Below are 1,123,269 nucleotides of genomic sequence, written 5' to 3' on the forward strand. Positions count from 1 at the left end.
GGGGGATGAGGGAATGGGGGGGATGTGTGTACACTGAACCCTGGGGGCTGAGCTGAGGGGATGAAGGAATGACTGGGGGTTGCAGGGATTGGGGGGGGGGGGGGGGGGGATGTGCATTGAGCTGGGGGTGCCCTGAGTCTGAGGGATGGAGGAATTGGGTGTGTGTCTACACTGAACCCCAGAGGCTGTGTGCGCACTGAGCTAGCAGGGTATGAAGAACTGGGGGTGCACGCGTCCATTGAACCCTGGGGCCTGTGGGGTGGGGACGCTTGTGTCCATTGAACTGGGGAGAATGAGGGAATTGGGGGGTGTCTGTGCACTGAACCCTGCGAGCTGCAGGGATGGGGGTGCATGTGTGCACTGAGCGGGGTTGGGGGGAATGAGGGTGCGTATGGACTGAACCCCCCGGGCACGATGGAGCGTGTGGGACCCAGAGAAACCAGGAGCCCTCGGCCCGGGGACTGCGGGGCCCGGGGCTGCGGCGGGAGCGGCCGCCGTCGCGCGCCGCCGGGTCACGTGTCCCCCTCTCCCCCTCCGCCCCCGCCCCTTCACCCGCCGCAGCACCGCCGCCGCGCCCTCCGACTTCCCGTAAAGAGTCCGCTCCCTCCTTCCACCTCCCCCGCCGCCGCCTCGCCTCCCCCAACCCCGCCGCCCCGCCGCCGCCTCCTCGGGGATCCTAAGGAAGACGCGCGGGCCACCGCTGCGATCTTTCGGCCCGTCGTTCCCGCTTCACCCGCCGGCGCGGCCCGGCCCCCCCCACCCCCCCACCGGCGTATCCCTCCGCGCCGCGCTCCGCTCCCTCCGCGCCGCTCGCGCTGTTTGGGAGCAACCGGCCGAGCCGCGGCCCCGCCACGCAGCGAGGCCCCGCGCCACGGCCCCCGCCCAGCCCCGGCTGCGCCCTTCGGCCCCTTCTCGCCATGTCCCTCAAGCAAACGGCGGCGCAGCCCGCCGGCAACAACCGCAAACCCCCCGGTAGCGGCGGCGGCCCCGGCCTCCCGGCGGCCGCGGGCGGCGGGAGGCAGAACATGGGCAGGTGGGTGCGCGGCGCTGGGGCCGCTCCCTTTTCTCCGCTTCCCCCCACCCCAGCACCGGCGGGGCCTGCGGCGCGGCGGGGGCCCTGCCCGGCGCGGGGGGCTCCGCCCGGCGGGGCGGGAGCCGGCAATGGCGGCGGGCGGGGCGCTCGCAGGCCCCGCCGGGGCGAGGCCCGCAAGGCCAGGCCGCGGCCGGTGCCCTTCAGGCGGCGCCGGCCGGTTGAGGGGGGGGGGAGGAGGAGGGGGATTGGAGCGACGAGGGGCGATGCTTTCCCCTTTCTCCCCCTCCTTCCCACCTTCTCTCCCACCGCCGCCCCGGGCAGACGTGACCCGCCTGCTGAGGAGGCGGCGGGGGGCGAGGCGGCCGCACGTGCGCGGGGGGACGGCGGCGGGAAGGTGGCGGCCGCGATGGCGGCGGCCACGGGGATTTTGGGGGGGGGGGGCAGCGACGCCTCCCCGCGGGACCCCCCATCGGGGGATGTCCCCCCCACCCAACTCCCCCCGGAATCCCCCCCCGCCTCCTCCCCCCCCTTCTCGGGGTCCCCGTCTCTCACCCCCCTGCCTCCTCCCCCAACCCCTCGGGGGCCTCCCCGCCATCTCCCCCCGGGGTGTCCCCTATCCGCCACCCCCCCTCGCTGCCTCCCCTCTCCCAGGTTCCCTCCCCGTCCGCCCCTCCGCCATCTCCCGCCCGGGAGCCCCGCTCCGCCATCTCCCCGGGATCGTCTCCCCCGGGTGGCCGTGCTTCCCCCCTCCTCAGCATCTCCCCTCGGGTGCCCCCCTCGCCTCCCCCATCCCCCCCCCCCGATCTTCATCATCTCTCTCCGCCTTCCCCCCCCCCTCCCTGGGGGCGCCCCCCCGACCCCCCGCCACCTCCTCCCGCGCCCCCCCCATCCACGGTGCAGCCCCTTCCACGGGGTTTAATTTATAGATTTACAGATATATAGGTTTTGTTTTTTTTTTTAAATGTAAGTCGCAATAAAAATCGTCGCGGGAAGCCAGGCCGCTGCTGGGCCTCGGCGGTGGATGGTGGTTCCAAGCACGGCTTCGGTTTTTCACGGGTTTAAAGGTGGGGGAGCGGGGTTTTGCAGCAGGCTCGGATCCCCCTCCGCGGATCCCCCCCTCCCCACGCCCGCTGGGGAGGCCCTGCTGTCTCACACTGCCTCTGGAAGATTGATCCTGCTCCTGCTCGTAGTGCTTTAGTTACACAAATTCCCACGTATTTGAGGGAGAGAAAGGGAAACAAAAAACCAATAAACTTTCTGGTGTTGTGAATTTTTTCAGTGCTGTGGGGTTCATAACAAACAATCAAAGCAGGGCGGTAACAGTTTTGAAGGTCATAGTCACTCGGAGCAGTTTCATTTCCAAGTTTTATTCATCTTGCTCTTGAACTTGACTTTTATTCTTACTCAGTTTTGTGCATCAGCAATGAGATGGGGTTTACAGTGGTCCCATTGTTGGACACCACTGGAAATAGGGTTTTACTTTGTTACCAGTCTGTGAAACTGCAAGTGGACAAGCTTTGGTAGGGTTGAAAAGAACAAAATAAACTTAAATAATAACAATAATACCTCAGCACTTCATTGTGATGACCTAATAGCTTTTATATATGGCTGTTTAGGTCAAACGTGATGTTTACTGTGCTTTGCTAAACAGCTATCCCTGCCAGCACACAGTGGCACTGTAGAGGTTAACGTGAAGGGCAACAAAACCTACAGCTCTTATTAAAATCCAGTACGTGTGTGAGCGTTTGTCTGTGTTAGATTAGGGGATGTGAGCTTTAGTCTCCCAAGTTTTGAGATTATAGTCATTCGATTTCTCCTACCAATATTGCCTTTCTAGTTTTGTTGGATAAATTCCACTTCAGAACTCCTTGGGGAGTTCTCATAGGACTGCTGAAGAATGTATGTGTTCCTTCAGAGTTGTTCACACTCCTAGTTTTTGTTATTTGATTTTTCAAGTAATTTTTGAGTGAAGACTGTGTAAAACCATAGTCCCTGAGCTGATGGAGCCCCTTGGAACACCTTCAGAGGACTGCTCCTGTTGTCCTACAAGACAAGTCTTGTCTTTTGAGGGTTACAAATTAAACATGTTTCATGCTGCAAATCTGTTGATGTAAATGAAATGTGAAGTGATTTCTTGGTTCGAAAAATCTTAATTGTTTTTTAGCTGGCCTGCATCTTGGTTTCAATATGAAACATAACATTTAATAGAAACTTAAACATCTCCAGTTTATGCCAAGCTTTCCTCCTGGCAGTGTTGCAGCTCATTTCCTTGTACCACTAGCATTCGCTTATCTTCTGGAGGTGCAAAAGAATGTTACTTTTCATGGCTAAGTTGCTCTTAAAGGCTTAGATTTAGGTAGAAAGCTCATTTGATGGTAAACTATCTTGGACCTAATTTTCTACTGTGTGTTTATTACTATAAGGACTGATTGGGCTGAGCAGCTTGTCCTTCTAGGTCTGGTAATGAGTGGAGGGTCTGCTTTGCTCACTATGTTTGCTTCTGTGGTTTCATAATGATGAATATATATATATATGTATTTCATAGTAGAAAAGATAAAATCCTCTGTGAACGAATAAGACATTCCAGTATTTGTTTCCATGATATTTTGAAGGTACCCTTAAAGGTATTCAAGAAAAATAAAGGAGGGTTTATACCTTTTTTTTTTTATCAAGAGGCTCTAAGTGAAATGCTGTGTTTATTTAATAGCAACTGTGTGCACAATATGGCAGATGGGGAATCGGGCTGTAGGGGGATGCCAATAGCACGTTGAACTACGACTGGAGAGAACATAGACCTTGTACACAAACCTGCTCTACTGTGCTAGTAAAAACGTTACCTAGTGTCTACTTTTTGTGTTTTGGTTCAGTTTTGCCCTTATGCAAACACAGGAAGGTTACTTGTCCTTTGGTTGAAAGTTGCCTCTGTCAGTGTGTTTCTTCAAGCACTGCATCATTTTTTGTGATCTGTTTTCCCCCACTGTTATTTTGTCTGGAAGCAAAACACCTGGAACTCAGGTTTTTGATTGTTACGTGTCTCATTACAATTGTGGAAGAAGACTTCTTTTCCCTTTTTATTTGGTAACTTTCTTGCCTAACTGGACTGGAGAGTCCTTTAAGAATAGTTTAAGTTACTGTTTCTTATAGTTGGCTTTGCCCATTAAAAAGTTTAAACTGAAATGGTTGTGTTGTGTAGCTTGCTTTAGAGCCTTAACGCTTCTTTCTCACTCTTATTTTCCTTTTTCCTTGACATCCTTTTTTATTAGCCTGACTAAAGGCTTGAGTGAAGGGCAGAAGAGAGGTGTCCGTTCCATTCAGATAGAGGTAATCAGGAATACTGAGTGCTGGGGCGCTCTGATATAATGGAAGTGACTGTTCTGGATGCTGGATCACACGTGCCATTCAGAGTTTTTCCAGTTTGTTCTAACATCTTTGTGTGTGTCGCTTTTAATACGACCATGCTAAACTGCTGAGCAAAATGAATGGATAACGTGCAAATGAATGAGATAATATAAGGTCTCACCACTGTTGATATGCTTCAGTATGATATTATATACCCACTTATGAGTAAGTTTTAGTTTAGCAACCAACTCATGGCAACGTGTATGAAGAAGTCCAACAGGTTACAGATGTATACTGGTTCAGACCTGAGTCAGGTTACTTACATATTCAAATGCTGCAGAAGTTGTCATTTGTAAGAAGACAAGTTGGCATTGTTACTCTGAGTATTGGGGGAAAAACTGCAGTAACCAATGCAGGACTTCTTGTATGATCTTAATTTGATGGTGTTGATTTGTTTGACTTATATAGACAAATACTGCCCTTAAGTAAAAGTTTATACTTTTCATTTCTCCCTTAGAAGAAACTTTACCAGCTCTCATCTCTGGTAATGAAAGTGCTGCAGAGTATCCATTGAATTTGTTTTCAAAGCTGTAGTAATGTCAGCCAGTGCTCTAGAAACATCTATTCACTCTGTTAAATTCAACAGTCTTTGTAATGGCACTTCTGCCCTAGATATTAATTGCAGTATGGTTGCATTTGTTTCTTAGTCCCAAAGTGAAGACGCCTGTGGAGAGAAAACCCAAGACTTTCTTTCACATCCTGGAAAGACTTGTGTCCCATGCAATAGTTTTCACTTAAGTGGAAAAATATAAATGTGTGACCTTGTTTTGCTTATACAAATGCTCTACTTGGCATGTAAACATTAGGGTGGGAGGTGAGGGATGCTGAGGAACAGGATAGTAAATATTAAAAAATAGAAAAAAATGTGCAAAATGCTGCTTGGGAATTGTTTATTGTGTAGCGTTTGGGATCAGACCCTGGTGGAGCCTTTCACTCTGAGGGTGTAACTGCTGGCCTGCCATGAGTGGGCTACCAAGTTCAATTGCTTATTGCTTTGTCTGGTCCAGCATTTTTCTGACTTTGTGACTTTGGTACCCCAAAGCTAAGGATCTACAAGTTGGGTTTGCCAAGGTGCTGTGTCCTCTCCCAGGCTTACCTTTAACAACATTTCTGCAATACAAATGTCTTTTTCCTGTTAACTGTATTTACTGTAATCAAGATGCGGTTCTAGGTAGCAGATCCAAATTGCTGCTGACCCTTTCAGTTTCCCCTACTCCCATATCCTAGCATTACGGGACTGTTTTAAATGGCGATAAAGTTCTGGCAGAGACATCTACTTTCTGCTGTTGTAAAGGTCCTAGGGTTTTTTTTTTTCGTGTGATGCACCAAAGATGTGTTGAAGGGTGGTTCGAACTGAAGTCTTTGCTTGTTGGAATATAAACCCCAAGTTGATGGTCTCCGTTTTAGCAGAAGATACGGTATTGATTGAATTTTGCATTGGCAGAATTGGTGAATATCTTCTCTTGCTTAACAGTTGTAGCTGGAAAAACAAGAGGTCAGGCCTGTAAAAAGACCTGTTGGATCAGAGTAATGTATAGGACTTCTGCAGTTAGCTTAACTCTTGGTCTGATGTAGAAGTTAGGACCTCTTGCCAATGTGGATGTGCACAGTCAGATTGTATCTTAAAGAAATGTGGGTAGGAACAGTAATTTTAGAAATGTGGTAAGAGGTGAAAAATGTAGAATACTTGGGTTGATGCTTGAAGGGAATATTCTAAACTTTGTGACCAGTCTAGCAGGACGGTCATTTAAGTGCTAAGAATACTTGTCACTAAAAATGGGACTGCTTTCTATTTCAAAGACACTAAACTCTTGTCACTTTTGACCATTTCTGTAGGTGAGGAGTATCATCTGAAACCTTTGAGACCAAGGGGGAGAACTGGTCGAATTGTTTGACTTGGTCATGTTCTTTGGGAGACACTTCTGGTTATAACAAAAGGAAAATTAAGAACTGGACTGTACCTCTTTTAGAAAAAAGAGGGCCATTCAGCTGAATATTATGCAAAAATGATGTTGCAGATCCGCAGAGGGCTCTCTTCAGCACCGAGGTGCAGGCAGCCGTTTGACAAGGGGCAGTCTTGGTAAATGGTGAGACTTGCTTGTCTCCAGAACAAGCCTGAAGCTGCCTTAGGGAGAGGTAAGGCTGATAGGTAATTAAATAAAGGCTATTTGCGTTAGGGCTTTTTTGTGAGATTAGTACTCTGCAACTATTCTGAAAATGTCAGCTAGGCTTCCAAAACCTGTGGTTATTGCCAGTCAGGAAATGTCATCTGTGTGCGTGATGCTGTATGAAACGACATCTCTGTTTCAGAAGCTTCTGTTCTTGAACAAGTCAGGTGATGGTTTAGTGATTTTTCATCTTTTCCTCATTTAGGCCTTTCATGGTTCTTCGATGGACTTGCTTATTTCTGCAGAATTTATTGGAGGGCTATTTCTGTTCATTGGGATAAATTCCTTTGAATTCATGAGCCCTCTTTGTAAGGGTGTGTTGTTTTGAGAGCAAGGGTGTATCCAAGCACAGCGTGGTGTTTTCAAAAGCAATCGAAGGCAGTTGACATTCAGTTGGAGTTAGATTTCGGTGTTGTTTGGATATTTTGGAATGTAGACATGATTCTTTGGGTCTCTTTAATTAAATGATTGCACCTGTGAGGCGGGTCTATTTGAAAAAGTGAAACAGAAGACTTCATTTTGCTTACATTATAAGGTGCGCTTCTGAAGTTGTCATAATACAAATCTAAATCGTTAAGAGAAATACTTGAAACTAGGACTTCTTGGTACGAGGAAATAACTTTCAAGTAAGGCTTACCAGTGATGTGGAAGAACTGTAGCTGCTGCGTACTTGCAAGCTTCAGGGGTTCTGCTGGGGCCTGGGTATCTGAGGGGTTTCATCTCTGTTTGCAAGCTATTAAGAGCATATAGGTTAATGTAGAAACTTTTAGAACTGTCCCTACACATGGGGTAGGGACTTCCCTACAGAAGTGCATTAAATGGAGTAGTTAAATTAGTGTGTTTGAGGGGATGGGCAGAATTGCTTCCCTTTCTGGGCTGTGATAGGTAAGCAAGCTCTGTAGGAAAAGTCTTGCAGTCAGGAGCATATTCATATTCATATCATATTCATTTTGTCCTCTCATTTATTGTAAATAACCCTCTTCTTGCCTACTAAGAAGTGTAACTTGCTTGTAGGCCAGTAGTTTGGAGGATAAATGCTATGGGTCCTGTAGCTGTCAAGTTCTGCTTAAAGGAATGCTGTTTTTCTCTGTTTTCCTTCTCAACACTAAATTAAGATGGGTTTTTTAATTCTTGCATGTTAAGAAATTAATTAGTTTTGGCCGTTTTTAATCGTGTCCCATGTTTGTATTTAATTGCAGAGGTCGCAGCAGTGGCAAAGGACCGCCTCAGCCTACGGTAAGGAGATGTTTTTTCCTCATTGTACCACTAGGTAAGAGGAAACAGCTTATGTACAATGAACCCAAGAACCAACAAGAATAGCAGATACTGGAATATTCTTTCTTTTTCCTTCCTTTGGATACCCTGATGAATGTTTTAGACTGAGATATGCTTTTCTAAAGATGTAGGATCTTGCATTCATTCAAGTCTCCTTGGAAGGGTGAAAGTGGGAAGGGTCACTTAAACTTCTGACTCCAGTAATATAAATCTTCTGCATTTTCTTGCAATTGTAGTTGTAGAGACAGGTAACATTGAACTTAAGGCAATGCCTTTGAATCAGTTCCTATATGAAGATTGACATTGGCTTCTCCCTTAAACAGGTGACAGTAAGACAGCATTTAGTTCAACGAAATTGTTATATTTTACTATGAAATAGTAAAATGCCCACAGGAAAGCTGGGGAGAATATCTTGGTCAGGAAGTGCAGGGTTAGAACGAGGTGGAATGGTTTTAAGCTGGAAGGGAGAAGATTTAGATTAGATATTAGGAAGAAATTTTTTTAGTGTGAAGGTGAGGAGGCCCTGACACAGGTTGCCCAGAGAAGTAGTGGCTGCTCCGCCCCTGGAGGTGTTCAAGGCCAGATTGGATGAGGCTTGGAGCAACCAGATCCAGTGGGAGGTGTCCCTGCCCATCGCAGGGGGTTGGAACTGGATGGGCTTTGAGGTCCCTTCCAACCCAAACCTTTTCATGAATCTATGAAGTAGCTAGCCCAGTATTATCAGTAACCTGAATGTGTAGCTTTACTTATTGCTGAGGGTATATATTGCTGAGGTACGGGTGTGGCTTGACTTGTAGAACATAATTTTATCAAAGCTAAAATGTGGATCTCTATTTAAAGAGTGGATCTTTGAACTGTGCTGATCAAATATTTGCTAATTTGTTATTGGCCTGGTTTTCAAGGATGACTAATTCTGGGGACTGGGGCAGACGTAGGACTACGGTTTGCTTGCATTAATGTTTATTGAAGATGCCAAGACTCTTCGGTAAAAATAAAGCAGCTTTGTGGAAGCGTGATGAAAAAGATCATACGTGAACAGTAACCATCGTAAAGGTGTTAGTCTTTACATCCTCCACACTAAGTGTTGAGCACGGAAGTGTCCTCCAACATGTCTTTTCAGACCGGGAAGGTGGCTAACCCGCAAGAGATAGCGTATTAAGTAGCTGACAGTATGAAAGATATGTTGTCAGTTTAGAAGCTCAGAATATAGTGAGGTCCTTGCATGTTTCAGCATCTCTTGTTTCACAAGCATGAACTTGACAGGGAGAGATACCAGATGTTGCAGCAAAGCACAGACATTCTCACCACTTCATGAACGCTTGTGCAAGCCTGTCAGTGAGCAACCTGGGTGATGTTGGTCAGCTCTCCTACTGTAGGAGCTCAGGTTCTGATGCTGCAGCAATTACGTTTAACTAATTTCATGATGGGTTCTGTAGCTCTTCAGCACTGCACAATTTGGTGTCTTCAGCTTCTGTTAATGCATGTAATCAGGTCTGTTAGATGACAAGATGTAGTTCAGCAGGCCCTGAAAACACCTCTTTACTTCTATGACAGTTAAAGTACCGTATTCTGTTGATGGGTCTTAAACCAGAGAAGGATGCTAGCAGGGCTTTTTCATTTAGGAGTTTGTGCATGTCAGCTTCACTCGCCAGCAAGAGAATTCCCTTATTGAGTGATGTTGGGGGTCACTCTGTAATGTGTATCGTCTTTGGAAGGGTGTTCGGGTATTTCATGATCAGAGAAAGGGGTAAAGGTCCTCTGGAAGTCTCACGTGACCTAAGTTATAGGTATGTCAACTGAGTAAGGTTTTTTGACCAATGTTTCTAGGAACTAATATATACTGAAAGCCTGCATTAGTTTTGCTGTGCTGGCTTTTTCAATTGTACAAGTGTTTCTCATATATTCATGATATCTTTTTTTATGTTTCAGATTTCTTTCGATGGCATCTATGCAAACATGAGAATGGTTCACATTCTTACTTCAGTTGTTGTAAGTTTTCATATTTGGAAGGAGGGTAAATGGTTTGTATAGTGACATAGAATTGTTAACTAGTCCACTAAGTGTAACAGAATGAAGTGAATATTAAACTTTAAAAGTAGGCATCTTTTGCCAAGATTGAATGTCAAAGAATCACAGTAATAGCTACTCTGTTTTTTTTGGCTTGGAAAGGTTCAAATGCAATTTGCGGAGGTATAGCAAATTTTGTACGTGCACTGGTCATACTTAGTTTTTTGTCTTTAGAGAGATTATGGATAACTAAAATGAGTCTGTGTGCAGGGAATGGAACACTTTCTCCCCAGATTTTAGGGGAAATCTTGCCATGCCAGATGAATTAAGGCAGCCTGTCCCACATCTGCTGGAGCCTAGGCTAAACCTTCATACTTGTTTGTCCCCACACATACACACTGATTTTGGTTTTGCACAAAAACTTGTTGTATGCATAACTGGTCAAGAGTCTTGTGAGCACCTAACATGTTTCTGTGAGTACCTATAAACCCCTTCAGAATATACTTCAGCTGTATTTTCATTTTCCTTGCATTCTAGGGATCCAAATGTGAAGTACAGGTGAAAAATGGTGGTATATATGAAGGAGTTTTTAAAACCTACAGTCCTAAGGTAATGTATTTCATTTTGACCCTTCCGTGTCTTAAAAGATCCTAATACTGAATAGTCAATGTTTGATCAAAACTTGAATACTTATTATGAATTATTTTGACTGTTCTTGTCTAAGTTTACTTAAGCAGATTACCTTTTGCACACTGTTGTAAACTGTTTTTTGCAAGTATGTGAAGTTATCTAGTAGCTTATTGTGCATTAAGTTAGTGTATTCCTTTTATATCTCTAATAGTGTGATTTAGTGCTTGATGCTGCTCATCGGAAAACTGCAGAATCCAGTTTGGGGCCAAAACGTGAAGACATTCTAGAGAGTATCTTGTTCAAGTCTTCAGATTTTGTTATGGTGCATTTTAAGGATATGGATACCAATTATGCGAGAAGAGGTATACTTGTTTTTGAAGTTGTCTCTATCTTAGATCATAAGTCAAGATTTTCAAAGTATATGCTTTAGGATCCTAAGCCTGAAGTTCGCATTTAGACTCTTAATGACTACAGAACATGCAAATATCCCATTAAAGTCAAGGAAAAGAGCGGATGCTCAGCACCTCCCAAAATGGGAAGTTTATTCGAATTTGAAAAATAGATTTCAGAAGGTTTGTGAGGGTGCACTGCTTTGAGCAGCTGTTTTAGGTGTCTGGAAAGCAAATCCTTAGTGGTGCTACAAAATGTTTTACAGATTTTGTGGGAGGTTGCTTTTTTGGTAAATGTCTTTCTAAATTAGTCTATGAAATGTTATATGGGAATCCATGAATATTCAAATTCTTCATAAAAGATTATTGTTCAGAGTTGGTGTGTATATAAAGTCTATATTTAGTTAAGTAACTTTTGTCTCTAAACATGAATTCATATAAATGTTCTAAAAATACTGCTGCAAACGGAGCTAAACATACTTAGAAAATCCGTGATTTGTGTTTTTAATTTCTGCTTACTAGTTGTAGGTCTGTAGGTAAGGCTCTTCAAAATACAGAAGAAGCTAGTGAGCTAGCAGACAAATGGTCTTAAAATCTTGAAGACATGGCTTGCAATTGTCAGAATTAAACGACTTTACAGGCAGTCAGGCAGTATTCATACCTTTTAATGTCTGGCTCCAAGGCCCTTATTATTTCTCTGGAGCCTAAGAGGCTCATAAGTCAAACAGCTTTGGTTCCTTTGTGCATTTGTGGGGGGCAGCAAGTCTCAAGGGGTTTTGTGCTTACATTCCTGACTTGCTGGGCTGAGGAATAAAAGCCAATGCGTAGCTTTCTGTGCTGTGGAGTTAAACTGCATATCTCCAGGCTGGTCGACAACTGGCACTGGGAGCTAAGTGGTTACAGTAACGCCCAGGCTTCATTCCCAAGCAGCAGTGACTTAGAGATGCATAGAGACTGGTGGACATTTAATGAGGTCTTTCCACCTTGTGATTATATGTGCCTGATTTAAAATTGAAGAATGAGAGGCTTGTTGTTTCAAGGAATTTGCTTTTCGCAGAAGAAGATACATAACGTCAGAGCAAATGTAGCATTGAAATGCAGATAAGTTCCAGGTTCTGGATGGGACTGTGAATTTAAATTACACAAGAGGTGTTTTATAATGGATCTGTTATGAACATCACTTCAGTGTAAATGCAAACCGGGGCTCTCCGCTGCCCAGTCTCTGTAGATTTTCAGTATATGGAATGAAGAATGTATTACTACTACTACTAGGAACAATTACTCACTGGACGTTTTCTAGAAGAAAATAACTGCTTTAGGTTGAACAGTTGCTCAGTTTGCTTTATTAGGTGGAATGTCTTTGAATGTAAATCTCTTAAGTAGTTGGAGAGGAGAGCTGAAATGAAGCTGCAGAGACTTGCAGCAAGATAAACTGGAAGGCTGCAGAACTTGATAACTCGTAGTGGCTAAATTAATCTGCTTTCCATTTTGTCTCAAAAATGCGTTATGTTGAAATGACACTAGAGAGTGTAAGTCAGCCTCTGATCACACCTGCGAATTAGAGCAGTGAAGGGCTTTCTGCTTTAATGAGTAAAGATTCAAATGAATGGCAGTGTATGAACACGTGTGCAGGAACTGCTGGCCTTTTGTACTTAGAAATCAACCCAAGTCTTCCTGGTACTGAGTCAGATAAGCCCATGTTGTTCACACTAACAATTGAGTCTGAACTCTTAGGTGAGGAGATGGTGGTCCTTGCCCTGTTTGTGTTGGGTCTGGTTCCTGTCTGGTGCCCTGGGAGGTATGACAGTGTTGCACTTCTCCAGGAACAAATATTTTTAAACTGCCTAGCCCTCAGTGGTTTTTTTTTTTTGCTTTCACAGACAAAGGAGAAGACAATTTGGACATACATGTTTGGAAAGGCAGCTTGTTCTCCCTTCTTTAAACATGTAGGCAGACAAAGGGGCACTTGACAAGTGCTCTGTTGTCGTAGGAATGGAGCAACCTAGAGTAGGGTTTGCTGGGGTCTGAATATGTAGAATGTCTCCTACTCTTTAGGAGACTACTGGACTTGAGGAGGCCTTGAAGTAAACTTAATTTCTGAAAAATGTATTGTTTGGGAAATTTCAGTGCATACTGGCTTCCTCTTTCAGTGTAAGTACCTGGATTTCTGTATATTTTTGTTCTGGCATTTGCTTCTCTAATGAACTGGAGGAGTGTGGACAAATGGTGCTTCTGACTGTTCTTGATCTTGACTTTTCCCTCAATCTTGAATAGTAGAGGTATTTGCTGCCTTGTCTGCCTGTCTGACCAAGTCAGGCAGAAGCGACTGGAAGAGTTCTGAAAAAGAGCAGCAGGTGGGATGGATTCTTCTTTCAGAAGAGTGGAAGATACATACATGTCTAAAAAGAAACCATGTGAAATAGTCTGCCAGGCACCTTTCATTGCTATCGCTCTTGTGCAGCTTTGGAGCAGTGAGCTGATAATTCATCCTGCAGCCACACCACAAGTGCAGGGGAGGTAACGGTAGTACAGTCTTGGGGTGGGTGGAACCACCGTGTTTGGAAGCAGCGGTCTTGGATATGTTTGTGCCAGACGTAGTGTTGCGCTGTTAAACGCACCAGTAGGGAAAGTCTGGTGCCTGCCCAGATTGTAGAAATTGGAAGGGGAAAAAACGTTAGGCCTGTGTGGACAGGGACATTATAACAGTTTATGTTTAAAAAATAAATCTGTTGCTACTTCTGGGCCCTTATTTGTAACTCTGGGTCTGCACAGACCTTTGTGCTCTTGTAGATACCTGTTAAGCTTCAGGAGGAGTGGAAAGGAGTCATTTGAGGGTCTCACTGTGGAATTAGATCTTTACGCAGTACAGGCAGGCTGATGAATGAAACATGCAGTGGAAAACTCAAATGAAATTGTATTACATCCATTATCCCCTTTCAGAATATCCTGTCTGCATTTAAAGAGGCACAGGCACTGTCTTCTGCACGTGGCAGTGGAAATGGGCTGCTAGAAATCCACTCTAAAACTGTGCAAGTTGATGTTCTTGGCTGTATGTTAGTATGTAACGTCTTTCTGCTTCCCCTTCTAAGGCAAAGGTGGAGTGCCTAGATCTCAGAGTTGCTAAATGTCTTACGCTGTGTGCTTGAAATAGGAGGGTATATTTCCTCTGGATTCTACAGAACAAGCTTCTAGCAGTGACGTCTAGTCTTAAAAGTCAACAGTGCTCGTTTGCGTATGCTTCAAATTTGAGTAAGACTTCAGAGTTGCTGCCTTGCCTTCTCTTTAAAGACAATTCCACATCATAATTACTGTTAAAGTAAAAGGCTTCTATGATGTTTTTATTGGGTTTTTTGGCACCATTACTGCGCTCTGAGAAAAATATTACAAATCCAATGAAAAAAGGCAGAAGAAAATTAGCTATTTAAGTTTTTCCTTGAATTAGCACTGAAAGTGGCATCCTTCCAGAGAAAGTGTTGCAAGGGGAATAGCAGTAGGCATATTATGAACAAAGGAATGAAATGGTGGCTCTGGGAAGCTGGTGGTAACTGGTTTTAATGTTTCAAATCAGTCTTAAGTAGTTACAAAATAAATGAGAGTTTACTGTTGAAACCTTTGAGATAAAACCTCAGTTTGCTTTGGGCCCTGCTGAACTTGATCAAAGCTCGCAGTGTGCAGCGGGAGGACCTTTGGCACATAGTGCCAATTGTTTTGATAACATTTGAACTGCAGAGCCGCACTTAATAGCGTGTTTGTGCTCTTCACTGTTTGTAGCTCAAAACATGCTTGTGAAAACAAGAATGCTAAACACTGACATTAATTAAACCCGGACTCTTAATTGCTCTATTCTGGCAGGTTTTTCTTTCAACTCGTTTAGTAGCGTGTACTTGAAGAGTTTGCCCAAGCTAAGTTTTTCTCAGAATGTATATAATTAATTAGCTTCTATTTAGTGTGAATTTCTGTTGCATAGAGTTGTCCTTGGGATATTTTTTTTTTTTAATTTTTCCCCCAGTTAGCAGGCTTTAAAAAAAATAAGCGAGGTCTTCAATATCAGACTTCTTATTTAGGAGGTGTTTTAGATATTAGGCGGGTACAGAGGTGGAGGGGCCTAACTTGAGCGCTAGAGCTCAAGCTCTTTGTTTAACCAGTTTCCATTTGATCTTTAACTTGGATTTTACTGTGTAGAAAAGGAATTGATGAAAAATTTGGCCATATCAAGGTGCCATGTGAATTGCTCTTTCAACAGCTCAGTGATAAGAGGCAGCAGGTAAGGGGGAGGCTGCGCCTATGCAATCAGTATCTTGTATGTTCTTACTCTGCCAGTCGGCACTTGTAGCAGCAGCTTATGTTTTAGTTTTTATTTTATTAATAATCTTTTAAGACAAATATTTTTGTTTTGGAAACAATTATTTCCAGAATTTATTTTTTACATGTGTTCTCAATTTTATTGCTCATTAATTCTGATAAAATCTTGTTTGACATGCTTCATTTTTAATCTTGGTCTCCCATGTGCCTGCCTAGCTGTTTGTTCCAGGAAAATAGTGATCTTGGCCTTGAGGTACCTTTCTGCTACATTTAAACTTTGCCTGGATGCTCATGAGACCCTGTTGTCTGGGTAGAAGCCTGCCTTTGTAGCTTGAATTTCTCCTAACTTTGGATTTTCTTTGACTTGTAGAGGTTAAACTGATGATTAAAAGTGAGACAGAAATTAAGAGCAGTGAAGCTTCCTGTACCCCATGATATGCTGGATTCTACCGGAAACTTAGTATTACATCTGCTCACATCTGCAGCATTCATTAGATATTGGAGTTTTGGGTCTGACCACCCCCCCAGTTCATCTGTATCATTATAATTTTTAACAGCACTCTGCAGAATATTTGTGACTTTTGAAATAAGAAAATTGGTGGCTTGAGTAGATGAGACTTATTAGGCTAGTATTTTGATCCCAGTAGGTAAAATGGCACAGTTGTGTATGGAGTTTGAAGTAATTTAATAAAAACTAAGGAAAAGCCCATATTAAATGAGGAAGATTTACAAGATTTACCTGTGCTGTCATCAGTCCTCCTAACTTATATAATCTTATTGGAGGAGAGTTCCCTTTGCTCCCAGTGAAGCAAATGTCACAGTTTCTTAAGAGAAATAAGCAGCCTCCAACTTGCATTTGATGTGAAATGTCCAGTCTGAGATGGTCAGACACGAAACATTGGGGTTAATGATGTTTGGCACAGAAGCAGCATTAGTTGACCTGGGCGGTGGCAATTTTATCTGTGGGGTATTGAGAAGGTAAAATGCAAGTACCTTAGTTTTCCTTCCCTTTTAAAGGTGCTTTTTAGTTACTACTTAGCTACAGATTGAGGTAGTGCCGTGTTACTATGTAGTTTCAGATTACATTTAAACCTACCTTCTGTTACAGTATATTTTAGAAGCTGTGTGAAGGGAAATGGAGAGATTTTTTTTTTCTTGCAGGTTGGCATAACTTAGAAATCTGTAAGCTTTTGGGAGGGGGTTTTTATGAAGCAAAATGGGGAACTGTACGGGGTTGTAACCTTGCTGAGATTTTACTATGGAAATGATCTTTGCAGGGTGGGAGATGTATTATCAGTTTGAATATGTCTGTGAGAGGGACTGAGAGAGTTTGGCTTTGCCTAAATTCAGCCATATAATGTGACGAAATCCACCTGTATTTGTATCTGATGTCTTCCAATTTTTTCTCTCTCCATATCTGTTGTAGTTCCTTCAGAAACAGGTAACTTTTTTGGCAGTCACTCTGTCTCTGCATCTTGCCTCTCATAATGCTTTTGTTACCATACTCTATAGCAGAAAATTAATATCTTTGCTCGCATATTTATGGCACTATAAAACATGCATGCGTAACTCCACAGGCTCATTTAGAGTATCTTGCAGTTAGTTGGTGACTTATGTTGTCACCCTTGATGTTTACTTATTCTAAATAGTTGAAAATGCAGTGATTGGGAGTTAGCATCATCATGTAGGTAGTACAGCGGTACAGGGGCTATTTCAGAACAGTTTACAGGTCATCCCAGAACATGCCTGCTAAAGGCATCATATTTAGCGATGAGCTAAAATATAATCTCACTTGAAAATGTTAACCTTTGACCACATAGGTACTGCCATGACTGTGGTGGGCAGGCTGGCACCTCGCAAAGGCACTGATGCAGGATTTGGCAGTCTCACACAAGCCCCAACAGTGCTGCGCCTTCTTAGGTGTCTTCCTTTCATTTGGCTTTCTTGTCTTATTTTACTCATTCTTTTGTATTTTAAATGAATGTTTACCTAATGAACTTCTCTTATTCTTTTCATACGTCTTCTGTAATGTTTTGTTTCATACAAGCTTATTAATAATGCTTAATTGCTTACCCGTAGTTCCTCTGGTCTCTGCATATGAGTTGAGTGAGCATATCATGACATAGTGCTGAATATTATTAGACAGAATAAGCACAGTTAACTTTTATGACAGATCTTACCGATATAACATGCAGATGTTCACTGTGAAACTGGATAATACAGGAAGAATAAGCTATATTGGCAATCTCTCTTTAAAGAATCTCCAGTGATTGTTTAAAAACTGGAGCATCAGTGGCCAACTTCATACATTGTGGATTTTTTTTTCGTGGTGGCTTTAAAGTTCGTTTTTCTTAGTAAGATTTCAGACCTTGCCAGTAGATAATCTAAGCCACATTATTCCATATCTGGCACTGCTTGGTGGTTTGATCTCATCTTTTCTAAAGGTCTGAGATGTTTGCTCCTTATTTTATAAATAGAGCGATAATAGGAAATTCTAAATTGAAGGCTTACTTATTTTAGGCTTTATTTATTTATAAGCTTATAACAAGCTTATATTTTAAAGTCTATTCTGCTTAAGTATGGCAGCTCTGAGATGTAGTTGCTTACGAATGTAAAAGCTTGGCTTCCTTGATGAATGGCTTTGTATTTTTTTTTCACAGCACTTTAATATTCTAGTGTTATTCCTTAAGCTTGGCTGGAATGAAACATAAATAAGTGAAAATAAAAGCTCGTGATCTTTATTTTTTTTAATATACGTTTTTAGAATTTTTATAAACAATAGCAGACCCTTAGAGCTTATTTGTTTTCATACATTGTTGAGAACAAGAGGGAGAGAGTTTTGGAATCTGGCTGTGGGATTTGGGTAAGCTGCTGCTTGGAAAAGCTCTTGTAGGAAAGAAGACGTCTCCATTCATGTCACAGTGAACGGATGCACCAGGCTAACGGCTAATTGAGTTACTCTGCAAATGGAGTAGAAGTGTGTATGTGCACATGCTGGTGTGTTGAGGAGTTGTGGAAATAGAAGAAACTCACATATTTAATGGGGAACTTGCGTATTGCCCATTTAGGGAATGGCATTAGGTTGCATTTATGCTTTTTTGATATTTGCATAATTTGTTATTGTGCAGTTGTGTGGGATGCTTGGAAAAGCATATTATACAAGTCTCCAGTGTTCTAGAGAAATGGGATCCTCAGGTAGTCCTTTTTTAGCAAAACCATGTATGGTGGTTGTAAATAATTTTGAAATAAGTGAAAGCAATACGGCCGTTGATTGCTATGTTAGAAGTTAGTCTGTGCTGTCATAGTTAAGTGTGAAGTAGGCACCTTGCTAATGTCTTAGTGACTACAGCTGCTACAGGAGAAGGTCAGTGATGTTTAATGTGCCTGCGATTCAGCTGCATTTGGATGTTCCTCAGCTAAACTAGTGTGTACGTCTTCCTGTACTTAACCAAACTGATTTCACCCCCCATCCCTCCCCGCTCCATTGTAGATGCTTTTACTGATTCAGCCATCAGTGCTAAAGTAAATGGTGAACACAAGGAAAAGGATCTTGAACCATGGGATGGAGGAGAAACCACCGCTACCGAGGAGCTTGAGGCATTAGAGACAGATGTTGTAAGTAATGCTTTTTTTATCATCCCTGACAGTCTGTAGCAAATAAGCTATTTCTGTGGACATGCCTTGCAACAATTCCTTAATTTTAATCTAGTAATGATTAATCTGCTGGCCTACATTATATGGGCGTATGTTCAGTCCTTGCTAGCAGCTGCCACAGTACTTTTTAACAATTTGAATAAGAATAGCTGGATTTCAAATGCCAGTTTTGGCAAATATTGACAAATGGCAGCTGCTGTGGTAAGGGACACGTTCGACTCATGGACGGGCTGAAAGGGAGCTTTTACTAAGGACTCCCAAATTCAGCATTGCTCTGAAGTGATTTACGTTTAATCAGAGCATGCCTGTCTGACTATCACTGCATTTGGAAATGACGGTGCTTAGCTGATCGTCTTATGATGATCGTGCTTAGCTGAATGTCTCTGCGCTACGATAAAGGAAACTGATGAAAGTCTGACCCGTGACTTAATAAGCACAGATACAGTCTCAGTAGATTATGAATTGTTAGATGAAGAGTATGTACTCAAGTGAAGTTTATGTATCATGGCAGTCAACTTTTACTCAACCGTGCATTCTTTTTAGTACGGAATTCAGCCTGCGGTGTGTTAAAGAAAGAAGGTAATGTTACTGATCAAAGGAGAATCCAGTCATGTTACTGGGGGGTGTGTTAACTTTAGGTAGAACAGTTATCTTGTCAATTTGAGTGCATATACTGTACAACAGAGATGTATTAGAATAGTTAATACTGCCAGTGCTTTTATGAAACACTCAAAACATTTATCGTTATGCTTGAGTGCTGTAATAGCAATTGTACTCAAGTGAGGAACTTGTACAGATCAACAGAGGTCCCCTGCCTGTGGTGTGTCTCAGATAATTGTGTTAGTAGTGCACTTGAAAAGTTTCAGTGCTCACCACAGCCAGGGACGTTTCTCACATCCAGAAGTGTCAATCTGCACTTCTTGGAACAGACATTCGTGTGGGAATTGCTTGCTAGCCAGTCACCTTCTAGAGCAGAGTGGGCACGGTATTTAAAAACATAAAACCAGCAGAAGTACGTACGACAAACGAAAAGTGGCATTGAAGGTAAAATTTGTGCGGCTGATAAGCAAAGCTCCATGAAATAAATTGTGGATTTAGCAACTTTATCTGGACAGTGAATTCATAGCCCAGGGAAAAGGGCAAAAGGTCTAACTTTTGCCATCAGCCCTTAATTTTAAGGGAATGTTTTTCCAGTGCCATTTTGAAAAACAAGCATCATTTTCTTCTAGTCTAATGGATGGGATCCCAATGACATGTTTCGTTACAATGAAGAAAATTATGGTGTAGTATCAACTTATGACAGCAGTTTATCTTCTTATACGTAAGTTCCAAAATATTTTGTTATTAGATTTGTATTTGAATGTTCTTCCTTTGTATTTTTAGATAATTTTATGTATTTTCTAAAGTTGTGGCATCAAATAACTAAAAAAGCAATGAATGAATAGCACTTAAGAAACCTTGCCAGTGTTCTGTGAATAGTCAGATTTAGAAATCATTATATATTCCCTTAAATGGGCACAGTTCATTCCCATTGCAACATTTTCTGAATTTAGGCATGCAATAATGCTTACTCCTTACAAAGGCTTGTATGAATAGGGTGGAAAACACCAAACTGTGAAACTGTCTTTACAAAGCTGCTATACCTATAGTTTGTGTTCAACATAGCAGAACGGTTTGACTAAAACCTAATTTCATTGCGACAGTTGAGCTGGTAGGTGTTGGAGTGTTAAACTGCTGCTGATAACAAAGGGAAGGTGTTTACTGTGAGTGACTTCTTAAGCAGACTTGTCCAGATCTAAACTGAATTTTTGGTTACAATAGAATAACGACTTGAATGCAGTAGTAGTATAAAGCCCGCTCTCTGGCTACTTTGGCAGCGTGGACCTGTTCCCAATAGTCTGCAGCTATAATGTTCGCTGCGAAACGAATCACTTGCAGATGTTCACAGCCATTGGGAAATGTGTTTTATGTTTTCTCACTCTTTTAACCCCCAAAGAGTAAACTTATTTTTGAATGTCGAGGAATTGCAGTGAATGTTTAGATTTTTCTGTGCAGTTGGAGCATTTGTCTACAGCTTTGTGGCTCAACAACAATCTTATTTTTACTATTTTGTTAAAATAGACCTGTAACATGGTGATAATCGAAGTGTCTTAATCGGCTTAGAGTTGAATCCTGGCGAAGCTGTTCTTTCATATACTTCACTGCTCTAAGTACTTTTTGTACTTTTGAACTTTAGTTTTCCATCTTTCTGCTTTATGGATATTAATGGAAACAGATTAAAACCATGAAGGTGGCTTAAAATTTAAATTCCATTGCTTCCTAGTCAAGCAATTTGCTTTGCATATCAGTCTGCTAAACCAGGAGACACTTTGCCTGATTTTCCAAGTCTGTGGTGAGCAGCACTGTCACTAAATGCTTCTGTCTGCAACTGAAGGCTTGTAAAGGGTTTATTGTTTGGTTGTTTTCTCCTCCTAGAGCTAAACCTTAGCAGGTATAGTGTTCTCAAACTTGATAAAAGTACGAGTTTGTGTTCTAGTGAGTGTGCTGCATTAGTATGTCCATCAGCTGCTGTACATGCTTCCATCACCAGGGTTCTGAACAGTGTCGTCTTGCCCATCCCCTTTATTTCATCTTTAATGGCCTTTTCCCTGTTAGAAAATGTAAAATCGCTCCTTTGCTTGTTTAGGCTGCCCTCAGTGCTACTGTATACATCACTTCATTTTTTTTTTTTTCAGTCATTTTAAGTAAATGAGGATGTACTGGGTGCTCTCCTTTCTTGTGTGTATACTTAACGCAGGGTGAGGCCAGTGGATTCAGGTTTGCTTGCATTGTGTTCATGTGTATCTTATTTGAACCAAAGCTTTACGCTGCAGGGTAGGATTCTTATTTAATATTCTTACAGTTACCATCGATAAGGCCAGTAGATGCCTCGACTGGCCAAAAACGTGCTTGTGAGTTAAAACTTGAGATGCAGTAGCTGAGAACTGGCCTGGAATTTGGCAAAGCCACTTCTTTTCCTAGTTCTGCCACCAACACTTAAGTAGTCTTGCATATATTATTTCATACTTGGCTTGTATCTCCACCTACTTTCTTTGTTATTCTTTTTTATACTATTCAAAATACGTGCAGTAGCGATTCTGTCATGCCCAGCTTAGCATGGTCCAAACCTCAACTGTGTGCTGGGTTTTTTACATAGTTTATTCTAAAGTAAGGTTGGATGTAACAGCTTTTGGAACCCAAAGTTAGAATCAAGGACAAAGTGCAAAGTTGTTTTATAAAACCTGATACTTCAGCAGAAATTAAAATAGGTAAAATCAAACCCTGTGGGTGGACAGAAGGAAGTGCCAGGTATGATGTCCGTCTCTAGTTACTCTTCCAGTATTTCATTGCTCATGCATTGAATTCTTACTTGGTGGCTATCCTAAGGGAGCTATAAATGATTTTTTGCAATATTTTGCAATTTTCTTGCAATTACCTAATATAGATCCACAAATGAATGGTTTTGCGGTCCTGGGAGCTCATGAATGATTTCTGGTCCTGAACTCTAATGTGTTGTGTTCATATTTTCTGCAGTTCTTAACAAGAAGAGCTGAAATTCTGTGGCTGGTGTTATCAAAGGATTAAGCATGTAACTCTTTAATTTCAGTAGGATTGGGGACTTCTGTGTCTTTTTGGAATGTGTAAATAGCTAAGGAAATTCCAATTTGTTCTCTGACAGTAGCTTCCTATCTAAACAACAGACTAAAGCTTTTTATTACTAACATACTCAGCCGAGTTGGAGCCTCCCATAGCTTTAGGGAGTAGGGATTTTGCAAGGCATATGGAAAAGCTCTGCACTGTGACCTCAGCTCTCTAGGCAGGTAAATGACACTGAATTTGCACATAATATCTAACCAGTCCAGGAATAGTGACACACTTATACTAAAAAGCAGAGCAAGTTTACTGGCTTAAAAGCAAGGGTTTTTTTACTTTGACTTGTTTAGAATTTAGCCATGTAATTTTTATAGCTCCTTTGTGCTTTTGAATGCATTTCAGAAATTCTTTTCTTTTCCATTGTCTTTTAGGGTGCCATTAGAAAGAGATAATTCAGAAGAGTTTTTAAAACGAGAAGCCAGAGCAACTCAATTAGCAGAGGAAATTGAATCAAGTGCCCAATACAAAGCTCGGGTTGCCTTGGAAAATGATGAAAGAACAGAAGAAGAAAAGTATACTGCTGTTCAGAGAAATGCTAATGAACGAGAAGGACATGGTGTAAACACTAGGTACTTGCAAACACTATGAATAGTATTTTTATTTAAATGATGTACATGTTTTTTATACATAGCAATTTACTCATTGAAACTCCTCTTTCAGCAGGGCTGATTAGGTTAGGAACCTTATGTAAACAATCGGGTGCTGATTTTGGCACTCATGCTAACTTGAACACCTCTGCCTGGCCCTGTAGTATCTCTGTAGCAAAGCAGACTTCCCCACTGTGGTATGTCATTGTGGTGAATTCATACCAGATTACAGGAAAGGGCAGCGGTTTTGATATGTCATGGAGAATTTCAGGCCTTAGTACTAAATCATTCACTGTTTATGGACTCAGAGAAAGTGGACCCTGTGGTCAGCATCAAAAGCCAGTTCAGGAGGTGAATGTTAGGTGAACATCTGATAGTATTTAGAATTGTCCTTTAGCTTGATTTGAGAAAGATAGACGTTATCAGCGAAGCGCTTGATCAGATACTTTTCATTGCCTTTCAGTTCTGCCTTAACACTGATAGAAATTTGCTGTGTTTCAGAGAAAATAAATACATTCCACCTGGACAGAGGAATAGAGATGTCCTGTCCTGGGGAAGTGGAAGACAAAACTCACCAAGGATGGGCCAGTCTGGATCAGGCCCACCAATTTCAAGGTCTGGATCCCATACTTCAGAATTCAGTCCTAACTCTGGAGCAGATCAAAGAGTAGTTAACGGAGGCAAGTATCTGAAGTCTAAATGAATACACCTTATAAAATTGCAATCAATTATCTAATTACATTGAACGTGCATATGGTGTGGTCTTAGGATAAGCTAGGTTAGCATTCATCACTTAACACAGAGGTTGCTATTTGGATTTGGATTTAACTTAACTTAAAATGGAACGTGTATTTAACTGCACTATGTGTAGCTTTGTGGAGCGGAAGTATCACTCGTTTTCCTTCAAACACCTTTGTCTTAGGTGATGGTGCAGTATGCGGTTTTAAAGATTAAAAAATGCTTTACGTGTTACTACTGCTGAGATCTGTGTGAGGAGTAGCAATGCTGACACCTAGTGAAAGGGAGGTGGCAGCTGGAGAAACAATCCCTCTTCCTTTCTGGTGCATCGATCAATTCTGTTTCCTATTAAAAAGAGCAAAGCACCCCACTGATTTCACAATGATGTGGGAAGAAAAATTGTTGGGAAAGTAAGAGAAGTGTTAGGGGAAAAGGAATCAAAAGCCTTCTCTCCAAATAGCTATTTGAGTATTTTCTGCTATACGCATTGGTTATATTTATAAACAGACATCACTAGGCACTGTATAGCAGGAACTGGTGTTTCATAAACTGAACACCACTTTTTGAGATGGATTTCAGCAGCAGCCTGACCTCAAGGCACTATTTTTACGCGTTAAAGATGCTGTTGTATGAGATCGCTGTGAATAAATGAAAAGTATATAATACTCAAGTACTGCTATCTGGAGAGGAGGTCTGAGAAACATCTAAAGGTAAGTGAGGCTTCCTTTGCAAATAGGGTCAGCTGTATAAAGGATGTACAACCGAGTCTTGCCCAAACAACTCTAACCTTGAGATTTGTTCCTAGTATTTGTGGTTTCTATCATCATATTGCTCTGCTGAATGAACATCATATACCTAAAACATTCAAAATGGCTTCTGAATTAAATTTTTTGTTTTGGAAACAAATGAACCCCATATCCTAGATTAAAATACTACATTAATACTTTAGATAACTGATAAAGGCATAAACATCAGGATTCAGACACTGAACACCGCTGTTTTTTGTAAAGATACAGTTCCTAGAATTGCTATTGCTCATCATTTGGTTTGGAAGTAGCAGTTTGTATAGTCGATACTCTGTGAATCGCTGTTTGAGAACCTCTGGTAGCTGTTTAAGGACCTCGTCAAGTGATGCGTACTGTAGAACGTGTATATGATAGGCTAACAGATCAAACTTTACTGTCTATTCCTTAGTAGTATTTGTAGATCCTAATTAACCCTTTGGGGAGTTTGTGACATTCGGATGCTCAATTTGACCCGAAGTGGAGGAAATACCCTTGTAGAGACTATTTTATTGGTTGCAGAAATAAACTAATCTATCCCCAAAGGGTTAAACATGAAAAATCATTTTGTCATATTTTTACTTTTTTTTTTTCTGTTGACCTTTTTCCCCATAATTTTTCTTTAGTTTTTATACTTTCCTTCATATCATTTGTTCTGTCAGGTGTTCCCTGGCCATCGCCTTGCCCATCTCCTTCCTCTCGCCCACCTTCTCGCTACCAGTCAGGTCCCAACTCTCTTCCACCTCGGGCAGCCACCCCTACACGGCCGCCCTCCAGGCCCCCCTCGCGGCCCTCCAGGCCCCCGTCTCACCCCTCTGCTCATGGTTCTCCAGCTCCTGTCTCTACTATGCCTAAACGCATGTCTTCAGAAGGTACAATACCACGATTTGTTCATGTTTTTGTTTGTCTTTGTTTAACTCCTTTGTGAGTTTAATTACAAAATTGTTTTTCCTCTTCATTACTTAACCTATAATTTGTGTTTAACTTTAGTTTACCAGACTATTTCTATTAACCTTTTTTATTTGAAGAACTTTACAAAAACAAAATAAAGCTGTGAAATTTCCCAAATTGGTATGAAATAAACTCAGCTTTGTAAACGCTGCTCAGTGTCTTAACCAACAGCAACATGCAGGGCCCGATAACTTCGGAGGGCATTTTTAGGAATATAAATTTATATAAAATATCAAACATTTTAATACAATAGTTCCACAAAAAGCAGTTTCAAATTTTACAAGAGGTAATTCAATGATATAGTTAAAAAACCCAATAACAATAATCAAAATTCTGTATTTAGTGAAGTGCACTGTGGGATAGGGTAAGATAAGCTGCTTTGAGGGTGAATCTATAGAAAACTAGATCTGTTTGCACTGAGGCGGAACAGTAAGTCAGGTCCCTGGCAGTCAGTAATAAGGAGAGAAGGGCCAACCCAGGAGTCCTCGGTAACAGTAGGCAGAGGTTTCTGAACTTGAATATTTCTCCTCTGTGGGGACAGTAAGGAACACATTTTTAAATTACTGAAGTGCATTTAAAACCCAGCCCGCGCACCGCAGTCTAGAAAGTCTGGAGAAATGGAAACCGGTTATAATAAACTCATTATGAACTTGCAGTCTGTGCTGTAGCTCACTCCCTGAGAGAGGGGACAGTAACCCTGTTCTGCAGCTTGCCTGATAAATGTGTGAGATGGTCCAAAACCAGAAAGTGGATGGTGGTAGGCGTGTCTATACAGCATCCTGCTGTCAATTCATCAATGTCAGCTTTTTTTTTATGTAGTGAGATACTGAGAATCCACATGCAGATTCGGTTTAGCACTTGTGATTGATTTGTCAGGCATGCAGTGAACTGTGGCTTACTGCAACCTTTAATTGCTTCTACCAGAAGGGTTTGCTGGAAAGTCTGTATTCTTAAAAATACTTGCCGGTCTATAATTTGGATGAAGTGTGCTTTAGATTCATGGTTAAAATAGAGGCTGACATTTAAAGATTTATGTAATCAGGAGAGGTACTTGATATTTTAGAACCTTAGCTGAAACCAGAAAGCCATTATCTGAACTTGTCTCTGTTATTGACCTACATTAAAAATGTACTATAATCAGCCAGATTCTCCTGTCCATACAGAGTTTTTCCTTTTGAGGTATCAACATATGGATCTGATCTTGTATAGAAAATGTTTGTTAGGATGTAGGAACTACATTGCTGCTTAGACTTGAACATAATTATTCTGTGGCATCCGTTTAAAGCTGTTCAGAATTACTGTATTCACATATGCCTTTAGCATCTGGTGTTAAACATGCATGACTTGAACCTTGGGATAACAATCACTTGTTTAGTTGCAATTTTGCTGACTTGTAAATGAATTGTGACCTGCTGCAGGCCATTCAGCCTGGGTGCAGGACTCTGCTGAAGTTCCCCAAGAGCATTGGTCAGCCAGTGGCCACTACTCTGTAAATAAGTTTGGTCTCAATGTCCACTTGACAAAAGCGATGGAAGTTTTTTTTTCTTTCCTGGAAAATGTTTGATAGCCTGAAACTGTGCTTATCCAGAGGGAGCTGGGCCACTGACCTTCTTGGTTTGTCTTGCAGTAAGCAATATTGAGTACTTGGATTCAAATATTTTAAATCCAGGACTTGCATACCTGTTTCAAGTCTGGTAAAGCTTCTGAATATCAATGATGGTGAGCTATCATAGCAAGGTGACGAGTGTGTTGGTAGTCTGGCTGGACCAATGGCTTGGCCTTTTTAGTGTCGTGGATCCCCGGTTCTAGTCAATGTCAGTGTAAATTGCTTGACTCTATTACTGCCTTATTGAGAATGATTAGATTAAATCTAGTTGTATGTTTGGGTACTCCTAGTGATGGATGTTAAGCACTTATTATGTGGGGTCTTCTTTTTCTCAGGGCCTCCACGGATGTCTCCTAAGGCACAACGGCACCCTCGAGGTCACAGAGTCTCTACTGGTAGGGGTACAATTTCAAGTGGCTTAGAATTTGTATCTCATAATGCACCAGGGGAAGCATCTACTACTGCAGTGGCACGAGGCAGCCCTTCAGGTGGGACGTGGTCATCAGTTGTCAGTGGGGGTAGGTAAAGCTTGGCTTATTGCAGATGGCTTGCCAGGGGTACTTTAGAGTGTGACTGCTAAGCAGAATACTGCATTGCTAGACAATCCAGGCTCTGAATAAACATTGGTCTGCTAACTTAGCTTGTTTAGGTGAAGTGGGAGAAAGGTGTTTCCAGATAGCTTAGTAAAATAACTGGTGAGTCTTAACTGCAGAGAGATGAAGTCAGATGGTGTATGAGGAGAAAGGAAGGAAAAATATGGGGATTAGTTATTGAAAGAAGTAATTTTCAGGAAAGTTGTTGGAGAGAAGGAAGGTTATATACATTCTCTTGTGTTGCTGAATTTGGTTAATGGCAGCATAACTGGGTTGTCGTTAACAAACAAAGGAGGCGTTTGGGTAGAGGAAGGTTGGTGCTAGAAGATTAAATGATACTCAGGTTGAGTTGGATGTATTTTTCCTTGAAAAACGATACAGGATTTAAGTGGTTGTTTTGTGTTTAAGTACTGTAGTAGCAGATATAGTCAGTGTCTCTCCTTTTTTGAATCAGTTAACATATTTTTTAATACTTGACTTCAAATTTAAAACTCAGTCTTGTGACACAGGCCCTGGTCTGGAGCTTTTGTAGTTGGGATCGTGTTCTAGTGAGTTGTCAGCAGCTGGCCCTTCGATTCAAGATTGCAATTAGAGTCTGAAGGCAATTTAGAGTCTGATACTTTTTAGCAGCGCCAGGATTCTAGAGGAGTGGGAATGCATTTTCCAGAAAGAAGGTATGGATTAGACACCCATAGACCTGTTGCCTTGTGGAAAAGATTTAAGGTCTTCTGTCCTGGCATTATCTCCAGTTCATCTTCCCTCCCCACCCCCCACTTCATATATTTTTAACATGTCAGTAGGACTGTTAAATGACTGACCACTCTTTCTCCTCTCTCACTTGAAGTTAATGTATAACATAAAGCAACCTATCTAGCCACAGTGGGATGAGCAGGAAGTACAACTTAGTATTTAAAGAACAACTTTACCTGCCCCTTTAACATAGTGACACAAATATCCATCAAATGATCTTCATTCAATAGGATATGTTGTTTTTTTTTCAGCTGGCAAACCTCCAAAAGAGGACGCTGTAAAATGGATGTGTTTTTCAGCCCTTTAAAAAATGTTTTACATCTGTTTATATGGAGACCTGACCACCCTTTCTGTTCTACCTGAAACTGTGTTAATGTGAGCTGTTGTAGTCGTATTGCTTGGGGGCTGGGAAGCATATTGCAGTTCTGTGGTGGGACTACAGGGCAGTGATACAGATTAGGGGACAAACTGCAGAAAAATCGCACCACTTATTTGAAATGCTGCATTATAAAGAACTAGGAGATGTACCTGAAAGGTAAACAGGTTTTCAATTACTATATATGCTCAGTATTGTAAAGCATGCTTTTAGTTATTTTAACACTAAGTAAACTTCTGAGCAGGTGAGGAAGCTTGTCCTATAACTATTTTTTCCTGTTTGTTTCTAGTTCCTAGATTATCCCCTAAAACACACAGGCCTAGGTCTCCAAGGCAGAGCAGCACTCCCACGGGACCAGCTCTGCCTTCTCCTCAGCCTGGTGCTATTCCCACTGAATCTGTTGCCATGCCTGTTCCAGCTGCCTCCCCTACACCTGCCAGCCCTGCATCCAACCGAGCAGTTACCCCTTCCAGTGAAGGTGAGTTACCCTTGCTAGCTTGCAAATACTTCCTTTCACTAACGCTTGACAATGAATATGTCTGCAGAGGAGTAGAGCTGCTTTCTAAATGATGGGAAAACTTCTGATGCGTTTAATTCTACTGTGCAGTGAATTTCCCCTTTTCTCATGATGCAACCTTTAAACTGAGGTTGAGGAGAGACTTTTTGATAAGTCTGTATGCTTAATTTCTTCTTAACCTAGTTAAGGTATAATGAGAAGTGCGTGTTTGACTTGGAACTTTTTCATTTGGCTTAAAGACAGTAGGGTGGGGAAGCAGAAAAGATAACCCTCCAGGCCCTAACTAGGTGGCAGAAAAATTGTAACTGAGGGGTTTTCTTTTGTAAGCTAAACATGGTTAAATCTCTCTTCTGTTTCTATTTTGCCATCTCTCTTTGGTCAATTTGAGTTGTGTATAAGAAAATAACTACTGCAATTTCTTTTGTAGCTAAAGATACTAGGCTTCAGGACCAGAGGCAAAATTCTGCAGCTGGAAACAAGGAGAATATAAAGCCAAGCGAGACTTCTCCTAGTTTTCCTAAACCTGAAAGCAAAGGTTTGTATCAAAAGCTTTCATGTATTCCTGAATAATGTGGGTATTCCAAGCATTAAACCTGCTGTATTGACAGCTTCAGTTAGCATTTTAAGAAACAAGTTGGAGACAGCCTCGTTTGGGTGTTGTACAGCAAAAATTTGGTCATGCAATTGTGAATTGGCCGACCTGCAGTTTTAAATGTTGTTCTTGACTTACTTAATCAACACTAAGTTACCCATGTGAATGGTACGATTCCTTTTCATTTGTGGGTTTTTTTTCTTTTTATTCTCTCTTTTTTTCTCCTTTTTTTTTTTACTCTTGTCTCGTTTTCCTGCTCACCAAGCTGTCTGGACTGAATGAGTGTTTCTTCTTAGACCTGTGCTCACAGTGCTGAGCATCGTGGTCAGCATAGCAACTGTACTTAGTCCTGTTATGCCTTATATTAGGCTTTCTCAGTTTGGCAGCATTGTTTGTTCATTCAGTCTTCAAAAAACCTTTTTGTGTTGTTGAACTTAGAACTGTAGAATCATTTAGATAAGAAAAGACCTTTAAAACCTTAAACCTAACCTTCATCAGTGTTTAACCTTTACTTGCTATGTCTTAAAACACTGGTGTGTTGTGTGAGGGTTTTGTTGCCTGCTGCTTTGTATTCAGCTGAGTTCTGCAGTCCCTGCACCTCAGGGCTTCTCTCTTGGTGTGATGCATTAGAACTAGAGTTATGTAATGCCATGGCTTTACAGAGTATTGTTATTGTGCCCGTGCACGTAGTTCATGGAATCGTATCGAATTATGAAGTGATATCACTGTATTTCATTTTCAGATAGGCAAACATTGCTTTTTTTGCAGAGTTATAAATGTGGAGGCATTGTGTATAAAACTTGTATTAGAGATGCTTGGACAATGTTGGTCTTGTATTTGGCAGGTGTATCTCCAGTTGTTTCAGAACATAGAAAACAGATTGATGATTTAAAGAAATTTAAGAATGACTTTAGGGTAAGTTTCTCTGTGTGGTTATTTCATGGTGTCGTGGTTCTTACGTGTATCCAGATTTTTTTACTGAATTAAATACACTGCATGTGTTAGCCCAAGTAGTAATGACCTGTTTAATTTATGAAAATATCTATAAGAATTCATGCTAAATACTATGAAATCAATGACTCTTGCTGGTACAATTGCCTAATACATGCAAATGTGCATATTGACTGTAAACTGAGAGTAGTACTAGAAATCTGTTTGATCGTTAGGTACAAATAATTACCGCATTTGCATGCCATATGGAAGAGCTGTTTTAAAATTAAAGGGCTTTGCTGAGGAAAATTGAAGGTGGATTCATATTATGTGTTTCGTGGTTGTAATGGTTTATTAAATCAGGTTAGCTTTTCAAGTGTTACTGTTAAATCACACAGGCGGATGAGTCCAGAGGGCTGTCTTAAGCTTTCCTGTCACTCCCTAATCAACATATAGGTCAGTTGAGTTGCTGAATAGCTTCTTTCACAGTGTAGGCTTAAAATGTTGTCAATGTTCATAGATTCCTTTAGTAGTAGAAATGGAAATGTATGTTTTAAAAGGTCATTTCCAGATGATTGAGGCCTATGGGACTGTATTTTACTCTATGGATGTGATAGCATTAGATTGTCTCTCCCAGGTTTTGTATATCAATTTACTGAATGTATTCTTGGGTTTTTTTCAGTTACAGTCCAGTTCCTCTTCAGATGCAGTGGATCAGCTGCTGAACAAAACCCGAGAAGGTGAAAAATCAAGAGATGTAGTTAAAGAAAAGACAGAATCAGCCCCTAAAGAATCTATCGTAGAAACTGGCAGTAATACTAACTCTAACAGTGGCAGTAGCAAACCTAATAGTCCAAGTATTTCTCCTTCAATAAGTAATAGTTCTGAGCAAAAGCGAGGGCCTGAGGTAACTTCACAAGGTGTACAGACATCTGGGCCTGGAAGTAAACAAGATAAAGAGGATAAAGAGGAGAAGAAAGATACTTCTGAGTGAGTAATTATGCCTTTTAGAATAACCACATCTGTTCTTAGCATTTACCCATTTGTAGAAAAAGCTGTTGTGAATGTGTAATATCTTACTGTTTATTTGGCAATAGAAGTTCTCTCTGTTACATGGGGAAAACTAACAAGTGAGGTGACTGTGCTGAAAGCCATCTTGTGAGTCAGTGGTAGAGCTGCATTGAGAGCTCTGGTCCTGCTGATGTCTAATCTATATCTAAATGCTCATTTAAATGTTTTCCTGGCTTGTGGGAGCTGTAGTAACAGCAGGAAAACTTTTTTATGGACAAGTACAGCAAGAGTACTGTCAGTAAGAGTGGCTTTTTGCATGCTGTGTGTTGTTTGAGTTCTCAAAAATCTGACTCAGATGGAAATGAGGTATTTGATCTCTGAAATTTTTAATTGTTAGGTCTGATACAATTGTAAAAGAACAAAACTGAACACAATTTTTTGTTCTTTATGTTTAGGCAAGTTAGAAAATCAACACTTAATCCTAATGCAAAAGAATTCAACCCTCGATCTTTTGCTCAGGTGAGTTATTTGATACTGTTTAACATTGTTTTTGAATACATGTTTATCAGCAAACTTTTAATGTGGCAGATAGTCAAGCTAACCTTGCCATATGCATTGCTGAACTCTATTTGTAGCCGAAACCTTCTACTACACCAACGTCCCCTCGTCCACAAGCTCAACCTAGCCCCTCCATGGTGGGTCATCAGCAGCCAACCCCAGTGTACACTCAACCTGTTTGTTTTGCACCCAATATGATGTACCCGGTTCCAGTGAGTCCAGGCGTGCAGGTAAAGTGCAGCACGTGCTGCAGACTTGTTAATACTTCTCAGGTGATTTATCAGCAAGTTGAGGAGGCTTAGGAGGTCTAAGTTACAGCAGTGAAATTATACAGCTTGTGTTACTGTTGTAAATGTGGGCACAGTTATGTTGTTGTTAAGTTTTAGCTATGTAAATACTCACCTTTCCTAGCGGTCCCTCAAACTAGATGTTCTAATAATCTCAAATGCTTGTAAGTTCCAGCAGCTTTTGCATTTATGGTTAAACCATGTAGTCTACCTCCCCAGTTCCCCAAGCATAGTATTATGCTCTTAAGTTTGAAGCAACTGTTTCGTGGTCCTTGGCTTCCAGCTGTGTCCCACTAGTTTCTGGTCATTGTTGGGATTACTAGGGTCTCAAATCTAACTGTTATAAAGCTGTCTGATTTAATACATGGCTTGAAGTAGCAGTGGTATCGTTACTTAACTGTTCTTTGCAGATCACGTGGTCTTAGTTGTTTGTATATGCAGACTTAATCGCAGTGATCCCAGAAAATACCAAAGTTCACTAAACCATGTAACTTGGAGTAAAACACATCCAAACTGAGTGGGGCTCCCACCCAGACACACGCTCGTGTTTTAAAGGAATGTCATAGCTTCAACTCCTCCTTCTGTTTCAGCCTTTGTATCCTATTCCCATGACGCCCATGCCGGTGAACCAAGCCAAGACATATAGAGCAGGTAAAGGTGAGAATAATACTGCCTGTTTGGTTCTTCGTCTGCATGCAGCATGAATAAATTACAAATGCTTATGTATTTTCTAATCCAAGTTAATTTGTTTTCAGTTGATACTTCCTTGTATTCAAAATAGCATTGAAAATAAGTGGAAGTACTAATGCGTTCTAGATAAACTAATTCAGCCAGAACATAAGTTTGAGTAATGGGGAGTTGCTTGGTTTGGAATCTGTTGTCTTTGTTACTTGGAATATTAGGCTAAGCTGATCATCTTCTGTATTTCATCAACATTATGGGTTTGTTTAGAGGGAACAGAGTTTAAAAGATGCGAATACCTCAGATTGCAGCTGCATGGAGACCTTTGCTCTCCTCAGCCGTGAGCACAAGTAATTGTAACAGACTCAGCTTTCCAGTTGATGGAGCAGTTGCTGAGTAGTTCCCTTAGAGCGTGAATTAAGCTTTTTTGTAAGGGTCAGGATCAAATTTGATTCATGTAGATATCTTAATATAACTTTTTTCTTCCATTACCAATTCTTGTCAGTCCTTCCCCCCGCTCCACCTTTCTTCCTTCACAAAAAAGCAGGGCTGGGTTCATGGCTGTATATATAGCTCAAAGACCATGACGAAAATTAAATATTTCTTGGACGAACCTTTTTTTGTGCTGTTCCTTTTTGATAGTGCTCTGATATGTGGTTAAAGGTGAGGAGCGAGGATATTCTACTTGGTGACAGTGACATTGTAATGTAAAACCTTTCAGGAGGATCGTCGTTCTTGGTCCTTTGTTTCTAATGTGAGGCACTCTTTTCTTTGCAGTACCAAATATGCCACAGCAACGGCAAGACCAACATCATCAGAGCACCATGATGCATCCTGCCTCAGCAGCAGGCCCTCCAATTGTAGCTACGCCACCTGCTTATTCAGCACAATATGTTGCATATAGTCCCCAGCAGTTTCCTAATCAGCCTCTTGTGCAGCATGTGCCACACTACCAGTCTCAGGTAAGAGTCCTTTTAGTGTACATGGCAAGTCAAAACCAAAGTAATTAAGTGGCTTGGTCCTAAATACCCTCTTGTCTTTAGTCCTGAAAAGTCACTTTGAACAGTGTCTGTGTGCTGGAACATACTTGGCAGTGTTGTAGTGTGCTTCAAAGCCTAAAACAAATCTTAAGGTCAGTTTAGACGTTGGCATTTAATACTGCTATTACCTTTTTAGCTCTTCAGAGAACTCCTTTTAGTTCATGGCCAGGACATCTAGTAATGTGTTCTAAAAATAAACCATTCAATGTACTCCTTTTGCTTCAAAGGCTATTAAATATACATATATAATTGGTTAAGTAAATAATTACATACATAAGCTTACTGCATTACTGGAGTGGCAGAAATTAGATATGCCAATGTTTTTTGTTAGTTTATAACCCACTGCAGAAAACATCCTGAAATTTTCATCAACAATTGGGATAACTGTGATAGTATGAAGTCTGCTCTGCATCTTAGTAAGGCCAAGCTGTTACTGAGTTGCGTAATGATTGCTTAGCTGACACTTATATTCTTTGTAATAGTCCTCAATTAACTGTGTCTTTTCTTATTTCTGTTGAATGCAGCATCCTCATGTTTATAGCCCTGTAATACAGGGCAACGCTAGAATGATGGCACCACCAACACATGCACAGCCTGGTTTAGTATCTTCTTCTGCAACACAGTATGGTGCGCATGAACAGACGCATGCTATGTATGGTAGGAAACGTTTTGTGTTATATGTAACTTTTTAAGTCCTTATGTTGTGCAGGGATGTATTTAATCTGAAGCTTCAAACATGGGTAGCATTCAGAATACACCAGTAAGTGTGGTTTATGTTTGATAAGATGATGAGCAGAGCATTGAAAACTGAGCCACCTGGTAAAAATGAAAACTCAAGTATGCTGATTTCAGTAGGATGCCAGTGACCAAGATGAAATTTCAAGCTGGGAGCTGCTAAAGAATATCTACTGAAAGAAGTTCGTTCAAGTTCTCTTGATGCTTTTGACACAACATCCCTTGATTGTTTCATGGTTATAATTAGGACTTGTTTTATTGCAAGGCTATGACCTCAGTTTCAAACTTGACTTTAGTTCTGACAACTAGTGAAATGCTGTCTTTATGATACTACTAGCATTATTAACAGTATCAACACTGCTGTTTAAGCAAAATAGAACACGTTTTGCTTATCCTACTTTTTAAAGTAAGTCAAGAATAAGCATATGAAACAGCTCATGTATTGCTCTGACTTTGGCAATTGGTCTCCAGCTCTCTGAGGGGCATATTTCACTTACAGTCTGAAAATGTGTGAAAACTTTGTTACAAAGTAAAATGTGAAAGAATTTCTAAAGCATTATAAATGTATGATAAAGCAATGCCCAATTTGGAGTCAAAACCTCGCTGCAAAACGTGCTGTTGAAAGAGGTAGAATCAAGGGTTGCTGGAAGGCTGGGAAATTGTCGTAAAATGTCAAACCAGCAGATGGTCTCCTGAAAACATTGCATTTCAATACCTGTTATAGCATCTGAGGAAGACTTTTATTGGGTCACGTATATTATTGACTTAGATTCTAATAAAAAATTTTCTGTACCTTTAGACATCTTTGTATGTTTTCCAGTGCTTAGTTTTACACTGCTGCTTAATGGAAGTCAATGATGTGTCATGAAAACTTACAAGGCTAAGAATCTGAAATTTAGTGTGAAATTAATTATGATTTTAAAAGTCTGTGTCCTACCCATCTGAACACATCCTGTCAGGTCTCTGAGGTGGTATGGTAACATAGCTAAGAAACAAAATAATAGAGTGAAACCTTTTTTGACACTTGGAGAAAGAACATTTCGGCTCATTTGTGCTGAACCTGAAATGGAAGTTACTTATAGAGATTAAGTCTCTCTCTCACAGATCCTTGCTAATTGTATTACTTTGATCTTTTCAACTCTTGTGCTTGAGGTGTCCATGTAAACAGATCTTCTGTTTGCTTTTTCATTAGATTAAATAGAATTCCGATAAAGTGAATGATCAAAGGCTTTCAGACCTTTACTGGTGAAAACTCTCCTCTCAAAACCTAATTAAAATAAAACCAAACACGAGATAACCTGAGATTTGATTCAAAATGGTTGCATGTGACTTCCTAGCAATTTTCCATTGTGCACCATCCTTATCTTCTGTAACTAGTGGGTTCTACAGCATTGAAGTGCAAGCCTGTTCCCTTGGTTGGCTTTGATCAGATGTTTGTGTATTTTTTTACTGATATTCTAACTGACAATTGTTAGATCTCATTTTGTGTTGGGTTTGCAGCTTGTCTGTTTTAGGTACGTGCCTACCTACCAGTGCAAACAACTAAGTTGGGTCAAACGAGACTTTTTTTTGTATTTCCTGCCATGCAATTAAATACTACTTTTCCCAGAGCATCTAATTTAACAGAAACCACATGTTCTCCTGAGTTCTTTTAAGTAGCTCCTTGGTGACTTCTAAATAATCTTCCACCTTCCCAGTAAATGATCAAATACTTGAAATTCTTGTTACTGAAACCATTCAACCCAGAATGAGTTGGTTCAAATGTTCCCTTAACCTATAAAGTTTACAGTAAGCTACACCCGAAGTGACTTCTGATGTCATGCAAAAACCTGAACTGAGATAGTACTGTAAGCCTTCCATGTGCCGAGTACTTGAAGACCTTGCCTAGATGGCCATCTATTAACGTATTCGCTTCAGATTCTATTTATTGACACATGAAAGCTTGGGGAAAGTGTAGCAGTGCCTAGGATGATAAATCTAAGCTGCTTCTGGAGTGCGTTGCTAAAGAACAATGTGCTGGAGTCATTCACATCAGATTGATTGACTAAAAAAGTATCTATGACTTACGTTCTGTATTTTGGGTATCGTAAGTTTACCTGCAGTATCTTTGGGCTAAATATACCGATGCGCTTTGACTCTGGTCCTTTCCAAACTAATGTAAAACTCCAGATTAACAGCTTCCTGAGAAAAACAACCACTGCTGCTTTTGATTTCTGGAGCCCCTGCTCAAACAAGTTCTCAGATTTCTTTTGACGCTTTAAAATTGCTGTCTGATTTTCAAGGTAATACATATTAATATTTATTTTTAATTAACCCCCTCCCTGCTTATGTCAGGGTACAGTGGGCTATACTGCTCTTTAATCCTTCAAACCAGTGCTTTCTTTGAGATAATTCTTGCCAAATTCACTCAGCTGTTTTCCTGCCTGTGTGGTAGAGGTGTCTGCCAGGACAGCCGCACCGAGGGGCAGGGGTTGGGGGATGCTGCTTATGAAGTATCCTTAAGGTGAGAAATGTTCTCTGGTGAGATCGGAAACTCCATCTTCACTACTGGTTTGGAACAAATTGAAAGTCTATGGCAAGTAGTAACTGCCTGCCAGCAGAAATGCATGTTGATCCATTAAATGACTGTCCGCACTGCCAAGAGCTTGGGGTTTGTTTTCCTTCCTGTCTCATGAAGAGACAGCTGAATCCAAAATACAAGCGGTGACCTATGCTTGTTGATAAGCACTCCCTCATTTTAAAGAGAAGCATTTTTGGCCTAATGCTGTTTAATGGGATATTTCTGCACTTCTGGGATTCCCTCACCAGTCATTACAGTGTCCTGCTTCTGTCTCCCAACCCGCTTTTGACAAGAGTTCAAGAGAAGCAGCTGAGTTGCGTGGTCACCACTCAACCCGTCTAAACATAGGACGGAGGAGTGTTTAGATACATTGAGTTTTTCCCTTCAAAACACAATTGGGAAGGACAGTGTTCAAGCAACTATCTTTCTTTCCATCTACCAGCCAGATGATAAAAATGTCTTATTACACACTTCAGTTTGTAACTTCTGGAGGCGTGAGCCACTTAGATGTCCTTGCCAAGGGGAGTTTGAAATGCAGGCACTGCTGCACCTTTAACTGCCACACACATGTACCTGAATGCAGAGTTGTTGCTCTTCCCCTCCTGAACTGCACATTGGTTTCAGATCACCCCATCCGTCTCGGAAGCGTTGGCTCTGTGCGATCTCTCCGATACCAGTGTCATGGGGCTGGTAGAGCTTGCTGGCCATGGTTTGCGGTTTGATCACTTCATCTGTGTTGCAGAAAGATGTAAACTTGTCTTGTGCTCTTAGGAGAAAACTTGATATCAAAGTAGGGGTGGATCCATTCATTCCTGTGACAATGAACTTGTGTTGGTTTTTACCAAGCAGCTGAATCGCCTGTGTGTTCAGATAACAAGAGTCCTCCGAAAAACCTTACCTTTGTGTTTAAAACCAGACATCGCTTTTATACAGATGCATTTCCTGGGTTTTTTGTGCTCTCATTCCTGTCCCCGTTCTCCCTTCCCTTTTCCCCTTCTGCATATGTGTTACTGGTCTGGTGTGTTCTCTAACTTTATCTGGTTTCTGTCTCAGCAGTAGAGTAAATTCTATTCCCCTGATAGTACAATGGTGGATATAATATAAACTTCAGAGGATTCTGCAGGGACTAAGAATGAACCAATCACCAAAGGTGTCTTGAAACTGTTAAGAATGACAGTGATATAGCTGAAAAAGCAAGGGGGCAATTTCTGTTCTAATGCAATTACATTACGTTTTAACCTTCTTATTACAGTGGACTGTGATAGACCATTAACTGCCATCACGTTTATTTTTGTGTTAGGAACTGAAGACCTCAGTGTCACAGTTCAGAAGGAAGGCTTACTTGAGACTTGTGTTGTTTCATCTCCACTCCTTTGTAAAACTAAATATCCAGCTCTCATAGCACCTAGAGTAAATAAAAATATCTGCATGGTTCTACAATCTTAAAAAAAAATTTTTATATATATATATACAAACATGATGCTGACCATTCCAGAAGACGGGAAGTATGCACATGGCAAGAGGCTAATTTACCTTTCTATTTCCCAAATTCAGCATGTCCCAAAATACCATACAGCAAGGAGACAGGCCCTTCTTTCTACTTTGCCAGTGAGTTGGGTTTTTTGTACTAATTTTAATTGTACAGAAAAGCACTTTCTAAAGAACAGATGTTAAAGGAATGGGACGTGTTGAGGGAACAAGTTTCCTTGCACCAAACCAGCATGTGGAAAACACAGGAAGGTTTTTTTTTCCCCGTGGACGGGAGAATGAAGCTGTTAAACAGATTTATGTGACCACAGGAAGTTGATTTGTCGGACTTTTGAAATGTATTTTGCATGCCAAATAACCTCTGACTTTACTGCCCAGCCTTTTCATCTGCAACCTAGCAGTGAGTAGTGCATGTGGATAGCCTCTGCGTAAAACCTAGAGCTGCCTCACTCCCTGTCTTTCATGGCCCAAATGGGATTTTAATGCCTGGCAAGTTAATCTGCTTCCCGAAAAGAGTATCTTGTGCCTTGTCTCTTTAAAAAGCTGTGTCTTGGGTTCTGAGCCCCTCAGAGGAAATAACATGAGTTACAGCCAAGGTGAGGGAAGCTTCCTGCAGAGTTGCTGCGGTGTCACTGAAGATGTGCAGTCGTCATTGTTATAGACAGTGACTAGATGAGGATTTCTTGCTGGTGTGCAGCATCGGCTGCTTTCTCCTCAGCAGATGAACGTTACCAGTTACGCTGCCTGGCTCTGCTGCTCCTGTGTGGTGTTGCCCGAGCTGGTGACCTGCAGCAGCGTAGGCGATGGAGAGGGACTGATGTTTTCCATACTCGCAGTACACGACAGATTATACAGAGTGCAGTTGTGTGCACGTATTATGGGGAAAGGCAGAGAGCTAAGAAATACTGCCTTGTGTGTTGGTGTTCACAGCACTTGGAGGAAACTGGTTTTGGGGAAGTGGGGTGGTTGCAGGATGAACTGCAGTTGCCACCCCAAGTCACGGGAAAGAAGGAACGCAGTTTCAGGATATTTCTGAACTTGCTCCCGTCCCACAGTGGGATTTACTGCTGTGTCTGTCTGCAAGTCTGTGCCAGGCACTTTTCTGTGGTTTTTTTGAGATAGCTCATGTAAGAGGGACGTGGGAAATACCACTTGTTCTCAAAAAATGTCTTCTGGAACACACTTCCTGTGTTTCTTGTACACAAATGGTTCTGTGTGAGCCAGCATTGTAGGATGCTGACCTGTCCTGTTTTCATGCATCTTGGTTTGGTGCACTGAAATAACTTTAATAAGCTCGTTCCTTTTGTGGATAATCTTCTAAGTGAAGTCCACTCTACCTGTGTAAAATGACTTCTTTAAATGTTTATATTACAAAAGAAACATTTGCTATTTCTTTGCTTCCTACCATTCAGGTCTTTTAAATGTAGTTATCCTCACCATCTTACTGGGTCTGGCAATAGTTTTGAAGTTTGTTCACTGGTCAGTTCTTGAAAATAAGGCTCTTCAGTGTGTCTTTGGACGATGACCAACGATGACCACCACCATTGGCAGCATTGAAATTCCTACCAGGGGAAATAAGAAATGGCTTTACATGGTTTTTGCATGTACCCTTGTAGCTGGGAGATCTGCTTGATTTCTGCTGCTCTGACCTCTTTTGATTTCAGCTCCTTCTGTGGGTTTGGTGGCTGGCTCCTACTTGTTTTACTTCTCAGAAAAATGGGTTCAGCAATTCAATTCATCTGGTGGTTTTGCTCACTTTATACTGAATCATATCTTCATTGTGTATCCCTGCAAGGTTAGCACAGTTAAATATTACCTGTTATGAACCAACCTGGTGTACAAGATGCTGGAGTGAAGCGGGGTTGGCCAGTGAGTATTTCTTGGGGAGAGGAACATAAGGCATTAAGGATGAGGAAAGCAGTAGATTTCTGCTGGCATGAACTGAGGTTACTTGCAGCAAGGAGATAACGCAGAGCTGTTCTGTCCTTTCCTAGAGCTTTCTCAGCACTTTCTTGGATAATAGATGGCCATTTGGAAAATCTCCAGAGTACTGACAATGGGGGAATATGTTGGATGATTGGCAGTTTTTCCACCACCACCTCCTGTCTTATCTTGTTAGCTTTTTGTTCTGTGTAGTGAGCTGTTTGGATAAACAGGCCCAAATTCTTGGAAAAAAGTCACAGTGAGAGCACTCTGGTTATGGTGAAGCAGGTGAATTCCTCATGACTGTCTTGCAAGACTTCTTTTACAGGCTTGCTAGTCTCTCTGATACCATTGGTTTGTCAGGAGCTATTAACCTCACTAGCTAAACGTGGAGAACCTTTTACATTTCCTGAGGTGAAGTTTGAACTAACAAAGATCTGTGCACGTATTCCAGACTTGCTGCTGCTTGTCCTGAACTGTTCTTGATTTGTATGCAGTATCCATGCAGAATTTAGAGAACTGTCCACATCGCATTTTTGGAAGACACTTTAATATTACTATTAAAACATAATTTGCAGCAGCATCTGAACTAGTTTTATTGGAGTAATTTTTTTAAAGACAAAATGGGGGAGAGAAGAAACTAAGCAAATAAAAGTCCTTCAGTATAAAAAAAGCAGTACTTTAAATGTAAAGCTATAGATAAAAGGTATTAGAAGGTTATGGAAGAGCTGCTACTATGACAAAAATCCTTGATCAGCTCCCTGCTTCTGTACCTGTTCTTTAGGGTGCTATTCCTTGGTTTAACTAGTTTCTTCAGAGAGAAATTCTTCATTGTGAGGTTTTATTGTATAATGTATCTGCTTCGGAATAACGTCATTTATTATTCTCTCGGCTATAAAGAAACGGAAGATGAATTGCACAAATGGTTTGAGGGAGTACCACATTATTTCGGGGGCTCTTAAAAAGTAATGAGGCAGGATGTGGGAAGCCTTGGATATCCTACAAGTCGAATTAATTTTCATATACATTTTAAAACCTCTTGAATGGAGTTGAAGTTAATTTGTAGTCGGGTGTGCCAGCTCTGTGGCTGAGGCAGTGGGATGAGAGTTGAAGGAGATTTCTGGGAGCATGCCCTTTGAGAACAAGTCAGTCCCTCTAAGCATTTATTTCTGTTACTTTGACAGAGATAATAACTTCTGGCCTTCTTCAGGGCACTGTATAATGAGGCTGAGAAATTTTCCTACTGTAGGAAATCATAAACTTCATACTGTAAAAATAATCGGTGTTCCCATTGATAGTTTTCATGTAGTCCTTGTAAGAAGGAGTGGCAGCTGAAAGTCAAATAGGAGCCTGGTTGAGATGCTGCTGCAAGGTACGTTTTAGTAGTGATATCAAAGAAAAGACTTCTCTGGCATTTGAAAGCGTAACAAAGAGCTATGGCAGCAAATACAATACTGGTGGGTTTGCCAGTGCGTATATCGAGGTCAAAGCTCTTCTCAATCAGAAATGCTTGTAGTGCCTGAGTATTCTTGTATGCTCATGTACAATTACCCCTACGTGCACATGCATAAGTATGTTAGGATCAACTCCAAGTGCCAGAATTTAAGGTTACAAATATCAATGAGGTTCATCTGCATTAATAGCCCAGAACTTTGGTGCACATCCCTCTTGGATCATTTGCCCAGTGAAGATTCAATAGAGCTTTCAAGACAGCAGGGCAGAATTAAATTGAATGTGGTTATTTTATAAAGGAGTGACCCTCATAGTGCCCTGTCCAGGGGAGAAAAAAAATCTCAAGCAAAAAAAATTCTGCCTGTATGTATTCTAGTGAGTTTGGGCATTTTAGAACTTGTATTTGTAAGCTTTGCAGCAAACCAAACCGAGTAGAATGGTAGTGTGTGTCAGTGCTGGTGAGCAGAGCTCAGTAGGGTTCTGTCCTTTGGAGACTTGCTTTTGCTGGATAGTACAGTGCTTTCAGATGCAGCTAAGCTTTTGTTCGTTTGCTCCACCCATCTCGTCTTTCATCCTTTATATATGCTCCAGGGATTCTGTTTTTTCATGAATGTGGAGCCCAGCACAGTGAAACTCTTCAGAAGCTGCAGCAAACGGTTACTTGCAGAAGTGAGAACTCGCCTCACCAGTTGTGACTGCATAGGGTAGGCGATTGTGGCATAACAGTTGCACTTCAGGTTTCTCCCTTTGCCCTCCTTTTTGGGTTTGTGTACTGGGGCAGGAAAACACCACCAGGAAGCCCATTGCTTCTGAAGGTAGCTGCAGGCAGGCGCTTCGTTACCTTCTTCCTCATGTAGAACAAACCCCACTAAAAAAACCTGTAACCCAGTAGCTAGTAAGGAGTAATTAACTTGTTAGAACAACAAAAAGGTATCAGAACAAGTAAGGAACAGTTGCAGGGTATAGGTTCAGGAGCAGGTTGATAGTTTGCTTTGATTGTTTGTCTTTTATTGTCAGAAAAACTGGCCTCAGTCTTGACAAGCCCTAGTGTTGGTGTGAGTGGTGTGCATTGTCACGTGCAGAACTGTAGTTGCGAGCTTTGGATGAGTTCTAAAAGCAATAGAAGGGGTTAGGCAAAGCATCTTAATTTTCATAGTATCTTGCTGTTGTTATGGCTTCCCATACTCTGTTAGATTCCCTCAGAAGTGGGGAAACAAAAAAAAGACTAGTTTATCATGGCCTGTTTTGAAGGGGAACAGGGCAAGACTCGTAAAGGAGGGACTTGTTGATATTAGCTTGTTGTTGGAGACTGGAATGGCTGTAGCAACAGATGTGGTTTCACTGATGTGAAAGTTTTATGTTAAGTTTTTTTTCCTTTTTTGAAATTTTGTACGTTATTTGCTACTGCTTCAAGGAATTAAGAATTTCGTGGCAATGCTGAGAAGCTCACAGAACGGTGATGATTCAGAAAAGACTCCCTTGAGGGGAGAGAAAAGATGCAAGATTGGAGTAAGAGATATTGGCTTCAGCAAAGATGTGATGCTCAAGTGGCCTCAGTTTTCTCAGCTGTGATGTAGAGGCTGTGTGTCCCTGTATCTCTTAAGCATAAATGCAGTGTTTGTACTTCACACTGGTGTACTGTGAGCAATATCCAGAAGAGTAGCATGGTGAGGCTAGCCAGGTATAAGGCCAAAGCATTTTTTTGGATGGTGGAAATAAAAATGGCGTGTAACACCTTTGAAAAGCATATTTCAGGAAAAACTAAATTGTATGAAAATGATCAATTTGATATTTCAAACTGGTCTGTTTGACAAAACTAAAGATTAAATACTGCTTTTTTCTGTGTAGTATCTGTTACGTTGCAAACTAGGGAAGATGAACTGTCTAATTATGGTTATTTATAGACTTGCCTGCAAAACCAAACTGCACAAAAGCAAGGTAAGATACTCAGCTATTTGCAAGATATTTTTTTAGAAGGGGGAGGGAATATATTTACAGTATGTTTGAGATATAGCGAAATCTTCAGGTGCACATGGTAACTTGATGAGATGGCTGTTCTGTATCTGTTGTTAAATACTCTTCTTTTTCATCCTAGTTTCCACTGGCTCACTTGCTCAGCAGTATGCCCACCCTAATGCTACCCTGCATCCGCATCCTCCGCATCCTCAGCCTTCTGCCACACCAACTGGCCAGCAACAAAGCCAACATGCTGGAAGCCACCCTGCTCCTAGCCCCGTGCAGGTAATAGAACTCAAGGGAGAGAATGTCTTTAAACTGTATTTAACACACTATAGTGGAAGTTATTGTATCAGTCTGATGCTTGACATTGATATATTGATTTCTTTGAGAGGAAAAATGCTAAGATGGAGCAGTTGCTCAGACAAACTGAGTGTAGCAGATCTCATACAGGACTTGTCCAGATTCCCCTCTGTTTTCTGGAAGGAATTAAGGAAGTATATCTATATAACTTAATTTTTCTCTGCTTGCAGCAGCCAGGACTCAAATGTGGTAGGCTCATGACATAGTTTGTTAAATAGGCTGTCAAGGAAACTTACATCAGTCCGTTTTCGTTAGTAAGCACCAGTATCAGAGTCCAGTCATTCATTTCTCTGTCTGCACAAGGGATGAGGAATAGCTTGTTTCTGTGTTGTGATTAAGGAAGGGTCATAATTTTGTCAGAGCTTTAATTTGAATGGAATTGAAACTGGAAATAGTAGATAAATGCTGAGAAATGTTTGATTATATTTCACCAAAGACAAGCAGCTGGAAACAAAATAGGCCTCATGATAGTGCTGTGTGCCTTAGTTACTTACTGGTAATAACTTTAGACTACAAAGTGCAAATGTGAAGTGTATCCAGCTTCACGGTTGCAGCATCTCCTTGGTTTTGCCTGTCGATCCAGGTTCCATTTTCCAGGCTGCTGCTCATTTGACTTTCTAGTGGAAGGAAAAGATGAGCCTGTGGAATTGAAATTAGTTTCCTTAGATTTGCCACTTAAAAGATTCACTATTGAAAGCAATTTTGGAAACCTTGCTAGTTTACCGAGTAAACGTGTCTCACTTCTTGACTGTAACCTAAACAATCTCCTGTCTTCTGTTGCAGCATCATCAGCACCAGGCTGCTCAGGCACTCCACCTGGCAAACCCGCAGCAGCAGTCGGCGATTTACCACGCAGGTCTAGCTCCAACCCCGCCTTCCATGACGCCAGGCTCCAATACGCAGTCTCCACAAAATAGTTTTCCTACAGCACAACAAACAGTCTTCACCATTCATCCCTCCCATGTTCAACCTGCATATACCAATCCGCCACACATGGCCCATGTCCCCCAGGTAAACACAGTTTAACAACCTTCAAGACTAAATGTCTTAATGCCACAAAGTTAGGACAGTCGGGCCTGCTGAAGTGATTTCCATTCTGTCACCTCTCAGCACAGACTACCTGTTGTGTTATTTAGGTTTCTGTCTGTATATTGCTTTATTTAGAATTTTCCAAGATGTTTGGACCTCAGCTTCCAACACCCAGTGCATCTGCAACTGTAGTTTAATGAAGACATCTTAAGGTGGCACTGCTACTGAAAGAAATTGAGCTCTCTTCCCAGTTCCCAGCTCCCATCTTTGTCCTCCCCCATCATTCTGCTCACACAACTGTTTGACCATGCAGCAAACCAGGCTGGGGACATGATTCAGCTGAAGTGTGCCGCCCCTACTCCCATTTTAGGATATTTCTCAGTCAAATTGGTTCACTGCATGATCACAGGAAGAGCTGGCATACAGAAAGGTTGGAAGTGAGAGCTGAGTGGAGGAAGCCTGAATTGCTGCTTTTGGTGGCAGTTGTAGGCTCAATTTTATACGAGTACATCCCAGAAAGGATATTACACAGGATTACTAGGGAGTAGCAAGGCATTACAATGGGAGATAAATGAGATCCAGTTCAGATGACTGCAAGACAATCCTTGCCGAAAGAAAACCGTGTCTGCGTGCGTGTGCGTGTGTGTGTCTGTTTCTAAATGAACTGCTTATGCAGGAGATTCCCAGTGATTGTTGGGTAACTTAACAACAGTCCTTGTTTCAGGATCAGAAACCCACTTCTGACTGCTCTCTTGTGGTCACTTCACTTAAAAAAAAAAAAAAAGGATTTTGGGAAGGGAAGCACATGACTGATTAATCAAGAGCTCTGCGTAAAGCAGGGTTACAAAGATTTTCTGATATTTACTAAATCTCATGGATTTAGTGTGCTTTGTCAAGGAACAGACAATTAATCAGTAATTTCCCTGCACAATTTCTTCTGCAGACCAAGTACTTGGTGTCTGGCTTATGTCTTCTCATACAAGTTAACAATAGTTTGGGATAACAGGACTAACTGTAATTAGGGAGGTTAGTCAAATAGATGTCCAGTCCCTTGCAGAATTCTGATACAATCTTTGCTTTGGACCCTGGGACAGTCCATTAAGCCAACGAATTACTAGTTATTTAGGAATTGTTTTACTGGTGTTGAGTTTTTAGCTTTTTAATTCCATTAGGCTTTTAATTTCTCTGCTTTTGTACCGTGGGGAAGGATAAGGGGAGGATGTCCAGACTTGGCTGCTGCTGTGGCATCTTGCCATGTCCTCCCAGCTCTGGCTTCTGCCAGAAACAAGGCGCTTGCTCCACTCTCATGTGCTGGCACTGGTGTGAAAGCTGAAGTTGTAGAGCTGCTCAGGGTGCTTTGCATGCAGCCCTTCAGAAGGGTCTTGCTGCAAGCTCCTGGCTCAGTGCTGTGCCTCGAAACGTGAAATAGGACTGTTCAGGTTCTGCATAAAGGTAAAAATCTATATGAATTGTCCTGTACACGTCGTGGCCAGGCCCACGCCTGTGCTGTACGATGCAACCCTTGCCTTCCTTTCTGTGTGCCAAGCACTTAATAAGCAAACCTTGCTAAAACAAATCAGATGCAACTTTCAGGCAGTGCTGGCTGCTTAGTTAGGACTTCTTGCAATCACAGGCAAAGCCTGCTTTACTCTTGATTTTTGACACTCACAGTCTCTTTTGCTGTAATTTTTTTTAGGACGCAAACTGCAATCTTTAATCCATGCAATTTATACCAAACTAACAGACTTCTCCAAATGAAGTAGTTCCCTCAAAAATCTCTAATGAAGGAATAACTACAGTTCTGTGAGACGTTTTAGATGCATATAATTATTCCATTGTGGGGAACCTAATGTCTGGATTTAATAGTTTCTTAGCAGCCTCATTTCTAACTTCTGAATACAATTCTAAAATACCATGTAGTAGGAATTCCAGTTAGGCTAACACGGGGGATCAGTTGAATTTCCCTTCAGGTTATCAGATGAATCTTGAGCTGTTTGATATCTCACTTGAGAAACAGTACTTCAAAATTCATTACAGAGTACTGGCAGCTGCCAATTTGCAAAGTATTTGGGCCCCAGCAGAAATTATCCAGTGCGTGTATTGAATACAGCTGCTATATGAATAGCTGTGTTATAATGACTGTTATAATAGCCTGTTTGTCAAAGTAAAAATGGTGCTGATCCTGAAAGGTATTTCTGTTTCACAGCCTTTTCTTCTAAGCCTTTTTTAGAGCAAGAGTGAGATTTGAATTGCAGTTCCTGCCTTTAAAGGCTTACTTGAGTGCTATTAATACAGTGCAAGTCTGATAAAGAGTTCAAGGAATGTCTATGATGAGTCAAGTAACCTTTTTGTCTTTAAGAAATAAAGATGTAGCCACTACCTGCTATCTGTCTTTACTGGCATGTGAAACTTGTGAGGCTGTGACTATTGCACCGTAGTGCTCTGTGAATGGGACATGATAGAAGGACAAAATAAACCTGTTACACAAATGTTTTTTCTTTTTTCCAAGAGAAACCCAACAAGAGCTCTGAGAGTTCCTTAATGTTACGTGCTTTTAATAAACTAGTGTTTACTAGCTTTTTAAACCAGAAAATTGATGACCTCTAGAATCATGAACTACCCTGAGATAACGAAGCCAACTGACAAGTTACTGAACTTGTTTGCCAGAAGGTGATCAGCCATCATAAAGATTAATCTCCTTTTTCCGCTGAGACTTAAGTGTGATTGCTTTGATTACACAAGGACCTTAAGTGTGATGAGCTTAACTGGCAACAGAACAAAGCTGACTTAACAGCATAAAGGGATGAAATCACTCATCTTAGAGTGACTGCCTAAATGAGTGATAACGTGGGCACAGGCCACTGGAGAGGGTGGTTTTGAGGGCAGGGAGTCAAGAAAGAATGTGGAGTTGTGTAACGCGCAGCTGAGGAAGGGATGCCAGACTCCCAGCGCGTGTGAAGTTCCTATCTGTATCCAGTGCGTTCTCTGCATAGGAAGTGCTTTGATCTAGGTTACTAGCCGTAATGTTTTGAAGATTTGTTGCTGAGGATTGTTTTTGGTTTGGTTTTTTTTTGTTTTTTTTTTTAAAAGTATCCCACCATGTAATGCTGGCAGTTTCTCCCAACACTCACTGTCCAAATGGCTAAAATAAAGTTGGGAATGTGACTCAGAGCCAGCAGTAAGGATTTGAGCCCTTTTTTTTGTGTGGTTTTTTTTGGTTTTGGGTTTTTTTTTTAGTTATTATTTTTCTGTTAAGATCTCTTGACTTAATCCCTACAGCTAATCTAGTTAAAATGGAGTAAATCTCTGGATTTACTGGTACAGCTGGACAAAACTTGACAGTCATGTGGCCAGGAGTGATGCCTCCTTGTGACCATTATACTAAAGAGCTCTTTGTTTCAGGCTCATGTACAGTCAGGAATGGTTCCTTCTCACCCAACTGCCCATGCTCCAATGATGCTAATGACGACACAGCCACCTGGTGGTCCCCAAGCCGCCATCGCTCAAAGTGCACTACAGCCCATTCCAGTCTCGACAACAACACATTTCCCCTATATGACGCACCCTTCAGGTGAGGAGTGTGTGCCCGGGAGACCTGCACCGTAACTGAGCCAGGTCGTAGTAGTGAGGAGAACTGTTATGAACCAGATTTGGGGAAAAGAATAAAACAAAAACCCTTAAGATGTCCGTGTGGAGTGGCAGGCTCTTTCTGCATTTCACATTTATACTTTGCCAGCCCAAATGCGAGCCTAGATAAGCATACGAGATTTATCTAATGGAGCAAAGACACTGCTTCTTGCTAGCTGAATTAGAGAAACAGAAAACTATGCAGACACTGGCACTGTGGGACTGTGTTCTTCCAGGTTTTGCCGTGGGGGATGGACTGTTTGTGTAGCCTGTTTATAATGATTGGGGGGTTTATTACATTAAAAGCGATCGGTCTGGAGGATAGGAGTGAAATGTTGCTTGGGGGTAGGGCTGTTTGATTTCTAATGACAAGTAAAGTGACAACTGAAGTCTAATCTTTAATTCAGAGTAACGTTGTGTAGCTTTACTTTTTGGGGAAAGTAGGTGCTGTATGACTTCTTTCCGCTTTAAATTTAACTTACCTAGGTTTCTTTATTGTTCATTTCCAAACAGTCTCTAAACTTTTGTGGTGAACTAGTTACCTGATTGTGTTTCTTGGGGAATGTGTGAGCAGAACAAGGCTGCTTTTCTGAGGGTTTAGGTAGGGGAAAAAAACATCCAAAGGACATCTTGTGTGCAGGGTTTTGTTTTGTTCATTTAAAAAAAAAAAAAAAAGGAAAAAAAAAAAAGAAAAATAAAAAAAAAGAAAAAGTTCAGCTCAGTAGTTGTCCTGTGACCACTTTACTAGCAAACTGTTGTGTGGCTTGCCAATTTATTATTTACATTTGAACTTTTTTTTTACAGTACAAGCCCACCACCAACAGCAGTTGTAAGGCTCATCTGGAATAACTGAAAGGCTGGATACCTTTTGTAGGCCAAATACCCTCCTTCTACTGCTTCTGCCAACTGGAAGCACAGAAAACTAGAATTTCATTTTATTTTGTTTAAAAAAAAAAAAAATTTGATTTCTTGTAACATCCACTAGGAATGCTAACAGTTCATCTTGCAGTGGGAGAGATTCGGACTGAGTAGAGGCATTTAGGAACTTGTGGGCTATTCCATAATTCCATGCACTGTATCTGAGTCCTGCAAGTGCCCCAACTCTGCTTGCTGAAAACTGGAAGTTATTTATTTTTTAATGACCCTTCAAAGTTATGAACTCATCAGCTAGCAAAAGAAGTAACAAGAGTGATTCTTGCTGCTATTATCACTAAAAATCAAGACTTGGAGATCCCTTTTACTTCTAACTAAACTTGAAACAGGTTCAGTAAAAAAAAAAAAAGTTCTAATCGTCAAACTGATGAATTATTATTTATAAATCACGTTTGATGAGATAATCACTATCGTGAGACAGTGATGTAACTTTTAAGTTAAGAAAACTTTTACTTTGTAGATAATATAAAATAAAAACTTAAAAAAAAAATAAAAAATAAAAAAAGTTTTAAAAACTGACCTGCCCGGCATTCGTGTCTTGTTTTGCCACTTTAATGTGTTACCGCTTTAATTTCACTTTCATGCCTTCTCCAGCTTTCGATCTCATTTGGAGTGAGTGTTTTCCTTAGCATGAGGTAAGCTCTGCGATGCGTTTGTCCTGTGCTGCCGTGTTGTGTGTGTGCACCCCTCAGCGTGCGACCGAACCCATCGTGTTTGACTTGCAGGGACAAAATAAGAGAAAGGATTCAAGATCAGAAGTTCAGTAGAAGCTTAAAATTATTTCTTATGTTCATATCTGTCCCAGATGCCTCAGCCTGATGCTGCTCTGGCTGGTGTCAGGGTGTCACAACTGGGCCTTGAGGCTCAAGCTCATGCGCTACGCAAGATGTGCTGCTGGAGAAAGGAAGGAAGAAGTTGGGGTAAGCATTGCTCACCAAAATCACTGGTGGTATAAAAGGATGGAGGGAAGGACAGGAAAAAGCAATTGGCTGTTGCCTCCTGCGCTATTGGAAATTGCTTCAGGTTGCAGCAGGGCAAGTTAAGATTAGACATAAGGAAAAATTTTTTACCGAAAGGGTTCTCGGGCCCTGGCAGAAGCTGCCCAGGGACGTGGTGGAGTCACTATCCCTGAGGTGTTTAAAACAACAGGTGGATGAGGTGCTCAGGACTATGGTTTAGTAGTGGGCAGGTACAATTGGACTTGGTGATCTCAAAAGTCTTTTCCCTGATTCTCACGGAGGCTCTGGGCGTGCTTTTCCTTCCTTGGGGAGGCTTTTAGCAGCCATTAATTCAGTATCTGTTAAAATGGTATCCAGGCACCTAGAGAGTCAGACTAAAGACTAGAAAAGTGAGAAACAAGTTCTAAAAACAGTTTATTGAGAGCAGAGGTGTTTTTTTTTATATTATGGTAAAATTGCATTATTCAAGAATAAGTTACGTGTACAGTACATACAGAAACAACACCTAGAAATCCTATACATGAAGAACTCTTCTGTGCAGGTGAGAAGTACTTTCAAATCAATGTTTTTCATCCCAACAAACTGTTGGCTTTAATCATCCTGCTAAAGGCTGAGTTAAAGAATGCGCAGTCGCCTCCCCGCCTCCGGTAGTTGCTGGCCAAGGTTGGGTCTGTTTGCATCGAACACGCTTCAATTAAAACTTGGAATACTCTAACCTGTTAGGCAAGATGACAAGGCTTTATCTGCTTGTTAGAGTAAAACTGCATTGGTTGGGTGAGAGCGGTGTTCTGGGGGCTGGAGACTGGAAGAAAGACGTTTCAGCCTCCCCTGGACCTCTTCCTAGAAGCTTTTCCCCCAAAATAGTTCTGAGGGAAAACCCATGGGTGAGGGAATGGTGGTGTCAGTGTTTGGTAACCTGCTCTGGAGGGCTGGTGCTGTTCCTCAGGGCTGGGATGCAGGAGGGAGGGAGAGATTTAAATAACGCTTCATGTCCTGAACCTCTTCAGAACCCACAGGGATACACGAAACCTGCTGCTAGGGAAGGTGTGTCAGCAAACAGCGGCTGGTTCCTGAAGCTTGAGGGGTAGATCCAAGCCTTAGGTTCTGTGCTAAGCCAGGTCCCTGCTGTCAGAGAAAGTGAAGGCACTGCTGGGTTTACATCTTTATTGCTAAAAGCTGTCCTGAGCAGCTGGCTGAGATGGGGCTTCCCTATTGCATGTGGGACCTCGGTGGTCACATCCAACTTTTATTTCGGCTCTAGGAAATGCTGTTTTCCTCTGTGGGAGCCATGCAGCAGCTCTATTGGCTTCTTCCCTCCACTCAAAACTCTTCTCCGAGTTCAAATACATAAATCCCTTCAGTTGCTTGTATTCCATCTAATGGGATGACTTAACGCTCTTCGCCTGCTACTGGAATAAAGAGCAGTACCTTACGGGCAGGATTAATGTGTGCTGGCAGGAGGGCTGCCTGTCAGGCTCTGACCTCTGTCGCAAGCCAGATACTTTCTAGGAGAAACAGGATTTCAAACTCAGCCCTCCAAGAGCCGGGGAAACGGCCCCGAAACTGCTCAGGTCCCAGTGGGTTCACGCTGCAGCAGAGCGGAGGATTAACGGGGGGCAAGAGTGGGGCTGCCCAGCCCTTGGCTCCCTTGTTGGGGAAGAAATAACTCTATTAAATAATCCGAGCAACTTTCCCTCTGCTCCAGCAGGGAGAACAGGCGTTCACGTCCACCAGAGTTTGTTTGCACAGGCGAAGTGGCTGACGGGGCGATAACGAATTCAACGTATATTTTGCTAATCAAGCAGAGCAATTTCCATTTAAACTAGAGGGAAACCTCTTGCTGTTAAACTGCAGGTTAAAAATACCACGTGTGTGTGCATGTTCAGTTGTTGGCACTCGAACAATAAACCCCAAAGAGCCCATCCCAGCGGCAATCTGATCCGTCTGGCACGGGCTGTGCCCGCCGATCCCTTTCCCAGCCCGTGTTTTCTTGCGGATGCTCTGAGCGGTGGGTGATTAGAGTGAGGCCACCCTGTCTTGGGGCTGCCTGGAGTGCAGCTGGACTAAAATCAGCTCTTTAACCTTGCAAGATGTAGCATCTGCGAGTGTTTTCCAAGGCGTGCGTGCTCCAAGAACCACGCACCCAGCAGGCAAAGGAGCTCAGGGCTTGGATTATGCTTCCTCCCCTCTCCCTCCTCATCATCCCTGTTAATGCAAGACCTCGGGGAGTCGTTTATTAGCCATGAAAGGGAACTGACTTGCCTGGCACGAACCAGCCCTGGCTACACACGCCTCTGCCACTCGGTGCAGCCTTTGTGCTGGTCTGGGGAGGAAAAAGGGATGCGGATACGGCCGAGGAGCTCCAGCCGAGGACAGGGCTGGCTTTGTTTCTCCAGCAGCCTCGCTGGGTTTGGCAGCACTGACCAGTGCAATTTGCTCTTAATGCTCCAGTTTCAAGAATAAGCGTGTGACAGCACGTGCTGAGCACCAGATAACGCTGGTCCCCACTGAAATGCAGGATTCCTCCCTGTGCATCCCTTTTCAAGTTGTTTTAAACTGAGAAAGGAGAGGGGCAGGGGAGACGTTGCCTGCTCTAAATGCACAGACGCACCGGGGAGGGGGCTGGGGCGAGAGATGAGGCACAAAATGCAAATCCTGAATGGTTTCTCAAGTTGATGTTATCCCGTTTCTCCCAGCCCTCATACTCTATTACTTATAAAACCAGCCTTGCTCTCACGGCTGCTCCCTGCGCTGCGTCTGGCCCTGGTTACGCTGGTCCTGCCCCATCCTGGCTCCTGTCTGTGCTCTGTCTTAGCCCTTTCTGACCCAGCCAGTGCTGGGACCTTGCTCTTCAATTCCTGACCCTGAGCAGACCTTGGCTCCTCAGGCTTTGGCTACCAACCACGCTCACTCTAAAAACCCCTGCCTAGAGGGTGGATTCTTGCGAAACTCCTTAAACTGGACCCTCACGAGGCTTTTTTTTATTTGCTTGCTTTCAAATTAATTCCTAAATATTAACGGTCTCGAAGTTCTCCCACCTCTAGTGCAATTCCAAGAAAAATACAGACTCTCCTCTAAGGGAATTTCAAGGCAAGTTTTGCATCCGAAATCCCGGGGAGCGCCGTGCGGGCTGTGCTGAGAAATCTGGAAGTTGAGTGCTACGAACATCCCCTCCGGCGTGTCGCAACGGCTCCTGCCCCTTCCTTATTCTTAAAATAACGGCAGCTTCTGAGAAGCGGTTCCTCTCTCTCTCAGCTGCCCCAGCGCCAGCAGGTAGAGCAGCCCCAGGGCTCGGAGGCAGCGAGGGCAGCAGAGCCTGGAAAGAGCAGAGGGGTTTGGGGTGCAGCCACGCTCCCCGGCACTGGGGACCAGGGCGCTGAGCCCCAGGGATTCGCTGCGTGCACCGTGCTTCCCATGGGAGGCACATCTTGCTCCGTGCACACCAGAGCTTCTACAGCAAGATGTTTGCAGGTGAACGAGAGAAAACGCGGCTAATTAAAGCCCTTGAGGTGCTGTCCCAGCAGCCTCCTCCACCTAAGGCACATTGGGGGTGCAGCCCCTCTGCGGGGAGAGGCTTCTCCAGGCAGGGACGGCATCTCCTCGCCTGCGAGAGGCCGGTGCAGAGCTTTAAATATCACCAAACTCTCGCACGCACAGTGTTTTAGGGGGAAAAATAAAAGGCAAGTGAGAGCGGGGTGGGCAGCCGCCGATGCAAAACTATTTGGGGGAAAAAAGTACTTTAGATTTGTAAGTAAAATGTTTCTATCAGTGGGATAAAACGCCTCCATCACTGGAGGAGGTGTTGCTGTCAGTCTCGGCGTTAGTTCTCAGCTAGTGACATTATTAATGATGGAGCAGTTAGTGTTCACGTCTTAATTAGCAAGGCTAATGGGGTAAGTAGGTTTCTGGCTCTCGCGGGGAGCGACTGCAACTGTGCTGGGTTAAAAGAAAAAGAGCAAGAAGAGCCAGTTTTTGCCTTATCTAAAACGAAAGCCCCAAATCTGCTCGCGATCGTCATCTCTGCCCAACGCAGGAGCTCAGCTCCAACAGGTCGGGCTTGGCTGGAGGGTTTGGCAGCGGCAGCGTGTGCCGGGGCGGGAGGACGGGGCTCGGCTTTGCCTGGAGCAGCAACCGGTCGATGAATTTATAAGCCACTTGGGTTGTTTTTCCCTTTCTCCTGCGCTACGGGTGCGACACGAGGCCCCGGTTCCTTCGCTGGGCGCTGTCGTGCGAGGGACTGAGCCCAGCGGCACGATGCTCGGCACGGAGGGACACAGGCAGGAGCAGCATGTGTAAACAGTAACAAGAAAGCTTTTATAATAACAACAAAAAAAATAAAAAATAAAGGGCCCTTTAACAGGCCGAAGAGAGGGAGCAACACCCGTACCGGAGTGAAAAATTACCCCCTTCCTCGCAAAAATATAATAATTATCCCTAACCAGAGGAAGAAACTAGGTACATTCTTTCTTTCGATGGGACACCTGGAAGGTCTCTGGGATGTCTCCACCTGAAAGTGCATCCTGGAGCGGGCTGGGCACCCGTCAGAGCGGCGTGTACTGGTTGTCGATGGCTCGGACGTGGCCGCGTCCCGCTGCCTCTGCCTCGTAGTCCGAATCGTGGTGCCGGGAGCCGGGAGCGGCGGTGGCCCCGCTGGCACGCAGGCTCTGCGCCAGCTCAGCCGCCGGTGGCACCAGGTGGAAGATCTGCTCCGTCGGGGAACCCGGGGGGGTCTCGTCGGGGCAGGAGGAGGGGGCCAGGCTGAATTCGGGGCTCCAGCTGGGAACAGGCAGGGGAAGAGGGACTGTGCTGCCGGAGCCGGGAGCTGTGGGCAGAGGGGAGATGGTTGGGGGGATGCTCCTGCCCCGCTGTCCCTGCTGAGGGCACCGGGGTGGGGGTGCGGGGCACATCCTACACCCACTCTGGCATATCTGGCGGTTTGGGACAGCTTCTCCTTTCTCAAAAAAGGAAGCCGGGAGCTCGGGAGTCACCTTTTGAGCCACCGCTCAGCTGCTTCTGCTTCCCCTCCACTGCCTTCAGCCAAGGGACCCGGCGCTGGGGCATCTGCACCCACCCGGGGACCCCCCCACCCCTCCATCCCCGCAGCCCCTGGGGACGCCCCCGTCCCTCTGGGCCCACGCACCTTGCGCCTGCGGGAGGACGACGACGTAGCTGGACAGACGGACGTCGCAGGCCGCCCCGCACTCCAGCGGGATAGGGTAGCGATGGAAGTGGTGCAGCATCTCCACGATGGAGGAGAAGCGGAGGTGCTGGACGCGGCACTGGCCCCGCTCCGTCAGCGCCAGCCGCAGGTGCTGCGGGAAGGAGAGACCCATTACCCTTCCAGCAGCCTCCGTGCTGGAGATGAGCAGCGGGAACACAGAGATATTTGGGGTGAGGGGGGGAAAAAACGACCGTAGGACAATGTGCTGCATCCCAAAGTTTGGCCCCTGGGAGTGGGGATGGGGCCACCAGCCCATTGCAAGTGCTGGAGCAGGGACCAGGCAAGGAGAGCATCTCGGTGGGGTGGGATGCAGCGGGACTGGGGCTGTGCCATGGGGATGGCACTGCCCGAAGGCCTCCTGCAAGATTTCCACCCCTCCCAGCATCCCTACCCCAGCCCCTCTCCCACCTGTACCTTGGCTCTGCCCTGGAAGTTGAAGGTGAGCACGTACTCGCCGCGCCGCGTCTCGCTCTGCCGCACCAGAAAGACGCCGTGGCCCTCCAGCCCCCCGAGCTGCACCAGCTGAGCCGCCTTCACGCGCGAGATGGGCCCGTGGAACCAGGGGCAGGAGGAGAGGAACTGCTCCGTCTTCGGCCCCGCTGCCTCCCCCGGGACCCTCGGCATCGCCCCTGCCAGGGCACAGGGATGAGCAGCTGGGGGGCACGGGGATCCCTGCCCAGCCCCTCATCCCTCCCCTGGGCTCTGACCCCTGCCACGCTGTTTGGGGTTGTCCGATCAGCCTGGGATGCGGAGACCCCTCATCCAGGGATGCCCTGTCCCCAGGGTCACCTGGGCATCGCTGCTGCTCACCTGGGCTCAGGGGGTCGGGGCTGGTGGTGGGGCCGCCGGCCGCAGGGTTGGGGTGCCGGCACGCCAGGAGCTCGGGGTCACCCACGTCGGACCTGCCGGGGACGCGAGAATCCAGGCTGAGAGCTGGTGGTGGGGAGCCAGCACGGTGTTGGGGGACGCAGGGAGGCTGTCCCCGGTCCCAGGCTCAGCGACACCCGCTGGGTGCTTACCCCCTGCGTGCACACTCCCGCATCTCGGCCATCCAGGAGCTGAGCTGCTGCTCGTCCCCAGCCTCGAACAGGACATCGGTGGCATTGGTGACCTGGTGGACATCGGAGAGGGACACGGGGGCTTCAGAGATGGGCATCCCCCTCCCACCTGGGCACCAACCCTGACCCAGCCAGGACACAGCATCTCCCACCACCAATGCCGGGTGCTGGGCTCTTCTCCCAAGGGACAGGGGACAGGACGAGAGGGAATGGCCTCAAGCTCCACCAGGGAAGGGTCAGGCTGGACATTAAGAAACAATTTTTCATGGAAAGGGTGATTGGTCCCTGGCAGAGGCTGCCCAGGGAGGGGGTTGAGTCGCCTTCCCTGGAGGGGTTTAACGGACGCGTGGACGAGGCACTGAGGGACATGGGTTAGTGATTGATGGGAATGGTTGGACTCGATGATCTGATGGGTCTTTTCCAACCTGGTGATTTTATGATTCTATCCCCTCCCGGGTTGGGAAGAGGAACTGAAATTTGGCACGGGGGCTTTCGGCAGCCACGTGAATCCCGGAGGCTGGGAAAGGCGCCCTGGGGCTGGCTGCAGATCTCCCCACCCAGGCCCTACCTTGAGGACGAAGGTGTGGATGTTATCAGGCATCTCGAGGCGTGTGCACCTCCGCACCTCCTGGATGGTGGAGCAGGCGGCGTGCAGCTTTGGCTTGGAGCTCTGCAGAGGGAAGCGCAGCAGCTGAGCTCACCCGCGCCCCTAAATGCCACCTCACATCCCACAGCTCCACTGGGCTGGGGGGTGTCTAGCCTGCTGGGAGCCATCCAGAATATGGCAACCGGCAAGGAAATACCCAGCTCTGCAGGGAAACACCCTGCTGGCGAGGAAATACCCCCTGAGCGAGGAAATACCCGACACGGCACCGCCTGGCCCCTGCTGGGGCATTTCAGGGGGCTGGATGGCACCCAATGCAGGGATCCATCTCGGATCCAGCAGCAGAGGGATGGGAGGAGGGATAAGGGAGCTCCCAGCGTGTCTGTGTGCGCCAGGGGAACTGGGGAAATGGGGGTGCAGGCAGGGAGCGCCCCGGCTGAGGGTGCGGGGCTCGGCGCTCAGCGGTGTCGTGCCGAGAGCTCTCCCAGCCAGTTTGCTGCTGACACAGGCAGATGACAAAACGCTGAGCAAACACTTCCAGAAAGGCTCCCGCCACCCCTCCCGGCAGCTTTCGGTTCCTCTGCCGCCCAGCGTGCCCCGCGCGCTGGCAAGCGAGACGCCCAGCGCACGGCACGCGCCCGGGCTGCACCCCAGGTGCCGTGGACCCTCCTGGGTGCAAAATGCCCCTGGAGCATCCCCTGCTCCAGCGCTGGGTGATGGAGATAAACTCCTACACCCATCCCGCAGCCCGAGTCAAGCGTGTGGCTCTGTGTTCGAGCCGCCCCATGCAGCCTGGCGCAGCCCAGCCGGTGCCGAGCACGCTCGTCCCCCTGCACTGGGCTTGCTGGCAGCTAAATTTTGATTTTCTAGGATTCACAGGGCAGTTTCAGCATCCCACGAGCCGCCACAGCGCCCTGTGCCCTCTCCGATCCACGGCCACTGCCCCTGCAAGGCTGCAGGCGCTTCACACGATGGAATTGGCCAACCCAACTGTCTTAATCTTTCTCTGAGCTTATTCCATCACCTGAAATTCCTCTGAGCTTATCACACCCGCAGCAAAGCCACCTGCACAACCCTGAGGAGGTCCCCCCCGGGCAAACTCCGTGCTCCCCCAACCAAACTAAGCATGGATGCTATTTTTTTTTTTTTTCCCCCATCCCCCTTCCTTCCTTCCTCCCTCGACACTCTCGACCAAGGACTTGGTGTACTCTGGGGCCGGAAACACAACGCGAGAGGGATCAGCCCTTATCAGCAGAGAGCTCTGCCAAAAAAGAAAGTTCTTAGAAGTCGTTCGCCGAATGGCATCGTGCAACAGAGTCGGTGTCATCGCAGCGGCTCGCGGCACCGCCGAGCCCGTGATTGCAGCGTAGCTGCAATCACGGGCTCGGAGGTGCCACGAGCCGCTGCGATGACACCAATTCTTCATCCCAAAGTTCTATTTTTTGCCATCCTTGGAAGGTAACTGAGTCCCACGCCAAGTCCTGCACGGACAAAGTGAAGGACCTGCCCATCCCGGCTGTTTTCCTGAGCTCGCGCCCGGTGCCGGCGTTATCGGCACGCGTCCCAACAGCAGCGGCGTTGAGGTTGGCCTCCTCTTTTCCTAGGAAGCGGGGGAAATTCCAGGAAAAGGGAGTTCGGCGAAGCCCTTTGCGTCCGTATCCCCCCCTCCACGGAGGGCGCAGAAAAGGGGGGTGGGCGTGAATGGAGAAGGAAATGATGTGGCAGAGAGATACGGCGCCCGAAAAAAAACCCAGCCTGGCTTCGGAGAAGTGCCTGCCGCAGGGACGCTGCCCCCGCCCCCCGAGCCGCCGCACCTGACCGCAAAGATGCCCTGCTCGATGGCAGCCGGTACCGAGAAATCCGATTTCTCGGTAACCAAAACTGCACACTCAACGTGTTCGTCCGGCGCCCACGGGCTGCTTCTCTACGAGAAAGGGGTGACGGCGGCATCGTGGGGCTGAGCAAACCCCCTGCTGCCAGCTTGGTACCCACCCCAGCTCCCGGCTGGGCTTGGGATCATAGAATCATAGAATCACCAGGTTGGAAGAGAACCACTGGATCATCGAGTCCAACCATTCCCATCAATCACTAACCCATGTCCCTCAGCACCTCGTCCACCCGTCCCTTAAACCCCTCCAGGGAAGGGGACTCAACCCCCTCCCTGGGCAGCCTCTGCCAGTGCCCAATGATCCTTTCCATGAAAATTTTTTTCCTAATGTTCAGCCTGAACCTCCCCTGGTGGAGCTCTTGGCACTTACTTCTACTTAGAGTCATAGAATCACCAGGTTGGAAAAGACCCTACTGGATCATTGAGTCCAACCATTCCCATCAATCACTAAACCACGTCCCTCACTCAGGAGCAGCATCCTTCCCCCTGCAGTCCGTGGAACCCAGCTCTTTGTGGGTTTATTCTTTGCAGGGGAATTTTCTAAAGTTTAAATACACGAAGCTTCAGCCAGGCCAGCTCTGTCCCCAGTGTCAAGGGACAAACTGGAAGACAGAGAAAAACTCCTCCAAGGCAAAACTCCCTCCTGCTCCCTGTTCAAAACATCTCACCAGAGCCCAAGGCTCAACCTGGGGAGAAAAAAACCACTGCAGCCCCCATCCTCGCATCCTTGACTGGCAGGGGCTGTGTGAGGACACGGGGAGCGCTGGCACCACAGGGGGAGTGTCACCACATCTCCTGTGGCCACCGCACGCCTGGGGACATTTGCCAGCATCCACCGCTATAGGAAGGAAAGCGATGCCGGTGGCGCTCATTGGCGTGGGCAACCCCCTGGCACTGGCACAGCCTCAGCATCGCTGGCATCGCTGGCACCATCCTCCCTCTGGAGCCTTCCCAGCGCACCTTTCCAACGGTTGGACTCGATGATCCGGTGGGTCTTTTCCAACCACCAGGCGCGGAGGGCTGGCTCCGCACGGCAGGTCCCCCTGCACCTCTCCAAAAAGGATATTTTGGATTTATGTATTTTTTCTTTTTTTGGAAGCAAAACTCCTCCCAGCCAGGAGGTGCCCTCACCATCATGCTCTGAGCCACGGTGTTAAGGAGCACAACCTGCACAGGGGCACAGGGAACACTGCAAAAGCTCAAATGCTAGCTGAGTGCTTTTTTTTTTTTAATTGGGGGGGGGGAAAAGGAAGGCAGACGGCTTTCCAAGAACAAGAGTGAAATCACAGCACCACGCTGCCCACACCCTGAGAGCCACGGGCACCTCGAGGTCTGAGCGGCACCACCCACGCCCCAGCAGGGCGCTGGCACTCACCGTGCACCCCGACCTCACCGAGCTCAGCTCGTCACCGCCGGGTCCCCAAAACGCTGCTTTGCACAGGAGGGAGCTGGAGTCACCCACCCTTCCCAGGCGCTTCGGCCAGCGCTGTGACCCCGGCTGACAAAAGTGGCACCTTAGTGACAGTGGTGGCATGGCGAGGATGGTGATGGCACCTCAGTGACAGTGGTGGCACAGTGAGGATAGTGGTGGCACCTCACTGACAGTGGTGGCACGGTGAGGATGGTGGTGGCACCTCAGTGACAGCAGTGGCACGGCGAGGATGGTGATGGCACGGTGAGGATGATGGTGGCACCTCAGCGACAGTGGTGGCACGGTGAGGATGGTGGTGGCACGGTGAGGATGGTGGTACCTCAGTGACAGCGGTGGCACAGCGAGGATGGTGGTGGCACAGCAGTGATGGTGGTGGCATGGTGAGGATGGTGGTGGCACAGCAGTGATGGTGGTGGCATGGTGAGGATGGTGGTGGCACCTCAGTGACAGTTGTGGCACAGTGAGGATGGTGGTGGCACCTCAGTGGCAGCGGTGGCATGGTGAGGATGATGGTGGCACGGTGAGGATGATGGTGGCACCTCAGCAACAGTGGTGGCACGGTGAGGATGATGGTGGCATGGTGAGGATGATGGTGGGACCTCAGCGGCAGTGGTGGCACGGTGAGGATGGAGGTGACACAGCCACGGCAGCAGGAGAAGCAAACGGAGGCTGCAGAGAGCAAATCCTTCGAGAGCAGCGGGCGCTGCTGCCGGCCCCTCCGTTCCCCAGGGATTTCCCTGCGCTGGGTCTTTCACTTCCACTCTGAGTCTCGCTGCAGCAGGTGGGGAAGTGCCCTGAGCTCTTGGGCAAGGTCCCCGATGGATTCGGGTGAGGTTTGTTGCTTCGAGTCACTCACAGAGCCTGCCGTGTACCCCTCACGCAAGGGACAAACCCCAGCCGCGGCCGCAGGGTGCCCAGGCTCAGTCCCATCAGGATGCTGGCGGATGGACAGACGGACGGACAGGGAGGCCACCAAGGTCTGCGGTGGTGTGAGCGCTGGGTTCCTCCGGCATAAAACCACATCCCGTACCCACGGCGCTGGGGAGTTTTGTGAAGTTTCCCAGGAGCACAGAGACACGCAGCCCCGTCCCGGGGGATGCCAGGCGAAGCAGAAGGGAAACACGTCCCGTTGTCCCAGCGCAGAGCAGCGAGGTGCCAGCGGGGTCTCATGGGGGACATCAAATACGCTGGAGGGTGCAAGGCTGCGGTGATTGTCCTCGGGGGGTTGTACCATGGGCAATCCCAGTGCTCATCCTCAGGGACTTTCCATCACGGATAATCCCAGTGCTTGCCCTCCGGCATTTTCACCACGGTTAAACTCAAGGCTCATCCTCGAGGACTTTGCCCCGCAGATAATCCCAGCACATGTCCTTGGGTGTTCGCACCACAGCTAATCCCTGCGTTCATCCTCCAGGATTTGCACCGTGGCTGATCCCAAGGCTCTGCTCCGGGCAGCCCTGTGCCGACGCAGGCTGAGATCCCACCGATTGGAGCCAGTTCTCTGCACGCTCCTGGCCTCTTACGTGCCTCCTGTACCCTGTGTCCACACCAGGGCACCCCCAGCCCAGCTCACACCCTCAAAGCTCACTGTGGAGTTCCCTAGCGCGGCACTCCGGCCCCGAGCCTGTTCACTCTGAAACCTACTGACAGCAGCAGTAAGTGCCAACATGGGGTTCCCTGTTCTGGGTTTGGGGTACTGGCTATAGGAAGTTTTCTGCCTCTGGTAAGCAGAGAAACACGAGAGGTGATCCCCATCGTAGGTGTGACCTCAACCCCTACCCTCAAACCTCCCCCACACCCCTCTGTGCCCTCTCCAAACCCCAGCAACGCCAGAGGGACAGAAGAGTTTCCAAGACACCCTCTTTCCAAGCATCCTCAACGCCTTCAGCAGGGGACAGAGCTGTCCCCGCGGGGACCGGGATCAGCGGTGACAAGAGGCACCGTTGTGCTGGCCTGAAGCGCTGGCTCAGGGGCAGCCGGGGCACAAAGCACCTTCTGTTCCCACCCCGAGCGGCCGCCGAGCGCCGGCAAACGGCGACGTGAGAAAACACAGCCTGGACCCCTGCCGACCCACCGAGCCCCTATTTCTCCTTAAATTAAACCTGAAACACCGTGAAACGCAACCCCGAGAACCGCCGGGCAAATCCGTTCCTGGGGGGAGGAACAGTCCCTCCCCAAAACCCTACAAATCACCCCAAAATCAGCAAGCCCAGCAGCTCGCATTCCCAGCGGCGTTTGGGAAGACGAGGGCTATAAACAGGATCTGTGGATCAGCAGCCTTTGCCAACCCTTTTATTTTATTTTTTTTTTTTTATTTTAAGCCAAACTCGCTTCCAGCGTGGGCTGCTTCAAGAATTTCCTGGAATAAATAACAAGGGTGGAAAGTAAACAAGGTGTCTGCATGCAAGCGGGAGCCGGCTGCAGCCAGAGCCTGAGTCACCCCGGGGGGATGTGGGGTGTCCAACACGGATCCCGTAAGGTCCCCGTGCTCCCTAGGGCATCCCAGGATCTGGCATCACCCTGGGGTTTGGCATCACCCAGGATAATGCAAGAGCTTCAAGAGCCCAAGCAGGAGCATTTGATCCCCCTAGGTGGGTATTTTGGACCCAAATCAGGACCTGATGCTGTGTCCTGCCCAGCTGAAGGAAGCAGGTCTTGCCCAAAATGCTTTGTTTTCAGTATAATATCAAGATTATCGAAGGGTTTGAGTTGGAAGGGACCTTAAAGATCATCTAATTCCAGCCAGGGACGCCTCCCACTGGATCTGGTTGCTCCAAGCCCCATCCAACCTGGCCTTGAACACCTCCAGGGATGGGGTAACCACAACTTCTCTGGGCAACCAGTGCCTCCTCACCAGCCTCACTGTGAAGAATTTCCTCCTTACATCTAATCTAAATCTTCCCCTCTCCAATTTATAGCCCATCACGGGCACCGGTCGGAGCTGGGATAAGCTGCCTGGTGGGAAGGAGCAGGGTCCATCCCGGTCAAAGCCCAACACCAGGATGAGTCCTTCCAGACCCGGAGCTGCCTGCGCAGGCTCTCATAAATATTTACCTTTGAAAGAAGCAGCGCTCAGCCTTGAAACAACCACATCCTGGGCCATAAAACAGAAAAGAAAAAAAAAAAAAAGAAAAAGGAAAGAAAGACAACAACCACCCAAAAAAACACCACCGGGCATCTCCCACCAGCTGCTGAGTGGACCCAGCACCCTCTGGCACCCTGCAGAGGCTAACAGGGAAGCAGCACAGTGCTTTCCCAGTCCCTTTTTGCTGTGATTCTCTCAATATCTGCATTTTTTGCTCACTTCTTGGCTTGCACGTGGCGTTTTCCCAGCCTGCAGCAACCGCTGTGACGGGGACAGCACCGGCAGCCCCGTGCTGGCAGGCAGCGAAGCGTCACTGCCACGGGCAGGGAGGTCACAGCAAGCCCCCCAACCCCAGCAGCAGCAAGGTGGATTTTAAAGGATGGAGTTAAAAAGAAAGGAAATCCTCCAAGCATCAATTCTGCACACCCCAAGCACCCCAGCGCCCCGGGAAGCGCAGGCTGGAGCTCAGTCCCACACCCTTCCCCTCTCAACCCAATCAAGCTCAGGCAAGCTCCATCCCAGCAACACGGTTTCCAAAATAAGAAACTCTGCTCTTCAGCAATTAAGGCTGGGGCTGTGGTTACTCTGCTAAAAGTGTTTTTTCCGTGCATGACCAAGGATGGAAAAAGTTGCGGTTAATAAATGACAAATAACCTTTTGTCTCATCAACCTCCCCCTGCGCATCCTCACCCTGAGATACAAAAAAAATAAAAAAAAAAAAAAGAAGGGGGGGAAATAAAAAGTCACCACCAAAAATCTCAAAAAGCCAAAAAGGATGCCCAGCCCCACACGCCTTCGAAGAACAGCGAGTGGTGCAGCAGCACTGAAAGTGAAGCGGAGAGGGGATGCGCCACCCGCCCTGCTCAGCGGTGAAAGTCTGCAGGCGGGTTTCGGTGCAGCTCCGGGTGCCTTTCGATGTGTTTTCACCTCTCCCGAGGGAATCGCAGCACATCCAAACCCCTCTGACTCTTACCCAGTGGCAGTTTTCCAAGCTCGTGCCCCGGAGCTGCCAGGAGAGGGATGAGGTGCCTGGGGTTGCTGGGAGAGGGATGAGGTCCCTGGGAGAGGGATGCTGGGAGAGGGATGAGGTCCTTGGGGTTGCTGGGAGAGGGATGCCAGGAGAGGGATGAGGTCCCTGGGGTTGCTGGGAGAGGGATGCTTGGAGAGGGATGAGGTCCCTGGAAGTGCCAGGTGAAGGATGTGGTCCCTGGACGTCCTGTGACAAGAAAGCAGCCCCTGGAGTTGTCGTCATGAGAGGGATGTGGTCCCTAGGGTTGCTGGGAGAGAGATGCCAGGAGAAGGATGCCAGAGGAAGGATGCTGTCCCTGGAGGTGCAGGCTGAGGGATGCCACCCCAGGAGAAGGATGCAGCTCTCTGGCCACGTGCTGTCCAGCCACCCAAGGACAACGCTACTGGGTTGCTCTTGGCTGCAGGAGCAAGGCAACAACCCCTGCCAGCCTGGGATGGTTTAACATTTTTCATTGCTACACAGAGAGGAAAAAAAAAGCGTGTGAGGAGCCAGCTCGCCCCTGGGCAAACCATGGGGATGAGGGCAGGAGCACACATGGTCCAGCCTGCTCTGGCTCCCAGGATGGAGGACACCAAATGGCATCCAGACTGACCCAAACGTGCCCTTCCCCTGGCCAGGATGATAACAGGACTCTGAGATGCTTCCCATCACCAATAAACCTCTTCCTGCAAGAAGGAAAGAAAAGAGGAGGAAAAGACCATTTTGCATCGTTTTGTGCAGGAATAGAGGAACGGAGGAGCTTACAAGGCTGCAACAGCTTGAGGATATTTGTGCACCCGATTTGCTGCATCCAGTTTTTCAGCATAATTACAGGTCACTAATAAGAGGAAACATGCTTTGGTTTTTGAAGCGAAGCATTGTGCTGCAGAAGAGGGGGGTTTGCTCAAGTCCCTGCCTGGGACAGGGATGCAAACACAGCTGCTGCTGGGGTCAAGGCTTCTCAAACCGTGGCCTCTCCGTACATCCCTGCGGGCAGGAACCAGCAGCAGCTCCCCTTCCACCACTGCCTCCTCTTATATTCTCAGCCGAGTCACTTAAGGCTGTGTTTGAGCTCCTGGAGGGACAACGCAGCCCCAGGAGGAGCCGGGATGGGGACCACAACATCAGGATACCCACCCCCAGCACGCCTGGCCGGCTGCCACGTGGAGCACCAGGCACTGAACCGGAGCTCAGCGGCACCTGCTTGCTCAGGAGGTGGCAGTTCTCAGAAACCAACTTCAGGTGAAAGGAAGGGGAAAAAGAAAGAAGAAAAAAATAAAGAGAGAGAGAGAAAAAAAAAAAAAGGAAACCAAAGCAGTCTCACGCTGAGCAGAGATAAAAATACTGCTCCTCCTGCGGCCACGGCTACAGGCGTACGAGCCCTGACACAGACACCACGGGGTTTTCGCCGGATGGAGTCTTCCCGGCTAGTTTCAGCATGCCATCAATTTACGGGACGCGCTGGATTTCATTAAAACGCTATAAAGAAACCAGCACAAATGCAAATCCCATTTCCCTTCTCCTTCCTGTGAAAACATCTGGTCAACAGAAACAGCTTGGGACACTGCTGCTGCAAATCCCAGTTCTCCTGGAGTTTGGGATCTGGCCGTTCCACAGGCTCCCGGGGCTGGGGCTCAGCTGCTGAGCGGGGCTGCCCCAAAACACACAAACCTGCGTGCCAGCTTTGGCTTAAGGCAGAGAGGCCTCAGAACTGCTCAGTCCCACAAGATAAATGAGAATAAATGGCAGAGGAGAAAGCCCTTAGTGCTTCCATGTAAAGCAGGGAGGCCTGGTGAGCATCACCCTCATACTAGACATTAGAGAATCCCCCTGTGCTGCATGCCTAGGACCACACCCAGGGTTTCTCTAGCTTTCCTGTGCACGTGCGCGCTTACAGATGATACAAGCACTACAGACACCTCGATATTTGGAGCCCCAAGTGCTCTGCACACCAGGGTGGCCCCACCGGTGGCCCCAGAGCCTCGTGCTGCAGAGCATCATCACCTCACCCTGGCACTGGTTAGCAGCACAGCATCTTCACCCCCTTCTCCAGCACATCAGCACCCTCCAGCATGCCCCCAGGAAAGGGATCGGGGTGACCTGAGCCCACCAGTAACCTCCAGCCAGGCTGTGACCTGCGCCCAGCAAAGCCGCGGGTCCAACCGTCTCCAAATTCCTCCTTGGCAACATCAGTTTTCCAGCACTCAAGGGAGGAAGGAGCGACGCCAGAAGTGACCCAGCAAGCATGGAAAGCCCCGTCTCATCCCACCAAAGCTCCCATCAGACCAGCACATCCATGCAGGATGGGATGCCCACGGCAGAGAGCACCACGGGGATCGTGGCAGCTCCAGCACGGCACCCCGTCACCACCACCCAAGGAGTAAATGGGATTAGGGCTCCTCAAAGCCCCCTGCTCCCTTTGATGCCAGGCACGCTACGGGATTAGGAAGAGAGGCCCCGCTGGAGCACACTGTGGGGAAAAAGCAGCGGGGAAAATAAGATAAAAACTGGCAGGAGCAGAGTGATGGAGCAGCAGCCAAGCCCTGGTGGGGCACACGCGGGGCCACCCCCTCTCCCCACGCCTCCTGCCTTTCCAAAGTCATTGCAAGGTGCTGAATATTTGGGGGCTTAGCTTGATGCTGTAAAATTGGGCTGAATTGCCATTTAAATATGATTACATCAAATTTAAAGGGTAGAAAAGGAGGAGCGCACTATCAGGGAGACCTCGAGGGTGACCAACGGTCTGGAAGCCAGTCGGGGATGAGAGACCCCAAAGACTGTTTTTACAGTTGCTTATTTAAACCCATTCATTTTTCACGTCAATCAACAGCATTTTCAAATCAGAAACAGAGCCACAGCACCAGGCGAAGGCAGCAGCAAAGCCCCGAGAGCATCCCAAGGCTCAGGGGTGGAGGGGAGGGGGCTCCCTGCAACCTTCCCGGGGGAGTTACTGGTTATTACTTACTTATTTTGAAGGAGAAAAAAAAAACACAACAGCAAGAAGCTGTCTTGTTCCCACTGTTAAAGCATTTGCCCCCTTGCTGGCTTGGGGGAGTGGGACCCCCCAGCCCACAGGGGACTTTGCACTGCCCCCAGAATCCAACCACGGTTACTGGGAAAAGGGCTGGATTGACTCTCCTGTAAAGGAGACAGCATCTGGCCCTGGCCCAATTAATTAGAAAGGAAGGACCCACCCTGAGAGTATTTGCACAGGAAGCAATTTACTCATGAATCCAGCTAGGAACATCCCCCCTTCCAGGGACCTGGCTGAGAACCACCCCCTGCTCGACGCCCCGGGGACTGCGGGGTCCTCAGCCTCACAGGGACTGGGACTCACTGGGAAATCTCTGTGGGACAGAGATTTGCTGCAAACTGCAAGGAATAACGCTGCGTTGCTGGGTGAACTTGCCAAATATCTTGTTTTAAACGCCTACGGGTCAAAGCTGGGCGGCGAGGAGAGGAAGAATGCGCTGGGTTTGCTTCCCAAGAGGAGAGAAGGGTTAAAAACAGACACTGGGGATTCTATCTGGTGTGAAGGTGGCCAAATCCATCATAATGTGCTTGGATGCTGCCTGGCTGATGGGAGCCTCCTCCAAGAGCCCCAGGGGGATGCTGTTTGGAGCCAGAACCCCTTGTGCCCCAGGATGGGGACACATACTCCCAGAAGAACAAGCAGCTGCGACCCCTGACACAATGGAGCTTTAAAAGCAGCTTTTGCTTTCAGATTTTACAGTTTTGGAATCAGTTTGTTGTTTTTTTGGATTTTTTTTTTTGTTTTAAATTTAATATCGGTGTTGTTGACAGAAATAGCAGGAATTTATGGGGCTGCTCCCTGGCCCCGTGCCGCAGCGAAGAGCAAACACAGCCCAGAGGCAGGGACCTGGCTCTACCTGAGGTTTCCTCCCTCTGAAGCTCAACTCGGTCATCAAAGTTAAACAAGCACAAGAAAAAAAAAAAAAAAAAAAGGAAAAAGAAAGAAACCCCAGCCTATCACGCCTGCGTAAGACCTGCCATGTGGAGGAACTGCCTTTTTAAAGATTAAACACCACGGCTCCCCCCGCGTCGCTCCCTGTTCACTCACATCCTGCATCATCTCCGCTCCAGCCGGAGTCGAAGCACCGCAGGAGCTCCCTGGGGTAGCAGAGATCTGAATGTCTAGCCACAAAAGTACTTACAAAAATAAAATTAAAGTCCCTTACAGGTCCCATGGGAAGCAGAGAGAGGCGCAAAGCCTAATTCTTATTTTCCCCTTCCTTTCCCAGCTTGCCCAGACCATCAGATGCTCTGGCTGCTGGAGCCACGGCGCAGCAGGGACAGGGTGAATTTGAGGTTCGCCAGACCCACCGTGCTGGGATGAGCCCATGGGGATGCTGGGGATGAGGGGGATGGAGGCTGGTGGCCTCCATCCTCAGCTCTGCTTCTAGCTGGAAAAGCCAGGTTTGGGGTCCCAGCAGGGAGAAAAGCAATCGCATTTCAACAGACTACAACAATCAGCGTGCACTTCATCACCCTCAGCACAAGGTCACAGCATCTTTCACCCTCTAAAACGCAAGGCTGCAACAGTGCCTCAGCTCTTCTTCTTCTCAGAGGTCTTAAATAAACCGAGCGCAGCCTTGTGTGGCTGCAGGGGAGGGAGAACAGCAGCACAGTAAACACGTTTGGGTGAGAAACCCTAGATGATGATTGATACGCTGTGCTCCGTCCCGCAGGACATGCTGGCACCCTGGGATCATCCCCAACCCATCACCAAGGGACCCGCAGCATCGTTTGGCTGAAACGGGCAAAGAGGTGGACATCAGGAAAAAATATTTCATGGAAAGGGTCATTGGTCCCTGGCAGAGGCTGCCCAGGGAGGGGGTTGAGTCACCTTCCCTGAAGGGGTTTAAAAGATGGGTGGATGAGGTGCTGAGGTGGTTTAGTGATTGATGGGAATGGTTGGACTCGATGATCTGGTGGGTCCTTTCCAACCTAGGGATTCTGTGATTCTAAGAGCCGGCATGCCCTTACCTTGGGTGGGTCGAAGAGCTCCAGCACGTACTCCTCATTGTCCGGGGCCCCCGCTTGCCTCAGCACCAGGCGGCAGCGCTGCCAGCGTGTCCCGCTGTCCAGGGAGGTCTCGTCCAACAGCCCGTACTTGAGGAGCCCCTCCTTGCGCACCTCGGGGGGCTGCTCCCGCGACAGCCCCCACGGCAGGATGCGCTTGCCCAGTCCCGGCTTGAGCGCTGCCTCTGCCACCACCTCCCCGTCCCCATCGCCGGGGATGGCATCCGAGGAGCGGCGTCGGAAGAAGCTGCGCCAGCTCCTGCGCAGCTGGCTGAGCGAAAAGGGTCGCCGGGCTGGTCCCGCCAGCTCCTCTGAGCTCCAGGACTTGCGCAGCCCTCCTGGAGCAGCCTCCGGGGCTCGGCTGGGCTGCTCGGGGTGGGCGCCTGGCTCTGCGTCAGCTTTGGTGGTAACCGTGCCCAAGGAGGCATCCATGTGCCGCCGGTGCGTCTCCCGGTAATCCCGCGCGGGGCCGGCAGGGAGGACGCGGAGCTGGTTCATGGCGAAGCCCTCCTTCACCTCATGGCAGAAATACTGCTGGAAGAGGTCGGTGAATTGCACCGAGAAGTTCTCGGCGGCCAGGAGGTCATGGTGCGGGTGCTCGGTGGCGAAGCGCAGGTAGTGCCGCGCCAGCTCCTTGGCGGTGCTGATGGCGTGCCGCTCACAGAACTCATGCCAGCCCCGGGGATGCGCTGGCGTGCCGGCCGGCAGAGCGTGCCCATTCATTGCCGTGGCTCCAGCGAGGTGCCCGCGCTGCAAGACAGAGCACAGTGGGGGCATCAGGGTAGCCCCAAAACACCCCCCGCTACCCCGGGAGCCGCTGCCCGGCACAAGCGCGGATGCGCAGCCGCAGGGCGAGCGGCCCAGGGCACATCGTGGTTAGCCTGGGTCCAGTCAAAGCCGCTTCGTTCACCGGGAAGGAGCATGGGGACAAGAATTGCAGCCAGCCTGGGGGTGCCCGGCTCCCCGATAAGCGTCCGTGGACGCAACCGCTAAGGCTCACCCCGCGCCGCTTGGCGCCGGCAGTAGCCGTGCGAGATTCCGAGCTCCTGGCCGTGGGGCAGCACCTTGCGCTCCCATCCCCACCTGGCAGGGCCGTGCCTCAGTTTCCCCACCTGCGAGGTGGGGTGCAGGCGGGTCTCGGAGCGGGGTGTCTGCGCAGCTTCCTGCCCGCACAGCTGCCTGCAGCTGCCCGCGGCCCCGCGGGGACACCCGGCCGGGCTGCATCCGCTCTCCTCCTGCCAAGACTTTGCAGCGCCGATGGGTTTCCCTCCAGGGACCTATTTCAGCGGAGCTGATAAAACTGGAGTGGGGGCGGGAGGAGAGGAAACAACAAGAAAAGCTGCAGAAATCCAGGGATGGAGGGGGCTCTCCTGCCAGATCCACCCGCACCCACCGGCCCGGGGAGATGCGGCTGCACCGCTGGCACGGCCAGGGATGAACACGACTCCCTGCGATGACCGAGGGGCCATCAGGCTCCAGCAAACCACTCTGTATCTCTGCCCGGAGCAGATTTTGCTGCGAGGCCAATCTGAGAGCACCCGTGGCCGGTACGCAGCCACCCCGCCGTGCCCGCCTGAGCCCAGCAGCGTTGTCCCCCACGGCCACCCCGCCTGCGCCGTGCTGCTTACCGCCAAGCCTCGTGCTCGCCCGCGGCGCTTATCGGAGCCATGCACTGCGCTCGGGCAGGAAACATCGGCCAACACGCCCCAATCCTGCTGCGCCAGCACCACCGGGCACCGCCGCCTCCCCAAAACTCCAGCTGCCCCGCGGCAGCGACCCCGGTTACCGGCAGAGGAGGAAAAGTGATTGCGTTAGTTGGAGGGAGGAAAAATTAAAACGCAAACGGGGGGCTGGGAGGAAGCGAGCGTGGCGATGCGGAGCACGGCACATCTTGTTCGCAGCCGGGGAGGCGATAACGCCGGGAAGCGGACCTCTATCTCTGCCCACCCGTTGCCTTTCCTAGCACGTCCCGCGAAGTTTGGAGGCGAGGGGAGATGTTATCTGCCCCCCACCAGCCTCGCCAGGGCCCAACTTCTCAGAAGAGCTGCCCGAGGCTTGGGGGCGGCCGGCCTCGCGGCCGTGGCGGGCAGGCAGCCGCCTGCAGCCCGGCTGAGCCCCCAGCGAGGCCCCTGCACGCAGCCGTCTATCAGCAGCACCAGCCTGCCCGTGACTCAGCACCCGCTGGCTGCGCTCCCGCTTCCTCCCGGCACCCGGGATCCGCTGCCGCCGGCACCGCCGGCACCGCCAGCACGCGCAGTGCGATGCTTCCCCAAAACGCCGAAGCGAGCGGGACTCTCACACAGACAACTCCTCAGGCACGGAGAAGATTCCCAGGATGGGGAACTGGCCTCCTGGCTTTGGCAGAGGTTTGTGGCACGGGGAAACGCTGGGCTTCGCCTGCTCTCTGCGGTGGGAAGCAGCCCAAGGTCATCTCCGGCAGCAATGTGCTTTTTCCAACTGGCGCGATGATGGGAAATACACCCCCAGCACTTCCTCCTGCCAGCCCCAGCACAAACCGCTGCGCTCTCCTTCCTGCTCCTGCCCGGCGCGTTTCCCGCGGGGAAATTGCTACCCTGGCTATCTTGGCTGAATCCACAGTTGAGCTACTGGAGCACCAAGAGTCCCCGATGAGGACCCTGCTCCTCCACTCACGGATGCAAGTGCCAGCCGCCAGCTGGGATTCTCCCTGCTCCAGCTCATCGTGCTCCACGACGCCAGAATTGCCACAATTCAGCAGCCAGTGGCTTTAAGGCAGAATCAACAACTGCATCCCTTGCACTCCCTTCTTACAAAAGGCTCCTGGCTGTCCTGTGCGTCTCCACCGAGCCCAAGGACCTGTCGCAAGAGCTAATTGCTTTGGTTTGCACTGAAAGGAGAATCCAGTCCACCCTCGGACACGCCACAGCCACTGGAAAACACTGCGAGCCACCCAGCTCACCCGGCCTCAGGGCTGTTTTCAGGTGCTGGGGTTGTTTTGGGGTGCTGGGCCAGGAGCTCGAGGAAGAACAGGATGGGACGGAGCGGCTGTGGGGTGCTGGCTTTGATGCGGGCTGGGACAGCGAGCCCCGACTTGTGCAGGATCCAGCCCTGCAGCCAAGCCACCCCCGGGAGATTTCATTAAACTCTTGCCCAACCTGGCGAGTGTCGCTGCGGCAGCAGGATGGGGACCTGCACTCGGAGCCAGCAACAGGTTATTTGTGCTCTGGTGGTGGCCAAAATCCCAATAAATGCATTTGTTGCTAATTGCACCCGGAGGAGCCGGCAGCAAGGAGCAGCACTGGAGGTGATGCTGGGAGCCGGCACCGTGGTTCTGCCACCCAGTCCTGCAGGATACGTGGTTCGGAGCCATCCACTGGCTTTGGAGGCCACCTGCCTACCACAAAAGAGCCAAGTAGGGGGCTGTGGTTGTGCAAAAAGGGCACCCTCCAGCACCCAGAGCTGCAAGTCACTGGAACAGGCTGCCCAGGGAGGTGGTGGAGTCACCTTCCCTGGAGATGTTTAAGGGACGGGTGAATGAGGCGCTGAGGGACATGGGTTAGTGACTGATGGGAATGGTTGGACTCAATGATCCAGTGGATCATTTCCAACCTGGTAATTCTATGAAATCCAGCCTGGAAGGGGTATGTGAGAGCGCAGAGACAGTGATGACACCATGCCTGGCACCGAGCGAGGCGTGGCTCACACACGCGTGTGCACAGGCAGCCCCAGAGCATGTGCAGCTCAGCCAACACACCACGATCTGAAAATGAAACCAGCCGCAGCTCCTCGCCGCTACCCTCCACGCCAGGAACACGCATGGCACCAGCATAAATAGGAAATTTGATTTATGGGCCGGCTCCCCCAGAAACAACTGCTCACCAGCTGGAGGAAAAGTGGCTGGTGGCATTTTCTTCTCCCTCCTGCGAGCACATCCCTGTTCAAAGTTCACCCCAAGGACTATTTTCAGGAGGGAGCGAAGAGAGGGGCTGGGAGACGCCCTCGCCAGCCCCACAGCTCCCAGCTTCCCGAAATACAGAAGTTCCCACAATCCCAAGAGCAGGAACATTGTTCCTTCTCAGGATGTCCTCCATGAAAAGAGCTATTCTGAGCCAGCAGCAGCCTTTCTTGGCACAGCCCCGCAGCCAGCAAGCAAGGCAGCTATAAAAGGCTGAGTTACAATGAACAGCACTTTTCAATGGGAGAGCATCCGGCGCAGGGGGCTGAGGGAGGTGCAGGTCCCTTGGGGGACCCGGAGGGATGTGGGTCCCCAGAGAAGCAGCCCACCAGGGTGGGCTTGCAAGGGCTGGGTGATGCAGAGCATCCCCCCTGGGATGGTGCCAATGCACCCCCACAGCCCTTCTCTGCATCCCGATCCCCCAGGGACCGGGGCGATGGATGCTGGAGGACCAGCTGGATGCAACCCTGGGCTGAGAGTGCGGAGCAGCGTGGCCGTTTGGGGTTGGACATGGAGACACAGCTGCGCAGGGAGGCAGGAGGGGCTGGCTGCAGCGGGAGAGGTGGGAGAGGATCCAGCTGCAGCCTCCCGGTGTGGGATAAGGAGAGGTGACAGAAGGGAGCACCCTGATTGTGGGTCACAACACGACAAGTTCATAGCACGTACCCTGCCCGGGGCACACTCACTGCAGAGCGAGCGCAGCCATGGAAAGCCCCACAAAGTTCTACTGCTGCCCTTCAGCCAAGCCTCTTTGCTTCCCAGCAGCTTTCTTTCACTAGAGGGGTAAATATTACTGATTTATCCCCAAGGAGAACAGAAAGCCTCAGCCTAGGCACCCAGGGCAGCACGGAGACACCATGGAAGGCAAGGAGGATGACAGACCCCTATCACCCCCCTCAAACCAGCACTCCCGTATTTACAGCATCACTATAAGAAAGCCGAGGCCATTTGAGCACCAGGCCAACACAACACCCCAGGGCAGGAACTGCCTGGCACCGTCCTGCTCCTCTCTCTGGGAGCAGCTCCCTGGTGTGGATTCTCTGGGGTCCCACAGAAGGTGACAGCACAGCACCGTCACTCCCTGTGACCTGCCGGCTGTTCCCACACAGGCTGGAGGACCCCAGGGGTCTGAGGACCTTCCCTCCTTCTCCTTCAGCTGAACTGAACCGACAAACTCCATGAGGGGCAGGCAGGTCAGAGAGAGCCCACTGCATGCTGACACAGGCTGTTTTCTTAGGAAATAGGGTTAGAAGCCAGGAGGCTTGGATGGGCTGATTTTAGTCTCTTCTCCTTGCTTTCTCATGGGACACATTCTCCCCTTATTTGACCACCTGGCAGTATGCAACTTGCTGTATGAAAGGCCAGAGCTGGCCTTCACCTATGGCTCTGTGCGGGCTGAGCAGCGCTGCAGACCTCTGAGGTTACAGCACTTCAAATCCAGAGGAATCCCACGCGTTTGGCTTCCCCCGATTGCTCCACTGGGACATCCAGGATGAAGACAGCCCATGCTGAACCCACCTCAGGCCAAATATAAGCTCCAGGCTTGCTTAGCCTGCAGGAGCTCACCAGGACAAGCCCCTTCAGCCAGCCCAGCTCCCCAAAGACCCTCCGCCTGCTCCCATCCACCCAAGCGCCCATCACCGCGGCGTCTGACACCCTGCAGCCCAGTTGACATCATCGCGCTCTCCTACACCCACTGCCTGCGGGGGAAAAAAAAAAAACAACCAACCAACAACCCAGCAGCGGGGTGGCCTCTTTCGACAGGGTTTGTTTTGTTGCACGAAATGAATCGCTGCAGTGTAGGCGTGGGAGCAGCCAGGCTCCCAGGGGAGCAGCCGGCCGGTGGTCTCCAGCTTTGTGGACAGTGGGGAGCAACTAGCAGCTCAGCCTCTGGGGACCCAGCTCTCCCTCCCCATGGCAGAGGTGCCACGTGGGGCTAGATTTGGCCCTTCCTCCTCGCCAGCAAGCGCTGCCAGCACCACAAACCCCACCAGCGCTGAGCTCTTTGCACTTTCATTTCATCTTACCCGCTGGGATTCGCGCAGACGTCTTGGCCGTGCTGGGGTCAGTCCCTGGCAGCCCCGTGGGTGGGGAGGGTTTGCTCCGGAGTAGGAGGATGTGAGACCTCTCAAAAGCCACCAGCACTTACACCCACATCTCTCTGGCACGATCCACGGCGCTGACAGACCCGCGCTGCCCCGCGGGCTCCAGTGAAACCAAAATGGATTTTTTTTTGCAGCGACGATAAATACGTAAAAGTAAAGATGAAAACAAAAGCGGTACTGGGGGTGGGGGGAATGCACAGGGACGAGGCTTTCCTGCACCAAAAGCAAGTTAAAAAGAAATCCCAGGCGCTGGTCTGGTCGCCAAACAACTCAAAGTGAAACCTGCCAGTAATTTCATAGCTCTTTAAACTCCAATCCCATAACCTGTCAGCAAAGCCCGACAGCAGACAGGGACATGCGAGAGCAGCCAGACCACCTCTTCCTCCACCTGCTCTTCCTACCTAAGCAGAGCAACCCAAAAAAGTCCCTGGGCCACCAGCCCACGATTCCAACACATCTTGAATCAATTTGCAACAACAATATCGAAATCGCAGCTTGACAACTCCTCCTGGTTTCCTTGACAGTAAATCCCAGCCTGGGCAGCGTCGCTGCCGCCGGAGCCAGCGGATCCAGGCGTTCCGCGAGTGACCCCGCCGAGGCTTGGCACGAGCAGAAGCGGGCACGACGGCGGAGTCCCCGGGGACTGCGGGATGCTGCCCACCAGAGCATCGGCCCCGCGCTCCGAGTTCGTGCTCCTGCCAAGCCAACCGAGTCTGCTGGGAGCAGAAAGCCAGAGAGCTTGGCAGGCTGTGGCTGGCACCTCCGCTCGGCTCTGGCAGCGGCCAGCGGGGCAGAGGAGAAGGGGACAGAGGGCAGGGCACAGCCTCCACGGGCAGACAAGCACCCCACGGTGGGTGGGCATCGCCCCACGGGGCCCTGCACCCTCCAAACGGGGGCAAACAGGGATGCGGGGGTCTGGGGGCAAGGCTGGCTCTGTGCCCGCTGCCCCCCTGGAAATGGGGTCCTGGGAAATGGGGGATCTTGAGGGGAACAGGGATCCCAGAAGAGGGGTGCTCCGGGCTAAAGGGGTGCTGAAAAGATAGAGGTGCCCAGGACTAGGGGCACCCATGGGAGACCAGAGCCCCTGGGATAGGAAGGGTCCGTGAGGGAAATGAGTGCATGGAGGGAGGACAAGGGCTCCGTGGCCCCGGACAGAGGGAACCAGGGGAAGAGGTGCAGGATAGAGGAGGGGGGAAAGGGGATGCAGGAGGGTGCAGAGGGGTCCGAGGGCTCGGGGCTGGCAGAGGAGGGAGGTCGTGCCCCTAGAGCCGGGATGCTGGGGCTCGGGGAGAGGGTCTGAGCCTGGGGGGCTGTGCAGGAGGAGATGCTGGGGGTGCTGGGGCTCGGGGTCCGAGCTTGGGGGCTGTGCAGGAGGAGATGCTGGAGCTCGGGGACGGGGGTCCGAGCCTGGGGGCTGTGCAGGAGGAGATGCTGGGGCTCGGGGAGGGGGGGTCCGAGCCTGGGGGCTGCGCAGGAGGAGATGCTGGGGCTTGAGGAGGGGGGTCCGAGCCTGGGGGCTGCGCAGGAGGAGATGCTGGAGCTCGGGGAGGGAGTCAGCCCCCTTGGGCTGAGCAGGAGGAGCAGCCGGAGCTGCTGGGGCTCGGGCTCCTCTCCCGGTGGCGGCGCTGCCTAACTCCCCTCCCCGTCCCATCCCGCCGCCGCCGCTTCCCGGGAACCTCCCGTCCCCGTTCCAGCCCGGTCCCGGTCCCGGTCCCGGGGTTACCTGCAGGAGAAGGCGTCCGGGGGCTGGTCGCCCATGGCGGAGCGCGGCGGAGCCCCGGGGACGGGACGGGACGGCTCGGTTCGGCTCCGCACGGCTCGGTTGAAGCAAGAAACCAGCAAGACCCCCCACCCCGTCCCCGATCCCGCCCGGCCCGGGCGGGTTATGTAAAGCGGAGCGGAGCGGCCGGAGGGGCGGAGGCTGCGCGGGGGCGGAACGGGGCGGGGAGCCCTGTCTGTCTGTCTGTCTGTCCGTCCGTCCCGGGCTCCGCACGGCTCCGCGCAGCCCCTCCCCTCCGCCTTTTATCTTATCGCGCCCGCGGAGGCGCAAACAGCACCCCCCCACCCCACCCCGGGGAAAGCCCCCGGGGTTTATTTTAATTCGGATCGATCGGTTTGGTTAGCTTGCTGTGAGTTTTTTTACAGCTCGCTGGGTGGCTCGGGGCGGTGTCCCAGCCCGGGGAGGTTTGGGGGCTCGGGACACCCGCAAAACAGCCGCTTTCCTCTCCCTGCCCGGCCGCCTCCTCCCAGGATGGGACCCCCGGGGGCTGCAGAGGGCGAGACGCCTTCTCAAACCCAATTTCTCATCGTTTTCCTCTGCCTTTTGGCCAAGGAAATCATCAGGCTGCGAAAGGAATAGGAATGCGGGTTTTTGATAGGAATGGTTGGACCTGATGATCCGGTGGGTCTCTTCCAACCTGGTTATTCTATGATTCTATGAAAGCATCGCGGGGTGATGCGTGTCGGAGCAGATCAGGACACGGGGATTGTGTTTATCCCACGCTACAGCCAAGGGATTCACGGTTGCGATGTCCCTCCGGTGCCAACCAGGGCTGGGAGCACACGGCTTGGCTGTCCCGGTGTTGTCCTGGCGTCGTCCCATCCCAGGGGAACAGAAGTGGCAGAGCTGCGGTCACCCACCCTTTGAGGCGTGGGAAATAGGAGGACAATAAACTTCCCCTGCCCCTTTTTCCAGGAAAGGGGTGGTTTGTGGCCTGGACGGTCACATCTAGCCAATTAACGTCTCCTATCCACGTCACCAGCTATCCCAACAGCTCCTCCAGGACCTCACCCACCCCACGAGGCAGCAGCGCTGGGCACAGAGGGGCTCTCCTTGCCCCCCAGGCTGCTCACGCAAGAGCCGTGGCTGGTCCTTGCCCAGCACACCAAGCTGGGGAAACCCAGGGAAGCGGCAGCTGGGATTTTACAGGCACCACGCGACCGGTTTGTGGGTGCTGGGAAGGTGGAAGCTGCAAGCTTTTGCCCTTGGAGAGTGGGCTGAGGCTCATCGAGCTGTTTGCGAATGGGCACGTGTGCCACCACCAGCGGGCTCCATCCTCCGTGATGCTTTAAAACACACCCCAGTCGTCCCTTCTGATGGGGAAAAGGCTGGAGTGGGAATCCCCCCACTAGTGTTGTGCCCCAGGGCTGGCCTTCCCCAGACCACAGCCCTGCTGCCCCCCTGCATCCCCACCGACCCCCCCAAACCAGAGCAGCGCTTTCCTACAGGGCTATAACCCCACATTCCCCTTGGGCATCGCCTGTTCTGGGGGTCCAGGCAACTCGGCAAGCAGCCAGCCTTCCCCAAGCCCCAGAGGGAAGTGGCTGGGAGCAGCTGATGTCATAAAATCTTACCTTAAAAGCTGATTTTGAATTCCTCCAGCCGTTGCTTCATGCATAATTGCACCTTCTGCCTTTTTTCTCGGAGCACGGACCAGCGATGGGCAGAGCTCAGTGCCTGCTCTCCTTCCCACGGGCGGCTGTCCCGGCTCGCAGCTATCTCACACTTTTCTTGACGTGCTTCATCTATTTCAAAAAGCGCCCTCTCAGCGTCCTCAGCCCCCGTGGCCTGAGATTTCTGTTTTGTTTTGCTTCCTGTATGGATTTTCTACAGTCCCTAACTGCTAGTTCACTACCACCGACTTCTGCTTTTTCTGTTTGTTTGTGCTGAGCTGCGCGGATGCCCTTGTACAAGTGCACACACACACATGTGCCGCTGCTTCCCTTCCGCTCTGCACCACGCTCAGCTTTTAACCATTGCCGCTTTCTTCTCCTTTAAAAAGCTTCCAATCCTCCTTCCCACTTCTCTCTTTAACTCCCACCCTCTGGCCCTCTTTGCTTTCAGGATGCGTGGGATAGTTTGGAAATGGCACATTGGCATTTCCTAGGGTGGGATGTGATCCGCTTGCAGGTGACCTCTGCCTTCTCGCAGCCAGATGAGGATCCCCCCCCTCCTCCTTCTCTGACTGGAGGGGCGCAGGGGTGACCTGTGGGAATGTTTGGGGTCTGGGCTGAGCTGACAATGCCCCCAAAATCTCATCCTGGCTTTTGCGCGTCCCTTCAGGGGGCCGGAGGGGGTGGTGGGCTGGGGGCTGATGCTCAGGGTGGGGATGGGTAGGGTTGGGATGGTCAGGGCGGTGATGGGCAAGGGTGGTGAGCAGGATGGGAGATGGGCAGGGGGTTAGTGCTCAGGATGGGTATGGGACAAGGTAGTGAGCAGGATGGGAGATAGGCAGGGGGCTGATGCTCAGGGTGGGGATGGGCTGGGGGTGATGAGCAGGATGGGAGATGGGCTGGGGGCTGATGCTCAGGGTGGGGGATACTCAGGGTGGGGATGGGCTGTGGGTGATGAGCAGGATGGCTAATGGGCTGGATGGTTGATGGGCAGGAGGTTAATGCTCAGGGTGGGGATGGGCAAGGGTGGTGAGCAGGATGGTAGATGGATTGGGGGCTGATGCTTCGGATAGGAATGGGTAGGGTGGGGGATGCTCAGGGTGGGGTTGGGCTGGGAGTGATGTGCAGGATGGTAGACGTGTTGGGGGTAGTGAGCAGGATGGTAGATGGGTTGGGGGTGGTGAGCAGGATGGTAGATGGGTTGGGTGGTCCTGAGCTGGGTGGGTGATGCTCAGGGTGGGGATGGGCAGGGTTGGGATGGTCAGGGTGGGGATGGGCTGGGGGCTGATGCTAGAGGCAGGGATGGGCAGGGTGGGGGATACTCAGGGTGGTGATGGGCTGGATGGTTGATGGGCAGGGGGTCAATGCTCAGGGTGGGGATGGGCAAGAGTGGTGAGCAGGATGGGTGATGGGCTGGGGGCTGATGCTCAGGGTGGGGGATGGTTAGAGCGGGAATAGGCTGGGGGTAATGAGCAGGATGGTAGATGGGTTGGGGGCTGATGCTCAGGGTGGGGATGGGCAAGGGTGGTGAGCAGGATGGTAGATGGGTTGGGGGCTGCTGCTCAGGGCGGGGATGGAGGGGCTGCCCCAGGCTCTGGCTGCCCCCGCAGCGGTCGCTGGGCTCGGGCCGCCCTCTCCCGGGCTCCCCCCGCACTGCACGCCGCCTCCCCGCCCGACGAGGGGGGCGGATCGGGGGGTGCAGGGGGTGGGGGAGCCCATCCCGACCCCGGTGCTGCCAGGCTGGGCACCGGAGCAGGGTACCCGCACCCCAAAACATCCCCCCCCCCGGAGGGTCGCACCGTCCCCCAGCTTGGGGAGGTGCCACTCGGATCCCCTTGAGCCCCAGGGTGCAGCTTCGGGGTCCTTGGGGACCACCCGCACCCCTTCTCCTGGGGGGGACACGCAGCAGCCCCTCAGAGCCCCCCGGATTTCCAGAAGCGGCTCCCACCGAGTCAGTGCTTGTAGTGATTCAGAGCTCACCTCGAGGAGCCGTCGAGCAGCCGCTGCTGCGTAACCGCCCGCAGAGTCACCAGTCATGGGAGCAGCAGGAAGCTGAGGCCGAGGGCAGCCACATCCTAAACAGCACCCGGCACCCTCTTTGCCTCCTTTCACGCCCTTTTCCTCTCCCTTTTCCCCAGCTGTCGCTCCAGCTCAGCCCGGGAATTCATTTTCTCATCTTTCCCAGCAAGACCTGGCAAGGGAAACTGAGGCACGGGCTCCTCGGTGACACCGTGGGGTGTGGGGGGACAACAGGGAAGATATCATCGAGCTGCTCAAAAGGGGAAGTGCTGGAGCCTCTACAGCAACACGCGACTATCCCAAGGGAGAACCAACAGGAAGCAAAAAACCCACAAGGGAATTTTGCTGATGGTTTTTTTTTAGGAATTGGGGAGATTCTCCAAAGCAACTTCCAAAGGGCTCCTCGAGGGAAGCAGCTACGGTGGAGGAACAGCCCCTACTGCAAGAAGCGGCTGGGGTTTTGGATTTCAGCACGGGTAGGCAGAGCCAGGAGCCTTTTTTTCAATGACCCCAGCTGGTCTAATAAAGATTTTGCTTCTCCCCATGGTCCTTCCCCCTCCTAATCTTGCTGAGTGAAAGGGCACGTCTCGGCACAGCAGGAGATAAGCCGTGCGGAGGCACCCGAGACTTCCCACCAGCGGCCTTGAACAGAACCACCATGTTCAGGAGGGAAGATAACGCCCGGATAGTTTTAGTCCTGGTTCAAATCCCTTGTTAGAGTCTGGAAGAGAAAGCCTGCAGGTGATAGAAACCCTTGGTGAGCTGAAAACCACCAGCAGAAGATTGCAAAGCCCTGAGAAGCTGTGTGGGGCACCTAGGGGTGGGGGGTTAGTGGTGAGGACTGCAACCTGCAGGCAGTGGATACCAGCAGCTGGAAATCCAGCTGTGGCCCCAGCGCTGGGCACGGGGGGACCTGCTCACCCCGGGCCCGGATGGGGCAAGTGCTGCCCACCCAGCTCAGAAAGCAGCAGCAGCTCGAGTGCTACGTGGCTTCCACCGTCAGGAAGGAGCAAGGGGGCTGTGACCGCTGCCCACAGGGTTTCATAATGCCCAGTGCCCAGCTAACAGCTCACCATTCCCTAATTTCAAGCTGCTTGTACCAGTCATCAGCTTCGCTTAGACACCCATCCAGGCCACTCAGCTCCTTTTCTCCCCCTCTCTGACCTAAGGAAGATGCCTTCCCTGGCCACCTTGGCTCAGCCTCTCCCAGGGACGCGGCCGAAAGCTCAGAACTGCCACGATTTGCAGCCTGGTCCCACCTATGAAGGACCAACCTCTACCCTGCTGCCTCAATCTCCAGCCCTTCCCGCTGGGCTTGTATCATCCACCCCATCCACCGACCTCTGCTCGTTCCCTGCCAGACGCTCTCAGGCCCCCATGCTCTGCCCCAAAAAAACCCAACTCAACAATTCAACATCATGCAACTAATTTCAGCCCTAAGCTCCCAGCTTCCCAACCCACGCAGAGGGTCTTAGAGCAGCTTCCAGTACTTAAAGGGGGCCCACAGGACATCTAGGGAGGGGCTCTTGATCAGGGAGTGCAGGGAGAAGACGAGGGGAAATGGTTTTCAGCTGAAAGAGAGGAGATTGGGATTAGAAATTAGGAAGAAATGTTCTCCTGTGAGGGTGGGGCGGCCCTGGCCCAGGCTGCCCCATCCCTGGAGGTGTCCAAGGCCGGGTTGGATGGGGCTTGGAGCCCCTGATGCGGTGGGAGGTGCGGGTGGGTGCCCTTGGATGGGGCTTTGAGGTCCCTTCTGACCCAAACCATTCCGTGATCCGCGCGGACACACACCCATCCGTGGATTCGCACCTCCTCCTGCATCCCCGCTCCCCCCTCTCCCCGCCGCTGCCCACCCCCGGGGCTCGGGGCGCAGGGTTCTCCCCCACCCTCCCAGGGTTCGTTCCCAGCCAGCGCCTCCCGGCACGGGCGCCGAGCGCTCCCCAGCCCCGAGGCCACGGTGATGGGCGGCGATGGGCGGAGCAGGAGCCGGGGATGGGGTGGGGGGGGTGGGGGGGAGCCGCGCTCCTCCCAGCGGGGCTGGGCTGAGCCGAGCCGGGGCCGCGGGAGCCGAGGACAAAGGTGGCCGGGGGAGAGGGGATGGGGGGGGACCGGGAGAGGGGCTGGGGGCGGCGAGCGGGGGTCGGGGGAGCCGGGGCGGAGCGGGGGAGAGGCGATTCGGAGCCGGCACCGCGCGGGGACCGCGCTCCCCAGGGCTTTGGGGTCCCCAGAGAGGTCCCCGAGCTGCTGAGGGGGGAAAGGTCCCCTCCGTCCCCCTCCCGAGACCCCCCATCCCATCTCCTTGAAGCCTGCGATGTGGTTTTAGAGGGTGATGACAGCCCCCTGTGCTCCGCTGGCTGGGGTGGCGCATCCCACAGTCGCTGGGTTTGGGGACAGTGGGGTGACAGCGTGGGGACAGTGGGGTGACAGGGTGGGGACAGCGGGGTGACACCCCTCACATCGCCCTTACACCCCCTGATCCCGGATCCGACCCTCCCGTGGGCACCGTGGCCACCTGCGCATCACCGATGCTGGCGGCCACCCAAGAGCAGAGCTAGAAGCGGAGCCCAGGTAGGCAGAAAGCTCACCTGGTGATGCCACCGGTGGTTAGAGGACCACAGGAGGAGTGACCTTGCCCAGGTGACAGAGTCCACGGCCACGGCTCTGAGGAGCCGGAGCTGCAGCGTGGGCCATAAACACTCCCTGTGCGCCGCAGGGAGGAGTTGCTGCCACGCAGGTAAACACGGTGCTGGCGAGAAGGTCACCTGTGCCAGGTGACGCGGGGATGAGCTCCTCCAAGTTCGGTTGGGGGAAACCTCCCCAGGCAGCCCAGTGAGTCGTGCCCCACCTGGCACTCCCTGCACGTGGCGCCTTGGCTGGGAACGGGTTATCTCGGCCGCAGTCACGGGGCTGTTTATTCAGCTTCGTTGGGCACTTATTTTCTGGGCGCCACGGCCGGTGCCACCAGGAACACAAAGCCGATGGCTCGTTAGCGCAGGATTGAGACACACCTCTCCGGTGCGTGCTGGCTGAGCACCCTCTGTCCCCGCAGGGCGCCGAGCCATGAAGCTGAACGAGCGGAGCCTGGCGTTCTATGCCACCTGCGACTCGCCGGCCGACAACGCCGGCTTCCTCTACAAGCGAGGTGAGCGGCACACGGCCTATCATCGCCGCTGGTTCGTGCTCAAGGGCAACATGCTCTTCTACTTCGAGGAGCGGGAGAGCCGGGAGCCGGTGGGCGTCATCGTGCTGGAGGGTTGCACCGTGGAGCTCTGCGATTCAGCCGAGGCGTTCGCCTTCGCCATCCGTTTCGGAGGGGCCAAGTCTCGCACCTACGTGCTGGTGGCCGAGAGCCAGGCGGCCATGGAGGCGTGGGTGAAGTCGCTCTCGCGGGCCAGCTTCGACTACATGCGCCTGGTGGTGCGGGAGCTGGAGAAGCAGCTGGAGGAGATGCGCTCGGGGACAGCCGGGGGCTGCCAGGGGTCACCCACCTCCTGGAAGCAAAAGCCGTCGGGGCCGGAGCAGTCGCCGGAGCGACTCCCAGCTCTGCCCGCTGTCCTGCCGAAGGAGAACGGCTGCGCCGTGTGGAACAATGCACCAGGAGGGGACCCATCGCTCGACACCTGCTGTGGTGGGAACAGCAGTGAGGAGAGACCACGGCCGCTGGCACCGCACAGGCGGGCGTCGAGCAGCGAGGCTGGAAGCGCCGGGGCGGCTGCGGCGGAGAGTCCGTCCACCTTCTGCTGGCTCCACGAGCGGTACGGCCGGGCCGTGGCCCAGCTGCGGCATGAGTGGCTGGAAAGACAGCCTGGTCCTCGGCTCTGAGGACAACACCAACCTGAATCACCAGGACCTGTGGTGGAGAGGAAGATGTTGTCCTTGGTGCCACCTCGGTCTCCTCCTCATCCTGGGATGTGCAACCCTGTTTGCAGCGCTGATGGACACCTGGTGATGGTGCCACCCGGAGCCAAGGGACACCAATGCTGCTCCATGATGGCAAAACACCATCCCAGCACCGATGGCAGCTGGAATCAGCTTCTCACCTGCCAGGCATGAAATTCCTGGGCTCTCAGGACTGCTATGGTCATGGGCATCTTGTGCCAGGCAGTGGGTGCCCAGGTGTGGGTGCAGGGTGCAAGCTACGAATCCCTTCCTGGCCGGTGCCTCTTGGGAATCGCCCACTGCCTGCATCTGGTGGGGCCTCTTGATGCTCTTGCAGCAGGAAGACACATCAACAATGCTTTTGGAGGAGGATTTTGATGGGATCCCACCCTGCTGAGCTCCTGCGTGGGTGTTTCACAGCAGGGAGCCTGCTACCACCTTCCCCTCCCTGCCCAGCCCAAACAACGGGCTGAGGTCAGCCGAGCGCTGCCAGATCCCTCTGCTCCAGCAGGATGTGGTTTGAAAATGAAAATATCAGCGAGCGCAGCCCTTCCTTAATGGCAGCAGCACCAGCCGCACGAGGAGCTGGTGGCAGCCGGCCGTGGGCACCGTGCGCAGGGCGATCGCTGCCTGCAGCCTGGCTGGTGAACCCGCAGGGGGGTGCCCAGAGGGGACCCCGGCACCACCTTGCTGGGTGGGTATTTTGGGCCAGGGCTTCATCCCTGGGCAGCTCGCAAAGGGGAAGCGTCGCTCCCTGCAGAGAATGGGAACATAACGTGCTAGTGGCAGCGGGTGCCGAATGATTCATGTGCCAAACCAGAGCGAAGCTGGTGTCTCATGCCAGTGATTTTATTTCCCCGATGGTTTACATTGACACTAAAGCTGCTGGTTTTGAGGTGGGGTGACCCACCCCGGGGCTGGGGGGAGCAGCTGGGGTGCTCTGGGTTTGGGCCAGGCGGCTCCTGCTCCCTTTGCCTTCTTTGAACAAGCACAATAAAAGTTGCTTCCAATATTCCCTCCTGGCCGCAGTTCTTGTTTGCACCTTCAGTTGCCTGGGGAGGAGGACCTAGGTGGGAATGAATCCATTTTAATCCCCCTCCTATCTGCAGTGTGGATGTAGGGCTGGGCAGGGACTGTCCCCCCTGAGTGGGACACGGCCAACGCCAGAGCCTTGCAGTGCCCTGCAGCCCCACATCTGCCTGCAGGGGTGGGATGGTGCCAGTCTGGGGACACTGGGACACAGAGCCAGGGTGGTTCCAAAGCAGGAACAGCACGGTCCTGCCCTCAGCTCAACCACCCAGGCACAGCTGAGCAACCCAGGGGTTTGGGCTTTGGAACTGTCACCTTGAGAAAGAGCTGGGAGACTGATTCAGAACACAGACCTCCCACTAGTTCACCAGTGGAAACGGCACTGGGTGCTCTGGTGTGAGTTACGGGTGTATTACAGAGTTGGTGGGGTGTTAGAACCATCCCTCCAAACCCTAAGCAGGCTTGGGTGCCCCTGCACCCCCAGCAGAACATCCCCAGTCCTCTGCCCCTTTACCAGGACCAGTATCAGTGCAGGGACCGGGGAGCCTGTTCTCACCCAAGCGGCCAACACAACCTCCGTGTCCCTCCTTGCGAAACCCCAGCTCCACGAACATCTCCAGCTTCTTGCTAACGTGCAGTCTCGCAGCAGGTCACAGGGAAACTGAGGCACAAAGCCAGCTAGGGTCGCTCGCTCACTGAGAGCTGCTGGCTGGACACAGCACCCTGCTCCGCGTTTTCGGGGCTTGGGGTGGTGCTGCCGAGGGCAGCCAGGGTGCCGTTGCACCCGCAGGATCCAGATGGTTAATCCAGCCCTGTCAGTCGGCTGCAGAGGAAGACTCCGGTTTCCATGGCAGCTGGCCCAGCTTCTCCAGACGTTCAGCTAGTCATTAAAAATAAATCTTTCCCAACATGTTAGCCGACAAACAAGCTTAAACAGATACGCAACATATGGATTTATTAATTCATTAAATGCAAACACCCCGGCCTCGTGTCGGAAGCTGCAAGCTCACCCGGCGATGGTGGCTCTGAAGAGCCGTGCAGGCTGCGATGCCGCGGGGCAATGCTGATCCGAACCTCACGCCAGAGGATGCTAAGTTATCCCAGGAGCAGGAGCAAAGCTGCACCAGGGATGAGCACAGGAATATCTCAGGGCAGAATGGCACCTTAAGATCATTTATCACCCCTTTTTCCACCCCCCCCAAAGCACCGGGAGATGTTTTTGGCAGCGAGAGCTCTTGCTGTAAACCCAAAGCAAGACTGGGACTTTGAGAGGAGCCAAGATCAACCCAGGCACCCCTTCCAGCTGCTTCCAGACAAAACACACCCCGAGGCCAGAGTCGTATCCAACTTCTGTATTTAGTGGCTCTTTTACAGAACTTGTTCCTTCCAAAACTGTTAAACAAAGTTCATTGATCTCATATAAACTTTTGAAGTACAGTGCACGAGCCTATCAAAAACGTGACCTCTATGTCCCGCTGGCTTTAATACAACAGGATTGCCGTGTTCAAGACTAGCCTAAGCGCTCCCTCGCATCCCGTTCCACTAAAGCTCCTGCTAGCACGCTCCGAAGAGCAGTCAATGGTCACGCCTTGACCTTCAAGAGCACGGTGGCCGTGGACACGCTGGGGCTCGCTGGGACCGGGATGGTGGGCGAGGAGAGCCGAGCCTTCGCAGAGCTGCTTTTAGCATCGCTCATCGGCTACCACTCAAATATAAAAATACCTTCTATTCTGATAAAAATGTATACAGTGGAAAATCAGTCAATGCATAGCCTCGCAGCATGGCAGGGGGACCCTCCTGGCGACGTCTTGGTGGGTAGGGGCAGGGGACGGAGCGGAGCAGCCCGGAGCAACCAACCCCATGGCGTTTAAAGGCATTTTGTTAGCAGAGGGCGGCTGGTGGCAGTGGGGTCAAGGAGGTGGCACGGAGCGCACCAGGATGGTGCCACCACCAAGCTCCTGCACCTTCAGCCCTGGAAAACTGAAAGCTGATGGTGCTTTGCTCAATTCAGACAGGAACCTAGTGCGACTCCCCGGGCTTCGTCCCAGCTTCACCCGGAGCCACTGCCTGGGGACACAGCCATGGCGAGGGGACACTCCTGCCCGGGGGCTCTCCTCAAGTAAGTGCTTCAGCCACAGGAGCTGGTGTGAGGTTGGGAGCAGCCCTGAGCAGGGCTCATGATTTTGGGTGCTCGTCCCCAGGCACTGGTGCCCCGGGGCAAAGCTCACAGGCTCCATCTCTTTTTGTTTCTCAACTGGACGGGCAGAGCAGGGGGAACCGAGATCCCGAGGACGTCCATCCCCAGTGAGCAGAGCCACCCCTGAGCATCACACCTGGGTCCCTCTTCCCACCTGGCTCCCGAATGACCAGCGCAGGCTGCTTTCTTTGCTTCTGCATTACATTTTCTCTTCCTTCGGGAGCCGGCAGGAGCTGCCCCATGCGGTATCGGGGCTGCCACCGGTCGCCGGCTGGAGGCAGCGCGAGGGACGGCGTTCGGACCATGCTACATCTTGTTCCAGGAGGCTATTGCAGACATTTCTACAACATATACAACCGCACGGGACATTCTGCGTTACAAAGGTTTCAAAAAACATAAACCATCAGAACTAAATACATACTCGATGGCATCAAGGTTTTCGCTTTAGAGTCTTCAGGGACTATGACGCAGTCTCTGGCTGGGGCAGAAGCGACGCGGTGTCTTACAGACAGAGGTGGAAACCGCTCAGCAAGGGTTTACTACGATTGGTCAGTCTCATAGTGCTTCTCGATGGCTTTGCTCAGTAAGTCTTTTCTGTGGGGCTTTTTTTAAGTTTGTTTTTAATCTCATCCAGTGGCAAACTACAAGACTTCAGTGTACATTTAATGACACGACTGCTACATCATCTTGATTTTATAGCTATCTTTAATATCAAAGCAGCTTAAGCTGTTAATAAATTCCAAAGTATCCTTTTATTAAAATATCTAAAAGAGGTCTATAAATATTTTTTGTTTTTGTTTTTTTTTTCTTTTCTAAAATTGTTCTCAGTTTTTCACATTTAAAAGAAAGCCGGGGAGAGGCTTCAGGGTGGGGGCCCCCCCTTTCCACGGGTGCTCCCCTCCGTCGCGCTGGCCGCCTGTGGCCTCTGGGCGTGCGCTGCGTTTAACAAAATATATATATATATATGTGTGTGGGGCTGTATATATATATTTAGGGCAGCGGGGGCACTCAGAACTCCCACTCGAGGGCCTCCTCGCGGTTGGCAGCCCGCTCCAGGCGGTGGATGATGTTGTTGAGGTTGGCCATCTTCTCATGGCGCCGCTGGACGCTGGTGCTGAGCCGGGGACCAGGAGCCGGCGGCAGCGCCGGTGACACCGGCCCAGCGGAGGATGGACCCGGGGAGGCCGAGCCGGCGAGGCCGGGCGAGGAGGCTGCCGAAGGGGACGCTGGGGACACTTCCAAGCTGCAACGGGACGAGCCGGCGGAGGACTGGGAGCCGTCGGGGTGTGGCGGTGGCGGGGGTCCCGCGGCAGCGGCACGGCCACCCCGCCGCGGGAGGCTGCCGGCGCTGGGAGCGGCGGCGTGAGGGGCTGCCCCCCGCTCCTCCTGGGGGGGTCCGGTCCCTTCGGCTGCCCCGGCCGGGCTGCGTGAGTCCCGCCGGTGGCCCCAGCCTCCTGCGTCCCCCTGCTCCTCTTTCACCTTCATGGGCGCGGTGGCACAGGGATGCTCGCCCTTCCCCACCGCGGGTTTACGGTCCTCGGCGTCCGAATCGGGGCTGTGGGCGGCGCGGCGCGAGGGGACGGCTGCGCCCCCGCTCTGCTCGGGGTCCGTGTCGTTGTCCTGCGTGCCCTCCACCAGCATCTCCCGGCGCATCCGTGACCTGCCAGGACACAACCACAAAGGTCAGCAAGCGCCACCCATTGCCCCATGTCTTAAAAATGCACCTCCAACCCCCAAAATGCAACAACATTGACAGGTACAATCCCACTTTGCTGCCCTTTAAGACCTTTTTCGGGGTGGGGGGGACAGAATTACTTGTGCTTGAACAGGGCGAATGGATTTTGCAACACTTGGGGCTGTTTCCAGCCAAACTCACCCATTTTTCTAAGTGTTTTCCACTACAGGATTTTTTTCTTTGTTGTTTAATACATGATTTTTTTTTTTTCAAAGATTTATTTTAGGGCAGTTGTGTTTACCAAGAGAAGGAAGGGCTTTGCTGGAACTGCACAAGGGGAAATATCACAGGTTTAGTCAACATTTCACCAAAAAGCCCCGTTTTCAAGGTCTCCTGTGCACTCCCTACATGCTGGCTTTGTGCGAGAAACCTTGGTTGACTCCCTTAAACATTCACCACCTACTTTGCGCTGCTCAAGGGCAGCCGGAGGCTCCGCTGGCTCAACACAAGCACTTGTATGTCTTCTTACATTGGTTTATATAGGGGAGGGGGCACAATCCACCAACCCAGGACACCGACACAGAGACCAGGCAGCCCTTGGTGTGAATCTGGAGAGGACTCAGGAGCCACGTATCCAGCTGCAATACTGTCCAAGGATGAAGCCTGTGCTGCTCCCTGGGGCTGGGCTGCTGTGGGGATGGATCTTTTGCTCCAGGAAGCTTCGTAAGGCTTTCCCCCACTCAGGATGGAGCTCTTGCTCAGTGGCAGGTAGTGTCCTGCACCAGCAAGCAGGTGAACATGAGGGTGGTAACCTCTTCTGATGCTCAATATGACTTGGCCAGGGTGGTTGACACCTCTTGACAACCCACCAGCTGGGGCTCACGCAGCATTTCAGCCACAATCCTGCGCCTGGGGACCTCCAGTGACCACGCATGGGTCTGCAACTCCCCATCTAGGGAAGAGGGACTGGGAGGGCTGGAAGAGGAACAGCAACCGTGGTGGCACAGCACCATCAGACGTCCATAGCCCAGGAGCGCCCGTACCTGTAGTTGTGGAACCAGTTGATGACAGTGTTGGTCTTGAGGTTGAGCTGGAAGGAGAGCAGCTCGATGGTCTGCTGGGAGGGGTAGGGTTCCAGCTGGTAAGCTTTCTTCAGGGCTTCCTTCTCCTCCGGGGCCAGCACCACCCGCGGCTTCTTGATCTGGAGGAGGCTGAGGTCCTGCGGTTGCAGACTGGGGCTGGGGCACTCGGAGCGGGCACTGGGGGACTCGCTGTCCGAGCCGGCGCTCATCAGCCCGTACCGACGCTTCAGGTAGGCTGCGGGAGAGGAGACCCAGCTGCGCACTGCTCGCCCCCCAGCCCAAGGAGCCCCCGACTCGGCCAGCACCAACGGAGCCAGGCAGGGGGGCTGCACCACCTCAACCCTCACCTTTCTTCTCTAACTTCTTCATGTCGCGCAGCTTCTCCACGTTGTGGGGGTCATTGAGCCAGAGCTGCATGCGAACAAAGGGCTCCCGTCCCTTCAGGCTCAGTTTGTGCCACGGCTTGGGCCTGGAGAGGAGATCGGACACCGAGCCCTGCGTCAGGCCCAGGATGCTCTCCCCAAACAGCCGCTGGCCTGGCAGAGGAGAAGCAGAGGTGGTTAGAGCAGGGAAGAGCAGCGGGATGGGCGCTACAGTCCCCCCGTGGGGTGGATGCACCCCATTTCCCAGCCAGCATCCTCCGCGACGTGCAGGGATCCCCCCCACCCCGAGCATCCACAATGAACCAGGGTGGGGCTGCAGCTACGGGAATCGGGGCGATGCATCCATGCAGCCTCACCAGCAGCTCCCGAAAACCCCGGCAGGCAGAGGGTCCGCACCTAAATTGTTGTCCGTCAAGACCTCCTTGACCTTCTTGGTGATGGAGTAGGTGTCCAGCTCGGGGGACATGGCCACGATCTCCTGGATGCCCACAGGTCCCTGGCTGCTGGGACACGTCTTCCCGCTCAGCGCAGGCGTCGAGCGGCTCTCGGGCTGCTGGTTTTCTTTGCTGCTCTCCAAGGCCAGGGTGAGGGGCTCCTGGCAGCCCTTGTCGTGCTCGGCGGGGCTGGGGGGCGGCGAGGGGGACGGCTGGGGCTCTGCCGGGCTGGCTGCGCGACACCGGGGTAGAGGGGTCAGCGGGAACAGCAGGAGGGGAAAGGGGAAGGGACCCAGCGGGAGCAGGAAAGTTACTTTGGGGATGCCCATGGCTCTGCCTTCTGGAAGGGGGGATGCTGGCCGAGCCTGGCTGGTGGCTACAGTGACGCGGGAAGTTCCAGTGGAAGAGTTAGAGAGAATGCACCACTCATTAAAACAAAAACTTTTTTTTCCTCTATGCCAGGCACAAACCCAAAGATTTTTCTTGTGGCTCTTTTTTTTTTTTTTTTTGATGACTTTCAAACCCTGTTTCTGACAAAGTAACTTCTGTGGATCTGTATTACAGCCCTAAATTGTCCAAGCAACTAATTAAGAGGGTTGCAAATGAGTTGTGCACATCAGAGGAGAGAGGTATGAGAAGAGCTTCCCAGTACTGGGGTGCGGGAAGGGGTGCTGGGATGGGGGTGGGACGTGTGGAGCAGATGCAGAAGCGCCAGGGACACTGTTGGAAGTTGGGGACCACGCAGACGATGGGGATAACGGCACTTACCCTGGGAGGGGGTCGGCTGCTGGCTGATGCCTTGGCCCAGCTGGTCAGTCAACCAGAGCTGCATGCGGATGAAGGGCTCTCGACCTTTCTGCGTCAGCTTGCTCCAGGGCTTGGGCCGTGACAGCATGTCACTCACGCTGCCCTGGGACAGTCCCAGCACCTAGGCACCACGCAGGCATCACCCGCTGGGGCCAGGGCGCGCTTCCCGCCCCACTGCCTGCCCTCCGTCCCCACGTTCACGGCCCCACGGCACATCCAGACCCCTCGACCCCAGCCGTGGATACTGGGACCATGGTGAGTCCCCCTGGGATACCCAGTAGGTTGGAAGGATGGTTGGTCCCTGCAGGGTTTTGCGCAGGGGACAGGGAATGTGTGATGGGAAGTGCCACCAACCAGTTGGTGGTGGCTATTGGAGTCCATGTGGGGTTGAGTCACACCCCGAGGACTCAGCATCCTCAAAAGGGAAGACAGCCAGGGAGAGCGGGGACCCTGGAAGGAACTGGTGGAGATCACCAATGAACCTCAGGCCCTGGGTTGAGGAGCAGAGGGGACGCTAGAACCCCTTTCTCCAGGCTGGTACCTTCTCTCCGAAGATCCTCTGGCAGATGCCGTTCTTGGCCAACTTCTCCTTGACCTGCCGGGTTAGCTCCAGCGTGTCCACCTCCCTGTACATGTACATCTCGTACTGCTCCGGCGTCAGCGGCGGCACCGTGGGCTTCAGCGTCCGTGGCACATAGGCGGGGTAGTAGGAGAGACGGCCACCCGCCGCAGGCTCTGTGCCGGCTCCTTCTGCCTTCACGTCCGTCAGTCGGTGCGGCTCATCGTCTGCTGGAGGCAGCTCATCCTCCCCAGTGCCGCCCTCAGCAGGCTCGCCCCGCGGCCAGCCCCGGCCGTTGGCCATGCTGGAGTAGCTCGAGGAGGAGGAGGACAGCGAAGGGGAGACGGAGGTGTAGGGTCGGCTGAGCAGGCTCCGCTCCGATGCCCAGTGCTGGTCAAAGTAGGAGCCGGCGTCACCGATCTCCGACTTCACCTTCCGGATGATGCTCTGGACGAAGGCGGCGGGTGACAGGACAGCCAGGGGTGTCTGGGGGGGCCCGGGGCTGGCCCCGCTCCCCTCCTCCTGCTTGACGTAGGGAGGGATGATGTTCTGGTTGACGGTGGCCAGCGTGGAGCGCTCAGCCGGTGGCGTGTCCCCAGGGCGCCCGCTGCCCCCCGACTCCATCTCCAGCAGCGCCTGCTGCTGCGCCTGCATCTCCCGCCGCGCCTGCTCCAGGATGTTCTTGATAGCATCTTCTGAGCTGCCACCTGTCCCGTTGGCCACTGCCTGCGACGCCGACGGCGTTTTGGGTTCCCCTGCAGAGAAAAGGAGTGAAGGGAGCCCCAGGGTACCACACGCATCACTCTGCCACGTGGCCATAATTCAAAATGCAGGAAAAAAGGAGTTTTATCCCAATCTGCTTTGGAGAGCTCACCAGCAAGCGGGTGTGCATCGGAAGAACGACCAGCAACACCCACAAAGCAAAAGCTACAACATCCCCAGCAATAAACAAGCTTCTTTTTTGACACTTGTAAAATAAATCCCATTACCAATGATGACAATAGACAAACATGTTTGTTTTCTCTATTTTTCCACTGTTCCTGTCTAATTTAATTCTCTGGGATTCTGCCTTCTCAGCAGATACCTGTTTTAATGTATTTCATTCCTTGTAATTGACTGTGAGCGCAGCTGCTTTAACGATTCCTTGTGCCAGATGGATTGTGCATCCCCATTTAATCATCTGTTTTGGGATACGTGTCGAGGAAAGGGAAGAGCCAAAGTTTCCAAAAGCCCAGATACAAACGCTGCTGCACCGAGTCTTTTGTCCCTAACAGCATTTACCGGCATTTCTTCCCACCTTGCCCCACGGACGCCAAATGAAGCTAACCCCAGTCGCGGGGTTAGCTCGGTGCCAGGTGCCCAGTGCCACCCTGTGTGGGACTGAGCTGTGATTGCTGCACTTGCTAACATTTCCTAGAGGGGGTAGAAACCCCTGTTGGTTTTGTGGGTGTTTTGGCATCCCGTGGGACCCGCAGCACCCAGCCACTGGGACCCTTCTGGGTGCTGCTCCTGCAGGGGCAGAGCAGGGGCTCAGTTCCCCACACACACCAGCACCTACCTCCTTTCTGCGACTCGATCTCCTTCTTTGCCTGCTCCAGGATGCTTTTGATGGCATCGTCGGAGCCGGTCTCCGGCGTCCTGATCCGCGGTGTGATGCTACCTGATCAAAGAGGCAGGATAACAGCTTTGTCACCAGCGCTGGTTTTACAAGCTTTGCTTGTATGTCAGGAAGTATTTACTGCTCCTCATGTTCAGTTATTTTTAGGGATGCTGCTTTTAAGACAAATGTCACTCCTGATTAGTCACCAGCTTGAGCATGGGGAGCCCCAGTAGCCCCAGCTGCCAGCTCTCACCTCCGGTACGGCATCTCCCAGCCACCTCGCTCACCCCATCCGAGGGCTCCCACTCCCCACCAGCTCACAGGGTGCTGAGCAGGGACATGGGGATGGGGACCGTGTCCCATGGACCACAGACCTGCAGCACCCACACCACACGCGTCTGCAGGGACCCAAGTGACCAGCTGCCACCGTCCCCAGAGCTGGGCGTTATCATCTCACAGCGGTGCCAACACGGCCCCGAGGTCCCGCAGCATTAAGACTTCATTATTTTATCGAAATATTCCCAAGCACATTGATTCCTACGCCATGAAACAGCCTAATGAGTAATTAAATGGCATTTGTCAGAAAAATGAGTAAAGCACATCCAGGGATGCAGCTTCCACGACTGGTTGTTGTTAATTGCTACCATTTTCTGGGGCTGCATCCCACCCTGTGGCGAGTGGGGGAACCACGAGGCACAATCCCCGAGTGCCACCAGTGACTCTGTGGCACCACTGCCCATCTTGCTGGCACATTTTGAGTGACATGGTTTAGTATTTGATAAGAATGGTTGGACTTAATGATCCAATGGGTCTTTTCCAACCTGGTGATTCTACGATTCTACGATCACAGGCTGGCGTGCGTCCCCGCTGCGGCACGGGGCACCCCGGGGTGCTGCCAGGGTGCATCGGGAGGGGATCCCACGGCACCGCTCGCAGCACCCCAAGGCAGGGCCACCCCAACCACTCACCTCTCTGGCGCACCTGGATTGTCCTCAGGGCCAGCACATTCTGCTCATCGGAGAGGAACTGCTTCATCTTGATGAACGGCTCCTTGCCCTTCACCGTCAGCTTGCGCCAGGGCTTGGGTCGGGCCAGGATCTCACTGACGGAGCCCTGCGACAGCCCCAGCACGTAGTGCCCGAAGACCCTCTGCCCGATGTTGTGCTTCAGCAGCTGCTCCTTCACCTGGAAGGCGATTTCGGCCGTGTCCAGCTGCTCCTCATCGGCAGAGTTGCCGGCGCTGCTCTCGCTCGGCTCGCTGGGCGGGCTGGCAGCCGGCACCGCGCCGGGGGGCACCGCGCTGCTTTTGGCCCCAAAGAAAGTGGAGGGCAAAGGTGCCCCCCCAGCGCTCTCGCTCTTGTAGGCAGGCGGTGGGAGGTGCGGGGTCTTGGGCTCTCCCGAAAGCTGCTCGCCTCCTGGGAACGGGGACAGCGAGAAAGTCCGGGGACCCTCAGGGGCCAGACCGGGGCCAGGCAGAGGTGGGAGGGGAGTGGGCGAGGCGGGTTCGTCTGCCGGGGCGTGCTGGGGGGACGGGTACGGCTGCTCCATGCCCAGGGAATCCTTCCCCGACTCGTCTTCGGAGTGATCCTCCTCTAGAGATGAACGAGAAAGAGGGAGACACACTAGAGTCGCTGGCATGGCCCCGCAGCGAGGCAGCTCCTGCCTCAGTTTCCCTAGGTGCCATCCCGCCCCACGTCCACTCCCCAGCCCTGGTGCCCAAATTCCCAAGGATGCTCCCAGCAGGACCAGGGATGCCGAGTGACCCAGGGACCCTACCAGTGCTGGCCAGCAGGCTGGGCTTCTCCAGCAGGTACTTCTGGGAGGGGTAGAAAGCCTCCTTCCCTAGCAGCAGGGCGTCCTCTGCCTTCGATATGCTCTGCAAGGAGCCAAGCCGAGATGGGAAAGGCTGGTGGAGCCACCGGCAGCAGGGCTGGCACGCACAGCCCAGCCTGGCGAGCAGGTCGGTGTGCGCCGCGGCACTTGCCTGGGGAAGGCTGCAGTTGGCGGAGGCCACCTTCATCGCCTTCAGGATGCTGAGAGGGAGACAAGGAGGGTCACTCGGTGGGCACGGCTTTTCGCTGCTGTCAAGCCACCGAGCGTTACAGCTGCTGCTCAAGCCATACCTCAGCTCCGTTTTGATCTCTTCGTAGTCCGCCTGTGCCTGCAGCTTCTCCTCCAGCTTCTGCAGAGCAGAGGAGGGGAGTCCTTGCAGCCAGCTCCCAGCACACCCCCAGCGCAGCCAGACCCATCCCTCCCTGCCCCTGCAGGACGTACCTCGATGGCTTCGTTCTTGGCAGCCAGCTGCCCCTCCAGCTCAGCGATCTGGTTGGCAGAAGACTCCTCCAACTCCTGTAGTGAGCTCTGAAGGTGCTGGACGTCCTTCAGGAGCCGCAGGATCTCCCGGTCCTTGGCAGCCAGAGCCACCTCCAGCCTCGACCCTGAGCACATGGAATAGTTCACTTTGTCCTGCCGGGAGAGGGGACACCGTCAGCTCCCAGCCGCCTGACGCGGGGACAGGGGCCACCCTCCCAGTCAGACGTATCCCCGTGGAGAGCAGGCAATCCCAGGACTCAGCCCGGCGGGACAGGGACCCACAGAAACGCAGGGACAGACATCTCTGGCCTTACACACCTCCCAGGTACGTCTGCTCAGTTCTATAGGGGTGCACAACCCCCCCTCATCGGAGGCCGGGGCTACCGGTTGGCATGGCCAACGCTACCACCCTCATAGTGGAAAAACACCTCAGTCACAGCCATTTCAGGCTTGTTCCCAAACACAGTGGGTGCTCCTAAATGCAAAAGGATGTTCCCGAATGCAACAGGGTGTTCCTAAGTGCAACGGGATGCTCCGGAACATTCTAAGGTGCTCCTGGCTGCTAAGGGGTGCTCCTAGCTCTGATGGGGTGCTCTGACGTGCAATGGGATGCTCCTGGTTGTGACAGATGCTCCCAGCTGCGATGAGGTTCTGCTCCCTGCTGCAAGGGGGTGCTCCCAGCTGCAAGGGGGTGCTGCTGGCCCCGGAGGGTTCTCTCACCCCGGCAGCGCCTGGCGGAGAGCAGCAGGCCAGGCGCAGGGAGCTATTCACAGCCGCCAGCTGCTCCCGCAAGCTCTCCACCTCCCTCTGCGCCGCCTCCGCTCGCTGCAAGAGAGCAGAAAGCGGGTCAGGCCGGGCACCCATGGCTCATCCCACCCCAAACAGGGCAGAGCGAGGCTCCAGGATCTGCATTGATGTGGAACCTGTCCCGAGCATCCTGCCCTCATCACTGTAACTCTATGTCCCACCACATATTTCAGCTCCCCACATCCTGATGCGGTTCCTAGTCCTGATCCCTGTGGCTGCAGAACACATCCAGGACACTGTCTTTTCCACCCAAAGGGCCGTATTTACGTGTAAATTGCTCTTTAAGCCTCTTATTATCCACAGGCGTTTATTTGTACCTACATTTTCCATATTAAATAAAACTAAGGAACAGCAATGGATGGGACCAGAAGTAATGACACCAGAAACCTGCACTAGGGTGGTGTGGGTCATGCCTTAAAAAGCCCAGGAGAGGCTGAAGGTGACAAATCCCAGCTCCAGCAGCCAGAAAGGAACCTGGCAGAAGCCCTAACGCAGCAGTGACTCCCAATATGGGACTGGAGGTCCCAGCGGGCAGGTTTGGAGGAGCCACTGGGTGAAGAAAACCAGAGATCCACTTTGCAGGGCTTCCCAGTCCTGGAGCCTGTCCACCCTTTGCCATTTTCAGGGATAGACATTCAGGTCATGGGGATGCTCAGAGTGCTGCAGTGGGTGCAGCACCCAGGCTCTGCAGGGTGAAACCCAAGGGGCTGTGGCCAAGCACAATTTAAGGGGAGAAGGGTATGCATCCTGTGCCGGCTGGAAAATAACCTCCTGGCTCACCTGGTTGGCTTTTTCAAGGTTCGTCATGATCATGGCTACTTCGTCTGCCCTGTAACCAGAAAACAAGAGACATCAGCCAGTGCGGAGGCACTGACACAGCCCTGCGTGGCTGATAAGGGCTCCTGCCTGTGCCACAGCCGAGGGCACTGGAACGTGTCAAATATACAAAGCCCCTGTGACTTGGGTCACTGCTGCGGTCACTCAAAGCATCTCAGCTCCTCAAACCATTGAGCAGCACCACGGGGACACCCCAGCAGTGCTGCGCTGCCGCAGGCTGCTCGGCTCAGCCTCGGGCACGCCAACAGCTGCCAGGCACGACCGGGCATCGCCGGCAACTTACTTGGACGCGGCTTCCTCGTCGTATTTACACCGCAGCTCCAGCAGCTCCGCCTGGGTGGCCTTCAGCGCTGGGAAGAGGAAGGTGAGCCACGGGGTGGGGGCTCGGCCCCCCGTGGCCGGTGGCCCCTGCCCCGGCCCCCCTACCTGCATGGAGCACCTTGATCTTCTCCTCTGCCTCCCCGAGGCGAGCGGCCAAAGTGACCTGTGCTTCCTGCAGCCCCCTGCGAGACAAGAGCATCACCAGGGTTGGCATCACCAACGCTGGCATCACCGGGGTTGGCATCACCGAGGTGCCAACCCCGCAGCGGCGTCCCCTCCTCTACCCCATCACCTAATCACGCTGGGGAAAAGATCCACCGGTGGACGCTGGGACGTGTTTAAGCTGCACTATCCCCTGACGTTAAGGGATTTATTGCTTTGAATGTGAAAAAATTCACTTTGCGCTAAAAATGGTCCTGATCCCTATGGCTGGAACCTCTCCGGCAGGGGGGATCGCAGCCCACCCCCGCCTGTAATTAATTGGAGGCGGGGGGAAGCAATCAGGGAAAAGTTGTTCTGCATTATTTATAGCCTGCACTTGCCAGGAACTTACTAGCAGAGATCCGCAATTTAGGGTTTAAAGATTCCTCATTTGTTTCCCAGTGCAGTGTGTTAAGGAATAACAATGAAGGCACCGGGAAAGGCGGGAGCTTCCAAATTAAAAGGTCATTTAATGAGGTTCAACCACTGACCTGGATGCAAACCATTTGTCCCAGTAAAGCCCATGTGCCAGGGAGATGGTGCGAGGGGCTGGCAGGAGGGACCTGCCCTGGCTCTGCCTGTACCCATCGCTGCCCCAAAATCATCTGGGATTGGGCATGGATGGACAGAGGGATGCTCGGAGCATCGTGTTTCGGGGTAGGATGCATCTTCTCTCAACAGGGACAGTAAAGGAGGTGCAAAGGGAAGGAGGAAAGGGAGACAGTCAGCCTGGTACAGGAGCAGAGACAGAGCTGTGTGTGTCCCCCACGCCCCCAAATGACCCCGGCTGTGAAGGTTGAAGCCCCTTCCTCAGTACTCACGTACTTTTGCTTTTCTGCCTCATTTCTCTGTTGCAAGGCTTCTGCGCACAGCGCGTTGCCGTCGATGCCGGAGAGCGGGGGCTCGGCCGCTGCCACGAGCCTGGCTGCCGGTGACGTCCCCTCTCTGCGCTCTGCGGGGGGACACGTTTCACAGATCCACGTTGGGGACAGCAGCCGGGGACCACGGGCCAGGGGATGGCTCCTGGCCCCGAGAGCCCTGGCATCCTGGGGATGCTCAGAGGTACCCAGGAGGGGACCACAGGTGCCACCCATGCCCATAGGCTGCTGCCAGGGGTACCTTTGATGCTGATGAGCTCTGGGTACTTCTTCCAGGGACGGCTGAGGTCCTTCAGTGGGGGCGGCTCAGCGTCCAGGCGCTGGAGCTGCTGCAGCCGGTCCTCCAGGCTCCGGGCAGCCTCCAGCACCGGAGCAGGATCTGCAGGACACAGAACGTGGTGATGAGCGGCAGGGATACCCACCACCACCCCTTTCCCACCTCCCCACGGCCTCACTGCCCACCCTCCTCGCCACGCACAGGGACAACCGCCCTCCACGCTGCAATTAAAAGCAGAGTGGGTGCCTTCCCACCCCAGCGACACCCCGCGGGCCCACGCTTTCCATCCCCGAGGAGGCAGCGGGGATGCACGGGGGCATCACCTCCCCGCGCGAGCCGGTGGCACCGGCGCTGGCAGCGGTTTGGGTGCAGACAATGGAGGTTTGTGCGAGGTAAGCAGGTGCATTCAGAGCCGTCCGTCTTCCCTCTGTCAGCATTACACCATCATTAGCTAGTGTCTGCTCAGCAGGGTGTGCCATTATGTCTCCCAGGGCTGATGTAATTATACATTGACATAATTAACCCAGCAAGCCCATTAAGCAGGCCAGCTAAAAATTCATCTATAATTATTTGTTGTGTGCATGCTAATGAGTCCATCTGCACTGCCATTGTACAACACGAACAAATTAATTTACAAGTCTGGATTTTTTAATAAGTTCAAGAAAATGCCTCCTATAGAGCCAGGTTAATATAGGTTTGGTGGTTCGGTTTTTCTTTTTTTAGAAAAGGAGAGGAAAGAAAATAGATTTGAATTCTCCAGGGTCAAAAAGTTAGACAAACAGGGAAGTGGGACAGAGCTGGGCGCGCTACTGTACGGCACGGATCCAGGGGTGAAAAATAATAACGGTGATGGGAAAAAAAATCAAACTACTGGCTGTCTCCACTCTGAAGAGGATGCAAAGCAGCTTTTCTGCTCAGTGAGTCCCTGTGGGGCGAAGGGGGTCCGGTGCCACCGTGGCTGTGCCGTAGGATTTGGGTTGGAGCAGGGCCACCAGCAGAGCCCGACTGCAGCACTGGGCGTCTTTGGGATGAACTTGCTCAAAAGACACGGGGTTTGGCCTGTGGTCCTCACTGCCAAGTGCCCAGCATGGATACTCCGTGCAAATGAGCAAAGCCAAGACATTAGGAAAAAATTCTTCACAGAAAGGGTCATTGGGCACTGGCAGAGGCTGCCCAGGGAGGGGGTTGAGTCCCCTTCCCTGGAGGGGTTTAAGGGACGGGTGGACGAGGTGCTGAGGGACATGGGTTAGTGTTTGATGGGAATGGTTGGACTCGATGATCCGGTGGGTCTCTTCCAACCTGGTGATTCTATGATTCTACGGTTCTATATGCCCCCCAAGGCGGGGTTTGAGCTTCCCCCGGACTCATTGCAGCCCTCCCATCCCACAGCATCGCAGCCGCAGGACCAGCAACTTCCAAACTCCACATGCTAACACCAAAAACCGTGGGAATATCCTTCTCCGTGGGGAACAGGCCCTCTTCTTTCTGTTGGATGTCACAGAGACCCCACGGACAAGCCAGAATAAAGGGTACATACCCAGAGCTCGGACCGAGGACCCAGCCAGAGGTGAGCACTGAGCCCTGCCGGCACGCTGCCGGCTTTGGCACAGAAACGGGGGCTCAGCTCTGGCTGGGACCCATCCAGGCTGCTCGTGGTGCTTGGCTGGGGCTGGAGCTGCAGCTCGGCATCTTTCCAGCTGGTTTCCCATCCAAGAATGCAGGAGCGCCACCGTCAAAGGGGGTTGTGGCAACGTGATACGGCCCTGAACTACACTGGTTGCTCTTCACAGCCATTAATAACACCCGTAAGTAAGCGAGCTGAGATAACGATACGGCTAATTAAACCCTGTGCTCCAGGGCCCCAGCGCACAGGCTCACACTCCCTCAGCCCTGGGAGCTCTGTGCCAGCCCATGAGACGCCTCCACAGGGATAAATGCCAGGGCAGACCCTGTCCAATCTGTGCCAGCAACTCCTCTCATCTCTGTGATGAGAAATAATACAGGAGGAACTGTCCCGACAGAGAAAGCTCTGGGAATTTTCCTCCCATCAGCATTTCTCCTCCCGCTGCTGAAATACAGTTAGGGCAGCCCCCCAGCGCATCGTTCCCGTTTGGAGCTGATATCCTGGGATGAAGAGGCCTGGAGTGGAGCTTTGTGAAGGAAAAAGAGCAAGCGGTTCTCCAGCTCCACTTCCTACGTCAGCTGGGGCAGCGCTGATGCAAAACTCCCAGCTGGATTAATTACAATCGTGCTAATACCCCGCTGGCCAGCCCCCGGGAAAGCGCTGTCCTCGGCCGCGGGGTCAGCTCTACCACCGCATCGAGGGGCTTGGATGCACCAAAGGGGCGCTGGGACCGGGCACCAAGCTCCCGCTGTGCTCCCGCTGCCAGTGAGCAAACCCTCCAGCTGCAGGGCTGGAGGAAGGACGTGCTTGAAACCGAGCGCATCATCTGCCTGTACCAAAGCACCGTGGCTGCCACGTGCTGTCACGCTCCGAGCATGCGGCACAGGGGAGGGTCCCCCCATAGCTCCATCGGGACAGGTTAGAGGAGATGGCGCTGATGCTGCAGCCATGTGTCCTGCTGCATCTTTCTCTTATCTTCCCGCTATACACACACATCTATATCTTTTATATATATATAAATCTATACATCTATATCTTTTATAGATATATATCACATGTGTATATATCTATATCTATATCTTTTATATATATATTTTTTCATGCATATATATAGACATATATCTATATCTTTTATATATATATTTCATATATATATATATTCTATATATATATGGAACAGGCTGCCCAGGGAGGGGGTTGAGTCACCTTCCCTGGAGGGGTTTAAGGCACGGGTGGACGAGGCGCTGAGGGACATGGGTTAGTGATTGATGGGAATGGTTGGACTCAATGATCCGGTGGGTCTCTTCCAACCTGGTGATTCTATGACTCTTTTCTCTCTATATATATATTTAAAATAAATGCTGCCACTAGCTGGCGTTATTGGCTGTCCTTTAGTGGTACCAGCAGTGCTGCAGCAGGCACAGGGCAGTGGGCAGGGGTCCCTCCTCGCGTCCCCAGCCCCAGCACAGACGACTGGGACCAGGGGTCTTCCTCCATGCAGGAGGAGGTCAGGGCCACCAGCAAACCCACTCCCAGACACCTGAGCTGCAGGAGCACGCAGCCACCCGAGCAGCTCAAGGTGTGACGGTGGGATGCGGCATGAGGTGTCCTGGGTGCTCACGGCATTCTCCTGAGCTCCAGAGAGCACCCACGTCCCCAGCGACTGGTAACCCATCCCTGCTCTGTGCTGCTGCCCAGCTCCAGGAGGAGCACAGGGCACCGGTGGTGCATCCACGTACACGCACGGAGCACCCACAGTACCTCCACGGTGCCACCACCTCTCCTACCAGGGCAATACCTCATCTGCCACCCCATCCCAACCTGCTCAAACCCATCCATCGGCGCCCTACGAATCCCTCCATGAGCCAAAGTCAGCTTTAAATCAAATCATCCCCAACCACAATGACATTAATTATGCTTTTAACACATTTTACTGCTTCCCCCCCTTCCCTTCACGCCACATCTGTGTGAACAATATCCAAAAGATTTACGGTTTTCTCCCGTAATTACAGACACACAGCCAGCTCACTTATCAAAATACTTGCTGAGCAATCAGGCTCTGTTACAGTCTCTGCCAGAGATTTGTGTTGACAGCAGCCATTCAAAGCAAAAAATGTCGAATCAGGACTTATGTGGCGCTTGTAAAGTATTCCACAAAGAGTTTGCCTGTCGAGAGACACACGGACACGTAACAGACGGGGACAAAAGGACAGGCGGGAGGATTTGGGGAGCAGGAGGGGAGAGGGGAGCAAGGGACGGATGCTGCAGGAGAGCAGAGAGAGGGAAAGTGGAGGAGAGGGGGTGCAGAGACCATAGAGGAGCAGTTTTGGGGTGTGAATGTGTGTGCATCTGCATCCACGCGCACGCATCTGCACACGCGTGCAAGCGGGAGCATGGAGGGTGAGTGTGAAGAGGTGGGGAGTGAAGATAACTGGGTTCTGGAAACCAAGCTGACATTCAGTTCTTGTAGCAGAGGAGAAAATTTAATGAGGATAAAAATATGTCTCCCTAATTCCCGTAAGAAATCATTAAAACATTTTGTTATTCCTAAATGTCTGGAAAATGAATTAGTGGCCCTGCAGGAGCCCTTCTGCGCATCTTCAGCCGTTCACAGCTCTCCACCCTCGCTGTGCCAGGGGATGCTCCGTGCCGCTGTGCCTGGCACTGCCGATCCCCTTGCTCAGAGCACGGCAAAAACCACAGTGGGGAGTGGGACTCTGGCCCCTCACCCAGCCCTAGCACCGACTCTGCCAACACACGCCTCGGGGCTGCCCTGTGCCTCAGTTTCCCCCTTCCAAGACTTCAAGCGGCATCCCAGGACACGGAGCACGCCCCAGCACAGCAGCGAAACAGAGAAAGCTGCCCCCGTGCCACAGCCAGCGCCAGGAGCCACGATGCGAGCTGGCGCTCGGTCATTTCGGTTAACTTACCGTCAAAAAGACAAGTGGGGATAGCCGCAGTGTTATTACAAGGGCTGAGCAAATGTATTCCTTTCCTAACGTCAAGATGCATTTGGCTCAGGGGCTGAAATACAGCGATGGCAAAAGCTGTTTCCGCTCCTCTCTTCAGCTGGTAATTCCAGAGCACCACGCGCGAGCGGAGGTCAGCGATGCCACCCGTGCCAGGGAAGGCGCCACCGTCATGGTCCTCGCTGGCTCCTCTCAACACTGGCAAGTGACTTGTTAGGCAGCCAGGTCACCAGCACGTTGCTTACCTGGAGCTTCGATTAATTGCTTGTAAACGCTCAGGAAAGCCGTCTCAGCCTCCTTGCTTCTCTTACTAAGTGCAATCACCTGCAGAGAGATGGAAAAAGGAGGTGAGAGATGGGCTCAGAGGAGGAAACAGGCTCCGCAAGGCCACCAGGACTGGTGCCACCCATGACTAGCACACAGGTCGCCCCTGGCACAGCTCTGTGCCCACTCCATGCCCCACGCAGCTGCTCACTGCCTGTGGCTAAACTGCTCGTGCCGCTGCCATGTCACATCGCCCTAAATCATTGATGCGCTCTGAGTAAATGAAAATTATTATTTAATGTCAGCGCTTAAATAAGAAATAAAGAAGCCTGCCTCTTGTTGGGTGTGCCGGGCCAGATCTGGCACACAGCTCTCCCCAGCCACCCTCCCCAGCTGGGCACGGCTGGGGCGATGCCGGGGGCAGGAGCGATGCTTGCGCTGGCTCCGGGATCAGGGCATCACCCCCTCCTGTCGGGTGCTGGGGTGCCAGTGACACCCCAGCCGAGCGGCGAGGAGACAGCACGCTGCATCGCTAATAACCGAACAACAATATTCATCTGCCGTGCGCTCCCATCTAACATTTATGAGCATGAATCATTTACTCCCTGTAATTTTTCAAGGCATGCCAACACCTCGGGGCGGAGGGGGATGCTACCCACCGAGCTCCGGAGCATTTTGTTTGCTAAGGGTCCCCTTGCTACACGACCTGCAGCGGATGGGATGGGATGGGATGGGATGGGATGGGATGGGATGGGATGGGATGGGATGGGATGGGATGGGACACGCGGCTCTCTGTGGCCACGCTGCCCCAGGCGCAGGAACTAGGGGTGGAGGTGATCCATTCCCAGCCCGAAAATACCCAGTTTGATCCAAACTGGATGCCTATGTGATAGAGGAAGAGGTGCTTGCTCAGCATCCAGTGCTGGCAGACCCACCGTTACCAACAGCATCGCCAATTAAACCACTCTTAACCCACCCACGGGCTAATTATGAAACGATGCCCCAACTTTGCACCTCAGCCCAGTGGCAGCTCCTGCACCGGAGCATCTTCTCCCTCCTCCTGCCTTCTCTATGCCGGTGGAGCTCCTGGCTCACCCCGCCAGCCCAGATTGTGATTGCTTGTCATTCAAACCCCAAGCAAACCGCTCATTTGTAATCCAGCAGCCACCTGAGCAAACCGCTTTCTCCTTCCATGCTCGCAGGCACTGGAGCACAAAGATCATTTTTCTATTGTTAAAATTGTATAAGCCGGGCTTTTTTATAGCATCTTGTATACAAACCTACTTTCTCGGCGCCGCATTTCCAGATGAGGAGGAATTTGGGGGCTTTTTTTTTCAGCGTTCTGCAAAAACGCTTGGCTTCAGGGTGCTTTAAAATAATAATAATAAAGCAGAGAGGAGAAGGGGGGAGGCAGCAAGCAGACGGCGAGCGGCACTGCCTGCGTATCGCAGCAGGACAGCACTGCGCCTGCTGAATTTGCGTGCGGTGTCGGGGTGGTGCAGGGAGCCCTGCTTGGGGGGGTCCGTAAGGATGCAGAGAGCCAGTGGCGCTGGGATGCTCTATGGCATCAGTCCTGCGTGACCCCACGGTATCCCACACCTTTCCAACAAGGGAATGGAGTGAGAGGGGACACATCCTGCAGGCACAGTGCTGCTGCGGGCCAAAAGGGATGCCTGGACCTGTTCAAGCTGCTTTGAAGATGGTGTCGACTAAAGGGTGTGGAGCAAAGAGCCAGCCCTAATGTGCTCTCCATCACCTGTACCTGCCCTCCCCTCCCTTGATGCATCCTCAACCTGTGTCAGAGGGGAGGAGCCAGCCCAGACCTCCGGATCAGGTTGTTTCTGCAGAATTTTATTCCTTAAGGTACATTACAGACACAAAGCGTTTTCTCAAGCGGAAACTTGGAAGCCTTTCCCTCTCCTTGGAAATCCTGATGGAGATCCAAGCATCCCTCACTGGGAACGCTGTGGGTCGGAGCAGGCAGGAGCCTGCAGCATCCCCATGCCATGGTCCTGGGGACCTTGCCTCTCCACAGCCACCTGCCACGAGCTCACCAGAGACAGATCCAGGTTTCCACCTGGTTCATACAATCATAGAATCACGGAACCATAGAATAACCAGGTTGGAAGAGACCCACCGGATCATCGAGTCCAACCATACAAGGCAGCGACCTGCCACTCAGCCCAACTCCAGCCCCATCCTACGAGATGCATGTGTAACATCTTCCCACTCATTAACTATCATCAGCTTCTTAACGAGCTGCAGGAGCCACCATTTGGTGGCCAGGAGGCATCTGGGGGACCATCCCACCAGCCCTGGCTCCTGCCCCGTCTCGCTGTGCCAGGCTCTGACACGTTGCAGCCCTTGTTGGTGTCAGGACATCCCCAGCACAGCCAGGATGGCAAACCAGGCATCCTCTCTGCTCTTTCAGAGTCCCACTAAACTTCAAGGAAATGTCAGTGAAAAAAAGATACTTAAAAATTTCAGTGACATTTTCCAGATGGGGATAATTCAATAAAATACCAAGAGAGGTTCCTGCTGGAGCAGCTCTGAGTCCTGCATGGAGACAGCTCACCTCAACCCTGAAATCACCATTAGTTATCACAGAGACCTGAATAAACACCTGGGAAAAGCCCACTTCAGCCCTAAACCCAAGGTTTTGTAGAAAAAAACCCCTCAGTGTTTGCTCTCTTGGGGCAGAAGCTGGGCCAAACCCTGCGTGCGCATCTGAGAGGGGGATGTCACCCGCGTTCTGCTAAAAAGAGGAGAAAATTACTAAAAATGGGGGAGCTGAGCACCCCCACATGCAGCCCCGGTGTGACGGGGTCGGGACAGCATCATCCCCGCTCCCCTCATCACCACGATGCCCAGTGACGATGACAAACCCACTGCCAACCCTTCACCCACTGCCCGCAAAGCCTCAGTTGCCGTCGGCGAGCTCTGAAACCGCATTATACATCGACATCCTATTAATTTCTATTTTCCCCCTGCCCTACATCCCCCTCCGCAGCATCCACGGGCTCAAGGTGAGGCACAGCAGCGCGAGGGATCGCTGCCGCGTGATGAATTACATTTATGCGCCGGGTCCTTTTCATGGCTGGTGACTTTCCAGCAAAGCAATTATCACTGTAGAATGCGTAATAGCCTAATTAATTACTATTGTCAGGCTGGCCTCTGTGCCATGATTATACCTTCCAAAGCCAACTTTTTAAACATTTGGAAGCAGAAATATTATTATAATTGACTGACAAAATGGTAAAACTCCCCCGGCACAGCCGGTCCTCCTCCTGGCACGGTGGCGAGGACCGACTGTCTGAGCATGTCGTCTCCAAAGGCGCAGGATTTGCATCGCACCGGCGCTGAGTTTATTCTTACATCCATGAGATCAAGTGCAGGATAAGTAGTGGGTTATTTCCATCTAAATACTGGTGGCAGTAAACCACAAATGAGCTCTTTTTCAGCAAAGAGGAACAGCTGTTGGGGGGGAGAAAGCAGCAGCAGAGACCCCAAATGTTGAAGAAGACTGATGAAAAAAATACATTCAAGCCTTCGCTATTTTCCTTGCTTTTTTTTGCTGACGTGTAAAGAAGTCAGGGAGAGCGGGAGGGCTGCGGAGGGGGGAGAGCCTGGGAGGGAGCCGCAGGGGAGAGCTCTGGGTGATAGGGGTTGGACATCCTCCACGGCACCAGCCGAGCGCTGGGGTCCTTTGGTGCCTTCCTGGTGCCCCGCATCCAACCGCCTCCTTAAACCAATCACGTGTGCACAGATCCATCGTGCCCCACGGATCCATTGCACGTGGACAAGCCCATTGCACACCCCCAAAGCTACCAGACAAACCCATCGTGCAGGCGCTCAGACCCATTGCACACCCCCAAACCCACGACGCACGGTCACAGAGCCCACAAACCCATCCAACAATCCCATCACACGCTCGTACACTCAAACCCACCACCCCTCCACAGACCCATTGCACACCCCCAGACCCACTGCACACCCCCAGACCCATTGCACACCCCCAGACCCATTGCACACGCGCACAGACGCACCGCACACCCACAAATCTACTGGGCACCCACTATGCACTCAAGCACAAGCCCATTGCACACAGGCACACACCCACTGCACACGTGCACGCCTTGCACACCCACAGACCCGTCACAAACACACAGACCCGTCACACACCCATCGTACACCCACACAACCATTGCATGCACCCCAAAAATGCACCACAAATCGATCATGCACCCACAAAGCCGCTGTGCGCCCACAGACCCATCGCACGCGCACGGACCCATCACACACACGCATAGACCAGTTGCACACTTGCACACCTATCATGCACCCACACAACCACCGTATGCACCTCAAAACCCATGGCACACCTACAAATCTATCACGCGCCCACAAACCCATCGCACACCCCAAAACCCATCGCACATCCCAAAACCCATCGCATATCCACAAACCCATCACACACCCACAAAACCCATCGCACATCCCAAAACCCATCACATATCCACAAACGCATCCCACATCTCCAAACCCATCACACACCCACAAACCCATTGCACACCCCAAAATCCGTCGCACACCCATAAACCCATCACGTACCCCGAAACCCATCACATATCCACAAACCCATCACACATCTCCAAACCCATCACACACCCATAAACCCATCATGCACCCCAAAACTCATCACACACGCAAACTCAAAACCCATCGCATATCCACAAACCCATCACACATCTCCAAACCCATCACACACCCCCAAGCCCATTGCACACCCACAAACCCATTGCACACCCCAAAATCTGTTGCACACCCATAAACCCATCACACACCCCAAAACCCATCGCATATCCACAAACTCATCACACACCCTAAAACCCATCGCATATCCCAAAACCCATCACACACCCATAAACCCATTGCACACCCACAAACCCATCACATACCCCAAAACCCATCACACATCCCCAAACACATCGCACACCCCGAAACCCATCACATACCCCAAAACCCATCACACACCCCAAAACCCATCACACACCCCAAAACCCATCGCACACACACAGAGGCCAGTTGCACATCCTCACCTCTTCCCGTTCCTTCCACCACTACACCCCCAGCCTATTCCTCTAAAGGCAGAAGCAGCTCACAATGTTTTCACAAGTCCAAAATGCAATTCATGTCAAAAAGATCAATAATATAAAAATAAAGCCTGCGAATTCTAGTTAAAGGGAACGTCACAGAAATATGTTGTTCACGTTCATGATTCAGAGATTAAAAAAAAAAAAGAAGAAGAAGAATCAATAGAAGTTCTTCAGATGATGTTATTTCTAATGAGAAATATACCGAGACTGCTGCAAATAACTGCTTAACGGAGAAAAAAAAGCGCATTAATAATTTACTTTATAAAGCATAGGATCCTGAACGCAAGAAAATTGCTGCTGGTTCTTAATTTTGTTGTAATACTTCCTGACAAGCTCAATGATGCTTTGGCAAAGTTCCTGAGCAGTCAGAGGACGTTCAGCTCACTAGGTTATTTTTTTCTCCTCTTTTGGCGGCATCCCGGCCCCGTTGGCTCTGGGAGAAGGTGCCGGAGCTCTTCCCTTTCTCCACGCTGCAGGATTGCTTGGGTTGAGCTGCTGAAGCGGCACTGGCCCTGCCACCTCCTGCTTGTGCGTGGAAGGAGCATCCTCCTGCTTCCTCCTCACCCCCATCTCCAGGTGCCTCCAGTCGTGACGCAGCATACGGGGAAGATATCAAAACCTTATTTTACCATCCTCACCACCTTAATTTAATGCCACCGGTTGGTTTAGTTGGTTTTTTTCCTTATTTTTCCTTATTTTTTCTTCCATTTTTTCCCATTTATTTATTTTTTTGAGTGCATTTGCTGACAGTTGGCAACTCCAAACCATCTGCTAGCAGCACACGCACCGAAACGGCAAACTTCAGCATCAAACCCAACACAGCTCCAAGGAGCAGGTTGATTTCCAACCAAGAAGGTGCTTCGCGGGTGGGTTCATTCCAAGATTTCTTGCAAACCCACAAGATTTTCACCCAAAAATATTTTTTGTGTAAAATTATTTTCTGGTAAAAATACACCAAATTCCCCAGCAGCAATCCAGGTCGGGGATGCCCAGGGCTCTGCATCCCTGGCAGAGATGAAGGGGGACAGCGAGGGGGTCCTGCTGGTCCCCGGGTTCTGGATGAAGCCGGGCTGACCCCAGCACACAGGGCGCACCCCGAGCATCGCAAAGTTTCACCTCCCATTTAGCAGAACAAAACTTTTAATTTAGATGTTTTCATCTATCTATCAGAGTAAAAAAAATAAGTTTAAAATAATGACTGTAATAAATGAAGGTAATTAATTGTAGTTTGTTCCTTTACTGTCTAGTCAGCTTAATTTTACCTTTTCATCTAATAATGAGAAAATAATTTTTGTGCTCTGAGGGTTAATGATATGTAACTGCAAGAGCTGCTAATTGCATGTTGCAAACTATTCATCAAAATCCCCATCTGCGCTACTTGATTATGTTTGCTAAATTATTGCTTTGAATTATCTTTCATAAAGCAACTTTTGTAATTAGCAGGGCTTTCGCTTTGCTCTTTTCTCTGTCGCAAGGATATTCAAACTTTGTCCGTCTCAAGCTGTTGCCATTAAGCTGCTGTCACGGGCAGGTTTGGGGGAGAGAAAGAAACTGCCCTTTAGCTAATTGAGGGAAGAAATAAAAATTGGGTTTATTCTCCAGGGGTACAATTTATTCTCCGGGTCCTGCTTCTCCTTCCTTGAGGAAAAAGTGCTATGAGAAGGATACAGGAGCCTAAATGTATATGAGATGTATTTGGGAATGGCAGAGAGAAATGGTCTGAAAAGCCCACTCGCCTCCAGCCGGGTTAATATTTCAAAATGTTTTTTTCCCCCCTCTTCCCATTTACAAGAAGGAGCGGAGGGGGAGCGCTCGCCATTCATCACCGCGCTTTTATGGGCTCCTTCCCGTGACGCAGATGATGTAGAGCTCTGCTCTCCCTGGTTAATATTCATGGGGAGTGCGGAAAAGTGTGCTTTTCCCCCAGCTTCGTGGGGGAAAAAAATGTATTAAGGAAGTATTTTTAAAATTTTGAGAAAGAGGAAGAAAAGGTGGGAAAAAAAAAGATGTGGAAAAAAGAGGGTGGGGGAAGAGGAAAAAGGAAAAAAAGGGAAAAACTATTTAAAAGAGAAAAAACAAGGAAGAAAGAGAAAGAAGAAAGAAGGAAAAAAGAGAGAGAAAAGACACAAGTGGAGGGAAAGAGGGGAAGATAAACAAGGAGGGAAAAGGGAGGAAAGAAGGAAAGACATGGGAAAAAGAGGTGGGAAGAAGGAGGAAAAAAGAAGGGAGAAGAAGAGGGAGTGAAAATAGGCAGGGGAAGAAGAAGGGGAAAAAAGGAAGATGAAAAAGAGGGGGGAAAAGAGTGGGAGAAGGGTCCGTAGGGCACCTGAGCTTGTCCCCAGGAGCAACAGCAGCGCCCTGGCGTCCATCCCATGTTGCCTCGCACTGAAGCAGCCCCGATCCCTGACCCTAGGGGAGCCAAATCCACCTTCTGGGGATAAAATCCCCCCAGATCTCCCGTGGCAAGAAAGCCCTGGGGGGAAGGAAGGCAGCTGAGCTGGGAATCGCATCCTGATCTCCCGTACAGCTCCATAAATCCAGAGCCACTTGGGCGGAGGGACTGGCTGGGCCTCCCTGAAGGACATAGCTCATATTCTCGTAGCGGATCTAATGAAGACTATTGGAAAAAATGCAGTATTTAAAAGACTGAAAATGTATTCCTATTGTTATCACTCTCTTTTATGTGTTTATGCATAGTGCATCGGAATGAATCAATACTGGATTGCCCTATAAATAAATGAGCATATCAGTAAACCCAGTAATAAAATGAAGTGATGAAAAATATGGAAATCAGTTGCATTTGTGTAAATCCACTTATTGTTTACTTTAATATTTTCTCATGCAGTTCCGTAGCTCCAAAGAGACAGATTTAAAATCAGGTAATGCTCAGCAGATGACAGATCCTAATGTGTCGCTGCTGGCAAGCTCCGAGTACCGGCAGCTCTCCAGGGGTTTCCATCGAAGCACATTAGAGGAGCAGAAAAAGCAGCCCCTGAAGACAGAGCATTAAAAAGCTGAGAAGATGAGGGATCCTGAAGTGCAATGCATCTCTCGCCAGCATCGGGGACCAAACCCAAGGCATCCGTGCAGCCTCCAGGGATGTGGTAGGGGAGCTGGGGAGCGCTGGATCAGGCTGGAAGTTCATAGAATCATAGAATGGTTTGGGTTGGAAGGGACCTTAACAATCACTCAGCTCCATCCCCCTGCCATGGGCAGGGACACCTCCCACTGGCTGCTCTTAGCCCCATCCAGCCTGGCCCTGAATGCCTCCAGAGATGAGGCATCTCATGGATGCTCCATCAGATCAGACGGAGAAGTGAGATGCCTTCTGCAGCAATGTGGTGGGCTGAGACCACATTGTCCCATCCCAGCGCTCAGCTCCTCCTCAGATCACCCGTTGCAACCTCATCTGGCGCATCCCGGCCATGTTGTGGCATCTCCTGGCCACACCACAGCACCTCTTGGTCACCTTGTGGCATCTCCTGGCCACACCACAGCACCTCTTGGTCACCTTGTGGCATCTCCTGGCCATGCCACGGCACCTCCTGGCAGTGACAGCTCCTTCTCCTGCCTGGAACTCTCCAGGTAGGGGCACCATTCCTGCTATCCTGCAGAGAACAGCAGGGATTTGGCCAGCAGCAGGGTCCTGCCTGTCCCCCTGTCCATATGTGGCACAAAGACCACCCAATACCAGCCAGGGAAGCAAAGCAGATGGGATTTTATCAGCTGCAGAAACCCCTCAGGGGTCAGGGACAGTAACCCTGCGCCTTGGTCACACCAAGCCAGGTCCCAGTGCTCTCCTCTTCCCATTTCAACCCTCCAAGAGCCAATGGGGTGGAAAGAGGCTGGGATCATTCCTGGGATCACTGGGAGAAGGTTAGGTGCTGCTCACTCCCCTGCCCACCTCTCCTTTGAGCATCTCCCTATAACGCAGCCAGTTTCGCCTCCCACCCAAGCAGGCAGAAAACACCCCTCCCCAGACGGCCTCCGAGAAAAGCTATTTTAGAATTGCTCTTTTTTTCCTCCCCCCTCTCTCTCTCTTTTTTTTTTTTTTTTATTTAAAACACCATATCTCCCCCCATCTGGGCTGCGAGCTGGGTGCCAGCATCTCGGTGCCGAATGCTCAACACTTGCTTTTTATAACCGCCTCGACACCCAAAGTTTCCTCCCGCGCTGCTGGGATGCATCCAAGCGGGTGCTGCATCCCCACAGATGCTTCACCCCCTTGCAAAGCCCCCTGTCCCCCCCTAACCTAGCTCTGCCCACCCAAAGGGGCTCCTGAGAGAGCAAAAAAACCTCCTACCCCAAGGACAGAGGCTACAATTTGTCTTTGTGGTTAATTAGCTTCCTTTCATGTTAGTCACTTACATCTACAGTCCTCAAAAATCTAGTTGTCGGGGAGGGAAATCTGCTGTCCTGCCGAGTAAATTCTCTAACAGCAAATCTCCTGGACCTCAGGTACATTTTTCTTAAATTCCCGGCTGAGTTCAATTAAATGTTTATGAGAACGTGCGCCTTCCCCCGCCGCGCTGCCAGCACCGAAGCAACAGAATTAAGCTCCTTCTGGAACAAAACAAAAACAAAAGGAGGGGGAAAAAAACCCCAAAAAACAGAGGAAAACAAATAAAATAAAAGGTGGTTTAGGAGCGTTGGGTTTTGAGATTGCAGGAATATAATTTCCCTGGACTGGTTTTGCTCTGAGTTGCGCAGCCACAGTGCAATGGCAATATCGACAAGGGGGTTTATATGAATAATTGAAGAAATTCTGTATTCCCCGCAAAAGAAAAGGCAAGCCGAGAGGGTTGTTGAGATAATCAGGAGCTTGCTAATCAATATTCTCAGCCCCAGCCTCCTCCTCGCTTCTCCAAAAGGAGCAGTGCCATAAGCTCATCAGTAACTGTAAAAAAACATCGCACTCCGAGTGTCAAAATAGTCAAGCACAGCATATTGTATTGCCAGATTTCCCTCCCGGTCCACCCCGGTGCCAGATTACATCCATCAGCGGGGAGGGAAGCCATCCAACAATGACTTACTTAGGCTTAAGTGTTCATAAATAAGGTTTTTAAGATATAGATGGCTTTTTAATTTTGGTGGAATGTGAACAAGAAAAAATGAAAAAGAAAAAAAATGAAAAAGATGGGGTTGGTGTGATGCGAAGCGACCTCTTGGGTGCTTCCCGGTAAATCCCGCAGCCCGGCCGTGCCGGGGGATGTCCCGGTCCCTATCTGGCTTGTATCACAGGGAAAACAGCCGGAAAAAATGTACGCTGGCACCATACCCCACGCCAAAGCCTTTGTCTGATGTGGAGATATGAAGAGAGACTGTATCCCTGCCATGAAAACCTCATTAGACAGACTCTAATTGCTGCCCTGCAGTCGGCGGGAGGAGACAGAAACCATAAAACCTGAGGGAGGGGAGAAAGCTATTAATTGCTCTTTGATAAATTAGGGGCCAAGGTGGGGGTGGTGGAGGTCGGGAGGTGCCTGCGTGAGGCTCTGCTGCACCCCAAACTCTGTCCATTGGCGATGAACGTCCTGTCACCCACTCGCCCACCCCGAGTGTCCTCGCTCAGCTCCCAAAACAGGCACTTTTGGAGCAAACTGGGTTTGCAATGGAATGAGTCGTCACCGCCAGGATGACAGTCCCTGGCTACGGGACCTCCAGTTTGCTCCACCACCTCCAGTTTGCTCCACCACCTCCAGTTTGCTCCACCCTCACGTCCCACCAAAACCTCAGGATCGCGACCACCATGCTCGGTGTGGAGCCAGCCTTGAACCATGGAGATTTAAGCCACAACTGCCCAAACTGGAATGGTTGGACTCGATGATCCTGGGCGTCTTTTCCAACGTAGTGATTCTGTGATGGATCGAGCCCTTTCTCCCCTTCCCAGCAGCATCACCATTCCACGGTGGGACAGGAGGAGACCTGGTGCACAGCAAACACCACCATCTCCTGCTCAGCGGCCACGGGTGACCCTGGCCATCAATCACCCCCTAGGCCTTATGTAAATCCACGATGCTAAAGATGTATGGAGCCAATTACCAGGGGTCACTGCTGGGTGTAAAATTCAGACAACGAAGCTCCTAGTCTCAAATGAATTGGCGCGAGATTGCAAGTTTACTGCCTTTTATTGGACAATATAAATATTTCACTGTTATATAAAAAAATATTGGCGAGAAAGCAGATAAACCTGAGTCCTGTGTGTATACAGAGAAGCAGGGAGTGAAAAACAGCTGTCAGCATCTTTTTAACGGCCTTCGGGGCGGTACGGGCACACGGGTTATGAAGGGGGGTTGATGACCGCGGCTGGGCTGCGGGACTGAGGGACCCCAGGGACCCCCATCGTGGACCTGCTGGGGCTCTGCTGGGAACACGAGAGCTGCTGGCAGCGCAGCCCAGACCCATGCAGGGTGGTGTGTCCGTGGGGTTGTGTCTTGATCCGGCCTCAATAGAGAGCAACATGCATGATGCAGATGGGGATGTGGAAACCTCAGAGGCTCAGCACCATTCCCAAGATGCGGATGCTGTCCCCAAGCACAGGGCTGAGCCTGTGCCCCCACCCAGAGGATGCCCAGGAGGGGAGGGAAAGACCTCACCATATGAATCAATCCGAAATGTATTTTCATAGAATCATAGAATCACCAGGTTGGAAGAAACCCACTGGATCGAGTCCAATCATTCCCATCAATCACTAACCCATGTCCCTCAGCACCTCGTCCACCCGTCCCTTAAACCCCTCCAGGGAAGGGGACTCAACCCCCTCCCTGGGCAGCCTCTGCCAGGGACCAATGACCCTTTCTGTGAAATATTTTTCCTAATGTCCAGCCTGACCCTCCCCTGGCGGAGCTTGAGGCCATTCCCTCTCGTCCTGTCCCCTGTCCCTTGGGAGAAGAGCCCAGCTCCCTCCTCTCCACAACCTCCTTTCAGGTAGTTGTAGAGAGCAATGAGGTCTCCCCTCAGCCTCCTCTTCTCCAGGCTGAACACCCCCAGCTCTCTCAGCCGTTTCCTAACAGTTTTCCCCAACTTGTCCTTCTGGCATCGTATCTGTCCTCATTTGCAGACCCCTGTGCCACCACAGGACACCCTCATCTCACGCTCATTCATATATCAACCCTTCCTTGCAACAATAAAAGCCAGAGAAAAGAAAAAGTAAAAAGCCTATGGGAATCAATACCTCTTTCTCTCTCTCTACCTATGTTTTATTAAAAACTTTAGCATCAATATTAATGTTTAAATCCTCACCGAGCTGAGTTTAATTACCTGTAAACTGCATCCACAGCTACATGGACTTTGGTCTATGCTGCAGTAAACATCACTGAGGAGGAGCAGTGCCAACATCTCTGAGCATCACCCCCCTACCCCTGTGGCTGCATCCAGCTCCCGGTCCCTCAGCATCGCCAGCTACGCAGGGATGGAGCCACAGAGTGACCCGACTAGGGACAGACCCGAAAGGAGAAGGGAGAGACAAGAAAAGGGGGAAACTGGGATCCTGGGAAGAAAATGATGCATAGATGTGAAATATCTGAGGCTCTCGCTGCCAAAAGGTATCTGCTTCCAGCCACTACGTGAATCATAACATTTGGGAGGGGGGACTGAGGGAGAACTATTTGAATGGAGTCCATTAGTGGCTGAGGACAACAAATAACTCGCAGGCAGCAGGAACCGCTCCCGAGCCACCAGTGAGTTCACGGGCGGCTGGCACAATGGGCCAGGAGCTGTCAAGAAACCAGTTGGGGCTGGGACCAGACTGCACTTAACCCATCCAGCACCTGCCGCAAGGTCTCAGCATCTAAAATGGAACTGGGGTTTATGGTGTGTTATCAAAAAAGCCATAATGGGATCTCACGGAGGGAAAAGATTTGATATGTGCACCAGATTTGCATTCCCAGGGAAAGAGGAGAAGGCTGTGGTTTTTTTTTAAAAAAATATATATATCGAGGGATGCTGTCTCATGGGTTATATTGGTGGCTGGTCATGGCCAGCTCCATCACCTCATTGTTTTGCTGTCCTGCTCCTTACCAGAGGCCAAAGGGGAGCTGATGGAGGGGCCAGCCTGGTCCTCCCTACCTGTAAGCCTGGAAAATCCCCCACCACATTTCTCCTGCATCCCACAGCCTCGCCTGCTCCAGGCCCACTTCGTTAAGGCCCCATCCTTATTACATCTATTACAGTGGCTTCCAAGGCCAGGGCTGGGACGGCAACGGTAGTGTTCGAGGGCTCCACTTCCAGAATAATATTCATTACCATATTCATTCAGTGTTCATCTCGCAGATGTACGGATCCGTTACAATGGAGAAAAAAGAGAACTCAGAATTTGTTCTCAAAAGATATTCAAATTAGTTAATCAAGAGTCCTTTTATTACGTGTCTCATGTACCAGCAGCAACTATCCATCGAGATAAATGATCAGCTGCTAATAACTGATTACATTGCAGCAAGTGTTTTCTTATCCCTATTACCACCATGTTTAAAGACATTTTATAAATTTCTAATTATTGTAAATTGTTTCTCCTTTTGAAAACATCTTCCTATAGTCATCAGCTGTCAATTTTCCCTGAAAATCTCTTTCTGAAATGAGCTCATAGAAAGATGCTCAACAAGCAGAGAAAACCCATCCAGGCAGGATGCAGCCAGGCCACCTCCATCCCGGGGCAGTCGGGGACCAGGACGCACCTCCAGCTCTTTTAGAAGTAGACCGGGCTTGAAATAAAAATAAAAGCATATGTAGGTTGGATCAAACCTGGATGGTGCAGCCTTCACCCACCGCATGATGCCGAGGTGCCGTATGGTGGAATGAGCCATCCCCCCAGATGGATTCGCTCTCCAGTCAACCACAACGAAATAAATAAGCCAGCACCAAAAAATACAAGCACAAGGCACTCGCTCCTACAGACACCAGCATCCAAGGGCAGATCTGAGCTTGGGAGAGCCCTAAACACGATCCTGTTTGCTTTCTGCATAATTTACAGATGAAAACTGAAATAGTGGAGAGGGTTTGAAGCCAACCAGGACTTTAAATACAGCGGCTGGCCTCAAGCCACCGCCCCGGCCAATTTCTGGGCTCCATTCATTATTGCAGTCAACCACTTTAAAAAACAAAACAGCCACAAAAACCAACAATAAACCACTCTCTAAACTCTGTTAGACACTTTAATGGAAATGGTCCCTCCTTCCATCTTCCCCAGCAGTGACCACAGGGCTGGAGCAGCAATCATAGAATCATAGAATAACCAGGTTGGAAGAAACCCACCAGATCATCGAGTCCAACCATTCCTATCAAACACTAAACCATGTCCCTCAGCCACGCGCCGTGAGCCGGGCTGCAGCCAGGAAGGTCCGCACCACACCGGGGACCGTGATGGCACAGGCAGAGCATCCACGTGCTCCTGGAAGGGACCTAGAGCCAAGCGAGGGGGAATGAGCCCCTTCTAGCACGGTGACAATCCACCACCTTGGGTGACAGCGGCTCTGCTGGTGACATTGGCCACCCAGGGAGGGGGATGACCAGGACAGGAGCACGTGCCCCATGGCGTATCTGGATATTGGAGATGTTTGCTAGGGTTTGGCCAAGTGCCTCCACGCTGGAGACGATTGAGACAAAGCTGCTGCGGCGGCTCAGGATGGGAGAAGGAGGAGGAGGAAGGCTGCCCAGGATAACACCCCCTGCAGAAGATCAGGGTGTCTGGCCAAGAACATTTGCCAGGCAGAGCAGGGCCAGTGGCTGCCAGGAAAGGGAGGAGTAGCCAGTGGGATGCGTGGAGCAGCCAAGGTCCTTCCCGGCTCCAGGGGCCACAGACCAGGGGAGGAGACGCCGCAGGCACCAGCCATGCCATTATACACTTTATTGATGCTGTTCTGAAGAAAGCTAATCAATATATTAGATTTCCCAAAGAAAGAAAACACCAGCTGCCAGCAGCACATAACTCCTCCGCTGCGGTGCATTTTTCCATCAAGCCCTGGAGCCGCGCGTGTCTGCGCAAGATGAGGTCACGTTCAAGAGGAGACCTCCCGCTCCCCCAGCGGCCAGGTCAGGGCCACGGCCACTGCCTCGCCACACGGCAAAGCCCAAGTTCCCAGCTTGGGTAGAAATAAAGATGTGAAGCTCTCCGAATATCTTGTGTCAGCATCGTTGCCAAGGTGCACCTGGACAATCCCACCTGGGTCCAGCAACCAACGAGTGCTGCAGCCCCCAGCACTCATTTGGGCTTCAAAGAGGGTTCCCAAAGAGCTCTCTCCATCAGGAAAAGCCACCACAGAAACTGCCCCTTGCCAGTCACATTCCCCCAGCAGAGCCAATTCCACAGCACTCACCAGTCCCAAATGGGTCGGCACTGGAGAGAAACAGGAGAGCATCAAACCGAGAGATGCGCTTGGCAATAGTGGGATCCCGGCACACGGCATCCCAGCTGCCCACGCCCCATCGCTGCTCCAGGGTATTCATTCCTTAAACCATTAAAGCTGATGCCGCGGCAGCTCCAAAAGCTGTTTAAAAAGGACAGGATAAATCCACGTTGGACCTAATGCTGAGCACCAGCAGGAAAGCAGACTGACGTCACGGGGAATTGATTAGTGTTTTAATAGAATTGGATCATTGGGAGGGTTGCAGACCTGCTTCAGAAACTCAAACGTTACACAGATTTGCATTCAAAACCCTAAACCAGGGCGCATTTAGCCAAGGCAGAGTAAATGTCCCACATTTCCCCAGGATTATCTGAACCATATCAGATATAATCCAATGATCTGTAAAGTGATTATACCCAACTGAATATAAGAGATCTCTTCTGGTAATGCAATATTTCATCCAGCTGCAGACATTAGGAGGAGGCAAACAAAGGAGGAGATTTAATAAGTGCAAATAAAACTATAGGCAGAGATAGTTTAAATTTTTTTTTTTTTTGTATCGCATCTAATTGCAATCAACAACAGACATCTGACACAGTGACAGCATCAGCAAAATTGCTGCTGAGAGCACAGAATCTTTGTCTAAAAATAATCAGACATTCAGCGCGCCACTGTTTGTTATAATGGTAATCGATGCTGGAGGCTTTGAATTCCATCAATTTATAGATCTGCTCTGTTCTGCCTGGTGATTGTGTTCTGCACACATCCACTCCCGCTCGGCACAGGCAGCACCGGGGCACTGTGTGATTAAGATAAGCTCAGATTCCTTTCATACATTCCTTATCAGCTCTAATTCTCCACCAGGCAGAGATGTTCACAGCAGTTAAAGATTAGTTCAGCTTCTCAGACGCCAAATTTGAGGGTATTGATCAATAAATCAAATCACGGCAATCAATCGCCCGATCCGAAGAGTCTAGCCGATGCATTATTACTGGCGCCTTCGAAGCTGAGGCTTTTTTTCATGGGTTTCATCAAAACGCGGCTTCCCTGGCTCCCCGCCAGCTCCTGGGCTGCCTAATAGACTCCACAGCAGAGGAGCTCCAGCCCAGCAGAAGAGCAATAAATTTCTCATCAAACAGCCGATAGAGAAACAAGATGAACATCTGTTTTGCTGCAATGAAACTCCTGTGTTCTTCAGAAGCTGCAAACCAGGTCTGACAGACCACCCCAAAGGCAGCTTTGCCTTCCACAAAGCAGCAAAGCAGAATATTTGCCGGTTATTTCAATCGGGTAATTTAAGAAGACTTTGCATTCTCCTCTCTGCAGCTGCTGGAGCTTTACAGACAGGATTCCTGCTCAGTCGATAATAAAAGCCATCCTGGGACCCTGTACTATGAAGGCAATTTTATGATACCCATTATGTGGCAATGTAACTTCATTAAAAGCTGTTTATTCCCTCTAAGCATTTTAAGCACTTTCCCTCACCCATAAAGAAGAGCCTCTCGGTGCAATGGAAAGGATTTTTGTGCCGAGAGCCCCTTTTGGGTATTTCTTGGGACGAGAGTCGTGCCGGCAGCGGGATCCCCAGCAGAGGGGCTTCTCCTCCCAGCCGGCAGCGAGACGGGAGCTGCTGAGAGGCAGCCATATATTATTTTTATGATACACTTAAGATGAACTACGCTTGCTGGAGCTCTGTTTAGATGACATTTATTATGCCAGCTTCTTTTATAAATTAATACAGACAAGTGCCCCAAAAATTTGCCTCTGCTACAAAGATGGGTTGGCTCCTCTGCACACCCATTTGCTCGACAATTTGGGGTGCATCAGCTCCAAGAGGTTGGTTTTCCAACCTGGCATTATAATTCATCATCCAGAGATGGAACGGGAATCATGGCAAGTGGGAGCCAGACCCCATCCTGCAGCCAAACGCATCCTTAGGAATGGTTGGACTCAATGATCCGGTGGGTCTCTTCCAACCTGGTTATTCTATGATTCTATGATTCTTTACAGCGTGCAAGAGTTGCCTCGTTCCAAAATGAAATCCTTAAGAACAACCAAGCAACCCCTAAATCTCAAATTTAAATGCTCCTTAATCCTGCCGGTAACATTAGCAAAAGAAAAAAAAAAAAAAAGCTTGTTCCCATCCCAGTGCTCAGCAATTAATTGAACAAGTTCATCCTTCATAAGCACGGCCGATGAACCAGGATGGGTTGGGGATATTTCTCTCAAATGCCACCAAACCAAATCCCAGATGGGGTTAAAGAGTTAAACCATGTCAGGGAGGATCTTTGTCTCCATAGAGGATTCAGGAGCTCATATGCCTGTCCAGGCTGATGGAGCAGGTAGGTGTCGATTTGAGACCTCAAGCTGGCCATCATTAAATGGCTTTTTGTGCTCTGCTGATATTCAACGGTCGGTGAAAGCACCCGGCAGCCTCCCGCCCACATCTAACGACACGCTCTTAATTAGCCAGTGGCCTGGGAGAAATTATCCATAAAGAAGGGCAAGCTGGCTCACGTTTGTAAATTCTACTTAAAATAACGTGAATTCAAGAAGAGAAAAGGGGGGGAGTGAGAGAGAGAGACATGACGGCTCACAGAAAGGGATGAATCCCCAATTTTTTGCTCCAGGCAATTTTTTCCCCTCCAGCCACGGAGGTTTTTCCCACTGCACAGAGGTTGCGATGTCTTTAGGGAATGGGCCTGAAGGTCCTCTTGCCGCAGGACCACCACACATCGCTCTACCATTCTCCTGAGTTAATATTCCCAATAAACACCTCTGGGAACGTGCTCAAAGGATGCAGCTGCATCTTTAGCAATTAATAATCAGGACAAGCATTGCATGCACATCCATGTTTCAAGAAAAAGAAAATACCTTCCTTACTACCTTCTAAAAACCTGCACCCTTCTCCAAATCAAAGGGCAGAAACTCACGTGGCCTCACGTGGCTCGCTGGAAAAAATCAGGATATGGCAGGCTCCTACACTCATCACCGGGCGCCAAACTCAACTGCAACAGCTCAATATTCTCCCACAAATGCATGCACAAATATACACAAAATACTGTTAATGGCTCCGTATTTCTTTAAAGTGAGTTGCCAAGGAAAAACAGAATTACCAGAATACATTTTAATTGATTTACAACAGCACTTAGTAACAGTGATAAAAGAAAAACTTGTTTTATTGGACCTCCTGCTAATTAGCTCGCCTGACTCCGGATTAGAAAAACATATCCCTCGCAACCCGGCACAACCCCGACCGGCACGCGACACAAAACAGCTTTTATGCACAGAAAATCCTTTATAATAATCAGAGAGAAACCGCTGCCAAATGGTTATTGCCAAGAGACAGCGGAGGAAAGGGCTGGTCCGAGGATGGAGCCACCCAATGGGATCGACCAACCTCTCCAGTGGATTCGAGCATCCCCTTCCCATCCATAAAGACGCCTTTGTTGCAACTTTGATATATCCTTCCCTTAACGACTTTTAAGGGCAGCTGATAAAGTCGAAAGAAGCACGCAAGCAACCAGCAAATGTTTAATATTCAATAAATGTGTCAATTTTACATACGGAGGCAAATGGGGCTTTATTGAAGAATTGGTAAACTTCCTTGGAGGAAAGTAAGTGCGTTTTAGCCTTCAAGGGGTCCCCGATGAATAGAAATGGAATGTGATTTGTGATAAAACTCAGCTGCTCTATAAAAGACGTTAAATAAATGTTGCTGTTTCACTAGGGATATACAGAATTGATTGCATTATAGACTGATTTGAAGATGCACGCTCCCCGCAAGCTATCCGCTCACTCCTGCACACCGCACAGCTCATTGCCATTGCCTCTATTTTGGTCTCTTAATATCTGCACAGAATCTTCTGGAAATGCTTTAAAAGCACCCTTCCCCGTGGTTTTGCCCACTGCAGCATCCCGAGCATCAGTTGCAGTGGCACAGGGGGGATGTACCTCCCACCTCGGGGAAACACCAAGCCCTCCGGCGCAGGGCGAGTGCTACTGAGATCTGACCCACCCAGCTCAATTCCTCCTAAAATGTAATCACAGATTCATTAAGGTTGGAAAAGACCGCTAAGATCATCAAGTCCAACCATGGACACAACACCAACTTCCCTACTAAACTATATCCTGAAGTGCCTCATCTACAGGCTTTTTGAACCCACCTAGGGATGGAGACTCCCCCACTGCCCTGGGCAGCCTCTGCCAGGGCTTCATCACTCTTTCAGTATAAAATTTTTCCTAATATCCAACTTGAACGTCCCCTGCTGCAACTTGAGGCTGTTTCCTCTCATATTATTACTTGTTACTTAGGAGAAGGGACTAGCACTCGTCTCACTACAGCCTCCTTTTAGGTAGCTGTAGGGAGCAATAAGGTAATAAATAATAAATAAGTAACGACCCTCTCTCAAGTATCCGTCTCCAGGGATCACACACTCCCTAAACCCAAGCTCCGCAGCCAGGACCGCCTGGGAGCAGCCAACATCAGGACATGGGCTACAAGCAGGAGCATCCTATTACTTGTTCTATATTCTCCTATTGTTCAAATCGATGTGGTTGATAGGGCAGAATCTGGAATTAATATTAAATAACAAAATAACAGGGGACAAGGAGAAATTAAAAATATTTTCACTGCCAAGACTAAACCAAGTCCTCGTCCACCCTGAGCATCCTCCGGCACCAGGAGACCTGACCCACCAGAGCGGCGAGCGACACTCGGGAAGGGCAAGGCAAACAAACCAACCTCCAGCAGACAAATGAGAGGCCAACGGTACCACCGCAGCGAGCGCAAACTGTGATATAATTGTGCTGCTGCTACATCATCTTTAATCAATAACATCCAGGGCTGCCACCGCGCACACAGCCCAAATCCCAGCCTTCGCCAAGAAACAGCATGTTGTTAAAAAGCCCAATAGCTTTTTCCCTGCTAATAGGTGGCTCGTTCCCTCAACCCTGCTGATTTTTTAAATAAACCTAAATTCCAATAATTGTTTAATGTTTATTTTTATTTAGCTCTGGTTCACCTACTCTGGCTCTCCATGTCAGAAATTGATATTTTGCTCCGGTGGCTGGGGAAAAAAAATGAAATTAGGAAACTGTTGGTTATGTCTCATCATAGTTAGACTGTGTCATAACTGCAGCTCAGGAATGGCTCTACTCCCCCTAAATTCATATTTGCTCCAGTTTTTTGGGGACCAGCTTGCTCCAGGACCTTTGGGAAGGGCTCCTGGCACACAAGGGCTTTCCCATAAACACCGGATTTTTTCCCTCCTGCCTAAGAAAAGCCTGGATTTAAGCCCAAAAGAGATGCTCTCGCTTTCCAGGTGGATTTTTCCCTTTAAAACCCACCAGTGCCACATGTCGGTGCCCTGCCCTTCCATCTCCCTGAGTGGGGTTGAAGGTGATTCTGGAAAAGTACAGTAAGGCTACAACCAATTCCTTTAGGAGATCCATCACGTCAGATTAGCAACTTAGTTTCTTATTAGCTATTTTCCATCCTATCATATTAATATTTGTTTTCACTAATACAACGCAGGAGTCTTATCATATTAGCAACTTTCACATCACATTAGTGAAAACAAATACTAATACAATACAATACTAATATGACATGATCTGATGGGAAATTGCTAATACAATAAGACTCTCCTACCATATTAGTACAGAAACATCGTGTGTCCCAGTTTGGCTCTCTCTGAACTGGGTAAATACACGTTATTTCCAAAACCAGCCACGTTCATCGTGTCAGAATGTGCACGTATGGGATGGGGTTGATGGCACCAAGGACCCCGCTCTGCTCCTGCGGTGCAGATTCACTCATAGCAAATACATCCAGTTCCAATAGAAATTCCTTATTCAGCAGTAAATTAGTGAAATTTGGGTCCCTCCCTCCATGCAACTGATGTGCTGTAGCGGTGGACGGAGAGCCAAGCCAGACGCCACGACCCAGGGGCAGCACGCAGCTCTGGGAAACACTGCAGCCTGAAAACTTGCACAAGCAATGATAATTTGAAAAAGGAATCTAATTGAACCACATAACCTGTCGTGTAGTTTCAGCGTTGGCAGCTGCCTCTCAGCCAGCCCCTGACGCTCCCTGAGCCCCCGGCGCAAACCCGCAGCGGTGCCAGTGGGAGCAGCCGTGGTGCCAGGGACTGTCCCAGGGAGCAGGAGACTCCACAGCCAACGTGCCACGGCAGGTGGCATGGGGAACACATCCGAGATGTCAAGGAGGGGGAACAAGGCAGAAATGCCATAAGGAGAGGGAGGAAATCCAGGGCTTATGCTGAGGAGGAACAGGCTGCCCAGGGAGGGGGTTGATTCACCCTCCCTGGAGGGGTTTAAGGCACGGGTGGACGAGGTGCTGAGGGACATGGGTTAGTGATTGATGGGAATGGTTGGACTCGATGATCCGGTGGGTCTCTTCCAACCTGGTGATTCTATGATACTATGATTCTATGATAGGAAGCCTCAGTCAGTGTTGTGGCTGAGACAGGGATGCTCCCCTGGACCAAGCTCAGCACCAGACCAAGAATGAGATCTGATGCATGCATTAAAGAAAGCAAACATCTTAAAATACCTGCTGCAGCAGGCAGCTTCCTCCAGCTGGGGCAGCCAGCCCTAGCAGGGAGGCTCTCCCTCCCACACCAGCTTTATTTCCCTCTCGCCTCCTCCACCTGGAGCCATTTTCCTGCTCTTCCGCTTTAATTCTCCCCCAAGTCCCACAGCATATCCCAGCCCCTGGCTGCAAGCTTCAGGCTGAAAAGCCAAGAGGGGGTTTCTCGCCCCAGCTCCTTGGCAAAGCCACCTCTGGAGCTGCTCCTCAGCTTGGCACCAGCACGCACCCAGGGATGCTCCACACCGCCCCGGCCAACTGTGCCACCAACCACTGCAGAAAACAGCTCCAGCACGGAGAGGCAGGCACTGTATCTCCTTCGAGCAATGCCCAGCTTCGGCACGCTCAGCAATTTTCTATTCTCTCAGCAATTTTCTGTTGTACTGAATTAGTAGTTTGTATTGAATTAGTATTCATTTTCCCTAATATGATATATAAGCATAATCACGTTAGTGACTTTGATATCACATTAGGCTCTACCGCCGGCAAGCATCCCGGTCCCAGCAGCCCCGGGTGGGGAGCATCGCGCCTGACAAGGAGCCTCCAGCGGGAATATTCCAGATGTGCCGCTGGATCCTGCTCTCACCAACCATCCCCAGAACTCCCGTATCCCTGCGGTGCCGAGGTCCCCTTCGAGGACACGGCCAGGGCAGGATTTCTCTGCTCAAGACGGCGTGATGCGAACCAAAACAAAGGGCGCCGCATCCTGAATGAATAACCTGTTCATCGAAAAGAAAAGACTCCCAAAGGCGAAAGCTGCAGCTGCACAGCAGCAGCACAACAGCACCCACCCCCCAGGCACACATCCCCAGCACCACCGGGTGCTCCTCTCCTCGCAAAGCCCCAGCAATCATAGAATCATAGAATCACCAGGTTGGAAAAGACCCACCAGATGAGTCCAACATTCCCCTCAGCACCTCGTCCACCCGTCCCTTAAACCCCTTAAGGGAAGGTGACTCAACCCCCTCCCTGGGCAGCCTCTGCCAGGGACCAATGACCCTTTCTGTGAATTTTTTTTTCCTAATGTTCAGCCTAAATCTCGCCTGGTGGAGCTTGAGGGATGTGGGGATTACAAGCCGAGCAGACAGTGGGATGCAGCCACATAGTTGGGGTTCCAGCAGGATGGGCAATGCTCGCTCTGCTGCAGCCAAGAGGCAGCATCGTCCCATGAGAAAACCCCAGTCAGCACTACGCCTGCCTCAGTTTCCCCATCAGGATGATAAAGTGCTCTGCAGAGCCCGGTCCTTAATTAGCTGATGAAGTTGCAATGAGCACAAGCAGTGAGAGGGAGATGGGGGGAAACAGGCTAGACCCCTGCAGAGGGATCGGGGAGCGAGGGAAAGGCACTGGGGTCAGCACAGGGCCACCAGAGAGCACAGGACAGTGGCTCGGGAGCCAATCCTGCATAGCTCAGTGCACTTGGCAGCACGACAGGAACGGGCTTTATGTCAGGATGAGTAGCTCTGGAGCTGCATCACCAGCACGCATCTCCCCGCTGCTGGTGCAGAGTGGCTGGGTAACAGCTAGTGATCTGCCGCATCCCTAATTAGCTCTTTTATGGGCTCAAATAAATTGTCTTCGCGTTAACATGAAAGCGCGTTTCTTTTCATAGGCTGCCCACGAGGCTCTGATAGCACCAGGCTTGCGCCTCCGACCGAGATGCCATCACCCACCGTGGGTGTGAGCAGCACCGGGAAGGGCTGGAGCAGAGCTACCCCTCACACAGCAGTCAAGATCAGAGCAGTCACGTGGTAAGATCAGCACATTGTATATATATTATATCGCAGTATTGTATATGTCTTCTATTTAGAGGGCTAGAGCACCTCCCGTACGAGGACAGGCTGAGAGAGTTGGGGTTCTTCAGCCTGGAGAAGAAAAGGCTGTAGGAAGACCTTAGAGCAGCTTCCAGTGCTGAAAGGGATCAGAGAGCGCAGGGATAGGACGAGGGGGAATGGTTTTAAGCTGAAAGAGGGGAGATCTAGGCTAGATCTCAGGAAGAAATGTTCTCCTGTGAGGGTGAGGAGGCTCTGGCCCAGGTTGCCCAGAGAAGCTGTGGCTGCCCCATCCCTGGAGGGGTTCAAGGCCAGGTTGGATGGGGCTTGGAGCCCCTGATGCAGTGGGAGGTGACTGTGCCCATGGCAGGGGTGGAACTGGATGCTCTTTAAGGTCCCCACCAAGCCAAACTATTCCATGATCATATAGAGATTTATATGTGTGTGTACACATACATATATATAAAATTCCCTACCTGCTGATGCCCATGCAGACACTGCAGAGCTCCCTGCACCGAGCACCCAACCCGCAGCCCAGAGGTTGCTCCAAGAAACCCGCTCTGAGCCACGCACAGATGTGCACACGCACGTGCAAACACACACACAGACACATATTTTAAAATCCTAAGAAAACCCCGAGACTTCACTGTCAGTGCTGTATATCACTTTGAGATATATACCATATTAGCAAAAAGAACTGAATTATATTGCATTCATGATGCAATTAAACACTTCACTAGGAATCAATGTAAAACTGATGAGGCCTGAAAGTAGTGCATATGGCTTAGAACATTATAAAACATTACCTTCACTCAAATCCTTTTCAGTAGCAATTTAAATCTTCTTACAGTTACTGCTGCCAATGGTAAACCATCTCCTGATTCATAACAGTGCATGGGAACGAATGAATTTTTTTAAAAATTTATTCAACTACTAAATTACCCATGAAACCGGAATAGCTGACAGGAGTAATCTGAATTATTATTAGCTCTGCAAGTATTCTGCATTAGCCAATTTAAAACCACGGCTCACAGGCAGAAACCAGTTAGTACAGGCAGGGTGTTAAATGACTGCCATAGTTCTTCATTTTACTGCTGCTTACGTTTAAAGGTCAAGAGATAAAAATTACATATGACTGCAAACACAGAAAGGGTGTTTATCTTTTTTTTTTTTTTTTCCCCCTACGAATCAGGTCAACCAGAAACTTTAAAACCATTTGGAGATACGATGCCTCTGAACTACCCCAAGATTCTGGAGGGCTGCGTGGTCTTTCTTCTCCTCTTCCTCCTCCTCCTCCCTGTTGCATTTTGTGCCAGCAAGATGGGAGAAATCAAGGATGAGATGGTCCCATTGGGGTCCTGCTTTGGACACCTCCTTCAAAACATGAGCACAGCATCGTGACCCCAAAGCCCAGCCAGGCTGCAGGGATGATACAGAGGATCACCTTGAGTTGGCAATAGGTCCCACCAGCGAGGACCACTGGCAGCTGGAGGAGCTCTCTGATGCCTCTCCATGACCTCCAGCACTTGGACCTGCTCCCAGGAGGATGAGCAATCCCCACTGAGCTCCTAAGCCATGGGCTGATTAGGAAAAAAGCAAAACTACCTGGGGATTTGAGCACCTGCTGCTCCCGGCAGCGTCAGTGAGACGAGCAGGGGAGACTGCGGTGCCTCAGAAAACAAGGGTGGGGGGATGTCACCTGGGAGCAGGTGCCCACTACACCATAAATCCCTGTTTATAAAGCACCAGCAAGGTGAAAGCAGCCCCCTGAGATACCAAACGTGCTGCAGCCCTTGTTTCCCTCTTGCAAGGCGATTACAGTCTGTGCAAGGCAGGAGGAGGGATGCGCTCAGCGCCCGGCACAGACACCCTTGGGGTTCACAGCTCCCCACCTGCCCACGTGGAGGGCGAGGAAGGTGTCCAGAACCCCCCAGACAAAGACAAGAGCACCGCAGCCACAGGTAAAACAATACCAAGAGCCACCCCGATGCACACGCATCCCACGAGGGTCTTGCCGCTCGCTTTGCCCGTTTCACATGGCTGGAGAGGGCAGGATGGGGGAGGCTTCCAGTCAGAAGCCCCCGGTGCTGGCGCGGAGCGGAGCCAGTGTCTCTTTAACTGACCATAACACTGCATCATCCTTTCTCTTCCTATTTTCAGTTTTATTAGCAAAGCAGCACAATGTTTATACTAGTGGGTATTACACTTGCCAGAACAATTACGGTATGACAAATGGCACATCAATGTAATCCATCAACTCAGCCAAGACAGGAATCCTTTATCCTGGGCTGCCATTAATTCCCAGCCGGGTCTCTGGGGTCCCATGCGTCAGTAACCATGACAACCTGGGGGACGCCGGCGATGATGGCATCTTGCTGGGAAAGACAGGCACCCCAGCGGGGCACTGGGATTGCACCTTCGGCACCAGCAAAGCAGCCTTGGGATTGAACACAGGAGCAGTCGCATGGTGAGACCCCCCAAGGCAGCATCTGGATCGCACAGGAATCCAAAGTCTGTATGGGCACACCAGGAGAAGCTGTAGAGGATGGTGGTACTGGATGATGGTGGCATGGGAGGATGGTGGTACTGGATGATAGTGGCACGGGAGGATGGTGGCACAGTCCAGGTGATGGCAGACAGCTCCCATGTGGATTCTCCAGGGTCTAATATGATGTTTGCGCTCGCACCCTCTCTCTCTCTCTCTCTCCATGGAAGACAATTGTTTAAGGTGTTCTTCTCTGGCAGCCTAATAGCCGCTTTTCATGCAAGTTTTCATAATATCTCTTAAAATACTTGCAACTCAAGTAACGGGGTTGAAATAAACCAAAGGAATCCAGTATTACTGAGGGGTATGAACCCCAAGGACAAGCCTCAGCCCTGCGGGAAGCCACGCGGAGGGGAACAGGGCTCCCTGCCCACTGGGATACTGTGGGTTGTTGGGGTTGAAGGTCACAGAGCTCAGCGGCTGGATGCACACCAAGCCAGTGGGGTTCTGACAGGTGGGAAGCCAGCAGCACATCCCATTGCACACAAGCACCAGTCAGGAGGAAAGGTTGGAGTTCCATGTCCTGGTCAGCTCTGAAGTCCTCAGAGATGAGGTCTCCCTGGTCCAAGGCTGCGCCTCTCCACGTGGATGAGCTTTCTCCTTCCATCTGCATCCTCCAGGATGGAGCCCTTGCCCAGCACAGCAACCTGGGAGCACCTATCTTTAGGGCAAGGATTCATGTGTGTCCAGAGAAATGCATATTTGACACAAGCTGATGGATTTGAAGCCTTAACAGCCAGTACAGCCCCTTCCTTTACTTCCCACTGCCCTTCTTGGGGGGAGACTGCAACCTCCATGAGTTTCCACAGCCTGTGATAGATGTGAAGCTGAGAGCAGCATCTGCAGCAGGGGCCAGGACCATGTCCGCTCCCTGAGCACTGAGCTTGGAAGCATCCACACATCTCAGGTCCCACCACGCAAAGCCCCACAACTGCACCGAGGTTTATTATGAGACAAGATGCGGCTGCAATGACCCCCAGACAAAACCACCTGCAACGCCCAGGCAGGCACAGTCCCCGCCAGGTTCCGCAAGCCCCAAGCTGGGAGCTGCCCCTAGATGCTCCCTTCCCACCCATGAAGGCACAGCTTGGCCGCTTCTTCCCAAAAAATCCCACCAAGCCAGAATTCCCAGGGGCCAGCACATCCCCAAGATAACAAAAGGAGCCAACCGCTGCTATTCAGAAGCCAAAACCAAGAGGAAAATCAAACCCTCCCCGCGGCTACGCTCTCCAAAGCGCCGAGGGGTTTCTCCCCCTCAGCCAAATCAATCTGGCCCTGGCCCAAAGATGTATGCAGACAGCTTCAACTACCTCCCATGTTTTATTAAGCCATTACCAGAATCATCTTATCCCCATTTATAATGTTCGATACATGGTCTGAAGACTTCTCTAATCCAGTAATTAGATGCAACACTTAGATGGATGAAATTAGGACAGTATTTTATGCAATTATGCTGCATTTTCCGAAGCTCTGCCCCAATTTCAGCCCCTTGAGTGGTCAGCTATCACCTGCATCCCATGCCCAGAAAAGGCTTGGTTCACTTTTTAGGAAGCAGATGGGTTTGTGGGGCAATGCTGCTGCTCCAAATCCCCCTTTGCCTCCACGGAGGTCCCCCCTTGCCCCAGCACAGGGACACGCAGAGCACAAGCATCCAGGAATATAATATTTCGACAGCCTGAGGGAGTTGGGGCTGTTCAGCCTGGAGAAGAGAAGGCTCCGAGGAGCCCTTAGAGCGACCTTCCAGTAACAAAGGGGCTACCAGAAAGCTGGGGAGGGACTGTTTACAAAGGCTTGGAACTAGATGACCTTTAAGGTCCCTTCCAACCCAAACTAATCTACGATTCTGTGATTCTATTATCCCTGGAGCATCCCCACTCGAGCACAGACCCCATCCCTCTCCAATCCCTCCCCACCCAGCACCGAGCCAGGAGGGAAGCAAAGGCTTTTCCCATCTTCCCGTAGGTAACAGCACCGGCCTCTGTGGCTACCACAATAAAACCATTTTCACTCCAGCCTCTCTCACTTGCAGGGCTAGGAGACAGCTTTATCCCCCTGAATCCTGTAAATCATCTCAAAGCCGTCCTCACAATTTATAGGTAGGACATTAAACATTATAGCCACTGACGGCATCAAATTACACTTGAAAAATTGACTTCTGCTGGAAAATGAATTTTAAAACTAAATTAAATTAAAACCTAACTAAATTAAAATTAGGTTTCTAAACTAAAATTACTTTTTAATATTTTCAGGAGGGAGAAAAAAAAAAGAACGCTTCTGTCAACTAATAAAATTTGCCAGTGTCTTTTATAGCTGACAAGTCCTGTCTAAAAGCAATTCTGGTTATGCTGTATAACAAATAATTGGAATAGAAAAGGCAGCAGAGGATGGGACAATCAGCTGTGCTGCCTCGGCTCCTTCGAAGGAGGCTGGGGAAGGACAGAAAGACTCCCAAGCAATTAAAACACAATCATAATTAGCACTATTTTGAGCAAGCAGTTGGATGGGGCAATCCCAGCTGTGACTGCTGTACTGATGGAGCCCTGGCGCGCTGGTGGGATATTTGGGGACCGTCAAAGGCCATCGGTCGTGTGTCTTCCCACAGGGATGCTTGGCCAGGGTGTTGGAGGGAGGTTTGCTGATGTAGAACCCAAGGGATTGGCGAAAAGATATATCTAAGTGCTAGGAACGAGGGCATTTAGATATATCTTTTCCCCAGGACCATTCCCTGCCAGATCTGCAAGGACTCATCACATCCTGCAAATTTCAGTCTATCTTACAACCGCCTGATGAAAGGATGTAGATGGGGACCATGAGACTTTACGCAGAGGACCACAGACCATCCTGGACATGAACTGAAACACCACTGACGAAGCACCCTAAGATACCACCTACTTGGTTTGCCTCACGCTTGAGGCTCCAAACTATCACCTGAAGCCTCCTGAAGTCTCTCCCTAGTCCTTAATGGCAATAATTAATTCGTCCTGCTTTTTAAATAGTGTTCGATGTATAAGGCTGCCTGCTCACATCTCGATCTCGTGTTGTCAGGGCTTTGATAGAAGAGATACATAAACAGCCTGGGTGACCATACATCTATTGATTATTAGTGCAGACACATTTAACAAGAACACCGTAACAGGACATATCCAAACGAGCTTCAGGAGATGAGAGATATCAACCATGCAGCAAGCAGGTCTACACAGCCTCGCCTGACAATTCCCAGCATCCAGGAGGAGTTTGCAGGTATTTGGCCCTGCAAAGCCATCCAGAGGAGTAGCACCAGGGCAGATGCTAGAATAAAACAGCATAGAGTACTTCCAGTTGGAAGGGATCTACAACGGTCACCTGGTCCAGCTGCCTGACCACTTCAGGGCTGACCAAAAGTTAAAGCAAATTATAAAAGGCATTGTCCAAATGTCCACCGTCAAGCTTGAGGCATTGACCACCTCTCTAGGCAGCCTGCTTCAAGATCCCAAACCAGTGCAGTCCTTGTAAACACCCATACACGATGCTGAGCCGGGGAACAGAGGTTCCACCGGCAACAGCAGCACCGCATCCCTTTATAAATGCTCTTTTTATCTCTCAATATTATTTATTGCTCTGCTAAATTGGCAGTTCCCTCGGAGGGGAATTTCCCCCCCTCCTCACTGCTGCTTCACAAGAACCCAGACTCAGGGGCTAGCCTGCTAGACGCCAACCCAACCGTCCTCTTTCAACAACATTAATTATCTTGAGCTTTCCATAACAACAAAAAAATCTTGACCCCACTGCCTGCCAATAGCAGAGAAGCTTGCAGAGGAAAAGGCTTTTATCTTCACATCTCAGAGAAGAGCCTACTGTTTGATCAGTCGGGTTTTTTTTTTCCTTCCCTCTTTGTACATTTTGAACTTTATAGACTGATTAATTCCTCCTATCACGGGAAGCTGCTGCACATACTCTCGAGTGTTGACTTGATTTTTTTTTTCTTTCTATTAAAAAATAAATATCTTCATAAGAAATTAAAAGAGCTTAGCACATCTTTGCTCCGTAAGCAAGTTGGAAAGAACTCCAGCCTGGAATAGTGGGATGGAGGAGGGGAAATAGGCTAGTTGAAAAGATTTCTTTATTTTAAATTAAAGTTCAGGATTAAAAGCATCAGGCTTTCAAGAGTTATTGTGAAAGCCTTTTTAAAAGTCCCAAGTGGATCGTCCATAATCTCCTTTTAAATGGCTAAATTTAGAACAAGAAACCCTCCAGCCCTCCAAACTCCAGCCCTCCACGTCTGGCACACGGCACCAGGAAGGACTTGGGAGTTGGTTTTTTGTATGATCATTGTTTCAAAAATACCGAACAAGATTTAAACTATTTTTGTAAGCCCTGAGCCCGCAAAGCCTGGCTTCCCTCAGCATCAACAGGATAACAAATAAGCACCCGTCCCTGGTGCCCATCAGCACCAAGGATGAAAGTTAGGATAAAAAAAAATGGGAGCTATTGAGTTCAAAAGTTAATTTCTCCAGCAGGGAAGGGAAGACAGAGCCAGACACTACCCCCAGTATCAACAGGCCAGATCAAAGATCCCATTTATTGTAATTTATTCTATATTTTTTCATTTCACTAAATTATCTTAACTCTTACCTCTTACTACAGATCAATGTGCCGGCCAGTAGGAACTCCAAGCCAGTCACAAAAAATACAGTTTAAATTTTACTCTCTACCTTGCAGTTCAAGCTCCTTAAGCGTGCCTAACAAATAAAGGATTTGACTGAGTTCACAGCTATTTCGGATGATAAATGCTTCCAGATTTATGGAAGTTATTCATGCAAGGAGTACATTACATGTAAATCAATACCATAAAGAACAATTTGCTAAAAATATAAATACCATGTTTATGCTTTAACAATATTAGCAGAGTGGGATTCTTCATCGCTGTATGTAAAATAACTGCACCTGTTCCAGCATCCAGGCTGAGATCAGAATAGTGCCTGATACTGGTCCACCCTAAAAATAAGAAATATCTGCCAAGCTTGCTCTTCCAAAACAGCTCCCGAAGCCTCGAGGGTCTGGGGGACTTTGGTCTCCATCTACATGGATGCTTAGTTACAGAAACGAGCAATAATTTGCAAATAAATGGAAAAGCTGCTGCAAATACACTTGCAAGGAGATGCCACCCTTGTGTGGAGACCTCCCCTGCTCCTGCAAACCAAAGCAAACCAGAGCTGGGTGCCGTTGTCACCTTGAGATGTACACCTAGCCTAAGCATCATCACTGCCCTCTTCCTTTGGCTGATTATAGGGGCAGGTAGCAGAGACTTAGGGTTTATTTTTATTGTGGTTTTTGGTTTTCCTGCTCCAGCCAGCATCGGGCACCCCCATCCCACGGCCGGCAGTGATGCAGAACGTGCCACCCACACCCAGGCAGTAAGAAGGACCCTTTCCCATGGGATCAAGGGCTCTGCCGAAGAGAGACATCTCTCCCTGTAACTACATAACTCAGAATAAAAAGCCGAAGCTCGAACACAGCGCAATTAATGCAGGAAGCATCGATTTCTGTACGGCACCAAGCTGGCTCATTAATTCCAGGTGCTTCTACAAGCCAATTCCAGCACTGGCCTCCCTGCTACAGGAGACAAACGGGAAAATATCGAAAGCTGAAATTCCTTCATGCACTGACCTTTTATCACCATGGAGCTTCAAAAACCACGCACCCTCCACCGCTTCCCTCCCCAAAACCTACATTGCGGCTACCGGTGTTGCAAAGCCACGTGAGCCCAGGGAATGCAGGACCACGGTTCCAAGAGCAGCGCTGCCCACAGCCTCCCACCTGCCTCTGCTGGAAGCTCAGATGCAAGGGACAAGCCACCTCCACGTACCTCAGCTCAGTCCCTGCCACCACATCCTCACAAAATGCCCTCGCCCCTCAGTCCACCCAGGCATCCTCTTCCCCTCTGGCAAGGATGCAGGCAGCGGGGCGGGATGATCCCCTGAGCTTTTGGGGAAGCCACTGGAAGTCATTTCACCTCCGAGACTGATGCTGCTGCCCCAGTGCCACCCAGCCAGGGCAGCATCTTCCCACATCAGGATCCTGCTGCCTCCAACAGCCCCACAGGATGCAGGAATGTGGCTCAGGTAACCAAAAAATAACCCTGAAAGCAGTAAAGCTGCCTCTTTACCCCAACACCAGGGGCTGCGGAGGAGCAGATGAGGTAGTAACCCATGTGACAGCTGCAGATATGGGGATGGGAGACAGGGGACCAGCCAGCCTGACACCCCTGGCACCCGAACCCCATGCCCTGCACTGTACCGGACCACATCCCTGCGCAGGGGTCGGATGCTGCAGACGGCAGGGAATGCAGCAGCATCCTCCCTCCTGTAACGAATGCCAAATCTGGTTTGCACTTGACAGAGTCTGACAAGAGCAACAATCACAGATTAGGAAGAAAACTTCTTGCTTTTCAACAAAGGTTAATAAATAGTGACAGCATTAAGTCTCTTCTGATTAACTATGCTGAAAGATATTATTGCCGTTTGTAACATGGAATCATTATTGGATTAAGCACAGTGTATAAAAATGAAATGTGAGTTTTAATCTCAAACGCAGGCTCTCCATGCTCCGATGCAGCCCAGGCAACCCGCAAAAGCATCCTTGTATTAAATTCTATAACTCCATCTGTGTGGAGATACCATCTAAACTGCACGGCTTCTCTGGTTTTGGTGGGTATTTTTTTTTCTTTCCTCAGTTATAACAAAGCCACCACAACTTGACTTGAGAAGCATCTAAAAATGAGCCACATGTTCTGGCTAAAATTAAGCTCCAAATCCCCTGGCGTTTCCAAAGACGGCATCTCCCAGCGAGGATCTCTCCATGCTCCAGCCCCCAGGATGAGGGCAAGGAGCAGAAATTGCAGCGCTAATTAAGGAGATACTAAATTAAGCGCTTCTGCTCATGCATGACCACCTCCACACTTCTTCACCCCGTGGCTCTGAGCAGAGATACCTCAGGGGGGTAATTCCCAAGGGCAGAGCAGGGGGGCCAGCGCCGGGGCCACCAGCACCGAGCATCACACTGGGATACGGCACCAGGATATGGAACGGTCCAGTTGGAAGGGACCTACAGCAGTCGTCCAGTCCAAGATGTTCAAAGGGAAAAGACTCCTAAGAAAAAGGTTAAAAGTAAAATTCCCAAAGCGAGAAGACTGAACGCAACGTCCAGGCTCCGCACAGCGGAGAAGGGAGAGAAAACCTTCACATGAACCTCAGGATTCGCTGTAACCTAATCATTCCAATACATCATGTAATTCTCTTCAGCTGCTCATAGGGCATTTGTGCATAAATCCAACACTCTGGGAAGGAATTTTACCCATTTCTACACAAAATTGTCGATTGAAAAAGAAAAGCTTGTGACAGAGCAGAATTCTGTCAGCCTGGGGGTACGTCTGGGATTCCTCCCTCCAAGCCTCCCACCAGGTCTTAAAACATCTCCAGACTTGGCCAGGAGAAAATCAGCGGGGCAGAGAGATTAAAAAGCAAGCGAATAGTAGTAGAAATGGTTCTTTTTCACAGAAGACGCCACTCTTCTGAAAAACGAGATGCATTTTCTCCAGAAAAGGCATTTCTGAAGGTGTTCCGGCTTGAAATACTGGGGAAAAAGAGATCCGAACACCTCCAAAAAGACAAGATTTCTGTTGTTTTATTTTAGGAGTATTCTCTCATGTTTATCATTCGTTCTGTCAGTATTACGCCTACCTTATTTCACTCCACAGCTCTGGGGCTAATTTATAACATGACATAACAGCTTAACTATTCTATTATTGTATTTTTTTTTTTCTTATTTTGCTTTTTAAAATCATTAAGAGCAGCTGTTAGTTAGCACTGACTGAAACCCCTTATCTTCTTTTCCGGATGAAAGGGGGGGTCTGTTTGTTGTAATGAAACCAGTTTGCACATAGATCAAAGTCTCTGCGTTTGCTTCGTCGGAAAAGTGTTTGACACTCGTGTCAAAGTGTCAAACTATTTCATTACCACGCAAAGCGGAGACACTTTGACTAGAGGAGATAAGATGCTTCCATCAATCAGCGCCCAGAAACAGCCTCCCTACAATTATTAAAAAAAATAAAATAATAAGGTGGTTTCAGCCAGAGCAGCTGTTTCTGGCGCAGAGTATTAGAAATGCAGATGTGTAATGAAGCGACGTAGTAATAAATGTGGCGCAAAACCAAATGCATGAGTATCCCACGATGCTGCTTCTGGGGGTCACTGGCCAAGGGGAAATCTCACCTGATTAAGTGGGAAAACCAGGAAATAAAGAGCTGCTTCCAGCTCACTGCACTGTCAGCCCTGGTGCCCTGGCTTTGAGGCTGGAGTTTGGGGGATATCCCTGGCCTTGCAGGTGGGAAAAGATGAGTCAGCTCTGAGAAACTCCAGAAAGCCTAAATCTCTCTATAAAAGGCATAGGTGAGGGCAGCCACGGCTTTGTCATCTCACAGCCCAGGCACGGCAGAGACGAGGATACACGAAGGATGGGATGAACCAGAGGAACGTTACAACGTCCTTAAACAAATCCCCTGCCCTACAAACTGGTGGGTCTCTTCCAACCTGGCTATTCTATGATTCTATGAAACTACAGTCCAAGCTGACTTCTTCTGTGGGGCACCACCAAAGCCAGGCAGCCCCAAGGAGCAGGCAGGGCTAGTGGACTTCCACGATGACCAAGAGCCACCTATGAAACCAGGACCAGGTCAACAAAGCGCCAGGAGGGAGCTGGGACCCCTTGGATACAGCAAGGGGGATAGCAGCAAGTTGGATCGTGTCTCAACGGGCTCCTCACACGCACCGAGTGGTTTTGCATTTGGAACAGACAGAAACGAGTTGCAAAATATAATTAGAAAGGGAGATCTTAGGTGCCATCAGCTTTGTCTCCTCTGAAAAGATCATATAGTAGCTGTTGGTCGTCAGAACTGCTTTGGTGAAACACCCCTGAGATGTCCTGCTCCCCATTTCTGCTCCATTCCTCCCAAATCTATCTCTTGCAACAACACGTGGCCAGGGTTTACGTAGCATCACAAGCCCAGGGGACACTGGTTCTTGATGCCAGGACGGTCTCCCCGCACGGCACTGCTGAAAGGAGGGATCACACTGCGATCTTCTCAACAGTGGGCACAACAGATTTGTTTGTTCAAGGGAAAATAGAGTTGGAAGCAGCAGCCAGCCGTGGTGGAGATTAGGGAAAAGCCTGCTTAGACATGACTGCGCTGGAGGAACCATACGGGAACACTTCATCCCTATGTAAATACTGCCACCGTAATGCCAACAGAGCCGCCAGCTCCAAGGCTGGTTGGAAGTTATCAGTTGAGCAAATTCTGCTTGTTTAATTTTATATTGCCTTCAGGCACATTCACACCTCTGATTTTCCCCAAATTCCCTCTCTGGGGCACGGAGACTCGCTCCTCAGGCTCACCCTTCTACAGGTTCTTCATGGATTTACAGAAGCAGGAGAAGAGCTGCCGTGACCTGGCACCAAGGATGCTTCCCGGGTTAATTCAGGTCAGAGACAAGCTCCCCGGTCGGAGCGAGCCATTTGGGACATGGATGCAGATCTCTGCTAACCTCTTTGCAAACTCCTCTTGCAAAATTGGTTTTTAGCAAAGCCACTTATCACCTTAACCATCTATCGATTCCCTGACTCCTGGCCAGAGCTCCCAGGATCCAATACAGTGCAGGCAGGAAAAGCAGAAAAACACAACTGCAAATGAGGGCATTAAGGCAGGCGGCTGAGATCGCTCTCCACTGCAAGCAAAGACGATGGTCAGAGGCTCACTGGGGATTTCAGCACCCTTGTTTTGGGGCAAAACCAGAAAACTTCTGCATTTTTTTTTTCTGCGTCCAACAGAGGAGAGATGCAGGCGAGCCAGCTCCACCCCACCAGGGCCAAATCCTGCTCCCCGATGAGGCTGCAGCGCTGAGCTGGGAGCTGGGCACAGCTCCAGCAAATGCTGGGATCTCCAGCTCCCATGTGGCGATTGCAAAGGAGAATAAATCATAGAATTATAGAATCGTTAAGGTTGGAGAACTCTAAAATCATCAAGTCCAACCATTGACACAACATCAACATCCCTACTAAACCACGTCCTCAAGCGCCACATCTACACACTTTCTGAACCCATCTAGGGATGGAGACTCCCCCACTGCCCTGGGCAGCTTCTTCCAGTGCTTCACTACTCTTTCAGTAAAGAAATTTTTCCTAATATCCAATCTAAATCTCCCCTGGCACAACTTGAAGCCATCTTCCCTCATCCTATCACTTGGAAAAAGAGACCAGCACCCTCCTTGCTACAGCCTCCTTATAGGTAGCTGTAGAGAGCAATAAGGTAATAAATAAATAACCCCCCCCAAGAATCCTTCTCCAGGGATCACACGCTGCCTAACCCCAAGCTCCGCAGCCAGGACCGCGTGGGAGCAGCCAACGCCAGGACACGGGCTGCCAGCAGGAGCTCGCTGGCTGCAAGAGGAGCTCGCAGCCCCGTGCGCTTCCCGGCAGTATCGATCTCCCAGCAGTAACAACCAGTATAATTTTGCTTAGCTTCAAATACCTGGCGATCATGAATTCTTTGGCCACAAGGTTATAAAGCATTCTCTAAAACATGAGAAAAAGATAAAGCCTGCTTATAGTTAATAATATACTGTATACTGTCTATCAAGCTGGCTGTTTGCTATTGAGAGCCTACTATTAGACACTTATTTAAAAGGCCTTTCAAGGCTTCCCAAGAAAGTGCAGTTATGCATTTTTTTTTTTTCTGGCAAGAACTACTATAGATAAACATCAATTCGCTCCTACAGATCACAGTCGCAGTAAATAAATTTTTCAGGAAGCTAAGTTCCATACAAAGCCTCCTCAAAGCTCCCATTTCACACAACATCAATGTTTGGCCTCTGAGAAATAAAAAGCTCTAAGGTTGCTTTATCCAGAGCTAAATTATCAATTGTAGCTGCTTCGGAAAGAAATAAAAATAGGGCATTTCAATGAGAAATCAGTGTGGGAGGTAAACATCACTGCTGCTGGATGGCAACGCTGGTCAGAGGTGAAATGGGGAACGATAGGGGCTGTGCCAGTGATTGATCAGGACCCTCTGAATGAGCATCTGCAGCCCCAAGAGCATCGCTGCGGCTCTGCATCGGTGATGGGAAGAAGGGAGCAGCCAGCGTCGGGCAAGCTCAGCAGCCAGTGCTTGTGCTGTTTTCCTTTATAGCTCTTGAAAGTAGCAGACTGGGATTAGCCAACATAAAGTATTTGTCACCCAAAAAAAAACCCCACACTGGTTATAACCGTAAAAGCCAAAGCTCCTTGGATCGCTCACGAGTTCTTGCAGAGGTGGGATGGAGCGAGAGCCGCCCAGCACGCTGGATTCTGCCGACTCAGACAGTGGGAAGGAGTTAGGATCCATCAGAGCCAAAAGTGCTTTTCAAAGCAGTTTGTGGGGATTCAGCCGCGGGATGGGAAGGGAGGACAGGAAAAGCATCTCAGTTCACCTCTGCCTAACGACGTCCCACAGGGTGCTGCCCGCTGCCTGCTCAATAACGTGGCCCTGGGGGGCACATCAAACCCTGAGCTCCAGGACTTGCTGCCGCTGCTGGAGCCAGGATCGTGCTAAAACTCAGGATGCTCCATCTGCTCCTTAAATAAAGAGATGCTGAGTTCTCTTATTTAACTATTAGCCTAATAAAAAAAAAAAAAAGAGACCAAAACACAGAAGCCCTTCCATGCTCAGGTCATGCATCCTGGTAAGAAGGGTGGTTCTTCAATAAAAGAGCCAGGGATGGAGGAGGAGAAGAGGACAACTACCAAAAGGCAACCTGCATGCCCCTGTAGCAAGCCCTAACGAACCCAGATACTCAAAAATCAAGGAGGAAAAAGGACAGGGTTAGTCTCTGGGCTCAGTAACTCCAGATCAAATCAGGGCAGCCTTTGAATGACACGAGGGGTCGTACCGGCCAGCCCCGGCACTGGCACGAGTACAAATTCGTAGACTCAAAAATGAACCCTGAGCTGCAAAGGAGCAACCTCCTCATATGCCCTTAAATCACAGATGAAGCAGCAAAGCGTTGTTTCCAGCCCTGCCAGTAAAATTTGCTTCCAGGATCCAGCACCCGCTCTGGTGCAGTTTCAGGTCAATCCTGTCCAGAGCAAGGACACTAAAACCCAGGGACCCACCAGCGATTCAGTGGCTGAACGCAAGGGCAGCTTTTAGAGTTAATAAGTTACCAGAGGAGCTGCACAAGAACTGGGCAGCTGCCCGCTGCCCAACAACAAACGCTGAAGACCGACCATCTCCATCGATGCTTTCTAAGCACCCGTTATTAAATAAAAACCAGGTCAGCTGTCCCTCTACTCTCTGCAAAACTGTTTTGCTTTCAACTCATCTCAGAAAATAACCAGCAGATGCTCAACAGAGGAGCACGTTTTCCTTCACTAAAATACAGTTAATTTTGAAGGCATGAACTTGAGGCACCCATTGCTCTCCAGAAAATAAAACCGCCAGGGATGATATAATATGCATATTTAACCTTCTGATGTTGCTAATGTTTTCAGCAGAAACTCATCTATCGTCCGTGCCCACTGAGAGGCGCGAGAGCCCATAAGCTACCAGCAAACCCCCATTCCCAGCAGTTATTCCCAGGTTACAGAAATGAGCCCTTTGACTTATGGCACTGTAGCAACACCAGGCCCTGGAAACTCCGAAAGAGACTTTGGAATGTGGCTGGTTGTGGACAAAGGTCAGCAGATACGGGGAATGCACCCAAGCAGGGCTGGAATAGGCTACAGCACCCACTGGGACCAAGGAGCTCATCCCATTGCCAGCATCCCCATCACCAGCAGGATGCTTGAGCGCCCTTTTCCTTCTGCTTATATCACTATCTCATCAAATCAGCAAAAAAATCTATATGTTTATACCAATAAATTAAAAATCAACATGTATTTTTAAGCAAGAGGCAACTCTTTCAGGAAAAAAATGGAGAAAAAAAACCTGCCAGGGGCAAGCCCCCCCACAGTCATGATCTTAATTGATCTGTGGCAAGAGGGAAAATATTTATTTAGGCTAAGGAGACTGCCAGAAGGCACAAGTTTTAAAAGTAAAATCCCAAAGCACCCAGGGCAAAACCATGCAAATTATCATCGTGACCGAGTTCTTATCTCTATCAATATCTGCCAGCACGAGAGCATCCCCAACCAGCACGAGCACTCATCCAGCAACCAGTCATCTTTACACTAGTGACACTCTTTGCAAAGTTTTTAACCTGTTCTATTATTAGAAAAAAAGCTTAATTTTCAGGGATCCCTGCTATCACGGTTGATAACACTTGCTTCAAGCCAAAATTCTGGCCCAGTAGATTCCACTAAGGAAAAAACCCACCTATTTTATGCACATATTTACAAAAAGAAACACACGGTTATCAAGATGCAATGAAATACGTGAGGTTTGAGAAGCCTTTTGTGCCCCTAGTAACCAAAAAAAATAGAACAACAAAAAAACAATAGCATCTGTCCAGGTCCCCACTCAGTATTTAGCTTGTAATGGATTCCTATTTAACTTTTAATGGATTCCCAGCTCTTTTAGCATTAACGATGAAAACCAAGTTACTCCCTCTGAAGCTTTGCTTGCACCCAGGAATTTGGCCAGGACCTCTCTACATCCCTCTGGGGTTTGTCTCCTGCTCTCCCAGAACCCACAACCTCCTCTCGAAGATGCTTCTTGGTGGCCCTTGGGGAGGGGACTCCTTGCAAAGAAGCTCAGCAAGGGGCGAGCCAAGCACCCCCAAGGTCCTTTTATATAGAAGATTTGGTGATGGGTAAGTAAATGTTTTCCCATCGATAACAACAGAGAGCTACATCAAAGCTTCAGCGCGCCCTCGGATCTCTTAAACAGCATCATGGATTTCCTACCGAATCAGTAGATGAATCAAATACCTGGTACGAGGCTGCAGATAATCCCGATGATTTATTTTGGGGGAGCCGGGGCGAGGGAAGGCGGGGGGCAGGCTCTAGCCCCGGCGAGGATTTGCGTATTAGTAAAAACAAACAATCCTGTAAATAACGAGACCCTCGTCCTGTCTCCACCACGCTACTCTTATTGAGTGAGTCAGATGTTCTGCTGATTAAAAATTGATCCATTTCAAAATCTAATCAACAGAATAGGATTCTTTCATATGTTATCAAGGCAGCTGCTGACAACAAAAACCAAACCTGTTATTAACCCATGAACCCCGATGACCTGAACCTGGCTGGGCTCTGCAACTGTAAATTATTCAGTAGTCCAAGAGCAATACCCGTAAGCCTGATGAATTTACGCCCCGACCGGAGCTGGTGGGGGTTAAAGCCAATATCACAGACCCGGGGGTCCCTGGGGACGCGGTTCATGACACGCTGCCACTCTGTGTCATGCCTGGGAATACATTACTGGTGTCTGTTCGGCTTCGCCTTGCAAATACCTAGTCTTTTTCTTTTTTTTCAGTTTTTTTTTGTTGTTTTTTAAATGACTTTCTGAATTCAGCATCACCCCACAGGGAGCAGCCCCACGCCAGCAGTGCAGCAGAGCCCAGGCAGGCACGGCCGGTCTCTGCTCAAGTCATTCAAGAAGCATTTGGACAACACAAACATTTGGGGATGTCCTACGAAGGGACAGGAGTTGGACTCGATGATCCTTATGGGTCCCTTCCAACTCAGGACGTTCTATGATTCAAGACCCTAATTGCCACCGTTGAGCAAAATTCATAGCGCAAATTGTTTGTATCCCTGTTTCAGCTGTAGCCCGTGGATCAGCCGTGCAGGAAGAGGGAAACCAGCAGAGCAATTGGGATTATTTTTTTTTATTTTAATCATTATTTTTATTTTAATCATTATTTTTGCTCGCATTCCTCACCCTCACTGCTTAACATGACCATGGAGACATCATGGAGACATGACCATGGAGACATCATGGAGACATGACCATGGAGACATCAACATGGGTTGATGTCGCTGCTGGGTGTTACCCTGCAGGTTGCTTTATGGGCTGGAGATGTTTCTCCACGGCCACACCGCGCCCAGGGGACACGCAGCTGGTGTGAACTGGGCTTGGTTTTGCAAGGGCCCCTGCTGAGCCTGCTGATTCATTCCTCCCCCAAAAATACTCAAGCAAAAGGACTCAGGACACAGACAAGCCCCAGCCTCAACAGAAGCTGCACCCCTGTGCGGCTGGAATTGCATCACTTGGCTCGCCAAACTTCAAGTCAACATCCTTCTGAAAGGTCTTTTTGGGGAGAGGAGAAGGAATGGCAGTTTTAAGTGCTCTTGGGGGCAAAGAACCCCTGCCCAACACCGATAAACATTTTATTTTCTACCCAGTACAGCCTGGGTGCTGCCACATAAACCAAGCTCAAAGATAATGACGGCTCTTCTCTTATATCATAATACATTTATAAGTTTAATGACTCTCTGACCTCTCCTTAAAGCCCAAACAACCCCTGGGGAGCCCTCTCAGGCTGGCCACAATCAATTCCGGCTGGGTTGCCACCTCCCAGTGAGCAGCAGCCCTTGGAGATGTTCCAAGGGGAGCCAAACCCCATCCTGCAGCCCCCAAAACACATCGAGCATCAGCTCCACGCCACGGCTTTTCGATTCCTTAATGGTGAGCCAATCACCGTTCTTCCCCTCACAATCTCAGGGGGACACAGAGAACCCCAAGTGGTACCGTACAGACAAAAAAAAACAGATATTGACTGGGATTTTCCTATACTAATTCCAGCAGTGCTTTAAAAACAACTCATAGAGCTGTGGCAGTGGCAGCACTTGCAAGGATGCTCCCCAGCTGCCCTGGAAGCCAAGCCCAGGCTCCTCCCCAATGGGGATTTTGGAGAGCTGGAGTCACAGCCCATCCCCACGGCCCCGACGTCATCGCACAGACGTCACCTCCATCGATTCTGGATCCAAATCCCAGTTGAAGGTGTCGGGGCTGGTGGCGTGAGAGCAAGACACAGCCTCCTCTTACACAGGGGTGGGAGAAATAAAAAAGCCTCAGCAATTGGGCAGCAGGTACCACCCTCGCCAGTGAAAAACACAAGCAGAGCATTTTTGTGTTGTTTCCTCCTTTTTTAAAGCCTCCCTCGTCAAAGGCTGTTGGACATCCCCACAGCCGGAGCACGTCGGTTGCCCACGTAACTCGTGAACTGGGGGTCTACAAGCCCCTCCGCTATGTGCAACCTGGATTAAAGCCCAAGGGGATCCATCCTCGCATCCCTCTTGATGCCCATCCTGCCCACCCGGCTCCAGGGCTGCGCGGATGCCCCTGGCGAGACCTCCCCACGCTCTCCTGCATCCTTACGGGGACGCCGCTCAGCGGGATACCAGAATGATTCAGGTGCTGCAAACGCAGCAGGGTTTTGCCTCTTGATAAATCAGATATTCCATGTAATTTCGTTCTATTGCAAGGTAGATATTGGGGGAATAAATCTTGCAAGAGACACTGAGCACAGGATCCAGCCCAGGAGCAGCCCCATTCTGGCACAGCCCACGATCTCTTCTCACCATCTGCAGGGATGCATGTAAACAATTTCTCTCACCATCATCATCCTCATCATCCTCGCTGCTCCTGGGGCTCCGCCAGCTCCCTCGGCACTGGTGGGGCAAGCAGGTTCACCCAGCACCGGCCACCGACCCCTCCGCTCCCTCCTCGCTATCTAATAATCACACTTGTGCGAAGCTGTTGCCGTACAGAAGGAAAAGAGAAAACATCCTTGGAGAGCCTAACAATCAGACAATTTTTAAGATCGTGGAGCATTAAACCATTCCCAATAGGGTTTACTAATCAAACAGCCAAATCCTTCATAACCAACCAATCCCTACAGAGCAATTAAATCCTTCCCCTTTAAAACACTTGGCACGCCGTCTGGGGAGAAAAAGAAAAATTTGCAAAATTCATTTGATAAATTAACCAGGGAAAAGAAAGAAGTGAATCAAGCTTTGTTCTTTTCATTTTTTTTTAATTATGGAATTCACAATGCCTGAATAATGTTTAATAAGAACTATGAAAATTCCTAACAGTATTACAACACAACACAAAAGAATTAACCTGGTTACCGTGAAAAATTGCATATTTAATTAAGAACAGAGAGTTCAAAACTATCCAGAGATTTCAAAAGTACCGTTGCCTAAGGGGCTAAATTACACGCTCGCAGTGCTGCTAACAGGGCTGGAGCGCGCAATCATTACCCAAGTGTCCCCATTAAGTGACAATGGGCAGATGACATCAAATTCATTTCAAAAGCAACAGGAATTGAAGCATTCGCTTGGGTAGTGGAAGGGAAAGCGGCTATCCTGCTGGTCTAAACCAGACCCCTTGTTGATAAAGGCAATAATTAAAGAATAATGTTAATTAGCTGCTTTTATTTGAAAGGAAAGTGCAGTGGCAGGAGACGCTGCTACCTCTGCGGCGTGTGCTGAGCGGAGAATGGAGCAGACGAAGCTGCTGCCGGCCCTGGATGTGGGATACGGCTGGAATCATGCCCTAGGTTGGGTCCCACCAGCCCTCGGCTCCACCACGGATGGGGAGGGGGGGAGCCAGGAGGTGGATGGGATCAGCAGCCCACAGCCCATGGCTGGGGCTGGAGGGAGGGAACCAGAAGAGCATGGACAGAGCATCCTGCTCTGGCTTCGGTACGAGGAATGTGGCATCAGCAAACGCTCGCAGCGTAGAGGCTCCACGGAGGAGCCTTCACCAGCAACTCAGACACCGAATTCAGAGGACCTCACGGGACCCAGCACCGTGCTCTGCTCCACCAGGGAGGGAGGCGAGCTGCCATCTGGGGGGTACAGGGAGTCCCCAAAAGCCTTCCTCCTGCAGGGCACCATCCTCTCCATCACCCTGTCCCAGCAGCCACACGCCGTGGCATCACACACAGGCATCTCCGGGGGCTTTTAGCAACATCGCTCCCCCCAAACCGTGCCCCTGCTGTCCACTCAGCCAAGAAACAGGGGGGGATGAGAGGGGTAATAATTACCCAGCTCCCAGGGATGAAGCAATGTTTGCCAAGCGCTGCAAGAGCCGCAGATGCAGGCAGCTCTCCCCATCGGTGTGATTAATAAAGAATAAATGTCCTCCGCAGCCAGGCTAAGCAATAATACACCAGCTCTGGCGCCGATGAGCGGCTGTGCTTACACCGCACATTACAAGACCTGGTGCCAGCGCCAGGTAGTACTTTATTACGTTATCCCGACGGAAGAAAACAAAGGATGCCCGAGGTCCTGACTTTGGTGTAAAACCGCAGGAGCGTTACCAAAGGCAACGGCAGCGTGCGCCGAGCGGCTGACGCACAGCATCGCTCTCACCAGAGGAATATTTACACGGGGTTCAAATTGGTTATTTACTTTTTCAGAAATCCGCGTTGCAGAAGAACTCGCTAGCACGCACACGTCAAGCAATTAATATTAAAACAGCCACGCGTTAGCGGCAAGTCACTTAAACTGCAGCTAAATCAATACTCTGGGGTCCTGTAGCAGCTTTGGGGAAATCAGTGTTACACTAAAGTAGTCAAAAAAATAATTACACAGCAAGGCCATATTAAAAAAAAAAAAAAAAAAGGCACTGAAACCATTTTGGAAGGAGGTGTCGGCGCGTTCAGCTGCAGAAAATCAGAAAGCTCAACTTAAAAGAAAAGCCACCAATTGTGGCAATCGTAGAATCATAGAATCACCAGGTTGGAAAAGACCCACCGGATCATCAAGTCCAACCATTCCTATCAAACACTAAACCATACTGCAATACTGCAAAGCAGCTCTTTACACGTATAGCAAAATAAATCCTATCAAATCGGCAGATGAAGTTGAAGGAGCCCATCATGCCCTTCTGGTGGGGTTCCTGCCTGCCAGCCTGGGAGCAGTTATTCTCATCTGGGTCTCCCCCAGCACCCCAAACCCAAGCCTGGATCTGCCAGGACTGGTGTGGGAAGGGACGGATGCTGCTGTGCCCCTGCTCATCAACAAGCACTGCGGTAAATAACGAGCACTTCAGCTTTCCAGGCTAGCTAAGCCTTTTGGTTAGATTTTGCTGATGACCCCCTGTGGCTGATGGCTTGCTGGCTTCGAGAGCTAGTTATTCCTTGAGCTGATACAGCCCGGATCTTTTTGCTGAGACGCTCCCCGAGATTCTGCACAGGCAACCGAAGTAGCACACGCAATCCTTCCAAGAGCCTTTTGTGGCTGGAGACGATGGACGAGCACACAGCCATGGACACAGCACACGGGCGCAGCCACCACAGTGCTGTCAGCCCCCTTTTTAGTCACAGAATCATTGAGGTTGGAAAAAAACTCTAAGATCAAGACCAATTGTCAGACCAACAACACCGTGGCTACCAAACCATGTCCTGAAGTGCCACATTTGCATGCTTTCCAAACACCTCCAGGGATGGCAACTCCACCGCTTCCCTGGGCAGCCCGTGCCAGTGCTTCACCGCTCTTTTCAGTAAAGAAATTTTTCCTAGTATCCAGTCTAAACTTCCCCCAGCCCAATGTGAGGCCATTCTCTCTCATCCTGTCACTTGTTACTTGGGAGAAGAGACCAGCATCCACCTCACCACAACCTCCTTTCGGGTAGTTGTAGAGGGCGATGAGGTCTCCCCTCAGCTTCCTCTTCTCCATACTGAAAAGCCCTAGTTCCCTCAGCTGCTCCTCATAAGACTTGTGCTCCAGACCCTCACCAGCTCCACTGCCCTCCTCGGGATGTGCCCTAGCAACACGACGTCTCTGACAGAGCCCATCCTAGTGCAGAACATCATAGTTGTTTCACTCCACGCCAAACCGCAGAGATTTCTCTGCCTGCAATGGCGAGGGGGACACGATCCTGTTATTTTACAACGGGCTGAGAACAGGAATCCTGAGTTTTAATACCAGAACACCCAACACTCCATGCCCAGTCACATCCTCCCCACCCACCACGCCCTGCGATGATGGAGTGATGCACCTGTAGATCACGCTCCCCCCAAGCCTCCCACCCCAGGAGAGGGGGGATCTTAGCAAAGCAGCGATCTTGAGCGAGCTGGACACATCCTGGGGCCAAAGCCTGCTTCCCAGGTTTTGTTGTCTTGGCAAGACACACCAAAAGCTGCAGGAAAGCATGCACCACAAAAAAAAAAAAAAAAAAAGGTAATTAAAGAAAACTCAGTCATAGATCCTAATGCAACACGCACGAGAAAGTGTTATGAAAGGGGAAAACTTTTTAATAAAGTCTGCAAGTATATATTCCTCCTTTATCAACCTCAAGATTTATTGACCCGAGAAGCTATATTGACTGAATAAATCTTGGTAATGACCCCAGCAGAAGTCAATACCTGCTTATTATCTCCCAAGTTGGAGAATTACATCTTTCGGTAATAGGAGCAGGATGGTACAAAATGTTCTGAGAAACTTCACACAGCATTTTTGGGGGGAATGGATGCCTCTAATGTGCCTTTTCCAATCCAAGAGGGAATCTGCTACACCATTAACACACCGAGCGAGCTGCGGTGTGTGGCGTCTGTCTCGAGGTTTGGCAAGGGGAGGAGACATCATTGCTTCTGAACCCTAAATTAATCTCGTTTCAAAGGAAGCTGTTGGAGGAGGAGGAGGATGCAGCTCTCCCTCACCCACCCCCCCTACAAACAACGGCCCCACATTTTCAGTTTGCTGCGTTATGTCAGCAGCTCCCAGGATAATTCCCTGAAATGCAAGACATGGGAATTCCCACAACTGGGGATATACAGCACCGTGATTACACCAGCACCCAAGGGAAGAGGGGAGCAGCATCACCATCATCCCACAGGACACGCAGCCACCCCTGGGAACCCAACTACACCGCTTTTCTCCAGGCAGCAAAGACAGGAGGGGAAAATGGGATGAGAAAACAAGCCACCCCAGCTCCCAAACCTATAGGCAAGCAAAGCCTTCTGCATTTAAAGACGGTGCTTCTTTTGCCAACAGTTAACTTTCCGTTCAGAAAACGGTGGCTCTGGGACTGGTGCGCACAACAATTATGCCTGCATTTTTATTTGAAGTCTCTGCAGACAGCAAGAAAAATTAACTGAAGGGAGCAGCTCCTGTGCCAACATATGGAGGGAGATGAATAGCGAGTTCTGCATGCTCCACTGAGGTTATCTAGTTAAGCAAGTACCTCCTTTAGGACTCGCAGGCTGGGAGTGTACTGTTTGCTTAATCTGGTCATAAATAATAATTTGGATCACCAAACGTTTTAACATTCAGCTCCACCTGCAGCACAAAAGCCCTGCTGAGCCCTGCCAAACTCATGGCTGCGAGGCAGCGGGAGATGATGACGCAAGGCAGGGACCCCAGTGGGACGGCTCCCCTCTCGTCATCGAGCCACACAGGGAATTGATGAGAGAGGCTCCTCCACACCTGGGATGGCCCGAGCTGGGGGTCAGCAAGCAGCTGCCTCCAGCCCACAAACCCCCCATCGATGCTCTCCCCCATTTCAGTGGGCACAGCAACTCCAAGCACTCTGCTCGCTGTCCCCATGGGATAATCCACGAGGAGGTGGCAGGGCTGGTGGCAGCCCCTTCCCTCTGGTCCCACAGAATCAAATTACATTTCCATCTCTGTCCCCTATTTGCCTCTTGGTCACAATCCCTTTTTCCCCCCCCCCACCTCTCCAAGACCACAGAGACAATCCACTAAACTGGATCAGGAGGCCAGCATGTACATCTCTAATGGGCTTCAGCACGCACACAATTAATTAATGGATTTATTAATTAGGGAAGAAGTCACTCTTCAGGCTGGAATTGGGGTCACCAGTTTCTAAAGGGAGAGCTGCAGAGCTAAAGATAAACTCTCATTTTCTGCAGCTCTCTTCTTGTCTGGCAGCATCTCAATTATTCAGCCACAGGAAGAAAAGCACATTTCACTTCAGGAACTTCACAGCCTGACTTTCTGCTGATGCACACCACAGACCGACAGCAGGTGGGACCAGGAACATGGCCCATCTCGCTCTCCCCTTCACACATAAACTGGAAATATTAGAAACATCAAGCATTTGATTCTAACAAAAGATTTGGTGGGAACAGTGGGATGCAGGATGGATGCTGCACCTCAGCCCGTCCCAAGCAGGGAGCTGTGGAGGAAGGAGACACCACAAAGTGGTCAACAACGGTGACATCCAGAGATGCAGGATTCCTCGGTCACCAAGGTATTAACTGGCCGTGCTGGAGCATCAGCTACACTTTGGTGGTCAGTTCAGCTGGACCTCTTTGGGGGCACATGGAAGCGACAAGCATTTCTAGCTGCCACAGCCCTAGATCTCCAAGGGAACAGGGCTCCTGGGTGAAGGAAAGAAATGTCACCAGCGTTCCTACCAACAGATATGTTACAGAGCACAGCCGCAACAGCAGACAGTAGAGAATCCACACAAAGAGCACCATCATGAACGTCCTGGTCACTGGGAACCTCACGAAGAACACACAGAATCACAGAATAACCAGGTTGGAAGAGACCCACCGGATCATCGAGTCCAACCGTTCCCATCAAACACTAAACCATATCCCTCAACAACACACAACTACCACAAAACAGATAACCCAATCATGAGACAGACACCTACAGAGCACCAGGCTTTGTTACAGTTTTAAATTCATCTTAATTGTTTAAACGGGATGTTCCCACAGCCCACGCTCCACCATGTCTCGACACATGGGAGGCAGCTAATGGATAACACAAACCACACTCACAACCCCACAACGCTCCTCAGCCAGTCCTGAGCATGAGAAGCACCTGTATAAACCCTGGGGTTTCAACTTGGAACGATAAAATCCTTCCAAGGTGGGGGCACAAAGAGCCTTCTCTTTCCCCTCGGATACAGCAACCACAGGCACCATCTCATCTTCTACCTCTACAAATCAGGGGTGGGGATGGATAGCACTGGCTGCTGGAGATGCTGTAGGAAACTGGAAGGTCCCACTGGTCTGTCTCCAAGAGCCCTAAAAAACACACGGAACCTGGGGAATTTGCAGAGGTGAAGCCCCCAAAGCCCCCTGGCTGAGGTTATCCTGCCCACGGGCTGCTCCACAGGAGCGGGGTTGAGTTTACCAGTCCAGGCTTCAGGAATTAAGCTTCAGCCAAGAGGACTGATAGCTTATTTACTGCTGTCGTCTATATAAAGAAGAATTTTGACACATTGTTAAATGATAGCACATTTAGATAAGTCAAGCTGTCATATCATTTAATGGATGTCTAAACTCCCTCTGTAGCTGATATGTAAAATTTATGCACTTCAGAATATCATAAGGTTATAATATTTTAATCACATCCACGGTTGTTTTTTTCTTTTTTTTCTTTTCTCCCTTAAACTTTGAACGGCAAAAACATTCCATCAACTCCACCTGCTCCGAGGCTCCCGGCATCCTGCCACCCGGCACAGCCGCCACCACCAAAGTTTCTACCCAACTCTGCTCCAAGCACGCAGGGAGAATTTGCATTACGGGAAATAAAACCAAGTGCATTTTATTTGATGAACCAAACACTGGAGCCGTAGAGCCCCGGCTCATCTGCATAATGAGATGTGAAGACACTTATAAAAGATGGCTATAATCTCTCCCCCCTCACTCGTGGTTGTATTTATTCTCCCAAATCAGCAGCTCACAACTCTTCCTATTTTTTTTTTTGCCATTTTAACACAGAACGGGTTAGATTAAAACAGCATCCGGCACGCGGAGCGTGTAATCCATACAGTGCTAACTGAAACATAATAAACCGAGAGCAAATTAAAACACAAAAAAACCCCATAAAGGTATGAATCCTGCTAGGACTATTATACACAAGAAAGCTGTAAAAAAATACTGCATTAGTAATGTACACAATAAAACAATCTCATAACCCGGTGAAATATGCCTGGTATTATCTTTGATAGAATTTTATCTCTTCTCATTTCCGAGGCTATTTGCTGTAAAAAGGCTCAACGCCATTTCGATCAAAGTGCTGCCGAGTAGCACATTATCTACATGTTTTACATACACCCACCATTCATCAGGGTCCCTCAAACTCCGCCGTTCCCGGCCAGCATTAAAAATGAAGGAAGAAGAAAAAAAAAAATGGGAAAAAAGCTCTTGGAAGAATAATGAATGGTTTGTTCCCCTTCTTTTTTTTTTTTTTTTGGTTTGTTTTCTTTTCGTTGTTTGTTTGTAGGGGTTTTTCGCTTGTTTGGTTTGGGTTTCTGTTTATTTTAAATAGAGGGCAATAGGCCAAGCTGGCACAAGGTCACCTTCCCCACCGTGAACTGGTGTCTGGACAGAAGTCAATCCCACTGCTCCCTCGGCAGCTCCGCACCCAGCCAGAGCCACCCTGGCAAGCAGAACGCGGGGACGGAGCTGCCCATCTCCCAACCCACCTCCCAGTCCATCTCCCAACCCACCTCCCAGTCCATCTCCCAACCCACCTCCCAACCTCTCTCTCCGGCCAAGTCCCCGCTTCTCCCCATCAAACCCATGGGGAAAAAAAAAAGTAGCTGCCAATATTTGCCGTTAAATCAAGGTCTGCGCGCACCCAGGAAAAGTCATTAGCGTGATGTGGCGAGGAAATGCTTTTGTATCCGAAGCGCTTAGACCCGTAATCCCTTTCCGACCACGATGCCATAACGGAGCAGTCACGGCAAGCCGAGCGGCCGCGCTACCTGCGTTACTCTGAGGGTCGCGGAGCGCAGACGTAGCACATAATCTGCTTAAAAGCCAAAATGTACGAAGCGCTGGGACTGTCGATACAGTAGCGGAGCCCCACAAATCGCATCGCAATTTGTTTACCCCCCTACCCCGCGCTGTCCTACGGGGATAAACCCATTTAATATCCATGGAAATGAGCATTTCGGCTTTCGCAGCAGATCCAGGTTGGGTTTCATCCCATTACGATGGGAGAGCTATTGTGTTAATTACCCGCCTCCCCTCTCCGGAGGTGCCTCTTTCAGGTCACCGGCTACCCGCATCCCCCAAAGAACCTTCCCCTCGCCCACGTTAACCACGGAATCGCGGAATAACCGGGTTGGAAGCGACCCACCGGCTCATCAAACACTCAACAAAGGGTTCACCGTCAATCCCCCGGTGGGATCCGGCATCCCGGAGCCACAAAGGATGGAGCTCGCTCTCCCGCCGCATCCATCACCGACCCCGGAATGTGGTACCCAGCCCCAAGCCGCCACGGGGCGAGCAGCCGGCGATGCCGATGGCCAAACCGGGTGGTTTGGGGGGCTGAGCGAGCCCCGGGAGCGGCAATAACACACACATACACACCCACACACCCCCCAAGCCCCGAGCCCCGGTGCTCGCTAACAATAGGAGCGCGGCGGGGCCATCCCGGGGGCTACCGAGCATCCATCACCTCCAGCAGCGCCTCTCAGCCCTCCCAGCGCCCACGGGCGAGCGATTCCCGAGCTGGAAAACGCCGGGGACACTCAGACAGACAGACAGACACACAGACAGCGGGGAGACTTCCACACCTGCGGCTCGGCGAGCGCGGAGAAGCAAGAAACTTAAGCGGAGCGGCGCGGGGTGGGGGGGGTTCAACTTCATCCCGAGGAACTTGGCTCCCTCCCCTCTCTTTCTTTCTCCCCCTCCCTCCCAGCCGCCGGGGCGGAGCGGCAGGCGCCCCCCCCCCCCCCCCCAACCCGGGGTCCCCATCTCTCCCCATCGTGTGTCCCCGTCCCCCCCCCTCCGCGGGCACCTCGGGGGCGGCGGGGCGGCCCGGCTCCATCGCCGCTAGCGCTGCTCCATGCTCCCGAAACAAAGAGCGCCGGGGATCGATTCCTGATACCTATCGATGGGGAAGGGCGGAGGGAGGGAGGGAGGGAAGGAGGGAGGGATGAAGGGGGGGGGGGGGGGGGGGGGGCAGAGGGAGGGATGGGGGCGGCCGCCCCCATCCCTCCCTCTGCCCCCCCCCCCCCCCCCCAGCATCTCCTCCTCCTCCCTCCGCCGCCACCAACCTGGAGCCGGCGGACATCAAACCGTGTCCGGTAGCGAAATCTCCATCCCACGTCGGCCGCCATCTTGGGGGAGACCGGCGGGGAGGGGAGGGGGGGGGCGGGGGGGAGGTTGCGGGGGTTGGGGGGGGAGCGGCGGCCGCGGCACCGACCGCCTCCGCGAGCACCGGACACCGCCCCGCCCCGCCCCCCAGCGCAGGCACCGGGGACCCGGCATCCCACACAGGATGGGGACCCCCAGCCATCCCACATCCACCCAAGAGCATCACCCCGCATGGGATGGGGACCCCCATCCATCCCGCATCCACCCAAGAGCATCACTCTACACAGGACGTGGACCCCCATCCATCCTGCATCCACCCAGGAGCATCACCCCACACAGGACAGGGACCCCCATCCATCCTGCATCCACCCAGGAGCATCATCCCACACAGGATGTGGACCCCCATCCATCCCACATCCACCCACAAGCATCACACCACACGGGACTGGGACCCCCATCCATCCCACATCCACCTGGGAGCATCACCCCACGCAGGATGTGGACCCCCAGCCATCCCACATCCACTCATCATCCCGCATCCACCCGTGAGCATCGCACAGGATGGGGATCCCGCCATCCCGCATCCACCCGTAAGCATTGCACGGGACAGGGAACCCCTCCATCCTGCATCCACTCGTGAGCATCAATCCCACACACGACGGGGACCACTCTCCAACCCACATCCACCCCTCATCCTGCATCCACCCATTAGCATCACCCCATACGGGACGAGGACCACCACCATCCTACATCCACCCGCAAGCATCACCTCACATGGGATGGGGCCCCCATCATCCCGCATCCACCCGTGAGCATCACCCCACACAGGACGGGGACCCCCATCCATCCCACATCCACCCCTCATCCCACATCCACCCATTAACATCACCCCACACAGGATGAGGACTCCCCTCCATCCTGCATCCACCCATGGGCAGGGACCACCACCATCCTACATCTACCCACAACCATCACCCCGCATGGGATGGGGACCCCCATCATCCTGCATCCACCCGCAAGCATCACCCCACACAGGACTAGGACGCCCCTCCATCCTGCACCCACTCATGGGCATCACCCCACATGGGACGGGGACCACCACCATCCCACATCCACCTGTGAGCATCACCCCGCATGGGATGGGGACCCCCATCATCCCACATCCACCTGTGAGCATCACCCCACACAGGATGAGGAAAGCCACTTCCATTCCTCTGTATCCACTCCCACACGGAGCGTGAGAACCCCCCTCCAGCCCACGTATCCACCCATGAGCATCACCCCACACGAGTCGTGGGAAACTCCCCTCCATCCCACACACCCACCCACGGGCATCACACCTACACAGGTCATAGGACCCCCACTCCTTCCCAAACATCCAGCCATGCAGGACATTAGGATCCCCTTCCTGCGTATCCACCCGCAAGCACCACCCCACATGGGTCGTGGGAATCTTCTCCACCCTCACGTGGGATGTGAAACACCCCCCTTTGCAGAGCAGCCCCTCCACCAGGGAAGGAGTGCAGATCCTGGGTGCAACTGGGGTTTAAGGAAATCGGTGTTTTCCTTGCCAGCCACTCTGGGAAGGTAAAAAATCACCACCAATTAAACCTTTCCTGATTTTTTTCCCCTAGACTGACACATCCAGCACCTTTGCCCCTGGTGGGAATTGCCACAGTAAATGTGCTCATAGCACAGCACAGCTGGAAAAATCCCCAAATTCAGACTGTTTGGGGACTGGTATAATTAAATGAGTTTACGCGGTCGATCTCTGAAGAATTCAGCTTCACTACAAAGATGGGGCACTGCCAGTAGCACTTGGGCGGTAGCAAAACCTGCCCAGAAATACCCTCTTTGCTTTCCTACCAGGAAAATAAAGAGCTTGATGGTTTCTACCCCAAGTTGCCACAAATCCTGCCACAAACCAACATCCAAAGGGCTTTGAGCATTAATTTCCTTTTCCCCAGGGGCAGCGATAGCCTCCCAGCAGAGCCACACATGTTCACACTGGAGGGACCCCAGCGCCGCTGGCCGTGATGCAATTTGGAGCGCAGAAAGCCTGAGCTGCTCCTTCGGGTGCTTTTTGCTGGTGGGTATTTGCAGACCAAGCAAGTGCAGCATTTTAATGTTCCTGCTCAGGAGCAGGTACCACCCCGAGCTGTCATGCAGGCACGATCACATCTCTGCGTGTGGAAAAGCTCTTGCCTGGCTACGACACAAACCCTCATCCCAGCAGCCTTGTTCACCAGCAGGTTGGTCCCCAACGTCTTACCTGTCGCTATTTGCCACCGCAGAGACCTCTGTGCTTGGAGGGGCTGGAGGAGCTTGGTCAGCCCCACTGGCTGCCTCCGCTACCTGTGTGTGGACACCAGCAAACACAGGACAAGCGCTTCTGCAGCTCTCAATCATAGTCCTTCACCATGGCAGCCTCAAAGCTCTCATCTCCTCTCGCTGCAGTGGATCTTGCAGCACTGGAGGCTCCTTCAGCACACAGCTCGGGAGGAAGAGGCCCCTCAGCCATCCTGGGGCTTGTGCTCACCTGGCAGGCCAGGTACTGTCCTGCTGCCAACGCCCGCATCTTGAGATGCCACTAAAAAGCAACAATTTGAGCTCAGAAGGCACCAAAGAAAAGGGATAGCCTTCAAAAAGCACGCTGCTCCACGAGCGCTTCCACTTGTCACAGGGATGGGTCTGCTCCTTCCCTTCTCGCTGTCTGAAGTTCACCTGGGCCAGGAAAACTGTCCGAAAGGAGAAGGCAGACACCCAAAGTGACCTTGGCACCACGCTGTAGCACAGCTAGGACATGATCTCATCCTTCTCATCTCTTCCACTCAGAGAAACTCAGAGCTGCTCGCAATCCCACAATTGCAAAACGCCTCAGGCAGAAGAGCAAGCGAAGAGAAAATCAAAGTTCAAAAAAAGGATTTGCAAAAGCTAAGGCAGTTGGTGTTAGAGAGAGCCTGGATGCTCCTGCAAGCCCTATTTCAGCCTCTCCCCCACCTCCAGAGCTGGTTGGAGATGGGGCTCCTACTGCAGTTCCTCCTCGTGGTTCTGCAACAAAAGCATCTCCCTGGAGCCAGTGAACACCAGGTGCAACTGCAAATGCTGAGATGACACCTTGACCACGTTGGAATCAACAGCAAATGCCATGGAGGGTCTGAGACCCCAACCATCGGGTGCCCCTCTGCTGCCCCTGCTCGAGTGCAAAGCAAATCAAGCACCTAAGTTTGTTCTGGGAACTCAGGTGCGGCAAATAAATCCTCTCTTAACCTCACAACCACAAAAATCAGAGAGCACAAACCACTGGGAGGCCCTGAGATTTGTAATGAGATTGGGTCTGCTGGCAGTGCCAGGCAGGTGCTTCACTTTTGGCTTAACGAGGCTGTAATTAGCCAGGGGTAAGAGAACAGGCTGTGTAAGGAGGGATCCATCCATGGGAATTCATTTCCATCCGTCTCTCAGGGCCATGCGCAGGGGAAGGTTTATAGGATGGGTCAATAAACTCAGCTGGGTTGGATGGTCTTTGCTGGGATGAGAGCTGGTTCCTGCTATTTGATGCCGAGGTGTCCTCTCCGTGCCGTCAGTGGGCACGGCTCCGTCTGTTCATGACCAAGATGCTCCAGGCATCTCCTGTTGGACCGTTGGATACCATCAGAGATGGGTCGCAGCCAGGAGACCTTCTCCCTGCACCCACAAAGCTGATCTCACCCCCACACATCACTGCCCCGCTCTGCCGCAGAGGGAACAGATGACCCTGCTCATAAATCAGAAATAAAACTAACTTGGCATCTTTGGTGAGCAAATTAAATTGCGGGCTTTGGAGGAATGTTTCTGTTTGGCCAAATCATTAATAAATCAAGGGGAGCCATAAGAAGAGGAGAGGGGTGGAGGGATGAAGAGCCGCGGGGCGGCACACTTGGTGTCCCCGTGTCCCCGTGTCCCCACAGGCACCGTCCTGCTGGCCCCAGAGCACCCCAGAAAGAGCAGGGGGAGCCCAGTCCTGCGGCCACCCAGGGCTCACCCACCCCGGGGAGCGCTGCGAGGCGCAGGTTAATAAATCAGTTTGTCTCCAGAATGGTTTGCTTTGTGAGCCTGACAATAGCCCGTTGTAAATGGCAGCCCCTTGCCTCCTCTTCTGAAAGGCTTGTAATTAAAATATGGAAGGGGCTTTTCTGTGTACTTGAATAAAAGAAAAATATAATATTGTTAGATTTCAGCACACTCTCATTTCAGGCGTTAATTTATTCTTGTCTTCCTGCCGTTCGTGATCCACACGCTAAGTCCTTTGTGCGGCGATCCGGCCCCACGAGGCGGCCGAGGGACGATGCTGGTGGCGAGAGCCACACGCCAGCGGGGATGGCGGCTTCGCCTCGTCCCAAGGACAGGCTGGGGGTCGCGAGGAGCAAGGGACAGTAACGCCGTGGGATGAGTTTGGGATGAGTCAAGCCTTGGGGCTGGCCGTGAGCCCTGAGCCAGCTTCAGCCCTGGGCGCAGAGCAGAAAGACCCTTCTGGAGAGCCACACGGCCACCCCGTGAGCTCGGTGCCCCAGCAGGGGAAGGCTGCGTGGCTCCTGTCAGCTGTCACCGAGCAGAGCTGCGTCCTGGGGTCCAGGAACTCAGGCAGGGTCCTGCCACCTCTCTGTGCCCCGCTCTGCAGGGTCTCTGCCTCCTCCAGTGGGAGAAGCCAGGGCCACCCCAGCAGTGCCTGGTCCTTCCAGGCCTCCGCCAGCCCAGGGATGCAGGAGCCACCTCACAGTGGGGTGTGGAGCTGTTCCAGCTGCTTTCCCATATTCTCATACCTGGGGGCATGGAAGCCCATTACTGCAGGTGATACAGCTCCCTCCTCCCCGTAGCCTGCCCACACCCCTCCAGCCTCTTTCCCTCCTGGCCCCCACGTTCCCCTGCCCCCCATCCCAGCTCGCTGCCCCTCTCCCTGCCCTCTCAGCTGTCCCCCTTCCTGCCTTCTCCTCCCACCTCTCTCTCCATCCATCTCTTTACCCTCTTGGCTGCTCCTCTCCCTACCCCTCTTCTTGCCCTTTCCCTCCTGTCTCCTTCCCCTCTCCCTCCCCTCTCTCTTCCCTCTTCTTCCCCTCTCCCCCTGCCCCTTCTCTTTCCCTCCCCTCTTCCTCCTCTTTCTCTTCCCTCTTCCTCCCCTCTCCTTCCCCTCTCCCCTCGCTCCCTTCCCTTCCCTACCCTCTCCCTTCCCTCTTCTTCCACTCTTCTTCTTTCTCTTCCCTCTCCATCCTCTCTTCTCTCTCTCCCTCTCCCCTTTTCCCTCTCTCCCTCTCCATCCCCTCTTCTTCTTTCTCTTCCCTTTTTCCCCTCTCCCTTCCCTCTCCCCCTGCCCCTTTCCCTTCCCTCCCCCCTCTCCTCTCTTTTTCCATTCTCCTCCCCTCTCCCTCCCTCTCCCCTTTTTCCCCTCTCCCTCCCATCTCTTTCTGTTCTCCTTCCTCCTCTCCCTCCCCTCTTCCTCTTCTCCCTCACCTCTTCTTCCTCTCCCTCCCCCCTCCCTCCCTTCTCTCTCCCCTTTCCCTTTCCTCTCCCTTCCCTCTCTCCTCTTTTTCCGTTCTCCTTCCCCCTCTTCCTCTTCCTCTTCCTCTTCCTCTTCCTCTCCCCCCTCTCCCCTCTCCCCTCTCCCTCCCAGCCCCGCGGGGGCCCGGGCAGCTCCCGCTGCACTGTCGCCACCTGGCGGCGGCCTCGGGAACCGCAGCTCTGGGGGGCGTTGTTGGGGGTTGCTGGGGGGCAGAGGCCTTCCAGCCCGGGGTGGGGGGGGGGTACCCCGAGGGGACCCCCTAAAGGACGTGGGGGCGAACACGGGGGGCACAGGAGCACAGGGTGAGATCCCCCCCCCGCCACCCCTCCCGCGGCGCGTGCGCTGAGCTGTGCGCGGCCTCAGCTGCACCCACCTTTCTGAGAGGGCTACTTATTTCCAGGCACATTGCCCCTACAATTAGCACGTGCTCTTTAATTAATTTCCCTCTTCTATTGCTTCGCCGAAATTATCTCAACCATGGCGCCACTCGGCACGTGCGTGGCTGATAACGCTGCTATTTATGCCTTTCGGCATCGATGTCGCGGCTCGGGAGGCCGGGGCGGCCGCCTTCTCCTTCTCCCATGGCCCTGGATGCATCCCTGGCTGGGCCAGCAGCTGGGATAGAGGGGATCACACCATCGCTAGGTTGGAAAGGACCCACTGGATCATCGAGTCCAACCATTTCCATCAATCACTAACCCATGTCCCTCAGCACCTCATCCACCCGTCCCTTAAACCCCTCCAGGGAAGGTGACTCAACCACCTCCCTGGGCAGTATCATCCATCTTCAGCCCTGTCACCTGCCCCAACCTCAGCCTGGCCAGCTACCAGCTCTGTTTTGCAGGATGCAACTCTTCCCCAGACCCTCCTGGCCATTCGTAGAATCATAGAATCACCAGGTTGGAAGAGACCGACCGGATCACTGAGTCCAACCACTCCCATCAATCACTAACCCATGTCCCTCAGCACCTCATCCACCCATCCCTTAAACCCCTCCAGGGAAGGTGACCCAACCCCCTCCCTGGGCAGCCTCCCCAAGGCTCCCCTCAGCATGAGCACTGGGAACGGGGCGGCCACCGCCTTCGGCTTCAAACTGCAGCTCTGAGTTGCGCAAGAATCCATCTTTCTACCTTTAATAAGCTTTTCCCCTTTAAAAATAATCATTACCGATAAACAAATATAGCAGGCAGTGTATATAAGCATCAAATTAAGTAGCTACATGCATTTGTTATATTTGATATAGCCTTGTTAACTGGAAATTCCTAGGTTTGGCGTATGTATTGATTTCAGCAAACATATATTATTTTACTGTAAGTACCACCAGCCATTGTAGTTAATATACAACAGTTTAATTTAAAATGCATTAGTTTAATAAAAATGCATAAAATAGAAGGGAATTGCATTAACTTCAATAAAAAATTCAATTTCATAAATATTATCCAGCGTTAAAATGCATTGATTTCCCAGGAAAATGTATTGGTCAAAGGTAATTTACATTGGTTTGAATGGGAATGTCCCGGCGCGTATACATATGTATTAGTTTAGTCAAATGTATCTGATCGCAGGAAAAAAATATCGGTTGGAGCAAAAGATATTCATAAGGAAACCGCAACGGCGTGGAGCGAGCAGCTGCAGCATCCCAGCGCGCTGATGTGTCCGTGCTCGGCCAGCCCCGGGGCCCGGACACCCCCAAATCGGCTCCGTTGGTGTCCAGGTTGGGGGTGACCCACGGGCACAGTACCACCGGGGTCCCTGCGATGAAGGAAGCGCCGTTATCAGCCACGGGCAGGACTTGGCCTGGGCGCGAGCACGTGTCTCGCTCAGAGCACGCGCCTTGAAAAGAGCGGGGGTTAATCAAATCCTTTTGACTCTATTTTTTATCAAGCTCGAGAGGGGCTGTCCTATTAATTAGAAAGGCTTTTTCATGTAAAACACAGGCTCTTTTGCAGATAAGAAGGGACGATGCTTGATTTTGCAGAGCACAGAAACGTGTGTTCTTCCCTGACATCCATTCAGAGGCTGCAGCCACTTCCCAACAGCTCTTTTGTTTACTACGGAGCTCTACGGATATACATGTGCGTACACACGTATTTAAAGCACTCAGTTTTTCCTGGATGCCAATAAACCCCCAACATCCACAGGAAAAGCAGGAAAAGATGTGCCTGGAGCCGCCTCCATCCCCAGGCTAGACCAGGATCTTTAAGAGCGAGCATGATTCGGAGGATTTTGTCTGACAGCAAGAAGTGAGCAGTGCAGCAGATGCACCGTCTTCGAAATCGTGGCAGAAACACAAGCAGCCAACTGCACCCCCACCCCCAGCCAGGATTTCTCTGCCACGCTCAGCCCCACCAGCCCCTTGGAGCCCCCAGTCCCCATCTCACCCCCAACCACAGTGCGAGCAACAACACAGAGAGATCAAGGTCTGAGCTCTTCCAGGATAGGCAGGCAGGAATGGTGCTTTGATCCCCCAAAAAAAGGGTTCTGGGAAATCTCCTTGGCTCCAGGGCTGTCTCCTGCACCGCCAGCCGTGCCCGGACTTGGACACGGAGCCAGGGATGTGCAGCGCCCAGGCGGCGCCAGCAGCTCCACGGCCGACTGGTCCCGTTAAACCGCTACACATCACTTCCCTGATGCTTATGGATTTTTCCTTAATGCCACAAATTAAGGTAATTGGGCTTGGCTGGCCGATGAATCCAGCTGGACTTGGCAGGAGGAGAGAGCGTCCGTGCCAAGATTGATCCCCCTCATTCCCAGCTCTGACCTCGTACCCAGGGCTGGTCCTCACCCCAGCTCTGCCCCTCGGCTCTCTCACCTGCCCTTCTGTTCAGAAGCTAAAATCCATCCCAAAATCCCTTCCCCTCAGCTCCTGCTCCAGCCTGAATCAAGAGCTTTCTGCTCTCCAGGCACTTTTCCCTACATATTCCCCTCCTGTCTGCTTAAATCCTCCACTCAATGCCAGCCTGGCTGGCTGGGCTGCAGCATCTGGGCATCAAGGTGTGACCGAGTGACAAGTGCCCGGGATTAAACACGATATTCGTGTCCTCTAGGGCAACGAGAGCAGCGTCTGGGCAGAGCTTGGGATCCTGTTTGACGCTGGCGGTGTTCCCAGCCCTGTCCCAGCCCTCTCCTCTTGCCCAGCAGCCTCCTCGACACGCAGAGGGGACAGTGCCAAGCAGATGTGAGGGCAGCAAGGCCAGCAGCACCCCCGCGCCCCATCCCGTGTGTCACAGCCACGCGGGGCACGGCAGAGCTTGGGGGGTGGCGGTGCTGGATGCCAGGAACCACCGAGCCCCCATTCCCATCCCAGCACGCCCACGCTGCCAGAGCAAGAGGAGAGCAGGGAGAGATAAGATTATCAGGCTAAAAATACTGAAGACAGAACAGAACCACCCCGATTTTGATAGGAAGGGTTGGACTCGATGATCCGGTGGGTCTCTTCCAACCTGGTTATTCTATGATGCTATGATTCTATGATTCTATGATTCTATGATCGGCAGCGGTTCTGCTCTGCGAGGCTGCCACCACTCCTGGGTGTCGCAGGACGTGACCCTGCACAGGCTGCCAGTGCCCAGGATGGGGAGAGTTAATTGTCTCATCAGGACAGGGGGGAGCAAGTATCTGGTTGAACCGGGTGACAGGTTTGGGGGTGACACACAGGAGAGGAGCCCAGCGTGCCTGCCTGGCTTTGAGGGAGCTCAGCGTCTGCCTCCAGCCTTGTGCTGATGCTCTCTTGGTGCAGAGCTGGGCTCCCTTTCTCCAGGGGTGGGTTGGCCCGTAGCCTCTTCTGCTCTTTGAGCATTACAAGTGATGGGACTCCCTCTGCCTCCAGCCACTGAGCAGCCCCCGGCTTTGCCGTGCCAACCCTGCGATGGGACACGGAGGCTCCCCAAGATGCCTGGCAGCACCATGGCAAATCACTCATGCCCTGAGGCTTGGGAGGTTGTAGCTGGGGGCTTCCCCTGGCCAAGGCCTCCCTGCACGTCTGAGCAGACTGAAAAAACACCCCCACAGTTCAAATGACAAACGCAGGTGGGATTGCTCCTGTGGGTCAGCATCCCCAGCGTGGGAGCTGCGGGGCCGCCTGGTGCTTCATTAACCTTGAAAGCCTCTCTGGCTCACATGTCACATCAGCGGGTGACAAGAAGCTATTCCAGATAGAGAGGCACAGAGAAAGCCAGAGACAAGAGGGTTGGGGGTGGCTAACGTACCTATTACAGCCAAAAGTGGGCATGGGCTATTTTTAACCCGGAGTGGGATGTATTTATTGTTTCTGCCTAGGGGAAGTGAGGGGCTGCCTCCAAGACACCTCTCCCAGGGACATCGGCGGTTGTGTGAAGCCATGGTGAGTACCAAGAGCCCAAAACTTCAGCAGGAAGAGGCAAAATCCGTTAGCTTTTTCACCAGGATAGCTTTAATGGGAAGGGAGCAACAGGGGCAAGAAGGATCTGATGGCCAAGGGTCCCTCCTGAACTGGAAAGTGGGTGGGCAAGTTGGGGAGCATCTGGCTGCATCTGCAGAATCCCATGGGGAACAGAGAGATGTCTCCCGCACTAGCAGAGTTTTCTGGCTGGGGCAGACAGGGTCCAAATGCTGTCTTTCTGCTTTCCCTTCCTCTGTGCTGTGCCCCTCAAAGCCCTCCTGCTGTGCCTCCTCCCGGCGGACACCCACGCCGGTTAGACGGAAAGGCTGGCAGGATGAGCTGGTGAGCAGCTCTGCCCTCTGGTCCTGTTTAAAAGACCTTTCTGGTTGTTTCAAGCCTCAGTATAGGAGGAGGCAGATTTTTTTTAATAAGAAAACATTTTAATAAATGTTATGTTCTTAGCGAGAGACACAGAAAGTTAAGAAAGCACCTAATGACTGCAGCCTTTGTGTGCAATCTCAGCAGCACTCCCAACCCGGGGTTTCCACCGGGAAAGATCTCACCCCAGTGCCAATCCTTTCACCTCCTGTAGCCTTCGGGAAGTGATTTCCCAACTCATCTTTCCTTATTTGCCTAAATTCATTGGGAAAGCAAAGATAGAGCTGTAATTTAAGCAGGAATCTTAATATCCCTCAGTATCTTAGAGGGTTGCACGTACCCAGAACTTCTGAGCAACACACAAGGCCACCAAGCACTGAAGTACAGCAGCAGCACCAGCCTAGGTCTTACCATGAAGGATTTACAACTGAGAATGGGGTGGTTCTATGCGTTTATTCTACCCCATAAAAAGCCAGTGAGTTAGTGATACATACTTGAACCCCTGCAGGCACCCAAGAAAGCCAAGAAGAAGATCGAAGGTGCTAATTCTAACGTCTTCTCCATGTTCGAGCAGGCCCAGATCCAGGAATTCAAAGAGGTAGGTGGCTTTGGTAGAAATGACTAAGAGTCCTTGGTGGGATGTGACCTTCAGCTCTTTGCTCAGTGCTTTCAGATCGGCGACAGCTGGTTCGCAACAAGGGGCAGCATGCCCAGTTTTGAGTCGTTTTATTTTAAAAGTGCGAATAATGACTCAGTGACATTGCTAAAAACGGCATCACCTCAAAGCTCCCTAGGAGCCCCCATCCTGCAGAAGAGCTGGCAGGATCCAGGAGAGCAGGAGCACATCTCCCAGCTAGCTCGGAGCTCTTCACGACTTAGCCCCTGCCTGACTGGCGCACGGTCCTGTGTAGATCCAGGCTACAGGGATAACTGGTCCCAGTTTGGGGAGCTGATGGCTCAGGCTGTCCTCTTCAGCTAGTGTCATCCCTGGACAAGAAGGCTTTGGCCAAGGCATGGGGTTTGCTGCTGGATTAGGGTGATGGTTGTCGCTCCCTTGATGGGTGAGGACCCCCAGGCCCCATCCTGTGTAGGGCTCGAAGTGTCTGGTTCCCACCCAGCTCTATGGGAGGGGGAAGGTGCTAAATCCCTTGCAAAGGCTGACAACTCTCCCTCCCCCTGTGCTCCCTGCCCTCCTCCTGTGCTTCCAGGCATTCACCATCATGGACCAGAACCGTGACGGCTTCATCGACAAGTCGGATCTGAGAGACACATTTGCTGCGATTGGTGAGCCCCCTTTTAGGGCTTCCCCCTCTCCAACAACTTCAACGACATTAGACTTAGTAAGAGAGAAACCACTTGTGAGCCCCAATTCAGCCAAGCCCCAGCAGTTAACTGGATCTCCTGTTTTGCTGGAAACCACTTCTATTAGCTGGTGAGATCCCATGATGTGTGACTCAGAGCGGCTCCCGCAGCAGCGGGTGTTCAATCCCAGAGGTACCAGAGAAGAGCCGGCTCTGGGATCACTCAAAGCCAAATGCTCCCTGCCTTCCCACGTGCTAAGAAGCATCTGGCCATGCCCGTCCCACAGCATCCCTGGGTGTGTGGGCATTAGAGGGATTTATGGAATTTGTGGGAAGTTGTGAGCTTGGCACGAACCAGTGGTGGGTCCAGGGAGTCCCCAAGACAACCCAACCTCTGATAAAAGGATGGAGGTATTCAGTACCGTTCTGTTCTGACACCAGGGTCCAGGGGGAACCATAGCACTGGTGGGTTTTGACCCAAAACATCTTCCAAGGAGGGCTGAAGCAGGCTGATCCATGGGGCTGTGTAGCAAGAGAGGCAAGCAGGACAGCTCAATCCTTTGCAGCTCTCCCTTTGGTGATCTTGGACCCTGAGAAACCAGAGCTGGAGATGTCCAGCCCATACATCCTCTGCTAGAACATGATTCTTCCTTCCTCTCTTCTGCTAGTGCCATTGCTTGTTAAAGGTGGCACCCCACGGTGGTGCCACTTCCCTCAGATAGAGGAAAAACCTCCAGGGGAAAGGTCCTGTGGTGTGTCATTTAGCCCCCAGAGCACAGAGCAGAGCCCAAGGGGCTGCACGTGTTTGCAGCTGGACACAGACACACGATTCACCCTGTGTTGCTCTTCCCTAGGGCGCCTGAATGTGAACAACGAGGAGATCGATGAGATGATAAAGGAGGCACCCGGCCCAATCAACTTCACTGTGTTCCTCACCATGTTTGGGGAGAAACTCAAAGGTGAGAGGGCACCTGGGAAGCTGAGGGGAGAGGGGGGATCAGTGGGCACTCAATCGACCCCCAATATCCTGTCTTATTCGGAGAAGCTAACCAAATCCTGGGGCCTCCGTCACCCTTCCAGGTGAGACCCATTGGAGGCTCCTTGGAGGCGTCAGATGGGAGCTGCTAAAAGAAAAGCAAGTGGCATCAACTGCCATATTGCAGCACAAAGAGCCTGGGAAATGGGTCAGAGCACTCCCACACCACGGCCAGGATGGGACACCTGGAGACAACCATGGGATACTTGTGAAATTACCTCCCTCAGCCATCCCTCCTGCATCTCTTAGTGTAGCCTTCTCCCAGCGGCATCAGCATCAGCAGCAACTCCTCTCCCCAGGAGGTCCAATCTTTGTCCTCCAAATCCTGAACTTAGGTGCCCTCCCTGCCTTGCTGTCCCAAGACACCGCAGATGGGACGAACTCAGCATCATGTGCCCTCATCAAGTGTCTCCAGGGAGGTCCAAGTGCCTTCAAACTAATGTTGACTTGCAATACCAACTGTCTCAGAGGAAGGGCTGGTGCCGCCTCTCCAGAGACCCATATTTTGTCCCATTTCTCCCCAACGTGTTGGGGGGATGAGCAGATCTCTGTGCCTCAGTTTCACCAGCCATTTAATAAACCCCTGCAGGCTGTGATGCTGCTGTCCCCACACAAAGAGTGGACAGGAGATCTGTGTCACCTCTGAGCCTACTGTGCTGGCTCTGATGGCACCAAAAGCCACCCTGGTGAGGGCACTAGCTACAGTGTGACTTGGCCCAAGGGCCCTATCTGGCTGCACCCTGTATCTCTTACACAACCCAGGGCTTGCAGGCTCCCTGCAGATCTCCAGGAGGCTACGTGACCCCAAGGGCCAGTGCCTGGAGCTCTATAAATACGCATGAAAGATTAGATAGGGGCCGGATGTCAGGGCTGTCAACACGGTCTGTTTTTTGTGCACACCACGAGCCTACGTCTGCTCCTCTACATGCCACCACCCGCGCTCGAGGCCCCAGCTGCAGGGCTGGCATTCCTGTAGGGCCCCCACTTCCCAGCCTGCCCCCTCATCATCCTCTCAAAGGCTGGAGAAAGCAAGAGCCTGCACTTGCTTCATCCTCTATCCCCTCCCTGGGGAGGTTTAGATTGGATATTAAGGAAAAATTTCTTCACTGAAAGAGTGGGGAAGCATTGGAAGAGGCTGCCCAGGGCAGCGGTGGAGTCACAGACCCTGGAGATGTTCAAAAAACATGTAGGTGTGGCACTTCATGATATGGTTTAGCAGGCACGGTGGTGTTGGGTTGATGGTTGGACTGGATGATCTTCGAGGTCTTTTCCAGCCTTAATGATTCTATGATTCTGTGTCACTGGCAGGTGCTGATCCAGAGGAAACGATCCTGAATGCATTCAAGGTGTTCGATCCAGAAGGGAAAGGCCTGAAATCCGCCTAGTGAGTGCAGGGGTGCCAAGGGCAGAGGGGTGGGTGTCCCCACTGAGGCTTCCCTGGTGCTCACCATGCATTCTTGCTTGCAGCATCAAAGAAATGCTGATGACACAGGGTGAGAGGTTTTCCCAGGAAGAGGTATGAGCTCCTTCCCACCCTCCATGCCAACATTCTGTGCCCTCCATCCCTGCAGACCCCATCTCTCCTCTCAGCCCCAGCCACAAATCCCTTCTGTACCCCCTTTTCACCCTGGATCTTTCCCTGCAGGTTGATCAGATGTTCGCAGCCTTCCCTCCAGATATGTCTGGCAACTTGGATTACAAGAACCTTGTTCATGTCATTACGCACGGCGAGGAGAAGGACTAGCCCACGCTCAGCGCTGGGGCTGGCACCCCGAGATCACCTCTCTCTAGGTCACACGGGGAGGCCCCTTTTCCTCTCCCCCTGGGGAACACGTGAATGGCATCCACATTAAACTGCCTTTTGGCCAGAGGAAATCCAGCTGCTGGTGTGAGCAGTCCTTGAGGTTGCACGGTGTGTCTGCGCGGTGTGTCTGTGCCCAGCGGGACCCATCCCAGACCCTGCTACCCCCACCCCCCAGCCCATCGCTCTTCCACGCTCTCAGGTCCCTCTGCTCCACCTCTTACCAGCCTGGCCCAGCTCCCAGCCTCAACCAGCCCATTTTACGCTGGGCTGTGGCTACCAGCCATCTGCTCCCACTAGCCCCCGAGCTTGAATGAATCATCATCATAGAATCACCAGGGTGGAGGAGACCACCAGGTCATCGAATCCAACCATTCCCATCAATCACTAACCCATGTCCCTCAGCACCTCGTCCACCCGTCCCTTAAACCCCTCCAGGGAAGGGGACTCAACCCCCTCCCTGGGCAGCCTCTGCCAGGGACCAATGACCCTTTCTGTGAAATATTTTTTCCTAATGTCCAGCCTGACCCTCCCCTGGTGGAGCTTTAGGCCATTCCCTCTCGTCCTGTCCCCTGTCCCTTGGGAGAAGAGCCCAGCTCCCTCCTCTCCACAACCTCCTTTCAGCAGAGGGCTGCCTGATTCTCCCAGCTTAGCAGGGAACACTCAGCAAGCGTATCCATCCCCCTTGCACCCTCAGGCCCTCTGGAGAAGGCTTGGTGCAGGGTTAGGACCGCGGTCCCCCCCTCCTCCCTATCAGTGGCTCAATGTCTGGCTGTGGGAAGCACGGTAGGTCATGCAACAGGGATGGCATCTCGCCAGAGAGCAGCTGTTCCCACCCTCGGCCACGGCTGCTGTCAGCAGTGGGCAAAGCCATGCTAAACTATCACCCAACGAGCTTCTGAAGCCTGCAGAAGGCGTTGGGCTCCTTCCAGAGGGGAAGGAAGCTGGAATGACAGCCAGGGTGAAAAAGCAGAGGAGGAGCTCAAGAATAAAAGTGTTTATTTAACTTCCCACCAGGCTCTCACACCTTGACACTGTTCCTTCCCTTCCTTCCGAGAGTGGTGTTGCTCTGCTCCGTCTTCCAGCTCTGGAGAATCAGCTAGGAAAGCTGGCCATGGTCCAGAGGCACCTCCAGTGCCCAAGGAAACAGTCACCCCATCATGCACAGCCCCGTTGCCCACAGCCCTTCGCTCCCACCTCCCACACTCACAGAATCACCAGGTTGGAAAGGTCCCACTGGATCATCAAGTCCAACCGTTCCCATCAATCACTAACCCATGTCCCTCAGCGCCTCGTCCATCCGTCCTTTAAACCCCTCCAGGGAAGGGGACTCAACCCCCTCCCTGGGCAGCCTCTGCCAGGGACCAATGACCCTTTCTGTGAAGAATTTTTTCCTAATATCCAGCCTAAACCTCCCCTGGAGGAGCTTGAGGCCATTCCCTCTCGTCCTGTCCCCTGTCCCTTGGGAGAAGAGCCCAGCTCCCTCCTCTCCACAACCTCCTTTCAGGTAGTTGTAGAGAGCAATGAGGTCTCCCCTCAGCCTCCTCTTCTCCAGGCTGAACACCCCCAGCTCTCTCAGCCGTTCCTCCTAAGACACGCTCACGGGTCCAGGGCTGGGGGCAGCAGGCAGAGCTGGGTCCGATCCATGGTGTGGAGCAGTTCAGTGATTCCATCAGCAGGAGCTCCTTGGTCTTATTCTCCACGGCACCTGGGCAGGAGGGAGTGCCGTCCCACAGGGTCCCTTCTCCAGGTCCCTGCCTGAACCCACCCTCTGCTCTTTGCTGGGCAGGGAATCCATTGGTTTCCCCGAGCTGGTGCCATTGGGCAGCCCTTCTCCCCATGGACAAGAGTCCAAGGCTGGGTCCCACATCCAGAGCCAAGGTGGGGACTTGGGGGTCCACTAGATTGCTTATACAGCCAGGTGAACTCCCGAATTTCCTGGGAATTTGGCACCTCAGATTCACATTAGGGACACTTATACTTGATGAGGGAGGGAAAATAACCGGCTCGATTAAAATACGGTGCAGGTGGGCGGTGGACATCCAAGGTGTGGGCCATGTGGCGAGGGAAGACAGTCAAATCTGACCCACCAAAAGACTGCACCAGCTTCTCATCCATGACGTGCTCGTCTTCTTCAAGGTGCATCGCTATCATCGTGTGATCATAGTTGATTACTTTGAACAGGTCGTTCATGCCAGATTCGAGGTGGCCCAGGTATGTGCTGGTCTTTTTGCATTCATCTTCATACTGTTTGGCTTCCTCAATGGTTTCCATTAACGTTTTCTATCAGCAAAGTTTTTGGTAGGTGTCATGCTGGCCCTCTGCTCTTCCCCTCAACCCAGTGCTGGCCACTTCCAGTAAGGACACCGGAGACATCCCAGAAGAGGCTGTGGGATCATCCCACCCCTGCAGGGGGTAGGTCTGTGAAGGGGATTCCAAGCTCCCCATGGCACTGATGAGGCCCCACGTGTTGGAGGGTTAGAGCTGGTTAGGAGCCCTGCTAAGACCCTCTCAGGGCCTTTTTAAACCCACACCTCTCCAGCTGCTGCCAGAGCATCAGGACCAGACGCCCTAGGACACGAGCTGGGACAGACCGGGGTTTGCTGCCCTTACAGAGGGAAATCCCACCTGCCGTACCTCCAGCTCTTGCAGGACATGAAGGCTGCTGCTCTTCATGTCCTCGTGCTCCACTGTGAGGGCCACAATTCTCTCCTGTGTAAACACAAGCACATGGAGAGGGTACGGGCTGAATGCCCATCAGAAGCACCTAACGGAGGGTAGGGACCATCCCTGCACCCTGGGAGCAAGAGAGCCCGCTTGACCTCTCTGCACCTCTGTCCCCAGGCCAGGAGGGCAGCTGGTGACCCCACAACAAGCATCACTTCTCACTCCATCACTCACACTCCACAGCAGCGTGTGGAGTACTGGATATTGCAGTATTTTTGCTGGGTACACGGTGGCAGCATTGAGACGCTTATAGCTCCAAGAACCCAGCTTTTGCTTTGTTAGGAGTTCTATCTTTGGCTACCCCTCTGCATTCCCCTGACCCCACCCTGGGGCAGGCTGTGAGCCAGGCTCTGGTGTAAGCAGTGATGCTGGGGATCTGAGAAAGGAAAAACCCACCCCAGCCCAAAAGTCTCCACTGAGAAAGCAGAGACACAAAGAGTCCAAGAACAGACCTGGAGGTCCTGGGTTCTCCGCTGTATCTTCTCCATCTCGATGTTCAGCTCGGTGGTGTAGCTGAAGCCGGAGAAGTTCTTCTTCTCCTTTTCAACAAAGCTATTCAGCAGTTGGTTGATGTCCCCGTCTTCTGCCAGCTCCTGCAGGCGCCTGTAAGCCACCTCCTGGCTCTCGATGCTCTCCCCTTGGTTCCATTTGGCCCGTTGAGCTGCCTTCAAGGCTGGGGGAGAGACGGGGAGCCTGGGCTGTGCATGTCCCCACAGGCAGAGCCTTCTCCTGCAGGTGCTGTGGGGTTTGGTGGGGCGCTCAGGGCAGGGGAGAGAGAAGGTGCTTTTATTTTACTCAGAAACGAAGCAAGGAGCTCACAGTCTGCATGGCAAACACAGTGGGATCCCTCTCTAGGTGGATAAAAGGAGCCATGGCTGCACATGAACCTTCCTGCTTCCCATCCCTCTCTGTTTTCCCCAGGTGCACCCTGACACATCTTTTTGGGTGGCCTCACTTGCTAATCACCATTTATTGTTTTCTTCTGTGGGGCAAAGGCTGGGTGAAGGCGCCTGCAGGCAGGGGAAAGGTCCTATCTTTGGGGTGCAGGGCTATAAGCAGCCCTCTCACCAACCCTGCAGACTCCTGTTTGTGGCCCCAGTCATACATGATTTCTCTCATTCGATACTTTTTTTCTATTTGGCCCGTTCCTCCAGTTCAGAGCGATCTGCAGATTTGATGACCATGAAGGTTCTCAGTTTGGTCTCCTGCTCCAAGGCACGATTTGTCTCCTGCTCAAAGGCACGATTCTGCTCCTGCATCTTCATATTGTACTGGAGAATTTCTTTGTTGCATCTTTCTCTCCTGGCTGAGATCCTTGCCAGAGTGTCAGTCCTGCACAAAGACAGCAGCAGGTTGCATCATGCACAGGTATAAAGATTTGGATTCCATGATGCTGTGCATGTTGCCCGGGTCTCATCCAGATGCTGCTGCGGCAGCAACAAGCTAATGTGGCTCTTGGTGGGGTTTTGTACCTGGAAGCAGCACCCAGCTGTGGTAACCAAGCTCATTTTAACTGGAGCTGGCCTCTGCTCCAGGTCTGCTACATCCCCCCATGCAGTTTCAGGTGGGACTCAGAGGAAAGACTGCTCCATGGGGCAGTTCACCCCATCCCGAGGAACATCTGGGAAAGGTGGAATAAATCACCCTGGAGGTACCAGTCTCCCTGCACTGAGCAGGCTCCTAACCCTTCATACCCAGCCCTAGGCAAGAGAGGTGAATCCTCTCCCTGAAGTCGCAATCAGTCTCTCTTTACACCAATACTCATCACCAGCATTGCCCATCGGTGCCAAGTTGGACACGTAGGGTTTGCAAGGCCACGTACCAGTGCTTGTAGGCTCGTGCAGACTGCTCAACATCAGCGTTCATCCTTCTGTACTGCTGATCCAGCTTCTCTTGGAGCTTCAGGTACAAGTGGTCCAGAACAGCTTTCTGGATGTGTGGGCATCTAATTTGTTCTCGAAGCTCATTATTTCTGGTCAGGATGGTATCTAAATGGACAGTGACCTGGGAGAGAGATTTTAAGCTGGCCCTGCACAATCCTCCTTCGCAAGACAAGGGAGGCAACAGCAGGCCAGGCAGATCGCAGCAGAGACCTGGAGCTGGCGTTGTCCAAGGCAAGGTGGCTTCAGGCAGTTTATCACTACACAGGTGCAGACCTTCTGGCTTCTTGGCATGGCACGAGTGCTGCATTTGGGTCACCAAGCTTGAAGGAGCCTTTGAGATATCCTGGGAGCAATGAGGCCAGGGGAACAAGCCAGGTCCTTTATGCAGCTTGTGTCAACCAAATGCATTTGCAGCATTTCCCTCTGTCCTAACCGTTGCACACGGACCTCAGTGTGGCCCAGCACAAGGTCTGCAAAAGTTTGCTTATGTTGTTCAGACGCAACTCCAGTGTCTCAATCCGCTTTTGGAGCTGTTTGCTGCTGTTCCCTTGCTTCACCTTCGCTGCTATCTGGTTTTGCTTCACAACCTTCCTTTCCATCTCTAGTAACTGCACACACAGACAAAATAAGAGAAAGTACATCCCCCACCCCTACGTTCTGGACTCTTGTCAGGATGCTTAGCCAAAGAAAATACCCTCTGCTGACCTGCACTGCAGCAATCATGTCATTAATGAGCTCAGAGTTCTTGAAGCAGCTTTAATCCTAAAGGATCCCATCCTGCACACGCAGAAACATAAACTGTAACTAGGAACGGGTTTATTTTCGTGTCACAGAGGAAATGCAGCTGCCTCTGGAGGGAAAATCAGCAGGTGTTGAACAAGGCACAGCAGCACATTTCGTAGAGTGAGTGATTTTTGGTAGGGGTACTGTACTGTCCAGACAAGAATCCATGCAATCCTCCCTGGGAATGAGCAGAGGAAAACTTTTATTCACGAGAAGAATGAAGTAGTTGGAGATTGATGGCATCACCACCTCCAGCTGTTTGTCACCAGCTTCATGAGCACTTCTGAGCCACTTCAGAGCTTTGCTCTTGGGTAACCCTGCTCGCATCCTCAGCTGTGGGAAGGCGTCTTCTAGCTGAGAAACTACCTAACAGGTAAGCATTGAAGCTCCGGCACTTAGATCCACCTCTACCTCTGTCCTCAGCTAACCCATATTCCCCAGTCCTGCAAGCCCTAACACCCAAATCTCAGGACACAGCGTCATCTGTGGCACAGGAGGGCAGGAAGAATCAGCTCCGTCACCCAACACCTTGTTGGTAAAAGAAAGCCTCGCTCCCCACCGCCTGTCCAGCTCATTGCACTGTGGCATTTATTTCTGCAGGTGAGGTCCCCACTGCACATCTGCCATAGCACCTGTGGAGAAGTTTAACTTTAGATTTTGCTTCAGTTTTTATCTTTGCTCTCCTCATTTCTTCCAGCTAACTCCGCTGGTTGCTCTGCAGACACCTTGGGCAGGGGACAAAGAAGCCTCCGTGGGACCAGGCCTGCTTTCTGAGGGGAGAAATAAAACCCTGTAGGGGGGTGGTTGTGTCCTCCTGCCCATCTCTCAGCACCCGCTCGCGTGTTTGGCACATGAGGAAACCATCACAGATGGCTGCGTGATGAATAAAAGGAGAGCATTTGTAGTGATGTCATTGCGAAACACGCTCCTCTCATTGAGTTTAAAAGTAGGGGGAGAACAGATGGTTTGAGCTATCCCACTCTGTTTAGTACTTGGGTTTCCATAGAAATCCCGGCGAGGCCAGGCCCCCCCCATGCCAGAGACCCTGGGGCACACGAGAGGGAGACATCGCCTGGACCCAACCTCGTCCCACAGCAGCCAGAGAGGACCCTGGGCTCACCCCGCAGCCCCCAACCCCAAAGCTTGACCCCCTCGACACTGCTCACCCCACCACAGGGTGCTGGGGTTTCTCTCCAGCCAGGGAATGGGACAGCGGTGGCAGTCAGATATCCCCACGGAGCAGCCTCTGTTTCCAGCACAGGAGATGTGAAAGCTCAGCAGGGACGAGCTCCATCCATCCCGCGCCCCGCGTTGCCCCACGCTCTGTGGAACAAGCACCAGCCTTGTTGCCATGACATCGCGACACCAAAGAATGGGCAGGTTCTCCATGGGGACCATTACCAAGGAGGATGGAGTGAGGGGGCTGCTGGGGCACCCCCACCTGTCCCATGCTACGTGGACCAAAGCGGTTTCCATGTCCCAAACCCAGCCCTGAAGTGTGTGCTCTGATGTCTCCCTGGCTGTTTGTCTACAGCAGGCAGACACCCTCATTTCAGTTTAGGCTGAACATTAGGAAAGGATTTTTCACAGAAAGGGTCATTGGTCCCTGGCAGAGGCTGCCCAGGGAGGGGGTTGAGTCCCCTTCCCTGGAGGGGTTTAAGGGACGGGTGGACGAGGTGCTGAGGGACATGGGTTAGTGATTGATGGGAATGGTTGGACTCGATGATCTGGTGCGTCTCTTCCAACCTGGTGATTCTACGATTCTATGATTCATTTTTTCTGGTTCTTTCTTCCATTCACAGTGTTTAAATCACCCCTTTGGCTTCGGAGGACTTTGGAACCTTTCACTCTGACCTGAAAGCAGCACCTGGGGCTTTGCTGTCCCCAGCAGTGCTTCAGGGCCACCGAGCTGCCATTGCCTCCCCCACCTTGCCAGCCTCGCAGTCAGCTTCCTGGGCTTCCTACCCAGTTTCTCTGTTTTTCGCTCATGGAGAGGCAATTACCACATCACTGCCACTGCCCTCTGCACCCAGACACCCTCGAGACACCCACCGCTGGGAGAGCATCAATAGTTGGCACTGCCAGCTTGGGGAAGGTCCCTGAGGCCAGAGACTGTTCAGGCAGCCGGTATAAGGACCAAATTGAGGATTCATGCCTGCTTCTCTCCTTTCCATGCAGGGAAGCACATGGGAGCCGTCGGCTGAGTCACAAGAGCCAAGGATAATCCCTTCCCCATAAGCTGGAGCGCGTGGCCGGCTCCTTCCCAGGGACTCAGCAAACCCTGCGGTCCCTGGAGGGCAGAAGCACAAGACAGCGCTGGAGGCTGTAGCAGGGCTGTGTTTTGTTGCTTACTCAGCTCAGGGATGAAGGGAAATAGAGAAGTGCTGAAGGTGAGCAAAGGGCATCCAAGTCCCAGCTTGCAGGGCTGCGGCAAGTTCAAGGCAATGAGCAAACTCCCCAGCCCGCGCATCTCTCTTGAGGCTGTGCTTCCCCGTTATCCTGGAGGCTTTGATGAGTTAACAAGCCAGCCATCTAGTTCCAGGCTAATTCACAGCCAGATAGGCTCTGAGGATGCATTTAATTGGAAATGATTTTCATGGCAGAAAGCAGAATGTAGCGTCAGATAAGAAAAATCACAACCAAGGGCAGAGCGATGCTGGGGAGGCACCAGAGCCTGAGGGTCCCACCGGGGCTGGGGGAAGTTCCCGGAGCTTTTCATGCAGTTCCTGCATGATCGACAGCTCCGTGGGATAATAACGACAACCTCTCCAGGGATGAGGTTGTCACTCTGTCTCGGTGGTGCTGGCTGTGTCATCCTGCAGATCCTTTCTCTCCCGTTTGCTTCTCTTCACCCTCAGCAGAAATAGGGCCAAACCTCCAGTTCAGGATAAAGGTAGAGCTGCAGGGGAGGACATTATTTTTGAGAAACAATGACACTGCATGGCTCAAAAGCCTGCTTTCCCTTAGCCTGGACTAGTCCAGCCTTAAAATGCAGCCCACATTGTTTGTACTTTTTGTGTTCCTTCTCCACGGACCATTCTCAATTGTTTTGCATGGAACAAGTTAGTAAATTAAACTGTTGAGAAGGGATCTGATTTGATAGAGTCTGTGTTTGTCACACTCATTGCAGAAGCACTTATTTCACTAAAGAATACTGTTTTCACCCGAACAATGCTCAGCTGTCAGATTTGCTCTAAGTGAGGGTGACTTCATTGTCTGGATGGACTTTTAATCTGTGGCTGAGCAGAACCGTAATCAGAGCAGGATGAGATCGTCTGTAACATCAGAATCCAACAAATCTCCACCTTCTGGGAGAAAGAGAAGAAAAGTGACTTTCTTTGCAATTTTCATCTTAACCCATCTTCAGATATAATAGGTACATTTAGCACTGATTGACATGAAGAAATTATTCCTTCAGCTGCAGATCCAGGGTCTAATTAAAAGTACTTGAACTATTATAAGGGCCAAATTCTGATCTGTGCAAGCAGCACAAATTCTTCTTGATTTCAGCACTGATTTCATGGTTTCACGAGGTCCAGTTAAGTGGTGGTTGCAGGGGATGGTCGGAGCTGGCCTGGCTCTGATCTGAGCTTGCCTACCTGGGAGCATCCCATTGACATCAAAGAAAATCTCTGGGGTAAGATGAAGAATCAGGCCCATATTTTCATGCAAATGTAAAACGTTCATGTTATTTAATGCCTATTTATAACAAATCCAGAACTTAATCCTACTTAACCGGTCTTCGGTGTTTGACACATGAAATCTGTGAGTCAGAGGACTATATATGGAACTGTCAAAACTTTCTTTCTTCCCCCCCCCTCTAAAAGCCTGGATTAAATCATAATCAAACTCCCAGCAGCTCCAGCAGCAGCACTGGGAGGAGCAGGAAGATGTTGACAACTGCTAAGGCAGAAGGTGATGGGGAAAGGTCTTCTCAGCCAGCAGTCCGATGGCAACACCTCACAGGGAGGTCCTGAATTCAAACACACACTAGGTCCATCTTTGCTGAAGTGTTGTCCCACGTACCTGGAGCGGTACCTTGGCCTCATAGTGTTTTGCTCAGTGTGTCTCCTACAAAAAAAGACACCATCTAGCCTTCCAATGCCATTATCCCCTTGCACAACACCACTTCCCTGGGTATAAACTGGAGAGGGGCAGATTTAGACTAGACATAAGGAGGAATTTCTTCACCATGAGAGTGGAGAGGCACTGGAACAGGTTGCCCAGAGCAGTGGTGGCTGCCCCATCCCTGGAGGGGTTCAAGGCCAGGTTGGATGGGGCTTTGAGCAGCTTGATCCAGTGGGAGGTGTCCCTGCCCATGGCAAGAGGGTTGGAACTTGATGATCTTTAAGGTCCCTCCCTACCCAAACTATTCTATGGTTCTATGATTCTTCTTGCCTGCCCTTCCAAGCAGCTCTCATCCCCAGCATCTGAAACAACACTGCAAACTTCTGATGCTATTTTCCTTACTTAAAACTTAAAATCTCAACAAAATGAAAGCCAAATGTGCCAGACACCCTACAAGCACGCAGCGGGTCACCCTTCTCACACTGAAAATCTAGAGTGTGAAAATAATAAGTGCACACCCACCATTAGAGACAACAAAATAGCATCTAAGTAGCTGGTTTTCACTTCTGGGTATCTTTTTCCTGCCAGCCTGCAAGGGCAGCAGCAGTGGCCTCTAGGCAGCAGGATGGAACTGAGATATCTCCGTACAGGCACACGGCTCCAAGTTTTAAGAGTATTAAGTAAGAGGAGAAGAGGCCGCTCGCTAACTCCTCGATTACAGCGAAGGAATTACAGCTGTAATTCCTCTTCACTCAAAGAGGAAATTGTCATCATAATTTCCTGCAGATGGGTTTCTTCCGAATTGCTGACACCAAGCAAAATGTGATCTCCAGCAGCGAGTTGACTCCTTCGTGGTGTTACTTGGTATTTTTTTAAGGGTCCTTTTACAAGCAAGTTCCCCAAGCCTTGACTTTGGGAAAGTAAAACTGTTTTCCGCTGCAGGCTCAGCCCCTCCAGTGGAGCCTAAGAACATGGATTTGCTTCGTCCCTCTGTGCTGTCTTAGAGACCCCTTCGAGTGCAGCAGGTACCCAGTGCTGAACGGCCGCCGCAGGTGGGAACACACAGAGGCAAAGCAGCTGAGGATACGCTGCTGTCTGAAAGCAAGAAAAGACCTTCAAAAATGTCACTGCCCCAAGGTAGCTAATGCTCATACGCTGCAGGAGGATTTTAGCTAGAGCAAGAGAAGAGAACAGAGGAGTCGAGGACAGAACCATCACAGAAGCTGCTGTCACACGGGGTCTTGCCTGACTGGGAACAGGGCTCTCTGTGCAGAATTTTTTTTTTTTTTTTTTGCATGTGATTTAAGCAAAGCTGCACAAAGTAAAGCTCTTAGTAGGGCTGCTGATCCCTCAGCAGTTCTGGAAGGACACGATGATCCGGTGGGTCTTTTCCAACCTGGTGATTCTGCGATTCTATGATTCTATGATTCTATGACACAGCCATTCAATAGCATAAAACCCAGGCTGGAGGCAGTCTTGTTCAGGGATGGGGCATGCCGTGCAATATCTCTGGAGGTTCACTGAGGTGCTGGGCTAAGCCAAGCTAATAAATTCCTACTGTGACCTTCCAGATCCCATTTTTCCCCCAGGGAAGTCTGTTGGCAGATGCAGATGCTGCGCTGGAAAGCCTCCGTGCCAGATCTAGCTGGAGAGCACCGGGAAGAAGGGTGGGAGTGGGGTTTGTTGCTGAGCTGTGCTCATCGCAGAGAAAGTCCCTTCTCTGTGCCCTCCAGCGGCTCCTTCTCACCTCTGGGCAGAGCTGGGTAGCACAGGAGAGTGCAGCAGGCACAGCCCGTGTTAGAAGAGCTATTTCCAATTAATCATTCCTGATTACCATCCCATTCAGTGCTCTTGATCAGGACTAAGAATACCTTATTAGTCAAACACACTCTGGAAGTGGCTTAAGGCTACTGAGGATTTGCCTATATAAGATCACTCAGGGAAACTCTTTTGAATTACCTTTTAAAGGCAATTAATTAAACTGCTGTACGGGTCTTCTGCACCACTACACACATTGTCTTCTTTCACTTTTCTTTCCCAAATCAAATGAAGGCTGCTTGATCTCTGGGTTGGGCACAGAAGGAAAAGATCATGGAGGTGATCATAACCCCAAGGAAAGCAAAAAAAATCGAAATAAATCTTCCTGGAGGAATTGCACCCCAGGTTCAGCTTGCGGTGGCGTTGATATGGACAGTCCCAAACCTTTCTGTCTCCCCGGTTTTGGCTTTATGGGAGAAGTTTGGGTGCAATCACAGCGCTGGGCAAGAAACTGAGTCAACCAACCGCCCTCCTCCTGGTTTGGTGATGTCGATGCCTAATTAAGTAGAGGATGGTATGAGACAGTAAAGTGCACAGGTAAATCATAGAATCATAGAATCACCAGGTTGGAAAAGACCCACCGGATCATCGAGTCCAACCATTCCCATCAATCACTAACCCATGTCCCTCAGCACCTCATCCACCCATCCCTTAAACCCCTCCAGGGAAGGGGACTCAACCACCTCCCTGGGCAGCCTCTGCCAGTGCCCAATGACCCTTTCAGGTAGTTGTAGAGAGCAATGAGGTCTCCCCTCAGCCTCCTCTTCTCCAGGCTAAACATCCCCAGCTCTCTCAGCTGCTCCTCTTGTTCTCCAGCCCCTTCACCAGCTTCGTTGCTCTTCTCTGGACTCGCTCCAGAGCCTCAACATCCTTCTTGTGTTGAGGGGCCCAGAACTGAACACAGGATTCGAGGAGCGGTCTCACCAGTGCCGAGTACAGAGGGAGAAGAACCTCCCTGGCCCTGCTGGCCACGCCGTGTCTGATCCAAGCCAAGATGCCATTGGCCTTCTTGGCCACCTGGGCCCCTGCTAGCTCATGTTCAGTCGCTGTCAACCAACACCCCCAGGTCCTTCTCCTCCAGGCAGCTTTCTAGACAGACTTCTCCTAGTCTGTAATGCAGGCAAACAAGATGGATCAGCAGGGTTTTCCTGCCTGGCCATCAATTCCAACTACAAGGCGAAGCAGAAAGTCATGGACGTGGCAGCGAGCGGGTCCATGGGGTAAGGCAGAGCAGGGCTCCTTCAGTACAAACCACCCTGGAGAAGAATTAGCCCTGGAAAGGCCCTCGCAGCCTTTTTAAGTGATTTAGGATGTGTTCCTATTAATTACCCTGTCTCGGCCCTGCCATTTTTCTGAGGCAGAATTTCAGATCAGCTTCTTGCCGAGAATAGCCGCTTTCCGAGGCTGCCGCCAGCACCGCAGCCCCTCTCTGGAGAAGGAACAGCTTGTTCTGAACAGACTGGTCCATTTGCCATTTCTACAAGCTGGCTGGATTTGCTGTTTATTGCCACTCACTCAGCAACTGATCTCTTGCAAGATCACAGCTATCTGTTGCCTCCCCTTCCAGCAGCCGTTGCTTCGTGCCCCCCGCTGCAGGTCCAAGGCTTTACAAAGGACATCAGATGATTTTTGTAATAGGCAGTTGTTACTCAAGAGTTGATTCAAATTGAAGCTTTAAAAAAGAAAATCCCAAGGGTCCGGGCTGCATATTTCTGTTAGTGTAAATCTGAAGCAGCTCCCAAGGAAATGCAGAGGTGACACTAATCAAAGTCAGGTTATAATGAGTCCTCCTGGGTGTTTTGCTCAGTGTGTTAGCACACGTTTCAGGGACTAGTTCAAAAGGAAGCTGCACAGCTCAGAGATGGGTTGGAAGAGAGAGACCATTTCTAACCCTGCTGCTGCTGGTCAGGCAAGCAGGAGTGTCCTTCTCCACTGGCCAGGAGCATCCTGCCCCACCAGCTGCAAGAAGTCTTTTCCTTTCCTTTTCCAGGCAGGTGGAGGCAGGCTGGCACAGCCAAGGAGCGCTGGGCTGGCCAGGGAAAAGGGATGCAGGGATGCAAGGATGCAGGGATGTAAGGATGCAGAGATGCAGCCATCCCCTGCCTGCTCACTGCTCAAAGGGAGGAGAGGAGCAGGAGGCGGCAGAGCTGCTCCAGTTGCTTGGCAACTCCCCTGCAAATCTCCGTCCTGTCAGAAAACATTTTTTCCATCTATTTGGATGGGTTTCACAGGCACAGGATCAGGCCTGGATGATCAGGTGGTTTTAAGGAATCACACAATGTTCCTGGTGGGGCTGTGCATCCACTTTGGCCAGGACCAGCCGCGCAGCCGAGCACGGGCTGTGAAACACGGCTCTGATGGGCATTGCATAGCGAGGAGGGCTGTAACGAGGCTTCCCGGGGCTCCTACATCCCCATTTTGGCTTCTTCTCGGGGACCACAATGCTCTAGATCATCCATGTCCTAGCAAAAGACAGGGAATGCAGGAGTCTCTCCCTCTCCTATCTGCAAGCAATCCCTGAGTGGGGCAGGAGCCGACCCAGTGGGGAAATGAGCAGCCAGTGTGATTGCAGACAAGCATTTCCCAGTCCCACTGACCAGGGCAGGCCCTCTGTTAACTGCCCCTTCCTCCCTCTGGGTTGAGAGAGAAGCTGAACTAAGCTGATCCTAGTTCAATCTTTGCATCCCTCCAACAGTGTGGAAGCAAGGCTGCAGCAGCACCATCCACCGCTCATCCCAGCCAGGTTTTCCTCTGACATCCCATGCTTCAGCTGTCCCTCAGTCTGTACCTGGCTACCTAGAGCCTCCAAACTGAGTGGTCAAACCTGATCTGAAAATCCATCTGGCTCCTCCGTGACTGCTCAGCATCTGAGGTCTCCACTCTGCATGCAGAGAGGAAGGAGAATGAAGATGGGCCAGGGCTGCTCCCAGCATTTCATGGAGAACGGGGACAGGAGGGAGAACCCTCTGAGTAAAGCACGACTCTGAGGGCCACACTGGCCTCGGTGGTGGAAATACAGTTGAAGAGAAAAAGGGCAGGAGCTGAGGGAGTGCAAACCAGCCCCAACTCATTGCCAAGCAGGCTGGATTCCAGCACGTAGATCATCTCCCTGTATTTCTACTTTGCTCCTCTGCCATTTACATTTCCCATGGGAGATGTTCCTGGCGTTGCCACCTGTGAGCGGCAGGAGCCGGTGACGGCAGCAGCAGGTCCTGCAGGAATCCAGCGCCAGGGATGAGCCATCCAAAACTCCCATTAACCCGCTCCACGCTTCAGCAGGAACCGATTTGTGTGGGAGCTGATCCTTCTGCTCGGAGCTAATGACGGGGGCTAGTTTCCTCGAGGAAAACACAAAGGTCTCAGCCTGAATAGGCTTTTCTCTTTCTTGATCAGGATTTTTTGGTTAGGAACAGTGGCTGGAATTTTCCTCTTGGCTACGCTGACACAACCCCTTCTCCTCCAGGGTGGGAGGGGAATTTGGCCCGCTGATCTTATATGCCAAGTTTAGATGGGGGTAATGATATACTGTTTGAGTTTCTATAGATTCTCAGGTCACTTTGCAAACATGAATTAATTTTGACAACGCAGCTGCGAGGAAATGGAGGTTTTATTGTTCCTGATTTAAAGAGAGGGAAACTGAGACCCAGGGAGTAAATGCTTTTCACAAGGTTGCAGAGAAAACAAGCGATGGAGGCTGGGAGCAAACCCAGGGTCCCGAAAGCCTTTCCGCTTCTCGCAGAGCTGCAGAGGGCTCCTTCCCACACAAACTCGTTCTGGAGCATCGTTTTACACCAGCCCAAAATGTAACTCTCTTTTATATTTAGCTCCTAGTTTCTGTAAAGGGACATTATATAACAGACCTCAAGTGTGGCATTTTATAATTTACCAGCTCAACTTGTGCTGCTTCTAGAAACCCGCCTGTGCTGTGTGTTCCCTGGCTCAGCACAGAGCCCTCTCCTATCTCCTTCCAAGCCCTCTCCTATCCCCTCTGAGCTGGTAAAATATCCCACCAGGCACTCATCTGTGGTTTTAAAACCCTGTGGTGCACCCTCTCCCCTGCCCCATGCCACCGCGCCATCTCTTATGCGATTAGCACCGTTGTCAGCTCCATTTTAATTGCTGAATATTTTGCTCCTGCGAGAAGAGGAAAGGAGGTAGCTGGATGTGCCGCTCTCAGTGGTGGGAAATCTTTTGGTTTGCAAACTGGTCCAAGGGGCTCTGCAATCCCAGGAGAGAGGTGGGGAAGGAGGGCACCTCGGCACATCTGCCCAGCTGGGCTCTGCAGGGAGTCCCATCCATCCCCCCCAGCAAAAACTGGTGTCCCCAAAGCTGAGGGTGAGTGAGGTGATGCAGACAGCAATCAGCATCTGTGGGGATGGCTCTGCTGCCATACAGTCCCTGTATCCTGGCTGCTCCTCCCAACCAAGCACGCCAAGGGGGCTGAAGATCCCCATGTAACGGAAACAGAGGCTTTACACCATGGGATGCACCTACAGGGAGAAGAAACCCATCCCCGAATTTCCAGAGGCCACACGGTAACTTTGATGCTCAGCGCTCCCGACAGCTTGTCTGGTCCTGTCCAGATCTTGCTGCTGCAGCCCAGCACAGGAGCCCAGCGCTCCGGGAAGGGCCTGCATTGCCACACACACTCGTCCCCACACGTGTCCTCCTCCTCTGAGTGACGGCAAGATAAGCACGGACCCACTGGAGCGGGAAGAGCACGTTGCCTAATGGTGAGAGCTCAGCCTGCTCCCTCTGCTTGCAGCAAACTGGTGCTGCTGGGCTTGGGAGAGAGATTTTTCCAGCAGCTCCTCTGCTCCTCTGGCCGTGAGCAGCCTACCCAGACACAGCTGGTCCTGCCGAGGGACCTCAACCTGCCCTGGCACCGAGCAGAGCAGGCTAATACCAGACCACAATCACCCTGCTCCCTTCTGGCACTGCAGCACAAACCCAGCACTCCAGCAGCCCACAGAACCCTGCCCCATCCTTGTGTTGAACCTTCTGGGTGCTCTGAGTGTCTATTGACTGAAGAAGAGTTTGGAAGTCCGAGGTGTAAGGAAACAGCAAGGTAGCAGCTTTTAGCATCCAGCCCTGACTGGTGCTGGCATCCAGCTGGGAGGCTGCGGAGATGCATTGCGGGTTAAGCACCATTGCAGGGCTGACACCTCCAAGGTGAGCTGATGCTGGCAGGACAAACACGACTGACAGCGTTTCTGGCTTAAAATCTTGCCTGCAGGCAGAGGCGAGAAGCCACATTAAGGAATATTTGCTCAAGAGGCGATGGAGGAAGGCACCCTGGCTCATGACCCAGAGCTGCAGCCCCCAGCCCCTCTGCTGGCATGAGCCTCCTGCTTCTGGAGCCTGGAAGCAGCCAGCAGGAGCCCTGGGAGAACAGACAGACGGACAGACTGTCTCTCTCTCTCTCTCTGCTTACCAAGCCAGGACAGCGGGGCTGATCCCTCACCTCTTTTGGCTGAGCCAAGCAATAATGTGGGGTGGCCTTAAATCTTGCTGCGTGCCTTTTCCAGTGTATTATTCCTACAACAATACGTAAACAAGAGCTGCCTGAAAGTTCCCCAATAAGCTCAGGCAGCTGGTGCTGATGAGCAGCAAGAGCTCATCCTGCTGCTCCCTTCCTTCTCCCTCCTAAATCTAAGCACTTAACTCCCAGATTATTGTAACCTTCAGCATCTGCAATAAACAACAGAAAGGACTTGGCGTGTGACTCAGAGAGGGACGAGGAAATGACCAGAAGCTTCAATTCCTGAGCTGAAAATACCGTTTTACTAAAAATGCATATCCAGCCCATTTCCGTGGATGAGGCTGTCTCCGCCCTGGGAGGTGAGTTTCAGTCACATCACTGAACATCATGGTCAAACAACTGAAACAGAAGAGCATTAATTAATCAAGCAGTTGACGGCACAGCATGTAAAGGCTGTGATTGGAAGAGCATGGAAGCCGTGAACAGAGGATTTAAAGCATCGCTTCGTGCTCGTGCCACAGCCCAGGGGAGCTGGGCACACCCTGCAGCCCAAAGGGCATTTCCAGAGCAGGATCAGTATGGACATATAGCATAATTTCTATAGTCATTAGAGCACAACAAAAAAACTAAACAGAAACGAGCTCATCAGCAGCTCCCAGCACGTGAGAATCGAGTGTGTGCTCACCATCCTGGCCAATTGCACCTCTGAGATTTCCAATCCCTCCTTGCATCCTGGTTTCAACCCCCAGGGAATTGAGCAGTGGTACCGCAGTTTCACCAAGTGACTCACACCTCTTCTCCTTCAGACTTTATTTCCTCACCGCTCCCTGCTTTCTCATGCAAATGTCATGTCTAGGCTGAGATGCTTCCACTCCTGGACAGTTTCTGGCATCACCTACTGCTGCTGGAAGGAGCCAGCCTGGATGAGATGGGGCTGGGTCGCTTCCCTAGTTGGGGCTGGGAAGAGACACTTGAAAATAAATAAAGGCATAGTAAAAATTAGTTCGATCTTGATTCGGAATAATTAAGTTAATTAAAATGTGTCTGCAGTCAAGCAATGTAACACCTGGTCACAGTGCGAGGGCTCACAAGGGAGGAGGGCGCTGAAGTCTGGAAAAGGTCACTTGAACACCAGGAAGAAAGAATCATAGAATCACCAGGTGGGAGAAGACCTCTGAGGTCATCGAGTCCAACCATACCTATCGACAGAGGCAACAGTGGCCGCTTGCCTTGTTTTAACCTGTTGCCCACACTTACACTGTTGTTAAAATAGAGAGAGAGAGCTGGTGTTAACCTGAAGTGGAAGAGAAGTGAAGACAAAGCAAAGAAAGGCTGGGAGAAGCAGCATGTGCTCTTCCATGATCATCCCCATGGGTCCTCTCTAGAGGCTACAGCTGCGAAGGCACCTCCTCAGCAGGGCAGGCTCTGCAGCAGCCAGAACATCGTCTCCCAGGGTCTCTGAGCTGCTCCAGGGCTCATTTTGCAGCTGGTTTTAGAGATCAGACCACAGTCTGCGTCCCCTCCCTGGACTTGTCCTGGGCAGCTGCCCCATATCGCCGGCCCTGGCACATGCCACGACTTTCCTTCCTCGCCTGGGCAAGGGCAGTGACCTTGCCGCTGCTAACGTCTCGTGTGTGCCAAATCGTAGCTATAAAAGGAAAAGTTCAGCTGAAAAATACAGCTCACCTTTTTATAGAAGAATATGGGATCTGTTACATTCCAGCTGAAACCCTTCCAAAAAGCCAGGTGGGACTTTTTCTATATATATCTAAATAAAACCATTTCTTTTATATATAAAAAAGAAAAAAAAAAAAAGAAAAAAAAAGAGCTCTGGCAAATATCCCACGCTGAGAAAGACATTTAATTGAAGCCACACAAAAGGCAGTCAGTCTCACCAGCAACTGCACTTCTATCGCCTCCAGAAAGCTTGACGCACGGATTCAAAATCAAGGATGAATGTCAGCTGTCAGGTCCCTAAGGCTCTCCGGTGACCTACATGCTACCAAGAAAAAAAAAAAATACCCAACACTTGTTTGAGGTTTTGTTGGGAGAAGTGGTAAAGTTAGGATGGCTCGGCAAAGTGGGGCCACCGAGCCAGGAGCTGGGGTGAAGCATCCCCCATGCAGAGCAAAACCCCTCTCTTGGGTTCTCGTGGCGTAAATCCATCGGTGTATGGGGTTACCCAGCAGCAGTTCTCAATGGTCCCTTCCTCACTCCATGTTAGACAAGTTCAACTCACAGCAAGCTTAGCACACACGGAACTCTTGGCAGAGAAGTCAAAAAGTATGGTAAGAGGAGTCAAAGTTAAACTCAAGGGCTGGAGGCCACCAAGAGGCAGTTGTATTGGAAAGAGAATCCCAACAGGAGGTACCCTGGAGAAGCTGCGATGATTCCAGTTATCATCAGGCAAAATCTTAGGGCATCCACAAAATTTCACAAACTACTTTCCTCCTAATACGCTGCCTCTTGGCCTCAAAATCTGCATTTCCTCCTCACGCGCAACAAGAGGGCACCTTTCCCTGTGGTAGGTTGACCACGCTGAATCTATGAGAGTGTTAGGAAAGATAGTGAGAAGGTTCGGTCTGATCCTTGCTGGGAATGTAGAGCCTCACATGGGTGTTTTTTCCCTGCTCCAGCTTTGATGTGGCGGCTACAGTCACCAGGTGCATCCTGGCTTGTGTCAGCTTGGCAACAATGGGCTGAGCTGGGATGGATCCCAGCAGCTGGCCGTGAGTCCTGCCTGATGTGTGTCCAGATGGAATTGTGGGTCCATCCATCTGCTGCAGCCGGATCTGACACAACAGCACTGAGCTCTTGAGCTGAAGGGGCTGGTACAGTCCTCTGCTTCCCAACACTTGTTCCCTTTTCGTATGTGCTGTGATCGTCCAAGGCGACACCCAATCAGGTTTTACTCTCTGCCCATCGTTTGCTGTTGTACTCCCCTCCCTTGCCTACAAAGCACATTATTTTCTGCAACCCCCTCTTTCTAATAAACCCAAACCCACCAAGCTGGGCGCCGAGCATCCCTGAAAGGGAACGGGAGGGTAGGATGGGAAATTGGGAACAAGACGTGATGATACATGTGAACCTCAAATGCATCCTTGAATAATCAAAGCTGTTCTGGCTGCAGGGTGAACACTTCCTCTAATCTTTTTCTCCCTTTTTAAATGGAAGAAACAGGCTGCCCATGCCCACAGCCAGTTGCTCTGAGGCAGAAGTTTAACACCACCCCCGTGTCCAGCTGGCTGACCTGGAGCTGATGCGATGCTGAAGTCTCACCCGATCCCAGTCTTACACTGGGCTGAAACTCACCCTGTGTGCAAACCCGCGCAGGCTGTTCTTACTGCAAACAAGGCATCTATTTTTTAAAAGGCAAAAAATCACGTGAAGTAAAACATGGAGGGAAAGAAGGGGAAAAATGAGCTCCCGGAGAGCAGAGACTGGAACAAAAGTGGCGAGTTTCCAGGGCTCTTTTTTTAATACAGACTGATGTTCATGCCTCTTCTGTCTCACCTGCCACCTGATAGTGTGCGTGTGTATGGAAGCATTTACGTAAAAGCCCAATTTATTGCCTAAACCCCACTATTATGTATGCTATCATTCGCAGCCCTTAGAGTTATCATAATATCAAAACAAAACACTCGTGATTTATCACCAAAGGCACCCGGCTGGAGACCAGCATGGGAGACAACCTGGTTCCTCTGCTTTGGGTCTGCCTGTGCTGCGACCCAGAGACAGGATTGCAGTTACCTGGGTCAGGTTTGCTTTAAACCAGCTCACACCAGCACCCAAAGCGCTGCGGGTGCCATGGGGAGCCCCGCACACCTTTCCATTGGGTGCTTTGAAAGCTCCAGAGATCTACAAGGTTTCTCTCTCCACTCCCGCGTTCTGTCCAAGGGACATAGAGAGACAATTCCAGGAGAGAGGGTTTCCTCAAGTTGCTTAGGGAGTCCTTGGGATGCAGGTGCAGATCTGTTGAGCTGAGAACACAGCTCAGTCTGACTCAGGCTGAGGATTTCAGAGGACTTAAATTAGTTTCATACCCACTCCCTCAAACGGATAATTACCATTAATTATACAAGCTTGAACTCTGGCCATGCTCTCTCGGGGACCTGGAAGATGCTGCTTTTGTAAGTGGCTGCGTGCCCAGGAGAACCAGCACAGGATCCCACCTGCTGTCACACGGCAGCGAAGGCAGGACTCACCAAGTGGCAAGGCTGGAGACCTCGTTCTCCACCTTGCACATGGTCCCAAGGGATGCTGACAGGACACGATGCCCCAGGGCAAAGCAACAGCTCATGCCTGAACTGTGCAAGCAAAACAGAAGGGAACCCAGGGATCAAAGGTGACTCCAGCCACGGATCCCCTCCAAATCCCTTTGTACTGCTTTTTGTGCAACATTATGTAAGAGAAGCCTGGCTCCTGAAAATCTGCCAGGCTTGCGAGCAGCAAGGAGGAGGTGAGAACAGAAACAAATAAATAAGCACACGTGGCAGCTACCTCCACAGTGGACCACGTTTCCAAATGCTGCGTGTAAGCAGAAACTCCAGGTGTCAGTGGGATTATTCTCGATTTTCAGGAGCATAAGGGAAAATAAAATATGGACCAGTAAAGCCACCACCCTCTGAGCACTTCTTACATGTCACAGGCCTGCGAGGGCTTTGGTGCACCAGCCTTTGGCAAGCCTGCAGGCACTGCAGGTGGGATTTTCCAAGTATTTCATCCGCATTTCAAAACCCCCAGTGGAATTAGGGATCCTCTGAGTGCGTAGAAGGTCTCTTTCTTGCTCCTGCATCTTGTGTTCAGCGATGTGTTTCCCACGGGGGTCCGCAGAGGCACAGCAGCTGTTTGACCAACAGTGTATCAACAGACTTTCATCTTATTTCCACTTTCCCACTCCTCTGGCAGCCCTCCTGGTCCTCCTTTTTCATTAGTTTTAATTAGAGCAGCAGCTCATCCATGAAGCAGAGTTATGCTGGGGTAAAATCAGAGAAAGCAAAGAAGCCAGACGCGTCCCAGGCTGCTAACGTCATTTCTGGCCAATGCAACGTGGAACATCCACAAAGTGCTTTCTTCAAGCCTTGTGAAGCTGAAGCTACACAAAAACGTCCCACTTAATCTTTCTCAGAAGCAGTTTTCTCTCCTCATCTTGCAAAGTCTATTCCACACCATGGGACAATTCACATCCCTCTATAACCACAACCAGGCAGGCCAAGGTGAGCTGTGCAGAGAGCCACTCTGCTCCTCGGTGCACAGCAAAGAGAAAAAGCAAATTATGCCTGCCCCACCATAAACCAGCTGAAGAAGGGTTGAAAAGCTCTTTGCTGGATATGTAGCACTGGCTGCTGCATACGTTTTTCCCATTCTCCCTCTACCAACAGCTCAGCTGAGCCCCGTGGAAACCCGCAAGATCTTTCTAGCTGGTTATGAAACTCAGGCTTTGGCAGAATGTAGAGATTCCTGACCAAAGAGGGAAGACGAGGGCTCTGCTCCTTGCCAAAACAGTGTCAACTGATCTGCTGCGGCTGTTCTCCACTTAAAGTAGGACAAAGCTTCCTTTAGCCCTGTTTCTCCTCTTTTTCTAAGTGATGGAGCAGACCTCTGCCATGCTTGCCCAGAGATGCTCAGCGGGGACAGGATACATCAATCAACCAGTTCTCCAAACGCCTCTCATGCCTGATCTAGCCTTAAAACTCAGATTCATATAAGAAACTCACCAAGAAGGTGGAATGTACTGTGTTTTCTTGATCCAAGTAGCTATAGCAGGAAAAATCCTATTGTGGTCACTGCTACATTAGAAAAAAAAGTGACTTAGGACATTTTTATATGAGAAGGATTTTATTGATGGTATTTTTGCCAATATGAACCTTCTAAAACTCACCAATAGAACATTTTTCCATTTGAAAAATACCTTTAATCAGAAACTCGTGAAGTACATCAGCTTTAACCAAAAAAATTGAAAAAAGAAATAGGAGGGGAGGAATGGCAAATCACATTTCTCCCATGTCAAAATAACCCATCTCAAGGGGTTTTGAGCAGAATCTTTTAACATTTTTTAATGAAAAATGTGATTTTAACAAATTTGAGATGGACTTGTCATCGTTGTTGACAGCTTCCGTTGGTGGGGGAACTAAGACAGAAACCAGCTGTCGAGGCGGTGAAATGTTTGGCTCAGTGGAAATTGAGGCCTGGGTCTGGTATGCAGGACACACCAGCGAGAAGAGGGAGTTGTGACGAAGTCTCCGGCAGGTATCCTGCTGGCTGGAGCTTCATTCGGCTTCTGCACATGGTTTGAGTCTTTAGTGAGCCCCAAGGCAAAACCAGAGGCTCCAGAGCTGAAGCCAGACTCGAGCTTCTCAACAGGTCCTGTATGGCATAGGTTTTTGCTGGAGAGAGACCATTGCACTGTATGTTTTGTAAATAAAATATGACCCTAAGAAAACACCTGCCTGTGCGTCATCAACTCCCTTCCAAACAGGACCCGGATCCCAACGTCTTTGGATGCACCTCTACCACGTTCCAGCTGTTCCTCTTTTGTCTGACAAATTGGCACCGTCTAACCCCAAAACCCTGCAGCATCTGACGTTTAAGGGTCAGCAAAATATTTCAGACTTCAGAAGCAAGAAGCATGTATAAAAGCTTTATCTTGACTGTACCACAAGGAAATCTGGATGTGAACAGTAGGAGCTATGAAAATATTTAAATCCTGGCTGTGTATTGAGCTCAGGAAAATAACATTTGACCCTCAAGTCACCAGTTCTTGTTTTGCAGTGTTTGAACAGTGCCTGTAGATCTTTGTTTGAAAAGTACACAAACACATTGAATTTCACGGACTTAGCAAATATGTAATCTAAGGCGAGAGGAAGTGTGGGTGACTCGCATTTCTTAGGATCCACCTACATACAGGGATAAAATAAGGAGTATTTCATTATTATCTGCAGAGCTATACATGCACATGCATGTGTATATATAGTGAATATACATATTACATTATACATACGGTATATGTGTGTGCAGATATTATGTGTGTATATATACAGTACAATAACAAAATGTCCCTTATTTTGCTCCTGTATGTAGGTGGGTATAATATATACAATATATATGTATTTTTCAGCACAGCCAGATTATGAGCAACCGTACGATAAGCAGAAGTGGCATTCACATGAGATAGCGAGGACAAATTAGCAGGGAAAGATATTTTACACGGAGGCTTCCAAGGAATGTTACAAAAGCAGTGATTTATTTGTGGTATTTCGGGGGGGGAAGGAGGAAAAGACACAAAGGTCTCAGAGCTGCAGGCACGATAAACCATAGATCATTGTGTATTTAGCAAACCAGGATGCAAACTGTAGACAAATAGAAAGAAGGCTGGGAATATATGAACCATAAGCTTCAAAATTATAGAATGCTTCAAGTCTGTGGGCAGAGTATAAGGACAAAGGGATTTCCCTGATTGTTCCCCCTCTAGAAATAAATCATTGTTGTGAGCAACATCGGAGAACAAAATAGTTTTGGGATATTTATAACACCTTGGCTGGGTTCCTTTTCTAATCAGAGAAGCTGGTGTGAGGCAAGGCTTGTTATTTCCAGCAGAGATAAGTTTGCTCATGAAAAAGATAAACTCGCGGTAGCATTTTAATATCTTGTGGCTCGTCACAGCACTCACTGTTGTTAAGTAAGGGTCCTTATTTTTTATGCAAATGCCAAAGAGCCTGTGCACAAATACAGCCCCAGCTGAACAGACACCGAGCACTGGCAGCTGCTGTTGAGACACAGAGCTGTAGCGAGGCATGCTGGTTATCAAGGTGATGATGAGACCTCGACAGATTCGCCTTTATCTGTCACTGCTTTCCTCTTGGCAACGCCTCTTTTAACAAGAACTGATGGTGCTTTGGACCTTGCCTGATGTGGTTCAGCAAGTGAGATGTACTCTTTGCCCCGACCTGTCTCTTTTGAAGCTCCCGATCTTTCCTTCCAGAAGTACAGTGAATTCCCAAGTCCATCTCCTGGGTTGCATTCTGGAAGGAGCTCAGCTCTCCCCCTCTGTCCTGTTTTCCAGAGCATTGGTAAGACTCAGAAGCCCACTAGAAGTATTCAGATTCTTGCAGGACTCATCCCTGGAGAGGAGGTAACAGCTGAAGTATGAGAGAAAATGAAGAGATTTCCAGCAAGGAAAACAAAGCCAGGAAGGTTCCTCTGAAAACACAGGACAAATTTCCCTTTTAAAATAATTCAGCTAAGTCCAAGAAAGCAACTTGCCCTGCAGAATTAAGAAGGATTTGAAAGAGAAAGAAAGCATTCGGTGCCAAAGAGCCGGGGGGGCCGCTCCCTGGGAAGGTGCAGCACAAAAATAGATGTAAATCTGTAAATGCTGTCACGTTGAAGTAAATCTGAAGTAACTCTATTGTCTCCAACGGGGTTACTTTGGGCTTACACCAGTGTGACTGAGATTAGCCTGTCGGCTTGGGCGTGCTCGTTTTGATAAGCGTTAGCTCAGGGAAGTCGAGTGTTTTGCAGTGGGCAAGCACCTGCGTTTCAGGGTATCCTCTGTCTGCATCCTCTTATCTCCTTCCTCCTGCCACATCTAAGGTGTGCTGAGGCTGCAAGTCCTTCGTTTTATCACCCTCACGAACCTGAACTCTGCTCTGGCCCTGCCATGGCAATAAGCTCTTATGAACATTGTATAATTGATGGTAGGATGAATCCAGCATGCATGGCCGGAGCAATTCACGTGAGGAAGCGAGGGGAGGAGGAAAGAGGTCGATGCAGCCATCCCTGCAAATGAATGCAGGAGTTAAATCAGAGATGCAAACTGAACAGTGGGGAAAGCCCATCCAGCCCATCTCCTTTGAGGGAGGGGATCTTCCCCCTCTGCTTTGCTCTCCTGAGACCCCACCTGGAGTCCTGTGTCCAGTTCTGGAATCCCCAACGTAAGAAGGAGATGGAGCTGTTGGAATGGGTCCAGAGGAGGCTACAAGGATGATGTGCTGGAGCACCTTTGCTATAAGGACAGGCTGAGAGAGTTGGGGTTGTTCAGCCTGGAGAAGAGAAGGCTCCAGGGAGACCTTAGAGCAGCTTCCAGTGCCTGGAGGGGGCTACAAGAAAGCTGGGGAGGGACTTTTACAAGGGCATGGAGTGATAGGACAAGGGGGAATGGCTTTAAATTGGAAGGCAGAAGATTTAGTTTAGATATCAAGAAGAAATTCTTCATGATGAGGGTGGTGAAGCAGTGGAACAGGTTGCCCAGAGCAGGGGTGGCTGCCCCATCCCTGGAGGGGTTCAAGGCCAGGCTGGATGGGGCTTTGGGCAGCCTGATCCAGTGGGAGGTGCCCAGGGTAGGGGCTGGGGGAAAATAGCAGCTGCAGGCGTGATTTTGGTGCCATTTGCCCTGTTTTAGGTCAGGGGCTGGGAAGCGGCCGTCACCCCTTACGCCTGCTGCCATCACAGGTCGGGGCAACACGGCCTCCAAGCAGGTGCCTTGAGGGAAGCACGACCCCAGGCACCACTAGCAGAAGCCAAACGGCCCGCTGGCCCACCTCACGGCCACCTTTCGACAGAAACAGGCCAGGCGCTGTCACAGCCCCGACACCGGGAGGCGGCAGCAACGCACTACTTCCCCTCCCGTCAGCGGAAGGATCTCGCAAGCGCGGTGCGACTAGAAGGCGTCTTCGCTCCCCGCCCTATAAAGGGTTTCCGGCGAGCCGCGTCGCGTTCGTAGTATCCGTGCGCCGGGCTCGCGCGCTGAGGGGGTGGCGGCCATTTTGTTCAGTGCGGGGTCTGAGCCGAGCTCGGCGGCCGCTGGGGGGGGCGGGGGGGACCGGAGAGCGGGGTGGAGGCGAGGAAAAGGGGGGAAAAAACACCGAGGCAGAAGGAAGAGAGAAGTCCAAGCAGCGAGCGGAGGGAGGGGAGCGCCGGGGAGGGGTCCGCCCGGCCGCTGAGAGGCGATGGCGGATATAGACAAGCTCAACATCGACAGCATCATCCAGCGGCTCCTGGAGGGTGAGGGGCGGCCGGGGCGGGGGGCGGGGAGCGGCGGCGGCCGGGCCGGTGCTGCCGTGGTTCCCCCTTCCCCGGAGCCGGGGGCACCAAAATGGAGCGGGGCCGAGGCTCTTTGTCTGCCCGGGGCTGCCCCCCAGCTCCAGCTTTCCCCTCATCCCTGTGTTCCTGAGCTCTCCCTGTCCCCCATCCCCGACTTTCCCCTCAGCCCCGTTGTTTCCGAGCTGTTCTTGCTCTCCCATCCCCTCCTTTCCCCTCATCCTTGTGTTCCCGAGCTGTTGTTCTCTCCGATCCCCGACTTTTCCCCTCAGCCCCGTTGTTCCCGAGCTGTTCCTGCTCCCCATCCCCTTTGTGCTCCCGGGGCAGTGCTGGGACTAGCCGGCGGCCCCCACCTCTCCTCCCCCCCACAGCTCCAAGGAGATGCTTAATTTCATCGTATTTTCATAGGAAAGTGCTTTAAGAAAACTCGAGTTTTTCTCTTGACTTCCACACGTGGGGTCTGTGCTCGGCTGGGCAGTCGTGGGGCTCTGGAAATCCCACTCAGCGTGTTTAAAGAGGCTGTTGAGGCAGCTTTTCAGAAAGTCGGGAGGAGGTCTGCATGAGTTTTCAGGATCTCGTGGTTTTAGCTTTGCTTAGCTGCTTGCGTTAATGCTGCCGTAGGACTACGGCTCTTAATTCGTAACATATGGTGGCTTTTTAGGTGCGAATAGAGGGTTGGGTTTTTGGTGCCTCAGACAGTCTGTGGAAGGGTTTATTGTCTGGGATTGTTAGAGCTTTGGATTGGAAAGAGTTGCACGAGAGTTTTGAAATCAAAGGAAGACCTAGAAGTTGCAGGGGCTGTCTCAGCATCATCCCTCGGTTGCGGGGATCAGCACTGGGCTGGATCTGTCGACTGATCTTTTATAAGGAAAAAGGCTGAGAAGGAGCTAGTGACAAATTTTCTTCCAGGCATCAAGAAAACTCATAGTTATTCAGAGAAGGAAGATAGCCTGATTCAGCCTCATTTCACTTGTCAGGGCATGCATCTCATGTGGACTTAGGCTTGAAGAGCTTGATCAGGGGTTTAACTTTTTTCCATTTGGCACAAAGTCATCAGAGATGCTGCTGAGACAAATGGTGAAGAAATGTCTCTCGGCCGTATTGCACCCTTTCCTTCTTGCAAGATTTTGCTTGTGTAATGACTTGGATGCTAAAAGGTCAGGCAGAGTAGTACTGCTCTAGAAATTATTTGGAACTAAAAATCCTATAGATGTATTATGGGATTATTGAACTAGAATAAGTAAAAGTAAATAGGGCTTTTCCTCTGATCCGTTTTGGGTTTTGCCTGTTACCAATTTAAACTGTCCTGGTTTCAATTATTTAAAGGCTTCCCTTCATAAATTTAGAGCAGGATTTTCCTGAAACTCTAGTACTGTGATTTATAGATGTCAGGTCCTGTATGTCGTATGTTTAGTGACCTATTAATGTGTGCTCAGTTTTACTGCAGGTATTTGTTAAAACTTGTACTTGATTTCCCTTACTGCAACTTGAGCAATTTTCTCTAAGTGTAAGTTCTTAATAACAAAAACATGGGACAAGATGATCCTAGAAGGAGATCTGGATTATTTTTAATGATTTCTTGTTTAGAGATGAAAATAGTAGCAAGATGTTCTGTGTCAATGTTATATTCTTACCCAGCTTATATCAGTATTACACTGATATAAGTGTATGAGATCAGAGTTTGTAAATCAGGCTTCAGAAGGTTTGCTGAACTGATCTTTTAAGAGCTGGTTCATAGACGTAAAGGTGTTACCTGGGGTTGCATCAGCTGTCAGAACTGAAATGAAATCTTTTGCTTTATTGACATTTCAGCCAGGATTTTTAATTCCTTGAAGTAATGATTGTCTTTCAGTATTTAAAACAACTAGCAGTGTTAGCTGCCTACTCTAGTGTTTATTTTGTTGCCTGTTAAATGTCTATTATGAATATCTTTGCCAGGCAGGGTAATGATTGACCTTTGTGGCAGTCTGTCATTTTTATACTTTTTTCCAGAAAGGCCAAAATTATTCTGTATTTTGGCAAACACTGCATTTTTGATAGTGTGAAATTGTGTGGATTACTGTGCAAGCACCATTCTCTTCAGTTGTTTAAAATTTACTTGACTCATCCTTCCCCTGAAATTAAAATCTGGCTAAATAGGTGACAGGACTGAATTTCCAAGGTGGATATCTGCATGGTATTAAATGGAGGTGTGGCGGGGGGAAATCTGAAGCATGTGTAAGGATCCTCATCAGGTTCAAATTTGAGCAAACAAGGAATTTTTTCAGTGCTGTTCTGGTAGAACAACAGCATAATGTTATTCGAAGTCTGTTGGGCCATTACCAGGACTCTGTATCAAGTGATTTCCTTTTCAGACAAGTTTACACACAGATTAAAATTGTACTTGAGCATAAAACCTCTGCAAAATCTGTTTTAATAATCAGCTCACAGACTTGCCCAGATCCTTGTGCAACTTTTAACTTCTAGAGCAATTTGGTATTTCACTACAGCTCTATATAAACTGTATAGCTGTATGTTTTTTATAAGGGTTAACCTTAGGCAATTCTGCTGGTAAAATGTAAAGGATCTGAATAAGGGGCATTATCCCTTCCTTGTTAAAGGCAGCAAACGCAAGTGTTCAGGAGATAATGATGGAGTATTTCAAATCAGTGAGAAAATAAAGTGTATATTTGTGTTTTATAATGTGCCTTAACATTGCAGTGTTGGAAGAGAGCTATGCCAGTAGTGAATCTAGTCTGACAGTTGAGGTAAAGTGGTTAAAAGGTGAATAATAGATTACTCTCTTTTGTTCTTAATATGGAGTATTAATTATGTATTTGGGGGTAGGGGGATACGTGCTTTCTATCCTGATTTCTCTGATCAACTGACATTATTTTCCCCAAAATAGTTGATATTGTTCCACTTACGTTAGGATTGTTGGCTGAAATTGTTAGTTTGTTCTTTGGAAGGCGTGGAGTTATGTATTTAGCTTGTTGTAAGGTAAATATTTGAAGAGTCTTTCTTGCTCCAAATTTTTATAGTCCAGAGCCATTTGGCATTAGAAATGTCACAAAAAAGCCCCATTTTTCAATAACATTGTTCTTAACCTTGAAAAACCATTCAGTGTAAACATTGAACAGGCTGATCTTTGTTGGCTGTAATTGAATTTGTTTCTTACCTTAACTGCTGAGGGTTGTGCTCTGCTAGGAACAATTTCATGAGTACAGGTTGTCTTATTTTGTCATTTTGAGTAACTGTACTGCCATCAATTTTCACAAGAATAAGGCTTCAGAAGTAGATGACAGTGTCCTACACTGAGTATTGAAATGTTTCCCAGGTGTCCTTGATAGTGGATAAAGGCTCAAATGCTTGTGGAACGAACAACCTTTACTGACTAGTAAGGGACAAATGAGAGCCAATTACCCTCATCCTAGAAGGAGGGTTGTAGGCAGTAAGTTTATGATTCTGAGCTTGCAGCTGTGCTTGTCTGCAAAGTCAAAACTGCCAGTAGACAAGAAGATGCTAGGAAAGCTCTCTGTAAGATGGAAAAGTCAGTGGCATCTGTATGGTCACAGAAAAAGTTCCAGGAAGTGGCAGAATTCCTGCTCAGCTCTGGACAAAGAATGAGCGACAAATTCTGAGATGTCCTGAGTGAGAGTCTGACTTCCGGCTTCCTTTCCACGTCCTATAACCTGCGCCCATTACCTGTTTCCTTCATCTGCTGTGTTGGCAGCATCTCACATATAAGTATGGTCTAGTGTGAATTTAAATAAGTTAGTTGAATTCTGTTTGCCCAGTTAGTGAAGTGGAGGAATTTGCCATCTCTGAGTATTTGTGCTCAGCATAAGTACCTGTTGCTAAGTAGGTCTCTTTCCAGTGTGGAAGTGTGTTACGAGATGAGAATTTTGCAGTCATGCAGAATCTTCTGTTTGATAATGCTGCTTGAACTTTTGTCATAGTAAAAAGTAAACTGTAACTTTACTTCTTAGAGGCTTGGGTGCTGAGGAGTTGCTTTTCAGTTTCAATTTTGAATTTGAAATGATCTGATCAAAGTTGGTAGTGCCTGCAGTGAAGTAAAACCTTTTTTATATCAACCACTTTCAAGTTATTTATGCCCTTTGTGCCTGTGGTGCGAAACTGTCATTGGGATCTGCTAAAAACAAGATTAAAAACAACCTGCATTATTTTTGGAAATGTCTCTAGGATTACAGACTTTTTAATGTGAAATATGGTGAAACTGAGAGATTTGTTTGATAAGCCAAGAAATGAACAGACCTGTTGATAGACTACATGTATGGAAAATGCTTTCAAGAATATACAAGATCTCAATTCTAGCACTTCAGTTGACAGCATTTCAGCTGCTTCTTTTAAGGTAATAGAGAAGGAAATCATCACTGAAATTTCTAATATTTTTTTTTTTAGTATTCTGCTATTTTTTAATACTGTCCTAAGTATCCATCCCTTTCATATTAACCTTGAATGAGGTAATATACTCAGTTTTATAATACCGTTTTCCTTCATTAAAGGGTTGTGTGGCACCACAGTGAACACTGGAGGAAGCTAGTGATGGGATGTGTACAAGTCTGTTGTACTATGTGCATGTGGTCTTCAGAGTGTTGTACGTCCCACAGTTCTTCCCCCATTTATCCTTCACAAAGAAATGTATACAAGTTATCCTGGATTTCAGGTGGCTCTTTTACTCCAGCAGCTGCAGGTGTGCTTTGTACTAGCTCAGCTTGCTTGCACCGAAATGACAGGGGTGCTGTTAAGTTCTTGTTCTACTTCCCTTTCCTTCCTTTTCCCCCTCTGCTGGGCGGCTGTCATACTGCACTCACCTCTTCTTTGTAATGTGCCTTCATTTTAGAACTGGTTCTCGTGGTTGCTTTCCAGCAGTTTTCCTCATCTTGGGAAGCAACACCGATTTTCATAGTTTGCACCTACGTTCCAGACAGTACCTCTGCAGAGATCAGCCAGGCTCCGGGTGGGGATCTTTTCTGTAGTCTTTTCCATCCAGTGGAGAGGATTTTTTTTCCCCAAATTTCCCATACTTTTACAGTGGAGGTGATTTTACTTGTTTGAAGACTGCCCAGACTGAGCATTGAAATTAGAGCTCTCAAAAAAGTATTTTTAAGAATAAGAGAATCTGTGCCTGAAAGGTTGGGGTTGTGTTACTGTCTGGAAATAGTGCAGCAGTATGTTGAGACAACTCATACATAAGATATTTTAAATGGGCTGACCTTTTTCCTCAGCTGATTAATCTCTGGCTTGTTCCCCTGTCAGTTCCAGACTGTCGTTTCTGAGTGAGGTTATTTTTTATGCATTGAAAGAACAAATGTGCATGTACAGTACTATTGAGCTGCTCTTTTGACTTTATGACCAAGCTGCCAATTACTATCATGCTGTCTGATCTCTGCAGGCTGCCTTCTTTTGGGCCAAAGCAGGGAAAAAAACCCTGCAATTGCAATGTTTTTCATAGTATATTATTTTTGCCTTTCTTAGCGGGACTAAGTAACTTGGAGACTTAATCAGAGGAACCTTTTAAGAAGTTGTTCAGACTGAACATTTCCTTGCCAGCTCTTTCATTGTGGATGAGAAAATCCTTGCACTAAAAATATATATTTCTCAAGCCAACATGCATTCCTGCATATTTGATTCTTCTGTGGCCAGAAATAATTTTTGCTGTTCTTCAGGATATATAGGTCAATGTTAGAAGAAACTGAATACTCTTTTTTCTTCCATGCCAATTCCTTTTTAGACAAAAGTGGTCAAAATGTCACTGGCAGGCAGCACGCTACAGAACTGAATCAAATTGTCCTCTTTGTCTTTAATCCTCCTGGTATCTGTGCTTGTGAATTTGTAAACTGCCACAAAGCTGCATTTTGTCTTGTTAACGCTTTCTGCAAGCAGATGACTAAGACTGTATGAAGATTATACTGATTCAATGAAAATGTACTGGGGAGACATAGGCAACTATCTGAAACATTCAGTTTTCATATTTTCATTTCATCTTCAGCAAAAATGAATGCATATTTTTTATTCATGAACTTCAATGACTCAGTGCATTACGTAGTCTGTATACTTTTGATACTTTTTGAGTTATGGATGTGAGATATACAGGGTTTGGTTTTCAGCAATTTATGAAAAGACCAAATGATGGAAAGTTAGATTTTTGGCTTCTCAAAAAAGAAATACAAGTATATTTTATTATCTCAAGAACAATAGTGAATTGTAAAATTTGAGTAAGGGAAAAATTAACATTTATAATTCAGCCAGCTGATCACTTTATTCTGTGAATTTCTGTTCTTTATTGCTTCTGGATATTTGGCATTTTGACTAACTTGCTCATTGCTAAGGAGCGTTTGGAAAATTACTGTATGGATGAAAAGATTATCGTGCAGATGAAAAGCCTCATGCATGATAAACTGCTGTGACAAAGACTTAACTTTCGTTTATATGCTTCATTACTTCAAAAATTTTAATGGAAGACATGAAATTTAATGGCAATTCCAGTGTTGATGTATAATATCAGTGCTGAGTGATAATACATAGGCAGTGAATAATAAAGGAGTATGTATTGCTTGGAAGATAATGTTATCAAAGCCATGACTTTTGACCTACAATTAATTTAAGATCACTGTCTGTATACATTGTAGTTTGAACTAGAGTTTAATTTTGAAGCTTGGTTGAGGAAAGGTTGTGTATTCAAGGTTATTGTCAATGATTCTCCAGGGCAGCCTGTGCCAGTGTGGCCAAGGCCTCTGTGATGCAGGTCAGTATGTAGGGTAGGATTGTTCTGGTAGTAAAGCTGTAATTGCTGGTAGAAATTAAGTCCAGCAGCGCATGATATTATGGATGGTTATTACATAATTATTGTTATTTTAGTCTAGAGTGTGTGCTGGCTGAACCGTGTTTTCTACTCCGGATTAGAGACTTGCACAAAAGTGAGAGTTTTTTGTGATAAAGAGAAATTGTAATTCCTTTGGAACAGAACTGGTTTTGTTCTTGCACTTCCTCAAATATACCCTCCGGCCCTGGTGTTTCCCATTGCAGTTCTCACTTCTTGACTTCATACAGCGCAAGGCCCACAGTGACAGTACAGAGATCCAAGTCATCTGTAGCTTCCAGATATCTCGCTGTTGAAGTTAAACGGGATCAAGGGAATCAGACTGAAATGGTATCTAAAAAGTTATTTAGGAAGTTAATATTGCATCGGGTCCTGTATTTGAAAGGGATTGGGGCTTGTTGCTTGGTTTTTTTGCAACTAAAGACCTAGCTTTTTTTGGGTAAGAGCATTGATTCTTTAGTCTCAATGCTGTAGGAGTTGTACACAGTAAGGTGCTTAACTAGGTAACTTTACTGGTGTAGTTATTTAGTCTTATCCTAACACTCATAAGTGCTGTTGCATGCAGTTTAGCCGTAGTTGCGGCGTTGCTACCATGGAATTGTCCTTTATATTTCAGACAGAAAATGGGGAATGGAAGTGATAGGTAAATGGAGGGAAAGCCGTGCTTGTGGCTGTAAAACTTGTTCAGGGCAGACTGTGCCCCATGCTTGCTAATGACAGTGTTGAGTCGGGCAGTATGGTATTTATTGGTACTGTAATCCTATTTGTTTTGACAGTGTCTGGCGCAAGGTTATAGGGTAGTTCAGGGCAGCTCGCATACTTTGAGCTATGCTGTTGATGATTAAATGAGAGACTTCCTTGTCTCAAGTTCAGACAGCTTTCCAGAGAACAAGTGTATAACTGCTTCGTTTTTAAAATGTGTGTCACATTGGCCATGACAGGTTTTATAACTAAATAGAACTATACTGATGCTATTTAAAATGTGACATTTAACGGGGGAAGTGTTGAGCCATGAATTGTGTTAGAGGAAAGTAACATACAACTGAAACAGAACACATTGCCCTTTCTCTGGTAGCACAGCAGTGCAGTTTCAGCTCAGCGGACTGATTAGTACCCTGTTATCTCATTACAATGACATTTAGACAGGCTTTTAAAATAACACCAAGGATATTGTTATTTTGGTAACTGACTTCTGTCTCCTTCTGACAGTGCGTGGATCAAAACCAGGTAAAAACGTCCAGCTTCAAGAGAACGAAATCAGAGGACTGTGCTTGAAATCCAGAGAAATCTTCCTCAGTCAGCCTATTCTACTAGAACTTGAAGCTCCACTGAAAATATGTGGTGAGTCCTGTGCAGAGTATGAGGGAAAATAAAACCCTGCTGGATGCTTTGGGCAGAGGAGTGGGAAGGAGGTACAAGCACAGGAATTGGAGTGGGGACCAGAACTAAAAACCATTTCAGTTTCATCAGGTCTTTTATGTGTGCTTTACTGTCTTGTGGAAGGGATTCATGTGAAGTTTTAGAAAGGAGATCTTTGTACCAATGAAATAGCGTTTGGCCCAGTCATGACCAAGCAAGAGGAAGCAAAGGAGAACTGCAGTAGCTTATTGTAGCTGCTCTTCAGACTTGATCAGTAGTTTGACAATATTTTACAATCCTGCTGGAAACTTAGATTTCTGTACAGTTTTGTAATTACTTCCTAGTTTGGTTTCACCATATTTGTACACAGTGGTGCTCGTATTGCATAAACATACATGTCTACTTATGCTAAAAGAATGAAGAATGTTACAATAAAAGCCTAAATAAATGCACTTTAAAGAGCTTCCAGCAGATAGTATTTTATCCTACTCTTGACACTGAAGATTTCCTTCAAATTAAAGTAACTTGTTCAATATTTATAATATTGGTAGTGTAAAGCCATTGTTTAGTGTTCTGCTTGTCAGAAACAAAACCATGATTTAAACTAAAGGCAGAAATAGCTATTTCATTTTTGATATGATGTTGCTGCTAGAATTTGAATTACAGAGTGTTTTTGGAAAATGCTAGAGATGGTATAAAGGGAAGCAAATTCCTCAAGTGGTTAGCTTTCCATCAGTGTTTTCAATGTTGCATAGAAATACCAGGAATGAGGTGAAGGTTTCTAATCTCACAGCCATTTAACTGGATGTCAGATCTTCCTTTTTAACACACAGTTGGTTTCTGGGAATCTTGATTTTTGTTTTACATGTGTGAATATATTTAAGTAGCTACATGCTTCACCGTAGTTGAATTAATCATTGCATTACACTCATATCGAACTAAAGAACATGATTTTATATGCATCAGGGTAAGCTGTAATTTTTCAGGATGTTGTAGACGATATCTAACCGCAAGCTTTCTCCTTCTGAAGCATCATTCATCTATTCTTTCTCTAGAACCATTCAAAAATGTAGCAGAGGGTCACTTATGTGTTGTTTCTTATACTCTTCACAGGTGACATCCATGGACAGTACTATGACTTGCTTCGACTCTTTGAATATGGAGGTTTTCCACCAGAAAGCAACTACCTGTTCCTCGGTGATTACGTTGACAGAGGAAAACAATCTTTAGAAACAATTTGTCTTCTATTGGCCTACAAAATTAAATACCCAGAGAATTTTTTCCTCCTCAGAGGGAACCATGAATGTGCCAGCATCAACAGAATTTATGGGTTTTATGATGAATGTAAGTAATGCAGATGTGCATTTTGGCTTAGGAAAGCAGTGTGGGAGGTGCCAGTGTTGCAGGGTTAGATGATTCTTCACCAATTTCCAGCTCCCTTTTAGCATGGCAGGGGCAAGTGGGGGCGGGAAGGGGGGAAAGCCTTGGTCCCTTTTAGGAAGGGAAATGTCCTTTCCCTGTTGGAGTCTGATCCTCAAAGTACAGAGCATCATTAAAGTGGTTTATCTTATTTATTGGCCACTAAGTTAACTGCCAGATCTTACTGGTACATAGTGAAAGTTCTTGAGATAAGGTTGTCTAATGAGAGAATTTTTTGATGTGCTTTACAAAAGTTTGCTTCTTCCATCTGAGGAATGATGTTGCGTACTTGTGCTACAACTTAACTTGGGGAATGGGCTGGTCTTCACTACGGTTATGTTACAGTGCTTGCAATCTACTTCATATTAAGATCTATAACTTTATAAATCAAAAAAAGGCTCTGCTCTTTTCTGGATGCAGTCTTGCTGTACTGTGTGCTGTTACTGTGGCCAAATGAGCTCTCCTTTTGATCAAATGCAGTGTTGCTGCACAGTTCATGTATCAGCTCTGTTGCTGCAGAGTGCATTCAAGTCTGTTGTAGTGGAAACTATACATAGGCCTTGCCTTAACGTAACAAGTAATTCTGCTGTGAAGTAGAAGTGTATGTTCATCTTTCAAAGCATGTGACTTCCATCAGTGCAGATAATGCAGAGGAAATTAATCTGTTAAATGTGCATTGAAGGATTCTCACAGCTCATGCTGTGGGACATACTTGGCCTGCAGCTTACAAACTGTACCGTGTCTTGTTCTTCTTTAGTGAGGAAACAAAGATGTGTGGTATTTCAGAGTTGCCTCCTCGCAGATTAATCACAGGCTTAGTCATATATCCCAAATGTTCAGGGTTCATATCTGCTGGGAGAGTCCATTTCACAGTACAATTTTAGCAGTTTCATGTTTCGGTCATGGCTCTTCACCTTTAGAGACTTGATGTGGTAAAGCAGTAGCAGAGGTTTAAGGAAAACCTGCTTTCCAAGAATTGCTGTCTTCCTCTGAAGAAAATGTCAAGATTTTCTGTAATTAATCATTTTCTCCAAGGGATAGTTTTCCAAAGCGAGGATCTGGCTGCCAACAGTGGAATATCATTCTGTTGAACAGTCCTGTGCTATCCTCAGAGCTGCTTCAGAATGCTCCTCTACACAGAGACCTTTGCAGCTTCCTTACAAGCAAGGAATTTTGTCAGTGAGTGCCAGGGAAGATAAACTGTATTATAGGCTTTAATGCTGACTTTTGTATTTGCAAGTCTTCGAATACCTAAGGCAGCCCTGTTAGGTTGGTTGTAGTTGGGTTAGAAAAGCATGTTGACTGTTTTTCTCTGATATGTCTTCTAGGTAAGAGAAGATACAATATTAAGCTGTGGAAAACTTTCACAGACTGCTTTAACTGTTTGCCAATTGCAGCTATTGTGGATGAGAAAATATTCTGCTGTCATGGGGGTAAGTAACAGTTCCTTAACTGGTATTTGAAAAACTAATACTCTAATCAGTCATGGGAATTTCACGTTTACATTGCTGAAGCTTCAAAACCTTTTTCTCTGCCATAGTTCATGTGGGGGGTAGGGTTGAGCTTGATTTGTATTAGTTTGAATCATTGGTCTGGTAGTTTTGTAAAAAAAAAAGTGAAAAAATTGAGGTCTATTTGATGTTGTATTTCATCTTGCTAGGCCTGATTGTTACTAGACATCACAGGGTATGTTTATTTTATTAATGCCTCTCTTACTGAACAGCTCTTATAACAGACACTTGCAAAATATTACAGTGAGATTATTGTCATCATGTAAAATGTGAAAATGGCTTTGCTTATCTTGCTTCTCGTAGATCTTCTAGAAAGTGACTTGTCTTTGGCTTCAAAAGCTGTGAAACAAACACTGATTAAAAAGAAGTCAGTTAACATTGCCATTGAACTACACAAACTGCAATGGTGAATCAGTTTGAATACAAGTTACTTTTGTCAGTCTTGCAGAGTAAGGTTGGACTAAAATGTGAACTGCATGTGTGTTAACTCTGAACAGGCTTGTCACCAGACCTGCAGTCCATGGAGCAGATAAGACGAATTATGCGCCCCACGGATGTACCAGATCAGGGTCTGCTTTGTGATCTTCTGTGGTCTGACCCTGACAAGGATGTCTTAGGATGGGGTGAAAATGACAGAGGAGTGTCCTTCACGTTTGGCGCTGAAGTGGTTGCTAAGTTTCTCCATAAACATGATTTGGATCTCATATGTCGAGCTCATCAGGTATTTTAGTTTTGTACATTAAACCATAGGGTAATTTAGGTTCTGGGGGACCTAATTGTGGTCATCTGGTCCAACCCTACACACGTGTACTCAGCATGAGACAAAACAGTGGGAGCTTGAGTTGCTGAGGATCCTTTCCAGGTATGTTTTAAGCATCTGCAAGGATTGGCATTCCACTATCTTTAAACAACTTGTCCCAGTATTTAATAACCCCTGTAATGAACATTTTCTGAGTACATCTAAACTGCAGCTCTGATTCCTGAAAAGATTTTCTGGAACCTAACAGAGTTTTCTCATTGCTAATGGACTTTCTTGCTGAAGTGGGTGCTGTGTTGGTCTTCTGGTTTGGTATATAAGCTTGGAATTCGTTCTCCTTAGATGTAGCCAGTTTTTCAGCTGCTGGCTCTATTAAAGCTGCTTTGCGCTGTGGCAGGAAGAGTTTGTCTAGTCTAATATTTCTGCTTTTCTTTTTAAAGGTTGTTGAAGATGGATATGAGTTTTTTGCAAAAAGACAATTGGTAACTCTCTTTTCTGCCCCAAATTACTGTGGAGAATTTGATAATGCGGGTGCCATGATGAGTGTGGATGAAACTCTAATGTGCTCTTTTCAGGTACGGTATTTGAAGATTTTACCTCCTAGTTACTCTAGTCACACTTCAACTTTGCTGTATTTTGAATTTATATTTTACTGCTATGAAACCATAATATTTTTGTCAAATAGATATTTGCAAATATCTCGTGTAAACAGGGCTGTGTTTGCACTTGTGTCTTCAAAAATGTGATAAGCCCTTGCCCTGGAATTAAATCATCCAAGCAAAGCTATCAGCTGTTTGTCTGCTTCCCAAGGCGTGGGCTCCGATCAGCTGCTCTAAGCTCTGTCATAGCTCTGAGTGGGAAACATTTCTTTCTTGGCATGTTTGACTTGTCCAGCTGACCTGTATAATGCCTTCACTAGTGAATTAATTGTTTGATTGTAAGAAGCTAAAACTTGCTAAATGGCTGAACTATCCTTTCAGATTTTGAAACCTGCAGAGAAAAAGAAGCCCAATTCCAGCAGACCCGTAACGCCTCCCCGGGGTATGATCACAAAACAGGCAAAGAAATAGTCACTTTGGCACTGCCTTGTTGGGACTTGTACTATAGAATATAAACTCCATTTTTAAAACTGTAATGTGTACTGTTCAGCTTGCTCAAATTAGATAATGTGTTTGTGGTTTTCCTTTTGATTTGAATGGCATTTGCTGGTTGTAACAGCAAATGAAAGACTTTTCTGCCCCCCAGGAAAAGAGTTTTAAACTTTCCTTTTGTTGGTGTTACAGCTGTACACTCCGCAGCATCTTATCCCGTCACTATGGGTACATAATGTACAACTGACTTCCTGAATCTGTACAATGAGTAGTGTAAATGCTTGTTTTCTTTAGGATCTAAAGAGGGCACTTGTGTGCTGTGAGAGTAGAAATTCATTGCTGTCAGAAATTACATACTGTTTATACAAACCACTGTGAACTTTTTTACGTTAAAATTTGTTTTAAAGGGATTGCATTTTGTGTCATGTACACATTAGTTTTATTGCTGTCAACATTAGAAATGACCTTCAACCTTGCCAGTGTCACTGGTATGATGTATATTTCATTCCAACACACATCCCTGTGGATACTTCCAATGACAATTAAAGCCATTGTTTTAAGTGTTTGTGTCTCTTTCCTGAAGCCAAAGTTCGCTTAGAAAACTGTTTGTACATGACCCCCCACACTCAGTTGGCAGGGCTTTCCATTCATGCCTTCCTCTCGAAGACAAAAGGAAATCCTCCTTGAAATAGCAAGTAGAAATGCTGTGCTGTTTATTCTGTTCATGGTAAAAGTAATCACATTTTTGTACAGTTTCCGTATATTTGATCCAATGGACCTTTTTACAGTGGCCCCAGGCCTGCAACAGCCAGTGTCAGAGAGCTGGAAGTTACAGAAATGGTTCTAGGTCTGCCTGAATGGGCTTTTGTGTTTTAGCCGAAGGACTTTGTTTTACAAAGAAACCTAGAAAATAGCTTGATAAACTGCTGATCAACACCTCTGGTTGGTTTATATAAACCTCACAGAATCTTGTTTTTTAAAAACTGTTAATCTTTTTTGAACAGATAACAGTGTACAATACCATGTAGTGAAAATCACTTATTAAATGAAGAAATTGTTAAATCTTCTCAGTGTCAGTTTATCACAACGTATACACTACTGCTATCAGGACCTGACTTAGATAAATAAATTGTTCTGGAAACCCACACATTCTTGCTTTGGATTTGTCTAACCTGAACACTGAAGGTTTGTTTTTGAACAGGAGTGTCGGATTTAGATCTGGTTCTGGAGCTTTAATGTGTATATTGTCCTTAAATATGCCCCAGAAGGGGGAGGGTGCAGGCATGCAGCTCCATATTGCTGTGGATCTGCAGAACTGTCTTGCAGGGAAATGGGAACACTGCAGCTTGGCTGCTGCAGGTGCTGGTATCTGAACTTCTGTTTTTCCCAGCCCTGTGCGCAGGGTGGCTGTGACTGACGTTTCCCAGGCTGGGTCACAGCAGCGGTTGCCAGAGGGACACGTGTGTGGGAGGATGTGCACATCTGGGCTCGTGTTTATCAGTCTGCGCTGTGAGTGGGGTTTGCCTGGAATGCAAGTACTGCCTTGTGAGCTTGAGAAGGCCACGGCTGAGGACGGGACCATTTTTCTCTGTTTCTTGATGAAAGAACTGTTAATTCCTGCTAAGAAAAGGAAGTTCAGTGAACTCCAACGCTGCAGTCTGTTCTGTTAGCAGGGCTTGGTGTAGCTCAGGTGGAATCAAAGGGGCTGGGTTGGTGTGATGGCAGCTCTGGACAGGCTGCTCTCTTGCTGTTGACAGGGATGCACCATTGGTCTGCATTCCTTCATCTGCCACCTCCTCTCTTGTGCTGCAGAAGTCAAAGGAGGTGGTTTCTTCAACCTGTTCTAAATTGTCTGTAGGGTTAAACTTCTGGTGCTTAGTGGAGGTTATAGGGGAGTTTGTCACTGAAATGCTTAGCCCGGATAAGCCACCAGCTCTGTTCTGGGCTCCTGCTTAGCAGATGAGTTTCCCTGTGCATCTGGGGTCAGCTGAGCATTTTGGGTTTTTTTATGAGGATGCATCTTCTAGGCAGCCCCTGGCCATTGATTTTGCTTTTAATGTATTTCTCTGCCAAATCAGAGTACCTTTTTCCTACTCTTGACTTTTATCTCCCCTATAAAGCTGATTAATCACACCATGTCTTGATAACTTCTGATGAGCTCATGAGATCAGGTGTCGGAGATTGCTTGCTAAAGGCTTTTGCACAAACTTACCCTTTAAATCACATTTGTGGTTTTCTTTATAGCTCTGTAATTTTTCTGCCTCCTTGTAGAAGTGCCACCTGTGTGTCACCAGCGAATCGTGGAGCACATGGAACCTGGGTTTATTTGACTTGTACCTGCACAGGAATGCATTAACCAGTCTCTGCAGCCACTAGGCTTGCCAGCTGCTCTGCATGTCACCACATCACACCTTTTTCCTCTGTAACTTGTGTTTTTCTGTCCTCAGTTGCAGTCTTGGTGACACATATGCCTATTCTGGGCTGTGTTTTCTGCTTGGCTGCATTCCCCTGGTGTGGTTCATGTACCTCAGACTCCCCAGCTGCTTGGGGTGAAGGGAGGCCCACGGTGCTGCTGTGGAGTGGAAAGGTTCCTGCTCCACCATAGAGGCAGGAAGGGAAGGAGACCTGCTGGTCTTGCCTTGGGTGGTGATCGGGAGTTTGGAGGTGCATTTTATGCCCCTTTGGGGTTAGGGTTTTTGGCCAGCGGAGGGAGAGAAGGAGCAGCAGCTGCTGATTTCCTATTCTTTTTCCATTGTACTTGTAGGAACACCTAGTTTATGAACGGAATGGACAGAACAGTGTGTCAGCCCCTGAGGCCCCTGACCCTGCCAGGGCAAGCTGTAGTGAGGAGCGTGCCAGACCCTGCTGAAGATCTCCACAGAAGGTAGCATGGTAGTTGTGACAGACCTGAGCTCTTTTCAGTCCTCTTGTGCCTTTTGCAGTGCACCCAAGTCTGATGTACACGTATGACTGGAGAGGATTGCTCAGATGTGAGGCCCTACCTATTGATTCTAGATAGTGGAAAGTTTCTCTTTAGTTTCTCTGGAACGAAACGAGTTCTTTGCCACCCAGCTGTCGGAAGGCTGTTGTTCAGCACAGGTCATCTGCTTGTTCTGGTGCCGCAGTGGCTTTCACTCCTGAGCCACTGGGTGAAGCTGCAAGTCTTAAAAACCAAGCCACCCCCCTGACTTTGCAGAGTACAAGCTGGTTCCTAGGGGTGCTCAAGTCTCCATGGGAGGACACGGGAGTTCTGGGCGCACAGGTCCCTGATGCATATGATGCACTTAAGGTCCAAGCTTAACCTCTAAGCGATATTAATTGTTGAGCGAGAGCTGGATCTACACAAGAACACTTGGGGGGTGCAGCAGCATCAGGCTCCTGTGCAGCGCATTGGGAACCCCACAGCCAGAGTGTTGGAGGGGGTGAGGGGCCAATGCGGGGCGCTCAGGGTGGGCCGAGCATCATAGGCCTCTAAGGAGCCACGTAAAGCAATTCTTATTCAAAGTCGTGGCTTGCAAAGTAGGACACAGTGTGCCCTCTCTTCATGAATTTGGGGCGGCTGTTGAGTTCCTGAGGTCAAGCACTTAGGAAACAGTTGGGTTTTCTACCCTTCTGTTGAAAAGAGGCTTAAGCCTCAGGGGCTTCAGTGTTAGAAAACATCTTTTTGGTCTCTTGTTTTCACAGGCATTTGGTTTTAAGTTAAAAAAGCTCATTTTCGTTGTAAGATGCAATCCAATCCATTCTTCTACTGGCCATCTTCTGCCCCTGCTCCCCTTGACGTCAGGCGTCTGGCACTGACACCCAGCAGCACCGGTCCCTCGTACACACGGGATTTAAGCCGTGGGGATGGCCAGTGGCCTCGGGCCGTCCCTGGGGTGGTGGCACCGGGCTGGGGGCTGCATCCTGGTGCTGCGGGGAGTCTGTGAGCTTCACCTGACCCCAGCATCCCAGAGCAGAGAGCTCAGACCGCGATGAACACTCGGCTTGTGGAAAAGGATGCCGGTCCTGTAAAAAGACGTGTAGAGACCAGTTTAACCCAGTGGGAGGCTGGGAAGAGGTTTCAGGTGAGGCTGGGGGGCCAGGCAGCCCTCCTGGAGCTGCGTTTGGTTACAGAAACAGTTCAAAAGACGGAGAGGAGCTTGAAATACCAAGAGGCCTCCTGATGAAGCTTGAGCTTGGAAGGAAGGGAGGTCAATCCAGGCCTAATTTCCAGGGTTTCCGCTTTTGGAATCCTGTCGATCCCTGGGCCCCGCGCACTCCTATCCCAGGAGAGGCTCCCGGGTCCGTTTCACGCCGATCCTGGACGCCAGCTCGGTTTGTTGGGGCGGGGACACGGAGTAAAAACAGGGCTTTTAAAATAAAAAAAAAAAATAAAAGTTTCAAACCCCCAAGTTCCAACTCCGCCCGGCGTGTCCGGGGGCAGCAGCTCTGCTCGGGGAGGAACCGCAGGGAGGGCGGCGGGTGGGGAGAAAAGCCCGAAAGGGCCGGGCTGGAGCGGGGTCGGGACTCGCGGGGGCGGGACCGGGGCTGGGCTGGGCCGGGGGCGGCCCCGGGGAGGCGCGGGCGGCGGCGGAGCGGCCGGGACGCCGACGGTACCGGGGGTGGGAGCCTCGGGCTGGGGGGGGCGGGCGGGGAGCCGGGGGCCGGGGGCTGCTGCTGGGCACGGGGGCATCGCCGGTCCCCGTTAGGGAACGGCATTTGGGTTCGGGTCGGACAGCAGGAAAAATTTCTTCCCCAAAAGGGCTCTCGGGGAGGTGGTGGAGTCCCATCCCTACAGGGGTTTAAAAGATGGGCAGATGGGGGGCTCAAGTCTTACGAGGAGCGGCTGAGCGAGCTGGGGGTGTTCAGCCTGGAGAAGAGGAGGCTGAGGGGAGACCTCATTGCTCTCTCCAACTACCTGAAAGGAGGTTGTGGAGAGGAGGGAGCTGGGCTCTTCTCCCAAGTGACAGGGGACAGGACGAGAGGGAATGGCCTCAAGCTCCGCCAGGGGAGGGTCAGGCTGGACATCAGGGAAAAATATTTCACGGAAAGGGTCATTGGTCCCTGTCCGAGGCTGCCCAGGGAGGGGGTTGAGTCGTCTTCCCTAGAAATGTTTAAGGGACGGGCGGACGAGGCGCTGAGGGACATGGGTTAGTGATTGATGGGAATGGTTGGACTCGATTCAGTGGGTCCTTTCCAACCTGGTGATTCTATGATTCAAGGATATGATTTAGTAGTGAACAGGTACGGTTGGAGACAATGATCTCACCGGTCTTTTCCAACCAAGCGATTCTATGATCCCTGCAGCAGGTGACAAGAGGTGCCCTCCTACAGGCAGCACTGCTGGGAGCGAATCCCACCAGGGCCCCTGGGCCATCTGCCTGCTGGGAGAGCATCCTGGGGCACAGGCAGAGCCACCGGCCAAGAGCGGTTGGTGCTGAGCTCCCAGTCAGCTTTGGCAAAGGAGAGAGCACAGAGAGTCCCTCTGGGGATGGGGACGTGGTTGTCTCCTGGCAACAGAGCAGTTTGGGACAGGGTTTGTGGCCCTGCAGTCTCGCTGGGTTGTCCGAAGAGGAAGGGTGAGCTGGTGGGGCTATGACAGCGGAACAGGAGAGTGGGAATGGATGGAGCCTCTCCAGCAGCTGCTCTCAGCACCGAGCTGCGAGAGGGATTGTCTGTGGATTTGGGGTTGGTCCTGCCCCTCGCTGGGTGCCCACAGGAACCCGCCTGAGCTGGGATGCCCGAAGGCAAGGTCGGCTCTGGAGGAGATGGGGGAGGACAGCATCGCCCATAGGCCAGGCTGCAATGTGAGGGTCACCTGCATATTTTGCCTGCAAAGGCTGAAATAACAGAAATCCCTGCTATTAATTGTGGCTGTGGTGGTGTGGCTCGAGGGTGAGGATGCCCCAGTCAGCGTGGGGGCAGCTGGGATGCAACCATGGCTACCTGAAGGGATGAGGGCAGCTCTGGGAGCAGAGCAGAGGGTTTGTCTTGGATCTGCTGCTCACAGCAGCCTCCCCCGGAACGGAGGGGATGGGAGAGCAAACGGAGGAGAGGAAATCCCCTGCTTCAGCTTCTGGCTGATAACCTCCATCGATCAGTCTAATAGAAGCAACGGCTCTTTCCAACGAGGAACTGGCAGCTGCCTCCTTTTGCACCATGAGATGCTAGATAAGGGCTGGTGGTTTTTCCTTCTGTAACTGATGCTTTGTTTGGAGATGTTTGGAAATGGCTCATAAGGAAGTTCCTTGGTGTAGAGCAGAACGATGGGGTGCAAACGGCACTGGCGAAGGCGGCGGGGGCTCAGTCTTGTGCCGTGGGAGGTAATGCAAAACAAGCAGCACCACCGTTAAGCAATTTCCTGTCAGCAGGTTCTGTGCACGCCACCCGGGCGGCAGCGTCTGTACAAAATGTCACACTCTTGTCACACTCACTGTGGTGAAACGAGGGAGATTCAGCATCCTCAGTTGGTCCTGAGTGGGGAGGTGACGCTCTGCTCTTGTCCTACAGATACTGACAGGGTGATGCCAGCGTGATCCAGAGCCATGTCCAGGTACCTGAAGCACTTCACGGTGGTGGGGGACGACCCGGTACAGTGGAGCAACGACTATCAGAAATGGGAGGAGGAGGAGGAGGCTGGGGAGAATGGGGAGAAGCAGCCGGATTCAGAAATCAAGCTGGAGCCCACCAGGAGCCGCATCTCCTTCCAGGACATGATGAAAAGGCTCTTCAGCTCCCACAGGTTTCAGGTGAGGCAGAGCAAACCCAGGCCAAAAGGGAGATGAGGGCAAGACTCGGCCAAAGGTCCCTAAGACGGCAGAACTGATGTGAGGTAGAGCTCAAGGTGGGCTGGAAGCAGCACTGAGCTTGTGAGCACTTGTGGCACTGGTGAGACCGGCTGCTGCCTCCGAGCTGAGCCATCCTGTCGGAAACAAACTGCTCTGCAGCAGGTGCAGGTGTTTCCTGAGTGGCAACAAACCTCGGTGCATGCTCGTCATGGCGTGGGTGAGGGCACGTGCTCTCTCCCCTGGCTCGAGCTCCCTGAGAACCCATGCGAAGCGGTGAGAAACACCGGGTTTGGTGGGGAACCAGGTGGTTTTGGATGGGTGAGACTTCGCAGGAATAGCCCACTGACCGGGGCTGCTGGGTGGGAGCCGCTCTGTGAAACACAACCAGCCAAACTAGGGATGCAGGGTGTTGGGGCATGTTTAGCTGAAGGCTGCATCAGCTCCTCTTGCCAATCTGTCCATGCTGGGAGAGGATTCACATCGTTTTTTCTCCTCCGACAGATCCTGGTTGTCTGCTTGGTCATCCTGGATGCTTTGCTGGTCCTTGGGGAATTGCTTATGGACTTGAAGGTCATCCATCCAGACAAATATAATATAACCCCAAAGGTAAAAATGCTTGGAAATGTCAATGTGAACCACCGTTTCCCTCTTTGGTGTTCAAAGCTCACTAGATAGGATGACTGGGCTGGCAGCGCCTGGACCTTCAGCCTTGCTGAGCCAGTAGCTGCAGGGGTAAGGATGAAGGTCTTGCAGGATTTGTGTGACAGCCCTGCAGGGTGAGGGGCCGATCCGGCTCGGCTCACGCCAGTCTGTGCAGCAGCTTTGCGCTTTCTTGGGCTGCGGCAGAGCTGAATCACTCTCGCCCCCTCCTCCCAGTCATCTTCACACCTCGTGGTCTGGCTTACCCAAAGCTGCTGGCTGCCCAGTGCTCGCTCTGGTTGTCCTTTAGACCACAAGAAAAGTCCCCAGCCCTCCTCCTTATAGCATTAGATGTGCCCTTGAGTGGTGGAGCTTTTCCAGCCCGCCCCACTCGTGTGCACACAGGAGGGATTCCTGGCCGTAAACTTGTGCTGTCTTTTCCCAGGTTTTCCACTACCTCTCCCTTTCCATTTTAACCATCTTCCTGGTTGAAGTGGGGTTTAAAGTCTTCGTCTACCGCCGTGAGTTCTTCCACCACAAGTTTGAAGTGCTGGACGGGATCGTCGTCGTGGTGTCGTTCATCCTTGATGTCGTCCTCATCTTCCGGGAGCGCGAGTTTGAAGCTGTCGGGCTGCTGATCCTCCTGCGGCTGTGGCGTGTGGCCAGGATTATCAACGGTAGGTGTGCACGGCCGGTCGGGAGCGTTGCCTTCTCTGTGGGCTGCATTTGGTGACCTTCCTCAAATGATCTGGGCTTGTGTCTTTGTTCCCTTTTCTAAGCCACTTGTGAGACCCCAAGGTCTTGCTCTCCCAGTGAACTCAAGAGTTTCATTGCTGGAGCGTGGTCTTAATTAGGTTGTAATCTCTTTGGAGCAGCAATAACCTGTTGCTTGTGTTGTTGTGATGACTTGGTGATGGGGGCATGGCAGCTGGCCCGGGCTAGTGGAGGTGCTCAGCTCTAGCATGGCAGCATCAGGCACGTTCCTCTAAAGACAACCCAATCTCTTCTTGCATCCCTCCCTCCTGGGAGGTGGCTCATGTTTTTAAGCGTGCACGGTAGAATCCTTCTGGCAACACTTTAAGAGAGGAGCAGGGTAAAACCCTGCCCTCCTGAATCTGTAGTGGAGTGGGTTTTAGTGTTCTCACATTCTGCTGCGACTCTGTAATCCCCTCCAGGGATGCTGCAGGGAATGTCCTGATCTCACTCTGGATCTTTCTTGCTTGGATTCAAAGGGCTCATTGTAAAAGGAATATAAAATGTCCCCCACATCAGACTTTCCTAACTCTGCTATTTTAATTGTAAATTGTCACAAATAGATGCAAATTCAGGCACCTTTGGCTGTAGCTGGAAACATATCCTTCCATCTCTGGGAAAGGATTTGGGGATTAAATAATGTGGCAATGCGATTATCCCTAATTCCTGCATGAAACCTCAGCCCAAGTGCTGCCCTGTGCCTACAAGTGCCCTTTTGGTGAGCACTCGGCACTTGATGGAGTTGGGAGTCTGTTAGTTGGAAGAAAAGGAAAGGGTGGCTGGGGCCAACTCCACCACCTGCAGCTCCCGCTGCCATTTTGATGGGGAAAACGTGCCTGATGGCACCACTGGCCAAGAAAAAGGAAGATGTGAGAGCAGCTTGTGGCTCTTTTCAGTTCAGAGCGCAAGTCAGAGAGAAACTGGATTTGTGTGAGGCTGCGTGGGCCACAGGAACCACGGTGTCTCTTGATATGCTGTTTTACAGCAGAAAAAGTATTGCATTTACAAATAAATCTCCGCATCTTTGGGTGCTTCTGCTTTTCCCCCCAAGCTTCTCACCTTGCCTGCTCACTTGGAGCAGTAAAGGGGACAAAGCACCCAAGCTTCAGGGGCTGCCAGCCTGGGCACGGTTGGCTGCCTGCAGTCACTCTTGATTGATGAGGGGCAGGTACGGGGCAGGTATTTGATGTTATCAGTGCAAATAAGCAGCATCGCTGCTTTGTCTTCAGAGCAGTGACCCCCGAGCCTGCTGCCTGCAGCGCTAGAAACTCAGCACGCATGAGTGCCTGCCTCCCTGTTCTGTCAACAGCCAGAGGAGAGCTCTGTCGGGTAGGAAGAACGCGATGTTCTTGATGCTCTTACCAAGCTACTTTTTTTTTCACCCTCAGAAAAGGGTAGGAAGAAAATGCCTTTGCTGTGGGGGCTGAGTTCACATGGAATAACCTAACAATGTTTCAGTAGATCAGTGACACCTCTGCTGTCATGAGAAAGCGTGTGCCCTTACTGCAGCCACGAAAGGTGAAGCCAAAGCCTTAAGAAGCTGATGATGCCCCATTACACCAGGCAGGAGCAATCGGCCCCAGGGTGGACACGAGCCTCGTGCCCCAGGCCGTGCTGTGCGCTGCTCTTAGAGCAAGGCTCCCAACTCATGATACCAGCTAAAACACAGCCCCTTGTGACAACAAAGCTGCCAGTTACATCCCCCCCAGGCTCTGCCAAGGGAGCAAATTCAAATTCAGGATTTGAATGACAGTTTGACTGATTAATTCAGCTCGGAGGCCAGACTGCCTCTTCCCAGCAGAGTATTGGTATCAGAATCCCTGGGGTGGCTAATTTAAAACCCTTCTCATTAAGAAAAGCACTTGGGGAGGGTGGTTTGAAGATGACAGAACCAGAGCTGGAGAGGAACACGTTTAACTCCTTGAGTACAGACCCTGGGTACTGTGAACCTCCTGCTAGCGGCTGTTTTACATTGTAAAATGAATCCGCTGTGAATTGTTTCACAGGAATCATTTTGTCAGTAAAGACCCGCTCTGAACAACAAGTGTCCAAGCTAAAGCAAGCAAACCTGAAACTTGCAACAAAGGTTGAACAACTGGAACACAGCTGTGTAGAGAAGGTAAGAAAACAATTTAAATGAGGTTTACCCACTGGCTGCTCCCTAGAACGAGCTAGCCTGGGATGCTTTTGCAAGGTTGCCACCGTCAGCTTGGTTTCCCCATCAAAAAGCTGTGGGGTAAGCTGGGCCAAAGAGCTACTGCTGTTGCAAAGAAGCAATGGCTTCCTCTGTCCTACTTACTTCAGCCAGGTTGCCCTGTTTTACTTCAGTGAGATCTTTGAATAGTTTCCTGGCTTCCCACAGATCTTCCCACTACTGAAATATGGGATCATTAGGTTGGAAAAGACCTTTGAGATCACCGACTCCAGCTGTATCTGTCCAGTACTAAATCATATCCCCAGGCACCTCATCTACCCACCTTTTAAAATATCTCCAGGAATGGTGACTCAAGCCCCTTCCCAGGCAGCTTCTGCCAGTGCTTGAGAACCCTTCCTGTGAAGAAATTTTTCCTGTTGTCCAATCCAAACTTCCCCTGACCCTTCTTAAGGCCACTCCCTCTTGTCCTGTCACCTATCACTTGGAGAAGAGACCAACACCCACCTCCCTACAACCTCTTTTAGGTAGCTGTAGAGAGCAATAAAGTCTCCCCTCAGCCGCCTCTTCTCCAGGCTAAAAGAGCTGCATTAATGATTTGACTTTTGTCTCCAACAGGAGCAAGAAATTGAGAGGCTTAACAAGATATTAAAACAGCATGGCCTCATCAGCGAGCAAAAATAGGAGGCTGGTTTTCCGAGGTGGGGAAGTCTGCCCTGGAGAATTCAGTGTTGAAACCTACCAGTGTGACCTGAAAGGTTTTCCCGTCTCTTTGCTTTCTCTTGTATAATGTTGGCTATAAACACATTCTGTTCGACCACACTTTGATTTGATCTTGGGATTGCGAAAATGGTTTTGTTGGAAAATTAATCAGGTGTACTCCCTGTAAACAGTGATTTCATAAGGCCTTTCTTGTACAGTTGTACAGTCAAAACTATAATTTAATAAAAGACTCATCTTTCCAAGCTCTACATCCAAGAAAGCACCACTGATTTTAAATAATTACATTTTTCTGTGAGAACATACTCTTTTTTGCAGCATCTTGTAGATACTTGCAGTACAAATAAGAATCCAAACTGAAAAGGTCATTTCCTCTCTAAAGGCCGACCGTTCGTCATTAATACATCTCCTCTTTGCCAGCCATTCTTTTCGTATTGTTGGTAGTTTCCTCATTTCTGTTGCTGCTTGTGCCACTTTGTTATTTACATAACATTCATTTTAAAAATACCAACGTACCCTCCTTTAGTTGACGATCAAATCAGCAAACGTGTCATCTTAGGTCAAACAATGCCTTGCTCTCAGCAGCAGATCTCAGTTCACAGACTGCGTTCTCTCATCTCTTCTTCCATTTTAAGTGTTCGTTTGTAGCTCGCTGGGCTACAAAGTTCTGTCTGCTTCCACAGCTCATAAATCAACACATTAAAAGAATTAGAATATGTAAGAACAGATGTAGGTGAGAGGACTGCTGGGAACAGTTAGGCTCCAGAAAAGCCATTAGAAAGCATAGTCTAAAGGACCAGGCTGGTGTTTGAACACAACGTGAACTTTTTCAGGTACTGGAAGGTCCCTGTGGTGAGACTATTTTATAGTTGAAGAGTAAGATTCAATAAGTGGGAATTTTGAAAGGTGTTGACTGGAGCAGGCGTCTCCAGTTGATTTCAGCCACAGTCAGCTGGAAGGGTCATTGAGCTTTGCTGAAAGCACAACTTAACTTTTTGAGTTTTTAAAGAAAAGTAATTAATAAGTGGTTTGGGAAAAAAGAGCTGGAAATATGTGGTTTATTCATCTGTGAAAATAGACAAAGCAGAGGCCTTTTCTAGTAGCACATGATTACTTTAATTAACAATTCAGCTCTGCTGTTCACAGAATAATGAAGCCTGCTTTCCTTTGGAGCCGCACTGTGTCCCTGTGCCCTTCTCTTCCCCTCCAGCCTCGACACTGCTCGGCCAGCAGCTTGGAGCAGCACCGGAAGGCTGGAAGGCTCTACACGTGCTGACTGGCGAGCTGGAGCCACCATCGAGTTCATAATGCAATCTTTTCTCCTCTCAGCAGAGGTATAATTAGGAACTTTACAATTAATGTGGGGATTTTTTCTGCCCTAAAGCTTCTAAGAACTCTCACAAGGGCTCACCCTCTCTCTCTTGGCCCATTTTAACCCAGTGTGTCTGCAGTTTAGAAGAAAGTGATGGTCCATCACAGTAACTGGATAAACGTTGCTTCTTTAGGAAATGGGTTAACAAGCAGAAAAAAAAACCACCCAGAAATATGGCTTTTTTTTTGATGCATACTTACCTTAGACGAATGGAAAGAAAAAATCAAAGGGTAACTTGGCATTAATGGTGGGCCAAGCTTTATAGCCTGGCTCTGCAGGTGAAGAAACATCAGTGAAAACAACCGAACTTGTTACAGGAATAGTCCTTTCCCTTCCTGAGGGAAGCTGCAATGAAAATACAAATGATCATTAGCTTCAGTCTTCTCTTTGTACAATTGCTTTGAATCGACTGGGTTATATTTTCAGCTGTTATTTGCAGAAAGGTTTTTTCATCTACAGTTCCATGTTTATTTTCATGAATGATGTATAGATTTTTATTGAAGTGTGTTTTGGCAAGCAGCCCACAGTTGTGTTTGAGTTGGAACAGAAACAGTTGAGTGTAATACATTCTAATATGAAGTGCTACCTTTAGATAAAGGGATTAACTGGGTCACTGTCACACAGCTGATACCCAAACAAAACAAGCCATTCTTTTTATCTTAAATCTTGTAATTTAATTACATACCTGCTTCAATGTGGTGGTAGCAATTGTTGCTGTCACGTTCACTATTCTGGCTTGTGGATTGACTAGGGATCCATATTTAGTCCACTTCACTTCTATTTCAAGTGATATTGGTATTTGGCACGAGCTCTGCAAAGTGTTACAAATTCTGTCACTGTCTGACTTGCACAGAAGCAACCACGTTAATTATTCCTCTCATAAACTGGCAGGATGCCTCTAGATAGCTCGCTCCGGGAGGTTAGCAGAGCAGCCGCGCCCCGGTGCCCTGGACTGATGCCTGCACAGGCAGCACAGGTGCTCCCAGCTTTGGCTCAGGGCTGTCTCTGCAGGTTCTCCACAGGTGACAAACCCACGCTGCAGCTGCGCTTCAGGCAGGCCTCTTCTGCCTGGGGAGGGCTCTTGGTGCTGAGCTGGCTCTTTTTAGTAGGAAGATTTATTTCAGTAATAATGCTGAGACAGTAGAAAATGCTTAACTCTGCCAGGGCAGAATCTTGAAGCCTACAATCTTCAGTATTTTTAGGTGTTTCTTCTTGGACTGTCAAGTTTCTGGTTACAGAAATCATTCCCTGTTTGGTTGCAAAACCTACATACGAGCTTCCGTTGAGGAGGTGCTGTGACTGAGCACATGCCAGGCAGCACTGCCTACCACCAACAGCAGGGACTGTGCTGCGTCAGGAGGAAAAGGACTAGTCCAGCAGATGTTAAGGAAAAAAAAAGTGTTGTCTAGCTCACTGAAGCATACAGTTTCTGTGCTTTAAAACATTCTTGCAATCTTACTCTAACCTGGTATAAGAGCACCACATAGAAACACTGATTCTGTTACTTTTGACCTCTCAAGTTGTGTGTTTTATCCCATCTAAACAGCGCGAGACTAAATTATGGATAGAACTTGGTTGTTTTGTACCTAACGTGTTGCTCTGATCCGTAACTGAGATGCCGGGATACCAGCATAATTGAAAGTAAACTCTGTCCTTACAGCAAGAGTGAAACCCTTTGTTTTTCAATATTCCAGGAGGACTTTCCTCCAGATTGTTTCTGCAGTTTTTTTCCTCGTAGGTCTAAGAAGCCTCGGCTGATGCTGCAACACAGGTAGAGATATTGGGAGAGGGGACAGTGAGAGTGAAGGATGTGGTGGTAGTGGTGTAACTTTCACCTGTTCTGAGGTGTAGAGGTGAATTATCGGCACCCAGTCGAGCACATCCTGGGCTTGAGAATTTCCAAACGAGGCCACATATTCAGGAAAATTTTGTCCCTTCAGTAAATCTAGGAGGGTCTGAGTCAAAGGCTGGCATTGCACAGCTGCTGTAATTCTTCCAGAAAAAAACCAAATCAAAACAAAAAAAGCCATGAGTTAAAGCAAAATCCATGGTTGTGACACAGTAATAATTTCTCCTTGCTCTCATGCGCTGTTCCAAGCCTTCTGGCTACAGTTGCTAATGTACACAATCTTTTCTAGAGAAAGACCGTCCTTAATTAAATGACATTTTTTATAATTAAATACTCCCACAGCAGTATAATTGTCCCAGGACCTGAACAGATCCTAATGGACAGGGTTGCGGAGGGTTAAAAGCACTAAATAAAAAAAAAAATAAATGTCTTCTTACCGTAATGTACAGCCTGATATCATGTTATAACCAAACAACACTGGCGTTCTGGCTCCCTGTGCTGCCATACAGTCCTGACTGGATGTACTTTGCAGAATGGTGAGCTGATTGTATTTGTTAGTGTTCTGAATGATGCCAGATGTAATACAGAGTTAAAGGGAAATTAAATACTTGATGTATATCTTGGAAAAGAATCCTTAATCATATCCTTAAAATATATCTGAAAATGCTGTAATCGCTGAAGACTCCTCTTACACTGTGAAGATGCACCAGAGTGTACAATGAAGGTCTAAATCTGTCTCACCGAAAAGTCCCAGGAGATTGCAGTCAGGACTGAGTCACTCGCTACTTCTAAAACATAGCCAAGAAAGCACCCTTTTACTTTTGTTAAAGAACAGATATATTTTACAGATGTTCATGCTAGAAACATCTAGCATATTCCCATTTGGGAAGATGGACCAGAACAAGTGCTGCAAACAAAATATCAGCAGGGAAAGGATATCCTTGTGGCCGGAAGCCTGCTCTTACAGGCAGCCCAACAACATAACCAGGATTACCACTGAGAGGAACTGGCTGTGTGTTTACCTGCAATACAAATGTACAGTATTAGATCTTATCCCGTACTGGAATGGGTGGAAAACACAGCAATATTTCACTTATTTTAGAATTATTAACTGCCTTGAACAATAACAGCAGTAAGACTGCTCTGTAAGATTACAACAGCTCTCTAACACTGGGGGCAGGCTTTGCTTTCACTGGATACAAGATGCCTCTTCTGATTGTAAAATACAGACTTTGGGGACCTTTTACTGCCCAGTTCTGAAATGCTGCTTCATTTGTGTATCCAGGGCAAGTTACATTTTACCTTGCTGCTAACAACTGTGCTAGTTCAAGTTTAATAAGTTTTGTAATTAAATGTCTTTCAAGAAGTCATCTGTAACATCTCTTAGCAGTTACCTGAGTAAAGCTGATTTCAAAGCTCTGCTGTATCAAAAGTGCTTCTCTGTTAATTGCCCCCAGGACAAAAGAAGCAGCTGCTTCTATTATTTCTCCTGCATCTGTGTATGTAATGTGATAACTCACCTGAAAATTAAACATTTTAGATATTAATTAGAACAAATATGTTAGAGTATGAAATGGGGGGGGGGAAGGAATTTAAAACTAGGTATTTTTTTCTTTCTTCCTTGTTTAATAAACTCCCAACTCTATGGCATATATACTATATCCTCAGTTGTAGCAAGGACAGGCCTAGAAAACAGGAGGCACTGTGCTGCTTAGTAGGGGGCCAGTTATTTTACAAGGACCGTGCATTAAAAACACAAAGACTTGTCTCTACACCCCAGGCAGCATATGCTTTTATAAGCACTGATACTTACAGACTGATTAGACACTTTCCCTCCAGATGCTGATCTAGTTTTCTGCTACAAATTAAGACACATGGGCTGGAAATACTGCCTATTTATCCTAGTTAGTCACTCGTTTCCTGTCTGCACAGGGAGAGAGTTTCAAGAAGAGCAAGAAAAAAGCTGTGGTCTGTTCTGACAAAACCATGACATTCAGAAAGCAGCCATGTCAGCAGATTTATGTATAAAGAAGACGATTGTTACCAAACCAAGGCACTGATTAGCAATCGTTAGAAACGGATCCAAGGTTGGAGCCTTTAAAAAACTGACTTCTTGATAAACCTCTTCTAAGCATAAGCCCAATGTTCATCTGTTTAAGAGGAAAAGATGAGATGATCTGCACTGTGTATTCCTCTGTCTCTGCCACCACCGTGCCTGAAGTCATCTTCGCCCAAGCATAATACAGATTCTAAGCTCATTATTGTCTGTTATGTCATATACCCACAGTGGTTATAGAAAAGGATTTCATCCCATTTCTATTATGTTGTATATAGTTATTATTTTGTTGCAAAACATTCTTTTTATCCCGAAGTCAGTCCTTCTCCTGTCACACTTGCTTTGGACATGTCACAATATATGGAAACCGTGCAAGGCCTTTTTCTCATGCCTTTGTAATCTGTGAATCAGAAGTTATTTGATGTGTACATGCTTTCCATCAAACATGAAGAGGAAAAGAACTGTCATACCTACCCCAAGAACTATATTTATGCATAGTTCATCCAAAATCACAGGGAGCCTGAGGACTTCACTACCATTAAGTAAAGTCCGCGTTCCATTCTGAGACTGGGCAACTACAGACTGGACAGTAATATTAACCTGAAAAACAAATTCACGTCATTTCTGACCATTGTGTATAATTATTTTTGGCTTTTTCTATATTATTATATCTGTGACCCTTCTGGGTTCTGTTCCACAGACGCAGCAGTCAATAAGCCTCTGAACTGCTACGTTACATTTATTGCAGGAGTTCAATATAAAGATTCTATTTTTTAATTAACTAGAGAGAGTTTTATATGAGGAGAATGCATCAGTCTTACATATCTGCAGGTAGCAGTTGCTAAGTATCACCACTGATAGCAAACAATAGAATTGTTTTAATTTAAAGATTAAGGATAAAGTCTCTGTGCTGATGAAGTCAGTGTAAAACTCTCATTGACTACAATTAAATAAGAATTTTGCCCCCAGCTGTTCCAGCTCCAAAGGATACTTACCATCTGACTTGATCTGGGCACCTAGAGGAGAATAAAAAACCAGATTCAAAAAACAGAAAAGGTGTGACCGGTTGTAAGTTGCAGTTAAGTAAAGCAGTTAAAGCCTAACTGCTGTGTCTATTTAACCCTATCATTACAATAACTTTTGCATCGTGGAGTGATTGGATATCCACTGCAGTATCCAGGCAGTGTGAAAATAATGTCTGTTCTTTGTGGCTAGCAGGCAAAATCTTACCATCCAATCCTCTTCTTCCCCTGACAGCAACCAGAAAATGTCTTAAGTTACTTCCATCAATTTTCCATCAGGCCTAGCTTTGACTACATTCCCAATACACACACGATACATTCAATAAATAGTACGAGCTCAGCACGACGGGGTTTTCTGAAGGAACTGCTGTACAGATCCTCTCACCTAGGGCTCTCAGCAAGCCTCCCTGGGTTGATGTGCTTTGCCATTTCTTCTAGCGGCAGCTCCACCTGCTGGCACTGGCAGAGCTCCCTGCCCTGCCCTGTAACCATCCTCTCCCCAAAACAGTCACTTTTCTGTGGTCACATCCCACCTTCAGCTCCCTTTGGGAAGGGGAACTTCCTACAGACCGTCTCTACCAGCCTAAAACTGCTACCACTGCAGTAAGTGTTAGCTCAGTAACACAAGCTTGCCTCTTCAAGACCATTATTTTTGTTGGCTAAGCAGAGAACAGTAAATGTTTCTGTTACAGATGCCTGAAACAAAAGCATTTCCAAAAGCTTTCTGTATAGAAGTCTGTTACATAGTGAGAGGTTTTTTTTCCCAGCCCACAACTTAAAAACCCAAATTAAACACCACATCCTTTAGTAAATAGAAGGAACTTATTTCTGGAAACACCAAAAGACGTGTAATATCAACAGTCACCTATACAACTGTTTGAAATCATACTTACTGCTAAAATGCTGGAGTTGACATAAAAAAGCATGCTGACTGCTTCAATGTTGCCACATTTTTCCATGCTTACCAACCGGGTGCATTTTGTAGCCTGGTTCACTAAAAACCCTGGAAAAAAAATTACGAAGTATTACTGAACAAAATTAAAGAGTAATTATGAAAAGCAGAAGTAAAACCCAATATAAGAACCTCAAGTACAAGCAAAAGTGAAAATAAACAATTTCTATTTCAGATAAGGTTTTATGTCAGCTATAAAGAATGACACTGACTTAGATTCTCCAGAAATGCTGAGACCAAATATTACTTCTTAACAATAGAAGCTTAATAAAAGCTAGAAGATTTATGACTTCGTTTGTAGGATCTCATAAGATTTCTTTTTTCTTTCACAAGAGACTTCGGTTTTCCAAAGGTCATCATGATTGTTATGATACCGTATTTAATAACAACAGGAGGGTTTGGAAAGTGCAGGTGTGTGGGTTTGGCTGCGGTTCTTGCTTCTTTTTTTTTTTTTTCTCTCCCCTCCCCCTCTGCACATTTTCAGGGAACTGTGTGAAAGGTTAAAATACAGAGCTCAAGCCTGCAAGTCTGACTTGAGTTGCATTCAGGCTATGAAAGGAACCTCATTATACCAGAGGGACATCTTACAAAGGATGCCCAGTTAAGTCTTGCTTTGTTTAACACCCTTGTCCCTCATGGTGTCACCCTTGTGCTATTTTATTGAAGTAATTATACCAAATAGGATGTTTTACTGTTGGATAAACAACCCGTTACCAAGACTCAATGTCTAAAAAAAAAACAGAGAAACAGAAGCTATTTGAAAAATATTTGTTAAGGGATCTTTATCTGAATTTACATTTGTGTGCGTGCCAATGCACTGACTGATAAAGCTCAAGCCAGTGCAGAACACTCTAAAGCAAATAAACAGGAATTCAAATGCATTTTCCAACCTGCAGGATTCGCATCAGAGCACCAAGAGGAGACGACAGGGCTAGGTAGTCTTAGAAATGCATCCGCTGTCTGTACAGGCACACCATACTGCCAAATAAAACAACACGTTCAAGTATACAGATGTGTTTCAGCCCATGGAAAGTTTTAGAGCATTTATATTGACAATAAACCTGAATAAAAGAAGTATTTATTTCCACTGTATCTGTCAATACCATATACTACTTTGTGCATCAGTTCTTAAGCCGCTGCTAACAGCTTTATGTTTACAATAGCGAAATTGCCATTTGTTTTTCACAGATCTTAAAAGATCTAGTTCACTTTTCCAGTAAGCTAACACAAAATTCTACACTTGTCATTTTTACATTTCTATGTTTAAAGACCAAAATAAAGTTTGTCTTTTCCAGGAGAACTGTAATTTTTTTTAAAAAAAAGAGATGCAAACGAAGCTTAAAAGGTCTTTTATGGCACAATCTAATACCAGTTGAATTGGATGATTATTTACCTCATATCCATAAGTTTCATTTGCATCAGAAGGATTTGTGTCCGTATTCCAGTTGTCAGGCTCAGCACTGAAAGCAGCACTCCCAAACTGTTTGAGCAATTGATCAAAATTGTCAGACGTAGGCATTTCAGGGGAACTGAAGGAGAGTGCTTGTTTATCTGTCAAAACATTTTAAAGAAGGAGATCACTTTTAGGATATAAGATACAGAAACAGTATTTAGTAACAAATTTTCCTTCTGGCGTTGTTAAAAACAGTGACAGAAAAGTACCAATGCAGCTTTTCAATAAGAAAAGCTTTCTCTTTTCTTTAAGAGAAAACCCAGGTGATATTTTAATTCATCATTTCACCCAAATCCATCAAACTTTAGGAAAGAGGTGTCCCTTTCTTTCAAAATCGTAATTTCTAACACATCAGATGTTTCAAACAAAGACATGCCAATTGGCATCTACAGTTTCCATGCTAAGTATTCAGATGACTACTGAACAGTCATAATTAAATTAAGAGAACACAGCACTGGTTGCTTCTTGGTTCCCTGCGAGTCACTTCAAGCTGGCCATAAAGGTTTTGTAACACTGGTGCCTGTTACACAGGGACAATAACTGATTGGGGAGGAGTCAGTTTCCTATGAGACAACTTCAAACAGGACTTACTGGCGTTGATAAACTATTTTACAAAACAAACAAACAAATTTGCAACAGAGAAGACTAAGAATTAGAGTATGTTTTAAGTCCTTAGTTCCACAAGCGAAAGGATTACAACACAAGGACTGTGAGCATACAAAATAACCGGTTTTCTGACAGGTTTAGTTTGTTTTTGGTACCTAAAGAGCTTATAGAAACAACAGCACAATGCTCAATATCGGCAAGAAATCTACTTACAATTTGTAGAATGAATGCAGAAAATACTGGGATTGACTTGGTCAATTAATTCAAATATCCTTTCTGGTGGATTTGCATCAACATCAAGTGAATACACAGCAGCTTTCTGACTACAGAGTTGGCTGTCACCTCTGCAAACAGTAACAATAAAATAAATAATCCACTAGAAGGTAGTATTGATGATATTTGTACGTTATTTTCGTGTACTGAAGCATTCAAAAAGCACAAAAGAGATTATTCTTTTTAACACCATTTGTACAGCAATTACACTTCCTATGTTTATATTGTTTTATATTGTGTGCTTGCTAATAAATAACAGAGAAGTCTTCAATATGTTTTACGTAGCGGGGAAACCATGTGAGCAGCAACATGAAGAAAGGCAAGAGACAAATCAGGGGGGAGGCAAGAGCCTGATAGGAATAATATTGGAGCTAAAAAGATGGGTTAGTTGGGATCCAGATGGTGTGAGACATCACAAACACAGGGCTGTACACAGCTCAGTAGCACTTTGATTTACACAGCACAAGTGGGAAGTGTGACCTTTAGGGTAAGGCGATGGCATGTAGACCAGAAAAAAAGGTCAGTTTTCTGAATATTAGAATAATATTCATTTGGGCAAGGAGCAGAAAAAAGTCTTACATCAGATGCATGTAAAGAAATGGAACCAGATTCATAATACCTGAAGCCTTTGAAAACCCCATGGATTTTCATACAATGTTCATACAAAATGAACATTTTACACAAAATAATTTGGGGAAAGAAACACAACCTCGTTTTATGCAATTCTAGTTGAAGAAGACAGAAAAGTCTCCTGAGACCATTAAACTGTCACTCAGGAAGGCGTTGATGAGACCTTTCTGATACATCTATAAATGGGCAGCAGTAGTCATTGTGTGCGAGAACAATAAGAAACCGCAGTCTGGGATGACTGCTAAGTCAAATTTCAAAGCACTGAGAATAAACCCCAGTGTTCAGATTGGCATAATTAATGCAAAAGGTGGGCTGAAGAGCTGTACTCGGTGTTCTGAGAAGCCACCAAGAGATTTTTTTACATTATGATTTTGAAGTAAGCTTTCTTAACTCCTTTTTAAGAAGATTAAATAGGGTGAAGGTGTTTTCAGATAAACTGTAAATAGCAACGACACAACTATCAGCGTTATTTATTGATATAAAGTTATGTTTTACTGTTTGTGAAGTGACAGACTGGAGGTGAGGCAGCAGAAGGGGATGCTGACTTGTAAGACTAGGATCAGAACAATGATCGCACTACTTCAGTAAGCCCTGAATTGATCAAGTTTCTAGTTGATATCACAAAACATAATGAAAGAGGTTACTGATAAGTACCTGAGGAACCACAGAGGTGGCCAGATGGTCCCATGGTATCAGCTTTCTGTACTCCCAGACACTGCATTATATTGACATAAGGCTAAGGATGCATTATTCTTCCCCAAACAGAAGGCACCACTTCCCATAGACACGAGCACAATGGAACAGGAGAAAAGCAAGGAGCCCAAGTTTAGAAAAGAGGAAATAAGCAAATGAGAAACTGGAACGGGAGGAGAATGTTCTGTTCTACTTGGTTGGGGCCAAAAGTTTCCAGGCCTAGTGCAGGAAGGACTGGTGAAAGGGGAGGCGGGAGCAACAGTGGCAGGGGGAGAGGTGAAAGAAATTGGTAAGAGGCAAGGATAGAGCCCGTACGAATGCAGGCAGCAAATAAAACAAGATGTTGTATATCATACAGCTGTTTATCCACTTACGTGACAATAGGAACTGAGCACGTAGTAAAGAGACTGAAATCTGCTGCAGTGCAATCAGGGTCACAGCAGCAGTTGGTATCACACTCCGCCACCAGCAGATCACAAACACACAGCCTGGCAACTGGAGGAGAATTAAATTAGAATTAGGACTGTAACTTTACACATTACAACATGTTCCCCAGCACTTGCATTTTTCACCCTGCCTTGTTTTTGACAATGGTCAAAAGTCTATATCCAAACTGATGTGCTTATTTTAAGGAATTTTTAAAAGCTGCTTAGCAAATCTATTTGGAACACAGCAACAAAATCAAGGGAGTACTAAAATCTGATGGCACGTTCACTGCAAAATCAAAAAAGCAACTTAAAAGGAATTTTGAAGGTATGAAATGTACTCAGCCCTGCAGAGGAAACAAAGAGATATAAATAAGGTGTAGGGATCTGCTTGTTTCAGCTTACTGGGAAACATTTTGATAGAGCAGTGAGATGTTTACAAGTATTGAATGTGTCCCAGGGTCCAGCAATAGATTTTCCTGATGTGCCAACATAACCATAGTTGACTACTTTGAAGTTGTTTCTGCCTTTAGATACTGTAAAATATTGCAATAATATAGAATGTAACTGCTAGCAATGCTGTAAACTGCTTTGATAAAATACATTTGGGAACTTCTTAAAACATTCTTAGGTTTTCTTGAGTACAAATTCAAAGAAGAAATATTACTTTACTGTACTGTTTTGGAGAGTTGCTGTTCTACAATTAAATCAGACTTAGGAATAGCACAGAATGAAGAAAATTAAGACCAGCACTCTGTAGGCAAGACATTCAAAGAGCCATCATTTTCATAACCATTTATTTCAACTTGACTACTGCTCATTTCTCTACACCCTCCAGGATGTTCTCTGACAACCTGAACAGTATCCAGGCTTTTCCTGGAATTCCTGTAGTTCTGACTGTTCTGGTAGCTGAGTTTAGCACCAGAATCCTTAGCTCACCTCGTAAACAAGACAAGTTTAAACATGGACGATGAGATTGTGCAGTTACACCTCTGGGATCAGGGATTTGAGTCTCTTTTTTCACTAAGGAGGCACGCATTGAGACAACATAGTCATAGAATCACTAGGTTGGAAAAGATCTCTTAGATTAAGTCCAACCATTCCTATCTGCCACTAAACCACGTCCCGGAGCAAACATGTTTAATTTGGCAGGCAGCATAGGGAAGCTGAGCTGATGGCAACAACACTGGGAAATCAGATGTCAAATAGAAGACAGCGGAAAACACCTTCCACTAGCTCAATAACAACAGTTTGTGAGCTACAGGGCGACGGCACCAGCGTTCACAGAGCTGAACTGGGAGTCTTAGGGCAAACTGTGTGTGCAGCCCGCGTGGTACAGAGTAAGAGGAGATGCCCAGGGGTGAGCCTGGGTCTCCCCTGCGAGGCCAGGCCCTGGCTGGGCTCGGGGCTGGGTGGCAGGGAGCCTGCCCGCCGCCTGCACCAGCTCCCAGGGCCGAGCCTGCCCTTCTGCTCCGGCTCCGAGCCTCGGGGGGCAGCTCGGCGCGCTGAATCCCCGCGGGGCAGCCGCAGCGCAGGCCCGGGCGCTGCAATGAGAGCCGGAGGGAGGAGCTAAGGGGCCATCGGCCCGGGCGAGGCCGCGAGCAGGGCCCTCCCGCGGCCCGGGATGAGCCGCAGGGCACCCACCGTCCGTGACCGGGGCCGGCCCGCTACGGGGCCGCGCCCGGGTCTCCGGTAGCGCTGCGGGCTCCTCGCTGGGCTCCTCGCTCGGCTCCTCTGCCTGGAGCGGCGGCAGGAGGAGCAGGAGAAGAACCCCGAGCCTCAGCGCCGCCGTCATGGCGGCCGCCCCTAGCAACGGCTCCGTTACCAGGGAGCGCGGAGCATCATGGGAAGAGCGAGTCCTCCCGCCCCGAGGCATCACGGGAAGCAGGAGGAGCGCGGCCGCGGGGCATCACGGGAAGGGGCTGCGCGCCCCGGGCGCCATGGCGGGCGGCGAGGCAGCTGAGGCCTGGGGTCGGGGTCTGGGCCCGGGATCCCCGTTGCTGTCTTCCACTGCCTCCCCCGAGCGCAGAGAGGCTCGCGAGGAGGCGACCCGCTAGCCTTGGAGTGGACGCGGCCTCTGCTGGCCTCACTGCTGCCGTCGTGGTGGTCCAAGCGCCCGCTGTGGCCTCCCGGCCCTGTGAGCATCAGCCCGGTGACCTGATGGCAGAGGCCCCGCCAAGGGAACAGGAAAAGGTTTAGGTGTCAAGACCTACCTATAAGCCATTTATGTGTTTTGTGCTGTTGGAAGGCCACATGCAACAAGACAAATGTAAGGAGTGGCCCCTTTGAGGTATCAGATCCTGTGTTTAGCATATTTTTTGACGTTTGTTTTTAGTAATTTGCTTTTCTTAATCTACAAAAGCAGTGTGACCAGAAGGGCCAGAGAGGGAATTCTACCCCTCTGCTCTGCTCTGCTGAGACTCCACCCGGAGCCCTGTAGCCAGTTCTGTCCCTCCACAAGAGGGATATGGAGCTGTTGGAACAGGACACCGGAGATTATCCGAGGGCTGGAGCACCTCCTATATGAGGACAGGCTGAGAGAGTAGGGATTTTTTTAGCCTGGAGGGAAGAAGGCTCTGGGGAGACCTTAGAGCAGCTTCCAGGACTGAAAGGGGCTCCAGGAAAGCTGGGGAGGGGCTTTTGATCAGGGAGTGCAGGGACAGAATGAGGGGGAATGGTTTTAAAAGAGGAGAGATTGAGATGAGATCTTAGGGAGAAATGTTTTGTTGTGAGGGTGGGGAGGCCCTGGTCCCGGTTGTCCAGAGAAGTAGTGGCTGCCCCATCCCTGGAGGTATTCAAGGCGGGTGTGCCTATTCATTAGTTAATCTTGTTAATAATCTTGCAATATATACAAGTATTTTGATACTAATCTTGAAAAACTGAGCTAGAGAGTGACTGAGCAATCAAGATTCCTTAAGTTTATCTCGCAAATGTGAACATCCAGGCTTCAGTTCCAACCAAGAGATTACTTTTAAAGTTAAACTTGCTGAAGTTTGTCTTCCACATTATCTGATTGAAAGCCACTTTATATCACTTGTTTCTGCGTCAGACTGACAAGCACATTGTTACACGGTGTTTCTTCTTTTTACGAGCATGCTTATTCCTGTGTTCTTGAAGGGAAGCCAACAAAAGCTTTAAGACCAGAAGAGGGCACATTCTCTTATATTTCAAATCCTTGATGGCTCCCTCTGCCACTTCCAACATCTGAACTGCACAACTTCACGCCAGCATGCAAATTCAGTAAATGGGAGACGTTCTAGCTGCTTCTATTAACTGAAATAATTCCACAGTGTTCACAGGATCTTTGTCACTTCTTCGTGCTCTTCTCTATTGCACAAGAGCCAATTATTCACAAAGGTGTTGATGAGTTATGCAAGACAGACTATTGTCTGCCTCCCACAGCACAAGGCTACCAAGGTCATTTGATAATCTCAAAGAGCTGGCAACTTCAGATGGATTTGAAATAGCTCCGTATCATGTCGCAAAGTTCTTGAGTCATCCTTCCCTTTGGAAAGACTTCATTTTTCTAAGGACATGGTGACATGATGATGAGAATCCAGAGGACTCCACCATACCTGATCAGACACCTCTCTGAGTGAAGCTGCCTTAATCCCTTGAACTTGTTTAACTAGTCTGCTCCCTTCTAACATGTATGGTCAATTATCAAGGATGAAGCTATTTCCCCCACTGAGAAGCCCTGCAAGTTTTGAAACTTGGAATTTAGTTTACAGGCTTGGGAGGGAGAGTGGTGTTTGGTTAATCGTTCATTATCACCGTCCTATTCTGTATCACTTGTTCAACTGCAGTATCATGAGATGAGATAATTAATATCAAAGCATCCCTACTTGTTAGTTTGCACATTTCTGATGGATTTGAAATCAGTGGAAAGGGCTGTTGACAATGCACAAGGGAAAATATTGTTTAATATGTTCTTTTCTTTGCATCCAGAAGTACTTTGCAAAGCTGATGGTGCACAGGGGACCTAGATGAAAAGCAAGCCTTGCTGAAATCTGCAAGCTATTCCCAAGCACAGATTGCACCCGGAATGCATGTGGGCTGGAGCTGGATGACTAAAGAGGTATTATTTCTTACTGTATCTACCATTGAAATAGAGTAGAATTGAGGAACTGTTCAGTAGCAAAGTATAATGTAATTATCCTGGTTTTCTTATGACCCTTTATTTTCCCCAGCAGTAGGTTCGGGCTCTACTCAGACCAACAGTTCACCTAAAACTATCCCCAATACTGGCTGCAAAAGAAGAATAGGATGACCACAGCTGTTGTGTCCCTTCAGTCTCCCCTTTATTAATGCTTAAGGGACTCAGTCAGAAGGATGAAGGAGTGACAAGTCAACAGCTTTGATGTCTCTCCAGCAATTTGTGCACATTGAGCACAGTAAGTAAAGTCCCTGCAAAAATGTAGATAAATCCTCACCTTTGTCATATTGAGGAGAAAGTCAAGACAAAAGACAAGTATAAGAAAAAACATTTTGAAAAATGCCACCACCACAAGCAACACCCTTGTGTTAGATTTCTGAAGCAGGTTTCCAAGAGCAAACTCCACAGTGTGTAGGAAAAGATCAGGACATAAAAAAATAATGCATCTTCTCCACCACGAAGATCTGAATTTATCCTATCAACACAAGATTAATTAATAATTAAAAAGGGCACTGTGATCCTCGTATGGGAGGCCCTACAAAATGGAAATTCAAGCAGTTTAAGATGCAGTAGATTGCTGTCGATTAAAAAAACATGTTAAGGGATTTACTGTATTACTATTTTAATTATCTTTTAAGCAGCAAGACTTTGATGTGCGTTTAAGCTTTGTAGTGTGGCATTTGCAATCCAAACATTGCAGGATTAAGTCCCATCAAATAGAGTAAAACCAGGGAAAGTAACTGATTATAAATACAAATAAAACTAAGACAGATGTCTTTTATAAAACACTAAGACTAAGCAAAAAGCACTACTCGTGTTTCAGTTTCTCTCATCCATTTAACTGAATTTTAATAATTCAGATAAATTTAAATTTTTAACTATATCACTTTCACTACAGCCCTTCCCTTTTAAAATGACTTGAGTTTAAATAATTCAATTACTTTTACACATGCAAAATTACTGCTGTTCCTCAGAAAGAGACATGAGTTTTCAGACTTCTGCACCAATATCTGTCCTGAACAGAGCTATGAATATACAAATCTAATTGAATAAACTGGTAGAGTCAACATGCTTCTCCGCAGCAGGTCAATGACAGGAATCCTGCCCATGGACACATATCCTTTTGATTAAACAGTTTAATTTTATTTTTGGACATTTAAACTACCTGATAGTATATTTAGCTCAATAACCACGGTCTTCATACATTATGATGGACAAGGTGTCGAAGCTCTTTGCTCAACGTGTGCTGCTCTTTCTGAACACACCATATACAAGCCTTTTAACTGACTCGGTGGGTAGTGTTAGGAAGGTTTTAGTAGTGAAAAAAGCTCAACAGAGTTACTACCATGAAAGAGCTTCTCTAGGAAGTGGTGTAAGTCCTGGAATTCCTAAGAGGAAAGAGTTTTGTATGATTTAAATATCTATTTTCAGCTTGAAACCATTCTAAAGAATTTAACCACTGACCAAAAGCCAGAGTCGCCATTAAACTACAATATTTTATAGAGAAACCAAATGACTTGGCTGAGGTTCTAGAGGAATCGAGGGGGAAACCGATGCACAAAATAAATCAGTTCTCTAGGATTTCAGACAGGTAGGGTTTGGGAGGTCCTAGTTTCCTGTCTTGAGGTGGTGGTCTTCCAACTCTTTATCTTCTCTTGACTCTCCCGCATGGAGAAGTACGGTAGCATTGTCCTTTTCACAATAGTTTTCCATCTGATGCTAACTGCTGTCAGAACTGCTTTTCTTTTCAAGGCCAACATTGGTTTTGCTCTATGACAGATCACTTTAAAAACTCAGGTGGACAGGCATTTTTTGTAAGAGTCAAACCAAAGTCAAATAAAGCTGAAATGAAGTGTTCTGCTCTAGCACAACATCAGCCCTTAAATAGTGAGAAGCCTGTGCTGTCTCTGTACAGCAGGTGGCATTACAGGTAGTATTTATCATGCTCCAATCCAAGGCTAAGATAGGAGGGAGGGAGGATTGACGTCAGCTACAAGTGAATCAGTCTTATTACAGGCCAAAAACCTGCTTGTGCCTTCAACAGTTTGATTACATCGCACAGCACTTCTGCTTAGCGCTCCCCGTTGCATTTATTAGTCGGTCTGAGCACGCCTAGCAGGAAGAGTTCATTTTGTTTTGCAGCTTAAATGAACTGGTGTAAATGGATCTTGGACTTTGAGGTGGGAATATTCCACCCAGCTGCGGTAACCAGGGGGATGCCCTTTGTCCCAGTTTTTTTTGCCAAATTTGTGCATTGGAGAATTTTAAACAAATAACAGTCAGGGTACAACAATAATACTGAGCAAGACAGCAGGGCACGTACCCGACAAGATTTGTGGGGAGACGTACCAATACTGAACAGTGGGGAAAAACAGTTCTGTCCTAGTTCATTAAAACTGGTTGTTCTGTGGTCTCCCAAGAGCCGAATGATCCTCTGAATGAATAGCAGTTTTTCATCTGGGTACAGCGTCATCCTGCAGGAGTGAAGGAGTTCAGCAAAAGTTACTAATTATCATGTAAATGATGTAGTCCTCCCCGGCTGCCTGGGCACACCTGGGCAGGTGACCAGGGGCAGAGGGATGAACTGCTCCCAGCATGACTTGGCTTGGGAGCCCTTTCCAAAACACGGACTCACGCTCCGCCAAGTGCATTTGACAGCGTTGCGCTCGTACGGAGTTGCTCAATCCATGAGCTGTGGCCGATTGGCAAAGCGGCGTGGAGAGCTCTGGGAAACATGTTGTGATGGGGCTTGGAGGACTCGGGTTCAGTGGGAAATGTGATGGTGGTTGAGAAGATCACTGTAAGGCAGATCAGTTTGCACTAACTAGAGCTGCCGCAGGGCACCCTGGCACTCTAGGCAGTGTGGATATCTCCTATGTTAAAGGAATAGGGACTAGGCCAAGCAGCACTTAACCTAGAAGGGACTTGGATGAGAAGGAGGAAGAATGAGAAGGAGAGGAGGGAAGGCATGAGTCTGTGGGGGAAATTCTGAAAATATGTGCTTCCCTTTCCTGCTAGAGATACGGGACGGGGTGAGGCAGCAGCGCTTGCTGCTGAGAAGAGCTACCTTGCAAGAACTGTTTGTCATCTCGTTCACACGCCCCGACGGGCCTGGGCAGCAGCACACCACCATCTCCAGCATGCTGGCAGTTTCCTAATCCGGTGAGGCAGTGCCTGGGCTGCTCTTTGTGTGCCCTGTGCTTTCCTTCTCCCCATTGTAACAGGCAAATTTATTTTTTTAATAAGTTTGGAAACCATTTTAGCTTTAGGCAGAAAACTTTCATGCATCGCTTAAGCCTTTAGCAGTTTAACAGGGAGGAGTATCATCTCCGTCAAGGTACCCAGTGAGTGAAATGCCTGCATTCTCTTAATGCTATTATAATGACGTGTTTCAGTAATGTTCCCTGTGGGCTGGGTCCGTGGAGCATGCTGCACAGCTTCTCCTTTCGCTGGAGTCAGCTTAGGGTTCAGGTTTATTTATTTGCTTCTTCTCACATTCGCAGCAGCAGCGTTTTTACACGTGTGTAGGTGGAGGCATTAAACAAATCCATCCACGCTGTGCAGAGCTACTTGCTGGGAGCCTCCAAAGCACAAGGTGTTCCAGGCCAGGTTGGATGGGGCTTTGAGCAACCTGATCCCGTGGGAGGGGTCCCTGCCTATGCCAGGGGGGCTAGAACGAGATGGGCTTTAAGATCCCTTCCAACCTGAACCATTCTATGATCCTATGGTTTTGCACACCCGCAAGCAGCACGGAAAACTGAGCTGCGAAAGACAAGGAGTTGGTTCTTTAAAGCATCCATGCCTTCAAGTCGTTCATGCCTTTGAAGTTGTCCTGGGGGACACGTTAAAGCCGGCTCGCTGCCTTTGTTTGTATCCCTCGCTCCCCTGCAATTACAGTAATTTGAGTGTTTTTTCCGTGGTGACCGCACGCCGTGCCCTGCTTTTGTTTGGCATTTCACATCCCTTCCCCAAAACGGATTAACGCTTCACGGATTTCCACAGAAACCACACAAACATCACGCGCCGCGGTGAGCTGGCTGCACCCAGCTGGGGAAAACAGGAGGAGTTGTTCTTTAAAAACACATTTTTGCCTGCTGTGACTCACGGGACCGTCCCCAGCGGCCGCAGAGCCAAACGGCCACCGGGGCCCTTCGAGTTATGCGGAACACGCGAGACACGCGGCTCCGTATGGGCGTGGAGGGCTGTGAAAGCCTAATTGCAGTAATTACAGGCGGGAACGCTCTCCCGGCTCTCCCGTTCGGGATCCGCGCCGCGCCCCCCGCTATTGTCCCGCCATATGCAAATGAGCCGCGCGGGAGGAGCCAATGGGAGCCGCCCCTCGGCTATTGTCCCGCCATATGCTAATGAGCCGCGCGGGAGGAGCCAATGGGAGCCGCCCCTCGGCTATTGTCCCGCCGTATGCAAATGAAGGCGCGCAGACAGCCAATGGGAGCCACCCCGCTGTTATTATCTCATGATATGCAAATGAGGCGCGCGGGGAGCCAATGGGAGCCGCCCCTCGGCTATTGTCCCGCTGTATGCAAATGAGGCGCGCAGACAGCCAATGGGAGCCGCCCCGCGGTTTGCAAGGCGCGTTGCGGAGCCAATGGGAGCCGTCCTTACCCCGCGATATGCAAATGAGGCGCGGAGGTGGGGGGGGAAGCGGCCGGCGGGGTTCCGCGCATGCGCGGCGCGCGCCTGACCCGGCGGCGCCGCGTCGCGGGGGCCCTGAGCACGCGCGGGGAAGATGGCGGCGGCGGCGGCGGGCGGCGCGGCGCGGGGGCGGCGGCTCCGGCGGCTCTGACCGCAGCGCAGCGGGCTAAGGGGGCGCGCCCGGTTCCCCCCCTCGGGGCTCGGGCAGGGCCCTTCTCCCTCGACCCTCCTCTCTCAGCCCCGCGGCCGGGGGGCGCGGCGCGAGGGAGCCAGGCTGGCGCGGTGCGGCGGGCGCTGGCAGGCGGCGAGGCGGCTGCGGCGGTGGCTGCCCGCGGTGCTGGCGCTGGGCTGCTCCCACGCCATGTTCTCGGTGCTCTCGTACGGCCGGCTGGTGGCCAGGGCGGTGCTGGGCGGCCTCTCCCAGACGGATTCCCGCGACTACAGCCTGGTGACGGCCAGCTGCGGCTTCGGCAAGGATTTCCGCAAGGGCATCCTCAAGAAAGGCATGTGCTACGGGGATGACGCCTGCTTCGTGGCCCGGCACCGGACGGCAGACGTGCTGGGTGAGTGCTGGCCTCCTTCTTGCCCTTCCCTTTTCCCCCTCCCTCTCTCTCCGTTCCCCTTTTCGTCCCCCCTTTTCTCTCTCTCCCCTCCGTCCCCCCCTTTCTCTCTCTCTTGCCTCCATCCCCTCCTTTCTCTCTCTGTTGCCTCCATCCCCCTCTTTTTTCTCCTTCCCCTCGTCCTCCCCCTTCTCTCTCTCTATCCCCTCTCCATCCCCCCCTTTTTCTCTCCATCTCCCCCTTTCTCTCTCTCTTGCCTCCATCCCCCCCTTTTCTCTCCCTCCCCTCTCCGTGCCCCCCCTTTCTCTCTCTCTATCCCCTCTCCGTGCCCCCCCTTTCTCTCTCTCTATCCCCTCTCCATCCCCCCCTTTCTCTCTCTCTATCCCCTCTCCATCCCCCCCTTTCTCTCTCTCTATCCCCTCTCCATCCCCCCCTTTTTATCTCCATCCCCCCTTTTCTCTCTCTCCCCTCCGACCTCCCCTTTTCTCTCTGTCCCTCCTTTTCTTTCTCTCCCCTCTGTCCCCCCTGCCTCCCCCTTCTTTACTGACAAAGGAGCTGGTTTCAGTACAAAAAGTTGTTACTATTACAAAAGGAATATTTTTTATTTAAGCTAAAGTAGAGTTAAGTTTCATCCAAGTGCTGTGTTCTTTGAAAGTCAGACAGAATGTCCCTCTGAGAACATGTTTTCTTTTAGCCATTTTTTCCCCCTGGACACTGTTCATTCCTCTAAGACGATAACACCTTGTGTTCAGTATGATCTGTTCCGAGCAGAAGTGTCTTCTGGAATCACCTCTATTTGGAGTTTTCTTCCTATCTCAGGCAGAGCTGGAGCAAGCTCCAAATTAGCAGGAGTTATGATTGCTGCAAAGTTTCATAACTTGAAATTTAGACCTTGGAAACTAATAGAATGTGTGTGAGATTCTGGGTAAATTTATACACGTGCATGTGAGTGGGAAATAGATTCTGTCCCCAGCTCACGACAGATGGAATGGCTCCCTCGTGGTGCCCAGGCCTGGTAAAGGGTGCTTGCTTTCTAAAACTCCAAAATGAGCCTTAGAGAGTTTTATTTACTGGCATTTTGGTATCAGTTTCACCTGCAAACGTCACCCTCCGTTCTCATTTTTCGCTTTCCCAGAGAAGCTTTGCAGCCCTCCGCGCTCGCCCTGCCTGTGGGATGGGGCGCTGGGTGTTGAGGTTCCCCCATGGATGCCCCCGAGGCCCGACAGCTCCCAAAGTGTGTTTTTCCTTCGGGTTTCCCTTTCTGTGAGCCCTTAAATCCCCACCTGCACGCCTTGCGTTTCCACAGAGAGGATCATGGAAGCAGATACTTCCTCGTTTTAGCGCCTGCCGTGTCCTTGGCCGGGGAGAGGCAAAGTGACATTGAGACGGGCTTCAAATGTCAAACTTCAGCTTCGCTGTTTGTCCTGTCCTGATTGCGCTCCCGGGCTTGGATTCACATCTCAAATGAATCTTAAGGGTTCAGATCTTAAAAGTAGTGAATAATTATAGATAATCAGTGGAACCTTCAATTTGTGAGCAGCTTTGCTTTTGGCAGCGCTTGACCTTTCTCCTCTCTTGTCAAGGTTGAATTTGGCTGACACTCTGCAAAAGTTTGTTTCCGAGCAAGTAAATTTTCCTAGAACTTTAAAAAAAACCCACAAACCACCTTCCTTCCCCCACCTCTGTTTGGAGGGGGATTTTTTTCTTTAACACTGGTGGGATTGCACTGCAGGGTCTCATGATGTGACGGTGCTTGGTGAATCTTCACAATTTGGTGCTGTCATTGTCCTTGGTTGACGTTTAATTATAGCTGAGACCTTTTTTCCTCTAACTTGGTGCTACGTTACAGCATTGCTGATCCTTCTCAAGGGAGCTCTTACTCCAAGGGTGATGCTGCAGCTTTCAATCGGTGAAAACAGGTCAAAGCATTTTAGGTAATCTGCAACTTTTCTGTTGAGCCTGTTCCAGAGAAACTTTGTTGTTAGAATTAGCTGTTGGACAACTTTGCTTTAACATGTGACCCAGACTGGCTGCCTTTAAAGTTCACACCAGGCCAGCACTGATAAATAGCTGAGCGATCGGTATTTGCCCCTAAGAGAAACGCGGTCTACTTATAGGTGGATTCTTTGCACGAGGAAGCCGTTAGATTTAGACCCATTTAATGATGTTTAGGGTTTTTTTGCCATATTTGGTAATTACCATATGTGGGCCTATAGCTTGTCTTGTTTTCCTGCTGGAATCAACAGAGAATTGCATGTCTAAGTTGGTCTTCGCATTAATTTTCATGGCAACTTGAAAACAAACAGAGTTGTAGCTCCACTTAAGGATCAAACAGCAAAGAAAGCTTCGGACTGGGATGTCTTAAAGTACCCAGAAGAAAATAATTTAAATAGAAAAGCTATTGTGGGTTTTTCCCTCCCAGTAAAGCTATTTCATGTTAGGTTTTTATTGCTTTTCTAATATATGAAGCAAAAAAAAAAAAAAGAGATCGCTGTACATTCTGCAAACAGTAACACTCTGAGTGTTGATGTAGTTTAACTTGATGTTTAGTTCTGAAGTTTACAGGCATAGTAGTTTTTTCCTTGTTCCTGCTGTTACGATTGTCTCTTTGCTCTCCTTTTCTCAGCCGGTTCTTCTACGCTGCTGCAAAAAATTTCAGCACCAGTGTTTTCCTGCCCTCAGTTCCTCTCAGTCATCAGAAATCTGACACTCTGTACCTATTTTTTAAATACCCTCATAAATTGTGTGCGAAATCAACATCTGCTGAGCTCTGCACCCCAACAAAACTGCCCGAGCTGAACTGTTGCTTTTTAAGCTTCATTTTTCAGTTTTAGTTTAATAGGAGTTGAAGTTGTTTTAGCCGTGGACACACACTAAGAGGGCTCTTAGGGAATAGTGAATTTCAAGCACATCACTTGGAGTTAGTCTGCCCTAGTAGTCATCAGCGACAAAGCCAGATAATCAATTTAAAGTCCCTTCATGCCAGTCTTATCTAGAACCAATATATGGGAAGCGAGCGTGTATGGGGCTGGGTGTGGTGTAAGAGTGAAAGAGCTACTCCCAGCGGTTTGGCACGAGCGCTTGGGGATTCATTTTCTTAAGTCAAACAAAAGTTGAGGAGGCAGTGTGTTTATAGCTGGTAGAACAATGCTAAAAACTTCTTTTGTTGTATGTATGCTGTGTAGTCTGAGGGCTGAAAACCTGACCGTGTCTTCTAGTTCGTGTTTCATCCTTTCATAGTGAGATCAACAGAAAGGCTGCAACGATTGATGTGATTTCAAGGCCTCCCACAGCTATTAAAGGCTTGGTGAGGCCTGTTACTGGTGTGCTTGAGTCCTTGGGGGTTTTATCTCTTATTTTTACCTTTTTTTTTTGCATGTACCTGTTCAATTTGCACATCTTCTTCCCATTCTGAGCACAGGGAGAAATAAGAAACTCAAAAGTGTTTCCTTTGGGATCGCTCTGAGGAAAGGAAATGGCCTTACTAGGAACAATCTCTAGAGCTTCATGATTCAGGCTCTTGTTTCCTTTTTGCTGCTGCTCCTACTGTATTGTATCTTTTTGTATGCCCACTGTCAGTATCCTGGTTGTCCAGATCCCCAGAATATTCAGACATCTTGAGACCTGCCAGGCATCGTGTGCTTCTCCACATCTGCAGTCGTGCCTTTGTGACTTTTGAGAGCACAAACACAGTTTTTCAAAGCTGCAAAACCAAAAATCTTCAGAAACAGACACCTCTGCTTTTTCCTAATTAGCAGGCGAGTAGAATTTGTAGCGCACAGGGAGCAAACCACAGAGTTTTAAAATGAAAAGCGCTTGATACCAACATTTCACTTTGTTAACAAAACTAAAGAGTGAAACTCATTTATCAGTTTTGTGATGTCTCGTGCTGGTGATTTTTTTTCTGTTGTTGCAGTCTGCCTTTTCTTGCTCACTCCTGCCTTATCAGGCTCCTGATGTCTTTGCTAGCTTTTTTATGGATTTTCCAAGCCGTTACGTGAGTCATTATTGAAACATTGCAGCAGGCCATGCGCATCCCGTGACAGCATCTCTTGTACAACGTCTGTGCTGGGTAGAAATTTGGGTGTAGCCAGTGTGAGTTGACGAGTCTTCCGAACTATTTCTGTCCCCCAGCAGTCGTAGGAAAAAAAGCTGTCTGGCAGCAGGGTGCTGTTTGTCCACTGCAAAGTTAAAATCTGGCAACTGCTGTAGCTGCTGCAAAACTTGATTTCAGTTTTATTTTAGGGGAGTGAATGGGGTGTATTGTAGGGCAGCTACTCTACACTGAAAGGAGTTGCACGTTATTTGAGAATTAAGTGTTTTCAGCAGCCCGTGTAGGAGGTAGGAAAACCTCTAGAGTGGTGAAGGCTCTGGAATGCTGTTAGTCTCAATGTCATCAAGAAAAGTAAACTACAGGAGGTAAAAGGATTTGTAGGTGAAATGTCAAGGTTGTCCTGGCAAATAAGAGGAAGAGATTCTTCCTCTAACGCCTGAAGGTCATAAAAGACTATGTGAGGTGGTTTATTTGGTATCAGACCCATTAGAGATTGTTGTCTTATCACAACTTATCACGCTGAAGGAGGCGAGTCATTTGCTTGCTTCGCAGTGGCCTTTTACCTACTGTACTGGGAGAGCTGGGGACACCTTAGAGAGAGCAGGCAGTGATTTGAAAAAGATGGTATATGTGGCTTAGTCTGTAAGAGACCAGATGAAATTTTCCTCTTTTATTGAGAAACATCCTCATTAACAATTTTATTTGCTGACATTCTGGTCATAGAATCATAGAATCACCAGGTTGGAAGAGACCCACCGGATCATCGAGTCCAACCATTCCTATCAAAGAATATGAATTTGAAACAATTAAAACTTTACTTGGTCGATGCAGCTGATCCCAATGTCAGCAGAGCTATTCTTACGTAGTATCGAATATAACCTCTTAGAAATGTGGCAGCTCTTTTTCTGAGAATGAAACTAAAACAAATGTGGTAGCTTTTTTTTTTCTGAGAATGAAACCAAAACCTGGTTCCTGGAAGAGCATTGCACACAACATGTTCTGGTCAGAATTTGCAATTAAACTCTTGGTTTTTACTGTTGATAGCAGACAATTTCCCATTCATGTGCAGATCTGAGCTTGATCGGAAAGCAGGTTCTGTCAGAAATCGTAGAAGGAAATGGTCAAAGCTGAACACAGTGCAATAGGTGAGGCATTACTCATTCCTCTGTCACAGAAATCTCAGTGCTTGCTTTGTTTCATCTGCGCTATCAGTACCACGAGCCTGAGATTGTTCGGGCCATAAGCGATACCCGCACCGCTTGGCCAGTGTCTGCCTGCTGTCCCGTGGCAGCCGTCGAGTGCCAGTAGCAGCTCAGCTCTGGAAGTAAGTTCCATGGTTGCACAACACCTTGAGAGATTAAACAGTTGTAGCTCTGCAGGGAAACTTTTACAGAGGGTACAGAAATAAATAATAGCTTAGTGTTCTCCTGTAGCTCCCAAATCCACCGAGTGATTTATCAGGTTTAAATAAAATAGGTAAGAGATGTGGCTGTCAAAAACCTGTTTCAGGAACCAGAGTGTGTTGTAGCAGGGGGAGAAGATATAAGGAACTGCTGCTTTTTCCTGGAAGCAGGTGCACAATTCGATGTTTTCAGTGCCTTATTTCTCCTTCAGCCTGTTCTTCAACATCATCTCTCACTTTGCTTCTTGCAAGGGTAGTTTAAGGTCTTCTGAAACTTGTAAAATGCCTGTTGTGAGCAAGTAACTTCTCCTTTTGTAAGTAGTTGTCAGTCACACACCATCTGCCATCAGGGTTTTGTATTTAACCAGGTTATTTCTTTGTCAAAACCTTAGGGGGGAGTAGGCACCGTTTGGCTGTAACATCGTGATCCACTCAGGCTGCCAGGGAAGCTGCTGGGAGAGTCAGTGCTGCCTTGGAACATGTGACTTGCTTGGATGGAGACCCTAGCTAGATGTGGGCTTTATCTCATCACTGATAAAACAATAACCCTTATCAGTTTTTGTCAGTTCTGATGTTGACAAATATTAGGTGCTGTATTTCAAACTCGTGTAGTGCAGCAGACAGGCTAAATGGTAATAAGGTGCTTTCTTCTGTATTTGATGCAGTATAAATTCAGTCACGTTCTTGTCTCAGAGATTCATTGCTAATTCAGGTGAGGATCTCAAGAAATTTAAAGCTCAGTAGGATACGAGGAGTGTCTTCCAGAGTTAATTGTGGTTGCATGCAGCAGCAATTCCTGCTGGTGCATTTGTGCCTGCCTGGTTCCTCTGCGTGTGGTTATTATTCTTAGCTGATGCAATGTTTGAGAGGATCCATCTAAGAAGCCATTTTTGGGACCAGGTGATACTTCTGGACTCTGACCACGGGCAGGTTAGTTTGCCAGCTAACCAGAACCTCCACTCACAACACTATTTATATTAAACAGGGGTTGGTCAGTGTCCTGGGTTTGTTCTGAACTTTAAGCCTGTTTGGTTTATATTTGCTCTGAACTGGGTAGAACATCTGGATGCCACTTAGAAGTGTGTGGTGAAAAGCACTTGGAACTGGCTGGCTGTTCCCTGGGCTTCTGCAGTTAAACTTGTGTTTAACACCGTAGGCGTTGGCAGTCAAAATGACTTCGCGTTTGCACTTCAACTAGTGTTTTATCCCAAATAAATATTAATGAGTTTCAGTGCCAGTATCTACACTGGGTTGTGCTTTGTTGTGAAACTTCATTACAGCAACCTCTGAGGGATGTTGATGCACGGAGTCTTTAAGAAGTTAGAAAGAGCCAGGTTTTGGACTGACACACGCAGCGAGTATTTAATCTGGCAGTGGTATTTGTGTATTTTCCAGCAGAAGGCAATGGAGTGGAGTGTTAACTCTCAGCTCTTCTGAAAGGTCTCCATAACATACTTAAATACTTGGGAAGCGTTTCTTCTTTTGAAATAATTTATTGTGAAACGTTTGATTGCTTTATTTACAGTAGTTGTTCATCCAGCCACGGGCATTTCACTGTCACATGGACGTTTGTGTCACTTCTGCACAGGCCTGAATGGGGAATAGCCAAAGAAAAAGCCTTGCTCTAAAATTTTCCAATTTACTGAGTAGCTTAGAAAATAAACGAGGATTGTGTTCAGTTCCATTTCAGCAATCCCTCTCAGCCAGGCTTTTTGTCTTGTGTCTGGCAATTCTGTTTTGTAAGACGGGTATTTGAAGTCAAATGGTGGATACTGGAGGGCAATATTTAATATTTTATGGTGAAACATTAAAGCAGTAGATATTTTGAATATTTTCAATATCTTTTTTTGTCTTAGATGAAAACAAAGATAATGTAAGTGAACCAAACTCGGCATTGCTCATAGCAGTACCTTTGAATTTTCCTTTGGTGTCACAGAAGGAAAACCATGCTATTATATTAAAAAGATGCATTTGTATGAGTTGATGTTTCAATTCTTGCTACTTCTGGAGTTTGAAATGTCTCACAAAGAGTTTTGCTCCTTGTTTGCCGTGTATCAAATATCGCAAGTTTTCTTAAACTTTGTTCTCAGTTCTGTTTCATCCATGTCAATAGAATTTGTTCGATCCATTTTCAAATCCCATAATTTCCCGTAAAACTGTTTCGTTTATGTTGAGAATGTAGAATGTAAAGGTACTGGTTTTATTTTAAAACCATGCTGAAGGTAGGACAGGACGGCTAAAGATCTGAGGGAACGTAGAAATGTTGTTTTAAGGCAAAACCAAAGGAGGTGGGTGTTTTCTCGGTGGCGCCGTGTGGCATGGGGCTGCTTCGCCTGGGTTCTGCCATCGGGCTGGGTGGCAGCAGTAACTCCTGGCTCGGTGCCGGAGCAGGAGGAAGCATTTGACTGCTCTGGCGCTGCTCACGAGCCGTGCTTTGAGAGCCAACAAGGTCATTTAGCTTAAGTTCGAGATACAGTTTAAAAGGAAAGAGAGGAAAAAAACCAACAAACCTTTGCAAAAAAACCCCACGTTATCCATCTTGGGCAAGGAGAAGAAGTGGTTGCCAGCGGTGGTACGCGAGTTAGTGAGCTGAGGGAGGGTCCTGGAGGTGTTGCAGGGGGAGCAAACAGCGGGGCCTGCTTGTGATTGCGCTGATCCCGTTGGCGTCTGTGCCGGTGCTGGAGGAGGAGTGCACAACTTGATTCTAGAGCAGGGATTCTGTTCTCTTAGGTGTGGTACCAAGCTCAGAGGACCTCTTGCAGACCGCCCCGAGGATGATTACTTTGAAGGCTCTGGCAGAATGTACTTAAAGCTGTTTATGGCTTGCAGGAAGGCAGACGGACAAAGCCATTTCATGGCTCAAGATAGAGCATGAAACGTGCTGCCGTGATTAGAGTCAGATTTTGTGCCTGAAGTAAGAAATGAGCAAAGAAAATAAGGTCGTGTGCTCTTATTTTTGCTTTAAAGATTGAGATGAGTCTTGATAATGAACCGTATCAGGTGCTTGCTGCAGTGCCTTTCTTGTGCTCTGTACCAGGGCCGTGGTGTCTCTCTTTAAGTATTCCCCAAGAAGACCAGGGCAAGAATGGTTACTGATAGCATGAAGGAACTGGTAACCTCTGATGAGCTTGTTTTGTAACCACCCTAGGAACCAAAAGCTTTGGAAAGCAATTGTCAAACATCATCTTCTCATTGCATTAACCCAGTGAAGCAATGCTGTGTGGAGCTCACAAAAAGGGAAAAAGGCTACTCATCTGGCAACTTCATGTAATTCAGGCATCGTCACCCCAACCGAGGCTTGGTTTCTATTTCAAGTTGCTGAACTTTTTCTTAATAACCTCTCACTCTAGCCTTGTCTGTGTGGCAGCAGAACACAAAGGGTTAATCCAGTATTAACCTGAAGTTGTGGGACTTGTGAAGAGAGGATTAGTTTGTTCTTGAAGGAACCAGAAAAGGCATTTCCGAGAACGCCAGGGGTTGCTTTTGAACCAGCGTCTTCCCGGGGGCTCGTCCCAAGAGAATACAAGGATCTGCTTTCCCCCGGCGTTCCTCAGAGAAGGCAAACGGACAAAGCAGGTGTCTGAAAGGTTGTGCACTATTTTTGGGAGAAATCTGATTAATGCTGATAGGCTGTTCAGAATCTGGCTATAACCTCCTGTCAGATTAGAGTTCATGCCAAGGTCGGCTCTAAACCTTCCGTCTCGGTTTCAGATGGTGTCCCGCGTGAAGGGCGTTTGTAGATGAGGCAAACTTTGTTTTACCTTTTCAGTCAAATTCTCCTTCCTTGGTTAAGAGCGGCGTTTTCCCTGAGGAGGCTGTTCTTCCACATAATCTGAGCTCTGAAATTGGTCCTCGTGCCTTAACCCTGAAGATATTTTAGCTTTATTGTGTTATGGGAACCTGTGCTTAGAATGGTTGGGCCCTTATGTGCTGAGGATCGAAACAATTTGGGGGAAAATTTTGAAGTAGAAGTGTTATTGTCTCATAAATAATACCTGCCGGCATTGTTTGGCTTTTATCGTTAAAGCCGGTTGAGGAAGTTCAAAATAATGAAGGTTAATGTGATTGAAACCCCTGCGTTCCCCAGATTCCACGGTAGTTGTTCTCTAGTGGAGTCAGCCTCCTTTCAGAGTTCTCAGCATTGCATTTTTACCTTTACTTCAGCAATTTGTGTGTTATTTAGAGATTTGCCTAGGAGCTGATGTCAGAATTTACCTTAAAAATACTCAGAAATTCTTTTTCTTAAAAAAATGTTTTTCAAGCACGTGCCATGTGCATACGTTTTTGTTACTGAAGCATCATAAGTGATATAAAAAATGAAAGACCTTGTTTTGGAAACCATTTCTGCTCATGTAACACTCGTTTTCTGTTTTCTTCTAGGGGTAGCAGATGGCGTAGGTGGCTGGAGAGACTATGGGGTTGACCCTTCTCAGTTCTCAGGGACTCTAATGCGAACGTGTGAACGTTTAGTAAAAGAAGGACGGTTTGTACCAAGTAATCCTGTCGGGATTCTCACGGCAGGTTATTGTGAGCTGCTGCAGAACAAAGTACCTTTGCTTGGTAAGAGAGCAAAATATTTACATTGGATCTGTGATGTGTGTTACCTAGATGTGTGCTTGGGCAAGGTTGCTTGAGCCTGTGGTCAGCTTCTACAACAAATTTGAAGGAATTACCTTCTCTTAATTAACCAAAATTAAATATCTTTTAATTTACCAAAAGGTGTAGAAATGTCTTGGTAGCATCCTTCATTCCTCTTGTCTGTTTAAAACCTGTCTTGATTCATTCAATAACGCAGGGAGTGTGTGTGTGTGTGTATACACATAGCAGTTTACCCTTTATTTTATGTACACACACACATGTGTGTGTATATATATATATATATATAAATAAAATAAAGGGCAAACTGCTGTTATGTGTGAAGGGTGGTGAGTTACCAGTGCTTGCTGAGAGTTTCCCAAGCAAGCTCAGCAGCCGAACGCTGTGGCATGTGCGCTTGCTGTTACGTGTGTATAAATAACTGTTCTCTGCTGAAAACTCTTAATGGTTGTGGCTTTTTGCTTAAGCTATGCAAGCAAAAATATTTTCTGACGATAATTGGATGCAGTTCTGCTCATTCCTTGCTTTACGGCTCCTGCAGCCTTTTATGACCAACGTATTTTAAACCCAGCTGGTTGACTGAAGTAGTTTGTCATACAAACACTGGTACCCTATGTTATTTTTATAATCCTGTGGGGAAAATTCATTACAGATTTTTTTTGAAAGCAAACTAAAGTAAACGCTTGGCATATTCTATGTCAAATGACTTTAGACAGGGCCTTCCAGCTGCCTTGGGAGTGACTGGTGAGCAGATAGAGGTGACATTTGGCCTCAGCTGAGCACCTTGAAAAGGGAACACTGTTCTAAAGGGCATGTGACCTCTTATGCACCAAGAAAGTGTTGCCCTGCATGGCAGGCATGCTTCTCACCTGACCTTAAATGTCTGTGCCAGGGGAGTGCTCTGTAAGCTATATATAACTGTGTCTGCTGAGCTTGGGAACAGATGCTCTCGCATTATATGCCTAAAGAATAGGTTCAAATCTCAGAATTGACCTTAAGAATCACTAAAATAGCAGTGGTCGGTAACTGCGTTAGGATTTTGTGTTTAATAGTGTTTATTTGTGCAAAGCAGACGTAGCTGTGAGTGGTCTACAAAGCAGGCCACTGGTGAGAGCTCTCACAGCGGCTTCGTAGTCGGAGGGAGCCCTGCTTGGCTTGACCTTTCGAATTCTGAAAAGCAGCGTATGCTGAGTCACAAGATCTGCATTCCACACATGGCCTCCTGGTTACACCCTGCTAATGGAGTTAGAATTTGAAACTAATGATCCTTAGCGTTTCTCCTTTAACCGAGAACAGTATTTTTAGAAGGAGAAATAAACTGGAATTACCACGGCAATGAGCATTTAGAGTTTACTTAAAATAAACTGAAGGGAGAGGACTTCAAGAAGGAGGATTCATTAGGCAATAGCTTTTCCTTGCTGTTGTGCTTTCAGTCTTAGCTCATCAGGATTGAATTCAGCAAATATTGAAAAAGAAAACTTGGAATGTGAGGAAGTTGTGCTGTTTGTTTAAATATTGTTCTTGTATTGTAGAACAACCTTGGACGGTGTCACATACACAATGTGAATTTTTCCTAGGGCACTGCTGCCACTCAGTAAGAGGGAGGAAGGCCCTGAATATTCACTAGGGAACAAATCAAGTGCAAGTTTATTGCAGGGAACTCCCTGTGTTAGAAGGGGAAACATCTGGAGTAGGTGCTGCTGGAGCCAGCTGGACTGGAGCGCTAGCAAGCCTGATCGTGAGTTTAGCTCTCTGCAAGCCTGTGGGCAGTCCAACACGAAGCAGTGCCTGGAAACTTCTACTGGAAGAACATCAGGATAGAAGGTGGAGACTGTTCACCAGTCAGGGTTTAGGTTAGAGGCAGAAGTCAAGAAGTGCTTTAGCAGAATTTCACCCTCTTCAAGAGGGACATTTCTTCTGGTGGCTGTGCTGTGCTGTTTGCAGAAATGAAGCACTTGCTGTTTGCTGGGAAGGGCTCCCTGTGTGGATGGGTATCTGTGCAGTACAGTTATTTTGGTGGCTTGCACCCAAGCACGGCTGGTGGCTGCTTCCCAGTGAATGAATCAAGAATGCCTCCGTGCCCTCAAGCGTGGCTGGGATAGTTGAGTGTGGCTGACAAGTAGATAGGTTTCTGTTCTGTCTTGCTTTAATGTGGAGTAGTATTTGTCTCTGAAAGATGCTTTCATTAAAGTTGTGAAGTCCGTGTCCTGAAAAGGAGACGGGATTATTATTTTTCTAAAAACCTGAAGATAGATCTGCAGAGCCGTGCTCTGAAGAAAATCATTTAATGACCTGACAAGACTAACATGTAAAACTTAATTGCAAGCAGTTCTTTACTTGGTGTGGTTTATTTACAGCTGATGAGTGAAACTGTGTGGAGAGCACCTAGCATTGTATGGATGCTGCTAGAATTCCATTATCTCAATGATTTTGGAATTTCAGTATTTTATGTGACTTCTGTAAATCCAGTCCTATAGCAGAATGTGCTGACGTACATCGGGGTGGAAAACTGTAAATAAAGTGGAACAAAAGAGGCGTTTGTCAGCATAATGTGTTTACCAAAATCAAAGCAGGAAAACTAAGTTCTATACAAAAATCATAGTTGGTGTTGCAAAGATTTCTAGCGTTTTGCTACCTTTCATATAAACTTAATTTTGTATTTTCATTTCTCCTGGTTTGTAAGCTTTGATAAATATTTGAATAGTTGGGCTGTGAATCAAATCGGTGGAGAGAGAGTAAGCTAACTCCAGTGACCACGTTCTGTTTGCAGGGAGCAGCACAGCTTGTATAGTAGTTCTGGACAGAACAAGTCATCGTTTACACACAGCCAACTTGGGAGATTCTGGCTTTTTGGTAGTCAGAGGAGGAGAAGTAGTACATCGGTCTGACGAGCAGCAGCATTACTTCAACACTCCGTTCCAGCTGTCCATAGCTCCACCGGAGGCAGAAGGAGTCGTCTTAAGTGACAGGTAAGATGGGAGAGGACCTTAGATTCTTAATCTGTGTGTGTGACCAGCTCCCAGAGGCTGCAGCTCCGCTGCCGCAGTGTTCTGTGTGGCTGGTGTGTGCACTGCTCATCCTGCAAGAGAGGCTTGTCTGACCCGTGGCTTTCATTCCCCGTCCGTGCTCCCCGAGCCTGGTCTGGAGGAGGCTAATTTAGATATCTTGGCAGTGAGGTAGCAAGGACTTGAAGAATAGAGGAGAGGGACATGTGACTGTAACTTGTATTTCCAAATAGCTGTTTCCCGCAGCATATTGTATTTGAGCAAAACGAGCAAAAAAAAAAAAAAAGAAAACGTTTGGCAGAACACCAAGCTGGGAAGTGAGAGTATTAGGAAAGGACAATCTGTTCACAGAAATTAGTTGTTTCAGAGGCAGGCTCGTACTTGTGTCTTCCCCTAAGAATGTCAGGCCGATCCATCCTCTGACTTTGTGAATTCTTACCAGCAATATGAATCAAATAATAAAAAAAAACCAACAGCTTCCAAATAATTATTAAAGTACAGCTCTGAAATAGTGCTTGTGCGGTCATTAAAGTGATTTCCCTCTTCAGAATGCCCGAGGCCGATCAGGGGATCTTCAGTGACCACAGTGTACTGGGAACATATAAGAATCTTAAGATTCTTACTACAAGGTTTGGACTTGAAGGTCTTTTCCAACCTAAATGATGGTGTGATTCCATGGAGTATTCCATGGTGCAGTCGGAGTTAAGACTTCAAGAACAAAACAGCTTTTTTTGACAATGGTGGTTAAGGTGCTGAGTCTCCTGCACGTGGCTTCATTAAAAGGCCGCAGAGAGGAAACCAGGGCAGAACTCAGAAATCAGAACTCTTCAGTAATCTAGCCTCTTTATTAGACTAAAATGAAATGATTGTTTGAAATTCCAGAGTTGTAAAAAACTTAATTTTTCTGAGATTTTGTCATCCATGGGAAGACAAAAAAACCACAAGGCAGAAGGATAATTGATAATGTCCAGTGGAAGTCAGGAAAGCAAAGCAATGTGAGTCATCACATAATAAGGAAAGCACAAGATAAATTAAGCTCCCACATTTCAATTCTGAATCATGATTATAGCTTTCTGGCCTGTTTCTGCACTGTTCCTGACGTTAATTAGTGCTCATGCAGTGCTTCTCCAGTACCTTTTTTTTCCACATTACTTGTTGTCCCAGTGAGATGTTAGATTTGGCTGTAAATGGGAGCAGGCAGGCAGCCTTAACTCTGTTCACCTGAAAGGTTTGTCATGGTTCTGCTTACGAGAATCGAGACTTTGCAGCAGTGTTCATGGCCAAGACAAATGTTGTCTCCTCCCGGTGTTGTGTAATGCTTTAGTCTGAAGTAGATCAACCGGCTGTTGTCTCGTGGTAGTGATTTCAAGCAATGTTTCATATTCCATTGCATTAGAAAGCGATTCTGAACCCATAAGCGCTTTGGCCATTCCTGTTATGAATTTACCTTTCAAGTACAGTGCTCTTATGTATTTAAGATGAGCGAGAAGGAAGCCTTGAGCTGCCATTCTTAATGGTTTCCATGGAGATACACTGGTGAGACGGATTAGTTTGCAGGATTGTTCATCTGGGAATTTTAAATGCAAATCCTTTGTGTAATAGCTGGAGCGTTACCTGTTTGCAATCACGGTTCTTCTGTTGTAGCTCTCTTGACAAGCTGTCCCGGTGCCAAAGCTCCAAGGCTGGTGATTATTCCTTCCCTTTGCAGCCACATCACAGCAGCGAAGTACAAAAGCTGTTGGGGTGTAGTTTGAGGTTGCCTGGTGTCTCCGTGAGAGCTGGAGTCCTTGTCTCTAACATCTCTGTCGTCCCCACAGCCCCGATGCTGCCGATAGCACTTCATTTGATGTCCAACTCGGAGACATTATTTTGACTGCCACAGACGGACTGTTTGACAACATGCCTGACTACATGATTCTGCAGGAGCTAAAAAAGCTGAAGGTAAGCGCGTGTGTTCCAGATCTCTCCATCTTCTGCACCGCGTATCCCTTGCGGTTCGCACCATTCCTTTTTATGCACCTAACTTTTGTATTTTACACCTCCATAAAGTCCCGTCGCTTAGAGACTTTTCGGTTACTTCCTCGTGCGAGCAGGGGGAGGGGACGTTGACCTCAGAGCACCTTCTTTTGGATCTGCAGCCAGGCCAAATCCAGAAGCAGCAGCACAGGCATAAATTTCCTGAGCAGCAGCTGGTACCGTGTCACTGAGGAGTGATGGAAGAGAGAGGAGGAAGGGGAGGGGAGAGAAGTTCAATAGCGGGCACTGCCTTTGGCCAGCTGCTCACACATTGTACTTCGTCTGTACTTGCAGGTTGTACATTATAGACATGAAAATAGTGTTCTCTTATAGGTTATTTGAGGGGGTGAGCTGTATACTTAAAAATAATTGGAAGCTTTTCTGAAGGCTTATAAAACCGTAATTGTATGGGCTGCCCGAATCGTGGGTTGTGTGTGCTTGAAAATCTTTAATGATCTGTAAAAAAAAATATTTCAGAGCAACTTTTCCAGGTTCGTGACCACAAAGGTTCTTGTTAAATAGTAAAAGCATATTAAAATATTTTAATTTGGATGAGAGCATGTAGCTTAAGGCTATTTACTTAGAGAAAGGGAAGCCTACTTAGAAGATATCAACATGTATAACCTCCCTGAGGAAACTGTTTTGATGTTATGAAATGCAAATAAGGTTAACGTGTAGAATTACAGTGCGGTTTAAAAAAAAAAAACAAAACTGCCTGGTCTTAGCCTGCAGCCACGTAACGGGGAGGTTGTGTCAGGCAGAGACTGGGTCATAGAATCAGAGAACAGTTTGGGTTGGAAGGGACCTTGAAGCCCATCCCGTTCCAGCCCCTGCGATGAGCAGGGACACCTCCCACTGGATCAGGGGCTCCAAGCCCCATCCAACCTGGCCTTGAACCCCTCCAGGGATGGGGCAGCCACAGCTTCCTGGGCAACCGGTGCCAGGGCCTCCCCACCCTTATCATGAAGAAATTCCTCCTTATGTCTAGTCTAAATCTGCCCCTCTCCAGTTTATCCCCATTGCCCCTTGTCCTATCACTCCAAGCCTTTGTGAACAGCCCCTCCCTGGCTTTCTTGGAGCCCCTTCAGGTACTGGAAGGTCACTACATGGGTGCTGCCATGTTCGGAAGGGCCTGGGGGCTGCTGAGCTGCGAGGCTGTTCCTTACGCTGCAGCCAGGTCAGAGCTCTGGGTGCTGGGTCCCACTTTCCTCTCAAACTGGAGATGGAATAATTCCCTTGTGGAAGAAAGTTGAGCTCCACCTTTTGGCGTGTTTGGGAAAGGCGTTGAAGTTCCCAGTTTGATTCAGCAAAACATTAATCATGTAAATGCCTGCTGCCTCCCCAAACGGCGGAGAGGAGTCTTGACACGACACGGCCTTTTAAAACAGTTACAGACCGAAGGAGCGGTGGTTGTGTCCTGCTGGCTTGAGCTCCAGCAGAGTTTCTGAAACAAGAAAAAGAGGCACTTAAAATGCAGTCTGTAGCAAGTTTGTGTGCTTAATAAATATTTTTCTTATCTAACTTCTAAAGTGCCCCTTCTCCTCACGTGTGCTCTTGTCGGTTTGGACAAGACAGGAAGGGAACTAAGCCTTCCTGTTCAAGATGAAACAGGATTACTGCAACAGATCCTACAAGGCTTCCAAACCCAAGCCTGGTAGCTGCTGGTAGGGAATGGAGGTCTGGGCTGCAGTTGTGAAAATTTGCAGTTCTAACCCCAATTTATAAAGCCTAAGAGGTGGGGAGGGTTCCATTGGGAGCCAGTGGCCTGATCTGGGGAGGGGAGGCCCAGCGGTCAGGGGTCTCCAGAACTGACACACAGCAGCAAACCAACTACCGGCTGACTTCTTGATAAGAATAACCTTTCTCCCTCCTGAATTCAGAACTCCAACTATGAGAGTATACAGCAGACTGCAAGAAGCATTGCTGAGCAAGCTCACGAGCTGGCGTATGATCCCACTTACATGTCGCCGTTCGCACAGTTTGCGTGTGACAATGGATTGAATGTGAGAGGTAAGGTTTTCTCCTCCTCCCACTCCTGCTATCTTTGAGAAGCTTTAAGCAAAGTGAAGTTCTTGTTGTTCCAAAAATCTGATAGGAAAACGGGGCACTAAGAAATGTGGTTGGCAAGAGAGCAGCAATCTGGCGCGCTGGCTTTGGCACGGGCCCCAGCTCCTGACGCAGGTCATCCCAGGCCTGGCTGATCCGAAGCCTCCTGTGGGGAAGCAGCTGGAGCGCAAGGAAGGCGGCGCTCCGATTTGTGTTTTACCTAGTGTGTACGGTCCTGCCTGGGAGTCCTGATGGATAAGGGCTCTTAGGGAAGTGCACTCAGCTTGTTCCTTGGATTCAGGGGTGTGTTGTTCTTTGGGGTTTTAAAGGTTTTATGTTCTGGATGGTTTTCAGTTGGGATTCTGTGTGCTCTTTGGTGGGGTTGGGTTTTTTGGTTGAAGTGTCTGACCCTCATACCACCAGCACAGCACACGTGTGCTGATCTCTTGGTTCCATTTCCTGTGGTCTTAAACACTTGGCAGGGTTCAGAGCCCCATCAAACACCCTTTTTTTTTTCTTTAAATATACAAATAGAATTCTGCTAGTAATGATGATCTTATGATGCAGGATTTCCTGCAAGACCCTTAAGGTCTTTCCTAAGGGTAGTGGCGATAGCTGTAAAGCTTAGGCTCTGTGTTGCTATAAAGCTCCTTCATTTAGTAATGAAACTGTGGATCCCGAGTCCAAAGAACTGTTTTGACTTCCAGAGGACTGGTTTGATTTCCCACGTAGCAAAACGCCTCTTCCATGAGCTCCTTCTCTAGGATATGAGTGTATTGCTCTCGCAATTGCTTGGCTACTAAAAATGTTAAGTAGCTTTTGAAAAGATATGCAGTAATGCGCTGCCGGAGAAGACACTAACGCACTCTTTGATTTACAATAAATCCCTGAGCAGGCCCATTTATCGCAGCTTCCTTGTACAAAGCATTGTCAGTTGTTTTGTACATCTGTTAAAAAAAACCCAAAACGCCACTAAATTGTCTGCTAGGAAACAGGCTTTCTGCTCTGCTGGCTAACAACAATGCTCAGGGTTCTGTACTCCCGGTAATCGTTTGTGATCTCCCTAGAGCTGAAAAGGAAGGTGCTGTTCTGCTGCAAAACGCGTTGCTCCCCTCGGTTGCATTTTGGGAAGGAGGTGGAGGAAGCAGAGTTCTTGTGTCTTGTGTTTAAACTTTCTTAAAAGAGCTTTCCGTAGGGGAATGTCACAGGTTCTAAGGTGACCCACTGATGAAATGGTTTCATTTTTCTTGTGTCGCAGGGGGAAAACCAGATGACATCACCGTCCTTCTTTCTATCGTAGCCGAGTACACAGACTGATCTGCCCGGAGCGTCAGCTTCTGACGTTTGTGTTGTCCCTGAGCTCCTAGCTTCTCACGTACGGTTTCCTGCTGGCAGGAGTGCTTTCTTCCTTCGCAGCTGATCTCAGCAGCCAGTTCTCGAGCTCGTTGCCTGCCTTGAGACACAGCTGAAGTCCTTGTTAAGAACCACTCTCCTAGTACACTGGTCTTTATCTGCCAGCAAGAAATGAAGAAGCTCAAGGCTTGAAGCATGTCTCTCAGAGCTTAGTCGTTGTCCTGAAAAGGGAGGGTCGATCCCACACCGTTACCGCGTTTGGAATGTGACTTGCTTTCAGAGGAGTAGCGTTGGTTTATCATCTTTCAGACTAGATTCAGTAGATAACACCTCTACCGGGGGGCGTATTACTCTTATTTACTAGAAACATTCACCGTTTGTTGAAGGGTGCGTTCCGGAGCACCGTGTCATAAGCATAGTCTTGTTACAGTGATAGCTGAGGTTTCGTGTTCCTGAGCTCCGGTTTTCAGGAGGTTTGTAACTGCTGTAAACGTTCTGCTCTTGCCATGCGCGGTGTCAGCCTAGGAGCCTTTTCTAGTACAGAATTTCAAACCCCATACTTAGTTCAAGTTCTATGGATGCAAGTGTGTTTTGTGATTTCAGGTGCTTAACTGTGATCTTAAAAGTTCTGCAGATCATTCGTCCCTACTGGGCCTGGTATCTGGATGTTTTGGCTGTGGAGAATTCTTATTCTATTTTTTAAACAAAAATTTTCTCTCTGTCTCAAAGCCGTGCTCGCCAAAGCTGAGCTCCTTTCAGCATCTGAACCCATCTCGCCAGCATGGGATGATGTGGCATAAACGCTTCGGTGAGGCTGCACAGAGAACAGATCAACCTCAGCTCTGAACCTCTTCACTTCTGGTAGATAACTCTGTTGTTAATGAAGCATAATTGGTGTCAGTAACAGCCATTCCCACTTGTGTAGAACAGAATATGCTGCACGCGGTGCAGCCCCGTTGATCCTTATCTCCCTGGCTCAAACAAGCACCTCTCTGTTTATGCTGTGGCCGCAGCAGCAAGTCCAGAAATGGAAACTCTTAATGAATAATCAGAAAAACTTACATTTCAGTAACTAAAGTTTAGGGTTTTCAAACAAACCTTAAATGATGTTTACAGTTAACTAACAGCCACTTTCAATATGACATTTCCTTTTGAATTACAGTAGCTCACACTTGTTCCCCCTGTTCCGACAAGCTTTCCTTTTTCTTTCCTGAGGTTCATACAAAAAGCCGATAGCTGTAAAGATATATATATTTTTGGTCAGTTTTTCATTAACTTTTTTGCTGGTAGGAGAAGTATGTAGAAATAAATTAAAGCCATGTTTTTATATATAAAAAGTCGGGTAATGTTGCTCTTTAGGTGAGTGCAGTTAAACTCGGTCAGTAAATAATCTTACCTGCTCTCAAAAGGAGATTTTTACTACCTGGTTTATTGTATTAAAACTGTTTAAGTTTGAGGTTACCTCAACTTGTTTAAAGAATTTTTGTGGACTTGTACTGTATATTTGCGTAACTATGTCAAGCTTTTATTTAAGATCATTTAACATGTACCATGTACATGTCATTTTACGATATTTCAATGCATCATGCTTGTAACAGGCATTTCATTTCTAAGTGATTAATTTGGAAGCTCTTCAGTAATTTATCTGCTATTCCTAAATTGGCTTAATGTTAGCGATCTATTTTAAATCACCTTGTAATTACTTGTCAAAATGCCTTAACCACCCTAACTTGACCAAAATCCTATTTTGGTGAGGGCACGGGGAGGATTGTGTTCATGAAGAATTAGTCGTTTGCCATCCGTGGAGCAGTGAGCGGTGGAGAACTTTGCACAACGTGTCAGTCCTTGGTGTTTGTTGAATCTGAACAAGCTGTACCTAGAGCTGTCTTGTTAGAAGGAATGTATTCACGCTGCAGTACAGGGCTTTGTTTCTCACCTTTGGGAGGGGGCTCTCTCTCAAATCTGGGTGTCTTTATATTTTATTCTCCAGTATTTAGTATCACGCTTCTCGATTAGAGCAGATTTGATCAATTACTCTTTCCCTTGAACTTGCCTTACGAGGCCGCCCCTGCAGACCTGGACTGGGTCGCACTCTGGCTCTTGGCACACTTGTCCCCAGCCCTCGTTCTTCCCCGGCCTTTGGAGATCCAGATGTGGATCAGAGAGGTGAGGACGGTGATGGTGTCGCGTGCGCTGTGCTCGGCCTCTGACATCCCTCAGCAGAGAGATTCGGTCACAGTCCCCGAGGTGGAGCTGTGCTGCTGGGTGGGTGGGACCCCAGGCCTGGCTCCCGGTGTCCGAGCTGAGCAGTGTCTGCAAAGCCATTTGCCTCATATCACATTGTGGGATTTTTTTTTCTTTTAATAAAGAACAAATTGGGGTTTTGATTTACAAATCATGAGTTTATCCCTCACCAGACACACCAAAGACCAGTAAAGCTGATAGCTTTTCCATCTGTTTATAAAGCAATACTGTATTATAAAGAATTGATATTTTTATCACATGCTTGATTGTTTTTGGTTTTTTGGGTTTTTTTTAGTTTTTTGGGTTTTTTTAAGATGTGCACTCTAAACATATCAAACCTAATTTCTTCCTATGAACTTAAGCTGTCTGCGCACAACAGATTTTTGGGAAAGGAAATGACAGGGCCCTTAACTATCAAAACAATTTTAAACGATGCATGAAGCAGTAACACTTCCTAGGAATTAGATTATTGTGACTATTCACGAGAGGAACGTACAAGAAAGGTGTTCCATGAAAGGGAAGCAGTGAGCGGAGCGCAGGCTGATGTTCAGCTGCTGCAGAGGGGAGCGTGTTTGTTACCAGGAGCCAGTGGCTCAGGAGCATTGAAGGAAAGGAAGAGTTTTTAGACACCTCTAACCAGGATTGCAGGGCTGGCAGGAGCTGAGGGTCCTGCGGCAACTGGGTTACCTGGGTAGAACTGGGCAAAGACGTGGTGAGTTGGAGAATCTGTGGTTCCTTGCTACTTTTGGGAGACCTGCAACATACAGCTTCCCTTGAAATGTACTTTGTGTTTATGAAGCAGGTACGGCTGGAAAAAGTCCAAAACAGAAACCAGGTTTTGGGACCAGAGCGTTAGGAAGGAGTTGAGGGAGAAGGGAGCAGTGAAGGCCTGGCAAAGATGTGAAGGGTTTTGTGATGGAACCTCCCATCTCTTGATAACAAACATCCTTTCTCCAGGGGAAAAAACAGATAGTGTGTGTAGGAACCGACTGTATGAAGTAGTTTCTTACAAAGGTAGCTGAAAACATGAAATGAATCTGAGTCTGTATCTAATGAGGTTGCTTTTTTGTTGTTGTTAAATGAGACTATCACCTATGCTTACCTAAGAGGCAATTATGTGAATTTCTTGTCTGAGGTATAACTTATGCAGGAATAGTTCTGTAAATACATTTAAATGAATTGTAAAGATATTTAATAAATATAGTATTTATACTAAAATGTGTTTTTTTAAAGTAAAGCTGATTGCAAAACCTCTGTCTGTTAATGCAGTGATGTCACAGTTGGTGCAGAGATGCGCAGCCACCACTGCTCTGGGGTGCTGAGCTCTCGCTTTGGCCTCGCACAGCATTCTCAGACTGTGTTTGAACGGAGGGGCAGGGAGAGGGAAGGGACTCCTGCAGATCTGAACCACAAACACTGCTTAAAACCCTGCTTTCAAACAGCACTTTTATTTTTTTTAAATGAATTCCTATAACAATTGGGGTTATTTAGTTAAACGCTGGCTCTACAGAGCCTCAGTAAAACCACCAGCTACTCAAGAATGACAACACCTTTGGCTGTGCCCGGTATAGATGGGTTTATTTCTCCAACACCTTTAACTTTACAACAGCAGCTTCATTTGCCTGAAGTGGCAGCACAACCTGGATTCCCATGGGAGAATGTGCTGGAGAGCTGAATGCCCAAAGCGATGTTCCTACAGAACTCGCACATCTCAACTACTCAATTGTCACTGAAACTTATATTGCATTACGACAGCAGCCAAGGGTTTGAGACTGACCCATTGCTGGTGGTTAATACAAACAGCGATTAAACACTTAACCTGTACTGACACAGCAAGGACTGACAAAGCACTCGGTACCACGTCTACTTTTGTCCTTTTCATATGTCTTGCAAAAAAATCCCCAAAACATCGGAGTACAATTCCCACTTTCCAGACTGAACAGCCACTTATGAAACACGGTTCACACAAGCTCAGAATACAAACTGTTTCTGTCAAGTTCTAACTTGCCAAAGAATTGCAATTAAACTTCTAAAACTAGGAGCAGCTCCACAATTCCCCTGCCAGCCTTACTTTTATCCTTCCAGGCACTCCCTGATAGTCGTTTCTTGGGTCCAAACACTTGGTGTTACTAGAGAACTGGGGAGCTCTGCATGTTGCCAAAATCCTCTTCGGTATCGCTAGCTGTTGCTAGACTATGGAAGGGGTGACCGATGGCATCGTTCTCCTTACAAGAAACTGCTCCAAAAAACAGGGAATGAAACTGGAAAATGCAATATTTATAGAAGTAAGACACTGCATGTGACACAGAGTTTGGGAGTTAATTTTATTTCTGAAGCCTTTGCTGCTCTAAAAGCACGCTTTAAAATAGTTACCAGTTTCCAGTGTTCCCTAGTAAAATACACCTGCAGTCTGTGGTATTTCCAACATTACAGTTAAGCACAGTAGTGGCACTTTTGCCAGCGATGCTGCTGTGAAGGCCACCTCCACTGAAACACCACATGGAGAACTGAATGCAAACATGCAATGACCCCCCTACTACAGGCAATGTGCAGCCTAACACCAGCCAAGGCTTTGCACTGTAAATAAAACTTGAATCCTTACCTTCTGATGATGAGACTCCGTTGCCTCTCCTTCCAGCACTGTGTGGTCATCGGCCGTGGCTGGTCCTTCTCTGCCTGCCATCACTGGCTTTGGGACTCCGGGGATGCTTTTAATCTCTCGTTTTGCCAGAGGACTCACAGGTTGTGCTGACTCCATGTTTGGTGCATTTTCATACCGCTGTGGCTTTTTGGAAGCAACTGCTTCTGCATTGTTGTCTTTATCCATGGAGATTTTTTCTGACTTATCCATACAGCTCTTGGAGCTGGGTTGGAGAGAGTAGGTCAAGTTAGTGACTGGCTTTTACGTGGCTTTGTTAGAATATCTTTATTTTCTGTTAATGAACGAAAAGTGTTAAGACTTTGGGAAAGATTCACAAAACGTTTCTTCTTGTCCCCTCCTGCTGCAAGAGAACCCCATGGAGAAAAAGGAAAGCAAAAGCATCCTGAGATATTCCGAAACTTGTTTAGTTCGCCACTTCCCTATGAACAAAGACTACAGGATCTGTCCAGTGCTTACCAATACCCTGCAAGAACAAGCACATCACTTCCTTTCCATCTCAAATCTGACTTGGCTGGAAAATATTAAACTTATATTTTCATCCACCTAAGGCTGCCTTCCTCCCTGCCCACCCCTCCAGCCCACCATTACCTTTCCTGCTGCTGTGAAAAGCACGGAGGCTGCTGGGAAGCTCTCTCCTTTTCAATCTCAGACAAGGTAGCCAAAATAAAGCTGGCTTCCAGCACCATGTCTTCGATGCTGAAAGCAATTGGTCTAAAGACAAATAGTCAAAGACTTAAAACTATGCACGCTGTAACACATAATGTGGAGGGAAACACAAACTCATGCAGTTCTATTATGTAAAGGTTAAAAAGTGCCTCCTCTAAAAATCCAAATGATTTGCTGCTGAAGAGTATGAGCTGGCTCCCTGTTATGGCTTTAAATGTGCCAAAGAGCAAATGTTATTCAGTATCAGACAAGTCATCACTTTAAATATGTAACTGTTAAATTTATATTTTAAACAGAAAATGGATTGTTTCTTTAGAGTGCTAAATAAAACCATCGCATGCGTTGGACTGGGAACCTGACGTGTCCAGGTAACTTACAGGTACTTATTAGCACGACTGGCTTTATAATGCCAGTGCCCACATTAAGCACTTCATGCATAACAACAAACTACTTAACCCTGTGTTGCAGATTAGAAATACAGCGTTTAGTACAAAGTGAACACCTATTTCATTGTTAGTTAAAATACTCATTGCTGCCGACAAAAATCGCCTGTAGAGCTGTAACTGCAGTAACTCTGGTCAGGTCTGTTCCAAAACGTACTTCCCAGATATGTCAAAATGGATGGAGACGGGAACACTGGTAGCTTCTGAAAATGCTAGTAGTCCCTGAAAAGAAGAGGTGGGTAGTTTAGCACTGTTTTAAAACCAGAAGATTAATATAAGACTATCATTTTATGCCAGCTGTTGTTCACAGGCAAAAAGTGGGTAAAAGTCTACTGCTTCTGGAATAGGTTTCCTGCCTTCCCTGCCTGGAGCCGTGCCAAAGCAGCTTCTGCATGTGGAACTTGTGTGCCCATTCTGCTTTCTCCAGTACAGTCACAGCACATCTGCCCAGCACTGAAGTGATGGTTTTGTTGTTTTAAAAACATTTTGCTTGCCTTTCAAAGGCCACTGTGAGGGACTCTAGTGTCCTGAAGATCCTGGGTTTTAAAGCTAATCCTCAAGCAGCTGGTAAAACACTGCTGCTGGTCAGGAGGCCTGGTGGAACACTTCCAGGGCCGTTCACCAGGGACCATTCCACATTGTCCTGATCAAGCCAGGCAAATTAATGGGAAATCTTCTATTGTCAAGATAAATTCTTACTTTACCCTCAGTTCTTTGAGGCAGAATGTCACTTCAGAATCTACTCCAACTTGAAAGTAGTCAAATTCCTCAGGACTTAGTTGTATTTCAGTAAGCATTGTCTTTGAAAAATCTGTTTAAAATAACAAGAAAGTCAAAGACTCAAAGAAGTGAAGTTTGAACTCAACACAACAGTGATTATAACCCTAAGGTTTTTACATTGGTATTGTTCAAACAAATAATTGTACTTTTATAGCGACTAATAACTATTTAGCTTATCTAAATTTATTTCATAAGTAAAATAACGCCCTCAATTTATTTACAGTATAATATGGAGATTTAAATGTCTTTTAACTGAACCTATCTTATCTTCCACGCTGTGATCTATCCTGGTACCTGCTGTCATTCTTGAAGATTTGCTTTGTTAACAGGCATTCATTACAAATAGTATTACCAGCTGCTTATTGTTACACTGATGGGAAGACCAAAATGCAGCCTGACTTCAACAGATTAATCATAATTGCTGACAATCATCAGAGGACAATGAAGGTGGACTTGGGTTCTTTGTTTTAAATTACAATCTTTTCCTGAGACATAAGTGGCAACAGGAAAAGGGCGCCTCAGTTTCGGGTATTCAGTTGCTGCTTGTTATCATTAGATTAGTCCCTAGTCATTATTAGGTGTGTGAAAAGAAAGTCAGAGGGTACATCCAGGATGCAGGACAGCGTCAGAGGCATTCAGAAAAATCTACAGCAGCTTGAACTGTACACACCTATCCAGTCCTCTCCCAAACCAGGCTGCTAACAAAGTATTGCCAGCTGTTCTCACCTTTCCTTTCTCTGCTCAAGTTTTTTTCTCTCAGCTTTCATCAAGGCCCCACGACAGGTTCAAGTATGCTTGTAAACTTGTATACTTAAAACTGCAGAAACGTGTGCTTGTAACACACCTGCCTGCTCCGCAAGGCAGAGCTACCACAGGCAAATGAAAACAAGTCTAGGCAGAAGGTGCAATTTCTTTCTTTAAAAACTAAACCTGAATGTGGACAAACCCAAACCATCGCCAGATGCTACATTCGAAGGACACGTTTCATTTCAGTGCATACAGAACATTTGCTGCAGGCAGTATATTGCATCACACGCTACACAACAAGAACAATGCTTGTAATTCCTCTGTTTTCTCCCTGACTGTTTGGGTTTTTTGGTATCTCATTGAATTCTTACCTACAATATTTTCCCCTTTCTTTCTTACAAGAACCCTTTAAGTGTGTGGTTCTGAATTAACAAAAACTTGTCATTCAAAATGTACTCTTTCCAGTGTCTTTTTATTTTCAGTCATTTCCTCCCTGCTTCACAGCAGTTTTCACGACTTAATTCTTCTTGCTCTTCGCTGCTTTAGCTGTTCTCAGCACAATCCCCACCTCTACACTCTAGGCAGTCATCTTTTTCTAGGTCATTATCCTCAGCTTTGGTCATAAGCAGGTATGAAAAGCATCCCTTTATTATATCATATACAAGAACCTATATTTCATAAACACAATTATATCTTTAAGATTAGTTTGAGTCATACGCCAAGAATCTGGATTGTTCCCCATCTCAGATGGGGATCTGGAAATGGCAGAGCCTAGCACAACAGGATCAGGCCACTGCATTGCCCTTATACTAAAATATACTCGGTAATGATATCAATTCTGTAATGATGGTATTCAGATTTAAAGAGTTCTTTTTAAAGCACTGAATTATCTCCTTTTTCCTGTCTGTTGCCATGCTTCTGCTCTTACAGCACAGTAATTACCTCTGTTCAAGCCCACAGAAAGTGGCAGAATTTATTTCAATTGGCTGCTCAGTCTGATACCTGCCACCAATTCCAGAAAATGTTATAAAAACCCATACTTGCTTAGATATATGAAAACCAGAGGGTGGCAGCAGGACTTAAAATCTCTCTATGTATGTTCCTTTTCTTAAAAATCTCATTCAGGCATAAAATGCATTCTGTGTTTATGCTGCAACAGTTATTATTCCTTTAGTTCACCTATTTTGCAGTCCGGATATTGTTTCATATTTTGTGTTTCCTTACCAGTGTCTTCCTCAGTGTAACTCTTAAAACAAACTTTCATTGGAGTAACTGATAAGGTTACTTCCTCTTGACTGGTGGGAAAGTGAATCATGATATCAGCCAGCAGCCTATAAAATTTAGTTCAACATTAAAATAATTGTACATGCCACAAATTCCTACCCAGCATTTGTTACTCATGTTAGAAATTAAAATTGTTACTTGGCAGTAGTGTTTGAAAAACTGCCTTTTAAATGGGAACATACGAAATCTAAAAATACAACTAGTAATTATGAAAGCAAATTTGTTTGTATTTAATGCCCACGTTTGCTGCCAAATCAGTCTTGCATAAACACACATTTATAGCTGCTTTCTCTGTATGTGTATGTATCACGATTTTGAGCAAAACCCGGCATCCTGTACTTTTGATTCAAAAACATGCAGTTTCAAAAGCAGCACAATCTTTTTATAAACACAGGATATAGTATTGATACAGAAATATCTGTACACCTTTAATGCTTAATGGTCAATTATTGTGGCAAGAGCTCCTGTGCACAAGAAACTTTTAACAAAAATACTGTCAGGAAAAGCAGAGTCAGACTGTTCCGTGCCTTTGTGTGCAATGACAAGCTAAATCTCGGATTTATTCAGGAGCTGCTCATCAAAGCAGAACTTTGCTTTATTGCATTAAAAATCTGTACTTTGCCACTGGATTCTTCACCTATAAAATTAAAGCACTACTTTGTCACACGTGGAAGTTACCCAAGAGTGTTAATTCCAATTACACATTGCACAAATCTCAAGTTTGGACTGAGTAGGATTAATGGCAAAATGATCCAAATTTCTTAAGCTGTAAACCAACCACTAGGATACAGGATTTAGGAATTTTGACTGTGCCCTAATTAGATTTTCATGAGGTTAATGCCTACTACTGCCTCCTGGATGAATTTTTTCTTCCCCCCGCCCCAGAAAAGATATGTTTGTATTCATTACCTGGAGTGGACTTTAAGTATGTTTGGACACAAGTGCTTTGCAAAAACTGCCTGCAGTGGATCACACTCTTGAAAAGTCAGATTATATGTTTTAACAACACCTAAGCAAAAAGGATATGAACAAAATCAATGCTGGTCTGTAATTTTCAATGTTTTTCCAGTATTAATTGTTCTTATAGGGAATCTCAATAGACAAAGTAACAAAGTGACTCAACTCGGCTACATGGAAATGACTCACCCACAAACAGAAAACTGAATTAACCTGACATCTACGACTTCCTTCTCCCTACTGCGATGCCCCTTTAGCATATGAGTTTTTAAGAATCCACAAGAAATAAGCGAACAGCAGAAAGTGCAACAAACACAGGGCGAAACAAGGCTTTAATATTTAACTGGTATTAGAATATAAATGGTGGTGGAATACAAAGGGCAAACCCTACAGATCTCTATTTCTATATAAGCATACGTGATGTTCTGCTGGACTGAGGATGTCAGATCTGCTACCGTGTTGAGGAACCGCAAGTATTAGAAGTGGAAAGACACAATAAATCCTCTAGTTTGAACATCTGCCAGAACCGGATTTCCGTCCCCTTCCTTAACACGTGTTCTTTCAGAATTTACTCCAGCCTAGTTCTTAATGTTGTAAGCAGTAGACTGACAATGTTTAGCACCCATAACTATTGAACAGGAGGTTTGTCAGATAAAGCCTGTTACAACTTCATTTTAAGAAGGTGCTGCACATGATAAATAGGAATTATGATGTGAATAGACAGCAGGTATTTGGTATAATATTCCATAAATATCATTAAGTTTAAAATTACACAAACTATTATGTTGCCCTGCTGCTTTAAACTGCTTCTGTTTCTGTAAAGTCACTTTATGTGCAACCTACCATGTTTGCAGAGGAGCTGAAAAGTTATATGATGATCATTAGTATTTGTATAAATGGTGCATTTCTCTACGTTCCTCTCCAGCATATTTACAGATCTAAACACAGGGAGAACGGACTGTAAAACAAAAAAAGAAAAAAATTAGTGCAGCAGTTACTCACCGAGCAATTTTGTAATGTTATTTCTGAAGTTCCACATCTATGTACCTCTGTGAGCTTCCCCCTGCAATTTCATTTGGAACTCGGGCTCATTTGCTGCTTACAAAGCTGTGCAAAATGATCCATTAAAACCTACCTTAATTATCAATTTACATGGGTGGGATAACTGTTTTTCCTTCTGACGTGGCTGAGAGACAGCTGTCCAGCAGTAATGTTGGAAAAACATGGAAGAGAAGAAGACATGTGCATATGCTGACCTCGAAGAATTCACTGATCTTAAGGCAAGCTGAAAACATAAGAAAAATCATTTATTAACTCAAAACTACTTCATATTGAACTTTTAACAGAAAAGCCATTTCTGTGCTTCCGTACAATACCCAAGCCACAAAACCTTTACACGTGTACATCTAAAAATAAATACAGATGCATCATGCATACAATCATGTTCAAACTTACCACCTTCACAGATCAGATATCAGTGATAAAATACAGGCACAGAAATCCAAACTATGGACATACAGATGTTTAAGTGGCCCTGAAGTGAGAGTTCTCTGAAGACATAAAACTCAGATTGTGTTTGGGGTATGTGAAGGACTGGAGTTTATTCTAACCTGCACACCCATCCACACAATAAGGACAAATGAGCAAAGACATTATTAGCACCTCAAAATTTCTTCAGCTATGCAAAGAAATTATCTCTGCTAATTATTTTCCAGCTTCCCAGTGAGTTAAGAGGAGTTAATCACTTTTAACTAAGAAACCTCTAGAGAAAACTGTTAATTCTGCTGGAAATGGTGGTTGATTAATCAGGAGCAAATTAGGGGATGCATTCTTCCTGTTGAGTCATACCAGTACAAAAACATGTTGTTTAGAGGCAGCTTCTGATATGGTACAAAATATAAACCCTTTGACCCATGACAATAGAACCCAAAGCCTTAGTATTAATCTAGATGTCCTGGACAAGCTTCAGCTTGGGTAAAAAAAATCAAAGAATACTGGGGGTAGAACATGAATAAATCTTCCATGATGTACTCTGCATAATTACAATTACAGAAAACATGGCATTTGTCCATGTTAAAAGTGGAATAGGCTACAAGAGAATGTACCTCAGATTGAAGGGTACCAGTAGGAAAACAACACAGTATTCAACAAAGTAAATACCACGCTTCCAATAAAGGTTTTTTAAAATTACAATCAATCAAATTCACTTACACCTTTTTCTATGGGGTCAAACCAAAATTCATCACTAATGCGTGCTATTGCATGTATTGCTCTTCCAAACACTAGCAGGAAAAGAAAACAGTACAAGATGGGTTCTAAGTTAAAAAACAGTTGCATTGCATTTTCTCCACAATAATTTAGAGGAAACATTACTAATTTCCTACACGTTTCAAAGAAAACCAATGGCATGGTAGAAAATATTACTCTTTTTTTGATAGCACAAACACCTTAGTGTTTTCAAAAGCTGCGGTGAGGCACACCTCAAATGCCCCTCTGGTGTGCCCTGATATCACCACAAATTAATTCAATTATCAGCTGAAACACCACTGAAGCTGGAAATTACATTTCGTAGATGGCAACGCCTTTCAGCAAGTGAGCAGCAGTTGGATAAGAAACACCAAAAATGCCACCAGTGGGTCTCAGAATTTGCCCTGTGCTCCCTGGCGCTGGCAGAGCAGCGTTTTGCACAGGATGCTGCACACACAGGGGGTGATTTGGACCTCTGGAAGCAGAACAGCGTGAGCAGGGAAGCTCCCAGCTCAGCAGTGTCTTCTCCATTGTTCTTCCATGGCTTCTACCATAGATTCTTCCACCTGGAAGCACCACAAACCCTACTCTCTAACCTCAGAGAATCATAGAATCACCAGGTTGGAAAAGACCCACTGCATCGAGTCCAACCATTCCCATCAATCACTAAAATATGTCCCTCAGCACCTCGTCCACCCATCCTTTAAACCCCTCCAGGGAAGGTGACTCAACCCCCTCCCTGGGCAGCCTCTGCCAGGGACCAATGACCCTTTCTGTGAAAAATTTTTTCCTGCTGTCCAGCCTGCACCTCCCCTGGAGGAGCTTGAGGCCATTCCCTCTCGCCCTGTCCCTTAGGAGAAGAGCCCAGCTCCCTCCTCTCCACAACCTCCTTTCAGGTAGTTAAGAGAGAGCAATGAGACCCCACAGAAGTGGTTTTCTCCTCCTGGGACTGAGGAAGGGGCAGCCCCTCAGCTCTACTGGGGCTCCCAGTGGTTCCAAAGCCCCACTGAGACCGCCTAGTAGCCCCCCGAGGGCAGCGAAGCCCTTGGCGCCCCCCGAGCTGAGGCGGCCCCGCTCTGGGGTGCCCGTTTGTGCCGCGTTCACCGCCGTGGCCCAGGCTGCAGCCCCGCGAGGCCGGCGGCTACCTCTGAGGGGGCCGCCCCCCATCACACACTTCATGGCGGCGCTCCCACCCCTCACGCAGCACCAAAAAGCGCGGGAAACGCCCCCTGGCGCGCGCGGCGGCGAAACGCGTTTCGGGCTAAGCTGTCCCTTCGCAGGCGCCGTAGCGCGGGGGCGGCGCCGCTCAGCGACCCGGACGTGCTGGTCTTTGAGAGGGCGGCTGGGTAGAAACGCGTTTGGCGCTAGGCTGTCCCTTCGCAGGCGCCGTAGCGGGCGGCGGCCTGGCTTCCGGGAGGAGCCGCAGCGGCGGGGGCTTGGAGCGCGGCGCCGGGCAGGATGGTGAGCGGGGGGCCCCGCGGCCCCGGGAGCCGCTGCCCTCACCCTGCGCCCCCGGGGCGCCTCCCAGCCGGGCGGGGGCCGGGCTCGCTCGCCGTGGGGCCGGGGCCGCCGCGCTGAGTGGGCCGGGGGTGCGGGGAGGGGCCCTGCCGGCCGGGGCGCGGCGGGAGCCGGCTTCAGCGTGGTTGTTTTTAACGCTTCTTTCATAACATCAGCAACTCATTAATTTATTATTTGCCCGTTCGTTTGGCTAAGTTTTTTTTGGTTTTTTTTTCTTTTCTGTTGCTTTCTTTTATTTAACATTGATCATGTTTCACCCTGTTTTTCATTCCCCCCTGTCTGCAATCAACTTCTCCATCCCAATCAGGCTGGGCACAGAGTAAGTTCCCTCCTCTTGGCTGTTGCTAACACCGGCGGTGACGGTACCGGGCTCGGTAGCGGCGGCACGGATGCCAGACACGGGTTTGGGGCCAGATATTGTAACCTCTCCGCTACTCTTTTATGTTGCAGGCACCTGTGATTATTAAACACGCTTCTTAATTTGAGTTAACGTAGCTTGCCGAGCTCTTCTTTAGTTCAAGTGAGCTCCAATATGATTTTGGGGGAAAATATGGGGCCTGTCGGTTCGTCAGCAAGGGGAACGGGCTTTGCTGAGTGCACGAGCTCTGCTGACCGCGGTGGGGTTGTGTGTTCCAAGTGGCAGCGTAGTTTTGGTAAATACAGAACTAGTATTGCATGTCTAAGCCCCTTAAGCTTCAGTAAGAGAATCTGTTGCCACTTTAATAACCAAAATCACTCGTTATCTATTTTTTACTTGCATTCAGGTGTATCATCCCTAGGCTGGTGCTAGTAAGGGAATTTTTCACTGCGAACTCTTGAAGCTCGTTAAAAACGTTTCTTTTTTTCCCCCTGTTCTGGGCTACATTGGTTAAAACCCTCTTGTATTGCTTTGCTGATACCTTCAGCCAATATGTTCACTTTAGCGATAGCACTGAGCCATTCTTAAGCTAAAAAAGCCAAGCCTTAAAATCAAACAAAAACTCTGCCTTTTTTGATGACTTTTCAGCATGTAGGTAGCTGCATGGCCCCAAAATTTAAAAAGCACATATTAAAAATGGTAGTTTTATCTGTATCGCTGGGCTGTGTCTCTTACAAACACACTGATAGCTGTTGTTTTAGGAACTGCTGCTCTTTAATGGAGCAGTTGTGGTTAGAAGATGATCGCACTCTTAACGTGGAGCGGTTCATCGGGATGACTGTCTCCAGATCCAGTGTTTTTACAGGGCAGTGCCGTAACACCTTGTGCTTTAAAGAGCTTTTCATGTCCTTTTTTGCATAATTAATTTATTGCTTTATTGCTTGCATTAATTATTTCTTTATTTGCATATTTAAAGCCTGCGATATTAAACTATGGTCCTAATGTAATCCTTAATTTTGACGCCCCCATTAAATTTGTATTCTCCTTGCATCTGTTGCACTAGAACTATGAATATACAGAACTGGGAACAGCACCGCTGTGTGCAGTGGTGCAGCTTACCTCGTGCTGTGCCCTGGGCTTTGGGTTTGGGTTTAACCCTGTTGTTCAGTGGTTCCTACCACAGGGACTCTGAACCAGTTCCCTGTTCTGATCAGCTCTTAGCACACGTTTGTTTTGCTACCTGTTTGTTTTGGATAAGAAAGAAAATGGAAGGTAATTAAAGTAGAAAGAACCTTGGATGAAGTTTTAAAGGGAAGTAGGCTTAGTTTAAGCCAGATCTCTGCTGAGAATATATCCTATAGAGATATCCTATGGTATTTTTTAATTTTGATATTTAAGGAGGCAAAAAAAAGTGGGATAGTTTATGGCAACTCCCAAATTTCTGTAAAATACATAAGAGCAGTGACACACTTCTGTTATACCTTTCAATTGCATTCAGCTACAACAATTAGTCAGTTGTATGGCCTGTTGTAAGCCCCCCTCTGGGTAACACTTTGCATTAGCAAGGGCCCTTGTTTTCCCTCAGCGTAGCAATATTCCATCACCACCTCATCCTTATTTTAGTAGCTTTTATATCAAGGTGCAAAGTTATGAAACAGAATAAGACATTACAATGCTTTCTGTTTGCCAATGGATCTTGTCTTAATAAGCATCCATAACGATCTTTTCTTTCCTGCTGCGACACCTGATAAGCTGGTGTTAGTATTAGGAGATCTTCACATTCCACATCGATGCAACAGCCTCCCAGCCAAGTTCAAAAAACTGCTGGTTCCAGGGAAGATCCAACACATCCTCTGCACAGGAAACCTCTGCACCAAGGATACTTATGACTACCTCAAGACCCTGGCTGGGGATGTTCACGTTGTCAGAGGGGACTTCGATGAGGTAGTGTCCTGTCTTGACAATGACTGGTTTTGTGCACCTTTTACATAAAGACAACGTTTGTGTTATTTGTAATTTGGGTAAAAGTGGGCAAACTGAGGTTTTGTCATGCAAAGAGCATATGGAAAGAAAACTGGGTGAGAGTTGGAGTTAAAATTGATCGCGTGAATGGGCACAAGTTCTCCTTTGCCGTCAGAATGAATAAAAGTAATTTGCATACCGGGCTGTGCATGGGACTCCAGCAACCAGGGCCTGCTGTTGTTGGATCTCTGAAGCTCTTTGCATCCTACTGCATTTCCCACAGTGTTCACAAAAGCAGCTTTGTGGCTCTTGAGGTGTACCGGAAGGGCCAATTACACAGAATATTTCAATTGGCTTCCCCCTCTCTATGCATAGAGATTTTGAAGTATAAATCTGTACATCTAATCTATGTGGTTTTGGTTATTTTTTAGAACCTGAATTACCCTGAACAGAAAGTCGTAACTGTTGGACAGTTCAAAATCGGGCTGATTCATGGTCATCAGGTTATTCCTTGGGGTGATATGGCCAGCCTGGCACTGCTACAGAGGCAGTTTGATGTGGACATCCTAATTTCAGGACATACACACAAATTTGAGGCGTTTGAACACGAAAACAAGTTCTATATCAATCCAGGATCAGCTACAGGAGCCTATCATGCCTTAGAGAAGTAAGTGAAGCATGGGATGTACCTGTGGGGGGTTCATCTTGATAACAAAACTGAACTACAAAACTCATTCTGAAGGCTAATGTTTATATTCTACATGTCGGGGAGAGGAAGGTTTGGTGGTACTTGTTAAGTCTTGACTGAAACAATGAGAATGAAATACTTAAAGCTTCACATCTGAAGTACTGTGCTTACAAAATGCACATTCATTTTTCTTGGATTGATTTCTGTTCTGGTAACTAGTGATGAAACATTGCTAAGGTGACTGTATCTGCCCAATTAAGATATATTTTTTTCCTCTCTTTCCAGCAACATCATTCCTTCATTTGTGCTGATGGATATCCAGGCTTCTACAGTAGTTACATATGTCTATCAGCTAATTGGAGATGATGTCAAAGTAGAAAGAATTGAGTACAAAAAGTCTTAAAAATGTATTTGCTTGTCTGGTATTTCTACCATCTCATTCTGAACTGCAAGTTACTCCGAGACTTGATTGCTAGTTTACAGTACTGCACTTACTCGCTAACAACTTAACAATGTAGCTTATTGGTTTAACTTTAAACAACATTGTGTTTGCTTTTCTCTGTATGAATTGATTTGTAAAATATTCCATTTAAATAACTGTTTAAATACTGTTCCTTAATGTTGTAATAAACTCCACTTCATAGAAAAATGAAACTTTATGAACTGCTGTTGGAAAAAAATGCAACAGTTGTAGTTGTTCTTAAAATGCCTGATGCTCTGGCTTGGTGACTTTCTGCTGAAGGATACATGTAAAGGGCTTGAACAACAAGATCGAGGGCTGTAGAATTGTGTTACGTTTGCTTCAGAATCTTGTTGCTATTTAATTTTCTCAATTTAACATTCCCAGTTCAGTTAAAAGAACAAAGTGGATTGATGGATTCTGAAAATACTACAGCTAACTCCTAATTCACTGGAGAAAGCTTAACTTTAGTCTTGTTATAATCAAAGCAGTTTTGAATAGCACTATGCTTTAACCAGTGACGGTCTCAACTGTGTGAACTTCCCTGGTGGATGTTGGCCTTTGTAATGAGGACTTTTTCAGTGCGGTACCTGTGCAAAAAGCTTAGTCATGAAGGTTTAAAGTAAATTAATGGGTTTGCATCAGCAAGAACCCTCGCTGCTGTGTTAAAAGCTGACGATAAAGTAACTTATGTCTGTTCAAAATAAACCTGCTTTACCCTGGAAAAAGACCACATTTCACCCTTGGTATTTCAGGGGCCTCTGGCTAACTGCTGCTTCATGGAGCGAAATGCATGCCTCTTGCTTTATCCTAGTGCAGCTGTACAGAAAGAACCACATTGGAAAGAAAACCTTGGCAGTTATTATTCAGGGAACATTAGTGACTGAGTGGAACATCAATTTACTGCCAACTTGGTAGCTGAAAAGGTTTATAGAACACTGTGAGGCCAAAACAGATATGTAAGTATTTATTTGTGCTTGCTGTAGTTAAAATTAGTTTGTCTACAAAATGTATTTTACATGCAGTACACCATTTACACGTTTTAAAACGTTTATCACAAGGTTATGTCTGTTTGAATTAAATCTTGGTGTGAGCCTGACAGCAGATTTAAACATGGAGAAATAGGGAAGTAAAGGAAATTTACCCTAATCCTTCCTAAAATCAAAGTGCTGAATATGAACATTGCTGTTGCCTAGAAACTGCTGTAAATGTAAACTGTTTCAGTGAGGACAGAGCGTGGAGAAGAAACAGCCTGAAGCATTTAAAAAGAAATGTGGAAAGCTCAGGGTAGCTTTTGGAACAAGGGCGTTGAGGTTTTAGTTTAACATTCACCTGAGCAGTGTAAGCGTTATCAAGGCACAACATCTTGCCAGTAGAGTGGGGAAAAGAAAAGGATAAATCAAGATCCTATTGATGACGGTTCTATTACACAGGTCTCTGGACCATTCAGGTACATCTGGAAGGTAAAAGATAAATATTAATAGGTTTTATCCTGTTTTCCTAAGTAAGCATAAGGCCTAGTGTGGTGCAGATTTGGTTCAAGTAAAATGAATTATTTGAATAAATGAAGGGATATTTTATTATACACAAGGTATTTTACTAAAATATATCAGCTAACAAGCTGAATGAGAGTCTTATTTTAGAAAAGAAAGAGAAAATTCTGCATGAGGAAGAGAAGTGGTTGGTTTTACCTTCAGAAGATCAGAGGACGGCACATCTGCCAGAGCAGGATTGCCACATTTCACTTGGTATTCTTGAATTAGGGCTGTTGCGTCATCAGTGCTGTAGGAGGCAGAAGTTTATCAACAAGTTCTCTGAACAGCCAAGAATTCAGACTCTATACACTGAAGTATAAAAGTGAGGAATGACCCCATATTTTTCAAGTTGGATGGTCCCACCATTTCCCAGTGGGGGGAAGCAAGCTATGACAAGCCTAACATTTAACCTGTGGCTTTCATAAAATCAATGTATACTAGAATTTAAACAGTTATTTATTGGTTCTTGTCCCATTTTGACTGCAGGGTAACTGGTAACAATCCTGAGCCTTTGAGGTTTAAAATGGAAGTTTGCAGCTATTTACAATGAGCCCAAATGCTGTGTGTCACTGCTTGCTGATTGAGTGCTGCCCTGTGGGTAGTTCAGTAGCAAGACCCTTCATTCTATTTAAGTAGAACAGAAAAAGTATTTCTAACTCCTGAAAAACTTAGCAGCTACCCCACTAATTCATGAGTATGAGGCAGTTCATTTATTTTTTCAGCGTGTTCTTCTTGCTGGAGCTGTGATTCCACGATGCCACTAAACTGAAGGTATGGAGAAATAATTCAAAGCAAAAGCATTTGCTTTTCCAGTCAGGTTATTTCTTCTGTTTTCACTGCATTTGATCTGCCTGCCAGCCCAGGCTCAGTGAGCTGTTACTGTGCTTGAATGATGCTGTAAAACTCTATGCAAAGTAGTGAGGTGAGATTTTTATTTTATTTCTCTATTTAACTTAGCAATTCTTTAAAAATTCTTGGAGACCCAAGTACAAGAAAGTCTTCATGACTTCAAAGAGATTCAGTTTTTATAACTGCTATCAGTCATGCATACCTATTTTATTAACTTACCAGTTCTTTGTGGCAAAATAATCCACCAGCTCTTTGATTCGGTGAGTACTCATCAGTTGTTCCTTCAGCAGTGGAAAATACTTGGTTTTCAAGAATTTTTCATATAACTTCTCATTGATGATACTGTCCAAAACCAAAGTTCTAATCTGGAGATTTAAATTTTAGTAATGGAAAACCATTAATATTTTAAACATTAAAAAAAACTATTTTTGAATGAAAAGAGCCCAGGCTTTTCTGATTGGACTCTCATAGAGAAGGATTTTTTAAAAAAATGGTTTCAGTGCTGTGAAATGGCACATTTTATGATGACAAATCTGATTGAGATAGGGGAATGAGTTAAGAAACTTGCACTTAGGAAGGCAGGACAAGAGAGGGCAGTTGCATAAGCCCTTCAGCCATTTTGCTTAAAACATTTCTTTAGAAAAATGAAGTACTAATGCTGCTGCAAACAGAGGCAGCCTATAACACAGCGCTGTGTGCAGACACCAGAAGATTTTCAGTCGCACGTTAATAAAAATACAAAAATCCCTGCAAATGTTGCTATATTTTAGAAGGGTGCTTTATGTTAACTAATGCTTGGTAAGATCAGGAGAGAAAAACAAGGTTCTGTGCATACTTATTTATCAAAAAAAGCCTCTAAGTCAAGGGCAAGTGAAATAAATTCTGTTGATTTACCTGAGAAGCAAACACCACCACTTCTCCAGTGCTCATGTGTTCCTCTGTTTGCTGCAGCACAGCTTCTGGGTCACACGTGGATAAGAAACCCTGGCAAAACCAAGTTACAAAACATTAACGTTCTGTGAACGTTTAAAGTAGAAACTCTCCCTTCGGAGCAAGTATTTGATTTATTCAGGAACAATTAATGTTCTGAAATTCTAGGTGCAAACATGGAATTACCAAACCAGGATCTGTGCAGTTTATTGCTTTTTAACTCTCAGAGGGTATTTTGCAGTAGCTGTTGGAGAGTTTTTTGACTCACTGCCAGCAGAGTCGCGCTAATCCTGTAACTTGGGAAAACCTTTCTGAGCTTATCTTTAATGACTGGAAGTTAAGAATTTAAGATGCATTTACTAGTGTCAGTTTGCTCATGACAAATATGGGCCAGCCTATAATGTTTTTTCTGGGAGAACGATGCAGAGGACATATGAGAAGAGAAAGGAAGCTGTCCGGATACATGAATAGCGAGGAAATGGCTATAAGGCAAAAGGTTTACATCAGAACTTGTGATGCCTATCGGGGATCATTCTAAGAAATCAAGAGTTGTCACTCAATGCCTTTCTGAAGTAGGATTTAGTACTTTTCTTACAATCTCCAGTGAAACCAGCCTACAGGTAGCTCCTCAGCAATTATATAAGTTATCACCAACTTCACAGGGCTCCAGCAGATACGTAGCTATGGCATGGGGTTTGTGGGTTTTATGGGTGGGATTCCACAAGACATCCTCAAATCCACAAATGCCAAAGTCATGTGACAAAGCAGCTGAGGATGACTTGAAGCCGGCTGGTGTTCTTTTTTGTTTTTAAAGAAATGAAAAGCAAATGTTCATGTGACTCCTTTCAGAAGGACAAATTCAGGGCAAGAATCTTTGTGGGTGGGAAATGCCAAGCAGCTCGCAGCAGTGACGTACTTAAATAAACTGGAATTATGGCTTACCATCTTTCACAGTTTCTGTTGTACATAACATGCTTAGAGATATTTCCCCAGCACAGAGAGAATACAAAAGTTACTGTTTACCTGAATTTGCTGCTCTCGCTTCTCAGACTGAGGAATCAGTAACAGGCACCCCAAAGCAAAAGCTGGAAGGTCCAACTGGGCATATTGTTTTGCTATTGCGATGACATCCAGGTCAGCCAGAACAGGACACCTTCAGAAGAAGATCAGGAGTGAATTTTCAACTATGATATGTATAACTGGATGGCTTAGTACTGTCAAAAAATTGCACTGAGATTTTAAAGCCAGATAGAACAATACATTTTTACCTGATTTTGTTTTCAGGAATGGCCAAGCTCTGTGAGTTGGAAGTCTCACAGAACACAAACACGTGGTGATTTTCTAGCTTGAACCCCCCCGCTAACTCCAGTTTCCCTGTTTTGAGGGGGAGGATTGGCCAACTGCCAGAGTAATGCTTTGGTACACATGCGTATACACACAGTAGTGTAGGCATGTCCTTCAGCCGGATCCCTTTCCAGTATTTCCTAGCTAACTTCTGGTTTAAGTTAGGCTCTCTTAAGACCTGGTTCTTTTCTTGAGCAAATCAGAGCACTGTGGTGAATAAGATAATGATTTGTTGTGCTTTTTTACATTGTAAAAGCAATGCAAAACTGGTTTACATATAGAATGTTTTTGAACATTAATGCCATAGGTTAACTGTGTACAGCTATTAGTTTTGTCACATCAGATTTATTATTTGTAGGAAAATGAACTCTTTCTCTCTTATGCTCTGTGTTAATGTTTTAGGAAATATGTTCTATTTTGGGCTAAGAAAAAGTTTAACTGGACTCTTAGGGTTGACCATGAGTCAGTTTCTGTTTGGTTACATGCCCTGATCTTGTTCTTCCCACAAGAGGCAAAATGTTCTTCATGCTTTAGGTTCCAGAGTTTTCAGAGTTCCTTTGCACGTTCCAGGGCAGGCTCTTGGAAGAGAAATCAAGAACAGGCATTCCCACTCAAACAAATACAAATGTGGGAGGTACTATTCACTTACTTGAGCAGAATCACAAAACACTCGCGACACTCCTCTAACTGTTTAGGACTCAGTGGGCATGAAGCTAAGAAATAAAGAAAACAGGGTAAAGTAAACACATAACCAAGTTACTATACAACCACGATAGCTGATAACGGCCCTACCTGTGAGAAATGGTGACAGAACTACACTTCGCCAAGCTCGACTGAAGTTGGGAATCTGTTGACAACAAAGTTTTAAAGTAATAGCCAAACACAGTTGTAACAAGCGTAAGCACAGATAAACAGACATCCTGGCCCACTGTGGGTGGAAGAAGCCTGTCAATATTCTTTTCCTTTAATCCTGGATGAATTATTCCCTAATATTGCTTTCCTCATCTCAAGGTCTAAGATTAAGAAATAGTTTGATGGTAAAATTACTCTGTCCAGCTTTAGAAACCCTCCAAGTGTTTAGTGAAGGAACCACATGTGCAAAATATGCTGTTAATAACAAGACTCATCTGCATATGGCATTGTCATAAAAGCATTCAAAAAGAATCTTTTAATGCAAAACACTTCATGGCTGCCATTCACATGCACACAAATAGGGCTCTAAATGGTGAAGTGAAGAAAAAGATTAGGAGTCACAGAATATTTGCTTACCTCCCACAATGAATGAATCCTAGTAATTGCTACCAAAACTCTTCTTAGATATTGAATCTGAAAGAAATATTTAATTATAAAATCCTACAGTGTTTTTTTAAGATTTGGCCATCATCTACAGAGCTGTATTACACTTGTTGTCTTGTCTGCACAATACAAACTTACAAGTTCCTCAAGCTACCTCTGTTCCCCTGGGAGGAGTAACTGATGTGTAAGGCAATATGATTTATAGTTTAGTAAATTAAATTATCACAAGCAGTAGTGGTATATGTTGTCTCAGCAAATACCAACGATTTTGGGTAGCCTTATTACCACTGGTGCTGTAAAGTTTATGCCCATATCTTCTTTGCTATTAGTACCTAAATCTCATTAGATTAAAACTAGCTCAAATACCTGCTCCTGATACAACCACATTGCCCAGGTGCATCTGTTACCTCCTTATGCTATAGCAGCATTACATAAAGTTTGACAAGCAGAGGAAATTAAGATTCTGAATGACAAAAGTCAGATTACTATCATAATAAACACATGGTAATATTTATGAGTGTGTGTATGTATACACTTATATATGCAGACATATACAGAGCTTGTACACATCTGTATATATTCACATATAAAAATATGCACAGTATGTTGTAAAATTGTATTAACATGAATCTATTAGAATAGAATTTACTCTTGCCTTCTGAAGGGCTTTGTGCCTTCAAACAAAAAAAACCTAGAGCAATTTAAGACAAAAATTCTCAAGCACACTGCTAGAACATAAATTCCTCAAAGCTTCACAAGTTCAGTCTCTAAGAGCCCAAAGTAACCATGTAAATTAACAATTAATTATTTTCACAGTAAGTTTACAGTTTGTATGTCTATCCCATTTTTTTCAAAATCAGTGGATAAAGAAGCCTTTTTCTCACTTCACTGCAGAACTTCATGTTTAAAAATTCCTCTTACCATATTGAAACTAAGGAGTTTCTGGAGTAGGCCATTCCACAGCTGGGAATCATATACTTGGTATTCCAGACTAAGTTCTGTCACCAGTCTCACAGACTAAAGAAGAGCAAGGACATGCTGAATTTTCATATACATTAATGATCTTCAAGCCTTTACTGCTTGCCAGCTTAATTTTAGATTTTTACAGCATTACTACGACCTTTAACTACTGAAAAGCCACAACCAAACCACTTTCAAAATTATTTTACACATGCAAGGAGAATTAAAACAAAATCAAACCCCCCACCTATATGCAACTACGTTATTTTCTATTTGTAGGAAGGCTAAAGTTCTTTTTATATGTAATTTCAAATTTTAGACTGGCAGATCACTTCCATTTTATGGCTATAAATCAGAAGCGTTACTGTTGAAGCATTTATAGATTAGTATACTTTTTTTGTCATACACTGCTGTCTACCTGGAAATCTTGTCGTCTTCAGCATTAAGTTAGCTGTTTATAAAACAGATTTGCTAACACAAATGAATTATCAAAGTGAAATGTGTAGCAAACAAATAAAAAAGCCATGAGGGATTTAAAAATCATACCGTGGGTTCATGGCTATGATTCTTCCACAGCCCCTTAATCATTCCTTCCTTAGGACTCTTATGAAATGATTCATAAGTGTATGGAATATTCAAGATTTCAAACTCTGCCAGATAAATGCAGCATTTTAGAAAATACCTGTAAAAAAGTATCCCCCAGAACAGAGTTAATGATATTTACAGTGATCATTATAACTTACATAATCAAGCTAAGGATAATATTGGAAAAACATTCTTCTGTTACTTTTAAAGAAAAAGGAAAAAGTACAGTATACTTTATTTGTACTTATGAAGGAGATAGTTATGAAGTAAAAACTTTCTGCAAATTGCTTAGGGAAGCCTCATTCACCTGGGTGATGGATAGCTAGGATCATCTCTACTATGATTCTTACAACTAAAATTTCAATCATGCACAAAGACTGCATCTTTACAGAAACCCATCGTAGCTATTTGGCATGATGTACTCTGAGGACATCACTTCCCATTAAAAAGGCCCTAATTCCAGATTACCAGCACAGAAATTCTAGTCTGCCCTCTAAGGAAGGTAGTTCTAAGTGCAAGACCAAAAAACATCAACATTAAGGAACACCTTAAGGAAAATTCATCTTACTTTACTTTCTCTATGGGTTTCTTGAAGAGTGATTCCACAGTGTTGGTATCTGCCAGGTACAGCAGACACTTCAGTGCTCTGCTTCTGTGAGCAAACGTCAACTGGGTAACACCGATCGGCTGGGAGGGGGAAATACAACACAGAAAATGTCACAACAGTTGGCTGAGCAACTAAGAAGAGGGTATGTATGTCTAGTATGATCCTTTCCAAGATTTTTTTATTAATTTGGTGGAAATATGTGCTAAGTAACAATCTGGTTCACAGTCAACTTTTATACTAACTAGCTGAAATAATTGTCGTAGAATCATAGAATGGTTTGGGTTTCCTAAGTAGCAAGCTAAAACAAGAATTTAGAAACTTACAGATGTGGCAGATGTTGTAATTGCAAAAAGCAATCTTGAACTATAATCCATTGGGCGTGACTGAAGTAGGTATATAACTCTGCAAAAATACATTTATTTTTATTACAAGTACAGCATAGCTACCAAAATACAATGCATCAATATGCAGTCAAATGTAAATATATTTCACTGTCAAAAAGAGATTAAGGAAAAGAAATGCCAAGGATACAGAAAATGAGGAGAAAACCTCCAAACAGCTACTCCTAAGCAATCATTTAGATCAGTATGGTATTACAAATGGCATTTCATCTCGGGAATAAGTATTTGATGACTCAAAACTAGCGTCACCAGAAAGCAGAAGTAAGAACACAACAGTGAGTCCTGAAACCCACACACTGTTATGCTTCTTGAGAAAGTCAGATAAGGTTAAACTTACAATTTAACAATAATTCACCATATTACATTTAAGACACAAACATACCTTCGAAGTTCCTCATCTTCCTGCACGTCTGCAAAGATTTCTTGAGTTTTCTTTAGAAAGACATGAAAATCTAATTGTGAGTGTTTTCTCAATTGTTTGGATCGATAGCTGGGTCATATCCTTGCTTAAACCCTATCTTACTAGCGGGGCACCCCTGCTGATGCAAGCCAAGGAAACAAGTTCTGGTTTTATCAGTCCTTTTTTTAACTGGGGGCTTCACAGTCAACACCATTCCTCAGCCTGCTCACTGGTATTTTAAGGCCTGTTCCCTGCCCTTTCTCACCCAGCTGTGTGCTGCACAGACAGCAATTAAATCTGTCAGCTAAGTTGCAACAGGAGAGAATTCATTCTCTTTCTGATTCTAGAATCAGTATTTGATGAGGATGATATACTTACAACTCCTTTAGGCTTGCTATGCTACCTTACCATGCCAACAAAGAAAAGATTTTACTCTCTAGACAGAGAGAAAGGAAAGCAATTTCAAATCACTCTCACTGGAGACAGTGGTGTGCAACAATATTGAAAGGTATTGAAATTGTTCGCAATCTGAATTCAGATGCATCTTAAATAGCCATGAGTATGAAAGAGAAATTATGCAAAATAACTTCAGTCTTTTGAACAAGTCATAAGAATATACATATTTTATGTAATTGGCTGTTTTTCTCCAAAACTGAACCTTCAGTGATGACTTACTTCTGAGGGCACAATACTTGGACAGAGCCATTTATCCAGCAGTTTATCCCAAATTTTGTTCATATCCAGATTGTTAATCTCCGCGATTTCCTTCGCTGCCATATGGATATCTACAGAAACAGGGAGAGACAATCTATTTACAATCTAGTATTATTTTGCTTAGCAACTTCTGAGAAGCACAGCTTCTTGCTCCTTGGAAACTAGATTATCGATACTTACCTGGATAATCTCTGCCGGCTGGATTTTGAATTCTTTGGTCAATACTGTGGTGTTCATATAGTAAAATGATAAGATTTGCTGGTTTCCCAATAGACTTTAAATGCTCTCCAGTGTTCAAGTTATGTGTTATTAGAACATTTTCTGTTGCTGATCGCTTATACTGCATACATAATTTCTTCTGTAGGACTTGGGCTCTGTCATGTGACTCCACCTTTAACAAAACACCATGGTTTTAAATAAAACAACCTCCTTATATCAAAAGCACTAGACAAATAGTCTTAAATTTTTATAGTCTAAACCAGTGAACTGAGTAGCAAGATCAGTTCTTCAGATGTGCCCCATACCTGTATCTACAGGTATTTTTCCTGTAAACATACGGAAAACCCACATAAAACGCCAAATAAAATATGTACCACATGCACCAGTATGTAAAAAAACCACATTCTGAGGTGAGATGGAGAAGAAAAAAAGATTTAAATATTAAACCTTGGCTGCTAGAATTACAGTTTAATTTTGGCACAATTCTATTCAAAGTTGCAACTACACGTCAAAGAACAACTTAGTGTTCACTGTGTCTCAGCAGCTCCATAGCTAGTTTAATATTTATAGGAAAGGTGAGGTTCTTCCCCACCAACCACGTGAAAATGAGCCTTAGAATCAAGTCAAAGCAGATTTTGTTGCCATTTACTATTACAAATAGCTACAGTCTTGGAATGAGTTAATAATGCTATTGATGTAACAGCTGGAACAGATTACAACTCATTCTCCTGCATCAAGAAAAACACACACAACAGTAAAGAGAACAAATCATACCTCCTTAAACCTGTATATTTTTTTGTCCAGCCTCCAAGAACTGCAAGCCTAATTTTTGCTGGGCTGTGAACAGGAGGAAGTTACAGGACAGAGAGAGTTCTTCTGAGGGGTCACTTACACAGACGCTTCCCCAAAAGAAAGTACTTTCCCATATTAGGGGTGGTTAAGGTACAATTTACACACCACTATCCAAAACACCAAGAGACAAACCCTAATGTAAGTACCCCACTGTAAAACAACAGTTTTGTGAGCAGTTTACCATTACCTTAGCTGAAGTATTCTTTAGCCATTTCTCAGCTAGATAGAGACAGAATTTCAGTGCCTGAATCTGGTCAGGACCTATTTTAAAGGGCAAAGAAAAATGGGGGGAAAGGACGTAAATAAAATAAGTTTTCATTAATCTGTCCTACAGCATACAGAATATCCATTTTACTTCAAAGAATTAAAAAAAATAATTAGAAGCTATTTACAATATTAGGAAAAATCTTGTACCTAAAGACCAAAAAAAAAATTATCTGTTTGGATTCAGATAAGAGAGAAGCTAGCTTAAATTTGGCTGAAATATTTACTTTTGATGGAACACTTGTCTGAAGATGGTATGAATGCAGAAACTTCAAGTAAGACAACATGACTTAGAAAGAGAGGAAAAAGGATTTAAGAGTGATGCTGTGTTATAAAATCGCTGTGGGAGACAAAAGCATTTTTATTCCCAACTGCCTCAGCTTTTATCCAAGGATACTGAACAAATGGTTGGTTACAGGCTAGCTTTATTTTCTCAAACCTGTTCTCCTCCTCCCACTATTTCACCTCTCACACCATAACATATGCACCCTACCTGCTGGAAATTCCTGGGCAATCTTGTGAGCCATAGCTACAGCCCACTCTGGATTGACGATCGACAGCAGATAAGACTGAATCGTCTGCATGGTTTTAGTTGTTTCCTTGTTAGCAACTGATGTATATCCACTGTTTCTCATTTCAAAGATTTTTGGTTTCAATTTTTTTTCAAAGACATAGCGAGCTGCAGACATGTGTAAAGTATCCAGTGAAACCTAGAAAAACATAAAAGTAAATGAAGAGTTGTCAAAGTCCTATAGTAAGGCCAAAATTATGCAAAAGAAAGGTGAAAGCTCTTTTTTTGTGTGTGGGGAAAAAAAAAATTAAATGAATTCCTTTCAAGATGCTGCTTTACCTTCATTAGTTTGGAAATCAACAAAAGCGTTGGGAAGGATTCCTCACTGAGCTCTGCAGCTGAAAGGAAGAAGACAACTTGCCTAAGACAGTGTCACAGTTCACTTACAGCTTTCTCTATGAAATTAAGAACCTTCAGTTTATTGTTAGATGCAGACCTTCACTGGGAAAGAGAATATAATCTTAGTTATCCACACTGGCATGGGAAGTGGGATATATGAATTACTTTAGTCTTTAAGAAGTCCCAAGACAAGAATTTGAGGACAGAATTCTGCATTGTGTATGTCAGCTGAGGTCCACTGAAAAGCAGTTACCTCACCAGCAGCAATTTGGGAGCATAAGTGCTTTCAGAAGTACTTGGCATGAAAATAGCATTAATAAAGAAATACAATTCAGATAAAATACATACTGTAGATCTTTAAAGTTCACAGATAGCAGAGAAAGACAATCATATATATATATATAGTCATAAAAAATCTGAACGTACATATAATGTTCCAGAAACATTGTGTAGTTCTAAAGAATATTAGGTGAAAGGGCAGTCTGGTTTGAGCAGCCGGAGATAAGGGAATCACGTGCTCTAAAACATATTGGTGTTCAAGGTCCACAGGTGGAGAAATTCTTTTATAAGATTCCAGATGTTTGAGGAGGCTCAAAGCCTAGAGGGGGAAAAAAAAGGAAAAAGCAAGGAAAAATCTAAAAAGCTATATGACTGCTGTATTTCTCCCTGTGCCCCCATAAACAGCTCCAAGTCCTGGAGATATGCTTTATTGGCAGAGTTAGTACATATCTGTAGAGTTTTTGTCCCTGCTACAAGCCATTGCTGAAAAATAGCTAGAGATCACTATTTCTTGAATGCTATTTTCTGAAGAGTTGTATAGACAGAATAATTCAATTTATTTCAACAGCCTCCTGAATATCTACACTAATAAATACACAAAACAATCCAGATGCGATTAGCAACATATTTGGGCATACCTGATTCAGCTGGATAGTGGTGTTCCTCTCATCAGCATTTTGTATCACTTTCAGGACAATCTCAATAGTTCCATAATCATAAGGATCAAGCTGTTCAAAATAACAATCTAATTTGTAAGACCTTATATGATTTGTCTTAGAAAAGTTGATGAGTGAGTAAACTTTTTCCAATTGACAGAACACTGAAGAAACATGCATACTTCAGGGATTCTTTTTGCTTGTTTTATTGTGTTGGGGTTTTTGTTTTGTCTTTATTATTTTTTACCTTGTACAACATCCCACTGAGGCTGGCGACCAGGTCTTCTGTGCTTTTCAGTAGAGGAATAATTTCTAGTGCTTTAGTTAGGAGCGTGGAATGAGGTTGCTTCTCACTGTATTCTGCAGAGTCATCTTCAACATGATTTGTATTAGCATTCTTAAGAAGAAGCGTTTCAACGCAAAGCTGCAGTGCGGCATCACTGTCCAGCATGAACGTACTAGAAGAGGACAGATTATATTGTCTGTGACCTTTGGTATCATCAAGGTGCTTTTTCCTTATGAATAAATTCAGACACCATCATATTACATTAGTTACAATCTATTTAAACTAAAATAGATTCCAGTAGGCATGGCTATTATTACAGCAACAACTACAAGCAACTGATGTCCTTCAGTTATTACCTGCAGTAATTCAGTATGAGATCTGTGTCTACTTTCGGATTTTGCACCAGTGTTCTTATGAGTTCCTTCTTCCTTACTGGTGGTTGTCTAAATACAGTCTCAAAGGAAATCTGCAGATAAATAAACATTTTATCTTAGTCCCGAAGAAGTGTTTTAGACAATATCAGGAATAATTCCTTATATGTTAACCTTTTACATTTTCTGTAGTTTCAAACCAGAGATTTTCAGAGCAGGTAAAAGCACATTTGCTGACTATGATCTTTACCAAATAATACTTAATAATACAACTTAGAAGTTCTTTTACAGCACCCTGATTTATTGCATTTCTTAGTTTTTGAGGTTTATTTAAGCAGACAAGCAGAATGAAAAATTAACAACACAAACTCCAACTTTCCCAACATTTGAACAGAAATCTGTCTAAAAATGACAAAACATCTCAGATTATACTGACATGTAATCAGTTAATAAAACTCTAAAATAAATAAATAAACACATACATACATAAATACGGAAAAACTTACACCAAGTTTACCAAGTTGGATACCCCATTCTGCATCAGTAATCAGTACTTGGAACTTTTTTTTTTCTTCTTCTTCACCACACCAGCTAGCAAGCTGTGCTCCAACCAGAGCTACTGCCTAAAAGGAGTGAGAGGGTAAGGGAATACAGGTAGGACGAATAATCTGAAAATATGGAATCCTAAAGTCTAAATTCTTAGAGGGACTGAAAACAATTCACAGATGACCACAAAACAACTGTGCAAGATGAAAATAAACATCACAGAAGTTAATATCAGGATTACCTCACCTCCTGAGTTAGCAGTTCAAAGCTACTTTAAAATTTAGTTTATTTCTCAAAAATATTTTGCAAGGTCCTGCACCTCGCTCAGGGCAATCCCAAGCACAAAATACAGGCTGGGCAGAGAATAGATTGTGGGCAGCCCTGAGGAGAAGGACCTGGGGCTGCTAGTTGATGAGAAGCTCAACACGAGCCAGCAACGTGTGCTTGCAGCTCAGAAAGCCAACCGTGTCCTGGGCTGCATCAAAAGCAGTGGGACCAGCAGGGCGAGGGAGGGGATTCTCCCCCTCAACTCTTGTGAGACTCCACCTGGAGTCCTGTGTCCAGCTCTGAGGCTCCCAACATGAGAAGGACATAGACCTGTTGGCGTGAGTCAAGAGGAGGCCACAAAGATGATCTAAGGGCGGGAGCCCCTCCCCTGCGGACAGGCTGACAGTCAGGATTGTTCAGCCTGGAGAAGACTTTTACAAGGATGTGGAGTGATAGGACAAAGGGTAATGGCTTTAAACTGAAAGAGGAGAGATTTAGATAAGATATAAGGAAGAAATTTTTTCCAGTGAAACTTTTTCCTGCCCCTGGCAGCGGGGTTGGAACTGGACAGGCTTTAAGGTCTCTTTCAACTCAAACCATCCTGTGATTCTGTGAAACAGTTATACCCTTAATAACAGCAGACTATTGCACTTCCAAATGATATTGCTTATATCTTTTTTTAAAGAAACTCTTTAACATTGTCTGTTTGCTGAAGAAAGACATTCCCTTGTGAATTTACCAAAACTTTTCTGTAGTTTTGCCATGTGTTGTTTATGACATCCCACAGCTTATTGAACATATCTTCCTTGGGCAAAATGGTACAATAACCCAACGCCAGGTTCTGATCTATGAGACGACAGTTGAACACCTGTGTTTTAGGAAAAAAAAAAGAAAAAGTGTAGGAATTTATTTTAGAGGGTCTCTTTGTATGAAGTAACACCTATAAATATTCTGTAATTTAGAGGTGTATTGGACCTTTAAATTAGAGGGGGGAAAAAAGGAATAAAAATGCATTTCAGGTTTTAGAACTTAAAATCTAAATATACTGAAGACAGAACAAAAGTAATTTATCTTGGTCTAAACTGCCTTAGAAGATGGTACATTGCAGGTTTTGCAGATAGCTTTTAAATCCCCTCCTCAACTAGAAATAGTCTACAGATCTAAAATGAAACCAGGATTGAAAATGAGATAGAAAATACCTACAGATTTGAAGGCCATTATTCTAGTAAAGGATCCCATAAAGATGAAGCTCCCACTGTACATAACCTTTCAGGCAGACCAATTAGTGTACAATCAAAAAGCCATACACCATAAGAGTGTGTACCTTGTGTAGTAAGGTTCGGATAGTCGTCATAATAACTGAAGCACACTTCTGTTTCATAGCAATGAGAAAGCTTTTGGTTTCAGCTATCATATTGGCATCATGTAGCTAATACAAAAACAAAAGACAGTTAAAAATAAATTCTAAGCCTTTAACTTTTCTTGTCATTTATAGCATCACAGGAGGTACTATAGTAATTGTATTTTCAGGTTTAATTAAGGCCTTATACAGATCTCTGCTGGATAGAAAAGGATTTCTGTTTCCAAGTGCTTTTAAATTGAGTGTGTTTCTGCTTGCAACTTTTCCCATACTAACCAATGATAAAACATTGTGAAAGAACATACTAAATTTCTATTAACATTCTTTTTACTATGGCCTCTCCGCAGAAACTGAAAGTTTATTTCTGCACATTCAGAGGACCATAAAATGTAAGGAAGAAACTACCAGCTTCTTTCACAAAAGGCTCAACATCTGATCATGTGGTAGTAATTTGTAAAAGGTCATGGAGATAGCCTCTCCTCTCAAAGTCATCCATAATTACTCTAAAGTTGTTAACCATTGGCATAGTTCTAAGATTTATTCTCAGCAAAATTCAGCATTGTCCTCACCATACCTTTTCACTCAGAGATGAATCCATGATGTTTGATACACCATGCCGAAGACAGGATCCAAATGAACAGACTGTTAGCCGCAAAGCTAATTCGTACTGACTGCACTCCATGAGGTTTTGTAGCACCGCATAGATGGGAGTTGTAGCCGGCAGTAGGAGGTTCTGTCCTGTGATATACATAAAAAACAACCAAACCCAGAAAAAAATAGTATATTAAGCATATTGTTCTTGGAATTACTAATCTGAGCCGTTTTTCTTCATTCAATTCGTGACACAAGATCAGCCTTAATCCCCTTTGAAACTTTACATTTTCAGGGCTTTTAATTTAATACAGACTCTCATTTTAGTTAAAAAACCAGAAGATGATCATCATCTTGGAAATGCTGTAATGGGTCCTAACTCACACTGGTGGAATTTCTGTACTGAAGTACAGGCCTTGACAACATGCCCAAAATTGCACGCCTGAATGGTAGCAATTACCATCCAAACTGGTGTCTTCTGAGCTGAATGTAATTCTTGCATAGGTTTAATTTAAACCTCACGTTTTCTAGTGGTCTGGTTTAGACTTTTAGCATGGTGAATCTGCCATCATGATACCTTTAATGAATGCGCAGTTTGCCAGGCTTGTACAGTCCAAAGGATACAGCTTGTTCTCTGAAAGACAGAAAAAAAGACACATCAGCCCTGTGCCAAGATTTCAGCAACACAATGAAGCCTGGCAGTAGCTTAAAAATACTATACTACAGGGACAGTACATAAAATAAAGAGACCTGAACTCGGAGAGCTAGGACTGTTATTTTTTTACTGTGCGCAATCAGAAGTTATTTTATAGGAGGCAATATCTTTCCAAACGCATAAAGGAATACAAACCAACAGTTTTCAGTAACTACTTTGTAAATCCCTTTGTCTTGATGAGACAGTCAACATAAACACTTCATCTGTGAAGGTAATAAATCTATTCAAATCAATCTAAGCATATCCTCTATAGGTAGATCTAGCACTGTGCAACAGTATTTGCAATTATATGCTTTCTAATACACCAATGACATATTAGGAGAGAAAGAATTTATATCAAAAAGTATTAAAAATAAATAATCCTAAAGTATTCAGTGCTGCTTCTTGAGAGCTGAAGGTGTCTTTTTTTCAGCACTTACAACATCATAAAGTTCTGTTTATAATATTTGAAATTTCAAAACGCTGCTTCTACACTGGTCTATAATACAAGGACAATAATTTAAGAACAAACTGAAATTCATCTTGATAAAATCCTGTCTCTGTTAGTGGCTACCAGAAGCTGTCTGGAGAAGATCAGAAGAACACGGTAAGTTTATAGTAACACATCTCCAGAGCATTCTCCATGTCTTCAGGTACTCATCATTCAGGTTCTTCCTGAACCAGCACAAAAAACAAAGTCATCTTTACATTCTGTACCCCTTGCAATGGATATTTTCTCCACGAGTTTATCTAATTGAGATCTCTGAGGTCATAACTTCTTCACACGTACGGAATTATTTATATTCCTACATAAAAATCAATATGAAACGCAGATTGTATATTAACTCAATGTTCAGGAAAGCAAGTTTACCACAAACAGGCAGAAGAGTCGAAATAGTTTCATATGCAACTGGAAGAGCTATCTGGGGAGCAAGAACTATTCCATCTTCATTAAAGAAGTCATCGTAAGTCCACTCTTCATAAGGATCTTTATCTCCTCCAAAAGATGTTGTCTAAATAAGAACATTGTCAAGAGTAGGCACAACAAAAAGAACAACTAATAAGTCTACTAACAATTTGGTGTTGCAAGAGGTTCTAGTTTTCAAATACAGGAAATATGATCTTCTATATGAAAATGGACTCTACTATGCTACTTTTGTCAAATGGCCAGAAGTATTAAACATTCCATAAAATCACTAATATTTTCAGTAATATTAGAGGGAATTATACTGAAACATAAGGAGAGTAAGCCACTTGCGCTTGTGCCATAGCCTCATTGCTTTTAGTATTCGAATCAGTTTACTATTTATGCTGAGGTACACATATATTCAGGGAAATTTTTATGTGGAGACCGTGTGGGGTTTTGTTGTTGTTGTTTGTTTTGTAAACTGATTAAATGTTGCTGGAGAAATCAGAGGAAACAAAACATACTTACAATGAGCACTATTCAGTCAATGGAGACATTACATATAACAAAAAAATGTATTTAAGTTAGCAGACAATACCTTTGCTGCAAATCCATAGTTTTCTATTTGGCACTGTCTGTAGATTTCCTTGGCAGTCGAAGTATATTTACACAGTTCCAGAGCATCTAATAGCAAATCTGCCAAAATATTAAGATCATTAGCATACTACGAAAGGAAGGTTCGTATGTCCTGTTAAAAGAAACATTTTTTTGCAGCACCTATTTTTACAGAGACACATGCAGAAATTCACCTTGTTTTCTTGTTGATTAATTATTGTTTGGAAAGTTGGATTCCCAACATGAACACAAATAAATGGAAATAATTATTACCTGGACTACATACTGTAGCTGCTTGGGAAGCCATTTCATAGATCACTGCTGGAAGATTCATATCTTTAGGAGTGATCATTGGAACATCAGCTCCCAACATATGACAAAGCCTTTGACATGCTGAAAACAGCAACTTCCCTGTTTCTTCATTACAGTGATTTTCGTAGAACTCTCTATGAAAAAAGAGGATGTTAGAAAAAGAAATATAGTCCTTATGGCTTTTACTTAAGGCCGCATCCTGTGGCCCATTTAGTCATAATCTTGACAGCCTCTGCAGTTTTACCTGCATATTTTTACAGCATCTTCAACTCTTCCAGCATCCAGTGCTCTCAAGGCCAGTTTTTCTCCCAGTTCTTGCTCTGACACTTGCAGGAGGAAAGCCAGTCTATACAACCCTGATTCAGTCGAACAGTTCTTGGTTTTACCACCTTCTGAATTAGAATCCATTGTTTGAGCTTTTCTAGACTTTGACAGAGATCTGACAGTGTCATAAGCTTCTATGTTCTTCTCGAGAAGCCTCGACATCAGTGTAGGATTCCTAAATTCTTCAGCTGAAAGAAAGATATCAAAATCTTCCTGCAACAACAAAATGAGATATCTGTATTCATGCAACTTCCTTTAATAATGTAGTTTGTTTGTTTGTTTGTTAAAATGTTTTTGTCTTGCTTCATCCTGAGGAATACTTTCGGTACAAAGTTGACTTCATTAGTTTTTATGAATTACTGATTTATGCAATAAATTAGAGAATAGCTAGTAGGTAAACAAAATTTAAAAAATCTGAAGGATAGGGAGTGCTCAAATGCTGTATTAAATAATTTAAGTTTAAAAAACCATAGTAAGACCTTACTAAAACATTACAGTACTCTATCATGAAATCTTTGAAATGTTGACCAATTAAGGCTTTTGGGACAGTACCTTTTTTTTTGGTTTAAATGGACAACTGAGTTCCAGTAATTTGGAACATTCTTAGGCACCATTTCAATTGCTAGATTAGCCCTAGAATCTCTTTGAACTCAATAATAAAAACAACCTTTGCAGAAAAGTTGTAAATAAAATTAATTTTTAATACCATTCATGTTATAAGAACAATTGGAATAACTACAGTAAATCAAAAGCAGTTTGAAACACTAAAGATACCTACCTGCAGGGTAGCAAGTGTTTCAAACATTTTTAGATTTGCTTCACATTCATCTTTCTTCAGAGGGTTGTCTGTTGGAGGAGAAAAACAATGATTTCCTGACTCCATTTACAAACAAAAGGTAAGATTTTTAAGTTGCAGCCTACCTTTTTGAATGCTGAAGAGGAATTTAAGGATTTCCACGAGTGTCTTAGTCATAAACATCTGTGTTTTGCGCTGCAAGAAAAGAAGAGTGACCCTCAGACTTTCACTCTATTAAAATAATATGCAATGCTCTATAAATGCTTCCTGCAACAACTCCCAAGTCTAAGATACAACCAGCTGAAGAGCAAGGGAACTGGAAGTTATCATGAATGTGCATCCTTTATAGAAATAGCTAACATAATAGCTGTAATACATATGTACTACACACTGTGTTAGCTCTCACAGTTTTGAAAATATGCATCTTTTCCCTTTTGTTATTCCTTCCCTTGGCCAGAATAACTCCCTACAAATTAAGTCAATTCAGATAGCTGTGCTACTGTGTGGAGATGCCTTTAAAATTACATGAAGTAATTGTATAGTATACAGAATCACAGAAATGTTTGGTTTGAAAAGACCTTTAAAGATCATCAGGTCCAACCTTCAACCCAGCACCATGCACTCACATCATCTCTAAGCACCACAACTACATGTCTTTTAAATACCTCCAGGGACCTCTTGCTCAATGCAGGACAAGTTCATCATCCCTTTTTGTTTCACATTTGCATCCTCTACTGTTTTTCAAGCATCTGGCTAAAACAGTATTTAGAATAATTTGCGCGCACACTTTATGATACAAAATTACTTGGTACCTCTTCAGAATTATCTGCTTTATTCTGTAATACCAGTGTTCCCCATACAGTCAATCTCTCTGCAACTTTCTCAGCTTCAGCAAGACTCAGAGATTTTAGCAAAGTCAGAGATTCCTCTCCCTGGGAAAAAGTCAAAAAGTTAAACCAGAAATAATCAAAAGAAAAGGGCATTTGCTTTCCTTTTCTCCAGGTCAAAGATATTCCAATAATGTAACCAACGACAACCACAGGGTATAAAGGTAATCACACCTACTATAAAGCAATTGAAGTTAAATGTTTCTAGTTAGAACATCAACACAATTTAAAAATAACTTCAGGGGGTTTTGCTAAATTGGGACTTGAAATTAACTTAGAAGAAAACCTGTACTAATATGAACACTTTGCATCACACGACAAACTTTCAGGTGCTCTCAGTACTAAAGGGGCAGGTCTGTACTTGTAGAGTATCATTGCACTAGAAGAAAGCATTTCTCGGAAGGAAGAAACTTTTAGTTGTTGTTGGCAAGAAAGCGACTCGCCCCAAAACAACTCTAGCAAAAATATTATGTGAAAATATGTAAAGGCTTCCGTTCCAAACTGGTTTTATATATTGTGGGTCATAATTCTCATCATTTTGCCAGGGATGAAGGATAACTCATGACATTTAAAACTCCAACAAAGGTCTCATTTTCAATGTTAATACGTTATATGTACAATTAATAGAAACATGAAAAACATTATATGTAAATAATGTATAAGATTTCAGCAAGCAGTACAGTTTGCCCCTGTTTTGAAAACAGGCCTCACTGTCTTTAAATTCTGAGATAAACTGACATGAAGCATTTTATTACCCTTTCTTTGTCAATCAGGTCTATCATCCTCAGAACGTAGACTTCCACAGTGGGCAACAAATATGCTGCTACAATTTTCAAAGCATCCTCCAAAGAAGTGGGGGTATCTTGTTTAAGAATGTATTTCACTAGCCTCTGTAAGAAGAAAACAGAAATGGACTTTACTTTGTTGATACATAGGATAACGTAATTGTACAGCTTGTACCAAGCAAGCTACCTAGCAGTTTGAAACTTTATTCCACAGAAAATTTGAGTAAAGCATAATTAGATGAAAATTGAGCTTGGGGAAGAGAATTATCCTAGGAACACTCAAAATTCATCTGGCTCCACAGGATGGCAAGGAATCTTTCCAGAAATAACCATGTTTTCTCCCTCATAAAGTAGAAATGCAAAAAGAAAAGTCCCCATCACCTCAGGAGAAATCAGACCTGAAATCATGAGAGGACTTCCATTGAGAAGACTTAGCCTTCCATTTCGTTAGCTTCCTCTTTTCTTTCCTGCTGCCCATAAACCACATCATCATCAATGCTGTGGCAATCAGGCCGGGCAAAGCTAGTCTGCTAGTTCTTAAAAAAAAGGGGATTTTCAGGGAAAAAAACGTGTTCCAGCAGTACAAGAAAAGCAGATATTGATAACAAGTGGGAGCTATAGTTGCTAAGATTTTTTTTGAAAAGTCTGGATTGTAATACCCCACGGAAATACCTGCAGATAAGTGTCAGGATTTTTGTTTGACAGAAGTGAGACTAATGCTGATCACTTACCATTATCATCTGATTGTCCTTTAAAAGATTAGTGTCTCTTATTCCATAGGCTCGCAAAAGCTTCTTCATTTCCATCAGCCTGTAACTTTCTTGCAGTAACTTTACTCTATGGACAATTTAGACGATTATTAATTTGCTACCTATAACTATGTGATTTAATCATCATATGACATCAGCTATGCAGTATTTCCAGCCCCCAACAGAATTCTAATTGAAAGTACACACAAGGCTGAGGTTTAGACTGTGGATGTTGCCTTACTTGACATGATTCATCTCCAAATGCTGTTTCACCAGCTGCTCCACTGCTGCACTCCATGGTACCATAGCACCATGCATTATCTGTAGAACTGCATCAAATTTCAGCTATAAAAGGAATATGAATACCTTACTTTTCAAAATAAGTTACAAGGAAATCTCTTGAAGTATTGTTCACACGGGATTAACTCATGTAGGCAAGCATTTTATTTCCTAGCCCAATCTCTGCTTGCATAAAGGGCATTCATTAGCATAACGGGATGTGTCAAGTTAGGTGAGAAACACTGTAGAGCTAGTTTCATACATATTTAAGTCGGTGAGTTTTCCATGTGATGATATCAAAACCATAATTAAATTCTCAAGCAAAGAACACCACATGGGATAAGATTACTAAAATAGAATAAAAAGACTATTGCATACTATTTGTTCCTCCTTATACCAATCATGTAAAAATGTACTCATAAGCTTACGCAAAGATTACGTGTTTCATTATGAACAGATGTGTCAGAGCCAATGGATACTTACATCTGTATCAGAGATACAGCCGATGACAGCTATCGCCTTTGCCTCCCATGCAGTTTCAAATACTGAAGCAGATCGTGTACGACAGCGTTCTAGCAAATCCTGTATATTTTGATAAAGATTATTAGGATATTTGAATTCAGAAAAGATAGGTGTGTCTTAGAATATAAACAAAATTTGAAAGCTTTTTGGACATTGAGGGACAGATTTGGCTCTCTTCCCTTGTATTTCCTAATGCCTTATTACTGAAATAAGTTCATTGACAGGAGTAACCTAACTGAAAACCGGTCCTAAAATTAAAGTGTAAATAAAAATGGGCACCAGATTTGTTTTCTGCTTACTCATGTCTAAATAGCTTTCTTCAAAAGGAAGAAAATATGGATACCTTTATATACTGCAGAAGAAGTTCATCCTTTTGTAGATTATGTTCACACAGGTAGGGTTTTATAAACTTCTCCAAAATGGATGGGACAAGCCCCGGTGCCAGAATTTTATCAAACATGCGAAACACAATAGTAGTTGCAGTTTCCTGGACAGCAAGCAGAACAATGCCATGTTAGAACATCACTCATGGTAGTGCATGATCCTTTACATCTCTAATAAACATCTCAACATACAGTGTCCACTGAAATTACTGAATGATTTCAAGAACTAGCATCTGCCTTTGTAAAAGAAAGCTTTTATTTGAGCTAAAGTCCCTTGTTGTTAGTTGTACTTCTGATTTCTCTGTTGCTAATGCTCGCTTCACAATGTATGGTCTGTAATGAACTGCAAATCATGAAGATTAAGTCACACCTTCTCATAGGATCCTGTCACATTATATATTTATTCCCACAATGGAAACGAAATTTATAACACACACAACATATCAAATAGTCTTAGCAGTTTATGAACCAAAGTTTAACCAATTGATACATTAGGAATCCTCTTTTGTCTGACTTTTCTCCTTCTCAGAACAATCCACTACTCAAAAGCATTTTTTTAAGTGCTTGCAGAATTACCTTTTCAAAATCACAGAGTGCCAGCCTGCAATTGTATTTTCTGTACAGATTTATCAGTTCTTGTAAATCATTTACCAACTTCTTTAACCTATGTACCTCCTCACAGTCACCGCATCTCTGAAAGAATGTTTAGAAGTGAAATATTAGAAGACTTTTTGCAATCTTCAAGACCATTAAAGGACTGTCACAAGCAGGAAGAAAACAAATCATTCTCCACATCTCTGGTATAAGACAAGAGTGGCTGACTTACAACGCAGCAAGGAAGATTCTGGTAAGATATTAGGAAAAGATTATTTCTAAATATAAAGACAGTGATTCACTTACTAGAGCCTGCACAGGGGAGAGGGGTGAGTATTTAATTAATTAATTTAATTAAGGACAGGTGAGACAAATGGCTAGGAACAATGTACCTACAGTTAACATTGTGTTTGGAGTCAGAACTTTATTTTTCATGTGATTTCCCAAGAAAAACCTCACAAACAATCTCTGATGCCTTGCAATCTTGAAGATATTATGAATACGCATGCTGAACTATTACCTTTCTATGGCATACAAAGAAAATCGAGTACATGGTGGAAGTGGGACTTTAAGTACATTTCTCTATCTTCCCTTATGCACTTCAAATGTGAGATGTGGCAGTTAAAGACAGCAGATTTAACTAACACAGAATGTGCATGTTTCCATTTTTTAAAATGCATAGCTGGTTAGCTTTGAGCTTTACCTTTCTCCATTTTCATACTACCACTTTTATAGATGCTAGTATACCTAGGATATAGAGCATACATAGTTAATGTATGTCTGCACAAATTCAGTATTCGTAACCTTACAGCCAGCTGGTTTTTAATACTTGTTTTTTCCAGGCCATAACACATTGTTATATGCAATCGCTTTCCAAAAATTTTGACAGACATGACACATGTTTCTAATTTCAGCTCACAAGCAGTATCTTTACTGAAATTAAGTGGTTTGTAGTACTTGGGCTTATTAGTGCACTACAGACTATTCAAGAATATTGTTCATATTTAGACTATTAACACATCTGTTAAAGGGTATTAATGCTACACTGACTTTTTTTTAAACCCTGGAAGACTGGAACTCACATTCTTCCTTTCATGGAATTAAATCAACTTTCACCAAAAAACAATAGTGACCTAGTTATCGTCCATTCCAGCTCACGCACAGAGCGTACGTTCTGAAGTCTCTTCAGGCTCAAAATCCCTATATTTGCTACATTTCTTACCAAACGAGTCCACTGGCCAAAAGCTGTCAGTCCCATTTCACTTTGATTTTTACTTGTGAAAAAAACCTCTGCCATCTGGAGTCCGTTTTCTGGCCAGTTTGCCTGTCCAAAATAATTGATATTAGCAAATTATATTATACACCTAAAAAACTACAAGACATGCAAGGTTTTTGCAGCATGACTTACCTTGTCAGTTAACTCAAGGTTTCGAGCACCTTGTTCCAGCCATTTTGCTAATATTTTCTGAAAAAGATGCAGTTATAAGTATTCTTCCTATCAAAGCAAAATTTACCACAGAAATCCATTTTAAAAAAAATCATTTAGAAGAAAAAACACAGGCAAAAGAATTCCTTTAAAAGACAAGGAACAAGGTTATGACATTCAAAAAAAAAAGTCTGTAGGTCTGACTAAAATTATCTAGCCTGAGAAAATTACACATTGCATTTAAGTCAGTCTCACCTGTCCCTTTGGCACAACTCTTCTTACAAAAGGGATCACAACATCTTTAAGCCACAAACATAGTTCCTTAAAAGGAACAGTGAAATGGATGGAATTAAGCAAGTTCTCCAACATTTTCTCATCAAAGCTGCTTTCAAAATCTGCCTGAAATATTAAAACAGAACAATTACAGATATGTGGAGTAAATGTTTATCTGATACTTTGTAAAGCTGTTTGATATTAATAGGAAAAAGCTATAGATTCTGCAAATAAAAAGATAAAAATCTCAGTAATCTTAGACAGGAATTTTAAAAAAAGCAGAGGTCTGTTTAGAAAAAACTACAGCTTGGTCTTCATAAACAATACCTAACTGAAGGAATTTCTTTGTAAATTATAGTGGCAGGATCACATCCTATTACTTTAGGACTTGCTCTATAGTTCTGTTGTATCAAGAAAAAAAAGAGACATGGACCTGCAAGTCCTGCACTAAAGATTGTAATACTGCACAGGCACCATCATGAATGTGTCATTCAGAGTAAGGAGTCTATCACTATTCTTAAAGCATTTTAAGCTAGCCAGCAAATGTCCACTTAACAGTTCTGAGTACTGTGCTTGCAAGAAAATTAATGGAAGATCAAAAGCACCACAGAATAAGTAAAAGAACTGTCACTCTTCAGACCTAGAAATGTGTGTCCTGACATCAGAAATACCAGTTTATCCTTAAATCAGTAAGTTCAGTCTTCTAGAGAGCTAGGTGAACAGGTAATCATTGAGACAATAGACAAGCTTTTGCCATAGACCTTTGCTTCTTTGAGAACATTTCATAAATGCATTGATCTAATTCTGTTAAAGAAGGATGGAAAATTTAAGAGACTTAATGTCCTCCATAAATACCAAAGAGATGTCTATGTCATCTCACCTGATGCCTAAGCCAGAGGTACTGTGCAGAAGATAAATTTCCTTCTTCTAGCTGGAAAAGGATATTCTTGAAAATGTCTTCATTATTCAAGAATTCTGTCCAAGCAATACCACTGGAAGCAAGAGGAGGAAAAGGAACTCTGTTGTTGACATATGTCAGTATTAAAGGAGTTAGGAGGGAGAACCACAAATCTTTTCTAGCTAGTTCTATATGTGGAAGAGACAACAGTAGTGTCAGATTGTGTGTGCATTAAAACACACCTTCTATACTGTATGTGCAACAGATAATAAATGTTTTTAACATATAGGGTGACTCAACTCTCCACATTCTCCCTTCTCCACAGCAGAGGATGGGAAACTTCAGGAAGAGAAGGGTTTAATGAACTCAAATTTAAAACAAGCAAAAAGACAAAAAAAATCCTAATTTCAAGGGGATATACTTAACCATTGCAATCAAATTTACTTTAATCTTAATGAACAAACAGAAACAAACCTGAATTTCTCTAGTCCAAAAGCTCCATAAAACGTTGTAAGCTTTGCTTGAGCTCTCAATACCTGAATGCAGACAAGAGATGAAAGGCAATATCCAGCTTGCCAAACAGGGATATTACATAGTTAGAATAACCGTCACAAAGAGGAAGAATGAAGGGAAATTAAGACTTTTAAGAATTTCAGTTAATTACATATGTAAGTTTGTTTAATAAAGCACTAATCCAAAGTTTCAATTGTGTAAATACTTTACACTGATTCTCCTTGAAGGTGGATGAGGCCTGTCCAGTGTACAATAGGACTAAATAGAAAGAAAATTAAGTACCTAAAAGCACCTAAGAAACCGTCTTCAGTTTCTAGAGCATCTGAAAATGAATCTCTCTATGACTGAAGAATTGCTTATTTCTGAAACCTGTCATTACTGTGATTCTCTTTCATGCTATAAAATATAATCTTGTTTATTAAGAAGTTCAACAGTAGTAGTTTTTAAACATCTACATCATAATTGTATATCATGATACTGCAGGACCAAGAAGTTTGTCCTCACCTCAGTTATGGATACAGGAGCCCCTTCACATGGTGGAGCAAAAGTTCTATCATCTTTCTTCAAAATCTGAAACAAACACATGGAATGGTTTGGCTGAAAACTCAGTACATGCAGAACATGCCAGACAGTATTATGAATTTAACAAAGACATGATCAAAAATTTACAACCTCTGTAAACCCGAGTCTTTATTTTACAGTGTTAAGACTCTGGATTTCTACAGGTATGCAGGATCAGACTGATAACACCTATCTCTCTGATTCTGTTTGATAAGGCATGAAAGACTAAAACAATGAAAAAAAAAGGTGACAACATTAGTCCTGGAATTACTATTTAAAAGATACTTAAAAAGACTACTCAAAACTGAAACCTGCTTTCTGGTGCAGAAATAAAACTCTTAAGCTCTTTTCTGCCCTTAAGTAACAGCAAGAATGAGTTTGGAACAAGACTTGCTCTTCTTCATGTTTAGCAACATACTATTTATAATGCATTTACTTTTTTAATCACTGTAACTGAAGATGTCCCCCCTCTCAAGTTGTACAGAAACATGTAATAGGAATGGATGAGTATAAGCAATCTGAACAAATAAAACCTCTTACTCTGACTTTAGCGTAGCTCAACATTTCTTGAGTGGTTTCATATAGTGGCCATGGAGCATTTATGCAGTAATCCACAACAAACTGGCTATCCTGTTTGCATAAGGAAAGAGCTGACATTAATTCCAAGCTCCTTTATTATTTGACTTACTTTATTAGAGGAAGAGTAGAAATAAAAACATACCTGTATTTTTTGCAAATTTTCTTTGGCTTCATTCACAAGATCCAGCCAGACTTCATGACCGTAAGTGCCAACAGAAGCCGAAGCTAGTTTCTCTAAAATAGTGTTTGCTTTTACTTTGTATACAAGCTGTTTTTTAAAAAAAAAGAAATACGGTTTTCAGTTTGATGAAACTGAGTTTTAAGCAGAGAGTCTTCAACTGAAAATTCTACACTTCTGTTTGCAATGTTTTTGAGATAAAGCGTATGCATATCCATTGAACAAATTCACTACAGAAACTGATTACCCATTCGTCCTTAACAATTGTTATCTTTTTATCTCACCAGCTAAGCCTGTTTTTTTATTTAAAAAAAAATGAAACAGAACAAAAAGGCAAAAGGGAACATTCAAATTGTATTATTTTAATAAATCAGCTAATGAAGCCAGACTATGTGTTAATAAATGCATGGAAGAAAACACCTTTTTTTTTAGCAACACTGTTTCCTGCTATTTACAGGGACAAATGTCCCTTCTGATCCAGCAGTGCTTATTTTGATCAGATATACTTCTGCACCACTTCTCATTGCAAGATTTATTAGTTATTGTAAATAAAAACGTATTTCACCATGTAGTCATCTGATTTTGAATCAAGTATAGCGAGTTGCTTTGTAAGGTAACATTCCACTATACTTGTAATATTTTTAAAACTTTCTGTTGGACTGTAGGGCAAGAACCTGCCTCATAAATTCATTTATATTAATTAATCTACAAATGTATATATCAAGAACAGACAACTTACCTCAACATCTAGTCCAAACTGAATAGCAAAATTCTCTGCTTCAATGAATTTGTGTTTGTGAAGTAAGCGACTTAGTCTAGTGATTAAATAAAGCACAGAACACTACTTCAATAGAGGTGCCAAACTACATGTAAAAAAAGTAAAATAAAACAGTGTTTCATGGAACCCAGTACCTATTTTCCGGCAAGGCTTCAGTTAAGCTTCTCATCACAACAATAGAAACCGGACCGTCAGAGGGTCTGAGGATTAGAGGGAATTATTTGAGTTTATCAACTGTGAAACAACTCTATGTAGAAGTACTCTTGTCATTTTTTACATAATAATGATCTAGTTAGAAGTAAAGCATTATCTTACATCTGATGTTTTTCATTAATTCCTTCCAAGAAGTATATTGTATCCTGTAACATGCAAGAACAGAAATCACTAGGTGGTAAGAGAAATCAGTCGTAAGAGAGCACAACTGTAATGCATCAAGTGTTTCTTCATCTAGAAACAAATGGCTGCTTTTCTCTCAGACATGTTTGAAACCACTCTGCTATCCCAGTTCAATTACCATCAGCACACCCTCCACATGACTGAATCATCTGTTTGAAATTATACTCTTGCGTTTTGTCCAAGCCATTAGCAAGTCACACTATATCCCTCTTCACATCTTTCAGAATCTGATCCCTGTGGTACATTCCATAAATGCCTTGGTATTTCCCACCTTGACATTGTTATCTGAGATCAGAGAAAAGGCATGTATTAGCCATTATTTTCTCCAATATATAATCTTTTCTGCCAAGTGCTTCATACAAGGTAAGAAATTTAATCAGCTTTGCATTTTATTGCATATCATATCCAGAGTTTACTATTCACTTTCACAATTCCAGTGAACATCCATAGCTTATACTTCTGACTTGACATTCTCTCACATTCCCACTCCACCGGTCTTTACAACATTCCTAATTCATAAAGTTCTCATGATCTTTTTTGACCTTCTTTTATTAAAGTCTTTATAAGTAAGCAGTTTAAGCAGTAGAAGAAGCAGTTCTCTCATCTGAAATTAAATAAATCTCAAATAAATCATTTTTCTGTGCTAAGAGATCTTAGAACTTGATATAGCTTTTAGCTGCAAAAGCAAGAACTGGCAGTACAATTAAACACTACAATAGGCATGAGCCTAAACCTAAACCATTCAGTTTGCTGTATATTGTATCTCTTTCTCCATCATTTAAGAACATAATTTAATCTTTCTTTGTATTGTTCCTGCACATTTTCTAGCACAAATTCATTCTAATGTAACAAAAACTACCCAGTACCCTCTTTAATAAGTATACCTATTAAGACAAGTATATTTATTCAAACAACAACAACAACTAAAATCATCTAAACATACTGTGCCAATCCCACTTTGAACAAGTGAAGAAACCGCAGATACTTCCAAAGAATAGAGCAGTTGCATAGTGGGCAATGCAAAAACCATTAGACTTCTCATCTGTTAAAAAAAGGGGAAAAGAAAGAAGTTAGAATTTTTTTCTCATACACTGGTGACAGAGTGATGTTTGCAGAACTGTGTCTGGATCCTTATGGAGTGAGATAGAAGACACTATTTTTATAAGTTCTTATGAAAAAGTCACCTGTATAATTTGAGAAAGCTTAATGAGGTTCTAGATGTTGTCTCTATATATAGGCCTATTAAACATAATTAGATAGGTTTCCAATCGTATAATGTTCATCCTGGTGTTCTTTTTCAGTTAACTCCACAGACTGTACATGGAGGCAGATGCTGAACAGAGCAGAGATACCGCTCTGAAGAAATCTGTGAGGGTGTATAAGACAATAGTAAATTTTTCTGCCTACAGCACTATCTGCCTACAATTTCAAAAAGTGAACAACGCAACCTCTTAGCAATCCATAACAACCCTAAACTGCTGGGCTGCTTGCCCTGGTCACCACCATAGGACATCACAGTGGTCTCTCACTTGCTATATCCTAACATATAGGTGGCTACATTTTGGTTATTACTTTAAGCTCCTGAGAATTCTGTCTGCTCCAAATATTTAGCTAACTCATTTCTTCCTTGCCCCCTGTGACTGTGAGTGACTGCATAACAATTGAAGAACAGAACACAAAGATTTTACCTGTTTGTCATCTGGTACCGTCATGACTATAAGTTTAACATTGGCAAGCCCTTGCCTGCAGCACAAGGGAGAAAAAAGAAAGCAAAACTCACTGTATAAATTTTATGTAAATAGTGTGAAATATTCTGGCTTCTGAGTTTTAGAAAATGGAGTTTTCCATGGAAACCGGAACATTTTAAAACCCAGCAGTGCAGTCAAAAATATCAACCTTTTAGCATGTAGAGGACATACATTTAACTTCTGACATTTTTAACCTTTTAAAATGGATCCTATTCTTAGTTGTTCAAGCTGGCACCATGCAATGGAAGAAGGCAAGGCTCTTGTCTTCTAATTTTAATTGCTATTAATTCCTTTTGTATTTTAACCAACACATGCACCTACAGATTTAGGGTTCTCCATCTGCAGAATGAAGATCTTACTATTTATCCAAAAGAATTAATGCTATAACATTTTACTTACGATATGACTGGAGAAGACTCTAACTCTGTACTTAGAAGAAACTCTTCAATATGTATTAAAGGCCAATTCCAAATCAGAGTAAGAGAATAAACATCCCACATACTTAAGATATTCTACAATAAAAAAAATACAAATGTGGCTTCCATATTTTCATCATAGAAGACATGTTTTATCTTTTTTGAGCAGAACATTAACACATTCCATAACTTAAATAATGATAAGGAGTAGAACAAAGAACCACAGCAAGATCAAGGTCCTCTGTGTATATGAACAACTTTATTTTGGAGATTAAAATATAGCTGGTTCAAGAACATTGTAAAACAAAGACTAAACCAAATTATTACACATACCTCTGTATCTAAAACAAACAGCAGATTGTCAAGAACTTGGAGTTTTGCTGCGTCTAAAAAATATCCAGAGTCACATAAACTTAATATTTTTCTTGAGAAATGTATTTGAAGCAAAAAGGTATTAAAATGCATAACCAAGCACTGGAAACCTACAGATGACTAATCTCATACAACTTCCTAAGTCTGTGAAAATTTAGCTTAAACAGATCTGTGATTTACCTAAGTAAAACTCAACAATTTCAAAGCACACATTTTGGCTCTACCTTTACAAGAACCAATGAAACAACTAAAAATATTAAGATATTTCCTGCAATTACATGGAAATTCTAAACTTAAAGAAAAAAACCCTCTTCTTTACCTTTGATCAGACTTGAATCAGCAAAACTTCGAAGAGACACCAGGTTATTGGTTGGGTCTACCTCCCATTTGGAGAGCGCATAATCACCTTTACCCTGTTAGTAAAGGCACAATACAACGGGATTCTGTGATTAGAAATGTGGTCATTGACAGGTCTGCTGCTTCAATTGATCTATGAGTTACAAAAGTATTTGGAAAGCTGCAAAAGTAACTTAAATTTTCTTCCCAGTGAACACTGATGTTCAGAAAAACATATTTATTTATTTATTTTATTTAGTCTTTTTCTTTTCTCCTTTTAACATGGGCCTTTTCTACAGTAATTGATACAGTCAGTACCCCCAAACATTTTTGGCTTTTCTAAAAACAAGCTGTTATTTCAAAACATCTGCTTTCCTTTCTCATAGAACATAAAACCTGAAGGAAATGTAGATCAAACCTACTGAGAAAAAAGTTTCAGTCAATGAGGTCAGTAAGCTTGTTATTAGTCAAAAATATTTCATTCTATTATTATTTTCTGTACTTATTGCATGCTTAAGGGCTTTGTTCAACAGTGACCCTGGTTGTTACTTTGGCAAGCCTTTGCTGAATGTGAACCTGAAGACTCTTGTTAACTTTGGCTTTGTCTTGGAGCTCAGGAAGGGATAAACAGAGCTGCCTATATGGGGTAGGAACCACAGCCATCTACTAAGGTCATGCAACCAGGACAAAAATAAAAAAACTACGGATGGATTGCACAACTGAAACCCTTAAATTTATACCGAATGACATGAAAGACGGAAAGTTTTCACGTATCTTCTTTTTCAACCAGCTAGAGATAAATTCTATTGCAGATCAAAAAATACCATCACTGATCACTTAACAATTATTAAAAATGCATTCTTATTACTTACCCCAATTATCAAATGGATTTTGTTCACTGAGTTAATTACCACAAAGTTTTGGCAGCCAGGGCTGTGATACTCATCGGTAGAAATGAAAGCTGTCTTTATCTGTCCTTGCAACTTGCGTGGTGGAGGATGAAGGGAAAGCAAACAAAGCGAGAAAAAAAATAAAGTTGTTTATACAATCAGTGGATAAAACTTTGAACTGCTCACTTCTCTATGTGCAGAATAAGCAATAATCACAATTATGAGTTGTAATAATAAACTGGCAAGTAGTCAATGAAATGTACATCAAAGCTCTGCGACAAACTTAACATGTTACCAGTTAGCAGGTATTCCTTACTTTCTTTGCCATTGCCATATCCGTCTTGTCAATTGCTACATTAAAAAAAAAATCAGTGTTAAATACTTTTAAAAAAAATTTAATAAAGCTACTAAACATCATCTAGGATAGTTTAACCCTCACCTTCCTGCGTTTTTGCAAGTGGGAGACACATAATGCAGAAAAATCCATTGTTTGTGAGAATGAACATATGATAGACACCTAAAAAAAATCCAACAGAAATATTTCGATCTTAAGCACTCAATAACCATAGAGACCACTTGCTTATAAATAAGACAGCAAAACAACTGACAAACAATAATCTGAACAATAGATTAGGCTATTTTTGAACATCAACTTTGTCATCTTAAACAAAGAGTAGAATAATTTTGTATATCTTAGAGTTTTGTTTGAAATTATGATTTTTGAATGCACCCAGACTACAAATTCCGTTTTCATGACACAACTGAATTTACAATACATTATCTTGTAAAAGAAAAGGACTGGGACCTTATTGGAGAACAGAAACTGCTAAAATCTGATACAAAGAGAGAGAAGGAATCCATCCTTTTCCAGCTGTTTAGCACAGTCACAAAAGAAAGAGGTATTGAGTTTGGAATGTTTGTTGTTTTCTGTGACATTTGTAAGGTAAAGTCATTGAAAACAGCTAAATATTCTTATAGGAAAGCATTAAGAAAAGTGCATTTAGTGTGCGCAAAGCGAAGTAAAGCCTGATTATTTATTTTGCAGCCTCCTTCCCCGAGAGATATTAAAGGGGAACAAAATCACAAAAACTGAGAGAGGAGAGGGGGAATCAAAGTCTTACCTCCATCTGCATTATCTTTTTCAATAAAGAGATTTAAGTAAGTCTTTTCATTTGAAGATTTTTCTATCAAAATCTAAAACAGAACCAACACAAAGACTATTAGGCTATTATTCTGTATGCTATTTGAAAACAAACAAACAAACAAACATCTCCAAATTGTTTGAAATACTGAGCATCAGTTCAAACTTTAAACTTTTTTCTTTCATAAAGACCTGGATCTTGTTTATACACGCCACTCCCAAATATATTTTGCTTATTCAGTATTTATAGGAATAAAAGTGTCCCTTGTTTGTTCAAACTAGAAGGTATGTTCAAAAAATAAGAACATTTATATTTTAATATTCGGAAGAAAGAAAAAGCAACTCAAGAAATTCTGAGAACAGGAGGTTTTCAGCAAAATTAGAATAGAAAAGTTACTATACCTTGGTTAGCAAGGTTTGTTTCGATGGTATGTGGATAAGATGGAAATTGCCATTTCTCTCACCAACCACAAGAAACCGTTTTTCTTGACACACACCAACTACATCCACATTAGTATCTGAAAAGTTCCATGGTAAAACGTCAAATACTAAGATTTGGGTTTTATTAATAGACACTTATATTTGAAACACAGGAACTGGATTATACAGTGCCCCAGATTTCTTCAAATTTATTTTGATTAAAAAAAGTACAGGAAAGGGTACACAGGTAGTGGTTTAGACATCCATTATTCTGATTTCAATGAAAAGTTAGCAAGCATTCTAATTAAATTGTACAGAAATACTTAGTCAATGGCATACAGAACCAGTAATCACTTTTTATTACTTAGATATTTATTATAATACTTCCTTTCACAGGCAGCTTAGATATGCTAGACACTTGCTATATTTTCCATTACAAATGATATATATGTATTTGAAAAGTCAGTTTTAACTTCCAGGGGAAATCCAAAGGAATGAGCTTACCAAACTGAACGTGCATCTGAAGACACTGCCCGGTGCTGTCAAGCAGTGCCACCGATTTATCAACAACAACAACGCTGCCATCCCGCGAGCTGCAGGCATACAACTGCGGGTTAACGGTGACCTAAGAAGAGAAAGGTGGTTCTATATAATGACCGAAACACTTCAGAGAATCTGACGAAGACATTCTCGTGTTTTAATTACTAAGAAAAAAACCCAACACCTTTTCTGAAGATGTGATTTGAAGAAGCGTATCCACTTGGTACAAAGCTGTTCCACATTCGCGCGCTAGTCCCACAGGGAGCTGCTGATTCCCTGTGTCATCACTTGTAAGAAGTTCAATGTCATTCCACATGTTCACCTGTGTTAAACATTTAAGGAACATTCTCAAAAATTATCAAAGGCGCAGAACACCTCCCCTGTGAAGAGAGGCTGAGAGAGTTAGGGCTATTCAGCTTCTGACTCTGAGACCTTATCGCAGCCTCAGTACTTAAAGAAGGCTTATAAGAGACACATGGAGAAACTTTTTAGCAGGGTCTGTAGCAATAGGGCAAGGGGTAACGGTTTTAACTAGATATTAGGATTAAACGAGATATTAGGATTAAACGAGATATTAGGAAGAGATTTTTTACACTGAGGGTGGTGAAATACTGGAACTGGAGTGGTGGGAGATGCCCCATCCCTGGAAGCATTCAAGGTCGGGTTGGAAAGGGCTCTGAGCACCCCGATCCAGTGAATCATCCAAGGGGGGCTGGACTGGATGACCTCCACGGTCCCTTCTAACCCAAACCACTTTACGATTCTACGCAGCGAGGCAGACAACTTGAAAGAACTTTTGTCCACATGCAAGCTATTGATTTTATTATTTTCTTGTGGCTTTGCGCCTAGGAGGAAGGGCGGTACAAGCCCCCTGAAGGCAAACTGCGTGTTTAGAGCAGCCACAGCTCAGCCAGGGGAGGAAGGTGGCTCCCAGCTAACATCCCCAACGAGCCCGACCGAACGCAGCGCGGCGAGGAGAGGTTCCGCGCCCAAGGCTGAAGGAAATTCAGTACCAGAGAGCCCTCCCCGACACACAGCGGCCACGGCTATCCGTAGGGCCCGGAGCCGCCCCCTGTCCCCTCACCGGAGGCCGGTGACGAACGGCGACCGCGCTCCCTCAGACGCCCCGGCCTTTCAAATTGGCGGGAGCCGCGGCTGCCGCTACGGGTAGCGGCGAGGGCCACGCTTGCTCAGAACGCGAACGGCGCTGTTGCTACGATACCGCTGACAACGTGTGTTCCCTCACCCAGAATGCACCGCGGTTTCCCCCCCCGCCAACCCCGCCATAGGGACATCCGGGCGCCTGAGGGGAGCGGGAGGGCAGCGGGGGGCTGAGCATCACTACTGCTGCTCCCAGAATGCACCGCGGCTCCCCTCGGCCCCGCCCCCTGGGTACATCCGGGCGCCTGAGGGGAGCGGGAGGGTGGGGTTTGGGCGGCGGTTGTTGAGGGAGGTTGAGGCTCTTGTGAGGAGCTGTCGAGGGGGAGAGGCGTCTCGGGTGCTCGGCTATGGCGGTAAGCGGCGTTGGGTGGCGGTTTTCTGTGAGCTGAGAAGCGGGCTCGGCCGTAGGGGTGGGGAGGGAAGAGTGTGCGGGACGGGGAGGGCTGGGTCAGCCAGCCGTGTGCGCGGAGACAAAATGGCGTCCGCCGCTCCCTCGGTCGCCGGCGCCATGATGGGCCTCGGGCAGCGGCGGGCGCGCTTCACCCCCTGCCGCTCGCCCTCTTTCCAGAAGTTTCTGTTTCAATTCTCTGAGCTCCGAGAGAAAGGAAGAGGCTTTGTGACCCAGGCCCCGTCGCTTCCTTGGTGCCAGAAATGCCGGCAAATAAACTCTTTTTAAGACTCGTTTTAGAGTTTTGGAAAACAAGCAGCCTTTATCAGGGTTGGGCCACACGAGGAAATGTTCTCCATCAATCGTGTGCGACGAGACAGGAGCTGCGGACAGAGTATACTTCACACTCATGTTTATATGTATGAATTCCCAGAGTTCTTATGCGTATTCTGTTACTTTTCAAGGGCTAATTTAAATGTTATTATGAACTTCACAACAGTCAGTTCTCTTGCTGGTTTGCAGCTTTGGAGCCAGCTCTGCCTACTTTGAATTTGAGATAGGGAAAGAGCGCAGACTGGGATGATTATAGAAAAAACTGCACCTGCTCAGTACAGATGATGCTTTAAGGAGGAATTTCTTCAAGATGAGAGTGGGGAGGCACTGGCCCAGGTTGCCCAGGGTACATGGGGCCTTGGGCACTTGGGCAGCCTGATCTAGTGGGAGGTCCCCCTGCTATGGCCAGCTGGGGTGGAACTAGGTGATCTTTAAGGTCCCTTCCAACCCGAACTATTCTATGATTCTATACTGAACACAAGATGTCATTATCTCCATAGTATGAGCAGTGTCTGGAAGAGCGCTCTCTGAAAGAAACCATACTAGCAGAGGGACATTCTGCCTAACTTTCAAGAAAAACGCAATTACTTTGATGAAGTTTTACTCTACATTAGCTTAAATTAAAAAATATTCCAGTTTTTGTAATAGTAACTACTTCTTGTATGATCCTGGGCTGGTAGAGAGCAGTGTGGCTGAAGGATGGGTGGGACAGGTAATGGGGTGCAGGTTACCTGCACATTTTCTCATTACTTTTTTTTTAATGGTGCTTTTTCAATTTACACAGCCTCACCTGTTAAGAATGAGGTAGTTTTTTTCTGTAAAAGAACTTGAAGAGTTATGGACTTGTAGTTTTGCACCTGGATTGTAGATGCTGTGTTTGAGGTTCCTCTGAAGTAGTAGGTGAAGGGCTCATTCAGTGAAACTTTAAGCCTGCAGCCAATCCACTTGTGAGCACTCACTGAAGTTTGCCAGCTTTTTTTTTTTGGCTCTGTGTTTTACTTGAGCGTAGAGATATCCCTAAGGTGTAGTGCACAAGGGCATTAATGAGTAGCAGTGTGTATGAGTATAGAGACTGGTAGCCTTGAAAAATGTGGCAGTAGGCTCAATTTCAGTTAGTACTGTGTTTAAACACTTTAAGCTGGTATTATGGTTATCTTTCTCAAGTAGCTTCAAAGTGTACAATTACAGAAGTCTTTAAATTTCTTTGGATCTTCTGGCTGTATATTTTAGAAACCATAGATGGAGAAAGGGGAGGGAAGTGTAGATAAGTAGATGATACGTGAGGAATGCCAAGGATTGCTATAGCTAGAATCACACATAGGGTTGTTCTTGCTCTTTATTTAATGTTCTAAAGCTTTCAGGATGGTGGGTGGTATATCAGTAGTGTTCAGAAGTGTCACTGGGACTATAGATAAAGCTCTGCTGTAGATACCATGATAAGCCATCAGTACTCTTGTCCATGCAAGATCTTGATCAGAACAAGAGAGACCAATAAATCTGTAGAAGTGTTGTGCACCAGTTGTGCACCAGTTGTGCACCAGTTGTGCACCAGTTGTGCACCAGTTGTGCACCAGTTGTGCACCAGTTGTGCACCAGTTGTGCACCAGTTGTGCACCAGTTGTGCACCAGTTGTGCACCAGTTGTGCACCAGTTGTGCACCAGTTGTGCATGTTTACTTCTTCCATCATCAAATCACAAAGCAGCCTTGACTGCTTTACAAAAGATAAGTTTCTAGGTTTAGTCGTTGTAGGTCAAGGTCTAGAGGGGATGGAAGGAACATCTTGTTTTTTGTCACCTAAGAAAAACGTGATGTAGAAATTGTTGAGACGGGTGGATGTGACCTACATGTGCTCTCGTACAAATACATTTTTGCACAGAACTACCGTTTGAGTTTTTTCCTTATTCAAGTTAACAATCTAACACTAACACAATATACCTCATTTCATTTCAAAGTTCATGCTGTATTTCAAAAATACTGTGGGGATTTTGTGCTATGCCTCAGTAATGCTCTAACTTGTGAGGTGACTTAGATCTGTTGGAACAATGTTGACTTTAAGTAATCTTAGATAACGTAGATGTTAAAGGATAATTCACCTACAAACATCTCCATTTAGAGAAAACTATACATCAGAGTTTAGTATTGCCGACTAAAGTGATGTGAGAGCAAAATGTTACTGTATATTAGATCTTTTTATTAAAATCTTGAAAAATCCATCTCTGTGCAGTTAGGCCATAGCTTGGTAGCCTTGCAGGGAACTAGTATTGGAGTGGCTACTTGCAAGATTGTTTTTACAGAAAATAATTCTAAGTATGTTCTTGGCAAAGTACTAAGTAAATAGTTTTTCTTGGTTTCTGATCCTAAATTTTTGATTTTTAAACATTGTGTCTTCATTTGTAGGGTAGTGATACAGAGCGAGATGGAGTAGTCCCAGAAAAGTCCTCTCCAGAAAGAGAGAAGAAAAAGGAACAATCAGATGCCTCTAGTTCTCCCAGAACATCAAAGCATCATTATTCAAGATCACGCTCACGGTCAAGGGAAAGAAGACGGAAGTCAGGTATGGTCTTAATGTAAGCAAAGTTGCTTAGTAATGTCTGGTGTATGCCTGTAGAACTGAAATCTCCTTAAAGCTGTTCTGGAAAATACAATGACTTTGCTCTAGTAATCAGTTAGAACTGGGGAAAAATGAAGCTCATGATTTTGGCTTTGTAAAATGTGTTATTGAAACTTTCCAATTTTAATAATAGATATCTTAAGGAAAAAGTTCTTGTCAGTGTTCATAGGGTGGCAGCGGGGAGGGCAAATGGAAAACCATGCTACTTTTTCTTTGTTTAATCAGTTATGCTTAGACTTTGCATGGTCATAACAAAAATAAAGTTACCTGGCTGTAGAACGTGGCTGCAGTGTGACATGGGCTAGTTTTTCCACTGTTAGAGCTCAATTAAATATGTGCAAACAAAAATCTGGGAATGACAAGTGGAGATTGCGTTCTGCAGCAGATATTGGAATAGCGTTGTTTGTTTTCTGAATGTCTATTCTTGACTTTGGGGAGCGGAATAACTGAAAAGAACTAGAAAGATTGTAGCCAGCTGTTCTCCTCTTCAACTTGGTAAATAACGAGAAGTGTTTTCTTCTTCAGATACTGAAGGAAGAAAACACAGAAGCCGGAGCAGAAGCAAAGAGGTAATTAACACTTTGTAGCGCTTAGGTAATTGTACAATACATCTTAAAGTATCTTATAGTAATACACATGTGTAAACCTATATAAATGACTTTATGGTAAGTACAAGAAATAGGAAACTTTAAGCTTAAAAATGGATATGGAGATCCTTTCATAGTGAAGCATGATTGCAGCCATCATGTTGACAAGGTAATAGTTTTATAGAAAAATGCTTTCAGAAACTAGTAACTTAATTTTTTTTTTTCTTTTTTGGTGGAAGCAGCCAAAAGAAAGAATTCATGTGGAGAAATAGAATGGTGTTCTTGATGACTTCCACAGAGCTTCCATTAACCAAAAGCCTTGGGTGTCTTTATTCCTGGCTAGTGTTCAGGACTTTCAATGATACATACCCATCTACTTATGGATATTAAAAATCATTCCCCACCTGACTGTGCTCTGTTTATTGCATCCTTCAATTGTGAAGAATGTCATAGCTTGACAAACAAGCTGAGTCAGCTGGAAACATGACAGTGGCAGCAAAAATTTCAGAGGGCTGTCTCTTTTATTTAAAATAAACAAATACGTGTGTATGTGTGTATCTATATATATAGGGGAGTGAGAAGAGACAGCATCAGTAATACCTTAAAAATAACTGCCTTGCACACCAGAGAAGATGTGAAACAAGCAAACCAGGAGCATTGAAATAGTCGCAAAGAAGCTTAAGCCATGTGGGGCAATAGCAGGCTGGGTCAGATGGGGGACTTTCTAACTTATAACTCCTGTCAGGAAGTTCTCCTTCCCCCATTCTAATGGAAGCTCTGTTCAAAAAAAGGAGGAAACTAAAAAGGAAAAGAAAGATAATCTAGGAGAGTTTTTGTGAAATTGAATATATTGTTTAGCTCACATGATAACATTTCTATAATAAATCATACTCAGCGTGCTAATGCGCGAAGAGACTGAACTGAAGACGCTGCAGACTCAGATAGCAAAATTATAAGCCTACTTCATGATAAGGTAACTATTAGTCATTCAAACTCATATTTCCCTTAAAAATATCTTAAATCCGTTATGGGATATAATGGTGGTTTATTTCTAAGGGTGTGCCTGGAGGATGTAATTTAAAAAAAAAAAAAAATCCTTTCTTAGAATTACATCCAGTGTTTTGCCATGCTGTTGGATCTAATCTTACACAATTTATTTAGCAGTTTGAGTTTCACAGAGAGAACAAGTGAGGAATAATGTCCCACAGTAGATTTACTGTTTACATTAATTTGCAAGGTTAAGCTCTTTTGCCTGTAGGCTAAATACCGGATATCAGTAATGCTTTTAAGTGTGTATATCAGAACAACTACTTACGTAAATACATTCTTAAAATTAATGTACAGGTAACATCCCAAACTTCAGATGTTTTTATGTAACAACTGACTGTTCAAGGAGTTAAGAATAAGATACTGTAAATGCAGGTAAAAAGACATTGTATCCTTGAAGAACTATAGTAAAATCTGTTTAGAAATGAATATATTAATAAGGAGATAGTAAGGCTTGAATAAATGGGTATTAGCTAATTACAGCATATTCCCCAGACTTTCTTTCAAGAGAGCTGTAGTTATAGGAAAGGTTTTATGAATAGATAACAGATTTAGATAAGCAAAATAAACCTTTGAAGAATTGAGTTTTAGTCTAAAATGAATCTATTATGCTTAAATTGTGATTTGAAACATAATATTATTTAAACATAGGACTTTAGTGGGCTTTGTTTTTGTGCTCTAAAGGTTTCAGAATAACTTGGATATATTAAGAGAAGGTGTTGATGTCATGACTTAGTCTCTAAGGAAAACACTGGCAAAAATCAGGCCTGACCTTGCTAAGTATTTTTAGCATTGCAGCTATAAAAAGGAATCTTTTTTTAAGAGGTACTGCAGGAAGAAATTGCGGTATAGTGGAGCAGCATATCTTTAATTTAAAACTACTGTGGGAGGTCTCAGTGATGCACCTTAGTTTTAAATACTAAAAATGGAGTGTCAAGCGTATAACTTTGTTTTTTAAAAAACATTGGAAGTTACTGACTGATGGAGAGTTGTGTTCTAAAAATTAATTACCAAATGATGAATAGAAAATCGTTTTAGTTCTAAAAGCAAGAAAGTATATGCTTACAGCTTTGTATAGATTTTAGTCATTACTAGGAGTAGGCAAATACTAAGTATTCACTACAGATATGAGTGTGTCTGTATATGCATATTCATAAGTTGTCAGATACTTAAAGGTAGATAGTTATGTCTTTGGAATGGTGACAGTATCTGAGAGTGACAGTTTTGTTATAATGCTGTGAACTCTTACCTGGTAACACTGTAGAGATACTTAGAGGGATGCTTTAGAAACCCTTTAGACAGTGGGGAGGAGGGAAAAGGGGGAAAATTATAGGGTGCATTTGCAACTTTGGGTAGTTGGTGGCATTAGGTAAGAAAGCCATCACTCATGATTGAGTCACACTCCTAAGGTTACTAATGTTGCATCACAACTTATCATTTTTTATCTTCTGATACCCATACTAACTCTCTTTGTTGCACTATTTTCCTGAAAGAACCAACTTCTTCTTAAAACAGGCAAGAAGACATGAATCCAAAGAGAAGTCCTCCAAGAAGCACAAATCTGAAGACCATAATGACAAAGAACATTCTTCTGACAAGGGAAGAGATAGCTTAAATTCATCTGAAAATGGTGAGGATAGACATAAACGCAAAGAGAGAAAATCATCAAGAGGGAGGAGTCATTCAAGATCCAGATCTCGTGAAAGGTAAGTTCATTTACACAATTATTCTTTAAGTGCATTTGCAAAAGTGGTGTTTGGAATTCTGTAGACTACTGAAATACAACTTAATTATATTTCTGTCCAAATTTACTGCTAAAACATCAATTTTTATTGCATGTTTTGATTTTCGTTGGGTAGTGCTTTTTTGCTTTTCCTGCTACTCGTTTTTTTTTCCCCAGATTGGTTCTGAGTAAAAGTATAAAATATCCCTAAGGCTCTTTATAGGTGACCTGTCGTGTTCGTGGTTAGTATACGTAGTGTAGAAGATACATAAACAGATGATATTAAATGTTCTCTGTTGTCAGTGACAGGAAGGACAAACCTTAGCAATGTCATGGCTTGGACCTCCTAAATGAAGAGCTGCTCAGACAATGCTGTCTAAGCTTCCTTGCTCAGCAGGCCAGCTAGCACCCTCTAATGGCAGAATTGCTTGGGACAGACAGGTTGCTGCCAGCAGAATGTTACAGCCAGCTGTGCTCATAGCAGAGGGATTTGTAGCAAACATGCTAGCAAGGACTAGGCTTCAGCTAATAATACACTGAGGGACTGTGTGTGACTTGAGCTGAAATTTGGGTATCTCTTCCCCTAAGGTATTGGATACCATGGGGAGGAGGAGAGTTTTGTTGCCTTGAATTTAAGATTCCTGCATCAGATTAGTTTGGCCATGTATTTATTTTGAGATGTGCACTTTAATGAAAGACTAAAAATAGTTGAATTGATGATTATGGTTGTTTACCTAAGCTGCCTTAACTCTCTTGTTGGTTGTGGTTCGTGGTAGTGTTTGATTCCTTTCCCGTTTCATCTCCTAGCCTTACAACTTAAACTGTTCCAGGCATGAGTTCTTCTGTGTGTAGTTTGCAGTCTCCCCACCCTGCCTGATGTATTTTGCCCTGTGGTGACGAACCTGTATGTAAGTCCTTAAGTAGAAGCTGAATTTAAACATGACAATATATGTAAGAATTTGGGACATGTGTTTCAGACGTCATCGTAGTAGAAGTCGTGATAGGAAAAAATCCCGGTCTCGCAGCAGAGAGAGGAAACGACGTATAAGATCTCGTTCTAGATCAAGATCTAGACACAGACATAGAAGTAGAAGTAAAAGCAGAACTAGGAGCAGAAGCAGGTAAGGTGTTAACTTCTGTATATGCTTAGTGGTGGTGTTCAGATGAACGTTCTGTGGGCTCACATGTAGAAGAATGATGGGTTTGCCAGTTAATGGCTGTTCAGTGTAACTAAATCTGTTTGAATTTTTCTCTGCTGTATTGATACTGTGGCTTAGGTACTGGGAAGTTTACATGCACTTCCAGAAGCATTTTTCCTAGATGGTTTGAGTGTGTCAGCTTGTCATAGTATGATTTCATGTTAGCAATTAGAAATTATTAACTAGTTATTTTGTGGGCATCTTATAAACCACCATTTTAGAACTTTGGACTGATAAATTATGTAAGTAACTTAATATTTTGAGTGGTAATGATTACCACAGTTGAAGCTCTTTTGTTTCTTATACCACAATTGAATTTACTGTTTATGAAAGATATTTAAATAATATTTAAGTGGCAAAAAACTGAAGACTAAGGCTAAGTGGTGATTATTAGAAGACTAAGATGCAACTAACCCTTTCATGTGTTTAATTTAAGACCAGTGTGGTTGGCAAAGCACTTCTTGAAAAATGTTGTGCTTATTTCTTTGTGTATTTATCATAAAAGGGAAGTTAACTGGAAGTCACTGGCTGTCAGAGCAAATACACTGATAAGAAGCTAATCCTGATCAGCTCCCCAGGCTCGTTTTGAAAATTTGTCTGTGAACTGGCACAGTTAGCGTAGTGCTACAGTGAATTCCGAAGTAGATGGTTGCTTCTGACCTAAACATACTGTTCTGTGTTAGTGATTACCAACTACTTTTTGTCAAGTTCAATATGAGAATGTTTATCATGTTAATTTTTCTCCTTATCTTTGGTGCTTTCATTTCTTACTCCATATCTCTTTGACAGGGCTAAGATCCATGCTTCACTTGGAATATGCCTAGAGCTGAGGTTTTCATCAGTGTGTAGAAGTTAATATTTTCTGATACTGATGAATTATTCAGTATTTTGATGTAGGATTCTGAGTCTAGTTTTATCACCTTTGCATTCTTAATGCCCTGTAAGATTTTCAGAATGAGTAAGGTGAAATATGACTTAATGTCTACTACAGTTCTGGTTTTCCCCTCCTATGTGTTTCAAGTATGAAAAGTAGTTTGAATGCAAGTTGATGTCCCTTAAGAGCTCCCAAGAAAGTGTTGACAGTGTTGCAGTTGATTTAACAGTGTTTTCACTAAGGTATTTTAAATGGCTTTTTTAAAGGGTGTAGAAGTTGGTTATTCAGCAGTGGTATTGAGACTTTAAGATTCTAGCACATTCGTGTAATGCTACAGCATCACTTGTGAAACTGTTAAGAAGACTTTTCTTGCTAAAAAAGTAGATGAATTACATGGTTTGTGTCGCATTTTATTTTGGCGTGCACTTTATAACAAACTTTCAGCTGGCGTGAGTAGTGCTAGGTTTTCAGTTGGGGTACATTACTTGGATTTAATAGTGTTTAAGCCACCTTCAGCATGATGTGTAAGGCTTCGGTTCCCCATTATTTCCAGTTATTATAGAAGATGTGCATTTACTGGTTTTAAAAGTAACTTTAAACTTCTTGTGTTTAATGGCTCTATGAAAACCTCACATGCCTGAGTAGTTTTTTGCTTCTACAGTAGAATTCAAATTACCTGAAACAGAACAGCAAATGTAAAGGGTAGTCATAGCTTAGGAATTTCTTTAACTGGAAACACGTCTTGTTGGATAGTGATAGACACACTGCAACAATCCATTTCTTTTAATTACTGCTTTTGTCTTGCAAATCCTGGAGAAGGAAAATAGGTAGGCCATGAATCATAAAATGGCTTGGATTGGAAGAGACCCTAAAGATCATCTAGTTCCAACACCCCTGCCGTGGGGAGGGACATGTCCCACTAGATAACTTTTTTTTAACAGTAGTTAGAACACTTCCAAGTTCTGGCCTCAAGTGAATCCTTTGGAAAGAGAATTATAGGGCAAACCTTGAGGAAAACTTCTCACAAGCCAGAGAAAAAATTATGTGGAAGCCTACCCTGTTAAAGCTCAGCTATGAAATGAATTCCCTTATTCATGAAATGCAATATTTTTATGTTACAGTTAACAGGCTACAACAGAAGCATTTGTAAATAGCAGAGCTTGCCTCTCTTGACAGTTCTTTGCATAATCTCAGGCTCACCTTTTCAGGTGATCTGTCCTCACTAGCATTTAAACTAATTTTTTTGTTCTGTGAGCAGTAGACCTTCCTGGCAGTTCTGTTGCTCTGATTAAATGCTAGGTGGAAAACATGACGCCATCTGCTTGTTTCAAATGGAAGTGCTTAAATACAAAAGCTCAAATATTTATTTCCTTGATATTTACCAGTGCAATAAAGCATCAGACCAAAGACAAGACCAAACTACAATAGTCAGCACGGGAAAAATGAAGGTATCTTTGAAACATGCATTACATCTTATCTCACGAATGCAGATCTGTCACTTCCCAGTGCCTGAATCTGCATCTTGTCATCTTCTATGAAAAGATAAGTCTCGCCTCCTTTGTATTCTACCAGATTTGTCATGTAAACAAGGATTTCTTTTTTGTAACTTCAGTCTACGTTTCATGATGTTAGTAGATGCTGCCCAAGTCATAAACAGAAGAAACAGTATATCTGAATGCCATTCAAAGTGGCTGTTGTTGACTTAGGTATTATCTCAAGTTAGCTATTATCTCAAATAGTTGATAATAGCATTGAAGTATAAAATTGCATAAACATTTTTGTGCATCACAACTTACCGTTTATGGCAAATCTGGGAAAGATGTGAGTGATACCTCCTGTAATTTAAGCTTTGTTAGACACTTCCAGTATCTGTGACTTCTCTAACACTCATGTTTTAAACAAAGGCTTAAACAGGGATGAACCCTTACCCCTTGTAATGTAGATATTATAGATGCTGGCAAAGAGAAATACCACTATTAGTACTTTGTATGTGTATCTTGAGTGGCTTTATTTATATGGGAATAGGTATATATGTCATAAGAACAACTGTACTTGGAAGGAGGTGGGGAGAAGGTTAATTAAGGAGAATTGAACTGAAGGTCTAATATATGTATTCTAAGTGAGTTCTTTTCAGATTGTCAGGTTCCAGGTAATGCATGCTTCATAGTTCTCTGCACAGGACTGTCCTCAGGAGTAAACTCAAGACAAAATCACATGTGTTTAAACCAGGTCTCGCCTCTAACTTGGTAGCCTTCCTCAAATAGTTGTCCAAAGCACATTTAGTGAAGAATATACAGAGGGGAGAGAGATACTAATTTCCCCAAGTACTACTCCAATTTTGAAATTGAGCCTCCTCAAAATGCTCGTTTCTTAACATAATTATAGTGCTGTGAGGTCTTTTGTGGTTTTAGAATATCCTTGTAATTTGACACATTTTATGTTTTTCCTGCAGTTGACTTCACTAAAAATTACATGATGTTTTTTCTTGTCAGGTTTTAGACTGAAAATCTCTAGAGCAGATCTACTTGTTCTAAACACTAAGTATAAGAGGGTAAAAGAATACCTAGAATTACTTTCTCTTACATAATGCAGTTGGAAATCTTCAGTTTTAGCTCTGTCTTGTTAAAAGGCAATTGTGACTGTTGCACTGTTTTGTATAGTCTCTGTGAAAGCTGTTTGTGAGAGCTCTCCAAATTAATCATTAAGCAGTTATTCAGAGTTGTGATCAAACACTTTATGACATGTTAAGGTATATATGTACCTTCATCGTTTTAGCAACTATGTTAACTTTGGTTACAGAGAGCGAAAGAAGAGAATTGAAAAGCCCCGAAGGTTCAGCAGGAGTCATAGCCGGAGTCCGAGTCCACCACCTTTTCGGGGTCGAAATACAGCAATGGATGCACAGGAAGCATTAGCCAGAAGGTCAGAAATTGTTGTGATTTTAATGATATGTGACATAGGCAAAATCAACAACAGCAGCTTGTCTAAATATTTCTACTCTCTTGTACTTAATTCTAGACTGGAAAGAGCAAAGAAGCTGCAAGAACAGAGAGAGAAAGAAATGGTCGAAAAACAGAAGCAACAGGAAATGGCTGCAGGTAGCCCATATGTGTTGTGTTAATTACTAAACGATAGTGTGAGTGGAAGATAGGATAGGCTTATATGCAAATTGTTACACTCCAGTCCAACAGATGTGCAGATTGTCTTTCTTTATGTAATCGTTAACTTGGTCCATATAGAAGAACCACAACTGAACTAGGAAGTGTTTAAAAAATGAAACAACTGCTCTACCCCCCCCACCAAGAAATGGCCAACAAAAACAAATGAGATTTCTGATCACTTACTGAGTGTGCAAAAAAGATGTTATATGTTAGGCTGGTAAATGACTTCATGATCACCACTGGACCCTTCCTTTATGCATTATTAAGCAAAAGTTTGAAAGTTGTTTTGAGCTGTGGGGTCTTTAGAATCACAAGATATGTGAATTTCACTTCTAGTTTACTAAAATTATTGGAGACTTGTTTCTTAGTATACAAATACCATGTATTTTTTCATGCGTTTGTTATTTGGACTTTTTCAACTTAATGCTGATGAAGGGAGATGTATGGAGGTTTTGGTTTGGGTTTTTTTCTGGTGTGTTTTTTTTCCAAAAAAAAGTCTGAGCATATTATCTGATAGCATGTTGCCTTTCTTCTTCAGCAGCTGCAGCCACTGGAGGCTCCGTCATTAATGTCGCTGCTCTTCTGGCATCTGGAACACAAGTAACTCCTCAAATAGCAATGGCAGCTCAAATGGCAGCACTGCAAGCAAAGGCTCTAGCAGAGACTGGAATAGCTGTACCTAGCTATTATAACCCAGCAGCAGTGAATCCCATGAAGTTTGCTGAGCAGGAGAAAAAGCGAAAGATGCTTTGGCAAGGCAAAAAGGAAGGGGTAATATTATCTTTTCTTACTTTGATGAAACTTGTTTGGAAAAGTCTTGCAGTCAGACAGTGTAAGGATGCCAGTTAACATTATCTCCAGCACAGTTACTTTCATACCTGTTACAGAATTTCCCTATTAGCAGCAGCCTAAGGTAAAACTTAAGGAGTGAAAGGCCGAAGTAACTAGACCTGCCGTGACAACACTTCCAGGCTTTATGGGAGTACAGTGGAGTATCCAAGCAGAGACTGTACCTCTGTACTTCACCATAGGCTTCAACTGACTTCCCTCACAAAGAGTTTCTGTGAGGATGCTGCAGGGATGTCACATCCTACTTGGAAACCTGTTAGTCCAGCTCTGCTGTTGCTACACAGTGGGCTCATTTTCAAGACCGCTCTTTTGCTTGCTACTGTGTTATGACATTAATGGAAAAAGGTGACAAAGGTTTTTTTATGTGTTTTTACCTTGTACAGGACAAATCACAGTCTGCAGAAATATGGGAGAAATTAAATTTTGGAAACAAGGACCAAAATGTCAAATTCAGAAAACTGATGGGCATTAAGGTAAAGCATTCTGAATGTGTAATTAAGTTTGTTAGTTGTAGGATAGTGACTTTATCTATCTGTCTGTCTGTCTATCTATCTATCTATCTATCTATGAAGTGTACCTTAACAAGTAAAACTGTTAAGTTAACCCAATTCTACCTGATGTAGTTAAGAACTTGAAGTATTCCTCATTACTAAATTCATAAGGAGCATCTAAATCTGAATTTAATTAATATTCCAGACTTTCATTATGTTTCTGGCTAACAAGGCAGCTGTAACAACAGTGGTAATGGTCACGAATGTTCATAATCACTATTGCTTTGTATAGATAAGGTAATTGGAGATTTACAAAAGAGTTCTGTTTGAATGAGAGAACTTGGATGAAGGCCTCTCTGTGTTTAATTACCCTAAAATGGTCCAGCGGTTAAATTGAACACTTGCATTCTTACTGGTTTTTGAAAACAGCAAAGTGAAGTTCTTACCTTGTAAGACGTGCGGTATGTGGTAATTCCGCTTCCTACCTGCTCTTGTTTTTCCTCTGTTCTAGAGTGAGGATGAAGCTGGCTGTAGTTCGGTTGATGAAGAAAGTTACAAAACGCTGAAACAACAGGAAGAGGTTTTCAGAAACCTAGATGCACAGTACGAAATGGCAAGATCACAGACTCATACGCAACGAGGAATGGGATTGGGTTTTACATCTTCAATGCGAGGGATGGATGCAGTTTGAAGGAAAAAAAGCTGGTTTTAGTGTTTGGGACTATGGAAGGTTCTTGTTGAAATGTTGGGTCCTTGTTCACCAAAAAGCTAGCATTCTAGCTTGCATGGGTGTTGCATTGACTTTAATTTATTGAAAAATACAATTTTTTTGTAAATATCAGATCTGTGATACTGGTGTTAGTGTTGTAATCAGTAATACACACTTCCATTAAACTTGACAGAGCTCTAGAAGGACAGACAGTATTTTTTAGTTCCAGTTCTACTTTTCAAACAAAGCAGCAGATGGGATGCTCATACATGGATATTTCGTGTCCACTGTCTTGTGTACTTTTGTACTTTAACCTTGTACAGTTATTTCCAATTCTTGAAACATGAAAGAAACATTGTGTAGATGTTATTTAGCGGTCTGGGCCAATAGGCACATAATCCAGTGCAAAAATCCTGGTTAATAATAAAGACATTTTTTTCTCTAATATCTTTGTTAATTAAGTTGTATTTTGGGCTAAGCTCTTAAGGAAACTAGTTAAGAGATGTCAGGGAGGCTTGAAGTCAGAGAGAGAGTTTGTTTTACTCTGTTTATGTTGAAGTAGAGTTTTTATCAAATGATGAGATTTGCAGGTTCTTTGGGATTTCTTTGTTGTTTTTTGCTTTTGATCGATGCAATACTTGCAAATTTTAATAAAGAAATTTTAATAAGGAGAGGGAGATAACCAAAAGGTTGATGAGAAAGGTAAGAAGTTGGAGCCCCTTGCTAGCAGTTGGGTGATCTTAGTAGTTGATGGAAGCAGGAATCCCTGTACTGGAGCAGAGCTGGACTAGGTGTGTGACTCCTTTTCAGGGAAGGCGCTTTACTGCGGGTAGCCTCCTTAAAAATACTCTTGTCCCGCACCCTGCTGCTGCCCTCGGTTTTTCTCTCCGCCCCCAACCACTTCTTAGAAGAAGGAAACGGCACCAACCGGGTAACGCTGCCAGCAGGGGCTCCTGGGGCGGGAGCGACTCTAGCACTACGGCTCCAGGCGTGCTGCTGGCAGCGGAGGGCGAACTACATCTCCCAGCGTGCAAAGCGCCTGGGGAGCGTCACCAGAAGGCGTGTGCGTTCCCGGTGCACGCTGGGAGTTGTAGTTCCGCGTTCCCCAATGGGGCCGCGGCGCTTCCCGGCTGCCCTTTGCCCCCCAGCCCCTCCCTTCCTGCTGCAGCCCAAGATGGCGGCGGAGGTGGATTTCGGGGACCGCGAGCTCTTCCAGCAGCTCGAAGAAGCGGCCGGGCCGCCGCCACCGCCTCCCCTCAGCTTCGAGGAGGAGGAGGAGGCGCCCGAGAAGGCCTTGGAGGAGCTGTACGAGCGGCTGCGGGACCGCGAGGAGACGGTGCGGCGGCTGCGGGCGGAGAATATCCTGAACGGGAGCCGGGCCTGGGCCCGTCAGCCCTGAGGCACCCGGGGATCGGGGCAGGGGCGGGCGCTCCCGGCTCCGGCTTCCCTCGCTTCTGAGCAAGTTTTCCCTTGAAAACTTTCATTCTCGGAGCGTCCAGGCGCAGGAGGCAGTTCTTGAGCGCTGTTAAAAAGCCTGAGGCTGGGGCTCATCCTTTCTGCCTTTCTAAGGAAAAGAAACACCTGCTCATTCGCTTCATTAGCCCGTGTTTAACAGAATACACAATTTTAAACTCTTCAGTTGTGACTGGTTTCCCTAAAGCGTTTTCAAGTTTGATGCTGCTGCAGAGTGGAATCTGAAATTGGGTTTGCTAGTGTTTTTTGGGTTTCCTGAAGCGAAATGCTGCAAAGCTGACAATTCAACCGTAGAGCATGTAATAAGTTACACTTTTTGGGTGGTCACAGCTAGTCCTTCTTGTCTGGGTTTTTGTTCGTTTGGGGTTGTTTTGTTGTGGGGTTGGGTGGGGGGGGTTTGTATTTTTTTTTCCCATTTTATTGTGTTTATTCAGCAGCAGCAGGTGGATTTGTAACTACTCTGTGCAGTAAACAGAAAAGTCTGAAACCCCGTTATTATTCCATAGAATTCTTAGGTGTTTTCTTTGATCTTTCAATTAATGATGGTGTAGGTCTGTGTCATCTGAAGAAAGTAATATTCCTTAACAATAAATTAACATCAGGAACTTAAAAGGAAACTGAATATTCTGACTCGTCCTAGGTACGTTAAAGCTGATTTGAAATGCTTTGTGTGACCTGTATGTGTTTTAAATAAAGTTTGTCAGAGGTAGCAGTTGCCTGAAGTAACAGTGTCTGCCATATCTGAAAACTTTGCTTCTGTGTCTCTCTCTCTGTTCAGATGTTTGGCTTCTAAAATGCCATTATCATTCTTGAAAAGTCTTTTAGACTTGATTACCAAGAATTTAGTTTGCATTGCTGTAACTTTATTTATTTGTGTGTATCTCTCTGTTTATTAAACTTTTGTGTCTTTTTGTACTTTTTTGTCAAGTTCAGTAGTGAGAGCAATTGAATTAAAATGACTGAAAAAATAATCTCTTAAGATTTTATAACAGTTTACTGCAGTTAGGAGATTTCTGTAGTGTGGTGTTCTGTTTTTTCTTTCCACTTCACACCAGGCAATTTGTGTTGCTTGAAAGAAGATGATTTCTGTTGAAGTGAACAGGAACTTGTTAAAAGGACAGAACTTATATTGGCCAAACCTTCCTCTCTCTGGACAATAGACTCTTTGCCGTGATAAGGGACAGGGAGCAAAGCTAATACCATAACCGCTGTGTCTGTGTCTCTGTTCTGTCCTTCTAGTGGAATTTCAGTGGACAACTCCAAACTTGATGGACCTCTTTTACAGATCCTATTTATGAACAATGTAATTTCTAAGTAAGTACTTTCCAAGAAAAAGCAATCCTGATAGGAAATTGGAAATTGTTGTTGTTTGGATATGTTAGTGTTTGCCCGAAGGACAGATGTTTTATTCATGAACATGAACTTGTTAAGCTTGAAGGGGAGAAAGGATAATGAGCAACATGACAAGAGATCTGTTGCTTTTATTAGCGATACCTGGTTTTATCGTTAAATGCAGTCTGACTCCTAGGAACTTGGAGCGAGTCTGAACAGCAGTTTTGAATGCTTCAAGTATTGTAGGTAAATACAGGAAATTAAATTTGACCTGCCTTTGAGTTGATTTTTTGCCACAGTAATACAAGGGTGTTCTATTATAATAGATGGCACTCATGTCCGTGGGCATTGGGAGAAGCACAGGAGAGAAGTTTACTGTCCCTTTTCTAAGGTTTTAAGTAATAGTAAGTAGCAACTGCTTAAAAAGCAGACATTTGGCGTATGTTACGATCTTGCTTATGTCTTTGTATCCTTTTTTTACTCCTTTTAGGCAGTATCATCAAGAAATTGAGGATTTTGTTTTTAACTTAGTTCAGAAATACGAAGAGCAGAAGAAAGGTGAACAAGAAAAAACACACTTCAATATTAAGCCACAGGTACTTTAAACTCACGTTGTTCTTAGGTGCTTCTTTTGCAACCTCATAGTGGAAATATTGAAATACTGCACTACTAAATAGCTGAGTTCTAGATGGTTTTTCCTGCTTAATTGCAAATCGAAGTACTATCAAACCAAAGTTTTACAATTATTTGTCCCAAAAATAAAGGCCCAGGACAATGAAAATATCCTTTTTGCCCATGAAAATGCTTCTTTAAAATTGTTCCCAGTGACACTTGTGTAAAAGCAAAGTAGTAGGTTGGTTGAAATAACTGAGAAAAGACTGTAAAGTACAAACTTAACATATCCTCTTCTGAAAATGTTTGGCCCACCTTTGAGAATATATAAGAGCACAGGTGAACAACAGAATCTGGACGTTTCCTCTACCTTTTCTCAGTTTAGAATTTTAAGCTTTACTTAACATTCACTGTTTAGCATTCACTTTGAGTATAAGGCTGAAATGGCACATTCCTCTCCATCTTTCTCTTAGCTTTTGAGTTAAGAATAAAGATGTTCTTATGCAGCATGTTTCTCATCATTAGAAATTAGCTGTGTCCTCCTCTGAACTTTGGAAAGCTTTATGGCTAATGTAGTTGCCTCTGTCCTGTTGTTGGACTAATGTTTCATGATAGGATCAAACTTGTATTCTGTTTTCTATGCCCTTTACGTACTTTAGTAATTTAGGAACTTTTGTTTTTACTGGTATTTTAAATTAATTATTTGCATTTTTACTTTTACATCAGCCCTCCAGTGTTCTTTTGGAAGAGGACTGTAAAACAGCAAGCTCGAAGTCTCTTAAAAAAATGAAAGAAGCTTTTAGTGTAAGTTTTTGACTATATACTCTTCAATGGTAGATCTCACTCTTCATTCTAAATATGCAATATACACTGCCATTAAAATAAGACCTTGTTAAATTTTATTTATGAGTCTAATAGCAGTTAAGTTCAGCATGTTTTGGCTACATTAATGGAAAAAATACTTACTTATACAGGTATGGGTGTGTATTATTTGTAAATTCTTACAGAGTGGGGGAAAAAAAACTGGAAGTATTTCAAGCAGTGTAAATATATAGAAATGCTACCAATCTGACCTAAATACTGACACATTTCTGACAATTTTCTGACTTTTTTTCTACAGGTTGTAGGAAGTGTTCTATATTTTACCAATTTTTGTCTTGATAAACTGGGACAGCCTATATTAAATGAGAATCCACAGCTGACAGAAGGATGGGAAATACCTAAGTATCCTGTTTACTAAAACAAGGGGGATTTTGTATTTGTCAAATTCAAAGAAGGCCAGTCGGTAAATTGAACTCCAGTTCTGTTCTGTAGATTGTACATTCTATCAACACCATATCAGTCATTATAGAAGAAAAGTTTTAGAGAGTAATTAATGAGTTTTTCCTCAAAACGAGTATCTTGACATGATTGGCTTGCAGATTTTTAGAAGACCGTTACGCTTGGGAAGAATGAATGCATCTTGTGACTTCAGGAATTTCCTGGGGCAGTGTGCAGTCAGATTTGGAATGACAGCTCATTCCAGATACAATCAAGCGTTCTCCTCTTATAAAAATTTGCTGTCTGGGGAGAAGAAAAGGGCTTAGCAAACTGAAATATTCTTTAAGGTGATTTTTTTTTTTCCAAATGTGGGAGCCAAACAGAAAGTATTTTAATCACAGAACGCTCTTAACATTTTAAAGTTGGTTCTTTGCTGTTTAAGGACAGTATTGGGATTGAGGAAAATGTTGGAAAAAGAGAGTTTTAATATTGTAGTCCTCCATGACTTAAATAAATTGGGCAAGAAATTTTCTCAAGTAGTCTCATCTCCCCAGTTTTCCACTATTGTTTCTGCCCCAGAAAGAGTCAGGACAAGAAGCAATTTCTCAGTTCCTTTCTGCAGTATCTAGTTATCAAGCTCGTAATAAAAATAATTTCCTAGTGTTAAAAAATAACTTGTACCTGAATGAAAATTGAGGACTTACAAGCCTGCTAATGTGGGTTTTAGTCTGCCTGCCATTGTGTGTGCACTGTGCTGTAATTTTACGCTTGGAAGGCTGTTGCTGTTACAGTGCATTAAGTCAGTCCTGTTCTCCAAGTGATACTCTACCATCCCCAGTCTCCAGATTAAAGTAGATGCCAGGGGAATTTCTTAAAAAATGCAAAGCTAAATGTGGCTAAACTTTCATATCTGCCAGCTTAGGTCTAATATTGTTCTTTAAATGTACTTCCTGCATCTTTTTTTAGAGCTTCCTTAGATGACATTAAACCTAAAATAGCATTTGGAGTTAAATGGTCTGTGAGGTAGCCCGCTTCTAAATGACTGAAATACTGCACTTGATTAACATGTCAGTTTAATTAGGATCTGCTTGTCTTTTGGAAAGCAACTGTTAAGATTCTGGAAACTGTGCTGCTTCTGAACTCAACTGAACCTCGCAATCTTTACCGTACTGGTTCACTTGCAGCCCTCTTGTTTTCTCGTATGTTTTTAGATAAGTGGGCACAGCGGCTAACACATCGCAGTGCAAAAGCGAACACAAGTATGCAGTATGACCTGTCCCCAGCTACTTGAGAAATGAGTTATATTTTTGAAACTCTACAAAAATATGTTATTAGATGATTGCTATTAATATTAGACTATTAGTTTGAAACTTCCTGGCTATAAAGAGGAGGACTGTAGCTGATCAAGTGCTGATAGAGAACAAAATCGGTTATTGGATAGAAATTGCATAGGAAACAATGGAAGCCTATCTTAGTCAATAGCTTATAATAGATATAGATTTATAGTTTAGACTTCATATCAAGGACCAATCTGTAACTTAAACGAGAAGAGTCAGTGTTGTATTCAAAGCAGTGCCAGATTTTCACTGATATTTTAAACAAGAATGAAATTTTGCTTCATCCAGTAGCAGTTCCTTATTGAAATCAAAAGATATCAGCAAGTTTTCAGCCAGATTCTCTCCCTAGATGGACAAGAAATACAAGTTAAACCAAAAAGGTTTGTATTATTCTTAAATATAAAGTTTTGAGCTGAGAAGTTCAGATATACTCTGTGATTATTCCCCACTATACTAAACCCTGAACGTACTTGAATGATGAGTTTAAATGAAGTAAACCAGTGCTGAGCTTTGCAGTCATTGGGTGTCGTTTACTGACTTGCTTTGGGAAGGACCTTAAAATCAATGTGTAAAAACCTTCTGAAGTTTATACTCTGTTCTTCTGGTGCTTGCCTTTTTAGTGATTACTTTGTCGTCCTGGCACTGGTGTACTGTCATCATTTTTACTGTTTTGTACACCAACTACTGTCTGACTGTCTTTATGGGTTTTTAAGCCAGACTCGATGATGTAGCTTTTTATGGGAGGTAAGAAGTAAAGCAAATTGTGTTTCCAGCTGACAGCTTGCGTGGGTCTTTATGGTCACTGATTTCAGATTTTGTAAAGACCAGGTGAGCTTTTAGTGGGAATTTCAAAGATAAAGAGGCATGCTGAGTTAAACTCTGGTTTGATGAGAAATATTACCATCTGAAAGGAAAGCAGATTGAAGGGTTGTGCTTGTGATATCGGATGGTGATAGAATAATTGGATCACTGCAGAAAGCTTCTGTTTGCACGCTCTGTAAAGATGAAGCAGAACATGCACTTCACTTCATCTTATGAAAGGCTTCAAGAGGTTGGAGTGTGTGGGCATTACCCTGGATACTTGTTCTTGTGTCACATTTTTGTCTCCACTTCTGGTTCCCATACTAATTCAGTAAAAATGAATGTTCAGAAAAGAAATGTTTCTCTTAAATGTTGTAAGAGATTGAGATTTTTCCGCCCTGTAACGTTGAAAACATTTGCTGCCATGGTATGAGTTTACAAGGAAAATTAATCTTGAAGCCAGCCGCAGTTCCATTTTCCGTTTTCAGTGTACAATTTCAAAATATGCATAACTTGTTCAAACTGTGGACCAGGACTTTCCAAAGAAGTAGTTATGCTCTCCTACTTGTTTCTGCTGATAACTGATTCTCAGTGTTGTAAAATGGATCAGACCTCCAATGATACAGGCATAAAAATATAAATAGAGGTATTAATGTACTACAGGCATGTTAATTTGAGAACTTGCTCTTCTGTACTCTAGAGTTAAAAGTATTGTTTTCACATCTTCACTTTGCTGCCTCTGGACATAGCATAAGCTTTAGTATATAGGTTTTGTTTTCTTTATTGGCACTATCTAAGCAAATCTTTACATATTTAGTCAGAAGCAGAAATCCTTCAGTGAATACTCTGTCTGCACCATGACACAAGGAAAAGCTTTTCCACTTTTAGGACAGTAAACTATGGGATCAGGTTGCCCAGAGAGGTTATGCAGTCTCTATCCTGAGAGCTATTCAAGACCCAATGGGATAAAGCCCTGAGCGACCTGGTCTGATCCCATAGCTGACCCAGCTTTGATTAGGGGGCTGGATTAGAGATCTCCCAAGATCCAGCCTGAATTATTCTGTCACTATTCTGTTCCCTCTTAAAGGAATAGATCTCTGTTTTATGAGAGATAAAAGCTCAGTTTCTGCCTGGAACTACTACTTTTCCACTGTAATTTTCTTTGTCCTCTTTCTTTCCTCTCCACATGCTGTCTTGTGTTCTTATTCACCACCTTCCCTCGCCCTGCCAGTGCCGTATCTGTGTTTTTCTCATTTCTTGTGTTTTCTTTAGGATTGTGAAATGAACATTGTTCTGTTACTCATTTTAAGATTGGCATTGAGCAGTTAGTTTAAGAGAAGCAGAAGATAGCACACGAAATCAGCAGGCAATGCTTATGTTTTAAGTTTCACACTTAGAATTAGAAAACTCTAACAAGCCTTAAAATAAATAAGTGCATTTAACACTGCAAAATTATTTTCAGGCTTAACTTCTTGTGCGTTTTTTAAGCAGGCCAAAGCCGGTTTGTTTCAATTGTGGTTCTGAAGACCATCAAATGAAGGACTGTCCACAGGTAAAGTCCACATCAGTATTCCAGACTGCTGCTCTCCAAGAAATATTTCAGAGTAACTGCACCATTTAAAAATAATTAGCTGCATTGGGGTCAGGATGTACAAATGGTTATTCGTTGTTGTTGATTAGATTATGCTGTTCATTCTTATAGGTTTTGACATACTAAATTAGAGCATAATTCTGTAGCATAATGGTTTGTATGTCTCCTTTAATTTATGGAGGGACATTTTCAGGCTGAACAATCTTTTCTTGTATTTAGAGCTCCACTAGACCTGGTGCAAATGCTCTTGTTTTTTTGCTACATAGTTTTCATTGCAACTGTAGTTGTATCATATGTGATAAATGATTAAGCATGCAGAGTGCAAGGTGTAATGATTTTATGTTGGATGAAGGAGTGCATGAATTGTAAATTTTCCAAATCTGAACTTGCCAATTATATTATCTTTAAGCCACGAAATGCAGCTCGTATAAGTGAGAAGAGAAAGGAGTTTATGGAAGCTTATGGTGAAGCGAGCAATCAGAATTATCAGCAGCGTTATCATGCAGAAGAAGTAGAAGAGAGGTTTGGAAAATTTAAACCAGGAGTAATTAGGTATCTCTTTTCCTTCCATTAGTTGTTACACTGCTTTCTGGAATACCTTTTCTAGCTGGAGTGCCAAATGTTACTTTCCTGGGTTCTATTAGGTCCATCTGCTGCTCTTAACTATGAGTGGTTTATGTTCAAATTTGTTTGATAAATAAAATTTTGTTTAATAAATTGCACAGGTACTTTTCAAATGAAAACTCATAACTAGCTTAGTAGTCCTACCCTTTCCCTAATGTAGGGAGAGAAATGTTGCTCTTTGGCTACTCAAATTGTGACTATATTATGGTCCTAAAAACTAAAAATGCATGCAAAATTCTGAAAAAAATTAAGCTTTAAGTGCCGCTTCTTCTCTATTTCTCTGTATTCAAAATGTTTAGGAAAAAAATCAGGATGTGGCAGTAGCAGTCTCCCCAGAAATCACCAGAAAATTTAGTGGAGTGTTAAGTTCCACCCTTCCTGTCATGATAGGTACAGTTAAGGCCATGAATCAGAAGTAACAAGTTGAATGAGTTGTTCTCAGTGTATAAATAATTTTCCTAAAATGTTTACACGTATGAGAAATGAAAGTGTTAAAAGTTATCTTTAATATCGGAGCTTGATTTGTCCTAAAATTCTTATACCTGGGACTGAAGACAATATAGTTTGAACTAAAACTAAGTTATTTTAACCTGACAGTTTAAACTTCAACAAAATATTCATAACTTCCTTTTGTCAAAACTCAGTTTTACTGGAGGATGTTTTGTTTTCTTAACTTAGCGGAGAACTTCAAGATGCACTTGGTGTCACAGATAAGAGTCTTCCTCCATTTATATATCGAATGCGTCAGCTGGGTTATCCTCCAGGTTGGCTCAAGGAGGCTGAAATGGAGTACTCGGGACTTGCTCTTTATGATGGAAAAGGTAAGGAATACGCTGTGGGAATGTGGTTCTCAGTACTCTGCCTATTTTTTCTTTTCTAAAGCCGTGTAAAAATACTCTTTTCTAGCCATGATGTGACAATGCAGTAACTCCTGTAATGACTGCGTTGCATAGATGAAGACTTAAATGTGATTTCACTCTACTCAACCCTTGCTATTAGAACATGTAGTTCCTGTGAAACCGTGCAAGATTTACAGATAGACTGTTGTCAGATTTCAGCTTCCTTTTTTTAATAAGCTTCTCTTTGTGAAAGAAACCATACTTCCTAGGTTCACAAACTTACTAATATAATAAGAGTAAGAAGAACAATAGCAAGCAAGGAATATGTTTCTTGAAACCAAACTTAGCAAGTAGTTTACCAGCTTTTTACTTAAGACAACAGTTATGCTGCATCTCAGAGAACAGTTCTGATGCCATTACTGAGGCGTAGTAATGGTGCATAAAGAGTAGTAATATAAATACTCAGGTTTCTGGGGAAGCTTTGTGTGTGTACCTGATAGATTTGGTCACTCTTTTTCCCTCTATGGATTACAAAGCTTTATATCAGTACTTTCCAAAAGCCAAAACCACCCTGTTCTTAAATCCTGTTGATTTTTTCAGTAACGTTTTTAACTATCAATAATAATTATATTTCATTATAGATGATGGTGGAACAGAAGATGGTCAACAACCAAAACGCACCACTTACGATGTTTCTAAGTTGATAAACTATCCAGGCTTTAATATATCCACTCCAAGTGGGATCCCAGATGTAAGTGTCTGTCCTCCACATTCTAAACAATACGGTGACTAATATTAAACTTGGCTAAAAGTGATTAATGTTTTATATTCTGCATTGTTTCTTTGAATAAGTCTTTATTTTTACCTGGTTTGGGGCTGGGGGCTGTTGAGGTAATTTACCATGACATTTGTCTATCTGATATCTGTCGCAGCTCTTGTGGGTAAGGTCTGACAGTGCTTCTGTGGTGATTATTTCCATTACTAGACCAACAGGAGCCTAGAAGGATACTTTTATTCTTTTTAACACAAAACTTTGCGTTTGAATGCCTATTTCTCCCATCCATCTAATTTTTCTGAATGTTCTTGGAATGTGAAAATTACTCTGTGTTGTAAATATAATTTCAATCACAGAAAACTACATCAGACCAGTGCACAACCTATTGGAAGCTTTGTAACAGCTACAACAATAGGAGTCACAGCAGAAGATCCACACAGTGGGTGCCCTCTTAAGCACAGAGCACACAGAGAATCTCCTGTCGCTGCTGCTGAACTTTTGTTTTTAAAAGCGTTTTAACTTACTGTTAGTAGTGCATTTCATCACTGATGTTAAAGCTTGTGCATTAAAAAGAAGCACTTGCATGTTTTTACAGCTTTACATTTGCCCATTTAGTGGCCTCCAAATGTGCTTTTTCATTCAGTATTCTTAACAAAGGTTCTGAACTCAAGTTTTCTTGAGTTTTCAATAAAAATTAACAGTTTTTCAAGTAAGCCTTTTTTGTCTGAACAGTTATTTCAAGCAGAAGCCAACCACATGCAACATTGTCTCTTTTTTTCTGTAGGAATGGCAGATGTTTGGTTCCATCCCCATGCAGCCATCTCAACAGAAGGATGTTTTTGCCAACTACCTTTCTAATTTTCACGTGGTGAATATACTTCATTGTTATTTGCGGAAAAAAGGTGCCTTGTAGTTACGGTGGCCAATGATGATCTCTTGTTTATATATTTTTTTGCACAGGGGGATTGGCTTTCATATTGACACTACCAGGGGTGAAATGCTGGGTTTATCTGTTCTGTTGAAAATTAACTTCATGTATAGAACAAATCCCATTTTTCATTTAACAAAAACAGTTGTGAAAAAAGTTTGCTATAAAATTTTTACAGCCTAAAAAATATCTTAGTTCCAGACTTCCTAAAAAGTGAAAATCTTACTTGCCATAGTATTGATTTACAGTGATATTACTGCAGTGACTGGAGAAAATACATGGTAGCCCTGTCCGTTATCATTCTCAGGTCTTCTCTGACATGACTCTAGCCTAGTGTTACTCAGTGCAGAATACTTCGTGGTAAGAATGAAGATATATGCGCTGTGCTCTGTCCCAAAGTGTAATGCTGTATGGAATTGAACAGTAAATTCTAGGACTGCCAGGAAAGGATATGCAATACTTGAGTTGTGATGGTCTCATAAGATCTAGGTGTCCAGGCAGAACTTGGCTGTAATCCTGTGTTACGAATGCAGATAATCTTTGCTTTTGCCACTTAACCCTGAACAAGATTACATTTCTGTTTAGTTGCATTAAATCTCTCAAACTTTGTCTAATTTACACCCTGGGTAACCAAATGATTGTAGTTATCAAATTACTTAAAATATGTTCTTATAGCTAGAAATGTTACCTTTTACAATTTAATACTATATTCTTTTGTTTTCTTGGATAATTTCACTTCAGCCAAGTCCAAAATCTAGCAATAAGAGGGCTGCATCTCAGTCAAGCTCTAATCAGTCAAAACGACCAAAAGAAGACAGTTCAGAGGTACCAGCAGCTGACATGGACATAGATTCTGGTATAGCTATTCTGAAATTTTTTTTCTTAGTTTCAGTTTTTATTTTCAAAATAACTTGCTCTGAATTGAAATGTCAGTGTTCATAAAGAGAAACCAGTGTCTTAGTATTCATTATGGTAGTAGTTAATGTAACTGCTAACATAAGCTAGCAATGTGCTACTAGAGAAGCAATTGGACCTCTCTGCAAGAAGCATTCTCTGTTGCTGTGATTGTCATCTCTTCCAGTACCACGCGGGAGATTTCAAGTGTACTCGGAGCAACTGGAACGTTAGGTTACAAAATCCAGTCTCTTTACTTCAGATGTATCTTATAGAAACTTCTGTTGTGAAGATCTCCAAATCCTTTAAATATTTGGATGAAATAATGTAGGAAGTTACAAGCTTACAAATTCTTAAAAATTAGTCAAACTCACAAGAGGACTTCGTGTTGTTTAAATGTTAGAATAGCTGGAGAAACTTCTGGCTTTCCTTCTGAATTTCCCATGAGGAGGTCCTTCAGTGTGTCTCAGTGTGGGATAAGTTTGATCTCAGTACATTCAAGAGTATTTTATCTTTTTATTTTATTTTTTTTAATGGCAGAAAGCAGAGTTAAAATTCCCAAGAACATAGTTTCAGTGGATATTAAAACCTTCAAAAGGTTTGTTTTATGTCAGCTGAAAACCAAGAATGAGAAGACATAAGCTAGTTCATCAGAGCATTGACACTTTGAACCTTTTCCTAGTTAGGTTTCAGGTTCTAATAGATGTATTTCAATCTGTCTCTAGATCTGGAAGTGTCACAAAAACCTCAAACTCCTAACAGTTTTCAGTTCCAACCTCCACTGCCACCTGGACATCTGCCAACGTCAACTCCCCCTCCTTTACCACAAGGAACACCACCACCATCTCAGCCTTCAACACCCACTCACACTCCTCTTCCTAGGACTACTCTGCCATCTAATCCTTCTAATGATGTTCCTCAGCCAAAAATAGTGGACTCGGTGATGGATGAGGATACTCTGACCTTGGAAGAGCTAGAGGAACAACAACGATTAATCTGGGCAGCACTAGAGCAAGCAGAAAGTACAAACAGTGACTCTGATATTCCTGTTGATACCCCTTTAACTGGAAATTCTGTTACGTCGTCACCATCTAGGAACGAAGTAGATCTTGTTGCAGAAGTAAGATCATCTGATAAGGTTACTACGGTGGAAACAAAGTTTTCTGACATTGGTCAACAGATACCAGAAAATGAACGTTCTATAACTGGTCCTAATCCAGGAGACGGTTTACCTAATTTAAAAGAGCATCCTGATAATACAGATTTGGAAGGCTTGCTGGATAACACTGTGCTGGCTCCCAGCTGTGAGGTTAATAATGGAGATGAGGCAGGTGGAGATAAAGCGGTCACAAGCCTTGAATCATCTGAAAAAAACTCCAGTCTTGTTCCTGATACGAGCAAGTTTGCTGAAGGGATAACACCATTTGAATTTGAAAATATGGCAGAGCCAACAGGTGTTTATCTAAGAATAAGAAGTCTGTTAAAAAATTCCCCAAGAAACCAGCAAAAGAAAAAGACTTCATCTTAACTAGTTTTCCTTTGTTTCGTTATGTCCAAATCCCTGCTTCCTTATCTTTCCTCCTCCAGTTTTATGAACTCGGATAGCCTTCCTCATCCTTTTGTGAGAAGGAGAAAATCTTGACAAATACAGCTCTGCCCTGTTCTTCCTTGGAAGTCAAGTCAGTGCAGGGCTTCTGTATTGACCAGGACCACCCATGAAGCCAGAAAATATGTAAGAATTTTCCCAAATTGCATCCTTCCACTAAGGAATAACAGGACTGTTGATTTGTTAAGAGTCATTTACTTGCCAATACATGAGAGGATTTCCCTATCACAAGAGGAAATCCTCTAGAGAGGATTTTGTCATTTGCTGTTCGTTACTTTGGCTAAGATTTATATTGTCCTTGAGTTTCAGGTGGATTGGTGATTTTTAAATACCTGTCCTTTGTACAGTAATCTATACTTTATACATTTTGCTAATTACTCTGTAGATAAGTCTAATATATTCAGAATGTTTTTAAAAAGGTCTGATATTGAGATTTCCCACATCACAACCCTGGCAATTGGATGAAAATAATCGGGGATTACCAGCATTATCTTCACCATTTCAAGTATTTTTATAAATTATTTATGTGGGTCAGATTTAATTACCACTGTATCTTTTATAACATCATCCTTCGTGTAAACTTGCTGTACATACGTGTTCATTGTTGTGTACAGAGGTTTAATAAATGAGCTTTTATATAAAGATTTGTTTTTAATAGGAGTCCTAAGCTATCAAACCTGCTGATTTTTGAAAATAAACTGTTGGAGATAACTAAAAAAACAAGCTGATGAAAATGAGGAAAAAAGTTAAATATTTAAGGAAGGCTCGCAACTATTTGGGTCAGATTTTCATAATCAAAGAGCTGTTAAAAGGATTTCAACTACATGAGCAGAACCTTACCATACCATTCAGGTTTCATAATCTGAGGATTTGCCCACTTCTGAAAGCTTAGAAGTGTTACAGTTCTGCTAATTAATTGTTATAAAGTGGTTTTCCCCTCTTCTCTTAATTGTCTTGAGAGGCACCTGTAGGTGAAATGACTGTATGTTATTTGCATTGCCAGCAGAGGGGGCCCTGGACTGACTGAACAGTGTTTGGCTGAGCTGGCAATGCTTTGTCCTTATGTATTTGCAGGGAAAAAGTTTTCCTCGCCAAGTGAAATCTCGAATAAAACAAAATATTTTCAAGTATCCAAGAAAATACTTGTGAAAGGGTGATGTTCAAAGGTGACTTTGATAAGATAACTTCAGAGACTGAATTTATACTTCAAAATTCTTGGCTTTGCAGATCATACACAATTCCCAACGATGATATGATTTTAGTACACTGCATTTGAATGCTTAAGAAAACCCCAAGCTTTTTGTAGTTGAAGCTTTTATATTTATTTATTCTTTTTTTTTTCCTCCAAACTTTACAGGAAGGGGAAAAGCAAAGTATCTGTATAGTACCAGCTTGTCTTCCAAGAGATTGAAACAAATTTTTACAGCATATGCCAAGTTTTGCATTTGGAAAGCAGTGGTCAAGGTAAATGTTCCTTGTATGGGCTAAAAGGAAAGGTTGTTTAGTGTTTTTCAGCTTTTATGGAAGAAATAGTATTACTTTCCATAAGGGATTGATAATGAAATAATACTAGGTCTGACATGAAAAAACTGAGACAAATCCTGTAGCTCAGGAACCAAGAGTGGGAGGGAAAGAGACAGAGAGATGGGTATAGAACATGTTCCAGCCTGTCAGGGTGAGGGAGACAAGGCTCAGCTCGATCACTTCATGCAGTATGGGTGGATGTAGTTCAAATGCAGATGTTTTTTACTCTCGGATGGAAAACGTCGGTGTGCAAGCATGAACAGGGAATTCCAATCAAGACACTGCACCAGCCCATGACACTTTGTCTGTGAAGCAGGTTTTAGCTAATAGCATAACTGTGCTTGAGCACCTGCCGTGTTCAACAGACCTGCTTCCCTCTTCCCAAAGCTCAAGTCGATGCTCAAAGGAGCCCATTTTTTGTCAGCAGAAGTTGTGAAAGCCAAAACGCTTGAGATCCTCAACATCTTTTCAGAAGATGATCTGCAGAATTGCTCTGCATATTGGCAGCATCTGTACACATCTGTGTGTCAGCTCAGAAGGGAAGTGTTTAAAAGGTGATCGTAGCTGATTTTCTGAAGTTTTTGAATAAAAAGTTGCAGGGTCAGTGTCTTGTTTCGGTAATTTTTGTGCCACACCTCCTTCTACAGGCTTTGCAAAGAAATCTCTGTTGGGAAGCATATGGAGATCTTGTACTTTCTCCATGCCCCCTCCTCTCATGGAGTTAAAAGCTCATAATGACACTTTACACAAGCCATTATGTGTTCTGTGCTGCATCATTCACATGTGAATTGCAATGTGATGTGGGGCATGAGGTAATGATTTCAGGTGTACACACCTTTTGGGTGTGTTCAGGTGCTCATATTTTCAACATGCAGTTCTCTCTCCACACCTCAGATCTCTTTTTAATAGCTCTTATGAAATTCCTTAGTAGGGCATGCAGCCTAAACTTTACAGGAGTCCTTGTGTACTCCTACCTTGCTTACAGAAACCACAAGATGTAAAATGTCTTTATATGCTTAGTATCCTTTAGGGCTCTATGTGTTCACAGTAAAATAATAAATTACCCTTCTACCTTTTAATGTAATGGTAAATTCTAGTTGAAATATGTTAAATCCTTAATTTTATAAGGCTTAGAATTTTAAATTGTTCAGCATTTCTTATCACTTTGACCACTCTTGTATTTGCTGCACACAAACTACTTGGAGATACAAAGAATTGGAAGATGATTCCTTCTGGTATCTAAAGCAAATAATATTTGAGGGAGGCCGGGGGTGGAATGGCCTTTGTTTGAGTCCATGTTTTATATCCATTGGAATTGTTGTCCAAAGTAACGGGACTGAATAATTGTTCCCTGCAGCCTGCTACAATTGAAAACTTGTGTCCTATGCTGTCACACTTATGTAAATGCTTGAGTTAAAATTATCACAACCAGGATAGTTCCCATTTAGCAATCTTGTTCTTTAATGTAATGGAAAGTGCCAGGCTTCTGTAAATACTGAGCCACTTGTGTGCTCAGAATTATTTTTTATATTGCTTCTGTGCTGCTTTTGTTCCTTTTAGCCTCGATATTATCCCTGTCTGTCTTGGATATGCTTTTGGGGGTAAGTCAAGTATCATTTGATTCCAGTGCTCATTCTTTTCTAATGGTATCAATATAATTAATAAATAGGTGACATGAATGTTTTCCTGTATAGTCAGAATCTGTATGACGAGTTGGTTACTTATAAAAGTTCCCCTAATACTTCTTTTTACTTAAAGTTTTTTGTAATGTCAGTGTTTTGATCTCAGAAACGCAGACAGCCTGTGGCAGGAACTGCATAATTTTTTGCTTTTAACTTCTAGTAATTGATTTTAAATAAGGATAATCACTGGTGTTTTTTTTTAATTGTTCTTTTAAATATTATATTGTTAGTTGTCCTTTCTATGGAAGACATGGTCAGTAGCGATAATGCTCTGAGAAAATTGAGCAGAAACAATGAGTAGAACTCTCACTTGTCTGTGCCTCTGATGTAAGAGATACAGTTAATTAGGGATGAGGCGTTATCCCTGCTTTTTCTTTCATGGTTAGGAATGAATTAATCTTGATCTCTTAGCTATTTATACTTCACTTTTCCTGTCAGTTGCTATATATCGTTGCTACACTGAAGATTATTGTAAGTATTTAATTTTTTGAATCTGTCAGGTATAACAACTCAAATTGGTTTTGCGTATTGAAACTGCAATCAGATCACACTTACAAGGTCTGAGAAAAAGCTGAACAGCAAAGTATTTCTGGTACTTTTAAGTCACATTCCCATGGTGATGGGTGTGGCATAATAACCTAGATTAGAGCTTACTAAAATGAATGACTAATAATATTTGCAGTGAGGTGGGTATAGCATGAGCAGGCATCACTCAGATTTTCCCACAGATTCCCATTGGCACAGTACTTATGTTTGGGTACAGCGTTCAGAACCGCAAAAGTATTTAAAAACACTTATGCGTACCTAAAACCATCTAATCTGTGCCAAATAGTCAAGGTGTTGGTCAGATGGGTAGCTGTCTCTTAAAGATTTGCATTTCTAACGTACGTTTTTATAACCTAATTCACAGTGTTTACAGTGTCCTGAAAAGAGAAGTAGCTGAGATTCTAGAAGAAGATACCCGAGACATGTTAGCTGCTAAGAAGAATTATTTTTCCTGCAAACCGTAAGACAGGATTGCTGGGGGGGAGGGGGGAACAAAGAGGAGGAGAAAGCTCAAATATAATTTAAGTGTTTCAGATGCATTGGTAGTTGCCATGGAACTCCGTTACACCTTCATTTTGTAATGTGGCTGTATTGCCTCTCGTAGGTAAATGCCATTGAAGGCTGATATTCCTAAGAATATGTTGTAGAGACATGCTTATATTTTGAGGCAGAGGGTATGGAAGGCATGACTCAGAGGTAGGAATTGGTTTTGACCCTTGGAGAAGCTCACAAACAGGATGGATTTAATTACATGGTAATTAATGCGTGACAGTTGGACACTTCCTAAACTTCAGTTAACTAGAAGCAATGAATATCTGACATAAGATTTTTTGCAACATATATTTAGCTGTCAGCCAATAGCTGAATGAAAATTTATTTACCCTTTCTTTAGAACTCAACACTCTCCATAATAACAAAAACCCTTCTGCTTTGCTTCTCTGCAAATGAGAATTCAGCTGTTGTAGTATTTACAGAAATGGCAGAATGATATGCATAGTTCATCTTTTTTTAATAGACTCTAGATTATCAGTTATCTGTGAAATGAAACACTCATAAAGGTGAGCGTTATTGTTAAAATAAGTACCTTATTTAAACAAGCATGCAGAAAGGATTCTTTAAGTGCTGCCTGTTCAAGTACTGCTCTTTGTTATTTTACCCATGTTGGGTAGGACAAACAATGTGAAATTGGATTAAAGTTTGTCTTGCATAGCAGGAAAGAAGAAGAAAGAATGTGGACTTGCAGAGGTTTTTTTGTACTGCTGCTAGGTGCCACAGCTGACCTAGGGAAAGGAAAGAGCAAGTACATTAAGAATGGAAAAATTTTGTGCAGCCTTTCAAACTACTCAGCTGTGAAAGTAACTACCATGTCCACAGTATTATTTTTTTTTTTGTTAACCGTTATTTAGCACTTGAACTTTTTTAGAAGTTCAACAGGGACAGTGCAAAGCTGCACATCTTAGTTTCTAGTTGTTGTGCCCCGAACCAGGTGCAAAAGTCCCATACGGTTTACAGAAACCTAACATCGTGCATTGAACTACATAGACCTGAAATCTACCCACATGGTAATGAACTGAACAAAAATTCAAATTAATGAAGGAAAATTATGGGAAACAATACACTTAGAGAAAAAACACTTATTTATTAGCATCAGATCAATACAGAAAGCTCAAATCTGTGCTACCAAAAGTGAGCATAAAGGTTCACAACTGTAGCTTTGAAGCCAACTTATTTTGGGGAAGTGTTAAAGTTAGTCTGATCTAGTTTTTACTCTAATTGCAGTTTTTGTGTCAGGGATGATTTACATAGCTAGGGGCTGCAGGGTCCGTTTTTTGGGTTAAGCAATCCTTTGCTGGCTCTGCACTTCTAAATACAATCTAATATTTAAATCCTGAAGTCCTTATTCAGCAAAGCTTTCATCAGATTTTGCAGGGAGAAAGAAGAGTGTCTGTATGTGGATTGGAGTATCTGTTTCCACATCTAATGGCCATGGGAAGAGAGTCTCTAACATTTAGGAAGTGAAATTCTAACATTGCTAAATGCTGATCTAGTTAAAATCTATTATCTGACGGGCTGTGTCACACAGTTTTGTGCTTTACCATGCTGGATTAATGCCAAAGAACGAAGCCAAAATGAAACACAAATTGCAATCAGTCTCCAGCAATGGAACTGCTTTCTCATCACCCTTTTGTTCGAATGGCATCATGCAGAAACTAAATGGTCTATGAGGCTGCAAACCGAGGTTTGCTTTGTGATTAATTCAGCAGTTGTGGGCCAGCTCTATTGCCTGTTTATAAGAGGTGAAGAAGTGAAGCAGAGCTGCTTGATTCAGCCTTGGAAATGGCTATTAAATTGTGGGTGATGGTGTTGGAGCTACTGCTACAGCTGTTTAAACTTTGGAAACGGGATAACACCAGGTTGCAATGCATTGCTTCCCAAACACAATAAAAATTCAAATATTCAGTACTTTAGAGAAGGAATTATATATTCCTGGGCATCAGCACAAAAGGAAAATGGAGAGAAGCAGCAGACAGTGAAGTTATTCACCCATGAAGTGCTATGTGCTGCATCCCTCCCCCTCCCTCCTTTTTGCCATCCCTCCTTTCCTCTCCATCCTTCTCCTCTTCCCATTTCCCCATCCCTCCTTTTTCCCATCTTTTACTGCTCCCTTTTCCCCTCCCTCCTTCTTTCCATCCTTTTCCCCTCCCTCCTTCTCCTCCTCCCTTCTCCCACTCCCTCCTCTCCTTCCCTCATTTTCCCCATCCTCCCTCCTCTCCATCCCTCATTTTCCCCATCCCTCCTTCTCTCCATCCCTTCTCCCCCTCATTCCCTCTCCCCTCTTCCCCCTCCTTCCTTCTCTTCATCCTTCCTTCTCCCCTCCTTCTCTCCCTCCTTCTCTCCCTCCCTCCTTCTCTCCCTCCCTTCTCCCCCTCATTCCTTCTCCCCTCCTTCTCTCCCTCCCTCCTTCTCTCCCTCCCTCCTTCTCTCCATCCTTCCTTCTCGCCCTCCCTTCTCCCCCTCATTCCTTCTCCCCTCCTTCTGTCCCTCCCTCCCTCCTCTCCCTCCCTCCTTCTCTCCCTCCCTCCTTCTCTCCATCCTTCCTTCTCTCCCTCCCTTCTCCCCCTCATTCCTTCTCCCCTCCTTCTCTCCATCCCTCCTTCTCTCCATCCCTCCTTCTCTCCATCCCTTCTCCCCCTCATTCCTTCTCTCCATCCTTCCTTCTCTCCCTCCCTGTTTCCCCCTCCCTCTTTCTTCCCCTCCCTTTTCCCATTCCTCCTTCTTCCCCTCCATCTTTCTCCCCCTCCCTCCCCCCCCGTCCCTTCTCCCCCCCCCCATCCCTTCTCCCCCCCCGTCCCTTCTCCCCCTCCCCATCCCTTCTCCCCATCCCTCCCCGCCGCCGCCGCCCGTTCCCGGCGGGTCCCCGCGTAGCCGGTGTGCCCCGGGCGAGCCCCGGGGGCGAACAAAGCCGGGCAGACAAAGGGAAGCGGGCTGCGGGGCGGGCCGGGCCGAGGGGCGGGGCGGCCGGCGCTGCTGCAGTCCCCGCCCCGCCCCGCCCCGGGAGGCGCCGCTGCAGCGGGGGAGGCGGCGGCCGGCGGCGCGGGGCCGGGGCGAGGCGGTGAGGCCGGGGCTGCGGGGCGCGGGGCGCTGCGGGGGCACCGGGAGCCCGGCTTGGGAACGGGGCGCCTTGAGTGGGCAGGGGAGCGTCCCCGGGGGGCTGCGGGCCACCTGAGCGGAATGGGAGGTGTCTCGGGTGAGCTGGGGGCTTCCTAGTTGGGGAGGGAGCATCCCGGTTTGGAAAGGGAGTATCTTGGGTGGGCAGGGGGGCCGTTCCGAGTGGGTTGGGAGCATCTCAGGTGAGCAGGGGGGCGTCCTGGGGAGGAGAGGGGCATCCCAGGTGGGCAGGGGGCATCCTGAGTGGAATGGGAGGCGTCCTGAGTGGGCAGGGGGCATCTCAGGTGGGTCGAGGAGCGTCCCAGGTGGGCTGAGAGCACCCTGAGTGAGGAGAGGGTCATCCCAGGTGGGTAGGGGGACATAGCCGGTGGGCCGAGAGCATCCAAGGTTGGGAGGAGGGTATCCGAGGTGGGCTGGGAGCATCCCCAATGGGCATCCCAAGTGGGGAGGGAACATCCTAGGTGGGTTTGGGGCACCTTATTGCCCTGGGAGCATCTTGAGTGGGGAAGGGGTCATCTCTGGTAGGCTGCAGGCCTCCCCGATCTCCTCTCCCACCACACAGAGCCCTCAGGTGTCTTCATAGTTTGTGAGGAGTGGGTAGAGATATGAAGATTTTGGATAGACCTTGCTTGAGGCTTACCCTGAGAAGATGTAGCACTGTGCTGAGTTATCAGTGGCTTGAGAAGGTGATTGTGGGCAGAAGGGGTCTGAATATTCCATGGTGAATGCTGACCTGCAGTTCTCAGCATCCCACACTTACGTATAGTCATGGAATGTGCTAACTTGGAAGGGACCCACAAGGACTGTCAAGTCTAACCGTTGTCCCTGCATAGGACCACCCCATGCTGATGTTTTACTGAGAAATGATTTGGGTTATAATTTCCCTTGGCTTTTTTTGGTTTTATGTCTGGTCCTCATGCTCGTGTTGTTTTCAAAGCTACTGATGTGCAGGTGAGCTGTGCTTGTACTGCCCCGTGGTTCTGGGTGCTCGGTCAGAGTTCCCTGTTGTATTTATAGACCTGTGGCATCCCCAGGCAAAGCTGTGCTCAAGGCCCCTCCAGCTTCTCTCTGTGTCACCAGTGCTGCTACCTGAGGCACGTTCCTATTCTCTTTTCTGTGCCCCAGCTGTCACGGGTCACAAGGTAATTGTTGCTGTTACTCACATGTTAATTTGCCTCCTGCTGCATTAAAATCAGGAATGAGTTTTGCCTTTCATTGTAAGAGCTTTGTGTGTTTTAAATAATAATAATACAAAGTCAACACCACAGAAAACATCTCTTCCGAAACATGGGGAAGAAAATTTAGTCTGTGATTGTATATGTTCATGACTAAAAACATGACTGTGAAATGAAGGCTCTCTCCTCCCTGCCCCTTCCGTCACCCATGGGAAGGGTTTTATGGAAGTTCACAGGTTGCTTTGAGATCTTTGAGCAGAAAGGTTTTAAAACATGCAATATCTGTATTTGCTACGTAGGAAGAAGAAAGGGAAGAGGTACGAAACAGGAAATGCCGTTATGCCTGCTGCTTTGCAGAGAATTTTATTTAAAGGACAGAAATGTGTATGTAATTCTGAAACTTGCAATGTCAGAGAGGGATTTTTCTCAAGCCTGGGTCTGTGCGCCTGCTACCACGTGTAACAAGATAGCAATTGGGCACTGCCAGGGAAAGTAAATAACTCTCCCTCCCCTTAACAGCACCCTATCTTAGTCTAAGGAATGTGTAACTGTTGAGGAACTGACAGAACTGCTTCCTTTACATACTGAACGTAGAACGGCTGAAAGATGTGTGTGTTCTTGGTTTAAAATTGTGTGATTTCAGCATTCTCTTCCTGTCCAGTCCTTACGTGTGCTGGTAGATTTTGTGTTTGTGCTGAAGTACTGTAATGCTTGGTGTGTATTGAAGGGAGAGGGATGTATTGGCTGAAGCAGAAAAGCTTGGAAATGTGATCTCAAATACCAGTGTCTTTAGGGATCAAGAGGGAGATTTTGCTTGGCAAAATAGTAAGTTTTATAGAATTTGTTTCTTTTAAAGAGGAGATCTCAACTGTCTAGTGAGGGGCAGAAAACCAGCTGTGTTGTAACCTCATTGGGGAGTTGAACTGTAGGGAATAAACAGCCTTTTTCCTCCTCTGATTATCCTGTAGGAAGGAGCAGTGCTCATATGTGCCGAGTGCTGTGGCTTTGTGGAGCTCCTTTAGATTTCCTGCCTGAGCTATAGGCTGGGTCTGTTACCATCGTCTGAATGTGAGTATCCAGGACAGCCTGTATTTACTTAACTTGGGCAGATTGGGTAATTCCTTTAGTGTTCCTCCCTTTATCCTTTTAGCCCTGTTAAAGTTTTTCTTGGGAGTGACTGAGAATATTTCAAACTAGGTCTTCACTCAAAAGAAATAGAACGATCTCTCTTGCCAATATGTTTTTTCAGAACTGCTTTTCTTTCTCTCTCTCAAACATTCAGGTCAAATGTTAACTCTGTATGTTGAATGCAAGTTTTCTACTGTTTGAACGTGATGACCATGAATGAATGCAGCTCTTGTTGAATCTTTTGGCATTCCTTAGGGACTACTGGCTCTGCTGGCACGTATGAAAAGTAGCGCGCTGGAATCCTTATTGGACTGGCATGTTTAGAAATGCCTCGGATGGATGGTGTTTTGTTATTTAATGAAAGGCAATTATATACTGCATTAGCTGTAATCTCAGCTGCCCTCAGCGAGATGCCAGTTTCTGCTGGAGCAACCATTTCATTCTTCTTGACCAGCAGAACTGAAGCCAGCTCTGCCGACAGTGTGGTCCCGGATGATTTCAAACATCTACTGCTGTGGCTGTGCGTGTCCAGGTGTCTGTCCTCGATAGGCATTTATTTTTGCAGAGTATAACTGGTATATGGTATAACTGACACTTAGAAATATCTAACTCCAAAAAAACTGGAAAGGACTTAGAAGATTTATCTCAGAACAGACTGTACGTGTTTCTGCCTTAGTGCCTGACTGTTTTCCACCTGGAATCTCTCATCAGTTGTTTGTACAAACTCAGACAGAAGACTCTTGGGTGAATAGTACTGTGCATTCTTTTAATTTTTAAGACATATCTTTTCTGTTTCAAGGAGAAACACCATTAAAAGTTGTTCAGCTTTCGTGATCTTTATAATCTCACTGCCTATATTTTTAGTTTATTTTGAGGGAAAATAGCAAAGCAAAGAGAGAAACTTGGTATCTGATGGAGCTGCCTTATCTGATGCTCTCATTCTACTTCTTTGCTTGGCAGCAGCATCAGTTCAATCTCAGCAGTATTTATCCAAGTTCTGTATTTGTACTTCTCCTTCATTATCTGCCAGCCATATAGCAGTCATGGTGCTAATTTAAAAGGCTAAGAGCATGGAGGGCTAAAAAGGGGTTGCTGACTTGATGCTTCCACAGAGTGTGAAACAGTTACCGTTTCACCCAAGTCTATCAAAATTAAATTCTTACTATAAAAAGCAGCATCTCTGTTTCAGCTGTTTCAGTTGTAATTGTGTTAAGGAGAAGCTTTGTGTCTTTGTTTTTATGTGTTTGGTTTTGGGGCTTACAGGAGGTGATACTATCCTCAAACTTGTATTTAAAATTTAGATCCCAAATAACTTAAGCTTGATGCTCTGCTATTCCAAAATCATTATTATTGTGGACTGATTGCACTTACTGGGATGGTTGAAGTGTTTTATCGTCATCAGAAATCAGTGTGGGCAGTCAAATAAATTACTCTCCTTGTTCTTAATACGGTGCACTTTTGGGAAAGGCAAGAATTTCCTTGGAAAAATGTAGGAAAAGTAGTAAATACTGGTAGTGGGCGTACCAGAAGAGGTGGCAATTATTTACTTACTTATTTCTTGGGTGAAAACTTTTTCTGCTTCTGAATCCTTGACTCATTCTGTAGAGAATGATGTGTGCTTAGGAGGATCATGTGCTTTCAGGTCTTTTAATAGACTGAGGCGGTGACATTTGTATAATGAGTGTGTACAGTGGCAACTTGAAGTGTTAGAGTTCACATTGTATTTTCTGTGATTTTTCTTTAAGCTTTTTAACAGTTATCAGCCCTTCCTTATTAATTAAAGATGGAAATCTTTTTTAAAAAAAAAACGAACAGACTGTGTTTAGAAATAGCAACCTGGATCAAGAATAAAAGACTCATAATATTGCTAGCCCAAAATAATTTTTACTGTTACAGCCATCCTCTCTTATTCGCGCTTCACATTCAGGAGTCTAATTCTTTGTGTTCCAATGGTATTTTTTTAGCAAGAATCTTAAGGCATTTAGGAATCTGAATGAGCATGGCAAGTTACAGAATGGTAAGATGAGGTGACTTAAAATGTCCTTGATGCAAAATTAAAACCTGTAAGCAGAGCAGAAGCTGTGATGAATTATCTTTCTCGGCATTGCTGTCATCTGACTGATGGTTTGAGGTCCTAAGCCTCTTACTACCTTTCATCTGAATCATCTTGTTCTTGGTACCTTTTCTTAGTTACATGCTGAAAGATAATTTAAGTCTTTGGTCCTCAATATGCTCTGGATCTATGAATTCGCACAGAAAACAGTTCAAGTCACCTCCATGGTATTGAAAAACAGAGTCTAATGTCTGTCTTGGTTAAGAAACAACTCTAAAGTTGCTGGTTGAGCTCTAGATTAGCGAGGTACTTAATGAGTGACAGCATTGTGAGGCTTTGGGATTGATTCCCAAATGACAAACTTTGTTCTTCTCCAGTCCCTTTAAATGTACAAGGAAGCAGGATTGTCTTCTGAGTTCTTAAGGAAACAGAGATTCACTCCTTGACGTTGCAGAAAACCAGTAGCTATTTCTGGAGATGTCCTTATACTGTGGTGTGATGGTTGCTTGATCGTGGGATGAGTGGTGACAAGGTAGAGTGTCTACATTGCCATGTCGGGACTGTTTTGGATATCCTCTGGGTGTCTTTGTTTCACTGAGCAGACCAGTTCCTTCAGACTTAGTAATGCTTATCTAAACAAATGCCCTCCAAAATAGTTGAAAGATTTTTCAGTATCTCAGCTGGTGATCGTGTAGATGTGATTCGGTTCGAGTCATTTGTCAGCCACTCTTTGTTTTATGTTCTTTTCATCAAATTGGTGACACTGTCAGACGAGCTGTGTCATATCAGTGGGCAGACTGCCTGAATTATTATGAGTGTTTGGGTTTGTATTTTTATGATAGCAAATGTAAACTGTATTTCGAATTAGACTAAAAATTGCACGCAACAGTAATTTCCTGGAGTAATCCAGGGCACTTCAGAAGAGCAAAGGATTGCTCTCATTCTGTTAGTTTAATAGTTGTGCCTAGTTAAAATAAGCAGGGATGCACTTCTTCAAGAATCTGTCCTTTATAAAATTCATATTTATGTAAAGAACGCATTATGGGAAAGGCTTTATGGCTCATTGAGGATGAGGGTCTTTGTGAAGGGTACACTTCGCTAGGATTTGTGTGATGGTTGTATTTCATTGGACTGGAATGAGCTGAAGTGGAATGTCATAAAAGCATTAATCCCATCCAAACTGCGGGATTTTCTTGCTTATTTTCTTAGTAAATTTTAATTTCCTATACCAGCATCTGCAAATAACAGATTTGAGAGAAAGGAGAAAGGTCTGGATTCCTTGGGTTTTTTTTTTTTTTTCCTTCCACCTGATGAACTGAATTTTAAATGCAGAAATTTTCTTGGCTTTAAAATTGAGGTATGAAACACTGGTTTGATAGGCGCATAGCAGCCCGTGTATTTTGATGCTTGCAGTAAGCAGAGCATCTAGTAAGCCAAATAAATATGATCTGATGGCACTTAGCCATTAGATTACTTAGCCAACGATAAACATTGAATTAAACAATGAATTATTTTGATGTCTCTTCTTATGGTAGTGATGTACCTGATGAATATATTCAGATCATCATATTGCTTGGTTAATTGACATCAAAATCCATAGTTTCTGGGAGACAAAATAAAAGTGAATTTTGTTTCCAAATGCTCCCTTTCTTCTAATTGCTTTCTGTTGAATGAGTAATCAAATACAGACTCCAAAATGCCAACCCTTATTCCACTGAAATACTCCTGAAATTCTTAATTCTGTGTTGTCTGTTTTACATATAATTTCTTAAATTCTGTTCATTTAACTTAAGTGATACCTGAGGACGCCTCTGTAATCCAAATATCTCTAATCACTGAACAGTGCTGTTAAATTCTTGAGCAACATTCAGCTGATTGGTTTGGTTTAACAGTGACTGATGCAGAGGCTGTTACATCAGTATCATAATAATTTGTTGTTTGTGACTTGCTTTGTTATCAAATGCCTACAGTGCTTCCTGGCTCGTTTCAGTCTGAACTTGCTCCTCATTCAGTTAAATGCTTTGGAGCTGGCCAAACACGCTGAATTTGCACTGAGTCATGAGCACTGGGCTCAGAGAGGTTTTACCACTTCTGTCCTTGGCTTTGGTGGCTGAATGCAGAGAGATGCTGGTGGGAGTTCGTAGCTCCAGAATGGTTGTATTTAAGTAGTAAATGGCTAGGAATATGAAGCGTGCCGTATCGTTAAAAAAGAGCTTGTGAAAAGTTAATTCTTGGAGGCTTCCAAGTCCGTCTTTTCTGTTCAAATACTTGGGAATTGGTACAGAACTAGCTTTGAAGCTCAGCGTGACATTTACAATGGATATTGTGTGCTGTGGAATTGTTTCATTGTGAATGTAACCCAACACTTGCAAAATGGTGATTCAGTCTTTTTGGTTGCCTAGTATGAACTATCTCCAGTAGACCCAGAATGTGGCAGAGGAGGCATCATGTCTAGGAAGACCATTGTCCAAGGATGGTGCTCATCTCTCACGCTGTGGCTCTGCTGACATCAGAGTTTTCCCAAACATGAGAAATCTGTGTGTGTAACAGGTGGGAGGACTATACTTGTGTTCCTCCTTGGAAACAAACCAAGGTGGTAGCAATAGGGAATGCTATTTAGGGAAGGGTGCGTGAGCCCATCAGCTTTCTGCAGTTTATCCTTGTGCTCTGTCAATCTCATCCTGAATTGTTTCAGTAAGGATGTTGGTGGGTGCGTCGCAGTCTGGTCAGTTCGTGGACCTGCTGTGGATGAGTTAATCTCATTCTTATCTCAGCCTTCCAGAAGTTGGTCTCTACCTGGTGGATTCTTGCAGAGGGGAATATTCTGAACGAGGCAGCAAGGAGCAGGGAGCAGTGCAATCCACAGGCATCAATTTTCTTTGAAGTTGAAATGTGGTTGCATTTTTAAATTGTGTATGAATTTCAAAAGCCTATAAATTCAACCAAAAGCATTATTTTGATGCTTCTGGGAATATATATGCTCACTTTTTACAGAAATGTAATACCAGCTCAGGAGACCACAAATATATCTTTTAAAGCTGTAATAAGAATTAGAGCTGAATCACTCAGAAGACGTTTATACAATTTAAAGTTTTAAGATTGCAGTAATTTTAGGAGTTGCAAGCCTTTGTAACCGTGTAGGATCTGTGCTTTTGGGGTACCTCATGGACTGGAAGAGAAAGCTTTCCAAGTTCAAAATCCCAAGTTACTTTCTCTAAAGTCTTGTCAGGGTGTTTGAGAAGTGATTCATGAGCTTCTGAAAGCTTGGCACTAGTTTGGAAACATCAAGGCTAGGAAGCAGATATTTAAGAAATGCTGTTCAGGCTGTTTTTCAAACATAGTGCTTCACGTGGTAAGTTTTTTTTTTCCTCAGGAAAGCAGAGTTACTGGATTGTGGTGGTCTTTGAAATGTATTTTCCATATCACTTTCCTACAGAAAGGATTTTCTGATTTATTTTGTACATGTTAGTTTTTCTTCATGGTATGGGTAGAAGTTGTTTTCTAGATCGACTGCCACAGGGGTTCTGTATGATCTTCCCTGGTCACAGCGTTATCTATTCTACACAATCCTTTTAGAATATTTGCTCTGTATCTGTTAGTTGTAATGTTTATATGTATTTTGCGAGGCACTGGCATGCTTTGCAGAATCAACATATTTAAACAATCTCTTTTTTTGTTAACATTGAAAGGCATTTTCCAACAGTATTCAGTCACTTAATGCTGTTAACTAAGTTTAATATTAATCTTTTTAATTTGAAATGTTTTGAAGAACTCGTGCATGACCAGTAGTGGATGATCATAAATTAAAATAATTGTTTTGCTTTATTATACAAATAAACCATGAGAGCAGTTTTCCAGCTTCAAAGTACTCAGCACAGCGGCAGACTGCATGTGTCTGCCTGCAGAAGACGGAGATTATGCAGTCTGTTTCGAGTCAGTTCAAACATTGTGCTGCTCTATTCTAGAATGTCCTCTTTGTTTCCATACCAAATGGACAGACAACTTGCTTTTCTCCATGGAAACGCCGCATCTGTTCGATAGGAGTTGGGAGCAGTGATGTTAGTAAATGCGTCTTCCTCAAATTCTCAAGTAATTGTTTCATATATTTTATCAGACAGAATATTTTGCTTTTCATATCGGCACTATCTGCCCTGAGGAAGGAGAGGGTGGTGGTGGCAGAACACTGATCAGGTATCAGCAGAGTTTAAAGAACTTCTGGTACTGTTACATTCTTGTTGTGACTATCAGGTTCTTAAGTGGAGTGAGCTGAGGCTTTAACTTTTCCCTGTTTTCTTATTTAGTTGTGCTTTAGTTCCAGTTGTTTAAAATCTTGAAAGAAACAGTATGGGCAGGTGTTCTTTTTTTTATTATAGGAATTCCTTGACAGTTGGAAAACATGCTGCTTTTTTAATTCAGTGCTGTGTGATTAAATTTTGTTTATTGATTTATTTCTTCTCAACTTGCCAACAGAGTTCATATATATTACAGATTAGTAGGATTTATTTTCTTACACCAGTTGTTCTCAGCTTGTTGCCTATGGATTGCTTCGATCCATGTATAACTTAGAGGTCTGTGAAAAGTAAATAAGAACAAGAACATTAACCAACTAGAAGGGCTAATGCAAGGATTCATGCATGCAACTGAAAATTTTTAGTAGTCAACACATGGACAAAAAAAAAATGCAGTTCATTCAGGGATGTAACACATTTTTATATTGTATGAGATCATTTGTTCCTCAGTAATGGCACAAGTGTAAAAGTGGGGGTTAAAATCCTTTCTATGTTATGCAGTTACAGTACTGGTAGAGCTTGTGGCTTTCTGAACAAAGGTAGCTGGCGTTATCAGACTGGGCTGATATCCCTAGGTTCCTGATCTTTTGAGAAACTTAGAGTTCCTGTGATTGCCTGTTGGTTCTCAGGATTCTTTTTCAGGAGAGCTAAGGCAGATGCAAGGAAGGAAAGCGAACAAACCAAGACAAGCAGCTAGCTGCTCTCTCTGAGAGCTAAAATGAAGCAGCTGACATCTGGACCCTGCTAGGAAACGCCAGCGTGTGTAAAGCTTCACATCACTTGACGCAAATTTATGTGCTTTTGGGGCTGTATGAATTCTGTTAGGAAATGAGAGTCCTGTCTCTTTCTAAAACCAAAAGCTTCATTTTCACCATTGCAATAAGGCAGCCATTTACCAAAATGCATTGCCTTTATTTTAGCAGTTTGTTGAATTAAGCCATGATTTCAGTACCTCTGAAACCGGGGCACAAGAGGTTGTGTTACTCCCGGCCTAGCTGAATGCCAGTGTATTGAGAAAAGCAAATGACACAGCAAATACATAACCCATGACTGTGGAGAGCAAGATTAAAATATGAATGAGCATCCTGAGCCAAGAAATGCAACATTAGAACATTCTGACTTTCTGTTGGGCAGAGGTTTGTCAAACATCTGATAATAAATAATTATTTGGAACTGGTAAAATGTAATTTTTGGGGGGTAATTTATTGTTGGCTTTCCTTTAATGTACCTATTATTGTGCAATATAGGTGGCTAGTGTCTGTGTGGTGCTGGAATGCCCTTTGGGGCAAAACAAATGTGGAAAAGAATGGCAGAATACTGCAAGGCAGCTTCTGGTTTTAGGAGGCAGCATTTCTTAAGGGAGGACTTCTCTTTGGCTCAAATGAGGTGGTTGAATTTCCATGTATTTGGTGTTTGACACTGATAATGCTGTGAGCTGAAAGGAACCGACCTTGATAGTTCTTGTACTTTTGTATATGTACTTGTACTTTTGTATATGTGCCAAATCCTTCTTTATTATGTATAGTTTTTCTATTCCATGGGTTTTGATGAGTTGAGGAGAGTAATGGAGGCATGCATGGAGAATCTGGAGGGAACAGCGTGAGTAAAGATAGGTAGGATGTGCGTAAGAGAGAAAAGGAAGGCTTTTCAAGTCCTTGGCATGTAAGAGTGAAGTGCAGTTTTAGAAGATTTCTAATAAAAAATATCAAGAAATATGATGCCCTTGAGCTTAGCAGGATGGACAGGCCTGTACTAGGAGGGGAAAAACACCCCGGTGTTCCTTCTGTATCCAAAGTGACATCTGACATGATCCTCTAGTTGCCACTTTAACTGCGTGCCTCTCAGTGCTTACATGGCTTAGTCATGTTTCATGCCTATCCTTCTGCTTTGATTTGAGGGAGCTAGCTCTGCTTTCATGTGCACGAACATGAAAGCACCCACTTAAAAATTAATAGTAAACTGGCATGCATCTTGCAAAAACAACGGAGAGATTTTTCTCTGCAGTTGTCATAACCCTGCAGAGGGGTGGGTGACACTGCTGGCAATGCTAGGAAAAACCTTCTGCAATCCGCACAGAGTTTGCATGGAGCAGAACTTAAAACTGGAGACAGACACCATACAGCCAAGGTGGTAATTAATGCTTTTTAAAGTAGAACGTTTTTGCAGACGTCTTAGAAAATGGTTTGAATTTGGCATGGCTGATCTCGAAACAGCAGAAGTGTTTGGCTTTGTTATTTAGGTTCACAAAGCAGACTGCTTCATGCTTCCTTTCTCTTTTCCACAGCGAATTGATTTTTAGGAGCACTAATGTGCTGCCTGTTAATAATATATGAGGGGTAAAACTTACACTGGTAGGGGAAAGCCACGGTTGGCTTGTCTCTTTAGGCATCCTTCCTGTAGCATCACAGTCTCTTCTCACTAGTGTTTGTTTTCTTTTACACATCCCGTATGCCCGGTGCGGGCACCTGGGCTCTGCTCGCAGTGGTTTTGGGAAGCCTGCAGTGGGGCAGCTCTCTGCCTCTGTTGTACGTGCTGAGTAAGCGGCGCGACCGAGACCTGCTTTACAGTCCTTGTTTGTCGTGTTCTGAGCAAACAGTTTGAACAGGCTTTTGCTACATGGCAGTGTTTCGTGTTTTCTTCTTCAGGGTTTTGTTTAGGTGTGTGATGGGATTTTTTTAAGGATTTTTAGCTGTACTGTCCATGCCTTAGATATAAAGCTTAGCAAATAGCCAAGCTGCATTCATGCAGAACAGTTGATGTTTTTGAAGACGGGGGCAGACCAGTCACCTTTTGGATTGGCTTTGAGTTTATGTTCAAGAAAAAATAAAAGGTTTAGCCTTTCTAATGCTTTGTCATCAAAAGGAAGATGCCTTCTGTGGCTAACCCCTTGCCACGTAGATCTCTGAAAAGCTTAGAGCTGCTTTCCAAGTCAGAGCAGGGCTCTGTCCTAGCTACGCAGGGAAGAGTCCCTCCTCTGGATAGGGAAGAGTCCCTCCTCCTTGTTCCAGAAGAGTGTGGCTTGGGCACTGTGCCGGGAACTGCGAGCCGGTGGATCTTGTGATCGAAGAGATCACAGACAGCTGAGGTGGATGTTTACTTTTTAGTTGTCATCATCTAACTCTACTCTGTTGATCAATTTTAGTTTTTTCGGTTCCAGTCTCTCTCAAAGACTTTATTCTTTTTATCCTGAAATTCCTGGCTCTCAGTTTCTCTCGCAGGTCTCTAGGCTTGAGCTGTTTTCACTGGGATGTTGCAACACTTGAAAAATGTGACTGAAAACAGAAGGGTGAACAGCACGGTTCTGTCTGTGTGTAATGTTAGTAATGCTGTTAAGGGCTTTGTTTTTCTTTCTTAAAATAGCCTTTTAGTTTAAAGCTCAAGACGACTACAGCAGCTTTCAGTGAAGTGACTTATTTTGATGTTTTAGTTCAGACTTGGTGTGTTTTAATAGGAAATGGTCTTCCAAAGATGAGGTGTTGGAAATGCAATCCTGGGAAATGCTTATAGTTATTGTAAGGCATCTTTTGTTGCACATTTCATACACAGGCTATGTGTGTATATATATAAACTTCTGCAGGAGTTAAAACACTGATTTTTTTTCATGTCTAATATTTTTATATACAGCTTTATTCTAGAGTTGGAAAAACTCGAATGATATATTTTATCCATGCTTGAAAAAAAGATATTTGCTGCAGACGAAGAGCATTAACACTCGTATTGCAAAAAGATGAGTATGTTAAAACCAAGTGGACTTAAGGCTCCATCAAAGACCATCAAGCATGGGGGTACATTGCTGAAAACACCTGCTTCAGTTGCAGCTGGTAAGAAACATTTAAATATCTTAAGTTTTCCCTTATTTGTCTTCTAACAAAAAGTACCTTGAAAGCTATGAGTATACACTGTTTTCACTACTTACACCAAGGTATTTTTCCTTGTATTTTGGATCTAAAAAAAATCATTTGTATAACATGCAAAAATCTCAAAGTACTAATTGGATGTAATCAAGCAGTTTTCCTTGAAGAAACCTTGTCATGATAAAAATGATTGGATAGTTTCTGAGGTGAGACTTGGCAAAAATCTTGTCATATTATAAAACCTACATTAAACGCACTCAGTGTCATTGTCCTTAGGTTTTAAATTACTATGTTCCACAGTTTACAGTGTTTCATAAGTTAAAAAAGTTGGAATTGTGCACTTTCTTTTAGAAATGGTGCTTTTCTAAATGCTCGTTACACTGAAACTTAAGTAATTATACTCTCTGGAATATTAGTATATTTGATTCCCATTGCTTTCTCATTGTGCTTGATTCCAGCTCCAGCAGAAAAAGCAGCTTCCAGTGAAAAGGCCCCAAGCACAACCGCTGCGGATGCACATGAAGAGTTTGTGGATGATTTCAGAGTTGGTGAGCGTGTTTGGGTCAATGGAAATAAGCCTGGATATATTCAATTCCTTGGTGAAACACAGTTTGCTCCAGGACAGTGGGCAGGGATTGTTCTAGATGAACCAATTGGTAAGAATGATGGCTCCGTGGCTGGAGTTCGCTATTTCCAGTGTGAACCCTTGAGGGGAATATTTACAAGGCCATCAAAATTGACAAGAAAAGTACTGACAGAAGATGAAGCCAACGGTACACAGACAGCTCATGCTTCCAGAGCTACGTCACCAACTTCCACATCGGCTGCTAGTATGGTGTCTTCATCCGCTGCTGCGCTTCCTCCTTCAGGAATTCCACATAAAACTACACCACTTGCTGCTAAGGAACATTCAACTCCTCCTCAGATTAGCAATCTTTCAAAAACTGCAAGTGAATCTATATCAAACCTCTCTGAAGCTGGATCGCTAAAGAAAGGAGAAAGGGAGCTCAAAATTGGAGATCGAGTTCTGGTAAGATTCTTCTGTGGTCTCTATGTCTGCTTTTTGATTGATAAATTACTTTTATTAGTATTCAAAACTCTTCTACTATTTCCTTGATCAAGGTAATGTACATTTATGCTTTAGTTTCATTTAGGGTCTTCTGTAGACAAGCTCTTTGCATGCAGTTTCGCATCTGTAGAAAGATCTTTATGATTCCAAGATAAAATGGTTAATTTGGAAGTTTTTAATCCATTATGTTTAATCAATGTTTAAAAACTCAATCTTTAACAACATACTTGTAGGTTATCTTTCCATAACTTCAAAAACTACAGTCATGCTAAATGAAAAATGAGCTTGTGAGATTTCCATGCAGCTCTTTAGCCCTATCAAGGCTGTTTCTTTAGAAAGCAAACAGTTCAATAATTGATTATTCCCCTGAGTAGTGATAGGCAGCAACAGAAGTAGTCACATAATGCCACCCATCATCCAGGAATTACGTGTTCTGTTGGTGATGTGCCATGTTTCTTGGCTGCCCTTCCTAAACTCAAATGTTTCTGCTGATGTATCATTTCACTCTTTTAAAACGGAGTTAAGTTTTGTTTTTTAAATAATTATGCTATGTACATTTTCTGTTCAGATGAATGCAGTAGAGCACGGGTCATTTTTGGTCACTGTGACATACACCTTCTAAGAGAAGTGGGAAACTTTGCCTTCAAACACGAACCTTTGCTTGACGAGGAAGTAGATAGCTGGTGGTACATTTTTTATGTTGTATTCTTATTTAAAGGCTGTAGCCTTCAGATATGACCAGAACTATACTTTCATGTCCACCAGATCTACAATTACTGTAACAGATCTCATTTTAGGTTTTAATTACTTGTGTGTATCATTAAGCTGAAGGATTGTCTTACTGTTATTTTGATACAATCTCTCTTTTTCTTATAATACAATTTTTTACTTTTCCATTAAGTAAAAACAAGAGCAGGAAAGCATAGAAAACATTTCAGGGGTTACCATAAGAATCCTGTGTAAGGAAAATCTCATGGATTTCATTGTTTGTCCTGCACTGCCTCACCAGATAACGATTCTACACTCAAGGTGGAAAGTGTGAAGGAGCCTGAGGTGAAGTGAGGGCAGGGTTTGGCTGACAGCTGGAGTTGGGCTGGGATATATTTTGTTGGAGTGGCAATGGAAACAAAGCTTTACCGTTTATCCCTAGCTATTTCTGTCAGAGACTAGAGCCCTGTTCTTTTCCAATCCTTGTCTTTTTTTTTAACCACTTGCTTGCCTCTTTCTCAAAGATCTTTGTCTGATCTTCTGGGATCCTCTTTGTGTAGGAAAATCCTTTGATGCCTGTGAAGGCATCGCTCCAACTTCCCTGTATCTTAGTAGTGCAAATTACAGAAGGAGCATATCCTTTGTGCCACACGGTCGTAATAACTTCCCAAACTCTGTTTATTAAGTAGAACAGATTAAACTTACTATTTCATCCTCCCTACTTCCTCTGCTTGCCTTAAGTCTTCCTGTTGAATCATCAAATTGTAGTTTGAGGTTTTGGGGCAATTCCTAGCACAGCGAGTTGATGATGCATATCTGCAAATTATATCCTGGTCTAAGACAGGGAATGCACAGGAATATGAATGCTATATGGACGGGATTCTTGTCTGCTGGGTTTTAACCCTTCTGGGTCTAATACTAATTTTTTGTATTGAATCCCAGATTCTGCTGATGCCATGTCCAACAGTAATTGAGATGTAAATATCTTAAATCACCAGTTTAATGCAAATAATGGTAAACTTGGCTGAATAATCCATTCAGCTGTTAATAGTTTGTTTGGGTTTTTTCTCTGCCACTGAACTCCTGTCCAGTGCTATGGACAGTGGAGTTGAGCTGCTACTGAGTAACTGCTGGGCACTGCTCTCAGCCTACAGCTGGCACCAGCTCTTGTGAAAGACCTGCCTGTCACTTACTGTAGCTTGCTTAGCTATTCCTTTTCTGCCAAAGGTACAAATGCAACTGGACTGCTCCGTGGAATTTGTTTTTTATTTATACTGACAGCGGTAACTTTTCAGTAATGTGCTGCGCAAGAGTCTGGGAGGCTTGACGGAACTTCTGCGTCTGTATCAGCACAGAATTTCCTCTCTAAGTGACAATTGAGCATTGTAGGCTTGAGATTCACTCCAGTCTGACCGTACTATTGCAGAACACTGGAAACTGAATGCTGCCCACGTGCAGTTCTTGCAGTTTGGAGTGACTGCATGTAAGCCCTGCTGGTGACTAAGCCTCATGTGGCTGCTTGCTTACTCCCCCTGGTGGGATAGGGGAGAGAATTGGAAGGGTAAAAGTGAGAAAACTCGTGGGTTGAGATAAAAACAGTTTAATAAGTAAAGCAAAAACTGACACATGCAGACAAAGCAAAACACTGGTCACTGGGATCAGCTGTCCTGTCTGTGTCCCATCCCAACTTCTCGTGCCGCCCCAGCCTCCTTGCAGGGAAAGAAAAGGCTTTGACTCTGTGAAAGCGCTGCTCAGCAGCAACTAAAACATCCCTCAGTGCTGTTTACAGCACAAATCCAAGCACAGCCCATACTTGCTACTGGGAAGAAAATTAACACTAGCCCAGCCCAAACCAGGCGCTGGTTTGAACGCTTTGTGAAGGTTCTCAGCAGTAGCAGTGCCTTGGTGGCTATGGATACATGGGGAACACAACTGCTGAGAAGTGCATCATGAAATCAGTGAGCCTCCAGCAGAACAACGAATTTGTGATAGAAAAAAGCTCATTTGGGAGCCTTATTAGAATACTTAACTGAAGAAGTGTGTCCTTAAGGGAGAATTTGTAGATTGGTAAGACAGCTCATCAGCTAAATTGCATTCTAGAATGGACTTCAGATGGGGCTCAGCTTGTTGATCTTTGTGTGTGATCTTAGGGTGTGGAGTGGTACACTGGAGTGTTTCAATCTGTTAACTTTCTTTCCTTACTTTGATTTTAAAACCCATTTAAAAGGGGTTACCTTGAGTTGATCTGTTTGGTTTCTTGTTTGTTTCTTGGTTTTTTGTTTGTTGCTGTTGGCAGCTGGCAGGTTGTGGATGATACCTTCAAAAAAAAAAAAAAAGGCAAAATCATACAGCTGGGTTATCAAGAAACAAGATTTGCATTACACAAATGCAAATCTGCCAGAAGTTTGTTGCACCTGAAATGTGTTGAAAGCGTTTCAGGCTTAACAAAGTGACTTTCCCAACAGCTAAGCTTTATTGGAACGCTTTTCAGTTTCTACTGAGATGTTTGCACGATTCTTCTACATGAAAAGAAGCTGTAAACTCTTCACTGTTACTTCTGCAGTCTGTAATAGCAAACTGGTGCATCAGATGTTCACAGCTGGTGGTGTTGGGATGAGGTAGTTTGATTAGAGGCTGTATGTGCAAAGCAATCTTGAGATTTTTCAAGCTGTAGAGTGTGGTCTGCATTGTTTTCTGTGAATAGAAAAAACATCTTAAGCTTATTTTCTTATTCCTTTGATCTCTAGTTATTTCACAAGTCTTTTGTGCACTTTAAAGTTAGAATTCCACTGCAAAAAATGAGTAGAGTTGCAAGGTCATCACCTATATATTCTAAAATGAGTATCTTTATATATTAGGTTGTGGTGAACTATGCAGTAGGTGTGGACATGAAAAGATGCAAAAGTAAGCTGGCTTGGTTTTTCAGGGTGGAGTAAATTCTTTTCCCAAAATACCTTGTATATTAAAGAAAAAAGTTTCATTAACATCAAACCAGACAGACAGTGCTTCAAGGTGTGTGATGTGTCAACTGAGTTGTGTTCCTGTGGGTGCCTGCCGAAAAATACCTGTAATAGATTTACAGTTTTTTCCTTTTCTTTTTTTCCTCAATTTGAAGAAGACTGACATGTTCCAGGCCATTAAATTGAGATGTAAACATCAGAAAAATAGCTCATGGCAGACATGAATGTCTGTAAGGGAAATATAATAATAGTAGAGAAATTCACATGGTCCTGTTTTCTTCGAAGTTCTCTTCTGTGACATTCTGGAGGAGTCAAAGGAAATCAAAATCAAATCATAGTAAGTGAAGTGAATAGCCAAGCTGAAGTATTATACCCCAAAATGGGTGTTCCAGTGCAAAAGGAAAGGTCCTTCAGATTTCTGTAGTTTACTCTTTCTCAAAGTCGATTAGGTTAGAGCAGCACACAAGCCCTCTGCCGCTTTGGAAGTCTCCGATGATAACTCTGTCTCCCTCAAATGCCAGTCGATCTGAGCCGTGTTCAGCAAGTGCATTGCCTGGTTGACTTGAAGCTGAGCAGTAGTTAGTTAGTTAGTAGTTAGTTAGCAGTTAGTTTCACTAACAAGTATTTGGAAATACATGTTAACATGTAGAAATGTTGAAAATATGGGGAGATAATGCACATATTTAGAAGAATTGTGGTTTCTGATGTGTTACTCCTTATTCAGCTTTTTATTTGTTGCATCGATGTATAACACAGAGGGGGAAAAAAGCTAAACCAAAGACAAAGTTATTAATGCAAAGAGTAATTCAAATAGCTCTGTATTAACCATAATCTCCATTCTCAACATCTGAAATGTGTTCTGGCATCTGGATATGATTTAGTTGTTAGAGAGAGGACATTAACTCCAGGCAGCCTGATCTTGTGTTTGGGGATTGCTGTAAAGTAGGAAATGTTGATGGAGAAATCTGCATTTGCTTCATTGCACTTGTCCAGCCTTTACTGGGTTAATGACTGAGGACAAGGTCTGTAACACAACTGTAATTCATGAGGCCACAGCTTCAGCATTTTGAACCTCATCTGAATAGGAATTCCTATGGAAAACGTGACCCCTTCTTGTGCCAGTGGAAGCGTTGTCTCTGGGTACTAAACCAGATGGAGAAAGAATAGCTGAAAACTAATTCAGAAAACAAATTACTTTCAGGCTAAGCCAGTTTGTTTCCTGTCTGAGTTGCAGAGGAACCTGTTTGCCCTGCTGTTGCAATCACTTAGGATTTCTTAAGAGACCAGTGCAAAGTTGATTTAAAAAACAAACAAACAAGCAACCCCCCTGAATTAACCAATCTAACAACTTGAGCTCGCATAAATCATAGAATCACCAGGTTGGAAGAGACCCACCGGATCATCGAGTCCAACCATTCCTATCAAACACTAACCCATGTCCCTCAGCACCTCGTCCACCCGTCCCTTAAACCCCTCCAGGGAAGGTGACTCAACCCCCTCCCTGGGCAGCCTCTGCCAGGGACCAATGACCCTTTCTGTGAAAAATTTTTTCCTGATGTCCTAATGAACATTTCCTAATGTTCCTAATAAAAGGGGGAACCCTGCTTCGGGTGATAACTGGTGCACCTACCAAAGCTTGAAGTAGCTTTAAGAGCATCTTAAGTTTTTTTTCCTGGAGGAACCAGATGCTGTGTTTTAAATAAATAACTAAATAAAAATCTTATCAACCTAAAGGGCCTTAGCCTTCTCAAGGGATTACAGTGCTTTCATTCATTTAACCAGTTACAGCTCCGTTGTGGTCTGCCAGATCTGATGCTTTTGGAGCTAAGCGCTAAAGCTGTAACTTGGGCCTCTGTCCATATGTTCACAAGAGGCTACAAACTGGATTTCCAGGCGTGTGCTGATGTGGCCTTTTTGCAAAGCTGTTCTCTATATATGAGTAACATTGAATTTCTCCTTCTTGTCTGTTTTACACTGCTCACTGTAAGTTATTTCTTGTTTCATTATTTCTTACTAAGTTCTTTAGTGAGGTAATGGGCAAAGACTGAGAAGAGATTATCAAGAGATCTGTTTCCACCCGTGTAACCTATCTTCAAGTAAACATGACGTAAGTCTGTCAACTGATTAAATTCCAGGACACTGGAAAGCAGTGAAGGGGGAAAGAAACCTCACATGTGGAGAGAGTGTCTCCCATTAGAAGTAATCCTGCACTGACCCTGCGGTGTTTTTAAGTTTTCCACTTTCTGGTGTCTATATTCTGAATAGAAAATGCACTTTGAATTTAGCCTGTTAAAAAATCTCTAACAGTCAATATTTAACTGTTAGAAAAACAAATATTCATTGGCATTGTTACAGTTAGAACAATGCAAAAATATCTTGCCACGATGCATAGGAGGATAGAAAAGGAAGGAGGATTTGGAAGCTGAGAACATGGGATTGTTGTGTGCTCTCCTTGGATGGCCCCTCCTGAGCCTCCTTTATTTTGACAGCAAATGTGTCTCAGTGTTTTTGCTTTAGCCTTAAGCTGAGATGACTGTGAAGTATTTTGATGGCTTTGTCACGTTAAGTCAAGGATGAAAGTAGTTCTTATGTATATTTAGACATAGTATTTTGGACATGGTAAAGTATAATGTAGATTAGTTTGTGAAGTGGGTTACTGCAGCATGAAATGTGTGTAAGACTATTGCTGAAGGATAGCACGTATCCAAAGGCTTTATCTGTAATTCATTATCTTGGTGATTTTTTTTAGTGCAAAGCACAGCTTTCCTTTCACATTACATTTAAGCATTTTTCAGGACGTATTGTTGCTTATCTGCTCACAGATAAATAAGATGTTAAATTTACCTTGTTTTAGCAAGTTGTGAGTTGTGTCTATTTGTGAGTTATTTTGTTTTAGTAACTCCTTGTTTAACTTAAAAGTGCATGTGAATTGCTGGGATAAATGGCAGCAGTAGGTGACTTCACACGGTTTGTTAATCATTTGTTCATACAAGACTGATTTTTGTGTGTGTGTGTGCGTGCACTCTCTGTCCCCCTGACCCTCCCCTGCCTTCCCAAGGGAAGGGATATCCAGGAACATGTTGTCCTTGCTCGTTTCAACACAGGATGGGGAAATAACTTTGTGTTTATTTGTTTGTTTTAGTCTTTGGCCTTGCTTTTGGGATAGTAAATTCACATGGCTTTTGTAGTATAGAATTGCTGTTATCTTTTTGTATTGTTTCCTTTGTGATTGAGTTGAGTGAGTGAATTGAACCACAATAGCGCATAATTTTTAATTATTAAACTGTTTGTTTCTGCAGGTGGAGGGTTGTGTGGCAGCACTGTGTGCGAGTGTCTTATTGCACATTAGCTCTTTTGCCTACTTTGGCCTTGGTTTTGAACTTGCTAGCCAACTGTAACCAAGTTGGGTAGAAATGTAGAGGTTCCAAAGAGTTTCTTACAAGTTTCATGGAAACAGATCATAGAATCATAGAGTATGGGTGGGAAGGGACCTTAAAGCCCATCCAGTCCAACCCCCCTGCCGTGGGCAGGGACACCTCCCATGGATCAGGGGCTCCAAGCCCCATCCAGCCTGGCCTTGAACACCTCCAGGGATGGGGCAGATGCTTCCAGGGAAGCCAAATAAAAGGTAGAGAATCTAGCCACCAGTTCTGGAAAAGCTGCAATTTACCTTCACCGATTTTTGCACACCAGAGAATCCACACGATCAAGGTCTTGCCTAAATGCCATCCCCATCAATAGAAATAGCTGTGGTCACTCCTGCATTTTTAGATAGCGAAGTCACTCGACCATAATATCCAGTGCTACTGGAAAACTGACATCATTAATCGTGCTATTTACACTCTGTATAAATCTGTATTTGTACAGCAACTTTTATGGGTAGAAAAGCCTTCACCATTGCATGTTTTACAGTAGTACCTCACGTTGCCCTGCCAAGGGAATAAATTATTGTTTTCTCAAATGCTTTCAAGGTAGGTGTGCTGTCACATGCAGAGGGCTTGATTGCAGCTGGAGATAAAGATATTGTTGGAGGCAGGTATCTGTGAATGATTGGAAGTCTTCGGTAGCTTCAGGCTTTATAGAGCGATGCTGGCTGTCTTTAAAGCTGAAGACTTAAAACGTTTTTGATTGAAACTGAGAAAAACTGAGTGTAGAGGCGTTCATTGATGCTATGAACAATTTATGGCTACTCTGATTCCTGCTTTTGGTAAGGATTTGCGTTTCAGTGTTTGCAGAAAGCAGAAATGTAGTAGCTGGTTATTCAAAGCAGCTCGACTACATTTGAGAAAAACAAAAATCCGTTGGCATCCTTCCTTGCATCTTGTTTTAAAATAACTCTGGTGCCATGGTTACAAGACTAGTCACATTGCTGTTTCTCCCGGGGATCTCATGTTGTGCATCCCCATATGTTCTCGGGATATGAATTCCTGCGCTGGCGCTCTCCCACCGGGAATGGGTTCCAGGTCCCCTGGGTTTCCCACACCAGGTCCGATGGGCACTGGTCATCGCCAAAGCTTTTCTAATGGATCGTGGCTCCCACTTCGTAATTTCGATGCAGTGTCTTCACAATAAATGCCATGTGCTTTTTTATCTCAATGTGGAAAATGAGCAGGGCCAAAGTATGAAACAAAAAGGAATTAATATTCTGTGTTATCCTGGAGGTAGTGTTACTTAGAGAGGTTTATATACAGTTGGAGAGAACAGATGGCAACAGCTTTTCCTGTCTCTGGGAGTCTTTGCATATAGTTATCCTTTTCCACTACTGTGCTTCAGATAGTTGTTACCTTGCTTACTCCATTTACCTTTCAGTTGAATGGATTTGTGTGTGTGTGTGTTTTAGTAGTTGATTTACATTGTTTATTTTAAAAAAACAACCCAAACTAAACCAAAACACCGCCGTTCTGATAAAACTACAACGAAATTCCTTAGCCTGATGAACCAGTTCTGTTTAAGAGGAGCTGAGGGATCCCTCAGTGCAACCCAGCCCTGGCCCTTTTCTTTGAAGGGATGCTCCTTATCTGGGCTATTGTTCTAGCTTTCCTGTCTAATTTCTTTAATGGGTTTTTTTTGCAGCCTCTTTTGATTTAACTCTGTTTATTCAGGCAGGCCACAGCACAAAATGGAGTAGGGAAAATGTGTTGTCAGAAATAACCAATCCTTTCACCTAAAGATGTCTTCTAAATTTCTCTTTAAAGGAAAAAAACCCCTTATAATAACAAACCAAAACAACAAAAAGAAAACAACCCCAAGCTTGCTAGAAAAGCAATAAGAAGGGCAACTTGGAAGACTTAGTATGGACTGATAGCCTGGAGAAGCACATAACTGTATTTACCCTCTAGAAAAAGTAGGTTCTGTCTGAGGATAGATAATGTGTCACCTTAAGGGATAGTTCTTCCCAGGAAAAACTTAACAAATATTATATGTTCCCTCTTCGCCATGCGGCTGTTTTGGTTGATTGCGATTCTTTTCTTTTAAGGCTCTACTCATGCTTGGGTTTTGTGAGGGGAAGTTTATCTGCGCTCTGCCAAGAACACCAAATTCCAGCCCTTTTGCTGGTTACTATGTTGGGCTGAGTCATGATAGCTGTAAACTTTGTGTATTTTTTTTTTCTGTGAAGAACAATAATTTGATACCGTGCCACCTAAAACAAGACATAAAGGTAAACTGCAGATTAAATGTTATTTCAGGACTACAAGTGGGGAAACGAACAGTGGCCCTGAAAATGTCCATATTGAATCCAGTGACTCTCTTGAAGAGGTTCTCATTAACATTTGCTCGTTTTCCTGATGCTAGGTGCAGGCTGAACAGATTTTCACACAAATAGGGCACAACACACTGTCATTCTGACCCACAAGAACCCTACAGTGCTGGCTTGTGGCCCTGCTTGGCAAGCTCAGTCACACTGAACACCTTGTGCTTCTTTGCTTAATTTAACTCTTTCTGCCTCTGGGGCTTCTGAAAAGATGTGTCTTGCAGACGTTGTAAGTAATTGGGATGACTATGAAGATTTAATAATTTCAGTTTGAGAAAAACTGATTTTCCATCCTCCTTTTAGGAGTGGGCTTTGTTGTTTTAAATAAATAAAAACTAAAATGTGAAGAAAAAGATCAAGAAAACCATTCCCCCTTCTTTGAGAGTTCAAATACTTGTTTGCATCTACAGTTTTGCAGCACTGTGCGTCATGCTTTGTATCAGTTCTGTTAAATGCCAGAGGGTTGTACTGTGTAGTTTATCTGAACTATTCCTTTGAGAATACATGGAAGACTTATTTTTCTCCTTTTTATTTCTTTTGCTTTTCCTCGCAGAATTAGAATAGGAAATTAGCAGTTCTTCGAAATCCTTATTTGCTGGTAGAAATTGGTGTGAGACTATAGTACAAATCTGTTGCCTTGAGTCTCCTGATTATACTGAGCCTTATTAAATGTATTTTTAATCTCATAGCCATATCCAGTCACCTAAGAGAACTGTGGCCATGAAAACTCCCTGAATACCAAGCTGGACAGAACTAAATGCCAGGGAAGAGATTTTTTTTCCTTCTTTTGTTTCCCTTTTTTTTTCTTGTAAACAATTTGGTTGTGCAGATCTGTTCAGCATATTAACACAAAACTCATAGTCAAAAGAATAGGCAGCTTGACATACAGACTAATCACATCATTGATGTGCTTTGTGAACACGATTATACTGAACGCTCTATTTGGTATTTTAATTTGGAAATGTATTAAATGCAATTATGTTTCTTATTGCTTTAGGTTGGTGGAACAAAAGCTGGCGTTGTGCGTTTCTTGGGAGAAACCGACTTTGCTAAAGGTGAATGGTGTGGAGTGGAACTGGATGAACCTCTGGGAAAGAATGATGGAGCGGTTGCTGGAACAAGGTTAGTCTGTCATCACATAGCAGCCACCTGAAATATTTTGGCCTCTCTATATTCCTTTTTGGGTTTTAATGTCTTACGTGAAACTTTACATCAAGGGAGGTAGTTCGGCTGTAAACCTGACTGCCTGCTGATGGTGATGGGGGATTGTTAGACACTGATTTGAGTTTTATGACGCCCACACATCTCTCAAAGTCTGCATGAACCCCACATTCATGGAATTAGTTTCTCTCTCCTACTCCCATGTGAGTTTTATTCATAGACTGGTAATGGAAAATACAATTTCCTGCTTTTTGAACGTCTGCCTGGTTTCTCAGCTTAGAATGAATGCTCAGTTAAGAAAATACCTCTGAGAATCTTAGAACTGAACTTAAGGGACTTGTTCCTGTATCACAGGAACTGAAAGCTCATGTACCAATAGTTATCTCCTTGTAAAGATTGGAAACAGTATAGCTGCTTCCTCCAGTTAGTTACAGTTTACGTGTTTAGGTATGCATGTAATAATATATAAAAATAGTTGGTTTAATTAAAGTCTGATTTTCAGTTTTAACTCTGCTGTCACGTTTGTTGTTGGCAGCTCAGAGGAATGTTCCAAAGAAGAAAGCTATGCATGTTAAACTTTGAATCTGAATGGAATTTTTAAGGAAACGGAGCTCTGGTTCAAGAGTTTAGTCTCTTGAATTTCTGAAGACTGATATAATCCTGCTCTTTCAACCTCTCGAAGTCCCCTTTCCAAATCTGATGTTAAAAAAATAATAATTGCAATCTCATATAAAATAGGTTGTAACCAGCCGTTATCCTGACCTTTCATACTTTCAGACTATTGATCTAGAAGTCTTTGTGAAGCCAGACCATGTATTGGAAAAGACAGAAATTAATTTAGGCTTTTCATCTGTCTTTGCTTTTTTAAAGGTATTTTCAGTGTCAGCCAAAATACGGTCTGTTTGCTCCAGTCCACAAAGTGACGAAGATTGGATTCCCATCAACCACACCAGCAAAAGCCAAGACAACCGTGCGAAAAGTAGTTGTGACCCCCACAGCCCTGAAACGTAGCCCAAGTGCATCTTCCCTGAGCTCTCTCAGTTCTGTGGCATCTTCAGTAAGCAGCAAGCCAAGCCGTACAGGACTAGTAAGCTTCTTTTTCTATTGCATGCTTTACATTCCCAAGCAGGAATCCACATGGCGCTTGCCTGTGGTCTACTTGCATAAATTGAGAACAGAACAGATCTTGGGGAGAGCACGATATCCATTTAACTGTGCTCTTTTTTTCATTCAAAGCATGCATGAAGGAAGGAAATCTTAGCTAGCCCTGAAGAGTAGTTGAATATTTGAATATGTAAGCTTACATCGTTAATTCAGGCTAACTGAGTTGTTGCAGTGAAGAAAGGGGCTTGTGATACTAACAAACTGAAAAGACATCAATGTTCCCTGACTGGAATTTATTTGGTTTTTCATTTTCTTCGCGCTACCTCTGTCATACGGGGTTTGCATTTGAGGATCCGGTATGCACTAAAGCTTCCATAAATCAAATTTGTTTTATTAAGCAGGAAGCTTCAAATTGTCCAAAATGCAAAAGGTTTTGTTTTACTGTTAGAGATGAGTCAGCTGAGAAATACAGAAGTAAGAGTTGTCAAGTCTTTCCTGACAAGAAGCCTCTTTCTTTTCTTTTATATTTGGTTTTAATCCTGTGAATTCATAAAGGCTAAATGTTGCGAAGTACAGTGGCTCAGGTGAATGCTAACGCGGTACTAATTCCTCCTAATACACTTACTGTGGATTCTTTTGAAGTGACTGTGTTACATAAATGTCCTAATCTTGGGTTGCAGCAGCAAAACGGAAATCTCCTGGGAAAGCTGAATTTTAAAAAGTCTCTCTTTTAAGGCAATTAGAAGTATAGAATTAATTGGTTTTTTCCCACAATCACCCTAGATTTTTTTCCTTTCTTTTAAACTGAAGTATATAAATACATCTAATTAGGAAGCAATTGCCCCCAGTGGTCTGGGGCTGGCATACTGTCCCACTGACCTGCGGGTGCGGAACAGGGAGGTGACTTAGCGTCGTCCTTCGAAACAGAAGCAGATTACAAGCGACCAGAGGTCAACAGTTGGTCAGGTCAGCAGGGTTAATACCTTACCACAAAAAGCGTAAAGGATTTTTTTTTTCTTTGGCACAAACAGTGGAACTTTATTACTTAATCCATTCTGGGAGTTGCACGTCTGGCTGCAGGGTGCCCCCTGGTTCGAACTCGGTGCAGGAACCTGTAGTGAAGCATTAATATGGACCTCTAAATTTTACTTCGTGTGCTGATATTCGAAGCAGCAAGGGAATACACCTACACATTGCAAATGTCTATAATAGATTTGCTTATTTTGCCTCTATGTTGTGCCCCAGGGCTTTTCTGCATGATTGGGGCCATGAAATATAAAGCTTCTGTAATCCATTGTCTCAGGAACTAAAATTCCAGCTAGCTCCCAACTCTTTTTTTCTCAGGCAACGTGAGGATTTTGTTACCATTGAGTTAAAAGGACTATCAGAACAATTCTTACACATTTTCTTTAAAAGTTAAGCTGCTGAAGAAACAGGATTTCCTGAAATCAATTTTGACACAGCAGACTTTTCTTCCTCCAGTTTCTAGGAAAATCATAACTTATCTGGAAAATGCTGGGCTTGCAGGACTCCTACATGCTTTTTGCAATTATTCAAGGCTGTTGCTATTTCCTTCTTCCTGTGTAAGAAAAGCAGCTGTCAAAGTAGGTGATGTAGTGATTTAAGAGGGTTACCTACTGCAATTTGTGTTTATTGCCAAGACTGAAGGAAGTTGCTTTTTTCTGAAATTTTTTGGATTAATTTTGGAATCAGGAATTAAGTCAAGTTTGATTCAAAGAGCTAGAACTGTTAAAAAGTGATACGTTCTGGAATGAGATGTCTTCTAGAAACTGAGAGGGTCTGAAACAGCTAATCTTGACTATTAAAGCGGAAGATGGTTTATTCTATTTCCTGCCTTTTCAGTTACTCAGTAAAGCATTTGCAGTGGATTGTAGGTATATCATTCAAAGCTGTGAGCAGGGAAATTAGAGGGATTGTGTAGCAATCATGGTGACAGAAGAGAAGTTTGTTTTTGTGATGGCAGGTGAATACGTTCACGTTACGCTTGCTGTGGAGGGTGTCCAGTGCCACCATTCTGGGTGCGTGCGGCAACTCTTCTTCAGCATTCCTCAGAAAAGATCATGGAATAAGCGTGCTCTTGTTCTTGGGCAGTACTGCTTAGACACAGCTAAAGCTTAACACCACATCAGAGCAAGCTTTTTTGTTTTAATTAAGGCTTTAACTAAGATGTCATCCTCGTTTAATATTTAGACAGATTTCAGTGCTGTTAAGCATACAGCCTGTTTTTATAAGCTGTATCAGATTTTTCTGGTTCAGCTTTTGCTTTCACAACTTTTGTTCACTTTTATTACATAATTTCAGTTTACTTACTTCACCCTCTAGCTCAAAAACTCTTGAGGATGAAGAAGACGGGGCCATGCTGAATTTTCACTGACACTGGTTCCATTCAGTGGAGCAGAGATCATGCAAGGTCAAGGTTCATTTTAGCTGTAGTTCTCCAGATGGATTCGTTTTTATCTCTACTCTTAAGTTAACGGTTCAAATTGTTTTCCTAGAACTAATTTAATTCCAAGTGGTACAAACATATGTTTTAACCTGATACCAATTGTTCTTCAAGGTCTTAGCTGTAGGGCAGGCTTTTAAAATCAGGTTAAATACTTTTGATCCTGGATGTTTTATTCCTGTAGCAGAGGTGCAAAATCATAGTTAGAGTTCCAAAAGCTTTTCATAGAGCATTTGGAAACGTTATATTGTTGCTGGTGACCCAAGGTAATGACTTGATAACTAGAGGCGCAATATTTTTAACTTGTGAAAAGGATGCCTTTCTTTTTTTAATGCAAAAGGCACTTGGAGGATTAATGAGCTGCGCTTTGTGTGTCTGCTAAGCACACCTTGGATTGAGGCTGGTCTTTTGTTTTGACTTCAACCCTTCTGTCTCCTACGCTCTACCTGCTGATTGCTACCAAGCAGTGCAACTGCCCATGTATTGCCATTGTTCAATTCTTGAAAATAAATTAAATTTAAAAGGAGAAGGTACAGTAGGTTACAGAAAGTGTTTGCTTTACTAACACAATGTTTGCAGAGTCTTCAGATACCCCTGGTTTTCACTTGGTACAGGATGATTTTTAACATATTTACTTTGTGAAGTTGACAGAAACATCCTCCCGATATGCAAGAAAGATTTCTGGTACCACAGCCCTGCAAGAGGCACTGAAGGAGAAGCAGCAACACATTGAACAGCTCCTGGCAGAAAGGGACCTGGAGAGGGCAGAAGTTGCAAAAGCAACGAGTCACGTAGGGGAAATAGAGCAGGAATTAGCACTTGTTCGCGATGGACATGATCGGGTAAGAGTGGTGTTGCTGTTCTGAAAATAAGAGGCTTTAAGACAAGTGACTTAATTTCTGAAATTGTGTTTTCTTATTCAAAAGGTCTGGGAGTAAGATGCGGTGTTCTAAAACTAAAGCAATCCATGCCTATGAGATCTTCCTTATGGGAGCTTTGGCTTGTTGAGACAGACAATCTATTTAATTAATTAATTTTGTTTAAATATCTCTACCCATCTCAAAAAGCATTTTTCTTTGATTCCGTAGATATTTGAATATGATAACATTCCTGTGCCTTGGCCCATCACTTTACCTCTGTAATCATAATGCAGTATAGATACATAGCTTGGAAAGAATTTCCAAGGTTCTGTTCTTACTCTTCCCCTTAATTAGCGTGTACTGGAGATGGAAGCAAAAATGGACCGGCTGCGAGCTATGGTGGAGGCTGCTGACAGGGAGAAAGTGGAGCTTCTCAATCAGCTTGAGGAAGAGAAAAGGTAAATGAAAGCTGTTGTTACTAGTATAACTCTGTTTAAAACAATCTTTGCATTAAAAGCAAATACTGTGGTGACTTTGAAATATGAAACAAAATTTGAATGATGTAAATATGGGTAACTTTGTATAAAATCACATTGCAGTTTCTTAAAATTAAAACTATACAAGAAACTGTTAAATTTGGGGATTGAAGCACAAAGAAAGTGGCTTGTTTAGAAGCTGTACCTATTGTTTATAGCTGAATTTCATGCAACTCATTCCTTCTATTTTTGCTTTCTGTTATGAAGGATTTTATTCCTGCTCATATGAAGTGAATGGATCATGCTTCATCTTCTTGAAATGCCCTTCCACTTCATAATGAAAATGTTGATAATCTCATTCCCTGACGGTGCTTGATTAAGAGTTTACAGTTTAGTTCTCTTGTGAATTATTTATGACTACTAGTCATGTGCCCCTAGGTAGAGTCTGTCTCTTAAAGGAAAATCAACAAAGCCATTAATTTTAGAGCCTTTTCTAATGGCTTTTTGTGACCGTTTGAGGAAAGGAACTGAGATTACCAAATAGGTAGAGTGAGATTAGGAAAGGAAATAACCTGATCAGTTGTTGTGGTGGATTTGGGATGCTTTTGCAGAGCAAGAGTCTACTTAGAAACCCATTGTGAGTCTGCCCTTAGGCTTGTGAGCGCCCCTGAAATCAGTTGGACGTCAGTGTCTCTGAAAGGTCTCCCTGAAACTAGAAATCAGAGATGAGAAAATGCAGTGGTAAACCCTGAACTTCACAGTTTTCGTGCTGCCTTTTTATGGACACTCTTAACAGTTTTCAAAGCCGGCAGTGGATTTAGGTCTGGAATTTGTTTACTCTCTATGAAATAATGCAGTGGGATTTTAAATTAAAAAACCCACAAAAACCAGCAAAACAAACAAGCAGCTTTGCAGCAGCTCTGGTCGCCTGGCTGTGGACCTAGTTTCGCTGAATGCCAGGTCAGTGGGGGTCTGTTTTACCGCAATCCTCCATGGCCTTGAGCTCACCTTCAGCGTGTTGCTAGGCAGCGAGGCTCTGCTACTCTGCGCCTGCTACCCAGTCACCAAAGTGACGTCCTGCAGCTGGGAAAACCATTTCTCAGCTCCAGCAATGTAATGTTTTTCCCTCCTCCTAACCACTTTAGGCTTATTTACTTTGAAAGTTCTCTAATATGTATTTAAGTCAGTCTCAGCAGTGACTTGCAGTCAAATAATCTTTAATCCTGTTTCTCAAAGCACATTGGTGAGACCCATTTCCAGTAATAAGTTCTTACTGTCCTTTTATTTTAGAAATCCATCACTTGTAACTCCCTTTGATGCAGTGATTTCTACATCTGTCAGCCAAGCTGCGGGCTCCAGCAGTGTGTGTAATTCAAAGGAAAGAAGACATGCTTGTCTCTTCCTTTGCAACATCTTGTAGTGATGAAAGGATTGAGGGGAAAAGGAGGAGATCCGGCCCCTTGTTCATTGGGGTATATCGGAGGCAGGGCAGGGAAGAAATAACTTTTTACAAATCTTACTGTAAGTCAGACATGAATTTCTTGCCTCTTTCTTCTCATTCTAAAACTCCCATACGGACAAGGCAAATCAATGTTCTTAAGAGCTCGTGCTCCCATTCTGTATCTCATGGTTCATCTTGATGCCTAACATCTGTTTTGATGCAAGTTGACCAGCGTACTTCTAGAAGGCCCAGGGGTGTTTTGGACGTGTCCCAGCATTCTAACCATTCATTAGGTGAACAGTGGCACGTACTGAAGGGGAGACTTGACTGTCACCCTTTCTAAGGGTGTGCAGAAGGGTGAAAGAATGAGAGAATCGGTGACGACCTAAAGGTTTTCTTCTTAACTTGTCAGAAAACACAACAAAACACTTGGTAGATCTGCAGGAAGACTGATACCTTACTTTGTCAGTGGTTTTGTTTTAAAGGCAGTTTTTCTCTCTCCAATGCTTCCTGGGAGTGATTTCTCCTTAACATTTCTCAGCTTGCTGGTACAATCAGAATGATGTCACTAATGATGTAGTTCTAATTTCCACTGAAAAGTGAGATAGAAAGCATTTTTTTCCAGTGTAATCTGAATTTTAATGAATTGTCCCCACAGGAAAGTTGAAGACCTTCAGTTCCTTGTGGAAGAAGAATCCATTACCAAAGGAGACCTAGAGGTAAAATATCTCTTGCTTTGCAAGCACAATATATGGTAGGATGCAGAAATTAAATCAGTGCAGATTAAGTGTACTGTTCTCTAGAAGAGGAAGGCTGGAATGATTAATTAATAATTAATTAATGCACTGCTCCAAGCATATGCAAAGCATATGAAAGTGATTCCCAGTCCCTCAGCCTTTGAGTAAGCTAAGCATCCTGCACCTACAGGATTGCATCCTTAATTCAGTTACACGCCTCAGCAAGGGCTGTGCTGTGGATGGCTGAGCTGTTGAAAGTAATGAAATCGATTCATAGAAAACTCTACCTTTTGCTGTTTCAGTATTTTCTATTATATCTTGCTAAGAGTTCTGAGATGGCTTTAAAGTAACCACCAACAAAAAATAATTTTGAAGTTATGAAACTGTAAGTTAACATTTATGCCTTTGAAAATTCATATTGAAGTCTAGTCTGGTGTCTCTTCAGTCAATTTATTTTTAATAATCCCTGTGCTTTCCATAGGGAAGATTGGTTAACGCAGTGTTTTGTCCTGAGCTGTTGCACACAAAATCTAAACAGCAATTGTTGTGTGCAATTTTTATCTTTCTGCTGTTTGTATAACTATAATGCTGGGCTGAAACACAATATGTTATTACACAAACAGAACAGAAAACATCGAATGGTTACTCTCAGAGATGTGAACACTGCCAATTTTTATCCTAATTTTCAAATTAAAAAGCAGGATATATTTTAATTGTTACTGTGTTGTTCTGGTATTTTTTTTGATTGACAAATTTTTGCACAGCATAAACTTAATTAACTCGTGTTCCTGTAAACCATCTATGATTAAAGTGCTAGCCGTATGGAAATTACTCATTTCATATAACATTTCTTTTATTTTAGTCTTCCATTCATTTTAAAATACCTATCTAGACTCTTCATAGAATGCTCCTTTTATTGTTTAGTCCATGGAAAACTTCAATTTTTTATTTTTTGTTAAATCAGTCGATAATCATGGCAAACCATCTTAAAGCCTTGGGTTTGTCAAGCTGTATAACTTCAAGTTTATACTGAATTCAAGATAATGAAATGTATCCTGTTGTTTGTGTTGGAATGATAGTGCTAAGTCTGCAGGTGAAATATTTTGTTTGTTTGTTTGTTTTTTTAATTTTACTGATAGCGAAAGAGGCAGATTTCGGAAGACCCAGAAAATGTAAGAGGGCACTTAAATGTGCAGAGACATCCCATGTTAACAGATTGTGTGCAGAAAATGCTTATACTTATTCACTAACTGCATAATCTGTTATTGAAACATTGACTCTAGTATTTGTGTGCATGTTGCTTTCAGAGCAATTACCACATTTAGCAAAAAGAATGTGTGTAATGACTAAATGTTGTAATCCCCATTAACTGAAGAGAAGGCCAGTGAGTTGCTAGAATTCGTTAGGGTCAAGAACTTTGCAACTAATTGAAGAGTACGGGAGCTTGTAGAAAATTACTGTCTGGGCTCTTGAAATATCTTTCATTTAGATGCTGGATTTTAATTGCTTTCTTCACAAAATGCTGTGTGATTTCCTATGAACTCCTACCACTCTTCAGCAGGTGCAGCATGTAATTAGCCAATTAATTTTTGTGAGGAAAAAATGGGTATGTTCCCCAGATCCCCTTATTTGTTCTTTTTTTTGGCATGAAATGCTAAGGGGAGGGATGATTAAAACATCTGAAGAATTGGCGTGCAACGCTGTCTGGTTTTACTGCATCTTCCTGTAGCTCCTCTTTGAATTATGTCGGAAAAATGTGTGTTACTGGCTAAAAGAAAGAGCCTCACAAGACGTTTAAGCAGCCCTCTTGCTTCCATAGCTCAGAATAGTGGAATTTAAAAGCCCTTTCTTTGATATAGACTCAGGAGAGTTTATCCCAGGCTGCTTCATCTGCTGCATCCCCAGCCGAGATGGGAAGCTCTCAAGACTAAAACTGGTTTCCTGCTGTGCATTCTTAGGTGTTCCTTTTGCGAAGCTACCTCAGCGATCTGGGTCTCCTCTATTCTTCCAATCAGGCTCACGGTGTGTTAGAAGTAAATCTGCATGTGCCCTTCCTTTCTCTTGTTTTGTGCACTCCTTGTTTAATCCTATCTTTCCTCCCGATTCCCCTGGTCTAATTTTTCCATACGAATGGCCATCTTCGCTCTCCGAAGGAGAGAAGTGGGCGATCGCTTAGTTTCTAGGCTAACGCTTCATAACCTCCGTCGTGTTCTGTGATTGTTACCCTGGCGCGAAGGGACTGGTGGTCGCTTGCCCCCGTCCTGGAACTGATGATCAGCATTTATGGCTTCAGCACAATTTCACAGTTTGACCTATAGATGGAGAACTTCACATGAGGTTTATTGTGAAGTGAAAGGGTAGCTAGAATACACAAATGCTGAAAAAGGCTGATGGCTGCGCTCTGAATTTTGAGTGCAAGTCTTTGGGTTCAAGGCAGAGTAAGGCTTGCTTGTCTCCCTATCACTCTTAATCTAAATGCGAAGCTTTGAAGAAGGGGAAGATGCTTCTTTTTTTTTTTGTTCAGGGTTTTTTCTTTTCTATTTTTCCTTTCCATCCAGATGAAGGTTTACAATGAACGTCTTTTCTTCTTTTCGTTATACTCTTCTCAGTTTGCTGTGCTCTGGGTTTCTTCAAATGGAAACAATCATTTAGACACTTCTCTCTAGATGAGCAGGAGGATTCAAAATTTTGCTGTGATTTTTACCTCAGGGAAACTGGAGCCTGTCCCTTGGAAATCAGACTTGTTTAAAAGAAATCCTTCGTGCCCTAAATGGGGGAAAAGGTGCCCAGCAAAGAGCTCTGGAGTATTTTCTTTTTATTTCTTATTTCCATTTTGATAGGATTTTAACTCATTTCCCTTTGAATATATGAGAGATGGGATTTAAAAAAAAACAGTAATCGGTGATGATGTATCTAATCTTTGCAGTGGTGAAGCAATGTCTATAAAATTAATGATCAAGATGTTTTATGTAGCATAGAAAAACTTAAGATAGCGTATTTTGCAGAGTTGTGTAGGGAGAATTCGCCAACTATCAGATTTGAGATTTCTTGGGTTTTATTAGATCGTTTTGGTGAATTGGAGCAAGGAAGGTATGAATATTCAATTTTTAAGAATAGATTACTTTTCAGACCTACAGATTTGTTGTGGATCAGAACTAATGTTAATCTGTCTCAGACAGAGGACTAAACTATAGCCACTTATAAAATATTATTTCCCTTCTAGTACTTAGTTCCATTTTCAAAGTCTGTGGGAGGCAAAACCAGTATTGTGTGTTCTCATAGGTTTTGGGGTTTTTTTTTTCCCCCGATATACACTGAAATGTTTCATTGACAGAGAAACAAATCTCCTGTGGAATTTTAAAAAGTAGACAAATATAAGAAGCAACTTGTAGCATTTGTGGATTTTACTATTTTGACCCAGTAACTACACAATAAAACAGCCAACTGTTTTCAGTGGAAAAATGTTTAAAAGAAATTAAACCACCAGATGTCTGCATGCCTTTGGGAAAGAAGATAACTGATGCTGTCAGAAGGAGTACTGTGTGCGGAGGAGAGCAGGCCTGAAGCAAAACGAGAAGCTGATCCCCATCCCACTTGCTCTGCAGAGACTACATGAGATCGTTAACTGCTGCGGCTGGTTTGGAGGCAGTGCTAATCAGCTTGTCACTCTATAAATAACACTCCTCTGTAGGGATTTTTAAATATCATATTACAGAGATCAGAGGAGCAGCGATGTCCTGCCAGCTGCACACACACTGCTGCTGTGACTTTGGCAGTTGCGTGGCCTTGGAGTTACTCACACATCTTCCTGCCTGATCGGATTCTTCCAATCCAGCCTTCAGTGAGTTGGCTGTTCAGGTTGCAGGACTCTCTTCTGTTAATAGAGGTTCATACGGTTTGGGGGCTGCTGCAGGAAATTAACTCTAGCAGTTAAACTGTGTGGAGAACTTTCATCAAGATTGATGGATGCAACGTCTTCAGCTAACGAACGCATCTCAAATTTCAGTCCCTCTGGACATCCTCCTTCCTCTCAATGCGGGCAAACCCTGAGAAGCTGCTCTTTTTGGAAAAGACACTAGGAAGCAACAAGAGACTTTCATAATCCTTCTAATCTGGATTGTTTAGTACATTTAAACTAGCGGTGACCTGTCAAGATTGACACAATCCTCTAATCTTGGCACTTGAAATCTTGGCACAGAAATAAGCACAGCACCTGGTTCTTACGTCTTCATATTTCTTTTTTTCTCCCCCATCCCCCACTTCAGAGGTGCAGGTCAGATCTGAAATCACTGCTGGACTTCACCTGCATCTCAGACTTCAAGCTCTTTTGTGGGCCTCTGCGAGCATCACCATGTCAGGCCAGAATATCTCATGTTCTCTGTTCTTGCTAAGAATTCTACCCCTTTGTAAGCAAAAGGCAGGAGGTTCCTTCTTGCTTAGTTTCATCTGCTTTCTTCGTCTCTGTATGAACTTATTAGAATTACAGAGGTCTTACTTTTTTTTCCCCCTTACTTCCACATCTTGTTCAGTGTGTTTAGGCTTCAGGAATTGTAGAGCAGCCACACTGATTCACTTTTTTACCCCGTTTTGGAGAATCTCACATGTTGCTTCCTTCCTTCCTGAAAGAGGAGGAGGGGAGAAAACTAAGAGGGGTTCTGCAGTTATGGACATACATTCTCTTTCTGTTTCTGTTCAAGTCATACAAACCATAGTGACAAACAAACCTTAGTGTTCCCAAGGCTTAGTAAAAAGGATTTTCCTGGCTGAGACTTGAGATACAGCTTCTATTTAAAAAGAAAGTTTTGATTTTTCACATGAGCGTCAGTGGTGAAATTTCATCCCCTGGTTCATAACTAAATCATTTATAAAATAAGCCAAATACATTAACAAAAGAAGTTAATGGGATGACAAGGAAAGGGTTTTATCATCCTGTTAGATCAGGTACAGATATATGTACACACATATGTTTTTTACATAACTATTCTAATTTGTGCTGAAAACGTCACGTACTGATAAATAACTTCTACTCGGCTGCATGAAACTTTTTTTGTTCATATTTCTTCGTTTGTGATTTTTATTTTTTTTTACACTTTTTTTATTTTCCATGTCAGTCCATTTCCACTTTCAGTCCATCTTTCTCATCCATAGCATTTCCCTGTCCATTTTATCCACTGCATCTTCTCTGCTCATCATTGGTAGAAGATTCTGGCAGCACGGCCTGCATGTGGCTCCCTCCTCTTGTGCTGGCATGTGATGGTGGCACCGTTGTGTTCTCTTCCTTTCCCTTTTTACTAACAGACGCAGACCAAACTGGAGCATGCCCGCATTAAGGAGCTTGAACAGAGCCTGCTCTTTGAAAAGACCAAAGCTGACAAACTCCAGAGGGAGTTAGAAGACACTAGGGTAATGGTTTTCACTATTTAAATAACGAGACTGATTTGTGTTGTGGAAGATTTCTAATGACACAGGCTGCTGAGTAACACATGCCAAACCAGATCCTTGCTCCTGCCACAGATACAGCTGAAACACTTTACAAGTTAGCATTAATTTTGAGCTTCAGTGGTGTGTTGGGGGAGTGTGTGCCTGGTTTTGTGTACTCATGTCTTCAGAAGAATTCAGGTAAGATGTCTTAAACACACAAAATTAATACTTCAAGCCAAGCCAAAAGTAGCAAATGGGACTGTGAATGTGCATAAAGGAATGTCTAATGGTTCATTTATAGAAGTAGAAAAGTTCATTAAATCCAAAAAAAGTAAGGTCAACTGTGCCAATGCTTGTAACTCAAATTTAGTATTTGGGGCTTGGTTTCTGAGCCATTAAACAGTCGTCCTACTTGCTTTGCTAAAGCATGGTTTGCAGTGGCTTTTTAGTCCTGTTTTTCCATCCATGACATAGTATTTTTGTGGATAGCATTGGTGATACTGTTGCCTGTCAAAATAGCACTGAACACACTTGGTCCCAAGTCAGCAGTTTAGCAGGTGTCAGTTCTTAAGGAGGCAGAGAGAGATTGATTCATGCTCACACATGCAGCTTTTCTTGAAGTTGAGATAGGGATGAATATTATACAACCAAGAATATACTCTATAATAAGTACTTCTAATAAGCAGTTGGAGGTAAGTAAGATCTTTTTCAGGCTGTTGGTATAATAAGGAGGCTGAAACAATAACTTCCTAATTAGAAATAATAGCAGTAGCTCTGCGTGCTGTTCCATACCACAGGCTGCTTCAACACTCAGTGAAAAGCTCGGATCAGATAATGTGAGAGTGCTTTTTCAGATAGAACAACGGAGATTATATAGAAGGAGATTCAAAGGATTTGCAGGCTAAAAATGTGTTTTTTTCCGACAGTCTCATAGCTGGCATGAGATAAATTTGGAAGCAATTATTTCAACAATAAAGACCTCAGGGTTCTCCTTTCCTTTTCAGTCTGCTTTAAATGGTTCTGAGAAACATTTTGTTAAACAGTGATAACATACGTAAGTGTGGTTTGTAAGTTGTTTAGCAAGTGACTATTTCTAGATAACTTCAGAAAAACAGATTTCAATTAATTCCACCTTTAGGAAGAATATAACATATATGTAGTAAAAAGAAGAATAAGGAAAATTGCTTTTTTAAAGTAATAACATATACATAAATGAAACAACAGTCCATCTTGTTTCAAAGCCTTCCATGTAGAAGCAGCATTTGCTTTTACTTAATGTTTCTTTACCATTCCCATAGAAGTAGGAGTTGACAATAAAACTCAAGGTATTCTAATCCAAAATGTTGGTAAGAGTACATTAATGATATTGGTTTGCAACTCTTGGTGGTTTCTTTTCAGTAAGGCCAAAGTGTCTTTGTATAAACGTATGTTTTGTAATTCTTTCTTCTTTTCTTGAAATGCTGTTAATCGTAGGTGGCCACGGTGTCGGAAAAATCTCGCATCATGGAACTAGAAAGAGATCTAGCATTGCGGGTGAAGGAAGTAGCTGAGCTTCGAGGGAGATTAGAGTCTAGTAAACACGTGGATGATGTGGACACTTCTCTTTCATTGTTACAAGAAATAAGTTCTTTGCAAGAAAGAATCGCAACAGTTAACAAAGAACATCAGAATGAAATTAATTCACTGAAAGAGAAGTTTGGAACTAGTGAAGAAGCATTGCAGAAAGAGATTAAGTCGCTTTCAGCTTCAAATGAGAGAATAGCAAAGGAAAATGAATCCTTGAAAACGAAGCTTGATCATGCCAACAAGGAGAATTCAGATGTAATAGAGCTGTGGAAGTCAAAGCTGGAGTCTGCGATTGCTTCCCATCAGCAAGCAATGGAAGAACTAAAAGTTTCTTTCAGCAAGGGTGTAGGGGCTCAGACAGCAGAATTTGCAGAGTTGAAGACTCAGATTGAGAAGATTAAATTAGACTATGAAAATGAAATGACAAATTTAAAACAGAAGCAGGAAAATGAAAAATCTCAGCACTTAAAAGAGATTGAATCGCTGAAAGCAAAACTGTTGGCAGTCACAGAGGAGAAGGAGCAAAGCCTGGAGAGCCTGAAGACCAAGCTGGAAAGTGTGGAAGATCAGCATCTAGTAGAAATGGAAGACACTTTAAACAAATTGCAGGAAGCTGAAATAAAGGTAAAGGAGCTAGAGGTACTGCAAGCCAAGTACAATGAACAAACCAAAGTTATTGATAGTCTTACACCACAGATCAAAGCTGCTGAAGAAAAGCTTTTGGACCTTGCTGCACTTCAGAAAGCCAATTCTGAAGGTAAATTGGAAATCGAGAAACTTAGCAAGCAGCTTGAGGCAGCTGAGAAACAAATTCAGAATTTAGAGGCTGAAAAGGTTGAAGGAAGTAGCAAGGTTTGTATCAACATCCATCCTTTTATTTTTACTTTGTTTTTATTTTACATGTTTACATTTCTAATCTGCTATAGCAAATACATCACAGAAAATCTAATTTATTGAATGCGTGTTGTAGTACCATCTGAGGAGGTTTAGAGAAAGCATTAATTGGGACATGTCTCTCAACAAGTTTCTAGGGCTCAGTCTGCACAATTAAGCAATAAAAAAAATTATTTCTTTCTGTGCTTTCTTGCCGCAGACTCCAGCGTGCCTCTGCTGAAAGATTTATATTATGAAACAGGTAGTCTGTTGGCTTATTTGGGAGAAGAACCCACACAGCTTAAATTTCTAACCTTTGGTGACAGAGGTATTGAGAGAAAGTGTCTCATTACTCAGCGGGGAAACATTTCCTTTGTACCTTCACTATCTGCCTCTCATCGAACGAGTTGATGAAAGAGGCTGTTGAAAACAAAAGAAAGCAAAAAAATGATCCTGGTGGAACTTCTCCTTAAAACAGGGCTAAGCAGTGATGTTGCTGGGCCCTGTTTCACAATATTTTTGAAGTGCAGACTGCAGTGCGCCTCTTACTAAGGTTTTTTTCTTAGTTTTGGGTGAAACCTCTCTTTCAAGTTGATACTGTGCTGTTCAGTAATTGAAAGTTGTTCTGCTATGCAGCTCAGAATAAAAGATACCATTTCCTTTTAGGGGTTCCCTCACATACCCAGTCTACGTGTGACCTGACAAGGTAGAGCTCTAATTGCCAGAGTAGGGGGAAAGTAACTGGAAATGGCTTTCCTAAACCTTTCACAGATGGTGCCAAAATAATGGATTTTAATGGACCTTTGGCACTTTTTTAAGTCGTGCTGGGTGTCTGTGCCACCCCTGCGTGTGGTACAGAGCCTTGTAAAAAATTACATCCCTGTGTGGCATTGGTCTGAGTAGCCAGTGGAAGCTAAATTGCTGAACTTAGCACATAAAAAAATTAAAAGAATAAAGAATCAAAACTACTCATTCAACTGATGCTGTAACTTTGTTTTGACATTTTGAATGTACTCAAAAATGTCTGCAGTTAATTAATGTTCTCACCATTGATTTCAAGAGAACTATATTTTAATTATTTCAAATATATTCCAGGGTGCAATGAGCACTGTGATGTACGTACCTATCACTGGTCATCAGCTTCGCTCAGTTAATGCATCACATTTTTTTTTTATTCAGTTTCTTTTATTTTTCACCTTACAGTGATTTTAATAGCATTGTTATTTCTTTCAGATTCAGCTTTTCCTTTCATTCATGTTTTTAATTTTCTTTTACTCCATGTCATCACCTTTGTTAGGCCAGTAATCTGGCCAAAGAACTGCAGGGCAAAGAGCAAAAGCTTCTTGACCTTGAGAAAAACTTGAGTGCAGTAAATCAAGTTAGAGATTCTTTGGAAAAGGAACTTCAAGTTTTGGTGAGTAATACTCAAAAATTTTGACATTATCTTTTGGAGTTTGGTTTTTGTGGCGAGAGAGCGTAATTGAAATCTGTGGATCAGCTCTAAGCAAAATATTTCAAACTATTTTACTCATGAAAAGAAGGCAAGGATTCATGACTAATAGGATCTGTCTCAGAATGAAAAGAGCATTTCACCCATATTCTGTGTTAGCAGGTGTTTTGTCTAAATAGAGCTCATCTCTTCGTGGATTTCAGATAAAATATTAAACCAAATCAAAAATAGCATGTAGTTTAAATTTAGACTACTCGTTAAGGAACACATGGCCCTTTATTATAACTTGTATAAATGAATGCTTGCCATACATATCTTACAAATGGTTTTTGAAAATGTTTTTCACCTGATTCCAAATTTTGCAAATTAATTAAGTTTGCAAATATTCTATAGTTGGGTGAGATTTTCCTGAGAAACTACACCAGAGTTAGTAACAAAAAGACATACTTTTAGGTTTTACTGTTCCTATCATAAAGTCTTTCCATGGCCATAGTAAATATTTGAGGTTGGTGGAAGAGCCACGCTCATCTTCCTCAGCATCCTCCCTTTTTTTCACAGTCAAGCATCTCTTCCTGCCATTAAAGCTGGAAAACTGCTGTGAGATGGATCACGAGGTTGCAGATGTCCACCTAGGAGTAGTTTGGAAAGCTTCTTGCACCGAGAAGCCCAGAGACCACATCTACTCTGGACTCTGGCTGCAGTTCTGTTGCCGTGCTAGCTGATGGAGAAGTTATTTTGAAAGTTTAGGGACTTGCTTGCAACAAAGACAAGGGAAAATCTTGCGTTTTGTTGTAGGATATATCTGTGCTAAACTGTAACTGAAAACTTTAGATCTTTTTATGATAGAAGACGGTTCTATTTTGTATTGGGAAAATACCTAATATAAATTCAGTGGTTGAATTACACTGCTATTACCAAACCTCACTTTAGGATTTTATCGTTTTTCAGAAAGAAAAGTTTACTAGTGCAGCTGATGAAGCAGAAAATGTTCAACAAACTATGCAAGGTATGTCTGCTGCTAAAGTAAACAAAGAACTAAAAAGCTGCAGAAAATAAATGCAAAATAAAGGGTTTTTTCCCCATGTTCTTTCAAATTTACACCTGGCAGCACAGGAGTTTCAGCAGTTATGGAAAGGACAGGATTACTTGCACCCTCTCTTCTTAAGAATAATAAACCTTGGAAGTGGGTGGAATTGTCTGCATTTAAATAGTTACTAACTCTGTTTTCAAAATTTTAATTGCATAGAAACAATAAAAAAATTAAACCAAAAGGAAGAGCAGTTTGCGCTCCTGTCTTCAGAGCTGGAACAGCTGAAGTCTAGTTTGACTGGTAAGGAAGTAACACAATGGAATGTTTTGAAAATGCATCAGCTTTGTGCTTTCCTTTGCCTCCTGCTCAGCTTGCCGCATCATAGTATGGAATGCTTCACAAATGCATTTGCCTTCAAAAGAAAGCCTTTTCTCTAGGCTGATAACAGCTTTTGTGGCATGGTGTATGGAGACACAGCAGGGTGAAGATGATGTTAAGGAGACAGTGCAATTACACAGAAGATTTCCTGGCTGAGTGTATTACAGATCAATAGTTTAATTTTTGTTTGACCTTGCTACAAAGTCGTGCTGTGGTAATGGTCAGATACCAGTCAAAGACTCAGGGACCAGACTGAAATATTAAGTGTAAGATAGTTAATTCACAGAAGCCTTGTCCACGAGTAGCGTTTTCTTTCTAAGGGCATTAAAAAGACTATGGATCATTCCTGTTGTCTACTTCTTCCTATCTTATAGGAGGGAGCCTTGCTGTACCTTTCTAGCTGTACATCTCAATTTAAAGCCAACGTAGAAAGAAATTAAGAATGATTGTGCACCCCATAAGCAAGCCTTTCAAAGGGTTGTTGTAGAAATCACTCACTTGCCCATGGTGGCAGTCCCTGCCCTGGACTGAGTAATTTTTTCATTGTAGCTTCACGTTGCTTGCATTGTATTCTGCTGCCCTCCTAACCAGCTGGCGAGTTGTCTCACCTCTAAGACGCGCGTACCTCTCTTAACTGTGTTGCTTGATTACGCTCTGATATCGGCAGACCTCATATCAGCTTCTCATGGCCTGAAGTTAAGTGAATCACTTCTGAAAGAAAGATTTCTTGACCAGTTGCTTTTTTAATACTTCAGAAGAGTTCTTACTCCTCTGCTGCAGTTAACAGTTCAAAGGTCAAACAATAGAAATTTTTAATTTTAAAGGGGTAATTTGCAAGGTGTCAGTATAGCTCTGCTTCTAGTCCTTTAGTATCTTCTAGCTAGTCTGTGAATACCCTTTTTCTTAAACTTACTAGATTGCTAACCTTTGTCTTGCTCAGTGATGGAGAAGAAATTGAAGGAACGAGAAGAGAGAGAACAGCAACTGATTGAAGCTAAAGCCAAACTTGAAAATGATATTGCAGAGATCATGAAGTCTTCAGGAGACAGCTCTGCCCAGCTTACGAAAATGAATGATGAGCTCCGCTTAAAAGAAAGGTATTTCATTGTTGTCAGAGCATTTTCACATCAATTCTTTACTCCTGCACTCCCGACTTCTCATTTTTGTCTTTTTGTAAATATCTGAAGAAGATTCTCTGGAGTGTCACATTGATATGACAGGTGAACTTATTCTATCAAAATGAATTAATCAAAGCAGTCTTCTCAAAGTGATTTGAAGAGCATCTAACATTTATAATTTTAAAATTCTTATGTAACAGGCTTTTCATAGGCTGGAGTAAATGATCTTTTTAATAATCTAGACTGCTTTGTGATTGAGCTTCATAATTATTTGATGACCTGATAAACTTGGTTTATTTTTATATAAAAGACCTGGGTCATGTTTTTATCTGGCAAGAGAAAATGTGGTCTGTTTCTAATAAAAATTGGATGTAGAATAGTTGTTCTTTACCTTTACAAAACTCCAGGTTGGGGGCAAGGTAACTGGCAGCTGTGTTGCTGTGCATGGGAGCAAGAGCTCGGTCTCACTTTGTGTGTTTAATTTAGCAGAACATTCTCTGTATGTTAAATAATTAAATCTCTTTGTGAGTGCTTGGACAGAGTATAGAACTTCAGCAAAATTTAGAGTCTTTCATCTCTGTGCTTGTCTTACTGTCAGCAAAAAGTAATGAGTAATGTTCTTTTATTTTGTCTTTCTAGGCAGTTGGAGCAAATACAACTTGAGCTTACAAAAGCAAATGAAAAGGCTGTTCAGCTTGAGAAAGATGTGGAGCAGACAACACAGAAAGCTGAGCAGAGTCAGCAAGAAACTCTCAAGATTCATGAAGCGGAACTGAAAAATATGCAGGATCAACTAACAGAGATGGTAAAAAGGACTTTAAAAAGCGCTCGCTAACTATGTGCACAGTATTGTTCCACTGCTTCTTTAAATGTGTTCCAATTGTTTTATCTTGTATCAGAAAAAGCAAATCGAGACTAGCCAAAATGAGTACAAGGATCTTCAGGCAAAGTATGAAAAAGAAACTTCTGAGATGATCGCTAAACATGACGCAGATATCAAAGGGTTTAAGCAGAACTTGCTGGATGCAGAAGAGGCTCTGAAAATTGCCCAGAAGAAGAATGATGACTTAGAAACGCAGGCTGAGGAGCTGAAAAAGCAAGCAGAACAGGCCAAAGTACGTATACTCTCTTACTCTGCAACTATTTTAAAACTTAAATTGTTCTTTCAGTGAATCAGAGGTTTTAGTCTGGCTTCATGTTTCCTAGTACGATTTTTGCGGTGTTTCTTTTTTTGAACTTTTCCAGGGTAGATTAATATTGGTTAGGGATAAGGAGCAACTAACTGGTTGTCATCTCTAGATTACGCAACAATCCCCCAAATACAGTTCCTTGATGTTAACATTTTGTTAGCGCGATCAGTTGGAGCCAAATGTTATTCTCTGTTCCTTAAATGTGTGAATTTTTAAAATGTGTTTTGAACTATTACTTTTGTTATACACCTGAAATTTTGTCCTCTATTTTGATCCCACGTCACGTGCAACTATTTAGTACGTAGGTTGACTTTAGTAATTATAATTTTTTCTCCTGTTTCTTTGACATTATTGCTTGCTTTCATCCCTCATAGTTATTTGCTATTATCTCCATTTTATGCTTTAGGAAAGTATTTGGTGTATGAATTGGCACACATGCTAACTTAAAATACACCACTGATGTGATGTTTTGAATGAGTCATTACAATGTATTTTGGACAGAATCATGAGCATTACCTATAGAAGGTGAATTGGAGAATTGGAAGTCAGTATCTAATGTAATGTTAATTCATTTTAATTCACTTAGATTCTCATTAAATCATTCTGTGCTTCTTCTGAGTAACTTACAGTCAGAAGATTTGTTAAGAGTAGTTCTAAAACCAAGATGAAGCCTTGTGCAGAGGAACCTTCAAACCATGAGTTTCCTATTATTATTATTATTTAAGCACTGAAAAATTTTCTTGCGGATGGTGGGTGTTTTGTAGTGAAATACGAGGCGTGGCTGTCAACAATAGAGTTCCCGCAGGGTATGTGTGTCAATATATACACATTTTTAAAACTTAAATTACATTTGCTTTATTTGCCCTTAAAGCACATTTCTCATCTGTCTGCTTGACTTCATTTTTGTTTTCCCTTCTCCCTGACTTTATTTCTTTAGTCCTTAAGCTCTGTGTTAGCATCAGCCAGAAAAGAGATTGAACTATTGTCAGACAAGATGAGGGGTTTGATATCAGAAAAAGAGACTCTGGCACAGGAGGGGAATACTTTAAAATTAGAGAGAGGTTCCTTGTCATCAAAACTTCTAGAACTGGAATCAAAGATTTCATTAATGCAACAAGATCAAGAACAACTTTGGACAAGAAATGAAGAACTTAATTCGGAAAATAAAAAAATCCTAAAAGAGAAGGAAGAAGCTGAGGCAAAAAACCAGCAGGAAAGCGCAGAAAAGCTAGCACTGATTTCTGAGAAGAGCAAATTACTCTCTGAAATAGAGGCAGCACAAGCAGACCTTCTGAAGGTAGCTCAAGAAAATGATGCACTCCGGTCTTCAGAGTCAACCTTGCTCCAACAGGTGAGAGAACTTAAGGCCAACAAAGATGCCATGGATGTGGTTTGTCAGAAACATATCAAAGAACGGGAAGAACTGGAGCATTTTCAGAAGACACTTTTGGAAGAGAAAGATGGAGTTATTAAAGATAAGGATGATGTTATTCAGAAGCTGGGAAGTTCTTGTGAGGCCCTGGCCAGAGAACAGAGAGAGCTACTGCAAGAAGTGTCAGCTCTGACTGCAGAGAGAGACTCAGCCCTAGGTAAACACTCAGATCTTAAAAATACGCATATAGCCTTAAAAAAAGAAATGGACAGTCTATTGCAGACAAGTCAGAGTCTGCAGTCTGAGAAGGAGACGCTCCTTAAAAATATAGAACACTTGCGTGTGAGTTTAGATGATATGGTTAGTGAAAACCAAGCATTAAGTGTGAGAACAGAAGAGGTACAGAAAGAACTTGAGACCAAACATGAAGAACATAAAAAAGTAATGAAAGACAATATGGAGTTAAAGGATTCCCTTGCTAGTCTCTCCTGTCTTCTCGAGGAAATTAAAGCCTCAAGAGAGAGAGCGAATTTGGAATGTGCTCAGTTACTTCAAGAGAGAGAAGCTCTTTCTTCGTCAGAGCGAAGGCTTTTGACTGAAAAGGAGGAACTTGTAAATGAAAATAAGGCAATTGCAGAAAAGCTTGCTAAAGCCACAGCAGATGCCATACTTGCTGAGAAGGTTTTTACTGAGAAAATAAACGAACTGAACTTAGAAAAGGAATCTGTTTTTCATAAGTCATTGCAGTTTGAAAAGCACAATGAAGCTCTTCTTCAAGAGAAGAATGAACTGGAGCGTAAATACTCAAAGCTTCTTGATGAAAACAAGTCTTCTGCAGAGGCAATTTCAGATATGAAGAGAGAACATGAACTGGATGTCTCTGCCAAAAGAGCTTTGGCCCAAGAGAATACCATGCTCCGTGATTCCATTGAAGCCCTCGAGGAAGAGCTAAGTAAGAAGACTCTAGAAAATCAAGAGCTAATAGCCTGTAAATGTGATCTTTCCAGTCTTCTAAAAGAGGCCCAGGATGCCAGAAGAACATTAGAAAATGAACTGGCTGCTGTATCACTTGCCAAGCAGGTCCTATCATCTTCATTCGAGACCTGCGCCTCTGATAGGGAAATGCTGACCAGAGAGAGGAGTGAACTGCAAGATAAGTGTCAGAAATTAAATGGAGAGCTTGAGGTTATGAAAGAAAACTTAACCACAGAGAAGGAAGCTAGAAAAGTGGACAAGGAATCATTTTTGTTGGAACAGGTGGAACTTGAAAGCAACATCAGCTCCTTAGAGAAAGAGATAGAAGAGCTCAGAGAGAAAAATAAAGAAATTATAACTGAGAAAGAATTTTTAGTTCAGGAGAAAGAAAAATCTGAAACTAAACTGGTGGAAATAATGCAGGAAAAGGCAACCCTCTGTGCAGAGACAGAGCAGCTTGCTTCCAGCGTTGAACAACTGAAGAGTGACTTTGCTTCCTTGTCTACATCAAAAGCAGAGCTCCAGGACTTGCACAGCCGTCTCTCCGAGACATTAGATGATCTTCAACAAAGGCATGAGGTGACAGAGAAGGAGAGAATGAAGTTACTTCAGGAAAATAACAACCTGCTTGCTGAGCAGAAGAGTCTGGTCCTCATGAAGGAAGAAATACTGCAGGAGAAGGAGAAACTTTCCAAGGATTATTGTAAACTGCACAAGGAAGTAGCACTTCTAGAACAAACTAATAGTGACCTCTCAGGTAAATTGCTGGCCTTTCAGGACAAAAATCAGATGCTGCAGGAGGAGGTGAACAGTCTGGCTTTGAAACTAAAAGAAATTGAGACTCTCCAGGCCCAAACAGTAGCACAAAAAATTGAGGTATTGAAGCACACAGTTAAACAACGGTTATACTAATACTGAGCACTAACCTGGTGGTTTCCTCTCTGCACTTCATTGCACAATCAGCACTTCGTCTTGGTATAAACAGGCTGGAATTATGGTCTCTCTCAATATATTTGCTGTGAGTCTGAAAGACACTTTAACTCCAGTTTTTAAAAAAAAACAACTTCTAAATCTAAAAGCCTCTGCTGTTGCTGAATGTTGCAAGAAGACAACGTAAACTGTGAATAAAAGGAAAGTTTTGTTTCCTGAATCTGCTAGGAGAAATTGAGCAGCTACTCTGTTGAAGTACTCTGCAGCTTGAAAGCTAAAGTAGTAACAGACATGGGCTTAGATCAGGTCTTTGTGCAATTTTATGTTAAATTACAACAAACTAGAAATTTGAGTTACTCAAAAAAAAACCAAGATGACATACTGCTCATGTAAACATAATTGGATAGCAAGTGGTATAAAAGAACCATTTTAATTTACATTATAGAACTTCCAGTCTGTTAAAGACATTGGCGTCTCTGGTGTTCTTTTTATTCACAGAAGTTTTTCGTATTCACCACCAACAAACTCTGTAAAGTATTTTTAATTTCAGCTTGTGAGGCTTGAAGCCCATAAAATCAATTTGAATACAAATTGGAATCAAGGCATCCTATAGGAATGTATTCTGCCTGCCTAGGTGTTTTGCTATTCTTATGTAGTATTTCCTTTTATGAGGCCATAATGAACAACACTGAAATCATGTGATAATTTGCTTTATATCCTATTTAAATTTTAATTATTTTCCAAATCTTTAGCAGCTTTTTATAATTTCGCATTTTCTGAAAATAGTGGTTTGTTGGAAGTGAATATCTGTTGAACCACTACTGTCTGAAGTGGTTAAATGTCTAAGACCAATCACATTGATGGCAATTAGAAATCCAGGAAATAAAAAAAGAAAAAACTGGGCTTCCTCAGTAGTGACACAAGCACGGGGTTGTGAGCTATTTCTGCATGGAACAGAATCTTCTCATGTCCATTTATTTTTATACTTTATGCAGCTTCAAAATGCAAATAAGTTCCCAGTTGAAGTCTTTGTTTAACTGGAAAGCAGCTGGCAAACAGTGGATGGAGCTGTGCATAAAGTATTGAGGTTAATCTTTTGCTTTCAGGGGTCCTTTTGGTAATACTTCTTTTTTTTTTTCCCCCCACCCTCACTACCCTCTTTTCTATATAGGCTGCCAAAGTGGCAGAAGATGTTTTCCAGACTGTGGAGAAGGTGACCAAAGAGAAGGATGCCATTCACAAAGAAAAGATTGAAACTTTGGCCTCTTTGGAGAACTCTAGACAGACAAACGAGAAGCTACAGAATGAAGTAATCACAATTAAATGCTTTTACATGAAAAGTTTTGCCTAGTTTGTAAAGAACAGCTATTGAATTACAAAGAATTCGATAGGCAAGAGTAGATCTGTCACTTTCCCACCACAGTACTTGGTCCTGACTGGCTTGTAAAAACTTCCTAGAGGACTGTATGTTGATGGAAAATCTGGGCACTTTGTTGTAGCCTTTTGACCTAAGCATTTTGCAGATGATTTCCAATATGTACAATATATAAGGTCATGTCCTTTAGATCTTAATACAGTAGTGAAAAAAAATTATCTTATGTAATAGGAATTCTGGATGCTGCAACAGCTTTTGCAGATCACAGAATCAAGAGATGTGGCTTTGCCTTGAGGCTTAATCAGTCTTGCTGTATAGGTTTGAATGAGTTGCTTAGACGTGACCACTCTGTGCTTCAGCTCCCAGCCTGGAAGTGCAGGGTGCAGCTTCACGCTCCAGTGAAGTTCTGTAGAGTAACAGTGCTCTTAACCCGTAAGAGTTATCGCTCTGTTTGTCATCTGTAATGCACTTCTTGCTCTGTGCATCTTCTTTGTGATCCTGACATGTGTAATGTTATCATTTCTTCTTTGTTCTGCTTTTCTGTTAATCAGAATTGTGGTCTGACAAGGTACAAATTCTACTGAGCTATGCAGTGTATGAGTACATGGGCACAGCTGTCCCCAAGAACAGTCCAACATAGAATCATAGAATGGTTTGGGTTGGAAGGGACCTCAATGTCCATCCAGTCCCACCCCCGGCCATGGGCAGGGACACCTCCCACTGGATCAGGGGCTCCAAGCCCCATCCAACCTGGCCTTGAGCCCCTCCAGGGATGGGGCAGTCACCACTGCTCTGGGCAACCTGGGCCAGGGCCTCACCAACCTCCCAGTAAAAAATTTCTTCCTAACATCTAATCAAAATCTCCCCTCTTTCAGCTTAAAACCGTTCCCCCTCGTCTTATCACAATGTGTACAGTAGTTCCTCTAGAGACTTGGTTTCAGTCTGTGTCCTCCCACTGCTTTATGATACTTCAGTGTTCAAAGAAGCAAAGAATGCCCTCGTGAATCTCTTTGATGCAATTCTGTCCCAGAGTATCTGGTCTGACACTGGGCTGGCACCTTTTCTCCAGGTTTTGAGCACCCTGTGGCTTCTTTTTGATGGCTCTTTGGTCTTTTGCAGCCCCTGTAACACTGGGTAGTGAACAGCTGGACTAACCTAAATGCCACAGCTTGTGTTGAAACTGTAATTATTTCCAACGAGATCTGGTGACTCGAAAATTAAAAGCAGTGACGGTAGTAATGGCAGGGGGTTCACTTTGTGGATTAAGAAAAAATCCACAGGGTCTATAATGCCATCAGAATGGCTGGAGATTATCCGTTATGTAATGGAACATGTTGCTGAATGCGAACAAATCGTGTTCTCAAGCTTGTGGCGTTTACGTGGTTAGATGCAAGCTCAGTACACGGATACGCGACAGTTTGTCCTGTGCAACAAGATCTCTGAAAGGAATGAATTTCTTATGGTTGCAAGCACAACATCCAGCCTACTGTTTCTCAGAATTTAAGGTATGGTAAAGCAGTTACTGTAGAGGAATAAAGATCAAGGGAACAGCTTATTTTAGTAACAACTGTTCAGTTTTTACAGAAGTGCATTGATTTGTAGAGCATTTAAAATGGAGGTGCTTGGGGGCTTTACCTTGTGTATGGGGCTATATACAGCACGTTACTGCAAGCTCCTTTTGAATTCTTTGTGCTGCTCAAATTGAATGCAGAAATTCTGACAACATTTTTTGTTAGACAAATGCTTCTCGGTGCAAACACACTGAATTGGACTAAAGCGGAAAAGGTGGAACAGCTCAGCTCAGGCCCCCATTTTGCCAAATGTCTTTTTGGAGTTCTGCACCAAAGAACTGTGCAGTTTCATTCATGTAATGAGGGTTTTTTCTCCTCTTTAGTTGGACATGCTTAAGCAAAACAACCTGAAAAATGAAGAGGAACTTAATAAATCAAAAGAGCTACTAAATCTGGAGAACAAGAAGGTGGAAGAACTTAAAAAAGAATTGTAAGTATTTCAATGTTAACTCTGTTAAACCATTCCTTTGTGGTTATATTTAGGAACTGTTTTTTGAAAAATTATGTTTCGGTACCTCTCTGGTACCCTCACTTATAAAGCAGATAGAAGATCAAAATTTAAATGTTAGTTTGACATACATAAAGCCTGAAATCAGGGTGTTACTCCTGAATTGCTGAAGGGAAATGAAGCAAATCCTTCACTCTAAGCATTGTTTGAAATCATTTGTTTGTTGGAGGAAGTATGGAGTTCTGCCACCTGAGGGCACCAGATTATTTTGAAATTTTTATAATAAAGATATTCTGTTTGGATTTAATTACAAGTACATTTGGAGTATTAAGTAGTTTTATGTGGCTTTGTTTATAGAAAATCTGGTTCTGCTTTTCATTGATGGCTTGATCCAGTTTATCCCCGTTGCCCCGCTATGTGCTTATTTTCTAACTGGTACAATTCAAATGCCATATAAAGTATGGAAAACGAGAGTTAATGGTTTATTATTTGAGATGCTTCTTTTGAGAAACTGCCTCTTACGTACTACAAACAGCCTGGTGTGAGAAGGCAGGATTTCATTCCGTGAGCAATTCCTACCTGGGAAATGCTGGAGCAAAATCATTATTTCCAGACTAGTTGCACTAGTGCTGGAACAGCAAGGGGCTAACAGACTCTGGCTTGGTGGAAAACCAAAATGTATCAGGCTGTCATTTGACAAGCAGAATTTGTTTGTAGAAGATCCTCATCACTTTGTGGAGTTTTGTCTTTTTTTTTCCTTAAGGTTATTCTTAGTCATATCTTGCTGAATGCGATCTCTGATTATCAGTGGAATGAGACATTGGGAATAAGTGGGAGCTCGTCCAGTTGTTTTTTATTTAATCTTTGTTGCCATCATTATTTTCTGTGTTGCCTTGTTTTAATTAGAATAAGGTCTTAGCTTCATCATAGGCATTTCTTGAGCGGCAGTTGAGAAAACACCGTTGAGTGGTTGGTCGATACAGGTAGTGCCCTCATCTTTGTGAGGAAGAGGAGAGGGGAAACTTTCCCCCAGGAGCTGTGGCCGTGGAGGGAGGTGCTGCTGCCCCTTTCATGGTCTCCTGTAGAAGAGCCTTCTGCATAAAATCGGGATGAAGACAGTCAGAAATCCTGTCTGAATGTCGTGTGTTGTGCTGTCAGGTGCACTTGCAGCTCCCCATTTAAAGTTCCTTGGCACTGGACGCAGGGGAACATTGCACACAAATGGACCCCAGCGCTGCGTGTGGGTTTTTTGCGATGCCCTGAATCTGTGATGCTGAAAGCAGAAACTGGTTAGTACTGCAGCTCAGCAAATGATCCTGGTTAAAAATAGGTATGTTCCTGCATCAGCAAGTAGGTTCATACCAAGATAATAGGAATCGGTGTTCAGTGATGTGAGCAGCCTGTTTAATCCAGCCTAGGTGGATCGGATTGGAAAGCGGTCAGGGTGAGACCAGGCAGAAGAAATGGTGGAAAACCATATTCTTATTGTGTGCTGAACTCGAACAGTAAATCAGCCTTTGGTCCAGAGTCCTTGTATTCTGAAGAGGTTGAATAAGTTTCTGACTTGGGGGATCTTCAAGCTCCCACGGTCATAAAAGTATTTTTAATATTCCAGTCAGGGTTTAACTCTGTGTAATATTGGCGCATTGGAGTATCGAGAGTCCACTTTATGAAAACAAAACACAGTCATAAAAATTGCTGTTTAATGAAGCATGTCTATCTTTTGAAGAATGTTAAATCTTTTAAAGCCTGGTGTTTGTCACTTGGGTTAAAGGCAGGCAAGGTATTTTTTCTTTCAAAAATTAGTTGAAAATACACTTGCTTTGAGGAAACCACACACATTAGTGGCAGCAGAGGCTGAGGAAACCTGCAAATCCATTTTTCCCCTTAAATTTCTCCTTGTTTTGTCTCCTTTTTAGTTTTAGATCTGTTAAAATAATGGAATAGATTAGGTACTTTCCTGGTTTGCCTCCTGTGATCTGGCACGTTCTTGTTTGTTTGGATGTCTGACCTTGTAGGAGTATTTTAATCAGTGGAACTGAAAGCTTTTTTTACCCTTTCTCTTTTTTCTTCCATTTTTTCACCTTCTTTTTTTTTTTTTTTTACACAATTTTCGTGTTTTACGTTTGCCGCAAAGTCACTCAGACTTGTTTGCTTCTGAGAAAGTCCAGGCTATAAACCTCTCCAGCGTTGCTGTCAGACCCTGCCTTGTATTTCTGAGTCCCAGCATTTGCTCACCACTGGAAGTGTGCAAAGCCCACAGTGTGAACTCACCGTTCATTTCTTTGAGTAGCTGATACATTTCAAGGCAAAGGAGTTTTGTGCTGCTGCAGCTTTTCAGGGTTAAACCTATCCCTGCGCATCTGAGGGTATAGATTGTCACCTTCATTATAGATCCCCTCAGCCACGTGACCTGGATGTATTTTTCCGAGCTGTGAAGCTGAATCTCTCCCACAGTTTTTTCTTGCCTCTCTCGTTCCTATGGTAACGATGCACTCTCTGTCCTCGCAGCGAAGCGCTGAAGCTGGCAGCTGCTCAGAAGTCCCAGCAGCTTGCAGCTTTGCAAGAGGAGAACGTGAAACTTGCCGAGGAGCTGGGCAGGAGCAGGGACGAAGTCACAAGTCACCAGAAGGTAGAGTGGCTGGAAGGTTCCTGATCTGGGGGGAAAGTGCTGCGCGCGCTGTTTCCGCTGATGCCTGGGTGAGGTTGCGCTGCATGTTTGTGCTTGAAAGATGAGTTGCTCTGAGAAGGTTTTACAATAAATTTGGAAGCCACCTGCATTGGGAGGTTAGAACTGCAGGCTAACAGGAGGTTGCGTAACCTGTGAAGGATATTTAGGAGGCTTGGAAATAAGCATAAATTAAATAGGCTTTAGCCAAATGTATCGACAGACACTTGCTATTTCTGTTGGGAGTGTAATTTTGTTATACAACTGTGGCAATCTCCATCTACTCAGTACTAAGGAATTCTAGCTCTTTAATTCGCCTTCTTATTCCTGCTCTCTCTTCCTGCTGAAAAAAATTAAAAAAGAGTATTTAGGATGCTTTTCAGAACGCTGTCTACAACTACTTGGTTGGACTCTCTAGGAAGTGCTGTGCATTATGCTTGCTTAAACTTCATACTATGCGTGTCCATGAACAGCATTGCAGCGAGGTAATGGGTACTGGGGGACTAGAATTGATGTCAGATGGTTTTCTGGTGGTAGTTTACACCAGAGTTTTCTGGTGGAGAAAGAAAATACTCTCTTCTTTTTTCACTATTATATTTCAATATGTTGTTGGAATCTTAAAGTATGGTCTTAGGTATACAGCATATAACACTGGTACATACCAAAAGATAAATTAGATTTACAGCTGTGAAATATGTGGGGTTTATTGCTTGTGGAGCAGTTCCAGTGACAGCCACAGCGTGAAGGCATCTTTGGAAAATCTAGTCCAAAGGCAGGAATGTAAAAGACACAGTATTCTGAGATGGCACCTGTGCAGAAGGTGCTCCCAGCAACAGTGGAACAGATCTCTTCCATCCCACAGCAGAGCTTAATATTTTTAAAGCCAAGAGGCTGACTTTTCAAGAGTCCTGTTTTGAAATACCGGGGATGGGTGACTACAGGTCTGGCCAGTTTCTAAGCCCTTTTGGCTGCTGACAGGAATAATGCACGAGATGCTTCATCCTAGCGAGCCTTTGGAGATGATTAACAAGAGTCCCAGACGTGTGGGCTCAAGGACTGACTCATGCTGCATCTGAGTAGTGATGTGATAAGCGAACGCTGTCATCCCGCACAGCCGCTGGGAGCTCTGCGCCCAACTCCCACAGGATTTCTTAAATTATTGCAGAATCTTTGAGGCAGCCTGTTATTTTCAGAAAGAGTTGTAACTTGGAAAGGATTCGGCAGCATTGGTCAAATCTCTCTGCCTGTCGTATGTGGCCAGAGTCGACACACAGAAAGTCCCGAGGGAAGGGACCCCGGCCCACAAGGTGAGGATACAGAGCTCGATCTGTGAAGCACCGGAATTAGTCAGTGATCTCCCAAGCTGGAATATTCTCAGTTCGCTTCTACCATGGTCTTTTCTGCCTGTGAGAAGATGGCTCCAAGATCAAAGAACTGGAAGATCTGCTAGAGATTGGAGAAACAGGCTGTTTGTCTTCTTCAGCTACTTGTGCTGCATTATAGCCTCTTCTGCAAGGAAGTTGTAATCTTGGAAATGTGGGAATGCCATCCGTTGAATTTCTAAATGTAATATTTGGGTGAACCGTACGGCCTCATAAAGACTGGCAGAGGCCTTTGGTATTCCAGGCAGCAGTGTTGTTGAGAAAGGAACGAAGGCAAAATGATGTTATTTAAAATGCAGGTTTCCTTCTGGGTGTCACGCATCTCATGAGTGCAGCTTTTCTCAGTTCACTGCTGTCCAGCTCTCACTGGTGAAATGTGTAGCCTCCCTACCCAGAAATACCATAGCTCCTGGTTGCTTCCAAAAAGCATTCCCTGTCTCACGTGGAGCCTCTGAGAGTACTGCCTCTGATAGGAACCTGCTGTCACTCCAAGCAGTGGGACTTTTTATCTTACCCAACCCAAACTTCCATTCCACTTGTTCTATCTTTGACTCTGACGGGTTCTCTTAATAAAAAGGCAAGAAAAGCAGCTGGCTTGGAGGATCCTGGCACAGACAGCCCTGCCTTGGGCACAGGCACAGGGATGCCCCCACTGCTTCTCCTCTGCCCTCTCCTGGGTGAATCCACACTGTGTTCAGGCACCGCCACAGCTTCATTTGGGCTTCCTCGGTTCAGGCTGTTTGTGGGGAGTGGAAAGAATGTTACTATGAAGAATTGCCCAATTAAATTTTAGAGAACAAGTGTCCGTGGTAGCAGTTGAAGGCGTTTAATATGTAATAGGATTGCTCACGGAGCTGCAGTTTCTCCAGGGGATACTGAAATATTGGACAGGAGGGAGGAGAGCACAGAATGGAGCGGTGCTTTGGTCTGTGTGAGTTCCTGTGCATGTGCCTCTTAAGATGTGGTAAGAAAGGTAGCAAGCATATGTCTTAAGTATTTTGAGCAGTCACTATGGTAACTATATAAATTCTAGCAAGTGTGTTAGTCGATTGGGTTAGTGAATCTGTGGCTGGATGTGACACACTTTGCAAAATTAATGAGTACTCTTTCATGAATGATTTATCCTGACATCTAAAGGTTAAAGTGTCTTGTGCTAAAGATGCTGAGGGGTGCTTTTCTATATTGATCCATAAATAATTAGCTGTTTGTAATTAGTTAAAGATTCCCAGTCAGATAGATACTGAGCTCGGGGAACTTCACTGGCTTCAAATTATTTGTTGTGCTGTTTTGGGAGCTTCAGACCTACCCAGGCACTTTAACTTCATTGGAAAAAGTGTAAAAGTATCTCCTAGCTCAGCTGGTGCATCCTTTATTAAAGGTATGTGAGAAATCTGCTCTGAGGGGAATTGAGAGAGTGAGTGGATTGCCAGAGAAATGTTGATGAGAGCAGCAGTGTCCTTTCTTCCCTTCTACCACTGCCTCTGCGTAGGAAGCAGACAAAAATTCTCGGATACACAGGGTATACCTGCTGCTGCTGGGAGTGTTTGGCCGTACCCTCGTGGCACTAGGGCAGCTCAACAGCCCGATGTGTGTCACTGTCCTCAAGAGACATTTTGATTTTCTTTAAGACTTCTTAATATCAGTCTCTCTGCAGCCTTCTAGGAGCTATTTTTCATATCAATAAAGTTGTCTGACTGACCCCCAGCAAAATGATGCCAATTAACCTTAAATCCGGAAGGCTTAACAGCACTGCAGTACCTGAGAGAAGAAGATAAGGAAAACATGGAGGAGACAATTTATCTAGGTGGCTGCATGTAGCCTAGAACTGGACCTGGCTCACTGGAGGCTCCTTCTCATTGGAACTTGCTTGCTCTGGAAACTGTTTAACGCTTTCTGTGCTTGTCTGTATGAAACCTGCGTGTCTGCAAAGTGCTGGAAGTGTTTAGTCAATAAGAGACTATTTGCTGTGGTTCCTGGGGCTCTGAGGTTTCTGTTGTAAATGTATGTCTTGCTAACCTTGTGGAGGAGCCCTGAAAGCTTCTGAAATCTACATGGAGATTGTGTTCAAGTCAAGGCACAGGGAGCTGCTGCTATAAGCAGTTCTGCAGGGCAGTATTTGCTGACTTTGGCCATTAAGTAAGAAGAAAGAGGAGATGGTGAAAAATAATTGGCCTGAAAAATCTCTGTCTCAGAAGTGCAGTTACCCCAGCATGTCTTCTGTGGTGAGGCATTCCAGCTTTTTTTACAGCTTATGGTTAGTTGCTTTGTTTTGCTTTTCCTAAACCTGTGAGCGCCTGTCAGCGTGGGTCCCCAGAACCTTCAGCAACGATAGTTTCAGTTGAAGGCTTCCTAGTTGTAAGGGCTTAAGGTGGCCCCAATGAGTTACAGGTTCAGGATACAGTAACAGACGCCAGACCGACAGCTTTAAGGATCAATAATTCATCTCTAAATAACCATACAGTAACAAATACGGAGCAGCAGTACAGTTATCCAGGTCAGAACAGCAGCAAATCCAGTAATTCACGAATACTGGGCTAAATTTAATAGCCAGGCGTATAAAGGCTTATGGTTCCTTGGTGTGCATGGGGCCTGGTCATATCAGATAAGGCAGTGCTAACCTCACACCTCTCTTGAGTGCGCAGGACACAAAAATACCACGTAAAACAGTAATAGCCCCTCACTAGCTGATGCTCTTGGTCACTGAACAATTTGTGCTTGTGTGGGTGTGTTGTCCTAGTAGAAAATGGATTACTTTTGAGGATTTGTAGGCTCTGTAGCCTCTCCCATGTTTGTTTTATGATGATTATGATATTATACAAAGGAAATAATCCTTAGGGTATTAACTGTAGTCTTTTTGTACTTGCATTTTAGCTGGAAGAGGAGAGATCAGTACTCAATAACCAGTTGTTAGAGATGAAAAAGAGGTAAGCTGTTTTTTCTGATGTGCATTTAACTATACAGTCCTACAGAAAACTTCAGAAAACAATACAAAAAGAGAGCTAAGAAAAAGCTATTCTTTTCTATTCTATCAAAGTTTAAAAGTCTTGAGGTTGTCACAGAGATTGACTTACAGATTATATCTTCCCCATTTTCATTTATATTAATTGTATTAACATAAGAACATGTTAAGCACAGTGGTATTTACCGTTTCCTCTTTAGTTACACACCTCTCACACTGTAGTGGTTCTCTTCATTTTCAGTAACCAGTTTAGTGTTTGGTTTTAGTCTACTCTGGAATATTGGATTGTCCACCAGTTTGATAAATGTGTGTGCAGACAGATCTGACCAACCAAGTTCTTATGGAATAATGGAAAAATACAGGGATGCTAGGGATTGGGTTTTTTTTAAAAAATAAAACCCAAGAAAGAAGAGTTGCAGCTTTTCAGCCTTGACTGGAGTGTTCTCATAGTCCTGGGATAGCGAGTTCATTGTGGCAGTAGTTACTTTGCAGTTTATTCAGCACTGTTTTTAAATACCAAGAGGTTTGTCGGGGATGACTGGGGCATCCATCTGTAAACTGTGCTATTCAATAAATGTTCCCAAGTTACAGATTTTACTGTCTTTCTGCGGTTGAAGTATGGGAAGCTAATTGGTGAAGTGCCACAGTGTCTTTAGGAAAACGTGGGCTTTTGAAAAGCAGTTATATAAAACCTTAGAAAAAGATGCAGCTCCCCATGACGCCCAGTGTGTTCCAGGAAAAACAAACACCCCCCTGCTAAATTTCCTGAATTTATAATGGTTACAACAAAGAACAGTGAGTGGTGCTTTGGTATTTGTGCACATCCTTAGCCACTCAGTGTTACATGCTGATCCTTTTTTTATTTCCTAATGATCTGTTATTTGGGAGGTGGGTCACTCTCTTCTAAAAGACAGTGGAGCTAAAGCTTCCTGGGAGAATGTAAGGGTTTGATCAGTTGTTGCACAGAGAGGCAAGCAAGCAGCGGAAAGTCCAGCTTGAGCCAACCCTGTGAACAGGAGCACTCAGCCTTTAGCTGCATAGAATAGTATCAGTGTGAGTTATTTATTAAGATGAGGTGAAGGGGAAGATAAAGAGAGAGAAATCTTTAATTGGTGCAAAGACCATTTGACATCTGCAATAATTAGTATGTTCACACCAGCTGAGCAGCATCTGTGTATTTGATGTGGAGGAAGGGAGGGAAAAAGAGGATATTAATGCTGCTGACAGCTTAGAAAACAGTTTATGGCCATATTTTAAATGTTTCAAAATATGTACTTTAAATAATCGAGAGTTATTTAAAATAGTGTAATTCCTGAAAGTTACTTAAGGAGAGGAAGGAGGGAATAGGGCTTCAAGATTCACTCAGTATGTCCCGTCACTTCTGTTCCATAGCATGCAGTTTGAAAGACACATTCTGTAGTAAGTTATAAAACCCAAGGTGTGTGGCTCTGATTTTCCTTCTCCTGTTTTTACTCTGTGACCTGTTTGAAATAACCTAGATAGCTACAAAATCATTAAAATGATTTTTAACATCTCTTCACCTTCATTCGGTTACAAAGAGATGCCCAGGTTTGGTTTAATAACATTTCTCAACAGTGTTGAATAAACTCCAGTAGAATGGTTGAGACGAGTAGCAGAGAAGTCAGCCTCACTGAAGCAGGCTGCACGGCACCAGGGGTTAAAATACACCAGTGTGTGACGTTATTGGCAACAAAAAAAGTTAGGCTGAGTAAAGAGCTGATTAAATAAGAGAGTCTATCTCTAAATTACCAAATTCCACTGAAGTTGGTGATGAGATGAGCAATGACCCTTCCTTTAGTCTTAGGAATTTGAGATACTGAAAAAGAGATGTCTTTGTTTCAGTTAGGTCAAATCTCTAGCAGCAGTTTTCCTGCCCTCCTTCCACCCGCAGGAATTTTCTTCCTCTGTTTTAACAACTTCCTCTATTTAATAGTTGACCTGGGAGTTTGATATTTATGACTCTGAGGGGATTCTATGTTACTTCAGCTTATGAGGTTCACTGTGGGTTGCTAACTGTCTTACTGTCTTTGAGCTTGCGCTACTTATCGATACTCATTTCATTCCTCTCTCTTCCCTTTCCTACCCTTGCTTCCTTTGCTATATCTGTGTGTCTTTAATGGTAAGACTCAAGAAAGTCTATCCACGTTACAATAAATAGTTTTGGTTTCTTTTTTTTTTTGTTTTTAAGTAAAGTTGTTGTACATATTCTGGCTGCCTTTGTCCCTTGGTGTCTTGCTTTTGTTTTGTAAAATACTGAGCAATATATATGTATATATTAAAAGAAAAGTCTATATTTTTTACCAAAACTACAAAAAAAAAGCCCCTTGGTGCAAATTTAGTTCTTCCTTACAGTATTTCACATTTCTACTCCATGTTTCTAACGTGGTTCTTGTTATCTTGCATTTTTAAAGCTTGCCCAGTAACACTTTAAGGTATTTGCTTCATTCTTAGAATTTCTTATTTTTGTAGTAAGGGAAGAATCTGGGTTATTTTTTATGTTAAAAAGTGAAAACCTCTCTCTTCCGTGACTTCCACACGCTACTGAAAATATGGTTTCACCTCCTCAAGAAAGTGAAATCATAAAATGGCGTGTGAAATGACAGTCATTTTTATTGTTGTTCCTCTTTAGTCCCTGCTGGCGAGCAGATACTTTGGACTTGAATTAGCAGGGAAAAAGTTCAAGTTGACCATATCCATTTCCTTTTTCTTTTTCCTGATGAAATAAACACTTCCCACAAGATTTTACTAGCAAGTTATCACCATGTAGTTATTGCACATTCAGCATATGCTCCTTACGTTTAGCGTCTCTCTCACGGATCATACTACAAACGGCACTGAAGCTGAGAGCATCGCTGGGGTAGACTCAGCTGATGCTGGAAGTGAACCGTGATCCACACTTATGTGTAAGTAAGTAGTGGTGGACATATACCTACTGTATTTGTAGGTTTTCAACAGTTCAGAGAGCCTCCAGCTGGAGCTGTAAAGCCTGGCTCCTGGAGAGACTGCCCTGTAAAAGAAAAAAAAAACAGTGCTACAGTACAGGGAACTTCTTCCCCTCTCTTGTTTTCTCTCCCTTTTTTCTTCTCTTTTCTCTCTCCCCTTGTGTTTACAGTATTCTGGCCTCCTATATTGAATTTGTAAATATATATTTATATACTCACAAACTGTTTGCCTTTTTCAACCACCTAAAAATGCTTGCAATGGTTGAAATGACAAGTTAACCGTATTTGTACAAAAAGTCTCTTTGGTCTTGATCTCCAAGGTGAAGATCCGACCAAAAAGTAGAAACACTGGCTAACTAACAAGCTTTTAAGCATGAGATGGGTCACTGGGGTTTGTCTGCCCTTCAGCTCTGTGTCTAGCAAAGGGAAGCCCAGGTGAAGTCTCAGCGACAAAAGAGCTCGTGAGCAGCAATTTCCAGATGTACTCTCCCATGTCCTGTCCTTAAGTAAATGCTGGATTTGCAGCTCAGTGGATTGGAGGGCGGCTGTGCTCTGTCAGCAGCGTCCCATGCATTGGTGGCACATTTCTTTTCCGCACCAGCACCCTGCACTTTTGATCCAATTCAGCAAAGCGTTTGAAAACACAGGTTGGGCCGGAGCGTGTGTGTAATCCTGCTGAAGAACAGAGGCTGCTGCCACGCTTTAGTGCTTTGCTGAATCAGGGTTGGCGATGAGATCTGTTAAACGCCATTGCCATTTTGGTTTTTATTAGCAGGATTATAACTTGTATTTGAAGGCAAGGTTGCGCAGTCTGAAATTTGTTGTGTTTCTGCTTATATTAATTCTCTCATTGTAAAAATATACCAAACTCCAAATCAACCTTTTGGTTCTTGTCTGGTAGCTGCATCAGCTTTTCTAAACCCCAGATTCTCCACTTGCTGCTTCCATTCCTGAGTATAATCTTAACAATGAAAGAATTGCATTAATTGTGCTCTCATTGTTGAGTTTTCTGTTTATCTTGAGTCGGTGAGGTTTATTTGTATATCGTGGTCTGGGTATCATGGCTCTCACTAACTGTACATACCATGGATGATAACTTTTCCATTTGAACTCAACAGCTACTCCCTACTAACCAGGTATCATCACACAAGGGCGTGTTCTGCTCTTGATCCCTTGAACAGTCCTAGAGGAATATAGTTCTGTCGAGGAACCAAAGTTGTTACGGCATTTGTTATCGTTGAAGTATTGGCTCCCCTGTGCGTTCTTGTGCTGTGGGGGTGCGCTCAGGTAGCCTAGTCTGGTTTCAGCCCTTTCAGCGAGTAAAAGGAGAAGCAGCTCACTGCCCCAACAGCGAGAGCGTGATCCTCTACACCGAGATGCAGGGAATTGCAGAGAAAACTGGCTACAATTCCAGGAGCTCAGAGAGCTGGCAGCTAGCTGCTAGGCACCCGAAAAACAAGCTTCTCCTCTAGAAAAGTAAACATAGATTTTTGGGGTAACAATTGGAGTTTTTTGAACAAACAAAAACCTTTCAGCTCATAAGGAACTTCTCTGGCAGTAGTCCTCACATCGGAGGACCATGAATCATCTGCGTGTTGTGTGACCTGTCAGGAAGACGTTAGCATCAGTGTGAGGATCTCCGAGCTGTGATGCCTTAAGGTCACTGTCAGGACAGGAATTGTATGTAGAAGTTGGATCTCTTATTAGATTAGCTGAAAGGGTTGGGTAAAATGGACATACGTACACAGAAGGGGGTTTTGCCTGCATTGGAGGATTTCTTTTTAACCCGTCTTCAATGAATTAAAACAAATCCCACGTTGTTTTGTGGGAAATGGTCATTGTTAAAGGCACAGGAACTCTCTGAGTGCATGTTTCAGGCAATAATGATGTTACTGAAATTAGTGAGGACCAGCTGATATTTCCAGCATCATCAGTGCTTTGCATGACAACTTGTATAATGGGCTTTGCATGTATGTTTTGTTGCTCGTTATTAATTTTTAAGAAGTAACAAAACTCTGAAGTTAGGTTTTATGGAACATTGTGCAACATGTTTGTTTATCCTGTATCTCCCCAGTCTATTAACTTGCTTCTGTAAATTCAAATGGATACGATGATATGCAGATTCTGGCAGGTACTACCTAGGTAAAGTTTTTGCTTTGTTTCCACACTTGTAACTTCTGAAATGTTTATATATCTATAAAATCTTAGTTTGAGTACAGAACTGAGATTTGCTTTTTAAGAATCACTTCTTAGAGTAGTCCAGTACTTGAATTCAGCTTCTTTAGGCGACTACAATAATCTATTCTTTAGGTGATTTCTGATTGTATTTGGTTTTCTTTTAGAGAATCAACATTAAAAAAAGAAATCGATGAAGAGAGAGCATCTTTACAAAAATCCATCAATGTTACTAGTGCCTTGATCACACAAAAAGATGAGGAACTGGAAAAACTCAGAAATGAGGTAAATGAGGAAAAGCGGGGTGCTTTTTAGTTTTGGATTAAGTTATGGTTACAAGCGTATGGCTCTTAGTGCCTGCTACTGAAGGACTGGCTAATTATTTTTTGTCATTAATTCAGCATAGTTAAATCTGAGAATTATATCTTTGTGTATCTGTGCCTTCTTGGGGGACTTCTAGCGTATATTTTGGTGTCTCTTTAGCCCTTACTGCTAAGGATGTTGCCTGGGCCTCTGACTTCATTCCGGAAGCCCCATGCATTCTCATGTAATTCTTACAGATCACAGTGCTCCGTGGAGAAAACGCTTCTGCAAAAACCTTGCAGTCAGTGGTTAAGTCACTGGAGTCTGATAAATTGAAACTTGAGGAAAAGGTGAAGAGCTTGGAGCAAAAACTCAAGGAAAACAACGAACAGCCTTTAACTATAACTAGCTCCTCAGGTAACAGAGCGCCCATCTGTGATTTTTGCATTTATGATTAACCAGGTGGTTGAACCTCCTAATGAACCTCCTGTGAAGTGTGACTTTCCTGCGGGTAGGATTTGCAAGATGTAAGATTTGAATGAAGTAGAAAATCTGAGCAGGTACTGACATTGCCAGTTAACCCCATTTACACCACGGCAGGGGACAGTTTGACTTGAAATTAAACATATTCATAAACCATTCCAAAACTTTATCCTGTTCATGGTGTGGCTTCTCTACAAGAGCCTTTTCTTAGGCTGGTTTGGATTTTCCTTGCGGTTGCTGTGAAGTGCAGCGTAGGCATTGTAAGAAAACCACCTTTCTGAGCACGGGACTGGGAATCCCATGTTCTAGACCCTGATGCTGAGCTGCTTAAGGTTTGTACCACTGCAGTCTCAGCACTGCAACAGGGGAGGTTCCCTTGCAGATCTGTAAACTTTAGCTGTGACCTATGCATAGATTATTTTGCATTTATTAATGAGCAGTGTTGAATATGCTTCTGTAATGCAGCAGTCAAAAAAATACCCCCCAAAAGTCACCCTTACCGAAGCTTATACTGAATGATTAGAAAGCAGTGAGAATAAGATGCCTTGGGGACTAGAGGCTGTGACACTATTTCAGTCTCTAAGCCATTGTATGTTTCATAATTTAGATTATCGATACTTACACTTTGTTTGGTTTTCTTCTTTTTTTTAAAGGTGATACTGCTAATCTTCAGGATGAAATTGCAAAAGAGAAGCAGGTATTTGATCTGAAACGTCGGCATGCTGCAACAGCAGTGGGTCTATAGGCAGAGAGAAATACTTCTCCAAAGACAATTCCTAATCAGATTCTGTAAATCAAGATTATAATGGGCAGATTTATCTTGTAACCTTTGGCTTCTGAAGGGAATTATTAAGAATTAAATGATGAGTGATACTGGACAAATAGTTCAGGTTATTGGAACGTGAGGAAGAAAGCAGGAAAGCAGGGGTGACAAGTTTTGACCTGCAGCCTGTTGGCGAGGTACAGCCCAGGTTTCTTGGATGTGAATGAGGAATAAGGTGTGGCCCTCCTGAATCGGTGCTGCTGCCTCGGAATCGGAGCAGCAGTTACTTTGAAGCTTCTGCAGTTGGAAATGTTGGTCTTTGCTGCTTCTTAACTGCAGAACTTCACTCAGAGCAAAGGTTGGCAGCAATGGGGCAAGGAAGTTCCTCAGCAACTGCTTGGTTACAGAGGTAGGAAAAATGTGTATCAAGGAGTAAGATAATCACAGCGAACAGCAGGCAGCCTCTGACAACAAATGCCTAGGAAACACGGTTAGAACAGAAACATCTTAGGCTTGTTACAGAAATCATTGTTAGAGCACGATGTCAGTCAGGTTGATGAAAACATGTCCTTACTAGTCTGTGCGGAGATCAGCAGGAGTGTAACTAGCACTAACCACCAGTCTTTCTGTTTTTCTACCTGCCTGAATCACCTGCCGATGGCAACGCGTCCTTCCAATCAGCATGAGGTTTGTTCTATTTCTTGGCTTCCTTTATTTTATTCACTGTGTTAATTTGCCAAGTATTACATGATTACATTCAGCAGTGCTGCTGCAGTGCTGGCCTCCTGGTCTCTGGCTCTAAGTGGCTTTGGGAGATGTGGTGTGGATGCACTGCACTGTCCCACTGCCTCTCTAGCATCACCCTGTGAGTGTCCCTTAGAGCTGCAGTTTCAGAGGCACAGAGATGTTGGTCTGATCAGAGTTACACAGCTGGATTTATGTTGAAAATGTAAAATGAATAAAAGAATTTGATCTTTCAGTGGTGGGTTGAGACCCGCTGCCGTCTCAGATGTGTTCGCAGGGCAGAACTGCCTAGCTCCCTGAACAGGAGTCACACTGAGGATCTCAGAGGTCCTTTGTGAAGTTCCTCTCCCTTGTTCTCTCAGTGTCCATGGGTGCTCTTTGCGTAATAATACAACGACCCAATGGCAGGAGTTAACACAGATCTGCCTGTGTCAGTTTGAGGGCCATTCCCTTCTTCCTCACTTTCTCTGAAGTGCAGTTCTCAGCCTGCTGACTGTCCTTGTCCTTGACTATTGCAGATCGACTTTCTGAATTCAGTGATCGTAGATCTGCAGAGGAGGAATGAAGAATTGAACTTGAAAATACAAAGAATGTGTGAAGCAGCCCTCAATGGCAATGAAGAGGAGATAAATAACTATGACAGGTATAAATCCTAAAGGAAACCTTGTTTTGTGGTTTGGAAACTGCTGGTAGCAGTCGGGTCTGTCAGCTGCCCGCGGCACCAGCCTGTGTTCAGCTGTCAGGGAAGACAAATGTAGGTTTCTCTTGAATTTAGGGTGATTGATTCCAGCCTTGGGTTTAGGTCCATTACTGTCCTGTACCTGTTGGTGCACAATGATCCCCTGTAGTTATCGATCACAAACACCGATGTATCACAACATATTTGTTGTTAGTCTTGGTTGAGTTTGGCCCTTTCCAGGTTAGGAATCTTTGCTTTCAGGAGGCTGCACTGAGATGGGGAGATCCAGTCCAGAGAAATAGAACTAAGACCTATTTGATACAATGTGACTTCTGGTCTCTTCTGTCAAGAAAAAGGAGAAACTAGTTTACATGTTTCTTTTTTAAATAATGTCTCTGTTTGTGCAAACGTGCACAAACAGCAGTTTGTTTAGTAAATATTGTAGTATTCGGAGTTATGGAGGTACTGCAAGATGTCAGCGCATCTTCAGAAGGGGTTTTGTAACTCTGTTTCCCGCTGCGGTGTTTCCTTGGTCTCAGTAGCAATGAGAGAGGTTCTCAGGCAGGGCAGCAGGTCTTTCTCCTTCATGAAGGAGAATTACCCTGCTTGACTTGGGCTGGTGCTGATCTTGCAGTGAGGAAGAAAGCCTGTCAAAGAAGAAACCTCGTCTCTTCTGCGATATCTGTGGCTGCTTTGATCTTCACGACACTGAAGACTGCCCGACCCAGGCACAGATGCTGGAGGAGCCGCCGCACTCGGCTTATCATGGTAGCAGGAGAGAAGAACGTCCCTACTGCGACACCTGCGAGATGTTTGGGCACTGGACGGCCGACTGCAACGACGATGAGACCTTCTAACACAGGTCGTGGCTGCAAGGACAGACTCTGGGTGCCCTGATCAAACAATTTATACCACCAGCATTTGTCTGCGCTGAATGTCAGAAAAAGTGACAGCGTTTTTTAACGCCCTCTCTCCCCTTGCCCATCCACACCAGAATGAGTAAATTGATAAATATTTTGCTCTTCTGCTAATAAAGACCCTATCCCCCTTTAATAAACTTAAGTGACATATAAATAAAGGATTTAACAGGTGACTTCATGCTGTTTCTTCCCAGGTTCTGGGCTTGTCCCCACTCTTAACAAGAAATGCCCCCCATGCTGTTGTATCTGTTGATGGGAAAACGTGTATAGGAAGGAAGCACTATAGTTATATTAAAGCTTATTTAAGTACCTTAAAATTATGCTGTTAATTTTCATATTTGCACTAAACCATTTTAAGGCTGAATTTGTACATTTGGATTTTTTAAGCTTTTTTTTTTTGACACTGGACTGGGTTGAGAAATAGTTCATCTTTATTTTCTTTTATGCATTTGATTGTGATTTTGCTCGATGGAGGCAAGCACAGGGTTGTGGTTTGATGCAGTGCGAGATGTGAAGACATGGAGCAGGTAAGGTAGGGAGCTGCTGTGGGGCTTTTGAGGAACCCCTGTGCTCTGCACACCCGAACAGTGGGGGACATCCCTGGTTTTTGCGTTCTTTTGGCTTCTGTATAGTGTGTGTGTGGTGTGTGTGTGTATATATATGCATATATATATATTAAAGTTATATTTTGGAAAAAAAAAAGGTGTGTTTTTTGTTTTGCTCTGTTCATTTAGAAACATGGAATAGTTTGGGTAGGAAGGGACCTTGAAGATCATCCAGTTCCAACCTCTGGGCAGTGGGCAGGGACATGTCCCTCTGGATCAGGCTGCCCAAGCCCCATCCAACCTGCCCTTGGACACCTCCAGGGATGGGGCAGCCACAACTTACCTGGGTCGGGGCCTCAGTGCTCTCATCGTGAAGAAATTCCTCCTTATGTCTAGTCTAAATCTGCTCCTTTCCAGTTTATACCTATTGTCCCTCGTCCTATCACTCCAAGCCCTTATAAACAGTCCCTCCCCAGCTTTCCCGTAGCCCCTTTGGGTACTGGAAGCTGCTCTAAGGTCTCCTTGGCGCCTTCTCCAGGCTGAACAAGCCCAACTCTCCCAGCGTGTCCTCGCACGGGAGGTGCTGCAGTGTAACGGGCTCTCGCTGGGGCCAAATAAAGAAAAAAAAGGGGAAAGAAAAGGGGGAGGGGAGGGGGGGGGATGTTCTTGCCGACACGTCCTGGGTGCCCTCCCGCCGTGGGCTGTCGGTGAGTGGATGGAAGAGTGGAAACTTGGTGGAAAGAGGCTCCTTACCCGGAGCCCCGTGTCCAGGTCTGGGGCCCTCAGCACAGGGAGGACGCGGAGGGGATGGAAGGGCTGGAGCACCTCCTGTGCGAGGACAGGCTAAGGGGAGACCTGAGAGCAGCTTCCAGCGCTGAAAGGGGCTGCAGGAAAGCTGGGGAGGGGCTCTGGGTCAGGGAGGGCAGGGAGAGGGTGAGGTTTTACGCAGGAAAAGGGAGATTGCGATGAGCTCTCGGCCACAACCGTTTCACTGTGAGGGCGGGGAGGCCCTGGGGGTTTCCCAGGAGCCAGCGGGAGGCGGCCCCGCCCCTCGCGGTCACGTGCCCCGCCCCTCGCGGTCACATGACCGTGCGGAGGCGCGATGGCGGCGCACCTGAGCTCGGGGCGGGTGAACCTGACGGCGCTGCGGGAGGCCGGGCGGCGCGAGCTGCGAGAGTTCCTGGACAAGTGCGCGGGGTCCAAGGTGCGGGGAGAGCGGGGAGAGGGAGGGAGGGCGGAGAGCAACGGCCCGAGGTTCCACAAGGCCAAATGGCGGCGCTTGGGGCACAGCAGCGACTGACCATGAGCCAGCAGGGGCCCAGGGGGCCAAGAAGGCCAATGGCATCTTGGCTTGGATCAGACACGGCGTTGCCAGCAGGGCCAGGGAGGTTCTTCTCCCTCTGGACTCGGCACTGGTGAGACCGCTCCTCGAATCCTGGGGTCAGTTCTGGGCCCCTCACCACAAGAAGGATGTTGAGGCTCTGGGGCGAGTCCAGAGAAGAGCAACGAAGCTCGTGAAGGGGCTGGAGAACAGGCCTTATGAGGAACGGCTGAGAGAGCTGGGGGTGTTCAGCCTGGAGAAGAGGAGGCTGAGGGGAGACCTCATTGCTCTCTACAACTACCTGAAAAGAGGTTGTGGACAGGAGGGAGCTGGGCTCTTCTCCCAAGGGACAGGACAAGAGGTTCAGACTGGATATCAGGAAAAAAAAATTCACAGAAAGGGTCACTGGGCACTGGCAGAGGCTGCCCAGGGAGGGGGTGGTGTCTCCATCCCTAGAGGTATTTAAAAGACAGGTAGATGAGGTGCTCAGGGACGTGGTTTAGTGGCAGATAGGAATGGTTGGACTCAATGATCTAAGAGGCCTTTTCCAACTTAGTGAATCTATGAGTTGCCCGGTGGGGCCCAGGGCTGACACCGTGCTCCCCTCCCCTCCCACAGGCAATCGTGTGGGACGAGTACCTGACTGGGCCGTTTGGGCTGATCGCACAGTACTCGCTGCTCAAGGTAAGGGCAGGCAGCTCCGTCCCCCACAGCGCGTGTGCCTCAATGCTCCCTGACCCCTTGCCTCCGTGCAGGAACATGAGGTGGAGAAGATGTTCACGCTCAAGCCGGGCCGCCTGCCCCAGGCTGATGTCAAGAACGTCATCTTCTTTGTCAGGCCCAGGCTGGAGCTGATGGAAATCATCACGGACAACTTGCTCAGGTACCGCCGTGCTGGCAGGACGGGAAGTGAGGGCGCTGCTCCCAGTTCTCCTCTTGGGAGGCAAAGGAGGGGACAGGTTTGGCCTGAAACCTCCTTGTGATATTCACCACTGGGCTCAAAGCAAGGCGCTATGTGCAGACACCGATGCTGCCATGTAGCTGCTCCAGGGCTCCAGCTGGGGTGCAGGACACCCTGGGAAGGGAGGGGGTTTCACTTTGGCTGGTGATCCAGCAGGGTGCGTTCCTCTTTCACATGTGCACTCCTAATTAGCTGGAATGAGCTGTGCTTTGATCGATTCTCCTTTTGAGAGCAGCAGGAAAACCAAGACACCTCACCCTGGTTTCAGACCTGTGGCTGGGTAAACAATATTCCAAAATACAAAGCTAGGAATAGAAGTCGGCAATAATAACTCAGTGCAGCATTCCTATTTCCTTTGAATTCAGTTCCCCCACCCCTGCTCTGTGCTGGTAACCTGCACGGCTGAGTTACTGTTTGCTGTGCTCCTGCCTGTGACTCCTCCAGGGAAGACAGAGGCCGCTCTCCCCAGAGGGATTTCCACATCCTCTTCGTGCCGCGCCGCAGCTTGCTCTGCGAGCAGTGGCTGAAGGAGCAGGGCGTGCTGGGGTCCTTCATCCACCGAGAGCAGTACAGCCTGGACTTGATACCCTTCGATGGAGACCTGCTGTCCATGGAGTCGGAGAGCGCGTTCAAGGTAAGCGCTTGTCTCGTCTTGGAGGAAGAACGCCATGCGTTGTTGTGCTGGTTGTTGGTGTTGGGTACAGAGGCTCTGGGAGGGTTTGTCAGGATCCACACAGCAGGGAAAGGCCTTGCAGAGCACACGTGACTGTGTCTGGGGGAAGAAAGGTTTGAGAGGGTTTCTTGGCCGTCTCTGCCTTATTAAGCGTAGCCCAGAGAACACGTCAGGGCTTGCAGCTGCTTGATGAGATGCTGTGCTTTCAGATTGGCCTAATTAGAGGGAGAGGCTTTTTGCAGTCATTTTCTCTTGTCTTCCTCTCCATCAAACTGGGAGTAGCATGTGGGGTTCAAAAGTATTACAGACAGTGTCCGGTTAGGTCTAATGATTTGCTGTGGTGACAGCAAAGCTAAGGTCCATATTTGCCAACTGCCGTGTTTATTCCCCAGCCGATGTCTCTTCTCAGCTAACCACATGGGCCATGTCTCACCGTGGAAGTGCCAGTGTCAGATCGACACCTTCCACAGGTGATTCTTCTTGTTGTTTAGGAGTGTTACCTGGAGAGTGACCAGACAAGTCTGTACCATGCAGCAAAGGGGCTGATGACACTGCAGGCTCTCTACGGAACCATCCCACAGATTTTTGGGAAGGGCGAGTGTGCCCGGGTAAGACAAATGCTGCTTCTGAAAAACTGCCTCTTGTTCTTGGGAACTGCCTTACGGAGTGTTTGGGTAAATGCATCTGTGGGTTCTTGAATCCAGCCACGGATCTTTCTTGTCATAGTGGAATTTTAGCATCACGGCCATCAGGTCTTTGTCATCTCTGACCAAAAGAACAATCTTTGCTGTTTATAAGTCTTCCTGTCAGGAGGTTTTTCTATTTCATATGTTTTGCTCACATGTACAGTACCTTTATGTTTTCTGGTGTTCTTTCTGTGAAGTTTTAACATTTAGTTGCTCTGTTGGTATCAGAAGGGCTGAATAAAGCAGGAAATGTGTAACCTACTGCTCACGCTTTTGCTTTTTCATCCCTCCCTGTAACTTGCTCTTTTGTTCTTCTCTCCGATCAACCTATGGCTTAATTGGTACCTCTCATAATCAAGGATTAGCTCAAGATGAACCCAGTGCTTTGGCCACAGTCACTGTCTTGCTAAGCTGCAGAAAGCAGCAGAGAACTTTTTCTTTGTCTCGTCCCGCCCCTATCTGTCAGCCCATTTGTACCTCTTGCCATTCTCTTTCTTTACACGGGGCTGCGCCCCATACTTGCATGAGTGTGTGCCTGTAGGGCCTAGGAGTCAAATCCATCTGTTGTGGCCTGCACTGTAACCAGACTGGCGTGATTTATTTTCAGCACGTGGCTAATATGATGATCAGGATGAAGCGTGAATTCCCGGGAAGCCAGAATTCAATATTTCCCGTCTTTGATACCCTCTTGTTGCTGGACCGCAACGTTGATCTGCTGACGCCGTTAGCTACGCAGCTGACGTACGAAGGGCTGATAGATGAAATCTACGGAATTCAGAACAGTGAGTACTGCTGGATAAGGGGGAGGTCTCCGGTGTGCAAGGGCAGGATGCCCTGTGTCAGGTGGGTTTCTGCTTCACTAAGTGACAGTGAGGTTCCAGTACTTATAAGGGTTATTTCTCTGTATTTGGTAGCTTACGTGAAACTCCCTCCTGAGAAGTTTGCCCCAAAGAAGCAGGGTGAGGGTGGGAAAGATCTCCCCACAGAACCCAAGAAGCTCCAGCTGAACTCTGCAGAAGAGCTGTACGCTGAAATCCGAGACAAGAACTTCAATGCTGTGGGGTCAGTGCTGAGCAAGAAAGCCAAGATCATCTCAGCAGCCTTTGAGGTGAGGCCTGTGTCTGACTGTGTGTGAATTATGGCTGTCGGATACAGGCAGTCTGTGCTTAGCAGGGCTGTGATTGGCAGCTCGAGCTGTTGCCGTGGAGTAATCCCCCAGCCAGAGTAAAACCAGATAGTCCTCAAAAGACCCTCCAGCCTATTCCCCTGCCAGCTCCATTTTGACTGTTCTGAGTAGATGTTGGTCAAATCTCTCGTTAAGAATCCTGCAGTAATGCAGATCTTTTCTCCCCATGCCCCTGTTCAGGGGCTTTTCCTGTTCTTGCTGATAAAAGCTTGTCTCGGAGCTCACCTAAATCACATTTCCACTGCTATGGCCCACAGTTCCCATAACAGAAATTGCTTTCTTCATCTGCAGAACAGTCAGATGCTGCTTCCCTCTGCACGTTGTCAAAGGTTAATTTTAGTGTCCTGATCAGTTCCATTTTGTTGTTGTTGTTACCTGTTCACCTAAAGGTCCTTTTCCCTTTGTATTCCCTAATGATGCAGAGAACAGACTTTGAGAAATAAAACTCCAGAATGTACATTAATGGAATATTATAGTTGGCATAAAAAACAACAGAAATGCAAAATATACGGTTATCTTACAGGAGATTTGACCTGTAAATTCATGCTCGCGTGTCACCTTAGACAAAGCTGGAGTGTGCTGTGGGGTGTGTTTGTGGTTTTGTTGGAAAACATCCTGTTGATGATTCATAAAGAAACTGAGATCCCACAGCTCTGTTTTCAGACTTCACAGTGATTCTCAAGAGAACTTGTTACACTTCTGATTGTATTTCCTTGGGTTTTTTCTTGGCCTCTTCACTTCTGCCACATTTAAGATGAGGTGGCAGAACCTTAACTGAAATCCTGTGTGCTTACCCTTATCTCCTAGCAAACATCTGTGACTGCAGTGTTAGTGGAGGTGCTAGAGATGGGTTAGTCACACTGGGTGTTAAAATAAAGAAATTTAAGAAATTGCAGAGGCAGTAGGTGATAATGAAGCAGCGGCATACTGGCAGCAGAGGACCTCTTAAATCGCACGCTTCATCATTATCACCCTCCTGCCTGCACTTGCCCGCTTAAATCCTTCACATATTAAGTCAAATTGTTACGATTTTTACTCTGAGTTGCAGCAAGAGGCAAGTAGCCCAAATGAAATACAGACCTCTGGACTGTCACCTGCATTGTGCTTCATCAGATCCTTGTTCAAAATTTGGGATGTTTTTACAGCCAGGTACAGGGAATGGCAGGCTTCTGCTTGCAAGGGACACAGACCCTGACAACCTAGTTCCTCAGCTCCTTTCACTGCTGCTTCAAGGGGAAATATTCTCCATCTCTTGACTGCATTTCCCTTAAAGTTCTGCGTTTACCAGCAGCTGGCAAAGTAATTAATCTTTGCATGAGAAAGGTAGCTTTGCTGGTAGGGAAACTGAGGAGCAGATACTGATGGCTGAAGGTGGTGAAGAGTCATTGGCAACACTGGTATAATTAAAAAAAGTCTAATGATACTGTTTTATTACGCCTTGCCTCGTCTAACGATGAAAGTGCTGTTACAGGTAATGCTGTGACTAGTTTAAGCATTTAAAGTATTTTGTCTAAAAGGCTGTGTACCTCTAACAGTATCTGCTGTTGCAGTGAGAACAGTAAAAAAACTTTTTATGATAAAATTACCTAGTTGCTGTGTGGCCAGTTAACCTGAACAAGACCTAACTGAAGTGATGGATTTCTTTAGGAAAGACACCACGCGAAAACCGTTGGAGAGATTAAGCAGTTTGTCTCACAGTTGCCTCACATGCAGGCAGCAAGAAGTTCTCTAGCAAACCACACCTCTATTGCAGAACTCATCAAAGACATCACCAGTGAGTATCCATTACAAGACAACTTGGTGGACATTATTCAGCTTGGCCAAAACTGGCTTTGCTCTATCCAGTGCATCTCTGCTGAAATATTAAATGTAGAAAATAAGCTGTCAGTTGCTATCGTATTCATTTTTGTTCTTTTCCCAAAGCATCTGAAGATTTCTTTGATAATTTAACAGTGGAACAGGAGTTCATGTCTGGAATAGACACAGACAAGGTAAGTAGATAATGACAATTAGTGACTCTTACATCTTCAATAAACAACCCAACATATTTCTCGTTTTTTTTTCCGTTTGTCTTTTTTGAGAGAGTATACAGCTGATTTAGATGAAGTCTGTCTCCTTCCAGTGTCAAGGCTGTGAGCTCTCATGTGTGTCTCCGTGCACACTGCAGTATTTTAGTGGCAGACTTTGCTGCAGGTGCCTGGAGACACTGCTGTCCCGTGTGCTTTGCCGGGCTCTGGTGAGCTGTTAGTGCCTGTAACGCAGGTGTACGCAGCTGGGGGGGATTTGACTGGTACAGGGGCACTGCGTGTCATGAGGGATCAGCGAGAGGTTGAAGACCATTATCACCATTTTTGCAGTGCATCAGACAAAGTCTAGCGATTGATTGTAGAGCTGACGTGCTTTAGAAATACGCCAGGGGGAACCAGTGCTGGATCAGTTTTACAGTTTCCAGGTCTTCTAGGCACTTTAACAAGTCTGGAAATAACAGCTTATGTATTTTCTTAATAGGTTAACAATTATATCGAAGACTGCATAGCTCAAAAACATCCATTAATCAAGATCTTACGTCTCGTTTGTTTGCAATCTGTATGCAATAGTGGACTGAAGCAGAAGGTTCTGGACCATTACAAAAGAGAGATTCTCCAGGTCGGGCTGCAACTTTTGGACTGATAAATTCCTGAGAAAATCTTCATCAAATCCTGAGCTCTACAACACTTGTGTTCTAGTCAGACATATCTTATACATGGGTAGTGTTGACATCCAGTGTGTACAGAGAGCAGCGAGGCCTCTGTTTGGGCTGATAGCAGTGACTCAGGAGGTGCTTATGTTTTTTACAGCGTGTAGATACAGAGAGGTTTGTATCATTACGCTTTTTGCTATCATGGTTTAAACACTCTAAATGGATATGCTCTAGAGATATCTTAGACAAAAAAGTCTTTTGAACTAACATCTTTGCACTTTTTTAAGCGCTGTGGTCATGGCATTAAAGGTGAATTCTTCATATTGCAGACGTACGGCTATGAACATATATTGACCTTAAACAACCTGGAAAAGGCTGGACTCCTGAAACCTCAGACAAGTGGTAGGAATAACTACCCTACAATCAGGAAGACCCTGCGCTTATGGATGGATGATGTTAATGAACAGGTAAACAAGTGCCTCAGCAGTGAATGTTACATCTAACAGTCCAGAATTATGTGCAGCAAGAAAGCTCGCACTTTTATTTAATTACATCTGCAGTACTAATTTGCAGCATGAAGTAGTGCTTGCTCACTGCTCACACTCTGCTCTCTCCTGCAGAACCCCAACGATATCTCCTATGTGTACAGTGGCTACGCGCCGCTGAGCGTACGCCTGGCACAGCTACTGGCCCGGCCGGGCTGGCGGAGCATAGAGGAGGTTTTAAAGATGCTGCCAGGTCCCCACTTTGAGGAGAGGCAGCAGTTACCTACTGGCCTTCAGAAAAAGCGTAAGTTTTGCTTTGTTTTCCCATTTTTAAAGGGAGATGCACCCCTGTTAGGCTGGAATGAGGCAAGTGGAAATCGGGTCTGGTGGAGTCCCAGCATCTCTCATGTCCCTGTCCCATTGCAGTATTAGAACTCCGTATCCCAACTTTGCCAGACAGCTTTCTGGCCTCTTCAAAACATCCAGTCACGTATTCCACCTGCTATTAATGCACAGCACCATGTGCACTGAACGTACTAGAGTTGTTCATTCGTTAACCTTCTCATCGGATACTAAAATAACCCCTAACCTTACCCCGTGATTTTAATAAGTAACATTACTTTACAATGAAGGTCGGCATCATTCTCATAGTAGTAAGGAAGGCAGAAGCACAGCCTGTAAAGAGACTGGAGGTGGAAGGAGAGGCTGCAATTTGGGGCCCAGTCTGATAGTCCACCCAATATATTTCTCCCCTAATTCAGCTGCTGTATTTATTTGAGTTTTAGGTCATTTTGAGTTTGACAGTTGATGGATAGGAGACATGAAAATAAAACTAAGACAGCCTGTAAATTCCTCTGAATACACAGGTCAGCACGGTGAGAACCGAGTCACTCTGGTGTTCTTCCTGGGAGGTGTGACATATGCAGAAATAGCTGCACTGAGATTTCTGTCGCAAATGGAAGATGGAGGCACAGAGTACGTCATTGCTACTACAAAACTGATCAATGGAACAAGCTGGATCAAATCCTTGATGGAAAAACTGGAGCCTGCCCCTTTCTAGGGTCTGTGTCAAGAGACAACGAGAGGCTCACAGACACATGAGCTTCTGGTCTTCTTGCATGGCTGCTTGAACGTCAGAGAAACATGACAGTGAAAGAAGTTCTAGTAAGACCAGCTCATGATGCAGTTACCCTCAGTCTTCTCTGCACTTGTGTTCCTACGGTTTGAGGAACTTCCTAGTAGACAAGTGGTGTTGAAAGGCACTAACGATGAAACACAAAACGGGAGAAAGGGCGATCCTTGCTCGTGGTCTGAACTGGCAAACAAATGCTGGGGGAGCAGGGGTCTGCACTGGTCCTTGTATTTGGCAAAATATTTTGGCAAATAGCTTCTTTTTTTTTTTTTCTTTCAGTTTAGGGATGTGATCACTTCATTTTACCCTCATGAGATGCTGAGGAGGCAGGATGTTTTCTATTCCTGATTTCATACCAATATTCCTAGTCTGTCTGTCTATTCTGGTGCCTGATACGTTCCATCAGTGCACTGGATCTGTTTCTCCCTGAGATCTGTACTCAGCTGTACCCAGGGGTCACTTTCCTGCTCATCTTTCTGATGAAAGCTAAGGAACTTGTGCTTTCCCCCCAGCTTCAGCACGTTCGTGTCAATAGGCAGCAGCAAGGGCCAGGCCACCGCAGCTAAACCTGCTCACATCCTTGAAAGCTGATTGTACAATGGAGAGAGATCTGCTGCAAAGGGGAAGCAGTAATTTTTTACTGTGTCTCAGGCTTCCAGAATACGACCTGTTGAACCTGCACTATAACAAGCACATTGTCTGTTACAATTAGTTGCCTGTAGGCCACACTCGAGTCCCCTCTCTTATGTGCTTTGGCCAAGGCATTTGTTGGGTTTCCTGCAGCAACAGCTAAACCTTGAACTGTCCACATGCAAGTCAACAGCACTGACTACAAATAGAACTGACTGTGCCCAAGTGATGAGGGAGATGCTTAAGCCTTTTGCTTCCATCGCCCTCTGAAAGGCTCAGTGTGAGGTGACTTGTTTGTCCTAGGTACACCCACCTGACTCTGGAAAGCTAGTCCAGAGCATGAATTACATCAGTGTGTCAATAGCTTACGTCTGAAGATACACAGACGCTCCCTGCACGGGACTCGGGCCAAAAATAGCTACAGCAGCGACCCAGTAAACAGCAGGTCTAAAACAGACACTGTTTTCACACCCTGCTCAGTTTATAAACTGTGATACTTGCTGCCACAAGCTGTTGTAGAGCTCAAAATTATAAAATGGAATTTTCCATGGCCTTGGTGGCTGGGCCATTAGTGCTGCTGAGCCAATGTGTGCAAGAGGCAGCTTCTGGCTCTGGAAGCCTCAGCTTTGCTAGTTGCTAGAGGCTGGGAAGGCAAAGCAGGGGCCACTGCTTGTGCCTGTGCTGCTCAGCCTCAGCCCTTTCCCTGCTCCCCATCACTGTACTCACAGGCTTCAACAGCTACCACTGGGCACCCTGTTTCACACTGCATTCCATTTACTTGTAAAAATAACTGCTCACTCATTTACCACACATTTTCACTCCTAGTTACCTGCTTAATATGTTCTCCCCCCCCCCAAAAAAATCTTCGTTTTTCCAATTTGTTACAGTTACAACTGTGGGTTTTGGTCTGTTGTTTTGTTTTTTAAGAGTGACTTCTGCCAAATCAGCCCCTTCACAGAGCCCCTCTGTCTGTTTAACTCCAGTTGGCTTATTAGAGTTAAATAAAAAAACGTATTTGATCTTTGTTTTTTTCCTGAAAGTGCTTGCTCATTCTTTTTCTCTCTGGGCTACAGAAATAAATAAATTAAAACCCTGTGCTGTGGTTGCTGCATCCTTCTCCCCTTCCCCAGGAAAACTGAATTACTTGCATCAAAACCATTTTTCTAACATCTGGATGTTTTTCTTTAAGCTTATGCACAAATTACATTCTGTTCTGCCATTTAACATACTGTATCAGAAATATTTATGGCATTTCTTGATGTTTAAAGAAAAATACATTTTTAATCATTTGAGACTTTACTTCAGGTGGGTAAGAAACTTACAGGCATGTCTTACAAAAGCAAAACACGCTGTAACTTTGACAACGATGCAAGCAGCAAAGTTGAATTGCCTTGCCTTGCATTATTAATGCCATTCCACCACGAAGTAGGTAATTTCACATTATCAAGAAAATAAAGAAAATCAGATCAAAAGTTGAACATAATTGTGCAGAACAATAAGAAACAATGTGAGTCAGTGCAGTCCCTACACAGTGTCCTTGGCTTGGCCTTGAGGATCTTTTTTTTTGGTTTAAATCTTAACAACTGAACTAATTGCAAGGAAACGCACAGCAGTGCTCAGGCTGGTCAGTGAACTAAGCTCATGACGTGCAAAAGCTACCCCACAAGGGAATAAAGGAAACTGCAAAGCGCTCATTGAACAGCTTGCTTACCTTTTCACTTGGACCAGCAGATGTGTGTCAGGAAAACCAGAGGCAAAACTGAGTTCAAAAATAGTTTACACTGGACACTTGGTGAGCTCTGAGTTACCAACACCACTCCAATTTTCTTTGCAGCCTGCAGCTTGTACCATGACCAAGCTAGAGCCATGTGGTCTCTCAAACCAGACAAAGTCCCTTCCTGGAACTATTCAACAACAACAAAAAATAAAAGCTATCTTAACATTGATTGATTCTCTGGAGGAGCAATTACTACTTAATAGGCTTCCTGAGCAGCTTGATTATGTTCTGCTTCTGTCCAAAGCCTTGCTGACCACGCGGGTAATAATTTGATAACAAGAGAGCCTAATTAAATTAAGGGGCCATTTTCTACATCATAATATCTTTGTAGGTAAGAGATTTGATTTGCAGTACATACTCTTCCTTCCCTCTGCCGTCTGCATGTGTCTGGTTTACAAGCCAAAAAAAAAAAAAGAAAACATTACCCAACATCTGCCCCCAAAAAAGACTTTTGCTTTTCACATCTCATTATCGGAAAGCACTTCTGCTAAAAATAATCCTATAGCTTACCTCCCTCCTCCCCCATCATGCTGCAAAGGAGCTGTAGCCCTCGCTCGCTAGAAGGTAGGGATGACTTCTTGGATGTAGAGGGGTGAAGCTAGAGCAGTGAACTAGTGACAAGTGTCCCCAGCGCTCACTGCTTTTCAATAAACCAGCCTGACTCAGTCTGTGTCATTCCATCCTGTGCTGCTGATCTGGGATGATCCCCAGCTCTCTGTGGGCATCCTACTCCCCATGTGGCCCACAGGAGCACTGGGCTCTCGGAGAACAGAGCAAGAGGCACAACAGCCTTCAGATAACTGCAGAATAAAAAGTATAAGATGAACAACTCTTCGTCAGAGTTAAAACCCCCACATTTAAACAACTGCAGATTATGACCTGGTAACACTAAAGCCCCGGCTCTTAAACTCATGAGCTACTGTTGATAAAAGCTCTGTGGGGCAGGGGAGCTATTCGCATGCTCCGTTCTGCCGTGCAGCTCAGAGCGCAAAGGCGCTATGTCATGTAATAATCGGTCCTGACCACACCTAGTGCATTAGTCCTCGTATGGGCTGCAAACACAGCCTCATTACTCCTGGCTCCCAGATGAGCAGCTCAGAACAGGATCAAACTACAGCACAAACCGACTGGAAGCCAGAAATTCAAGGGACGGCTGCAGAACAGAGCTAGAGGGAAACAGGAGCTTCATGAAGTAGAGCCCATCACCTATCTGGGTAAGCAGTTTATTTCTTTATCAACATCTTTCTAGATAATCAGAAATCACGTAAAGCCTATAGATAGAAAACTTCATTGCTTTGAGCAACTGGGAAACCATCGCTGGCTTTAAAATTCAACAGCCTCTATGATGTATACATGTGCTTGAGCTTAGAATGAAATGACTAACTCTTTAATACCAAAAAGTGAACTTGTTATCACTAGGTCTCTTTAGAAAATATTCTAAGTGGCAGGACAGGAATTCAGTTTACTTTGGCTGGCTTTCAGAAGCAAAATAACTTCATAGGTTAGCTTTATCTTAAGTATGGTTTTAAGTTCCATTTATATGCTTGACATTTATGTGCGGATATTTTCAATCAGGCACAGTTACGACAAAAACTGAAAAAAACCATATAAAGTGAAGAGATGGTAGAATTTTTTTAGATAAGTTTCATAGCTTTAAGACTAAGAAGCCAAAAACTTTTGTGAGAGTTCAGATTTTAGACTAAACGAACAAACAAGCAAATACTTCTAAAGAGATGTGTAATTATGACTTTAAAATACAGCTAGAAGACGAATTCTAAAGCACTTGATCCCGTGTCTCCCATTTAAAGGGATTTTTTTACCATAAGATATAAATATTTGCATCTGCAAACTTGTATTTACGCCGCAGTTTTCGTCATTCTTAAACAAAAGGCTTAGTTTGTGCCAGTATCTCCATTAGATGCAATTATATCACTAAATATTAATGGTGGCTTCCTTGGAGGAATTGACTGCTTTGGTCAGAACACACTGTTGCTAATGCACCATCAGCGGCCGCTCCAAACATGCAGCTTCCTGGATGCGCAGCCACTGACACAGGGAACAGATACCAGGAGGCAGCGGAACTCTCTAAGGACCCCTGGCCCTTGCCAACACAGCAGTGTCCACTGCCTGGGTGTCTGTGTTTTAATTTACTTTGTCACCACTCCTGATTTGGAGCTTCTGATCAGATCCTTAACTCTTTTTCAACACTGTGCAGCTCAGCAACCCTGGAAAGGACTCTGAACAAGCACACACAAGCCCAATCTGACACTAACAACCTCCTTAGAAGGATGAGTGGCCGTTAACCCTCCTGAACACAGCCATTTCTTCCCACAGCAGAGTCACCTCATCAGCTCTGCCATCTCCTTGCTCAGACTCAGCCTGTGTCCCTTCACTTACAGACTGAGGAGGAGCACGGAGCAGCCAGCCCAAGAGATCCTACCTGCCGCAGTATGGGGACCACCATGCCTGACTCCTTCACCATCCACTTCCTCAAGGTGCTGAAGGAGCTTCTGGCCTTCGTGCTCTTCAGTTACACCGTGCTGGTCGGGGCGCTGCTGCTTGCTGGCTGGACAACGTACTTCTTGGTGCTTAAATGAGAGCTTTTCGTCTGCTTCTGCAGCCACAGGCAACAGGCTCCACCGCGCCGCTCGTCCCCGATTCCCGTGCCAACTCTGCAAGTGTTTTGTTTCATTACAGGCTAATCACAATTTTATTTTCTTATGTAAAAAGAATTAAAAAAAAAAAAAAAAGAGTTAAAAAATCATCTACACACACGCACTTTACTGACCTTTGTGGTTCTTGCAGATTCTTTGTGTCTCCTGTAGATTCTTTGTGTTCCTAGACATTTGCCCCCCTACGCCCTGAAATATTTAAAAGCCCCCCAGTAGTTTTCTCCTGAGATTCCCAGTCCACACTGCATCTTGAGAGCACAGCAGTGTCCCGGGCACAGTGGAGGGATAGGAGGGATGCAACACAATTCAAACATCTCAAGTAAACAAGTCCTGCCTTGTCTAACTCTGCCTTATTAAGGGTGCTAATGCAGAGAGACAGAAGTTCCTCGGAAAAGACATTTCAAATTAGAACAAGGTTTCCCTCTTCCTACAGTTTTATGAGGTGCACTTCACGGCGTGGCAGCACCAACACCACACCAGCTACAGGGCTATTATTTACTGCCCTCAAGCATGCAGCACTTTACAAACGCTTGAAGCACGGAGTCATGAAAGATGTGCCCGCAATACAGCCCTGCCTCGCTAAAACTAAACCTTGCTGAGTAAACTGAGGCTCACAGAGTATAGGTAGGAATTTCCGATGCATGTAAAGAGATAATTCATCAAGGCCTTTCATGTAGAACTGAGGGAACTGTTTAGCCTGGAGGAGTCTGAGGGGAGACCTTACTGCTCTCTGCAGCTCCTTGAAAGGTGGTTGTAGCGAAGTGTCCCTGCCCATGGCAGGGGGATGGAACTGGATGATCCTTAAAGTCCCTTCCAACCCATATTATTCTATGACTCTATGAAAGAGCGGTGAAGCACTGAGAGAAGCTGTGTAGGGCGGTGGTGGAGTCACCATCCCTGGAGGCGTTCAGCAACTGAGTAGACATGGCAGTTCAAGACACAGTTTGATAAGCACGACAGCACTGGGCTGACAGTTGGAGGTGATGATCTTAGATGTCTTTTCCATCCTTAATAATTCTATGGTTCAAATCATAGAATGGTTTGGCTTGGAAGGGACCTTAAAACCCATCCAGTTGCAACCCCTGCAATGGGCAGGGGCACCTTGCACCAGACGAGGCTGCTCAAAGCCCCATCCAACCCGGCCTTGAACCCCTCCAGGGATGGGGCAGCCACCCTTTCTCTGGGCAACCTTCCCAAGATCTGATCTCAATCTCCCCTCTTTCTGCTTCAAACCTCGTCCTATCCCTGCATTACCTGATCCAGAGCCCCTCCCCGGCTTTCCTTGAGCCCCCTTCAGCACTGGGAGCTGCTCTAAGGTTTCGCTAGACCCTCCTCTTCTCCAGGATGAACAACCCCAACCCTCCCAGCCCACATCCCGCGTGATCCCTCAGCCCCTTCCCGCCCTCCCGCCCCGCGCTCTGCGCATGCGCCGTAAAGCAAACCTGGCGCTCCCGCCGGCTCCTGACGCGCTGACGTCACTTCCGGCGCGCGGCCGGTGCCAAGATGTCGGCGGGCAGGCGGTGGCTGTGGAGCTGCTGCTCCCTCCTCAGGTACCGCGGCCGGGCGGGGCGGGGCGGGGATAGCGCCCGGGCGGTGGCTCGCGGCGCCTCAGGCCGCTTCCCGGCTCAGTCCCCGCCGCTGGCCGCGAACCCGCCCCGTTTGCCAAGAAAACGGGCTACAAGAAAGCTGTGGAGGGTTGGTTTACAAAGGCCTGTAGCGATAGGACGAGGGGCAGTGAGTATAAACTGCAGAGGGGGAAGATTTAAACGACATAAGGAGGAATTTCTTCGCTATAAGAGTGGGGAGGCACTGGAACAGGTTGCCAGGGGAAGTTGTGGCTGCCCCATCCCTGGAAAGGTTCAAGGCCAGGCTGGATTGGGCTTGGAGCCCCTGATCCAGTGGGAGATGTCCCTGCCCATGGCGGGGGGTGGAACTAGATGATCTTTAAGGTCCTTTCTAAACCAAACTGTTTTATTATTCTGTTCTATAAAAGATGAAAACTGACCAGTTGCGTTAAGAAATTGATGTACATAAATGTGAGTTCCCAGCACTGAGTGCTGCTGGTTTTCTGCTCATGTATTTCAGTGATAGGCCCTGACCCCACAGACACTTTCACCACACTGGGTGTAAATAAAACTGGCTACAGGAGCCCCTCAGTGTCACTGGACTGCACCAAACTATGACCTGTATTGCTCAGCTACATGCACTATAATGCCCTTATCAATATTATTAAATACAGTACCAGATAAGATACATTTTCTCTCTCTAAGGAGTAATAATGCACTAATTACTGTCCTTTTCTGCTTTTCATGCACTTATAATTAGGTAACAACAATGTAAAACAAACTCACTCATTCACTGTTATGCAGCTATAGAGACTAGGTTGCCTAGAAGAACTTCTAGGTTTCCTTTTCCCCTTTGACATCTATTTCCCATCACAGGCTGGTTATTTCATGCGCTTAACTTTGTTTCTTGCATTTCTAGGCAGCGCCTCCCTGCTCTGGCCCCCGTTAGGAGACGCTGCCCCTCAAGCATAACCGGACGATGGCACCACATGGTGGGCGTGGGGCTGGGAGTGGCCCTGTGTGCCGTCCCAGTCGTGGAGGTAACAGATCGGGAATGAGAAACAGCACCTGCTCATTAGGAAAAGTTTAATATGCAAAAACACGTGCTTTGCATTTTACAAACCAGTACTTACACGTGGGATTGTTTTTCTTCTTGGGGATCACAGGTGTTTAAGCCCTATAGTTGTTAAGGAAGAGAAGCGAGAAAGACAAAGCCTTCAATAACAGCCTTGCAAAAACAGTTGCCTTGTTTTATTAAGGCAAAACAGCAGTGAGAATTAGGCTGTCCAAGCCTGTAATTAACAGTAGTGCTCTTTTCTACCATTGTTACTAGTAATACAGAGGGAAGTCAGTGTAAACATCAGGGAAATCTCTTGTCTTTCAGAAACAGAACTCGATTTCTCTCAGTAACGATGCCTTGATTAAGAGAGCAGTTTCCTTGGTAACAGACAGTACTTCCACGCTCCTCTCTCAAACAACATACGCGTTGATCGAAGCATTGACGGAGTATACAAAGGTAAGAGGAGAGATTACACACTTTGCTTGTAAATCGGTAGTGGAAATACCAAGTTATTTGGTGCTAACTGCACCTGTTAAACTGTGACTTCACATGGAACTTTGTTTTTTAACGAATTTCAATAAAAGAGGGGTGGGGTTTGAAGGTGCCAGGGCCCTAGGAAACAGTGAGGTAGTGTTCACTGTTCTGCTACGCCAAATGTAGAAGCTATTTTTAGCTTTGTTAAGACTGTTGCTTTGAGCTTGAACTGAACCAAAATGTCTCAGAACTGGGGCTGAAAAAACTTGCAACAGTTACTGGATAGCTGAGTACTGAGTAAAAAAAGATACACCACCCTGTATTCTTAGGTATTTACTTACCTGCTGTGCCTGTTTCTGAGACTGTGAGCTTGAGATTCATCAGAAGAGTAGCTATTTAAGTCTGAAATGGCAAGATACAGTTTTAATTTTATAAATAAGTGCCCGTTTGAATTAATTTTTTGCATTCCAGTTTTCTTCCTTATTAGTACGGCAGTATATAAGGTGCTGTTTGCAGCACCGCTGCAGGGAGAGGGCAGACACTGTCAGTGCCCCCAGAATGGCAGCAAACTTGAGAACAAAGCACCTTAGGAACCATTCAGCTGTTTTGCTAATTAACTCCAGCGAACACTGAGACGACATCGGAGATGTGCAGGTTGTCCCGTAATTGTGTGAAATGATTCCTTTGCAGGCAGTTTATACTCTGGTGTCTCTCTACAAGCAGTACGCCAATCTTCTTGGGAAAATGAATTCAGAAGAGGTGGATGCAATCTGGCAGGTGGTAATAGGAGCCAGAGTTGATGTAAGCAATTGTCTCCCTTCCGTCAGCAATCTGCCTCTTAAAACTCTGCTCAGAAAGTTCTCATCTCACTCGCTCACCCTTTCACTATTTGGAAGAGCGTTCAGATACTGGTACATCTAGTTAAGTCATGCTTTGTTTTACTCCCAGATGACAGCAAAACAGCAGGAGTACCTCAGGCTGGAGTCCAGCTGGATGACCGCGTTGCGTCTTTCAGAGATGGCAGCAGAAGCTGCATATCAATCGGGTAAGCACAAATTGATAGACTCAAGAGTTTCTTTCCCCTAGCATTTAGACAGTATTTATTGAATGAGAAAGGAGTTGAGACATAGAATATAAATTCAGTTAAAATACCGATTTAGAACAGGTGCCTGGTTTTTAGAGATGTTGAGCACTTAAACTCTTTCATCGGCTACAGGTCTAGTAGAAGCTTTCTGAGAACTGGGCCTGGAACTTCACATGTGGTTTAGATCAAGACAAAAGGTGTTTGAGGGAAGTGTTTTGTCATTTTTAAATTCAGTGGGGAAATGTGGTTCTAGGAGCCACAGAAATAAGGCTACCTAGGGCGTCCAGCAGGTCTTTTTAAGCTGGATTGACTTTTATTAGAGAGTGAAAACATTTGCTTTTCACTCAGGAAAGATTAATTTTGGTCTTTTCTCCCTGTATGCACACTTTCACAAAAAGTGTAGAGACTTCATAGCTCCGAGATGCACTTACGAGCTGACTTACAGTAAATTGGCAAACTTACTGGAATGGGGAAGGGAAGGAAACTGGTGAACGTATAGGAACATCTGAACTCTCTAAGTGCCTGAAAAAGAATCTGTAGGAGCACGAGAGAAGGGATTTCGAGTTCAGCAGTGCTACAGACTTTCCCACTGCTGGTACCTGCTGGGACAGGACAAGGACTGGAAGTTTCTGGCACGTGGCTGGGCTGGTCTTAGTCCTGAGACTCACTGGCACGAGCCGATGGCTCTAATTGGAGTCTGGCTGTAGCTCAGTGGTTGGGAAGAATCCCAGATGGCCAAAAATAATCTCAAAGTACGCCTGTTGTTGCTTAAGGTAAAGGAACAGTAAATGCATTTAACGTTAATATAGCCCAAGAGCCATTGAAGCACTTTGCAAAGCAGGTAATTATAGGCAGTCACTTCTTTAATTGCAGGTTTGATGAGTGCTCCTCTAACCCGCTGTATGTAAATAATTACTTTTCAGGCGCAGACCAGGCCTCGGTGACTGCCCGCAGCCACATTCAGCTTGTGAAGTCACAGGTGCAAGAAGTGCGACAGCTCTCCCAGAAAGCAGAGACCAAGTTAGCTGAAGCTCAAACAGAAGAGCTCATAAAGGCTCAGGGAGAGGAGTCTTCATTGCCACAGGGTGTTTTAGGAAGTACGGAGGCGGGCGAGGACCCCTACCTTCGAGAGGACTGAAAAAAACTTCAGTGGCACAGCACAATATGTGAGAGTCGATCATGAATTGAAGGATCCCAAACTGTGGGATAGTGGGAAACTGCTGAAATAAGCCTATGATTCCATTTTTTTCCCCTCCAAACAGGATTGCTTTACAAATCAAGTCAATTCCAAGCGTCTGAAAGGCCCTGATCTTGTTTGTAACTTATGTTTGTAATACTTATGGATTCAGTTATTTAAGTGTTTAACTATGCAAATGTGAAAACTGCTATCAAGGATAGCTTGTTAATTGTCTCTCTGCTGGGAGGGTCCTACCGCTTGTTTGATGCATTGGTGAGGGCACTCTAAAAATAGAGGCTACCTAGGTATCAGCCAAAGAAGCGTAGCGATAAGTCGTTATTTTTAACCTGTGAAGTAAATTACGTCTGTTGGGAGGTACTTGTATTAAAGTGTGTACAAGCATCTCTTGTGGGTGTGCCTGTTCAGGTAAGAGATTAAGGGCTGTTCTCTGTTAAACTAAAAAGGTTTAAACAGAGCCGAGGCTGACAGCTGCAAATTGCACACAGGAACCATTTGCTGTAGAGCTGAACACTTGTATGGAGTTACCCAGGCTGCTCTTACTGACGTTTTGCAGTGCAGTGTAGCAGCCTCTTCCACCCAAGAGTCACCTCTTGTAACGCTCCCCAGGAAGCAAAGGGAGATTCGGTTTTCAAGATACTGTGGTTATAAACAAAGTTGCTGTGGCAACTGCTGTGTATTTCTTCAGAAAGCAGTGAGAAAGTGAGGGTTTTTTACCTATTTGAATGCTTTCCAGCACAAGTTTCAGGAAAATAATCTTAACTCTCTCTTTTTGCAAGCCTAATGATTCATGATTCACCGCAGGCCTGAAAACCACAGGTGTCTTTTCACTGTGTTCATTTTCTAACTTACCAGCTTCACACGAAACATGCAGTGTTAAGTTAAGCTGAGATTGCTTTGCAGAACAGCATCCACTAGAACTTCATCACTGCTGATTTGAGTCAGTTAATTTATCAAGTTTTGTAAGAAAACACACATTGACCGTAGGTTTTTCACCACGGTTTAGCATCTGATGTACCGTCACTCTCGAGGTTCCTGATACTGAGTTGCGCTTGACTAGGAATTTTCTCAGCTGTAGCACGGGCCTTCCTGATCTCGCCTGCCTTCTGCGCAAATGCAATCTCAGCTGCACAGCGCTGTGTGTTTATAGATTAAATAGTAAAGAAATGCACAAACTGCCTTTCCTCGCTCCTGTTCCTCACTGGGTGCTGCTGTAGCCAAGGAGGGTGGCACAGTCTGGAATTAAAGCTCCCAGGATGATGACTGTGGTGCCAGTGGTCAGGAGGTCCCAAACGGGGCTTTGGAAAAACCCTGCTGTCAGGAGAGGATTATTTGTAGCAGTGGTGCAACCAGACCCTCAAGAACCAAACGCAACTTCAGGTCAGCCTCTAACCACAACTGTTCCAATTTTTTCAGTGCTGCAGCTTAAGAACTTCTGCCAAGCCACTGACCCAAATACCTGTATGGGTTGTGTTCCTTACAGGATGCCACAGCAACAACTGAGATGTTTGCACGACAGAGCTGCAGCTCAGGACAGATAAGCACTGCCACGGGTCTACAAAGCAGCTCATTCTTCCCCTCTCAGAGCCTGCTCCCAGCAACCATGTTGCCCACTTCCTATTTTGCTGTAGGCGCTGGTTTTACTTCCCGTGACACAGACTGTACCAGGCACAGTGAATCTTCAGATGTGACAGGAACCTACTCATCAGTTTAGCCAAATCACAGTGAGGAGCACTGAGTGGCTCCACATCACCCCCAAAACGTGGTGCAAACCCCACACACCTTTATTAGGAAGTGAGAGAGCCCATACACCTGAATCCACAACAGACATGACATCATGCTCGACTTACTGAGTTTGCATTTGGAACTATCTAGTGGATCAGAAAAACGCTGCCACAGCAGTTCCCAGGGTGCCACGGTCACCGCTCTGTCCTGTCTCTTCTCTAGAACACCCAGCGGTGCCCAGGGAACAGCGCCCAGAAATGAGGATCTGCCGCTGGTACTCAGCCTAGTTTACAAAGCCAACACAAACTATAGAGACAATTCCTCAGGTACAACTAATTCAGCTATTTAATCCCTTGTGAGGGCTGCAGGGAGGAAGCAGGAGCAGCTCATGCCCCATCACGCTGACGACGGCCCCTAGGAAGAACAATATTTTTAGGCAAACCTGCTCACATCTGGAATGTTAACAGCTGGTGTGAGAGTGGCAGCTGCTCCCGCAGGAGCCTGGGTCACACTGTAGTGCAAAGCTACAACTACACCGGGAAGCCCAGGTAGCAAGGGATCAAACGAGGACGAGCAGCACTGCCCCGAGTCCCTGAGGTCGTACAGCACTGCACCACCCTGCTGGAAGGCAGAGCAGCCCACCTGCCCCCAGAGCTCCTCACACCTCTGGTCTCCATCTGCAGTACAAACCAGGGAAACCCCAGAAACACTTTCTGGGCACCTCTGAAAGCCCCGACTCCCATCTGGCGAGCAGCGAACACTGAGCAGCTGGCAGTAGACAGCAATGACACCAGCGCACCACCGATTGCTCCGCTTTCTGTAATCACACACTTCCTCTCCATCCACTAGCTTGTCCTAAAACTTCCAGGCTGCTTCCTGCTCGCGCAGCACAGCAGCTTCCGATCCGGCAGCAAGGCACCCTGAAGCTGACGAGCTTCATAAAACTGGCACCAAAGCTCAGTCTCATATTTGATCTTTCCTCAAATGGGCGGCTCCAGCACACTCAGCTAATTGCTTCTGTATCGATATATCCTGTCCGGGCAGCGCAGCAAACAGCAGCTGCTCACAGCAAAGGAAGTGGCCAATTTCCATTTCCACGTAACCTCATCATCTTTGATATCACTGACTCCTTAATGCCAATACCCACCACCAGATCTCAGCCGTCTCTGGCTTTTAGTACTCCTAGCTTTCAGGAGACTCAAAAATACTCCTGTGAAAACACTTTTCAAAACAGTATTTTATTTATACCCAACATTACAACAACAACCACCAAGTCCAAACACCTCCCACACAACACGAAAAGCTACGGCCACTTAACTACCACCGTGGTTATTCAAGACACGTTGCTCTTCTCAAGCCTAACCAGAAAGTGTTTGTGCAAAAGCCTCCAGTGCAAATAAACCTGTAATAACCTGTAAAATCCAAAGGGCTTGAGTCAGAGCCCAGTCCCTTGGATCATCGTGCTGTGTTAGGGAACTACATTTTTGAGGTTTCCCCACCCCTACTCCACCTCCTTCCTCCTGCTGTGGGAGAGCTGGCCCGGGACAGCGGAGTTGTGCTGCAGTGGACCCAGCAGCACACACTGGCCTTTCCTCCACCCCTTCAAGTAACTTCAAGTGCTCTTGCACCCATTAGTCATCATTAACTCTCCTCCACAAGACTGAATCTGGCTGGCAGTCAAGCCACCAGTCTCGGGGTTGCGGAGCCTCCATAGCAGGTGGCACCTCACTCACGTCCCTGTGGCACTTGTGACTCCCCTTGGCTCCGGCCGGGCTGGGAGGAACCAAGCGAGCCCCTGTGCCGTGTCTCACCAAGCTACCAGCCCCATCCCCACCATGGGACATTTCAGCCGCATCAGTAACTCACTGGCAGAGAAAGACTAACTGCAAAACAAACCCCTACGGCTCATGGACAGTCTGTTAATAGAGGACGTTTCTACCACAACCCGATTTCTTGTTTAAGTACCCCGTATCTGCCGCCAGTCACAATCCCGCTGTGCTCAGCAGCAGCTTCTTTTTCAGCCCGTCCCGTAGCTGTGTGTCACCGACACTGCGCACCTAATGCTCTCATCCTTTACCAGCGTCCACATGATCCACATCTCCGTTGGGTTTAGTTTGTGCACAACCATCAGCTCCTTGTACCAACACGGATCAAAAGGATTGAAAGGTTTTTGGATCCCGAAAGTCTTAAAGCCAGCATGGTTCTTTGGGGTAACTGCCATCCTGGCGAGACACATTCCCACAAAGACGTCATCTATGGGGAAGAGCTCCATGCTCTCCGCGGTGCTCTGGAGGCGGCGCACCGTCTCTCTAGACATCACATACCCCCCTCCGCCCGCATAGAGAGGATAGAAGGGGGCTGCGTACATGGACTCTGGAATAAAGTATTTGACCTTGGTGTTCCTGATGGGCCGAGCGTTGGCAATCACATCCCCGACAAAGAGATCCTGCTCAGGGTCCCGTTCTTGGAGGAACTCGACGATGTTATAAGTGTTGACAAAGACATCATCGTCCCCCTTCAGCACAAACCTGGCGTGCGGGCAGTCCTCCACGAACCAGCGAAGGAAATGCAGCTCCTTGAGGGTCAAGTTGAAGAAACCGTCAACAAAATCCCACTGCACGATGTCACCAAACTCCCGGCTCTCGTAAGCCAGCAGCTGGCGCAGGGGCCGTAGCTGGCTTTGGGCTTCCGAGCGCCCTAGAAGGAACACCAGCCGGACGCTCTTCCCGCTGATGGAGACCTCCTTGCCCCACGTGTTCCGAATCGCCACCCGCCGGTCTACGTTGACCGGGGAAGACTTGACCGCCAGCAAGAGGAACGTCTCCTCGCTACACCTGGAAGGCTCCAGCAGCACCGAGAAGTTGCGGCAGTGCCTGTACGTTAAAAACACCCGGTGGAGCTCTGGGAGGGCGAGAGAAGAGTTGGCAAGGGTCAAGTTAGGCCGGCACCCACCCTGCTCAGCGTTATCCACAAGCGAAGGTTTGCGGTTCGCTGCATCCCCTTTCGCCGCATCTCCTGACGATGCTGCCAGCTTCGCCTCTTTCCTCATGTAAAAAACCCAGGCCAGCAGCGCGATGGAAAAGGCGTAAAGCGCCAGGTTCTTGATCCTGGGGGACATCGCCGGCTCCGGGCGGGCCGAGGAGCAGCGGCCGCCGCCGGGGACACCGACACGGCCACGAGCATCAGCTCCCCGCGAGCCCCGGTCCCCAGCGGCAGAGCCGCCCCCGCCCCCCGGGAACCACCGCCCCCGGCCCCGCCCCGGACCGCCCGCAGCGGGGGGAGCCGGCACCGGGCACCCCGGGCACGGCACCCCAACAAATGCACCCCGGGAACGGCAGCCTGGGCTCTGCACCCCAACAAATGCACCCCGGGAACGGCAGCCTAGGCTCTGCACACTGGGAACTGCACCCCAAGAACTGCACCCTGAGAACTGCACCTTGGGAACAGCAGCCTGGGCTCTGCACCCCGAGAACTGCACCCCAAGAACTGCACCCCGGGAATGGCAGCCTGGGCTCTGCACCCCGACAAATGCACCCTGGGAACAGCAGCCTGGGCTCTGCACCCTGGGAACTGTACCCCGAGAACTGCACCCTGGGAACTGTACCCCGAGAACTGCACCCCGAAAACAGCAGCCTGGGCTCTGCACCCTGAGAACTGCACCTTGGGAACAGCAGCCTGGGCTCTGCACCCTGGGAACTGTACCCCGAGAACTGCACCCCGAGAACAGCAGCCTGGGCTCTGCACCCTGAGAACTGCACCCCGAGAACTGCACCTTGGGAACAGCAGCCTGGGCTCTGCACCCTAGAAACTGCACACCAGGCTCTGCACGCCGGCAACGGTACCCCAGGAACCACACCGAAGGCTCTGCACCCCTGCAAATGCATCCCTGCACTCTGCACCCCGGGAACAGTAGCCTGGGCTCTGCATCCCAGGCTCTGCACCCCTGGGAATGGCAGTCTGGACTCTGCACCCCGGGAACTGCACGTCAGGCTCTGCACTCTGGGAACAGCAGCCTAGGCTCTGCATGCCAGGCACTGCACCCCAGGCTCTGCATGCCAGGCACTGCACCCCTGGGCTCTGCACCCCGGGTATGGCAGCCTGGGAACTGCACCCTGGGCTCTGCACCGTGAGTTCTGTAGCTTGGGAACCGCACATCAGGCTCTGCACCCTGGGAACAGCACCACAGGCACCACACACCGACCACCACTCCCTGGGAACTGCACCCCGGGCACAGCAACCTAGGAACTGCACCCCAAGTTCTGCATCCCAGGCACTGCACCCTGAGCTCTGCACCCCAGGAACTGCACCCCGCACTGCACACCCCACAGCTCACACTCGACCCCACACCACACACACGAGCGCTGCACATGGCACAGCCGCCCTGCGCGCTGCAGGAGCTCAGCAGCAGCCCCAGACAACCAAGAGAGCCACGGCAACTCCCAGCCCCAGCGATTCGGGTGAACAAGGATCCACACAGCATTCCCACGGGTTTTATTTCCCACTCACTATTTTGCGATGGGCACATCACTGAGTCTTCCCCACTGCCACGGCCACGCTCTCCTGGCTCTGGGTACCGGCTGCTGAGGGCCAGCGGAGCAGCTGCATCTGGATCTGAACCGTCAGCGGCACCGGCTGGAGCCCTCGACCCTCCTCCAGTTCAGCAGAGTGTTTGGTTTTCCTTTTTGCTGTGGAAAGGAGGAAATTTGTTACTGTCTTTATAGAGCAAATCAGCCTAGAGCAGCAGCGCACAGGGGCAAATGCCCACCACAGCAGCACCGATTTCCAGGCCTTGAGGGAAAACCTGTTTGAATTCAGCTTTAGGTAAAAAGCCCCAAACCCGTCTTTAAGCAGGCAATCGACATGGGTGCAAGTTTATTTTTTGTTGTTAAATTCCTGTATAATTCCTAGGAAGAAAGAAAGATGCAGAAATAAATCATTTCAGGGATCCTGGAAAATCAAGTGTGGGGTAAACTGAGCGCTACGTGAGACTACTTCGAAGATGTCTGTCAATGTCTGGGTAAATTGTTTCCTCAAGACAAAGCTCGCTGCCTTTCCTCTTTGAGCTGTCTGGAAGGGATCCCAGTTCCTCTGAGAAGACTTATTATTTGTGTGCATTTGCTGACTGAGGGATGCAAATCAGCCTCAGCTCCCGGCTGTGAGAGCCCCAGTCCCCATGCAGCCTGGCTGGATGCACAGCGGCAGCGCAGCAAGGGCTGGGAGCCCATCCCCGGTGCGTCGGGGCACGGCCACTGCTGCAGCTCCAGGGTGGTACACGCTACGCACGCATGTGATGAGCAAGAACCAAACAACCGTGGTGCGATTCAATGACTCATGGAGCAGCCAGAGCTTGTGAACACTGCATAGAGCAGCTCTCCCATCCTCCTGGCCATGTGTGTCACCCCCAGCTGCAATCGGGGTGTCTTGTGAGCCGTGAGTCACAGTGGCACCGTGACACGGGACGCTGCGGGCACTGGGTGGAACGAGCCTTGGGGCAGCTGATTTTTTAGGGACTGTCTTTTTGAAACATACACTCAGTGGCCTCGCTGCACAGCCCACCAGCCCCCGCCTGCACATGCATCAGGGGACACCAAATAAAGCGCGAGCCTCGGAGCGGTCTGGGTTTCCTGCATCAGCAGCGGCTTTCTGTGCACCCAACACCATCCCCACACCCACGGAGTCCTCTGCAGAAAGGGTTCGTTCTTGTTCAAGCTGAAGGGAAGACCTCCTGTCTGCACACTGACCACAGGCACTGAGGTGGAAAGGAAGTAAGAAGCACCAGTGCTAAACTTCAGTTGTCTGACAGCAGCTCCCTGCCTCAGCAGCAGTCTGCACTATTTCTTGTACGGAATGATAATTCAAGGTGGTTTTTTCTTCATTTAAGGCAGCTGGGAAGGCCATCAGGCTTCCTCAAGAGCAGACACGGTCTAGGACTGAGGGCTCTCAGACCCTCCCCAAAGACAGGGACTTGGCTGTGGGTGACAGGACACAGAAAAGCATCCTGGAGCTCCTGGAAAGGGGATTAATTGCATTCATAAATTAGCGAACAACTAAACCTGATACCAGAGCAGGGACACGAGGCTCATTTGGTGGCTCTGAGTGGCCCTTGTGAGGCCTGACCCCCTCCGTGCTCTCCTTGACCCATGAGAAGATTTTCAGCATTGCCCTGCCACCCCTTCCCTCCTCCACTTGCTCTTGCATCACCCTTCCAATATCCTGGCACTGCTAATTTTTTAGTCAGAATAAGATTGCTGGAAAAATAACCTGCAAGAGACAGCGTAAGGTTTGTCTCCAGCAGTTTAAGGAATGCTGCTGGCTGAGCAGACCATGAGCTCTGCACTGGAGAGGGAGCAGATGCCCATCACGGGCTGGGGATGTCTCTTCATGGGCGACAGCAGCCTGGGGTCTGTTCCCAGCCCTGCTGTGGGCTGGCCGGGGCACCTGGGCATCTCTGTGCATCTCAGCTCTAAACCAGAAAAAACAATAATCCCTTCTGCGAAGTGCTTGGAGATGCGAGTTGGAAACAGATGAGGACCTTATTATGCATCCCAGACAACGTCCCCCCCACAGCTGCCTGCACGGGCCCATGCTGCTGGCCACATTTGGCAGCCAACACAGCGGGCAGCACACCTCTCACCCCAAAATCAGCTTTGCCCTCTCCCCTGGCACGCGGCGCTGGTCGGTGTGTGTCACTCCCGGCACAGCCGGCAGCCCACCCACCCTGGGTGCCTGTGGAGACATGGAGTCAACAAGGTGTCCGGGCATGTGCCTCCCCCTTGAGCCCCCACCGTCAATGGATGCATTCACAGCCCCGAGCTCAGGATGTGAGTAAGCGCCTCGCTCGGCAGAGCTGGCAGGGTGGTGGGGACCTGTGGCTGCCTCCCGGCGGGGCACCACAAGTATTTGCTCTCACACACACCACCCTCCACCCAGCGGCTTCAGTCTCCGTCACCTTTGGCAGATGCCGTGGTTTTCCGGCTGGGCTGACTTTCTCTCTCTGCTTTTGGTCTTTTGCTCTTGTCTTTGCCTTTTTTCCTGTCCTGTGGAGAGAGGTGTTTCCATAGTTAGGCTGTGTTGAAATTCACTGTCTGTATTCGGTCCTGTGACAGCCATCGCCAGCTGGCTTCTGTCACCAGGATTTAAAGGGCAGAGGAAAGGGGTGAAGGGAAGCAGAAGCACAGTGGAGGGGCTGCTCGGAGAAGAGAATCCAGGCCACAGAAAGTGTCAGCAAAGCTGGTGTGTGTTGCCATGCTGAAGGAGCATCAGAGGAAGCACGAGTTGTTGCTTTCATATTCTCTAATGGAAAAATAAACTCATCTCTTTTCCTAGGTCCATAAGAAGTAGCAGTTCTTATTGCTAATACCAACATTAAATAATGATACCAGCAGTGATGGATGGTGCTTGGGGAGGGTTATTTCAGCCCCATTTTGTGGAGATGAGAGCTGAGGGAGGGGTAGGAGTGAGGCTGGGGAGGACAGAGCAGGCTGAACCCTGCAGCACCGCCTGGCCCTGGCAGCCCTGCCCTGGGACACGCTCCTTACCTTCTCTTCCAGACTTGGTGGCTGCAGCACTTGTTCAGTGATCAGGATCCCAAAGTCACACACAGCTGTCACCACATCCTCGGTGGCCAGCAGGGTCTCCAGGGCCACCCTCCTGGTGCCCAGCGTCCTCCGAATAGGAGGGTCACTGCGGAGTTCACGTGGTGGCTCCTTCTTCTTCTTTTTTTGCTTGTCCTTGGGCACAGGACCCTGCAGGGCACCAGTGTGGTGACAAGCCTCAGCAGAGGGTTGGGTCCATCTATCGGACAGCAGCCCCAGCCTGGAGCCTTGCCCACCACTGCATCCAGACCAAGATGTGTGTAAAGCAGCTGCTGCCTTTGTGCTGCAAGGGGGGACTTTTGCGAGAGGTCTGGGACGGAGGGGAGATTCTCTGACACACCAAACTGATCAGAAGGGCCCTTGTTCCCTCGCCATTATAATTGCAACTCAGATGTTATCTGGACATTGTTCTTTCCCAGTATCCTACCTTGGCACCATCCTTCTGCACCTTCCCTTCTGCTTTCCTATTTGTCGCTGCGTTTTCTTCTGGATCAGCACTGACAGGCCACGCAAGCACCTGCCCGGAGAGAGAAGCTGGTGCTGCAGGGGCTGGGAGGCCCGAGGACCCTGGCCCAAAGCTCACTGCCATCCCAGGCTGCCACTCAGAAGGAACACAATCCACTGCTGGGCCTCCCAGCAGCTCTTTCCCATTTCATCCAGCTCTGCCACACGCTCACCTTCTCCTCCACAACCGAGACAAACATTCCAGCCTCCAGATAAGACTTCAGCCTCACTAAATCCTTGGCAGTGTGCTCCTTCCTGTAGCTGCAGTCGATGGTCTCGGCCCAGGACTTTCCGGGGGTGACAAACACCTTTGCTGTGCACGGACATAAAAGAGCTCTGAGGAGAGACATCTCCTTCCCAAGGACAGAGGACTCACAGGATACAACTGGTGCCGATTCATTATCCATCAGTCTCAGTCACAGCCCAGCTGCAGCCAACGCTGCGAGGGGTGTCCTGATGCCACCACGTGCCAGGAAGAGCCATAAACCTGCCCTGAGCAGTGTGGCAGGGGATTTATAATTCCTCATTACCGGAGTGGGCCTTGGGCTCCTCCGTGGCTGCAGGGTCCCGCGGGCTCTTTGTTTCTCCTGTATCCTGAGCAGAGCTGTCCACATCCCAGGTGGCCACCACGGGACTCTGATGGGTTTTTGTTACCTGCAACAGCGAGGAATCTCTTAACAGGGCAGGTCTAGTTGATTTTGCATCAGGACTGGAGGCAGAGCTGCCTCCAAAATCCCATTCCCCAGCCCACCCTCCTCATGGGAAGAAGGAGCACTAGGTGCCAGGATCTGTTGTGGTCAGTGGGAGGGAGGCTGTGAATGCGTGTGCAGAGCACTGCTGGGCTCCCCAAGAGGGACAGGGAACATGGGCAGCAGGAGCTTGTCCTGCCAGATGTGGCCACGCGTGAATTCTGTCCCCAGTACAGCTGCCACCCACACCAGGTCCATTATAGTCTCGCTCCACAGCCTGGAGGTGAAGTCCCGCTCGCTGTGATGTGCCACTGCCTGTTGCTTTCAGGAGCTCAACTGAGCACAAACCTCAGTGCTGCTACCGTCCTCCGTCTCCTCTCCCTCCTCAAACTCGTACATCACACAGTAGCTGTAGGTGATCACCGGAGCCTCAGAGTCAGCCTCCAGCTGCTGAAGAGCACTGGGATCAGGGACTCCTTTGATTTCCCCAACACTCACAGCCACTCGTGCTTCACTCCTGACCAACTCTGAAAGGAAGATAAACTTGCTATGAAGCTGCAGCAAGCTCCTTCCAGAGCGACGAAGGTACAAAGCAAGCAGAAACCTGCCAGATGAGGTGTCCCACCATCTGTCATCCCTCCCTGCTATCCTGTGCTAACGCTGTAACAAGCTATTGCCACACGAGGTCACCCCAAAGCCACGCAAACATCTCCTGGCTTGGTTGCTTTGTCTCCCTGGTTAGCATTTTAGATTCTAAAGAGCACATCCAGCACGTAAACTCTCTGAGTAGGGGCCATGGAGAGGGGCTTCCCACCCCGGGTGTCCCCAGCCCCTGCCCTTGTCCCAGTCAGGCATGTGCCACGCTGCAGAGGTGGCATCGCTTCATGCAGACAGTGCAGCACAAGTGTGAGCATCTTCCCCAGAGGAGATGTTCCTCTTCCAGCACCTTGAGAGGGAAACACACGGTCTGATACCAGACAGCATCGAGGAAGCAAAGATGGGGTGGGCCATGACAGCGAGGCAGCATTAGGACTTGGTTGTTCTTGCAATCTTTGGACCTGATTAAGGCTAAAAGCACGACTGTAATTGCACTGCTGCAGGGTCCTCTGCCTGTCTCCCCACTTGTACTAGTGGGGTAAAAAGGCACAGAGGAAGATCTCCGTTTGAGGACAGGCAAGAAGGGAATCAATACTGGATCCAGAATTTGCTCTGACGACTCCTAGCTCAGCCACGGTGAAACCACCTCATGATTTAAGGGGTCAGTGTGAACAGGTTTAAAGGTGAAGGCTCACCTGGCTGCCCCGCCAAACCATGGAACTGGTGCCTCTCGTCAGGCCCAATGTGGATGTCATCGAGGACAGAGAGCTTGGGCAGGCTGTCCACAAGGAAGCCTCTGTAAGGTGGAATGAGAGCCAGCGGGTTTCCTTGGAGCACCAGGATGCGAAGCTTCTGCAGACTGGACAGCTGGGAGACCAGCCCCAGCAGATCTGTGAAGTTGTTAAAGCTCAGGTCAAGGGAGACAAGATTTGGCCTAAGGAGAGAATCCAGAGAGAAAATTAGTCAAGCAACATCCATCAGAGAACAGAGTGTTTCTACCCTGGGTCAAAAAACCAAACAAAATTTGTGTTTCCCCAGAACAACTGCCTGCACAAACTAGAGAATCCAATGGGACAATCTCAAGAGGCCAGTTCCAAATTCCTGAGCCATACAGCCCACTGCCAGTCCATCCCATAATACAAACCTCCATTCCTTTAGCATCCATTAACCACCCACTGCATCATTTGGTGATGCAGCCTAAGCTCGAGGTCCTTCCCAGAGGAACCTCCTAGCAGGGGCTTTGGGAAGGGCATGGAAAAAGGAAGCTGCCCAGGGATATGAGAACTGTGGTGCACAAGGTGTCAAGGCAGTTCCCCTGGTGATCCTCCTGTTCCACATCTTGGCCACAGACCAAGACATCCTCTGAGCATGGGGCAGAAGATGACAGACTGAGACAGAGTGCACTGCACCGGCACTGGACACAAAGCGAAGAAACAATCCCGCTGAAGGGCTGTTGTTTCTTAACACGGGCCACCTTGATGGCTTGAATTAATCTGCTCACATCTGCCTGCCCCCCTTTCAGGAGCCCACATTCAGCCAGTGGCGTTACCAGAAGTCCGAAGTGAGGTACTTGTCCTGTGAAGGGCCGCACAGCCTGTTGTATCCCAGCCCCAAGTGCTGCAGCTCTGGAGGAGGCTGAGCACACAAGTCCTGCAGATTAGCCACAGCATTGCAGCAGAGCTCCAGGACCTGTCCAGGACAGAAGGAATGACAAACGCCCTTTGCCATGAGCTGTTCCTGGCACTCCCTCAAGCTGTTTTGGCTTGGATTGCTTCCCCAGGCAGGACCTCCTTCACTCACCTTCAGTGTCCGGGGCAGGTTGGCCGACGTTATCCTGCTGATGTGGTTGGCACTGAGGACGAGCTCCTCCAGCTGCTGTAATCGCAGCAGACCCTTGTCGACTTCCTTCACCTGCAGAGAGTTGGTTTTGGCCAACACGTCCCTGAGCCACCTCATGGCCAAGGTGTCGGGGACACGTGGTGTTGATCCACGCGATGTACGTGTAACACAAATCAGTGCAACACGCTGGGCCAGCGCCTCCAGCCAAATGTAATAGTGGCATCCAGGGAGATCTTGAGATAGGGAAACTGTCCTTTTCTCAAGATGTTTCCTCTCCCAGCAGAAAGACGCGGATCCCTGGCCTGGAGATGGGGAGCTTTATAGGCACTGGTGGCTGCACTTACTCCTTTGCCAACAATCCGCAGGGACCTGAAGAACTGGAAGATGCTGGGGCCACGGACAAGCTCCGGTGTCAGCACGGCCATTTCCCGCAGGTGCTGGTCGTGGGGGCTGCAGTCCGGCGGCAGGGCCCAGGGGCTGTGCTGGTCCCGCAGCAGCTCCACCAGCACCTCAGGGCTCTCCTCACCCGGTGCTGAGGACTCCTCCTGCCCAGCTGCGCCTTCTTCCAGCCTCGTCCAGCCTCCGCCGGGGCTTGTGCGTGCATTGAAGCGGGACTTGTTCTGCAGAGAAGAGAGGAGAGGCAGTGACAGCCCTGCAGACCCCCCCAAAGTCCCAGGATCGTGGCCTCTGACCCCCTACCCAGCTGCCAAGGCCGCAGGGGAAGTCCTGCAGACCCAGGCGCCGCAGGTGCTCCTCAAAAGCAGCTGAGACGCTGCGGGGGCCCGGTGCTGCCATCCAGTCCCTGCCCAGCAGGGAATTCCTTGGCTTAGCAGCACTGTGTCCTGGTTGCTAGGAGATGGTGGGGACACAGATGCCCTGGGGACCAATGCGGATGCCCTGGGGACTGATGTGAATGGCCTAGGGACTGGGAATTGAGCCTGGGAATAAAAACCTGGTGCTTGGATCTTCCTGGGCTCTGGGGGCTGCTCCCCACCAGGGAAAGAGCGGGGGGCCTCACGCAGCATTTGCAGGGTGCAGCGTCAGCTCTGTCCCCTGGCCAAGGACCTGTGGCATGGCATTTGCCATTTCACTTATCTACATCCTGAGTGTCACTCGGGTTTCGGGGAGGAAGCAGTCAGGTTCTTCGCTAGCTGTAAAAGCACTGCTGTTCACTCATGAGAAGGGCGCTGCTGCCACAAGGCAATCGGAAAACAAAGCTCACAGCTAAAAACACCGGCTCCTACACTTGGAAAAAGTAGGTGAGCCCCAGGAACAAAAGCCACCGCTGTCTTGGGTCAGATTCAGGTCTCCGCACTCTGAGGTTTATTTGCTTTTTCCAGCGATAGGTGTTGAGGCAAGGGCTACAAATTCCATTTTAGGGAGCCTACAGAGCAGCCTGTGTCAGCAAAACTTCACCAAATGAACTGTAGACTCTCTGCAGCATCTGGTGGTTACGTGGTGGAAAGCTGAACTTCCACTTGGTTGGGTTTTACAGGACAGATGCCAATCTGCTCCTTTATCAGCTCAGCAGCTTATCACAGCTGTGTAGATCGGAAAGGATGTGCAGAGCATGTACCCATCGAGAGGTAGTGGCATGCCGTGGCGTGGAATAACCAGGCAAACTGTTATCCTTAGCTCAGTAGAAAATCAAGCAAAATATCTTCTGCAAAATCTTTGAAAGAATGTTACCAGTAGCTGAACCATGTTTCGTGGAAAAGCCAAGCTGTAAGAGTGCTGCTTCGCTGAAAGAGTTGAGGTTGCTCACATGGGTTCCCTCTGCCCTCCTTTCTGTCCCAAACTATCAGTAGTTCTGCAGGTCTTCTGATCGTGGCTTTGTACTTGTAAATCCTAGGAACGACTATTCTGTTTCAACATGTATGCGAATTTCCTGCATTTAGTTACTGGAAATCAGCCCCAGAGCGGTTAGAGAGAAGGGGGACAGAGATGGGGAGGTAGGATTCTGGACATCCTCTGCTGGGTTACGTGAAGGGGTCACACCTCAGGGAGAGGGTCTTACAAATGTCCAGCAAAAGGACAGATACGTTCCACTGGGGGCCTGACCTGCCTTGTACGTAAGCTCCTCACACGGCTTTTTCACTGCCAGCGTTTGCCCACTCTCACACTGACCCTGCAGGAGAAGGCTGCTGATTTTGGGCACCAATGATGCGCTTACATGCTCTGAACACAGGTATTTTCTTTTAGAAAAAAGAGTTCAAGTTCTAAATCCTACATTTTGGAGACCCCAAGAATTTAGATGGGATGTCCAAGCGTCCTGTTCTCCTAGTCACATAGATGATACGGGACCCCATCTGTGTCAGTCCGAAACTGCATCTAGATCACAATCAGCGAAGACACATTTGAATCAACTTCTGATATAATCTTTCAATAAAGAAAAAACCCAAACTATCACCAACAAAAAAAAAAAAACCAAAAAAACCATGGAGGAGCCTGTGACGCAAAACCCCATGGTACTTAAATGCAGCTTGGCTGTCCACCTCTCCAGCACTGCAGGCAACAAGCAGCTTGAACACCAACATCCAGCCAGCTCTCGGCCAAGTCTGCTGCTCTCCAAGCCCCCCATGAGGAACCGAGCAGGTGGGTGCAACTTTTAACCTCGCTACGCACTGCAAGGCTGCACTGGTTGATGTTTGTCACCAGCTCAGCCACTTAATGCTTTAGAAATTGGGCATACTGTACAAAGCCAGGAAGCTTTGCAAAAATGATGTAGAGGCTTGAGATCATTCATTCTATTCTTTCTTTTTTTCTTTCCCCTTTTCATTTCAATGCAGAAATGAACAGGTTTGCACTCTTCCTCTTCTGTTCACTGGTGTCATTGGGCTCCCTGGCACCAACAGCCACCACAGAAGAAAGCAGAAGTACTCCAGAACAGAGGCAGAAGCGTTTTACTACCAGAATAAAGCCCTTAGCATCGGTGATTGCAAGCCACGCATCTACCTTGTTTGAAAACTACGTAAGTGTGCTACTTGGCATTTGCTGTGCCTATGTCCATGGAGAAATTGCTTGAATTAGTATAAGACGCTAGAAAGACCAGCAGAAAAGAAATATTTGGTTTAAAACCTAAATTGTTCGCTTTTCTGTATTCCGTATAAGACGAGAAGCATTTACACTGTGTTATTTTAGGGCAGAGCTGGAGCAAAGGCTAGGACAGCTGGGGAAAGCTAGGGCAACTTCACCTCAGCAAACCACTAGCTGTGACCTTCCAGACTACAGGCGTTGCTCCTTCTTGGTCTCCTGAGTCCCTCTAGGCTTGAAGCAGGCATCGTTTGGGTTGAAACTAGTTAGATCACTGGAAAGATGGAGACAATCACCTGGCTCTTTGGTCTGATCCTAGTCCTAGAGCTGTCAAGAGCACTCCTGCTGGAAATCCTGCTCCCTATCCTTTCCTTGGAGATGGCAAAAAGAAGCCAAGCAGCAATGCTGCAGACACATTTCAGTTCCTGGGAACTCATTCCCAAGAGTAAGTTGATAGAAATCAACATAAACATTTCCCCTGAATTCGTTATTGAAATCAAAACCATCTCTGCTGAAAGAGAGGAAAACAAGCTCAGGCCAAAGCAAATCTCTCGTGTCAGTAAACTTTGCCCATATGGCAACGAAAGAAAAAAAGAGACTTCAAAAAGATGAGAACAAAGCCCAGGGTGGGTATTAAGACAGAAAGTGCTGCAGCATCGTAGCCACAGCGTGTGGTGCCCGCTTCACAAAAGGAGCAAAGGTGTCAAGACAGCTATTTAACAGTAACAGAAACCCCAAGCACACGCAGACAGGACGGTATGTGCCCAACGAGTCAAATACAACGCAACCACGAGAAAAGACATAAACCAAAAGATTAACAATTCCTCTCTCCTTTTCCTCCCCTACAGAACGCCTGTAGCCCTATCACACCCAGAACTGAAAGCTGGCTAACTGCTCACTCCCAGGTCGAAAACTTGGTGAAGGAAATACCCGAATGCCCAGTTTTCGATGCAGATTGCTGCTTTTTCCACATTTTTTACAACCTTCTGCGAAACCTGAAAAGTGATGTCGAATTAATCTGTGGTACGAATTTAGATCAGTTTTTCGATGAAAATATCAGTCAGCTACAAGCCACGCTGAATGAACGAGCGGCGCTTTATACCTGCCAGAACAAGGACCTTGCGCAGATGGATCGTCAGGTCCAGGAGATGAAAACAGCAAAGAAGAAGATGTTCATCTGGCAGGCTCTGCAGAAATACGAACAACTTATGCAAAATACAACAAAAATGAACTTGTAAGCAGAAATGTAATAGGCCAGGATGAAAAAATAACTTTAAGATACTACAAACTTGGCTAAATGTGAGCTCTCAGTAGTTGTGTTGTAAGTTTGATGCCAGGAACAACATTGGTAACGTACTTGCTACATACTATAACTATATAATCTGTTTTAACTTAATATTTAAAGGATGAATGTCTTAAGTTATTGATTGTATTTATTATAAACTATTTATATGGTTTCATTTGCAACAGTATGGAAAAAGGATGAATTGACGTGGTATTTATATCTTGCAAATATTTCTCAGAAGTTGCTTGTCAGTAGAATGATTTTGTATTTCTCCGCTAGTGAATTGTATTTATGAGTTTATATAATACATCTATTTTTATAGATTTATTTAAGGGATTATATAGTTTATATATATTTATTCAGATTTTTAACTTTTATATATTAATACTGAAAGGTTATGCAAATGGTTTTACTAATTTTCTGCCATTATATTTGGATAAAACCTGGAATTTAATTAAAATGAGATTAAATAAAACTAATTTTGCTAGATTCTCTTTTACTATACAACTCTTTTTTTACAGTATTTCTTGCACTGAAAACCTAGTATTTTATTAAGCAGCAAATCAAACAAGTTGTTTCTGGTCCTTACGTTATGTTAGAAACAGCACATATTGTCCTTTCCCATCCATTTTCATTCATAGACATCGAGCAGTTTGGTTTCCTAACCTCCTAACTGGTTTCTCGATTGGATGCCCCAGTGGGTAAACTGTTTTCTAAACAGCCCCTGCTTCCGAAGGCTAAATTATTGCGGCTTCTGCAACTCAGCTTCAGAGTCTGGTTTAGATTTACAAGTTTTCATGGCCCACAGCCAGCACCAGCTCTGCTGGAATCATCTTGGATTAGCGCAGACATAACAACTGCACTGAAATGTGGCTGAGCCAATTATCGCTCCTGGAGCTGGTAACAGAGCAGAAACTGTCCAGAAGGTGCAACTCCAGTCTCAGATCCTTAATTTTTACTGGAGAAAGAAGAGTGGATGGAAATGATCAACCGGGGATGTGCTTACCCCCAAGGCAGAAGGAACATCTGCTGACCTTATCAGGTGGGGTCAGCAAACCAATACAAGCAGGAACACATTTACATCCTGAGGGCTTAGACATCACCATTTTGCATGGTTGTCACAAACCACGTGAACCTTGCTGAACCAGAGGATTATACAGGGATGCTCCCCGAAGTTTCCTCTTCTTGCACATCTTTTCTTTCACCTTCTGAATACATATGTATCTAAATGAAAGTATTTTCCTTGGAAAGGGAAACCGATTTCTTCAGAAGTTCAAACAAGCTCTTAAAGTGAGTCAGATGGTGCGGCCCAATTGATATCACAGGAAGAGCAATCTGAAAAAGGAGAGAGTTGTTCTCTCTCCATCGGGGCACAGAGCTGAACTACCAGCCCTGCAGACTCAGCTCACCTCGAGAGTCTGAGCTCACACACATGGAACGCACACTTGAAGTAGGGAGACACAAGTTTATGCAAAACTGCGGCAAGCTGCCCGGTCTCCTCACAAGCGCTTGAAAGAGAAGGGCGCCTTGCCACAAGCGTTTGGGATGCAGCAGGACAGAGAGGTTGGTTGGCTGATACGAGAACAACAAACTTCAAAGGGCTGAGGTCAGGAAGCGATGGCCAGCACCTCTCTGAGGAGTCAGAACAAGAGCCTAAGTGCACGCCTAGGCAAGGCAGACAAAGAGTAACTGCACATAGTCTTGAGGCACAAAGTGACATGTGTGTCTCACTAAAGCATGTCTGACATCTGCATTATGCTTATTTCTCCAAGCTCATACAGCAAAGAGCAACTGCTGTTGTCAGACAGAGCTCATTTAGGTTCTCCAGGCAGCCTGTGAATGTGTGGCTGCTCACATACCATCCTTTCACTTATCCCAACGCAGTCGGTTCCCTGCAAACCTCAGGCAGATGTAGAGGCTTCTTTCAACAGCTTTTCCCACTTCTTTGAGAGAACGGGGCAGCTTCAGAAAAGGGAGGGACATTAAAGAGGTTGAGTCACATGTTGGATGACTGAGCTTGGACTGCAGTCAAGGGAAGATGTAAGAACCAACACCAGCCCTAATGCAGAGGTGGTGGTATAGCCTCCTTTGCAAGAGATTCTCGGGACCTCTGCTGCCCGTGCTCAAAGGCTCAGATAGAGCTTGAGAATCAAAGAGATTCTCAGAAGATCACTTGAGCATTCCCAGAGAGAAAGGCTCAGACAAGTTGCTCCCAAAAGGAGAAGGCTGCCAGCCCCAGACAAAACAGTGCATGAACATCTGCAGATCTGTAGTTTTCCTGGTGCAGGATCATCAGGGCTCAGATAAATGCTCCTCAGCCCTGGAGGATTTCCTCAGGCTGGAAATTAGGAGATACACTTGCACTACATGCTGATCATATCTGCTGTGACAACGAGATGGTCACTAGGAAAGCTTTCTTGGCCATCGCTTACCCAGTTATCCTGACTGAAAATGAAGCTTTTGGCTTTCAAACAATGAACCGTTGAGATGGAGGAGTCACAAATCGGCTTTGTAAGGAGTACCAAAAGAGCAGGCAGCAGCAGGACTTGGGGACATAAGTTTGATCTTTGGAGGTTTCTTTTCCATTTGCATTGGGGTTTGTGAAACACACACCTTCCGAGGTAGGAACATGTTAAACATCTCTCTGGATGACAATAGAGACTCTTCTGTGTTTGCACAACAGGAATTTCCCTGACTTTGAACTATTCATTGTCTGCCCACCTCCTGGTGATGAGCACTCTCAGGAGGAGAAAGTCCTCAGGGATGGGAATAGGCAGAGCATAAGTCCTAAGAGTAAATACAGGTTAAAACTAAAGAAAAATAATTAAACCTCTGTGTAAGCATTGTTTTCCATACTTTTACATATAAAGAGAGAACCGAGCTGGCTGCCCACCAAGGTGCCAATTCCCTTACAGCAGTGATTTCATTTGGCATAACTTCCATGGAGCAAACATCGGTCCATTTCTGGCAGCGTTCAGGGATCAGCAGAATCAGCCACAAAAATAAGTCATGGCAATAACCGCCTTTTGGCACATCAGCTACAGTTACAGCAGCCTCACTGAAATCACCACACAATCAGTGGCAGAGAAACAGCACTCTTCAGCCTCAGCTTCCTCCCAGAGAGGTGAGATAGCATCATTGCAGTAACACTGGCACTGGTAATGCTTGGCTGAGGGTGAAGTTAGGCTGAAGCGTTGGTTTATTGCTGTTTAAATAGCACTGTTATTCACTGCCTTCCTCTGTCAAAATGCTTTATGTGAGATCAAGCCACAGGTATTTAAAAAATTAAATGCAAATAGAGTTTGAAAACAGCTCTACCTTTTGCTGGAACCGCAGGCCTGACTCATCAAAAGTTCGCGTAAGCATTAATCTTGCAAGATTAATCTTGTGCAATGACTTGAAAATAAAATCCCTCTCTTCACTCATCTATTACCTTTCGCTTTAACTAGAGTCTCAGTCACCCAAAGTGGCTTCCACTGGGCAACAAAATCCAGCATAGCAATGAGGCGACAACTGAAGCAGAGAGTGTCGAAGCGTCCTACCAGAAAAAAACAAAAATTAGTCATTAAAGGCAAAGATGAAGTGTTACTTATTTAATTTTTAAATGGACTTAATTGGCTCAACATCTAACACTGACATCAATTCATGGAAATACCGTGTTACCCAATCTCAGTGCTGTCCAAGCAGTACGTCAGTCAAGAGCCCCAGGCCCAAGCCTGCAAGAAAATAAAACCCCTCAGGGCTTAAAGCATTAGTGCTGGCCCTAAAAGCTTAAGAGTTTTACCTGTCTTGGAGAAAGACCAGGGCTGCCTTTGAATTACTCACCTATTAAAAGTAGGTGCAGAAATACATAGATGGTTGCCTACTTTCGTCAAAAGAGCTTTCTCTCACTGTTATGCTTAATATAATTAACAACAATAAGGGTCTGATCACTTTAGGAACACATCAGAGTGTCATTACAGTTGGAAATTACGTTCCACAAACAGTGAAAGGGCAGGCTCACTGGTTATTAGGGTGAAGAAATATGTGTACTCTGCAGACATCTGGATTTCTGGCAACGACCCATTAGCCAAGTTGTTCATTCCCAGTCTCTAACCTGCTCCAGGAGTTGATAATCCAGCTAACGCTTACTCTGGTGAGACAGAGAACAACCCAGCTCGGAGCAAACACAGTCTGGTGGCCAATGCATGAGAAAAGGAAACCAACTCTAGGCTCCAAGTAAGCCCATCAGAGTGAGTTTATTCTTTCAGCCAAGAGGCACCAAGTTTCTTAAAGTGAGTCCAAACTTCAGGAGCTTGAGAGGATATAAGCCTTGCAAACAGGAAAGCCAAACATATGGATCCCAAAGGAGTTACTTCAACATTGCCAAAAGCAAAATGAGCCCTTGTCACCTTCCAGAGCTGCCAAAAGGGCAGCAGGTGCTGGTCCTGGTCCAGGAACAATTCCACTTACCATTTCCCAAAGGCAGTTAGGAAATAAAAGCATTACAAGCAGTTTCTTCCAAAAAATAACCTTTATTGTTTTGGTTGTAAATATAAAAAAATGCATTGCACAATTTAACAGACCTACTGAAAAGTGCTACATATCAACAGCACAACAGAAGTTGTGTCATGCAACAGAACAGGAAGCCTAGGCAAAGCAAGAGCGTAACCTGAAGTCCTCATACCTCCAAGCTTTTTTTTTTTTGCCTTTTTTTTAACAAGAATGAACTCCATTCACTTAAATACATTTAAATACAAGGTTAGAAGAAAAAGAGCAATTAATTAATTGTATTCTTAATTAGAAGGCTGGCTCCTAACATTGATATCTTCTGATTCAAAACCTTATTCATGTTGGAAAGGTTCAGACCTAAAAGCAGTTCAGCCAATAGCTAGAAAGTCATTCTATTACACACCCAAGATGCGTTTCCATGCAACTGAATCAAGTTTTACAGACCAATCTACAATTCAGTACTACCAATTCTGTTCTAACACAGAAAATGAGCATAAAATTCAACCAAGAATGAAACAAAAGGAAACTTGAGGCCTTAACTGATATGGGAACAACATCGGTGCCCTATAAAAGAAAAAAAAAAACCAAACCAAATTATCACCTCTGAAATGTAAAATGTATAACCTGGGGAGAAGCAATTGGAAAACTCCTGTTGTCTCACCTAACCAAAACCCCTCCTAAAAGCCATCAACAGTTGTCCACAGTTGATATAAATGAATCCATAAAGCACCTAAACCAGGCATCATCAGCCTTTGATTCTGGGTGATTTTGCACACAACAGGGATGGAAAGGAACGAAAAAAGAAAGAAGAAGGTCAAGATAACAACAACCCATTGTTTTCAGCAGCATCTTCTAACTGGCAACATCAAGGCAAGAATTATCCACTCCAGAAATAAAGAAAGTGAAATAGCTTTCAACTAATTTATACTACAAAAGCAGCATCTTACTGAGTGTTTCTGCAGCGAGCTTCCCTCTTCTGCTCTCGAACTGCTCTTCAGGAGTTTTAAGCTTTAAAAGCAAACAAAACAAGATTTACCTGCCCTTCTCACCTCTACCACACAAACATACACACACTCTCAAGGGAATGTAAAAAGATCTGAAGATACAAAATAGAGGGATGTTGTTTTCCAACACAATTTGACAGCCCTTAAGTCTTTTCAAGCCATCCCAGATTCAGAGATTTCAGCATCTGCATATTTACTGGGTTTCTGTCAGACTTCTGCTGTGACAGCTTGGACGTTTGTGCGTTTCCATCTGTGTGCATAGGAAGGGAGGATGGTGAAGTCAGCAGGAAAGACTCATTTTTTTCCACACACACACCACTTTAAACAACCCTTAGTTTCAAAGGGACACAGTAATGCACCACACAGATAAAATCCTCTTACAACCCAGGGAAGCCCCAGTTTGTCACTTCACAATTTCCCACACAGCGCTGTTCTGGGGGAGGAATGTGTGACCTAAGATAAATCAAATGCTCACAGGATGCCATGATCTAAGGCACAGATGGAAACATTCTAGTAAGTCTCCCATCAAAGAGGTTTCCCAAGGGGTCTAGAAAAGCATGGAAGAACATGCCAATCAGGTCAAATGGTATTAATTACGAATCCTTTGGTTTTGTGCAAAGATCAGCCCATTAAGACGAAGCAGGAACTTGCCTCTGTTCCTACTACTCATTAATTCCTTGAATTCTAGTTTGCTCCTGGACTTTCACCACTTATTACTCCTGCTAACATGAAGCACCATACAAGCCCAATAACCATATCGAATAATGCACAAGTTCTCCAGAACCCGTATTTGGGGTGGAGGCCTTCTACAATGTACTGATCAACAGAATTCAAGGTCAGAAGGAGCCACTAGACAGCCTCCTTCTAACTTTGTGTATATCATAGGCCATACATATTTTACCTAACCACCCCCTTACAGGGTGAAATACGTTGGATTTGACCAAATATGACTTGTATCCACCTATACAGGGATTCTTTAAAAGTTCAGCACCAATTCACTGAAGACAGACATGCACCACCTGTAATTCTGTGTAGAGTATAGGCACTAGGTGTTTTGCTCATTTAAGTATACTTTGGTGACACTGAGGAAACCAGAGTGCTTAAATTAGGAGAGAAAGTGTTACCAAACTTTTGAAAGAAATACAGTGTTTAGACTCCTCAGTGGTTAAGAAAGACAGACTAAGGAGTTAAAACATAAACCAAAGTGGAAAACTATACAAGAATGAATACATACGTGGTCAATCTCTTTTCATACCAATTCTCAGTACTTGTACTGTGCAGGTGTGAGAAATAATAGAGCTTTTTCCTCCTGTGTTTCCAAATGAAGTGAAATCAAAACCTCACAAGGTTGACTGATAAAAGAATTCTGATTTGCAATAACAGTGACAAAAAAAACCACTGAATCACTGCTTCAAAGAGCAGCCACATCATTTCTGGTAACTGTACTACGTGGAAAGTATCTTTTCACTTTTCCTTCCTTCTCTTGTACGCTCTTGCCTAAGTAAGCAATCTGATTTAATTTCTTTCTCTTTACTGTGCTAAGATTTGCAGTCTTTTAATAGTTCCATGAGCTTGTTTCTCTTGTTTCACGTTATTAGAATAAGGACTTTCCCTCCAATTATAACTAGCTGACTGTGCAATATGCATGTTTTTTCCATCCACATCAAGATAAAAACTGCTAGTAGACCAAGTTTTTATCATTTCAGTCACACTACCCCCTCCTATTCCTAGAAGATCCCTCCTTTTCAGCTTCCAATCCATTCAGTGAGATCTGAGATGTTAGGATTTAAGCCTACAAGTTATATGACTTCCCTAAGCTTTGAGGTAAGCTTGCAGTGCGCTTTGCTTGTTAAGATATAACTCTAAAGGCATCGATAGTAGTAATGGTAAAAATCAAGCACAATCATTGCCTGACAAGCAGGTGACCACGCTGCAGGAGAGGATATTACGGAATCTGTTCATCTGAAAAGTACAGCAAAAACACAAGTGGGTCTGTTCTTGGATAATTTGCCTACTAATTTCTTTCTAGAAAACTGGATACATATTTTTAACATGCAAATATGCATGTCGATATCTATGCATCTCAAGGAGATAGCCCAGTAAAGAAATAACTTGAGGGACACCCGAGCTTAACAGGGTTAAATGACTGCACTGGAATCAAGTTCATAATTGATGATAAAAACTACAGGATTTAAAGCACTGATTTTAAAAAGAACTTACGCTTATTCAACACTTTTTATCCAGATGCCTCCCAAAGAATATTGCTTCATTGATTACAACAGTATGTACGAAAGACTTAGATACAGATCCACCCAGAAAATCTCCTCACTTACTGTGACAACCTTTATACATTGGTTCAACAAACTATTCCTTAGCTGAGACTTGGATTGTCGTTGATTTTGTCTCAGGGACACAGGTTTTCATATGTGTCACAAGCTTCAAATGAGGTGTCAGATCTACTGTTAAAAAACAAAACAAGAACAAAAAAAAAAACCCCAAGACAAACCAAAAGTATCTCCTCCTTCGTCTGGAGAGCTATGGAAAAGCATGATTTTGCCTTCCCCTTTGGCCCTTCCCCGCCCCGCAGTCCCCCAGCTCACAGTACCTTTGCTCAAGGAGGGGGCCCTAGGATTAACCTTTCACTCTTTCTTCTTGCTACAGTCCTTCACACACATAAGCGAACTCTGCAATGAAAGTCAATAGCTGCAAAACCTTAGGACAGAGAAGAAAGAAATATTCCGTGTGCTTAGTCCTACTCCCCAGGCCTATTATTTCTTCATAAACTTTGGCCCCCAAACGGGAGAGCCCACCGACCCCATTCCACATATGCAGGAAAAGTGTTTTAGCTGCTTCTCATTTTAGCACTGCGACAGCCTGCTAATCACCTCCAGGCAGCCTGCTTCTGAAACTGGAAGAAAACTACTCAGAGGAGGTAGAAGAGAAACATTACCCGCAGATTGCATAGCTCTTAGGAATCAGAATTCAGAAGTGAGTGGAATTACAAGGGTCATAGGATCACTCCGGACTAGCAATCAGCCAGAAGGAATATCCCAGTGCTGCCTCAGGATGGACAATCACTGCTGTAACAAGACTGAGGTTACCTGCAGCAGAGCACAGACTGGCTGAGACTGTCACACAAAAGGTTTATGCAGTCTTTTGGGCTTTGTATGTTTTGTAATTCGTGTTGAACATAACCTTCCCATAGAGGCCGAATTAGCAAAGTCCTTCAGGTTTCTCAGATAGAAGGCAAAAGGAATAAGCAAAAAAGATGAAGAAGCAAAGAACTGACTATAAGTCCATGTGGTTTGATATAGTTTCTGAGTTAACAAAAAAGCCAATTTCTTAACATTACAAACTCAATTCTTGTCTCTGAAGTGCTACTACTGTTATCCATGGATGTGTTTTATATGCACACATTTTATAAGGAAGGCAGCTGAACTCTGCAGTGTGTAAGAAAACACTTCATACACTAAATAGGTTTGAAATCCATGTATCTATCCTAATTGCAGAACCTATGCAATCTAAAACAGTTTTCTTGCACTTACTGCTCAGCCTGCTACTCCCTTGCAATGGCTGTATCAGGAAAAAAAATAAAAAAGTTACTTTATTTGCTAGAAAATAAAGCATGTCTTGAAACTGATCATATGCAATGATATGCTCATCAAAATAAAAATACATAAAACACAGCCTGAGATTTTAATTCGAGTGTTTTTGCCATGAGTTGATAGATTTTCTTCTCCTTTGGTTTTCAGTATGATCCTGTTTAACAATTTTCACTGTTCAAGTAAAACAAATAGGACTGAATACCAGAAAACAAAATAAAAAGTACATTTTGTTTCATGAAAACAAAAGTATATTTCCCCTTTAAGAGAATATTGCTTGGTGTACAAGATTTACACTTCAGAGAACTTAGTACTTGAAGCTGTTTCATAGAAATACGTTTGTTGCATATAGATGCATGCTGCATTGATGGAGATATATTGCTGCCTGCAGGACTCAGACCTGCTAGATTTACCTGAGCTTGGTGTTTTCTCACTTAATGGAGCACAGCACAGCACTGAAGAGGAATAAAAACGTTATGACAACGTTACATCATACTTCCACGTATTCTGAAGGCAGAGCCAGGTGCCCCGAACAACGTCTCGGGTGATGGAGAGAATTCTTTCTAAAGTGCACCAACTGAAAGGAGACTCGCCAGGCTGCTGGGCTGGCAGGTTCTCCATCCCTTGTGTAAGCAACTCATTGTCTTTGGTTTTTACGTTTCGCCAGCTGTTTTGTTCATCTTGCTAACTGCCTCCGTGGCTTGTTCTGGCAGACACGATGGATCTGACAGAATTGAGGTGGTTGTACTTAGATGCCGGAGGGTGTTCAGCACCACTATAAAAGAAAGTCAGAAAAGAATCAAGAAAAGCCATTAGTCTGACTGCAAACAGACCCACGCAGGATAGTATCTGGGTGCTGCAAGGCTGTTACACTTGACAGAACTATGGAAATACTTCTGCAAAACACACACACATCCACACAGAGTGAAAACAATGAACAAAAGATTTGCAGGAAATGGCCCAAGGAACAAGGAATGGAGACCCAGGACTTTAATAAAAACACTTATTTCTTCTACAAAAGAGAGTACCTCTTGGCAATTACAACTGTAAATGTAAATATTTGCTGTGTTGCAAGAAGGAAAGGATCAAGCAAACATGCCCAAACAGAAGGTCATTTTAAAGCTGAATACAAATCTCAGAAGACTTCCTCCATAACTAGATAAATCACACTGCCAAATGTACTCCCATCTAGGGTGGAGCATTTGAAATTTAAATGCAGCTTGAGATTGTTTCAATTCCGGTATCTATATTCAGCAGTTCAGGTATTTTTTCTGTTCAGCATTAAGCACATGACCAAGCATCTTCACAGTCAAAAGACGTTCTTATTTTTCCACTGATATAATAAAAAGGAACTGGAAATCACATTCAGCATCACATGCTTTCTTTGTCATCCCCTGACTTTCAAGAAATGGTATAATGTATGATCTCACTCCCTATAACCTGGAATAACTGCCAGATAGAACTTCACTTACTTGGCCTCAGAACAGGAAGAGAACAGTGCTGATCGAACCAGGCCATTGCGGTTTGATTCAGATCCTTAAAGCTTGCTGTGGAAACCATCCCATTGAAGGACTCAAACAACGGCTTAATAATAATGCTGAACTGCAAAGCATCAAATGTTAAGGGAGACAACAAAAAAGGAGTTCAAAATATTTTATGGGAAAGGCTACAGTCTGCAAAGAAAACAACGGACTTCTCAACGGACCTCGACTACCAGAGGGACTGCAATATTTCAAAAAATAGTTTTTGAAACATTAACACTAAAACAAAGGATAAAAATGGAATCTCAGCTCCTAGTGACACTCAGTACTTTTTGCAAAGTTCCTCTACAATTCACCCAACCTCCTACAAACCAACTGTACACTCTGACACTTCCAAGTGCATGAGTATCTGAAACTTCTACATATGTGCAGTTCATTTAATTTCTTCATTGCCATCTTTTTCATATAACACAGTTGCTTCCACTGCAAACGGATACAGAACCTTTAGTGTAGCCACATCACTTACCATGGCGCAACACAGACACAAGGTGGGGTACCTGGATAAGTCCTGCCTCGCAACAGTGAGTCCAGCACAAGCTAACAGCGCAAGGATTCAACCAATTTCTCAGTAGATTTCTCAGCAAACACTCAAGTTCTCTGCCACTGCAGCTAAACTAAGACCTCAAAGTACATAAGCATATTCTAAGAGATGATCAACGGTGTGGGCAAGGATTCCCACACCAAGCACCAGATTTGCTGATATGCATCTACGTGGACCAGAACAGCGGCAAGCAGAGGACTGTCAGGCTTTTCCTTTGGCTTTCTACCATGACAGCTTGGAAGGATGGGCCTGGAGTCGGCAATAACCCTGGCAAAAAAGGGGTAGACAGGATTCTTAGCCTGTAGTATGTTAAAATGTACAGAGCACCACTACAAGCCTCAGCTCCCAGGCTTTAAGATGAGCCTTCCTGGAACGGTCATCACATCTGAACTCAAACCAGCTGGCTAGAATATTGCCATGATAATTCACTAAGTAGATTCCACCTTACAGGTACATTTATTTCAGAAGCTGGTTGGATGATAAAACTCACCAGAAGGCTCAGGATCGGTGGTTTTACCATGTTACTTCAGATGGGACTTTCTGACTACAGTCAGCAGCAAGTGAGAATGTGGCCCAAACCACCCTCAGCATCGTCATGAACCCCCTGTGGTTTCTCACTGCGGCAAGACAGGGCTGACAATTGGCTGGAATACTTGAAGGGGTTCGCATGCCCGTAAAACTTTTACAGGGTATTATTCTATAAATAGAGTAACATTCAAGAGTATTCTATTCTTGGGTTATCTCTAATAGCCCAAGACCACATTACTCATTTCCCTCCCATATTAACAGAAACTATGGTATTTTCATATTTGTAATGAAACTACCCTTCTCTCCTACAGTCATTTCATGAAAAGGAGATTTTTTATTATTATTATTAGCACTCACCCCTGGACACTGCCAGCTTTTACTGCAAGGCATTCTGAAATATGTCAGCACATGTTAAGAATTTAATCCAGCTGTTAAAACAATACTTACATCCTGACTTGTAAGGAGAAGTCTGGGAACATTACTTTGCCTATCAAACTTCTCTTTCACCAAATATAAAAGCCTTTGCCTTTTCCAAAGCCGTACACACCCCAGCTACTCAAAATTACATTCTGATCCTTGATAACCTCTGCCACTTTCTAGAAGTCTCTCACTTCCAAATTCTGGAGATATTTAACAACTTGGAGCAGCAAAAAATAAACGCATTACCTGATCAGTAAACATATCTGGGGTTGTCTTTAAAAAAAAAGATTTTCATTGTTATACTGAAGACCTATATTTTTGTAGTCCACTTGGAACTATTTCAATCACAATTTGTCTTTCTACCTCCTGCATATTTGTTTGCTTGTAACAATAGCTGGCAGCAAAGTGGAGCAGAGTTGATTCACTGTTTAACAAAAAACAAACAGAAAAGCTCAATAAAGAAAAATAAAGAGGAAAGGAAAAAGAAAAAAAAGAAGAGAAACACGCAGGTTTTTAAAACTGCCATTGCAACAGTTTCAGTAACAATTTGTAATGTTTTTTTTCCCTGAAATCTCTTATTACCTGCTCAGCTTTTCCAAAAGACCATAAGAGCTGCACTTACAGAAGCAGTCCATTAAACACTCCTTGTAATGTAAGAGCCCACCAAGAAAACCTTGCCTTTTACTTCCAAGTTACCTTCTGTATCATAAGGTGAAGATTTCTGCCTCACAACAGGACTCATATCCACATATAGACGTGAATTAAAACTGAGGACACGCATTATTTAAATACCTTGGCTTAATGTCACAGCATCAGAACCCAGAGTTCTTGGCTCTTAATATATTTGCACCAAACCTCAAGCTCAACAGGTTAATATAAAAGGATACGATCCAAAATTTCCAGTTCTGCAAGGTCCTGCTTCTCACATACTCAGCAAACATCTTCCTCATGTGGTCACATCTTTGCCGTGTTACAGGAACCCCAGTTGCAGGGAGCTGCTGTTGACAAGAACTGAAAATAAGATGTTTTGAGGCCAGAATCCCCACCAGAAAGGACACAGTTCTCTTCTAGACTTAATTACAGCAAAAGAAGACGCCTGACTCGATATGCTTGACTTAGGTGGCTTCCCGGTGCACGACCCACCCCAGAATTTAACTGTTAAAGCCAGGAATACATATTGTTTGCCAATCATTTTTGGCTATATTCACACACCAAAGTGATTTCCCAAGCTGCTACACAGTTCTTATTGCAAGCAACAAAACTGAAAACAAAGTGTAACAGAGAACAAAGTAGTTTTGGCAACCAATTAGAAAAAATTACATGAGGAGTCAAGGAAAAAAATTAGAGTTACTCCTGAGCAATGTTACAGAGGAAAATGTTACAAAGATTCTTAAGAAACAGATCAATTTAAAATAAAACCAAACAGACATCATCTTATTTTTAAAAGAAAAGATTTGTTGTTAAGTCTAACATAATGCCTAAGCCTAACACCGTGGATGGAAGAAAAACCACTGGGGTTCTCCACATGGGTTGCAATAGTACATAACTATTGTAAACCCACAGAGGAAACAAAGGCACCAGGCAGGTGAAGTGACTTATCAGAGTTATGCTAGGCCAGTGGCAAGTTCCTTGATTCCAAGTCCTGCATCTTACATACTCAACCATACTTTCCTATTCAAATTGACTGCATTTGGAAAGAAAACTGCAGCAAAGCCATCATGAAGAGTGTTTCACCACCCAGTGAGCCTAGCTTTAAAGAACCATCATCACTGGCTGCTTCTCAGAATTATTCTAACTGACCGGACGCATCTTTTCTGATGCTGCCACTGCTGTGCATTCATGCTCAGAGCTTGCTGAAAATCCACATGGTTTGCTACCAATGCCCATCCCACAGCAGGCCTACTTTTTGTTTGGAAGTTGGTAGCAACTCTACCTCTGTTCAATACCCATGTGTTGTTTGGCACGACACCTGAGGCAAACATCCCCTGTTGTTAGCCAAAGCAACGTTAAAGCTGCTCTGCTTCAGTATAGAAATCTCCCCAAATCTCACATGATGGCAGCGTTTAGCTCCTCGATTTCTTCCCGAAGGCGCCTGGTTTCCTCTTGCATCTGTGTTCTTTCCTGCTGTAGTTTAGCGATATATTCTACTGTTTTCTGGAGCGTGATTACATGGCTGATCTAGACCAAACACAAACATAAAGCTCACTTGCTGGAACAGATGAATAGTTTGCCCCTAACCTGCTGCAACAGCTAGAAAAACACTTCAGCACCTTCTCTAAAGTTTCCTCCACACGTGCAAAAATGCATAGCTAGGCAGATCAAAATGCTTAGGTAATACTAGACTTCATTTCTCCAACTCCTGTCTGCACACTGTACAGAGAAATGTGGTTGCAGTGGTTTCTTTCTTCCACAAATTACATTTTTGCTACTTGGTTGAAAAAAGTATTTTAATAATTAGAATGTTTTATTTCATTACCTATCCTCTTAAAAACATTTACAATTCTTATTTAAGTACTAAAGGTTGTGCTGCGTCTGCTGAAAGATTTATAGTGCAGATTAATAGCGCTATTAGAAGCATTGTTTGAAGTTGACAATATAGATTATTTAGTTTGAGAAACCTGAAGTTATTAAACAGAAGGTTAACACAGTTTAGCCATCACCAAAGGGGACAGAGAATGTCACAGATAGTCTTCAGTTTTGAGGAATGAATGAAATATCTGTACTTTAGAAATAAAATAATCAGACATTTTACTAAAGCTGACTTTTCAAAACTGGTTACCTTCCAAACAGGAACGAGATTTTGGCAATTTATGGCCTAAATGTATAAAATCATCAAAATTATGTGAACAAACCAACATGCTACACACTCAGCTTTCATCTTTCCCACGTTTCAAAAGGTACAGGTAGTTAAAGAACATCCGAATTTTGTTGCTCAGGCAAGTGTGTTTCGATTGTTCTGAATTCAGTTTAGTTAACTAAGTCAACTAGTGTAATTCCGACAAAGACATTGACAAAGAGAAGTCAGCTGGGGATTTTTCTCTGTAAATCTATGCACAACGGACAGGTGACAGGGGAAGAAAAAAAGCCCTGAGAATATTTGCAAGGCTGTGGACACAGGGCCAAATTCTTAAAGGCAGCTGCCCATCACGGGGTGGGGGAGGCTGGAACTAGATGATCTTTAAGGTCCCCTCCAACCCAAATTATTCTATGATCCTATGATTCTATGAATACCAGATATAAAGAGACCTAGAGGGATTTTCAACATCATCTGAACTGGCCAGGCTCCTAACTCCTCCTGGCAGGGAGAGATCTCACTAGTGTAGGAAGTTTTTGGGATTTCACTGGACATTTTTTTTCTTCCTTTGGCTCACTGACATGTTTCAACAGTATCTGCAGGTGCACAGGTTTGCTTTGCCGTGCTGTCAGCTGACTGAACACAGCACAGCTGTGGTTAGCATGGCATGAAGCTTAAGTGAACAAGCTGTGCTCAAAGGTGGGTACAAAACTTCAGGCCAAATGTCAAGATACATTAAGCCAGACCCAACTTCACACCAACAGCATCTACCTGGCTTCTGGGGACTCCCAATTCAATCAGAATAAGCTTACAATACTGGCTGGACCATAGCTTTAAGTCCAGCTATAGGGAACAGAAACCATCTAGAACGGGTATAAAAAGCCCACATGTCAGTTTTTCCTCCTTTCCCTGTTATCTTTAAAGCTGCAGCACCTCATCAGACAAGAATCATTCAACATTTGAAGCTGCGTCAAAAGAACATCTAAAAGATGAAGCACTTTCACATGCTCCTTTGACTTTAAGCCATGAATCTACCATCGTTCCCCTTCTAAGTCCATCAGTTCAAGCATCCTCACTGACTGACCGGCATTCGCAGTCAACAGTGAAGAGATTAAATTTACTAACAAGTGCTTTTAGAATGGCTCTTTATTATATTCCATATTAAACTGTTAGCGTCACCGAGTTACTTACCGACTTGGAGTTGGCTGGAACCAAGCTGTTCAGAGTACTGAAACCAATCTTGATATTAAACCTTCGTTTTTGTTCTGATATATGCCTCATTTGTCGATTCTGCATAAACAAAATTAGCTCAGTCTATGCTGTTCTCCTTTAGCGTTTTATTGCTGTGACTATTTCAGCTATACAAAATCACTGTGTCATTTTTGTTGAACTGTGGCATTCATAGTCTTCTCAGTCAAAGGCAAGGGACTATAAATTTGCAAGCAATGATTTAGGTAATCAAAAAGAAGCACTTGGTGTATTAAATTAAATTCCAAACCTTGCAGGTTTTCTTTCTTAAGTAAAAATTCCTATCTAAGATTGTCAGGTAATTTCCTTTTTCTGAAATTAAATTCCAATTTTTGATGCATAAAATTGGTTAGACTCTTGCTGAAGCCTCCAAGTTTGAAACAGTCTATATCACTTATTTGTAATACATACATAATTCCTACCGATGTAAACTAAACAGGCAGTAACAAAGATAAAGAAAACAGAATCCACAGCTCTGGCCTACCCTGAGGACAAAGGCTTTGCAGGAATTAGCATTTTCATTCATAGCGTTAAAAACTTAGAAGCTGTTTCCACCAAAATTCTTGGAAGAAAGTAAGGAGTTTGCACTTTGTGAATGCATTCTCAGCAGAGCTAGTTTCTCCAGCCGCAGCTCACCATCACCCCATTTGGTAAGGGAGGAAAACAATGTAATAAAGCAGTGAAGTGGCTGCCCAAAACCACAGAAAATGCAGGTTCAAGAGCAGAACTGAGATTTCCAGCGCCCCCTATGCTTTGTCAAACTGAATAAACTGCTACACCACAATTTAATCTAACTAGCAATGCGGAGGAGAAAAAGAATATACATCTAGGGCGCGGCAAACATCACTGCTTCTCTCTCGTCTTACAAGATTTACTGACACTACACACCCAAAACGATTCCCGTCAAAGCAGGAGAGTTTTAATGGCTATAAAGCCCATCTCGTTGCAGCTTCCTTGCTTTCAAGAACACTCCTCCACCTAGTGGCCACTTCCCCACCACCGGCCAGTCCTAATAATTCGTGAATAATTTGTTAACTTGCTCTCCAGCAGCAAGAACAGGCAGCTACTACTGATTGTGAGCAGTTATGCCATGCAAATAACTGTAAAAACTTTTATGAGTAACTTGCAGTATGCTCAGCAAGAGTCAGTTCTGATGCTCTTCTGCAACACAACTAGAATCGCGTGCAATCACAGGCTGCAAGCGTTTAAACTTACCTTTCTGCCCTGGAAGCAATCAAGTACTAACTCATAGGGTATATAAAGACACAGAAGCCAAAATAGGGGTTGGCACTTGCAAAATGGTGAGTAACACTCCCTTTCATGACAGAATGAATGAGAGGGTGCCAGCCAATTATCCTGCATTGGTTGCTTTTTGTGGTAAGTTTTTCATGCCATCACAGAAAGTGTTCTGACAAGGTCCCCTTGTGTATGAAGTACAGTCAGATTTCAGATGCTACCTCTAGACCGCCGAGTTCTTACCCCAATAATTCTTGAAGTGTTTTACAGATGTAACTTGTAGAGTCTGCGGAGCTGCTTCTCTGTGGAGCAGCATTGCATCACTGGACACATGTAAGTAATTCAGCAGGTCAAGAACTCCCCCTCCAGCGATGGCCAGAGCCCTGTGGACCTGAAGAGCCCCAACAGAACAATGGCAAAAAGCCACGGTTTAGAAAAACTAAGCCTAAAACCTTTGACCAAATAAACTGAGACCTGTCATAACACTCCTGTGAGCCGCAGCAGGAACTGCTGTCATGACCATAAGGACCTGCAGAGGTGTGTTTAAGCCTGGCCCTTCTGGTGACGCATCCCTCAAGACCAGAGCAGATTATTAAAATCTGACATCTTAAACTGAAGAGAGCAGCACAGATGCAGCGCAACTGACGTCTAAGCCACAAACAGCCCACTCACTGTTCCTGAAGCACAACTTAATCTCTAGTCCATGCTCGGACATCAGGGCAGAAAAGTAGCTACAAGGCAAAGAAGAAAAGCACTTTAAAGGAAAGGACACACACCTTAATTGCAGCCATATTAAGATCAGTGGCAGGTTTTCCTGAGCAGCTGTTCTGGGGAGACTGCGGACTGGGGCTCTGCTCAGAGGTGCAGGGGGAAGCTTGGCCTGAATTCTGACAGTCTCTGCCTTCATAAAGGGAGAAAGAAAAGTCACATTAACAAACAACTTTCTGTAGCAAATGCAACTGCTGAGAAGTTTCTATTCAGAATTCAACTGAACTGCAGTAAGCAATCAAGTCATACGCATTGATGAAGCAACCACATGCTAGAAAATATCAAGAAGGCTGGGAAAGCTTAGTACATCAAGGCACACAGCTACCACATTCCAAACAGAGATAGGTAATACGCCTTTCACACACACGCACATTTCATCAGAGGCATGTCGAACACGTAGGCTGCAATTCCATCATCCTGCTGGATTCCCCTGTTGGAGGTTCTAATGGCCTGGGACATAAAGGTAACACTCACAAGCCATCTACCAGCAAAACCAGCCCATGCCTGTAAACCAGCCCAGATATCGCTCTACCAACACGCATGCAAAAGCAGCCTTCACACTTACCTACTGGTAACAAAGACTCTGTCTGAGATCCTCCAATCAAAATTATACTTATGATACTGAACAACAAACCTATTCAACACTTCCTACACAGATGCCTTCCAAAAGAATTTAATTTCTCGGTGACTATGACAGTACATCCTTTTAGAAAGGAGCCACTGACAAGAAGCACAAAAATCACAGTTGTGGGAATGCTGCACTGTAGTTTATGACAAAAATTGCAAACAACTGGATGCAACCAAAGCTTCAGGGTACAAGGGCCTAAAAGCTTTTCCTTCAAAAATTATCCAAGGATCCTGAAGGCCCATTTATACCCTGCCTAACCAATGGAAACACACTTAAACTTGTACGGGAGAAAGAATGATTGCAACTTTCTAACTTACTAGGTGTAGGTGAGGGAACTTGTGAACAGCTACTGTGGGAAGGGATTTGCTCTCCTTTCACCAACACATCCTGGACTACACTAGGAGAGAAGAGATGTGAGACTGTGGACTGGGTTTGTTGACTACTTGGTGCTCGCTGTGCTGGACCAACCAGAATGTTACTATGGAACTCCGTCACCCCGGGAGCCTGGGAACAGCATAGAAATAGCACAGAGGAAAACAGAGACATAAAGAGAGAGTTGGGGAGGAGGTGGGATGCAGAGGGAGAGAAGGGATGAGAGAAAAGAGAAAGGGGGAGAGAGAAGAAAGAGAGAGAGAGATTTGTTACCTTGCCTTTCACTAGAAGTAGCAAATCAATACATTATTAACAATCTGATGACATGAAACAAGGGCTAACATATAAGGAACTGGCAGGCACCGAAGTCAGACTTCTGGCAGGAGACCAGTATCCTTTCATAATTTAAAGCAGTATTACAACATGTTAACAGCATAACATGCTATTCCCACCTTCCTGCATACAACAAACTGGGAAACCCACTCAAGGTATGCTTTCCAACTTGTAAATGGAAAGGTGAGCATCCTGGGCTCCTTCTAGCCCCTTCACAATTAAGAAAAAGCACAAACCATCCCCATTCATAGTATTGGATATACATGCCTCTTTGTAATCTTACTGTTGCCTGAGATGGAGTCTGTGAAGACTAGATAGTGCTTCCAGGCCCATAAAATAGCTAAATTAAAAATAAGCAAACATAATACTGAATGCACAAATGCATATGCTGGGTAACAGGTGAGATTTAGTAGACTAGTTACCCTCTGGAGTGCATTACAGCTCAAACTACTTACAAATAACAGGCCTAGAAAATAAATATATACTTTTTTCTTCTCCTTACTCTGACAATTCCAGCTGGTGCAATTGCAACATTAGACTGAGACGTGGCTGGCGTCAAAATCCCCTCTCTTTTTAAAGGTGCTGGAGTTACAATCACAGCTCTGGACTGTCCCTGAAAGGCAGCTGAAGAACACAATCGAGTTAGAATAGTTAATGAGGAAAAAAAACAAAACCAAAAAGCTGGAGACTATTTTGTATGAAGTAACTTGTCATTGAACAGAGGAATGGATTAATGGACATCTAGTTGGTACTATTTAATTGCAACACAAAATGCCACCAGTTTTCTGATCATCTCAATCCAATTAATCCACTACAAAGGACTCCAACACACCAGTTATTTCTGAGGCTTCTAGCATCCCTGACACTCTTTCAGGGTGAATTTAGACAGGTACCTAGCAAACCAAGGAGCTGCGAGGTGTCTTCATTTTACCAGAGCTGGGTGTGACACAGAAGGAGGATCATCTTCACCCGTCCTCTCACATCCATACTTCTGGGATCTCAGGCTTCTGCTGCTGACCCAGCAAGGGCCAATGACAGAAACCATCTGAAGGATGTATATTCAATACTTAACGCTTTCTTGTATATATTTTAAACTCTCTTCCTTATACTTCACTCTACTAGCTTCTTTCACTATTTGGTTTTACAACTGCTTTACATGACACACAAGCACAGGACAACCAAATGTGATTGGGAATCAGCACAGAGAATAGGCTAAAGAACCAAAAGGTCTGTGGTGCTGGACAGCTAGACATAATTGTGAACAGCAGCAATTCTCTCCAGATGGGAAGCAAAACCAAACTTCCTCAGTTTCATCCTAGCCTGTACTGGCTTCAACTCTGCTTTGCACTAATAACGCAACAATAGCTCAGTCACTGCCAACTTATTCCTCTGCAGTTTGGCATCTGGATATTGAAGAACACACACAGCAGAACAGGGAGACAGTGCAGGTTGTCTAATGTCCTCTCCATACTGTGCCATCTGTGACTAACAACCGTATTTTGAATCAACTAAAGCTTCCGTATAGCCTTTATTAGAAAAGGCCTTGTGGATTGCACAGCCCTCGTGTCAGCCCTTGTGTGGGTATAGCTGACAGAGAGCACAAGGAGTCCATTCTTTGTCTGAACATTCCACATATAAAACTGGAATCGCAACCCTTCCACTGTTCACCAATGTTCAGCCAGAGCTGGGGCATCTCTATTGAGCTACATTGCCTACTCTCACCAGTGCATTAATGCTGCTGCACAGGCTTGGTATTTCTGACCTCCATATTTGGGTAACTAACAATCAGCACATATTATGATCCCCTTTTGCACGTTTCCATCCTACACATGCATCTTTTGCAGACTTTCTTCTCAAAACCAGAACATTTGTCCTGAAGTGGTGATAGCAGAGGTCTTTCCCATGTGAAATCTTCCACCTGATGAGACAATCTGTGCAGACTTTTGAGTCCTTTTATCAGTGGGCAGGAAATGTTGAACATCCCTTTCTAACGCAGGTTATAATGCAATTTGCTTTATAGTCTCGAGACGATTTGTTGGTCCTGAACACAAATGACAGGCATAAATGCCTCAGTTACAAGTACTGACATTTATTCTATTGCCAAAAATAAAGCTCCAGTCTTTATGTAAAGACTGGGATTTGACCTCTGAGCTTGGTGTCCCAGCAGTTTAAGAGACTGTGATTCCTGAACACATACCATTACCAGGAATAAAAAACAGCAAGAGTTTTTAAACCGAGATGAGGTACAAAGTCGTTTGTTGCACTGGCCTAGAAGTAACTGATGAAGCGTTGGGAAAGTGACAAATGGAGTGAGGAACAACCTGGGAAGCACTAAGAAAGCTAAGAGCAAGAGCTTTCTAAATGGAGTTGCCTACAACACTTTACTAGGTGAGAAATGCATGTCTTGTTCGCTGAAGGTACATGGACTCTTGCTTTACAATGTACTGTAGACAGAAACATTGCTATTAACATCCTAATGCTATTAATTATGGACCAGCTTGTTACCAGTGACACGTAGAATTAGATCCTCAGGTCTGTTCTCCTCCTGAAAAGTGATTTTGTTTTTTTGGTGGGTAACCACAACGTCAGACACACCTACTCCTTAATAAAGCCTGTTTAACAATACTCCTCCAGGCAGGGTTTTTCTTGCATTATTGTTGCACATTTCAAGTGGCTGAAGTCACCTGGCCCCCAGCCAGCACAAGTTTAATACTGCGTGCAATAATTCCAAGAAAAAGTGTACTGCCTGTCCTGCCCTAGCCTCGAGCTTTCCCACAAGAACCACCACAAGCAAAACTCTCCCTTCTCACACTTGCTATTCTTAGCTCTGTACAGCGCCAGTGGCTCCAAATTACACCCAGTGTGGAGGTCCCAGCACATCAGTTCAGCACTCACACTCTGAACTGAAAACCACACGCTCCTGATCGCATCTCAAGAGTCTGCAGATTGCTTGGGACAAAAGATCTCCAGCTCCCTCTGCCTGTCCACAGCCCTTCCCCACTGGAAGGGCTGATTCTCAGCACTCTGCAATTCTGTGGTTGAATGCTCTAAAAGGCAGAATTAGCAGAACAGCATTAAGCATCAAACCCAGGGTTTCTATGGGGCAGGAGCATGGAGTTCTAGTCAGCCCCTGTGCTGATGCATCCACACAGTCCCGCACAAGTTTTACAAGGAGATAGTCCCTTTTGTAGGTCAGCTTTTCACAATCGCAACCAAACCGATTCCAATCCTCACAGCAGTCCAGAGCATCCCATTGAAGAGTGTATTTTCACTTAGCATGCAAACCTGCTAGCCCCACCGAGAAAAGAAAACCAGCACCCCATCAGTGCGTCTCACCTGGAGTGATGAAGGCATTCTTTAGCAATAAGGACACTGTTTCAGGCTTCGGAGCAGGCACTCTTTTTTGTGACTGTTTGGGCCTTGTCCCAGCACTGGCCAGAGGAACAGCTTTGGGCAGTGCAAATGTCAGCTGGGACTGCAGCTGGGGCCGCGGCTGCCCCTGCAGGACAGTAGTCTGGAAAGCCAGGTTACAAGGCACTCCTGCACCTGGCTGCTGCGTTGCCAGGACAAGGTTCTGGCTTTGGCTGAAGGTGGTAGCAGGGGCATTTTGGGTCAAGGTAGCGGAAGCTGTGTGGGTGATAACTGTAGATTCACAGAGGCCAAACTTCTGGGTTTCCGGTGCTGCAAACGCAGTTGGTGGAGAGCTTAAGCTAGAATTCAGAGGCACTGCAGGCAACGGGGACTGGTGCTGTTGTGTCGCAGGTTGAAGCAGTGACAAGGGCGTCTGAAACACTGGCACAAAAGTCTGTGGCCCGCTGAGAGACGAGTCAGGAGTGAAGTCTGCTGGCTGGATGAAAGATCCCTCGCTTCTGATGTTGGAACACTGGTCAGTGCCAACATCAGGAATGACAGGAGCAGGTACTGGGGAAGCGATCAGTTCGTCGCCGATGTTCCCTGCTGGAAGTGTGTTGGGCAGTGAATCTGACGGCAGGACAGGAGACTGACCAAAAGGAAAAATATTACAGATTGAGACATGACATTGAAATTCTTGTCTGAGCTCCTTCCGAGAAGGATATGGCTCATGAGATTCTTCATAGCACATAAGTGCCTGTGATGAGGCTGCTTTAAACACTGAGAATCTCTTACCTGGGGAGGATTGCTGTTGCCGCTGTCTGTTGTAGCTGAGCTGACAGCAGACACAGAAGGGAAATAACTATTGGAACGACTGGGCGTAAATAAATCTGAAATATGAAAAGCCACTTATCAATTTTCTACTTTTCATATTCAAGGTAAAGTATTGCTAGATACCAAAATTCACAGGAATATCAATATTATTTAGCAAATAATGAAAACACAAGACTTCTGCTTCATATAACTGCTGCTGACTGAGCAATGAATTGCTGTCTTCTAAAGGAAATGATCTCTTCAGGGCAAACCTTCAACTTTCATGCAAGCTTTGACAATGAGACAACACAAAAATTGGTTCACGGTTAAAGGTTCACCTACACAGATAGCCAAGAGCTGATTCTCAGTGCAGTGCCACAAAAGTCAGTTATCTGATGCAGACTGCATGCAGGCCCAGCAAACAGACTTTTGACTCCCATGAAGATCCATAACCATCAAAATCATCAGTAGTAGTCTTAAGTAATTTTTGAGAGTACCAGGAAATGTTCCAAGGCAAACAAAGTGTTAAATCACTTAATCACCAGGAAGTGTTAAAAGGGAAAACCTTAAGTGATTCTGTGAGTTGTCCTGTCTGTACCTGATGTTCTACCTCTAATTACTCAATGACTTAAGGTCTAAATGCTACTCTTTTGAAAACAAATTAACAACCAGTTTCAAATCTTGAATAAACAATCCTAAAGTGACTCTCAAATCCAGGTAATTAAAGGACTGGGTCACAGTAACAAGGGAGTCTACCCACATACACATCTGTCTGAAATAAACACAGAAAATGCACCAAGTGCTCTTCACTTTTCACTCAAATCTCTTGCCTTCTAAAGAGAGCAGATATCTGTGATATTTAATCGTCTGTAAAAATCTAGGTCATAAATCATCGCTATTTTAAATAAATTAATTTTATAAATATATGATTCTTACCCTGAAAAGGCTCAAAAGTATCCATAAAATCAAAATTTGGCTGGAGAGGTATAAGCCCTGGTTGAATCATGTCAGCGTTTCCCAAGTGTGCTGCAAAATCCAGAAGACAGATTAGATTAGCTTCACATCACTCGCACAGTAAGAGCAGTAGGAATATAGCTTCTGGCTCCAATACCAGCACACGTTGCACAGCCAAGCTCAGCTAGAATGTTTACAGAAAAACTGCTGCTGAAATGAACTAGGCATCTGCTTTTCTTCAGAACCACAGCACAGTTCTGAAATCAAAACCATAGGGGAATGAAATTTCCAACTAGAAAAATGGACAAGGTGAAACCTGAAGGCTCCAACTAACAGCTGAGGATTACGTCCTGCTTCTAAAACTCCTGTCCTGACCCTGCTGCACAATAGATAAATATGCTGGGAAGCACAACCTGAATCGCCACAGCTCTGAGCATGGTATTCTAAAATAAAGCATTACCCATTTAATTTTGCCACAAGTACACTTTATGCAAACCACAGCAGCTCTGGAGTTGCTCAAAGAGCTTAGACATCCATGCAGCAAGGATAATGCATAGTGGACATCCGCTGTCCCGTTAGACAGTGACAGCCTTCAGTTAGGGGGAGCACTTGACACAACAGTGTTGCACTTGGACTGTTTTTACACGAGTCGAGACTTGCACTTGTTCTAAGGGTCATATCCAAAGAAAAATATTAGGCATTCCCTTAGAAATACACAGACACGTGCTTTGAGATAAATAACGCTTTCACCGCTGATAAAGATAAATACTGCTCATTACTGATTTATTCAGAGCAATATTAGAGGACAAGGGTAGGAGCAGCACATAAGAAGCTAAGACAGAAATGGATGAGTAACTGGGATTCCATTACCTTTAAGGCATAAAACAGCTACATATCTGTATTAGCAAAGTCAGATAAACTACTTAGGCAAGACTAGAAGAGCAGCAAAGCAACAAACCAGAGTTCTCTAAGAGGTTCCCACTGCAACACAGCTAACAGTCAACACATACCTATGTCCCTGGAATTTGGCCAGGAAACCAGCTGATGTGAAGACAGTGTGGAGAACAGCGTGTCGGTGAACTCGGACATGAGCATATCTGCATCCAGGAGGCTGCCTTCCTCCATAGGGACAGGAGTTTCTCTGCCATACCTTCTTTTTTGCCAGAGAACCATATCATCATCCTGCCAAAGGAAAGCAAGAAAAGTCAGGCTGCTTACAGAACACTAGAGCAGTCTGGTGCAGATATATAAAAGCAGTCTTCATTTGTCACATTTTTAGAGAAAGAAGCTCCTTTAGGAGCCATACAAACGGACTGAAACAGACCAGTGCTACTTCCGATACACCAACAACTTTAGCTCACTGATTTGAGCAACAACAGAAAACTTCAATGGAACACCATGACACTCTGGGAAAGGTTTTTGCCCCAAACCCAAATGTTGACTAGAAGGACGTAAACCAAAATAACTTTCTAGTTTCATTGATTATACGCGTATTTTTTTCACCTACAGTTTAACAATCCCTTGGCTTGAATAACAATTTAAAAATAACACACACAGCAAAAACTCAAAGCAAATAACTCCTATCTTGAAGTGTATCTGAATCTCTCAAATGGTGTTAAGTGCAGGATCCTGACACATTAGTTTCCCATGTTGTGGGCAGCAGGAAGATCCACAACAAGCAGCACACACAACTCCACAGATCCAGTTACACAAGCAAGGCAGTAGTGCCAGTTATGACTCAGTAATAAGACAAAATGCACCAGCCTTCAAAGAGATTGATCTTTCCGGGCACCAATACCGATTCTCATTTCTTCTTCATCACTTAAGATTCAATCTCTCCTTCATCCAATTTAAACCACAAATCTTACACTACTCTCTAAGGCACAGAAACACTACTGTCTAACCTTAATTAAGGCTTAAGCAAGATGCTCATCTTGAGATTCTAATCAATGCAAGCTACTGCACGTTACAGCTTTATCACTGCAGCTTCTACAAGCATAAGTGCTGCTACTTATCAGTGGTATTACCTACCCTGACCAAACTTGAAAGATCTTCATCTTTATGCTTCTGTAACTGCAAAAGGAGAACAAAACAGATATTCAAGTCACAATAGATCCTGTTTATGCCAGTAGAAGACATGATTTTGCAAAAATTTTAAGGCCAAATCATGCACAATTAGTCTCTGCACAATAATTTTTAGTTAAATAGGACTAATCAGATGAGTATGTCTGCACTAGCGTATAATCCATTTTAAGTATTCTTGCATGCTAGCAAAAGCAACATCGAAACTCAAAAAGCAACAACATGCTGATCAAGTTCAAGTAAGCTACTGTGTAAACAAACAGACCCTTTTCTTGAAGTATGTTCTCCACTTGTGGTATTCTCTGATGACTATTTCAATTCTTCGTTTCCAGTATCTCCCCTCTGTTGCAATGGCCTGAGAACACAAACACATACCATGAATTACACGGAATCACGTAATGGCTGAATGTTCAAAAAATTTCCAAGCAAATATTCAGGCATAAAAAATGCAAAAGAAAGCAGGCTAATTCTGTTTGAGCTCATGTATCAGCACTCCACACTGCCCAGAGTTCAGCTATCAGAGCCAATCTGACAGTACTAACTTCATCCTTCCCACAATACACAAACAAGAGATGATGTCTGGCTGCGCTATCAGTAACTCCCAGGCTAGCTCAACCATAACCAAAGGTTAAAAAATGGCAAAAAATCCTTTAAAATGAATTTACTAAAATATAACGTATAAAGCATACAATGTCCTGTTTTGCCAAAATCAGGCAAAGAATTGCTATGCTGCTCTCATATCCAGTGGACTAGAAAATCTTGTTAATAACTCTACAGCTTATTAGTCTGTTCCTCACGTTTTACATACCTCTGGACGACGATGTTCATCGACATCGACAGAGCCGTCCAGAGGAGTCACAAAATGGCACACCGGATTCTTGCGCTTCTCCAGGTCTGAAACAAGAAAGAAAATACGAGTGTTCAGCACGTGCAGACTCTACTCTGTCAGTTCTGTGACAAGATGTGAAAAGAAAAATCTAGCCATGGTTCCTTCCAGACAACCAACACGAAGAAATGGAGATCGCGGACTGTGCCTGCACTGCTCAGTGCAGCCTCTGTGTGGACATCTCTAAGAATGCCCTAATCCAATCCAATCCATCTGTCCCTTTAGCAGACTTCTGAACTTTTCACTAGACAGTAACTTCAATTGTCTTGCTTCTTACACGTGTCTCTTGAAAAATACTTTATAGCAAGCAACACAGCAGAGCACGATACTTACACTGCATGTACCATGCCCTCCAGATGGCGTTATTGAGACGGATTTTATCTCTCCACTGAAGTTTCAAGCCTTTAAAATTTTTCCATTTGGGTGAAACCAGCTTTCCACTGAAACAAAACAGACAATAAATCATCCTGGTTTCAGCTTTTCTCTTCCCACTCCTTTCAAGACAAAGCATCTCCCTAAAAGTGCCAAATTATCAACAGAAAAAAAGTACAACAAGCCATGGTTGGTAACTTTTGCCCCACGCTGTCCATGGCTTCCTGATCGAGGTGCCAAGGATGAGTGCAGTTTTCAAGAGTCCTTTGTGTTCTCATCTGCCTACTAACAACTGTCATAACTGGTCTCACAAGTATATTCATCAGGACTCAAATTCATTTCACCCACACTTTGATCCTTGCCAGCATCCCACCTTTTCAAACGTCAACCTATAAGCTTCCATCAATTGAGAATGAGATTGCTCAAAATGAAGCCCAAAACTTTGTCTAGAGGTTTTTGCGTGTTTGGCCATAAATAGTTTTGGCTTGGATTTTGTCGAGGAGCTGGATGAAGTTAACACAAGTTCATTTCTACAGTTCCATTCTATTTTCCAGGCTGGTAACACTGGAAAGGAAGAACGAAATGCTAGTTCTGGCCAAAGAAGAAAAATCATCTGCCAATTCTACAACGCTGGTAACCACAGCTGGGCACACAGGATCACTGAGACCAGGAACAGCAAGTCTTCTCCAAGGAAAGGGAAGGTTGGAAAGAGAAACTTCTCCCAAGTGACAGGGGACTGGACAAGAGGCAACGGCCTCAAGCTCCGCCAGGGAAGATTTAGGCTGGACATTAGGAAAAAATTCTTCACAGAAAAGGTCATTGGGCCCTGGAATAGGCTGCCCAGGGAGGTGGTTGAGTCACCTTCCCTGGAGGTATTCAAGGCACGGGTGGACGAGGTGCTAAGGGGCATGATTTAGTGTTTGTTAGGAATGGTTGGACTCGATGATCCGGTGGGTCTCTTCCAACCTGGTTATTCTATGATTCTATGAAACAGCTTACGGATAAACAATCATGAGAGGTGGAATTGAGAGGGAAGGAAGAAAGGAGAAGCAACAGGTACTCCAGTAAACACTGTATAAACACAAATTGCTCAGTCCTTAAAGCACACCTTTATGAATCATTAATCCATACTACTGAAAGAGAAGAGGAAGTACGAAATATTCATAATGTATCATAGTTCAAGCCATGGATTAAAGTATAGACATCGTGCCTATCACAGGTTCTCCCTCCCACGTTTTATGGTTTGTCATACATCTTCCTAGTTTACGTCTTCCTATGCTGCTTGTGCATCTTTGCCTCTAGGGATATGGACCAGCAACACAAACTGCAATCAACAGGGCAACACAGGCAAAGGCAACAGGTTCATCTTGAAACATTATGACCATCAGGTCAAGAGGTTAAGGTCTTCTGTAGTGAGGAGCCCGCAACTGAGTAACACCGGCAACATCACCTCTAAACACTCAGGAAAGATCAAATTGTGCTACTATTTCTAAGTAACTATACTGGCTCCCTCTAAGGCAAGGAGATTTGCTGGAGCAAGAGACTTCGCTGAGTGGAAGTAACAGTAAACCATGTGAACTGTTAGCAAGGAACAGGAAAAACAATTGATGTATTTGTGTTATTCTCTGTAGCTAGGCTCTCAGACACTTCATACAACCACACTTTCTGTGCTCAATGAAATCTAGGAAAGCCTTCCTGGATTCTATTTATTTATTCATTTCTTTTTGCTAGAGTGCCCATATGCCCCTCTTGGAAATACATCTTCTCTAAAAACCCACTTCTGAGTTACGAAAGTCTTTCAGTTTACAGAAAGATCTACAAATCAAGTATTTTATCTCTGTTATCCAGCTGCTATAGGTAAGGACAGACTGTGGATCTCCACACGTTTGATATTTTCCCCATCTTCCCTACAAGCTCTCATCACCTTCACAGTGTACACTGCACAGCAAGCTCTGCCACAAAAGCGCAGCATTTTAGTTCCTTCTAAATCCAGATTAAAGCACATAATTTCCTGTTTCTCCTACGTACATCAACAGTGTGGTGACAAGAGAGCAACTTGCTGATGCATCACCAACACTGATGAAATGCCCACACGCCTTTGACCAAGAAATCTGTCAGTTTAAATGTTCATCTCTTCATAACTCACTGCGACCAGTTTGCCAAAGCAACAAAACTCTAATAATCTTCCCTCAGAATAACAAGAACAAATGCTTTTCTACAAAAAACCTGGAAGGAACCATAATTAATCCTTGTACACTCCTTGGGTCTTCAATGAGCCAATTAAAACTGGAATTAAAATACACAGTTTAAAACATTTTCTACTACATTCTTACAAAATCTTAAACAAAAGTAGTGCATCAAAAGAAGGAAGTGATTAAGAACCTATTCTTAAAATAATTATTATTTTTAGTTCCCATGGGAGCAAAGCACAAGCCCAGCTTGAGGTCATAAGTGAAACAACTTCAGCCTCAGTAGAGAGGAGTCAGCGTGAAGCTGACAACAATAGACACTATTCCAAATTCCAAAGTGAGTGGAAAGTCAGTTATATTGAACGCTGACTGAGAGCAGCTGCCTAACTGAAACTCATCTTCAGACTTTAGAGCAGGGGGAAAACAAACAAAAAAACAGAGCCCCACTGCCTGCTGCTCCTGCCAGCTCCCTGCTCCTACGACCACAACTCCTACAAGGAACGCAGAGCAACCTGCCATCCAACGCACATCACAATGTACCTGTGAACATAGAATGTCAGTGCACACATGGTCCTTGCTCTCTCTACAACGGCTGCTGCAACTCTGCTGGTTCCAAAGAGGGGAGGAGGAGAGCGTCCCAAGGACCAAACCCTCCATGGTACAGGCCAGGACAGCTGCACCCACCCCAGCCTCTGGCATGACCAGCGGGATGTTGGTGCTGCATGGAGAGGTGCACACAGGGAACTGGGCTCTCAGTTGCATTCTGCAGAGGTTGTTGTTGCCAGAAGCACAGCCCGTGCTACCCAGGACGTGCCAGCTCATGTAAGCAATGCTGGAGGAATATGTGATTTTCCTATCCTCATCACTACCAAACATAAATCAAATCAAGGTGGCTGAAAAATCATGTGGTGGATAATGCGCAACACATTCCAGGAGCTCAGTTCAGTCTCCCATGTAGAAATCTCCACCTCCTGAGGCCAAATGTCCTCAGGTGATTTGATCACAACAAACCAACCAGGAAAGCTTCGGCTGAACAGCCAACAGTGCTGGAATTCCCTCGGACACAGTAACACCAAGATGCTTTGGAGGAGCATTTTCAGAAGAGAAGCTGTGACTTCCATATGCTGTAGCTTTCACCTATGAACCCTAGATATGCCAAAAAAGGCTGGAGATCCTCCCCAAGTTTTTTTGACATAATTTTTCCCAGCTCAGGAATTACCTCAGGTAACCAAGATCCACGCAGGCAGGCAGATAACGCAGCACTGGTCTGTCAGTGTAACACAACTCTCTCCATTTTTTTGAATTCCACTGAAAGCAGCTGTGTTTTAAAAACAATTACAAACCTTCAAGCATCACAAGATACACAGCAAAGTACAAGATACGGGTGGCCATTGTGATAGCGTGACCCAATTCTCTACAATACATTTCATTTTTAAACCTTCTTCAATAAACTGAAATGTAATTAGGGAGAAGAGGTGAATTTGACACGTTATAAATATTGATGGTAAATGTCCTGGCATTTTAATGCAAAGTTTTTTCCTCTGAGAACCTCATAAGTTTCCTCTATGTTAATGGCACCCAGAATAAAGCATTTCAGGCACACACAAGCAAAAAGTCCCTATGGATGATTCCTCCCTTCTCATCTCCAAAGATGTGTTTTTTAAAGACTCTATGTTAAAGGGTTGCCTTCCACTAGTGATGAGCAATGAACAGCACTATCAAGTGTTTGGTTGACAAATACGGCATAGAGGAGCAGTTAATGAATGGTCTTACAGGATATTTTAGTGACGCTTTTGACCCAGCAGGCACAAAGCAAACAGTCAACCTTCTTCCTTCACAGGTACTGGGCACATGATACACCACTCACAGCTGTTAGCGTCACTTCAAATTTAAACCAGTAGCTCTCTAGAACACTGAAAAAACATTCACTACGCTCAATGGCAAAACTCCTGACGACATCTGTAGAAGCACAATCAAGCTCTGATACAAGATGACTCATAACAGAAGAATCCTCTGTTCTCCTCCCTTAAATCAGGGGATTTTAAGATGAACTTTGGTCAGCATTAAACCACGTGACACAACCACCCTTTGGATTTGGACAGAAATGGACATTCTATGATTTGTCTGCAGGCAAACCCAGTAGCTTGGGGTATTTTTCATTACTAACTAGCATTAAGAAACACCAGCATTTTAAGAAACAAAGAGCACTTAAGGGGTTGAGCAGGAGAGTTTTCAATGTGAAGATAGATTCCACCCAAACAAGACAATCTCAGATGCTGGTCTAGCCAGCTTATTTAACCTCCACTTAATAGGCAATTTGAATACATATTGATTAAATGGAAACTATATAGTGTAGTATGGTAGAACTTACACAGCTCAGGTGCTTTATTAAGCTGTTTCTGATCCAATTTGCAGTTCCCCATATTTTATCTATCTCAGAAACAGTCAAAACTCTACCACAGCATTTTGCTCCAAATCCTTTTCTAGAAGAAGACAATAGAGAAGATTTTGCTGTAAATGCCAGTCTGAAAGATTCCCTTCCCCCATTCAGAATGAAATTAAGTTCGTTCTACACACCACGACACGTAAATGTTGCTGGGCATGGAATTTCAGCTGGAGAGCCGTCTTGTGATTGTAGTTAAATAAATGATGCACAACATAAGAGGTCTTTAAGATACCCTGTGAGGGAAGAAATGCATGATCTCTTGCTTAGAAATAAGGAAGCACTGAGACTGAACTATATACCCATCGCTATGACAGCACTAGAAGTGCTTCACAGATTATTTTTTTGACATCTCACTGTACTCTGCATGTAAAACTCTCATTTCCACCCTCTCATCTTTCACTTGGTTTGGTATGTAGGGAGAAGTTGGCTCTCTAGTTCTCCGTTGCACTCAGATAGCACCTGGCCTAGATCTATCGCACACGGAATTTAAACATAAACCTCTGAGCCCTGCAGCTCAGATGCCACAGGCCTGACCCTGCTGCCCAAATATATCCTCTGAGGAAACACAGCAAAGATACGTTGAAAAGCAGATACTGCAGACCCGCAGCAATCGCTTCTCATACCAACCACAGAGCTCTTGTGCACTGTAATTGTGAGCAAATTGTTTTGTTTTCAAATCTGAATTTTGTAAATGCAGCTTACAGGAAGAAGCTACAGACACATATTGCATTTTCCTGCTTGGTTAACAGATTCCCACTGCCCCTGTGCTAAAACGCCTCTTTTTTGCCTTGTTAACTCCTGCCTCAAGTCCCACACCCCCTGTGCCTTTTTCCCTCCTTGATTCCTTCCTGCATATGATCATGATCATACACTCTTTTGAGGGAGACTAAGATTTTTCCTTTTATTGCAGGTGATAATAATGAAGCTCTTAATTTAAGCAACTAAAAAAAAATCTGATTTGATATTTCAGTAGCTAAATAGACAAGCTTTCCCAGCAACACAGAAAATTATCTCTTTGGCTTCTTTCCAGCATTTTTTTTTGAAGGCGTGGTTTTAGTTTGTTTTTTAATCTGCAGTCTGTTTTGCTGGGGAGTTGGGCCTGTCAGCTCAGCTCTCCAAGAGCCAAAACTAACAGTATTCCCCCAAACAAAAGTTCATTCAGAGAATCAGATTATGTGCATTGTGTGCTGGAGCAAAGAGGCAGGCAAGTGAAACAAAAACATTTCTATACTGAGTGAGTGTGTGTAGGACTTGTGAGGAGGCCACACTTTAGCATCTTACTCATACCTACAAAGTTAATCCCAGCTGCAGTCCTAGGATACAAATCCCAGACAGAGCTTGTTTTAACAGCAAGCATTAGGGCAGCTCAGCTTCTTGGTTACCTAGTTCAACTTCCTTATCTGAAATTCTCCTGCAGTAGCAGACTTCAGGTTAGTCAGGGGATGTTATATTGCCCACATTTCACCAACGACAGCAGGCAGCTTTGTGCTGAAGTTACACCAAACATTTTAAACCAACCAAACCTTCCCCACTGTTTGATTCATCTCCTTACAAAAATAATACTTCAATCTTGAATACAGAGATACTAGAATGGACAAACGTTTCCCCTCTATGATGAGCACTGTATTTAAGAAATGTTAGAAAAACAAAGCACAAAAGTCAAAGTTATTCCCTGGCAAATTGGAACAGCAACACCTGCCAAGGAACATGTTATCTGGACTGATTTCACGTGGGAAGGCTGAGGTATGCACCTCCTGAAAAGGAACAGGAAAGTAAAAGATCAGTCATATCTAGGAGCAAACATTCCTGCCCCAACAAACGCACTATAAACCTTCATTTATTTATTTTACAAACTGAATATTATTTTAAGCAAAGTTTAGAAGTTTAACTCAATTTGCATAAATGAAGGTTCACAGTGTTGGGGCTCTTGCTCTGATGAGGACCACATCTACGCTGGCGACTCAGGAATGGACCCAGTAAATGTTGTGGCACACTGAGCGCTACCCTGGCTTACACCAGCAGACCTGAGCTTGGTGCTGCAGACTCCTCAGAGAAATGCACAAGCTGACAATGTGGCATCACATGCTTGCATTTGCTGGCAAAACTGCATCCAGTTTCCGTTCCCAATGTCCTGCCATGTCAGATGGATCTCCAGTTAATGCTCTCACCACCTCTGCTTTGACTTGCTGCTCCCTCCAGTTTCTCAGAAAATGATAATCTCACCAAGTTTAAAAACAGTTTTGCAGGACAAAGCACTCCACCCAAACACGGGCTGCAACCTCGACAAATTTCAAGGCTCTGCTCTGATCCTTAGGGCAATATAACCTTTGAAAAAATCATTAGTACTTCTTTTCCTTTATTTATTTTAATATGGACAATATATTTTGTTTTAGCTTTATTAGTGGAACAGACTAAAGCACTTTGAACAACTTATCATCCAAAACCCATAGGCTCAGGTACAGGTAAGTTCAGACCCAACAGTTAATCAGAAGCAGGTTACACATTAGGGACTGGTGGGCAACATTAAGAACAGGAGCTGCTACCAGTGTTGCCCACAGTAACTGCTGGGTAAGAGAATGGGAAGTTAATTCTTTTTAATGTTTTCTGCAGTGTGGTTTAATTCCTCCGTTTAAAGGACTCACCCCTGTAACACAACAATTGTGTTATCTTCATATTTAAAGCAGTAAGCATGAAACCCGCTCACAGAATGTTGCCAGAGGAGCTGTTCTCCACCTGCAAGCTGCGGGCTGAGGATTGAAGCTGATGTCCTAGGGATGAAAAATTTCAAATCTCCACCTCCCCTTCTCTCTGGTGCTGGGACCGCGAGGTTCATGTGGCTCAGTCACTGTTGTGCCCTGGGCCATAACAACCAGAAAATAAGTACCCAGCATGATTCATGAGGTTGTCTAAACTATTTTTAGCACAACCAGCTTGAGAACTTTCATTTAGGGAACACATGTTCTACTCTTTGCCTGAAAGAAGCAGAAGACAAACACCAGCTTTAAAATACCTTGCGACTTCTTAGTACGAGATGGTGTACCAGCAACTGTGATAAGCAGCAGCAAGGGCTGTAAGAGTTATCAGATTCTCTTTGCTGCATCATCTTTACCAACAGTTTTCTTTTCACCTCCCTCCCGCTACGTGCTTCCCTTTCAGAAATAAGCCACCGCACTCAATGCGCCCCTTCTACTCTCATCACTTCCTTCATCTTGCCTCCCTGCTGGGCAAACAAAGATTTTGGTGAAGCAAAGGAAACATTGCATATCAAAAAGCATTGTGGGTGGTGTAACAGATATCACCATCAGTTCTACTGTGATCTTTTCATAAAGAAATCTCTGCTAGGAGGCAGAGGAGCATTCCTTGTGCTATCAACTGTTATGATGATGATCAACGCATTGTGCTGACAAACATATCAACAAAGGAATTCACATCAGCTCAATACATTTGGTTCTCCTTGGTTTTCAAGTGTTTCTTGTGCTCTCCCAGCACAGTGAGAAGTGTCATTTTTAGAGCAACCCCAATATAAAGGGATGTGATATTATTCACTTATTTCACAGTCTCCTGATATTTTTCCATTTCTTCCTAAAAAACTGATTTCTGCCACTGGCTTTTGCTCATGTCTAAGCACCTAAATTATGGTTCAAAGACACTTCACACACAGAGCTTCTGAAAAACCCAGAGCGGATCAGTGCAGCAGATAGCACCATGCTCTGAGCAGCACGCAGACCAAGAGGAACCCAGAGCTGTTTACCACACTCACAGCAACCTGAAACCAGCCCTTCTGCCACAGAGGATAGGGTAACATTCTCTGCCCAACACTACAAGCCTATAAATATACTGCAAGATGTCAGGGATCTTACCCTGAAAGCAACTTTGAAAAGAAGAGATGCTCCCCCACCTCTCTCCTTGTGAAACAAAGCTTTCACACCAGCTCCCTGCAGGATGAAAACCACCAGTCTTATTACCAAATGCAGTTAGTAAAGACTCCAGACTGCAACAGCACATACAGTTTATTCAAAGTTTACATAAAAGCTGAAACAGAAACGTCACAAATGACAGAAGTAGGCTAAAGGCAACGTTGTGTTAATACTCAGGCTACTGAAAATTCAAAAAAAAAAAAAATCCCATATTAAGATACTGTAGGGAGAAAACCCCTCCCAGAGTTAACATAAAACAGACTCAAATGAGGAAAAAAGCGAGTTTAGAAAACAATAAAATAGAAGCACCCCTAAAAGGGCATGTACAGCTCACAGGAAGTGTCTTGGCTTACAACTTTGTTGGATCTAAGTGCTCTGCTACGGGAGCAGCCACCTCACAACGCATGGCAGTGAAACCCCCTGGGATTCACCAAAGACTACAGCCTTCTCGGAAGGCTGATCATTCTGAGTGGAAAACAGACCTTCACCTCTGGGTCACCAGCTGGAACAGGAACTGTGGAAACTTGTCTGCAGCTCCGCAGGAAGGGCTGGGCAAGTGACCCTTCGTTAATTAACTGGGACACAGCAGAGCGGAGTGGGGATCGTATTAATGCTCGTGACAGCAAGCCCCACCACACTTCTCCCAGATGGCTCTCGTTGCCCATTTAGGATCAGACAGGCCAAGGGAGATGCCTGGTCCCCACATACAGGTGGGGAGGTTAGTCCTCTTCTTAGGAAAGTGGCTCCAGCCATGCTGAAGAGCAGAGCTTGTTACATTATAATGAGGCTGGTTATGATCATGATGCTCATCATAGCACGGGGCACCAATAAACGTTTCATAGCAATTAACTTTACAAAGCGATGTTTAACCTTGCTATATGCAGTGAGTGTCAGAGAAAAACCTTGGGTTTATTGCAATGTAACCTTATAAAACCATTCTTTTGTCACCAAACTTGAACACCCCTCAGCAAAACCGTTCAGCGTAGGACACAGCTGGACTTATTCCCTTTCCTTACCAAGAACACATTTTCAAATCGACTGAGATGGTTTATGTACCAAAGCAAGTGGGGACTTCGCAAGTAAAACATATGACAATATCAGCACTTTCCTGAATCTTAGCACAAACAAAACAAAGAACATCCTTCACTAAAGGACCCTCGCACTAGTCCCTTCTTTGAACCAGTTTTTCCCATGTGCCCAAACCAATAAACCAGCCTCAGCCTTCACTTTGCAGACTCCCTTATAGTGATCAAGTGAAAGGTAAATAACATTTCTTATGCATTTATTACTATAGAGAGAAGCAATCTCTCTAAATTTCCTGGGATCTGTATCTCCATTTTAAAAAGCCTGCTACATCCACAAAGCCTATAATCACCACATGCAGAGGTCAGACCCCCAAGCCTACTAATGTGCTAATAAAAACTGCTAATAAAAGTTTTAGGCTTCTTAAGCTTCGCTAGGATTTTTACTGGAGACTCGAGCATTCTACTTGTAGGACTGGATACTGGAAACAGATGGGATGCATGCTGGGCTCCTAAACAACAGCTTTCATAGAAACAACGTTTATTAGAAGCAGTAATGAGCTGGCTTTTATTGCAGATTTCTGTGCATGTACTTACAGGGTGCCTAAGTTGAGCTGTGCTCTACACTAATGTTTGCTGATTTGACAAAGTGAGCGAGTGCACTCTAACCACATGGCTCCTGGGAAGGGTTAACTATTACACAAAGCAAGAGAGACGGAGCAGAGCATAGCAATGCCTCTTGTTCCCATGCAGTTTGATTACAGATTACCCATCCGTCATACGAGAATGACTCAGATCACAGAGTCAGTCAAGTCACAAACATATTGGCTGCCTGCTTTCACAATACAGCAGAATACCCAGCACCTTCAGGCGACGGGTTAAGGAAGGCAGCTGCACAGAATTAGGCTGATATCACAGTAAGCAGTCACGCAGCAACACAAACTGAGCTTATCTGAAGCTTTCAGACCTAAATGCCACTGACGTATACTGTCCCGTGCTGCCCTGAAGAAAACCTGAAGAAACTGTGCTGCCTTCTACCAAGCAAAAGCTGTTATTTTCATAGAATCATAGAATAGTTAGGGTTGGAAGGGACCTTAAAGATCATCTAGTTCCAACCTCCTGCCATGGGTAGGGACACCTCCCACTGGATCAGGTCACCCAAGGCCCATCCAACCTGGCCTTGAACACCTCCAGGGATGGGGCAGCCACAACTTCCCCTGGCAACCTGTTCCAGTCTTTCACCACTCTCACGGTGAAGAAATTCTTCCTAATATCTAGTCTAAATCTGCCCTTCTCCAGTTTATACCTATTCCCCCTCATCCTATCACCACAAGCCTTTATGAATAGTCCCTCCCCTGCTTTCTTGTAGCCCCTTTCAGATACTGAAAGGTCGCTACAAGATCTCCTTGGAACTTTCTCTTCTCCAGGCTGAAGAAGCCCAACTCTCTCAGCCTGTCCTCATATGGGAGGTGCTCCAGCCCTTGGATCATCTTTGCAGCCTCCTCTGGACCTGTTCCAACAGCTCCATATCCTTCTTACACTGAGGATTCCAGAACTGGGCACAGTACTTTAGATGAGGTCTCATTTTGATAAGGTAAAAGACAAATCTCTTATTCAGAAGAAAAAAAGTTGGCAAACAGGGAAGGTGCTGCCCGGAATTTTTTCAGAGCTGATACCAAACCACTATCAAGCCGACTTCAGTACTTGGCACCAGCATGTGCCTGCTTTCGCAAGGCTGCAAGAACACGCATACAGGTTGAGCCAAAGGTCCAGCTTTCCCAGCACTCAGTCTCCAGCACTGGACATGAGATTGTGCCTGGGGAAGAGTGAGAACAGGACAAGTATGTTTGTACAACAGCCCCTCCTGCCTCTTCCAGCTCTTCTCACTTGTGAAGAAAAATCATAGAACTGTTACACTGACCCACTCCCTAAAAGTAATTTGGAAGAACTACAGTATCTCTCCTTTTGCTGTGTTCACAGACACCTCTTTCTTTTTTTCCATATCTGGGTGAGCTGAATATGGGTATTGATTTGGCAGGTCTCTGCTTTGAAAAGAGAGCAATAATGACATTTTTAATGGAGAACAGCCACTAGGGTGACTACCACAACTTGGATGTCCCATCTTTTGGATAGACTGCTTCAGGCTCTCAGCAATTTTGCAATCTCTACTTTCTATTTTCAACAGGTTTTAAGTGTCAAACATGGTTGCTAATTACCTGAAATATATGTAATTTCCTCCTTGAGGATATCTGTGTCTTTGATCAAGTCAGTTCTCCCATCACAACATTTGAAATAAGCTGACAACATGCAAAGAAATTCTCTGGCTCCGTAGCAGACTTAAGTATTTCACAACATCCAAATCCTTTGACTCAGTCCTTCCTTTCTACAAGTTCCATATCCTCAAACCCAGAAAAGTAATTTTTGCATGTGTTCCCAGGTCACTAACCTATTACCCTCACTATATCCCCTCCTCTCAAAAGCTGTGTTATAGAGAGAAAAAAGCAAGTCTGTTGTTTCCTCTCTCAGTTTCATGCTTTGCCACATCTGGCATGCCACTACCTTATTTTCCATGCAAGTTCCCTCAACCTCCATCCTGTCAGGGACAGATGTTTACCAAGCAAACAGAAAGTTGGACTATGCTCAAATATCTCTGCGGATACTAACATGCAGGAGTTTGAATGTATGCAGGGACACATTTATACTTTCCTTCTCTGGACACTGTACACAATTTGCTAACACGTGGCACAGGGCATCCAGACCTGTATCCGCTGCCAATAGACAAGCAAATTTCAGGGCCCATTCCTGAATTCCCAATGCAGCTTAGCAGAATCAGAACTTTGTTGCGTTCTCTCACTCAAAACAGGCAAGTTCTCCTGATGTAGCCAGCGTCAGTGTAAATATTATTAGCAGAGCTTGACTTGCATGGAGATGCTTATTCACACTGCTACAGCTTCTATACAAACATTTAGAAATTCATCAGAATGAGCAGGGACCAACCATCTGAGAAAATAACAAATGATATCATTCTTTGCCCAGGGAAATGTGGCAGCAGATAGTATTTGCATCCATTGACTGGCAGATCAGGAATGCAACAAGATCTTCCACCACCCTCTTCCTGTTTGGCACCTCTTCTCTAACAGCTGCCAAGCCCACAAACAGGTATTTCCTCCTATTTTTTCAATTTTCCTTTTTCCCCTTGTTGATCACCTCTGCCTCTGACACACTGCAGCGCAATAGCTTTCAATAACTAAGATGAGCTGTATCCAGTTTCATACCACAGCACCAACAGCAAAACTCTGCATAATAAGAAGATAATGAAGAGCAGTCGTTGACTTCTGAGAAGAATTACAAAGAACTGAGAAGCTCTTCCATGATTCGTGCTCCATTTGGGAACAGTGTCAATAGTGAAGACCAACAGTGAATAATTTTAACAGCAGCCTAAAGTATAGATGCAAGAGGCAACAAGAACAATTTAGCGGAATAGCCTGTAACAGCTCACATGCACATTCACGTGAATGTATGGTTGCTAGGCGCTAACTAAATGCAGTGGGCCTAAGTTATTTAAGTCTGTTGTGAAATGTCACTTCTTTCTAGCTGCTCCAAAGACCATCACCACAGAGGCCTGGGCTCCGTTTCACCACTCCTGGTTTGATGTTCTCAGTCTAACCCTTGCCCTGCATTAGAATTTTGTTGGGTAAGACTCAGTCAAGGTGACAAAGCCCCTGACGCAGTCAGGGAGATGCAGACAAGAAGAATGTTTTGGACAACCAGCTTACATGAATTGGGAAAGCGGTCTGGTTGTTGGACAGAGAAGTCACTGCATTCGCTGCAGCCCTGCTAGAGGTCTCATAGTCATGCTGGCCAAGGTCACTTCAGCTGGCATGTCCTTCAAGTGCTGCAGGCAGAGCACCCATTACTGTGGGACCTTGAGGGACGGAGAGTAAACAGAGTGGCAGAGGGGAGTAGCACAAGATGCAACAGTCTCCGGGACAGAATAGTCCAGTATGCATTTTGCACCCAGCCTGGCAGGACACAGCCCCAGGACCGGGTTCCTGTATTCACCACTCGGCTCTTTATTTCTGCTCTGAACTGTCTAGCCCCCCACAAATTCTGCCCTTTGTTTCCCAAATCACTGAGAGAAGGTATAGGGAAATATTGTTAATCCACATGTAAAGAGAAGCACAAACAACACATATGTACTCTGCCAATAAAGATATCCTCTGCTTGCCTTGGTGTGGTAAAAATGAGCAGTAAAGATACCTCTGGAAATCCAGAAATCTCCCACTACACTAAAAAAAAGTATTTCTCTCTGTACATAGCAAGACATTCCCGCATATAAAAAAATTCAGGCAAGAAAGGCATTAAGCATAGTAAAAAGGACTGAGCCCACTGCTTCTCTGCACTATACGATCAGCTGAACTAGAAGGAGAGAGATGAGAAGGCCCCTAACACTGCATTACTGATGTAGATAATGCTGTGCTGAGAGCACAAACCCAAGGAACACAAAGCTGTCTAACAAGTCATTAAAATTAAACAAGTCATTAAAATCTGTCTGTGCTTTTCAGAAAAAAAGCGTTCAATTCATTCAGCAGCATGAGTAGCTACTTACACAATGAACCCTTTTCCCAGCTTCACACCACATCATAAAACATACGGTGTCAAAAAGGTTATCTGTAGGTCAGCAGTGGTCTGGCCTAAACACACTTACATATCACTAACTAAAGAAAATCAGACTCACTAATACCCTGCCATATGACAATCCCAGGCCCTTCCCATCTGGCCTGTCACCTTTTGTCGTGCAGACTCAGGAGACAAAGCAGCTCTGAGATCTGCTCCTAACACCCTGGGGTTTGCATCCTTAGTTTACCTTCCAAATGGCCACGGTCAGATAACTGATGAAGAGAAGGATCATTTCACTGTGCACCCTGAGTCTGAACACCTTTAAGGTACAAACTGAACCTACTTAACAGAGAGGGAACGGTGGTTACCCTGCAGCCAACTGCTCACACTGCAACGGCCAAGGTGTCATTCAGAGCCTCCTTTAACACCCTCACCTCAGAGGGATTAAAGCCTGTAAGAGATCATCACATGTATGAGAATGACAGCAGGATAAACACCATCCTCACAGGACATTGAGCCGACAAGCATCTGCTCAGTCCACCACTACACGTAACACAGCGAGGCAGAGCCCAGTGACTGCAGCACACCAAGCCAAGGGAGGCAAGCAGACAAAGAGCCCATGTCACTCACACTTAGGGAGTACAAACAGTTCCCTAACAGGCACGGTTCTCCAGCTGGAGTGAGATATTCGCCTTCTGCCCAAATCTCTCTTGCAGAAAGGGGTCATGCCTCACACAGCAATTAGGTGTTTGACAGCACAAGGAGGCTGATGCCACTCAAGACTTGTGAGACCAACCCAACAGCTCTCCACAAGCGAAAAATCCAAACTCCCCTATGAAAATGCAGCTCCTGTTGTTCTAGAAGTATGAAGTCTTCTAGATTCTCCAGAAGGCCACCATCAGCCACAGACTCGAGAATCCAGGGCTGATGCTCCAGACAGTCTAGTCTCCTTGGCGGCTGCAAAGCGCAGCCCTTTCACCAGGAGAGCGATGATGCCTCCCAGAACCCCAACCACCAGGCACCACAGGGAGCAGGTGTTTTTCCCAGGCAGTCCCATGAATGCCAAAGGCAGCCAGCAGAACGCTGCCTTCCAGAAGCATTATGATTACCATTAAAATACCGGCCTGTTTTTATTACCCTGTAATTTGCATCTGTAGGGTTCCTCATCTGTTAGGAGGCCAGAGCTTTTCTAGCAGCGGTGTCAGGAAGCTGCACATTGTCTTCCTCTTCCTCTCCTAAATCCTTCTTCAAATTGTTTTCTTCCCTTTATTATTGAAGTTTGTACCTAAGTGTCGCCTTTGATATGGCTTCCTTTTAGATTCCTATGTTAGCTCACTTCTAAAATTCATGTCTTTGTTTCTCCCTTTCAAGAAGGCCAGTAAACACACCTGGGACTCTGATGTGTTGAGATTGTTCTGGTCATTTTTGGAAGGGAGAAAGGGAGGAAAAAGCAATTAACTGATTTATTGAAGATCAACAAGTCAAGAAATTAAGGGCTAGTGAAAAGCTTCGTGCTTGTGTCACAAAGTAAATAAGCTGTGGCAAACGCACACTAGCACATTTCTGATGGTGGTTACTGCTTTGCTTAGAAAGGGATGTCTGTACTAATTATGCTGTGGATGGCACCAAGACAACGTGTTTTATATTCAAAACAAACAATCAAAAATTATTTTCCAGCTCCCATTTGAGCAAACAAACAAAAAATTATTTTGAAAAGACCATGTTTAGAATTTCTATTCTAGTAGTATATCTATTAGAAGCGATTTCTGGAAAAAAGAGCTTTTCCTAAGCCCATTTTTCATGCCTTCCTGCTTCAGAAACTGTGACAATAGTGTAACTCTGGCTCACACTAAAAACAATCAGATTCAGGTTTTTCCATCACTGTCTGAAACACAAAGAACCAACTCTATTTTCTTTGGAGGCAACTGAAACAAGTACTTTTCCTAATCATCTTCATAATTGTTTTATAGACATGTTAAAGGTTTCCTTCCCAGAGTGAAAGGAAAATTGTATAAAAGCTGTAAAATATTTCAATAGTCATCAAAGAGTTCAGCAAGCTTGCCTTTTTCCTCAGAAGTAGCTTAGAAGTTTTGTCTTTAAAGAGATTGCTTGTGCCGGTGACGTTAAAATATCAAAGGACAGATGAGGAAAACTGTAAATGCAATTAATTTCTGCATACAAAGGAAAGGAAGTAGCAAGCATATGGCCTCAAGCCTGTTCATTAAAAGTGAAATACCAGATTAAACTTGAACTGGTATGAGTTTCTAAGCTTGTTGGATTTATCAGGTTGTTTTGGGGTTTTTTTATGTTTTAAAAAGACAAACCTTTCTCTCTAACAGAAAAGGAATCAAGGCAGCATTTGAAAAGCCAAACCAGGAACCCCACCTCTCCAGCCCCCACTTTACTGCTCATCCATGGCTTCCATACCTGGGTCCATCTAGATCACCCTTTCCCTTTATCAGGCACACCCTCATGAAGGCTTCTTACCTAACTCCCCCATCACAGATCAAAGCACAGGGAAGAAATGCTGGACTTGTGACTTCAGCTACACCCTCAATCACCTACTTCCTACTTCCAGTATCATCTTCCCTTCTGTACCTATTTCTCTTGCGCTGAACAGCACTACACCAGCATCCCGTCTTCTCCCCAACTTATTACCCATTCACCTTCACCCTTTTAATCACATCTCTGAGTATAACTCCAATCTCTTCTCTTCTCCACAATGTCCCTGTCACCCTCGGAGACTTCCCTTTCCTTGCCCTGCTGAATATTTCCTCACTCACACGTGTTCACGAGTTTGTAACCCGGGCTCAAACCCACTCGGCCAGCTGAAAGGTCACATGTTTGATTTGAACGCCATAACTTCTTTCTTTTTTTTTTTTTTTTTCCTCCCTTCCTGTTTCCATCCCTGTGACCTCCTCTGTCAACACCATCCACCCCACTGTGTGCCTTTATTTTGGCTCTTCTAACGCATTCGGTGCATTCCTCAAAGATCCTCTTAATTTTACTCCAAATCTCAGCGGGCTTCTGGCCTCGCTCCTTGCCCTCTGTGCTTTGCAGCACATCTCTGAGTACTGTTACTAGGGGAAAAATTCTACTCACACACACCAGCTTGGAGCTCACTCTCTTCTTGCACAGAAATGGACAGGCTTGATACTTCCAATGCCTGTCTGACATGTCAGAAGTGCCCAGCCACCAGCTCGGTATGGCTACAAAGCACCCTTTATTCCACCCCACTGCTTTCCAGCTTGCTGCACCACTACAGATCCCTCTGTCTGAGCAAGACTAATCGTGGCTTAAGGACACACAGACAGATAAGCAGCTGCTGAGGTGACTGGTTATCAACTCTGCCTTCCAAAAGAGTGGATTTTTTTTTTCCCCTACATGGGAGAGTAACAAACAAGAATGATTCCGTGACCTACTAAATGAGCATGTGGGAAAAACATGAGTACAGCTAAGACCTGAATTTCGGGTTTCTTGGCTTAATTAACTCTTGCCACTCGGCAGAAAGAAGTGAAACCTGGTAGGGGGGAAGAGAACTGGAAATCAATGTGTTGATTTCTGTTGCCATCAAACTCTACTACATTCAAAGCACATCATAATAATGCAGTGCAAAATTTTCACTAAAAGCAATTCCAAATCTCAGAGTCCAGCCAAGCTTTTCTCAGACCACACAGAAGTTATTGAGAACTGGCAATCTGAGGACAAACTAGCTCCCTCTTCCCTATTTCAGCAACCCATCAGAAATCACAATTATGAAATCCCTGTTGTATTTGAGACAGAAAATAACATGTTTACTGCATGAAAACAGAAGGCAACAGAACTATAACAGAACTATAACAGAACACTCCTCTGCAGCAACACCCTACACAGCCAGACCCACAGAAACCACTACAAACTAGTGGCCTGCAGAGACAAAATAGCCAGGAGCAAACAAAAAAAAAATTGTGCCTGTATCTAAATCTCTGTCTACAGAATTTGTCTTTTCTTCCTATAAGTCATGCGTAGCCCTGAAGACACCAAACCCTTAATTTCAACCAAGGTCTTTTCACAATACCATTATTAAATGTTTACCTCAGCAAAAAAGAAATGCATCTCTGAAACGAGAACAGTCCAGTAATCTTTCTGCAAACCTCTCTCAGGTTCAAGGTGGAATTTAAAAGTGCATCTTATGTAGAGCTTAAAAGCTTGTGCCTATATCAAGCATTTGACATAAGCAATCTAAGAGGCTCAGTCACAATCTCCTGATTCATACTGTACTCGCATCCTTGCTTTGAAATGACCCTTAACCAGGGGCACTGAGAACACAGCAAGTCTGCTCAAGTTAGGCTCAATTTGTAGGACCAAACTCAGGTGTTTTTTATCAAAGCAGTTTCTACAAGCAGCATATAAAGTATGTAACTAAGTTCTGGAAGTTTTTCATCTCAAACCTGCTGTCACCGCTGCTAAGAACTTCCCCAAACACACACTGCATTAACAAAGAATATGTGGCAAAGGTGCTTTGGAAACAAGCTGATCCCTCATGTCAGCCCACTGATGAAGGGAATATTTTTGGCTTACATCTGCATGAAGTGAAGGGCTCATATTGCTAAAGAGGAGAGGCAAGACCTAGAAATGACCTGGCAAGCTGTTCAAAAGGTGGCCTTCCTCAGTTCCCAGATCCCACTCTCCCGCTCTGTGCAACTTTAACAAGCAGGATCCAGAAGGGCTTAGACAAGTATCTGATGCCAATGTTAACACTCTTACCTAAAGTACAAAACCTGGCATCTTCCTTAAGCTCTTATTAGAAGGCGAGAGAATTCTGAGGCTACTTAATAATACACAAGGTCCACAAAGTCATCTTCGTTTACTCTATCACACCCTACCGCTAAGTAAGATGGACATCAACTGCTATAATCACTTGTAACAGAAGTTTAAAGAGACCACCTCCCACATTGAGTGTGAGTAGTATCTTTAATAATTCCTAAAATAAAGCCTGCGCTTTATATACATGATGTACATGACCACACACCATGCTCTCAGCTGCAGGATGGTTCCCCGCACTGCAAGAGGGGAACCTTCACAAAGAAAATTAACTTACTTAGTCCCAGAGTTTCATCAACCTCCTATTTACTTGCAGGGCATGGATAAGACATGCTGACTGAGTACTAACTGAGTACTAACTGAAGCCTGTACTCTCACATATCCATTTTGTACCAAGAGAAAATGAAGGATTGACTTAAGTCTGCTTTTTCCAGGAGTAATATACTACATTTCCTACTCCCAGCAATGATTACATGACTCCTTCCAACATGATTTACCTCTCTACCACCTCAGTGTCAAAACCCTCAAGATAAATTAGCACAATGCCACTAATTCCTAACACACATTTTTCTGAGTTGCAGGTGCAGAAATCAAAATATGCAGATCCACATTTCAAAGTGCATATTTCAGGTTTTGGACCTTAAACATACTATACGTCATTGTTCCCAGTGCAGAGCTTTCCACAGGGAAGTCTAACACTTGCATATTCCAGCCTGTCAGGGCAATAAATGGCTTGCAGTGCCCTCCTGTAAAGCATGATTTTCACTTCACATAAGCTTTCAGCATATGCTGTGGTCTGAACATTTCAGAATTGTTCTGTTAGGGGAAGTTACTTTTGGGTAATGCAATTGTTGGATAATTGTGAAGTTATTAAAGGTCTTTACTAAATTAAATATCAAGATTACACATCATTCGACCTAATTCTGCTTACTAACCTTAATGGACCGTATAGCCACCAGTATAATTTCTCAGAACGAACAGCAAAGATAATTTATTTCTTAAATCTATTTGCCTTTAAGGTGTCCTGCCTGCCACAGGTCAGTCATAGCTACCTACACACATCAAGGTCTACAAAGTCACATTGTTCTAAAGGGCTGCGATAAAGAAGCTAACAGAGGAAAAACCAAGGTTCTTTTACCTTTGCCAGCATGGTACAGTTCCCACAATCAATCTCATATGAAAAAAGGGTGACATTTAGATAACGTACAGCCCGCGTGATGCCTGTTGTAAACCCTAGTGTTTATAAGTAACTTATTGATTTAGAAGATTGTTTTGATCTCCTAACTGTACAGGGGAATATGCTATCGTCATATTTTCCCCTGTGAAATGCCTCACCTGAAATGAGGATTTTCAACCTGCTCAACTGGATACGTGACTGAAACGGCTATGACGAAAATTAAAATCAGGTTAGCTTGTACTTCTCAAAGGCATGTGGGGATCGCTTCCCTCATGTTCAGAAATAGCTTCCTTATCATAAAAAGTTTCACAGTGAACAGCACAAAGTCATCTTAAAGGAAGGGTTATTTTTTTTTGCAGCACAATTAAAAGTGCCCAGGCTGCACCGTGCATCCCAATGTGAATGTGATTCAGCATAAATTCAGCCACTTTCAAACAGAAACCACCCTAGGTAATAACCTGGGTGATTTAGAAAAAACTTTGCTTTTGAATTAATTGGAAAAGTTAACCAGTACCGCAGAATTCAGTGCTTCTTTTGTAAGTTTTAAACATTGAAATACTAGCAATGGGTGTCAAGCTCTGTTGCGGCAACTTCCTTGTTTTTATGTTTAACGGAGCTGCATCACCCCGGCTCTAGAAACACGATGAGTTCATGCTCATGCCCCTCATCGCTGGTTCTGCAACAGCCGCAAAGCGAAACCCACACTCCTTCACCTTCTTGTTTTACAGTTTATGGTGTTGGCTCCCCTCACCCCCCTAGATCTTGTTTAGATTTTCTAACCAGCAAAGGCAATAAGAAAAATGTAAACACAGAATCTGCCTGTTTTGCCAGCGCTAGATCAGATGGACAATAACGGGAAAGATAGAGCTGAAGCAACAGCAATGAAAACGTCCCCACAAGCCAAGTTCAAATCAAACCTGAAGCACAGCACAAAAGGCAGTGGCTGTTTACCAGAGAGTTGCATGCTCCCTGAGGAGGATATGGACAAAGGTAGATAGGCTTGACCAACATGCTTCATCAATCACTTGTGAAACGCTGATGACTCCTCGTTTCATACTCACATTCATCACCCAAATTACATTTTCCAAAATTATTTTAATCCTTTTTAGACCCAAGTTTGCAATTGGTTTCTTAGGCAGATTTGAAAAATGTATCACAAAGGCACCGAATAAGCAGGCTGAATCGGGGCAGGGTGCTCCACGGTTGCAACTAATCAAACCTTAAGGTATCCATGTACAGAACTATTAAGAATTTGCTTTTCTGTGGTAGCCTCCTAAAAGATATTTGCTGCATCCTGCTACATACTAAAACCACCAACCAGGATAAAATTACTTCTGCTGAAACAGATTTGGGGATCAATTCATACAATTATCTTTCAATTATCAGAGTATCATCAAATAACTATCACAGTTATTCCACTGCATTAGAAGTGATCCTCAGCTTCAAAATGCTAAGGGTGCACTGGTGGAAGCACCACATGAAATAAAGCTGATAGAGGCTGATTAGAAGATACGTGCAAGAACTCTAGCTCTGTCATTTGTAAAACTTGTGATTCCTTTGCATGTTCCTCTCAGCTCATACAATAAAGGCAGACCAGTTAATTTTCAGTTAAGTTTTACATTTTTACGTCTTTTGTGAAAACAAAGATTTTTTTTTTTGTCCATTGTTGTACGCACCTATCTGAGGTTTACTCTCTTGCCAGTAACTAATAACTTGCTTGGTAAAAATTATCAAAATGAGAAGATTCCTTACAGTATATTTTCTCGCTAACCATACAGCTAGCTCTATTGTTTCCTCTTTGTTGAGCAATACTTAAATAGAGGAATTTGGGGTGGGCAAAGTCAGTTTTCTTTTAGCAAGCTGGTATGACTCCTATCAATTTAAATATTTCCGTTGATATGCTCAGAGGCTTTTTCCATCATTCCTTTTAATCAACTTCCAAAATACGCTCAATAGAGAACATCAGATTGGATCCAATTCCTGCTAGATCTCATGGAACAAAAGACTCGAGCAGGCATACATCTTTCCAAAACACTTCTATTCCATAGCTCTGCCTCCATTTTGGACGACAGACAAAGGGAGTAAATGCTAATATAACGCCTTCTTAAAGAGATGAAAAGCAAAATCGAAGTCTGAGCAGAAGGCGCAGAGAAACCCAGGAAGTGCTACTACCAGCTGCAACCACGGGGACAAAGGAAACGGCGACAGCTCCCTCTTTCTTGAAGCTGTTATAAAAATAAAATTTGGAGGTGGGGGGGGAAGCAAAATTGGCCGGTTTTTACACCGTGGGGGCACAAACGTTCCCTTTGCCCTTTAAGGATTCCTCCCGGGGCTCCTCAGCACTGGGTGTTTCCACGGGCTTCCAGTGGGATGCTGAGCATTCCCTGGTCCCACCGCCCCTCCCAGCTCTGATGTGATGACAGGAGAGACCCCAAACCCAATAATAGCTGGAAAGTGGCCGCAGGGATCCCAGACCTCACTGGCAGCACAAGGGAGAAGAGAAGGGGGGGACAGGGGAGGGACAAGAGGACTTGGGGGGGGACAGAGGAGGGACACAAAATGGGCGGCAGGGAAAGGACATGAAGAGGGGGCATGGAAGAGACATTAAGATTGGGGAGGGGGGCAAGGAAAGGACATGAGGGGGGCAGGGAAAGGACACGAAGACTGGGGGGGGACAGGAGGGGCGCAGACTGGGGGACACGGAAGGGACAGAAGACTTGGGGGGGGACATCAAAGGGACACAAAGACTTGGGGGGGGACACACACATAAGGGACACGAAGGCTTGGGGGGGGACACACACACATAAGGGACACGAAGGCTTGGGGGGGGACACACACATAAGGGACACGAAGGCTTGGGGGACACACACACATAAGGGACACGAAGGCTTGGGGGGGCACATCAGGGACACCAAGGCTTGGGGGGGCACATCAGGGACACCAAGGCTTGGGGGGGCACATCAGGGACACCAAGGCTTGGGGGGGGCACATCAGGGACACCAAGGCTTGGGGGGGGCACATCAGGGACACCAAGGCTTGGGGGGGGCACATCAGGGACACCAAGGCTTGGGGGGGGCACATCAGGGACACGAAGGCTTGGGGGGGCACATAAGGGACACGAAGGATTGGGAGGGGGGAATAAGAACACTGGAGAGGGAGAGGAGGGACACAAAGTGGGGACACGGCAAAGGGATATGAACCGGGAATAGGGGGGCAGGGAAGGGACACGAAAAGGGGAGGACAAGAGGGTCAAGGAGACTTGAGGGGGGAGAGGGCACTGAAGGGACACAAAATGGGGGGAGGACGACACCCAAGGGACTCGAAGATGGGGAGTAGGGAAAGGACAGGAAGGCGGGGGGGCACCAAAGGGACACGAAGATGGGGGGGACAGGAAAAAGTCATGAAGGGGGGGACAGGAGAGACAAGAAGGGGGGGAGAGGAGGGCCAGGAAGATTAGCGGGGGCAGGCGGTGCCCGGTGTGGGCTGCCCCGGTACCTGTAGGCCAGGGACATGCACTCGAAGAGCTTGGTGAGGGAGGCGTCGATGCTGAGGCGGCCCCCGGCGCCGCCGCCGCCCCGAGCGGCCCCGAAGCGGTAGGTCTGGCAGGTCTGCTCGTTCACCGTGTCGAAGTCGTAGCCTTTCTTGGGCGGGTGCTCGCTGTGGGGCGACGACACCATGAAGTGCCCCGAGTGGATGATCTGCGGGTCCGGGGGCTGCCCCCGCCGCGCCCCGCCGCGCCGCCCCCCGCCCGGGGAACCGGCGCCGCCGTCGTCCGTGTCCGACGAGTCCTCGTCGGGCTCCGCGCGGGGCGGCAGCGGCCCCGCCGCACCCAGCAGCGGCGCCGGCCGCATGAACACGTCGGCGGCCATGGGCTCGGCGCTAGCGCGGCGGAGGCTGCCGGCACGGCCCGCCCCGGGGCCGCCCGCCGAGGGAGAGAACCGCCTCGCTGGGACAGAGCCGCCCTGCGAGGGGATAGACCCGCCTGGCTGGGATAGACCCGCCCTGCGAGGGGATAGAGCCGCCTGGCTGGGATAGACCCGCCCTGCGAGGGGATAGAGCCGCCCTGCAAGGGGATAGACCCGCCCTGCAAGGGGATAGACCCGCCCTGCAAGGGGATAGACCCGCCTGGCTGGGATAGACCCGCCCTGCAAGGGGATAGAACCGCCCTACAAGGGGATAGAACCGCCCTACAAGGGGATAGACCCACCCTACAAGGGGATAGACCCGCCTGGCTGGGATAGAGCCGCCCTGCATGGGGATAGAGCCGCCCTGCAAGGGGTTAGAACCGCCCTGCAAAGGGATAGACCCGCCCTGCATGGGGATAGAACCGCCCTGCTAGGATAGAGCCGCCCTGCAAGGGGTTAGAACCGCCCTGCAAGGGGTTAGAACCGCCCTGCATGGGGATAGAACCGCCCTGCAAGGGGATAGACCCGCCCCGGGGCCGCCCGCGAAGGGATAGACCCGTCTCGCTAGGGTAGAACCGCCCTGCAAAGGGATAGGCCCAGAGCGGGATAGATCTGTCCCGTTAGAACAGACTCGCCCGGGATGGACCCGTCCCGCAAAGGGACAGACCCGCACTGGGACAGAGCCGCCCCGCTAGGCTAGAGCCGCGCCGGGAGGCCCCGCCCTGCAGGCTGCGGGTGTGTGTGAAGCCCGCAGCTGTGGTGGTGACCTCGGGGACAGCCTCAGGCCACCGTCTCCCACCCTGGAACCACCCCCCGAGAGCGATTTCCTTCCGTGGAGCTCCCAGCCTTGAGGTTCTGCCCTCACGGAGAGCCCCCGGCCGCCATCTCCCCCCCTGCCGGCGGCTGGAGAGCAGCCCTGAGAGCCGCGTCCCTCAGGGAAGGCAGCGCCAGCCCATCGCCCCGCAGGCTGCTCTCCATCCAGCCCTCAGGAGGCGACGTCCCTCAGGGAGAGCCCCAGGCTGCCATCAGCCACCCAGAAGGGTAGAAAATACCCCTGAGAGCCATTTCCCTCCGAGAAAGAAGCAGCCCGCCCTCACCCTGCAGGCTGCTTGCCCTCAAGGCAGCCCCTGAGGCGGCCTCAGCCAAAAATGCAGAACCACCTCTGGCCTTAGGACTGAAAAGAGACGTGGCGAGGCTGTGGTCACTCAAACAGAAGGATCACAAGGAGCTAACTTTGATAATACATCCCACAGAAAAACACTCCTAAGCTTAAGAGGCTTTTAGGAACATGAGGAGATGCAGAGGACAGCCCAGAACCGCCTGAAGAACGTTGATGTTGGTTGTGCTGGAAGAATTCATATATATGGCCTCAAGCTCCACCAGGGGAGATTTAGGCTGGACATCAGGAAAAAATTCTTCACAGAAAGGGTCATTGGGCCCTGGCAGAGGCTGCCCAGGGAGGGGGTTGAGTCCCCTTCCCTGGAGGGGTTTAAGGGACGGGTGGACGAGGTGCTGAGGGACATGGGTTAGTGATTGATGGGAATGGTTGGACTCGATGATCCGGTGGGTCTCTTCCAACCTGGTGATTCTATGATTCTATGATTTCACGATTTAACCTATCTTTAATACAGTAAATTAATTATTTCCCAGAAGCACAGCCTGCAAGAAACCAGGGCAGCTACAGAGGTAACCAGAGACCTGCAGACAAGGACTGGAGAAACACGACTATGGAAATACTAGAGAAAAGTTTGGGACACAGAACTTCTACTGCCAGCCCGGTAGCGCACACCTACCCACGCACCTGCTCAGTGGTATGTGTAAAGCAAGCACAGTTGTTCCAGAGAACTAAAAATCAGATTTCATCCTTCCCAAAAGCATAAAGGAAGCAATGTTTCTGTAGGTCAAGATGGAAGCACAACACTAGGGCCGTGAGATGGATGTCTGGGGAGAGAACAGCAGCTTACAGCACAAAATCTGTATCTACACACACGTATACAAAGTCAAGAGAAAAGATCTCTAGCTTGCCCTGTAGAGTAAACCTCCTTCACTGGGAGAACAATTGTATTCTAGGTAGCACACTCCAAAGAACGTACACTAAACTGCTTATTTTATCTCAGTTCTAGAACTTTGTACTTAAAAAAGCCCCAAAACAACAGGCTCTTCTACACAGTCATCCTCAGCAGGGGAAAAAAACATTAAATTGCCACAGGCTGCTGCTTCTGCTTTGTAAAACCAGAAATAAGATCAAGGGAGATCTCAAGGGATAGAGATAACAAGTCCTGGGCATGGAAGGAAGAGACATTCCTGCAATATCACAATTATGCCCTGGCAGTGAGCTGATATTCTCCATTAGAGAGCATGAAATCAAGACAGATGACTGCGCTTACGGGAGGAGTGGTGGGTCAAATACTTCCCACACATGAAAGGAGCAGTAAGGCTTCATCACCCCGTTAGGGCTGTTAGAAATCTTTAAAAAATCAAGACTAACATTCCGCTCTTATTCAGCATCATGTGACTAAAACGCTTCAGAAAAGACTAGTCATAATTTAGCTTCAAAGCTGGCTGTTGTTACCTTATTTTAAATTTGGCTTTTTTTTTTTTAAAGAGCAATGCTGTTGGTTGGGAGTACTCCAAGTGGAAAAAACTGAAAACATTTCAAAACAACATTCATAGTTTTACAATGTCTGTTGTAAAGTCGGATGTGTAGCTTGTTAAGAGCACTTGAACCAAACAAAAATTAAAATTCACAGCCACCCATCAATAAAAGCACCGTGTGCGTACTCCGTGGCAACAGCCTACGCGTTTACCTTACAAATGCAGAAGCAAGTAAGGGTTGCTCCTTCCAGTGCGCAAAAAGGAGTAACTCGTTAAACTAAAGCGGGGTAGTGAAGCAATTTTGTAATAAGAGTTAGCAGTACAGCAAACTCTCATTTAAAATTGGAGCAGTGTCTTGAGCTGCGACTGTTTACAAAAACTTGTAGTGATAGGACAGGGGGTAATGGGTATAAACTGGAGAGGGGCAGATTTAGACTTAGACATAAGGAAGAATTTCTTCACGATGAGGGTGGGGAGGCACTGGAACAAGTTGCCCAGGGAAGCGGTGGCTGCCCCATCCCTGGAGGTGTTCAAGGCCAGGTTGGATGGGGCTTGGGCAGCCTGATCAGCAACAGGTGAATCCTCCTGGCTATCCTCTCCCCCTCTTCCACAGTAAAGAATTCCAGGAGGCACAAGGGAATGCTAAGGGGCCACAGCAGCATCTTTTGGGTATCTTTTTTCTTATTGTTGCTTTTTGTCAGTCTGCAGTGCAAGGTGAAATGCAGGCCACCATCTTCTGATGACGCTCTTCCAACAGCGCAGCCTTTTAGCACAGGAGGAGACAGCCTTTTACGAGCCGAGAATTCAACCATAATATGCAGAGAGCAGAGAGACATTCAAGCTGTTTACAAATACACCCTGAGTGTACTCCACAACACTTAGTGGTAAGAGATTATCCTCCTAAATCTACAGACAGGAAGATAAGCATTCCAATTTTTACGAGGCGCAAGAGCTCAAGGAATCTTACTAACAGCCTCAGACTGTGGGGCTGACTGCAGGTGCTGCGAGTCCAGCCACCCATTACCGCTCCGCTGGCTCCTCTGCCCATCCTGCTCCCAGGCAAACCACAGGGACAACATCCAGCTCCGTACGCCGCTGCTCGGCTCAGCTTTGCTCACTCCTTCATTGGCACAATCCTTACCTGCTCAGAGACCTTTAATTCTGGGACTCATCTTGAATTACATCCTCATTTCTACCTGTTCTTCTCTTTCTACATTTTTTTTTCCACCCCATTTATAATTTCCTTATATAAGTCTGTGGATTTAATTCACTAATCCAAAGAAGAAATAAAATTTAATTGAAATGGGCGGTTTCCTTCCCAGGTTAGCAAATTTAAGTGTTTGGTGATGCCACGAGAACCCCAGTAAAGGCAAGCAAGGCAACAAAACCAAGCTGTGAGCAGAGCAGCTGTCTGTGACTCGCCCTTCTGGTAGAAGAACTAGCAGATGGGTTCAGCTGTCTGTGAAACTGCAGGCTACTTTGGGACACAGAACACTAAAAATAAGCCAGACACTTTATATCCGTCTCAAATGTAAAGAATCTTTCCAAAACTCTTAATAAGAGTTTTCTCCTTGCTAGGTTAGACTGGAACATGTTTCCAAACTGAAGCAGGTTCCCACGCTGTGCCCTCCCCTCTCCCAGTCCGGTTACCACACAAAACACTCGCCAAGAACCCACAGCAAGCACTTTAAATTACCGAGTTATGCTGCAGGTTGCTGTAATTACACTGCCCACACCTATTTGTTTGTTGTTGTTACAACAACAAACTGCCACCACCCAGCTCAGCATCCAACATCGAGACGACTTTAGTCCACTCGAAGGCGAATCATTTTGTTACCGAATGAGAAAACACCATAGAATGCACATTTTAAAACACCATTTATAAAAACAGAAATTTATTGTAAATTTAAAAAAAGCAAACTGAGATTAAGTTCCTTGATAAAAATTATTCACACGGCATTCATGTTGTGATTTTTTATTTTTTTTTGAAATGAAACCATTGTACATTGTACAAACCATAACTACCGATGGAATAAATAAGTGAAAAATTATACTGCTGTACAACACACACACACAAATCATAAGATGGAAAACGATTAGGTATTGAAGAAAACAAAATTCTTTACACCTTCTAACAGGCCCTTAGATATAAAGAACATTCCGAAACATGACAATGTTTATGTATGAAGATAGCCACCCAAACCCAATATTTTATACTGCCTTGTTGATTATTTTCTGTTGTTTTGTAAGTGCCAGCACTTTTTGGAATGTTTAACAACTACTTTCCCAAGCATAAAAATTCCAAGGAATAGTTCTGCTATAAAATGTTTGGCTGAGTAAATCGCTTATTCAGAAGGCCTTCCCACATGTTTCACACACTCAGCTATTTTACTTGCTTGCTTCTAGTTTGTTTTTTTTTTTCCCCTTTTCTTTTTTCCTTCTTTTTTTTTTCTTTTTGTATTTATTTGTAACTGAAGCTCCAACATTCAGCCTTGTAGCAAGGAAGCACTTCTTGATATTTGCACTATTTCTAAAACATTAGCTGTATGAGAACTTTCAGTCATCTTGAAGAAAATTACATCTCTCCTTCTGCTCCACGTCTCAATGCTTTCAACAAACCCTTTTACAGTGAGTTCATAAAACAAGTTTCTGGTAGAGATAGGTCCCAAGCCAAAAAAAAGCTGGATTTACATCCAGTTTCAAACCTCAGGTTGGTTTGAATTCAATGTTCTGGTTTGGTCCCATCTGTACTTTCTGGCATTAAAATGTGTTTAATCACATCCGTTGGCCCATAAATGTTATCAGGCACTTCAAAAAAAGACTAATAACAGTCTTATACACTATTTTGGATTTCTTCACACCAGATAATGTCAAAGCCTCTTCCCTTAGAGACTGACAATAACAGGTCTAAGGAACCCAAATCTATCTGCTTGTTCAGTTGTCTGTTGTCACTAGAATCTCTGGTTAAAAAAAAAAAGTTCTGAATGTATTCTAGATTAGCTGTAAATAAAGCAATACTACTTTAGAAATAAAGCCTGTAGGAATATGGTTATGATGCCTTGTCTCGTAAGCCACAGAACAATGAACAGTTCTGAGCAGAAGCCACAGGAGAGAAAAGGAAGTTTATAATTAAACCTGTCGATGTCAATAATGCCAATAAATGCTTCTATCTAATGAAAAAATTGAGGTATTTTTAGTGCTATTTATATATTTTATTTCTTCCTAAAGTACAGGAATTAGTTTCTAAATGAAAAGTCTATTTACTCCCTTGGAAACGTCTACAAAATTAAAATTAAAAACTTGTTGTGATGCACCTGAAGATAGGGATTAGTAAACACGACTACTTGTCCAAGGTGGCATCAGATTTGTTTCGTTTTAGCATTAAAAACAACAAAGAGTTAGTAAATAAAAAATATTTTAAATTTTGAATCTTTCTAGATTTGCCCATTTAATATATCAATAGAACTTCTCACAAAATATCACTTAAATCTGAATGTAATATACATACAAATCAATCGTCATTGACCAGTTATCCACATTTTAGGCATACACACAATTCAAGAGAGAATTCTACTGTTTCATTGCATATATTGTGCAAATATGATTTTTTTGGCTCCTCGTTTCCTTATTTTCAAAATGTTAATGGACTTCATGATCAGACCAGAAATCCCAAAAACTTATTAGGGAGCACACTGTTTGCACAAATGATTTGCAACCAAATTTTATTCAGTTAAAATCCAAAAGGTTTTATTTCAACATAAATGAAAAGTTCCGAAACTGAGTGTCATACGTTACTTGGAGTTCAATCCTACAAGCATCCTACGGAAGGTCAGTACTGGCTCCCCTCGCCTCCCTCCCTCCCCCCGCTCCCCCCTTGTTTTCCATAATAAAGTGGTAATTGCAAACGCAACGCAGTAGTCTAAATGCGAGCCATTTTCACTATTGGAGAATTCAGAAATAAATAAGCTTAATGAAGAGCTAATTATGAAAATGTATCAACTGGAAGCAACCTTCTTTTTTTTTTTTCATTTAAAAAAGTATTTACAGTTCTTAGCTTACAAACTATATGCAATCATTTTCCTATCTGTGAGATCATATTTTAAATTACAAGTTCCATCTCCCACGCACAGCGAAGACGGACTAAGGGCCTGATCCAGCAACGCGTACGTGTGTACTAAGGTGAGAAACAAGCAGTTCCCACCGTCACCAGGTATTGATAACTGGGAGCTCACCCTGGAAGTACAAAGCCCACGGTGGGATCAGGGCCTCGAGACCTGATCCGGATGGTTCTGCACTTCCACGTGCCGCAAATTTGAAGGGAGCTGCACCTACTTTGTGCCTTTCCATCACGTTCAGCATAAGCACACCTCGACATAATTGAACAAGAAGGAACAGTCCTAACAATGATGTAGGGACTATGGAAACAACAAGGCTTATTTACAAGACTTGCTGAAACCAAAAAAGAAACCCCAAATATTAAACCCCAAGTTATTAACCTGGAACACAGAAGTAAACATCTCACGAAGAAACAGTACAATGAAATCCAGTTCAGTGAAAACGTGATATCAAAAAAGACCAATTGAAAATAAATTCACTGTGCATCAATCCCTTTGATCCTATTTATGTACATAATGGAACTGTTCTGTAAAGCAAGTTGTACCCAGTACAGAGATCTGGACCTAATACCGAAGTATTTAACTGCTGTGTTATAGTATATACTCAGATCTGGACTATAAATGGTAAACAGATCATGTTAACTTCTGATGAAGTTAAGTATTTAGAAGACCAAATTTACAGTTGCGAATGCCATGCATTCAATAAAAGATCTTCACTATAGCTGCTAAAATAAAATATCAAGCTCCTTTTTCTCCTTGGACTCCAAGAGTGAAAATGGCTTCCTGATCTGTATTTGTTAAAAATTTAAGCACCAGGGATTTAAAAATTAAAAACAAAACAAAAACCCCAAACAAAGAAAAGAAAAAGAAAAGAAAAAGCCTTACTACACGGCATTATACAAACATAGGCCACTTTGCAAAGGAGACAGTTGCAAAACAACTTTTAAAAGTTAGCACTGTTTTCAGAACACAAGGCACAAAACAAAAGCAGACATCACGCCAGAACAATGAACTTCACATGAAAGCTAATACCTGACCTGTACCATCCTTAAATATCTTACAATGTTAAATAGAGAAATGAAAAAAAAAAAAAATACAGCAGCAACATAATTGTAATTTTGACTTTAGAAACAGTGCGTAGACCCCTCCTGAGTTGTTTACTCCAACCATTTCAGAGACCGTAACTTAAAAGTTCTCAATGTTTGTTTCACAGGAAAAAGTTTTCAGTGTCTGAGAAGTTAAACCTTTGTTAGGCTTTCTTGGATTTTTGCTTGGTAACTTGAAAAGTTAGGAGTTCTGTCCTCATCCAAGAGAAGATGCTTAAGTAAGGTTGTTCTATAATTAAGCCCATTGATGTACCTTACATAAAAACTGCCCAGAAAAATCTATAGTCTAAATCTCGTCAACGTTTTGTTGGGAAGCCTCTACTTTCATCTTTTTAGAAGGTGGCACTCCTTCAGAGTCCTTAAGGAGGGGGAAAAAGAAAAACAACCACGTTACCATTGTACCAAAATTTCAGGCACCATAAACACCAAACAAAAAGCATGAACATTCCCTGGTGTTTCATTTGTAAAATCTGAAGTACCCCAGGATGCAAGATCGACATGACAAGCACATTTGCTTCCTGAAATCACTCCTCTACTTGTATCTCACCTCAACATCTTTGCAGTTGTTGTCTAAAGACAAAGGGTAAAATTCTAGATCCAAGCTAAAAACCACAGTGAATATTCCACACAACAGCCTTGATGCATGGCTGTTCCCCAGACCTCCCTCAGCTCAGGCACAGCCCACACCAAGCGCACGACTGCTCTCCTGCTGTAGCCAAAGCAAATCTCTACAGGACAAAACAGGCAAGGTCTGGAAAACGCAAGGCGTGTGCTGAAACAAACCCACCACCCACACGGAGAACCAGCAGACTGAGCTGTGCTCTGCCTGAGGATCTCGGCACGAGGGAGAAATTATCCTTGCAGCTGGCCGCCTCCCACCCACCCAGAATTTTTCACTGTACCAGTGAGAAAACACCCAGACATCTCACCCACCAAATCTACAAAAAATAAACTCTCCTAACTGCTACATGCATGTACTTTTGTACAAGATGTTTTACTTCTGAGTGGTCCTCAGTGGCCTGTTCAGTGGTTCAGATCCAAGCAATTTATTAGCATGAAATTTTAGTATTCCCTTACAAAGCTAACACAGACTGGCTCAGGAAACTGAAGAAGTAAATCAAACCAATTTACTCTCACTGTTCAAATTAAGTGAAATGTAAGAAGCCCATCAAATTAACCACAAAACCAGATACACACAGGTTTAGCATGCTACAGCTGCTTTACTGTCACCAGCTTTGGAGATTAGTCTACATAAACAAACGGCCTCCTTACATTTAGTTTTTGTTAAAAATACTCTTTTCCAAATGCTGAGTAATCTGGCTTTTATGCTTAAAGTTACCTGAGAGTTTTTAGATGCCTCTGTAATTATATCATTTTCTCCAGAGGACTGAATGTCTGCTTTCTCTGAACTATTCATGGAATTCTCCATTGAAGACTGTGAATTCTGTTCATCGGAGGTATCTGAAATGTCAAGGAATAATTTTGAGCAAACAAACGAAAGCAATCAGCAGGAGCTTTTAGGATGTCTTATCATTAGCAACATCCCAAACAGATAAATCTCACTCACGTGGAACTGTCAATGCTAAGATACATTTCAGGATGAATACATCATATAATATATGATATAATATATGAACCAAGCTCAAACTGCTTCCAGCTGCTGGACTCGGTCCCTAGAGGGAGCCAAGCTCCCGCACACCCTGCACCACCCAGCCGCAGCCACACTCTTACCAAACCGGTTAAAACATCAACTTCGCAAAGGGGCTGAGACAAGGGAACTGGCTTCAAACCAGAAGTAAAAGGCAGCAACAGAACGGGCCGAGTTGTGATAACTACTGGGTCTAAAACTGTGTAGTTAAGGGGAGAGAATACAGTTATAGGAGCTGAAGCCATATGTATATAAAATGCACTTTTTGGCTTGATTGTTTGTTTTTAAACCCTCCTCTCTCTCCTTCAAAGCAAGACTTAGAAAGGACTTGGGGTTGAAGCACCCATTCACTTTAGGAGGGGACAGGGCACTTCAAACACCTTTACAGCACCGTATGTGCAGAGGCAGAGGCTCAAAACCAAAACAAACCAAACCCCCAAACCCACTCCCCTTTAAGGTCACTTATACGTCTTTCATTATCCACATCAAGAACAGTGTAGGGACTGGAACCCGTTCTTTCCTTCACCTCATTTAAAAACCCTTCTTGACTTGAACTGAAGTATGTGCGGAGTCAAGTTTCATGAAGTGACCCCCTCACAAGTCCCTGACCCAAGAAACACAAATTCATTCTCTATGAAGACAAATCCAAGATCATTTGGACAAATTTGGTTAATGAAGATGACCTAACCAGTGTGTAACAAATATTTTTGTGCTGTACTGAACAAAAAGCATCATGAGCATTTCTGAAAGTTTCTCTAACCGAATCCGACATCAAGTGACGCCCACAATGAGCAGTCTCAAAGATCATATTCAGCAAACTCGGACAGAATCATCTTCTTTTCCATGTCTCACCAGAAAGGCATGTTTGTACTGATAAAGAAACAAGTCCCAAGGGTCAGAAGGAATTCCAATTTCAATTTCCGCTGTGGATGTCTCAGCATACACTGTAACTTGAGCTAAGGAGCACTCTGTGATGTGCCCGTCTCCCCAAGATAAAAACACACCTAGAGGAGCTTCCGCAAGAAGCTCAGAGCTGCCGTGCTTTCTTCCAGCTGCTACTGACAGCTACCACTCACCCTGCTGCTGGCCTTGGGAAGGGGATCCAGATTTTAAATAGCCAAGCCCCCACCCATTCCAATCCCTGCAATGACTTGTGGGCACAGCAAGTGTTTCGAATGCGCGGTTTTTCTTTCGAGAAGTCCACATGAGGATTTTCTGGCCACCCAAACTGTCCTCTAGCTTTAAGGAACACCCCTGATTTGAGTGCGGTAACACAAGACAGACGGACAAGGCCAGTAACACCAACCAGCACAATATCATCACAATTTCAGCAGTGTGATCAATCATAACACTTCGGTAGAAAAATAGGTAATAAATTTTTTAAACACTGCGTATAACTGATGGGGAAAAAAACACATTAATAACGGGTATTTTTTGTCATTACTTCTCCCTTTCATTTTACAGGAACTGGCTCTGGAACTGGTCCAGAGAACCTGGCATGATTTTCCATGAACCTAAATTTAGCCAGAGGAGCATGTATGCTATGTAACAGCTTCACCCAAGCAGGTTCAGACAATATTAGAAGGGAATAAATCTTTACCATTTACCGTGACCAAATACGCTGTTGAGATTTTCTCCACAGGATGTGGCGTTCTGATTTTTTTTCAATTTGGTGAGGATTCAGTTGTCAGATTTTAACCCCAATTAACAATGCCAACATTTAACATGCTGAGCCATCTTGGTACTACCAAGATAAAAGCTCTAAATTTAAACTGGTGAGTGGATCGACTGAGCTAAGAACTAAATCAGGAGGGCGTAATTTAATTGCTTTGCTATGGGAAGAATTCTGTAACCAAATCATTAGAATAGTGTTAAGGACATCTTTTATCTGTCATAATAGGATGAAGAAAGCTAACTTCCCAAGAACACAAACAGCATATTTCAATTACCCATGATACCCTTTAAAGAGTGAGATTTGGAACAATCTCTTAACCCACATGTATTTTTAATCTGTGCACAACTGCAGTTCAATATTGTAACACTTCGAGAAAACTGGGACAGAATTCAGGGCTAACTTTTAAATAAATAACTAGCAGGACTAAGGAAAAAAAAGAAAGCTTACATTATAGTTTGCACAATTAAAAAATAAAGTACCTCACTTCTATTTTGCCTTCACACTACATAGCAAACATTCTCCAATCTACAACAGTAACGCTTTCCAGGATTTGTACGATTACACAGTTGCAGCCATTTTAAAGTATATTTAAAATTATTTCTTCTTTCAAGACTGAGATTATGACAATAATAAAACAAGTATTTTGTTTGTTTCCTCTCTGAAAAGACCGTGAATGTCAATCTGACCTTTCCAGTTGCATGGAAGGCAGGAGAGATTATGGCCCGTTTTCACATAAATACTGAGAATTCAGAAACCATTTATTTCTAATTGTTATTATTCAGTTCTTAAAATGGATAAGCAATAAAAGATACATTGAAGGGTAACAATTTTTATTTGGCTTTGAAGATGGCCTTTTCAACTTACCTTCTGAACCAGGCTGCTCCTTTGCTTCTGTCTGAGTTTCGTCAGACTTTACTTCAGTGCCGTCTGCTTGTGTTGCCAAGTTCTGTTCTGGTGCTGGACTTGAATTACTACTGTTTTCTTGTTTTATTGGAGAAGCATCAGCTATTGAACTCTGGTTGCTATTGTCATCTGTTAACAAAAGAGTTAAAAATGAGCAAGTCTAACTCGACAAGATGAAAAGTACACCTTTCTTGTATTATTCCCTGATAATACATGATACAATCTGGCTTGTTGGGCATCAAGTCCAAGCATTTAGACTAACACTACATCTAACTTCTTTCCACACCGCCACAATTTTTGCTCTTGCAGCCTATGCTGTATACAGGAGTTTTCTAGCAAATACTAAAAATCAGAAAACTTTAATAAAGGTACTCTTAGCTAATCCTACACAATAAAACCAACAGTGTTTCATTCAGATCTCTTCTAAAAGAAGCCCGAATGTTGTAATATGAGTAAAACAGTTCAACTGAAGCGACAGTCTCATTTTACAGTTCATGTAACAGAGGGCTAATTAAGTGTTCATGCTGCAGATTTACAAATACTCATCCCCAGAGTGGTCAGATGAGCACAGTTTTTGAAGCACGCCATGAAGGCCAAAACACCCCCCCAAGGAGCCCCCAACAAAACCCCATCAGGGTAAAATGTAACATCCAGTCCCAACATTAGTAGCTTCTAAGTGATAATTGTCCAGAATATTCTCTAACCTCCAAAAATCTGGATCACAGTGACTTTCTGCAGCGCAGGTTGTGTCTCTGCAGTTCACAGGAAACACTCTGCCTGTACCCTCTTCCTGTGCACCCCAGCGACAGCGGTTTGAGCGTCGCAGCTAATGCTTTAGGGATAGCAGTGAGGTGCAGCTTCCTGTAATCTTTAAACCAGTCTAACAACCATGGATAACCAAGAGGGAAGCTCCTGCTCCCTAAAGAAAACTAATCGATTATTAAATTGCTACGAAGCAAGTCGATCCACCTCCCTCTGCATCTGTACAACCATTACATCCAAAAGACTTCAGAAACACAGAGCGGGCGATGGGACCATTTCTTTTCAGAGCAGCTTGAAGTCACATCAGATTAGGTTTACCATAAAATTGCACAGTATGCTTAGAAACACAAGTGATACACTTCACAAAGGGGCGAAACAAGACTTAAGAAAATTACATGACTTGACGAAAGCAAAAGCTAAAAAGTTGGAAACAGATGAAAAATTAATCCAGATTTGTGAAAACCCTACTCAGTCCTTCAGCTGCAAGACCATACTCATTGTCAACACCGCAAAAACCAACCAGGAGACAATACAAATACGAACGCAAATAAAACTGAAATGAAAAATTTGCAACCCACTAAAAAATGATCCTCTCCTCTCAGCTAAAATAGTGCTGCCTTCTCAGCCATAATTGTTATTCAAACACCCAGAAGGTAAAAAACTGAAACAGAGCGGAGCTGTGCAAGCTCCTCTGTGATAAATACCAGCTTAACACTTGACAGTTCACCTAACAGTGACTGATTGGCAAGCTAAAAAATGTTTTCTTAACCAGTTAATTCCATCAAGCTGAAGCAAACAAAAGGAGAGGCACTGCAGAACCACAGCTTGCTTTCTTGGCTCTTACAGAATTCTTTTGACCTGACTCACCTAAGGAGTTCAAAAGTACAAAACCTGCACAAATTTTAGCAGGGGCCACTGAGGTTTTGGAGGTCTTTTGGTTCTTCAAGCAGCAAACTTGACAGAATTACTACTTCACCAGAGTGTAGTATTTTGAACGGTAGGTATTTCTATTATATATTCATATTTAGCTCTACTACCAATTTGTTTCCTCGAACGCAGACCAAATAAAAATGGCATTTAAGCAATTGTGGATACACATACAGCAGAGCAGCCCAAGGTACTAAATGAGTATCTGATGCTGTTTTCACTTTGACTCAATCGTATCGTCCATACATCAGAGCACTGGAGAGTGTGACACTGCGCTTACGCTTCCAAAGCAGCGTAAGAGGGTAACTGAGCTGACCTTCTCCCACTCACCGTGCATGTCCATCATCCCTGGAGAGGAGCTGTTCTCTGGAGTGGTCACTTCAGAGCCACATTTTTCATCTTTGCCTTTTTTCTTATTCTTATTTTTCTGAAAAACAAAAGGTACCACATCCAAATAAGATTATTACCATGAAGAGAAATCCATGTTGCAATACAAAACCCTTCCCATTCGTTACTTTTGTAAGCAGCTGTCTTAATTTCAAGTGAGAAATAAAGCCAACTGACATTCTCAATAACGCATTAGTCCAAATAACTTCAGGGCTGTTTTTCTAAATCTACTCTTCATGACACAGAACACTAGAATATATAGGCTTTTACCCAGAAATTCCAGTAACGGTTAGCATTTCAACATGGTTTTCATCCTCAAACTGCCTCATTTTTGTAGAAAGCACGGAAGTTCTCAATGACAGCCCTCACTCCACAGACAGGGAGTCTGAGGCACAAGGATTAAATGGTTTGCAGAAAATGAGTCAGAGAACTTGGGAGGTGCTGGCTGCTAACTTTGTACTCAGTCCAAAGAGCTACAAAAGCAAGGTCAAAAGAATCTCTTCTACACCAGGAGAAGAGAAGAACATCACTGATCAAAGGCAGGGCAAGAGTCATGAAATCACCCTATTTCTGAGCTCGTAACTGTGCTCACTGAATGGTTTATGCCCATCACCACACAAAAACTCAGTACATTCTCCCTTTCGGGACAGAAAGCTTGCAGAATACACCTGGACAATACGCATGCACGCACAACAGGAATGATAACGGATCTAGAATGTTAACACTGAAGAGACAGCTTTTTACCTCTTTCTCAATGACCAACACTGCAGAGACCTCCTCCTTCTCTACAACTAATGCTGTTTCTTCATTAAAACTAAAAGACGGATTAAGAAAAAAATCAGATTGGCCTAAAACAAAGAACATAAGCAAGACAGTCCTACATGAACAATAGGTCACAACACGCTCAGGCCGAACAACAGTACGGACTGCAAGCACTAAAACAAAGGCAGAAACAGCAGCATCCATCACGTGGAAAATCTGCGCCTGCTAAGAGATGCAGCATTTTCAATTAAGAGGTGACGTAATCGGTCTCAGAGGAGAAAGAGCCAGCTGCACTGCTTTTGGAGGATCCTGCGTGCCTGCTGAGAAGACAATTAAAAGCCTGACTCTAGGAAGAATGCTTGGCAACCCATCCATTCAGATAAGACAATGTCCTCCAGTGAGGGAAGGAACTAAAATCACAATCAAATACTCTCTACGACTGCAGAAGAAATTCAACAAGTGATACGTGGAAGGGCTTTTCCCTCTATTTTAAATAGATCATTTGTCTTACTTTCAAATTGTATTTTTACTTCAGAGAAGCCAGATTTTATTCCCCAATATGTGAAACAGAGGTAAAAGCACATGGACCACTTTACCTTTTCAAAATGAAAATTCGGAGGGGGCATAATCTCTCTCAGGTTTAGTTTTGCATTTGGTTTTTTTTCTTAAAGGCAAAAAGAACACTTTTGCCAAACAAGAAAAACTGAAAAATGACTGCAATTTAAACTGATTTAAAAAAAAAATTAACCATCAAAGCGATGAGGTTCTACAACAGCCTTCCAAAACCAGTAGGAGGAAAAAGCCTAGCTAATTCTAGTTCAAAGAAACGTCGAAGTGAGAGGGGGAAGTAATCTAATCTGTGTCCACTAAAATGAAAGATGACTTCCATTTGAAACATGAAGCAGAAAATAGATCCTATTCTAGTAAAACCCAAGTAAACGGTCTGCCCCTTAACAGACAGAAAAGGATGTCCACAACAAAATTAAATAGCCAAGGTAACTCCTACCTGGTGTTTATATTTTAAATACATGCACTTCTGTGAGAAGCATGCAACTGTGAGAAGTTCCAGAGCAAAAGAAATCTTATGACATCAACTGCAGCCACACAACAGCCTCTGTGAACAGAACGCAGCTGTAGAAGACTGAAGGAACTGGTCTTGAACAAGCATCTCAATTTCAGCAAATCTAGAACCTGAACCTGAGTTGACAGCTCAAAAAATACAATTAAGCTCTGCACACAGAATGCGTCATATAACCCATTATTCTCAACAGAGAATCTGACTTCAGGTACCAGTCACCTTGAAAATTCATCCAGAAATTCACTAGAAATTCTGTTTCCAAGTTGCCTGGTACCCACCATGGAAGGATAGCTTATCTGCAGGAAAATAATTTTCAGAAGCAGTGAGCCTAAATATCCTAAATCTCTCTCTCGCATAGATAGCACAGCTTTTTCCCCTCTAGGTATTCTAAATAAAATCAAGACCAAACATTTTAAAACTAGTAAGAATGAATAAGTTTCTGTAAAGAAACCAGAAAGGTTTCCCATTGCACATGGGGTTGTGTCACAGAGATGCTACTCAAGCACTGGAAGAAGACAAGAGCCTTACCACGGAAATGTGTGGTACAACAGAAGTTAGAGAAAGAAACAAACTCAGCCAAAACAACACTAATCAAAAACAGGTCTTGAATTTGGACTTTGAATAAGACAAGATCATGACACTGTCTTGTCTGACAAAACATCACCTAACACACTAATTAACACAGTCACTTTCTTCCAGATAGGTTTTAACTCGTATTTCAAATAAGTAAAAGCACATGATCAGGCCAGGAAAGGAGCATCAAACTTGGGAGATATATTCTACTGTATCATTGATTTACTGTGGTATCATGGATTAGTTTTCTCTCCGTAACAGCATCTCAAATCATAAAATAAGAGCAACGTTCATTTTGAAAAATAATTTCTAAGTCCCATCAACTTTCTTTTACACTTAAGATTATGCCACACGATTTTATCATGGCAAATGAACAGTGCACATCAAGAACACAAAGATGACGCATACACAAAACATTTATCAAGAGAAAACACACAATAGAAGCATCCCTGATGTGTTGCTTGGGCTGGACATCTCAGTACAAGTCATCTCAGTTCCCTGGGATTTTCTTACCCTTAATTCAGTGTTTTGCTCCTATTTTTGAGCAAAACGCAGTGAGCACAAATAGAATACTTTACCCGCACAGTTCCAAATGAGCTACTTTCCTTAAAGCATCAGGCAGAAAGAAGAGAAATGTAATCATATCTTAGTTCCTCCCCCCCTTCCCAATTATTCCGTTGGAGAAAGTTTTCAAAAATCATTTTCAAGCTGAACACTTAACAGTTATCCAAGAACTGATCCGGGAAGGCTGTCACCCACTGAAGCACCAAGATCGCCTTCTGTAGGGATCAACATTTTCCCTAGAGCTCTTCTAATCCAACGCTTGCAAGACCCACACCAGTCTTGGCTTAAAGGCTCAAAGAACAGAGAGCAAATTTCTTTGACTTTCCCCAAGCTCGAGGGTCTACATCTCAAGAAAAGCAAGACATCTGCAGGATACTTACATCATCGACTTTAGGCTCTGTTACTGGTACCCATTTGTAAATCCTTAGGGATGTGTCGCCAACTGTCACCCACTTCTTCTCCCTATAAAATTACAATGCAGGAGAAGTTAAACTGCGCATGCAAAAAGAAAGTGATCTACTACTGTAAGTTGTCAAGGATTTAAATAGGCTATTAAGTAGGATGATCTCTATTACATTGTCTTTGGTACTGCATTGTGCAAACTGTTCTTTGCCTTTCAAAAACTTGTTAGAACACTGCTACCCTCCAGATCTCTCAGGGCTGTTACTTGGCTAGGTGAGTAATTGCAGTAGCAGTAATAAAGTCTGGATTAAAGATACAGTTAAGAAGAACAGCTACTGAAAAGGCAGATCTAATGCCTGTAATTTTCACTGAAGTTTCTAGAGAGCAGAAGAGGTTGTAGACAGACCAGCCTGTTTTGATTGTCATGAAGCTGTTTAATGGTACTAGAAATCTAAATACATTTTGACCATCTGAGGTTTATTTTGGGGTAGAAATTTGCTGCTAGCAATTTAACATTCTCTCAACACTCCTGTCAGACAGCTCTGAAATTCCAGCCTTAGAACCAACAGCCTTATTGGTAGCAATATGTGCTGCGATGCAGAATTCAGGCTCTGAAGAGCCAGCCCAGCTCTCTTGGAAAGGAAAGGCTGAGGCTATCAGAGAGGGAAAAAGCGTAACCTCCGGCACTGTGTGCAGACCCCTGCCAGCCAGCCAGCCATGGAGTTGTGACACTGACAAATTGTGAAGGAAATCTGGCTGGAGGGCGTCGCTGCATTAGGGGTTCAGACAGTCAGAGAGCGCGGAGATGGAAAGGATGTCGAATGCTTAGTTAAGGGATGAATTCCTTGAGCTCTTTGTATCAGAATATTAAAGGAAGGTCCACAATGCCAGAGAAATTTCATCACATTTCTGTGATCAGTTTTCAGGTCACAGATCACCACTGCTGGTTCCTGGGTTCGTAATACAGCTCTGCAAATGGATCGATTAAAAGTTAACAACAAAGACCCATTACATTAAATATTCAGGAACATCTGAAATTAATTTGGCATGAGATCTCAAGCATTTTTCTTCTTTCGAAGCACATTTCAATAATAGATTTGGGATCCAGTTATAGATTAAAAAAAAATAAAATGTTCTTTGCAGGATGGGAGAAGCTGGATGTGGCTCCAAACGTGTATGTGATAGCTCTGTTTTTAGAAAGGGCTTCAGAATCAAAAGCAGCCACATTGTACAAATACCACAAACATCCTCCTGACTATTTGTTTTAGCTACTAAAGCCAATCTTATTTGTTTTGCCTTTAGAGAAGACACTTTCCTGTTTTAAGAAAAAGAAAAAGCTATGTAGGGCAATTTCGTAAGTTTTGGATCTGTCCACAAGGATATTTTAATTAAGAAGCATAACTCTATTTCAGATTCATTTCTTTCCCACTGCTCTTCCTGGAGCAGAGTTTTTCCTCAGTGTGTTTAGATACATCCATTTGGGTATGCTGGATAGCTAAAGTATGTCAAAACCCAATTTTACGCTAATTTGGAGCTCTACTGCTAGATGTGATAAAAATGAACAGCGGAGATGAGGGCATGTCAATAATGAGAGCATACTTAATTGTGAAGAGATGATCATGATATAATTATTATTTTTTTAAGGATACCAGACAAACTAAACTTATTTCTACTTGGGAAAACCTTTGAACTTACGGAAATAAAAACAGCCAGGGTTTTGTTTTGGGTGTGGGGAGAGGTGAATAAATGCTTTTTTAAAAAAATCAAGATTTTAGTCTTTTCCTACAGCAAAATATTACTTAGAGATGCTGCACTGGAAAACCAAAAGTTCAAGATACCTGTTAGCATCTCAAAGCAGCCTCACACAGCATCTTCACTGGACAGACTGTAGAACACAGGAGGAAACCTATATTAGTAACTTTTTCCTTCTAGTATTAAAGTTAGCCCTGACATTTTAATTCTTTTGAGCTTCTTAAGTACCACTTTAAGATTTGATAACCCTCAGCTACAGGGATTTTTTTTTTTAATGAATTCAATACACAGTAATTCAGACAACAATGGGAATAAGGATATTTTGTGATGGAAGTACACCAACATCCCAGTCCTGCGAACACTTATGGCTAAAAAGAAAACCCAGCATCACACTGTTATTATTCAAATATTTTACATGTGCAAGCATTTACAGTATTGAAGATTTAAGACAACAGATATATTAGTAAGGAAAAAAGAAGACAATGTGCCCTAAAACGTAATAAAGTCATTGGTAGCACAAACACAAATTTGTTAACAAAGAAACGTAATGACTTTCAGGCATTTATGATCAACAGGGTAACATAACTTCACGATTTATGATGCTTATTGCAAATAAAGCTTTGAGTAGTATCTGTAATAGTTACTGTCTTTCTACTTCAAATCAAAACCCAAACCAAACAAACAAATAAAAAAACCCAGCCCCCTAAAACCCACTTCTACTCTGAACACTCACTTTTTATTTTGTGCAAAGACACCATCCTAACCTGCTGATCAGGGACTTTCCTTTTCATTTAATTAGAACTGGGAGTTTACTGCCGCTGCCCATAACAAAAAGTTTGCTAAATGCTGCACAAACTACAAAATAGCCTCACTGACCAAATGCCCAAGTAGGAACCAGGAATTAAGGAACGCCTGTGCCCATTCTGTTGGGCAACCTTAAACAGTTTCTCCACCTGTTTTCCTGTCTCTAAAATGAATCTGCTGTTGAACCCACTCATCCCTGACCAGAACTCCACCCCCGTAACTCTACTCCACCTTTGTTATGCGATCCCTAGGCAGTACTTTTTTATTCCACCATCCCCCATTATACTATACGGGTTGATCTCAATATTGACTGGCGGATGGCAAAAGGTGGTTGATGGAACATCATCAACCTTAGAGCTAATTAGGCTAGAAATGTGGCACTATCAACTATACTTGCCCATGTCTAGCTACTAGACGTCACAGCTTTACAAATAAACACCTTTTCTGGTTTCAACTCACTCCTGTTCCTCCATCAATAGCTTGGGAGTAACAGCAATGGAAAATGGGAAAACTTAAGAATATATACAGTATTTTTTTTAGACACTTTTCAGTGTGAAAGATTAAGTATTTTAGTTACAGTAAATTCAGAAACTACTCAATGCAACAGAAACAAACCCTTACAGTCATCTGAAATTGTGTTAAAGCGTTTTTAATTCTGAACTCACTCTGCACAGCATTTAAAGAACAGCCAAGGATACGTAGGGTAAGCATTAATATGAACACTTCTTTAGTGCTTATGCCTGAGCACACTGATATCCTACAACTTACATCATTATACACTCGCTTCCCCGTTCTAAATAGCCCAAGACTCTTAAATATATTTATATTTTGTATATTAACACTAAAGCTCCAAAGATGAATATCAAATTCCATGTATAACAGTAATATACCGGTGAGCAAACACAACAGTGTATATTACATTTATACATAAAGTGTCAAGGCAGCTTCTGCAGCAGCAATGAGCGCTGGAAACATTTGATGGCACAGACACAGAAAGCCTTTACTGACAATATATTATCATTCCAGGAGAGGCTTTCACACTTGTTTGCCTTTTCACCGTGACTACCATTTATCATAGTCACCTGTATTCACACAAGGATTTGCTCCCACATACCCCATCTTCTGTTGATGATCACGAAGTGACGTCATAATGCTGAATTTATCACATCACACTCACTTGCATTGCAACAGAGTTTGGTGAAAATCACAGAATTATGACCTCCCTGTGGGATCAAGCAAAGGAGAAAGGGAATGGGAAAGAAAATGCCATTATTATACACAAAAAGTGCTGTAAGATGCACAAAAAAAGGGTTTTTTTGAAACGCAGGCTTGCTTCCCAGAGCACGCCTATTGCCGTGTAGCTGTTTGTCTTGGAACTGATGTGAAGCAGCCCCAAATATACAAGGCGTTCATCAACCACACTGCAAATACAACAACACACCACGTAGCACGAATGGACAAAGAGTACTGGTTCAGGGTACCTACTCTCTGAGTTTATCTAAATACGGTGCGTTATGTGAATCCCCAGTCACTGACACAGGCCAGCGTGGTTTTAAGCAAGTTCTGCTACGTTCCATGTTGCAACAAACACATTTTCTTACAGTAAAGAGAAAAACGGCTTCCGCGCGACAAAACTCTGCCTTCAAAATACACTCAATTTCCACTGAAGTCAGAGAGCATATCCTGGCACGAAAAGAAACAACCAAGAGCCAGAAAAAAAACTTAGTGTAATTCAAGCATGGCAACAGCGTGTTTGGGCCGCTCCAGTGCTTCGGCGCAGCTCTTGCACACCCATGGGGGGTTTAGCTTCAGCCGCCGCTACCTGAACCACAGCCTCAGCAGGAACCAAACACGCCCCGTGCTGCTGGACTAAACTAGAGTGGCCATCCAGGAGGTACCAAGCGGACTTTTTCCAAAGACGTCGCGCCGAGTTCTGTGCCGTGACTACATTTCGAAGTGAAAGCCTCCTTTAAGAAGGAAGCGTGAGCAGCAAAACCTGCAGAAGCTCAGTCTCGGAGCATTACATACCCCACAGAAATATTTTAGCAAGTCTGAATGGAGACAGCGAACAGAAGAGCTACAGCAGCATTGTCTAGAAATTCCACCCTAACCAGCCACAGCTAGCGATCCCAACCAATGGCACCAGGTAACGTGATCTCACTGCCGTGGTGACTTTGCTTCAGAACTTTTATACAACATGCGTTGTTTTAAGCGATATCCCAAGCTGTGTCGGGCTCTACAACCAATTCTCCACCATAGTAAATATTTAGCGCTTCCTGTAAATCACCAGCTGTCCGAGTTCACCTCTTCTTCCTAAGGTGCCGCCACTGTCCCTAGATTATGGCTCTGATGGGTCAGGAAAAGGTCAAATCACTTCTGGGAAGACACTACAGTTCAAGGATAAGGCAACACCCCGGGGTGTTCTCTAGACCAGGGGACCTATCTCCATCAGGCACACCACACCTTCATCCTTAAACGTTCACACATTGAGCAAGAGCTCAGCCGTGCCACAAACCCATGCAAGCTTTTTCACTGCCTCCCAAGATGTCCTACCACTTACGCTTGCCTCCTGCCCATTACTTGTCTCCTAGTAAACATCTGCATTTCCTTTCATTTAATAAACCAGGCTTGTACAAAACAAGAGCATTTCCATTGTTTTTCTAATGCTGGTTGAGGGCACAAGAGTTTTTGCCCCACTCTCCTTGAGAACCCATTTAAAATCTGTGCATACCCATCCAGCTATAAAGACAAAGAACAACCCTGTAGCTTTCACAACTCATTGAGATAAATTTATCTCAGGGGATTTTGTAAAACAGAAAGAAAGGACTGTTACTAAAAAAGAAAAAAAACAGAACTACCCTCACAGGCGTGGAAACTCAACATTTCTGCCACACAAATACAACACAACCACGTTATCTGTAAGACACGTGCTATGTGTTTTCTGAAATAGATACTCATTCAGGAGAGTGTTATAAACAAAGGAGATACGGTTACGTTAATCTCAAGATAAAAAAAATGTAACAACTGCACTGTTTACTACTAAGTTCCAGTATTACCAGAAACGCCGGGCGCTCTACAAACACGCATGGAGATAGAGTACCTGCATCAAAGGGCTCACTGTCTGAGAAAGAACGCGTATTTTCTGAGGAACAAAGTCTGCGCTGACGGAAAGTGTTTTCCAATAGGCATGTTCACAGACGTGGCAGAGCAGGCACTCGGTAATTATTGCTCAGCAAGGCTGCTGCACACCTCACAGATCAGAAGGGCTCTGGGTAGCACACATCGGAGCCACTGTCCGCTCCAAAGAGTTTACAGCTCAGCCTGCCTCTCTACCCAATCTCCGGCACGCAGCGTGCCAAGCACAGAAGTCTCAGAAAACTCTGTTCTGTGAAACACTGGATACGAGGTATTTTAATCTTAAGTGACTGCATTTCCACAGAAGAGCTGTGGATGGCAACAAATTGCTCCTATTATGCAAATAAAACTGCACACTTGGAAATTGCCTATGTGGCTCTTTGGAAGATGCTAGTGTGTAAAGTTCAATTTAACAAGCCAACTCTTCTCAAAACATTTAAACCACAAGACACAGAGGCTGTCTTGCTAATTTCCCACTGTACTTGACTGCAGGTAGGGGGGAATCGTGAGATTCACCTTCAAATTACGATTCCTTTAAAAATAAGAAAAATGGCTTATGTCAATACTCATGAGATGCACACACGAAAAGCCATAAGAATACATCTGACAAGAATCAAAAGAAACACTGCATGATTCTGTACAAGAACCCCTTAAAGCAAGCTGTTTCTCAGGAGAGTTAAACCATACAAAATCTATTTATACCGTAAGATTTCTGTTCTATAGAGAAACCATAGCAATTGACATGATGGCAGAGAGCCCTTGCCAAGAAAAAATTAAATATATTATACATTTTGTTGAATGGCCAAGCTTCTGCCTCTACTCATCTCTGAAATCCACCAACTAGGATTCAAAGGAAGTACGCTGCACTCATGAATGAAATACCTACAGACATAATAACCCCAGACATCCAACGACGCTCCTGTTTGAACTAAAGTCCTGTCACAACGCTATATATTGTTCTGACCTTCAAAGCCAGCCCACCAAGTCAGCAAACACCACTTAAAAACACTGCCAGAGCTGAAGAGAGTTCCTGAAACCAACAGAACTGCAGTGCTCGGGCCGCTCGGGCTTCCTACACAATGGCCGGATTCTTTGAAATCCCCATCTCGTGCCCTGCGTTATTGGACACACGTCCCGGTTCTTTGTCCGGCTCAAGCTAACGAGCCCATTCATCTGCTCAAGGCCATTTAAAACCCAACAAACCATTTCACTTGAACGACACACATTTAATTCTGTATTTCGCTTGTAACAAAAGCGAAGCGTTAGCTGCGGACTGCAATAAAAGTGCCCTCTTTATTTTATCAGGTTAAAAAAAAGTTGTGCAGATTAATACAAACCCAGGGGGTTTCCTTGTGGATTTCAACTGTTTAAAGAAAGTATTTTAAGGTACACGCACAAAGACTACTGAACAGTCAACCTGGGGAAGAAAAAGGCTCCCTCTCGAGCCTCACTGCTCTTTATCCCATCCCGCTTGAGTCTCACTGCTCTTTACTCCATCCAAACAAGTCTCAATGCTCTCTATCCCATTCTGCTTGAGTCTCATCACTCTTTATTCCACCCTGCTTGGATCTCACCGCTCTTTATCCCACCCCACTTGGGTCTCACCGCTCTCTATCCCATCCCAACGAGTTTCACTGCTCTCTATCCCATCCCAACGAGTTTCACTGCTCTCTATCCCATCCTACTTGAGTCCCACTGCCCTTTATCCCATCCCGTTGAAGTTTCACTGCTCTCTATCCCATCCTACTTGAGTCCCACTGCCTTCTATCCCATCCCACTGAAGTTTCACTGCTCTTTATCCCATCCCAACGAGTCTCACATGTCTTTATCCCACCCAAACCCCCTGGACTGCCTGTTCCAAACATCCCAGAGACTCTTTCGCTGTATTGTTTCAACACCTCACATTGCTTTTCCTAACAAAAGCAGAAGGAAAAAGGAATAAATAAAAAAGACAAAAGCGGGGAAAATCGCACAGGGCGTTGAAGCCCTCGCAAACGGGAATTATTCTAGGGGGGGCGGGGGGAAACAACCTTTAATTATATAATTTAACCCGAATTCCAGCTGCAGTTACACGCTCCTTCCCAGGGAGCGTTTTGCGGGAGACAAACCGCGCCTGGGGAGGCGCAAGGGTGGCAGAAATACACGTGTAGCCATACAAAATAAACTCTCGAGGTGGTTTTGATGCTGTTTTTTTGGGGGGGGGGGGGTGTGTTTAAGGAAAAAAACCGAAATCTTTGGGCTGCGGCTGCCCAGCCCGGCGGCTCGAGGCCCTGGGGGGCGGAGGGGACAAGGGGGGGGGCACCGGGGGGTATCCGGGGGAGCGGGGGGGGGGGGGGAAGGGTGTCCCGGGGGCCGCGGGGAGGGGGCTCGGCCGCACAATGGAGCCGCCTCTCGCCCTCGCCCGCCGCCTTCATGTGACTCGCGGCGGCGAAATGGCTTCTGGGTGCTCCCCGCCCCGCCGCGGCCGCCCGCGGGCCCCGCCGCCGGGACAGGCCCCGGACCCCCCCCCCCCCCTCCCCTCCCCGGGACACGCGCGGGGCCCCGGCGCGGCGCGTCCCGCTCACCATTTGCGCACTTTCTCGATGGCCGCCATCACCCGCTTGATGTCATCCTTGGCCCGGCTGCGGGTCTCGGCCCTCACCGAGCGGCCCGACATGGCGCTGGGAGGGAGGGGAGGGGAAGGGGGGCGGCGGGGAGCGCGGCGCTGCCTCGCGGTGTCCGTGGGTCCGGCCGCCCGCCCGCACAATGCTCGCTCCGCTCCCGGCGCTCGGCTCCGCCCGCCCGGCCGGGAACCGCTCCGCGCATGCGCGGGGGAGGGGGCGGGGGGAGAGGGGGAAGGGGGGAGAGAGAGTGGGGGGGGCAGAGAGAGAGGGAGGAGGGGGGCAGAGAGGGGGGGCAGTGAGAGAGGAGGGGGGGCAGAAAGAAAGGAGGGGCAGAAAGGGAGGAGATGAGGCAGAAAGGGAAGAGGAGAAGGGAGAAAGGGAAGAGGAGGGGGGCAGAAAGGGAAGAGGAGGGGGCAGAAAGGGATGGGGGGACAGAAAGGGAAGAGGAGGGGGGGAGAAAGGGATGAGGAGGGGGGCAAAGGGGGTGGGAAGAGAGAGGAGGGGGCAGAGAGAGAGGAGGGGGGCAGAAAGGGAGGACGGGGGGGCAGAAAGGGTGGGGGAGGCAGAGAGGGAGGAGGGGGCAGAAAGGGGGGGCAGTGAGAGAGGAGGGGGGGCAGAAAGAATGGAGGGGCAGAAAGGGAGGAGATGAGGCAGAAAGGGAAGAGGAGAAGGGAGAAAGGGAAGAGGAGGGGGGCAGAAAGGGATGAGGAGGGGGCAGAAAGGGATGAGGAGGGGGCAGAAAGGGATGAGGAGGGGGCAGAAAGGGGAGGAGAGAAAGGGAAGAGAAGGGGGGCAGAAAGGGATGAGGAGGGGGGCAGAGAGAGAGGAGAGGGGGCAGAAAGGGAGGAGAGGGGAAAAAGGGGGGGCAAAGACGGGGAAAGGGGGGCAGAGAGGAGGGGGACAGAGAGGAAGGAGGGGGCAGAAAAGGGGGGGCAGGGAGCGGAGAGAGAGGAGAGGGGGCAGAAAGAGGGGGACAGAGAGAGAGGGGTGGCGGAGAGAGGAATGGGATGGGGGCAAGGGAGGAGGAGGAAGGGGAGGGCGGGGGGGCAAGGGAGCAGGGGGATGCAGAGAGGAGAGGGGGGACAGAGAGGAAGGAGGGGGGCAGCAAAAGGGGGGCAGAGAGAGAGGAGAGGGGGCAGAAAGGGAGGAGGGGGGATGGAGGGGCAGAGGGGGGGTGCAGAGGGGAATGGATGGGGGCAAGGGAGGAGGAGGATGGGGAGCGCAGGAGGGGCAAGGGAGCAGGGGGTTCAGAGGGGGAGGATGGGGAAGGGGAGTGGGGGGGCAAGGGAGGAGGATGGGAGCTGCAAGGGGACGGGGAAGGAATGAGGGGCCAGAGGATGGGGAGGGAGCAAGATGAGGGGAACGAAGTAGGGGACAAGAGGGGCAGCGGAGAGGGGACGTTATCAGCTGCCTAAGATAATGCCGGTAACACCCATGGTTTGAAGTCGCGGGGGATCTGCTCGGGCACGGATTCACAGTACACAAAAACCTCCTAAAGAGGCAGAATTACACACGAGCAATTCTCCATGCAAAGTTTCTGCTGCCGCACAGCCGCTGTGCTCGGGTTGTGACGCTGCTGGACTCGAATCCGTGCAAGTACACGATCCTGTGAGTAAACAGGCAGAGGTACATCAAAGCGATGCTCTCTAGAGAGTCTCTGCTGCCACACACCTGCTGCACCGTGGTCCCGGTGCCATCGGACTCCTTCATTAACTCATATCTGGTGCACACCTCGCTCTTTGTACTAATTGTACAACCACAGGTACTTTTGGCATACCTAAGAGCCATCTCCGTTTAACAAACGTTGCTGCTGAAAGGAACGCTTCGTGAGGGCCCACGTTATTACTCAAATTGATGCCGAGGATGATGTAAAGAAGGAAGCGCGTTCAACAGCACTTCACCCATCTCTGTACAGCAACTCCTACCAGCCTCATTATGCTGTTTATACAAACAACGTCCCGTTGGTATCACGCTACTAATTGGAACTGCTGCTTTCAGAAAGGAAAAACAAGTTTTAAAGGCCCAAACGGAAGCCTGGGTTTAATGTATCACACAGAGTTCCTTTCTTTCTCAAGGTCCGTTGGATTTATAATTACAAATCTGTTCTAATCCATCCAAGTGTTTTGTACACAACATTCATCAATGCATTTAATCAATACAATACTTTTGCATTGCTCTTTTGCTGCCAGGTTACACAAATAAATACTACCTTAACATAATGAAAATAGACCGCATCTGGCATAAACCCACCTCAAATAAATTCTAGGAAGGTTCCAGCCAAAGACAGGGTGGTCAGTGCAAGAAGACAACTACTGCCTCACTCTTTACAGCCACTCCAGTGTTTCCCTACATAGGTTTGTGGCCTGTGCTAAACCAGGGGCTTAAGCTGGAGTTTTATTAATATAAAATTATGTAATCTTTACTTTTTAGTAAACATTAAACACAAATATTGAAGATATTTGAGGAAAGAGTGTAAATTGAGAATGAGTAGAAAACCTTGCATGAGCAGAAAGCTCTGTGGCAGCTATGCTTCAGTGTCTTTGTAGACCAAAGATTCATCTCTTTATTTTTTTTCAGTAGTTCTTTTCTGGTTCAGCAATAGGCAAGCCAAGAATGTCAGCAGCGAATATCTCTGCTGTGATTTCCTCTGGAATTTCTTCTTCAGACAAAGCTGCTGCACCTGGAGAGCAATAACAACAACGCAAAAAAAAATACACGTTAGCAGTGTGAAAATGGCTTTCCAGATTAGTAAAATTTATAAGCAATAGTAAGTGGATAGAATTCATTTAAAGATTTATTAAGTAGTCATCATGAAAAAGTATTGGCTTCCTAGCTCAAGACTTGATGCGTTCCTCTCAGGGATCAAGTCTGTGGAACTGGTGAGGCTCGCAGTAGGTTCCCTTGGAAGGCTCAAGGGGCCAACTTCTACACCCCAGCGATTTGACACGATTTTAAAAGCCCAAGGAACACAGGGATTTTGAAGTTGCTTTCAGTACTAGGCAGTTCCCTTCAGGAGCTGCAGCTCCGCCGCGTTCAGCCCATTGCCGATGGCCTTAACCAGATGCCATTCTGGACTGGTATGAACTGGGACACGAATTGTTCAAAAATTTGGTGCTTACCCGCAGTTCCAACTACAATGGGCAATGCCACTTGGCTAAAATCAACACCGTAATTTGCTGTTCTAGACTGGTGTGGACTGGGACATAAATTGTAAGCAAATGCAGTAGTTATCAACAGCTTCATTACAATGGGCATTGCCGCCTGGTTGAAATCAACACTGTAATTTGCATATTGTAGGATTCCTTTTTGCCTGTGGACTTTGGCATATAAACCTTCCGCTGCATGTTTCTAATTTCAGTTCCGAGCCAGCAGATAAACAACAATGTAATTTTGTCAGGTCCCATTTATATTTCGTTGTTCATTTATTTTCAGATACACCCATGCGATTGCTGTGTGGATGAAGGACAGTCTACAGCTCTATGACTATTTTTGCAACCCCATCTGAGTGTTTTTTGACAGATCTCGGCATAACAGGGTAATGGGTTTGCCCTTTAAATTATTCTGCTTGGTAATCAAAGCGATCCTGCTTCTGTGCTGTGTGGAATGCTAATCTGGTACCCGAGGGATCGTAGGTGTCTAGTTCTGATCCTCCTCCCCCAGGATGCTTGCCCATCAGGGTGGTCAGACACCGCGCCAGCTCATCCTCTGTCATACGCTCTCCTGTAGGCAACAAAACAACCTCTTGGGTTACAGGATCATTAGCACAAAAACTAGAAGGCAACTGGAGCAAGAACAGCGTACAAACGAAACAGGACAGTTTGAAAGAGGATTTGGTTTCTCTGAGACAGAGAGACACATTACCAGTTGAAATGCATGATCCTGACATACCTCGATCCTAAGGAAAATTGTTCTTGCATATTGTATTTTGGGTAAAAATACTAATCAAAGAGAGAAATTCTGATGCAGATGGCTCTTTAGGCTACATTGCATTTGCAGGGGCTCAAGCTTCCCACTGAAGAACTCCTGGCACGGGGCAGACCACAGTCCGTGTCACCCCGTGCCCATGGCTGCAGCCGTTTCCACACAGAGGAGAAAGAGGAGGGTGCAGGGAAGGCCTGATCTAGTATCCTGGAATAACCTGGACATAGCACTTGTTCACAGTTATTGGCTGGCTCATGCCCTGAAGCACAAAGTTATAGATCAGTTATGAAACTATTCTGTCTGCTGTATCTATTTATGGATGTTCACACCATGCATATAAATAACTAACCTTTCTCACACTGGATGAATCCTTGATTTCCAAGGATCTTTGTGGCAAGCAGTTTTCCAGGCAATGTACCTCTTTTAATGCTTAGCTGCACTAAATGCTCCCTGCTTTTGCTACAGGAGCAAGGCAAGAAAAGTTTGTTATTTCCCTCTCTACAGCGTCGGACATACACATATTTATACATGCATTTACGAGTTCCCTCTGATTCAGCTGAACTAAACCATCCTATCTTTTCAGTCTTTCACACATAGATTCAGTCTGGGAATGACCAATTTAATCCCTTCTTTCATGTCCCCCTCCTTCTCACTTTTATACTACCTTTCTGAAGAGTGTGTGACTGGGAGAGAGAGCACAGTGATGCAGAGCGAGGTATTCTGGAGGAAGGATACAATTTGTGAAGATTCATGCTTGTAAATTGATAGACAAGATACCTCAGGCCAGCGGAGGTTTCCAGAGCAGTAAAAGAAGTGCAGTGGAGACAATAGATGTGATTATTCAATTTAAAATGTTAAAACACGTGGCTCCACACGCCTGCCCTGCTTACCAAGCTATAGATCCAGATTAATTTTTTGCTGCAGTGAATACATTCTGAAATTGAAGGCAGAACTAGCAAGCATAAAACTAATACTAGAAAAGAAATAACTCACCTCGGCACTGAAGCAGCAACAGTAAGTCTCCTCTGTCAATAACTTTGTCTCCATTCTCATTATCATAACCAAGAACCTGAAACGCTTGTTGTATTTTTTTTATCGACAAGCCGAACGCAGGTCGATGATTTATGTAAAGTTTCAGAAAATCCCCAAAACTGATTTGTGTCACTTGTTCTCCGGTATCCGCATACTTGCTGAATTTTACTTCGTTTATCATGTCTTCAATCTATAGATCAAGGCAAGATAGATTGTTACACGTGTCATTTTTGAAGGGCATCAATCTAGTTTCTGATCTTGTGAACGCCAATGATGGTGCACGTACCAGTGCCTCAGATGCCATGACCACCTCCCAGCAGTGAGCTCACGCTCAGCAGCTGAGGATGGACATGGCCAACAGTTGCGTGTTGTGGCTGCCCCATCCCTGGAGGGGTTCAAGGCCAGGTTGGATGGGGCTTGGAGTTCCTAATCCAGTGGGAGGTGTCCCTGCCCATCACAGGGGGCTGGAACTGGATGAACTTTAAGGTCCCTTCCAGCTCAAACTATTCTATGATTCTATGACAATATTAGGTAAAGGCAGGGTAGCAGACCCGTTGTCTTTTGGGATTTCCTCTGTTTTCTCATGACGGTGCAGCTGTTACTGGCACCTTTGCCGCAGCTGCCTCTCTGCTCTGGGGACAGCAGGCAGGCAAACCACAAACCAGTAAATACATTGCAAAAGTACACGCATGGAAGTCTTGACCGCAGCCCGGATAAACACACCCTGCGCAGCACAAGCAAGCTTTCCCTTCCCCAATCCTGCGTCTGGTGTATCATAGAATCACCAGGTTGGAAGAGACCCATCGGATCATCAAGTCCAACCATCCCTATCAATCACTAAACCATGTCCCTCATCCACCCGTCCCTTAAACCCCTCCAGGGAAGGGGACTCAACCGCCTCCCTGGGCAGCCTCTGCCAGTGCCCAATGACCCTTTCGGTGAAAAATTTTTTCCTAATGTTCAGCCTGAACCTCCCCTGGCGGAGCTTGAGGCCATTCCCTCTCGTCCTGTCCCCTGTCCCTTGGCCAGCAACCTTCTCTCCACAACCTCCTTTCAGGTAGTTGGAGAGACCAATGTAGTTCTGCCACTGCACCAGCTGAATCTGAGATGTGCTCCGTGAGGTCGACCTCCTGCACACCCAGATCGCTCGCCCTCCTCTCGAAAGCACAGAATGTGCTGGAGATGAGTGGTTCTCCTCAAGTGTGGTGCAGCATGTCAGCCCAGTTAGCAGATGTGTATCCGAAAGGCAGGATCCACTCCCTGCCGTCGCTGTACTCGTGCTCCAAGAGGCAGCTCCTCTGGAGATACGCAGGCAAGCAGAGAAACGCCGGGAGAAGTCCCCGTGCCAAAGCGAACCATGCCTGCTGCTCTCCAGAAAGGGAAGCTGATGCAAGATCTCCCCAGGGAGGACTTTGCATTCAGCCTTAGGCCTTTGTCCTTGTGTCACAAGTTTTTCCACTGAATGAAGCCCAGGGAAGAGGGAAACCTCAGCCTTATATTTTTCCCGCAGCAAATGTCAGGCCAGGCAAGAACAGTCATTTTCACTCAGCTCTGGCCGGTCTGGAATTAGGTTTTATATCAGCCCCACCGAACAACACAAGAAAAACACTAATTCCCCGAAGCTTTGCTAGTCTGCCCAAGCTGCTTTTTCTCCCTCCTGCTTTTCCTTTATTAAAGCATTCTAGAGAGACATGAACTTTCTCTTCGGATTTTAATGCTGTCCTGCCTGCTTCGAGAAGCAGATTGTAGGTTGCCTGGTTTTACGGCAGCTTAGCACCTCCGTTTCCATGCCTGAAATGCTATTTTCATTTTGATTTGGGGCAGGAGAGGTTTAACAGTTATTCTTCCAGAGGCATTTCCCAAGGGAACATGTCCCCAAGAGGCAAAATTGTAATAAGCCAAGGAAAAGATCTAGCGAATAGGAGGGGATAACACCACGGCTTGGCTCAAGGGCAAAGCAGCCTCAGCTTAGACAAACATTTGCTGGTTGCAGGGGCTACAAAGCGCGTCTGCTAGGTGGTGGCAAAGGTCCTGCCTCCCATCTGCTGGCTCTTCTGGCAGAGAGTTTCCCCGGGCAGATGGGGTGGCACTGACTCACAGCACCATCTCAGCAGCCTGTGGGGTTCCTGTATAAAAACCAGAGACAAACGCAGCCTCCCCCGCAGAAAGATGAAGGGAGCACAGCGATGTTCTGCTTCCCCTGGGAGAACCCCTCCTGCACTGAAGGGCCGTAGCTGGTGCAAAGAGGCTGTTATTTAAATTTCCTCGCTGTAAATTTTTTTGGTATGTGTGATAATTACCCTTTTGCCAAGTTACAGCCTTACAGACGAGGTTTATTTCCACTGCAAACTGCCTTGTAGAAACTGCCACAAAAGAGGAAGAAGCAGCGCCCTTATTAAATCAGTTGTCTTTGTCTGCTGTAAAATTTGAAGCTAAAAAGCTCTTGAGAAATGTTTGATAGAAGCTCCGCTACTGCAACCTGAAAGGCAAGCTCAGAGAGAGCTTCTTGCAGAGTTTATGAGTTATGAAAGCGCTTTAAGTTCCGTGCGAATAAAAGCTGCTGCCTCCCTCTAAAATCATTCTTCCATCAGTCCTAGGCAGAACAAGAAGACAAAGCTCTGTCAACTTTCCCAGGAGTGACTGCACGGAGCTGGACATTCCCACTGGCACTGGTAACACGTAGGATGCCCTGGCTGAGTCTCCGTCTGACCTGGGGGGACCAACCTCGTGCAGCACGTGAAGCAGCTCAGCCGTTAGCGGCAGTCACAGAGAGACCAGGCACAACGCTGCGTGTGCACAGGGACCTTCAGCCCGTGGACTGCAGAAAGCTGGAAGCTGCTGCCCCTGGGAACCAAAGGAAAAGCTATTCCTCAGCTTTCCCAGTAGCTCTCCTGACAAAACCCACCTCTCTGCAGTGGTGGCCGAGCACTCAACCTCCAGAAGACCCTGAGGTCATCATTTGTCAGCCTGCCCCTGTGATTGTCCAGCTCCCTAATGAGGAATCGTTACTTTGAGGAATTTGCTGACAGATTCTGACCACTCTGCATTGATGCAGATCAGGTTAAATACATTGAGAGCCAGCAAAACCACGCTGGAGTCATCAAGAGTAACAACAATCAGAATCTGGCCCTCAGGACACTTGGTAAATACAATCATTTTCATTCTTCTATTAATAACAACAATAAAAAACAACTGACTGACCTTTTTCTCTGATGGATAAAATCCCATCGCTCTCATTACAGAAGGAATTTCCTCCAAGGGAATGTGCGTTGACACCTGCCTGGTCTCCAGCGTATCAATCCCCTGGCTGTGCAGCTGCGCATAGTAAAAATAGTCTTCCAGTTCCTGCGAGGGATTCAAACAAGATACTATAAAGTTCAGTTACCAACAGGCACGGAAGATAAGGCTCCTTTTGAGATTTACTAATGGGCATATCAAGGAGATTGCTGGCAAAGGCGAGCGGGACAAAAAAAATCAAGAAATGTCAGGCCTGTATAAATTAATCTTAAACCCCAACCAGATGTTGCAAAGGAGTGTTCACGGCGAGCATAATTACCCTGAAGAATTCGCCTTCTCTGCCACCATCCAGTAGGTTGTAGAATGGGACCAAGTCCTCCCCACCCAGGGAAGCAGCAGCATCCAAGGCACTGGCAGAAGCAGAGAAAAGAAGGTACAGGAAGGGTTCATGTGAGGAGAGAGTTCACATTTCCCATTCTAGTCATTGTTCACAGACACTTTCAATAAATAAATAAAATCCCTGGGTCTCAGAATTCAGGAAAGAAAAGCATTGCCTTGAACCATGTACAATTCTATCATCAGCCTGCACTTCTACAGCATATTTCATACCCAGGTTTTACATACAATAGCACAGTGTGGGAATTAATTATTACTGAATGGTCCTCTTGTTTAGTGGAATGAGCACAGGGCTGGGAGCCAGGAGTTTTTCCATGGACTTGAGCTTGGTGTCTGGCATTTAGCTTTTCTGTTTCCTTATAGAGACACTGAAGGAGATGAATTAGCTAGATCAGCATTTTGAACGTGCAGAGAGGGCTGGAGCTTGGTGTTTGCAAGAAACCACACAAACCTAAGCTCCCCGTCCCTTGATCTAACACATTCCTCCCCTATAACTCAGTGCAATCCCTTACTCTACTTCCTCTGCTGTAGCAGGTGCTGGTGTGGCAGGTGCAGTCTACGTTAAACCGAAAGCATCCGAGTGCCACCTCTTTGTTCCGATTTCACAGCCAGTTGGAGCCAAAAGAATCTGTTCGTCTCGTGCAGATGAATAAGGAAACCAAGCCTGGTGGTGCAATCATGATGTAGCATTGCCACATGACACCCCACGCCTGGCAGCAAGGCTGCAGCTTTGGTGCACACCTCTCCAGCGCTGCTGCCACTGGGATTTTTGCAAGCTTCATGCTTTTTTTCATAATTAAGTTATCTGGATATTAAACACAGTGGAGATGCACAAGATGCCAGGAGCAGCAATAAAATGATAATTAGCTCATCAAGAGCTTCGCTCTGAAAACAAATTACATAGAAATTCAATGTTGCCTGGACCCTGGCCAACCATTATAAAGAAGGATCATTTATATTCTATTGCCTTCCTTAAAACGTTGCTTATTCTGACCCCCGACTGCTTAAGCCACACAAAGTGGAAAAGAAAACAAATAAGCCCATTGCTTTCCCACTCAGGTTTCCTTTCTTTTGGCACACGAAGGTGAGCTGGCTCAGCACCCATTGGGGTTTCCCCAGAGCAAGCAGGACCTGCAAGAAATGTTTTACGTGGGACCAGCGCTTGTCTTAACCACAAAGTCTTTGTCCTAGGGAGGTGAGGGGCGATGGCGCTTCACAGGTACATTCCAAAAGCACAAAAATAGGAGCGGGGGCTAAAATCGAGCCCTGGTTGGAGGTTGATTTGCCATGAACCAGGAGGTGTGCTCTGTGCTTAGGCGACGCGCGGGATAAAAAACCTCAGACACAGACTGACAGCCCATGCTGCGCTATCTAACCTTTCTCGCTTCAACACGGGCTAAGCTCCCTTCCCAGCCCTTGAAGTGTGAAGGTGAAGTGGCTTTGCGCTGGTCTGGCAGTTTTCAGCTCATTTGTGGCTCCCTTTTGATGCACGCGCGTATCTACCAGGCATTCGCAGCAGAGCTCCTGAGGGGAGAGCCCTCTGCCCTGCACACGCACCGCAACGCGCGGCTTTAGTCCTTGACATGCGAAGAAACCAAGATAGATCTCCTGCCTTTGCCTCATCGCCTGCCTGCCATGTGGGAGCACGCGGCTGGCACCGCTGCCCGAGGGAGCTGGCAGGGGAATATTGCACGCTCGCAGAAGAAACCTGGCAGGGTTTATCGCTGACGCTCCGGGCCAGAGCCTGGAAATCCTCATTTGCAGAGGCAGCCTCCGCTCCTCCAGCCGCCCCGTTTACTGCAGTCCATTTACTCATGTAAGCAAAGCTTTATAGGATTAAGGTGGCTTGTCCTAAATCCAGTCTTCAAACGCAGGGAGGATTTCCTAGCAAATGCTCGCCTACCCCATTTGGAAAGCAGAGACTGTTGGATGAGCAGCCGCCCGTCTGCTCCTCCCGCAGCCAGTGCCGCTGCTCTGATCCCTTGCCTAACTCCGATAACCCCCATCACACCGGCCAGGCCCTCGCCGGGACCAGAAAATCCTCTGCTCAGCCTTGTACCATTTGGGTTCCATTTCCCACACTGTGAGGTCTGCTGGTTTAACCGCCCTACATTGACAATGTGACCTCATCACACAGAGGGGGAGTAAAGCGCCCTAAAAAGAGCGTCCCTCCCGTTTCAGCTGCCACCTGGGCCCTGGCAGGGAGCTGCAATCTGGGCTGACCCCCCTGCCACGTCACCATCCCCAGCGTGGCACGTGCTAGGGCTTTCGGAGAGCCTGTGTGAGCGCAGGGCATGAGCCTCCCCTATTAATAAACCCTGCTGCAGGCCAGGTTTCCAGGACCTGGCAGCCCCCAGAGCTAAGCAGGGATGCTGCCAGCCTCAACTCATGCTCCTTTCAGCCCACGATGAGTCTCCTTCTTGCACGAGCACTGGGACCTGACCCCCACCTCATGACCCCTCCCTGCCAGATGCAGTTTGCTGGCCTGGTCTCAGACAAGGTGTTGTGAAAGGACAACAAGGCTGCAGGGCTTGATCATCAGACCCACGCTCCAGTAAGCCCTGAAAAAAACCAGCAGCACCACTCCACACACCAGGGTAAGTGCAGAAATAGCTGGGAGACCTGGCTTTGACTCCTCTGAACGTGAACAGAGACCTTTTAGGACAAAAGGTTCCATTCTCAGTGTAAACGCTGGGGAACATTTGCCTCAGCTGTGCTGACCGAGCAGCTGTGGGAAGCCTTAACAAGACTCCTTTCTCTTCCCTGCACTACTCACTTCAGGTTGACCTCCCATTTCATCACGGTGCAGTCACCCCCGCCTGCTGTAAAGACGCAGCGTCTGTCGTAGGAGCTCGCAAGGTCAGAGACACCATCCGGGTGGCAAATGAAAGCTGAGGACTTGTGGGGGTTGCCATCAATAGGCAAAATCTGCAAGCCCACCTGTAAGGAAAAAGGGGGCCTGGGAAGGCTGGAGGTCCTGCGGGAGGGGTGCACGCTGGAGCAGCGCTGCATCCTCCTCCCTGGAGCTCATTCAGCTCTCAGACAGGACCAGCTTGGTTTGTCTGTAGTGAAATTGGCCCAGGCACCACCTCTTCCACAAGCTGGGGCTCCTGTACAGCTGGAGTAGCTGGAGCAGCTGGAGCTCCTGTACAGCTGGAGTGGATGGCGCTCCTTACCTTGTCCTTTGTAACGTATGCCAGATAGCGTATCCAGGGGTCTGCAGCGTTTGTTGCTGGGAGGATTTGTATCTTCTCCAACGGGGAGCCATAGGTTGGTCCCAAAAGGGTCTTTCTAAAGGCAAACAATATTTTCATCCATTCTAGGGCACAGAAAACATCTTCCCCTCTCTGGATGGCTGCTGTGTATGAGGATGGGCAGATACAGCGAGGAGTGGTGGGTGTGAAGGCTTCATACTAGTGGCTGAGAGGACAGGATAGCACAGGGTCCTTCACTAGAAGAGATCTCACTGGGGCTAAGAGATTAATTTAGCACTCAGGGATCATTCAGTCCTTGTGCTTTGCACTTGTGGAGTCCTGTCTCTCTATTTGATGTCCAACTGCTGCATCTCAAGGTCAAAATGCTGGGCAGATCAAGACCCACCGGCAGCCTCAGCCTTACCAGATGACAGTGAACAGCAGAGTGCACACAAGGATGGAGCAATTTGGGGCCCTGGAGTCATCTCGAGATCTGTGCCATGGATGGACAAACACGTGCTCGAGGATGGGAGTACGGCAGGCGTTGGACAGAGAAGAACGGGTAGGATGGGGATACCAGGCATTGACAGGCTTGAACCTACCTACAAATTTTGGTCGTTGTGTTGTAGAGCTTCATTTTGTAGCAGTTATTGGCAGTGAGGATAAAGGACTCGGTGCTGAGCTGTGGGTACCAGGCCAAGCACAGGGGCACAGCGAACTGCTCTACCCGGATCCTGTGCAAGACCACCAAGCGGCCCTTGCTGCTTCTGTCCAGGTCATATTCAACCTGGAGAGGAGACAAGAAAACACAGCAACTCCCTTGTGGCCTGCCAGCACCCAGGACCTTACAGATTAACTGGATCTTTCATCTCTTGTAGCAGCCGGGGTGATCAGCCCGCAGTAGCAGAGCCTCAGCCCTGGCCAGATCTGCTCTGAGACCAGGCTGAGGAACAACCCCCTGTGACAGAGCTGATGGGGGTAGGAGCTGCAGAACTAAAGACTGAGTCTTCCCCAATGCTCTTGTCCAGCCTCCCAATTAACCGCAAAGCTCTTCAGACTTTCGCGTTGACGTACCAGTTGCCGGTCCTCCCCGAGACTCAGCAGCCTGGGCTTGTTGCTGTCTAAGTGGACCCCAAAGAGGATGCTCCGGATGGGTTTGTAATGGGACTGCAGCCCTGCCAGGTGTTGCCAGCATCTGCTCCCCTTTTGCAGGACTCTCTTGTAAACAGTAACCATGTATTTCTCATCCTGGAAGGACAGCACAAAGGTCAGAGGTCCACAATCCCTGGATGGTAGCAGGCAGCTTTTGCCCCTCCAAGCTTAGCTTAGGGAGTCCCAGCAGGAGGGTTGGAGCCACAGCCAAGATCAAACACAGGGTCAGACAGATTTGGGCAGCTGCTCCAGAGGGGCTGGGGCATCCTGGCTGGCTGGAGGGCAGAGGAGCAGTAAATTGAGCTCAGCGACTCCCCAGAAATTACAGGGGAGATGCTTCCCACTGCTGTGCCTTGACACGGTTGGGCTTTATGATCTCAAAGATCTTTTCCAACCTCGCGATTCTATGATTCTACGACACCCATGCATGAAGCAGGGAATGTTTTTCTTTGTACAGACCACCACCAGCTGCTACAACCTCTGTGCCAAACTGCTCCAACGTCACCTCAACACAGCTGCTCCGAGACGTGGCACCAAGGGAGCACCAGCGCTTTATGGTGCACCAGCCAGGAGGAAACCCCTGCTCCAGCTTTTCCTACAGACGGACGCAGAGCTAAGAATTGCCACTAAAAGCGAGCGATGGGATGCTGCCAGCAGCAGGTCTGTGGAGCAGCTGGGACTGGTGACGTTTTTACAGAGTGACTCTTCAAGCCAGGAAAAGCGTTTCAGAGTCACGAAGCCCCTGGGAGGGACAGCCCTCTGCTCAGCCGTGCTTCGCAGGATGTCCAGCAATTCCCAGTCCCACTGAAAGCTGCACCACGAGCAGCTCATGTGAATTAGTGAGAGGAAAAAACAAGCTTACAGCGGTTGCGAGGTACTCTGAATCATGAGAGAAGCTAACATGAGTCACAGGACCTCGGGAGAACTTGAACTCTTTGCAGCTGGACAGAAGGGAAATGGCATCTAGAATGCAAACGCTTCCATCGGTAAAACCAGCAGCCAGCAAATAACCTGAAAAGCACATCAAAAAACACATTTGCTCCTCCTGGGAACCCCAGTGCTTGGCACGTGAGGAGGTCAAGAGGCTGGGATACCTTCAGGGTCGTAGGACAAGCACTGGATGCCTGCCCCCACGAATATCCGGCTGACGAGGTACTGGTTCTGCTGGTAGTCCCACACCTTCAGCAGCCCGCAGTGACTCCCCGCAGCAAGGAGCGTCTGCCAGGGGTGGCATGTGATGGCATTCACAGCTTCCTTCGCCTCTTCCAGGAGTTTTTCAAAGTTTGTCTTGTCTGTTGCAACGTGGAACACGGTTGCGTCAGAGGTTGAAAGGATGAAGTTCCTGTTTAGTGTGAGAAAAACAGAATTGGATGAATCAGACTGGCTGGCTCATGTCCCTCCAAGCTATGTGACACATTAGTCTCTTTGTGGTAACTTAGTTGGACGATCACTTATATTCTGTGATACGCAATATGCAAACACTTCTAGACCCGGGAGGCAGGTGGCACTTTGTATTCATGACCTGGTAAATCTGTGAGGGAAAACACTGAAGCCGGTTCCATTTTCTACTTGGGTAGGCAAGCCAGAAGATGAATGACATCTGGGTAGCTTTTGCCGTTTGCAAGTCACTGGTGTGTGAGACAGACAAACGAGCAATTGAGGATGCTCTGAATAGTTCTTTCACGTGTCTCCATGCCACCATTGTCCGTGGCTCCATGTCAACCACACTGCCGCGGACGAGGTCAGAGGACAGTTTCAGGCTCGCGCCGGAGACAGAGCAGCTGCCTGTCTGTTCTCTCAGCCGCGGCGCAGCAAAGAGGGTCCCGCTGCATAATCGCCGTTGTGTGGAATCTCATCTGAATAATTATGCGCGTTACAGATCAAATATGTGCGGTCGTCAGTCTGCCCGAGGGCTGAGAGTCTGGATGGAGAGCAGAGGGTCAAGAGAGGACCACACAGAGATCTAAGAGCTGCCCAGATGCAGCATGCGGGCAGCACCAGCTGGGAAACTCCAGCCCCTTTTGGGAGCTGGTCTGTGCAGCCTTCGGGTTCATAGAATCATAGAATCATAGAATAACCAGGTTGGAAGAGACCCACCGGATCATCGAGTCCAACCATTCCTATCAAACACTAAACCATATCCCTCAGCACCTCGTCCACCCGTGCCTTGAACACCTCCAGGGAAGGAGACTCAACCCCCTCCCTGGGCAGCCTCTGCCACTGCCCAATGACCCTTTTTGTGAAGAATTTTTTCCTAATGTCCAGCCTAAACCTCCCCTGGCGGAGCTTGAGGCCATTCCCTCTCGTCCTGTCCCCTGTCCCTTGGGAGAAGAGCCCAGCTCCCTCCTCTCCACAACCTCCTTTCAGGTAGTTGTAGAGAGCAATGAGGTCTCCCCTCAGCCTCCTCTTCTCCAGGCTGAACACCCCCAGCTCTCTCAGCCGTTCCTCATAAGGCCTGTTCTCCAGGTCAGACTGTTCGGCACGTCTGGCCCAGGTGCCGAGGGATGCTGCACCTTAGCTGGGCTCTTCAGCCGTACCTGACCCCACCAGCCTACTGGGACAAGCAGGCTCAAGGTTGCCTCCCCGTTTTTTCTTCCTTTTGTGCTGCCCAGAGCAACTGCGAGGGGCAGGAGCTGCAGCAGCAACCCAGGGAGAGGGATGAGACAAGAGAGACCCACAGGGAAAACCAAATGGTTCCCCAGGGCGCTGCTCCAGGCCCAAGAGGAATCTGTCCCACGTGGCTCTTTGGAAAACACATGCGCCTAAGGACAGACGTTGCCAGGAGAGCCTTAACAGGAGCAGCAGACATATGGTTTGCAGGCTGGATCAAGCCACAGAACAGCTTCATCTGGCCTGCAGACTTCCTATAAATCCTCAGGCACAGCTACATCACACGGAGGGGCAGAGAGGACCCAGGCTGGGGTGTCCCAAGCTCCTGAGTCCACACGGTGCAACCCAGCTCCGTCTCCATCGCTGCCCCGAGGAGTTTGCCCAGCCACGAGAAAATCGAACGGGAAATAGCCATCCCAGGGAGGGGGCGAAGCGGGGGGATTAAGGGGCTCAGCGGGAGCTGGAGGCTCAGCATTAGCGCTGCCTGGTGTGCCGGGGACGTGACAGAGGAGCCGCGCACCCCGGGACAAGCTGATCATCTCCGTGCCTCCCTTAATGCTTCTCTCGCCTGTGCCGGGGCACCGCATCAAGTTCAAAATTTAAGATGTGCTGGAGCCCCACTGGGTTTTGGTGGCCATGGGGAGATTCGTGGCTGCTGCTTGGGCAGAGAGGGGCTGCCCAGGAGACGTCCCTTTGCTTCTTTGGGTAGGTGGGACAAAAACCTAGAATGAAAATCTGCAGAGAAGGGGAAGAAAGAGGCACATTCCCTCCTTGTCCTGCCTCCATGTGCCTGTCCTGCCCAGAAGCCCAAGCACAGGGTTGAAACCTGCTCCAGCCAAAGCAGAAACCCACGGGGCAGCTTCCAGTTGACCATCTCCCCAGTTTTCAAGCAGCAGGGTAATTGCAGAAGAAGACCTGGGTTTATATACAGGGGACAGGACGAGAGGGAATGGCCTCAAGCTCCACCAGGGGAGGTTCAGGCTGAACATTAGGAAAAAATTTTTCACAGAAAGGGTCATTGGTCCCTGGCAGAGGCTGCCCAGGGAGGGGGTTGAGTCCCCTTCCCTGGAGGGGTTTAAGGGATGGGTGGACGAGGCACTGAGGGACATGGGTTAGTGATTGATGGGAATGGTTGGACTCAATGATCCCATGGGTCTTTTCCAACCTGATGATTCTATGATTCTATAAAGGGGCACTCACCTTGCAACAAAGGGCTGGCTGCTGTCAGTGAGGGAGGCAGAGCAGGCTGGGGAGGCACCAGGAGTTGCTTGGGAGAAGGAGATGGACCGAATGGGACCCACTTTGCTGTGTCTGTAGCAGGTGAGGAACTTCAGCTCTCCGTTGTAGAACTTAACCTGTCCTTTCACATCGCCTGTCACTATGCAGCTGCAAGGGAGGGAAAGCTTTTAATCAAAACGCTGATTGAGAACTCCCATATATTTATTGGATAGCATCCTCAGGAAGAAGTGGATCTCTCCCTCTTTTCTCTGCAGAAGTGCATGAGAAGGGCCCTGTAGAGATGCTCAGGGGGAAATTCCAGGGCTGTGCACAAACCAGCAGCCTCTGCTGGGAACTCTGCAGGGTCCCCTGCCCTGTCCCCAAGGCTGTCAAGGCATTTGGTGGCTGTCTGCTCCCTCTGCCGGTGAAGGCCAGGAGGCTGAGCAAGACTCATCCCTGATCCTCGGTGACCGTGGCCAGCAGAGCTGGAATCACATTGCCAGGCGTTTTCAACCTTTCCCACCCCCCAGCTAAATTAAAAAAGCTGGAGCAACTTCTCATTCATCCACAACACTTTCCTGCATGAATTTGCCTGGTTCTTACAAGCTGCCAAGAGACTTAAAACAGCAGCACGTGGCCGTAGCTCGTGATGGGCCCAAGGATTCATAGAATGATAGAATCACCAGGTTGGAAGAGATCCACCGGATCATCGAGTCCAACCATTCCCATCAATCACTAACCCATGTCCCTCAGCACCTCGTCCACCCGTCCCTTAAACCCCTCCAGGGAAGGTGACTCAACCCCTCCCTGGGCAGCCTCCGCCAGGGCCCAATGACTTGTACCTACGGCAAGGATTGTACCTCCAGCTACTGAAAACTGCCGTCCCGTTACCTCTCAAACGCCACGAGCACAGTGATGCTCTCCTCCTGCAAAGGCACCACTTTGATGGCCTTCATGCTGTGCAGCTTCACCCACGGTTCCTTGGCTGGGCTCTGGGGCCTGACCGCGGCCCACACCACCAGCTTCCCGGCCGAGGTGCCCGTCAGAGCTTGCGAGTCATTAAAATGAAAAACTGACTGGCTGAAGCGTCCCACCACACTCTTGAAGGTCTGTAGAGAGAGCAGTGAGGCCCTGCATTTGTCCTGCACGCTGGCTCTTACCTCTTAGAATCACAGAATCACCAGGTTGGAAAGGACCCACTGGATCATCGAGTCCAACCATTCCCATCAATCACTAACCCATGTCCCTCAGCACCTCGTCCACCCATCCCTTAAACCCCTCCAGGGAAGGTGACTCAACCCCCTCCCTGGGCAGCCTCTGCCAGTGCCCAATGACCTTTTCCATGAAATATGTTTTCCTGATGTCCAGCCTGAACCTCCCCTGGTGGAGCTTGAGGCCATTCCCTCCCGTCCTGTCCCAAAGCAGAGATGCTCCTGCTTGGTCCCTCCATGCGATGTCCCCTCCCTGTCCCATGGCAGGACCATCGCAGCAAAAGCCCTCAGAGAAGATGCAGTTGGACATCTCTGGGAGAGAGAACCCCTCTTGACCTCAGCTCAGACAGTCCTGGTTTGTCCCCTCAGGAGACCAAGGGGACAGGATGGGGACGTGGCCACTGTTTTTTTTGCTTAAGACGATGAGACAGTGCTGCTGGCAGGAGGAAGGCTGGGAGGGTGACATGCTGCGGTCCCCCCCATGCTCACCTGCCTGCTCAGGAGTGGCGTGCTGTACTGCAAACCGGCATCGCCCTGAGGAAAGACAAGAAAACATCCAAGTGCTTCATAACTGCAGTGCCAGCACGTCCATTCCCCATCCTCTGGGCACCGACCCCGTGCCATGGGGACCAAAAGCAGGGTTCCTGGGGCAGAAAGGCTCCAAGACCTCCCAGAGAGCACAAAACACCCTCCTTCTCCACCCGCTCCTCTCCCCAGAGCTGCTGGCTGGCGCGAGGAACTAAAAGAACCCACGGGAAAGCACAGATGGGAGAGTGGAGAGCATCGCGGCCACGGTTGTGACCAGCTGAGCACGAGAGCAGGAGAGACGCTCTGCTCACATCCCCTGCGTGCCTAGCGAGGGCAGCACGTGGGGAGCAGCGGGTAGCCCTGCAAAGCAAACCGTGACCCCTGTCGTGGGCAGACGCCTGGCCCTGCAGCCCACGCTCCCTCACGAGGTTGCGACCCCCGTGCCACCTTCGGACCCGCCTGGCACCAGAAATACAACTTCCCACGTCCCTACTTAACCATGTGTAAAATATCACCTGGGTTTTGCTGTTGCTGATGAACTCGTAGGGATTTTGAGGGTTAAATATTACATAATCCTGAAAATCAAAGGTGAGAGTGCATAAACACCGAGCCAAGCAATGCTTTCTGCTTATTCTTTAATGCAACGTCTGCTTTTTATCCAAAACCCGCTTGACCACCTGAAAAGAGAAGCCAAATTCCCTGTGAAACCCCAGAGCTACGCTCTCTCCTCTGCAAGTGGGGACACATCGGCAGGTCCGTGGACTTTTCCTGCCGTGAGCCTTGACCACTGCCAGGGCTGTGGTGGAGAACGTCCCACCAGCATCCCCTCTTCATCCCCCGGCTGGCGGGCAGAGGAGCATCAGTAACAGCCCCGAGATGCTCTGCTTGTCCTGCCTCCCACTTCCAACCAGCAGCTCCCTCCTGGAGCAGGTGTCGGGAGGAGCAGGTAGAGATGGGGCTGTCCAGTCCAGCCTGGTCACGCTCCTCTGTGCCCCTCAGACGCGGTCGCTCACCTGGTAGCCGAACTCGGGCTTCAGATCCGTGCTGCACAGGGGTTTCTCTGTGGGCAAAGTCCATCTCCAAACACAAACTCTCTGGCAAAGAAAGGAAAACCAAGGGACATTTGTGGCTTTCTGGGAGCTTGGGGAAGCCAGGTGAACCCCATCCCCTCCAGTGGCAGGGAACAGTGGGGCATAAAACACTGGAGCAGGATAAACCCAGCATGGGCAGATAGCGGAGAGCTTAATTTTAGGAAATAATGCAAGAAACGAAAGTGCTTCAGACTCAAAAGCTTTTCTCCCAACTTAAGATCCATTTTTCTCAACTCCAAAGCACTTCAGTGAGATCCAGGTCTGTCTTCCAATGGCAAAACCAAGACACTGCCCTGCAGAACCCCTCCACCTTTCTTCTGCTCTCCCAATTGGAACGCCCCCCCCTCCCTTTTGCTGCACTGGACACTCTCCCAGGGATCAATCCCACAAAGCTATGGAAGAGGAGAGGTTTTCTTTACCTGCACTGCACCAGCACTGATGGTTGCCAAATACTTCGCATCCCTGGAAATAGCAATAGCACCGACCCCATCCTCTGGATGACTCTCAAAGATCGTGCGCACCGGTATCCTACAGAACAAAGTCCTCGTGGTGCTCACAGCAGCACAGAGGGGTCATGGCTATTCCTTGGCACAATCTGTGGAACAACCCACCCTGGTGTGTGTGGTGAGCAAGGAGTTTGCAGACACCAGAGGTGCTGCAGGAGCAGCCGGCGCCAACCACTGATGATCTGTGTCCTTTCCATCCCTTCCCCCCAGTAAATGGCTCTGGGAAACAACTCACAAGTGAGCTTTTAAGAAAGTGCTACAGCTCAGAAACGTGATGTACTTTGTTTGGGGAAGCTCAGCCCCATCTCAGTGTCCTCTGTGTGTGGGTGATACAAGGACAGTGAAGTCCTCAGCTCAGTTTTGGCTCCTTTGCTGCTTGATCCCATCCTCATGTTTCTCCCGTTTCACTCTCAGCTGAGGCTGGAGTCAGTCCCAAGCGATTTACCAGCCGTAGGGTGTTTCCAAGGAAGAGGTTCCCAGGATCTTACCCAGAGTAGGAGTCCCACACGATGATCAGAGCATCTGGCCCTCGGTCACCTGTTGCAACCCAACGCCTGTCTTCACTCACACACAGGCAAGAAATGACATTCGTGTGGCCCTGGGGAAAGAGAGACAAGAAAATACTGCGGAGGCTCCAGACCCAGCAATTATTTGAAGTGTTCAAACTGCTTTGCTCATGAGCTCTCCTGTCTCCTCTCTCAAGGGTTCTCCACTCTCATTCTTCCAGCCCAACTCTTGTATCCCATTCTTGATGCTTTTCTGAGCTGTGCACCAGCTGCCCAGGCGGAGGAACAGCGGAGACGAGGGGACAGCTACACGTGCTGCTCCCCATCACCTCCACAACCCAAAGCGCCTTCCATCAATAAGTCTTGGGAACGGGGACAGGCGTGCGAGTAAAGCAGCGCCCTCCTTTGCACGGGCTGCTCCTCGATTCGCTTAGAGGTGACCCCTGAACACCCTCACACCACAAAACATCTGGAACAGCCACATGGTGGGATGGCCACAGCGGCTACGGCAAACACCACAGATCCCTCCAGCTGTGAGCACGCCAAGGGCACCGGGAAGAATCATAGACTCATAGAATCACCAGGCTGGAAAAGACCCATCGGATCATCGAGTCCAACCACAAGAGAGACGGAGCAGCAGAGTTCAGGAGAAGGAGAGGAGGAGGGACATGCGAGGGCTGCGTGCCAGACCTGCAGGGGGTACTGCCTGTTCCCCAGGATGTCGTGGATGACCACAGTGTGCGACGAGATGTACAGGAGCACCCGGTCCTCCCCGTCCATCAGGCTGTGCACGGCCAGGCTGCTGTTGTAGCCAAACACGCGGGACAGGCTCTGCGGGGAAGTGGCACAGAGGCAGAGCTTTGGTCCCTGAATCTTGGTGCCAGGACAAAACGGCCTCTGGGGTGGTGGGATAGCGCTGGGCACAAGCGGCAGGTGCTGTGCGGGCTGGTACTCACAAGGGGATGAGGGCTGGTCTGTCTGTCCTTCTGGAAGAGCATCCCTGGCGTGGCTGCCCACACCAAGCTGGCAGAGCCATCACGCTGCTGCTCCTCCCTGCTCCTCTGCTGCGTGTCCTGCTTTCCGTGGCTGGAAACAGCCCCCTTGGGCTCAGGCAGTGCTGGGAATGGCTCCTCTGGTATAACTTCACTTAGCTCATTCATCCTTACCTTCACGCTCCTTCCAGGGAGCCGGGATGCTCTGAAATACTCCCCTGCCATGGTCTGGCTGCACAACCACCTGGAATTTGGCACAGCAGGAGGAAAGGGCACATGTGAAGCTGTGAGATGAGTCCCAGAGCCCCTTTTCAGCTCCCATAACACTTGCACCGGGCACAAGCAAGCCCAGCCCAGCCCTGGTTCCTCCAGCTGGGATCAGACTCCCTCCCCATCTGCCTGCACGCAGCGCTGAGCAAGACCGTCACCCCTCAGGTGGGGATTTGTCACTAGGCCTGTAAACAGCAGCACTGCTCTGGGGTGGCAGCAGGGTCACCTCTGGCTTCACGGTTCTGGATTTGACCCAAGACTAAAGCTTTGCACACAGAAAACTTTTGACACCAGCAGGACAGCAGACTCGGTGAAAAAACCCTTCTTCTGACCCTGGCAGGCAGGACGGCTGCTCGAGGACAGCCCTGGCCCCACGGGTCTCACCAGGGTCACCACAGACCCATTCCCGAGGTCCCTCCAGACCTTGGGGCCTCCCCAACGCGGCCAGCCTCCCACTTGCCCCGAGAGACTCCCCTTGGGACCCCCTGCTCACCGTCACACCGGGTCCCTGCTTCTGTTTGCATCCAACTGCTGTTCCCAGGCAACGGCTGCGCCAACGGCTGCACCCGTGACAGCCCAGAAAGCCCCGTGGGAGAGAAAGAAAACCCTCCTCATCCCCACCAGCTGCCATGGAGAGGCAGCGCTGACCCCTTGCCCAAAGCAGGTGGCTCGGGGGGGACGTTCAGCCCTTCCCTGCTGCTCAAGCCTAAATCCTGCTCGTGGCTGCGACAAAATCCCCCTCAGCATCACCTGATCCCGGTGGGACCGAACCCTTGCCCTGCCCAGGGAATGGAATGGGAGATCATTACCTGATGCCCCTCAGAGGGGCCTGGGGGCAGCTCCTGCTCCCTTGGAGTCAAAGGGAGAAAAATCAGCCTCCAACCACTGCCAATCTCCCCTGCTCTCCGCCAGGATGGCACTTGCTCAGGGCACCCTGTTCCCAGGGATCACCCCGTTCCCAGGGATCACCCCAAGCCTTCACCACCACAGATAACCAGCTCTAAGCGCTCCCAACTGTTGACTTGAGCCTTGCTGTTAAATAACAACACAATTTCTAAATCTAATTTGTTTTTCTTTCTGCCCAGCAAGAGCCTTGTACCCTGCTGGGGAGAGGAAAGGAGTTTTGTTATCAGCTCAAATTATCTCCTCAACCTGAGGAGGCTGCTGAGCAGAGGCAGGTCCTGAAAGACGGCTGCTCCCAACTCCTCATCCATGGCAGAGTCTCCTGTTTCTGGTTCAAATGGGGAGTTGTTTTGTAGCTTCAGGAGCAGCGGTTTGGTCCTCCAGCTCCACCTCAGCGAGGTGCAGGAAGGCCGTCTTGTTCGATGCTTCAGCACCTGCACATCAAGCTTCTTCAGACATGGTGTTTTCCTTCCCACCAGGCAGCATCCAGCCACCTTTCATGACAATTCAGTATTCAGGGAGCGATCTCTGCTCCCCAGCATGAAAATCCTGTTTATTGTGACTGAGAGCACCTCCTCTTCTGCTCTGGTCCTATGGCAGAGGTTTGAGTGTGGTCTAAGGAAGAAGCTCAAACCTTACCTGCCCACAGCAGGTTTTGCAACATAATCTGTTGCTACTGAAAGGCTGGCACCTCACCTGAGCTTCATGATTCCGTGTCTGTGCAGATCTGCCTTTAACCCACTCAACCTGATCCACAATTATTGCCCAAAGCAATAACTTCTACAGGAATGGAGAAAATATAACCAAGTTTTATTGTTTCAATGGAGTATTTTCCAGTTCAACTGGAAACAATCTTACAACAAATCAGTCACCCCTGAAATCCCTTCGGGGAGCTCATATACCCTAAAATCAACTACTGCAAATAAATAGACTTTTTTTTAATAAAAGATAAAATCAGGACTCCTTTTGTCATGACTATAACAAGTATGAAAAGTAAACCAAAGTAGAATAATAAACCTTACTCCTCGTCTCATTAACTTAAAATAATCAGGCATTCCAAAAATTCTTTCACAATATTTAGTGACTTCAAAAGTTGTGGTAACATGGGAAAGATAAGATACCAAACCCGCACATTTTTTTGATTGAGATCTAATGTTAAAAGACACCCAAAAGGTGCTCCGGGACTTCTAAGCACATATTACAAGATGTTCAGTGAAGAATTTTACAGGGGAAGGGGTGAAAGAACAAAAAAAGTGCTCTGCTATCACCAAGTACAAGCACTTCATGCTCTTTAGAGCCTGAATCAAGTAAAGTTTGGGTCTCCCAATGGCCTCATTCCAAACTGACAGAAGGTGTAAGAGATGAAAGGCCACATCCTGCAATGTGCAAGCTGCTCCTGACGAACCAGCACAATTCTGAACTGCAGCAGGCAATTCTGAACTGCCAGAACTCTTTGAGCCTCTGTGACTCTGGCACCTTGAGGCCACAGCCTCCAGAATATTTCTTTCAGAAAAAAGATATGTAGGGAAGTTTTCAAACCAGATCAAAGTCCAGAAAGCAGGCACAAGCTTCAGCTATATTGTTTTCCAAGCAGTGGTCATCTTTGCAAGGGAATGATATTGCAGCTGAAAAAGAACAGGATAAAAAGAAACATTAAAGTCCCAGTTCTCAAACAGGCGTAGGAGATCTGATGTGGCATAAATCAGACCCACTGCAACCCTCCTACATTGGTTTCCTCTACCGGACAAAGCAGCCACTGCAACCTTCCTCCCTGTGCCCACGTTTGACACAACTCGCCTCCCCATTTCACTGCTCAGCTGGAACCCGCCAGCGAAGTCTGGAGAGCGAGCAGCAACACACGTTGAGAGCAGAACACAAGAGCTGGCTTGGCTGCAGCAAATGTGCTCTGAGCTGGGTGAAAGCCTCATTCATTCCAGGAAGGGAAGTAGGAGCTTACCCCAGGAGGCCCTTCCCAGCCCAGCGCTTTGGAGTTAGCCCCACGTGCACTTTTTTGCCGCTGCGGATCACAGTCATGCTCAAGGGTCTCTGAAAGGGAGAAAAAAATAAAATAAGTATAAAAGATAGTAACTTTTCATCGCCATTTCATGCAGGGACGTCTCCAGGAGATCTCTCACTTGCACTAGAAAGCATTTGGTGGCTGTGGCAGTTTCTCTGGCCAGTCCACAAGAGTGGCACAGCAACGCAGCCGGCTGCTGCCCTGAGTCCCCAGGGAGAACAGACAATACGATACTCACAGCAAACAGCACACGCCTCTTAGCTCTCCTCTATTCAGCAGGAATTAGCTCAATGCTGTGAGAGAACATGGCTACAACAGCCCAGACTGAATCTGACACTGTTTAGACATGGAAATGATGATCCCAGCGACCTAAATTCCATAGAAAAACCTATGGATAAGAGAGAGGGGCAAGAGAACGCGGTTGAGGCAGAAATAAACTCACCCCTTCGCTATGCTGCACCACTGTGGCGATGTTCTGCAGGCTCTGGAAGTTGTTTGCATTGACAGAACCGAACTCCACAATCTCATCATCGACCTGAAGTCCCTGGATAGAGACAGAAGAGATGAGCACCTGCCTCCTCTAAAGACAGATAACAGCATCATCCTTCAGCTGGCTACACAGAGAGAACTGTGCTATCGCACTGTTCTCACCATTCAGGTGGCTGAAGTACTTAACAGCCTCTCCACATCCTTAGGAAGAAGGAAATACTAATTCCTCAGTGCTTTATGGGACGGGAAGCTATGAGGCTAGAACGGTCAGTCAGGCCGTGCAGGAGCTGTGGTGCACAGACACCCAGTGACTCATCTGTTCAGAGGACATCCCAGTGTGACATAAACAACAGGGGAGGAGGGGAGGAACCCTAATCAAACCCCAATTTATTCCCACTTAATAATAAGAGGCAGAGAAAGGCACGTGTTTTGTTTCCTCTCTGGGTTCAGAAGAGGCCACCCCCAGGGCTCTCGGACCCCCCCCATACCGAGAGACTGGCAGGAGATCCTGGGGTCACTGCGTTCACTTTGGCAAAAGCCTGCGGCAGGCTCTGCGTCTGGCTCAGCGCCTCGGCCAGCGCCTCCGCCTCATCCCGGGCGTGCTTCTCCTTCTCCCGGGCGTGCAGCTGGTGAAGAGCTTCTTCCACCTGCTTCATGAGGGCCTTGTGATCGTTCTGCAAACCTGAAGGTGAGACCATTAGCAAATACACAACGGGAGAAAGATACATCCGAGGGCTCTTTCTCACTCCCCTCTCCAACTGTATGGAAAATTGTATTCTGGGTGCCTTGCATTTTGGCTTCTGCTGGTGCCGGCCCTGCTCACACAGCCTGGCAGATGTTTATCAGCAGAATTCAGGCACACCCCTCAAGAATTCAGAAAGCACCCCTCAAGTTTCAGGAAACATACAAGGAAGAGGGGTTCAGGAGCCCACAATCACCCAGAGATCCCTGAGCAGCCAACATCTTCCTTCCATCAAGTAACACGCAATCACATATGTAGAGCAAATGCCAGCCCCAAAGACAGGGTAAGTCTGGGAAGAAATAAATGCAAAGCTATCTTTTACCTGATGTTTAGAGCACTACAAAAATGCTTCGCTGTATTTCACAAACCCTAAATGGCCCCACAGCAGAATTTCAGCACTGCTGCAGCAATGTGTGGGTAAAAGCATTTTACTGACTAAGCTGATCCCCATCAGCTATGAGCACAGCACAAAATAATTGACAATCAAACTCAAAGCGACCCAATTTTTCTTTTTTTCTTGAGGAAACGCAACAAACATGCAGAACATCACGGTGTCACAGAACCATGGAACGATTCAGGTTGGAAAGGACATTAAAGACATCTAGTTCCAACCCTGTGCCACGGGCAGGGCCATGCACCTGGCCATCAGGATGCTCCAAGCCCCATCCAAGTTGGCCTTCAACACCTCCAGGAATGGGGCAACCACAATTTCACAGTGAAAAAATTCTTCCTTATGTCTAGTCTAAATCTGTCCCTCTACAGTTGCCCCCTGTCCTATTGCTACAAGCCTTTGTGAACAGTCCCTCTCCAGCTTTCTTGGAGCCCCTTCAGGTACTGGAAGGTCGCTATAAGGTCTCGTTGGTGCTTTCTCTCCTCCAGGCTGAACAAGCCCGACTCTCTCAGCCTGTCCTCGTACGGGAGCTGCTCCAGCCCTCGGATCATCCTTGCAGCCTCCTCTGCACCCGTACAACAGCTCCATCTCCTTCTTATGTTGAGGACTCCAGAACTGGACACAACACCCGAGACGAGGTCTCACAAGAATCACAGAATAGTTTGGGACGGAAAGGACCTTAAAGATCGCGCAGGCCCACCCCGTGCCAGGGGCAGGGACACCTCCCAGTGCACCAGGCCACCCAAGGCCCTTCCAACTCGGCCCTGACCCCCCCCCAGGGCCAACCCGGCGCTCGGGGCTCCCCCTCCCGCAGGTGCCGGTTCCCCGCTCACAGATGATGTTGTGCCGGGCGGTTCGCACTTTGTAGAGGTCGATGTCGTCGCGGGGAAAACCATCGGCGTCCACCAGCGGCTCGTCCATCCCCACGCCCTTTTGCTGCCGGGGAACAGACGCCCGTGAGGCGAAGGGGGGAGGCCGCGGCCCGGCTCCCCCCCTCCTCCTCCGTTCCCCCCCTTCTCCCCGCCGCACCGACCCCCTCCAGCAGCTCATAGTTCGCCTTGATCTGCGCCTCGATCTCGTCCTTCCTCTTCACCAGCTCCTGCACGTCGCTGACGGTGACGGGGCGCGCGGCGGGATGCGCCATGGCAGCCCCGCGGGAAAATGGCGGCGGGGGCGGGGCCGGGGGGGGGGCGTGGTCAGTGAGGGGGCGTGGTCATGGCGGCGAGGGCCGTGTGGAGGGAGGGGGAGGGGCCACCCGAGGGGGCGTGGCCTGCGTCACGGAGGGGGCGGTTGCTATGGGGCGAGGTCGTTGCTGAGAATGGGGGGGGCGGCGGGGGGCGGGGCTAGGATCTAGTGGGCGTGGTCTTCTCTGCGAATGGGGCGTGGCCTTGGCTCCCATTGGATCCCGTGTGAGGGGGCGTGGTCAGGGCTGTGGGGGCGTGGCCAGCGCCAGGCAGGCTCGGGGGTCGGTGCTGGGGGTAGGGGAGGACCCCACAGATCATCCAGTTCCACCCCTCCTGCCATGGGCAGGGGCACCTCCCGCTGGATCAGGTCACCAAGGCCCATCCAACCTGGCCTTGAACCCCTCCAGGGATGGGGCAGCCACCCCTGCTCTGGGCAGCCTGGGCCAGGGCCTCCCCACCCTCACAGTGAATAAATTCATAGAATCATAGAATAACCAGGTTGGAAGAGACCCACTGGATCATCGAGTCCAACCATTCCCTCAGCACCTCGTCCACCCGTCCCTTAAACCCCTCCAGGGAAGGGGACTCAACCCCCTCCCTGGGCAGCTTCTGCCACTGCCCAATGACCCTTTCTGTGAAGAATTTTTTCCTAATGTCCAGGCTGACCCTCCCCTGGTGGAGCTTGAGGCCATTCCCTCTCATCCTGTCCCCTGTCCCTTGGGAGAAGAGCCCAGCTCCCTCCTCTCCACAACTTCCTCTTAGGTAGTTGTAGAGAGCAATGAGGTCTCCCCTCAGCCTCCTCTTCTCCAGGCTAAACACCCCCAGCTCTCTCAGCCGTTCCTCATAAGGCCTGTTCTCCAGCCCCTTCACCAGCTTCGTTGCTCTTCTCTGGACTCGCTCCTTCCTTATGTCTAGTCTAAATCTTCCCCTCTCCAGTTTATCCCCACTGCCCCTCATCCTATCCCCACAAGGCTTTGTGAACAGTCCCTCCCCAGCTTTCTTGGAGCCCCTTCAGGTACTGGAAGGTCGCTCTAAGTTCTTCTTGGAGCCTTCTCCAGGCTGAACAACCCCAACCCTCTCAGCCTGTCCTCGTATGGAAGGTGCTGCCCTCAGATCATCCTTGTAGCCTCCTCTGCACCCGTTCCAACAGCTCCATCTCCTCCTTATTCCAGAACCGAACACAACACACCAGCCATGGTCTCACCAGAGAGGAGCAGAGGGGCAGAACCCCCTCCCTTGCCCTGCTGGCCACGCTCCTTTGGATGCCTCCCGTGTCCCTCCAGAGAGGTGAACGTCCCTGGGGGCAGGCGGGCGGGCTGGGGGATGTGCTGCCCTGCTTGCATCACCCCCCATGGCCCCTCACGCGTGGGGTTTGCCTGTGGGGTCCGCAGGCTCCCGCACCGCAGAGCCTCACACGCTTCCCCGCTCACCGCTCGCCACGTTCAGCCTGGTGGTGCCACCACCGGGGAACATAAAGGCCCTGAAAGCCACCCATGGGGTGTTGCTGGCGGGTCCCAAACCAAACCAAACACGTCCGTGGGTCACGAGCACTTTGATTTGGGGGTGGGAGAAGGTGGAGCTGAGGAGGAGCTTCCCCCTGTCCTGCCGCTCCGTTAAATGCCCTCGCGGACTCTCGCTCTCTCTGCCGCTGTCACACCGCAAGGTCACAAAAATGGTGAGGGGAATTAAATTAAACGTCCGGGGCTCAATGGGGCGAGACATCTCAGGAGGGTGAATGGGTTTAATGTGCTCGAATTTGGACTTTTCAAGGGATTGTGCTGGAAGAGCTGTTCCTCACCCACTGACCTTCGGATCCAAGCTCTCTGAGCGCTGAGGTACCTTCCCGATGGGCTAACACCTCTCTTTTTTTGTTTCTCTCTTTCAGACGTCCTACACAGACAAGGGAGAAAAGGTAAGAGCTGTTCCGTGTCCGCAGTCCTGCCTGCGTGTAACATCAACCACGTTAATGCAAACAGTCTCCATTCCTCACTCCCAGATTGCCTGGTAAAATCAGAAGTAAAACTTCACTCCGCTGGGCCACGCGGGACGTGGATCCTCCTCATTAATCAGCGTTAAAAATGGAATTAGTTTTGTTTCCCTGTGCTTTATGGTTGGGGAGGAGAGTGACAAACGATGGGTGCTTCCCAGCCAACTGCGGGGCCTGAAAGCAGAATCCTCATTTGTTGTGATGTTTATTTCTAAACCCTGCACCTATTTTTCCCCTATAAAGTGCTCCCCAAAGCCCTGGTGCCCTGGTCGGGCAGCAGCAGGGAGCGGAGCAAAGGGATATTTGTCCCAGCAGGGGCAGGTGTGTGCGAGCGTTTCAGGGAATCGTTGATCTTTAATGCCGCAGGGTTCAAGGGTGAGGAGGCCACTTGCGGGGAGCACGATGACTGACCCAGCTGGGGCTTTGTACCCTCCACCTGGGCCAGCAGGATCCTGTGGCACCTGACTGTAAAGTACTTTGGAAAAAAAAAAAATATTCTCTGTTTTGGGGCAGCAGCTGAGGTTTAGCCCAGTTCATCCAGATGTATTCGCAGTAGACGCATTTTTAGGGTCGCAGCTGCCACTTGTCCCTGCTCCAGCGACGAGCAGCGCTGCGGTAAAGGGGGTGGTGGTGGCTCTCAGCCCTGTTTTGCCTTTCTCTTTAGCACCAGCGAGGCCGCTTCATCCATTTCCACTCCATCACCTTCTGGGTCGGCAACGCCAAGCAGGTGAGAGGCTGCGGCCGGTTGGCGTGTGTCCCCATGGAGAGCGGCCGTGCCGGTCATTGGCTGCCGGGGGGGCGGTTCCCCCCGCAGCCCAGCGGATCGGAGACCCAAAGCCTGGCCCTGGCGCAGCGCCCCTGCTCACCAGCACAACCTTGGCCAACGGCCTTGGGAGCCCTTGCGCAAGGCGAGGGGCGGCTGCCTGGGGCCGTGCGCAGGAGGGGCCCGGCAAACGCAAACCGGCAGCGCCACAGGGCTCCAGCCGTGGTCAACGGGCTCCAGTTGTGGTCAACGGGCTCCAGTTGTGGTCATGGGGCTCCAGCCGTGGTCAAGGGGCTCCAGTCGTGGTCATGGGGCTCCAGCCGTGGCCAAGGGGCTCCAGTCGTGGTCAAGGCGCTCCAGCCATAGTCGTGGGGCTCCAGCCATGGTCGTGGGTCTCCAGCCATAGTCGTGGAGCTCCAGCCATGATTGCAGGGCTCCAGCCGTGGTCATGGGGCTCCAGCCATGGCCAAGGGGCTCCAGTTGTGGTCATGGGCCTCCAGCCATGGTCGTGGGGCTCCAGCCGTGGTCATGGGGCTCCAGCCATGGTCATGGGTCTCCAGCCATGGTCAAGGAGCTCCAGCCATGGTCGCAGGGCTCCAGCCATGGTCATGGGGCTCCAGCCGTGGCCAAGGGGCTCCAGTTGTGGTCATGGGGCTCCAGCCATGGTCGTGGGGCTCCAGCCATGGTCAAAGGGCTCCAGCCATGGTTGCGGGGCTCCAGCCATGGTCATGGGGCTCAAGCCATGGTCGTGGGGTTCAAGCCATGGTCCCAGTCCCCAGATGGCAGCAAGAAGGCACCAGGGTGGCTGCTCTCCATCGCTGGCTGCCAAAAGGCTGCTGGCTGGTTAAAAATTCCTCTGACTATGAAGATGATCTGAAGGCTGAAGCACCTCCGCTATGAGGACAGGATGAGAGAGATGGGGATGTTCAAGCGTGGAGAAGCTCCAGAGAGAGCTTACAGCAGCTTCCAGTGCTGAAAGGGGCTCCAGGAAAGCTGGAGAGGGAATTTTTACAAGGGCCTGGAGTGACAGGACCTTAGAGCGACCTTCCAGTACCTGACGGGGCTGCAAGAAAGCTGGGGAGGAACTGCTTACAAGAGCTTGTAGGGATAGAATGAGAAGCAATGGGGATAAACTGGAGAGAGGCAGATTTAGACTAGACTTAAGGAGGAATTTCTTCACTGGGAGGGTGGGGAGGCCCTGGAACAGGTTGCCCAGAGCAGTGGTGGCTGCTCCCCATGGGACGTTGCCCTGTGCAGGGCGAGACCTGGGGGAGCCGGGTCTGCGGGCACCGCTGCTTCACCCAGGTGGGTCTCGTGCCCGTAGGCTGCATCCTACTACTGCAACAAGCTGGGCTTCGAGGAGCTGGCGTACCGGGGGCTGGAGACTGGCAGCAGGGAGGTGGTCTCACACGTCATCAAGCAGGACAAGGTAAGGGGCTGCTGCACCCTGCAGAGGTGGAAGACGAGCTGGTGTCAGGCACGTGGGCGCTGTCGGAACCTGGTTATACCAATAAACCCCACACTCGCGGTGTCTCTGCCCCCCTGGTCCTGCAGCCGCGCCACCAAGTCTCCATCCCTCATTCCTTATGAGGAGCGGCTGAGAGAGCTGGGGGTGTTCAGACTGGAGAAGAGGAGGCTGAGGGGAGACCTCATTGCTTTCTACAACTACCTGAAAGGAGGTTGTAGAGAGGAGGGAGCTGGCCTCTTCTCCCAAGGGACAGGGGACAGGACGAGAGGCAATGGCCTCAAGCTCCACCAGGGGAGGGTCAGGCTGGACATTAGGAAAGGATTTTTCACAGAAAGGGTCATTGGGCACTGGCAGAGGCTGCCCAGGGAGGGGGTTGAGTCCCCTTCCCTGGAGGGGTTTAAGGGATGGGTGGATGAGGTGCTGAGGGACATGGGTTAGTGACTGATGAGAGTGGTTGGACTCGATGATCCAGTGGGTCTTTTCCAACCTGATGATTCTATGATTCTATGATCTCTCCTCTTCTTCCTTACCAGATCGTGTTTGTCCTCTCGTCTGCCCTCAACCCAGGGAATGAAGGTAGGTGCTGGGGGGATGGAGCAGGCGATGGCCATGGTGCAGCAAAGCACCTCTGCTCACGTGCGGCTGCTCTTGCTCGGGGCAGAGATGGGGGAGCACCTGGTGAAGCATGGCGATGGGGTGAAGGACATTGCCTTTGAAGTGGAAGACTGCGACTTCATCGTGCAGGTAGGCAGCCCCTCTGCTCCCTCCTGCCTGACCCCCTGGGACAGCAGGAGGGGAAGGTCCCTGGGGGTTTCTCTTCTTCTGCCCAGAAAGCCAAGGAGCGTGGAGCCGTGGTGGTGAAGGAACCTTGGGTGGAAGAGGACAAATTTGGGAAGGTGAAGTTTGCCGTGATCCAGACGGTAAGCGGCAGGGCGGCTGTGGAGGCTGAGCTCCTGCACCAGAGCAGGGAACATGGAGCAGACTGGACCCAGAAGGTCCTGGAAAAAACAGGGTCACCATGCAGCCACTTTTTCCTCTCTCATAGTATGGTGACACCACCCACACCTTGATAGAAAAGCTCAACTACAAGGGCCTCTTCCTACCCGGCTACCACCCGCCCCTCTTCAAGGACCCCCTGCTGCCAAAGTTGTGAGTATTTTCTGGAGGGTTCTGCATGGCTCGTTGCTGCCGTGTGCTGGTGGGATGTCCCCTCAAGGAGCTGGATGGGTCCCCAGGCTCTAGCCCTGGAGCTCCCCATGCCCCCAACCCCAGCTGAGAACCACCCCCCACCTTCCCTCCACAGACCGAGCGGTAAGCTCAGCTTCATTGACCACGTCGTGGGGAACCAGCCCGACCTCCAGATGGTCCCAGTAGCAGACTGGTGAGAGCGGGGAGGGTGGGATGGAGCAGCAGCATCGCTTTGCTGGTCCCACCGCTACCACTGTTGGTGGCTGAGGCTAATTAAGCCAGAGCAGAGCTTCATTAGCGCAGGGATGGAGCAAGGAACTTGATTGCACCTTTTGTGGCCTTGGCAGGTACCAGAAGAACCTGCTTTTCCACCGCTTCTGGTCAGTGGATGACAAGCAGCTGCACACCGAGTTCAGTGCCCTGCGCTCCATCGTGGTCACCAACTACGAAGAGACCATTAAGATGCCCATCAATGAGCCAGCGGCCGGCAAGAAGAAATCCCAGATTCAGGTAAGCGGACACCAATGTTTGATCCCATTGCCTCAAACTTGGATTTGGGGAATGAAAAGGACCAAGGGTCAGTGATTTGGAGCCGATGCAGACGTGCTGTGCAAGGGCGGCTCTCTGCCAAGCGGCCCTGGCTCAGTTTGTGTCCACCAAGGGCTGTCAAACCCTGGCCGAGCCGCCAGGAGGAAGCTGCTTTATCCCAATCTCACCACTATTGTCTCCTTTCGTTTTTTGGTTCCTCTGAGCAGAGTTTGCTCACATGGTTTCAACCCACAGGCAGCCCTTTGCACGCTGCAGCTCTGCTGTCGCTAACGCAGGGATGTTTTTTCCCCGTAGGAATATATTGACTACTATGGAGGGGCTGGAGTGCAGCACATCGCCCTCAACACCTCCGACATCATCTCCGCGGTGAGCGCAGGTGGCAGCAGCTCCTGCCCTGGCGCCTCCTGCTCCAGCACAGCCCTGCCCCTGCCCAGACCCACCAGAACGGTCCTCGTCCCAGGGCAGGGGGGACTGTGACCCCGCGGGGACATGGGCAGGCTGGAAGGGCTTTGGCACGTGGTCGTCTTACAAGCAGGATGAGCTGCCAAGCAAGGAAAGGGATGTGTCCGACCTGTGGGTGCCGGCAGACGCCCATCCCTCCAGCTTCGAGCAGTTGGGGGCTGCGGGGAGCCTGGTGGCATGTTCCATCCTTGAGGGGGGCTGGTGGGCAGCCTGGCTGAGCCACCATCGCTCATCTCCCACCTTTGCCGGGGGCAGATGCTGGTCTGGACCGAGCCCAGCTGCTATCGAGCACTCGCTTTGGGGCCTGTGTCCAGACTAAACGGCCTCCGGAGGTGTCAGGGGGTTGGGTGAAGCATCCGTGCACGGTGGCCAGCTCTCTACATGGCCTGGAAAGGGCACCTTGGTCCCCCTGTTCCTGGTGCCCAAAGTGAGAAGGTGGGACAGGTTCCTGTGCAGGAGGTTGGCCAGTGTCACCAGCAAGCATCGCTGCCTCCTGACGCCCTCTGTTCTGGGCCATTGTCGTGGCACAAATGTTGGACTCGCTGATCCTGTGGGTCTTTTCCAACCTAGTGATTCTGTGACCCACAAACCCTGCATTTGTGGATCTTCCCTGCATTGCAGATCACCAACCTGAAGCAGCGGGGCGTGCAGTTCATGGACGTGCCATCCAGCTACTACCAGATGCTGCGGGAGAGGCTGAAAACGGCTAAAATCAAAGTGAAGGAGAACATTGACAAGCTGGCGGTGAGTCAGACTGGCCTGAAAGGAAAAAGGTTTGCTCGGGGCTGCACCTGCTCTCCAAAGTCTTTTGCGGGGATGAGGGTTATACAGAGGGTTTCCCCTGCTCCTCTGTGGATCTTCGAGCTGTTCCTTTTCTCCAGGAACTGAAAATCCTGGTGGATTTTGACGAGAAAGGCTACTTGCTTCAGATCTTCACCAAACCTGTTCAAGACAGACCTACGGTCTTTCTGGAGGTCATCCAGCGGCACAACCATCAGGTTGGTTTGAGGATTTCAGTGTGATCTTCCTCGAAACCTCAGGGCCATCGAGTTGTCACCCAGGCGGCCCTCAGTGCTGCTTTTTCGCAGCCGCTTCCGAGCCGGTGAAGCCTCTGCCACCCCCGTGGTCTGTAACGTTGTCATCTCCACAGGGCTTCGGTGCTGGGAACTTCAAGTCTCTGTTTGAAGCAATAGAAATGGATCAAGACGCAAGAGGAAACCTGACTGTCCTGGAGCCCAACGGGGAGACCAAGCGCATCTAGAGGACGGCAGAAAACGCCGCCCTCGCCCCTAACGAGCTGATTCACAAATGAACCAGGAAATGGCTGATGTTTTGGTAAATAGCCTAGACCCAAGTGTCATAAACCTCGGGAAGCTGCTGCCAAGTTGGAGATGTAAAAGGATTCAACACCTCCCCTGACCCAGCCCCAGCGCTGCCCTCTGGTCACTTCTTGGGAGAGGGAGCATGGAAATAGCAAACATGCTCTTAAAAAGCAGTTTAACCTTATCCAAACCACCGATTTCTTAACAAAGGGCAGATTAAAGGCCTGTGCCAAAGACACGGCTACAGAGGAAGGCAGAAGGAACAACTGGGAGTGCTTAAATTTAGACCACTCAAAGTCTTCTGTTAATTTTAGCTACATGGGAAGCTGGGAGAGGAAAGCACGGAGGCGTTTGCCTCTCTGTGTGCCCCATTTTGTAAGATTCTCCTTTAATTGCTTTTAAATGCAATCTTGAATTTGAATTTGCTGAGATTAAACACATGGTTTTAGGGTGGTTACAACTTTCTGGAATGAGACTTAATCGAATTTACGTATTTCAGCCTTCCCAAGGTAGCGCAGTCTTGCTCAAATACCTGTAAATTCATGAATTGATGAAGGGTTAAGCGTTTCAAGAAGCATTGGCAGCAATTCCTTGGCTCAGATCCCAGCTGTGTGTTCAATGTCCCCTCTGGGCTTCGCTCTGGCGTTGTCACTGTCCTTTGCAAGGGGACTCTTCCTACCGACACAATAAAACCCTGTTCTGTCACAGCTTGGGTGCCTGGTAAGTTAACATGTCAGGGCTGGAGCTCCTCTACCACGTTGGCTGGAGGTCCCACAGACCTCAGTACGCGGCTGCTGAAGAACATCTTGGGGTCTCCAGGGCTGCGGCCACTGCACATCTGCCCTCCAAAGCCTCAGTGCACCCACCGCTTCTCCCCAAGATTCCCAGCACCGAAGCCACTCGAACCCTGAGCAGCCCCTTCAAGCTCTTGGCTCAGGACAGGTTCCTCGGATGCGTCCTTCCACCAGCTCGAGCCCCTGCCCCATCCAGCCACCCTCCAGGCTGAGCCCTGGTGCTGTCTGTCCTGCAAGGTCCGGCTGTCCCCGCGTCCCCATCCCTCCAGCTTGGGAAGGGACAATTCTGCACGTCAGACAACTCTGCACAGGGAGGGGTGGGGTTAGTGTTATGGTTAGGGTTTGGCTTTGAGTTGTCCTACACCCCCTTCAACCACGCCGAGCAGCTGCAGAAGCCAAAAACTGAGCTGGGAAGTCACCTACAGCCCTGGCTCTCTCCTAGCTCTTCCATTTCCTCCTCCACCAGCCACTCCATTTGTCTCTGCTCTGGGTATGTCTTTTTCTAAAGCTCAAAGAAGCCAATTTTCCCACCGACACATTCCCAGCGGCAGCAGCCCCAGCGAGGGCAGGCGAGGGCACCGGGCTGGCTCCAGGCTGGCCTTTCACCCCTGTCAAACCCCAACCGCTGCCCCAGCTCCTTCTTCCCATCAACCACAGGTAACAGAACTCATTTCACATTTGAATAAACTGATTTAAAAGAAAGAAACCTAAGGGCCTCGTGCCCCACCAGCCATACAGCATCACCCGAACCAGCAACACTCACACCTCGGTTGGTAGGTTAAGGGTTTTCACCTCTATGAAGTTAAAAAAACAGCTGTAACTCAGAAAACTCCAGGGCAGAGATGGAGGAGCAGGGACGGGGCCGCTAAGGCTGGATGGGATCAGGACACCCACGGCGCCTGCTGCTGCTTCAGCTGCAAGGGTTTTTACTACTAAGAGAATTTCCTTTCAGTTTATAAACTTAAATCACTCCCCATATTTCTTTCACGCAATATAATGTTGCTTAAAGTGATTGTTTTTTGCTACCCGTATCAATATTTTCAGTAAACTTGGCTGAGAATCACTCCTTCAGACTGTTCCTTGTCTGGATCTGGATCCCTGAGCTCCCACTGTTCCCAGCGCGGGTCTGAGAGCAAAAAGCTGCCCTGGCTATACATTAAGCACAACATAATTTTTCTGTAAGAAAAGTCAGTATATTTATGGTTTGCTTTATAAAAGTTACTATAATACAATGGTACATAGTATTCAATTCACAAAAATATGAACAAATATGTACAGCATGACACATCCACAACAAAAACACTTTCTTCAAAACAAGGTACATACTGGTGACAGATTCTATATGCACAAAACATCCCTAAATTTATAAATTTGCTTAAAGAAAGAAAAAGCAGAAATCCTATATCTTCAAAGCAGAGCTGTTTGGTTTTTTTTTTTAATAAGGAACTTAAAAAAAATAAAGGATTTTTTTCATTTATTGCAAACTATTTTACCTGCCCCCTTTTAAAGGAGGCCCTTTATTTTCACACGGCGAATTAAACCAACCTGTTTATAGAGAAAACTGCACGGATTGGGAGCTGGGTGTTGTTCCATTTTGCTTTTAAAACTGCCCGTTGGGTTTAGAGTGTCCGTTACGATGTGTTTCTTTTCACCTGGACAAATACTACAATGGCAATTAAGGAGGAAACTCATAAAAACAAAACAAATATTAAATTGAAAAAAAAAAATCCAGTTGCAAACTCGCTTAAATACATTTTAGGTTGTCTATTAGACTGTACACATTTCCTCGCTTGAAATAAATAGATTTTGCACATTAGGTTTCAGACTGAGGGGGAAAAAAAAAAGAAGCAGCCTTGACTTGGCAATTTTTTGTCTTCAGTTTCTTAATGCTTCTAATTCCATCTATTTATTTGACCAAAAAAAAAACCATATTTATACAGAATTTACATTATACAAAGCTTGACACAAGCTGTAAATGCCACCAGCTCCTTTGCTATACTTAGTCTTTCTTCCTCCCCATCTCCTTGCCATGATTTAGAGCTGGGATCTGTTTAAAAAGAACTCCAAATTACAATAGTCACCTTTAATAAATTATTTACATGCTCTTGAAGTACAAAGAAATCAGCAAAAAAATTTCAACATGTTTCTACAAGAAACAGTGTTTGAAGAGAAGATTCTTGACTTTTGCCTATGTACAGAGGATGCATTTTTTTATACTTCAAAATCCTTTTTTCCTTATTTTTTTTTTATTTTATACAGAAATGCACTGACATGATCCCTGAAAAAGGTCACAAAAACCAGAACCGAAACTACTGGATACTTTGTTGGAGTTTAAAAAAATTTTTTTTTTGTTTTGTTTTCTCTTGTAGAAATAAGCTGCTCTGCACAATATAAACATCTGCATGATGAGCCCCTTCCCCTGCAGCCCCTTCCCCAGGACCAACCTGGGATCACACACAGCGCAGCGAGGCCAGCGGATGAATGAAGTGCTGGGCATCTGCACCCTGAACTCAAGCCAGCTTCGTGCTGGGAAAACTAAAGGTTTAAGTTCTACTTCCACAACTTTTTCTCTTGGGTAGTTTCACCTACCGAGATACAACCTTGCAGGGAGCGCAGCCAACACCCCTCTTATGTCTTAGGTGAAGTGAAAATAAATTGGGGACGTGCTTTTCAGCCAGCAGAACATTAGTAAATCTCTCTGTAAAGGTGAGGTTTCTTTTAATTTCTTTAAATTCCTCACCACTATCTCCATGGGTGCCGGGGCGCCCGTGCCGACCACAGGAGGCGAACGCTGGGTCCGATCCAGGTTGGAGTGTGAATCGCACACCTTCTCCCTTTCTCCTCCTGCCTCGCCCCTTCCTCAGTACGAGCCAAAGCACCTGGGAAGGATTCGAAAGGCACCCCCTGCCCTGCTGAGACCCGGCTGGGTCGCAGGGAGCAGCGCAGCCACAGGCAACCACAGCAGCTCATGGAAGTCATTAAAGCAGACTTAACAATCCTCACCATAAAAAGATCTGGTTTGGGGATAGGGCAGCTTTGTGGCCTGAGACAAAAGCTGCGCAGGTAGAAAACAGCAAGCCACGATTCACGGGGAAGATCAGAGAAGCCTCAGGTTTGGCTTTGGGACCAGACTAAGGTGTTTTTTCAGAAGTGCCGCGGGCCAAACAGCTCCGTTTCCTCCTGGGGTGCTTCTGGAAAGTCAGCTCTTCCAAAAATTCACATTATCTGGGATCCTAAAAAGGGATGGGATATGCGCTTCAGAAGTACCCAAGCGATTTCAGTGCTCATGGTCTTTCAGCACCCAAATCCCTTTAGTGCTCCCAAAAATGCAGGGGAGGACCCCAGCCTGCAGGTTTGGTTTCAGAAGGCCGTGAGCTGCCTCCTCACCTCTCCTCAACAACGATTAAGGCAAACTGCAGGGGCCAATCCTGTCCGGAGCACAGATATGCTGTGAAATACAAAACTGTCAGCACGTATTTAAGGGCTGGGCCGTTTGGGGAGTCTTCACCCCCATAAAACCAGTGTTAATGCACTGATTCGATAAACCAGAGAGGAAGAAGGCCAAGGACATCAGAACAGCCGCACGCAGGGGCTTCAGTTCTGAGACACAGGAAACTTCAGCGCATTTCCAAAGCTTTGCAAGTAAAAGGGCAAGCTGTAGAGATGCCAAGCAGAGCATCAACACAACAAGATGATTCTAATTTAAAAGAAAGACAATCAATCGAGCAGCTGGTTTAACTCCCAAACACTGCGGCCATCGCTGCGGCTACAACGTTCATGACAGAAAGTATTTGTGCTTCGCATCGGTTTAGGTTCTGGGTCACCATTACCCAATTGCTGGAGAGATTTATAAAGAGAAGGGGAAACAATGAAACCAAACCAAACCGAAACCGGACCGTCCAATCTCAGCAAGAGTTTCCTCGCCCTCAGATAGAAACACGGGCAGCGTTAAGGCAGCAGTCTGTGTTCCTGTCCTTTCAGGCCTTTTATCTGGAGGAGAAATTCAGATGCAGAGATCTAACCTACTTTACAAGCTTCACTCTGCAGCCTGGGCCTGGCGATTCCCCCCTCTCCGACGGCTCAAAAAACTTCCAGGAAACTCTTTGGCAAGGCTGTGATCTCTGGTTGTGGAGCTGTGGTCATTCAGCAATTATCACTGATTTTAAAAGGCTACAAGAATACAGCTGTGCAATTTGTTCTGTGGGGAGAAGGTGTCTACTTACGCAGATAATCTTCCCATTTCATAACGACATTGCAACTTCCCATTATAAGCCAATTAACAAGGTTTTAGTACAACTAATCTCTACTTCTAAAGCAGGAGAAATTCAATGCAAGCTGAAAAACTGATCCTGTCTCTACCTGAACAGCCGTGTAACAATTCCAGATCACATCCAAAGAAGTTTTTCTTTGGTGTTTTGCCCCATTTTCAAATGGAACCTCTGAAAGAACTGCAACCTTCACCTCAGCACATCTACAAGGACAAAACGGACTGAAAAATTACTTCAAAAGACGCCTTCCATATTTAAAATTCATTTTCATGCTGTAGATGGGGGAGGACAAGATTGCTCTCGCAGTCTGCTGCTGGGGACACACTTACAACGTTTGTACTGGAGGGGGAGGATCACCAGGCAACTTATTGAGTAAGAGACGGAGGAGACCTGCACGGCACAGCTTGCTCCCATCCCAGGAGGCATCTCCCACATTCAAGGACAGAGCAAATACTCCACATAAAATGCCAGAAGGGCAGGGAAATGCAGACAAGGATGAGAAAAGGTATTATGAGACAAACATCAGGCTGTTTCCCCATCTACAGGAAGAAAATCTGTTTTAAACGAGGGCTTGGTGCACGCTTACAAGGAGAGTGAGATTTCTACAGCAGAAACAGGGGCTGAATTGTCCACTCAGTTTCAGTCTCCATCTTTTTTGCATGCAAGACAAACCTATCTCCAAGAAACGGACATCCCTCAAGGCCACACGCCTTGCCATGATGCTGCAGCTACACAACTGACTCACGTTCTCACTAATGATCGTGGTATCCAAATATTTTTTACATACGGGTGCAGAGGCTTTGATCCCCCAATATACCAGCATGGCATATGAAAATTAGAGATGAGCCCGAGGCGCTGAGTTGTGATCTGCGGCTGACCCAGCTCTTTCCTAGGGTGTCTGGCTTGAGGAACTTGTTCAGGCTCATCCCTAACGAAAAGGCAGGACAGTTCACCTACAGTCTCTTTGCGGACACGTCTCCACACACACGCGCACCCGAGCACACACGCACACGTCCATTCACACACCCTCAAGCCTCTGGCTTGCTCTGTAACATCAACCTTACATTTATTTACAGCTTACTCTGAGAAATCTGTGCAATTTCAGCCAATCAAGCTCCCAGCAAACCCTAAATGGCATTTTCAGTCTCTGCTTCACATTTAAACGTTGAATGTCTTTTCAACCAACAAAACTGATGAGAAAAAGGTAGCAGCATTTATGAAAATATGAAGGTTTATAACAACAATGAAAAAAAAAAGGTACCATTATCCCATTGCGGAGCATTCATGTGGGGACTGAACAGAGAAGCTAGTGTTTGGATAGACCATGCCACAAAACGGTAGTCACCTTTTTGTGCGCGTGTTGGATCTGAAAAGGAAAGAGCACCTGAAACATGAACAGTCCTCGTAAGCATGTGCGCTTTTTGTGTTCATTTGTGATCCTGGCAGAAGTGCGAAACTTGCTTGGTTTTTTTCTTCTCTTTTTTTTTTCCTATCTTTTTTTTTTTTAATTTTTTTTCCTTTTAATTTTTTTTCTTCCTTTTTTTTTCATTAGTTTTTTTTTCCTCTTCTTTTGGCAAAGTGCAACCACACCTGGTTACCACAGTTTTGACATGGCCGAAGGTGCAAGTGTGACGAGAAACCTCGAGTTCAGTTCAGGGTTCCCCTGCAGTTCTCAGAGCCACATAAACAAGGGATTTTTACATCCTCAATTGGAAACTTGTAGTCATAGGTAATCTCCTCATTCACATTGATGTGCTGTTTGGAGTAGATGACAATCTTCTTTTGAGACTCCACCGTGATTACTTTAGCGTAACAATTTGGCTGCAAGGGTGACAGAACAGGTTATGATTTAGGCTCCTGATGGCCACGGCTTCCCAGCCTAAGTTATTCCAAGCTAAATTAAAGCCAGTCAGCCTTTCCCACAAACAGCCTCAACCTGGACCCAGGGGATTCAGGGGGAAGTCAAGAGAAAAAGGCATGAAGCCAGAAAACAGAGCGGTCCTCTTTGTAACCACCCAAAATATTCACATTCTAAGACACAGAAGAGCCTGAATGATGCTCCACCATGTGTCACAGGCTAAGAGCAGCTCAAGCAATGCTCAATAATTTGTTGGCAGCCAAGTCTTTTGAGTGTCCACTGCAGCACAGAACAGAGGGGAACGCAGCCTCCCTACCTGCCGGGGTGGAGAATTCTTTTCCCACGTGAACACTAAAAGGAGACTCTTCCCACAGAGTAACAATACTAAAATTTGGTTTGTTTTAATGAACTATTTGTTAGATGTGTTTGAACAGTGCCTGTTACGGTCCCCCAACACGGTCCAGAGCATTCTACGTTCACTCTGTCTCGCCGCATGTTTCATTTCTCAGGTCTCTCTTTATGCTCATTTGGACTCTGCTTTGATCTGCAGCTCATTAACATTTAATCATAACACTGCAAACCCCTGCTACTTCTGAAATTGGCCTCAATCAAAGCTAGCAAGGACTCGATGGGCTTATCAGTACATCAGCATACAATTCAACGAAAAAAACCATGACACTTACATTGCAGCTGTGATTAATAAACCTGGCGAAGTTTCCACATTTTGTGGCATCGATGATGGTGTCATGATCAACTCTGAACATATAACTGCTTCCGATGCCTTCATCCTCATATCGCTTTTCACGCATGTCAGCAATGACCTATGGAAAACCCCGTGTGTTGTGTCAGGACACGTTGCAGAAGTGATCTGTGAGCAGAGATCTGCGTCACGCTCACCTGAGCTGCCATTGTGCCACTCAACAGATAATCATAGAATCACCAGGTTGGAAAAGACCTCTTGGATCATCAATCATTCCTATCTGCCACTAAACCATGTCCCTCAGCACCTCACCTACACATCTTTTAAATACCTCCAGGGTATTACGCCCCCGCCCCAAGAGAACACAGATTTAACTGAAAAAACATGCTTAGGATGGGCTTCTCAAGAGCTTATCTCCTAAGGATCCGAGTGCCTTGTTTTTACAGGTTACTGAAAATTCCACCCTCATACCTCCAAACCACATGCCAACCTCTGCCCAGCTCACATAGCTAACTCCTTACAGCAGGGACTCCAACCCCTGCTGTCACACTCGAGCACTTCTTCCAGAGCTGGTTTTTGCTCACACATCACCCATGGTCCAGCTCACCTGCCTGATGTTCTGACCCACGTATTCAATCACCATCTCATCAGCTGCGATGGGCTCCATAGCAAAAAGGCCCCAGTCGTGAATGTGGCTCTTGCAGAACTTTAGTTTTTTCTTCCGAAACTGCACGAAGAAAACACCCCAAAACCCCAACCCTGGATTAGCCACAGCAGGGAAAGGGAAAGCCTGTCCCCGGGTCCAGCACTCGCAGCACGCTCCAAGCCACAAACAGTGCTGGGGTGCTTCATCCCAGTTTACTTTCCTTCGGTCTTGTGGTGACAGGAAAGGAGGAGAGAGGTCAGGAGAGGTCCCACAGGGTTGTAGCACCTGGGTTTTTACCACTGACCATATCTGAAGGAGAACAGACCCTTTGAGGGCACCGGTCTCTGTTCTGCAGAGCCCTGCTGGTTCTGATGAGGGCTTGAGCTCCATCATCACATACTTATTTATAGCCATTTACCAGCCAGGTTATGCATCTGCTTCTCATAAGCAAGCACACTGGACTAAGTGTCATGTTTTCCCTGTGACTGCTCTCCTGCTAAATTATTTGAATCAGACGTTGCTTTAAGTTGTATTTGTATCAAGTTGTATTAAATGGAAGTAGAGGAGAGCCAGGTACAACTCAATCCTCTCCTGGGATTGGTGCTCAGTGCCAAGATGGCACTAAGATGAGACCAAGCCAGCAGGAGGCCTTAGAACACTCCCAGCCAGTCCCTGCGCAAACCAGCAATCCATGGGTGACCTACCTTGAGCTGGTTGAACTTCAGCAGGTCACTGTCACAGCTACCAGTGAAGGAGGAGAGAAGCCTGCGTTGCTCTGACCGCCTCTCGGAGCCAGCCCGGGTGGAAGCGTGAGGTTGGGCAGGGATGCTCATACCCTGAGGGGACAAATGGGCGATCAAAGCTGACCCGACACCCTGCAGCCTCCCTGGGAGCAACCCCTTGCGCTACAACTCATCACCCCAGAACATGTGGCCTCCTAAAACATCCCACATCAAACACCAATGCATCCCTAGCAGCTCCCAGAGAGCAGCTCAACACAGCTGCTCAAACTCCCTCCTTGCCAAAAGGCAGGAGGGATCCACCATGTGTGATACTGTATAAAACCAAATCCCACTCACACCCCAGCAGCCAGCAGAGGACGTGTCCCCACCTGTGTGTCAGCTGGAGGCTCCTCTGCAAAAGCTCGGCTATTGTTGAGGTATTTAAGTTTGTCCTTCTTATCGATTTTGTAATAGCCTTCACTTCTTGCACAGCCCGTCACGTGCTCCCGCATCCCATCGTCCCGCTTCTTTTTCTTGGGGGTAGAGAAGCTAGTAGGTGGAAAGAAGTTAAGGAGAAACACAGCCACTGATGGATATCAGACAAAACTTGCTCCATGGAGCTAACACCAGGAGCTTGGACAATCACGAAGATTTTTGGATAGGTTGTAAAAATAACAATACTAGTGAAAAATAAAACCACCACCACACGCCTACAGGAAAACCAAGGACAGTCTTTCCTTCCTAGGTGAATGCTTTGGGAAACTAAAGTAAAGAGAGAATGAAAATTTAAACATAAAAGGTTAAGCTGCCAAGAAACACCTGTTTGAGAAAGGATTTCCCCACAGCACCCGCTACATACAGCAGCAGCAGCTGCCCGGCCATCTGGACATGCTGTTTTCTCTGTCTTGAGCGACACACTTCTGTTCTACCTCCAGGAACACCCTGCAGCCACCCCAAGCCCTGAAGACACCGCACTGATCTCATGGCAGCAGTCATGCCCCCTCTGACTGGGGCGAGAAGCAGCACAGATGGGCGAGAGACGCTGCTCAGCCTAAAGAGCTTGCAGAGAGACACTGCTCTCACCAGCCGTGGTAAATCAGCCCCTTCAGACCCTGATGGGAAGGGTGCCTTTCAAACCCCAGCCTTGATCAGCCAAGAAAAGCTGTGCTGGTGAGTCAAAGACTCATGGCACAAGGCACCTTCAGGTCTTTGGCTTCTGTACCACCGGCAGTTCACCCCGAAAACACAGCCATGAAGCCTACAATGATTCAGACCTAACAAAAATTGCTCCCTGTGAGTCACAATATATCCTTGACACCAAAAATTGAAGCAGAGGGATCATAAAAAGCAAGAAGTGACGGCCTTGAAATGAAAGCACTGAAGTGTGAACTTGCTGCAAAGCCGGTGAGCCTGCAGGTACTCACACACAGCACAGCACGGCGTGAACGGGCACCTGGATGCACATTATTTCTGTGGTTTAAGAAGCAACAGTAAATTTGCTGTTACAATAATCCCTATCAACAAGGACATAGATTTTAACTATTTCCACTGTGCCAATGCAAACAGGCAAGCCCTGTCCTCAGCCACCCAACTCTGCCTCCCGCTGGCTGCGGGCCTGGCCACTGCTCGGCCAAGTCCTCCCTCCTCGGAACTGGTTTGGGTTTGGAACCGTTCCCCTAAATGGGGCAGACACAGACTGAGAACTACTGGGGTGATGTATTTCATCATCCTCGTAGAATATCTCCTTTAAACAATTAAATAAATCTATTTCGAGACAATTACTTTAGCACGGTAAGGCAGAAAATTATCAATTTGATTTTACACGTTGTGCTCAGACGCAGAGAAAGGAAGGACTGAAGCACACAGCTCAGCACTGACCGCAACTTGCATTTTGTTAATGTGCTACACTGGCTATTTTAAGTGGTTTGGGGTTTTTTGCTTTTCCTTCCATACCTTGCAGGGAGCAAGGGATGAGATATTTTAACTCCACACAATCTCTAGCCACACAAGACGTGGTGCGTTTGTTATCTTTAACATACAAATCCATATACCCATGGTTGGACTCGATGATCCAATGGGTCTTTTCCAACCTGGTGATTCTATGATTCTATGATATCCCTCCTAAAAACGTTAGAAGAGTTTTTAGGTTATGAGCACAGTCTTTGGGGCTCTGTTCTGGAGACTGCGTGCCTGCACACGTGTAGCGCCTTGTTCTCAGACAGCTTGAGCGCCCCAAAAAGACTTCCAGAGATTCCAAGCTCCAGCCTACGCTGCCGATCACCAGATCACGGGTAGAGGGGGAGGGGAAGGGGCTCTGCTCCACCAGAACCAACCAGTGCTACACGCATTCCCCGCTGCAGCATCGCTGGTACAGTCCCTCATCCAGCCTGGGGCTGTGTCCATCCCCAATGTGCCACTTAGAAACCGTTGCTTTTATTAGTACTTCAAATTCCAAGCAAGTTAAAGCTGCCAGCACCACTAACTCACCGTTTTGGGCACAGATGGTGAGATTATTTTTACAGCAAGTTTTAGCCCCGAGTTAGAGCCCTGTATGTGCAGGCTAGAAATTCCACAGGCAAGCTGGAAAAAGAGTCTGGTCTAAATGCAGACAGAAGCTTCTCAACCTAGCAAGGAATTCTCCCCAGAAGATGTACATATAGACTTTCCCTACAGTCCTAGACTGAAAATGCAGCGAGAACAGCCACTTCTGCTGTATTTTTGTACTGCTGCTCCAGGGAATAGAACAGTCTTGAAATTCCCTGTTCATACAAGCAATCGCTATTCTAGTAAGCAAACACTTCTTCCACCAACAAACGTGGTCTCCTGCACTCTAAGTCTCACACGACGACCACCTCGTGCATCTCACGCTGTGTACCGCAAGCACCAGTGAGAAAGGATATAAGGATGGAATACCCAGAGGGTGTCATTGAGCCAGTCCATACCGTTGTCCTGCTGCAACAAGCGGTCGTATGTGATACACATGAATTTGATATCTTCTTCATCTATGCCTCCGTTCCAAATATCATACAAAATGGTCATCTCCTCAAACTCGGAGCGTGGCCTGAACTGAGGTCGAGGTGGGGAATACTCAGGGGAAGGAATCATTGGGAGGTCTTCAGATGTCTTTTTCTGCCTTCGCCACTGTCTTTTCGGTTTCGCCTGACCTTCTTCTTCCTTGAAGTCTTCATTCCACTGATTCTCCAGTTCCTTAAATGGCAGTTTCTCTGCAATCATCTCAGCTCCTATTTTCTCATGGAAACCATCATTCCTGAAGTCCAGGGTGACAGCTTCAGGGTCTTTCGGCCCATAAAAAGCATCAGGATGTCCACTCAACAGCTCTTTGCCCACAGCACTTTCCACCAAGGCCACTGACACAGGAGGAGGTTCTATGGTTTTGTCCGAGTACCCATCCAACGAGAGGACAGAAGGCGGTGACCGTCTTGGCCGCCCTGGCCTCCTTTTGGGAAGAACAGAAGATGGTGGCGGGGGAGGAAGAATAGAAGCACCAGGGGGTACTTCTGGTGATAGTAAAACAGATTTCACTTCTGCCTTGCATTCCTCAGTGGGCATTCTCCCATCTCCGTGCACAGAGGACAGAGCCGCTACAGGGATTGGCTCATCAGGAGGCAAACCCATGTCCGTGTGGAAATCTGCTTGGGGAGGGCTGGCAAAGGGGATAGGGGAAGGAACACTGTTCATGCTGATCGTAAGGGAAGCACCAAGAGGCTCTTTAAAGGGTTTGTCATCTTGCTCATCCTCTGAAGGTTTCTTGCCAGACAGAAGGCAAGGAACGGTAGCACCAGCCTCTGGGAAAGTAGGCGTGAAATTGAAATCCCTCCCAGGAGTACGAGGAATGCCGCTGTTAATGCCAGGAGACTGGGATGGGTAGGAAAAGGGGCTTCCTGGGACCTGAGGGGAACTGAGGGTCAAGCTGCTTCCCGTAAGGGGAGCGTCGCTTCCTGGTGTGGCTGGAACAGTGTCCGTGCTCTGTGACTTAGCAAGGGGGTGCGAAGACTTGGCCAATATGTCCCGTCCAGGAGTCCTAGGAATCTCCTCTTCCACAGGCGCTTTGGTCACCGTTAATTGTTCAGGGAACTTTTCTGGAGGGACTGAAGATTCTTCTTTACCTGGAGTTGATGGCAAGGGAAGCATAGAGGATGGCACCTTGTGGGCTGGAAGCAAAAGGGTAGCAGTCTCTGCATGGACCATCACCTCCCGTCCAGGCGTGCGGGGCAGACGATCGTCCTCCTCTGCTGCTGAGGGCAGTTTTGCTTTAGCACGAGCTTCCAAGCTGCTGTCGTCAGACTTGCTGAAGAAGCTGCTTTTATTGGGCAGAGGTTCTCCCACTGGAGTCACGAGCACCTCCTCCTTATCTTGAGACTCGGGCTTTGGACCTTCCTGCACCTCTGGCTCTAGCACAGTCGCAGGTTCAGACTCTTCCACTGTAAGGGGGAAAGAGGAGAGAATCAGGAGCTTTGCTTCCACTCAGTTACTCACCATTTGCCAGTAAAGGCACGTTTAAGATGCCACAATTACAGAACAGCTCAATTCCACTGGGAGGCTTTAAAAACTTCAATGCTTTACATTTTGGAGGCATAGAATACAGCGTAATTAGACGCCACCACAGACATCCCTAATGGACCATTAAAAAACCGCACTAATTATTTGAGGATTAGCTATGACACAGTCAAGAACGAAGGTTTTCTGCTTTGAAACCCCCTGACCACCTTTATATAGACAGATTGTGGGGCGAGGACTTTGAAGGAGGAGCTGTCAGAGCCCCAGGCTATCAGCTTTTCTAATTTGGGAAGGTAAACTAATTGCAAGGCCAAGAAGCACCCTCAGCTCTCCAAGGAGGGAGCAGTGACAGAGGAGTGTAACACTCTGGAATAACACATGAAGGAAACGGGAAGCCCTTGTAATGAATGAGGAGACACTCAGATGGCATCAATGAGGCAATTTATATGCTGCTCTCTGCAGCAGCCTCATTTGTCTGGAGTTTGTTTACCCCCTTTGGGGTCAGGGCCACAAGGAATCAACAGTGAATCTTGTTAGGCAGCTCAAAATAACATTTTCAAGCAGGAGAGTAAACGGAGGTGAAAATGCCTGGAGAGCTAGAAGAGAAGCATTCCCCATTTGTGCTGAATGAACTGGAGAGTCACTGGACAAGGGTCTGATCCCTGTAACTCCAGTACAACCGGGCTGGGCTTCAGAAGGAGAACGCTGCTGGTCACACTAGATACGCTCTCCCTGTTGGCTCCAGTTTTTAACTTTTTAATTTCCCTCTAGCTGCAGAATTTGTCAACTTTTATGCATCCCACTCCTGTTTTACTAAAATGTTTCTAATTTCCATGGGTTAAATAAAATCCGCATTGAATGAGGAAAATTTCTGTCTTCCAGAAAACCAGGGAACATCAGTCATTTGAAAAGACTAAGCAAAAAAATACCATCACAAATACTATCAGGAACCAGATATAATCCTGAGACTCCACTCATGCCTCATAGCTTCCCAGTCAAATATTGCTTCATTATTAAAATAAATAAGAGCCAGAAGAGACTCATTAAGCACAGATTCCTGCTCTGTTTTAGCAGCCATGGCTTCTGTCTTGAGCTTCAGCCACCACACCATCCAACCAGCTGCCCCTGGATGATGACGACTGTTCGGTTCCTGCAGGACACTAAACTGGCCCAGTATAAGATTTTGGATACAATAACCTCAGTATTTTTAGCAGCAGACGGCTTGTGTAGAGATCTTTACTAGAAAGGAAAGTTCAGCACAGATCTCTCTCCCTGTACAGACAACCCCCAGCCTAGAGCCAAGGCTTGAGGAAGGAAGAGAACAAGAAAAATATAAAAACAGACGTATTGGATGCCGTGAGAATACTGCACTTGGAAACATGGTAAAAAATGCCAAACCACATGAAGGGCATACCTGGCCTACAGATGGGAGAGAGTGCAAGTTTTGTCTCCTGGTCTCTTTCCATAACCAAGTGTTTCAGTGTTTCAGCAGCAATAGATGCCTCTGGGACTTCACGACATTCACCTTCCCCTGCCTTGATTTCTTCCATGCCTTCATCTTTCACTGCCAAAGCTGGTTCTGCAAGTCCCAAGCCTGCTGCATCCATGTAGTCATCCACAGGATACAGCTCCAAAATAGTCTCCCTCTCATCTTCAGGAATCTCATGACCAGGAGGTTCATGCTCTGTCTCAGCAACCATGGCTTCTCTGTCGTGATCCTCAGCCACTGCTGCCTCCTCCTCTTCTTCTTCCTCCTCTTCTTCCTCCTCTTCATCATCATCATCATCGTCATCATCTGAGTCTGAACTTGATTCAAATTCAGAGGAGTCCTCGCTTTCATCAGATGATTCAACTTCAGCCTTGGAAGATGAGGGACTTGCAATATCTACAAGAAGAACAAGTTACCATTAGTTCCACTTCCTGATTCATCAAATAATCAGGGTTTACTACAGGAGCAAAGATCTCTTCCACATGTGTAACAACATGAAAAGAGCACCAACAACAGCGTGTGGGTTAAGGAGTCACCTCCCAATGTATTTACTTTTGCAAAGACTTATAATCTGTGTATTTGCATGCTCACAACAATCAACACACGAGAGGCAGCTCCATGAGCAGCAGAGCAAAAGGGAGACCACACCAGCCTCGAAGGCTACGCTTTCTGCTTCTGCTGGGACTGCTCACCTTCCTCGGAGTCCTGCTCCTCCTCCTTGTCGCTTGTGTCTATGCCCGTCTCCTCCTCCTCATCATCCTCATCTTCATCATCCTCTTCATCATCTTCATCCTCCTCATCCTCTTCATCCTCCTCCTCATCCTCCTCTTCCTCCTTTGCAAGCAAGCATTGCCAAAAATGAACAGTGTCAGACTTGTTCCAAGACCTGGCTGTCACCGCAGTAACCACCAGCAACGCTGATCAGAGAATCTGAATAATCTTACAGAGGTTCTCGCAGGACAGATCCTAATAGGAGCACTCATCTTCTAGAGAAGGTAAATCTGGCACCTGGAATTACTAGGCCCCCTTTTAGTGACAGACAGCATTCACAACTACAATCACAAACCAACACACCTTGCCAGGTGCTGCTTTCACCAAGCTTCTCCCTTCTTCCTGATCATCTTCCTTCTCCGAGGAGGACTCTTCCTCCTTCTCTGATGTTTCATCTCCTTCTTCTCCCTCACTGTCAAGCTCCAGTGGCCTTGCTGGTCTCCGCCTCAGCCCCACTGCTTCTGCATCCTTCTTTGACAGGTCAGATGTTGTATCAGAAGCATCCCTGTCCCTCTCCGACTCTGGGGAGCAAAACCAAGAAGGATACTGCTGTCAAATACTTTGCATGGGAGGGAAGGAGTTGACCACACAATGGAAACTTTTCCTTTGGGAAGATCCAAGTGAGGAGCAACGCGCCCATGCAGCGTGCGAGTCCTGGGCTTACAAGGGCTTAAGAATTTCACAGTGCAAGCAAGGGCGAGACTGGGTGCAGGGTGTTGAAATGCCAAGGATGGCAAAACGTGGGTGGCCAAAGCTGACAAGCTACAGCCAGAACAGCTAGGAGATGATGCACAAAGATCAGAACAGGTAAGCTGAATTTCATGCCTTTCTGTATTACTCCTTTATAAAACTCTGCTTCTGCACTTTGGCTTCAAAACTAGTTGTTAGTCTGAATCAACTTTACAGCACAACTAACCTGAATCCACTTTTTAAAGCAACTAAAAGGGGTATTCAAAGCTTTGTCTCATCTCTACTCTTCCACCCATTTCAGAAAAAAAAAAGTGAAAATATTTTCAAACAGATTTCTCTGGCAAAGAGCTTTGTTTTGTTTTTAAAATCACACGCAGGGCAAACTGTCTCTTACATGGTTTCTCCCACAACGTGCTCCATGAGCTGCAAGCACAACCTCAGCGCAGTGCATGAACCCGCTACTGGGTGACCTCTTGTGCATCAGCAGAACTAAAACAGGTGATGAGTTTTTCATAAAATGTGGGTCTTAAACTTCCCACCAGTGAATTTAAGAGAACTGAATCCAGAGGAGATATCAGATCAGAGTTTCCCGAGAAGCAGCGCTTTGGCTCAGACCCTTGGTTCTCTGTCTAACTGTAAGTGAACACACTGCTGTGAGGTTTAAAAGGATTCAGCTTTCTCCTGGTTTGCAAACGCTCTTGCTTTCAAACAAATGTGCTTTGCAAACCTTCATCTTCATCATCGACAGAAGTAGAAGGCCGGATTCTCTTCTGATCTCCTGCTGAGGCAGCTTCAGGTGGCTCCTTTCTTTTCACCTGAACAAAAGACACAATTAACATTTCTAAAAGTTTAGAAAAGTTTAGAAAAGTTTAGAAACAGCAGAAATCAACTTCTTAAGCAAACTGCTACTGCTTTGCTCTGCCACGGTGGCTTATGCCCAGAAACCAAGAGCCACCTCCCCAGCTCTTGATCCCTTTATTTGCTTGTAGGAATTTCATTGTGAATGAAATTCTACCCCTTTGATTTGCATCCAAACACTCTGGGTACCAGCATGGCCCATGTCATCACCAGGTACTTTGAAGCTGACAGAGAAAACCCTTGACAAATGCATGTGTCCGAGATGTTGCAGAACAAATAGAAAGCCTGAGCCTATGATAAAGAACCTCAAAACAAGTTTTATTCTAAACAAAGATGCAGACTCTCTCACACCAAGTCTTTACTTGCACCTTACATGCACTCAAAGCACTAATTTCAGGGAAGCACTTTATCTTACCCTCCCCTTTTATTAAAATACTTTTTATTTTTTATGTAAACGTTCTTTAAAATAGGTGACCCTATGCTTGCCAGTCTGAGTCTGTAAACTCATGAGGCATTAACCACACAGCATGGTCACCAGTCTGTAGGGCTCTGGGGCTCAAACCCAGAGGGGTCTGTCCCCTATTGCTCCTGCAGGGAACGTTAGCATAATGAAGACGGATCTTCCATTTACCTTGAAGGATGGCAACCGAATGGCCCCTCGTAGCCCAATGCCCAAGCCGATTCCCTCATATCCCAGGCCTTCTCCTTTGTTCCAGTTCTCCAAAAGACAAGAAGCAATCCGATCTTTCGGCTTTGGTTTTTCCTCCAGTTCTCCTCCAGATTTCACTGGAGTGAGAGACGCCTGCAACAGAGAAAGCACATCTGAGATGGAATGTTTCCTGGGAGCACACAAACTCTGGGAAACTGCTTAGACAGTTGAAGTTTGTTGAAATATCTCTGCTTTGCCCTGACACCTGTTTCTCCGAGGGCAAAGGCACCTGAAGATGCACTATATGACCACACACACTTGGACAGGAGAAGGTGCAGGAGCTCTTCTCAATAATGAGACCTTTCCATCTCTGTGAAGCCTTCTCCTCTGCATTTTAAGAAGTTATTTTCTCTGCACGATGTACTAAAACTGCTGGAGGCAAACTTCCTGGGACTCTGAGAACAGTGGCTTGGCACAGGACACCAAGTGATGTGGCATTTGGAACCATTACACTGTCAGGTTGCACAGCAGACACTCTTACTTCCTTCACCGAGTGTTTTAAAACATGACCTCAATTTCCTTCACATTCAACTTAACACACGCCAAATTACTTCACAAGAGAGAGCAAGGGAAATGAACAGATTCACCGGCCCTTGTAGCTCATTTCAGATCTCCCCTGTGCCCGATGAGGGGACCACGGTGTGACCACCTTCAGAAGAGTCAGAATCCAACATAGCTTCTAGAAGCAAAGGTCGTAAACGGAGAGATGGAAGGCGAAGACACGGTACAACAGGAACCCAGGGCCTGAAGCCTGAGGGAACACATTCCTCCACTCAGGTAGAAGCTACCTAGTGCCAAGGAGCAGCTGCTGCACAAGGGTCCTGAACTCTGAAGGGAAGCTATGGAGCTGTTACACACCACCATCCTCATACACCACGAGCCCTGAGCTCCCAAATGCTGCAGGAGCCCATATGGTCTGCTCACAGCTAGGTGAGAAATAAAGCTACGCATACACCTCTTAGAAAGAACTCAAATGTGCTTTGAGCAAGTCAGCCTAACGCTGCGTTATCTACCTTTGCTTGCTAACCCACAGAAGTGAAAGCAACTTGAGACCTTCTAGCTGGAAAGACCTTTCTTCATTTTCGCATAAGGCACAGTAGAGCGTGTCAAAAGCAGAGATCCCTGTGTTCACTTAGTGACCGCAGCCCAACTCCAGAAAACCTGTCTGAAGGCTCCAATCTGGGAAACAGGAAAATCAAAAGATTCATGTGAAGCACTTAAGGGTCCACAAAACTTGGATACACAGCCTGACCTCGACTCAGTCACAACAAATCCCTCTTCACCAGAGCCGAGGTGTGAAGGAAGAGTAGGAATTCAAACCTCAGCAGCCACAGAGAGCCAGACGAGCAGGAGAGAGGACGCCACGCTCTTCTGCAAAGGCCACTGGAGGTAACGGGCACTCCCATCAGTCAGCAGTGTAACGCTGGCTAAAAACCAGCTTCTCTTACAGACATTAGCAGAGCTAATTTGCCAAAACTGGCTGTAATCACCGAAGAGGAAGTGTAAGCTCAGCTCTCCTGCTAATAAGGGACAAGACTAATGGGAATATCAAGCAGAGAATCCAGGCGGTGGCATTCAAGGCCAGAGATGGCTGTTTTTTCCTGGCACTCTGCTTAATGCGTCTTACTCAGGTTTTCAAACCTGAACTCATCACTAGATTTGGGAACAGGGGAGAGTTTTCCCCCAGCTCAGGCTTAAACAAAGTCCATGATACTCACTGCCTTCTCCAGCAACACAGTCCTGAGAAGCTTTCACCCCCTACATTTTCCATCATGCCTGAGGTAGGACACCAGCTTTACCTTGAATTTCCCTGCTCTTTACCTACGGCAAAATGCTTTTTGGCAATCAACCAGCTGCCTTTGACAGAACAGAGCAGACAAAAAAAGGAAAAGAGAGAAAATGAGGCCCGTTTTGTTGCCCTCCTGTGCATCCTTGAAGGTTTCAGGAGCTGCCAGCAGCACCGTATAGATAATAGTTGCCATCCTAATAAACTTGAACATTGCTGGCCAGTCAGGGGAAAAAAAAAGAAACCCACAAGGCTTCCTGCTTTTACACTTGGGGAAAGTCAGAGAGAGAGAACAGATCTGCAAAGCCTCTGACCAAACAGGGACACACCTACTGTGGGAGCTGGCATGCAGTGCTGCTCAAGCACTTCAAAGATGAGTTTTGATCTCTCCTGTGAAAGAAGGGCTGCTGCAGGTGGTCAAGGACAGGAGATATTAGAAGTTATTACTCCTCCCTACATATCTGCCTCATTTATCTCTAAAGAAAAAAAAAAAACAAACACGTAAGCCTGCACATACGTTGTCTTGTACTTCCAAAGCCTCTGAAAACAATATAATTTCTTTAACTACTGTCCATTAGTAAGGAAAAACTTGAAGAGTTCCAATTACAGCCATTAGGAGGGAGGAAATGGGGGATGCAGGGCCTGTTTTGGGGGGTCATTTCAGCTCAAATAGTACCTCGAGGCCTTGGTCCATTCTAGAATAACCAGTGTGAGGGCAAATTGTGTGGGGAACTGACCTACAGCTGCCACCGGCTCATCCCCACACGTGCATAAAGACACCAGCAAAAGGAAACACAGTTTAAGCTGAACACTCCTATTTTTTTTTTCCCTTTAGCAAAAGCAGGCAGCTTATGATTGAGAAGGAATCCGGCCCCACACCAGTGTCAGAGGGTGCCCAGTCTTAGCAGAAAGGAGGCTCTGAAATGCATGTGATTTTTCTATATGCAGCAGCAACACGTGTCCTGGCAGAGGCTTCTCCAGGCGGTGCCCTGCAGCAGCGACGGTTCTGGCATTTCTGTGCCTGGGCACAAGTGTTTTTCCGTGCAGCAATTTCATATTTTCAATTAGGCTTCTCACATCCAACGCAACCTGTGGCAAGGATTCGAGCAAGCTGCTGCGGTGCAGTCAGCTTCCCTTCCCAGAGTGGGTTACAAATTCCAGGTGAGGGAGGAACACGTTAAATCCAGCTACAGCTTAGGATATAAAAGAGCCTGAGCAGCTGCTGATGTGCCTCAACTTGCTTCTGCTTCCTAACTGCAAATTTCTTGGATACTTCAGTTGCTGCTTTTGCAACTTTTTGCTGGATTCGTTTCCCTCCCTGCCCTGGAAACTCAAAAGCCTCTTCCAAAATTGTCAGCCCATGCTCGCTGGTAGGAGCTCTGAACATTAGTCAGGAGGAGAGGGACTGAGTTTCTCACCACGCGTCACACCAGCCAGCTGTAAACCAGAGCAAATTACACTGTCATAAACCAGCTGTTAAGCAGCAGCATCACCAGCTTCTCTGGAAAGCCAAGTGGCTCTCCCAGGCGCTGGAGTTAACAGTAACTGGCTCACAAAAGCAGGTGGGGAAGATACTGCTCGGAAAACTGGCATCTGAAACAGATACATCTGCAGGTTGTGGTGTTGGGTTTTTACAATAATTTACCAGAATACTTTCTCATTTTGAGGCTTGCGTGAACCTTCCTATAATGTCAGCTCCTTTGGTAGAGACAAATTCAATGCATATTGGATCACAGAGCTGTTCGCTGGCTGAGGAACGCTTTAAATTGGCTGAGAAAGGATCAGACGATTCATGCAAAGCTGTTTTCTTAACTAATCCCTGGAATTCCTTGTGTATTTGGCCAATGTTCAGCTTTTGAGTTAATTGCTGCTGTGTACATGCACTGGGGAGGTGGGAGGAGTGCAGAGAAATGGAAATACCCATGGATCTCATCGCACAAAGTCGGGAAGAGCAGCTTGGTGGTTTCAAACACTCCTGTTACATTTTACTTCAGTTTTCTGGAACTAAAGTTCAGCTTCCTCTTAGATATGAGGAGCCCTTGCACATTTGTCTCCTGATCTCAGGGACATTTCCCCCTGCAAACCCCATCCTGGAGGCAGCCAGCAGTGCCCCAGACCGTCAAAAGAAAATAAACATCAGCTCAGCTTCACAAATTTCAGACCCTGGAAATACTGCCCTGAGAGAGGAAAGGGAAGAGATGAAGGGTAGGGAATATCCCTGGGCTTTTGGTGCATAAGAGCAGTTCCCCCAGCACTCTTGAAGGCTTTCCCGTAAGGAGCACAGCGGAGAGGACTCCCCCATGTGAAGAAACTCTCCCTACAGGAGTAGTTAGTGTTAGGAGATCCACCCCAAGGCAAGGGATGACAGCGAGAACTGAACACTTCTTCCTCAGGTCCCCATTCAAATTAGCAGGATGGTGTGAGACAGAGCAGCAGTTCACTCCTAGGTGAGCACTGATGGCTCCACACATGTTCAGAGACCACTCAGAGACCATCAGTGACAAGAAAGGAGTAAAATTCCCAGTCCGTTTGTTCTGATGGCAAAGTGGCATGAAATGCCTGCATATATGGAGTGACAACATGGAAATGAGCCGGGTTTAACACCCAGGTCCTAACTTGTCCCAGCGCAAACGATGTAGTGATGCAGCACCTTCCAGTAGTTGCAGGCTGAGGTCTGCTGCTCCCAGCACTCGCTCCTGCTGCCTGCCTCAGCACGAAGACCAGCCCCATGCGGAGGCACGAAGCCAGACATGCGTGCCTCCCATTTAATTTCAGCAGCCTCAAGCAACGGTGTTTCTCGCAGCAAAGCTATTCCATGGCCTTATATTTTGCTTCTAAGTTAAGTTACTGTAGCGTTTTAGGGCTGTGTGGGTTTTTTAAGTCAGTTCTGGATCCCTGCTTACCCACACCCTGGCCACAAGCACTAAGAACGGTTCTGCCCAGCGTGCAGCAGGGAGGATGTGAACACCTACCTTCGCCAGACGTTCCTTCTTGTCCCACCAGTCGTCAAATGCCCGAAATGCTACCACTTCAACCATCTTCCGGTTCAGGTCCCTTTTCATGATAGCCTTCAGTTCCTTCACTATGACCAGGAGGACTCCATCCACAGTGGCTTTGTGAGGATCTTCCTTCTTCGGCTCGTAACCCGGAGGAGGAACCGAGGGGTCAAACTTGGGCAGTGGTGGCCACTGCTGTCCACGACCAAGAGCTGCTCCCATCGAGAAAGGCCGGTAGGGTGGAAGATTCACAAACTGCATCCGGCCCGTCATGAAAGGCGGATACTGATATGTGTTTTGCGCCTGCATCATGCGGCTCAGCATCTGAGTTTGCATCTGGAAGGACATGGGCATGCCACCCCACTGGTTGCCCAAGACACTTATCATATCCACTTGCATGACGGGGAACATGCCAGGATGGAACGGAGGAAGTGGAGGCAAGATGTGAGGTGGAGGGACCCCAGGAGGGGCAGGGAGCGGAGGCGGAGGGACCGTGACAGCGGGGTGGGTGGGTGGCGGCGGCGGAGGCAGCGGCGGAGGCATTGGGAAGCCCGGCTGTGGAGGTGGCGGCGGAGGAGGAGGAAGAGGAGGGAATCCCGGTGGTGGCATCGGAGGGATGGACGGGGCCATCACACCCGAGTTGCTGACGGAGGAGTTCACCACGATGGTTTTGGCACATTCTGCACTGGTGATGGGCGCGGGGTTGGTCTCGTCATCAGAGATTTCCATGTCCTCCCCTGAAGAATGCTGACCCTGCAACAAGAGATAGAAAAGGTAAGAGGCACATTCCTTCTACATTCAACACCACAACGCCAGCTGCTTCAAACAAAAACTAAGTTTAACACACATTTTAATTGGGAATGGAGAAAAGCGAGCAATGCTCTGAAAGGACAGGGCCCACTGAGCAGCTGGTGCCTACTGAAGCTTTTCTTTTCCATGTCAGACCTCAGGAAGCGGAGAGGTAAAAGCTTTCTAGAAGAGCATCAGTACCAACCAAACAAAAACCCAGCTCTTAAGGAACAGGAGAAACTGCTCCTGTGCTCGGCAAAACGCACACAATCCGAACGCCTTTCACTGCAAGATACAGTCTCTGATTTGCATCTAACACTGACAGGTACATTGCACCCCACATTTTTATTCCTCAGTTTTCACCATTCACAAAGAACTGCCCTGTTTTTTAACTATAATCCCTGTTCCACTTGCTGTCAGCTCTTAACCTCTAATTGCAGGAAGACGATACTTCCACATGGCTGCTGTTACTGCACGTTGTCTTGACTAGACCACGGCAATTCACAGGGGAAAAAGAACCCCAGATTTGCTTAAATTCCCTTTAAACATCAGAGTCACAGATGCTGGGATTCAAAGACATAGCCCGTGTGATGTTCTCAGGCAAAGTGAATACTTTATTATCAACAAGAGACAGAGAGTTAAATAAAGTGCTAAAACTATGTCTCATCTCCACTGTCTAAAGGGTAGAAACTGGATTAAAACAGAGAGTGCCTGCTTGCTCTGAAGTCTCAAAGCTGCTGATTAGGTGTCGTACAACAAAAAGGCCTCATCACCAGAGCTCCATCCTCAACAGCAAATTGTCACACCTGCACTCTACGTCCTACAGTCATTTCAGTCCTGAGGGTCTCTCCAGAACAAAGAACTCTGGCGTGTAACTGTCACATCCCTCAGGTTTTGTGGAAACAAATCTTGGTAAGAAATACAGCAACCAAGTATTGCTGGAAGACAAACCCAACACTGACAGGTTATCGAGGAAACACAAATGGGACTGACCTTTTACTAGTGGGATGTCAGCAAAGGCAGGACAGGTCCCCGACTACCTCTCCAAAACTACTTCTCCCCGTTCTTCCTTTTGTTCCAGGTAAATTCATACAAGCCCACCACTCCTGCGACAGCAAACATCCCTCAGCTATTTTCAGGACTGCAAAGCAGATGCGCTCATCGTGACCTTCTCTCCCAGCCTCTCTACAAGCATTGACCAGCCTGCCTCCTTCACACGACTTACCAAGCACTTCCTTCCAACAGCCTCGCACAAAAAGGCCAGACAAGCACTCTGCACGTTGCCACCAGCTGATCCAAGTAAAGAACATCCCCATGTTCGCCAGCGCAGAACAACAAGAGCACAGCAGCGATTCTCCACCTCTGCCGGAGCTCTCCTGGATGCTGCTCTAGCCCAGCGGAGGCAGTAAGAGATCACGATCAAGTGGCATTTTAAGCACCTCTCTGCATCTCACTCTTGGAAAGAGTCTTCAGACCTGCTGGCTGTTTTCAGCCAGATTTCCCTGAAGACCTCAAAGACGTTTACTTCTTCCGTGTTTTGTGCCAGCGAGCGCCTCTTTTTGTCTGCTCTCCTACCCATCTCCCCAGTCTGAAAGAAAAGAGCCATCAGTCTCGGACATTATCAGGCAGCAGAGAACCTGCAGTTGCGAGCTGCGGCGAAGCAGGCTTTGCTGGCAGTTCTTGTACTGAAGCTGCAGCGATTTGATTTTTAACCTGTGAATTCTGCACAGGGATAAGGGAACAAAAGCAAGAAAAGCAAGAGCAGTTGAACGGACAACTCTGCTGTGAACCGTAGCTGGATGAAGCTGAGCAACCACAACTATCTAAATCAAACCAAACGCTTCGCATTTTATCAAAGGTCATCTCTGCTACCGCAGCTACCGCCAGAGAGCAGGCTGAGCACAACGCTACCAACAGCAGCAGCTTTACAAATCCTCTTATCCTAGCACCTCCCCTTGCTCTGGCTTCCCCGCATCCCTGTGCTGCGGCACAAAAACCCATCAGCTCACACACGGCATGGGTCACCCCCAAAAAGCAACTGTCGGTTTTAGTGCTGTGAAGATGCCCAGCCCCTCAGCTCAGGAAGAAAACCATCATTTACCTCCACAGAAAGGCTGAAAGCCCAAGCCTGTCAAACCCTGCAGCAAGTGTTTTCCACCCTGGTAACGCAGAGAGGACTCTTGCACAGTTGCAGAGTTGCTTTAGCTCATCTGTACATGCAGGGAGGTATCTGAGGGCTGTTTCTTAAACCCTAAAATGAACAGCTCAAAAAGGACAAGCAGAAAGAATAACCTCTTGCATGTGAGTCTTTCTACAGCCTGATTGTATCATCTCCTCCTCCAGCTGTCCACATCTGGCTAACATTTCTAAGCGGGTCTCACACCCTGCACTGTCTCTCCAGCTGCTCTGTTGCAGCCACATCCCACGCCAAGGATCTGGGGAATGAAAGGACATTCAGCAGTTTAAACTACAGCAGCTCCAGTCAAAAGGGCAAAGGAAGAGCAAGGATGACAACTGTGGCAGGTGTAAAGAGGTTTCCCACGAAACAGACCTCATTTTTCTATAAGTGAATAGAAAAGGCACCGTTAAACACACTGGCTCAGACTGCAAAAGCTGGGTGATGCTAAAGGTCAGCATTGGATAGGAAACCAGGAGTGCCTGGGTTAGCAAAGACAGACAAAATCAGCTTCATCTTCGTATTCATGATGGGATACGGAGGAAAGCCGCCCCAGTGGAGAACCAGCACCAGGCAGTGACTGAGAGAACTCGTGTCCTCAAGCCACAAATTCTCCACGATCCCCCAGTCTCTCCCACAGTCACCCCCCTGTGCCACCCAACAAGAGTCCAGTCACCGCTCACGATGGGTCTCTGCTGAGCACACCCCACCAGTCCCAACACAGGCCCCATCATCCACGCCCATCTGTACCAGACCCTTACTCAGTCTCAGTACCAAAGAATCCTGCCTGATAAATGAGGTTGGTTTTCCTTCTTGAAGGAACTATCAGACAGGAGAAGCAGATCCTGAAATTGCAGAGAGGTGGCAGGACTAGCTGGACTCCACGTTGTAATGCACAGCAGCTTTCTTCATTCATACATGCATTTATATTTAATTAAACTGAAATGAGAACTGCTAAAGCACTAACTAGAATTTTTGGAAGATCGACAAGATTTATTTATTAATTCTTCTGGTGCTCAGATGGGTCTGAAGGAAGCAACAACAGATTCTCCACTTCCTGCAGCACTGGGCTGACAACTCACCTGCACTTGCACACTGAACAGGGTCTGTGCTCCAGTTTTATCCCCAGCAAGATGAAAAGAGAAAGAGATTAAGCAGCAGGGAGAGACAGATCAAAAAGGCAGAGGAGGGGAGGTAAAAAGAATACACAAGGTCAGGGAAGAGGTCAAACCAAAAGAAGATCAACTACGAGAAGGTCTTTAAAGAAAGTTAAGAGGAATAAATATTTAAAGCGGATGAGCAGGGAAGTCATATGTAAGGGGAAAAAAGATGGGCACCAACAGAGTAAAAGAGATCAAGGTACAGAAGGAAAAACCAAAGGGAGACATAGAAAGATCTCCCATTATTTGAATCTCTTTTCATTCACCTGTCTGAACCTGGATTTATTGTGGTTGCTACCAAACACCTCCAGGGTCAAGCTGAAAAGTAGCTACACTGTCCTCTTAAAGAAACCGTCTTCTAGCTAACCTCCCTCTGCTCTCACAAGGGGAAAAAGTGACCTGGTATGTGGCACAGGTACTGCCATACGTGTACTGTCAAAAAAAACTGCCAATCAGGCCTGGAATTCACTTGCCTGTTTCTGAGGGCACCTGGTACAACCCCTGCAGAAAACCTCCCTTCAGCCCGCCGATGGAAAGGCCACTTCCAACTAAATTAATTGATGCTGCCATCTTTGCTTTGCATACATTAAATTAAGAGTTAGCAAAACAGGTATTTAATTATACACACGACACATTTTTTCCAAAGGTGTTTTAATGATGCAAATTTGTTGGGCGAGATTCACGTCAGCGTAAGTGGTTATAAAGGGCCTCAATTCATTGCTCCCCCAAAATGCTGCTACCTTTAATGCTGGCATGGTGGGTTTTAGCACAGGCAGAGCCTCTTAAGTGAAGGGATCATTCCAAAAGTTCACTCTTGGCCTGACCAGTGACAGGGCAGAGAGCTACTGAATGCAGGATATCGGTCTTATCTCAGAGCAATACCCAGCATTTAGCAAGCAAACGTTCATACCTGCAGAAAAAAAGAAACTACGTGCTAATATTTGCATGCAGAAGTGGCAGTTTCCAGATGTGAAGAGGCTGTTCTCTCCCCGAGCCAGAGGAGCACTGACACTGCAGCAGCAGCTGGGAGCTTCATCGCACTTGCCGTTTGGTGCCTTTCCTAGGGCAGAGGAACTTCACATGCTTCCATTTCCTTTTAAAAAGGCCATCTGATAAAGAATTTACTCAGAATTTCCAAATGCATTTTGAATAGTGCCACCTTACAGCTAATCACACCTAAATATTCTGCTGGGTACCGAGGTAGGGAACTTGTATCGCTGAATGTACTACTCCGACATACTCTGGCTGAGCTCTGGTGCATCAAGATAATGAAATGTAGGATCAATGGCATTCAGCATGATGCAAGGTCATTAGCTGTAACGAAGTGAAGCGCTCCATGCTTGCAAGAAGTAGCAAGCCTCTATGCCTGCTGCAACTCGCACTTACAGAAACCAAGCACAATGAAAAAAAATCACTCTATAAGTTCAAAATCTCTGTATTTAAATACCGAAAATCTTTGCCTTTAAATGTTCAGAAGAAGCTTTTCAATAAAGCTAGAACTAAAGTCAAAGCAACTCTCGGATCAACAGTCATCACTTGTTTTTGCTTTAAGTCCACCCAAGGGTCTAAAAAATTCACAAGTCAGAAAGTCTCACCCTTTATCCTTACAAAAAAGTGAGGAAACAAAAACCTCCAGGGGTGATGACAGACAATGACTGGCTGAGCAAAGTCGTACAGCAAGTCACTGGTGGAGGTGAGAACAGACTTCGTGCCCCTTCAACCTCCTACTCCCCAGCACCGAGCTCACACCGTGCTCCTCTGTGTTCAATAAGGGAAACGGCCCCTGTGCAACTGGAGTGAAAACAGCCTGTGTCTCTAAAACACAACTCTTCCCCGATTCCTTTCTCAGAAAACTAAAGAGAACAAGATGTTTCAAGCCTGCCACATTTCTCACAACACTGTCCGAACAAAAAGTAAGCCTGAGGATACAAACAACCCAAAGACACAACTTCAACGCAAAACTGCTTTAAAAAAAATACAAGCCCATTCAAGTTTGTCCCAGAGAATCCCACCATTCACTTTGCTAACAGAGTGAAATGCCTCTCACTGTCCAAAGTCTACGCCATGGAGCACAGCGAGGGGTTCAGAGAGTACTGCTTTGCTCTTTTTTAATCTGATTTTAGCTAGAGAAGAGCTTGCAGGTCCCACACATTCTTGGCAAGGCATGTAGAGAGGAGCTGTGCCTCCCAAGCGCCCTCTTTGCTTACTGAGAGTCCTAAGTACTTGTATCTCACAGTGTCAGGTGTGAGCAAGGCAGCCTCGTACTGTATTTTACAGTACATACAACTATTTTTACGTTGCTAGCTCTAATTACAGCTCGCCCTCCGCAAGAACACACACAGGGGTGTTGTTGCAGAAACAGAGCACGGGAGGGCAGAGCTACCCAAGGTGGTTTGCCAGCTGTTTAGCTACAGCAGCAAAAAACAGAAAGCAAAATGCTGCCTGCACCTTCCCAGGTGAGCTTTGAAGCCTGTCAGGTAACTGTGCCACCACCAGCACCCGTGGTGGCTGCCGGCAGCCAGCACGCCACCACTGCAGCCGGGATCGGAGGCTTGTTTACTGCCTCCTCCCCGGGATGGTTACTCACACCTTTCATTCTCCTCCAGGCAGCTAAGAGAGCAGCCGTCCTCCCGCTGCTGTCAGCGCGCACGATTGCAATCGCGGCAGCATTTAATTGGGACAAAGATAGCTTTCAGATGTATTCACACTATAATAAAATGCCCAGCTCGGGAACAGGCGAATGGAAAGATTAACACATTACAGATCGGTGATTACAAGCATCTTCAGCAACACGTACTTCTACCTCAAGAACAAGAGACCGCAACATTTTTCTGTAACTATATATTTACACAGCACTTTGCAAATTAACTCACAGGGAAAGGCTGCGAACAAAGCAGAGCAGGACATGGACACATCAGAATGAAGGACTCGCCACTGCGTCCCACAAAAAGGAGCATGAGAAAAGCTGCAGTAGAGCAGGGATTTCTCTCACAAGGAGACACTTTACCTGGGCGTTACGGTTTCTTTATTATCGATTGCTCAAGTATCTCACTACTTGAAAAAGAGAATTTGGGCTCTACGAGATGACAACATCCTACCTGACACATACACTGTCTTGGGTCAGTTTGTGTTTTGGCCTGGTACTTATTTGTAGTGCTTCTTTGGCACAGACTGTCATCTCCACACCCACAGGGCTGCACAACAAGTAAAACAAGTGACAGTAATATTCAAGTGATCATTGTAAACACACAGCACCATAAACACCAGCCTAACTTATGCTATTTCCTTATTCTTTTCCCTACTGATGCCAGAAGGAAACCTGAAGCTGATACCTCAAAGCACAGAAGGACAGAGGAAGGATTCCCCAGAAGCTTGTTTGCGCCTCGCAATGTGCCGTCCCTAATTAGACTGTTCTGCACATGGGGAGATGCCACAAGGTGGGATTTGGAAGCACACAGTGAAGCAGCTCACCTGGGCTTTCAGTGCACAGCACGAAGGGGTCTCAAGTGGGGGAAGAGCTTGGAGCTAAAGCTTTCAGAGGGAAAAGGTCTCCCCATTCACTTGCAGTGTTTTCTGACACTAGGAATGAGAGTAAATTGACTTATGTTTCAAGGACAGTGAAAGAGCTGGAAGGCTGCTCACTGGTCCACAACATCAGTAGAAAGTCCAGTGAATTAAGACTATAAAATGAGCTAAAATGATCGAAATGCCAAAGACAGTATCCCAGACTCATGCAAACCTGCACCGCAGGTTTTCTGCAGGCCATCAGATGATGGCTTGAGCATCAAGTTGGGTCTCAACACTTCAAGGCTCCTTTTCAGACTCCAGCGGGTATTATCCTTTGTCTTCTCCCCACAGGGCACTGAAGTAACATCAGTGTCTCCAAGGAAAGGGAACAGAGCAACAGCTTAAGTCAGTATTTCCCAAAGCAAAGCCCAAGGACCACCAATGCGACATGGGGCACAAAACAGTGGTCCACAAAAAAACCTAAAAATAGGAGAGAATAAATGCAACAATTGAACACGAGGGATCCAAGCTAATTTTTTTGACTGTAAACAGAAGCTCCAGTGGCTGCAGAAGCTGCACGGCTGAGATGGATCCTGGAGTAAGAAACACCCACTTCGGCAGCCTCCAAGCATCGCCACAAAGCTAAAAATTTCTTTTATTTGACAAGAGATGCAGGGAAAGACTGCCCCACCTGATGCGTGGACAGAGATGGGAAGCAAATGCAGTGTGATCTGCTCCAGCAGAAAGGCTAAAGACGTGAATTGGCAGAGGGCGATAACTTGCCACCAGGTTTGCTCTGTTAAAGTTGAGTCTATTACCTGCCAGAAAAAGGGTGGTTGAATTCAAGTCTTTTTCCTTTCAATAAGGGGGAAAGGGAGCTCTGAACTGCAAACTTCACAGCATATGGCATGGTTGTACCATTCCTGTTGGCGAGATCACCGAGGAGGGAGATTTGGAGAAGCCAGACATTGCCCCTGGGCTGACATAAACCCTTTGGGTTCATTCATCGATGCTGAGACTGGAAGCTTCCAGACCCCCTAACTGCACAGATTTGAACCAAGACAAATGTGATCATACAACTGGGCAGATCACAAAACACAGTGAGAACACGAGACAGAGTCACCGGCCCCCACCTGAGACCAGGGACGCCTGGGCAGCCCGTGCGTGCCCCGGCGTGAAGCTTGCCTGGACAGTCACCCCTCCTGCATTATATGAACAAATCTGAACTGGCGGGGCGAATGTGCCAATTCAGGGGCTGCGTCATGTGGCTACAGCGGTTTTCATCGCAGATGAAACACCCTAAAATTGGATTTACCATCTCATGGAACCATGGCCTCTTCCCCTCAAGTCTTAAGTACATCTTGTTAGGTTAAAAAAAGAAAAAAAAAAAAGGGTTCTTTATGGGGGTGAGGAGGAGGTAGGGAAAAGGAAAGAGGAAAAGAGAGAGGGGTGTTAACATTGGGGAGCCATGTAACAAGGCAGGATTTTTCCACAGCAATGGTTGTTCTGGTTTCCCTATTTTAGATGGGGGAAGGGACAGCCAAAGAGCTATTCGCAATCTAACTTCAAAGGCTTTCTTGGCTGGGAAGCTAAGTCATGCATAAAAGGATGGGAGAGTGGCAAGAAAATACCCCCTACAGATAAATTAGTCAGGGAACGTTCTCTGCTTCCCCCAAAGACTTTCATACAGCCAGACAGGCTTTACCCAGGTAAAACCCTTTTCAGACACCAGGTTCAGTGATGCAGAGTTCTGGGAACAAACCAGCCAAATCCAACAGGGGAACTAAACAGTCTCTCTGAAAAAGAGAAAGGCGGCGGTAAGCACGGAATGGGCTTCTCTTGACATTTCCTGCCATCTCAGCTATTATCAGTCAATTCCATTCTAAGGTTTGTCTACAGACAAAAGATGTGGAGCTTGAGGCCACATCTCCCACTCTAAAGATGCAAGGAATGTAGGAGAAAACACATGGCATGTGGAGAACTCGTTTCCCAACTGATTCTGAAACGCTGTTTTGTTCGTCACACTGGTCTGCAGATGCACCCATATTTCTAGAGCGCAGAAGGCACTTTACAATCAAAGACAGAGAAGGGAATCGGCAACATTAGATCAAAGTCCACCTATAAGTTAAAAAAAAATAGAAGTGCAATAACTGAGTGCGCAGACTACACAGGTACCTTACAGTTCAGTGCCAGGCAGGAGCCCACGTGCCATCCCCTGAGCTTACCCTCCTACTTAAACCTTCGGTCAAAGAGAGCCACAAATTCAGATCTTGCTATCAACAGGGCGATAAGAAAGCAGATAATCTTGGAAAACAGTCTAGCTTCTCAGCTGTTATCAGCCTGTTGAAGAATAGGCTGTACGTATACTGTATTTAAACAAGTTCTAATCAGCAAAACTAGGCCAGTGGGATATTCCTCCTCTTTTACATATCACTACTATACCCTCAAGGATCTGAAATCATGTGGCTATTATTGTTACGGCAGCATTTTCAGTGTTCTGTTCAGTGTTCCCTGCATTTCCAGCATTAAGAGCAACAGCAGTTTCATTTGCAAGACCTGGATGTTCACATGCAACCAGTGGGAGGTTGAGTCTCCTCAGAACAGAGACCAAAAACAAAGGAATCAAGGCCTTGAAGGGACAACAGGAGAAAGAATAAAAAAAGAGCTTTTGTTAGATCTTTCATCAGTATCAGCATTTAATGTTCTTCTGCTGACTGCTGCCTGCTCTCAGACCCAGATGCTACGAGTACAACCTGAGGCAGTACACCCTGACACTTGCCTTCCTTCTCAAGAGGCATCCCAAATGATGAGTCCAGCTTCTCCAACACCTCACCAAGAGCTCGAGCTGTTCTCTCCCCAAATTTCTTTGGGGCAGTCTTGATCTGTTCACACAGCTGGGAAGCAAAAAGGCCCAAGTGTTTCTGGCACCTGCAGCAAAACCCAGGGGCCCGTGGCCAACAGCTGATGGAGTTAGCCCAGAACAGCTCTTTCCAAACAAGTGCAGCATTTACTCTCCAGTAGGTGTGGAATAAGCAAGGGGAAACTGTTGGAAGTCCTGATTTTCATGTGACTCTTTCCCTTTCCTGAACGCTTTTGCTGAGATTTCCTGAGCACTCTACTGCTGGCCTGGGAGGTCACAGACTTAGCACTGCTCTTCTCCCAGCAGCTCTTTTTTATCACAGTATCGATGATTTGAGAAGAAGTAAGAGCAGAAAGAGGGAACATACTGTTAATAAGGTGTTTAGGGTGCTGTTATCATTTTGAGCGTAGTCACACTCAAAATGTGTGGCCACACAAGTATGGTCTCAAATAAGAAAACTTGTGGAGAAAGCCCCTGCCACCATCCCAGGACAGGACAAACAGGGCACCTACTGTATTCCTGAAATTCCCAACACGACTGCTGCAGACAGGAACCATTCAGCCGGTCCATCTGATCTTGATAAAAAGCATTTAAAACCACTTTGAATGAAGTCGCCACTGCAGGTAGTGTAAGAGCTCTGGGTCTCCTGGGACGTGGCAGCAGATTATGACCCTGGAGAACAAGAGGCACACAAGACACAAACTTCTCTCTCGCCTGCCGTGTCCAGACCACGAGGCCTTTGCAGCACTGACCACAAATGATGACTGGCACCCTAATGAGCTTAGCAGCCTCCACTCATTTTCTAAGTGTTACAACACAAGCCAAGAAGTCCTTCCCAGCAAAGTGCCGTCAACACATTAAAAACCAGCTAGACTCCATGAAACACTTCACTCCAAGGAGCCTCCTATTTCAAGCAACTAAAGAGGCTGAGCAGAGATGTTCTTCCTCAAAAGTAAGCATCAGGTCAGCAAGAAACAGTTCCCCTTTGGTAGCGTTTCTCTTACAGAGCTTCTCTCTGGAGGCATCTTGGATTTTTCACTGCTCTATTTCCTCCTTAGATTTTCCTCCCCTTGCTGCACCCTGATTTAACTAAGCGCAGCCAGAGAGGAATCAACCACATCAGCTGAGGTATGCAACATATTCATTAAAACATTAAAAATCTTCCTCATTCTAAGACAAAGCCTAAAGCGATATCCAGCCAGAAACACCTTCAAGTTGTCCCTCTCCAAAACCTTCTCATGGCCTTCTAGAAGATACCGAACATTTGCTATTAAACTATCGCCATTATATGCAAAATAAATACCGTAACCACAACTGTTCTAAATTACCAGACTGGAAATACCCCACAGCTGGGCTGCATTCCCACTGCCATTTGTGCAGGTACAAGACATTTATAAAAGAGACAAGAGATGAAGTATCCTGATTTCCTCACCTGTCCCCTAATTAGAAAGCAGGAGGTTTAAAACAAACACATGGAAACGCTTTTCACCTAGAGCAAAATTCAGCTGTGCATCTCACGGCCACAGGACACTGCAAAGACTCAGAAGGGCAGATGGGTTTAAAAATGGATTATATTGTTTGCAGAAGACGTGGCAACTACTGAACAAGATTGCATCCTAATCTGCTGGTCATGAGCAGCAGAGGGACCCCAGGGGAGCAGCACCACATGCAGCCCTGCTGCTGCTGAGGTTTTGCATGGCACAAGCTGCTCTGACCTCGCACTGAAGGCTTTCAGTGACCTCAAGGAAATAACCCTCAACAGCAGAGCCAACCAAAGAAAGGTAAAGACGTGCTTTGTATGGGCGGACCGAGTTGGGCTTGTTCAGCCTGGAGAAGGCTCTGAGGAGACCTTAGAGCGACCTTCCAGTACCTGAAGGGGCTCCAGGAAAGCTGGGGAGGAACTGTTCACAAAAGCTTGTAGTGATAGGACGAGGGGCGATGGGGATAAACTGGAGAGGGGCAGGTTTAGACTAGACATAAGGAGAAATTTCTTCACTGTGAGAGTCGCGAGGCACTGGAACAGGTTGCCCAGGGAAGTTGTGGCTGCCCCATCCCTGGAGGTGTTCAAGGCCAGGTTGGATGGGGCTTGGGCAGCCTGACCCAGTGGGAGGTGTCCCTGCCCATGGCAGGAAGGGTGGAACTGGATGATCTTTAAGGTCCCTTCCAACCCAAACTATTCTATGATTCTATTGCTCACTCATGAGTTGGTCTTTGATTTTTTAAAGGCATGGTACCATCTAAAGCTGGGTATCCCCAAAAGACCTTGTCCCCACAGGAGCCTTCTGCCACAGCCCTTTTGTGGCACCCAAGGTCATGCAACTGGATTTCCTCAAGCTGAAGTCTGGGCATCCAACCCAGCAGGGATCACAGCTCACTTCTGGTGTCCTGCGGCCAGGCTGGGTGCTCCCTGGGTGATAACAGCACCCAGGGACTTAAAAAGCAACCCCAGCATCAGGTCTCCATCCTCCACTAGGGCCCTGTGGAGGCCAGGCTGCTCTGTGCCACCAAACCCACACCAGCTGCCTGTCTGCTTCCCACTGACCTGGGATACACCTCAGGTTTGCAAAACCATCTGCTGCAACCACTTTTCTGACATGATTTGGGAGACGCATCCCACCTGACACTGCATTAACAAGCAAATCAATTAATTGAGATTCCCTTCCCGAAATGCACCCTTCTGCACAAATCTCTGTGGCAAACATTGAACCAAGAGACTGCCTTTTACTATAATTCAAATAATTTTGTGCCATCCTAAGGATTTTCATATTCTCTTAGTATTTTTTTTTCCAGGACAATAGCAAAGCGCTCATAGCATCATGACAACAGTTCTCACAGTTATTTGCATCCTTCAAAGACAATATTTCAATTATCTGTGCTGGAAACTCCCAGCCACATCTGCTGACCAAAATGCCACGTTTGGTAACTGCTTAGCAACAAGGACTGGATTGGAAAACTGTCCCCAGAGCTGTGCACCAGCATTAAACCAGCTCCTTCTTCCACCAAATAACACTGCCTGCTTGAAATATATATATATATTCCTCATTCTGCCTGCGACACGCAAGACACCAGAAATAACAAGCTGCTTTGGGAGAAGGGAGACCTGGAAAGAAGCCGCCCACTTCAGCAATCCTTGCCCAAGCTCCACAGGAAATGTCCTCACAACACGTGCAATGCATCTTAATCCCGTGCAGCAGGAGGAGGACACACCGCTTGGACATCAGCACTGAACTATACTGCGAAACACAGGTCTTTTTGGAAAGATCCAGACCGAAGAAAGCAACTCTTGCTGCACACCATACAACAGCAGCAGACATCCAATTCCTTGATCAGGCCAGCAATGGGCTGTTTCAACACCAGGAAAAACAAAAGCCGGTCCTTCCTTCACGTCACTCAACCTGCATCATCCTCATCCCCTTTCTTCCCAAGGCTCCATTTCATCGCACTCCGATACAGGGAATCTGGGCAGTGGGGAGCCTGAGGACACCCCACTTTGAAGGCGCAGGTCAGGAGGAAAGATGAGAAGGAGCGGACCCTGAGGATCTCCACTTCTCATTTTTCTCCCCTCTCCACCATCACCAGAGCCTTTTTCCTAACGATCTCCCCAACTTACTGCCTGATACGGGGAGAGAGATACTGAGCAAAACACAGCTGAGCTGGTCAAAGGTGTGCGATAAATTGTACTTAGTGCAGTTATCAGTTTCATATAAACACATGCTCCACAACACACAAGCACTCGGAGCTGCCAGCAAATCCAAATGCCACTAAAAAGCGCCTTAGTCGAGACACCCAGGTCCCAGCGAGTGAAAACTAGAAGTTCTGCTCCAGCTGTCTGACCCTTTTGCAACGAAGCCTCCAAACCATAAGAACTGCCGCCAGCTTTGAGTTCAAGCAGCAGTTTCGCTTCCTCCCCGCGTCATGCCTGCGCGGCGCTCACAGTGCCCTCTATGCAAACACCGATTGCCGAAGCCCAAGCCACGAACAACTTCCTTTACTCAAACTGCTCCTGAAGCAACACTTTTGCAACGCCCAGAGGAGTGAGCCTACTGCAACCTGGGGAGAAATTATAAACCCCAACTTGCCATCCTGATATTTTATATGCATCTTGACCTCATCAGGCCTGTCTGCACTTCTACAACCTTCTGGAAGTAGCCGCTGGTTTTATTTTAGCACTAAGCAAATGAAAAACATTTTGAAAGACATTTTTTTAAAACCATTTTGTTTCTTTTTAGACACACTGGTTTTAGTAGCTGAAAAATCTGAGTAAACTTTTTCTCATGATAAATAGTCATTTCCAAAAGCAAGCACTGCACTTTCATAAGAAAGCCTGAGACAGCAGTAACACGTCTGGGTCAAAGGAACCCTCGTGAGCAGGTACGTGATGCACAGTTAACGCGCTCAGGGGTTTCATTTTGAGTTTTGCCCTGTCTTCACGAGGCACAAGCAAGTACCCCAAACTGGAAATTAAAACTAATAGAAGGGGGGCAGCAAAGTCATGGGACACAAAATTGATGCATATGGAAAAAAAACATTCTACTGATGAACTGTTTCTATTTAGAGGACTCCAGGAAAGGCAACAGCCAGAAGAAATTTGAATAAGCGCTCATCTGTTCACTGCTCTGTGTCAGACACAGACACTTATAGAACGCAGCGGCTGCTCCATCTCCTGCAAAATCAGACCCAGAAATTAGTGCTGTTCTGGCGGCTGCCAGCACAATATGTTAACAACAATTATTTTCTCAATATTTCTACTGATTACCTAACACACTGGCACATTTTGTCAGTGTCACTGCATGTTGCAACACATGCTGCCATCCAGTAACTTGCCTGCATTCCCTTGGTCACTACATACAACCACCAGATGCGAAATGCAACCAGAATGATAATGGGTTGGAGAAACTGCAAGGAAAATGTGTCGCTTCAATATGAGGCTTCACAGCCTGCATTTATAACATCTGAACATTCAATACCATCACTGCTAAAACCTGAGTGTTGAAAAGAATAGGAAGAACTCTGCGAGCAGCAAAAGGAAGATGCCAAGGGCTCTCTTAACTGTACACAGCATGCAGAGCTCAGACTTGCAAACATCATTCCGCCTTAAGCTACATGCTATGTTAAACATTGTAATTTGGATCTAAGTTTCCAGAGCAGCAGAGAACCTATAAATTACATGAAGACAATAAGCAGTGCTCTATCTATCAACAAGCAATTCAATTATACATACCCAGTCTACCAGGAACTGAAAATTTACAGAAAGTCACTGGTAGCAAAACAGAGAATGAAGTGAGCTAGAGGCAAGAGTATAATCAGCAACAGTGATTTATTAAAAGGGATGGCAACGTCATTTCGATCAGGTATGCAAAATGCAAAAGCCTCAAAGTCTTGGCCTGGTATGAGAGTGAAAGAACCACTCGGCCTCCCAACCACAGCCTGCTTTCTATTTTTCAGTTACACTCCAAAGCATTTCTCCGTTTCTAGCTCTGTTACCCACAAGAGACACATCTTCGCATTGTACTGAAGTTGTTTGGTAGTCAAAAAACCCAAACCATAAACAGCCAAATATTTCTTCAGTTCATTTCCCCCCCAAGAGCACACACGTACGTGAAGATGCACCATCAGGAATACCAGGTGAATCCTATGCAATTCTACTCTGAAAAAGTGACTGTGAAAACTGACACCGGGCTTGTCACCTCTTGCTACTTCCCATATTGAACGCATTTGGCCGGTCAAGCCTCTGCACTGCTAACCACCAGCTTTGCAAGCACTCCAAGAATCAAGCTGGAGACAAATACAAGAAGTCAAAAGTCAAATACAACTTAGCAAACATGAAGAGACTTCTTTATTTTGTACAAATTTTTGTAGGAGCAGCAGGTTGTCATGTGGTAAATGAATTAGATGTACAAGGAAATTACCCCTGCCTGCAGTCTTCCAGTACCAGCTTTGAAAAGAAAGAAAAAACATAAGGTAACAAAATCCTGCATTTCCACTGCTTCAGGAGCCAGAACACCTTCCCCTTGGCCAGGTTATGTAGGAAGGTAGGAAGTGACCCCCAGCCCCAAGCAACTGGGGAAGATGTAGGGCTGCAGTCCTGCCCCAGCTTGCTCCCTCCTCTGGGCACAGAAGCCAAATAGATCTCCGGAGTCTCAAAAGGGTCCACTGTAGTGTCATATTTAAACAACCCATGAGAGATTTGTGTGCTGCCTTTCTTTTCTGAACAAGGTTAAACCCAGCAAGATCCCTTGAAGTCCCTGTAGCTTCTTATGCCTGGGTGAGGGAGGCAGGACTGAACCCACAGTTTAAGCAGCTCGCTCTCATCTTAATATTTCACAGGTTGAGCGTGGCTGGTGTTTCTCACATGTAAAACCACAGCAGTCATCCAAATCCTTGCTGCCTGGGCATTGGCTGGCTGCGCCTCTGGAAATCTGTGGTCATAACATACACCTATTTTTTGAGTTTCCATTAGGAACCAGTTCTGTCAGGCAAGGTAGTGTTCACAAGAGCTCAGGAGGCAGGAAAATTTGAAAAAGTGTTTATGAGACTGGGCATAAATTGCAGCTCTCAGGGTTTTGTCCCTTCTTCAATGAAAAAAAAATGCATTCAGAGCAACCATTCCCCACATCTACTCCCCCCATCTCCCTCCAGGAACGATGAATCCCACTGCAGCTGTAAATTGGATCCCAGGTGTACTCAGATATATTACACATACATAACAGCTACTTATGGGTATAAGGGCTCTTGCACAGTTACTGTGGAAACAGAGGTATCAAATTTCCTGGCTCTTAAGACTCTACCTTCTCAACTTTAATGTGCATTTACCTTGAATAAATCACTTCTGCACTCTCCAACCCAGAAACATCTCTTAGCAGAGCACATATGGGTTCATCTTTAGGAAGCTCCATCTAACCCACTGTCAGCGTTCCAGGAACACAGGGCTGCCTCAGACCTGCAGGATCCATGGATGGCAGCAGGGTACAGGAGGAGAGCGTGTCCTTCTGCAGGCAGAGATCGACTCGGTCCTGCACAGCAGAGCTCCAAGGGGCATCAACCGCTCCTGGGGCAAGAGCCACAGGCACTGCTGACAGAAATCCCCTGCAGCTCCTCTTGCTGCCTGGATAGCATCAGCTCTCTCTCACAGGCACCTGTGACAACTGAAGGTTGAACTTGGCTCTGTATAGAAGGGGAATCATTTACCAGCTACTGAAATGCAGCCTGATCTGGATGTGGATGCAGCAGTATGGAGCGGCACAAGACACGATGCAGTGTCTTGAGGAGAATGTCATCACATCCTGCTAAGACTCTGGAGGGACAATGTGACACTTCAACATAAATTTCTTCCAGTTCTAGCTGTGACCGCACAAGAACCCAAAGACACTTCAATGCAAAGTGCAAAATCAGCCCAGATGTAACCTCAGGGTCTCCAGTAGAGCTCACTGTAGGGCTGAGCCTGACCTACTTCATCTATGTGGAAGAGCAGTTCGGAAATTCTCCCTGAGTAGTTGCAAAAGGACCTGCTGCACATGCACAGCTTGTCAAAGGGATGTTGATGCTGTCCTGTGAGAGGCACCTCAGCATCCAGCATGGCATTAAAAACATTCGCAGCAGCCAAGCAAGACACTGAGGGGTGCTGGCAACAGCAGCAGCTTTCGGGATCTCTAGCACTGCTGTGCACTGTGCGGCTTCCAGTTTGCTCTCCAAACCATTTGCTAAAATTCACAGGCAAGCAGCAGGAGAACTGCTCTTACCTCAGTTGTGTTTCAGGATCTTTATTATTATGATTACCCTTAGCATTTTTAAGGCACCCCTCCCACCATGGTAACTAGGTGCTCAGCCAGACTACCAGGAAGAGAGCCTGTTAATCCCTCAATTACAAAGTACTTTTGTACTTACAAATCTGGAAAAACACCATTGTCAATGATTTGGTCTTCCTATTACACACTGGCTATGCACATGAACTAATACATTCGTAAGCTAAAACATGAAAGGTGTGAATATATAACAAGAGTGACTTGTTGTAATCCTGACACCTTGCCCAGCACACACAGGCAGGGTCTCTTCATGTAACAACCCAAGTAAAAACAAGGTCTGGCTCAAACGGGATGTCAAAGCATAAAACTTTACTTAACTTCCAAACTTCTGAAACAGCAAGGAGCCTGTGAAAAAAATTATTACAATTCTTTCTTGTAATCTCTTAAGAACATAGGCAGGAAAGTTTGTACACTGCTACCCTCAACATTTTTCCTAAACTAACCGTGCAACTCTGCTGTTTTCTTTCCCCGCTGTCTTATAGCTTCTTGAAAAAGTCCTCTCTGCCTTGTCTTCCTTGCTGGCAGGTTGCGCTGTTGGCAAAGGATCCCTTTTCTTCTCTTACCTCGTACTGCCCACATCCCGCTCTGCTTCACCTCTCAGCACTTGTCCCTTGGCTAAGCTTAGCTGGACTTTCTCTGCAGACCATAATCACTGCTCTGAGATTAACTGGAGTTAGATGTTGCAGACAGATGAACAGCCCTTCCTCTCCCACACCCAAACTCCTTGCCAAGCTCTGGCTTAGGAATATCATACTGGATCTTGAAATCAAACTCCAGGGTCTTGCATGATAAATCAGAGCAATTGCTGGGACTTGGCTGTACCTCCTTTACTTATGGCAAGCCTGAGCCGGTTAACGTGACTGAGCATTTGACAGCATCTCACCTATAGAACAAATGTTACCGTATTAGCAATCATTGACAAAAATTGTGCTTGTTTTGATGGAAAACAGGAGTAGATCCTTGAAAAGCACCTATCCTCCCAGGCAAAACTTCCCTGCAACTTTGCTAGCACCCTTGCGAGTCCTGAAATTTTCGTGGCTAGAGTATCCACCCAAAGAGAATGGGCCTGGGGCTGCTCCAACCTTTGAAAAGCCAAATATGAAGTAAATAAGAAGTTCAAACTCTCTGCCCTTTATTGCTTCCTTATGATACTTAATGAGCCCCCCCTACACCAATACATCATCTCTGCTCTGCTCCCCACACCACACAGGCACTAGAAATATTCGGGCTTGCCTTCCCTCTGTTTTGCTGGAGGATTCTCTGAAGGACTGGAAGTTGAATAGTGGTATCACAATAGGCCGAAGCTGAAGGTTCAGCTTTCCAGCCCTCAGACAGACCCAACGCTCCTCTCTAACTCAGTTAGAAAGCCACGGCTCAAATTTCACCGCACGTTAAGTCACTGTTCAGCTCCGCTCCTTCAGCAAAAGAGAGGGAAGCCAGGAGAGTTTTTTTCAAAAGCAAAAAAAAACTTGGGGGGGTGAGAAGGGCGAGGGAAGGAAGCAAAACCACATGGAGATCGTTTTTTGTGCATCAGAAGGAGCAACAAAAGGCACAGGCAATTTTTCAAACATACCAGAATAGCTTAGTGTGATTTGTAACCAAGAGGAGGGTTGAATAAACAACAAACATCAAACTTTTTCGGGGGGGAGGAGACAATTCAGGCAGCAGTGACGCGCACGGAGACCCTGCTACCACCCTTCTGACTTCTGTAGAGGATTGGTGCAGACATATCATTTTGTACCAGCACCTCATTAAGGCGAGGCAAAGACTAAACATGGGCTTCAGCGTCAGCACACCGCTGCCCCATATCACAACCTACAAATATAACATCCCAGCCAGTCCCCCAGTGCTGATCTCTGCTACAGAGAGCGCCTGACCCCACATACCATGCTGGCATTCATCCATCTTCCTAAACATGCTCAGAATTGGCTGCAACCCACCGCACGAGAGTCAGGACAGCGGATACAAGCCCAGAATGGCAAGGAAATGAAGGATGTCTTCCTTATTTTTTTAGACAAACTAAGAGTATCCTCTCGTAACTCTGCCAGACCGAGCTCAAGGAATCAGAACTCCATTCCTAATTAATACATCATCAGGGCCCACCGGCCAGGCACTTGCCTCCCCAGAGGGGAACCTAGGCCAGCCTAGATGATGAATGAGACCTCAAGCAGCTGAATTGTTTCAAAGGCTGATCTGGCAACTGCAACGACAAGCAGGTTTGGAAAGGCATGCAGAGAAAACAAAATATCCAGTACGGTCACAATTTTTTTTCTGTTTAGCACTAAGACCAGTGGTATGTTACTGCTGCAGAGCTTTTCCTCCAGGTAAGCATTCTGCAAAGCCTGTACCTGCAGGAGCAGCTCCCTTTCTCCTGAAATGCAGCCACTTTTCAGGTGAAAACCTCACCATTACAGACCACTGAAGGAAAATCCATTCTGCCAGCTTAACCCCAGCAAACTGTCATGAGTAAACCACCTTTATTTGTCACACTGGGACATCTACACAAGACCAGCCCTCTGGGATGGCTGAGGTCCCCTTACGGCAGAGTTCTTGCACGCCAGAGACAGCAGTTTCACTTTCTTGCATGACTGTTATAAACACGGAGAAGAAAGCATCTGGCACTTCCAAAGATCTGTATTTTGACCGTTCCTTGACACAGCAAACTGCAGCGATACTCACATTTGTTGCAACAGACCTCTTAGACATGCCATGCAACATAATTTCTCTGTCTGCTGGCACCGTTCCACACCGTTAAGCTCTCGCTGTCCCTTCAGCCACAAATGCCCCAGCAGAGGAAGCAAGCTCCGCTCTATTATTGGAAGACTCGGTGGAGCACATACCCCACAAGCCAACTACCTCCCCCTTTCAACTGAGCAAAGCGAGTATTAAAATCCAACAACTGTCTCCTGCTCAAACCAGATGGCACAAATAGCTGGAGAGCTATCAAACAAAGTATACATCCAATACTTAAGCGTAACATGAAAGCCCCGTAAAGCAAGTGTGTTCATAGATACACACCCACGCTCAGGGACCAAAGCGATGGCAGAAAGTGCTCGATTAACTCCTCTAGTGGCTTAAGTGTCGACACTCAGGACACTCACACCGCAGGAGCACTGGCCAAACTTCCATGGCTTGGGCAGTCCTTGAGCTCTCCCAAAGCTATAAATTGCCGCAGGCTGTATTATAAACACAGAAAGCTGGAGACTGGCAAGTTGATTAAGACCATCACTTTGTGTCACTACTAACTCATTTCCAGCTGCCGTGAGTAAAAGACAAAAAAACCCACCAGATACCCTATGCTCTTAACGACATTAAAAGAGAAGTGCGACCCCCTGCCCTGCCCAGCTCTAGGGATACACATGGAGCTTTAACTTGGTTCCAGTTCACTTACCTCGTCCATTTTTTCTGACGTTGGAGTCTGGTCACCAGGCACCATTTCTTTAGCCTCCAAGGTCTCAATTTTGGAGGTCCTACTCAGCTGATCTATGGGAGTCATGCTGGCCTCCGACGTCCCCCGGGAATTCTGGCTCAGAGAAGCCGTCCCGGGGATGGGCTCGTCGTCGTCAGAGTCAGGTAACGGCGTTGGGCTAATGTCCTCCAAGCCTGTGCTGGAAGGGCGGGAGGAAGGCGTCTGACCTCTGTAACCAGGTTGAGAATTTGAACCGTACATTGGGATGGGAGAAAGCTGGGAAGAAGAAGAGGAGATAGGGCTACCTTCCATTCGAATCTCGTTATCTGAGTCATGCTCATTAAGAAAGGGTAACTTTGTTCTCTGCTCTTTTAAGAGCATCTCAATCCTCGAGTCTAAACTGTTATGCTGCATTTCAGACTCCATGGTAGGGGTGCCAGGGGTCTCACTTCTCTCCGGAGTCTGAGAGAAAGATGCTGTGCTCGGTTCAGGAGCAGAGTTCGAATCAGGCAAGGGCGGAGGCTCCTCCTGTTTCTCCTTCACGGGGACAAAATCGATGTTAGTGGCAGTGCTGCTTTCCACAACCATCTCGGCGGGAGGTGGCGCAGGTCTTCGGTACTCTGTTTCCCTGGAAGTCTGGGGAAACTGCTGCTCCTCAGTTTGGGGAAATAAAGCTGGTGCTTGGTAGGGAGAGAAGGCAGATTTGTAGCTCGAAGAACTAGAGTGGCTCAGAGGAGGAGTGTGAGAGAACTGAACTGGCTCCTGCTGATGGGTTTTAAACGTACTAAACTGATGCTCCGTCCCCCGGAAAACACCTGCCGAGTTGTGAACATAGTGATGTCCCGGTCGACGGTTGTAGGCATCTGTAAATTTTGTTTCGTGTCTCCTGGGTTTGTACCCACTGTCCTGTCCAAAATGGTACACGGGCGTTGTCTGGCGACTAGAATAGGTGGAATCCTGGGAAAACGGCGTCCCTAACCGTGGGGTGTGAGGCGTTCCTTGGGACTGGGGGGTAAATTGGCTGTAGGAGTTTGGGGTGTCTTGCCGACAGCTGGAATAGGCTGTGTCATGGGAAAACGGCGTGCTGCTGTTTGGGGTAACAGATGATCCCGCAGAAGAAAGGTTACCGTCTTTGAGGCGCTTCAGGGAATCTGTCAACTACGAAAACAGAAGAGAGAAAAGCACCTGAACACCCACTTCTGAAAAGATATTTGCCTAATCTGTTTGGTTTTCAGAGGAGTTGAGTACCCAAGAGTCTGCAGATTTCCATAGCAAAATAAAAAAATAGGTTACAGCATCCCTGAAAGCACAAACCGTTATCCATTAACAGTTCCCTTTGATTTAAATGGAAAAAGCAAGCAAAGAGGAACTTGCCTGTAAGAGAAAGCAGATACAACAGTATTCCCTCTAAGCTCTGTCCAAGAGCACCGGGTGAACAGAAGACTTGCACAATACTTTTAGTTGGTAGAAACTGAAACTCTTTCATCTATGTAAGACTTGTCTAAATTGCCAGTAGGAAAGGTAATTAAGAAAAATCCGCGATATTATCAATTTTACTTTTTTTTTGTGAACAAATCAGAACATACAAATCAGCAAACTGGCAGCCTGCTACCAAACCTAAGCAGCAGGGCTTTGTGCTGGTCCCACCGAGGGAGCTGACCCACCACACACTCTACCAAACGTTCACCTGTAACAACAAGGGAGAAGGCTACAGGTACAAAGAGCGCAAAGTTCTCAACTGCTAAAACCACATTTTAAATGCCTAGGTACAGTGCTACTGATTACGGCCCTTCAAACTGAAACCCTACAAGCCTACAGAGCAAGCAAGTAATTGTTCTGTAGCTCACTTCACAGGCACGTTCAGGGGGTTTCTAGGAGCAGCCCTGCTCCAGCTCAGATGCTGAGTCATAACAGTGCCACGCTAATCAGGAGTGCCAGAATCAATTTTTCATAATGCAAAGCAAGAGCTTGGTGAGAATCCTCTTGGTAGCAAAAGAGACAGGACTGAGCTCCAACTCCCCAGAAGCACACTAGGATAGCTAACTAGTAAGACTACCGGCTGGCTGCTACTCTTCCAAGCACAGGTAGGTAGAGACCCTTAAAACAACCTGTTTATAACATGCCAACACCATCAAACCCAAGCTGAGCTCTCACCCGCCTGCTACGCTCACACACACCTCACTCACTCAGTAGTGTGGACTTGCTCTTGGTGTGACCCCTAGAGACCATATTCATCAGGAAAGTTTCTTCCTCAGCCGTTCCAAAACCCACAGAAAGGGTCACGAACCAGCCCCGTACTTCCTGCTAAAATCCACATCTCTACACCTCCAGTGTAGATGTGATGTGGGTTGTTTTTCAGTGGGGTTTGGATATGGCCTGGAGGCAGGGATTGTGCCTCACAAAAGTGCCAGGCCTTTGCTGTTCTGCCTGAGGGGGAAAGCAAATGTCGGTATTTTACTAAACTGAAACAGCAAACAAGCTTGTTGGCTGATTCTAGTGACAAAATCACAATGCAAACAGTTAAAAGTTACAAAGTAATCATTTCGGAGGTAATTGGGGAAAAAAATCAATTCAGGATAATAATATAATACACAAACACATCTAGAGAAACGCTCTTAAAGATAATTACAGCAGGGACTGCTTTGGGGGATACCATCAATTAAGTGCTTTGCTGTTAACCCTGAAAAAGGAGTAAGAACAAATCTGTCCATTTTTTATCTGAAATGTGCTGTAACCAGCAGAAATGAAAATCCAAGCCCTGCTCATCGTGGACTCCCCGCAAAACCATTACTTGCCACCCTCCTGCCTTTAAAAACACCGCTTGGTACAGGTAAGGAAGGATCAGCCTCTTCATGATTTTGTTAAGAGGATACTGGGGTTTTGCTTTGTTGCTGTTGGGGTTGCTGGTGGGAGGAGAATCGAATTTTTTCAGATCAATGGGATTTTTCACATTCCATGTACAGCACTTACCTGTCCTGAAAACATCAGATCACAGAATTAATGCAATTATAACATTTTACAAAGTCATGAGAGTGAAGATAACTAGACAGAAGAAAAATAAAACCTCTGCCAAATGTCTTTCTAATATGATGCTTTAAACTGGACTCCTAAGCCACAACTGGGAGCCAAAGTACACTTAGACAAGCCTGGGAGGCTGACTACTTCACATGAACAGGGTTCACTGAGAATCATGGAATGATTTGGGCTGGAAGGGACCTTTAAAGATCACCCAGTTCCAATGCCCCTCTCATGGGCAGAGACACCTCCCACTGGACCAGGGTGCTCAAAGTCCCATCCAGCCCGGCCTCAAACACCTCCAGGGATGGGGCAGACACGACTTTTGCAAAGCGACTTCTCTAGGCAAAACATTCCACTTCCCCCTCATCCCCTCAGGCCAGGGGGGTTCATAAGGGAGCAGGTAACTGTCCAAAGCCATTTAAAGAATCGTACCCTAAGTATCAAGAGACCCCTGGAAGCCCTCAGGAATTCTGTCCACCGCTTTCATTAAGGACTGATTCCGGTGACTAATTAAGATTCTGGAAAATTAATGCCAATATTGAAGATTTGACACTTTCTCTCTTTTAGCCTTTAAGTAAGCCTGAAGAATGCTAAGGATTACATACTGCAGACACTATGCCAAATGTACCACTGTAAATCATTCCCCCTGACTTCAAGGGAATTATCTCATCTCAGGGACAGATCTGATGCAGTCCTCTTAACTGCAGGAATTTCTAATGTTAATAGGGCGCACACTGTCGGTTCTGAAGGTATTTTTCATTCAGAAGGACAAAAGCACTTACCACGCTATGCAGACAACGGCATACAGATTAGCCACATGCACTGCATTCGCAGAGTTACATTTGCTATGGCAATTATGAGCAAGTTATATTTACATGTAAATTAGTAACATCCACTGAAACTACGGCAAGACATAAAAAAAAGAAGCCAAATTAAAAGTGTTAAAATCTTAACGATAATGCATTTCTTTGCCATTTTTTAGGAAGTTATTTCTTAAACGCCAAGCAAACATACCTGCACAGTTTCATTCACAGTTGGCGATACGTCCTGTTCGGTGCCGACGGGAAGGGTTTGAGGAGTGTAAAGACCATTAACAAGCAGTTCATAGAATCGCATGCGGGTTTCACCTGCACAGCCCACAATAGAAGAGTCGATTAAACAGAAATAACACAGCCTATGTAAACATCTATATTCTTGACACCTGCACAACCCTGCTACCACTCCCAGCCTGCTGCATCCATGCCACAGGAGAAGGTATGAGGCTCGGAGGGATCACTTTTAAACACTCTGCTGGGCACGTGAAGTCAAACACTCCCTCCTCCAGCCAAGACAAGGAGGTTTCTAAATCCTTTTCTCTCCTCTCAGCCTGCCTGGCAGCTCTTGCTCCTTACCATGCTTTCTGGAGAGCAGCAGCTTCCCTCCTCTCCAAAGTACCAAGCAAACAGCTTACAGATTTGAGAAGTGAAACTCTCACCCAAGGGACAAGACTCTGCCAACACCCAGGGCCACTTCAGAAAGCTCCAATACACCTTGCTAGTAGAAACTGGCTGTTATTAATGCAAGCAGGATGCCTGGGAAAGCCGAGGACAAAATAGTTAACACCCCTTCCCAGTTTAAGGTGTGTTTAGTGACATCCTTCAAAGAATAAATGCCACAGAAGGCAAACTGTCCCATATATTGATACTGAGTCTTAGCCTTTTCAGTCCTAAATTCTACAAAGATCCAGTTTCTTAACACTGGATTTTTCATCACTACAAAACCCCAATCCTAATTCTCTCACAGTCTGTAAGAAATCTGTCATCAGTTTCAAAGGCAACAGAATCAGACACTCACTGTCTGAATTTTGCTCTGAAAGATAAAGAATACATAGAAAAACAGACAGACCCAGCACCTGAGCCAAGAAAATTAATTCGGGCAAGATCTCCCCATAACAGAACTCCTTTCATGAGGAGTCCTGCAGGATCAAACCCCAAAATCCCTGTTGAATCACTTTGTGCAACTTAAAAACAAAGCATGATCCTGCTTAGTGGAAAAGACTTGTTTATCTTGAATAAATGCTGCAGATGAGATTATTTGGTTATCAAATCTCATTTCACAAAGTCTTGAGCCGCATCCTCAACTATGTAAACTGTTTTCGTTCAACTAAAGTCAAGACAAAACAGATCTGTTCAAGACAAGACTTTGAAGAGACGCTTGAAATATTACGCTTGAATACTAACACACACTGCCCCCCAATGCTGCGGGTACCAGGCTTACTTGAAAACTTATTTTTAAGGAAATACAAAGCAACTCTTAGAAAGTTTCACAACTCTTCCTAGATCCCCCATATAATTCAGTGAAAGTTACAACTTCATTTTCAAAGAAGTTTATGAATGTGAAACAGCCCTCATCTCTCTTTCCAAGGACAGGTAATTCTGTCCATTCTGTAGCTGGATAAACTGAGGCAGAGAATTTTCTTTAAACTAAACTAGTCTTTGCTTTAAACTCCTAGATGAGGAGACTGGATTTATTAGTCCCTGATTCCCACACCCGTGCTCTGGCCAGACAGATAAAACAACACTTTTGCCCCTAATATTTATTTTGGTAGACTACAAAAATCAAGTCAACCAACATTTCATTCTCTTGAAACGCTGAAAACTAGAAAGAAATGTTGAAAACTATACATGTATACTTTAAAAATATCCTGAACAGCTAATGCTATTTTAGAAATAACATTTTTACTTGATTCTGACAGATTATAGCATGCTGACAGTCTTAGTCTTTTAGAAAGAAAGAGATGCAACTATGGAAAAAAAATACAATGGAAGCAAACAGCTGGCAAACAAAGCAAAAGTGCAATTTGAAACTAAGACTTCAACATTTTCTCCCAAGAAACTGAAGCATAAAACCCCCTCATTTCCCTGATGAACAGCTGACTTTCTTAAACTGCTGTCTGTTCAAGACTTGCAGGGTAGTTCACAAACAGAGAACAAGGAGGAATGCAGCACAATCAGCTTGTTCAAAATGCCTTTCATTAAGACATCCACCACTTACATTACTAACTCTACAAATGGTTTATTTGTTCTTAAAACGTATTTTTTACCTTCGAATTTCAAAGTAAGCAGGGGAAGGAGCCTGTCTGTCAAAATTAATGATACTAGAGTGTCAAAGTATACAGATGTAAGATCAAGCTTAGCTCACAACAGAAAATATTATGCTACTACTGTGATCGGTTATGTCAATAAACATCCTACACCGTCTTACCACACGTGGCACACAAGCCGCTGCATAGGGTGTGCAATACACTGTTAAAACTTCTTAATTCAGAACAAAATTATCAGCATTTTTAAGAAAATGGTGTTAACAATGTCCTCTTCCCACGAAAGGGTGTAGTAAGTCAGTTTTAAACTGGAAATGCCATGTTTAGAATGAAAGAGTACAAGCGGCAACTGATCTACACCTCCTCCACTTTAGACATTTTCTAAAATTCGGACATATTTAGCAAAACCCTTCACTAACACCGCTGGGAAGAAGAAAGAAAGCAGTGAAATGCAACGCTTTCGTACTTCCAGAAACTTTATTGGGCTCCTGGGGCTGGGCTCTGGGGCTGGGAATCGGTTACCTCCAGGACGCGGAGCTCCTGTCGCTTTAAGAGACAGTCTCACACTTACACACTCGCACACACTGACAAGTGCTGCGTGTGCACTCTTTTGCTGCCAGCTTCGAGTTCCGTATCAATGAAATGCCCGGCACGCAGAGGACAGCACCCAGCCCCGCTGACAGAATCCAGGGCTTTGTAGGTCCCAGCAACCCCAAGGTTTGCCCCCGAATTCCCAAGTCTGCAAAAGGCAGGTGTCTCGGGGTCCGGCAGCCCCGGGAGGTGGCCCAGCAGGGCCAGCCTGGGACAGGGAGATGGGGGGCACGGGAGGCCTCCGAGAGAGGGGGACGGGGCAGGGGATGGGGCAGGGGACAGGCAGGATGGCAGCATTTTGCAAATTACAGGGCTGTCTCCTAGCAACAGACAACACATTTGGCTCCACGTGACTCGCAAAGGCCCCAGAAACCAGACCCGCTCGCGGGGGGACTGGAGCACTCCCGGCATATTTTTAATCGCTGGGCCCTTGCGGTTTGCAACAGCCTCTGGTTTTAGGAGCGGGATGGGACAAGGCACTGCAAACCACAAACACGTGAGGCCAAAATGTGCCCCCTCACCTTTTGTATCCAGCTCCACGTGGATAATGTTGCCCATGACCGAGGTGTTGTGAAGGTGCTGGACAGCCTCCCGGGCCCCCTTGACAGTGGCAAAGACCACTTTGGCGATGCCCAGGTGCTTCTTGTTCTTGGGGTTGTAGAGAATCTCCACCTCTTCCACTTCGCCGTATTTCTTACACATGTCGGTCAAAAAGTTTTCGCGGATGTTGTCGTTCAGCTTGGCAAAGGTGACCTGCTTGGGAGGCACTGGCCCCACGTAAAACTCATCAATCTGGAAACAGGCACAAGGTGAGGGGCGATAAAACTAATTGCCATCATTAAAGAGAGTGGGGAAGGGCAGAAGGATGGCACGAGAGGGAGAGGGTTAAAGCATCCTACAAACTTTGGGGAAAGCAAGCAAGCTGCCACCATGGCTCTGGGATGAATCCCGGAGCTGGGCAGAGCCTCTGCCACTCATTCATTCATTGAAACCAGCTCCCTTCTGGGACAGAAATCATATTTTGAGCAGAACTGCCAGCAGAGCCCCCCTCGCTGCCCCCCAACCAAGAAGCCCCCCCCGACACCGCTCCAAAATCTTCAGGTGATCTCGTTAGACAAATGTATTGATTTCTCGTTATCTTTATAGAAGAGAATTATTATTAAACAGTTTGCCAGACACTAACCTTAACAAGAATGTGACTGTCATTTAAACGGTCCATTAAACTATTTGGAACTCAAGCTTCACTCCCGGATAAGCAAGATACAGAGCTAAACCCGAAAGTCGGGCGCAGTACCTTGAATTTGGGGACAGACAGCTCCAGCTCCTTAGTTTTGGTCCATATTCGCCCTATTCTGGGATCCCTGACACAATCCACAGGAGCAATTCCAGAGTTCTGGGAGGAGGAGGAGAAAAAGCACAAAACCAGCAATAACAGGGCTTGAATTTTAAAGCACAAATAAATGGAAAAATAACCCCAAGGAAGCACGGGCCATCTCAAGGGAAGGGGAAAAAGCATACACACGTATGTCGAATTGCAATACTGCTGGGAAATGCACACAGATTGGAAACACAGAAATAAAGCCGCGGGTTTGGGCTCCTGACAGTTGAATACAGTGTCAGGTGGCAGTAAGTTTGGTGGCTGCGTGTCCCCCCCAGACCCTCCTCCCACAGACATGTGCCCCAGCAGGGATTACCACGACCCGGGGGGACCGCCAGCCCCCAAAACGCCGGTAAGAAGGAGGTGGAAGGAGGGGGCAGAACACAATGGGGAGAACCCCGGACCCCCACTACTCACAGGCATGCTGAAATGTTGCCCATCGTAACGGTAGAGTTTGTGCTGTCCTTTTTTCAGAGCCGGGTCAATAATCAACTTGTAACTTCTCCAATGGTGATTTCTTTTCTCGACTGAAGTGCTGGCTTGCGTGCTGTTCTCCATTCCGTTGATCCAACCTGGACGGGGGAGGGAGAGAGGAAGGGGGAAGGGGAGAAGAGGGGAAAGGAAAAAAGAAACACGGAAAACCATAAAGTTAAAATATTCAACAAAGACCTCCTCGCTGTTAGGGGCTTTTTTGTTTGTTGTTTTTTTTCTTTTTTAAACGAGCCGCCCGCTCTACACACCCAGGCAGGGAGGAAATCCACCGCGAAACGAGCCCTAAAATGGGGGAATTGCCAGCCGGGTCCCCCCCATCCACCCCGGCCAGACAAGAGGCAGAGAGGGAGGAGGAGAAGAGGAAAGAAGAAAAAAAAAAAAGACCCAATCTCACTTGAACTCTGCTTTTTGCCATGATCTTCAGGGTGCTTGGCTTTTTCCCCCGCCTTGATCTCTCGGAAAGACATCGCGCTGGGCGGCCGATCGCGTCCGGGCGGCGAAAGGCGAGCTCGGGTCTCACATGGGGGCCCGGTTACCGGCGCGGGCTGCCCGCCAGGCTCCTGCCTCCCGTTTTCGCGAGCCACCACATATTGTGTGTGTGTGTGTGTATGTGTGTGTGTGAGTGTGTGTGCTCGCTGCTGGCGGCGGCGGCGGCCTCCCACAATTCACCGCTGCGAGCGCCGCGAACGCCAAACCGCCCTCCGCACATTCACGGCGGCCGCGCCGCGCAGCCCCCGCCGCGGGGCCGCCCGCAGCCTCCCCGCCCGGCGCCGCCGCATCGGAGCCGCACGGCGAGGGGGGGAAGCACCCGGGATTTTTTTACACCTCGTTTTTAACGCCGCGCGCGGGAGGGACGAGTGGAATCTGCTCGCTGCGTTTACCTTAGCGCTAAGCGTTTCTAAACGAGACGGGGCGCGGGTTGGGGGGGGGGGGGGGTCGGGGCACGGCGAACCGGGGAGGGTGGGGGGGGTGCCGGTGCGCCCCCGCCGAGGGAAAGGGTGCGGGCAAACAGCAGTTTTGCTTATGAAAGGTCCGGTGCCGGCGGCAGCCAATGGGCGGAAAGCTTCCATTTTGTTTTAGGGATTAAAGGCCGGTGTCCCCGGCGGGGCCGGAGCCGGGCGGAGCGCGGCGAGCGGGCGATTGGTCGGGGCGGGCGGCAGCGGGGCGGGCGCGGCCAATGGGCGAGCGGCTTCCATGGGGCTGTGAGTTATTAGACGGCGGTGTAAAAAACCATCCTTCAGCAGACGCTAAGGAGAGGCCGAACCAGAGCCGGCAGCCATTTTTCTGCATTGGGGAAGCGAAATGGCCAACATGGGCTTTTTCCTTTGTTCCAATAAGAGGGGGAGACGCCATGTGAATCCACACCGTCCACTGGCGGGGAGCGCTCGGGGTGGTTGGTAATGAATGCACCAGGCTAGAGGAATCCCTGAAGAAGGAAGATTTAGAAACAAACCTAAAACCAAACCAAACAAACCAACCAAACAAAAAAAAAATAATGCGGATTTTTTTTTTTTTCCCTTCTGATTCGGGATCCATCTTTGTCTTGTGTAACTAGGTCATGGCACACCCTATGTCAGCAGTTAACAATTCCGAATGCCAACAAAAAGTAAATACATTATTTTTTGAATTTTTTTTAAGTTGTTGTGGTTTTGGGGTTTTTTTTTTTTCAGCTTTATAGAACTCTCTGATGAACGAACAATAAATTCTAGAGAGTATTTCCTGTATCAAACACTTGGTTCCTGGCCATTTTTATTCACTCCTTTGGTGCTTATAAGGTAATGTTTTAAATATAGGCATAGGAATAGTGAATTCTTGGAAAAAAAAAAAAAAGGCAGTTTTACTATGATAAGCTTTTTTCTTTCCTCTTATGTTGTAAGTACCCGGTCCATTCTGTCCTTGCTAAGTGTAGTTTTCATGTTAATGTTACTGAAGTGGTCCTTATTGCTAAGCCTTCATTTGCATGTCTTATGTTTTTGTGTTGTTTATCTAAACCAATTTATGCTCTTTGAAATATCTTACTTACGAAGCAAAATATCTGGCTAGGAAATGCTTAAGAGTTCTTTACAGCCAGTAAATGTTAACCAGTGTTTTCACACTAACATGGGGAGCCTACAGCTATTTAGGAGAACATTTTTACTGTCTGTGTGCTCCATGGAAAAACACTGAATGTCCTTTTTGCGTACAGAGTAAATCTGCCACGGGAAGGTAGATCTAAGCCTCGAGTAGGAGTCCTCGCTGCGTACAGTCAGCCAACATAGCTGGACTTCTTCTATAGCCTTTTTTCCCCTTTTTTTTCTTTTTGGGTGCTAGACCACTGCCATACAAAGATCCATAACTTAACAAGATCCACTTTGACTTGCAAACTTACGAGAAGTGGTGATACAGATCATAAATATATATTTATAGCCATTATTTTTAAAAAGCGTTAACAACTTCACCTTCAGAGCTGCATTCAACTATGGTGCGCGGGTAAGTAAAACCCTTTTGCCCTTGCAGAGAAACACGCAGACCAGGCCTGTGCGGCTAAATGTTATTGTCCTGGGTGGAAAAATAGTCTTGAGGAGCCGTGGCGATCTCTCCCTTCTCCTCAGATACATCTAACAGCGTCTCTCAAACGTCTTTATTTTTTCAGGGAGGGATTTCTCTTTCTGCACAAAGCGCTTGGTCGTCCGCAGCCCTGGGGTTGGTTTTGTTTGCGGAGAGAGGCTTTGAGTCCATGGCAAGCGTTACGTAGCTGTTAAAATAAAACCCAAAATCTGGCTGCCAACAGTGAGATGTTACTGAGGTTGATTAAAAAGGCGAAAAGGCGGTGGTGGTAGGGATCCCTTACATGTTTTATCCGTCTAATGACAGCAGCTCGAGCAACAAAACAAAAAAAAAAAAAATGGGGGGGATGGTTTTTCAGGACGTCTTAATGGCGGCTTTCACTAAAAAGCACTGTAAAATCCTTCATACCGAATCAGTGACTTGGAGAGAGGGGGGGAAAAGAAGGAGGTCTGAAAGTAAATCCAAAATGAGGGAGTTTCCTTCCAAGTGAGGGACCCTTTGCAGTTTTACAGTTGGAGAAGCCGTGACGCAGTTGATAAAAAATCATTCACAGCCACCCAGCCCATGAAATGGCCTCCCCCGCCGAAGTCTGGTTGGTTTTATTTATGTGAAAAAAAAAAAAAACCAAAAAACCAAAAACAACCTGCCGAAAACCCCTCGCGAGGGGCGGCGGGCAGGGGCGCTCCGGGTCGCACTCTCCGTGCAGCGAGAGCGCAGCCGCCATCACGGCTTCTCCTCCTCCTCCTCCAGCGCCGCGTCCTCCTCGCCTCTTCCCCCACTGCCTGGCGGCGCTTCGTGTCCCGAGCACTGCAGGGAGATGGCTTTTTTTGTTGGTTTTTTTTTTTTTCCTTTTCCCCCGCACCTCCCTCCCTTTCGCCCTCCTTCTCCCCCCCTCAGTGCTTTGTGATGAAGCGCGCGTCGGAGGCTCCTTCTTCCCCTCCGCGCGCACACAAGATGGCGGCGGGGCGTGAGGCAGCGCGGCGGGCGGGGGAGACCCCCCCGCCAGCACAAGATGGCGGCGGGGGGGGGGGGGCGCGCCCCTGCGGGTGAGGGAGTTCCCCCCCGTGCACACAAGATGGCGGCGGGTGGGGGAAGGGCCCCCCCCTCGCGCACAAGATGGCGGCGGGGGCGGAGGGGGGAAGGCAGCGCTGCGGGCGGCGGGGCTGGCGCCGCTCCAGCCCGGCCGGGCAGCGAGGACAAAAGGCAGCAGCCCTCGCTGACTATAAATAACGCTACCCGCCCCTCGGCTGCTCCCTTCCCCCCGCTTCCCCTCGTCCTTCAGCAGCCTTCAGCTTCCCTCGGCTTGTGTCGAGACCGAAAATGAAGGCAAATCGACTCAGTTTTGGGAGTTTTTAGAAAACAAAAAACGTTTTAACGCAGGCCTGGGCAACGCGATTCCATCGATCCTGTGCGGCGAGGCAAGAGCTGCGGATAGAATCTATTTCCCCCTTCAATTCGTGTTTAAATTTTCCCAGAAACCTTACGCATAGTCTGTTCCTCTCCATCTTACGCTTCTTCTTTCCAAGGACTAATTTTAACGTTGTTATTGTGAAAAAGCACCTATTTACTGAAAAGGACAAAGTCTTCGGAGCAAAGGCAATATTTTCATCTTAGAATTCAGCGCTGGCTTGGATGCCCTTCTAAAAAAAGGGTGAGAAACACTCAGTGGTAAAATATTGAACAATATAAAAGTCTTTGAAGCAAAGGCAATAATGTTGTTATTTCACAATTCAGCGCTGAATCGGATGCCCTAAAAAAGGCAGTAGGTCGATATACTAGTTCCAGACAAAGAACAGTGTAAGTCCCCAAAGAATGTTTATTTTTTTAAGTTATTTATCCATGTTTGGAGACTCCTTTCAGGGTCTCTTTTGACCTAAGACAAATACAAGACAATTAAGCATATAAATAAATTCTAGCAACTCTTAAGAGAGAGTTTATTCTTTCAGGTTCTTTACCCACGCCTGGAGATTGCCTGCGTATTATCTCTTGATCCAAGACAGATTTATATTACAAGATAATTAAGCATACAAACCATCTGCAGCAAAACTTACTAATTCTCACATTATGAGCTTCACAACAGTAGAATCTCTTGTTAATTTGGAGCTTTGGCTCCAGCGCTCTGCCTGACCTTGTATTTGAGATGGGAAGAAGCTGCGAACAGAGATAAAAAAAGAACAGATCTGTTCGGGACAGATCATCGAGAATAGTTTGGGTTGGAAGGGACCTTAGTTATCCAGTTCCAACCCCCCTTCCACGGGCAGGGACACTGAAAAACATGCTCTAAAAAACCCGTGTTATCAGAGGGACGGTCTGTCTTAACTTGCAGAAAAACAGTCACGAGGATGAACTTCAGCTTAAACCCAAATATTCCGCTTTTTGTCATAGTAACTGCTTCTCGTGTCATTGTAAACGCTAAAAGATCAAAGTAGCCGTGGTGGAAGGAGAGGAGGGGGAGGGAAGAGGCCCCAGCAGGCGCTCCCCCCGGCTCCAAGCCCGGCGGCGCTGGGGGATGGAGAGGGAGCAGCAGGCAAATGAGGCGCGGGGGGAGCAGGGCGGTGTCGCCAGCCTCCCCGCCGCTCGTCACATGGCTCGCTCTTGTTTTTTTCCTTCTCCTGCCCCTCCTGGGCTTTCCTCCCCCACCCCCGTCTCCGAGCCTCGCCGGCGCCCAGCCTGCTGCCCTGCCTCCTCCCGCTCGCAGCCGGGATGGGGTGGGATGCGGTGGGGTGGCCGGGCGAGCCTCCACGGCCTCTGAGGTGTTCCACATGCTCGGGTTTTGTTGTTTTTTTTTTTAATTCTTCTTCTTGCCTTTTTTTTTTTTTTTTTTTCCTCCCCTCCCCCGAGCAGGCTGTTTCGGAGCTTCTTCACGAGCCTTGTGCTCTGCGGGGAGCTGCACCTCGTGCTCCACTGCAGACCCAGAGTAGGGGAGCTGGGGAGAGCCTGGCTTTGAGCAACCCCTTCAGAGGGCAGGATAGGGAGGAGAAAAAAAAAAAAAAACAACAAAACCAAACCAAACACTGGTAGAGAGGTGGCCTCCCTGGTCAGGCTAGAGCAGGAGCGTCCTGCGGACACTGTGGGAGGGAGAAGGTAAGTGCTGCTTGGCAGGGATGCTGCGGGAGCGCCATGTGCCGGGCTTGGATGCTCCCTGCCCGCCAGCTCCTGCCACTCCGTGGGTACCCAACCCTCGCTGCGGTGTGTGCCGAGGCTCAGGGGTGTTTTCCTGCGAGGGAGCAGGGTGCTGCAGCGAAGGAGGCACCGCAGCCTGCGCCTTTCGCAACGATGCGAGGGCTTGTGCTCGTCTCTTCATTTCTTGTTCCCTCCTCGCTCCTCGACGGGTCAGGCTCTTTGTCGAGAACAAGCGACAAACCGTCTGCACAAAACAGAACACGTTTCCATGGAGGGGAAGGAAAAAAAAATGTCGTCTCTGCACTGCCAGGCTGGCTTTATAAAGCTACCTCTGCGCCCTGAGCCCCTCTCTCTCGGGGCTGCGGCGCTTGGAGCCTTGGTGAGCGGCAGCCAGACCCTTCGCTTGGTCCCTGCAAGACTCGCTTGGTCCCTACAAGACCCGGTTGGTCCCTGCGAGACACGTCTTGGCCGGCCAGACCATCTTCAAACGCCTGGCCCTTGCTCCTGCCAGGGCTGCAGCAGCCTTCCTGGTTTACAATCGCTTTAACTAATACTCTTCTGGTAGACTTGGAAGAAACGGTGACGTTATTCCTAGCTAAACGCCATTAAAATGCTCCTCTGCTGTTTCTCAATAGAGGTGAAAAGCATTGTAGCTTCCTGGAACAGGACGAAATGGCCGAAACAGGCGACGTGCAGATCAAAGTACGGTATAGATCTGTTCTTGGTCTTGCAGGGGGGGTTTGGACTGTAATGCAAACGTTGCTACAGCTTGCATCATAATGAGTTAAGTCAGCACATAAAGCGATTTTTTAAAAAAAGGCAGTTAAAAGAGCAGATTTAAACAGCGTCGTTTATTAGCTTCCCTGGGATTTAAAATCTACGTTTAAATAGACATTTGGATGTTAGTAATATCTGCATTTAAACCCGAACGTTGGTCTGTTTAACCCTGAAGCAAACTAGCTGTGCCTAATGCAGGCTTTGAAACGATTCAGACAGACCATAATACTGTGGGAGCTTAGGCAGCTTTGTCTGTACTTGCACCTCTCTGCGCGTTTTTTCAGGACCATGATCTTTGTCTGCAATTAATCACTGTTCAGGACGGCTGTTCCCGATGGTAGAATCCACGAAGCGTTCCAGCTGGGAGAGATCCTAAAGCCTGTGCCTGGCACTGCGTACGTGCAAACCAGGGCCAGAAACTGCTGGGGCAGCAGGCGTTGTACAGCGAGCCCGCCATGCGGACCCAGTGAGTTGTGTGGGTCCTCAGCACTTCTGGAAATTGTTTTTGTAAGTCTTGAGCTGAAAATTTCTTTCTGTTTTTAGAGTTTCTAAATGACTGTAACGTTCAGTGTAGTTTAAAAGTCACCGAGGCAGTTGAGACCGGTTGCACTCGCAGAGTGGGTGGTTTCATGGCTGAACCTCGTATCTGAAAAGCTAAATGTTCTCGTACAGCTTGTTTAAAGCCGAGAAAGGTCAAACCAGACTTTCGTACTTGAGTTAGATTGACCCTGGTTTGCTGCATGAGGCTCTTTAGAGAAAGAAAGAAACCTTTCAGGGGAAAAGAAAAAAGATTTTTTTCTCTCTGAACAGCTTGTGGTAACTCTATGCACATTCTTGAAGCAAAGGGGTTTGTTCTTCCCCACAGCGTCCCTCCCCTATATTGTTGAGTGGAAAACTCTTATGCTAATTATTTCACTGTCTGTTATCAATAAGAAGTGATTTAATTCCTTTGGCAAAGTGTTGCAACAAGAGCAAATTAGATTGAGAAGCAAAGTGAAATAAAAAATAGGCAGCTGTTCTGCCAAACAATGGCCGTGACTGTTTACAGCGCTTTGTTTTAGACTGGCTAGTACACAGAATCCTTTATAGTGAAGGTTTTCATGTCACAATCCACTGCTTGTGCAAGGAAACTAGATTAATAGATTATAAAGGACAAAAGAGACCTAGGTTCATCTGGTTCAACTTCCTGCATTATTCAGGTCCTAAGATTTTTGTGAATTTGTTGCTCTTTCTCATTTGAAAGAATTTTAACTACAGCATACTTGCATCTTAGAAAAACATCAGATTTTCATTTTAGAGTGGGCTGTGAGAGAGAGCAAAATAAGAGTTAGTAAATTGTTTCCATCAAAACATACCTGGCAGACTAGAAAGTAAAATAGCTTTTTTAACTTGCCTAGTTTCTGCTTTCAGTTCCTAGACATTGCTGTATCTCGGTCCGTTTGATGGAGGAATGCTCCATTACCAGGTTTCCATCCCCATGTAGCCGTGTACAGGCTGATCAACTGAGCATTTAACACTCGTCACAGCCTTGCAGAGCTCCCCCTTGGGAGGGAGAGCTCTGGATCTTTACCAATCCTGTAACCATTCCTGCCACAGTTCCCTGCGAACACTCCGGTTTTTCACCGTTCTGATCTGGGCAGAAGGGGACAGAGCGATCAGCGCTAATAATACCGGTGCCAACAGCCCTTCTGGCTGAGTTCTCTTTGTTAGGTATCCAGGGATTATGCCAGCACATGTTCAGCTGGTTTCCCAGCACCGCTCTGAAAATGCTCTCAAATGCTTCTTTTTGGGAAAGCATCCGAGCCCTGTTGGTTTGTGCTCTTCATTCTGCATGTATGCCTTTATGCTTGGCCCTCTTGAAAAGGACAAGTCCTTAGACAGCATTGTTGATTGCAATGGCCCCTCTTGCTACTGACTTGATTTACACCCCTCACCTACAAACTTGATTTGTAATGATTTAAATTTTCGTTCAGATAAACAACTGATTCTGTCTCCAGTGTAGGAGTTTCCTGGTTCTGCTTGTGTGTATGTCTCAGCCGTGTCAATATTATGTCAGTAGGAGGTCTGAATGTACATCAGCCTCTCGCCACACCCCAGTTTCATGGGAAGAAAGCCCAGTTTAGGAGCTGGAAGGGATCCAGGAGGAATGCTGCAGCATTTGCCTGCCCTGGTGTCTGTAACGTAGCCACTAAATAATGTAGGGCCTAGAACAGGTTGTTGCAGGACCCACGAAAGAAAGATGACAGCTCTGGGACACGGTGGTTACAACTGCATTTTGAGACCTTCCTGTTAGATGAGTTCTAATCCATTTGATCACGCCTTCTTCCTCTTACATTCTCCTACTCACAGTCACATAAATGCTTCACAAGGGTTGAAGCATGGCACATCAGCGCTCTTGCAGAAATCTCCTGCTAGTCCTATTACCATTTACCACCCAGCCTTGCGATTTCTTAAAACAATTTCTGTCTCAGCAGCTAAACTCATGAAGCTTTGTCTCCTGTGGATTTGTGTCCAAAAATACCCCCTGACAAATCTTCCAGCTCTTTGCCGGTCTGGCTGAGTGAGGAGTATCCTGCTGGCCGGGAGCTCCAGAGGGGCCAGGCAGCAGTGCTGCCCCTTGGTATGGACTCAGCCTGCCTTTCCCCAGGACCAAGGTGCTGCCACATGTGCTGCTCAGCTGTTCATTCAAGACCTAAATAGGTTTGGAACGTCTTCCCCACTGCCTAACTCGACTGAGATTGGAGGAAGGAGAGGAAGGATTACCTAGAACAACACAGTCACAGAATCATAGAATAGTTTGGGTTGGAAGGGACCTTAAAGATCATCCAGTTCCAACGCCCTGTCATGGTCAGAGACACCTCCCACTGGGTCAGGCTGCTCAAAGCCCCATCCAGCCTGGCCTTGAACACCTCCAGGGATGGGGTAGCCACAACCTCCTTGGGCAACCTGTGCTAGGGCCTCCCCACCCTCACAGTGAAGAAATTCTTCCTTATGTCTAGTCTAAATCCTCCCCTCTCCAGTTTATACCCATCGCCCCTCGTCTTATCGCTCCAAGCCTTTGTGAACAGTCCCTCTGCAGCTTTCTTGTAGCCCCTTCAGGTACTGGAATTTCGCTATAAGGTCTCCTCGGAGCCTTCTCTCCTCCAGTCACATTAGACTTTTATTTTTAGGAAACCAAGCTAGGAATATCAAAGGAAGATTGAGTAGGAACATGGACAGGGTATTAGCTTGTTCAGTTCTTTTTGCCATGAAATGTTGCATTTCTTCCTAAGAACAGCAGATGATCTGTCTAGGGAATCTCTCAGCCAAAATAAGAAACCTCTTGACAGATTTCACCTGAGTCCCTGCATGCTCTGAGGAAGCACGGGATGTAAGGATTGAACAATGACAGGGAGTCACTAGTCTGCTCCGTTGTTTGCCTGGGTGCAAAGAGCTGTGTGGTGATACCAATAGTGGAACAAACATTGATTTGTCTAAGATCCATACAAATTTTGATGGACACGTTGGGTGTTTGCCAGGGCTGAGGTTTTTGGTTCCTTTTTAAACTGTATCTGTTCATTTGATTTCTGCTAGTATTATGACAAAGCCACCCTTATACGATAGGTAGTGAGAGCTTTCAGAGATCTAATCATTCTTGAGCTACAAAGGAATAAAGAAGCTGTTTCAACACCTGACTTGGATAATGTTTTGTGTTCCTTCTTGCCTATTGAAATGCAGTTGCTTTTGAAATGATGATCCCATCAGAATGTTCCACCAATTATTTTTTTAGAATACTTTAGAGCTTATAAAAATCATTAAATAAATCAAGAAGGCTGGCAATTCTAATAAACATCCTAAAGCCATCAAATTACCAAGCATTTCAATTCACGGCTTTGGGGGCTAAACAATGCAGTTAAAAAAAAAATAAAGAAGAATGAAAAGAATATACTATTTAAATAATTTGGACACTCACAGCTTGCATCAAAAGGAAATGAAGATTCAGATACATAATCTAAAAGGATATTTATGCTTTAAAATACTTGTGTATCTGGGCACCTGTTATTAAACAGTCTAGACACGATGGTAGATGGAGACCTGTGAGCCTTTTTAACAAATGCCGTGCATATGGAGTAGAAAATGTTGCAGCCAGAAGAGTGGGGACAAAGATCAGAAGGAATGGGTTTAGCTTACAAATCGGAGCAGTTTCTCTTAACTGGTGTCACAACACAAAACCAAGAGAGTTTTGCCCTTGACATTGCTGCCGTCGCTCTCAAATCTGCAGTTAAGGATCCCTATCTTGATTTATTTTTGACAGGAGGGTTGGGAGAGCCCCAGCTGGTCCTCTAAGCCCCAGCTTTCAGCCGAGTGGGCTAGAACGTGCGGAATTAGCAAATGCTGTACCATCCCTTGTCTTTCTACGCTGCTGCATAACAGCAGCTCCCAGTTGCTAAGCAGCTGCAGAGCCGTCTTCGCTTTTGCTACCAATCAGCTGTACTGCGGGAGCAACGTGGGTTCCCCTTGATCGGTGGAGAGGAGCAAGAGCATGGAAATGGGAGCAGTGGCCATAGAAAAATTGTTCTTTTTCTGGCTGGCTGATGGCCCCCTGTGGGCATAAAGATTCCAGTATTGCGTGTATGCTGGGGCAAGCGGCCGCTTGCCCCAGCATACACGCAATACTGGAATCTTTATGCTCGCATCCCCACCGCAGCAAAAAATGCTGGAGTGAAGGGAAAGGATACTTGATGGGCTAGAAGCAGGGGGTGGTGGGGAGGGGAGAGGCAGAGCCAGCATATGTGCACAGCGGAGGTTACAAAGACAGCAGATCTGAGCAGAGCAGGGGGCACGCACCGAGGAGAAAGAAATGGGAGAGAGGCCAAATGCACAGTTCGGAATAAAAAAAAAAAACCCCAGGAGGAGAGTGCGGCATATGGAGCGGGGAAATAAAGCAAAACTTGCACAGCCTGCGAATAATTGAATAGAAAATACAGGAAGAGAGGGAAGGAGCTTGATTCATTACTGCCCTTCACCTTGTGGAGACAGCTACACCCGGGAAGAGGAGGTGTGGAATACAACAGCATCTTTCATGTTTTGCAGTGAACTGTAGGTTTTACATTTCAACCCCTGCCATTTGTGGTTTTCTCCTTGCATAGCTCCCGCCTTTTGTTTAGACTTGATTCCTGCAGGCTCTTTTCTTACCTTTGCCTAATTTCTAATTTATTTTCATTCTTGCTTTAGCTATTTTTTTTTCAAGGTAAGTCTTAAATTAAAATACCTTTTCCAGATACTTGAATTGTTTTAACCTTCAGGAGGTCGTGCCATTGCTAACTCCTAACTGAAATTAGTTTCCACTGAATCTGCAAAGCTATAGCTTCTTTTCTTCCCCTCTCTCTTCTGGGAGTTGCTGATGGAGAGCAGGGTTCCCTTTGCTTCCCAGCACCTTCCCCTGCACGTTGTCTTTTCCCCGCGCTGGCGGTTCAGGAAGACTTGCTGCTAGCAGCGTGCAGGAAGTGGTTCCTGTGGCAGTAAATTATCACAAACGCCTGACGTGTTGCATAAGGGGAGTAAATAGGGTGTCACGAACAACTGCGGGGGTGTTGTGACCAAAAGAGATTCTGCTTCCACCACTGCTCGGCTGCCCACATGAGAAAAAGACTTCGTGGTCCCAGCACCCAACATGCCAGCAGAGCTGGCAGGGAAGCAGGGGAGCTGAATGTTCCTCTTCTGGCTCCTCCAGACAGAGGATTGAAGGGCATGTTTCTGCGGGAGAGTGGGGAGAGGAGTTAAGGCTCAGGCAGCTGTTGCCCTCCTCTGTGGCCAGCTCTGGCTAGCTCAGAGGCCTGTTGACTGAGAACACTTTTCCCCAGGTCCAAAGTTGAGTCCTAAAAGGAAAACAGAGGTGCCTATCCAGACCTACAGTGTAAAAGATTTGTTATGGGCTCTATGCCTATTTCAAGCCAATCAGAAACCTGACAAATAGGCAGCTACATGTGTTTCATACTTGGAAGATTTTTGCCTAAGCTGTCTGATTAAGAGGGATGCTGTATTTGCTTCCTTCTTCCATTTGTCTGGAGTCCTGTATCTTTGAACACGCGCTGTCCGTGCTGTTGTTAGACTCCTAAGACCATTAAAGTTCTAGGGGCGCTGATATTTTACAAGCAGATTCATCTGCCTTTCACACAGGGATATTTTTACCATTATGAGAAATGTAAGTTTAATTACAATGGTTTTAACCAGGAAATCTCCCCGCCTTAAGAAATCAGAGCTACTGTGTTAATCCCAGTGAGCAACTGGGACTTGACAGCGTGCCTGTTGTTATGATGAGAGTCAGGAAGAGTGAAATGTGTGTAGGAAGGGAAAAACGCACAGGAAACATGCCATCAAGGACAGTGGTGTCGAGCTCACGCAGGGCAGCGCACCAGTCTGTGTTTGGCAATGACCTGTGAGCTGGAGCAGCGCTGGCAGGTTGCTGCCCTCTACGTGCCCGCACAGCCCGGATCACACCACCGCCACGATTGCTCAAACACCTACCCAACCTGTTCTGGTGGCTCACAGCGAGGACATCCAGCCAGGCCACTCTGCACCGTCAACCCGTCCAGCTCCTGCAAGCACAGCACGGGCCAAAAACCACAGCTCTTAAGCAAATATGACACAATTGCAACTGGGTTTATTTCCAGCACCTCAAGTTATTAATTAGCCAGCTCTAGGCATCGCTGTTTCTTTGCAGGGTTTGCTCTGGCTGGGTTAATGGCTACTTTCAGGTCTGAGAAAACCAGCCTGGGCCTGTCCTTTGTCTCGCGATGCTCTGACAAGCTGCAAACCTCTCTGGCTCTCGCCCAACCTCCATCCCTATGTATGAGCTTCTTCCCAGCCAGAAAATGTCAGAGCAAGCGCTCCCTGCTTAGCTCTCCCTGTACCTCTAGCACTTTAACAAAATTGGGCAGAAATTATGGTGTTTCCCGTAGGGATGTAAACAGAGGGTTTTATCATCTCTTCAGTCTGCAGTTGCTACCTTCCTGTAGGAAGTTTGCACAAATATCAGAGGGGCGGATGCAAACTTAATGCGTTAACTGCCCTTTAATATCAATGCCACATGACTCAGTGAAAACCTATTTCACCCACAGTCCTTTCTCTTACAGCCTACTTTGCCATCCTTTTTTTTTTCTCCTCCTATGAATATTGCCAGTTTCCCCACATTCTTATCCAAAAGGATTGAGAGCTTCCTGCCTAAGCCAGGTGCAAAAGTGATGGCTACTGCATGGCCGAGGCAGCAATGAAGTGTTGATCAAAGCCTGACTCTTCTAATGGCTCTGAAAAACACGCGCTTGTGCAGGCTGCATTGTAGCTCACATAGCGGAAAGTGTATTTAGCAAGCCAAACCTAGGATCATTTAAACCTGAGGTTCTCAAGAGCCTCACAAAAAAAGTACAACTCCACAAATTTCAGAATTAGTGGAATCTACCAAGCAACTTCTGGAAACCGTAACCCGGATTTGGCCATCTGCAGCGGACTCACCTACTCCGTATTTATCCCTGCTGCCTACAGTAAAGAAGCTGAATGCAACTGCTGCTCTGGTGCTGTGGTCTTCCCAATTAACATGCATTCCCATTGGTCTCAGTCCTCCCTTGTCTCTAAACCAGCAAGTACATTAAAATAAAATCTCTCTCTACCAGGAATAACCTATTTTGGGAATGGGGGAAGGGAAAAGTAATCTGAAGAAAGCAGATACTGCAGAAAGAACTCTGATTTTGAACCAAATAACATCTTGGTGCTTGGTGGGTCAGGTGGGGAGCTGAGTAGTGAAAACTCAGGAAGGCATAAGCCAGAGGGATTTCAGGGGTATATACTAAAGAGAGGGGTTGGATATTGGGTAAAACCCCATTAGGTTGCAAGGAAAGGTTTTTACAGCCCCTTTCCCTGCATTTCTCAAAATTACTTCCTGATGGAATTATTCTTTACCACAGATCTGGACACAAAAAAGCATCTGATGCTGATTAATTTTATGCAGATCTGTAGCAGAGCCTTGTGCTCTCACTCAGCCACAAGCAACTCCTGAATTCCCTGCTTCTGACTGTTCCCATGGTAAAACCAACCACGGCTACCAAGGCAAACACAACCTGCAGACAGTGCCTGAAAGGTGGCATTTTGATTCACTCTCTCTCCAGAGATTCTCCAGATTCAGTTTGGAACACTGAGGTAGCAGGTGAGATCCAGCATCACTGTGATAGCTCTGCCAGCCTGTGCTGATAAATTCGCCCCCATCGCTCCGTGAAGCCGTGCCAGCACATCTGGGAGGCACACATATCGCCCAGATCCATGGGGACCGAGTTATAGTGGTGCTGGCAGATGCTTGCTTGTTCATTTTGTGGTTTTCAGAGATCACTCCTTTTGTCTGATGTTCCAGAAAAGCACGGGATGATCTTAACCTTGCGTCGCCTGTTTTTTACAGCAAAACATGGCTTGAGGATTCACACTCTAGTGAGGAACAGAAACTTGAAACTGCCCCTGAGCACCTACTGCATCAGGTTGAGACGTTACCGTGTTGATTTACACGCTCTTCAAATTTGTAAAGTGGAGGAGTTTTTTTCCCCACACGCAATTGCAAAGCCAAGAACTCAGTTTCAAATGAAAAGTGAGATTAAAAATACAGCCCGTTGGCCACACATATACCAGGCAGGCCATACCTGGCCCTCTTCGTTGGCACCCCTGATTTAAAGCATACCAGAGAAAATAACCCAAGAAGCAGTATGTGTTCCCTATAAATAGCTGCTCTCTAGGTAGCAGTCAGTGTGTGGTTTATGGACAAAACCCGTCCAAACAACATCAAAGTGCCTGGTTTTGCCGAGTTGTGTGTCTAATTTGGCCAACACCTCCTGTTGCAGAGCGTCGTCCTGTTTTCTTTCACAGTCCTCTGAACCCTATGGTAGCCTTTGGACAGGTTTTATGCAGAGTTTATTGAAAGATTGGTGCACTGATTTACTGCATGGGCTGCTTGAGCCAAGGGAAACAGGAACTGTGTTCCTAAAGCATGAAAAGGCAGAAAGGAAATTTTCTTATTGAAATATAATTTTTCCACATTACTTAACAGTCTAGAAAGTTAATACCTTTCTGGCAGCGCTTCCCACTGGGAAAAAAAAAACATGGTTCCTACTCAGCCAAACAACAATGTAATAATGTTTTAGGTTGCATTAAACGTCTCAGAAACTGGCAGGTGTCACAGCCACCTTGCCTTCAGTGAAAAAGGCAATTGAGAGCCCTTATGAAACAGGGGATTTACATCAGTAGGGGCTACTACACAAAAACCAGGCACATGGCAAGGTCTGAATAGATGGTGAATCATGTGGCCCAAGGGATTTTTCAGGGTGGGGGCGTGCGTGTAAAATACCAGACCGTGAGGACCAGATGGTGGAGCTCTGCATGCGCAAGAGAAACAGCGAAGAACGCTACAGAAATGGATACTGAGCAGCTGAAAGTCAAGGAGACAGAGCTTTGATTTTGAGAAATGGCATTTCCAGGGCCGAATGACAGTTGAAAGAGGCCTGGGATTGTGAGCAAAAACGCAACTGCGGAAAGAAAATGGTACGGATGTTCTGTAAATAAATTGATTGACCTTGAATATATACCCAGCTTTGTCATAGGCTTCTCTTACACTGATATTGTCACCCATAACTTCTTTGTGTGTGCAACGTGCACTTCAGCTTTCCTACGTTACGGCTTCCCCTTCCCTATCTGCTGGGTCAATTCACACTAAATTCTGTGGGGCAGAGATTTTTCAGTAAAGATCTGTGCACTTGACAAACAATTGCTTGTGTAACGTCTGGAATTATCAGAAATTCACTCTACTTACATGGTAAGCCATGTTCTTTAGGTCCTGTAAACTCTTCAAGCCATTGTCTCTTGCTGTGAATGTCCATGCTGTAGTGGGAATTCATCACTGAAAACACAAATAATTAATATCACTGGTAATGCTGAAAAATAAATATTTAAGGCTCTGTCTTGTTATTCACATTCTTAACTAAGTTTATTAATATTTCCTTTGATATAAATGGGGCTACTTGTTCTTATTGTTAGTTTAAATCTGTGTAAATCTGGGGTCTATCATCAAGAAGGAAATTCTTAAAGAGTATTTTGAAAACTTAGTTCTAAAGACATTTAGGAAGAACAATTTCACATTCATGTCTAGTTTATATTACCATATAAACTAAAAATATGAGTATGCAGTAGCAGGCGTGTGCTGCTGGTCCCCTCTTGGACTGTGACTACAAGGGAGTACCAGTACTCTGAGACCTTGCTGTTGTTGTATTTTCCTTTAGGAAAACTGTTGTGAGCCATGCGTTTAGCACAAGGGCACATGCTATGATAGAGCTTAAGGGATCAGAAACTTAAAACTTGGACAGTATTCAGCGTTCCTCCAAATGGAAGAACACAGCTAACCAGAACATGTTGTCAAATCTGTTAACATATTTACTATTTAAGACAGTATTTTGTAAGCAGAAAAAAATTACTTCTTTTCCGCCCATTGACTCGCTGTAATCACAAAACTCATGGGCTTTTAATGTAATTAAATCTCAGTTTCCTTGACTTCTTCAAGCACATCACAAAGGACAGAGAGGGAGGCAGCAGAAGCATGTTGGTGGTGTTTCCTTCTGAGGTCAGGCTAAGGATACGCCTTCAGGTTCTTTCAGCCAGGAGGTTGCAAGCACTTTTCCCTGGGCTTGGTATTTTGAGAAATGGGAATATCAGCTTATTTCATCACCTTGTATTGTGAAAAGGCCATAGCTTCCATATTCAACCTAACCTGTGACTCTATTTTTTGGGGTATCCTCACAACTAACCTGGATTAGCCATCACTGCCATCTAAAGTGTTAAAGCATCTTTTGAACACTGTACACTTCCAGCAGCGCTCCTAGGCAGTATGCTCACCTTTCAGTCATTTCTGTCCTTTTCCTTGGCAATCATGAAGCAATAAATTAGTAACAAGATGGGAACACAGATATTTACCATACCCCACGAAAGTCTTGATTTTGGTACGCTCGGCCTAAATCTCCATACGTGTATTGACTCTTGATCTACAGATGTGTAAGCTTTTGATGAAACAGAACTTGTGGCAAAATCAATATACAAGCCAAAACAAAAGTAGGAGGACACTTGGAATGAATAAAGATTAGATTTGAATGTTACGAATAAAGGGTTGAATCATCATCCATTGAAATCAGTGGCAGAATTCCATATTAGACATTACTTTTTCAGAGTCAGCAAAATACACTGAGATTTTTGCATAGGACTTTATATGCTTCACGATGAGGGTGGGGAGGCCCTGGCCCCGGTTGCCCAGGGAAGTTGTGGCTGCCCCATCCCTGGAGGTGTTCAAGGCCAGGTTGGATGGGGCTTGGAGCCCCTGATCCAGTGGGAGGTGTCCCTGCCCATGGCAGGGGGGTCAGAATTGGATGATCTTTAAGGTCCCTTCCAACCCAAACTATTCCATGATTCTATGATTCTATGCCTAAAGCACTGCATGCCTGTTATTTAAAAATAAGTAACTGAGACACTGAAATGCTAGATTCCATCAATATGAAGTTGACTCACTACAAATTGAACATCCATTCATTAAAACCACTGTTTGGAGTGTTTACAGTTGATTTTATAATCTACCCATTTCATATTTTTTCATCCCAAATCTAAAGCTGTACAAATCTAAAAAGTTTCTCTAATTATAAAACGCACAAGGAGAGAAAGCTGTGAGAGATGTAAAGATCGTTTCACGTGACTTGCAAAAAAAAACCCCAAACAAAGCAAGAAAAACAGCTTAACAACGACCTACAAAATACTTTCACCCCTCCAAAAAAACTTTAATGGCGATAATTGACTTAAAAATGATTTGAATTATATGTCCCTTCGTTGGGTATTTACGCATCCCTCCTCCTCCCTGTGGCTGAAATATCCTTTCCTTGCTTTTTGTTTGCTGTGTGCACAAAGCACAGAGCTGTGCAGCAGTGCTGTTTGCATTCGGTCTGCAAGGCCATCTAGTGACACAATCGTGCACGAGAAAAATGCAAAGCCCTGGCTGAGCTGCAATATATTTTCGTAGCTGAATTAAATGATCTTACTCCGCTCCAGCACGCCCTCGGTGGTTTGTTGCTATTCCTACAAGTGGTATTTCACAAATTTTACAGTCAATGTTGATTTTTTAAGAACTGTCAGGGTTTACGTGAGACAGAGCGAAGACAGAAACACAATTCTTTGTGGGAACAGTGTTAGATTGGCACCTGAGGGGTCTGTCGCGAACGCAGCCTCACTCACCTGACCTGCGTATCACAGAATCATAGAATAGTTTGGGATAAACCAGCATGGTGCTTGAAGTCCAAAGGGGCTCCCCTGAGGAGTAAATGAGGACTGGGGCAGAGGATGCTGGCACCACAGCTGCTGATGGGGACGAGCGCCCAAGCGCAAGTGCCATGATGGGATGATGGGGAGAGCGAAGGGGACAGGGTCATACAGCCCCAGATGGTTGGAGGCCTTGGAGGCTCATCTGGAGGAACAGGGGTGCACAGCCCCTGTGAGGTTTGGGGGAGAAGGTCTGACGGAGAGTTGAAGGGGCTCTGCGGCACCCACCAAGGCTGCGTCCACCTCGGCACTGGGACGCGGTGGGTGCTGAGGGGGTCCTGCAGCTCTGTAGGAGCTCAGGGGGCTCCTCTGGGTGCTGAGGGGGCTTCTGCAGGTGCTGAGGGAGGTCCTGTGGGTGCTGGGGTGGGGGGACGTGGGTGCTGAGGAAGGTCCTGTGGGTGCTGAGGAGGGGCTCCTATGGCCCTGTGGGTGCTGAGGTGGCTGCTGAGGAAGGTCCTGTGGGTGCTGAGGAGGGGCTCCTATGGCCCTGTGGGTGCTGAGGTGGCTCCTGCGGAAGCTCAGGTGGCTCCTGTGGGAGCTGGGGGTCTCCTGTGGATGCTGAGGTTCTCCTGTGGGAGTCGAGGGTCTCCTGTAGGAGCTCAGGCCCTCTTGCAGGTGCTGAGGCCTCCTGCAGGAGCTCAGGGTCTTCTGTGGGAGCTGAGGGTCTCCTGCAGGCACTGAGGTTCTCCTGTAGGAGCAGATCTCCAGCAGGTGCTGGGGGTCTCCTCCGGGCTCTCAGGTTCTCCTCCAGGCTCTCAGTCTCCCCTCCAGGCTCTCAGGTTCTCCTCTAGCCACTCAGGTTCTCCTACAAGCTCTCAGGTTCTCCTCCAGGCTCTCAGTCCCCCTTGCAGGCTCTCGGTCTCCCCGGTTCTACTCCAGGCTCTTATCCTCCCTCCAGGCTCTCAGTCTCCCCTCCGGGCTCTCAGGTTCTCCCCCAGGCTCTCATTCTCCCCTCCAGGGTCTCAGTCTCCCCTCCGGGCTCTCAGTCTCCCCTCTGGGCTCTCAGTCTCCCCTCTGGGCTCTCATTCTCCCCTCTGGGCTCTCAGTCTCCCCTCCGGGCTCTCCTTCTCCCCTCCGGTTTCTCATTTTCCCCTCCAGGCTCTCATTTTCCCCTCAGGGCTCTCAGGTTCTCCCCCGGGCTCTCATCCCCCCCAGCAGGAGCCGCGGTTCCCTCCCGCCGGGCTCCCGCTCCCCTGGGTCCCGCCCCGGGCTCCGCTCCGCTCCATGGCGGCCAACGGGGCGCTGCCGGGGGCCGCGAAGGAGGTGAAGGCGGTGATCGTGGGGGACGGCGGCTGCGGGAAAACCTCCCTGCTGATGGTGTTCGCCGAGGGCTCCTTCCCCGAGGTGAGCGGCGGCCGCCGTTGCGGCTGCGGGGCCGGAGGGGCGGGGGGGGAGGCTGCGTTCGCCCCGCTCCAGCCGCTTCTCCTCGTTTCTGCAGGAGTACAAACCGTCTGTCTTCGAGAAGTACAGCGCCCGGCTGGCCCTGGGCAAGAAGGAGGTGACCCTGAACCTCTACGACACGGCAGGTGAGGGGCTTTCTCCCTCCCGCTCGGCTCTCCCCGTGCCCTGCGCCTGGGGCTCAGCCCGAACCCGGCCCCTGCGGCTTGGAATTTCAGACAAAATAAGCAGAAAAGGCTTTTTATCCGTATAAAATGTGTGTCCAGTGAGCGTGGCCCTGTTTCTGTTCAAGCAGAAACTTTCTGTGTCCCCTGATACCCGCGCCCGCTCACAGCGCTGCTTGAAGGCTGGAAAGCTTGAGGGGGGGGCGTCAGACGAGATTTGAGGGAGAAATTCTTCACGATGAGGCTGGGGAGACCCTGGCACGGAGAAATAGTGGCTGCCCCATCCCTGGAGATGCTCAGGGCCAGGTTGGATGGGGCTTGGAGCCCCTGAGCCAGCGGGAGGTGTCCCTGCCCATCACAGGGGTTGGGGCTGGATGGGCTTTGGGGTCCCTTCCAACCCAAACCGTTCTGTGATTCTATGATTAGAGTCCAGAGAAGAGCAACGAAGCTGGTGAGGGGGCTGGAGAACAGGCCTTATGAGGAACGGCTGAGAGAGCTGGGGGTGTTTAGCCTGGAGAAGAGGAGGCTGAGGGGAGACCTCATTGCTCTCTGCAACTCCCTGAAAGGAGGTTGTGGAGAGGAGGGAGCTGGGCTCTTCTCCCAAGGGACAGGGGACAGGACGAGAGGGAATGGCCTCAAGCTCCACCAGGGGAGGTTCAGGCTGAACATTAGGAAAAAATTTTTTACAGAAAGGGTCATTGGGCACTGGAACAGGCTGCCCAGGGAGGGGGTTGAGTCCCCTTCCCTGGAGGGGTTTAAGGGACGGGTGGACGAGGTGCTGAGGGACGTGGGTTAGTGTTTGATAGGAATGGTTGGACTCGACGATTCGGTGGATCTCTTCCAACCTGGTTATTCTATGATTCTATGATTTTGCTGCTAGAACAACACAATATCATAGTTCAGACTGCTAGAGATTAAAGTACAAACCAAACAACAATTACCCGTTGCATGCATAAATGTGCCTGCCAGAAGAAAAAGGGTCACTTGCTTAACAGCAGTTCTAGCCATGGGCTCATTCATTATCTTGACAACCCAGTTTATTAAGAAAATCACATCACATAGCAAACATGTCTGGAAGGTTTAAAACCCAGATCCCAGATGTAACAGTCAGCCAGGAAAATATTTTAACCTCCTGCCATGTGTGATCAAATACGAAGGAAGAAAAGGCTGGTTTGCATTGAAAATAAAAAGGCTGCAGCAGTAAAAGTTAATTTGAAAATGCTGATAGTTTGTTCGGGTTCATTTCAGAAACTTGTGAAATTGTTTGTGTTCAAAGTTGCAGTTTCTGAACTGGCATTTCCATGTGTCGACTTGCTTCTGTCAGCAGCCCCTCATTAAATTCCTCTCTCAGCTGGGTGATGATGTTCTGGGGTGGGTGAACAGCAGCAACTGTGGCTTAAAGAAGAGTTGAGATACACTACTTATTACTGGAAGTACAGTGAGTGGTTTAACAGTGCAGCATATTAGCTGTATTTTGTGAATCAGCTTCTGACTTATTGAACTGCTCGAGATGTTCTTGCACAGCTTTACATTTGTGTTTGCTTCTTGGTCTGAAAGGTTACCAAATAATTAAAATTATTACAAAATCATATGAATGGAATAAAAGGATGTAGCTTCAGCTACGTGCCATGCAGCAGTGTAGGGGAGAAGACAAAGCTGGTCTTCTAAAAAAGCGTCACTGGCTCTTCATTGCACACCCACTGCAGAAAGGACTTGGATACTTTTAGGATCTTGCTCAGAGCAACACTAAAGAGAGCTGGATGTACTTCAGTGTCGCGGGAATGTAAAGGCCAGGTTCATCTCTGAGGGCTGTTTAAAGTCAGAAGGATTCTTTGTATTGTCAAGTCCTGTGCAGCTTGAGACTTTGAGCTTGTCCTACTTACTGAAGGAGGACACAAAGTGCTTAAGAATCAAACATTTAAAGCTACAAAATGTATTTCTTTTCTTGACAAGAATTTTGTTAACAAAAGCAGTCAATTAGTTAGCCTAAAACACACAAGAGTAACATTTTTGGGGAGACTTTTGTACCCTGCTACTCTGCCTTCCTCATCAGAGACACCTCTTGCTGTTGCAGGAAGTTGGTGACATACATACACAATGTGTAAAGTCTTTGTAATGTCACTTGTTTCATCTGCAAACAGGCTTTGCAGCTGCTCGTTCAGTTCAAAGTTTCCATTTCTTGCTGTGCTTGATAGACACAAAGGCATTGAGAAATAAGTTAATTCTAATTTTTTACATACTAAGGGAACAGTGTTGATGCTTTAGCTGCAGCTCAGGCATGAGGTTGAGTTTCTGATGCTGTGCAGTGCAGGGCTTTCTCAGACGAAAGAAGAGAGCTCTGCTGGGCTGGGAAAGGCTGGGGAGGAAGTAATGTCTCATCATTTTGGGTGCTCGCTCTGACTGGCAGGAAGCACACGCAGAGCCTCCACCGGGGTTTTTCAGGTCTGTAATGACAGGCTGACGGCAGCCCGAGGCCTCAAGAGAAAATCTAAAAGCCAATATATGCAAGAGTAATTTCTTGTAACTTTGCAAGGGCGGGCGTGCCTGAGGAAGACAAAACCCTCAGCTTTTTGATTGAAGTGTGACCCACCACCACCCCAAACTGTCCTCTTCTACTGGCTTTATTCTTGTCAAGAAGCAAGTCCATCTCCCAACTTGTTCTAAATTGAGTAGTGAAAACCCACATCTGGCTAGCTAACAATGGCAGCGTTCCCGTGGAGCCTGCAGAATAGCAAGTCAAGGAAAAAGCAACAAAACTGGTGAAGGGGCTGGAGAACAAGTCTTAGGAGGAGCAGCTGAGGGAGCTGGGGTTGTTTAGCCTGGAGAGGAGTCTGAGGGGAGACCTTATCACTGCCTTATCACTTCAGGATACGGTTTAGTGGCAGATAGGAATGGGTGATCTCGGAGGTCTTTTCCAACCTGGTGATTCCCTGATTCTATGAATACTGGGTGAATTTCTCTATGTCTGTGAGAGCCCCCGTTGTGTGGTTCCATGTCAGTCCCAAACCGTGAGTGTGAAGTATTACAGACCACACGTGGACGTATGTAGGAAGTGGTTGGCTGGTCTGAATCGGGTAGCAGGATATTACGTTCTTCCTCACCCGCTGGCGGTTGGTGGCAATGGACAGAGCTGCCATGTGTTAGAGGAACACATAGGGGTAGACTCTCTCCTTACAGAGAAAAAGTCTCCCAGGCCTTTTTTTGCATTTTATTAGCGCTTAAGGCCAGGCAGTGAATGGGATTGTTTTCAGCAAGAGGGATGTTGATGTTTAAGACGCTTACAGCTTGATCTGGATCCTATTACAATCCTCAGCAACTGCAAAACTGCATCTGAGCTCTTAAAGAATAGCCTCCTCTCCTTCTAAGCGAGTGCCGAAATCATCTGACCATAATACAAGTTGAGCAATTACCATCTAACCCTCCTCCTTTGGTCTTGCGTTATACCTTGTTCTGTGCTCTGTAGTTGAAATTCCAAACATGCATGGAGCTGCATTTTACACAGCAGCATTTTCTCATTTATTTATTTTCTCAGTTTGCTTAAAAAACCATAACTGCATGGCTGGTTTTGAAGATGAAAGTGCAGTTCACTGGGGCACAACTATAGCTTTTGACTTACAATACGGCATATTTGTGTCACATCACTGAAGACACCTCTTTCTGTTCTCCCATCCAGAGGAATATGGTTTTAGCTGTATGTTCTGATTTCAAGCAAACTAATGAGTTTCTTCCAAGGGGACGTTTCTGTCTGCCTCAAAAATTGCCAGTAATAACTTGGAGGACCTTTTAATTTTACAAGCTATTTTGGTAGAGGCTCAGAGGCACAAACTTGAAGAGGGACAATCATAACACAGCACATAACACCAGAGGAGGTTAGGAGGAGAAAGAAATGTTTGGCACCTGATGTGTTTAATGCAGTTAGAGGATTATCCCAGCAACAAAATTGTAAATCAGTTGCAAACAAGTAGGTGGATTTGGGAGAATAAGAAGGGCTAAGCAGCACAGTCTTTGTTCTGAATGTTTATACAACATACATGATTTTGTCAATTGTCTGTTATTTCTAGATTAAACACGGAGGGATCAATTTGTTCTTCACCTCGCCCATGGAACAGGCTGCTCTTGCAGGAACTAACATACGGAGAGTGGCCCAAACCTAAGATTCCTGTTTTACAAACATCCTGGGCAAACTGAATAAGGGCTTATCCAGTCGGGATTGCCTTGTATAACCTTTATCTCGATCCATCATTTAAATTAAGGAGGGGAGAAAGTATTATAGAGCTATTGGCCTTATAGTATCTGCATTTCTTCGGATTGCAGCTGGAGACACGTGTGTTTGCTAGAGTGAGCAGTATGTGACTTGGGACTGAGCCAGGTGCCAGGGCAGGAATAACTGGTATAACGCTGGGGGATGCTGAAATTTTCAGCATCCCTTCATTTGAAATATCAATACAAAGATTTGAGATGTGCAACTTCCCTGTAGGGCAGTTTCTGGGCTGGGCACACTGTGATAATCGCAGTAAGGAATGGCATTCCCAGTTCTGGTTTTGGATATTTGGTGTACCACAGACACACATACCTGATTCCAGGAGCAGCACTCAGGCGGCAGATAGATCTTCTACAGACTGCTTAAATCACGGTTTCTTTTCTTTATTAAGTCTCTGAAAAAAATGTCAGATGAAAAAGATTGGGTATTTTTCCTGAGCTGCCAATTATATCTGGCAATTCCTGCTTTCTTGACCTTAATCTCTCAAAGCAAGCCACCTCCAGCCCCCAGCACGGTGATTACTGCCAAGTCCTATGTACAGCAAGAGGAACAGCACAGTTCTAAGCAAATTAGCTTCCCCTCATCAGATCCCGTGCTAGAATATCCCTAATCAGAAGTACAACAAATCTCCTGCTTTTCCAGAATTCAGCAGCATCCCTAAGATCTGCTGCATAGTCAGCTTCAAAGGCCACTCGAGCCTGGCTTATGTTGCAGCACATCTTGTAAAATCACGTGTGTTGCTACAGTGAGCAGCAGGGCTACAGGCACAGCGCACCACTCGCTGCTTTCTCTCGGCTCACTGGGCTGGGAAAAGCAAGTTTGCCACTAAGAATTTTATGCCAGCATCTGTGTCTAGAAAACACGGTGTTTCTGCTCCTCAGAACGGGTGCAAAAGTATTTGGGAGAACAGAGCCACTGCTAAATTGCAAATGTTTTAATCAATAACTGTCAAATTCCCCTTACTGATTTTGCTTGTGAGGAGCAAGCTGGCAATTGGTGATTAGAAACTGCTTCTAAGTACTCAGCAGTTGGACTATTTTCTATTAAAACTTGCCATGGACCTGTTTGTTATTCTAAAGCATCAGTTTTGTCAGTGATAGGAATCTCCTGCAGTTAACAGAAGGAATTTTACAAGTATGGAAGACTTGCAGTCTATGCAATTATAGTACCATCAGTCCTGAGCCCAAGTATGTATCCTTACATATTCCCGTCATATTGCTTGTTAAAGACAGAGGTTTCTTTTATCCAAAACATTCTCTGTTTCAGGGCAGGAGGACTACGATAGGCTACGACCGCTTTCTTACCAGAATACAAATGTCGTGTTAATTTGTTACGATGTCATGAACCCCACTAGTTACGATAATGTCACAGCTAAGGTAAGAGGCTTTTATAATTGCTTCAGCCTTTTAAATTAATTATATGCACCTGATATATGACAAGATAAAAGAGAGGATGCTTTTAGTAACCTGTACCCGGGGCAGGCAGAGGCACAGATCACTCATCAAGCAGTGAGCAGCCGGTCACAGACCTTAGACCTGGAGCTCACCTCTCTGCGGCTCCTACATGCTCAGAACTGGGGGTGGCTGTGGGACACTGAGATCATAAACCCAGCCAGTGAAATCGCTGCTTTATCTGTAGCAATGTCACACCACCAAGGTTGTACATTTAAGATTCAAGACTACTTCCACTGCGTGCATATTTAATTTGGGGGAAGAGACATGTAAGTAACCATGTGTCTGTACTAGGGTTTCTGTAATGCTCCAAAGCAGAAGTTAGCGTTCCGGTACAGAGCATCAGGAAAATAAAGTGAGACTTGGTCCATATTCTTTAGAGGACCTCTTTGGTATTTAAGCAGATGTTAAACACGGGCATAGCAGCAGATGTTTTAAAGCAACTGACTTTGGGTAGGACTTGAATCTTTCTGTAGCATAACTGTTGCATGTTGGGCCCCTACCACCACATTAATGACCTTGAAAATGCAGAAATTGCAGCTTATATTTAATGCTGGTTCTGTTCCTTGGCTGTATGGTTTAGATTTTGGGGCACAGGGAAAAGCCAGATACAGAGGTTTTGTTTTTCTGCCATCAGTGGTATCCTGAGGTGAATCATTTCTGCCGGGGTGTCCCGCTGGTGCTGATCGGCTGCAAGACAGACCTTCGGAAAGACAAAGAACAGGTGCGCAAGCTCAAGGCTGCTAAGCAGGAACCCATTACTTACAGCCAGGTAAATATCAATGCATTTAAAGTGGTGTCCTCTTTGCAGGAGATAAAGCACACTTACTTCAGTAGCATCATTGCTCACAAGCGTAATCACAGATAATCCAAAATTGGGTGATCACAGTGTCCAGATAAAGAAATTACTGACAGCTGGATTACTCCTGTTACAAAATTGTAAGCCTCGACTTTTCTAAAAAGCCTGAAAAGAAACTGCAACTGCATCACCACTAAACCATGCTTGTAGCTTGTCTTTCTTGCACTTGAGATGCCTGCCCTGTCGCTTTGTGCACAGCTGCAGATTGTCCCTTATTTGCATTAATAACTCCCTTCCTCACCCTTACACGAAACAGGCAAGTCTGCTGAAACCTCACGCAGTTACATTCCAGGGCCCACATGGTCTTCAAACTCATCTCCTGTATGAGCCCTCCCACTTGTTTTTTCTCCCCTTAAATACAAGCTACCTCAGTCTTTTACAGCTGATGGCATCTTGAGTCACACAACGCGATGCTTCCAATGCCAGGCAGAGAGGAGCTGAACAGTATCTGCCAGCACTGCAGCTTGCAAGCAACTGGAAGGAGACAAACCATGCTTAAATATGCTGAAGAAAAATCCCCCTATAGAAGCCTGAGTGTTGAAGTGACCCCGCTTCCAGGGCTAATAGTGAATAAACGCAGAGCTTGTGAGCTGGGGGTAGCAGACCTCGAATTCACACTCCGAGGCTCACAAGCATTCAAAAGAGGGGGCTGATTCTGCAATGACAATAAAAGGAACTCAAGCAAAGTAAGAAATCACTGTGTTTTGTCTGTAGTGATTTCACGCAACCAGGACTGCATGCAAATGTTTTAGATTCTGCTCTGTTCCCATTGCATGCGTTTGGGTGAGGCTAAGAAATGCAGGCCCCTGTTTTTGTACAGGAGGACTCTGGCTGAGCCTTTGTGATGCTCCACAGCAAAAATCAGGGTTTCTGCATGTGCACCAGCAAAACAAGGCAAGATATTGGTCCAGATTCTGCTCTTGCATGTGACATTCATTACTAAAGGTGACACCACCTAATTGTTAAGGTCAGGCCTGAAAAAATACTGCCGTGTAGACATCTTATCCTCACTTCAGTATCTACCTCAGCATTTACACAAATTTAATACCAAGGCTATTTTTACACTATCAGCAGTCTGCATCTTCGAGTCTGTAGTGCACTGAGCTGTTAGGTCAAGCTCTAGATCAACCCTGGGGACTAATTTATTTAACAGGCCTCAGTTTATTACCAGTGCCACTTACACTCTAGCACTATATCCAGAAGCAGCTGCTTTCTTCCTGACCTCACGATATGAAGATGTACAAAACAATTCCTTTTCTTTACCATCTCATCTTCCTGCTCTTTACTTTGGGTTTACATCTTCTCTTCCCTTTTTACCTTCCAGGGCGAAGCAGCTTGTCAGCAGATTAATGCTGAAGTTTATCTGGAATGCTCAGCAAAATATAGTGAAAACATAGAAAATGTATTTAAAGAAGCAACCACCATTGCACTGAATGCCATGAAAAAAGCCAAATGCAAAAGGAAACGGAAAGTGTGCTCCGTGTTGTGACCTGGACTGCGAGAGAGCACCGACTGCCCGGGAGCCCAGCAATTCCGATTCTAAAAAGAGTTTAACTTGAAAGACTGTTTTGGTTTGGTTTTTTTTCATTATGTTTGTATGCCTAGAGCAATTTTTATTTTAAAATTTTAATTATTTTTGGTATTTTTTCACTTTTGTTCTATTGCTCTCACTAAAGTTTTCAAAGCTCTCTGTCAAGGTTAACTGATGCTGCACGCCTTTGTCCATCTGGCTTTTGCAAGCGACCATCGCTCAGATTTTGGACTCATTATTTAAACTACAATGAATGCAACTGCTACAATACAACTTAATTACTGCTTGGGTTTGGTTTTTTTTTCCTCTGCAAATTAACTGGGGCATGTTATAGCTACAATTTACTACTAAAGATAAAATTGTCTTTTTCAAGTAGAAAAGCCCCATTTTTTAGAAGTGACGTTACAGCAGCTCACAAGGCACCTTTGAAGAGGCAGAAATGAAGTTGTTTCAACATTTTACTCGGTGGCAGTGGCCTGAGTTAGCACTGAGGAGGTCCAGAGTGCACAGACAGAGCGTCCACTACTCCCCTTGAACCCCCAGGTCAGCTTTGCAGAGCTGCAGCTTCAGAGGTCTCCTTGCAATGACTGCTGCTGGAATGGAAAGTGGTATTTATCAATGGAAATCCATCAGTTGCCCCAGTTCAGACATGGAATAGCACAGGTAATTCACAGCAACACTCCAAGCACCTACTGTTTAACATAAAGCCACTTATACAGTAAACTTACATAGCTAATTTAATAAATGACAAATGCAAATATTGGTGCATGCTAAGGGAAATACTTAACTAACGTTCGTTAACTGATGAAATTGTCTCTATTGCTGTAAACTAACATTTTCCCATTAGCGAGGAAGGCGTCAGCTTAGGGATGAGGGATGTTCCCACTGCACAACTTACTACCCGTGCCTCATCTCAGTTCTTCTGCACAGCCTCATGCAGGAAGATCTCAGATTTCAGGAGCGTTCACTGGTTTGTAACCATCATAAACCAAACTCAGGCCCTGGGCACCCTGATCCAGTGGGAGGTTTCCCTGCCCATGGCAGGAGGGTTGGAACTGGATGGTCTTTAAGGTGCCTTCCAACCCAAACTATTCTATGATTCTATGGTAAATTTACAGCCCTGGGTGTGCAGAAGTTCAAAGTTAACATAGCAAGATACAGCTGAGCTAGTGTGAAAGTTCAAAATACACAAATTGCAGTTTAATATTCATGCCTACAGGACAGTGGATGCTGTAAAAGTAATTTTGCTGGCCTTGCAGCAACAGAAGAACTGATGGAACCATTTCAAGTCTGCATCGCATGCATTTTGTCGTGAGCACGCTTACTGGGAGAAGGGCACAATTTTCAGATCACTCTGCCAGAGCATTTGCCCCAGTCTGGGCTTTGTGCTCGCTCCACGTAGTCACCCTTGCAAAGATGCTGCCTAATGCAGCTCATAACACCGTGGTTGGCCTTAGGAAGCACAGATGTCACCACACCCACAGCACATGCTTACCTGAATGAGCCCATTTCATCTCAAGCAGCAGAGGGAGTTATGCAGGATGGCAGGCAGTATTTGTCCTCTGCCGTCCTCCTGAACAACTCCTTACAGTCTTATCTGCTGGTACAAGCGTAGCATCTAAAGAGCATATTTAAGATTCCTGCTGAGCCTGCCCTCCCCTTTCCAGAGGTACTGAGAGCAAAGAAATACTGAAAACAGAAACCAATGCCCAGCAGCACTTACTGCCACTGCACAAGGCTGTTTTAAGGAAAAATAATGTCTGGAAAAAACAACCCGAAAGGCAGTGCATTTGTTATTAAGAAGGGGCTGAAGCAGATGAATATTGAACAGTTTATTGTAGGCCTTTTCCAGGCCTGTACAGATGACCTGGAGTCCCTGGAAGAGGGCGAGCAGACTTCCCTGCCATTTAAAAATAACTTTTACTTGCTTGTTTTTGTTTTCAAAAGAGGATTTCTCTTCTTTAAATAGATTTTTAAAAGTGTACATAGCAGCAGTATGGTACGAAGATGGGCGTTTCACAGTACATACAGGTTAGTATTGCCACTGAAAATACGCCTTGAACAGATGCCTTTAAAAAACAGCATTCGGTCTGTATTACTGATCAATCCGGAGTGTTCGTAAACCTTTGCAAACCCAATGCCCACAATTTAAATAATAAAACTGGAAAAAAGTGTTAAGTATCATTCCAGAACTGGAATTACAGTAGATCCCACATTCTGCCAATGCTGGCACTTCGCCAGGCACGTGCATGCTGTTCTACATACAGAAAAAAAAACCCAAAAGCAAACATGTTTTGTATTAAATATGCATAAATAGCAGGACGACAGACCGGAGAGCCATGCTTGCGTAATACTGAGTCTGTGCTGGCAGAGCCCACATCCTTCACCAAACACGGGGACCGACAAGTCCTTCCGAGCCCATCCACGGCACGGTTGGGGTTTACAGCAGGATAGTCCCCAAAACCAGCGCCTGCCACGGGCACAGGGAGGGCAACCAGCACGCCAGGGAGTGGGGTTCACAGCTTCTTCATTTTGTCTTTGTTCTTCTGGAGTTTAGTGTGCACCACTTTGAGAGTAGTGAGGAAGTTCCCGAGGAAGAGCAGCAGAAATGTAAATGCCAACACAAAAACCTGAGAGGGGAGAAGGAGTATCTTTAAGGATGTGGTTAAACACTCTCCCCCTGCTCTGTGCTTTTTCCAAGCGGAACCAACACCCACCTGCCATTCTTTGCACTCCTTATGCCTCGACAATCCAAAAAGCGTGATTGCATTATACAGCTGCCAGAACTAAGAAGAGAAAAAAAAAAAAAAAAAAGAGAAAAAAAGAAAAAAGTGATTTCATTACTACCAAAAAACTTAGAACCATTTTCCACAGGTGCAGGTGATCCAAAGCACCGTTTTATGATGCTGCGGCCGCAGCCACTGAATCCCCCCTGGCCACACACCACAAAATGAGGAACGAGGGTGCCCGACTTACATGCCCGAAGAACAGGAAGGGAAGGAGAAATGTCAGCCCCCGCCACATCCAGGACTGAAATCCTTCTGGAAAAGGTTAACGGAAGAGGTGGAGACTGAGCACAAAGGAGCCAGGACTGGAGCTGCAGCCCTCCCCACCCAGACCACCCCAGAAAGGTTATTCCCAACCTGCTCCACAATAACCAACCGATTTAAAATATACACTTGAAGGTATGCTAAGGGGAGGATGAAGATGGGAATGACCAAACCCTCCATCTTAACCCACTCAAGAGCTGACAGAGATCCCAAGGAGGAGAATAAAAGCCTCCTCCTCTTCCTGCCTTAGGACACGGGCAGCAGGGCAGGTTGCGGTGCAAAGCTCGCTCTCTGAAGACTACACAGCCCCCTGCCTATTGTGCAGGTCTGGGAGGCAGCAAACACTTTGCAAACAAAGCATCACAGAAAACCTCACCTACTGTAAGGTCCAAGTGATTTCTCTCCCCCAAAGCACGGAGTCTATAAAGGCAGCCCCTTTGGTAATAATATTGTAGGAACTGAACGCAACCTAGAGAAGAGATAAAACGTCATTGCATGGGCTATTCCCAAGTATGATAAACAAACTATTTTAATAATGTTTAATCTAATAGCATTTAATTATTGTCTGTATTAGTTTGCTATCTTTGTATTTCTACAGTTTAATACTTCCATGTTTACCAAGCAGTAGTGTTTTCTTCTAAGCACATTTGATACAAAACTATTTTAGCCCATGAATTAGCAATGTAAGAGATACTTACTCTGAAATATTGAAAAGGCTAAAAATTGACTGCGAAACATTTGATACATGAGTCCATCTGGCCTGAAAGCAAAATACAAAAGACATCTATTTGTTTGATAAAAAGCAGGTGATGCAATGCCCTTCCCTTCCCCATCAAGCTGGATCCCATTAGCAAATGAAGAAAGCAGCTGGTACCCAGCCCAGCCCAGCCTGCTCCGTCGGGAGCACAGAGAGGGTGCTGCAGGCGCACATCGCAACTCCAGCTTGCAGGAAATGCTCTCACTGGTGAGGTCTCCCCTCTCCAACATGTATAAATGCTGCACCCTCTTATTCATTTGCTTATCACAGTTTTCTCCAGGCAGCAATCAAAGCAGCATCTGCATCAAAAACCTAAGCAGTGGAGCAAGGGGTGGCAGTGCTCCTCATCCTAAGGGAGGGGACCTTCTGCCCCAGCTATGTCACCTCCTTATGGATTCAGGGGCAGAAACAGGTGTTGTCTTAAAACAATTTTTAATTATTAGCTTATCGGCTCATGCCAAAGTTGAGACAGGCTGCACTGGGACCGTACACAGGGTGCATCACTGCATTGTCTGACCAACACCACCTCCCATGGGATGGCAGCTTGCATTTTTTGCTTTATGCTCTCTAATACGGGTTCAGTAAAGGCACCAACCAGATTAATTTTCTGGTGTCCTCCCTCTAAGGCAAAGTGCTGCTTGTTTGCTTAGTTACACAGAGACAGAAACCAGGAAACTTGCAGAGATTTTGCCACCATCAGTGCAACTGCGGCTTATGACTTGAGGTTGTTTCTTTCTCTTTTTCAAATCAAGGTAAATACAAACAGCAGTGTTCCCTTTATCACTGAAAACATCTGTAACAGCAGACAAATATTAAGTCTGAGGCTTTGCCATGTGCCCATGTGGCCAAAGCTTTGTGGTCACACTGGATTTAAATGCTCAGATGATGCAAACACCGTGAAACAGGCTTGAAGCACCCCGAGCAAGTGAACGCAGACTCACCACGTTAACATTACTCCAGACAGGAACGTGGAGACGTAGTGATGAGATACCCACCAGCCTTTGATCCTGGAAAGAAAGAATGCGGTAGTGAGAGAAGACACATGGATTTTCGCATTCTTAGTCTGGCTTTACAGACAAAAAAATGATCCTGACCTGGAGGAGGAGGCAGGACAAGGAACAAAATAGCTGGCCCAACTCAAGCAAAAGGGGTGCTGTGGAACACTGTCCTGGCAACGTGTCTTACAGGGTTAGCTCCACGACCGCTGGAGGGAGGCTCAGCACCAGGGCACATCTCCTGTGCTCCCAGGAGCTCTCCAGCCCAGCAAGAAGCAGCAGTTCCCACAGCACAAGGTACCACAGTGACTAACGATGCACAAGTTTCAGCCCACACACCCTTTTTTTTTTTGTGCCATGCAAATCAGTAACATTTCAAGCCCTTTCTTTAAGGTGGCTGTTTCTTTCAGATACAAAAGCTGCAAAAAGCTCAGAAAATGACAGTAAAGTGAGCAAGGGCTGTAGTAAGGCTGAATCAAGAACTGAAGAGCTGCCCTGGGACAGCATTGCTTTGGAAACTAAGCCAACAAAATGGGTTAATCTGGGGCTTTTCCAGTACGTTAGTTGGTCCTTTCACCAAAAAACATGTGCTTATACCCGTCACATCTACAACCCACAGCTACCAGAAATATCCGATACTTTGGACCAAGAGCTTTTAGGAACGGCACCTTCTTCCTCTGCAAACCTCAGGTGGCCACATCTGCCCTTGGAAGCAACCAGGGAGGCAGATGGAAACAACATACCCTGCAGAGAGGCACCAGCATCCCAGATTTACTGGGCTTTAGTGTCAATGTGAATCCCCTTTTACTGTTTGTTTTTCTTTTAAGGACATTTCAAGCTTTAATTATTTTGCAGGTGGCACAGTACCTTGATCCATTGCTAATGAGAATGCTTTCCCGTATCGTCAGCGTGCAGTAATACCACACTAACAGAAAGTTAAACACTTCATCTGTCACCCTGTTAAATAGAAAAAACACATGGTATTAAAAAAAATACTGTTCATTATAAAAATATTTTAAAAAATCCTCCCTCTCCATGGGTGAATGAAAAGCTGCCTAAGTGAGCCATGGACACAAAGCCAGTCTGGAACATCTCTGATCCACGTGCAGAACTGCACCCACCGGCAGCACTGCCGGCTGAGTCCTTTTCTCCAGAAAGTGCCCTGTGATATCACACTGCAGATCCTGAGCTGATAAGCAGGTACGCAGAGATGACATTAATTCCTTCTGAAGAAGAGAAAGCACCATGGAGCAGCGGATGATCCAATTTAGCACGGCATTTCCAGGCTACTTCAATGAGCAGATTCCATAAGATCTGTATAAATCCAATCAACTAAAAGAGCAGAAGAGCATTATGCTCTCAGGGTCAAAAAAACCCCAAACTGTATTTTGCCATTTGGAAATCCCTAAAAGGGACTCAGGGTAACCTCTGTGTCCAGGAGCAACGTTCGCTGGTACAATCCTGCTTTCACCCAGACCCACAGAGACCTCAGTAGAAGTGCCCAGCCCCAACACCTACCTGTTTTTTCAACAAAACTGAACTATATAAGCTTATTAGTACTCAGACACTTTATCACAACTTAGAGATAAAGTTTCAGGTCTGATCATTTCATATGAACCTTCTCTTGTTGCCTTTGGAACCCCAGGTCTCTGCCTGGGACAATGCGTGAGCAAAACCAACTGCTCATTCCCAAGCAGAGCACGATGCCAGACAAACAACAGATCAGAAAACATGATATTGGACTTCTCTTAGTTACAAGAGACTCCGAAGAAAAAGTTACAGAAGGAAAAGCAAGTAGCTAAAATACAAGCCCTCCTAGTGTGAAGGTGTAAAAGCTGTCCTGCTCTCCAACTACCCAAAGCCTAAACATCACCAGAGCCAATCTTACTGCCCGTAACTCAGGAGAACAGTTAGTTCAAACCCAGTAGAGTTTTATTCAAAATACTTGATTAAAAGTAAAAATGCAGACTTACCTGTAGTGGAGAATAAACCTGCACGTGACGGCCCCAAGTAGCAAGATTATTGTCAGATAAAGTTTGAATTTCTCATACTCATCCTTGTAGGCAAACCTGGAAAGTGAACAGCCACTGTTTATGGACACAAACAGGTGTTTTACCGGAACACAGCTTCACTTTTTTTTTTTTAAATCAGACACAAATCCACACGCCAAGCCCAGAGATAGAGATTTTGCTTGAAACATTTAGAAAACCAGCAGACAGCGGTGAAAGGCAGCGTTCTGCCTGCAGGGTTCATCGTGGCCGCACAGTTGTTACACTGCACAACAACGGCTTAAGTCCAGAACAGCTGGTTTCTGAGTTGGCATGATAAGATTTGAAAAAAGAAATAATCTTCTTTTTTTGCAGCACGTATGCCTAGCAGTCATACCACCATTCTTCACTGCAAGAAAAAACAACCCTTTCAATTAAGGCAACGAGGTAGGCTGGGCTTAAAAGCAAACGATGCACAGAATCCACTGGGGCTACACAAAGCATGAGCTTGGCCCCGCGTCATGGTCCAACCTGCCCACCCTTGACATTTCATCTTTTATGAAATCTCAGAGAAACCCAAATTCACACACGTGGAAATCCTCACTTACTTTGCTTGGTTACTCAAGAGAGTTACATTCACGTTTCCCAGCACCAGGTTTAAGTACAGGCTGGAAGACAAAAAGCAAGAGCAGACCCAAGATTACATCATTTTATTTGACCACCACAGGATGACCCAAACTGGAGCTGAACCACTGCATTTGTCAAAGCCATGTTATTATTTATGGCAAATTGGCAACTACAGAAGGATTTAAATGTGCAAAGATTGTTCAGCATTTCCAAGAAGCTAGAAAAAGGTTTATTTTCCTGGTCCTTTCTCTGTGCTACAGCCTAAGGGCAAAATACGTAGTTTCAACTGAGAGAAATTCAAAGAAAAGTTTCTCATAGAAACTTCTGAGGGGCCACAGCATCTGACAGCCCTTGGCAACTGAAATAAATGGTTTAGATAAAGTGGTAAAGCATTGGAACAGGCTGCCCAGGGAAGTGGCGGAGTCTCAGTCCCTTGGGGTGTTCAAAAAAAAGATGTAGAAACTGCACTCTGGGACATGGTTTAGTTGGCACAGTGGTGTTGGACTTGGGGTTGGAATGGATGATCTTAAGAAGTCTTTTCCAACCTTAATGATTTTATGATATCTGTCCTAGCAACCACACTTGGAGTAAAGTATTGATTGCAAGTCAGTTGAAAACATCATTTAAAAAAAGAGATAATTCTTGTGGCGATTTGGTAATTTAGTCAGTGTGAAACAGTGGATTTCACAATCTCTCTGCAGTGCAATTCTTTTTACAAGAAAACCTGCACTGCCCACACGCAGTATATTCACATATACTTACAGCTCATGAATTCTGTGTACAATTGACACAGCACCTCAGCAAGAGATTTATGACTAATCCAGTTTTACATTTATTTGTTCAACAGACACATTATCCTTCAGGAACAACGCTGCTGCAAATACTTAAGAAAAGAGCTTTCCTGGAGCACGCATGGACCTCCCTGGTGAAGCACGTACCCGTTCTTCTTTGGCAAGTAGGCTTCCATGTCAAAGAAGGCATTCTGCCTCTCCTTGATCTGGGTGCTGATCTCCTGAATGAGAGCAAACTCTTCAGGACTCGCTCTGGGCTTGCACCTGCAACAACACAGAAACAAGATATTCCTGTTCACGTTTTTACTGCCTTTTTATTTAAGGGAAAATAATGTCATAAAATCCATGCTATTAAAACACTGACTGTGTGAGGTTGCGCGCTCTGCTCCTGTATTTCTGCAGTATCATTTGGCTTACCATGATTTTATTTCACTGCCTGGCTTCTCTCATTGGAGGCTATTTCAATCAGCTTTGGTTTACAAATCAGCTTCTCTTTTCACCTAAGCTCAATGACAGGAGCCTGTACTTCTTCCCTAGCAAAGCACTTCAGGAATATTGTGCTCTTTTACGTAACTCCTTCTGCTTTGGGAACTTTGTGCGTGGTTTCAGGCACTGCCCTTGTAGAGGCTGCATGGAATATTTCTTCAGGCATGGAATATTTCAGGATGTCACAACGCAAAACTGATGATTTACTGAAAAACTGCAGTTTTACTAATTAATGTAAAACAGAGAGCGGTACACAGTGGCATAGACAGCCTCTGGTATTGGAGGAAACGCTTTCAGACCTGCACACAAAGAATTTAGCCTGTGGCTTCTGTGAAGCCCTCCTGTAAATCCACCCAGGAGCAAACTACACCTCCAGGTTCCAGGATTGATGCTGCTTTTCCAATGTGGCTTATGAAGCAAAGCTTTGCTTACCTGGCAAAACACATGGACCAAAAGCTGTATGTCCTGCAGCATATGGGACCTTCTGCAAAGATGCAGTTCTCCTTCAGAGAACTTCTTTATTGTTTATATGTCTCCATCTCTAATGGGGTTACAAACATTTTACCTGGCTGTGACGAATGGAGGTGACCCAATATGGAGCAAAATTACCACCATGAGACAGACTGCATATTAAAATGCTAAAAATCCAAGCATTTCAGTTCTTTGGGAAAGACAAATATCCCATCCCCATCTTCTCCACCCTCCAGATCTCCTGTTACCGTTGCAGGCTGTGCTTCAGATCCCTTAGCATCTTCTTCTGCCGATGTATGGAGGTGCTGCAGGCTGTCTGCAAGCTGGTGACTTCCTCCAGTTTCTGCCTGTAAACTTTGTGCGTTTCCTGCAGGAGAAGAGGAGATGACTGGTAGAAAGGGCTCTTCTGGGTTGTGTATTGCTTTGGTGCTCACCTCTGAAAGAGGCAAGCAAAATTTTTATTTGGGGAGTTAACAGGCAGCCCTTCAAGCAAGGAGGGGTGATGCCAAACCACCACAGACCCAGCAGAGCTTAAACTGACACTGATGAAATTCCTGCAAAACAAAGAGCATCCCCCTCACCCATCTCATTTCCTCTTTCTAACAAGCTTTTCCACTCAAGAGCTCCTCAATCCCATCCCACCCTGGAATGAAGCAATAATCCTCTGTTGATCCCAATCTGTCCCCATCAAATGGGTGGCTAAAGCACAGAGCAGGAACTCCAGATTTCCCAGCCAGATTAAATCTGAGGAAAAAAAAAGAAAGATGAGGACAAAGAGGGAGAAAAAAACAAAAACCCCAATACCACCAGCCAGACCCAGCCTGGGGGTGTAGATGCCTCCAGGCCATCACTGGGTCCTCATGACCCCACATTCAAACAATCTTTGCAAGGGCTTAACTGCCCCTCCCTAAGGTATGAGAATCTCCTTGAAAGGAACTTCTTTATCACAGCTTGTTGACCTTTTGAAGACCTGAATTAGCGTTTACCTGGCTGTGAAGAGGATGCAGTGGCAAGCCCGTGGAGAGGCACCTCTGCTCTCACACCTGGGGGAATGTATCTGCTGGGGAATATACATGCCCTGCTTTTCCACCCTTTGGCAGTGATTTCATCACCCTCCCCAGTGCAGGGAGACCCCGGGAAAAGCTAAAAAGATGCCAAGAAGTGCTCTCAGTGAAAATTTTCTTTCAAGACCTATAATAACTTGGAAAACAGAGTTTGCAGAGTTAGTGCTAAGGAAAGGAGGCAGGGGCTACATGGCTATTTGCACAGCTGCTTCATCTACCACCACATCAACGACCACAGAAAATTACCACTGGTTTTCTCAGAGCATAAACATGATGTTAAAACTATACAAAGCAATCTTTGCTTCCCTCTTCCTTAGGACCCTGCGGGTAGCTGTTTGTTATTTACAAGAGCAATGCCAAACAAACTCCAGTATCCGATTTAAAAATCTTAATACCTAAACTAACCATGTCCAGACCCTGCAGCTCTCTTCGTTTCAGGAATGGTTTGGCTTTGCTAAGCGTGGGCAGGACTTCAGGGTTTGCTGGATTGCACAGTAACTCATTCTACTTCTCCAGCTGTCACGCAACAGCATCTTTTAAAAGGCTGGTTCAAAGGGTGCAAGAAGCTCTTCGCCAAAAAAAAAAAAAAGCATTCAAGTATTTACTGGAAACACAAGCAGGAGAGCTGAGAGCTGGTAAATTCCACCGCTAGCCAAAACCATCAGGATAGCAATTTCAAAATAACATTGGTATTTAGAAGAACATAACATTTGCTAGCAGTGAAGTTATTTATTTATCGGGAGAAGCGATTGCTCACAAAGGGGAGCCACGAGCAGCACAAGGAGTTCAGCTCCTTTACATTAACCACTATAACCCACAGGCCAAACACCTTCCCATAGGGTCAGGTCTGGCCACAGCTCGCTCCAAAAAGGAAACACGTACTGAAAAACAAAGGATCCATGCACTAGGGAGAATATTTTTCCCCAGAGTTGAAGAGCTCCTGGCGGAGATCAGTTAGCTCGGAGATGTCCCTGCACTCGAGTTTACAAGTTTCACGGCGCTGTGGCTGCAATTGCCCACTTTGCCAGTGGAAATCGTGTTGTCCAGTCTGCCCGCAGACTGTGCTGCAACCGCTTTACGCTTTCTGTAGACACCCCAGGGTCTAATTTTTCCCTTGCACTCACAACAATCCTGCTTGTGGTCAGTGCTTGTTCATTTGCAGCACTTCAAACCCATGGGGAGCCCTTGCAGGGCTCTTTCTTACACAAAATCTGGTTTACATGTCAATACACAAGGTTTAATCAAGATGTTGCAGGGCAACCTGCATTTTCGTAGCGGGGTGGCAGGGCCAGGGGAGAGGAGATCAGAATCTGTGGGAGTCCCTGCTCCAAAACTGCAACGCCCCACAGCTCTGAGCTCTCCATCTCAAGCTGCTGCTCCAGAGACGATGCTGCCCTCGCAGCCCCGAGTACAAAACCCCACAGATATGGCTGATTAAAAAGCACTTTGCAGATCTGGATGCCCCTAGCCTCCTCTGACAGCTGGTCCCCACTGAGCCCAGGAGATGCTTGGTGGTGCTGTGCTGCAGCATCACCCTCTCTGAAGCCCCTCAAGCTGGAGCTTCCCAAACACAAGTGCAGCCCCAGCTGCCCCGTGCCAGCCACCCAGCACATTAGCAGCAGGAGTTACAATCAGAGTCCAAGGTCCTCTCCAGGAGAAGGAAGACCCAGCCCCTGACCCAGAACTTGGAGCACAAATATAGAATATCAGGACAGGAGTGCATGGAAACAGAGATCGTTCTGCTCCACAGGGCCAGCACTACTCTCAACACCCAAAAAGTCTGCCCAGCAGCAATATCTGTCCCCACTGGCACTGGAAGGGGTCACAGTGCCGCTAGGAAAACCACGCTCCTCAAAAGCAAGAGATGCTGCGAGTGTATCCAAAAAGCCACATGCAAGCAGGAGCAGACACCAGCATCAAAGCACCTTCTTCATAAACAGTTGGGATTTTAACTCCACACATCAAGATTTGACTTGAATCCAGCTGGGGAGCTTGGAGCCTTCCTCCAAAGCGCACAGAAGCACCACCAGCATCTCGCAGAGCTGGAGCAGAGTCACATCCCAGGACAGCATCGTGTTCATCTCTTCTGCAACGCTGCCTTCGGATACAAACTGCTTGTGAGCCCTGAAGCTCAGATAGGTTATTCCAACTTTTTATCTTTATAGTACTAACCACTGGGCAACGATCCCTGATGCCACCACCAGCTGCTACCGCACCAAGGAGCATTTCTACTTTCTCTTTACAGATGGAGAAGCAGAAGAAGGGATAAATCATTGATATTTTGCTGTGGTTTAGGTCAGTTTGAGCAGCACGCTCTGCAAGAAGGCAGGTGCACACAGGATTTGCTGCAAACAAGTGATCAACTAAATCACACCAGCTGGCAACCCCCTCCCGTGCCCAACCACCACCTTTCCTTCTGTTAACAAGTGTACAACCTAAAATGACTTAATTAAGACAACAAGCTAAATCTGGAAATCACACTTTTTTTTTTTTCCCTTACAGTGCACATTAACAGCTTAAAGGAGGCAAAACAGCCACAGAGTGAGAATGGGGCAGGCTTAAAGATGTAAAGCATGTGGACAGGACAGCATTGATGATATATGGCACTGGAACAGGCTGCCCAGGGAGGGGGTTGAGTCCCCTTCCCTGGAGGGGTTTAAGGGACGGGTGGACGAGGTGCTGAGGGACATGGGTTAGTGATTGATAGGAATGGTTGGACTCGATGATCCAGTGGGTCTCTTCCAACCTGGTGATTCTATGATTCTATATATGGGGAAAGGAAAGTTTCTGTGGGTAAAAGCACTTCACAAAAGCAGCTCTCAGCTTCTCCTCTGCGGTCTTTCTGTCCTTCAAAGCACTTTTCAGGGATAGATCAACAGCATCAGAGCCTCTCCTGTCCCACTGTGGGATATGAAACTCTGGCTGGGTGATGCTCTCAGCACAGGTATTACCTGTATCGCTCTATGTGCGCGGAAGTGCCAGGTCCTCCTTTTCCACCCTGGCTCCAGGAGTGGAATCGCAGCACAGCATCCCTTGGGGTGACCTGATGGACATAGCCAGGGCTTGGCCATGGTTTGGTCTGGGCTGTCCCGTGTGCACGGGGGAGGTTCTGGGGGGCTGGCGAGGGATGTGCGGGCACAGCTGGTCTCGGTGCATGGAGAACCGGGCTCCAGGGGGGCACAGCCCCGCAGAACCGGGCTCGGTGCACGGAGAACCGGGCTCCAGGGGGGCACAGCCCCGCAGAACCGGGCTCGGTGCATGGAGAACCGGGCTCGGTGCACGCACAGCCGGGCTCCAGCAGGACACAGCCCCGCAGCACCGGGCTCCGGGCCTCTCCCAGTGGCAGCGAGGAGGGGCCGAGCCTTCCCGCCCCCCGGGAAGCTCGGTGCCGCGGGGCGGGGGCCTCCCGGGGAAAGACTGAGCGGTGGGGACCCCCGGCGCCGCGCACCCCGCGCTGCCGCAAGCCCCCTCCGAGCCCCGGAGCCCCGCGCGGCGAAGCCGGGAAGCGGCGGGGCGGGGCTCGGGCGGGTTCCAGCGCGGGTCCCGCCGCCTCACCTGGAGCTGCCGGAACTCCCCGTCGAGCTCGCGCCACTCGCCGCGGCAGCGCTCGAGCTGCAGCCTCATGGCGCGGGGCCGGGGGCTGCGGCGGGGCCGGCCCGCACCGGGGCCCGCGGGCCACGTGCGACCCTGACGTCATCGCGCGCGCCGGCGCGCGCCCCTCGCCCCGCCCCGCCCCGCCCGGTTGGCCACGCCCACTCGAGGCTCGAGCCCCGCCCCGCCCGCCTGAGGCGCGAGCCACGCCCTTAGCCCCGCCCACTCCGGGCGCGAGCTCCGCCTGAGGCGCGAGCCCCGCCCCCCGCCCCGCCCGCCTGAGGCGCGAGGTCCCCTCAGGGCCCCTCAGCCCCCCCCCGCCCCGCCCCCGTGAGGGCTCTGCCGGGTCCCTGTGGCACAAGCCGTTGTTTCCCAGGGCGTCAGGCTTGTTAAATGCCTTCATCCAGGATCTGGAAGAAGGGATTGAGTGCGCCCTCAATGAGTTTGCAGATGATGCTGTATTCGTAGAATCGTGGAATAGTTTGGGTGGGAAGGGACCTCAGATCATCCCGTTCCAACCCTCTGCCATGGGCAGGGACGTGTCCCAGCAGAGCTCCAGCCAGCCTGGCCTTGAACCCCTCCAGGGATGGGGCAGCCACAGCCTCCCCGGGCAACCTGCGCCACTGCCCCCCCACTCTCATGGTGATGAAATTCCTCCTTATGTCTGGTCTAAATCTGCCCCTCTCCAGTTTATACCTGTTCCCCCTCATCCTATCACCACAAGCCTTTGTGAACAGTCCCTCCACAGCTTTCTTGGAGCCCCTTCAACTACTGGAATTTCACTCTAAGGTCTCCTTGGAGCCTTCTCCAGGCTGAACAAGCCCAACTCTCTCAGCCTGTCCTCATGGCAGGTGCTCCACCCCTTGGATCATCCTTGTCGCCTCCTCTAGACCCATTCCAACAGCTCCATCTCCTTCTTGCGCTGAGTTTTGCAGAACTGGACACAACACTCTAGATGAAGTCTCAGCAGAGAGCAACAGAGGGGCAGAATCCCCTCCCTGGCCCTGCTGGCCACGCTTCTCTTGATGCAGCCCAGGACACGGTTGGTTTGTGGGCTGCGAGCGCACATTGCTGGCTCATGTTGAGCTTCTCATCAACCAGCACCCTAAGTCCTTCTCCGCAGAGCTGCTCCCAATCACAACATCCCCCATTCTGTATTGAAACAGGGATCGCCCCAACCCAGGAGTGTCTCTGAAGCCAAGTCAACCTCAAACCTGTTTGAAGTTTACACCTCAAACTTTTCACTTCAGTCACTCCTAAACCCTGCTGATAACGCTTCTTCAAAACAGAGTGGTGGGGAAGCTCCTTCAGTGCAGCACCCACTCTGTGCTCAGCCGACACGCGCCTGGTCAGAGTCCAAGACTCTCCTACCTCTTCCTCTGGCTTTTCGTTTGAGTATAGCAGCCATAAAACACACATCTGAGCATCCTGCTTCCACAGTCTGTTCATGTCACAATCTTCACCTTTAAAGAATTGCAACATATGTTTCTCTAAATGTATTTTTTTTCCATATTTATTCTACAAAGTTCCCAGAATAAACATAAGTTATTGATTCTGACAGTTTTCAGTGGGTTTGGGCATTTCGCTTGGGTGATCCCCCTAGATTTGTGCGAGCAAACTCAGCTCAGAGCAGCTGCCTCCTTTCACTGTGAAAATGATCGGTTTCAGATGTAGAATACTGAGGTCCTTTGGGGTTATTTAATTAAAAAAAAAATCTTACTTTTTAAACTGAAAAAAATAAGGCACATCGAATGGACCTTATATAGAACCATAGAATCACCAGGCTGGAAAAGACCTCTGAGATCATTTCCAAGTCCAACCATATCTACCTGCCACTAAACCATATCCTTAAGTACCTCATCTACACATCTTTTAAATACCTCTAGGGATGGGGACTCAACCACCTCCCTGGGCAGACCACAAATGGCATTATTTCTGGGCATGTTTCTGCGTGCATCCTCCTCTTGCTCGCTTTGATTGTGGTGGGTCCAAATTGGAAGAAACTGGTGAGTTACAAGTCCATTGCAATGAATTGTATTGGCAGTATAACGGGCTGAGTTAGAGCATAATTTACACTGACTGATTTAACAGTTTCCTTTCAGTCTTAACGAATGTAAGATTTAATCAAATGCCAGACAACTGAAGCAACAACTGTATGGACAGCAACGGGACTGAAGCCCCATCGTGCCTGGTGGAGGAGGCTTTGCTGGTGCTCCTCAGTGGCAGTGGCAATGGCTGTGAGGGTAAAAAAAAAAAAAAGAACTATTAAAAATAAAAACCAAACTCCTTTCATTTGGAAAGGCCAGAACAAGGGGAATTGCATCAAGGGAAAATCAAATTTCCCACCTAGCCCATCATAACCCAGAGTTTTGACCCTACTTTTCATAGTGGCCTCAGTGTTCTTAGCTGAATTATGTATTCTACACTTCTGACAACCTTCACCAACTTTACCTACTTCAAAATTTTACCATCCAGCTTGCAACGTTGTGCATGAAAAATGTGGTAAAAGGGTGAGAATAAACAAATGCATTTGGCTCAGGGGAATGAGATGAGAGCTTTGGGTTTGTACTTGAAATGTGCATGGTTAAGTACTCATTAGAGAAGATTATTACAGACACCCACAAGGCCAAAATGGCAATTCCTGCTCACTGTGGCTGTGGAAGGAATGTAATGGATGAGGGAATTAGTGTCAGGTTTATTCACATTTCTCTTTTAAGTCCTCTGATGTGCATTTGCAGGGGCTTCCTCCTTTTTCTTCTGACATTTCCAAGGCTGATTTATTTGTTACCCATCCACACCGTAATCAATCCTTTCTAGCTTGCTGCTGCTGCGCATATAAAGAAAACCAACCAGGAGTGAATCACTTGTTGCTTATCAGCATTTTGGATTCTGCTGGATAATCCTTAACTCAGACACAGAGCTCCACAGAGCGGCGTCTGCTCCGCAGCTCCATGGAGGAGCCTGGCTCCGGCTCAATCCCTTGTGCGCAGGGGCACGCAGAGCTGCCCAACTGCTGAGCCCCCATCTCACCAGCATCTCTCTGTGCCCGCAGCCCCTCAGCCCTCTTGCTCTCCAGCAGCTTTCCAGCCACGCTCCCATAACCCTTCGCGCAGGAGTTTGGTGGAGTTGCTATGACGACCCTCCTGATGCCACCCGCAGCACCCAGCCAGCACTGAGCGCAGGTTGGTGTCTGCGGGGCGGCTTTTGGAGAGAGGGGCGGCAGGAGGGTGCTTTGCAAATCAAGTGTGTGGACTTGCCCCATCATCTGCTCCCATTGCTGCTCTGGCACCCTGGACTTGCTGGGGAGAAGCAAGAAAGGGTGCCCTGAGCATCCTGCTTGGAGGCACCACTGCAAGAGCGAGGAGGCATCCTGGCTGCTCTGGAAGATGCTGGCAAAAGCCCCCCAGCACAGGGCAGCACTGTGAGGCAGTGAACTCACCGGGGGTGTCCTCGGGGTTGGTCAATGGTCAGGCAGAGCAGATGTGGGGGTTACACAACAGGATGCAGCCCAGTGGCAGGCAGGGCGCAGCCGGGCACAGAGAGCAGCCCCTTCTCTGCAGCCAGTTGAATTTTCCACCTTGCTCTTCGTTAAGTTAATACACTTGGCTGAAAGAAAGCATAATTTTAGGTAAAATGCATTGCTCTGAAGTCTTGTGAAGAGTCAGGGGGGAAACTGGGCTTCCCATGGGGCTGTGCAAAGTAAAGCTGCATTTTACCAAAGACTTGACAAAGCTCTAAGGTGAGAGCATAGACCAGTGTCTGGAGACTTTGGGACTCTCTAAGATCCTCATCCCGAAGTGCAGTGGTGGTGGCAGAGACGCATGGGAGCAGCAGCCTCTAGCCGTCACCACCGAGAGCTGCAGCCACTGTTGGGAGGCTGCAGCCAGAGCAGCTCTTCACCTCTTGCTGCCAGGCTTGTAATGGGCGGCTGAAAACGTGCAGGGCAGCAAATGCCAGCTATGTTAACACTTGGGCAAACCTGGGAAAGGAATTCAGCAAATAAAGGTGGCTGTGTTAGCTCAGGTGCTCCGTGCAGGCTGTGCCTCGGAGGGCATAGTGAGCAGACAGCCGGGTGCTGGGGCTGCCCATACAGCTGGGAATCCTCCCTGGGGTTTTAAAATACTAATGAGCTAAGGAAGTTGTCAGTTGTGGTAATGGGATGGTGACGCTCCCATCTGGCAGGGGTCGTGAGGAGACCTCCCTTCATGGCCTTGAGCTGCTTCAAGGTCACGGCCGGTGTCAGGGTGGGTGCACACAGCTGTGGCTCGGCTCTTCTGCTCCTCCAGCAAGGGGAGGACAGACATCAGCTGGCAACGTGCAGCTCTGTGTCCTGCAAACCCTTAAGCTGTGGCAAATACTGACAAGAGCTCCCCTCTACGGGGCCTGTGGCACCTGAAGACAAGGGAGAAACTTAGCAGCTGTGGTGTATCCTGTGTTTGCATTGCAGAAAAAACATCCTCTGCAGTGGGCTGTGACCATCGTACCGAGGGATAGATCCTGACAGACTGTCCCCAAGCCAAGACACTCCCAGGTGAGTGGCATGGCCAGGGGACTCCAGCTGTCAACTCCTCCACCGCCCTTAGAGGCAACCCCATCTCCAGAACATCTGCTTCAAGAGTTGGCAGTGGGCTGGTCTTCACCTTCCCCTCTCTCCTTGAGGTCCGTGGAGGTGGCACCCAAATTGGGCACCTGGGAACCTGCTTCCAGCGCCTCTCCTCCCACCATAACCTGCCAGGAACCCTTCCGCCCCGCCCCCCCGATCTGAGCTCACAATGCAGTTCCCCGGGCAGGTGCCCCAGCCCTGCCTGTGCTCCCCTGGCCCTGCCTGCACCCCCTGCCTGCACCCCCTCGGCGCTGCCTGCGCCCACGCCCCCCGCAGCCCCGCAGCAAGGAGCCCAGTGGAACAAAATCTACACAACACAGCTGCGTTTGGGGAGGAAGGCTCATCATGGACACAGGGGCACACTCTTTTAGCAATGACAACTCTCCAAAAAGCTGTTGAATGACTATTTCCCACAGGTGAGGAATGAACACTAACTATATTTTCTTAGTTATAAGTCTAGCTTTTATTCCTTAGAAATCACCTTCCTTTGCCCTCTCCTCCCAAGCTCCGTGCTTTCCCCCACACTGTGCTCCCCAGCGCCCGCAGCACAGCAGGATCTGGAGCTCTGCTCTGCTAGCAAGGAAGAAACACAGCAAAACCACTAGATAGTGGCTCAGTCCAGCGGATCAGGACAGAAGGGGGAGCCCAGGAGACAAAATTGGAGAGCATCCCACACTGCCAGACTCCAGTCAAGCTCTGGATGCTGACCGCATTCATAGAAACTTGCTTTTTGTTTCTACAGGCACCTTTTGGCATTTATTTAGGGTTTATAGGAGACCACTCTCACCTCCGAGTGCGTGCTGGCATTCCCTCTGCACTGAACAGCAAGTTGTCCCACCAGCAATGCCCAGGAATCACCACTGTGCCACACTCCTCTCTATATTGATGGGCCCAAACAACTTAATTCTCCCTCATCTTCCCACACGCTGATTCTTTCCCTTCAGATCTCTGACACCTCCTTGCTGTGCCCATCACCCCCTGCCTGGTCTTCATGCTTAAAAACCTACTTCACTTTGGAAACCACCCCCTTGGCAGCCTCCTTGGCTTACAAGTGCTTGTCCTGCCCTGGGCAAGTCTGCAGCCTCCTGGTAGACAGCTAGAACCGTTGTGGTTTCTACTCCTTTTAAAAAGACACCTGCAGGACTGATATTTTTAGCAGTCAGGGAGTCTGAGCTACATTACTGAGCAATGTATGAAATGCCGGAGCTCCTGGTGGACCCCAGGGACACGGACCAACTCTCTGACCTGCTCTGTCTTGTAAACGCTTTCCAATTACCTGAAATGTTTCCTAACATACAAATAATTTTCTAATTTGCTTAAATGATTGCTACTGCCTTGTGCAGAGCTGGCAGTGGAGTGGCCATGGGAAGGAGCCTGGCAAGGTTTTGGCTTTTCCTGTGCTCCCCAAGACCTCTGACAAGCACGGAGCCTGATGCCCACCACAGACCCTACTGGCTGAGACTTATGTAACATCTCCTAAGACACCAGGCATTGCTGCGAGCCTATTTTCAGACAGTGCTGGTTTGTACTTCAGCGTTTTTATGTCTCTATTTCACCCCTCCAAAGCCAGGCATCAGTTACTGACTCAGATGTATATTAAAACATAGCTCACAAATAAACAGTTCTGCCCATACCTGCCTTAGTAATTTCTCTCTAATTCATTGCTGACAGTCATTTGTTTTCCTCTCCAGCCAGGAACAACATGCCCATTGTAAAATACCCCAGGGCTACCGAGCCTCTCTGGCATGAATGGGACAGGAAAGCACAGAAATGTGGATTAAGACACACAGTCTATGCTGTAAATGGGGATCAGTACACTGGAGAATGGCTGCACAACTTGAAACACGGTAAGGGAGACCATTTTGAGAAAAGTACCAACTTAGACATCTTTACAAAAGTTTCTAGGGACAGGGAGCAGTCAGCAGTTATACACGCTCTGGGAAGACCATTTATTCATGCATTAATATATTTATGTGTGTCGTTGATGTATTACATACAAAAATGTGCTCAAACATTTCTAATAGGTAACTTGAGAAACTTTTGCATGCACTCAGGGGCAATTGCCTGAAATATCTAGATTATAGATGTTTAACAGCCCTCTGCAAACACAGCGAACCGCAGCCAGATCCACACACTGGGATGGGCACTGGCTGCACAGTCCCTAAGTTCTCTTGGCTTCAGGAATATTCATTTATTCTCGAGTTGCAGTGGGTGCTAGAGGAGACAGAGCAGGGGAAGGAGACCCAGACTGAGTCCTGAGCAGCAGGAGCAGAACGGGCTTGTTTACAAGCAGTAAACTGAGGTTTGGAAAGATTTAAGTGCGTTCAGCAAAGGCCACACAGGAAGCTCCTGATCATGATTAACAATGCATCCTACTCAGGAGCTAAACTGAATCCCAGACATAAACCTGCCTCGGTGCAGTCAGTGCTGCCTTGCCTGCGATGGAGCTGCAGGAAAGCAGAGCCATAAACCCTTTTCCTAACAACCATGATGGCCTTTTGTTTGTTAAACAGGTAAAGGCACCCAAGTATGGAAACGCACTGGAGCTATTTATAGCGGTGACTGGAAGTTTGGGAAACGGGATGGTTATGGCTCATACAGCATTCCTGACCCTGTAACCAAGGAACACAAGAAGGTGTACGCAGGATGGTGGAAAAATGACAAAAGAAGCGTAAGTGAGATTTCCTGTGCCTGCTGGTGGCAAGGTAGCATTTCCCAAAACTGACCCTGAAGGGATTTTGGGAAATGAATATTTGGGGAACAAAAAAACCCAAAAAGAGCAGAAACTCTTGCTCAAAAGCCCTCTCTCCCTTCCCTCCCCAACCTCCCTGCTCTTGGTGTTACTCACCTCTCCACGTCTGATGCTGCAGGAATGGTGAGAGGAACCTGTGCTATAAGCACTGCGGGGAAATGTTTCTTCATCTGGGAGTTTTGCAGCATATTAGACAAATACCACGAGTTCTTTTGGAAATTAAGCCTGTCACATAAATCACGCTTTTTTCTATAGTAAACATAATGAGGTAAAGATGACTGCCATCTCCTGTGCAAAATCCTTGTAGGAGCATTTTTTGATCTGCCACTGGAAACCTCGCATCCGCCCTTGTGTCTGCTCTCAAATTAAATTAATAGCCTCTTACACTGCTAATTGGCGTGTGGATCTATGGCTCCAGCCTTTTGGAGGGAGCTTCCCGTCCTGTTCTTTGAGGATATACTTTGGATGATTGAGCTTTCGTGAAAGATTTATAACAACATCCAAAGATCATTAACATTATTTTCTTTTACAAAAGCCTCCTTTCCATATGCAGTTTAAGCCTCCTCCTCCATGCAGTTTAACAAATTTAATGCTCAAAAAAATCAGTTATTTCCAGAACTGATTTTAATTTTTGTTCAGAGATAAATTAAGACTTTATTCCTGTGGGAAAACTTATTATTAATATGTAAGTATTTCTTACTGGTATCGCTCCCTGGTATAGGGGATACCTCTGGACTTCTTTTAATAGCAAACAAACATGTAAGACAAATACCTCCTGGGGTCCCTGGTCTGCACTCTCTCAGAGGTCTTGATTCAGAAGTTTGCCAGCCAAACCTGCCAGTGGCATCGAGCCTGGGGAAAGAAAGCAGAGAACGGAGACGGTTCCACATCAGAGCAAGGGCAAGGGAAGGAGTTGCCCAGCCTGGGCCGTAGGAACCATCACCAGGGTTGAAAGGCATGAAATCCCTGCACTGAAAGACAGGTCTTGCTTTCATGCTTATGCTGCCTACCCCCAGGCAGCTTTATATTCTAGTGAAACCTGCTTTTAGCTAAATATTAGCAGCAGTTGTGCCAATAATAATGCACTGAGATACACACCTGAGGTTTTCTTGTGCGAATACAAACATTTGCAAAAAAAATCCCATACTGCCACCTCTTGTTTCCTTCAACATAAGAACAGCCACAAAGCTGGGATGCCAGCTGCCTTGTGGAAGAGTGCTGGAGCAAGAAAGTTACATCCCAGAACTGAACACTGACCCCTGTCCATACAGAGGCCCCTAACCACATCTCTGTGTTGTCCTCCAGGGCTATGGGGTGACATTTTACTCCAGTGGAGAGCGCTACGAGGGTGAGTGGAGCAATGGGCTGCGGAGTGGCTGGGGACGGATGTACTACCGGAATGGCTCCATCTACGAGGGACAGTGGCTGTCAGACCAGCCCAACGGGCAGGGGATGCTGCAGCTGGGTAAGTACCTGCCACCTTCACCCAAGGCATCTGCAGGTCCCCTTCAAGGTATTTGGCATCGTGCTGCTCTTTGGCTGCCTCTGCCATCCAGATTTCTGGGTGCTACGTTGCATCTCTCGCTACAGCCTTGTGTTAGTGTTGCAGCTGCTCTGAGTCGTCCTCAATCCCCTCCTGGTTTAGGGCTGGAGGCAGCACAGGCTGTGCAAGGGCCGGCATTGTGCTGCTCAAGCCCACAAAGCTTATTTTTGCTGTGATTTACATTTAAATGACTGGAACGATTAGGGTTAGAGATAATAAACTGTTGGGTCAAAGAAGAGCACATCTCTCCTCTCAAGGCAGGCACTTTGCCAGACATACTTTCTAGCTGCTGCATACCAAAGAGGAGTCCAGTTTCCAGCACAGGAAAAAAGTTTTCTTTTTGGGTTCACTCTGTCCCCTCTGTTACTTCCGACACTGGCTCGCATTGAGTGAACGCAGGGTTTTAATTAGTACATGATCCCTCCCCAGAAATAACACCAAGCACATCACAGATCGGGAATGCTGGGGACAATCTCATCATATAAATATAAATTTGGAGGGGTTTTCCGCCTTATTTTGCTTACAATTTAACACATTTTTCCCCAGTTCCGTCCTTTGCAGTACAAGGCTCTGCATTCCAGGAACATTGGAAGAAATATTATCTCTGTATTATTATTCATCTATTCTAGCTTTTTGCTTGAAAGTGATGGCAAGGCTAGTAATTAGCCAAGCAAAGCAGCTGGGAGGAACGCGCGTGACCTTCACTGCACATCACAGGCATAACTGTGGTCTCTCTGCTGAATGCGAAGTCCCTTTGGTCCGATGGCTCATCCAGATGGAACCAGCACCCACTTGCAGGGGTAATTCCTTCCACTGATCTGCTTCACTCCTGTCAAAGTCACCCCCGGGTATTATCAACTGAGGAGCCCTCGGGGCTGAGCCACGGCTGATGCGCTGTTTCAGAGCCCAGTTGCCTTCAGCGTAGCCTGCAACGGATTGTGAGCTGGATTCCTTTTGGTTAAAATTAGCCAGAGCAATTATTTCATACCCACAAGCTTAATGTATTTAGCTCAGCTGCTGGAAGCATGCCCACGTGCCGGCAGCTTTGCGAGGGTGAAAGAAAAGGAGTTCTTCAGTGGAGGTCACGATGAGCTGCAGCTCAAGATTAAATTGCTTGTAGTGGCAGCGTGCCCAGCAAGGGTGAGCTTGGCTGGGAGCACCGCGAGCGTTTGCTGCCTCTGCTGCAGGCCTTTAAACCAGAGCATTGCATGTCTGCAGAGGAGATCTTGTCTGTGAGCAACACAACCTACGAGATATCCTGGAGGAGAGGGGACGGGAGCAGCCAGGTGCCACGGTGCAGCCATGGTGTTCGATGCAAGCTGAAGATCACCAGAACCACAGCTCTAAACTGTAAACCAGACCCTGCCTGAAGACCCAGCAGTCACACTTTGTACAAGCATGTTTTGTTTTTCTGCTTCCCTTATGGCATCCTGGCAGTCCCCAGCTACCTCTGTGACACCGTGCTGGGTGTCCTGGTATTTCAGCCACCTCTTGCCACAAAGAACGGCAGAGTTCAGCTGAGACCCAAAGGTATTTCCACTAAGTAATAAAACTCCATGGGTTTTTTGCTCAGAAACACTCTATCTGGGAAAATGGGACAGCAGAGGACTCTCCTAGTGAGAGGAAGGTGGCCTGGTATATATCCCATCCTCATCAGTATGGTTATGATGCCCCTTCCCAACCAGCATTGCTGGGCGAGGCTGCTCTGTTCCCCTTGCAGCTCTGCTTTCCTTGCTGATGATGGATGGATGGAATCTCAAAGAGCAACACAGAGACCAAAAAACCTCTCTCAACTTGCAGAAAAATGCCACGAGATGCAGCACAGCTGCAAAAACAGTCTGTGACCGATTGCCTGAACTGTTCTGACACTCACAGCCATTCTTGCTCTATAATTCATTGAGGAAAAACATAGCTACAAGTATTACTTGAAATCAAGAATATTTTGACTGGACAATGATCAGACAGTACTGCTGTTCCTCAGCCAGACAAGCAAACCTCTTCAAGCCAGAGATCTTGCGTGATTTGTTGCAGTAACAAAATTTGTGTCCTGTAATTTCTTATGCTGTGAAGAGCAACTCAGCTACTGGTCTTACCCTGTGCTCACTTGCTCCACGTATTAGCAAAAAAATTACCATCACCAGGAGAACAAAGCAGGTAAATGCACACCAAGTGGGCAAGCAGGGGCATCTTCCAAAGCCTCGTCTCCCTCTGCGGCACAGCAAACAGGGCACTGGGAAAGCAGAACCACACTGTGTGACAGTGCCCTTGAAATTACTAAGCAGAGCCAAACAGATCACATCCTTTCTCCTTTTCTGACAGTTCACTGTGTTGATTGATTTTGTTTGTAGCCGCTTAATGAAATGGTGCAAATCTCACGGTCTGTTCATGTATTTAATTGTAGCAAATGAAAATCGGTACGAAGGAGGCTGGAAAGATGGAAAGAAGCATGGCCCAGGGAAATTCTTCTACTTGGAAAAGGGACAATTGTTTGAAGGTATTTGGTCAGCAGATACACCACAATGTGGAATTCTGATTGACTTCGGCAGAGATGAAGCTCCTGCCCCTACTCCGTATCCAATACCAAAGGTAATTGCTTGGAAATTTTGGTTTTGCTAGTGATGTTTGCATCCATCAGCACTTGGGCCAGCTCACCAGGTAGCATTTCCCTCTCCAAGCGATAACTTGCACGGGGTTCCCAGTTCACAGGGTGTTTACTCAGGGATTTTTGGCCAGCAGTGCCCTAAATAGCCCCAGAGGGAATAACGGCCCGTCCAGTCACCACTGGAGCCTCCTAATCACCTACATCTGCAAAAATGCAGTTCTCGTGCACCAAAACTGCTTCGAGACCTGAAGCAGCACAAAGGAAACAGGGACAATAGAGACAGGGACAATAGTGGGATTTGCGTCAAACCCAGAGGATTTCACCAAGCCAAGCTGCTCAAGCTGACAAGACCTTAGTGCAGCCTGAGCCACTGCAGCACTCACGTTGGCTGTTCCCTTCACCCAGGCACCTCGAGGCAGGGGTTCATCCATGCCCAGCAGCCCTGGGGGTGCGTGTAGCTTCCCACCTTGCCCCAAGGTGAGCAGATGGGTGTCTCGAGAGCCAGCATCCTCCGCTCTTCTTTTCTGTTAAGACTGACACAGGCTGTGGAGGGAGAGCCAGTCCCCATCCTCCTCCCAAAGACCTGGCGAGATGCACAGTGGGGCACGTGGACACGCTGCGTCCCTGCACATCACTTCGGTGCAGGAGCTGGAGGAGGGGAGAGCCTGTCCCTTGCTCCATGCCTTCAGACAATAGGAAACAGGGATCAGTAGGGAACAGATGTGGCTCCAAGAGACCCAGTGGGCCAAAAAAGGGTCTCGTCCTGAATCCCCACGGTCTGACTGATGCCCACGTGAAATACAAGGGCATCACATTTCCAAGGAACCATTACTACAGGGTACAGGTGAGAAAGCTCCTTTTTGCTTAAATGGGTAATGACAGCATTTGCTTTACTTCAGTAACACAAGGAACAAAGTGTCCCTGTGGCAGGTGAAGCTGCCTGCCTTTTTCCTCTCCTCCAGCGACAAAGTCACTGCAAACACCTCCAGAAGCTCACAGCTCTTACATCTTTGCTTCCCTTAATTTCTTAAACCCGGCTTCTATTGTGAGGACTCTTTGCACACAAGTGTTTTGGGCAAGCCAGTTAATCCTGTAATTACTAGGCACACCCACAGTAGTGCAGAATAATAAACATCAAATACTCATGAGGGGAAAACAATCTTGATTTTGCAAAAAGAGTGAAAGGAGCAGCACTTCTGTATCTAAAAATATTTACCTTACAAGGTTTGTCAGGGGTCACCAGAGAGCTTCCTCCTCAACAAACCAGCCCAGCAGCCCTGGGATGAATTGCCACTTGCCTGTGGCAGGATGTTCAAGCCTGACTGTTTATCTAAGTCCCTGAAGACCAAGTTATGACCCAGTTTTCTTCTGCTCTGTGAGTAAGAAGAAACGCTCACCTTTCACTGCTGTTATTACGCTTTCCATCAGGAGAGATTTATTGATCTCAGAATATGAAGGAAGTAGCAGATAAAAGGAGGAACATTGACTTCAGATTTTCATAAAACTTTTGTCAAATCGCGGTTGCAAGTAGCTGTTAAAGAAAAGTAGACTTGGGGTGAGCGTTAGAAACTGCCCTGACCAGAGATGGACTAAATAGTCAGTTTTCACCTGGCAAGAAGCTAACAGTGAGGATCCGAGCTTCTGCTTGGGAAAAGCATCACTATGCATCTTCGTCAGCAGGTGAAAGAACCAAAGAGTGGGGATGTGCGGGACAGGAAAACGCTGAAAACTAGAGTGTGATTGTCCCAAGCTTTGCAGGAATCCAGGACGCAGGTGATGGGGCTGCATTAAGGCAGAATTCAAACATAATTTTTATGTTCAGATTATGAGGAAAGATACAACAGGTTGGACTTGAGATATTTGCTGGTATAGTTATTGAAGCCAAGGCTGCGTGAAGTGTAACAAACTAAATGAGAAGAGGAGTTGATGTCTTCTGCCTGGGAGAACATGACACACACGAGTCCCCCAGGAAACATCAGGCCAGGGCTCTGGCACTTCCCTCTCAAGAATCTGCATCCAGTCACATGCAGGCTATGTAACTCCAGACCCCTGCTTTCACGTGAGCTTTGTTGCTCACTTGGGTGACTGCAATTCCTCGCCTCCTAAAACTACAGACGAGACCCAACAGGCTACAAATGAAAGGCAGTTTTGTCTAAGAATGTGTTTTGTTAAAGGAGACTCAATCCATGCCATGCAGAGCTATTTCAAGGAGATGGAGTGATGTTCTACATGCTGATAAAATTAGGAAAGCGTAGCCATGTTTCAAACCCAGTAATTGGGAGGCTGCTATAGAAACTGAAGTCCTGATACACAGAAGATGCTCTATTAATGCTCAAGTAATTGATACCCATAAAACCTTAAGCTTCTTCAATGACACTGCCAAACTGATTTGTATTCTTCCCATTTAGATCGAACTGGCTGATCCAGATGGTGTTTTAGCAGAGGCCCAGGCGACGTTTGATGACAGCCACAATTAATAACCGGATGCTGAAGGAAAAAGAGATGCAAGGCAAGAGCATGATCCTGGGTTATTTATTTGAGTCTCACACCCACGCTGTGTATTGTGTCCTGGTCTGCCTCACTTTTCCCTCAAGGTTGCCCATGCACGCTTCACTCTACAGGTGGCCTTGCTCAGCAGCACCCTCCCACCTCCTTATTTTGGTAAAGAAAGGGAAAAAAGAAGGAAAGGGGAAAATGCACAAGTAACAAAATGCTGGGAGCCAGGCACAGGGACTCTTCACCTGGCTCCTTTGGTTTACTCCTCCTGTAACTGCACTCCTGGTGGTTTCTGGGTCTTTGACATTGCCCGAGAGAAGCAGGATTCCTATTCTAGGCTGTAAAAGGGAAGTCCTAGACAACTACAGTCAAAGAATTGTCCTACCTGCCCCCCCCAGCCCTGCCACCTCAGCCCCATACACACCCGTGAACCAGGATAGGTTTTCAACATGAACACGCCACGTTCAATTTAATATTTTTATTTCTATGTTACTTGTTCTTTCTGTGCGTTTTCCATAACGTGGTGCTGGTTCTCCTCTCTAATTCCTGGGAATGCAGAGCACCAGATCTCAGCCCAGCTCTGCTCCCTGGCCAGCCCCCACGCTCCACGGCACCGTGCCAGCTGCTCCATTCCCACTCAATGCAAGGATGAAAGAGCTGTGGCACATCTGACCTGGGAGGTGCTGAGCATCACCCACAAGACTAAAATAAGGTGGAAAACAAACTAGAAGAGTAGGTCATAACCTCACCTGATTAATACTGTGCTTCCTAGTATCACTGCGTGTTTACAGCTCCTTTGGTCCCTTGGTGTTTTCTAGACTGAAAGACAACCTGCTTTTCCATTTAAGCAATCAGAAAAAGCATTAGGGTGGTGCAAAAATAATTGCTGTTTCAAATTTAAAGCAGTATATCTCATCTTAGGATAAAATTTATTAATCAAAATAAGAACCATTACAATCTACGCATATTTGCCAACTAGGAACAAGTTTATTCCAGAATTCTGGACTCCTGGAACTGATGAAATCTTTGAAGGTGTTTTGAGCTGCTGCTTGGTTGAGGAAAACATTCCCTTGCAGCAAGTTGTCGAGATGCTTGAAAATCATCATAACTGTAGGGAGACAGCTCTGGGGAGGGAGCTGGGTGAGCCCGAGTTTAGTAGCCCGGTTTGTGCAGCTTCTGCAGAGTCATCTGAGAGCCATGAGGTTGGGCAGTGTCACAGAGAACTGGTCCGTTGCAACCCACACGTCACAGTCCTTTGTGCATTCTGTTGTCTTCCTGGCAATCCTTGACTGAGCTGATGGTTTTGTCAGGATTTAAAAAGTTGCAGAGAGTGATTCCACCTGCTGACCACCGAACACTGACTATGATTACCCTTTGATGCAGCTTCCTTTGAGGCACACCAAGAGAAGTGTCTTGGTGCTTCACTTTGGACCAGGTCATTCGGTCCAGCACACCATCGGTTGCCATATAGAACCTATTTCTCATCACGTCACAATGACATCAAGGAATGGATCATTTTTGTTGTGCAGAAGAAACGCAGAGAAGACTTAGTAAGAGCAATTTCTTTTACTTTTATTCAGCTTGTGTGGCACCTGTGTCGAGCTCTTCTGATTTTCCAGTTTGGTGCAAATATTGAACAACCGTTGAATGGCCAACGTTGAGTTCTTCTGCAACATCTCCAGTTGTTTTGTGTCCGTCCACTTCAATAATGCCCCTCGATTGGTTGTCGTCCATCATATGACGTTCATGCCTCTCCTCATCTCATCTTCAACACTCTTGTTCCTGTTACAGAATTCCTGGAACCACTGTCATGCTGTACATTTGTTGATGATCCCCTGGCCAAATGCCTTGTTGATATTGCTGTAGTTTCCACTGCTTTGTGCCTCCTTTTGAACTCATACAATAAAACGCCTCAAATTTGCTTTTTTCCCCATTTTTAATCCGACAGCATAAAATATAAAAAAAACCAAACAGTGAAACCAAAACCATTAGCTTAATCAGAGCAAATTTCACGCTTTAAAATGATGTACTACATGAACACAGTTAAAGGAGTTTAATCCAAGCTAAGCATCACAGTTTACAACAACAAAAATGGTCATTATTTTTGCACCAACCTAATAATACCACAACACGCTTAGTCCCAAGAGTGAAGCAGTGCTGACAGAAACACATGTCAACAATGGTGTATTCTATATACCTGCCTGTGCGAACAGGAAATTTTACCTTCATATTATGAATGAAATGAGTAAAGTGAATTTATTTCAGAGATCTTCAGAAATACACTGTTAAAATTAGCACAGTACAGCTGAAGAGATAAGGGATAGAGAGAAAACAAGCATATTTTAGGCCTCTGGATAACAAATAATCAGCAACATTTGAGTATATTTTATTTCATTAATGTATTTTATATCTAAATAAGTGATATACAATAACCAATGTTTAAAATGCTTGAGGTAAATGCATAACATCATTAGTATAAATAAGGGACAAAAAACCAAGTTAAGTGCACTCTTCATGTTCAGATCCGTGGGTTTGGGTCTGGTTACTGCCTCTTGCACAGAGACTGTGCCCAAGGTGTAACTTTCATGACCATTTCCACAGCTGGAAGAGGAGAGAAACACACTTGATATAATGGCTTAAAGTGCAGAAAACAGTCAGAAAAACAGCTGTAGTAACAGTGTCATTAGCTTAGAACCTACCAGCTTGAGAAATCTAAAAATAAGGTTGCCCCGCAAGCTTGTAATTATCGATTTCTTAAACAAAACAACACCCCCACTTCTCTGTCAGTTTGTAAGGTATCCACAAAACAAAGAGGAATTCTGCTACTTATCCAAAACAGCAAGTAATTTTACAAAAAAAACATTGGGAGAGATATTTTTTGGACTTCCATTCAAAACAATTTTGTAAATTTTAAATACCCAATTTATGGACAGCCTAACAGCACCTGGGCAACCATTTGCTCTAGCGTGAATACTGAGTCAGGTTTTCATCCTTTACTGAGCATTTTTAAGAGTCTTTTTTCCCCAAGACAGAGTATTTCAGCAAAAGATGGGAAAATATATTTTGTGCCTAGTACCAAGATGTCATGTTTTGGAATGCCTTTACTAAGAGAATCCTTCCCGAGCTCTGCACCCACCACCTGTGGGACTGTACGCACAGTGCTCGCCGTCAGCAGACTCACAGCAGTGACAGAACATAATGTAACGCCTGGGCTAGAGGAAACGCAGTTTGGCATCTGCATGCCAGAAGGACCTGTGAAAATGGCAAGTTGAAAGCTGTTCTCTGCCTGTGAACTAAGAAAACACCCCTGCAAGAACGCTGCCAGATAAACAGCCCAGCAGGTTTTTTTCATGGTTGTTTTTCAGCATACAAACACACCACGGGCAACCCTGTCAACACTTTCCCCGGCAGTGGGGCTGACAGGAGGAATCCGTCTCGTTTGCTTCACGAGGCCACTTCGGTAGTAAACCTGCTCTGCCACCCTGCTGCCCTAGAGCCTGTGAACAGGGAGAGCCTGAGAGGGATTAACTGTGTTCAGCCCAGGCACCGTCAGCTACAGCTCCACGGTCGCGGTGCCTCCACTCCTGCCTAATTTCAAACTCCCACGTTTCTATTCCACAGTGTTAGCTACAATAGGGAGGTCAAGTTTTGTTCCATTAGACTTGAGACCTGTCTCAGTTCGTGTTCCAACAGCTTTTACCCACTAAAGCCCAAAGCTGCTCCAGAGGAGAACTGCATTCCAAAAAATTCCACTTCTAGACATGGGCAGAATTACTAAAGCAGCCTAGGAGAACTGCTGCAAGCTTTCATGGACAAACCTCTCATCTAAAAGACAAAGTGGAAGTTTTTTCTTATGGAAGACATAAAAAATGATACAGTAGCCCCACTGTCACAGCCACGTGTCTGAAAATACGCAGCAATATTAATTACAAATAAGCTACTTTCATAAATAAATCTACATAGAGAAAAGAGTCTTCCAGATCCCTGGGAAGCAAAAAATGTATAACAAGTTATTAAATACAACACTTCAGCAAGGAGACAACTTTTTCTAAACAAGGAAGACCAGGGCATAGCTAATTACTTGGGAATCCAATGCAGAGAAAGCACCTTTTGCTGCTTTTATCTGAGGATTTATTAAAAATACATTTTTAATACAAAAGTACAAAACAATTACTGCTTTGGCTTTGAAGAAAACCAGCAGTGGTTTTGATTTTCAAGCAAAAAAAATTATCCAGTGGTAATTTCCATCCAGTTCCTTCTTTTTAAAAAGAGATTCCTAAAGAGGAAACAGGCAAACCTATCTCTCCGGATAATATGTGCCAGCTCGTGAGAACTTTAAAACAGTTATTGCTTTTATTTTCTTCCAAGGAAGAGCAGAGTAGACTCTCATTCTTACTCATGTGGCCACAGCACATCACAGTAAGACGAGTCATGGGTGTTTAGCAAGTTATAAAATGTGTAATTGCCACGGGAAAAAGGCGCTGGAGAAATCAGTAAAGTAATAATTACTTGGCAGCAAAATATACTAGGGAAGGTGGTGGGAAAGCTTTCACTTCTACCATCTGTCAGCCCTTCTAGAGAGAACAGCACTAGCACTGAAACAAAGTGCTAATTGCTGCATATCCCAAGTAATTCATATCATGCCATGCAATATGGATCGGACAAGCAGTATCTTCTAGTAAATGCCAACATCAAATAAAGAGAGGGAAAAAAACCCTTCCCTATTTCTCTGTCCATCCCCAACAAATACCCAAATTTACAATGTTATTTTCCATGTATTCATACAGCCACCACTCAGCATTAACAAGAAGCGACCTAGACAGCGTTCGCAAGAGGAGGGATGCACGCACAGTGCAAGCACGCTCCACCATCCATTCCTTCAGATGCCAGAGCCAAAGCTTTATGCAAGGAACGTTTTTTCCCCTCTCTAAAGGATTAGAACATTTATAATCTCTCTTTAAACTGTAATCAACAGTTCAACCGGTTCATCCACAGGGGAGTTGACATAACAAGGCAGAAACAGAATAGTGGGTTTATTTTCTTTAAGTACAGATTTACGCAAAATGGGTAACGGCTGAGGAGATCGTGTCACCTCTGTGATCCAGCTGATCCTGGAGCCGTGCAAATTCAGCAAGTTCATTGAGTTCTTGAAATTGCCTGTCTGTTTTATGGCTCACCAGTGACCTGTAGAAGTGGACTGCAAAGACAATGAAAATCAATCCAAAGGGAACCATGATAGATGTTGATGCAATGGCTGCTGCCTGTCCTGACGTGATGGTAGAACTGTTACTCTGGAGTGGGCTGTCAGTTTTCTTCTTTAAAGGAAGAAACTTCACCCAACACAGTAACACCACCTCTGCAAGAAAGAGCAAAGTCCCAATGACAGTGGAAAATGCCCACGCAAGCTCAATGTGCCGGTGCATACGCTCATGAGGAGATTCCTTGACAGAGTTGAGATTATGCACATTGCTAACAGCCTCTATATTCGGAAGAATGCAGGTACTTATCATGAGTGCAAAAAGGTGAACTGCAACAAGAACAGTAGTACAGGCACTGAAGGCTATCAAGAGACCTTGAGGGTAGTCGTGGTCTGTGTCGAGCTGAACTTCTACCATAGCCACCTGAAAAGGAAAGGAGAGAGACGTAATTGCCTACCTTACATGTTACTTGATTACAGGTTATTTTAAGTTTAAATCCTCTTTCCGAAAGATCATCTGATCCAGACAAAATAATGGTTTCTCTTCATGTCAATCTGCACCCTTTTCATTAGGTCCACCTTTAGGTCTGAGCAAAGGCCACCGTTTTCATGCTGACTGTTCTGTTGTAGAGCAAACCATCAGCATGCACAAAAGCTCTGAGCGGCACGACCCCCTTGCCACCCCCTTGCTCATCCACACAAACCAGCTGAACTTTGTGATCAACATACTTGGACTCCTAAAGCAAAACATTTCTTTTTCCCTGTGTTATTTGTAGAGGTAGCTTTTGGTCTTTTACTATAGATTATAAGTTTTGCTGGGTACTGGGAAATGTTGTGTGTCCCTTACATACGTAGAATGAAAACCATATGAAATCTTTTGAAGTAGGTATCCAACATGAAAGCCTGTGAGGCAGCAGACTGCCCAGCACAGTCTTAATGGTCCTTTCTCTTTGCATCTTTGTTTAAGTTATGAAGAGCAGGAGCCTTTCATTAGAAAGATCACCTTTCCATGGGGTGCTCAGCTATTCTCTCTCACTCAACCCCACCCACACAGGTTTAGCCCATAACTCCCGGCCATGGCTGGTCTGGACGGCACTCGCCCCTCAGCACACGTCAAACACCTGAATTCTCGTAAGGCTGATGTGAAGAAGATTCCATGCACTGTGGGCAGCTTGGTTGGAGAGAGACAAAGAAACGAGGACCCAAAGATCGCTGAAAAAATAGGGAGAATATTCAAACCTCAAGATTTTCCAAGAGCTGAGCCAAGATTTGCCTAGCCAGGATCCCTTCTTCCTGTGATTCCGGAACCAGCATGTTCCAGAACACCAGAACTCCTAACCGTTAACTCACCAAAGCCAGCCGAGGGTTTTGCTCAGACATGTTTCAACAGGCATTCAAGGCCATTTGCCAGTGTTTTAATTCCTTTATTGAAAGCTTTAGCCTCATGAGTTTAAGTACCCAGCCAACTAGCAAGCAGTTTCCAAGTGTTACAAGAAACACAACAAGAAATTACAATAAGGCATATACAATTCTTGCTCGAAGAGTTAAAAATACCATTCCTCAACCATGGGAAACATCACAGTTGAGAGGATAACCATAGTGGTTGGGTCTCTGTTCTGCAGCATTGCTTATTAAGCCCCAACGTACTCGTGGGATGTTGAGCTTCCTGTGTTTTTCACAGAACTACTGCAATCCTTCACCACCAAGGAGTCATTTTCATACTTAGCTAAGTTTTGATTTGTATTTTTTCTGGTGTGCGTCTATACTCAAACCCACCTGGCATGGCAAGACATTTTAATCCTTTATCCTAGAACTTCTTACATTAACATAACCACAATACATTCATCAACATCTCCATGTCAGAATGATATCAAGCATTTGATTTTGAACTTCAGTCAGACTCTTCTAACGTACCGCTGTCCTGCAGCTACTGTTCTCTTCCCATTTCAACAAAGCATCAAGAAGAAATCCTTTCTTCCCTTTCTTAGCCTAGCCTGAGCTAAAAAGAAATGCTAAATAACTACATTTAATCAACATGTACCTGTTTTGTCTATAACTATACGCATGATCAAAACAACATCTTGGCAGAAACCAGATTAATTCAAGCAGCTTTCAGACAGCTCCATGCCTAGATAACCACTGCCAGAACCACAGGGACAACTATTAGAAGGAGAGTCCAGACTAGGAATGCAAGTTTTCCTGGGTTAAAAAGACTTCATTTTAACACTGCTGGGCGCTCCCTGAAAGAGTGACCCCAGCAATACCTACAACTTCAGTTTATACGGCTGACAAATACGCTAACACAGACCTGCTTTGCGCAGGGAGCTTGTTGAGTAGGTAGGCCCCAAATAATCTCTTAGAAGAGCTTTCTGAAATCCAGCAAGGCTGTTAACTGTTACTTCAGACTTGTCACAATTCACCTCGCAAGCAGGAAGGGTGTAACTTCCTTCGGTTCAAATCATACCATGCAATTACGTACTGTAATTCCAAGCGCACTCTCTCTATAAAAATAATTGTGGGTATCATTAACATCACTTGAAAGGTAGCCCAAGCACCAGTCTTCTAATGTGCAAAATAAACTGGCAGCTGAGTAGCCATACGCACTGCCGATTATTCTCAGTTTGGGATGCTAACAAGCTGTGAATAAGGCAGAAACAGGGCAGGTGGTCATCTCAGCCTTGAAGCCTCACGTACACCTTCACACGGCCAAAAGCACCAAGAAAAAAGCAAGCTCCCAAAGGAGACTCCTGGAAAAGACCAGAGCATCCCACAAGGCGTACACACCTGGACTGGTTTCAGCATCTTCTCCCAATTCAGTTCCATCCCACAGCAGTTTTCATGCCAGCACAGCCCTGAAGTCCCTGAAGGGATCGCAGCTTTATAGACTCAGCCCTTCAAAGGATGAGCATGAAGACAGCTCCATGCTGAACACTCAGGGTATCCTCACAAGGCAGACACGTAAGAGAGCTTCACAGCCACTCACAGTTCTTTGCAGACCACAAGTTCTCTAGCAAGGGAGTTTGGTACTTTTGTTAAACTGACCAGTGAGAAAACGTGATAGATGCTAGAGGGTGAGTGCGTAAGAAACAAAAGACGTAAGAGAGTTTCTCATGGGTTCACAGACAGGACAGTAAAAAATTAGGCTGAAGTTAACCAGCTGGACAGAGATACTTGTCAGGGAAGGGAAAATGCATGAAGTTCCAGCTGTAGCTGACACCAGTGTTAGAAACACCCTAAAAGCAGCAGTGGGAAAGTAACACTCCTCTTTTCCATTCATTCAGGATTAATAGATACCTCAAAATATATTTAAAATTGAGACTTCTGGGAAGGCTGTAGGACACAGAAAGCCTACAGGATTCAAAGTCTCCAGAGAGGCACAGAAAAATCTCCTTGTGTTCAAGCCTGGCAGAGTAACTCCAACTTGACCTATAAGCGAAAAATCAGTCCAAGTTTTCTGTCTCCACAAACTGTCAAGGAAACTTTCATTATAAACCAGCAGAAAACCCGCCAGCTCTCTTCAATTGCAAGTCTCTGTTCTTTACTTCTTGGGCCAAGCTTGAGCCAGGCACCTAGAACAAAAAGCTCCATTTTTCATTATGAGGCCCTGTGCCTGTTTTCAAACAGCAAAGCAAAGCTACAGAAGTCCTCCCCTTTGCTCTCACTGCAGTTTCCAAATGCACAGATCGGAACTTCTCTTGTAAGGTAATGCTTGCAAAAACAGGACCCCAGTGAGCTAATGGGGTGTGATCCAAACCCACACGAAGCCTGAACGGATAGGTACGTGCCGCGGTTCTGCACAGCATGGTTCAGAAGCAGGGCCCCAGGGCAGGATCTGACATTTACGTCTGCACAGTATCCAACACAACATGTTTCAGCATCTTCACCACTTCCAAAGATTCTTTGAACATCTGCCGTGTGATTTCTACCACGCTGCAAGCATCCTGCGTTGCTGCATAATCAGAGAGCAACGTAGGTTGGAAGACACCTCAAGAGGCCCTCTGGTCTAATCCCTGGCTCAAGGAAGAGCTAACTTTAACTTCAGATCACCCTTACAGATATGACTGACAGATTTACTACAGCCCTGGACAAAGCTACAAATCTGAGCTGCAGCTTCATAACAAAACTGAAGGATTCGTGTGATGTTAGCAAGCAGGGCTGGAGTTCTCCTAAGTCTAAAGAAAGTGGGCACTCAGATGCTTTCAAAGATAACTTAATATGAGAACACAATCATGTTAAGGCTTCTGATGGCCCTGGATTACAAAGTCATGGCAATCTGAATACTCCCATGCAAGAAGTGAGCTGTGATACATTAATAAAATAGTTTTTACTAGCACTAACAATTACTATAAAGAACCAGTCACATATATAGCACAAAATGCAGTTCATATTGCTACTGAAATGCAGGATAAGCAACTGTCCTGGTCTGTCACTTGTTCATTTTTACCACAGCAGCAAGACATAAATTAATTGTAAGGGCCACACAGGTAGCAGGTGGTATTGACACTCCAGACTTGTAACACACACAAAAAGGTAACTGCTCCTTGTTATCGTATGTAATAGCAACAGCAGAGAACAGAGTAGCCAAGAGATTTCCAACTTGATCACAGGCTCACATCTTTCCAGAATCAGTAGCCACTGCTGTAGAGGAAAGGAAATAAAATGCCTTATCTCAAAGTACATCTGTCTTATCTATGAGCTGTTTGTAGATGACTTCCTCTCCTCTCCTCTCCTTCCCTGCAAAGACAGCTCTGGTCAGCAGGAATATAACCCGCACTGGGAGTCTGCGCTGTAACCATCGTACTTTCTCTCGTGGTGTCAAATACTAGCGTTAACATCCGGCTGCAAGTCACGACTGAGTTCAGCATGTCAAGGACTGACAGCTTCAACAGAGCCACAGCCAATTCAAAGCTGATCACAGCTCTGAAGAACACATATGGCCACTTCTCCAGGACACCCGATTTTAGCTAAATGCATTCTGTAACCAGGGAGCTGCAGTCGATCTGCCTCCTGCCCCCCACATGATGCTATCTGACTACCCTAAGGCTCCAGCCACATGTGCTCTCCTGTCCTTTGTATCTGACACGTTCAGACAAGAATCACAGAGCAAGTAACCAACCGTATTAAAAGTTGCTAGGTTTAAATATAGACAATCTCATAATGATCCATCTAATGGAATACTTTGAGAAATGCTGGTTCTTGGTATGAACACATTCTTACCACGTCTACCACTCCTGCAGGTAGCTGCCTCACAGACTGTAACAAGCAAAACCCTTTCAGAAAGGGCAATGTCTGCTTCAAACACCCGTCTTATTAAAGACTTAACCACCTGTTAATGAACACAAGTCTAGAACTATATGTACACCCTCAGAAGACTGTTCTCATCTCCTCTTCCCTGGCCACAGCTCCCATTCCTAAATAGGAAATTTTACCAAGGTAAAATTGTGCATGGTGATCACTGGAATATTTCAGTCAACACCGATCTGCAGAAATATTTTCTTACCTTCACTTGTTGGAGCCAGGCCTAGACTTGACTACACCTAGTTATCCATACAGTTACCAGTGCAAGTAACTCTTCACAGCACACACTAACTACTCTTAGCAGGAAAAAGAAGCTCCCCCCCCCGAAGTGGTTTCTCCAAGCCTTCAGGTTCACATCACAGAGTTATTTCAATAACAAATTCCATTTTCTACCCCATTGTTTATCTATGTGTGGGACCACAGGGGAAAACGGAGAACGAGACAGGTGTCACGGCATCGCTGGAAACCAGCACTCCCTTGGCTGTCCCCTCAGCTCCGGAGTCAGCCAGGCTGTTTTCCTGACAGTACTATTCACTCTAAAGAGATGGAGGCGCAGAGCCAGCTCCCACAGACTGTCTGCACCATTCATTAAGTTATAAACAGCTCATCAAAAGAATCTGCATGAGCCAGAATCAGTCACCAGAAAGTAAAAAAGTCAAAATAACGATCTTATTACTGGTTTTATATAGAAAAGAATATGAGCATCATTGATCCATTAGTCTAGAATCTTGACTCTCTGGGTTATTACATGCTGCAGAATGGCAACAGACATTAATATTTGCTAACACTAAGCTGGGAATACAAATCCAGGATTTAACTTTATTTCGCTAGCAAACGTGAAAAGGTGAGGCCCTGTGTCACTGGAATTCTTGCACCTTGAGAATGCAATATCTCTACACAGTGTTATTTACAGTAAATCTGTTTGATAAGTATAACACAAGGCCAGACACCACAGCCGGTAGAAGAAACAGTGACTTGGTATCGCCTTTACATCCCCTAAACTACAGCAGCCAGTCGCACTGTGAGACACAGAACCGAAAAGCCCCAAGTACTCCCCGCTTGCTCATCTACAACCTTGAGACGGGGATACTCAAAGGAGCAACAAACTGTTGCTTTCACGACTGAAACTGAAAAGGCCTTTTATATGTGGGAAGATAACTCATATAACCTTTTATATCATTATTGCTCTTATAGATAAGTGGTGGCAGAAGCCATGAAACTGGGCCTGTAACACTTTCCTGCAGGTTACAAAATGCCGCTGTTTCGTGTTACTCTACCAGCGACCCAGTTAAATACAGCTAAAACAACTTCTACAGAGATCATTTTAGTACTTAGAACCGCAGATAACCTTTGCTAGGACAAGGACTGCGCTGCATCCAGCACCTGTGCAGCAGGATCTGGGTCTTACCTAGCAAAACTCCAACATCCAGGATTATTATGGAAATCCGTTTCATAAATATTTATCAGCACAGTCAGTCTTTCACAAAACATGACTGAAGCTGTCTTCAGAAGACAGTGTTGGCTCCGTTTCAACAGCAAGAGCTGACAGTTCTTTGATGATATTCAATATTTGAGGCATATCTATTACTAACGAGGCAACAGTCTAGCCAGCTTGAGACATTAGAGGCATTTACAGAAGCGTGCTCTCTGGTAACGAATGTCCACCAAATCCTAAACATAACCAAGGCAGCCACAGGCGCTGGATAATTTAGACCCTAATTTAGACTCAGGTATTTTCACAGACCTGTTAGCTGGAGGGGTGATCTTTAGTCCTTCAGTTTGATGACTGCTGGGATCTAACAACTTCCTTATGTTATTTGCAACTCTTGGTATCGTGACATTGTCACACTACTGCGTGATGCATCCCTGGAGACAAAATGATGCCAACAAGTCAGTTTAATTGTTCCAACAACAATAGCCTCCTGGCAGCCTGCCTGCCCGGGAGCTCTCGTACCGCTACTGTAGGTGTGGCTGAGCAAGTGCTTGCAATGCGGAATACAGTCTGCATGGTATTTCCAGCATTCATATAAACTGGATTAAGAAACAGACAGGCATGGAGGGGAAAAAAAAAAATCATACATCACTATCTGGGATGTAACACCAAAGTGAGAAATACTCAACACTCCCACTGGTGCATGGAAGGAACCCTCTATTCCTTCATGGACTACATACGTCTCGCACCCTACAATTTCTCTCTCTACCTCTAGCAGTTCCAAGGATTGCTGGACCCATAAATTCGAAAAGCGTACTAAATGCAAGAGTATAAGCTTCCTAGATTTCCTCTTAAATACATGGCATTGGGTGATAGCATCCATGGAAACCTGCACAAAGTACAAGCTCAGGTTTCCTGGTGGGCACTTAGCTCTAGCATCAGCTTGCAATCTCCAGACCCTGCTAATATCCAGTAGCTCTGAAATGAAACTGTAAAACAGGTTTTTCATCAATCTCCGAGGAAGCGTAACACTTGAGCCTGAAACCTGGCCGAGCATTTCACGCTCTACACATCACTGACTCGTGCAATCTCCTCAGCACAGATCACTGAACTGGGGTCTCCGGGGAACCAGCTTCACAAAACGGCTGTGGTTATACACAAAATTAGTCTAAAATAAAAGAACAGTTTAGCTGCAGAGATGCTTAGCTCATACTAGAGGACAGAAGTACTTTATTTAATTAAAGGTCAAGGATCAGTGGGGCTAGCATGGAAATGAGCACATTCCACTCCTGACAATTCCCATCAATTTACTGGGTGGCCTTGGATGTGTCATCTAGGCTTTTTCTTTCTAGTATAAGGAAAACAGAAGAATGATGCTAAACGGCTGTTGTAAGCTACAGATCCAAGACTAGATTGTATGTTAGCAGCGTTTTGTTCAAAGATCAGGTGCCAAAGAATCTGCTGAATTCAATGCACAATGCACAGGCGTGACAGCAGAAAAACGGCCCCACTTTTCAAGGCAGAAATTGTGAAGGACAACTTTAAAAGATAAGCAGTTATTCAAAAGAAATCTAAAAATACTTTAAAGTCAGCTCTTCTGAAAACAGATGAGGAAGTCCAAGCTACAGGACTCTGTCATACCAAAACCACGGAGGCTACAAGCTGATTTCCAGCATGACCTTGTTAAAGGAAGAAAAAAAGTGGAATTTTTTGAGAGGAAAATTGAAATATGATGAATGTTCACATGTAACATTCCCAGCTACAGATTTTGTTAATCAGAACAAAATTACTTTTTCCTGAAATACCATAAACAACATAAATTCAAAAGCAGGGCATAAATTCAAAACATAAACAACATAAATTCAAAAGCTGCAGGACACTGAACTCTTAGAATTCTTCTAGAGAATCAAGAAAGTCAAAGCCTCACCTCATGCACCCATGGGTGTCTGAGAGTCCACACAGCGCACAGAGAACAGCCAAAGGGATGTAAGAGATTAAATATGATTTTAAACACTGTTTTTATTAATGCAGATGTTACCTGCCTTAGACCAAGGTAAAAATCAACAAACTACAGAGGCTTTCCCATCTTTTCACTCTCACTATAAAAGCCTGACCCAAGAAAATACCCTGACAAACTGCACTGACACAGCAGAAGAGGACAATAAGGAAAACTCATTAGCAGCAGCGGGGGATGAGCTACCAGGCGGATGTTACCCAAGGAGAACCAACTCCAATAGCTGCTGCGCACACACAGTGGCCCGTCAGTCAAAGGAACAGCAATCCCCCATCACCCCTGAGGAGCTGCAGGCTGTTTTTAGCCATTGAAGGAGGACACTGACATTTATTTGACCGTCAGAAAGCTGCTGTGCCTCCAAACAGCATCCTCCAACTGGAACAATGGCTCTGAGGGAGAGCAGATCTTGAAGCTGAACGTACCTCATACCATATGTGGAATATTTCAACGCGGAATATTTTGATTTAAGCTGAACTACAGTCAAGTTTCATCTAAGCAGCTGTGGGTTTTGAAAGTTAGACAGAATGTCCCTCAGATAGCATGTTTTCCTTAAAGCAGCGTTTCTCAGACACTGTCCTTTCTTTGAAAACGATAACATATTGTGTGAGGAATGATTTGTGCTAAACGGATGTCTCTCCTGTAATTACCTCTGCAATCCTGACTAATATGAAAGGCAAGGGAAAGCAGAAGCTGGAGCCAGCTCCAAATCAGCAAGTCTTGACTGTTGCAAAGTTTCCTAACATTAAAATTAGACCTCGGAAAGTAACAGAAGATGCATAAGGTTGCCGGGAAAATTTATACATACGCATGTAAATGGGAAATACATTCTGTAACCAGCCTTTGCCTCCTTGCACAGGACTGATGGGGAGCATCCCCGCACGCTGCCCAGGCCTGATAAAGGATGCTCACTTTCTAGAACTCCAAAACCAACCTTAGAGGGTCTTATTTGTCAAGTTTTATTTTCAGTATCGTACTTACCTAGCTAAAAAAAAAAACAAATCAGAGCTGTGCAATTCCATATTCATAACTATGAAGTCTTTTTAACACAGATGAATAGAAGGGGCTGACTGCAGAGTTGGCAGCTCAGGACATGAGAGGACTGGACACACAATAAACCCTGTATGTTAACATATTTCAATCTATATGAACTTTTCAATTGAGGCAATTATGGCCACTGGACTACTTTCTGTATCAAACCCGAAAGAAAAAAAAAAACAAACAAAACACCACGTTTCTACTAAGAAAAAAAATATTTCTAAAAACAACCACAAAACTCCAAACATCCAAGATTTCCCTAAACGCAATTAGAAACATCCCGAGTGCAAATGACCAAAGATGAGTGCCAATTGAAGGAAAACGGTCAACTTTAATCAGTTTCAGATAAATCAGGCACAGTAGCAGCTTCCAAGCGTGTCCGAGCCTCGGGAAGAGCCCTGGGAGCGCTCCTGACCCCGGGGAGAGAAGCGAAACACCGAACACTACCCGCTGAGCTCGCACCGCGTGTCCTGCGGGAGAAACCCGCACCAGGAGGGGGTGAAAGCCCAGAGGCAGCTAGGAACATGAAGCATGAAGCTGTCTGGTGGGGTAAGTGTGCAGCACGAAGCTGTTTGGAGGGGGTAAAGCAAAGAGGCAGCTGTAAACTTGCAGTATGGAGCTGCTGTGGGGGGTAAAAGCAGGGAGGCAGCTGTAAGCTTGCAGCATGGAGCTGTCTGGGGGGGTAAAAGCAGAGAGGCAGCTGTAAACTTGCAGCATGGAGCTGCTTGGAAGGGGTAAAAGCCGACAGGCAGCCGCAAGCTTGCACCATAGAGCTGCTTGGTGGAGGAAAAAGCAGAGAGGCAGCTGTAAACTTGCAGCATGGAGCTATTTAGTGGGGGTAAAAGCAGAGAGGCAGCTGTAAACTCGCGGCATAGAGATATCTGGGGGGGGGGGGGGTAAACTTGCAGCATGGAGCTGTTCGGCCGGGATAAAAGCCGAAGAGCAGCTGTAAGCTTGCAGCATGGGGCTAGTTGAGGGAGTAGAAGCAGGGAGGCAGCTATCAGCTTGCAGCATGGAGCTGTTTGGGGGGGTAAAAGCAGGGAGGCAGCTGTAAGCTTGCAGCACGGAGCTGTTGGGGGGGGTAAAAGCAGGGAGGCAGCTGTAAGCTTGCAGCACGGAGCTGTTGGGGGGGTAAAAGCAGGGAGGCAGCTGTAAGCTTGCAGCACGGAGCTGTTGGGGGGGTAAAAGCAGGGAGGCAGCTGTAAGCTTGCAGCACGGAGCTGCTCGGCGGGCTGAGAGCCGAGCGGCAGCCGGCAGGTCGCGGCACGGCAGCCCCCGGCAGCCCGCGGTGCTCGCCCCCGGCCCGGGTCCCGCGGCGCCGCCCCCGCTCACCATGGCGAAGCCGGAGAGCAGCGCGGAGGTGCGGCTGGACGCTTTCAGCTTGGCGCGGCTCAGGTAGAGCTTCCGCCAGGACAGCGCCTGCATCGAGTGCTCGTTGAGGCTCATGGGGCTGCGGCGGCGGCGGCTCCTTCCGGCGGCAGAGCGAGGGCACCGGCCGAGCTACCGCCCCATCGCGCCGCCGCGCCCCGAGCCTGCGCGCCGCCTCGCCCCGCGGCCCCCGCCGCCCTCCGGGACCGCCCCGGGGCGGGGGGCGGAGCGCGGAGAGGGGGCTGAGGTGGGGGGGGAGGCTGCGCGGGGTGTGAGGGGGGTGTGCGTGCTGAGAGAGGGCTGCGGGGGGGGGACGCGGGTTAAGGGGGGGCTGCGCGGGGTAAGGGGGAGGGAGCGCTGAGAGGGGGCTGCGCGCTTTGGGGTTGCGCGGGGTGGGGCCTGCGCGCTGAGAGGGGGTTTGCGCGCTTTGGGGCTGCGCGGGGGGGGGCTGCGTGGTGGGGTAGGGGCTGAGCGGGGTGGGTGCGCGGGGTAAGGGGGGGTCTGCAGGGTAAGGGGGGGTATGTGGGGGGGTGCGCTCTTTGGGGCTGCGCGGAGTAAGGGGGAGGGAGCGCTGAGAGGGGGCTGCGCGGGGGGAGGTGCGCGCTTTGGGGTTGCGCGCTGAGAGGGGGTTTGCGCGCTTTGGGGCTGCGCGGGGGGGTGGGTGCGCGCTGAGAGGGGACGGCGCGGGGTAAGGGGGGGGTGTGCGTGCTGAGAGGGGGCTGCGGGGGGGTACGCGGGTTAAGGGGGGGTGCGCGCTTTTGGGCTGCGCGGGGTAAGGGGGAGGGAGCGCTGAGAGGGGGCTGCGCGGGGTAAAGGAGCGCTGAGAGGGGGCTGCGTGGTGGGGTAGGGGCTGAGCTCTTTGGGGCTGCGCGCTGAGAGGGGCTGCGCGGGTTGGGGGGCGCTGAGGGGGGAGCGGGCGGGCTGAGGGGGCTCGCGCTGAGGGGGCTCGCGCTGAGGGGGCTCGCGCTGAGGGGGCTCGCGCTGAGGGGGCTCGCGCTGAGGGGGCTCGCGCTGAGGGGGCTGCGCGCGCCTCAGGGGAATGGCGCCCGGGGGCTAAAGGGAGGTGAAGGCTGCGCGGTTTAGGGAACAGCCCGTGTTGCGGGGGGGGGGGGGTGTCAAAGGCGGGGCAGCGCTGAGGGAACCCGCAGTGGCTGCCCCTGTGCTCGGGGCAGGGAGGGAAGGGGTGTCCCCTGCTCCAACCCCGCTGTCTTCCCTCAGAACACATCCCTCCCCCCCCCAAGTCATTTCTCAGCCGCTTCGTCCCTCCTGAAAAAGTCCTAGAAGGGTTTGGGGTGAAGGGACCATGAAGGTCACCCAGCTCCAACCCCCTGCAGGGAAACCTTCAACCAGATCAGGTTGCTCAGAGCCCCATCCAACCCGGCCTTGAGTGTTTCCAGGGACAGGGCATTGCCTCTTGAGCAACCCCTGCCAGTGCCTTCCTCCCCTCAGAGTAAAAAACTACTAATTTTTACTATCTTTCAATATCTTAACTAACCTGATCCTGTGGAAGGTGTCCCTGCCCATGGCAGCGGGTTTGGAGCAGGATGATCTTTAAGGTACCTTCCAACCCAAACTATTCTATGATTCTATCTAAACTTCTCTTTTAGTTAAAACCATCACCCCTTCCTTGTCCTATTGCTACAGGCCCCACTGAGAAGTTTTCCCCCATCTTTCTTATAAGCCCCCTTTCAGTACTGAAAGGCCACAATGAGGTCTTGGAGTCTTCTCCAAACTGAACAATTCCAGCTCTCTTGGCCTCTCATCACGGGAGGTGTTCAAGGCCTTTGATCATTTTTGCGTTACGTATATAATCTGTATTTGTCCTGTGGATCTAAACCAGTCTGAGCATTCCAATTAAAACCAATCCACCAAACTGCTCATCATGTAGCAAAGGTTTCACAGCCGGAGCTCCTGATAAACTCATTTCTTAATAAGCAAGCAGTTGATAGAACTTTTAAATGTATGTATGCCACTGTTGAAAGACTTTATTACCACGTTCCCGCAAACTCTTTAAACCAGAATTTATTTTTTCTGTTTTACAGAGGGAAAGGCGAGGCACATAGAACTCCACGGCAAATCCATGGCACAGCTATGAAGATAAGTTCTGAAAAGGTGAGACTTGTGCCATGTCAGACTTGTGCGTCTGGAGAATTAAGAGGCATACACAAAACAAATCTTTTGGTATCAATTTCTAGTAAGAAAAACCTGATTTTAGCAGTAGCAATAATAGTGGACAGGGATACTTTTACTATTTACAGGCACGTGGATGGTCACACAGGAGCTGAATCCCTGCAATGCTACTTCCATTAGAAATGAAAAGCATTGGTCATTTTCTCTTGCATTTTTGACCTTATTTAGAAGTGAGAAAAACGTGGTACATGTTCTTTAACCTTTTTGCTTTGTTCTTCTCTTCCCATCTTTGATTTGCAACGTCGTTCATTTACTTATGCACTGTAAAGGTGAGAACAGTCTACACCAACCTAGGTCACTTAATACTCTTCATTTACATTGCGTTCTTTTGTAAAAGACATAGTTGAAGCATCCAAGAAAAAAAATCTTAACGACTTAAAGTCTTCAGAGGCATTCCTTGAAACCACCTTGTTACCCTGTAGATTTGATCTCATTCTCTTCTGAGGAAATAAATGGAGTTGTCTTCTTGTTATAAACAACTTTTGGTTGGATTTTTATCTACGGGGGCATCAAACCACCTCTGTGGGAGAATGCGTTTGACGTAGTCTTTCCATAAAAGCCTTCGCAGCTCTATCAATGACTCCATGGAGTGTTTGTCTCCTTTCTCTTTTATGGGTGACAGTACTACTGCACAGGATCCATTTGAGTGGAAGTCCAGCCTAGGTCAGCATTATAAACCACTGCTTTTTATTCAGTGTGCTTTAATTCTTAAAACCCCAGAAGACCTCATCACCACAATTGTCATTTTCTGTCTCCCACTGATGCCTTAGGCTGTCTGAGCACCGCATTGCAAAGCGATGAGTAACAACCATATTGTGATTTCATTACCACATTTTACTTGGGAGAAATGTTAACCATCACAAAGCAGTAATGTAACATTTCCTCCTCATCTCAAGCAAACATTCAAGTCTCTGTCATTTTGTTTCTATGGAATCGTAAACTTAAAAATATTTTGCATTGCTGCTCATAAGCTATGAAAAATGTTTATGTACAAAACCAAGATTGATTGTTCCCTGTTTCTTCTTGTTTCTGCACAAAATTATGGTTGAACTGTAACGTCATGGGTGACTACTACTGCACAAATACTACCTAGGTCTTAACTGTTGCCTAAAATCAGATTTCTCTAAAACAAACAAACAAACTACAAGAGACGCACAGCTGAGAAGGACTTTAAGTGCATTTCTAAATAATTGTATTAAAATAGACTCTTTGAACTCGCTGTTCCTCTGTTCTTCTGCCCATCAGTCCTATTCCTGTTTGTTGGGAGGGGCTTTGAAAGATACAACAACACTGAACTGTTGAGTTCATATTTCATCCAAGGAAACTGTACGGAAAAGGACCTGGCAAATCAGTAAAGAAATCTCATCCACTTTTCCAAACCACGCTCGTGTAATTTTAATCTTTGTATTTTTAAAATAAGCTTTGTTCCCTTTTGTATCAGGAAAAAAAAAAAAAGGTTTGTTAAATAGGAAAACATATGTTAAGGACCAAGCCTTCTCCTGCAACTAAAACATTAGGATTGTAGCAGCGTACCCTTTTCCCCTTTATGTTCCATTTCACAGCTCCATTCTGAGGTACAAACTAAACAGGATAAATTCTTTTATTTCCAACTCTAATTACTCATTATTACACACCTATATACTGCCACTCTAGAGTTAGCTGAAACAAAAAGAGTCAGTCATGCTTAATTAACTCTTCGAAATGCTCCAGGGAGTTCTCCTGAAATCCTGGTGGAGTTCAAAGCTGCGGTTGGATCCTAACTTCTGCTCAGTGCAGTTGCAGAAGGCTGCCAAAAGGGTGTAGTCCTGCACTCTTCCTTCACCTCCCCCCGCTCTCCTCTCCCTCCTGTCCATTACACCGGTCAAATGGCCACAGAGCTTCAGTGAACTCGCCTACTGAAAAAAAAGAACAACTTTTTTTTTTTTTTTTTTTCTTAATGGGTGAGTTTTCTGCTGGATCAGGTCACTGAACTGACTGACCCTGCACGGCGACTGCACCTAACAGGGGACATACATGATGCAAGAGAAAGGGAGCTGGCTTTCAGCAGGAGGCTGTTATTACTCCTAATTAGAAGTAACGTCAACCCATTCTCTGAATCATTTATGCATGAACACAATCGAAGCAGGTAGCGTTAGTCCAAGTCCCTTTCCAGAAAGCCCTGGGAAATCTGTACACTGTCACAAGGATACTCATATATTTTTTTTCCCTGCTAAGAATGTATTTATGTATTTTCTGTAGGAGGACTGAACAAGTTCACTGAGTACCATATGATTCATGTGATACGGTACTGACCACGCAAAGGTGCTACCCTCCGCATAGCAGCTTTTCTTAAACATATTTCCAGCTTCCCATGCAAATCATCACCAGCATTTTTTCCTGTGATTGTACCCAAACCAAAGCAGGTTACTGCAAAATGGAAATTGTGTTACATCTGCATTAAAACCCAACACATTAGAAGTAGTGGTTGCCAAAGGCAAATAAAGGTTTGTCTGCAGTCCAAAGCAGCAAGGAAGTTAAGGCAGGCATCTCTGCAAATCTCATCTGAAGTACAGCTTAAGGTTGAGTTGGTGGAATTTCTGCAGAGGAAAGATTTTGATCTGTCAAACTATAATTTTTAACTTCCTTCATAAATGAAATTGTTAAATATCTACTCTTCCGTCTTAACCCAAGGTGACATATGGACTAGTAGATGTTACAGCATAAAATGCACTTCAAAAAATCTTTTAAGATTATTTCATTCATTCATTATTTCATTCTCTTCAATCCAATGGGAAATAACTATATATGAAAGTTCAGTAGGGGTGAAACAAACCCATTTCTTCCTAAAGCCTTCCACAGCACTCTAGTTCTTACTTTAGCAAGAGCTCTGCAGTACAAATTTAATTAAATAACAGCTCCTGGTTACAAGCTAACAAGGTCAGGATCCAGCACATGGTCATGATTAGATCTTGAATAATTTAAGTTACATTAACATCCAGCAAAAGTTTGAGTGGGGTTTTTTTGTTTGGATTTTTTGATTAATTCAGTTCAGACCAGCCCCTTTCTTGACAATCGCCACTCTCTTTTCACAGCATTTAAACATGAAGCATTTTTCCCCCTATTTTTGACTGAAGAAATCCAGCCTTGCGGGCTGTCGGGTGCCAAGCGCTGCCTGACAGGGCCCAGCTCCAGGCACTGCTGGAAACCTGCGGCTTGACCTGCTCAGAGGGGAAACGAGCCGGAACACTCATCTGCCAGCACTTAACACATGTCCTCAAGCACACAAGTTTAATATTGCTTCTCAATGTCTTTATCCTATCTAATGCAGCTGTGGATATTGTCATCTTCCACATCCTAACCCCCCTCCTCTTTCTTATTTTTCCAGTTCTTTTAAGTTTTAGGTTTTATTTTTTTTATTAATACACAGATTACATTATTATTTCAATGGTAAAATGAATTACAGTTCGCTAAGCATAATTTCTGTCTTGAGGTTAAAAATATGTTTTATATTATTCGGAGATCTATAGATTAAAATTGTGATATATCTGAAACATTTACTTTCAGGCTTCAATAATGTGCTCTGGTGTTTGTAGGTGTATGTGATTAATACAGTCGACAGTGGGTTTGTTTGATAAACCAAGAGTCTCAGATTGTTCATGTCCCAAGAAAAAAAAGGATTTAGAAAAATGAGTTGATTTTCTTTTATATCTCTCTCCGTCCTCTTTGGTGGACTTGAATGGATTATGTGTTTTTTGTCTGATGATTCTCTAGTAACATCCATTTATCTTGTACAAGTATGCTGGCCTCAATCCTACAGATGTACACATGCATTTAATTTTAAGATTGAGTAATCTTGGCTGAAAGGTCAACATACACACAGAGCTCAGGATTATGGATTAATAATGCACTTGCTATAATAGACATCTGGAATCCACACTTCAATAGACAGCCTATACAATACTCCTATATGATAATCAGGTTCAACTACCTGCAAACAGGGAGACGTTAGAGGAAGGTTACATGATTTTTCAAGATTCTGCAAACAGTTACTGGCAGATGTAGGAAGAGAAGCTCACTGCCTTAAATCCCAAGTCAGAACCGTGTCCTCTCCTGCTTTTATCCACATGTCATGGTTCATTAAAATATCAATATTTCCCAAGAGGTGACTGATGAGGCCCACAAAGTTGAATTTTGTGTTTTATCTTTGGCATAATATCTAATACATCTCATGTAGCACCTAAGAAGTAATCGGTTGGGTATGCAGCAGGGAACTGGATGCTATAGGAATGTGTTCCTATTGGTTGAAGCAGACAGGAACAGTAAAAATGCCCTATTTTAATAAAAGTTTAAGTCTCCATTTAACTGATCTGGAAAATAAAGCCACAGAAAGACAGTTTGACATTTGCTTCTCAGATTTGTACTGGTTGGATCAGAGCGCTCCCAGATTTTGCTGGCCCGGGAGACAACAGCGAACAAGTACCGTACTGAAGGTAGAAACACATTTATTTTCCACATCATCTCAAAAGCTGCAAAAAGCAAACCTGAGGAGCACTGTCAAAGCCATCAGCCCCCAGCCCCGCGTCTGGGGAGGTAAAGAGGTAAAGGATGTCGCTTCCGAGAGGAGCCACGCTTTGCATCCTGGAGGCTGCTCAAAGCCTCCACTCCCACCCCGCTGTTTGCTCAGCATCAATTCAGAGTTGATGTGGATCGGTGTCCCCAGTGTTCGCTCAGCATCAATTCGGAGTTGTGGATCGGTGGTGTAGAGCCAAGACCCTCTGGTAGCCTTAGAACTCCTGCCATACTTCAGGTTTTTGTATCAGTAGCTACTTCATACGATTTTTACCGACTTTTTCATGCGATTTCCAGCTACCTCTTGTGTCACAAAAAGCCATTTTGCTTTATTTCACGCAGAATAACCGAGCATCGCTGTTAGAACCCGTTCTGAGCGGACAGGCACCGGTGCAGACCTCGGGGCTCCCCCTGTGCGCCCCACGGACACGTGGAGCAGCCAAACAGCCTCCATCAGCGCTCTCACCTCAACCCCCTACCTCCCCCCGAGCCCGCGTGCTGTAAGATGATTTCCAAGCGTTAATTCGCTAAAATTAACCCTCCACAACCGCGTGATTCAAACGGGAGGCGGGGCGCTTACCCCGCAAATCCAACTCCCCCACCAAATCCAACCCCCCCCTTCCTATTTCAGCACAACCGCTCAACTTTTGGGGCTCGATACCCTCCGGGCAGGGACCCCCCTGTCCGCCGGGCGCCTGCGTGCTGTGACCCGGCCCCCGGGCAGCCGGTTCCCCCCCCTCCTCAACCCAGACCCTGTTTACGTTCCGGGCGCTGCGACGCCTGCGCCCGCTCCGCTCGCAGAGCCTGAACATGGTGCCTTAGGACTTTGCGCCGCCGTCCCTCTGCTCTTCCCTCCCCCTTCATCCCACCCCCCTCCAAAAAAAAAAAAAAAAAAGAAAAAAGAAAAAAAAAAGAGGGGAAAAAAAAAGTGCTGGTGCAAAATTGCAAAACTTTAGCGAGATCTGGATGGCTTTTGCTTTTTCCTCCTCCCCCATTTGGGCCAAAAATGCAGGACAGGAACTGTTGACAATTAAGTGATGAAACTCTCCAAAAAATGGAGGCAGAGAAAGACTCTGGAAGAAGATTGGTGTGTAGCTGGCTTCTGTCTATTTCCTATTTGTGCCTTTTAATTGATTTTGCTTAATTGTTTGCCAAGGGAGAAATGCATGTAAAGCGGAGGCAGCGGAGCGACTTAGTTCGCAAGAGAGCAGCTTAGGCAGCGGGAAGGGGGTGGAATTGAACCGAGGGGAAGGGGAGGGTGGGACGATAAGGGACGATAATCTAATTTTTTTTTTTTTTTTTTTCCTCCTGTGGGGAAGGGTTCGCGGGCGCGGGGCTGGGAGCGGGGTCCCCCCTTCCCAAACCACCCCTGGGATCCTACCTTTTGTCCTTGGCCGGCCGGGGGGGGGGGACCCCGGGGAGCATCCCCGGGGCTGACTTGGACACCCCCCCATCCCTTTTTCTCCCCGCGGTGGGGGCTGCGCATCCCTCGCGGTTACATAAAACGAGCTGTTTTTTAAACCGCGGCTTCCGGTGTGACTATGGAAACACGGATTATGTAAATACCCAAACCTGGATGCTCTGCATCACAGTAAATCATTCCCTTCCCAAACCCCGGGGAATTGTATTCAGGTGCAAAAAAAATAATAATAAAAAAATACAAACTCCAAAAATATCAATGATGCTGTGGCTCCCGAGCCGCCGTTCACGGGTTTTTGCGGGGTCGGGGCTGTAGGTTGTGAATTTTGGGCGAGTTGCGCCTGGCTCCGGCTCGCCCCTCAGCGCCGGCTCCCGCACAGCAGCCCCAGTGGTTTTCCCGCAGCCAAACACCTGTTATTCCCAGTTCCGTGTCCCGGCATGGAAAAGGTTGTTCGTGCGGCTGTGTTGTAGCTCGTTTGGGTTCAGGTTTCCTTCATTTCGCGTCGTGCCAGCTAATTATTTCCCCCAGAACGCGTTTATCGCGTCCCGCATCAGCCGTGCGCTTCCCTCCCTCCCTCCCCCCCAACTTTCAGGTTTGTTTTCTTTCCGGACAACGCGTTTTTTTTGTTGTTTTGTTTGTTTGCTTCTTTTCCAGCGATCCATTGGCAGGAGGCGATACGATGAGAACGAGGACCCCTCGGACGTGGAGGAAATCGTCAGCATCAGGAGTTTCAATTTGGAAGAGAAATTAAAGAGTAAAACTTATCGCGGGGATTTCGTCCACGCCATGGACGGGAAAGGTAACGTTTCGCTTGGAAAGAGGAGCGGGGGCTGCCCGGGATCGCTCCCCGTTCCCACGTGCAGCTCCGCGCCTCCTTTCGTATTTCGCGCTGCCCCGGTGACGCCGAGGAGGGCTGGGGGGATGCTGATGCTGCCCCTTGTCTCCCCCCCCTCCAACTCCTCCTGCTTGGGAGCCCTGGCGGCTCCCCCACCTCCCTGGGCCCCGCTGCCCTGACCCCAGCCCGGCACAGGGATGCTGAGGAATTAGCTCCCGGCGATGCAGAGATGCAGAACCCCCAGCCCCCGCTCGGCCGGAGGGGATTCCTGCTCCCCCTCCGCCTCCTTTTCCAAAAGGGTGCGATTGATGAGCCCCTTCGCCGGGGTCGGGGGCTTTAAAGTCAGTAACTTCTTTGTGTTTCCATCATATATTGAATTACCGCGCTCCCCTCCCCGGGGTTTGCTTAGGTGACTTAAATTACGGAGCGGTAAGCAGAGCCTGGCAGGAAGGAAAACGGGACAGGGTTGCCCGGGAATCAGAGATTTACAAGTCACCTTTATTGACTTAATTTACTTATTGTTGAAACGGATCCCGAATCCCAGATGGCTGTACCCAAAACCCGGCCGGAGGGGGACTCCCTGTCCGAGCCTCTTCTCAGGGACGAGGAGTCCGGGCTGTAATCCTCCCGAAATGCCTATAGCTGTGGAGCCACTAATCTAGTTTAGGAAACTTCCTTTTCTCCCCTAGGCTTAGTTTTGCAGGAGCGTTTTAAGCTCCTTTTAGAAAAGTTAATGTGGTGGAGAAATTAAATACCTATCTTACTTAGGAAGGTATTTGTTTAGGAGATAAGCTCAACCCTGACCCCTCTTCCTCCAAACAAAACAAAAACACTTTTTTTTTTTTTTAGCTGGAAAATGTTAATTAATTTTCCAGAAAATGATTGCGTTCTGCCCTCATCTTTCAAATACTCCAGTGGTTGCCATTGCTACATGCGAACACAATCCTCAGCTCCCCTCTCTCAGCAGCTCTGAAATCTTTGGGAAGCTTTCTCCTTTCCGGGGAACTTGAAAATAAATGAGTCTTTTGTGATTTTGTTGTGGTCTGTGTCTGCTTTGTTCAACCCCACAAGGGATTTAAATGCTTTGTTGGGGCATTAGGAAGAAAGAGTTTGCCTTCCTATTTACTCTGTTTTTATTTTTAACTATTGGCTTATTTTTTCTATAAATCCAAGAGCTGAATCTCAGCAAAACAATGGCAGTGGTTAGCGAGACTACAAAAGTCAGTTTATGTGAACGCATGAAATTGCTTGAGCAAAACATTTATTTATTTCCTATGTCCTTGCCTTTATTTTTAACGATAGCTCTTTCATTTTATTTTGCGGGGAATGGGAATTGGAGGTTTTCCTTGGGATGCTGCAAGGCAGGGCTGTGATTTTTGGCCTGAGCGCAGTTGCCAGAGCTACTTGGTCCCTGGCCTGCCAGGCTCTGCCTCTGCTTCTCCCACCGATGAGATTCTTGATGTTTGTTGACTTTGTCTTGGATGAGTGTGTCCTTAAGAAAAACCCACAACAACTGTGGTTTATTTATGTCCTTACCTGAAACTAGAACAGTTTTAACAGGAGCACATGTGAGAAACAAAGATTTCTCCAGTACAGAAATACTTATTTGGTGACCTTAGTTGAACGGAATATTCATTATGCTTATTCTGAGACTAGTAGTAATACAGTTTCTGTAATATTTATGTTTTTGTAAATGGGTAATTACTGTGCTCTGGTTTGGTTACTTTCAGTAGGATTATTATATCCCTGCTTGTCATAGTTGCTAGCTGAATACAGCCAGGATAAAGTTGTAAAAATAGAGGGAGATATATCTTCAGGCATGGGAGCTTGGCCACTATTTCCTTCAGTGTAGTTTTTTATAGGAGAGAAGCATCACCATTATGAGCTGAGTCTGAGGTTCTCGTGCTCTCCCAGGAAGCACGTACCTTGCTGGCTGAATCTTGGGAAGCTAATGTACTTATGTGCTTGTGTACTTTATGGCTGGACTCGATGATCCGATGGGTCTTTTCCAACCTGGTGATTCCATGATTCTGTTATACTTGTGTGTACCTGAATATAGCACTTAAAGTGCATTGTGTATTTGGCTGTAAGTAGAGTACTTGTAGTGCTGAGGAGTCAAACTGTTTTCCAGTTTAAGGTAATGTGTGGGTGCTATATAAACATCATTTTTTCCTATAAGAAAGCAGAAAGGGCAGAACCACAGGAAAAGCACATGGCCACTGCAGGAATTGCTTCTTTCCCTCTTGCAGAAGGCTCCAAATGTGCTGGGGGGGGTCGTAGGCAGGGCTCACCCAAACTTGTAATGTTCTTTCTAATCCCCAAAGCACTGCTATTGTATCAGCCCCTTGCACAGAGAAATCCCCTGTAAGGCCAGTGCTGTGTAATCCTCGGAGTGAAGCAACAAGGTGATGCTGGTCAGTGTTAACATAACAAACTTGTTTCATTTTCAGTTTGCTGTGTTACTCTAACTCCCACGGAAAACCTGCCTTTTTCAGCATCTCCCCTAGTGCCAGCAGCAGTCTAAGATTTCAGCTCCTGCAGATACCTCTCTGAGTAATTAAAAAAAGAAAAAGCACTCTTGAAAGTCATAGTAACCCTCACATAAAAAGAAAATGAGGTGTTCACAGCAACAGGGCTTTCTGCTCTACTTGGATAATGCTCATAAGAAAACATGTTTTTTCCTAAGTAGAATTGTATGGCTTGAAATGCATGAACTTAAACATCCAGTTTAAACTACACATTTGCCCCCAGAGTACAGGGCTGATTTGCAGTTATTTAGTTAGGATTATAGTTTAACTGTTAATTTGCTATTGCACGACAGCCTGAGTGTTTCAACCCAGACCTTAATTGACAAACTCTTTCTGGGTTCTATTTTATGCGCATCAGTGAACAGGAAAAATAGCGAGTAGCTGGGAGAGCATTGTCTGTCATTTGGTTTCCGGTTTGGACCTAAAATATGCGTTCTCTTTATATTTTTTCTTTAAGTGATAGTGGAGTTATTTGGTAGGAAAATGGAAGTGGGGATCATTTAAAAAAAATGCAATGTGAGGTGCCAATGCCATTGTAAATGATTTTGGATTTTTTTTTTTATTCTTTATTCAAACAGATTTTACTTTTGAGTATGTGCAAAGAGAAGCTCTCAGAGTTCCCCTTATCTTCAGGAATAAGGATGGACTGGGAATTAAGTAAGTTACAACCAAATCTTGATGATTAATAAATGCTTTTATAAAATAACCGTTATGCTTTCCACTTGTACGTGATATTGCTTTTGATGATCTTAAAATGTATTGCAATTGGTAAGCCTGTCAGCACCCTTGAGAAGAGAAGTGATTATTTATAAACAAGCAGATAATGAGGTCTATAAAAGTTAAATGCATACAGTGTGATACTGCACAACCAAAAAATAAGTCAATGATGAAAGTTAGGAATAAAATACAAAGACTCTTGCATCCAATCCATGCTGTTATGACCGAACAACCTCCCTTCAGATTTGACCTCTCAATTGTTTTGTCATTTTCGGTTATAATCGTGTGTCTACAGACAGTTATAGCTTTGTAAATATTCAGTAGTATCTAGTTAAAATGCGGCATTATTAGAGGCTTTATGAGGTTGCATTTTGTTAATATCCAGTCATAAAGGATTTGGTATTTTAATAAGTGAATCCTGCAAGTTTCTTTGTAAAAGTGACAGTGTCTATGAGAAAAATATTAAAATTATATACTTCATCAGCCACAAAATCCATAGTTTAGATAAATGTTGGAAATTAGGACTGTGTAACTGATTGTATTTAAAATATGGAATATTAATTTTGTGAAAGCACAGTCACTTTGCTCAGTTTCAGCTGGACACTTCAAAGTTAGGTGAGGAATTGGGACTCAGGAGTCCCAATGTAACTTTAGGAGAGAAGGAGGAAAAAAGAGTTTGGGGTATTTGACAAGCATATGTCCTTTACTAATAGGAGCAAATAGGAGCTGTTGTGATGCTTCTCACAATGTAATAGAGGTTTTATATGTTGAACTCTGAACAAGTGCATAGTAGGTACTCAGTAGTTACAGTAATGTTTATTTTGTCGTACTGTTGTGCTGTACTGGATTTTTTTTTCCTTTGGTTAAGCCCAGTTATTTCTCTGCGTAGTCCTGGATGCACAGTCCAGTTTCTTATTAAAAAAAACACGTATAATAAGACGTTATAAGAGATGGGTGATGAGTACTGCAGTCTGGGCCTCGTGTGTTTCCTCTGGCTGCCTGTAGCAAACAGTGGTACTTCCAGAACTCGCTGTTGTGCTGTAGATGTTGCAGAGGATCCTTCACAAAAACACCTTGTTTCTTGGTGTCTGTAACCACAAGATGTAGTATCTTTTTCTTCTTAGTGGCTCGTTATTCAAGATTCTTTAATAAGGCAATTTCACCTTAGACAATTCGACATCCAAATCTCAGCTCACGCATCATCGTTGCTTTCACTATTGTTCCTGTGCCCAAAATCTGGCGAGCTGCCACCTGGCACAAACCTCCAGTTTCGGTTTCCCTGAAGCCTTCTAGTGTGGTACTGCCTTTGGAGACTGGTCTTTGGTCTTGATCCAGAGGTTCAGAGACTCCTCAAGCTAATGGGATGATGAAAAGAGTAATATGGGTTTTTTTTGTGTCCTATGTTGGCTTGTTTTTCTTCAAGTTATGTTGGTTTTGGATGCATTTGCAGCCAGCCTTCCTATTCCTCATCCTGGAAGTAGTCAGTAATTTTTTGTTAAGGCTTCGCACAAGGGAGGGCTTTGGCCATGTACCTGTCCCTGCAGTGGTTACGTGCCGTGTGTACAGATGGGTCAGGTTCCAGATCTACGTCTGTGCTTTCCCAAGGCAAAAAGAAAAAAACGCCTGGCCTCAAATGCTTGTGCGTACGCAGACATGTACAGCACGAACCCTCATAGATAACCACACCTCAAAGAAGAGCATTGAAAAGAAGGTACCTTTCTTGGTAAGCATTATCAAAGCAGTCATAAGCAACAGTTTTTGAACGTGCATCAGAAGTGAAGAAGCAACAGGACCAAAAGCTGCATGCCTTCATTTTCAGTTGGAGTTGTGCACCTCTGGCCGTTAGGGTAATGGATCTTCTGAGTACTAGACTGGGTTGTGAAGAGGTGGAAGAGGAGTAAATGCAAATCCACAGCAAGAGCTTGCCCAGCTCTATGTCACACACTAATGCTTTGGATAGTGAAGGAGAAATACGCGTTTCAGTTTGCTGTGATGAGCTTAAAATAGTCTGAGCAGGCAGGCTTGGCTAGCCAGCTTTGCAGTTTGCTACTGACTGCCAGTGTCGTTCTGATGCTGTTCTCACATCTTTGCTGCTTTCTAGGGCTGTTTCCCTTTCTCCCTTTTGTGAACCATCCCACATCTTGTGCAACTTTTTCCTTTAGCTGAATTTCACTGCCAGAGAAGAGGGTATAAATACTGAAGCTTTTCTTCTTTTGAGGATATTTTTGATGAATTAGTATGCTGACAAAAGTAAGAGCAAATTTTATCTGATATGTGAGCTTTAGATGGTTCCTGCATGGAATCAATGCAGTCTTCCTATTCACAGTTAGTTGGGTGAATTGTTTTTATGTTTCCATTTCTCTTCTGGATCCTTGAATACTGGCTGCTCTGGGGGATTAAAAAAACTACAATTTGTAGATCATTAATCTCTTATAGGAACATTAAACATTCTAATATTTTTTATTCAAATGAGCATGACTTATTAGTTTGAAAAGATGTTTTAAAGGGATTGTACACACTTGGGCATAAATGCCACTAGAGCGAAAGAAGGTTGGAAAAAATTTATGTGTATTTTCAGTGACAGAAGTGAAATGCGTGAGCAAACTTTCCTATTTGGCACTCTACAGGATAACATGATTTAATTTAATTTACATTTCACTTCTTACTTGTATCTATCTAAAGGAGCTGGCATGCAGTATGAGAGTTTTGTGGATGCGTAGATACGTAAATGCTGTGTGCATTTTATTCCAGCAAGATGAAAATAGTATTGACACCTGCCTAACAGGTCTGAAATCTTGAGAACCTTTAGTCTCATCACCCTGACATTTACTGCTTGAAATGAGTGGTGTGATCCACCGTCTTCTGTCTCTAGAGTGGGACTGGGCAGTTTGCCTTTAGATCCGAGTCATTTGCTGGTGACACTCGGGAACCTTACGTTCCACTTCAGGCTCTGGAGGAAATGATGCTTCACTGGGTCTTTTCTAGCATCCCTTGTCCAGAGGAGGCCATACGGACATGGCACATTAGGTGACCCACATATATGTAGGGTGACTTTTGAGGTACAGTCTACAAAATATATGATACAAGATGATTTTTAGACTTCTAACATTTTGAATAACTGACAGTATGTGCTTCCACTTCTGTTTGCTGTTAAGCAGTCAGCTTGCCTGTCTGTAGCTGGCAGATGTACAAAGCAGAGCTGAACAGTTTGGTTCCTACACTTGGAGATACTCTGAAATATCAAGGAATGAGATGAATGAGGGAAAATTATAATAATGAAATGCTTTCCTGTACGTTTCTGACTGTTGTGAGCTGTTCCCTGCCTGCGTGGCAGACTTGTCCTGCTTCTTGTCTTAGCAGAGAGGAGCTGTTTTGCTCAGAGGGTTCTTTGACTATTTCCAGGATTGTAACTTGGAGAGAGAAGGCTGTTTGGAGAGATGTTGTCTCTTTTATCAGAACAGCGGTCGTCTTGCATTGTGTTGTGGTTAATCAGATGTGTATGCTGGCCAGAGCTCCTCCTCAGTAGGACTGGAAGAGGAGACTTTTCCAGCAAATCCTTAAGCATTTAGCCAAATGCAGGTTTGCACCAGTGCACACCGAGGTGTTTGCATTTCTTTTCTGTTTGAGACAAAGGGATTTGTATGTAAGAGAAGGCTGAAAATCTCAAATGTAGTCAGTCATATTTTGGTGTTAAGACAAGTCACCCCTCTATTCCTCACCTATTTTTTTATGCTATGTGAAATCTTTGGAAGCATTCTTAATGCTTTTACACAAGATGTGTTTGCCTGAAAAATGAAATGCCTAACAATGTGTGTGAGGGGGGGAAATCTCTGCTTGTTTTTTGCATTGTTGCTATTCTGGATTTATATGCAGGGGAAAAAAAAATGAACCAGCACTTTCTGATTAATTTATGACTTTTCACATTCAAGAAAACAATTTCTTTTTTGGCCATGGTAGTGCTGCAGCAAACAAGCTAGGAGTGAGTGCGGCGATTGTGATGGGTGGGGCTGGAGATGAAGTTCAGTCATTTATGGTCTCAGCAGCCTGCAGGATGCGTTTGAATTAAAGCTGAACCTCACAAGGCAACCCAGCTACACAAAAGGGGTTCTGGTACTTGAAACCTCCTGTGTTCAGGCCCGAAATCCTTCTCTTGGTGTACCCTAACGTGTCATACATCCTGAGACTGCAGAGGAAAAGACAAGGATATGCCAGACATGCTCTCCAAAGACCTAAACGTAATTTTTGTTGTTAGGGAGGACTGTATTCTTCCAGTTTGAGTAATGTTTATTGTTAGCTGCTGGAGCACTTGGAAAGAGTGAATTTGCTTTTATGCATCTGTATTAGGATTGTTATCTATCTTGGTGTTTGATTTTTATTTTGATTTATACAAATGCAGGAAAGATTGCCCATCTAGTGGATCTACATGCCTGACAAAATACAGGCAAGCTGTGGCATTGGAAAATAAACCTGGCATGTTCTTGTTGCCATCAAATAAATAGTTCCTCCTTCCTTTACTTCTGACTTTTTAGTGCTCGGATAAAAAGATAAGCTCTGAATGAACCCTGAAGGTCAGTAGATTCAGGCTGTTTCATTCCAGTGAGGGAGTGAATTCCAAAGCTGTGGGGCCCTTGCGGCTAAATGCAAAGATGTGAAGGTTGGCGGAGAACTAACAAAAGATACTGTCCAGCCTCTGCATCCCACTAGAGGAAGGTGATAAGGGTAAAAGAAAGTGGGCAAATATAATTTGGCAAATAGCTTTCAAGATATATGCATGGCAGTAACTGCATTTTTTAACATTACTTTTCAACGTTTCCTTAATAGTAAAATCTTGCTCTAAAAGTTTCCCTGTGAGCTGGATCACTCTGGTTTCTAACTCAGTGATGTCAAAAGTCCTTTATGACCAGAAGCAAGTTGTTTCTTTTCCACCCAGGGAAGTACAAGAGGGACAGAACACCTAGCTGGCAGCTTCCACAGGGCTGTTTTTCATGGCAATTCCTTAGTCAGACTCTGTGCAATGTGAAGTGTCAAATACTGTCGTTAAGATGAAGTCAATCGACTTCACAATCCCACTACTGTTTCTGTTTTCTTTTTCTGTCCAGTCTATATGTTGCAGGCATTTACTCTCTAAGTGACATGTAAAACTTGTCTACTTGATGTACTGGGCTATCGTCTCATTACATTAAACCCTAATACGCTGCCTGTGTTAGAAATGATCTTATAAATGAATCGATGTTGGTGAACAAATGATGCTACCGTTTAATTTAGCTCTGAATTAGCCCAAATTGAACTGAACAACAATTTTCCTACCCACCACATACACCCAGGTTGTCTTTTGCCAGGAAGTGGTCATTAAAACGACAGGCCTTTAATTCATTATTGTTGTACTTTGTTTCCAAGCAGTGAATCCCAACAGGTGATGCTGTGATTTTGAATGAATTGATTTACTGCCCTCAATATGCCTCCGTGGCAAACACGTTAGTGCTCACTTTGGGGGATGTACATGAGGCACCACCAGTTGCAAAGTGAGTTGCTTAACAGGAACAAGATATAAACCTCCAGGATTTTGTGGAAATCACCTCCAAACCCTTCCCTCCTGCTCCGGAGCTGCTAGAGAGCGCTTGAAAAGACACATCTTCTCTTTTATTTACAAGTAGAGAAACTTCTGTACACTTGCCAATGCAAAGATGTTGTGTCTGTCATTAACGCTCACACTATCCACACTTCAAAGAGGCCTTGCTCGATTCCACCTAGGGCATTACAGACAAAGAGCACTATACATTTATTTCTCTATTATTATGGTAATGAAAGTGTACCCATACTTATCTTGACGGTGTTTAACATTGCTTTCTTTGCTAATTATAGAATGCCTGACCCGGATTTCACCGTCAGAGATGTGAAGCTATTAGTGGGTAAGTTATTTTGAATGCACTGGATTAACTCTATACAGAACAGAATTGCTTTGAAATACTTGTCCGGTTCTGTTTGTAGACATTTGTGATAACTCTCAGAATCTGGGAGAAGGCATGGAGAAGCAATTTGTAAATTAAAAAGGCTGGGAGAACCCTAATTAGTTGTGCTGACTGGACTCTGATCTCATGCTGGATAATTGGCGGTTGGAAAGAGAGTGAATGGTTTTGCTCTTAACAGGTGTCCTACAAACAGTTTTGTGATCCTGGAAAGCTGCAGCTCTATTGATCAAGTTCCTGGTTTTTTTAATCTGTTGTAGAGCATCTGTTTGTAAAAAGTATGGTTGGAGCCGTGTCACCTTTTGCCTGTGCTCTCCCCACAGTCTTTATCAGTGTCAGCTGGGTCAGTGCTTTGAGGATATGTTGCTAAGAGAGACAGAGCACAAAGCTGTGCAAACTGCCTGGCTTTTTGGTAAGACACAAACCAGAGAAGCATTGACTGTAATCATCAAATATTTCCTAGCAATTTTTGCAAAAGGAATATTTTTAACTCTCAGAAAAGCTCCATTTTGAGTAGGAGATGATACTGTGTATTTCTTTGAAATCTGCTTTTACTGGAGATGGATGTTATTTATTGTTTATCTGAAATCGTTACCGAATTGTGATGCTGCCCTCTGGGAAATTGTTGCTGTGGAGCTCGCTGAGCTTGGATGTGTTGGCTGCAGTCCTTCATGGAGACTGTTAACTGCATTTGTGCTATATAGAGTTTATTAGGTTTATTTACCTGTGTTGTGGCAGGAGTTAATAATTTAAATTAGTCCAACCGCTGTGTTCTGAAAGATGATTTTTTTGAAAATTACTCTTGAGTTTAGTAATCAATAGAAACATCGAGTGTGGAAAAGGCTTAGTTAAGAAGAGCAAGGGAGAGGAACTTGAGCCTCATTTCTGCTCACTTGGGGTTATCTGTGAGAGAGGGGTTATCTCTGATAACCTTCTTTCACAAACAAAACTTGGCAATTTATGGCCATTTATAAGTCTGGGTGTGGGAAGCCCCAAACCTCTTAGGCAGAAAAAGTTAGGGCGGTGGTGCAGGAAAAGTGCTATTTGGTGGCATTTCTGTTGGTCAATCTGCAGTTAAAGCAGGAAATAATGAGGGTATTTTGAAAGTCTTAAATTTTATGGACTTCCTCAATACCTGCACGTGCACATTTGTAGGTACAGATACCTCCTTGTGCCTAATCCTTGTAATCATCTGGTCCCTGTTTTCAGTTTTCTGTGAGTTTGTTTCATAGCTGATAAACTGACATTTCTGTCTCTGAAACTGCTGAAGTCAAGGGCCTCACTTTGAGATGTTTTGGAACACTGCAGTGTTGCGTAACTACATTGTTTTTCCTGTATAACAGTCAAAGTGTGGGAGTTGTGTTTCCTCAAGATTGATGTCCCTTGAAGTATTACAGGGGGTGGAGATTCCTGTGTACATGGCCAGAACAGCAGGAGGATATTTATAAATAAAATTAGATTTATAAAACAATGGAGCAGAAATAACAATCATAATTAACTTTGAAATTAACTTTAATGTAAAGTGTGTGGTTTCTCACAGCTGGTTCAGCCATCCACGTATGTGCTCCAGGCCAGACACACACGCCACGGCTCTTTTGTTGTGTTTGAACAAACTCTCTTTGGAGTCATTGTGCTGAGCCTGTAAGATGGTCAAGAACGTTGTCACCTGCTGTCTTGTTTAATATGGTTGATGATTTCTGGCATCACAGGTGGAAACTTTGAATCAAAAATCTGAAATATTTGGGAAAATGGACTGTAAGCTGTCACTGAAAGTCATGGTTTCGATGGCAAATCGTTACTGTGGCTATAAAAACCACAATGATACTGAGACCGCTTGTGGGTAATTCCTGTCTCTGTGCTAGATTTCTTAATTTTCTCCTAATGACTTCTGGAAACACTGGTGAGCAGCTTTCCTATTGCATATCATTCTGGATAAGTTTTTCTAGTTCTAGCTTAACATATATGTTACACTCACAATCTAATGTTCAAATGAGGCAGGTGAAAACTCTTGTTTTATTAATATCTCTTGTGATCATCGCTGCATTTTTTAGCAGATCTTGCCTGAACCTCCAGGTGGCTGCGATCCTGAAGTGCAGGGTTTTCAAAACTTATTCAGTGCCTTGTTGAGGAGGGATGGATAAAGGAATGCCTTGATGAGAAGGAAATGTTGTTTTGTGAATGTGCAATGGGGTGATCATAATTCTCTGCATCTGAATTTGCATGGGAGCCGATGGAAAAATATAGATTGAAAAATATTGCGTTCTGTTTAAACTTGTCTGTTTTTTTTTTTCCTAGCTGCTTGCTGTTATAGTCTGCTGGTGCTATTTAAACCTATCATTTGTTCTCTTTCCTTCTTTGAATCAGGGGAAACCCATTGGTTAGAACATGTTAGAGAGATGGGTTTTTCCGAAGCGCACAAACTCTGTAGGAAGTTACTGAGCCTTTGGTGTCAAATCATTCTGAAATTTTACTTATGATTGTTGTGTTGTCTTTATAATTGGGTAACAGGTACCTTTAAGTGACATGGAAATTGTGACAACTAGTAGCCTAGCTTTTTTAATTTGCTTTGGAAAACTACAGTCTGTGGCAATATTAAGGAGAAAAAAAAAAAAAAAGGTGGATTTTTTGATCATTTTCTCTGCTTACTTGGGCTTCAGTGTCTGACTTTTTTTAGTATTTTGCTAGACTTCCCAAGAAGCATTGCCAGCGCTTGTGGGATTTTTGTTGTTGTTGTTTCATTGTTTAAAAACTGGAGGTACCAGCTGTCATTTAGCTTGGTAGTGTTTGACCAGCACATCAGTGTGTAAGAATGTGCACCAGTGTCTAATGTGTGTGGATGAAACCCTCTTCCCGTGCAGTTGCTTTACTTTAGAGAACAAACACTTCAAACTGCACAGCTGGGAAATGATTATAACTGGACTCCATCTGAAAGATATCCTGGATACTTTTTAAACCTGAGACAGTGGATCCATTTCAGCGGTTGGAATTTATCTGATCTCTGGAATGGCTGTAAGCCAAGAATACAAATGAAGAAGAGGAAAGGAATTACTGGCCTGCTTAGGAACTTGAGACGACTCTTGGAAGAAGAAAAAGCCTGTTGTAATTTAATAACTATTAAGCTTTGTAATTTCATTGACTAAGATAGATTTGAGTCCTAATTCTGAAGGACAGAATGTCACTGTCTTCTCTTCATAAGTTGATTTAAAATTTGATTAAGAGGGTCATTGGCCCTCTTGATGTCTCCTTAAACATTTGCATTAGGCATTTGGGTGTTATTTCTGCAGGCTCCTTATTCTTCGCTCTTGGCATGCCATGCTGGTATGTAGGTGGTGTTTGTATGTGCATATGGACTACCTAAAAAAACAAGTGCACAGCAGTATCTGGTAAGTACTGGGGCTTTGTTTTATTCCCAAACTTTATGCACATTTGCAATTGTTGTCTTCACGTTTGCTTAGTATCTTGGTTTATGTCCTTTTTTTCGTTCTTCCGTGTTCTCCTGCTCCCTTGTTTTAAGGGCTCCTAGGAGTTCAGAGCCCTATTGTCCATTCTTCCTCTCTGTAACCACTCAGTCTTCCAGCTAGTACACAGTCTATCGCAAGGACGCTTCCAGACAGGGCTACTGATGAGACTGCTCTTTTTCCCATGCTGCTAGTTGTGTAATCGTAAGTCTCAAAGCTCTCCAGAAACACTCCAGAAGTGTCTTTACAAAAAAAAGTATGAGGTCAAGTTAGCTCAAGAATTGTTTCTGAGGAGTAACAGATATATGTGAAGTGGGAAGTGTTGGGACAGCACAATAGCTACCACTAATTTTTCCTCAGATTATGTGATGCTAGATGACTTCTTGCTCATTCCCAGGAGAGACAGGAGCTATACAGAATAACTTGTGTTTTCCAGGCCTCTTACGTTGGCTTCTTTCACCAGTTGATGTTTCTGGGCCACAGCACGGAGGGGTAGCTCACAGATTGGCAGGAAAGAAGTGCGTTTTCCCAGGTGTGCCTGCTTGAGTCTCCAAACATATGTACCTGTGTGAGTGCTTAATGCTAATTACACCAAAGAACAAAGTACACTTTCCAAGGTTAGCCTAGGACTGAGCAAGGAGAAAGATAACTGCCTTGCTTAGCAAGCTGTTTGAAAGCCAGGGCTTCTGTGGTCGTTGTTGAACACCTCTGGCCTTGGTAACTCCTGAATTCATGGACTGGATGCAATCATTTGCTTTAGTCTTTGATGTCAGAAAGCTAAAGCATTCCATTTTTTCATTTGTTTGATTTTTCTTTATATCATTCTTCACAGACATCATACAGTCTGAAGAAGTGAGCACTGAGTACTTTTGGAAGCTATGAACCATGTAAAGGCAAGAGAAGGAGGATGTATTTGCTTTTATGTTTAACTGACCTCTCTTCAGTTTGCATGCTACAAGCTGGCAGGCTCTGCCGTTGAATCCCAGATTTTATACTCGTACCTGAACACTAAATAAACACACATCACCTGCTGTCCCTGTGGGTTGGCGTAGCTTTGTGTGCCAGGTGATGCAGACACCCCCAAAGCTGAGCTTGCAATCCTGGCTAGTGGCAAAAGGGGCCATTTTAAAACATGCTGAGGATTGTAGGAAAGAATAGAGACTTGCAGTTATTGTGATCCCTGGGCTGCAGAGGTTAAAGTTGTGACCACAGCGGTCACTTCTGTCGGATCAGCAGCATTGTTGGATGGAATTCACTGTGCCCAGCCGGGCATTGTATCAGTGGGAACAGTGCAAGTACAGGACTATTCACGGGGTGGTCTGACAACTGACATCAAGTCACCAATGGATTTTACTTAACTAACTCACTAAGGGTTTAATTCTAGGATTAAAAAAAAAAAAGCTGTAGGAGCAGTGGAGAATGTATCATTAGTAACGTACTTTGCTCTTAAAATCTGATGCTGTAGACTGGGCTGGGCCATAATGCTTCAATGGATAGAAAATGTTTTGTCCTTTCATTTAGTTATTGTGTTCCCTTCACAAACTGATTTGAAGGGCTTTGGGTTTTTTTTGTCTTGGATAAGGAACCCAAGTAAAATTGAAAGCAACAGAACTTTTGGTTGTGATGAAATTTGTGCATTGAGTTATGGCAGTAAGTAGCAAATATGACAGAGCTCCAAAAACAGTTGCAGAGAGCAATCTTCACATGGCCTGAGAAGATGATGCACAAGATGAGACCCAATAGATTGTTTCAGTATTTGATTTCTGTGATTCTGTCAAATCTTTAAAGACCTGGTGGCAGGCTTTGATCACCAAGACAAAAGGCGAAAGGAAACCACGGCTATGCATATCCTGTTGCATCTTTTGCTGGGAGTAGCTGGAGAGATACCTAATTATTGCTGGGGTTTGCCTTCTCATTAGAAACACCAAAAGAACAGGAGCTGAGCCAAAAATTTCAGTTGCAAATTGAGTGTTTAAAGAAATATGTGTGAAGGTCTCTGCCTCAACTATGAGTTTATAATCATTGTGTCAGTGAAGAAAGATAACAGAATAAATTACATCATTAAACCCCAGAAGTCTGCAAGGGAAAAGCCCTGTAAACAGGGGAGGTTGGCCCTGCAAGTGCAGGTCAGACTTTCCTTCTGCTGCCAAGTATCAGTTCTGGAGGAGGCGCTGCCTGCCATCATGCATCTACTCATGGTTTATTCACTAAGGGAGTAAGATGTTAAGGACTTCATCATACCACTCCGGAGTGAGCTTTCTTTGATATCAGTGGAAGAAATTAGACCTGCAGAAGAGTATTTCACTGGCCATTAAGTTTTTGTTTTTTTCATAGGAAAGAGACCTAAGCAAGTTTTCTGAAGTTTGATGTCACAACATTTTGCGCATTGCAGGAGTAACTGCAGTTCCACAGTGCAATGGTGCGCAGTAAATAGCAGGGCTGCCTTTTCCCAGGTGGAAAACGAGCTGAGAGGTGAAATGATCTGTCCAGGTACCTGTTGATTGTGGTGCTGGAAACAGAATTTGGGGAGTCTCGGTTTTTAGTTTTCCTGTGGCCTCCCCTGCACAGGGCACTGCAGTGGGGTGGAACAAGTTCCCCTACTAGTAAATGTAAGCAGGCTGATTGAAATAATTTAAATTTGGTTGAGGCAGAAAGGATTACTGCGTGTTAGGTGTATGTAACAGCCATAAGCTGTGTGAGGCTCGATATCTTTCATAATTTTTCTTCCGTTAAATACATACAGTGCTGCAGTCCTCAGGAACTCCCGCTAGAATGAGAATATGTATGGCAGGAACTCCACAGAAAGACAAGATGTAAACGTTGTAGGTAATGATTATTCTGTGTTTGTGTTACAACTTTATAGATATATACATATGTATAAATTGCTTTCAATACCGAATCAGCAATCATAAGTGGTGTCTCCACAGAAGAGAAAATTGTGGTGACTGCACATCAGGTGGGTTAAGGCAGGAGGGAGGGCAGAGACCACGTAAAACATTTCTTTTGCATTATATACATTTCTTTTGGTGTGATAGCACAATGGTTCCCAAGCTAGCTGTGCAAACGTGTTCAGCTTTTTGGTAGTAGCTACTCAAAAAACCTGAAAGCAAACCACGTTACTGTCTCCAAGTAACTGCTTCCTAGGGATTTTTTAGTTCTTTCCTCCTGTGTGTTTGCTCCCTCTCTCAAATTCATCTTCTCTGAAAATTGTATCATGGTTGAATTCACTTTGGACTACAAAGCAAGTCGAGAGGCTCGTAGTGTGGTCTGTGGGCAAGTAGGGGAAATTTTGTCTTAATCAATGTACAGTTCTCCATCTTGTGAAAGAAAATTAGCTGTGCAGGTACAAAAGAAGGACAAAGCAGCCACACACTGCAGTTCAGAAAACTTTCCATCATTTCTGCTGAATAGGGACCTAGTGTTGCTTTTTCTATAGACCAACACTCCATTTGTCTCAAGAAAGTTGTGAAATTGGAGACGGAGAGGAGTTAGGAAGGAGGCTCATTAGAGAAACTTTGTTGTAAGGAGTGCTTCCCAAAATTAAACGGGGTGTTCAAAGGAAGTGCAAAAGTCTGCCCTCAGACTTGCATCGAAGTCTTGATTAAGATGTATGGTTCTCCCCCTGTGCGGGGATTTGTCCTGTGAATGGGAGTGCTGCGTCTGGAAAAGCAGAAGAGCTGAGTCAGGAGTCATTAGCTGCTCTACCTCCAGGAGTCCTGTGGGAGGGATAAGGAGGAAGCAGTGAGGTCTTTGCTCTGTTCCTAGTGTCCAAATAATGCATTTTTCAAAATGCAGTGGACCAGGCTCTTCTGGGGGAGAGGAGTCAACGCTGATCTCATGGGAGGGGAGGCACTTGTGTGAAATATTTCCATTCATTGTAAGTTTTCTCCTCTTGTTGCTCATGGGTATTTTTGTGCCCTATGATGTGATCCGTACTTGGCTCGCTCTCTGGGCCCTGCTTTTTTTTCCTTTTCATGTTGGAGCACTAACCAAAACTGAGTTAATGAAAGCATCCCCATTGTTCTTGTGGTTTGGAAGGCCGATGTCTGTGTAGTTTTATAAAAAACAACTTACGAATACGTTCTTCAGCCTGTGAGGATTCAGAGTGAGGGTACCTCAGCCTCTGGACCCTGCCAGTCACACCCTAAATTCATCAAGGGACTCAGATGCACAGAAGGCAGGACATCTCTCTGATAGCTGAAAGGAGCGAGGGGACATCCAGGAGCACTTTGAAGACAGGAAATAAGGATGATTCCTTGCAGGATGAGGCTGAGCTTGGATGTTCCTCAGATATGACCGTAAAATAATTGCAGATCAGAGCTATTCCCATTGATCTGAGGATACAAACCCAAAACCTGTGCTTTGAGGGAGCCGAGTCATGTACTGGGCTACAAACTTTTTCAAGGGGAAAAATGGAAAATCAGAAAGCAGTGTATGTCAAGGCTGGTGATTTATCTTAGAGCTTGTAATGCTATTTGCAGTATTACAGCAACATGTGTTTGAGATCCTGTCTTTATGAAAACAATTCTTCCATCTCATTGTTTTATGGCCAAAACTTGTTTTAAAATCTCCCAGTATTTTTTTTAAAACCACTTTGTTTTAAGATCAAGTTCCAAATACCCTCCCAGTCATGCTGCTGGGACTGCCAGTGTGCTTCATGCTCTGAAGCTTCTCGGTAATTGGGAAATCTGCTAAGTCAGACCTCGGCTAAAATCAGGAAATAAATGTTACCACTGAAAATGATAACATCCAAGTGCCTTTAAGCTAGGATGGAGCCAAACGTGGTCTGTCAACAAAGGAGTTTATAAATACTGTTGGTGTGAGTTGGCCAGACTTCTGGCTGTTGCATTTCTTTTTAAATGTGAGAACTACAAAAAGGAAACATCTGGACAATAAAAAAAAGCTCTGTTTTATTGGAGCGATTCATTCCAATTCTGTCTAGTAGGTTTCTCTTTTCCAAGTGCAGCACTGAAGACTTTCTGGCTCATCCTTTTGTGCTTGTCTTTTTTTCTTTCTTTCTTTTCCCTTGAGCGACCTCTCCTGTTTTCTCTGTATCCCTCTTTCTTTGACGAGGCTACTGTACTGTTAAGAACTCATTTTACTCCCCAGTCTCATAGTAGCTTGTGAGGAAGTACAGATAAATCCTTCCAGACTGGAGCAAGTGCAGTTTGGATACTCTTACCAACCATGAACCAATAGTCATAGAGAGAGCAACATCATTTGCTCTAAGCAGGACCAGGAGGACTTGACAAGTGGGTTTTTGGTTTGTTTGTCATGGGATCTATCAGTTCTTTGTGGGACACCAACAGTCCTTTATGTTGATCAGACAGTGTAATGTGATTTCTGACCTGATCCTCTCTCTGTTCCCTGTTTGTCTAGGTCTAGGAAGAATTACAGTGCGGTGGAGCTGCGCTGTGTTCTCTCCTGGGCAGAATTAATTTTAGTAACCAGACTTGAGAGTTTCTGAATGGATTTTTTCTTTTATTTTTTCAAGAGAAGGTTACATTAGTGATTTTCCTACGGTCTGAGGGCTCTACCTAATTTGTTGAAAACTGAAGTGGTTGTATAAGCTCTGCAGCAACCCTTAGAGTCTGAGGCATCCACTGACATGAGAGTGAAGTGGTGCACATAGAAGTGGAAATCTCTCTGTATTAAAGTGGCGTGTTGCAGACTTTCAGAGAACATTGCTTCATTTAACATGCACTGGTTTTGCGCCTCTTACATAGCTTATTGTTTAAGAAGAAAAGCTGCAGTCTGCAGTATCAGAAGGGCACACTGGAACAGTGGTTTGGTGTCGCCGTATTTCCCACAGCAGCCACCTGTGGTGAATGAACATCCCTTACCCAGACGTTTGTGGAACTGTGCCGTGGGGCAGGAGGGGAGCTGACCCTGCTTAAAAAATTACTTAAGCCTCATCGGTTTCTTGAGTATTGGTGAATGGTTTGTATCTAGAAACCAGGACCTGGGGCAGAGAGTGGTTAAAACTTACCAAGTGTTCCTGGTAGACTAGAAATAGAAACTTGGCCCTCCAATTCCAGTACTGTGCTCTGGTGCCAGACCATCTTTTTTGTCATCTCAACTAGCATCTAGTTTTTGCTATTGCTGCCTATTATGTGCCCTGGTTTAGTGTCTGCATTCCCTGTACTACCTATTGCATCTAACTTGCTTTTTTGCTATAGCAATTAAACAAATCTAAATCAGCATCCTGGTCATTCTCTTCTCTCCCCACTTCTGGCATTGCTTTCCTATCCCCTTCCTCTGTGCTGGCACGGGCTTTGCTCTTTTTTGCAGTAAGATGGTTCAAAAAGTTGAACTGGCAGAAAAGTCACACTGTCCTCCTCCCTCACAGGGGGGGGAGGAATATATAATATATTTTTTATATATATAAATATGTATGTATATAATATATAATATGTTTTATATATATAAATTTTAACATGGTTTAGCTCTCAGCCCTAATCGATGCTGGGCTAAAACGTGATGGATGCAGCTTTCTACCTCTCTTGTGAATTTTCACTGGGGAGCTGTGCGTGAGGAGAGTGTCTAGTGAGTGAGCCTTGATCCACGATTAGGACTTCTGTGTGATAAAATACATAAATATTCCTTCTTTATGCTTTTTTTTTTGGCTTTTAGAAATAAAAGTGAAATATCATAATGCTCTCTTGCCTATGTTTAGCATGTCCGCTGACTTGCCATTTTGGCAGTGGAACCGTTTCTATTTTTAGAGCTTGAGCTTCCTGTTTGAGCTCTCTTTCAGTTTGCCCTTTACCTAACACAGGCAAACTCTTTAAAAAATCATAGTTAAACTGGGACACTTTTGCTAAAAACAGTCATGTTCATGTCTGGATATAAACAGCAGTAAATCTGCTTTGAGTGAATGTTATAATAAAAATTCAGCCTCTCAAAAGAACGTATGTTTATGATGCCAGAGCATGAAAGTGAAATTGGACTGATGCGTGGATATGGTCGTGGTCATCTCAAAACCTCTCTCTATGAGTAGGTTAAAAAACTAGTTGTCCACCTGAGAAAATTAACCAGAACAGCTGTTTTAGAATAACTCCTCACAGTCACACTGTTCTTCTGCAGTTAGGATCCTCTGATTTAGTTCGTCCAAACTGGAAAGAGCTGTCTAATTCTTGAGGAACAGCACCCAAAATCCTAAATATTTGATGATAACTGTTATGCTCTAATGTCATAGTTTGTCTTAGTCCAAAATGACCTTCAAGTGTAGCTATGCTTTTACCTAAAAATATACATTAATATCAACATGTTCTGGAGATCTGATGGAATCTGGAGATCTGAACAAGCTGGATCGATGGGCTGAGGCCAGTGGGATGAGGTTTAACAAGGCCAAGTGCCAAGTTCTGGACTTGGGACACAAAAACCTGTGCAGTGCTCCAGGCTTGGGGAAGAGTAATACTTCTCATTGTGATGGCGTTCTAAGAGGTAGAAAAGGCAATCTAAGGGTAGAGGCAGCCTTTCCCTTCCAATTCTGACTGTTCCACCCTGCTTGTGCCTGTGCCATGCAGGCAGATCCTGAGGTCCTCCTGGTCCGGCTTTGATGGATGCCTATAACCCCTCAATGAGCTGATCCAGTTCACACCCTCAGCAGAAAACCAGAAAGCCAGAAAAAGGACAATGTTTTCCTTCTATCTTGGTAATTTCCGTTTGTTTGCCCTGAAATCTGAGGAGTGCTAGGGTCAAGGTGAGAGAAAGCCAGGGCTGCAACAGCCAGGACAGGGCAGGTGAGACCTTTGAAGGCAGCTTTTGGATCATCTCAGCCATCTCCTAAACCCTCTCCTTGATGGACAGGTGTGCTCCATCCCTCCGAGCTGGGTGCTGAGTTGCACGCTGGGCTTTGATGGGTGTTTCTGGATGCCTTGGGCACAGCTACAATCTCCTTCCCACCATTCGTGTTTCTGGTGGAGCAGGGCACTAGAAAATATAGTTTGGCATTCACAATGTAAATAAGGCCATAAACACCTGAATTGTTCTTTCCTTGCTGGGGTGTGGTTGCAGAGGGAGCTTTCCTGAAAATAAAAGGAGAATAGATTGCACTGATCCAATCAATGCGCCTTTGTTCTTGTCTTTAGGAAAATAAAGACCTCTGCTATTGCCCGATTAGCATGTCACTTAACGAAATCATTTCATTGCTTTAGGATTCTTGGCTCGCTGATGCTTTTGATTGTGTGGAATACAATGTCACTATAAAACACTGTTAACGTGAAATTATTTATAACATTTTCCCTGTATTTTATCTGTTACTGCTAAATGCGGGTAATGTTGAGACATTTTAGAAAACAATCAGTAGTCTTAAAATAGATTTGATAGATAAATAAAACGTAAGATTTGAAACAAAGTTATATCTCTTCCCACTTCCCTTCCTTTCTGTAGTTCTGTGTGTGCTAGCTGGTCTTTTCAGCTACCTGGAGCGTGCTCAGGCTGTAGGTTAATACGTTTGGATACTCTGTAAAAATGAGAAGTAAAGTGTTTCTATATGGCATTATTTTTCTCTGTGGTTTTCAGTGGCTGAAGTTCAAAAAAAATCACTGAAAACTTCAGTTTATGTTTCACGTAGCTGTAAGGATGCTAATTGATGCTATATAATGCCACTAAAACACATTATGTGCCCTGAGCTGCTTTCTTTAGTCTAGTCCTGTAGCATTAAGGCTTAAGACTTTTTGCTGGCTTAAGCTCTTGCTGTGGACATGCTCTAAATACCTTACCTTTTGTCGTGTGAAAAAACCCTAATAACATGGCTTATTGCGATTTGGCAGCGTTACACCAAGTGATAAAGCTGCGGGCATGGGGGAGGGGAAGGTGCATGTCAGGTGCCAGGAGCTTTGCATCTCCGTAAGAAGGAAACAACTGAACCCAGGTGCAAAGGCTCCTGCTCTGCAGGTGGGATTGGGAGCAGGTACCTGGGCGAGGGGATGTAAAGAGGAGAGACAGAGGGCACCGCAAAGGGGGAGCTCGGTGGCTTGGGGACACTCGTTTCACGCTGGACTGGGATGTGCTGGGGAAGATGCTGGGTGAGAAAAAGGACAGGGAGGTGATGGGGAGAGATGTGTGCGAGTGTCCGAGCTGGATTCTTGTTTCCCTTTGTTCTTCTGTGCCCTCTGGTGGCTTTGGGAGCGATGGGATTGGTACGTGTCCTCTAACTTGGGTTGTTCTTACCCTGGGTCTGAAATGCAGGGAATGTCGTCAATAGCAAGGGGTTTCTGCTCTGATTCAAGCCTGTCCCAGTGAGGAACAGGGTATCATAATAGTCTCCTGTGGGCAGCAGAAGAATACGTGCTTCCTAGCTCTGGGAGTTCCAGAGGGATTAACCGGGATGCAAGTCAAAGCCTCAGTCTTTAGGTCCAATTAACCCGCTAGTGAAGCCAGCAGATTTCCTAAGGCTCTGCCAAACATCCTGCTTTACAAACTAAGGATTTTTTTTTCCCCTAGTAAGAAGTATAACGATTGAAGAGGACCAGCAGGCCTGTCCTTCGGCATTTGAAATTGGCTTCTGCTTGAAGACACTATTTTCTACCACAGGCATAGGCCTTAATTCAGCCACAAAGAGTTAAAATAATTCTGCTAGCTAGCTTTATCCTCTTAATGGACAGGCCTGATAATCATTCCTACAGAAAAGGATGTTTGGTCTTTCCTCTTTGGTGGGAGAGTTGTACCTTTTCCTGCCAGTGGTGCCTGAAGAAGAGACAGCAGGTGTAATTTTCACCTCTCATTCACACCTCCTGTGCCTTTCTTGTATTCTACTGCATAGTTCACGTTTGCTTTACTTATGGGCCACCTTTTGCTACCACTGCTCCTAATATCAACACTAACTTCAGCTTTGCTGAATCACTTGGAGCTGGAGCCCATTGTTCCTGAAGTCTCTGGGGTGGACTCATGAAGCTGTGAGTTGTGAAAGAGTTTGCTGATGCAGGGAAGGTGCCTATGTGTTGCAACTCGCATTCCTGAAGTGCAGCTCTCTTTCTGACTGGAGGACAAGGTTTGCCTCCCTGTTGCTCTTGAAGTATTTTTTCTGAGTGGATGTGAGCAAATCTCCATACCAAACCAAGTCGGATAGCGTGGCAGTGGGAGGCAGGAACTCTGCACAAGTCACTTTTCCTCCAGGTTTTTGTTGCTAGGTAAAAAAAACCCACAATGATGTTGCAGCATGTCACAATGTTGTAGGAATTAATCTGTTAAAACCTTTACAATGTCTGGGGCTGGAGTAACGTGATTACCTTTTTTAAGGTTTCAAACGAAGCATAGTTCTAAAGCAACTCTTCCTGGTTGATTTTATTTCCCAGCTTATATCTCTGCCACTTTTTCTTCTCCTTGCTTTTGTCTGTTCCTCTTGTCAAAGATGGTGCTGGCTTGTTTCTTAGTTACTGTCTTTGTGATCTTTGGGGGATTCACTTGTGCTTGATGAGTAAGCAGCAGTAGAGGAGGATGACATTTCTTCTTTAGGCTGTAAAACCCCCTCCAGTGAACCCTAGCATCACCACTTTGCCACTGAGTCACGTCTGCTACGGCAGAGGAAATGACGCCTCTTAATTCTGCACCGTCCAGGCATTCTCCAGTCAAGAGTTGTGTTGGAAAAAATTCCTGGGAAACCAAGGATGATACACTGAAGCATCCCATGTCAGCAGTAAGAGATGCTCTTTGCCAGCTGGGGATCCGGGTGGACATTACTCCAGACATAACGAGTGAGGATCTGAAAGTGAGGAATATGGTCTGTGTGAGGGCAAGAGACTGCCAGGATCACTGAGGTGCTGCTGGGACTTGTTGGGCTGCATTGGGCTTGATTGAGTGAGGTCCTTTCTTAAATAGCAGGGCAAGGCTGTGGTAAGGGGGGTTTCTAGGAAAAGGTTAACAGAAATGACACATCAAGTAAGGTGCGTGTTGGAGATGTTCAGAAATCCACCCTGACCTGAGATCTCTCAGCCTGCCGCTGCTTTTTGGAGCTCCACTGTTGCTGCTTTCCCTTGTTCTTTACCTGTCTCCCCTTCTGGATAATAATTTTTTTTTTAACCTTCTCCTTGGGGCAGGAGTTAGAAGAAGCAGCTGAATCTCTTCAGGAAAGAGATGAAGTTGACAGTAATCCAGAACTGCTAGGAAGTGGGCAGTGAGCGAGAGGCTGTTAACCTGTAATTATACATCTCAGATTTTGCGAGCGGTACTCCAGGAGTCATTATGTATAGGCTTGTTGGATAGTAATGTGTTTTAGGAGAAAAAACAGCCCCTCAAATTGCTCTTTAATTTGGAAGTCAAGAGACTATCAATTCAAATCTTAGCTCTTCTGTCTGTAATTGACAATAGTGTACTTTTAACAAACCTGCTATTGAGCTGGGCCTCATATTTTTAATTCATCAGGTAGCTGCTGATTTTTCTTTCAGGAAGGATAATTGAGAGGCTGAACAAGGTTGCTTGCAGTAAAGCTGAGATCAAACCTAGACTGTCATATGGCAGTTCCCAGGCTCTGCTACACAATAGTTCGAATATAACTTTTTGGTATCTGTGCACTTAACCCCTCTGGGCTGCAGCCAGTGCTTTAATCCCCGGGCACTGGAAGCCAGGAATCAGCTGGCTTTTACTTGGGGCTTAACAGCCTTCACCCCAGTTGCCAACCTGTTGAGTTGAAGACTTTTCCCCCTTGATAGTAAACAGTTATAAAAACAACAAAAAACCCAACCCCAAGCTAGATTTTATGTATTTTGTTTCAAATACCTAAATACCAAATTGAAGCATTCTTGTGCTTTATACCACGTAACTAAACTTTCTCCCCATCCTGCCTCAAGGTGGCAACACGATGTACAGTCCTGAGCTCAGGCTAAGGATGGAATCTGTTCACCAGCCTTGTAGTGAAGAGTTTGATGAGCCAGTGGAACTATTGCAGGTTTACACCGTATAAATCTTTCTTTCTGATTACAAAGCTTTATGGCCTTGAGTTTCTTTCACAAATCATTATCGCATCTGTCACTGTCACCGCTATCAGTGGCTAAGCATGTTTTTAATGGGGTGATGCGATCCAAACTATCATTCTTTCTGAAATACTGCTCCCAAGCACACAATAGGCCAGGTTCTGTAATTATTAATAATTTCCTTTGATGGCGTATAGCGGCCCTCCATTTTGTTTTAATGCAATGAGTTATTTCTTTGGCAGCGCAAATGGTTTTGGAATCATTTTTTGGAAGCATTGTGAGTTTGTTTGCTGGAATCCTTCTCTCCTGGAAATGAGGCATGTCTCTCATGGGCTCCCGTTTGCTCACACACAAATGAACTGCTAATTAGGATGATGAAATTGCTGGGAGAGGTGAAACCTTCCAGTTGGCCGAAGAGAAGATTGTGGATTAATCTGTGTAAAGCTGAAGGCTCGACTAAAACTGCTGTTCAGCATTCTGGTGCTAATGAGACTTGTATGCCTGCCACTTGAGAAGCCGAAAGTATGTCCTGTAGTTTTTGTTGAGAGATCCAAAGTGGGGGCTTGCTCTTCCATGGCATTAAGTGCTTTCATCTCTGCTGATGACGACTGGAACTGAGAATGCTCAGCAGTCTGTATAAGGTGTTCAGGAGTTCACAGCATCCAGTGATGTGAGGCAGTTAGCTCTTTATGGATAATTCTTGTACATGAGTAGAAGCATCTTGAGAGACATATGGATGTTTAGAAAATTGCAGGGTACGACTTGGAGAGCTGTTTGCCTTGCATGCCCCCTGCTACCATACTATATCGCCTCTTCATAGGTTTTAATGAGCTCCTCCTCATGTCAGTCCATGTAAAGGAGCAGCTCCATCCCTCCAAAGCAGAGACACCAAATGACTTGTTTAGTGTCGTGCTGGACACAAAATCCACTTCCAAGGTAGTTCCCTGCTCGCTATTGGGGCTGCTTGGGACCCACAGAGGGACTGATGCTGGTCTCTCATCCTCTAACAGCAGCTTTCTCGCAGTTGTTGAAAATTTATACATATATATATGTACATATATATACACACAATTTTATATATCTATAAATAAAGCACAGGTAAATGTCTTGAGAGTGTGTCTATGTGTTTGCAGGAAGCCGACGGATAGTGGATGTGATGGATGTGAACACACAGAGGGGCGTTGAAATGAGCATGTCTCAGTTTGTGAGATACTACGAAACACCAGAGGCCCAGCGTGAAAAACTCTACAATGTCATCAGCCTGGAGTTCAGCCACACGAAGCTGGAGAACATTGTCAAGCGCCCCAATGTGGTAAGGGATCCTGTGGGGATGGTGTTTGTTTTCAGCTTCCTCCCAGTCACCAGGTGCTTTGTAAGAAATAAAACATGGAGTTTAAACAAGGTGATGTGACGCACCTGTAGCTCATGTCCATTTAGTGTTAGGATCTCATTTTTGACTAGGTAGAAAGCCGGTCTCCTTGACAGTGGAGCTTAATTTACAGGAGTTAGGTACCTGATGAGCTCTTAGTCATGCGATTTGCACAGATACCCAGTTCCTCAGAGATATTTAGGGGAAATTCCATCCAAAATTAAATACCTACCTATTGTTTTTCCTACTCAAGGGAGGAGGAAATTTAAAGCCATTATCAGGAAGCTTAAATTTCTCATATATAAACCCTCCTGTTAACTGAAAACTGTTCAGGGGGGTCCAAAGCAAAAAAGTTGAAAATACATGTATTAAATGTGGAAATTTATACATGATTAAATCAGCGTAATTACTGCTATGTCAGAATTGGCAGTGTCAGAGGAAGGGAGGAGACTTGTATACACATTTTTTAATGGAGTCTCTGGCAGTGAAACTGTGACCTTGTTAATAAAGATGATTTCATTTATCAGCAAAATGTAGCCATATGTGGGTGAGGATTAGCGCATCAACTCAGTAGTACACAGTGACAGAAGAAGTAGCATTGGAGGTTTAAGAGTGGCTTCTCAGGACACTCGGCAGAGACTTTGGGCATCAATCCTGGTGAACAAAGGGACTTCTCAAATCAGAACCTGTGGCTGCGTGTTCCCTGTGTGTATGTGCTTGAGGCTCTGGATGCTCAAGGAACTGCTGGGTGTGAAAACATATCTCTACGATGTTTTGTTTTCAGACACTTTTCCTCTCACTTCTAAATGCTATTCTAGCTATACCAGTAGGTTTTTCGCTGGGGACATCTCTTGCCTATGTAAACAATGTAAACACCACACTTCTGCCTGAACAGGTCAAAAATAGAAGGCAGGTCTAATTGCTGATTTGTAGAAGTGATTTTTAAGTAGGCTTTTGTGTTCTGTTATGCATGTATCACAAACTGAATATTAAGTACATATTTAGAAGTTTGTGCAGATTTTTGCTGCCATTCAGACGCTAGTGGATAGTTTGGAAATGCTCTGGGGAGTTTCTTGTGTTCAAATAATCCCAGTTTTCCCAAGCATATCACGCTCAGTGAGCTTTTAAAACATCTGTGTGAATTTCCTGGGTGCTTAGAGCTGAAAAATGCAATTAAGTACCTGTTACCGTGTGTAAATGAATACTTCATATCTGTTTAATATGACCTGAGTGCTCGGTCGTTTGTAAAACCAGGGATATTTAGATCTCACTGAAAGAGAGGTTTGCATTCCCATTAGATCCTTGGGAATAGAAGAGAGCGTGCTGGAGGCTCAGGCAAAGTCCAGTCCATAAAGTCAGACACTAGTTGCATACTATATTTGTATAAAAGGGTCCCTTGAATTCTGCAGAGCTCTTTGAGCCCACATAAAGCAGAAATACTTGATCTGTGTTCCCCATTGTGTAAAGACTGTAGGCTGCAATATCAGGATGTGGAAATGGTTTGAGGATCAGGGCAGTAACCATTAATTTTGTTTTCGTATTCAACTGTGATAGTCATGGATTTGGTACTATTCCTACTGGCCATATTGTCTCCTTTTGCCTCTTCTCAAAGTACCGTATGTTATCAACAGTACCTGGTGCAGATGAAGAAGTAGAGAGGGCCAGCCCCAGTCGGCAAGGATTTCACGTGCTAGTTGCCGTATTATGAAGATCCTTTGGGGATGCAGTTGCTTTGACTCATACAGATAACATTCCTGGTGGGCCTTTAAAGAGATTTAACAGCCAGGAGATTAAATAGGGTGCTAACCACGACTGAACTGGCCTTCTCCATTCGCACTGCACGCAGTCCGAGGACAGCTTTCTCACCAATCCCTAGGGTAGGTTTCACAGTCCTTATTGACCCATAAGTGGGGGTTCATTCACGCGATGGGGGCCCAGGACGTACGGCCACACCGTGGCCGGATGCAGCACTACAGCCTGCTGAACTCGCCAAGTGAATTGGTGTTTTCCCCTGTTTTGAAACCTGGCACATGTGATCCACTTGCATAACCAGAAGGGAGTGTTCTCGATATCTAACACGGGCTCCATCATAAAACAGACCAGAGAATGAATCACAGGCTTGTCCTTGCTGCTGTGGTGGACGGATCACAGTTGATGCTCTGGCACCCAGCGCAGGGGCTTTGCTTCAATGTCCCCAAACAATTTTCAGTTGCTATTTCTTCCTCATCCTGCTGGCAGTATGTTTCCAATTGCTCAGCTTTTACTGTTTTCTTTTGCCCACACTTCCTAAAGTTTGGCTTTTGGACAAGAACTTTGGTGAATTTATACCCGAGTAGAGTGATGAAAGATATGCACAGCAGGCAATAATGGAATTACTCAAATCAGAATTTGGCCTGAACAATGGTGTTAATGTTCTGTGAAATGTAAGGTATTGGAATAACATAATCTCTTTTATGTTTATAATTTAATGTTCGTAAATGCAATTTCTAGCCTACTGGCTACAAAAGTACTTATGAACACAGGCAGCAGGTGATGCTGCAAGAGAAGGGGCTCACAGGTGCCCATGGCTCAGAATTTACACCCAGTTAAATTGACTGCAAAACTCCTCTTGCTCTGAGTTGCAAAGGGCTGAGTTGTGGTGATGAAATGCTGCGCCTTAACCACTTGGGTCCACAGGACTTTTGATTAACCGTGAGGTTCTCGCGGTTTCCTTGTGGCTCCTGCTGCTGTTGTTTAGCCAGCAGAAGAACATCCAACCATGTGTTCAGTAACTAACAGTTGATTTTGGTGGGGCTTTCAGGTGGACTTGGTCGACTGGGTGGATAATATGTGGCCACAGCATTTGAAGGAGAGGCAGACGGATGCTACCAACGCTATTTCAGAGATGAAATACCCCAAAGTGAAAAAGTAAGTTTGTTTAATTCCTTTTGAACTCCAAAGCTGATAGGAGAGAAAATAATGATTTGTTTATTTGTCAGTGAGTAGGAAGGGGGTTTGGTGTGGCTGAGCTTCTTGAGTTGTGTAACACCTACCATGGACTGTACCAGCTTTTTGGGAGAACAGTTTTTTATTTGAGAACTTTATGGATTCTTCATGTTCTTAATCTTTAAGAGAGAAATACTTTGAGTTTTATTCTAAATATTAATTTTAAAAGTCGTAAGTTTTTTAATTGAGAAATAATCTAGAGTTTGCTGAACACAATCTTTAATCAAATCCCTTTGAAAAGTGCATTTTTATTTTCCAGTTTTGAGCAACTCTGTTTTGAAAATGGCAGACTGACCTTATTCAGGAGATTTCCTAATTCTCCAGAAGTGTTACCCAAAGAAATCACTTCATGGGATACAGATGTGTCATACAGTTGACACAGTGTAGCCCAAGTGCTTCCACAGGTTGAATTCAGATCTTTCCCAGGTTCTAAACTACTAGTGGCTAAACAGCTTTTAGCTGAGAGGTGTTCTGTGAAATGAAGTCCATTTTTAATAGATGCGTGTCTCCTCAAGTACTCTGTCACTAACCTTCGTGCCAGTTTACTTTTCTGTTGACTTTTTCAACAGCAAGATCAAATATTGGACTGGCTGTACAGGCTCAGTTTCTTGTTTCAGAGGACCCGCTCAGGGCAGGTTTGAGAGAACACAAGCAGTTTGTCCTGCTTCTGCCCATCTCATCTCTAGTTTTTCAACAAATTGTAATAGTGCATCTCACCTCACCTTGCTGTTTCTTCTGTTTTAATGTCTTCCTTGAAACTGTGTTTATGTGATGATTGGAAAAAGAAGCTAATAGGGGAGCTGAAAATGTGTACTGTAAACTTCGCAGAAACTAGTACAACTGATAATGATGTTAATGATAGAAAAGCTACTGACCTGCATGGCTGATGAACACCACATAATCCTGGAAGCCCTGCACTGCTGTTTCTCTTTTAGAGATATTTCCTATTGGCCAGACCTAATGCTGGCGGCGTCCCAGGCTCTGCTGTTGAACCGACCTCTAGCATTTTGCAAATGGCTCAGAACTGTTTCCAAACTGTCTAAAATAGATTGGTACTCACATAGGCAAAGGAGTGTGCAGTCAGAAAATGATACGCGGCGTTTGCTCTTATGTTCTAAAAATAAACATTTTGGAAGGTAAAGGTGTCCATAATAGAAGAGCCCGTGTGGCAGGTGCCGTGTGGAGGGCTGGTCCTGTGCTAACACTCAGCACCACTGATTTCAGCAGAAGCTAAAGATACTCTATCCTTCTGAAAAAAAGTGAGCTGCTTGTTAGGGTAACTAGATATGGATAGGAGTGCCAAATTTCACATATGCAATTGGAAATGTCCTAAGTGACTTGCCTAAGGTCACACAATAAACCAGTGGCAGGCCAGAAATTAGAAGCCAGACACCTCGCTTTCCAAGTGGTTAGTCTGCTAACTAGCATTATTTATAATATGCTAGAGCTAAGAAATGGAATAATGATTTAAGGCATCAGGATTCATGGATTATAGAAGGTAAGCAGTAAAGAAAGTGGTTCCTTTCTTAAAGCAGGCACACTCCAGTTGCTAAAAAAATATGTAGCAAGTAAACAAAGCAAGGCAGAGATGGTTTAAAGGATAAGGTAGCAACATGACTAACAGAATTTAGCAGAAAAAGCAGAGTATATTCTTGCAGTTCACTACTTGCATCATGAAATGCCAGATGGTAGGTTTCAAAGAGGAATTTTGGAGAAGTAGCAATTCAACAGATTTTGACATGGAGCTTTTCCCATGTGTGGGTGATGGCCTGGTAGAAAGGAAGGAGATGCTTGATGAAGAAACAGACACAGAGCCACTGAGGTTGCTGTCACTGGCAAAGTGAAGGTGGAGGTTGACAGCTTGATAAACTAGTAGATGTGATAGGTAGAGGGAAGCTAAATAGTGCAAGACTGTTAAGTGCTTGAAATGTGACAATAGAGTTTGATGTGGGGGAAAAGGAGTTACCATGTGTGAGAGTTAAAGGCAAGGGTGATGCGGCTGGAGTGATGAGAGGGAGGATGTTGCTAGTGAGTATCATCTGGCATAAAGACTAGAGAAAGCTGATTTACAGCACTGTTGGCACAAGCCCCTCATCTGTCTGAAGAACCAACAAAGATAAAGGCAGTAACAAACATCGATAGTCTGGGAACGCATGAGAAGTTGTGCTGGATCAGGATGAAGATCCGTGGTGCCCAGTAACTTGTCTGCTGTTGGCTGCTGTCATAGATGCCCTGGGAAGAGCACAAGAACAGCATGAGCGTAAAATTATGCCACCCCTTAAAATTATCTTCTCAACTTCCCTTCCTGCGCTTGAGGCAGGGACTATCCTGAGGTGGAAGTGTGTGCGTAGTGACTCTCAGATTTCTCTTCCGTGAACCAGTCCAGTTTAAATATAAACTCCTCAGGAGGTTAGCTTTCTGCATCTTTGGAAATTCAGTTGACCCTTTCCTGTGCAGATACCAGTCTCAGCTATTGCTGTGAGTACCTAGACATTATGAACTCTTATTTAAGAGATCGTGTTAAGTTCTGGAGCTCAATGTCAGTGCTGTCACTCGTTTCATGCTGCCCATTCATTTATGCGAACAGTCAATATTCATATGCTTTATTAATGACTGCTGTTGCTCAGAATTGGGATTGTTTCCTTTCATTCTTGTTCTTAGCATTCTCATACTACTAAGAGTTTGCAGTGTGCGATACCCACCATTAACATGTTCCCTACAAACAAAAAGCACTCCAGCGGAAGCGTTGCGGTTTTGCAGACACAGATGGCATTACCAGACACAAATGTCTGTATTGGCTCCTGCACGTCAAGTTCCGTGCTGGGAATGAAGTTACAGAACGCTCCATCTGCTGTGCTGCTTTGGTTACCAGGAGCACTGTGTGCACTGGAGACCACCCTGGCTTTCACTTGGACCTGCACCATTAACTTTTAAAAAAAATTTTGGGTAATGAGGTTATTTTCCTGTCTGTAAGTAAATGACTACTTACCTAATAGGAGCCTTAGAGGACCGAATTAAGTGAGGAAATGGTTTATGTAAAAACCATGTAAAACTTTCCAAGTACTGCCTCTTAAGCAGTTAGACGACATGAGAAATTAAGGGGATGGCTAGGTGAGGTTGTAGCGTGACAAACTTCAAGCTGATAAAAGTTGGCATTGCCCCTGAAAAAACAGTCCCATGCCCGCGTTGTCCCATCCTCATTGCTAGAACGTGCCATTGTGCAGCTGCAGAGCAAACTGGGCTGGAGGATGGTCTGGCTGAACACTGACTCAGAAACGGAGAAGAAAAATTGATTACCTTTCAGGCCGTCCAAACCACCACATGGCTGCATAAATGCTTGTGCCAGCCGAAGGGCAGTGCAGAAGTGTGAAAAAAAAACCCCATAGAGTGGGATCATCAACAAACCCCTTCTGCAGTTCATACAAGGTGCTGGGGCACGAGGCATCGGGTGAGCAGAAGGAGCAGCTCATGGCTACTGAGGAAGCCTGATCCTGCCTCTCCTCTTCCGCATCCAGGGATGCTGCAAAGAGCCTCGCAAATGTGGGAGCCTGTTTGTGAGAGGGCAACGTGCTGGGGCACTAGGAGCCAGGGCAGAAGGGAAAGGCAGCCCTGTTGTAACATCAGGTTTTATGGACCGAAGCTTGTTGTATCACCTTGGATGTCTGTGGAACTGTGAATCCCAATGGTAGGAAACAGTGGCCAAAGGAAACCAAGCTGGGCTCAGAACTGCTTCCTTTCATGATAGTGCACTGGAACCATTTTCAGGTAGCTCAAAACAAGCTGAGATTTAAATTCAACCAGGTCTGAAGCAATCTGGATACAGCTGAGCCTGAACTGAAGAAAAAATAAAATAGTATTAATTTGATTTCTCATTTATCAAAACAGATAGCCCTGCTGAAATTACTATCCTCTCTGCTTATTAGGTTTTGTGTTCATAGACTTGCAAGACTATTTGTGGCAGTGAACCAGCGAGTGTGGCAGGACACAATGGCTGTAGAAACAGCAACAGGCATTTCTCATGACTTGATATTGTTTGTACTATGGAACAAATGAAAATGAAAGCTTCAGTGACTACAACAGCCTTTTTGCCATCAAAATTCTTCCCATTATTTAAGTAATTACCTAAGCAGTGCTGTAATAGGTTTATATTACCGTTATAGGTTTTTATATTACGGTTATTCCTGAGTTAAGGATGAGGTATCTTGTATGAAACATCTACCTGATCATAAAAGGATGCTGCTCTGTTACTATGTACTCTGTCAGGCCTGTTTTCCCTCTCCTAGGCTGTTATTCAGCCATCCATTCCTTTCTGTTCATTCCTTTACAAAGTAGAGATGGATTTAAACTGATGTTAAAATGCTCTGCTGAGCTGTGGTCTAATTAGAAGCTGAGCGTGTGCCTCTGGAGACAGAGATTGCCCTTTGAATTGAGGGAGCTTGCAGGTCCCACAACGCAACCTGGTGCTGTTTTATGCATGTGAGACTGGCATGCACTTTGTATGTCATTTATGATTCGCTTTTGATACAAAAGCACTCTATAAATAGAATTAAGTGTAAGAAAATGAGACCACTGAGCACAAGTTCTCATTAAAACTTTCCCAGCTAGCATAGTAAATAAAATGTAATGTTTTTAAGTCAGTGCATTAGTCTCAAATCCTCCTTTGTGCAGAGCCTGGAGGACTTGCAGCATCACACATGTAACTGAAGCAAACGCTGGCGCTTGGAATGGTTTGTGGTGAGCCTGGAGCTGAACAGCCATGTCACAAGGATGGAGAAACGAGTTGTGTTCTCACCAATATCGAAATGCTGTTCCAGGGGCAGACAGACCCAGCTTGCTGTGAATTGGCAGCTTGGTTCATTTCCTTGCAGCAGTGGGCACCTTTTCAGAAATTTAAGCTTCCAATTTAAAACAAAAAAAGGGGCCTCTTGGTTCTTACAGTTTGAAGGTAGTTTTCCTGGCACAAGCCGAAGGCGTAGCGCTGCAAGGAAGTTCGCAGGCAGCCTCAGATGGTCACTGGGTGTCGTTCCGCTGATGCTCTATGGGCTGTTCTTGCCGAAATCTGGCATTTGGAAGGTAAATAACACGTTCCCTGTGGAGGCCTGGATGGGATGTCAGCACACTCAGATGTGAACCCACCCCGTGCACACCAGAGCTCGGCACAGCCCCTCGCTACAAGGAGGATGTTGAGGGGCTGAAGCGTGTACAGATGAGGGAATGAAGATGGTGAAGGGTCTGGAGCACAGGGGTTACGAGGAGTGGCTGAGGGACATGGGACTGTTTAGCCTGGAGAAGAGGAGGCTGAGGGGAGACCTCATCACTCTCTACAACTACCTGAAAGGAGGTTGTACTGAGGTGGGTGCTGGTCTGTTCTCCCAAGTGATAAGTGATACAATGAAAGGAAATGGCCTCAAGTTACACCAGGAGAGGTTTAGACTGGATATTAGGAAAGATTTCTTCACTGAAAGGGTCATTGGACACTGAAACAGGATACCCCAGGAAGCAGTTGAGTCCCCATCGCTGGAGGTGTTTAAAAGATGGGTGGATGAGGTGCTCAGCGATATGGTTTTGTAGTGGACAGGCACGGTTGGACTTAATGATCTCAAAAGTCTTCTCCAACCAAATGATTCTGTGGTTTTGTCCAACAGATTCATAACCCGCTCGGGGCAGGATCTACATCCTTAGCAGCTTTCCAAGTGCTTTGCGCACCGCCGTGTTTTGTGATCAGTCACTGTTTGGGGTTGGTTTGAGTGGCTTGCTTTGGCTTTGGGCTGGAAGCGCTGGCCGCCACAGCCGAGCAGCCCAGCTCCCGCGGCAGGGAAGGGGCTTGGTGCCTGCGGGAAGGCTGTGGGGCTGGCACAGGGCGCACAGCTTGCAGATTTGGGGCTCTCCCTGCCGGGGAGAGGCTGCTGGGTCCCCAGCACGGTGGGCGAGCCTGGCTGACCATGGTTTCTTTTGTCTTGCGGTGTAATTTGTGCCTTGCAGTCGCAGGGCCCCACGGTGGGGGTGATGCTCGGTGCTGGCCATGCTGGGGTTGTGAGTAGTCGCCCCAAGCTGGCCATTGTTTCCTGCTGCCTCCTGCTCCCAGATGCTGTGAGACGAGGCCAGGGAGCACAGGATGCCCCCTGCTCTGGTACCCAGGAGCATCTTCTCTGTCTGGAGCAGAGGAGGGAGTGGGGTCAGCGGTTTGGCCCTCGCAGTTGGCTGATGGGTTTGTGGTATTCGGTTTCAGGCTTAGGGATCTCAACCAGCCGGCGCTGGGAGGAAGGAAGAGCGAGCTTTACTTTTCTCATTGGCCCGAACAAAAAAACAGAAGCCTCTGCTGGGGTTTGGGAGTGGTTTATGGGCTGAGCTCAGTGGCAGGGGAGCCCTCGCAATGCCAGAGGGAATAGAGCCGCCCGGTGTGCGGTGTCTGTCGTTGGAGAGAAGGAGCTGAGCTTCGGGAGCGCTGCACCAACGCTGTCCCTGCTGCACGAACACGTCCTCCCCATCCGCCGCCTTCGCCTTTGTCTCTGTGGGTGCCTGCGGGTTTGTAGCCGTGCGGGGTTGAGGGCATCGCGGGACTGCTCGGAGCGCTGGGCTTGCTATAGTGGTGTTTAGGATCATCCCCCCTCTCTCTTCTGGGGGGCATCTCGGTATCTGTTCTTTGCAGGTTACTCCATATTTCTTTGCATCCTTTCTATAACAAATCTCTAACTGCTCTGGGAAGACCTTAGAGCAGCTCGTAGCACTGAAAGGGGCTCCAGGAAAGCTGGGGAGGGGCTCTTGGTCAGGGAGTGCAAGGATAGGATGAGGGGGAACACTTTTCAGCTGAAAGAGAGGAGATTGAGATGAGATCTTGCGAAGAAATGTTTTGCTGTGAGGGTGGGGAGGCCCTGGCCCAGGTTGCCCAGAGCAGTGGTGGCTGCCCCATCCCTGGAGGGGTTCAAGGCCAGGTTGGATGGGGCTTGGAGCCCCTGATCCAGTGGGAGGTGTCCCTGCCCATGGCAGGGGGGTTGGAACTGGATGGGCTTTAAGGTCCCTTCCAACCCAATCTATTCTATGATTCTATGATTTTTTTTTGCGGGGGGAGAGTTCCCTTCCTCCCCTCCTTCCACTCCCAGCACAAATCATAGAATAGTTTGGGTTGGAAGGAACCTTAAAGATCATCTAGTTCCAACCCCCCTGCAATGGGCAGGGACACATCCCACAATCCTCCCTCCAAAATACATTAACTTGAACGAATTGAGGCTTGTGGAGAGCACAAACCAAACTCCTCGGTGGGGAAGGGAAGCCCCCCCCGCACACATTACAAGCAGCTGCGTGTTTAAACCCTTCGCTGAGGCTGTGCAGGGAGATGAAGTCGAGCGTGCAGGGATTGGATGAGGTGGCAGTTGTGAAAAAAGAGCAAAGTTGGGGCGTCTTCAGCTTCACCTGTATTTTCAGGGTGTAACTGCTCTGATCGTCTCCCCGTGCCCTACTTGGGATCACGTTCCTGTATCCCACTTCACCTGCTCTGCTACTTCTGCGCAGCGGGATGCGGCTCCTAGATTTCTTTCAACATGGATGCTGTGGTCTGGCTTTGGTCTGTTATTTTTTTTGTTACGGAAAAACCTGGAAAGTTCAGTCCTTCCCTAGATGAGCAGCTGTGGGTGATGAGCAGCCTCTTTGCCGAGGCTGGAGCCGAGCGGTGTTTAGGATTAGCCGTGGATCTGCGCTGGGACCATGTGACTGCGGTGTACGTTGGGAGAGGAAGCCGTAGAGGTCAATGCAAAGGCATTGTGCCCGACTCCGGCAACGAGGGAGATCGCTATATGGCACAAGATCGCTTTTTTCCAGGCTCCTGAGCCTTTCGGTAGCTGTTTGGGCTGGGCAAAAGCGGCCCTGTAAGGTTAACAGCAGAAATTGAATAAGGAATGGCTCGTTTGTGGATGGGAAAAAAAAAAAACCGGTTTGTTTCTTTTTTTTTTTCCCCCAAATGCTTTGTAGATTTTTATTAATCACCATATCTGGCTCTTTCACTAAACCCACGTTTATTGGAATGGGAATAGTGTTTAGAGGAGTTTCAGGAAAACACAGAAAACGAGGTGAAAACAAGGAAAGAAAAAAGACTTGCGTGTTCAGTTATTTCAGCCTTGGTGTTTTCTCATGAAACTAAATTTTAAGCACTTTAATTTGACAGAGACTTCAATCCTATCATTTCCTCTCTGAACACAAACTGACAGACTCAAATTTAGATTATTGACTACCGAGGAATGAATAAAACTGGCTAATGCTTAGGCCTTTTATGTTCTTTCAGAACATCTAAATATGAAAGGGTAATAGAAGATAGTGAGCACTGTCTTACAGAATTTTTGTTAGTGATATATTTTCCATCCCACCTTTTGGAAACTGAAAATCCATAAGGATTTGAATTTTCTACTTTGAAACAACACGGCCCTCTAATACTCAACACTGCTCACAGACTGTGAATTTCCATGTTGTTTTCTAGGTTTATGAGCAATTTTCCAGCCTGTGACTTTTTGCAGTTTGGCTGCAACTTCATTTCTGGACTCCTTTTATTGCTATTAAATACTATCTGACTTGGAATCAACAACATCTTGGTAGGGAAAATACGAAAGGAGACATTAAAAAAAAGAAGGTATTTGGGAGGGAAGGACTCATATTTTGAAATGGAGCATATTGAGAGGCTAGACGGCTTCTTGGCTAGCTGGGATTTTTGAAGCATCTGAAATACCCCAGGGGCAGAAAAAGCTCTTTTCCTGCTTCTGAAGGTTAAAACAAAAAATAAAATAATCCAGAGCGGGCAAGAGGAGAGACGTGTAATTGCACGAGGAGAGGTTTTAATTGTGAGATGAAGGCGCAGGACCTTTTTTGAAGCCCACAAATTGACTGTCTTCATGACAGCATTGCGTATCATTCTGTCAACTCCGGCTCGGGATGTGGTTGCTAGGCAGCGGGCTCTTATGTACCTATAGTCTCTCTGATTTGCCAGCCTTCTGCAGACACATGGTAAGGTCCTTTCCAGCCTATCATCTAGAGGGACTTTTGCACGCCGTCTGCATACTGCTGAGATTCTCCCTACCTGAATGTGATGAGAAAAAGACACAGTTAAACGAGACCTTTTTTCTTTTTTTTTCTTTTTTTTTTTCTTTTTTTTTAAATCCTGTTCTGGTACTGGTTCCACAACCCACCCCCCTCCTCCACACACACACACACAAAAATAAAGCCATGAAACGGAGACCGGAACAAGGAAAAGAGGTTAGTGGGTTAAGTGGTGTGTGTTTCCTGCGTTTGCAAAGGTGCCTGTAGCGAGAGGGGCGGCTGTAATTCGGCCATTAGTTACAGATGGTGGCTGGAGGCTTGAGATTCATGCAGTGAGATGAGAGCTCGTGCCTCTCTTTCCAGTGATGCCGACTTTAAACTGCTTTGAAAACCTGAATCGAGACAGCGTAAAAAATAGTGGATTTAATACTTAGCGATGCTGCCAGCTGGTTCCTTTACGTGTTTTGATGCCTAGAAATGTGAACAAAAGGGAGTTAGTTTGCCAAATGAGGTTTCTGTCCCCCAGTCCTTGCAGAAGTGGCAAGCAGGTAAAGAACATACAGGAGGATTTTTAAAGAAACCGTATTTTTCGAAACTTTGCTTTTTGAAGCAATTTGTATACAACTTTTGGTGATGGTTGTGTCTCAGGTGGTGAAGGGTAGCATTAAACAGATCACCCCAAGGACTGGCAGTGGCATAAGAAATATTTCTAAACAGCATAACTTAATGTCTTTCCATTCCTTAACTCTGAAAGCTTTCCTTCCAGCTGAAACGTGCTTACAGTTACTTCAGGAGACAAATCCCAGTGCTATAAATGCAGAAACCTAATTGGTGGAAAGAGTATCTCACATGCAGCTAACATCTGCAAATGAAGATGTGAAAAATACTGTTTCAGACTGATTCGTTGTTGTCCCTCCCTCTGCTTACAGGTACTGTTTGATGAGTGTGAAAGGATGCTTCACTGATTTTCATATTGATTTTGGTGGCACTTCAGTGTGGTATCACGTTTTCCGTGGGGGGAAGGTAGGTGAACCTCCTTTGATGTTTGTTTTTATTTCTCTGTGCCTCTTATGGAGCGAAGGCATTGCTTTCTTTTTATTTTTCTTTTTATTTCGGGGAAGGGGGCCAGTCAGCGATCAGTCTGTATCAGCTGGTTGTGTTGATATACAGGGAAATCACTGAAGGAGAAGGACAGGATTCACCTTTATGAAGGAAACTAGTGATTTATTTGAAGTACCGACTGTGTAATTTGCTGGTGGTGGTGCTTTTAGGCTCCTTATTGCTGTGTGGTTTAGAAGTGTCTTGCAGTGAGTATGAGGCTGTGTGTACCCTTGTTGGGTCAGAGTGCCCTCAAGTCTCCTGTAGCTGGAGCTTCTGTTTCCTTTTAGAGACTCCATGTTCCTTTGGTGTGTGCACATGCACGCTGTGCTGGAACCGAAATACTACAGGATGCAGTAGTGTTAAAATACACATCAGATACGGCTACATTTGCATCTTTGTTGTTTTATGTTGCTTTTCCCAATTCTACTATAGACAGCGTATGGTGGGAACTGAAATAAATACAGCAGATGAAGATCTCTGGTACAGATATCTGCATAGTCCGATGAAGCTATATTGTACCAACGCACTGTTTTGAACTGAAAGTAAATTGTGCAGGCATCTTCTGAGTGAGATGTTGCATAGAAGAGAGATGACAACTGACAGTTATCTTGCTGCTTGCAGTACGTGGACTAATTGCTGCTGCTGGCTGCTGTGTGCCTCTGCGTACAACACCTGGAAAACCTGTATATGCAGAAAGCAGGCTTGATGTTATATGTTCATTTGTCTAACACGCGATAGCTTCGTTGGTATCAGCTATCTATTTTTGTTGACTATTGGTAATAATTCAATCTTCGTTTTATTTTTAGATCTTCTGGCTGATCCCTCCTACTCTGCAGAATCTAGAACTTTATGAAGAATGGGTTCTCTCAGGAAAGCAAAGTGATATCTTTCTGGGAGACAGGGTGGAACGATGCCAAAGAATTGAACTGAAACAAGGCTATACGTTCTTCATTCCATCAGGTATCACTTGTTAACTGGTTTCGGGATCAGTGGATGTGTTTGACTAAGTTCTCTGTAAAGCAATTCTTCACTCTAAACTTCATAATTACCTCTTTCTCTACTGTGGCAGAAGAAAGGCTAGGGGCTGTATGCACTTAATATTACAGAACTTAACCCATCTAGATTGATGAAAAATGTACTGTGAGGAAGTGTGTGCCGGGATCTCTCTTGCTGTACCAGGGAAAAGGAGAGAGGACTTGGTCTCTGAGGCTTTCAGTCCACCACTCCTGATCAGTGCTATACTGACTTCTGCTATTGTTAGCTTTCTTGGAAAAACAGTTGTCTGGGTTTATCATCTCTTCTGGCAGGTTTTACTTGCAGTTCAGTAATTTTTTTGCCTCTGTAGCCCAATGTGGGTCTTGATTCCTTGATGAAGTTCAGTGGGGAGCCTGGTGCATGGAAGAGCAGGCACTGTGCACCCTCAGGGTTGCTTCTTTATTTTATTCTTATAACTCTTTGCAATTTCTGCTGTTGGAGATTGTGCTGCATCTGGACAACTTCCAGTAGCCCACACTTAATTTTTACAGTACTGCCCACCCTAGTAGCTGTGTCGCATGACTCTTGCAAAGCAACCAAATAGTTGCTGCTTTGAAGGCTGGTGGCTTCATCCTTTTCTGCTCCTGCCTAAATTGGATTAAGGATGATGCAGTCTGTAACTCTCCTCATTTAAGATGATATCAGGCTCTGCTTTCTTTGGCTGTTAGGGAACCGTAAGTTTGTTTATAATATAACACATTGCCTCTGTTTAGTGGAAATTAACAGAGAAATAAATGTAAGTAGCCTTTCTATGTGACGGAAAGACAAGTTGGTGGTTTTTCAGCTCTAGAATTACTCCGTGGAGATAGGATTATTGTTTTTTAATCCTGGAGACAGAGAATGCAGGTCATACAAAGGTGGTGACAATGTTCTTGCCAGCTAGGGAATGTTGTTAGTATCAGTTGAAGGCCAGAGATTTGCACGTTTGTAAGTATTCCGTAAGAATCAGCCTGGGAGGTGACAGGCAAAATGACTTTGAGAGTGGAGAAGTTAATCCACGAAAGGAATTAGGTCTTCCCTTGGAACAGGTCAGGATGTGCTGTTACTGTTTGAACTGGCTGTTCGAGTGTGCCTGTGCTGTTTGCTTAGAACCTGTTACTGCTTCTTTGTATTTTCTCTTCATCCCCTGTGAACAGCCTCCTATGAGTATGTTAGTTTAGTCATGCTTAGCAGCTGGAATACAGCAGGTTGTGGGAGCTTGTTCAGGACACAGCTGTAATGTGGTGGCTGAAGTGATTCCAAATGTGGGGTTTGATGTTTCTGTTTTCTTAGGAAAGCCCAAGCTATGGAAATGCTAGGACCTCAGATGTTTTATGCTCCATGCCATATTTGAAAGGCATGTGTGAATAATTTCTCCATAAGCACCTCATGGGTTCACAAGTTTTTGCTCTGCTGTATTTTGTTTGGAAAACTTACTTGCAAATCTCTTTATTTTTGTGAAAGAACATTACTTCTATGTATGTCATGAGAGTATGGAAATGCCTAATTAAAGGCTGTTCCAGGTCAGCGAACTGAGCTGTGTAAAACAGGTCAATTCCTCCTGCCTCTTTTTTGTGGTTTGTGTGAGGATCACGTTAGTTGATGTCTGAAAATGTTCTGTATGTGTAAGTGTTCATAGTGTTTAGCTTCTGGTAATGGGTGCCTGTAAAATGAGTGTGTCCCATGCTCTCAATTGAGCCTGATGAACTCTTGACCGACCTCAACTCATCCACAAGGAGAATATCTTCTAACTACGAGTCTGGTCACAGGGTGTGTAAAGTGGCAGCAGTAGCGCTCAGCTGGACTGAATGGAGAGCGTTTCAGCAAAGGACCTTTCCATAAAATACCCTGCTCTGCTCCTGTTTTCAAGTCATTTTTGGAGGTGGTGCTAGAAGTGCTGTTATACCATAGCAGCGTAAGGGTGAAGTAGGTAGAGGAGGCTGTGACGAAACACGTGAGGGAGTGAAATCATAGGCTTGGGGGAGATAGAAGTTTTCTCTGAGAATCTAGGATCAGCAGTAGATCCAGTAAATCTCTGAAACTACAAACCACTTGGACCAGAATGGGAATTATTCTTACAGAAGGCATAATTATAGCGCTCACCAGGGCCTCAGGGTATTTTCCTCTCCATCACTGCCATCATCCTTTCAGGATTAAGTTTAAACCAGTTAATTTTTACCTGTGCTTCTAACCCTGCAAAGCACAGAGAGAGGCACAGTCACAGCTGGGGTATTGAGGAGAAATTGAGTGCAGTATTGTCAGCATAGTGAGTCATTATGGCCAACGTGCTTCTTGCAGCACTTCAGGAGTCCCCCCTGTATATGGGGTGGGGAGAAGTAAGCTGGAATTCTGAGGGACACTGTGTCTGGGGCCTCATGAGTCCTTTGGTTGGACTCGATGATCCGGTGGGTCTCTTCCAACCTGGTTATTCTATGATTCTATGATTCTATGAAGGAGCCAAGCTGTGCTGCTTGTGGCCCCAGAGAATTCTCCAAACAAGCGACGCACCGTTACAAGTTCTCACCTCCCACTTTACTGGTTCCCGCTGATGAGTCAAGGATGATCAACTCTGGTAAAGTCTGTGGTAAAGTGATAAAATCAACTAGGAACTTGGCCTTTTCCATGAATATAATTATCTAAACTAATGTCAGTAAAATTATTGATTAAGAAATAAGTCCTCGAGTAGCCAGGCCGTTTTGAGTGACTCTTGTCTGTTCTTTAAATCGGACAGTAATGGTCCCAGTAATAGACCACTGCATGGTCCGTAAAGGTCCGAGAAGTCACTGTGCATTTTTTATTTCTGAAAATTGAATAATGGGCTGTCATGAGATAGTGTGGAAGCTGCAGTGTGGTTTATTGGACATTCCCATGATCAAAATCTGGATAGGGTTAACTTACTGTCAGCTAGACATGATGTTCCTTTCTGGTTCCTCTTCAAACTTCTCACTGGTGTTGCTGCGTGCTATCTTAGAACAATCATGTTTCCCCTTGGATTTGGCAGTTTTCCACTGAACACTAAGTTATTTGTTTTACTTTCTTTTTCTTGTGTTCTTTATAATGCACTTTGAGGCCTTTGACGTGGAAACACACGTTACAATCTTTCATTCTTCGGCTCTCAAGAAATTAAGAGGCACAGTCTAACAAAATATTCTTGTTGATCTGCGGTGATTGTTATGGTAACATGAGAGTGCTCCAAGGTTCTTGCTTCCAGTCAAATGTAGAAATAATGACTTTTCTCAGATGAATGGTTTTGGGAAGGAAGGTGGACAGAAAGGGATGTTCTGAGCTACGTTCTAGGCAGCTGTCTGCCAGGATTCAAAAGTGTTCAAACCCTGTACCAGTGGTTGTCAGCAGGGTTCTGCCTGTTACAAGTGTGTGGTCTTAGGTCACCTCTGCTGTGCCAGTTGGTGTTTGATGAATTATTATGTAATGGGGCCAGAAGGAGCATATAGTCTTTAGATCAAGGAGAATGACAAGCTATTAAAATCTGACTGGTAAATTTTTTGCAGGCAGTTGTGCTAGCGCTGCGTAGCTGCCTGGCTATTTTTGGTTGCTGTTCACTTTTCTTATTTTGGTAGCTTCCACTGACATTAATGGAAGCTCCTTGCCTGGAACCTTTAGGGACCAAGCGGTGGAGGTAGGCAGAGAGGATCAGAGAGGAGAATTTTTGCCTCGAGTGTCTGCTTTTAGGTAGAAGTTGGCAGCGTAACGTTCGATTTTTAGTTCTGTTCCTCTGCTGTGCTCTGCCTAATTCTTATCAAATGATGTTAGGGTGAGAGTTGCTGTTTCGTTTATAATACCAGGACAAAAATATGATTTTTTTTTTAGTTTTAAGATGTAAGCATGATGTTTCTTTGCTATATGTGGTTGTGGGTACTATTATGATGCAGTCATTCTTCCTTTGAGATGAGAGAAATAATGTCTAATTTGCTGGCAGTGCCCACCATAAGGTTATCTCCTTAGTCAGTTTTTATTTTTGAGACATACATATTTCATCTTTTCCACCCCAAATTGCTGTAGAATTGTAGGAAAATGTGTATGCCTTCTGTATCACAAAGCAAAATATCTGTTCAGTTACTAATGGAAACAGATGCACCATGGTTTTGGCTTGGAGCTTGTAGTCTGTTTGCCCCATAGCTTTCTAAGTTAATATTCTTTTTTATTATTCTCAGATGGATGATTGTGTCCTTGAAGATACAGTAGGAATGTGGGGGCCCCTGAAATCTTCTAACAAGTTTGCAATGTTTAATAATACTTGTTTTATAAAACTGGAAAGATAATGAGATCATATCTTTCTTTTAACTGTGCAGAAAAGCTTTCGTTACTGTTAATTTTACCTTCTTGATTTACTAGAGATGATAACATCTAAATATTCAATTCTGTTTTAGGAGTGGTGGAATAATATGTAACCGTAAATGAGCTGAGACTGTTTCTGAGCCTCCTGAATAGAATCCCTGCTCAATGGTGGCTTGGCTTCATAAACTGGGATTGTTTGGGGAAGGAAAAGATGCTCATTAATCAGCAAGAATGAGGTGTGGTAGTGCCAGGGTTTATGTCCGCGGTAGAGAGCAGTCACTGGGGGAGAACTGATGCCAATCACTTCAGAGAGCTCTGTAGGGCAGGCTGGGTGGCAGGTATTTTCTGTGGGAGCTGGAGGATGCAGGCATACACGAGCAGACGTGACAGGCTCTCCAGCACAGAGCGATGTGATCATACATAGAATCATAGCATGGTTTGGGTTGGAAGGGTCCTTAAAGATCATCCAGTTCCAACCGCCGTGCTGTGGAGGGAGGTCAGACCAGTCAGTTGATTCAGAAAAAGTACCAGCATGGCTGAAGGTGAGATAGGCAGGATATTCTGGTGTGGATGGTACTAGAGCAATCTCCTTGGCCATCCTTCTTGTCTTAGGCTTTCGTGCACCCTGCTCCTATTCTGGAGGTCCATCTTCCTCTTTAAACACCCTTATGATTGGGAAACTTAGGAGATGGGTGTTCTTGTTTGGGAATGGTCACAGTGAACGTTCCTCCTTCTCAGTTTATTTCTGAGTTGCTGTTGTATCTAAGCTGTGGGAATGAACTGAATGTGCCATCCAAGCTTATCTGTTCTTGGAGCTTGTTTCCACAATAGATTACCCTCATGGAAACTGTTACCTGTTCTCTGTTCATCTCTGTGTCCTCCTACTTCTATTTTTCTGGTGCTGGCCTCTTCAGTTTTTCTCTGCCTTGTTAATATTAAAACAGGAGGTTTGGGAGTTTTTCCCCTCTGTAACACCTATGCCAGTCTTCGTGTGGTTTTCTGCCTCGTCAATTCTAAATTTTTTTTGCCTAATCTTGCCCATAGTGTCCTTCATCCCTAGATTTCACCTCTTGGCGCTTGTGTCTCTGCAGTTTCAATATTGCACGTGTGTTCCTCAGGCAAGTCAAAACTATTTTGGGATGCAGCGTGACTGAAACACGCTATACAGCAGCGTGGCCAAAAGCTCTCTTGTGAGCAGGTGACTTCTCTGTCAGAAGAGCTGGGAGCTGGATCCTGTGTGTGGGAGCACATGAACTGTAGGAGATCTTGGGGTTCCATGGGGCTTAGCTGTGTGCCTAGCTCAGCACCATTCAACCGCGAAGGGCTGGTACCCATGAGCATCATTCTTTCCCGTTTCTGAGCTATGTCTGGAGATCATCACTCTGCTTTGGCTGGGGGCAAGAACTTTTCTTCCAAGGACTTTACAGTTAATGACTTTGTTTGTTGCTTGGTCTCTGGTTTATTTTTATTTTCCCAACTCTGATGGTTTGTAGCAGTTTGTTGTTACAGGGTTCTGTTATTGAGAACTGTGTCATACAAAACAGTATTTTCAGTCTTGTTATTAGAAATACATGCATCTTGAGGTACCTAGTGTTTAGTTAGTTCAGAAGTTAGGAGTGGAAGGTACTAATTGTTTGTAAGGTGAGTTTAGACCTGGAAATCAGAGGTTGTCATGGATACTTCAGGGAAGACTTTCAGTTTGTACTTCTACCAGCTCTACAACAATTCAGGGTTGAAACTATCTTCATGTTTGTTTATCTTTTTGATGAGTTTGTGGTGTCTGGGACACTATTTGTCAGAGCACTGGCTCAAGCCAGTGGTAGATCCTTTCACACTTCTCCAAAAATATTGGGACTGCTACAGAGGAATTCAGGAGGTTATTAGTGCAAAGACCCCTAGCACCTCAAAGGACAGAGTCAAGAGGTCAGGGGAGGTGGGGTGAGCCTCAAACCCAAAGAGCAAGAAACAATGAAACCAAACGCACTCCAGTGTGAAATTCTCACTGAGGAAATATAATTTGTAGGAGGAGGAGGCTGCTGTGTGGTTGTAGTAAAAGCATGCATCAACTGCATTGATCAGACTTTGTTTTATTTATTATAAAATGAAGGATAAATCCTTTCTACATTTCATATAGGACCAGAAAGCCAGGTCTCAGCTCAGTTAGATCTTTGATTGCCTATTGGAAGCAGCGGCCTCAACTTGCTTGACCTTGCATCTTTTTTTCCTTCTCAAAGAGTAGGATCAGAAAGATTATTTATTTTTCCAGTAGTTTGCGCTTAGTACAAACTGATGCATTTCATGTGAAGTGGTGAACTACTTCAGCCGTGAAGAGTTTTTATAGTGTTGATGTATGTAGCTGCCACACTGCCATTCCATGAAAAGAGACAATTCCTCTCTAGTTGGTTGTTCTTGATTTGGAGGTAATAAACAGGCTGGATCATTGTGAGTGACTCTAACTGAAACGATACTAACTGGAGCAGGAAAGATGCAATAGTACCAAGAGCTAAGAGAGCTGTGAGCCACCTGCTTCATTATATGCATCACATTTATGATGTGGAATCAGACCTGTAAATTGACTGAGCACTGGAACAGGTTGCCCAGAGGAATTGTGGATTCTTCATCCTAGGGGATGTTGAAAAGCCGTCTGGAAGTAGTTCTGGGCACCTGGCTCGAAGTGGCCCTACTCAAGCAGGGGAGTTGGACCTCCAGAGGTTCCTTCCAACCTGATCCATTCTGTGATTGTGAAATTCAGAAAAATGTATCTGGAGTGTGATTTCTCTTTCCAGGAAGAAAATTCTTGTGCTAGTTTCTTTTCCTTCTTATCTCTCTCCTACCAATATGCCCCTAAATGAAAGCCCCGATTCTGCCATCTGCTGTGGCTCAAGGACTTCTCAGATATAACTTTGCAGGCATTAACACACTAAAGGTTGTTGCAGAGGAGAGCTTTCGTTGCTGCTAGCTGGGGAACCCTTCAGGCTGAATGGCATTTTCCTGCTCCCTCCCTGATCTTGAAGCGAAGGAAAGCTGCCACAGCTTTAATGGGAGGTACTGCACAGTTAGGAGAAAATTGACTGCTCCCTCTGTTGCTTTGCTGTCTGCTGGTTTATAAATTGTAATGCTTTTCATTAAAAAAGAAGGAGAAAAAAAAAAGCACTGGGTCTCTGTGGGTCCCAGATCATTAGCAGGATCAATTCCTGTTTCACTGCAGAGATCAGAGGCTACAGTCTTGCATAGCCAGTCCTTCAGCTGCTGACATACCAAGCAAACAATGCAGAAGCAGAAGAGCTGGTTTGTGGCTGCCTGAATTGCTATGCCTGAGTTTTTGTTGTCGTAGAATATTTTTCCCTCTCTTTTGGAGCCTGAGAAATTAATTCAGTCCCTTGCAGTATTGGGTTGGAACAATCTCATCCTCTCCAGTACTAGAAGCATTAAAATCTCTTAACTTGGGGCTTGCAGTGAAAAAACACTTTTTGGTATCTTCAGGAAGTTGATAATGGGATAGGAAACCTTCACTTTTGGGGGAGGGCTGGTAATATGGAATTGTTGGCATCTGAGGATGTGTGCTCTGGTGCTGGTGTGAAAACACCTTGATGTGACTTGGTCCAGTTGCCCAGCCCTAGCCCACCACTGTGGCTAACACGATTCGCAGAGGTGCCAGTTACATCTGAGAGCCAAATGTATTAAACCGACCCAATTCACTCCTTAGTCATGGATGTGGTTGAGTCACAAGCTTGCATGTTCTCAGTAAACACTGCAACTCTTCTGTGAATAAATAGAAGAACCCGATTTACAAAGGGTTGTAAGGCTGTACATCATAAGGTGCCATGCTGGTATGACTAGTCTTAAAGTGTGGCTATGAGCACATAATTTAACCTTTCACTGCTTTAACCTCTCATCCCCTGCAGAATGGGGTTCATGGCATTGTTAAAATTTGATTATCAATTGCTCTGTAATGCTCTGTGGCATGAGACGTTCTCAGTACTTTGCTTTCCCTCCCTAGGGTGGATACATGCGGTTTATACTCCGGTAGATTCTCTGGTGTTTGGTGGAAACATCCTGCATAGCTTTAATGTTCCCATGCAGCTTCGCATCTATGAAATTGAGGACAGAACAAGGGTAAGGATGCTTGATTCTCTTTCTAACTGAACAATCCTTTGTGACTATGATCGGTCGTAGTCTCTTTCTCATATTCCTTTCTGACAAACAAGAACTGACAGGATCTCCGTGTCAGAGTCGCTGAAACAAGAGGTAAATATGAAGTAATGAGACTTTGAAATGCTGGCTATTTTTAGTGGGATTTACTCATCTGTTTTTCCCCTGCTTCCCACAGACGTGTCCCTTCTGTGTCTTTTGTCTGCCTGATAAACTTTCATAAACACCTTCCCTTTTGCACAGAAGCACACTGTGCTTTGCAGACTGTTGTACCAATACTTCTGGTAACCCCCCACTGATCATCCCTCTGTGCACAGCTGGAACGGATACCCGAGCCTGAGGAACAGGGCTGGGAGGGTTCTCCTGTCCACAGGGGAACTGACAAAGCTGCACACGAGTTGCATTTGGAACAACATCACCTGTATTGTTCAGGATTTTATTCTACGATCACTTGATATTACGCAAGAATTTCTTGGGACAAAGAGCTGGGGACACACTCACATGTTAATCTGAACATTGTGATGTTCATCTGGCTGTAGCATCTACCTGAGTGTTCATCTTGCCTCTGGGAGTGAAAACTCCTATCCTTGATTATTATTGTCATATACTTTGCTCTCATAAAGCAGCAGAACCTGAAGGAAATGCCCCTGCTTTAATAGGCCATTAAATAAGCCGTGCAAGGCAATTTTAGTGTTCTGGTGTGAATGTGGACTAGTGGTTTGTGCAAATTCAGACAGGGACTTTTTGTGGCTGGTTGTTTTGGAGGCATTGCACTGAGACAGTGCTGGTGAACCACTGGCCCCGGTGCCGGCCATGGTGCCAACAGAGATTTAGGCTGGCAAAACAGCACGAAGTTGCAATTCTTCTTCACTAGAAAGTCTTAAAATAGTATAATCTTGGGCATCACTACAGTTCATTGTTTTTACAAGAGGGCACAGTTCTAGCTCCAAGGGGCCTCTTACCTTAAATCGCTGTCTTTGCAGCGAGTGTGCAGAGGCCTGAAGCAAATATGGATTGTTTCAAAATGCATCTTTGATTTGGGGAGAGAAAGGGTGTCCTACTCCCATTTGGAAGTCCCAAACCAGACCGTTACTCTTGTTGGTTTTGTTTTAGATTTTCTTCGAAGTGTGTGTAGTTCTTTATAATTTTCCCTCAAAAAAAATACTTGAATGCTTTAAAAAAGTCTAATGAAAGCCAACAGCCCAGAGTTCCAACAGCTTCATAGAAACAATTTGAGTGCTTGTGTGTTGCTATGTGCTAGCAGTGTGTTATGCACAGCCTGTACCTGTGTTCCCTGACTTGTGCTCGTAGGCAACCGCAGGATAACAAAGCTGTCTGAACAATCATAGCGTAGTGAGAATTTCTAGACTGAGAGAAAACATGAGCTGTTCAACTAAGGCATACGGAAGTTTGATAAAAGGCAGGAAAATCGTTACTGTTATTTAGACTTGTATTGCTAGGACGAGGGGCAATGGGTATAAACTGGAGAGGGGAAGATTTAGACTAGACGTAAGGAGGAATTTCTGCTATGAGAGTGGAAGGCACTGGCACTGGTTGCCCAGGGAAGCTGTGGCTGCCCCATCCCTGGAGGTGTTCAAGGCCAGGTTGAATGGGGCTTGGGAAGCCTAATCCAGTGGGAGGTATCCCTGCCTCTGGCAGGGGGTTGGAACTGGATGATCTTTAAGGACCCTTCCAACCCAAACTGTTCCATGATTCTGCGATTGAGGAGTAAGAACACCCACCCACCCCCGCAACCTAAAAATATCACGCAGGAATCTTGAAAGGGTAAATGTTTTCCAAATAGGATTCTAGTATGTGCTACTTCGTGTGCTTTGCCAATCAAATTGTGGTATTTCTTTGTTCAAATAAGTCTGTCCGTACGCTGGCGAATACACAGACTCGGTGCAGTGTGTGGTTCACCCAGACCTGCCACTTTGAACGTACTGCAAATGAGTTTCTCATCACTATTGATCTTTCCATTGTATATAGCACAGAAGTAAATTACATGATGTGATTGACGAAGTAATTTGCCACACTCAAATGAAAGAGTAATACAGGTGTGTTTCCCCTCCTCACTTTGCACAGGGCGATTTTATGGAGGTTTCACTGTGTTTAGACGTGCTGTATATTGCTTAAGCATCTTTGATTGTTGATATTCAAAGTCATTTTTATGCTAGGTGTAGTTGTTATTGTCTTAGCAGCTAAGACAAGAATAAATAGATGGTTGAAACAGTAATGCTGATTTACAGCCTGATAAAATTGCCTGGTTTATATACTTGTCATGCTTATTCTAGTTTAATTTCTCATATCCCTGGGAGATTTTTAAGAAGGTTATAGCCATTTAAAAATAGTTTTAAGGAGTAATAAAAAACATGTCTATTGTAGGAAACAGCTCCTAATGTGCAATTGAGATAAACAAATATTCTCTAGCCTTACGGTTTGTAGAGACTCTCATTTTGCAGTCTGGCTTTCCGAGAGGCCAATTAAGAGGCAGTCAAATAGGCCAAGCTGTTGAGCTCGCTTCTAGACCAGCTTGAGTAACTGCAGAGCAGGCTGCCATGCAGGGATTCATCATCTTGGCACAGGGGTGGTACAGCTCTGTGTTACTGAAGAGGAAGGATGTGTCAAACTTACTCCCAACTCATCTAAATTTAACTACGTTAAAATACTCAAACATGGATAGCGGCAGAAGCACTCAAAATACATACGTAAGGTGGTCACTCACAGATGATGGTGTTTGCAGATGATGGTGATTTTGTTTTCCAGAGTGTAAGATAAAGTGGATAGATTTATTATTTTGGAAATAATCATGGATTGGTTTTCAATATTATGATTAGATTGATTAAACAGAGGTGGAGTTCATATTGATTTTAAAAGGCATTGTGGAAGAGACCAGTACTTTGTTGAGGAAAACGTGTGCCTTGCTTGCTTAGGGGTTTTTGTTTTGGTTTTGGAGGGGGATATAAGTCTAAAATCATTTCACTTTGTACTGGAGAAATGGATTGTATTCCAGAGAGGATTCTTCTTGCTGTACAGGAATAATTAAAAAATTTATTCAGTGGATTGTAAATTATTAATCACAGAAGTTAGAGCTGGAAATGCCTATTAGATGATCTGGTGTATTTCCCTGCTTGTGGGGGATTCAGTCCTCTGGCAGTGTCTGTAGCAGATATTACACTTTAAATTCATCACAGAACACTTTTAATTTCTTTCTTTTATTCTTCTCCCCCTCCCCACGAGAGTTCATTGACTGTAAGTGTACAATGGTAAAAGTATGGACACGTACAGAATGCACCTCACATCCATTATAATTAATAAATGTCCAAGGATTTCATAACGAACTTGCTCCTCTTTTTTTTTTTCCATAAGGCAGAGTTTAAAGGAATTTTAAAGCACTGTTAGATGTGCTTTACTGGCAAAAGGTGCTGTAGATCTTTGCGCAGCATCTCTTGCTGCATATGGTAGCTCTTGTGAAGGTTTGTAAAAGCAGAGCCTTCTCAGGCCAATAGCGAATTACAGAGGCAGGGAGGGATTTGCTGTGGGTTGGAACATTGTTAGTGAGGCAATTAGGAACTCAAATTGAATATTAAAGATTGATATATGTAATGGGAGCACTGCATGCATTACTGCCTTGTCTTTCACATTGAATTAACATTGGTAACAACTAAATTTGGTGAAGCTCAGAATCTGTCAACAAATGTTGAGCAATGATGTCTTTAATATTCCCAGGCATGTGGCTGAAAACCTTTTGAAGGCTGAGGGGTGGAAGGCGGCTTCCTGTTTGTAAGTCAATTCTTTGCAAATTTTGTTTCCTGCAGTGCTCTCTTGGAAAAATTTGAGTTCCTTTATTAGCATATATTTCAGCATGGCTAATGTCCCCTGTGTTCCGTAATAGCGATAAGTGACTCCATCTCTTCCTTACGACAAATAACTAAACCGAAGGAAAAATATTCTCCAATGCCAAAAGGCCCTGGGGTTAAATGTTCTCACGTTTAGGGGGATGTTGTTCGGTTGTTTGGGTTTTGCTTTTTATCTTTTCCTTTCCTTCTGTTTTCTGGTGTGTGCGCTGAGTAACAAACAGTACAGGGACCGTATGAAAAGGTTCAGCCTCGCTGGGTGCGTGACCCGTAGCAACAGATGAGCACAGTCCGGATTTGCCAGCTACATTTGTGTTGAATTCAAGAGATCTAAATTTTGGGGAATCGCCATGAAGTATTTAAATCCTACCCTGCGATACGTGTAGTGGGCAAACACAGTGTATTTTCCCTTTGTTACATTTGGTTTTACTGTTATAAGTGTTTGCTTTCCCTCTGCCCTGGGAACAGAGACAAGTCCTTTGACTGTCCACCCTGGGACAGTTTGCAGGTCTTGGTGTTCCAGTAAGTCACTCATGTGCTCAATGCTTAACGTTGCCACACAGATGTTTAGACAGTGCCTGCTTGGCAGAGCTGGATCTGAGTTTAGAGGTGCTGGGTTAGTGCTTCTGTTTAGACTTCACTGGTTTTTTGTGTGATCGGGGGTGGGAGTTTGATTTGTTTTTTAGAAAGGGCTTTCTGAGTCAATACTCCTTTCTGGTGCAATCCAGCTTTTCATTAAAGGTGGGTGGACACCTCTTGGCTAGGTGAGCAGTAAATGTGCACAGGGTATCTTAAAGTACTTCCAATAATCACAGTGCAATGCACGCATGCAAGCCTGCAAAATGCAAATTTCTGTGCCATGAGGAGAAAGGAGTGGACAGTGTAAGTATGAGTGCATGCAAGATGCGTGGCATCCATTTTTAACAAGTCACAATAAATATCCTTGTGATTTTGTGTTTTAGGAGCTTCCCAGATTCTTCCTTAGTACAGAGACCTGCCATAGATAAAAGCTGTGCCAGAAAAGAAGGAAGCTCACTTTGTTTTCTTTTGAATCTGGAATAATCTCACAAACACGTAGTGCGCGAGAATAAGCTTTTCGTGTGAGAACAACAGGTCTGAGATGTAAGAAAAAGTGCACAGCTTGACAGGATCTTTTGTCAAAATCCTGCTTTTCTATGCTGTTTGTGGCAAAAGCGAACTTGCTACCAAAATATTAAGTTTAAACCACGTAAGAGATATTCACTTCTAATATGTAGTTAGCAACAATAAAGGATTTGTGTGATCATTTATTTAATCAAATTGTCGTGAATACCGTTGGAAAAGATGTATTTCCTGCTTGATGTATTTTAGGTAATGCTGCCATTTTGATAAAAATCAAGTGATAGCATTCAGGAATTTTAAAACCCACCTTTATTTTAACTTGACTTTTAGTGACGAACATCTGTATGTGACCACCCTATGTTTATACAGTGGGTAAATCAAGCCGTAGGGGCCATCCATCACTTTCATGATTTCACAAGAACACAAACCCTTTCCTCTCCCACCACCCCAAGAGGATACAAATTAGTGAACCAAGAAATGATGCTATCATGGCAGGCAGGCAGGCAGGCTCCTCATTTGGTATGCTGGAGGCGTACATCTCGCTCGGCTCCCACCCTCACTCCCCTCCCCCTCCTGCATACTGTTTGCGCTCTTGATAACACGATGAAAATGATGACTGGCCCTTGTGCTGCAAACTTCTCTCCCTTCCCCATGGACTGACAGTCTTGATCTTGCTTTCAGGTGCATGCCAAATTCCGTTATCCTTTCTACTATGAAATGTGCTGGTATGTTCTGGAGAGATACGTGTCCTGTGTGACCCAGCGCTGCCACCTCAGCAAAGAGTACCAGAAAGAATCAATGTTAATTGGTGAGTGAATCCTGTGAGTGCGTATTCAGAACAGATGCTAGCACCGTGGGCTGGTTACTGCTTTGGTTTCTGCAAAGCAGATTATAAATCGCGGTGGAGAACTGCAGGAATTCTAATGAACTGTTTCCTTATTTTGGGGTGGGGAAGATTTTGACTCTGAAGCGTTTCCATGAAGTATCAACCTACTTCGAATTGTATTTATTGAGCATTCTCTTAGCAAGTGGATCTCAGAAAAATAATTTTTGGATGCGTTTGTTCCTTGGTTTCAGCAGTGTTTGTGTTGAGATGATCTGCCAAACAGTTGAGGATTTACTGCCATGTTTGGCGCGGTACCTTAGTACCCAGAAATGTGTGTGTTGCAAATGTGCTCTGGTGGGATGGATACTTAGTCCTTTCATAGAGTGTCTCCTCTACAGAATACACTGTGATCACTAAACCTGGCTTCTTTCTTTAATCTCTGCTTTAGTTCTCTCTGTTTGGTGACTGACATCCAGTTCTGCAGACTAACAAAACCAAGAAAACAGCTACACAAATCTACATGATCTATAACCTAAGTGCAGGGAGGTCAAAGAAACCTTTACAACAACAGCTGATAGCTGTGCCTGGAGCGGGAAGGCATTACCTTGCTGCTGATGTGAGCTTTCCATCAACGTGTGACAATTCCGGTTGTTGCCTTGCTGAGCTTCCCTCTTTTTCCTCCCTTTAATGGAACAGGATGGTGCTGTGTTGCCTCCCTGCTAAATCTTAACTGATACATGTTAAGGGAGGAGGAGGACTCAAGTATTTCAGTACCTCTTGTTCCCTGAGATGCCACTTGGAGGGAACGTGGCATGGTTGGAACTGCCCCGGGTTCTGAACAGAGGAAGGAAATCCTTCTAGGTCCCTACTAGTGTCGTTCTTACTGGAAGGGATTGAAGAATTAATGGGCAGACATCACTGTTGAGTGAGTTTTACTGACCAAGAATAACTTGAGGGAGCTACAGTCTGTGTAGACAGGCCAGGGAAATTTCTTGGGGTCACTGGAAAGTTGGATGCTTCACATTTTGTATCTCGTCTTAGTTCTCAGGGATCCTGGTCAGAAGGGTTGATTCAGCAGGAACTCTGCGTGGCAGAATTTTTCTCGTTATAGAAGATCGTCCTCAAGGAAGGGGTGAATTAGCCCCTTCGATCAGCTCTTCATAAAGCAGTGACAAAACTCTGATAACTGCATTCCTTGGAAAATAAGGAACAACCTCTTGCTGTCTAAGCCACTGGCATGAAAAGAGCCTCATCCTGCAGGCGGGTTGGGTTGCCAAATCACTGAGGTGTAATTTCAGAACAAATTATATGTAGAGAGTGGAAGGTTCGGGATATTGAGATGGGACCTTTTCCAGCTAAATTACTAGTGTGAATTCCAGCCCAACTCAATAATCACACATAATGGTTTGGTGATCCCCACAAAATGTGCCTCAGTCCAGTTACTGGCTGAAAGAGATTCAAATAGTATAATAACTCACTGGGAACCAGTGTCTAGAGGGAAAAGGATTGTTTTGTGTGACCCAAGAGTGCCAGCTGCAAAGGCATGAGGAAAACGAATGGTTTGGTGGTGACATGGTCAGGGTCCTGCTTCCTGTAGTGGCTTCAGTTGTTGGCCTAGTGGAAAGTGAATGTGAAATTATGTGGTTGTTTGGGCACGGTCTTCTGGTCATTTCAGGCTACTTGGAGAAATGTCCTGCTCTCACAAGGCTGTTCTGTTTCGTGAGATTGCGCAGCTGCCCTGGGAGCTGAATCCGACTGAAAATTAACTAAAAAATGAGTTTGTTTGTTATCAGTAGAACTGATGAGCTGATCTGACTTGCAGCTCTGCTGTGCGGCTGCGGATGCTGAGTTGAGGTGGGCGCTGGGAGTGTCTGGCTGGGCAGATCATGAGCTGTTAGTCTTGAATGGATTGGTACTTTTGGCTTAGCGAAGTGGTTTCTGCTGACAGCGCGTAGTTCATCCACCTGCCTGCTATCTCTTGACTTTAGAGTATTAGCATGCTGATAAAATCTCTGACATTGACATCCAGGGCCTTTCTCTCCAGGAGAGGCAGTTGTCTACTTATTTTTTGTCAGAAGCTTGCTTTTTATTTCTTTGTAGAATTGTAACCTTAAAATAATTGTTTAACTGGGGATTATGGCTCAGAAGCCCAGATCTCCAGATCTATTCGATATTTCACTTTGGCATTTGTCAAATTCAAAGGAGTAAGGGTATGTTATTTACCTTTACAAAGCTGCGCTGCTTTATTCTACGTGAGTAATACTGTTTCAAATACTCACTTGCCTTTTCTTTTAACTGGTCTCGGTGTCCAGCCTCTTGACTCAAATCTCTACGAACTGTAATCCTGGAATTACACTTGCTTGTTCCTTGGTGTCTTTACCTTAATATCATTCACCTGCTGTGAGATAGGACATCCAAATGAGGTCGGTGTTCCAAAATCCTGATGCTTTGTTTTTAAGCTTTTCAGAACTACCAGGATCCTTAAATTGTCTCTTCCTTGGAGACTTCTCTATCTGCAAGAAATTTCTTGATTTCCCATCAGAGAGTATCCCTTGATGAAGAATTTCCTCTTGTTCTCCTTGGAGTACTGAAACAAAGTACTTAACTTCTCTGCAGAACCCTCGATAGGTTTAGGTGCCTTCTGTCCTCCTTGGTTTAAGAAACCAAGTTGTACTGCTTTCTTCTCTTAAACATCTTCTGATACAGTGGTCCTACCAGATCTCAGAAGCTAAGCAGGAGCAGTTGATTATGAGTTGAGGAGGCCGTCCACCAGAGAGAGCGCAGGAGACTGCCCATGGTCTCTGGGGTTCACAAGGTGGTAGTTTTCTTAGAATTGGTGGAGATTCTGTTCCGGGAAGGGAAAAAGATTCCTGCACTGATAGAGGACATCTTTGGAGAACACAGAAAACTCCGTTCATTAGCAATGGTGTTTTAAGGAGATCTTTAGACTTCTCATGCTGTGTTTTCGTTACGTAGTATTTTACTTGCTTTGACAGGAAGGTGACTAAATTTGGAGTGGCTCTTTCAAGGCACTGCCTGCTCGTGAAAACGTGTTGCTGTGATTGTTTTGTGGTACCTCTGTCCCGATAGCTGCGTGCTTGTATAGCAGCTTATGTTCTTCTTTGTGTTTCTATTTTCTTCATGTCTTGACTCGCAGAACTTCAGGCAGGAAGAAACTCCACCTCAGGGTAGACAGGACTAAAACCTTTTGAGTCTTCCCACTCCATAAATAAAAATGTCTGCGCTTCTAAATGAGTTGGAAGGTGATGACCATGGCTTCCTTTCTCATTCTTTGAGCCTAGAATGTGTTTTCAGTCAATTGCCTCCTAAGTCAGTGTGTGAGACTGTTCTTTTTGAGATCTCTTCTGCAGAAGGGCAAACACTCATGGGAATGATGACATGACAGCAATCACAGGCTGCTGTAAAAGCACGCCATCCCTCTTCCTCTCTCTTTTCTCTTTTCCTTGTCCCTCTCAACTGTGACATTTGTCCTGCCAGTTGAAATCAGAAAGGGATCCTATTCAGGTTTCCTTCTAGATTTGAACATGCACTGTTTCAGGCTGGATACATCTTCATTATTTTTACTCTTATCACAAATGAGTCTGTACTGGATGTTTTCAACCACAATTGACCTTCAGTGAGATACAGATCTCGAGAGCGAGCTGACAAAGAGTAATTGGGTGAAGATACTGGGCTATGAGAAATGTGCTTTCTCTGTAGCCTGCAGGTTTTAAGACTCCCGTTGCTAAAATTTTAACAGGATGGCTCTAACTGTATGTTAAGCTTGATGGATGAAGACAATATGCCCTCTGGCATGGTGAAGGAGCCATGGCTTTTTTTTTTCCTCCCTCTTCTCAGGGGATAGAATAGATTTGCTTATGATAGAGAGGTACTAGACTACACTGAGTGGTATTTGTGTGGAGTGCTCCATGCAGTGAGGCATTTCCAGTATGCTCAGGTGTTTTTCTGCTAATGCAAATATCATTGCTGTCTTTAGCAGACCAATAGCAACTGTTGCTCTCAAGTCACAGTATCAGCGTTTGGAGCTGAGAATGGCAAGGTAGTTGTTACACACTGGGTTGTTCTAAACAGTTTAGAAAGATTTCATAATTATACCTCACCCCCTTCCCTTTCTTTTAAGTTTTGTAATACAGCAAGTTGCTTTTAAGCAAGGAATGAAACTATGTATAATTATCCTTCTTCTACAAGTGAATAACTAGGGAAAGTTAAGTGATTTGCCCAGAACCACAGGGATGTGAACTGCTATGAAAGAAGAAGGTGTTTCTAGCTCTCTGTCCTGTGGCTGAGCCTGTGCTGCTGCTCTTCACTGAGCTGTATCACTGACTGGTTTGTATAAGTTATTTTTATTTGCTTTGAGCTGGAGAGGGGTGACAGACTTTTTGCACTAAGTTGTTTGGGAGCCCAGACTGCAGAACTGCTCTGGAGCTGGAGTTCTGACCTGGTGTTGGCTGGTGTGTTGACTCAGAATTAAAAATCATTGTTGCGCTTAGCAGAAGCTCTTTGCCATGGACAGACTTCCTGCACCAAAATCCACCAAGTCAGTGGAACTCTGGTAACACAGTGCTTAAGCTGCACTTCTCAACAAAGTAAATCCAGATGATGCTTATGTAGGTCCTCAGCTCACAGCGTAGGAACTTTGAGTCAGGTACTTTTCTCATTAAAATGCATAAATAAAAGTCATGGCATGTTGCGTTACAAGAAAACACATGAAAACACAACATTGGACCTTCCTCGCCTTGAAGTTATCCTTCCATTCTTGATTCCTTTGTGGCTTTTTTTTTATTAGCAGCCGTAGCAGACAGTCATTGTCTTTTGAAAGCAATCCACTCTTAATCTGATGGTGCAGCAGTGCTGTAATCCCCAGTGCTCCAGAATAGGCTGATTCCCTCCAGATCAACAGCGAGCCCAGCTGCAAAGGTGAAGTTAGGCAAGGCAGCACGTACCTGCCAGGCTTGCAGAGAACAGCTCACAGGGCACGTTTTTGACGATGGCTCATATGGAGGTTTGATGTAGATGATTTTTGTCTGTCCGTACCCAGGTATAGCTGGCACAGCAGGGCCTGTCTTGCGCAGACAGACGGTGACAGGGGAGTGGTGGCAGCTGGCAGAAGGGAATTGCTGCCCCCGCCCCCCTGTGCTTGCTCTGATGGGAAAAGGCCCCCTATGCTGTGGTGTTCCACTCAGCTCTTGCCTTTTGTTTCCCTAGATTAGAGCAAGAGACAAAAAGTGGAGCTCTCTCCTGAACGCTGCTTGCTCTGAGCACCAGAGCGATGTTTGGAGTCAGTTATTCACACCTCCATAATGTGATCTCCCTGTCTTTCGTTAGGCCTTGCAGATTACCCCCGTTACAGCCATTAGTTCTGTTCAGCAGAGCCACAGCGTAAGAAGACAGAAACAGGATTTTCTTTGTGCAGATTTATACCGATTTTTGTTACTGATGCTGCACTTGTAGCACAGGGATGTGTATCTGCTTTCACCTTCTTCTGTTTTATCACTGGCATCTTCTCCCACGTAGACTGGGCTTTTGTGCTTCAGTCAATTGCAAAATAGCTCCCCAAGGCAGCGTGGCTTAGAGAAGAGGCTCCAGCCTTGGATCCAAGAGCCTGGATTCTGATTCCTGGTTTTGCCCTAGATTTGATGTGTGACAATGAGCAAATCGTGCTTTCTCCCAAGCATCTGTTTCCTCAGCTGTAAAACGGGAGAATGACATAAGCTGATTATATAGCCCTTTGAGGTGGTAAGTGTGCTGCTGTGGACAAAGGGGAAAACATTGGAGAATATAAAAGTTGGATAACCTAGTGGTTTTGAAATGTTCCGGTTAAGATATTTTCTGATCCTGTTTATCTTTCTAAGAGTACATGGGCGTGTATTAGCACTAACCAGAGAGGAGGAGCTGCTTTGGAGTGTTGCATGCCACCACCTCAGCACACAAAATAAACTGTGCTGTACTACTTCATGGTGAGGCGTTTTTGGAGGGATACAGGAAGGAAGCCAGCCTGCACCGTGGATGGGGCTGGATTGGGCTGTGACCAGCCTTGCTGGTAGCTGGTGGTTTTTGTGACTGCCGTCTTTTCGCAGGCGTTCCAGCCTAAATGTGCCTTTCAGGAGTAATTTTATGGCCATTTTGGTTCTGAGGAAAAATGCAAACGTGACTGAAGGAGCAGACTGGACAGCGATGCTTGATTTATGGGGGTGCTGTAGCAATGGCACGTTTGCCCTGGGAGGTATAAAGTGGCCAACTCCTATCCCTTGGGCACCAATGCCCAGAGGTGCCCTGGCCTTGCAGGGTTTCTATTTAAAACTGCAGAGCTAAGCAGCTTAGGCTCACTGCCCTCAGACAGCCGCTCTGCCGCTGCCCGTCGCATCTTCATTACCCAGCTGACAAGCAACACGTACGTTTTGCTAGAAGATGGTATAGAGCATGCAAGGAGCTCCTCTGTGATAAGGATAAATTTGCCAGCTTGGAACTGGGCTTCAGCGTTTGTTTTGAATCTCACTGTTAAACAGCCGGATGCTGAGCTTTTTCTTTAATGTCCATTTAATCCTTCCTTAAGCATGATTCACATTGTCCTAATCCAAAGCTATTGCATTGCAAGGCATGAAAGCTGTGAAAGGAACTTTTCATTAATTGTTCTCTCACTTTTTTTGCCTGACTTCTGTTTCCTTTGCAGAGTGTTTTTGTTTGCAGCTTGATCTTATACTGATTTCAGCCACTATTAAAATTCACTTTGACTTATCTGGTTGTTGCCAGTGTTAACTGTGTTTTCCACAGAAATTCCAGCTGTTGCTAGCCTGCGTTCAGTGCTGTTCACTTAGTAAAGGAAACAGTGTCTAATAAATAAGAAAAGATGTGTGCTTAAGGGATCCTTGGCCACTATCTTCCTACATTGCTTTCACTGCTTGATTGCGTGGAGTTGGGTAACCAGGATTTTTAGGGGGAAAGCTAGTGTAAAACTAGGATTAGTAATTCTTTGGACTCAGAAACTCGCCTTTAAATTTTACCGAGAAGTACCTAGAATGTATCAAGGATGGCATTAAGGAAAACAATATCATGTAACTCTGTGACAGCCCCTGCTTTTCTCCCTGTGTTTAGGCTTTTTGTCTGTAACATAAGCATAATTGTATCCTCTGTCTCAGAAGAGAAATGAGTTTTCGTGCAGTAGCAAGTGGTGGGTCTTGTTTTACCAGCAGTTGTTCACAGCGAGGAAAAGTATTGAGAGGTTGATTTTGTGTTGTGCCGAGCTGCTGGAAGAAGAATGATGATGTACAGCATTTTAACGTGCTTTCTCCATCCTTTTCCCGCTCCTCTTTCTGTGCTAAGTCTCTCTTAAAGCTGTAAGGCTGCTGAATCTGGTCTCTTTCGGATTTGTGGGAAAATTAATTGTGTGTGACTTAAGAGCTCTGCCTACTCTTAATTGAAGGCATAGAGGACTGAAGCTTTGAAGAAGCATAATTTTTCCCTAAATGTTTCCCAGTCATTTGAACTGAGTAGATGTTAATGAAAACCAGCATTAAAACAACCAAACAACCCCCCACCCCAATTAAGAATCAGCTGAATAAAGCCCATTCCTGTCATACTTACCAGGCATTATCCAGTCCCCTTTTAAATAGGCAGTGCCTAGCCCCGGTGGCAGAGAAGTGTTTAAGCTATGAATAACATCGGGTGAAAATTCAGCATTCTTTTTCTGACTTTCAGATGCAAAAAGAAAACGCAGCACAGATAGCTACTCATCAGATTCGTGGTTAGACATGGATGAAGAATCTTGTGATGCCCATATTCAGGAGGAGAAGGATGACAGCTTGGATAAGAACTCCAAATCCTTGGTGGATGGCTCCTCCTCACCCAACAGCACACACTCGGAAGGGAAGGAAGGTGCAGGAAGGAAACAAAAAGCCACAGTAATGAGATACCTAAAAAGAACTTTGTCTAATGAGTCAGATGACAGCATAAAATCAACGACCCCTGCGGACTATCCAAAAACACCAACGGGGTCTCCAGCTACAGAAGTTTCAACCAAATGGACTCACCTCACAGAATTTGAACTGAAGGGTTTAAAAGCCCTGGTGGAAAAGCTTGAATCTCTCCCAGAGAACAAGAAGTGTGTTCCAGAAGGCATCGAAGATCCGCAGGCTCTTCTAGAGGACATGAAGGTGGGTGTGATAGCTTGCTGAGCCACACAAATTGTATTCTCTGGGCATAGAAGGCAGCAGGAGATCAGAAAGCAAGTTCTGCAGCAGGGATGGCAGCTTGTGTGTGGTGACCAGCTCATATGCCACAGAGAGGGAGATTACGCCTCTAACAAGAGCCATTTCTGCTCTAGGGAGATGGCTGTTGGCAGTCTGATTTAATAGATGCAGCCCTTTCTGACTGCTGCAGCAGTGGCTGAAAGTTTAGGTCCTCTCATAGTTTAGCACTTGTTATGTCCTACATGTAAATATTATACCTCCAAGAGTCTGTTTATATTTACAGTCTTAATCAGATTTACTCCAGAAAGACACTAGACCAAAAAGGGCAGATTAACTGGCACATACAAAATGTAAAGATACATTGTCTAATGTTCTCAGTTCCCTTTTTTTCCTTCACCTTTTTCATTTTCTTTTCCTCCATTGCCCTCTATAGGTTGATAATTATTCTCCGCTGGTACAATATACTGGTTTTGCAGATGGTGTGAGGAGTGAATGCTCACTAGTGACAGAAATTCTCTTTAGTTTTTTTAGCTTATGGGAAGTGGTACCTGATCTGCCTTAGGGATAAATTCCTCCTGGAGATCTGCATGACCTTGTTGCCTCTACTTCCAGCCCTGTCTCTAATCTGTAACATCCCTTTGGAATATTTGGTTAACTTTTCTGTTTCATGTTTTCACACTGTATAAATTAGGCCTATTAATTATTACTTTAACAAAGCTGAGAGCAGCGTACTCTTGTAATTTTTCTGGGACTTGTCCAATAAGGCTAAAATTGTCAGCCTGTCCTCCATCAGTCCAGTACCACGGCAATGAGTATTGATTAGTGATCTTGTGTTACTTTTGTGCTGTTTGTGTACAGCATGGCTCTTCAGCTACATCTGTTCTATACACAAGGGCTGTGTAAACCACAGTCTGAGGGGAAAAAAATCATGTTTATATGGTAAAAGTGGACTGTTTTAGTGTAAGTAGTGTAACAGCTGCTTTTGAAAGGCTTCAAAGCCAGCTAAAGAAGACTGAACATATGTAGCGGAACCTTATTCCACAGTCTCAGAGCCTGCAAGTGTGATACGCGGCCCTCATTTGGGTAAACCACAAGAGCTCAGAGAGCCTCTTCTTGCAAAATCACCCACTTTGTGTGTGAAAGTGGACACACATGCCCAGTCGTGGCCATAGGTTCACTGGCTTGCTTTGCGATAGCATTAGCAGTACGGGAAGCAGCAGCCTAGCACCTTCACCTCACCCTGATGAATAACCAGAGCACCCGTCTTCTGTATGACTGAATGGAGGCAGAAATCCTGCAGGAGAAGCTGTGCAGATCAGATGTGCTGTGACTGTATCCGGCTATATTCCCAAGGTGTATTTCCCGGGCAACCTGACTTCTGGGCACGTGACATTATTAATAATGCATCCTCTAAAAAGTACCTTTTAGTGCACCCATTTGAGAGTTATTTTTAACAAATGCAGAGCAAGAACATGCTCTCACAGAAAGTCTGACAGCTCATGCTCTGCTTGGAAAGTCTTAAGCAAGTTTCTTCCTGGAGAAAATAAATCTATGTTTATTTTAACAGTTTGATTTCTTAATGAAATACGCTCAGAAACCTTTCAGTATAACATTCAAGTCTGTCTTTGTGCTTCAATAAGATAATTAATGTTTTCAGAAAGTAGGGTATGGGTAGTTAAAACTGGAAAGGAAACTGTTTTATTTAGCAATGTGAAGTTTCATGGAGCTAATCTGGATAACTTGCGGCGACTCCGTGCTTTCCCATCTGAGCGAGAATACGGTAAAGGATGGGCAACTGCATTACTGCTCTTAGTGGTAAATAAAACTACAGCTATATACAGCTATTTAATGTCAAGTAGATGAGACTCTTTGAAGTAAAGTAATTTATTTTCCTTCTGAGAAGGGAGACTGAAAACTAAACTAAGCCTGTGTAAATTCCTCACACGTCATCTAAGCTCCTAACTAACTGTGTCTCTCTAGTGGGGACACAGCAATCCAGAAGTGCCAAGCTAATGCCTCTGCAGATTGAGAACCCATTTATCACTGTGATCGATGGAGTGCAGCAGCATAAAGGAGGCTTATTTGCAGAGCATAACACGGCCCTCACTTGGGCAGCAGGTCAGTTCTTCCCTCAGCTCAAACAAGGAATTGAATTCTTGCCGGCTGCCGCTCTGCCTCATGGGCACAGTGTTGCACGAGACCTGCGTTCACCACCAAGGGAGCTTCTCAGAGGCCTCCAAAGAGCGATTACTGACAGCAGCTTCACTCCGTGGCAGATGGCATCTGAACAATCGGCCGAGGAGATGCAACACTGTCTGTATCCAAATGTCTGCAGCTGGGCTCCGCGAGCTGTGTGTGCAGCAAATGTGAGGGGAAATTGTTGTACAGAGAAACATACTCTCCCTGAGAGTGCTCAGCTGACCTAGGTTGCAGGAGGATGGAAGGCTTGGCAGCGTTGTTATTGGCAGGGTGAGCAGCCAGAAGACACCGCAGCCATTGCTCCCACATCCTTGCTGTTGGTGGCACATGCAGCCTGCAGTCGTACCTTGTTTTCCATCTATTCATGCCCTGAAATGAAATATGAAACAGTGCGTGCAAAAACTCTGGCTCCCGATTAAAAAATCAATTAGCAGCTGAACTGTTAGGAAAGTACCTGCACTGATGAGGAGGAGAAGGAGGGGAAAACAAAATCATTGATAAGTAATTTAACTCGGATGCTGGCCTTGGGCATTGAAGAGTTTCATTGTGTGGCTTCTCCACTTCATATTTACCTACCAAACAGTATTTCAGTCTACTAAAGATGCAATCACAGTGGACTGATGCATGGAGAGGAGAAGAGAGAGGTAACCATCATACTTCTTGGTGTAGTTTGCATCCCACATCACAGGAGAGGTAAAGCTGAGCAGACTTGATTGTGACAGTCTGCATCCCACATGAACCGCGTTGCCAGTGGTACCTGGCTGTGTGCAGACCTCAGATTTCGGCACCCGCTGCCTGCAGGGTGGCAATTCCTTTGCTGCTGTTGGGGAGCAGGATTGTGAGATCTGCCTCCCAATAATGTCACAGACCTTCCCCACTTCAAAGCAAAATTGCTGGTCTTCAGAAGGGACTGTGCAAGTCCATTAGGGCAGAAGAAAGTAATCCTGAAGAACAGAGTTTGTCAAATATCTGTAGCTCCTTGGCAGCAGGAGAAGATTCTTGTGCAAGACAGATGATATCTACTGAAATATGTTCTTACTTTTTCTTGCCAAGAAATCTTACCCCCTTCTCATTCTGATGACAGGAAAAAAACTCCCTCTACTGAATGTATTTCAGGGGAGTCATTCCTTGCTGTGCTTTTGAAATTAATGGTGAAGCTGAATTCTTACATACTTAATCAGCTCCTTTCCTTCATACCTGCTGTCGTCACCACAGCCTTTAAGTGTAATGAATCAGACAGCCTTGTGCTGGATGAGCATCACATTGTTTGTCTAACTGGAGCCCCATGGCTATTCTTTATCTTCTTTTGTCTTTTATAAGCAGGTGAACAAAAGTCTGCCTCCTCCAGCCTGTTGTGTGCTGACACTTGACACCACAGTTAGTGCAAACGTGGCTCAGTTATGGCTCTGCTACTCAGACATCCATTGTTTTCAGCTGGCTGAGATGATAAACTGCCATAGTTTTACATTTCTTCTTGGATAATATTTTCACGTGATACATATGATAACAAGAAACCTTCATTATCCTGCCAAGTTCTTGGAATATGCTCTGCTTTCTATTGAACTCAGAGTCTCTGACAGTTGTTAGTGGGAACGTTAAGGCTTTCTGTCTTACAAGCTTTCAGATCTAAGAGTAGTAAAGTAAAGAAGAATTAATTTGTCCTTTGTTTATGTGGCTCTTCAGCTGCCGCCTTGTTATGGAGAATTTTGGCTTTGCCATGAAAGCACAAAAGACCTGCCCATTCTTAGGACTGAAAATGAACTTTCAGAATGTGGCCACAGTTTGGTTAACGCAGTGATCACGGACTCAGAATAAAAAGGGTTTGAGAAAAGAGGTGCTCACTTAACCTCAGCTCAGCCAAGAGTTAATTTGTCGAGGACTAGTCGTTAGCTGTTTCACCTGAAGAGTATTCAGCTGAAGGTACAATCAGAGCTCCACATCGCAGTCAGGCTGGGGCAAGCTGCATTTTGCTCCCAGCCAGCCAGGCTGTGCCTGTGCAAGCTCCGGAGCGCAGCCCCAGCGCGGGGCTGACAAAACTGGGCTTGTGCTGCTGTTGCTTATTTTGGTCCTTGGCACTGCTTTTGAGCTCACCAGTATCAAGAACAGCCTTCCTGGTGTGATTGTATCTGAAGAAGCAGCGCTGTGCTGGTGCTGTGGTGTCTGTTAACGAAGCACCTCTGATTTAAGCACAGGCTGGGGAATTGAGCTGAAGCCGGCACATAGCCTGAGCTCCAGGGAGAGAAAACTGGCCCCAGGGACACTCATCCACACCCCAACGTAGATGCTAGTCTGCCTGCTGGGGCTCCTGGGGCCTGGAACGTGCCGTCGTACTCCCAGCTTTAGTTGGATGACTACAGATGACTTCTTATTAAAACAATTACCGTATTTTAAGCTCTTTTTGTATGCTGCGTGAAATCGCTAATTATTAAAGCTCTGCACTGGGGATTGAGAGAGCCTGGTGCCTCTTGTTGTCTAATTAAGCTTTTTTGAAGAAGATGGTATACTTGGGGCTAACACCATTGAACTTCATTGTCCGGGGTTATCTCCTACATTCTATTAGGAGGTAATTTCCAACCTGCAGGTTTTGTTTATTACAGCATTTTTCCCTTTAACCTGTTAGTGCTTATTTGGGCTTCAGTTTTCAGCAGCACGGCAGAATCTTCTTTCCAACTTGTTTTTTGTTTTCATTTGTTGTCCTTTTCAGCTCCCTGAGCTCCAAATAAAGAGCTGTGTAGCTAGGTTAGTAAGTACGCAGAGAGTTGTGGGAAGTGAGTGTGGACTGTTCCCAGCTACACAGTTGAATACGCTTAGTAAGAGTTCTTCCTCACCTCTGTGTTGAGTTATATGGTCATGGGAGTGATTCATAGTGGCAGAAACTGCATTTAAGCCAGCACAGCCCACTCATGAGAGGTGGGGGTGGAAGAGAGACCAATCTTTTTCCTTAATACTGTATTATCCAGAGTCAGAACCTTTCCTAGTGAATACTCAGTAACCTGAATGTCTCACCTGATCACGTAAAATGAACTAATTACAGCAGCTCTGGCTGCCCATCCCTTTGGCCGGTGGAAATGATGGTGCTCTCCAATTGCCATGTGCATAAAGGTTACAGCGAACAGTTTTGTATCTTATCTGAACGCTCGGGCATCTCAGGATTGCTCTAAACTACCCACTTGGTGCCCTGTGACTGCAAAAATAATGGTGGCAAAGCCCAGGTGCTCCTCAGGTCTTGTGTAGACTTCACTAGGAGAAAGGGTTCTGCTTGTGGGGCTGTTCAGAGTTGGTGAGCTGGAGCTTGGAGGGAGAAGTGATACTGGCATTAGACTGATAGCAGTGGAAAAACACCAGTCTTTTGGACACATCAGTTTTAAAGGAGTCTGAAGTATTTGAGATGATTCGTGGCTGATTTCACTGTCTATTTTGCAAGAAACTTCACATCTTGGATCTTAATGACAGGTGCGAGAGTTTCGGTGTGAACTGGAAGTTTGGAAGCAGAAGTAACTTGCTGAGATGTAACAAGTCAGCAAAGATCTTGTCGCTCTGTCTTTCCTCAGAGTGGAGTATTGTCTTCTGTAACTCTGCACTCTAAAGTTGGGGATATTTCTCTGTTTAATAAAGGCCTTTTCGTTTGCAACAGAACATCCTGAAGGAACATGCTGATGATGACCAAAATCTCGCCATCTCGGGTGTCCCTGTGGTCAGCTGGCCCAAGAAGACCACAAAGGTAATGAGACACAATTCCTTACGAATCACCGTTGTGCTGGGTCTTGGTGTTTGTTCACCTCTAATCTGGCAACGTTTATATACGACACTTTGGTAGCTGCTAGCATTTTTAACGTGAGATGATGTTTTTTAATGGTTTCGTGATTAGGCGTTGAAGCAGAACAGGAAAGTCCTTCAGAAAGGAGAAATCATTAGAATTTCTATTTAAAAAAAGTTTGTTTGGGCTTTGCTTACCAGTATAAAACTTCAATATGTCTTGGTCATGGTTAAATCTAAAAATGTTGATGCGGTATTTTGTGTAAAATTAAAGAATGGGTAAATCCTACAGACAGGCCACTTGGTAGCACTCGCATCTGGATGAGAGGATGGTTTTTCTCTTATACTCTGAGACCTCCTGAATTCCCTGTCCAGGTGTGCCACTAACTTCAGGTTTTTCCTTCTCTTTATGGGAATAATTCTCTTCATTTTGATGGAGAACCATGAGGCTTCATTAATGCTTATAAAGAATTTGAAGTAATTAACTAAGGAATTATGTCAAAAGGCTGGATGTTATTTATAACAGGGGTATGTTTGCCACACACCAGTTATTCAGCGAGCTGTAAAAGCAGCTTTGCTTATTTAGAAGATGTCTCATCGCTTCTATTTTTACTTCAATTTTTCATTGAATTAGTTTTATAATACATAATTTCTTTAGAAATGCTGAAAGGGTCAGTCAGCTTAAATCAGGCTTCTATCTGAAAATCTGTTAGCGTTGTTATCAATATAAATTACTTTCAAATAATTAACTGAGTGGATTATTTTCCCTGTTCTCACGTTTTGTGATGGTGCACTTGTCATGTCTTTGTAAACAGTGGGCACTGAGTAAAGCAAAATCGCTGTGACCGGAGGCAAATTGGGGTGTGAAACGTATAAAACAAAACTAAGAAACTGACTCTCGTGCTATGTCTTTTGAACTGTGGTAGAAGTGAGGATCTTAATGTTTTGAGGCTTTTATGAGCTTTGGCGTTTGCTAATTTTGCTTTCAGTTATTGCTCTTGTGGATTATAGCGGAAATGTCTAATATTGAACGGTGCCTTTCCTGAGACGCGGATATTTAAAGGAAGCTGCAGACGTGATGCAGCGTAGTGCCAGCTGTTGTGGGGCTGGTAGGAAGATGTTGCAAGTGTATCAGCTTACAGGGAGAGGAGGATTGTCTGATTCCAGGACCAAAAAGAAAAAGAAAGGAGCTGAAATCTAGAAAGAAGAGGCAATAGATGGAAAACGTGGCTTTTGCTTTCTCCCAGGAGAAGGCTCCAGAAGAGATTTAGAAAGACAAGAGCAGCAGATGGATAAGGAAGAATAAAGCCAGCATTAAATGCCAAAACATTTCAAAGAAAATGGAAATGACTGTAAAGAAAGGAGGGGAAGAGACTAGAAACACTGAGGGAGCAGAATGAGGAGAAAGGCAAGTACTGAAAAGGATGAAACGGGAAGAGCATAGAGCAGAGGGAAAGAACTCTTCCTAGTGATAGATCCCTGGAGCAGGGACGGGGAATGACTTAATTACATGAATAACCCAGGTTGTGGAGTGGCAGGCTTAGTTCTGTATACTTGCATTTGAAAGAAAATGCCTTTAATAATCTGATTTTTGGAGCAGCAAATAATATTTCCCTTTAAAATTGAGTCGCAGTTTCTTTTATGCGTTGCTAGTGCGATGTGCCAGCAGCGTGCACAGTTCTGTACCGCAAAACGGTTGCTTGAAGATTGTGAAATTCTTGGGTTTAGGGAAGAGACATGATCGCTCTCCTTAAATCACGGTTCAGAACGGGTAATGTGTAACGGGCAAGACACTGAACTAACTACGTGGAAGACCCATCCCCGACGTGTGTCGTGGCTCTGTTGTGCCGCATCGCTCCCATCTACCTTTTCCAAAGGCATTTGGGGCTGTCAGGGGTACCGCAGTTCGCCAATGGAAAAAATCACTCGCCGAGAAAAGAAACAGAAGTAATGATCAAAGCTGGTTTTGTGAGGAGATGAAACAAATGGGTAACATTTGATGATCTTGTGCTCAGTGTACAAAATGGGAGGCAAGGGTCTGTGTTGTGTTCCCAGCTCTGCTGCAGCCTCCGTGTCGCGTGAGGTGAATGGCACATTGCTGTTGCTGGAACTTTTCCGTATGGAGATGGTGCTTCCCATCGTGGGAGGCTGTGGGGTGAAAGTAATGTTTATAAAGATCTGTGACATCTTCAGCAGAAAATTTCGTAGCAAAATGTATGAACCGTTACTATTTTGTGGTAATGGAGGAATGGTTTGTGATTCATAGGTATCTCTTCCAGATTGTATTTACTCGTCTTTATGTAGCTTTGAGTCTTTTGTACTTTTTCTAATTTCTTAACACAGTAATTATACTCAAGTAGGCACCTTTTTTTTCCCACAAGTGCGTTGTCAGAAGAAGTGGAACCGGCCTTTTTCTGTTAGTTGTTGAGTAAGGAAAACAGCCCAATTTTAAAAGCAGTCTCTTGTCTGATAACATTCATTTACCAAAATGTTTGACTTTGCCAGGGATCCTAGGATATGTACAATGATCCTAATTTAGACCTCTTCAAGGAATCAGAAATGTGGGACCAAGTGGATATTTGAAACCCCCTTGTCCCGCTGGCTGGCTGGCAGCTTACGTACCTTCAGACTAGACAGCACGTTTTTCCCAGCTGGCTGCCGAGCACGGATGCAGCTGTGGGTGTGTAAATCCTGTTCCTTTGCCAGGGACTTGTGCAACTGAGTTGTCCTTGCTTGGTGCGGTGCTGTTACCTCTGGGTTGTTTTTTTTTTTGAATGGCAATCTGCCATCACAAAGGAAGAACTCCATAGGGCACGCTGCCTCGGGGGTTTGAGTTCTTAACTGACTGAAGAGGAGAAATAACCGTAAGAAACTATGTCCTTCCCCATCCCTAGGACATGAACTTCTGGGTGGTTTCAGAAGGGAGCAGCACGACACCTCGCTTATCACTGGTGCAGAAAGCTCACTGCTATCAAGCCAGATCTTGAAGCCCGCTCTCAACGTTTGCTCAGCCTTACAGTATCGGAGTTTCTATTTTATCTGCCCTGGGATTAGTGCTAGCATTTTATTTCAGGAGCTCAGAGTGTGGCCCAAGCAGAAAGCCATGCATTTTACAAAGCATCTCCTATTTCTGGAAGACAACAGTCAACTGTAGTAGCATGCAATTACGCTCCGTGGCAGTGCCTTCTGTTTTGATTGTGATAAAGATCTTTAGTTGTCTATGAAGAGAAGCTATAAAGAACTAAAATATGCTTGGACTCTCTGGTTCTGTGAAGAGATAGAAATGCAGACTCTCAGCCAGATTCTCAACTCTCTTACCTGGCACAAACCTAAAGCCGCTGCATTTGTAATGGTAGCAAGTGTCCAAATCTATGTGGGTCTGGCTGGGAGTCTGGCATTTTTCAGGAGCTGGTTAACTGTGCTGCAATATGGGGCTGTTTTTCTGATGCCTTCCATGTAATTTTTACCTGTTGCTTTAGAGGAGATATTTCAAGTATAAGGAAATGGTGATACTCGTATTTAAAGAAGCACTATTAATTAGTAAAGGCCACAAGCTGGAATTTTTATTGGATTATGTGGGGTTTTCTTTTGTAAAAAAACAACCTTCCCTGCAATTGGCAACACAAATGGTGTTCCCAGCTGTATCAGTGCATGAGAACCAGGAAGAAAAAGCAACCATTAAAAAAAAAGGGGGGGGAAGGCATCTCTCAGACTGATTTTTCCTGTCATTTTTGGGGTTGGAGGGTGGTGGGGGTGGGCACAGGGTTGAAAGGGACTTTCTAGGGTTTTGACTCTACTTTCCTGTTACGGTGGGCAGCACCTGATTCCAATCATCAGTGAGTTCTGTCTTAGAGCAGTTTATTTTTTACCCCGTTATTTTTACTAGAAACCTTTTTGCAAAATTCTACAGCGACATCCCTATACCTGAAAGAGAAGGATTAACTCCTGTGCGAGAGGCAGAGCAAGAGGTTGATTAATATGATTGAGGAAAGGTTGAGCCGGTCATACGCTGTCAGCCCAGACGGTCCTGGGTGTGCAGTGTCGTGTTTCAGATGGTGGCCAGTCACAGCTATGAGAAGAGTTGTAAGAACAAAGCAATCTTTCCTTTGCTTATCTTTCCCGTTAAGCTAGAAGACTCTATCTTCATCTTTTCTGTTCGGCGTCCCCTTGTAAATTTTTTTTATTCTGCAAATGTAGCAAATAATTTGTGGAACCTGTTGATCTTTTTGATCTTCAGAGCATTTTGTGGCAGTGTCTCCTGCAGTTTAATAAAGCTCTGGGCAGATAAATACTTCCTTATGTTGTTTCAGATCTGTCCTTTAATATCATAAATACACTTTGTGCGTTTTCAGAAATTTGAATGAGGTCTCTGTTCGCCTTCTCTGTGTTGTCAGTGATTTTTTTAAGAGCTTCTTACTGCTTCTCAATCTCCCTTCCCTGCTCCTAAGCTGGAAAACATGCGTTAAATTCAGTCTTTTCTGGTACACAAACTATCTTATGCTTGATCATTGTTCTCACTCTATTCCGGTTCCACTATAGGTAGTTTTGAGATGAGGGTGGATATGGGATTCCACAACTACCTACAGTATTTGAGATGTGATGTTTAAGAGCAGAGACTAGAAGAACGTGTCTTGTTCAGCACGGCACAACAGAGATGAAGGGGGAGATGATTGTTGTGTAAGTACTTCATGGAGTATAAACACCAGGGGAGGAGAAGAGTTATTTAAGCTGATGGACAATGTTGGCATGAGAACAAGTGAGTGTAAACATACCATAAATAGATCTAGGCTGGAAATAAGATTTCTGATCATTGTTCATAGTTTGAACTAAACAGCATACAAGAAAAACAGTAGACAACTGTGATGAAAAGGGTGCTAGATTCTTAGAAATAACTTGTATTTTGAATAATAAAAGGCAGCAGTATTGGTCCCCCTATCTAGATCTGGAGCCCATAGATCCTTTGGCGCATTCATGTATCTGCTGCCGTTTTCCAGCAAGGAATCTTTCTTTGCTTTTTGTGATTTTTCGTATTAAAAATGCGGTGAAGGGAAGATGATCTACCAGCTTTTAATAACAGAGCTGCTTCATGCATAGCTCCAGTTTTGTGAGCATATAGACAGCACTGTGCGTTGGATCAAACTTAAGAAATAGTAAGTAAATGGACTCGGAATCAAGTCAACACAATAAATTTGAATGTGTGCAGAAAGGGGGGCAGAAGCATAAATTCAAGACTCTGGTAAACTTCCACTGGAAACCAGTGTGATTTTTTGGAAGTGTTGAGCATTGCTTTACATCAGATTTTCTTTCAATTCGGGGGAAGAGGTGCTCGGTGGACAAAGAACGTTCCTGAAAACCTTTGAGCAGATACTTCCAGTTTTAATCGCTTGCTTACTAAGAATTCCTGCCGTAGCTATCGCGAGGCTGACTCCTCCCGCAGCAGCAAGAGCACCGAGGTACTCTTACAGCAATTGGTGTTTTAACCAGAGTGGTGTCTGAAACAGATCTGAGCAGGTATGAATGGCACAACATCAAAACAGCATCAGTTTCAGGAACCTGCCCAGGGGCTACTACCAGGAAAGCAACATTCCTTATAGTAGCAGTAGGAAAACTCTGCCAAGTTCCCTGAGACAGACCAGTCCTTGGAGATCCCTTCAGGGGACTTCCTGTGGGGATGTAAATGTATTAGGAAGCAAATACTGACAATAAAAAAACAGCATGTAAAGAGTTAAAGGAAAAAAATGAGTCCTAGTGCAGGAGAAAATGCGGGAAGGGGAAAAAAAGAAGGTAGAAAGACAGCAAAATAATTCTATGTAAATGGCTTAAGATGTATTTTTCTGCTTGAGAATCACGTTAAGTTTTGCAGCAGTCATTCCAAGTGGTGCAGGAGCAAGAAGGGGGTTTAAACTCTCACATTTTCGTCCTTGCCAAGCACCAGCTTAAAGGTGTTTGAAGTGATCTCACACAGCACTGCCTGAACTCTGCTTGGTGTCAACAACAATTTTAAATGCCAACAGTCTGCAAGAAGATTTGTATATACAAACGTCTGTATTGTGAATCCTTTTTGTTGATTCATAACTACTATTCATAAACTACTGCAAATCAGCCATTTCTTGGTAGTTATCACATGCTAATAACTAATTTATCTTCAAGAAAATAAGTACAAAAGAAAATTAGGATTGAAATCAATTTAAATTTGGTTTTGCTGTCTTGATTTGTGATTAGAATAAGTGACTTAAATAATTTCTATAATTTCTATTCTCTTATGCTACAGGGACAGTAGCTGCCCTGTGGTAGGAGAGCACTGAAATTTATTCAGAAAAATAACCCAGATCTGGCTGCTGACAAATCCATTACGATACTAAACCCCATAGTTGAGGTTAGGGGGATTTTTTTTTTTTAGGGGACTTCCCACAGTAGCTGTACACATACAAAGCGAGGCCCTTTCCCTGCTAAATACATTTGGGAGCAGGAAAAAAACCTGATGCACCAGAACCAAAGAATTCTTCAGGTACTGTGCGAAGCTGCTGGAACTACTGGGAGTTTGTGTCAAGCGTCTGCTTTCCTGGGGCAGCGCCGCTGAGGAAGGAGCTCCTTGCCCGACTTGTTTATTTTTCTGAGCACTGCTTCAGTCTCTTACAAACCTTAGTCCTCAAGACAAATTCATTTCTGTGGTAGCTCCATGCAGGCCAGAGGAGTTTCAGGGTTTGCTGTATGTGTATCACACACAACGTGCCCAAAATGCTTCTCTACGTGTTGCCTCAGCATTTTTCTAAAAGCTTTGCCTGGTGACTTGACAGATTATTTCTCACCTCAAGAGGCTGTACTTGAAATATTGTGTCCCTTCAGGGAGTAATTATAAATAGGAAGGACTTGAATGAGCACCTTCTTAATCTTCCATCTTTGACTTAATATTTTCCCTTCTTATCAACTCTCAGTCACTTGCTTTGAAATCTGACCAATGCCTTTATGCGATTAATACATCAAACAGGTAAATTAGAGCCGTTTTGACTCTGAGTATAAATTTGAACGGATTGGAAAAAAATGAACAGACATCTCTATTTTCAAACTCTTGTGCTTCAAGTATCATATGAGAAGATTTATGTCGTCTTCCCCATTGTCATTCTTCTGCAATGTGCATGAATATTCAGTAATGTGAATTTTTCCCAACTAGGTCTTGACTGCCATTTTTCAAGATAGCAGCTTTCTCTTTATTTCATGACAGTAAAAGTGCTGATGAAAACTACTTTAATCTTAAGACCTTTTTTTCTCAGCGTATGTGAAATGGGTTGACAGGTCTCAAATTTTATCGCCAGGAGCTTCGCTACCTTAATTCCTGAGTTGGCCAACAAAACTAAACAAAAGCTCAGGTTTGACCCTGGTTTAAGTGTTCTGGCATCCTTGTGCTTTCCCCCACCCTGACATTAAAACCATTCAAGCTCCAAGTTACGTATCCGAAATGTAGTAGTTTTGTTTCTGGATTGAAGCGCGTTGGCAGAGCAGCGGGGAAGGCGTTTGCCATTCCGCAGTCCGTGCTGCACAATTATGGACATTATTCCTGCGTGTACTTTTCAAAGCAAAATTGAATTGTATGTTCTGTCCCTGAGAAGATGCCTTCCTTTTAGTTCCATAGCACACTGAAATTAAAGTCTGCTGAGAATATAAATGAGGTCTGTTTCAACTTCAGGACTCTGCTGCAGTAGTAAACCAGGCAGAAGGAGTTCAGGAGTGCTCTCCTTTTTGAAATTTAGTAAATCTAACAAAAGAAATGGAGAAAGTCTGGTAAAAGCAAGGCGACTTTGAGAGTTAGTCTAGCACGCTTAGGTTGTTTATGTCCTGGATGCTTCCCTACAAATCCAAGTCAGGTTTGTAAGTGACAACAGAGCACCTGAGATCTCACCAGGAAAACCTGTACTTCAGCTCTTCCTTTGCTTACTTGTTGTTTGCATCTAAACGTTTGGGTTTGGTCTCTAGATTTTTAAAGCCGCTGGCCTGATGTTGCACACAACAGACTGCGGTAGAGCATTCTGCGCTCTGTGTCAGAGTGCACTGAGCCACTCATTCTGGTTCATCCACTCTTCTGGCTTGCAGACACATCCATTTGCATGTTCCACCACAGCATGGCAGTCACTTCTTATCTTCTTAGGAGCCTCTTTCACTGGTTCTTGCATCCAGTGAGAGAACATGGCTCTTGGAAGCACAAACTACTGTAGGAACATTCTGTGGTGTAAGGATGTGTGGAAGAAGGAAGCGTGATGGGATTTCCCTCATTTCCCAATGGACAGTCCCAGTCATGCCATGGCTCTTCCTGTAGTGAGCAGTTCATAGAATCATAGAATAACCAGGTTGGAAGAGACCCACCGGGTCATCGAGTCCAACCATTCCTATCAAACACTAACCCATGTCCCTCAGCACCTCGTCCACCCGTCCCTTAAACACCTCCAGGGAAGATGACTCAACCCCCTCCCTGGGCAGCCTCTGCCAGGGCCCAATCACCCTTTCTGTGAAAATTTTTTTCCTAATGTCCAGCCTAAACCTCCCCTGGCGGAACTTGAGGCCATTCCCTCTTGTCCTGTCCCCTGTCACTTGGGAGAAGAGCCCAGCTCCCTCCTCTCCACAACCTCCTTTCAGGTACTTGGAGAGAGCAATGAGGTCTCCCCTCAGCCTCCTCTTCTCCAGGCTAAACACCCCCAGCTCTCTCAGCCGCTCCTCATAAGGCCTGTTCTCCAGCCCCTTCACCAGGTCGTTGCTCTTCTCTGGATTCACTCCAGAGCCTCAGATCTCATGAACTATTTGGATTTCTCAGTGCCTTTCTGTTTCCGCATATCTGATGCTGTGAAGGTAGATGACCTCAGTATCAGTAGGTTCCCAAGATGCAGTCCCCATGTCTTGTGTGGCAGATGAACTCCATGTTCCACTACTCTGCAGTCTTATTTATTTTATTTTTAAGCTGGCAGGGAGTTGGGATTTTTTGAGGGGTGTTTTATGTTTTAAGGCTTATGAGAGAGGAGTGAGTGAGTTACTACCAGCGTGTTCTGCCTGGGCTCTTGATGGTTTACATGCTGCTACTCTACTGCACTTTAATAGTCCATGGTTGGCAGCCTTCAAGAGGTTAAGTTGTACAGCCCTTGTTGTCTTTGCTGGACTCCTGTCTTTTGCTGTTTTCTGTGCTGGACACTGATTAGGGAAAGTATGTGTGGTGGGAAGTATGTAGAGGGCAGCGATCAATGAATTATTTCATCTTGAGTTACTTTATTTGATCTAAGGTTGATCAATCAGACTGTTTATTAAAGAGACCGTGATAGATACTCAGTGCATCTGATAACTACTCTTATGTCATAGCTCAGATTAAATTAAAAAAGGAGGAAGTAGTAAGATTGTGATACTAGACAGGTATTTAGGTTGTCGGCATGTCGCTGCTAGTGCTGAGAGTATGACTGAAATATTGGCTAGAACTCTTCAGAAAAGTGCCATGAAATTTGCCCAGGCCCAGCAGTTAAGATCATATTTCACACGAATGGACACTTAAACCAAAACAATGAACCTTAGAAAGCTATTGGGTATCTCTTTTATGCTGATACAGGTCAAGAATCATGGTTCATAAACATCTCAGTGGGTTTCCTTTTCAGAAATGTATGTGCTGGCCTCCAGAAAGCAGCAGCAGCTCGAATCACATCTCAAACTTGCGTATAAATCACTTTGGGTTTTCTTTTCCAATTGTTTCCATGTAAACTTTTTTTTATAATACCAGCTAAATATAATATTCTATAAAGATGCATAAAAAGTTTCAAGGGAAGGTTAAATCAAAGCTGTGTTTGTGCCACATAAAAAACTTTATTTCATAGCATCATAAACTCTAATCTGAAAACACAGCTCCTGTTCAGCACTGGTTGCAGCAGCTGAAATCAGTTGGTACAAGAGATGCTCAGGAGCAAGTGAGTGCAGCGCAGGGGTTGGAGTCTTCCTCTCCTCATCTTGGTTTTGCTGCTTAAGGATATTTGCATGAGAACATGATCTGGTTCTTCGGCACTCATCTGCTCCTGCTGTTTATTCTTCCCTTGAGGTTATTGTCTCAGTTTGTGACAACATAATTGGTTTCTGTGGAGAAGATTATGATATTGATGAGACTTATATATGACTTCAGGTGAGGTGCAATCAAAGCAACAGTTTGGAATAGAAGGTACTGTCTGTTTTCATGCAGTTTTCACTGAGGTTTATTCAGCAGTATAATTAAGGATGTTATTTATTACTGAATTATATCATGCAAAGCTGAAGTATGGACACAGTTATGACAATATAGGCATGACTAGGGTCAGTGCTGTTTATTTTGTTTTCTAAGCTGATGTAAACTGCACCAGACTAGGCAAATGTGCTCTGTTCACGCAAGGGTTGCTCAGTATTTGTCGTAATTCAGTATTCTCTAGTGTAGACAAGCTGAAAGAATAGAGCTGGAAAATGCACTCTTAATACTTCTTCCTGCGGATTAAATATTTCTTTGGATAGTTAGTTGCTCTTGTACAAGACGAGATTTTTGGAGAGCAATTATAATCAGAAAAGTTTATTTTATTATGTTGTTTCCCCCCCACTGATTCCCAATTTGCTATTTTATTTCCTATCCCATCCAATTTTTTAAAATGCCAGCTCGGCAAAACGTACCTAGCATTTGGAAATCATTCCGAGATCATCTTGGCATGTGTGTCTTCACTCCGAACGCAGGCCTCGTAATTAGAGCTCGTTTGTCAATCGTGTTCTAGGCAGCAGACGGGAGCAGGGAGGGCTGCACAGGGACATTGGGTGTGGGTTACGCTCGGTGACCTGCAGCCCAGGTAGGCAAAGATCAGGAGCACTAGTATGTGTCGCAGATGAGAGGAATAGGATGATCTACGTCGATGAGAGGAATAGGGTGATCTACGTCATGATTTAATTCGCTGTGAATGACATTTTGCTGTGGTGGGACTGGTGGGTTGTCCTTGGGGGGGTGTCACAAGTCATTTTTTATTCTTGTCTGGATTATGGAGCTAAAAGGCTGGAGGGGGGAACAAGCGTGAGCCTAGGTTACGCGGAACCTCGCCTGGAACCAGCACGGACGAGTGGAGACTTGGTCTGCCCACGGGCAGGTGTGGGACCAGGCGTCTTCCTTCTGGAAGTCATCTGTTCTCCTGCTTCTGCTGGAGGCCAACTTTATAATTGAACAACAAACAGTGCCGCAATCGTGTCAGTTATCCTTGCTTCCTAGTTTAAAGGTCTCCTTTGTAGGCCTGTCGTGAGACATGCATCCCCCCCTTCCTCTCTCCTCTGGAAAGCGCTGGGTTCTGGTATTACCTTGTGATTCCGAAAGCCAAGGCCTTAGGCGCATGCCTTTCGTGCCTCGGCTTTCATCTGCTCCTGCTCTCGGTTGTGTAGGAACACAATGGGGGAAGAGAGAAACCTGAGGAGAGACGGGCTGAACCACCCGATCCTATTCTGGAGAGCTGCAAGCACATGCTTTGCTCTTTGCGAGCAGGTCTGGGAGAACACCATCACACCCATGATCTGAGCTTGAGTGGGCGAGAGGACAGAAGTACAAACAAGAAATGGATATTTAAGGTAGTCAAAATAAGGAAAGGGCATAATTACGTGATTCACTTGGCTTTATCAGCAGTTGGCTGTAAATGTGTTTAATGTTTGGCTGTGTTTTGTTACTTAAACCTGAGCAAGCAGGCTGTGCGTAGATCATGGTGTCACAAGTAGCTGCTGTGCCCACTCCTGCCTGTTGCTGCCTCTTCTCCTGGGCTACCCAAAGTGGTTGTGCAGCTGCGTGGTCCTTCAGACCAGGGAATGGAGCTGAAACTAGTTTGGTGCAAATCCTGATGCAAGGACCAGGAGCCGTGCTGCTTTATGGCTTCTTGGTTGCTCAGCACATGCAAATATTTAATCTCATGTTTAATTCTGTGTCGTGGGTGTAGGAGCCAGAGGCAAAATCCTAACAACTTGAGTGGAATAGGGATTTCCCCTGAAAGCAGGCCCATAAATGCAATGGGAAATTCAGTTCCTAGCACTCAGATTCAGGCCAGCGTGTCTTGACCCTCAGCTGTGAGCTCTCGAGGGTAAAGGCAGCGTCTGTGTTCAGGTGCTGGCCCTGCTGTGACCTTCGGATCCAGAACAGGGACAATGTGTAACATTCCCTACTGCAGGGAGGATATTTTATTAGAAGCCCCCAGCAGTGGGTCGGGATGCTTAGAGCTGGGATGGAAATGGTTCCTTGGGAGCGAGCAAAAAAAATAAAGGGGGGGGTGCCTGCATGGGGAGCAGTGTGAGGGAAGCTGGGATTGCCTTGTGTCCTGTCGTTGTGCCCCTCGTTGTGTCTCATCATTGTGTCCCCCATCATCATATTCCATTGCCATGTTTCATCACCATGTCCTATTGTGTCCCATATCATGTCCCCCATTGTTGTGTCCTGTCAGCATGTCTCATCATCGTGTCCCCCATCACGTCCTATCATGTTGCATCGTTGTGTCCCAACATCATGTCCCCCATCCTATCATTGTGTGCTGTTGTGTCCCATCTTCGTGTCCCCCATCCTATCATCGTATCCTATCATGTCCCATCATCGTGTCCCATCATCATGTCCCCCATCCTATCCTATCATCTTGTCCTATCATGTCCCATCATCGTGTCCCATCATTGTGTCCCCCGTCATCGTGTCCTATCATGTCCCATCATCGTGTCCCATCATTGTGTCCCCCGTCATCGTGTCCTATCATGTCCCATCATCGTGTCCTGTCGTGTCCCATCATCGTGTCCCCCCATCCTGTCCTATCATCGTGTCCTATCCTGTCCCACATGCAGGCTGTTTTGAAGCAGAAAGGAAGGCTGATCCAAACTAAGTACATATTCGATTAAGTTAGTTTTAACCCAAGAGGGTTCTTGAATCAGCCTATATGGTGGTCACAAGAACGCATGCGGCATTACTTACTAGACATTTACAGTTCTTACAAGGAGCTGCTGAGGATTGTTTAGCCTGGAGGAGAGGAGGCTGAGGGGAGACCTCATTGCTCTCTACAACTCCCTGAAAGGAGGTTGTGGAGAGGAGGGAGCTGGGCTCTTCTCCCAAGGGACAGGGGACAGGACGAGAGGGAAGGGCCTCAAGCTCCACCAGGGGAGGTTCAGGCTGGATATTAGAAAAAATTTTTCATGGAAAGGTCATTGGTCCCTGGCAGAGGCTGCCCAGGGAGGTGGTTGAGTCCCCTTCCCTGGAGGGGTTTAAGGGACGGGTGGACGAGGAGCTGAGGGACATGGGTTAGTGATTGATGGGAATGGTTGGACTCGATGATCCGGTGGGTCTTTTCCAGCCTGGTGATTCTGTGATTCTATATTGTGTCTCCATTGTCACATCCCATCCTCTTGTCCCGTCGTGTCCCATCGCCGTGTCCCCATCCTGTCCTATCACCGTGTGCTGCCGTGTCCCCTCTCCCCCCGCAGCAGCACCAAGGGCATCTCTGAGATCCCCAACTTTGCCGGGTGCCTCGGGGCGGGGGCTCCCCGCTCTCGTCGGGCCGGGTGTCTGTCTGTCTGTCTGTCTGTCTGTGCCGGCTCCTTTGTCTCGCAGCCCGTGCAGCTCCCGGGGGGGGGGGGGGGGGGGGGCGGCGATGCGGGGCGGGGCTGATGCGGGGCTGGGATGGATGGGGGCGATGCGGGGCGGGGGCTGCTCCGGGGGGGGCGATGCGGGGCCGGGGTTGGGGGGGGGGGGGGGTGTGCGGTGGCAGCGGGGCCGGCGCGGCCCCCTCGGCCCCGCGCTGTCCCCGCAGGCCGGCTTTGTGCGAGCGGGACGCGATTGGCCGCGCCGGCAGGGCCAGCCCCTTCCTGGCTGCCTGGCATGAATATGCACGGCCCCCCCCTTCCTCCTCCTCCTCCTCCTCCTCCTCCTCCTCCTCCTCCTCCTCCTCCTCCTCCTCCCGCCGCCGCCGCCGCTGCTGCATGTGTGTGTGTGCGCGCGGGGCGCGGGGCTCCGCCGGCAGCGCCGCTCCAGCCATGTCAGCGCGGCTCCGCCCGGGCCCACCATGAGCCGTGGCCATGGCCGCGAGCGCCGACGAGGAGGAGTACGAGTCCGAGCCCGAGCCGGGGCCGCGGCCCGAGGCGGGGCCCGAGCCCGAGCAGGTCCGGGGCGGGCGGCGAAGTTTGCGGCAGGAAGGGAGGGAGGGAGGGAGAGGGAGGAGGAGGAGCGGGGAACAATGTGGGCTCGGGGGCGGCGGGAGGGGAGCGGCTCGGGCTCGGCACCCCCGGGGCTCCGCGATGCGATTGTTAGCCCCTCTCCTGCCCCCTCTCTTCAGTCCCTCCCCCCAGCTTCCCCTCCAACCTCCCCTCCGGCCCCTCTCTCCAACCTCCCCTCCGGTCTCTCTCTCCAGCTCCCCTCCAGCCTCCTCTTTCCAGCCTCCCCTCTTGCTCCCTCTCTCCAGTCCCTCTCTCCAACTCCCTTCCAGCCTCCCCTTTCTAGCCTCCCCTCCTGCTCTTTCTCTCCAGTCCCTCTCTCCAGTCCCTCTCTCCTACTCCCTTCCAGCCTCCTCTTTCTAGCCTCCCCTCTTGCTCCCTCTCTCCAGTCCCTCTCTCCAGCTCCCCTCCAGCCTCCCCTCTCTTGCCCCCCTCCTCCTTCCCTCCTGCTCCCTCTCTCCTATCTCCTCTCCAGTCCCTCTCTCCAACCTCCCCACCAGTCCCTCTCTCCAGTCCCTCTCTCCAGCTCCCCTCCAGCCTCCCTTCTCTTGCCCCCGTCCTCCTTCCCTCCTGCTCCCTCTCTCCTATCTCCTCTCCAGTCCCTCTCCCCAACCTCCTTTCCATTCCCTCCCCATTCTAGCCTCCCCTCTCTTGCCCCCTCCTGCCTTCTCTTGTGTCTCCTTTCCAGTCCCTCTCCCCAGCCTCCCCTCCAACCTCCCTTCCATCCCCTCCCCTCTCCTGCCTCCCCTCCTTCCCAGACCTTTCCCTGCTCCCACCCCTCGAGAACAGCCCATGGGGCTGCAGGACTTGAGGCTGATGCTGAGCCTGGTTCTCTCCATCTACAGCCAAGCCCTCCTTTGCGTTCCCAGGGCTGTGCGGTGGAGGGGGCTGCCTGCTGACATGGAAAGAAAACTTTCATTAATACTTGTGGGCTTTATTCTCTGAAGGTGGTTGGGTTTTTATCCCTGTGGGGGAAGGAGAATAAACTTTTTAAATTTATGAAGTAATCTGTGAAAAATAATCCAGAACATGTGTTCTAGATTGCACGTTTTACTCTCTAAACAGTCTTTTATTCTCTGAACACCACCTAAGCAATTAAAAATGCATCAGGAATGGAACTAAACATGTGCGTGCAATTTAAACGTAAACTTGATAGTTTTGTTCATAACTTCAGGTGTTTCGCTCTTTAAAATAACCTAACAATTTGATTTTGGAGACAATTTGTGTGTGTAGGCTGGCTGCTGAGGTTCCAAATGCGTCTCGTTTCTAATAACTTTGCTACGTTTTCCTTCATAATTGCACCAAGAAAGAGGGGCTGAAGGAGTCTGGACGGGCAGCGGTGGTGGTGATGGCGATGTGGTGCTTTGGGTGCTCCCTAGGGATTTCAGATCCAACGTGAAAACTTTAGGAGAGATGTTAGCGGCTGCGCTGGCCGGGTGCGGTGTCACCGCAAGGACCTCAGCCGGGACCTTAGGAAGCCTTTCCTTAATTCTGCAGGTTATGTGAACATCCAGGCCTGTGCTGCTGCTCTATGAGATTCTTGGCTCCAAACCTGGAACTTAAAATGTCCCAACCCACTTGTCTTGATCTGTGTCTTGAACACCAGGCCTTTTCCATTTGCTGCTGTGTTTTGGGGTGATTATCAGAGGCTTTTTTAGAAGAGCTCATGGTTTGGGGAGCTGTACTGTACCAGCTGTGAAATCGCTACTGGACGCAGTCATTCTTGCTGGGTGGATTTGGAAAGTTGGTTGTGTTCTGGGATTCTTCAGCTCTTCTAAAACCCGAGACTCGATGGTGTTTTTATATATTAATTAATGCAAGAACACGGAGATCCTTCTTGTGAGTTTTCTTAGAAGGCTTGGTCTAATCCTAAATCACTGCGCTGTGTCCTGTGTAGTGAAGATGTATGGAGTATTTTATTCTTTCTGTTCAGGATTGTTCCGCTGGCAGAAACCCTCACGTGGACCCAACGGTATTTTTGCGTGGGTGCTCTGTTTTTCTGTGGGATGTGGCAAATCAGTATCGTGTAGCTTTTCTATGGCGATAGTCCCTGGTGTGTGTTGGGTGGAAGGCTCCAGCTCTCCAGGTGTGGCTGAACAACAACTTCAGTGCCTGGGTAGAACTGCAGGTTTCGTCACTCAGACTTTCTTCCGACTTCCACCCTCGGCCTTTCCTCTTTTTCCAGTCTAAACTAGGAAGGCAAAAAGACTGTCGGGTTTCTCGGTGTGAGAGTGGATAGGATTTACTGGGCTTGCAGTAGTTGCCAGCAGCAGCAGGGCTTTGGGAGCACGTGGGTGCCAGGGTGTGTGTCCTGCCTGGTGCTGCCATGGGGAGGGCAGGACCCTGCTACAGGCGCAGCCTTGCTGGGTTGCTCGGAATAGGAAGAAAATCAATCTCTGGCTGTGACACATCCCTACAGGCTGAGAAAACTGCTCCTCAGTCGGGTAAGGGGATATGTCCTGAAGTGTTGGTAAGGAGAAAAGCTACATTTGCACAAGGTGCCTCAAGTCTGTGTAACTTACTGGTGTCTCTTTTTAAGTGCTCCTACTTTGGATGCAGCTTATCTACAAAAGCATATTTTTGCCAATATATCTTATTCCACTCTCCAGGCCTAACTTCTACCTCCTTACCACCAGAGGAGAATAAACAGAGGCACTTGCATTGGCACTGACACGCCTGTTTATCACACCCTAAACAACATAGCTGTGCTGGCAGGAAAGCTGCTGGAGTGTCACTAATGCCCAGATGAACCCACAAGGTATAAACTTTTCTATTTACTTGTGGGAAATTGATCTGTTGATTCCGTAGTGGAGCTCTGTGTGGTCACCTCACAGTGGTCACTAGGAGCTACATCCCTTGTTGCCGGAGAGGATGAGAAAGTTTGTAGGTAGGAATTGGAAGAGATGATAACCATGATCATCTGGAGAGGCTTAATCCTGTTTGGGAGTGGCTGGGCTTGAAAATGTTCCTCTGTCTTCCCTTCCCTGGACTTACCTTGCAGGGTATCTCTATCCTGGCAGGAGCCTGTGGTGATGAGAGGTGATGTGACTCTTGCAGACCATACTGCTAGAGGAAAACAGCTCTCCTGGTGTTCAGACACGTGGGCAGATACGCTTTGGTCAGACATGTTAGATCAGTGATGTTGGCTTGTGCCCTTCAGTTAATACAGCATTTAACGATGGCTTCCGTGTGATTTTTGCTGTCATAAACTAACTTCTTCCTCATCCCTGCTGAACTCTTGCAGTCACATCGTCCTATGCTTTCTTCCTTCTTCCTCTTAAGTTCTTCCTTGACAAGGATTTCTTTTAATTGCTGAAGAGACGTAAGGTTTGCAAGATGTTGGAAGATTAAATGCTGAACAACTCTTGGCTCGGTTGTGGTTACCTAATGCAAGACAGCGTGCGTGTAAGAGGCTGCCAGGCAGTGTAATTCTGGGTCCCGTATTTTGAGGTTAACATGGATTTAATCAGTTTTGGAGCCCTCTGGTAAAGTGACTTTGATCAATCGTAACATTTGTGGTGCTGGTCGCCACCACTGCTTGCAATTGTCACTTTGACTGGTTATCTTAGCAGGAAGGCCAAAACTGTGTGCCTGTGGGCCTGGGAGAGGGACGTGTTCCTGGAGCATCAGAGGACAGTGCTGCTCACTGGCCTTGAGCAGCAAGCAGGGAGCCTGGTCCTCCAGAGCTTCCACCCTGTTTGAATTGAAAAATGCACCTCTAGAGCTACGGGAAGTGGCTTTTTTTAATTTGGTAATTAAATTTGGCTTTTTTAATTCTGTTAAAGCCATTGTATTGGGACGTGTAAAGGTCTAAGCACAGGACTGACATCCAGGATGTCCTGTGTCCTCATCTTTAGATGTCAAGATAGTTGTGTGGACTTAGCCAAACTACAGCAAATCTGAGTAATCAGAATCTGTCTACGTGTTAGAGAAATCAGTCTTGTCCTGCAAATGCAAGGGATCTATTTGTGGCGCAGCACCCTGAAGCAGTGAACACTACGCGTATAAGATGTCTTGGAGAGATTTACACAGTGGCTACAAAAGCTGTTTAGATGGTACTTGGTTAGAGAGTGGAGTGCTTCAGGGTCTCACTGAGCTGGCCGCGTGATAAGCCCTTCAGAAGGACACTGTGTGTCCTGGATTTTTTTTTTTTTTTGGAGATGTTGAGTCTGAAATAAACGGTGCAGTGCCGTTGGCAGCCGTTCCAGCAGATCGCTGAGGCTGAGAGGTGGAGTAAGACCCATGCCAGGTGAACGCCACTTGCAGAAGAGCCAACTCCTAGGTTTCAGTGTAATAGGGGTAGGTATTTAGTATATTAAACCTAATATGTTTCAGCAGCTGCTTGTACAGCGTTCATTAGGAGCTTGGGAGAGTAGTTGCCATCACTTCAGCATCCTCCTATCTGGCTTTTGTAGACTTGCTGTGGCCAGAGAAGTATGGACACAGTTTCTGTGACAGTGCTGGAGAACGTTAGGGGACTGCTGGGGGTAGTATTTTGGGCAGGCTCCGTTTCAGCTCCCTGTTTTTTTGTTGTAAGAATTAAGAAGAAAACTTTTCAGGTTTGGTATAATCTTTATTTTCTTGATAGTTCTCAGATGTGGCTGCTGGGGACTACAGTCAGCAGGCACAGGTTGGGTTCAAGAGTCTCTGCTCAACTTCTTGGGAAAGGGGATGATAGGATCTGAGACACAAGTAGGAGGCTGTACCCATCCAGAACCTAATTTAGGGCTCAGCGTGTCACCTGGTCCTGAGCCTGATGCCACAGAACTGCTGTTTGCTGGCCCCTGTGGTAAACCCAGGTTAAGGAATCCTGTTGGCCCCTGGCTCTTGCCCATTATTCTCAAGACAGCTCTGCAGAGTTGTGCTAAGAGGCTGGGAACTGCTGTCCAGAGATGGGAACAGGACCTGGGAAGGAAATCTTTACCTAGTTTTGCTACCAGGGCTGGTACGTTGTAAAACTGCAGTCTGTGCTGGAAATTCTGCAGCATCTCTTCACTAACATCGACCTGGAATTTATGGCTGGCTGCCATGTGCTAAATAAACCCCAAGTGATGTTGGAGGCTCCTTCTACCCCCTTGAATCCCAGCCCCTTTCTGGGATAGCAATCCACAGGCCAGATTTTCTTCTGTGGAGGTTTTTAAGCGACCACTTTGGAGCCCCTTGAAACTAGATACTAGTGGGAATTCCTGCAAGGCCTCTCTAGCCTTGCTGGCTGCGACATCCTGGAGTGAAAACGTGGCTTGGATTGAGGATTGGTTGGTTGGTAAATTAGTGCAAACCCAGCTAGTACAATTCCTTGGTTTTCCTAATGAGCAGTGAAGAGGTCTGGGTAGGTAAGAAATTATACGTACGGTGAGATCAGAGGTTTGCATCTGTGCTGTCTGCTGTGCAGTGGTGATTTGTAAGGAAATACGAGTCGCTTGGTGTCATCTGGCTTCAGGCTTGGTTTTGAACCTTCACCTTCCTGCCTCTTTTTAGGATTCTCGGATTCTGTGTTGAAGTGATGCCTTTTTACTGCTTGCATCTGTGCAGTGTCCAGGCGATTAAGACACTGTTCTCAGAATTAGGACTTGGCTCGTGTCCCTGTGGCAGAATCAGGAGTTGTCTTATAGCTGGAAATGTACCGAGTTTGATTTTTCCTTGAAAGAGATTGCATTTTAAAAAGATCGTTCTGTTGGTGGCGTAACTTGTTGCTTGCCTTGTTAAAAAAAATCAATCGTATTCAAACATAGTGGGAAGGGGTTGGATGCTCGGCGCAGGATCTTCCATGTGCTGTTGGCAAAGGGAGCTGCCTGGGTTGTTGTGCATATTTTGGTTTGACTTGTTCCCAGAGATATCCAGCCCTTGGAAGCGGAAGCAGAGTCTAACAGAGAGACCAGAGGAGTGGAAGGAAATGGCCTCTTATCTAGGTTGTGTCTAAGCCAGTCCTGGCAGAGCTGACTTTATCCTTGAGAGGCTGAAAACTTGGTCTAAATGGTAAATATTTATTCTTTAGAGCATCTGAAATCGATCCAAAATCCAGGTGTCTGGTGTGGTTACTGATGGGAAGGAAGCTGCGCTGGTCTGTTCACACAGCACTGAGCCATTCAGCCTGCCAGCAAAACGAAAACCTACTGAAATTTGAAATTTGTGATGTATCATCCTCTGAGCCATGTTTTCTCCCACCTTAGGTATGATAGTAGGTCAGTGGGTGAGAGAGGTCAGAGGTCTGGCTTCTGGTTCCTCTGCTCTCTTGGCACAGAGGTTCCTGGGATAGAGATTGCAGAAATATTGTTGTTGTTCTGCACCTTAAGAGTCATTGGAACTTGACTAAGTCAGCTGGGAGGAAGATCAAATGCTTGGCAATGTGGCTTTTCTTCAGGGTTGTGCAGTAGGACACTTCAGGAAGTTTTTATAGTACCAAGTAGGATGTACCCATGCCCTTTTTTTAAAAACCTCCAGTGGAAATTGTGTGTGGCTTTCTATAGCCAACCTCTCCCTGCCCTGGTGATTGCCCAGAATTCAGCAGGAGCAGAAAGTGAAACTGGCTGCCCTGTTGGTCACATGCAGGAAGTGGAAAAATAGTGTAAGTGCTGAACCAGGTGAGCTTTGGAGCGCTGTTACCATCATCTTCATGGAGAAAGCAGTCGGTGGTTAGAATCGGCCAAGCCACTTCTCATGTAACTAGCCCCGTACGATTACATGATGTTTAGTGATGTTTGGATTGAGCTGTAAGTTCTTGTGCTTAGCCAGGAGTTTCTGATGAGAACATGAAATTTAGATACCAGAGTGAATATGTTGACGTTAACCTAATCATTTAAAATCTTTTTATGCTCCTCTAGCTTCTGTCTTAAAGGTCGTTGAAATCTAGTCCTGGGGATGCCCTTTTTAGCCTTCACACAGCATCAGGTAGCAGTCTATTTTTGAGCACTTGCTTGCATTGGATACGAGGGGAGCTACTCTGCAAGGGTTTTGTAGTATTTGTGGTTTATTTCCTACTTTACCACTTGGCAGTAGTTGGTGCTCTCATGTTTTTTTAGGGAGATCACTGTGGCTTGAGCCATTGCTGCTGAATATTTCTCTGCTGTACCTAGCCTGAAAATTGCTTTTGCTGCCTCCTTGGATTCTTCCACTTCCAGTGAAAGAAAGTAAACCTGGCTTAACCTGAGCACAGTCCTAGGAGTTCCCTAGCCCAGAGCTCAGCAGTGGCACAGATCGTATCTTGACCTAAGCTAAGCACATCACCTGGGACTTGGTCTTGCATTGAACTGTGCACAAATTGATTCTCTGAGCCTTCTTTTGAAGCAGGCTTGCTCTAGGCTTGGGATCTCTCACTTATGCCTTGGTTTCTTTGTCTTTGTACAAAGCATATTTTCCTCAAAAGGTAATGGAACTCCTTTAGCTCTAAGAGTGATTGTCTGCATCTGCTGAGTATTCCCCATCTGTGTATAATTCCGAGGCATCTGTCAGTTTTACGTCTAAGATGGATACAAGTCCTGTCCAAGGAAGTTCTGTCGTGTAGACTAACCTTGTGTGTCTGGCTCTTTCAGAACAGGGCAGTTGGGCGGCCCAAAGGGAAACTGGGCACTGCTTCTGCGGTCAAGCTCGCCTCTAATCGGACAACCGCTGGAGCACGCCGGAGGAGGACGCGATGCCGCAAGTGCGAAGCGTGTCTGCGGACAGAGTGCGGCGAGTGTCACTTCTGCAAAGACATGAAGAAATTTGGGGGACCTGGCAGGATGAAACAGTCCTGCATTATGAGGCAGTGTATCGCAGTAAGTGCACCCTTTACTACAGCTCCTTTGGATTTATTTTTTCTGTCTGTGTCTCCTGGACTGAGAACTGCTCTAAGTAGTCTCTGAAGTGCATCAGGCAGAGCAGTATAACCCGTGCCTTCTCCGTTCAGACTTGCTTTTACCGTCACTTTCTGTCCCACCACAAAGGAAACTCATAAAATTCAGTAGTATGGCTTTTGTAATATAGAAGGCAGATGCGGAGATTATCAGTACACCAGAAACTGGCACTCAATTCGCTCTGAAATTGTGGGATGTGGTGGAGAAGGGGAAGAGCGGAAAGTTCTGATTCAAAGGGAAAAGAGGCCTGTTTGACTTGGACCTCTGAATTTCCTGAGAATAACTGCCTTGAAGCTGTATTTACCGTCTTAACTACTTAACCCACTTAAGAGATGGAGAAATATTTGACTGGCATCCTCCAAGAATGTTGGCATTGGTGACTCTGACCCCAGTCTACCTGAAATGTGAATTTCAGTGTGTTTGCTATTACCTAGGCAAATAGGAGGGATCTGATCCAAATGAGACAAAGCCTTCAAGCTAGGGTCTTGTCTTCTGCAGGGACTGGAAATGTCTGACAGGGAATGAGCATCAGAACCGGGAATCAGTCAGACAGATTCCTGGGCTACTGTGATACATTGCCTAGAAACTACTTGAGTCATAAGTGACAGCTTTATATTTAACAAATATTGACAGATTAATCTTCTATTAAGTTGTCTAAGCACCTCTTGAATCTGTTGCTTTCATGCTGACTGTCATGGAGCTTCTCCACAGCTCTCATGTCCACAGTGCTCCTTTCCAGGGGTGAAAACTAGCTTTAGCTTTTCTCTTAATGTTTTAGAAGGTCTCGTTGATGCTGTTGTTAAGGGTTTGGTTTTCAGTTGTTGTTTTGGGGTTTTTTTGTAAGGAATGGAATGTTGTTTGCTCATAACTGAGGTATCGCCCGGTCCATACTGATCTCTCTCAAACTCTTGTTACAGTTTCTTTTGTTTTAGTTTGGTTTGGGTTTTTTTGTTAATTCTGACGAGGCAACTGAAGTGGAGGCATTAAATGGCTCGGTCTGACACTGATAAAAAAAAACTAATAAGCACTTAAGGTTTCCAGGAGCTGCTCCTGGTAGCTCACTCTGTGTCCTGTTCTAAGCCACGCGCTGTTCTTGACATAGCAGATTGGATTCAGCTCTGCTGGATCTTTCAGTAAAGCACATAGAATGTCTACCTTTCTGCAGAGTGCTTTTGCAGCTCAAGTGTCTTTTTCTTTGAACACTTGATTTCCTGGAGTGTGGCATGAATTGAACAGCATGGATGAAGAATTTATTATTCTCCAAGGGGAAGAAATAGTGGAATCGTGCTGCCTTTTTAGAAGAAGGATTAAATCAGGGCTGCAGTGTGCTTTCTTGTCCTGACTGATGAAGGAAACTTTGATACTAAGCTGTTTGACTCTTGGTACACAGGCTGAGCCTTTTGGAGATGAGCTGAGTTCTCTTTTGGCTGAGTGTAGTCATCCTCTCATCCCCGATCTTCTAAGGAATAAGGGTTTTTCTTCTTGGTATCTGCAGTTTTGTTTCCAGAAGCTGTAGTTGGAGCCCAGGGCCTGGTTGCTGGGGTACTTTGATTCCTTGTCCCGCCCTTATGTGCGCTGAAGAAGACATCTCTGCCCCTGATAGGTTCCCATAGTGTAAACAGCAGGAGTATTAGAGCAGCAGAAGCATAGAAAATTAGCAAGTTGAACTGTTACAGCTTTTAAGGACGCTTTGCATTTCTGTAAGCAATCCTCCTGCCTTTACTCGTTCATTATGTTCTCTAACAATTGCAGTGACAATATATTGTGGTACCTGATACCTATCCCACAGCTTCCAGCCAAAAAAAAGCGCAGAACGCCCAAGCAAGGCTCTGTGCACGTGGTGATCCTGATGGTTCTGGGATTGTGATTTCCTCTGCTTACTAACACTGATGATATTAGCTCGATACAGACTTTCATTAAACTCAGAAGCCTTAAGAGAGCCTCTACAGCCATTCAGAGAACAGGAAACGCCTCTGCATCACTAGTTCAATAAAGAAAGGAAACAGGAGTGCCTAGGACACTTTATGCTGCATTGAATAGGTGTGAGGGGAGTGTGGGGCTCTGTGCCGGGAGGATGAGTTGTGACAGCGTGGCTGCTGTTCCATCCCATCAGTGGGACAGGGCTGGTTGGGGCACAGAGGAGATTTCCCTAGATGCCCTTTCTCCCAGCGAGACGAATCGCACTTCTGAGATGTTTGTTCTTGCGTGTGTGGATATAAATACTTCTGTGTGAGAGATAAGACAGAACAAGTGGACAGAGCTTTGGACAGCTTAACTTTTCTCTGCTTTACCTGCAGATGGAATGGGATCCTGGGCATTCCTATTCTGTGCTTGGAAGGGAGGGTAGGAATTAAATAGCATTTGCAAAATGTTTTTAAAACAGAGTGTGAGTAAGTACTGATGTGAGGAAGCAGGAAAGTGTTGCCGTAGCTGTGTATCGGCTGTTGGTGTGCAGGGCAGCACGCTGTACTCTGTAATGTCCTGCTATAGCTAGATTTTTCCCAACCTAAAACTTGGTGAGGAATGTGCTGTTGCTCCACAGGTTTGGTGTGCAAGAATCTGTTCATGGATTTTATTCGCTCCATCTACAAGAGGTCCTTGCTGTGAAAAGCCACATCTCTGGCTGCTTACTAGTTAAGGACTTGCAACCTAATCGATTGAATTTCACATTCCTGCCAAGTTCTTGTAAGGATCTTCCTTTTCTTTCTTGTAATGAAGCTTATGTTTTATTGCTGCAAACCAGAAGTTTGTTCCTCATTAGCGCAAAGGTGGCTTTTTAATTAGACTGGCATTCAGTGCTTTGACATGGGTGACAGATGTGTGAGATTCTGTAGTTACCTTTCTGCCTCGGCAAAGGACAGAGAAAAATCAGTGTGCTTCTCACTTGTGATACTTCCAGGTGAGGAATGCTTTTTTAAAGTGTCTGTGCGGGGCTTTTTGCAATGCTCAGGTTGGGAGCAGAGCCCTGGGTAATAGGTTGTCTGTCAGGTTGTCTGTGTTCATGGTTCTGTTGTGGGCTTGCTATGAGACCTGGATTGGGTCCATAACATCTGCCTGCCTTGCTTCTAAAATAGGGGAGCTGCCAAATTGCAAGTCGGATTGTGGAGCTTAATGGATGTGAATAGTGATGTTCTAGGTTTCTTCTTTTCACTCCCATTGTATGCTGGTGAAGTGACTTGCATGCCAATGTCTGTGTCAGCTCACAGAGTCAAGGGATCCACAAAAACGCATTTTCATTCATCCCTGGGATGCCTCATGATTCTGTGTTGCTACAGGGAGGGCACTTCATGCCATGAAAAATGTCCTGTGATGCTTGGTCTGAGTACTCAGCCCTAATTGTTACCAGTTTTTCTTGCCTCTGTTGCTCTGCTGGGCTGGAGCTTTCAGCATTTTGCACAACTAATCCCCATTTTTCTCCTCTTTGAAATGAGGATGCTGTAAATGCACATTGAGTTCTTCTGTTTCCATATGTCTCCCGTGTCCTGACCAAGACTTCTTTCTGATATGTGTAAACAGCCGGTGTTGCCTCATACTGCTGTGTGTCTGGTGTGTGGAGAAGCTGGGAAAGAGGACACTGTGGAAGAGGAGGAGAGCAAGTTTAATCTCATGCTAATGGAATGCTCCATTTGTAATGAAATCATACACCCAGGATGCCTTAAGGTGGGTAGAAGGATGTGAAATGTGTTGGAAACAAAAACTGGATTGGTTTTCACCTTAATGTAAAAGTAGTTGCAGAGAAACGAGAAAGCTTTCACGTTTTCATCTTTGGAAACTTAAGCGAGCCAAGAGTTGGTGTGAGGAGCAGGGTGAGGCCGTGGCGCACACAGCCCTGGCAGGTGGGGACCCTTTGATGTAACAGCATCCCCTGTGAGCAGAGACTCTTGCTTTGGAGAGCCTCCAGAATGTGTGTGCATGCAAATGTCCTGTGGGGTGTTTCTTGTTTTGTTTTTCCTTCTTTCTTTTCTGCCTCCTCTTTAAGGAAGTGGGGAGTTTCACTTGGGACAGGAAGCTCAAGAGTGCAGAGAAACCTGCCTGTATTTTCAGATGAGTTAGTCACAATCCCAGGGTTGGTAGCTCCTTCCTAAATCCCACAAAGTACAAGTGAATCGTTTGCTGTTCGTATTTGTCCAGGCACAGATGTGCCTTTCAGTGGCAGCTGGCTTGAAAGAAGTTAGGAGCAAATGTTGCTGTAGGAAGACTGCAGCTCTGGAGAGCAAACTGTGTGAGTTCCAGGCTGCAGGAGGGCTCACCCTTGGCTGACTTGAGTCCTGTGAGCAGCTGTGTTCTTTGCTGGTAACAAAAGTGTCATTTTGGGCATATCTTTGTGTGTGAGCATTAGGAGCCTCCTTTCTCCGGAGCTGGTTTGTTTCAGCTGATCAGCCATTTCCTGTTGCTGATTTGTTTATGGTTAAAGTGATTTGCCAAAGCAAATGTATTCTGACACACCGTGCCCCAGAAAGCATCTTTAGGCCCTTCTGGAACCTCTGGGAGGAGAGGTACGTTCCTTATGCAGGCCCAGGGTGATGCTCTCCTGGCCTTTTATATTTCTTGTGCTGTACGCAGTATGGTACTGAGCTCTCTGCCTGTCATTTATTAGAGCAGAAAGCCGGTAACTGGCAAACCAGAGCCGTGGCTGTCTCCCTGATTCTTGCAATTGGTGCTCACAGCTCCTGCTGCAGATGGGCTCTGAAAGGGAGCTTGGCTTGCTTGGCTCTGCTTAAAACAAGGCTTCAGGGGCTGATGAAGCAAGGGAAGGAGCTGCTTGTTTTCAGCAATACCTTGGTTTTGGCTTGTAGCTGCTGCTTTGCTGTACTGGTCCTTCCTGGAAGTGCCCTGCACTCCCCCATCTCTCGTTTTGCAGCATCAGTGACTCTTCGTGGCCCAGTCTGGAGGGCATGATTGTTGTCTGGTTGCAGTTCAAGTATGGTTTCCTCTCCCCGTACCACGTTTGGGGCTGGTTGCACAGGATGTGGGTCAGATCTGTGAAATCGAGCAAACGCTCTTTGTTCTTTTATGTGTATGTGGTGTGCTGAGTGCTGTTTTAGTAACCAGGAACAATGTTGCTTTGGGTGTTTCTGAAAATTAAGCAGTGGGAGATATACAGCGTGCCTTGTGTGTCTCGTGTTTTTATTTCTCAGTGCTTCTGTTGAGCTGAACTGGTGGGGTAACTGGTACTGTTCACTTACCAAGACAACAGGGTAGGGTTTCAGAGTCATCTTGGAAGGTGAGGTGAGACCATGTGGAGGGGAACAGTGAAAGGAAAATGGAGCCTCTTCCTTGGATCCCTCCTTGCTCTTTATTCCCAGATTCCATGATTTTTCTCCAGACAGATCTGTTGCCATGTTTACATGTTGCTCAAGCCCTTGACGTGGGTTTAAGCCCAGAGGATGGAGTCCATAAATAGTCCTAGTGGGAAGCGCCTTTGAATGTAGACACAGCCCTAGGGCAGCTGCTCCAACTGTCCGCTGGGAGAATATCCCTTCCCATCCTCCTTGGTAAATAGGGAGTAGCGAACTGTCAGTCATCTCCAGTTAAACGTCTGGAAATTGACTTTTAGAGGAGACTGGAATAAACTGGCTCAGCAAAGGGGGGAGTGTCCTTTCCTGTCTTATTCCCATGTGGAGTGAACTCCCCCCCAAGACAAATCTCCAGAGCTTGTGGACTAGTTTGGCACATGCACTGGGTAATTTGTACTCCAGGGCAGGTTGCTCCTGATTTGAAGTCCATCCTCTCCCAGCTTTCTGATTTGGCTGTACATGTTTATGGTGGGTTTTCTCCATGAAAGCAGTGTCAGAGGGTGACCTCTTTGAGGAGATGGAGGGTAGCTCGGGTGCGTCTGAGCTCTGCCACATTCTCAGCCTGGAGAGGCTTCTAGGGGTGCCTCTTGCTGGGGCAGCCCTGGGTACCAGAGTGCATCAAGTGCTTGTGTTGGAACTGTCCTGAGGACGGCCACGATGTTCCGTATACTGAGAAGTGTCATGGGAGGCTTCTGACATGCAGCTTTCCTTGAAAACACAGTACCAGCACAAGTGCTCATTTTGCTGAAGAGTTTCTTGTGAAAAAGATCTTGGCAGGCATTCCACAAGCACACCATTGTTTCCAGAGGGAGCCGGTGAGATTTTTAGAGGAATTTTGCCTTTGATTGTTACAGAGTGCTCAAGTTGAACCAATATGGATGAATTTTTCTTGCTCCATCTCAAGCCAGTAATGCTGGTTAGCACGTGTGAGTTGAGTGCAGGTCTGATGCAGTTTCCTTAAGGAGAAGGGTTTGCTTTCCTCGGTAGGAGCCTGTTCATCTTGGGTGGATGCAGTGATAGTGATGGAAAAGGTTGAACATTCAGGTGCCTTGTGAGAACAGCAGAAAAAAATGCCTTTTCCAGCACTGCTGCACAGTTGTCTGTGGCTCCAGCCCAGGTGTGTCTTGCTGCATGTGGTTTCAATCCAGAATTCATGGCTGTCACTCAGCGATGTCTGATCGGCGTCCTGGGGTCTCCGCATTCCTTAACAAGATGACCGCACAGTAGCATCGTCTCATGTTCAGATGCTCTGAATTGCTGACCTCGTGCTGCCGGTACGTTTCTGGAGATGCCGGTGCTGTGGCTCCAACACCCACCTGCTGTTTGTAGCAAACACTCAGAACTGGCTCCCACCCAACCTGAAAGGCTTGGGACAGATTCAGCGGCAGGTTTGTGTGTGTCTAATTAGTTTGCTTACAGTTCCTCACATCTGTTCAGTTCCTTAAACTTCACAGAAGGGACAGAGCTGCGATGCTTTCCCTTCAGTAACATTTGTTCTATATTCAGTGCGGGAAATAACTTGTTCGCAACTTGGGCTTGGGCCAGGAATTGTTCCCCTGAGGCAGAGATGTATACAACAACTCCTGGAGTATCTTGCACCTACCATGGGAAAGAAGGTTCAAAGGCACAGAGTTGTGATAAACCCAGTATTTAAATTCTGCCCACTTCATTTACTCATTTATTAACTCCCAAAGACTTGCTGAGAGAGGCTGGCTTGTCATCGCTCCTGCTAGATGGTGAAACTCGAATGGCTGCTGTCTGGCTCGGGGACTGGAGGAAGCAGTTCCCCTAAAACCAAGGGCTTGATCCTGCCCAGCCGGTGCGTTTTCACCAAGCTGGGAGGAGGAAATGTTTCAGAAACATGAAAAGTCTGCAGATCTCTGCCCTTGCCTGTTCTGGCAGCAGGCTCCTGCTACTGCGCTGCTGATGCCAGGGCCCAGCTATTTGTCTTGACAGTAGCGTGTTTTTGTTGCCTGCAACAGTAATAAATTAATCTGTCTCTTTCTTTTCCCCAAGGCTTTTTTCTGAGCATATAACTAAAACCCTTAAAATGTGAATGTGCCATCAGTGAGCGCGCGCGTGTGTGTGTGTGTGTGAAGGGTGGTTTTACCTACTTTTCATCCTCAGCTTCATTCACAGCTGAGCACAGGCTTTTCAGAAACCTCCATCTCCCGTTCGGAAAGTAATGCTGGCTCCTGCCTGGAAATTCAGAAAGCAGCAGCTTTTCAGGACTGTGCTCCTATTGTAGGGGACCAACACTCTGTGTGTGTCTGTTCTTTGAAAAAACAGAATGTCAGTCTCTCAGGGGCAGTGAAGTCGTAAGCGTTTCTCTTCCCTGCACTCGCTGGGTGACTGTGGGTGTGAGAAACTTTAAAAATGCCTTCATGTGTCCAGTCTTGTGAATAAAAGTGCCTGTTCTCTCGCTGACTTGGCAGCCGTCGTTTCTATTGGCACAGGGGCTGGAGGCACGGTACTGCTAGTTCTGATCCATAAAGGAAAGTATTTTAAGGAACACTTGATTACAGTGGAGGGTGCTTTGCTTCTAAAAATGCCAAACAGTATTAATGTATGTGAGAACGCGTGTATGGGAAAAATCCTTTCCTATTAAAAGATCGGACTATGCCTCGCTCCTGGGGCGGGGACAGGACTGAGCTGCTCAAATCAGTGTTGTGGGAGGACATTTGGAGATGGCATGATTGCAGTCCTGGGGGGTTGGGTTATTGGGGTGGGTTTTTTGCTTTTTTTTTTTTTGTAAGAGCAAGATGTGCTCTGTGTTAATTGGGATTGTATTGACCTGCACAAAAAGCCCAGGCCCGAGCCCTGTCTCAAATGCCAATTTGGCCACTGTGCTTTCCTTCCCTGTTGCCGTCATCATCAAAGTTAATCATGCAGGACCGAGGGCTTGCTCAGCACCAGCAGGATGGTGCAGCACCTGTGGGGATCTGGGTTTATTTTCTGCAGCCGTTGGGAGGGCTGCAGTCAGTCGGAGCAAACAGAGCTGTACAAAGTGCCTCTGAGAGACCTGCCTGTAAGCTTTTGCAGCTTCTTGCAGCTCGGTTCTGAATTGAGTTGTGCTTCTCTTTCACCAGGTGAAGGAATCGGATGGTGTGGTTAACGACGAGCTGCCGAACTGCTGGGAGTGTCCAAAGTGCAACCATGCAGGGAAAACTGGAAAAGTGAGTTTAATGGGAATAAGTGGTGTTGGAGCAAGATACAAAATTTTAAGCGTTCCCTCTGGCTTTGTCATGGTTTAGCCCCAACCAGCAACTCAGCCCCACGCAACTGCTCTTGTACCTTCCCCTGGTGGGATTGGTGGGAGGATCGAATAGAAGTGGGGAAACTCGCAGGTTGAGATAAAAACAGTTTAAGTAAAGCAAAAGTCGTGCACGCAAGCAAAGCAAAACAAGGCATTCATTCCCTGCTTCCCATCAGCAGGCAGGTCTTCAGCTATCCCCAGGAAAGCCAGGGCTCTGTCACTCAACTTCTTGTGCCTCCCCAGCCTCCTTGCAGAGGCAGAAAAGGCCTTGACTCTGTGTAAGCACTGCTCAGCAGGGCCTGAACATCCCTGTGTTATCAGTGTTGTTTCCATCACAAATCCAAACACATCCCATACTGGCTACTGGGAAGAAAATTAACTCTACCCCAGCCCAGCACAGATTCATAGATACAATTTTGCCCAATACCAGCTTTTGGTTATAAACTGATGGGTTTCTATTCTTTAAAAATTTTGTCTTCTTGTTCCACATACCAATGCTTCACCCAAAATCTGGGATGTATTTCAGTTAGTGCTGTGCACTGCTGCATGTTAATCTCAAAGAGGAAAATACTTTAAAAAATAAAAACCAAAATCCAGAAGCAGCTATGCAAATCCTGAAGTGTCTGTTAGAATTAGTGAAAATTTATTTCTTTGCAACCCGAGACAGACACTTGGAAGTCTGCAGGTACAAAAATAACTTCATGAAGGTTGAAATTACTCAAACTCCTTGCTAGCAGTTTTGTCTGTTTAAAAAGTGATCAACCCACTGATGTTGGAGGCAGCTGAGATAAAGGGCTGAGAAAGGCAGATGATATAAAGTTTGTTTGTGTTTTGTGTCTCTTTGGCGTACAAGCAAAAGCGCGGACCAGGATTCAAATACGCATCAAATCTCCCAGGCTCATTGCTGAAGGAGCAGAAAATTAACAGAGACAATAAGGAAGTAACAGATGCTGCGAAACGGAAAGGGGATTGTGAAGAAACTCCCAGGCGGAAATCGGAGGAACATTCCAAAAAGGCTCCAGTTGACTCGATACTGAGGAGAAAGTCAGATGAAGTGCATCTGTGGAGGAAAAGGAAATTTGAGAAACCCCAGGAACCCACTATGAGAAAGCGGGTACGACAAACCACTCCTTTTGTGCACTTACAAGGATGTGCATGGGCTGGTTGGGGCTGGTATCTCTTGCCTACTGGCTCGCAGCTCATCTTAAAATCTCAGATTGTTGCAGAAGAAACTGCAGTGTTGTACCCTCCTTTCTGAAAACTGCTAGGGCAGGAGTTTGAACAGGGCCACTCGACGTTCAGAGGCCGAAAACACTGAGCTGTGGCAGCTGTTTTATTCAAAGTAGTAGAAAACCCACTTTAACTGAAAAGGCTCTGCAGGATGCTTGGAGTAGGAATAAGGTGAAAATCAATCAGTAGTGGAAACTTTTTCATCTCTACCCACTTGGTGGCGCATGACAGCATGTTTTGTGGCTGATTTCGGGATGTGCAGTACTCGCCCATCAGAAGATTTTTAGAAATGGCACTTTCTGTGGCCTGCAGAGAGGAGGAGCTGTGCACACTAGTGATGTAGACAGCTTTTCCCTGCATTTGACAGTCTCTTGGGTCAGGCAGGGACACTCTGAATTGTCATGGAGATTGGAAATTATGGTGCTTGGAGTATAGAGAAATGCTGGTTTGCAGAGGTAGAAATGAGGATCTAGATTTAGTGCATCTCATGAGTAAATAGCTGATGGCTTTAAAATCAGAATCAGTGGCTGTTTCTGTATCGCACGCGTGGTTCGCAAGGAGGCAGGCAGTCTGCCCTGCAAGGCTTGACTGTGGGAAAGCTGCAGTGTGGTAAATGTAGGGACTGGGGTTGCTTTGGTGGAGTGAGAGAGCAAAATTCATGCATAACTGTTTACGTATATCTGCTTTGGGGCTATGCTTTCCTTTTCCCATCCCTTTGGACTCACTGCAGCGTTTATGGATGGCTTGAATTGCTCCATGAAAGCCTCTCGGTGTGTGAAGGCGGCACTGTGGATCACCAAGCCTTTATCAGATAGCACAACAGATGTTGTGGCTTGGGGTTTTTACTTTTCTTTCTTCCAACAGCTAAAACTTGGAAAAGAAGATTATTCTCCCTCTGTACACGGCACTGGTGAGACCGCTCCTCAAATCCTGTGGTCAGTTCTGGGCCCCTCACCACAAGAAGGATGTTGAGGCTCTGGAGCGAGTCCAGAGAAGAGCAACGAAGCTGGTGAAGGGGCTGGAGAACAGGCCTTATGAGGAACGGCTGAGAGAGCTGGGGGTGTTTAGCCTGGAGAAGAAGAGGCTGAGGGGAGACCTCATTGCTCTCTACAACTACCTGAAAGGAGGTTGTGGAGAGGAGGGAGCTGGGCTCTTCTCCCAAGGGACAGGGGACAGGACAACAGGGAATGGCCTCAAGCTCTGCCAGGGGAGGTTTAGGCTGGACATTAGGAAAAATATTTTCACGGAAAGGGTCATTGGTCCCTGGCAGAGGCTGCCCAGGGAGGGGGTTGAGTCCCCTTCCCTGGAGGGGTTTAAGGGATGGGTGGACGAGGTGCTAAGGGACATGGTTTAGTGTTTGATAGGAATGGTTGGACTCGATGATCCGGTGGCTCTCTTCCAACGTGGTGATTCTATGATTCTAAGACAAACTCTTCAGGATGAAGGTACTTTGCCTTTTTAATAATGTGTTCTCAATCTCTTTTAATCCCCTTTCCTCACATGAGCTGAATGATGAGCAAATTTCTCCATCAGTCACGTTCTTGTGTCACTGCAGGCATTTTTATTACCCCATTTGCGTCTTGAAATTACAGAATTGAAATTGAAATTACAGAATCTCTCTTATGGAAACCTTTCCACTCCAGGATAGTTCGGTTACAGAGTCAGGTTTTATAGTTTCTGTTCTGGTGTCCCGTGTTAAAATACAGCAGCAAGCTGTGTTTTGATGACCCAAGGGATAAAATTCTGGTTTTGTACTGATGTTTCGTTCCGCCTGTGTGGTTGAGTCTTGCCCCTACACACAGCCCCTCACAGTCTGTGCCACCACACATCCCTGGAGTCCCCGCTGACATCCCAGGGAGCCAAAGGTGACCTGGCACACAGGTATCAGTGACCTCTCACTACCTGGCACGATAAAAGAGGTCCAGTACCTTTAAACTAAGTGCTTCTCAGTTCCTTGTGCGCAGGATGCTGCAAGCCAACTAGTCTGATGTTGTAATTTTTTTTAATGCTAACCCATCATTAACTTACCGAGCCCTCTCCCTTTATATTATGTTAATTTAAAGACAGGGTGATCAGCTTTCTCTGCTGCCTGTGGCAGTCTGCAGCACAGGAGCACATCCACTGACTTGATCCAATTAGTTTATTGCAAAAGCGCAGACCTCCTCATATAACAAGTGTGTTCACAGCAGTTCACCTTTTCTTGCCAGTCCAGATCTCTTATTAGAGCTATTTCATTTTAACAGTTGGTGGCTTCTTTCTTGCTTGGAGTGATCAGATTAGACTTCAAGTCTTCCCTAGTCTTGGTTTTATGGCTCTTACACTTCTGTCTAGTGTGCATCAAAGAGAGATTTGGTGAATGTGATCAAGTGCAGTGCAGTTTGCTGCTATGAACAGTGACGGGGCAGGGAAGAAGGAGCCAACTGACTCCTGTCAGCCTGCATTACGTGGGAGATAGTGTCAGCGTGAGGTCTTGTGAGGCTCGCAGTGTGTCACACCCATCAAGAGTCCCTGTCCCGTGTGCGCTGGAGGTGGGGGAGATACAGAAGATGAGCATAGTTTAGTAGGATATGAAGGAGCAGCTAAAGTGAAGTGAAACGAGGCTGTGGGTTTCCCGCAGTGAGGGGCACAACAGCACAGCCACAGCGCAGGGTGACATTTGCAGTTCAGGAGATTTCAGAAATTGGCCTTTTGGCCACTGGGCATGTGAGCGTGTCTGCCAGTCTTTAGTGGGTGCCTTACCCAGCGGCTGTGTCCCAACCCTGGTTTCTTCTGGCCTGCTGGGGAAAAAGCTGTCGATACGTGCTGGTAATCTTCTGTATGTCAGTTGTCCTCTGTGTAATGAGTAAGACCCTTAAATCTGCAGGATTGTGCATGGTGAATAAATGCATTTATTGCTCTCTTGGAGTCAGGAGAGCCAATAGCCGGACTTTTCATCCATATGATGGCACTTGAACTCGATACCTTCGGCTGGTGGATGTCCCCCTGTGCTCCAATGGATGTGTCCTGTCCCCCCTGGGCCGGGCCGCCTCTGTGGAGCATCAGCACGCGAAGGATCGCTGAGTACGTTCTTGCTCACATAGTCCTTATCTCTTCTTTTTCAGCGGCGATCGTGGAAGGCTCCAGATGACCGAACTGGCGTGATCAAACCCCTGCGACGCCTGAAGCAGGAGCCAGAGGATGAACTGCCAGAAGCGCCTCCCAGGTCCAAGGACAGTGACCAGTCGCGATCCAGCTCACCCACTGCCGGTCCCAGCACTGAGGGCGCTGAGCCCAGGGACAAGAAGAAGTTCAAGATGAGGCGGAAAAGGCGGCTTCCCAATAAGGAACTGAGCAAGGAGCTCAGCAAGGAGCTTAACCAGGAGATCCAAAAAACCGAGAACAGCCTTGCCAATGAGAATCACCAACCCATCAAATCTGAACCTGAGAGCGAGAACGAGGAACCTAAGCGCGCTTTGAACAACAATGAGAGACTCCATAGGTTCAGCAAAGGGTTAAACGGGACTCCCCGAGAGCTGAGGCACCAGCTCATCCCCAGCCTGCGAAGCACACCTCGGGGAATCACCCGGCCACCGCCTTCGCTCTCTCCTCCCAAATGCATCCAGATGGAACGGCACGTTATCCGGCCACCTCCCATCAGCCCCCCTCCGGACTCGCTCCCCCTGGATGACGGGGCGGCCCACGTGATGCAGAGGGAAGTCTGGATGGCTGTCTTTAGCTACCTCAGTCATAGGGACTTGTGCATCTGTATGAGAGTTTGCAAGACCTGGAACAGATGGTAAGGAGGGCGGGAAACCAGGGAACAGAGCTAGGTCTGTAGAGGGATGGACTCAAAAGCAAAGTGGGTGGCGGAGGCACTATTGTCTCCTAGGAGAGGTGTGCAAGTTATCCCTGAGCCCGAGGAGAAGGGGTGACCAGCAGCGTCTAGAGAAGTAGCGTGTCTGTGGTGCTCTCCCAGAAACAGCAGTTCCCGGCGTTTCTGATGAAAATTATGTGTGTGTGGGCATCGGTGTCAGCCTCCCAAGGCCGTAACGTCCCAGAGCAGCCTGTTCTGCACTTAGACACCACAACGTCCTTGCCTACTGGAACATCAAGTCTAGGTCAAGCTAAATCTTGGTGTCACTCTGCCTCTAGAACTTGCTGAGTGCTAGTGCAATTTGTTCAGTGCAGCTATTAAATATCTCCAGAGATACAGTGACGATCTGTCGGTGCCCTCTGTGTTCCTCTCAGAAGGTCCGTGCCGATAGTTTCCCTGTAGAGAGGACGTGGAGAGATCCCATTCGCTGTGTTCCGTACTAGCAGAGCTGCTGGAGGAATCCCTCGGTGCTGCGTTTCCTCACAGCGTGTCCGTTCGATGCCCGGGGTCCCAGAGCGTTAACACTGTATCAGGAGCAGGAGGTGTTAGTGGACAGATCTGTGTGTTCCACTGAGCCTGCTCTAAAGCCTCTTGCTGGCTGTCACCCAGAGGGGCAAATCGTAGCCGAGACTGCTTAGCCCAGCCCGGCAGCACATTGGGTAAATGAGAGAGGGGTCGAGAGGCTGGGAATTCAGTGCAGGATATGTGTACAGTCTCCTCCGTGGGCTGCTCGGTGTCACAGAAAGCTGGGAAATGCCTTTGTGACTTCGCTGCAGTGTTTTCTGATGGAAAAGTGAGAAAACGCAGGATCTTTTACACTTGTTGGGGCTTCCTCCTTGCTGCCCTTAGAGAACCATAAAGAGAGCACGACAACGTTAAAGTCACAGAGAGGGGAATGACACGAACACAGAGAAGGGGAGAGGGGGGATTTGTTTCATAAAATTCATTGGTTTTAAGTAAGGAAAATGCCAGGGGAATCAGGGCAGTCATATTTGAAACCAGCCTTTGTATTCAAAAGGTAAGTAAGATGATGTGGCTTGGCTTGAGGCCAGAAAATCGATTTTGATGCTGTGGTGACTTAAAACGGGAGCCGAGGTTGTTGACACTTGTATTCCTGTTGAAATAATGCCGTGCTTTATCGTGTGATAGATTTGATGGAGAAACTTCCAACCTGGGTAACATTTAATGATCTTCTACTTATCTTAGCATCTCTCAGCCCTGGGGTCTGCTGTTTTCAGTTAAATGCTGTGGTTTTCCCTACTGTTTAATGACTCCTTTTAAAATCTTGCAGAAATCAAACCAATTGCCAAATTAAGAGCTGCTGATGGCTTTTTTTTCTTTTTGGGTAGGTGCTGTGACAAAAGATTATGGACCAAAATAGATTTAAACCATTGTAAATCCATCACTCCACTTATGCTTAGTGGCATTATTAGGAGACAGCCTGTAACCCTTGATCTTAGCTGGACGAATATATCCAAAAAGCAGCTGAGTTGGCTTATCAACCGACTGCCAGGTAAGCGATGGTCTCTGACTGCTTCACTGAATTTAGCAAACCAGTTTGTGTTCTAAACCGGAACACCCGCAGGGAGCCGGGTATCCTAGGAGAGGAGGTAGATACGTAGGAATGAAGCATTGGTGGGTTAAAATGAGCTCAGAATTAGTTGTGTTGTGATGAGCCACATACGTTAATTAGAGACAGGTCTTCCTCACCAGGTCCTGTTGCCGTGGGCAGTGCCTGTGCTGATGTGATTAACGGGGGCGCGGTGGGGGCTGCTCTCACCCACAGCAATGAGCTTCCAGATGGTGGGAGAGATGGAGACCTGGGCAGGAAGAGCCTCGTGGGGTCCCTGCCTGCCCTGGAGTGCTGGGATCGCTCACCAGAGCGGCAGCGCCTTCACCTGACCCATGCGCGGTAGCAGAGATCACTGTGTATGTCTCTGGGTAGGCCACGTGCTCCAACTTCTTCTGTATCTGCAGGTCTTCGAGACCTGCTGTTATCAGGGTGCTCATGGATAGCAGTGTCGGCACTTTGTAGTTCCAGTTGTCCCTTACTCCGAACTCTGGACGTGCAGTGGGCAGAAGGACTGAAAGACGCACAAATGAGAGACCTCTTGTCACCGCCCACAGATAACCGGCCAGGTAACGGACGGGAGGAGCGCGGGGAGCCCTGTCCCAGCTGTTCTGCTGCTTCTCTCCTCGGAGGAGGCGGCAGAGACCCCGCTGCCGGGGTGCTGGGCTCTGCCGACGCGCGAGGTGCTCAGAGTAGTGGCTGGGAGCCCCTTGGGAATGAGTGATGTTCTCTGGCTGCTGAGTCGTCTGAGCCGCTGTGCTGGTTTTCTGTCTGACTTTCTTCTCTTCAGGCTGCAACGGGTGTACTTTAGAGAGTATGGAAACACTTTCTTCCAGTTCAGGGAAGGAGCAGTTCTGTGGGTCATGCCACATTCGCCCGGATATCAGCTCAGGTGAAATTTTGAGCAAATCGGATCTGCTTTCTGGCATGCACTGCACAGCCTACTGCTTATTCCCGACTTGTAATTCCGCTGGGCCCCTGCAGTTACTTTCATCCCTTTTGTTTTGAAATCAGGAGGTGGCTCTGTCCACGTGCCTGTTCAAAAAATAGACGAGTGTTCCTGCTGATGTCCCCTCCAAAGCTCCAGACAGGCCAAAGCGTCTGAAGTTGTCGTAGGGCGGCAGTGTCGTGTGTCACGGTGCATTTCATATAGACCTGCAGCTGTTTGCAGCGTGGGGTGAGGCTCTGGGGAGTGACCTCCTGCCTCCGCTTTCCAGGTCAGATCGACAACCGGAGTAAACTACGGAACATAGTGGAGCTGCGCTTGGCCGGCCTGGATATCACAGACGCTTCTTTGAGGCTGATCATCAGGCACATGCCGCTGCTCTCCAAACTCAATCTCAGTTACTGTAACCACGTGACGGATCAGTCTATTAACCTGCTGACCGCGGTCGGAACCACCACGCGGGATTCGTTAACAGAAATTAATTTATCAGGTAAGCAGCACAACTGCAGGGAATGGGGAAGGACGAGAATTGCCGCGTGGGAGTAGATTTGTGTGAGAAGCTCCGGGGTGGGAGTGTTTTTTCCCCAGCTCCTTCCCTGCTCCCCGTGTAACTCTCGCGTAAGCAGCTGATGTGCTGCCGGTGTAAACAACCCTGCAGCTGCCCAGCCTCTCCGGGCCCTGCACCAGCTCAGGAGCCACGTGCCGGACTTCGCTCCTCCTCCACGGGGGATTTTCCGAGGCTGCTGCTCCGCGCATCTGCCGGGCTTTGCTTTATCTCATCAGTTACGCAAGAGCCGTGGGGATCAGGGTGCGGCCGTGGGGCCGGCTGGGCCACAGCCTGGCTGTGAAAAGGACCGGCCGCAGTCAGGATGGACGCCCTGAGCTGGAGAACAAAGCCAGACCCGCTGGTAAACTTTTCCCCTTTTTTTTCCGGCAGACTGCAATAAGGTTACTGACCAGTGCCTGTCCTACTTCAAACGTTGTGGAAACATCTGCCAGATCGACCTGAGATACTGCAAGCAGGTGACGAAGGAAGGTTGCGAGCAGTTCATCGCGGAGATGTCCGTAAGTGTGCAGTTCGGTCAAGTGGAGGAGAAACTTCTGCAAAAACTGAGTTAGTTAAAGGACACGTGTAAATACTGGGGTGGGGCGGGGCGGGTGGGGTGGGGTGGGGAGGGAAGGGACTAAGAACATGTAGGGATTTTATTTTCAATTGGGAACTTGGAACATTGGAAAATACCGCAATTGGATTTTACAACTCTTGTCGAGAACAACACGAAACTACCCCCGGTAAGGATTTCAACTCGTGCCACTCGTTCAGTCTGCCTGGGATGTCCCGCACTGGCTCTTATGCAAACTCAAAAGGTGACTGTTACTGATGAGAATTGTCCACACCCGGAAGATGACTGATCTCCAAGAAATACTGTTATTTAAAGTACCACAGCATGTGCTTGGTAGTGTAAATTTGATTTCTGCTTTTCATTTCTTAAAACAACAACAACAACAACAAAAAAAAGTTGGTGTCATTCAAGTGGACCACGCACTGCATTTCTGCCTTCTTAACACATTTTGTTTTGTTACATCTTACATTATGCAGAACTATTTTTGTACAAAAATTGTTTAAAAATTATTTATGCAATGTTTGAATGCATTACCAGTGTTTCGGTTTTGATTGCCAATTTTTATCTTTACTTATGGTAGGCGAGAACTTAACCTATACTTCGTAGACAGTACCTATCTATCTACAACCGTGCCCAGGTCAGGAAAAGTAGGTTAATACTTTCAACTTAAAGCATGTTTTAATGGAAGTTTATATCCTGCTTTGTATACTTCAGAAGTGACATAAGCATGTTGTGGAAATAAGGTGTAAATTATAGTTGAAGTAAAACACTTTGCCAAGTTTTATCTGTATAGAAATCACCTTTTTTCTCAAAATTTTAAAGAATTCCAATTTCAGCTTTTGCACATAGGAGGGTTTCACTCTGTAGCATGAGCTCTTGTACTCAATATAAAATTAATTTATACAGTGAGTCCAGCCGTAGAATAAATGGTCAAACGTAGTCTCTCTTTCTTTGAAGTGTGAGTTGAGTTCTCATTTAAGATTTATAACATGGTTATTTCCTGATTGTAAAATTCTGCATTCATAAGTGCCATTGTTGTACGGTGTTGTTTTCGTAGACCTTCCTGATGCAGTTTTACCTTTGTTGAATTTGTATAAACAATTGTACAAAAAGAGGCGCTGGCTCCGGGGTTTCTGTTGGGGAGAGGCTGGCTGGGGGCCTGGGAGCACCCGCGGCGTGGGGAGCAGAGCAAGGTTCCTGTTGGCTCCAGCTGTTCCTTTCCTGATCCCTTTTTACCGAGGAGGCAACGGTTACCCAGCAGGAGCAGGATGTTAAACCTCGTGCTGAGTAACCACCTGCCCTCCCACGCTGGTTCAGGAAAGAGACGGAGGCGGGGAAAGCTCATCACAAATCTTTATTAAGCCCGTGTGGCTGATGATCAGCATGGAGATAACACAGAGTACAGTTTTCTTCATTAGCAGAGATTCCAGGAATTAAGTACCATTAAAAAGTTACTTCTAAAAAATAAAGCCGTGGAGAGGTTTGCTCCCTTCTGAAAAATACCCAGCAGGTTTGAGGCTGTTTCATTTTGAGGAGGAGCGACTTCTCTTTTTCAAGCCAGCTTAATTTTTCATTTAAAAGACAAGAGCAGGCAGGACAGCGCCGACCTTCGGAGTCACAAGCCACATCCCTGTCTCTTTGCTGGGAAACGAAAAGGATGAAGTGCAGCTTCAGTGACAAGCCCTGCCTGCAGAACCACCCGGGGCTGCCCTCGCTGCTCCCTCGCGCCAGGGGCCGGGCTCAGGCGCTGACCTGCTCACGGGCACCCAGGCCCCAGGTTCTTGCTGCTCTGCGCCCAAGGCCTCAAGGCCAGCGTACGGTCTTGCTCCAGGAGGACCCAGACCCTGCTGCTGCTGCTCTGAACACATCGCAGCCCAGGGGAGTGCAGTTAATAGTGGCTCAGCCTGGCTTCAACAGCTGTGAACGTGAGGTTTCTGAAAGAAGTCGTTCCTTTCCCTTCTCCTTCCTCAACCCCTGCCTGTTAAGGTTAGTAACGCCGTACATTCCCCAGGTTAGCAGCAAGTAGTTTCATGACCCTGATCAGTATTCACAGTAACATCAGGTGTCGGCACATGGAGTACAATCATCACACGTAGGATCAAGAATTACAATAGGCATGAGTGGATTCAGGACCACTATAATGCGGTTTCCTATACCCCCCCTTTTTAAAAAAATATTTTATTCCTAAACTAGAAAACACGTGATAATCGGTATTTGGACACCACCTGGCAGAACCCTGGAAAGACCCGAGCGGAGCCAGGTGACAGAGAATGGCCAAGACAGCACACGCGTAAGGGCAGACATTCTGAACGAAGCAATCGCTGCAAGAGAGATTGCTTAAGGGCTTCTGTGCAAGTGTAGTTAATGGCAGTGCTTTCCACAGTCATCGTTAACACTGCTGCCACTGCTGCAGGGACAGGGGCAGAGCAGTTACATTCTATAATTGCGTAAAAGCTGAATATTCAAACCTGTAGATTCGTTGCTTCTAACGCACAAGACAACAGGACGCTCTCATGGTGTTTCCTGACCAGTTGTCAAGTACTGAACGCGATACTTGGAGGTGATAAATTCTTCAGAAGAGAGCAAGAACTGCTGTAAACAGTTGGACTAGAACAGTCTGCAGGTTCCCCAGGTCCGTCAGGCAGCACTGTTACTGTACAGCCAGGTGCGCTGCTGCACAGCCCTGGGATTCCCTGTGCTGTAAAAAAAAGTTCCACAAACTTCTAGATCCCAAGGTTCAAAACGTTGTGTTTGTCAAGCACTAAAAAGCTGACAGAGGCCCCAAGGTTCGGCTCTTCCCCCCAAGCAGTCCTGGACGGGGGCTCTAGCGTTGGGTTGGGTGGTGGTTTAGGATTTGAAGACGTGCACGGCTCGTACAACGTACTGGCGGCAGATGGGGCACTCGCTCATCCGCTTCCCACACTTGGTGCAGGTGACCATGTGGCCACACTCCAGCAGGACGCAGTCGATCACGGCGTCCATGCAGATCCGACACAGGTTATCGTCATTGTCGTTCAGCTGCATCTTCTCACCCTCTGAAACACAACAGAGAGGGAAAACCAGTTATGTTCTAGCCCAAGCAACCACTAAGATACAGACATTTATAGCACGAAGCAGTGCTGCTTCTTCCTCACAAAAGTTTTTCTAACCCACAGCTAAGAAGTCATCTTTATTCCTTCATAAAAACAAAAAGGAATTAGAAAACCCTTAAGTGGGCATCCAGTATTTGGCGTCATTCTTTAAACTCAGGCTATTTTCAGTTCAGAACAGAATGACTGAAATAACGTGCTGGATTGAAATTCAGAGCATGTTGGTTTTCCACCTCTGAGCTTACTTTGTTTGGTAGAACTTTTCCTTCAGAAGATTAAACACAATAATAATAAAGCAGACTAAGTGGAAGCCTTAAGCAGGCCATAAAGGTAGCAGAGCTGAGCAAAACTTGTCAGGTTTCACTGCAAATGGCCAACGTCTCCTATCAACAACCAAGTGCTCCATCAGACCATGCTGGAAAAACACACATTTAAAGCTTGATTTTGACAGCTTCAATTCCAGCCTATGACCAAACTGAGTCACTTAACCCCCGTTTTGACACTTGCTAACAGCTTCCCACCTTCACAACCCTTTTCCACCCCAATCAGCTGATTATTTCACACAAAGATCACAGTCCTTGCAGTGAATGGCCTGGCACAACCTGGCTCTGCAGTGGCCCAAGGCTATTAGGTTTTCCAGTCAGAGTCCCCTGTTCTGGGGGCTGCAGGGATGATGACCCAGACAGGCAATTTTCAGGCTGGTAATGAGACCAAAAAGATGTCTTCAGCTGACACTTTGTGAGCAGGAATGGGTCTGTGGATTTACTGCAATCATGCAAAGACTCCCAACTGTGCAGTGTCACAGAGGGCAGGTTGCACCAGTCACTGCGCTGCAGCTGCAGAACTACCTTATCGTGAAAGCACAGACTGAGACCAAACCACCTGGACCTGGATTAATGCCACTGTAGCTTTTAATTCTCTGCCCCAGTGAGAGACCCAAGTCGCGTTGCCCTGCTGACAGCTACTGAGAACCTCTCTCTCCAGTACCTTGTGAAACCTAATGAAGGATGCAGAGGTGCCAAGTTCCATGTCCTCTGAGGAACCCGTTCTCATCGTGCAATTTTACCTTCATTGTGAAAGCTGAGCTCCCTGAGCTTTGGAAAAAAAACCCACAAACCCTAGCACAATCCTGGAAAGCTTCATTTACTCACTAGAGCCACATCCAGCTACTCTAGATGCAGCTTGAGTTGTTAAAACCCACTTTACAGTTGTTCCAGCTGAGCAGACTAAGTTAGATACTAAGTCCTTCTGTGGTCAGAACCAGCTACTGGAAACCAGAAAATAAGTTATCTTAAGAAAGCGAGAATCAAATATAAACCTACGTGTCTTGTGGTTTGCCTCGCTCTCTCTGTACAGTCTGCTCACTTTTTCCACAAGTTCCCATTTTTCACAGCATCCTGAGTAGTTGACAAAATTACACGCAAGTATTTCCTTCAGCTGTCGAACACTCAAACCTTCAATGTCTTCCAGACTTGAAATATCAGACAAAGATGCCCTCGCTCGCTTTCTGGACAATCCAGGGGTCTGAAACACAAATTGTATGTTTGTAATTTCCCAGTAAGTTCAAGGCACCAGACCTGGTGCTCTAGCGCACTTTGGATAGCTCAGATCTCACCTGCTCTTCTGCACTTTCTTCTTCTTCATTAGTTACAGAAGATGTTTCCGTTTGCCCCTGTGTACAAAATGAAATCAGCATAAAAACACATTATCCCTTATAAAATATTTTCCTTTGTAACAAACTGACCTCAGATGACAACAGGTTGAAGTTTCAACTGCTACCACTAGCTATCAAATTAAGTCACCTCTGTCATAGAAACCAGTAATCTCCTCTAGTAACCTTCTGGTTTCAGGTGAGAGATATAAAAGGCATTTTTCTTGCCATCCTGAACTGCACCAACTGGCATTTTGTTTTAAAGCAATGAATACTAGTTGGGGTTTTTTTTTAGAAAAAAACAAAACTATGCTATTCCATAAAACACATTAATTATCGTACCCGTAAAGGTGTTCCATTTCCTGTGCTTCCCCTTCTGTTGGCAAGTTCTCCTTGAGACGACACCGATACAGACATAGAAAATGGATGAGTAAAAAACGCTGAAGTCTGTGACCGTGACGAATGCAAACTACTAGCGTCCATATCCTGCCCCGAGCCCAACCCATGGTGGCACAGCACAAGATCCACCAGGTCTTCTTTCTCCCTGCAAGTATCTGTTGGGATGTTTCTGAGAATCAGGTACTGACGCAGATCCTTCACTTTCAATCGCATTAACTGAGGTCTCTGAAAGGCTGTTTCTTGCAGCAAGTGACATGTGGAACATCTTCTGAGATTCTCTTGTAAGACTGAACAAACCGAGCAAAAATCCTTCTTGCAGTCACAACACACATGCTAAGGGCAAAGAGAAAATAGCCATTCAGTTGTACATCACAGGACACACCGCTGGACTCTGCTCTTTCCTTCTCCAGGCTACTAATTTACTGTTAGTCTTTCAAATCACCAGTTTTGACATACATGTTATTAGGATTTAAGGCTGGAAAACCACCCTGTCAAATAGTTTTGCAGGTGCTTCACAGCAGCCCCTCATTTTTGTAGCAGTAACATAAGCTGTCCTGAGGTTTCGGTGAAAAAAACATTATGAATAAACAAATGAATTAAGTACTCTCCTTGTAGTTTAGACAACAAACGAAACTGAACACCTGTCAATTTTATGGTATTTTAACAAATACTTTTGAATATACTTGGTATCACTGCTCTTTTCACATGGGTAACAAACAGTATGATCTCCCAAACTTTAAAGAACATATTTCTTCCTCAATTGATTAAAGAGTTCAAAGTAGGCGTTGAATATGATGAATCACACGGTAAATACTCCCAAACGTCCAGACTCTTTCTGCAGAGAGCTGAGTTCAAAAGACTCACTACAATGTACAAAAGCTTTCAGCAGTGATTTTAAATAGTCATCTCATCTGCTGTGAGCAGATCCAAAGTCTTCAAGTTTTCAGGATTTTAGTAAAGTTTTTAACTTCAGAAAACATCCCTACACACCACCTGATCCAACAGGGTGTCGGCCACACAAAAACCAGGATGCATGGAAGGGAGGAAACTGAACACCCAAACTGAGGAAAGAGGCTTCATGTTTATGTAAAAGAGCTACAGAGAATAACGTCACTGTGTGGACAAAATAGTGACATTGGACAGTCATGACACACAGAAATAATATTAACAAATTAGTTTTATTTATCTGCATTAACCTACCAACCAGTCTCCAACTGAAGGAAGGGGCTGGTGGAGTGCAATAACATTTAACAGAACCAAACCTGGTTAGGAAACAAAGAGTTACACGACTATTACACACAAAGAAGCTGCGATACTAAACTGAACTTTTAGCTTTTCCATCCTCCATTTTATTCATTCCTGTACCCTATCACAGTGTTTGATATCATCTTCACAACCAGATTTGGTTTAAAGTTTTAAGATTCAGAAGCTCAAACAATGCGTATCTTATGAATAAGAATCCACTAATTTTTAGGTCAGACCAGATCCAATGTGTCACCAATTAACGAACATCAGACCTCTTAACTTCTAATCCTGTCTGACATTAATTTCCTGTGACCTCAGGGTAAGACACTTACACCCTTCCTGGCTCTCTGCCTCAGGTTTCCCTATTTAAGTAAAAAACACACATTCATCTTCCAGCATGCCTACAGATCAGTCCACACGAGTAGAAATATTACGTAATAGGAAATATACTCACTTTTTTCCTAAAAACTGAAAAGGAAAGTCCGCAGGCTTTGCAAACTATGTTCGCACCGGCCGCAGCTGGAGATGGGTACGCCGAGAAGTCTGTGTTTGGTGCAAACCTGAAGGGGCCAGCACCTCCCCCAAAGCCGGCCTGCTGGCCACGCACAGCTCCAGTCCCCATGACTTCATTCAGCAAGCCACAGCAGGAAGCCCACATGGAAGTAGCTCCCGCCTGAAAACATTCAGAAAGCAAAAATAGAAAATTAATATCTGAAAGCCCCCAGCAGATGTGACTTGCTGTTGAAGAGCTACCTCGCTCCATCTGCCATCATCCCAGAAGCACGCGGTGTGAATTCCCAGAGCACTAGGAATTCTGTACACTAACATCTGTAACAGCCCAGTAATCTCTACTTCCCAGCTGCAAACCAAAGTAGGTAAGATTCACTTCCAAGGGCCAACGCAGGCACAAGGAGCTCACTTTCATAACTCCTTTTCTAGCAGTTCCGCACAAAAAGGGCAAGGAATTTGAGGAGGTAACACGAGCAGAGCATAGGAAGAGGAGATCAAACAGCCAGTCCTGGATGAGAGGCAAGGCCTTGAAGTGAAGGCAGAGGCTGCACTACAACAATTTATCACGATGAGTGCAGAGCTGTCCCATCCAGGAACTCATCCAGAACTGATCCAGCTCTCACATGACTCGCAAGAAAACTCTCTAAAAAAATGTTCCTGGGTCTTCAAAGTAACAAACGAGTCTTCATTAAAAACCAGTTATCATCTAGTTTCTGAGAAGGAAATGTTTTTCAAGACCTCTGAACCTGCTGCTTTGTCATCCTACAAAATGTCTAACAAAAATTAAAATCACTCTAAATGAACTCATTCTATGTTGACTAGCTTTCAGTTTGGAGTCGTAGGACTTAATCTTAAAACACTACAAAACCTGTAAATAAATAAATTGCTACTCTTTATCCTTGAAAGTCTTTAGCACTGGATTCTCTATCAAAAGCTCATATTCTGCTTAGAGCTGGAATTTGGACTCAAGTTGTTCAGGTCACATGTTTAATCACTGTCATGTGGCTCACTGAAACCTACTAAAAAAAGGCAAACAATCACACCAGGTTCTTGCTGAAAGACAGCTGAGCAGTACAACTTCCTTTAAACATATTTTTTTTCATACACTTTCCTTAAATATGCTGGTTACAGCTGTTCTGTTTTTTTCATTATAGGGCAGCAGCTTTTTTTTTTTCCAAACATGAAGACATACAATAATTGCTCCTGAGATTTGCAGTTCTGTCTGTAAAACCTAAACCAACCAGAACATGCACTTCAGCTCAGCAGCACTGGTGCTTTTAATTCCTGTAGTAACTAGACCAATTTCTGTATCAAATTGCACATTCCCCCTGAACTGAACACAGTCCTATTACACTTGTGGGAGTTTAACAATAATTGGAGACAGGCCAGAATGTCTCTTTTCAAACCACTGAGCACAGAAACTAAGAAGAGAAGCACTCCAGTTTAGAGAAAAGCAGTGAGAAACAATGCCACAGGAGCAAACATGTTCTACAACAACATGCTCATGTAACTGCCTTAAGTATGAAACAACAAAAACATCTCTCCAACCCACACAAACCTGATACTTCACTTTTACCATTGCAATCTGACATTAAAAGTGTTGCAATACAGTGAAATATCGAAGACAGTCATTTTGCTTCTAAGCTGTACAACACGTAACACCGTGCACAGTAATGACATCAAATGTACATGCCAACAAATTAAATTCACTCATCTAATGTTATAGGTATTCTGAAAGCAAAATTCATCCCAGGCATAACAAGGCACCTCCATGCTGTGGGTACCCCACGCCAAGGAGAAAACCTTCCCCAAGCCTCCTGCGAATGGAGTTGCAGGTGGATGAACTCCAGTGGCTCTTCCCTGACCTCCAACCAAGGCACAGGCAGCCCCAGCCCGTGGCTGCGCTCAGACACACCCTGCGCTGGGAGCCTGGCTGACGTCTAATCAGACTTTCATGACAATCATTAAACTATCACCAACCTAAGACTTATTTTCCCCTTTTCAGGAATAAAAGGCGGAAACAGATCAATATTAATTTTTACTATACAAAACATGTTACGCTTTATTATCCTAGTTAGGCAACAGTAATTACCTTCTCAAAAATACATTATGGAAACCAATTACATAATCCAAGAGCTTTGCAAGTTTTAAGAACTTAGGACTTTTGAAAAATAGTATTTCTCAAGGGAAAGTTGTCAGTTGCAGAAACATTACTCTAATCCTTCAGGTACTCTTAAAAACTGATGAGCCCGCTTTATATCTAAAAGATCTAAAATACCACACACAAATACCAGAAAAATAAAACAGTGAACCAAAAGATGCAATCGGAATTAGCTTGCTTCGTTTTATGACCATGGGATTTTCAGGGGGTCACAGCAGCAGCAGGACACAAAATGACTAAGAGGACACAACACAGTTGCTACCAAAACCCCTGCCCAAGTTTAACACCTGCTTCTCAGGCTTATTTTACTCACAACTGCTCAGAGATCACTGAAAACACTAAATAAATGCATACTTAGGAATTGTTAGTATCAAACAGGAAAATATCTTTAAACTTACTGCCAAGCATTCAGTCATTTTAAGGTGAAGGGTAAAGCAAAGTGGGCATCGTTAATTTTCTCCTTAACCCAAGCCAGCTGTGGATTCTTTCTACTAATGACACTAGTGTCATTAACCAATAATTGAATTAGTGTCTAGACACTTCATATTACTCGGTAAGAGACACAAGACCTTGCTGAAAAGCACTAATACAAGACACAGGTGACACACACAAACCCCAAACCTCCCTCCCTTAAGAATTAAGTAAAACTTTGCACCAAAAACCTCTCCAACTACATCAGTAACCATTTCCACATTCTCTTCTCACTAGCTGCCATCAGCTACCTTCTCTCTATGTAACTTCTGTGCATTGTTAGAACTTCTCTGCTCGTTTTTTGGCTTTAAGGGTGTTCAGTAACCCGATGAGGACATCGCCTCAGCCGGACACCACACCCCAAGAACCTGGGAGGCTGCACGCTGCTCTTCACACACCTGTACAAGCAGGATGTGCCACCAAAGCAGAGCAGCAGAAGGGAATTTATTTTCTTCAGGATGAAATTTCATCTTTACGCCCACCTTGCGACCAAGAAAAGCACTTCCAGGGCTGGAAGACCCCTTGGAATCGGGTGATCGCAATCTTCGATCCCTGATCCCAAAGCACGACAGTCTGGGACACACAGAAGCGCCTCTGGGGAGCGAACCTCGTGGCCGGGGGAACAGAAGCCCCTGTCCAGGCCCTGACCCCCAGGTTCCTGCTCCCCAGGTCCCGGTCCCCATCCCCCTCTCGTGCCGGCGGGGCTGCTTCCCCGTCCCCCGCTTCACGGTCCCCTCCCTCCAGCCGCCCCCGCAGAGCGCGCGGCCTCGCCCCAGGCCCTGCCCGGCTGCTGAATCAGCGGCAGGACGGGCCCGGGGCCCCTCGGTAACGGCACCGCGGCCTGAGGCGGGGCCGAGCGGCGGCCCGGATCGCCTCCTTCGCCCCCTCCTTCTCCTCCACTGGGGTAAAAGGCGCCGTCCCAGCCGCAGGGCTCCCCCCCGCCACTCACCTTCATGGCCGCCCCGCCGCCTCCAGCTCCCCCCGCCGCCGCCTGCACCGGGCGCGCCCCCGGGGCCGCCTCACGGAGGGCGGGGTGGCCTCACGGTGGGCGGGCCCCGCCGCCGCGCGCCCCATTGGCCGCGCCGCTCCCCATTGGCCGTGCCGGCGCGCGAGCTGATTGGCTGCTCCGCCGGCTGCGCCGCTTCCGATTGGCTGCAGCGCCGCCGCTCCTCGTGTGATTGGTTGCCGGGCCGCTCCCCGTTGGCTCAGGCGGCGGCGCACGTGATTGGCTGCCCGGCCGCTGCGCCTCTTGCTATTGGCTGCGCCGCTCCCTATCGGCTGTGGCGGCGCCGCCGATGATTGGTTGCTTCGTCGCGGCGCCGCGCGCCATTGGCTGCCCCGGAGTCAACGCGAGCAGTGGGCGTGGCCTCTTGGGGGCGTGGCTTATAGTGGGGGGGCTTGAAAGCCCCTCAGACACAGTGAGGGCTGTGAGGGTGTCGGTAGTGATGTCCCCTGAGTGAGAGAGGGCATTTCCTTCGTGTTTTGGGGTTGTTTTGGCTTTTTTTCTATGTATTCAAGCAGTGAGCGGTGACCAGGAACTGCCTGTGCTCCACAAAATGGAGGTGGCTGGCTCCCCACGTCTCTCTCGGCGCGTGGGGCAGCGGGTCTGGCACATCTCAAATATCACCGTAATAGCACGTCAGAAAACCCCAACAACACAAACCCTGCCCAGGCCTTCAGGGAAGCATCACGCAAGCACACAGGGCCAAGAACAAAGGAGGCCAAGAAGAGGAACAGAGACACGCGGCTGATGATAAATTCAGGTCACAAATCAAATGTACCCGTGCAAAAGGTCACAGGCAATCTTTACTGATTTTTGCAGGATGGATCTATTTTTGGAGCAAGTCAGAAATGAGAACTGAGTCAAAAAACCCATGACGTAATTGCCAGGAGGATGGCACCAGCTTGGCTTTAGCATCAGGAGCGGATGCTTCGTGCAGTGCAACTGGATTTGTATTGACACCATCTCTCTCTCGTTTTGGAGATGCTTCTCCTCCTCAACAGGCTTTTGAGATGCTACAAATTCTTATACATACTTCAAAAAGAAATTTCACGTTTGTTTTGGGGTTTTCTTTTTTCATTGACAGGTTGCAATTTTCTTCAAAGCAACTGAAAAGCTAGTAGAAAATCCTTGTGAACACCCTGCTGGAACACGCAACAGCACATTTCCCACATTTCCCACATTTCCCACATTTCCCACATTTCCCACATTTCCCATGTTAGCAGAATGACAAACACATAACCACACTAGGAGGTTATATGTGGTGCTTTATTTCGAGGCCCCAGGAACCAGGGGTACACAGCCAGATCTGGTTCCAAAGACCATCACATCGCGTCTGCTTTTTATTCTCTAAAATTTCACAATCTATTGTATATTCAACAGGTTACTTCATTATCTAATACATATCCATAGGTAGGTTACTTCATCGCCTTATTGCGACGTCAGTCTCTACTCAATCAGTCTCTCGTCAATTTTTCTTGGCTGGATCTGCTCCTATCTCCACTTGACCGCTCAGGTATATCTTTCTTGCCTCCTGAAACTTATTCTTCTGTCTTTTACAAAATTTATGATGGTCTTTTGGCTATTGCAGGTGTATGTTCTACTTGGGTAGGGTAGCTAGTACATACTTTTCCTAAGCACACCTGGATCCTATTTATCACGTAAGGTCCTTTGAGCAAGTACCTTGGGGTCTGTTGCTAGGATACATTAAGAATCAACAGAATCATGCCGTTTCTACATTCAGTCCTAGTTCTTGATTAGTCGATGATCAGTGTTTATCATACTTTAAGTGTAACTTTCCTGACACCCACATTTCCCACATGGAAGAGATTGCTTTAAGACACCTTAAGAAATGCCAGTATAGTTTGTTTTTTAAAAAAAACCCTCCTGTGTCGCCTGAACTCTGGATTCAGTCACCCTTGAAGTACCAAATTATACAGACAGTTTTGTACTTATCTTAGTTTAAAACATTAGAGCTCCTCATGCAGTCGCCATAAGCAAGGTAAAAGCTCCGTCCCCCAGATAAGCCAAACTGAACAAAACTGAAATGTTCTCCTTTAGCTCTGTTAAGGACTTGCCAACAAGAAATCCTCCCAAACACAGATGTTGTAGGGAATAACGTGGGCTGGGCAGAGTTGAGATCTGGTGACTGCACTGGCAGCTGCAGCTGCCACTCCGCTTTTATTTGAGCAGATCTTGATGAATCATATTTGTAACATCATCTGAGATGACTTCTCATGCATTAGCGCCTCTGAATTGTACCCACGTAGATTGCTTTTAAACTAGGAACTCTTTAACTCCACCATCTACTCTGTGGGGGAAAAATAGCACTTGTAGTGGTTCTATTAATAAAAGACCTGCCCTCGCTGAGCCTTCTGGATTGTGCCAAAGAAGCATTAAAAGATTTGAATCTATTAATGCTCAATGTCCTGGTTACTTCTGCCATGAAATAACAAGTGTTGATGACTCGCTGCAGCTCAGTAATCCCCCAAGGTTTTACACAGCACGAGAGAGCGGGGCAGAGAAATTATTCTTACCAGGAATGTTCACTTGGGTTTAATATAGTACAAAATTTTACAGTAAAATAAATAGTGAAAAAAAAAGTCAGTCTCTGGGCTTTATTTGGGAACTGCTGACTGGATAAAATATTGATGGGGGAAACCATGATAGCATTCACTTTTCATACCAGAGACACACAGGACTTTGGAATTACCTTCTGAGGTTTCCAGATCACAGATTCTGTGTTGCACCAAAATGCCAGGATCCCCACATCCCAGAGGTGGCCATTTTGAGCTTCAGAAGCTCATGTGTGTCACTCAGTGGCATCGACCTGTTTTAGCTAAGATAAAAGATGACTTTTTCAATTGCATTACCTCATCTTGAATTTAATATGACCAAAATAATTTTTTGCTGCTTGTTTAAATACACTTAAAAGGCCTATTCTAAATGTTCTCAACTCCACACTGAAGGTTTGTCAGCTGAATTCGTCTCTTGGCTCCAGAGCACGGCAGGGACATGTCAGAACCAGATGTTTGTCGTTTCCTTTTCCTCCAAGTTCTGCACGCACCAGCTGCAGCCTGGTCTTTATCTTTCCTCCCACCCCTCCCCACCAAGCCGCTCCACCACGTCAGAGCTTCCGCCCACAATGTTGGAATTTATTTCCAGGAAACATCAGTAAATTGACCTTTAATAACATGACAGCTGCAGTCATTGCCTGAGCTTTGTATTCAGCTACAGCTCAATCGGTGTTGGATCATTGAAGTCTGGGAAGCTATCATTAATTATGCCAGCAACAACCAACTGCAATATTGTTTCTTACATGTAAATGTGCTCTAGAAAATGACTCCACAATTGATTCACCCCCTCTTTTTGCTGCCCCCAGGCATGAATCAGGAACAACTCAGCTGAAATCCCTGTGGCCATGCTGAGGTATAGCAACATAGGGTTCTGTTTGACTCTCACTTACAGAAATCATAGAATCATAGAATAGTTTGGGTTGGAAGAGACCTTAAAGATCACCCAGGTCCAACCCTGCTGCCATGGGCAGGGGCACCTCCCACTGGCTCAGGGTGCCCAAGGCCCATCCAACCTGGCCTTGAACACCTCCAGGGATGGGGCAGCCACCACTGCTCTGGGCAACCTGGGCCAGGGCCTCATCACCCTCATAGTGAAGAAATTCCTCCTTATATCTAGTCCAAATCTGCCCCTCTTCAGTTTATCCCCATTGCCCCTCGCCCTATCTCTACAAGCCCTTGTAAACAGTCCCTCCCCAGCTTTCTTGTAGCCCCTTCAGCTACAGGAATTTCACTACAAGGTCTCCTCAGAGCCTTCTATTCTCTGTTGAATTGTAAAATAAAAATATTATTGCCTTCAAAGACTTTGTCCTTTTCATTATTTTACCAGTGAATGTTTCTCAGACTACGATTTCATGATTTAACTGAATGTCTCCTTTTTTTGTAACAAACTAAAACCACTTTTAACTGACTTTCGACGCTAGGGCCTTTCTGCAGTTTTATAATTTCGTGATTTTGTGATTTCTTTCAGCAGGAGGAGCCCTGAGCAGCCCCCCTGCAGGCGGCCTTTTCTGCCCCCGGAATGGCCCCTCCTGCACTCCGGCTGTTGGCCGGACCCTCTGCAGATGCGCACCCCTCGCTTGGGAGAAGAGCCCAGCTCCCTCCTCTCCACAACCTCCTTTCAGGTAGTCGTAGGGAGCAATGAGGTCTCCCCTCAGCCTCCTCTTCTCCAGGCTAAACACCCCCAGCTCTCTCAGCCGTTCCTCATAAGGCCTGTTCTCCAGCCCCCTCACCAGCTTCATTGCTTTTCTCTAGACTCGCTCCAGAGCCTCAACATCCTTCTTGTGGTGAGGGGCCCAGAACTGAACACAGGATTCGAGGAGCGGTCTCACCAGTGCCGAGTCCAGAGGGAGAAGAACCTCACTGGACCTGCTGGTCACACCATTTCTGATCCAAGCCAAGATGCCATTGGCCTTCTTGGCCACCTGGGCCCCTGCTGGCTCATGGTCAGTCGCTGTCAACCAACACCCCCAGGTCCCTCTCCTCCAGGCAGCTTTCCAGCCAGACTTCTCCTAGTCTGTAGCTGCACAGGGTTGTTGTGCCCCAAGTGCAGGACCCTGCCTTTGGCCTTGTTAAACCTCATCCCATTGGACTCAGCCCAGCGGTCCAGCCTGTTCAGATCCCTTTGGAGCCTCCCTGCCCTCCCGCAGATCCACGCTTCCACCCAGCTTAGTGTCTTCAAACTTGCTAAGTCCCATATTCTTGGTTCAGAGGGTGCACGTTATGATTGGACTCATTCATTCATAAGAAGGCTGTTCCCAAACTGATTTCGGCCAGGAAAGCCCCCATCTTTTAAATTTAGTAGCAAGAAGAGCAACATTGGCTGCGGCGCAGAGCGCCCCTCGCTTCTGATTGGCTGCGGCGCGGCGCGCCCGACGGCGGCGGCGCCGATCTCGGTGCTGATTGGCTACGCCGCGGCGCAGATCCCGCCTCTGATTGGCCGCCACGCGGCGCGCCCGATGGCGGCGGCGCCGAGCTCTCCGCTGATTGGCTGCGCGCGGCGCTCCCCTCGCTTCTGATTGGCTGAGGCGCGGCGCGCCTGGATGACGTTCGCCCACCCCCGGCTCCGCGGGGCCCGGGCGCCGCCATGGCGAGCGTGCACGAGAGCCTCTACTTCAACCCGATGATGACGAACGGCGTGGTCCACGCGAACGTCTTCGGCATCAAGGACTGGGTCACCCCCTACAAGATGGCGCTGCTGGCGCTGCTCAGCGAGCTGGTGTGCGGCGGCGTGGAGCTCGCCCTGCTGGAGCGGCGGCGGCTCAACCGGCTGCTGCTGCCGCTGCTGCAGGTCGGGGCCTGAGGGGGCGAGGGGGGAGAGACAGAGAGAGGGGCTGCGCGATGCTGCCAGAAGGAGTTGCTGTGGCAAAAAGTTGAAGGTTCTTCCTTTAAGCTAAAGTAGAGTTAAGTTCAGCCCAAGCAATCGCCTTCTTTGAAAGATAGAACATCCCTCGGAGGGTGTTTTCTTTCTCTGACAGCATGTTTTCTTTTAGAGGGTGTTTTCTTTCCCCAGACACTGCTTGTTTGTTCGCAGTGAGGTGCTGGCACAGGTTATCCAGAGAAGTGGTGGCTGCCCCACGCCTGGAGGTGTTCAAAGCCAGGTTGGATGAGGATTTGAGCAGCTGGATCCAGTGGGAGATGCCCCATGCCCATGGAATAGTGTGGAGCTGTTGGGCTTTAATGACCCTTCCAACCCAAACCATTCTATAATTCATCCATTAAAGATGATAATGTCTTGTGTTCTGTGTGATCTTGGGCACTGGAACAGGCTGCCCAGGGAGGGGGTTGAGTCACCTTCCCTGGAGGTGTTTAAGGCACGGGTGGATGAGGTGCTGAGGGACATGGTTTAGTGTTTGATAGGAATCGTTGGACTCGGTGATCCGGTGGGTCTCTTCCAACCTGGTTATTCTATGATCTGTGCTGAGCACGTCTCTTCTGTAATCCCCTCTGCTTGGAGTTTCTTTGTATCTTAACGTCAAGGTCAGGCAGAGCTGGAACCAAAGGTCCAAATTAGTAAGAGTTTTGACTGTGGTGAAGTTTCATGATAACATTGAAATTAGACCTTGGAAAGTAACAGAATATGCATAAGATTTCTGGGAAAGTTTGTACATCTGCACATAAGTGGGAAATGTGTTCTGTAACAGCCCTTGTCTCGCTGCACAGGATTAATGGAATCGCTCCCTCGTGTTGCCCAGGCCTGATCAAAGGGTGCTTGTTTTCTACAACTCCAAAATGAGTCTTGGAGAGTTTATTTGCTGGTATCAGTGTGTCATGGCCTGACGTGACATGCCGCTCTCCTCTGCAGGGCCCTGACATGCCGCTGTCGCGACTGCGAAAGGCCATCGAGGAGTCCTGCCCGCACCTGGCCAATTCTGTGTACCTCAGGTGGGCACCAGGGCCTCCCCTCCCTGTCTCTGACCTCAGGAGCCCCTCAAGCTGTGCCCTGGGCAGCAGGGGAGCATGAGTTCCCTTTGAGCCAGGCTCCCCTCCTCCTGGAGGGAGCAAACTGCTTACCTCCTTCGGTTCATCCCTTCCATCTTGTGGGGTCTCCGTGTCGGAAACATGAGAACAGTGCGCTGCAACCTGTAGCTCTGTGACAAATGATAAAGCACGCTCTGTGTTGTCTGTGTCTGCTCAGATATCTATGAAAGTGCTCTGAAATGTGTAAATTTGTAGTTTAAAAAGCCATATATTTGGAGAAAAGATGCACTTCCACAGTTACCTCGTAAATGAGTTCTGACAGGGACATGACCCAATCGTTGTATCCATCATTCTTAAGGTTTCTGTGATACACACGATCTGTTTTGACATCAGCTACCTGTGTAACAGCAACAGTGTTAAGAATCAATCTATTTTGGGTTCTTAATTGTTTTGTCTAACTGTTCTCTATTAAAAGATCTGTTTAAAAAGTAAAAAAAAATCATTATTTGGCTGATTATTAATATTTAATATGTTCTGATTTGGTTCATGAGTATAAAAAACCATTCTGGGCCTTATGAATTAACTACCACTTGGTTCTGTTTGTGTTTTCTCATCTGTACCTGAAACAGAGGAATGTTTTATTTGATGCATATTATCATTGCTGCCTTTTTCCCTAAATAAATGTGGTTTTCTTTCTCTGCTTAGGTTGAAAATTATGGCAGAAGGGGAACTGAAAGATATGGAACTATTTTTTGATGACCTTTCAGAGGCATTTTCAGGGACAGAGCCAGAAGTTCATAAAACAAGTGTAGTAGGTAACTAATTGTTGTCCATAAACTATAGTTGATGTGCTATATTTGATGTGCTGTCTGTCATTGATGTAATTCACTCGGAATACAGCTTGTTTTTCTTTTTTTGGGAGGTGTGAAGTTTGCATAATATGATTTTTCTCTTAGACAGATGTTTCGTATTAACCAATAATTTTGCGTATTATGCAGTTCTTGCTGATCTTGATTTTTCTGTGATCAGATAGTCTGTGTGATTTGTCACTAAATTAATACCAGATTTACACCCTGCTAAATTGAATTTCAGCATTTGGTAGGATAAGATGAAATGCTTAAGCACAATTAAATAATATAACTTAAGCTTCTGATTGTTGTGATTTCTAGTTTTCTCTCTGAAGCAGCAACCTTGCAGTAGTTGCCATAACAAATGTTCTCCCTTGCAGGTCTGTTTCTGCGCCATATGATCTTGGCCTACAATAAGCTCTCTTTCAGTCAGGTCTATAAACTTTACACCGCCCTTCAGCAGTACTTTCGAAACGATGAGAAAAAAAATGGAATTGATGAGAGCGATATGGAACTGGCAAATACAGAGGAACTGGATGGGAAAATGGAGAAAGAAGAGCTCGATGTACCTTTAAGGTGATATATTAATATTAGAGTCTTTCCCATTTCTTAAGAGAATGTCTTTTTTCGCGTTACCTCTGTACACGTCAGAGTAGGCTTAAGCTTTGTCCAGCTCAAGACGCTGCTCCTGCTAAACCTTCCTGAATCCCACAAAGACTCTTTAAGCCCCACGTATGTCCCATTACTAACAACTTTAGCTGTGATATTGAGATGTAGCATCCTGTAATCCGGTTGGTTTTGGAAGCCTCACACACTCTGGCAGAGCTGAGTGGGCTCTCTGCTTCCTTGGTGCCACCGTGTGGTAACATTTGCGGTTGGCAGCAGATCTGCTTGGTGCCTCAGAAGATGGCGGGACCTCGTTCTCGTGTTTCCTTAGGGAATCACAAGCTGGAGGCCAGATGCTGCCCACAATTCCTTTCTGTACAGACCATGGCTGAGTGACTTCTCTGGTTGTGCTAGTGTGTGATATGCTACAGCTGTTGGAGAGGTTGCTTCTGCTTCCAGCGAGGAAAGGTTGCTCGCTAAGGAACAGTTAATGGTTTTGATTTCTTAATCTTAAGGTTTTTGGTTTCCCCTTCTCCAAAAAAAAAAGAGCTCGCATTTATTTACATAATCACAAAAGCATTTTGTCTATACATATATTTAAAATGTACATCCTAAACTGTCTTTATATAAACTTGTGCTTGTGCGTGCTCTGCTACAGCATGAGTGAGTCAACAGCCTGTGGAATCTGGCTCTGTGTTGTAGTTGCTGACTTTCCAAGGAATAATCTGCCTGTTCTTGCAGAACGGCAGTTTCCTTGAGTGATTGATGTGGCCAAAGCACCAATTCATTATGCTGTGAAGAAGAAAGGAAAAACAGAGCAAAACTATTTGACTATGTCAAGCCCAAATCTTCTGTCTGCTCTTTTTCTTTGGGTTTTCATGTGTATTTTAGGCTCACATTCATATTTAGTTGTGATCTTCAGCTTGCAGAGACCATGCTTAACTCTTGGATTTTGAACTTTGATGTAGTATGTTAGTTATTGTTTTCTTCTTTTAGTTTCCTTTCATGTTTTGAGCTATAATATTTCGTAAAACTTTATAAATCAAAAATTGTGGAGTGTCTGATAAAATGTATTTCCTTGTGTTATATTTCATTGCCCTTGTTTCTAACCAGAATGCTTCTTATTAGGGAGGAAGAGATATCTTGCAGTGGGCCTCTTTCTCAGAAACAAGCAGAGTATTTTCTTTCTCAGCAGGTATGTTAATTCTGAATAAAGTTAAGTAAATGATCCATAACATTAATTTCAGCTTCAGTTTTATCCACGGTGTCAGACATTGTGTTTTCTTACATCTGTTAAAAATTTGTTGATATCTTGCTTGTAGTTGCTTAGTTTGAGCATTTGGGGCTAGAAGTGTTTTTTCTGGGCACGAACACCATGTGATGGTATTTGATTGCATGTAGGTCACTTCCATTCTGACTCCTGGTCTCAGATTTGATGTTTGCTAGACGTGTGATGTGGTTGAGTGTTCCAGCTGATAAATAACAATTGGAGCAGAAATACACATGGGGCACAAATGTCTACTTGCTGAAACTATGGATTTACTTCTGTTTAGTTTCCTGAATATGTTTGTGAGAAGATACATGTAATTCCAGTGAGAGATCCATTGTATTAGTTCTTCAAAGAGAAATTGAAACAGAATTCTAAAAGTACCTTTAAACAGTCCTTTGAATAAGCTTTTATTGGTCTCTCTGATGTCTGGAAAGTGAACGCTATAATATAGTATAAAACTGTCACTGATGTTTCAGCCTCATAGCAGGCAGCACTGTTAGGAAATCTTTAATGTTCTCTCCAAGCAGATAACAAACTGACAAGCTTGTATGAAAATGTATTTGTAACCTTCCAGTTTGAGTCAATCTTACTTTTACTTTTCAATTTTTATTCCAGGCTTCTTTATTAAAGAATGATGAAACAAAGGCTCTTACTCCAGCATCTTTACAAAAGGAATTGAACAACTTGTTAAAATTTAATCCAGACTTTGCTGAAGCAGTTAGTATCTTTTTCTTCATCCAAAAGGATTGTAAAGGGATTTCTTATCTCTAGGATGGGATTACTTGGGAGTAATTTCTTCTATATTGCAATATAAACAGATGATTAAAATGTGAACTGGTTGCATGTAAATGTTTGTTAATTCAGACTGAAACTCCTGAAGGTACAGAAACCTTAATTAAGCCAAGCACTTCACCACATGTCTAGCTTTATGCACACATATAATCCTCTTCATTTTGGTTGGACTATGTGAGTGCATCCATGTTGAACTAAATTTAAAATTTGCATCTTTGTGTACACGTTTGCCTAGGAAATTTCAGGCCTCATACTCCCATGGTTTAAAAATCAGCATTAAGTGCAGTACCTGTAACATAAAAGGTTGTGGTGGCCAGGTCTTTATGGCAAGAAGAAAATACATAGTTTTAGCATCTTCTTTCTATCTGTGTGGCATTTGGAAGTAGTGCTCATGCTTCTGAGTATCTTGGTGAGTGGAGACACAGTGGGAGTCATGCCTCCATTCCCACTCATTGCATAATACAGGGATTCCACCTCTGTAGGGGTTTCAGACTTGAGTGGGATGATTCTGATGCCAGATCCTGGCCCATGGGACACCATTTGGAACATCCTGTAAGGGGAAACAGCCGGTTTTATCCCAGATTTACAGAAATTCTGCACAGGTAGTGTCAGTATCACCCCAGCTTCTGATCAAACGCTTTCCTGGCCGTACGGTATTTCATGGTCGCACTCGTTGGGCAACCATTTTCAGTAAGAAAATACATAGTAATTATAAACAAAATCTTTGTTTTAACAGGTCTGTATAGTTAAAGCTGATTTTGCTTCAATTTTTAGCATTATTTAAGCTACTTGAATAGTCTCAGAGTGCAAGATGTCTTCAGTTCAACACACAGCCTCCTTCATTATTTTGACCGTTTAATTCTCACTGGAGCAGAAAGCAAAAGCAACGGGGATGAAGGTTATGGTCGGAGTCTGAGATACGCAGCTCTGAATCTGGCTGCACTTCACTGCCGGTTTGGCCATTAGTAAGTTAATATATTGTGCTGCACAACTGAAATTCACCTTGTTGCATCTCCTAAGTGCTGGTAGATGAACCTTTTGTTCATCCTGAAAGTCCCTTCAGGAGAAGAAGGGACTTTCTCTAAATGTGATAACAGCTGTTGTTGGGTTGGGTTAGAATTTTCTTGGCATCTTGATTTGTTTTGGTTTGTTTTTCTTTTGACATTTTATTTGGTTTGCATAGTAACTGAGCCATCTCCAGTAGCATAAGAGTTCGCATTTGTCTGTGTCTGGTTGCAAATGTTTCTTAGGTATTTAAGTTCTCAATTGCTACGTTTCCATGACCTCAGAAAGTCTGTGGACATTAATGCCTGTTTTCAGCTATACGCTCGAGAAATTGTGGTTGTTTTTCTGTTAACGTTCAACTCAACATAGAGCTGATGATCTGGAAAAAGAATAATTAAAAATAAAAGCCCTCTGAGCTTTTTTAATTTTAAAATGCTGTGGGGCGGGTATTATTTTATTGATAAAGCTGCCGTACCCATCTCCATGTACGGTTTGCATTTGTTGACGGCTGCCTGTATGCACTGTGTAAAAGGACTGGAGATGGGAAAGACATCAGCAAAACTGAGGGCAACAACTCTTTCTATGCAGGCAGATACTTATTGTTTGAACAGGAGCAACATTAATTCACACACTGGCATGTTTGAAAGCCACTTAGGGCTTACATTTTTGTAGTGGATTGCCATATTGCCATTTTGCTTATTACCCTCAAGACTAGAATATATTGCTGAAGTGCTAGGAGGGAAATACAGGCTTTCTCATGTGGTCTATTAAGTCAGAGCTCTCTTATGAGTGCAATATGCATAATTTAGATGAGTATTCCTCCTCTGTATCGTAGTGCTGTATTTTTAGCACCAGGAATACTAATATGTTCTCCCTTTTCCCTTGCCAATAGCCAACAGGCTGAACTTGCGCTTCAGGAAGCCATCCGAATTGCGCAGGAGTCTAACGACCACGTTTGCCTGCAGCACTGCCTGGTAAGAGAGCTGTGCTGAGGTGGAGGTTAAGCTGCTTTTGTCTGTGTTATCTGAGGCTTTGCCCAGTGAACTGTTGCAGAACCGCTCTTACAGAAGCGTCTCATCAAATGCATCAGTAATTTCTTAAACAGGAGTTGTGATCCTAAAGCACCTAAGATCTCAGTACTAAGCTTGAAGACCAGTCTTATATATTTTAAAGAGACAAAGTGCGTTGTGAACTTACTCCTCACTGTCTCACTGAGTAATCAGCCTTCTTCTGAGCAAACAGAAAGGTGGAGAAAGAGACTTTGATTCCTCAGTATTTTATTCTGTAATTAATATTGTTATAATGAATTGTCATCAATGGTATCAAACTCCTGGGATGCTGCTTTCCGCGGCTAGCTGTATTATGGGGTTTCTGTGCCTTGCTCTGAACCTCCAGCATTGACTGCTGTCACACCAGTGTCCCAGCCTTGCTGCATTTCTGATATATTCTGCTCTGCAGCATTTAATAGACTTTTCCTTAGTATCCTATTAATTCTGAAGAGGGGGTTGTATTGCAGAGAGTTTTTGTGCATTCTGTGCAGAAAGTAAGAGAAGTTAAAAGTGCTGCAGCCGTCGGCTGTTTGCAATGAGATTTTAACTTTCTTCCTTGCTAGAGCTGGTTGTGCATCTTGGAACAGAAGATGTTTGATAGCTGTGTTCTGCTGGAGCATTCTGTAAACAAATCTTTACATTTTGGCTTGCCGGTAAGTCTATTTCATTTATACTTAGCTTTATTCTAGGGCAAACGCATGTGGTGAGGGGAGTGTGCATATTAAAGTTTTGGATTTTGTGGCTGGTCGGTTCAAAATATGTAACCGAATTTAAACAAATATATTGTAACACTCCAAAATCTAGCTGTTTATATTATTTTTACTCTTCATATTGACAAAACAGGGTTCTGTTGCTTTAGGGAGTGTGCATTGTTGCAAGACTCGCTGTTTTTCCTTCTAATTGTTTGCTTTTCAGCCTCTCTCTGTGGCTACTAGCCTGGCCGCATGCACCATTTCGGTCTTAGGCCTGTCACACAATCTGTTGGTGCTCAAGGGAGGTTCTTATGCCTCCGCCTTGTGTGAAACTCAATGCTGATGCCTCTGGCAGGGCTTTGAAACGCATGTTTACTTGTACAGCTGTGTCCCAGCTGTGAAATCTTGCAAGGCAGCCCTCCCCTTAGGTAGTTTTGTGTCCTGTTAATGTTTAGTTCTGTCTTCCCCAAGATCTGCAGTCTCTTTGTTAAGAGAATTGTTCCAAAAGGAACTAAACTGCTGATGTTGGGAGGTGAGAACAGATATGGCCACTTGGTGGGGAAGGGGAGGAGAGGCTCTGTGTTTTCACAGCTGTTTCATCACTGGAAAAATCCAGGTACAAGTCCTGTCATCCTCTTCAAGGCTTTTTTGTGGGGGAGTGGAAATTACCTTTCCCATCTAACAAAATGGCATTCACATATGTGTGGGTGTGCATAAGTAGGTATTCAAAGAAATGCCTGGAGCAGCGTTCCTTTGTGCTGGATAACATCACCTCCTTTTTTTTGAGGATTTTTTTCTTAGTTTAGAACTGTTGCTCCAGTGTAATTCAAAAATGGAGTGAATTCTGTTGTCTTTCAATGCTGTTGGTATTTTTTTTCCCCTTCTTCCAGTACCTTGCTTCCTTGGGAATACAATCCTTGGTTCAGCAGAGAGCTTTTGCAGGAAAGACTGCCAACAAACTAATGGATGCCTTAAAAGATTCTGATCTGTTGCACTGGAAACACAGCTTGTCAGAGCTCGTTGATATTAGTATAGCACAGAAGACTGCCATTTGGAGATTATACGGCCGCAGGTATCTGTTTCTTTTGGATTCTTGGGTTAGCTCACTGTACTTGTTAGCACATAATGCATTTAGAGTTATTTATGTAGGTGTAACAAGTGACTGTGTCTCTCCACTGCACTAAAATAAAGCCATCAGACTGTGATTCAGTACAGGCTGAGTGCAATTATTTCCATTCTCTTGTGTTCCTTTATAACTCATAGCGGTGAGGAGATTGAGTTTCCATTTAGTAGTGGCAAATAGATCATAAGTTGTTCCTGTGCCCCCATTTTGAGCATCTCTGTGCTTAGACTGTGCGCAGCTTTCAGTGCTTAAGTATTTGATGTGCCTACACAGTCGAGTTCCTGGAGAGCAGTTTTATTTTGGGTTGGTTTTTTTTTTTTCAAGTTCATCCTCCCCCAGGCCTCTAGCTTACCAGAAAATGTAGACAGTTGCCATAACAAGTCCATAGATTAAAAACGGTTGTTGTTTGTTGCTTGAAAGCTAAAAGATGTTTCTCTTGCACAAGCACCATGGCGCTTCAACAAGCCCAAACATTGCTAAGCATGAACAGTCTGGAGGCCGTGAACGTGGGCGTTCAGCAGAACAACACAGAGTCCTTTGCTGTAGTCCTGTGTCACCTGGCTGAGCTGCACGCAGAGCAGGTGAGCTTTGTGGCTCGTGGCACAAAATGTCATTTGCAAGAGAGGACATGTGGGTGTTAACGGCAGAGAGTTGCGAGGCTCGACTCGTGTTTTGTTCTGCGTTTAACGTCTGCATTGGGGGCAAAGGAAATACAGGCTTTTTGCTTGGCAAGTTCTTTCCGCGGAGCTTGTGTTGAAATCGAGGAGAGTGGTGCTCACCCCAGTGTATGTTTATCCGAGTGCTCTTTCTGCGTTACAGGGATACTTTGCAGCTGCTTCTGAAATACTGAAACACCTAAAGGAAAGATTCCCTCCCAACAGTCAGCATGCACAGGTAGAATGTTTGTGACTGAGCCTGTAAATTATGTATCTGTTATACAATAGGATCTGAATCCTTTCCTGTGTGTGCCTGGGGCAGTATGTTTGCTCATTTCACTTGGCTCATGGCCTCAGAGGAAGCTGTGCCATAAACTTTTCTACAAAAGCATGAAAAAGACGCCTCTGTTATTTTAAGACTGGCGAGACGTTTATCTCACCGCAGCCTCCTAAGAAAAAACTGTTTAAATAGAAATGTCACTGACAGAGGAATACACTTCTTCGTGTGCACATGTAGGAATGAAATGCTATGCATTCATTTTGAGCTTCAAGGTCTGCTTAATTAGTACTACTTATTTTGATATATTACAGTCCAGAAGTAACTGAGAAAATATGCTGCGTTTTGTGCGACTCTGGGAAACACATCAACACAGGAGTCTATAAGATAATATTTACACACAAGTATTAAAGATTCCATTAAATATAGTTTAGTTCTGTTTTCACCACAGGACAAGTCTAATGGTTTGATGCATTAGTAATGATCTAAATGAGCTTTTCTACTTAAAACTCAGTCAAAGAGGTGAGCTTTGGTATTGAAACATTGATCCAGAGCTGAGCATTTTCGTTGAGGACAGTAGTTGAGTAAATCCAGTAACTGGACAGTGGAATTAGTTGTGTCTAGACACAGGCAGGGGGAAAAAGTAAATTCTAACTTGGGATTAGAAAATGAGGCGGCACAACTTCTAAGAATTGTTTCTGAATGTTCTTTGTTTAGCTCTGGATGCTGTTTGATCAGAAAATACAGTTTGAGAGAGCCATGAATGACGGCAGATATCATGTAGCAGACTCTCTTGTCGCAGGAATTACAGCACTTAATAGCACTGAGGGCGTATACAGGTAAGAAATCATCAATCTGCATACACTTGGAGGTGTGTCCTATGAAGACAGTGAAAGATTTAGCAAAATGATTGCTGGCAGTCATGTGCTTGCATGTTTTCTTCCCTTTCCAGAGCTAATTATGGTCATGTTGTCTAACCTGTAGTGCTTATTCTGTACAGTATACCCTGCAATAATGGTTTCTACTTGTTTCTGTGGGCATTTTAAGAACTGGAATAGCATTACTGAAGTTCATGTTCTTCTAGAGCCGTAGATCTGTTACGAGAACACAAAGTACTTCAAAATCTGCTATGGAAACTTTACTGAAACCTAAGCGCAAAGCAGAATGTTATGTCAAATATCTAGGGATCTCAGGCCTAGTCTGAGCTTGAGTCTGTATCTGTGTCCTGGTTTCTATACCTACAAAATGGAACAGCATCATTTTTCTCTCACTTTGGTGGGTTCTTGTTTCTAAATGAGAATTACTTGTTAGAAATAGGTAGGGTTAAAACTGATTATTTGGTGAGTATGAAAAACAACTCACTGCAGGTTTTTGTTGATATTCAATGAGGCAAAACACCTAAAAACATAGCCAGTGCCAGTAAGCCGTAAGATCGGTATTCAAGCTGTGGGACCTGATGCTTGTCCTTCTGGAATTGGACTGTTTGTGATTTTTCTGATCTTTAAATATACTGCTCAGTGTATGGGTTCAGGGTGTTTTTATGTATCCCCCGCTGCTGTGTATTTGTTTCTTATTTCCCTGTTCTTGCTCTTTCCCTGGTGCTCCATGTCCTTCTCAGCTCAAGCCAATTTTAGCTACTTTACCTCATACCTGTTTTTCTTACAAATAATTGCTTGTGCTTTCCAGCTTGCATGCCCTCCCACTTCTGCTGCCTGCTTGGCCTTTGGTTTTGACAATCCCTGTTTTCCATCTAAAGCTGGTTTGTGTGTTTGAGCCTTTCTACCTGTGAGTTGTCCAGCTGGAATCGGAGATACCTGTTTTCCCCCTCGCCGGTGTGTGTAGCATGAGTGCACTTTGTCAGAATGCCATCCTGCAGTTACAAGAAAGAGAGGTCACAAAAGAGAACACAGTAAAATAGGTTTCTGAGGAGCAGAACTGTATCTAAAATATAAAAATCTCATCAGTGATGTTTTCTTTCTACCACGGCAGAAAAGCCATTGTACTGAAAGCCCAAAATCAAATGTCAGAGGCGTACAAAGTTTTGCAGAAATTGTTGATCCACTGCCAGAAAATCAGGAACACCGAGATGGTGATTAGGTAAGAATGTTTCATTTTCAGAGTATTAAAGCCACTTTGCAGTGATGAGAATCAGCCATTTCAATTTGTATATGTTCGGACTTCACTACTCTTCAGATTATGGTTTGGAGATTACAAAATAATTTCATTTATGAATCATGGTATGGAGGAATCCTCAAAACATTGTGGAATTGAAACTTAGTATTTTTAACATGTAAACTAAAAGGTAGTGAACTTATTTTAAAATTCCATGAAGACTTACAGGAGGAGGAAACGTTGCATCCCATATAAAGAGGAAATAAATACATGTGTGTGATTGTACCTTCAGAGTAGTTAATGTGTTATTTAATCTTGTATGTCAGTGGTGTCTCCTCTTAAGGATCTAAGTTTATTGTATATGCAGGAATGTAATTCATAATAAAATCAATACTGGATGGAATAGTTGTTTGGGAGACGAGGAGGTGTTTTTCATGAAAAGAAAATGTTTGTAATTCTTTCTTCCTGTATTGTTAGTGTTCTGCTGTCGATAGCGGAGCTCTACTGGAGATCTTCGTGCCACACCATAGCGCTGCCTGTCCTGCTGCAGGCCCTCGCCCTCTCACGAGAGTACAGCCTGCAGTACTTGGCTTCGGAAACTGTGCTGAACTTGGCTTTCTCTCAGGTGTGTCTGGTGTGTGTTTGCACGGCGCTGCAGGGCAGCGTTTATTCTGGGGATCTGGATACTGGTTTTACTCCTGTGAGGTTTAAGAACACATGGAATTAAGTTATTGATTCTGAAGAAGTATATTCCAAGTGTGAAATCTTTTGAGGAAGTTAATCTAACTCGAGTTGCATGTCTGTTACTAAGATGTGTAGTTACTGCATGTCATTAAGCATGCAAGTGTAAGTTGGCCTTGCTTTTCATTTCTTCAGTTGTTATTTTTTCTGCTAGTATTTTGGCTTTCTGGAAGCAGTTTGGCATGTGTTTGAATTAAAAATAATGCTTGTAATGGAGTTGAGTTATATTGTGTATTCTGAGCTGGCAGAGACGTGCTTGCCAGCACTCACTGCAGTGGAGAAGCCATCCCTAATCATTTCAGATAGTAGCTCATTTCCACTAATAATTCTTGATGTAAAAGAAGATTACATGGAAAAAAATTCCATCCTTGTCTGTAGTACATTGTGTTATTGGAAACAGATGTGGTTCAGGTTGGTCTTGTGAAGATGCCGCTCTTGCCAGCGGATTCCGGCATTAAACCAGGAATTATTTCTCTTTCAGCTGATCCTTGGCATTCCTGAACAAGCCCTGAATATTCTGCACATGGCAATAGAACCCATCCTGGCCCATGGAGCTGTCCTGGACAAAGGCTGCGCCATGTTCCTGGTGGCTAAATGTCAGGTGGCTTCTGCAGCTTCCTACACTCCGCAAAAGAAGATTGAAGGTAGTGTGAAGAGGAATCCTCCTCACGGAGACCGTGCTCTGAAGTTGGGAAGTGCAGACCAGTTTATGTAGCCAAGTCCTACGTGGTCACTGTGTTACCTTGATATCAGATAGCAAAATTAATTGGGAATAGACATTCAACAGATGCTGTGTTTATAATGGAATCTTGTTTATCTGCATACTTTGGCAACCGTATTTTGCAGCAGAGGCTGAATAACAGAAAAGAGCTGAAAGACCATGTTGCTAAGACACAAATTGTTTTGAAAAGCTGAGGAATTTGCAATTGGGCTCCTTAGAATTGAGCTGTATTGCTTGGAGTTGTTATTGTGACGTTATCTTAAATACGACTGTCCCCCTTTTTTCCACAGCTTTGGAATCTGCTGTCTCCAATCTAAATGAAGCCAAGACTTACTTTGCCAAAGTGGACTGCAAAGAGCAGCTCAGAGACGTTCTCTACTTCCAGGCCCGGCTGTTCCACACCCTGGGCAAGACCCAGGAGAGGAACAAATGTGCTATGCTGTTCCGTCAGTTGCACCAGGAACTGCCGGCGCACGGTGTCCCCTTGATCAATGCCTTCAAGTGATGCACTTAAAGATGAGATTTGTTTGTTTTCCTGTTTTTTTTGTTGTTTTGTTGGGGTTTTTTTTTACAGATGTCTTTTTGTTATATTCAGTCACCTGTGTTTCAAAATAAGTGCCAATAAATTATAGTCTTCTATGGAACAAGCTTGTGGTTTGTTGTAATGACTTATGGGAAAACATCAGGTTTCCACCCATTTCACTTTTATTCTGTCCTTAAAATTAAGAATAAGAATCAAATGGAGGAATAAAGAGAAAAGGCTCTGGACTGCATTGTAGACATGCTGAGGTGAGTAGCACGGTCACGATGAAACACTGTCTGTTCTTAGTGATGTTCTCGAAGTCAATGCTGGCTTTATGAACACTGGGGTACAAAAAATAGTGGAGAGTGCAGGCGAAGCTCCTTTGTGCTCATGGTAAGTGCTATAGAAGGAGGAGTCTCATTTAAACGTGTCCTTGTGTTTAACCTGTCTTCAGTTGCTGTTTACTTTGTAGAAACAGATGGTGCTGGCAGAAGGGGGAAAAATGGGATTCAGTTGGAGAAGCCTAACGCTGCAGAGTCCCGGCTTTGTTGTTAGATGTGTCCTTGTGCAAAGAGCGATGGAAGAAACCAGAGTGTGCTAAACAAAAGCCCCAGCTCCGCTGAAATGTTCTTATTCTATGTATTCTCCCATAGGTGCTGTGCTTCATCTATGTGCTCTGGCTTTATGGGTCAGTAACCGAAGGTCACAACTAACTCGATATCCAATATGCTGCCGTTGACTTCTAGCAATTAGCACCTCGTTTTGGAAGAAAACTTCATTTCAGGTGTAGTGTGGGATTTCAAGGCAGATGGGGCTGCACTTCTGTGAGTGTAAACCTTTTGGGGGTGAGCCTTGGGGCTGGGGGTGCCAGTCCTTTCACCTCGTGACTGTGTAAAGCGGAGCAACGTTGGTGAAAACACGTGGAGATGCCCTGCCTGGAAGTGCTGGATCGAACCACGGCTTTGTTAGCAACAAGGAAGCAAGAACAGACTGGAACCTGGCAGGTAAGGCAGGAAGAGGAGCTCTGAGATGGTTGAAATGAGGGGTAGTCCAGTGCTCGTTTACACATCTTATTAATTAGTGTTGTAGCGTGGCTGTTGGCAGATAATCAGAGCCTGTGACCCTACAACAACAGGGAAAAGTAACCCTAGTTCCCACATGGGCTGCATGGCAGCGCTGGTTTTTGGTGGCTTGTCCCCATCTCAGCTCTGTTATCAGACCTCTATTAATCAGACCTGAGGAGTCCAATCCCTAAAACCTTTGGAGCACCTACTATTTTACCGTAAGTGCATAAACCTGATTTCTAGAGTGCTTTTCAAGATCCTGGTCAAAGGAGCAGTGCTCATCCGTAAAGCTCTTGCAGCTCTACTCCAGGAAACTCTACAAAGACAAAGCGGTGCCCCCAGATGGGTTGCAAAGCAAAATGAGGAGGAGGTTTTGTACCAGCTGAGGTGTTTGTATCTCCTCAAGGTTGATGTCTTCATGAAAAGAAGAGTCAATTGGAAAACCAGGTGAGCTCAGCACAAGAGTGGTGCTTGGTGGGAACCTGCTCTGTAAGAAAACAGAAATAATCAGCATGGACAAAGCAAGGGAGATGCTTACTGGGAGCCAGGGAGTTAAAGGCCGTGCCTGTGCGGCAGCATTGCCTCCATCCCAGTGCTGCAAGCTGAGCAGGAGCCGTGCTGGGTGGTGGCTGGTAGCAATGGGCTGGTGGTGGCTGCTGTGACATCTCCAAACAGCAGGTTTCTAAAACTCCTTTAGGTGATGGTTTCACGCTGCTTCGTGAAGGTCTAGGGGAGCCAAGCCAGGTAACCCAACCGGGACCCAGCCGCCCTCACACTGGAAATTCGGTGTTTGCTTAAGGGTGGAGGTTAGGAAGCTCTGGCAGGGAGGGAGGCTGCTGCTCTCCTGTCCCTTGCCATGCGGGAGGGAGGGAGGCTGCTGCTCTCCTTGTCCCTCTGCATGCGGGAGGGAGGGAGGATGCTGCTCTCCTGTCCCTCTCCATGCGGGAGGGAGGCAGGGAGGGAGGATGATGCTGTTCTCCTGTCCCTCTGGATGCAGGAGGCAGGGAGGATGCTGCTCTCCTGTCCCTCTCCATGCGGGAGGGAGGCAGGGAGGGAGGATGCTGCTGCTCTCCTGTCCCTCTGCATGCGGGAGGCAGGGAGGATGCTGCTCTCCGTGTCCCCTGCTCTGGGTGCCCGTCCCGGGCTCCATCCCGCGCAGCCGGGGAGCGGGGCGGGGAAATATGCAAAAAAACCAATAAATTAAATAAAATAACCCGAACCAAACAAAGCCAAACCCACCCCCAGCCCCGTTTCTGGGGGTGGGCGGGCGAGCTGCGGCCGCCCGGGGGGGAATCCTCCCCTTCCCCGGGGCGGAGCGGGGCCTCCCTCCCTCCTTCCCTCCTTCCCTGCCTCCTTCCCTCCTTCTCTCGCCGCCGGAGCGGAACCGAAAGCGAAGGCGGCGCCGCCGCGGGCCCCGCGGAGCCTCGGGGAGCGGAGCGAGCGGCAGGTCGGGGGCCGGGGGGGCGCCGGGGATGCTCGGGGCGGGGGGGGCGGCGGCGGCGGCGCCTGTGCCCGCGGGGCTGCTGGGCTCGGCCTGCGGGGGCTGCGGGCGAGGGGCGGCGGGGACGGCGACTCCCCGGCCCGCCGGGGCTCCTGGGCCCGGAGAACAGCCCGTTCCTGCCCGCCCGGCGCCCCCAGAGGTGCCCGGGGTACCCAGGCTGGCAGCATCCTCGCTTCGGGATGTGGGAGCATCCTCGCTTCGGGATGTGGCAGCATCCTTGCTTGGGGTTGTGGGAGCATCCTCGCTTTGGGATGTGGGAGCATCCTTGCTTCAGGATGTGGCAGCATCCCTCGCTTTGGGATGTGGCAGCATCCCTGCTTCAGGATGTGGCAGCATCCTTGCTTTGGGATGTGGGAGCATCCTCGCTTTGGGATGTGGCAGCATCTGTGTTCAAAATGTGGCAGTATCCTTGCTTTGGGATGTGGGAGCATCCTTGCTTTGGGATGTGGCAGCATCTGGGTTCAGAATGTGGCAGTATCCTTGCTTCGGGATGTGACATTGAGGTGGCCGTCACCGGGCGTCCTGCAGACCCTACAGGGCTCCTTCCAGGTCGGCAAGGGCTCGGAGCAGAGGACTGGGGAGAGTTAGGTCATCAGGTTGGGACAACGAGAGGATTTTTAAGGTCACGGGGCAAATGAGAGGTCAGGAGAAGGTGGAGGAGATGGAGTTGGTGGAGCGACTGCGTGCAAGGAACAGGTCTCAGTGGGAGAAGCCACAGGTTGGGTCGCTGCGAGTGACCGAGCGTGGTTAGGAGGTGGTGGGATGCAGCTCTGTGTGGAGCACAGAGCGTGAGGAGCAACGGGGTAACAAACAGTAAAGACCAAAAGCTGTGGTGGGATGACCCCAGGAAGCTGGTGTGATGGAGCTGCAGGAGCAGAAACGATACCTGAGGACAGCAGCGGGTTGTCCTCTGGGGGCTGGTGCTGGCGAGGGGATGTGTGGTGGCGGGGGGCAGCCAGAGCTGCCTTCGTGGCCCCAGACTGGAGAGGCAGGTTCTCCCTGGGGCGAGGAGCCCTGTCTCTCCCCTGGGCCCTCTCCGGGAGCGCTTTGGTTTGGCAAAACCAGCCAGCACCACCTTGGAGCCCATCCCCGAGCGCGAGCGCTGCCAGGAGTGCCCGACCCACCAGCCCTGCTCAGGGAAGGTGGCTGTTATCAGATTGAGGAGGTAATTTTGAAGAGGCTTTGCTTTCAACTCAGCTCTAATGTCCTTTAAGTGGTGTTCACAAAGTGCAGAACCGCTCTCATTTCCTCTTTCATGGCCATCAGGGGCTGGAGCTGTTGTTTCCAGGAGACCTGGGAGCCGCTTGGCAGCGCTGGTGGCGCCCTGAGCTTGTCCTGGTCCTTGCTTAACACCAGGTCTAGAGCTTACACTCTTGTTCTGGTTAACTGATGGTATCTACCTATTGCTTAAGCAGTATTAGAGAGCATCATCAAGATTATAAAAAACCCCAAACTTATTAGAGATGCTTTTGGATTCCTGTTGAAACCTGCCGCTGGGTTTGATGCTCATACAACGCTGCCTGCCCCGCTTTGCATTTTTCCCTGGTTCTTTCCCCCGAGTTGGACGGGCTGGCAGCGCAGGAGGCTCCTCCGTTCACCCTGAGGCAATGAAAACCTTCACTGCTCTGGCACCAGCACCCGCTGTGCGTGGGGGGCTGGGTGCCTGTTTCCAGTATCTCTTTATTTTGGATGTCCTCTGACTTCTAGAGAAGCTGCTGGGAGATTTTTTTTTTTCCATGAAAAGTCAGGCAGGGATGCATATGGTCTTTGTATACTACAGTGACTAATATATTTCTGGCAAGGGTTGCGATTGCCCCTAGGAAGGGAAACTGTGATCGATGCCCCCGTTGCTGCAGATGACACTGCTCTTGGCACTGTTGTTTCCACCGCTGACAGTGACCAGGAAAAGCAAAATAGTCACTGGACTCTGCCCAGCGAGAGGTGATAAATGCCCCGCGCGCTGGCCCTGGTTAACTTTTAACCACAGACCTTCCGCGCTAGCAGGGGGACGATGCTCTGCAAGTAAAATCAGCCTTGGTTTAGGCAGTTTGTGTTCAATTTTGTTGTGAGCAGCTTATTTTGCAGCGTGTGAGCTGATCCCCATGGGAAGGATGGATGGAGGTGTTAGTGCTGGAGCTGGACCCCGATCCGTGTCTGGCCTGGCTGGAGAGAAGCGTGTGGGGTGGGGAGAGCGAGCGCGTGGCAGCTGGTGGGAGCCAAGAACCATCGCCCACCCTGGGTCTGGTTAGAGAAACAGCTCTGAGGTGGGAAGGATGGACCGGTGCGTCCGTATGCTCCGATTGAAATCTGTGCTGGCTGCGAGGTGTCGTCCTCTGTGCCCCCCAGAATGGGTCAGCGTGCTCCCATCCCGAGACAGCCCCGTGGACACGCTCCCAGAGGAGCTGGGGCAGCAGGAAGGGGCTGTAAAACCCACTTCACCTTCTCAGGGGCTGATTTTACTCCTATTTGTTTGCGCTAAGCCCCACGGACACCGAGTGAGAGCTGCTGCCAGGGTTTCACAGACCTCTCTTCATTTTAATATCCCTCTCCTTGCTGAATTAGATGCGAGACTGATTGCTTCGATAATCCTGCCGCAGCCGCTATGGGTTATATATGGATTGCAGCCAAAAGCCATGCCGATAAATCATTCCTATACACCAGGCTGTTATATTTCCTGAGGATTTTGTGGGCATGTGCTGCTCGCTTTTACGTAAGGATCTGCTGGAGTTCATACCAGTGTGTGCAGCTTTTCCCCAGCAACAACTCGGGTGGGTTGGTGAAGCCAGAAGTCTGTATTTCACCCCCTTTGGGCTTATTCCCTCCGTTCCAGCTATTTTAGTTTTCCCTCTGGCTGGGAATATCACAGAACACAGAATCACTAGGTTGGAAAAGACCCACTGGATCATCTAGTCCAACCATTCCTATCATAATATAGCTGTTCTCTTCCTCCTCCTCAGCCTGTTTGTGTGAGAACTGGCTGTGTTACCAGCAGCAGTCGTCCCACGTCCCCCGAGGCCACGTTCAACGTTGGGATCCTTCTTCTGGGTTTCTCTCGGGAAAGGTATCATCTCACAGGGTGATGTTTGAAAACCCCCCTGCTCAACCCCTTTGCACACAGACAAAGGGGGAAAAAAACCACCCTCCAATTTTCCAACCTGGCCGGTGTTACAATGGTGCTTGGATGACTTTTAGCCTGTTTACAGAGCCAGGGGAAGCCTCCTTGAATTAATCAGCCTTGATATGTTTATCCTGGTCAAGCCAATTAACTCCCACCAGCCGGGGCACGCTCTGCTCTCAAGTGTGGCAGAGACTTCGTGACTTTATGTTATAGAATCATAGAATAACCAGGTTGGAAGAGACCCACCGGATCATCGAGTCCAACCATGTTGCTCCGTCCCAGCCAAGTTCGGCGTGAACTCTTGGAAATTCAGATTCTGTGGGGGTGGGAGGGGACGCTCGGCTGCGCTGTGCCCCTGCCAGGGACCCGTGTCACAGCCAGCGATGCTCCTGGGGTGGCTTCGCCGCCGGGCTACGCCGATGAGCTGCCTTTTTTGGTGCGGTGGCGGAGCACGGCGAGGGCAAAGGGCTTGGCATTCGCGGTTGGCTTTAGGGGACGGCTATTTATATGTCCCCGCTGGCGGAGAGCCCTCTGCAAGCCAGGCAGCCAGCCTTGAGATGCATCCCCATGGGTCCAGGATGAGCGAGGGGGTTACCCATTTATTTTAATCCATTAAAACCCGCTGCCGTGGCCACCAGCGGCACCGGGGGGGCAATTCTACAGCCACGCCGCCTGCGACGCGGAGCCCTGGGCGGCTTGGCTGGAGGCTCCCGGCTCTCCTGCCCGGCAAAGCCCCAGCCGGGAGCTTATTCAGCCCCGCGAAACGCGGCGTTTCTGAAATAGTTTGTCCTTGTTGCTGTTCGCCGGCTTATTTATAGCTTCGCATCCCCTGCGTTTCTCCGCGCCGCGGAGCAGCCGGCAGCGCTGGGGCGGCTGCAGCTCTGGGCCGATCCCGCTCGGGCAATGAAGCTTCGGTTTACAGGTCGGCGTTGAAAACAGCAATTAGGCCATTGTGAAGCCTCGAGAAAGGGAGAGACAATTTGATTTCTGTACTTGACCCATAATTTCTGCCGGGCTTATTCAGAGGGGTTGCGCTGCCAGCGCATCACGGAAACTTCAATGGAGATGAGCGGAGCTAATTTTAACCGGCCGCCTCGCTGAGGTGTGGGAACCAGGCAGAAAAAACGCCTCAGACCTTATTCCTGCTTCTGGGCTGTTTGTTTCAGGATATTTTTTTTTTTTCGCTTGCTTTTGTGGCAGCTTCTTAACCTAGAAATTAAAATCGGGACTGGTGTCACGGCAGAGAAGGACGGTGGTTTACAATGAACCCCCCTGGTTGCAGCGGGGCACCCGGCGTGTGGGAATTGCACTGTTTTTTCCCCCTTTTAAAATTATTATTTAATGATATATGTATATATTTAATTCTTTGTTGTTAGCAGGCTTGTTTTCTCGTTTCTCCCAGGTTCAGGAAGGTGATTTTTGCACAGAAGGCTGTAGGGAACCCAGGACGAGGAAGAGGCGTTGCTGGCGATGACGAGCTGCTGGAGGAGGCAGTGAGCTGGGGGGGCTGATCCTGCACCCCACGCTTGGTAAGCGGCTCCCTGTGCCCATCAACTGCTTCGTTCCGGGGTGTTTGGCTGAGCTGTGTCTGCTCTGAGCGAGGAACCAAGTGGTATTTCTGCTGGCATCGCGCAGGGCTCTATCCCACCCCTATAAAATAGCCCTGTGGTGGGATTTGTGCAGTGGAGGTAGCGGGGCTGTTATTCCCTGGAGGTGTTTAAATAAAGGGGAGTGGAAGGAGCAGCCTTGGAGCTGGGGCTGGCACCTGCTTGGGGTCTGCCTCGCGGCGGGGTGGGCGCACGGCACCGCTGCTCTTGGCTTCACCATCCCCTATGGGATGAATAATCTGTAAATGACCGACAGGAGGAAATCCTGCTCGCCGGGAGAGCCTGACTGAGCCTCCTTGTGTTTGCAGACGCGCCTCCCCGTCGCGGCGTGGCCGGGATGAGGCCGTGGGTCGCACCATGCCCTCATGCGTCCCTGACTGCTCGCCCACCCCATCGTCCTCCTGCCGCGACCCAGCGCCCGGGGCACCCCGGAACCCCCCGCAGCTGAGCCCCCACCAGCCCAGCATGGCCTCGCTCATCGTGGTGACCGAGTACGATGCGACGGGGAGCGTCGGCGAGGAGGAGGAGATGAACGCACCTGCTGGGGAGGGTTTTGGGGACGGCCGGGAGCCCAGGGTGAAGCTGCACCTCTCCGGGCGAAAGCTCTCCCTGCAGGAGCGATCGCAGCCTGTCCGCTCTCCCGGGAGTAGCGATGGTGCCAACGAGCGCTTCATCTACCCGTCCCTCCCTTACTCTCCGGTGACATCGCCGCACTCCTCCCCGCGGCTGCCGCGACGGCCCACGGTGGAGTCCAACCGCGTGTCCATCACGGGACTCCAGGTGAGGAGGAATCATTGCTGCCCCTGGGGTTCTCCTGCCTCTCTCTGCCGGCTTTCCACCCCTATGGCATTGTTTCTCGCTCGGTTTTTTGGGATAAAACCCCACAGCATGTCCACAGCCGCACAGCAGGAGGCGGTGAGACACCCTTATCCATCCTTGTCTGTGGGGACGGCCCTTGGGGAGGTGGGACCCAGAAAGTTTGCCATTTTTCATGTCTTTTGTAGGTGCCTCTGGCTCTCACAGCTGTGTTCTCCTCTTCAAAATAAAAAAAAACCAAACAGACTCACTGAGATCTAAGGAGAAAATGGCCCTGCCTGCCCCAGCCTGCCAGTGCTGACAGAAAACAGGCAGCAAGTGGCTGTTTTGCCCATAAGAAATAAAAATAATCAGCACCAGGTCACTGATATTAGACTCCCTGGGCTCTCCTGGCTGCTGACCCCACTGCCACCTGCCCATCGTGCCCTCAGGTGCTGTATGAGCAGAGAATATTGCCTGCTCGTTTGCAATTAGCTGGTTATAAACACGCCGACCCGTGGCTCGTGAATCAAAGCTGCCCAGTCCCCTGCCCGGAACAGGGCGTGAGCGTGCAGAGAAAGTTTTGCTGGAGATTTAAAAGGAGGAGAGCAAATGCAAGCGGTTCCGTGGCTCATGTTGGACCCTCTCGCTTCTCCCCACAGGACTGCGTGCAGCTCAATCAGTACAAGCTGAAGGACGAGATCGGGAAGGTGGATATTGGCTGGATTCGTGGTGGGACTGGGGGATTTGGGGTTGGACGGGGGAGTTTGGGGCAGGAGGGCACTGGGCTCATTTTTGCTGTCAGGATGGTGTTCAAAGCCAGGCTGGATGGGACCTTGGGCAGCCTGATCTAGTGTGACATGTCCCTGCCCATCGCAGGGGGTTGGAACTGGATGATCTTTAAGGTCCCTTCCAACCTAAACTATACTATGATTCTATGGTGAGATGGCATTTTCAGCTGCTCAGCACCAGCTGCTCGGCCAGCTCTTTGCTGTGCCACCGGTCTCTGCTGGGTGATGCCATTTGAGTTGTTTGGGTGTTTTTAATTGCTATTAATTTCCCCCATCCCCCCTTTCTCTGACAAAATGGGGCGTTTGAACCTTTTCCTCGCTGGCAGCGTGATGCCAGACCATGCAGTGAGAGCTCCCCCCAGCATCACCTGCCAGCTCCGTGATCCCGGTGGGGTCGGGTTTGCGGAGGAGCTCGTTGCCTGGTTTGGTGCCGTAGGGTGTTTTGGACTAACTGAAGCCCACGGCTCTGCCCCCTCTCTAGGGCTCCTATGGGGTGGTGAAGCTGGCGTACAACGAGGATGATAACACCTACTATGTGAGTAAAGCGCGGCCACAGCGGGGTGGTTGGCGTGGGGATGGGTTCCCTCCCCTGGCTTCATGCCCAGCTCCATGCTGGACACATCCTGCTGGCCCCGTTTTGTTCTTAATTTGCCCCAAATTCCTGTGTGTTTTCCCCTCTTGCAGGCAATGAAGGTTCTTTCCAAAAAGAAGCTGATGAGGCAGGCGGGCTTCCCCCGTAAGTGGCACGGAAGAAGCTTTGGGATGGGGGAGACCTCGGGGGCTCGTTCCCAGCTGGACGTTCTTCTTCGTCATTCCCACAGGTCGCCCGCCGCCCCGTGGGGCCAAAGGTGCTTCCGAGGGCTGCCTGCAGCCCAAAGGGCCCATCGAGCAGGTCTACCAGGAGATCGCCATCCTGAAGAAGCTGGACCACCCCAACGTGGTGAAGCTGGTGGAGGTGAGCACCAACCAGCCCTTCCCCAAAACCCACCCTGAGTGCGAGGAAGCCTGGATGCTGTGGGGATGGGCTGCGCGTTGGCTTGGGTGGAGGGGCTGGGTTTTCACTGGTTTAAAAGGTGGGTATTTTTTATTCCTGCCTCCCAAAAGAGGATTTATTTTTGTTCTCTGCCCAGAAAGAGAAATGTAGAAATACGTTGTTTACTTGGAAGCAAGTGCTTAGATGTTTTTTGGGGAGGAACTGATCTTTCTTCGGGTTCTGTGGAGTAGCTGCTCTGCCCTCCGCCCACTGACTGCACGAAATGGTCCAAAAATCAAGAATTAAGGATGTGCAGGCTGGAGCTTGTTTGGGTCACGAGTCAGATGGTGCTTCCTGTGTGTTTTAAATATTTACTTCCTTAAAGTACAGCAATATCTCTGTCCTGTGTTTCTTCCCCACCACTTGTGGGCAGGAGCTCAGAGGCGAGCAGACCAGGCTAATGGTGCCGAGGGTGCAGAATTTAGAAGGCTGCTGAATAAATCATCGTGGTGTTTCATTTACAAGGTTTTGTTGGTGCTGTTTAATTTCCTTTCTGCTTCTTTTGGCAGGTGCTGGATGACCCCAGCGAGGATCACCTGTACATGGGTATCGCAGCGCTCGCGGGGTGTCGGGGGGAGTGGGGTTTGCCAGGGGAAAGGGTTCTCCCTGCGTTTCGGGGCAGCCGCATGTGGGGTTGGATCCCTCCTCTGGTTGTGGGTACGGCCTGGGTGTGCTGGATGAGCAAATCCCCTCTAATGGTCAGAGCACACGGGATCCAGTCTGGGTTCAGAATTATAGAACGATTGGGGTCAAAAGGGACCCGAAAGCCCATCCACCTCCCACCGGATCAGGGTGCTCCAAGCCTCATCCAACCTGGTCTTGAACCCCTCCAGGGATGGGGCTTCCACGACTTCTTTGGGCAACCTGGGCCAGGGCCTCCCCACCCTCACAGTTAAAAATATCTTCCTAAGATCTCCAGATGTTTCCGCGGAAAGGAGACAGGAATGCTTTATAGCACTTTGTAGGCTTTAGTTAGACATCAGGGAATGCTTTGCCATGAGATGTGCCGGCATTTATATCCTCAGCTCTGAAGCTGGGCTGCTAGAAAGTCGTTTTATTTCTCCGGTGTCGAAAACAGGGCACGTTTTAATTATCCACAGTACAAATGAGCTCCTTCCCAGCCTGCCTTGCAGAGCGCAGTGGTTTGCTTGATGTAAATACATACAATTTTGAAGGAGATAGTTCTCTTCCATCATATATATTGAGCCTGTACTAGTGGAGGAGTGTATGATGCCAAGGCCAAGTGCATCATTTTGCTCGAGGTCTGGGCTCAGCCTTGGTTTTGCAGGTAAACTGGGGGCTTTAGTGTATTATGCGGATGCTGAAGTTGCAGCACTGAGAAGGCACTTGGGAGCATCCCTTTAATTGAAAATGAAAGCAACCAAAATGCCATGAGCCCTGATGTCACCTCCATTTTAAAAAAGTAAATTATTTTTAGGATTTTTGTCATTAAAATAATTGCTTTTGTGCTGAGACTGTGCTCGCAGGAGCTGTAACCTGTAAGTGATGCGTTATCACCTTCTCTTTTGTGTTTCAGTGTTTGAACTGGTGAAGCAAGGGTGAGTACTGAATTACAGATTTAAATCTACTAGAGCATGAACGTGAGAGGGGTTTGTGGGTGGCACAGCTCGGCCATCGGAGGCGGTTGTGGGACACCAAGGAGATGGGGAGGTTCCTGAGGGATCCCCTGTGGGTTTCAATGACATCTCTGCAGCCCGGTTACACAACCCAGCTGTGTACACCCACTACATGTGGGCCTGTGTGCTGTCACCAGCCGGTGGCAAAGCCTCCGGGAATCTGTTCCCGCGCATCCGTGTGGGGAATGAGCTCCATTCTCTGTTGCCTTTGCAGCCCTGTGATGGAAATCCCAACCGTGAATCCTCTCAGCGAGGACCAGGCTCGCTTCTACTTCCAGGACCTGATCAAGGGCATTGAATACTGTGAGTGTCCATGCAAAAAAAGATGGGATTTTTTTATTTTTTATTCCTCTAAACACCTAGGGCTGGGCTTTTGGCTGGTGTCTCACGGCTCATGCTCCTGCATGATGGTTTCTGAAAGTGGAGCTGGTTGTGGTGTTAGCAGAAAGGCTTCCAGCCACGCAGGGGCTTCGTGCTGCTGCTGAATCGCTGGTTTTCCCTTTGGCTGCAGTGCACTACCAAAAGATAATCCACCGGGACATTAAACCTTCCAACCTCCTTGTGGGAGAAGATGGACACATCAAGATTGCCGACTTCGGAGTGAGCAACGAGTTCAAGGGAGCTGATGCCCTCTTAACCAACACCGTGGGCACTCCAGCCTTCATGGCCCCGGAGACGCTCTCAGAAACCAGAAAAATCTTCTCCGGAAAGGTATTTAATAGCGATTTGAGGGGTTTTGGATTCATCTTCCTTGCACACGCTGTCTGTTGCTGGTCTAACTATGCTTCCTTCGCCCTGCAGGCTTTGGATGTCTGGGCCATGGGGATCACGCTGTACTGCTTCGTATTTGGGCAGGTAATGAGATTGCCTGTTTTGGTGGTCCAGGGGGGTACTGTGTGCTTCCCATGTGCCAGATATTTTTCCCCTGGGAAAAAATTCTATGCCTGATTGGATTTTTTTAGGAATGGAGCTCTTGTAGTCATTTGGTCATTTTTAATCAAATGTTATTTTCACTGCGTTTAAAATAAGACGTTGATATAATAGGAAACCCTCTGGTATTTCCCTCTAACTGGCTCCTTGCTCTCCTTCAAACCCTACAAGATCCCGATGCTCGACTGGCTGCCCTACTGCCAATTCTAACAGAGGTTGTTACTTTTCTCATTGCTTTATTTTCTTCATGCTAGTGCCCTTTTATGGATGAAAGGATCCTGAGTTTACACAATAAAATCAAGACCCAAGCGCTGGAGTTCCCAGACCAGTAAGTACTCAAACCCCTCAGCCCTTATTTTAAAGCTCATTCAAGTCTTTTCTCAGGCTCTGCCTGGGTGGGACTGGCGCTGCTTCACTGTGCTTTTGCAAAACTTGGATTCTGGGCCTTTCTGCTAGCCCTTTGCCCTGGAAAACTTTCTTTGCATTAAGCGTGAAGGCAACATTTCTTGGTTTGCAGTTGCTGAAGAAGGAGTGATTCAAGTTGCAGAGGCATTTGAGGAACAGATTAACCTTCACAGTTGCTGCCTGTTGGTTTTTAGCCTGAGTGGAGTTGGTGTCAGGCTCTCCCAGCCCTGTACAAATGGGACCATGCTTGGAATTGCCCTCAAAGAGGATATTTTTGCTTCCCTGAAGGGCTGGAGGAGAAAGGGCTGTGTGGCATTTGGGTGTACAAATACCCTGAACTCATCCCTTCCAGAGCTGGGGTCCAGCCCCAGTCTGTCAAGGTCGCTGGTGCTGTGGTAGAGAAGGGAGGCAGCAGCCATCCCTTTCCCCACCTCATCTCTCCCCTCTCTCCTTTCCCCAGGCCAGAAGTTACAGACTTCTTAAAGGATTTGATTACACGTATGCTGGATAAAAATCCTGAATCTAGGATTTCGGTCCCAGAAATCAAGGTACTGACTCAATACCCCGGTGTTGGCTGTGGCTTCACTTCTGTTGGGTTCTTCTTACTAGACTATTTTTGGGAGTCAGTTTGATCGCGCCAGGCTAGGTCCTCCCCCTGTGCCCAGAGCTCCTGGGCAGGTAAGTCCCAGCTCCTTCCCCTGCTCCGGGACCCGCTCAGCTTTGGGACCTTTGGTGCCTACAGAAGTCACAGGCAAAAGGAAATCCCCTGAGTACAGTATTTCCTCTGCTACCAGGAAAGTACTGTGCAACAGCCTTTCGCAGGAGATTTCTGGTCCTCCGCCCCTGCGGCATCCTGGAAGGGGCGAGAAGCTGAGAAAATGGAGACTAAGGTAGGGGGAAAGGATTGCGGGGGAATTGCTGAACCATTTTGTGCTCCTCCAGCAGCCGCCCAAGACGCCAGGTGTGTGAGCAAGGAGAAAGAGGTGTTTCTGCCTTCTGTCGTGGATTAATTCAGGTCCAAGGCTAAGACTCGATCGGTTGCCCCATCACTACTGCTCATGCGTGGGGTCTGGAATAAACCACTCCTGCCTCTCGGTGCTGTCTCATCTGTAAGATGAGAGTGACAATAGGTCTTCTTCCCTAAAACCACCTGAGGTGCCCAGTGCTGTAGAGTCACCGAGGTTATTGCTCCGTTGTGTTGATGGGGCCAGTGCTGGCTCCGGATGAGCAACACCGTGGCATTTTCTGCTCCAGGCTGAGCAGTTCCCAGCGGCGCCGGGGTAAGCTGCCTCACCACTGAGATGTCACGTCTCTCCCCTGCTCCCTAGAATTTCAGGAGCACGTAGGGGCCGTAGCTTGGGCAAGGAGATGCGTTTGCCAGGCTCGTGTGGTTTAAGTTACGAAAAAGAGGAAATCGTTCCTGACAGGCTGTGTTATTAATTGAAGTTACACCCGTGGGTCACCAAGAACGGAGCGGAGCTGCTGCCCACCGAGGATGAGAACTGCACCCTGGTCGAGGTGACGGAGGAGGAGGTGGAGAATTCAGTCAAGCACATCCCCAGCCTGGCCACCGTGGTGAGTGTGGGCAAGGTGATGGGCTGTGGACGCGCACTGGGGTCCACGCTGCCTCCCAGGGCAATCCTGAGTGGCTGGAGGGGGCTGCTGAAGGTGCATTGGACAGGATTCGAGCAAAGATCTTCCCTCTCTCAGAAGCAAACGCTGCCAGACTGAGTCTCAGCATCAAACTGGAGGTGGCCGTACTCTGCGCTGTGTGAGGTTACTTCAGAGTGGTCCCAACGGGGGTTGCTGGTCTCCACGCTTGAGCTGGCTGCCTAAATATCACTGTGTTTGCTCAGGGCACAAGAGCATCCCACAGCCAGGAGGAGCGGGTGTTTTGGCTAAGCACGAGGAGCTCCTGCCCTGCTCTGCCCGTCCATCCGTAGGGACTGCGGGAGCTTCCTGGATTTTATCTGGGCCAAGGCGTGCATCAGCCCCCGCCTGGAGCTATTCTTAGTGAATTCACCTCGTTTCTTTTCAAGCCCCTATTTTTACTCTCTCCAACTCGCCGTGGTGGCGAGAACCAGAGCGTAACCCTGCCCTGTGTGGAACATGGAATCCTTTTGGGGTTTGATTTCTTTGAGTGCCTGCTAGCCCTTACACTAGGATAAACAGTGAGCGGCCGTTCACAGTTCACTGGTGTGGCTTGTAGACACCCAGGTCATGAATTGTTTTGAGGTACAGGTCTCGCTTTGAAGCCTCTTTCCCCTCTCATGGCTGTGCCCACGCCTGGCTCCATTTCTGGAGCAATCCCGCTTCAGTACCCTGCAGAAGCCTCTTCAACCACAGAAACGTTAATATGCAAATGTGCCTTGTGCTGCTCAGGCTGAGAAAGCAAATCTTGCTCTGAAGAAATCACCATTAATGAGGGGTTCTCCCCTCAAGTCACCTCAGCAGAGTTGACTTGCTGTGATGCAGCAGAGGATGGCTCAGTGCTCCCAGCCCTGTTGAAAATCCGTGTGTTTAGCACAGCTCAGGGCAAATGAACTTCTATTGCAACTTTTACCTCTTAAATAACACACCACCTCCAGGCAGCTCTTGTATTTTCCCATTTGCATTTGTTACTCACCATTACTTTTCGGTGCCTGATCTTTGTGCATCCAGCTGCAGGCATTAATGCTCGAGTACAAGGCTCGTGTGGCTTCAGCTCTCACATGGGTTTCAGACAAGGATACAGCCCTTGTATTAAGCAGCTGGAGGCTTGTAAATATGCTTCCTTCTGGCTTTGTTTTAAAAGAGAACTTTGACTTGTTTTCTTAATTACGTGGGCATAAGGGTTGGATGTTGCTGTTGCTCTTGAATGAAAGGGAAGCGTCCCTGGCAAACTCCCATTTGGTCTTGCAGATCTTGGTTAAAACGATGATCCGGAAGCGATCCTTTGGCAACCCATTCGAGGGGAGCAGGAGGGAAGAGCGGTCGTTGTCTGCCCCGGGGAACCTGCTGCCGTAAGTGTCGTTGCTCGCTTCAGCCTAAAAAGATATTTTCAGTTTGTCTTAACGCTCTGGCAATCGCCGCGAAGCGCAGGAGGAGAATTCAAGAAGTCTGGTTTTCAATCTTTTCTCGTGGGACCATGAACTGGGATGTTCACACGCTCTGACCTGTAACTGCTTTGTGGGATGATTGTTGTGACATGCATATCTTGCCCCTCTGGAAAGTATCTTTTTATGGCACTTCCAGCCTGTTACAGACGAGCTGCGGGGAGGCGACACACGCTCAGGGTCCTAAAGGTCCTGTGGTTCCTGTGGTGGGGAAGGGACAGGTGCTGGTGCTTTGTTGTCTGCTTTGCCTTTTTCTGAGTCGCTCAGGAACTGCTTTATTTCCTTTTGAAGCAGGAAACAAGGCAGTGAAGATAATCTGAAATGCAATGACTTGCCCAACGTGGGAGAGGAGGAACTCCTTTCGTGAACGTGGACTTTGTGGTTCTTTTGAGCACGTCGGTTATGAAGTGGATGAGTGATATGAACACCAAACGCAGCATGACATGGCGCTATTTCCATATAATGCTGGATGTAGAGCTTACACAGCAGCATGTTATAAGACATCCGACTACTTGTCATAGACATTGAACATCTCCGATCACTTGGATTGCTGACGTCTTGTGGGAGAGATGCTGGCTGGTGGCAGAGAGAGGTGAGCTATGGTGTTGAGCAGCAACACTGCTTTGCAAAAAAAAAAAAAAAAAGAAAAGCAGTCAAACAAAAACACATTTGGAACTGCTTTTACCTGGTTTTAATGCCAAATAATTTCCGGGGACTAATGCCAGCATTCCAGGGGTGCTGTACGCCCATCGCGGAGCACAGCAGTAAAGCTACACGTGCGCACTTTGAGAGTTCACGACCTACCGGAAATGTTGTTGCATCTGTTTCTCGTTGTTCTGGTTTGTTTTTAATCAATACCTTTTTAACTGCATGGGAACAAAGCAAAAAAAACCCACCTCTTCAGCTTTTTAAAGAATGCCTACCTTTGTGAGCCAAGTTGTGTTAAACAGCATCTTCCAGACATTCAGAAAGCGAGGTTAATTACCTCCTAAGGTAATTAACGCCTTTCCTAAGGTCTGGGCGTGACTAGGACTTCGTAAGTTGAGTATTCAGTGTATGAAAGGAAAAGGTATCTAAGGGCTTAAGTTCAGTCTGAACTATTTTTGCTGCAGACATTGGAGTGAAAGGTGGTGTTTAGCTGAATGTTTCTTTTGAATAGCAGAGGAAGCACTAACAGTTTGTTTCTAAATGTTTTACTTGATCTAGGTAGATATATTATTAAATATAAAATTCAGGGTAAAATCCTTCACTTCCATGTACATTACATGGTTTACTACAGTTAAAAACAATACAACTTATGCTATTTTTTAAGTATAGACTTAGGGCTTGCTTAGAATTGAAGATCTTAACGAAATACTTAGATTAGCTAGTAATTTTCAAAGAAACTTTTAATCTGGATTTTGGGGCCAATGCTATGTATTTTTTGCAAGTTCATTACTAGTAATTTGTGAATGCCTGTGGATCAGAGGCTTGTTAGTAAATTAAGTGTATACCTACTTCATGGATTGTTTCTTATGAAGAGCTCTTTCACCTTCAGTCAGATTACTCTGATTATTTTGTGGTGCTTGTAAAAAATAATAATCTATCATGGGGTGGGAGAGACTCTGGCGTCCAGACTCGCTTTCCCAAGTTCTCCGTGCTCAGACAAAGCTGGAGAATGGCAGAGTGTGGGTGAGCTGGAGAAGAGCTTGGAGATTTGCTTGGGGAAAGGGGTCATGGTAAGTACAGATTTTTTTTGTGGATGGAGCATGGAACTGGGGAGGAAGATCTGACACCTTCTCTTCTCAGTCTGATGCGGTTGTGTGACCTTGAAGGAGGAATTTAAAATGATGGTGTACCTGAAAAAAGGGGAGGACTCGAATGTCCCAGGCATGTCAGGGACTGCTAAGGCCTAATTCTTTGCCCTGAGGAATGAGGCACTAGGAGAGACCCAAGTATTTTGGTTAAGGGCAAGATCTGTGCCTGCTAACCCTGGCCACGGGTCTCATGTCTCAAGGAAGTGACTTATCCCCTTGTCTTCCTTGATCTTGGGCCCTGCAAGCAGCAGAGCGCCCAGGTTCTTGGCCCTGCTCAGTCGGACCCAGCCAGGTAATTCCTGGTTAGGACTGGTCTTTGTTAAAGCCGGCGCAGCAGGTGCCTGCAAAAAAATGCCCCTTACATCTTTTGATTGCTTGATGAAATGCTCCCCCTAAATCACAATTTATTACCAAAACATTGTGCTGCTGTGGTTCGTAGTTTAGGAGCAGTACTATGGAGTTTGGAGCCATAAGACGTGCACTGTTTTCCTCCCATTTTAGCCTGAGGCTATGCCAAAGCCCTGCAGCTTCAGCAGTGGGAAAACCAAACAGGTAACTCGAGGTGCCAGCACTACTACAGCTGCCTGCTCCCCCTTTCCTAAACAGAACTTGTTATGGTGGAAATGAATGCGAGGCGGGGGCAGCTTGATTCTCTAACCTTGTAAATGAACTTGTTCTGAAAAAAAAAAAAAAAGAAAAAGGGGGGGAATGTGATTATTTCTAGCTGATGCATAGTGATGTGTGGTGTGTCCTGTAAAGGTGAGTTGTAGAGATGCTCTGTGCTGCGTATCTCCAGTTAGTGGTTTGTCGGGTGCCTAGCAAGATGGTTTACATTTACCAAACAGGCTTGCCAGGTGCAATTCTGAACAGAATAAGCTGTACCAGTTCCTCAATGCCCCACCACACTGTTACTGGGCGTCAGATGTTACTGTAGGTCGCTTACAGCTAGCACGGGCTTGGTTCGTAAGCATCCAAAAACTCCGCACGTCCCTAAGGCACTCTCCAAAATGATTGTCTCTTAGTGCCAGCTCTGGTAGGGCTGCAGTGAAAGGAACATTTCTGAAAGAAACGTGATGTAGATTTTTCTCGTTGATTAGTTCTGTCGAAAGCATAAAGCGTGGCTGTGTGAGAAAGCTCTGTCTAAATGCATGACCTGTTAGAGAAGCTGTACCGTGTATATAAATCTGCTCAGTTCCCTAGCTGCTGTTCCTTAGTAGTAAAGCTAACTTCTTTTTTTCTTATGGTGAAGTAAACATTTTGCTTGTGCCTTGGAACTGGGCTATAGCTTGATTTCCCCAGCTCCCTTCCTTTCAAGCAAGCCCAGTGCTGACTGTAGGCTTAATGCTGGGTACTAAGCCTTTTTGGCTCTGAAAGCACACAGGAAAGTGCTAAGGGGAAACCAGGCCTCTTGTCTTGAGTAGTTTTTCTTGGTTGTCCCCTCTTACCTATCAGGCGATTGTTTCTTTTCTAAGGTCCTGAACTATTGCTGACTTTTATACTGTTTGTTTAATGACCAAGGCTGGTGTTTCATTCCTACCCCTTTATTATGCATTTAAATTTATCAGGTGTATCAAGTTTAAATACTGTGTATTTACCACTTTTAAATTATATTACCTAAGAAGAAAAAAAAAAATCCTAAGTGTTTTTCCACACAGTTGTTCAAGCTTCTCTGTACAAGTTGAAATAAATGACATGCAACCAAACCCCGAGTTAGTTAATGAAGTAACCATTATCCTGTTTGGTCTTTATCAAGCTATGAGAGTTTGCTTGTTGGAAGGGGAGTCTGGAAGCACCTTCCTGTGTCAGTGAAGTCTGGTGCTTCACCTTTACTCAGGCTCTTAGAATGGGACAAGAACATGAAGATAGTTCACTGATCCTAACCTTCACAGGCCCCAAGGAAAAAGAAAATGAGCAAAAGCCAGCTTGCAGGACTCCAGGAAGGCAATATTTTAATAAAAAGAAAGTAAAGTTTAAGGTAGTACGACAAAAATTGGTCAAAAGAGAAAAACATTTCTGTATCCAACAAGTCATTTACCATAGCACAATGGAACCAGACACTGCTTTGTCTCTTGACTGTGGCCGCTGGAGCTTGGAGACAATTAAAGAGTAGTCAGGGCTCAGATAAGCATCACAACCCTTCAGAACAAGGAAAAGTGATTTCAAAACAGCAAAGAACTGCTCTCCCAAGGTTCTGCAACACCTGGCAGGGGCCACATTTACTGTAAAGAAGAACCTGTGCCTCTTACGCTGTGCTCTCTGCTACCGGTGAGCTCAGGGAAAGGAGGACTGGCAAAATGACGTCAGAGCAGTCCCTGTCCCAAGCTTAGCTAGTGCAGAGGCCTCTCGTAAAAGCACAATTCTCCCTGTGTGCTTAATGCAATTAACCTGGAAAGACCGCAGATGAGGAGCAGACTCAGTTCTCTCCAGCCAGCAACAGTGAAGAGCAGAAGCAGGTCCCTTTCTCAGGTTTGTTCCCTACTTGGTTCCAATCAAGAGCGGATGGGGCTCACAGCAGCAATTCTCAGCAGCAGTCAGGGCTGTAGCAGCAGCAGGTCAGGAGTTTGTTCCGTATGTCTCGCCAACTCCCTGCAAGGATCAGAGATTAGATCCCTGCCAGAAAACTTCCTCCCTTTTCCTCTTGCATAAAACCCTCTGCACAGCAAGCTACTCTCCACTCCTCAGGCTTCACGTTTCCAGCGCTACAAGGTTTTTTGATTCAGCAATCCACCCTCTGCAACAACACCTCCCACCAAGCACAGGGCTGCAGGGCCAAGCTCTACCCTCAAGCAATCCCACTACTCCTCTAAATCCTTCTACTGGCCAAATGGATCATTTGGATCCTGAATGGGAGGCACAGCTCTGGCTGTCAGCATTCTGGTCTCAGAAATACCTACCCCCTGAACGGGTTTGTTCACAGCAGCAAGCACCTTCAAAAGCCAAGGAGAAAGGATTTGCTGGGGACAGAGCTGCTATCTGCAGCTCTCAGAAGGAAACTGCCAAGGACTGCAACCCAAAAAAAGAGGTGCAGTGGGAGCACAACAAGTTCTTGAACATACATCTCCCTCTCCAAGAGTGGTTGCCCAGGAAACATGACAATATTTGTCCCTAGTTCTCCTCCCTGCAACAGCTTTGAGGTAAAAATTAGCTTCTTTGACAAAGTTTCCTCAGAGTTGTGGTTCAAAATCCCCATTTGATGTGGACTTTCTACATCCTGTTTCAGAATCTCTCCAGATTCAGACGAGGCAGCAACTTAGCCTTCACCCTGCCTTCATTGATGCTTACCAGCTCATAATCTTCCACATATTTGTATTTCTTCTCCCGATAGTAGTATCTCTTCTTCATGCAGTACAGAACAACAATGTCGCACAGCACTGTTGCCTAGTGGAGATTGAAAGGGTTTAAGACAATGACCCTCAGAACTGCAGCACTAATCTAGAACCAAGTGCAGGTGAGGCAGCGTCACTTACCACACCAAACAGTGCTAAGCCAGAGCCAATGTTAATCATGGTAGGAATCACATCAAATTTTCCTGCCTAGAAAACAGTTACAAAGGTGAATATGTTTTTCAGCACCTCTGAAAGCCCTCACCTCAAGACCTCCAGCAATCAAGTCACCCTACCTTTCCAAATACTATGATATCAAAGCGGATGCCATAAGCTTTGACAAGTGTCCGTGATTCGGTGCCATTGCTATCCTTGTAATATTTTGCAAACCTGGAGGAAAGATAGGTCAGAGCTTAGCTGGAAAGTTTGAGGTTGCTTACGTGATCGTGCAATATCCAGGCGTGTCCCCATCCCAAGCGGATGGGCTGAATATTAGTATTTCCAGAGGCAAGCCCCAAATGGTGGAGGAAGATTTCATGCAGGCAAGCACATATAGGAAAAAAGCCCAGGGTAGGCAAATTTAAGGCAGCAGCAATCACAAGCCAAATCAGGAAACTTGCAAAGCCCAGGAAGGAGAGAAAGTTAGCTTTAGTAGAGGAGCAGAAGGACAGATGGGAAGGAGTTCAGCTACACAAGCCTCAGCCCTCTCAGGCAGAAGGAAGCAGGAGGGTGCGGAGTGCAGGCAGCCAGGAGAGGGCAGGGCTGGGAGCAGGCAGGGAGGCAGCACAGCTCAGCCTGGCAAAGGCTGTTCCTGGGCCCGCACAATGTGACTCCCAGGCAAATGACAGGGAAAAGGAATGAGAACAAATAAATGAGATCAGACTTACTCCGTCACATGGTTGACTAAGCCAGGAGGAAGCAGAAAGAGGGTGGAGGAGAAGAGAAAGGATTGGTAAGGAGCTGCACCATGGTCTGGAATTAGCAAGAGCACTTCAGAATCCACACCAACCAGGATGTGATATCCTCCAGCCGGTCTCACCTGACACCCCATTACCTGCAGGCCTGGCACCTCCCTAACACACACCTGAGCTGTCTGAACAGCATCAGCTTCTCAGAGAATTTATTCAAGTTCCACTGAAAGAGATCCTCTGTGCTAAGTGAGAGTTTGTGATTCCAGCATAGCCCTGGGCAGTGTTTCCTCACAAGCAGGACTGTTGCAAGGATCTTGGCAAGGTGGCCAGTTCATATATTTGCAGCTCCAAGTCTGGATGCAACCAGCCACCCAGCTCTGTGCTGGCAGTTTTACTGGAGGCACTGGATCAATCAGTCCTGGCCGGAATGTATCTGTGGTGCTGCACACCAGAGGACACTCCTAGTGCAGATACGGTTCCTCAACTAACAGAGCCACCTTGTAGAGGTTTGTTTCTCCCTCAGGCACAGTGAAAGAGGTGCTCCAGCCTCCAGTCCCCACTCTGAGCCCCCTCAAAACACTCTGAAACAGTCAGTTGTCATATTGCCATGACACAGGAGCCTCGGCCCCAACAGCCACCCTAATGCTTCACTGGTGTTACCCTCTGCTGGGGTTTCCATGCAGTGAGGATCCCACCTGCCTTATGTTTTACAGCACCAGGGAAACCCTCCCAAGTTTTACAGCACCATCAAAAGTCCAAAGACTACCTGTAATGGCCAGGAGCGCAGGCAGCCCATAATGCTGCACAGACTGAGCTGCAGGGATACCAGGTGGCCCTTCCCAGCCACAGTACCTGAAGTTGTAGCCAGGAGAGACGGTGTGGGCAGTGTCCTTGTTGTCCAGGCGCCGGAAAGAGTACTTTGGCACGCAGTGGGAAGCGGCTCGGTCAAGGTTACAGTCCCAGTTGATCTGCAGTGCCATGACTCCACCCTGCCAAACGGAGGCGAGGAGAAGGTGAGCAGTCCAAGCGCCCAGCCAGCCCAGCACTAGGCTCTCCGCCAACCAGGACCCTGATTTACTGGTGCTTGTCCCAGTCCCAACCAAATACTCTTCCCCCCTGCTACAGAAAAGCCTTGCAGGCAACCACATCCAAATAAACCAAAGCCAAATATTTGTTAAATAGAATTGACTCCAGTCCCGCTGGCCAGAGCAGCTCTTTCTCCAGCTACTGTGCCCTCTAGCTCATGCCACAAGGTGACAGCCACCTGCTGCTCCTCTTCTACACAGCTGAACCCCAAAAGTAGGGTCTGCCAAATACCTCCACAGCCATTTCCTGGAAGTCCTGGCCTGCAGCTTCAACTATTTTCCCTAAACGAAAGATAGGGCAGAAAGGATCTGTCTGGGAGTCATAGATGCAGTTCTTCAGGTAGGTGGAGTTGATAGTGGGGAGGATGTTTCGCCTACAGGGGAACAGAGAGAAAAGATCTGCTGCATCTTCTTCCACTCCTCCAGTTCTGCTTTACTGTCCAAGAGACCAGACAGCGTGATGTCCCAAGCACTATTTACTTGCTGAAGTTGAACTTGGGGTACCAAATGTTGTTCTTCACCAGAATGGTGAAGTTCTCAGCTTCCCGCAGGAATGCAGGCCTATAAAACAACAGGAAAAGCAAGTAAGTTTCACTTATATTTCACAAACAGGACTCTGCAGGGTTCTTGGTGATCACCTCTTCATCTCTTCTCAAAAATAGCTCACAGGGAGAAACATCAGCTACGTACTGCTCGCCTCCTCTCAGGAGGGCCAGCGCTGAGTAGGAAGCACTCACTTGGGTACATGATAGTCGTCCTCCACAGGGCACCATGCAAAGACTTCACAGGTCTTGACGCTCTGATTGTAGTGTATACACTCCCCAGTCTGGATGCCTGCAGAGACACGTGAACAGAGGTACTACCACCCAGAAAGACAGAGGCAGCATTTGCCCTGTGAGATCTCCTCACTCCGCAAGGTAAAACGCAAGTGCCAAGACCCCCATTAGCTTCCATTGCAGTTTGTAGTGCAACTTCAGAGAAAGAAGCATCAAGTCCTTTTTCCAAGTCAAATCCTCATCTGCTTGAAATACTGCTTCATGGACTCAAGGTCTTGGAAAAGCCCTCACACTGTTTACTAACGCACCAAAGCACACACTATCTGGTATCCACCCAATACAGTCTAAATCCATCCTCTCTCCCCCAGAAGAAAAATCTGAGCTTCTCTTTCGATTCTCTTAGGTGTGAGAGAACGAGAACATGGAGACTGAAGTGAAATGACGCCTCCTTCACAGGATGGAAGGCACAGCCCAGAAGCATCACAACACAGACTTAAAGGAGCCCTTGCAGCAGGCTTCTTACCATTGCTGTGGGTGCTGACGTATCCTGGAACACAGTTGTTCTTTTCTGTGCACTCTGTTTTATCATCTGGGAGCTGGAGAGGAACAATAATTACTCTAAACCAAATGAACACTCTCTCTCTCTCATGCTCCCACCCACACGAGGCGGGACTGAAGTCAATCCTGTACCTACCTCTGGGCAGTGGCCTTGGCGCTGGTTCAGTGTGAGTATCGCATTGGTCATGACAAACACAGCATTCTCCTCCTGAACATGCAAAAGAAGAAGGAAATTTAAGAGTGACAGTCCACAAAGAATGCCCAAGGCACTGCCTCAAATATCTTGGTTGACAGAGCCCAGGCAGCCCCACAGAGGGGACTTGCTTTGGACAGTGCTGGTGTAGCACTAAAGGAGCAGACTCCCACATGCATCGTCTGATGCCACTGCCCTTAGGCACAGGAAGGACTGTGGGACTGGCAACCCTTTCTGTCCTCCCACTCAGCCCAGATTTCCTCACTTGCGTTACAAAAACGGATCACAGAGCTCCTCAGGGGAGCTACAAGGCAGGAGCAGATATAAAGCTCCAGCTGCAAGTCTAAGCACAACTCCCACTCTTTTTTCGTGCAATATATCTATTAGAAGTTTGACCACTCCTGGTTTGTTTCTCCAGGCTGCACCACTTCTATTATTTTCAGATCAGTCCGATTCAGGATCCATTCTCTGCTTCTGCTCAGCCAAAATCCAGCTAAACCTGTCATTGTTTTCTGCACCGCATCTCAAGCAGACAAAGTGACCCATGACTAGCAGCTTGGCCGTGCCTGCCAGCCCAAAAGGCTGTCACATACTGCCCACACAGCACAGATTCCCACAGACACAGTCAATCAGTAACTACAGCAATAACTCCTGTTCAGTTCTGGTGCAGCCTATTCCTGGAGTTTCTGCCAACAAGTCAACTTCGAGTTGTTTGCTTTAGAAAGCAGTAAGAAAGAGGACGTGTGGCCATGATTGCAACTTCTTCCTGAAGTCTACAAAACTCTCCCTCCCATGCAAGCACACACACAGACACACTTGAAACAAGCTTCGCCAGGGCTACTGGTGCAGGTGTTTGGCACCTCAGTTAGAAGGGATCCACATTGATCAGAGTTCAACTCCTGTCCCTGCACAGGACAACCTCAACGTTCACACCATGTGTCTGGGGGTGTTGTTCAAAAGCTTCTTGAATATTGTCAGGCTTGGCACTGTGACTGCTTCCCTTGGAGCTATTCCAGTGCTTCACCACCTTCTGGGTGAAGAACCTTTTCCCAATATCCGACCTAACCATCCCCTAGCATCTTCCTGCTGTTCCCTTGAGTCCTATCATTGGTTTACAGAGAGATCAGCACCTGATCCTCCCCCTCTCCATTTGAAGAAGCTGTAGGCTGCAATGAGATTCCCCTCAGTCTCCTCTTCTCCCAGTGACTTAAGCCACTCCTCATATGACTTCCCCTCTAAACCCTTCACCAACTTCGTGGCCTCCTCTGGACACTCTCCAGTAGCTTTTTATACTGTTTCATATCCTTTTTATACTGTGGCACCCCAAACTGCACAAGCACCCAAGGTATGATCAGCAACAAAGCACAGCTGCCTCCTCCTCTCATATCAAGGTCATGTTGGAGCAGAAGCTGCTCTAGGCTTCAGTGCACTTCAGTAGAGCAGTAGCTGTTCATCAGAAACCCCTCCCTCTCCACAAGGAGGTAACTGATACCTGAGGAGGGATGACATAGTCAGCGACATCCCAGATCCTGGCTCCCAAGGCGGATGTGTTTGTCAGCGTCACTCCTTTCACCTTCGTGGTTACAGAACTGACCACAGAGTCGGTTTCCTGGTAGCCCTTCTCCCACAGGAAGACCCAGCTGCAAGAGGAGGATTGCAAGAAACAACAAAAATGAGATAAAATGTCATAAACCAGCACAGCCAGTGGGAATTACTCATTTTTTGTCACCTTAAAGGGTCCAGAAAGTTTCACAACAAAGGGAACACAGGACCACAGAACTGTAGAATAGTTTGGGTTGGAAAGGACCTTAAAGATCATCCAGTTCCAAGCCCCCTGCCAGGGGCAGGGACACATCCTAGTAGATCAGGCTGATCAAAGCCCCATCCAACGTGGCCTTGAACACCTCCAGGGATGGGGCAGCCACAGCTTCTCTGGGCAACCTGGGCCAGGACCTCAGCAACCTCATTGTGAAGAAAATCCTCCTTACGTCTAGTCTAAATCTTCCCCTCTCTAGTTTATACCCATTACCCCCAGTCCTAGCACTCCAAGCCTTTGTAAATAGTCCCTCCCCAGCTTTCCTGGAGCCCCTTCGGGTACTGGAAGGTCCCTCTATGGTCTCCTCGGAGCCTTCTCTTCTCCAGGCTGAACAAGCCCAACTCTCTCAGCCTGTCTTCGTACGGGAGCTGCTCCAGCCCTCGGATCACCCTTGCAGCCTCCTCTGCACCCGTACAACAGCTCCATCTCCTTCTTATTCCAGAATTGGCCACGACACCCCAGGCGAGGTGTCCCCGGAGAGGCACAGAGGGGCAGAGCCCCCTCCCTCCCTCGCCCGGGACACGGTTGGTTTCTGGGCTCCTCGCCCTCACTGCCGGCTCGTGTCGACCGAGCCGTCGGTTCGGCTGGGGACAATTCTTGTTTTCCCTCTCACCAAGCCGATGCGGGGGGGTCTCTGCCCCCGAGGGCTCCCGCCCTGCCCCGGGGAAGCCTCCCCCCACCCCGCGGCTGGTACCCGGGGCGCTGCATCCCCTCCCTTCTCATCCCGAAAAGGAATGGGGAGGGGGGGGGTGGGTCGCAGGCCTCGGGGGTCGCTCTCAGGGAGCGGCTGCCTCTCCTCCCCGCCGGCAGCCTCTCCTCGGGGCGCCGGGAAGGGGCTCACCCGATGACATAGGCGAGGATGGCGAGCTGCACGGCGCGGTTGACCAGCCCCACTTTGCGGCTGCGGATCAGCACGATGCGGGGGGTGTCGTACTCGAAAAGGAAGCCCCGCAGAGCCCCACACGACTCCATGTCGGCGGGGAAAGTCGGGGTGGGGGGGGGGGGGGCGGGCCCTGCGGGCCGCGGCGGAGCCACAGCGCCCCGAGCAGCGAGCAGGCCGCTCCCGCAGCCTCCGGGGGTCCCCCGCGGCTACCTGCGGCGGGGAGAAAGGGTTCAGCCGCTCCCCGAACCTCCTTTGCGGCTCCCCGGGGCGCCCTGAGCTCTGCTGGGCCTGTGGATGGGGTAGGAAGGGCAGGCGGAGGGGCTGGAGGAGGTGATGAAGCCTCCTCGTAAAAAGGGGCGTGAGGAGCAGCTGAGGGAGACGGGGTTGTTTCACCTGGACTTAGGATCATAGAATCACCTGGTTGGAAAAGATCCATCGGATCATGGAGTCCAACCATTCATAGAATCATAGAACCATAGAATAACCAGGTTGGAAGAGACCCACTGGATCATCGAGTCCAACCATTCCTATCAATCACTAACCCATGTCCCTCAGCACCTCGTCCACCCGTCCCTTAAACCCCTCCAGGGAAGGGGACTCAACCCCCTCCCTGGGCAGCCTCTGCCAGTGCCCAATGACCCTTTCTGTGAAAAATTTTTTCCTAATGTCCAGCCTGAACCTCCCCTGGTGGAGCTTGAGGCCATTCCCTCTCATCCTGTCCCCTGTCACTTGGGAGAAGAGCCCAGCTCCCTCCTCTCCACAACCTCCCACAACTGAACACAGGATTCGAGGTGCAAGGCACAGGTTGGCTGATCTCAGAGGTCTTTTCCAGCCTCTATGATTCTATGCTCTCACCCTGGCTGCTAAATCTTGGAGGCGTTTTCCCCGCGCTACTCATTGTTAACAAGGTCATGGGGAGTTTTTCACCTCTGTACTTGCCACTGAGTCAGGCGTTACCTGGCAGCCTGGGCTCAGTCTGGGCTACCAAGTCTCACAAAAACGGGGCAGGTGAGCTCAGGCATGGGTCATCCTAACAGCAGGACACAACTTGAAGCCAGTTCAGGGCAAGGACAGAGCACCCACCTGCAAAAAACAGCAGAAGCCTATCTAAGATTGTCACCCTCCCACCCGAGATGAGCAAATCCTTTCTTTATCCTTCTGCAGAATTAATCTTTGCTATAAAAGCAGAGATCTGCACCACCCAATTCATGCACCTTCCGCCTGATGCTGAGCTGCACAACGTGGTGCTTATTTTAGAAACATCACCATAACCCTCGTAATAGCAGGTATTCATCTCACTAGCAAGAGATGCAGCGAACTCACAAACTGGCAGTGGGAATTTCAGACAGTATGAAACTACTAAACAAACTTTGAATTGGCTATAGATTAGTAAAATGCTGTATTTATTACAAAATCAGTAAAAACTGAAAGGATCAATAAAAAGAGGACAGAGGATAAGGAAGAACGTATGCACAAATGTCAAAGAAGATAAAAATCACATTCTTAAGTGACTATTTCGTGTAATTCTTTCCAAAAGGAATGTTGGTTCATGTGTCAGAAGAGGAATGCATTAATGCCAACTATAATATCTTCCCAGTCTAGATATTTAGGACACTGCAATATGAACGTTAATACAATAAATGCATACTACAACTGAAGATACAAATACAGCAAGTATAATCTGCCGGCAACGCATCTTAAAATACACGTGGGAAATGGAAATGGCAAACTGCTGGGTTAGCTCAGAGAGAACAAAGCTTAGTTGAAAGGAGTGCAGAAAATACATGTTACAATCCTTATTCACCTTGCTTCTACAAAAATAGAACATGTCCAAGTATAACAAAAAGAAAGAACTGAAAAAGTGTTGGAGCACCAATTAGTCTCCCCTGAATTTGTTGCTCCTCGGCTGTGCTCTGGCCTTATGCACCGTAGCACAAAGCAACTTGCACTGTGACACGTTCAGTAGGAGGAGGTGTGGGAAGGACGGCCTGCTTGAAGCTAAGAGTAAACAGCAGGCCAAAGTCCAAAATTACAATTTCAAGGAGTATGAGTTAAATGCCCAAAAATATGACACGAAGATGGTAGAAGTACTTTTCGCTGTAATTCCTGAATTCAACCTAAAGGAGTTATACAAAGAGAAGTCAGGCTCTTCAGAAAATGCTTTGCTTGTGTTGCTGAAGTAATCTAAAATGAGCCTGTTTAATCTGGATAGACTGTGAGGCTTTCAGTGGTGAGTTATGAAACTAAGTGGCCTCTTTCTACAGCCTCTTGATCCAGGGCTGCAGAAAGGTGGTGAGGCTAGGGGACAAAAATGCTCAGGACCATAGAATCATAGAATAGTTTCGACTAAAGGGACCTTAAAGATCATCCAATTTCAACACCCCTCCGATGAGCAGGGACACGTCCCACTGGATCAGGCTGCCGAAGCCCCATCCAACCTGGCCTTGAATACCTCCAGGGGTGGGGCAGCCACAGCAACCTGTTCCAGTGCCTCACCACCCTCATGGCGAAGAAAATCCTCCTTATGTCTAGTCTAAATCTGTCCCTCTCCAGTTTATACCCATTGCCCCTCATCCTATCACTACAGGCCTTTGTAAACAGTCCTTCCCCAGCTTGTGCCTCTCCAAAGATGGTGCACAAGAATTCCATTGTACTACAAAAGATTTAGAGAGGTTACACACTTTCTTTTTTTTTTTTTTTCCCAAAAGGTCTGTGAGAGAAAACAAAGTTTAAATGCCCAAGGTGAGTCAGAGTGTGAGCTCAAGTTGTGCTACATCCTTATTCCATATGAAAACCAATATAGATGTTGCTTGCTTCGGGATAAGTATCTCTAATCTTGCACCTGCAGCAGTTTGGGACAACAGCTCTGTCTTCTAGATCAAAAGAGCCAAAGCTCCACTGAATGTACTGCTTGTAAGCAAAGTGACGCAGCTCTTTGTTGATATTGGCATCTGTCAACCTCAGAAAGGGGTATTTGTAGAGAAGGGCTTTCTTCAGGGTGTCACTGCACAGCACCAGCTGCTGAAATGAATGGGTGGTCGTGATGCACTGCCCTTCTTTCATTCGGCAGCAGAGCTGCTCGTGGTAACTCTCTGTTGGCTGGCATTCGCCACAGAAGCACCACTCTTGTGCGTTTGGGAAACGGGACCCTTCTCTGAGAGGCTGCCCCAGCTCGTATTGTTCGTTATCATGGTCCTCGTTGGATTCACTGGTGCAGCAGCTGTCAACATCACAGAATTTCTCAGGGTGGCTCTGCAACGACAATTCCCAACATAAATGAAATAAAACAGCATTTGCTGCTTCATCCAACTGCAGAGAGAGTTTACAACTGTGATCTTCACCATTGGGTTTTTCATTTGACGCAGCACAATAGGGATAATGATGATAGATCAGCAGATCTGAAGGAGGATTGTCTTTCTGTGTTGCCAACGCCCACCCTAGCGAAATCAAATTGACACCTCGCACGTTGTTTCAACACCAACGCGCTCCCACAGGCACATACCCACCACAGGAAAGCAGCAATTTTTAGCTGACTCTAGAAAATATATTCTCTCGTCACAGGACCTCTTAACTTGAAGTGGACAATAGGAATCTAGTTTTAGGCCCTCAAAATCTAATCTCAAAATATGGGAGGTGTGGGGGTGGCAAAACCCCTAAGGAGTTTGGAATGACATTCCTCAGTTCTCCCTTCCAAAGGGAGGATCCTAAAGGTTAAGTGTCTGGTTTTACCTCGACAATGGTGCCTTCGGTATACTGTAGGCTTGTTTTCAGAGGCTTCTGGATCAAGGTAATGTATGGCTTATCAACAAAGGACACATAGATAACCTGTGCAGCAGAAGAAATGAGCACTGTGAGCTGGAGTAGTTACTTGGAGAAGTGGGGACAAGCACAGCATAGATTTGACCTCAGGGCTTGGGTTCTGCAGTCTGAACTCCAATAATAACTGTATGTTACAGGGGCCCATATTTCCAGTATCTGGGATAGCAGACATGGGGAGCTGCGGGGACAGAAGGAAGAGGAAGAGATGGTATAGAACTAACTGTACGAGTGGGGCTGTGCAGGACCTTTAGGTGCTTTCCTTTTCACTCATCTTTAAAAGCATGTATCTAAAGTGCTGCGGGATTAGTAGAGGCAGTGTAGAGAAATGACCATTAATGTCAGGAAAAAGAAGAAGAGGCAACTGAAGTTGGCAGGGAAGAGGCTTTGAGCAATGCCCTCTTCATGGACAACCCTTTCATGACATCCTTCTGCTGTTTTGAAGGCTCACTGTTCCCTGCAGGTTTCCCTGATGCAGCTGGTGTGATTCTGCCTTACCAAGGCTGTGTGTAGAGCCCACTGTACTCGTGCAGCACATGCTGGGTACAGCTCCAGGGAAGCTTCCTGGGTCAGCTGCATTTTCATATCCATAAAGGAGCAATTTACATTCTTTACCTGTCTTGAAAACGGCAGAATCTCATACTTCCTCCTGTTGTAAATTTTGTAGAAACGTGATTTGCCATAGCTGGTGCACTGACCTACACGAATAGCAAGTTCCATGGCAGTCACAACCTGCAGATAGAACAAAATAAAAGCAGGCAGAGATTCCACCTTCTCAATGAGATTGTATCTCCAGAATTGCTTTTATTAACATAAAAAATAAGTCTCTCACCAAACCAAAATAGGATATCATGGATCCAACGTTTTTAATGAGTACAATGGCGTCAAATTTTCTACCCTTAAAGAAAGCAAGAAAGAATAAGTGAGAGGCAAGATCTGTTACAAATCATTCAAATTAAGGGCTTTTCTTTTTTTTTTTTTGTCTCTTCACAGTGTATCTTTGTCTCTTTACAATGCAATCAATCCAAAAATTCCATAGACCGTCTCAGACGCTTTGCAGAGAACAATCTGTGAGGGAAACAAATCTTGTGGTGACAAACAGTGCTCATGACAATAATTACACGTCATGATGATAGTTGATATTGTCTCGGTCTTAAACTGCAGTCCTGACTCACTCCCAGCCCTGCCATTTCATCCTCCGCTTTGCTCTTCTATGCAGTCCAGTTCACTTTAGATCTACTCATCTGACATGACTTCCATCTCAGACTGATGGACAGGAGAGAGGAGAGGGGTATATGGCTAAGGAACTAGCAAGCTTTCTTCTCCCTCCACAAGGAAAAAGAATTGCATTTACTGTGCCGAAGACAAGGACATCAAACCGTATTCCATAGACTTTGAAAAGGGTTCTCTGCTCCTTCCCATCTGGTAGCTTGTAGTACCTTGCGTATCTGCAAAAGAGTAAATGAAGATCTGTGCAATTTCCCTGGGGGATATAATGCCACGAGGCTACAGAACACACAAAGAGTTTCTTCTCCTTTCTTCCTCCAGCCCTTTCAGCCTTCTGAAATGAAGGTGCTGAGGCCAGTTTGATGAAGAGTATTTTGCCCAGCATCTGATCTGGCAGTCTAAATTAATACATATATAGAAATTTAGACAAATTAAAAATCCAACTAATGTCCAATGAGCGTTTTGCTGTCTCAGTTCAAATTGGAACCTGAAGCTGCAGAAAGAATCTCAGTCACTAGTAAAGCAGACAGAAGATCCTAGCAAGGATGTGCGAGGAGCTGGCAATGGTGAGAGTACCTACGCTTTGAAAGCATTGATATCATATTATGAAAGACCAACTATGAACTCCTGAGCACACTTCAGCATGCTGGATATCAGCCGTTTTCCATCCTTCAATCAGTAGAGAGTGGCAAGACTCATGTAGGCCTTTACTAACTTCCAGTTTCTTATTTTATCAAGAACATGGCCATGCTGATGCAGAGCTCCCATCAGCTTATGGATCAATAAGCAGTCACAGAGCATGGAACAAAGAGATCTTTTTAAATCTGACAATGAAAAGCTGGCAGTACAGGCAAAATCATTACATTAAACTGGAAGACATACTAAAATACACAGTGGTGCTAATATCCAACCTCTGATAACAACACCCTTACATCTTCTGCCTCAGACATGCTGTCAGGACTTAAAGTGCTGTACTGTTCTTGACTGGTTTACCTGAGTGGTCTCTAAGCCCTGTTCTTCTTCATTTAGATAAATTATTTGAACAGGAATTTCCATAGCTGAAGGGACACAAGGTCAGTCGCAGGGCAGCAGGTACTCGCAGATCACTCTGTCATTGCTAATCAAAATTTGGTTTGTAGTTGGTTGCCTGTTCAAGTACCAGAAGACTGAATGGTTTACGTGGATAAGTCTGGCGTCACTGCCAGACTCATCACAACAGCTCGGCCCTCTGCTTTCTAGTGTCTCCAGCTACTCATTCAGACCATGGAGACATCTAAAGAAAAATACGTTTTCCTCCTTTTCTTGCTCCTTGAACTCAGCCCCTACTGCTCTGCTTTGCCATTTGATGCTAACAAACCACCCCAGAGCAAGCTTTTACTTGATTCCACTCTCTGCTGCACATCCTACTGCAAGCTAAGTTTGGCAGACTTTCAGAGTGCTTTTAATCAGAGTTCCCCAGATCATGCGATCATTTGCTTCCCATTCACTGCGATCTGATTTGCATTCTCTGAAGGCAGTGAGTCACTCAGAAGACCACACTGTAACGTCTTCTGCTTTCTTCTTGCTTGCACAGACATGAAATGCCCATTTTCCTGTGCTGAACAATTCCATAGTCTGTGGCCAAGACATGTTTTACTGGCCAGCTCTTTGCCTCTGAAGCCTGGAGGCCAGTTAGGATTTATTTGAAAGTTTTCCCAACTCTTTCCAGGATCAGAGGTTTTCTTTAGCCTCCAGGTTAGAGGTCATTTCACATCTGCTCTTGATGGCATAGAAGTCTTCTCTGTAACAGCTTTGTGTTCAGACCTGACCTGTTAAGAGCTTTCTTGATCACCAGTTGGCGCTTTGCTCCCTTGCACCTCAAGCAGTTGTTTTCTGTTTCCATTCAAGTCTATCACAAAATTTTCTTTGGAAGTGAGATGAAAACAATAGAGGTCTATGCAGACAGAGGTTATAGGCTGCCCAAAGTAGCTTTCCTGACTTCTAGGACAGCTAGACTGCAGGGGAACAGCATTCAATAAATGTCCTCTTTCTTATGCTCTTTTCCAAATTTTTCTTCTGCTATGGATCTTCATTAGCTTTAGGACACTGGGCTGGATGGAACTCTGATAAGATAATATTTTACATTCTTATGACATGTCACGATATAAAAAAAGTTTTCTTGAAATATATTAATTGTAGGATCATTTCTAGCAGTGCCCCCCTACTCACTTGAGTAGCTCTACTGAACTCAGCAGCTCTATTTATACAAGTTGGCATCTCAACAGCGAGACAGAGTTTGTGCATGTTCTTCAGCAAAACTTCTATGCCTATTTTCAATAGCATTATGCTCTAGCTATTCGCTGGTCTTCAACTTTCACTGTCTTTGCTTTTTAAGTTGCTGCATCGAACCACTCTGCTCCTGTTTTTTTAATTTTGGAGACATTAGAGAATGACATTTCTTTGCCAATAAACCCCTTGATTAACAGATGCAGTCAGGCCACCAGGATGTGGTCTGGCACCATGCACACTCTCCCAGCAGCCTGAGTTCTCAGACCAGGCTCACTTCATGCAGGAGACATTTCAGCTGAACTACAGCAAAATAATCTTGCTACGGACTGGTATTTTGAAGCTTAAAAGGTAACAAATTTTGAGCAAACCCATTCTTGGCATTTTGACCCCAGCTGTTGATGCGACACTAAACATCCTCAGAACTATTCCACTGTTTTCTTCCAACCCCCTTCTCAGAAACTGCTTAAATGTATTCAGCAGAAAGGTTGCTGGCCTCAGCCTCACAGCACAGTCTTGCTTTTTCCTTGTGATCGCTCCCACCTCCTGTCTGTGGCTGCCAGGCCAGAGGGAATGGCTATTTGTTCTTTGTTTGCACAGCTTCAGGACAATGCATCTTGGAATACACTGGCAGCTCCTAGGCAGTTATGGCACTCATGTTAGTATCACCAATATATGAAGACACATAATGTAATAATAATCATGCCGTGAGTCAAAAAAGAGTGCCATTACATAAGAGTTTCGACCTAGAACCGAAGGTCAGCTTTAGCTTTAAACATGCTGTTAAGCATTTGTTAAATGCTTCACGTAACTATTTAGAACTGGAGTCACATCAAGACTTTTTGTCGAAGCTTCTCATATAAGCACACAGAACCAAAAGCTCTTATTTGCTTTTGAATCGATCTTAATTAGTGAACTGTGGGGTTACGCAGATGGAAGAAACACTTTGTTATTTCATTTGTGTTACTTCCCTTGGGAAACTCAGAAGTTTAGGTAGTTTCAAGTTGCCATATGGTGGAATCTGCTCAAACTAGTCTTTGTGTTAGCTCCTAGAATACTTGTTGGAAATTTCTAGGCCTTTCAGCACAGAAATAAAATCTCCTATAATACAAGCACACTCATCTGGAAGATGACCGCAATGATACATCTGTACAACTGAAGGAACTGCAGGCTAAGGACAGGACTACAGGAGTAAAGAAGGAGAATCAAATGTCTGATCATACCAAGTCATCATTCCCCGTCACATCTTTGCTTCCACTGAAAATGTGCCACTTGTTTCCTATAACACTTCTTACCTGAAGTGGAATCCAGGTGTTATTTTTTTGTCATCAAGGCGGCGGAAACTATACTTCGGACTGCAGTCATAAAACCAGCTGTCCAAGTTACAGTCCCAGTTAATCTCAACAGCAATGATTCCTCCCTAGAAACAGACACAGTAAGCTTAGGGACTAATGCTGGGATTGCTGCCTGTGCTAAACTGCTGCTAAAGTCAGCGGAGACTTGAGGGATGCTGCTGGCAGGGACATGTCTCTATAAACATGTTAACTCATAAACAACATTTGCCAATCAAGAAGTTTTCTATGGAAGCCACTTAGTTACGTGAGCTAGGAGCTACCATTCATTCAGATCTTTCCTGCCTTCTCTTTCTCCTCATTTCAGAAGCACAGTTATGGATGTAGCTGATATACTATGACAGTCATGTCATTGCATTAAACTACACACCCGCTCAAACCAAAAGCCTGGGCTCAAGCCTAAGTAAGCACCCACTCCAACTGTTTCATCTTGAATGCCCTGTGCCAGGCTGAGAACCAACAAATGTGGCTCAGCTGAAGACTCTGGGCAGGACACTGTTTTTACTTCTATTCTACCCACTTGTTGACTTTCTAGAGGTATGGCTGGATACTGTCTTAAAGGCATTTGGCTCAATACCCTAAAGAACACAGTGAAAACCTGCTTTTTAACTCTGAATATAAGCTGACATTTGTGCCAGTCTGACTTTTGGAGAATTCCCCCCAATAACATGATTTAGGATCTGCTTGAGTAGAATTAAAAGATGACCACAAGTGACAGCCTTGTGTAGGACCTATTTAAATGCACTGTGCTTTGTACAAGGGCCTCAGCACACTATGATACCACCAAAATACTATCAGGTCTGCCAACATGGGTCCCATTCTGTGAGACGTTCAATGTATTTAATTCTTGAAATCTAGGGTTACTTTGCTTATCACACAATCAGCTTCGAAACCTAGAACAATTCCATTATATGACAGACAGCAAAACATGCAGGAAGAGAATCAATATCGTGTTTTAACACTGAGCATGGGAAAAAAAGAAGTGGCATCACAGACCTTTACTGCCACCTCAGGAAAATTCTGGTTTGCCTCCTGAAGGATATCTCCCAGACGGAAAATTGGACAGAGCGGGGATGTTTTTTTGTTGTACGTGCAGGAAGTATTTAAAATTGGTGGGATATTTAGTCTGTGAAAAACACACACAATTGTTTAAAAACAAGCTGGAGCAGCTACAGATACAGGTAAGGGACTTCACACTTACTAGAGCCCCTGTTAAATATGTTTGGTTTGTAAGTATATGAGCTTTTGGTTTTGTAGCTATCAGATCCATATATCCCTAAGTGGGATCTAGGAATCAGGATGAATTCTTTACTCTTTGGATTTTACCTGTATAAACTAAACACTTTCACCTTATATAATAATTTGAATCACATCTGTTGGGCTATATTTTAGTGATTTTACCCTAGTACAAACCACTATATCTGAATGAACAATTCTGTTGCCCAGTGCATGAGAGAAACAGAGTCGTGTTGGGAGGCTCTGTTCCCAAGCCCTCCTTGTTTCTCTTGGTTCTTGAAGGATTAACAGGGCTAAAGAATTATAGAAACCTGATACTTGCCACACAGGCAGATACAGCCCTGAATGCATAGCCTTTTTGAGGAAAGAAGGTGCCAGTTTATACAACCTAATTTTCTGTGCACACCTAATCACTTTTTAGAAAGCATTGAGGAATGTGGAATGTTTGCACTTACACAGTGTAATTGAATTTTGGGAAGTGAATGTTGTTCTTTATTAGCACAGTGAAGTTTTCGGAACTCCTCAGAACAGCAGGCCTAAAAAAGAAACATCAAATTAACTAACTTCTTTCACTTAAATACGGCAATTAATGTTATGCTACTTTACTATTACCTGGAAAGCTGTCAGTAGGAGGAATATGTTGCTAAGAATAACAGATTGAAAAGTGGCTCAGGGGATCAAGAAAAATATAGGTGGCTTTCTTAGTTTTAGGGATAAATTGTCTTTCAGCCAGCTTATCTGATAACTGTGCCCTGCCTCAGGCAGAAATGAGTAATCAAAAAGAAAAGAATCTTGCCAACATGCGATGGCTTTGTTCAGCTCCTGCCATAACTAACGGGAAGGAAAAGGAGGCCTCCTCTATAGTTCATGAAACTCACCTTTAAAAGGAATTAGGACAATAAAGACAATCATGGGTGTAACCATAGCCCAGCATTGCTACCTCAGTATCTCAGCCAGATGGCAGTTTCCTGGGCTCTGACCTTGGTCTTATGTATCGTTCTTGTAGAAAATAAACACTCAGCTTTGCTTTTTAGTGTTTCCTCATATTTTTTTCTTGCCAATGGAACTTGTGAAGGAACTTTATACATCATAGGTTTGGATCAGTCCTCTCACCCATTATTTTTGGTCCCTGGTAGTGACCGACTACTGGCAGTTTAGAGGAAGGTTAGGAAACAAGACAGAATGTGTGAACTGTGCGATGTAATTAAAAGCAAAATTCCCTCTGTAACATACGCAGCAGTAAGCCTACGCAGTGTGACATTTAAAAATGACTGGCAGTCACTGAAACTTTATAAAAAAACCCTAGGATTTCATTAACTCAGGAAGCTCGTGCATATCTTTCCCGGATGCTGCATGAACAATAACAGCTTTCCTGCTGCTGGACAAAGCCTTTTTCAGATCACAACTCTGTCCACAGGAGAAAGGAATGGAAAATTCCTTTAGAGAGCTGAAAAAAACTCAGCAGAAGGAGCTGTGGGTGGCATTCTAGGCTCTGGAGGGCACTGGCAGTGGAAAAACTGCTCAGTCTCTGCAGAAAAACACAGATTAGGGAAAAGATGGGGTATATACATAGAATCACACTTGTATCTTTTAAAAGCAATGACTTAATAAAAGTGATAATTTACCTAGTTTCTTACACATTTCAAAGCTTTATGAGGGGAGCTAAAATTAATTATCATTTGCTCCCTTAGAGTATAATTTCCGTCATTTCAGATGAAATCAAGTCTTTCATAAATTTTTTTTCATGCTTTGGCTGATACAGAATGGAAATAGAACATCTTAATCTTGGAACACTGTACATTTATGGGGTTACAAAAAAAGATGGCTACGAGGCCCCTCCATCCTAGTCTCTAGGTCACAGCAGCATTGTTCTGTGGTGTCTTTTTCCTAGAGTTTTCTCAGGTCACTGTTAGATTGCCAGCATTGACGTTTTCATCATCTGCCTAGAGAGGATGGAGTGTTCTTCAGTCTGAGGTGGATCCCCAAACACTAGGCTGCAGCACAATGAACAGAAAACCAACTTACCCTACTGTTCTGGGAGGTGGAAGCAACCTCCCTGTCACACATGAGCCCACAAAGAACCTCTACACCATAGAGCCCCAAGCCTTGCAGAAGAAAATCCGAAGTTAAGAAACTTTATCTCTGTCACTGATTAAACCCATCTTACGTTGAGGCATTCTCCTTGACATTTGAATTAATGAGCCAATGCCTCTAGTGGATTCAAGATGAGCCTGTTGACATCTAAAACTGTTTCCATGGTAGCTGCATGATGTTACAGACTGGAGGCTATGACTTCACTGCAGACTCATACAGCAGGACATTGTTAGATGTAAGTTATTTAGATATTATAATGAGCATTAACAGTATAGCTATGAAGGACATAAGTGTCTTACACACATGAGATCTACATGTGCCTAGATAAAGGGATTATCCTGAAATTTCATGACTTTGCCAAAGTAAATCCTTCTTTTGACATAAAGAAATGCAGGTGTCTCTTCCACTTACTCAGGGGGGTTTTCCGTGGATTCCACAGGGCACCATGCCCTGACCTCGCAGGTTTTAACATTTGTTTTATGACGCACACATCTTCCTGTTAGAATTCCTGTAGAGAAATAAGCTCTTATGCAGCAAAGGCAAGAGTTTTTCAACAATTAGAGGCAGTTACAACCTGTCAGGGGACTCCTCCTCAAGTATAAGATAGGGAGCTTGGCATTTCAGATGTCTGCAGCTTTCTACAGGAGGAAGCTGTAGGAAGAACTACCCGGACCATGGTCCTGCCACACCTCATCAGTTCTTAATTAGCTCTTTGCTTGGGTCAAGAGTGCTTGTCATTGTTTGGGCTGAGGGTGAAGTAATTTCTTTCACAGTTTTATATGAAGTTACATATCTGAGTCGTGGAATAAATTGCAAAACCAATTGTTTCAGTCAGAAGTTTAATTCAACAACATCAGCAAATTAAACAAGGTGGGCAGAAAACCTCAATTCTTTCTGTACTCTTGGAAAGTCAATACTTTGTGTGAGCTTTTAGACTTTATCAGGAAAAGTGACAATCCTGTAATTCTGTACTGTTCTACTGCAGTTCTCCAAGTTGGATCCTGCACATGCCTCACCGGTCAATAATGCAACAGAAGACAGTACCCACAAAAAAATATTTCAGTCTGAAAACATTACTTACATACCATGACTGTGGACATCTACACTCCCTTTTTTACAGGACTGGTCTGAAGAGCAGATAGTTTTGGGGGAGGGTTGCTGGAAAAAAATACATTACAAAGTAATATAAATATCTCCCTCTTCACACCTACGTAGGAATTATTTTTCAGTTTCAATGTAAAAATATTAACAGAAGATAACAATAAGGAGCAGGTATAACCCTTAGTTATTATTTGGCTTATAGGAGATAGAGGCTCGGCTACTGCAAAACCAGAAAAAAAAACCCTTTCCTTACTTACAAAAACATTTTCTGTTATTATTTATGTCTTTTCCTGTTTTTCACACTCTCTCCTATGCTATTAAGCACGAGAAATTTAATACTGGACTATTTAATTCTTTGTTTACTAACAGTCCCATATACTTTGCCAGTGAAAGTCAACTTGCATTCGGGAACTACTCTGCTTGGTCTCACTTCTAGGCCAGACAAATGAAGAGAAGAACTGCAGCTCTCCTTAACCAGGTTTGATCTCCAGACAGAAAGAAAGGGGACATGTAGGAATGAGCAGCAGCAATAGTAAGAGCAGAGAAACTGACAGCAATCCCATCATTCCTTCAGGTTTTCCTCAAGAGCAGGAACAATGTCAGAGCAGCTGGACAGCAATCACTGACCTGAAAGTCATCACCTCCTGAAGGTGATGCAGCCAGGTTCGACTGCAAGGCAAAGTCACAACTGCCAGCTGATACCCCAAGAAAGAAAAGGAGCAATTAAACTAGATCTTGCATGTTCTCTGCTGAGACGCATACATAGAGAGCAACAATATTTGCTTGTATCGGACCACTCCAAGGACAGCCCACTCTTTTACATCATCATGCATTCAATAAATTAATTATAAATCACAAAATATATTTACCTCAGGGCACTCTTGCTCAAGCTGATTCTCTGTCTTAATCACATTGGTCATCACAAAAAAAGAGTTCACTGCCTACATGGAGGAAAGTGTATGAATCGAACTGAAATTTAACAAACATGATTCAGACCTCAGTCATTGCAGAAGACCTGGAAAGACAACAAGAGCTGCTTCTCCCTGACAGATATTTGGATTCTACCCAGCTCTAAGAGAAAAAGTCAGGGACATCATCAGGGCAAGAATGAGCAGCCAAAAGTAAAGTGGCAGTGATTTTTAAAAAAAAATGGCATCACAACTGAGCATGATTCAGTGGCATTAATTGGTAATGACACACTGACACTACAGCTGTACTGGAGTGCATTTGTCTCCAGGTTTGCTGTTACAAAAATTCTAAATTGATTATGTAAAAATTGCATAACAAACAGCAGCACAAAAATCTCATAAAAGAGGATTTTTTTTTTCCTTATATGAAGGGAAGGAGGGAAGATTTGGCTTCAAACAGTGCTGTCTCCAACGTATTCACAGTGAGTGGAAGGGTAGAGACACATCAGGAAAGCAACCAGATCATAGAATCATGGAAGAGTTTGGGTTGGAAGGGACCTTACAGATCATCTGTGTATCAGTGGAAGTTGATTACTGGACTGATGTTGAGACTTGCCTGCATTGATATGGTGTATTCTGCTGTATCCCAGATCCTGTTGCTTGCATCAACCACTCCCTTCACACTAGTGCGAACTGAGCTGTTAACTTCATCCGTCTCCTGATAGAGTCTGTATTTGATGACTATACAACTGGCCAGTTAAAAGGAAAGGACAAGTAAGCCCATAAGAATAAAACAGGTCAGCTTCTTTGCATCCTTCTTGGACAAAATGCATTGCAAGATAAAAGTTAGATACACCTTTTCAAATAATAAAGAGTCACATGCATCAGTAGGACCAAAGCCTGCCTTGGTTTCACTTTCACTTTTGGTTTTGTCAGAAATTAATTGACACATGCTAGAACTGAAATTCTATTTTCCCATCCTAAATGACAGAAAACATGAGGTGACATCCTGGCCCTTCCCCTGCTATTTGTGAAGCACCAGCTGCAACAGTGCTTGATGTCATTAAAATACTTCCACCCATGCTGCGTTTCTGTGCACAACTTTGACTTTTTCCTGCCAAAGATGGTCACAGATGCTAGTGTCCTCTCTATGATTTTTCTGTTTAAGAGAGATTAAAATACTTACTTCTTAACTTTCTAGAGTGACTATTTTTGTGCCTCATGCTGGTTGCTTCAAAAACCTTGGCCTAATGTTTTTACTTCCTCATGAACTGAATGTGTTAATAAAAGGAGGAAGGATGCCTCTATTTTCAAGCTGACAGGAAAGCCACCAACTCATCTAATTCATAAAAGCACTGCCAACTTTGGAAAACTATTGTATGTTCAGAAGATACTTTCCGCACTACTTAAAAGTGATAAAAAGATTTGCTTTGGAAAGCAAGCTGGAAGAGCTATCACCGTTTCAGTTTAATAACAGACTATTCTGGGGTGGATAAAATAGTATTTAAAGAACAAAAATACAAAGCAAGTGATCAATGTTCCTTTATTTATACTGCTGACTGCAATAGCATTCAGCCTTATCCTGAAAGCAGTGCTTTGGGGTAACCATGCTGCTGGAAAGTGGCAGTGGAAACCCAGCTCTGATCAGAAGTAGGTGGGCACAGAACCTTAATAAGGCAACTTGAATTTCCTGCAGGCTTGATTTTTTGTGAGATTGAGATCCATTTGCTCAATGTCCTGGCTTGCTGCCCTCCCATAAGAATGAGACCAACTTTATGAACTTCGTCAATCTTTGTTCAGCAAACACTTATCACTGAGAACAGCCCTAGTTTGGCAGCACAGAGGAAAATCTGCCCTTTCGAGGCAATCAGTTATTTTGTATTCCTAAAACGTTTTATTGTTCTTGAAATCTGCTGCAAGGGATAACTCACCATTTCATCTGAGCCTGAATAGAAGACTTTACAGAGCAGGCTCTAATCTCAGAAACACTGGTGTAAATCTAAGATTATTCAGTGGAGTTATTTTGGATTTTTTATAAAAAGTAACAAAAACAAAAGACATGGCAAGAAACGAAACTGAAAGCATTTCTTACAGGAAGCTTAATCAACTCTATTCAATTAATCCCACCTTGTCAAACAACATCCTATGCCACACTCCTACCATAAAGTTCCCACAACCACATCCATCTTTCAGGAACGGCCTCACGCCAGATCAATGATGTTGTTTGTTGCCGCAAAACTCAAAGCACTGAAAGTCACGTTGTAACCAAGGCAACCCCCAAAACAACACAGCTGCAGTACAACACAGCATCCCATCACCATGCACTTACCAAACAGCCAGAGAAATGGTTGCATAGAAGAAAGATTGCAAACATCCACATGTAACGCTCTGAATGCGTATCTGTTTTGGAGTATCATATGCAGTCATGCTCTTCAGCCAGCTACCTACACCCATGGCTAACACTGGCTTTTGAAAACTGAAACTGTCTAGTGCTGTCTTCCCCCACCCCAGGCCACCCCCCTTAAAGGCACAGCCAGAAATCTGTATGAGAATGGTACCACAGGCCTCTTAAAGAATGGCGTTTGACAGAACCAAGAGCTGCCTGAAGAGCCAAGTCCTTTGGTTTGTTCACAAAAATAGCACCAAACTTCACCCTGGAGCTCCAGAGCTGATTGCTCAGCAATGTTCTTGTCACCTTCTGTTGATGCTACCACCTGTCCTCAGTCTTATTAGATGTTGCCAATGAGAAGTAATGATGGGACAACCATAGAGATGAGGCTAAGTGAATGGAAGCCAGCGTCATGCTGACCACTTTCTGGGCCTCTCCACCACCCAACACTCCACCCCAGTGCAAAGAAGGTGTGATGCACTCCTGGACTGGGCAGATGCATGCAACATCCACTTTGCCATTGTGGCAACAGCCATGCAAGACACAGGGCAAAGGTAAAGCAAGCTTTTGGGTCATCGATGGCCACATTAACCGCAAGCTTCTTATCTCACATTGCATGGGACACCATCCTATTTAATCTTAGATTCATTTTGTATCAGGTCATGGGATTACAAGGGAGTGACGGTCACTACTGCTCTCAGCAGACTCAATAGATGGCACATACTTTGGCTGCAGCCTCTCCTGCTCCACAGAACCATGCACAACCCAGACCTGCTCAGTTTGTTGCAAGCCAACTATTTGCACCTAGAGCAGGGCATCGAGGAGCAGGTGTGAGGCCACCATCTGACACTCTAAACACAGGAGGTGGAGCTATAAAGATGCAGAGTTGTCAAGGTGGGACTTGTACATCTCAGGCTTAGAGTCTGAAAGACAAGAAGTTTGGATCAGAATCCATTAGACCTAGACTAAAAGCACTGGGGTCCTCTCTTGCAACAGAATACTCACACAGAGGCACAAAATATACAAACCCTACGACACAGATCTAATGTTTTTCTCCCGGTCTTTTAGTATTCTAAATCACCTAGGATGCTGCCTATGGCTGTACTCATGATAAAACATTCAGAACCAGACAGGCTTCCTGGCTGTTGGTATTGTCTTAAATGCTTTAGCACACAGGAACAAATTACACTCTGCACAAACAGGCTTGATTTTTGAGACATCAGCAATCACTCCTTAGGCTTTCGCTGACCACAGTCAGTGCTGCTGTCCTCGGTATTAGTGATACTTTGGCAAGCAAAATCCAGATGCATAATAACAGCTGAAAAAGCTACAAGTAGGAAACAGAAACAGACCTGGGATGCATTCAGGTGCTAGAATAGCCACAAAGAAATTAATTCTTAATATAACACAGTCAGACCTATGTGTGCACACACATAACACAGTATTTATAATAAGAGAGACCATCAGGATTGCATAAATGAAACAAATTAAGTATTGCTTTCTCTTCCTAAACGCTTTTGTTTTCATGTTAACATCTTCCATCTGTTTGGGATCTGACCTCAGCAGCTCAGCCGGACGTATTCATCTTCTTGTCCATGATGTTCCCATATAAGGTGATCTCTCTTTGCCCGTGGAGCATGATTTTGATTTGCTCAGGTTTCCTTTCACTCTGATTTGCTGGCCTCTGTGGTTGAGCGCTCTCACAGTTTTGCAAGGCAGACATTCACACGGCAGTAGCTATAAAGGGAGGAGAAAGTCAGGAGGGAGTAATGAAGCCGTGCCTGCAGATCTAAAGAGCTCTGGATAGTTTATTTGCAGGTTCCATTGTCTTTCTTCCGCACGTTGCCTCTGCAGGATGTCTTTTCAATAAGCAGCTTCCTCAAGCCTTTCTCAAGCAATGTAAGACATAAGCCCTATCTAGAGAACTGGATGGAACTATGGGGCTGCACTCTTATAATGATTCTTGTGTCATTAGAAAACTTTGCTTGAAACGCTGTAACCCTCCCCATGCAAACTAACCTAGGAATTTGGAAAACGCCCCTAGAATTACACAACAAATATATATAAACACTGGCTTTCGATTCTGTAAGACTTCATCAAGATACCATATCACTCGAACTAAGATAACTTAAAACAAGTTAAGTGTCCAACAAACATCTCAGCTGCTTCCTGTAATATTTACCCATGGCTACATGAAAGTTATCATCTCTTTCATGACTGCGAAGTTTCTGTTGCAATAGAGGTCAAGACACTGAGCTAAACTTTAATTTGTTTTAAGCAGTAAGTCTGAAAATTCAAACACCGCAGCAGAGTGTAAATATCAAGCAGCAGGCACACAGCCTGAGGTAGCAATAAGGCTGCTTTGGGCTGCATGTGTAAATAGCACAAAACTGTTGGAAGAGATTATCATGAAAACATACAACTTAAAAGACAACACAGGATTCCCCATGCTTTCCCCAAGTTGGAAAATCCCAGAGAACTGGGTTCTGATGTATGACTTTGCTCCTGCCTTCAATCAATTGAGCTTTCAAACAGATCATCAAGCTGGAGCTCAGCCAGTTCAGTTCTAATGACGTCGACGTCTGGTCATCAAGGTCTCCCTCCCCGAGAGTAAGAACAATAATCCTTAATGGCTTTCCACCACAACAGAGTGAAACAACCTCACTGTCTTTTTTTTCTTATTATTTTGGCGTTTTCTAAAGTTTTCACACATCTTTCCTCTTCTTTATCTGTTGCCTCTTTAGTGTTACAGAGACAAGAGAAGAAGGGAATGGTCCTTTGCATCTTGGAAGATGTAGGGACTGAAATAGTCCGATGTAAAGGAGAATCTCAGAGCAGCACCTTCCCACTGTGCACAGATCCCTCTCCCTCCTCAGCCCCGTGGGCCCAGTCACTCTCTCCTCTGCACCAAGGTCTGTATCAGTATTTGCAGAACAGTGTTTCTTTAGCATTGAGTTGGACACCCATATCCACCTCTTCCTATTACCTATTAATGCGGTTTGCAGGGAGTAGATCTGACCCCAGCGCTCCACAGGAGTTACCGATTTAATTTGCTCTCTCTGTGTATTCTATATGCTCAAAATACTCATCAGAATAAAAGTGTAATTAATACCAGGAAAGCATGTCAAGGGAAAGTAGACCTCTTCTGGGAACTTGCATGTAAATACAGTTCCGAAAGGTCAGCATACAGATTGAAAGCACAAAGGAAACATGATCTGGTTTTAAAGTTCAAATCCAGGAGTCAGAAGACTTGGATTATGTTCCTGGCTCTGCCATAGCTTTCATGCACAATCACAAGCAACCCATCCATTCCTTCTCTAACTTAGTTTACGTTAAAAGCTAGGACACCAATGCAGTGTCATTTCAGGCTTCCTGTGAAGACAAGTAAATTAGTGTTTTATGAAGCATTTTCTGTTCCTCAGAAAGAAAAAAGGAGCTAACCTAACATAGACGCAGTGCTTAGAATTGCTAAGTATTCCATTTATGATTGCTATTTACTGAGTCAAATTCTGCAGTGATTTACAACCTGTGCATTTCAATTGGCACCAATTTAATATGACTCATTGCATATTTTAATCCATCATCTGTGGACTCACATGGGATTCTAAGACTATCCAAGAAACTAATTGCAAAAGCAGAGGCTCCAAAATCCACCTATTTAAGGTCTAAGCATGGGTTTTGAAGGGTCTGCAAGAAAAAAACTTGCAGATTGAGAAATACTTGTTCCATTAACAAGTTTCACTTTAATATATAGTCTATTTTTGACTGGTATTTTTGAAGCTCCCATCCCTGTTGCAGGTTTAGCATAGCTAGCACTACATATTTATTGCTACTTTGAGGCACACAGACAACTGATGTTCAGCCCCGAGGACATAAACTTGCCACTTGCTGCTAATGAAGCCTGGGCACAGGACTGGCATTCTTGTTTCACAAGGAATTTTTCCATTTCAAAGAAATGAAGTAACCGTTCACCTGATACGTGCATCAGCCACACTTGACATCTCTTCATGCTGTCAGGCTGCCAGAAATCTTAATTGGGTAACTGCATCAATCTGTTTGTACATCACCTACACATGCGACAACATCCTCCCTCTTTAAAAAAACACAAAGATAAGTTTATACCTTAAAGGGTGACTCTTAAACCTACGAGGTCCGATACAAAAAAAAACTGAGATGAACCCTATAGCTCAGGAACAAAGAAGTGGGAGGGGAGAGACGGAGAGATGGATAAAGAACATGTTCTAACAAGGCTCAGCTCAACTGCTTCACTCAGTACGAGTGGACGCGTGTTCAAATGTAGATGTTTCCTTGCCCTCGGTCGGAAAATGTCAGTGTGCAAGAGTGAAGAGCGAGTTCACATCAAAACAGCCCACGATGCTTTGTCTATGATGCAGCTTTTAACTGGTAACAACATCATTGTCCTTGAGCAACTTGTCACTGTCTAACAGGTGCCTGAAAGGTGGTTGTAGCCGGGTGGGTGCTGGTCTGTTCTCCCAAGCGACAAGTGACAGGGTGAGAGGAAGCGGCCTCAAGTTGTGCCAGGGGGATTAGATGGGGCAGCAGCAAGAATTTCTTCACCAAAAGGGTTCTCAGGCACGGGCAGGGGCTGCCCAGGGTGATGGGAGTCCCCATCCCCGGAGGGATTAAAAGACGGGTGGATGAGGTGCACAAGCGTATGGTTTAGGAGTGGACAGGTATGGTCGGACTCCATAACCTCAAAGGACTTTTCCAATCAAATGACTCTATGATTCTATGCTCTGGGGGCCAAACAGGCAATGGGAAGGCAAGGATCTGCCTGCAGACATGAGCCAGCCCAGCCCAGCCCAGCCCAGCCCAGCCCAGCCCAGCCCAGTCCAGCCCAGTCCAGTCCAGTCCAGTCCAGTCCAGTCCCATCATGTCCAGTCCAGTCCAGTCCAGTCCCATCATGTCCAGTCCAGTCCAGTCCAGTCCAGTCCCATCATGTCCAGTCCAGTCCAGCCCAGTCCAGTCCAGCCCCTCTCTGTCCCGCCCCCCCAATCCCTTCACGCCCCCTCCCCTTCTCATTTTCCCGCCCATCCTCCCCTCCAGGCCCCGCCCACCCCGCCTTGCGCACGCGCACGCGCCCTCATCGCGCGGGGCCGTTCCCAGCCATTCCGGGCGCGCCGGAAGTGACGTCACACCGCCCCTGGCGACCGTTACTAGGGTAACCAGAAGGCGGGAGCGCCGTTGTGGGGAGGTTGAGGCCGCCCCTGTCGCCTCAGGGCGCTGCGAGCCCTTCGCCTCCCCATGCGGTCTCTGTGAGCGACTGGGGCTCTCCTTCCACACCCCCCGGCGCTGAGGCACCGCCGAGCCCGGCCAGGGCCCGCTCACCGCCCCGGGCCTCGTCGAGGCGCTGCCTCCGCCGCCCTCCCGCAGCCCCCGGCTCCCTCTGCCCGCCGAGGCCTCCTGACGTCTCTTCTGCCTGTTCTGCAGAGGGTTTTTTTTTCCCCAGGACACAATCATGAGTGATCAAATCCAGTTCATTGTTGAGAAGCTCAATCAGGAGCCCTTCAGGAAGAACTTCAATTTAATCACGTTTGACTCCTTAGAGGCAGTGCAGCTGCTGCAGCTGCTCAGTGATGTTCTGGGGGAGATTGACCCAAAGGTAAGGAAGGCAATCAGAGGTGCTCACACCTGCGTCATTGCAAACGTCTTAAATGGTCTTGACGCAGAAATTTGCCTTTACTGAGGTCTGGCTGTATAATGTTTAGCCTAGAGAAGAGGAGGTTGAGGGGAATCCTTGTCTCTATGGTTCTAAAAGATTGTAGGTGGGTGTTAGTCTCTTCTCCCAAGTAACAAGCAATAGAAGAAGAGAAAATGACCTCAGGTTTCACCAGGGGATGTTTAGTTAGGTTATTAGGAAGAACTTCTCTTCTGAGAAGTTTATCAGGCACTGGAATGGCTGCTCAGGGAAGTGGTGTAGTCCCCATCCCTGGTGGTGTGTAAAAGATGGGTAGATGAGGTGTTCAGGGATATGGTTTTGTACTGAACAGGAATGGTTGAACTCAAGGATCTCAAAGGTCTTTTCCAACCAAATGATTCTATAATCTTGTGGTGCGTTTGGTTTACCAAAATAGCTTGTATGAATATTCCTGGAAGTTTATGTGCCTGGCAGGAGTCTTTTTTGTCTATACGTCTGTGTGGTTTTGGCAGATCAGGAAGGATACTGGATTCCTGTTCCCTGGAGACTGATGACTGTGTATTTTTCTTTGCGATACAGATGTTAACTTGGTTCATACTGACAACCGCTGTGTTCTTCACTCAGAAGTCAGACTGTGTCTTGCACACGCACGCACACATACATGGCAGGGACTGATGAAGAACTGAACCTCATGACTTAGCTGTTGCAACAGATACTAAATCTCTCTCCTCTAAGGCTACTAACGATGCGTTTAAATCAGAAGACATCGCTTACACATCTAGGGGGCAGATCCCTGTACTTTTGTGTGCTCAGGTGTCTGACTTCTTTGGTGGAAGTGATCAGTTTGTCTGCATAAGTGAGGTCCCGTGAGCAGGGAAAATGTTTAACTAGGATAAATTTACTTGAATAAACATGTTGGAGAAAATCCATTAGAAGATAATTGAAGTTTAGTGATAAAAAGGATGTTCTTGATGGAGCATCTTGCTTCATTGAGATTTCACATGATAAACAGATAAAGTCAATTCTTTCAGTGTTGCTAGTTAATTAACACAACTTGCACAAACAGTGGTTTAGTAATTTTTTTTTTTTTTTCACTGTGTAGCACGCTGTTGACATTAGAGAGGAGCTGCCGGAACAAACAGCTAAAAGAATGTTGAGTCTCCTTGGTATCCTTAAATACAAGCCTCCAGGAAGTATATCCGATTTGTAAGTGTCTTTTGTCTACACGTCACGGTGAAACATCTTTCACACCTTATACAGTAACGACCTGGTGTGGGTTTTTTTGACCTGGACCATCCCTGTGGCACCGTGTAACGCCTGGAAGCAGCTCCTGCCTTGTCCCTGTGGATGTGGTCTGGGATGCCCGCGGGAGGCTCCGGGGCTTTTGCGGAGTTTGCCGGGAGAGGGCGCCACGGGACTGGCAGGGTCAAGCCCTTCCCCATCCCTTCAGACCGGCCGCAACCTCCTGCGGCAGGTTATAACAGAAAAAACCCCGCACTCTTCCCACGTAGCCCCTTGTTCCCCAAGAATATCGCAGAGAAGGAAGAGTGGTTCTTGCTGGTTTTAGTCTTTTGATGTGTTTGGGTTGCTTTTTTCTCAGGGTAGCAGAATTGGCATTAACAGTAAACGGGCATCGTGAGTGTTTTCTTGCTTAACAGCATTAAGAAAATTATTAGGCAAGTGGAGAGGACATGTCAAAATATTGCAAGTTGTTTATTCCAAGTCAGTGCTCTTTAGTTGGAAACTTACTGGCATTTTCTTTTTGCTGTTTTGGTATAGGAGTGCATTTCGCCAAGGGTTAGTTACTGGAAGCAAACCTGTAATTCATCCTGTCTTACATTGGCTTCTTCAGAGGACCAGTGAACTCAAGAAAAGAGCATACCTGGCACGTTTCTTAGTAAAACTGGAAGTGCCAGCAGAGTTTCTACAGGATGATACTGTGGCTGACATCAACAAACAGGTACCATTTTTCATTAATGCCAAAATTGTCCATTAATTAATTGAAGTGCCAATAGGAGGAGAGATAAATGAATCGTGCAGTTACCGTTGAGATATGTGTTCAAGTGAGCTATGTTAAGGGTGTGTTGGAGTCGAGAGTGGGCAAATCTTCACAATGAGAAGTATATTTCTTGATTATCTTTATTCCAATAACCCTGAAATTGTATATTGATATGTAGCATTGAATTAAGAGATTTTAAGCTCATTAGGTACTGGGTGCTAACTAATGTTTAGAGCCATGTTGACCAAGACAGAAAGACAGATTTTTATTGCTTAATTTTTAAATGCTTTTTTTACTCTTTATGAACTATGTCAAGGATATTTTTAACTTTATAAATTATCACATTGAAATAGTCCAGAAAATGTTATGTCCAAAAGCCACTTAGTCGTCAGTTGATAGTTTAGTACTTAGCAATTTTATTGGTATTTGAATTCATTCTATATTGTGAGTGGCTGATGTTGAAACAACCAGAAATGAACAGAGCATTCTAGATGCTAGTTTCCCAGCATTTTGTAGAACAGAATTGCTGCTTCACTGCTCAGGGATGTGATGCCTTTCTTTGAAGTGGCCTTTGCTGTTGCCACTTTGTGTTCCACATTCATATCAACTGCTTTTCCCAGGAAGTAAAAAATGACTGGATATTCTCTTTTTAGATTTTCCCATCTTATTGAATGGCTGTTTCTGTGGAGATTAACTTTCCTTGTATCTCAGCTTGCGTTTCTCCGAGATGAATCTAAATTTATTTCCTATCCATATTTCTAAACTCTTTCTGTCCCCTGTTATTTCTCTACCCACACAGACTTTCACACTGCCTCTCAGTTTAAGATTACTGGTGGGCAATGTACTGGTGTGGAAGTAGCACACTGTCTACTTCTTTCTAACCACCAAACTACATCTATCAGTCTCTGCAATATAGCAAGGGCATGATTATGCAATGTGTCAAAACTATTCCTCATGTCAGGTGTTCTCTTGGACAGCTTTGCTGGGTTGAGGCTCAGTGCTCTATAAATTAAAGCTCCACTGCTTTGATCCAGCCTGCTGTTAGATCAAGCTCTTCTTTTTGGGGCTGATAAATTTACGAATGTGATATACACAGATTTATAGTAAGAGAGCATAATTTGTTAATATAGCATTGCCCCTTTCAGATAACATCTTATCTCCCTGTTTTGAAAACACACTATCTGTTACAAAGGAAGAAGCGAAAATACTGCAGAAATCGTGAAACTTCTGAGCGCACCTTCAAATGGAGGATATTTCACTGTGATTTTTTTATTTTTGCTTTATAAGTTGACAAGCTTTTGTAATGAAAAAGTGCCTTTAGTTCTTGTTCTCACCGTATTTCTATTGCTATATTTCTTGTCCAAGTAGTGAATCAACATGTCTATCTGAAAATCCACTGAGCTTATTCTGCATGGTTTTTTGTTTCATTTTATAGTATGAAGAACTGATGGAAGCATTTAAAAACCTGCATAAGGAGTGTGAGCAGCTCAAAACATCTGGTTTATCTACCGCAGAAATAAGAAGGGTAAAAAAAAACTGACAAAATCTCATAACTTTTAAAATATTTTTAATATCAGTTCTGGTTTTGTTGGTTTTGTGGACTTGCTGCAATGTGTTAGTTGCACAGGTCAGAGCTGGTAGGCACTGCAGCTACCTTTTTGAAACTGTTCTCTGTTGGCAAACAGATTAGAAGGGCCTCGCTTGTGCTAGGAGTTGAGCTTTCTGAAGCAGATTGGACAACAAGGCTGCCAAGACTCTGTTCAGCATGATTTTCAAATATTAGAAATCCTTTTCCTCTGCATTCAAACTGATACAAAGCTTTTTGCTTTTCCGAGCAACAGAGTAATAATTTCAGAGGATGTTGAATGAATTAAGAGCTTATGTCAACAAAAGTGATGATTCTGTGCGGCTAAGGTCTTCATTAAAGATATTTACCCTGTTTCAGCGAAATATTTAAGCTGTTGGTATAGCTTTTCAGTAAGACATATGGACAAATTAAGCAAATGTTGAGATAAGGCCTAGAAGTGGAGAATTGATTTCCCTTTTTCTAATAACTATTAATATCTGCAATCCTGCTGTTTTAAGGTAGGATTGAAGGAGAATAATAATTACATACGTGTTTTAGCGCTCTAGGTGTTTCCTTTAACACAATTTTAATACAAAAAGTAGCAGCAAACATCACTTGTATGCAACTTCATGCAAAATTGTCTGCCAGGAAGTAGATCATGATGGTAACATCAAGAACATTGTTTGACTGCATCAGATGTTGAATTCATGGTGATTTTTGTTTGATTGTTGCTGTTTGTTTCTTTGTTTTTATTTTAAAGAAATCCACCTGCTTTTCCTTTAAATGCTCACACTAATATTCAAGAATGCAGATGAAGGAATGTTAGCATAAAGAGAGTGGGAACTGTGGGGGAAGTAAGAGAGAAGAGAGAGATGGGAATCCTGGATGTTCTGATCAAAATCATTAAAATTATAACTGCTTCAGCATACTCAGAGAAGAATTCTGATTTTTTTATTAATTTGAACAGAATTTGGTCCAATCCATATTATATAGTAAATAAATTAACATTTCCTTATCTATTTTTTTCTGCTTTTTAGGACATCAGTGCAATGGAAGAAGAGAAAGATCAACTCATCAAAAGAGTAGAGCGTCTTAAGAAGAGGGTAATAAGAGAAGTAACGCTGTTACATTTCAGTGTCATAATCCTTGGCTTGCAACTCTGATTTTGGAATGCAAACAAGGATTAAGATAAACATACTGTATGTCTAGGAAGGAATCGAATAACTAATTGACCTACAGGGAATCTCCCCAGGCGTTAGTCCAGAGCTTTTAAGAATCTTGAGTCCAGTACTTTGCTGTCATTTCTGAGTAGTAACATGTATGGAAAGGAAGTGCTAAGTGGGCTTGTGAGACATGTGATCCCTTTAATGTATTTCTCAACTATCTGACAGTAACATGCACTATTTATCCACTTGCTGTAGGTGGAGACAGTACAAAATCATCCACGAATGCTTGAAATAGCAAGACAGCTTCGCTTAGAAAAAGAGAGAGAAGAATCTTTGGCTCAACAGAAACAAGAACAAAAAAATCAGGTATTGACATAAAACCATGACTATTAAAATAAATAGTTATTGACATTTGCTTGGGAATCGTGCATTTTAAAAGTAAATCAGGAACAACAGTAAAGAGTACCTCCCAACATCAGAAAATTAAATCCCATGTAAAATAGATACATTTCAAGGAAAGAGGCTTGACTCTGCAAGTTTTGAACACCTCATTCAAGATACTTGGCTGCCTCAGCTGCCACTGACATCATCATTTAGCAGGCCCAGGAAATGTTGCATGACTTACTGTTATAGCACCCGAAGAGCATTCTTTATATTTATGGTAGCGAGCAAATGTTTCCTTAGTTTGATTTGTGTCTCTCTGCATCTGCACTAAGATTTCAGGGACTGAGTAACGCACCAAGTACCTCAGCTTTTCACTGAGTAGAGAGGGATACATGTTCAAGAGCAACCTTGGGGTTTTGGTCCCTGAGTTTGACAAAGATGGATGTCCTAGAAAGCACTGGAAGCAGCTGATATCAGAATATAAGGGTAGGTTTTATTCCTGAGCTACATTTTCAAAACAGGATACTTCAATAAAATCCGGTGCTATATTGTTATATGATCTCATCACATTCTGTAACATGAACATCAACACTGTATTAAAGGGGAGAACCCCAGATTTCTAGTATTGCAGTCAGTGTCTGGATATGGTATCAATGTGAATCAGTGGGCTTTCAAGCTATTGGGTCTTTGCTTGAACCTGAGTGAGATCACAAGTGAAATGAATGTGACATCCAGCTAATTCCAGTTCTTTCTACATGTCTCTCTAAATCACAAAAATGCTAATCAACTGGATGCTGTCTGGCAACAAGCTTTCCAGTGTGCTCTCAAGTTGGACAGTGGATTGCTGTGACATCTCCTCTGCTTTGAAGAACTGCAATATAAGAAGAGTTATCTGCTGCAATCCTGATTCTTCCGGTGTTTTTTTGTTGGTGGTTGTTGTTGTTCTAATGTTCAAGCTGCTCATATTTTTGGTTGAAAATCATTTAATGAATCTCTGCCATAGAAAGTACAAGAATGCTTTCCTTAATTAACAATGGAGAATATCAAGTAAACTCAGGCCAATTGTTGAAAATTTGATTTGGCATATTCTCTTGTGAAACAGATAATCACCAGATGCTTACAGCTACCATTTTGTTATATTTGGGCTTCTTTTTGGTACTCCTTTGTTTTAGTTATTCGAATATGCATTTCAAAGGAATGAGCTTACACGTGTCCAATTCTCTCTCAAAAGTTATTCCATGCAGAGCAGAGACTGCAAAGAGCTCAGCTCCAGCTGAAAGAGATGCATCATGCAGTAGCAGATTCAAAACCTGAAAGTAAGTTATCTTTAATCTTTTAAAATGTTTAAGTAATCTTTAAACTTATGGGCGTTTACACTTCTCTGTTAGAAATTAAGTCAAAACTGGATGGCTGTCAGTACTATGGTGATGCCAGAAATCATGTAGGAACTTGAGAGAGTCTAAAGAAATAACTTGTGTTGTAAAGGCACATGCTGCAGATCATAAGCCTGGATATGCCTTCCCACAAAAAGCCAGAGGGACATTCAGAAGATGGTATTGGTCGTATTTTTTGAGGTCCACTCTTTAAGAAATCTTAAAACAGTTGAATTCTGAGTACTAACCATAAAACTCTGCAGGAAAATAGCTGCTGGAATGACAAAGGGGTGGAAAAATCAGAAGCTTCTGATTCAGAAAAGTTTTGTGTCTTTCATGTTTGTAATTTTCTCAGTGCATGTATAAATACATTCAATACTAGATTTTGTTCAGTGTAAACTTATTTAATATAAGGTAACTGGACAAATATTTGCTAGAAAAGCTTTAAGGCCTGTTTGGTATTGTAGTGCAACTTTGGTTTGTGCTTTTGTATGGTACCAAAAATAAATCTACTTCCCGATTAAGCTTTTTTGTAGATCATGGATTATACGCACACAAACTCTTAAGGAACATACAAATATGTTTATATATACTAGATATAGCTATATATTAATGCCTGTATATTTAAGTATGAACATACATTGTTCACATAGGAAAATACTTGGTTCTTATGATATGACGGCAGCTGATTGCACGTTGCCGTGTTACATTAGTAACAGCAAGATTGCTTCTCGTTTTCAGTGATATCTCAGTCTGCAAATAACCTCAGCAAAAAAAGTTACACCACTTGTGGAGTAAGGTAGTACTCTGATCATTTGTAAAATAGCAGGTGGAAAGGAATTGCAGTTTTTATGTAAATGCATAAATGTCTCTGAAGGCTACAATTTTTACAAACCTCTAGGTTTCTGATGATTAAATCACTTTGAAGGAAATGTAACAGGCATTAGCCTGGTAGGTTGACAACAAAACTGGGACTCAGTTGAGGGTTTGGTGTTTCATATGGGCTTGATCTTTAACGAATTGCTTAACCCCTTCCAACTTCTCTTGCACTTGGTTATTAATAACACATCACAGGTCTGATAGAGGTTTGGTTTACTGTATGTAAAGTAACATGAAGGTATAAGACTCAGAATTTTCCTTTTCACAGGGTTTTTCAGGTTGCATTCTAAGTTCCTGTGGTAAAAAATATGCAATGGAACTATTTTTATTATATATATAAATTGTTTCCAAAATATTAAAATCTGACTATTTATTGATTTAAACTTAGTAAAGTAAGTCATTGTCCTATTCTTTCAAGTACATTTAGTATTCCAGTTGCAGCACGTAACTGCTTTGGCAGCTGTTTTGAGTTAGAGAATGTTTTTCAGTCACCACTGCGTTGCATTGTTATTGCTTCATAATTTTGCTTTAATTTTTTCACAACACTCATCAGCCACTGAACCACAAATAGAACTAAAAGAGTATCTGAACTATCTTCTGTACTCAAAGGGACCTGCAGTGGATTTTATAACCGTTCCATTTTGGCAGTACCTATCAGAGAGTTTATACAGCAAAGCTGTGTCAACATTTCTATTTCAGTTCCTGGGGTTCTTTTAAGGCCAATGGAAACTTGATGGGTTCAGGACACAGAAGCAAAGGTAACATAATAAAAAGCCAGTAAATATGTCATTTAACCATTGAGATGGAAATAAAGATAAAGTTAACATAGTTAATTTCCTTATCTTAAGTCCCAGTTGCACGGGGAAAAAAAGTGTTTAGATGTTCCAAAGAAAAACTCGGGAGTCATTACTTAAGAAAACTTGTGTTGAAATTTTGCCCGAAGACTTCAGGACTTAGCTTTGTAATTGCTTTTCCCTATAGTAGTTACAAAGATGCTGCCTGTAGTCACAACTGCAGAATGCCAACTGTGTTTTTTAAGTAATTGAAATTAGGTGACCACAGTACGCTGAATAGGATTCCATTTATTTTAAAAGCTTTGTTGGTCTACAGTTAGCACAAATTATTTCATTTTAAAAATTCCTTTTGGCTGCAGTTTGGCACCAGGACTGCCTACTCGTAAGAGTGTAGCTTGTGTGCTGACAATTCAACAGCTGGTTGGTAGGTGTGGAAGTCAGATACTTTCCTTTAAAATAATTCTCTTCCATTTTTAATACTTCAGGTTGTTACCTCCAAAGCAAGATAAAATGATGAAAGTCATTAACATGCTTTTCAGTTTGTTTTGGGGATGCATGTTGCTTTGACTACTTCATCTTATAATTAATTTTGATTTAATTGCTTTAAAGAAATGTTAAGTAACTCTTTAAGGAATGCAACTAGGACATATTCATGAGTATCATTAACATGCAATTAGCATCAGTCTGCCTTAGCTGTGCCAGAAAATACAGCTTACGGTTACAAGTTTTTAACTCTTAGACATAATTAAAATACTTTGTATTGTATAATGAAAAACAATTGGTTGTTATGAGATGTTTTGTCAACTAAAATGGATCACACTGTTTTCCACATTGCACTCCTTCCCTGTTTATTAACTAGTCAGTATCTGTTGCTTGACTACAGAGAGGTCGTTGCTGCTGGTAGCACTAAGTAACATGAATTTGCAGTGTCTGTTGTTGTGGATGTGAAAATGTTTTTATTAATGTTTACCACTAGTTTGAATAACCTAGTTGATGCTTTCTCAGCAAGATTACCATCTTTTTACTTTGAATATCTCTGTTGGCACAAATGCAAATTGTTAATGCCAAGAAGCAAACTGAATTACTGAAAATCTCTGTCCATTTACAGAACATTATTGTTCATTTTATTGGCAGAAAGGCAAAGACGTGGATAACTGGCTTAAATACTGATTAAAAGAATAGGTTAAGATGATTGTTGTTTATAAACAGTGATATGTGTAATTAATATACTTCATTAAGTCAATATACAGTAATGGATTTAGAGCACAGATAACTTCAAAACTCTTCAGTCAAAAAGAAATTGCTATGTCTATTTTACGTCTTTCTGAACACTTGATGCACAATAAATATTTAGGATGCTATTATTTAAATATTCCATTTTAATGAAAACATTAGCATTTTACTTTTCCACAGAACTATCTTTCCCTAAAATTCCAAGTTTAAATGACCTCCACCAACACTACAGACCACGTTACCAAATCCATCTATAAATTTAGTTGTAAAGGAGAATCTGTTAGTTGGAACTTTATTTCCATCTTGATTTTATTTGTTATAAAGTTAGAGTTAATTGATATAAGGTCAGGGGTAAAACACTTTTAAACTAACTTGATATCTTTGATGAGAACACAAGTCTGGTTGGCAAGATTAATGGTACTGCTATGGTTGAAGTTTTTAAGACCATCCCCTCTTTACTTACAGCCCATTTTAAAGAATAAACAAGGTGGCAAAAATTCAACATGACCCGTGTTAAAAGGCCTAAAAAGAAATTGAAGATTCTAGAAAGGAAATTAATCAAGGAAGCCTCACTGAGTGGATGTGTTTATAATCGGGACATGCAGAAAATAGTGTGGGGCTTGTTTTTTGCTTAGTATTTATATGATTCCTGAAAGAAAATAGCAAATGATCAAAGGTAAAATTGTCAGATGAAAGATGGGAAAAATGACTGAATAATGAGGAAGGAATAATGTTTGCATGCCCAGGCCTCTGTTTAATACAGAGAGATTGGAAGTGCCATCATTGGAAGCTGTGGATGGAGTAGTTTCAGTACTTTCTTATTAAAGCTGATTGCAGAAAGGAAGGTAAAGGCTGTGATGGAAGTGAATGCCACATGGAAATCTGCTCTAAACTTGCTTTTGTCATGGCCATCCTGTGTGATATTAAACAAAGTGTTGGCAGATAGTCTAGAAAATGAGGGCTCGTTTGGTTTTTTCCCCTCATTTTTTTTTAAAAATAAATTATTGCAAATGATTTTAGTATTTGATGCACAACTGTTAGCCTGTAGAGGGGAAAGAAGTAGGAAAAGAAGTAGAAATCTGAGCAGAAGGTGAATCAAGCTTTAGCTCCATTAACAGAATTATGCAGGGAAACTTGCCTCTTCCCTACATGACCGAGCAAGCACTAAGAAACTCTTTCTCCCATACCTCACTTTGCAATAATAATAATAAAAAAACTTGAATGGAAAACATGAGGAGTTGCTCTTAATAGCTCTCCACATGCAAATACGTGGTTGGCAGAGCCTTGTTAAAATAACCTTAGGGCACAGAGCCAGACTGCAGCTTGCGTATGTAGATTTTGTAACCATAAGTCAATGTTAAAATATTAAAAACAGAATTTATATGTGTAATGGAAAGATTTAAAGTATGCTTGCTTTTCTTTCCTCTAGCCTGGGAATTTGAAAAAAACAACATTTTTCACTGAAAAAAAAAAAATGTACATGAGCTGCCCTATTTGGTGTTTTTGAAGGTTCTGTTAAACAGCAAGATTAGCTCTTCTCAATATGTTGAATTGAATAGGAGGAAAAATATATCCAAAGTATTTAGGAAAGAAACTACATTAGTCATGAGGGGTGTTGACCTCATTGTGTCTTTCCCCACCAAGATGTCAAGTTTTAACTCGCTTCATTGCTTGTTGCACCATCCAGAGTGTGCACGATGCAGAACCGGTCAGTGTTTAAAAGAAGCTGGTACTAGCTCAGAGGTTATCTGGGAAATAAGTCTCAGTAGTGATCAAGGTTGTACCCTGTGAAGCCAATGAAAGGTGTGGTTATTCCCTGCGTTTAGTGTCGTACCTACAACAGATTATTTGGGCATGTACATTTTTATAAGAAAACTGGAGTAGTAAAAGGAATAAAATGTAGGCTATAGATGGAGATTTTTTTTTCTACTAAAAGCATAACAAGAAATTAGTTTGATTAAATTAAATTATTCTGATATTCAATATTTATATTTTAATTGCTATCACTTTGATTTCCACACGAAAGATCTTGGTTATCAATATTAAACTGTGAGTTGTGTTCCTAGTTAGTTCTGAGGTGATAATGCAGCTCACAGTGTATGTGGGAAGCTTTGCTGCACTTGCAGAGGTGGCAGATTTCTAGTGAGACATTAAAATGTGGTCCCTCCTGCCCAGCTCTGTCCTGGACTAAGGAAGCCTGGAATCAAATTCTTCTGGAACAAAGAAGTGGGGATTTTCTCTCAGTAAGTTGATGTCCGTTTCTCAAGGTGTAGCTGTAGTGCCAAATACATAGTAGCTATTGAATCCCTAAAGTAACTCTGCTTAGCATTCCAAAACCAGTATGGATGCCATTTGTTTTGCACAAGATAAATGACATTTCCACAAAGGCAAAAAGGTTATGTGGTAGTGTTGCTTTTCATAAACACAGAAAACAACAAAGTAAACTGCTGGAAAAGAGAAATTCCTGCTCATTTTTAGTTTGTGTTGACTTGACTCTTAGCAACATTGCTTTCCCTAGCGTCTGTTTTCTTTCTTGTAGTTCCTGAGGCTTTCTCAAGAACTTATGGCTTATTTCCTCTGGCAGTTAAGTCAAATAGTTTTCCTTTCAGTCTGAGCTGGGAGCAGAGGGTGAGGAAGATCTATCAGTATGGTGTTTCCAGGGGTAGATAGTGACAGAAGCAAGGGAGCCCCTTTTCCTAGGCTTGTATTTTGCTTCATTCTGACCCTTTCCTTTGGTCAGTCAGTGATCTGGTCAAAGAATTTTTAGCCCAAGAACCAAAAACTCTGCTTTCACCTACATGCTTTCCCATCTCTGTTTCAGCAGTGGCAGCTGTACTATTTTATCTCTGTACTCCAGCTTTTCTCTGCTTGTACGCTATATGAAAGAGACACAGACAGTGATCTTCTTGTTTTTCTTGGCATTTCATTGCAATTCCATATTCCCCCAGATATGGAGACAACACTCCCCTCCCCCAAAAAACTCAACTCTAGCAAGTAGTTTAAAAAGTTCCTAGAACACTTATTTTTATTATCTAGACGACTAAAAAATATTCCAAAATCCCTATTCCCACCTGACGTGCAGCTACCAAATCTTACTGTATTCCTTGGCACTTGTGTTTCAAAGCAGTAATTGCACTAAACTGCCTTTTGTCAGCAGGTGTAATGCAATTTAAATAGCTGCTCCATTTTATTCTGCTGCATTTTTCTAGCTGTGTAATGTTCTTTTCTGAACATACCTGTGTTTATAAATTGTCTGTTAAGGAGGCTAAATTACTGTTCCTAACGAGCCAAGTCATCATAAGCACAGTAACATGCAATTGTGCATCAGGCTTGTGTAGAGCAAAACTTATGTGTGGTTACTTTTTCCAACAGAATTCTTGATGTTACTCAGCAATTCCTTCTTGGGTTTTTTCTGTTTTATTATTATTTTCAGCATTCTCAGTCTATATACTGGCCCAAGATTAAACACTTGTTCTTACAAGAAAAATAGTCTGCTAGTTACAGAGAGGGAATTTGTAAGTGTTCCAGCAATGTAAAAGATCCTCAGAGTAGGCATACGTTCAATTCTGCTCACTTTAAAGCCTTTTCAGATGCCAGGTTAAAGTTTTATTTTAAGGGAGAATTTCCAAGGATATAACAAATCTACACATGAGATAATTTCTCTCTGTCGATGAAGTAATTCATGTGAAAAAATGACTTAAGCAGTCTGTGAGTAGGACCAGCTTCAGGATACTTGCTCCTCTGCTCCAGCCAGGGAAGTCCCAAGCTTCCAAAAATCTCTGAAAAAGTTAGAATAGCTGTGTCATGCTTTGCTGTCTCTCACCTTGCACATGCATAACCAACCAAAGTCTGGCTCTTAACATTCCAGAAGAATGTAATTCATAACACACAAAAGGTAACAGTTAATCCAGTATCTTGATGTAAGGCACACGTGGGATTAATGGCATCCTGTATCAGTGCTGCGTGGTGGATTTTGCATCTGATTCAGCTAGAGCCACACGTAGGAAGGGGTTTACTTGCTTATTGGTGAAAAGAATCTGTCAAGGAGTTAATGGTTGTATGTTAGAGATACAGGTGAACAATGATACATATTGTATTGTTTAACATCCAGGTTAAAAATCTTAGTCAAGTAACTACCTGTTTCTTGAGTGTTGAAAAGACGACTCAAATGTTACGCTGTGGTTGTTATAATCTGCTGCTAAATACTTTTAGTGCATTGGTGAAATCCAACTTAATTATCTGCTACTTTATTTTTTTGTAGATACACACTGATTTAATTTGTTTTTAAGGTTTAATGAAGAAACTAGAAGAGGAGATAAATTTCAATTCATACCTGGTTACTGAAAAAATACCTAGAGAGCTTGAAAGTAAGAAGAATTCAGTTTATTTCTTACAAAAGGTGGTTGCAGAGCCAGCTATGAGTCAGTCTGATCTCAATGTGCTTGAAATCAAGGTAAGGTGACCAAGGTCACACTTGTGTTTGCAGCATAGGCAAAGGTTCTTGGATATTGTAGTTTTCATATCCTTACTTTATAACTTACAGAAAATGTTTAATTTCCAAAGGAGCATCCCTTCAGTTGTGCATGAAAACAAAATGTGGGCCCAGCACTGGACCTGCATTACGTTTTGACTTCATTGGATTTCAGCACATATTTACACTGCTGGCTTATCAGCACTCATCTCGTTAGCAGAGAATTAAAGGAAGGGTGCTAGGGCTGTGGTTCCCATGGCTGACAAGAGTCCCAGCATTAAGGCAGGACTGGAAAAGCTGAAATCAGTGTGCTGATGTAGATGCAGTAAAGCTTCAGCTAGAATGAAGATCGATTATTTGAGACTATAGACAAACAAATGCATTGTGTGTCGGTAATGAAGAGGTTCCATAGAGCAGGAGCATGATGGTCTGTGACTCTTCAAAGTAGTGATGAAACTTGATATCACTTAGTCTTTACTTGCTCCCCTTGAAACTTCTGATAAATGGTTGAGAGAAAAGGAATTTCAGTTAATATTGATAAAATTACATTTTTCACGTGGTATGTGACAACATCAATCTTTCCACCGACTCCCATGCATTTTTCTCTCCACATACACCAGTTTACTGCATTTTCAGGGCCAATGTCTTGCTTCTGCCTTATCATAAAGGCACAGAACTGGAAATCCAAAAATGTAGCCTCTTCCTGGCCAATACTTAATGACTCATTGAGCTTTTTGGGTCTCTTTCCGTTTTAAAAATCCAGCTGGATTGTAAATCTGATTTGCAAAGCATTTAATTCTTGGATAAAATGAAGAAATAAAGCTCCCTTTCCTTAGTTCTCTTCTCTCTCTTGCAGATAAATGAAGTAAATGCACAAATCAATCAGCTTATTGAGAAAAGAATGATGAAATATGAGCCAATTGACAGTAAATTTTCCATGTATCGCCAACAGGTAAGAAGCAGCAAACATCTTTTAAGCAGAAGCCGTAGAGCAACTTCAGCCCCTGTTCTACATACAGAATTTTTTTCTTTAATTTGTTTAGCATATATCAGTAGAAATACATAATAGTGGAAGCAAAAAGAAAATAAATAGCTTTGGAACATATGTATGTTTAGGGCTGAGTCAAACAATTGCTCTCAGTCACGTTAGTGGGTTTGTACTGACTGCTGTCCTTAGGCTATTAGGAGTTGGCCTTCAGTTGTATCAGTAATTCCAGAAGGATTGTTTTGGAGGAGCTGTTTTGGTAAAGCTCCAGCTGTGGACAGATTCTTAAAAGGCAACGTGTGGGGTGGCTGCTGCAGTCAGACCTGGAAGCAAGGCTTGCTTTGAGTTACACCCCTTGCTGGTGTGTGACCTGTTAAGAAGGTATTCTTTGATTTTTTTCATCCTGAGGCTGTGAAATAGCCTTGCTATAAAATAAGCTGTCTGTTCTAGTCTTAGTAAATTCACAAATTATCAAAAGGATTTATGAACTCTTGAGATTTTCAGAGCTTATGCAGAAATGTGACTGGTTTCTTTTCCGGGCAACCTGTACCACTGCTAAATTTGTTGAACGTTTTCATGATGATGCTGATGGTGACGGTTTCAAAAATAAAAAGGCTTAAGTGAAATCTATCAGTGGGAGGGAAAATATTGTGATAAAATGTATACTGCAGTTTAGTCACACAGGCAATATAAAACACACCATTTTGTTTTGTGAGAGATGCTCTTCCTTCCCAAAGAAAAACCTGCTACAAAGTGTGCTGGTACCAAAGGCCACCTGGCTTCTGATGTAATTGTGTTCAGTGGAGGAGCCACTCCAAGAGTTCAGGTTGCCTGCTGTGAGATCAAAGCGTATGGTGGTCTTCGCTTTGTTCTGCTAGGGATTGGCTTCTGTTTCATAAAATAATTATACATTTTGTACCACAGTTTGTCACTGCAGATGTCTCACGAAGCAAAGAGTGGAGATCCTACCTCAGCAGAATCCTATTAGATTTATTTTTAGGAATAAACCTGATCTTTTTAACTAAGTGTGAGAAACCCAGCATGTATTTTGCTTCATTTTTTCTTAAATTTTCCCTTTCATGTGAAGAAACCAATGGTGCCTCCAATCTCATGTGTCTGCATCTAAATTAACGTGCTGTGTTATTTTAAAATGTTTTTAAATAGTGTACTTCGGCGAGATAAAAATGCTTTTATTCCCCCTGAACTAATGTGCTTATGTTCCCAAATCTGTTAACTTCTGGTCAAATGTTAGGTGCTATTAAATATTCTGCCTTGTCTAAAATATTATTGTTTAAGTGGTTTATCTTCTAGACTAAAAAAAAATATCTGTAATATACACTATTTCTGTGCTGTATTGCTTTATTCATCGTCTTGTAGTTATTTGCCAAGATTTAGTGGCTTGGTTCTGCTGTTAGTATAACATATTTCTGTAGGTTGGAGTAGGTTGGAGTTATAAAAATCTGTATTATGACATTTGTGAAGTCTTGGATAACTTTCCAATTAAGCCATGTTGGTGCATCTTACATAGGCACAAAAAGAGGCTGAATAGAAGAAATGGAGCAAGTAAAATGCTAACCCTTTTCTTCAATGAAAAAGAAAAAAATGAGGTGAAGAAATGTAAATCTAAAATATAAAATACATCAACATGAATTTGGGAAAGAAGGGTGTGGTTGAAATCTCAGCCATACTGATGAAAGTTAGGAGTCTGCAGTCGGCTTCAATGAGACTGTGATTTAACCTACTGCATGTAATGAGTAATCAATGCTTTTTCTCTCTTTGCAAAGAGGCATACTTGCATTTCCTAGTGAAAATCAGTTTCTGACAGTTAAAATGTCATTTCAGTGGTGCAATGCCTGAAATTTGATGGATTACATTTTACTAATGAGTAAACAAAGCAATTTTCACTTTACTTTCCTATATGCGTTTTTAATAATTGTGCAGGCATCTATAATTTCCCGGAAGAAGGAAGCCAAGGCAGAGGAGCTTCAGGCTGCAAAGGAGGAGATGTCCAGCACTGAGAGGCAGATGCTGCAGAAGACCAGCCAGGCCCAGGAGTTGAAAGGCTCTGAAGTCCTGAAGGGGGATGAGGTATGCAATGTAGCAGTGGAAATAAGGAAGAGGAAATTTGTAGGAGGTGGATCAATTCTTGCTAGCACACAATTTCCTTTTGACTTTACATTGCAGGAACTGCTTCTACAGTATCTTATCCATCTTCGTGGCATATTGCTAAACTACGTGGCTTCAGCAGGGCAATAGACTGGCCCCTGGGTTTTTTTTATGCACTTTTTTTTGTCATCAAATTCCAAAATGAATGTATTTGAAGACTACTTTTTTAAAATGTGCAGATAGTGCAGTAGTGTCCAGTGCTTTCAAATGCTTTCCAAAATTGTAGCTATTGTCAAGTTATTCATTTTAGTTATTCACATTGTACCTAATAGATTGCAAGGTATATGAGCCCCTAAAGTTGGGGCTCCAAACTCAGACAAAACAATGTCGGTATCATTACAGTGGTATGTGACGGTAAATAACTAGAAAAGGCAACAAGATTAACGAAGGAATTAAGAGTTCAAGTAATAAGTCATGCGGATTGAATTAATTATTTGATGTGTAATAAAAATCTGCGTTACTATCCATTCTCTATATGAAGACAAAGCACAATACCAGCAGGTATTAGAAAAACAGTTAGTCATGTTGTATTTATTACTCATAGAAGTTCTTACTTAAAAAAGTTCCCAGCACCTCCTGAAGTTTATCTGCCATCCAGACTTCCACTTAGCACAACTGGTGTAGCTCTGGCACAGTTATATTTGAGGCTGTACTTGTCAAAGCAGCTTTTTCTTCAAAAGTTTGCAAGGATAAGGCTGCTGCAGCTGGGTGGTGGCTTGTCAGCAAAATGAATCGACTTTTCTTAAGAAGATAATTTTTCTCAGTTCAGAAAAGCTGTATAATTCTCTGACTTAATGTATCTTTTCATTCCCTCACGTGTTGTCTTCATGTGCACTGCCATCATTTATCAAGAGTAGCATTCTTTGCTTTCTTCTTCTTTGTTTCTGTGCTTTTTTTACATGCTACTTAATACAGGGAACGCCCTTTGTAGAAGAAACTCCCTTCCTGATCCCATAGGACATGCCTGCTTCACAAAAATCAGTTGTCTTTTAAAGTAGTCTTGAAGAGTAAACTACGTATGGAAACGTGTATGTGTACATCCAGGCATAAAGGCTTCCTGTGTAACATGGAATCCGTATATTTCACTCGCGCCCTCTTGCCTTTCTCCTCTCCTGTAAATCAGGATGAAAACTATAGGTGGAAGCGATGGCACAGAGACTTTGAAAATGAGGATGTTGATTTCTTTTACTATTGCTTACTCTACACATCCCATAGGTGTTCCATAGGTAGCAGCAATAAGAAGAAAGCTGCTTTAGTTTTCTCTCTGCTACAAGGTTTTCAGCCCCAGCGGGCATGTTGCTAGAGTCTTTGACAACTTTGTAAGTGAAAATAAAAACAGAAAGCTGACAGTCTGTGTTTCGTGACATGTGATGGGAAAGAAGTGTTTAATTAATCAACAAGAATGTGTTACCAAGACAGTGACATATGTTTTACATTATCTACAAGTGCACTGTAAGGTAAGAAATAATTTATGTTGTGCATATTCTTGAGAGGGACAACATGCTCTGATCCATAGTAATGCAAGGAGGGCAGGGTAGGAGGAAAACTGTGTCAAGAGGAACCACACAAGAGCCTTAATAATGAAATATATGAGTTACAAGAGGACAGAAAAAAGAGGAGACCTATTTTGAACAGAAGCTGCATTCCTTTTGTTGAAATATGTTCTGCTTTTGACTTTTTGAATTTTTTTCAAGTCTTCATTTTGAGGAGAAAAGAATAAATGACTGAGTGCTTTGGACCAAACCATCAGTTTGAACTAAGAAGGGTTTGTTTTTTCATAAGAAGCATTTCTTGTTCTGTGAAATGCTTTCTGCACATCAGCCTAAGCAAGCCAGTGTTATACAGGCCATGTTCTGCTCCTGTGTTTTACTGCATTGGTTTTGCAGTAGTGCTACTCAAGGGTACCAGTGTAAAGTAGTAAAGAGTGTTTCCTATGGCTGAAAACTAGGAAGGGATTTGAATTCTTCATGATTTTCATCACCTCTGTTTTTGAAGGTTGCAGTTTCCTCATCTGGAAAATGGAGATAACGATACTTAATTCTTCTGTAAATGTCTGCTGCCAAAAATGCTGCATAGGACCTTGGTACTGCATATCAGTTTTTATATCTCCTTCAAGTACATTGTAAATGCCTCTTGGAGAAACAGTCGTGCCTCAGAGTTTAGGTTGTGAGAAGACAGGACTGATAGATGAGAGAAGTAAGTTGGCAGGGAGGAGATGATGAAGCAAAAGTGAAGTGAACAGATTATCTCTCATCATTAAAAGTCTCTGTTCATCACTCACCAGACAACCTCCTGCTTTTATGTTATGCTTTTAAATTTGTGTTTTCTGGCTCAGTGCTCTGTTATTCCAGCTTTGAGCCAATACGTAAGGGACTGTCGATTAATGTAATGGTGCATCACTGTTGCAATACCTGTGTTCAGTGGGGACAGAGGGAGATTGGACAGTCATCAACCTTCACTTAGTGCTCTGACAACCAAGAGCTTCCTCATGCATTCTTGTTGCAGTCACGCACCTTTTACATTTAGTTCCTCAGTTCTCAAAAAGGAAGAAAAAAGAGGTTAACTAATAGTTTTGCTGTCTTAAGTTGAAAAATGGACTTTTAATCCTGCCACGTTTAACCTATCTAAATGTTACAGTTAAGTCAAAGAATTATTTTCCTCCTACACCCAGTACTTCTTGTATTTTGTTGTGCTTTGCTGTATCCTCTTATATCATGGCACTCACAAGAACTGGCAATTGAAGAATTGTTGCCTTCCTAGCTTGTTTAGCCATAACAGTGTTGGGATCTCCAGGTCTTAGCACTTTATTCACCAAAAGGTCAATCCTGGCTTATGCTTTTAGGTGCTAGTGTTTTGCTTTCTTCTGTAATCATAAAAAGGGATGTTACAGCATTCCACTTGGTTTGAGAGGTTGCATAGCTAGATGGAACTTAGAAGAAACAGCAGGGAATGCTCAATTCATTTACGTCAAACACACAAAAAAGTAGGAATAAACTGTCTGCTTTGGGGATCATGAAATCTTTTTAAGGACTTCAAACAAAGTGCAGTGAGCATGGGGCAAAGTTGGCAGACTCCTAGCTGCAGCTGTCAGATCCTGAAAATTAGGGAGTCAAATGTTGACACTTGGAAGGCTAGATGGTTCAATTACAAGTGATCCTAGGTAAAGCTGTGATATTTTTAGCTCCTTACACAATGCATTGTACTTTTCAGAGTTCAACATAGGGCCCCAAGAACCTCGACTTTCCCAAGGCATCAGGATAGAACAGTGTCATAGCTGTGCTTAGCTACAGTGGCTGAAATGAATATAATTTTGAGAATGTGGCACAGCAAGTCCTGTCCATTTGTTAACAGGTACGCAAGGTTCGCACATTCATTTTCGTACAAACTCTCATCCATCCCTACCTGCCCCCCAGTAAAACCAATATAAAAACCATTTCAGTTTGCAAATGGAGAAAGCAGTCAATCTCGAACCATAGAACTTGTCACTTTTCCTCTGAAACGGCCGGGTCCACCTGAATCCACCAGAACCAGTTCTCTAGCTCCAGACTAGGTACATGGGTTTTTAAGAGAGTAGTTATAAAGGAGCTCACAACTCGCACATTAAATGGTTTAAGCCAGGACCCAGATTATATTATCCTTTCAGTTTGCTACCTTTCCCTTAAATTTTTGCTAAGGTTCCAGGTACAGCTATACTCCTGTCTGTCAAAGACTCCTTACGTATAAAAATAGGAGGGTGGCTGGTAGTCAGGTTGCGAGAATAAAAGTGGCAAATCTGTAGGACTCTTAGAGGAGCCAGAAGCTTTTTTCCTATGAGTTAACTATCGTTTTAGCCAAATGTATGCAATGATTCAGACAAATCTGCGCTGAACCGAATGCTCTTTCAGCACCTGCTGGCAAGAATAAATCATCGTTTTTATTGATCTGTGCGTTTTCAGTGATAACTGAAAATGGTTTTTCATTAAAAATACTCTTGATTGATCCAAATGATTAGTAATCGCTACTTTAATACTTCTTTCCTGATCAGAAGTGAGCACTCCTCAAAGAAATATCCTGCTTAGTGCTAAAGAAAGAACTTTCCTGATTGATCAGCCTAATGAGCAGGCTGTAGGGTCCTTTCAGTTTAACAAGTTGAGGTAAGACTGCTCGTATATTTTAGAAGTTTGTCCTTCCATGTATGCGTTATTAACTATATCCAACAGTGGCTGAACTAGCTTAAGTTTAGAGCCTCTTGGGAAGAAATACTGAAAATCTGTCATAATCAGGAACTTCTCCTAACAGAATGTTAATACTTTGGACAGCCTGTATCCCATTAATTGGTAGAGTTAGAAAATTAAAACATCTGTTCCTCAATGTCTAATAAAAACAGTCAGCTAAGATTTTCCTGCAATTATCGTGCTTATGCAAATAAATTTATTAACAAAAGTGTTTATTTGGAACCTTGTTTAGATTATGCATTTCAGAAAGACAATTAATACCTTATTTTCTGCAGTAATTTTGTATAAAGGATATTTTGTTTACTGTAACACTATCAAATTGATACAGTAATCCAGAAAATACTGGTTTTAAAGATTTGATTTGAAAGTGAGGGATTAATCAGGGATTTGTTCTTTTCTGCAAACAAGCTTCTCCATTTTCTCCTTCAATGATATTCTTGGAATAAGAACCTTGTGAAAACTTCACATGGGGCAAATGTTAGTTTTAAGGAGATGAAATGACAGGCTTTATAGCGAAAGCGTGAGACTGAGCATTAGCAGAGCTGGGCTTTGATCCCAACTCAGCAGTGCACTGAAGCGTGTGGTCAACATGCTTATGTCTTTCCTGGAAGGAGTAACTTATCCCTGGAGAAACAGTTTAATAGCTGTGGTTCAATTTTGTCGCCTTTAGAATTGTCATAATAATTAATTATTCCACAAAAGCGTGGTAAGACTTAGTCTGGTGACAGAAATCTCTTTCAGATTGTATGAAGTGGAGAAGCATGAATTACCAGCATTGCTGGATCCTCTCAAAAGTGCAGCATCATACAGGAAATCAGCCCAGGCTGCAGGTCATGGTATGGGAGATCAGAGTCCCGTTTTCATCCAGTCTGTTTCATAATCTAGATTCCACGGCTGTTATGTTACAGTCACCTATAAAAATAGCCAAGTGAAAAAGCGTAGTCTTTGCTTGCTCTCATTTGGATAGTTTCTGTATCTCAGGGGGCTCTGACTCGGCCAGCAAACATGGGTCTCCAGGCTTGTTTACTTTAACTCAGTGCCAGCATTTGATTCTTGTCCAGTCATTTAATCTTTGAAGCTTAAATAACTATTTGTGTTAAGTTGCTTGAGAAAGAAAAGCTTACTAGTGGACACAGCCTTGAATGGTACCTCACTGTGGGCACTGACGGATCCATGGGAATCCTGTAGGTTGAGCCTGATGAGTTTTTACGCAAAGAGCAGTTGACCTGGTCTGTGGGAAAATGATGCTGCTCAGGAATGGATTCCTTTTGGTTAGTTAACTCTAAAGTGATATGGCTGGACAATGTTATTTGTTTGTGAACTCTCCAAATTATTTAGAAGACTTTTTACCACAGCAAAATACAATGTTTTGTAGCATTTTAAGGGCCTGATTTTTCATCCACTTATAGATGGGAGCATGAGATGTGTAAAGTTTCAGGAGTAATGCTTACACAAGTGGAAGCACTGGTATTTTACAGGAAGCTTATTTGTAATTTTTGGAAAGCTATGGAATGATTGTCAGCTTTGAGGCTGAAGAAACCTGATTTTGTCTTCAGTGAGTGAGATTTCGAGGGGCTGCTCTCTGCTGTGTTTGGAGTAGATCAAGTCTTTGGAAAATTCTACCGAGCTATTAATTGATTTTCTAGATATATTATCCTTTTGCTACTATTGTTTATATCTTGATTTACCTTATCTGTGGCAATAAAAGATTTGTGAAAGGTTTAGTTTGCATTTAAAAAGCCAGAGATTGCAATGAAAGACATCAGTCTCCTAAGATGAGTAGGTTTCGCTTGCCAATGTGAGCAACTGTTAGTTCGTTTTGGATTAAATTTTTATTATATAGCCCTAACTTAATCAACTAATAATAGAACATTGGTGGAATCAGTTCCTTAATCAACAAAATCCTTTGACTTCCATTGTGAAACACATTATGCTTTTAGTACTGAATATGCAAATACTCTACCTCCCACTTGAGCTATTTTCAAGACCTTCAAAGTAGTTATAGAAGTGAAGAGAATAATAGTTTGCTTTTCATCCTGGGATAAGCTGACAGAAAATTGTTCAGATTTGACAGCTGCATGTGGTCACATATTAAGTAAGTTTAATCCTTGACATCATTCTTTACTATATTCTCCTGGTCGAACGGAAAATCTTGGGAACTACTTGATCTGGACAGATGACTGTGCTTCCCTTATATTTTCCTTAGTTATTTGGAGAGATTGCATTTACGCTTTTATAACCTCTTGAAAATCTCAGAAAACTTGGTATTGTCTAAGCAATAAAAATACATTTTGCATTAACTAAGAGGATCTTACTTTGAATTTGCTATGAAAAATAATGGATTCTGGGAATACCGTACGAAGTGTGCCAATAACATAACAAAGGCAGTGTGACTGTAACAGAGCTGCCTCGGCTGCGCGGAGCTGTGGCTTGGGTGACCTTGTCTACCCTTGTCCTAGGTAGCATGCACAATGTAAAATGGTTTTCCAAAGCCACACGTAGTCCAATCTGCATAGAGCACATTGAGTAATTTGTGGGTTTGTTCTTTCACCAAAAACGTTTATAGCTTTTGGCTTTAAAAATAGTTCTGGAGCATAGCAAGAGAGAAGCAGCTTTGGCCTAGATATTGCACAGGATGGCAGATGAACAGGGTTGATTTCATTTTGGGCATTTAGCCCAGGACACTTTTTATAGAACATACAGTTACTCTGGGGGTTCTTAGGCTGTGGTCACATTGGGATTGGGGATTTATTCTTTAGAAGGGAGAGGCATATTTTTGCAAAAAGACACATTATTGTAAATTTCAAAGTCTAAGTTCTGGGTTTGAGTTTTACACTTGTCTCAGTGGTAGTGGGACTCTTATTTTTCTGTGTGGGGCTGCCTGTTTTATGCTTGCTCTGCACACGCTGAACCCCTCCTCATCCAGTGACATTCTAAAGCCTGTCCTTACATCATTTACTGTAATAAATTTTATTTGCTTTCCATCTCTGGATCTGAATGCATTTTTGAGCTGTGACCGGCATTTGCCTCAGCTCTCACGTAAAATATAAGAATAAGAGCTAAACCTGTTTGACAGATGGAAAACATTAAGGCAAAGAGAAATACTACATGTATACTACAAATTCAGATGTAAATTAGCCAAGGCTGCTGTTGTAAGGGTATGTATTATTTTGCTTAGTCTTAATGAAAATATAAATTCTCCATTACTTCAGATTTGGGTGAGATATATATAGATATATATGTGTTGCATTTCTCTGCAAGGATTCTGCTTTTACTTTCCTCTTTTTAAAAACTTAGCCAGTGATAGGGTTTAGATCTGCAGGAGTCGAGAAAAGGGAAAAACAAATTTTAACTATTGAGAGACAGCAATTTTAAAAGAACACAGTCTTTTCCCATGCCCTCTTCCCGTTCTTCTGCACTTTCTTATCACATTCCAAGGTCTGTGGAGCATTTTGGGGCTACACACTGCTCATCTGCTGCTCTGTTACAAGTGCAAATGACTATTACATTTTTTACTATCTGTGATTCTCAGAACATTTACAGAGAGTAATTACTTTCCTAACTGTCAAACGGTGGTGAGCAGAACCAAACGATCTTACTATTAGAAATGAGCGAGCTGGGACAGAAAGCAACAGAGCTGGTTTTCTTGATCTCACTCAGTGAACAAATGCAGAGCTGAAAATAAATGCGCCCTGGGAACCCAGAATTCCAGTCCTCTCTTCTAAACATTTAATCTTCAATATGCAGTCTATTACATTTTACATAGCAACAGTCTGAGGCCCTTTTTCTGCTTTAAGTTAAACGGTACTTCTGTTGTCTCTCATTCCAGTTCAAACTCTATGTTAATAAGCTCCGGAGCAAGAGCACGTTTTATAAAAAGAAGCGACTGGAAATAGCAGAAATTACAGCTGAGTATGGTATCCTCCAGAGGACCGAAGAACTTCTAAAACAGCGCCACGAGGCTCTTCAGCAGCAGTTGGTAGTACAAGCATTTACCGCTCCTACAGTCCATCACCTTTCCTTCCCTGATAACACCTACAGAATAAGATGGATGTTGTTTTGTTAGATTCTAGTGTGTATCATCCTCAGCTCTCCTGCTGTCATTGATAAAAGAGTCATTAGGGTATAAAGTTTATTTTTGTCTGTGACTGTGCCAAGCTGCTGTACTTCTTGTTCAGCAACTGATTCCTACAGGCAGTCACGGCTGCTGTGCAGTTTCTTTTTAGACAGAGGGGCTTGGCCCTGCTTTTTAAAGTCAATGCTAAATCTTCACTGACTCCAGCCAGAGCAAGGCTGACTCTTAAATTAGTTTTTTGGTATCCACATACATAGTAAGGGCTTTGAAAGTTATTAACAGCAAGAGGGCTTCAAGTTACTGCTGCAAAATGTATAAGAATTTCAAAAAAAGAGCGAGCAGGAGGGAAGCATTTGACCCTGGAATATTTAGAAGAAAAAGCATTTCACTGTAAGTGAAAGATTTAAAACTCTATGAATGCTTTTTCTAAGGCAGAACAGCAGAAGGATTTCCCCTATGCATAACTGCAAGCGTTTAAGGAATATACATGCATCCCAAATGCAAAGAGATTCCCTTTTCAGCTCAGCAATACTCCTGCTGTTTTGCTTGGCGCTTGTTTAAAAAATGATTAGCCACATCTTCAGTTAAAGCGTCTGGATTTTACGTATCGCATCCGTCAGCCTGACCTGCAGCGCAGGCTCCCTTTATGGAAGCTTTCTGTTCATTCCATTGGGCACTGGGTGACCAAGGGATTTGGTGTGTTTACACAGAATATTACCCTGCTATAGAGGCACTGGATATAAAGTTAGTTGTTGTGACAGCTAGATTATTAATCACTTTTAAAATAAATGGATTACAGTGCTGACCATTTCCACTTTCTTATAGTGGCTCTGTGAAGGAATTTGCTGTGTTACTTGGTGAATGGACTCACACTCAGCAATTATTTTTTGTCTCTACAGCAAGCAATTGAAGACAAGAAAGGTATTTCTGGCTACAGTTACACCCAGGAGGAGCTGGAAAGAGTATCTGCAGTAAAGAGTGAAATGGATGAAATGAAAGGCCGGACGCTAGACAACATGTCTGAAATGGTGATTTTTGTCTATAGCTGTTGTACTTCCTCAGTTTGAATATGTGGTTCCTCAGCACATAAACCCAAGTCTAATATTTTTATTTGGTTTTTTAATTTTCTTTTCATCTATATTTATGTGCATATAAGTCCTACTTTCCTGCCCCTCAGAAACATTAGACATAACAAGTCTTGTCGCCTTTGGTTTTTCATTTCTTTGTGATTTCAGAAGTGGTTTCATATTTGCACATTTTTTGAAAGGGATGAGTGGTTTGAATCTGTAACAGAATATTTTTCTAAAATGTTTGTGAATCGCTGGAGTTTAGGCATTTTAAGTATTTTTTTATCAAATGCTTAAGAGCAAAATATCTTCTCTGCAGCCTCATTTTGAATTGCCCTTAGAACTGTCATGTTTTAAGGCAACTTCCCAAATAGCCATCAAAGCAAACCAGAACTTGAATTTCTAATTGGAAAATATTATAAGGAGCAAAAAGTGAAATAGTATTCTTTGAAATCATTAGGGCGCTTTTAAAATAAAATGGTATAATTAAAACAGAATGACTCCGAAATAGAAAGTTGGATCAAATTTGAATTTTCAGTAATTATTTTAAAGCAACTGTTTTAGCATTTTCAAACTTCATTTAACCTATGCAGGCAGAGGGGTTAGTTTGTTTTTGTAAGGATTTCTCCTTTCTCTCAGGCCACCTCTATTCAATTCCTTCATTTTCCCCCACTCCTGAAGCCCTTTAGGTGGCTGGCGCTGAATTTGTCTCTGGACTTCACTGTGGAGTTGTAACAACGGGAGCAGAATTTGTCTCATGTGTGGTGACCCCACTGCAAGATGGGCCCAGGCCATTGTTAAATAGGCCTGAACTAATCATATACGTCAATCAGTCCTCTTCACACTTCTATTATTCTCTGTGTATTTTGATTTTCTTCTCCGTTTCACATTCCTAATGATATAAATGTAGTGTTAGTATCTTATTGTCAGTGTTATTTTGTCCCTCTCTCAGGTAAGAAAGCTGAATGCTATGGTGGCGGAGAAGAAGGCAAACCTCGCTCCTATTATCAAAGAACTGAGACAGTTGCGTCAGAAGTGCCAAGTGAGTAGAAATGCTTCTCTCGTTCTGGGTAAATAAAGTCAGACCCACAAAGAAGTCCAATTTCCAGCTCCCTGTAGGGCTCAACAAGGACAGGATCAGCTCTGAAGGAAAGGTGGAAATAGCAGCATGGCTCAGTGGTGATTTGCAAGAACTAACATTTTAAAGACTGGAATTCATAAAAACCAACAGTGTAGGCACAAAATTAGGGTGAAAATTTTGACCTTTATAGCAATTAAAAAAAATTACTTCACTGGGCAAAGTTTCAAAACTCATGGTTCTAAACCACAGGAAGGTTAAGTTTTCAGATTGGTTTCAAAAAGGTGCATCTCAGCACTAAGGATCTCAACTAACGTTCTCCTTTTGAAATGGATTGCAACTAATGTCTCATCCAAATAGTTGCTTGCATTGATCTAAGTCCTATTCTAGTCTGTAGGAATGACAGATTTATCTATTTGTTTTCAGAATTTTATAGAGAACTGGGAAAAAAATAAAAAACGTCACTGAGGTCCCCAGCTGCTCTGAGTCGGCTCCTTGCCAGAGGAGCAAATCGAGCCATCCATTTATCTATCAACCAAATTTCCGGAAAACTTATGTTTAATGGTTCTATTAAAAGTGTCAGCAAATAAAATCCAGCCAAGGCCTCTGTTGTGTACGTCAAACTAGAAAGCTGCTTTCTGTAGGTAGCAAATATTTTAATTCTTTCTTAATCTCTCTTGTTTTATTGTTCTTCCTTTCTTCTTGCAACCACTCGCCCTATTAACATACTGCATAAAATGCTGTAGAGAGGAGATCTCTTTGGGTGCTGTGTTGTGGCGCACACGGCTGATCCGTGTGTGCGGGTGGAGGCTGGTGGTTTCCCTGTGTGATGATCCCCATACACCTGCTGGGTTTCTCTAAGCCGCAGAGTGTGCCAGTAGCTGAGGCTGGATGCGAGAGCAGCAGGAGTGCGGCTCTGCCTGAGTGTCACCTGTCAGTCACTTGAAGGTTTCATTTGTTTACTCTTTTGCCCTTTTCACATAAGGAATTAACTCAAGAATGTGATGAAAAAAAAATCCAATATGACAGTTGTGCAGCGGGGTTAGAGAGCAATCGCTCCACACTGGAACAGGTAAGGCAGTGGCACGTTCTTGCATGTTAATAAATGCTGTGCTGCGTGTTATTTACTATGGAATAATATTTTCCCTGCCTTCCATCTGGATGCAGAAAGTACAAATCCAGTTCAGTTGGAAGGGAGTCGGGGGTGATCCACAGCAATGCAAATCACGCCCGAAGCTGCTGTGGACTGGCTACAGTCACACACTTCTGTTCTGAATAGCAACAAATGAGCTCGGAGCACATCAGCCCATCCACTGACACCCGGCCTTGTTTAGCAAGGATATTGTAAAAGAAGATGTGTCTGCCAGAAATCCTGCTGACCTAGATAGTGTCTGCTAGGAAAAAAATAACCATAAAAAAGGATCAATCTGTGAAAACAAATCTTTATGTGCATTTAGCAGATTCATTAAATTAGCAACCGATCCAATGTATAATTAATGGACTGATATTGATGGCAAGGATACTTCATTAAGTGCGACTGGCTTGCGTATAACATCTTTTTTAAATACAACCATGTAGGTGCAGCAAAGAGCTCCTGTGTCTGTCATTTATGCATGACTTAAACTATAGCAATTTTTAGGATGGGGAGGTACTTAAACCAGCACAGTCCTTTCAGGTGGGGACACTGTAGATATGTTTATGTGAATCTGCCTTATCTCACTAAATCTCCTCCTGTGAATTTTGTCTGGACTTGGTTTTTCAGGGCCTTGCCCACATCAGGAATCTGTATCAAAATACAGAAAGGGTGCATTTAATGTGTGAGTGGATATGTAGATATTTCTCTTCCTGCACTAAATGTACCTTTGTATGGCTTAATCCAAACAAAATAAAGAATCCGTTGATGAACCTACTATGAAGTAGAGTTTCCATAGTCTTGGGAAAACTTGGGAAGTGTCCGTTAGAAGTCAGTCTTATAATAAATGCCCATTAGCAATCATTTAGCATCTCTAACTGTGGCTGAAACTGCAAATGTAAAAAAATCAACTGTCTTCCACTTTATAAGCTGGGTTTTACAGAAGTCTGTCTTATAGACATTTAAGAAATTATCAGTTGAGAGTTATGCCTGTTTCACTTAGGGAACAGCTCTGTTCACTCAGGGCTTATATAGCACCATAGGGCATCTTATGATGTCGTTTGAAATCTTATTCTTGCTCTACAGGAAGTGAAAGGGCTTCTTGAGGAATGCGCTCAGGAAGAAAGCAACTACCGTTACATTAACTGCATGAAAAGGGTAAGATCACGAGAGGGACCAAATTGTTCATTTTGAAATGAAATGGGAATTATAATGTATATATTTTTAAAATCATGTATTTCTTCATAGAATCTAGAGATACAGCTGCAGCGTGCTAAAGAAGAAATGAAGGCGTACGTATCCTCAGACCCTCAGGAGAGGCGAAAGGCAATTCGGTAACTATATGAACATGTTTCCTTTGTGTTAACTTGAGGATATTCATAAAGGGAATTTAAGTTAGGAATTTTCTCACTGGCATTTGAACCGGAGGAGTTCACTTGATAAATTTAGAAACACCATAATAATCTAAAAATAAGCATCTCGAATTCCAGTATATGCTGCTGTAAAATCTACGAGTTCTCCCAGACATACCAGAAGATTTTCCCTTCCTGCTGGAGATTATAGGCCCCAGATAGCGGTTTTAACTCGCAGCCCCTGTTGGCACAGGCTCAGAGAAGCTGTGCTTCAGCTTGGTCCTGCAGGAAGTGTGGCTCTACCAGACATGATGCTGCTGCCAGGCTTCCTTCTGAGACTCTGGTGTGCAGGGGCAGAAGGTCTAACACCTCTTGGAGAGCAACCAGATTGTGCCCTCAGATTCTGGCCGTTCCTTGTAGATCTTGTACCTTTCTTTCGGGTGTAATAGCAGTTACTATAACTGATGCAGGAATGGAGGGCTGCATATACTCATCCTAAATAGATTTTAGTTTGCGCCTATTTGCAACTCTTACTGGAGGTAGAACGAACACCGTTCTGCGCCATCACGCAAATCTTTGTCCTTACACTTGATTTCATTTGCTCCAGTATAAAGACTGTTGCTTGTCCTGTGAGTTTTTGCAGGACACCTTGCCTTTGCCTGCTAGGGAGAGAAGATTATGAATTGAGATGATGATTTTTTTAGTATTTTTCCATTTTAAATGATGCAGTCCTGCCAAAGATTGAAATCTTACCTGGTAATGAGACTGAATTAATTATCTGTGCTGAGAAGTCATAAATGTTACCATGTCACACAGGTTGGTTTGTGCTTTACTGCATACTAAAGATTTTTGTAAAAGTATTCAGTTTCAAATTTTGTGTATGTTCAAATATTCTTTTAGTACCATAGAAGAGTTGAAAGAAAATTCAGGCAATAAAGTCAACAAGGTGGTTCAGCCCCATCAAAATTAAGTATCAGGAAAATCCAAACCAAAACATTTATAACTTTCATTTAATAATAGTGTCAACATTTTATTCTGTGTCTCATTCTTCATAATTACTTTTTCAAAATTCCAGAAATTTTCTTGAAACAGAAATTCCATTTTCCAGCTGGTTTTATCTTTGACATCCCCAAAAATTTCTTAGATCCTAGCTGTCAACAAAATAAACAAACTTAAATTGTTGTCTCTAGTTTTACATAGTGGTCATTGTTTTTTCCCATTTCTCAGTCACAAAAACATGTATCAAAATGGTATTTTTAAAATTCATGTTTTCTGGGTTTGATCAAAGATATTTTTGTTTAATTTTTTAATGAATGGAATGAGTCAAAACCAGCGATGTTTTGAGAATAGGACTGGGTCTCCTCAAAGGTGCAATCACTACTGTACCAAGCAATGTCCATGGAGTGTGTAATTGTTAGTTCAGAGCAGAGGGGGCGTCAGCCTTGCCTTGTGCCTCCATCTCACGGTCTGCATCAATCAGCATTGATGCAAGGCCTTTTCTTAGATTCCTGCATTTGTATTTCAGAGACAGGACAGATTGCAGCTTGGCATCTGTGTAATCCGTGTGTCGGAGCAGTGGTGCACGTGCTGTCTGCCGTGCGACATGCCAAACGCTTCACAGAACGGTCCCATTCACAAAACAATTTAAAAACAGGACTGAGTGGGAAAGCAAAGATGGAACTGCTTAATTAGGTAATTAATCATCATTCTGTGTTCCATTCAAAAGGTTCAGACCATCCAATGTGCTGACAACACAAGAAAAGACAGTAGTTGTCTCTCACTTCTCAAAGGAGATACAAGAATACCTTTGTTTCTCAGGGCTTTCTACCTTTCAGAACAATTTCTGGACCTTTCTGCTGCAGTGGTGGCAACGTGGCAAGCACCGTTAGTTGGCAGTAAATGTGATCAGATGTCACTCAGTGTCACCAGAGGCAATTTCTTCACTCATCATGGAGTGAAAAAGGCAGTAGTTGACCACTGAGGTTTTATGGGCTCTGGAATGGGGGCACTGACAGGGGTAACAGTGCTGTGTCAAACCGAGTGAGAAAACTCCAGAGCTTCCCTCAGGAGACGCTGAGAGATGGGGTTGTCTTCCACCATCAGATCCTTCATGAACTAGAAGATTTCATGCTGTATGTTGCACTGGTGCCAGTGGAGCTGCGTCTCCTGCAGCTCTAGAACACGAGGCAGAGATCACTAAGAAATGCAGGGCTACATTAATATTCATCAGAGACCTGCTGCAAGGATCCGAGGCGTGAAATGTAGAAAATAATGTAGCAAAAATAAGAGTAAGAAAAGAATAAAAACTACTAATGTTAGGGTGGGAGAAGAAAAGGATGAGGAGGTGGAATGCGAGTGGAGGCTAGGATGCCACTTAATACATTGTACAAAATAATGGAAGACTCTAGGAAAGAAAAGATTTATCTAATGAAAGAGGATGAAACAACAAAACAAAGCAGGAGGATAAAGAGAAGTGGCTGTGAGAAAAATCATAGTGATGATGTGAATATTCGTTAGTGTGAAAGGCCAGACAGCTCAGTCCAGCAGCTGAGAGGAAATGCGGGTCAGACAGCAGGCACTGTCCTTTTATGGCCTTGTGGGGAAGGGGAGGGTCGGAGTTTATCCGCAGGCACTAAGCAAAAAATGCTCCAACTGAACCACTTGGGAAATTAACATTGACAATGGGAGTACTCGCAGTGAGCCGTCAAAGCCAAATGTTTTCTCTCCAGCTATGTAATTCCAGGTATGGCGAGGAGAATGTGAGGGGAGCATTACCACTCTCTCCGCTGTCCCTGTTTCACTTGCTAACTGTGGGCACAGGAGCTGGAGACATTATCCTCTCTGTGTGTGACTATACACATTTTTGACCTTCTGTAAGAGGTCGCAGACCCATCACATTTAAATGAATTACAGCAAAGTTCAGTAGGAGGTCTTTGTAAAATATAAAATAAAGCGATCGAATTTTTTTCTAGACATCCTCTAGAATGCAAATGTATTTTTCAGCAGGCACTGGAATGTAAACGGAGTAAAAATGAACCATAAATAGAACAGTACTTTCCTAACAACATATTGAACAAAAAATGTCTTAATTCCGACCCTCTTTATTGAATATAAACGCTCTGTTCCGTGGAGTCACTTCTTAGGAATGTGAAAAGTTAATTTTCTTATCTAAAAATAGAAGGTTGTGGGGTTTTAAGTGAAGTTATTAAGTTGAGTTCTTTCCAGTCATCATTATAAATAGTAAAGAAAAACTTACAAGGAAGACATTACTTTGAAAGCTCTACTTAAAAAAAACTCAAGTCTGTTCTTGAGGCCAAACACGTGTGACCGTGTGCCATGTGCCAGTAGAAATAAGAAGATTCAATGTGGCTTTCCACCTCTTGGATTTGGTGAGGATTGCTAGGGATCAGCCGTGCAGTGCAGCACTTGGAGCAGCCTCAAGACGGCTCTGATTTATTCCGGCTACAATTGTCCAAGAGTGAGAGATCATAAAATGATCCCGATTCATTCTTCGCACGTCCATTCTGCAGGACCAGGTGGCCCAGTGCTCCCAGTGCTCCAGCTGAAAGCCTGCAGGACTTTGTAGAAATGGAAGGAATACAAGAACCGCAGTGCCTTGGCGCTACATGGCTGCTCACCGTGCTCTAACAAACCTTCATGCTCCAGTATCACGAAGGCTGATTAGGATTTCTCTACACAATGTGCTTCTACCCTGAGCAATTTGGAAAAGTTCTTTAGATGAAGCAGGTTACTTCGTGTTCCACCAGCAATCTCTCAGCCTCACAGTGTACCTGTTACACAGGAAATATAAAAATAGATTTTTTTTTTCCCAGTGGATCAGGGAAAAGGTTTTTTTCTTCTTACATTTCAAAAAAAGTTAAGTACCTAGTAATGTATCTGAACCTGCTGTTATGCTTCACATCTTGTATTGTCAGGTTTCACGTATCAAGTTTACATATGTCAGAAAGTGATCCAGCCGCTCGTTTCAGACAAAGGTGTGCAGCCAAGATTTTGAATAATGAATGTCAACAGTTATATTTCTAAGCCTATATTTAGGCACCTAAATGTGACGGCTGTTTTCTGAAAGTGAGGAACGCACAGCAGTTCTGTTGCAGTCATTGGATTGGTCAGACCTGAGGTGAAATACTATTCCCCTTCATTCTTGTATTTTCCCACTCACTGTAACGCTACGTTCACAGCAATTAAGGGCTGTGGATTCATAAACTCTGGTGGTTGTACAGTGAGGCCACTGGCTGACCTCAGAGCATCACCAGGATAAATGCATTATTAAAAAGGGATCAAGGATGTCTTATCCAAAATCATCTTGCTGTTGTCTTCAAGCTGGAAGGAGTTGTAATCATGCCTGCTTCAAAAAGATCAAAGAACTTATCCAATCCCGCTTCCCCAGCTGCACAGCTGAGAGGATTGGAGAGATCTGATCCTTGATATCAAGGGGTGTGTTGTCCAACGACGAAGAGGTTTCTTCATGCTTTCTTTTCTATCTCATTTACAAACCTTATGAACTTTCATAATTTTCCACTTTTGCATCATTATTCTGTCCTGTAACATAGAACCAAATAAAATCATAATAAAATTATTTTGTATTTCCTTCAGAGAACAGTATACACGAATGATCCTTGAACAGGAAAACCTTGGGAAGGTAAGAATTGAGGGGTTTTACCTTGTAAAAATAGTGCATAGTTCATATTTTTTGCAGGGCTTATTCCTAAAGACTGTGGTTGGTCTTTTATAAAAAGAGTGTTGCAGCCTACAAAGAAAATTCCATTACTGCTGGCATTGGTAACTAATACCCTGAAAAGAGATCAGGCTCACTCCTCAGGGCTTGATTTCCTGCAGGGTGTAGCATGAGCTGCTTGTAAAGGACAGTCAAACAGCTTAATGTGACAGCACATTCCCTGAAAACCATTTGGATAAGAAGCTGAAACATGGCCATAACAAACTGTGCCAGCTCAAATTTTATGTTGTATATAAAGCAACCTGTTGAAGACAATAAATTTTGAGGCTGTCAGCTTTATCGCTGTTATTAAAGGCCAGGGGATCATCAGCACAGCAGTGTTAAACAAAGCAGTTGTCCATTTTTAATCTGTCATGGAGTTCAGGTCAACACAGATGAGGTTAGCCTTACTGATTCACACCAAATATCCTTATTTTAGTTCCCTTTGTATGAGTGAGTTTGTGAGTGATTTTTAAAGGTTTGGGCTGCTGCTATGAATACATTTAATTGGAAAACATTAATTCCACGTTTATAATATCATGATACGAATCCATTGCAGCTTGCAGTTTGGTAATACAAGAGCTCTGTAGGGAGATGAACTCAGGATTTTAGCATAACTTCTCAGATATTATCTAGACAGCTTTAAAACATTGAAATAATTGTTAGTCCATACAAAACAGATATTGGAGTCCCAGGTGTTAAGGCATTTATTGCTTGCAAGGAGTGTTATCAACTTGAACAAAATAATGTGTCAGTAGCATATAAAAACCTTTGTCATTCCAAGCTGCCTATGTAAACTATTTTTGTGGCGTAGAACTGTTCAAAAAAATCTAATATTTTGTGTTTTTAACAGAAATTACGAGAGAAGCAGAAAGTTGTACGGGAAAGTCACGGGCCAAATATGAAGCAAATGAAAATGTGGCAGGATTTGGAGCAGTTAATGGAATGTAAGAGAGAATGTTTTCTGAAGCAACAGAATCAAACAGCCATTGGTCAAGTCATTCAGGAAGGAGGTAAAGACAGGCTTGTATTATGAATTCTTCCTCCTTGATACCATCGTGAGGACAGTGTGGCTTCCTAAAGGTAACCTCTTGCTAATACTGTTGCTTTCATCATTTTTGCATAAATTTTGTTGTACATCATTTGGTTTTGGTGGATGAGCAAAGAGAGCAACTAACCACTCTGCGAAGCTTTTCCTCCCTTGTTTACGTAACAACGTAACGTGGTTAGGAAGAGCTGTTACGAGAACTGCACTAGGGTGAACCTCATCGTAAATCTTTGGTTTATGAGGCTGGGAATGGCATGCATCTGCAGAGAGATCAAAGGAAAAGAAATCCTTCTCCAGGGTCACAGAAAACTCACGTAATTGCTCTGCTCCTTATTCTGTATCACTAAGGTTACATTTTTGCGAGGCCTGGGACTTGATATTGTATAATTGCGACCCTCCTGGCTTGGCCCTCTCCTTCCCTATTGTCTGTATTCATCTAGTGTGACTGGCAAGAATGGAGCCATTTTCGCTCTGGGCTGCCCAGACCTCGCCTGCACACTCCTAGTCAGACTTTCCTTGCACGGTTGAATTAAACTGATTGTGCTTCCAGGAGACAGTTCACTGCTACAGCGTCAGGAGTAGGTTCTGAGAACAATTACTTGGATTCAGAGCTTTTTCCATTTTCTTTTGTTGTTGTTTTTAACTCGTGTGGTTTTTTCTTCTGGTTTTTTTTTCCGAGTTGCCCATTTGAAAGTGTAAACTGTGGTCAACCAAAGGCTTCCTCCATTGAGGATATCTTGAGTTTTGTGAGGATGTAGACTGTTTGGTCTGTGCAGGGTGTTCCAAAGTGATTACGCTGCCCAGAGAGGGTCATCCCAGGGATGGAACAGTTACCAATGGATGGAAATGTGGCGCGGTGGCTGTAGGGTGTGCAGAACAGGTAGTTGGGGAAGGCTGATAGTCTGCTGGCTCTGACCGGTGAGCCACCGGCAACTGTCACTGCCCTTAAAATTGCATCATGAGACCCAGAGCTGGCCCAGGGTAAGAGGAATGTAGGTGAGGCTTGAAACTGTCCCTCACGCTTCATCATTTTGCATGAGCGCCTCTTAGCCGCAATCAAAGATCAGAAGCAGACAGATAAGTCTGTGGGACCAGAACTCCCATCTGCTTTTCTCTGGGCTTACGGAGTGTCTAGATAGGTTGAGGTTTTTTTTTTAGTTTTTCCTCCCTGAAGTAAAATGTATTTTCAGGGCATAGAAAATAAATTTTGCTTTCTCTGGTACATTACTCTGGGATCTTCTGCTGTTTTCTATATTGAGAGAGTATGGTAACACATAGTTCTGAGTTTGTCTTTGTGTTAAATATATTTGTTAACAGAACTAAAATAAACTCTGATGGCTACATTTTGACTGTATGTACTTTTTTTTTTATGTTTCTCAGTTGAAAGAAGGTAAATTGTTATTGACAGGTAGCTTGCTGGGCCACAGGCAAAAGAGGTCTGAATGGCTCATTTAATGAACTTTATTTCACATACCCCCCAAAAGGTTCTAAACTGCAGTATATGTGTAAGGAGTGGGACTCGGATCTATAGATTCCCAGGACATCCTCATGTACGCCCTCCCACACTGCTGAATAGCTGAAGATAGTCTTTCCCAACAGCTGCAAACTGATCTTTCCCAGGACCAGGAGAAGCGGTGCATTGACCCCTACGTGCATTTTGGTGAGTGCGGAAGGAAGGTGGTGGTGTAGGGTGCGGGCACAGGTAGAGCTGTCCAGGTGGGGAGAGCGTCCTGCGTTGCCGTGGCCCAATGCTTCCGTGCATTGGTTACACGGCAGTAGAAGAGGCTTTACAGCACGAAAGGGAAGCCAGATCGATTGGAAAGGGAGAAGCTCAGGGAGAGGGCGTGTGTAGACTATACAGCGTGGGGACATCTTGTCCCTGCTGGCCCTGTGCTGCTCCTGCCGTACTTCACATGCATCGCACTGCAGGGCCGGCAGAGCTGGTAAAGGTTACGGTCACATACCTGGACACTGGAAGGAGGGTTTTGCTGAAGGCTTGCCAGGAATAGTAAAACAACAGACTACTAGTTAGGAGACATGCTGAAAACATGGGATAATCACCAAAATGGGTATTTGCATTATTTAGGAATCAGCCTGTGGTTCAGAGTCACCAGACAGGGCAGGGAGAAAGGGGTTTTATATATGTCAAGTTAAAACCTTTAACAAAACCCTGCAGCCCCTATTTAACTAGACCATTTATGCAAAGATGTTACACAGATTAATTAGTCTGCTGCCCAGGAGGAGTGATGTTTCAAAGTTCACAGCAATGATGTAGGGTAAGATTAAGTATAAGAATTTTCTATTTTTTTCTGTCCACTTACCCTAAAAATAGTTCTTCATTCTTCCTTGTAAAAACAGTTTATTGCTAGTTACTCAAAGATGACGTGATTGTTGTTCTGGTCTGATTAGTGTTCTGCCATTTGTACTGCACCAAGAAAGGGCACACAGATTATATGCTACAGCAGCAGCAAAATGATTTTCTGAGATGAAGCAGAAAATCATAATAACTGTTATGAAAAGAAAACTGGAAAAGCTGAAACACTATTTTTAGCTTTTTATATAAGTGGACGTGTAATAAATGCTGCTTTAATGGATTCTGTTCACTGGCTTTTCCACCTAGTTCATGAAGGGATGGTTCCAAAATCTTTGACTGTATTTCAGTTATCTTTACTTCTTAACTTGCAACAAAAAGCTTACTTCTAACTTCTTTTACTTCGTTATTGCTAACAGCCTAGCTGGTGAACTAATAAGATGAAATGTGCAGTATGGAAAAATACCTGCCTTTTCCTTGTGAAGGCCTCAATTAAAAAAAAAAAAAGCACACAGCCAAATTTGGGGCCTCAGCACTTACCACATTTCTTCCAGTTGGAACACTGATCTGAGCAGTTACTCATGAGCAGCAGCTGATTTTGTTTCAAAAGGCTTCTCCTCACCTCTACCAAGAACTGGATGCTGAAGTAGCCCAGCTTGAGAATTACTATACATGCAGTTATTCGCTCATGTTGACTTCAGCTGTCCTTAGAGCAGCAGGCAAGTTCCGCGTGGACCTAAGAGATGGAGTAGTGACAAGCATCAGAAATGGGCACGAGAAAACATTGCATCTGCCACGTTACACGGCCAGCCATCTCACCATCTGGATATCAGATCAATTTGTTTATATTGTGGTACCATTTCACTCCCATTTGAACTATAATAAATAAAATAAGTGTTCTTAGGCTTCCTGAAGCAGCCCAAATGTAAGATTACTTATTCCTAGGTCTTTACTCACATGGATGTTACTGCTAATGAAGTCACATGCATATAGTTGCCCACAATCATGAAAGTTAGGTCCTGCTGTTGCATTTATTATGTTTAAATATGCTGATTTCCAGAGCTTTTTTGATAAGACTTTCCTGCAGTAGGATGTTGCTCACCGTTATAAAACACAGCAACAGCAGAAGTATTTAGCAGCAGTTCAGTGCCTAGAAAATATCCTCACAATGAGGATATTCTGATTAATAAGCACGGACAGTATAGTACGCAATAAGCAATATAAAATCTGTTCGCTAAGTGACTGGTTGGTTCAGGAACTGGAAATGAGGTACAAAGTTGTTCCTCCTCAGATCCCTGAACGGTCATCGCTCACTACCTGGGGGCTGCCCCCAGTGAGGGATCTACGCCGAGCGATTTGGCAGTATCAGTCCTGTCCCTAAATCGCCACCCTGACAGCGTTTGGCGAGCTTGGAGCCAGCCTCCACGTGGAGGTGAGCAGATGGATGACTGAAAGACCACGGAGGCCGAAGTGCTGTCACCCGAAAAGCGTCCCTTGGGAGGAAGGTCAGGACACGTTGACACGGTGGCATGTGGGAAGCTGTTACTCTGTCATCTTGTCCGCGGACGAGGAGAGCGCTGAGGCTTGCAGGTCTGGTTTCTCTCATTGGCTCTGAATTTGCCCAGACTTAAGTGAAAAAAATAAAGTGCTCCATCTGAAGGAGTGCCCTGCCTTATCGTGGTAGCAGTGGGTTTCCTGCTGGAGGAACGCTGTTAACTCTTCCACTGCCTTTCTCGACTGCAATCTGTTGAATTGACGGGCCGGTGTTCCACAGGGGAAGTGTTTCATGAATCAACAATTTTATCACAAGGTGCCACCTGTCTGGGCAACACCCGCAGGGGTAGTTGTTTTTTAATAATCAGAACGTGACCTGTTTCCACCTTGTTTAAAGAGTTCTTTAAATTCTCAGCGTGGATTTAAAATGGGTTCTCCAAACTCTTGGTGTCTCTGTTGCTGGGGCATTACTGCCACAGTAGCAGTATCTGAACTCCCAAGACAAGCCATTTTATTCCAAGGTCATTGAGGGGAGAAAGGGCAGTTTTCACAATTGCATTGCACTGATTTTCATCATTCTTGTTTACAGACAAAAAACCACCGTAAGCCAGCGCGCCGCGGCGATGTCAGACTCGGTGAGGAGCTCTGCTCTTTGAGGGGGGAGCGAACCTATTCCAACTAATCACCAGGAACTGTGAGACAAATCATGTCGTTCTTACTTTCACAAAACCCTCCCTGACTTCAGTGGGAGTTTTGCCAAAATAAGGTCTGCTGGATTTAGCTCTGTATTCTTCTTCCTGACTGAACAAGCAGGAATTAAAGGGCCAGCATCAGATTTATAAGACAGCGAATAAAAAAGGACTCTAATTATCTTTATCTAAAATAATTACTTTCATCCCAGACAAATCAATGTTCCATTAGACACAGCCTTATTTATAACAAAAATTAGATGTTTGTGGAAACTTTTCTCAGTACAAAAAAATCAAGAAACTCAAGTCATTGGCAATATGGTTTGATTTTCATTAGACATCTAGGAGAGGCTGTCTCGCACAAATCTAGTGCTGGAGTATTTATAGTGTTTATCATTAACATACAACTTTATGCATCACCATGTATTTAAAGACATTATTTATATATTTTATAGAAAAGAATTATATTTTTACCTTTTTTTGCCTTTCCATTCCTCATAGTTTTGAGGAAAGTAAATGAGGATGCACACAACCAGTATTTGCTGAGTGCCAAGAACTGGATTTCTTTTCCTGCAAATGGATCTATTGAAGCCAATGACTCTTAGACTCTTTAGTCCAAGCTGTCATTGCAAAATAACATGGCATTTCTAAGCTGCTAAATTTTATTGCAAGTGCTCAAGTTTTAAAACCACTCATTTGTACAATGAGCACTTAATTAGGTCTGCTCTTGCAATGGGATAAAGCCAAATCCTGCATGTTCCGCTAATACTAGAGAAAAATAATTGATAGGAATATGAAAAATGAGATCTTACCAATTTTCAAAGATAAATTCCTTTCACTCCCTCTACTTCTTTTCCCTGAAATGGAATAGAAAATATGCCTGGCGCTCAGGGAGCAACAATAACAAAACCATAAAGGCATACGAATCACATACAAATAATAGCCATGTAAGGGAAATAATGAAGGAATTAATCTCACAGTTTCTTCTTTATGAATTTTACAACTGAGTCATACGGAAAAAAAAAGCCCCACAAAATTCTAAAGGTTTTCTGCAATTAAAATTTTTAAGGTTTTAATGCCTTTTTTCCTACTGGATTACTGGTTTTTAGATAGCAGTTGAAACTCTAGGGTTGTAAGATATGAATAATTCAGCAGTTTACTTGGTTTACACTATTGCAGCATTTTCTGGCGAGTAAAGCAGTGTTTAGGCATTTCTTTGCAGTTCACACAGAAACCTCAGGGAAGAATTGCCAAAAGCAAAAAGGGCTGATGAATTTGGGAGTCAAAAATCTGAAAATTCAAACATTAAAAATCACTTGATAATTATGCATTTTGCTTTTCAACTGTATTTTAAAATGCTGCCTTGCTCCAAAACTGCATTCTGCGGATTGCAGTATTCAAAACCTTCCAATTGGTTTAGTAATTTAGCATACATTGTACCCATTTCTCTTATTCCATGCTTTAAAGCTTGACGTGTTTTCATAGCATATTAAAAAACCCAGAACTGTGTATCAGAATATCGAAAGTCACCCACAGACAACCTGTTCCATTAATATTTTACATTCGCGTAGCATCTTTAGTGCTAAAGGATTTCTCTGCTTCATTTTCATTTTATGTAGGCTGATGAGACTGCTCAGGTATCTGCATGAGCGCGCCAGGAAACAGCGAGAGCTCTAGTTAATGTTCAGAGAACGCAAAAGAAAATTGGACATTTATTATTTCATGGGGCAATGACAACATCATCTCAAAATTAACTCTCCTTAGGAAAATATCTCCCACAGCTAATAACTAGAAAGCAATCCGAGCTCTTCTAACAAAGATTTTTGATTTACTGCACTGTACTGCAACCATTCGTATGTGAAATGCATCGTGTTAAAACTATAGACACTAGAGGTTCTTTTCTGCTTGTTGATTTAATTGAATGAAATGAAGGTTGGTCGTAAAATACAAGAGGGAGAGAACTTGTATACTGGAAAAAGCACTATAAATATTTTCCTGGGATCATTAACACAACCTTGTAACACTTCACCCGGGGTAGTGGAAAGCATTAATATAATCCTTTGATGAAATGTCTAAAAAGTGTTTACATTCCATCCCAAATTAATGTGGCTTTTTTTTCAAGCATGAGGAAAACACCCCATAAGTCTTAATTCTGTTATCAAAGTTATTTTCAACCTTTGAAAGGATTCACTTGCCAGTGACTTGGCAGTGTCAAACAAATGTTCGACTTTTATTCTGACACTTCTTGAAGAATTTGATTGAAACTGTATATGTTCAGATAACACTCAACAAAGTGCCCCTCTTGCGTTTGTTTCGAGATATTTTTGGAAACAACAGAGGCGACCTTGGATGGAGCTGCTTTTCCAATTTAGGACTTCATTTGGTCTAAGAGAGTAAAATTATACTCTAATCCTTTCGTGTACCCACAAACAGGACGGTTTGATTTTATCCTACTGTAGAATTGCTTTTCTGTACCTTCTTCGCAGTTTTGATCTGTTTAGGATAAGAATTACTTTAGGTAATCAAGTTACTTTCAAATGTACAGATAAAGAGTCCTTCTATGTATCACGTGTACCTTAAAAGCGCTGTGTAACCTCAATGAATAGTGGTCCTTCATGCAATACCTTTGCTTCTTTAGAACTAGCGTTAATAAATAAGCATTAGCCTTTGTCTTTGCTTATAGTTATGAGGAATCTGATTTCAAGCCAGAGCTCTCACAGACTTGATGTAAAGTCTAAATGAGGAGAGTGGTAATGCTGGCGAATGCTCTCCAATGGGACTGCCACCTGTCCGGGTCACAGCACAAATATTGTTTGTCAAGCTTCAAGTTTAAAAGCCAAGGTTAAGAGCCAGGTTCTCTGTGCATCTAGAGTGGAGTGATTGGTTTTTTTCTGACTTCAGTTTGCCAGCTGTGCATTTGTACTTGTAAAATTTTATTACATCTAATCACTTAAGATGTTTTAAATAGTTTGCACCTAATTTTCTATATAATCAATATATTTTAATTCATTTCTGTTGCTCTCAGTTGCAGGCACACTGCACTCCGGAACAAAATGGAATTAATTTGTTGCAATGATAATGCAGTTTCACTGCTGTGAATGAAAACAGAATTGACAGTGTGCAGTACAATATTTACCCTCTTCAATAATAATGTTGTCTGGTGCAAAGTATAATATGGAAACTAAATCTAGACATGCCAGTGGAATCCATTTAACATAAGTGGTCTATGCAAATGCAGATGTAAATACACTACTTGGGAGTATATTGTTTATAATCATTTGATTACACTTAGCGTTAATGCATATTTTTGTAGCTCTGTTATATACTTACTAGGACTGATAGCTCAAGTTCTGGCTCTAGAATATCTAGTCATGGCATTGTCGTGTAATGTAGTTGTGGACAGCTTCAGAGAAGCAACTCTTAACTGGTCCTGTGAACCTGTACGTTTGTGAGCATGACTACATTAGTATCTGCACAGATCAGGTTAAAATACACTCGGGTACAGCAACTTTCACCACAGAATCTCAAAATAACTTACAAGCAACTGTTACGGAAGTCTGTTGAAGCTAGATAAACAAGTTGCTACTATTATTTACGGTTGCATTGGATGATCTTAAAGATCGTTTCCAACCTAAACTATTCTGTGATTTTCTAGACCAACAAACAGTAGTATGGAAGCAAAGCTAGGAATCTAGTCCTTGTCTCTGCGCTGTGGTCTCCAGGCATGCACGGGGTTCACAGCCTGGTATCCTCGCTGAGAAGCCTCCTGAGCACTTGTTCAGACCTCTCACCTTTGTCCTAGCCCGAGGTTTGGTTTATTTGAACATACAGGAACGGGACAGCAAACGTCACAGAATTTCCCAGGGCAGTAGTCAGTGTCCTAGCTTTGTGCTGCCTCATCTGACCTCCACCACTCCTAAAAAGGTAGTTCGTAAGTGACATGTCTGTAGGGTTCCAATGTGTTAATGCACTGAAATGTGTGACAGAAAGGTCATAGCAGATGCAGATAAACAAATGTGATACGGACAAAGGTAAAGCCCTTCCCAAAGGAGTTTTTAATTCAATTGTAACAAGGGTTTTGAAAGCATAAAAAGCATCACAGCTACCTTCACTGAGCTAACGGAGTCCACCTAAATGTGAGATTTTCTTACCCTGGTCTCTTTTTATAATCCCAGAGAGATGGGTATTGGGAGAAGCAGTCCTAAATAGAAACACTCTATGTGTGCGCGCACATGCAGGCAGAGATTAGCTCTCGGTTATAAACTGTATAACAATGCTCTGGGGCAATTTATTTGTGTGCCTGTCCTGTCTCCAGTGTCAGGTTTTTACAGGTGTCTGCTTTGTGCTGTAGCTGAAACACATCAATTATTTGTCCCAGCACAGAAGTAACAGGAAATTCTACTTTTTCTTAAACATCTAGAGAAAATTATTTTGAACTTATCCAATGTTGTCTTCAAAAAAATGTGAACATGTGCAAATGTGAAAACACTACAAGAGAAAAACTGGGTGGCTTAGAACATGGTAAGAGATGAGAGAGTTTGTGCTTCTGTTTTATTGCCCCCAGCAGCTGTGGTCAAAGCTGCTGCTTCTGCTTCCCTGGCCTGCTCCTCAGAGTAGTGGCATGCGGGAAAGGGTTGGAACCTTGACTAGAAAAGCAGCAGTTTTATCACTGCAGCCCTACATTTTGGTTTTATGTGTGAGAACAAATCCAGGGTAACTTCAGTTAATGGATAACGCAGTCAGTGATGTCCTATTAGTCTGATACATTTGGCCTTAAACAAAAAGCTGAACTCCTGTTGATGCAAGCATATACCACAGGGCAGTAGAACTATTTTCCCCATGAAAAATTTCAGTCTTGACAGAAACAAAAAATTAAATGCTCATATTATCGCTGGAAAAAAAAACCCACACCTTTTCAATGCAAAGTTAACGTTTTCAAAAGAAAACTTGTGCTTTTTGAAAAAAAAAAAGACCAAAAAAGGTTCTGTAGTCAATAGAAAAAAACCAAAACCAACACAAATAGCTTTGATGGAAATGTTCTTCTTACTTGCAAGATGTACAGCCTGTTACTGTGTAGTTCCATAAGAATCAGATGAACTCTCCACAGCAGGCTCAGCAATGCTTGCAGTGGAAAGGCACAGACACTGGGGTTTCATAATAAGGGAACTTTAGTTTTATACAGCAGCTGCATTGAAGCCAATTTTACCTGCAAATACATAGTGCTGCTGCAATTTATCTTTATTTGAAACAATCCATACGGGTACGTCCAGTTTTTATAAAAGTGCATTCAACAAACAGAGTGCTTTGCGATGTTATTGCTTCACTGGGGCATAAATATTGAATACCTAAACACAACATTAGCTAATTAAGTTGAGGGCAATTATTGGCCAAAGATAAAGCACGCAGTAAGTGTCCATGGATTACGCCTCTTACTGCACTGTGGTTGCTCCCTGAATACAATGAGGATGTAGGTTTCCAGGAGATTAAATCCAGCAGTGATCTGCACCCAGAATCTAAAAGAAAGCCCCAAAAAAATTAGATAGATCTTAAAGTGCTGAGTGCTGCATAGGCTGCATGGGACTTAAGCCAAAGCTTATTCAAAACCAAAATCTCTCCAGTAAAATAGCAGTGAGAACTCTGCTTTCAACTGAAATAATGACTTGGTCTTGCTGTACCATTTATCTTTCCAAGGTCTTCCATGCACACACCTCCCACCGTTAGACCTGCGCCAATAGCAATCCCAGCCAATCTGCTCCAAGCAGAGCCATCAGAAAATGTGTCCACTTAAAAGATGTTATTTTTTGTTTTGTAGCCATAACTGCACTAATGGTGAAAAAAAATCAGTCCCCACTCCCATGTTCCTCTGGTTTTAACCACCTTGTTCTTCGTCACCAAACTGCTTGTCTGACTGACTGCGTTAAGGGGCTTTGGAGAGCTGACCCATCTGAAACCCCTTTGCAAAGCTTGTTTGCAGCCACGGGTTGTGGACTCAGCCCACAAACGCAGTATCTGCAAGGTGCCATCTGCAGGCTCTGGCTGTTTGTATAACTTTTAAAAAATAAATTATTATTTAAAGCGCTGTCAACAAGCAGAAGGGTCTACGCGAAGATGAGTGGGCTACATAAAGCACAGGGAAGAAGCTGAAAGGAGGTAGGTCACAGGCAGAGTGCACTCTCACTCCCACTTACAGCCCCGGGTAGAGAGCCTGTGAAAGACAGCAGCTTTGCATTCAAAAGAATCCTGTCCCAAATGACTTAAAAACTTCTAGGTGTGAATATTCATTGATGGATTGCACTAGCACACAGTCATGCACATTACTGAGTAGTTAGGAAAAAACAACTGGCAGCCTGGGAGAAGAGGTAGGACCACCCTGCTCTCTAGTACCATCTTCTGAACCAGCTTGTAATAATTGTGAAATTGTTTTTTCAGTTATGCTGGCACAACTCTTTGTGGGCCTGCACGGTCAGGCTTATCACAGCCTCTTGGTGAAAGACGACTATTAACCCAGTTACTCAGTTTATAGCCACACAAGATTGTAAAAATACAACCGAAGGGGCAGAGAGCAGCATGCAAGGAGCAAGTGGGCAAGTACAGAGAACAAGGAGCTGGAGCTTTCCGAACTGCCGTTGCCATCAAAGGAAATGTTTTTGCAGAGCTGCACCTGTGTCTGCAGCTCCCGATGTCCTCGTGAGCTGCAGCGATCAGCTCAAGGCAATCTGAAGACAAATTAGAAAAATAACAGCTGTTTTATTAAAAAGCTCATAAGCAAAGATGAAATCTCCCCTTCATCAAAACCTCCTCCCATAACGGGATGTTGAGTGATCACAGATCTAAATAACGAAAAATGAGACAGAAACATTTTGTCATTTAAGAAATGCTTACCAGGCGATCCGTGTTGGAAGGCAGGAAATTAATACTCATAACTTCTGATTAGCTTTGTCAGAGATGCCATGCTCCCCTCCATTCTGTGATGCTCAAAAATGAAATAGAAAGATGCAGAACGATCACCTGGGCTTTTGAGTTTCCAGGGAATGCTTCTCTCTCCATAAATGCATTGTCCTCCCCTCACAGAATGTAGGCATCTGTGAAACTAGAACATAAAGTCATGGAAACCTCTCTGCCTACTTGAGGGTATCAGTCAGGCTTAGTCTCTTTTCCGATGTGATGTCTTGGACAGATCCCTTTTGATTTCCTGAACAGGATTTTGGAACAATGAAAGAGCAAACAGGTTGCCTTAATTACTGTATCCCCACCATTGACATTAAGCCTCACTTGCTGTAAGGCAGGACTTAGTGAGTTTTATTAAGTGCCACACTGAATGCTACATTAAACACATGGAACATGTTCTGTGAGGCTGATGGTTAATACGTGGTAAAATACAACAGCAGAGAGAGTATAAAAATGCTTATGCGATAGACTGCAGAAAACACCAAAGTAGAGGAATCAAGTAGGCAATATATTTTAATCTCTTAAGCAATGAAAATTTAGAATATACATTAAACCTTACCTCATCATGTATCTGATACATGGTCAGCTCAAGGTATGAATGCATGAATGGTTCTGCAGCAGGACAGCCTGGTTTTGATCTATGCCTTTGCAAAACTGAGAGAGAGATGTTGCAAAGGAAACGTTCATAACTATTTTTCTGAGTAAGAGCTTTCATCCTGAGCTTTATTAAAATATACATAACTAATTCAAATGTAATAATAACATAACTGCCAGAAATTCATGCGATATCATTAAAATATGCATTAAAATGTCTTATCAAATCAAATTGCTTACAGGAAATGTTAGACTCTCCTTATGACTTACAGGATGGCAGTTGCTAGGGGAATGGTTACTCATGCTATGACCCCTATGAACTGAATGAACTAACCTCTTTTAAGTCAACCAAGTCACATCTAGCTAGAAGAAAAGAGTCCGACCCAAATAGTCCATAATTAGAACATCAGCTGCTAACACTATTGATCTCCTGAGATTTGGGGTGGCCTGAGCTGCCCTCATTCTCCTTCTGCAACACAGAGAACAGGCTTCATTTTTGAAAGAAAAAAGAAATTTTTAAAAGGCACATGGAATACTAAAATAATGATGTTGGGTATCCATCTTCCTGGAAGTACCCTAATTTGTTGATGTTAATATATAATCAGAAATCAGACCTTGTCTAGCAGAAAAGTAATGATATTATTGCATATACAATCGGGGGTCTGGTTGCTGCCTTTCATTATATGCAGGAAAACTCAGCTATTCAAATAGTTTTTAAGTTCTTCATATCAGGTTTAATCTGCCAAAATCACTATGCAAAAGTTCAGCTGTAAAGACATTCTTCACACAAATCCATTTATAGGAAGCCAAAAACTGGATCAATACTGAGATTATAAGGGAATGAATTTCCATATTATTCTCATGTTTGGGGAATTGAATGTCTATTGCCTTTTAAGAACATGATATTCTTGGAATAATTCAAATTGGTACACTCTGTTTCTAGAGCTACTTTTCCAGTGGCCGGTACATAAATGACTTACATATAGCTTTGAAATGTCACAATTATATCTCTTAAAGTAAAAAATAAACATTTCCATTTTCACAGCTTATGATATAATTAATTTAAAATGTTCTCCGCAAAGATTTTCATTTTATTTAGAATGTCTTATTCACAGCACAGCTCTGATGACTATTAAATTGGTTTGAAAAGGAAAACCCTATTGGTATCAGGTACAAATAAAACTCACTCCTTTCCAAGAATGTCTATATTAAATCACAGAATAACACACAGAATAACCAGGTTGGAAGAGACCCACCGGATCACCGAGTCCAACCGTTCCTACCAAACACTAAACCATATCCCTCAGCACCTCGTCCACCCGTGCCTTAAACACCTCCAGGGAAGGTGACTCAACCACCTCCCTGGGCAGCCTGTTCCAGTGCCCAATGACCCTTTCTGTAAAGAATTTTTTCCTAACGTCTAGCCTAAACCTCCCCTGGCGGAGCTTGAAGCCATTCCCTCTTGTCCTGTCCCCTGGTGCTTGAAATCCTTTCAAGCACCAATATACTGGGGCCCATAGGATCCTTCAGAAAGATTGGAAGGCCCTCACACTAACTGCAGGGTTTTTTCCTCTTTTCTATGGCATATGTTGTATCAGAAATCACAGTTAAAAGAAATTTCATGCTCAAAATTGAAATCTTTTCTCACATTTAACTCAGCCAAAATTCCTGTGATGGCAGAATTAAATTTGGGGTTGTTCTCAAATGGTAAAGAAGCTTCAAGATGGACCAATTACCATTTTTTTTTTATGCCTAAGTACGAAGACTGTTACTGTCTCTGAACATTCATAATCATCTTAAAGAGTCATCGGTAGCTGTCAAATAAGTTCATTGTCTCTGCCCAGAATTTCTTATGAATTTTTTAGAGGAACTTGCGGATGTACTGATCTAGAAGAAATAATTAATCTTTTTTTTTGTAAAATGCAATTAGTATAGCAGATGGGCAGTGACATTCACTTACCAACACTTCTGTGTAAGCAGCATCTTAACTTCAGCTGAGACTGTTGTTTTTCCCGGGACAGATAGAAAGGTGGACTGTGACCTTCAGGCCAGATCAGGCACCACACCCAAAATTTAGATTCCAGACTGGTCAGATTCAGACTCGGGAAAGAACAATTTTGGTGATTTCAGTGTCTTTGTCTTCTGCCAAAGGTTTTATGTTCTTCCAGTGAAAATATCCCTAGAGGGAAATATCTCACTACATGTAACTTTTTTTCTGTTGAGTCATTTGGTTTGTTTACGTATCCTATGTAGAGGTGTAGTTTTACAAAATGCCTTCTGCATGCAGGAAGATCTCCCTTCTGAACAGATTCTCTACCTGAGAAAGGGAAAGAAGTAAATCTGTAGCTGATGACATTTCAAGGGCAAGGAAAACAACTGTTCAGAGGAGAATTATCTGATTTGGATCGTGTTTATTTTTACTTGTATCTAGCAATCTGCTCTGCAACAGAAGATGCTTATTTGCAGAAGAGAAGACTGTCTCCTTTTTGGACTAATGCCTGATCTGGAGCAAAGGGGCCACTAAGGACAAGAGGTATGTCTTAAGCATGTATTAGCTAATGGAACAGGAGCCTAATGATGTAAAAGCAATTTCATGTGTCATATACATTAACTAGTCAAGGACAAATCCTTCATTTCTTCCCATCATGCTTCTCATCCACTAGCTAACATGAGTTGCCTTGCACTCAGGAGTACATAGTCCAAAGCCAAATATTCCACATGTGGAATTTTAGAGTTTATTATTACCAAGTAAGTTGCGTAGAGAACCTCTAGGCTACAGCTCGATTAATTTATTTTACACATGCATTCTGCTAAGTTAGAGAGCTTTACAATTTCATAAGAAATCTTTTCCTTTCAGGAACTGTTTGGACTTCTCCAATCCTAGTATCCTGTAATGAAGGTCTGAATAACTCCAGGTTGCAAAGTGAGGTAAACCAGATTGTAGCAGTGGTTAATAGGGTAAGCAGCAGAAAAGACCCATTATTTTGCTGCAGCCAAATCACTAAGAAAAATACAAAAGGGAAACATCAACTTCCATCTGCTTAAAGCTCAACCCTTATTTTCAGGTTGTTTCTACTGTAGTGATTTTGTCTTGCAAACTCTTTCATGTCAGACATTAAATAACATTGAGCTACTGTTGTGCTGGCTGTGGGACCCAGTAGTTACTCAATGTAAATGTGAGTGTTTGTGTTCTCCAGGTCTTTGCCTCAGTAATATCTTTAAACACAATAGCCGCTGCCTGTTGGCTTGTTTTCTCATGGGGAGGGCGACGGAACATTTTGTGTTCTCTTATCTGCAATAGCAATGAAACAGGAGGAGCTCCACAATGCGAAACCAAATCTACTGCTATTAATACAACATCCCAGCCACAGAGATTTGTTTATTTACCAAAGCTAGAGATGCCTCTCTCTGACCTTTCCAGAGCTTGTGTGTTTTAGCTGTGAATAGATTCCTGAGATCTGGGTTCTCTTTTTAAAAATATACAGTAAAAAACACATACACACCCCCGAAACAGAGCCCAGGCTGTATCCCAAGTTGCATGAAATGACACGCAGCTTTGAATAGTTAGAATAAGTCTAACTAGGGCACAGTCCATATTCAGTTTTGATTACTTTGCTGGTGCACAGAGACCAGACAGCTTTCCGAACCCACTCACCTTTCTTGCTGCCACTCAGCGACACATTTAGCTGACCATAACCATACATGGACCCACTTTCTACTGAAGACCTGGCATCCTTCTGCAGCCTGAGAAACCTGTCAGTATAGATAGTTTTCTTCCTTGTATAATTAAAAAGTGCTTCAAACTGCAAGGTATTTGGTTAAAAACAAACCAACGCAGAGATTGTTGTCCTTTGGAATTTACCCTGCTTTTCTTGTGCTTTAAACCAGTGAAAATAATCATTAGAGACACAAATCAAAATTTGTTTAACTGCATTTCTCACAGTTTGCTGCATTTAGTGGCCTGTCTGTGCAAACTAAAGTAATATCTGCAAGAGTTAGGTCCTGCGTTAGCAATAAGGATTTGACCTGGTTTAACCTCATAGACTTATTATCTCTTTTGTTAAGCTGGTACATCTCTAATGTAGGAAGAGCCTCCAAGTGCTTCAAGGCGAGCTTTGGTGATCCCTGTTGGACAATTTTATGTTTAAGTTCCCTACCTGTCTGCTTGCCAGACGCAGCTGCCCTGCAACACAGTTGGCAAAAATGAGCGCAGGCTGGCTTCTTATCCAACTAGTTTTCCAGCTTGACATGTTAATTCAAGCCACCTCTTTTTTTGGTACCTGCTCCATGACTGTTTGATATTTTAGTCTAAGCAGACTATTAATGAGTTACAGAAGCAGGCCTGGGAGTAGGAACTGGAAACCAAGGAAGGAACTGGCTTTACATGTTCTGATTTCAAAGCAACCATCACTAAACAATATATAAAAAGAAAACAATAGTTACGCCATCTCCTCCTCCTCCAACAGAGCTACAACAGAAGGCAGCACACAGACTTAGGAAGACCCAGTCTGATAGGTGTCAGATAAGCTCTGAGCATACTTGCTTAACTGAACTCTCCAAAGACCAAGGCTATAGCTGGCGTTCTGAAATCTCAGTCTGGGCTTAAGGTACTGCAGTCGGTTTCCTTCTCCTGCTGTCCTTCCCATATGCAGCCGTGCCACCCCTCAGTCTTGCTGGCACCAGTGCACCAGCCACATCACAGAGCTCTTCACCTTAGAAGTAATGCAGGGAAAAAAGTCCAGCCAGCCTCTTCAGCATTCAGTTCACAGCTTGAACAGGTAACTGTACTGGTAAAATTGCTTGTAGATCTGAACACTGAATCTACCTGGTTAAAATAAACTTGTTCTTCCCTGGATAACTTTCCAGTGCCTGTACCATTCCATAAGGAATGAGACAGGGATGGAAACAAGCAGCAAGGTGTAAGGTGGGAGCAAAACTTCTTTTGGCAGAAATACCAGATCGGGGCAGCTTAAGTTATTTGTTGCACTATCATATTACTTATTGTTTTCTAGGCTTTATATACAGAGTCCTCTGGTTTGACAATGACAGTCACCTATAGAATTAGAAATAGAAGCCATGAGTCCAAAATAACTGTCTTTTCTCTATAACCATAGGGCAATACTATCTATAAATAAAACCTTCCAAATATTTTTCTCAACCATATAGCAGCTTGGAAGGCCAAAAAACTGTCTTTCATTACTCTAGAAACTATTTCACACTTCTGAAGGAACTGGTTTAGCAGTGATGCATCCCCTCATGCTCTGACCAACATCACACTTCATTTTTTATCCAAATTTAAGTAACAGGCTTTGGGGACCTTTTCTGTATTCCTTCCTACTCAAGTCTGTTCCCATCTGCCTGATCCCCTCGGTGACTTTATAATACTTCTTTTGTGTCACCAGAACTACTGCTGCCTCCCAGTCAAACTTCCCACACTGGTCTCTAAAACTGCACTCTCTGTTTTTGCATGTTCGGTTTCTGTATCTGCAAGTGCATGAATAAGGGCTTGTTTGTATGCACAAAATTTACTATGACCATTTTTACAATTTGGGTTCAGGCGGAGAACTCTCTACGCATAGTGAAGCTCTGCCTCCATGGCAAACTGCCAAAAAGCATCTGATCCTGGTAATTAAGGGAAGGTTTTGTGAGGAACCCGTGGAAAGAGGTCCCTCACCCCCCCCCCCCCGATTCACAGCTGGGGTTTCTCCCTGGCAGTTGAGACCGGTGATGTGAGAGGTGAGTCGAGAGTGGGAGCAGATTCCTGTGGGGCTTCACCAGCCAAATTCCTATCTAGCAAAAGGTTGCTACAGCAACTCTGAGCCTCCCAAGATACAGAAATTATTGTAATGGCTGCTGAAATGCCTCCCTACTGCTCTGAGACAGGATAAAGAAAATCCTTCCCTTTGATACAGAACGGTTACCCACAGCCACACTTTTTACACGTGTTCTGTACAAGTACCAGGTTTGCTGACCTTGCTCAGGAACTGATGGGTTACCTTTCCCTCCAAAGCAAGATGTAGCTACTCATTTGCATGTAATGCAAACATAGAAGTAATAAACCTCAACACCACACAGCAAGGACTACAGTTCCAACACTTCCTCCCCATGGCGACAGTAAGAGAAGAAACAAATCATGTGAAAGTTAATATACTACTAAGTGGGCTGAACAGAATATAGAAACCTGTACAAAGCCAAAAGACGTATTTTCCAGAGCAAAGTTTGTGGTTTTAAAAAACCACATAGATTTAAAAAAACCACATAAACAAAACAGGACAAACCCCCTCATAGCTCCTCAATGACTGCCCAGTAGTTTTTTGGCTGCCTCCAGCCTGCGCATGTTTTCCTCTGGCATTTGGCCCATTCACAGGTCGTTCAGTCCACTGGACTATGTAATAAATACCAGACAGAGATGATGCTTTAGACAGAACAGGAATACTTGTGACCTAAACAGGCCCTGAATCTGGAATGGGGTGGACTGAGGATAATCAGGCCTTAGAAACACTGAGTACTAGTGCATACTAAAAGTAAAAAAACTTAATAAAAATTGTTCCCATTTCCCTCCTTTTCAATTTTGAGCAACTCCACTTGCTTTAGGAGCCAAAGATGAAAACAGCAAAATCAATTATCTGAAATAGTGCCTGTGTTTACCTGAAATAACTGAATGATTTTTAAAATTATTTCTTTAAAGAAGAATTTGCAACTTTTGCACAGCTGCTCAATTTAAACCTGAGCATTGATTTTGACCACAATAAAAAGAACCAAATTCCACTGGGTGTAAATCCAGTAAAATTGATACAGCTACCTCCTGGCTGAATTTGGCCCAAGGTGCCTAGCACATCCTTTGTGATTGCTCATTTCAAAACATTACTCTAACCCCACCTCCTGCAGTCACCAGACACTGAGTTTGGTGTCAGCATGAGGCCCTGGAGATTTTCTGACAAAAGCTTGGTCTCTTGATTATGGAATATTTCATTGGTTTCTTACCTTTTGCCACATCGACAAGCTTTTAGATGAACCCTGAAAAGCCTGAGAACAAACTCTGCTTTCAGTATGTCAAAATATCTCGCCTAAGTCAGAGAAAATTTTTTTTCTTCCCTCAGTTTAGTGTCTACTCTGAAAAGGATTCTGAGATCAAGAAAAGCATATAATGTTTAAAAGAAAACATTTATTAACTAAGGATTTCCTGGGTTTTTCTGCTTTCTTATTTATACTGTGTCTTGGACCTTGTGAAATCACTGTTTAACTTCCAGTATTATTTGTGGAAGGCAGCCTGTTGCTGCTTCCAGATTTTACAGAGAACTTTCAGTTTGCAGTTTCAGTACCAGGTGCATAGACCTGGCTCAAAATAATCAACTAAAAAGTAACTGCAGTAAGTACTTAACCCTCTCACATCCTGTCTGCATCTTCATAGGGAGGATCTTTTTCTACCTCTGAGCCATCTCATTAGAGTCAGGTTCCTGAGTCCTGAAAGCTCCTCTGCTGTGACAGTTCAGAACACAGGACTGCACAGCCTTTTCAGTGCAGCAGAGGTGAATATCTTCTGTTGTGCTCAGAGTTGAAATATTACCCTGTCAGTTAGCCATAGAAAAGACTAAATGCCGGAGCATGGCAGTAGATTTTAGGAAATCAACAATTTTTGTGAGGATTTGCATGCTGCCACTATTGATCAAAACTCTTCAATCCACAATGGAAAGAAGTAGATGAAGAATAACGATTTAGTACACTGAATCAAACTACAGTGCTGCCGATGTGACTACTCTGACTTAACCATGGTGAAAACATCAGCTTAAAGTGTAGCTCTCCTAAGCATATGGGCCCTGGATTTGCATTCTGTAGGATTATGTGCTGCCATTCACAGCTGCATCAACTACGTGCAAAGTAGTTTAAAAATGTTAGCAAATCAGAAATCGACATCTTACATTAATTTTGCATGAGGAGAGGTGACCTCACATCTGGTACAAGGCAGTACAGAATCCATTCGATGAAGTTTACGTGGCTGCTGTCTAAGCAAGGTTGTTAATGGTTGCACAATATGGAGCATTAATGAAAAGGAAAAGACAAGAGAACAATAATAAGTAACATATTTAAAACTCAGTTCAGGTGCTTCCTTGCCTTACAGGCTTTTCATCTGACACCCACAACACAGAAGACACACAGCATCACTGCTCAGACTTCAGCATCACACCGACATCAGTTCTTGCTGCTGAGGAGTCAGATAAAGGAAGACAGATAAAGGTTACAATCTGATGATGACCCATCTGGTTGTCGGTAGGATGGAATATAATTGTTTTCAAATGCTTTTTCAAAAACCTGGGGAAATACATCCCCAAAGTCTTCATTTAAAAGCAAAAGTATTAAGACTGCAAAATCAAGCATGCACTGAAATTAGAAAATTTCAGAGTTAGAAAAATATGCCAGCAATCATATAATTAAAGATTACTTTAGGGCATATACATGGAAAGGCAACATTTTTTCTGGCATTTTCTAACTTCACTGTGCTTGCAAATTACTCACATTTTGGCAAAGATGTTGTATATGTAACGTGTATACATTATATATAGAAATGAATTAATCTCTGATATATTTTTGCCTCATAAATACAGTTCCCTGTTTCCATGCTAGAATCTACAGCATTAACATGTTCAGATGCCAGTTGCTAGATTTATTCATTTCTTGACAATCCAAAGGCTAAGCCTGGACGTGCTCAGCCTCTCCAAGTATCAGTCTTATCTAGCATTTTTTCTAAGCCACCCAGATAAATTATCTCAATGTCCCAAGGCAAAGTGATTCTCTCGTCCAGTGGCTCTGGACTGCTCCAATTTTTTTTCTTCATCTGCCGCACAACTATGAACTCAACTATTAAAACTGATAAACAGATTTTTTTTCTCTATTTCACTGATTTAATTTTTCAAAAATGTGTAATGTTGTACCAAGAATTTCTAAATAAAAGAAATAGCTGCAAAAATATTACTTTAGCAAAAGCATGGCAAATCTTATTTCAGTGTGCAACAAGCCACATAAAGAAAGACCAACATAGTGAATCTGAAAATAAATCTTCATGTAGAATTAGGTGTGGAAAAAAGACTGGAGAAGGAGACCCACTAATTCATTTTCTTTCAAATCATATTAAAATGTGACATATTCATTTGCACTTGAACAGCTAATTTCATTCTCCAAAAGAAAGCAAAAAAAATGTTTCCTATAAATTTTTCCCATAAATTTTTGAAAAACTCTTGGAGTTAATAAACTATAAAAGAAAAAATAACATATTTAAATTTTATTGCATGCAGATTATGAATTATCACATGGGTTTCATTCATGTTCTCTTTCATTCTGTTCTCTTTTGCAAAAGCAGCAAAAATGCTCTTTGTTGCTCTATTACTGTTCGTTACCTCAAAGCCCTTCAAGTGGAAGTAAGAAGTTTCTCTGTATTACGCAAACACTTCAGTCTCATTTAATTTAGTGAAAACTGAAGCACAGAGTTTGGCTTTGAGACTTCTGTTAAATTTGAGAGCTGAGCACAGAGCCTTCAGTATCCCATCTGCACGCCCATTCCTTAGCAATCTTCCTTCTTTCCTGCAGACGTACACTTCCAGAAAAAAAGAAAGGCAGGAAATGCACTAAGCATCCTCTGACATGCTTTAAGTACTGAGTTTTGTGTTGCCCACAGATGACAGAAAACATATATTCAAGATGCCAAGAACACGAAACATGTTAGGATCAGGAAATCCTGATTGTTTCCATTGAGATTAATAGAAAATAATTGTGTACATGTTTGATACTCAAATATCACTTCCTTATGACACTAGGCATTACTTAATCTGCGAAGGTCAATGAATTACTCTTTAGTTCCTTCCAAATGCCTGTGCGATGAACTTTGCCATTTTTACTGTGGATTTCTCAGCAAAGAACTGGTGGTACAGGTTTGAGGCTTAGAATGCCTCTCAGCCTGAAAATCCCCTTCATTGCACTGTATTTCTAATGCTACCTGTACAGCTTTATAACTGCTGGACCTAAGCAGAGCCTTTTCTGTAGCATTCACTCACAGTTTGCACAGAACCTTGCACAAGCTCAGTACATAAGGAGTTCAGTTATTGATTTTTTGAATCCTTATGCAATATAAATGATTAGCCAGTGTATTGATCTTGAAATACACATGCAAAGAGATTTAGGAAAACTGAGAGATTCTTTCATTTGAAGCGTCCCAGTTTGGCTCAGCAACTTACTCTGCCTTGTCAACTGCATCACTTAAAAAAAGATGACCGAAGGTGGAAATATTGCAGGTCAACAGCTTGTCAAAACTGCATAAATGTACAGAGAATGGTATGAATGAACACAGCCCTAATCCTGTGATCTAGCTACGCAGCTGCCGACTCCTCTTTTCAGCCATGTGGTGCTCCACTGAAACCAGGGATGTTTGTATGGAGAATCCACACAGCACCCAGGTTTGGGGCTATATTCTGAACCAGTGTGGATAGTTTGAATAGCAGTAGAAATCTCCATGCAGAATCAGGACAGCGGGGTTTAACTTAGCAGGTAGTGGAATGCACAAGCACAGCACAGAGACAAGACTGGGGAATTAGGCTACTGGCAAGTAGCAGCTGAAAGCTGATTGAATACAACAGATTGGGCTTTCATACTGGACAGATAGGCAGCAGCTATTTAAATGCAGTATTAACAGTTTTGCTCTTAATTATTTCCAAATCTTTCAGCTAATGCAAACCCAGTATGACATGTATTTGGAGCTCAATTAATTATCTGCTGTTTCTGTATGAATCCAGTTAAAAGAAAGCTGAATGGTTTGTGGAGAATTTCTGCCTATTTAAAATCATTCTTGGAAGTGCTTGGCTTCTGTCTTCAAGCAGCTGTCATGTAAGTAATTGAATATATACCTCACAAAAATGTTCACTTTCTCCATTTCAAGTGGAATTTCTTTCTGAAATGACACAGCCCTGCAAGCCAACAAATGGTCACCACTCTGGCCTAGTAGCAGGTGGAAGGCCATGAACATTTAGAGCTAAAAATGGAAACTTTATGCCTTCAGAAAAGGGAGATTCCTATGTTGCCACTTACGTATCATTTACTTTTTGGTCTGGGAGGATCTGAGATTGTGGCATTCCTATATATAGTACAGCTTTTTCTAGAATTTTCTGAAAGTGTAAGTTTTATCTCTGATACTTCCAGAGTTAGTCATGCAAAAGCCACAACAGCTGGTTTACACCTCAAAGAATAAACAATTACTAATAAAAATGTCAAACCTCTCCCAAACACCGCTGAAATAAGAGAATGACCTTCCAAAATATGTTTCAGCAGGCTGTTTTAATGCAGCTACTTCCAAAAGTGAGCAGTTTAGCTTTGGGTTTTCATCTGTATTCTCTATATATCTTCCTTGATACTCTCTTTGCAAAAAGTAACTAGGATTTCTCATCTATATACTGTTCCAACATGGACCCAGAGTAGACCACAATAGCACTTGTCACAAATGGGACAGAATGTACTATATAACATTTATTCAGCTTGCGAGAGAACAGACACGTAAAGATTATAGCAGCATAAAGTAAAAAAGGTTCATGTAGACAACACATGATCTAGCATAGACTGCTGACTGGCACTAAGCCAACCCATCAAAAAGTCTGATACATATTTTTACTGTCATGGTGAATTTATAGCCTGAGATTTTTATACTCCCTTCATAAAAAAAAATCTTTCAATGTCTGCTTTTATTTCATCATATTCAGGAAAGGAAGAAAATCCTTTCACGAAACTGAAGTGAGAATAAATTTAACTGAGCCTCTTTCCTAATCACAATAATTGATTTTTCTCTGAGCCAAAGCAGCAAAAAAGTAAACTATTGCTACTGCTTCAGTTTACCACGGTCTTCAGGCCTCTTTTTTTGGAGGATTCAGAAGGAATTAAAATGTACAGAAACATTAACAAATGACAATATCATCTGTGTCAGCGAGGATCAGACAAAAGGATTTATTAGAAAGTCAAAACTCTTTTCAGATGGCAAACCACAGCTTTTCAAGCAAAAATTGTAAATCTATAGGAGATAAGTGATTTAATCAAGAAGTTGGACATAGCATGTTGCTACGGTTGAGATGAGTTGCATACATCCCCAGCCACACAGAAAGATACAGGTCTTTCTCTTTCCCATCAATCAAGATGTTTGTACAGGAAGAAGAAACATAGATGCAATAGCAGAGGCTAATGGCTCCAGCACTTCATATTCAGCATAGAATGGCTATGAAATGCCCAGTTTTAATATTTTGAGGTTCTACCAGTTGTTACAATGTAGAAACACCCTAAATTTGTCTCAGCACACAAGGAGATTGAGTACTCCAAGTTTTCTTATGGATGATGAGTATCCACCAGTTTTGACAGAATAACTGCCAGGTTACTATGACTTGGGGAGTGGGGACATTTTGAAAAAAGTGGTGCTTGTTTTTAAAGGTTGATCTAAGCAGTAGAAATATTCCAGCTTTACAGAGCAGCATGGAGTCCTGCATAGCAAATATGAATTAGCAAATCTGCTTATCCCTTCCTACAGTTGTCGTAAACAGGTGTTACATGAATACAGGCTAGAAATAAGTCACGTCTTTACCATCCTCAATGAGATTTTCATTGGTCTTTCTTCTTGGTCTTTTCTGTGGCATTTGAAGTGTGAAAAATCTTGTATGTGCAAGGTAATCAAGTTCACATTTGGGAATAATACATGAACTCAACATACTGCCCCGAGGCTTAGGCCTGAAGAAATTTCAACTGTGCAGAGATGGAAGATGCAAAGACAGAAATACGGGGAATTGACATTGCTAACTGTGAGAATAGATGGACGTTATTGGATTGATAAAAATAGCATGGGGAGGTAGAGATGCATGTAAGATGATGTGATTTGGAATGACAGTGCTTCACACTACTTTTGCAAAAGGTATAAAGAGCTATACAAGCATTGTTCTGGTTCAGTGCTGCCATAAACTCCCTAGATGAAGGCAGTGCCAACCCATAAGGCTGAGCAGATGTGGGGTAGCAACAATGCTTGCTGTATTCTTTCAGTGACTGCTGCAAAATTTCTGGCTGCCACACCTAATTTATTCCTGGAGAACCTCGTGCTCCTCCTCCACCTCCTGCATGGCTGATTAAAGCTACAACCTGGCCCTAATTTCGCAGCTAGTCCCAACAAGTACAGTAAACAGTTCACAGCATTCCTGGCACAGTGAAGCAGACATGAGCAAGAATTGTCTCTTAGCAGTTGCTAGCCAAGAGACAGAATATGTTTTCCAGTTATGAATTCTGGATAAAAGTTATGAACTCCAGATAGACAGTTTGTACTGTGCCTATCATTTCAGCTACAGATGTGAAACAGGTCCTTGACTTTGCAGTCAGAACAAGGTAGGACAACATCTGCTAATCCTTTTGCTTTCCATTTGCAGACACTGGAAAAGAAAATCTGTTCTCTCCACAGTGGAGTGAGACTTCATCCAAGCTTCACTTCACTACACCATTGAAGGCAACAGGACGCAAGTGTGTCCAAAAAGCACCATTTGTTACTGTATGTTTTTCACGTTTTCTATGCTATAAATGAGAAAAAATAGATTATTTCATTTTCATTTTATTTAATCACTCTTTCATATCTCATATTTATCTCTTTGACTGCATATCACTACATTATCTTTGAATGTTGCTGCTAAATGCCATTATTTTTGTTGTCCAAATAGGGCACAGAGAGACAAAATACTTATCCATATGGGCCAGTGTTAGAGCTATTTTTTTTAAATTCTAGTCCACTGTTCATGAACAGAAAACTCAGAATCTTCACCTACTGTGCATTTGGAATTAAAATATTATTTTGCCCAGTTCAAATATACTGTATTATGTCTCCAGCTGGCTTTTTCTTAGCGCTATACAGCTGGAGTACGAAAGTGTTCTGAAATGTCCCAACTGAATTTCAAATGAATATCAGAAATAGGCAATGATATACATGATACATGCAGAATATGTATCTAGGGAAATCACAGATCTAGTTTCCACTGGTTGGTTATACATAAATTATTTAGGCAATCTTAGTAAGCCTGTTGATTAGCTGTAGGCAAAGACATCTATTTTAGGGGTACTTAGGGTCAGGATTAACTCCTGAAATTTGGATGGCACTGCTGATGAAACAGCTAGAATCATTTCTGCAACCTTGTTCAAAAATTAGGTTGTTTCCTTTTTTTAATCACTTTTAAATTTTTTTTTTTACTTTTTTAGTTTTCCTTAACAAAGAGGACAAGATTTTTGAATCATGTGATAAATGTATTACAAAACTACACCAGAAACTATTTAGGGTGATTGAAGAAGAAACAGGACTGGGAGCCAGGAGACTATTTCTATTTCTAGTTTTGCCATAGACTGCGTGACTATGACTTTGAACCTCAGCTCCTGTTTTAGTGAAACGGGGATGATAATACTGTTCTCTCAGGGATATTGTATAATGTAATTTTCATTAAAGTTTATGAAATGCTTGAGGTCCTTGATTAGAAGAAGTTGCAAATGCAAATTATTAATGAAGTAGTAGTAACCACAATATCAGCACTATAATTATTAACAATAATGTTTGATAATGTTATCAATATTAAATTATAAGCTCGATAGCATTGTTCTTATAAAAAGTCCAACCTGCACACAGCAGGATTGTATTGCACTTCTAGGAATAAGAATTCTGCCAGCATAGTTTCAACATGGGAGTTGAAAAGAATTCTTGAAGTTCTCCATCTGAGCAATTGTAGGTGGTAAAATTGAATATCTTTTCAGTAATGCTTTGTGACATAGGAGCAGAAGCAGCTTTAAGGGTATAACAGTATTTTTAAAATATGACTCAGGGGAGGTTTTCTTTTACTAACAGAATTGGGAAAAAAAAAACAAAAAACAAACCAAAAACCAACCAAAACCACAACAACCAAGACTCAAACAATCTTTTAGAAACCCAGAACCCTAAAATAGAACAACTATTGTAGGTCAGGATAATTTGAGTTCACATGCAGCACCACTGACATAAAAGAAATCTATGCACAAACACCAGAGAAAACCGTATCTCTCATGTTGGAAGCCTTGAGCTCTGACAGATAATTGTAAGAATTTTTGTTCTGTGAGTGACCAAATTACTGCAGGCAATTTAGGACATTAAAGCCCCTTCGAAAAATCCGTCATTTCTGTGAAATACCTATACAGATTGTATTGAATTGTAGAAATGAGGTGAGTAAGCGGAAACATGGAAGATCAATATAGCATTTATTCCACTAAAGAAAAACGTGTTCAGAATAGGTTAGATTCACATTAGTAAGAGAATGAAAGCAGCCTAGCAGGCTCACTTTTCCTCCTGAATAGCCCATGTTAGGAGGCAGATGTGAAGACCTTAAGAAAGGGAAGGTCAGGTGACAGGCACATTGTAATTGCATCACTAACCTTGCCACAGAAATACTGCCTTTTGAAAAACAAAGCCCCTGTGGGCTGTGGGTTACACAGATTTCTGATGGTTCAGATTGGAATAATTAAACTGGTAAACCAAACACATCATTTGGTTTCAATCCTTCATATTGTCTTATTTAATGAGAGACGATAAATTTATCAATGTCTGAAAACTTAAGTGTGTTTCTTTGCTATGTTACTAATAACTGTCTGTGAGTTTGGAGGAAATCCTCCACAAGAAACACAGAAAGTAACTTCAGCTGGTGTCATATCACCAAATGTTACAAGTCTAATAAAAGTGGTAGTCATGTACCATTAGCCCCAAACAACGGCTGAAAATGAAGTAATCTCCCTGACTAAGAAAAGCTTTTCAATCTTACATTATTGCTACTCACCTACACAGAATGCATCTGGATGTCCTTCTTTCAATCCTAAAAAGCCAGAAGGAGTGAGACTTTTAATTATGATCCAGTAAATATATGAAATGACAGACACCATTGCATGGTGGAACTGTTCACGGTATAGTAGTACCACTGAAAAAAAAAGAAATATATATTGCTTATAGCACCTTGATTGCAGCCTCTGGCAGGGTCAAGAGATGAAAAAAAAGAAAAAGAAGTTTTAAAACCAAGTAAATCAGATGGTTCACTTTAACTGTCTTACTGTACAAAGCCTGAGTAGATAGAAGGTGAAAAGATAAAAAACTGGCATTACTGAGCTACATTCTGGTTGTCATTGCTGCTCTCAGATTAATATAAACAGACTAATTGAATACAAACATATGAAAAGTGTAAGTCTGTGTATTTTTCTTGGACATCCTTTCCTCCATCCATCCTATCACAAACAGGATCCTGCAAAGCAGTGTGGATAGATACTCTCCACTCTTTTCCTTTCAGTGCACAACATTTTGGTTCTGTCCCAATAAATACCTATGAAGCAGGAAAGGAATTTGAATTTATAGTGCTCCTAGAGACATATACAATGGTACTATTAATCTACAGTAATTACTACTCTGCCTTGTAGCTGATAGTTTCTAGGACTTCTTATTAGCCCACTAAGTACCAGGCTATCTCACTTGAACCTGACTAATATAAAATGGCATGCATTACATGTTGAAGAGAGTGCAAAGCAAACTCTAAATTCCATGTCAGCATTTCCGCTTCTAACATACTCAAGAATCACAAAAAGAAACTATCCAAAATACTTAACTGAAGCTTTAACACTGTAAGAAATGAGGCTGCGTTTATGTGCCCAGCTTGGAACTGGCACTGTTCTGAATGCCAGAGACCACAGACTGAAAGCTTCAAAACTGAAGTAACTTCATTGCTCAGCAAATGGTGGCCCATGTTCTGTAAAAGTGTAATTCAGCTTTCATTGCAATACTAAGTTCTATAGGTAAGTACTAGTATGATCACAGCTATGACAACCCAATTAGCCATCAACTTGTTACAGAACTAAAATGTAGGCCAGCTTTATAGCACCTTACAAACAACACACTCTGCCACTTTAAAAATACGGTGCCTGGCCATGCAGCCCCCTACAAACTTGGTAGTATCCCTAGCCCCTCAACAGAGAGCAAAATTGAGATCCAGAAACACACAAGGGATATTTACACAGGAAAAAATGGCAGCTAGCTGCCAAATTAATTAGAATTAGACCTTAATTAGATGGAAAATTCAGGTCAGGATGAGATAAGAACTCAAATCTCATGGGTACTGAGCACTGCTTTATTTCTAAAGTTGTGTATTTTTAAGATAGCAGTCAAGCTGATTTCCCATTAAGAGAAATTACTTGGCCATCAGGTAAGGTTAAATTATTTTTTCAAATATGAATGATGTATCTTGGTTGTGATATAATGTTACTCTCTCCCATACTTTCAGATCTCCTCTTGATGTCAGCATTAGGTCAGAAAGAAAGATTTTTCCAAACAGGGAAATGGAGATAATTGTAGCAAACACTCCAATGGAGTGACTATCAACAAGACACAGAAATAAAAGAAAAACTCTACCAAGCCAAACTGTGATCTCCTATAGTTGCTGTCACTGAGATCAGAATCGGTCTCACCGTATCTCATTACCAAGGCAGCAAACAGCTGTTCTGTGCAGGAACAGTGATCCAGTTCTAGAAATCTCCCAGCAGCAACACTATCCTTTGTATTCACAGTCTCTCAGTCTCAGTGGAAGTCAAATCCTATCTCCTGTTGATACAGGAACACACATGCCCTATGAATTAAAAAAAAAAAAATATTCAGAGCAAACTCAGATTATCTTAATTTTCAAAACTCAAATTCATATTTTATGACTGATTTTTCTACTGGGTTTGTGTAACAGTTTCATCTCAGTATTTTTTCACATTTTGCTGTTTAACCTATAAGCCTCTTAAAGGGAGAGAGGGGAAAAAAAACCCTTGACATAATACCATGAAATCAAAGAGCAAGCTGACTGGAAAAAACAGTTACTATATTTAAACTGCATTATCCTACGACAGAACTGCAGTTTTAAAACCTTTCCACTTTGATACAGCACGTTTGCTGTATTTTAATATGTCTTTGTAGATTTCAAGTGGCTGAAAAATTTTAATGATCGTAATTTAAGAAGAATAGAATAGTATCATAGGATGAGGGAACAATGCCCCCATTTGTCACTCATGAAGACTTGTATTTGGCTGGGGTAATAATAGCAATGAGTTTGGTGGTCTCAACCTAAGCCACATTAGGCAATTAGCCAGTCTGCAAAAATCGTGACATAATTTGGCACAGTTAAGCAGAACAGTATAACTTTGTCCATGGCACTGAAAGAGATCCAGGCCTGAAACAGGAAGGCTATTGCAGATCAGCATTCAGGTGTATTGGCTCAACAAATTGGCATGGAGCGTAGTGCCCTTCTGTGCTGTGTTTAGCTCCAGTAAAAACTATTATTCTTCTTTGAAAATTGAGCTACAAAACATATGTTTTTGTGTACAGCAAGAGAGATTTCACATTATGACCAGTAACACTACTGTGAATCTGCTTTGCAGCAACAAGGGTGACTTAATGTTATTGCAATTTGAAGGAAAGCATCCTGCAGTCCTCTCCCAGGCCAAGTTCCCATTTACTTCAATTAGTAAGCATTACAGGAACCATTTTAATGCTGCTGCCTGATGTGTTGGCTGCTTCTTCTAATTTATTACTGGGAGAAAAAGATATTAGGACAAATGTATGAATGGTGTACTTCCATTATGTGACCAGAATTTCATCAAGGCCATAGCTGGCCCATTTTGTCATGTTGGTTTCCACGGTACTGCTCTAAGGGGTTTCTCTCTAAAAACAAACCGCAGCTTCATTCAGCAAAATTAATTGGTTTATTTTTTTTCATTAAAGATGAAGAATGTAAAGCTCTCTGCACCTGCTGGAAGTATTTATCACCTGGAAGCTTTCACGGGCTCACACCACTTAAGGCAGAGTCAAGGTGCCATCATTCTGATCTCAAGATAACCATCTCCTTTAAGAGACAAGACAAATCTCATAGGAAACTTTATGAATCCTTGTACAGCAATGGGAAATAACCCCAATTTCAATTCACAATTCTAAATTTGTATGATATCAAGTGATGCCAAATTTAGCAGGTACTGCTTCTGCTGCAGTATCTCCATGGGTATTTGTAGATCATTCTGCGCTATGCTGTCTAGACCAAGCATCAGATCTGCAAATCTTTCTCAAATGTGCAACTGTCAGAAAATCTTTACTGATTTGGAGGGTATCAACTGCAAAGAAATCCTCACTGGTCAGCTAGCATTGGTCTTGCACATCTGTGGAAAGATAGGGAAGCAACCATGAAAGAAATGCAGAGCTTTTTGTTTTCTGGAAAACAAAGACATGTAGAAGAGTCCTTAAGTCAGTCTTTTTTTTCTCAGAATTCACTGATCCATAACAGAACACAGGACAGAAACAAGAACAGAGGACTGTGCTTGCAGATTCTGTCTAGATATTAGATAGCATCTATGTTCAAACGGTGGAAAACAAAGGGGAAGAATCAAGTCCACAATGGAAGTGGAATTGTCAAACTGTAGCAGAACTAGTGGATCCCAGAGAATGCCAGGAGTTCCCCAGTATTTGCTAGAATGCAAACTCTGCTCACTTTCCTAGCAGCATTTCCACCTGCCATGTGGGTTAGGCGGGCTTGTGACAGGGACCCATCGGCGGTTTTGTTGACATCAAGTGCATATTTTCAAAGACATATTGTTTTGTGAGAGCATTAATTTCAATGCACGTGCACCTTGTGATTTCAGTTGTGTTTTGGGGATGATGGGATCGCGTGTTCATACTATATCAAGAAAGGTATTAAAACTGGGTAAGAAACATACAGTAAATCATATAAACCTTATAAAACTGTCCTGTTGACATACTTTACTTCTCTAAGTTAGGGTAAGTCTCTACACATGCACGGTGAGAATGGTATGAGAATCAACATAACTGTATTCAAGTAACATTTGGCTATGCTGATTAATCCTGCTGATAAGCAACATAAAATTAATATAGGCAGGACACAGAATAAGCCATTCCCATACCTGAACTTGGTCATCAGATCTAAGTCACAAATTTTTATTCAGAACTGCCCTGCCAAGTGTAGACATGCTGTCAAATTAACCAGATCTGGACAATGGCTAATTACGGAGAGATCTCTTTCAGGGCTGTTGTACTTTTGCTAGAAAAGATACAGGGCCACACATACCCTAGAACATCGTATTTTATATTTGCTGTTCCCTCTCCTTACTCCTTTTGGTAATACAGAGGTAAGACTAAGGTATTTTCTTTCCAGATCAGACATAGTTTCTCATAGCGTGGTACTGTGGGTGGTTTATAACAGTGATGAATATGCAGATTGTATGTAGGATCTGCATTTATGTAAGCCTGCACACGTGTAGCGATCGGCTTTTATGTTTCCACACGTAAACACAAGATTGTCCCTTGGCTCCAAGAGTTTTTGAGGGAAGGTACTTCTATCATGTACTGAATTGCTTTCTATATGTTGGGTATGTATTGCAGGGTGTCATTAACGTCGGCTGGTGACCTCTATTGCATTCACTGAAGTTCCTGCGCATTACTGGGTGGGATGGCTAAATCAGTTTTCTGTGTTCTATCTTGGTTTGCAAGCTTCTATCAGTTATCAAGATACTGTGCTGAGGAAAGCTGGTATCTCACACCACACCCGCTGCTGCAATCACACTGTACAGTTTATACCCCTTACGTTATCTCTGTGCAAGCCAGGGCTGAGTGTGCGTGTCACTGTTATGCTGGCGGGGCAGCGTGCGACGGCTGCAACGGGAATTCGGGAAGTTGTGCAAGACGCTGTTTGGTGTCAGCACAGGCTTCGTCAGAGCCAGGGCAGCACCTCTGGGGAACGAAGCCCTTCAATCCTAGTGTGGAGGCGCTCAGCCCTCACTTCTGTCACCTCTGGTGCACTCATGGCTGGATGAAGCTCCTGTCATGACAGATGGGGCAGCCCCACACTCACCCTTCGAGGGGATGAGAATCCTGTCATAACAAACATGGGACAGCCCCATACTCACCCTCTGAGGGGGTGAGAATCCTGTCACGACAGAGATGGGGCAGCCCCACACTCGCCCTCTGAGGGGATGAGAATCCTGTCACGACAGAGACGGGGCAGCCCCACACTCATCCTCTGAGGGGGTGAGAATCCTGTCACGACAGAGACGGGGCAGCCCCACACTCACCCTCTGAGGGGATGAGAATTCCCTCACGACAGAGATGGGGCAGCCCCACACTCACCCTCTGAGGGGATGAGAATCCTGTCACGACAGAGATGGGGCAGCCGCACACTCACCCTCTGAGGGGATGAGAATCCTGTTGCGACAGAGATGGGGCAGCCCCACACTCACCCTCTGAGGGGATGAGAATCCTGTCGCGACAGAGATGGGGCAGCCCCACACTCACCCTCTGAGGGGGTGAGAATTCCCTCACGACAGAGATGGGGCAGCCCCACACTCACCCTCTGAGGGGATGAGAATCCTGTCACGACAGAGATGGGGCAGCCCCACACTCACCCTTTGAGGGGATGAGAATCCTGTCACGACAGAGATGGGGCAGCCCCACACTCGCCCTTTGCCTGGATGAGGCTTCCCTCACGCCGCCCCCCACCTCAGGCGCGCGCTGCCCCCACCCCAGGGCGCGGGTTGAGGCCGGGACAGCGCGCGGCCGCGCCGGTTCACTCCAGGGCAGGGTTGAGGGTTTGGGGGTGGGAGGAGAAGGAGGGGGGGGTGGGGGGGCGGACTAGCTCCCACCCCACCTGCGCGCCTCTCCCACGGCGCAGCGGAAGCGCCGCCGCCGCCGCGCGAGGAGCCGCATCACCCGCCTCCGCCTCCTCCGAGCGCGCGGGCGGGCGGAGCAGCAGCGAGCGCGCTGCGCAAGGCGCCGCCGCCGCCTCAGCGCTGGGCGGGGCCGCGAGGAGGAGGGTGAGGAGGCCCCGCCCCCGAGCCGCGCTTCCCGCCAATGAGCGGCGTCCACATGCCGCGGCGGCGAGAGCGGCCCGGGCCGCCCGGCTCCCATAAGTGACATTAGAGCCGCCGCGACCGGAGCGAGCGGGAGCGCAGCGGGCGAGCCCGAGGCTGCTGCTGCGGAGAAAGGAAGGGCGATTCCTTACCCTTCGCTGGCGAGGCAGTTCTGCGGGGTTTTTTCCTCTTTCCACGCCCCCCGCCCCCCGAGGCCTGAGCCGCTCTCTCGCTGCTCCTCCGAGCCCTCGCAGGCGAACCGGGACGCGGCTCCGCGCCTCCTCCCTCTCCTCAGCTCAGTCCCCGCCGGAGAGGCGGCCCGGCTCCCTCGGCAGGCGGGTGGGGTGGGAGGAGGGCGGGGGATTATTGTCTTCTTTTCGGTTTTTGTCGGAATTTTTGATCTATTCCTTCCTGAGGCTGAGGTGGGCGGGGGGGGCTGTAGTGAGGGCACCGGGGGCGAGAGCGAGGGGCTGAGGAGGAGGAGGAGGAAGGGGCTTGGCGCTCCTGAGGAGGAGGAGGAAGGGGCTGAAGAGGAGGAGGAAGAGGCTGAGGAAGGGGCTTGGCTCTCCTGAGGAGGAGAAAGAAGGCTGAGGAAGAGGAGGAAGGGGCTTGGTGCTCCTGAGGAGGAAAAGGGCTGAGGAAGGGGCTCGCCGCCGCAGCTGAGGAGGAGGAGGAAAAGGGCTGAGGAAGGGGCTCGCCGCCGCAGCTGAAGAAGAGGAGGAGGAAGAAGAAGGCGAGGCACCATTTGCTGCTCCCTTGCCCCCAACCATGGAGAACGCGCACACAAAGACTGTGGAGGAAGTTTTGGCTTATTTCGGCGTCAACGAAAGCACCGGGCTCAGCCTGGAGCAAGTCAAGAAGCTGAAGGAGAAATGGGGCTCCAACGGTAGGTGAAGCAGCCCCCGCCGCGGGGGATGCTGCCCTGGCACTCGTCCTCTTCTCCCCCTCCTCCCTCTTCCCCTCCCTCGCTCTTCCTCGCTCATCCTTCTCGGGGCCCTCTTTCCAGGCCTGATGTGTGCGTTTGCAGAGCCGGCATCTCTTGCAGGACCCGGAATAGGAGCGAGGGAGAGAAGATGGCTGACTCGAACTCCACCTCGTGGGTTTCTTTCATAGCCCGGGCTCGCAGGGCAGCTTTGGGAAGGAGGATGTCACCTCCGTTTCCTTTCACCTTAACGGTGGGAAACGTTCTATTCTGAAACGAAGCTCTTGTGGTTTGTTTTTTTTTTCGTGTGTCTTGACCTTCATTTTTTTTCCCCCCTGCTTTTCAGTGTTTTCCTGCCCCTTATTTTACATTCTCTCTCGAGCCGGGGCACAGAATGCAGCGCATAAGGATAAAAAAATCCTTATTGCTTGGTTTTCCTGGTCCCTTTTGAACTCTCAGGCCATTGTGTAAAAATGAAAAGCTGTCAGATTATACGTTAGGATTTTTATTTTTATTTTTTTTTTGCTTTAACACCGCTTTTCTCTCTCTTCAATTCTTAAATCTGCTTGACGGGAGAACAAAAATGAGAAAATGTCCTTAAAATGGAGGAAAGAATTTGAAATATTTTGAATCGAGTTTGCTGGTTTTTAAGTGACGGAGGAGAACCTTTGTCAGAATGCGTTCGAAAAGGATTTTGAGCCTTTGACCCTTTGTGTGCAGCAACAGCAGAAGTCCCAGTGCTGCCTGGAGTGATGACTTGGCTGAATTATAACCCTTAGCACATTCTGGCTAACCTCTGTGTGTCTTGAAATGCAAAACTACTGGGCCTACTTGGATGCTGTAATGAAAAAAGTCACCTTAATGGGGCTTTCAGTATGTGTGTCCAATCCAACCCAGTTGAGCATACAATTCAGGAATAATATCTAGCAGATGTCTTATAATGCTCTAATGTGTTTCTTCAATGATTTCTTTTCTTTGACATGCTTCCTGGAAAAATCTTCAACCAACAGAGTTACCGGCTGAGGAAGGTAAGCATGTTGATGAAATCTTTTGCTAATTCTTGCTGATAATTGATCATTATTTTAATGTTCATAACTAAATGGCTTTGTTACATATTGCAGGAAAAACCTTACTTGAGCTTGTGATTGAACAATTTGAAGACTTACTAGTTAGAATTTTGTTGCTGGCAGCTTGCATATCTTTTGTAAGTATGATTTTTTTTTTCTTATTTTATAGGCTCTTGTATGGTAGAATTAACATGTTCCAATGTGTAGGAACTGCACATACTGCAGTTATTCTCTTTCTCAAAAGATAGAAGTATAAGATGTGAAGTAAATTGCTATCTCTTAAATTAATTGCCTTGCGAAGAGCCTTTTGCATGCTAGAAAACAAAATTTCAGGGAATCTCATTGCATGAGTCATAAGCATGGAACTACACTAGGCAGGTATTTTAGTGCTCCTTATTCAACCCAGTTTGCTTTTTTGAGTTGGGATTTCCCAATGCTTTTGTTGGCTTTGAAAGCTAACCTTGAGTAAGTAAGCGTTTAACTGGGCATTCTTCTTGCCTTTGAGTTAATCGTTATCAAGCCCAATGTACAATCATTGGAAGACATTTTTGGATGCAATGCAGACTGTAAATAGAATTTACATGGCGGATATTCCAGTTGCCTTCCCTTCCTGATAATAGCAAGGTGACAGTTGTTGCATTTGACAGTGACAAGAATGATGACGGCTGTGATGGCACCATTGGTGACCAAATTTGGTAACTGACCTTTGGATAATCTAGACGTTAAATGGACATCTTGCTTTGCATTCAGGGTTAGAAGAACAAGAGCACTTTTAACTTAACTTTTTTTAAAAGTGTGTTTAGGTGATCTTTTTACATAATGAATAAAGGGTATGCGTTCGCTGGGAAAACTGAAGGCTAAGTGTAGAAGGAGATGAAGGCTGTATCTTGGGGAGCTGGACAACAGATACAAAAGTGTCAGAGTATTGAATTGTTTAGGTAGAAGTACAAGTTTATAGTAGACTTTGCCCTGGAGTTGTAATTAACTGGAAAAAAAAACTGCTGCAGCTCTTGGGGGGAGTGGAAATTGTGGTGACTCTTTAGCTAAGGGCAGGCTAATTAGGATGGGCAGAGGAGAATGTACTCGGAAGCTGTTCTTTTTGGTGGGGGAAGGGTTGCCCTGCTGTGGCTGCTGCAGTGCACGCTGTGCTCCTGATGCTCCACCAAGAGAGGCTTCAGCTCTCCCCATGCTGACTCCTTTCAGAGTGCTTTGGGTTTTGGTATGAGCAATCATTGGTAGCATGGATCTTGACCATGGAGACATATGTACCTTCCTTACTCTTCTGTTTCTTGGGGAGGAAATCAGACTGGCTATAGAAAATTTTAAACGCAAGTTGTTTGAAAGCATTTTTTCGTTCTTCTTTCCCATTTTCCCCACCCAGGAAGTGAGTAGGAGATACATTTTTGTTCCTGAAAAGTCTGAGGTGTTTCTCTCATCTCCTGAAATAACTGACAGTATAGAAGTTTGTTAACCTTTCATGCTGCAGTATATTATTTGTTTCTATTATAATCAAGAAAGTGAAAAATCAAATTCACCAAACTTTAACCTTGCATTGCTGAATGTGAGTAGGCATGAGGTATGATCCCAGACTGACAGAGGTCATAGAACGTACACTGCCAGACGCTCTTTGAAAACTCGATTACTAACTGAATTCAGTTTCTTTTTTTGCTATGCCTAATTTTTCTGTGTAATTAAGAGGAGACTGTAGTCTAATGGAGTGTGGGATAGATTGGTTGTCTGCTTTGTGCAACTGGGTATATGACCTTGGGCTAGCGCATTGCCTTTTCTGTCTCCTATTTAATAGTTGTGTGTGTTAGTAGTAAAAATGTTATCTTTTTGATGAAATGTAAAAGAAAAAAGTAGAGTTTGGGGTTTTGGTACTTTAATTTTGGTGCTTTGAGAACAATTCCTCTTTGTGTTTGTTTCTGGGTTCTTTTCTTGCTCAGAAGTTCATCATTTGTTTTTCTTAGGTTTTAATGCTTTTTTAATGTGAAAGTGTACTAGAGACTTATGTAGTAGCTGTAAAGAGTTACTGAGTGTGTTGATATAGACCGTATTGCTGCAAAAATTGGTGTCACTAACATCATCTAAATTCTGGTGTTCCTGGAAACATTTGAATAGAGCATGTAGCTTTGTTAAACTTGTGAACATTAATTGCTCTATGAGAAGACTTGAAAATATTACTTTAGAAACTGGATTATACATAAGGCTGAGATCACAAATTATGCTAAGTCATTCTTCCAATAGAACAACTTATTGCTAGAGCTTAACTTCGGTGTGTTTATTACGCTATTTTTTACAAACCTTAAATTCAGTTTTTCCATTTGTGCTGTTTCAAGGCATGGAAAACTCCCAGTACCTTAGAGATCTTGAAATGGATAATTAGACTTAAAATGGAGTCAGTTAAATTTGCATTGTGTCCTGAGGTTGAGTAATACTGTTGAAAGCTGCTCTTTAATGAGTCAAGACTTCAGGCTTTCCTGGGAGCAGTGTCGGGTCCCACGGAATCATTCTGTGGAACTTGGTGAAGCGCTGATTCTCTTTTCAGTGACTGCTTTTTACTATGATTTGTTGTTTGATGGACTGTAAACTGTAGCACTTGTGTGGAAAGTAGGACATTGTATAGCTTACCAGCAGAAGTAACGTTGGATAACGCCACTGTAGGCTTCTATGCCTGGTGTATGTCCAAAAGGGAATTTGCTTCAAGATGCTTAAATAGGTAGTTTCCTTTGGAAGACAGGGGATATTGTCTTACCAAGGGCATAACAAATAACCACCAGAGCCCCCAGATTTTTGAATTCCTGCTTGGGGGACCGAGTGTTGAATTGCACATGAATATATTGTATCAACTCCTTTTAAAAAAACCCAACCAAACAAAAAACCAACAAACCCCAAACCAAAACAAACTTTCTCTAATTGGAATTTGTTTTCTGACAATTGAATGGAGTATGTACCTAGTGCTCGCAGCAGCAGATTTGTGATGTTTGCTGTCAGGAAGGGCATAGATGCTGTTAGAGCAGTGAATGTAGCAGTGCTCTTCACCAGCTGAACATTGGCAATTTAAAAAGGAAAATGTTGAAGATTCAGTTGTGAGAGAGGGTCTTGAGGCATGTAGATTATTGATTTGTGTTGTGGAAGCTTTCCTGGTGATTGTATTGTGATCATAAATCATATTAGATTCTTACTATTCTGACTGCACAGAAACGGCCATCTTTAGCATTGAGAACTGCATTAGATTTTTGTGCAGAAACTTACCCTTTTACATATGATGTAAACTCTGTCTTCAAAGTGCCTTTTGTGTCCTCTGCTCCCGCAGCCCGTCAGGTACGTGTCAGTAAAATAAATCAGACTAACAGCTGAATCTGTGTCACCCTGGCTGATTGTAGGGGTCATATGCTGCGTGTTTGGTTGTAGATACTGTGCCCCACATTCCAAGTCAGGACTGTTACAGATGTACCTAGTTAGTAACAGCTTGAATTCTTGCACCATTTTTTCCTTCATATTTTTATTTGCCTTAAAGTATGCCTTTTGAAAAGAAACAATATAAATAATTTCTGATGGTTAGTAAGTATATCTGTGCATAGGTTTGGACCTTGTCTCAGTGTTCTGATGAATCTGTGAAGCCTATGTAGAAATAAACCTGTAGAGTGTGTTTCAGCAGTTGAAGAGCCTTCATGGCCTGACTTTCTATGCACAAGTTAAGCAGATGTTTAATTTTCCATGAACTATGGCTTTTAATTCTTGCCTCTTGTGTAGCATGTGCTCAGATCTACAGTATTTACATAAAAGAACAGCTTTCTTTGCTGTATAAATGACTTAGACGAGTTGCAAGATGTTGACTATTCATCTGATGTAGAATAATTCTTTGGTAAATTGTATGTAGTTTAAACAGTGGTGTATGCTTAACCATGCAATCTTATCTTTGTATTGTACTTGCAGTGGATTTTCTTCTGTAAGATGCAGCATAAACTGTCAACTGTACCAAACTTAAGTAGTAATACAGCATTCTAAGAGCATTCCCTACCAATTATTTCTTTGATTCTAATTCTGAGTTAGAAGTGAATGTTCTCAGAATGGTTTCTAATAGCGGATATCCATGTTTAGATTAAAACAAGATCTTGTGATTTAGTCCAGACATGAATATGGCCTGCAAATTAGCATGAGTATGACCTAATCTGTGTTAAACTGTGAGCAAAGGTACTCTTCAAGGAAGTAAGTTGCGCCAGTAAAAATGTTGCAGGCTTTGCCTGGAAATCACCCCAAAAGCTACCTGATAAGGTAGGTAGTGAGCATGTGGCACAAGATAAGGATTGCTGTAGAAAGTTACACTGGCACGTTTTTTAGCTAAAATCAGTAGCACCCGAGATGCAGCTGATGGGTGAGGGTGATAAAGCTTTGAGAAGTACTCCTGATTCCAATTTACTTTGTAGCAACTAGACTGTGGGTGCTTTTTTATTTATTTTTTTTTTCAGTATTGCTACATTAAACACAGGGATGTGTTTATTTTCAGAAATATAGAGTAGTATATCTGATAGTTGCTTACTATCCAATAACCCAGTAAAAGTCTTCATTTCGTACTGGTCAGGATCTGTTTTGGTATCTGTGTGCCTTCCCTCCTTGGGTAGTAAATAAAAACAATCTACGAATAATGGAACTAAACCTGGGAGGTTTTTTGTGCAGTATTCGGTGGTATTCAGTGAACTCACATGGAACAAAACATCAGGACTACTAGAATAGTTTGCATCTGCTTAATTTTAAACTAATTCATATTGAAAAGAAATATCACTAAATATACTGCTTTCTGAGCAGTAGGTAGTACTCTATCGGAAATATATTAAATCTTAATTCACAGTATCTTGTGAGAAGAAGGGTCTCTTAAAAGCAGTCCATAGTTAGACATGACCTGCTTTAATTACGCCAGGGATTCTTTTTCTTAGGATGAGCTCTTGCTCTCTCCCAGCTTGCTTCTAAGCTTCCATTGTCAAAATGAAAAACAAACAAAAAACCTTGTTAGGTTGCTAACAAACTGTTTACTTTTCCTCTGTTAGTGATAAGTGGGTACAGCCTGCTGGGCAACAGAATTCACTCTTGAAACTTCCATTCTTTACTCTAATTCTGGTTTTGTTACCTAATGATAAATAGTGACCTGAGACGACTTGGCTCTAACTTACCTGACAATACAGGGATATTGAACTTGTAGAACTGCAAAAAACTGAAGGGACGCTTCTGTTCTAGCTGTTTTCATCAGTAGTCACTTCATTGCTCGCTGACTTCTGCGTTGTACCTCTGCCCCCTTTTTACAAATAACCATGAAAACCAAGTACTCTTTGCCTGTCACTGTGTATTTTTTGGCTTAGTGTCCTGCAGGTTCACTCCATTAGGATTTGATGAGAATAGGCTTCTGCAAGCCATAGCTCTAGCAGCCCTAAAGCAAATACACTGAATAAAAGCTGTCCTTCAAGCTGCTTACGTCGGCTGTTGATATAGGACTTTTATGTCTTGCTATTAATTTCCCTTATATCTTCAGACTTGCGTTTCTCTTGAGCAATTATCTAACTCATTTTTCCCTGCTCTTTTAAGCTTCTTAAATACGTGGTAACTTTACTTATTGACCATACTGCCTGAACAGTACATTGAAGATCGATGACCTGGAAATTAAGCTGTTCTGCATGTGAGTCTTAAAGTGATTAGGGCAGAAATATGGTGGGGCCCTTTTGAGTAGTAGACAGATAAAAGATCTCGCATTGTAAACCTCTCCAGGGTCTTCAAAGTGTGCTAGTGGAAACTTATTGACAAGGATTCAATGCCTGGGACAAGAATTGTCTGGTCTCTACCAGGCTTCAGCATATGATGTGTTGTTACTAAAAACGCCTAGTTAAATATTTGTATTCCTTGTTCTAGTTTCTCTTTGGTTTTAAATGTGGTTTTGTTTTTACTTCAGGCTACTGTGAAATAATAAACCAGATCCGTTACAGCAATGTGTTGTGTATCACAAGTGTCCTAATGGGGTGTTAATATAGCTGTAATCTCTTACAACAAAGCCAAGAAATCACAAAGTATTCTGTTATTTATATGTCTATATTTACTCATAGAAATGAATATTCTAGAATTAAGGCTTAGATTGTTCCACTGTTAGTAATTGTGTGAACGCTTTTTGGGAAGAAATATGTGTTTCTGGCTTCTAGGATTGAGATACCTCATTTTAAATCTGGTCATAGGTCATTTTGCAAAAAAAAAAATCCAACAGTGAAGACCTAAACCTTCAGATCTGTACTGTCAATTTCTAATCTGAATTCATCTGTTCTTTTTAAAAGAGCAGCTTATTGAAGGAAAAAATCCCTTGAAAACTTAATATTGGTTGTCCTTGACATACTTGGATCTTGCTGTCCTTGTAGCTGGTTTCCTTACCTCTTAAAGTTGCAGGCTTTTTCAGCATTATTTTATAATACATATGGTCTTCAATCTGAAAAGATGATGATTTAGCATTGTGTAAAGCAGGTGTTTTATTCCATTTAACCTTGTAGGTACCTGCTCTGTTCATAACATCATAAAATGAGTGAATTTACTTGCTTTGTTGGAAGCAAGATGGGCTCTACAGAATTCCAATAAACACAGGGAAGAAACAGATACTGAGCAGCTTTTCTGATGGCAGCATGTAGTCTTGTATATGCTGAAAAACCTGCAAATGTACCATTAGCCATTTCTGTAGCTGCTCTGGAGGCTGCAGTGCTGTGCAGAGTAAAAGCTGTCCATGGTGTGAGGGGTAATGCATGGAGTGAAGGCTACAGCGTAGACAGTACGACTGCCCTGGCTGGTCAAGAGGCAAAAGTTGTTACTAGAGGTTGGAGATGAGTGGTGTGGGAGCAGACCTACAGCACAGCTTAGGAGTTCCTGACTAAATCTGTTCCCCGGAGGGCTTACACAGACCCTCAAAATGTTGCGTTACCAGTTGGAAGGTTTTGGTCTTATTAATTGTAACTTGGATCTTGTAAGTTTGTCCTTTTGTAATAAAAATTTGTTGTTACATTGGCTTTGCTTGACAGTCTGATTTCTGCTTGAGGCTTTCATGCTGCTGCTCCTTCCTTTTAACATCCTGGAGTGTTTCACAATTGAGCAATAGCTCTGAGCAGCATGTTGGTGGAATTGTGGCGCTTGCTTTAATAACGGTTTGCTCGCTGCAGTCTTCTAGTGATTCAGAGTGCTGTTGCCTGACTACCAGCCCTAATTATCTCAACACGTTGTTCCTATTTACTGTCACTTTCCAGGCTTCCTGTTGCTCAACATGTTGACAAAAGAGCTCTTCCTCTCTGGTCACGTTAGTGTGACTTCAGCAACTACAGAACTCTGCACAGGCCCTGACATTTACCCATTTGAGTCAAGTGAATGGCAGAAGCCTAAAACTAGAGTGTGTTTCTGAAGCAAATTAATTAAAATCTAAATGGAACCTTTTATGCAAGTTCTCAAGTTGATTTACTTCTAAAAATCCGGTTTTAATTTGAATTTTATCAGCTACTTGGCTCAGAATTCAACTACAGATGTAACTACATGATTCACTTAATGCCTTATTGAAGCATCTATTTGTATTTAAATATTGTTTATTTTTCATATCTACCCACCAAAACCTTATAAAGCTATTTTCATTTGTGTCTAAGTGATTGGTAAAGAACAATTAACTTGGTTAAAATTCAAATTCTGGCAAAGTTTTCGTGTTCTAGGTAGTCAGGCTAATTTGTCTGCATCCTCAAAGTAAGGAAAAGTTTTTTGTAACTTTTCACTGTCATAGATGTTGTCACAACTTTTGCTTTCATTTGCAAAGCAAAAGTAGCAATATGTTTCCCAAATAAATAGCTTGCTCCTTTAAAAGAGCAGCAGCCTTGGAAGTGAACTTTGTACTAGTTCAGTAAAGATTTTCTGTTTCCATTGCATATTGCCAACTCATTCATGAGCTACAAACCTACACCTTGGAAGACTGAGGGGTTTAAAAAACTGCTCAAGTCTATGCAGTTGAACCTCAAGCTGAAACTTACTGGGTCTTAAATTTGCGAGGTGTCTGTGTAAATCAGCAATTTAAATAATTATGTTTTTCTTGCAGGTCCTGGCCTGGTTTGAAGAAGGTGAAGAAACAATCACAGCGTTTGTAGAGCCTTTTGTAATCTTACTTATATTAGTAGCCAATGCAATTGTGGGAGTGTGGCAGGTATGCACATGCTTTTACAATGTCAGATTGCAAATGTTTTGGGGATTTTTGGTTTAAGAGGAAGGACTGCACAGTGTAGTGTCAGGTGCTTTATGCAATGCAAGTAAACCATTGTTAACTTTAGATTCCTGAGAGTCAACATACCATAAAACTTCAGGACAGAAAGTGTTTATTTAAAGGTAAAACGAAAGCTTCAGAAGTATTGCCAAAAGGGCAAAGAGCCCATTGGTGTGTCTGGCCACATGCTGGTGAACATCTGAACTAGGCAGGCCAGAATTAAGTCTGTTTTTAGCAATATCAGTTTCTCCTTGACTGCTAGAGCTGATGTGGAGGGAAGAGGTAATGTCAGTCAAGGGACAATAGCATCTCTTTAAGTGTAATTTTTCTATTCAAATCTTCATAAAGCAATTCTGCAAGAATTAATCTTTTCCTTTGAAATTGGAATTAGAATTCTGCATGTAGTAATTTTAAGTAAGAAATGTAAAGCTGTCTGTATAGTTTTGGAATTTTCTTCTGTAGTTTTATATACCCTCATCCACACATGAGTAAGATGAGCATTATTGTGCTGAGGAGCAGAATTAACTTACCTGTTGGAATATGAGGCTAGTAATTACAGCTTTCTCGTTCTGCGCTGGTATCTCTGCATTGTCTGGCACTGAGCTGTGCCATGTAAACGTTGATCCATCAAGGCAGCTTTGGTAATGCTGGTTCTGAGCTGCACTGTTCTGTGGAAGTACTCAGAACCTCATCCTGTCAATTTCTGTGGATTAGATTTCTGCTTTGACATATGCAGGAGGAAGTTTTGTTATCTGGAAAGACTGATGTATTTTTGAAGCACACACATTCCAAAAACTACGTACACCCTTACTATTATCTATAATAATCAGGACTATACGATGTTTGGCCTTGTCAGTAGATTGGAAAATGGAAAATAACTTACTCCTCCAAGAGCTAGAGAAGGAGTAGCGATAAGCTGCTGGTTTCTTACGTTGTCCTTTATCTAGATGGCATCACAGTGTTGATAGCAATCTCTGGTACTGCTTAGCTGGGAGAACTGCACTTGAGATGGGAAAGCTATTGTGCTAGAGTTAATGGAAATAAAAAGGTTGTCATGCTTGGGGTTCATCTGAGTTTGTAAATGGTTGGAGACTTTGTGGAAGTTTCTAGTCTCTGTTTTATTTCCAATTTAGTATGACTCGGCTTGCTGAAATTAAGTTCATAATACGCTGTTTGACCTTTGTTGTGTCTTAACCCTTGTTTTCTGTGAAATTCAGTAGCGCTAGTCCACTCTAGTCTGAGCTCTGGTGGGTAAGGTACAGCTGAGACAAGACTATATCCACGAGCCATAACTTACTTGGTGCTTTCTTATGTCAAAAAAGCATCCAAATGTAACACAGAACTCTTCGGCCTCCAAATAATGTGATACAGTGGATATTGTTGATGGGAAATGCTGTGGACTTTGAATAAGCGACTTCTAGGATCTAAATGCCCACTAAGAGCTGAACTATGTTGTAATGATTTTCAGTCAGTAACCTCATAAGGGGAGGGATACATAATTTTTTGTATGAATAAATGTAGTTTAGCTGAGTCAATAGTAATCATATATTAGTACATCTGAAAAATCAGATCTGACATATATATTTTTCCTTGAGAACTTTTAAAATTATACAATTTTGCTGTCTTTTAGGAAAGAAATGCTGAAAATGCTATTGAAGCTCTTAAAGAATATGAACCAGAAATGGGTAAAGTATATCGACAAGACCGAAAAAGTGTACAGAGGATTAAAGCAAGAGACATTGTCCCAGGAGATATTGTAGAAGTGGCAGGTAAGGCTCGTTTATATAGTACATGCGTTTATTAGCATATTACTGTAAAATTGTTGTGGGGGCCTTGTCTTAATGGTTTGAGACCCTGGGGGGAGTTTTCAAAGGCATCTAAGTATATGCTTCAGTTATGAGCAGTCTTGCTTCTGTTCATCTGTAATTACCTTAAATGTGCATTTACACTGTGGGAATTGTTTTTCAAATTGCCACTTAGTTTAATTGGTAGGTCTAAAAGCAAAGAATCTTAATTGGAGTACAGTTTTTTAACACTTATCATGACTCTAGAATGTACATGGTTTCAGAGTGTCTTGATAACTTGTCTGTTTTCTAACACAAAATACTCTTTTTCCTTGCTTTTAAATGTGTCCAGTTTCCTTAGTTCTGAAATGCAGAGATTTTTCTCCCCCACCCCCCCCCACCCCCCAAGTCTCACTGTCCTTTATCTAAGGAAAGCTAATTTCATCTGAAGGTTTTTCCCAACTCTCGAGCTTGCATCAGCAGTGCCTTTCAACTTCTCATTACAAATGTTGTCCTCTGTCTTCTCAGCAAGTATGACTGGCATGTGACATCATTGTTTTCTCATCTCTCATAGTTCTTTAGTGCATCTTTTGCGTATTCATGTTTAGGAGACCACAAATGGAGACAACTAGACAAAGCAGAGCTTCTTGTTTATCTGATGTAAGCATTTGAAATACTGTCTTGCCTTAAGATTGGACTTCTGCATCAAGCTTTGTATTCACTTAGATTTGCCTTAGAAGGTGAATCTTTATTTGGAAGGAGTGCAAAAATAGAAGTATCGCATACTTACATCTCTAACTCCTTCATTTTTATGATAATGCCAGACCAATAACTTTTTCTCCAAATCAGACTTGTTAGTGACTCTAATGCTTCCAATTCCTTCCCAGATAAAACTAGGTGGTTCTTGTAAAGTGTCAGGAGTAATTACATACTCATATTTTGTAGGTCATTATCAACTGTTGACTGAGTGATTGTTCCATTGGGAACCATTTAGGGTGTACATCAGGCTTTTTTTTTTTTTCCCACTGGTGTCACTTTGCTTTTAGAAGTGGTAGCGGTCTCAGGAGGAGATAAATATATACCCTTAAATTTGACTAGCCTCCTATTTTAATTAGCAGGCAGAGAGAGTATGCACTCCAAATGAAGTTGATGTTGGCTGTCCGCCCAGCTTTCATTCCTTGAGAAACTTTAACATTTGCTGAGTGCTGTTTTCAGCCTCCGTTTTGTGCATAGGATGATTCAGCTACAGCAGCCCTGGCTTGGGTAATTCAGAGTGTGAATCTCGTGAAGGCTGAAGCTAGTTTCCTCTTAGCATCTGTTGAAGAACAAGTACAAAGTGCTGATAACTGAATTAAAGGGTGAATTATGAAACCTTGTCACTTGCTCTGGTGTTTTGCCTCACTGTTACTGCCCTGTGCAGACAAATCTGAGTTCTGCAGTGGGGTTTTGTTTCAGCAGCTGCCCTTTTCCTGCACCCTTTTGAGGCAAATAAAACTGGATAAATTACAGATACTGCAGTACACGTCTAGTCCAAATCTTTATCCTGTTTTTAAATGTCAGCAGTAGAATGTTAGTTTCTGCAGTAGTCTGTATTGTGGGAATACACTGGGGTTTTGTGTCTTGATACTTTAAAGCCGCATTGGTAGAATTGCAAGTTGACTGTGTACTTTGTACTGATTTGGGATATCTCACTAAGAAAAAATTCTGGATTTTGCTGCTTTTCTGGGTGTCTAGAACACAGAAAACGTTCTGCTTGATTCTTTGCTTTTTTTAGAAGAGGTAGAGATTACATTTTCATCTTACAGCTTCAGCTCTGTCTTTTTCTGTATGTGAAACACCTTGGGCATGTGTGAGATTTTGCTTACCTTGCTGTATATTGTCAGTATCAATAAAATCAGTTACTTTTGCCTTGAGACATCTCTTTAAAAGGCCTGCATCTGAAGGAAAGAAATGAATTGCAAATAAACCTCTGACCTGTAACACTGGGCTGTCTTTATAAATACGATATCCTGTTTTTCATAGGGTTGCTATTGCATTATTTTAAAATCTGCTTGTAGAACAGTAATAGTCCAACACATGTAGAAATGATTCATTTCTTTTTTTAAATTGCACAAACTTGTAAACTAGTATTCTCATGTAGAGAAATAAATTATCCAGCTTGTATGACTGTCCTTTAAGATGAGTGGTCTAGCTTGCTGACTGACTGTAGAAGCGCAGGCTGGTTAAAATACTCAATGCTGGTGGGTCAAACAGTCTCAAGCTGGTCTTAAGCGCTTATCAGGTATTTCTTATATCGGCAAATTCAATCAGCTGCAGCTTCAAGTAAAGGTAACTAAGTGTAAGTTGTGTGAATGTTTACTACAGAAATAAATGCTTCAGTGTCATATGAATGCTGATACTGAAACAGTAAATTCTAACTTGTGAATAGACAGATGAAATTTTAATTTTAATCAAACTCTGAAAAGCTGCTGAGCAAGTAGAGGAGAGCAATACGCTGTGTACCAGCATTAGTGTCAAGACCTGGAGGTGAGAGAGACTGTGTGCATGCCTGTGCCTCAAGTGTAGGAGTACTGCGATGGCCTTTGACACGGTGTTTGCAAAAAGATGCCCATGTAGGGAAGTGACAGAGCACTTCATACTGGGATACATATCTGGATATGGAATTCTAGGCAAAGTGCCAATGACATTTGTGTGTCCAGGCAAATATCTTTCAATTGAGTGGCATAAATAACCAGGTGATAGGTTTCTCTCCTATGCTGATACCTAATTTTGAACAACTTTGTGCAGGTCTTCCATTACAAAATAGGAGTATTTAATGCTATAACAGCTTTGTTAATTTGAAGCACCTATATGTGACTGACAGAGATAGCTCTGTTGTAGGAATTGGTAGATTGGTATTACAGGCCGCGGGAACTGGGGAAGAATATTTTTCTCTTTACCTTGCAAAACGTCCCTGAAAATATGTAGCATCAAACCATTTCCAAAATAATTCATTATTTTCAGTAGTTTTGAACCCATTAAAGATAACCAGGTTGGCTTAGCGTAACTCAAAGACAGTGCAATAATGGTTCATACTGTTACTTATTTATTCTGGCTTCTTGGACTGTTTGTAGAGTTTGGTTGCATTCATTATATAGACTATTCATTCTGTCTTGTGGCCTTCTAAAACAAAGCTACTGGAAAATATTTCCTTTAATTAATGTTTCAACAGAGGAAAAGGGTGCTGGTTTATTTGACTTGAAGTAATGGGGGGGAAACTGCAGGTCTGCATTGTCACCTTGCGGTAAATATGGAGTAACCTGAATTAGATTATGCCTCAAGTGGTAGATATCCTACTGTCTTACGTGTCTCTTGGGGATCAGTGTGGATACAGATACTACAGATCACTTGATGAGCAATTACTGGTCCTTACCCCTTGTAGCTAACAAATTCAACATAAATGCCACACTAAAATTTTGCATGGAGTCCATGTTTGTTCTGAGACTGTGCAGACATAAATTTCATAACTGTGTATGTTGGGAAGACTTTCTTCCATGTCCACTTAAGCAGACATGGTAGAAAAGATACCGTACAATCATCAGGAGCAATTTGAGATGAAGTTGGTGTTGCAGGTTTGGGATGGATATCTTAAATGTGCTTGTAGACCTCTAGTAGGCATAGTTCTCAAAACTCTAGTGTGTGAGGGTTACTAAGCTACACTGTTTTTTAAAATTGATGAACTCAAAAAGTCTAGATGCTGTTCTCATGGCTTTCCAGTTTGCCTGTCTTAAAATGGATTATCGAGCTGCTATAGAAGCTTAATTTTTTTTTATTGGAGGATGCACTCTAAACTTTTAGCTAGTGGATATCTTAATAGATTAAAGATGTCTTGTTTGAGTTGAGTTTTTGTTAGCCTTGGCTTAAGTAATTTTAAAGATAAACTTGAAACAGCATGGCTTTAGTTCTTAAAAGTTTTGTATGAATTCCAGTCAGAAAAAAATGGTTGCACATAATTTCTTTTCAAAGAAGCACATTTGGGAACAGAAATGAGCTTTGTTCACTTCCATTGTGTTTTCCTGTCTAAAATTTTCTATTTTAGATACACCATACAGCATATCTGACTTTCTGTAATTTAATAAATGAAGGTTCGCTTGTTGCAATCTGTAAGCGACCAGACTGGAGGCACAGTGGTTCCTCTTTTCCCTAAAGTGCTGAATGATGGCTCTGTCATCTGTTATTATCTCTAAGTACTCAACAGCTTAAAAATACACAGAGTTCCTGGAAGCTGTTGGCTATTAAATTAGTGTGTATTCCATAAGACTTAGTTTTAAGTTTCTACCTGGCATAAAGTATGCAAGGACTACTTTGCGAGGCTTTTAATTCTAACTGCAAAGCACTTTAAGACTCTTCCTAAGGCATCTGTGGGCTTCAGTGAGCATTTTGGCTGTCAAACTTAACACATCAGAGGTACCTTTGAGTTAACCAGATGCAGTCCAAACTCCATTCCATACTCCAGTGGAGTCTGGAATTAAGTGAGGTTCAAGTCAGGGCACAGTGTAAACTTTTGACACTTTCAACACACATTTGAAAACTTATAAAACACGTCTCGTTTTTTTTTTCCAAGTTCTTGGAGCATTTTCTTCCAGAGTTGCCAAGCTGTTAAGTAAAAATAATGACACTGATTCTGGTGTAATTGTTTGAATTCGGAACACATCAGATGTCCTGTACTCTTGATTAGAACAGATACTGCAGCAGGGTCTTAATGAGTGCATATAGTAGTCAAAAAAGTGCTTGGACATCAAGATAATCTTCTGTTAATACCATATCACCGTGTAAAGCAGGTATTTTTAAGGCTAAAGAAAACCTACACTTTGAGTTATGCTGCACCTTGCAGAATTCTTACTGTTTATTTTTGTGTTACCCAAATACAGCCTAACTTGAGAACAGGACTTCTGCTTGGGTGTGACGACATCGTTGTTCTCTACCTGATCTGGCAAAACCCACTTCATGCTTTCTAATATTAGATATTTTTATAGGTTAATCTCAGGAGTTCTCAATGTAGAAGACAGTCATATAAATAGTTTCACTGATTAAAAGCTGAAGTTAGACAAATTTGGATTAGAAATAAATGCAGACCTACAGGCAGGGCACCTGTCCATTGGCACATCTTATTTAATATTCTGGTGCCCTCTTCAGATACAGTGACACTGGCACTTTAGTAGGTTTTTTTACAGAATGAGAAGAAATAAAATAGGAATAATTGAAGTCTTAACATACTGTTGAACTCACTGTATCAATTTTTCTCAATAACCCTCAGTTCTGACCTTAAAATATTTTGGTCCCAGAAAGCTAAGCTTGTTCTGTCTTTCTGTTTTTCTTTGATAAGAAAGCAATGTGTTTAAGTTTTGTTGGAAATTTTTCTAGCTTCTCCCTCTAACAGTTCTTAGGATAATTATTCTTCTGTATTCTCTGCATGGTAAGCTCCATGGATGTTTTCCATCTGTCTAGGATGTAGAACAGCACATGATAGAGAAAGCTATTCCATCAATGCTGTATAGTCTGTAGCGTGCATCCTAAATGCAAAGAATTAATGTATTCAAATGTCTTGTTCTGTCATCTTGGCAGTTCAAGCAAATGTTGTTTTACTAGAATGGTTAAAACAAAACGGACCGGTGCTGTTGGAATCTTTGTTGGAAAGTCAATCTATCTTACTGGTTTGAAGTAGAAACTCAGGCTTAAAATATCATAGTCACTCTTCTAATTTTGACAATTTGACACTCTTGGCTTTGTATGAAAACGAAGATGAACTTTATAATTCTCCTGCTTTGTGGAGCTTCTGACTTGTGGTAGCGCTTTATTACACCCTGTACAGGAAGTGTTAAATACTTAACACCTGTTATTACGGAAGAAAAAATTAAGTTTCTGTTGGTTTAAGGAAATCAAACACAATAGGAAGACTAGACTATGTGTGCATGGAGGGAAGAGGAGCTAAGCTGAGCTTGTGCTAAGGAAGCTTAATATAAAAACCAGTTGTCCTGCAACAGCTACACTTCTATTTAGAAGCAGTCCATTCTGTTCAGGTGTAAGTTGTAACTATTGCCGTCCCCCAGCAAACATGACAAAGACTGAAATGTACACAACTTTAATAGTTTTATTTTCCCTTCAGCTTCATTGTTCATAAAAGATGTGCCCCGTCACTTCTGCACATATTCCTGGGGTGCTCACACCACAGGCTGATCAAGCCTCAGCACAGCAATAGTGGATTTTGGCTGTAGAGGTCTCCCAGTGAGCATCTCATACCATGTTCTGACAGAATTCTGAAGCTAAATGTTTAGTATTATTGCTGTCTTGGAAATTGGTAAAGTAAAAGAGATATCAGTGCTCAGATGAAATACATAATGAGTTGATCATTTCAATCTAGGATGTGGTCACCACCAAATATTAAATTGGCACTAACATTGCTTAATATATTCTGTATTTGAAGTCCTTTTGGAGACTTGAATAATCTTCTCTTTGAAGGTAACTAAGCAAATGGGATAAGGGCAGTCTGCATGCTGCATCGTCCTTTAAAAACTGTTCATGGGGAATTGCAATCACTTCTGCAAATGCATGCCTGTGGTACTTGATGTGCTCTGTTGATAAGTAGGGTTGTAATGTGCTTAAAATCAAACATGTATGTAAATTACTGTATATCAGGAGTGGAAATCAACCTGTACCACTGCACTGGGTGGAGGGAGATAAAATGTGAGGAGCTGTGAACTTAAGAAGAAAGGCTAGAGCATTATGTATGGTTAGTAGGAGTCTTAGCAAGGCAACACTGGTAGTTACTTAGAGGTGGCTGAAGAACCCAGCGTTTTCAGATATTACATTGTATTTTCAGTGAAGGCATATGGCTTGTTTCAAATGTTTCACATGAACTTTTAAATTCATATCACAACTGAATGCCCCTCCAGTTCCTGTCAAGGAGTAGAAGCTGTAAATAGATTCCTTTGTTGTGTGCTGAAGTTCAGTGTTAAAATTTTTAAATAGTATTCTGTGCATGAGTAAAAGGATTCTGTGAACAAAGCTGTAGTGATTTGAACTAAGTCCTGCTTTTGCTCTTCTAAGAAGCGGTCAGTTTTATAGTTAGAAGGGCAGTTTTAATCAGTTAAGTATTTGGCTAAACTATGTTTTAAGAACATGTTTCTGGGCAGTTTTGAAAGCAGCTTATTTGATTTTTTTCAGAGCTGTTGTAGAAACCAAGTGGCTATTTAGGATTTAGAAATTGGATTAAAATAATGGATGAGAACACTTCTGCAACTGACTTATTATTATAGGCATAAAACTGTGGGGTTATATCCACTTAGACTGTAGCAGCTCTGTACTGAGCAACACAAGTACATATTCACCATCTGATTTCTTGTATTTCAAGCCTCAGATAATAATTGATTTCTTCCCAGTGTTAAAGTATATTGGAAAAACTTGTAGATGAGATCTGCACTGGACTGCTCTCTAGATTGCCTCTGGGTTCCTATCAATCATAGGATGATTTCATATCGATATTCAGTTTATGCCCATGAAAGTATATTCAAGACTATGAATGACTTGGTGTCATAGCTATTATTTTGCAAAGAACTGCCCTGATGTACAGCTTTCCTGCTTCTTGGAAATGCTTTAAATATTTTAATACCTTCTCAAACAGAGATGGTGAGTGAATAATGTGTCTTATCTTAAATTGTTGAGATAAACTTAGAAAGCTTCAGTATCAGTAATTTAACACCAGTTCTGGTGAATCAGGCGATTAGTAATGATATTAGCAATTTTCATGGAAGTACTGGTACTTGAATATCAATGATCCACTTGAGCAGGGGTCTTGTGAACATTGTGTTTGAGTTTGAACTACTCGGAGCTGTTCAGAAGGACTAGGTTGGAAAATTACTTGTAGACTTTGCCATATGTTCTGTCCAATAATTTGAATGCTTTAAGATTCTTTTTTTTCAACAGCTGCTTTTGTATGTTATGGAATGATTAAGTCTTTAACGGTGTTGTCAAACATGGCAGCGTATTTGAGCTGGCTGTAGTTTTCCAGCTGCTTTAAGTACTTTGAAAATGCTTATGTGGGTTGACAGGCGTTATACCACACAGCCTGTTGTTCAGAGCTATCTGAAAACCAGCTGCTACTATATGTCTGCTTACAAACCTCCCCACGACATCAGGAGAGCATATTGAATAGTTTTGCCATTTTTGGCCTAGGTCACCGTTTGTCTAATGCTATTTTCTCTTGCTGCTCAAGGGCATCGTGGCTTAAATTAGTTTTCACATGCTATAATGATACAAAAAGGGGAATTTGTGGCTATTTATTTGATCCCTTCCTATACATCTGCTTAGAAAAACACATCTAAGTTTACAATCAAAACTATGTAATCTTTTTGTTGTTAATGGTTGGAGTTTCTTTGACCTTAGGAAAAGTCAGGTGGTGCAAGTAAGTTCACTTAACATGCGAAGTAGCACTTAATTCTCTGCTTCAGCATTTCATACCCTAGTTTTCCTGTGTTTGTGGTTGTGTGTTTGCAGCGGTGCCACAGCCTTAGGAGTTTTTCATGCTATTGTTAACGTGCATTGTTGCTATTAGTTGCATAAGCAGTTCCTGCAGGAATTGCAGCTTTTTTTAATTTTACTGCAGGGACACAGAGTCCATCTACTGAGAAGACTGGCTCTTTTTAACCAGTTATTCTTCCTTCTTTACTTTTTTGCATTATTTTAAAATAAAAAGGAAGCTGACACTTGTAATTTAGCACTGCAAGCATTTGTTAGGAATGTTTGATTATATGCATTCATTGGCAAAATTGACATGCAGAATGTAGAGTCCCCCCCCACCCCATGTGAGTCAGAAAAGCGACTCATTAATATGCTTTAGCAAGTTAATTTGCATTCAGCCATTTATTTGCAGTAGTCACAAAATGGTGGGCTTTTAGTTCTTTCCGTAAAAACTAGGAAAAGCTAGGTAAGAACGAAGGTGGGAGAATAAATTCAGAGGTGATAGGCTGGAGCTAAGCTGGCCACACAGCTAGCAACTGGTTTCATTAATCTCTGCTGTTGTTAGGAGTGTGCTGTTAACTTTTACTGTCTGCTGCCTCAGCATTTCAAACGCTTGGTTTTTTTTCCTCCAATTTTGTCTTCTGCAAAGTAGAAATATATATGACAAGATCAACATAGCATAGAGTTTGTGAAAATTTTAACTGGGATGTGGATTGTGTGTTTAAGAGTAGCATTACTGAAAAATAAAGCTAAGGTATGATCTGAAATGAACTTCCAATTCTGAAACATCTGGCAGTATTCAAAGTATAACATTAAAAGAGCAGATGTACGGAAGCACATTATTCTCAAAATTGGTGCCAAAGAAATGGAAAATACAACTTCATTTAGTTTCTAAGTAAATAAGTGTGGATAGCATTCTCATCCTTGGAGAGCAGAGGACTGGCTTTCGGCATAGAGAAAACAACAAGGAGACTTTCCATGACCAGTTGTTCTGGACAGGAGACTTGGTTTATCTTAGGTTCAGGTTTTGGTTGTTCATAAATAGGTACTCTGAAATTGGTCTCTCTCATTTCTTTGAAGTGGGATAGGGGTAAAGAGATCTTGAAAGCAAATCTAAATTGCCCAAGTATACTGGATACTCAGAAGATTGGAGTAATGCAAACCATAAAAGCAGTAATAAACTGTTAATAATCTGAATCATCTGAACAGTTACTGGAAAGTAATTTTTCTGGTTGATTGAGGCAATAGTGTGCTTAGTTAGAAATCTCTCAAATAACAAAATTCTAACTTTGTCTTGTTCTCTTATTTGTAGTTGGAGACAAGGTTCCTGCTGATATAAGAATTACTTCTATCAAATCTACAACTCTAAGGGTAGACCAGTCAATTCTCACAGGTATAGTTTCTGTGAATTTCGAGTAATTATCTGCATATTTGAAAGTGGCTTTTCACTGTTTGTTTAGAATAATCCATTAGAAACAAGCCTGTAGCTACTCAAGTACTATGTTGCATTCAAGTGCAATAAATTTATGTAGTAGTAACTTAAATTTATGATGTAGTAACTTAACTCTTTAGAGCGACTGAAAGGGTTGCTTTATCATTGGCTTTACATGTTTGCTTTAGTGGGGTGTACATTCTTTTACTGAGGCTTGTACTGATTTTTGGGCCTTTCTCCAACCCAAGAGGGACACGCTAGTAACTTGGGGAAAACTAAATCAGAAAATAAAGAATTTCTATCCTAGTTTATGCAGTCTTCTAGGTTTGAATGTGTTGTCACTGCTCAAATATGAAAGTATGGAAATCTTACTGAATGTCCTCTGTAACAGTTACCCATTTTCTCTCATGAAAGAATAACTTGACATACAGGCAGCTGAGAAACTGCTGTTACTCAAGGCTCAGTACAATAAAGCCTTATTTGCTGAAATTCTGTGCACGCACATACATGTGTTTTCTGATACCGGCTCTCCAGTGCAGGAGCTATATTTAGAGCACTTTCCCAATTTGTTGAAAACAAAACAAAGTAGCAGTACTTCTGAATATAGGAAAGAAGCTAGGAATCAACCAAGCATGCTATATTTTTCTCTCAGTTGGAACATGAAGATCTGTCTGCCTGTTTTGGTAGCATAAATTAATGTTAACTAGCCCTGCATTTTAAAACGGTAAAGTATTAATAAGAAACCTATTTTTGATCCTTGAATGTGTTTCAAAACAGGCACCAAAGTTTCTCAGAATAGTACAGGCTTGATCAAGCTTGCTCATGGTTAGCATATGAAAATTTAGGCACTCTGTCACACTGTCAGAACTGAAATAAGGGAGAAGAAGAAATCCACCTGAAGCTCATATCAAGGGAATAATTCATAGAATCATAGAATCACCAGGTTGGAAGAGACCCACCAGGTCATCGAGTCCAACCGTTCCTATCAAACACTAAACCATGTCCCTGAGCACCTCGTCTACCTGTCCCTTAAACACCTCCAGGGAAGGTGACTCAACCAGCTCCCTGGGCAGCCTGTCCCAGTGCCCAATGACCCTTTCTGTGAAAAAATTTTTCCTAATGTTCAGCCTAAACCTCCCCTGGTGGAGCTTGAGGCCATTCTCTCTTGTCTGTCCCCTATCACTTGGGAGAAGAGGCCATGTTACTTAAATCCTTTCCTATTTTTTATAAAAGCCAGCCATTCCATTTTTTGGTCAGATGAAATATTGCCTGTTTCACTTAAGCAATTAAATAATTTGAGGGAAGGAGTTTGGCAACTTAAATTGTAGGACTGAGGATTATAACTTTTTTATTCCCTATGGGACACGAAGTAATTCATGTGTAATCCTTTCTTAAGACCATTTTCTTTCTTTTAGGTGAATCTGTGTCTGTTATTAAGCACACTGACCCTGTGCCTGATCCTCGTGCTGTAAACCAGGACAAGAAGAACATGCTTTTTTCTGTAAGTTCTTTGTTTCAAAGTTTTCAAAACCTTTATGAAATAATGCTGAAGCTGATAAACCAAAACATGCAGAACTTCAGGTCCTCCTTTAAAAGCTGTGTGACATCTTTGCGATAATGTCTATATGCATCAGTATATGTGTCTCCATATGCATTGAACTAAATGAATTAAAAATTAGAATTAGCTTTTATTAAAGCTTTCCTAAGGGAAGACACTTGTGGAAACCAGTTTGTATGAGGAAACTTATTTTTGTACTTCACAAGAAAGTCTTGAAGGCTGGATCACACACACCTCTGAAGTGCTTCCACACTACTTTTCTGATGTATGTCTTAAGACACACACAAATTGTGGTGTTGCATAGCTAAAACGAAGAGGTAGCTCTCTATATAGGAATGAGACAATTTTTTAAAATTTATTTAAAGGAAGCATTGGATGCTTTTCAGATAACAAAATAACAATTCTCTTATTACTGGTAGGTTTCTTGTAGAAAATCTTACTGTTCTTTCTCAAGTTAATTATGTTCACACAGGGAGTCCCAGAGAGCACATCTATTACTCATAGTAAATAACATTAAATCTGGCAAAATACAATCCTAGCATTAGAGAGGAAAAACACACTTAAGATTCCAGTTCAAATCCTTACTCAGCAGCTGAGTTTGACTCTGCTGCTTATAATAGATCAATACTAATTGATCTTGAGCCCATTCTGTAAGCAGAAATTCTATGCCAGCGTAGTCTTGCAGATTCTGGGGCAGTATCATTTTCTTCCTCTTCACCTTTTTCTATAACCGAGCTGAAACAGTCTGGAGTTGTATAAGGGTTTTTTTGTTAAATTAAACAAGCGAACAAAACCCATCACCAAAACCTATTCATAGATTGACTACAAGTTTTCTCTTCCCTTTTTATTTCCGTTAGGGTACCAATATTGCTGCTGGTAAAGCAATGGGAGTCGTTATTGCGACAGGAGTAAACACTGAAATTGGCAAAATTCGTGATGAGATGGTGGCTACCGAGCAAGAGAGAACCCCGCTCCAACAGAAACTGGATGAATTTGGAGAGCAGCTGTCTAAAGTCATCTCGCTTATCTGCATCGCTGTTTGGATAATAAACATTGGTCACTTCAATGATCCGGTGCACGGTGGCTCCTGGATTCGAGGTGCTATCTATTACTTTAAAATTGCTGTTGCTCTTGCTGTTGCTGCTATACCTGAGGGTCTGCCTGCTGTCATTACCACCTGCTTGGCGCTTGGAACCCGCAGAATGGCCAAGAAGAACGCTATTGTTAGAAGTCTCCCCTCTGTGGAAACCTTGGGTTGCACCTCAGTTATTTGTTCTGACAAGACTGGTACTCTGACCACGAATCAGATGTCAGTCTGCAGGGTACGTTGAATGAGCTTCTTCTATTTTGAATTTTCTCCTCAGCCACTCCGATTAGTCAGCATTCCTTGAATTCTTTAGATCATGAGTCTTTTGGTTCTCATATCATCAAAATCTTACTTTATTTTCCTAAGATAAGCTTCCACTTAAAATTCAGTTTTCCACTGTGTAGTATTTAAGGATTTTTCTCTTCCCTTATTTAGTCATGGCCAAAAATAGTTGTGTCTGCACTTTATGGAAGAAAAAGTTGTTTGCGAGCAGCTTCCATTGACTTGTCTTACCAGCTTACATTATTTTGTATGATTTATCCTGTTTCAGATGGTTATGCTGTAGGAGCAGTCTGTGTTTAAGTGCACAACACTTGCCTCTTTTAATTTAGCAATATGGCAATCAGAGGAACTTAGTAACGAGAGAAAGGTAGATTTACTACAATGACTTGGGATAGCTGAAGTGTTTTTACTGTAGAGTGGTTCCACCTTTATTTGGTTATCTTATCTTGAATAGCTCTTATTGGTCTGTAGATCTCTGTAGTATTTTCAACATGAGATATTTTGTGACTAATCTGGCAGCTTGGAGGTGCAGCTGACCCTGTCACCAGCAGCTGCCGGGATCATCTTCAATGTGTCGTGTACTTTTAAGGAAGCTTAAGTATTGTGTCACTCCCTCCCATTATTCTTTCTGGTGTTGGTTGAGTTGAGACTTGTGTAGCTAGTGACTTAACATAACGCGTGTTCTGTTGCCAGTTCTCTGTGCTTCTCATATATTTGATATTTTGCGTAGGACTTCTTTGGAGAAAACATTAAGTTCTTCTGTTTAATAATTGTAGATGTTCAGTGGCATAGCAACTCTGACATCAAAAGTTCAGAGTCATTACACTGGGTTAGAATTCCAAATGTGTCAATGTTAAGCGCTACACGCCAGTGTTTTTGGCAAAAGTTTGCAAGCCTTAAACACTTTATTCTGATGTGATTGATGGCTTTTTCTTTTTAATTCATGGTTGACTTGTTCTACTTCCTCAAGTATTGTAGTATTTATACCTAAGGGACACAAAGCAGCTGCTCATCAGTATTCCAGAGGAGGTTACTTGCAGTAGAGTTGCATAACTGCCCTAGTCTTTGCAGGGATTTTTTCATCATGCAGATGCCAAAAGCAGAAGACTTCCTGGTTAACTCATCTTTTAAGTTCTGTTTACTTAAAAGCTCAAAATGCTCTCTCCCTTATATTTAGAGGGCTAAATGTTTTAGATCTTGTGCAGTTCAACTTACTTGGTTCCTTGTTAACCTGTTACAGCTACAGAATTTCCTTAATTGCAAGATTTTGCCCTTATACTTGTAAAAAACATGCTTATTCTTGGTTTCACTGTAAGCAGAGATTGCTTAACTTTTTAAGACGACTAGTTTGCAACAGTAATTCTATTTGTACTTTTAGTTTTCATGTTAAGTGGAAGCTCCTGAGTGTCCAAAGGAACCCCATACTAAAATGGTACAGTCAGAAATGATACTGCTTTAGGAGGAGACTTGGGAATTGTTGTAGTGTCCTCCTGTGGTGTATCCCTCTGAGAATGCACTTACTCTCCTTTGTGGGCTTTTAATTTATCAGCTTTTCTAGCTTTGTGATTTTTAAAATCACTTTGAAGATTATGAGTGTCCAGACACGGAGGCAGATCAATAGCAGCACATTAATTATTAGGCTGTATTTTGTGAAGATGCTTGCTTAAAACATGAGACAGCACAGTGAAGGGAAATTAAAGTGTAGTTAAAATGTGTAATGGCACAATGGCTTGTGCTAACCACAGGTAAGAAGTTCCATTAAGATTCACTATCAATCAGTGAGAAATTTTGTCCTCTACTACCACTCCAGCAAGTCATGAGTATGACAGCTTCAGGCACTACTTTTTATCTCCATCTTCCCAGATTTGGTTCTGCCTGCAGCTTTTCTAGAAAGGGAACAGAAACAATGGCAAGACTGAGATGCAGGTGTCTTATGGGGTACAGCTGCATCCTTGAAATCAATGTTGCTTCTTGAAAATAACATTTCAGCCTGGGCTAGAAGGGCACTTGAGCTTGTCTGAATGGTTTGAAGGTGCCAGTGTACTGGATGGTTAAGTGACTTACACCTAGAAGATCAGGACAGGAAACACTTGCATTCAGTGGCTGGTGTTAAGGGAAGCTGGCCATAGTCTGGGTCCTGCCAAAAACCTTGCTTCCTAGATCTTAGAAGCTTTTCCTATTTGTAGATGCTTTTATTTTTACTGTGGCAAGATTTCCCAGGCTGCCCTATGGTGCTTTTGATGGAAGCTACTCTTTGAAATGTATACATGAGAATTAATTTACAAGTGTGAAGCCCAGGAAGAGCTTGGGAATAGTCAGGATTGTCAAGTGGATGTGAGAGTAGTCCTCACAGCAGAGGTTACGTGTACACAGTTCATGTGGTTTACAACTCTTTGATATACTTCTGCCACAATTCAGTTTCCAGTTGAGACCTGTTAAGCAGAAGCACTGTTTGTGGAGCTGTTCAGGCATATGGGATCAAGGTTCAGGGTATTGTATCTGGTTCTGTCTAGTTCATTTATTCAACCTGAATTTACCTCTTTTACCTGTTTGTTTAAAGCCTATTTAATTCTCTTGTATTAATTATTATTAAAAGGTAGTAACACTTGTAACTCTAATTTCAGATGTTTATCCTGGACAGAGTAGAAGGAGATAGCTGTTCGCTGAATGAATTTACTGTGACTGGTTCTACATATGCTCCCATGGGAGAAGTGTAAGTGTTCTGTTGAAGTTAGATTATTAGTCTGTTTATCTGTTGATTGTTACTTTGTACTTGGAAAGGGATACATGTAATAGTGTACTTGGAAAGGGATACATGTAATAGTGATTGTTAATAAATGAAACCTCAGCCGGTGAGAACACAGACTGAAGATGGAAGGGCAAGGTAATTAACAGTAAAAGGAAGTTAAATTCTAGAAAAGTAAACTCTCATGTAATTAGTTAATACAATCTCCAATATTGCAATCTTCCTTTGATAATCTAAAAATAAATTAGGAGTAGGTTAAGAATATATATGTTACTTAAATTGTCCTGGACTAAGATTAGTTATCATAGTACTTCAAAATGAGACTTACTTTTTTATTTAAAAAGTCTGCATAAATCTGAACAGGTGAGCCTCTATTAATCTGTGAACTCAGTGTTTCCAGTTCTGTCTCAGAGAAGGTAGGAACTTTTTTCTAAAGCAAATTATGAATGTGTTGGAGAGAATTCTTAAACGTACTGTGAATTCCTGTGTCCTGCCCTCAGCAGTTTACGGGGCTTGGTGCCTCTGTACTTGAATGGATCTCTGTGTTTGACTCAGTGTTTGGTATTTGAGCTGGTGTTAAACCAAGTCCCTTAGGAAATGAATGATGCGCTTGTTTTACATTACCAGTTGCAAATCTACTTGTGGGATAGATGGTTCATGCTGACAAACGTAGGAAGCTTTAGGGTTTTGCTTCTAGGAGAAGCCTCTTCATACTAGATTGCTACAGCTCCTTTTATTTGCCCAGTCTTTCATGTGTTATTAATTTTATGACTTCGGATTTACTTGCAGAATTGAAATTCTACTGTGTGTGAAGTAGAATTAAGATTCAATTATTGTAAACATTTCAGTCTTGTCGAGTTTCACATCCGTGCCTCTGACTCCATGCAGTCTTCACTGATCTCAGTAGTGATTATCTCTGTTTAATTTTCATAACAGTTAAGACAGTAATGTTCTCACCAGCTGGAAGTCTTTAATTCCCCAACTCTCTTGTTTCAAAGCTAATTGCTGTCAAAAGCTTATGCTTTCATTTCAGGAGACGACATTTACTTAGGCAAGGTGACATTCTAGATTTTTAAAGCATCCAGCTATTGTGTTTTAGCTGGTCTTGCAAGAGCCCTAGATAAACAAAACAATAAAACATAGTGTGGTGACAGATGACGAGTATAATAAGGCAGTCATCTATGTGTGTTAATGTTGTATATTTACTTACTGAATTTGCGGGAATGTGAACAAGTGTGTTAATCACGTACGTAAAGAACCTTCTGTGAAAGGGAAATTGTCATAGAAACTGTTCCTGGAGGATAAGGAAACATATAGCTAAATTCCAAACACTTAGGGCAGATTTATTTCTGCAGTTATGGACAGTTTTTTTAAATGGGTGGCTTCGTAAGGATTTTAGTTAAGGTGACCGACTTCACCTTGGATCACAAACTGTCCCTGGAAACAATTTCTCAGACAGTTTGGAGTAGTTTTGTCAGGTCTCGGCACACACAGCGTGCATGCTTACTTGCAAACTGAGACCATAAAACTAACAATAACCAAGAATTGTGGCAAAGCCTAGCAGATTGCGTTTGACCTTCAAGTGAATTCATCTTTAGCTAGTTGAAAAGCCTGAGGTTTTATGGAAACAAACAAACCAACCTACCTATGCAGAATTTACTTCAGCAACTTAGACTCCATGTACACTTGGCATTCTTCAGGAACTGTTGATAAGGAGCATACAGAGAAGGGAGTTAAAAAAACCAACTCTGGTATAACAAGTTGTGGATATTCAAATAAGGTGGTTTCCTTCAAGTTTAGAACAAGTGGAAAAAGAAATACCGGCTGTGATAGGCAAAGTGGCAAACTGAAAGCTGCTGATAACTTTAAAGAGTTGAGAGTTTGAAGCCACTGCTTGTGACTGTAGACTTATATGCAAAAACAGAGCTTTTAAAAACATACTTGTTTTTTTTAAGATGGGTTCTGTCCACATGCTGTGTTACACAACACTGGGATTTGTTTGCAGTCCAAGAGGCTGCCACAAAAGCTTACGTAATCAGACACGTCATAGTCTATGTTATGAATTCTTATGGAGTAGCAATCCATGTCTTTCTACCACCAGACCTTCTTCCCCCCGTCCTTGAGGGCTTTAACAAAAGGTTTTATATGAGTTATGTCTTGCTGGTTTTTAGGAGGGGGAGATAACAGTACTGAACACTGTCTTGATTCTTTTATGTGTACTCTAGAAGTATGCTTATGTTCCAGAAGATGAATTATTTTGCTGTCTATTTCCAAATGTGAAAGCCAAGAATGTGCTTCTTATTTATGCTGTCTGAATGGTGCACGACTTTGGGAAAAACGTACATTCCTTCTTTCTGAAGACTTCAGATACTCATCATTAAGAGTATATGCCTACTAGTAAATAGTATTTCTTTTCTAGTGGAATTTGTATTGTGAAATAGCTTGGCTTTCATTGGTTTCGGGGCTTTGCATATAGTACAGATTAATTTTTAAGAAATTTAAGAGAGCCAGTCTGCTTTTATGCCTGCCTAGTGTATGCATTTCATGCATGACAGTAGTAAATCTGCAGAATGTGAGTAAGACCGAGGAAACTAAGCTCCTAAGGTATCCAACAATATCCCTCTTCTACTGGGAACTCCCTTCCAAATCCTGTGCATACTTTAATGCTGCTTTCATATGTCTCTTCACTGAGCTCTTCAAGGTTTTGTAATTCAGGTAGTGATTCCATTGATAATCATGTCATTCCGTTCATGACTGATCTAAACTTCAGAACTCACCTTTATCAAATCTGCTCTTCTCAACAATTTCTGGTTCTGTAGTTCTAAGTCCATAACTAATAAACATTGTACTAAATGGAAATACAGTAAAGGGATTAAAGAAGGGGAAAAGGTGAGGTGCTAATACTAAATAACTAACTTAAATCTCCCCCTCTTCTTCCTTTGGAAAGGCATAAAGATGACAAACTTATTAAATGTAGCCAGTATGATGGCCTTGTGGAACTTGCAACGATCTGTGCGCTCTGTAATGATTCCTCTTTGGATTACAATGAAGTAAGTACATGTTCTAGAACAGAGGAGAGTGTGAGAATGAGGATAAATGTTTATTCTCATCTGTCTGTTATACATCTCGGTGGCAAATCCCTTGTAGTCAAGGGGGAGAGTATTACAGTCCTCTAAAGTATTAATTCCCAATGTTGTTGAACGCTGACAAAACTAAAGCCAGGCAGGCAGGCAGCAAGTGTAATCTGGAACTTGGAGATCCCATTTTATAGATTGCACTGTTACTTTCTTGCTTTGCCTCGCCTTCTTGAGGTTGCTACATCTTGTAATGACTTAAATGCCCATGGGTAAAGTACTGTCATCCTTCTCTGCTGATCTTAAGAGGAAAGGCTTGAAACTTCCTACAAATTGTACTCTTCAAAGATGCTTTTTACGTTTTTGCTTCTTCCATAAGCCATTGTAATCTTGTTAAGCTTTTTTTACCATTGTGAAGCTTGAACTTTTGTTCCTGTTAGTTTACACCTCACCCGGAACCTAACTACTGCGTTTTTGTTTGCTTTGTGTTAACTAAAGGCTAAGGGAGTGTATGAAAAAGTTGGTGAAGCCACAGAAACGGCACTTACCTGTCTGGTTGAAAAGATGAACGTGTTTGACACGGACTTGAAAGGACTTTCTAGAATTGAGCGTGCAAACGCTTGCAACTCGGTCAGTATCCTTTTAGCTGGAATTTACTGGGGAGGGAGTTTTGTGTTATGTTGTATCTAAATGCATTTTTATGCTCTTTTTTTGTAAGGTGATAAAACAACTCATGAAGAAAGAATTCACTCTGGAATTCTCAAGAGACAGAAAGTCTATGTCTGTCTATTGTACACCGAACAAACCAAGCCGCACGTCCATGAGTAAGATGTTTGTAAAGGTCAGTTCCTCGCTTGACAAAGTATAGTTGTGGAATGGCTGCAAAGGAAGCACAGTACTAAATTCTGGCACAACTAACTGCGGCTTGATGACAAAGGAAAGACTGTAATTTGAGCAAATTTTGTAAAGGAAAGAGATTTACTAAACTACCTTTTTTATTTTGGCCTTTGCAGGGTGCTCCTGAAGGTGTCATTGACAGATGTACGCATGTCCGTGTCGGAAATGCTAAAATACCATTAACCTCAGGAATTAAGCAGAAAATAATGTCTGTCATTAGAGAATGGGGAACTGGTAGAGACACATTGCGTTGCTTGGCTCTGGCGACCCATGACAATCCACCCAGAAAAGAGGAAATGAATCTTGAGGACTCCTCAAATTTCATTAACTATGAGGTAAGTTTAGTAACGTATCCTTTTCACACTTCTCCCTCCTCCAGACTGGAGAATGGAGACTCTTTGTGTTTGATTCTTCCTAGAGAAAGATACATCTGAGAATGTTCTTTCTGTGTATTTTTGATGTCAGACATAGTAGTTAACGGCGTGTGGAGGGAATGCTCCATTTAAGAAGAGATGATATGAAGAAATTTAAGGGATAAAACTTAAGAGTATTCTGTGGTTTATGATACCTGTCACTCCTACTTCATCCCCCAGATTATTCTGGGTTTTAAAGAAAAACAATCTGTGTGTGTTCTTGATGGCTGCTGCTTGGATATAAGTATAAGAAAAAAATCAGTTAAGAGGCCACCTGCAAGTTGTATTATTTTGTGTATACATAAGGTCCTCAGGATCATGAAACTTTAATTGTTTTCAGAGAGACTGACTGAAAAATATTCCAAAAATTGCATTGTGGTTTCAGCTCTGATACTTTTCAGTTTGACATTGCTCAACTTCAAGATCTCTTTAGGGGTTTTGTGATGAAACATACCTGCCATTTTGGCCTCCAAGGGTCAAGTTCACTTCCCTTCCTTCATACTGACAGCTGCTAAAGCTCTGTCACTGGTTGTTGTCTTGTCTACACTGTCATTTTCCAATGAAATTTGTGTCTAGGATTTGGTCTGGGGGGAGGGGAATGACAAGAATTGTCATTCACAAAAAACATGTGAGTTTTTTGGCTCATGCACTGTGCTTCTGGCACTGATTACAAAAAAGCAGAGGAGGACTTCGGCTGCTTGTAGGTTGAATTTGCAGAGCTGAGAGCTAGAGCACACCTTAACTAATAAAAGAAGGAAGCACTTTTGAAGCAAGGTATGCTTGGAAAGGTAGGATCCCATTTCAGAGTATGATTATGAGCTAAGAATTAACCATGTCCTCCTATACTCTCTTTATGTAGACAGTACCATGCAGCATTGTGATTCCGAAAGCATTAACAATTCTCATTTACTTCCTCTTACTTGCTATTATGGTTGTAGATTTGTGACCTTTCAGTTCTTCTCTAGCTGTCTGAGTTCAGTGTCAGAGCTCGTGTACTATAGATGGAGGATGGTGAAACAGATAACACTTCTGAAGTAACCCTTTTAGAAAAAAAACCAAACTGATGTAAAAGCAGATATATCATGCATAATACATTAATTTTGACCACGTGGCATGATACCATAGGCCTTGGTGTCTTAGTTGCTCAGCATAAAACCACAGAATATTTTTGACAGGAGTGAAAACAAATGTCACTACACAGATACACTTAGCATTCAAGCAAAAGATTGTTTTGCTGACATCAGATGAGAAGTCTGTAGGATCTTGCACTAAAACTCAGTGCTGTCATCTTGTTTCAGACCAACTTGACCTTTGTCGGCTGTGTGGGTATGCTGGATCCCCCGAGAATTGAAGTCGCTTCATCTATAAAGCTGTGCAAACAAGCTGGTATTAGAGTTATTATGATTACTGGTGATAATAAAGGCACAGCAGTAGCTATTTGCCGCCGCATCGGTATTTTTGTGGAGGACGAAGATGTTTCTACCAAAGCCTTTACTGGTCGTGAATTTGATGAACTCTCGCTTGCTGCCCAGAGAGATGCTTGCCACCATGCCCGCTGCTTTGCTCGTGTAGAGCCTTCCCACAAATCTAAAATTGTTGAGTTTCTTCAGTCTTTTGATGAGATTACAGCTATGGTAAGTAATTTAACTTCCACTTGGTTTGAAAGGCACCTACTGTGCTTAAATTCAAATTGTGCCTCATCAGACTGATGCCTCATTCTGGAAGACGCTTCTTCCACGTTTCCCTCAACTCAAAGCCTCAGACCTCGCACTTAGGTGATTTTTAAAGGTTCAAAACTACACACGGTGCAAAATTGCTTTCTGGACCTATATGTAAGTGCCCACATAGATATGGTTTTTTTTAACTTCAAGTTCTTGTTTTAGACTGGTGATGGTGTCAACGATGCCCCTGCACTGAAGAAAGCAGAAATTGGAATTGCTATGGGTTCTGGTACTGCGGTGGCTAAAACTGCTTCTGAAATGGTTTTAGCAGATGATAATTTCTCAACTATTGTAGCTGCTGTGGAAGAAGGACGTGCAATCTATAACAACATGAAACAGTTCATCCGTTACTTGATCTCTTCCAATGTTGGAGAAGTTGTTTGGTAGGTTGAAAATTTTTTATTCTTTCAGCTAGAGTAGGGATGATGGAGTCTTTTGTTAGTTCTTTACTTCCAGTATTTCTCACTAAAACCAGAGAAACAAATTCTCCAGGTAATCAATCGTTGTGGCTGTGCAGAAGTCTGCATACTTCTAGCACAGTCTTCACTGGAGAATTTTAGCCTACCACAAAAGATTCACCTTGCATTGTGTGTCATATTCTAGCTCCGCAGGTGGCTTAATGCTTTATAATTATTTCTGATTGGAATAATACTCTAGAATAGGAAAATAAAAACCTTAGTCAAATACTACAAGATCTGGTATCTGAGGTTACCCTAGCCACAGATAGACCTTGGATGTTTGTTTATCCTCAAGTTACAGAAGAATGTCTCTTCTGTGTCTTTGGGAGGAATAGTGACCCAATACCACAGATGCATTTCTGTGCAGAATGTAAATATTGATCTCCTAACAGTTGCTTATATCAAAGCATGTTTTCTCACGGAGTGGAATCTAACACAGAAATTGTCTTGGCTTATTTCTTGTAAACTCTAAAGCTGTCTTTCGTGTGGCTTGCCCTGCAGCCCCTGTTTCAATTCTAATTATTCACACAGGCTTGGAGCCATGAAAGTTATATGCTCATTAAATTTTTGCAGGGACTGGCAGTAATCCAGTAAAATGAAGCTTGATCATTTGAGCTAAAATTCTGTTATGTCTGCAAAAGTTTTAGTGGCTGTGTTTAGTTTAGAAAGTGGCTTGCAAGCCTTTATGCCTGTATGTGTATATTTATATACAGGCAACTGGAGTGGGGAAGAAAGAAGGCTAGAGCAGAAAGTCTTTGATTCCTGGAGTAGCCAGAAGATGCTTCAAAATGTATATGCCAATGGTTGGAAGTGTTTGCTTTTGGATATGCTTTTAGTTTTCTGATGGGAGTATTTAGTTTGTGATATTAAGTGGGTAACTGTTAGAGAAGTGATCCTACAGGCTTAGGCCTAAAAAGACTTATTTACATGCACAAGAATAAGCTTATAATTGGTGGGTTTTTTTATAGTATCTTCCTGACTGCTGCCCTGGGTTTTCCTGAAGCTTTAATTCCTGTCCAACTGCTATGGGTAAACCTTGTGACGGATGGTCTTCCTGCTACTGCTCTGGGCTTTAATCCTCCTGATCTTGATATCATGAATAAGCCACCGCGCAACCCTAAAGAGCCACTGATCAGCGGATGGCTCTTCTTCCGTTACCTAGCTATTGGATGTAAGTACTAATAGCTTTTAAATTGTTTTAAGTAAACTTAGGCAGGTAACTTGTAATAGATGTTCTGTGGAAGTGCCACAAATTGTGATCTTTACTATCCTAACTGACTTCATAGACCTTAAAGTAAGTAAACCTCAGTATTAGTTAATGGAAGTACAGACTTTTTGGATTCTAAGTAGTAATCAACCTGCAGTTTTTCTCTCCAAGTGATATCCTTGTTTGCCTTAAGTTCTAGCTGTCAGCTTCTATGAGATTAGTACAATATTTAATGGTTATTTTAGTTAGAACTTGTAGAGCAGAATTCTTGGCATAGGAGATAGATGAATTACAATATATTTTTTCAGTAACAGTACTGGAGGTTTTGAGGTAGATTCTAGTCTGGCAAGTGTGATCTCTTGCACACAGTTCTCAACGCTGAGAAAAGCACTTTGTTTGTTTTCTTTTAAGGTTATGTTGGTGCTGCCACAGTAGGTGCTGCTGCTTGGTGGTTTATCGCTGCTGATGGTGGTCCAAGAGTTACCTTTTATCAGCTGGTATTTGCTCACTTTAATATCTTGGGGGGAGGGGGAAGTACATGATTCTTTCAGACTTGTTACTTGAAGTGAACAGTAGGTTATAGAAACGTATCTAAATATGTTTTCAGACTTAGTACTATAAAACCCGATCATTGGTCTTAATATTGGAATTTAGAATTGGGATATCTGAGCTTCTAAATAATTTGAAGGATTAATCGTTGTCTTTTATCTTACAAGGCTTAAGGGGATTTTTTTAAAGCGCTGGTTTTAAACTTTTGCCAGCTTATAGGAGTCATACTAGAAAGTTTTCATAGTATTTCATAATTGCCTGTCTTACATTTTAAAAGTTGACTGGCTGTGGAAGTGAATTTACATTGTTCTGTTCTAGAGCCATTTTCTGCAGTGCAAAGAGGACAATCCAGACTTCTTCGGTGTTGACTGTGTGGTGTTTGAGTCTCCGTATCCAATGACAATGGCTCTTTCTGTACTTGTCACCATAGAGATGTGCAATGCCCTAAACAGGTTCGTATGTCCAAGCAGGAAAGCAAAGCTGTTGCAGAGCTTACAAAAAATCATGGGTTTTTTGTGCCATTTGACTCTTAGTGTATGGACAGCTCAGATAATGAAGAATGAGTCATATTTCCTTTCTGAATCCTGGCAGTGCAAACAAAATGACTCTCTTAAACAACATTTGAGATCTGTTATCGTAAGGTATATTTTTAAGTCTGCCAATTCACTCTGGTATTTTACTGAGCATAAGCAACTGAAATATTTTCCATGATTTCTAATCTAAACTTAATCAATCAGATTATCCGTCCTCTGTTGGTATAAAGTGATATCAAGGAGAACTAAAATAAGAATGCTGAAGATATGGAAAATAGTTTTTCCTGCCCTGAGGGAGTGTGGTTTAGCCAATTAATATTAGATTATAAATGGAAACCACTAAATAGCACAATGTCAAGGGTATTTTTCTTCAAATAGCTTAGAGGTCAATTAATTTAAAAACAAATAAACTTTAAATACAAATGTACTGTGATAGTCCTACAAAGTAAGATACTGCTCTACATCTAGTGTTCTGGATCTCAGCCTCTTCTATAGCACAGCCTAAAGGCAGGTTGAATCTGAAGAGCAGAAGTAAAGAACAAGCATTAAGAAGGTGCAAGTACTTGGCCCTCTGTGTAGCCAGTCTTTAGGTGAGCTTGAGAAGTGGCTGCACTGAGTCCTGAGCATCCAAAGGGGAGTAGGAATAAGCAGAGTACACAAAAGCTCTCACAAATAAATGAAACTGAATAGTGACTGCTTTGCTAAGCAGACTTCCAAGGCAGTTTAGAGTTGCAACGTACATATAAATAAATAAAAAACATATCTTGATGTCTGTCTTTCCTTCATGACTGGGATAGTTGTGACGTCCCTTGCCATGCTGCTTTTCTTTCCAGATAGCTTTCTGATGTATTGAATTTCCTGTTAGTCTCTTTTACGTACACATCTGTATGATGTCTCTGTTGCAGTCTATCAGAAAACCAGTCCTTGATGAGGATGCCCCCATGGGAAAATATCTGGCTGGTGGGCGCTATTTGCTTGTCCATGTCACTTCACTTCCTTATCCTTTATGTGGAACCACTGCCAGTAAGTGCATATATCTTACTCCCATCCCTGAACTTGGAGACAGAGCAAAGCTTGTCTGGAGCTTAAGGCAAGGGATGGAGGGGGAGAGATGTAACACTTGGCTTTTCTTTCAGATAATTTTCCAGATCACACCTTTGAACCTGACACAGTGGCTGATGGTATTGAAAATCTCACTACCCGTCATTCTGCTGGATGAAACACTTAAATATGTGGCCCGTAACTACCTGGAACCTGGTAAAGATAGTGTGCAGCCTGCCACCAAACCGTGTTCTTTGTCAGCATGCACCGAAGGAGTTTCCTGGCCGTTTGTGTTCATTACTATGCCCTTGGTTATCTGGCTTTACAGCACAGACACTAACTTTAGTGATATGTTCTTGTCCTGACTGACACGGTGACAAGTTTTACATTCAAAGAAAAAGTTTAACTTAATTTTTTTATTGTTTAGAGCAACTGTCTATTTCTGCTGAATTTTCACATGAACATATTTGCCGGTGATGGAGGTTTCATAATCTAGATTTTGGTTTTTTGCTTTTTCTGACTTCAGTGGGGGCAATATATTCCTCTTTTATACACAGTTAAAGTGTCCATTGACATGTACAGAGAACTAACACTATTTTATGCAAATATTTTTTTGTAGATGAAAAGCATGTACAGTGTTCTGTTCAATAGTCTATTCATCATGTAAAAAAAAGTAAATTTTTTTTGAGCCAGCGGACACTATCAAACTAAATTTGCAGCAGATTTTAGGGAATGAATGTGTGTTGTCTAAAACTAAAAAAGCATGTAACTGTTTGTCTTCTGCATGACCATCCAAACTTAATTTGTCATAAAGTCAGGTTTTATTCATAAGCAGAACTTTCTGCAGTGGGTAGAGAGTACTGCTACCTCGGTCAAGATTTCTTCTTGGTTTCCACTCTTCCTGTTCCCTCGCTTTCGGTTCTTGACTGTCCTTGTTTACACCAGTTTCTGTATGAGGTATGCCTAATCTTGCTCGTGCAGAAAATAGCATTCCAGGTGCAGCCTGCTGGGGTTCTTCCATACTCTCAACACACGTAGGGTTGTTTTTTTTAAGATTATTTATTTAAGTGTCTATTGTATTTTATTGTAACGGACCTTATTTTGCCAGTGTTGCCCATTATGCAGGGATAAGGAGGGCTGCTTCTGTCTACTTAAAACTAAAACAAGCCTTTTTAACAAACACGATCTGTTTTAGTTCAAAAGAGGGTTTAAGTTGGGTTTTAATACCGTATTTACATGTGTCAATTTATTTCTTCCCCCCCCCTCCCTTTGAGATCAAAACTTGTATTGAGACCTGGAAAAATAACTCGCACTGCATAGCTAGAAATTGGATTTCCTATGCTTAGGGCACTCATGATCAGTTGTATACATGGAGTTACTCTGCTGGCCTGTTGTTAGCCTGACTTGAAGTAACAAGCTCGTGTGTGTGTTTTGTAAAATCTGTAAATAGCACATGACCAAATTGAACATATTGTATAGAACTATTTTTATTTTAATGTGGCACTAACCACCTTCATTAGTACGGTAAATGTTAAAGCATGTTTTCAAATTCAGTCCTGTATCAACAACGTGTAAGTCATTAACAGTCCTAACTGTGGTGTTTTTCTCCAATGCCTTCCAACTTTCATCGACTAAAGTGAGTATTTCTCTTCCATTTCACCATGCCAGTGGTGACTTGCTGTAAAATAGCATATGCTGTATACATGTTGAAGAATAAATAGTAATTTCCTTCATTCCCATGCTGTGTTTTGTCAAACTCTGCTGTGCTACATTATTATCACCACTTTAGACTCTTGTTTTGTGGTCTGAAGCTCAAATTACTGATTGTAAAGGCAAAGCGCTTGCTTTTGCTTTAGTGTATTTTAGGTCTTGTTTTATAGCACCCAGGAGCCTCAGTGCCCCAAGACCTTACAGCTTTTGGTCTTAAGTTTGAGATAAAATTGGAAAAATCTGTAACTTAAGACAGCAACAGCTGTTCACATGAATGTTTAGTTTCCAAAACACTCTGGTACTTGTAGTCAGGTGCTGCTTTACTCCAAAGCTTTTTTCTGATCTGAAGTAGGAGATACCCCTCAGAGCTGCCCGCCCATCCCTTATCTCCAGTATCTGCAGTGCTGGAAATGCAGGCGCTCCTCAAAAAGAGTTTATTGTTTCCAATTACTGGAAACTCTTTTTACATTGGCCAAATGAAAAGACAGAAGAACCATCTCAGCTTAGCAGGATAGTCTTTGAGAATTGTGCTGAGGTCACTGTGTCTTTGTAGAATAGCAGGTGCTGTGTTATCATCTGCTGGCTCAGTCTGCTGTAATAACCAAATTCAAACAGCTTTCTCCTTCCTCGTAGAGGAAAGTGATAGTGAAAAGCTATGTTCTGTTGATGCCAGCTGGAATCCAGCAAGCACAGATAATTCCCAAGGTTTCAAGCTTTCAGATAGAGATGCTAACCTCAAAATACGCAGTCTTTATCTGAAATTCCACTGCATTGTGAATGCTGTTTATTTATATAGGCTTTGACTTGTTTAAGTTGATGCTGAAGTGACTCAGGGGAGCTAGACCTGGTGATGTAGTAGATGTGTTGCTGAACTGTAAGCATTTAAATGCCATTGAGTGCCCCTTTAGAGTGGGAGTAACCGTCTTTGCTAAACTAGGGCTTTGCATACCACAAAACCAATGGCCAGCACAGGCCATTTGCTTTATCAGTAATAAATCAGCAATGTGAGACTTGTCCCTGTTTCTTTAACAGAAAAATAATAGGTCATGTGATTTAGGATTCCTTGAGATCAAAATATGTTAGAAAAATAATAGGTCATGTGATTTAGGATTCCTTGAGATCAAAATATGTTAAGTATGTTATTTGAAACAAATAGTAGCGAGATAGTTTTATGTAGTCCCAAAATTATCGATCGACACTTTCTAGGGCAGGAACACCACTGAGTCTTGGAACGTTGGTTCTGTGTGAACCTCCAGATCACCATATTGGTGGGGTTTTTAAAGCCATCTATGCAGCTGCCACCGTGCTGCTTGTACGGCCCTACTCCTGTCTATTTGCCAAATACTCCTGCTCTATATCCCCTTTCTCCTTGTCTCTAAGAAGAGGAAGAGGAAAATGACTATTGATAAGTAGAATTGAGTCTTCAGCTTCTCTGTTAGATCTCTGTCCCTGTTGAAGATTAATCTTGCGGCTTGTGTCATGAATTTCAGGGCAGACGCCTGAGAGCTCATGTGTACTGGATGTCTCAGGGCACTTTTATTAGGGCCTTGTGTTCCTTGGAGTTTGCTTTTGAAAGCTGGATGGTAAATGGAGTGGTGTTCATCCCTGCAGGCTCCTGAGGTTACAGGAACAGTCAGTTTTTGTAAGGTGCTCCTGAAAAGATCTCAAAATACCCTATTTTTCTTTTATTTCTCCCAGTCTGCCTGTCCAAATTTTCCTGTAGAAATGGAGCAATAGGGTTCCCTGAGATCAGCATTTACGTATCTGAGGCTCAATGGCAGCTGCTGCTTTGCTTTCAGTACTTCTGTTTGCCCAGTGCTGCCACTACATAGTATAAATGCCAGCCCTGCGTGGTCTGCTCTGGCTGTTTGTTAAGAGCTACCCTGAGCTTCCAGGCAGGGAAGCGCCCTGCCCCAAAACCACTGCTGTGAGCATCCTCGGGATCTTGGAGCTGGGCTTAACCCCTCTCCAGCTGAGTCAGCTGTGGGGGATTGCTGCCATTAGAATAGCAGGAGGCAGCTGATGAGGTGGCTTTTCAATTATAGAAACTATGGAAACAGAGTAATGCACCACAAGAAAAGATGTTAATGGACATCATTATCCCTAATTGTGTAGGTCCTGCCATTCTTTAGCTGCTGGCCCTTTCGTCTAGGGTGACCAAGAAGAGGGGGCTTTTCCATTTGGAACAGATCGACCTGCCAACATTTCTAAGTTGAGGCTCTTGCTTAATTTCTTTGTTTCCAACCCCTCGCTGTACTAGGGTCTTCTGGGGATAGAAACGGGTAACTGCTGTGTTAATGTGTTACCCCTGTGAATATATAAATAGAAGCACTTATTTAAGCAGAAATAACTCAGTTACCTAGGCTTTATCTCCCACCTCCTTTTTAGAAAATATACTTTTTGTTCCCTTTTTTTCTCATCTCACTGAGCTCTTTAATCTCTGCTGGTTTCTGGATTCCTTAGTGTCCTCACATATCGCTACTTATCTCTTCAGTGTAAGACAAGAATCAATCCTGTGATTGATACTACCTGATGGTAGGAACAGCAGGGAGGATATCGGCTTATCCTGGGAAACCAGTGGGGTTTGGTATGAGCACAGCTCCTCCTGAATTGTATTCTGTAGCCTGGTCTGAATTGGAGCAAAGTCAACGGTCAGGCAGCTGCAGTTGTACGGCAACGATTTAGACAGGAGCTTTTATCTTCCTGCTGCCTCGGGGCCTCTCTGCTTTCAAATGTGAGTGATTCAAAGTGCTGTTTGTGAGCTATAAACGAGCTGCTCCTTTTCGCTGGCATCAAAAGCAATAAAAATAGTTCATACTTGGTTTCTCAAAGTAGTATTGCAAATAAGTATGAAAGAGGCTGCAGAAAAATATATACCCTTCTGTCAAAATGCTGCAAGGCTTATGTTTGTAGGGAGGCCGTTTCGGAGAAGGCTAACGAGTTTTTAATCTGATGATAAAATGGAGTACAGCAGTCCTGTCCCTGTTCCAAGAACACAGCTGATGCACAGATCATACATGGCAAACAGCTTAAAGATGGTTGAATTTGCTGAGATGAAGGGAGGTAAAACTGATACCAAGTTGTCTGTCTCTTGCACCTGTCTTGTTTACTTTTTTGCACTTCTAACCATTAACTGTTTCCCTAATCTCTGCTAATTACATCCTTAATTACATTAATATGCATTTTCAAATCTTAGCAGGAGACCCTAAATTTTGTAGTGTTGAAGCTGTGTTTTGAAGAGCCACTGTCAAGTCCTAGGGAATCAGTGCCTTGTTCTCCTCTCCTAGGCACAAGTCTAACCTTGTGCCCTGTGTTGGGGGTAAAGTACAGCCGCAGCTTCGTTACGTTGTACTCTACCCTCTGCCTACGCCTTCATCTCTGTAGTTTAATGACTTCTGCAAAGCTTTCCTACTGCTTCCCAGAATAAGCTGCATAACTTGGAAGAGGGACATTGTCAGGTCACTTTGGGGCCAGAATTGAGATGTAATGCCTTGATCAGAAAAACGCCATTAAAGTTCTTAACGGCTTGAGCTCAAACTGTAGTGTGGAGCTTGAAAGCAAAAACTGCAACTAAGGGGGATTTGTCCCTTTGCAGAAGTTTGTGCAGAGAAAAAGGCAAAAGCCAGCTGAACGTGTCTTAATTCTCTGCCACTGCAGTCCTGTCGGAAGTGCTGGCTTTGCTGATAAAGGGAGCTCTGCCGCCTTCGGAAGAGCTGAGCCATAATCCAGAGGGTTTTGGGCTTTAAAAACAAAGTAACCTGAGAGTGTCCCTTCAATGACAGAGCAGCCAGTTAGCAAACTTAACATCTTTTCTTCTGTCACTGTTGATCTTAGTCCTGCTTGTACAATGATACTTGGCATTCTTCCTTTCATTAACTGGTGCCTTTTCTTTCTTTCCTTTTCAGCAATACTGGAGTAATCGCTTCCTAAACAATTTTGCAGAAATGTAAGGTTGTTTTGTTGCGTGCATGTGTTTTTAGCAACACATCTACCAAAACTTCTGCATGTACCATGTGTAAAGATTCTTTGCTTTCCCTAAAACAAAACTCATTGTGTTCTCTGTGGAAGAAATGTGTGGTACCATTAGGACTTCATTATACAGATGTACAAACGTGCAATAGCGCTTACCGAATTGGAAACTCTCTCCAGAGAAGTTTGGGTTCTGTGCTGCATGGAGAAGAGTTTGTTTATCCTTGAACAAGAATCGCGGAGCTGTCAGCCAGTTTCCCATATTTCTGTATGTAAAATGTCAGTTTATAAAGTGTACAATATCAGAATAATGCATGCCTTGGGTTGTAGACAGATCTCTGTATTGTATCATCCAAACGTACGACTGTAACAGCTTATGTACAATGCTCTCCTATTTATAAAACCCATTGAGATTACAGATGAATGTTAAACCGTAAGCCTCCACTTCAGAACTTTGGATTTTTTTATCTGTGCAAATCAACCCTGTTTTGCACTGTAATTTATTTAACTCTAAGGCAGTAAGACAGATGTTGGTGCAATACAAATTATTGTGATGCATTTATCTTAAAAAGCAGCAACCGACGTAGCCAGTTCCCACGACTGCATGCGTGACCTGTAGAAGCTGTAAATAAGATCAGTTGTCTGTTGCCATGCTGGCGGTGAGGAGCATCACACCTAGTTTCATTTGTATCAGGTAAATAAATTTATTCTACAATACATACTTGGCGTGTTATTTGATGCACTTTGTTTTCTGCAGGTACACGCGTACGTACTTCAGCGCGCTCTTATATTAATGCCAGGATGACACTTATAGCACCAACACCATTGCAGTCTTTCCTCCTAGAACTATGCAGATGCAGCTGCTCTTCTGGCAGCACTGACCTCCTCGCTGGTGTGATTTCCTCTCTCCAGGGGCTTGTGTGTGTGTGGAAGGGACACTGTCAAGTACTTTGATCACTCAGTTTTTTTTTAAATGTTCCATTGTTTGTAAAATCCCTCTGAAACTTAAAATAAACATTTCTTTCCCAACTCCATCTTTTTTTTTTTTTTTTTTTTTGTCCTTTTCCATTATTTCTAAATTGCCCCAGCTTGGAGGAGCTGCTAGTTTCTTCCCCTTTTCCCAGGCAAAAGGAAGATGAACCCAAGCCTCGAGTAGCATGTGGGGAGCGCTGCTCTGGGCTGGGGCTTATCCCCTTCCTCCTCTGTGCAGCACATCCCTGTGCTGGCGTCTCTCTCTGTTAACAAGACTAAAAGCTGGATTTTTCCAACATCCTGTAATGCTTTGCTCCAAAGCTTGTGAACAACTTCTCCTGAGGAACGAGCAACAGGATGGGAGGGAATAGCCTCAAGTTGCACCAGGGGAGGTTTAGAGTGGACATCAGGAAAAATTTCTTCATTGAGAGGATTACCAGGCAGGGGGTGGACTCCTCACCTCTGGAGGGAGTTGAAAGATGGGTGGATGAGGTACTCAGGGAGATGGTTGAGTAGCGGACAGGAACGGTTGGACTCAGTGCGGTCAAAGGTCTTTTCCAACCAAAGGATTCTATGATTATCCCCCACAGAACAGATACTGAAAGGTCAGCTGGAGCTACCACCTCCTTTCCTACCTATTAAAAACTGTCCTGGTGAGCTGAGGAGGGGTTAATTCTGTCTCTATGCCCTGTTCCTCCTCTTGTAACACCCTGCAGCCACGAACCAGACCAGCTGGAGCTTACACCAATAGAAGAATTACTGTTTTTTCAGTGATAACTAACAAAGGGACAGTTTGGCACACAGATACCTGCGCTCTACCAGATCAATGGAGACAATTTAATCCACACAACTATCGTCCCTGTCTCACTGTCAACTCTGGACCTCAGCAGGAAAACCAGAACCCAAGGTTCTGCCTTCCTCCTCTGTCAGTGGCTGACCAGGCCTCCATCGAGATGTACAAGACAGAAAAGCTGCTCGTTGACAGGTCACAGCTTTTCCCTGGCTCATCTCCAGAACCACACGGACAGCAGCTAAGGCAGATGCATCTCCAGCTTGCTGTTCTTGCTCCGCTGATGTCATCACACTTTCAGTTTCCTGGAAAACGACTTAGCATTCCAAGAGGATGAAGCCAAGTTACCAGCTTCAACTCCTCAACCCACACTGCACGTCGAGGTACAACACAAGATCCATTTAACGTTAGGAAAAAAGCAGGAACAACAACATTTGGGGATTTTTAAAACAGCTTCAGGAAAAAGCTGGCATTTTATTGGGCCCTATAGCAAAGCACAGGGCAATGTGACACCTCTCCAGCCCAGGAACAGGCCCTCGTGTGCTGCCAGATCAACCCAAGCTCTTGGATCAACGCAAGCCGCTCACTTCTGCCTCCCATTAAACTCTCCCAGCCCAGGAAGCCCAAGTGGGAGATGTTCCGAAGCGCTGAACCCGCATTAGCTACGCGCTGCTGCTGCCCCGCAGCCACCCGCTCCCGTGTGACAAGACTTGTTGTTCTCTGTAAATGTTATAGAAATAGATCTCAAGTCCAAGTCTCAGGGTGGAGGATTTTTCAATCCCCTTTGCCCTCCAGACACGGCTCACGGCTCTGGAACGCACAGCGGGAAAGGAGGCAGCTGAAGCGTCCCCAGGCCAGCGTTCCGGGTGAACACACGGCAGGGAGGACCCAGCGCGGGGCAGGCGGCTCAGCAGACACCAGCCTTTAAGAAACAGGACTTAACAGCCAGATGCAGGAAATCCAGTCCCTCTGAAAATCATGTCAGGAACCATTCTGCTCCTTAGATCCCAAACTAGCACTCGGTCTCCCTGCATCGGTGTTTTGATGGGCTGAGAAAGAGAAAGGAGAAAAAGGAATCTGATCTTCAAACTCACTAAGTCCTTGGCCTCTCTGCGGAAGCGATTTGAAAGGGCGGCTTTTACAGTGTAAACACCCGTCGGTGACCCACCGCAGCGGAGGCTTCCCCAGCACATTCCATCCCCAGCACTACACAACCACTAAGGTTTGCAAATTAAGTGCAAGGCTCAAGTCAGGGAAAACATAATTATTCTTTCTGTTCTGTTGTTGTGATCAACGATCACCAAGGCTAAATAGCCAAACTAAACAGCCAGGACTATTTAGTTTGAAATCATAGCTTTAGAGTGAGTTTAAGCCCACCTAAGGTCACTAAATTTAAGACCCCCGGAGACGTAACTGATTTAGATCTGATTTTTAAGAGATACTTGTCTAACTTGAAATTACAACGGCAGACACGGCCTCTGAGACTTCCTTACAGCTGAGATCTAAGGGAGGGAATGAGGTTTGCTGAATTACTCCCTGCTCCTGCCCTGAGTGGATTGGTTTCCACATCACTGAGCTCTTGAAAAGCAAGGAGGGAAGAATCACTACATAAAAAAAAAAAAAAAGTCCCAATTAATAAAAAAAATCTGTCATCAGCAGTAACAGAAAAGAGAAAAGCACCTCAGACAGAAAACATTTAGATTGGCTAGCAGTCCTCATCTCCCTCTATTATCTCTGCTTCACAATTCTTGGACCCCCAAGATGTGGAAACCAGAATTAGAAATAGTGCCACTATTTCAGGTGTTCTAACAATGTCACAGAACAAAGCACGAGCAAACCACCCGCTACAGATCCTGCATTACGTAAGCAATTCCTGGCCGCACCATGAGCGTGAGCTCCTTTCAGACTCTGGTAAACAAACTCTTTCAGTCCTTACCCAGGTCTGTGCAAGTTCTGAAGAAATTCTGTCCCCTTGCATCGCTTGTGTGTCTTTCCTGTCACAAAGTAGGAAAGAATTTAAAACCTCATTAATGAAATCTGTGATTTAAATTCAAGGATTTCAAGCAAACGCAGACACCCTACCCTCCCCCAGCTCAGCGCTTGCAGATGTGCCAACGCTGTTCAACACAGCTGGACGGTGACAGCTCTCGCTGCTTCATGGTGGGGAGCTTACACCATGGATTTGAGACAGTCTGAAACTTTAGGTTTTGGCTTTACGATCTTTTCATCTAGGGTGCAGAGCACGGGATTAAGGGAGGGAATGAGGTCAGCCATTTATTACAGGCTAATAGTTCTATTCCCTGAACTAGAAAGCCAGTAACTGAATTTGAGAGTACATCATCTCTGCAAAACCAGAGATCACATTCTAAAATTAGATCACTAATGAAGGCTCATTAATAGGCAGGAAGAATCCCTCTAGAATTCTGAAGCTCACGCTGAAGTTATCTACGTAATCTCAAATGCACAAAACTCATACAGAATCTTAAAGCTCCCGACTCACTCAGCTACCACTGAAGACCGTACACGCGCTGTATCACCCCACCAACATCAGGTATTTACACAGGTGTTATTTGCAGGATCTAAACTTTTCACTTTAAATAAAGTGCCAGGTTCTCAGAAAATCAAAGCAGCGAGGACACAACTCTGCTCTGACAGTGATCGAAAGGTGTTCTTAGGAGCACTGGACTCGTTTGCTAAAGCTACACGTAAGCTCACGGATGTTTTTCTTTTCACCATACTCATCTTGAAGTGGTTTCCCCTCTGTTCTAAAAGGATAGATTATCAGATTATCTACAAACATACTACAGAACAGTTTTGCTAAATGTGTGGTTCTCTGGTTTCCTGTTTGATGTAAATGTTTCAGAGAAATGCCTAAGGCCAGTGGTTTCCATCTCCGATTAATGACCTGTTTAAAGGAATCAGTAGAATAAGATGACTGAACCACTTGGAAAAAACTCTTCACATATGCGTCTTTCAAAATTAAATCTGCCTTTTCTTCAGTTTAGTAACACCAAGAACTACATTCTTCCATCCACAAGAGGCTCAGAACACAGCTACAAAGCTAACAAAGCTGCCCAGATGCACAATGCAATGCAATGAAGGCTTGAGTATGAGGAGAAAATAAAGCGTTTTTTTTAAAAAGGGATGATTTGAATTTGCTTGTCTGTGTGTTTTTCTTTCTGTTACGGAAGACATGCCATAAGCTGAAGCCTCTTCACTGCATCACACAGCAATGGTATTAACAGATTCTTCATAAAGGAACAGGATGGGGGCTCTGCTCCACCAGAATGCAATTAACAAAATGTTTGCTCTAACGGAAATACAGCCATTTGTTTAATGAAAGAGCAGTAACGGCTTATGCCAATTCAATCACCAAGAGAGCAGCACAGGCTTTTCTGTTCTTCCCAATCAGCCTTCAAAGAACCACAATTCAATCTGATATATTGGAAAGTTTAAAGCTCACAAAATCCCAGAGAGAACAGATAACAAGCTGCTTGCTTTTTTTAAATGGATAAACTATCATGTTCCCCCTTTATAAGATGTGACATACCAAAAGATTTCCAAAACAGACTGTGGTAGAAATAATCTGCCTATTTTTTTGTTGTGCGTTTTCCTAATGGATGTGATACACATCACAGACGGAGAGGTATTTCACCCTTATCTGCATTACACAGCTTCATCTGGGGAGAAGCTTGTTTTCCGTGTCATCTCGCTGTGTCAAACATCTATTTTTCCTCCCGCTGATACTCAAAACTGTATTTTAGCTCTGTAAAAAAAGTCCGTGCATACCTGTGGTAACACAGTAAATACAAAAGGAATTAAATTGCCACTATAAAGATGAAAATTCATGCCTTAGCGAAGAGTAAGGAAATCGGAACTGTAAGAGAAATAAGAGCAAGAATTCCTCCTCCCACACAACAAGCCCACAGAACCGAAACGGTTTCTACATTACACAAAGCAGCTCACCCTTGAAACGCTGATGTTAAGAATTTATATGTGAAGCAATGCAATTGTGCTTCAAAAGGTGAGGGAAAACATGTGACTTCAAATATTACCGGAGGAAAAAACCACAAAGTATATAAACATAGCAAAACCAAGACAATGTGCGTATTTGCATAATTTAACATTCCTACAGCAGTGCAAATGAAGAAGGATGAGTTTTTTCTTTATCACTTTAAATGTCAGTGCTGCATACAGAATGTGAAGTGCTTTGAGTCACTGCTGTAAAACCTTTTAGTAACATACCAAAATAAAACTAAACTGCATTTAAAAATAAATGTTCACGTACAGACTTTAAGCGATGACAGGGTTTAGGAAGGACTGGGTAAACGACTGTAATTCTCCAACACTGGCACCATCCTGCACACCCAGGAATCAGTCAGCTACAAAAGCATCCTGCAAGCCAAAGTTGCCTGGAGCACCAAACTTCTCCTTCACAGCATGTGTGATGATTTAGAAAAGACAAATCAACTCAACAAAGACAGCAAGACAGAAGCGCTGCACTCAGCCACATCCCAGCAACTCCTCCAGACTTCAACAGGAGCGTGAGCCCCCGACAGGGCATACAAACAGGAGAGCAGGACCTCTTCCACAGCAGAGTACAAACCACTGTATTTACAAATCAATCAAGCACGCTCAGCCTGGGACAGAATTTAGACATTGTTTGTGTCACAAACAGGCTTATTACACGCTTCAGATCGCTTTTAGTTTTAGCAGGAACTCTTTGAAAGGAAAGTTACAAATAACCTCCCATATAGTGAGTCCCTGACAATAAATAAGAAGTATGATGAACCTTCACGGCATTGAGATGCACAGAATCATGAAATAGTTCCAGAGTCTAATAAAAAAAAAAAAAGAAAAAGTTCCTTTGCTACTGCAAAAATCATAGTTACTGTTCTTCAAAGAACGGCCCAAGTGGTATGTTCAAGTGCCAAAACAAGCAGCAGAGAGGCCATTACTGCATCCCAAACCACTGTTCTTGATCTGCCCACTGAGCTGCTTCACTGTCACTGCCTTCCAGGTCCCCCTCTTCTCCACTTCCCTCCATATCGTCCACATCTTCTTCCTGGGTTGCATCTGTTGGACTTTCTTCTTTTTCCATTTTCTGCATTCCTTCTAGTGACTTCTGATCATTTGGATCCAAACTGAAGAAAGTAAGAAAAACAAAGCTTTTTTTCCCTCCTTATATTTATAACATTATTATTAAAAAAAACAAACAGTAAAACCAATCTTATCTCATTGTCTGCATTTCCTGTTTAACATCATTTTAGCAGATGATGCAACTTCACCTCAGGCCGACCATAACACCAGGCATTAAATCTTTATATAAACTGGTTTTGACCCCCAAGAACGTGCTTATCTACACATCACAGTCTTCCAGAAAACTGAGTCAACTCTTTCAGATAATGGTAAAGCAACATGAAAACAGTAAAAAATTAAATGACTATATAAGCAAGGGAAAAACAGCTGGTCTATTTTATCTACGTAAGTTTATGGTGGACATAATGTGCTAGATTTAAGGTAAATTTAACTTGTTGAAATCATTTAACATGGTAACACTCTAAAATAACATTCAGGTTGTGATAAATTGAATCACACCATTTAAATTTACTTAATAGTTCATCTTTATACAGCACCTTCTAGTGTAAAGGAGTACCTTCTAGTCTAAAGGAATGGAACTTAAGGTGCCCCACTGTGTAGTAATTATAAATAAATCCATATCCCGATCCTTTCATTAGTCAAGGAATTACAAGCCTAGTGACACGCTTAGCATTAATGCAATCCCTGAACCTTGCACTTCCCAGTTCAAAACCTACGACCAACTAATTAATTAACAGGCCATCATTTGTACAGTTTGGTTTGCTTTAAGGGAGAATAACGTAAAGCTACCTCTGATGTAAGTCCTAGTCAATTAGTGGATCAAATTTTTACTTAGTTAAGTTGATTATTGGTTCTTGGAAACACACAGCAACCTCTGCTTTACCTGAGGGCAATACTGTACTGGTCCATCGCTTCTTGATATTCATTGACAGCTACGAGGAAGTCTCCCAGTATTCGGTGCAGAACACAGTCACTCTGGTTAGCCAGTGCATTCCTCAGCAAATCAATCCCATCTTCATACTTTTGTTCTCTACCTGTTTATAGGCAAAACTACAGTTTTAATTAATAGTTTACATAGATCTGTAAGAAGTCAGAGCGTACACAAAGAGCCATCACAACACAAAGTTACTTCTTCCTTCAGATCCGTCAGCATGGGGGTCAGCAAGATTATGCTTTTTGCAAGATTAACTCTGGACAGCGGCTTTTTACTGCAATACACTCAGGATTAGGTATGCTTTGAAATCCAAACACTTTGTAACTGTTTTAAGTGCTGATGTAACACCAAACACCAGATGCAATGAATTCCTGTAATTTTTCCTTCACGACAGAATGGATAAATCCCTGGGCTGTAATGTCACAGCTACATTCTTCAAATCATGAGGCTGCAGAACCCTCTTCCATGTAAAACAGCGCGCTTTAAATAAGTCAACGTGAGGAATAAAAGAAACTTACTAAGAAGTTCTGCTTTCTTCACCACAGCTTTAATGTAATCAGGTCTTTGCGTCAGCGCTTTATCCAACAGTGTTTTTGCTTTTTCCTGCGTGACTGGGTCTTCTAGACAGACAGTTGCTAACAGAGTGAGTGTCTGTGCATTTGCTCCCAGAGTTTTATAGACGTTATTTGCCATAACCATAGCTTCACGGATACTGTTGGATGCTAGGTAACATTCGATAAGACCTGACAACACAGGGAAAACATTTCAGTTTTTGAGTTAGCATAACAGACATTCGCTCCTCCTCAATTATTTGCATTTAGTAGTGCACAGACTCCAAACAACCGATGCTCCAATACGCAAATACAAACTGCAACTGAGACAGCCACTCTACCCGGCATTTTCAAAAGATACCAAAGAAACTTGCAGATAAGGAAATTTGGACACAAATATTCAAATGGCACATTTATAGGCAGGTTCTAAAATAAGACTAAGTACACCTAAGCTAAGATTTTTGTCCATTCCGGTACTGAGATATTAACACTTCACATGGACTCTTTGAAACTATTTATCTGAAGGTGCTGTTGAGTTCAACAAGACAACTAACCACGACAAAAGTATGACAGTTCCCATTGGGACTAACCGTGTCATTAACATCATCATCCAAAAGAGATCTGCTCAGAAGACCCAAGTCTGATTTTTAAAAAACATAGTTTGTTAATCTTGTTGGGTTTTGTTTTGTCAGGATATAAAGATTCTTAAGAATACATGCATCCTCTTAACCCTCAACTGACCGCTTGTACCAGAGCTTTATAGATTTTCAGGTAATAACAATTCATTTACTGGAGAGTTAGCAGCAGAAAAGACCTGTCATCTATTACTTTGCCTAATCAGCATCATGACTCCAACTTTCACACCAAACCAATCCTGTACATGTGAGTAGTTTCACTTTACTCCACTCACCTTCATAGCAATCCAGCCTGCAAGGCGCGAGACGTATTGCTTCACGGAAGTGTATAATTGCTTCCTGCACTCGCCCCATATTCCTAAGAGCAGCTCCTTTCAGCAGGAGAGCTTGAACGCTGTTACTATTAAGCTGGATAGCTTTGGCTCCTAAGTATAAGGCACGAGAGTATCGTTTACTGTAGAAACTATGACACCTACAGAAAGACAAGGGTGATTGTAAACAGATACTGCCTGTGGCGACTGTGCATTCACAGAGACTTAAAACCAGAATGAAGGGGGGGAGCAAAAAAAGAAGAAAAAAGATAGTACAGAAAACTATTGAATTTCTTGCATTTGAAGTTAAGAATATATGTTCAGAATAAAACTCGTCAGGGTGTAAAAAAGTAGCACGAATATTAACTATTACAGCTATTTAATATATTGTTATTGCACAGGTGCAGTAACTCTGCAGGTTTAAACATACAGAAAGCAACTAAAATAGATATTTATGGACAGCTAATTGAAGTTAACACAAGAACAGAATAGACAGGACGGAAAAGCACAAGAAGTTTGAATCCACCGTGTGAACTATAACCTGCTGCATGCAGCGAATCAGGAGCTGAGGTAAGAAAGGAGAGAAAACAACTTACCCGGATACCACCCAGGGTTCCGCATGCTGATCAGAAATATTGAAGAGACGACAGCCCAAGTTCTCCACATCCTCCAGTCGACCTTCTCGTGCCAGTAAGTAACCATATACATCCATTCCTAAAGCAAAATGTTTCAGAGATCGATCACCAAGAAAAAGAAAGAAAAGGAAGTACAAAAATCTAAAACCAAAACCACAAACACTTCCTTTAAACTGTGCACTACCAGTTACTGTCCAAGACAAACAGCTACAGAATGTAAATTCTGAATTGAAAGCTAGATACAACACACACCATTCTACCACACACCTCACTGCATGTAGCTGCTACTCTGATGTTACTCATCAGATCATTACACCAGGTGAACTTTATTTTAGGATTTACTCACCTTTTATTAGGTAAGGATCCAGCATTTGTGCTTGTTCAAATTTCAGAATAGAGTTTTTATTATCGCCGGCTCTGAAATAGAGGTCTGCTAAGCTTCCCAGTAAGTCCACATTATCCCTCAGCAATGACTTTTTCTCCAAAGAGCTTTAAAGGGAAAAAAAAAACCCCTGTTATTTAGATAATGCCATTTCAAGCAAATTATATATCAATATTAATATATTATTTGATTACATCATGCTCTTTGAACTCTTACCAAATGGTATTTATTGCTCTTGTGTTATCTCCAGTATGCACAAAAGCATATGCCTTGATCCACACTGAAAGCCAATCCAAGTTAGGAATACTTTGAATTATGTTGATTGTCATAGAGGCCACTTCTGCACCTTTCACTGATAGCGAGAGCAAGCCTGTTCAGAACGGTACACACATCAACGTCAGCCACCACAAACCGCTTTTAATACAAATTAATTGCCTGACAATCAGAAACTCCATCCCTTGACAAGCATAAACAAGCAGCTAGTTAATAATGCTTTTTATAATTTGCATAACGTAGGCATCATTAGATGCAAACGCCAGTTACCTAGTCCCAAGCACAATTCAAATTATAATACTGTTTAATACTGAAATACTAACAGTGTGCAGACACCTACCTAGTATGGCATCAAGTGCTAAAGGGCACTGCCTTAGTACTTCTTTGTAGCTCGTAACGGATGAGCGTTCTTGACCTGCCTTCTTGTACAGATTTGCCAGCATCATATTTATCTACAAGCAATAGAAACGTTGGTAGAGTCAAGTACGAGAAAGGAGAAAGCCTCACTTAAAAAAGGTCATAACTTTGTCTTCAGGCTTCCTCCATCCTGTTCTGGGTAGGAGACAAAATTACCTCTCTTCTAAGAACATTATAACATACCATACAGTATAAAATTAAAATTGTTCCCTCTTTTTGAGTCTGAAGATGAAATTTACATTCTTTTGTATTTCTGTACTGCATCTTGAAATCGGAGTTTTGCATATGTGAAGTCAAAAGATGGGCAAGTGCTTACATATGATGCCAAGACCTGTATATCCACTACATGAAGCTTCTTTCTGTTGATCTCCCCATGTCACTGAAAGGCTTTGAGAGAATTAGCTTAGGAATGCAGAAAAAGTTTCCATTTAGCTTCCAAATTAAGTCATGATTGATGATAGAACAGAAATTATTTGAGCTCTACACAACACAGCCAGCTGGTTTCTACAGTATTTTACTCATGCACATCATTTTTCTCTATCTTTTCCTCATTTTCAGAACACTTTGGCATCACTGGAGTTTAAGTCGTTACCAGCACATTACTGTTCACAGGAAATGCAGCTGATTGACCCCATGCATTAGCCTTTTAAGCCCCTATGAGACAACAGAGCCAGCAAGCAAAGACTTGACATATTTGGCACCGCAGACCACACTGGGATCTAAACACTCAATATTATCTAAACTGTTATGAAAAAGGATGAATAGATTTTAAAAGATGGAGCACTGGCATTCCCTCCACTTGCCAAAGTGCTCAGCCTTTCAAGGATCTTACACTGCTCAAAATATATGATAACACATGAAGTGCCATTCCACACACATTCTGAGTTCAAGAATGTATTAAAACATTTGCTCAGTTTGAGCAATCACAATTTGGCAAGTTATGTTGACTGGCTAATAATGAAAACACCACAAAACAGCTGGCCTTGTGAGACAGCCTCTCCTTGTGCCTTTCCTGTCCAGTGACACATTGCTCTTCCAAGGAGACTAGACTCCACTTTGTGGCTATAGCCAGGCAAAGTACATGAATTTAAACAGTTGCTTTTGTTCTCACAATTGCACGTATGATTCAGAACTGCAAAAAATTATTCTACTGGGGATCTGGCAATCACTTACTAAGTTGCAGTAACTCAGCTGCTTGCAATTGCATTAATTTTTATCCTGGTAGATGTGATGCATATTGCTTTTGTTGTTGCATAGATATACAAATACTTCACAAACTTTTGGAATTAGAAAAAAGTGTTTCTTCATCCTTGTACACAAATGAAAGTCCATACCTGCCACGTGCAGACACAAGGACATCATACCTACAGGCTACATCCTTTTTTCAACCAGATACTGTCCTACAGATTCAACACATGCTGACCAAGGACTTGCAATAAAAGTCTGCCAGAACCAACCTTTGGGGTCCTCTGTCTGGAAGGAATCCCATCAAGAATAGCAATGGCATCTTTATCTTGCTTCAGCATTGTATAACATTCAGCCATTTTATATTTCACCTCAATTTCTGACGGTAAACACTGAAATAAAGAGAGAAAGATTTAAGTACAGCACTGTCACATAAAATATTTGAGTAAGGTTTCTCATTAAATGCTTACACTACATTGAAAAAATTAACAACAACAACGCAACCTATTGCTAGCTCCTGTCTTCAAATGAAAAGCATAAACTATACATATAAAATCCCTCGTATTCAAGACCAATACCAGACTAATATTTTCAGAACTAATTAGCCTTAAATGTGAGGTTTATTTGACATAATAAATCCACAGTCTAATGCTATAATATCGATCCAACCATAGTAACAGTAAGGGGGGCCATGATCATTTTATGCAGCACATTGGTCAATTTTTAAATACCTGGCTTTGGGGAGTTGATGTAGCATTCCCAGTAGAAGGTCTTACTTTTGAAGTCTTACTTAACGCTTTTTTCTGCTGTAAGGCCATTGTATACTTACTCACAGCATTTCTATATTCTTTATCATGGAAGAGAGAGTCTGCATGATAAACAAGGAGCTGGTATTTCTGAGATGGTGAAAACAGTTCCCTAGGAGAAATACGAAGAGAAAGGCTGAGATCAGACACTTGCATGAGAATGGAAACCTTACAGATTCAATGTATTTGCAGCTTTGGTTTATCTGGCTTCAACTTCCAACTGCTGCTGCTTCTTTACTACATGGGAAGAGCTCTTGGGTAACAAGTATTACCTCCTCACAAAAGGATTATTATCTCACTCATTTATTTTATCTGTACAAAAACAGATGAAGTAGCCACTCCTGACCCCTCATCGGTAACAAAAGCTCCTCCACCCTCGCTTTCCATAATGGAGCGACCCCCATCCTTCCCATAACAAACCACATCAACATCCATGAATGCACATCTTGTTTGAGTGGACTCAAGCTTACAGAGCTACCCAGCTCCTAGAACAGCTCTACTGTTCCAAACCCAGCCCCTCATACAGCTCTCCTGTTCCCAACCAGCTCCTTGTACAGCTCTCCTGGTCCTAAACCACATTCCTACATTTTACCAACCCCCTTTGTAACACTTCCACTGTTTACATAAATGTTGAAGTGTTAGGGTTTCAGAATGCAATTTTGGCTTCAATGAGTACCCCAAAACCTACCCCAAAAGTAAACTTATATCTTACAGCAAAGTCTTGAAAAATAAAGTGAATCAGTGGAGTCAGGGGAAGAGCCGTGACCCACACTGGGCTCCCTAGAAAAAGAAACTTCTCCACTTGGCCAGGGCGCGCACGCTGAGCACCCAAGGAGCCGCCGGGGCTGCTCGGGACGAACTGTGGGCAGGGGATGATGACGGGGACGCAAACCCAGCTTGTGGGGGCAGGAGGGGACACGACACGAGTCCAGCTAAGGGGGCGGGGGGGGACAGGGACGACAAGAGCCCAGCTGGGGGGCAGAGTGGAGACAAAAGCAAACTCGGGGGGAGACGGAAGGACGGACGGAGCCCAGCGTGGAGAACGGGACGGCTCCTCTACGGGCCACCCTGCTGCCTCCGTGCTCACAGCTGTCCCCGCCCCCTCAGGCCCCCTCTGCCGCCTCAGGCCGGCCCGGCCACTCACGGGTTGTTGCCGCTCATGGTGAGGAGAAGCCCGCTGAGAAGCCGCACGTTGGAGTGCAGCCCGGCCGAGGCCATCTCGCGGACGTGCTCCACCACGCTCATGCTGGCGGCGGGAAGGCGCGGGGCGGAGGGGACGCACGACGAGGGAAGAGACCTCAACGCCTCCTCCCGCCTCCGCCGCTCCAAGATGGCGCCCCTTGAGGGTCCTCGCGGGCCACCGCCCAGGGGTCCTCGCACGCCACCGCCCGCAGGCGCCCGCCAAGCTGCCTGCAAGGTGGCGCGACAGGCAGGCGGAGGGCAGCCCTGCGCATGCGCAGTGACGCGGCGCGCGTCGGCGCCTCAGGGAGCGGTGTCCGCCCTCGCTGAGGGCAGTGAGGGGTGGTGGTTGTGCTGGTGCAGCTATTGGGTCTGAGTCTTTTTCTCCTGAGTTGACATCGTCTGCAGCTAAATGTGACAGAGATACCAGAGATAATAAGGCCCCTGCCTATAAAAATAGGAAGCTGAGGAAAAAAAACTTCAAAATCCAGGTTTCTGGGCTGTGACCAAAAGAAACGCTCACCTGAACCACCTCAACTACAATGCTTGGACCTGAAAGAACAGCTGAAGCATAAACTTCCCCTCCCTTTATTATTTGTCACAAAAAGAATGCAAAACAGAGCTATCCTCCTATTGGTACTACCGCTAAAAATCAAATCAGTGGGAGCTTTCATCACCCAAGGGGATAAGAACGTGTTTTGTACCTCGTTTATCTTCTACAAACATCCTACCTGCACAGAGATGAAGACACTTAATATATTCTATGCACATCCTGGCCTCTGCTCAGGGTTGTAGACACTTAGCCTTAAGAAAACAATGAACTCAGTAGTTAATCGACTCAAGGTCAAAAACGTGTTGAAATAAAGGGTTATTGGACAGGGAGAATTTGTGATTGTTTAAGGATTACCTGAAGGCCATCCTTTATCCTAACTGAAGATGTGGAAAGGAAACAAGCAGTTTTCTGTTAAAGTAGAATTGTGTAACCTAATGAATATATGTATTAGCTAGGTGGGATTTAAAACATCGATTTTGTATAAAAAGGACTTCCGTAGTCTGACAGCTTTGTGGAAGATCTCCCACCCTGCACAGAATAAAAGCAAAGTCTTCTCTCTGAACAAAATTATTTGTTTCAGGAGGGTTTTTTATTGATTTCAGGCAATATTTCTGGTTTGACTAGGTCATCACTGCTGTCTGGAGAGGAATATACCCCACAACGGACAAACACGTCAAGCCGCGCAGCATGTCTGGTGCTGGGCTGAGGTCAAGTAACAGGGGAAGTGCTATGGTGTTACATGGTGACAGCAAAACAAGTGCTGCCATGAAGGAAAGAAACAGCTCACAATAAACATACTTGGATTGTGGCTCTTCAAGAAGCCATCTGTCTGATGAAAACAGTCATAGCTTTTGCCAGTGTCTTGTGATGGTTGGTTCAGACTGAACCTGCCACCCCAAACGCAGCCTCAGACTAAGCTCTTACTTGCCTGCTTTACCCTTTGAAGGCCATTTACTACGATGGAGCACTGCTCTGCAAAGGCAGACCTGCTAAATAACCAGGTACGTTGCCTCAAACTGTATGAACTCCCTGTTTTCAGTGGAAGTGAGTCACTTCCTGCTAATTAGAATTACACAGTAATGATGGTGCTCTCAGAAAAAAAACACCCTCCGATTTCTTTGTCGGCTTTTCATAAGAGATGAAGTAGTTACCACATTAATTACAAGCTAAGTTTATTGAAAACAAGGTAAAAATCACTGCACTGGACAACACAGCGTGAGAGGGACATTTTCTGTGGACATATGATTCTGAGACTCTAGCCAGTAGAGCAATTTACACAGCTCCCCCTGCCCCACAGGCATGCCCATTTCTTCTCTTTAAATACAAGCCCTGTTTTAAATACCAGCTGCAGCCACTGATAAAGCAGCTTGCATTTGAAACAGCATGTTAGAAATCGCTTATTAAGCACCAGCTTAATATTTGCTTACACTACACAAATTATTTTCTTGCTCTCCCTCCCTCTATCCCTTATTTACTGGTTTGTGGGTTTGGTTTTTTTTGTTTTTTTTACTTCATAAGCACTTAATTCTTCCTTGGTACAAAATGTATCCAAAACAAAGGCAAAATACTTTATACACCTTGCTGTGGAAATGTTTAATGTCGTTGCTACTTTGCTTCTTCACTGCCCAGGACCTGACAGACTCTTGTTCATGAACTGTCTCTTCACAAAGCAGATCCACCACTGCAGAAGGAAGTACAAAAATCAGAAAAGATGCAAAAGCAGTTTCCATGCAATAAACAAAATAGTGACTTAAAAATATTCAGCCTCTGACAAAAACAAATGTTAAGGCTCCAGTTTTGCACACACCATTTTCCACATTGGATTCTACCGGAATTTAGAAGAACAAAAGGACAGGAATGGACCCAACAAATTTATAATATAGGACTCTGAACTAAAGTGGGACATTCTACTTGCTCTTATTTGTTATTTTATTTTTACAGTTTAGTCCAGTATAATCATAAACAAGGGATGCATTAGAAAGCTATGCCTTTGAAACTGCACTAGCCTGAACAATTTCAATATTAAATGCAGTCACATTTGCACATGAAACATCTGAACAGTCAGAACATAATTTGTGCATTGATTAGATTTTTTTTTTTAATCTGGATATAAGACAAAATCTACTTCAAAGAAGCTATCAAATCAGACCCTCCCGGGGAGATAAACAGCATCTCTCATGGTTGTGAATTTCCATTTGAAAACCCAGCCAACAGCAGACGTGCGATAGTTGAAGAGTTGAACCAGACACTACTTATTACTGCCCTGCTTTTTGAAGTAACCCAAATTGGCATTCGCTGTCTTACCACATTACAGATTAAATTTAATGATAACTTGCAGCCTGCTACTCCCCTAGCCTTGTAAAACCAGGGAAGCTCATGCCAAAGTTACCCACACCTGATCCCTCACCCCATTACCTCCCTTCTTTCCACACGTTTCTGATAAAACACACCGAACCTCTCATTAAATCTGTGACGATCTCACTAAACCCCTACCTTGCTAGGCTTGTCACTTTGAGGGTCAAATACTTTTTCACAAAGGCGCAAACCAGTTTCTTGCCTCAGCTGCTGCAGGTAGGCCCTCATCATCTCTGAAACAGAGCACAGGAAAAAACACTATAAACTGAGGCAGCACCAAGTCAAACTGAATTTAACAGAGAAGTGTCAGAGATCACATCTTAAAGCAGAAAGGGTTTTCACACCTCAAGTATCCATTGTCAGCTGAGTTGGTTTGCTAACTTGGCAGCCATACTTGGGATTTTTATGATATTTGTACCAGTAAACAGGATCACCCAAATCGTTTTCTTCTCTCAGTTACCTTTGCTCATTATTATGGGCCTCCTGTTCTGCTAGTGCAGCAGATGGCTTGGGCTCTGTTATAGGGTTTAGCTAGTGATTATATTGATGCAAAAAGCAGATTCAAAGTCCCATTAATCCAGGGGAGTAACTGAGCTCCTGAGGTCAGAAAAATCCAGCTTCTGCTGGAAGACAGAACTGCAGCTTTAGAACATGCAGTTTTAAAGGTAGTTTTTCTAGTTGCAGTCACAAAAATTTAGCTAGTAAAGTGTGAGCCCAGGGAGGCCTCCAGAGGTCCTGGACTAGCCTTACCTTCATCTAGTTTGTTGGCAGGCTTGGCATAAATGGCATTAAGCGGAAAGCCAGGTTCCCCAGGGATTGGGAAGTTTGTGATTCCTAATGTGTACATTTCTTTCTCTCCTTGGCCTTTGGAGTTACACTAGAAGAACCAGGCAAACAATGGATTAACGGTTATAAACAAAAGCTCATGGACCAGCAGACCCAAATATTTTACCAGCCTGTAACACATAAAAACTCATCAAGAACAGCAACACAACATATCTTCGGAGATCCACAGTCTTGGATCATCTGTGCCTCTGACAACTGGGACTGGGGTGAACAGGATTATTTCTGCCCCTGTGAGGATAATATCAGCAAACTCCTTCCCAAGTACAATCCCCAGAACAGACTCAGTTCCTGCACAGAAAATTACTTTTCTTACCTTTTGCAGCTTTTTCAAGCACTCAGAAATGTACAGAGTTATGTAGATCAGTGTTCTGTCAGCCTCATTCTGTAAGAGCAAGCACAGCGCCCAGCCACTCTTAGATTAAAGGAGACTTTATGGAAGTGGTAAAAGTTTGGAATAGTAATGAGTTCAAGCCATTTTAGCCTAAAATTTCCCCATAAAAGAGGGACTTGCAGTTCATGAAATTTACCCAACTTGAAAAATTAAGTGGGAGGAAGGGGAGTATTTGTTATCCAGTAAAATGATATGATTGAAAATAAATTTATATTCACAGCACCAACTCCCCAAAGAACTACTAAATGCACAGTATCTCAAAAAATTACCTTAATTTCATAATTTTTGAAGAAAACATTAGCTTTGAAGTAGTAGATGGCTTCATCTATGATATCCGTGTCCTTAGCTAACAAGAAAAGAAATACAGAGTTAAACAGTGCACCGTTATATTACATTTGATCATAACTTATACTCACTGAGATACATAAACAATCATTCTTACAAAGGCAAAACTTTGGTGTTTACAAAAAGCAGAACAACAGCACTGTGTAACAGAAAATACGTGAAACACTGGTGAGCTCAGATCATATTTAAGCTTCCTGCTTTAGAAAGAGCTATAACCCCCTTCTCCTCCTCCCATGACTTCTCACTTCACAAACAGAAGCAATCAAACAGTTCCCCACTTTTCTATCAGTTGAGTAACTCGCCAGAGTTTTAACAGCGTAAAAATCTCAGGACACGAAAATGTTTCTGGAGAAAGCAAAACATCACAATCACACAAATTTAATTATCCACTCCAAAAAAAGGAGAGGATAAGGAGCAGAACACATAACTTTCCTTCACTTGCTTTTGCTACCATCTAAGACTGCTTGAATCCAGAAACATTTCCTTTATATTTCCTTTCTCAAACTGAACTGCCACACTACCAGAGGATATCATGTCTGGGAAGCAGTCCTTCACATACTGAAGGGAAATCCAGACCAGCCTGCTGGTGGCCTCTTGGAATGCTTCATTTCTTTTTCTGAAGCCCACTACCCTGCAGTGCTGCCTATCCTCCTCGTCCCACACAGCAGCTGAATGCCTTCACCTGAAGACCCAAAGCCTAAGTTCTCTGTAGCTAAACCACCACTTCCTCCAACAGCAGAGGGTTCGTACCACTACATCCTTCTCAAAACCTACTGAAGAACACAGTGAGACACAAGAGGAAGCACAATAATAGTAACCATAGACTGTAATTACTGAAACAACTGATGTAGCTGGAGCACAGTGCATATATATTGGTGTACAATTATTTTCTATGATTTCCACAATTTAACTACTGGAAAACATTTTCCTCCTCTATAAACCACAAAGCACTCCATTCCAGTCTGTGACTCCTCTCATCACTCTTGCGAGGGCTGGCTTGGAACAAAGTGTGAGATGATGAGAAGCTCCACACAGGTAAGTTTTCAGAGATTATAATAAACTTACTCTCCCGAGGTGCTGGGCCTTTGAACTGGCTTCTGATGGGCAACAGCGCCATGTTCCCAATTAGCTTGGTGTCCGAGTCCATTAAAGTTGAGTGGTAAGCCTACAGACAGAGTGGGAAGGCTGGTTATTAGTGCTACTGAAAATGGACACTTAAGACTAGACACAAGGAGGAATTCCTTCACTATGAGAGCAGTGAGGCACTGGAATAGGTTGTCCAGGGAGGCTGTGGCTGCTCCATCCCTGGAGATGTTCGAGGCCAGGTTGGATGGGGCTTTCGGCAGCCTGATCTAGGGGGACATGTCCCTTCCTATCACAGGGGGGTTGGAACTGGATGATCTTTGAGGCCCCTTCCAACCCAAACTATTCTACAATTTCCTTGTTGCATCACGTGTCCCCTGTGTCTTCAGTCAGCCCAGTTCATTAGTGATGCTTCCAGCAACTTTTCCTTGCACAAACAATTGCTGTTTTCTAATTAGGCCCAGGTCTCAGTGCTTTTCTGGTGAAGACCATTAAAAGAAGCATCACTGGCACCATTAATGGTTGTGGTAGTGGGAGACACAGTAAAACGGGTCTGGCTGGTCTGCGTGCGTCACTTCATCCTCGGGCTGCTGAACCTCATTCCACACAGTGCCAGGGGGTAACAGCCCAGCTCCCCTGCCAAAGTTATAGGGCACTGCAAAGTTCATTGGTATTGATCATTAAAAATATTAGATTTTCTTCCCATGTCTAGATACTAATCCTACTAATAACAATACAAACCAGGGTTAATATGTACCCACACTCAAAGACCTTTCTGTGCACTCTAAAACTGTTCTAAGTGATAAACCCCCTCTCCTTTCTGCATACAATAGACTCAGTTTTAAACACTTCCTAGCCATTCCCACTGTCCCAAGCCACTGGGAATCCTTCCCCTCCCACAGCCAGAGGTTTGAAGGGGAGAGGGGATGTAGCCAGGGGTGGGTGGGTGCAAAACCCATCCCCTCGCAGAACAGCGGCTTGTTCCAACCAGAGGAAAGTGGTGTGAACACAAACCAAGAGAAGCACAGGTTTTATCACCCTCCTGACTGTGGGTGGATTCCTGGCAGGAGAAGGAGGAAGAGGAAGAAGAGGAGGAGGAGGAGGAAGAAGAGGAGGAGGAGGAGGAAGAAGAGGAGGAGGAAGAGGAAGAAAGAGGAAGAGGAGGAGGAGGAGGAGGAGGAGGAGGAGGAAGAGGAGGAGGAGGAGGAGGAGGAGGAGGAGGAGGAGGAGGAAGAGGAGGAAGAGGAGGAGGAGGAAGAGGAAGAGGAAGAGGAAGAGGAAGAGGAAGAGGAAGAGGAAGAGGAGGAAAAGGGGGAGGAGGAAGAGGAGGAGAAGGAAAAGGGGGAGGAGGAAGAAGAGGAGAAGGAAAAGGGGGAGGAGGAAGAAGAGGAGAAGGAAAAGGGGGAGGAAGAAGAAGAGGAGAAGGAAAAGGGGGAGGAGGAAGAAGAGGAGGGGGAGGAGGAAGAAGAGGAGGGGGAGGAGGAAGAAGAGGAGGGGGAGGAGGAAGAAGAGGAGGGGGAGGAGGAAGAAGAGGAGGGGGAGGAGGAAGAAGAGGAGGGGGAGGAGGAAGAAGAGGAGGGGGAGGAGGAAGAAGAGGAGGGGGAGGAGGAAGAAGAGGAGGGGGAGGAGGGCGCTGGCCAGGCAGCAGCGTCCCCCAGGCCGTTCCCCGCTCCCCTCCGCCCCCGGAGCCCCCTCACCGGCATGGCGATGGCGATGGCGGCGGGCGGGACGCGGTTCGGCGGGGCCGGGCGGGAGCGGAGCCGGCAGCGAAGGGCCCTGCTCGGCCTGCAGGAAATGAGGCGGCAGGGGCGGCGCCAGCAGGGGAAGCGGCGGCGGCTCCGCCCCGAGGGCAGCGGGGCGGCTGCTTCCCCTCTGAGCCGGCCCTGGCTGGGGAGCCCTGCTCAGACCCTCCCTGCCACCTTTGCCTTTCTTTTCCCTTCAATTCTGTCCTTTCCCTTCCAGCCATGTCTCTCCTTTCCCTGCTACCCTTGTCCTTTCCCTGCCCCCCTTGCTTTTCTTTCCCCTTCCACCCTTGTCCTTCCTTTCCCTGCCCCCCTTGCTTTCCCCTTCCACCCTTGTCCTTCCTTTCCCTGCCCCCCTTGTTTCTTTTCCCTTCCACCCATGTCCCTCCTTTCCCTTCCACCCTTGCTTTTCTTTTCCCTTCCACCCATGTCCCTCCTTTCCCTGCCCCCCTTGCTTCTTTTCCCTTCCACCCATGTCCCTCCTTTCCCTGCCCCCCTTGTTTCTTTTCCCTTCCACCCATGTCCCTCCTTTCCCTGCCCCCCTTGTCCATCCTTTTCCCTGCCATCACTTGTCCTTCCTGGCAGAGGAGCTTCTGTCCTCAGCGCTCAACAAGAGTGCAAGAGGGGATGGTTTCTTTAAGTGTTGTACTGTACTTAAGATGTTACGGACACATAAGCCGCTTAAAGCCATGTGGAGATTGTACAAAAAACCAGGCTTAAAATCTGGGCTCTTCCGAAGTGAATGTGAACCACTCAGGTTCTTCAAGAAGGGTGGGCTGCCATACACTGAGCAGATGTTCCTTTGAACTTGCCTGTCATCTCTTCTCCCATTTCAGGTTCAGTTCATGAAGTCAATTTTCACCCTTAAGAACAATTCTTTCATCTAATAGTCAATAACTCAGTTATTCGTAAATATTTATTACAAGATACTTATATTTAGCTTTGCCTCTTTTGCAAATCATTACATTTTTTTCCCCTCCAAGCATTCCTTGGCTTAAATGAGATCCATCTATACATGGGGAACTTTCATCTGTACTTATCCTAGTCTATATATTTTATAACACCACGCATAAGAATAAAAAAAACCCTGTTTATTAAAATACTTATAGGGTCATATAGCTCACTCTTCACTATAAATATTAGTTATTTTACAGATAAAACATCAGGTATATTTGTGTAGGGGTGGATTTTTTCTGGATTTTTATGTTTTGAGACAAGCAAGGTATTTTCCTCCCATTTTAGAACATCCATTTTTTACTCATCCACACGATCTTGAAAGTATTCATCCACAAGAGCAGATTTATCTTCTTCACATTCCTATCAAAAAGAAAACAAATAAGATAAAAGCTTTTTTTCCCTAGCGGCTGTTGTACATTATTCTGCGATGTTTTATTTTAAAAATCACAACAGGAACAATGTCTAATATGGTTCCATAAAACGTGTAGCAAAATTTTCTAAAAAGTAATTTGTTTGTAAAGCTATTGAAATTGTATAGCTCAGAATCTAGATCCATGTATTCTGCATACTTGAGAGTACAAAACTGAACTAAAAAATGGAATAAAAGCACCAGACTTGTTCCTCAGGATTTATGAGCTGCATAATAAAACTAGACATGGCTTCGAACAGATTTTAAGGCAGCAGTCTTCTATCTTGTATTTTATATGTTAGAATTCATTCCCAATCTATATATCACATAAAACTCCCCCAATAATTCCTGTGTTGTAACAGTCATGTAGGAATCTTAGTGATCTTAATGGACCTTTGAAGTGTAAAATTCCATTATTTTTTAAAAACAAAGCATTATTTTTAAAACACAACCGTTTGAGCAGTCCACATGTGCCACGAATTTCACTTTTGTAATTGTAAACTAAGAAGATAGAAGCACTGTCACTAAAAAGACTAAACATGGCTTTTTTTGAACCATACTAAGACAATAATTTATTAGCAAGGCAAATAACATATTTATATTACAATTTATATTTGGGATCCTTTTTAATTTTTCATCTTATCAGAAGTACCTTACCCTTGGTTCTTTAAATTCAAGATCTTCTCCATATTGAATGGTAAAGTCTATGTGCTGCAGAACTATGTTTATACTTTCCTCATCAGAGCGATCAAAAGGTAGAAATCGAACCATTCCGTAGTCATCAATCTAGAGAAAGGAATTCAAAGGGCATTGGTAAGAAAATGCAAAAAGTTAGTCCTCAATCACTCTAAGCCACGTCCTTAACCCAATCTTAGTTATTCCACTTCTGGACTACTAAAAAACATTGAAGGCCACGCTGCAGACTATGACAATTCCCCACTCGGAACATCTGGCCATCAATCCCGAGTTCTACACAGCAGATAAAGCTGTCAAACAAAACTGCTAATAGAACAGAATTTACAAGAAATGAGCTGGCTACAGTCCAAATGTTAGTATCAAGAATCTTACATTAATCTAAAAAAAAAAATAAATAAAAAGCTGAGTTAAAACAGGCAGAAAGTATAACACTCAAATGCCTGAGAATCTTTCAGATCCTGGCTTTGTTAAGGAGTCTGGTAGGTAAATATAATACAAACTTGTGGGTTAATGTGGGGATAATTATTATAGTACATACAGTATCTATAGCAGCAATGAAATCAGAAACCACACAGCATGGTTTGTAAACACAGGACTGAATTTAAGGGTACCAGTTAAAAAGCATTAATATACTCACCAATCCACATATAGATTTCGTCAGTTTTTAAACATTTTGCTTTTCAATATATTTGTAGAATCTTCAATCATAGAATACATATCTGGATCCAAGTACCTGGGAGAAACAGTCATTGTTGAAACCAAAAGAATCCTTGGCCACAAAATAAATGAGTCATTGTGGTTTTATGTGGCTACCAAATATACATATTCTGTGATCTGAATGAACTGATGTCATATCAGGAGAGCTTAAAATGTTTAAAAATGGTTCCTTTAAGTATTTTAGTATCTCAGATTACAATTGCTAGCAGAAACAAATGAAGCAGGTTTTATTTCTTTTAGCTAACATACCTGTACACTCAAGAAAGCTTCCAGGAAGTAACATGTAATTCAGTACGTTCAGTATGAAAAAAAATGATAGGATCACCTCCGGTAAGTAATTTTTTGGCACTTACTTTTCTATTTCCTTCTTGGCTTTCTTGCTCAGCAAATCCATTTTGGTCATGATGTTAATCTGTGGAATCTCTAAAGATATCATTGCACTGAGTGCTGCCAGAATTCCAGAGATAAACTTTAAGAGTAAGAAAAAATTATGTAGTTAAGTAAGGAAAAACACACCACCACCACACAGGACATTCAACCACAACCAAATTGCTTAGATTTCCTTTTCTTTATCAATGTGAACTTTTACCAGAGATTTCAAATGAATACCTTAAAAGATTCCACCATAAACTGAGAATCCACAAGAAAAACTCCACAGACACGGAATTCCCACTGCTGAAGCTGCTCTACCAGCTGTTTCATCACCGGCAGATGTGTGTAGAGTTCAATCTGACCTAGGAGACATTTGGGATATCATTTTGCAGGAATGTGAAGCTCACAGGAACAGTTCAGCTATATAGTTCTATAAACATGGGCATTGCACTTCATATGAAATAAAGCTGACAAAGAAAGCATCTTCCTTTCCAGACACTGCCCATATTTGGAAGAATTTATACCAGAGAGGTGGAAAAGAAATAAAAGGGTTTTTCTCTCCTATGACCTCCAATTAGCAGTTATTAGCAGTTGCCACAATGCTCCCACACCATCTGACACTACCAGAAGTCTCTGCCATCACCCAGATTATCCTGGGACCAAGTTCACTTCTTAAACATCTGAAAGTGACTCTGACAACTGTTCACGGTGCAAAAAAACCACATGAATGATTACAACCAGCAATAAAAGTATCACTAATTTTATACTGCAAACACCACAACAAAGAGATTTGTTTACCTGGGCAATCAAACAATATATAGTCATCTTCCACATGCCCAAGGCTTTCCTCTAGCCAGTTAAAGTTATTGGCAAAGTATTCCATGCAAAACACCAAGCCACCGTTGGGACCAAACCTTAAGGATTCATCTTCCATGACGTCGTCCACTTCTATCAACTCACGGATGTCTGGAACGACAGGCGCACAAGTTGGTTTGAGCTGGTTTGCTCACAGCGGTGCCCGAAGACAGCGGCCCGGAGACCCCACGTTAAAAGAAATCATAAAATCATCAAATTATAAAACTACAAAAGGCCCTAAAGTCAAAAGGCTTTTACAAGGAGCTAAAAGTCAGATCGCAGATGGTTTTGTTATTACTAAACTCATGAAAAAAGGAGACACTTTCCCCACTTAGTTAAGGAAAAAGGAAACACTTGATTAGAATTACTGTCTAAAACTAACCTTGAATGGGAGCCATGGGGCAAATTTAAGAGGGTAAACAGGGTGAGACAAACAAGGATGTGATAAGGGAGAAATGCAAGGACTAAAGATTTAACTTTAATACCAGCAAGAAAGCGGCAAAAGTTCATCAGTGCAGGACTGTGGAGCAGCCACTAGAGACTGCAAAAAGATTGTAAAATAAGACATTTAGGATGTCAGGGTGCACACACGGTAGAGGATCAAGATAGTACAATTTGTTACAAATATGCATAACTTCCCCAGAAATTCTATGCACATTTATGTATCTGTAGTGTATAAAATTATAGGATCTATGTTGAGGGCTTTACACCCAAGTCTAGAGGGTCTGACCCTGAGCGTACTGTATCTGCAAACTCTGAACAATGTCTGTCTTGGTGATATAGAGATTGGCTTCCTGCACACTGGGCAACGGATCCACACTTCAGACAATACCTGCTGCTCACCTGCCATCACAGGGTAGTTGAAGAGCTCTGCTGCTGGGTCCAGGTTGACCACCTGCACAGCACGGCCCAGCGCTTCGCAGTGCTGCACCATGGTGGAGCAGTACGTGCTCTGCAAGGTACACAGACATCCTCAGTGGCCTGCGCCACTGCTGCCTTCCCACCGCTGCCTGCCCCGCCGCTTCACCTTCACAGAATCACACAATGGGTTGGAAGGGACCTCAAAGCCCATCCACCCAGTTACCGACACTCTATCATGAGCAGGCACACCACCCACTGGATCAGTTGCTCCAAGCCCCATCCAACCTGGCCTTGGACACCTCCAGGGATGAAGCAGCCACCACTGCTCTGGGCCACCTGGGCCAGGGCCTCCCATCCTCATCATAAAGAATTTCTTAGTAATGTCTAATCTGAGTCTCTTTCAGTTTAAAGCCATTTCCCCTCATACTGCACTCCATGCCCTTGTAAAGCCCCCACCCCGCCCCAGCTTTCCTGAAGCCCTTTTCAGTACTGGAAGGCTATGAGGTCTCCCTGCTGCCTTCTCTCCTCCAGGCTGAACAACCCCAACTCTCTCAGCCTGTCCTCATACATGAGATGCTCCAGCCCTTGGATCACCCCCGCGGCCACCTCCGGACCCATTCCAACAGTTCCATGCCCTTCTTCTTTTGCCCCCTCCCTGGAAGTGTTGGAAGCCAGGTTGGATGGGCCTTGAGCAGCCTGAACTGGTGGGAGATGGCAGAGGTTGAAACTGGATGATCTTTAAGGTCCCTTCCAACCTAAGCCGTTCCATAACTCTATGACTCTTACGCTGGGGACTCCCGAACCGGACGCAGGGCTCTAGGTGGGGTCTCCCCAGAGCGGAGCAGCATCCCTTCCCACGCCCTAACGGCCCCCCTCACTTTCCCCGTTCCCGCCGCCTGCCTCGAGGCCTCATTTCCCTCCTCCTCCTCCTCCTCCTCCCCCCTTCTCGCTCCCCGTTCCCCCGGCCTCACCTTCCCGCTGCCCGCCGGGCCCATCACCAGCTGCGCGTACCGCGGCATCGCGCCGGTGGCGGCGGAGGCGCCCGCCCACTTCCTGGTCACGTGGCTCGGGCAGCCAATGGCGCGCTCTCCCCGCCCCCTTAGCCCCGCCTCCGCGCTACGGATCGCGCGCGGGCTCAAACCACGCACGGCTGCGCCCCTCCCCTTCCCTCCCTGTCTCTACGCGCGGTTTCCTCGTGTGGTTCCCCCCCCCCCCCCCCCCCCCCCCGGCACTTCAAAATCTACGGGTCGCGGTCGGGCTCAAACCGCGCGCGGGTCTCGCGAGACGGCGGCGGCGCTGGGCGGGCGCACGTGCCGCGCGGCGGGAGGAGACGCCGCCGCCTCAGGGGCCTCCCCGGTAACGCCTGCCCCCCCCCCCCCCCCGCAGCCCCGTCCCAGCGCCGCTGGCACCCCCGACCACCCCCCGCCGTTACTTCATCTTTCTCCCAGCTCCGCCACCCGCCCGCCCGCCCCCTCCGGTGCTGCGGCTCCGCCTCCCCTCGCAGTGACCCCCCCCTCGCCCCTATATCAGCATCCTCCCCCTTCAGGTGCTGCTGGCCTCCTTTTCCTCAGTCCCGAGCCCCTCCCCGCACTGTGATCCTGCCCCTCCTCAGGGACCCAGTGCCCTCCTCTTCCCCAGCCCTGACCCCGAGCCTCCCCCTTTTCGGATACTGGTGCTCTCCTTTCCCTCAGCCCAAACCCCTTCCCACACCGTGATCCTGCCCCTCCTCGGGGACCCAGTGCCCTCCTTTTCCCCAGGCCCGGCGCCTGAGCCTCCCGCTTTTCGGGTACTAGTGCCCTCCTTTCCCTCAGTCCTGACCCCGAGCCTCCTCCTTTTCGGGTACTGGTGCTCTCCTTTCCCTCAGCCCAAACCCCTCCCCGCACTGTGATCCTGCCCCTCCTCAGGTACCCAGTGCCCTCCTTTCCCTCAGCCCAAACCCCTTCCCACACCGTGATCCTGCTCCTCCTCAGGTACCCAGTTCCCTCCTTTCCCTCAGCCCCGACGCCTGAGCCTCCCCTTTTTCGGGTACTAGTGCTTTCCTTTCCCTCAGCCCAAACCCCTTCCCCCACTGTGATCCTGCCCCTCCTCAGGTGCCCAGTGCTCTCCTTTCCCTCAGCCCAAGCCCTTCCCCATACCGTGATGCTGCCCCTCCTCGGGGACCCAGTGCCCTCCTCTTCCCCAGCCCTGACCCCCGAGCCTCCCCTCCTTGACTACCGGGGTCCTCCTTCTCCTCATCTCTGCCCCCCCATCCCAACACGTCTGTCAGCCCCATCACATCTGGTACCTCAGCACCCTTACCCTGTCCTCACTTTTACCTCCTACACCCCAGCACCCTCCCTTCCCCATTTGGGATCTCCATGAGCGCTCAGGGATCCTCTCCTTCGCTGTGACCCTTTCCTGCCTTTCCCTGCCATCTCCCACCTTCCTCCCCGATTTGGGATCTCCATGAGCACCCTAGCATCGTCTCCCTCGCTGTGACCCTCTCCTGCTGTTCCCTGCAGACCCCACCACCTCTGCCTCCCTGGCATTTTCCCTCATCTCTGTTCATTGCCCAGTCACAGCATCCTGGCTGTGAGTTTTCCCCACACGTATCCTACTGGCTCCCATGATCCTGAAAGATTTCTTAAGTATTGCAGTCCCCTTCCCTGTTGACTCCTATTTTCTAAACCCATTGCCTGAATATATTTGTGCATAAACTGTTGTTAAATGTGTGAGCGGGTTGAGTTTAGTTTGCTTGTTTTGCAGTGCTTGGGGTTTTTTTGCCAGTATCCTAGGATCAAGTTGCAGCCCTTCAGCTGCAGATTTGGATGCCCCCTTTTCTCATTCACCCGGTGCACCTCCTGTTTGTATGCTGCTGATTTAAGATCATGCTTCATATTTTGTTTCACCCAGTATATTTTGTGATTCCATGTTGTTTTCTCACAGAACTTTCTTCGTTTTACACTGCATTTTGTGGCACTTTTTTCCCCCGTATGTGCTGGAATTCTGAACTGCTTGGTATCTTGCAGCTATTTTTCCTGTATTTTTTCATTATTTATTGTATCCTGTTGTTTTTCCTCGCTGATGTCTCCCACTTCTCAGAATTACAGCTATTTTCTCTGGGATTTGTCAGTCTCTGGGATGCTTGTTGATTTGGGAAAGATGTGAATAACTCTAATAACTTGTGTCCTGATTCTTTTGTTCTGTGACCTCCAGGCTTGTGACATGGCCACAGATGTAGCTGATCCTGTGGTCCCTGACTGCAGAGGAGATGTAAGGAGCGGTGCCAGGTCAGATGCTGACTATCCTCTTCGGGTTCTCTACTGCGGAGGCAAGTGCTGAAGAGGCAGTTGTCCAGGATTCTTACAATGTGCTGTTTGTGAAAGTGACTGAGCAGAAAGAATGAGAGGATCAGAGGTTTTCTTTTGGTCAGCTTTTATTGAGAAGCTAGACCATGGTCAGCTTGACCTTTCTGATCATCTTTCTGAAATAGCTTGGGTCGTGTATTCTATCTAAAGCATTTTGGGTGAAATGTAGGTGTCTTCCCTCTGAGAGACGAAGGCACCAACAGCTTCCTATGGAGGAAATTTGAAGGGAAGTGAATAATCTCAACAGATGTGTTTTTTAGATAAGTATGTTATTTAGCTTTGGACTTTAATATGGTTGCAGGGGATTAGGAGAGAATTGCTGTTGAGCATGAAAACCTGCACGATTGGTTTGGGTTTGTTTTGTGACCAGGCCCCTCTTCTGGACAGTGGCAGCTCTTAGAAAAAAGCAAGCTAACTGAATCACGTGGTACTTTTATTAGGTATATTTTTTGCCCCAGGTAGAACTGATGTTTCTTTCTGTAATTTTTCCCAAAGCTGTTGGCTTCTCCCTCCCTTCCTTCTGTGACCGGCTGCTCTTGCTGTGATAGTTTTGTCCTAATCCAGAGTGTGACAGCAAATGACCAGTGAGAGAAAAATTAAAATTTGAACTGGTGTCAATAAAGTAATCTTTTTAAATCATTGTGTGGTTATAAACAGAAGTTATGGTGTAAGGAATCGTCTCTAACTTTAAAATACCGTTTTGAATTTAATGCTAAGGCTGTAAGTGGAGAACTTTTTTGTAATCTCTTCTTTTTTTTGCCTCCCTTCTTTCTCCAGTCTGTTCATTGCCAACAGAGGTAAGTTATTTTTTTGTTGTCTGAATTTCTTCCTTCTGTTCTATGATTCCTGACTATGATGATTCTTCCTGATCTTTTCTGACTTTTATTAATTGTGGCAGTTCTGTGCTTCAGCCACCATCATCTTTAGGATGACATAAGGTTTTGCATGCACTAGGATAGTATTAGTGTTCAATCATCTTAAGGAGAAACAGCTGAACTGAATAGCAAATATGTTATGGTGTATTTGTCACGTATTTTGTAGTTGCTCTGCTAACAGCATTCCTATGACCTTTCTTCTGCAGTACTGCGAATACATGCCTGATGTGACTAAATGCAGACAATGGTTAGAGAAGAATTTTCCAGATGAGTTTGCAAAACTGACAGTAGGTAAGAAACTTTTCTAACTGTTGTGTGCCCTTAGAAATATCCAGAAATCTTTTAACTTCTTCAGTTCTCATCTCTTCCATTTTGCTGCTCTATTAAGCGTGAAAATAATTTTCTAGGAGTCTACTGTGTTTTTGGTTGCTGTGAAAATGCTTGATAACTTCTGAAAAAATTGAATAAACAACATGTAGTTTTAGTAATAATGTTGGAGCTTTCTTAAGTTTCCTACTGTAACCAGTCATCTATGTGCTTGTTTCCCATCAGAGTTAGTTTATCCAATTTTATGTCTGTCTGTGGATGGCTGGAGGAAAGGTCATTAATAATAGGGAATTTGATGATTTGCATTTGGAATTTCAGTATTAACACTATCATTGATTTCAGTCGCTCTCTGGAAGTTACGTGAAAAGACTATTGAAATTGTAATCGTGCCTTTGCATGAAGGCTTTTCTGAAGTCTAATTTGCATAACTATTATAATGAAGACGTAACGCATCAGTCAAGGGACTGTTGCACTTCAGCAAAGACTTTACAGATTTAGCAAAATCTCGTTCTGCTTTGTGTCCCATTCGTGTAAGGCTGTGGTTGTTTGCCCACTAATTTTGTTCTCTTTCCTCTCCCCACTCCTTTGATGTATTCAAGAAAATTCACCTAAACAGGAAGCTGGGGTTGGAGAAGGCCAAGCAAATGTGGGAGAAGAGGAGGAGAAGAAGAAGCAAAAGAGAGGCAAGGTCTAAATAGTTGATTGCGGTACTGGTTTACAAGCAGTTTGGGGCAGCCCTTTCTCACCTACTGGCCTGGACTATGGCACGGATTCCTTGCATTTTGCTTGTTAGCTGTGGTGGCTCTGCACAAAAGAAACTGAATATCTTTTCTCCCAGTGGTAGCAAAGCTAGTGCCATCATATATGCTGATGAAAGAACTGGATAGTAGGAATAGCAAGTGAAAGATGACCTGCATTATGAGTCTCATTGTTCCTGTCATTGCTATTGCACTTATTTGGGGAGTAATTCTTCTCAACCTAAAATCAGCTGGCAGGCCTCCCAGAATACTTGTTTCTGCCCTGTTTAACAGCAGTTTATAGGTGGCTCGCAGAGCAGAACAAAGACTGCTTTCCTCTATTAATGCCTCACGACGCTGCTTTTGCCTTTTTTCCCTCCACCCCCCCTCTGCGTTCACATAACAGGGTTTGGATTTATGCTTTTAACACTATCACCTACGTCTGTGACAGCTGTGTCTCTTCCAAGAAATACTAATGAAAAACACTCTCAAAAGCCAACTTTGGAAGATATAAAATTTATGGAACAATTTAAGCATGCTTATCTTCTATCATTGGTGTCTTCTGTTTAACTACTTCCCACCATAAATCAGAATGCAGAGGTTGTTAATATACGTTTGCTTCAGAAATTATGGTTAATAGCCCAGTAAGATTCAGATTTTAAGCCACATATGGTTGCAGATGTTTTATTTTTGTGTCTTAGTAACCAGTTATGTTTACCTTGTCAGTAGGCTAAGTGTAGTGACAACAGTGATTTACGTTCTGTAGCTTGGATGCTTTTCCCAGAGACTTAAGGACATTTTCTTTCAACATTAATTTATTGTGTGAGGTGGTATGGTTAGTTTTCAGTCTGGTTTTTTTTTTGTTGTACCATAATAACATTTAAAATATTTAGGGACTTTCTCCTGTTACCTAAAGTTTCACGAAAACCGATGGTATGGAATTAAATATGATGGTATAAGGTTGACCTTAAGGGGGGGTGAGGAAAAACAAGCAAAAACTTTCTAAGACACTGCAGAAATTTACTGAAGACACTTTAAGACAGAAATATTTTTTTTCTAAAAAAAATTTTTTTTTGTTAACCAACACAGAGGGAGAGATAACAGTTTCTTTGTTTATAGGGGTGAAACCTGTCCTTATATGCTTTTTTTCCATTGTATGAAATCATTTAACTAATTGTGGAACATTATACTCTGTTTAAAGGTGGAAGAGGTCAGATAAAACAGAAAAAGAAGACTGTACCACAGAAAGTTACAATAGCTAAAATTCCTAGAGCAAAGAAAAAATATGTCACAAGAGTGTGTGGCCTTGCGACATTTGGTGAGTTGACCTTTTATGTGGGTTTTGTTGGTTTTAGCTGTGCTTGCCTTTAACCTTAGGTTGTTTCTTCTGATTGTATTATATTGAGTGATAATTTATAATATCTATTTCCTGCATGAGATTATTGTCAGTCATCTTGAGGGGTCAGATATCTAGCTTGATCTGAAGAGGATGTGTGTCTTTGTGCTGGAAGCCAGTCTCAAAAGCTGTTGGGACATGCTACTGAAAGGAACATACTGAAGTAGTTCTATGGGAAAAACTTGTTTAATAACTATGAAGTTATCCTGAACTGTAGGGGCCTTTTAATTAGTTCTGCATGTGCTTTACTGGTGAGTGTGTGCAGCGTAGTCAAACAGAGTGTGTAGAGAGTGCTCAGCGATTTTTGCCACAGAGTTTGCCAGGTTTGTAGAGTCAGTTTTTCTGTATTTTAAACAACAAACTTGCTTTCAATGGAAACTGTAGCAAAGCTTTAAGTGTAAACTGCCACTAGGTTCTCAACAGCTAAACCAAGATTTTGGTTTTACACTTGAGCATACTAGTATGAAATGACTGCAGTTAAGCTGTCCAATTTCCTGTCGACAGAAATTGATCTTAAGGAAGCACAAAGGTTTTTTGCTCAGAAGTTTTCCTGCGGTGCCTCAGTAACAGGAGAAGACGAAATCATCATTCAGGGGGATTTTACAGATGACATCATTGATGTAATCCAGGAGAAGTGGCCTGAGGTAATAAACCCTTTCTTCTGTTAGAACTCTGGTTTTCCAAATAGCCTTTGATTTTCCAATGATTTTGGAAAAGGGTTTAATCTTTGTCAGTACTGGTAGTTATGCAGAAATTGTTGCAGCCCCACCATTGAACGACTCTGTTAAGGAGTGATTAAACTTGAAGTAAAATTGTGCTTCCATTGTCCAAGAAACACTAAATCCTCAACTGTGTAATGCTGCTGTTGTGGATACTACAGTGAGGAAGGCATGTTGGGATAAGTACAGCTGTCAAATATCTCTGGCTTCTTTGTCACTGTTTCTTAACAGGTGAATGCCTGAGTATTCCTACATTGCCATCCTGTTTCTCAAAATATCTTAATTTTTTTTAAAAAATAAACATCTGAGAAGCAAGCCCACTTGTGCTTCAGAGGAAGAGATTAGCTAACTTCGGGTTGAACTGAAATGTTGTCAGTTATGTTTGGTTGCACTGCTGTAATGGCAAGTGGTTTCTTTAAGTCTCCCTCATTCTTGTATTTCCTGACATAACTCCACAGGCCTGTCTTTATTCAGAGCCCCTGTGTCCTTGTGTAGAGTTTACAGCAGGGAATCTCATATGGTGCTGTATACTTCTCCCACTCTTCATATATGTGTACAGTGGTGAATATTGAATGAGACATGTAAGAACAAAGTATCTTAATGTGCTGTGTTTTGCCTTTTCTTTTTTCCTAGGTGGATGATGATAGCATTGAAGATCTTGGAGAAGTCAAGAAGTGATAGTGAAAGACTACCTTTATTTAATTATGGTTATAAATGATGTAGCCAAAGTGAGGCTTCTGAATCCATTTGCTCTGCAGTGAAACTGTGGAGAACCCGTATTCTTGGCATTTTCACTGTTCTGTATAGGCTGCTTGTTTTTCTTTTTTTTGTTGTGATATTTGCCAAAGTAAAATTGGGTTTCTATCATGCTTATGCATGAAATAGATTGAAATAAAATTACTGTTCTTCACCAAATACAGTTTCTGGATTTTATACAGCTACTTTCCTCTGACATTCTTACAGGAAAATAATAATAAAAGTCATTAAAAGCTTATTTTTCATTTGCTGTCATTTCCACTGAAGGTAAGTGAACAAGGCTGGTGTGCAGAAACTCCCACTTCACATTTACCTGCATGAAACCATAGAAATCTGAATGGGACAAACATTCTGAAGGTTTGCTAACAAAGGAAAATAGAATCTGAAGTAGTCAGGCAGTTGGACTAGATGATCGTTGCCAGTCCCTGTGACTGAACTGTTTTATTAAGTGGAAACACTGAGAAATGTGAATATGTCTGAAATGTTTAGCCTATTTTTGTAATTCCAAATGAACTCCTAACCCTGCTGGTCTAGCAGGGGCGATTTCAGTGGCTCAGTACTTTTCGTGTTCTGCTCGCTCAGGAGTGGTGGTGACCACTGATTGTTTCCAAGCACTGTTCCCACAGTGGGAAGGATGTGGTGCAGCTGAGCAGATCTGCTCTCCCCGCTCTTGCCAACAGCCTTGTGCATCGACTCGGTGCTATTTCCATGCTCTGTTTAATAACATTGAGTCACCTTCCCTGGAGGTGTTTAAGGGACGGGTGGACAAGGTGCTGAGGGGTATGGTTTAGTGTTTGATAGGAATGGTTGGACTCGATGATCCGGTGGGTCTCTTCCAACCTGGTGATTCTATAATTCTATGATTCTATGATTTAATGCTCCCTGGCGGCAGAGTCCTGGAATTGACTTTCTCTGATCACTGTAAAACCTAGAAGAGGCCACGTCCGAGGGGGTGATGCATTGCACACTCTGTGCTCTGCCCTTAAAGTTCTTTTTCTCTGTGTTATTTTTCTGTAAACTGATGGTTTAGTTAGAACGGTGTCTGTAATGAGGTATGTCTGTCACTGTAGTTGTTCCGTTTAAAAGCTGAGCGAGGTAGTTATGACGTTCCTCAACATCCAGAAGAGTTTTCACTCGTCTCCTATTAACATTATTAATTCTCACGTGTTCCCAGGCTCCTCCACCCGCCGGGTGCGGGGCTCGAACCCGCGGGAGGCGGAGCTTCTGCTTAACCGTCCCGGGGCGGGCACTCAACGGCTGGTGGGGGGCGGCTGGGGTCCTGCTGCTGTCAGCCTCACCGTTTACCTTCTGTCTCCCGCAGGGACTCAGCGATGAGCCAGCGGTGCTTAAATGTGGGGCAGCTCCGAGCTGAATGCTGCAGTCACAACGAGTGACCGGTGTCTGCTAATACAGCGCTCAGGTCCCCAGCCCCTATGGATTCATCATTGTCACCGTCTGCTTCTCCCCAGGTAAAAAATGAAAGGACAGTGAAAAGCCAGTGCTCTATTTCTAACATCAAAGTACTCATTCCACTGCTAACGGCTTCAGTCAAGGACCACAAGTGGTACCACAAGCAGGAGGAATGTTTTTAAAACAGTCTCTGTTCATAATATAAAAATATTTTTACTTAAATTAACCCCCCGAGTTTATTATCAGAGAATTTGTCACTGCTTCTTCATGTTTAAATGTGTCCGTGTGTTACCTGTTACAGAAACTTAGCACCACTGAGAGCCAGAGGCAAGAGCTCCAGCTTTTAATTGCGGAACTGAAAGATCGTGATAAGGAGCTCAGTGACATGGTTGCAGTGCATCGGAGACAGCTTCGATCCTGGGAAGATGATCGGCAAAAAATACTGACTTTATCAGAGCAATGCAACTTATTACAGAGTAAGTATTATGTGTATAAAGAATGAGACCCTGTTCTTCTCAGTACATCCAGGTCTCAGACCCCTCAGTAACAGTTTTGCATCATGTAAGGAACTGTTCCTAGCTTTCAGCCTTAAATTTGGTTGTCTTCTTGGGATCAAAACTTCCACAATGGTACTAAAGCAACCTGATCTTGAAGGGGATATGATAATCAGATAGCTCAGTCTCATTTGCATATGCTAATTGCACCTCTGGATTCTTTAAACAAATCTAGATGAGATAAATATAGAGGAAGATGCTGGTGTGCTGCAAAGCCCTGTACCTGGAGGTTCTGCTGCATAGCTCTGACATCCACCAGCCACCCAGCTGATCACCTAGCAGCTCCGAACTCTCCTGTTTGACAGCTGTAGCACAGAGGGCACCACAGAGTTTGTATTCCATCTGACCTGGGTAGCTTGAGTATCCTGTTTCAGAGTGTGCAATGAAAGCGTCCATTTCTGAATCACATAATTTTAAAACACTGCTTAAATTATGTCTGAGATTTTAAAAATTGCTTGACAGTATCAGAGTTGTTATCTTACAGATACCTTGTCTGCCTTCTTTTCAGATGAGCTGAACAAGAGAAACGAAATTATAAAATCACTGACCAAAAGGTTAAAGTTCTTAGAATCTCAGCAGAATGACAGTAAGACAGCATCTGAAAATACACAGCAGAACTTTAAAGAGCTGTCTCAAAAGGTAACAGATACAACTGTGCTGACCGTCTCAGGAGGCAGGAGTTGAGTAATGGTCTGTTTTGCAGCCCAAATATGTACAGAATGACAGTGGCATTTGTGAGTGAATAAATATTGCATGTTACTTGCAAGTGTCTTTAGTACAGTAAGGTTAGATTAAGGTATAATTGATTGCTTGGGGGGGGAAGGGCAAAAAAGCTTTTGTAACAGTTTGCTGTTTGTTTGCTTAGTTTTGGGCGACACTGCTCAGAACTGACATGCCTCCAAAGAGGCAGAAAAGCACTGGTACTTGCTTGGGAAGTTCCAGAAAGTTTTACTTACAGCTTTGATTACTCTGATCAACTGTAACGTTCTGGAAACAGTTTGAGGATGTGAAAATAACAGGTATTCAAGGGTTCTAGATTTTTTTAACACATCATTGCCAAATCACATTTTATTGCAATAACTTTCCCCCTGTATGCAATACAGTAAAGCATTATTGTGCATTTTCATCTCATCAGCTTAACTTAAGGCAAGCAGGATATTAAGACCCTTGATTTGCAAGCAACTTCGGTTGTAATGAATTGGGGAAGAATTTTTGCTGTAGCCCTCTTTTCTTCAGATCCTCACAGCTTGCTCAGAATTCAGTGTCGCTGTCTGTGATGTTTAAATAAACTTGTGCATGTATTTACTGGGAAAATAGTAACTTTGGATCATTGATGTAGTATCTGACATTCTTATTTCTGTTCACCAGGAGAAAAATCGGAGATTTCCCCGCTCAGTTTTGGAACTGTCTGCTAAAACCAACCAGCTGCAAGCAGGAGAACAGGAGCATCTTACTGTGCTTAAGCTGAAGGTAACATCTGTCATCTCATTAGGCAGTAAATGTGATCAAACTGCAGTGTAGTTATTGGTGACTGGACCACAGTGGTTTAATCACTGTTGATCTTACTGCTGTTTAATGCTTAGACTTGTTTGAGAAGGGAAAAGTGGTCAGCGAACAATAAACTGGTTTATTTTCATGAACAAGCTTGTTTCTTGGCTTTGGTTTTTTGTGTTTTTCCTCAAGAGCTCAGAAGGGCATCTGTGAAGTAGCTGTAACTGTTGCAGTAAGAAGTACTGTTGTTTTGTCAAAATTCCTAAATTTAGATAAAACAGTAATCAAGAATACATTCCATTTCCTATTTCAGGATGAGTTTACAATTGAAACAACTACATCTAAATTAAAAAAGCGGGAAAGTTTATTGGGTGCAGCAAAGACAGAGGAATTAATTCTCAATAAAGAAAGGCAAGACCTCGAACTGAGACTGAAAGAACTGATACTTGAAACAAATAAGCTGAAAGGTAAATGCTTATATTGGGCACCTAATTAAGTGTAGACCAGCCTGATTATTTCTCATTCTTACAAATATGACATTTTGTTTTAAAGGTGATCTCTATGAAAAGACAAAAGAAAATAATAAGCAGCAGGAAGAAATTCTTCACCTCAAACAAGAAAATGAGTGCTTGAGGCAAGAGCTTGCGCTTGCTGGTAAGTGTGGTCACTTGGCTTTTCACGCCTTAGCTTTCAACAGCTCAGACTTCTAGACAATAACAGTTTGCTAGTATCTGTGAAGGAGACATCATCTACTTTTCTGGCAGTTTAATAAAGGTATATGCCTTTGTGTGTGATTCTTCTCTGAAAGCAATATCTAGGGCTTCCGCAGGGACAGTTTATAAAATCTTGGAAAGGCACAGAGCTCACCAACATGTTTACATATAGAGGAATAAATGGCTTAGAGGATTCTCTCTTGAACGTTTTTGAGACTTTGGTATTAATGCAATAAATGGGGGTGGCATTCTCCCTTCTGACATAGCTTGCACAGAAAATGGTGACCTACTGAAGCCACATGCAAAGCCTACAGCTTAGGCTTTATGAAATTACCAGCCTATCCACTCCCCCTGGTGTTTGTTTGTGTGGAAGCAGTCTGTTTACAAATTCACTTTTTTTTGCTTGCTTTTTTGTTTTTGGTTTAGACTGGTTTAATGTGCAGGGCTTGGTGAGTTGCAGCTTGCTGCCTGTTGATATCTTTGCTTTGATTTTGGGTAGAGAGGAGCTCTTCTGTGCTGCAGTGGGTAAGAAAGGCAGACTAATGGTACAACAGTAGTTATACAGACAAGCAATATATAACTTGCACGATTAGGTGACCACAGATGTCCTCTGCTGTAAGATGATTTACTTACCTATCACTTTTTATCTACCATTACCTTTACCAAATATTGATCCCACGTCTCATTATTTTAAAAACAATAGTAAGGGGAAGTATTTCCCAGCACTTCCCTGTACAAGACATGAATTAGAATTAATTACTGAATTTCCTTTCTGTGGATAAATGTTAACATGAAGTAAAATGAATCAGTCAGTGAAGGAGAAGATTGCTGCTCGTAAAATAAAGCTAGGTACTGGTGAAAGGTCTGAGGAAAATACTCTCTTTAGTTACTGTACAGGTTTTGTGCTTTTCGTATTTAGAGGGAAAACTGATCATGTTGACCATAAGAAAACGCCTTTGTTTTGTTTAGGTACCAGTTTCTACTGCTAAAGACAGGCACCTTAATAAATGTACTTGCTTTGTGTCTATTTACTTCAAGTAATTAAAAAATTGCATATATTTTGAAACAGTTGAGAAAGCAAAGACAAAGGATCAACTTCTTCAGTTTGCCAAGTCTAAACAAGCACGGACTGATGCAGAACTGTCAAGTTTGCGACAGGTACAACCCTAATAGTGTTTCTACACTGACATTATTGAAGGCCTTTTTCAGTATCATAAGATCTGCATGGAACAGTATAAAATAGTTAGATCTAGCTATTCTTAATTAAGAAAAAAATTAACATTTGCTGTTTCTGCCTTGCTGGGATCTCTACAGAATGGTTTTTTTTTGGTTTGTTTGGGTTTTTTTAATTAAAAAAACACAGTACAAGTCCTTGTATTTACATGTGCTTCTAGCTTTTCTTGTATAATTTTATTTACTTGGTCCTACAATGAGCAAATAAAACCCTCGTAAGACTAAAGTGAGGCACCCTGTTGAGATAACAGTTTGTTGGGGGTGTGTGTGTGTTTAGCCAGACAGTGCTAGGCTCGAAGTCATGTGAAAGGCAGTGGGAGTGGGGCAGGCTGCCTCACACACATCCCCAAGGTGAACTCTTGCAGCATAAAGGAGCATGGTGTAGTACTGAAAGATCTCTTTTTCAAGATAAACTTAAACCCCCTGTTTTCACCTGTGCTCCGCCGAGGTTCTGAAGGCACAGTCAATTATTTTTTATTGCAAATAATTGGTCAGTGTGCTGTCTTCTATGTTAGCTTTACAAAAATCCCTTGCAGTGAAAGCCAAATGCCATCATTGTGTCCTGTAAATCAGCATAACTTTGAACAACGTAATAACAACATGTATGAAATTTCAAATAATAATGCTGTTGTATATATGGTTCAGTGTGATTCTATTTTAGATGAACACTGCAGTCTTCTAATAGAAATACCGTTTATTGCTGCAAAACATTATTTTCTGAAATATGTGCGGAGATGGCTCCTTAGATATAGAAGGCTTTGACAATAGTTTCACTACAGGTATTGGCTTATTAAAACAATTTGAGGATATTTTTGGAAGGCAACCGATGTGTTAGTACCCGATGACAGGGTTCCTGCACTCTAGACTTTCTCTAATATGCATTGCTATCTTTAAAACAGATCTACATAAAACAGCTGCATGACTTGCAATTTCTTCATGTCAACTTGGAGAGCTCTCAGGAATTAAGGCAAAAGCATGAAAAAATGGCACATGAAAGGAGGTAATATTTTTTTTTTCCCCCTGAGTAGTTAACTCTCAGAGAGAGACTTCACTGTTTAGCCACAGTTAACATCCTGAGGGAGATGTGTGCTGTGTCAAGATGGCTTTGCTGGACTCGGCCACAAACATCCGGTGAAGGTGTCAGATACCTTTTTTAACTTGATCAGGAGAAAGCATGAGCATCGTTCACAGAATAAAGTCTTGTATGCAGGCCAGACAGTTAATGACTTCTTTAAAAATTGAATAGTCTGGTGGGAGGGGTGTTAATCTGGCCTGCTACTAATTTTGTTTAAAAATCAGCGTTTATTTTGCTTTCAGACTAGGAAATTGGTGCACACCCTGGAGTTTCAGACAGGATCACCACACTATATAAAACATGAGGGGACTCTTAGTCTGATTTTTGGAAAGTAACAGCCAAATCTGGGCAGACTCCTGTTGTGTTTTTGCTGGCTACAGCTCTCTGTTGGTATATGAATTACTGCAGAACCATAGCTACAGTGTCTGGTTAATGTCTAGCTTTAACCTTGAGTACAGTTATATATACTCTTTAATTTCAGTATTTCTGACTATTTTCTTTATCATGCTATTGTAGCAGAGCTACGGCATTCTCTGCCCCTGAAACTAACAGCCAAATAGACACAGTTTGGACTGAGGGCACCTGTGGGATACGTGAGGAGTGTGGAACTGCAGAGTTTCCAAAAAGGAGGGGAAAAAACACCTCAGAGACGTGTGAAGTAGATAACAGATTGTTACTGAATATATCAGACTTGGAGGAAACTACCTCAAAATACTTAAACCAGTGTCAGAAAGTTGTGAAAGTCTTGGCTGTCCTTACAGAAGAAGAAGAAGAAAAGCAGGATGTTGCATCAAACTCTGATCGGCTAGGCAGCAAAGTGTTGTGTGAGGCAAACAACACAAGGCCATTGAGAAACAAGGAAATTTCTGAGAATGGAGTGGAGAGCAGAGACCGACAAACCTTAGAGACATCTTTACCTGAATGCAAGCATTGCCTTAACTTCAGTTCTTGTGTAGATTCACAAAGCACTTTGAGCCAAAACACTGTCATAGCTGACAAAACTGATAATGAAAATAAAACTTGGCAAGAGAGAACCGGAATTCTGTTTGACCAGAAAAGCAGAGACACTCCTGTTGCAACGTACAAGTCTGAATCTGATTCATGTAGTGATGACCTCATCATAAAAAAAGATGTGCTGTGGAAGCCAGTATCGGATCAAGAATGGCGGAAGATTTTCAAACCCATAAAAGGAGATGGAACCATACAGCATGGAAAAGATTTCAACTGTCTCAAGACAGCACAAGAGATGAAATGTGCCAGCTCAAGAAGGTTATGTGCTTGTTACATTTAAGAAATTGATATGTACAAGTTGATAAGACACTTAGGTGTACAAGTTCTCAATAATTTGTGTTATCTTAAGAGATGTTTAAAGTAACTGCTGTTTTAAAATTAGTCCGCCCACATGCAAAGCAGTAAATTTAAATAAGTTTAAAATAGCTCTAAGGTACCATGATTCTATTTTTATGCATTTATTTTTTCGCATCTCCTATCCCCAAGAGTTGTGTGGGTAGGAGAAGCTGCAATAGCACGTAACTTGCCAAATAAAATCATTGAGAAAAATGTAGATTTAAAAAAATCCTGATTTTTTTGAAATCCTAGATTTTGCTTGTACATCTGTTGGGCAAAATATGTTCTGACCAGAGCTGGACTTGTGTAATGGTGTTTCTATAAGGCAAGAAACAAACCTGGATTTTGTGTGGTGCTAGTGACTGTGTTGTTTCTGTTGAGAAATCACACAGTGGCTGGGCAAGAATGTAGGACACAGCTCTTCCGCACAGGCAGCTTTCCTCACTCAGGGCAAGAAAATGAGATGGCAAGATTTAAGGGACAGCAATCTGTCCACTCTCCAGTGCATCTCTGTGCAGGGGATTTGATCCCTGAGTTTAGATTGGGGGAAGAAAAAGCATATGTGTTTGGAGATGTACAGAATGAGGTTTCTAATGCTGAGAAGTATTGGAAAAATACTCAGGTGTCTTAGTGGTATTGGAAGGTGTCCAAGGTAGAAATGCTCCTTCACATTTATAGAAATAGTTTTATGCCTGCACAAGCAAGGGCATTCAGTACTGTGACTTTCTGTGGACTTGTGTTGGTTCCTCTATTCCAAAAAATTACTTTCCAGCTCTATTTTAGAAGGATTTCTGAAGTTTTAGAGAGATTTCATAGCTGCCTTTTAAACATAGAAGAGAAGAAGGAGTAGCTTTTCAGCTGGTAGTTTGACAAGTACGGTAAATAAACAGCTCTTTAAGCCCGCTAAGGATTTTAGCCAGCGAGTCTGCCCACTGTCCAAACAAGTTAATTTTATGGAAGAATGGCAATATTTGAGATACTGATGTTGCTTTTAAAACAAAAATATGATAGAAATGGTTACTGCAGTGAGAGAAACCTGTTCAGAAACAAGGTGAATGGGCAGCCGTTTCAAAAGAATGCTGTCCCGGCACATTCCCAGTCAGCTCAGCTGAGCTTCACTCTGTTTGTGGACTATCTAGCTTCCGCATCTATAAATCATTAAAAAGATTCCATTCCCCTTTCCATCTACCTTGACCTTTCTTATCTGCTCCCCCAGCAGCACAAATGACCTACTGCTGTCCCTCCAAATCTCTTCTGAGGCTGAATCTTGGTAACTGCTTTCACTTCTTCTTGCTCTTAAGGGGATTCTAGGGGAGAAGGAGTAAATTCAGCCCAGGCTGACAGACAGAGCAGATATCCCTCAGCAGGGAAGGCTGCTCTGCCCGTTTGGGATTTGCTGCTGAGCTATCAAGTTTTCTTGGTTGCCTGCATTTGGTCCTAGGAGCTCTGCTAACTGGAGATGGATTATCCCAGCGCAAATCCCTGCTTGCTCTCCAGCCTTTGCTGACTCTGATTTGCCACCGAATGAATTCTCACCCCGTAAATGGGAGGAAGGCTGTAGTATTGCAGTCTTCAGTGTGGGCTTCTTGTTAAGGCGTTGATGACAGAAACCAAACACAACGTTCCTTCTGGGATTTGAATCTGGATGCTCCAGTTTTCCACTGCTGGCTTCATCGTGCTGATGATGTATTTTGTGTGCAGGGAAGGGTGCTGGCACCTCCCTGTCAGGCCAGCAAATATTTTTGACATGAGTTCTTGAATTCTGGAACAGCCAACAAGAAAGCCATTAACGCAGTCAAAATACCTTATCCAACTGCAAGAGGGATTGTGAAATAACTGTAGGGCAGGAATTGTTTCTGTGTGCTCTGACTTAGTGACTTCATTTATGTTGGACCAACATTTGCTGCCTTTGGATTTTTATCTCCGTTCTGGTTTTAAAGATGGAGCGTCAGCAGTTTACGTGTTCAGTGCGCTCTTGCTGGACTGAGCCACCCCTTCTGTGAGCTGTCTCCCTGCCTCAAAATCAAACTGTGTGGTTCCCCCCCTCCCTCCTAACCTATGAGTTCCTCAAAGTTCATTGTACCTCCTCATGTCCCCTGCTTCTGGGCTGCTGCAGCCCATTCCCTCGCATCTCTCCAGAGCCATTCCTCGTTCAGAAGCTCGTCTCTCACAAACCTATTGGATCCCAGTGTTTTACAAGAGAAGTGAAATGAGTTGCAGGAGATGGGTCTGAGCTGGCATCTCTCAACAAGGGCTTTGCCTTAGATTGAATGTCATTTAAAAATAAATCTTTTTGTAGTCTTGCCAGGTGGGGGTTGTGTTGTATCCACAGAATATTTAATGGAATGTTGTAATTTTGAAGATGGTATTCTTTAATATATGCATATTTTGAAATTTTATTTATTAACATTTTATTTGGGGAGATGGTTGTTATTGTATTTACTTTTTTAAAACTGGATGAAATGGAAATCAGCACTTGAAAATGAAATTCACTGCATAGCTTGTAACTGCCAGCAGAAATCAGGGTGCGTCTTCGTACGAGCTGCAGGCAGCACTCAGGGCTTTGTGAAAACAGAGCATGGGGATAGAGGGCTCAGGTAGGGTGCGGTGCTGCTGGGTTCCTGGACTGTGAGAGCAGGTGAACAAGGCACTTTCAAACGTACTATAGTTCGAGTCTTAATTTGTGATGAATTGGTGCTGGAGCTGAGTGAGGGATTTGGTACATTTTTGATAAAATTGTGTTTCAAGCAATTGAAATTAAGAACTGTTTTAGTCTTGGGTAGGCTCTAATGAAGTTAACTTTTAGCACGGGAAAGATGTGTAAGAGAACAGTTTCTGTCCTTTGATGCGCATGTTAAGAGCTGAAGAGCTTTTGTATTCAGGCAAGCTTGGCATGGCTGAGTCGGGGTTCTGACAGTAATAATGTTAAGGGTATGATTTATTGCTTTAACTGTTTTTTAAATTGCTTTTCAGATATGCCTAAGTAGAACATGTGCAGATATACCCAATGCTAAACTGGAGTTTTGTTTTGCTTTAAAACCTAGGGGAAGATGTACACCACTAGATTGGATGCTTCAGCTCTACCCTGAAATAGCAGTCAGGCAGCTGAGCTTTGGGTTTAATCACAGATTGCCCAAACAACACTTTACTGTTTGCTGCTGTGTTTAAAAATAAATAAAATAAAGCCTCTTTGGGAAAGCTCTCCTGTGATCTCTGAAGTGAGATGATGACTTAAAAAGACTGTGAAATTCCAGTGAAAAACACACCTACAAATATTAATTTATGTAGTGGTTGATTTAAAAAAAAAAAGGTGTTGGGTATGAGAGAAGAAAGAATTGGGAGGAAGTAGATACTGCTGTTGTGTGCTCTTTGCAAGGTTAAATAGATTCTGAGGCACACGGTAACATAGCTGTTCTTGAAACTGGTTGCATGTCAAACTGTGTTACCCTCAGAGGCTGAAACTGATCTAATGAAGCTGTTAAACATGGGAAACCACTCTGAGCAACAGGGTAAATCTCACATGCTTGGTGGTTTTCTTGGCTCCAGACCAAGATGTCATCTCATGACTTTCCTTTGGAAGTTGAAAAAGGATGGCGATACTCTTTTAGGCAATGTCTTCTTTTTTTTTTTTAGCAGTGAAGAAAATATGGATCTGAATTCTTTTCACTTGGATTCTCCCTGTTTGACATCCACCCAGAAAAGAGAGAGGCCTCGAAGATGTGAGAAGTGCTCCAATGAAGACTTCCCTCTGGAGATCAATGACCTTCCAGGGACTAAGCAAACAAACAGATGCTGCTGTGCTACCGTTGACCAAGTCAGTATTTTATTGCAGAATGCACTTCATTAATTTTAAGGGGAATTGTAACTGATGGCAGGAAAGCGAGTGTCTGCTGACATGGAAGAACTAGGAACTTGAGATCTGAGACAGCAGGTGTAAAGCAAAAGTGGTAAAATGTTTTTTCAGTGTGTTTTGGGCAGCATAAATATAAGTGAGATAAAAACCAATAAGCTTTTTAAATGAAAGGCTTTAGAATAACAGGTGCTGGCTGATATATGTTAATGCCAGTAAAGCACAATATCTGAGTATGCTTAGACACAGTTATTAGAAGCTAAAAGAAAAAGTTGCCTTTAAGAAAGACCCCTGTGTTTGGTAGAAATATCAACATTTAGACAGTCTGGAGCAGTGTTACATAGCGGTAGTTTGAACAGAGATGTTTCAAAGTGAAAGCGATGATTCTTGGTATGTTATAATCCTTTGACATATTCCAGAAATATCATTTTATAACTTTGGCTCACTTTCTGTCTCGTCTAGGACACCAGTTTCCCCATAAGCAGGCTGCAGCATGCGTTGGCTGAGTCTCGACAGATGGTTGCTGATCTGGAGCTTAGCACTTCCCTCCACGCGAGCCCTCACTGCAGTCCAAGCAGCAGCAGCGTTAATAGGGTATACATTGCTCTCTCATGACTACATTTAGGCGGCTGAGAAGAGTGATTGCAAACATCCTTTCCCTTATGCTTGACTTGTGCTACTAAAGAGAGAATTCCTGCATGCCTTAGCATGAAGTACTTGGATTTTTTTTTTTATACGATTCTTTATGGCTTCTCAAGGTCATGACAGGATTTGACTTTGTCATGTGTCTAAACACATGGAAGGAAAAAGTAATTTTGGAGGAAGCTATAGGAGGTCTAGAAAAAAGCAAGCACAAGTATGACTTACATTCAGAACTGGCTTATTATGCTAGGTGTATTTGTGGAAAGGAGGACGATATAGGAAATAGGTGACATATAAAATAGCTTTGTACATGAATTTAAACCAGATCCTCAGCTTAGGTAACTGTAGAGAGCATACTCATATGGTCAAAGAAAATTACCTGTATATAGCTGCCATGGCAATTTATCTTATGAGCATGAATAGGGAATTTCTGTCTTGAGTATGTGGGCAATAAGAGTAATTGGAGAAGGGGGTACTTTTTTTTTTTTTGTCAATATCCATAGGAATTTCTACCTTGTTTTACAAGGAGAGCGTACCACTCGGCACTAGAAATGAGTGAACTCGTGCTCATGTGTATCACAAAGGGAGAATTTAGGCTTCTGGTTTTAAAGGAGACTCCTAATAAGGAGGCTGTGTGCTGAAACCTCTCTCTCAAAATGTTGCATTCTATATTCTTAGATGAACTTGACCAGAACAACATTACTGTCAGTAACAGACAAAGTAATTTTGATAACATTCAGAACCATAAAACCCTAGCTGTGCCGGCACTGACTGACAGAGTATAAAGGTTGTGTGCTAGCATTTGCATAAACTGAAAGGGTATTTTGTTCAGAAGTTCATCTGCAGAATTTAATTCAGTGGGAAAGACAGCAGCAGTGTAGTCTTTTGCAAAGAGACTGTCCTGTAGGAGGGATTCCTGAAAAGCTCTCTATGAAACAGTGGTTGCCTATGGCTCTTGCCCAGCCCCATCAGCTGTCTGGCTCCTACTCGCTGGCTGGCGCATCACAGCTCAGCTAAACCGGCTGCCCTTTAGTAACGAGCATGACTCTGCTTTATAGCCTGGTAAAGCATTTTTGAGCTTGGAAATTTGCTTCTCATTCAGAATGGTTCCTTCACTGGACAGAGAGTAAAGCAGGCTCGTGTTTACTGGCGGGGGCAGCTTCTGAACCACATCTGTAGAACTTTGATCTACTTCCAGAGTGGTTCTGGGTGAAAACTTGCCAAGCGTGTTTGAGTTAATCTATGCAGGCCAACTGATCAGTACTTAAAACCAGGTTTACCCAAGGCTGTTATAAACTGTGCTTTAGAGCATATAAGATGTATCAAATATAACCCTTAGATTTTCATCAGTAAGAATTTGTACCTTTTGGATTCTGTGTCCTGTTTGGGGGAGGGATGAGAATCATAGAATCATAGAATAACCAGGTTGGAAGAGACCCACCGGATCATCGAGTCCAACCTTCCTATCAAAAAGAAGGGGGAATTAAAAAGCATATCCTTGCTGCTTGCCAGTTTGAACCTGGCAGCTCTGTAATTTTATTATCTGAGATCTTTGATTTCCATGTAGTGTTTTTGCATTACAATGTAGACAACAGAACTTGCAGAAGTTCTTCACAGAACCAAGTTTACTGCTGCAGAAGAGAGAGATGCTAAAATTCCATTCTTTTCTCAATGATGTTTTGTGAGTATGAAGATATTTTCAACTTGATATTTTTGCTGGTGGTGGGGTTTTTTTTTTGTTTCCTTCTTTATAAATGCATCTGCAATATAAAACATGTCCGTGGACTTCTGAGATGAGCCTGGCACAAGATTCTAAGTGCACTGCTCAGAATGCATTTCCAGTAAACCTCTGGAGAGTACTGTAGCACCAAACATATTAAGGCAGCAAGTAATTCCTTTAGTCAAATAATTGAACTTTTCTCAAGTGTATTCCTCATCCTCTGAGCAGTCAGACCTCAGCTCCATTCCTGAGTACCTGCGCGCTGCTTATTGTAGTTACAATCCTTCTGCGTGTTACAGATAACAGGATCAAGGATATGAACATTGTTGAATAAGAGGTTGGGTAGTGTTTTTCAGTGCCACAGCCAAGGGCTGTTTTAGCATATTGTTCCTGGCCTCAGAGCTCCCAAAGTAGAATGTATTGAATAGAGCTGTTTCAGAATATAAAAAGCAGCCTTGCCCATAGCAGATTGTTTTCTTCTTTTCGACTCAGGAAATTTCTCACCCTCTGATTATTTGTTCTGCTAATGTGAATTGGATGCTTGCAATAGGCACCACGTTGTCTGGTTCTGAGGACAAAAGAGTAACCAGATATGGTTAAAACACTGAACACCACATGAAACTGAGTAAGAACTAGCTACAACAGGGAGAAAAATCGACAAAACAAGAAAACTTCCACTGCTGACACAACTCAAGCACGTGTCTGCAAAGGGAAGTTATTACACAGCAGGCTGAAGTGTGAAGTTTTGTGGCACTGGATTTCTCAAGCTGTCAGTCCCATGTGAAGCTGGCGCTCCTTTCTTCTCTCTTGGTATATTCAGCCTACAGTCCCTGAACTGCTTCTGTCCGGTGGAGCTAAACCCTCTGTGCCCCTGGGGAGTGGGGCTGGTTTGTAGCACCCTCATGTACTGCTGTTTTTGCAGGAATGCTTTGCATTAAGGATGGAGACACTAAGTCTTCTTTCCAAATAAGTTGGGTCTGCTTAGTGCACACTAATGGGACACTCATAGGAAATGGATGCTGAGTAGCTGGAATGCTGTGTCTTCTCTGCTCTAATGTCCCTATGTAGAGATCTATTCTTTTCCTAAAAAGAGCCCTAAGATAACAGAAGCTGGAGGTTTTATAGATTGAAGCCAGCGCTGTGACTTGCATCCTGAAACTACTGATGTTAAAAAGTTTCAAGAGCAAATCCCCCAAACTGCTGAGCACCATGCTGATACAGCAAAGCAGTAAGCATGCGCTTAGCCTACAGAAATAATCTCATTTGCCTCAAGTGAGAAAGAACTGATGGAACAAATGTTCTCACAATTCACTGTAGATCCCTGACAAGAATTAGTGACTGTGCAAGTCACTGGCTGCTGCCTAATTCTTATTTTCTTCATTTACTAAAAGGCAATGAATCACTGTGATCGGTTAAATCCAAAGCAGCTTTTGCAGAGTTGATGGCAGGCCCAGAAACAGCCAGTGTTTGTGCAATTTCCTATAGAGAATTGATTTGATTGGGTTGAGGTTTTTCTTAATTGCTTTGAAATTATTTGAGGGCAGGTGCACTGATAAATATCAGTTTAATTTCCTGACTAGCTGACAGGGATTTAGCCATTTTCATCACTCAGTTGTTTTTCCTTTAGAGGAAGATTGGGTGGGGAAGAGTTGCAGAGGCAAAAGAGGAAAGCAATGAGTAAAAGGATATATTCAGTGTTGGATACCACAGCGTGTGCCACTGCTTGTAAACAGTGACTCAATGGCTGGCAGAGGGCACAGTGATCACTCCTTTTTGCAAAACAAACTGGAAGGGTTTTATTTCATAACACTCCAGTGGTGTCCCTGAGACTTGGGTTTCTGTGCCTTGTTTACCTTTCTGCTCTTTGTATTTTTTATTTTATGATTTTATTCTGTCTGCACTGTCAGAATTTATATAGTAAATTGACACCAACGTGCTTCCTTAATGCACGTTAGTGGAAATTTTCCTGTCTTTTAATAAGAATCTGTAAGTTTCTGCAGTGGATGAGGTTTCTATTATGGAATTAATTTTGAGATCTGAAGATCATCAACCCGTCAGCTACAATGGAAAATTACCTAATTTTTTTCCATGGTTCTCTGAGTGTTTGACTCACAAGTGGCAAAAAGATGGGACTATGTGGGCATATACTTTATCTTGAAATAAAACATAGAATTATGCCAAGATTAACAAAACTATTTTTATAACTGAGAGCTCAGGTTAAATACTAGCTTGCGTTTTAAGAAAAGGAGTCTGTAATTGTTCAGACATAGGAACTATTTTTTTTTACCTTTTTTTTTTATGGAGGCTCAGAAATATTTATAGAATATGACACAGCCAAGCATTCATTTTTTTTGTGTTAGTTTATTGTTTTTGTCCTGGACTTTCTTGCCTTGTAGAGAAAGATGAATAATGTTTATAGGAAGTTCCTAATTAGTGGTGTAACCAGGAACTGCCTCCTACATTGTTGAAATTGGAGAGCTGTCACCCACAAGATGGGCAAAACAACTCTTCCCCAGTCAGGAGCTATTTATTCTAACAAAACCTTTAACAAGATCAGGTGTGGGTATGGGCTCTGGCAGAAGCCAAGCCTAATCTGAGCTGCTCTTTAGCATTAGAACTGGTTTTATCTTTGATTATTGGGCAAGATGATTTCTGTTATCACAATTTGAATTTATTTTTTAATTCAAAGATCAAAGAAGCTAAAAAATACCTTTTCTGGCTCTTTCTTCCCTATTTAACACACTGTCCAACACATTTAGCATTTAATTTATGAGGGTTCTCTGAGCTATAGGACGCCAGCTGCCAAATATACGAGTGGGCTGCTCAGTCATGTTAGGGACACATTTTCCAAGTCCACATTGCTGAGCTCTGCGCCAGCGTTCTTCCTGTGTGGGGGCAGCTTAGAGGTGGGAGTCGCTGGCTCTATCCACTACCACAAAATTAATTGCAGGGAAATACAACACTTGTACCCTTGTTAACTCCTTCATATAATTTTTGCTTTCTCTTTAATTACCTAAATGACAGACTGCTGTCCTTTGTGTACTAATGGCTTCAAAATTAGTCGAGCAATTCTGATCATAGCTGCTGTCCTACAACCTTTGCCCCTCCCTGCCTGGAAGCATTACCCACAGAGAGAATCTATGCTTCTCTTATTTATTTTTTTTTCAAGTTTCCCCAAACCCTTCAAGCACATTTGATTCCTCTCACTGCAGAGAGACTTTCCAGGCTCCATCCTCAAGATCTCACACAATGCTCAATGCTGAAGCTATTCAGCAACTGTACCCTAGGTCAAGCCCTAGGGAAACTGGTGCAGCTTCCTCGTGTGAGCTGCACCTTCTGGTGTAAATGTGTTCAGCATTAGTGGATGAATGCACTGAACCCCCTTGTGCATTTAAAATCCTCTACTGCTGGCTTCATAATCCATATAGAAAACTGAGCTCCAGCGATGAAACAAGGATCTGTAGAGTCCTAAGAATCTGTGTTGGGGCTGCCCTGGCTTTGTGGAATGGGAAGAAGGGGAATCATAGAATGGTTTGGGTTGCAAGGGATCTGAAAGCCCATCCAGTTCCACCCCTGCCATGGGCAGGGACACCTCCCACTGGATCAGGTTGCTCAAAGCCCCATCCAACCTGGCCTTGAACCCCTCCAGGGATGGGGCAGCCACCAATTCCCTGGGCAAACTGCGCTAGGGTGTCCCCACCCTCATGCTAAAAAAACTGGGGAATACTTGGGTTAATTTATTCACGCACTAAGTGGCTTACGAACCAGCTGTATTACCTACCTGCTCTGGGGCTCCTATCCAAACTTGAGCTGCATCAAATTCCGCTGCCTTATTTCTGGAAGCATTACAGATACTCCCGGGAGCGCCTTTGCTATTGTATTCTCGTATTGAGTTATTATTGGAGAAAACAAAGCTTCTGTCCAGCCGTGGCCTGCTTTCCGTAGCAGTGGATGTGCTCTCGGCTGTTGCTTTTCTTTTCTGAAGGGAAGATGGAGAAGCAGGAGGTAATGAAGCTCCGAGTCTCACGTGTATTGTGTGTGTATTTGCTCATAGAATCATAGAATGGTTTGGGTTGGAAGGGACCTCAAAGCCAACCAGTTCCAACCCCCTCCCATGGCAGGAACACCTCCTGCTGGATCCAGGTGCTCCAAGCCCCATCCAACTTGGCCTTCAACCCCTCCAGGGATGGGGCAGCCACCCCTGCTCTGGGCAGCCTGGGCCTCCCCACCCTCACACCAAAACATTTGTTCGTAAGATCTCAATCTCGCCTATTTCAGCTGAAAACCATTCCCCCTTGTCCTGTCTGCAATCCTCAACATAAGAAGGCTATGGAACAGCGGGAACGGGTCCAGAGGAGGCTACAAAGATGATCTGAGGAGAACCTCCTGTACAAGGACAGGCTGAGAGAGTTGGGGTTGTTCAGCCTGGAGAAGAGAAGGCTCTGGGGAGACCTTACAGGAACCTTTCAGTACCTGAAGGGGCTACAAGAAAGCTGGGGAGGGACTGTTTGCATAGGCATAAAATGGAGAGGGGCAGATTTAGACTAGACATAAGGAGGAATTTCTTCACGATGAGAGCGCTGAGGCACTGGCTGCCTAGGGCAGTGTCTGCCCCATCCCTGGAGGTGTTTAAGGCCGGGTCGGACGGGGCTTTGAACAGCCCTGGTCTGGCGGGAGGCGTCAGGGGCTTGGAACTGGCTGATTTTTAAGCTCCCTCCCTGCCTAAAGCCCCCGGAGCCCCTCTCCGCCCTCCCAGCGCCCTCCCCTCGCCAGGCCGGGGCGGGCCGTGGGGCCGGGCCCGGGGCGCGGGGCGGGGCGGGGGCGGGCGGAGCCGCCGCTCGGTGCCTGCCCGGGGCTCGGGGCTCGGCCCGCCATGAACAGCATCAAGAACGTGCCGGCGCGGGTGCTGAGCCGCCGCGGACACAGCCTGGAGGCCGAGCGGGAGCACTTCGACAAGAACCAGGTGAGGAGGCGGCTGCGCGGGGGCTGGGGGGGGGGGGAAAGGGAGAAGGAAAAGGGGGCGGTGGGGATTCCCCGGGGCGGCTCGGCTGTCTGTCTGTCTGTCTGTCTGTCTGTCTGTCTCCCCCCCCAACCCCCGCCTGCCCCATCGCCTCCTCCCAGGACGGACCCTGCCCCGGGGGCAGCAGAGCCTGGGGCAGACGGAGGAGGGGGTGTGTGTGTGTCTGTCTGCGTGTGTCTGTGTGTCCTCCCCGCACCCTCCCGGGCCTTATCGGCGGGCAGAGAGCGGCGGGAGCGACCGGGGAAAGTTTAATGGCTGTGCCGGTGGCTGCCCTGGTGCCCACCGCACCGGGATCCTGCATCCCAGCATCCCTGCTGTGCCCCCAGTTCCAGCCCTGTGGCAGCTCAGGCTGCCCTGGTGCCCACCGCACCGGGATCCTGCATCCCTGTTGTGCCCCCAGTTCCAGCCCTGTGGTGGCTCAGGTTGTCCTTAGTGCCCACCACACCGATATCCTGCATCCTTGCTGTCCCCCAGTTCTAGCCCTGTGGCAGCTCAGGCTGCCCTGGCGCCCACCACACCGCTATCCTGCATCCCAGCATCCCTGCTGTGCCCCCAGTTCCAGCCCTGTGGCTGCTCGGGTTGTCCTTAGTGCCCACCACACCGATGTCCTGCATCCCTGCTGTCCCCCAGTTCCAGCCCTGTGGCAGCTCAGGCTGCCCTGGTACCCCCACACTGATATCCTGCATCCCAGCGTCCTTGCTGTAACCCTAGTTCCAGCCTGGTAGCGGTACAGGGTGCCCACCACACTGATATCCCACATCCCTGCTGTGCTCCCAGTTCCAGCCTAGTAGCAGTATGGGGTGTCTGCGTGTTCACCACACCGATATCCTGCATCCCAGCATCCCTGCTGCACCCCCAGTTCTAGCCCAGTAGCAGTACAGGGTGCCCACCACACCGATATCCTGAATCTCTGCTGTGCCCCTTGTCCTGGTGGCATGGGCTACCCTGGTGTCCAGCACAGTGGTGTCATGTATCCCTGCTGTGCCCGCATCTCCAGCCCAGTAGGAGCACAGGCTGTCCTCAGTGCCCACACATCAGTATCCTGCATCCCTGTATCCCTGCTGTGACCCTGGTCCTGGCCCCGTGGTGGCCCGGGATGCCCTGCTACCCACCATGGCATCCCTGCCATGCTCCCAATTCCAGCCCCGTGGCAGCTCGGGCTGCCCTGGTGCCCGCCGCACCGATATCGCGTATCCCTGCATCCCTGCTGTGCCCCTGGTCCTGGCCCCACAGTGGCACGGGCTGCCCCGGCTAAACTGGGGGCTGTTTTGCACCAGGGCTGGGTGACAGGAGGGTCCTCCCGATGGGGGTCGGGGTGCTCAGCCCCGGGGAGGGTGGTGGAGTGAATAGAGAGCCCCAACACGTTTGCTCCCCGTGGTGCTCGGCTTGGACGGGGTCTCTGTAGCCCTTCCTGTGGTCTCTGTGCGGTGGGTGATGCTTGGGCAGTGATGAGACTGGCGTACGGCTGCTGAGACGTTAATTACTCCAACAGCCGCGGGCAGGGATGGACAGACGGACAGGCTCACTGCTCCCTCTCTGGCTCCTGGGCTGGTTTGGCTCTGGAGAGCACCAGCAAAGGCAGGCGGCGTTTTCAGGTCTCGTGGGGTCACGGTGCCGCTCGGCCACTCTGGGTAGCAAGCGGAGCTGCTTGGGTTTGGGGAGCAACACAAGAAAACCGGCAAATCCAGTTCCTTCTGGACGTGTCTCCTTCAGTCGTCCCACTGGGCACCGCTGATAAATAATCACAGCGGCCGTGCTGCCTCGTGCGCTGAAGGGCAGCCTGTGCCAGCTGGGCACGAGCGGGTCCTTTCTCCCTCCTTTCCACCTTTCCACGATATTTTGGGCTTTTCAGGGGGATTTGTGCCCCACACAGGTGCTATTTTGCTCATAGTGGCAGGGATGCCTTGGGCAGAGCCACGCAGGAGGTCGCTCTCTATTCGTGCTAAACCTGGTGCTCACTGGCTGACGGTCACATCAGCCACGCAGAACTTAGGTTTTTAGCAGTTGCTGGTAAAAAGGTATCTGGAAGGAGCTTTATCCTAACGTGGTTTCTTGTAGCAGTGCTTCGAGTGAGAGCAAAACCCTTCCAATGTCAGCACGTGGATATTGATCTCCCTTTAATGTCTAATTATAGCAGCTGGGGGATGGCTGCCAGTTGCCTTTCTATCGTGGGGAGGCTGGTGGCACGTCCCCTCTGCGCGCCTTTGCTGCTGAGGAGCTCACGCTGCCTTGGAGCGTGAACCTTCGATGCTGCTGAACCCAAGGGCCCCATCTCCTTTCACCCGTGGAGGCTGGGGCGATGCTGGTGGGTGCGGGTGGGGGTTTGCCAGCCCTGGTGGGATTCTGGGTGCTCACGGGTGGCATGCAGGCCACCGATGTTCCCTGCAAATGCTTTTCCAGATCGCCTTCAGGGTGATGCAGATGTGGGAGGCCACTGTCCCGCAGCAGGTGCTTGCTCTGCAGCCGGGCAGGAGGTAAAACTTGCCCTTTTCTGTAGCAATTTTTGCTTTTCTTAAACAAGAAGGTTAAAAATCCAGCGAGCTCCAGTGCCACGAGGAATACAACGTGCACGACTGCCAGGTGGTGCTTCTTTTTGGTGCAGTTTGTGAGGGAGAAGCATTAGGAAGAGACCTCTGGGGTGGCAGTTTGCAGTTGAGCTGATCCGGCAGCCCTTGCGCCACAGCCGGGGAGGTTTCCAGCTCCACGTTCTGCTGCCAAAAATGCTCTCCTCGCCGCAGCGTCGTCGCACCAGGACCCGGCATCCACCTGCCGGGTGGAGATTGCAGCCCTGCGGGATTCCAGGGCTTCAGGGAGCCGTGGGTGGGGAGGATCGTGCCATAATTAAAAGCAGCCTGGAAAGAAAGGGTGGATGTAAACTGTGCTCCTTCATTTGGGCGCTTTGATCCCAGCTTTAGTCACCGGCTTGGTACGTGAGGGCTGTGAGTAAGGTGTTCAGGCTGCACCCTTGTGGGCTCCCATGACCTGCGGCCGGGCAGGTTTTGGGGTTGGACCCCTCTGCCAGCGGGGTTGGGGTTGCACCACTCCCCGATGGCCACGGGGAACCATCCCCAGGTGACAGGAAGGTTTCGGTCAGGCTGGTTGCGCACCTGCAGTGATAACCAGGACCTGCCCATCTCCAGATGTGCCAATGATGTCCCTGCAGGCGAGGCTAAGGGTAATCCCCCCGCTTTCAGCTCTCCTCTACTGCCAGCTTTGCAGGCAGCTGGCAGCACCATCCTGAAGGCTCGTGGGTCCAGGCTGCAGCATCACCGTGTCCCCATCTCTGATTCCACCATCCTCTTTTTGGGTTTCTCTTGGCCAGCTCAGGGTTTGGACCCAGCCAAAGCACATCTGATTCGGCAGCCCTAGGGCATTGGCATTGGTTTGGTGCCACTGTGGTTTATTTGGGACCACGCTGGATGTGGCGTCTCTGTCCTGGCAGTGCTGGGGGCTGTCCCTGCACTGCTCTGCTCCTCTGCGCTGGACGTGAAATAGCTCAGGTGAAACCTCTGTGTTGAATCACCAAGGGTGAAACCAGCTTCTCTGGCAGCTCCCGGGCTGGATTTTGGCTGGTCGGGCTGGAAATGAGGTTATGGGCAATAAACACCATAAAACCACCGGCACCAATGGGAATTACAGCCTGGGTTTGGGACAAGCCAGCTGGGTCCCAGCTCTATCCCCATCCTGCCAGGCAGCGCTGGGTGGCTGAGCTCCTGTCCCCTGCTACGTGGGACAGTGTTTCCTTTCCCAGGGGTCTGCCCTCACCCACCTGTGCCTCCTCTTGCCTCAGGATAAGATATAATAACCCCTTTAGCAGCTCTTTGCTGGAAGATGGGTTTCCAAGCCCCACCTTGCAAACCCATGAGCTTATTGCTCTCTGGTTTTGTACCAGGAGAACCCATGGCACGTCTTGCTGGCTGAGTCGTGGTTGAGGATGCAACCTCTCCACTGGCTCCAGGCTTTTGGGTGGCTCTGGAGGTGCCATGTGCTTTGGGAGAGGCGGCTGCTCTGCCAGCGCCTGTTCCTAGGCACTCTGTGCTCGTTAACCTTCGGGGATAAGAGGATTACAGCAAGTCACTGGCTTAACTCTGCTGCTTTATGGCCCCACATGGCAAGGTAACGCCGGGGCTTTCCCTAGTGTGAGAAACCAAAACTGGTGTCTTTTCCCAGCGGCGGGGCTCAGCGCTTTGGGGCTGGCTTACTTTTCAATATGAATTCACAGTGGTTTGGCTGCTGTCTTGCCCAGCTCGTGGGTGCAGATATTTTGGGCTCATTGGGGTCAGATTTGGTGCATCGACACCTGCAGCATCGCCCCTATGGGAAGGCGTTGGGTTCCTCCTGCATAAGTCAGGAGCACTTGATAACCTGGCGTCAAGTTCCTCCTCCTGCAGGAAAGCACCTGGACAAGCAGCCGTGTTGAAGAACATCCCTGGAACCGGAGATAAGATTTTTATAAGGTTTTATGGCTTGTGGGGCTGCAGGGAGGGACCAGGTTTCTCTTCCGGCGCGAGCACCATCGCTGGGGCCGCTTCCTGCCCTCCGAGCTGGGACCTTTTTCCTCTGCCTTTGACTGAGGGCTTCTGGACACAGGCACTGGTGTGAGGGTGAAGCTGCTCAGTTACGTCTGCAGGGACCTGGCAAGGAGGAGGAAGATCCTTATCGATCACAGCAGCTCGGTTTCACAGCCTGTCATCATGCAAAAGGTGCAGCCGACCCCTGTCTGGGGTCATCGTTTGAAATAAAACTATACTTTGAAGAGTGCTTTGATCAAGCACATTAAAATATACATTGCCCTCCTCTGAGAATCGCATTCATCTGGATTTTTGTTCTGTTAAAATGGGTATCGTGGCTGCCACTCCCTCCTTTTGGGGGCTGTGTTTTCCCCATGTGTTGTTCGCACACAGCAGCAGCATCAAAACCCACCACCCCCTGGTTCAAAGGCTCCTTGTGATTAGACAAACAACCCTGGAATGTAGTGTCTCTCTGTTGTTCTTTAATGCTCCTGGGGCACGATGCTGAGTTCTGGCTGCAAAAAATGCACAGATTTGTTTCCTGGGATAGTGACAGCACGGAGCCTCTGTGGCTGCGTCCCAGCTCCCAGCGATCATGCTGGGATGCAGGGTTTTAATGGGCTACTTTGTTTGCAGATAAAAAAGCCTATTTTGATGTGTTGCAAATGGCTTTGAGGTGACAAATGTGTTATAAAATTCAAGATATTCCCCAAAAGAGCTTCACTGAGGGCGACGTGGTAGCTGCAAGGATTGCGCCATGTCTGACAGCTCTTCTCTCCTTCTCTTGCAGGCCATCAGCATCAGCAAAGCCATAAATACCCAGGAAGCACCAGTGAAGGAGAAACATGCTCGCCGTATCCTTTCCCTCTGCTCACCTGCATGGCACAAGAAGATCCAGTGCAGAGTCAGAAGGGGTTTTACCCTACAGGGCTGGAGCCAAGGGTGGTTTGGGAGAGGGGAGATCCACGCAGAGCTTGTTTGGGGTTGATGTCTTATAGGCTCACCCATCAGTGAAAATGTAAAGAAGGGCAGTGCAATAATACTGCATTTACTTAGCAATAAAATGTGAAGGGACCTGGTGTACCCTGCAGCAGGGGAAAAAGTAGATGGGGGTTTTACCTGTGGGTGCAGCATTGTGCTGGTCGTCTCTGTGCCTGCTGTACACTCGGTGCTTGTCCTCTTTTTAATGAAAGTTGAACAGGAATGGTCCTGTCTGCCTCCTGCTCCCATGTGTGTCCAGTTGGCCTTGACCCATGAGGAAGGGATCATCCTGGGGACGCACCACGAGAAGGGAGCGTTCACCTTCTGGTCCTACGCCATCGGGCTGCCCCTGCCCAGCAGCGCCATCCTCAGCTGGAAGTTCTGCCATGTCCTGCACAAGGTCCTGCGTGATGGCCACCCCAATGTGAGTGTCCCCTCCGCAATGTCCCTCCTATGTTGTTGGCAGGGGGAGATTTTTTGGCTCTTGCTGACATCCCTTTGTGCAGAGGGTGAGTTTCCTTCCCTGCCTGCTTCCTCAGGCTGTGGGGCTGTGAAGCGCTCTGTTATCTTGCATCTTTGAAACCTCCCCGTGCAAAGCCTCAACTTCTGGTTGCCCTTGAAGGGCTTGAACTTCTCACAAAGGGGGAGTGGTGTGAGGAGATGGATCTGTCCCCTTCCCCAGCTTTAGGGCAGGCAGTCGTGCACTCGGCCAGTTTCACACCAGCCTCACCATGCTGCATCCCTCCTGCTTTTGTTCCCAGGTCCTCCAAGACTGCCAGAGGTACCGCAGCAATATCCGAGAGACAGGGGACCTGTGGGTGAGTGGGGTGGAGCAGAGATTTGTGCCTTCTGAGGGATTTGGAGGTGGGTGCTGAAAAGCATTGCAGGCACGGGGCAGAAAATCCCCACCTGAAATAACCCATAGCCTCTGACCCCTGGTGAAAGGTGAGAGCCATAGAGCTGGTGCAGATTCACCAGCACACGCGGGCTCTGCCAAATCTGGTAGCATCGCTCTGGATTCACTCTGGATTCACCACGTTTCCCCTCATGTCTCTGGCAGGGCCATTTGCACGACAGGTACGGGCAGCTGGTGAGCATCTACACACGGCTCCTGCTCACCAAGATCTCCTTCCACACCAAGGTAAGAGACTGCTGCTTCCAGACCCTGCTGTGCCGGGGCATGGGGCTTCACTGGGGGTTGAGTCACAGAAGCAAAAATATTATCAGCAGCTGCTGTTTTGTTTTTTTCCTTTACAAAGCATCCCGAGTTCCCTCCAGGCCTTGAAGTGTCGGATGAGGTGCTGGAAAAGACGGCAGGGACAGATGTGAACAACATGTGAGTGTCGTGGCAGGAGCGTAGTGCCCGGTTGCTGGCTCCGTGCTGCCCAGCTTGCAGCGTCCTGGTAATGAAACGACTCCTGTTCAGGGCAGCCATCAGCATTTTATAAATTGATCAGATGGTGGCTGAATCCTCCTGCACCCACAGAGTGCTGAGGAGCTTAAATGAAGGGAGCAAAACCACCTAGCTCATGTCAATCTGAGTCCTTGCCATCGTGAGGACCTGCAGTGAGCAGGAGCAGCCAGAGCAAGGATGTTTCTGCCACAGGGTGACAGGGTTTTGGTATTTCTTGGCAGCTTCCAGCTGACTGTTGAGCTGTTCGACTACCTGGACTGGGAGCTGAAGCTATCGGAGTCAGGTGAGGAGGTGGCAGGTCCCTCCCACTCACCCCGGGGCTCTTGAGCAATAGTTTCACTCTTTGGTCGGGAATGAAGTTCCTGCTGGGGAGACTGAGGTCAGAGGCTCAGGTCCTTCTCCCTCCTCCGGTGAGATTTCTGAGGTTGTTTCTTGGCTGAATTCCCCTGTTGATGCTCTGTAGAGGTGGTTGTAGGAAAATATTTAAGGATTGTGCCTGGTTTTAGACTACTTGAGCAAAGCAGAGTGTTGCTTTCAGAGCAGTGCTGCTCTGAAATAGGCTTTTATTTCTTTTTGGCACAACTGTGTTAATCATACGTGTTACCCAAGCCCTTTCTGTCCCCCCAAAGCAGAGGATGGGGCTGTACTTCTTTCTAAATACTCATTTCCCCTCCTTGAAAAACCTCCGGGGAGGGCTGGAGGCCCATGTACATGTTTGCTTTTCTCGCCTCCTTCTCCAGGAATTTTTAGATGGCTTAAAAATGTGGTGTTTTCTTCCTCTGTTGTGAGTCAGGAACACAGAGTTGCCCTGGAAAACAGGGCACAGCGGGAGAGACCGTGCTCCCGTCAGCCTCCCGCTTCTCCTCCTGACCCAGTTATACAGAGAATTTATATTCATAAATACTTTAAAGCTGAGTGGGGAAGAAGCCAGAGTGGATATGCTGTCTGGATTTCTGCCAAGGGAAGGGATCCGTTTCCTAGCCGGGGCAGATCAGGCTGCGGTGCCAGCGGGTCTGTCCCCTGTCCTGGGATGCTCTCCCAGCTCTTTGCACAATGAAATACACTGGAGCAAAACCCCTCACCCTCCCCGGCTGCGTTGTGCAGTGGCAGCTCCTGAGGGCAGCTGTCCTGCCTTCGCATCATCCTGAGGTTAAATCCCTCTTTTCTGGGGTCAGGGAATCAAGATCAGAGCTGAGCACCCCCTCCTCTCTGCCACCGTGCTCCCTTTGAGTGGTTTTCTTGCACGGAGCGGGGTTGTTTCCAACTCAGCTGGACAGGACGGGCAGCAACCTCAGTGTTTACTCCATGTCCTGGCAAAGCCACAACCATCGTGGTTAATGATCAAGCCAAGTCGCCCGGAGCAGGATGGCTTTGCAAACACCGCGCCGGTGCCTCACCGCGCTCAACCTTTCAGTTTTCAGGCAGCTCAACACCTCGATGGCAATCTCGCAGATGTCAGCGGTGCAGTGCCGCCTGGCCCCCCTCATCCAGGTCATCCAGGACTGCAGCCACCTCTACCACTACGCTGTCAAGCTGATGTTCAAGCTGCACGCCTGTGAGTCCCTGGGGGGGCCCTGGGTCAGGCTTCTGGCTGGATTCTCAAGGCTTGTGTGGATGGAGGCATCCATTGTTGTGTCCCTGTATCCCAGCCGGGCTCCAAGGACCCGCTCCATCCCACATACGCATCCCAGATGAGTGAATTAGAGGGGCTTTTCCTTAATGAATTCAAACTGATCTGCCTTTGCCCGCCAGCCCCCTGTGTGGGGTTGCCAAGCAGCGTAGTGCCAGGAGCCTCACACGAATATTTCAGGGTTCCCACACCTGCCTCTTGCTGTGCCTTACCCCTGGTCCCTATCCCAGGGATGGGGACGCCCTGCTTCTGTCCTGACCCCTCACATCCCGCTCCCACCTGGCCTTAACCCCGCTGGCTTTTGCATCCAGAGGGATCAGGGCACTTGTGCGTAGATTTGCCGCCCCAGATCAGTCACGGCTGTCGCCCTCGTCACCGCAGGTCTGCCAGCCGACACGCTGCAGGGACACCGAGACCGTTTCCACGAGCAGTTTCGCAGGTAACCTGGGGCAAAGGTGGGCTGGCAGGGTCTCCTCCCTCTTGCCAAGCCTCCTCCTGGTCTCCCCTGTGAGCAATTTTTCCTTCCTCTCCTCTCCAGCCTCAAAAACTTCTTTAAGAAAGCATCTGACATGCTGTATTTCAAGCGGCTCATCCAGATTCCCCGGCTGCCAGAGGTAGGGTGGGATTTTGGTCATATGTGATGTTTCAGGGTGCAAAGGGGTGTCCTCATGGATGCGTTTGGGGTGGGAGATACTGCAGAGGGACCTGCTGGCCCATCTTGGCAGCGTGGGGATGGCTGCCTTCCTCCCCTTGGCAGTCCCTGGAACCCCAGGCGATGCCACCGTGACTGCTTGTCCTTGCAGAGCCCCCCAAACTTCTTACGGGCATCTGCGCTGGCCGAGCACGTGAAGCCAGTAGTTGTCATCCCTGAGGAAGCCCCCGAGGACGAGGAGCCAGAGAACCTCATTGAGATCAGCACGACTTCTACCACAGAGCCACAGGTGAGGGCACAGAGATGGGATGGGGAGCCTGGGACAGGGAGACAGGACCCCACAACCTGGCTCAGCTCAGCACCCTTGGTTTTCCCCAGGTCACCTCAGACATATTTGAACAAACCTTTGGGCCACCCAATGGAATTCGCGACAACAGGTACGGGGGTCTGTGGGGGATCAGGGTGGGGCGGCCACTGCTGTGGGGAGCCAACCTGCCTCTTTCTGCAGGGACGCACAGATTGAGAGCCTGAAGAAGGAGGTGGACATGCTCCGTGCGGAGATGGAGAAGATTAAACTGGAGGTAAGGCCTGGCCAGGAAGCGGCTGGAGTTGGAAAGCGTGGAGGGTTTTGGTGCTGTAGTGTGGAAACCCTGAAGGGATGTAGCAAGAGCGGGTCCTGGCACTCAGCGACATGTTTTGGGGCCTCTCCCAGTGCCAGGATGTGACTCTTGATGGAGATATGGTGGAGTCATGCGAGACAAGAAGGATGTTGAGGGTCTGGAGCGAGTCCAGAGAAGAGCAATGAAGCTGGTGAGGGGGCTGGAGAACAGGCCTTATGAGGAACGGCTGAGAAAGCTGGGGGTGTTTAGCCTGGAGAAGAGGAGGCTGAGGGGAGACCTCATTGCTCTCTACAACTACCTAAGAGGAAGTTGTGGAGAGGAGGGAGCCGGGCTCTTCTCCCAAGTGACGGGGGACAGGACGAGAGGGAATGGCCTCAAGCTCTGCCAGGGGAGGTTTAGGCTGAACATCAGGAAAACATTTTTCACGGAAAGGGTCATTGGTCCCTGGCAGAGGCTGCCCAGGGAGGTGGTTGAGTCACCTTCCCTGAAAGTGTTTAAGGGACGGGTGGACGAGGCGCTGAGGGACATGGGTTAGTGTTTGATAGGAATGGTTGGACTCGATGATCTGGTGGGTGTCCCGCAGGCGCAGCGATACATCATGCAGCTCAAGGCGCAGGTGAACAGCCTGGAGGGTGAAGTGGAGGAGCAGCGCAAGCAGAAGCAGAAGGCGCTGGTGGACAATGAGCAGCTGCGCGATGAGCTGGAGAGGCTCCAGAAGGCAAAGCTGGACAGCGAAAGGTCCCAGCGGCTCTGCGCTGAAGCAGAAAGTAGGTGCCCTATAGTGCCCGTTGGCTGCAGGAAACCTGTGGTGTGGGTGCTGATGTTTTCTCCCCGTGTCCAGAGAAAGCCAACGCCACCGAGATCCGCTACACAAAGCTGAAGGAGAAGCACAGTGAGCTCATCAACACGCACGCTGAGCTCCTGAGGAAGGTAACGCTGCTGCCTGTGCCAGGCAGGGACTGACTGCTGTCTTCATCCCTCTGCCACTGCCATTGAGGCTTGTGCGTGGCCAGCTTCACCCTGTATTGGTACCATCACCTCTAAGCATGGGGTGGGGGGCCCCCCTTGCATTTGTGTCCACCGATGGTCAGTGTGATGCCATGAAAAGGATGTTTCTGAGCTACGGCCCCAGGCAGAGTTTGAACAGAGCAAGAGCAGCAGCGGCAAGGTTTCCTCCCTGCCAGCGCTCACTAAGCCCCGTGTCCCCACGCAGAACGCTGACACCGCCAAGCAGCTGACGGTCACGCAGCAGAGCCAGGAGGAGGTGGCACGCGTCAAGGAGCAGCTGGCGTTTCAGGTGGAGCAGGTCAAGCGGGAGGCTGAGATGAAGGTGAGCCAGCACGATCCCACGTCTGGCCCTGCCAGCCCCACACCAAACCCTTCCCAGTCTGGGAGGTGTGGTGGCTGCACACAATTTGGGTTTGGGGGGTAGGAGTGAAAAGAAAGAGCTGCCCTGGCTCCTCAGGAGGGTGTTATTCAATGCATACTTCATTCTCTTTTGCCCAAACCTGCCAGTTCTTCCCCCTGTGCAAATTGATGGGTTTGTTCTCGGGGGACCAAGCTGGCTCCTGGTCCTGAAATTCCTGTCCTGGGGAAAGGAGCCTTTTCAGGAGATGCCCCTGAGACTCTGAAAACCCCTCTTGCAAAGCATGGCTGGATTCATTCCTGCCATCCTGGCCGTGTGCTGGTGCTGAGCGGGGCTGGAGCACGTTTGCAGCAGCTCAGCCCCTGACGCAGGAACGTGGTTGCAGCTGGAGGACCAGAGTGTGCAGATGGAGCAGCTGCGGCAGGAGCTGGACGCCCGGCGGGATGAGCTGGACCAGGCCCAGCGCTCGCTCAGTCACGCCAAGCAGGTACGAGGCCGGGAGCGCAGGATGCACCCAAATCCCCATCACAAAGCCCTGTTATGCCAAAGGGCATGCCTGCCACCGCTGCCGAGCCGGTGGTACAAAGAGTAATCTAGAGAGCTGTCGTGTGGCGGAACATAGGGACAACCCATCAGTGTCGTGAGCTGGGCATGTCCTCAGCTCCCCCAGCGTAACCGTTGGGCTCATGACTTGGTGCCAGGCGAGTGACAAGGGTCTTCTGGCCCAACTGGCAGGCAGGTGCAGAGCTCAGCGCCCAGGTGGAGGCCTTGAATGCGGAGAAGGAGGTGCTGAGGCGCTCCATGAGTGAGAAGGAGTGCGAGCTGCTCTCCACACGCGGCCTTATTGAGGAAAAGGAGTTGCAGCTGAGCCAGGAAGCGGACAGAGCCACAAGGGAGATCCACGAGCTGCAGGGGAGACTCCTGGAGAAGGTACGGTGCTGTGTGGAGAGCCCACTGCCCCTCTGTTTGCCGGGGCAAGTCGTGTTTGGAGGGTGCTGAGCAGTCGGGGGCTCAGCCAAGCCTTTTCTGATACAACTGGTGGGATGTGACTTGCCCTGGCAGTAATGGAATGCTTGGGTCTAATCCTGCAAAGGGGTCCTCGAGGGATAAATCGGTGATGGGGCCATGGTGATGGGGGTCCTGTGCTTTACTTGTGTGACTTACTCGTTCCTCCCACCCTGCAGAGCAACCAGGAGCAGAGCCTGCAGCAGAAGCTGCTGGATGACCAGTTCAGCATCCTGCAGGAGACGGTGCGGGAGGCAGAGGGCATCCTACGTGACGCGGTGGCCAAGCTGGATGACCCACTGCACGTCCGCTGCACCAGCTCCCCAGGTACGGCCCACTTGAATGCACAGGCTGCGACTCACAGTCCCTTCTCCCTCCAAGATGGATAACGTTGCATCTCAGCTTCTCCAAAGCATTTTGTTCCATTGCACCCAAGGGGCTGGGGTATTCTTCACAGGACTGATAGGGTATATTTCATCCCAGCACTATTTTGCTTGTATTTTAGTGCTGTTCCTTGGTCAGGGCCATGAGGACCTGAGCTGTGTAAAACACAGGATCCCCATCGCCATGGCCCCATCACCGATTTATCTCTCAGTGGTGCCTCATGGAGTCTGCACTTGCGCTCTTTCAGACACTCAGCAGCCTCATCATGCTAACAAAGCTAAATTCGTTGCAGATTACCTGCTCAGCCGGGCGCAGGCAGCGCTGGAATCCACGGATGCCCTGGAGAACGGACACGCGCAGTACGTGGCCTCCATGGCAGGTACCTGGGGCTGGGGACCAGCGGCATTGCTTGCGTCTTGCTTTTGTTATAAATTCAGCAGCTCTTGGCTGCTTTGGGGCTGTTTGCAAGCCTGCAATGCCCTGGTGATGAGAGGGTGTGGGGGTGGCACGGAGGGTCCCCGTGCATTTGTTTGAGGAGCAGCCTACAAGCTGGAAGGGTCAATACCGGCCTCTCCAAGTTCTTGTACTGATCCTTGGGTGCCTTTAAGGGTGGGTCGCAGCCCAGCAGTGCCTGTGTCCTCTTCCCTGCAGATGCCGCAGGGCTGGTGGGTGCTCTGGCCCTCTTTGCGCACCTGGCATCTGACACCATCGTGAACGGCAGCGCCACGTCCCACCTGGCTCCCACCGACCATGCTGACAGTGAGTGCTGCGCGTGGACGCAGTCGGTGTCGAGGGGAGTGGGTTCCTCTTGGGGTTTGGTTTTGTGGCGGCTGTGCCAAAGCCCTCTCTGTCAAGGGCTGGATATGGGGCAGATTTTCCACGGGACAGCATGGACTTCCCATCTCCCCATGCTCCCCTTCCCACAATTCCTTCCCCTCTGGTGCTCCTTCCTGCACCAGGAACCTCATTTTGCTCCTGGAAACAGATTTGTGCTCTTCTGCAAGACACTTGTTGGATGCCACCAGTGCTTGGCGTCATCTCCATGGTTGAGAGGAGGATGAAAAGGAAGGCTGGGGGGACAACGTGGACCTCCCATCTCCCCATGCTCCCCTTCCCACCATTCCTGCCCCTCTGGTGCTCCTTCCTGCACCAGGAACCTCGTTTTACTCCTGGAAACAGATTTGTGCTCTTCTGCAAGACACTTGTTGGATGCCACCAGTGCTTGGCGTCATCTCCATGGCCGAGGGGAGGAGGAGAAGGAGGGCTGGGATGGAGGGATGCTTTGCCCAGTGAGAGGTCCTGCACCGACCCATCTACTCTGCAGGGCTGATGGAGACGTGCCGGGACTGTGGGCAGCAGAGCCTGGACTACCTGGACAAGCTGAAGGACAAGCAGACGCTGGGCTGTGCTGAGCTGGGGGACGTGCGGCAAGCGCTGCGGGGTGTCCTGCAGCTGGCCCAGGTAGGGGATGGAGCCCAGCACAACCCCTTCCCGCCCAGGCCTGCCAGGGTGGGTTATTTACTGGCACTGGTATTTCCTAAAGGAAAAATTGAAGCTGTGAGTTAATGCAGCAGGACGTTGCCTGCGTTTGTCAAGGTGGGATGTTTGTTTGCTCACAGCCTTCTGGGTGCATCCCAGGAAGGTGATGAAACAAAACATGCTTTTCAGCGTTGTCCAGAGCTGAAATTGGATACTCTGGGTTGGAGTGATCACCTTGGGGTGGCTTTTCCATTAAACTGCTGTTAATTCAAAGGGTGTCAGCTTTCCAGAGCCCTCTGGAGCTCTGCTCTGCTGAAATTGCTCCCGTGATTGAGGTTTTTTTTCATTTTGATTTGGGCAGTTCTTACTCTGAGGTCCCTGTGCCATGTTTGCTGCAAGTTGGTGGTACCGCTGCCTCCACAGCTGTGGTCTGCAGAGCGCTGCTGCTGCAGCTTTCTTTACTGGGGGTGTGTGCGTGTGTGTCAAATACTTTGGTTTGATGTCCTTCCTTACAAATATTCCCTTCTCTTCCTCTGTCTAAAAACTCCTGGCGGTTGCTGCCCCCTCTGGCAGGAGCTGAGACCCAAGAGTTTAGACATCAAGCAAGAAGAGCTGGGAGACATGGTTGAGAAGGAGATGGCCTCCACCTCCGAGGCGATTGAGGATGCTGTGAGGCGGATAGAGGTGAGATGAGGCTGCCAGACAGGCCATTTTGGTGCCTTGGGGCAGCAGTGTCCATCTCTCCTCCACCCTGCTTGCCTTGCAAGGTGGCATCCAACCTCCTTCTTCTATTTCCCAACAGGAGATGATGAGCCAGGCCAGAAACGAGAGCTCCGGTGTTAAGCTTGAAGTGAACGAACGGTGAGTTTTGAGGGGTGGCATGTGGCAGGCGTGAGCAGGTTTCTGTCCCGTGCCCATGCCCTGCTGGGCTGGGCTCTGCTCCTAAGCTGCTCATGCAGCCCAGGGCTGTGTTGTCCTGATGCTGAGGACAAACTTCACTTTAGGAGGGTGGACATCGATCTTGCATGTCTAAGTCAGTTGTTTGCGACTGCTTTATGGGCTGCTTAGAAATAACTCATGGGCTGACTGGTCTCCAAAGCCCGTTTCTCTGGATGTGGCATCAGAGGATGCTGAATACTTTTCTCTTGTTTCCCTGCAGGATTCTGAACTCCTGCACAGACCTAATGAAGGTCAGTACTGCAGAAACCTAACTGGGACATCACGGAATGTGCAAAACTGTAACTTCCCACCATCTGCAGCATCAATCCTCTATAAAATCCCCATCAAACTCCCAAACCTGTTCTTTCTGCGTTCCAGGCTATTAGACTTCTTGTACTGACATCTACAAACCTACAAAAGGAGATAGTTGAAAGCGGCCGGGTAAGTCCTCCCTTACACTCGTATCTCTGCCACCACCATAAAATACAGCAGAATTTCCCACAATTTGCAGAAACACATGGAATTTCACAGTTTCTGTGTTACTCTGGCAGTCCTGCTCACTGGAGACAGGCTGCTCAGCCCTGTGCTGTCTGCACACACCACTGTCACCTTTGTAAAACCTTGTCCATCTAAAGAATTACCCTAGCTTGTGTGTTTTAAACCCAGCCTAAATTCACAGGTGTGGGGCTCCAAAACTGATTTTCTTGATACATATTTAAGCAGGCCGGTAAGAGTGACCTGAAGGGCACAGAAATGCTACCAATCTCTTGATTTATGGCTTTATATATGAATTTGTATGTTGTTATATTTCTTATGGATATTTTATATGGATTTATATATTGTTGTATTTTAGAAACGAGTTAATACAGGCCATAATATTCTTGTAACAACAGGGGGCAGCAACAACTCAGGAGTTTTATGCCAAGAACTCACGCTGGACAGAAGGGCTGATCTCTGCCTCCAAGGCGGTGGGATGGGGAGCCACGCAGCTCGTGTAGGTACCCCGGGACCTCTCCCACAGCCACTGCAGGAGCCTTCTCTCCAGGCACAGCTGTGCGGGCACCCAGTTCTGACCCCCCTGCCATGGGCAGGGACACCTCCATACACTGGATCAGGGGCTCCAAGCCCCATCCAACCTGGCCTTGAACCCCTCCAGGGATGGGGCAGCCACCGCTTCCCTGGGCAACCTGGGCCAGGGCCTCATCACTCTCATAGTGAAGAAATTCCTCCTTGTGTCTAGTCTAAATCTGCCCCTCTCCAGTTTATACCCATTCCCCCTCGTCCTATCACTCCAAGCCTTTGTAAACAGTCCCTCTCTAGCTTTCTTTTAGCTCCTTCAGGTACTGGAAGGTCTCCAGAAGGTCTCCTCGGAGCCTTCTCTCTTCCAGGCTGAACAACCCCAACTCTCTCAGTCCATCCTCATATGGGAAGTGCTCCAGCCCTCTGATCATCCTTGTAGCCTCCTCTGGACCCATTCCAACAGCTCCACCTCCTTCTTATGTTGAGGATTCTAGAACTGGACACACCACCCCAGACGAGGTCTCACAAGAGAGGAACAGGGGGGCAGAATCCCCTCCCTCAATGGGTGATGGGATGGGGTGGTTGGCATCAGGGCAGGGTATGTCTATGCCAGCACACAATCCTACCTCCTTTGAATGTTAATACCTGTCCAAAATTTCTGGATCTGGACTTTGAGTAGTTTCTTTGTAAACGAGCTTTAAATAATTACCGTCAAGAGTTGCTGGTTCAAAGTGTGGTGTTGATTTCTAAGGCTACAGCAGGACGTAAATAACCTGCTCTTGCTTCATAGTGCTCAGCGAGTCTCTCTAATACAATCTCCCTTCTGATCCATCACACAGAGAGTCAGCAGACAGAGTGGTCCTCCATACAGGCAAATATGAAGAACTTATCGTCTGCTCCCATGAAATCGCTGCTAGCACAGCCCAGCTGGTGGCCGCCTCCAAGGTGAGTGTCCCAGCAGCACCATCTGCATACAGCTTGTCAAGTTTTAGGTCATTTTATTCCCATAGTTTAGTCCCATGGATGCTTTTGGGCAGCAATGTGTGCTCCTCCTGTCCACAAATCTTCTGGAGTGAGGAGGAAGAGAAGCTCTTACTCTTTTCAACAGTCTGTGATTTTAATCCATGTGTCTTCACCTGCATTAATATTCCCACACCTAGCAGGGCTTGCCTTGGAAATGATGATGTGTAAAACCTCCTGTCTTCCTCCTGTCAAGCTGATTATGTAAAGAAAATGTTAATAACTAACAAGAAACCCCAAATAAGCAACTGCAAGAGCCAGCATTGAGGATGGTGGATTTTGGTCCTTGCCACCCTTTCCTGTTGGTGTGGGTGAAAGGGGTGTCTAGAGGTTTCTGTGAGCAAATGGGGATGCAGGTTCAGGGGAGGAGGACCCATTCTGCTTTTTGGAGCAGATGGTTTTCAAATTAAGGGCATGGTTAAAAAAAAATAAATAGCTCTGGTGCTGCTGATCCATGTGTGTTTGACTGAGGTGGGAGCGGAGCTGATCTGGTGTTCTGTGGCTGAATACCTTGCAGGTGGCACCTTGTCTGGCCATGGTGGGATCAGCAAAAATAAGTTTATGTCCATCTGTCCATCCATCCTTCTCATCCCTAGTTTTTTCATGCCCAAGGGCTGTTCTGACATGGTGTGCTCAGTGCTCTTGCACAGACTGCGGCTGCCTGGGGGCTCCCCTGGGCTGGTGGGAACTGGTGAGGTGGGGACCCACAGCCACCCCTGTGCTCTTTGCAGGTGAAAGCTGAGAAGAGCAGCAGGAACCTGGGCCGGCTCCAGGAGTGCTCACGCAACGTCAATGAGATGGCAGCCAATGTGGTGGCGTCCACCAAGTCGGGTCAAGAGCAGATCGAGGAGAAAGGTGAGGTTTTTGCAAGGAAAGGGGAGGAGAAAAAACACCCTGAATCCCTTTTTGTCCTGGTGAACACCCTGAGGTGTCTGGCTGAATTTGGTTTGGTATGTAAGGGTCCTCTGCAAGGGGAGTGCTCAGCAAGGACGCCTCCTTTTCTCCACAGACACCATGGACTTTTCGGGCATGTCCCTCATCAAGCTGAAGAAAGAAGAGATGGAAACACAGGTACAGCCAGGAGGGTGGATTTGGTGCTGCCGGCCTTGGGCCAGGCTGAGGTCCTGATCCAGACGGCGCTGGGGATGGCGGAAAATTGCGGGGGCTTGGGGGGGATTCACGTCCCCAGGATTCGCAGGACCAGGGTGGCTGTTTGGATGCAGGTGAAGGTGCTGGAGCTGGAGAAGCGTCTGGAGGGCGAGCGGGTGCGCCTGGGCGAGCTGAGGAAGCAGCACTACGCCCTGGCTGGGACCTATGACGTGGCGGAGGATGGGGAGGTGAAGCCAGCCCCGGCCCCGAGGCGAGGCATCCTCAAGAAGCCCCCCTTGGCCCAGAAGCCCGGCCACAGGGAGGTAGGATCCACGGGGGGGTAACTAAACCCGAGGGTGGTGCCTTCACAGCACAAGTGGCTGATATTTCCCTTTATCCCCCATCTCATTTCAGCCCGAGCGAGACGCCGGCCTGTACCCTCCGCACGGGGTGAACGTCTAGCAGGCCTGGCTGTGTTTCCCGCAGACCGCGTTGCCTTCGCGCTGCTGGTGCCTTCGTGCGCGGGGGTCTCCTTACCACCCGGCCTGGAGAACTGGATGGGTTTTTAAAAATTCTCTATTTTATTTGTATTTTTTTGCCTTCCCCTTGGTTCCTGACCGCGGAGCTGGGGGGTTTGTGCGGCTCCCCGGGCGGCATGGGCTGCCCTCCCGGCCGGCTCTTCCGCTTTAATTTAATTTGGGGTTCGTTTGGGTTAATTTTTTAAAGAACTACTGTATCAGCACTAGATGTTTTCAGTAAATGTAGCTCTACTGTACTGCTCAGACCCTTTCAGAGAACTGTGGACTGTTTTTAAAGTAGGAAACTGTTGGGCTTTTCTTGCTACCGTTTTTTAAATTCCCCTTTTTCAGCCTGAGGAATAAGTTGACTTTTTTTCTGGCATGGGATCAGCCCTCAGCAAAGAGGGAGATTTTTGCCTTAACTGGCACGAGGAGCAGGGCTTTTGGAAGGGAAAAAAGCAGTTACTGTCACACACTGGCAATAAGGATATAAACATTTTTTTTTCCTTTTCTATTTTTTATGACTACAGCAACATCCAGGGATCAATTGCATTATGTTTTCTATTTAAGATAATTAGCAGAATCAAGTCTACCCGTGGCCTACAGGAGCCAGGGGACAGAGAAGTCTGCGGCAATAAGGGATTTCTGATGTGGAGAGATGCGGGGGCAGAAGAAAAATCCTGTCAACTGTATCTTCCCTTGGAGCTACTACCATGATGTAGATTATTAAAGAAGCAATATTTAAAATACGTGTTGTGGTGCCTGGTCGGTGGGGAAGGGGCCAGGGCTGTGGCGTGGGGCTCTGCTGGGTGAAGCAAGCTGGAACCTGGAAGGCAGCACGACTCACTTATATATATATACGTGTATACTTATATATATAACCGTGTATGAACCGTGGCTCTTAATTACTGTAATTAACAATGGGCTATAGAGTAGTTAACTGGAATTGTAAATCACTCCACCTCAAGAAAACACATTTATAAGGTATTTTATGATTTATTTTAGTTTTATAGCAGCCTCACAGTGACTTAAGATTTCCAAGGTTACATCACAAAACAAACCTTACGGTTTTATGAGCAACTACTGCAGGCAGCGTAGCAAGCAACGACTCTCCTTCCCCAAACAATTTTATGTATAAAGCACGTTCCATGTTAAAAGGTTAATAGTGGTGTTAACAGGCAAGGTAAGTGGCTAATTCTGCAAGATCTCCAACTCAAAGAATTTTAGTGTTCTCAGCCTTTCCATGAAGCTACAGCGAGCTTCTTGCAGTCAGCAAGGAGGAGAGCAGGGAGAGGGTCACCCAGCAGCGTCCCTTGCATCACTGCTGCCACTGGGAGTGACAACATCGAGCTACAGCAGCGACCTGGGCACCTCCAGACCTCTGAGTTTCATTTCTTTGAGAAACCTTTCCTTGTAGTACAAGGAAGTGCTTTCTGCAGTAGCTCACAGTCTATTTATAGACGGTGATAAAGATGTATCTGCTGGGAGACTGACGTCACCCTAACCACGCGCTCCCTGACATCTCATCATGGAAATAATGATTAATCAAGAATGATAACTTTTCAATCTCACTACCCTAAGTCTAGCCGCAGCTATATTTAAAGTTAAAAGAAATTAAAACATAAAATAAAAAGTGGTTTTGAGAATGAGGATCTGGGTAAATGGAACGTGTTCAACACCATTTCATTATGATTTACTTGAATCGATACTGCCAGAAATGGCAGAAAAAAAACAGGCAAGGTGTATGAAGTCTCAAAAATTGCAAAAATAAGGCCACTTAAAGTGCCTTCTGTGCACTTCTGCCTATGTGCTAGATTTTTATACCAAAAATTAAGCTTATTGTCCAGGCTAAGATTTTCTTAACTCTGCACTTTTGAGGAAGGATTTGCTATTTGTACTAGACAAAAAAAAAAAAAACCAAAAACCCACGCCAAAAAAAGATCACAACTGCAAACTGTGTATGTAAAGCTTTCTTTTGAGATTGAATCAAGACATCCTGCCACACAGGATCCTATTTGCTAATGACTTTTTGAATACCATCATTGTATCTTTGGAGAGAGGTAGATGGTTAACTTGATGTACTACTGAGAACAAATTTCACTCAGCACCTGTAACAAAAGTAATGGGAAAATAACCACGTGAAAGCTGGGAAATATGGCATTCTGCTCTCTCCCACCAAGGTTAGTACAGTACGGTTTATTTTTCTTGAAGCAGCTTTTGAGCAGCCTGTTATCAAAGGCCTCTTTTCCCCACCTTTTGGCTCCCTCGGCAGCCAAATCTCCAATAACCACAAATTAGTTTGAACATGAGCAGACAAAGCAGCTGGAGTTGAGTAACAACATTGCTGGTAGAGAGAGGAAAGTTTACAAAACACCCGTGTCTCAGATCATTGGAGGGGAGAAGTCCATTAAAATCAGGCATACAAATAGAAAACATTGCTGTTACATGCTCTAGGAATTCACATTAAAAAAGTTCCTGTAACCATACAGTTTTAAGAGCCCTTAAAGCCAGGAACAGCAGCCACCCATCTGCAAGGTGGGTTATTCCCCAGTCTGCCAGCAGCAGTGACTATGGCACGAGTTACACACGCCCAGGCAGTCCTGGTTTCGTTAACAGCGATTCCTGAATGGCTCAATCAGGAAAATGCCTTGGGAAATACAGAACTAGCCACTCATACAATCATTTAACACCTCGTAGGTGTTAAATCATTTAACATACTCATAGGTATGCGAGTGGAAACGTTATCACATCTCCACATTTAACCAAAACCAGCATTTTCTCCTCAACCAGGCAGTCTCTTTCCAGTGCTGAAGCCCCTTTGTCACCTCCCATCCTCTACACGATTCTCCCAAGACTAATGGATCTCTGAGAAATTAGCCCTTGCCAAGCAGCGGTTGCTGGAACGACGTGCGACTTTCTGGGCACGTAGCAAGGTGTGAAATCAGATGTGGTGAGAGGAAATGTTCTTAGCTTTGGAGGAAAAAACCAATTCCTACTCACCATCAACAAGAGTGCAGAAAAAAGCATCCTCGAAAAGCCTGGAGATGACAAATAGCACTAAAAGGAGCCCTCAGCTTACAGGAAGATCAAGGAATGCACTGTCTTCTAGTCTCAGCAGGCTGCGATTCATCCTGCAGATAGGGAGGAAAAGAAAGATTTGTCCTCATGTAGGGCTGAGAGCCCACCACAGGCTGCCAGGGGACAACCTGCTTTAGGGACCAGGTGTCAGCTGGGACACCAGCCTCAATGAGGCTGCTCCAAAACTTCAGGTGAGACAAAAATCCCTCAGAACTCAAAGCAACATATGCCTTGTTTCTAGTGGCAAAGCCTCAGAGAGGTGAACAGACACACCTGTAAAAGACTTGATGAATATACCACTAGAAGAGGACTCAAATTACAGGGACACGTGTTACTGCAGGATCTGCGTAGGCTTGCATGGCCTCCAAAGCCGGCTCCCAAGGAGAAGGGACAAGCAGGGATGACACGAAATACTACCAGAGTATCCAACACTGACACACCACTTGCCATTTTCATTCTACTTTTCTTTCTTCCGTACACGCCTTCTTCAAGCTGCAGCCCACGGGCATTGCTGCAAATTCTTACAAGAGCCAGGTTGCAGAGCTGCAGCTTTTACATAACATCACCCCTTCCCTCACCCACCTGCACTGAGTCAGCTCCGCGAGGTTTCCTTATTTGTAGATCCCTATTTCTGCACCAGCAGCAGGTTATCAAATCTCCGCAGCCACCACAAACAGAACATATCAAGAAACAACTAAAAAAAGGGATTTTCTTCCCTATATTATCAGCTATTCTGCAGTGAGACTTTTACTTCACTTTGCTATTAAAAGTGACAGACATCACAGAAAATTACATCAGGTCCTTCCTGCCCTCTGACTCATACTCCTGAATAACTTTGGTTGATTCATTTCTCCTAACTTGGCTTGGCTGAGATCTAAGTTTTTCCCTTATTATCAAATAACAGTGGCCTTCCTCCTTCTCTCAGCTTTTCTAGGTGAAGACTGTAAACACTTCCACCATTTCGGCTCATTGTAGGAAACTAAAAATCCAAAAAGGCAAAGCCATTCTACCTGGCAAGACAGCCCAGCTCCCTCATTGCTGATCACAACATGCAGAATCTACTCCGAGCACACCTACCCTCTCTCAGCATGTACAAAATGGACTCTATCTAATCACTAAAAATGCGACCAACAGACCTACTGTGCATAATTAAAAGTTATTTTCTTGCAAATTCATGTTCTGCGCTCACCTACAGCTGTTGCTACATATAACACGTTATTAATATTGAAAAATGTTGATGTAACCATGATTAAATGAAGCCACAATGGGAACACGACATCAAGAGATATGCTATTTTATTTAAAATCAGACCACAGTAGATTACAGAAACTTATTATGCAAACAAATCCACTGTACGTTTCACAACTTGCTAGGCATATAAAACTGCCCCATTATCAGACTGTCCAGGATTACACAGAGAAACTCTTCAGGTGCAGGATGACTCTGCCTCCTCCGAACTCGGTGTTCGATGAGTAGCTCTGTATTCAGACTAAAGGAATTATTGATTTGAGCTCTGTATCTAAGTCATTATTCCAGTTTGAGGGGGCAGAGAGGTCCCCAAAGAGGTTGAGACTGAGGTTGTGGAAGCTGGGGCAATGAAAGTAACGGTTACCCACGACCAGCTGTGCCCAGGGCTCTGCCTCCTGGCATCACGTGAAAGCTTATATTCCATACAGTCCCTCCAGGGTCACTGGTACGAAGGAGACCTGTGTGGATCTGCTGTGCTAGAACAACTGACTCCTCTTCCTGCAGGAGACAGCACTGAAGTGCAGTGAAACTCAATCTTGAGTTAAACCATTCAATGCTGATCATCAAGCAAACAACCTAACCACACACAACTGAATTAGTCATAACTTACAAAACTGCATACAAAAGACTGTCAAAAGTAATGCCACCCAAAGAGGGTATTTCCAACGCTACCGACGCTCTAAAGCCGTGTTACACATTGCATTTGAAAGATTTTTCTCTGCTCCAATTGCTTTGGGGAAGTATATGCTATTTGCAGCAGATATTAAAAATCCTCAAGACGACATAATAATATATGTATATTGTGGCAAGCATATGGAGCTACCTCCTCTTAACTCTCAGCTTGCCTATGGCATTTTAATCTCACTATCTTATAAACAGTGCAAATTAGTATGATCCTAAACATCCTAGCCATAGCAAATATTAGCTACAACAGAACAGGAGAAGCTGTCCGAGGGCAACAGGTCAGAAGCACCAAGGTACCTCTTGCCCAAACTCATTCAGGTTAGTGTTTTGTAACATTTGTTTAGGGAAAGATTTAAACAGCTTTCCACAGTCAACTTTCTCCTTTACGCTTAAACATTACCAGCAGTCAAGTATATATTTACAGTTTGTGCGCACACACACGATTAATGGCAAAACGTTTTCCATGAGCAGCTGGATTTCAGTTATGAGGTTGCTATAACTGAAACATCACATTAGTTACATCATCTACGCTCAAACTTCTCCATCAGTGAAGGCAACTATAAGCTTACAAATAGCAGATACAGCCTTTGTTTTTTTCTGAAGTATGAGGGTGAGTTTTTTTGTAAAAGAAAGTGCTCTTGAAGAGCCCTTAAGAGTTACACAATGGCCATTCAAATGATAAAAATGCTAATATCCTAGCATTACAATCACAAGTAGTGATCCTAAGGCACATCAGCCACATGCATATGCAATAATGCATTGTTTTGCTTTTAGACAGAAAAATTGCATTAGCTTTGTCTGTATTTAGTTTGCACAAGAGTTTGTTTCTAGATAAAGTATCCCTGAAAGGTCAAGTTATCACAAAAGTTACAAAGACAGAAGATTGAACAAGTAGTAAAAATAGTTTTGAACTATGAATACCAATAAAGTTCGATACGTAAAACACAGTGCAAATTCACAACACACTTATCTATCACCTCCGCTTCTGAGGATTTTCAGCCCTCGGAAAAAAAAGTTGGCACTTGATAAGTGTAAAATATACCTGGCTGTTTTTTTAAAATGTTAGCAAAACTAATTTAAGAGTGTTTTAGAGTTTTTGTGTAGCAGGCTCCAAGTACGAACTTCTGTACTCAGTCACCACCCTGGTAGCCCCCACTCACTTTAGTTCTTTCTAAGACACAAATCATTTCCACAGCAGACTTGTGTTTAGCATTTAGATACAACAGTTGCCATCCAAATACCAGCACTAACAGCACAGCAAAATTACTTTGAAACAAGTCATAATTAACCATGCTTATACAAAGCTCGAGAGAGGAAATAATACCAAGAAAAGATATTACACTATTTAAAAGAAAAAACATCCTGTACCATCACTAGATTACAGAAAAAACACGTTTTGCAAACAAATCCAATGCACATTGCTTCACAAAATCTCCCATTTACAGAAACTTTCCAGACTTACACTAGGGAATCGGTTCAGATGCCAATAACACCGACCAACCCTCTGCCCTTTGTCTTCGGAAGGCAAAACAAGCCAAATAACTATATTTTCAGAGTAGAGAGCTTCCTGTTATGAGCTTAATTTCAGATTAGTATTTGCTAGCAACCATCACACTCCAGAGGAAATGATTAAGTGACAATCAAGAGCCTTACGTAAAGGAAAAAAAATAGATGTCCTATTTTGACTGATGGTGTTTGTAGTACAGACTTCTAAACAATGTAGTGCATTCCAGGACAACAACACGAAAATGCTTTGAAATAATGCAGGGGCTATGACAGATTCTGGACTGTGAGTTTCTTAAATTACCATGAATTAGTTAAGTCGTTCGCGGATGTGAGAAATCGACAATGAATTTATAGACGCTTTCTGTGCAAGCAAGAAGTGTTAAGATTTGCCTCCCCAACTGCTAGATTGAAATATCAGCTTCTGTCTGCACCTTAGGCTTCAAGAGTGATAGTAAGAGTGAAATCTGAGCTCCTCTAAAAAGCCTGCTCCTCTGGTGGCATAAGAAGTCAAGAATGGATTACATAAGATGCAAACAGCCACCACAGAATTCAAAAAGCTTGACTGTTTTGCCTGCTTGCAGAGAAATATTAACTGCAAACATCAGATAGATAAGCATGCCAAAAACTGCAACACTAAAGGAAATGGGTAAGTCAAAAATAGTTCTGCCAAGTGAGAGACTCGAGTCTGAGGGATAAAATGAAAATGTGGAGCTTCAAGTGGGCAATTACATGATGTGAAAATCCTGTATTTGATTAAGAAAATATCTTGCCTAGATTCCTGGAATCACATGATATCAAAAGCTAAGCACCTGTGTAAAAAAATCACTTCTGTATCCAAGGTGTGAAAAAGGAAAAAAAAACCTGTAAGAAAGTCTTAACAGGCAAGGAAATAAAAACGCCTGGTAAAGTTTCTATAAAACTCTAAACTGGCTCTACAAACAGTTTAGTTTAATTTCAAGGGACCAGGACTTTCAGGATATCAAGCTATTTAGGAGTTGAAAGAGTGCGTACTTTTATTATGAAAAGTCTAAGGTAACAACTGAAATGTAGAAATGAAACTCTTGTAACTTTTACTGCCTAAAAAACACAGAACACTTTCTGACAAGAGTTTCAGCTCAGCGAGCTCCGAAACTGTCGTGCACCTGGCCACAAATGCCATTTCCTGGGCACACGGCGAAGGATGTTGATGCTGACACAGCCCTTTGCAACTCTTCGCCCGACAGGTACGGTTGTTACTAACCAAATACTGGCACCAATAGGGAATTCTTTAGAGAGACAAATAGCTCCCAGTTTGCCCCACACACATCCAGCTGCAACAGGAATACGTTAGAACAGAAGAGGATGCTGATTTACCATCACTAAAGAATTCAGTGTGATTCGATTTGTAACTTCAGGAAATCCACTGTATGTTGTTCCACAATTTGACGGATTTACAACATTTAGACATTATTGCCTTCCTAGAAAAACCTTGCTGTCACTGATACTTGAAAACAAACACAATCACATTTACCAAATGCAATTGCAAACCTCTGCGCCACAGCTTGAATTTTGTATTCCATTGTGCAAAAAACAGAGGCTTTCCATTGCCTACATTAAGTCTGACGGGGAGAAAAAGGAACTATAAGCACCAATACATAAGTTAGGCGCACCAAAATATTCACTGGAGGATAAAGCCAGGATGTGGTGGAAGGCGAGGTGGTCTTTGGGGAAGAGCTGGAGGATACTGTGGTACAAACTGAGATGGGTATCCTGGCTGTGGGGTTTGACTTGCAGATTGAACACCTGGTCGAGGTGGGAGAGGAGGATACGGAGCACCTGGATAAGAAAGCCCTGGTCCTGAATTCATGGCTGCAGTAAACGGAGTAGGGAAGCGTCCTGCTGGGACTGAAGAAGGTGGAGGGGGCGGTATTCGCCGGGGCACAACTGAAGGAGGAGTGTTTGCATCCGAAGTGTAGGAATCTTGAGGTGCTGGTGTTGGCTCGGGTGCTCTTGGCTGAGCCTGTGGCTGAGCTTGCAGAAGTCTTTGTCCCTTCAGCACCATTTCTTGGAGCTTCTCAATTTTCACACGTCGCAGGTGAGCCAGTTTACGCTTGCTCTGGTACTCATCGATGAAGGAATCCAGTGGTATTTCGCCATCAAGAAATCTTTCTGCCATGTTCTGTCAAACACGGAACAACCACTTAGAAAATGACATACTGCAAGAGAATCTAAATGGCTTACAAACTAAAAATAGCATAATTTTGCCTGTGATTTTCTGCCTCGCATATGGAAGATGACTCGCATACTAAGAATTCTGAACAGAATTTTGAGTTAGTTATTACTCAGAAGCACTGGGAGTTAAATATCATTTTTGCTTAAATTTATACTGAAGCAACAGCAGGAAGAACATCTGAACCTATCTCTGAACATTCCCCTGATCATCAGAGATGGGAATGAATCAAGTTCAACAGCTTTCCAGACTGCCAGCTAAGCTGAATTACAGCTCAGTACTGCTTGCAATGCCAACAGAAACACCAAGAACTCTGCAAGCCTCGGTACAGAGAGAGAAAACTTTTACATGTTCAACACGACACTGCTATGTACGCTGAAACTCTTCGGTAAGGGGCGTAAGTGGCAGAATTGAAGCATATTGTTGTTACCTCTGTGTCTTCCTCAATCTTCGCCCCCTCTGTCTGAAGCAGCGCTAGCAGTGTCTCCAGTGAAGCGTTGCTGGATTGTCTGTCTGTAACGACACAAAAAGAATGCCAAATGGCTCTAAGGGACTTCTAACTGCAGCTATACAGCCTCAGCAAGCATAAACACTTCTAAGGCACATATGAATCCACTGTTTGAGACAGGATGATCTCCAGTAAGAAAATACATTGCGTAATTTAGGAACACTGTCAAAGTGCTAGAAGCTGAACTTTAGTTATAATTATATATTTATAATATTGAAAGAAACAGCACTTCAGCAAGTTCAGCATCAGACGTGCAATACTTCCATCGTTCAGTACAAAATGAGAAAGTTAAATGCAATATTCCATTTGTTTTATGATTAATCAATGAAATTCAAATTATGTTTTTCTTTTGAGCAGGAAAAACAAACGTGATCATTTAGAGAACAGCATGTCAACAATAAGTAGGTAAACACAGAGTAACAGAAAGAATCCAGTCTCTGTTACTAGCTGCAACAGGTACTTCATAAATCATAAGAAGCACCATCTATTTCAGAACTACAGGTGAATGACATTTCATTTTGTACCCTAATTCACACAGAAAAAAGCGAGACACCAAAACCAACCAACCAAACAAGTGGAATAGATTTACATTTCCTTAGAAAACAGCAAATCATAATCATCAACAGAAAACGTTACCTAGTTTTGTTTTCTTTATCTGGTACGCTTCAAAAAGAACTTGCAGCTCTTGATATTTTTCAGTCAGATTTGATTTCAAAGACTCCAGCTTTGGCTGGTACAGAAGGTTGCCTTCTGCCAGACTGCGGTTGCTGGCAAGAGTCATGTCTTTGCTGTGTTGAACGTTTTGGGCCTGAAAAAAAAAAGTTCATTAAATGACAATGATTTTGTGTTGCAGGCAAGAACTCTTAAAACTCCTTTGAGAGGGGGAGAGGTGCCCATGAACGCTCCTGTAGGCAGAATGGCTTTTGCCCGATCAGACCAGGCACCAGATTCCAGCTGCGCTGAACTGCCTGCAAGGGGCAGGTTTCCCCTCAGCAGCACAGCAGAGGTTATGGTGCAGAAACCAGGCTCTGGGAGCTCACTTTAGAGACTTCTGCTAAATGGCAGAGGAGTGCAGATGATGTCACCCGAATTTCTTCTTCTAATTCTTGTCACAAACGTACATGAGGTCTGACCTGTTGGCTCGCTCAGCTTTGTGAGATCAGTTTTGCATTCACGCCCTGCTACCTGAGGGCGCTTTGTATGAACATTTACTCATTATGTAATGCTGATGCTTTCTTATCTCCACATTGCACGTCACCTTTACCATTCCACCGTGATGAACCCTGACAGATAAAGCAACAGTTGCTCCTATAAACAATCTTTGAATCCCAGCAGCGAGATGCAATGCGACTGCAGAAGAATGTCATCCCTTATCTTATTAAAATGCAGAAAACGAGGACTGCATCATTACAGTCTCTCCTCCAGAATATTCTTCCCTAACTGTTAAATCAACCCTAGATTAATGCCAAAAGCTCGTTTTTCAGTTTAATCCTTCTGCTTAGCGTATCCTAGCCTGAAGACATTGTTCCTAAAGAACAAATGACAAACCTCAGAAAACCAAGATTCGGCAAGATTCTGAGTTTGCTCATACACACACGTGATTTTATCAAGACAGTTTTCATGAGCTTTGGAAAAGCCAAGTGTCTGGGGAAGCCTGCCCTGGACATCACATTAGATTCATTAAAATAGTCAGACATCAAAAGGAGACAAAAAAAAAGCACAGGATCTGATCTCAGATTTTCAGTCTGAATCAACAATCGTGATGATTTCCTCATGGTACAACAGACTGATTCTGTTAAGCTGCCTTCAAAATCAACAAAATGTTTGGTAGACTTTTTATGACCTCCTACACCAGTGTGACCTCCTAGACCACGCCATCCCTGTCTAGCCAGAACAAACCTTATTTACAGACAGCCACACTGAGCTCCGTGCAGACATGAAGAGTACAGTGATTTCTTCCTTTGACACTCAAGGGTGGATACTGGAGAGCCACACCTCAGGGATGGAAAAAGAGGAAACCCAAATGAGCTATTTAAAGCTCCAGAAAAGGACAGGATCAGAATTCAGGCATTCTCAGCAGTCTGAGCACATAACTAGCTGCATCAGGTGAAAACATCTTCCAAGTTTATTAACAGTGTTTTCAAAAGCAATTACTTCCTTCTGAAGTATTTAGACACTGGGTTAATCTGCTAAATTCAACATTGGCTCAATGTTGATTAAACACATCTCTGGCCCTGGACTTTACTCTTAAATACTGAAGTTTTATTCTCTTTCACTCTTTTCTTGCTAAACCACCGCAGAAAAATCAAGTCAAGGATAATGCCGAGTCCTCCATTCTACATCAATCAAAATCATTTTCACAGTTGGGAATAGAATATCAGAGAAACTGTACTTGCGATACTGTTTTGTCTTCAAGATTTGCACATCAAGCCTAAACAAGCTTCCAGCCATAAGCCTGCGTTCAACTTGAATTCTTTCCAAGAATAAAAAGAATAACTTCTTTCCTCACTTCTGAAACCAATGCAAAATCATTTAAATTAAACTGGTTGTTGCCATTTGTTTCTTCTCCTATGATCTAACACTGCTAGACTGCTTTTTCAGAAAGCCCAAGTCCCTCTTATTTTACCTTTTTTCTAACAATTATGAAGGGAACTGAAATACACACAATTTAACAGCTTAATTACTGGCATCCAGCTTCTTCCCAAACCACCTGCCACCGCCACAGGTTTTGTTAACCATCTTCTGAGCTGCCAGCCAAAGAAGATTGCGTGCAAAAAGATTCATGGTTTCTGATGCCTCTCCTCTTTCACCATTTTAATGAGCAAACTACTTCCTTCAATCAACTTCAATTTGATCTGGTGATTGTATTTTTACTGCTTGTAAGGCTGATATTCTTGTTTCAAAGCAGCCGTACAGTCAGCCTGGGAAGACCAGTTTTATGAAAGAACTTTGATCTTTTTTCAGGATGAAGAACAAGGACATTTTCTCCAGAGACAAAAAAGCCAGTAGACACAAACCTATAAACCTTTCAAGAGCATAAATTCCAGGAAAAGGAACCTTTTACTGAAATCATATGTAATAAAGAGAAGGAAGAACTCTGAGTAAAGACAATAACAGTAAAAGCTTCCTGGAGTCAGATGAGGCTTTTGTGGTATTTTTAAACCCTGCTTTTAAAATACTCTCCTGCCTCAAGTATAATAATGTCTCTCAAGAGGACTAGGGAGGGGAAGGAGGAAGCAAATGCCTAACTTTCTACAATGATTTTCCTGAATAACTACTTTTAAATTATTTGAAATGAGTAAAGATGTATAAATATCAGCATGACATGATGTACCCAGTCTGTAAAAATAAGAAAAAAACCAAAGCAGTATTATGACCTACCCCCACCAAACACAGAACTGACATCCTTTCCTGCCCTTGGCATCTGCTATCTGGCAGTTATGGACTAATCTAAACTTAGGTGAAAGTCTTAAAAATACTTGGTTTACAACTGAAGAAAAGTTAAGGTATTCGTAATAATACTTTTAAGTTACAACACTTGAAATTACACAAGGCTTAATGACTCAATTTTTTCCACACTACAGCAATTTGAAGAAGGGCATATTCTTTCTGCTGAAGTTGAACAAAACCCATGATAGACGTTTAGTGATCAATTCAAGTGTTGCTCTTGAAGTCTTCTCTCCCAGGATGGGTTTGTGCCAAATTTCTTTAAAAAACGGTCAGCTGAAGACATGAGAAACTTAAACTGAATCTTATTTAAAACCATGAGAAGAACCAGTTCCTCAGTACATGGTAAACTTCAGAATGATGTTTAATGAAACCTAACGAGGAGCTGGTGAGGACCTATCCACCTGTTCAGACATTTAAATGTTTCCTGTCACTGAAAAAAGCTTGAAGTCTGTGGAATGAGTAAATTCTGTTTTACAACAGAGAGCACAAATATAATCCCAGAGCAAAGCAACTTAAATACAGTCACGATTTTACAAACCAGAATAACCTCCAGCACGGATGCTAAAGTCCACATAATAAACTTTTCTGCTACTGTTCCACTGCATCTAGAAGTTAATTCAAGGAATCAAAAAAGCAAACAATGAAGTTTGCCTAAAAAAAAAACTTACAGAAAAACTTTTTAAAAACTCTGACTAAAGTAAAACAAAAAAACCCAGTTGCCAAATCACCCAAGGGTCAAAGACACAGTACAGCGTGACCAGTCCATTAAGATTATCAATGCAGCACAAAGCAGGCTTTCAGCACCCATTCACAGCTTTCCACAAGCCCAAGACAATAGCCAAGCAAGGAATAAATCCAATAGAAGTTATTTTGTTGTCAGATGTGTTGTGTGACAAAAATGCATATTAGAAGGAACTGCTGGCATCAGATAGTCACCTGCCTATTGCAAGTGCCACAAAGAAAGTTATGAAGGGAAATAAGCAAACAGCACATGACTCCAGCAGAACTGCTAATAAGACCACTGAGGTCATGAGCACTTCACCAGGCAGGAAACATTAATTTGAAAACAGATGAGAAATACCACTCAGAATCACGAGACATAATGAGACAGGACAATATTATACAGAGCATACGCTTTGGGGTTTTTTAACTGCTAAGCTCTCACTATGAATTCTGAATGGAACAAACAGGCAACAATACTGAGCTGCTTATGAAAGGATTTTAATGGCAAAAGGATTGCTCACCACTGAGTAGACCACTCAAACCAAAGTGTGCACTGCAAGGAAATAAAGCTAGGGACACACAGAGGTTATTAAAGACAAAAATCATGATTTATGCAGCACTTCAAAACGTAAGATGCTTAAGAAGTGATTTTCTTCAATAGAAATAATTTGAATGATTTTACTCCAGGTTTCTTTTACTCAAGTGCTTAATAAGCACTTCCAAGAAGAGGCAGCAGCAACTGCTTTGGGAATTGAGATTCTACCGCTTTCATCAACTGCAGCTTCATTTCATTCCACTTTTTAAAAAGGAAGAAATATGCTGGATAAAATTATAAAAGAAGCTAGTAATAGCTTACCAACATTTTTACTGTTTAGCATGTACTCCAATATAATGGTTTGCAGCAAGAGTTATTTGTGCAAAACGTCTCTGAGAAGCATCACTCCTGTTCATCCAAAAGCATGTTCCCAGAAGAACAATTCCAGACCAGATGCCTCCCGAGATGCAGGCTGAGCGACTGAAATCCCAACTACCCACAAAGTCCACCAAGTGCTGCTATAATTATAACCCTGCTTTGGCAAGCACCACAGCAAGGAGTCTCTCTGTAGTTTCAAGAAATAGTCTCTTACGGAGCTATAAATAAAAAGAAGTTTGAAGTGAGCCATTTAATTGCTTTATACATAGCCTACATTCACATTAGGTTTAGGTTTCGTTGGTCTTGCTCTAGTCTTTGTCATTCCCACACTCTCTCTTCCATTTACACATGCTTGTAAATTAGGAATGAGATACGCAGTCACCCCGCGGAAGTGTAATGCTGCACAGTTGGAGTGTCGAATTAACCGACAGGTGCAGAGTGGGAGAATACAGACTTCTCTTACACTGAGTGCTTTTTATTATGTGCTGGTGAATGATAACACACCTTCTAACAACATCTGTTTGGTAATAAATATAAGTATATATTATAAAGTAATTAGGTTTGCTAAATTTAGGTCTTCCGATTATGTAAGTACTAGCTTTAAAAAAATGACAAAACAAAGATTAAAAGATAAGCTGCAATTTTTTATAAATGTTTACTCCAGAAGAAAGAGAAACCCAGCATTGCAATTTGCACTCAGACTACAGGCAGGTTACTCATTTGATGCTTAGCTGGCAGAGAAAAATTTATAGTTGTCACCCAGTCTAATTCCCAACTTCGTAACTAAATTTTATGTTTGGCAAACAAGAACATAACCACTTACACAATGTGGTTTTAGGACTGGAGTGGGAACCCAAGAAATCTGGGCATGGATTCACATAGTTTTAGCTTGGACTTTCTGCACTGCCCAATCTTTTAAATCGGCTTTAGAGAAAAGGACTGTGAAAACCCCTTCTGTGTTTGCTAGCGCACTCCGAAATCCTAGAGGAAGGGAATACATTTCTGACTTCTTGATTTCATATAATTAAGGTCTCAAAGAGCAAATAATTCTTGGCAGTAGACTCTTCAAGATCAATAACACAATGTTGCACTGTTACTAAAGGGATCTTCCAGCAGATAAAAAGAAAACTCGTTTTCATAGGAGAAATTCATCGAGCTACCATCGGTGTCGGGTCACATATTCTCTCCTCTATGGTGTTTAGGGCTATCACGTTGAGACTCACTTTTATAAACAATGCATTTTTATTTCATAAAGATGAATACTGTAGATGTACTACAGAGATTAACCTCAAAGGATTATACAAAAAAAACCCAACCATTTTTCTGAATTTTAAAAGACGAGAAGTACCAGACAACTGGCTTCCTTCCTCTTTCTATCAGACGTTTGTCATTCAAGCACCAAAAACCCAGAGGCTTCAAAAACAACTTTACAGACAGAAAAAGCAACAGTTTGGCTCTTTGATGGCACATTTTCACATACCTGGGATACAGCACGAAGGATGCTGCATACAGACATCACCCCATGAAACACGAATGCGCACATGAAGCACACACAGAGATAGAGACACACACACCCACGCCACTGACACATACAAATCCTGCTCAAATGCTGCAGAGAAATACATTCCCTATAAGGCTGGAAGGTGCCTATTTTTAGCTATTAGCAAGAAAGCCAAGTGGTTTTCCAAATCCTCCTCTCTGTGAACAAAACATCATTTTTTGAGCTGGGCTTCCCTTGCAATGAGGAGAACAAAGGTTTTTACAATTACAGAATAATCAGCTTGAGCCAACTTTAGCACTGAAAATACAAGTGATCTCAGAGAAGTGACTCAGGAATCATGATTTAATTGGCATAGCACAATGAAATTATGAATCTGAGGACTTTGGAATAACCCTGCAACATAAACACATAAGCACTGACAACCGAATACCTACACAAGTGACGGTGAAGTCACCACAGTTCCTCCTTAACGTTCAGGATTTCCCTCTCTCCCTCTTCCTGCCACATTTCACAGTGAAAAATCAAGAACCCAGAAGGCACAAACTCAACCAGCAAACAACACAGTGAAGGCAAAAACAGAATCAGGAAAGAAGTATTTGGGCACGGGCCAATTCCTTCCGAGGTAGGTAAATGCATTTCTGATCGAAGAGACTCTAGCAAAAGCCTCCACGCACAATAAAAAGAGGATTATACCGGAGAGTAGCAGTCATATTTCCACACAGCGCGAATACCTTCAAACTTAGCCACACTTTCCAAACACCACAAAATATTCCCTCGGGCCCAGAGAACTTTACTCTACAATTTAAAAGCCTTCTGTTGCCAATGAAAGAGGAAAACCAGAGGGTCAAACTGAGAATGTGGCCTAATTCTGCAATGAGAGAGGATCTTTTCTGCAAAGGTCATGAGGTTTTCCATCACTTCTGACCCACAGTCTCAGCTGTGTACTGTCAAATAAATAATAAAAAAAGAACCAACTGATCCAGGTCTTCTGCTCGCATACCTTGTCAGAGGTCATGCTGAAACCAGCAGTACTGCACCCATTTATATATTTACAAAGTTAAGCCCATTACAGCTTGTTGACTTTCCTTAAATACTTAAGCCTGGTCTAGCAGGGTACTCCTCTTGTCCCCGTAAAGCACGGTGCCTCCAAGATCTCTGCATGAGTTACGCGTCACAGCAGTATCTGTTTCTTCAGCCATTTAAGCTCACATGAAAAGCTATTATGCCAGCCTCCTCCCTGCAAGTCTACGAACATAAAGTTCAAAATACACATTATTGCGTAGTGCAGCAAGTAAATTCCCTAGAACACCTTATTATCTCAGCCACAACCTTCAGCCAGCCTCTTCATCTGAAATACTTCAACAATTTAGGATGAGGGGATCCAGAATAATTAATTTCCTTGACGTACCAAAAGGGCTGGAACCTTAGTTTGAGGAAAAGCAGTTATAACTGATTTTACCTAATAAACCAAGCTTCTTCCTCAAGAACATATAGCCACTTCCACAAGAATATATAGCTCTTGCACTCTAATTTAAAAAAACCCAAACCAATAAATTGCAAGACCTAGAGAAGTACAGCAGATTTCTTTCATTTCAAGTTTTCACATACACGGTTTATTTAGCTGACTACACAGTTGGAGACTTTCAGGCACAGCTGCGGTCAAATAAACCAGGAACAGTCTCGTCTCAGAACTGTAACGCACGGGGTCCACTGATGCACAGAAAAAAAACCGGTAAGAGACAACGAGAGCAGCAGGAAGAAAACAGGCTTCTATGTTGCTTTAATAAGCAAAGATCCAAATGCACAGCTTGGAGCCTGATTCACAGACAAAGGCATTTCCAACAGGCATCAGAAAGCCCCACAGCCCTCGCTGCGCCCAGAACTCATACAATCATAGATCTTGGAATAGTTTGGGTTGGAAGGGACCTTAAAGATCAGCTAGTTCCAACCCTCTGCCATGGGCAGGGACACCTCCCACTGGATCAGGGGCTCCAAGGCCCATCCAGCCTGGCCTTGAACCCCTCCAGGGACGGGGCAGCCACCCCTGCTCTGGGCAACCTGGGACGGTGAAATCTCTTTCACAGTTTTGAATTAAAGTTGAGCTGAGATCCAGACCATGAACAGGACCCAGTTCACCCCGGCAAAGCCCCTCACGGCGGCCGGGGGGACGAAACCGGGGCTGCAGCAACGGAGAAACGGATCCAGCGGCCCCTCGCCCCGCACCCACCGAGGGCTCAGCGGGCGCGGACCCCGCTTACCGGGGGCCGGCAAACAAAAGGCTGGGACGGAGACGGGGGCAGGCAGCGCTCCCCGCGGGATCTACCGGCCGTCCCTGGCGGAGCCGGGTCCCGGCACCGTGTCCCCCACCCCGGGCGGCTCTGAGGGAGGCGGCGGCGGGGCCCGGTGCCCCGAGGCCGAGGCGCGGGGGGCCCCCCTCACCTCTTCCATCTCGCGGGCCATGTCCTGGAGCTGCTCTTCGTCGTCCAGCAGCGCGCTGAGCTCCTGCAGGCTCAGCGCCTCCAAGCGCCGCAGGTCCAGCGCCATCCCGGCCCCGCAGCCCCCGCGGCCCCCGCCGCTCCCGCCGCCGACCGGAAGTGCTGTCGCCCCGGCCCGGGGGGGGGGGCGGGGCCTAACGAGGGCTGGGCGGTGGGGGGCACCGGGTGGGCGGGGCCAAAGGGCGGGGCGTACCAAGGGCTGGGCGCTGGGGGGGGTGTGGGGTGTGGGTGCTGTGGTGGGAGAGACCAAGAAGGGGGCGGGGGGGCGCTTGGGACGTGATGGGGGGTGCAAGGGATGAAGCTGGGTGGCTGAGGGCATCAGGGTGGTCTGGGGGGGATCAGGTTGATCTGGGGGGCTTCCAGGGTGGTCTGGGGGTTTCAGGGTGGTCTGGGGGCATCCAGAGCGGTCTTAGGGCATCAGGGTGGTCTGGGGGGTTCCAGGGTGGTCTAGAGGGTTCCAGGGTGGTCTGGGGGCATCCAGGGATGTCTTAGGGCATCAGGGTGGTCTAGGGGGTTCCAGGGTGGTATGAGGGTTTCAGGGTGGTCTGGGGGCATCCAGAGATGTCTTAGGGCATCAAGGTGGTCTGGAGGGAGCAGAGTGGTCTGGAGGATTCCAGGGTGGCCTGAGGGTTCTAGGTTGGTCTTAGGGCATCAGTGTGATCTTAGGGCATCAAGGTGTTCTGGGAGGATCAGGGTGGTCTGGAGGTTCCAGAGCAGTCTAGGGGTTCACAAAATCACAAAATCACAGAATCACCAGGTTGGAAAAGACCCCCAGGATCATCGAGTCCAACCATTCCTATCAAACACTAACCCATGTCCCTCAGCGCCTCGTCCACCCGTCCCTTAAACCCCTCCAGGGAAGGTGACTCAACCCCCTCCCTGGGCAGCCTCTGCCAGGGCCCAATGACCCTTTCCGTGAAAAATTTTTTTCTCCCGTCCAGCCAGAACCTCCCCTGGTGGAGCTTGAGGCCATTCCCTCTCGTCCTGTCCCCTGTCACTTGGGAAAAGAGGCCAGCTCCTTCCTCTCTACAACCTCCTTTCAGGTAGTTATAGAGAGGAATAAGCTCTCCCCTCAGCCTCCTCTTCCAGGTTGGTGTGGGGGCATCCAGAGTGGTCTGAGGGCATCAGGGTGGTCTGGAGGTTCAGGGTGGTCTGGGAGTTCCAGGGTGGTCTCAGGGAATCCAGAGTGATCTGGGGAGATTGAGAGTGGTCTGGGGGGGATCAGGGTGGTCTGTGGGGATCCAGGGCAGAGGGAGAGGGCTGGAGCACCTCCTGTACGAGGACAGGCTGCAAGAGTTGAGGTTGTTCAGCCTGGAGAAGAGAAGGCTGCGGGAAGACCTTAAAGGAGCTTTCAGTAGTGAAAGGGGCTCCAGGAAAGCAATACAAAAAAAGACATTGAGCTGCTGGAGCGTGTCCAGAGGATGGCACACTGGTGAAGGGTGTGGAGAACAAATCTTATGAGGAGCAGCTGAGGGACCTGGGGTTGTTTAGCCTAGAGGAGAGTAGGCTGAGGGGAGACCTCATGCTCTCTGCAGCTCCTGAAAGGAGGTTGTGGGTGAAGTGGTTCCTGGTCTCTTCTCCCAAGGGGCAAGTGAGAGAAATTGGCCTCAAGTTGTGCCAGGGGAGGTTTAGATTGGGTATTAGAAAATAATTAATTACCACAAGAGTGGTGAAGCACTGGTAGAGGCTGCCCAGGGAAGTGGTGGAGTCTCCTTCCCTGGAGCTGTTCGGAAAATGCGTAGATGTGGCATTTTGGGACATGGTTTAGTTGGCACAGTGGGGTTGGGCTAGCAGTTCAACTTCACGGTCTTGGAGCTCCAGCCTTAATAATTCTATGATTCTATGGCCTGCGAGACATGGAGAGTTGAGCTCTGAGCCTTCAACACAGCCAGTTACAACCCTCCTCCCTGGCAGTATTGTAGGCGCTCTTGTTCTCCCTTTGTTTATACCTGCACAGCTGTAAATTAGGAAGGAAAATCATTGGAATTACTTAACTCACACTTCCTTACCAGCCTGGGACTTGGCTACAGTAAGTCTCAAAAGCGTGACAGCATCATTGTTCCCCAGCCTAGGCTGAATACCTATTTAGGTTAAAAATAGCTGAAAATCATAGCTTGCCAAGCCTTGGTGCTAGGTCTTTTTGTCCACCTTCAGCACTTTCTTCTTCAAGAGTGAAGGACAGGAAATGATCGTTCTGTCAACGATGTATTTTATGGTGAATTTGAATACTTTTGAAATGTGATATAGCAAAATCTCTGCATCAATTGAAACATCATAGCTAATTCTTTTTCTTCTGATTTATACCTATTAAGTCACCAACACTTTACTAGGCTCTTTGTGGTAGCGCTTTGGAGCCGTAACTCCCCAGTTACTCCTGATGTTAACATAGCTGATAAAGACAATTATGCCTGGAAACAATTAATTGTTTAAATGTAGCCTAAGTTGTATGCCTCTCTAAGCATGCACCACCTTCCTGGCTTGCGTTTGTTCCTAAGGGGTTGTGGGCATGGGTGTGCTTTTTTCCATCTGTGTAATGCCAGAGAGAGAATCAGAAGAAGCACATGAGCCAGAGGAACAGGCTAGTGAGTGGCCATGTGGTCATTATCCGTTGTGGTTGACATTTTTGATAGAACTGGAAAAAAAAATTCAATATAACGAACAGAATCGACTTCTGATGTAATGGTACTAAAATATAATGATGTTACAGTCATGTTCAGGAAGCGACCCCTTGCTTCCTGGCAGAACTAATTGAAGACATGACAATGATGTGTTTGTTCTTGAGTCCTATAACTCAGCTCTTCATTCCCCCTGAGAAGTCTCCTCTGTCCGTGTAATGAGCAGGTTATAAAGACCAACAATGCAGCAGTGCTAGAGGAAGGCTTCCTGACCTTCTGGCTGCTTAGTGCAGCGCTACCGTACAACCACAATGCAAAAACAAGACTATTTAGAGGCAGGCAGGTAATTTGGAGGCTTCCTGTGAAGCAGGAAGCAGAGCTGAGCTTACTTAGGGTGGGGAGAAGGTGATTAGTGATACGGGCGCGTGTCCACGCATCCACGTCAGTGCACCTGCCTGTTGCTGTGGTATGTGCTGAACTCCTCCCTGCGTGCGGATCTCTGCTCGGAGCACAGGTGAGTAAGCAGCTGTACCCCACAGCTTTGCACAGCCACTACAGCCTGACCCTGCTATTTAAAACCAGTAGATAGTTACCATGCCAACACGCTATCGTATACGGTATTTGCACGTACCCATCAAAAAGATAGAGATACACCTTTGTGTTAAAATAGCACGTGCGAACGTACACACACACATATATACATTAACACAAACAGAGGAATTAGGTGAGGGATTAGAAGTCCTTTCTTCCCAAGAATGTTAGTGATTTTAACTTCACAGCATAGCTAAATTATTGGTATGGGGAGAGTGTGGTTTAGAAGAGTCTGACTCACCTTCGTGTTGTAAATCTAGTTTTACCACTGCTGTTCTGTGCGATCCTGAGTGGAGTTCTCAGCTTCCCTCAGCCATAATGCCTTTTGCTTAAAAAGAAGAATAATCATAATCACTGCTCCGTCCCAGGTGAGGGTGGGGAGGAGATGTTCCTGCTGAATGATGCTTGTAGAGGCACCCTGGGTTAGTATCTCTGGTGAAGGACACTACAGCATGATAACAGTTGGATTGTCAATATGCTGTCAGGAAAGATGTTTTACAGTGACCTTCCAAGAAGCTTTTCTGTAGCTATCTAATTTTTGTTTAGGTTGCCTGAGGCTGATGGTAGTTCCCTGCTCCAGACATAGAGGAATGGTTTCTTTCAATTAGTCAGAGGTAATCGGTATTAAAGTTAGAGGCTACATAGTGCAGAACAATGAATTCATAGAATCATAGAATAACCAGGTTGGAAGAGACCCACCGGATCATCGAGTCCAACTATTCCTATCAAACACTAACAGGGAGAACATAACTAATCTGTGTTCAAGTACAACATATATTGAAAATACCACTTCTCCCTACGTAGATATGTTTGAGTTCTGGCCATGGTGGAGAGGCATGTCTGTATTAAACAGCTGATCTGCTTTTGAGTGCTCTGATCAGCGTTTGCATGGGAATGAGTTTTCAGATTTGGCCAGAAAAGCAGCTGAGGTTGAGAAACAAGACAGAGAGCAGCCACTTTTTTATCGTACTTGGACAGGTAGGAAGGTGCCTTTCCATTCAGCACTCTTCCTGAAAGATAAAGGTCTTGTGACAGCACAGCCCTTGGACAGAATATGGATTGCAGATAAACTAGGATTTTAGGCTGCAGGGATTATCAAATATTGAAGTGCTGCAGGCTGCGATTTATCAGCTACCAAGCCCTGGTTCCCATTTGCCTTTGCTAAAATCCTTTTGAAGGGTAACAGTGTTCATGATCATTAAAACTGTAAGCAGACAAAGTACAGAAGTCAGGATTTCTAATTACAGGAGAAATGGAACAAAAAATAATTGGGAAGATGACAGTAGAAATCATGTCATGGCAAATAAGGAGTCAGGCTTCTGTCTCAGGAGAAGTGGCATGCAGCCTAGTTTAAACTAAGTGTTAGATTTTTCTTCTTTCTAAACTTGATCTTGGATTTCCTCTGTCTTCTCATATCCTTTCACAGTCGATAGCCCTGTATCCATCTGTATTTATTTGGTTTAGACATATTTTGCAAGTCACCTTCAAAACAAATTCTTTTCTTTTCCTGGATAAACAGGTTGGTTTCCTAGAGACTGAATTTGCAATTCTAATCTTTGGCGTTTATTAACCCTTATTAGTCTGGTTGCTTAATGGAAAAATACGTTTTCAGGCTCACTTGCAATTTAATTTCCTTCTATATATTAATCACAGTCCATATTTCTGTTTACGTTTCATAATCCAGATTCCTTCAGACATGAAAATGACCTGAATATTCAGCATCCTGGGAGAGAAAGAGTGGTCCTGTTTGAGAGAGAGCAAGAATTAGTTGTCAGTACTTACCTCCTTCCTTTCAGGAAGCCACAGGCTGAGAAGAGGAGCAGGTTTATCTACCTGCGAATATTTTCTTTGCCTTTAACTCACAGTGAAGCTAGAGTAAAAAGGGCAAATACTATTTTTCTTCTCCAGACTAAGGTGCATCTCTGAACTCGAGCTAGAAGCACTCTGCCTATTTGCTTGTGGTATTTGCAGACCTGCTGAAGGCCTAGAAAGCACAACCACTGAAACAAAAAAACAGTTGCTTATTGAGGCAGAGGTTGGTGCAGCAGGAGAGAAGTTGTTGGAGAAAACACAGTTGTGTTTTTGTCCGTTACAGTGTGTTCTCATTTTCTGGGTCAGTCAGCCACATACTGTCTGTACAAAAGTACAGGGTAAACACTTGTCCTTGGGGAATCGCTAGGACTATAGGATCTACTTGTGAACTTCATCTCGGATAGAGTTCTCCAGTGTTTAAATCAAATAACACTGTGGTTATACCTGTTCCAGGGAACAGTTAAAGCATATTAATAGTGAGGAAACCAACCTGCTATGGCATTTACAGTCAACCTTTGTAAATAATTGTTCTTTCAAATGCCTAATTGCTCCAACTCTGCCATGATAATCTTCAAACTGTACTCCCCGAGTTAATGTTTTGGATAAAACCATCCCAATTCCCTGCAGAGCATCCTCTTCCCTTTCAAGAGAATGAACATTTTATCTGCACGGCTGTAATTGAGAAGCTCCTGGACAGATCATGTTCACATTCCCATGTAAATGTCAACTCTGGGCAAACCCACAGCCACAAAATACTAGAGTTCAGAGTTTCAGAGGGAACAGTGGCCTTATTTCCAGGAGAACAGGCTGAAAAACACAGAGTGCCCACAGCCAGCAAGGCCCAAGGGACACGGCAGCTCCAGAAACTGGCTCATATCCCAGCACTGGAGCAATTCCCACTGCTGTACTGGGTTAAGCTGGTCTTCACTGCTGCGATTAGGTTGGTTAACGGGCATCTCTGACCCTGTTTTTCTCTTCAAAAAAAAGACATACTTGGAATAATTTTGAAAAGCAGGATTTTCTGTGCAATCACAAGGCTCGTTCTGGGCCAACAGAAATGTCTCTATTAGATGAGAGCTGCTGAATCCCTGGTGGTGTGGGAGCTCCCTCCAGGCTTCCAGGCCAGAAGAAAACCCTCATGGCTTTAGCATACAGGCAGATCCACTTATCACACGCCAAGAGCATGATAAAAGGATTTGTTCAAGCCACAAGATCTAAGGCTCAGTGGAAAAGTAGCCTTGAGTTATCTGGATGCAAAAGAGAGAATCCAGCACCTGTGGCAATAAACAAAATCAGGCTGTTATCAGCTTGGGCTGGTGCCACCAGCAGAGACAATCTGCGGTTTCCAAGGTGCCACTTCAGCCGAAGCTTTTTGGATCTGACCTGGGAGTGCAATGCCGGGATCATCATCACAACAGGCTTGGGAAGCAAGGCTCCCTTCCTGAAATTCACTGTAGTCTTCACCATAAAATGAATCTGATTTTACCCTCCAATGTCCCCAATATGTGGACACGCACAACACAATCAGATTCTCTTTTTTGGCATCTCATGCGCTAATGAGCGTTGTCCTAGCAGCACTTCCCAGGGTTGGTCAGCTTCTCTAGCTCCCAGGTAACCCTTTTTTTTTTTATTATTTATTTTACCCATTTTTTCACTTAAGTAGAATTAATTCCACTTCTGTGAACCGCTGGCCACGTTCTGCTCACATGTACTAATAGAAATGCAGAATTAATCGCTTGCCCTCTGGTGTGGGTGGCACTCCCAACCTCTTCACAGCCACAGCGCAAATTTTCATTGAGCAGGACTGCTTGGCCATTTACCGAAGGGGTGAACTGAGGAGGGATTTAGCTGAGCCTGCAGTGCTCGACAGAGGTTTCCGAAGTGGAGGCAGATGAGACAGAGAGCTCTCGTTCTTCCTAGGCATGTTTTTTTATCAATCACTAAACCAAGCAGCTGATAATTATTCCTATCATGAAGCACTGTGTTTTGAGAACAGGTTCGTCTACCCATCCTTCCATGCAAGTGTTACTACTGGATAGGATCCGGGGTGAAAACAAGTTCTTAAACAGGTTATACCTACTGCTATGGCTCACAGCCATTCTTGGATGCTGGGCCTTCACATCCCTAATTCTCTGTAGGTTCTTCTTGTCATTCTCCACAAGGAAGCCTGAACACATGCAGTGTGCAACTGTATTCAGCCATTACCTCAGATGAAAGTTACCTTGAAATCCCTGAACGCAAAAAAAACCCCACACTGGATTGGCTCCATGTTGAGTGGCAGAGGTAGTATTTTATTTTTTAAGCATCCCTCCTCCAGGACACTAAAGAGTTTGTAAAACGTCACTAAACGAAAACAAAACATCGCCAACAACAAAAAACCGCAAACCTGCTGAAAAGTAAGACACAGCAGCATTTAAATATTGGAAAACGTGAGAACTAAAGTGCTTGAGATAATTTCTTAACTACGCACAGTCTGAAGTCAGTATTTCCCGTGTAAATGCTATTTTTCAATAGCACCTGCCTGGCTGCATAGGTTTCGTCACCATTCTACGGCAGGATAACGCTACTAAGCCAGAGCCATTACCCAAAAGGGCTAGGAGCAACGTATTTCTTTCTATCCCTCATACTAAAAGTAAGTTAATAAATAATATTCAAAGAAACACATTTTAAAGTTCAGGCAGCTGAAGTTGGACTTCAAGTAAAGTGATGTATGGGTTTCTCATGCAGTGAAGCTACTAGCATGGCCTGAAGCTGAACAAAGCTTTGGTGGGAATTATAAAGTGCTGTCTTTTAGTATTTTATGCCTGTCTTTAGTAGTGTTTTTTTTTTTTCAAACCAGCACCGGGGTTGTGAGTTAAAAAAATTCTGAAATAACAGACCAATTTTCAGAGGATGCTGGAGCCGGACAGACATTGCACAGTGCACAGAGATATATTAAAAAAAAACAAAAAACAAACCTAAACCAAAAAAACCCTAACCCCCATCCATTATGGTAAAACTTTTCATCCCTAAAAACAAACATCCACCAAGCACCAACAGCAAATCTGAAAGCAACATCTGCCTCCCGGTCCCCTGGCTTGTTCCAGCAAGGATGGTTACTACGTGATACGAGCTCAGCAGCAATGGTTGTGAGCCTGAGCCTGCAGGCACTCAGTGCAAAACTCTCCCAGCGCTCAGCCCCATGGGAGCGATCCAGTTTTCGCTGAAGCCAAAGGGAGATCCCTACAGGCTTCAGCAGACTTTGGATTAGCCCCGTAAACTGATAGTGAGAGCAGGACCTTGTTTTACAGTCACTGGTTTTCTATCCAGCCACAAAAGCCACCCCCTGAAATTCCTGAAGGGGTTTTCAATCTTCCCCTCCACGCATGCATTTAACATCCATTACAGTTAATAGCAGTTACACATGCATATCAATGGAAGAAAAGTCCCAGTCAGAGAGGAATTACTGGTAGTAAGAAAAGAAGCCCAGTAGAAATGCTGGGAATTGCTAAAGACCCAGCTCCCTGGAATAAAACCTTTTCCCTTTTTAGCCAGCTGGCATCTGCCCGCCGGACCACAATGCAGGAAGCTCTATAGTGTGTGTTTGGGTGTGCACGGGTGTGTGACGCACGCGGGGTGTGCAAACGGGCATCGTTCTGCAGCGCGAGGCCGTTGGTAAAGCCACCTCCCATCTCAATGTCCCCAGCAAGCGTCTTGAGCGCTGGCCCTCGCTGCTCTCACTTGTGAGCCGTGTTGTTATAATCGTCCTGTACCACGGCTGGCAGGGAATGGTCTATCCTGAACTCTTCCTCCAGCCCACCAGGCGCCTTGGCTGAATCCCCCCGGGCTGCAGGCTGGAGACTGTCCGCGCCGCCCCCTTCCAGCCCCAGGATCTGTCTCTGCACCAGCTTGGAATAAAGGCCGCCTTCTTCCATCAGCTCCTTGTGCGAGCCCTGCTGCACCACGTGGCCCTTGTCCAGCACAATGATGTTGTGTGCCTTCTCGACAGTGCTCAGCCTGTGAGCTATGACAAGCACCGTGTGGTTCTGCAAGTCACCGTAAATCGCCTGCTGAATCTGCGTGGGAGGAAAAGACATTAGTGCTTGAGCATCACTGGCTCCCATTTGGAAGGGACAAGAGCAGCTTTATGGTCTGTGTTAAGAAACCTCTGGACAAGTGGTTTGCTCTCCTTTGGTCATGTAGAAGACACAAGACCCCCTGCAGCACTATCATCACCAGTACATCCATCCCAGCTCTGGATTTCCCAAAGCACTGACTCAGTCCAGCCACAGGCCAGCACTGCTCATCCTCTAGGACCAGATCCATCCTCGCAACTCAACCTCAAACTAACTTTCCTTCATGAAACCAGTGAGGCCAAACTGCTACTGGTAGAGCTGTTTGGTTATCACATCCCAGCCAGATAAACCAGCTCAGTTCCCAGGAAGTTCAGGGCCCTTCCTGCAAGCGTGGCTTCTTTGGTGCCTCAGCTGGGATTTTAGCTCAGGCAATCCCACTCTTGCTACTGCAGCCCCAATTTTTTAGGGTTTTCCTCCGTACCCTGGCCTGAAAGGCCACACAGAGTTGCTGTATGCCAACTGACACTTTCCACGTTTACCAGAAGTCAGCAGAGAACCCTGTCTCATCAGATCTGTCAGGTGTTGGCTGAGCACAGGATTATTCCCTTCCTGGTGGCTAAAGCAGCATTGGAAGCAAATTTCTGCTCAGGACCTAGCATCTTACCCAAACCTCTGATTGCACCACGTCAAGACTAAGCTTGTCCACAAGCTGGAAATTGAAGCTACAGTCTTTCCTCCAGTTGCAGAGAGCCTCTCTGGCCCAAACACCCAAGACACCTACTCACCGCATGTTCACTCTCTGCATCCAGGGCACTTGTGGCTTCATCCAGGATTAGGATGGGGGGCGCTCGGATCAACGCCCTGGCAATTGCCACTCTCTGCTTCTGGCCACCTGACAGCTGGGCTCCTTTTTCACCTGCCTCTGTTGGGTCAAGAGAGAGAAGAAGGGGTCAAAACAAAATGCAAGAGCTGCCATCAAGTTCAGCCCCAGCCAGCCTGCATCAGGATGGTGTCATGCTTTGAAGCAAAACCCAGATAAACGCTTCTGCTCACTTGGCAGAGCAGTTTAAATGGGTTAAATACCCCTAAGGCTGCAGTCCTTCCCTCTAGCAGCAAGTTCTCCATTGTTGTCCCAGGATTTGAGGGTCTGATGCTTATAGAAGCAATACAGAGAAGTCCCTGAGCCTTGCTCCCTGAGCGTTGCTGTCATCGCTCCCTGCAAGCTGGACTCTGGAGGGTGTGCAACTGCGGCAGCAGCGTGGGGAAAACAGGACCTCTGACAATGGTTTGTGTTTATGGGAGCTAGAGGTCTGACCTGCCTCCTCAGTGAAGTCCCAGTGGCACAAACACATGGCCTTTTATTACTATGGATTTATCACAGGTTTATTTTCTTCCTCTGCAGGTGGGCTGGTACACAGGCAAGCGCTTGGGTTCGGGGCTTTTTTCCTCATCCCTGCACTGAAAAATAGCAAGACTGCTACTGCCACATCTCTGTAACATTACCAGGCACCGGGAGCTGGACTGGTCCAGATGGGACCAGAAACACTCTCCTGGGATGAGCTCAGAAATCCTGCAATAGCTCGGTCACCCCAAAATCCAGCCAGGGTGCTGCACCTCTCCATTCAGCTGTCTCTACGCCATCACCGTGGGCTTGTGTCCATCACCACCTGCCTGATTTCCAGCCAAGGAGAGAGTCTCTGCCTTTCCTAGGCAATGCTTTCAAGAGCAAATGGAGGGATTTCATACCTGTGTGGTAGCCGTCTTGTAACTCGGTGATGAAGGCGTGCGCGTTGGCCTTCTGGGCAGCCTGAACAACAGACTCAAAGGAGGCTGAAGTTAAGCCGTAAGAAATGTTATCTGCAATAGAGCGGGCAAACAGCACCGGTTCTTGGCTCACCAGGGAGATCTGCACAAAGGAAGGGAAGAGTAAGTGATTGGGAGCAGAAGACTTGCATGTTGGTGTCTCAGATCGTCGGCGTTTGTTCCTGCTGGGTAGGGACTCAAGTGGATAGAGCCTCACCATTAAACCAAGATAAGAAGTGCCTCAGTGTAAGCTTCCCACGAGGATGCCAACGAAGGGGTGCCCAGGGGCAGCCCCAGCCCAGCTGCATCAACTGCTGGGAAGCCGTTTTGCAGGAGAGAAACCTGATGCAACGTTGATCGGTTGGCATCTGGGATGAGCTCCCACCTCCAAGAACCTGCTGGTTTTGCTCCAGACCTGTCATTCCCATCACTGTTTGCTCTTCCCAGTATGGGAAACCAGTTGCTGGGACAAGGCAGGCTGGAGGCACCCTCTTCCAGGGTGTTGCTGATTTTCTGTTTGAGGCCAGTAATCATGCTTGGGCCACATAAATGAGCCTTCCTGCATGTTTAATCCAAAATTAGCAAGTTAGGGACATTGCTGCTGCAATTCACACACACAATTGCTTAGCAACAGCCTCCCCGTCCTACGTTACAATCATTGTTGCTCACTCTCAAATTCACTCAATATTGAAATAAATTGAATCCTCCAAATTATTGCTCAGAACTGGGCATGAAGAGAGCTAGTGGGACGTAGTCAGATTTTAATTGACTTCTCCCCACACTCCTAACACCACACCAGGCTTTCTAAACTGAAAGACTGGCTTGTCTTTTAATTTTAGCTCAGTACAGGCAGGGAATGTAAATTAGTCACACTGACTTTGGCTTTCCAGCTTGTCTCTGATCAATTGTTTTCAGGTTTTCCTGCTGACTGGTGAGGCCGTTTGCTCTGGGGGCAAACAAAGGCGGCAGTTACTTGCCGAGGAGATGAAGGCTCATCTGTGCTGACACAATCACCTCTCACAGATGAGAGTCGAGGGGCCCAGACCCCTCTCCTGGAGAAACCACCCAAGCCCCTCTGGTGCTCCAGCTGCTGCCAGGATCTTGAGAGGTTTAACTCTCCATTAGCTGAGAATTACTCTAAGATCTTAAGGCAGAAAGTGCTGGAGGAATGCAAAATCATTTTTCCAAACCCAGTTTAGATGACAGTTAATTCAACAACCAAAACCATATTTCTGCTATGTTGGCCAGAAAATTAAAAACCCAAACACGTATTTTGTTCTGGTTTTGGAAGGCTTCCCCCTCCCCATGAAACCACTCTCCACCTCCTTCCCTTTTGCCCCACAGGTTATCCGAATTCATTTCCTGGACCATCTCCAGCCTCCAGCTTTCTGGACATTTCAGAAGTGGACAAATCAAATCAAAACACAAATCCAAACACGCAACACTACCATCCATCCCCTCGGATCACGGCAGGTAATAGCTAGAATACACGTATCAGTCGCTCGTACCACTGAGTGCAGGTACTTGTGATCGTACATGTTAATGGGACGCCCGTCCAGCAGCACCTGCCCGTCTTGCAGAGGGTAGAAGTTCTCCAGGATGTTGACACAGGAGCTCTTCCCGCTTCCTGAAGGTCCCACCAGCGCTGTCACTTTGCCAGGGTGCAGAGTGAAGGACACGTTCTACAACATGGATAGGAAAACACGTTTAGGTTCTGGCTGTTCCCAGGGCCTCTGTGCATGGGGGTAACCAAATATCTGGCCACAGTGACACCCCATCTTGGTGACACCCCACATCAGCCACCACTCCTAGCTGTTTCCTTGCCCTCCCAGCTCCTTTCCTGAGGAATTGATGAGCCTCCAAAATTTGCTTTGAAGTTGCCTGCTGATGTAGCAGGACTTCTAAAAACTGCAAGGCAAACTAACCTCTTTGTTGCCTCCCCCTGCCCCGTGACCCCAGGCCCTCTCCCACGGAAACAGTCTGAGCTTGGCACAATGCCCTGTACCCATGCTGACGTATTTCATGCCTGAGCTGGGAACAAGGGTTTTATTAATCAATCTCATTCCTTGTAAGGAAGGCCAGCCCCAAGCACCCGCAGTTCCATATAATCTGTTTTCCAGCATGCTGTGGAGCCTGCCTTTACACAAAAGGGCAGCAGACATTTCCTGTGGTCTGGGGATCAGTTATTGCCATGATGGAGAAGCAGCATGTGATGCCTCGTGGTTGGGCGTGATGCTCTGCACCCGCAGGGCTCACCTGGAGGACCTGCGTTGAGGAGCGAGTGCGGTAGGAAAAGGTCACGTTTCTGAACTCCACCTTCCCGTCCACGTGGTCTGGGATCAGGGATCCATCATTCACCATCGTTGGCTTGCGGTCGATGAACTCAAACACCTTCTCAGCAGCTCCCACTCCCTGCATCAGGCCGCTGTAGACGGAGCCGACGGACTGGAAGGGAAGAGGCAATGGTGAGACCTTCCCATGCGATGGAAAAGGCAATCGGTATGACTTTTAAGGAGAACGGCTGAAGCATTCCCGAGTCTATCATCTGGCATTAACTACAGTCATCAGACACAAAAAGGAAAGCTTTTCCCTCTGGGCACTGTACAGAGGGGACATATGCAGATATCCAAGGAAAAGGCAACTAAAGGGATTTGTGCATGGGTAGACCCAGAGGGGCACAGAAAGAAGGAAACAGATGGATTGAGAAAAGAAGACAGGCACCAGGAGATAAACGACCCACACTTCCACCATAATCCTCCACTTATCTCTCTGCTCAAGACTGGCAACTCCCCAACCCAATGGTTGAACAGAGGCCACGTACAGAAGCACATCACACAGGCTCCAGAGGGCTGCAGCTTGTTCCTCAGCACACGCATCTCAAATGCAGAGCAGCTCCAGGCTGGATCTCTCTAGACAGCCGTTTGGCAGCTGATAAAGCTGTTCCCTGCCAGGATATGGTCTTAGTGGATTTACTGTTGTGCTTTCCCAACTACAGCTGCTGCATGTGGACACTGGCTTCACTGGAATAAACCCCCATCACATCAATTCTTTTCAATATTAAGCCCAGAGCTGCACAACAGCTTGTGCTGCAACTGCCTCTCCCATCAAGAGGGGGAAAAAACCCAAACCAAACCCACACCAAAACCACAGCCTGGAAACACCATCAGAGCCTGCAGCCATCCGAACAGATGGTGAGGGCCGGGCATGCTGCCTCCAGCTCTGCTCTGCGCTGCACAAAGGCTGAAGAGCTGCCGAAACCACGCTTGGCTGCGAGGAAACCTCGACTTGATCATTTCTGCCTTGAGTAGCCAAGCTTACGCCTTTGCAAGGGGAAGGCAGCTCTGGATGGGGCTCTGCCATCCCACCCACAAGCCCATCTTGCTAATGCGCTGCCAACGCAGCAGCTTGCAGCCTATCCCAGGGAAAATGGGGAAAAAAAAGTAATATAATTAAGTTTTTAATGAAGCCTGAAATTTAGCAGGCAGCTTTGTAATCCCTGCATCCTTCACATCAGAGAATGCGCCTGGGAGGCAGCTAGGACTCTGCCCTTCAGCGATGCCAGTCTGACCCCTTTAGACCTTGTTGCTTTACTCGGGGATGAGCTGCTTCAGGTATGTTCAGGATGCAAGAGGGGAGTGGGGAGCAGAGGGGAGAATCAGCTCCCTGATGGGCAAGGCTACAGTGCCAAGGAAACGCGTCACAGGGAAGTCAGCACCGGTTCTAGCCCTGCAACTGCTCTGGGTCCTTCTAGAAGACAAACATCATCTTGATGTGGGGTAGCCCAGAGGGAAAAAGAGACTCACCTCCATGCAGTCTCCTAAGACGAACTCGTAAATGATGAACGATATCAGGTTTCCACTTGTCATTTGCCCCGAGATCACAAGGTGCCCACCGTAGTAAAGGATGCTGACCTGGACCACAAGGAGGGTCAGCTGAAAGCAAGAAAACACCTCAAAATCAGCAAAGACAACTGATATTCTGGTGAATCTGTAGTCACTCACACAACAGCCCACAATTCATGTGCTGACATTTATTCTTTGAGCCTCAAACTAAGCATCCCCAACAGCGCACAGGTGACAGCCCTAGCAGTGGGCATGGATATGAGGAAGGAAAAACAACTCAGGTACAGGGGCGGATTTAAGGAGTTGGGCTGGCATTTTTAAACAAAACAGAAGTCCAGAGGGCAACAGCCCAGGAGAGAGAATTTCTCTGAAATAACAGAGTATCTCATGAACTTCTCTCTTGCACTAATGTCCTCAAGTGTAATATCTATTCTCAAATTATCCAACATATGCGGTCATCTCACTACCAAAATAAGCTTTCTGTTATAGCAGCGTGACACATTTTAATTTAGAGCACAAAATCAAGTCAAGAGTTAACACAAAAAAACCCTCCTTACATGAACAAGCCCCTGACGCATAACCTCAGCCTCTTGCCTGAAATCGGGAGGGGAGGGAGGGTGCCACTGACCCTAGAAAGGAGACAGATCAGCTCTGATATGATGAATAGGAGCCCCTGCCTTTATTCAGTCCATTTTGTTCCACACTGCCTGGGTGCTCCGAAAACCATCGATGCCCTGATGCTCTGTGCAACGTTTGCAGGGCAGGCTGTAAATCCATACAGACAAAAGTACTGGGGACAAAAATTCCACATCTATAGCTCTGCCTTGATTTGTCCTCAGACCCTGTGTTCCCTCCAAGAAAGACTCTACCAGGCTGTGCTAAATCCATCAGCCTTTTTTCTACATGAGCTCACAGGAGCAGTTTGTGAGGGTTTTTGCCTTCTTTGATTCAGCAGGATCTGTGTTGACCCAGTTCACACTCTGGTTTCACCTGGGAGCTCAGGAACATTGCTAAAAATGCTTCAATTTTGCTTTCAGGCTTGGAAGTCTCCCACAGCTGCATCAGGGCACCAAAACTCACAAACTCTTCACCAGAGGCTGCTTAAATCCTTGAATGCGCAGAGATAAGGGTAGCCTCACACGAGGGTTTTGCACACCCTTAGTTGTCAGCTGATGCAGGAGAAGTCCCAAACCATCTGGTCTTGAATGGTGAAAAAGCATTTTGGGGAAAAAAAAAAAAGAAACAACAAAAAAAAACCCTCAAAACCCAGCAGCCTCCCCCTGCCACCACCCACACGCAGAAAATCTCTGTCTCTGAGCAGAAGCTCAACCAACGCCGCGGCTGTTTCCCAGCCGGAGCCGTGACGATGAGCTGGCACAGGCACGCAATGCAGCAACACAGAAGCATGGGGTTTTCCACGACCTTGAGTGGTTATCAATTATATTCTTACGTGCAAGACAAAAACAGACTGTTCAATGGCACGACGCAGCGCTGCCCTAAGGGGGAGCGGGATATATTTTTTTGATGAGTGAAAAGAAATAATAATCAAGAGACAGGATGACTGGCAACAGCCATCACGGCTGGGCTCGCCCTGCAAAGCTCCCTGGGAGCAGAGAAGCACGTGCACCACGCCACGTGCGTTTTGGGATCTGAAGCAACGTTCCCTGCGCACCGCAAGCCTCGCGCAAGGAAGCCTGAGCACTGGCCACTTACCCCGCTGGACCAGACGTAGTAGGTGTAAGCCATGGCCTCCCGCTTGTTGAGTTTGTAGACCTGCTGCAACTTCTGCCAGTACACGTTTGCCTCTGCCTCCTCGTTAGCGAAGCTGCGGACGGTCTTCATGGCAGAGATGGTCTCCTCGGCGGTGTTGTTGGCCTTGGCCAGGGCGTTTTGCACATCCTTGGAGAGCTTCTGCAGGGAGCGGAGGGAGGCACAGGGGGCTCAGCGGGCGCCGGGCTGCCCGTGGCACCTCTCCCTGCACACCCCGGGCTCTGCTGGGCTTGGGAAAAGAAGGCACGGTGACGTTTTTCAAGGCCATGGGCAACAAGGCTGAGCTCTGAGATATATCCCACACCTCAGGACAGTCTGGGGCACGGTGTCAGGAGGGGAATGGATTTGTTGTGCTGTCCTTGAGGAGGAACCTGGGCTGCAGGAGGTGAAATGTTGTCCCCAGGGCCACTTGGGAAGCCTGCAGCAGAGCCACTGCTCCCTGTCTCCAGATGGGACAGGGTCAGCCTGGTCCAGGAGCCCTTCCAGGAGTTTCCAAGTCAGGGACAGGTCTGAAAACCAAAGACAGCTCCACTCCTCCCACCAGAACCTGACTCGTAGGAGAAGCCATGGCAGGGAGACGCAGCACCCGTGCACCCCATGTCCCTGGCACAGGGGAAAGCTTCAATAATTAACACAGGGAGCAGCAGCGCAAGACCCACATGGTCCACAGGACACAATATTAGCCACATGGGATGGCCATGCTAGCCCAACACAGATGGAGGGAATTCAGCACTAGGTTTAACCCCTACCCGAGTCACCCCAAAGGGAGAAGAGAAGACAGATTGCACGAGGAGAGGAGACACATACACATCATTCCAAGGCCAAGCTACCTCTCCTGTCAGACCTGAGATGCTTCCACTCTGAGCGTGAAGCACGGTAAGAGCTGAGGATATGCTTGGCTGCCCAGACAAGCTCGGTGCTGCCTTCCTGCTCCCACTGCTTGCAGCAAAGCACCCGAGCATCCATCCCACCAGCTCCAAGGCCACCCGCAGTCTCTATGGTGGCTTCACAAGGGGAACAGCCCAGTGTTGTAGCACAGCACAACCATGCCAGCTTCTCCTGCCTACCTTGTAGTACTTCCCATAGACATCAGACACCAGCATGATGATAGGGAAGCCCATGAAGGTGACGAGCGAGAGCTTCCAGGAGAGGCTGAACATGAAGAAGATCACCCCCGTGGCCTTCACCACGTTGCGCAGGAAGATGTTGATGTTCTGGGAGACCAGGTCGCTCACGATGGTCGTGTCCGATGTCAGGCGGGAGATGACATCCCCTGCAGCAGTGAGGGGGTGGGGAAGGGGAGAGCAGGGACACGTCACTACAGAAGGTCACTGCCTAGCCACATCACGTGTCCCATGCCAGGGGCCAGACCGAGGTCCCCATTCAACCCACCCCTCGCTGGGGGTCTGAAAAGTGGCATGGAAAGGGGATGACTCTCCAGTGCTGTGGACGCAAAGCAAACAGAGGAGCTTGAATTGCAGCATGCATGGGGGACATGAAAGTCATCTGAAGGCATGAGCTACATCCCTGAGTCAGGACAGCAAAGGGGGGGCACACAGATGGGCAGTGGGAGAGTGAGTGGACTGTTTGCTGAATGCACCTCCAGAGCTGCCAACCAAGCCCCGAGTTCATTTCTAAATGACACCAAGAGCCCTCCAGGAGCTCACTAGGGACTGCTGGAACCTTTCCCTGCTCTCCTGGCAAGACTGGTCAGGGCCAGGCACAGCACGCCCTGCAGAGGAGCACGAGGTGGCTTGGGAGAGGCCTGTCTGGGTTTAGCTGTGTGCCCCGCAGCCCAGAGCTAATCCAAGCAACCCTGAAAACACGGGTGTAGCTACTAAGGGGTGAAGTTCCTGTGGTGTCCTCTGGTGGAACTGAACGTTACAGCCAGGAAACATCACCCTGAACTCCTAAATACTTGACCTATGTTTGAATCCAGCTGAACTCCCCTGCTTTTGCATAAGGGTTAGTCCAGGGTTACCTGTATCCCACTTACAATAATATCTCCAGTGTCCTCTGCTACCAGAGCACCATGCAGTGGTTGCTAAATACGGCAACAGCCTCAAAACTAAAAATACTGCCGAGAAGAAATCAAATGTTGGAAACGTTACAGCGGGGTGGGACCACAACAGAGTGGCAAGGACCGGGACAGTACTGAAAGGCAAGCAGGGAAAGCCACAAACGCACCCAGCAAGCCTCACGCATCTGAGGTTTCCCATGTCCAGAGCAGAGCTGGATAGTGGCCGACCAGGGGCACTGACAGGAGGTACGGGAAGAGGAAAGTAGGTGCTTTGGGGATGAGCGGAGATGAGCACGTCAGTCCTAGGGCTGCTGAATGCCAGGCTGACCAGTGGCAATGGGCAACCTTGTCCCAATCCCACAGTAGGAAGCGACCAAATGGGAAGAGCTTTCTAAACACAACCTTGGGTGCTGCCTCTGGTTACCCCCAATCTGCTTTGTGCTGGTAGGGTAAACCAAGGGGAGAAAATACCAGGATGGGATTGATGGGCTAGAGGACATCCAGGGAAAAAAGGAACCAACCTGTGCGATTCTCATCAAAGAAACTCATCTCCTGAGACACCAGCGACCTGAAGAGGCAGTTGCGAAGGCGAATGTTCAGTCTTGCAAATATGAGCGTAAAAACGCCACCCCGGATACCTGCGGCAAATGAGCTAATTGCAGATAAGAAACGTTATAGGCCAATGGACACGAAACCCACTCCTCAGCAACACAAACACCCCGAAGCCCAGGGCAAGGGCTTGGGCAATGCTGTGCTGGTACCACTTTCCACCCCAGGAAGCGATGGCTAAACCAACCCACACCTCCTCTGGGTGCTACCAGCAGGGGGACAGCTGCTCCTAACCCCAGCAGTGACAAGATTTGAGAGGCGATACAGCGCTGCTGGGACATTGTTCCCCAGAGAACCCATCCCCTGTGTCCTCTCCTCCTGGTCCACTGCCAGCAGACAGATGTGGAAGGCTACGCAACGGCCACTTGACTGCTACCGTGGCCTCTACACCACGATGGCACAGAGAAATCAAAGCACATCCCTGGGGCCTGGCAGGGACCCAGCAGAGCAGCTGAAGGTGAGACAGCCTGTGCCCACCACCGCTGCAAACTCCTGGGGGAAAGCTCCAAACTGCTCCTCATCAGGGCAAAAAACCAGCCCCTGAGATTACCTTCCTATGGCGAGCAGCGACATGACCAGCACGGCCGTGGAGAAGCGGTCCATGCTCTTCTGCACCACGATGCCGTCGATGGCCAGCCCTGTGTAGTAGGGCAGGAAGGTCTCTCCTGCCAGACAAGCACAGGACAAGGGGTTTCAGCCCCACCACGCAGGACCGGCACAGGACCTTTAGTTCCAAATGCAACAGCCTGTGGACAACCCCATCCCCACCACACGGATACTTGGCCACCACATGACATCTCTCAGGAAGTGCAGCCCTTAGTGACATGTAGGGATGCTTAATTTCCCAGTGTATTTTATCCCCTATTGCATTTTCTTGGTCCCGTCACATTTTTCACCCAGCACCCCCAGAAAAGCAAGCCTGGGGTGCTGCCAGGTCTGGTCCCCATGGCTCCTTCCCTCTTGGTGAGGAGCACACTGTGTCCTCCCAGTCCCTTTGCTCACCCAGTGCGGCCACGAGGAGGAAGAAGGAGGCAATGCCCAGGAAGAAGGCATCCGGCTTTGTGTAAGACAGCAGCTTATGGATGGTGGGACCCGCTGCCTCCTCCCGCTTGTCCCGCAGGACGCCACCGTCACAGCTCTCCTCCGCCTCGGCACGGGACTCGGAGCCAGGCCCCAGCGCCTCGCGGGAGGAGGTGACACAGGCCAGTAGCTGCCACAGCCCGAAGGTGGCCGCCAGCGCCACGTAGGTCCAGGCAAAGAGCCCCCAGAACCAGGGGTCCCTGATGGTCCTCCGCACCTCCGAGTAGAGCAGCAGCTTCACCATCATGTAGATGCCCATGAGGAGGCAGACAATGGCAATGAAGGTCCGTGATGCCCTGAGGCGCCGGGGGCCATAGGCTGTGTTGGTGGCCACCCCGATGGCAGCTCCCAGCAGGATGCAGCTGCGGTAGAGGCAGCCTCCCCAGATGTCCAGCAGCGAGTTGAAGATGTTGAAGTGCCGCAGGTCCTGCAGGATGTCCCAGCCGCCCCGGCCATGGGCATAAAGCAGCGTGGTGACCACCACATCGGCCCCGCTGAGTGCCAGCGTGCTGGCCACAGCCTTCCAGGCGCGCATCCTCAACGCTGGGCTGGGAGGTGGTACTGGGCAGACCTAGCACAGGGAGGATGTGGTCATGTCGATCTCTGCTGCGGGGTGAGAAGGGAACAGGATTGTTATTTGCACTGGGGAGGTGGTGGGGAAAGGGAAGCAGGACGGGGGGACAACGGTGCCAGCTCCCCACCAGCCCACTCGGACCCCAGACACCACTACCTACTCCTTCCTCCCCTCCACTGCTGCATATAGAATCATAGAATCACCAGGCTGGAAAAGACCCATCGTACCATCGAGTCCAACCATTCCTATCAATCACTAAACTATGCCCCTCAGTGCCTCATCCACCTGTCTTTTAAACCCCTCCAGGGAAGGTGACTCAACCACCTCCCTGGGCAGCCTCTGCCAGTGCCCAATGACCCTTGCTGTGAAATATTTTTTCCTAATGTTCAGCCTGAACCTCCCATGGTGGAGCTTGAGGCCATTCCCTCTCGTCCTGTCCCCTGTCACTTGGGAGAAGAGCCCAGCTCCCTCCTCTCCACAACCTCCTTTCAGGCAGTTGTAGAGAGCAATGAGGTCTCCCCTCAGCCTCCTCTTCTCCAGGCTAAACACCCCCAGCTCTCTCCTCCAAGATATTTCACAAAATATCAAGCACAAATGAAAAACAATTCTCCCTGCACCCATCCTGGCCCCGCCCTGCACAAGTCAGTGGGAAAATTCATCCCCACTTGCTGTGTTGGGTGCAGAGCCACAAGGTCCCCAGCAGCCGAGTGATGCTGGGACATTTGTGCAGCCCACACGTCGCTGCGTCGGCATTGAGCTCGGACATTTGGGATCTGAGAGTCCCTCCTCACCTTTCCCAGGACAAAGCTGAAACCAAGCACTCAAGCAAAACTGTGTGACAGCAGAAGGGAGAGCAGCTCAGCTTTGAAACATCACCCTCAGCAAAAAAAAGGAATAAATCATGGTACAGCAGCCTTCCAAACCTTGCTGTCCCCAGCCCTCTTGAACATAAATTTGGAGTAGCCCATTACACCCGCTGTGCTGCCAGCACGCAATTCAGTGACACAACAAAAAATCCCAAGAGGAAATTAAAAGGGGGATGGAAATCCACAGTGACGTCCCACGCTTCAAAGTCAGGGACGGGTCTGAAAACCAAGGGCAGCTCCACTCCTCCCACCAGCACCTGACCCCTAGGAGAAGCCATGGTGGGTGGATGCAACACCCGCGGCACAGGGGAAAACTCCAGTAACCAACAAGGGGAGCAGCAGCGCAAGACTCGCATGGTCCACAGGACACAATATTAGCCCGACAGGATGGTTCTTGGCCCACACAAGCCCAAGGCAGATGGAGGGAGCTTGGGTTTAACCCCTACCTGAGTCACTCCAAAGGGAGAGGAGAAGACAGATTGCACGAGGAGAGGAGGCAGGCGCATACGCGACATCCCAAGGCCAAGCTACCTCTCTTATCAGACCTGAGATGCTTCCACCCCTGAGTATGAAGCACGGTAAGAGCTGAGGACACGCTTGGCTACTCATACAAGCTCGGTGCGGCCTTCCTGCCCCCACCGCTGGCAGCAAAACACCCGAGCATCCATCCCACCAGCTCCAAGGCCACCCAGAGTCTCCGTGACGGCTTCACGAGGGGAACAGCCCAGCGCTGTGGCACACCATGGCCACGCCACCTTCTCCTTCGCTGTCACCCGCGGGGCCGCGGCTGAGTCGACACCGAAAAGGGCCAAAAGCTGCTCCTGTGCCGTGCCCGGAGGAGCCACCAGGGAGGTGCCCGAGCCTCAGATCGGTGCCGGCCAAGCGGCTGGTGACGGAGCGTGGTGCAGAAGGCACAGAGGATGCCGTGTGTCCGCCACGCTCTGGCCTGTGTGACCGCAGCCGCCTCCGCAGCCACCCGAGAGCAGCGAAAAGGGCAGCCCTGGGCACCCTCGGCGGCCGGGCAGGGGGGATGGAAAGCTAAAGAGTGCAGGAAAAGAGGGCAGAAGGTGCGGTATGGGGGAAGAAAGGGGGTCTGTGGGCTGGGTGGGGAAGGAGGGATGGAGGCAAAGCAGAGCAGCGGAGTCAGGGAGGAGCTGGGCACCTTCCCAGGGTGCTCGCTGCTGCCTTCCCTGCAAAGCCCCGAGGAGCCGCCGGGGAAGGAGGAGGAGGAGGAGGAAAAGAAGGAGGAAGAAGAAGGGAGGGAGAAAAGAAGGAGGAGGAGAAGGAGTAAGAGGTGAAAAAGAAGGAGAAGGAAAAGAAAACAAGGAGAAGGGAGAAGAGGGGGGGAAGAAAAAGAGGAGGAGGAGGAAAAGAAGGAGGAAGAAGAAGGGGGGAGAAAAGAAAGAGGAGGAGGAGGAGGAAGAGGTGAAAAAGGAGGAAGAGGTGAAAAAGAAGGAGGAGGAAAAGAAAAGAAGGAGGAGGGAGAAGAAGGGGGAAGAGAAGGAGGAGGAGGAGGTGGAAAAGGAGGACAAGGAGGAAGAGGAAGAAAAGGAGGAAAAGAAAAGAAGGCGAGGAGGAAGAAGAGTGGGGTAAAAGGAGGAGGAGGAGAAGGAGGAAGAGAAGGAGGAGGAAGGGAAGTAAAAAGGAGGAGGTGGAAGAGGAAGAGGAGGAGGAAGAAACGGGGGAAAGGAGGAGTAGAAGGAGGAGAAGGAGGGGAGGGGGAGGAAAAGGAGAAAAATGAGGATGAGGAGGAGGAAGAGCAGGAGGAGGAGGAGCCCGCCGGGGTGCCGCGGCCTTACCGGTGTCGGCGGGGCCGGCGCCGCTCGGTGCGTCCCGCCAGCAAGGTCGGCGGCGGGCGGAGCGCGGAGGGAGCCGCCCCGGGGCCGCCCCTCCTGCGGCAGCGCCGCCCGCAGCCTCCACCGGGCACCGAGGCACCGGGACACCGGGTATGGCGACCCCGGGGCCGCCCCTCCTGCGGCAGCGCCGCCCGCAGCCTCCACCGGGAACCGGGAACCGGGCACAGGGACACCGGGCACCATGAAACCGGGCATAGAGACACTGAGCATAGAGATCCCAGGCACAGAGACACCGGGCACTGGGACACCGGGCACCGAGACACCAGGCATAGAGACACTGGGCACCCAGGACACTTGGAATAGTGACACGGGGCACTGAGACACCAGGCTCTAAGCCACCGGGCACAGAGACACTGGGACACTGGGCACCAGGCACAGTGACAGCAGCCACAGAGACACCAGGCATCAGGACACTGGGCACAGAGATGCTGGGCACCCAGGACACTTGGAATAGTGACACCGGGCACTGGGACACCAGGCTCTAAGACACCAGGCACAGAGACACTGGGCACCAGGCACAGTGACAGTAGCCACTGAGACACCAGGCATCAAGGACACTGAGCATAGAGACGCTGGGCACCCAGGACACTTGGAATAGTGACACCGGGCACTGGGACACCAGGCTCTAAAACACCCGGCACTGAGACACTGAGCACAGAGATCCCAGGCACAGAGACACCAGGCACCAAGACACCAGGCTCTAAAACACCAGGCACAGAGGCACCGCGCACTGAGACACGAGGCTCTAAAACACCGGGCACAGAGACACTGGGCACAGAGACACTGGGCACTGGGACACTGGGCACAGAGACACTGGGCACAGAGACACCAGGCTCTAAAACACCAGGCACGGAGACACTGGGCACCAGGCACAGTGACAGTAGCCACTGAGACACCAGGCATCAAGGACACTGAGCATAGAGACGCTGGGCACCCAGGACACTTGGAATAGTGACACAGGGCACTGGGACACCAGGCACTGGGACATCGGGCATAGAGATGCCAGGCACCTGGGACACCAGGCACTGAGACACCAGGCATAGAGACCCCGAGCACTGAGACACTGGGCACCGGGAATAGAGACACCAGGCATCAGAACACTGAGCACCGGGCACAGCAACAGTGGGCACCAGGACACCAAGTACCAGGCACAGCAACAGCAGGCACTGAGACACCTGGCATTGGGACACCAGGCACTGAGGCACTGGGCACAGTGACACCAGGCAGAGTGACACTGGGCACCTGTGGGCACCGTGCGCCCATGGGGCAACTGGGCAGGGTGGCACTGGGCACGTGCAGGACAACCGGGTACCCATGGGCACCAGGTACCTGCAGATTCCAGGCAGGGTGGCACCAGGCACTTGGCATCCACGGATACTGGGCAGGGCAGCACCAGACACCAGGCACCCACAGGGCAACTGAGCTCAGTGGCACCAGGCACCTCCAGGGCAACCGGGCACCTGTGAGCATCACACACCAGGCAGGGCAGCACCGGACACCGGGAATCCGCGGATCACGGGCACAGCAACACCAGGCACCCATGAGGCAACTGGGCACGGCAGCACCAGGCACCTGGATCCCCGCTACCACCCTGCCCCGATGCAGCCCTGGGGCTTCCCCACCTTACACAGGATTTTTTTGTTTTGCATAAATATATCTTATTTTATTTTTTTAAGTGTTATTTTATTGGTTTCACACCAATAAATCACAACACACAGGTTGGCTTTAAAAACAACCAGGATAAGTGCTCAGCGTTGCTTTTTAAATTAACCCCTAAGCTGGGATTTAAATTAACCCCTGAATAGGGTTTTAAATCAACTCCTAACACAGGGCAGGATTCAGCTTCAAGAAATCCAGCTAATAAATTATTTTCCCCCTTCAAATCCCTGTAGCAGCTCCAGAGGAACGGCCACGCTCATGCTCTTCTGGCATCTCTGCATCCAGCTGGGTTATCGAGATGACAGAGGGGCCAGTCGCTGTCACTCTGGCAAAGCTTCCCTATATTTTTGGAGTGCTGGACTTTAAAACAACCTATAACATAGGAACAGGCTGCAGGGTTCCCGTGCTTCACTCCATTTCTGGAGAGAACAGAATGGTACGTTACCAAGGAAAAATTTATTTTTCTCTGCCTGCCTAACGAAGAATAAAAATATCACACTCCATTGCTGATTTTATTTCTGGTAATTAGTGCTTAAAACTTAAAGAAAGCTCACTTCAAGCCATTCCCACATCCCCTGGGAATGCGGTCAGACCTGGACTGACTCTTCCCAGTTCAGGCTAATGGTAGGGAGGAGGTTTAGGCTGTAGGAAACAAACCACGACACGGCTATGCTGGGTCTAGCTCCTGGTTTTCTTCTCACTTGCCCCCCGACCGCTCCCTGGGCTTTGATGCAAGGACTCCCGAAAGGGCAGCTTCCACGTGTAGCCGAGGTGGAAGTGGTTCTAGCCAGACTGAATCTTTCCCTGCCAAAGCGTAAATGAGGAGGGTGCCACCTCCCTCGCTCTGATGGATGGTTCAGGGGCAAACCTGGACCAGGAAGGGGCTGTACAGACACCCTCGTTTGAACCCTCCCCTTCCCCTCTCCCTTGCACGTCTGCAGCCAGGACCTCCATGCAGCCAGGCCATAAACCTCGAGGACAGTGGATGCTACAGTCCCCGGCCCCGCCAGACCCCGAGAAGCCCCACAAGGGCTAACTGGTTTTCTTCATGCTGGACATACTCTGCTCAGGCGGCAGGACCGTCTCGATCTGAAATGACACAAACTGGCCCTTCTTCAGCTTCTTCAGGGAGGCGGCAGCATTGCTCCCAAACATGTTGTCTTCCACTTTGAAAGCAAGAGAGGGCAGGCCCCGACTTTTCCTTTTCACGCTCTTCCGCTCCCGCTTGTAGGCTGTGGCCATGTTGGCGATCACCTGCAAAGCACATTGCTTGGGCTGGGCCTTGAGATGCCACTAAAAATCCACTCAGCTTAGTCTCACAGGAGCTCAGGGAGTGAGAGACGGTGCTGCAGAGCTCAGCTCGGCAAGCCAAGGTTACAGTCGGTTACACCCAGGAGCCAGGGCAGGACTAAGCAAGGTCCTTCCAGCCTTGCCCTCGCCAACCCCACGCTACCAGGAGACTTTACATTAAGAAATCATGATTTCATGGCTGTAGCCATTAGCTCTCCATCAGTAGAGGGCAGAAGGGGATCTAGGCTGGAGTAACGAGCCAAAGGAAGCTTTTATGGCCTCCTGTTAATTACAGCCCCAACCCTAGCCTGTCAGCAGGCGAGAGTCAGCAGCCTAAACACCAGAAATGGCCTTATGGACAGGACAAGATGATTTGGCATGAGCTACGCTGAGCTCTCGCTGCCCCATACCATGATGTGCATCTCTGTTTCACAGAAGGGGAGCCAAGGCAGCGACCCAGAGCTGCCAAAGGGATTGGCTGGGAATAGTTTCCACGTGTTCAGCTCCCAGGCCTCCTCCCTTTTGTCTGGTTTTACTACTGCTATTTCCTGGCAAAGAGAATCCCAGTCCAGGTGGGATCAGGACTATGTAAACTCTGATTCTAAGAAATGACAGAGCAAACAAAGCACTTGAGCCTTGCCTATTATTTTTTGGCACATAGATCGCCAAGCACTTTACAGGGGACACTGACGTAATTTTTCAAGGCTGACCAAGAACCAGAGAAACAAAATGAGTTCCCCAAGGTCACCCAGGATGTTAGAGACAGGGAACTGATTGCTGGTCTTGCTCCCTAAACCCAGCTGCCCACTGAGCCACTCATTAATCTTCACAATAGGCCCAACCTCCCCCAATTTCCCTCCTCCCATTTTGAGACAAGGTTACTTTCAACATTCTAAATTACACAGCGCGCCCCTAAAGGCTTTTTGTCCCTGCCTAAGGATGGACTCTTTTGGCTGATTTGAGATGCAGATTACAAGGCAGAATGCTGGGCACGCTGGGACACAACTCTCATCAGCCTTGGCAGGGTAAGCCAGGCCCTCATATTTCAACACCCAGCTCTGAGCAGCAACACCACCAGCTTCCCCGTGGCATAAAACAGCTCAAAGGCTTGGGCTCTGCTTCTGCTGCCTTTGGTGGAGTCCTTAACCGCCTTCTGCCTCGCTCCGTCCCTACTGAACAGGCAGCTTCCCTGCTGCGCTGGAGCCCATCAGCTGCTGGCTATGCTTGGTGATAGGAGAGAGCCCACAGGCAAAGTCATCTCCTGTGAGATGGCATTTCTGGACAGATCGGGCCAGGGAATCTCTCTAAGCACCTGAGTCCCTGCTGTGGTGTGACCCTTGTATGGGCAAATCCCCTCGATGCGGCTCTTGCCCAGCCCGGCGCAAGGGGCTCTGTGGGGAGTTTAGCTGCAAAATGATTTCAAGGCACTATGAGACTTACAATTTCTTTCACCGCATTCTGCTGCTCCTGAACTGCAGCTGTGAATGACGGGAGGCTGTCTGCCTTACCAGAGACAGCTCCTTGCTCTTTAGAGTCCTTGACAAAATCCACCTGCAAGGTACAGATAACTTGGTGTTATTCCAACTGCGCCAGCAGCAAACCTCCTATGAGGCTCTCCTTGGTCGAGAAGTTACCTCTGACGACAGGCACACGTATCTGTTGAACATGAGGAAGAAGGGTGTGTACTTTGTGACAGAGTTAACTGAGGTGCGGAAGTCAAAGAGCACAGGGTCGAGGTTGGCGTCCCATTCACTGGGCTTCTCGCTCACCACGCTGCAGATGGAGGATCTGAGCAGCTCCGCGCTGCGGTCATCCAGGCCCGCGCAGTCTGCCGGGTCGGCGGGGGTGAGGATCTGAGAGATGTTCCAGCGCTCACATAAATGCCGGCTGACCTGCAAAGGCAGGGAGAAGAACGTGGGTTTGCACCACAGCAGCCGGCAGCCTCCACAGCACAGGACCGCGCTGTTCCCATGCCTGGAGGTGCTATTCTGCAGAAAAAGCTCCCCAGAGTAGTCAGAGCCTGAGAAAACGTTTTGCAACAACTGTTCCTGTGCTTAAGGCTTTCCACAGCACTGGGAAGCTGGGTTAATTCCAGCAGAGGGCAGGAATCTCATGGACTTGATCTCACAGGACTTTCACTTCTGAACAGAGAGGCTGCAGTGTGGCTGAGGAACTTGCACCACAGAAACCACAACCTTAAATCC

At 45.4% G+C, this 1,123,269-nt stretch overlaps 46 protein-coding genes and 6 long non-coding RNA genes across 108 annotated transcripts; 27 read left to right on the forward strand and 25 right to left on the reverse strand.

Annotated features, from left to right (window-relative positions):
* The first annotated feature begins 773 nt into the window (after window positions 1-773).
* Window positions 774-51,134, forward strand: ATXN2 (ataxin 2). 7 transcript variants are annotated; one of them, XM_069870931.1, is made up of 25 exons: window positions 774-1,033; window positions 7,800-7,836; window positions 9,805-9,864; window positions 10,420-10,491; window positions 10,724-10,874; window positions 18,694-18,818; window positions 20,087-20,178; window positions 22,922-23,119; window positions 23,639-23,817; window positions 25,320-25,529; window positions 27,550-27,732; window positions 29,223-29,411; window positions 29,878-29,985; window positions 30,887-30,957; window positions 31,655-31,962; window positions 32,439-32,502; window positions 32,619-32,771; window positions 33,419-33,485; window positions 34,287-34,471; window positions 35,074-35,206; window positions 39,399-39,452; window positions 44,803-44,948; window positions 45,810-46,037; window positions 49,458-49,626; window positions 50,487-51,134. In XM_069870931.1, the coding sequence occupies exons 1-25, from the start codon at window positions 918-920 to the stop codon at window positions 50,513-50,515; spliced, it is 3,327 nt and encodes a 1,108-aa protein (XP_069727032.1). In that variant the 5' UTR covers window positions 774-917; the 3' UTR covers window positions 50,516-51,134. The 7 variants fall into 7 exon arrangements, with proteins under 7 accessions (XP_069727032.1, XP_069727034.1, XP_069727030.1 ...); XM_069870933.1 differs by having other exon boundaries at window positions 33,419-33,479; XM_069870929.1 differs by lacking the exon at window positions 50,487-51,134 and adding an exon at window positions 16,630-16,644 and having other exon boundaries at window positions 49,458-50,480.
* Window positions 51,135-55,867: 4,733 nt separating this feature from the next.
* Window positions 55,868-80,822, reverse strand: SH2B3 (SH2B adaptor protein 3). 4 transcript variants are annotated; one of them, XM_069871174.1, is made up of 8 exons: window positions 80,308-80,822; window positions 70,879-71,664; window positions 58,422-58,523; window positions 57,815-57,906; window positions 57,606-57,697; window positions 57,210-57,424; window positions 56,715-56,886; window positions 55,868-56,396 (listed from the first exon to the last, which is right to left on the reverse strand). In XM_069871174.1, the coding sequence occupies exons 2-8, from the start codon at window positions 71,635-71,637 to the stop codon at window positions 56,116-56,118; spliced, it is 1,713 nt and encodes a 570-aa protein (XP_069727275.1). In that variant the 5' UTR covers window positions 71,638-71,664; window positions 80,308-80,822; the 3' UTR covers window positions 55,868-56,115. The 4 variants fall into 4 exon arrangements, with proteins under 4 accessions (XP_069727275.1, XP_069727277.1, XP_069727276.1 ...); XM_069871176.1 differs by lacking the exon at window positions 80,308-80,822 and adding an exon at window positions 78,677-78,831; XM_069871175.1 differs by lacking the exon at window positions 80,308-80,822 and adding an exon at window positions 72,846-73,052.
* A 3,606-nt stretch (window positions 80,823-84,428) lies between these two features.
* PHETA1 (PH domain containing endocytic trafficking adaptor 1) lies at window positions 84,429-87,188 on the forward strand. 2 transcript variants are annotated; one of them, XM_069870854.1, is made up of 2 exons: window positions 84,429-84,444; window positions 85,415-87,188. In XM_069870854.1, exon 2 carries the CDS (start codon window positions 85,426-85,428, stop codon window positions 86,185-86,187), a length of 762 nt encoding a protein of 253 aa, XP_069726955.1. In that variant the 5' UTR covers window positions 84,429-84,444; window positions 85,415-85,425; the 3' UTR covers window positions 86,188-87,188. The 2 variants fall into 2 exon arrangements, with proteins under 2 accessions (XP_069726955.1, XP_069726956.1); XM_069870855.1 differs by lacking the exon at window positions 84,429-84,444 and adding an exon at window positions 84,871-84,933.
* Window positions 87,189-89,451: 2,263 nt separating this feature from the next.
* CUX2 (cut like homeobox 2) lies at window positions 89,452-158,953 on the reverse strand. Of its 3 annotated transcripts, none has more exons than XM_069871172.1 (19): window positions 158,876-158,953; window positions 106,483-106,561; window positions 101,609-101,746; window positions 101,315-101,441; window positions 100,394-100,470; window positions 100,251-100,317; window positions 99,911-99,959; window positions 99,044-99,148; window positions 98,285-98,476; window positions 98,134-98,192; window positions 97,787-98,043; window positions 96,979-97,602; window positions 95,969-96,070; window positions 94,393-95,165; window positions 93,813-93,972; window positions 93,007-93,276; window positions 92,575-92,763; window positions 92,189-92,462; window positions 89,452-91,130 (listed from the first exon to the last, which is right to left on the reverse strand). In XM_069871172.1, exons 1-19 carry the CDS (start codon window positions 158,936-158,938, stop codon window positions 90,479-90,481), a joined length of 4,257 nt encoding a protein of 1,418 aa, XP_069727273.1. In that variant the 5' UTR covers window positions 158,939-158,953; the 3' UTR covers window positions 89,452-90,478. The 3 variants fall into 3 exon arrangements, with proteins under 3 accessions (XP_069727273.1, XP_069727270.1, XP_069727271.1); XM_069871169.1 differs by lacking the exon at window positions 158,876-158,953 and adding an exon at window positions 158,617-158,725; XM_069871170.1 differs by lacking the exon at window positions 158,876-158,953 and adding an exon at window positions 128,575-128,598.
* Window positions 158,954-168,688: 9,735 nt separating this feature from the next.
* Window positions 168,689-173,433, forward strand: MYL2 (myosin light chain 2). Its single transcript, XM_069870715.1, has 7 exons — window positions 168,689-168,790; window positions 169,695-169,784; window positions 170,395-170,470; window positions 171,342-171,446; window positions 172,832-172,907; window positions 172,991-173,039; window positions 173,169-173,433. Exons 1-7 carry the CDS (start codon window positions 168,704-168,706, stop codon window positions 173,265-173,267), a joined length of 582 nt encoding a protein of 193 aa, XP_069726816.1. The 5' UTR covers window positions 168,689-168,703; the 3' UTR covers window positions 173,268-173,433.
* A 1,856-nt stretch (window positions 173,434-175,289) lies between these two features.
* CCDC63 (coiled-coil domain containing 63) lies at window positions 175,290-194,331 on the reverse strand. The gene is given in 9 exon segments (XM_069871246.1): window positions 175,290-175,607; window positions 175,962-176,036; window positions 176,504-176,724; window positions 177,178-177,383; window positions 177,874-178,055; window positions 178,423-178,542; window positions 189,138-189,277; window positions 189,700-189,833; window positions 194,291-194,331. Coding segments are annotated over 9 exon segments (1,437 nt in total).
* A 5,582-nt stretch (window positions 194,332-199,913) lies between these two features.
* On the forward strand, window positions 199,914-214,228 carry PPP1CC (protein phosphatase 1 catalytic subunit gamma). The gene is made up of 7 exons (XM_069871324.1): window positions 199,914-200,087; window positions 208,156-208,287; window positions 209,419-209,649; window positions 211,053-211,157; window positions 211,733-211,956; window positions 212,433-212,567; window positions 212,973-214,228. The coding sequence occupies exons 1-7, from the start codon at window positions 200,033-200,035 to the stop codon at window positions 213,060-213,062; spliced, it is 972 nt and encodes a 323-aa protein (XP_069727425.1). The 5' UTR covers window positions 199,914-200,032; the 3' UTR covers window positions 213,063-214,228.
* Window positions 214,229-217,658: 3,430 nt separating this feature from the next.
* HVCN1 (hydrogen voltage gated channel 1) lies at window positions 217,659-227,497 on the forward strand. Its single transcript, XM_069871130.1, has 6 exons — window positions 217,659-217,675; window positions 219,573-219,811; window positions 220,352-220,456; window positions 220,935-221,166; window positions 223,249-223,361; window positions 224,013-227,497. Exons 2-6 carry the CDS (start codon window positions 219,608-219,610, stop codon window positions 224,076-224,078), a joined length of 720 nt encoding a protein of 239 aa, XP_069727231.1. The 5' UTR covers window positions 217,659-217,675; window positions 219,573-219,607; the 3' UTR covers window positions 224,079-227,497.
* Window positions 224,315-237,264, reverse strand: TCTN1 (tectonic family member 1). The gene is made up of 14 exons (XM_069871132.1): window positions 237,090-237,264; window positions 235,395-235,515; window positions 233,638-233,768; window positions 232,759-232,916; window positions 232,256-232,343; window positions 231,307-231,416; window positions 230,387-230,407; window positions 229,866-229,991; window positions 228,730-228,855; window positions 228,273-228,357; window positions 227,773-227,911; window positions 227,322-227,478; window positions 226,172-226,297; window positions 224,315-225,831 (listed from the first exon to the last, which is right to left on the reverse strand). The coding sequence occupies exons 1-14, from the start codon at window positions 237,238-237,240 to the stop codon at window positions 225,688-225,690; spliced, it is 1,683 nt and encodes a 560-aa protein (XP_069727233.1). The 5' UTR covers window positions 237,241-237,264; the 3' UTR covers window positions 224,315-225,687.
* Window positions 237,265-237,392: 128 nt separating this feature from the next.
* Window positions 237,393-242,816, forward strand: LOC138727972 (uncharacterized). Of its 3 annotated transcripts, XR_011338645.1 has the most exons (4): window positions 237,393-237,714; window positions 239,394-239,523; window positions 239,636-239,839; window positions 242,620-242,816. It is a non-coding gene; the product is annotated as an uncharacterized lncRNA (long non-coding RNA). The 3 variants fall into 3 exon arrangements; XR_011338643.1 differs by lacking the exon at window positions 242,620-242,816 and having other exon boundaries at window positions 239,636-241,864; XR_011338644.1 differs by lacking the exon at window positions 242,620-242,816 and having other exon boundaries at window positions 239,639-241,864.
* Window positions 242,817-244,485: 1,669 nt separating this feature from the next.
* PPTC7 (protein phosphatase targeting COQ7) lies at window positions 244,486-266,781 on the forward strand. The gene is made up of 6 exons (XM_069871131.1): window positions 244,486-244,817; window positions 254,651-254,830; window positions 257,637-257,835; window positions 259,689-259,812; window positions 261,768-261,897; window positions 263,192-266,781. The coding sequence occupies exons 1-6, from the start codon at window positions 244,616-244,618 to the stop codon at window positions 263,248-263,250; spliced, it is 894 nt and encodes a 297-aa protein (XP_069727232.1). The 5' UTR covers window positions 244,486-244,615; the 3' UTR covers window positions 263,251-266,781.
* Window positions 266,782-266,979: 198 nt separating this feature from the next.
* Window positions 266,980-276,542, reverse strand: RAD9B (RAD9 checkpoint clamp component B). Its single transcript, XM_069871129.1, has 11 exons — window positions 276,462-276,542; window positions 275,281-275,351; window positions 274,205-274,354; window positions 273,913-274,027; window positions 273,022-273,121; window positions 272,053-272,159; window positions 270,006-270,112; window positions 269,459-269,523; window positions 268,781-268,903; window positions 268,133-268,394; window positions 266,980-267,791 (listed from the first exon to the last, which is right to left on the reverse strand). The coding sequence occupies exons 1-11, from the start codon at window positions 276,493-276,495 to the stop codon at window positions 267,660-267,662; spliced, it is 1,266 nt and encodes a 421-aa protein (XP_069727230.1). The 5' UTR covers window positions 276,496-276,542; the 3' UTR covers window positions 266,980-267,659.
* A 121-nt stretch (window positions 276,543-276,663) lies between these two features.
* On the forward strand, window positions 276,664-281,030 carry VPS29 (VPS29 retromer complex component). The gene is made up of 4 exons (XM_069871326.1): window positions 276,664-276,777; window positions 278,945-279,136; window positions 279,586-279,821; window positions 280,128-281,030. The coding sequence occupies exons 1-4, from the start codon at window positions 276,775-276,777 to the stop codon at window positions 280,243-280,245; spliced, it is 549 nt and encodes a 182-aa protein (XP_069727427.1). The 5' UTR covers window positions 276,664-276,774; the 3' UTR covers window positions 280,246-281,030.
* A 251-nt stretch (window positions 281,031-281,281) lies between these two features.
* On the reverse strand, window positions 281,282-316,924 carry KNTC1 (kinetochore associated 1). The gene is made up of 64 exons (XM_069871328.1): window positions 316,921-316,924; window positions 316,021-316,158; window positions 315,801-315,921; window positions 315,279-315,394; window positions 314,857-314,929; window positions 314,175-314,252; window positions 314,052-314,086; window positions 313,718-313,828; window positions 312,829-312,922; window positions 312,471-312,523; window positions 312,121-312,233; window positions 311,662-311,716; window positions 310,917-311,015; window positions 309,893-309,936; window positions 309,712-309,777; window positions 309,539-309,614; window positions 308,764-308,889; window positions 308,583-308,672; window positions 307,986-308,051; window positions 307,443-307,504; window positions 306,951-307,062; window positions 306,053-306,196; window positions 305,780-305,836; window positions 305,594-305,695; window positions 304,354-304,470; window positions 303,738-303,881; window positions 303,356-303,454; window positions 302,835-302,938; window positions 302,576-302,681; window positions 301,815-301,949; window positions 300,985-301,104; window positions 300,298-300,367; window positions 300,155-300,222; window positions 299,297-299,589; window positions 299,014-299,186; window positions 298,724-298,821; window positions 298,090-298,231; window positions 297,102-297,158; window positions 296,508-296,671; window positions 295,898-296,002; window positions 295,313-295,441; window positions 294,267-294,383; window positions 293,746-293,855; window positions 293,351-293,561; window positions 293,086-293,175; window positions 292,595-292,766; window positions 292,109-292,167; window positions 291,752-291,968; window positions 291,182-291,255; window positions 290,104-290,314; window positions 289,885-289,994; window positions 289,192-289,241; window positions 288,732-288,810; window positions 288,370-288,488; window positions 287,763-287,898; window positions 287,178-287,273; window positions 286,230-286,286; window positions 285,753-285,807; window positions 285,610-285,673; window positions 284,640-284,769; window positions 283,581-283,670; window positions 282,906-283,051; window positions 281,994-282,084; window positions 281,282-281,758 (listed from the first exon to the last, which is right to left on the reverse strand). Exons 2-64 carry the CDS (start codon window positions 316,150-316,152, stop codon window positions 281,702-281,704), a joined length of 6,690 nt encoding a protein of 2,229 aa, XP_069727429.1. The 5' UTR covers window positions 316,153-316,158; window positions 316,921-316,924; the 3' UTR covers window positions 281,282-281,701.
* A 284-nt stretch (window positions 316,925-317,208) lies between these two features.
* On the forward strand, window positions 317,209-331,415 carry RSRC2 (arginine and serine rich coiled-coil 2). Of its 3 annotated transcripts, none has more exons than XM_069870850.1 (10): window positions 317,209-317,350; window positions 320,117-320,273; window positions 320,856-320,899; window positions 323,458-323,670; window positions 324,665-324,808; window positions 328,560-328,682; window positions 328,779-328,858; window positions 329,460-329,692; window positions 330,154-330,243; window positions 330,773-331,415. In XM_069870850.1, exons 2-10 carry the CDS (start codon window positions 320,193-320,195, stop codon window positions 330,950-330,952), a joined length of 1,188 nt encoding a protein of 395 aa, XP_069726951.1. In that variant the 5' UTR covers window positions 317,209-317,350; window positions 320,117-320,192; the 3' UTR covers window positions 330,953-331,415. The 3 variants fall into 3 exon arrangements, with proteins under 3 accessions (XP_069726951.1, XP_069726950.1, XP_069726952.1); XM_069870849.1 differs by having other exon boundaries at window positions 323,480-323,670; XM_069870851.1 differs by lacking the exon at window positions 317,209-317,350 and adding an exon at window positions 321,813-321,890 and having other exon boundaries at window positions 320,176-320,273.
* A 712-nt stretch (window positions 331,416-332,127) lies between these two features.
* On the forward strand, window positions 332,128-346,182 carry ZCCHC8 (zinc finger CCHC-type containing 8). Of its 2 annotated transcripts, none has more exons than XM_069870845.1 (14): window positions 332,128-332,328; window positions 333,041-333,083; window positions 333,683-333,757; window positions 334,266-334,371; window positions 335,114-335,191; window positions 335,508-335,611; window positions 337,299-337,364; window positions 339,274-339,337; window positions 339,786-339,928; window positions 340,679-340,821; window positions 341,481-341,590; window positions 342,399-342,482; window positions 343,284-343,398; window positions 344,162-346,182. In XM_069870845.1, exons 1-14 carry the CDS (start codon window positions 332,145-332,147, stop codon window positions 344,962-344,964), a joined length of 2,118 nt encoding a protein of 705 aa, XP_069726946.1. In that variant the 5' UTR covers window positions 332,128-332,144; the 3' UTR covers window positions 344,965-346,182. The 2 variants fall into 2 exon arrangements, with proteins under 2 accessions (XP_069726946.1, XP_069726947.1); XM_069870846.1 differs by having other exon boundaries at window positions 339,277-339,337.
* A 6,173-nt stretch (window positions 346,183-352,355) lies between these two features.
* On the forward strand, window positions 352,356-419,747 carry CLIP1 (CAP-Gly domain containing linker protein 1). Of its 6 annotated transcripts, XM_069870839.1 has the most exons (28): window positions 364,135-364,193; window positions 364,733-364,929; window positions 365,421-365,992; window positions 376,449-376,573; window positions 377,483-377,699; window positions 380,825-381,022; window positions 381,395-381,498; window positions 383,616-383,676; window positions 384,834-384,866; window positions 388,993-389,097; window positions 390,589-391,533; window positions 392,852-392,968; window positions 393,953-394,010; window positions 394,251-394,334; window positions 395,353-395,509; window positions 396,170-396,335; window positions 396,430-396,645; window positions 397,658-399,943; window positions 401,169-401,306; window positions 403,267-403,373; window positions 405,903-406,023; window positions 410,313-410,365; window positions 412,833-412,853; window positions 415,706-415,823; window positions 416,099-416,258; window positions 416,978-417,021; window positions 418,350-418,474; window positions 419,145-419,747. In XM_069870839.1, the coding sequence occupies exons 2-28, from the start codon at window positions 364,836-364,838 to the stop codon at window positions 419,365-419,367; spliced, it is 6,648 nt and encodes a 2,215-aa protein (XP_069726940.1). In that variant the 5' UTR covers window positions 364,135-364,193; window positions 364,733-364,835; the 3' UTR covers window positions 419,368-419,747. The 6 variants fall into 6 exon arrangements, with proteins under 6 accessions (XP_069726941.1, XP_069726945.1, XP_069726942.1 ...); XM_069870840.1 differs by lacking the exons at window positions 364,135-364,193; window positions 412,833-412,853 and adding an exon at window positions 352,356-352,407; XM_069870841.1 differs by lacking the exons at window positions 364,135-364,193; window positions 397,658-399,943; window positions 412,833-412,853 and adding an exon at window positions 352,390-352,407.
* Window positions 419,748-421,049: 1,302 nt separating this feature from the next.
* VPS33A (VPS33A core subunit of CORVET and HOPS complexes) lies at window positions 421,050-430,808 on the forward strand. The gene is made up of 13 exons (XM_069870847.1): window positions 421,050-421,179; window positions 421,915-421,980; window positions 422,052-422,179; window positions 422,702-422,891; window positions 423,422-423,538; window positions 424,224-424,398; window positions 424,531-424,724; window positions 426,450-426,576; window positions 426,726-426,793; window positions 427,311-427,448; window positions 427,812-427,949; window positions 428,103-428,271; window positions 428,834-430,808. The coding sequence occupies exons 1-13, from the start codon at window positions 421,078-421,080 to the stop codon at window positions 429,025-429,027; spliced, it is 1,806 nt and encodes a 601-aa protein (XP_069726948.1). The 5' UTR covers window positions 421,050-421,077; the 3' UTR covers window positions 429,028-430,808.
* Window positions 430,809-435,642: 4,834 nt separating this feature from the next.
* DIABLO (diablo IAP-binding mitochondrial protein) lies at window positions 435,643-439,940 on the forward strand. Its single transcript, XM_069871373.1, has 6 exons — window positions 435,643-435,728; window positions 436,663-436,783; window positions 437,128-437,259; window positions 437,968-438,078; window positions 438,226-438,322; window positions 439,285-439,940. The coding sequence occupies exons 1-6, from the start codon at window positions 435,682-435,684 to the stop codon at window positions 439,497-439,499; spliced, it is 723 nt and encodes a 240-aa protein (XP_069727474.1). The 5' UTR covers window positions 435,643-435,681; the 3' UTR covers window positions 439,500-439,940.
* On the reverse strand, window positions 436,819-437,998 carry LOC138728220 (uncharacterized). The gene is made up of 3 exons (XR_011338685.1): window positions 437,863-437,998; window positions 437,619-437,679; window positions 436,819-436,920 (listed from the first exon to the last, which is right to left on the reverse strand). It is a non-coding gene; the product is annotated as an uncharacterized lncRNA (long non-coding RNA).
* Window positions 439,941-441,936: 1,996 nt separating the features above from the next.
* On the reverse strand, window positions 441,937-444,468 carry B3GNT4 (UDP-GlcNAc:betaGal beta-1,3-N-acetylglucosaminyltransferase 4). Its single transcript, XM_069871372.1, has one exon. It carries the CDS (start codon window positions 444,397-444,399, stop codon window positions 443,299-443,301), a length of 1,101 nt encoding a protein of 366 aa, XP_069727473.1. The 5' UTR covers window positions 444,400-444,468; the 3' UTR covers window positions 441,937-443,298.
* A 1,207-nt stretch (window positions 444,469-445,675) lies between these two features.
* Window positions 445,676-454,410, reverse strand: LRRC43 (leucine rich repeat containing 43). The gene is given in 12 exon segments (XM_069871371.1): window positions 445,676-445,966; window positions 448,231-448,318; window positions 448,820-449,026; window positions 449,304-449,393; window positions 449,554-449,693; window positions 449,911-450,034; window positions 450,418-450,596; window positions 451,362-451,600; window positions 452,216-452,355; window positions 452,467-452,577; window positions 452,850-453,177; window positions 453,179-454,410. Coding segments are annotated over 12 exon segments (1,929 nt in total). The 5' UTR covers window positions 453,301-454,410; the 3' UTR covers window positions 445,676-445,805.
* A 6,907-nt stretch (window positions 454,411-461,317) lies between these two features.
* On the reverse strand, window positions 461,318-508,901 carry MLXIP (MLX interacting protein). 5 transcript variants are annotated; one of them, XM_069871217.1, is made up of 17 exons: window positions 508,457-508,845; window positions 484,749-484,855; window positions 484,338-484,423; window positions 483,795-483,884; window positions 483,479-483,520; window positions 482,458-482,629; window positions 481,430-481,519; window positions 480,476-480,570; window positions 479,666-480,329; window positions 476,832-476,953; window positions 475,942-476,128; window positions 475,005-475,129; window positions 472,936-473,034; window positions 471,001-471,128; window positions 469,838-469,961; window positions 467,393-467,522; window positions 461,318-466,695 (listed from the first exon to the last, which is right to left on the reverse strand). In XM_069871217.1, the coding sequence occupies exons 1-17, from the start codon at window positions 508,828-508,830 to the stop codon at window positions 466,574-466,576; spliced, it is 2,757 nt and encodes a 918-aa protein (XP_069727318.1). In that variant the 5' UTR covers window positions 508,831-508,845; the 3' UTR covers window positions 461,318-466,573. The 5 variants fall into 5 exon arrangements, 2 of the variants coding, with proteins under 2 accessions (XP_069727318.1, XP_069727319.1); XM_069871218.1 differs by lacking the exons at window positions 475,942-476,128; window positions 476,832-476,953 and having other exon boundaries at window positions 508,457-508,901; XR_011338671.1 differs by lacking the exons at window positions 461,318-466,695; window positions 471,001-471,128.
* A 6,571-nt stretch (window positions 508,902-515,472) lies between these two features.
* BCL7A (BAF chromatin remodeling complex subunit BCL7A) lies at window positions 515,473-534,825 on the reverse strand. 2 transcript variants are annotated; one of them, XM_069870853.1, is made up of 7 exons: window positions 534,619-534,772; window positions 530,034-530,142; window positions 526,342-526,423; window positions 522,928-523,024; window positions 520,870-521,037; window positions 518,022-518,143; window positions 515,473-517,040 (listed from the first exon to the last, which is right to left on the reverse strand). In XM_069870853.1, exons 2-7 carry the CDS (start codon window positions 530,066-530,068, stop codon window positions 516,969-516,971), a joined length of 576 nt encoding a protein of 191 aa, XP_069726954.1. In that variant the 5' UTR covers window positions 530,069-530,142; window positions 534,619-534,772; the 3' UTR covers window positions 515,473-516,968. The 2 variants fall into 2 exon arrangements, with proteins under 2 accessions (XP_069726954.1, XP_069726953.1); XM_069870852.1 differs by lacking the exon at window positions 530,034-530,142 and having other exon boundaries at window positions 534,619-534,825.
* Window positions 534,826-536,249: 1,424 nt separating this feature from the next.
* CFAP251 (cilia and flagella associated protein 251) lies at window positions 536,250-556,307 on the reverse strand. Of its 3 annotated transcripts, XR_011338657.1 has the most exons (21): window positions 556,216-556,307; window positions 555,950-556,090; window positions 555,242-555,351; window positions 554,667-554,775; window positions 554,170-554,250; window positions 553,672-553,731; window positions 553,118-553,162; window positions 552,309-552,526; window positions 551,400-551,585; window positions 548,684-548,931; window positions 548,452-548,600; window positions 547,512-547,685; window positions 547,040-547,224; window positions 546,420-546,534; window positions 546,020-546,183; window positions 543,167-543,257; window positions 542,812-542,955; window positions 539,572-539,800; window positions 538,276-538,377; window positions 537,154-537,337; window positions 536,250-536,263 (listed from the first exon to the last, which is right to left on the reverse strand). XR_011338657.1 is itself a non-coding variant. In XM_069871040.1 (20 exons), the coding sequence occupies exons 1-20, from the start codon at window positions 556,255-556,257 to the stop codon at window positions 537,231-537,233; spliced, it is 2,700 nt and encodes an 899-aa protein (XP_069727141.1). In that variant the 5' UTR covers window positions 556,258-556,307; the 3' UTR covers window positions 536,620-537,230. The 3 variants fall into 3 exon arrangements, 2 of the variants coding, with proteins under 2 accessions (XP_069727141.1, XP_069727142.1); XM_069871040.1 differs by lacking the exon at window positions 536,250-536,263 and having other exon boundaries at window positions 536,620-537,337; XM_069871041.1 differs by lacking the exons at window positions 536,250-536,263; window positions 538,276-538,377 and having other exon boundaries at window positions 536,620-537,337.
* Window positions 537,300-539,565, forward strand: LOC138728057 (uncharacterized). Its single transcript, XR_011338658.1, has 3 exons — window positions 537,300-537,424; window positions 538,411-538,586; window positions 539,253-539,565. It is a non-coding gene; the product is annotated as an uncharacterized lncRNA (long non-coding RNA).
* Window positions 556,308-558,213: 1,906 nt separating the features above from the next.
* On the reverse strand, window positions 558,214-562,241 carry PSMD9 (proteasome 26S subunit, non-ATPase 9). The gene is made up of 6 exons (XM_069871004.1): window positions 562,097-562,241; window positions 561,897-561,999; window positions 560,419-560,612; window positions 559,884-559,985; window positions 559,382-559,470; window positions 558,214-559,049 (listed from the first exon to the last, which is right to left on the reverse strand). The coding sequence occupies exons 1-6, from the start codon at window positions 562,205-562,207 to the stop codon at window positions 559,022-559,024; spliced, it is 627 nt and encodes a 208-aa protein (XP_069727105.1). The 5' UTR covers window positions 562,208-562,241; the 3' UTR covers window positions 558,214-559,021.
* A 2,570-nt stretch (window positions 562,242-564,811) lies between these two features.
* HPD (4-hydroxyphenylpyruvate dioxygenase) lies at window positions 564,812-570,013 on the forward strand. The gene is made up of 12 exons (XM_069870679.1): window positions 564,812-564,961; window positions 566,322-566,426; window positions 566,999-567,041; window positions 567,127-567,209; window positions 567,296-567,385; window positions 567,511-567,614; window positions 567,769-567,846; window positions 568,001-568,163; window positions 568,497-568,568; window positions 569,286-569,408; window positions 569,546-569,662; window positions 569,815-570,013. Exons 4-12 carry the CDS (start codon window positions 567,129-567,131, stop codon window positions 569,923-569,925), a joined length of 939 nt encoding a protein of 312 aa, XP_069726780.1. The 5' UTR covers window positions 564,812-564,961; window positions 566,322-566,426; window positions 566,999-567,041; window positions 567,127-567,128; the 3' UTR covers window positions 569,926-570,013.
* Window positions 570,014-572,695: 2,682 nt separating this feature from the next.
* Window positions 572,696-623,898, reverse strand: SETD1B (SET domain containing 1B, histone lysine methyltransferase). The gene is made up of 18 exons (XM_069871039.1): window positions 623,447-623,898; window positions 622,978-623,132; window positions 622,477-622,575; window positions 621,704-621,974; window positions 618,527-618,639; window positions 614,477-615,652; window positions 592,768-593,544; window positions 587,932-588,102; window positions 587,170-587,257; window positions 586,056-586,273; window positions 585,674-585,815; window positions 584,907-585,377; window positions 581,875-583,416; window positions 579,364-579,530; window positions 578,957-579,088; window positions 578,214-578,333; window positions 577,590-577,727; window positions 572,696-576,869 (listed from the first exon to the last, which is right to left on the reverse strand). The coding sequence occupies exons 1-18, from the start codon at window positions 623,517-623,519 to the stop codon at window positions 576,696-576,698; spliced, it is 6,027 nt and encodes a 2,008-aa protein (XP_069727140.1). The 5' UTR covers window positions 623,520-623,898; the 3' UTR covers window positions 572,696-576,695.
* Window positions 623,899-624,137: 239 nt separating this feature from the next.
* LOC138728098 (uncharacterized) lies at window positions 624,138-625,936 on the forward strand. 2 transcript variants are annotated; one of them, XR_011338666.1, is made up of 3 exons: window positions 624,138-624,827; window positions 625,363-625,521; window positions 625,685-625,936. It is a non-coding gene; the product is annotated as an uncharacterized lncRNA (long non-coding RNA). The 2 variants fall into 2 exon arrangements; XR_011338665.1 differs by having other exon boundaries at window positions 624,157-624,658.
* Window positions 625,937-643,055: 17,119 nt separating this feature from the next.
* RHOF (ras homolog family member F, filopodia associated) lies at window positions 643,056-652,053 on the forward strand. 2 transcript variants are annotated; one of them, XM_069871143.1, is made up of 5 exons: window positions 643,056-643,203; window positions 643,298-643,385; window positions 648,949-649,058; window positions 649,771-649,905; window positions 651,317-652,053. In XM_069871143.1, the coding sequence occupies exons 1-5, from the start codon at window positions 643,084-643,086 to the stop codon at window positions 651,479-651,481; spliced, it is 618 nt and encodes a 205-aa protein (XP_069727244.1). In that variant the 5' UTR covers window positions 643,056-643,083; the 3' UTR covers window positions 651,482-652,053. The 2 variants fall into 2 exon arrangements, with proteins under 2 accessions (XP_069727244.1, XP_069727245.1); XM_069871144.1 differs by lacking the exon at window positions 651,317-652,053 and adding an exon at window positions 650,365-651,310.
* A 1,287-nt stretch (window positions 652,054-653,340) lies between these two features.
* TMEM120B (transmembrane protein 120B) lies at window positions 653,341-665,408 on the reverse strand. The gene is made up of 12 exons (XM_069871142.1): window positions 665,308-665,408; window positions 660,937-661,055; window positions 659,879-659,995; window positions 658,922-658,981; window positions 658,299-658,394; window positions 657,193-657,282; window positions 656,272-656,337; window positions 655,272-655,333; window positions 654,950-655,042; window positions 654,500-654,564; window positions 654,241-654,309; window positions 653,341-654,153 (listed from the first exon to the last, which is right to left on the reverse strand). Exons 1-12 carry the CDS (start codon window positions 665,374-665,376, stop codon window positions 654,040-654,042), a joined length of 1,020 nt encoding a protein of 339 aa, XP_069727243.1. The 5' UTR covers window positions 665,377-665,408; the 3' UTR covers window positions 653,341-654,039.
* A 6,240-nt stretch (window positions 665,409-671,648) lies between these two features.
* MORN3 (MORN repeat containing 3) lies at window positions 671,649-679,571 on the forward strand. Its single transcript, XM_069871043.1, has 5 exons — window positions 671,649-671,793; window positions 672,460-672,617; window positions 674,004-674,163; window positions 676,643-676,827; window positions 679,252-679,571. The coding sequence occupies exons 1-5, from the start codon at window positions 671,649-671,651 to the stop codon at window positions 679,318-679,320; spliced, it is 717 nt and encodes a 238-aa protein (XP_069727144.1). The 3' UTR covers window positions 679,321-679,571.
* Window positions 679,572-681,377: 1,806 nt separating this feature from the next.
* Window positions 681,378-695,848, reverse strand: LOC138728055 (calcium release-activated calcium channel protein 1). Its single transcript, XM_069871042.1, has 2 exons — window positions 695,648-695,848; window positions 681,378-684,960 (listed from the first exon to the last, which is right to left on the reverse strand). Exons 1-2 carry the CDS (start codon window positions 695,759-695,761, stop codon window positions 684,394-684,396), a joined length of 681 nt encoding a protein of 226 aa, XP_069727143.1. The 5' UTR covers window positions 695,762-695,848; the 3' UTR covers window positions 681,378-684,393.
* A 1,304-nt stretch (window positions 695,849-697,152) lies between these two features.
* KDM2B (lysine demethylase 2B) lies at window positions 697,153-812,459 on the forward strand. 11 transcript variants are annotated; one of them, XM_069870951.1, is made up of 23 exons: window positions 697,153-697,239; window positions 697,726-697,795; window positions 704,496-704,640; window positions 707,783-707,861; window positions 713,784-713,830; window positions 730,394-730,572; window positions 733,430-733,536; window positions 743,565-743,658; window positions 744,543-744,696; window positions 753,047-753,162; window positions 758,838-758,964; window positions 766,699-767,153; window positions 773,023-773,109; window positions 794,858-795,082; window positions 798,677-798,820; window positions 803,547-803,633; window positions 804,558-804,827; window positions 808,045-808,718; window positions 810,146-810,309; window positions 810,774-810,935; window positions 811,157-811,258; window positions 811,584-811,802; window positions 812,250-812,459. In XM_069870951.1, the coding sequence occupies exons 2-23, from the start codon at window positions 697,775-697,777 to the stop codon at window positions 812,429-812,431; spliced, it is 3,840 nt and encodes a 1,279-aa protein (XP_069727052.1). In that variant the 5' UTR covers window positions 697,153-697,239; window positions 697,726-697,774; the 3' UTR covers window positions 812,432-812,459. The 11 variants fall into 11 exon arrangements, with proteins under 11 accessions (XP_069727052.1, XP_069727054.1, XP_069727055.1 ...); XM_069870947.1 differs by lacking the exon at window positions 697,153-697,239 and having other exon boundaries at window positions 697,728-697,795; window positions 804,567-804,827; XM_069870949.1 differs by lacking the exons at window positions 697,153-697,239; window positions 697,726-697,795 and adding an exon at window positions 703,350-703,508.
* On the reverse strand, window positions 785,757-885,833 carry P2RX7 (purinergic receptor P2X 7). 6 transcript variants are annotated; one of them, XR_011338653.1, is made up of 14 exons: window positions 885,514-885,683; window positions 883,797-883,933; window positions 883,146-883,213; window positions 882,261-882,333; window positions 881,587-881,683; window positions 879,537-879,617; window positions 878,842-878,971; window positions 877,789-877,913; window positions 874,356-874,449; window positions 873,834-873,899; window positions 873,500-873,733; window positions 872,915-873,010; window positions 871,768-872,437; window positions 785,757-785,769 (listed from the first exon to the last, which is right to left on the reverse strand). XR_011338653.1 is itself a non-coding variant. In XM_069870959.1 (13 exons), the coding sequence occupies exons 1-13, from the start codon at window positions 885,636-885,638 to the stop codon at window positions 871,964-871,966; spliced, it is 1,800 nt and encodes a 599-aa protein (XP_069727060.1). In that variant the 5' UTR covers window positions 885,639-885,683; the 3' UTR covers window positions 871,104-871,963. The 6 variants fall into 6 exon arrangements, 4 of the variants coding, with proteins under 4 accessions (XP_069727060.1, XP_069727062.1, XP_069727063.1 ...); XM_069870959.1 differs by lacking the exon at window positions 785,757-785,769 and having other exon boundaries at window positions 871,104-872,437; XM_069870961.1 differs by lacking the exon at window positions 785,757-785,769 and having other exon boundaries at window positions 871,104-872,437; window positions 873,617-873,733; window positions 885,514-885,679.
* RNF34 (ring finger protein 34) lies at window positions 813,770-822,976 on the reverse strand. 2 transcript variants are annotated; one of them, XM_069870966.1, is made up of 6 exons: window positions 822,909-822,976; window positions 819,272-819,490; window positions 817,516-817,905; window positions 817,138-817,194; window positions 816,845-817,046; window positions 813,770-815,468 (listed from the first exon to the last, which is right to left on the reverse strand). In XM_069870966.1, the coding sequence occupies exons 1-6, from the start codon at window positions 822,912-822,914 to the stop codon at window positions 815,281-815,283; spliced, it is 1,062 nt and encodes a 353-aa protein (XP_069727067.1). In that variant the 5' UTR covers window positions 822,915-822,976; the 3' UTR covers window positions 813,770-815,280. The 2 variants fall into 2 exon arrangements, with proteins under 2 accessions (XP_069727067.1, XP_069727068.1); XM_069870967.1 differs by lacking the exon at window positions 817,138-817,194.
* ANAPC5 (anaphase promoting complex subunit 5) lies at window positions 828,104-841,977 on the forward strand. Its single transcript, XM_069870787.1, has 17 exons — window positions 828,104-828,323; window positions 829,338-829,417; window positions 830,159-830,268; window positions 830,682-830,877; window positions 832,036-832,102; window positions 832,793-832,894; window positions 833,744-833,934; window positions 834,867-834,948; window positions 835,587-835,676; window positions 836,606-836,787; window positions 837,284-837,419; window positions 837,658-837,732; window positions 838,489-838,610; window positions 839,761-839,868; window positions 840,361-840,508; window positions 841,106-841,268; window positions 841,636-841,977. The coding sequence occupies exons 1-17, from the start codon at window positions 828,120-828,122 to the stop codon at window positions 841,848-841,850; spliced, it is 2,271 nt and encodes a 756-aa protein (XP_069726888.1). The 5' UTR covers window positions 828,104-828,119; the 3' UTR covers window positions 841,851-841,977.
* CAMKK2 (calcium/calmodulin dependent protein kinase kinase 2) lies at window positions 844,324-860,340 on the forward strand. Of its 6 annotated transcripts, none has more exons than XM_069871223.1 (18): window positions 844,324-844,379; window positions 848,954-849,080; window positions 849,467-849,938; window positions 850,616-850,663; window positions 851,226-851,279; window positions 851,429-851,480; window positions 851,566-851,699; window positions 852,287-852,323; window positions 853,315-853,336; window positions 853,629-853,717; window positions 853,926-854,125; window positions 854,216-854,269; window positions 854,599-854,672; window positions 855,210-855,297; window positions 855,544-855,639; window positions 856,196-856,324; window positions 857,651-857,751; window positions 858,136-860,340. In XM_069871223.1, exons 3-18 carry the CDS (start codon window positions 849,516-849,518, stop codon window positions 858,209-858,211), a joined length of 1,677 nt encoding a protein of 558 aa, XP_069727324.1. In that variant the 5' UTR covers window positions 844,324-844,379; window positions 848,954-849,080; window positions 849,467-849,515; the 3' UTR covers window positions 858,212-860,340. The 6 variants fall into 6 exon arrangements, 4 of the variants coding, with proteins under 4 accessions (XP_069727324.1, XP_069727325.1, XP_069727326.1 ...); XM_069871224.1 differs by having other exon boundaries at window positions 844,326-844,379; window positions 858,139-860,340; XR_011338672.1 differs by lacking the exon at window positions 858,136-860,340 and having other exon boundaries at window positions 844,325-844,379; window positions 856,177-856,324.
* Window positions 861,564-869,305, reverse strand: P2RX4 (purinergic receptor P2X 4). Of its 2 annotated transcripts, XM_069871228.1 has the most exons (12): window positions 869,144-869,305; window positions 867,979-868,126; window positions 866,430-866,501; window positions 866,259-866,331; window positions 865,697-865,793; window positions 865,440-865,520; window positions 865,192-865,333; window positions 864,727-864,863; window positions 863,260-863,353; window positions 863,108-863,173; window positions 862,923-863,018; window positions 861,564-862,226 (listed from the first exon to the last, which is right to left on the reverse strand). In XM_069871228.1, the coding sequence occupies exons 1-12, from the start codon at window positions 869,272-869,274 to the stop codon at window positions 862,194-862,196; spliced, it is 1,170 nt and encodes a 389-aa protein (XP_069727329.1). In that variant the 5' UTR covers window positions 869,275-869,305; the 3' UTR covers window positions 861,564-862,193. The 2 variants fall into 2 exon arrangements, with proteins under 2 accessions (XP_069727329.1, XP_069727328.1); XM_069871227.1 differs by lacking the exon at window positions 861,564-862,226 and having other exon boundaries at window positions 862,842-863,018; window positions 869,144-869,292.
* Window positions 885,834-890,973: 5,140 nt separating the features above from the next.
* IFT81 (intraflagellar transport 81) lies at window positions 890,974-928,664 on the forward strand. Its single transcript, XM_069870958.1, has 18 exons — window positions 890,974-891,196; window positions 892,335-892,438; window positions 893,012-893,192; window positions 894,667-894,756; window positions 895,836-895,901; window positions 896,220-896,330; window positions 897,580-897,664; window positions 904,917-905,080; window positions 905,955-906,050; window positions 908,025-908,171; window positions 916,293-916,442; window positions 917,438-917,566; window positions 918,558-918,647; window positions 919,669-919,755; window positions 920,902-920,973; window positions 921,064-921,149; window positions 925,782-925,827; window positions 926,756-928,664. Exons 1-18 carry the CDS (start codon window positions 891,053-891,055, stop codon window positions 926,936-926,938), a joined length of 2,031 nt encoding a protein of 676 aa, XP_069727059.1. The 5' UTR covers window positions 890,974-891,052; the 3' UTR covers window positions 926,939-928,664.
* An 8,634-nt stretch (window positions 928,665-937,298) lies between these two features.
* Window positions 937,299-952,533, forward strand: LOC138727991 (uncharacterized). The gene is made up of 3 exons (XR_011338652.1): window positions 937,299-937,460; window positions 941,418-941,519; window positions 952,417-952,533. It is a non-coding gene; the product is annotated as an uncharacterized lncRNA (long non-coding RNA).
* A 9,053-nt stretch (window positions 952,534-961,586) lies between these two features.
* ATP2A2 (ATPase sarcoplasmic/endoplasmic reticulum Ca2+ transporting 2) lies at window positions 961,587-1,005,147 on the forward strand. Of its 2 annotated transcripts, XM_069871141.1 has the most exons (21): window positions 961,587-961,802; window positions 962,849-962,866; window positions 962,960-963,042; window positions 970,998-971,102; window positions 972,790-972,928; window positions 982,752-982,832; window positions 984,287-984,372; window positions 985,287-985,751; window positions 988,423-988,511; window positions 991,492-991,594; window positions 992,117-992,248; window positions 992,337-992,459; window positions 992,632-992,850; window positions 994,227-994,562; window positions 994,812-995,032; window positions 996,076-996,278; window positions 996,726-996,811; window positions 997,182-997,315; window positions 998,302-998,419; window positions 998,533-1,000,073; window positions 1,004,053-1,005,147. In XM_069871141.1, exons 1-20 carry the CDS (start codon window positions 961,685-961,687, stop codon window positions 998,800-998,802), a joined length of 3,129 nt encoding a protein of 1,042 aa, XP_069727242.1. In that variant the 5' UTR covers window positions 961,587-961,684; the 3' UTR covers window positions 998,803-1,000,073; window positions 1,004,053-1,005,147. The 2 variants fall into 2 exon arrangements, with proteins under 2 accessions (XP_069727242.1, XP_069727241.1); XM_069871140.1 differs by lacking the exons at window positions 961,587-961,802; window positions 962,849-962,866 and having other exon boundaries at window positions 962,924-963,042; window positions 998,533-998,653.
* Window positions 1,005,148-1,009,963: 4,816 nt separating this feature from the next.
* On the reverse strand, window positions 1,009,964-1,018,460 carry ANAPC7 (anaphase promoting complex subunit 7). Of its 2 annotated transcripts, XM_069870964.1 has the most exons (11): window positions 1,018,252-1,018,460; window positions 1,017,033-1,017,219; window positions 1,016,574-1,016,693; window positions 1,015,040-1,015,151; window positions 1,014,643-1,014,796; window positions 1,014,391-1,014,533; window positions 1,014,006-1,014,123; window positions 1,013,374-1,013,570; window positions 1,012,431-1,012,655; window positions 1,011,862-1,012,012; window positions 1,009,964-1,011,022 (listed from the first exon to the last, which is right to left on the reverse strand). In XM_069870964.1, the coding sequence occupies exons 1-11, from the start codon at window positions 1,018,350-1,018,352 to the stop codon at window positions 1,010,833-1,010,835; spliced, it is 1,698 nt and encodes a 565-aa protein (XP_069727065.1). In that variant the 5' UTR covers window positions 1,018,353-1,018,460; the 3' UTR covers window positions 1,009,964-1,010,832. The 2 variants fall into 2 exon arrangements, with proteins under 2 accessions (XP_069727065.1, XP_069727066.1); XM_069870965.1 differs by lacking the exon at window positions 1,018,252-1,018,460 and having other exon boundaries at window positions 1,017,131-1,017,225.
* A 1,534-nt stretch (window positions 1,018,461-1,019,994) lies between these two features.
* Window positions 1,019,995-1,025,639, reverse strand: ARPC3 (actin related protein 2/3 complex subunit 3). The gene is made up of 7 exons (XM_069871370.1): window positions 1,025,557-1,025,639; window positions 1,023,842-1,023,941; window positions 1,022,701-1,022,777; window positions 1,022,354-1,022,422; window positions 1,021,945-1,022,071; window positions 1,021,333-1,021,427; window positions 1,019,995-1,020,520 (listed from the first exon to the last, which is right to left on the reverse strand). Exons 1-7 carry the CDS (start codon window positions 1,025,560-1,025,562, stop codon window positions 1,020,458-1,020,460), a joined length of 537 nt encoding a protein of 178 aa, XP_069727471.1. The 5' UTR covers window positions 1,025,563-1,025,639; the 3' UTR covers window positions 1,019,995-1,020,457.
* Window positions 1,025,640-1,026,671: 1,032 nt separating this feature from the next.
* On the reverse strand, window positions 1,026,672-1,031,533 carry GPN3 (GPN-loop GTPase 3). Its single transcript, XM_069870991.1, is given in 9 exon segments — window positions 1,026,672-1,026,918; window positions 1,027,625-1,027,753; window positions 1,028,301-1,028,329; window positions 1,028,332-1,028,396; window positions 1,028,734-1,028,849; window positions 1,028,990-1,029,114; window positions 1,029,551-1,029,718; window positions 1,030,451-1,030,559; window positions 1,031,440-1,031,533. Coding segments are annotated over 9 exon segments (852 nt in total). The 5' UTR covers window positions 1,031,488-1,031,533; the 3' UTR covers window positions 1,026,672-1,026,855.
* Window positions 1,031,534-1,031,711: 178 nt separating this feature from the next.
* On the forward strand, window positions 1,031,712-1,038,784 carry DENR (density regulated re-initiation and release factor). 2 transcript variants are annotated; one of them, XM_069871005.1, is made up of 8 exons: window positions 1,031,712-1,031,824; window positions 1,033,664-1,033,778; window positions 1,034,593-1,034,612; window positions 1,034,897-1,034,981; window positions 1,035,617-1,035,700; window positions 1,036,956-1,037,072; window positions 1,037,655-1,037,794; window positions 1,038,503-1,038,784. In XM_069871005.1, exons 2-8 carry the CDS (start codon window positions 1,033,673-1,033,675, stop codon window positions 1,038,545-1,038,547), a joined length of 597 nt encoding a protein of 198 aa, XP_069727106.1. In that variant the 5' UTR covers window positions 1,031,712-1,031,824; window positions 1,033,664-1,033,672; the 3' UTR covers window positions 1,038,548-1,038,784. The 2 variants fall into 2 exon arrangements, with proteins under 2 accessions (XP_069727106.1, XP_069727107.1); XM_069871006.1 differs by lacking the exon at window positions 1,031,712-1,031,824 and adding an exon at window positions 1,031,921-1,032,014.
* A 1,249-nt stretch (window positions 1,038,785-1,040,033) lies between these two features.
* Window positions 1,040,034-1,052,765, forward strand: CCDC62 (coiled-coil domain containing 62). Its single transcript, XM_069871369.1, has 11 exons — window positions 1,040,034-1,040,094; window positions 1,040,337-1,040,511; window positions 1,041,098-1,041,228; window positions 1,041,958-1,042,059; window positions 1,042,394-1,042,547; window positions 1,042,633-1,042,734; window positions 1,043,863-1,043,951; window positions 1,044,926-1,045,026; window positions 1,045,618-1,046,370; window positions 1,050,085-1,050,262; window positions 1,050,761-1,052,765. Exons 1-11 carry the CDS (start codon window positions 1,040,059-1,040,061, stop codon window positions 1,050,911-1,050,913), a joined length of 1,974 nt encoding a protein of 657 aa, XP_069727470.1. The 5' UTR covers window positions 1,040,034-1,040,058; the 3' UTR covers window positions 1,050,914-1,052,765.
* Window positions 1,052,766-1,057,481: 4,716 nt separating this feature from the next.
* HIP1R (huntingtin interacting protein 1 related) lies at window positions 1,057,482-1,077,055 on the forward strand. The gene is made up of 32 exons (XM_069871197.1): window positions 1,057,482-1,057,623; window positions 1,062,982-1,063,045; window positions 1,063,454-1,063,596; window positions 1,063,934-1,063,990; window positions 1,064,233-1,064,313; window positions 1,064,432-1,064,508; window positions 1,064,808-1,064,869; window positions 1,066,001-1,066,141; window positions 1,066,598-1,066,655; window positions 1,066,755-1,066,830; window positions 1,067,020-1,067,157; window positions 1,067,247-1,067,305; window positions 1,067,377-1,067,449; window positions 1,068,072-1,068,255; window positions 1,068,330-1,068,418; window positions 1,068,702-1,068,818; window positions 1,069,240-1,069,341; window positions 1,069,590-1,069,784; window positions 1,070,039-1,070,186; window positions 1,070,536-1,070,622; window positions 1,070,895-1,071,002; window positions 1,071,568-1,071,704; window positions 1,072,296-1,072,406; window positions 1,072,525-1,072,583; window positions 1,072,882-1,072,912; window positions 1,073,040-1,073,102; window positions 1,073,555-1,073,655; window positions 1,074,521-1,074,626; window positions 1,075,433-1,075,556; window positions 1,075,711-1,075,772; window positions 1,075,925-1,076,113; window positions 1,076,205-1,077,055. Exons 1-32 carry the CDS (start codon window positions 1,057,534-1,057,536, stop codon window positions 1,076,250-1,076,252), a joined length of 3,180 nt encoding a protein of 1,059 aa, XP_069727298.1. The 5' UTR covers window positions 1,057,482-1,057,533; the 3' UTR covers window positions 1,076,253-1,077,055.
* On the reverse strand, window positions 1,074,471-1,080,346 carry LOC138728117 (uncharacterized). Its single transcript, XR_011338668.1, has 2 exons — window positions 1,079,309-1,080,346; window positions 1,074,471-1,074,897 (listed from the first exon to the last, which is right to left on the reverse strand). It is a non-coding gene; the product is annotated as an uncharacterized lncRNA (long non-coding RNA).
* Window positions 1,080,347-1,080,664: 318 nt separating this feature from the next.
* Window positions 1,080,665-1,094,708, reverse strand: VPS37B (VPS37B subunit of ESCRT-I). The gene is made up of 4 exons (XM_069871200.1): window positions 1,094,568-1,094,708; window positions 1,086,178-1,086,349; window positions 1,085,464-1,085,546; window positions 1,080,665-1,084,982 (listed from the first exon to the last, which is right to left on the reverse strand). Exons 1-4 carry the CDS (start codon window positions 1,094,670-1,094,672, stop codon window positions 1,084,482-1,084,484), a joined length of 861 nt encoding a protein of 286 aa, XP_069727301.1. The 5' UTR covers window positions 1,094,673-1,094,708; the 3' UTR covers window positions 1,080,665-1,084,481.
* Window positions 1,094,709-1,101,938: 7,230 nt separating this feature from the next.
* ABCB9 (ATP binding cassette subfamily B member 9) lies at window positions 1,101,939-1,115,426 on the reverse strand. The gene is made up of 11 exons (XM_069870824.1): window positions 1,114,743-1,115,426; window positions 1,114,291-1,114,405; window positions 1,113,653-1,113,783; window positions 1,112,179-1,112,384; window positions 1,111,055-1,111,252; window positions 1,109,303-1,109,431; window positions 1,107,756-1,107,944; window positions 1,107,008-1,107,181; window positions 1,105,443-1,105,602; window positions 1,104,482-1,104,618; window positions 1,101,939-1,103,696 (listed from the first exon to the last, which is right to left on the reverse strand). The coding sequence occupies exons 1-11, from the start codon at window positions 1,115,353-1,115,355 to the stop codon at window positions 1,103,358-1,103,360; spliced, it is 2,391 nt and encodes a 796-aa protein (XP_069726925.1). The 5' UTR covers window positions 1,115,356-1,115,426; the 3' UTR covers window positions 1,101,939-1,103,357.
* Window positions 1,115,427-1,123,269: the final 7,843 nt, after the last annotated feature.

The sequence above is a fragment of the Phaenicophaeus curvirostris genome, chromosome 17 (assembly GCF_032191515.1).
Source record: "Phaenicophaeus curvirostris isolate KB17595 chromosome 17, BPBGC_Pcur_1.0, whole genome shotgun sequence".
Taxonomy (NCBI): domain Eukaryota; kingdom Metazoa; phylum Chordata; class Aves; order Cuculiformes; family Cuculidae; genus Phaenicophaeus; species Phaenicophaeus curvirostris.

What these genes read in the sequence shown, in the direction of transcription:
- ATXN2 (XM_069870929.1), top strand. Translation starts at nt 918, where the DNA reads ATGTCCCTCAAGCAAACGGCGGCGCAGCCCGCCGGCAACAACCGCAAA. An exon ending in AAGGACCGCCTCAGCCTACG is followed by an intron (nt 7,837 to 9,804) that starts GTAAGGAGATGT and finishes TTTATGTTTCAG; the next exon opens with ATTTCTTTCGATGGCATCTA. An exon ending in GTCATCAGTTGTCAGTGGGG is followed by an intron (nt 27,733 to 29,222) that starts GTAGGTAAAGCT and finishes GTTTGTTTCTAG; the next exon opens with TTCCTAGATTATCCCCTAAA.
- SH2B3 (XM_069871174.1), bottom strand. Translation starts at nt 71,637, where the DNA reads ATGAATGGGCACGCTCTGCCGGCCGGCACGCCAGCGCATCCCCGGGGC. An exon ending in CGGGAGTGTGCACGCAGGGG is followed by an intron (nt 57,698 to 57,814) that starts GTAAGCACCCAG and finishes CGTCCCCGGCAG; the next exon opens with GTCCGACGTGGGTGACCCCG. An exon ending in ACTTCCAGGGCAGAGCCAAG is followed by an intron (nt 56,887 to 57,209) that starts GTACAGGTGGGA and finishes TCCTTCCCGCAG; the next exon opens with CACCTGCGGCTGGCGCTGAC.
- PHETA1 (XM_069870854.1), top strand. Translation starts at nt 85,426, where the DNA reads ATGAAGCTGAACGAGCGGAGCCTGGCGTTCTATGCCACCTGCGACTCG.
- CUX2 (XM_069871172.1), bottom strand. Translation starts at nt 158,938, where the DNA reads ATGGCGGCCGACGTGGGATGGAGATTTCGCTACCGGACACGGTTTGAT. An exon ending in CTCCGCCAGGCGCTGCCGGG is followed by an intron (nt 98,477 to 99,043) that starts GTGAGAGAACCC and finishes CTCTCCCGGCAG; the next exon opens with GACAAAGTGAACTATTCCAT. An exon ending in AACTGGTTCCACAACTACAG is followed by an intron (nt 91,131 to 92,188) that starts GTACGGGCGCTC and finishes GTGTCCTGGCAG; the next exon opens with GTCACGGATGCGCCGGGAGA.
- MYL2 (XM_069870715.1), top strand. Translation starts at nt 168,704, where the DNA reads ATGTATTTATTGTTTCTGCCTAGGGGAAGTGAGGGGCTGCCTCCAAGA. An exon ending in GGCGGTTGTGTGAAGCCATG is followed by an intron (nt 168,791 to 169,694) that starts GTGAGTACCAAG and finishes GAACCCCTGCAG; the next exon opens with GCACCCAAGAAAGCCAAGAA. An exon ending in GTTTGGGGAGAAACTCAAAG is followed by an intron (nt 171,447 to 172,831) that starts GTGAGAGGGCAC and finishes TGTCACTGGCAG; the next exon opens with GTGCTGATCCAGAGGAAACG.
- PPP1CC (XM_069871324.1), top strand. Translation starts at nt 200,033, where the DNA reads ATGGCGGATATAGACAAGCTCAACATCGACAGCATCATCCAGCGGCTC. An exon ending in AGCTCCACTGAAAATATGTG is followed by an intron (nt 208,288 to 209,418) that starts GTGAGTCCTGTG and finishes TACTCTTCACAG; the next exon opens with GTGACATCCATGGACAGTAC. An exon ending in TCATATGTCGAGCTCATCAG is followed by an intron (nt 211,957 to 212,432) that starts GTATTTTAGTTT and finishes TTCTTTTTAAAG; the next exon opens with GTTGTTGAAGATGGATATGA.
- HVCN1 (XM_069871130.1), top strand. Translation starts at nt 219,608, where the DNA reads ATGTCCAGGTACCTGAAGCACTTCACGGTGGTGGGGGACGACCCGGTA. An exon ending in AATATAATATAACCCCAAAG is followed by an intron (nt 220,457 to 220,934) that starts GTAAAAATGCTT and finishes GTCTTTTCCCAG; the next exon opens with GTTTTCCACTACCTCTCCCT. An exon ending in AACACAGCTGTGTAGAGAAG is followed by an intron (nt 223,362 to 224,012) that starts GTAAGAAAACAA and finishes TGTCTCCAACAG; the next exon opens with GAGCAAGAAATTGAGAGGCT.
- TCTN1 (XM_069871132.1), bottom strand. Translation starts at nt 237,240, where the DNA reads ATGACGGCGGCGCTGAGGCTCGGGGTTCTTCTCCTGCTCCTCCTGCCG. An exon ending in ATGAAACTTATGGATATGAG is followed by an intron (nt 232,344 to 232,758) that starts GTAAATAATCAT and finishes TTTATTTGGCAG; the next exon opens with TATGGTGTGCCTGTACAGAC. An exon ending in AGGCTTCCGGCCACAAGGAT is followed by an intron (nt 227,912 to 228,272) that starts ATCCTTTCCCTG and finishes TCTGTATTACAT; the next exon opens with CTGGCATCATTCAGAACACT.
- PPTC7 (XM_069871131.1), top strand. Translation starts at nt 244,616, where the DNA reads ATGTTCTCGGTGCTCTCGTACGGCCGGCTGGTGGCCAGGGCGGTGCTG. An exon ending in GAACAAAGTACCTTTGCTTG is followed by an intron (nt 254,831 to 257,636) that starts GTAAGAGAGCAA and finishes TTCTGTTTGCAG; the next exon opens with GGAGCAGCACAGCTTGTATA. An exon ending in CAATGGATTGAATGTGAGAG is followed by an intron (nt 261,898 to 263,191) that starts GTAAGGTTTTCT and finishes CTTGTGTCGCAG; the next exon opens with GGGGAAAACCAGATGACATC.
- RAD9B (XM_069871129.1), bottom strand. Translation starts at nt 276,495, where the DNA reads ATGAAGTGTGTGATGGGGGGCGGCCCCCTCAGAG. An exon ending in CATGTAAATTGATAATTAAG is followed by an intron (nt 274,028 to 274,204) that starts GTAGGTTTTAAT and finishes TTTGTTTTACAG; the next exon opens with TCCGTTCTCCCTGTGTTTAG. An exon ending in TCAGCTCCTCTGCAAACATG is followed by an intron (nt 273,122 to 273,912) that starts GTAGGTTGCACA and finishes CTTTTTGCTTAG; the next exon opens with GTGTTGTTAAAACATATAAT.
- VPS29 (XM_069871326.1), top strand. An exon ending in TCAGAGGGGACTTCGATGAG is followed by an intron (nt 279,137 to 279,585) that starts GTAGTGTCCTGT and finishes GTTATTTTTTAG; the next exon opens with AACCTGAATTACCCTGAACA. An exon ending in GCCTATCATGCCTTAGAGAA is followed by an intron (nt 279,822 to 280,127) that starts GTAAGTGAAGCA and finishes CTCTCTTTCCAG; the next exon opens with CAACATCATTCCTTCATTTG.
- KNTC1 (XM_069871328.1), bottom strand. Translation starts at nt 316,152, where the DNA reads ATGTGGAATGACATTGAACTTCTTACAAGTGATGACACAGGGAATCAG. An exon ending in TTTGGACTAGAGAAATTCAG is followed by an intron (nt 307,063 to 307,442) that starts GTTTGTTTCTGT and finishes TCTTGCTTCCAG; the next exon opens with TGGTATTGCTTGGACAGAAT. An exon ending in CACTCTGTGATTTTGAAAAG is followed by an intron (nt 303,882 to 304,353) that starts GTAATTCTGCAA and finishes CTTGCTGTCCAG; the next exon opens with GAAACTGCAACTACTATTGT.
- RSRC2 (XM_069870849.1), top strand. An exon ending in CAGGAAGCATTAGCCAGAAG is followed by an intron (nt 328,683 to 328,778) that starts GTCAGAAATTGT and finishes ACTTAATTCTAG; the next exon opens with ACTGGAAAGAGCAAAGAAGC. An exon ending in GCAACAGGAAATGGCTGCAG is followed by an intron (nt 328,859 to 329,459) that starts GTAGCCCATATG and finishes TTTCTTCTTCAG; the next exon opens with CAGCTGCAGCCACTGGAGGC.
- ZCCHC8 (XM_069870845.1), top strand. Translation starts at nt 332,145, where the DNA reads ATGGCGGCGGAGGTGGATTTCGGGGACCGCGAGCTCTTCCAGCAGCTC. An exon ending in GAAGGATGGGAAATACCTAA is followed by an intron (nt 335,612 to 337,298) that starts GTATCCTGTTTA and finishes TGAAATCAAAAG; the next exon opens with ATATCAGCAAGTTTTCAGCC. An exon ending in ATACAAGTTAAACCAAAAAG is followed by an intron (nt 337,365 to 339,273) that starts GTTTGTATTATT and finishes GCGTTTTTTAAG; the next exon opens with CAGGCCAAAGCCGGTTTGTT.
- CLIP1 (XM_069870839.1), top strand. Translation starts at nt 364,836, where the DNA reads ATGAGTATGTTAAAACCAAGTGGACTTAAGGCTCCATCAAAGACCATC. An exon ending in CAGTAGCACAAAAAATTGAG is followed by an intron (nt 399,944 to 401,168) that starts GTATTGAAGCAC and finishes TTTTCTATATAG; the next exon opens with GCTGCCAAAGTGGCAGAAGA. An exon ending in AAATTGCAAAAGAGAAGCAG is followed by an intron (nt 417,022 to 418,349) that starts GTATTTGATCTG and finishes TGACTATTGCAG; the next exon opens with ATCGACTTTCTGAATTCAGT.
- VPS33A (XM_069870847.1), top strand. Translation starts at nt 421,078, where the DNA reads ATGGCGGCGCACCTGAGCTCGGGGCGGGTGAACCTGACGGCGCTGCGG. An exon ending in AATCTACGGAATTCAGAACA is followed by an intron (nt 424,399 to 424,530) that starts GTGAGTACTGCT and finishes TGTATTTGGTAG; the next exon opens with CTTACGTGAAACTCCCTCCT. An exon ending in ACAAAAGAGAGATTCTCCAG is followed by an intron (nt 427,449 to 427,811) that starts GTCGGGCTGCAA and finishes TTCATATTGCAG; the next exon opens with ACGTACGGCTATGAACATAT.
- DIABLO (XM_069871373.1), top strand. Translation starts at nt 435,682, where the DNA reads ATGTCGGCGGGCAGGCGGTGGCTGTGGAGCTGCTGCTCCCTCCTCAG. An exon ending in AGCTGCTGCTCCCTCCTCAG is followed by an intron (nt 435,729 to 436,662) that starts GTACCGCGGCCG and finishes TTGCATTTCTAG; the next exon opens with GCAGCGCCTCCCTGCTCTGG. An exon ending in CATTGACGGAGTATACAAAG is followed by an intron (nt 437,260 to 437,967) that starts GTAAGAGGAGAG and finishes ATTCCTTTGCAG; the next exon opens with GCAGTTTATACTCTGGTGTC.
- B3GNT4 (XM_069871372.1), bottom strand. Translation starts at nt 444,399, where the DNA reads ATGTCCCCCAGGATCAAGAACCTGGCGCTTTACGCCTTTTCCATCGCG.
- MLXIP (XM_069871217.1), bottom strand. Translation starts at nt 508,830, where the DNA reads ATGGCCGCCGACGTGTTCATGCGGCCGGCGCCGCTGCTGGGTGCGGCG. An exon ending in TGCATGTCCCTGGCCTACAG is followed by an intron (nt 484,856 to 508,456) that starts GTACCGGGGCAG and finishes GTTTTGTTTCAG; the next exon opens with TGGAAAGCTGGTTTCACCCA. An exon ending in GAACATACTTCAAGAAAAGG is followed by an intron (nt 483,521 to 483,794) that starts GTCTGTTTGTTT and finishes CTCCTTTTGCAG; the next exon opens with TTACAGAAGCATAAAGATGA.
- BCL7A (XM_069870852.1), bottom strand. Translation starts at nt 534,710, where the DNA reads ATGTCGGGCCGCTCGGTGAGGGCCGAGACCCGCAGCCGGGCCAAGGAT. An exon ending in AGGGATGATGGACATGCACG is followed by an intron (nt 521,038 to 522,927) that starts GTGAGTGGGAGA and finishes TTTTGTTAACAG; the next exon opens with ATGACAATAGCAACCAGAGT. An exon ending in GGAGCAGCCTGGTTCAGAAG is followed by an intron (nt 518,144 to 520,869) that starts GTAAGTTGAAAA and finishes TTGACATTTCAG; the next exon opens with ATACCTCCGATGAACAGAAT.
- CFAP251 (XM_069871040.1), bottom strand. Translation starts at nt 556,257, where the DNA reads ATGCTCTTCCAGAAGGACAGACAGACCAGCCCTCATCCCCTT. An exon ending in AGACCAGCCCTCATCCCCTT is followed by an intron (nt 556,091 to 556,215) that starts GTGAGTACCAGC and finishes ACTTCCCCGCAG; the next exon opens with AGCCTGTCCCGCGTGTTTGG. An exon ending in AGCCCGAGTTCGGCTACCAG is followed by an intron (nt 553,732 to 554,169) that starts GTGAGCGACCGC and finishes TTTGATTTTCAG; the next exon opens with GATTATGTAATATTTAACCC.
- PSMD9 (XM_069871004.1), bottom strand. Translation starts at nt 562,207, where the DNA reads ATGGCGCATCCCGCCGCGCGCCCCGTCACCGTCAGCGACGTGCAGGAG. An exon ending in GATCTCCTGCCAGTCTCTCG is followed by an intron (nt 559,986 to 560,418) that starts GTATGGGGGGGG and finishes GTCTCTATCCAG; the next exon opens with GGACTTCAGGTCGATGATGA. An exon ending in TGGTGCAGCATAGCGAAGGG is followed by an intron (nt 559,471 to 559,883) that starts GTGAGTTTATTT and finishes TCTCCCTTTCAG; the next exon opens with AGACCCTTGAGCATGACTGT.
- HPD (XM_069870679.1), top strand. Translation starts at nt 567,129, where the DNA reads ATGGGGGAGCACCTGGTGAAGCATGGCGATGGGGTGAAGGACATTGCC. An exon ending in AGTTTGCCGTGATCCAGACG is followed by an intron (nt 567,386 to 567,510) that starts GTAAGCGGCAGG and finishes CCTCTCTCATAG; the next exon opens with TATGGTGACACCACCCACAC. An exon ending in TCCAGCGGCACAACCATCAG is followed by an intron (nt 569,663 to 569,814) that starts GTTGGTTTGAGG and finishes TCATCTCCACAG; the next exon opens with GGCTTCGGTGCTGGGAACTT.
- SETD1B (XM_069871039.1), bottom strand. Translation starts at nt 623,519, where the DNA reads ATGTCTTTCCGAGAGATCAAGGCGGGGGAAAAAGCCAAGCACCCTGAA. An exon ending in CGTCAGAAAAAATGGACGAG is followed by an intron (nt 593,545 to 614,476) that starts GTAAGTGAACTG and finishes CTCTTGTTGCAG; the next exon opens with GGTCAGCATTCTTCAGGGGA. An exon ending in AGAAGGAACGTCTGGCGAAG is followed by an intron (nt 588,103 to 592,767) that starts GTAGGTGTTCAC and finishes TCTCTGTTGCAG; the next exon opens with GCGTCTCTCACTCCAGTGAA.
- RHOF (XM_069871143.1), top strand. Translation starts at nt 643,084, where the DNA reads ATGGCGGCCAACGGGGCGCTGCCGGGGGCCGCGAAGGAGGTGAAGGCG. An exon ending in GAACCTCTACGACACGGCAG is followed by an intron (nt 643,386 to 648,948) that starts GTGAGGGGCTTT and finishes TCTCTGTTTCAG; the next exon opens with GGCAGGAGGACTACGATAGG. An exon ending in ACGATAATGTCACAGCTAAG is followed by an intron (nt 649,059 to 649,770) that starts GTAAGAGGCTTT and finishes TTCTGCCATCAG; the next exon opens with TGGTATCCTGAGGTGAATCA.
- TMEM120B (XM_069871142.1), bottom strand. Translation starts at nt 665,376, where the DNA reads ATGAGGCTGCAGCTCGAGCGCTGCCGCGGCGAGTGGCGCGAGCTCGAC. An exon ending in TACTTGCCAAAGAAGAACGG is followed by an intron (nt 658,982 to 659,878) that starts GTACGTGCTTCA and finishes TTTGTCTTCCAG; the next exon opens with CCTGTACTTAAACCTGGTGC. An exon ending in CTCTTGAGTAACCAAGCAAA is followed by an intron (nt 658,395 to 658,921) that starts GTAAGTGAGGAT and finishes TTCACTTTCCAG; the next exon opens with GTTTGCCTACAAGGATGAGT.
- MORN3 (XM_069871043.1), top strand. Translation starts at nt 671,649, where the DNA reads ATGCCCATTGTAAAATACCCCAGGGCTACCGAGCCTCTCTGGCATGAA. An exon ending in GGAAAAATGACAAAAGAAGC is followed by an intron (nt 672,618 to 674,003) that starts GTAAGTGAGATT and finishes GTTGTCCTCCAG; the next exon opens with GGCTATGGGGTGACATTTTA. An exon ending in CTCCGTATCCAATACCAAAG is followed by an intron (nt 676,828 to 679,251) that starts GTAATTGCTTGG and finishes CTTCCCATTTAG; the next exon opens with ATCGAACTGGCTGATCCAGA.
- LOC138728055 (XM_069871042.1), bottom strand. Translation starts at nt 695,761, where the DNA reads ATGAGCCTCAACGAGCACTCGATGCAGGCGCTGTCCTGGCGGAAGCTC. An exon ending in TGCTCTCCGGCTTCGCCATG is followed by an intron (nt 684,961 to 695,647) that starts GTGAGCGGGGGC and finishes TTTCCTTTTCAG; the next exon opens with GTGGCTATGGTAGAAGTTCA.
- KDM2B (XM_069870949.1), top strand. Translation starts at nt 703,476, where the DNA reads ATGGAGGCAGAGAAAGACTCTGGAAGAAGATTG. An exon ending in AGATGTGAAGCTATTAGTGG is followed by an intron (nt 713,831 to 730,393) that starts GTAAGTTATTTT and finishes ATGTGTTTGCAG; the next exon opens with GAAGCCGACGGATAGTGGAT. An exon ending in AACCCACTATGAGAAAGCGG is followed by an intron (nt 804,828 to 808,044) that starts GTACGACAAACC and finishes CTTCTTTTTCAG; the next exon opens with CGGCGATCGTGGAAGGCTCC.
- RNF34 (XM_069870966.1), bottom strand. An exon ending in AAGAAAGTGCAGAAGAGCAG is followed by an intron (nt 817,047 to 817,137) that starts GTGAGATCTGAG and finishes TTTGTGTTTCAG; the next exon opens with ACCCCTGGATTGTCCAGAAA. An exon ending in CGAGGCAAACCACAAGACAC is followed by an intron (nt 815,469 to 816,844) that starts GTAGGTTTATAT and finishes GTTGTGTTTCAG; the next exon opens with AGGGTGAGAAGATGCAGCTG.
- ANAPC5 (XM_069870787.1), top strand. Translation starts at nt 828,120, where the DNA reads ATGGCGAGCGTGCACGAGAGCCTCTACTTCAACCCGATGATGACGAAC. An exon ending in TCATAAAACAAGTGTAGTAG is followed by an intron (nt 830,269 to 830,681) that starts GTAACTAATTGT and finishes TCTCCCTTGCAG; the next exon opens with GTCTGTTTCTGCGCCATATG. An exon ending in CCAACAGTCAGCATGCACAG is followed by an intron (nt 837,733 to 838,488) that starts GTAGAATGTTTG and finishes TTCTTTGTTTAG; the next exon opens with CTCTGGATGCTGTTTGATCA.
- CAMKK2 (XM_069871223.1), top strand. Translation starts at nt 849,516, where the DNA reads ATGCCCTCATGCGTCCCTGACTGCTCGCCCACCCCATCGTCCTCCTGC. An exon ending in GATCAAGGGCATTGAATACT is followed by an intron (nt 853,718 to 853,925) that starts GTGAGTGTCCAT and finishes CTTTGGCTGCAG; the next exon opens with TGCACTACCAAAAGATAATC. An exon ending in GCCCCGGGGAACCTGCTGCC is followed by an intron (nt 857,752 to 858,135) that starts GTAAGTGTCGTT and finishes TTCCTTTTGAAG; the next exon opens with CAGGAAACAAGGCAGTGAAG.
- P2RX4 (XM_069871227.1), bottom strand. Translation starts at nt 869,274, where the DNA reads ATGGAGTCGTGTGGGGCTCTGCGGGGCTTCCTTTTCGAGTACGACACC. An exon ending in CGTCAGCACCCACAGCAATG is followed by an intron (nt 865,794 to 866,258) that starts GTAAGAAGCCTG and finishes GTGTCTCTGCAG; the next exon opens with GCATCCAGACTGGGGAGTGT. An exon ending in ATATCATAGTATTTGGAAAG is followed by an intron (nt 863,174 to 863,259) that starts GTAGGGTGACTT and finishes ACTGTTTTCTAG; the next exon opens with GCAGGAAAATTTGATGTGAT.
- P2RX7 (XM_069870959.1), bottom strand. Translation starts at nt 885,638, where the DNA reads ATGGGTGTAGGTAGCTGGCTGAAGAGCATGACTGCATATGATACTCCA. An exon ending in ATGTCCTTGTCTTCGGCACA is followed by an intron (nt 873,900 to 874,355) that starts GTAAATGCAATT and finishes GCTTTCTTTAAG; the next exon opens with GGTAGAAAATTTGACGCCAT. An exon ending in TGATATCCTATTTTGGTTTG is followed by an intron (nt 873,734 to 873,833) that starts GTGAGAGACTTA and finishes TTCTATCTGCAG; the next exon opens with GTTGTGACTGCCATGGAACT.
- IFT81 (XM_069870958.1), top strand. Translation starts at nt 891,053, where the DNA reads ATGAGTGATCAAATCCAGTTCATTGTTGAGAAGCTCAATCAGGAGCCC. An exon ending in TCAATGTGCTTGAAATCAAG is followed by an intron (nt 905,081 to 905,954) that starts GTAAGGTGACCA and finishes TCTCTCTTGCAG; the next exon opens with ATAAATGAAGTAAATGCACA. An exon ending in AAGTCCTGAAGGGGGATGAG is followed by an intron (nt 908,172 to 916,292) that starts GTATGCAATGTA and finishes CTCTCATTCCAG; the next exon opens with TTCAAACTCTATGTTAATAA.
- ATP2A2 (XM_069871141.1), top strand. Translation starts at nt 961,685, where the DNA reads ATGGAGAACGCGCACACAAAGACTGTGGAGGAAGTTTTGGCTTATTTC. An exon ending in AGACCAGTCAATTCTCACAG is followed by an intron (nt 982,833 to 984,286) that starts GTATAGTTTCTG and finishes TCTTTCTTTTAG; the next exon opens with GTGAATCTGTGTCTGTTATT. An exon ending in CCGTTACCTAGCTATTGGAT is followed by an intron (nt 996,279 to 996,725) that starts GTAAGTACTAAT and finishes TTTTCTTTTAAG; the next exon opens with GTTATGTTGGTGCTGCCACA.
- ANAPC7 (XM_069870964.1), bottom strand. Translation starts at nt 1,018,352, where the DNA reads ATGAGCGTGGTGGAGCACGTCCGCGAGATGGCCTCGGCCGGGCTGCAC. An exon ending in ACCATGAGCGGCAACAACCC is followed by an intron (nt 1,017,220 to 1,018,251) that starts GTGAGTGGCCGG and finishes TATTTCTCCTAG; the next exon opens with GGAACTGTTTTCACCATCTC. An exon ending in GAAGAAAGCAGAACTTCTTA is followed by an intron (nt 1,012,013 to 1,012,430) that starts GTAAGTTTCTTT and finishes GCCTATAAACAG; the next exon opens with GTAGAGAACAAAAGTATGAA.
- ARPC3 (XM_069871370.1), bottom strand. An exon ending in TCAAAAATTATGAAATTAAG is followed by an intron (nt 1,022,423 to 1,022,700) that starts GTAATTTTTTGA and finishes TTGCTCTTACAG; the next exon opens with AATGAGGCTGACAGAACACT. An exon ending in AAAGTGACAAGCCTAGCAAG is followed by an intron (nt 1,020,521 to 1,021,332) that starts GTAGGGGTTTAG and finishes TTCCTTCTGCAG; the next exon opens with TGGTGGATCTGCTTTGTGAA.
- DENR (XM_069871005.1), top strand. Translation starts at nt 1,033,673, where the DNA reads ATGGCCACAGATGTAGCTGATCCTGTGGTCCCTGACTGCAGAGGAGAT. An exon ending in TCTGTTCATTGCCAACAGAG is followed by an intron (nt 1,034,613 to 1,034,896) that starts GTAAGTTATTTT and finishes TTTCTTCTGCAG; the next exon opens with TACTGCGAATACATGCCTGA. An exon ending in GTTTGCAAAACTGACAGTAG is followed by an intron (nt 1,034,982 to 1,035,616) that starts GTAAGAAACTTT and finishes GATGTATTCAAG; the next exon opens with AAAATTCACCTAAACAGGAA.
- CCDC62 (XM_069871369.1), top strand. Translation starts at nt 1,040,059, where the DNA reads ATGGATTCATCATTGTCACCGTCTGCTTCTCCCCAG. An exon ending in GCAAGAGCTTGCGCTTGCTG is followed by an intron (nt 1,042,735 to 1,043,862) that starts GTAAGTGTGGTC and finishes ATTTTGAAACAG; the next exon opens with TTGAGAAAGCAAAGACAAAG. An exon ending in AACTGTCAAGTTTGCGACAG is followed by an intron (nt 1,043,952 to 1,044,925) that starts GTACAACCCTAA and finishes TCTTTAAAACAG; the next exon opens with ATCTACATAAAACAGCTGCA.
- HIP1R (XM_069871197.1), top strand. Translation starts at nt 1,057,534, where the DNA reads ATGAACAGCATCAAGAACGTGCCGGCGCGGGTGCTGAGCCGCCGCGGA. An exon ending in ACGCTGAGCTCCTGAGGAAG is followed by an intron (nt 1,068,419 to 1,068,701) that starts GTAACGCTGCTG and finishes GTCCCCACGCAG; the next exon opens with AACGCTGACACCGCCAAGCA. An exon ending in AAGAAGAGATGGAAACACAG is followed by an intron (nt 1,075,773 to 1,075,924) that starts GTACAGCCAGGA and finishes GTTTGGATGCAG; the next exon opens with GTGAAGGTGCTGGAGCTGGA.
- VPS37B (XM_069871200.1), bottom strand. Translation starts at nt 1,094,672, where the DNA reads ATGGCGCTGGACCTGCGGCGCTTGGAGGCGCTGAGCCTGCAGGAGCTC. An exon ending in GATAAAGAAAACAAAACTAG is followed by an intron (nt 1,085,547 to 1,086,177) that starts GTAACGTTTTCT and finishes GTGTCGTTACAG; the next exon opens with ACAGACAATCCAGCAACGCT. An exon ending in AGATTGAGGAAGACACAGAG is followed by an intron (nt 1,084,983 to 1,085,463) that starts GTAACAACAATA and finishes CGTGTTTGACAG; the next exon opens with AACATGGCAGAAAGATTTCT.
- ABCB9 (XM_069870824.1), bottom strand. Translation starts at nt 1,115,355, where the DNA reads ATGCGCGCCTGGAAGGCTGTGGCCAGCACGCTGGCACTCAGCGGGGCC. An exon ending in TCTTAGGAGACTGCATGGAG is followed by an intron (nt 1,107,945 to 1,109,302) that starts GTGAGTCTCTTT and finishes CTTCCCTTCCAG; the next exon opens with TCCGTCGGCTCCGTCTACAG. An exon ending in ACAAGACGGCTACCACACAG is followed by an intron (nt 1,104,619 to 1,105,442) that starts GTATGAAATCCC and finishes TTGACCCAACAG; the next exon opens with AGGCAGGTGAAAAAGGAGCC.